The sequence below is a fragment of the Anabrus simplex genome, chromosome 1 (assembly GCF_040414725.1).
Source record: "Anabrus simplex isolate iqAnaSimp1 chromosome 1, ASM4041472v1, whole genome shotgun sequence".
NCBI lineage: Eukaryota > Metazoa > Arthropoda > Insecta > Orthoptera > Tettigoniidae > Anabrus > Anabrus simplex.
The window spans coordinates 255,873,573-256,764,643 of record NC_090265.1 but is presented as its reverse complement, the minus strand read 5'-3'; the positions used below and the strand labels follow the sequence as shown (position 1 = coordinate 256,764,643).

The window sequence follows — 891,071 nt, the reverse complement described above, 5'->3', positions numbered from 1 at the left end:
TACTATAGCAATTCTCCAGTGATTTGGTTTAGTTCCCTCACGCAAACAGTAGTTCAAATATGATGCTATATCCCAAACCATTGCCTTAATTATATCCCTAGAAGTCTTATCAATCTCATCTGCTTTTGTAGATTTCAATTCTTTCATCTTTTTGTAAATGTATTTAGTATCACAGGTAAATTTTTAGTATTTTGCCAGTAGTCACCTCCTCAACCTAGATATTATTCTTATATTCAGCTATCTTTACATACTGCTTATGGAATACTTTTGTAAGTTCTTACATATCCCTGGAATGTCCCTCCTGGAACCTGTTTCTGCTGTAACTATACATAACCTTCTATTTTTCTTTAAAATTCATGACTGCCATTTATATTTATCATTATGTTATCCTTAGCTGGCCTCTCTGCAAAGGTCAATTTCCCATTTTAGTTTAAATTTACACCATTATGATTTATTCATTTGTATCTTGACATAATTTTAACATTTAAAATACAATAGTTCCTAACATTATTTACTGATTCTTTCTGGATGAGACTTTCCTGAACTTTTGGTCTGAAAACATTCTTTTCAAGGGAACTATACCAAATGACTGGCGAATTGATATAGTAGCCCCAGTGTATGAAGAAAAGGGCAATAAACATCCAGCTGATAATTACTGGCCAGTTAGCTTGACGTGTGTTGTTTGTAAGCTGTAGGAAAGCATTTTCTGATTATATTAGATGTGTTTGAAAAATTACTAACTGATTTGATGGAACATGATTTTCACATCATTAAAACTCATTATCATATCCTTCTGATCCTCTTGGTGCTATTCTATATTTTGTATCTTGATATAAAGGGGCTCCTCTGTTGATCACTTGCTTCTGAAATAAAGTTCTTCTTCTTGAAGTTGTATTTCCACCTTTTCTCTAGTTATTTTCTATTTCTATAATTTTGACATGAGATATAATTATATTTCCTCTAATACAAATAACAATTAACCAGTTCCCTCTGTGGATCAGTGGTAGAGTGTTGGCCTCTGAATCCAAAGATTACAAGCTCAAACATGGCAGATGTAGATGAGTTTCTGGAGGGAGGAAAAAGTCTATTTGGGACTCCATGCCGTATGATGTCAGGTTGGAAACAATCTCTGGTGACACATTTGGTGTTTACCTAACAAAATTAATTAAAATCTCTTCCACAGATCGCCCAACATTGATCCAGATTGCTCTGCCATATGAGAGAGTAAAACAGAATGTAGCATTAAGTTAAAATGACTGCACACAGTAGCTGAGGCCATACAGTTATTATTATTTAAAATAATTTGCCAGTAGTTTTACAATGAGTGGGCAAAAGTCATGGGACACTGAATGTGATGTTAGTAATGAGTTGCTCCTCTGCAAGCCCTCAAAATAGCAGCGATACAGTGAGGCATCGACTCTACAAAGTGTAGGAATCATTCTGGAGGGATCTGGACCCACCCTTCTTGCACTGCTACGCACAATTGGTCTTGAGTTGTTGGTGTGGGGTTCATGGAGTGTACACCAGCAATGACAGCATTCCATAAATGCTCGACAATTAACCTTTTCACTGCCGAGTTTTGATGACCAGCTGAGCCCTGTGGGCCAGGGTTTCTTAAAAGGAAGAAGCACTTTGACAGATACATATTTACTGATATTATTAATGGAATGCATATCGTCCCCTTAGCCCTGCAGCCCAATACGGTGTCAGGGATGAAGTGATATCATATTTTACACCACATTTTTACGACCGGATGCCCTTCCCGATGCAAACCTCATTTGAGAAGATAATGAATATGAAATGAATTGTGGTGAATGAAATTGGGTAAGGAAGTGGGAGGAATCAGCTGTGGTTTATGAATAGGAACTGTCCCGACATTTGCTTGGGAGTGCAAAAGGGAAAGCAAAAAAAAAAAAAAAAAATTCTCAGGACAGCTTACGGTGGGGTTTGAACCCACTCGCCTGCCGAGTGCAGAGTTTGGCTCCATAGACGTAGCATGTTAATACGCACGGCTACTCTGCTCGGTGATGCTATTGCTAAAATATAATATAATATTGTTGATCCAAGAACTGGTGTTATCACAAACATTTACATTAGCGGAAAAAATAATGTATTTGAGGAAGGTGTGACAATTCCACATGAGACTCATCATTAATACTTTGTCTCACAGTTTCTTGTAGTTCAGTATCGCCACTTAGATATTCTCCATCTTCATTTTCAAAATATAGCTCTCCAGAATCACTATTTATGAGGAAACATTCAATTTCTTCATCAACAGGAGATGAATGTATACTTCAAGACACCATGATTGCTACACATTAGCGGGAAAGATGTTCCATTCCAACAAAGCTGAAATAACACCAGATCGCTTTCAAAATGCGCGAAACAGAGTGGTATATCTGCAGTACAGACTTCTTTGAGCATTTCCACAGAATCTCAAAGCATGACACTACATCAGATTCATTTGTGAGATCAGTGAAGAACACACTGCACCAAAACGTATATGTACAGGTTTGGCAGACATGGCACGGTGTTCAATAATGTATACCAATATATACAGGTTTGGCAGTGAATGGGTTAAGAGCCAATCCATGGTCGTAACTGTACTGGAGTGCTCCTCCAACCACCTGCATGCCACCACAGAGTGGTGACAGTGCATTGTCTTGTTGAAACATGGCATCTCCATCACGGTACTTTAGGGCCAGAAGGGGATGCAGATGTCTGCAAGTAGCTTTATGTCACACCGACACAGAAAGGTCTTTTGGCAATGATGGGACAGGAAAGGGCTACGAGTAGGAAGGAAATGGTCGTGCCCTTAATGGGATGCAGAAAGAATGACCTAATGACGTGCACCTGTCAGCGCTCCCTGCAGCTGGAAAATGGGGCCTAATTGCGACCATGAGAATGCCACCCAGACCAGAACTGAGCCACCTCCCACCTGGACGCAACCTTATTGACACACAGGATCCATAGATTCATGGAGCATACGCCACACTCTCACGCACCCGTTAGCTTGATACAACTGGAACCGAGATTCATCGGACCGTACCACATGTTGCTACTGTTCCATGGTCCATTACCGATGTTTGCGGATCCATGCATGTCGTTGAGCTCTGTGCTGAGGTGTCAGCAAAGGGATATGAGTTGGTCGTCGGCTAGTGAAGCTTATTTAATGTCAAGAATTTGATTGGTGAAGCTTATGTGGTGCAGTTGCCTCCTTACAGTCCTGGTAGAAATGGGTTCCTGACTCCCATCGTTCAACTGGGTGGTGACTCAGAGTAGCCCATTGAGTACCCAGTATGGTTCTGCGGAGGCGACGTGATGTCCATACGTTAAACACCTGTGGTCTTCCTGTGCAGCATTTTACGCAGGTGGTAACATTCTCTCTGCGATATTGAAGATCCACCCTCAACACTGTTGACCTTGGAAACCCGAATTCGTGTGTAATCTCCACAAGACTATGACCCATGCACCGTGCACCAAGATCATCCCACGTTCAAAGTTGGTTAACTCGTGACGTCTTGCCATCTTCACGACACTGGTTTCTGTGACAGACTGCTCAGCTATGTCGCAGCTAGCCGCAATGCTCAGGGGTCATACACGGCACACTTTCTAAAGGGACACCCCTTCCCATGACTTTTGGCCACTCAGTGTACAACAACATGTAAGTTATATGCCACACTGACAACTGAATTGATAACTCTTATTAACAAGAGCAAGAAGAAAACAGAACTTGTCTTGGACAAAATTCTGTCACATTGGTACCTATTATGACTATTTGAAGTTAGAATGGACATACAAGAAATGAAATCAAAAGATGCTACATAAATTCTTAATGTTTTCAATTTTTGACATATGAGGCAAAGGAATGTATGACATAAGTCAGAATGATAAGTATAAAATTTATTTTATAAAGGTCCTGTTAACTTCGATGTGTAGAACACTCAGATTGAAAACCTGAACATTTTTCAGAAAGAAATGAACATATCTGTGTTAAAAGAAGTACAGTCAATGTCTGAAGTAAATTCAAGGAATCCTGCAACAGAGGTAAACCTATTTATCTGCAAGAAAGGCTATTGTAATAGGATAGATATGTAAGATTTTAGAGCCTTATGTGGTTTTTATATTTGCATAAGTTACAGATTCCTAAAGTGACTAATTTAAATACGCTACTATATTTGACAAATTAACCTTCTCTAGAACTTGCTGAGTGAAATTGTAATGTTTCCGCAGAAGTAAGGTTCTCAATTTCATCAAGTTCATAGTTTCAATTTACTAGCCAGGTAGAAATCACTCAGAGGACAAATTATAAGCATTTTCTTTACTTATTGTCAACCAGAAAGGGTGTGTTAACCGATTGCTGTAATTACTGCATTCTCATCAATGCATCCATGGTTTGAATCTCAGCTAATGCATGTGGGATTTTTGAAATCAAAATTCACATCCCAGTGATTCAGATTCCATGTACAAAAGGGATGTTCCATGGCTATGATCACAATATCACCAGTCATGTAAATCTACAAGCTTGCTTGCACTTTGTCCAGTAGAACAGTTTCAATGTGCGCTCATGAAATTAACAGTGAGTACTGTTGAACATTAAAACCTAAGCTAAGATTTTCAGACTTAGAAATATCTGTCAGATTAGAATAACAATGATATTATTTAGTCTGATGCTTTCACGGTCATTATTAACAGCTATATAATAATAATTTCGTGTGGCTATTTCTAGCTGAGTGCAGCCCTTGTAAGGCAGACCCTCCGATGAGGTGAGGTGGCATCTGGTATGTGTAGGTAACTGCGTGTTATTGTGGTGGAGGATAGTGTTATGTGTGGTGTGTGAGTTTCAGAGATGTTGGGGACAGCACAAACACCCAGCCCCCAGGCCAATGGAATTAACCAATTAAGGTTAAAATCTCCGACCCGGCCGGGAATTAAACCCGGGACCCTCTGAACCGAAACCCAGTACACTGACCATTCAGCCAACGAGTCGGACATTAACAGCTATTAATAGACATAATAACAGTGACATCCTATCTGGTGAGAGATATCTAGTATATAAAGAAGTCCACGGCCATGCAATTGACGGTGGAATAAGATGAACTGACATGATTGCCTTCAAACCTGGAAGCAGAAAAGTTCCATTCTTGATCTGAAAATCACATTTGAATCATATGCCCAACAGCTTGCTGAATTCAACAAAGAAAAGAGGATATATTCAACTCAATAAGTACAATCATGAGGACATGAGGGCTCATGCTGGGTGCAAGGGGCACCATTCCAAAATTATTGGTCACCTACTTATGACACTTTTATGTGATCCGAATTGACCTGGGACATACATATACTGAAAGCCTCAATATCAATCTTGATACTTCACCTCGCTGCACCACCCTCTTAATTAAATCATTGAAAGTACAGTGGCAGAAAGAATATCCAAACACCAAGAAGGGGTTGTGCTAGATTAACGAACGTTGGTGGGCATGTTTATACATCTGAAAGAAGATGCCGATTCAAAAATCCTGCAAATTGCACTATAGCTTATTCCACGTTAAGAAAACAGTATTGCTCTTATGGACCTACAAGGAGTGAACACACCCTCTCTGAGACAACCATAATTTGTTGTGATTGAGGAATATTATACTGTACTTTGTTATGTATTATGACAGACAGATAAAAAGGATAAGGCATTTTTGCCTGTGAGTTAATAAAATAACTGCATAACATTTTCTTTTTCATAAATATATTTGTAGGGAGTAAGGACAATGGCTGGAACAGCCATTGCTTTGTTGCCTTTCTTCATTTTCCTTCTTCTGTATTGCTCTGGTACAAGCATCATGTAGTCCATCACTCTGTGAACTGCCAGGAGCTCACTTCTGTAGTGAAGTCATCTACAGTGTTTATTATTTGTTGCATGTGTGCTTTCAGGCTTTAAATCAGTGCGTACTTGTCTTGTGTTGAATGAGAGTTGGTTGTATATCGCATAGTATTTGCGTATGTTCTATTATTTTCATACTATACAGAAGTTTTTGGTGTTGTGGTCTGCAGCGATACATGGCATAACTTGTACTGATAAAAAAAAGTTGCAGTGTGTTTTATTTGTGCTTGGTTTTGTTATTTAGCTGTTTTTTCTTAAGCGCATTTTAATTTTACCACTTTTTCATGGTTGCATTTAATTTTTACTATTGTTTTTGTGATCAATATGACAGAACAGTAGCACCCCGCATTGCCTGGTGAAATTTATTGAATGCAATTAAATGCATCCCTTGAGTGCATAAAAAATATTATTTTTCTATTTTCTCCCCCAGTTTGCCTTGCACTTCAATGCTGAGGCTTTTATGTGCCGTAGTTTACCTCTGATTCTGTAAAAACCAAAAATAGCCCCTGTCCCTTCAGTTTATCAAAATAATTTGCAGCTTAGTTTCTTCTGCATTTTATCTTGAATGTAAATACTGAATTTCACATATACATGTGTCATCGTTTTCCCATGATTGTGTTCAGTAGAGGCGTTCGATATGGCAACCCTGTTGCTATAAGAACAATATTGTTTTCTTAACATGGAATGAATTATAGTAGCAGCCCCATGACATTGCATATCAGGTTTGCTTTAAATATGGGTTGTACTGTGCAAGAATGTTAGTTACCTGAGAGATTGGATGGAGTGACTGTGAGTGGGTCAAGAATCCCTTTACAATGATGAAGAGGCCAGTATCAACAGCTTGCTGTGGGTGAATGAGGCCGTATAATAGGGCTACGTGAAGGTGGATTTTTCTTCCGCGCTATTGCAGAATGACTTGGCAGGAATGTTTTCACTGTGCGTGCGTGCTGGCAGCAGTGGTCAAAAGAAGGTATGCTCGCAAGAAGACCGGGCTCCGGACGTCCACGTGGCACCATGAGCGGGAGGACCACCGTATTCAGCGTATGGACAGCACCGACACACTGCGGCATATATTCCACTTACCCCAAACCACCACCATCTGCGACTTTAGTGGTGTCAAGTGAGAGCTCATTGGATGATGGAGTGGAGGTGTGTTGTGTTTTTTCGATGAAAGCTAGTTCTGCCTTGGTGCCAGTGATGGCTGTGTGTTGGTTAGAAGGAGACCAGGTGAGTGCCTGCATTCCACCTGTCTGCAGCATTGACACATTGGATCTACACCAGGAATTCTGGTCTGGAGAGCAATTTCCTATGACAGCAGGAGCACACTCGTGACTATCCCATGCATCTTGACTGCAGATGTGTACGTCTGTCTGCTGATTCGACCTGTTGTGTTGCCATTCATGAACAGCATTCCTGGGGTGTTTACCAACAGGATAATGGACGCCCCCATGCCACTGTTCTAACCCAACGTGCTCTACAGAGTGTCGACTTGTTGCCTTGGCCTGCTCAATCCCCCAATCTGTCCCCAGTCAAGCACGTATGGGACATCATTGGACGACAACTTCAGTGTCATCCACAACTGGAATTAACCGTCCCTGTATTGACCGACAAAGAGCAACAGGCATGGAACTCCATCCCAGAAACTGACATCCAGCACTTGTACGACATAATGCATGCACGTTTGAATGCCTGCATTCAATAGTCAGGCGATTACACCGCTTATTAATGGACCAGCATGATACATTTGTGATGGCTTTTCTTGCCCAGATATTAACCTGTAGTCTTGTACCTTTAATCAATTAAACATGTTACCTCGACAAATATATTGCCAAAATTTCCATATTCTATATTACTTATTTCATGGTGTCTGGATATTTTTTGTGCCAGTGTATTTTTCTTTTATATTTTATCTTGCTTCTATATACTGTAGTCACTAAGGATTGTTTTCATTACATTATCATTAGAACTGTATATCCTTTATTCTAAATTGTTTTTAGAATACTGAATTTGTATTGAGTGATATTTTTAGTTAGTCTGGCAACCTCAAATGTTTAAGGAAGAATAAATAAAAAATATCCTATGAAAATGTTGTGGGTAATTCTTGCATTCACATTTCTTTTACACATAGAGGTTCAAGTTATTTGATGGTTGTATGATTTTGATTTAGAGAGGGTTTGATTGTCTATCTGCATAACACTGCTGATAATTACAACAAATGAATTTCACTTTTTGTTCTGTATTTACTTACAATTTATGACCAAAAAGTTTCTACAAAGGAAACTTTGTTCAACTTTGAATAGGTGGACATACCGTATGTTGAACAAAGTTTCCTTCGTAGAAACGTAGTTTTGGTCATTCATTGCTGACAATATGGAGGTCACTTCAAGAGTTATGTCAACCGTGTTAAATCTTCTGAACATGTCACTACATGGTAAGTCCAATATATATGTTTGAAAATCTGTGTCACTCTCTACTGAATGTCACTGACAGATGGCACCTGTCTGCATTAGTGGCTAGTTATCATTGCACAAAAATGTTTGTGTACTACCAGCCATGCTCCAATTAGAGGTAAGTAAAATTGAGCAGTGGCCATACGTGAAAATTACAGTTTTCTGCAGCACAAATGCAAATAAGTGCCATGCAGAACTAAGATAAGATTTGAGTAATAATGCTTATACTATGCAGGTAACAAACCTTGCTCGCTGTAAGTGTGGTGCCTGTGCTAGAAATACCTGTATACACGGGCCCAAGTCTCTTTCCCTCGGTCAGCTTGTACTTTCCCATGTTGTTGCCTCAGGGCTGCGCACACCTACCAATGACAGGCTCCAGTTACCCGTGTTGAATAGTTGGACATACCGTATGTTGAACAAAGTTTCCTTCGTAGAAACGTATTTTTGGTCATTCATTGCTGACAATATGGAGGTCACAGTAGACTGTGGCATAAGGATTGGACACCATAATTTGTTTGTGTGTGTTTGTATGTGTGTACTTTTGTATTAACATGGTTGCTTGAAGAGATATTACTTTTATTGAAGCTTTTTTCTTTTTAAGTTTATAAACACTGAAGATTTCCTACAAAAGTTGGCCTATATAGGAGCAGCATAATATTTGGCATCCGGCATCATTCTGCTTTATTGTTCATAGCAGCACTGAACGTGTTAAACCCCTGAAATAACAACTGCCTTTTATTTTGTACTTCAGGCTTATGGCAACCTTTAAAGTAACTATTTATTTTTCTGGTACGTGGGTATTACAAAGCCTGGCTGAGTAGCTCAGTTAGTAGAGTGCTGGCCTTCTGAGCTCTAGTTGGCAGTTTTGATCCTGGCTCAGTCTGCTGATATCTGAAGCTACTCAGATACGTCAGCCTGCTGTCGGTAGGTTTACTGGCACGTAAAAGAACTCCTGCAGGACAAAATTTCAGCACCTTGGCATCTCTGAAAACTGTGAAAGTAGTCAGTGGGACGTTCCACACATTTGATGCAAATGATGTATTGAACACATTTAATTATGTATGTCCTTTTATGAAAGAATATATACATATTTACATGCCATAGTTATGAATGTGTTATGTACACCCATCCAGGCTTGTGCTATCTGATAACATCCTGGGCTAGGGCTCATAACAGCTGTTTCTCATGCATGCACAACTGTCGTTCAGCTCGTGACCTTGGCTTGGCTGCTTTACTCTATCAAAATGTTGCATGCTATGTTGAGGCCTTCACATGTGGACATGTATAAACTGTTGACTGAGTTGCATAGTGGACATCTTGTGTGAGGTATTGTGACCGTTCACAACGTCACCTATGGTATGCCATGATATCCAGGAGATGAAATATGCCGTTTACCGCGTCATTCTACGATAAAAACTGCCCAAGTTAGAATTTTTCTGCCCGCACCAGGACTCGATTTGCAGTATCCAGAGTCGCGCGACCGAGCTCTAGTTGCTGGTAATTAGCAGCAAGGCGGTGCAAGAGCGCTTGTACTCGAAGTTTTCTCACTCCAACCACGAGCGAGATGAAAGGAGACGCGTTGTCACGTGACAGAGAATCTAGGTCACTAGCTGAGCCCAGAGAGTATATACAACGTGAAAACTAACATTATACCCTGTTTTCCTCGCTTATTCACCACTGCCAACTTAACGCATTCAGCTGTTTTATTTCTGTTAATTTTTATAAATCGCAAAATACCCAATGGATAATTAAGCGCAAACATTCATTTGAATCAGGGAATTTTACGCATAATTATGAGAGCGAGAAGTGCTCTACTTAACTGACAGAGCGGTAACTACGCTGTAAACAAGGGCCCGTCTTAATGACTAACAGATGTTGGACCCTAACCGTGACAGCGAACACAAGGAATCCCCTGTGCTCGTCATCATACACCGCCAGAGACAAAAGGACGCTTTTAAGATTGCTTGAGAATCTACGAAGTTATTTTAATAACATTCATTCAGTGGAAATGGGAATACCAGAGCTACAATTGATATCCTGTTCGTCACGCTACGTTGCGTATTAACGGACCATCGTGTGAGAAAGGGTTGCATTTTCCCCCTCTCTCAGCATCCCGACAGCTCGCCTATATAGGAACGAGCTGAAGAACAGTCACCATCCAGTGCATTTTCAGTGTAACGCCAGTACGGTAGTATTTCGTCGTGGTTTGTGTGTGAGTCGTTTGTGAAGAAATAATCTTGTAATTTGAGCAGTGTAATGCAGTGATTCATTAAAGTCTGTGAATATATGTGGAAATAATCATCCTCTGAGTGAGATGTTAGCGTGTACAGTGTGCCGCAAATTAATAAAATAGGAACGGTACGAAACCGCAATAACCGATGTCCGTGTGTAGAAAAGGTCGTACATCGAGCCTCCTATGTGTCTAAGTTAATACGGCTCAGTTAACATATATAGGGACGTACTTAGCGAAGTGTGTGGAGCGAACGTGCTTGATATAAATATGAATTACCAAGAAAGTCAGTGAACGGCTCACTGTCGACCTAATTGAGGACAGTGCCACGTTAAAGTAATCCGTAGTGCAGTTGAGAGCTCGACTCACGGCTAAGTGCATTAGAACAGGCCTGAACTAGTATCATGAATACGAGAATGCTAATACATTAGTGGCCTAACCACTGTCGTTTCTAGGGAAACTAGTGAAATTTCTGGGCCTATAATAGCTGCCTACAAGAAGAATAGATAAATGAGAAGGGATTAATGTCGGGCTTCTGGGACAGTACCGACATTGTGTTGGAATGCTCGTGCTAATGAGTATATCCAACCATATATTTAAATCGTGGTGTGTAATAAACTAACGCATTCACTTGAGATAATTTCCCCTCATTTACATGTCTACGAGAACGCTGGAGTGAACGCCGACGTCCAGCTAAATGCCAGAATTTGCCTGTATATTAGAGAGAACCAGACGCCTAGCTGTCTTCGCCTGGTGTAGCAGAGAACGTCGAGAACGTCATACCAGATCAAGCCGTCATGTTCGTGATTTGCCGGGAGGTCATCAAAGGTCTTCACATCGCCGATGACGTGATGCAAGCAGCTTAAGCCCATGGTGTGCCCTCCTGTAAAGCTGTGAACGTGGTATCCAGAAGGTTGAGTACATTTCCAAGTATTTATATCTTTGAAGGTCGTGTCCCATTGTAAATATGTAGATTTTCACTTAGATGTAACGTATACTGCAAGCACGCCATTTCAGAGGGATAATAATTATAATTTCATTTTTATTTGAGTCTTTTATAGAATACTTTCATCATGGTTTTGGGACGACCATATTTTACATCCATCCTTGTATAAGGGTTCGATAATGCATGACGTAATTATAAGGACCTTGGCTTAATTAAGTGTGAAGCGCTGTCAAGTAGAGAAGGCTTAAATATTCTGTAAAAATGACTCCAGTTATCGTCTTTCCATAGCATATACGAGTCATCAAGATTTTTCAGTAATTCATTTTTTTTGGTGCGCTTCACCTGGTAGAGATCCCTCCTAATTAGTAACTAAGGCACCTGGAACAAGGCATCGAGACAGTGGGTATATTACATCGTTAATTAATTAGTTCGCGAATGCGCAAGTTAATTTGGACCCTGGTGGCAGGAGATCATCAATAAATCTGCATCGTAGTCAATGTACCGAGAGGAGAAATGAAATGGGTGAACAGGCTGTAACCATAATATATAGTGTGAAATGAAAATGTGAAGTTCCCTTGGAACTCTTTAGTAATGTACACGAAGTGGATCTCGTGTTGTGAATATGCTAATTACGGCCGGACATAGCCGATATTGAATGTGAGGCCATTGTGGCTCGAGAAAAAGAAAGCAAGGTCGTTTACCGCGAAGTCATTGTATGAAGGCGGCCCAGTGGCCGCCCTTCAGAAATGGGTCTTGGAAGGCCATCAGCTGAATAGATTTACGAGCCTGGCTGTAGGGACGAAGAAAAGTGTTTTCTACACTGAAAGTAAACAGATACAAGTAGCTATTTCGTGCCTCTCGGTGCAACGATTACGTGCATTGATTTAAGTATTATCAACGTCGCGGTGATTCCAGATGAGCGTTAAATGAAGGACCCCTCCAATTTATTTCTTTAATTATTCACAGCGTGTAGGGAATTCCAGGTCAGAGATATCCTGTCTCAGAAGGTCCTGAGTTCATTGCGGGAGACAGTAAAGCTTACTGTCACAAGCGGCAGGTGACTAAGGCCACCTGTGATTCATTGTGTGTATGTGAAATGTATTTGTTCTTGCCCCTTTTCTTGCAGGAAGTGTTATCATGCTATGTTTATAATGTTTTGGTATTGAAGTCGCTAAGTGCTTGTCCATAGGTAGCAACGTTGTGTGAATACTGTCGTGTCATGTGTATTGATAAAAATCCTAATGAAATGAGCGTGTTTATTATATTGCCTATTCGGCAATGATTAACATAGGGAAGTGTTGTAACACGACTTTCAAAGGCTTGGGAGTGTACACACAAGCAACCATCGTACATTTCAGTTCATATGTGTTCGTAGGCCTATATCACAACCTGATATAGTTTGAATATATAAATTCTCGACAAACAAACAGAATTACAGCAGGGTATGCCTATGTTGAATAGATTTGTGAGTAAAGTGATTAGTGTAAGTGTAAAGTGAAATAATTAGAGAGAAAACGCCTCTCTAAGTCTGAGATAGTGTAATAGTTCGAGAGGGAACGCCTCTTAAGTTGAATAAATGAACGTATGATGAAGTGTAGAAAAGGGACTACCGAACATTTAAACGTCAAGATCACCCAAATTTCTGTATGTAAGGTGTTTGTATGGCATACCCATGTAAATAATGTGTTTCACTAGTATAAGTAAAAATTTGTTATACAAGATATTGTCTCTCTTCTCATTAGTAATGAAATGGTATTCCTCTCATAATTAACTTTTCCCCCTACTATAGAGACTATTACTAAAGAACTTACCGTCCCATTGGACATTCCACAGACCCGAAAATGCGATATCGACTCGGCTAGCGAATTATTCTAGTAGGAGAGGGTGAGGCTTCGACAGACCGGGCTGAGTTCGAGGCTCACCGATGGTGCACCATTCTAACGTCATATTTATGAACAATGGTAACTGGTTCATGTACTGATGCCTTGGAAAGGTACAGTATCAGTAACTGTGTAGGAATTATCCATACATATGGGTATTTATGTGTCATCAGTGTTCCGAAATTGATGACAGGACTTGAAGGTGCACAAGATTTGTGCAAAGTGGTTGTCACATCAGTTAACATGAGACATATTGTAACCATTTTGAGAAATTTTACCATGAAGGAATCATAATATAACAAATTATTATAATTGATGAGACCACTTGGGATGTACTTTTGAGTTCATTTCACACATAATGAAACAATGATTGCATTTGCATATATTTTGACTGCTCCCTGTTGTTATCTCCTGTACCTGGACCCAATTTGGTGATAGTATTGAGAAGCACATTTCAGTGGCCTTCAAACACATATGGTAATTTCCTTTTCTCTAGATTTATTGAATGATATAGAACAGTTGCCACGACTTATGTGCTATTAGGGGAAATAGTTCTACATTATTTTTATTATTTTGTATGTTAAAAATCCATGTGATGTGATAGAAAATAAGTAAAACTAATAGTAATGATGTGTTCTGTTTACCAGGGTGTCTCCATCGATGTGGTATATCCATTCATCATACTAGCAGTGATGGCTCTCTTTGGAGTAATATTCTGTATCTTCCTGCCAGAGACACTGAATCAACAACTTCCTGAGACTCTGGCTGATGCTGAGACATTTGGTTGTGATCAGAAGTTCTGGCAAACGTATTGCAATAAGAAAGACAAAGTTGCTAATATAATATGAACTTTACAAACACTGCAATATTCTTTAGCAGTGTTCTTTACTACAAACATGAACAGGAAATGTATTTATTTTCTAAATTTTTAGATGAAAGTGATAAATAGTATTAAAGAGTTCAAGTCTTCCTTCTCATGTCCTTACATGAGTAATAGTGGTCTAACACAGTGGCGTGCACTGAACCCCATCTACCCCAGTACTGCTGGGGTAAAGAACTTTGTATTAACATTTTCTAATTATTCCTTAGAATGCTCTTTTTTAATGTTTAATAAACTGCGAACATCTAAGCCAAGTCAAGTACAGCATTCTTGACAATCTGCTCGCACTACCGCAGTTCAGCTTCTCCAGCAAGCTGGGTTTCCTTGCTGGCGCAAAAGAGAGCTACCCCAGCGAAATTAAATGTCGCTTAGGTGACGCATGCACTTGAAGCTTCCTTGTCCTGGGAGCTGGGCGGAGCTGTAGGCCCTTCCCCGACAGCAATTTATGGTGACAGGCTAGCTAGCTTAGGTAAGGTAATGTTAGTTTTAATACTTGACACTCGAAGTCTTCAGTGCCACACTCTAGAGACTGCAAGAAAAATATCAACGTCTTCACAGTATAGCCACTTGCACATTGTCTTGCTAATAAAAATAGAGCCAGTATATGAAATCAATTGTAATCTAGAAGAAAATATTTAGTCTTGAGTTTTGGCATGTATACAGTTTCTTCGAGCAATTCATTGATGGCGAGTGTAGGGTATGTGTTCTAATAGCTGCAGAAAAATATTTAGGTTGCCCAAAATGAACACAGAGTTAAGCGCAAAGTAAAATAATTTTGTATTTGTTTGTCTGTGATGGTGGTATATAGGGAATTTTTGTAGTGTTCCTCTTGGATTGTATGTGAAGGTTTCGCGAGTTCTGTGGCATTCTTCACGAATATTAATGTGTGTTATACACCGTAACAAATATTTTTCCTCGTGTGTAGTTGATGCACGTACACTTAGTATGTGAGTGAAACTATAAAACTTCAGTGATGGTAAAATACCAGTTAAATTTTGCTGATTAGTTTAGATTAGGCTTTTTAAGTAAAAAAACAAATAGTTAGTCCAAGTGTATTTTTGTGAAAACCATGACTGTACTATCACAAAGCCTCACCAGATAAAACTGTAAGTACATTGCTTAAAATATGCTATCTATAGATTAAGTTATGATGGTGTTGTCACTGCCGTGGATATCAATTTGGAAGTATGTGCGAATGTGTGGTTGAAAATATTCTAGAAAGATCTTTCTCAGCTAGACCTTTCCACGAAAAACACAGCCTTATAAAATGGTAATGTTGACTTTAGATAGTATAGTGGGGCTACGTTTATTTATATTTAAAAACCCTTTTTGCAGCTGGGGTAATGAATATGTTCACTGCACGCCACTGGTCTAACAGGTTTTTTTGCCTCTAACTAGATAAACTGAGGTTTGAATCCTGCTTCTCAATTAATTTCTTGACGACTTTGTTAGCTGTCAGAATGAATCCCAGAAGGAATTCCTTCATCAGTGGATTTGTTCTGAGAGTCAATGCTGGTCAAAGCATGCTGCCAATGATATTCACTTTATTCAGACCATACATCATCATCACTGTAATTGCACTTTAATCTCTACATCCACTACTGGTAAACAGTAGTAGCAATTAGGTGGGGGGTGAGGGGGTGCAGTTGCCCCCCTCTTTTGGGAGAACATATACATTTTTATATGAATTTTTACCAGCTGAAACTAGGAATTATAGGAATTATTTAAAAAAGCAATTTGTACAACCCCTGTTGTCTTATCTTTCCTTTATTTTCTTTAATTAGTAACAAAACTATTAGCAGAAATATGCACAAAATGTAGTTTGTCCTGGCTAACCAATTTGTATAGCACCACAGCAAATAGTGGAGACTTTGCATGTGCTGTGAGGAACGGTAGCAGGGGTGTGGGTATATATGCAAATATTTTCCCTCGTTTGTCGTTCATGCACGAACACTCAGTATGCGAGTAAAAAAAAACAAGTAGTTAGTCCCAGTGTATTTTTGTGAAAACCATGACTGTACTATCACTTTTGCCAAGATCATGGACACTGAAGTATGATTCACCCACTTGCCGCGCGCATTCGTCAGTCTGGCATTCTCTTCAGTGTCTGCTAGTTTCTTAGTGTGTAGTCAAATACTAAATGAGTTTAAATGTATAATCACACCATACTTCTATTTAGTTGTAATAAATGTGCAATATTGTTCCTTTGGTTAAAGTTTTATTATGTAGTATTGGATCAAAATCTTTAAAAAAAAATTAAACTGGTAAACGCTCATCCTTTACCTCTCTGTCGAAATTCGCTCAGAGAGCATCAAAAAAACTTAAACTACCCATTTTGTAGCTTGTTTTCTCAGTTTTGATGTATATAATACCCCACCCCTACCCCCGTCCACTATATCCCACAAACTGTTTGTTGTCTGTATATTTCTTCCCCCGCACTTTTAATCCTCAATCGCCGTTACTGCTGGTAAGTCTCACATTTTCCGCTTCCGGATATTAAACGAGCTTCGATAACGTTTCTTTGCAATGACACTACGCGCAATCTAGTACCATTGCAAAGTTTCGGTGGGTTTAAATTACGGAATAGTATGATGGGCACGCCAATCTTAAGTTCTTGTTTGTGAGGAGGTAGGCCAGGCAGAATTATACTGTTTAAAAATTATGTTGGATAATTAACAACTTTATCTGGATTGCAAACTGTATTGATAGAAAGGTATGTTTTTGATTCACCAGAAAGCTTATCTAAAATGCGCTGATTAAGCGCAGTAACCTGGTCACTCATTGGTGCTAAAATTGATCTGTCACACAACCACGAATCTTGTTTTATATTGAGATTATGAACATCATCGTAAATACTACTTATTCACGTTTCATTGCCCGCCAAAACCTGACAAAGACCGGTAGGTAGTTCTATATCATGAGTATCATTCACTTTTGGACACTTCCCCTCTCAAACATCAAGGAGAATATTGCTAAATATTGAATCAGCTGAATTTTCTCTTATTTTTCTTTTAAAGAAAGATTTTTACAATGTCTCCAAAGTACAGAACGTTTTAAAGAGGCGTTAATTTCATTTTCTCGCGTACTTTAATGACAACTGGTAATATTTGTCTAAAATCTCCAGCGAATAAAGACGTTACTCCTCCAAATAATAGAGTATTGCATCTTAGGTCTTGCATTGTTCTGTTCACGGCTTCGATTGAGATTTTGTTCGTCATAGTGCATTCGTCCCACACTACAAAGACACACTCTTGTAATACTTTGGCTTTATGACTATTTATCAATACACTTCAGACTGGATTTTCCATACGCTCTGCTTTTATTGGTATTTTAAACATGGAATGTGCTGTTTTTCCCCCAGGAAGTAAAGATGCAGCTATTGCCGAAGATGCGACTGATATGGCAATCTTTTCTTTTCTGAACGTATTTTCGCCAGTAAAAGATTGATCAAAAATGTCTTGCCAGTTCCTACCACCTGCAGCGTCTAAAGAATATACGCCGCCAGCATTAGCAGCATTCATACTGTCAATTAGGAGTCGGTAAACTTGATTTTCTTCGTTGTTTAATCTTGATTAATTCTGATTTATCATATGTTGAAGTTTAACTGGATCAAAATTTGTGTGTTCAATAAATTCTCAGTTCAAATTATCAACAATCCCATCGGTCGCTTGTGTAGATGGTAAACTATAATGAGAGAGAATATGAGAATATAGCCGTCTATGGAAAGAAGAATGTCTTGTAACGCAAACAGAGCACGATTAGTATTATAAATGAGCATTTATGTCTGCAACTGGGTAATGTCGTGGGAGGTCTCTTACATAATCTTCCATGAAATGAACCTTAAACTTGTCCCATAATTCGGAGGGATTAGAATCATTGCACAATACCAATATAATGGCAAATAGCTCTCGCAAATGAGATGTGCTGCTGTTTATACTGGCATCTGTTAATGTGTCGCACCAGTGATTGTCGCCTTCTAGTAAACCAAGTGCAAGGCATGCTGCTTAATATGTAGGATGTAAAATACCATTCACGCTTTTGAGACTTTCGAAAGAAGTTGGTCCCTTGAGAACATTTAATAACATCCTTAGATGATGCAATTCCCGATTATTAGGATGAATTGGATAAATTATACCAAGAGTATGCTCGTGAAACATGCCAGGATGACCCTCCACAGGAGTACCTCAGCGTCGCCGTTGGAATGTGTTATTTTCTTTATTAAATGTGTAATAAGCTGGTACTTCTTCATACAATCAACTGGCTGCGAATTCGTCGTTATGGCGCTGATCGAAAAACGTCATTAGTGTGGTATTCCTCGGATTCTCTACGACTCCACGGACATTGTTTGGATCAAAATACATTCTCTGACCGTTTTCTAAATGGATATCCAGAGGTGTTACTGCGGGGAAACGTTCATGAATCGAAAATGACAATATGCGCCAGATTGCTTCGGAAGTACTAATATATCTTGCATTTTGATATGATGTCACTTCATCGTTAGCATTTTGTACTCTAAATACTGCCAAGTCAGAAACTTTGTTGACATACTTGCAAATATATTTTATTGATTTTACACTGCTACAAAGTTCAACGTTGATGTGTGCTCTAAAAGTGCGTGACAATACCGGGGAAAATTGAAAAATCCAGCGATTATCGATATCAGAGTTAGTTCGTGATCGAATTGGCGTTCGTATACCACCGTTTTGAGGTGAACGACGTCTGTAAAATGGATAACGAACCTCACCCGTAATGGTTTCTGTACTGAAAGATTTAGGAAATATTTTACTACAAATACCGTTCTTCATACATGGAGATTGAGGATTGTAAGGGCCACATGGACCGTGTGCCATGTGGGATTTTACAACATCTAATAGTTCTGGATCAACTTGTCGGTCTGGCAATTATGCTCGAATAACTACATCAATTTGCTTTGGCCTTATTTTCATTTCTAACCATATCAAAGCATGGGCATGGGGCAAACCGCGCTCCTGCCATTCTACACTATACAGTACATAAAACAGCGAACGGAACCGTAAATTTATCCTTTCACCAGGAGATCCATAATTTTTTCAATTTTTGTTTAAAACCTCTTGCTACAACATCATGCCGACCAGAAGCCAACTGTCCAGTAAGAAGTTCGTTTGTAATTTCATCCCATTTAGGATCGGTCGTGAATGTTATGAAAATATCGGGACGTCCATATTTTATAACATAACAAAACGCATCCTGTGTGCATTGGTACATATATCTAGGTCCTCCCATAAACGATGAAGGTAGAATAACTAACTGGCCCAAGGCCTCTACATTCTCATTATGATTGATTGCGTCCTGAAGGTAAATATAATATTGTTAACTCGAAGACTTTTTTTTTGTTAGTTCGTATAAAAATGAGTCTCCCTGTTTCGATTTTAGCGTATACGTCAACTAAGTATTGATTTAAATAATTGTTTGTTATAATGCAAACTATTGTAGGCCTACTCATTCTCTCTAATCATTAATCGGTAACAATAGTATTATAGTGCGGAAAGGTTTTTGAACATTTGGTTGGCCTGTGTTTGGGTCGACTTGATAGACCGAAAAGTTATATCCGTCTTCCCCATAAACAAACATTAGAGGATACTGTAGGACGTCATAAGATCTGTGAGTTTCGGCGATTATCTGCAATCTATTGTCAAGTCTACGAAGTACTATGTCCCGTTTGTCACAGTCTTGATTTACCAGTAACCCAGATACGGTACTTCGTTTGTTGCCGGTTCGTTATGGCGACCTCTGTGCTCTGCTGAAGGTCGTCGATCAGCATTTATAACTATTTTATAGTCATTTTTGTTGGAATTTGGTGTGAAAGATTGAAGAACAGTTTTATTTATTTATTTATTTATTTATTTATTTATTTATTTATTTATTTATTTATTTATTTATTTATTTATTTATTTGGGAAACCAAAACAGCGAGAAGCCGAATTACAGAGTTCCGTAATGAAAAATATATTTACAACTAGCTGTAGTACCCGGCGTTGCCCGGTTATTTTGTGAATGTTTACCTTAAATATTTGTATTACCAGTTAGTTATGTGTGAAGTTTATTTTTATTGAATTCCTTTATGAAATGCAATTGATATTTTATGATCTATGATGTAATTTTAGAGTTATTGAAGTGTGTTTTATTTAAAGTTTTAGATTATTTAATTTTCGAGTAAAACTTTATCGTTATGGAAGCTCGAATTGACTAGGAATCATTTGACCCTGTCAAAAATATAATCTATATATATAAAATAAGAGTTTTGTCTGTACATTGCTCTGAATTTGAAAATAATGGTATTTCTGTATCGGTCATGTCCATAGTAACAAGAAAATGCACTTTTTACTTTTCCGTAATTTCTGTCTGTCTGTCTGTCTGTCTGTCTGTCTGTCTGTCTGTCTGTCTGTCTGTCTGTCTGTCTGTCTGTCTGTCTGTCTATCTGTCTGTCTGTATGTATGTACACGCATCACGAGAAAACGGTTGAAGAGAATTTAATGAAAATCGGTATGTGAAGTCAGGGTATGAGCCTCTACAATCTAGGCTATAAATCATTTTACTCGCGCTGAGTGAAATGGTAGTTTAGGGGAAGGCCTAAAATTGAATTCTTAACTATTGATGTTATTAGTGGTCTAATGAAAATCGGTATGTGAAGTCGGGGGATGAGCCTCTACAATCTAGGCTATAAAACATTTTACTCACGCTGACTGAAATGGTAGTTTAGGGGAAGGCCTAAAATTGAATTCTCAACTATTTATGCTATTAGTGGTCGTATTTTAAAGAAAATGGGTATGCAAAGTTGGGGAATAAATTGCTACAATCTAGGCTGTCAATGATTGTATTCACGCTTAGAAAAATGGTAGTTTAGGGGAAGGCCTAAAATTTAATTCTCAAATATTGTTGTTATTAGTAGTCCTATCGTGACGAAAATCGGTATGCAAAGTCAGGAAATAAGTCGCTATAGTCTAGGCTGTAAGTTATTTTATTCACGCTGAGTGAAATGGTACTTTAGGGGAAGGCCTAAAATGTAATTCCCAAATATTTCTTATTAGAGGTATAATCGATGAATGCTACATAACTAAGGTTATACAGTATTAAATTTCCTATTATTCATGTCTCATACATTGTTACCGTACTGGCTACGATCACAAAGATATTCATGAATTTGGAGTTTTGTTACTACAGTAAGTCCATATCAGCGCCGAGTAACGAGAAAATGGGTAAACAGTATTTAATGAAAATCGGTATGTAAAGTCGGAGAATAAGAAACTACAGTTTACGGTATAAAATATTTTACAAATCACAGAGTCGAAAGAAAACTAAATGTGTAGGCCTATAATATAGAAAGCTCATAACACTGATCAACAATAACATTACATTGACCATTGTTTGTCGTGATGTGCTTTGTGTCTTCTGTTGCCCCTCATCTCCGGTAGATAGGATTACTGCTGCGTACAGAGTATTTTTTATTTGATTTACGTCGCACCGACATAGATTGGTTTTATGGCGACGATGTGATAGGAAAGGACTAGGAGTGCCTTAGGCCTTAATTAAGGTATAGGCCCAGCATTTGACTGGTGTGAAAGTGGAAAACCACTGAATACCATCTTCAGCGCTGCCGACAATGGGGTTCGAATGCACTATCTCTCGGATGCAAGCTCACAGCTGCGCACCGCTAACCACACGGTCAACTCGCCCAGTCGTACAGAGTGTAACAGCCTGCCTGAATATTGATGGGAAGTAATTGGGGAGTTAGATAACGTTCTTTTTTAGCATTCCATTTCCCTGGTTTATAAATTTTCGGATACTACTGGTACGTAACACACTGGATCATCATAGCATCTGGGCTATTCAATCCCTACTCTGAGGCACTGATTGGAATGAACAGTGTGCATATTTAGCGGAATATGGCAGATGAGTGTTCATGGCAATCTGCGACCTGGTCATACCAGCTCTGGAAATTTGGACTATTAGTTTGGCACCGCAATCTAACCGCAGCACTGTTCGTTAAAAGTGATAAAACGTGCGGCTTTCCATTTGATCGAGTATTTTATATGATAGCATTGCTTTAAATCGCTACATTTATACTTACGTTTTTGTAATGACCTATGTTGATTTCAGTTAGGAAAACCACAAAGCCAGTCTTTCTGAGAATCCCGTAGCGAAGCGCGGGTACATCAGCTAGTAAGTGATAACTAGGCTATATGTTTACCCGTCGCACTATAGATACGATGTACACGATTTCAACTGTCATTGGGACTGCCACCAATCATCCTTGCGACCCCAAAAGCAGTGGATTCAACACTAATCTCGGTTATTTTAGACCATTTACTTAAAGGGGGGATGATGGTGATTTTATGCAAAAAAGTTTTATAATTAATATGACTATATTAATTTACCACATATTGGCAATATGCTACCAAGTTTTTATGACTCTGTGCCCATTATTTTTGTCGCAATAAAATAATACATCAGCGCCTGCACAGTTGAATGACGCCTAAACTTGCTTATCTTTCAACTTCCTTTCAATCCAGAGCTTGCATACTTCAGTATTGTTGTATCTCTGACATGTGTATGTTCCAGTCAACGAGCTAGAATGTGTTTTTTTGTGGTTACGTTTTCTTGGTGGTGGGTGCTCCATTTCCTTTATTTGTATATGTGAATGAAAATTAAATAGGGCTGGAAATGTACAGAGCATAAGCAAATGAATTGAGTGGGATACCATTTATCTCTTTTCGCCCTCACAACGCATTGTTCCGTTAATTCCTTGTTCTTTAAACGAAATCTGAAACAAAATTCGACAAATAATTACCGTGGCTATCCGTACTTTCGCTAAGTAAACAATAAAATGGATTTAATTACAAACATAAATTACAAAAGGAATCTCGGCTATCATTCAGTAATACTTACTTAAAGTACGATATATCCTTGGTTTTATTACTCCGATTAGTACAACCATACGCTGAGCTTACGGCTGGCATTCTTGAAAGCGAGAATCTATGTTTTCACTTCTTAAAACTTAGGGAATTAAATTGGCATGCACGATCTCCCTTGTCACCTCAGCATATGCTCTCGCGCCAATTCGCTTTGTTTTGACAACCGTTAACATGGCTGCCCATTATCAACTTGCTTCAAGCAGGGAGCGCTGATGTCAGGCCAACAACCCTCTATGATATTCTAGCTCGTTGGTTCCAGCACGGCTGACTTGATGCGTCGCTCTAGCTAGCTCGGCCGTGGTTCCAGTATTCCATTGTCTTTGTTGAAGTTACAGGAGTCATCCACAGATGGCAATACTGGCACTTATTTTATGAATAAACCATGTAAACATGTCTTGGAGGTTAGTTTGTCCTTTCTGGAAGTAGTACTTCATGTGAAAACATTATTGCTTTTTATACAGGGTGAATGCGACAGTTTTTAGCGAATTGTGCATATATTATTCACAATTATGCCCCGTTTACAAAGGAAGAAACGCAAGTTTGCCGGGGATCGATTTACTAAAGAAAATAAACCCAGGATACATCTGGAGGTTCTCTTGATGAGAGTGCTTCGAGGAAGAAGATATTTCCAACTTGCTGTCCCAATCTGATAACTCTCGTGAACAAGATACTTTTGGGTTTAGACTGATAGATATTAGCATTTTATGCTCCAAAATTAACCAGAGCCGTCTACATTTTACAAGGCGGAGTCATGTAAGTTTGGCAACGTCCAGCGGAGGCGGAGGCGAAAGCGCGGGAGCTATCTGTGTATGTTGATGTGTAGTGAACTTCGTGTTGTGTTTATTTGTATTTTTCATGGATATGTTCGAGTATATGTAACAAGGTAGGTGACTGAGGGACATACGTAGAACCTATTATCGAAATACGTGACGGCATGCCCGAATTCGGGTTATTAATAACACGTTTCGTGTATTTGCAGATGCCCAGAAAATGTTGTGTTCCTATGTGTCGTAGCAACTATGACATCAAAAAGGATGGTTATGTTACCTCATTTAGGTTTCCTTCTGATGAGGAATTAAAACAAAAATGGATTCGTCAAGTTAAGCGGGATAATTGGGAACCTGGGAAGGATTCAGTCGTGTGTATAAAACATTTCACAGATGATAGATTCAGTCGTGTGTATAAAACATTTCACAGATGATAGTTTTTCAAAAGGGGAAAAGTTTTGTGATAGTAAAGGCAATATAACTGTACAACCACCTAAACCTAATGAACTTCTTCCTAATGCATGTCCAACTATTTTCCCAAATTTGCCCAAATATTTGTCATCGAAGAGTGTAAAAAGAAAAGATCCTGAAGATAGGAGACTGGAAATTAAGAGTAGGGAAAACAAGAGGAAAACAGATTTGGAGGAATCAAAGCTTCAAGATGACTTAATAGCTGACTTTAATCATTTAAGATCCCTTCTTCATACCAAAATTGACATGTCAGTATGGCAGATCAGTATCTGTAATGAATTTCTTTGTATATACAGATTAAATCTGGATGATTTGCCAAATGTAAGTAATTTACTAAAAATTCACCAGGATATGCATGTGACTGTATATGTTAATAGTTATCAGGTGTCAGTCAAAGAAATTAAATGTTTAGCTGATGGTAAAATCTCCAAGTGGTCTCAGCTAAATGAATATTTATTAAATTATACAGGAGCCACTGCTAGTAGTGTTAGTGTTGAATGTGTACAAAGTAATGTACTTAAAATGCTTGACAAGCTCATAGAGTTTTGTGAGGTTAGCAGTGAAAGCACAGACTTCTCATCTAACCTTGTTTTCTTAAGGGAACAATTCGAACTTTGTACTAAAAGGAAAAAGAGTTACTCAAAAAGTACATTGATTCTTGCCTTTATGTTGAACTGTCAGTCTCACGCTGCTTATTGTTCTTTGCGTGAGAGTGGTACACTGATACTACCACACCCTAAGTACCTTGAAAAATTAGCAGCAAATTTACAAGTGTCACCTAATTCGGAAAAGGAAAACAGAAACTTTCTTTACCGAGTGACAAGGAATTTATCAGACATTGGAAAATATGTAGTTTTAAGTCTTGATGAAATTTATGTGAATCCCTCTCTTGAGTACAAGAACGGAGTACTCATTGGTCAAGCCAAGAATAGCCCTTTACAAGAAGCAAGAACAATACAAGCTTTCATGGTGCATTCTGCATTTGGATCCTTTAAGGAAGTCATCTCTCTCACCCCAGTGAAAGCACAGTCCGGAGATTTTATTTAACCTGACAATGAATGCTCTGACACTTGTTCAGAATACAGGACTAATTGTTATGTGCATAATATGTAACAACAATACGATAAATAAGAATATGTTTAGCAGTATGTGTTCATTGTTAGGAAGTGAAAGTCCATATTGTGTACCAAATCCCCAACACAAGAATTTACAGATATTTCTCATGTTTGATCCTGTACATATATTTAAGAACATCAGGAATAACTGGCTGAATCAGAAAGACAGAGACAAAACTTTTATTTTCCCTGATTTTGAAGTAGATCAGATTATCTGTAAGGCGTGCTTTAATGATTTAAGGAACCTTTATGTGTACCACAGTCATGCATCCAACCTGATTGCTACAGCTTTTAAACTTAATTATAAAACGGTGTATCCCAACAATCTTGATAGGCAGAAAGTGTCACTTGTTGATAATCTGTTCCATGACACCACCAAAGCTGCTTTAAAAACCAGTCAACTAGATTCTAATGCCACTGCAAGTTTTTTAGAAATTATTAGTAAGTGGTGGCGTATTGTAAACGTCAAAAGTGTAACTAAAGGAATTTGCATGAGGGACCACAATCAAATGCCTTTTACTGAACTAGATGATGACCGCATTCAATTTCTTCAACATTTTTGTGAGTGGGTAAGCAGTTGGGATGATTTAAATTTGGTTCATGGTCACTTAACAACTGACACTTCAAGAGCTTTGGTACATACCACAACTGTCCTGTTAAAAATTATCCAATTTTCATTTGAAACTGTGAAACCAAATTATTTACTGTTAGGGAAGTTTCAGAGTGACAATCTGGAAAGAAGGTTTGGTCAGTACAGACAGCTTAGTGGTTGTAAATACAATGTTACTGCACTTCAAGTTATAGAAAGTGAGAAGAAAATTAGGATTAAGAGTGTTCTGGGCTTGCACTCATCTAGGTATGGAAAAGTGCAGTTTGACTGTAGCCAGTTAGAAATGTCTGATTCCACCAAGGCAGATGATATTAGGCTCAATATGGCAGTGATAAAAAAGTTTGATTCACTTTTATCATGTGACATTTCTGATGGGCATTTTGAGATGTCAGGTGTAATATACATTTCTGGGTATGCAGTAAGAGCAATATCCAAAAGGATAAGCTGTGACACATGTTTAGGTCTCCTGCAGTGCAATGAAACAGATGACCCCTATTTTGAAGAACTTCAGAGAGGTGGGTTAGTGGTGCCATCAGATTGTGTTGTGTGTGTCTGTGTAACAGTGACAGGAATGTTTACCTTGTTGGTGTCTGAAGACTACAAGGAAGACTACCTGGATTGTGGAAATCACAAAGAAGTTCTCTTCTCTCTATCCAGATCTGCTTTAGGGAGAGATGAAAATCAACAGTTCTGGTTTGAACAGGGTAACTGTGGGCATGACAATAATAGTCTAATAGACTGTTTATTGTCCACATTTTGCAACGTCATGTTGAATAATTATAGAAAGCAGATTAAGAACAAGAGTTATGCCAGCAGTGATGATAAAATCAGTAAACGAAGGAAGCTGTCAACACTCCATAAATATTGAGCTTGTGAGTACTGTTCTTTAAAGGGTTTTGTTTTTATGCATGTAAAATGTGTATTTCTAACTTTACTGAGTGCATTTCTTGATGTGTGTGTTTCTTAGTGTCATTTTTCACAGTGTGTATATTTTTCATAACCATCATGTTGGTCTAAGTGCGCTGAATATCATTGAAGTCAATTCAAAGTCGGACACGCCCCCTTTTCTCTCGGCCTCCGCTTGACAGATAGATACAGCGTTGCCAAGCGTACCTTCCGGCTTTAACTGTAGATGGCTCTGAAATTAACTCTTTATTACAATGTAGGGTGTGTTTAGGCAGTACATTGAGGGAAATTATAAAAAGAAGGAAGTGGCAAAAACTAGAGGATGGAAAAGGTAGGCTTTCAGGCAAGGGAATAGACACTCTGCAAGTTTATTATGGAAAAAACAATCAGAGAAAACTCAACAAGTGTAAATTCTATGAAAAGAGGAGTTTGAGCCTCATATTTCCATAAGCTATCAACCAATACGCATCCACAACATAATGTTGTGCCCATGGGCGCCCATATGACAGTTTCTAGAGGGGGGGCCCAGACCTGGGGGGTACGTAGTAATTTTAATATCTTGGAAGATAAATGGCGATTTGTATTCTGCGCTAGAATAACCCACGGTATCCCCCGCCTGTTGGTGGTGGACGGTACTACCGCTTTTACGTAATACTGACTTTTAAATCATTTTCTTGAAAGGAAAACCCGTGACTACACTAGATTTTTGCCTTTCCCAGAGAGCTAGAGGAGGACCGCGGCCCCACCTTGCCCCCGGGTATGGGCGCCCTTGGTTGTGCCCCAGAGGCGGTGACATATGGTGTGGATATTGGAAAGCTAAGGAGACTGGTGAGACATATGACCACAGGCATTGATAGATAGATAGATAAAGCCTTTATTTTCTGTGGCGAAGTTAGGGCTCTTGGCCCTTTCTTACACTTAACCACACACATAATATTATTATTATTCCATACAATGACATTGATTAACTTAAAATGCTAAGAACTACAAATAACACTAATTTTTAAGACAAAAATATGAATATATACATGCAAAGAAGAATGAAAGAAAAAGTAACTGCCTACATAATACAGGTTTGAGGAAAAAAAAATCTATACACAACAAAAGAAATAAGAATGTAAAAATACTAGTAAGCTTAATAAAAATACTAAATGAAAATTTAACTAATTGTATCCTTGCAAGACTAGATCTACACTGACTGACAGAGCAAATGCAACACCAAGAAGGAGTGGTCAGAACTTTATGCCAATTGCAGGGTAGACTGACGTCACTGAGGTATGCTCATGATGTGAAATGCGCCGCTGTGCTGCGCACGTAGCGAACGATAAATGGGACACGGCGTTGTCGAATGGTCCACTTCGTACCGTGATTTCTCAGCCGACAGTCATTGTAGAACGTGTTGTCGTGTGCCACAGGACACGCGCATAGATAAGAATGCCAGGCCGTCGTCAACGGAGGCATTTCCAGCAGACAGACGACTTTACGAGGGGTATGGTGATCGGGCTGAGAAGGGCAGGTTGGTCGCTTCGTCAAATCGCAGCCGATACCCATAGGGATGTGTCCACGGTGCAGCGCCTGTGGCGAAGATGGTTGGCGCAGGGACATGTGGCACGTGCGAGGGGTCCAGGCGCAGCCCGAGTGACGTCAGCACGCGAGGATCGGCGCATCCGCCGCCAAGCGGTGGCAACCCCGCACGCCACGTCAACCGCCATTCTTCAGCATGTGCAAGACACCCTGGCTGTTCCAATATCGACCAGAACAATTTCCCGTCGATTGGTTGAAGGAGGCCTGCACTCCCAGCGTCCGCTCAGAAGACTACCATTGACTCCACAGCATAGACGTGCACGCCTGGCATGGTGCCGGGCTAGAGCGACTTGGATGAGGGAATGGCGGAACGTCGTGTACTCCGACGAGTCACGCTTCTGTTCTGTCAGTGATAGTCACCGCAGACGAGTGTGGCGTCGGCGTGGAGAAAAGGTCAAATCCGGCAGTAACTGTGGAGCGCCCTACCGCTAGATAACGCGGTATCATGGTTTGGGGCGCTATTGCGTATGATTCCACGTCACCTCTAGTGCGTATTCAAGGCACGTTAAATGCCCACCGCTACGTGCAGCATGTGCTGCGGCCGGTGGCACTCCCGTACCTTCAGGGGCTGCCCAATGCTCTGTTTCAGCAGGATAATGCCCGCCCACACACTGCTCGCATCTCCCAACAGGCTCTACGAGGTGTACAGATGCTTCCGTGGCCAGCGTACTCTCCGGATCTCTCACCAATCGAACACGTGTGGGATCTCATTGGACGCCGTTTGCAAACTCTGCCTCAGCCTCGTACGGACGACCAACTGTGGCAAATGGTTGACAGAGAATGGAGAACCATCCCTCAGGACACCATCCGCACTCTTATTGACTCTGTACCTCGACGTGTTTCTGTGTGCATCGCCGCTCGCGGTGGTCCTACATCCTACTGAGTCGATGCCGTGCGCATTGTGTAACCTGCATATCGGTTTGAAATAAACATCAATTATTCGTCCGTGCCGTCTCTGTTTTTTCCCCAACTTTCATCCCTTTCGAACCACTCCTTCTTGGTGTTGCATTTGCTCTGTCAGTCAGTGTAAGTTAAATACTGTACTTACTATTAGCTATTTTTAGACTACTTCTACTTCGTAAATACAATATGGATGTTTTTAATTTAATTTAAATTATTATATTAAAGCAATATTTAATTTATTGTGCAATAATCTCATATCATTTTCACACACAATCACTCGTTCCACTCATACAGGTACTGTACCTTGCTGGAAGCACTTAACGAGGAACTGCTGGTAGGAGGTTTTAAATATACTTTTTGATGCAGCATCCTTGATGTCTTTGGGAAGAGCATTCCACCATTCCGAAGCGGTGATAGTAAATGATCGATGGTATGTGGTTGTTCGGTGGACAGGTATTTCTAGGAGGGACACTGAGCGAGTATCATGGAGATGTAAAGAACCAAGGGACGAAAATTGCTGGAGAGATAAGCAGGAATGTCTTCCGAAAGTACCTGGTACATAAGAGTATTTGCATGTAGTTTACGCCTGTCGTCTAGTCGTAACCAAGATAATTGTTTATAGTAGGGAGAAACTCGAGCGTCATACCGTAAATCCATAGCATATCTAAGACAAGCATTTTGAGTGCGTTGTAGTTCTAAGCTTAATTCTTTTGTTATATCCGTAAGAATTACATCACAGTAGTCAAAAATCGGAAATAATAATGACCGAACAAGTTGAATTTTTAGTGATCGAGGGAATACATTTCTGAAACGTTTTAAGGGGTGCAAGCCACAATAAACCTTTTTGCAGATATTCTTAACTTGCGCTGACCAGTTTAGAGTTTCCGTTATAATAACACCAAGGTTAGAAACTGATTCACAATAAGGTATAACAGTATTATTTAAAGTTACGGGAGGAATGCAATTTTGTTTTAAAATGTGAAGATTCTTTGATGTACCGATGATAATGGCTTGCGTTTTATGGGGATTTAATTTAAGGTTGTTTTTAATTGCATAGCTATTAATTTGCTCAAGGTCAGCGTTTACATTACATATTGCTTGTTGTATATTATTAGTTCTAGTGTGGTAATAGATTTGCAGATCATCAGCATAAAGATGGTACTTGCAGTACTTAATTGATCTGGTGATATAATTTATATATAAAGTGAATAGGAGAGGGCCTAGTACTGACCCTTGTGGAACACCAATTTTTTTGTTCGCCACGTTGATTTATTATTATTTGCAACCACACACTGCCGGCGGTTTGTGAGGTAAGAATAGAAAAATTCCAGCACTTTCTGGCTAAAGTTTAAGGACTGTAATTTGGAAAGAAGCAACCTAGGATCGACAGTATCAAATGCGCTACTGAAAACTAAAAGAGTAAGTATTGTCACTTGTTTGTTGTCCATTGCATATCTAATGTCATCTGTCACTTTCAGCAGAGCTGTCATGGTACTATGTTTTTTCTTAAAGCCTGATTGGTAAGAGTCGAGTAATAGTAATAGGATTGAGACGGCGGTGCTCTGCAGTTTGTAGTATAGCATTGAATTTCAGTTGTTTACCCGGGAACGAAGCATGGCTTCGAATGTAAGATACAATTAATATTTTTCTAAAAAAATGTAGTTGTATAGTTAATTATACCTTGAATCCTGGTTCGGTAAGGATTAGTAGTTGTTGTAGGACTTACAGCTTCTTATGAAATCAATAAAATTAGCCAACAACCTTGTTCAAAAGTATATGTTACACATGTGTAACACTGGGCAAAATGAATTATGTATTGTAGCCAAAAAGATAAATATGAACACTGGCCTATTTGGGAAGACATGGGAGGACGTTTTAAAATATGTATTAAGCTCAATTCATATGTGTTGTGTGAAAAATGTGAGGTCTACCTCTGCTTCAACAAAGACAGAAATTGTTTCAGGAGGTTCCATGTGTAAAATTGAAAGAAAATTTTTTTTTGTAACTAAATTTCCAGCATGCAACTCATCTGTAAATACAATATATTGTTCAAGAAATGTTTTTTAAAAATGTGGAATCAGTAATTATATCCAAGTTTATCACGTAATCATTTTCAGAAAGGAGATCTCACCCAAATATATATTTTCATTATAAAATGTACTTCTCCCTTTAACGCCCAGTGTTACATATATGTAATATCTCATAATTTCCAAAATACATTGAATATCAAAAAATTTTCTCTGGTTATGTTATTAGCAATTATGAATGAGTGAAAGGTAAGAACACCAATTTTTTAAAATTCGTGATTACTATTCTGGGCACTAGAGGGATATGATGCTGTTCTATATTATAATGATGGCAATGAAGGAAAAGTGAATGTTTTAGAGCTTTTAGGGATCAATACAGGGATGCACACGTTAAAACATTGAGAGTGTTGGACAAGGAATAGGTTGATCGGGCTGATGCAGCATTGACAAAAGCATCCAAAGTTCAGAGGCAGTTTACAAGATCACAGAAGAGAGGAAAAGAAGATGAGGAAGGCCCTGATTATGGCACAGCAAGGTTTTAAACATCCATAACATTTTTATTTTTGAATGAAAAGTTGCAAAGTCTATCAAAGTAATTTTTTTTTTTTTTTAGATTTTAGGAACATATAACTCCATGATAATTTAAGATAGAACTTTCAAATTTTCTCAGCTTGTGTTTATAGGTAACTGCTTAAAATGGACTAAAATAAAGTAAATCAAGGGTGTATTAAAAGTGAAATGTGGTAAAAAACATGGAAAAATTTACATTAAACTGAACCGAAGGCGGCTAGGCTAACCATTCAGCCAAGGATTCGGACGACATTAATATAGGTTACTTCCATTAGTTTTATACGTCATCCCCTCCCATTCCCCAACCTTAGCGGGGCTTGGGATATTCCATCTGCACAGGGTTTTCTTTTCTCCTGATGGTCATATGTATACCAAGTTCCGTTGAGAGCTATTCAGGAAGATACTCACACGCATCCATAATCTCGGTCATTTTACATTCATTTTCACCCCTTCTCAACCTCCAATCTGATTGCGGCTGAAGTAGGACTTAATCAGCATCCAGTGTGTCACAGTTCGACTCAGCGACCTCTTAAAAATGGATTCGACATTAATATAAGTCGTTTTCGTTAATTTTGATATTTTGTCCCGCATTCCCTAGAAGTGCTAGGAGTATTTTCCCCCCAACAGTATATTTTTCAGATAGTAAGTCATATGTGTACGCACTTTCGCTGAGAGCTATTCTGGAACATACATAATCTCGGTTATTTTTACATTAATTTTCACCTCTTCTCAACCACCATTCTGATTGCGGCTGAAGTATGACTTAACCAAAATCCAGAGTGTCACAGTTCAACTCAGCGACCTCGTAAACTATGGATTCGACAGTATTTTCGATTATTTTTATACCTAACCCTCCTGACTCCCCACCCTTAAGGGGGCTAGAGATGGCTTACTCCCACAGTGCTCCTCTCCAGATAGCAAATAATTATTCAAAATTTGACTGAAATCACTCCAGTGTTGATATATATATTTATATCTCACTCCCCCCCCCCTCACTCACCACCGCAAAGGGGGGCTGAACTATGACTTAAAAAATCTGGAGTGTTACTGTTCATCTCAGCGAACCCGTAAACTATGGATTCGATAATATTTTCGATTATTTTTATATCTCACTGTCCCCTCGCTCCCCAGCGCAAAGGGGGCTGAACTTTGACTTTAAAAAATTCGGAGTGTTACTATTAATCTCAGCGACCCCGAAAACTATGGATTCGACACTATATTCGATTACTTTTATACCTGACCCCCTAAGGGGGCTAGAGATGGCTTACCCCCACAGTGCTCGTCTCCAAGTAGCAAATAACAAGTGTTCAAAATTACTCCAGTGGTTTAGCACAATGCAAACATAAAACTATAAGTGGAAGAGCAATGAGGAAAAATAATCTAGTGATATAAATAGAGGAAAAAATTAAAAACTAACAAAATAACTGTAGAGACACAACAGTTAACAACAAAACATAAAGGAAAAGGAAACGAGGAAAATTATTGAAAGTAAAACGAAGAGAAGATAAATACAGGCATAACACTTAAGTAACGGTATAGTACAGTAAAATATAAATACATTTTTTTTTTGCTATTGGCTTTACGTCGCACCGACACAGATAGGTCTTATGGCGAAGATGGAACAGGAAAGGGCTAGGACTGGGAAGGAAGCGGCCGTGGCCTTAATTAAGGTACAGCCCCAGCATTTGCCTGGTGTGAAAGTGGGAAACCACGGAAAACCATCTTCAGGGCTGCCGACAGTGGGGTTCGAACCTACTAACTCCCGAATACTGGATACTGGCCGCACTTAAGCGATTGCAGCTATCGAGCTCGGTAAAATATAAACAAATAAATAAATAAATAAATAAATAAATAAATAAATAAATAAATAAATAAATAAATAAATAAATAAATAAATAAATAAATAAATAAATAAATAAATATTACGTTATGTACAATAGAGGGGACAGCAATGAGAAGAGAAAAAAGGAATGTGAAGAAAATTAGCTAGATTAAATTACGGAAGAATCGAAATCACAAATGTAACTGTTTATTTCAATAAGCATACTTTGCAAGCTTTCTACTAATGAAGTGTTTAGATTTGGAAAGCATTGTAATCTCGCGTTTCTTTGTCATAATCGCTAATGAAATATATTGTAAGAATGATTCTCTCGCAGTATCTACTGGAAGAAGGGAACCAATTAAATGATACACCTGCCCCTGTATTTTAAACGTGGGTATATTATTCCCTTCATGAACTTCTAATATTATTCATGAAATGTTGAGATTGATCATGTTTGCCACATAACAAAAACTTAAGTGGCTCAGGTGGCTGATAAACAGAGTCCAAGCGCACTTTCCCAGAAGAACAACAAAGTCCTTTTGACTCATCTTTCCATCTTAAAGCTTTACAGTAAACACAACAAACATTCATAGGGCCTATCTCTTATGCTGCAGAATAATTTATTTGGGCATCATAATTGAATCCACTCTTATGTTTTTCTGGCCAAGCAATATTACGTCTATTAGTTCTTATTTGGTCATTATTCAGTCGTTGTCGCTGGTTCTCTTCACTTTCAATATCCCGCATAGCACTTGTCGTTTGTCTGGCAGTAACCAGACGCCTTTCTTGATCAAAATTTGTTTCTGACTCGATTCTCTGTCCTAGTGACTTACGATATCGATCACATTGTTCAGTAACACATATGTCATGTTGTTCTTGACTTTTAAATTCACGTTGATTTTGATGATGACGACGATCACTAAAATACGGCCATCCTAATCACTGCTCTTTAGAATAGTCCGATTCCAGATTTCGCAACGCATAGTGTCAAATAGGTCATCTTCTAATCGCTGCTCTCTCGAATCCTCTAATTCTAGGCTTCGCGAGATAGCATGTCGAGTACGTTTGTTTTCTATACGCTGTTCTGTAGACTTCTGAGATTCAAACTCCTTAACAATGAACTAGCAGTTTCCCGCTGGCTCCGCCCGCAATGTAAAAAGTATGGTGTTGTTCGTTACTATCCTCACGGATTTATTTGCGAAGTTTCGAGTTAATGAAATAAAGCACATGATCTGCTGTGGTAATAGAATGTAATAATATGTCAACAAAACACTAAAATACATCACACAAAGAAATTGAATTAAACGTTCCTTGGAACAACACTACGCGCCGAACTGTTAAAAAGTCCTTCAAAGATCTTCGTCATGGAGACAAATGTACTCATAACTTTTCTCAGAATCTACCAATATAAGAAGTTATTACCTCAAAAGAAAGCTCTTGACCCACTGAGTGTTTTTAGACCAAAACGAACTGCATACCTTAATTAGAACGTAAGATATGATTGCTTCAATGAGAAAAAATGTTGAAGAAATGAGACGTCAAATTGAATGTGCACTCATGTAACTTTCCTCAGAATCAACCGATTTGAATAGTTAAGAGCTGAAATGAAAGAGCTTGATCCACTGCGTGTTCGTAGGCCAAAACGAACTCCGTACCTCATTATAACCAAAGATATGATTGCTTCAAAGAGACAAAAAATTGAAAAATCAAATAATTTGAGGAAAGCGGAAGTTAAGTGATTTATAGTACCTGATGACAAATATGTGCATGGATACCTTTCAGTTAAAAAAGAATGAAGGAAATCGACCGGATAGAATGGCCGGACTGATTGACTTTAGTTTTCATACAAAATTTAATATATGGATGACGGGTTCTATCTAACTGTAATCGTTCATTCCTATCAAAACTACTTTCATTCGACCTAGACAGGGATTCCCTCGATCGACAATATATTTGTAAGACGACTTGCTCTATCCTGTTGAGATTCATTTTCACGTTGCAGTCTTTGACTTTTGGCCTTTTTCGTATTTTTAGAGAGATTTTATTTTATTTGAGGCAGGTACTTATATAATAGCTCGAATCATAAAATTTGGCTTGAAAATGGCCACTGGTTATCCCAATACGTGTGCCAAATTTGATTATTATATCTTTCAATTAAGTGTGCCAAACTATAAAATACTCATATTTAGAAGTACAAAATTTACCTACAATCGAGAAACGAAGCTCCATTTATGTACTGTATAAATGACAGAGATACGAAAAAACGTCATAGGGCCAAAGTTGTAGATCTCATCATGTTGGGTACGACTGTGTTATTCGCTTTGTGATACGACTTACTGTATAGCCACCAATTACCTCGAAACGAAGTTCCGCACCGTCATTGAAATTGCCTCGATATTTCCATACTTCTCAGGGTAAAATGCTAGACATTTGAACATCTTGGAATTTTCCCGTCGGTTACAGGCTAAACGCTATAATTGTTCAGAATTTCAATTTCCTAGCTCGTCTGGCAATGATTTGGAGGGTAAAAATTAGGATTTTTAAGAAACTTTCAAGCCCATGAAAACTATAGGTCATCGCATTAGTTATATTTATATTTCACGCTAGTAATATTTGTACCATATTTAGTTGACAGCTTTACTGGAAAATACACACATACACACATACATAATTCTGGTCATATTAGTAATTTTGTCACCCTTTCTCACCCCCTACCAAAGGGGTCTGAACTTGGACTTTGAAAGATCCAATGTGTCACTACTCATCTCAGCAACCCCCAAAACTATGGTTTCGGCACTATTTTTGATTATTCTTATATCTCACCCACTCCATCCTTGGAGTTTTGAAAAAACGGAGTGTCACTATTCATCTCAGCGACCCCGAAAACTATGGATTCGACACTATTTTCGATTATTTTTACACCTCAACCCCTGACTCCCCACACCTAAGGGTGCTAGGGGTGGCTTACCCCCACAGTGCTCGTCTCCAGATAGTAAGTAATAAGTGTACCAAGTTTGGTTGAAATTGCTTCTGTGGTTTAGGAGGAGATGTGTCATTTACATACATACATACATACATACATACATACATACATACATACATACATTTACATACATATATACATACATACATTTTTTATATACTGTATTGTGACCGTATCGGCACAAGTAATATTTATTTCAAGTGATATGCTTGGTAAGGAAGCAGGCAGCAAGCTTTCTTTGTGTGGATGTTGGGAGTAGCATCAGGTTGTGCAATAGGACGCCCGCCAGAGAGGCGCCTCACACGCCCACTGGGTGGCTTAAAGATTCCCCGAACTAGGCACACGTCATAGAAGAAGCAGCAGAAGAACACTATTTAGCGACTCCATATTGAAAAACAAATGCAAGCGTACAGCGATGCCAGAGCGATCGGGCCAAATTTAATATGTTTCCGGCGTAAATAAGGCTTGATTAACAAAACTGCATCCGTCAGAGCAGTGTGCAGAATTTTGGTTGAATTATGAAGTCATGAGTTCTGATAGAAAATACTCTCCAAGCGAAAGGCGTTGGTAAACAACTTATATAACTGCGTTAGCGTACGGAGGCGATGGCTGAAACCAGATGACTTTGGGGATTCACTATTTCCCCTCCGATGTTATAAATTAATTACGGCAGATCCGCCGAACATAATCAACTCCGCATGGCATAGCGCACTTGTGCGTAACATAGTCACACAATCTAGCGTATTGCTGATGTCAACATGCTGGTTTATCCAGGAGAGATAAAAATCAGAGTGGGGACAGGGCACGCTTGCCACCCCTATTCCCAGCTTTGCTATAAGTTGTTGCAGTTTCTCGGGGGAGTCAGTAGTCGAGAACGAGCTTCAGAAGGTGGAACTACGGACGGTCCGCGAGCAAGGTCTACCTCTTCTTTGTCTGAATAACTGACACAAAGACACGGGAGTGAAGTTTTAAAGTGTTTTCCAGTGTGCAGTAATAGTAGGAAATGTAACTATATGACAAAGGTATTTGTGCGACATCCGATCGCGAAGTAAACTCTGAATATTTGTCATTATGTCTTAGGTAGTGACTGTAAAAGGTTGATGTCTGTAGCAGTAAGGGAGCTCATCTTTCGAGGAGTCTAACTTTGGGATTTGGTAAACTTTGTTTCAAAAGAAAATCAGATCGTGTGAAGAAATATTATCAGTTTAAATCCATGTAACTTTGAGAGCAGGATTTCCGGAACAGATTATCACACTAAGTAACGGGGAATGATAAGTACAGGATCTGAATGATCTAGACAAGAAATTAGGAGAAGGACGGCTGATATAAGTCACGGAAGTAGGAGGCGATAGACTTGGGAAGGAAGAGATCATGAATTTTCAACTCGCCTAATTTAAACGAAATAGACTAGCTGAGATATCCATAATAATTAGCATCACGTAACTTGCATCGGTCTAGAACGATAGAGGGGAAGTTGTATGGTGTCGAGTGATCAACAAGTGTGCAAGATTGTGTAAATATAATTGCAGTGATTTGTTGACCAGGAAGATGGATTACTCCAGCAAAGTCATCAAACTCCTAGAACCCGGGACTGCACGAGCCAGCGACATGGAGTGAGCACCAATGGCAGGCCCCTGAAACTTCGGACGGGGGCCAGAAAACATCAAAAACTGTTGAGTATTGAGCTATTTTCTTCCAATGTTAGTATTTCCCCTTTGTAAATAGAGTTAATGTAAAGATAGGGTTAATGATGAGGTAATTGATAGGTTAATTACCTGGAGTGGTCGGATGACCCTTGTTTAATTTGACTTTTGTAAGTAGATATGGGAAGGAAGTGAACTAGGAAGGATGTATACAGTTTGGGACCCCTTTTAGAAGCTGCATGCGCATGCTATATTATATATTTTTGTTATGAGTGCTGAGAAAGATTTGAGGGGGAAATAAGTAGAAATTTGAACAGGTTAATGCCGTAAATTTCATCTGCGTGACTGCATAATACGAGCAGGGATTAGTAGGTGTCAGGATCATTAACATGTGCCTATACAGAAGTTAATGTGGGATATTGACAGCACTAAATTCATAAAAGTAGAGGCAGTAGTTTGTTTTTCATGCTAGTGTATAAGTTTGGCTGTAACTGAAGATGTTCGAGAAGATATGTGCGGATGTTCAAACCTGGCCCCCGCCCCTACACATTAGCTAGGCTAATAAAGTAGAGATTTTCTAGTTGAGTTTGATCATGTCTGATTATTATTATTATTATTATTATTATTATTATTATTATTATTATTATTATTATCATTATTATTATTATTATTTTCTCAATGTAATTTGATCGGTGTTTTTATACCGATACATTTCAAGCAACAGGTTAGAGGATTATTATTATTATTTTCTTAATGTAATTTGATCGGTGTTTTTATACCGATACATTTCAAGCAACAGGTTAGAGGATTGTTATTATTATTATTATTATTATTATTATTATTATTATTATTATTATTATTATTATTATTATAATATTTATTTTCTTAAAGTAAGTTGATCGGTGATTTTATACCGATATATCTCGAGTAGTAGGGTAGTATATGGCAGGTACACAATCTCGCCTCAACGGGGAGAGATTAGGGGACATTGTTCTTTGGGTTAAAGGCTGACGTAACTGTGGTAAAAAAACGTGTGACGGAAGAAATGTATGGTTGAACCCCAGACTCCTGGAGAGTTGACTGGATTTTTGGTATAAGATAGCGGCTTAACTTGAGAAATAATTATTGGACATAATGATAGTATGAGCTGGTTCGAGCAGGTGTACCCTGCATTAGCTCAATTGTATGATTTTGTTGACTCGGTTACTGCCGATATTGAGTGCGTTAAATGCTCTTTCGCCGCTGTGTGAAGGGAACGTTCACAATGAGTGATTTATGGCCCCAGAATGGGAAGGTCCTTGTGAGAGGGCAGCTGAGGGAAGTCGCTTGGCCGAGAAGTGTTTCTTTTTAAGACGGTGCAGTCTTCTGTGAGAATAAAGACAGAATATTTACGTAATTACCACACACGATCCACCAGCCATGATCTAAAGGCAATGTAGGAAGTTATGACTGTTCTATAAATGTTTAGACTAATTAGGGCTTGATTACAGTACCCTGGATGGAGACGACCAGAGTCTCAGGTTCGTACCTCAATAGAGCACAGAAGGGACCGATAGCTCGCTCAAGTAGCGGGTGCTACGAGTTGAAATACAGCCATTTATATTTTGTGTTGTTGTATAATGTGTGTTCCTTTTTCAGAGTGTGGTCTTGTTTTGTGTTATGTACTGTTCTGCGCGAATTTAGACTTCGTGAAATTTCACTGGTAGTTGTTGTAAGTGACGAGTTCGTTGTCAAGCCTGTGTTCGTATGATCTTTATTTCAATTTCCGTCTAATTTGTGGAGACGCGCAATATTATTTTCTTTTCCATGGTTTACGTAAACGTATTTTTTTTTTCCAGTATACTTTTATTCACGTATAGATATTTGGTGGCGGCAGATGTAGGCTAAATGACCACTCCGGGTTAGTTGAATTAGTGTAAGTAAATTTTAACTTAATGATGTGGGATTCGGTCCCAGGGGATACTGGTCTTTGGAGGAAAATGGTTCATAATTGTAACTGTAAATAGGTAATCTGTGTTATATTTTGTTTTGTGTAACACTCAACAGTTTTGATATCCAACGGGTGATAGACAGACAAAACCGATGGTATGAACGTAGTATGCCTACGAGAATGGTCATCCCTCGGGGATGTATATTTTTCTGTGTATGTCAAATCAGGTATCCATCAGATCGTTGGTTCAGATGGAAGTCTTCTTTCATTTGAAATATTCTTAGGAACTGTGGTCATCCACATAAATATTCTTATGGAATGTGGATGAGGTTTAGCTGATGGATGGTAGCACGGATTTTACCGTTGCTAAGTATTTGTATTCGACTTGTCAATTTATATTAGTTTACCAAGAATGTCATAGTGTGTATTGATTTCAACGAGCGCCTTAGTAAATTTGGAAAACTTATTTGTGCTTATTCTTTGCCGAAAAACAAGCATCCAAAAACCTCTTCCGTTCATTGTAGGCCTTTAAGTTAGTTTAAGTTTGATAGCCTCTTTATGCCGCGAACGGTCTTCGGCCCTGAGGAGTCCGTGTTCAGACCTCAGAAACAGGAGAGTGGCTTTGACCTGGCCGTGCTGTATGGCCGATAACTCCTCATGTGAGTGGATTAATGATACAATCCCAATGAGGGGAAATCGGCACAGGCCGAATAGGTCCCTTGACTATCGACTCCCGTGGAGCATGGTCCCATGTGTTCGTGACCCGAAAGGGTTGGTTTTGGTGTCACATGGTCCCATGAGTCATGGGGGACGGTGGGAACGGTCCCAGTATATATATTATTTTTATACTTTATCCCATTACCACCCCGCCTAAAGGGGTGCTATGTCTTATCCACACAGTATAATTTTTCTAGATAGTAATTCATATGTGTACCAATTTTGGGCGGCAAATCTTGCTGCTGTAGAATCCTTCAGCTGACGTTGCTATGGTTACGGCTGGTCGTTTCTTTATCGAATTCCTATAGCAGGGGTAGGGCGGTGTCAATATCTCCATAACGGGTGGTTTTAGGGCCTTAAAACTTGGTCATTTTATATCCCCCCCACCTCCCGCCGCCTGCCCATCTAATGGTTTCGAAAATTTTAAAGTACCCTAAGTTACTCCTTATACCGTCAGCTATCTGTCAGTGAAAGTCCCGTCAAAATCGGTCCAACCATTTCGGAGATTAGCCGGAAAGAACAGACAGACAGACAATTTTAAAGTAGCCTAAGTTACTCCTTATACCATCGACTATCTGCCAGTGAACGTCCGATCAAAATCGGTCCAACCTTTTCGGAGATTAGACAGACAGACAGACAGACAGACATGGTAAAAATTAGTTTTTAATTATAAGTACCGTATATACTTTCATGTGCACTTAGTAAAATGCTGTTATTTTGACATTACAAACAGACACTTCAATTGTATTTGTTTGTATAGATAAAGGAAATTATAATTGAAAAAGAGTAACATCACTCAGTTTTTATTTAATTCAATGATACTTCATTTACTTTGAAGAGTTCCTAAACTGGGTTTTGTTCTATTTCATTTCTTTCCCTCTCTCTTCTTCTTTTTTTAAAGAAATGAATAGTTATGCTAATGCTAATATGTACGGTATTCTGAAGGCAAGCGATTTAAAAAAGGTGTTCCGCACATGTTACGACATATTAACAGAAACCGTGATGTTTCAAAATAGCCGTGCGAGAGAGAAATATTTTACAATACGTTGCAATTCGTACACATGCGCAGAGAAAGCAGTACTGATCACATTGACTCGAGAGTGGTTATGAACTTATTCTCGAGATTTCATGTCCTATGTTAAGGAGGAAGGCACTGAAGGAGAAATGTGGCTCAAGAAATAAGCGGGAATAATGCTTTGCTCACGACTCATTCTCATCATTTTTAGGACCTTGTATGGTAAAGCATTCATCACAAATATGTAGCCTAGTCAAGCATAACTGTTAGACAACATTTCATGCTGACAGTTTAATGTCGTGACAGATTGTCCATTTTCCTTTCTTGCTAGCGATTTAACATCGCACTAACACAATGAAGGTTTTCATTGAATGGAAAAGGGCTGGGAATGAAATAAAAACGGTCTTATCTAAGCTACATCCCTGGGATGTACCTGGTAATAATAATATCGTATGGCCTCAGCTACCGTGTGCAGACATTTCAATTTGACGCCATCTGGCTGTCTGCTCGTCAATTTCGACGTTCCGTTTTACTCTAGGCCCACTAGATGGCAGACCGAGTAAACCGAAACTCTCTTGGGCGTCTATGGCTGAGATTTAATTAATTTTGTCGGGTAAACACCAAATGTGTCACCAGAGAACTTTTACATGCCGACATCATACGACATGGAGTGTCGAATGGACCTTTTTCCGCCCTTCAAAAATCCGACTATCTCTGCCGGGTTTGAACCCGCTATCTTGGGATCCGGAGGCCGGCACTCTACCACTGATCCATAGAGGCAGCTAATTTACCTGGTATGAAAATGGGAATGCACAGAAAAACATCTTCCGGGCTACCGACGGTGGAGACTGAACCCCCAAGTTCTTTGAAAATACTTAAGAAGAGGTTAGGTAAACAATTGATACTTGGGGGACAGTCCTAAATGCAGATCATTGCTGCCTCACTCTCCGGCTCACGACTGTCCCCGAGCTTTTTTTTTTACGGGGGGCCCCCGTAGCCCGCTCCCCCGCCGTGACCATCAACTCAATCTACATGGCCTCCGACATGCTATTAATTTCTAAGTAGAAAAGAGATAGCTGGGTAGAGTGATACAAGGAGTATCTGCCTGTTTCCATGTCAGACACGTTACCAGGCGAGATTGTGTTAGGTATATGGTGTTGAAGTATGGTATTGAAGGGTCAGGGAAAAACCACATAGGCAGAAAGAAGAAAGAGCCTACATGTAAAACCTGACTTCTTTTGATAGCACATGCAAGGATGTGGGCTGGAGATAGACCAGAGGTTGTGTTAGTTAGGAATATGTGTCATGCAAACATAACCATTTCCTTGCCATTTTCTGTTATTAAGGGGATCAGTCCTTTTTGTCACTGCCTGGTGCGGCTCGGGTCCGCTAGCGTCTGGGCTCTGGGCCACAGGTTCGTCCCATTGCCCAGCAGCCAGCAGTCCCTGGTGCCAAGTCTCCTTTTGGAGAGGGGGGAATTAAAGCCAAGCCTTACATAATGCAAGGGGCTATCTTCTTCCACCAGTCGATGTCCCTCTATCCCCGCGCTGCCCTGGCCCCCGGCTTTTATAGCTTCTGAGAGCGCGCGTGTAGGCCAGAGCAGCACGGGGCGAAGCCCTCGAGCCGAAGAAGGAGGGCAGCGATGGGATCCCTGAAGGGTGAACCCATCCGTGTTTTAATAAAGAAAAACATCTTCCGGGCTACCGACGGTGGGGACTGAACCCCCAAGTTCTTTGAAAATACTTAAGAAGAGGTTAGGTAAACAATTGATACTTGGGGGACAGTCCTAAATGCAGATCATTGGATTGAACCCTCCATTTTCAGACTGCGAAATTACAGCTACATAACCTGTTTTTTTTTCGCTAGTTGCTTTACGTCGCACCGACACAGATAGGTCTTATGGCGACGATGGGACGGGAAAATGCTAGGAGTGGGAAGGAAGCGGCCGTGGCCTTAATTAAGGTACAGCCCCAGCATTTGCCTGGTGTGAAAATGGGAAACCACGGAAAACCATTTTCAGGGCTGCCGACAGTGGGATTCGAACCTACTATCTGCCGAATACTGGATACTGGCCGCACTTAAGCGACTGCAGCTATCGATCTCGGTACATAACCTGTACCACGTGGCCATCTCCATGGGCGCCCGCAGGATCTTTTCCAGGGGGGGGGGGCACATTAACAATTTTCTTGAATATAAAAACCAATATAACGTCAGCAACATTAAATTGTTTACAGAAACTTCCAGTTATAACATATGCTAGATGACTGTCAGTAATTTCAGTTTATGAAATAATCTGGTATGATATTAAACAATTGAACATCAACATCTTTAGAATTCCAGGGGGGGCAAGTGCCCCCCTTGCCCACCCCCCCTTGCGGGCTCCCATGGCCATCTCACTCGGTTTTCACACTCCCGTTTGCCATTGTAGGTCTAGTAATATGCTCAGCCGCATTCGTGGTCTAAATGGTATAACCTTTCGCCTAAAAGTTTGATTCTCAGGTGAGCCACGAACATCTTCGGCCTACTTTAACTCTCGAAAATCAAAGGAGTGTTTTACATGGTCTCCCACTTCAACTTCTAACTTACCGGCTTAATCCTATGTTCAAGTGGTTGTCCGGATATAACATTCGACTAGGTGGGCTGAAATCCCGGTAAAAGATAATAGTGTTGAAAGTAAATTTATTGACTAATCTATCCTCAAGGCGTATATTAGAAGAGCGAAAAAAAAGGCGCTAGATACCATATGTGAATAGCATATGCAGCAGGTGGGAAGCTGTTAGTAGACTAATATTGCACTAGATCGATTATATTTGTGTTAAGCCTACAGTATATTTAAGGTAAATATTATACAAACCTTCCTGTACTACTTAAAGTTGGTGTTATGGTTGTACCTCAGCAAATATTGATCCTCCCACTGCCTTTAGTCGAGTAATGGCCATTTCTAAACACTGTCTCTTCTACGTGAGGTGAATGTTGTATCAGCTGGATCATGCACACTCGCACTCTTTAAAACTATAACCACCGAGCGAGTTGGCCGTGCAGTTAGGGTCGCGCAGCTGTGAGCTTGCATTCGGGAGATAGTGGGTTCGAACCCCACTGTCGGCAGTGCTGAATATGGTTTTCTGTGGTTTCCCATTTTTGGACCAGGCGAATGTTGGGGGCTATACCTTCATTAAGTCACGGCCGCTTCCTTCCCACTCCTAGCCCTTTCCTATCTCATCGTCCAAAAAAGACCTGTCTGTGTCGGTGCAACGTAAAGCAAATTGTAAAAAAAAAAAAAAGGACGAAAAAACTATAACCTAGTTCAGATCTGACTAGTATTCGACCGAGACAGTGAATTCCTCTATGTGAACACTGAGTACAGCACTCAACCGAGTGATGAGAAAAAAATAAATCCACTGGGTCAGGAATGGAATGAATGAAGCCCCATCTAGCGGCGAAGATAGGAACTGTGCCGGCTGCCGAAGCCTGTCACACTCCTCTGGGGCAATGGTTATTGACTGACAGATGCAATTATATTGGAGGATGAAATGAAATGGCGTATGGCTTTTAGTGCCGGGATGGTGGTGGTGATTATTGTTTTAAGAGGAAACTGGGCAACCAACCAGAGGGAAAAAGGGAAGGGGTCCGGCACTTCGAAAAATGAAGGTATCGGCCAAAGGAAGACAAGGGCCACGAAGGGCGTGAAAATGAAAGACTCCCTAGGCCTCCATACGTAATACCGTCGGGGTCGGGAAAGAACAAGAGTTGACCAAGGGAGGTCGGATAGGATAGATGAATGTGAGGAGCCTGGCACAAGTAAGTGGAAGCAATGCCAGGACTCAGCTAAGGGCCCCGTGGTCGCCAATCCACGCTCCAAAGTTCAGAGCCCTTAGGGCCCCTTTTAGTCGCCTCTTACGACAGGCAGGGGATACCGTGGGTGTTATTCTACCGCCCCCACCCACAGGGGGATTTAGTGCCGGGAGTGTCCGAAGACATGTTCGACTCGCCAGGTGGTCTTTTGATTTGACTCCCGTAGGCGACCTGCGCGTCGTGATGAGAATGAAATGATGATGAAGACGGCACATACACCAGCCCTCGTGCCAGTAAATTTAACCAATGATGGTTAAAATTCCCGACCCTGCCGGGAATCGAACCCGGGACCCCTGTGACCAGCCAGTACGTTAAGCATTTAGCCATGGAGCCGGGATATTGGGGAGTTTTGCTAGAATAGAAGATGACAGAGAAAACTGAAGTTCCCGGAGAGAAACCTGACCCGCCTGCGCTTTGTCCAGAAAAGGCCATGGAGCGACCGGGATTTGAACATCGGTGCCCAGCGATGAGAGGCCGGCGCGCTGCCACCTGAGCCACGGAGGCTCACCAACGGCGTGATATGACGAGTAAAATGACCGAGTGAGTGATGGGAAACCGTTTCTATTATATTGGACAAGTGGATGGCCCCCAATAGCTGTAGCAGTAAATTCATTGGCGTATTCTATCTGTTGAGTACCGAGGGCGTATCAGTGGTGCTGCTCGCCATTTGACTGGGAGGACTCAAGTCCGGTTAACAGATAATAGTAGTTTACTGAAACCAAATATATCGAGTAACAAATCCTCAAGGCATACATTAGTAAAAGAATGCCAATATGCGTCTTCACTCTTCAGTGCTGTAGAATTGTAGCCATATGACATGAGCCTTCGCAGTAGGGTTGGGCACAATGTCCCTCTTTCGGCACACTGTGTCGGTGCATAGTTATGTTCCGCTGTTCCGGAACATGGAGCGTCAGTTGTTCCGAATCATTCTCAAGCGAGACCGAGACAGTGACTCGCTGTCCCGTAAGAAGCGGCACTATGCACTGCCGTTCACCTACTATCTGACTGTCGATACCGGCAGTGTGCCGCCATGTGCTGGAGTGTTCCGTGTTCCGTCGTTTCTTCTATGTTCTGTGAGTTCCGTTGCATCGGCAACTGGTCTTGGGTACATGAGGATAACTTAATGCGTTCTGTTTTTTATGAGTGTTTTCATTGAAGCCTAGCAATACTGTATATACCACACGACAGACGGTAAACTTTGAATAATGTCGCACCGGAGTCCCATTTACAACTTTTCTACTAAAATAAAACCGGACAGAGTGACATGCAATTTATGTTCTTCTATTTTGTCTGCAAAGGGATCTTCAACCGCCACAATGACGAGACATTTGAAACTTAAACATCCTACAATTTTTATTTTCGTGTTCTGCTTGTATAGGGTTAGTTTTATTTTTAATCTCCTATTCCGCTTGTATATAGTGTTTAATTTTTATCTTCTTGTTTCGGTTCTTTGGGTTAATTTTTATTGTCGTGTTCCGCTTGTATATTGTGTACGTAAATAGAGTACTGTCTAATGTTTCTTCAACTGTGCTTGTAGATTTTTGATTGGTGAAAATAACATAGTGACATTTGTAAACACATCTACTGCCAGTGTAATTGTGACAGGTGTATTTCAGAATGAATGAAAACATTCTTATCCTGAAAACAACATTTAGACATGATTTTCTTGGTGCCTATTTCAGAATTCCGACTGCTTTTTCACGTGCCGTGAAATTTTATCCTGGCCCTAATTACGCATAATATAGGCTGATACATTCAACTGGTGAAAATATCCTTGGATTAGTTACTTTTAAACACCTGGACTGCCATTGTAACCGTGTTATGTGTATTTCATATTGACCGAAAAAATCTTCACCTGAAAGCAGCCTTTAAACGTTATTATTGGGCGCGAATTTCATTGTTCCGACTTTTCCTTCAATTTCCGTGCAGCTTTACGCTAGCCGTAACTACACACAGCACGTCCGGTTCAGCAGCACATTCCTGCTGAAGCGGAGCATGTCATGTTGTCTCATGAATTCTCTCTACTGCGCAGTTACAGTTCCGTGCGCCGTGTGCCGGCACACTGTGCCAAAACACTCCGCCTCAAATTCCTAATGTTCCGGAACAACTGACTGTTCCGATCTGCTCTGCCCAATATGGGCCGGCCGCCGCTGGTGCGTATGCAAAACGTTTCGTATGTTTCGCACAAACTTTTATAAGATGTGTACGTGAAATGACCTCACAGAAGGACTCCGCAACTACAGTGGATCTCCGTTGCTAAAAGGAAAAAGTCACCAGTAACTTATCTCTCGCTGGTACAGATTCTATCATAGAAATAACTGCTTGTTGAATTTTATCACCTATATTTTACGGTAACATATCAAAATTGTTCCACATTCACTTTCAAGAACATGTTATGCTCTATGATATCTTTACACTTTCCGAAGGAGTCCAACTGTTGCTCCACGAGTATTGTTAGTTGCTCGGATCTTCGGCAGCACGGAAACGTAAACAGGTGGCGACGAATACGCCGCGCCGCTTGCTATGGTGACAGCGTGGTACAGCCCAAACCGAAAACATAGCTCAATTATTCGCAAGCAACACACCATACGCCTGACCACACTACAACGCGATGTCTTTTGACGCAGGCAAGTAGACTGCCACTCTCTCCTCACGGGAGTTGGTATAACCCCTATAGAAAAGACACAAAACCCAGCAACTGAGAGTACCTCCTCTTAAGATTAATTTCCTATAGCTCATTCCATGTTAAGAAAACAGTACAACTCTTATGGATCTACAAGGATTGAACACACCCCCTCTGAGACACCCATAATTCCTCGTCATTAAAGAATAGTATAATGCATTTTATATTGTATTACGAAAGAAAGAAAACGGATGGGGCATGTTTTTGACCGTAGGTTATCAAAATTACTTCTGAAGCTTTTCTATTTCATAAAACTTAATACATTCGCAGGGAGGAAGCACAATGATGGAACAGTCATCGATTTGTTGCCTTCCTTCATTTTCCTTCCGAGTTGCTCTGGTATATGTAACGTGTAATCCGTTATGCTGTGAATCGCTGGCAGCTTAACACTGTTGAAGAGAAGTCATCTATTTACACTGACTGAGCAAATGTCATGGGATAGCGGAGCACTGATGGGCAGGTGTGTTGTCTGCGCACCACACGCCCCCTGTGCCAGCGGCAGTTGTATAGGAGACCTTGTGAGCAGTGGCTGTGTATGTGACAGGTGTAACATGGAACGTCGTCGTAAGCTGACAGGGTTCGAACTGGGTATGGTGGTCGGTGCCCGACGAATGGGAAGTGCGATTTCGGAAGTGGTGAGGGAATTCGGCTTCACACGACCAACCGTGTCCAGGGTGTGTCGTGAATGGTTGAATGCGGGTGTCACCGTCCACAACAGACGAACGACCGGCCGTCCAGCCACCCTCGATGACCGTGACCGGCGACATCTGAGACGGATTGTCAATAGAGACAGACGAGCAACCGTGCAACAAACCACGGCTCAATTCAATACAGGCCGAGCTAGACACGTCTCCCAGTGGACAATCCGTAGGAACATGGGTTCTATAGGGTATGGGAGCCGGCGCCACACACGGGTACCACTGTTAACCCAACGTCATCGGGCACAACGACGCTAATTTGTCGCCAGTCACCAGAGATGGATACTGGAACAATGGCGTAACGTGATATTGTCGGACGAATCACGATTTCAACTGCACCATGCCGATGGGAGGCACCGTGTATGGCGCAGACCACATGAAGCGATGGATCCCGCCTGCCTCGAAGGTGTGGTCCACGGCGCTGGTGTCTCTGTTATGGTCTGGGGTGCATTTTCGTGGTATGGAAAGGGCCCCCTAGTTGTTCTGGAAGAGACTTTGAATGGTACGCGGTTTGTTGAGCTACTCGGAGACCATCTCCACCCATTTCTCGCCTTCCAGCGCCCAGACGGTTCTGCGGTGTTTCAAGATGATAACGCGCAGCCACATCGCTCCTACATCGCCCGGGAAGGGTTCCAGGAACATGCAGCGCAGGTCCAACGACTGCCATGATATCCAGGAGCCCCGATATGAACCCTATCGAGCATATCGGGGGTGTCCTGGAACGCAGGCTCCATGCCATGGATCCTGCACCCTACCGAGCTCGATAGTTGCAGTCGCTTAAGTGCGGCCAGTATCCAGTAATCGGGAGATAGTGGGTTCGAGCCCCACTGTCGGCAGCCCTGAAGATGGTTTTCCGTGGTTTCCCATTTTCACGCCAGGCAAATGCCGGGGCTGTACCTTAATTAAGGCCACGGCAGCTTCCTTCCACTTCCTAGGCCTTTCCTATCCCATCGTCGTCGCCATAAGACATATCTGTGTCGGTGCGACGTAAAGCAAATAGCAAAAAAAAAAAAAAAAAGATCCTGCACCCACGAACAGACCAGCAGATACATCACGGCATGACTTGTACTGGTACAGAAATTCGCTATGATTTTTAGGTGTGCTTGGTTTTGTTATTTAGCTTTTGTTTCTTAAGCGCAGTTTATTTTTGCCAAATTTGTACCACTTTTCCACAAGCAAGTCCGGCTCCATGGCTAAATGGTAGCGTGCTGGCCTTTGGTCACAGGGGTCCCGGGTTCGATTCCCGGCAGGGTCGGGAATTTTAACCATCATTGGTTAATTTCCCTGGCAAGGGGGTGGGGTGTATGTGTTGTCTTCATCAGCATTTCATCCTCATCACGACGCGCAGGTCGCCTACGGGAGTCAAATCAAAAGTACCTGGCGAGCCGAACCCGTCCTGAGATTTCCCGGCACTAAAAGCCATACGCAATTTCATGTTTACAAGCACATTTTATTGCTATCATTCTTTTCGTGGAGCGATATGACGGCACAGTAGTACCCGGCGTTGCCTGAGCAAATTTATTAAATGCAATTAACTGTATCCCCCACCCCGAGCCTATAAAAATTATCTGTTGTCTATATTCTCCCAGTTTGCCTTAAATTTCAATGCTGAGGTTTTGTATGTGCAGTAGTTTGCCCATGTTTCTGTAAGAAACATAAATAAGCCGCATCCATTCCCCAACTTTACAACCTTTTCTTCTTCTTCTTCTACTTCTGTTTACCCTCCAGAATGGGTTTTTCCCTCGGACTCACCGAGGGATCCCACCTCTACCGCATTAAGAGCAGTGTCCTGGAGCTTCAGACTCTGGGTCGGGGGATACAACTGGGGAGGTGGCCTCACCTGCTATGCTGAACAGGGGCCTTGTGGGGGGATAGGAAGTTCCGAAGGGATAGACAAGGAAGAGAGAAGGAAGCGGCTGTGGCCTTAAGTTAGGTACCATCCCGGCATTTGCCTGGAGGAGAAGTGGGAATCCACTGAAAACCACTTCCAGGATGGCTGAGGATGGAATCGAATCCCCTCTACTCAGTTGACCTCTAAAGGCGGAGTGGACCCCGTTTCAGCCCTCGTACCACTTTTCAAATTTCGTGGTCGAGCTCTGAATCGAACCCGAGCCTCCGGGGGTGGCGGCTAATCACACTAACCACTTCACCACAGAGGCGGACGCTTTACAACCCCTGTACCTTATATATTTTTTAAAATTGCAGCTTAGTTTCTTCCTTCTTTTATTTTGAATGTAAGTACTGCGTTTCACCAATATATTATATGCCACGGTTTTCCCATGTTGCTGTTGAGCAGAGCCCGATATGGCAACCTTGTTGTCATAAGAGCAATACTGTTTTCTTAACATGGAATGAGCTATAGTCCACATAACTTCTATTCATTCTCCAAACAAACTTCCAGTAGTTCAGTCAACGAAAGAATAATACGTTTGGTGTAATTATTATTATTATTATGATTATTATTATTATTATTATTATTATTATTATTATTATTATTATTATTATTATTACAATTTGCTTTGCGTCACACCTAACAGACATGATAGGATAGGGTTAGGAGTAGGAAGGAAGCGACCGTGCCCTTAAAGGAGAACACACCACAAAAATCAAGTTGCCTGAGAATCAAAGAGTGTATCGGACAGTGTTCAACTATATATTTGCTTCTGCTGTGCGCCGCTCCGCAGGCCGGTGAACTAAGGAAACACGAGTAGCTGTGACGTCACTGCGCTGTAAGCGCTGAGTGAGCCATCCAGTTGATTATTGCAGTGCGCGCTCAGCCGCTCTTCCGTTTACTTGAAGTGTTGTTTATTATAATAGTGCGGTGACTGTTTGTCGAAATGCCTTCCTGTAGTGTGTACGGCTGTAACAACACAACGAGTAGAAACCGAAAGTGTAGAGAGAAAGAAATACATTTCCATAGGTTTCCAAATCGAAGTAAGTCGCCTCGAAGGTTTAGCAGCTGGGTACAATTTTGCAAGAGGAAACACTTTTCTCCCGGTAAGGGAGCTACGGTGTGCTAATATTATTATCAGTATTATTGTTGTCAGGCATTCTGCTTGAACCTTTTCGGTCATTCTGCAAGTCCATTAACTTACATATGATGTCACGAACTGTATATGATAGAATTATTCATAGAGTAACTGGCCCGATAGTGGAGGGTGCTTGGAAGATGGTGGTGGTGGTGATTATTTTTTTAAGAGGAAGTACAACTAGGCAACCATCCTCTATATAACACTAATCACAGGGAAAAATGGAAGGGATCCGACACTTTGAAAAATGAAGATATCGGCCAAAGGAAGACAAGAGCCACGAAGGGCGTGAAAATGAAAGACTCCCTAGGCCTCCAAACGTAACACCGTCGGGGTCGGAAAAGAACAAGAGTTGACCAAGGGAGGTCGGATAGGATAGATGAAAGTGAGGAGCCTGGCACAAGTAAGTGGACGCACTGCCAAGGACTCAGCTGAGGGTCCCGTGGTCGCCAACCCACGCTCCAAAGTTCAGAGCCCCTGGGGCCGGTTGCTTGGGATCAAGAAAGGACTAACGTTATCGATTGTTTGAAAAGCAGTGCCTAACCCATTTGCTTAGCCGGAGATGGCCAGTACGATTCTCCCGGCTTTTCAGCCAAATATTTAGTGTATTCACTAATGGATATAAATACAGGCCGTATAGCTCATTTGGAACTTGTTCAGAGAGTGGTGGTGAAAGGTAATCTTGAAAGGGCTTCGTGTGAAATCGCGATGAGGAATATTGTACAGGAAGAAAATTGTAATATAAAACTCTTCCTTTCCAATAGATACAAAGGAGTAAGGTATTTACTGAGAACGCAGTATCCTGATATTGAACATGAATTTGATGTTTCGCACATATCAAAAAGTCTAATGAAAAAGATGAAAGCTCTCGATAAAAATCATCCAGAAGTTCAAGCGTGGAAGGCCGGTATAAATAATCATTTATGGTGGGCAGCACAAACACGTAATGGAAACAGTTCTGTGTTAATCGATCAATTTACGTCAATTTTGCACCACGTAAAAAATGAGCATAAGTAGTTAGAAAAAGGTGAATGGAAATCCTGTGAGCACGATACATTAACGGAGGAGGAAGAGAGAAAGAAAATGTGGATTAAAGGAAATTCAAGTTCATATGAAGCCTTGAGAAAATAGTTTTAGACAAATCTTTTTTAAAAGATGTGGAACATATAAAACACTACGTTCACACCGGAAGCCTAGAAAGTTATCGCAACCTTCGTTTGAAATACGCTCCTAAAAGAGTTCATTTCTCGTATAGAGGCTTAAAGCTCAGGTCAGTGATTGCTGCGTTGGACTATAATTGGAACATCAATAAATTGAAAACTGGTATCAAAACTCAGCACTCAAAATCAACAGGAGCCTGGGTGATAAAACAGAAATATGAGGCGTCAAGCGATGGATGGAAGAAGGCAATAATGACCAAAATAAATCTCTTGCAAACTAACTATAGTAGAGCCTCAGCTGAAGATCAAGCAATGGATCTGTCACTGCCTAAAACATCGCTCCAATACCTCGACCTTCCAGTGACGACCTGATCAAGAAGCACTTCTCACGATTTCACTTGCAAAATAAATGAGGTACCGTACTTGATGTCAAAATAATACATTATCTATATTCATCGTACAAACAAGCTTAGGAAACTCTTACATAATTCTACTGTTTTAATTTCATTTTTTTTTTCATTTACAGCTTGAAGCCCACGTAGGTGCCATCGGGTTCCGGAAATGTGTTCCTTATGGTGTTGACAACACATGATGGTATGACAACTCTGTTCTTTTTAACAATCGCAGTCCATGAATTTACCCACGAAGTGAACTGTTTGTAACAAATAAAACGCCAAGTTCTATTTGATGGATTTAAAGCTGTCAGTAAACGTTTCCTTGCCATGTTCTTTGTTTTTAAGCTCATGTTATGCCTTGTCATTGTCAATACTTCACGGACCAAGCCCGATAGCTGCAGTCGCTTAAGTGCGGTCAGTATCCAGTATTCAGGAGATAGTAGGTTCGAACTCCACTGTCGGCAGCCCTGAAAATGGTTTTCTGTGGTTTCCCTTTTTCACACCAGGCAAATGCTGGGGCTGTACCTTAATTAAGGCCACGGCCGCTTCCTTCCCACTCTTAGCTCTTTCCTGTCCCATCGTCGCCACAAGACCTATCTATGTCGGTGCGACGTAAAGCAACTAGCAAGAAAAAAAAAACTTCACGGTCTAAAATAAGCCTTGTAAATGAGGGATTTCTTGTTATACACATACATTTCTCAGATTTCACTGATTTTTCATTGTCTGATTCACAACAGCATACACTTTCTTCATCCGTATCCATGATGGTACACTCATTACATTTACACCAAATTCGCGTGCCGGCACGGCCTGTAGTATTTAGCATATCCATGTCAAGATCGCTATCTGAATGGACATCAGCAAACGTCGTTCGTTCTGGCCCATACTGATAAGGACGAAGGATATTTACATCCATTATAAATAAAAATAAACCCACTAACACTGGCAACAGAAGAACACGGCAGTAGCAGATGGAGTGCGGGAAAAGACTGCGCGAGTTTACTCCCAGCGTCAAGGCTGCCAGGTAGACTCTACAGCGCAGTGACGTCACGACCAGTTACTACTTCCGCACCGAACTTGAGAATGGTTGGACATAGAGGCACTGGATTAAGGACATTTTTATTACATTCCCATAATACATATTTAGCAATGAATAACGAAATATGTGTTTTTTGTGTTAGGTTCTCCTTTAATTAAGGTACAGCCCCATCATAATCCTTGAATTATTTTTTATTTTTCAATCCTCATTCTTTTATGACGACCACTCATTTTGCAACCATTCTTGACTACCCGACGTGGGAAGTGGACTGTCTCGCTCAAAATCTGCTATGCGAGTAGCCTGTAGACGCCTACTCGGACAATCAATCAATCAATCAATCAATCAATCAATCAATCAATCAATCAATCAATCAATCAATGATCTGCATTAAGGATGTCTCCTAGATGGCAGATTCCCTATCAGCTCTTTACCTAGTCTTTTCTTGAATAATTTTATTTCTTTTATTTTTACGTCGCTCCGACACAGATAGGTCTTATGGCGACGATGGGACAGGAAAGTGCTAGGAATGCGAAGGAAGCGACCGTGGTCTTAATTAAAGTACATCCCCAGCATATGCTAGGCGTGGAGATGGAAAACCACGGAAAACCATCTTCAGGGTTGCCGACAGTGGGGTTCGAACCCACTATCTCTTAAATTCAAGCTCACAGCTCCGCGACCCTAACCACGTGGCCAATTCGTTCGGTTTAATTAATTTTAAAGAAACTTGAAATTTATCGAAAATTTCCCTTGATAAATTATTTCATTTTCTAATTCCTCCTCGTATAAAATATGAATATTTACCACAATTTGTCCTCTTGAATTCCAACTTGATCTTCATATTATGATCTTTCATAACCTTAAATTTCACTAAAGCTATTCGTCCATTAATGCCGTTCCACGCCATCTCTCCACTGACAACTCGGAACATACAGCTTAGTCGAGCACCTCTCCTTACTCTCAAGTCTTCCCACCGGGTGAGTTGGCCGTGCGGTTAGGAGCGCACAGCTGTGAGTTCGCATCCGGGAGATAGTGGGCTCGAACCCCACTGTCAGCAGCCCTGAAGATGGTTTTTCGTGGTTTCCCATTTTCACACCAGGCAAATTTTGGGGCTGTACCTTAATTAAGGGCACGGCCGCTTCCTTATTCCTAGGTCTTTCCTGTCCCATCGTTAACGCCGTCTCTCAGGCCAGGGCGATGTGATACGGTGAAGGAGATGTGCGGAGGTGAGAGGGTTGCCGGCCGTGGCCTATACTAGCAACTGTCCTGGCATTCACCTTAGTGCAGGAGAATGGAAAACCACGGAATGCCATTATTAGGACAGTCGATGGTGGTGACCAGTCCCTCTCCGTCTCCCGAATGCAGAGGCGTAGAACCTTGGCAGAGTGAGGCCACCCCTCCTCTGCTTGGTTGGTCGGTCGGCGTGCAGAGCAATCCAACCACGGACCAGCCATGACCACCCGTACGCCGAAACCCACTCTGTAACCGCCGACAAGCACTATATAGTTAGAAAACCGGGCGGGTTGGTCGTGCGGTTAGGAGCGCGCACCCGGGAGACAGTGGGTTCGAACCCCACTGTCGGCAGCCCTGAAGATGGCTTTAAGTGGTTTCCCATTTTCACACCAGGCAAATGCTGGGACTGTACCGTAATTAAAGCCACGGCCGCATCCTTCCCACTCCTGGCCCTTTCCTGTCGCATCGTCGCCATAAGACCTATCTGTGTCGGTGCGACAAAGCGACTTGTAAAACAATAGTTAAAGCTCCAATTGCGTTTTTTCTCAAAATACAATAGTCAATAATTAATCATTTCTGAAGTATTACACCTTGAAGCATGAATTCTTTTTAAAAGTGCTCAATATCTTACGCCAATTTTAGAACAAACAAACAAAAAATCTCAAAAACGAAAAATCCGTCTTTAGGTCCATTTCCACGCAACGTGTCACATAAGTATATAAGTACCGGTACCAATAAAAGAAAATTTTAGACATACACTTAAGTCCAACAGATCTGCGGTGGCTCATACGTGAGCTGTTTGCTGTCACGTTATAACGAGAATTTTTAAAGTTTTCTTTGTATTTAAGACCTTCCTGGGCAACTCAGTCAGCTATTCAAATGAGCATCAGCAGTTATTTTGGAGAGTTCTGCGACATCCGGTATCTGGAGGCCCCTGGACGTGGCCTGATCCGGTGAGTGACGTCATAGCGCGGTGCGGTCTGCTAGCTAAGAGCACGCTCTTAACCTCACATAACCTTAAGCTGGCTACGTGTCCAGGCTTAACCATACAGACCTCAGGTTCGACCCTGGGCTTAAAGGCGTGAACCTTACAGACCCAAGTTTGATGCCAAAAGTGCAAGCTTACTCTAACAGCCAATGTGATTGTGGCTAAGAGGGCAAGCTTAAACTAACAGACATGACGTGACCTTGCAGATCCCAGGTTCAACCCTCAGCCTAAGGGCGTTAACCTTACAGACCTTAGTTTGATGCCCAGGCTAACCGTATAACAGCGTAGGCGTAAACTTACATGATGTTAATGCCTAAGAGTGTAGGCTTAGCCTCACGGTGACCAGGCGTTAACCTAACAGGTTACCCTTCCCTACATCCAGGCTAAAATGCAGGTCTAACATTACGCTGACAACGCTTAACTTAACTCACACCCTGTCAAAAATTGTAGGCTTAACCTTATGCTGACGTGGAGTTAACCTAACCTGTTGCCCTACACTCTGGCTAAAAGTGCAGGCTTAATCTTCCGCTGACCATGCGTTAACCTAACTTAACCTCCCCGGATTTGGAGCTGTGGGCTTGGACCTGAACTTGAACAAGATGGTGGATATACATGGGACGAGGTAGATAGTGTAAAGCGTAATACATATGCTTTATTCATAGGGGCGTAATATTGGGAAGCATCTTTGAGGCTCGAAACTAAGCAACTGCGGAGCCCAATACGCTACCGTGTGAACTGATGCGCAACGCGCTATTGTTTTTTATGTTTGGAACACTGAAATTTTTATTTTAACATTTTGTACTTATAGATCTGAACTCCTTACAGATTAAAAATTTGTGTTCAGAACCGAGAAAAATATTCGCGCTACACATGACAGGGAACGGAACTCAGGGCTCTTCCGTTTGGACTGCTGAGTATCATGCTAAGTAAATGGCTGCGCATTGAAAGCGTGCTTTAAATTCAAAACACCCAATGTTCGAGCTACAAGAAATTTAAAAATCGCCGGCCTGACTAGGAGTCGAACCTGTGGCTCCTCTACGAGGGCAGCAAACAAGCATGACTGTACGTTAAAAGGTTATGCGTTTAATTGAAACTCCTGGCTTTAGCGCTACAAGAAATTGACAATTCACCCCTCGAATTGGGATTCGGACCTGAACACAAAACTGAAGTGCTATTGTTTAATACAAAACACCTAACGTTTGAGCTGCGGGAAATTAAAAATCCCTACCCCAACTAGGATTCGAACCTGGAGCTCACTTGGACTCAATTCCGAAGTGCTATTCACATATCTAACTCCGAAAATTCAAACATCTAACTCTGAGCAAAGAAAAAAATCGCCATCTCGGGGTTTTAAACCTGGAGCTTACTTGACTAAGAACTATAGAGCTTAAGTACCGGTATATAAAAAGAAAAATCAATGGTGAGCTTTTCTTGTACTGAAGACTAAGTGTGAACTGTTAAGTTTAAAGTACATAAACTGAATACAGATTGAGAATGCTGCTAAAGTGAAGTTGTGACACTATGTGCATTATAGCAAAAAATTGACTGCACGAGCATGTTGATTTGTCTTGGAAGTACTTGCTGAGACATGAAATACCAAGTTCGTTGTTTTAGCATTTAGCCTAGTATGGACATTTCAGCAAAAAGGAAAAAACGAACAAGTTGATTATAGTTGGAAGTATATGCTCCCTCATATCAGCAAAAAAAATAACTGCACGAGCAAGTTGACTAGACTCGGAAGGAACTTATTAGTTGAGACAGGGAATACAAAGTTCATTTTTTCCACAAGTTCGCGACTTATGCACAATCACGCACCCTACTAATATATTAATAATAATAATAATAATAATTTAGAGGAACCAACCCACCTTCGTACTGAATACTCAACATGAATGCACAATTAGAAAAAGTAATCTGGTGCCGGAATTTAGTCCTGCAAAATTTCATGACTTATCACGCAATATCACGCACCCTAATAAAAATAATTTAGAGAATACTTAGCATGCGTTCCCAATAAGTGAAAATAATCTGGTGCCTGAATTTAGTTCCGCAGGAGTTAGCGTATTATCAGAATTATCCAATGAGGAATAAAATACCCGACCCAGCTGGGATGCCCTTACCTACACCCTGGCTAAAAGTGCAGGCTTAATCTCCCGCCGACTACGCGTTAACCTAACTTACCCGGACTTGGAGCTGAACTTGGGACAAGATGGTAGCTACACATGAGACTAGGGAGACAGAGTAAAGGTTAATACATGTGCTTTATTCATAGGGACCATGACGTTCCAAGCTGAACTCGGAAAAGGATGCCTGCTACACATGGGACTGGGAAGATGTTGTATGGCTTAATGCATATACATTTTTCATAGTGTCGTATCGTTTGAAGCTGAACTCGGAATAAGATGGCTGCTACACATGGGACTAGGAAGATGATGTAAGACTTAAAACATATACTTTATTCATAGGGGGTAACGCTGAAAGGCGATCGTAGGTCTTGGAGCTGAGCAAGAGCATAAAGGCAAAGGCCTAAATGGCAAGAGGAAAAAGGGGATAAATGGCTAAAGGGCGAATGGACAAAAGTGCTAAATAGCAAAAAGGCAAAAAGGGTAAATGGCAAAAAGAGCAATAGCCCTATAGGCTAAAAGGGCTAAAGGGAAAAATAGCAAAAGGGATAAACGGAAAAAGGGCAGATGGCCTAAAGGGAAAAAGGGAGAAAACGCAAAAGGACTAAAGGGATAATCGGCTAAAGAGCAAAAGCAGAAAAGGGCTAAAGGATGAAAGGCTAAATGCCTAAAGAGATAAAAGGGAAAAGGGCTAAAGGACAAAAGGGCTAAATAACTAAAGAGCTAAAGGGAAAAAGAAAAAGGCTGAACGCATAAAGGACAAAAGGGTAAAAGGGCTAAAGGGAAAGGGGAAAAATGGCTAAAGGGAAAATGGGCGAAAGGTAATTAGGTATGGTCTAAGGGTCAGAGTTGAACTTGGAACACGATGGTGGTACGGGACTAAGGAGATGGTGTAAGCCTTAATACACGTGGTTAATTCATAGGGTCATAAATTTAGAAAGCTACTTCAAGGTCTTGAAGCTGAGCGGCTGCAGAGTCGGAGATGCTAGCGTATGAGTTGATGCTTAACGTGCTATTGGTTTCTGGTATTTGGAACACTAAATGTTTGATTGTAACATTTCGAGCTTATAGGTTTGAACTCTAGAGACTTTCAACTGGCTACTGTAATATTGACATTACTTAGAGATTAAAACTTGTGTTCAGAACCAAGAAAAATTTTATGCCACACATGAAAGGGAACGAAACCCAAGGCTCTTCCCTTTGTATTGCTGAGTATCATGCGAAGTAATGACTGGGAATTGAAAAAACGTGCGTTATTTTCAAAACACACAACATTCGAGCTACAAGAAATATAAAAATCCTTACCCCGACTAGGATTCGAAACTAGAGCTCGCTTGGACTCAAAACTGAAGTGCTATTCAAGTATCTAACTCCAAAATTCAAATATCTAACTCTAAGCAAAGAAAAAATCGCCGACTCGGGGTTTCAAACCTGGAGCGCACATGGACTCAGAACTAAAGAGCTTAAGTGTATAAGAAGAAAAATATCCTCAACCCGATCTGAAATCGATGGCGAGCTTTTCTTTCACAGAAGACTATGTGAGAACTGTTATTTCGAAGTACGTTAACTGAATACGGAGTCAGAATGCTGATAAAGTGAGGTCGTGACAGTATGTGCATCTCAGGAAATAATTGACTACACGCGCAAGTTGATTAGACTTGGAAGTATTTGCTGAGACATGAAATACCAAGTTCATTGCTTTTGCATTTAGCTTAGTATGCACATCTCAGCAAAAATTAATTGGTGATACGAGCAAGTTGACTAAACTTGGAAGTAACTTATTTGCTGAGACAGGGAATACAAAGTTCATTGTTTCCGCACTCAGCTCTGAGCTGTAGATTTTAACCGTGAAGAATTTTAATTGCCTGCTGTAATGATTACATCACTTAGCACCTAACATTTGAGTTGCGAGAAATTAAAAATTCTCCAATCCGACTGGGAATCGAACTCAGCATTTTCGAACAGAATGTAGTTTTCACGCTAGAGCGACATAGATATGTCGACTCGATGTGAAAATGAGAAATCGCGTAAAACTGTCCTCAGAGTGAGGGTTTGAACTTGCTGTCTCTTGTGTACAAGTACAAGTTCACGGGTAAGAGGATTTAGCCGAGCTGAGTGGCTCGGATGGTTGAGGCGCTGGCCTTCTGAGTCCATCTTGGTAGGTTCGATCCTGGCTCAGTCAGGTGGTATTTGAAGGTGCTAAGATACGTCAGTCTCATGTCGGTAGATTTACTGGCACGTAAAAGAACTCCTGTGGGACTAAATTCCGGCACATCGGCGTCTCCAAAAACCGTAAAAGTAGTTAGTAGGACATAAAGCAAATAACATTATTATTAAGAGGATTTAAAATTGATGTAGCTAACTCGCGCTATATATATAAAGCCCTCTGACTCCGAGAAACAAATAGCCCCTTTCGGATTGACTACTTTTTGTCTAAAATTACCGAGATAATGGACGTATGTATGTTCCAGCGCAGCTATCACCCAAAATTGATACTTACCGTACTATCTGGAAAACGTACTATTTGAGGTATGCCAACCTTAGCACCCCTAGGGGTCGAAATAGTGCCGAATCCATAGAGAGGAATAGTGGCACTACAGATATATTTTCACTCCAAGTTCAGTCCCCATCGGCATAGAGGTTAAGAAGGTTTGGAAATGAATGTCCAAAATGGCCGACATTATGGATGTGTGTGTGCATGTTCCAGCATAGCTCTCAACCAAACATGGTACACACATGTCTTACTTTTTGGGGAAAAAGCTGTGGGGTAAGACACTCCTACGGGCGGGGTTGTGAAGGGCTGAAGTAAAAAATAATAGAATACGACCAGTATTAATGTTTTTGGGGTCACTGAGATGAATAGTGGCAGTCTGATTGTCCTTTAAGTCCAAATTTAATCCCAACCGCCTTGGGAGTAGAGAAGTGTGAAAGAGAAAATTTCCAAAATTACAGAGATTACGGATGTATGTGTGTATATTTCAGCATAGCTCTCAACGAAACTTGGTACACATATGACTTAATACCTGAAAAAAATACTGTTGGGGTAAAACATCCTTGCACTCCTACGGGATGGGATGAAATATAAAAATTAACGAAAACGGCTGATTGTAATGACGAATCCATTGTTTACGAGGCCCTTGAGTTGAATTGCGCCACTCTAGATGCCGGTTTAGTCAAACTTCAGCCGCAGTCATAACGGAGGTTGAGAAGGGTTTATACGAATGCAAAATTAACCGAGATTATGGATGTATGTGGGTATGTTCCAGAATAACACTCAACAAAACTTGGTATACATATGACGTACCATCGGGAAAAATACTATAGAGATGAAACGTCCCAACCCCCGCTAGGGGTGGGGAATGGGAGGGGATGACATGTAAAAATAATGGAAAATAACCGATATTAATGCCGAATCCATTCTTTATGTGTCGCTGAGATGAATTATGACGCTCTGGATACCATTTAATTCCACGTTCAGCCTCCATTAAGACGCGGGGGGGGGTGAGATGGGGTTAAAAGAAAATAGTGTTAAATTCACTGCTTTTGTTTCAATCAATCAATCAATCAATCAATCAATCAATCAATCAATCAATCAATCAATCAATCAATCAATCATTACTGATCTGCATTTAGGGCAGTCGCACAGGTGGCAGATTCCCTATCAGTTTTTTCCTAACCTTCTCTTAAATGATTTCAATGCCATTGGAAATTTTACTGAACATCTCCCTTGGTAAGTTATCCAAATCCCTAACTCCCCTTCCTATAAATGAATATTTGCCCTAACTTGTCCTCTTGAATTCCAACATTATCTTCATATTGTGATATTTCCTATTTCTAAAGACGCCACTCAAACTTATTCGCCTACTAATGAAATAAGTCGCGAGGATGATTGGTGACAGTCTCAGTGAGAGTTGGAATCGTGTACATCATATCTATAGTGCGACGGGTAAATACATATAATTATCACTCATTATTTTTCTCAAAGGATCAAATACTTCCCAGTCAATTCAAGCTTCTACAAAGACAAAAGTTTTACTCGAAAATTAAACAATCAAAAACTTGAAATCAAACACATTTAAATAATTCAAAAACTACATAATAGGTCATAAAATATCAATTAACATCTCAATAAGGAATTCTATAAAAAATCATTTCACACATAATTAACAGGCAATAAATCTTAAAGGTGAACTTTCAAACAACTATCCGGGTAACGCCGGGTACTACAACTAGTATTAATATATTATATACTAAACTGCTAATATTAATTAAATAAGTACCAATCCCGAATATAGTTCACAGTTGAATATACATAAATTATAATATTAGTTAGTATAATAACATACATAAAATAATTTGTACTATACATAATGTAGTACATATGACGGAAATGTGGAAGAATGTGCAATCATTTAAAATTCGTGAGTGGATGAAATAATTTTATGATATTTTAGTAGTCTATTGTGCGACTTCACTGTTACGAGAAGTTCCGTCCGTAAGAAGGACAAAGATGGAGTCCAAGTCTCCGAGAATAATTAACGTCAAAATGTTTGACGATACCGTGAGCGAAACAACAGTATTTACCTCAGGCGCTTGTGGAAAGAATTTAGATACAGAAGGCAGTGAAAAAGAACGAATGGGAAGATTGTTACTAACAATTATTTAAAAAAATAAGAAAACGAGATTGAAGAGCTACTTTTTAGTCAGGGTCGAATACGGAAAGCGACAACGTCAGGATTAAAGAAGGTATCGACAAGAGGTCATTCCAGCAGAAACAAGTAGCAGATTTATTGGTAGCTGCGTCGCAGATCAAACGGAAGATTTTTAATTTCGTTCCGCAAACTTTAAAATACGCGGAAACTCAAGCATAAACTACGACAAGCTTACGTCACTGCAGCCTCTGCTGACGTATTACTCGATATCATCCAAGTTAAAGAACTAAAGAAATGGGATTCCTATAATAACTTCTGGAAAGATAAAGGAGAAAAATCTGTTCGTTTCGAGTCATAGAATTGCACTAGAATTGTCGAGTAGATCAACTCTTTCAAAGAAAACAATCCTTCGCGTTAAGCAGATTATCACGGCTGTTCATGATGATGATGCTAATTGATTCTGTTTGTTATTCTATTCCAACTAGTCCAGAAATGAACAAGATGTTCTAAGAAGATGATAAGCCAGACTGCTCAAATGGGTGCCGTCGGATGACGTTGCCTGCCGAGAGATGACTAAGCCCAGAGGAGAATTATGCCAGTATTTCCCATTCACCTAGGGAAGTGAAAGGAGGCGTGTCCCTATGTCCTGTCAGCTGGACATAAGCCGACGACTGGAGCTGCTGAATTCAGATAAGTCTTGTTTTTAAATTAATGTAGTGATGCTTTATATTCATATGTGAATATAATACAATTTGTTAAGTTATTCCGTGCGAAATAATGAAGCGACGAGAGTGGTGTACAATGAATTAGATCAAAGGTGGTTAGGTAATCTTCATATATGAATGACAAATCCATAGATAGGTAGTCAGCAGTGATGAAAGCCTACGTTCGAGATGTGATCCATGTAGTGTGAAATGCTGAGTTCATTAAGGTGACAGGAAATTGTGTACTATGTCAAAGATAGATTTAGGTGCGTGTGTACGTTGGTTATGACCAAGGAATGTCAAATTAGGGACCAGCAGTAGGATATGCTTGCCAAATAGATAGATGTGTTTACAATAATCTAAGGTTATGACGGAATTAAGGTCATAATGTCGTGAAATATGTCCATGAACCGTGATTGAAATAATAAATGCCACGATTAAAATGGAGTGGATACGTCTTTAGTAAATGAGACGGGATATATGTTTGGAAGCGAAAACCCCAAGATTATTATTTGTCGAGTAGATCAACTCTTTCAAAGAAAACAATCCTTCGCGTTAAGCAGATTATCACGGCTGTTCATGATGATGATGCTAATTGATTCTGTTTGTTATTCTATTCCAACTAGTCTAGAAATGAACAAGATGTTCTAAGAAGATGATAAGCCAGACTGCCCAAATGGGTGCCGTCGGATGACGTTGCCTGCCGAGAGATGACTAAGCCCAGAGGAGAATTATGCCAGTATTTCCCATTCACCTAGGGAAGTGAAAGGAGGCGTGTCCCTATGTCCTGTCAGCTGGACATAAGCCGACGACTGGAGCTGCTGAATTCAGATAAGTCTTGTTTTTAAATTAATGTAGTGATGCTTTATATTCATATGTGAATATAATACAATTTGTTAAGTTATTCCGTGCGAAATAATGAAGCGACGAGAGTGGTGTACAATGAATTAGATCAAAGGTGGTTAGGTAATCTTCATATATGAATGACAAATCCATAGATAGGTAGTCAATCAGTGATGAAAGCCTACGTTCGAGATGTGATCCATGTAGTGTGAAATGCTGAGTTCATTAAAGTGACAGGAAATTGTGTACTATGTCAAAGATAGATTTAGGTACGTGTGTACGTTTGTTATGACCAAGGAATGTCAAATTAGGGACCAGCAGTAGGATATGCTTGCCAAATAGATAGATGTGTTTACAATAATTTTTTTTTTGCTAGGGGCTTTACGTCGCACCGACACAGATAGGTCTTATGGCGACGATGGGATAGGAAAGGCCTAGGAGTTGGAAGGAAGCGGCCGTGGCCTTAATTAAGGTACAGCCCCAGCATTTGCCTGGTGTGAAAATGGGAAACCACGGAAAACCATTTTAGGGCTGCCGATAGTGGGATTCGAACCTACTATCTCCCGGATGCAAGCTCACAGCCGCGCGCCTCTACACGCACGGCCAACTCGCCCGGTTTACAATAATTTAAGGTTATGACGGAATTAAGGTCATAATGTCGTGAAATATGTCCATGAACCGTGATTGAAATAATAAATGCCACGATTAAAATGGAGTGGATACGTCTTTAGTAAATGAGACGGGATATATGTTTGGAAGCGAAATAATGATTATTTTAAGAGAAGTTGATATGAGATTGATAATTTAGAATGGTGGTAGTTATTGATTCTTCGCGAATATGAGCACGGTGATGTAGTAGTGGACTTAATGGTTTCAAGTTGAGTTTTTACTAAGTGGTAATGAATATGTAGTATTTATATTTACTATTTTTCTTACGAGCAAGCATGAGAAAGTTCACATATGATTGAAGTGACACATGTTGGTTAGCATGCATACTTGATAGTACCGATGAGGTCTCAGTTAAGAGGATGAAACCGAACATATTCACTATGTCACAGATGTTTTCTAATTCTGATCTATTCTCAGGCGAAAGGAAATGTAGTAACTTCTTAGGCACCACCCTATCACTGATGGCTGACTGTAGGTGTATAAATTGTATCTTATGGTCGAGTCTTCGCACAATGCAGACCACATTAGCTAGTATATTTCTAATAAAACTAGTAGAGTAGTCGTTAGAATATATGAAGTCGCACGTATGTTCAATTAAAAATGATGAGAAGATTCAGATTTAGAATAGTATATGGAAACTTACTGGTACTTGTTGAACCATTTATTAAAAATTACATTAATTTAGAAGAAGACTTATCAATATTCACGCAGTAAAGGAAGAAGCATGAATATTCAGAATTGTAAACCAGTTGTTTGTAGAAATGTTAGGGAACTATCCTCCCAAGTTGACATTTATAGGTATCTATTGATATGTTGTGTGAAAGATAGGAATAACCATATGTCAGCAAACTAATATGAGCTCAGAGTAAGAGCAAGTAATTAATTCGAAGGCTTCAAAGGTAATAGAGGAGAATTCCAATTCATGAGATATGGTTCTAGGCCTAAAATGCGTCCTGAATATTTTGAAACCGCCCTCAGTCTACAGTTTAGCTTATAATGCATTATATTGTAAATATTTTTATTTGCTAGGGTGCACCCAAACATATTTTAATTTAGTTACTTCAGCCTACTAATTTTAACTTTATATTTCGATCTAATCATTTCTTTTTAACCTAATATGGTGAGTTCGACATCTGTGGATTTATAATTTTAATTTGGTAATCACGAGCTGAGTTGTAGTAAAGTTTAGTTAAATAATCTATTATACGTACTTTAATGATTTGCCGTATATTCCATTCTTTCCTTGATTACTTGGCCAGTCAAGACTCAAGCACCTGGTGCAATAAATTTCAATACATTCATTTAAAAGTGACTAATTCAAATAGCATTTCTCATATTATGCATAGCGGGTGCCGGATATGTCAATTACCGGCAGATTCAAGGTGAACGTCGCTTATATGTATTTTTGCCCGATACCGACATTTCCTCAATTTCTTCTCACACCAGAAACGATGACGCGTTAACTGAAATGTTGGTATGGAGAGAGGCTAAGAGAAGAATTAAATGATTTATTATACATTCGGGTAGAAGAAGTAGATAGATTTAGGAAATTAAAGCAATGCTCGCCAAAGATGGATGGGATAATTAGGTGATCGTGCAGATTTCTCGATTAGAGATTCTTTTAGGGAGGATAGCATAATGTTCGAGCCTTGGATTGAAACAAGTGTGTAATAAATAAGATATGTAAAACTTAAATCATTCTTTCAATGTGTATCGTAGCATAGAGACTTAGATTTAAGTGGGTGAATACTGCAGCATCTTGATAACGTAAGAAATTCAATAAGTAACATATGAGAGTTATACCTATATGTAACCTAAGATTTCTTTGGCTCCGTATGACATGCTTTTCTCATATTCGGAACTCATAGCCCAAATGATGGATTATGTTAGTCAGAAGGATCGTAGTTAAGCTAGCCTGGATCTTATGCGTCCTCTCAGGGAGTCGGGGACGGCGCACTATTGTGAAGGCTTCGAATGATGAGCTTAAATCCAGCGAGTCGTTTTTACGGACTGCATTGTTGTTGATAGTGCACAGTCTTTTTTTCTTTGCTAGTTGCTTTACGTCGCACCGACACAGATAGGTCTTATGACGACGAAGTGCACAGTCTGTGAACCTTCTCATTTAGAAATGTTTTCTACCGTTGACCTTTGGAACATGCTATTTTTAAAGTAGCAGTAATTCATAGTTATCTATCCTACCATTTACAGTTTTGTACAGAAATGTCATGGCATTTTTCTCGCTTCGGAATTATAAGCTATAAAACTTGAAATTTAGTAGAAAATCCTTGTATGGTGTCATTAATGGGTATATGCCTGATCTTTTGCACTGTAATGCTCTAAGAAGTACATTCTAAATTTGTGCAATGTGTGTTTCTTTTTTTTTGGGGGGGGGGGCGATTCTATACAACACTTGCATTACTAATTTTGGTCTCACGAGGACATTGTACACACGAATGCGCGTATTTACCTCTTTAAATTATTTTAGATTCCTAAATACAAAACTAAGGGTCCTGTATGTTCCATTTATAATTTTTTGTATATGGGTAGTGAAAGTTCTCTGTCAAATAATATTCCAAGATATTTCACCTCATTTAACTTTGGTAGGCTGTGGATCCCTATTTTGAATGTGAAAATAAAAATAGGCTCTTTCTTTCGCGTGAAAGATACGGAAGAGACGTTGAAGTGTAATTTATTCTTAACAGACCACTGTAAACCGTGTTTTAAGTCGAGCTGCCATTGATAAATGCCAACAAATTAAATGTCCGAGAATCAAGCTTTGAGGAATTCCAGAGTAGATATAATATGTCCTTGATGAATGTTCTTTATATGTTACATATTGTTTTCTTCCACTGAGACAAGAGCTAAATAAACAGTTTTCATTCTCTGAAGTGTTAGATCTCTTCCTCCTTCACCCGTGTTTATAGGCTATTGCTGCTGCTGTTGTTATTGTTTGGGATATTAGTCCATATACTAGTTTGATGCAACCCTTTATGTTATACTGTTTCATACCCCCCTACAGGTCCCTCAACTAACTAATTGAACAAGTCCTGGACATCTGAAGAAGACGTGTCCTATTAATCTATCTCTTCCTCTGGTCAAATAATTCCAAATCGGTCTCTCACCAACACAATTCAGTATTTCTTAATTTATCCAGCCATCTAATCTTCAGCATTCTTCTGTAACACTACATTTCAAAAACATCTATTCTCCTTCTTTCTGCACGAGTTATTGTTCATGTTTCAATTTCATGCAATGTCATACACTACACAAGAGTACCGGTATTCTAGGAGTCTACGTACCCTTTAGTCCCGCCTCTTCATACGGGTTCGGGGATGAGGTGAGATGAATTTATTTGGCATGTTTATTACGACCGGATGCCCTTCCTGACGCCAAATTCAGTTGAGGGGCCAATGAGGACCTTTTTTTACAATTAGCGCTACGTTGGACCGACAACGACCTTGGGATAGGAAAGTGTTAAGAGTGAGGAGGAAGGGACCGTGGCCTAAGGTAGCCTACAGCCCCATTTGCCTCCTGTGGAAGTGAGAAACCAGGAAAAACCATCTTCAGTGCAGCCGACAGTAAGTTTCGAACCTACTATCTCCCGAATGCAAGCTGATAGCTACATGACCGAAACCGTGCAGCTACTTGCTCGGTAATAATGAAGATGAAGTAAATGAACTTGGGTCTGGAGCTGGAATGAATCTTTTTTTTTTTTGCTAGTTGCTTTACGTCGCACCGACACAGATAGGTCTTATGGCGACGATGGGATAGGAAAGTCCTAGGAGTTGGAAGGAAGCGGCCGTGGCCTTAATTAAGGTACAGCCCCAGCATTTGTCTGGTGTGAAAATGGGAAACCACGGAAAACCATTTTCAGGGCTGCCGATAGTGGGATTCGAACCTACTATCTCCCGGATGCAAGCTCACAGCCGTGCGCCTCTACGCGCACGGCCAACTCGCCCGGTCTGGAATGAATCGGCTGCGGCCTACGAATTGGAACTGTCCCGGCATTTTCTTGGAAGTGAAAATGGGAAAGCAGGGCAGCCGACGGTGGGGTTGGAACCACGCGTCTCCCGATTGCAGAGCTTGGCACCGTAGCCGTAGCTCCGTAACACACGCGGCCACTCCACTCTTTTTTTAAATTGGCTTTACGTCGCACCGAAACGGTAGTTAGGTCTTATGGCGACAATGGGGTAGGAAAGAGCTAGGAGTGGGAAGGAAACAGCCGTGGCCTTAATTAAGGTATTGCCCCAGCACTTTCCTGGTGCGAAAATGGGAAACCACGGAAAACCATTTTGAGGGCTGCCGACAGTGGGGTTCGAACACACTATCTCCCAAATGCAAGCTCACAGCTGCTCGCCCTTAACCGCACGAACAACTACTCGGTACTCGGCTCTTCAAGGAGTTATTATCTTGTTGTATTTCGCTTAAAGTAATACTCTCTACCACCATATCTTAAAAGCATTAATGTAGTGAAACACATTAATAAAGGGAATGAGACTGATCGTTACAATACACTGCGTATTATGGAAGTAACTGGGAAATTATTATGACAGTTACTGTACGAAGCATAGCATAAGCTTGGTTTATTTTTCTTTAATGTTTACAATTCGGACTATAAGCTATCATAAAGTTTAAAGAATTTTACGCAAGACATATCTTCTTTACATTCATTCACTAAAACCTTATTATAGCAGGTAATAGGACATTAAGAATTCTCGTTATAGAAATTCTTGATCACACCTGGCAGTAAAGCTTGTCTCTAATGCGGCGAGTTCGCAGCGAACAGGTACCGCCGTGGCTGTTATGTGCCGTGCTGATCTCTTCATTCTAATCTTTGCGGTAGAACGATTCAACTTTCTTTTATTATTGTTATTTTTTTGAAGTTCTCGCACCTGCCGCATGGCGGCTCTGTGAATGAGCGCTGGGGAGGGCCTGAGAGAGTCAAAGTGGGACCTAGCTGGCCAGTCCATGTGCTGGGAGCAGTGCGGTGAAGTGCAGTGTTGTGTGCGCGTACAAGTGTGCATCGTCCAACCGGAATATCACGAGGTAAGGATTGACACATTACCGTTTTTCTTACTTCTTGTACTCGTCTGCTCTATTTTTCCGAAATTGTGCTACTAACAGAATAACATGCTATATAACGGGAACTTAGGATTGAAATGTCAGTAGTTTTTGAATCGTGATCTACTTTGGAGGAATACATTATACTTTTCTAATTAAATCAATAACATTGCATTTCTAAACAATTTTCGTTTGTGAAATTATGGAACTTGTATCGTGTAAAAATTGAAACTTGAATGGCTGTCGATATTATGCACATCAAAACTGTTGGATGATTGTAGAACATTATGATTAATGCCGGTGAACAGGCTTGTGTTATGCGATCATTTATTTATGTGTGTAAGTATGCCATAATTTTTACTTAGGAAAATGAACTTTGGTGGAAATGTTGTCAATATCACTAATTTGATGCTTATCGAACTGAACTTCCCCGAACACACCTCATACTGGCTGACATGATTTATTCACCAATTGCAATACAACGCTCTCCATTTCTTGACCTTCTTCCTGGTTACTTGAAATCAGCACTTATTTGGATTGAGCCCAGTTTTACGATCAGATGCCCTTCCTGACGTCAGCCGTCTGTGGAAAGGTGTATTAACTATTTCGTGTTTCTGTGGTGGTTGGCCTCGACCTGTGTAAGTGAAGATGTGCATGACGATCACAAACGTTGCTAAAATCCCCGGCCTGGCGGGGATTCGACCTCGAGACCCTATGAACCAAGGCTACTACACTAGCCTTTCAGCCAAGGGGACAAACAATTACAGCTAAATTGAAGTACTGTAATAGTATTTAACATACATTTATACAGTATTCAGTCTTTCTTCGTCAGTTTATTCTCCAGGGTCTATTTTTCTCTCTAACGCAGCGAGCGATCCCACCTCTACCGTCTTGGACCGTGAGACTTAGGGTCGGAGGGATACAACTTGGGAGAAGGACCAATGTCTCATCCAGCGGCCTCGCCTGCTATGCTGAACAGGGGCTTTGTGGGGGGAGGAGATTGGAAGGGATAGACAAAGAATGGGGAGGGAAGTGGCCGTGGCCTTAAGTTAGGTACCATCCCAACATTCGTCTGGAGGAGAAGTGAGAAACCGTGGAAAACCACTTCGATGATGGCTGAGGATGGAATCTCACCCCTAACTCCCACCTCCTACTCAACTGACCTTCCGAGGCTGAGTGGACCTCGTTCCACCCCTCGTACCACTTTTCAAATTTCGTGGCAGTGTCGTGAATCCAACTGGAGGTGGGGGTGGCAGCTAATCACACTAACCGCTACACCACAGAGGCGGACCATGTGGGTGTGGAATTTACGAAATGGCAATCATGTCTGTATGGATAGGATCCTGCTGGTGCTATGATCTCGATATCAGCACTTCCATAAAACGACCAGATGCCCTTCCTGACGTCAGCCGTCTGTGGAAAAGTGTATTAACTATTTCGTGTTTCCGTGGTGTTGGCCTCGACCTGTGTAAGTGAAGATTTGCATGACGATCACAAACAATACGCCCCCGACTTGCTTATTTATATATCTATATCTATATCTATATATATATATTTGCTATTGGCTTTACGTCGCACAGAAACAGATATGTCTTATGGCGACGATGGGACAGGAAAGGGTTAGGACTGGGAAGGAAGCGGCCGTGGGGCTGCCGACAGTAGGGTTCGAACCCACTATCTCCCGAATACTGGATACTGGCCGCACTTAAGTGACTGCAGCTATCGAGCTCGGTTACTTATGTATCAACACGGGTGACGAATAAGAACGCGAAAGAGGAGACATTTCGAATATACTCCCAAAAAATGTTTCATCTTCTCCTCAAATAAATTTGCTATTGGATGAGAATTCGGAAATTTTCAACTGCTGATAAGAAATGCTAGTTGCTTTACGTCGCACCGATACAGATAGGTCTTATGGCGACGATGGGACAGGAAAGGCCTAGGAATGGGAAGGAAGCGGCCATGGCCTTAATTAAGGTACAGCCCCAGCATTTTCCTGGTGTGAAAATGGAAAACCATCTTCAGGGCAGCCGACAGTGGGGTTCGAACCCATTATCTCCCGGATGCGAGCTCATAGTTTAGTGAATAACACTTATAGGATAAACGAAGCGATTGAAATTCATAATATTCTGCTGCATTTCCTTCCCGTCCTTTTCCCAAGTATTGAAGGTCAACGCTATATGACGATTAAGCCCAGTTTTACGGCTTCCGCTCTTCCCGACACCAATTCTATGTAAAGGGATGCATTCACTATTCTGTGTTACTGAGCTGGTTAGTAGGTTGATGTGTTTTATGTGGATGGAGATATGTGTATTAAGACGAATACAAACGCCCAGCTGCCGAGATATAGGAATTAACCAGATGTAGCTAAAATCTCCGATCCGGCGGAGAATCGAATCCCGGGCCCTTTGAACTAAATACTTCTCTGCTAACCGTTCACTCAAGGAAACATTCCTGCTGTAGATCACAAGTATATGTTGTACTGTTTTGAATATTTGTGGGATTACGTGTCAGTCATCCCTGATTACTGCCAGAATGCCCGACTCGTTTGCTGAATGGTCAGCGTACTGGCCTTCGGCTCAGAGGGTCCTGGGTACGATTCCCGCCCGGGTCGGGATTTTAACCTTCATTGGGTAATTTCAGTGACTCTGGGGCTGGGTGTTTGTGCTGTCCCCAACATCCCTGCAACTTACACATCACTATCCTCCACTACAATAACACGCAGTTACCTACACATGGCAGATGCCGCCCACTCTCATCGGAGGGTCTGCCTTACAAGGGCTGCATACTGCTAGAAATAGCCACACGAAAAAACTGCCAGAATAGTGTTACATGGAATAATAATAATGTTATTTGCTTTATGTCCCACTAACTACTTTTACGGTCTTCGGAGACGCCGAGGTGCCGGAATTTAGTCCCGCCGGAGTTCTTTTACGTGCCAGTAAATCTACCGACATGAGGCTGTCGTATTTGAGCACCTTCAAATACCACCGGACTGAGCCAGGATCGAACCTGCCAAGTTGGGGTTAGAAGGTCAGCGCCTTAACCGTCTGAGCCACTCAGCCTGGCGTTACATGGAATTGTAGGCGATTATTTTCATAAATATGGGTCTAGTTTATCATACTATCGTCCACATTGTCCTTGACCTGCCATGCTAAACAAGGTGGCTTGGATTCCACGATCGTATGATTCTTTCCAGACAGGCAATCGTACGTGGTGCTTCTTGTTCCGCGCACCATGACCTCTAGTGTGTTCATCTAGGGGGCATTAAAAGGTCTTGGTTCTCTCCCTGTCTCTCTCTCTCTCTCTCTCTCTCTCTCTCTCTCTCTCTCTAGCAAATCCTAACTGATGTTTTGGATAATTATTGTGAAAGGTACATCTGAAACTGTCACTCATCTATCCTTGAACACTGCAACACTACATTAACGGACATAACTCAAGATGATAATAATAAGAAAATAGACCGGACTTTAAAAAGCTCCAGTAGATTTGTCTTTTAATTTGCGTTATGGTAGTCATAAAACACCTTATTATAGGAAACAGTCTTGACTTGAGAGCAAAACCGCCATAAATTGCACTCATAATCTCTTTTCCACAGAAAATTCAGTTCAAATAAACCAAATTACCTTTCCAATAATTTTAAATTCCTCTCCTCAAATCATCACACTCAGGTTCCTCTCTCTGCACTGTACTACTACCTACAGCCGCTCTTTCACAATCACCGCTGCCGGGTTGTGGAATTACTTTACTACAAACATCAGAACATTTCCCACAAGAAATAAAAGGTGAATTGCCGAAGGCACTCACTTGATACATCAAAATGACTTGTGAGATGAGCGAGGTATGAATATATGAGTGAATGGTCAAATATTGCTCTTGGACTATAATTATTTGTTAGGGTTAGTTTTAGAATGTAAGTGGTCAGTTAAAATTGTACTTACATTATAGCTATGTATCAGGGCTAGTTTTAGAAGTAGGACTATTATTAATTAATTAATGGAATATTACTTTTACAGAGCACGTAAGTAAATTCTTGCTATATTTCTTCTTTATCTCCACCCATATTTGATTCATCCGTTCTGATCTCTGTTTCCGGATCTGTTAGATGTTATGTGGTTGCCTTCTTCTTCGTCTTCTTCTTCGACCTTGGTCAGCTGTGGACCTCGTGAAGTAACTTCATAATTTTCTTCTGTCCTTGCGTTCTTGTCTTTCCAGTGTTTATTCTTTCTTCCACTTTCCCTCCTCCTTTCCTTCCTTCAGACATATTTCCTTTGCTTCTCTTTCTTCCGGACCCCCCCCCCCAAAACTCCTTGATAATTTTTTGAAAATGTTCTGATATAATAATAATAATACTTATTATTATTATTATTATTATTATTATTATTATTATTATTATTATTATTATTATTATTATTATTAAAAATACACAACCTGTTTCCAGTCATTCGAGCGGGTCAGGAATGGAATGAATGAAGCCCTCATCTAGCGGTGAGGATAGGAATTGTGCCGGCTGCCAAATCCTGTCGCATTCCTCTGGGGCAATGATTAATGAATGACATACGAAAAGAAATGATATTGGAGAGTGTTGCTGGAATGAAATATAACAGGGAAAACCGGAGTACCCGGAGAAAAACCTGTCCCACCTCCGCTTTGCCCAGCACAAATCTCACATGGAGTGACCGGGATTTGAACCACGGAACCCAGCGATGGGAAGCCGGCACGCTGCCACCTAAGCCATAGAGGCTCTATTATTATTATTATTATTATTATTATTATTATTATTATGATTATTATTATTGAGCGGAGTGGTCGCGCGTGTTATCGCGCTACGGTTTTGGAGCCAAGCTCAGTGTTCGGGAGACGCGTGCGTTCGAGCCCCACCGTCGTCGGTCCCGAGAATAGTTTTCACTGGTTTCCCATTTTCACTTCCAGGCAAATTCTTGGGCAGTTCCTGTTCATAGGCCACAGCCAATTCCATCCACATCGTTACCCATTCTCATTCACGAGTGAATCAACTGTAGATGCTGGAGACACGGACAAGTGCTCGCTCTTTAGTGACTCTGTTACTTCCTATTTCATAGTTTGCGCTTTCACTTTCTCATCTGCCCCTCAGTTAACAATGATGATTTAGCAATTAAGCAACAAATTGCTGCCTTTCTCCCCCCTACCCCCTCCCTCCGACCATTCATTTTGCAGGAGGACAGGGATAAACCAACAGAGGGTGCTGAGTAGAACTGATGAAAGGACTGTGAAAACTGGTTGAACAACAGAGCGGTGCCGCGTGCCTGTACACCAGCTCACGTCATGATTCGCTACGCTTTTCTACGCAGTTTTTTTCTATTTGTTTTACGTAGCACCGACACAGATAGGTCTTATGGTGACGATGGGATAGGAAAGACCTAGGAAGGGGAAGGAAGCGGCCGTGGCCTTAATTAAGGTACAGCCCCAGCATTAATTCCTCTGACTCGGGGAATGGGTGTTTGTGTTCGTCTCAATACACACATATCTTCATATACTCACAACATACTACTTTCCCAACCAGTACAGAAACACGCAATAGTGAACACATCGCTCCACATACAGTTAATGTCAGTAAGGGCACCCGGCAGTAAAACAGGGTCAGTTCTGTGCGATACACCCGCAACACCATTAGGCTGTTAAGAGTGGCAGAAGAAGAATATTGAGTGACACTTTTGTTTTACTTGTTATGTCGCAAAGGATCGGAAGTTTCCCTACACATCTAGCAATTCTCGCGGCGCTCCCGTTTTCTTTACTGGTTGCTTTACGTCGCACCGACACAGAAGATAGGTCTTATGGCGACGATGAGATAGGAAACGGCTAGGAGTGGCCTTAATTAAGGTACAGCCCCAGCATTTGCCTGGTGCGAAAATGGGAAGCCACGGAAAACCATTTTCAGGGCTGCCGACAGTGGGGTTCGAACCCACTACCTCCCGAATACTGGATACTGGCCGCACGTAAGCGACTGCAGCTATCGAGCTCAATGGGCCCGTTAAGACCCACTGGCTAGATGTATGGTAGAAAATATCGGCAAGTTCCTTGAGAAGGTGAAGTATATCCTAGGTCGTTAACTTGCAAAGTACCGCAAAGTCTGTTCTCACACATCCGGATAGAGGCGCATGTAATTTTAATACACTTTCACCATGGGCTGGGCTGCACATGAAGCTGTCATTCTACTTTGACCTCACGTGTTGTAACGTATGATTTGTTAGGCTAACACCTCAGCGCAGGAAAAGGTACCGGTATCTTGAATAATTATTCATTCATAACAAAATAATGGCGTACAAAGTCTTATCTTGTTTCTGTACAAGTCGCGAGTCTTGTTAAGGTTAATGGAGTATCGCCTTGAGCTATAGAAGACCAACTGGATGAGGTGAACATGCTGTACGATTGCAATGCGTTGAGTGCAGTGAGAAAATGCTGCTCGTTCCTTCACGGTTGATTTGTTGGCGAACTCAGCTGTATGTAAATCTCTACTCTTAGCATATGTTAGAACTGTGGAATTTCAGTACTGCGGATTTTATCAGCCCAAGTTTTCAATTCCTACTCATTCAGAATGTATTATTGCATAGTCGCTCAAAGAAAGTCTAAGTTCCTCACATTTACTATTTTATCGGGCTTAATTCTTTACGATTTCGCTTTACGTCGCACCGATACAGACAGGTCTTATGGTGACGATGGTACAGGAAAGGACTGGGAGTGGGAAGGAAGAGTCCGGGGTCTTAATGAAGGTACATCCCTAGCATTTGCCTGTGTAAAAATCGGAAACCACGGGAAACCATCTTCAGTGATGCCGACAGTGGGGTTCGAATCCACTATCTCCCGAACACAAGCTCAGAGCTGCGCGACCCTAACCGCACGGCCAACTTTCACGGTAGGCTTAATTTTAATTATTATAAAATTATAATTCGCCTCCCATGTAGACACAAACTGTGTGGATACCCGCAAAAATTATTATATCTGTAGGTTGAATTGAAAACGTCTCTTGAGGATAAGTATTATCTGCGCACTTTTTGGCGATAGATTTACACCTTAGTGCTGAATCGGTCGACTTTGGTTATCTTCGAGATTCGTATTGGCAACCTATGAAGCACAAACTAAGAATCGCTTATCATCGCTGTGCGACATCTGGCGTACACTTTAAGTACTCGTACTGTTGTTGTTTACACAGCAAAGCCAAACTATAGAATTCATGCTAGGAACACGTTTCGCATCGGGAAATATTATATAGTATTATATATTGTGTGTGTGACACAGTTGTTGGCGTAAGGCAATAAAGGTTTAGAAAATTCATATCGATCGATCATATTATCGATTCAATTCAGATTTCATTTCCATTCAGTTGGCAGTATTACCGGAACCGGCAGTGCTCCCTTCTTACTCCTCAACAGAGTACAAAAATCTATCACTAAAAAGTGCGCGTACTATAAACTAGTTACAGAGCAAGTAAAAACAACTGAAATATGTAATCTACATTTTCTACTAAAATGACACACGCTGTTTACTGGATCTAGTCAATAATATGCCACTGGTGGTTTTATGCAATGAAATGAGTTCTGTTAATGTAGCCTGCTTATTCTCTCACTGACAGTATATCTTCTTTTGAATGATTAAAGATGATATAAATAATTCCAGCACAACTACATATAGTTTCCGATCCTCCACTTCATGATCTAGTTGTCTTGATGTCAAAAAACGTGTAATATACGTAATTTTCCTGCTGGAAAATAATTCCTTGGAGATTATGTTCTAGAGCGGGGTCTTGCAATTTGCCATGTATATTTTCTAGCTCATTTCCTGTCTCTGTTTTGTGGTAGGGTGATTTGATATGTAGTGCCATTTGAGGTGGTGTTATCCTGGATTCTTTTGGCAGATGTTTGATGCAGTATCAAGTTCTCTTAGGAGTGTGCATGCCTTCCTACTTGAGTGTGTGAAAATGAGTTGAGATTTCAGTTCTGTCCACTTTTACTTTCTTCATTACTTTACTAATTTTCTGATGTTCTTCATACATCGTTTGTGTAGATTCACTCCAGCATTTAATATAATGTTTTCCAACTCCTCATGGTATGTTCTGTTTTGCTGCGCTAATGATTATTCCGACAACTCTCTTGTAGTCATCAGTCATAGGAGGTATTCTTCGGAGATTGCTGACTACTTCCGTACTCTACTGTTCCCAGTTGGCTTTTCTGAACTTCCATCTCGCTTTGTCAATGAATCTTACGTCCGGCTCCATGGCTAAATGGTTAGCGTGCTGGCCTTTGGTCACAGGGGTCCCGGGTTCGATTCCCGGCAGGGTCGTGAATTTTAACAATGATTGGTTACTTTCGCTGTCACGGGGGCTGGGTGTATGTGTCGTCTTCATCATTTCATCCTCAACACGACGCGCAGGTTGCCTACGGGAGTCAAATGAAAATACCTGCATCTGGCGAGCCGAACTTGTCCTCGGACACTCCCGGCACCAAAAGCCATACGCCATTTCCATTTCAATGAATCTTACAACTGGGATTTTTAGGCCAACACTGATGACTGTGGTGCATCGGAAATGTTTTGGTACTTTCCTTGTGTGATGTAGGTTAAGTGTCTGTTCATCTGTGGATACAAGGACCGGGTCAGGGTTGGTGCCAGTTTGTCGTCTGGTTGAGCGAAATGTTTTGATTTATTTAGCATCAAAACTGAGAGCTATCTCCTTCCCTCCGCATAGCCAGTTTATCTCCAGTTTCGTCATTGCTTGTGTAGCCCCAGGGTGTATGGCGGCTATTAAAGTCTCCTACATAGATGCAAGGGGTAGGCGGCAGAAGCAGGGGACAGGTTGACCAGTTAGGGTCGGGTGGTTTGTATATTAATGCAATGGTTAGGCCACTTAACTCAGCATTGATCAGTCCTATGTCACTGAAATTTTGGCACGTACATCTTTAATATGGTGGAGATTCCTTTTAGCATATTATATACAACAGTGGATGATAAGAGCTTTGCTATCATTTTGTATTCTGCTATCTTCCCTCGGATTTCAAGGTTGTCTTCAGTCAAGTGAGTTTCTTGCAGGACTGTAATGTCAAAATTATGATAAGCGGCTAATTCTTAGATCCATTCAGTCAGCAAGAAATAAATGAAGCCATCGAAGCACTGAAAATGGGGAAATCAGCATTACTAGGCAGAGTATTCTCAGAGTTTATACGACATATTAGAAACCATGGAAGAAAATGGCTAAATACATTTTTCGTGACATCCTAGATACCGGAAACATCCTTCCAGAGTTCAAGGTGTCTCATAACATAGTAGTCGTTAAATCTGGAAAATCACCCTCACCATAATTAAGAAACTGGCTGGCGCTTGTTTACGAGCCAACGCAATTACCCTCTGCACTACGGTCCTCATCCTGTGCTCCAGTGCGGCAACACAGTGACCATTTCCCCATACTAAGAATATCGATGACCACCCAAATGAATGAATGAATGAAAATTATCACGGGGTAGCACTGATATCTACTGCTAATCCCTGGCTCCATACCATCAGCAATAACTCGCTACCACGCTTGAGACGACAGGAAGCGAAGGTACGAGAATGTAGGAAACTGGATCATCTCAACCATCCGCGCAACGTCTCCCAATCCAAGAGGTCGTGAATGATCTTCCATCAAACCGGCTGAAGTCTAGGAATTCTGTACGTCAAGGTGTACGAGATGGCTTTAACATCGAAGAAGAATGGCGCCTGGTTTGGAACTCTGTACCAATTAATCACCATGATGTTAAAAATCGTACCAGAAAACCACAGGGATTCAGTATTAAAAAGGGAGGAGTGGACTAAATTGAACCGACTGAGGATAGGCCACGCCAGATGCAATGCTTTCATGTAAAAATGGGAACTTGGCAACTCTCTTGCTTGTGACTGTGGAGGTCGGAAACAGAATGTGGAACACGTTGTGAAGGACTGTCCTCTAAGAAAGTCCCATGTATCGTTCCAAAACCTCACTGATGTGACACCCTCAGCTCTAACCTGGATGCGGTCGCTTGATGTGAATTTTTGACCAAGAATTCTCATGCAACTTTTGTTACCTGCAGTATTTAGATAGAGCTGATATTTGAAAGTTTGCATTGTGCAATCGTTTTTGAGTACCCACTTTCGAATAATTAATAATTTGTGATGATATTTCTGTACCATTTTTTGTATAATTATTAGTTATTGTTCTGCTGTGCGATAAATAAGTAGAAATAATGTTCTGGGGAAATAATGCCTTTTCCAAAATATCAATGCATTTATGAGCGATGAACCGACCGATGATGCACTCTAATGAGATCCAGCCTAAGCATGACATGCTGAAATGTCCCGACCTTTGATGCTGGTTCATATAGCGTGGGTGATATTTGGTTCAGGCTCACCATACACTCTGGCAGGGTCTGCAGTCAGCTGAGATGAATGCCTCATCGGAGAAGACGGCGCTTCCCGAATCTACATTCTTCCAACTGACGACGGAGCCTTCACGGTCCACAGTATACTCCTCATTCCTGACCTCCTCCCAACGGCCCTCCAACTGCTCAGATTACTTACTAATCCTCAAATGCTAGATTGCTTTATGGAACAGTGGATCTTAAGATCGTCAGTGAAAACCCGGCAGAGGTAGTCAAGTCGCATTTATGATGGGGGGTAAAAAATCCATTGTAAGCTCCATGTCGCACGGTGTAGACGCGGAGAAGATCTCTGGTGACGCATTTGGTGTTTGCCCGACAAAATTACAAATGTATCCATAGATTGCCCAAGAAAGATCAGGTTTATTCTGCCATCTAGTAGAGTACAAGGGGAACGTTGAATACGATGTACAGGAAGCAGAGATGACATCAGATCAAAATGCCTACACATGATAGTTGTGAACGTACGATCATCATCATCATCATCAACAACAAGTGATTTCATAGCAGTAATAATAAGATCGGGTCCACCTTTGTCGTGTAGTAATTAGTGAGATTAGATGCCACCCACCGGACCTACCACGAAATTTAAAGCTGGGCTGAGTGGCTCAGACGGTTAAGGCGCTGGCCTTCTAACCCAACTTGGTAGGTTCGATCCTGGCTCAGTCCGGTGGTATTTGAAGGTGCTCAAATACGACACCCTCGTGTCGGTAGATTTACTGGCACCTAAAAGAACTCCTGCGAGACTAAATTCCGGCACCTCGGCGTCTCCGAAGATCGTAAAAGTAATTAGTGGGACGTAAAGCAATTATTATTATTATTATTATTATTATTATTATTATGAAATTTAAAAAGTGGCACGAGGGCTGAAACGGGGTCTTCTCGGCCTCGGGAAGTCAACTGAGTAGAGGGGGCAGGGGGAAGGGGTTCGATTCTCACCTCAACCATCCTCGAAGTTGTTTTCCGTGGTTTACCACTTCTCCTCGAGGCAAATGCCGGGAAATTACCTCTTCCTTGCCTATCCCTTCCAATCTCACCTCCCCCCCCCCACAAGGGCCCTGTTCAGTATAGCAGGTGAGACAGCCTGGGAGCGGTACTGGTCTTCCTCCCCAGTTGTATCCCTGACCAAATATCTCGCCTTCCAGGACACTGCCCTTGAGGCGTTAGAGGTGGTGTCCCTTGATGATTCCGGAGGAGAAACCAATCCTGGAGGGTAAACGGATTAAATAAATAAATAAATAAATAAATAACTTATGTCTACCCATTCGTTCCGTTTCTTGATGCGGGATCGGGGATGAGGTGATATGCAATTATATATATGATGTACACTGACTGACAGTGACAATGCAACACCAAGGAGGAGTGGTTCGAAAGGGATGAAAGTTGGGGAAAAAACAGAGACGGCACGGACGAATAATTGATGTTTATTTCAAACCGATATGCAGGTTACACAATGCGCACGGCATCGACTCAGTAGGATGTAGGACCACCGCGAGCGGCGATGCACGCAGAAACACGTCGAGGTACAGAGTCAATAAGAGTGCGGATGGTGTCCTGAGGGATGGTTCTCCATTCTCTGTCAACCATTTGCCACAGTTGGTCGTCCGTACGAGGCTGGGGCAGAGTTTGCAAACGGCGTCCAATGAGATCCCACACGTGTTCAATTGGTGAGAGATCCGGAGAGTACGCTGGCCACGGAAGCATCTGTACACCTCGTAGAGCCTGTTGGGAGATGCGAGCAGTGTGTGGGCGGGCATTATCCTGCTGAAACAGAGCATTGGGCAGCCCCTGAAGGTACGGGAGTGGCACCAGCCGCAGCACATGCTGCACGTAGCGGTGGGCATTTAACGTGCCTTGAATACGCACTAGAGATGACGTGGAATCATACGCAATAGCACCCCAAACCATGATGCCGCGTTGTCTAGCGGCAGGGTGCTCCACAGTTACTGCCGGATTTGACCTTTCTCCACGCCGACGCCACACTCGTCTGCGGTGACTATCACTGACAGAACAGAAGCGTGACTCATCGGAGGACACGACGTTCCGCCATTCCCTCATCCAAGTCGCTCTAGCACGGTACTATGCCAGGCGTGCACGTCTATGCTGTGGAGTCAATGGTAGTCTTCTGAGCGGACGCCGGGAGTGCAGGCCTCCTTCAACCAATCGACGGGAAATTGTTCTGGTCGATATTGGAACAGCCAGGGTGTCTTGCACATGCTGAACAATGGCGGTTGACGTGGCGTGCGGCGTGCGGGGCTGCCACCGCTTGGCGGCGGATGCGCCGATCCTCGCGTGCTGACGTCACTCGGGCTGCGCCTGGACCCCTCGCACGTGCCACGTGCCACATGTCCCTGCGCCAACCATCTTCGCCACAGGCGCTGCACCGTGGACACATCCCTATGGGTATCGGCTGCGATTTGACGAAGCGACCAACCTGCCCTTCTCAGCCCGATCACCATACCCCTCGTAAAGTCGTCTGTCTGCTGGAAATGCCTCCGTTGACGGCGGCCTGGTATTCTTAGCTATACACGTGTCCTGTGGCACACGACAACACGTTCTACAATGACTGTCGGCTGAGAAATCACGGTACGAAGTGGGCCATTCGCCAACGCCGTGTCCCATTTATCGTTCACTACGTGCGCAGCACAGCGGCGCATTTCACATCATGAGCATACCTCAGTGACGTCAGTCTACCCTGCAATTGTCATAAAGTTCTGACCACTCCTTCTTGGTGTTGCATTTGCTCTGTCAGTCAGTGTATTTCTACGGACGGATGCCCTTCCCGTCGCAAACCTCAGATGAGGAGCTAATGAAGGTGAAATGAATGATAGTTACTGGAATTGAGTAAAGAATGTGAATGAATCGGCTGTGGCCTATGAATTGTAACTGTCCCGGCATTTGCCCGGAAGTGAAAGTGGAAAACCACAGACAGCCATTCTTAGGACAGCCAGCGGTGGGGTTCGAACCCACTCGTCTCCCGAATGCAGAGTTTGGCTCCCTGGCCGTAGCGTGTTAACAGGCGCGACCACTCCACTCGGTAAATAAATAAATGTTAATAAAATACATAAAACTCGATCTACTGATTTTATATTTATGTTATATTACTGATGTTTATTTTTGCGAACTAACTTACCTGGCTGGTCATCTAGTGATACGGATGGCTAGCTATACAGGGTGAAGCGAAATTCGCACACTCGGGCATCGCAGCGCGACTCCTCACATGCCAGCAATAAAAAAGTGTCTTTCACAAAAGTTCGACCTGGAAGTATATCCGGCAGAAAAAGAACGTTGAAGAGTGGCAATCTGGCAACACTGTAATCACATGTAGGGTAACTATCTCTGTCAGCACATACTAGTCGTGATGTGCAGTTGGTGCAGTGGATAGAGATTTGGGTTGGCATGCAGGAGTTCGAGGGTTCGATCCTGGGTTGAGGCGCACTTTTTTTATTTGCTACTATCCATCGGACATTACATACTGCAATACAGTAGGACACCGTTTCTTATGTCACATGTATCCTACATTTACAAAATTTAGTAACGCTGAACACGTTGTAACGCACCTAGTAGATGAAATGGTGCGAATAAATTCACACCCACGACATCGAAAGGGCGTCTTTCAAAGCTGACCAATGAAAACGAATGTTCGTGCCTTTCTAGGATCGTAGCATGTAAATGCAAATGGTTTCTAGAGGACCCGCTGCAATCGCTGTTGACGATTAAGACGCCAGATACCATACCACCTGGACAACATTTACGAAATAAAAAACATACGCCTCAAACCAGGATCGACCCCTCGACCTCTTGCACGCTAACCCAAAACTCTATCCACTGCACCAATTGTACCGCACGACTAATATGTGCTGACAGAGGTAGTTACCCTACATGTGGTTACAGTGTTGCCAGACTGCCACTCTTCAACGTCCTTTTTCTCCCGGATATACTGGCAGGACGAACTTTTGTGAGAGACATTTTTTTTATTGCTGGCATGTGAGGAGTCGCGCTGCGGCGCCCGAGTGCGCGAATTTCGCTTCATCCTGTATAGCCCGAGCATATGTTTTAAAACATTAGTAATTTTTATAATTTCGTACACTATGCCCTAAGTCTATTGAAATGTTACAGTATGTTGGGCGTAATATTCTCTATTCAGTGATACATCATGGGTCGGAATTTACATTTGGAAGTGATATGAAGCAAATTAAGAAATTCTCATTTTCCAACCCACACAATTCGGCAACCGTGTTTATATCATCATCTCGGGCTAAGAGGCCTTTCTAAATGCATCCGACATGAGGGGTCGGGATTGTTATTTAGACAGTCAGATTGCCGATTAAAGAAAATCCAACTTTAAAATTAGGGCCTCTTCCTTGCCGTGTTTTTCTTTTGGGTTTTCGAACTAGTTTGTTATGTGAAAGTAAGGCATCAAATGATCTATCTTTAATCAGCGCCTGCTTCTCTATAAGAACACAAGTGCACGTGAACACCCAGAATATGGAACTGGGACCTATGTTATCCTTTAATTACTCGATGTCTAAGTTATTAATTAGAATTCTGATCTGCCGCATTTTAAATTTGCCGGGTTCTACTCTTCAGACTTCCCGCATTGCTGCGTGGGCACATCGGTATTGTGCTCTCACTGTGACAGGTTTCGCGCATGCGCGAGTGATCGTGACATCATGTCTTACGGAGCTGTTACTGCAAGGCAAGTGCACACGCCCAATGTGCTCTTCAGAGCTCCAGCAACCAAACATTACTCGATGGTGCTGCCTTCTCTACGGATTTTGTGCCAACTCATACTTCTTTGGAAAGCAATAGTCTTTATTTTAGACTTCAAGTTTCCCGCAATATCATAGTTGTTGGTATCCTGCGGCCTTTCAGCTGGTGAAGACTAGCTTGAGTTACTGTTATTGTGTAGTGTGTCATTGTGCATGCACTGGCTTTTATAATGTACCTACGTAGTAATAATGTCTGTCAATTGGCCAGGTAAGGCAACCAAAACCTCAATAGATTCAATATTAAAAAGTGATACCTTTACATACAGCGCAGTAGGCGAGTAGCAAGCATTTTACTTAATGTGTTATTATAACTGTTAAATTTTGTGAGCACCCAATTTTCTATTTGACGAGCCGCCACTGTCTTTAGTTATCTTAATCATCTGTATATGTCTTTCGGTTTTGGAGTTGTAAACCACAAACCAAATCATACACCTCTAACTCACAACTTCTAAAAGCCACTCCTACCCTCATGTATTTAATTGAAGATCATATAATTTACTAAACGCCTCCACAATCCTCTGAACTAGTTCTATGACGTCATTTAGTTCCTTATCTAATACTCTTATCCTCAGTTATTTCTCTCACTGCCATGTTTCCAGCCAATTAGTAGCCCAACCATTCGGGTCGGATCTTTAATTCTGGAGATACAATTCCGACAGTGAACATTAAAAAACATTGTTTCACGTTTGAAAATGGATGCAATGAGTATGATACGAAAATTAGCATTACAAAGACTAACATGCTGTCAGTAGGTAAGAAACTTAAGAGAACTGAAAGTCAAAGTGGGGGATTCAAAACCACAGGTAGATCATTTCAAGTACCGTTATTTAGGATGTGTGTTCTCGCAGGATGGAAGTATAATAAGTGAAATTGAATCAAGGTGCAGTAAAGCTAAACAATTGAGTTCGCAGTTGCTATCACCAATATTCATTAAGAAAAAAGTCAGCTTCCGGACGAAACTATGTTTAGACCGGCCTGTTTTCAAACCAACTTTGCTGTACGGGAGTGTAAACTGGGTGGACTCAGGATATTTTATTAATAAGTGAGAAGTAACAGACATGAAAGTAGAGAGAACGATCGCTGTTGCAAACAGGTGGGAACAATAGCAGGAGGGTACTCGGAATGAGGAGATAAAGGGTAATTTACTAATGAAATGAAATGGCGGATGGCTTTTAGTACCGGGAGTGTCCGGGGACATGTCCGGCTCGCTAGGTGCAGGTCTTTTGATTCGACACCCGTAGGCGACCTGCGTGTCGTGATAAGGATGAAATGATGATGAAGACGACACATACACCCAGCCCTCGAGCCATCGAAATTATCCAATGATGGTTAAAATTCCCGACCCTGCCGGGAATCGAACCTGGGATTCCTGTGACCAAAGGCCAGCACGCTAACCATTTAGCCATGGAGTCGGACATTCACAAATGAATTCAGTCGATGAATCTGTACGCATAAACCGGCTATGATGGTGGGATCATGTGAGACAAATGGAGGAGGATTAGTCACCTAGGAGAATAATGGGCTCGGTCACGGAGAGTAAGAGAAGTACATATGGAACTGATGATGATGTTCGTTGTTTAAAGGGGCCTAAAAGCTAGGTTATCGGCCCCTGTCATATGGAACTAAACGAGGTCATAGAACTAGTTTAGAGGATTGTGGAGGGGTTTAGACAATTCAGAGGCTTGGAGACTGAACGTTGAAAGACATAGCAGTCTGTAATAATGTTATTCGCTTTACGTACCACTAACAACTTTTACGGTTTTCGAAGACTGTGATTTGCCGGAATTCAGGCCCTTAGGAGTTCTTTTACGTGCCAGTAAATCTGCCGACACGAGGCTGACGTATTTGAATACCTTCAAATACCACCGGACTGAGCTAGGATCGAACCTACCAAGTTGGGGTCAGAAGGCCAGCACCTCAATCGTCTGAGACACTCAGCCCTGTATATAAATCTATAATGAAGATGCATGTATGATTTACGTTGCTCCGACACAAATAAGTTTTATGGCGATGATGGGATAGGAAGTGGCTTGGAGTGAGGAGGAAGCGACCGTGGCAAAAATTAAGATATGGCCTGGTGTGAAAATGGGAAAACATGGAATACCATCTTCAGGGCTGTCGACATTGGGGTTGAAACCCACTATCTCCAGAATGCAAGCTGACAGGTACGTGACTCAAACCGTGTAGCCACTCGTCCTACATGCTTTCGTTACATTAAGGTTCAGAATATATATACTGTATATAGCCTGATTTTTATAGACGTTGTCACATCCTTTATCGGAGACATAGACTCCGCTGTGTGTGTCAGTAATCTGCGTATGTCTGCGTTTAAAGACAGATTAACGGTCTACCTACAACAATAACAGGCGCCATTGTTATTGAGCTAGCAGCCCATAAACGTGTTATGCAATATCCAACAAACTCAAAAGCATTACGTGCTAAATAGGGCTCTGTGAAGGCGATAAGGCACGTTTGTAAACATACAATACTAGACGAGGCTACTGGAGGCTCAGGGATCCGTCCTAGTACCTTTGTTTGGTATCAGGATGCCCCTTCTACTGGTCGTGTTCCAAAAGGAAGAAGGGACTGTTCTTTAAGCTTCAACTCGTGCTGGAAATTTTTTATTACGATATTTTTAAGAGTAAGCAGGTAGAGTGACAGCTAAAGGTGGGCAACTGTGGATAAACGAACAATGGAGAAGCTTTTCAAAAGGTTTCTTTAATGCTGTCTCCGAGTAGAGAGATTATTCCTGTGAACGGGGTAGGTCTTATCGGAGACGGAGGGAGGAGGGAGATAGAGGCGGGAAGGATTGTACTGCTTGTTTTTGTGAGGTTTTGATCTCACAGGTGATAGTATAGTGCTTTCCAGAAAACTACCGGGAGGAGTTGTGACGAATGTGAATTAATACAGAGCGTAAGCAATAAAATGGAGAATGCCTGATGATCAAGTGATTGCGTCTCACCAAGATGGCTGGGTTCATATCCTATTCAATGACATTATGCATCCCTACCCTTTGAGTTCCACTTAAAACGGGAGATTCTGTGACTGCAATGAAGACAGGTAGGTAGATTTCAAAAATCGCAAAACACTACAAGCTTCATTAAATAAATTCAGGTTACTCAATCGTAAAAATATTCCTCATAAAATTAAAGTTTCCTTATGGGAACTTAATTTGTCCATACAAGCTTGAAAATCCTCTGCCTGTTCCCAGTCATTCGACCGGCTTGGGAATGGAATGAATGAAGTCCCATCTAGCGGCGAGGATAGGAGCTGTGTCGGCTGCCGAAGCTTGTCGCACTCCTCTGGGGCAATGATTAATGACTGACAGATGAAATTAAATGATATTTGAGAGTGTTGCTGGAATGAAATATGACAGGGAAAACCGGAGTACCCGGAGAAAAATCTGTCCCGCCTCCACTTTCTCCAGCACAAATCTCACATGTAGTGACCGGGATTTGAACCACGGAACCTAGCGGTGAGAGGCCGGCGCGCTGCCGCCTGAGTCACGGAGGCTCTACTTTTCCCTACAAGATTGATTATTGTAATTTTTAATAAGCTGGGGTAAAAATTCGTTAAATAGTATATCTGCAGATTTTATGAATATTGAATTTAAGGAAATAATAGAACGATGCATCTCTGACATCTGTAACCATCTGTGCCTCGAAATACCGCTGTGTGACGATGGTGAGGGGAGCAATACTGACCTGCAGCACATGTAGTCCTATCACTTAGAATGAAAAATGTTATTTGGTTTACGCCCCACTCACTACTTTTGACGATTTTCTGAGACGCTGCGGTGCTGGGATTTTGTCTTGAAGGATTTATTTTACGTGCCACTAAATCTACCGACACGTGGCTCACGTATTTGAGCACCTTCAAGTACCACAGGACTGAGCCCGGATCGAACGCAAATTCGTTGATACAGTTCATACAATACTGAATATTAAATAACAGAACCTTTCTGGTGAGAGTTCTAAGCTGAAATATTATCACATAGCGGTTCTTGTAGGCGCAACGACAATATTATCTCCATAACGTCTTTCAAAAAAATTTAGAAACAAAAATATTGCAATGATAATATTCTCACGAACATATTTGAGCTGTAAAGTGTGGTTACTCGTTTCAGTTTAATTCTGTTTCAATTTTTAAAATGAAATACAATATTAAAATATTCATGAAATAAAATGCTTAATCGTCGGACTATGTACTCACACTTAGTACTTACCTGATTACTTACAGATACAGTTGTTGATGGGTGCCAGCTACAAATCAATGTAACGATAATAGAATGAGAGTCTTGAATATCTCTAGGGTGTGAGGTAATAAGCTTACTTTGACAACATAACATATAGGTTCTGGGAAAAGGAGAGAGGTGTTCGATTTCCCCATTAACATTTGAGGTTATGATCTACTATTGAAATAAAACAATCAATTGTGTTTGATTCTAAACCAAATGGCTACCTTGGCTCAGACGGCAGCGCGCCGGCCTCTCACCGCTGGGTTCCGCGGTTCAAATTCCGGTCACTCCCTGTGAGATTTTTGCTGGACAAAGCGGGGGTGGGACAGGTTTGTCTGCGGGTACTCCGGTTTTCCCTGTCATATTTCATTCCAGGCAACACTCTCCAATATCATTTCATTTCATCTGTCATTCATTAATCATTGCCCCAGAGGAGTTCGACATGCTTCGGCAGCCGGCACAATTCCTATCCTCGCCGCTAGATGGGGCTTCATTCATTCCATTCCCGACCCGGTCGCGAGTGACTGGAAACAGGCTGTGGATTTTCATTTTCATTTCTAAACTAAATGTAGTCTTTAAATGCTGATTTTTAACGTGTGAGATTTACTGCGATAATTCAAAAGATAATATGGAACTCTGACATTATAACTGAAGGAAACTCTAGGCATTAAATTTGAAATCCCCTTGACCGGACATTTAAAAGTTGTGCAAGAAATGTATCCCTGACTGGTTCACGTAACAATACCTTCAATATTTTGAGTGTTATTAGGACGTATTCCTTTGAGCTGGCATCAGCTGTAGGTTTCTCAAGCCTAATTCGGTATGAAATGTCGTATGGCTTTTAGTGCCGGGATATCCCAGGACGGGTTCGGCTCGCCAGGTGCAGGTCTTTCTATTTGACTCCCGTAGGTGACCTGCGCGTCGTGATGAGGATGAAATGATGATGAAGACAACACACACACCCAGCCCCCGTGCCATTGGAATTAACCAATTAAGGTTAAAATCCCCGACCCGGCCGGGAATCGAACCCGGGACCCTCTGAACCGAAGGCCAGTACGCTGACCGTTCAGCCAACGAGTCGGACGCCTAATTCGGTGATATATCATTTTAGTTTCAGAAACGAGATATAGCATGACTTCAAATTATATTCACACTTCACGATCAACTTTACAAGTAATTCACTGATAACTGCATTATGACGACTCCATATTCAGCTGTTACCGAGCTGACACAAGAACTCGACCGAACAGATACACGAAACACACTCCGAACATATAATCCAATTACGTCAGCCTCGTGGGATTAATGTTTGTAATTCGCTCACTAAGCTCTTCAGCACTACAAGACTAATGTAGTCCAGATAATTATATTCTCTTCAAATAATAATGTTATCTGTTAAACGTCCTTTCAATTGCTGTAGATTTAAGACACATTCGAGTGGCTGCATTTTGACCTTTAGAATTTCTTTAACACACTAGGGCCGATGACATGGGGCTGTTGCATTTAAACACCTTCAGATGCCACCGATCCCAGTTAGAATCGAACATACCATCCTTAGACCAGAATCATTAGGATGTCCTCAAGCTACATCAGCCAGGATTAGAAACGTTACCTTATCTCGTCACTGCAGTAAATGAAATGGCGTATGGCTTTTAGTGCCGAGAGTGTCCGAGGACATGTTCGGCTCGCCAGGTGCAGGTCTTTTGATTTGACTCTCGTAGGCGACCTGCGCATCGTGATGAGGATGAAATGATGATGAAGATAACACATACACCCAGCCCCCGTGCCAGCGAAATTAACCAATGATGGTTATAATTCCCGACCCTGCCGGGAATCGAACCCAGGACCCCTGTGACCAAAGGCCAGCACGCTAACCATTTAGCCATGGACCCGAATGTCGCTGCAGTTATAACGAGAGACTTCACTCAAAATCGACCGTAGTCTTGAAATTGTCGATCACATCGTTGAAATCAACTGAACTTGTAATGCATCTGTTTATACTCAATATAATTAACGACACCATTACTCACACTTTTGACTACTTTTGTAAGAAATTGGTTAGCAATAGTCAAAAATCATCTACTCGTCTTTGTCCTATGAGAAACCCGTCATGGATTTCAAAATTATTGGCTGATAGACATTTTTTTTTTTTTGCTAGGGGCTTTACGTCGCACCGACACAGATAGGTCTTATGGCGACGATGGGATAGGAAAGGCCTAGGAGTTGGAAGGAAGCGGCCGTGGCCTTAATTAAGGTACAGCCCCAGCATTTTCCTGGTGTGAAAATGGGAAACCATCTTCAGGGCTGCCAATAGTGGGATTCAAACCTACTATCTCCCGGATGCAAGCTCACAGCATACACATTTTTAGTTACTCTATTAAGTAGGCTTTAATATAGTGCGCTTATCATTTATGGACATATTATAAACGACCCCTGTAGCATTAATCATTTTTTCATGTAAGCTTTGTCTTTTTGGCAACCTCCAAACGGGGGGGAAGAAGAAATAAATTCATTTCCCTTTCTCTATAAAGGATATTACAAAAAAAAAAAAAAAAAAAAAAAAAAAAAACACTATAAATTTTGTATCGCCCTTTTTAATCAAGCGACTGATACTATTCGTTTAAACAGTTCCCTGTTTATATCTTGCATCGATCAGAGGATCAAACAGCCGGGCTGAGTGGCTCAGACAGTTGAGGCGCTGGCCTTCTAACCCCAACTTGGCAGGTTCGATCCTGGCTCAGTGCGGTGGTATTTGAAGGTGCTCAAATACGACAGCCCCGTGTCGGTAGATTTACTGGCACGTAAAAGAACTCGTGCGGGACTAAATTCCGGCACCTCGGCGTCTCCGAAGACCTTAAAAAGTAGTTAGTGGGACGTAAAGCAAATAACATTATTATTATTATTATTTATTATTATTTATTATTATTATTATTATTATTATTATTATTATTATTATTATTATTAGGATCAAACAGAGAGTAGAAGCAATCTACTCGTATCTCATCTTCCATTGCTCAGAAAAGCACATCCATAACTCTATGCCTATGAACAGAATGCCAAGGACTAATCCGCTACGTCACTGATGCCAGTATATTTTTTTCGCATTAGATAAGTTGTGTGTGTATGGATCGCAGACAAACGTAGGACAATCGGTTACCTAAAATAATAATGGGCTCTAGGTAACCGATTGTCCTACATTTTGTCTGTAATCCGTACACACAGTTTCATTCAGTTAAGAATTTAGGACTTTGTTTCTTTACTGCATATATCATCTTGTTGCTGTACTGATCTTCTCTCACTAATCACTCCGGTTTCTTTCATGTCTATTACCTCCACTTGATGAGTCAGATATTCCGACTCTACCCTACCTTCACTCTTGTACGGTAAATTCGGCTTGAAAACAGAATATTATTTTTGTCGGCAAACTCACTTTCTCCTTTAAAAAAAATGCCATATACCAAAACTGGGAAGTCAATCAGTTTTGCTACACGTCGATTAGTTTTCTAAATAATAATAATAATAATAATAATAGGGCTTGAGGTTCTCTGTTGCATATATTTTGATTTGTCCCCATTTAGGCCACCTGCGTGTAAATTTCGTTGTTTTACCAGGTAACAGAGAAATCGTAATTCTATTGGGCTGGGCAACCTATGTCTGAGTTTTAAGAAATTTTGTCTTTTACAGGCTGACTTTGTCACCAGACATCTTTGACATGGCGACATCATACAGCATATAATGTTAAATTGAGCCCCTTCCACTCTTTATAATTACAGCTATCACTGCCAGGTTTGAAATTTTAGGTAGACATTCTCAGAGCCAGCTTTATTGCTTTGGGCTCATCGATTGGATCATGATGGTGTCTTCTTTGTTCAGCTACATTATGAAACGTAGGTAATAAATATCGATCTAGGTCAAGTTTTTGACGTGAACTTATAGACTATTCGCTGTTAGTATGAGTTGATGCTGCAAGTCCCTTGCATAACGCAAAGACCTCATTTCAAGAACCATATCTATAAACAAAGTTTCGTGCATGAACTTCAATTTACAGTAGTTTTTAAGTTTCGTTGTATATTATCGGTAAGCTACATCATACTTCTTGGGATAAAATTATGTTCACCATATTAATCTACTAAAGGAAGAACCGTCAAGAGATTTACTTCACTATTGAATATTGGAGAACAAAAGTTTGGTTTCTTCTTCCTGGCCTTTTCTTAATTACTTGGCGCCAGCTCCAAGTGTTGATTAAGCCTAGTTTACGGCCTGATGCCCTTCCTGATATTAACGCTATGTTGTCTGACGAGAAGTCTCGGCTGCTTGTAGGTACGGCACGAGTAAATGATACTACACTCTTAGCTACAAACATTAGTCGTGACAGACAACGCGAGCTCCTACCTATTCCTTATTAAACTAGTCATTATGCAGTACTTAATAATTACATGTGTAACTTAAGTACATTTATCTGAAATGAAGATGGAAAACAAGGAAAACAATCTTCAGAGTTGTTGACTTTAAGATTCAAAACCACCGCCTTCCGAACGCAAGGTACAAAACTCCGCTCGGTTTATATATCTGTGTCTTCTTAATGTAATATACTAATTATAGCTTGTGTCAGGAACTCTGTAACCGAAGGAGTGCCTGCTCGATTAGGGTCACGTAATTGTCAGCTTGCATTCGGGAGATAGTAAGTTCGAACCGCACTGTCGGCAGCCCTGAAAATGATTTTCTGTGGTTTAACACCAAGAAAATGCTGGGGCTGTACCTTCATTAAGGCCACGGCCGCTTCCTTCCCACTCCTAGGCCTTTCCTATCCCATCGTCACCATAAGACCTGTCTGTGTCGGTGCGACGTAAAGCAAACTGAAAAAAAAAACCTTTTGTGCGAAGTAGTCTAAAATTCTGTAGCTGTCATCTAACAAGATGACAAGTACCGTACTCGCTGCCTCCTTGCTCAATGTTCTTGATCATGATAATAAACAAAGATTTCCTTTCCATCTCGGGTCAAGTTTTCTCCAATCGGAAACCATACTTGTGTGGCCGGACGTCTTGACTGGATGGTCAGTGTACTGGCATTCGGTTCAGAGACCCCCGGGTTCCGGACCGGGGATTTTAACTGCGTATGGTTAATTCATCTGGCACGGGGACTGGCTTTTTTCTGATAGTCTTTAATGCCTTCATTTACATGCAACGCATCACACTATAAGCCACTATAGAAACGGTAATGAATACACCCTCTACTGAGGGTGGGTGTCAGAAAGGGTATCTAGTTTTGAAACTGGGCCAAATTTACATGAAGTGCCGACACCAATATTTAAAAAATAAAAAATAAGGGAACTATACTTGTGTTTAAACTAGAAGCTTTTCACGTGTTTGCGCGCTCTAGAACTTCCGATGAAATTTAGTCTCCTTGATCTGTAGACATGTAAAAGCCACAGAATCAGTTCGGTATCATCGTCGTCCACGACGTTGCTATTGGGTAACTTCGGAAGCCAAAAATATAATGGCAATGAGGCGTTTTTACTTTGCGTAATCTTCCTTCGATCGATACCATTGTATTAACTGAAGGGATCAGATGCATTCTGTACGACTTTTTACTACATCCCATGACCCCTTTACCAATTATACCAAATAGGATATGAGCTAGCCAGATGCGCTTCCTGATGATGAACCATCTGGACCTTACAACACACAAGGTCATGATTCATTATACCTTCTGGAAGTCATCTGCGAAGGAACAACAGAAGAGGCTAAGAAATATCGATATATCGATACTAGGAAGTAATTATTGAAAATGAAAACACATTATTTTGTTTTCAAGATGTCAGAATTTTAAAACTGAAACAGGGTTAGTAACGAAGGGAAATATCTGGTACGTAATGGCAGTTTTGGTGAAATAATAATGTTGAGTAGGGCCTATAATTTACACACAAATCTTATCAAAAGTATTCTTCCAGAAACCTGTTCGTGAAAACTGAAAGAACCGTTCTTTGGGTTGCAAGTTCGTATAAAGGTTGCTTTGTAGTTTCAAAGAATAAACTAGAACAATTCAATAAGCATTCCTCAACAAATATATAGTATATAATTGATGATTATGATGATGTTTGATTTTGAAGGGGCCTAACACCTAGGCTATCGGCCGCATATTTAATTATTGGACCTCTATTGTTTTAAACTTCAAAAATTCTTTCAGACATTAACTGGTATCTATCAGCTTGCATTCGGAAGATAGTGGGTTCGAACTCCACTGTCGGCATCCCTGAAGATGGTTTCCCGTGTTTCCTATTTTCACACCAGGCAAATGCTGGGGCTGTACTGAACTCAAAGCCACGATAGATTCCTTCCCATTCTTAGCCCTTTCCTATCCCATCACCATCGCAAGACCTATCTGTGTCGGTGCGGCATAAAATGAAATGTCGTATGGCTTTTAGTGCCGGGATATCCCAGGATGGGTTCGGCTCGTTAGGTGCAGGACTTTCTATTTGACTCCCGTAGGCAACCTGCGTGTCGTGATGAGGATGAAATGATGATGAAGACAACACACACACCCAGCCCCCGTGCCATTGGAATTAACCAATTAAGGTTAAAATCCCCGACCCGGCCGGGAATCGAACCCGGGACCCTCTGAACCGAAGGCCAGTACGCTGACCGTTCAGCAAACGAGTCGGACGGTGCGGCGTAAAGCAAATTGTGTAGAGTGGTCATTGACTAGGTAATGATATTTATTTCTACCGCTGAGACTGCCGACTACTTTGACTAAACTGCAGCTTTCAGCCCACCCACCTCAAATTGCTGTTCACTGTGAACGCACGATATGCTATGATCCCCCGCAATTTCTCACCTGAATTTATATTTGGACTTCACGCCGGACAGTTCAGGAGAGTTATTCCTTTCTGGTTAGACGTACTGCTTCGACTCGACAGACGCGTGAATGGAAGCATTAGAAAACAATAAAAAAACATGGTTCAAAAATTCTTCATGTATCCCAGCCAACTAGGACTCTTATCATCTCCGTATCAGGCTGAGTGACTCAGACTGTTAAGGCACTGGCCTTCTGAACCCAACTTGGCAGTTTCGATCCTGGCTCAGTCCGGTGGTATTTGAAGGTGCTCCAATACGTCAGCCCTGTGTCGGTAGATTTACCAGTACGTAGAATTACTCTCGCGGGACAAAAATCCGGCACCTCGGCGTCTCCGGAAACTGTAAAAGTTGTTTAATAATAATAATAATAATAATAATAATAATAATAATAATAATAATAATAATAATAATAATAATAATGTTATTTGCTTTACGTCCCACTAACTACTTTTACGGTTTTTGGGGATGCCGATGTGCCGGAATTTAGTCCCGCAGGAGTTCTTTTACGTGCCAGTAAATCTACGACACGAGGCTGTCGTATTTGAGCACCTTCAAATACCACCGGACTGAGCCAGGATCCAACCTGCCAAGTTCGGTTCAGAAGGCCAGCGCCTCAACCGTCTGAGCCACTCAGCCCGGCGTCAGAGTTGTTAGTGGGACGTAAACGCATATTATTATTATTATTATTATTATTATTATTATTATTATTATTATTATTATTATTATTATTATACATACATTACATACATTATCACTATAGACTCTTATGCCTTTCAGCGTTCAGTCTGCAAGCCTCTGAGAATTTACTAAACGTCGCCACAATCCTCGATTTGCAACTAGCGTTGTGGCCTCATTTAGTTCTATACCTCTTATCTTTAAATCGTTAGAAACCGAGTCTAACCATCGTATTGATAGCTTCCCATCGAATTCCATTTCGTTCGCCAAGTTGTTTCCAAGGAGTCCCTCGCCTGTCAAATGGGAGTGAGACTCCATTACTCCCATAGGTCCGAGGCTTGCTTAAAGTGTTCTGAGCTCGGTAAATTCATGAAGCAGGATGCTGCCCTACTTGCGCATAGTCCAAGTGAGGATCTCTCCTCTAACGGGTTATGGACCACCGGTGAATTGTATAGTCCTAGCCGCCTAAGCACAAGGAGGGCCACGACTCAGAATATGTCCGAGATGCCCACTCCCATTCCATAGCAACTGGTATCCCGACTCTCAGGACCACTTACTAGGCCACACAGCCGTTGCCCATGGTTCACGAACTAGGACGTGACTACAGTAACCCACAAACATGAACCACTATTATTATTATTATTATTATTATTATTATTATTATTATTATTATTATTTTCATATATATGTAGGTATCATAATGGGGAACGATTGGTAGGAAAAGAAGATATTGTGGGTCTTATTTTGGCTACTCGTCTCCTCATATATCGATCGGTTCCTTAGTGGCACGAAGATAACAACTCCTATACGACAATATCTTCATGATATATTCCTGAACGAGAGAGCTCCTAACGCTAAACTTTCCAGTCGACGGCGATGGGAACAGATTTGCGTGTTGCTAAAGTAGCCAAGTAAGTTTCTGCGTGACATTTACGGCAGAACGCGTGCAACAGAAAGTTGATGGTGCTTGGAATATTGAATTGAAAAATGATTACCGCGGCGTCAAGGAAGTGCGAGAGTGGGTTTTATATAATCACATTACAAGATTTCTATTGGAAACTAATCGCTAACCAGTCACGTTCAGCAAAAAATATCCGATAATCACGGAGAATATCTGTAATCTCAAAGTCTCCCGCTAGAGTTTGGATTCGCTAATTCGTGAGCTCTTAATGTTTTACCGTCCGACTCGTTGGCTGAATGGTCAGCGTACTGGCCTTCTGTTCAGTGGGTCCCGGGTTCGACTCCCGGCCGGGTCGGGAATTTTAACCTTAATTGGTTAATTCCAACGGCACGGCGGCTGGGTGTATGTGTTGTCTTCAAAATCATTTCATCCTCATCACGACACGCAGGTCGCCTACGGGAGTCAAATAGAAAGACCTGCACCCGGCGAGCCGAACCCGTCCTGGGATATCCCGGCACTAAAAGCCATACATTTCATTTCAATGTTTTAGCCATATGAAAGTATGTACAATACGAAGCTTGAAGGGAGAAACAAGGCTGGCTTGAAGGTCTTTCCCGGGGAATGTGACAGTATATCTGACTTGTCTTAACTAAAATAAAGTATCTCATGTCTTGGCGAAATTTCCGCATGCAGGTCGTTTTAATAATAATAATAATAATAATAATAATAATAATGGTTTTACGTCCTATTGGCTACTCTACGGTTTTCGAAGACACAGAGGTGCCGAAATTTTGTCCTACAGGAATTATTTTAGGTGCCAGTAAATCTACCGACACGAGGCTGGCGTATTTGAATTCCCTGAAATACGACCGAATTGAAGCGGGATCGAACCCACCAACATCAGCTCAGGTCACCTTGTATACCGACTGAGCCACTAAGCTACGTTTTTCATGAAAAGACTTCGCAACCATCTTGTTTTGAAATCATCCCACCTGCCTTTGCAGTGGAGCAAATTATGTCAAGCTGCTTGGTTCAGGTATTCAAAGTTCGAATCTCCTCCCACTGTGAATTTCCACAATAATTTATGGTTTAACCTTAGGAGTTTCCACACTTATTTCAAGTTCTAAGTCCCTTTCTCTGTACATTCAAGGATGCAGGGCAGATAACCAAGATGTATCCTCTACTTTGGGCGTAAAATCACTATCATCAGTAGCAACCATACACATCTTTTTTCAACGTCCACTGAAGGAAATACTGAGGAACGTATAGCCTAGGTGGTAAAGGTGTCGTTGTTTCATCTGGAAAGAGCCAAAAGGTTTGGTTTTCCCGTATTTAAGTGAAGACTTTTAGAAATGAGACTACAACTTTTGGAAAGGCATATGACCGTATATTTTTTGTTTGACTATACCATAATAGGCTAGTTGTATATGACGGAACTATATCTTAATGACATACATTAAAGGAATGTTTGTTGTTTTTCCAGCTAACCATATTTGATAATGTCGTACGTGGAGTAATTCTCAAGCCTTGAAAGCAACAATCCAAAATGGCAGTTATGGCTCTTACAAGTTTCATCAAGTACTGAATAAGATCTTAGTCATCTGCAATGCGTATTCATTAATTAGAAACAAATACCGCTATGTGACAATGTTGAGCAGAGGAATACTGACCCGCAACACATGTATCATAGAACGAAAATACGTTGATATAGTTCATGCAATACTGAACCTTAGATGACAGAACCCTTCTGGTTAAAGTTCTAAGCTGCAATATTATCACACAGCGGTTTTTCTAGGTGCAACGACGATATTCTTTCTTTCTTTCTTTCTTATTCCGTTTACACTCCAGGGTTGGTGTTTCCCTAGAACTCAGCGAGGGATCCCACGTCTATCGCCTCAAGAGCAGTGTCCTGTAGCATGAGACTTTGGGCCGGGGGGGGGGTAAAATGGGGAGGAGGACCAGTACCTCTCCTCACCTGATATGCTGAACATAGGCCTGGTGGGGACATGGGAAGATTGAAAGGGATAGACAAGGAAGAAGGAAGGAAGCGGCCGTGGCCTTAAGTTAGGTACCATCACGGCGTTTGCCTGGAAGAGAACTGGAAAACCACGAAATATCACTTCGAATATGGTTGAAGAGGGAATCGAACCCCTCTCTATTCAGTTGACCTGCCGAGGCTGAGTGGATCCCTTTCCAGCCCTCGTACCACTTTTCAAATTTCGTGGCAGAGCCGGGAATCCAACTCGCGCCTCCGGGGATGGCAACTAATGACACTAATCACTACACTGCAGAGGATTATTATTATTATTATTATTATTATTATCATCATCATCAAAATCCTTTACGCACAAAACACATTGATGTCTCTGGTCTGTCAAGACGGCTACTGCCCTGCTAGATAGTCTGCAGATACTAGTGCCTCGTGTTCAACGTGGCGATAGCACCAACTATATTGGTAACCTGCCTCTCATGTCAACAGCTCCTCAGTGGGTCTCATGAGGCTGAATGAACCCCGTCCTAGCCCGTATTTCAGAATTAAATTTCCTGGACTGGCCGGTAATCATACCTAGGCCCTTCGATTAAGAAGCAAGTATACTACACTTACACCATGTGGCTGTTTTTTTTTTTTATTACAAGCGAATGGACCACTAAGGATCACACTACCTCATTTCTTTCTCTTCGTGCGGAGTTTTCTCTGTGTCCAATACTCCTTCATGCGTTCGCTGGCCTGCTTCCGTTGTTCATCTGTCCAGGCTCTTCCGGTCTTCCTAGTTCTTCCTGCGGCTTGAACACCTTCCAAATTCTTCAGTGTGTTCCTAAACGTATTCCTTTCTAACAGCTGGTCTTCCAAGATGCTTAACCTTTCCATATCCTTCTTCGTTCCCTTAATTCATGCTGTAGTGGTCTTTTTTTCTCCAGAAGTAATCAAATATCTGTTTGGTAAGTCTGTTTGCGTTCATTCTGTATAGTTGTCCAAGAAACGCCAGCCTCCTTTTCTTCATGGTCTCTGAGATTCTTCCCACCTTCTGGTAAACTTCTTTGTTACTCCGAAGTTTCCATCCTCTTTCAGTTTGGACAGCTCCCATAATTTTTCTGAGGATTCTTCTTTCCAGGACCTCTAGCTTCTCCAGCTTGTAATTCATGGACAGGCATTCACTGGCATACAGGCATTCTGTTTTGACCACGGCGTTGTAATGTTTTAATTTGGAATTCCAAGATAAGCACTTCTTATTGTAGATGTTCTTTGTCAAGCCATATGCTCTCTCCATTTTTGAGATCCGATCTTCCACTGCAGCTTTTTCTAGTCCATTCTCCTGTATCGTCTCACCAAGGTACTTGAACTTCTTGACCCTTTCTATCCGTCCTAATCTCTGTTTCTAGGAATTTTGATCCATCTTTGATGTTCGTCATGAATTTGGTCTTTTCTGCTGAGATCCTCAGTCCTGTTTGGCTGGCGATTCTTTCCAAGAGGTTAATCTGGATGGTTGCGACCTCTGGACTTTCTTATAGTATAGCAAAGTCGTAGGCAAAAGCCAAGCAGTTGACTTTAATCCCACCTGATTTTCTCCCTAGACAGATCGGGATTATCCCTTGATGTTCAAGTTCTGAGTTCCATATTCTCACTATATTTTCTAGGACACATTTGAATAGGAGTGGGGATAGTCCAGCCCCTTGCCTCACGCCTGTCTTGATTTCAAATGATTGTGAGAGATGCCCGAATAATTTTACCTTGGAGGTTGTACCTGTTAGGGTCTCTTTGATTATATTTGCCAGTTTGGTTTTGACTCCAGATTCCATAATGATCTTATCCAAAGTCTCTTTGTCCACCGAATCGAAGGCTTTTTTGAAGTCTATAAACGATACCACAATTTTCTTACCACTCAACATTCTGTGGCGGAGTATTGACTTCAGGTTGAATATTTGTTCGATAGAGGAGCGGCCTTTCCTAAACCCTGCTTGGTATTCCCCTAGTTGTTGGTCCATATTCGCTTCTATTCTATTAAGAAGCAGTTTTGAGAGAATTTTATAGGCGATCGGGAGGAGGGACACGCCCCTATAGTTGTTGACATCCTGCTTGTCCCCTTTCTTATGCAGCAGATGGTTAAGTGCTGTTTTCCATTCTTCTGGGATTGTCTCCTTCTCCCAGATTTCCTTGATGATTTGGTGAAGATCATCTAAGATTTCGGTTCTGCCCATTTCAACATTTCTGCCGTTATTGAGTCCTCTCCACTTGCCCTGTTGTTTTTGAGGTTTTCAAAAGCTTCCTTGACTTCATCCTTTGTTGGTGGTTCGTCATTTTCTGAGTTATCTGGTATGTCTGGAAATTCTAGTTTAGAGGTTGGGAAAGGACAATTCAAAAGAGTGTGGACGTATCTGGCTAATATCTCACAGTATTCTTGGTTGTTCAGTCCGATTTTACCCTGTTCGTTTCTGAAGCTCAAACATGGCGCTTGGTATCCTTTGAGTTTTCTCTTGAAGGTCTGATAAGTCTCTTGAATTGTTCTTGACAAAGTCGGTCTGGATCTCTTTCAGTTGAGCTCTTTCAAATGATCGTTTAGTCTTTCGAAATGTCCTGGATGTTTCTTTCCTCTGTTGCCTGAATTGTTCCATTTGTTCTTTTCCTCTGGAGCATTTTCATTTTCTCCATTTCTCGGACCTCTCCCTGAGAGCTTCCTCGCACTCTTCATTCCACCATATTTCTCTTTTCCTCCTAGCCTGTCCGAGTGTTTTCTTTGCGGCTTCATTGATTCCTGTGCATAGTTCTTGCCAGTTCCCCTTTCTGCTGGTCCGGATTTCGTCCCTGAAGTTTCTAATGATGTCTTAAGTTATGTTCATTTTGTTTCTGTTGTATTTCATTATTTTAGGTGGTTCTCTCTTTGTCCTATTGGGAGAAAACGGATTTTAACTTTGGAGAGATAGTGGTCTGAATCGAATTCACCTTTCCTAATCATTTTGACGTTCATCACCTCCTTTGAGTTTTTCCTTGTTATCGCTACGTGATCCAATTGGAATTCCCCTAGTTTGGGATTCAGAGATACCCATGTCTTTGATTTTCTCGGGAGTTTCTTGAAGTGTGTTGACATAAGTTTCGACTGAAAAGCTTTGCAGAGTCCAATGAGCCTTTCCCCATTCTTGTTTGTCCTCTTATGTGCTGGATATTCCCATACGATGTCTCAGTACTTTCGTTCCTTCCCAATCTGTACGTTGAAGTCTCCCAGCAGGATTTTTACGTTGCTCTTGGGTATCCGGGTGATTTCAGTTTCCAGAAGATTCCAGAAGTCAACTTTCTGTGGGTTCTTCTTGTTGTCTTCGTTGATCGGGGCATGACAGTTGATGAGTGTACCTCTTATTCTTGCATTTAATAGTTAGTAGAGACAACCTTTCAGATTTTGATGTGAAGTTTGTGACATTGTTTACTACCTTCTTGTTTACGTAGAAGCAGGTTCCGAGTAGAGGCATGGTGGTGGTTGTTCTAAACGCCGGCTTTCCTTTGAATATTCTGTATTGGTTGATGTCTACGATGTTTTCTTCCAGGAATCTTGTCTCTTGTACAACTAGGATCTGGATTTGATTTTTCCAAAAGCTTTTCTAGTTCTTTTTGTTTTCCGACACTGGTAAGTGAGTTGACGTTTATGTTCCAATGAAATAGTTCTTGAATTTGAGTTTGGAAGGTGATTCAAGACGCTCCGACTCGTCTTTCTCGCAGATGTTGGGACTCCCCAGAATCCTAGGTCCCGTTGCATTGCATAGTGCAATGGTGGATTTCTCTGCCGAGCTGCCACCTGGGGTAGTGCTTTCTTTCAGCGACATTTCCATCTTGCGAATGAAGTTGTGATTTGTGAAGGAAGGAATTAACTTCCAAAGTAAGATCGGATTGTTAGTGAAATGATTATTTTTTCGTGGTTTACTCCACTAGGTTCTTCCGCTCTCATTGCCGTTGGGAGTTAAGATTCCTCTTCCGCCTTCGAGACCGTTATTATTATCATTATTATTATTATTATTATTATTATTATTATTATTATTGTTATTATTCTTGATGTTGTTGTAGTATCAGAAACATAAACACAGGAGAGTGAGATTGGTGCACCCATTTTACGAGCAAGCTACACATGTTCGCCCCGAAATGCCAAAGCTGGGAAACCCTTCACGGAAGGGAATGCAATCAAGGAGTCCCGAATGGACGCAGCGGCACGTATTTGTCATATGGAGCCAGTTGAGAAATTTGACCAAAATCTCCCTTTCTCCTCAAACTGTGGCTCGCAGAATAGACGATATGGCCGTTGATATGGAACAGCAATTAATGGAGAAGGCAGCGAATTTTGTATCCTTTTACATCAGCCTCGACGAATCAACCGACATTGCGGACGCAGTTCAGCTCTTATTTTCATTCGAGGGGTGGATGACGATCTTCGAGTCACCGAGAATTTCCTAGACTTGGTAGTCCTCAAAGACACCATTACCGATTTCGATGTTTTCCAAGCAGTGAAGGGTGTTTTGGAGTCAATGGGATTAAAATGGGAGCAGTTGACTTGTGTAACGACGGATGGAGCTCCTGCTTTACGTGGTCTACGCACGGGGTTCCTCAGCTATATAAAATTAAAAATGGCTGAGAGCGGTACTACCCTAATGGCAGCGATCCAGTGCTTGATACACCAGGAGGCAATCTGTGCAAAAGTCGCCAATCTTAAAGACGTAATGGGAAAAGTTGTGCGAATGGTAAATTTTCTTCCCTACCATTGACTCACGCATCGTCAATTCAAAGAGTACCGGGCGAGTTGGCCGTGGGGTTAGGGGCGCGCAGCTGTGAGCTCGCAATCGGGAGATAGTGGGTTCGAACCCCACTGTCGGCAGCCCTGAAGATGGTTTTCCGTGGTTTCCCATTTTCACACCAGGCAAATGCTGGTGCTGTACCTTAATTAAGGCCACGGCCGCTTCCTTCCCATTCCTAAGCCTTTCCTGTCCCATCGTCGCCATAAGACCTATCTGTGTCGGTGGGACGTAAAGCAACTAGCAAAAAGAAAAAAAATGTTTGTTATGGCAAAACAGCCCTATCAATATGTCAACAAACCCATAAAAGCCGTCGGACGCACGACTTTATCTAGTCAGCGCGGTCCGAACATCGTCCGTCTCAGGTGTCCTCGCTGCTGCACTGTAGTGGTGGTAGGGGAAGGAGCGCTAGTCTGACTGCCCAGTGCTCTCCGAGCGCGGGCGCGCTCTCGGAGCGCAATGCCTGGATGGCCCTGGGCTATATGCACCTAGCCTATGGCGCAGCAAACGGTAACGGGAGAGAAGCCGCACTGATTTATAGAGTCCGGCACCCCAATTATCGCCAATTTCATCATTCAACCTTCGTGTCCATTTACAAGCGACTGCGTGAGGGATGGTGGAAGAAAACCCTCATGTGACAGTAGTGCGCATATTTGAGCATCGGTTTAATGCCAATATTGAGCCGACATTGTTGGTGACTATTTACTTGGGCCGTGTGTCATTCCTCCTCGCCTCAACGATGGGGAATACTACGGTTTCCCGATTGAATCACTGCCTGGATTATTGTTAGATGTTCCTCTGGGTATTCGGCAGCGAATGTGTCTGTGTCATAGTGGCGCTCCACCGCATTTCACTCACCGTGCCACACAGCATGATCATGTAAGTGCTGTTGAGGCCAGTTAAATGGTCTCCGCGCTCGGTCGATTTAACTCCCATTGACTTTACTTGTTACGTGAAGATCTTTTTACAATTTGTTTTACGTCGCACCGACCCAGACAGGTCTTATGGCGAGGATGGGACAGGAAAGGCCTAAGAGTGGGAAGGGAGTGGCGGTGGCCTTAATTAAGGTACAGCCCCAACATTTGCCTAGTGTTTAAAAATGGGAAACACCGGGCGAGTTGGCCGTGCGGTTAGGGACGCGCAGCTGTGAGCTCGCATCCGGGAGATAGTGGGTTCGAACCCCACTGTCGGTAGCCCTGAAGATGGTTTTCCATTGTTTCCCATTTTCACACCAGGCAAATGCTGGGGCTCTCCCTTAAGGCCACGGCCGCTTCCTTCCCATTCCTAGGCCTTTCCTGTCCCATCGTCGCCATAAGACCTATCTCTGTCGGTGCGACGTAAAGCAAATAGCAAAAAAATGGGAAACCACGGAAAACCATCTTCAGGGTTATCGACAGCGGGGTTCGAATGCACTGTCTGCCGGATGCAATCTCACAGCTACGCGCCCCTAACCGCACGTACGAATCGCCCGGTACGTAATCATCGAAGTAGAAGGGTGGAATATTGAAGATTTACTGTAATCAAACCATTGGGCGTATTATTTCTTTCGTTCAATATTTCATTCTTTTTACAACGTTGTGAGTAAAGGAATGCACGGTCGTGTGACGGCAGCAATGCATCTTCACGCATGTTAAATAATAGAGAACGTTAAAATGAGAGCAACAGAGGAGACGAGAAATGATCGGATGTATTTCTTGACAGGCAAATGTGTCTTAATTACTGTGTGTTTTGTACTGTGAGTGCAATTACGGCTGGTTAATAAGCGAACTGTGGATACTGCGTCCGCGAGACAAACGAAGAAATTTGTGTATTCATGTGCAGCATTATCTTTCTATGTCTGTCATACACTCCATTTCCCCTCCCTTCCCTGAAGACACAGCAGTGGGCAGCGCTTTGCGCTCTGGTACAGCAAATACGCGAGTTCGTCAATTTGAATCGCGCACCCACAGGGGGCTATTGCGCCATAGTTCTTTACATAAAACGAAGAGCATCCCTGACTTTTTCTTTGTCGGTATAATTTAGAGACTCTTTACTTGACATATTAGTGGCCCGTGTTGTATGTTTGCTACTGGTGAACAGACTGTTTTAATGCATCGTTGACTGATACTATTACTACTAAATATGTCCGGCTCCATGGCTAAATGGTTAGCGTGCTGGACTTTGGTCACATGGGTCCCGGGTTTGATTCCCGGCATGGTCAGGAATTTTAACCATATTTCGTTAATTTCGCTGGCACGGGGGCTGGGTGTATGTGTCGTTTAAATCATCATTTCATCCTCATCACGACGCGCAGGTCGCCTACGGGAGTCAAATCTGGCGAGCCAAACTTGTCCTTGGACACTCCCGGCACTAAAAGCCATACGCCATTTCATTTCATTTCACTACTAAATATGATGTCTGGGTTGTAACTTCGTTTCCACTGATGCAGGTAGTTTCGCATCGTGAATTAGACGAAGGTGATTTGTTTCTGCCCATTCTTGCACTGCAGTCCCTCTCTCATCTTCATATTCATAGCCCCAAACGCTGCTATGACAATTTCAGTCAACTACTACAGTATATGCATAAGCTGATTCAGAAAATTGGACGGTTCCTTGATATCGAATTATGCACCAGATGGTTCATATAAGGGTGTAATAGTGTAGTTGACACTATCTACAGTTAGAACTTCTGTGTCTTTTACTCCATTAATGCTGTAGATATAACCTGGGATGTCTGGATGGACGAAGATGACACTTCCGTACTTAAGATAACAGTCTTTCAAAAAGACGCTACTCATTCATTTTTGCTCTCCGTATGTTACTGATGCTGGCTGCATAGGTCTTGTAGTAGCTCTTCTTTGGCTGGTGATAAGACTTCACTGTGTTTTTTTTTTGTTTTTGTTTTTTTTGCTAGGGGCTTTACGTCGCACCGACACAGATAGGTCTTATGGCGACGATGGGATGGGAAAGACCTAGAAGTTGGAAGGAAGCGGCCGTGGCCTTAATTAAGGTACAGCCCCAGCATTTGCCTGGTGTGAAAATGGGAAACCACTGAAAACCATTTTCAGGGCTGTCGATAGTGGGATTCGAACCTACTATCTCCCGGTAGACTTCACTGTTAACGGAGATTATTAACTGTAGTCCTGAAAAGATCTCTAGCAATGCACAGGAATTTTCCGATTGCTATTATTATTATTATTATTATTATTATTATTTCATAGGTGCAAATTTTGTCGCACTAGAATGGGCTTAACGGAAACATCAGTCAAGTTTCTGACGGTGTACTGTATATTTTTGAGAAACAAAATATAAATTTTATACAACATATTTGATTAAATGGAGATTATTAGTTAATAAACTAGTCATTTTCTTCTTGTACACTGGTGGTGATGCTGGTGCGAACTGTGCCGCAAATGTGGATCTGGCGAGGTCTTACGGTCGGATGTCCTTCCTGAAGCCAACTCTATGTGGAGGAATGTGTTCACTATTCTGTGTTTCAGTGGTGGTTAGTAGTGTGATGTGTGGTATGTGTATGAAGAAGAATGTGTTGGGACAAACACAAAACAGCTAGTGTCTAAGCCGTAGGAATTAACCACACACAGTTAAAATCTCCGCACCGGCTGGAATCGAGCCCGGGGCCCTCTGAACCGAAGGCAAGTACACTGACCATTCATCCAAGGAGCTGAGCAATCTGGTTATTGCCTATCACTTCGTATAACTAGGGTCTGCCTAGCCAAGGCGGTAAAGACGTGCTCGGTTCATTCGAAGGATATCGGAAATTTTAGAAACGAGATTTCAAAATCTGGAAATATACATTCTCTTAGGTTCACTCATCCTACACCAGAAATGAGTACCATGCTAATTCTTGGGAGCAATAGCGAGCCAGGCTACACTATCCCACTCCTTCACGGGCTTCCATGGCCTGTATGGAGGTGGTTTTCTTTCTTTGCTCTTTGTAACTAGTATGGAGTTTACTACTATACAGGGAAAACACAATCTTGTACAGTACTTGCCAATAATACTAAAAATGCTTTCTTGTTATGCTTATAATCACGGTGAAAATTGTGAAATCAACGTTATGCTATGAAGGTATTTATAATAGGTCTTCTTTGTGTCACAGAAAGTATAGCCGAACACAATATAGAAAATTCGACCTCAACCTCATGAATTAGAGGCTGAGGTATTTAAGTGGTCAACAACCCCAATTCCAGGAAGAGGTCAGCTGTGGAGGCAGTGGCAGTTCAAGACATCAATCGCACACACAGGTCTAAGCTGCTCCTCTTATCGAGGAATACTTTTTACGTTAAAACAAACAAGTGGTCTGCTTCGAGAATGATAATGGACATTCCTGAAAGGACATCGCTTCACTCTCAGACCTGATGTTGAAAATCGGTTATTGTCGATAAAGAAGTACAAGCAGTTAACTACAGATACATAATTGTTTGGTACAGAAAGAAATATAGATATTTAGTTGAACTGCAGTTGTTCGATCAAAATAAATATTTCAGTTTAAGGAACGTTAACCTTAACGTTAACCGGGCGAGTTAGTCGTGCAGTTTGGGGCGCGCAGCTGTGAGCTTGCATCCGGGAGGTAGTGGGTTCAAACCCTACTGTGGGCAGTCCTGAAGATGGTTTTCCGTCGTTTCCCATTTTCACACCAGGCAAATGCTGGGACTGTACCTTTATTAAGGCCACGGCTGCTTCCTTCCATCCCCTATCCCATTGTCACCATAAGACTTATCTGTGTCGGTGCGACGTGAAGCACTTTGTAAGAAAAGACAATAATCCTTTTTCTTCCCCTAGTGTTAAGTGATAGCTTGGAGAGGTTTTTTTTTTCTTTCAGAATATCGATATTACGAGAAATGTTTCCAAAGTCCTCACGACCTACAGGGACATTATTTTATCTATTCAGGGGATTATCGCTCGCCAGGTCGCCTGCGCTACGAGCCTGTCTCCCGCCAAGCACTTTGCCGTAATGCGGCTAGCGCTAGCGTTTTCGCACAAGATTTCCTGTATTTTATGAAGGTATCACGTATATGAACATGCTCACGTAACGAACATGGCATTGGAACAATACACTGAGCACTAAACATGTGAACATTTGACGAAACTAAACGTTACGCTGATAAAGCTCTCATCAGACTGCAAATAAGGGGAGCTTTTGGTGCCGAGCAACGTATTGCGGCAAAGTGCTTGGCGGGAGACAGGCTTGCAGTACAGGTGACCGGGTGAGTGACAATCCCCCGAACAGATAAAATGTCCCTGTATAAAGCTCGTTTTAATGTATTGTGAGTAGGTACGTGATACAATGCGAAATATCCTCAAAATACTAAAATGTGTACTAATATGTTTTATAAATGCGATTTTCTTTTTCCAAATAAAACTTTATTTATGCTCTGGAAACTTAAATCGAGGAGTTTGTGCATCTTTTGATTGTCAAATAGAATTCGCCCAAGCAGCTCTGCAAGATATCTCTGGGGTCCTACTGACATTGTAGCTACTGAAGATATTTCAAAACATATCATTTAATTATGAGTGACAGAAGAAAACTGATAGAACAAAATGTTAAGTTCTATGAATTTCTTCAACAATGCTACTGTTTCGTGAACGAGACAAGATAATTTTGTATACCTTTTTTTATCATACAGATTTTGCGTCAATACGAATTTGTTCATGTTCTATGTTATACTTGAGCCTAAATTAATTTCAGATGTACAGTTTTATGCATTTTTAGTTTAATATTAGCTTTGTGCAAATGCGATTTTGCAAATTAATATTATCAAAAGTAATACATATCAGAATTAACTCATTTTATTTTTACACTATAAAATAATACATTACAAATGTGTAAACGATAAAAAAAATGCAAAATATACTAATCGAAATGTAAAATTTCTGATTTCCACATGCTAAAACTGATCATCCCTAGTGATAGCACATGATAAATCACATTTGGACGCAATGAACGAGAACAGTCCTTCAAGTGACAAATAAAATTGGCAGTTTGAAATACAGTGTACATTTTCGTTACGCTGTTGGAACAGCATTGATTATCCATTTGTCCCCCGTGGATTGGGGGACGCACGCGAATAATACACCCATTGTATCCCCTGTCTGCCATGAGAGGTGACTGAAAGGGGTGACCCAGGGAAGCTGAATTTTGAACCATGAGATTAGCTGTGATTCGTACCATCACGCGAGGAACCCCATGGATCGACTTTCCTTGCGATTAGTATCACTATGTGCGGAATACCATGGGTCTGTGGGTGAATCACTACGGGTGTACAGTACCCGTGTTAGTATCCGCCACTGTAACGGAGGCTCCCCGCTGTCCACATTCGGTTCGAACACCACAAGGAGAAAAAAAAGAAGCTATCCTTACTGGGGTGTTTCAGCATCTGGTTGTGGTAGACATCATGGGTCTGAGTTTCGAGGAACACCACGGGTCTGGGGGTTGCCTGTGATTAATACCACTACATGGGCGACGCCATGGGTCTACGTTGCATGTGATTAGTACCCACTATGTGAGGTACACCACGGGATAGTACGGGTCCCTGTGATTAGTACCACTATGGGTTTGGGTTGTCTATGAGTGGCGTCATTATGTGAGAAACACCTTAGGTCTGCGTCACCTGTGCGTAGTACATTACGTGTGAGTAGTACCAGATATCCAGATATAGCAGATATCCTGGATTCAGGAGGTCAAATGGATTGTATCGCGATTGACCTGTCTAAAACATTTGATAGGGTGGATCATGGGAGACTACTGGCAAAAATGAGTGCAATTGGACTTGACAAAAGAGTGACTGAATGGGTGGCTATGTTTCTAGAAAACTGAACTCAGAGAATAAGAGTAGGCAAAGCTTTATCTGTCCCTGTAATAATTGAGGGAAATTCCTCAAGGCAGTGTTATTGGACCATTATGTTTTCTTATATATATCAATGATACGTGTAAAGAAGTGAAATCAGAGATAAGGCTTTTTGCAGATGATGTTATTATGTACAGAGTAATAAATAAGTTACAAGGTAGTGAGCAACTGCAGAATGACCTCGATAATATTGTTAGATGGACATTAGGCAATGATATGATGATGAACTGGGTTAAAAGTAAGGTTGTGAGTTTCGCAAATAGGACAAGTCCTGTCAATTTTAATTACTGCATTGATGGGGTGAAAATTCCTCTTGGGGATCATTGTAAGTACCTAGGTGTTAATATAAGGAAAGATCTACATTGGGGTAATAACATAAATATGATTGTAAATAAAGGATACATATCTCTGCACATGGTTATGAGGGTGTTGAGAGGTTTTAGTAAGGATGTAAAGGAGAGGGCATGTGAGTCTGTGGTAAGACCCCAACTAGAGTATGGTTCCCGTGTATGGGACCCTCACCAGGATTACTTGATTCAAGAAATGGAAAAATCCCAATAAAAGTAGCTCGATTTGTTTCGGGCGATTTCCTACAAAAGAGTAGCGTTACAAAAATGTTGCAAGGTTTGGGCTGGGAAGATTTGGGGTAAAGGAGACGAGCTGCTCGACAAAGTGGTATGTTCCGAGCTGTCAGTGGAGAGATGGTGTGGAATGACATCAGTAGACGAATAAGTTCGAGTGGTGTTTTTAAAAGTAGGAAAGATCGCAATATGAAGATAAAGTTGGAATTCAAGAGGACAAGTTGGGGCAAATATTCGTTTATAGGAAGGGGAGTTAGGGATTGGAATAACTTACCAAGGGAGATGTTCAATAAATTTCCAATTTCTTTGCAATCATTTAAGAAAAGGATAGGAAAACAGATAGGAAATCTGCCACCTGGGCGACTGCCCTAAATGCAGATCAGTAGTGACTGATACCAAAATGTGAGGAACATCGTGATTCTACGTTACTTGTGATTGGTACCGCGACATGAGAAATGCCATGGTTCTACTTTACTAGGGATAAGTATTATTAAGAGGGGCCGTTGACCTGTATTTTGGACCCCTTTAGACAACAAGCATAATCGATTTAGGATTGTGCTTGATGTTCACCCTTGGTCAGTAGGATAGGCCCACCATTGTTTTAAGTTAGTTTCTGGGAAGGTGGGACATTGCGGGTCGGATACACTCATTGTTTTAAGTACATCATCATTGTTCATCGTCGTGTTTTTTAATCTAGTCAGTGGATTGATTTTTGAATTATTTTAACTTTTAATATTGTGAGTTGGATCCGTTGATTATTTTACATTCATATTGATCCAATCATTCTTCATCATCAAGTTTTGAATTCTGGTCATTGGGTGAATTTTGGAATTTTAAATTATTACCGTTCGTATTATTTCGTAGCATTAGGGGCCGATGACCTAAATGTTAGGCCTCTTTAAACATCAAAAATCATCATCGTCGTCGATTATCCTTTAGTTAATTGTATGGTTAATGACGCACTTTTCTTGATATATTTCTTCAAATTATAAATTTCCAGACCTGCAATACTGTGCATCATCATTCATTACCCAGTCTTCGAAAATATATCAAGATATAAATGACTATCAGACAAGTAATATTGTAAATTTATTATTAAAAAGTACAACTAAAATAGATGAAAATAAATGAATGAATGAATAAATAAATAAATGAATGAATGAATAAATAAATAAATAAATGAATGAATAAATGAACAAATTAATAAATAAAAGAATGAATGAAAGAATGAATGAAAGAATGAATGAATGAATGAATCAATAAATGAATCAATCAATCAATAAATAAAACCTTGTCTGGCCGGGATACCCTGCAATGGCAATGAAGTATACGTAGATCGTACTGCCAGCAGTCCAACGTCGAGTTTTGGGCGGCGGAAAATAAATGAGGGAGCCAACGGGTGGCTGAACTCCGTTAGTGAAGGACATGTCACTAAAATCCTTCAAATGAAAGACTGAACAGCTCCAATGGCGATAGAGGACTACAAATCCCAGCGGCAAAGGAGGTGGAAGAACTGTCTTTAAAACTTAAATCCACACATGTCTGTTCTCGCAACGAACGGTGTTGTGGTCTGCGTCTGTACAGCAGGTGAGGTGCGGCTGAGAAATAAACTCTACGGCTCACGGCTCACAACCGTAGTTTTAATATTGGAACAGTCCACAAACCGCTCCCCAAGAAGGTCATGTAACCTATGGATGATGCAAACTACTCCAGGTGGTAATGGAAACGTCAATCCAACACAGCAGTATGCCGTGCAACTGGGCCTAAGGATTCTCGAGAGCCCAGAACAGTACGCAAGAAGGAGTCGGAGCCTTCTACAGGTGACACATCAACTAACAGCAAACTGAGATCTAAACGAAAATACTTCTTTGGTACGCTAAATATGAATACACTTCTGAAAGTTGGAAAATTAAAAGAACTAATCAAAACTATAGACGACCAGAAAATCTTAATACTTGCTCTTCAGGAAACCAGATATACAGACATTAATATTAAACTCAGAAAATTACAGGATATACAAAGGAAAACCGGAGAAGAGAGTAATGAAGAATATCCCCCACCTTGGAACTGCTTTCATAGTACACAAACGCATGGTGGAATCAGTCCAAAACTTCTATTCAAACTCTGAAAGACTGTCCCTCTTTACCATAAGATGAGGAAATAAAAAGCATACATTAATTAATGCTCATGCTTCAATAAATGATAAGAGAAAAAAACATCCTGATAAAGTAGAAGAGTACTGGGAACTCTTGCTGAACGAAATCCACAACATTTCTACAGATCACGTCATAGTGTTATTTGGAGACTTCAGTGCACAAGTTGGGAGAGAAAGGATTTATAAGAAGATTATAGGAGAGTTCCTGGCACACAAAAGAATAAATAGAAATGGAACAAGGCTTGTCCAACTATGCAAGGCTTTTAATCTCAAACTGATGTCTACCTAATTTAAGAAGCTGAATAGAAAACGAAATACCTGGGGGTCCCCAAACACACACCTCGGGGAATTCCAAATTGGCCTCGTAGCTATCACCGCCAAGATCACTAAAGGAGATCCAAAACGTAAAGGTAAAAAACGGAGAGTCAACACTGAGTGATCATTACCTCATGACCATAAAAATGAGATTCATCCCTCAAAATATACACAACAAGAGAACAAACAGGAGAACTAAATTTGATGTTGAAATGTTAAGAAGTACCCCAGAAGTAAACCAAAAATTCAAAGAGAACTTAGAAAAGGACAGTGCGAAGAACTGGGAGGATCTAAGAACAAAAATAACTAAAGTTGCACAGGAACTATGCCCTCTGAAGAGGGGAAAGAAGTATAGACTGTAGAATGAAGAACGTGAAGTGGTCACAAATGAGAGAGGGTGATATTCCTCTAAAACTGATCGGAATTCTCAGACTTTCAAGACAGTGCGTAAACAAATTTCTAAAACTATAAGAAATTTGAAGAGAAAATATGAAAGAAGTCGACTCACGCAAATTGAATATTTTACTAAACATAATAAAATACATTTTTACAAAAAATTCAAACGAAGTATCACCAAACCAGTCTCGGTTTTAAAAACAAAAAAAATGGAAAAATAGGACAATTGCGAAATTTTGGCACGTTGTTATAAATATGTCTACTGAACTGCAAAGAATGTAAAGAAATATTTGAATTCAAAAAATAAACCCTTGGACCGAAGTCTGAAAAACAATAAGGCTGCAGGGGAAGATTTGATTGTCGCAGAACTGTGGAAGGAAGCAAGCATTCAAGGAAGACAGGAACTGACAAACCTAATGCAAGAAATTTTGCGAAGAGAGAAAATCCCTGATGACTGGAAGAACGCACTGATACACCCTTTACGCAAGAACGGTGACAGAACAGATGTGAACAATTAATAATAATAATAATGTTATTAGTTTTACGTCCCACTAACTACTGATGTGAACAATTACAAAGGAATCTTGCTAGTAGCAGTCACATATAAAATACTGTGAAAAGCTCTTCATAATAGAATTGAACCAATAATAGACAAACAAATCGGAGAATATTAAGGTGGGTTCAGAAACTGCAGATTATATGCAGAATAGATAACCATAATACGAGACAGGATTTCGAAGAGCAAAACGATGTCATTCATTATATTATATATTAAAACCGGCGTCAGTTAGGGAGATGGGCTTTCCCCGATTCTTTTCGATAGCGCCCTGGGAAAGATAAAAGTATGGGAAGGAGGACGAAAAAATGTTGGTGTGTGTGTGTGTGTGTGGGGGGGGGGAAACTCCATGATGAGATAAGATTAGGTTCAAAGCATAAAGGGGTTGTGTAAACTGCTTAGGCTTCGCTGATGACATAACAATCCTCTCTATCCTATCTGGAAGTTAAGAAACTGCCTTAGGACAAATCAACCTTCTGAAAGAAATGGCAGGAAAATTTGGACTTGAGATATCTTTCGAGAAGACTAAATTAATGGCCAATATTAGTGATTTAAACACAGCGCTGCAGTACGGGAAAATAAGCAAGGTTAATAAATCTAACTACCTAGGTGAAATAATTCAGGTTAATGAACTCGATAAGGAAGCAAACATACCGGGAGAAAGAAAATTGGAACTAGCATACCAACTGACTAAAGATAAAATACAACAATAAGAATCTCTCAGGGAAAACTAATATCAAGCACTATAACACGGCAATCAAAGCAGAGCGCCTGTATGCCACAGAACGCATATTCTCTATGAAAAACGGTGAAATAGAAGATATAGAAAAAAGGGAAAGGAAAATATTGAGGAAAATCTGGGGGTCATTGAAAAGAGTTGAGATATAGGAAGAATAAAGATATATACAAGGATGAAGGAAAGGATTTCCTGCATGAACGGAATGAGGAGAATTAATTTTTTGGACACATTATGAGGAGTTTGGCATAACTAGTGTTAACCATATTTAATGCAACCAGTGGATTTAAGGAGTAAAATATATATGACAGAAATTGGAATACCAGGCGATATAATACAAGACAGAACAACTTTTAGAGGAATGATACAAAATTTCAAGGGTTTCCAGGAGAAGGAGAAGAGGAAAGGTAATAATATCTGGACACAATTGAGGAGGAAAGAGCAAAGTAAATAGATGAAGAACTATTGGAAGTCAAGAAAAGGAGGGACAAGATTATTGCACAGGGTTACTTTCCGTGGTCCTTAGATGGCCAAGATCGGAAAGAAGATATAATAATAATAATAATAATAATAATAATAATAATAATAATAATAATACCGGGCGAGTTGGCCGTGCGGTTAAGGTCGCGCAGCTGTGAGCTTGCATACGGGAGATAGTGGGTTCGAACCGCACTGTCGGCATCCCTGAAGACGGTTTTCCGTGGTTTCATGTTTTCATACTAGACAAATGCTGGGGCTGTATCTTAATTAAGGCCACGGCCACTTCCTTCCAACTCCTAGGCCTTTCCTGTCCCATCGACGCCGTAAGACCTATCTGTGTCGGTGCGACGTAAAGACAATTCTAAGAAGAAAAAAACGACGTTTCCACTTCTGAAACGGCGCATGGCGCTTAAGTTTAATAAGCGTAAATTAAAAAAGAATGTACCATGTTAATTCTTGCGGACAAGGGCAGTGGGGCAGAGAGCTAACCACTCTACACAATTTAGTCTCGAGGTTACGAATAGTGGAAACCTTTACCTTCCATTTCTCCAAGAGCCATAATTACCTGTGTACCAAGATGACTTTTGTTTGCTAGATTTTCAACACAATATCGGTCAAGTTTTGTTAAAACTACTAGCGGATGTGGAGAATGAGGTGAAAGAAACTGAAAGGTGACGAGCGTAGAAAGAATAGTGATAATAGAATGCAACTTGCACAGATAGGAGAATGACGACTTTATGTACTAAATAAAATAAAAGACGGTGAATTTTATTTGCTACATATTCAACGTCACAGACTGTTGAGTGATATTTGCCTTACAATGATTTGAATGGCTCGTTGGCTGGAGATATGTCACTGGTAAGACGCCAATATTAGAGTATGGTTCTAGTGTAAGAGACACTCACCAAGATTAATTTTGTTTGAGAAATTGAAGAGATCCAAAGGAAAGCAGCGGGATTTCTTCTTGGTAATTTCCGACAAAAGAGTAGTGTTACTAAAATGTTACAAATTTCGGGCTGGGAAGACTTGGGAGTAAGGGGACGTGGCTGCTCGACTAAGCGGAATGTCCCGAGCTCTCAGTGGCTAGGCCCTTCTGACAACTTACTACTCACAAAACTAATATAACCGAACACAAATAAAGTGTCTTCTTATTGTCGGCACAAGATGTGAATAATACTGCTGAAAATAATATAATATGACCAAAGATATGCTATTATACTATTTTTGGCCAAGTATAAATTATAAAATGTAGTAATATGTGCATGTATACTGTATAACCAATAACAACCGTGCCATCGTGTTCGCAAAAGCTAGAAATATGTATAATTAAGTTTATAAAAAGGGTCCAGGATAAAAATATGGCATGTCAGAGAAATGCGAGCCCAAGTCGTTAGTGCCAGGACAAGCAGAATGCAGCCTCTTATTCGGTTCTCTCACAGTAGCCTACCTTGGCTGTAATCTCCTCGAGGAAGAACGTAATTACTGCCAGCTATACTTGTCTAGGAGGAACTGATTTATAGGCAATAGGAAAGTGAAAATGGGCGTCGTAATAAAGTTCAAATAAACATCAAAATATAAATTAAAAGGGTGAAAAGGGCAACATAAAATGGGTAATAAAACTTGTTTCATCTTCTCCATATACCAGCAATAAGATTTTTCAGTTAACAGTAAGCAGTTCGCAACAAAATATGTATTCTTACTGGCATACAAGTCAAACGTAAGAGCAAGTCGTTGTTGGAGGTTGTCAGTTTAACTACCTCCTGGATCTCATCATGCTGAGTAGCTCAGACCGTAGACCGCTGGCCTTCTGAGCTCAAGTTCATTGGTTCATTCCCGGCTCAATCCAGTGGTATTTGAAGATTCTCAAGTAAATAAGCCTCATATTACTAGATTTATTGGCAGGTACGTAAAAGAACTCGTGTGGAACACAATTATGGCACCTCGGCGTTCCCGAATACTGTATATAGTGGTTAGTAGGACGTGAAACTAATCATTTATTTATGTAGTTTATTTCCGCGCATAAAGGACCACATAAAGCAAATTATGATTTGTTGTTATTCTTCTTGTTCTTCCGGAATTCTTTCATCATATCCCTATTTAGCTCGACGTTCTTCAGTCTATTTTCTCCTAGATCTGCTGGGCTTATCTTCTGAAGCAACTTCCCAAGTGTAGATCTTATGTCTGAAAGTTTTGTGGTCTTCCATATCTGTAGGTATAATGTTGGCGTTATTGAGATCAGTTTGGAATTGTTTGATCCAAACCGTTGTCGTCTTTAAAGTTTGTGAGTGCATCAATATTTTGTTTGTTAATCGGTTGTCATCTAGCCTCATAATCTATATATATATAAAATAAGAGTTTTGTCTGTACATTGCTCAGAATTTGAAAAGAATGGTATTTCTGTATCGGTCATGTCCACAGTAATAAGGAAATGCATTTTTTACTTTTCCGTCATTTATGTATGTATGTATGTATATATGTACACGCATCACGATAAAAAGGCTGACGAGAATTTAATGAAAATCGGAATGTAAAGTAGAGTGATGAACCACTACAATCTAGGCTATAAATTATTCACGCTAATTGAAATGGTAGTTGAGGGGAAGGCCTTAAATTTAATTCTCAAATATTTGTTATTTAGTGGTCGTGTCTTAATGAAAATCGGTATGCAAAGTCGGGATAATAAGACGATATAATCTCGGCCATGAATAATTGTGTTCACACTGAGTGAAATGGCAGTTTAGGGGAATGCCTAAAATTTAATTTTCAAATATTTATATTATTAGTGGTCGTATCATAATGGAAATCGGTAGACAAAGATGGGAAATAATTCGCTACAATATAGGATATACATAATTTTATTCATGCTGAAAAGAATGGTAGTTTAGGGGAAGGCCTAAAATTTAATTCTCAAATATTTATTATATTAGTGGTCGTATCTTCACGAAAATTGGTATACAAAGTCGGGGAATAAGTTGCTATAATCTAGGCTATCAATAAATTTATTCACACTGTGTGAAATGGTAGTTTAGGGGAAGGCCTGAAAGGTAATCTATATATAAAATAAGAGTTTTGTCTGTATATTGCTCAGAATTTGAAAAGAATGGTATTTCTGTATCGGTCATATCCACAGTAACAAGGAAATGCATTTTTTACTTTTCCGTAATTTCTGTTTGTCTGTCTGTCTGTCTGTATGTACACGCATCACGAGAATACGGCTGAAGAGAATTTAATGAAAATCGGTATGTAAAGTCTGGTGATATACCACTACAATCTAGGCTATAAATTATTTTATTCACGCTGGGTGAAGTGGTAATTTAGGGAAAGGCCTGAAATGTAATTCTCAAATAAGTTATTTATGTTATTAGTGGTCGTATCGATAAATACAACATAACTAACATAATGTCGTAAGTTAGTAGTAGTTATGTAAGAAGTTATTAAATTTCCGATCACTTATGTCTTATACATTGTTACCGTACCGCATATAACCACAGAGATATTCATGAATTTGGATTTTTGTTACTAAGTCCATATCAGCGCCGAGTCACGAGAAAATGGGCAAACAGAATTTAGTGAAAATAGGTATGTAAAGTCTGAGAATACAGTCTACGATATAAATAATTTTGTAAGACGACCTAATATCACAGAGTCGAAAGAAAACTAATGTGAAGGCCTGCAATATAGAAAGCTCATAAACTTTATCAACAATAACATTACATTGACCATTGTTTGTTGTGATGTGCTTTTTGTCTTTTGTTTCCACTCATCTCCGACAGATAGGATTACTGCAGCGTACCGAGTTTTTTTTAATTTGCCTAACGTCGCACCGACACAGGTAGGTCTTATGGCGGCGATGGGATAGGAAAGGAATAGGGGTGTGAAGGAAGCGGCCTAGGCTTTAATTAAGGTACAGTCTGGTGTGACTGGTGTGAAAATGGGAAACCACGGAATACCATCTTCAGGGATACCGGCAGTGGGGTTCGAATCCATTATCTCCCGGATGCAAGCTCACAGCTGTGCGCCTCTAACCACACGGCCAACTCGCCTGGTCGTACCGAGTGTAGCAACCTGCCTGTATATTGACGGGAAGTAGCTGGCAAGTTAGATAACTTCTTTCTTTAGCATGCCATTCCTCTGGTTCATACATTTTCTGATATTACTGGTACGTAACACACTGGTTCATCATAGCATTCGAGCTATTCAATCCCTACTCTGAGGCACTGACTGGAATGAGTAGTGTGCATATTTAACGGAATAATGACAGAGGAGTGTTCACGGCAGTCTGCGACCTGGTTATTCCATTTCTGGAACTTTGGACTGTTAGATCGGCACCGTAGTACTGTTCGTTGAAAGTGAGAAAGTGTGCGGTTTTTCATTTGATCGAGTATTTTATATGATAACATTGCTTTCAATCGCTACATTCCTAGTGACGTTTTTGTAATGACCTATGTTGAATTCAGGTAGGAAAACCACCAAGTCAGTCTTTCTGAGAATCCCGTAGCGAAGCACGGGTACATCAGCTAGTGTGTCCATACAATTTAAATAGTCGTTTGCGGACATGTTAATAATAATAATAATAATAATAATAATAATAATAATAATAATAATAACAATAACAATAATAATAATAATAATAAAACTAAGTGTCTGCACTCACCTGATCTGTAAGTTTCACTGGGATTAACCCCCTGTCTGCGAGCCGGCGAGCTAAAACTAGTAGATGTTTTAGTGCCGGGTGCAAACTAGGTGAATCCCCTACCTCAAGGGCCACACAGTACAGAGATAAGTAACCTTTCCCCACGCATTACAAATTTATGATACCATGATCTCATAACATCAAATCCAAATAACATGTTTTCCTCATGTGACTGCTAGTTCCTGACAAGAAATATGGAATAGCTCGGAGACATACTGGAGTGCAAATTTAAAAAAAGACGCAAAATGGATAAAACACTAAATTCCGCTATAATAAGTCTAGAATTCCACCAAAAGTCCACTGTCCGCTAAATGATATATTTAGATAGATAGATAAGAAATGTGTGAGCCCTGTCTTCGCAGAGCTCCACACGTAGGTCTATGAAGATCCTTTGTGCCCCTTAAACAGGTTTGCCTAGTCCAGCCCTAGTGCTCCTATAAAGGATACCAGTGTCCGGATATTGGCATTCCTGATGTCTGGTGCTTGCAAGAGCGCGGAGGTCTCCTCCTCCTTACCGCATCTTCTACACATCGGATCCTGGGTGATTTTCATGATGTGTAGGTGTCTCTGTAAGGTATTGTGGTCTGTTAACAGTCCAACTACCATTCTCATTCTGGTCCTATTCAAATTCATTAGAACCTTTTTATAACTTTGGCTAGGCCCTTTGATAAGTTCACGTGCCTACCTTGCTATAGTTAACCTCTTCCAAATATCTAAGTGAAACTGTTTTGTCCTCTGGGATATTACCAGTCTCACGCTTCGGAGTGACACTCCCAGGAAGGGCTCTGGTCCTGTGTAAGTACCTTTTGAGCCTTGTTTCGCTAGTTTGTCAGCTTCATTTCCACTGATACCTGTGTGCCCACGGACCCATAATAGGGTAACTGAGCTAAATTCACACAGCTGATCTAACATCTTTTGGCATTCCCATACCAGTTTTGATGTTGTTTTAACTGCACATAGTGCTTTTAGCGCTGCCTGGCTATCACTGCAAATAGTGATGCGTCTTCTGTGTTCAGGCATATTCCATATATATATATACAGCACAGGCTAGTATTGCGTATACTTCCGCCTGGAAAACAGTAGCATATTTACCCATAGGAAGGGAGAGCCTTGTCTTAGGCCCCCAGACCCCGGCGCCTGTGCCCGTCTCCGTCCGCGAGCCATCTGTGTACCATGTACAGCCCCCAGACTTAAGATGGGCCTCAGCATCCGCGGCCCACTCCTCCCTTGTGGGTATCACCACTGTAAATTTATAATTCAAATTAAAGTTCGGCTTCATCAGATCCCCGATCATCATTGTCATAGGGCAAGTCTGGTGGAGCCTTGTAAGAATAGAGGCATGACCTCTATTCGGGTTTTTGAAGGACCATCCTCCGAGTGACCAGAGGCGATCGGCACTCATTCCCGCTATTACCTTAACATATAAATGTAAGGGGGGAAAACCTAGGATGGCCTCCATTGCACATAATGGTGTAGTATCCAGTACCCCTGTTATTCCTAGACACGCAAGTCTTCGGACTCTGTTTAACTTGGTGGTCACAGTTTTACTCTCCGAACCTGGCCACCAGACTAAAGATGCATAGGTGATCGTGGGCCGTACAATAGAGATATAGAGCCACTGGACCACCTTAGGTCTTAGGCCCCAAGTCTTCCCAGCGGCCCTGCGACAGGCCCACATAATCTTGCGAGCCTTATCCACCTTATGATCTATATGTTTCTTCCAACTCAGTCTTGCCTCAAGGATTACCCCTAGGTACTTAACTGAGGTTGTCTTAGCTAATTTTTTCCCAAATAGGAAAGGTTCTGACAGTCCGTCTAGCCTCCTCCTCCTGGTAAATACCACGAGCTCCGTCTTATCGGGATTAACCGACAAGTCTGTCTCGTGGCACCATCTTTCCACCCTATGTAAAGAGGTCTGTACGAGCTGGGAAACCGTGCTGGGGAAATTTCCTACCGCCATCAGGCTTATGTCATCTGCATAGTCTTGGGCGTATATTCCTCCAACATTTAACCTGGTAAGTAGTTCATCCACTACCAGACACCATAATGTTGGTGATAATACTCCTCCCTGTGGACGCCCCCAGTCTATATTAGCTCTCAGCATTACAGCGCTGAGGGTAAACAGAACTTGACGGCCCTGCAGTGAGGCCATAATCCATTTTATGAGCATACTGCTCACTCCTCTTCTCTCTAGGCTACGTTCTATGGAGCCCAAAGATGTATAGTTAAAGGCCCTTCTATATCTAGGAATACAACCATAGCAAGTTGTTGCTGATCCAAGGCACTCTCCAGCCTAGAAACTAGCTGGTGTAGTGCCGTCTCAACCGACTTCCCTGGTTGATATGCGTGTTGATGAGAATGCAATGGAAAGTCCCTTAATACTTTCTCCCTGATATGTCTATCCACCAGTCTTTCCAAGGTCTTAAGTAGAAAAGACGTTAGACTAATGGGTCTATAATCCTTAGGTCTAGCATATGAAGACCTTTCGGGTTTAGGTATATACACCACCTTCGCCTGACGCCACAAGGAGTACACGTACCCCATAGTGAGACAGGCTCTAAAGATTCTGACCAGGTATGGTATAAGGACCCCCCCGCTTCCTGAAGAAGTGCCGGGAAGATCCCATCCACCTCTGGGCTTTTGTAAGGGGCAAAGGATTCTAATGCCCACTTAACCCTTCTTGGGGTATCAATCTCTGCGGCTTCCTTCCAGCCACTTTTATCAGGTCTGCAGGATCCGCTCGATTCTACCTCACTATTCGTGACTACCGAACCTGGAAAGTGGGCATCTAGCAGTAAGTTCAGGGTCTCCCTCTCTGTGGATGTGTATCAACCCGAAGGCGACTCCAGTGAACCCAGCCTTGCCCTTCTACCCAAGGTTAAAATTTTATGAAGCCTTGCGGCTTCATGTTGACTTTCAATGGATTCACAAAACTGTCTCCAAGATTTCCTAGAAGCCTTTTTGACTTCTGACTTATACCTTCTTTGTGATTCTTTGTAAGAATCTAGGCTTTCTTGATCCCGAAGTTCCCTGTATTTATTCCAGAGCCTTCGTGTATTTCTCCTCAGGTGTTCAAGATAACTATTCCACTTGAAGCTTCCTGTTACTCTTTTTGCCTTAACAATAGGGCAGTTTAGTTCATAAGAGATAACCAGTGTCCGTGTGAGAAAACTCACACCTAGCTCCAGCTCCTCTTTGTTTTTAATTATATTTGAGGGTCCTCCCTCCAGTCCCCTCCTCACGTCCTCCCTAAAAGGCGTCCAATCGGTTCGTCTAGGATTTCTGTAAGACGGGATCTCGAGGGAGCCCTCTTATAAAACACAATGTGTCTATTATCTGACAAGGAAGGCTCCAAAGAAACCTTCCAGTCTTTAAATTCCTGTATGATTCCCATGGAACCCAGGGTAAGATCTATGATCCCCTCACTCCTATTATTAATGAAGGCAGGGGTATCACCAATGTTCATGATCTCAAGATCAGTTGTACATGGAAATTCTATGAGGTGCTCTCCCCTTCGGTTTGTATATTTACTTCCCCAAATGCTGTGATGAGCATTGGCGTCACATCCTACTATGAGGTTTAATCCTTGTTTCCTACAGTATATCACCAGTCTCTTGAACTCCTCTGGCGGGGGTGGAGATTCAGAGTCTCCTGGGAAATATGCAGAGCAGACGACCAAGTCTTTTGGCTGTCCGCCCTCTTCATATCTCACTAGGACTGCTACCAGGTCTCTGGTAATGAAGCCTGGTATAGCCCAGGCGTTGTGATCTTTAACTAGTATACATGCTCTAGGCTTCTCCTCTGCTATTCCACTGAATAAAGTGAAACCTGCACATTTTAGTCCCATGATATGCCCCTGTCTAAGCCAGGGTTCTTGTATCAAGGCGACCGAAAACCTGCCCTTCTGGATACTTCTAATAAGTACGCTACAGGCCGCTATACAATGTTTTATATCTGCTTGTATGAAAGTAATCATTCTTACCTTCATGCAATACTTTACCTTATGCGGTCTCCGGAACGTGCTGCTCCGTCTCCCGCGATGAGTCTTGAGGCTTGGCCCAGGTTCCTGTCCGAGCTCCTGCTCTTCGCCCCTGTTAGTCTCGGTATTTTCTGTGGTGGAGTTGGTCCTCTGCTTGTCACGCTTGCCCTCCACCAAGGTGAAGATAGCCACATGCACCCCGCAGAAGATCTTCTTCCCCACCACTTTCTCCACGTCTCTGGAGTCCATGCTAACCACAAGTCGGACACCTCTCTTCTCCTCCTTGCGGTCGTAGACCATCCAGCTGGTGGGATTTAAGCCATGGTTCTGGCGTGCCATTCTTCCCAAAATGACGTTATTGTCCTTTGGTTGTCCTGGTGTCCAGACCATGACTCTCTTGTAGGAAAGAAGTTTATCCATGCCCACAATTGTGAGCCTGGCTCCTTCCCACGGTTGTATACCTGTAACAAGACTGGAAAGCCATGCTACAGTCTCGTCGTTCTCGGCTATGATGACGGCCGCACCTCTCGACAGATAGCAATCCAGGAACTGAGGCTTAATGGGCCCCTGCTCCGGAAGCTCGTCTATCAGATTGGTGATAGCCTCTTCCACAGCTTCCACCTGTTTCTCGGTTAGCTGCTGGTCAGGATATCCTACAGGTACTATGGCCATCCTGATCCCAGCTTTAGCTATCCTGGCATATTCCACCTTGGGTTTTTTGTGGGTCTGCAGATCTTCTTCTGGGGTTGCCCCCGACAGAAGTAGTTTCCCCGCTGGCATCTTAGTGGCTGGGGTCCTCTGTGCCCTAGAAGCAGAGCCCTTTTCAGGGTCCCACCTGTTGTGCCCATTGGATCCCCCCACAGTTGTTAGTGTCGTGGTATTAGAAGGCCCCTCAGCTCCCGGAGTTAAGCCCTCTTTGGCCTGTTCCCGGGCCTTTAAGGCCTTCTTATATCTCCTCTTCTCAGCGCCAGAGAGCTGTTTCTTCTTCTTCTTCTTCTTCTTCTTCTTCTTCTTATGGACCTGTAGATTGCCCACCTCTTGAGTGAGCCCTCTAACTGTCGAAGATAAACTATCCGAGGGTATCTCCGAAGAGTCCCCTTCGGTTGTTGTTGTAGTGTTTCTCTCGGAGGCCCTAGAAGAGCTCTCCGGTTTATGGATGGCTACCGTATTTTTAAAGTCCCACGAGTAGCTAGGGAAATATATGTCCGCCCAGGCAGAGCCCCGCATACCTGGGTAAGGCTACTTACTTCGAGAGGGCGCCAAGTATTTCGAAGGCTCCGTTCAAGACACATCTCCCATGTGCCATGCACCCCATCGGCACGGGTCGCATTACACCTTAGGGTTGGGCGGTGCTTTAGCTTCCTCCTCCTTGTATACCGAACGGTTACCCAATGGGGCTCCATTCGGCATTGCAAGAAAGGAGCTACTAGTCCCGCTCACCACGAAGAGGATCTTCAATTGAAGAGGGTAACCAGGGTTAGCCCCCTACAATTGTAGAAGCACACACGAGGGGGAATGATATATTTCTCCGCCGACAGTCTTCTAATTCCGCCAAATTTATCGGAAAATCCGCTAAGTTGGCAACACTGTTCTTCATCCGAAGATTGAACTTCTCGTCTGTTGAATGTTCAGCGCCATTTTTAGTCTTCCTCTCTCACATCTAACATAGACATTGAATTAGACCTCCCTAAATATTCTCAGAGGAAGAACTGTGGCCTTTGGAGGTTTACAGGAGGACAATCACGTGATTTTATTTTATGTGACTGCCGATATCGTGATCACGGCCCTCAACCTTCAGTTTTAAGTGAATGCAGACCATATTGACGTGAATGTTTACTTCAAAACCCCACCTGCATTGACTGGGATTAGAACCACAGTCGCCTTGATAAGAAACTACTGAAGGTATCATTCGGCTATCACACCCTTCAGTAATAGTCTTCTTCCGGCAGCCCTGAAAATGGTTTTCCGTGGTTTCCCACTTTCACACCAGGCAAATACTGGGGCTGTATCTTAATTAAGGCCACGGCCGCTTCCTTCTCACTCCTAGCCCTTTCCTGTCCCATCGTCGCCATAAGACCTATCTGTGTCGGTGCGACGTAAAGCAACTAGCAAAAAAAAAAAAAAAAAAAAAGTAATAGTCTTCTCTCTATACGGTGCTTATCACACGACAATTTCCCGGTTATCAGTTATTTTCTTATCTGTGATTTAAAATAAGGTTATTTCTGCGGTTGGTTTTACGTCGCAGCAACTCAGACTAGTCTTATGGTGATAGCCGGACTGAGTGGCTCAGATGGTTTAGGCGCTTGGCCTTCTGACCCCAACTTGGCAGGTTCGTTCCTGGCTCAGTACGGTGGTATTTGAAGGTGCTCAGATACGCCAGTCTCGTGTTGGTAGATTTACTGGCACGTAAAAGAAATCTTAAAGGACTAAATTCCGGCTCCTCTGCGTCTCCGAAAACTGTGAAAGTAGTTAGGTCGTAAATCTATTATTATTATTGTACCGGGCGGTACACCTCCACGCCGCTAATTCAAATATTGCGCCAATTGAAACTTCTCTACTGGAGAAACTTGGAACTTTAACTACTGAACTAATTCCACTGTTATTCAGAAGATGTCACTGAGTGTTTTTTATTTGCCTTTTGTTTTTCAACGATTAAGAGGTGTGGACAATCTCTAACAGATGTCTCTACCCAAAACTATGGTAACACACTCTGGTGCAATGGAATGAACTTTCTTGAAGAAATATTGTATTCCTAAGTTTTGTTTTTACTAAATTTTGTTCTGTGGTTTGTGGGTTGGCAATATAAATCCTTTCTTTCCGCCCGTTTTGAATGTAACCAATCGGGAATTTATGTAATTAATTTTCCACCAATAAGGGGTTTCTTCCTCGTCTTGTGTATTAGTTTTTGCTGTTATCCAATAAAAGCGAAAGGGTGTGTCTACTAATTTCTGAAAGGTCTCGAATGTTCCACGAGGGTATATAAACTGCTGATTTCCTTGTCTCGGGGCCACTACAGTAACATCTTAGTGTGTGAATATGTAGCAGGGGGTGGGAAGCGCCTCTTTCTTCAAGCAGCAGTTCTCCTACAAGGTAATGGCCGGTTAACATCTTCATTTCTTGCTAACTCAGCAGTTTAACTCTCGGGGAGGGTTCGAAACCTTTAGTATGTAACCTACCTTTTTTCTTTTCTATGTAAACCACGAACCTGCTACGCAGGCGTAGCAGGGGGAGAGGTGATACTCCCACGTGGCGCGTCCCAGGTGGCGGATAGGGGGGTCCTAACCGGCTTGCCGGCGGACTTGAGGGAAATAAAATACCTCTCGCGGACCAAACACACTACCCCCTGCGGGTGGGGCACGCACATGTAGAATACACCCGCGGTATCCCCTGCCTGTCGTAAGAGGCGACTAAAAGGGGCGACCAAGGGCTGACTGAATTAGAGCCATGCAACTAATTTTGAATCGTACCATCACGCGGGGAACACCATAGGTTGCCTGTACTTGCGAGTAGTACCACTAAATTCGGTACGAAATAGGTTTGTGATTAGTAGCAGTAAAAGCCTGGCCTGGTGGATTCCAGTACCCGTGCGTCGTACCCATGTGTGCAACACCGCGGGTCTGGGCGTAGCCTGTGAGTTGTACCACTATATGAGCAGCACCGTGGGTCTGCGTTGCCTGTGATTAGTACCCACTATGTGAGGAACACCAGGGGAATACCGGCGCCCGTAGTTAGTACACCTAGGTGGGGAACCTTCTCGGTTTGCGTTGACTCTGAGTTGGGCCATTGTGTGAGACACACCATAGGTCTGCGTTACTTGTACGTATTGCAATACTTGTGAGTAGTACCATCTTTTGTGGAACACCGTGAGTCTTCGCTACTTCTGATTAATACCCCAACATGACACATATCATGGTTCTATTTTACTCGCGACATGTACCATTCTGTGGGGCCTTAGACGTGGATTTTGCACCCCCTTGAGACACTAAGCATCATTGTGCTTTATAAGTGGTTCCTTGGTCGGTAATAATGTTATTTTCGATCTGTATTGAGTCCGATCCACTGGTTTTTGTTTGTTTGTTTTGTGTTTTGTTGAGTTCCTGTCCATCCATTCATTCTTCATGCCATATTTTATTTTTATTCTGGTCAGTGAATGCCTTTGCAATTTTTGTTCTTTCATTTCGTACCATTAGGGGCCGATGACCTTCGATGTTAGGCCTCTTAAAACAACAAGCATCATCATCATCATCATCATCATCATGTCTATGTAAAATCTATAAATTACTGTAAAGCGGGGATAGAGAGTGCTTCACCCTCTCGAACTCCCCTTCATTTTTGAAAAAGGAGGTGACTACGTTTTCATAACCGTTCTTCTCTTCTTTAATGTAGTGAAGTTTTCTCATACGTGTCACCTCCCTAGCTTGGGATTAGCCCCTGTATGATCGGCCTAGCGCCACATAGGTTTTAGACAAAAATTTGGTGTAGGAGTGCAAGTTATCGCCTCCATTCAATTTTGTATTTTGGGCCATTTACTTAACCCGTTTTGTTTTCCTTCCTGCGAAGGCCCAGTAGATTGGGTATTAGATACCCCTGTTTCACTGTATGTGTGCCTTGAGAACAGTTAATGTAAAGTCAGTGTATGGCCTCCTAAATAGGCTTGAAGACTTTGAGAGCGCATCTGCTCTTTCTTGTGTGTGAAACGTGCCTCTAGGAGGCTTAACATGGTAATTGGGAGCAAGTGCTCCTTTGGCATGATTGGGGTTTTCTGCCCCTGTGTGTGAACTGGGTACATTGGTAAAGTTGGGCTCATAGCTCAAAGATTGTAATTGTGGGGCTAGAAGCCCAGATCTTGTATTATCCCCTAACACTTATAATTTCTTGGTACCTGATTTTGGCTTGTTGTTGACTTATTAAGTTTTCAAATTCTATGTCACCACTGTTAAGCTTTGAAAATACAACCTTTGTTAAAGTTTTAAATTAACTTTAATTTTGTAGTTGAGACCTATTCCAGCCCGCACCTTCTTTCACCTCTAACTACCACGGATATCTCCGTAATAATTATTATTATTATTATTATTATTATTATTATTATTATTATTATTGCGATGACGAGATTCGACAGGCCTATGAAAGTGGAAGAAACGACCGTGGCATTGAGGTACAGTGGTGTGAAAATGGAAAACTACGGAAAAAATATTTTTAGGGCTGTCAGCAGTGGGGTTCGGACCCACTATCTCCCGAATAAAATCTCATAGCGCGGTGACGCGAACCTCGCAGCCAAATCACTTTTAAAATTAGTATAAATACCCATATTTTTTTAAACTTAACAGCAGTTCCGCTCGCTGAAGTTATTTTACCTTTGTAATCTCAGTTCTCATATTACAGCTCGTAAAATTTTACCGAGAGTGAAGGTAAGAGGAATGTCACCTACCTCACATTATTTAAATGATGTATATATATATATTTGCCCTGCGTATATTTACGTACCACGACATCACAGGAACCACGAAACCGATGAGGGTGAAATTTCAGTCTGAAGTAACATCTAATAAAGTTTTTTGAAAAAAAAAAGCTACTGCTAAGGGATAAAAGGGCAGAAACATGGGTAATGGTTCGGCGTGATATGTCGCGTACTATTATCATGGTAAATTTTTCTGCCTCTTCGCAGCGTTCATATAACAGTTAATTATTATGCCGCTGGAAGAAAACAAGAGGGTATCCTTGTGGTGGCTGTTGTGTGTGTCCTCCGCGCCTACAATCTCCGCAGCCCGCCCGACACATGGATGTTTCCAGAGACCACGAGGCAGACTGCAGTGCGCTGACGTGATCACCAGGTGACGTCAGCCAGCGCTATAAAAGGAGCAACGTTTCTCGCCTCTCCAGTACTCCTGCAGTGTCCAACGACCAGACTACATCGCAAGTCAGACACTGAGGTACCCTCTTAAAAGTGTGTTCTGAATAGGTGGACTGATTCCTGGCCGTGAGGTTTCACCTCTGGACATTGCCTCATTCATCCTGCATCCCGTAGCCACGTCGAGCACCCATCCAAGCATTCTGCTATATATGAACACTAGACGCAAGTTCCTTGCAAGTTATACGCCTCCTGTTAGCATTCTGCTAATACGAACTCTCTCTACAAGTTACACTTGTTATTATACATGACCGATAGTTTTCGACTATCAAGAACATTCTCTCATTTGAACAGTCTGTCTCATCAAGACAAGATTGAATGTATATAGGAATCTCAATTCTTACGTATGTAAATATTATTCAGGCCCTCAGCCTACTACCTTATATTAACAGTAAACGTGTGCAACTCAACAAGCTTCAAGAAAAGTTTCATTCTATTTCGTGTATATATTGTATAAATGTATTGAGCAATAAACTTTTATGTTGTGCCTTGTATACCAAGTTCCTTGTATACAACAGTGGCCATCTGGCCATTCTCAGAAGCAAAGAAGATTTTTTTGTTTTCTCACATGCAAAAGAAGCACGAAGTATTACTAACAAAAACCCCTTGCGAAGAATGGGCAATTATGATAGTAAATAAATACAAAAATATTTTAATGTAGTGATAATCAGGACGTATTTTACATATTGTCTGCGTTAAGAGGAGGTAGAATTAGGTAACTCAAATGTTTTATTATTTTTAGAATTCATCAAAGTAATCTAGAATTTCCTGAATATGCTTCTCTTTAAATCCGTGAATTTTGAAAACTAATTGGCATAAAAGGCTATAGTTTCCGTAAAAACAAAACCCTTCATTCTCTCTGGTGGTAGCATTGCTATAACGAGTGTGGCCGCTCGTGTGCCATTTGGTTTGTAAATGAAATTGCTGTGGTCAATATTCGTAATGAAATTGCTTTGAGCATGGTTTCTACCATCTTAAAGTTGCAGTATATTATATTCGTATGTCTCACAAACTAATGAACGGATAATTTGATAATTTTCATTGAGGTTTTAAGATAATAAAAGTAACTACTATACCCAAATCGTAACAAAATCTTTCTAAATACCTACATTACACTTATTCCTTAATTTAGTTCGACATGTGAGTGACTCCAAAAAGATCTCTATAATGCTTTGAAGTGGACAGAAGACAATGATATGATAGTAAATGGGACGAAAAGTCAGGCTGTAAGTTTTACAAAGAGGAAAAGTCCTCTCAATTTTAATTACTGTGTTGATGGGGTAAGAATATCTTAGGGGGACCACTGTAATTAGGTGCTAATACACGGAAAGATCTTCATTGGGGTAATCGCATTAACAAGGTTGTAAAGAAAGGTTAAATATCTCCTCGCATTGTATGTGGGAGTATTTAGGGATTGTAATAAGGATGTACAGGAGAGGGTTCATATATCTCTTGTAAGACCCAAATCAGAGTATGGTTCTAGTGTATGGGACCCTCACATGGATTACTTGTTACGAGAACTTTCCAAAGGAAAGCAGCACGGTTTGTTTTTCCGTCAAGCGAGTAGTGTTACGAAAATGTTGCAAACGTTGGTCTGGGGAGACTTGGGAGTAAGGAGAAGTGATGCTCGACTAAGCGGTGTATTCCGAACCGTTAATAGAGAGATAGCATGGATGATTAATAAGCCTGAGTGGAGCTTTTAAAGGTAAGAGAGATAATAATATGAAGGCAAAGTTGCAATTCAAAAGGATAAATTAGTGCAAATATCCATTTACAGGAAGAGGAATTTGGGAGTAGAATAATTTATCAAGGGAAATGTTCGATAAATTACAACTTCTTTGAAATTATTTAAGGAAGGATTAGGTAAACAATTCATAGGGAATATGTCACCTGGTGAAGTCTAAATGCAGATCTTCGATAATTGATAGATTGACGATTACGAGTGCGGGGTAGCTGGCGATAATACCAACGGGAGATAAGTAGAGTGTTGCAGCGGTGACAGTGTGTGTGTGTGTGTGTGGGGGGGGGGGGGGGAACAGCGAGCAAAATGATAACGCAGTCGATTTATTGAAACTTGCGAGAAGTAGGTAAGCTCCTAGAGCTGGGAGCTGGTTAACAATAGACCAGGTGCCTGGATTAATATGGAAATGGGAACTACTAGAATCTTCTATGGGCCTTTATAAGGAGCGCAAGTGACGTGCGCCTGTCAGTATGGAGTCAGTCTCGAGTGCATCAATCACGAGTGTATGTAAAAAGACGGTCACGAGCCCGTGACGAGTCATTCAGCGGGAGTGAGTTCGTGAGTCCACTAAGCGAGTTCAACGAGCCTTGCTAGTTGTGAAGAGGACACTGCGCTGTGAGAAGCTGTGTGGAGAACAGGAGTTCGACGCGGCGGTGTGCAGTGCATTCTCTCGAATGTACAGTTTTGCTACGAATAAAACGGTCTGTTTTATCGATATAATTCAATTCTAGAATGTCCTAAATTAATAAACGCACGCATGCAATCGCACACAATTCTATTCAACCATGAATGACCAGACTCCATTAATTGCTGTCCATTTCCAAGTCTCTCACAGCAGGACTCCACCTGTGCAGTCTTTACCTAAACGGACGATAATTCTAATTGACAGGCTCCACCTTTCACTTTCACTCGCATGCTAAGTCTCTTCACACAAAACTTCTGCACGCAGATAGGTTTGACCACAGGGATGCTGACCCGCACAACACACTATGACTATTCTATGATTCGACTCCAGAGAAAGCCCACCGCCTTCAGTGCCCATATGACAGTTTGTTGGAGGGGGCCCAGACCTGGAGGTACGTAGTATTTTTAATCTTTTGGAAGATAAATGGCGATTTGTACTCTGTGGTAGAATAACCACGGTGTTCCCTGCCTGTTGGTGGGGAACGGTACTACCGCTTCTACGTAATACTGACTTTTAAATCATTTTCTTGAAAGGAAAACACCTGACTAGACTAGATGTTTGCCTTTCCCTGAGAACTAGGAAGGGCCGTGGCCCCACTTTGCCCGCGGGTATGGGCGCCCTTGGCCACCACACTCACGTTCAACACAGTGAATTACTTAACACCGACAACTAAACAGCGGTCATACAACAGCAACAACTCAACAGCGCTAGCCACAATAACGACAGTTAACACTGCTCCTATTCTACTCACACCAGCTGTTCCAAACGCTGACTGCACGACGGTCTACAGTCCACACTAGTGCACACAGAGTACTCTAAGGCATTAGACAGACAGTAACGCTCAGTTTAAGATGATGCTATGACTCCGGCGAGGCACAGACAACCAGTACTACTGCTGTCGAGTACCAATCACTCAGTCCACATTGGTACGCATACATTACACCAGTCAGTACTCCAAGGCAGTACACACACCGTACTCCGCTCAGATACTCTGACGGTGGTGGACACTGAAGATAGCCGGTCAGACTACCGAACTCCAATATACTGACTCATTGTTTGCGGGTAGTCTCTTTTTTATATCCTGATGATGGGGCTCAGCTAGAGACGGGACATTCCCTTTTCGTGTTCCAGAAGGTGCACGGGGAAACCAGACAAGGAGAACAATAGACGGGAGAGACTGTCATTCTACCCTCAGGCTGGGAGCTCCGAGTTGACTCACTAGTTCCGTCCGTGTAGTAACGAAAGGAGCTACGAGAGGGCTGGCACGAAACACTATGTTAGTGTGTGTTACGGTCATGAGGAAAAAAGTGGAAAAATCAAACACGAGTGAACTTAACTGTTGAATGTAGTTCAATAAGTTTAATGGATAGTAAAATACGCTTCCTCTCTGTTGTAACTGTAGTTCTTTTTTTTGCTAGTTTCTTTACGTCGCACCGACACAGGTAGGTCTTATGACGACGATGGGACAGGAAAGGGCTAAGAGTGGGAAGGAAGCGGCCGTGGCATTAATTAAGGTACAGCCCCAGAATTAGCCTAGTGTGAAAATGGGAAACCATGGAAAACCATTTTCAGGGCTGCCGGCAGTGGGATTCGAACCTACTATCTCCGAATACTGGATACTGGCCGCACTTAAGCGACTGCAGCTATCGAGCTCGGTAACTTTAGTTTTTTTTTTTTTTTTTTTTTTTTGCTATTTGCTTTACGTCGCACCGACACAGATAGGTCTTATGGCGACGATGGGACAAGGAAGGGCTAGGAGTGGGAAGGAAGCGGCCGTGGCCTTAATTAAGGTACAGCCCCAGCATTTGCCTGGAGTGAAAATGGGAAACCACGGAAAACCATTTTCAGGGCTGCCGACAGTGGGGTTCGAACCTACTATCTCCCGAATACTGGATACTGAACTTTAGTTTTAAGGACCCTAATAACACACAATACATTCTTAGAAAACGTATGTAAAAGTAGTGATGCATTTATCGAGGCCATAAAAGTTCCTGATTCTAGTTCAGTGAACTTGGAATGGAATAGAATACATGTTAAAGGTAGTTATAATTATATTAACGTTCCCAAACGCACATACAGAGTATTTAGAAATTTTAACATTGGCGAGGGTGGACTTCACAAATACTCTAAACAAAAATTGGCTGTCATGTTTCCAATCTTGAAAATGTCACTGATGATGGTATTACAGGCAGAAGTCTTTGACATCAGAATGCGTCACCTTATATTCCCTGATAAATGTGAAGGTCTGGTTCCTTACTGCTAACAAGAGTCGAGCGATGTTCTTTCTTTTCAGGAAGCCAACTTCTAATCATTTAGCCGTAAGATTTTTTTAAGACGGTGTGTACTGTTGGTCATTGCATCAACCTGCTATTTTCTTCCTGACACTGGCGCGTAGGAAGTACAATGAAAGGCTCTAAGTACCTCGTTAAGTCGATTGTCCGTATTAAGCTATCTAATGTTCCATCAAACAAATCGGACAGCATTCATTCTCGCTACAACCCTTGTTAAGCAGCAGTTACTGCTTCGTTCTCACCAGAGTTGCCAAGTCTTACGCTGTCGGACCCTGAAAAATCATCAAGCCAGCTAGAAGTGTACGAACTACTCAGTAGTATTATTTAGCGGTCCTTCATTTATGTGTTACGAATAGAGAGTTGGAGGAAAGGAAAAGAGGTCGCCTGGTTACTTAGCCTACTGTACTCTAACCTTCATAAACTTATAAAAACCTTTCAGAGAATCCAAAGGTGGTATTTGATAAGACGAATAATATGTTTACGGAATAAGACTGTTGTGTTTTTAAACCAAGGTCAATTCATGAGTGGTTATTGCGGTGAACTGCAGAATTCAATGATATGAAGTATGAAAACCAAATATACACGGACTTTCAAAAATTCATGGGATAGCAGTATTTAAAGATAATAATCGGTGGCGAAACCGTACTGTGACGTCTTGGTATGATCAGGTGTAACCTGACATCTCGAGAGCGAGTGCTAGTCGAGGCAAAGCGAGGTGAATTATCGTCTTTCGAACGGGGGTTGATCTGTGGGGGCCAGATGAATGGAAGATTCTATTGTCGAAGTTGTACGGATATAACATTCCTCGATCGACGGTTCACGTGTGTATCGAGAATACCTCATGGAAGGCATTACCACCCACAGTGAAGAGCCCAGTGGCCGACCAGCCTAGAATCGAACCCGGGGCCGTCGGGTGACAGGCAGACGCGTTGCCCCATACGCAGCGGGAGCCGGACGTACGCAGATTTACTGGTACGTAAAAAACTCCTGCAGGACTAAATTCCGGTACCTCGGCGTCTCTGAACACCGCAAGTCTTTAGTGGGACGTAAAGCAAATATTATTATTATTATTATTATTATTATTATTATTATTATTATTATTATTATTATTATTATTATTATTATTACTGTATTATTATTACTGTATTATTATTACTGTATTATTATTATTATTATTATTATTATTATTATTATTCCATTAGAAACCACACACCAACCGACCCTACGATAAATATTTTCTTGAAGGTTTATGGTGTGGGTTACTGTAGTCACGTCCTATATCGTGAACCATGGGCAACGGTTGAGTGGCCTAGTAAGTGGTCCTGAGAGTCGGGATACCAGTTGCTATGGAATGAGGGTGGGCATCTCGGACATATTCTGAGTCATGGCGCTCCTTATGCTCAGACGGCTAGGACTATACAATTCACCAGTGGTCCATAACCTGTTAGAGGAGAGATCCTCACTTGGACTATGTGCAAGTAGGGTAGCATCCTGCTTCATGAATTTACCGAGGTCAGAACATTTTAAGCAAGCCTCGGACCTATGGGAGTAACGGAGTCCCACTCCCATTTGACACGCGAGGGACTCCTTGGAAACAACTTGGCGAACGAAATGGAATTCGATGGGGAGCTATCAATATTAATGGGGCTTATGGAAGAAAGAAAGTAGAACTGGCTGAGTCAGCAAAGAGGATGCATCTGGATGTACTAGGAGTAAGTGATATTCGGGTAAGGGGAGATAATGAGGAAGAGATAGGAGATTATAAAGTGTACTTGACGGGTGTTAGAAAGGGAAGGGCAGAGTCTGGGGTAGGGCTCTTTATCAGGAATACCATTAACGCAACATAATTTCTGTTAGGCACGTAAATGAGCGAATGATGTAGGTAGATTTGGCATTTGGAGGAATTAGAACGAGAATTGTCTCAGTGTATTCACCATCTGAGGGTGCAGATGAGGATGAAGTTGACAAGTTTTATGAAGCATTGAGTGACATCGTTGCCAGGGTCAACAACAAGGATAGGACAGTGCTAATGGGCGATGTCAATGCGAGAGTTGGGAATAGAACTGAAGGATACGAAAGGGTAATTGGTAAATGTGGGGAAGATATGGAAGCTAATAGGAATAGGAAGCGTTTGCTGGACTTCTGTGCTAGTATGGGTTTACAGTTACGAATACATTCTTCAAGCATGAAGCTATTTAACGCTACACATGGGAGGCTAAGGGTACCAGATCCATAATAGACTATATCTTAACCGATTTCGAATTCAGGAAATCTGTTAGGAATGTACGAGTTTTCCGGAGATTTTTCGATGATACAGACCACTATCTGATCTGTAGTTAACTAAGTATATCTAGGCCTAGGATAGAGAAGGTGAAATCTGTCTGCAAACGGATAAGTGTAGAAAATCTTCAGGACGAGGAAATTAGACAGAAGGACATGGATATGATTAGTGAGAAGTTTCGAACAGTAGACAGTAAGCAGGTTCAAGATATAGAAAGAGGAAGGGTGGCATACAGGGATGCTGTAGTAGAAACAGCAACGGAATGCCTAGGAACAACTGTATGTAAAGATGGGAAAAGGCGAACATCTTGGTGGAATGATGAAGTGAGAGCAACTTGTAAACGTAAAAAGAAGGCTTTATCAGAAATGGCTCCAAACAAGGACCGAGACAGACAGGGAATTGTACGTAGGTGAAAGAAACAGAGCGAAACAAATAGTTGTTGAATCCAAAAAGAGGTCTTGAGAAGATTTTGGTAATGACCTGGAAAGGCTAGGTCAAGCAGCAGGGGAAACCTTTCTGGACAGTAATAAAGAATCTTAGGACGGGGGGGAAAAAGGATATGAACAGTGTTTTTGAGTAATTCAGGTGAACTCATAATAGATCCCAGGGAATCACTGGAGAGGTGGAGGGAATATTTTGAACATCTTCTCAACGTAAAAGGAAATCTTCCTGGTGGTGTTGCGAACAGCCAAGTTCATGGGGAGGAGGAAAATGATGTTGGTGAAATTACGCTTGAGGAAGTGGAAAGGATGGTAAGTAAACTCCATTGTCATAAAGCAGCAGGAATAGATGAAATTAGACCTGAAATGGTGAAGTACAGTGGGAAGGCAGGGATGAAATGGCTTCATAGAGTAGTAAGATTAGCATGGAGTGTTGGTAAGGTACCTTTAGATTGGACAAAAGCAGTAATTGCACCTATCTATACGCAAGGGAACAGGAAGGATTGCAACTATCGAGGTATCTCATTGATTAGTGTACCAGGCAAAGTATTCACTGGCATCTTGGAAGGGAGGGTGCGATCAGTCGTTGAGAGGAAATTGGATGAAAACCAGTGTGGTTTCAGACCACAGAGGGGCTGTCAGGATCAGATTTTCAGTATGCGCCAGGTAATTGAAAAATGCTAGGAGATGAATAGGCAGTTGTGTTTATGTTTCGTAGATCTAGAGAAAGCATGTGACAGGGTAACGAAGGAAAAGGTGTTCACCACATTGGGGGACTATGGGATTGAGGGTAGATTACTAAAATCAATCAAAGGCATTTATGTTGACAATTGGGCTTCAGTGAGAATTGATGGTAGAATGAGTTTTTGGTTCAGGGTACTTACAGGCGTTAGACAAGGCTGTAATCTTTCACCTTTGCTATTCGTAGTTTTCATGGATCATCTGCTGAAAGGTATAAAATGGCAGGGACAGATTCAGTTAGGTGGAAATGTAGTAAGCAGTCTGGTCTATGCTGTCGACTTGGTCATGATGGCGGATTATGCCGAAGGGCTGCAGTCTAATATCTTGCAACTTGAAAATAGGTGCAATGAGTATGGTATGAAAATTAGCCTCTCGAAGACTAAATTGGTGTCAGTAGGTAAGAAATTCAACAGAAATGAATGTCAGACTGGTGATACAAAGCTAGAACAGGTCGATATCAGGTATTTAGGTTGTGTTCTCCCAGGATGGTAATATAATTAGTGAGATTGAATCAAGGTGTAGTAAAGCTAATGCAGTGAGCTCGCAGTTGCGATCAGCAGTATTCTGTAAGAAGGAAGTCAGCTCCCAGACGAAACTATCTTTACATCGGTCTGTTTTCAGACCAAATTTGCTTTACGGGAGCGAAAACTGGGTGGACTCAGGATATCTTATTCATAAGTTAGAAGTAACAGACATGAAAGTAGCAAGAATGATTGCTGATACAAACAGGTGGGAACAATGACAGGAGGGTACTCGGAATGAGGAGATAAAGGCTAATTTAGGAATGAACTCGATAGACGAAGCTGTATGCACAAACCGGCTTCGGTGGTGGGGTCATGTGAGGCGAATGGATGAGGATAGGTTACCTATGAGAATAATGGACTCTGTTATGGAGGGTAAGAGAAGTAGAGGGAGACCAAGACGACGATGGTTAGACTCGGTTTCTAATGATTTAAAGATAAGAGATATAGAACTAAATGAGGCCACAACACTAGTTGCAAATCGAGGATTGTGGCGACGTTTAGTAAATTCTCAGAGGCTTGCAGACTGAACGCTGAAATGCATAACAGTCTATAATGATAATGTATGTATGTATGTATGTATGTATGTATGTATGTATGTATGTCGTAAAGGTGTCTGGATGCATACCATTGCTCATCCCTCAGTCACTTTTATATTGTCAAAGCCAAAGATGAGACTGAGACAGACCAATGAAAGTAAACATTTAGTTCTAGCCCATTGCGGAAGACATAGTACACAGTAAACCTATTGTCTTAACATAAATTGATCTGAGCTTGCAGTCTTTGCTGATTATTTCCATTTGTAAGTCACATTGTTTAGGGTATCAGCTAACAACCGAGCGGTTAATTTCGCACAGTTGCGAGCTTGCATTCTGGAGATTCTGGGTTCGAATCCTACCGTCGGTAGCCCTGAAGATGGTTTTCCTGAGTTTCCCATTTTCATACCAGACAAATGCTGGGGCAGGACGTTATTTAAGGCCACGGTCGCTACTTTCCGAATCGTAGCCTTCTCCCATCCTTATTGAAGCAATGGAAGACCTTCGATGTGTAAGTGCGACGTAAAACACCAGTAAAGAAGAAATCAACTGACATCTTTTCGCTACCTCGCTATCGACGAAATTCAGTGGATAATCGGCTGAGTTGACAACACTGCTACTTATTATCCTCAGTTGAATGATCTTCAACAAACAGCACTATTAAATGATAAAAAGCGGTGTTCTCAATTCATGACAAAAACGTTTCATTCTTTATTATCTTAGCCTGTAGTTGAATGGTTGATTCGATCTAAGAAAGGACAGTTTCTTGATCATTACCGTGTGCCCGAGAAGTTTACCGTTCGAAAATGAAACTAGGTCAAAAATGTTTTAAGTTACGCTGTAACTTGAGGTCTTGATCTACGCTCAATTGACGGTGGTTTCACATGGTTAAGTTCCGTTTCTTTACCACTTAAAATCGATCACCTATGATGCTCATAAATGGTGTTTTGCAGTAACAGTAGTTACTGGACTGTGACTAGAAATTGCCCATTATTTGTTTCAGTATTATATTACTGGCTGTAAGTCATTCAAAAAAACTTATCCTTCCTTTTCCAACATAAGAATGTCGCTAACGGAATGTGTTAAGTCCAGCACGATGAGCAGTATAGCGCGCGCTGGGGCCACGAAGCGCCCTTTTTAAGGTAGTGAAGAACCGTTGCTGGTCATGACTGCCCGCGGCGTGTAGGCGTGTGGAACAAGAGGTATAGAGGTATGCACTTGTTCAGAAGAACCTGAGGACTTGTTACAAGCGCTTTAAGTTAGCCTATAATTAGAGAGGTCTTCAACTGTGCCACCACAAAGCTCCCACTGCCACCATTCGGTACAGAGGACGCAGCTAATAGTAGAACAATTTTCTCCATACATATACTACATGTTCGTTATAGACTGTTATACCTTTCGGAGTTCAGTCTACGAGCCTCTGTGATTTAACTAAAGACCTCCGCAATCCTCTATTTGCAATTAGGTCTGTGTCTCGCTTACTTCTATGCCCCTTATTTTTAAATCAATTAAAACTGAGTTTGGCCATCGTTGCCTTGGTCTCCCTTTGCTTCTCTTACCCTCCATAGCCGAGTCCATTATTCTCGTGGGTAATCTTGCTTCTTCCTCATCTTCTGTTACTACTACTATTATTATTATTATTATTATTATTATTATTATTATTATTATTATTATTAAAATGTCATCGAATCTATCAATCAATCAATCACCACTGATCTGCATTTAGGGCTATCGCTCAGGTGGCAGATTCTTTACCAGGTGTTTACCTAGTATTTTCTTAAATAATTTCAAGGACGTTGAAAATTTGTCGAACGTCTGCGTTGGTAAATTATTCTAATCCATAACTCATCTTCTATAAACGAATATTTATCCCAAATTGTCCTCTTGCATTCCGTCTTTATCATCATGTTTAAATGAAATGGCGTATGGCCTTTAGTGCCGGGAGTGTCCAAGAACATGTTCGGCCGCCAGGTGCAGCTCTTTTGATTTGACTCCTGTAGGCGACCTGCGCGTCGTGATGAGGATGAAATGATGAAGACAACACATACACCAAGCCCCCGTGCCAGCGAAATTAACCAATGATGGTTACAATTCCCGACCCTACCGAGAATCGAACCCGGGACCCCCTATGATCAAAGGCCAGCACGCTAACCATTTAGCCATGGAGGTGGACATCATCATATTGTAACCTTACCTACTATTAAAACACAACTCAACCTTATTCGTGTACGAATGTCATTCCACGCCATCTCTCTACGCATATCCCGGAACATCCTGCTTAGTCGAACGGGTAGTCTCCTTACTCCCAAGTCTTTCCAGTCCGAAGTTTGCAACGTTTTCTTTTCTGACGGAAATCATCCAGAACAAATAGTGCTGCTTTCATTTGGATCTTTCCATTTCTCGTATCAAATAATCCAGTTGTGGGTTCATACACTGGAACCATACCTTAATTAGGGTCTTACCCAAGGCTTACAGGCCCTCTCTTTTACATCCTTACTACAATCCCAAAGTACTCCCATAACCCTATGACGAGATCTCTAACCTTTATTTACAATCCTGTTTATGTGATAATCTCAATGAAGATCTTTCCTTATATTAACACCTAGGTGTTTACAGTGATCGCTGTGGGATACTTTCACCCCATGAACTCAGTAATTAAAACTTAGTGAAACAACCTGACTTTTCGCTCCGTTTCCTATCACACAATTGTCTGCTGTCCTCACAAATTGTCGAAGAGGCCTTTTGCAGTCCCTCATAATCCTGTAATTTATTTATTACTCTATACAGTGTAACATCATTCGGAAAATGCCTTATCTCTGATTCCAGTTCTTCACTCATATAATTTGCATACATATGAAAACATAGTGTCAATAATGCAGCCTTGAGGAACTCTCTCTTAATCATTACAGGATCAGATAATGTTTCACCTACTTTTCATTCACAGAGTTCTATTTTCTCGAAATGTACCCACCTACTCTGTCACTCTGTTTTTAAATACAATTGGACTCATTTTTGTCAGCAGTCTCCCATGATGTATCGTTTCAAAAGTCTGGATAGGTCAATAGCGATACAATCTATCCATTTGCTCACCTGAATCTAATATATCTGCTATATATTCCTGGAAGGAACCCTAGAAGATGAGCCTGAATGGAATGACTTTTCCTAATATTACTAACTTTCCCATCATTTTCCTAATAATATAACAAACAATAGGTTTATATAGGTGGTGATTCGGAAGGTGATAAGGAAGATGAAAAGCCAAAGTGTAGACTCCAAATTCACTACAGATTTTTCACTACAACTGTCTGCTGCTGAGACAGCAATTGCGCATCCTGGCCTACATCTGACGACCCTAGTGCAACTGTCAGTAACATTCATAACATACTCAATTTCAGCGTAAATAGTTGTGTACGAGTCCTTTGCGTACTGTAGTCTGTAGGCTGTTGAGTACGCCTCGCGCTCAGTCGTGCAGTTGAACTCAGGTGCAACAAGAAGTCACACCTTTTCCAACGGGGCCGGCAGGGTTCTCATCTAAGCTTGACTTATAAAACATCACACAGTTACTGGAAATTCAACTTGCGCAATTCAAGATCACCTATTAAGCCGTCCACTGTTACTCATGTGATGTTCCCTAATAAGGAACCTGTTCGTCAAAGTCCATTCAACAACAGACTATTTTAAATTGATTATAACTTAAACATTCGTACTAGATTTTGTCAATTGAAATTTCAAAATACAAACGCGTTGTATTTACAGTATTGTATAGTATTGTATCCCATCAAATTTTCATCAAAAACATAGTCTCTAAGAGTTTTGTAATGCGTTTGATCACAACGTATGCAATATTCAATCTAGTCGAGTTTAAAAGTTTTTCCGTGCATTTAAACGACCAAACACACAGTGTATGGTAGGCCTAACGCATTTTAATAAGGCATAGTTAAACGTATAGTTCCCACTGTGTCAGAGAACATACAGGGATCACAATTCCCCTCCTTAATATGTAGACTAGTGTTAATTTTAATTTTATGATTTTTTTTTTTTTTTTTTTTTTTTTTTGCTAGGGGCTTTACGTCGCGCCGAATTTTATGATTTTAGTCTCGCAACTTATGTAACTGAAGATGTTCCGTAAGAGTGCTAATATTTTAATGTATTTGTTGATTTAGTGATGTGACATATCACAAATGGTGGGTAATATGTGTACAAGTAAACAAAATAAAACAACACGCCTCGCGTAACAGAATCTACGCCGGGCCGGACAAGAAACAGCGTCAGAGCAGTGGCTTCTGATGACATGCTAGAGGGTACGCAGCACTACGAAGGTTCTCCAACTTCGGTAAACTGGAATTACAACGGTAGTAGTGTATTGGACCACAGTTCGTGGCTCTCTATCCCCATTCATCTCGCAGCATAGAGAAGAGGCTCATTCGGTATAGATGGTTAGAATATTACGAATATCGGGCAAGCACAGGAGAAGAAAAGGAATCCGGTTCTTTACACCTCTATTCCATCAGCTAGAAACCTTACAATCTCTACTTGTTCTGTACTCATGTTATCTTCAAGAATTAGCTGTGTAATTTTGTACCAAAATCAATAGAACGTTTAAATTGCAAAATCAGCATTTCTAGATATTAGCAAGAAACAATTTTGTAGGTTCCATAGTGCATGAATATAGCTTAGTATGTCATTCCTTCAAACATTACAACAAGAAATGTATTTTAAACACTGATACTTTCAATGAATACGAAAAAGTCGCGTATCACAAGTGGAATTTTGGAAATAGGCAAAGTCCATGTGATTACTTCTTCTGCTCTTGAAAAAATGACATAATCTAATAAATTAAAATAACATTTATGTTGAAAAGCAAATACGAGTATTTATTACGATAACCTAAATCATGTCATATAATACACAGTTCAAATACTGCAGCATTCATTATTTTGATTTCAAAATGTGACTTGATGCTTGAGCCAATCAACTGTTGGTAGTAATGTGTTCTCCCTGTGGATGGGGGGCGGTAAATTTCATCCACGGCATCCCTTGCTTGTCGTAAATGGCGACTGAAGATGTGACTAGGGCTTCCGAACTTTCGAATGTGGGTTAGCAACCACAGTTATCCTAGCTGAGTCTGGCATTGTTTCCGCTTACTTGTCTTAAGCTTCTCGCCTTCATCTTTCCTATCCCAAATTTCTTGGTCAACTCTTGTTCTTTCCGACCACAAAGGCATTAAGTTTTCTAGGCATAGAGAGTGTTTCACTTTTACTCCCTTCGTGGTTCTTGCCTTTCTTTAACCAATTCCTACATTTTTCTGAATTCCAGACCTATTCCGTTTTCCTTTTGAATAGTGTTGAAAGAGGATGGTTGCCAAGTTGTACGTCCTCTTAAAACAATCACCACCACCGGTTCGGCGACTGAGTATACTGTATGTGCTAGTCTTCATCTTAATCTAGACACAGCACACCAAACAACTAATCAGCACGGAAACATGCAATAGTGATTCAATCCCTTCACATAGGATTGACACCACAAAGGGTATTCGCTCGTAAAACTGGACTAGATCCTCACGAAGTGCCGACCCATAGAAATAGAGAAAATGCCCAGGTAGAATTACGATTGATAGTAATGTGGGATATGAACTATTCTGGTGGGGGTTGAGTCTTTTCACCTAGATGTAATGTTAATACTTTGAGGTAGGTTTGCCAGAAGGGTGATATGAAGACCACATTTTTTCAATGATCAGATGTAATACTGATGGCGGGTTTGGTGGCAGCGATAGAGGCCTAACCCTTACTATGGATAGAGCCCTGCGCGGATATTATAAATATTTACCTACAGTATATTACAACGGATGGATCTGTTAACATAAGACAATACCGGGCGAGCTGGTCGTGTGGTTAGGGGCGCGCAGCTATGAGCTTGCATCCCGGAGGTAGTGGGTTCGAATCCCACTGTCGACAGCCCTGAAGATGGTTTTCTGTGGTTTCCAATTTTCACACCAGGCAAATGCTGGGGCTATACCTTAATTAAGGCCAAGGCCGCTTCCTTCCAACTCCTAGCCCTTTCCTATCCCATCGTTGCCATAAGACCTGTCTGTGTCGGTGCGACGTAAAGCTATTATAGCAAGAAAACATAATACAATAGACCTGGCAGCACAACCCCTACAGTCACAGGTTTATGAGGGATTTTCTCTTGTGATAACTACCGACGTATTGACCTTTGATCCTTTCTTCCACTAATTGCGGGAAGAAACCAGTTAGGCTCTGTATATATCACCATTCTCCCATACCAATGTCAAGGGTCGCCTAAGTACAAGCAAAGGTAAGAGTATAGGCCTACCAGAGTGAAAATCAATAAACATTATTTTGAAATGATCAGCAAAATTATCCGCACTGCCATACAGTTTGTATCCGCCGAGACACTAACTTCGCGGAATCCGCGGATATCCACATCCGTGCATCGCTTTAACTGTGAAATGATTAACGTTGGAAGAAAAGGAAATCGTAATTAAAATTACCAGGCTTGCCCTCATATTAATGATGTATTTTGCTATTATTAATTTGTCTTTCAAACTGTGTTTTATCAAACTGGATAAAATTTAGATCTTTTAAATTTAACGGAGTACCCTCCTGGTGGCCATGGTCATTGAGGCATCAAGTTGATATGGTCTGACACCGTGGTTAGCCGGCTCGAGCCCCTTCACCATCAAAATGTTGGCCGGCAGGGTAAGAGAGGTGGTGGTACACAGTTTATAGCCTAGTTACTAGATTGCGTGCCAAAAGCCTGGATTAAATTCCAAACCTCTCCTCAGTGTTCGTATGGAGTGAGTACATTTGACGTTGTTGATGATGATTCGTCCGTCGGATGGTGACTTTAAGCCTCGAGCAGACCCCGTGGTGCTATTGTAGTAGGCTATGTGCCGGTGCCAGGTTTCACCCTCTCCCTACCATCATATATCTCGTCGTTCATTTCATGTCATTAACTCCTCTAATGAGGTCTACGAAGATTCATCTCGCTTCATCCCCGACCCCGTACAGAAATGTGACAAGGGTTGGACATACATATGCAGTAAACTGAACTGAGTCTAGAAATCCTTGCTGAATTAACTTTTACCGTATTTGTTTCTGGTGTCCTCTGTGCTTTCAATAAACCAAAAATTATCTCCACATTGGCATTGTGAGTAGATAGGCTAGTCTATAGCATAAAAAACTCTCGTATCTTTAAACATTCAGTACGAAGTGACATTTCGGTAGCACTGAACACCCTCCTTTCCTCAGATACTTTTTTAAATGTGAAAAATGATTAAATAGAAGATGTACCTGAATAAAAACTCCGTTCTCCTGCATTAATTATGCAGACTTCTCGATATTTAATTGAATAAGATCAGTAGCGAATGAGACAAGCTCTATAAGAATTGCTCGCTGTTGTAACTATGCTTATTTTGATGACAGTGTTGTGATTTGCTAACGTTCATAACTTTGCTCCGCTGTATATTCCTTTGATTTTAATTTCTTGGTTAGTTAAAATACTTTGTGTTACGAAAGAGTACAGACGAGCAGTCTACTCTACTGAAAAAAGAGTAGAAAGTTACACACTCCAAGAAAGAGTATATCCGTTAGGCTTAACTCTATTTTGAGGGTTAACAATACATCAAAATTAAATTTCAATTATCTGGTGATTTATGGCAGTGTGGCATAAGCTATCTCATTTAAAATCATCCTTTAGTGACATGTATTGAATGATGAAACTGCATGGAAGCGAAATTTAAAAAGAATCTGGTAGGAAATAGTAGTTAGCGAGCTTAGAATATGAAGTCTTCAATTATGCATTTCTTTTCTTTATCTTTGCGTTTTCGGAGCTCAGTCACAGAGAACTGGTTTGGTACTATTTGGCATAGTCGGTAACCTTAAAAGTTGGAGGTAGATTAATTCAATGTAAAAAAAAATACAGCTCCTGTACTTGTAAGTAGAGAGTCCTACATTAACTGGATCTGAATTCATTCTCGCTTGTGTGTATCATGCGCCTGGCGGTCCAATAAGTATGTATTTCGTGTGGTAATAGCAGTGAAATCCCTTTATTTGTGTGTTCAATTTAGTTTGATAAGCTGAGACCTCCCCGGAGCGGCAGTAGCCTCTTAGGAGAGCCAGTTGTCATCCCTGTTCCGCAGTGACATAAACCCATGTTATAAAAGCAGTTATCAAAAGGAAAGTGTATCGTCTTGAGCAACACTTGTCCACTGATTAATGCCGGCTAAACAGGATTTTGTTGGATATATATGTAAACAAGCTTTTAGTGGAATTCCTTCATGCTATCCATCCGTATTTATTCCTGTCACTGTCTACAGAAGATCTTAATCAAGAAACCCGAACTGTTAGATGAGGATGCTATTTAAAGCCAAGACGTGACTGAAAATATAATTTGACTGCTAATTTGAACCGGATGTTTCTTGAAGTAGAAGAGACAAAGCGACTGAGTTCATCCAACAATTATGAAGAAGAAAATACAGAATGAAATGAGTTAATAATAAAAAGTAAGTAAAGTTTAAAACGCTATCAGAACACAGTAAACTCAAAGTAAATTTAAACCTGACTCATCAGCATGTTTATGATCTGATTGATTGGAAGCCTTGCACTCAATGCCGACCTGTTGGTGGCGAGAGATAGTAATAAGAGGTGTGTCGAACTGTGTTCAACTGATTGGATATTATCACATTCTTCTTTCATCAATTTGTGATTATCTCTTAGGATATGAGATGAAAATATATTTATATATCTGAATTTTTTCTACACTATGCAGAAAATTTGTTTGACAGATATGTTACTCTTTCTTATACAACGTGCAGTGTAATAATAAGGATAGGCTGATTGGCTCTGATATTAAAACGCTGGCTTTGAGTCCTAGGTTTTCGGTTCGATACCGGTTTAGCCCGAAGCTCTAATACGCCAGCCTCAGGATGATAAATTCACAGGCACGCAAAAGAGTTCCAATGGGACAAAATAGTCTTATTCCAATGTATTAAATTTCTATCATCTGTATAAATCTGCAGTCTAAAGTAAATAATTGTGTTGTACTTGCTGTTGACGGGAAGATCACTTTGCATGCGTACGAGTATAATTTTTTCGGCCCTTTTCTAAGTCGTTTACATGCATCTGGGGCTTTGAGATACCCAGATATTGGTTTACATATTCGGGGCTTTGAGATATCGAGATAATGGTTTAGTGACTCGAGGTCGCGTAGGTATGTCTGATAAGAGTACCCGTCATGAAACTCGAGTTCAGGATATTGGTGCTGTATCACACATCTTGGCAATATGAAAACAAAATAAAAATTGGCACTTTTATTTCTTTGCGCATTTCTGAAGTTACAGCCCGACAATTCCGAGAATGATTGTTATGATAACTCGATGCTGAGTATTTTAAGGATGTCTGCAATTTCAGAGCTTCTTTACACACAACAATGGATATCCTATACTGAGGGGCGCGATTAGGCAGACGACTGTTTCTGCCCATGGAGCAGGCAGCATAGTGCTAGCCGTGAGGGAAATCGCAGAGTTCTAATCAACCCGTAGAAAGAGGTTTGCTCAGCTAGATGCGACCCTGCTCAACGAACTCAAGATACAGTACCTTCTAAAGAGGGAAGACCCTGGCTCCATTGTGCTCATGTGGTGCTATTTCTATTTCTATGGCTATTTCTAGCCTGGTGCTGGCTTTGTAAGGCAGATCCTCCGACAAGGCTGAGCGACATCTGCCATGTATAGGAAACTGCGTGTTATTGTAGTGGAGAATAGTGTCGTGTGTGAATTGCAGGAATGTTGGAAACAGTACAAATACTCCGTCCCCGAGTCAAGAGAATTAACCATGTTAGTTTAAAAATCTCCATTCCAGTCGGGAATCGAACCCGAGCCAAAGAGCTGTGCCATGTGGTGCTGCTTTCACTGCAGGCTCATTGCGTAACTCAGCGCGTCGATCGTTACGGTGTTAGACGGAACCATAACCTGACAAGATCACTGGAACTCATCCTAAAGGATGACGAAGACTAGTGCTGATCATGTCATTCATTTAATGTGTGAGTGTGCACTCAAATACATACAGATTTCAGGTGTCTTTTTACAAGTTCCCTTTTCGTGTGTTGGTGTCCGCTTCGGTTTTCCGAAAACTCCCCTCATATTCAATTTTCGTTCATTGAAAATATATTGCATGTTTTTCTGTTAAATTTGGTTGGTTAAGAGGGACTGATAATTGCGTTGTTTTTCACTTAAAACAACAATCGCCACCACCGCCGCCGCCACCACCACCACCAACACCACCACCAAAGCCGCCGCGTGTGTATCAGATTGTGGAAAAGCAACTCTCCCCAGCCTCGGACAACTGAACCGCATCTTTACGCCACTGGCCTACATTGAAAAACATGAGCACTTCGTCAGCTTTCAGCACAAAGATGCCGACTGGCTGCAGTGTAGATTACCATGATTTGGCACTTCTCTTAGGTTACGCTCAAATTCCCAGTTCCCACCAACAGTTAGTTGCGCTTGTCTGCAACAACATCCATCACCGCGGCTCTCGTACATTGCGCGTTATCCAAGGCCACGTTTGGCCATATGAATATTCTGCTTCATGAAGCTTAATAGAAAAACTTCAATCGTTAAAACGTTACTCTGTTTGACCTTCCACGCGTTCGTTTACTTGATAATATGTCTATTACTTAAGCAACTCAGCTATAATTGTTCGTAGTGCCCGAAGATAATGCTCCCAGAGAGCTGCACAAGGCAACGTAGCCATTAGGCGCAATGGAATAAGAAGTTCTCCAGTAATTGTCTGCTACGTTGGTGGGGGGGGGGGCCTTGCTTAAACAGCCCAAGTGTTACAAATAAACATCAGACACACTACAGTCAACAGCTGCATGTGCAATGGACAGCTTCGTCGGTGGATCTGTGCATCTTCTGTATAGTTCCCTTAACTTACGTAAATGGGCATTCAATTACCACGTGATAGATATATAGTTTGGGACGTTTTTCCACGCTAACAATAGGGATACGGATGTTCCACTTATGATACCAGAATTGTGACCTGCCGTGATTTTCTCCGTATTCTCTTAGGTAGACTGAAGCCAATTGAATGGCTGACATGAACTGCTATCAATCCCAGATGGTCAGGGTTCTAAGTGGCCATTCCTCCTGCTACGCGTGATCTAAATTGAATCTAGTTTGAATCAATCTATTGCCAGTAAATCTTTTGCCCAGTTTCCGTTTCTTCTTTTGTACAAGTTGCTTTACGTCGCACTGACACAGATAGGTATTATGGCGACGATGGGATAGGAAAGGGCTAGGAGCGGGAAGGAAGTGGCCGTGACCTTAATTAAGATACATCCTCAACATTTGCCTGGTGTTAAAGTGAGAAAACCACGAAAATCCATCTTCAGGGCTACCGACAATGGGGTTCGAACCCACTATCTCCCGAATACTGGATACTGGCCGCACTTAAGCGACTGAAGCTTCCGAGCTCGGTGGGAGTTGATCTAATGGTGCCAAATATTGTCCTTATTTACCGGGTAAACTAAAGTAAGAACTGCATCTGTTGCCCAGTCGGTTACAGTTGATTTTGTGCATGTTGTTGTTCCGAGTTTATGTTTCGCTGCGGTTATATAAAAATGATTTTTTGTTCGTGAGCGATCGATTAGGAACGTCGCCTATGCGTTTAGGGTGAGTATTGAATTTCAGTTGTTGCCTCTGAGTCCAACCTGAGATACGCAGTTCGCCTTTTTTGTTGTCTAAGTGGAAGCAGTTAACTTAAGTTTTATTGATGTTGGGTTTTAGTCACCAGATGTTGAAATATTCATCAAGATTTTAAAGATCTGTAGTAATGATATCTTCGGATGTTCTGAAGTCTGTGTACTGTGCCGTCAAAGTTATCTCATCAGCGTATATGATCTTTCTGTATGTTGTAATTGGGAGATCTGCAGTGTTGATGTTAAACTGAAGTGAAACAAAATCCGAACCCAGCGGCAATCCATTAAATTTGTAAGATTTACTTACATTACCTCTTAGATATACTTCAATCGTCCTGTTGCAGAGCATGTTGTTCAACATGAAGGCAAGTGTTCTACATAGAATTATTTCCTGAAATTTCAGGATCATGCCCTGCTTCCAGACTGTATCATATGCGGATGACATATTCACGAATACTGCAATGGTCATCTTAGGGATTTGAAATACCGTGCCTTCTCGATATAACTGGTCACAACAGCTTCGACTAGGTCTAAATCCTACTTGATCACTTGATATATATTGAAAGATTATAGCTGAAATTCTGTCTGAGATTATTTTCTCTGCGGTTTATAACAAATACTCAAGAGAACAATTTGTCTGTAATATTGGGTATTTTCCCCGTTCCTCCCTGGCTTTGGTACGGCGACCACCTTTGTACTCTTAAGCAAATATGCAAGTCCGCTAGTTCTTATATCACTAAATAAGTGGGCAAGCCATTCCACTGTTCGAGGACCACAGTGTTTTAATAACTCCGGGTAAATTCTATCTAACGTTGCTGCTTTCCCAGACTTTGTTTCCGTTAGAGCGGTTGAAATTTTTGCAATTCCAATTCATTGTGCGAATTGTGAATTTGTTTCAGCCTGGGGTAATTTCATTTTCCTTCTGGATTTCTGTAGTTTTAGCTTTGTCATTCCCTGCTGTCGTAATAATAATAATAATAATAATAATAATAATAATAATAATAATAATAATAATAATAATAATAATCCCATGTCTCAACAAATCATTAGAGCTTTGGCTGCCAAGACGACTGCTGCACGACCAGATGGTCTGCAAATATTGGAGTTCCACATGGTTAGAGTAATATCATCCTCAACGGTATTGCTTTTCTTTCCTGAACGCTGCTTATCATATCAATAGCTCCTCTTTTGGTTTCACGAGGCTGAGTGAACGCCGTTCCAGGCCTCAGTGCCGAGTTAAAATCCATGGACTGACCTACCACTAGTAAGTAGTAGTATAAGTCTTATGTTAACTACTTTTATACCGAGCTCGATAACCGCAGCCACTTAAGTGCGGCCAATATCCAGTATTCGGGAAACAGTGGGTTCGAACCCCACTATCGGCAGCCCTGAAGATGGCTTTCCTTGGTTTCCCATTTTCACACCAGGCAAATGCTGGGGCTGTACCTTAATTAAAGCCATGGCCTCTTCCTTCCCACTAGCCTTTTCCTATCCCATCGTCGCCATAAGATCTATCTGTGTCAGTGTGACGTAAACCCAATTGTAAACAAAAACTACTTTTATGATTTACGGAATTCATGACGTGCCGGAATATTATCCCACGATAAGTCTTTTTTTTGGTGCCGTTAGGTACGTATTTTAGCACCTTCAAATAATTTACTACCAGGCGCGGCTGAAATCGAGTCTACCGTCTTGTGTTCATAAAGCCGGTGCTCTTCAGGCTGAGTTAATCAGATCGATTTTAGTCCGACTTGTATCTTAGAGAAGATATGCACTTGGTGATTATAATGAATGGTACAAGAACCTTGATCAATGGCTGTAACACCTTGCTTTGTTATTGAAGACAGATATATATCGGGTGATATCTCCCAAACGATCAGTGTGCTTGATTGAATTTTATGTGCACAGTTCAGTTAAGTCTGACCGAAGGGAAGTTATGTGGCCTCCCAGTAATCGAACGTTAAATATGGAACAGTATAACTCCACTTAGATATTCACTGATAACGTTGTACAAATACGTCGGACAGGTCGTAGTTAACCTCAACACGAGAGAGCTAATGATAGTTTAAACAAAGAAGTTTTCACGACCCTTCAGCTATTACTTTTCAGCACATGGGTGTGCTAGACCGGGTAATGTACAGTATGTCACAAACGTAAATGCCCGTTCCTGAGTCTAAGAATGCAGCCTGTTATTCTAATAAGCTAGTAATAAGATTAAGTGAAAGGAAGCTGGGAGCTGTGGGTGTAAAGGTTTATAAATCTAAATAATACTATCTTGAGCAAATCAACCTATTGGATACCTGTATGTCCACTCGCTTTTGTGACAGGTTATAGGTTTTCAATATACACTTGTAAGCATGCCTGGCATTGATACTGTGATCATAGTCACGAACTCACCGGCTTTACGTGAAATCCAAACGACGGACATGACTTGTCATTCCAAATGTCACATGAATTCACTGGGATTAGAACCATAACCACCTTGGTGAACTCAGCTCACATTCTCTATCCCGTCAACGTTACATCTAAAAGTTTCTCAATAAAATATCCTCTCGATTGTTTTTCTAAAATTTAGAACGACCTTAACGGACTTGACCTGTGTAGGTCCCACTCCAGTTTTTCATTAGTATTCATAGTCAGTTCTCCATAATTATGTTCTCTTTAGTTGTCTTTTATCCATAAATTCGCTGAGTTATTAGTAGATGGCAGAAGACATTTCATTCTGTGGCCCTCGCTATTCGTAGTATATATTGAAATGTCAGGGGTAGCTTTCAGGAAGCGGGCTTTAATTTCTCTATAGTCGATAGCTTATTCAATGGAATCGTTTTTCTTTTTTTCTTTTTTTTTTTTTTTGAAACGACACATGTCAAGATTGTGCCACAATTGACTTAAGGCAAGTAATACAGTCTTTAAGTATAGATATATCGTTTTCTGCAGAAACTACTGTGTAGAGATGAGAAGAATGCAAGAATGAGGAATGTGGCCTGCAAGCACGAACTTCCTGTTCTGCCCAAACAGATCGGCTCTTATCTGCTCTTATCTGCTACACGAAAACATTGACTCACACTTTGCAGTTTGCTGTATTACAACTGACAAGAGCGAAGAGCTGCCAGTAGAAGATAATGTAAATTCGCCTGGGTAGTAGCGGAGTTGCTATGGTAACCACTGCGTCACTGGCTCTGCTGGTGAAAACCCCTTCGCCCCGTGCCTCACCCAGCATGTGCATTCTTCTGATCTCCCAACAATACACACGTCACTGCATTGCTTTATCCGGTAGCTCTGCCTGGTAATAATAGTTTGTTGGAGAAACAGCACTTGTCACTGACACTGTACGTTTTAAGTGGATATCTCCAAACTAAGATTTATTGACATGTGCTGTTTCAAAAAAAAACCGATTCAATGATAGTTTAACCCAGATGATATCAATTCCGTACGTCAGGATCGGCATTACCTTGGCGTAGAACAGGGTCAATTAACAGTTGATGAATACCATATATAACCTTTATTGCTGCTGCGGATCTTTCTTTCGCATATGCTTTGAAGGAATTACCCGTAGTTTATAAAGTGCTGACTACTTATGTAACGGTTTTATCTATTGCGTGTGGGTGGTCCTTATGTTATAGTGTCCAGCGCTGCTTTTCTTTCTCCAGATCTGAAGATCATCTGTACTGTTTTCCTTTCGTTTATTTTAAAGTTGTTGTCGTCTGTCCAACTTGATACGGCATTTAGTGCATTCTGAAGGTCATCTCTTGTGATGCGAGGACCATACTCTCGGCATACATGTAGAGCGATGCGTTGGTGGATGCCATCTGTGTTGTGTTTGTAATGCTGGAGGTTGTAACTGACCGGCTCTCCTTGCAATACTCCATGTTTGATTATTCTCTGACGACGTTGGGATAGTCATTTTGTATTATTATTCGAATGCGTGTTTCCTAACAATTTCACTAGCGGGTATGATTTCCCAACGAGGTGTTTTCTCTAAAAAGATTCTTGTCGAGTAGGTCAAATGCATTTTTAATCAGACTAGCTTTACCGTTGGGCGTCGTAGGACCTTCTCTATGTTTCCAACCAGGTTGTTTATTGCATGAAGCGTACTTCATCCTTTTCTGAATCGGCGTTGCTCTTCCGGTATGAAAGGGTCCATTGCTTACGAGAGTCGGTTACCGATTAGTTTTGCGGGAAGTTTCATGTTGTTTTCTAGGGTTATGTTCCTTTAGAAATTCGGATCGTCAACGTTGCCTTTGCCTTTATAAAGGACATTGATCGTAGAATTTCTCCAGCTCTTAGTAATGTCTCCTAGTTCTACACATTTGGTTAATAGACACGTCCAGATGCTAAGTAGCATATCTGAGGATTGCTTTATAGACGCGTTGAAGATTGTATCTGGCCTTGTTCCTATCTTGTCTTTCATTCCGTTTATTATCTCTTTCACTTCTTCGTTTGTAATGGCTCGGAATTGAAGCTTACTTTCCTTGTTTGTTGGGATCACGAAGTCCATTTCTTCACTAGCCGTATTGAGAATTTTTGAGATGCGATTTTCCCACGAGGTCATTCGTTTCGCCGTTTCATAGAAAAATATCCGGCATTATAGATTTCGTGACAGTTGCGTCCTGATAATTCTGCATTATATTTTGAGAACTGCCGGTGAACGAAAAAGGTACAGTGACAGTACGGCCAGTCCTCAATTTTTCCTGTTCAGCCCTCACGTGTAAAGAATCTCTAGGCCAGCATATGAATGTGCTCGCAATTTTCCCTCTTCATTGCGGATAAATTTCCTGTTTCCTCTTCAATGTGACAGTTATAATCAACAACCATTTGTTGGGTCAATGCATCTGCGTTTATAACAGGATTGAAATCTCCTTTAGGAGGAGAACCTCGAACCATGAGCCTATTGAAATATGCCAGCCAGGTACCTCACGTGACCAAGTGAGCACATATGTCATAGCACCACAGTGGATACTATCCTGATCGATGGTTTTTAAATCAACGCCATTTGCTTAGACGGCAATGTGTTGATTGGATGGAGGAGCACCGTCAACTGATTCGAAATTAATGGCGACCTCAGAGCACGTAAGATCATTATACCGTCGAGATTACTTTTTGTAACTATACAGGATTATACTGTATATGAAATATTCTTCCAGTTTATACCTTTATAGAAGACTGGCAAATGTACCCGTGCTTCGCTACTGCATTCTACACTGTATACTGTACGCATATCGAAGTAAATTACTGTACATGCAGTGAATAAGATTTTTTAAAATTGCATGTCTCTTAGCGTTATCCGAGAAACGGCATGAGGAGGTCCGCATACGTTGTTTCCAATGTAAAGTGTGAGTTGTGGAGTTGTGATGAGAACGTCAGGGTTACTTGTCTGCTGCCATTCACAATCGAGTTGAGAAGATTGCATTATAATGGTAGGCTCCATTGCCTACTGCACGTTCACAATCGATTTGGAGAGTTTTCGTTACAATGGCAGGCCCCCTTTCGTACTTCCAGACAGATTACAGTTGAGGAGTTTTTATTATAATGGTAGGCAACTTCCCTACTGCTAGTCAAAATCGTGTTGTGCTGTTATCATTATAATGTCAGACCCCTTTTCCTACTGCCAGCCGGCTTACTACCAGTCACACAGAGTTGTTGGGTTTCCATTAAAATAGCAGGTCACTGTGCCTAATGCTAGTCATATTTTAGATTGGCACATTTGTTTATAATGGTGGACACCCTTGTCTACAGCCGAACACAATCGGGTAGGGGAGTTTTGAACAAAATTGCATGCTCCCTTGCCTTCTGCAAGTCAAATCGAGATGGGAATTATTCATTACAATGGTAGGTCCTCCTTACTAATGCCAGTTACACAGGAGTTGGAGAAGGACCCCATTCCTACTGCCAGTCAAAGTCGATGTGGGGAGTACTGTTTACTATAGCAGACGCATCCTTTCTCGATCGCTACAAATCTACATCTCTGAATATATATCGATCGACATTTACATTTACAGATTAACTGCTGCTAAACGGTACGTCGTATCGACAAACGGACTGTACCATAACACGCCGTATTTAGCGGTCTAAATGGCTAGTCCTATGATATTTTCTCGTATCTCATCTATTCATGGGTTAGATTGAGTTAGAAACGTGGAATAGGGTTAAATTTGGGTAAGATTGTCTCAAAGTGCAATACTTTTCGGATAATTATGTGATGGCTACAAACATAGCATTTGGCTTACATATGGCTACTGGGTGGGCCAATGTTCGTGTAGAATTTGATGATTCTATCTATCCTATAAGTGATTCAGAGTATGAATTATGCGTACAAAAAAGTTAAAATGTACTTACAATCGAGAAATATAGACAAATCTAACTAAAAGTGATAAAGGTACGACAGAAAGTCATAGGACCAAGTTTATAGATCACTCCAAATTGAAAGAAAAACCATGAAAATGTTTCTAACACACATGTTTGCAATACGAATTGTGGAATAATAATAATAATAATAATAATAATAATAATAATAATAATAATAATATATAATTTGCCGAAAATAAAGGTAAATGAGCGCCAGAGGTCGCCATAGGATCCCTCAATTCAGAATATTAATGATAACTAACTAATAAATTGTAAAACATAAAAGATTCCAATCGGGTCGTGTTCATAGAGCTGAAAACTGGTGATCTGCTGATTGGGCCTTCTCCGCTAATTGAAAATAAATAAATAAATGATCTATATCCATATCTAACCATTATCTGTACATAAGCACTTCCTCAACACACAACACACACAGTGGATAAATATTTACAACACCGAGCTCGATAGCTGCAGTCGCTTAAGTGCGGCCAGTATCCAGTATTCGGGAGATAGTAGGTTCGAAACCCACTGTCGGCAGCCCTGAAAATGGTTTCCCGTGGTTTCCCATTTTCACACCAGGAAAATGCTGGGGCTGTACCTTAAGGCCATGACCGCTTCCTTCCCACTCCTAGCCCTTCCCTGCCCCATCGTCGCCATAAGACCTATCTGTGTCGGTGCGACGTAAAGCAACTTGCAAAAAAAAAAAAAAAAAAAAAAAAAATTAAAACTGCTCTAAGACTCCCTATATACATTCAACAATCCTGGAATAAAAAAGAAAAGCAGTATGAAAACGACAGCGAGTACTCCACTATAATTTGTAGTGAGCCCGAAGACCAATAGTTACAAAGCATATGTTTATCTCTGTGTGTCAAAACAAATTGCCGGCTATCACCATCAACACACTTTGATACTGTACCTCTTTCTCACTGATACAACACGTGGTTTTAAACACCCTTTCGCTTGCACAAACATATGCTAGTAATATATGCCTTGAAACTGGGCTATAGATTAATTAGAGTTGCCATAGGATATGCATACCAAGATCAGTACCTTAGCACTGAGTTGTGTACTTATAAACAAGCAAACAACATTGCTCCGTTCGTCCATAATCAAGCGTACACTCGTTAATGTTCACCGTCATGTACCAGAGTCATCGTAGTAGTTCCTCGATCGCGTTCTCCAAAAGTATTTCGGATTTCTAATTCCCGCCGCCTTCTCCATATCAAAGTTCCTGGCGGCCCGTCTATCCAGTCATGAGAGAGAGAGAGATATCCTGTGCCATGATAACACGTGTCTATAACTCGACCACGCCAGTCGAGGCCTGGACTATCCGTGCGACTCGCTAAAGTTTCTCTCTGATGTTTCTCCAATCCTGGAAATAGTGCCGGGATGAGTGGCTCAGGCGGTTGAGGCGCTGGCCTTCTGACCCCAACTTGGCAGGTTCGATCCTGGCTCAGTCCGGTGGTATTTGAAGGTGCTCAAATACGTCAGCCTCGTGTCGGTAGATTTACTGGCACGTAAAAGAACTCCTGCGGGACTAAATTCCGGCACCTCGGCGTCCCCGAAAACCGTAAAAGTAGTTAGTGGGACGTAAAACCAATAACATTATTATTATTACTGGAAATAGTCGTAAAGAGCAAATTACTTATCTAACACGGAGACTTCCCAGCTTCAAATGTTCATACCTTAATACACCAAAAACAGAATAATATAATGATGATGGTAATAATAGTAATATATAGATATGCTGCAATAAATCCAGTGTGGGGATGTGATATGTACAATCACAATGTGGATAGTGTTGTTGTTGCGTGTGTGTGTGTGGCAGTGGCGGCGCGTTCTATGTGTTCAGTGGTTCAGTGAACCCCCTAGAAATAGATAAGTCTAGGTAAAATGATTTATCAGAGCCTATTCCTTAAATTTGCTCTGTATATCAGCGCGCGTAGCGGTATTTTTGACATCAACACTCGGTTGCTCTCCGGAACCAGCGAAGAGGTTCAATTTCAGGACTGAACGCGCGGGGCCGTGAGACGTAAGGAGGGTGCGCATGGCGAGGGGCTGTGAGGAGCAGGGAAAACATAGCCCAGGAATCGCTGGCAACTGGACCAGCGATAGACACGAGTTACATCGAGCAGTTCCGAAATTAGCCGAAGCATTGTCAGAGCGCGCGGTTAAAATTTGCCGTATGTGGTAGGTTTTGAAGGGATTTTAATTTGGCGATTTTGCCATTCTGATGTAATTAACCGCAATGAGCCAGAATAGTTTGCTAACTACGGTTTGTATAGCATCAATACGCGTAAGTAGCCTAAGTTTATGTAATCAAATGAAACTTTTCATTAGTAATACGTGTTTGATGAAAAGTAAACAGCAAAATACGTCAACAAATAAATAACAGTAGTCTGCCTAACACGTTCTTGAAGAAGTTATTCCTACGTAAGCAACGTCTTCAAAATGAGGGGAAATTGGATCAGCTTAAAGTAATTGCGCGTCATATCCTCTGCCTTTCATTCTTCATTGTTTTGGCAACTTCTTCGAGCTGTAGCCGTGTCTCTGCAAAGCAAAGTCATGTTTCTAATCAAGCAATGTCACTATTTTACATATATGTAAACATCAAGTAACAATAATAATCTGAACACCTTATTTTCCACAGCAGTGAACCCCCAGACGTTTTATTCACGCGCCGCCACTGGTGTGTGGTATATTAGTTATGTTGGGGACAACACAATTACCTAGTCCCCGAGTGAAGGGAATTAGACGTTTAAGATTAAAATACTAGACCCGCCTGGGTATCGAACCTACAGCCCCACAGGCCAAAGGCTAACACCGACCACTCAGCCATGGAACTGGACTATAGGAATGTGCCGGCTGGCGAGGCCTGTAACTCTAATCCTGGACGAGAAATAATATGTGTCGGACATAATCAGAATGAAAGAAACAGTGCAGATCGGAGATAAATTTTACATCCTGGCACCAACATTTTGAATTTGGAATGTTGTAATTATAGACCTACGTCTAACCGTCCGAGACATAGAGGAGCCTCACCTACTCATGAGAATCTTCAACATTTTTTTGCTAACTGTGGATCTTGTGTGACACAAAAATGCTGAAATGGCTGTGGGCAAGGTCTAATTCAGAATGAGGTACGAAGGGGATCGCTCCAGGAGGTAAACGGTAAGCAGGTGCTACGTTAATAAACATGGGAACTTTAAAGATGCGTTTCTTTATTTCAAGTGTATGCCATTCTAATTGCCCTCAGTGATCATGTGAGAATGTCGGACAAAATTCCTCTTTTAATGGCAATGGCTTGAATTGTCAGTCTGGTCGTTACGAACAGGTTGGCACTGCCTTTTTTCACACCTCAGGCGAGCTCCTTGTATTGAAGTGTCAGGGAGTGTAAAATATATTCATGGGTCGAAATGTTCAGTTGATGTATTTCTGCAATTTTGTGTGCAGCTAAGTTCATTATATCAGTTGTTCACCTGCGTAGTACGGTCAGCACTATTAGTTGCCATCTTCATGAGCTTGGGTTCGATTCCTTATACTGCTTGATATTTAACACTGGCAGAAGGGCTGATATGTGGTTAAATACGTACATTCAGCTTACTCGCATTGGGTGTGTGCCCGAAAAAGAGCTGCCACCACCTCGAAACGATTTTAAATTTTAAATGATATCAATTTTAATGAAAATCATGTAGTAATACCAGCTGGTAAAATGGACTGGCATCATCAAGCGAAATCTCAGTAATTATTTGTTAGTTACAAATGATGATGATGTTGGTGATAATAATAATAATAATAATAATAATAATAATAATAATATTAATAATAATAATAATAATGCATGGCCTCGGCTACCTTGTGCAGGCATTTTTATTTGACGCATTTTATGTTGCCTCCGTGTCAATGTTGGCATTCCATTTTACTTTCTAAGATTGCAGAGAAACGGTTATTTGTCGGGCGATCTGTGGCTGAATTTTAATTAGGCTATAGGCCTAATGTCAATGTTATTCCTTTTACCTGTAGATTATACATACTCTACTATTTTGAAACTACAGGATATCTCAGCGTTTCCCAGATATTGCACTGACACTGAGCGAGCTGGCTGTACGATTAAGGGCACGCAGCTGTGACTTGCATTCGAGAGATAGTGGGTTAGAACCCCACTGTCGGTAGCCCTGAAGATGGTTTTCCGTGGTTTTCCATTTTCACACCAGGCTGTACCTTAATTAAGGCCACGACCGCTTCCTTTCCATTCCTAGCTCTTTCCTGTCCCATAGTCGCCATATGACCTATCTGTGTCGGTGTGATGTACAGCAACTTGTAAATATATATATATATATATATATATATATATATATATATATATATATGTGCCCCACCGTAGGCTTTTTTCGAGGCGCCACTAGCGTTTATATTCGCAGTGTGAACACCTTTTACTTGAAGGAAATATAATTTGGAATATTCAGCATCGCTTACGCCCCGTGGAGATATTTAGTATCCTCCATGGGCTCTAAATTCCAGAGTATGAGACCCATCTGAGCCTGGTATTACAGTACTTATACGTGTTTCTGCCAGAATCCTCACGTTGATCTTTCTTAGTAATAAGTTTGTACGTCCCACTGACTTCTTTTACGGTTTTTGGGAGTTCTTTTTAGTGCCGGTAAATCTACAGACACGTATTCGAGCACCTTGAAATTCCACCGGTCTGAGCCCGGATCAAACCTGCGGACTTGGGGTCAGAAAGCTAGCCCCTTAACCGTCTGAGCCACTCAACTCGGCTTGATCTTTCTTATCTGACCTTCTTGGTCATTTATTGTATTCTTCCGATCAGGATGGTATTGGGTTTGGGGGTCTAGGAAGTCCTCCACTTGTACACTTGCCATAGCTGTTGTCATTCTTTCTCCGATACCTTCATTTTTTGAGAAGTTGGAGCTCTTCCACTTTTGATAAGTGTGAAGAAAGGATGACTCTCTCGTACTTCCTCTTAAAACAACAATCACAGGTCCTGTGTACCTCAGATGGAAGAGCACTGACTGGCCTTATGCGCTCAAGTTGCCGGGTTCGATCCCGGCTCAGTCCAGTGGTATTTGATGGTGCGTCAGCCTCGCGCAATGGTAGCAAAAGTAAGCAGGACATAAAATGCAGAGTAGCACAAGGAAGAAAGACCTTTTTTTATGAAAATAAATTTGCTCACTTCGAACACTGATACAGGAATTAGAAAGAAGTTTCTGAAGGCTTTTGTCTGGCGTGGCATTGTATGGAAGTGAAACATGGACGATAACTAGCTCAGAAAGGATTACAAGCTTTTCATATGCGGTGTTACGGAAGAACGCTGAAGGTGAGATGGGTAGATCTAAACATAAATGAAGAAATACTGAATCGGATCGGCGAGATGAGGACGATTTGGCAAAATTTGACCAGATAAGAGATGGGATGATAGGACACATCTTAAGACACCCAGGACTTGTTCAGTCAGGTTTTGAAGGAAGTGTAGGCGGTAAAAAAACCCAGGGGTGGACGAAGGTATGAATATGATACACGGATTATAGTAGACGTAGGATGTAGTAGTTACGTAAAAACGAAAAGCTTTGCACAGGATAGGTTGGAATGGAGGGCTGCATCAAACCCTTGTATGGAATGATAACCCAAACAAAAACAGTCGCAGGTTAAGTGCTGCGGTGAATAGCCTTATACTACTGTGCATGAACGAGGAAACACTACCCTTCTCCGAGAAATATAGCATCATGTATAGCAAACATTCTGCAGAAAAACTTAACTCATCGACACTGCTGCCGGTGGCATCCCACGGCGAAAGATCTGCAGCAACGTAATTTTCGGTGAGATTTAATAGCATTGTCCTATAGTTGAGAACATTTAGAAGCGCCCAAATAACTGAGTAAAAATTTCGGGTTAATGAAATAAGGCTTTTCTTTAATTGCATCTCGACTTTACAGATTTTCGGCTCCGATTACTGATGGCACGAAACTCAAGTATTAAAAAAACCCACTCAGAATCAACAGAGGAACATAAGCCATTAAATAAACAATCCTAAATTTGCTCTAATTTTATACAATATAACTTTACCAACAACGCAGGAACTCACGTTCTCTCCCCTCCTAAGTCGTTACTTCCTGGCATTCAGCTGGGAAACTGGCTCTTCGATTTCGTGAGAATTTCTCTCCCACAGCGGGTCGCATTTTCCGCAAAAACACCCTATAATTTTCCGCATATAATGATGCATAGCGAGTCATCTGGTAGTGAAGAGGGTTATCTTGTTTAATTCAAATTTTCTGACATCATTAGAATTTTAGTTTTTCAGGAACAAACCGAGTTGTAGTCTCTCAATAGCTACAAACATATTAAAACAGGTTCCGTTTCCTTACTTCATTTCATTCCTCACCCGAACATCACTATTTCCAAACACATTCAATTCCGTTCTACTTCCCTACTCCCATAAGACTCGATCATATATATGACACTCTATGAAATTATGGTTTATTTGCCGGACCGCTTCAGAGAAATGCCTCGTCTTCCAAATGAGAATCGGAATTTAACATTCATGTAAGTCCAAAATGTATTGAAAACTGTCTTAGTTGGCGAATATCTCTTAAGAGGTTGAAAGCTGCACAATAAACTTTGTACCGGGCGAGTTGGCCATGCGGTTAGTGGCACACAGCTGTTAGCTCGCCTCCGGGAGATAGTGGGTTCGAATCCCACTGTTGGCAGCCCTGAAGGTGGTTTTCCGTGCTTTCTCATTTTCAAACCAGGCAAATGCTGGGGATGTACCTTAATTCTGTCCCATCGTCGCCATAAGACCTATCTGTGTCAGTGCGACGTAAAGCAAATGGCAAAAAAATAAAATAAATAAAATTTGCCCCGTTGAAGTTCTAACCCTAAGGTTTTAGAAACCACAATGTGTTAAGTAGTACCATAGATCAGACAACGGGGAGGTTCTAGCTTGTTGCTGTTTCTTTCTAGCTGTCACAGGGCCAGAGAAAAATGTAGCTTCCACCGAAGTCCATTCTCATTTATGGCTGTGACAGTATGGAAGCTGCAGTGGCATGGGCATTCGGAACAAAACTGTAATGTGTGGATGTTATGAAAGGTGCTGCTCATATGGTCGGTCATGCTGTAATATCATTTTCTGACCCATAGAGACAAGTAATGACGAACCAACTCGCTCCTCATCGTGCCTTATAGGCTCTTTATGACACTGCCATCAGTTTTTGCGATGTCCCTGTAACCACAAAAAATTTTGTGGTGCTTTTTGATGATCCATTCAGCGTCCGGAATGAAGAACTAACGGACAGGAGAGGACCGTGACTTTAATATGTCCGAGGAAACTACTAGTATTCTATGCTAAGTGGAAACTTGACTCGCAGAACAACTTCACTAGACCACTCAGACATTGCTCATGGTCCACGATCGACGACATGGTAGCAGGAACCCACACCACGAAAATACTTAAAAATAAAAATAAAGGACACTACTAAGAGAGTCTCCAAATCGTCTATCACTGTCAAGCGGTATATGTTTAGACATTAAGCTTACAGGTATCCTATTACATTGCAGCTCGTTATGCTGTATCGTTCTACGCCTTTCGCGGCGAACTTTTGCAGTTCAAGACTGACATCTCTTAAGCGCAGAACGTATCTCAACGTCTTGAGACTCTCTAGGTACTGGTTAATAGTGACATGTAATTTTTGAAGTTTTAATGGAATGAACTTAGGTCAGTAAAACAATGTTTATTCAGCGAATAATACAAATAATTTTAAAAACCCTTGGCGCCACAGCTCTGAAGAGCAATGGCCTGTCTAGCGACGGCTGTTCATCCCGAAGAGCCATGGCCTATCAAGCGACCGCTGCTCAGCCCGAAAGCCTGTAGATTACGAGGTGTCATGAGGTCGCTATGACGAATCCTCTCGACCGTTTTTCCTGTCTTTCTGGACCGGGACCGCTCTCTCGCCAGCCTTGAGATCGAGGTAAAAATCCCTGACCTGGCCGGGAATCGAATCCAGGACCTCCTTTATACTGAAGGGCCGACGTGAATAATGATAATGATAGTAATAAAGCTATTGGTTTTGCGTGCCACTAACTACTACTACGGTTTTCGGAGACGTCGAGGTTCCGGGACTTTGTCCCGTTGGAGTTCTTTAACGTGCCGGTAAATATATCGACACGGGGCTGACGTATTTGCAAGAGAATGTGCCGAATGTGCCTTCATTATATCAGCCTATTCCTTGCGCATACAGTATCTCCTTAGACAGCCAATACAATTTCGAAGATCTGAAAAACGTGGCTCCTATGTGTGGCCTTAGCACAAGCAATCGATGCACCTACTCGAACACCAGGGGATTTGATTTCGAGTCGCATTTTCAAATTTCACTTTAGATAAGGTCTTTAATTACGGTCCCTATTTTACGTTGGCTAATATAAGTACTATGAAGTACCAATTTAAATCATTGTACTCAGCGTAATTCTTCTTGCCAAGGTACCTTGCTAAGTGCTTTTGTGGGTCAATGTGCACAATGTGTTCTGTTTCTTTATAAGCTGTAGAAGATGAAACATAAGCTGCTCAGTAAGAGAACACGTCTCCTTAAAGAATGTTATCCACACAAATGCGGTCATCATAAGCTCACTCTTCTTAACGTGGGCACTTTTAAATAATTATTGCTGTACACATCTTAGTGGTCTGTGGGAGGCAAGGTCACTGGCAGAAGTTCCTCAGCAAACCAAACCAGTAAGGTATTTGAATGTTGGCGTGTGTTTGGCTATTAGTGACATCAGAATAAGCAACAACATCCCACTACCACAGAAGCTCTCTGCAAGAGTGTGTCACAGTATAGACGCAACTGAAAGTAAACTGTAAGACGAAAGACGTACAGAAGTGCAGAAGAAATGTTTATAGGTATGAATCCAGTTCCGGAAATACTGGATGTGTGGGAGACAGAGTTGATTGAAACAAGGCCATCTTGATGGTGACATTGGGATTATTACCAAGGGAGATAATACTCGTCAGAAACGGAGAAATTAAGGAGTATCTAAATAAATAATGCCGGCACCGTGGTCTAGGGATAACGAGCCTGCCTACTACCGGGACATCTTGGGCTCGATTCCCGGCCAGGTCAGGGATTTTTATATGGATCTGAGGGCTGGTTCAGGGTCCGCTCATCCTATGCGAAAAATAATTGATGGGCTATGTGACGATGAGATAGCGGCACCATTGTAGAATGCAATTGATAACGGCCGACAAGCCCGGGGCCTCCGGGCGAGATGCGGGCACGCTACCTCTACACCACGGGGCCGGCGCACAATATACTGTACCACGTATTATATGTCTTACTTACAATCTTACCTGTGAAATGTTATTCCAGGAATATTTTTGTTTTTCCGGTTTGTGTAACCGTACGCATAACACGACGACATTATAATAGCTACAACACAAATTTAATATCAATATCTCTATTAAGTTTACGTGACGTACAGTGTTCACTCCTGACATTTTCCGCAAGTACCGTCTGCGTTCACCGTATTCATTTCAATGAGCTGCGATGGATTTGTGAACAAAAACATGCGTTCTCGCGCCTATTATGACCATGCCCCCTAAGTATTGCACTGTCATTGGGCTTCATTCTCAGAGCTCCAAGGCATCTTCCTGTATTCTTTACTCCCTGGTGAGGTAGGTTGGGTACCACCCTAATGTGTTTACAGGGTGGTCGGAAACAACGTGACCAGAGCATGTGAGCGTTATAGAGGGTTGGTCATCCTGATAAATAATTTAAAAAAATTAATATCTCGCGCCGTTGCCATTTTATCGGCTGCTGAACTTGCCCACGTCCCTTATGATCGGCTTGAGTGCCACGTCGAGAAATCATCATTAAACGCAAACACACCGTCAGTTTCAGCCAGTGTCACCGTAGCGTACTTGCTACGACGCGATCCTGCCAATTCAAAAGCCCGCGTTCAAATCCCTCCCCGACCGGGGTTTTCTTCTTCGATTGGTCCTCGTTTTTTTTAAATTTACAATTTCATTTTACGTCACACCGACGCAGATAGGTCGTATGGTGGCAATCGGATAAGAAAGGCCTAGGACTGTGAAGGAAGCGGCTGTGGCCTTAATTAAGGTACAGCCGAAGAATTTGCCTGGTGTGAAAACGGAAACCACGGAAAACCATCTCCAGGGCTGCCGACAGTAGGGTTCGAATCCACTATCTGACGGATGTAAGCTCACAGCTGCGCGCCCCTAACCGCACGGCCAACTCGCCCGGTCTTGAGCCACGTGCAGCTATACCCTGTATACGCGAGACACACTGATTCCGTTTCGTGTTATAGATGCAACAGTGTTGCCACTAATAAAGAAATAGCCCTCGTAACATTAAGATAACGATGTTTAAAAGAGAGATGGAAAATGAGTGACAAACGTATAACTGAGTGGGGAGTGTCAAGTGACGTGCATGATATTTACAAACATATATTTTGAAACGGGGAGATGGTTGATGTCTGCCTCTGTGGGGTAGTGGTTAGCGTGATTAGCTGCCACCGCCGGAGGCCCGGGTTCAATTCCCGGCTCTGCCATGAAATTTATAAATTGGTACGAGGGCTGGAACAGGGTCCACTCAGCCTCGGGAAGTCAACTGAGCAGAGGTGGGTTCGATTCCCACCTCAGCCATCCTCGAAGTGGTTTTCAGTGGTTTTCCACTTCTCTACGCAAATGCCGGAATGGTACCTAATTTAAGGCCACGGCCGCTTCCTTCCCTCTTCCTTGTCTCGCCCTTTCCACAAGGTCCCTATTCAGTATAGCTGGTGGGGTCGCCTGGGCGAGGTACTGGTCATCCCCCAGTTGTATCCCTGACCCAAAGTCTCACACTCCAGGACACTGCTCTTGAGACTGTAGAGGTGGGATCCCTCGCTGAGTCCGAGAGAAAAACCAACCCTGGAGGGTAAACAGATTAAGAAACAGAGAACTCGCTATTTTCACTTGATTAAAGAAGAAAGTGTATTCTGTAACAATTCTGTAACCTTAAAGGTGAACAAATTATTGACGTGCGGTTACGAGCGCGCAGCTGTGAGCTTGCATACGGGAGATAGTGGGTTCGAACCCCAGTGTCGGCAGCCCTGAAGATGGTTTTCCATGGTTTCCCCATTTTCACACCAGGCAAACGTTGGGGTTGCTTCCTCCCTACTCCTAGGCCTTTCCTATCCCATTGTCGACATAAGACCTATCTGTGTCGGTGCGACGTAAAGCGAACAATATGAATAATTTATATTAGACTTTAAAAAACATAGTACATGCACCACACATACGAGGGCTGATCAAGAAAGACTATTTTTTTCTCCGTAGCTTCCTTGATAGTTATACAGACCCACGAGTGTGCCACTCACGCGTGGTCTGCTGCGAGTCAGTCAGTCGCATTTAGGGCGGTCGCCCAGGTAGATGATTCCCTATCAATTGTTTACCTAGCTTTTTCTTCATCGTTTACGAAGAACTTGAAAACTGTAACATTGTATGTCGACACTGGAAAGTATGGCCTTCATTCGTAACAAAAGGATGATAAATAAATTTGATCAAACATTTTCCTGGATAATTAATTCCAATCCCTTACTCCTCATTCTGTAAATGAATATATGCCCCAATTTGTCCTCTTGAATTCCAACTTTGTCTTCATATTATGATCTTTTGTACTTTTAAAATGTTCCCACAAGCTTATTCGTCTACTGATATCATTCCAAGCCATCTCTCCGTTGACAGCTCGAAGCATATACCACACAGTGGAGCAGCTCGTCTCCTTTCTTTTTATTTAATGCTATTTGTTCGTGGCGTCGAACTATAGAGATCTTTTGCCCCTACTTGCACCATATAATATGAACCTGCGTGTAATTGGAATTGCGGAAGTGTCGAGTGTTGAATGTGAGCCCCCAGGCCAGGGATATTAATCATTTACAATTAAAAACCCCTGATCCGGCCGGGAATCGAACCTGGGGCCGCCGGGTGACAGGCGGACGCGTTGCCCCCTACACCGCGGGGCCGGAAAGCTCGTCTCCTTACTCCCAAGTCTTCCCACTCCAAAGTTTGCAACATTTTTGTAATACTACTCCTTTGTCGGAGGGGCCGATGACCTCGATGTTAGGCCCCTTTAAACAACAAGCATCATCATCATCAACCTTTGTCGGAAATCGCCCAGAACAAATCGTACTGCTTTCTTTTAAATCTTTTCCGGTTCTTGTGTCAAATAGTCCTGATGTGGGTCCCATACACTGAAACCATACTCTAATTGGGGTCTTACCAGAGACTTACACACCCTCCGCTTTACATCCTTACTACAACCCCTAAGTACTCTCATCACGATGTGAAAAGATCTGTAACGTTCTTTAACAACCTCGTTTATATGATTACCCCTATGAAGATAATTCTTTATATTAACACCTGGGTACTTAGTGTTCCCCACGAGGCACTGTCACCCCATCAACACAGTAATTACTAAAACAGAAGATTGTTCCTCTTTGTGAAACTTACAACTTTACTTTATGTCCTATTTACCATCATACCATTATCGGCTCTCTAGGTCCCCCTGCAGTCGCTTAGAATCCTGCAACTCATTTACTCTTCTATACAGTTTAACATCATCTGCAAATAGCCACGGAGAGGTCGCCGTACGTCGTTTCTCATGTAAAGTTGACTCGTGTGCCGTGAGTTCGCCCCTGCTCTGATTCGATTCACTCGGACAGTTGAATGAATCGATACAGTGCTTCGAAACATACTCAGTAGCCAACACTAGTGGGGAGGGGGGATTATTGTATTGTTGTAAGGAGCAAAGTAGTGTTAGCTGTCTTGGCACAAATGATACGAACAAGAGGAAGATCCTCCCGATGCATAGGATATTTCGCAAACTCTAAAGAAAGGAAAGTGCCATTAAAGACGGATATGTTGATTCCTTAAGACTGAAGACTGAGATTCATGTCTAGTGAGACACAGTGTGCAGAGTGCACTGTGTGTCCTAGTTTGGGCTAAATCAAGTACTGTATATTACTTTCATGTTCTGTCTCCATCTCATCCTTGGTTTTGATGACATGAAAGTTACAGAGATATTACTGGTAACACCATTCCATATGTAGCCAGTCCCTGTGGTGATTGATGTGAATATCTTACTACTCATAGGGTAAGCAAGTGTATGCATTTCAGTGAATTTGGCAGACTGTTAAGTAACAGCAACTTATAACTAGAGGGCAGATTTTGGCATATTTGCATGTTTTGTTTGTTTCATCATAATATGCCCATAAGAAATAAAGGCGATCCATACCATTTGAAATCGAATGGCAAAGTTTTATACTGCATTTTTATAGTTTTATAGTTTTATAGTGCATTTATGCGGAATGCGCGCATATTTTGTCCATACGTGCATATAAATGCATAATTGCAGTTTTTATCTTTCTTTCTTAATCTATTTATCCTCCAGGGTTGGTTTTTCCCTCGGAATCAGCGAGAGATCCCATCTCTACCGCCTCAAGGGCAGTGTCCTGGAGCGTGAGACTCTGGGTCGGGGATACAACTGGGTATTAGGACCATTACCTCGCCCAGGTGGTCTCAACTGCAATGCTGAACAAGGGCCTTGTGGGCGGGGGGGGGGGTGGAATTTCGGATGGATGAGGAGGGAATCCAACCCCGAGGCTGAGTGGACCTCGTTCCAGCCCTCGTACCACTTTTCAAATTTCGTTGGTGAGGCGGGAATCGAACCCGGACCTCCGGGGCTGGCAGCTAATCACACTAACCACCACACCACAGAAGTGGACGCAGCTCTTATTATATTGATAAAAACATAGAGTATCTATAATGAAATTCAAATCGGTACAACAATGCAAAGAAATAAAGCATAAAAATTCAGTTAGCCGCCGGAAGTCTTTAAAATGTATTGTTATTGACAGTCGACAGTATTACCAAGAGCTGTTCAATGTGTGTGTGTTTTTTTTTTTCGGTAGCATATTCGCTTCGAATGTTGGTATCATACAAAAATAATGTTTCACGAGACCTGAAGTAGCAGAGAGGAGACATCCTTCCTCGATACTTAGCAGACCCCAACCTACACCCCCTCCCCCACCAAAAGATGTATTCTTACTTATATCAGGACGAATAGAAATATTCTATTCATTTCTGTTTTCCCTGCTTATATAGAAGAATTAAAACAAAAAAACAGCTTAAAACTAATTAATGCCATCAGTTTCTTTGTTCGTATGATCTTGTCACTAGTTCATCAATCACTACCTGATCTGCATTTATGGCAGTCACCCGGGTGGCAGATTCCTTACCTGCTGTTTTCGTAGCCTTTTCTTAAATGATTGGAAAGAAATGGGAAAATCATTGAACATCTCCCTTGGTAAGTTATTCCAATCCCTAATTCCCGTTCCTTTTCACACCAGGCAAATGCAAAAATTCCCGTTCTTATAAACTAATATTTGCCCCAATTTGTCCTCTTGAAATCCAACTTTATCTTCATATTGTGAACGTTCCTACTTTCAAAGACACCACTCTTTATTTATTTATTTATTTATTTATTTATTTATTTATTTATTTATTTATTTATTTATTTATTTATTTATTTATTTATTTATTTATTTATTTATTTATTTATTTATTTATTTATTTATTTATTTATTTATTTATTTATTTCATTCCACCAACAGAGACCTAATCAGTTCAGACCAATATTTTGTAGCTCTCACCTATCTTTACCGTTCACCTTCCATGTTATTCAGTATCTGCGGACAATGCGCCGACGTTGGCAAGTTAGTTTAGTGCATTGCGAGCTCGCCGGAGCCGCCACTATGTTGGTTCTTTCATTTCTTCGTTGTCTAGAAACCAGCTACCACTAGAAATAATGATAAAAGCAGCTAAAAGTATTCTGTTTCAGCAGTTGATATTTGGAGAACCAATCTTATACGTAGAGAAAAAACAAGTATTTTTCAGAATATGCAATAGTGCTTATGAGTGTATATTTTGTCGGTTTTAATGCGTATGTATCCGCCCTCTACTTTGACTTTGTGAGCAAAGTGATGGGAAACTATCTCACTCGTCATTTCCCTAGCGAGCCTCCTTAGTGATGCCTAGGCTACATATGACAGCTGATGGTGGAGCCGTTGAGGATCAAAGTTTCTTTTTTCTGAAGGATCAAAGACTATTTGGCTTCGCAAACCAAACACTGTTGGGGTTAGAAGAGAACGAAAGTTGACTAAGAGAGCTCAGACAAGAATGTGAAAGAGAAAAGCCTGGTATAAGTAAGAGAAAGGGAGAAAGGACTTAGCAGTCGATCTGTGATCTTCCACAAATCGTGAATTTCTGGGAAGTAGGTAGTGTCACCAAAGGAATCCGCACTTCCCTGCAATAAAATTAAGATTATATCGTTCATCTCGTCTGGAATAGTTTTCCGTGGTTTTCCATTTCCATGCCAGGCAAATGCACCTTAAAGCCGCGGCCGCTACCTTACCAATCCCAGCACTTTCTCATCCTTGTGTTGCCGAAAACCTTCGATATGTTGCTGATAAGTTAAAAAAGAAGAAGAAAAGAAAATCATCTGGAAGACAGAATGTGTAGCACACAAACATACATTTTTTCCTCAATAGGAACGAAAATTTGTTTTCCTTGATTATTTCCTCGAAAACTCTTGCATCAACTGGCTCTTGTATTGGTGTGGCCAAGTGTTCCTTGGAGCTCGAGGATCACGCAGACACTCGCCGCAGCATTTGTATTCATACATCATTACTTCAGTATTTTGCACATTCTTCTGCATTGCAACCAAACTTGCGTGGGTTCTTGGCAAACAAGATACACGACGAACAGTCGTAAATCATGTAAACAAGTTATCTTGCATGACATTCACAAACCTGGAATCGAAGTCTAGTTGCGGTCGCTGCCTTGTTGATAGCGCCAGCTGGACTAGAAATTCTTTTGAGTCGGTTTCGCATAAGGTTGTAACGTTGGAGAAAAGATTGCATTGATCCCCATACCACGGTTAGGTGGTCACACAACAGAGTCTAATATGTTGTAGTACTGCACGTTACTTTGAATACCAGACGTAAGAAAGCATGGTGTCTAAAACACATCTCCTTCCATCGGCTACAACAAGTCGAGCGACTGCCATGCGGTTTAAGTCACGTAATAAAATGCATTCGGGAGATGGAGGGTTTCCGTGGTTTCCTATTCGCACACCAGGCAAATGATGGAGCTGTACTTTAGTTAAGGCTACTATCACTGCCCTCCGATTATTCAGCTAAATGGTAATTGCACATAAGTACTACAAATCATTTAATATTTACGTCATTCTTTCGCTAGAATGAATTAAGTTTCCCACTTTTAGTTCTAATCTTTTAACAGTTACAGTTAATGAAAAACACCTAGAGCATGTTGTTCATTTAAATAACAACAATAACAATAATAACCTACAACAAAAGAGACTCGTGGCTTTGGCCTGCCAAGATGACCGCTGCTCATCGTACCACATGGTCAGCGTAGCGACATAACCAACCGTACTGCTTGGCTTTCGTGATCCGAAACAAAAATATCTCGTATAGAACGGTATTTTAATTATGATAAAACCTGGTCTAAAAATTTTTAAATAAAGGGGAAATCAACAACAAACGGTAGAGTGAGACGTAAATCTTTTGAAGTAAAGGGGATAGTTACATTTTTTATCGGAGAAAAGTGTATTCTGAAAAAGTAATATGAATCCAAATCGCAGTATGGCAACTGTTGTAGCGAGTACAACACCCAGAAAATATGTTTTTGAAGACGTGGAATTTTTGATCTGTGGAGGAGGATCTCTCCCTTTGAGAGGAGAATAGGAACTGCTCAGGCTTGTAGACATAAAAGGGGGTGTCTGCGGCGAACAGAATAACACAAGGAGGTAAGGAAACAGGAAGTAATGTGAGGGTATTACAAGTAAAACCGCTACACAAAATGAAATACTATATAAAATATCATATAATGGATGTGAAAAACAAATTAAAGATTAAGAACGAAAAGTCCGTAATGAGTTGTTCTTATCTACGAAGTAGTTAGCCTTCATATTAGCGACCGTCCGTCTTTCGAGAATTACGTAGGTCGCTATTTAAACCTCGCAGAGGATCGAACTATGGCCGTGCAAACTCACAAACCTGTTAACCTTCAGAAAAAGGTGATGCAATGGAGGACACGACATTGTTCCACTCGGGTTTCGAACCCCTACCGAGGTCATTCACTTCCTTGTAGCCGCGGACTGATTCAACATTAACACTCGAGTAACTCTGGAGATTAGCATAAGCCTTGTCTGTTAATTCGTTATTTATTTCTCCCTTGTTTCCTGCCTGACACTTGTAAAAAGACGAGCGCAGAGAACCTGCCCCGTGATCTCCACACTCTCCACTGCCGCAAGAACAAAACCTCCGGGTGGTTTCTCTTTCTAAATGCTGACCGGACTACTTGTCTTTCATATGCAAGTGAGGTACAGGTTCAACTCTATCTTTTAAAAGTAGACGTCACGTACAGAAATACTAGGTGATGTTCAGAGCCAAGCTAACTAATATCCCATATAAGATACGGAATTGTTTCAAAGAATACTTCATAAATGGAAGATCCAAAACCATGAAAGATGAAAATAATGGATAATCTAACTGCGCCGGGAACAGAAAAGAGATTGTTTGTAAGATTTTATTATTATTATTATTATTATTATTATTATTATTATTATTAAAGTCTGGCTCCTTGGCTGAATGGTCAGCGTAATGACCTTGAGTTCGAAAGGCCCTAAATTAGACTTCCTGTCAGACTGAAGGTTTTACCTGCTGGTGGGAACTGGGTGTTTGTGTTCGTTTTAACACACGTCTGTATATACACACACTACTAACACACGAACACGAAATAGTGAATGCATCCTTCCACATGGAATTGGCGTCGGGAAAGACATCCGGCTGTTAAAATGGGCTAAATCCAAAGTGCCTATCCTTGTTAGATGGGAACGCACCTGGAAGAACAACATACAATACTACCATCTGAATTTGTTGCGTGTTTCGCGTCATGTAACTGTGAGTTTGCACCTCACCTTCGGTAGCCCTGAAGATGCTTTTTCTATGGTTTCGCATTTTCACGCCAATCAACCACTCAACGAATACCACGACCAATACCTAATCGGAAGTGAAAACTCTGTCTATGGCTATTTCTTGACAGTTGCAGTAAGACAAGGGCAAGTGCCCTTAACTTTGCTAGGTAAGTAAATTTATCTATCTATCTATTGTTGCATAGGCTATGCATCTTGGTACAGGCCATAGAAAAATTGTCCGAAAAGAAATATTTAATTTCATACATTCTTGAAACGCGAGGACATTCGTAAAACTGATATTGCTAGTGGCCGAAGAGATGATACTTGGAGTCCTACCAGCTGCATAATATGTTTATTCTATTTCAAACAAGAGGATCTTGAAAGAAAGTTTTCATCTGCGATGGCCAAGTTTTGTGTGGTTGAGGGTAGCTTCCCCTGAAGTCTCATTTATGGCTGTGACCGTATGGAAAACTCCCGAGGCATGGGTGATGTTGAGGGATGACATTCCTAGCATGACTGTAGTCTACGTCAAATGGAAAGCGTTTGGTTTCGAGAGGCTCATCAGAATTGCTGAACGAAGCGGCCGCTATTTTGCCAATGCGTTGCACTACGCGGAGAATTTTACAGCGTTAAATATCACTTCCCTTGGGACAATGTTGGAGTTCGAAAGGACAAATTGGGGAAAATAATCATTCATGGGAAGAGGAATTAGGGAATGGAATAATTTATGAAAGAAAATTTTCATTAAATTTAAAGTTCTTTGATGTCATTTAAGAAAAATGAAATGGCGTATGGCTTTTAGTGCCGGGAGTGTCCGAAGACAAGTTCGGCTCGTCAGGTGCAGGTCTTTCTATTCGACACCCGTAGGTGACCTGCGCGTCGTGATGAGGATGAAATGATGATGAAGACAGCACATACACCCAGCCCCCGTGCCATTGGAATTAACCAATTGAGGTTAAAATCCCCGACCCGGCCGGGAATCGAACCCGGGACCCTCTGAACCGAAGGCCAGTACGCTGACCGTTCAGCCAACGAGTCGGACGAAAAGACTAGGTAAACAACTACTGTACGCGCACATTTTAGTGATAGATTTTTGTACTCTGTTGAGGAGTAAGAAGGGAGCACTGCCGGTTCCGGTAGTACTGCCAACTGAATGGAAATGAAATCTGAATTGAATCGATAATATGATCGATCGATATGAATTTTCTAAACCTTCATTATCTTAACGCCAACAACTGTGTCACACACACAATATATAATACTATATAATATTTCCCGATGCGAAACGTGTTCCTAGCATGAATTCTATAGTTTGGCTTTGCTGTGTAAACAACAGTACTAGTACGTAAAGTGTACGCCAGATGTCGCACAGCGATGCATAAGCGATTCTTAGTTTGTGTTTCATAGGTTGCCAATACGAATCTCGAAGATAACCGAAGTCGACCGACTCAGCACTACGGTGTAAATCTATCGCTAAAAAGTGCGCAGATAGTAATAAGGAATCTGCCACTTGGGCGACATCTTCAAATGCACACCAACGATGATTGATTGATTGATTGGTTGATTGGTTGATTGATTGATTGATTGATTGATTGATTGATTGATTGCAACGAAAACAACTTCCCATGCGACACAGGTCAGTTGTGTTGCAATAGCGCCTCCTAGTCGGGGAGGAAAGCGGTGGGGAAACTTTCGCACTTCTCGTCTAATATGTCTCATTATAGAGCCGATATCGGCTCTTGCGGTTTTCTAATGATTATATAATCTTCACTAGAGCCTTCGTGGCTCACACGACAGCGTGCTGGCTTTTCACCGCTGGATTCTGTGGTTCAAATCCCGATCACTCCATGAGAAATTTGTGCTGGACAAAGCGGAGGCAGGACAAATTGGGGCAAGTAATCATTTATAGGAAGAGGAATTAGGGAACGGAATAATTAATGAAATTCTCCGGGTACTCCGGTTTTCCCTGTCATTATTCATTCCAGCAACACCCTCCAATATCATTTCATTTAACCTGTCAGATTTTAATCAGTGTCCCAGAGGAGTGCGACAGGCTTCCACAGCCAGCACAATTCCTATCCTCGCCGCTAGATGGGGCTTCATTCATTCCATCTCTGACCCAGTCGGATGACTGGAAACAGGCTGTGGATTTTTCATTGGTATTATTTGAATATGCAACCAGCCTGTGGGATGATGACAGATGTACAATGTAAGCTTCGGGTTCGAATGTGGAACGCAAGAAATCGGAATTTATTTTCACGTTCAATTGGTGAATAACATTTAAATAAAAATCTAAGCAAAATCTTCGTACAGGCACGAAGGCCCTTGGAGAGGTGGAAGGTAAAGGCTTCCACTATACGTAACCCCGGCAGTTGTTGGGGTAGAGTGGTTAGCGCTACGCCCGGCCGCCTTTGCCCCCAGGAATTAACCTGGTACTCATTTTTTGTGTAGGCTGAGTGAACCTCAGAACCTTGTGCACCTCCGGAAGTGGAAACTTCGTTTCTTAAATTGTACTACTTCCTGACGGGGATTCGAACTCACGTCCTTTCGGACGAACCGAGCACGCCTTTACCACTTCGGCTAGGCAGTCCCTTGGTGAATAACATTGGCTACAAAAACGAAGATTTCTATTACATCATTTACAGGGTCCATAGGTATACGTTAGATAAATTCCCAGCATTAATCTAGACTCAAATTAAGAAACAATGGACAAATGCTTGAAAAATGGACAGTTTATTTTCTGAATAGTTTTCCGAGGTTGAGTACGCCCCGTTCCAGACTGAAATTACTCTTAAATTTGTGGCTGAGTCTGATATAAAATCTTAAGCAATCAGAAGGGAAACTTACACAAATCCCTTTGACAACGTAACTCACTCCTATTAAACCAGTATGCCATCGGTCTGAGCTTCTTTGGTATCCCTGTCGGACGGGATACGATACGGCTGTCGAATACTTCCTTCCCGTCGTGAAATGCGACTGAAAGGGGGGGGGGGGGAAGGGTCTCGTTTTCGAAGCGAGTTAGTGGACACGGGGCTCCTATCCGAGTCTGGCATTGCTTCCACTTACTTGCGCCAGGATCCTCATTGTCCGACCCGCTCTTGGTCAACTCTTTATCTCTTAGGTTTTCAAGGCGTAGGGAGTCTTTTCATTTTCAAACCTTTCAAGGCCTTTTTCTTTCTTTTGCTGACCGAGCTCGATCACTGCAGTCGCTTAAGTGCGGCCAGTATTCAGTAATCGGGTGATAGTGGGTTCGAGTCCCACTGTCGGCAGCCTTGAAGATGGTTTTCCGTGGTTTCCCATTTTCACACCAGGCAAATGCCGGGGCTGTACCATAAGTAAGGCCACGGCCGCTTCCTTCCAACTCCTAGCTCTTTCCTATCCCCTCGTCGCCATAAGACCTATCTGTGTCAGTGCGACGTAAAGCAAATAGCAAAATTTCTTTTGCTGATAATTTCATCCTTCGAACGGTGGAACTTCTTCCATAGTTTCTTCTGACGAGAGTTGCGGGAGAATGGTTGCCCACTTGTATTTTCTTTTACAACAATAGATTTAATCACCACCAGCAGCAACTTTTTAGTCAGATGTTAGTAGGACGTCGACAATACTGTCCTTGGATGGATTTCACCGACTTTCTGCTGGATTGACAAGAATGTCCGGCTGTTACGTGTGGGTAAAGCTCACCGTCATATGACACGTATCCTTGGTGGGAACACGACGTTACGCCCGACCGCAAAGCTCTTTTAAAGAACATGACCGCAAAGAATGAGATTGGCGACCAAGGCGGTTAACTTCAAAAGCGCGATTAAATCCGGGTCAAGGCATACGCTCTGCTAATGCGGACGTACGATAAACCTGGAGGATCATAATGATTACGAAGTACATATTGAAAGAACTGTAACACTAGGAAGATGTTTGTAGTTACCGCACTGTTCGATCAGATCAGGGATTTTTACCTGTATCTGAGGGCTGGTTCGAGGTCAACTCAGCCTACGTGATAACAATTGAGGAGCTATCTGACGGTGAGATAGTAGCCCCCGTATAGAAAGCCAAGAATAACGGCCTAGAGGACTCGTCGTGCTGACCACACGGCACCTCATAATCTGCAGGCCCTCGGGTTGAGCAGCGGTCGCTTGGTAGGCCATGACGCTTCGGGACTGTTGTGCCATGGGGTTTGGTCTGGTTAAACGTGAAACAGACGGTGCATAGTGTTATATCATTATTAGCAAAATAAAGTGAGTGTCAGCGAAGGCCGTGAAATTAACTCTTTAAACATTGGAAGAGAAGGATTCACCAAGGGAGGTCGGATAATGAGGATAAAAATGAATAGCGTAGTATAAGTAGAATCAGACTCAGCTGCTGGCCCCATGGTCGACAACCCATATTCTCTCACTCTGCGCCCTCCCAAGTTGAGTACCGAAGGCGAGCCATCCCTTTGAGTTGCCTCTCACTACATATAAGAGATATCGTGTTTATGTTCTATGTCATCAAATAGGTCTAATTAAATTGTGTTCGGGGTATACAGTGCGAGGGTTAAGAATAATATTTCTGCTTCCGGGAAACTGAAATGCTAGTTATGTAAACTGTGGAGCTTTCTCAAGAAAGTGTGCTACGTGAAATTCATGTCAGGTGTTGCTAAAGCCTATCTAGGCTGGAATACATCAAATACTTGTTTTATATCAATGAAGAAAGGAACAGTAAAACGCAAGTAAACTCTATCAGGGTTGACGACCGTTTCACAGAAAGGAAAAGTTGTAGAAAGTCTAACACCGAGCATTTTCTTATACATGCAAGCTCAATGAATACACTGCCTTTTAATTAGTTCGTTAGCTCTTATAAATATTCAGTACACAGATCCACATGTAACTATAAAACTTGCTTCCAGCTCGTTCTTGTGGAATATGCAAGGATAATAGACACCTTTGTAGTAGTCGCCGCCTGGACATTTACAGTCACTCCAAAAAGAGTGAGAGCATGGCATTGTTGAAGCTCCTCGCAGATATACGTTTATCAAAGACGATTGAAACTGCAGATGTAATGTTTGTTGTGGGTATCCGCAAGGATTGTATCTACGTAGGAGGTGATTTATATTTTAATAGTAATTAAAATTCTGACCAACTATTAAAATGAGATAAACATAAAATACCATGCACTCATTTTCTGAGCGTCTACACATTAGCTCAGAAAGTAGTCAATACAAACAATATACTGTATGTTCAGGACTTACGAATAAGCGTCGCAAGAGGGTTATACTTGAAATCCTCTGGTTCGTAAAAATGTTGAGTTGAAAATATGCAAAAATATACATACATACATTATCATTATAGACTGTTATGCCTTTCAGCGTTCAGTCTGCAAGCCTCTGAGACTTTACTAACCGTCGCCACAATCCTCGATTTGCAACTAGTGTTGTGGCCTCATTTAGTTCTATACCTCTTATCTTTAAGTCGTTAGAAACCGAGTCTAACCATCGTCGTCTTGGTCTCCCTCTACTTCTCTTACCCTCCATAACAGAGTCCATTATTCTCCTAGGTAACCTATCCTCCTCCATTCGCCTCACATGACCCCACCACCGAAGCGGTTTATGCGTACAGCTTCATCCATCGAGTTCATTCCTAAATTAGCCTTTATCTCCTCATTCCGAGTAACCTCCTGCCATTGTTCCCACCTGTTTGTACCAGCAATCATTCTCGATACTTTCATGTCTGTTACTGCTAACTTATGAATAAGATATCCTGAGTCCACCCAGCTTTCGCTCCCGTAAAGCAAAGTTGGTCTGAAAACAGACCGATGTAAAGATAGTTTCGTCTGGGAGCTGACTTCCTTCTTACAGAATACTGCTGATCGCAACTGCGAGCTCACTGCATTAGCTTTACTACACCTTGATTCAATCTCACTTACGATATTACCATCCTGGGAGAACACACAACCTAAATACTTGAAATTATCGACCTGTTCTAGCTTTGTATCACCAACCTGACATTCAATTCTGTTGAATTTCTTATCTACTGACATCAGTTTAGTCTTCGAGAGGCTAATTTTCATATAGATGGCGTAATTTATTCAATTTAATAGAGATTCAATTCATAAAAATGAAAATGGAATAAAACTTTGGAAAATTCTGGTCCATTTGAAAACAAATTAACGTTTGAATACTAACGTGACCATTCTTGGCTGCTGTTCGAATGGGCTTGTCACAGTGTTCTCTTGCACTATCTTTCTCTAAACATAGAGCAATTACGTTGTATTTTAGTAGGCCTTCGTCTCCCACCGCAGACCGACTCCAAGTCTTGATGCGCTACAAGGTTCTGAACGTGCGTTCAACAGTATATGATGGCCTCACCTACTGCTGGGTTGACGGTAAGCTACAAGATTTTTGAAGGTGAAATCTGGGACACCTGCCGCAATGGTACGTGATGTGCAACTAGTGGGTGCATGGTGTAACCAATATAGTTTATATCATAGGCTAAATATGTAAATTAAGTGCATTTTAGCATTAGCAAAGAATATATCTATCAGTATAACCAACATTCAAAATGGAAAACTTTCAAGTAATCGTTTAAAGCATTCTGTTAGGTATGAAATGTCCCCGCATCATATCATTTTTATTATATTTAAAATTAAACAAAAATAACTTAAATAAAACTGTTCCGAGGTATCTGTGGAACAGCAGAGGTGAAAGAAGGTGCGGGGGTGAACAGGTCTCAGGCTACGAAATTAAAATTAATTTAAAATTTAACAAGGTTATATTTTCTTTGCAAAATCAAGAAATAACAAGAATGGCAGGTACAGAGTAGCAAAGCCACTATTCGAGAATGTACAATTACAGAGTTACAGGATTTGGGCTCCGGGAGCCAGACACACAATTCTTGAGCAATTAGCCCAATTTTACGATATACAGAATTCAACAAAGGGGCAGAAGACCCCAATCATGCCCAGGAGCACTTGCTCCCAATTACACAGTAAAGCCTCCTCGAGGCGCGCAGAAAACACAATTCTTATTTTGGAAAGAGCAACCAGCTCTCAAAGTTCTAGCCTATCAAAGGCCACACCAAATTCCACCTTCAAGCTGTCCTCTATGGACATAAACACAGGGGTAAAATTCCCAACCTATTGAGGCCTATTAAGTGAGAAAAGGTTAATTACATGGCCTCTAAAATACCAATTTGAGAGGAGGCGATCTGCACTCCTAATACATTTTGTTTAAAACCTAATCTGGCTCTAGGCCGCTAATGCAAGGGCTAATCCCATACTAAAGAGGTGACTTATAGAAGGAAACAATTTACATTACGTTAAGGAAGAAAGGTTGTGAAAATAAGTTCACCTCAATGCAATATGAGTGGGAGCTGGAGAGGGTTAAGCACTCTCTATCCCAATATGTAGTTAAAACAGAAGGAATTGACACCGAGTGTCTTGACATTATTAAAGGAAAGTTACATGGAAAAGGCTTCGGACCTGCCCCGAGAGTTAAACTGCTGAGCTAGCAAGAAAAGAAGTTATTTAAAGGCCATTACCTTGTGGTTGAACTGCTGCCCGAAGAAAGAGGCGCTTCCCGCCCCCTGCTACGTACTTTACACACTGAAAGATGTTACAGAAGTGGCGCGGAGACCCGAAAATCAGCAGTTTATATACTCTCGCGGAAAGTTCGAGGCGTTTCAGGAATGAGAACACCCTCCCACAAAAACTTTATTGGCTAGGGTTAAGCAACATATCCCCTTTGGAGAAGATACCCCTGATTGGTCATAAATTAATTAAAGAAATACGGGATTGGCTAGATTCAAAACAAGGGGAAATAAAGTATTATACAGCCAACTTAAACAATAACAGAAAGAAATTTAACAAGGAACAAACTTTTGAAATAAAAATTTCTCCAAAAAACAGTTCCTTCACTTCGCACTAGGGTGCACCATTGTAGTTCTTCAGTAGTGTCCTCTAGAAGAGAATGTTCACACTTCTTACTACAGGCAAAACAAAAATACATCGAAAACGACCCAGTTCAGAAACTTCAAAATTTCCAAGTAGTGACATCTTCTGAGAAACTTGAAAATTAACACCTTAGATAAAGTTCAGACTTCCTCCAGTAGGGGAGTTTCAACTGGCGCAAGGTTTGAATTAGCAACGTGGAGGTGTACCGCCCGGTACAAAAACATTGGGGCATATCTGTCTCAGTGGAGTCTTGTGGGGACATGAAATAACTCCATCGAAACAGGGACGGTGCCAAACAATTTGGGGCAAGTTGTAGCCTTATTGAACATCGCCAATTGACATATTAAATGGGCATAGTTAAGGGTTCTTCACATTTCCAGACGTCATACCATGTGGCAACTTGGAATTGCGGGATATACAAGAGACGCTTCTCGTACAATCTCATTATTTATATTGCCTATTGTTTTACATTACACTGATGGAGAGTAAAGGTTATTGCGCGTTATTCTCAGCTTGACAGGAATTACTACATGGCACTTCTACGAATGAAATAGAGGACAATTTCTACTTACATTTTATGGATCTTAGATGTCTTCCTGCTTTACTTATATCGAGTGAGTTAGCCTTGCAGTTAGGGTCGCGCAGCTGTGAGCTTGCATTCGGAAAATAGTGGGTTCGAAGCCCTGAAGATGGTTTTCCGTGGTTTCCAATTTTCACACCAGGCAAATGCTGGGGATGTACCTTAATTAAGGCCACGGCCGCTTCCTTCCCATTTCTAGGCCGTTCCTGTCCCATCATCGCCATAAGACCTATCTGTGTCGGTGCGACGTAAAGCAAATAGCAGAAAAAGAAACAATGAACGACAATCGAACAGTACAACTATTTATTGGAAGTAACCTGTTCACGGCTCTCCCCGAGCTCGTACCGGTAGCTCAAAGAGCAGGGCTTTCTCATTGCCCTCCTATGACTTAGACCGAACGCTGCTGAGGTCCTCAGCAGCTCCGTCATCAGCTGTCCCAAGGTCCCACTGAAGAGAAGAACAAGTGAAATGAGGTAGTTTCCCGTTGCTTTCCTCGTCAAGCCAGAACTTTCTACCAAATATGAGCCTGCCAAGTCCACTGTATTGCAGGCAACAACCGACCCTATGATGAGAAATGTTCACACCATAACAGGGGCTGGCTGCATAAGGAATGGCGTTTCTAGTATCGCTCATACCTCAGTCGCCGCTATTGGTAGAAGTAAAGGTAAAGACTGAGGTAGGTCAATGAAAGCAAAAAAAAAAAAAAATTCTCTAACACACACCAGCAGATATAGTGCACTCTAAATACTAGGTCTCGCCAGCAAGGCAGAATTCAATTTAATTATTTATTCTTTAGTATATTTGAACGGTTTTGTCTCGCCGGAGTCATTTTACGTGCCATGTGCGTATTGGGGCAACTTGAAATACGGACCGAGCCGGGATCGAACTCATCAACTTGAGCTCAGAAAGCCAGTCAGTGGTCTACCGTTTGAGCTTCTGAGCCTGGATATTAGGAATTCTGTTACAGTAAAATCCAAACAACACTCCCAATAAATTTAGTGAAGTTGAATTTCACTCAGCCTCTCAGGAAAAAGCTGATGTAGAGTCACGATGTCTCGAAGCTGGCAGTGTATTGGTTATGCAGACAATAGAACGACACGAAAGAATAATGCATCTTGAAGCAGCAGTACAGCTTTCACTTGTACTTCCGGGACAAGTTACTCACCTATCTTCATGAATGAAAGGGCTGAATAAACTTCTTCAAGCGAGCTCGATAGCTGCAGTCGCTTAAGTGCGTCCAGTACGCAGTATTCGGGAGATAGTCGGTTTGAACCCCACTGTCGGAAGCCCTAAAGATGGTTTTCCGTCGTTTCCAATTTCCACACCAGGGGCTGTATCTTAAGGCCACGGCCGCTTCCTTCCCACTTCTAGTCCTTTCCTGTCCCATCGTCGCCATCTGTGTCGGTGCGACGTAAAACTACTTTTAGAAAAGAAACTTCTTCAGATGACAGAAACACTCTTCTCTTGAGTTTCAATTTCACCTCCGAGAAAATGATGGAATGGCGTTTACCTTAAAAGCGTCCACTGCCTCCTTTAACACAAAATTCATACAATCCAGAAACACACATACACACACCAGAACTCGGATACCTGTATTGTACAGAATTATTTACTTCGAAAAGCAGGTATATGGAGAAGATAAACTGTTAAAGCCCCTAAACAAAAGAATGCCCGTGCTTCTCTTGCTCCGCACATTGAAATTCACTAGTTAATTATTTCCCATTTTCACCCGTAAGCCAAATATTCAACCAGGCTCATATACACACTACTTCATACAACACTAACTGAACTGCTCGCCGCTGACGGGTTATTAACGAACTTGTAAATGTAAGAGTTCGTTAGGAGGAGGGTTTCTGAAAACGTAATAATAGCGGATATCTCTATCATTAATCCCTGTTTAGCCGTTTTCCCTATCAATCAATCAATCAATCAATCAATCAATCAATCAATCAATCAATCAATCAATCGTACTAGCTGAAACCCGCCAAGACTTGACAGTAAATGGGGGTAAATATATACTGAATGATTTGCTTATATACGACATTCTTTGTATTTTTTTTTTTTTTTTTACAATTTTCTTTAAGTCGCACCGACACAGGTAGCTCTTGTGGCAGCGATGGGACAGTAAATGGCTAGAAGTGGGAAGGAAGCGACAGTTGATTTAATTAAGATAAGATAAAGCTCCAGCATTTGCTAGGTGTGAAAATGGGAAACCACGGGAAACTATTTTTAGGGCTGCCGACAGTGGGGCTCGAACCCACTATCTATCGAATGAAAGCTGATAGCTATGTGACCAAACCGCGCAGCTACTTGCTCGTGCAATTATGTTTTGGCACTACCGCATCTTTAAAATATCGCTCTCTTGACATTGCAACATTTAACTGGCCATAGCTGAAAACTGGCTGATCTAAACAGAGACCTTCACATCACTTGAGGTTTATTAATCGTCGCCCCTGTATCACGCCTGTCGTAAGAGGCGACTAAAAGGGGCGACCAAGGGATGATTGTCTTGGAACCGTGAAACTACTTGTGATTAGTATCACCACGCGGAGAACATCATGGGTCGCTTTTACTTGGTCGTAGTACCGCTATATTAGGTACCAAATAGGTTTGTGATTAGTAGCACACAGGAGCACCGTGCGGTCGGCGTTTGCAGTACCTGTGATTAGTACCACCATATGAGCAGGACCATGGGATGAGAGCTACCATGATTCTGCCTTGCCTGTGATTAGTACCCACTATATGAGGAACACCATGGGATAGTGGAAGGTCCCTGTGGTTAGTACTCTTATGTGATGGACACCATCGGTTTGCGTTGCCTGTAAATGGCGCCGCAAAGTGAGAAAAACATATGTCTGTATTATATGTCGAATTTCATAACCTCTGAGTAGTACAATAATGTGTGGAATATCGCAAGTCTCTGCTGCTTTTGATTAGTACCATAACAGGACAAATACCATGGTTCTACTTTCCTAGCGATCAGTACCGTTATGAGGGGCCGAGAACTTGGATTTTGGACCCCGTTTAGACTTCAAGCATCATCGTTTCAGTGTTATGCTATAGCAGCAGTCCCTTGGTCAGTAATCCTATTCTTTTCCGTCAGTTTGTGTGAATGTAAAGCATTGCGGGTCGCATCCACTGATTGTTTTAAATTCATGTCCATCCATTCATTCTTCGTTCTCACGCTTTGAATTCTGGTCAGTGGAGAATTTTAGACTTTTAATTTGTCATTGCATTTCGTCTCATTTCGTCTCATTTCGTACCATTAGGGGCCGATGACCTCGATATTAGGCCCCTTAAAACAACAACAACAACAATCATCATCATCATCATTAATCGTGATACAAAATGCCAAGTGAAATGGTAATTGATGCCTCTTGAAAGAAAGTGGAAGTCTTTTATCGGATGTTGTTTAGTCAATTAGAGAGATTATAGCTCTCTATCCAGCTTTATCTCCACTTATTTCCAAATCTAAACGATTTTCATGCATACTTCCTAGAATTAGGCTCTAATCTGGTTCCGTTTAGGAGCCGTTGGGAAACGTTCAGATTTCTAAGGAGCATAACTATGGCTCCAATTTTTAGAATAAGAATATGTGGAGGGGAACCATTAATTCCAAGGAATTCAAGAATTATTTAGGAAATTGAAGTAGCTGGCTTTCATCTTCAGTATGTATCTGTTGGCGCTAGTGTATGAACTAATGGGTATAAGCACAATGACTTTCAAATTAATTAAAAATGGCAACTTTCGAGAAAATAATGAAATTTCGCGGAAGTGAACGTTCTGCTATATATTGCAGTAACGATTTCATCATATGCTAAAAGTCTGCCTAGTAGTTCAATAACATTTGATCCAATACCATCTACAGAGGGGTATTATCAATTTTTGCAACAAAATCAGCATATTCCGTTTTTGTGGTTTTGCCCGCCTATTTTTGTGTAAGCGGCGTATGTTGAAGAAGGGTCAAAGAGGAGAGTATTCAATAAAATTATAAATAATTGTCTGGCGCTAAGTATGTGCCAAACAGGCAAGACCTTTATGAAATCTCCCCCAAGAACAATAATTTTCCCACCAGAAGGAATGAAATGCCGTTCCTATGAAATATTTTGGAAGACGATTCACACACATTAATGAACTAGCAAATGTACCCGTGCTTCGCTACGGTATTCTATACTGTATACGGATATCGAAGTAAATTACTGTACATCCAGTGAATAAGATTTTTTTAAAATTGCATGCCTCTTAGCGTTATCCAAAAACAGCAGAGGGAGGTTCCCATACGTTGTTTCCAATGTAAAGTGCGAGTTGCGGAGTTGTGATGATAAAGGCAGGCTCACTTGCCTACTGCCATTCATAATCGAGTAGGGAAAATTCATTATAATGGGAGGCCCCATTACCTACTGCGCGGTCACAATCGATTTGGGGAGTTTTCGTTACAATGACAGACCCCCTTTCCTACTTCCAGACAGATTAAAGTTGAAGAGTGTTTATTATCATGGCAGGCACTTTCCCTACTGCCAGTCAAAATTGAGTTGTGCTGTTATCATTATAATGTCAGACCCCTGTTTTTAATGTCAGTCACACCGAGTTGATGAGTTTCCATTATAATATCAGGCCACTATGCCTATTGCCAGTCACATTTTAGATGACTTAATTTGTTTATAATGGCGGGCACACTTGCATACTCCCAAACACAATCAGTTAGGGAAGTTTTGAACAAAATCGTATGCCCCCTTGACTTCTGTCAGTCAAATCGAGAAGGAAATTATTCATTACAATGGTAGTCCCTCCTTACTAATGCCAGTTACACAGGAGTTGGAAAAGGATCCCATTCCTACTGCCAGTCAAAGTCGATGTGGAGAGTAATGATTACAATAGCAGACACCCTCCTGTTGAGAGTCACTATCGATTTGTAAAATATTAATTATAATTATAATTAAATATTAATTATGTCAGACACAACCTTTCTATATTCAATGTATATAAATCAACATACGAAGTATATGCATGTTTAAAATATTGCAAACCTTCATTTATAGATTAACTGCTTCTAAACGTTACGTCATATCGACAAAACGGATAGTACCATAAGAAGCCTCATTTAGCGGGGTAAATAGCTGGCCTTATGATGTGTTCTCCTATCTCATATATTTATGGGTAATATTTAGTTAGAAACGTTGAATAAGGTGAAATTTGGGTAAGGTTTTCTCATAGTGCATTACTTTTGGATACTGATGTGACAGCTACAGACATAGAATTTGGCTCACATGCGGATACTGGGTGGGCCAATTTTCATGTAGAATTAGATGATTCTCTCTTCGTGTAAGTGATTCAAAATATGAATCATACGTGTACAAAGTGCAAAATGTACGTAAAATCGAGAAATGGAGACAAATCTAACTTATAAGGAATAGAGATACTACAAAACATTATAGGACCAAAGTTGTAGATCACTCCAGTTTGAACCGAGATTGTGCCATCCTTTTTGTGATACGACTTACCGTTTAGCCACGAAATACCTCGAAACGAAGGTCTGCACCGACGAGCGCTTTGGCCAATCAGATAACACATTTTTATTTAATAATTTAAAAATATATGTCAATAATTGTTAATAGTTTTGAAGGTACCCTGCAAATCTGCAGTCCATGATCTTTCGTTGGAATATTTTACTATTTCAATCGGTTCAGTCATTCTTTCAAACTGGCGGTCTCAAATATTACCCGAGTGTTTTAAATATTGTAGATTGTCAAACATGTTTAAGCTTAACTATGTCTTTACCACTATGTCTTTGCCATACAGGCCGTGTAGCTTGTATTTGGGAGATGGTGAGTTCCAGCCTTACCCGCGATAGCGGCTTCATTTCCATTTGCAACTAAATACCTTCAAATGTCACAGGCGTCATTCGAGCTCGAATTTACAAGCTGGGACCAGAAGGCTAACGAGTAATCGATTCCGCTACGAAGATCAATTCTAAAAATTAGAGGAATCTAGAATAATTTTCCTGAAAGTTGATTGATCGATAGTAGTCATCAATTGTGGCAGCTTCAAATGCCACCAGGGCAAGCGTGCAAGCTCAGGGCAAACGACTCGATAGTAGTACCGTACGAAGAGCTCTGGGCACAGGCTCGTGGCAAAACGAGAGCAAAAGCAATCGGTAGCCGTTTTTGACAAGACTGGTTTACGTCACTGTTCAACTATCACCTATGTTAAGGAGTGGTGAGTTTAAACGTTGATACATTTGTAATTTAGCGCTCTATATCGTTTTGAAGAAAAACGTAGAATTTAAGTTAATTCTGGTAAATAGGTAACGCCTCTTGATAATATTAATGTGAAATTGAAATGAATATGCCTAGTAACATTAAAATTCATGTTTTAACATTTCATTTTTGCTAGTGGTTTAACGTCGCACTAACACATCGAGAGTTTTCGGCGACGCTAGTATGGGAAAGGTCTAGGGTTGGGAAGGCAGTTGCCATGTCCAATGTCCTTAATCAAGGTACATCCCTGGCAGTTGCCTAATGTTAAAGTAGGAAAACATGGAAAACTATCTTCAGGGGTACCGACAGTGGGATTTGAACCCACCACCTTCCAGATGAAAACTCAGTTACGCGACTTTAACTGTACGACAAAATCAATTTATCATAAAGTAGGCTACAATAAAATTGTGTATTTATTTTATGTTGATGCAGGCTAAAGCATACCAGAATATACAGTTCATGTAAAATCAGAATAACAAATAACATAAAAAATTAATTTAAGTAAAGTCAATGAATCTGTGACACTGTTTAAGTTAATGAACGGTTTCTTCTGTCATTCATGTTATTATATTATCTAGGGTTGGTACTAATGTGAATTTAGCCTAGTTTTAAGGCTATGCGAAGAGCTGTATTCACTATTAGGTGTTTCTATCGTAGTCAGTAGTGTGATACGTTGTGTGTATTAAGACCATCATAACACCTAGCCCCTGAACTACAGTACAGGAATTAACCAAACATGGTTAAAATCCTCGAACCGGCCGGGGATCGAACCCGTGGTCCTATGATCAGAAGGCCACTACGCTGACCATTCAACCAAGGAGCCGGATATTAAAGTTATTCGTCTCATTATCCACCCTGTTTCCCACGCGTTTATTGAGTCGTAGGTGCGAACTGTCACACATGTGGACTTGGTCCTTTTTTACGACCGAATGTCTTTCCTGACGCTGACCCTATGTGGGGGGGATGTAATCACCATTGCGTGTTTCTGAGGTGTTTGATAGCGTGTTGAATGAAGAAGATAGTGTCAGGATAAACACAAACAACCAGTTCCCGAGCCAGAAAAATTAGTCATGCGCGATTCAAATTCCCGACACGACCTGAAATCCAATCTGGACCTTCTTAACCGGAGGTCTCAACGTTGCCCACTCAGCCAAGGAATTGGACAATAAACTTTCCTATCTATTACAATATTACATTCTATTTAATGTGTCTTTCATCATCTGCCCAGGTACAATCTTGGTAAATCTTTGTAAACATTGGCCTTATATTTGTCTAAGTACTTGCTTTTTACCGTATAAAACGGTATGTATCTGGGCATGAGAGAAATATCTGAAATCAGGACACAACGGCTGGCTGAAAACCAGTCGGGTTCTAATCCTCATTCACGTAGATGTTTCTAGAATGGCCCAAAATATGATGATGATGATGATGATGCTTGTTGTTTAAATAGGTCTAATATCTACGTCATCGGCCCCTATGAAAAATATGAATGCTTTTCAGAGCTGCTTGGGCAAACTGTGAATATCTGAGCTTAGCTGCAAACTGCATTTCAAAGCGGTGAAAAGTTCACAAAATCCTTGTTTTAATTTCCCAGGAGGAAAAATAGAAAAAAAAGAACGTTTTACTAAAAAAATCGTCGGTTTGCATTTTGGTACACATTTTGAGTTTTGACTAAGTTTACTATTTACCGCGTCTTCAGAACACATTAAAAAGTTGTTTACGTGTCGTACAAAATGAAACACAAAAGTGCTAGTCTTTCGCGTAATATCGCTTTTGCGATAAATCACCTCCCCTACCTATGATTTACGTAAATACTCACTCATAACTCATGTGTTTTAAGCACTGAAAATTGTTCGCGGACGTATAACTGATTTTCATTGATGGGAGACGTGCTTTTTGTTAATACTTCATACACTCATAGACTGGCATCGAGTTTTGTACACAAGCATATCAATGAAACTCTAGTGTATTGCTGTTTGTCGGCTAAAACATTAAAGACACGGACGTAGGTAAGGAGAAAGTATAATTCAAAAGATTAAATATTTGCTAATGTAATTAAGTTTTGGCACGAAACTAGGAAGGTGTTATGTCATAATTCATTATCATATAAAGCTGTTACGGTGTTTAGTACATTTGTCATGCAGAATGTTACCAGGTTATCGTTTTCAAACACGTTATTTAGCTAGGGAAAGTGAAATGTAATTAATTTTTGAAATTCCTGTCCCAGAATGAAAACCTAGAATAATGGTTGATAATGTTGCTAACAAGCGAACAAATTCGAAGCGTGGTTCTACATTAATCTCCTCGATGTGGTTCTCCGTAAGTAATGCTTACTAATTAAGACGATAGTAAGCGGTAATACTTCGAACTGAAATTTACTTTTGGATTACAGATGTATACGAGGGAGGTTCAAAGAATAAGGTAACACGACCTCATATTGCGAAATTACACGCATTTCTTGTCAACGCGTTAGAATGTGATATGCAATTGGTACGTATTCTTAAACATTGTCCGTATATTTTTCTAAGTACTTATTCTTAACTTATAACAAAACATCTATTTGGGCATGGAAGAAATCAAAATGAAATGTCTTGCATAATGATATAACAGCTGGATAAAAATCACCAAGTCCGAATCCTCATTCATGTAGATGCGTCTACAGTGGTCCAAATGGAGGTACCTACGAAAACCGGTGTGTGTGAAATGGCTTAGAACTTTGGCCGGAAAGATTCTGTCATCTAAGGTGTGCGAGTTATATCACAGAATTCTTGCTCTTGTGCTGCGGGTCGGTATTTCTCCCTCAGCATTATCACATAGCAGTTTTTCTAGGCGCAATGACTGTTAGTCGATGCCATGTCTGAATAGGATGGTCCTCTAGTCCCTGTGACAGCAACATAGCAGCTCACGTTTGTAATTTACTGAATTCGGCCGAGTGTTGTCGTGCACTAGTACAGCGTCTGTTCACAATAATTCTAGTCCTTTTCTAAGAAGATTTGAGGTGGTGATGAGCCATACAGACGGAAAAATACGGTCGGATCCCCATCATCTGATAGCTGATGTTTGGAGGGATAATGCACAATACATTGTATGCGGACTTATCGTTGTGAGGAGAAGCAGTGATATGGATGCTCATTTTCTTTGCGTAAAACTGGAGTGAAATAGAGAAAAACATCATATGCGAACCATTTACGTACGATATCGTATTTTTGTTCCTTTCATGTTTTTCCAGTGATCTTGAGCAAGAAATTCTATAGGTGGGCTGAGTGTCTCAGGCGGTTGAGGCGCTGGCCTTCCGACCCCAACTTGGCAGGTTCGGTTGCATTTGAAGGTGCTCACGTACGCCAGCCTCGTGTAGGTAGATTTACTGACACGTGAAAGAACTCCTGCGGGACTAAATTCAGACACCTCGGCGTCTCCGAAAACCGTAAAAGTAGGCCTAGTTAGTGGGACGTGAAGCCAATAACATTATTATTAAGAAATGCTATACGATCTTTCTTATTTTTATCCCCCACCCCTCACATCTTCAGACTCGTAATAGGCGATGGAAAATTTATTATTATTATTATTATTATTGCCTTAGGTCTTATTCGACTATGCAGCAAGCCATAATTTTGTATTTTTTCTTTATATACTTCGTAACGAACGTGATTGAATAAAATGATACACAATTTATAATGTTAAACACAACACAAACCCAATCCCCGAGACAGTGGAATTGACCAATTAAAGTAAAAATACCCGACCCGGTCGGGAATCGAACCCGGAGGTCCGTGAACCAAAAGCCAACACAATAACCACTTAACCATGGAGCCGAACTCCTAATTTGTAACTTTATTTGGCCTGGGGTAATAGCAAAAGATGTAACAGTCACATTTAAGTAATTTATGTCTGGTGGATCCTCGTCCTGGAGGATTTACAGTAGGTAAATAAATAAATAAATAAATGCGTGCGTGGTACTGTAGAAGTTCCTCGCAGGTACACTTTTCTCGGAAACATGATGATGATGATGATGATGATGATGATGATGATGATGATTGTTGTTGTTTAGAGGGGCCTAACATCTAAGTCATCGGTCCCCATTTCGGAAACAATTTAACCTATAGATATTTTTGTTACGGGCATTCACAGGGTTTGTATCTACCTTGGAGGTGAATTATATTTTGATGATCATTAAAATTAAGTGTGATAAAATATTAAGACACCCGGATGTGAAGAACTAGGTAGTCGTTTAACCTTCTTAAATTGCATTATTACAGAAACTGAAGTGAAACAACAAAACCAAAATGACCAACTGGATTTGACCAAACAAAGGTACAGTACATGATTTCAGAACGTTAGAAGAGGAAGAATAGGTCTATGCACTTTAAATTTGACATTTTAGTACTGAACAAGGTGAAATGACAAGAGTTCGGTGAACTGTGGGGATTAATAGTACTTCATTCCTACACTCTAGAGATGACGAGGAATATTAGTGATGGCGTGGGACTTACGCACCAGGAAATAAGACCGTGATGAAGTGACATTTGGTGGTCAGCATACTTACGACCAGCAGGTTCAAAAAGAACACCCGTAATGTAATCATCATCCAGTATGGTTCCCAAACACAGTCTTCAATATCTAAGGATGAATTCTACCATCTGTCGTTGGAGACCACCTGAAGATTCAATAAGAATATTATAATCAATATCACAAAATTTTACGTCAGATAGGACTTGATGATAGGTGGTACTGTAATTAAAAACGAGAGGTTTCGCAAGATACGTGTATGTATTCAGATCAAGTTACTGAAAATCAAACTCAAGGGCAGGAAGATGCGCAAATTCCTATAAAACGTCAGAAAGAGAAGAGATCGATATCAGCAGGGACCAAAATCTCTGTGGCCAACTACCGGCTGAGGATTGTGCCAATCAACGAATCGAACGAAAGAACAGCTGATTTCACTATAGTAAAGTAAAAGACCCACAGATAAAGGAAGAATTCCAGCTCGAGCTCAGGAGTAAATACAGGACGCTGGACACCGAAACCTGGTATAATGTGGAGACAACATGGACTGAGATTCTAACAAATAAAGAGATTTCTGATCATTCCTGGGATAGCATTAACAGGATAAATCTCAAGGCTTTCAACAACAGGCAACGGGCAGGTCGAAGGAGCAAAGTGATTTTGTTAGAGAGAGAGAGAGAGAGAGAGAGAGAGAGAGAGAGAGAGAGAGAGAGAGGAATGTCTGAAACGGTGCATCATCATCAATATAGTCCGGAAAGAAAGCTTCCGGGGAAATCAGTTAATGAGGGGCAAGACAAGAACTACCGAACATCACCAAAATGGTCTGGAAGAAAAGTGTCCGGAGAATCGAACGTAGTGACTTAACTCAAGTAACAAACTAGACTAGAGCTGGAATTAAGATAAGACTGACGATGATGGACAGGAAAGTACATAGACTAGAATGTATTCAACCAGAAGTGTAGATCGTAGTTATATATTCGGATGAATAAGATCGGAGAGGAGAGGAATTCTAGTCTGTTAGAAGAGGGTCCTTCCCATCAAAGTGGCGAAGAATAACTACAAGAACTGTCGAGTTATCTCGTAATTACAAGCGATGAAAAAGCTATTTTCTAGTCATCGTAAATTGGGTTGAGATGTATGTCAGGACAACTCTGGAAAGAACAGACGGATTTTCGGCTGCACTTCTGCTGAAAGAAACTCCTCAAGAACACTTCGAATCGTCCTGGAACAGACTAACGAGCTATAGAACATCATTCACCTCACTTAAATAGATTTTATTAAGACATTCAACTCTACCAATAGACTATTCCAGTGGGAAACATTTGAAGGGAAAATAATCAATATCATTAACAAAATGTATGAAAAATACGCCTACTCCAAGGTGAAACACTGACAGATCACATCCACGTTCACTCAGGGGTATCTCAATGATCATGTTCTAGAGCTGGAATATGGAGTGTTTTATATGCATTTCTTGCTTCCGTAGACAATCTGATATGCACCCAATTACCTTTCTGGTGGCCTTCTGCGTCGTATGAATTCTTTATTCTACTTGTGCAGTGCCTGCCACAGTTGTGTGTCAAGAACGCCGTGCCATAAATGGCAGTGTTGCGTGTATACATGTACCTTCGAGTTTACCATATCAGTGTTTACACTGACGTCACTCTAGCTGAGTCCGGCATTGTGTCCAATTACTTGTGTCAGTCCCCACAGTTTTTCTTTCCTATCAGAATTTTCTTGTCACTCTTGCTTTTTTCCACCCCCATGGGCGAGGCGTAGGGAGTATTTCATTTTCACTCCATTCACAGATCTTCATTTCCTTTTGTTGATACCTTCATTGTTCGAATGGTCAGTCCTCTTACTCTTTTTTCGTTTTGTTTAGTGGATGGTTACCTCTTTGTAATTAAGGCAATAATCCCCACCGTAGACTGGCGTCACAGTTCGAGAATATTCAGACAATACTATTGTATTTATTATACTTTAGAGGTGATAGATTTGGGACTGCCAAGCCCGTAGTTTAGGAGTACCGTGCCTGCTTTTACCCGAAGGCCTCATTTTCGACTTTCACTTGTATGCATGTAGAGTTTCGAAGGATGCTTTCATCCTCAATAGCTCCACCATCAGCTGTCATAGAAGGCCTAAGGGTCACTGAAGAGGCATTCGAGGGCAATGAGGAGTCATATAGTTTCCCGTTGCAGCTATTCTACGGATTTTAATTCTGAACTGAGGGCTGGGACGGAGTTCACTCAGCCCCGTGAGACCAAGTGAAAAGCTGTCTGATGCGAGAGGTAAAGAAAGGAAAGTAATACGATTGATGATATCACGCTGACCACGCGGAATTCTAATATCTGCAGACCATCTGGGTGGGCTGCAGTCGTCTTTGGAGGTCACAGACTGGTGGGCTGTTGCACCAAGGTTTTGCTTTCTTTCTTCAGATTTGGAACTCTCTTAGTCTTTAACTACAAAATCCTGTCGTGGAAACCAAAATAACGAAGCGTAGTAGTAGTAGTAGTAGTAGTAGTAGTAGTAGTAGTAGTAGTAGTTTACATGTGAATTAGATAACAAAATATTCATGAATTTAGACAAGCATTCACGTTTTAATAATTATGGCTGTTAGTGTTTCGAGTGATCAGGAATTCCTGATCCGGTTCTGCCGCGGATGGCAGAACGGTGCAATCTTGATGGTGTTGAAACGCGAGATACAGTAGATATCTCCGGAAGGAAACAGCACTGAGCGTGGAGAGTACTTGGATAGAATGACAGCGTATTATTGGATGAACACAAAGGAACTGTTAAATTCCCAGTTAAATTTAGGCTTAAGATGCCTGAAAAATGATCCCTTGGCTAGTAGATTGAGGGCTAGATCCAAATTAGGATGTATTAAGAACATACAAACCTCGGAAGGTGTAGAAGAAATGCCGGGTCGAGTGGCTTAGATGATTGAGACCAAGTTTAAGGGTTCGTTCGTGGTTCAGTCTGATGGTTTTAGAAGTTGCTGAAATTATTATTATTATTATTATTATTATTATTATTATTATTATTATTATTATTTTGAATCGGGCAGCTACGGACCGAGCGAGCTGGCCGTGAGGTGAGGGTTGCGTAGCTGTGAGCTTGCATTCGGGAGATGGTGGATTCGAATCTCTCCGTCGGTAGCCCTGAAGATGGTTTTCCGTGGTTTCAAACTTTCGCACCAGACAAATGTTGGTGCTGTACCTTAATTAAGGCCACGGACGCTCCCTTCCCAATCCTAGCCCTTTCCCATTCTTGTGTCGCCGAAGACCTTCAATGTGTTATTGGGACGTTAAACCACTAGCAAAAGGTACGGACCACGACATTTCAACTGTTTTCTTCCGTGATCTTCAGCCTGTGCCCAGTATTGCTGCATTAGTTTTCGGTGAGCTCCTTTCTCTTCTCAGTACACTTCCTGGTTTTTCTGGCTTTTTCTGGGATCTAGGCTACTCCCGAGTTTCTTTTGAAGAGTGTCACGTTTCAGGATGTCATCACGTATGATACCCTCCTTTTGTAAGTCATTTTGCACGGCTACTTTGGTCATCTTATCCAGAAGGTAGGCAAGGATCCGATTGGACAGTCTCTGATTTCATTCGTGTGGGTTGACCTGAGGAATCTATAATTCTTTGTCTACTGGTGTCCCTTATCTTTTCCACATGTGAATATGGCTCATGGTTGTGCTTTCTTTGACTGGGCCCATCATTTTCCTCAAAATATTCCGTCTTGGCTTCTTGTTTTTCTACCATATCTTGCTTATTCAGAGCCTCCGTGGCTCAGACGGCAGCGCGTCGGCTTCTCACCGCTGGATAGCGTGGTTCAAATCCCGGTCACTCCATGTGAGAATTGAGCTGGACAAAGCGGAGGCGGGACAGGTTTTCCTCCGGGTACTCCGGTTTTCTCTGTCATCTTTCATTCCAGCAACACTCCCCGTTATCATTTCATAGCACCTATCAGTCATTAATAAATCACTTTGGGAATGGCAACCCCTTTGTACTAATAGCCTATATATGATTCATTCATTCATTCATTCATTCATTACATCCCTGACAACCGGGCGAGTTGGCCGTGCGCGTAGAGGCGCGCGGCTGTGAGCTTGCATCCGGGAGATAGTAGGTTCGAATCCCACTATCGGCAGCCCTGAAGATGGTTTTCCGTGGTTTCCCATTTTCACACCAGGCAAATGCTGGGGCTGTACCTTAATTAAGGCCACGGCCGCTTCCTTCCAACTCCTAGGCCTTTCCTATCCCATCGTCGCCATAAGACCTTTCTGTGTCGGTGCGACGTAAAGCCCATAGCAAAAAAAAAAAACAAACATCCCTGACCCGGTCAAAGACTGGAAAACAGGTTGTAGGTTTTCATTTTCATCTTGCTTATTCATGCGAGGCATTCTTCTGTGTACAGGCCTCTGGTATTATTGGGGATAGTATCGGTTTCTTCTTCATATTCTTCTTCTTCGTATTGTACAAGAATCGCACCCTTAACCTCGCCTGGCTTATTGGTTGGATGGTCGGCATGGCGGCCTTCGGTTCAGAGGGCACCGTGTTCGATTCTCGGCCGATCGGGGATTTTAGTCACATCTGGTTAATTCCTCCACCTCGGGAACGGGGTGTTAGGCTTCGTGTTAATATACACGCAACACATTAGACTACAAACCACCATAGAAACACGTAATAGCGAATATATACCTTTTCATAAGATTGGCGTGAGGAAGAGCGAACGGCTGCGTGGTTGGTTCACATAGCTGTGAACTTGCATTCGGGAGATACTGGGTTGAATCCCACTGTCAACAGCCCCAAAGATGGTTTTCCGTGGTTTTCCTTTTTCACATCAGGCAAATGCTGAGGCTACAGTAATAAGATCACGGTCGCTTCCTTCCAGATACTATCCCATCGTCGCCCTAAGACCTGTCTGTGTCGGTACGATGTAAAAGCAAGTTATAAAAGAGGGAGGGTATCTGGCCTTAAAACTGGGCATAATCGACATACCCAAGTTGTTGAGAAAAGGCTAGGAAAAGGAAAAAAGTGTATATCTTGTGCAAGCTACAAAGTCTCTTAAAGATGCTCAAAGCAATTATCAGTTTAAAAACAATAAGCAGTGTGTTTCTTGACTTGGCTTTGTCTGTAGTCGCCGTGGGAAACAATATGACAGCACGTCGTAGTATTGATGGATGGGAGGTCGAAGGGGTCCTGTTACGCTCTTGAACTACTTCGGAGAATTTCTTTGTGCGTACGATTTTTGATTAATGAAGGTCACTTAATGGCTGTAATATGAACGAGTACGTCTGCGTTGGAACAAGGAGACGAAATAAAACTCTTCTTATGATCACACAAGGTCATAATTCTCTCGTGTAACCAGCGGTATCGTTCTCCAGAGTGCATTAGCTGGCCGCTTTGTGCGTCTGAAATGTGTGCCATTTATGACGGGAAATAATGTTTAACTGAGACTTCTAATCAAAGGCCATTACATTTAACTGTGAACAGTTTATTGAACTCGCCGGTCTTGGGACCACTGGATTCTACGAATTGTATTAATAGTTTATTTTTGATTTTTGCTAGTTTTTTTACCATTTCACTAACTCGTACAGGTTTTTGTAGTGAAGAAACTGTGGCGACCATATTTTTAAGATAGGCCTACAGCCCTCACATTCATCTTTTATATCCGGCCCCCTTTGTCAAAGATATTAGGTTTGAAAAGTGTAGGAAGTGTCTCTCATTTTCACTAAGTTCATGTTGTTTTATCCACCGGGCGAGTTGGCCGTGCGCGTAGAGGCGCGCGGCTGTGAGCTTGCATCCGGGAGATCGTGGGTTCGAATCACACTGCCGGCAGCTCTGAAAATGGTTTTCCGTGGTTTCCCATTTTCACACCAGGCAAATACTGGGGCTGTACCTTAATTAAGGCCACGGCCGCTTCCTTCCAACTCCTAGGTCTTTCCTATCCCATCGTCGCCATAAGACCTATCTGTGTCGGTGCGACGTAAAGCCCGAAGCAAAAAAAGGTTGGGTTTTTTTCCTTTTATTAGCTGATACCTTCATTCGAAGGCTCGAAACCTCGCCCTGTCCTGTACATGAAAAATAATTTTCAGGAGTACCGACGGTAGAGTTTGTGCCTTTTTTTTTGCTAGTGGCTTTACGTCGCACCGACACAGATAGGTCTTATGGCGACGATGGGATAGGAAAGGCCTAGGAGTTGGAAGGAAGCAGCCGTGGCCTTAATTAAGATACAGCCCCAGCATTTGCCTGGTGTGAAAATGGGAAACCACGGAAAACCATCTTCAGGGCTATCAACAGTGGGATTCGAACATCTACCGAATTCAAATCTCGGGCAGTACCTGTGGGTTATTTTTGAAACGAAATGTCGCATCCAAATGGTTCAAATTCTGAATATATCTGGAGATACGGTGGCTGTCATTAATATATATAGTTATATATTACTTTGAGCTTGTTTTTCCTATTCTTATTCTTCTTCTTAGTGTTAATTTCAATGTCGCAAACTCTGTTGGACAGGTTATCACTGAGTTTTAATTCGGTGCAAAACCTAAACCAGTGGTGAACGTACTTCATGACAAGTATCATGAGAAATATTTTCCATTCCAACACAGTACGACTTGGAGGTTCAGAGGACTTTTTTACAACTTCCAAAATTTCGACTACCTCTGCTGCGTTTGAAACTGCGATCTCCGAATTCAGAGTTTACTCTACTATACATTCACATAAGGAGCTTAGTATTATACATACATACATACATACATACATACATACATTTGTATTGACTTACAAATTCTTGGAATTTTACAAAATTACACTCAAAAATTTATGAAATAAATTTATTCATGTTTTGGTTTAGGTTTATGTTTCGACCATTTGTGGTCATCATCAGCCATATATAATTAATAAATCAGTGGAAAACATATTAAAATCTTTTAATGAATGGACAAATAATGTGTGAAATTAATGGATGAAACATATTTAAAACACTCAGTGAAGAATCTGTCATAAAACTGTTTTCATTAAAATGAATTTGTTAAGCTATTCTTGTTGATAAAAAAAATTGACGTGTAGTTCTAGAAAATTCCTGTATTCTTTGAAATTGACCTTGAACTCGTGTGGACAGCTTATGATTAACAATGTCAATGCGGAAACATTGCAGTGTGAATTATTGTTTGCAAGTTCATTCCGTCAAATGGAGAAGTTCGCCTTTCTCTTTGTCCCGTCCTGTTTGCTGTCCGAATCACGTTCCGTTGACGTTGGAACTAACACTGACAGAAGCGGTCGGTAGCTGGGAGTATAATCAGCCATCTAAGATGAAATCTAATGCTGAATATGTTACAAACACTCAGTTTCCGAAACATAGAAATTAGCTAATCAAAGTTAAAATCTTCGACCAGACCGGAAATCGAGCCCGGGACCTCTTGAAACAAAGTTCAGCATGTTAACCATTTAGCCGCGGAGCCGGAAATAATAATAATAATAATAATAATAATAATAATAATAATGTTTAATTGAGATAGTTAATATTTTGAGAGATGATGATGATGATGCCGCCTCTGTGGTGTAGTGGTTAGCGTGATTAGCTGCCACCCCCGGAGGTCCGGGTTCGATTCCCGGCTCTGCCACGAAATTTGAAAAGTGGTACGAGGGCTGGAAGGGGGTCCACTCAGCCTCGAGAGGTCAACTGAGTAGAGGTGGGTTCGATTCCCACCTCAGCCATCCTCGAAGTGGTTTTCCGTGGTTTCCCACTTCTTCTCCAGGCGAATGCCGGGATGGTACCTAACTTAAGGCCACGGCCGCTTCCTTCCCTCTTCCTTGCCTATCCCTTCCAATCTTCCCATCCCAACACAAGGCCCCTGTTCAGCATAGCAGGTGAGGCCGCCTGGGCGAGGTACTGGTCATACTCCCCAGTTGTATCCCCCGACCAAGAGTCTGAAGCTCCAGGACACTGCACTTGAGGCGGTAGAGGTGGGATCCCTCGCTAAGTCCGAGGGAAAAACCGAACCTGGAGGGTAAACAGATGATGATGATGATGATGATGATGATGATGACGACGATGATAATGATCATTTTATTTACTAGTTGTCAGTGACTTGCTTTGTGGGTTCTTTGGATATGATGGCATATTAATACTGTTTGTATAGGGTAGGATCATACTTTCCCAAGTCGTATAGTGCTTGTGTTACTGATCTCCTTAATCAGTGATCATGAGTTTATAGTCGTGTTTAAGTTCCACATGCAGTAATTAGTGCAAATTATTTTAAATCCATTGTAGAAGTAGAACTAAATCATTGTGTACTTCGAGATTTCCATAAAGGTCACGAAGATCCTTGGAGGAGATCATAGTAAGGAAATCATTGATAAGCTGTCAGCGACGTTAAACATACAGCAAACAAAATTCACTACTTTGTACTCTTTCGTCTGATATTGTTAGAAGTTTACAACATCGTTCTTCTCCTGTCTCTGTCAAGTTGCATCCCAGGGAATAATCACATGTTGGGTCTAAATAAACAGGATATATTCTTATTATATGTCAAATTTAATTTGGGAGTGGTGTAGGTTTTCACAGCATTGCTTTGTGGTTAACTTACTATGATTAGTATAAAATATTTGAAGGGATACATTTTAAGAATATTTTTATCATGATTGATTAAAACTTCTGTTTCAGGATCCAACATTTAACCCACTCCCAGGATAAATTAAGCAGTTTCAAGTTTTTTTTTTCCTATTGGCTTTACGTCGCACCGACACAGATAGGTCTTATGGCGACGATGGGACAGGGAAGGGCTAGGACTGGGAAGGAAGCGGCCGTGGCCTTAATTAAGGTACAGCCCCAGCATTTGCCAGGTGTGAAAATGGGAAACCACGGAAAACCATCTTCAGGGCTGCCGACAGTGGGGTTCGAACCCACTATCTCTCGAATACAGTTTCAAGGTTTTAAAGCCAATAATCTAAAACGCAAGATCAAACTATGGCTTTATCGTTATTGCTTATTGGCAACTTATACACGAATTCATGAGTTTCTTGTAAATTTTGTTTGTGTTGCTTAATAAAAACGTGCGTTAATAAAATGAGGATCAGATTTTTCTTTTTATTTGGAGTTGCTTAACAACTACTAGTGAGTTCATGATTTGAATAAAACTTAATGGCTGTAATTTATGAACTACTATTGGTTAACACACATGAGATATTTTAATCATTTGATGAGAATGTGGTTGTGAGGGAATGATTTGCTAAGGAATAGCTTTTATTTTTATAAATTTATAGACATTTATTGCCACAATTCTCTTTCTTCTCATTGTTAGTTTTATCCCTCTATATCGCCTTCACCATGGTCATGTAGTGGAACCCTCCACCCCTGTAGTATTTGCTCTCCAAACCTATTCTTTTATGTCCTCAGTTAGTCGTGAGTGTGCAATATAGATATTATAGACTGTTATACCTTTCACTGGTCAATTTCGTTCCACAATCTTACCTTTATTTCCATCACCGCTTGATCTCCCTCTGCTTTTCTTACCCTCCATATCAGAGTCTATGATTCTCCTCCATTTTGATCACGTGACCCCAGCATCGAACCAGTTTTATACAAAAATTCATGCACCGAGTTACAGTACCGGTCAACAGTTTAGGACCACATAAAGAAATCACGAATCGTCACCTAGAACCTAAAATTTGTGTCACTGGACCTCTGTAATTTGCTTTCTGAGCTCCCACACCTAATAGGATATATGTCGCCTGATATCATTGAGTTACTGCAAGTATTGTAGCAGTTATGAACTTTTAACTCTTGCAAGGTCACACCAAAAAATCAATCATTTTGGTAATATAATATACTGTATACTGTAATTGGTTGCAAGTATCACGACCAAGAATTTTTGTAGATTTAGCAATAGGTGGAGGCCAGTTTAGTATAAATACAAATATTCCGAAAATATGCCGTACCGTTGTTTTGTGTGTTTTTCTCCCAAGCAGCGCCAAGATGGTCGATTTTTCTTTGTGTTTTTCATGAATGGCCCAAGGTCTCGGGGCGAGCTATCGGCGTCAGACTTATATGCCCTGATAATTTCATTTACACTCTGTTGATGGCATCCAAGAACACATTTCTGATGCTGATGGCTCACGCTGAGACCTATGATAAGAACAAGGAAAAATTGACCATCTTAGCGCCGGTTGGAAAAAGAAATAAACGCACAAAAATCGGTGCCGCATTTTTTGGTTTTTTCTTTTAATTTTAAACGACTCCGACCTAATGATAAGTCTACAAAGGAATCTTAGTGGTGATAGTTGCAACCAATTAGAGTATATAGTATATAATATGTCCAAAAATGACTTTTTGATGTGACCATCCAACGGTTAAAAATGGTATAACTTCTACAATACTTGACGTAACTCAATGAAATCAGGCGACATATATCGTATTAGATGTAAGAGCTCAGGGAAAAAGTACAGATGTCTAGTAGCATAATTTTTGGCTCTAGATGACATTTCGTCCGCCTCTGTGATGTAGTGTTTAGTGTGATTGGCTGCCACCCCCGAAGGCCCAGGTTCGATTCCCGGCTCTGCCACGAAATTTGAAAAGTGGTACGAGGGCTGGAACGGGGTCCACTCAGCCTCTGGAGGTCAACTGAGTAGAGATGGGTTCGATTCCCACCTCAGCTATCCTAGAAGTGGTTTTCTGTGGTTACCCATTTCTCCTCCAGGCAAATGCCGGGATGGTACCTAACTTAAGGCCACTGCCGCTTCCTTCCGTTTTCCTTCTCTATCACTTCCAATCTTCCCATCCTCCCACAAGGTCCTTGTTCAGCATAGCAGGTGAGGCACCCTGGGCGAGGTACTGGTCATCCTCACCAGCTGTATACCCCGACCCAGAGTCTGAAGCTCCAGGACACTGCCCTGGAGGCGGTAGAGGTGGGATCCCTCACTGAGTCCGAGGGAAAAACCGACCCTGGAGGGTAAATAGATAAATAAGAAGATATTTCATGATTTCTTGTGGTCCTAAACTTTTGACCGGTACTGTTATTCCTTACCTTTCAATATTTAGCTTATTATTATTATTATTATTATTATTATTATTATGTTTATTATTACACCGAAGATATTGTGCTATATATTGCAAAAGTGTGTCATCTTTGTTTTCCTTTTTTCAGGGTTTCTTGAAGTGTGTCCTACAGCAGTGAAAGGTATGTTAATGTTCAAATAACTCTCTGTTCTGACCTAAGTTAGGGATGAAGACACTGCATTGCATTGCACTACTCATTCTGAACAGGAAGTTCACACAGCTCCTAATCGGTTCACAGATCGTTATGCTGAACCGGTTGGAAGTGTAACCTCTGCAGTCCGTTTTCCTCGCCTTTCGACGAGATTGTTATTGTAATTTGTGATCACACCTCCAGGCCCCTATCAGATTGTTTCTAGCTTGCTGTAAATTATTGATACACATAGCAAGCGCGCAGGTATATCCCTTGTACATATTTGGGTGATACTGTCAGGTCAACTTAGAGGTTGATGCTAACTCAATTTTTTTCTTTCATTAGCACAGTAGAGCCAAGCCAAATCATCTCCATACAGGTCATGAAGGCCCTTTGAGAATATCATAGTAAGGTAATCATTGATCAGCAGTTAACGATGTTAAACATACAGCAAATAAAATTCACTGTTCTTGTATTCTTCGGTCTGCTATTGTTAGAAGTTTACAACATCGTTCTTCTCCTGTCTCTACCAAGATATTTTATCCGGGTTGAGTGACTCAGACGGTTGAGGCGCTGGCCTTATGACCCCCAACTTGGCAGGTTCGATCCTGGCTCAGTCCGGTGGTTTTTGAAGGTGCTCAAATACGTCAGCCTCGTGTCGGTAGATTTACTGGCATGTAAAAGAACTCCTGCGGGACTACAGTAAATATCGGCACCTCGGCGTCTCCGAAAGCCGTAAAAGTAGTTAGTGGGACGTAAAGCAAATCATCTTCTTTTTCTACCACTTTTCCCACATTTGTGGGGTCGCGGGTGCCAACTGTGTAGCACATGCTGATTTGGCCTTGTTTTACGGCCGGATGCCCTTCCTGACACCAACCCTATATGCAGGGATGTAATCAATACTTCTTGTTTCTGTGGTTGTTGTCAGTGTAGTGTGCTGTCTGAATATGAAGAGGAAAGTATTGGGGAAAAAAACAAACACCCAGTCTACGGGTCAGAAGAATTAATCAGTCGTGATTAAAATCTCCGACCCGGCCGGGAATCGAAACCGGGACCCTCTGAACCGAAGGCCTCAATGCTGACCATTCAGCCAATGAGTCGGACGACGTAAAGCAATTGACAACAATAATAATAATAATAATAATAATAATAATAATAATAATATTGGTATTATTTTAACCAGGTACGGATCTAAAACAGTGTCACTTCGTGTCAGTGTTACTGTATACCTTGGAAAATGACCTCACCTTCGATATCGTCTAGAGTAGAACGTAAATGCCTACCTTGTGGATATCATTTCTATCACGAGCCGGAGCGCACCAGGATTGCTTTTAACACACGGTGTGGTGCTTCAGCACTGCAAACAATTTGCTCTGTTTTTTAATCACTTTTATCGTTTCACTTATCTTTTCTCCACTTACATGTTTGCGACTTCATGATCCATCTTTAAGTCCACTAGAATCCGACGCCATATGTAATATATTAAGAACATATTATAATAATGATAATGTTGGTTTTATGTCCCAGTAACTATTTTATGCTTTCCAGGGAAGCCAAGGTGCCGGAACTTTGTCCCACAGGAGTTTTTTTTTTTACGTGACAGTAATTATACCTACACGGGGTTGAAGTATTAGAGGACATTCAAACACCACCGGACTGAGTCAGGATCAAACCTGCCAAGTCGGGCTCAGAAGGCCAGCGGAACTCGTGTAGCAAGTTGCTCCAAGGAATATGAAGATAATCTATATTCTGAGATGCTCAAAACGAAAAGCCAAGAACTGATCACTAAACCCAATGTGGCAGTTTATCCTTCAAATGTGTAAGAATAAGTAATGAATTGCAAGCGATCGGGCCGCATTCGTATGTTCCTGTGGAGCCCCCAACCCTCCATTTATACGCTCACATTCTGCATTGAATATGTGTAATAAATGTTTCCATCCGTGGTTTTCTCACGTATACGATATTGTGTTCCAATCCCCTGGAAGACGCATGGTTGACGTCCAACTGAATTGTTTAAATTCAAACTACGTCACTCGTTCTCACCTCTCATAAGTTGCTAACACGCTATCTAGCTGTAATAAAATGTTCTGGCCATACTTAATTTACCACTACACCGCCATTTCTAACGCGCAATACCTTCTTTAAAACCTGCGGTTTGTGTTTCTTCGACGCCATTTTTCGCACACTCTGTATTCTGATGTGAACGCACATACAAACAGTATTGTGTATATCTTTCCCTGACATCATAATATTACTTTTTATTTAACTTATAATGGTTATTATGAATATGCATCTACTATGGTCTCTGAGCCTTACGGTTCGAATCCCACTATCGGCAGCCCTGAAAATGGTTTTCCGTGATTTCCCATTTTCACACCAGGCAAATGCTGGGGCTGTACCTTAATTAAGGCCACGGCCGCTTCCTTCCAACTCCTAGGCCTTTCCTATCCCATCGTCGCCATAAGACCTATCTGTGTCGGTGCGACGTAAAGCCCCTAGCAAAAAAAAAAAAAGAGCCTTACGGGATAACAATAATAATCATAATAATAATGTTATTGGCTGTAGATCACACTAATTACATTTTATGGTTTTCGGAGACGCAAAGGTGACGGAATTCAGTCCCGCAGGAGTTCTTTAACGTGTCAGTAAATTGACCGACACGAGGCTGACGTATTTGAGCACCTTCAAATACCACCGAACTGAGCCAGTATCGAACCAGCGAAGTTGGTGTCAGAAGGCCAGCGCCTCAACCGTCTGAGCCACTCATTCCAGCTACAAGGTAACATTCTGTATAATCGATCAAAATAAAAAATAAAAATGAACGCATGGTATTGTTCAGTATGCTGCTCGCATTTAATAGTTTCATCAGGACTAATTTTATCATTAACGAAATATAATTCTCCTCCCATGTAGATACAAAACCTATGGATACCCACAACCAAATAGGCCTATGCAGTTCAAAAAAATTAGGGGAACATGTTTTGTAACGTCTGGTATGTGAACGTTAATTTACTAGATGGGGTTCCAATGGTCGTGCACCGAGCTCGATAGCTGCAGTCGCTTAAGTGCGGCCAGTATCCAGTATTCGGGAGATAGTGGGTTCGAACCTCACTGTCGGCAGCCCTGAAGATGGTTTTTCGTGGTTTCCCATTTTCACACCAGGCAAATGCTGGGGCTGTACCTTAATTAAGGCCACGGACGCTTCCTTCCACTTCCCATGCCTTTCCTGTCCCATCGTCGCCATAAGACCTATCTGTGTCAGTGCGACGTAAAGCAAATAACAAAAAAAAAAAAATGGTCGTGCAGCATACCTTGAGACCTTAGCTACTCAGGGTATGTCAACTCGAAGTTATACTCCATCTGTAGATGTAGCCATGCATTAAACTGTCAGGTGACTCCTCAAAACAAAGTGAATAGCGGTGCGTTCGTGTGTCGTTGTGAGGTACACAACTACTGCGGTCATTTTAGCACGTTGTACGTAAACCAGCACATCCCATGAGACATCTTAACGAGATTTAAATCCCAAGGACCGTCACTTTGATCCCAGAAGGATGGACTTTTCATCGTTTTGCTGTGGATCTCAATGCCTCTCCGTCAGTTATTCAACGCTTGTGGAATCGCTACGATGAGACAGGCCAGTTCACAAGGAGGGTTGGACAAGGTCGTGGATGCATGACAACCCCACAGGATGACAGACATCTGACCAGTGACCATCTGTGCGTTGCGGCGTCGTTTAGCAACTGCCAGAGAACTGCAACAAGACCTCAGGAGGGTCACTGAAGTCACGGTGTCTGACCAGACAGTAAGGAACAGGTTAAGAGAAGTGTCCTTACCACCCAGACGTCTTGTTCGAGTGCCCCGTTTAACGCAGCAACATCGCGCAGCTCTCCTTCTGTTTACCCGTACCCACGTCAACTGGCAACTTCGCCAGTGGAGATCTGAGTTGTTCACAGACGAGTCCAGATTTCCCCTGACACAGCATGATGGACGTCAAAGTGTATGGAGACACCGTGGTGAGCAGTACATGAAAAATGTTGTCCGGGAAGGCGACCGATTCGGACAAGGTTCTGCGATGTTGTGGGGTGGCATCAGTATTGATGGCCGTACGGATCTTATCGTCCGTGGTTATCTTACCGCTGCGGGGTACATCGAACAGATACTGATACAGCATGTGTTGGTTACTGCATACAGTGTTGGCCCTGGATTTGTACTCATGCACGACAATGCCAGGGCTCATATAGCGCGCATCATCATAGCTGTCTTGCAAGAACTGGACATTCAAGAGAAGGAATGGCCAGAAGTGAGTTCCGACCTTAAACCCATCAAGCATGTGTGGGATAGGCTTGACAGAAATGTTCGTGGGCGTCCTGTTCCACCACAGACTCTCCAAGACCTCTAACAGGCTCTCATTGTAGAACGGGACTTGATACCGCAACGTGACCTACGTCGACTTATACGGAGCATGCCACGTATGTGCCAAGCTGTGATAAATGCTCGTGGAGGACATACATCATACTGAAGCTCTCCAACTGTGATAAAAATCCACCCTGGAGGACTGTTATCACTTTGTTTTCTCCCCCATTTGGACATTTCCGTTTGTATTCTGAAAATGAACGCGAATCCATCGATGTCCTTTTGTATACCTCAACGCTAAAGAATAAAGGTTTAGTTCGTAATATACCTGGGTGTGAGGTACCGGCATTGTTTTGTTGAGCATGGCATACGTTCAAAAACTTGCTCTCCTAATTTTTTAAACTGTGTATTTTACCTATAGATTCAGTTGTTCCTTAAGAATGTGTATCTGTGAGGAACTTGCACAGTACCACGCGCTCATTGCTCTTTTCAGCGACTGTACTTATGCACGAGGAGGAGTGTTTCCAGCAGCTCTCGGAACAATGTGCATAGTGTGCCTACCAGAGCAAGTTTTACAGTTTCATAGTGTACGGTGTTTTCAGAAGGGCCCCTGCAGTGGTATCACCTGTGTAGGACGCGTGGGTAGATCACGAGCGGGATGCTGGTTTCATGAGGTCACTTTACGCGGGGAGTTTAACGGGAACAGCTAACTCGTACAGTTGTGTAAGCTAGTGTCTGGAAACCAACAGACTTAAATAAATGTTGCACAGCTCTTGACAGCCTGACCTAAATCCTGTCACGTCCAGCTCTGGCGCTATACTGCCGCACAGGCTTCCGCCACTGGCTGGCAAACTCTATGGTATTGTGCGTTATCTCGTCATTAGCAGAAATACTCCGCCGTCGCAGCGTAACTGTTAACTGCCGTCTTCTGGGGTCTGGGTTCGATTCCCGGTACTACTGGCAAGAGGGCTGGTATGTGGTTAAAATGGTGCATGCAGCTCACTCAGAAAAGAGCTGCACAATTCGGGATAAGGACACTAGTGTACTTATGTGTTAGCAAAAATGTCAGAAGTGTAACATTATTTGAATCAGAGGAGAAATAATAAAGCAGCTCTAGGTTTGGACTTCATCAAAGAGTGAAATATTTATCCCAAAACACCTTTCAAAAAAGCCAAGTTTTTAAATATTTAGTCTAAAGCAGTGTGGTCCGACTGGTGCCCTCTCCCTGGTCACATCCGATACGAGTAGATATGTAGAAATGTATGAGGACACTAAAATTGAAAATCAAGTATCTGCTCTTCCTACGTAACCTATTTCCCGGTGTTAGCCGAAGATGAGTGCGTTTCCACAATATTACCTATTACCTATTTTTTTAAATTTTGCTTTACGCCGTACCGACACAGGTGACGATGGGATAGGAAAGGCCTAGGTGTGGGAACGAAAGGGCCATGGCCTTAATTAAGGTAGAGCCCCAGTATTTACCTGGTGTGAAAATGGAAGACCACAGAAAACTATCTTCAGGGCTGCCGACAGTGGGGTTCGAACCCCTATCTCCCAGATGCAACTTCACAGCTGTGCGCCTCCTAACAGCACGGCCAACTTGCTCGGTATATCACTTAATTCAACAATTAAGTTAATAATAATAATAATAATAATAATAATAATAATAATAATAAAGTTTCTGATCTTACATCCCACTAATTCTTTTACTATTTTCGGAGACGCCGAGGTGCCGAAATGTTGTTCTGCAGGGAATTATTATAAATACACGAAAATGTGTGCGAGAAGGGTGTATACTTTTTTAAACCAAATTACACCATGAAGTTATTTTTTTAGTCACCTTTGAGGAACTTGATGATGGGATCAAGATGAACGGAAAGGGAACGAATACCATCTGCTATGCAAATGACACTTTGGTACTTACTGACAGTATAGATCATCTCCAGTTTAATTTGAACATCGTCAACGAAGTAAGCCAGAATTTGGTCTTAAAATAAGCATTCAGAGTTCATTGTAATCAGGAAGAAGAAAATCAACAATGCTGTTATCACCCTGCACAGAAACACCATTAAAAGGGTGTCGCATTTCAAGAGCTAGGATGCTGACTGACACAAGAGCGGGGTCTGTATGTAGAAATCAAAACCGGAATCAGCATTGCAAGTTGTGTGTTTCTGACATTTGAAACTTCATGTGTGTAACCGTGACCTCTGATTCGAAACTCGATGGTGTGTTGTGAAGAGGCGACTAAAAGGGGCGACCAAGGGACGATCAAATTAGAACTATGAAACTACTTGTGATTAGTACTACCACCTGGGGAACACCATGGATCGCTTTTACTTGCGCGTAGTACCACAATGTTGGGTACCAAATAGGTTTGTGATTAGTAGCAAACGAGAGCGCGACGGCTTTTACAGTACCTGTGATTAGTAGCACTATATGAGCGACACCATGGGATGAGGAAACCCATGGCTCTGGCTTGCCTATGATTAATACCCACTATATGAGGAACACCACGGGATAGTACGAGTCCCTGTGGTTAGTACCCTTCTGTGATGAACACCTTAGGTTTGCGTTGCCTGTAAATGGCGCCGCAATGTGAGAAACATAGTAGGTCTGTGATACATGTGCGAATTTCATTACCTGTGAGTAGTACCATAATGTGTGGAATACCGCGAGTCTACGCTACTCTTGATTAGTACCGCAACATGACAAATACCATGGTTGTACTTTCCTAACGATAAGTATCATTGTGAGGGGGCCGCTGAATTGGATTTTGGACCCCTTTCGACTGCAAGTATCATCGATTCAGTATTGTGCTACATAAGCAGTCCCTTGGTCAGTAATACTTTTGTTACCGAGCTCGATAGCTGCAGTCGCTTAAGTGCGACCAGTGTCCAGTATTCGGGAGATAGTAAGTTCGAACCCCACTGTCGGCAGCCCTGAAAATGGTTTTCAGTGGTTTCCCATTTTCACACCAGGCAAATGCTGGGGCTGTACCTTAATTAAGGCCACGGCCGCTTCCTTCCCACTCCTAGCCCTTCCCTGCCCCATCGTCGCCATAAGACCTATCTGTGTCGGTGCGACGTAAAGCAACTAGCAAAAAAAAATAAGTTACTATTGTTTTACGCCAGCTTCTGTGCATGTGAGGCACTGTAGGTCGTATCCACTGATCGTTTTAAATCCATCCCATCCCATCCCATCCCATCCCATCCCATCCCATCCCATCCCATCCCATCCCATCCCATCCCATCCCATCCCATCCCATCCCATCCCATCCATCGTCCTCACGTTTTGAATTGTAGTAGGTGGATGTTTTTGGGCTTTTAATTTGTCATTTCATTTTGTCTCATTTCGTACCATTAAGGGCCGATGATCTAGATGCTAGGCCCCTTTAAACATCATCATCATCATCATCATCATGGATTAAGAGGTGGGGGGAAGGGTGTGTATTTCTTCAGGCCAGTATTATAGGACCTTCGTTTTCTTATGTATATACTTGGCCTTTGCTGGCAGGACCTAGTGTTTACAGTGCACTGTGTCTTCTGGTATAGGCTAGAGCAATTTTGTTACTTTCATTGATCTATCTCAGTCTTATCCTTGGCTTTGACAATATAAAAGTGACTGAGGTATGAGCGAAGCTAGTAATGCCATTCCTTATGCAGCCAGTCCCTGTAATGAATTGTGTGAAAATGTTGCTCATAGGGTCGATTGTTGCATGCATTTCAGTGGGCTTGGGAGACTGATATGTAATAGCAACTTCTGGCTCGGTAAGGAAAGCAACGAGAAACTATCTCACTCTTCATTTTTCTAGTACGCCTCTTCAGTGATGCCTAGGCCATCTGTGACAGCTGATGGCGGAGCTGTTGAGGATCCAACCAGCCTTCGGGCTGAGGACTTACCAAATACACATGTATATAGTCTACATGGTGTGAGCAAAGAACTGGAATCATAGATAAGACTTCCACGAGGTGTTGGAATGTTGTCCTGCAGTAGTAAACAAGTTATAGGATTGTGAGCGACTGTAAACGGTCCTCGTCTATGTTGTTAGACGGACAGCAGACAATGGTGTGATGGTGATAGTACCTCATGGGGAACACTATAAGTAGCTAGGTGTAAATGAAAGCTACAGATCCCTTCATATGGTTATGAGGGTGTTTAAGGGATGTAGCAAAGATGTAAAGGAGAGGGCTATAATTCTCTGTAAAGACTCAGAGTATGGTTCCAGTGTATGGGAACCACAACAGGATTACTTGATACGAGGAATAGAAAAGATCCAAAGGAAAGCGGCAAAATTTGTTCCGAGCATTTTCCGACAAAAAAGTACGTGTTGTGAAAATATTACAAAAGTTGGGCTGGGAAGACTTGGGAGTAAGGAGACGAGCTTTTCGACCAAGCAGTATGTTCCGAGCTGTCAGTGGAGAGATGGCGTGGAATAATATTAGTAGACGAATGGGGTCTAAGCTTGAGTGGAGTTTTTCAACGTAGGAAAGATCATAATATGAAGACAAAGTTGGAATTAAAGAGAACAAATTAATTCTTAGGAAGAGCATTTAGGGATTGGAATAATTTATCAAGGGAAATGTTCGATAAATGTACAAGTTCTTTGAAGTCATTAAAGGAAGGCCTAGGTAAGCAATTGACAGGGAATCTATTACCTGGGTGACAGCTTTAAATGCGGATCGTTGGTGAGAAATGATCGTCAATAAACCGACTGCAGGCCTTTGAATGTTTCAAATCTTATAGGAAGACCACGTCACCATGGGAAGGTGGGAATCTCCTCATGAAACTTAGCAACGCAGCCTAATTCGGTCACATCTTCCGACATTACAAATACAGTCTGATGCAATTGATCATACACGTGAAGACAGAAGGAAAACTTAGACATGAGTGGAGGAACGTGGAACGTCCTACACAGTAGGTAAAAATAATACTGGAAATACAACAAAGGAAAAAAATACTCCATGATGATGGCCAACTTCTTGCTAAGAGATAGCATCAGAATATGCTGGCACGAGGTTGGCGTAGGCCTATTTGTGCGTCCTCAAATACCATATGACACAGACAGTTACCACTTACATGTGAGAGATATATGTAAAACGATTCACTGGCATGTAAAGGAATACATTTTCAGAAAAAATTCGACATATATAGGAACGATACACGTTACCGCCATCAAGACAGTAATTAAAAATGAGAGAAATTGAGAAGTCGATTGAAAATCGATAATGCCTACCACATCTGGACAGTAGGTTCAAATATGAATCAGTGCAATAGTCCATTAAATATTTACAATACAATAAAATACAATAGCAAACACTCGAAAACGAGTAGGCTGGTCTTCCAAGCAGAACTCCTTTTTCATCGGTGAGTCCTTAGCTGACTGTACTGCCCAGTACGGGAGGCTCAGTGATGACAGATAGTCCCAGGTGGAGCAGCCGCTCTTCTTTTCTACTTTGCCTCTTATCGTTCGCTGTTCACCTACGGTTTCTTTCACATACTAGTGTGGCGCGAAGAGATAATGGTCTCCAGGATCAACGAATGAGGGCCGAAGTCTCCCAGTTGTTAACATCAATGTGGCATGTCTTCATGTTAGCCTTGATTACATCTTTAAATCGCTTCCTCTGACCTCCCAAACAACATGTACCCACTGTTAACTCAGAGTAAAACACTTGCTTGGGAATGCGATTATTGGGCATGCGTATTACATGCCCTGTCCATCGTAGCTGGTCAGGGTGCGAAATCGGAAAAAAATAGTGGTGGTGGGGGGGAGGGAGAAGGGTCATAGAACTTAACTAGTAGTGTTTATTTCAAGCAGTACCCGGCCGGGGAAGGGTATACTGCATAATTCAATTGTAAGTAAATTACCACCTCCCCCTGAAAAATATAAATTTAAAATATTTTGTTTGAATTCTGTTGTTATAATAAGAATGATGTTCAATGGAAAATTATTCCCGGGTTTCAGATGGACTTGCTAGAGTGAAACATGAAAAATAGGCTGCATGTGCGGAGTTGCCACCGCTGCGTTGTTTTATTGCACAAGATCTGGCAGTCATCCTATTATTTCTATCTTATGTGTATTATTGTTGTTTTTATGAAAATATGCAGACTAAAATACACTGATTTCAGTAATATATGTTATATTTTCCTCATTTTATAACGAAGTATCCCCCCTGGGCAATTTTAGTGGGGGGGGGGGAACCTTTGAGATAAAAACATCGGTTGGGGGGAAAACCCTCCCTCGCCCCCCCCCCCCCCCGCGATTTCGCACCCTGTAGCTGGTGTCTTGAAATCATGACTTCCAAAGGAGCTTGTCAAGTTGTAATATGTCGCCTGTAACATGTCAATGATTCAGATCTATATAGTAAGCTGGGAACAAGAACTGTATTGTATACGAGGATCTTGTTGCGACATTGACATCACGATTGTCAAATACCAGATATCTAGTATTTGACAAAAGATGTTCCAGCACAGCGGATTCTAACTTGGATCTCCGAATCTATTCTATATTTGTGCTTGGTGAGAGGATGCTGCCAAGGTAAGGAAAGGTTTTTTACTACTTGAAGGCTCACTCCGTCGATGGAGGCATTGATCTGTCTGTGTCTTTCTCAAGGGGATGGTTGGCAGAGAAACTGTGTCTTACTTCCCTAAATATTTAAGAGCAGTACGGTTGTGTCATAGCACACTGATAACTTCGATGACATGTCATTTGCGCAACTTCATTTCGAATGCTGGCCAGTGATGTATTTGAATAAAGTCACGTAAAACGTTCATCTCAACCAACACGTTTTTTCTTTTCCTTTAAGAATATTTCTATATGATATTCCTTAGACAGTTGGGCAGGAGATGGCTGTACTCTCTTCTTTGGGTAACCTACAAACTTGGGAATAATAGCAGATTATAGTTTATCGCAGCAATATGCCAAGCTCCAAAGCAGATTGGAGATTTATTTTTCAAGTTGCTAAACTCATTTGATGAAATGTATGGTTTAGAAGTAGGGTACAAATTACGAGCATAAATTGACACAAAATTGAAAGGACCAAACATAAGTTCCTATTTCGTATATGGACGTAATTTACACAGATTAAATCGGCAACAGAGAATTAATTGACCTAGAATGTACTGTAAAACAGCATCAATGACTGGGCGTTAACTATTATAACCTAGACTCCCACAAACTAATAGGTTGAAGCCAACAAATTACCTACAGAACTTATGAAAGAAAACACCAAATGATATCAACTCCGTAATCGAATAAATGGTAATGAATATGTAAATGAAGATTATCTTAATTTGTTGCTTGATCAGAGATATGCCCTTTCGCATATGATAAATAATATATCCATTAGAGTGTAGGCGTCTGTTGTTATGATAGCCTACTCCTGGTAGCTACTGTCCAACCGGCCAAAGCTAAAAATACGAATACAATTACTGTAGCAGTGGCAGCAACACTGGTGATCGCAGAACTCGTTCTGCATTGAAATTTCTTCTTTCTGGCCCTTTCCCAATGTACTGGGGTCGGCACTTGGTGTGGATTTTGCCCAGTGTTACGACCAGATCCCCTTCCTGGTGCCAATTGATGGGATATACCCACTATTGCGTGTTTCTGTGGTGTGTTGTATGTAGATCAAGAGTTGTATATTAAGACGAACACAAACGCCCAGTGCGTACCAGAGGTATTAACTATAAGAAACCCCGATACGGCCGGGTATCGATCCCAGGCTCCTCTGAACCAAAGGCCATTCGGACAAGGAGCCGGACGAATTCAGGCCCTTTTTAGATTTAGAAACTGGTTACGAATATGTTTGCCAAATTACAAACATTTTTTGACATGGGAGTTGTCTAAAAAATATATGGGCCTACGTTATCAATGTGTTACGATTTCTCGGCGACTCATAAAGGGAGGAAATCTGGTTAAATGTAAGAGCGGGGCCCGAGCCCTAACTTCGCCGCAGATGTTATCTAACTAGCTAAAAAAAACTCTGGCATGAGAAGTATTAAAAGATAAGTGAGGTTGGATCTAGGCTCTTATCAAAAGATTTTTTCAGCAATTCATGCCAGTTTTAGCTAAAAGAAATCGAAAGAATTCAGACACGTCCTAAGTACCGTATTGTTTGTATATTATGTCCATTAAAATTAACTTGTCAATGAGAATGCGTAGCGAAATATCCATTGATCATTAGTCAGTGTCGCGGCCATCGATTCATAGGGTCAAATTCTGTCCAGATCAGAGATATGAGCCGCGTCTGATTGATTTGGCTGACTCAGAGACTGGGTGTTTGTGTCATGCACCTTTCTTCGTTATGCACAAAACATTGTACATTGTCAACCATTACAGAAATGACCAATACTGAAAACATCTCCTAGGTTTTGTGTCGAGGAGGACATGCGACCATAAAACTGGATCTAGCCCACATATGCGACACAGTTTGCACTCATGATCCTAACAAGGTATGGGATAAACAGAGGAAGAGGAAATATGTAACGCAATAAATGTTTCTATAGACTTGATAACAAAGTTAGAATATCTGAAATCTTCACAAAGGTTCAAAATAAAATTATTCGAAATAAAATATATATTCCAACTTCAGCTTTAATTTACTTTAGTTGATTTCACCATCAGAATGTTGACCGGCAGGGTCAAGAGGTGGTGGTATACAATTTTTAATCACTAGACTGCGTATAAAAAAACCTCTCTCAGCGTTCATATAGAGTGAGGAAATATGGCGTTGTTGGCGATTCGTCCGTCGGATAGGGACGTTAAGTTTTAAGCGAACCCCTTGGTGATGTTTGACAGGAGTAGGCTATGTACGTCAGAAAGGCCACCCGGTCGTAAAACCTTGCTACGACGACTCTTAACGCTTTTTATTCCCAATCCCGTAGATAAACGGGACAAGGGTTAAACACGCGTGCTCTTGATTATTTTAAAGATGAGACTGTGGCACCTGGAAATATGACAGTTGTATGCCTATCAACCAAAACTACTATCAAACTTCAAGGGGTCCTCATATTACAGATCATTTGATACATATTGGAGATTGTCGAATATCCAACGGAGTTTCAAATTGCTTTGAATTTCTGAGCTTGTTTCTCACAAACTACAACATTAAGTTAGTAACCCTGCAATAATAATAATAATAATAATAATAATAATAATAATAATAATAATAATAATAATAATAATAATAATAATAATAATAATAATAATAATAATATCTCAGCTAGTGGGTTTCAGACCTTTTAGTTTCATAAAACTGCTTGCCTACTAATTTTAACGTTTCGATCATGCTGCTATCTAGAAGTAAAATCGGAACTCTTCTGGATGATTTCTAAGGCTGGGTAGTTAATCCTGTCGGATGACAATGAATATGACACGAAAGGTCATTAATGCCCTATTAATATGACCTTAATGACCAGAGGCGTAGTGCACTGTAAATACTATAGGTGACCACAAATACGTGTAGTATTGCAGGAGTTGAGGTCATATCCACTATGCAGTGAGAGTTACTCTTATCTTACTTAATTACTGGATCGCTCTCGTACACTACGTCTTGACATCCTGATTTTTCAGAGGATTTGTGTCATTAGGCCTTATTTAACGAGAAAATGGTCCTTAAAAGTGAACAGCGTGCATATCAAATGCCAGTTTGAATGTGCGTAGGCCTATCTGTGGCATCGCTGATCTAAGTTCGATCCGGACGTCTTGGGTTCGAGGGGCGCTAGCTCCTCATTTTTAATTTAAAGTTTCTTCTCCCTTTTATCTTTTATCAGTTTTCTCTTCGTCCATATTGAAGGAATGTGCAGTTTAAATATAAGCTGTATCATAAACTCGTTTACCAACATCCCGTCTTGCCATTCGTGTCTTGATAAATCTTCGCATTTTCTATTATTGTTATCTAGCTAGTTGCTTTAAGTCGCACCGACACAGATAGGTCTTACGGCGACGATGGGACAGGAAATGACCTAGGAAAGGGAAGGAAGCGGCCGTGACCTTAATTAAGCTACAGCCCCAGCATTTGCCTGGTGTGAAAATGGGAAACCACGGAAAACCATCTTGAGGGCTGCCGACAGTGGGGCTCGAACCCACTATCTCCCGGATGCGAGCTCACAGCTGCGCGCTCCTAACTGCACGGCCAACTCACCCGGTATTATTGTTATAATTATTGCTGCTGTTATAATCAGAGAGAGAGAGAGAGAGAGAGAGAGAGAGAGAGAGAGAATGTCTCTTTACCTTTTATAATGACAAAATCAAGCTGTACGATAGCAAACTTGTTTGATATGATACAGTTCGTATTTAATCTACGCATTTCCGAACAGAAAGTTCACCCGGACAAAAGCAAAGAAACGTACGTGAGATAAAAGGAAAATGGCTGGTGAAAAGAAATAAAAACAGATACTAGCTCGCTTCGAACCCGAGACATCCACGAGGAGAACAAGGACGTTCACCTTAAGACCAGCAGTGCTACAGGTACTGACACCCAAATTATCAACAGGTATGTAGGCTGTGAAATTTAAAGGGCCATTTTCACGTTAAATAAGGGCCAATAGCATAAACCTTCGGATATGTGTCTGTTTATTTTTGACGTAAATCAAACTCTCAAAGTCAGTGACCTCTTATCTGTGACCTTCCATGAAAATAGGCTAGAGACGATAACTCTATCCACGTTGTCTTTGCTCCCAAGGAACTTGTCTGGTACTTTTTTTCTTTGCTAGCGGCTTTACGTCGCACCGACACAGATAGGTCTTATGGCGACGATGGGATAGGAAAGGCCTAGGAGTTGGAAGGAAGCGGCCGTGGCCTTAATTAAGGTACAGCCCCAGCATTTGCCTGGTGTGAAAATGGGAAACCACGGAAAACCATCTTCAGGGCTGCCGATAGTGGGATTCGAACCTACTATCTCCCGGATGCAAGCTCACAGCCGCGCGCCTCTACGCGCACGGCCAACTCGCCCGGTTGTCTGGTACTAAAGTTTAGTGTAGACTGAGTGAACCTCTGGGTCTTCGTCCTCTCCAGACAATGTCGTAACTATCAAAGGACGGGCACCCCCGCAAAGTACTATTTTGGGACCTCTTCCTCAAATTCCGACATATTGCCAGAATGTTTCATACATCGATCATACATGCTAGAGGTGTATTATAATAAACTGAAACTTATGGAAACTGGTATCCATCACAATTTTCTGAAGCTTCGTTGTTCCACGGATGTTATGACCGGTAAAAGGAGATAAAGCTGCAGCACTGTACATAAATCAGCGACGCTACTAGCAATGACCGCATTTTATACTATCAAAAGTTCGGCTATTTATGTTACAGTTCATAGGTCACATACTTTTATTTCCAAATATCCAACTCACCTCTGTACCGGCCACGATGTTTCAATTATATTTTTCGCACTATGGCAGTAGTCAAATGTATTGTGCTATGCCTCGGAGTGAAATGGACAAGCAATATCTCTCTCTCATCTAGTGAGTGTCCGGCTCCATGGCTAAATTGTTAGAGTGCCGGCCTTTGGTCACAGGGGCCCCGGCAGGGTCGGGCATTTTAACCATAATTGGCACGGGGGATGGGTATATGTGTCGTCTTCATTATCATTTCAGCCTCATTATGACGCGAAAGACCAGCATCTGGCGAGCCGAACTTGACCTTGGACCCTCCCGACACTAAAAGCCATACGCCATTTCAATTTCATTAAGTGAGTGTAAGTAAACAGTATGTCTCTATACTTTTTGTGTACATTTCATCAGTGGAAATGAGGTATCTGAATGAGACAGAACGTGTACGGGCAGTGGCATTACTGGAGGAAGTTTGGACAGAGCTTAACGTGGCTTCATCTATTCTTTGGAGGGATTGGAAACGATTTCGTGGAACTGGTACATACACACGAAAGCCAGGGCAAGGGAGAAGACAGAAAACATCGGCCAGAGAAGACCGATATATGGTGAATTGTTCTCTTCGCCGGCGCTCTGCGGTTGCCCGGGACCTACAAAATGATCTAAGCACAGCAACTGGTCGCATTGTCAGTGAACAAACAATACGCAACAGTCTCCGAGAGACAGGTTTAAGAACAAGAAGACCTCATCAGGTCCTTCGATTCACTGTTGAGCACAAGAGAGATCGACTTCGATTTGCTGTGGACCATAGGAACTGGCAGCTGCGTTATGGCACAATGTATTGCTATTGTTTACAGACGAGTCCCGCTTTCGTCTAACACGGTGCAACGGACGTATACATGTAAATCGTAGTCGTGGTGAATGTTATAATGAAACAGCAGTCTAGGAAATTGACAGATTTGGCTGCAGCTCAGTCATGTTGTAGGATGGCATCACAATTGATGGCCGATTGGACCTTCACATAATCAGATGGCGACTTAATGCTCAGAGGAAGATCAAAGAGATTGTACTGGATCATGCTATGCTCATTGCAGTTGTAATGGGTGCCCAGTTTATTCTACAACACGACAGTGCTAGAGTGCATTCAGCAGCAGCCACCACGGAAACTCTATAGGAGTTCGCGATTCAAACATTCGACTGGCCTACTCTGAGTCCTGGCCTCAATCCCATTGAGCATTTATGGGATATGCTGTACAGACAACTTCGGGCCCGTCCTGTAGCGCCTCAGACTCTTGAACAACTTGGCAGAAGTCCTATTGAGGAGTGAGACAACATTCTACAAGAAATTGTTCGCAGACTTGTCAGCAGCATGCCTCGAAAATGTGAGGCGGTGATACGGGTACATGGAGGGCCTACCAGATATTGAAATGTTTCTTTGTGAGCTCTGTGTGAATTAATTGAAGGACTTGACGACATTGTGTTGAATTTCTGGTCATAGCACCAACATATTTGATAAGAAGTGAACACGAAACAGGTAAACCCCGTTATACGCGGATTCGTTATCCGCGTTTTCGCATATACGCGATTTTGGTTTTAAATCTAGTGCTGCCATCTTTTAACAGTATGGGGAAGCTGTAATTCCTTAAGGCGGGTACAGACATGCGTGCCAAACACTGTAACGTACAACACGTCGCGCGCCAAGGTTAAACGGAGCAAGCGCATCTCTACGCGAATCTTCTGTCGTACTTGTCGAGACGTGAATCGTCAGTTCCGGTCAGTAGAGCTGTGAAGTTGCACTTCACAGGTTTCGTATTTAAAATGCCGGGTAAAAGGAAAGAAAGTGTGTCCGTCGAAGGAAAGAAGCGTGTACCAAAGTCGCATTCGTTAAAAACAAAATTAGAAGTTTTGGATCGTTGTGAGAAAGGTGAGCGTATTGTTGACATTTATCATGCGTTGGGACTTAGTGAGTTCACTGTGAGAACTATTCGTGACAATGCGGAATTAATTCGAAAAACTGCTCAATCATCTACTAACTTAAGTGTGACCAGAGTTACCAAATCTCGCTCGGAAACGATGGAAAGAATGGATTGGACTGAGCATCACAACCGACAACACATGCCTCTCTCTGGAGCTCCTATTCAAGCTATGGCCAAGAACTTGTATGCAGAGTTTAGTTTATTATTGTTTTTCAGTGTTAAACTTTTAAGTGCATAAAGTTTGCATTAAAATGCGTTTCATAAACATGATAATGGTTATTTTTTGTAAAAATACTAATAATCTCTGCTGTTTTAAACTTAATATGTGAGTTAACGGAAACCTAACCATATATTTTACATGTAAAATGACTCTCGATTTACGCGAATTCGGTATCCGCGGCAATTCCGCGGAAAGTATCTATCGCGTATAACGAGGTCTATCTGTACGTACATTTCAGTTAAATAAAGTCCGACTCGTTGGCTGAATGGTCAGCGTACGGCCTTCGGTTCAGAGGGCCCCGGGTTCGATTCGCGGCCGGGTCGGGGATTTTAACCTTCATTGGTTAATTCCAATGGCCCGGGGGCTGGGTGTTTGTGCTGTCCCCAACATCCCTGCAACTCACACACCACACATGACACTATCCTCCACCACAATAACGCGGTGTCCTACACATGGCAGATGCTGCCCACCCTCATCGGAGGGTCTGCCTTACAAGGGCTGCACTCGGCTAGAAATAGCCACACGAAATTATATTATAGTTATATAAAGGTTTTATTTTCCAGATAAAATGTTTCACTCCAACCATTGCTGAAAAATAAATGCACTTGTTTAAAATATTGTCCCTCTAATTATTTTGAGCCGTGTATGAACTTGTGCACTCGTCACGAAGTCTCAAACTGAACTGACTCTGAATTACCATCCTAATCTGATAAATTGCGGGTCGGAGATTTTTCTTCGAATGATACTGTGAGATCAAGTGTGAGTTTAGAGTGAAACAGGAGGGGAGAGATTATGTAATCCGAGCCTACAACTTACACTGATTGCGGGAGACCTAGCAATACCGACTGACAATCAGGTTCACTGTGTTGATATTTTTATTCTTGTGAATGCATCTCCAATCCCAGGCCAGCTTCGCTGCCAGATAACGCATAGCTCAGAGATTCAACACATAGCATCGACCCTGTGTTGCATCAGAATACGCAACGTTCTAAGAGAAAGCTGCAATACCATGTGCAACGTGAACGACATGTGTAAGTAGGTGATGTTTAGATGTCAGATCAGTACAAAAAACAAGAAAATTATTTGCACTGCATGATTTAATTTGGCACAGAATACGCTCGCTGGTTTCCTTGCAAATATACAAGAAATTACGTATTCAGGTATACTGTACTATACAATGTATTTGTGGGCTCCCTTAGCCCCCCCCCCCCCCCCCCACACGGCGGGCCCTGCAGGCCCGTTAGTTAAGCCCCTGCCTCCAGAAGTAGGAATCTCGTTTCTGTTTCGCCTTCCTGGCGGGGATTCGAACCCCCGTGCTTCAGAGTGATAGGTACACGCCTTTCCGGCCTCGGTTAGTTAGCCCCTAGGTCAGTGTAGTACTTTCTTTTATACCGGTATTATGTTGGATCCCTCTTACTGCAGGCCTACCAGTCGCTTCCTTGACCTTCACATTTTTTCCCATCCGATTGTGTTCTCTTTTCTTCTTGAAAAGTAGGAGGTTCTCCCCTTCCATTGGAGATAAAAGATGTTTCTGTTCCTTTCTGGCCCGACTGCTTTCTACAGATGAGAGCCGGTAAGTCGTAGACTTCTGAACGTGTTCTCAGGATTCACTCTCGATGATACATTGTTACACTATTCCAGGGAGTAGGGCGACGAGAAATAATATTAAGCCAGTACAAATAGTGGGACCAATAAAGCTAGTGAAGTACGTACGTAAAGTTTTGTCATTGGAACAATGACGACGGGGCCTTGAATAATGATGGATGGAACAGCAATTGTCTTACGGGGATAAAATGTGAAACGTAGCGATTACCAGTGCCTCCTAGCACTAAGAGAAAGAGAATGTTATATCCATTTTTGATTTGGTCTTAGCTAGTGATCTGGCGTCGTCCGGCTCCTTGGCCTTTGGTTTATAGGGCCTGGGTTCGATTCTCGGTTTTGCTAATTTCTCTAGCTCGGGGGATGGTACATTTATACATTTTAATTTACAGATATCTCACACTGTTAACCACTGCAGAAACTAGTAACAGTAATAAAAATCCCTCCATATAGGATTGGCATCAGGAAAGGCATCCGATCGTAAAACTAGACTTAGAATACACAAGTACCGGACGAATTGGCCGTGCGGTTAGGAACGCGCAGTTGTGAGCTTGCATCCGGGAGATAGTGGATTCGAATCTCTCTGTCGGCAGACCTGAAGATGGTTTTCCGTGGTTTCCCATTTTCACACCAGGCAAATGCTGTGGCTGTACCTTAATTAAGGCCACGGCCGCTTCCTTCCCACTCCTAGCCCTTTCCTGTCCCATCGTCGTCATAAGACCTATCTGTGTCGGTGCGACGTAAAGCCACTAACAAGAAAAGAGTATACACAAGTGCCGACTCTAGACAACTCGGAACAGACTGAGAAAGAAGAAACTAATGGTTTAAAGTTACACAAACTATGTTTTTTTACGAACATATGTTAGGAACGGGCGTCTTAATTAAGATGCAGCCAAGGGCGAAAATGAGAAACCACGGAGAACCATACTCAGGGTTACCAACAGTGAGGTTTGAAACCACCTTCTCCCGAATGCAAGCTGACAGCTACATGGTCCGAACTGCGCACCCAGTATCTCCCGAGTGCAAGCTTACCGCTACGTGACCCAAACCGCGTGGCCAATTTGCTCGGTGATTATTGTTGTTTAAGAGGAGGCAACTATCCTTAACACTAATAAGGAGGAAAATGGAAGAGGTCCGACACTTCAAAAATTGAAGTTACTGGCCAAAGAAAGACAAGGGCCACGGAAAGACGACTTGCTACGCCTCGCAAATTTAATGCCGTCGCGGTCGGAAGAGTACAAGAGTCGACCAAGGGAGGTCAGACAGGAAAGATGAAAGTGAGGAGCCTAGCACAAATAAATAGAAGCAATCCAAAACTGAGCTTGGGGAACTTTGGTCGCCAACCCACGCTCCCAAGTTGAGAACTTCTTGTCTCTCTCATACGACAAGCAAGGATACCACGGATATATTCTACCACCCATACTCACCGGGGAAAAGCGGCTATGTTCTTAATTAAGGTACAGCCTGGAGTGAAGATAGAAAACCACGGACAATTATAGATTGTCGATGGTGATGGTCAAATCCACCATCTGAATACAGGCTTACAGCTACACGACCCATTTCGCGTAGTTAACTCGCACAGAATATGATAGAATTTCGTTCCATTAGCCATGGTAACCCTGCGATAATGCAGCAGCAGTGTAAATCCACTGTTATGCCTTCGAAGGTCACTGGAATTTGCTTCCTAAGTCCACGTTTACACTGGTGTTGTTAACTCATGTTACCAAAAAATGTTGGTATAATTTTGAAAAACTCTTGTGAATTTTTCAACATCTCATGGTTGCAGCAGATTTTCCCCTGTTGTCAACAGAAATGTTATCCACAAGAAGTTGGTAAAAATCAAATTATGTTAGTAATGTTTGTTACCAACACATATTTACATATTGTTACTAACACACCTCGCAGGAAATGATCCCCTCACACTCGCTGAGAGCGATGAGTGATCGCGTGGGCAGGAGGAGGAGTGGGGAAATGTTGCCAACAACGAAAATAAGTCACATGCGTGTTCTGTTACTGAAACGTGTTGGTAAGATCGTGACAAATGATTTCTCCGATGCTTGCAGAGTATTTCTTTCGCTAACTACTGATTCTACGATGGATCAAAAATAAGAACCCAAGATACAACAGGAAGTAACCTGCTCAGTCCACGTATCTGGCTGTATAATATGTCCATTTCGCTAAATGGTGTGGGTAAATATGAATAATGTGAACCAGTAAGATACAAGTGCTCGCGCCCTACCCTCAGGCGAGAGCTCATCAAATAAATTGACTTTGTCCTCTTAGTTTTATTGATATGGTAACTGCACATTAAACTATGATAATATTATGCAAAGTGTCTGTTCCTCTTACTGTCAGACCAATGAACATTTTACTTTGGCTTGCCGTAGCTTCAAGCTAAAGTGCTGTCTGCATCTGGTTACTGCCTTCGACTCCTGCTCATTGGCAATACCTTGCACTGCGATTTCTGGTGTTGCTTGTAAGTCTGGCCGCAAGGAAAACGTATGAGGAATGATGTTTATATTTTTATTTTGTGTGGGGGCATCAACCTCTTGGATTTACTGGGATGGAATTTCCTTTCTATTGTCGTGCTTGAAACCACATACACGTAATCAATTTGGAACTAGGATTAAAAATAATACCCTAGGATTGTAAGGTGGCAACCATGCTTTGATTTATTTATTGAGTGAATAGTCTTATTATAGGGGGAGAAGTCACACTCAGAACAATTTCATTCACTAAACGCTTCTTCTTCTTCTTCTTCTTCTTCTTCTTCTTCTTCTTCTTCTTCTTCCCGGCCTTTTTCAGCCTCTAGGATCGGCACTTTATGGGAATTTAGCCCAAATTCACGACCGAATGCTATTTCTCATACCAACACCATGTGGAGGGTTGTGATTAATATTGTGTGCACACCGAGCGGGTGGCTACGCGGTTTCGGTTTCCAAGCTCTGAGCTTGCATTCGGGAGAGAGTGGGTTCGAACCCAACACCCTGAAGGTGGTTTTCCGCGGTGTGCCATTTTCACACCAGGCAAAAGCTGGGATAATACCAAAATTTGAAGACCTTTAGATCTAAACCAAAAACCAAACCCCACGGCACTTAACGCCCTTGAAAGGGCCTTGGCCTGCCCAGCGACCGCTGCTCAGCCTGAAGGCCTGCATATAACGAGGGGTCATGTGGTCAGCAAGACGCATCCTCTCGGCCGTTATTCTGGGCTTTCGAGACCGGGACCGCCATCTCACTGTCAGATAGCTCCTCACTTCTAATCACGTAGCCCTCAGGTCGAGAGAAAAATCCCTGACCTGGCCGGGAATCGAACCCGGGGCCTCCGGGTGAGAGGAAGGCACGCTACCCCTACACCACGGGGCCGGCACCTTTAGATCAACTTACCGAAATTATTCCCGTAACTACAGAACTATATGAGTGAATGATTTATGATTGTGTGACTAAATGACTATATTTATTCTTAAGATTTTGAATAGTAGCATATAGATATACTTGCAGTAGTTAAATCATTCATTGCTGCCAATTTCATAAGGCCCTCGTACGTAGCGTAACGGTTGGCTCTATCAGCTGATATATATAGGAGGGGTGAAAAAGGGGTTGAATGCCTTTATCTCGGATACCGGTACTTATATCTCAGAAACTGAAGACATTACAGACCGGAGAATTGGTACTTCTGATCTCTTTTAAAAATAAAGAAACCGGTATTTTTTTATTTTGGAAAATCCAAATAATGGGAGGGTGAAAAGTGGGGTGAATTTTTAAAATGAGTGTATCGAAGTTATATCTCAAAACTTTGGAAGTTTACAGATGTAAAAATTGGTATTTAGAATCTTCATTAAAAATAAAGAAACACGTATTTTTTTCGTAAAATCACAATAGGAGGGGTGAAAAGGGGTGAAAAAGGGGTTGGATGCCTTTAATGAGGATACTTATATCTTAGAAACTGAAGATATTACAGTCCTGAAAATTTGTATTTGGGATCTCCTTTAAAAATAAAGAAACACATATTTTTTGTTTTTGGAAAATCCAATTAATGGGGGTTTGAAAAGGGGGTGAATTTTTAAAATGAGTGTATATATATCTCAAAACTTTTAAAGTGTACAGATGTAAAAATTGGTATTTAGAATCCCCTTTAAAAATAAAGCAACACATATTTTTGTTTTCGGAAAATCCCAATAGGAGAGGTGAAAAGGGTGAAAAAGGGGTTGAATGCCTTAAATGAGGATACTTATATCTCAGAGACAGAAGAAATTACAGATCTGAAAATTGGTATCTGGGATCTCCTTTGAAAATAGACTTTTTTTTTTTTTTTTTTTTTTTTTTTTTGGAAAATCTAATTAATGTTAAACATGGGTGACAAATTGGGGTGAATTTTTAGAAAGACTATATCTGCAGTATATCTCAGAAACGTAAAATGTTACAGACGAAAAAATTTGTATTTGGGATCTCTTGTAAAAGTAAAGAAACATAGGTGATTTATTTTTGGAAACTCCACTTAAGGGGAACTAAAAATGGGGTGAAATTTTAAAATAAGCATTTCTACAGTATATCTCAAAACCTTAACATGTTGCCGAAGTGAAAAATAGTATTTTTTATCTCTATTGAAAATAAAGAAACATGTATTTTTTGTTTTCTGAAAAACCACTTGGGTGGAGGGGTAAAAGTGACTGTAAATGGGGTTGAATTCTTTCAATTAGGATACTGATACCTCAAAATCTGAAGATGTTACAGACGTGAAAATTTGTATTTGGAATCATCTTTAAAATTAAACAAACATGTATTCTCGGAAAATCCAATGAAAGGCGGGGGGGAGGTGAAAAATTGAAAAATTATTGAATTAACTGAATGAGGATACTTACATCTAATGAAAACTAAAGTTGTTACAGACATAAACATTTATATTTGGATCTCCTTTAAAAACAAAGAAAAAAAGCGTTTTGGGGCGAAATCATTTTGCGGGGCGGGTGTGAAAAGGAGTTGAATTCCTTTTATGTGGACACATATTTCAAAAACTGAAGATGTTAGAGTCGTGATTATTGGTATTTAGAAGATCCTTTACTATTAAAGAGACAAGTATTTTTAACTGGAAATTCACTTAAGGGGGAAGTGTGAAAGGAAGTGAAAAAAGTGAAATAGTTTTAGGGGGATACTTATATCTCAGAACTGAAGGTAACAGACGTGAACATTGGTATTCGGAATCTGCTTTAAACATAAGGAAACACGCCTTCTTTTTTTTCCTTGAAGGGGGGGGGGGGGGGTAAATCAACTTAACGGTAGTGGGGTGAAAAAGGGGTTGAGACAACAATTGATTTTACTGTTCATAATGTACTTATTCTGATCATAAACTTATCTTTTTAATCTTTCCTGGGCTCGTTTTCAAGAACCATCTTTTCCTTTGGAGTATATAAAGTTAGATTACAGTAGATTCTCCTGGCATATAAATAAAAATTTAAACATATTTGAAATAAACGATATGAATGATATTGACTGCGCAATTGTTCATTTCTATAATCAGGTCAATAATTTACGGAAGTAAATCATTCGTGTCGCCAGAAATCTCGCGCACTTGCCTACGCGCGACAATGGTGCTGGTCACATTCTCAGCAACGACAATTGCAGAGGATGTAATTTACCGCCAAGTAGCGGTCTTGCATCTTGCTGTGGGTTCCAGACCATCAATAATAATAATAATAATAATAATAATAATAATAATAATAATAATAATAATAATAATAATAATAATAAGTTAAATTCAACTAAGCGAAGCACGGGTATCTTGCTAGTTTTACATATTTATTCGCATTTTTGCCGGCTGAAACTAGGAATTATAGGAATTATTTGAAAAAGAAATTTGTACAAGCTCTGTTGTCTTATCGGCTAATTCTTCCCTTTATTTTCTTTAATCATTAAAAAAATATTAGCAGACATACGCACTAAATATCGTTTGTCCCGGCTAACCGATTTGTATAGCGCCACACCAGGTAGTGGAGACTTTGCACGTGCTGTAAATGTAGGTGGGGTGTGTATATATTGTGACCTTTCACGCATCTCTAAATTCTGGGTTCTCGTTGAAAAAGTGATGCCTCGGCTGGTGTCATGCGAAGATGCAAAAGATTCCACTCTAGGGACGGGAAAGTTCATCGAGTTGGGTCACAGAATTGTATCGTGGCTCTACATTGATCTGGCTGATACGTGAGGACGTTTGTTAATTAATATCTCAAATTAAATCATCATAATATACTTTACTATAGAGCCTCCGTGGCGTCGATCCCTCACCGCTGGATACCGTGGTTCAAATCCCGGTCGCTCCATGTGAGATTTGTGCTGGACAAAGCGGAGGCGGGACAGGTTTTTTCTCCGGGTACTCCGGTTTTCCCTGTCATCTTTCATTCCAGCAACACTCTCCATTCTCATTTCATAGCATCTATCAGTCATTAATAAATCACTTTGGGAGTGGCGACCCCATCGTACTAATAGCCTATATATAATTCGTTCATTCATTCATTCATTCATTCATTCATTCATTCATTCATTCATTCCATCCCTGACCCGGTCAATGACTGGAAAACAGGTTGTAGGTTTTCATTTTCAATATACTTTACTATATTAAATCAGAAGACCGGAGATATTACTTTTCGTGAAAGGATGTTCCGTTTAATGACTAACATTCAAGATGACACCTACAATACTAATAATATAAACGTAACACAAATGGATGTTAGGAGTGACTGAATATAACATTAACCAAAAGAAAACAATCTTAATCTTTGACTCTTGTTAAAAGTTCGTTTCACATCATGATGATCTTATTATGATAGGTTGGTCAAAACATAAAACAATAAACTTTGAAATTAATCTCTAAACTCAAAAGGAAGACCAACCTCGCATTGCTGAAGGCTTAATTTATAAACAAGTCCATCATTTGTCATATGTCTTTTAACCATGTACTGTATGTTCAGTCCGTCAGCGATTCTGCTGGTGGGATCCTCAACAGCTCTGCCATCAGCTGTCATAGATGGCCTAGGCATCACTGAAGAGTCGTACTAGGGAATTACGAGTAAGGTAGTTTCCCGTTGCTTTCCTCACCGAGCCAGAGTTGCTATTACACATCAGTCTGCCAAGCCCACTGAAATGCATACACCAACCGACCCTATGAGCAACATTTTCACACCATTCATAGCAGGGACTGGCTGTATAAGGATTGGCATTACTAGCATCGTTCATACCTCAGTCACTTTCGTATTGTCAAAGTCAAGGATAAGACAGAGACAGATCTATGAAAGTAACAAAATTGCTCTAGCCTATACCAGAAAACATAGTGCACTGTAAACACTAGGTCCTGCCAGCAAAGGCATGTCTTTTAACTGATGATTCAAAATTATAAACCTTGTCGACTTGGCACACCTATTCCCTGATCTCAAATACTTCTTCATCCCGTTATTATTTTTAAATCATCGCTTAAATAATCAATAATCTATCCAAGCAACTTGAACGCAACGACAACCTATGCATATTACTACCGTTCATGTCACATAATGATCAAAGATACACAGGGCAACATTTAGAACCGTTCAGAAATTAACATTGAACAAATAAAATGATCTCTTCTGAGCTCCATCGGCGTCTGCACCTAAACAACAATATCTGAAAATGCAATCATCATCAACTACAATGATCCAAGATCTACGATGGCTCTGCAGCTCCGGTGTCCTTCGTGAGATAAACCTAAAAGTAAACTACTTCAGTTCTAAGCGCCAATTCAATGATCTATAAGAAGGAATTCAGCTAGCAAGACAATCAATCTACACACTACACATCAGTAAAGACTACACATTCCATTCGTGACATGGTTCTCTATTATATAGTGTCATTCATTAATGAAGATCTTATATCCTCTTCCCATGTAGTGCATAATTACCTATACTGTATTTAATTCAGATATCTTTGACGATCATCCTACGAGTGTCATCGATACTCGTCAAAACAAATATCGCCTCTACGCCCAAGTAATCACCATTCATTATTGCAAATCAAATTCATACGCATGCCAAAATAAATATCACCTGGACCTCTACATCGCATTATTCCATCAAATGCTTAATCCCAATGAAACATTCTTCGACGATCCATATAACCCTAATCAACCACATTATTCGACGACCCTATCACAATAAACCTTTCATCCTTACATTATACACATGTCATGCTTAACAAATTCTCATTACATTTAAATATACTTAGGCACTTCATATTACGAAGTCTTTCCATCTGAACACAATTGTCAACACCATATCATCGCGATAATATCACAATCACACTCGCAAATATTACGCCTAACATAAAATGCGATTGTAGATGACTCTAAATCACGCACATATCACTTCCCGATTCCTTCAAACACATATATGAGGCATAAATTAAATTAAGATTCCTTATAATGACACTATCTCATCACATGCATTATCCATGCCTAAATCTTACCTGTATGACACTTACTAGCGACCGCATAGATTCTCATAATTCACAGCACCATATATCGTAAATTTCAGGATTATTCACGTCACAACATACAACATTTCTACCCATCGTAAAGTAATGATTGACGACTAAACGGTTAACTTCAAGTTGTATAACTGAACATGTCACATTTTGACATTGTAAAATAAACTACTCTATTTTAAGCATCTACATAGCGGGGATAATAAGACATTGACTTTGAGTACTTATCGGTCGTTGGCTTCAGGACGAAGACTCCTCTCATCCTCTGGCATTGCTATTTTATCTGTTGGTATCCATCCCAGTACTCCTCAAGTCTGTTAAGACCGTGCCATACTTTAGCAAATCATACTGGGCTTTGCGAACATCTTATAAATATCTCCATTGGTACTTGACTTCATGATACCTGAAACTTGTAACATGCTGTTAGTACAACGTTACACACATGAATATTATTTACAATATTTTTATACCACACTTGTTCTGATTTCAAGTGATTATATCGTAATACAATTCAACTTTCTATCTGATTTCTTTCTGAATCGTGTGCAACCCTTGCTATAGCTTTAGGATTTCAACAAACTGAAATTTTCTCTTATTTCGAAAACAAAATCTAATACTAGGCTATACTCTAATAATAAAAGTCGGTTTGCTTTCACAGACTCTTCCATGTTCCGTAGCTTCCATATGTTTTTGACGTTAAACACCTGACTTCTTGATACAGAGTACTCCTACGCAATCATCAACATCGGCAAAATAATTCATTTAACAATCCGTCACATGATATTTTGGTTTACCAATCGACTATTTCATCATCAGTCTCGATTCTCGAACTATAACCGACTAGACAGGCAAGGTATGGCCATCATATATAAATTGAACTTGGCCTATTTAATCCAACTCATTCCATGGCCTCCGATACATTCTGTCATTGATATTTCTCGCCATTTATTTGCATTTATTAATGTTTTCTTGAAGAAACTGCGATCTTTATTTAATTCTGCATTTCGTACTACGATGTACTATTATCAATCGTAATTTAACGAGATACCACGGGGTTCTGAACTTATCATTCTTGCCGGTACCTACAATCCGTTGTTTGTTATTCATGTAGTTGAGCGAGTTATTTGAGCTTCCGACATGCTCGGACGTGTAATAACTGGACGTACGATTTCGTTAGTCTTTGTCCCACCATAAACTTCCAATGTCTCCACCGACACTAATCTGACACGCATTGGAAGGTTATAATATATATTTTTAATTATTTTTATTTCTTTGCCGAGGTCATGGACACTGAGGAATGATTCACTCGCTTGCCGCGCGCACTCGTCAGTTTGGCATTCTCTTCAGTGTCTGATAGTTTCTTAATGTGTAAAAAATCATATAAAAAATCAGATGTAAGGCTTTTCAGGTGTTTTGCTCTATCAACCATCGTTTCGTCTTAGGTCTGACACTAGACTCATCAGAGTGGGATGTGTCAGACCCTACCCACTGATGCTGGGGTGTATGCAGGTGAACTTATCAGAAGCCCATTATAAGAGGCACAGTCTCATAACTGCATACGGGAGATAAATCTCCACAATGGAATTATTGCCCGCCTAGCAATTCCGAATGGAAATTCTAAGTTCCCATGGAGGGAATTAGATATTTTTCCACCGATAGAGCATGTCAAAAATCATATAAAAAATCAGATGTAAGGCTTTTCAGGCGTTTTGCTCTATCAACCATCGTTTCGTCTTAGGTCTGACACTAGACTCATCAGAGTGGGATGTGTCAGACCCTACCCACTGATGCTGGGGTGTATGGAGATGAACTTACCAGATGCCCATTATAAGAGGTACAGTCTGATAACTACATACGGGAGATAAATCTCCACAGTGTCAGACCTAAGACGAAACGCTGGTTGATCGAGCAAAACGCCTGAAAAGCCTTACATCTGATTTTTTATATGATTTTTGACATGCTCTATTGGTGGAAAAATATCTGATTCCCTCCATGGGAACTTAGTTTCCATTCTTAGTGTGTAGTCAAATACTAAATGATTTTAATTTTATAATCACACCGTACTTTTATTTAATTGTAATAAATGCGTAATATTAATCCTTCAGTGAAGTTTTATTGTACCGGTGTAGTATTAGATCAAAATCTTAAGAAAACATATTATTACCGCACTTAAATTGGTAAACGCTCAACCTTTACCTCTCTGTCGAAATTCGCTCAGAGAGCATCAAAAAACTTACCATTTTGTAGCTTGTTTCCTCAGTTTTGATGTATATAACCCCACCCCTACCCCCGTCCGCTACATCCCACAAACTGTTTGTTGTCTGTATATGTTTTGCCCCCGCACTTTTAATCCCCAATCACCGCTACTGAGGGGAGAGACTTGAACAAGGAGCTACCTGGTGCTAGGCTCGGCCCATATCAAGCACGCTATGGTGGCATTGGCTGAAACCCACGGTGTGTTTGTGTTTGATGCTTATTTCTCGGCATGACTCTCAAGCCCGACCAAGCCACGTGCAGATGAGGCAACACCGCCTTGTAAAGCTCATTTGAACTCGCCCGCGAAGCGATCTGATTGGCTAACTTTAGCCAGCAGCTGAGGAAATGAAAATGGTACGAGATATCGACGTATTTTTTTCTTCAAATTACCTATTAGTACGATCAAAGCTCTAATGCTCATTACTCGGTTCATGTTGTTTCCGAACACTTTGTATACGAAACATCTCGTAGAATTAAGTCGAACCCGTGGAGTTGCTAAATGTAGAAATTCGTGCCAGAGAATTCTCTCTTCTTAATTCAGGCAGTTACCATCTAGTCCTAACGCCTTGCCTAATTTCACTGACTGAATTATGACGCTGAATCATCTACGTATCTTCATCTTGACAGATAGTAATGAAGTATTTCTCTTTATTAAAGGCACTTTTAAATTTTTTTTCGAAGGACCTACTTGGTCAGATTTCAAATACAAGCAGCAGCGTTATCAGCAGCCGTATAGAGTATGCGTTCACTCTGCTGAAGTCGGATACCATTTAAAAATTTAAAAATAGGATTGTCATGTATATAACTTCAGAGAGTGAAAAATAAGTCTATTTACCGACAGTGTTCCGTATATAATACTTTCTATTTTTGTGTTAATTTAAACGTCTGAGCTGGGTGCTGGTGTTGTTTTAAAGATTGAACCTCATTGTCAATGTACTGTTAGTTCGATTGTCGTACGGCAGATAGCGATAGCAGAGCAGTGTGTCAAAATGGCGTCTGACATAAACGTGCCTAGGAAACAGAGATGTGTTTTTGAGTTTCTCACTGCCAAAGAAATTGCACCCATTGACATCTACCGACGCTTGCTTAGCGCGTATAGAGACGACACAGTGGTTGTCGCCACAGTTAGGTGGTGGGAAGTGCGTTTCAACAGTGACGAAAGCGAAGTGCACGACAAACCACACCCTGGACGTCCCTGCTCAGCTGCCACAGCGCCTCGATCAGCTCATCCGTAAAGATCGGCACATAACGACCAGGGAACTGCGTGCACCACTTAATAGCGGCTGTAATGCACTGAAAACGATGTTTGTTCAGGTGGGTCTCGCGGATGCTTAGGTCTACATAGGACCAAAGTCATTGATTCAATTCTGTATTGCACCAGTTTGATGATGATAATAATAATCGTATGGCCTCAGCTACCGTGTGCAGACATTTCAATTTGACGCCATCTGGCTGTCTGCTCGTCAATTTCGACGTTCCGTTTTACTCTAGGGCCCCACTAGATGGCAGACCGAGTAAACCGAAACTCTCTTGGGCGTCTATGGCTGAGATTTAATGAATTTTTTTCGGGTAAACACCAAATGTGTCACCAGAGATCTTTTACATGCCGACATCGTACGACATGGAGTGTCGAATGGACTTTTTTCCGCCCTTCAAAAATCTACCTCTGCCGGGTTTGAACCCGCTATCTTGGGATCCGGAGGCCGACACTCTACTACTTAATACTATTACTTAGCTCGCCATTCAATATCTCGGGCCTTAGTTGCTCGACAGCATCGTCACCGGAGTAGAGACGTGGTGTCACCACTACTGGCAAGAATACAAAACATCCATGGAGTGACGACATCCAAATTTCCCAAGGAAAAATAAGTTCAAGTCACAGCCACCGGCAAGGAAGGTGAAGTGCACAGTTTTATGGGTTAAGCGGGGTGTCGATTTTCTTGGATGTCCTGGAACCTGGTTAGAGTACCAATTCTGAACACCACAAGACAGCCACTTACATTGTTTTATAATTGACAATTCGTTGTTTTGAACAACAATTTTAACCTGTGATTTTAATTGGACTTCATGCTTCATATCATGTTCACGCCGCACCATTTTAACATTGAAGATTGATAAGACGCCATCACGCCGCGTCACAGGATACAAAGACTTTTTATTTACTTATTTCAACGTGCCCTCGCCTTATTTTTGATGTTTTGTATTTGTGAATGAAGATGTCCCATAAGAGGACGAAACATGTTTCACGAGTATAATTTAATGTAGTCTTTTTAATAAAGACAATTACAGTATTGTAAAGGTAGAATTATAAAATTCAAATTTTCACAAGTTGATACTTTGACAATACGGGCGCTAATATGAAGTTTATAACGTGCAATCCACAAGGCGACGCTAAGCTGAAATTCCGCATTTAGCGAGTGATGCCAGAGAAAAAGACAATCCTTCACCTGAAACATGAAATCCCTAGACTCCATATCAGTTTGGCGACCGCCGTGCACATTGCAAAATTTGGCTGGACTTTCCTACCACATCAACCTTATAGCTCCGATTTATCACCTTCAGACTTCCATCTCTTTGGGCCTATGGAAAATGTACTGTATGGATAACATTTTTCAGGCAACGGTGCTGTCACTGAAGCTGTGAGAAAGTAGCTTTTCTCTCCTGGTGTAGATTCTTACGAGTGCAGCATACAGACTCTTGTTCACCTCTGGAAAACGTGTATAACTAATGGTGGTGATTATGGGGAAAAATAACTGTAATTCACTGAAATATTTTTCTATTTATATATGTTATTATGCAGTCTGTATCTGTTATATTAACACGAAAATAAACAGGAGGCATTATTTTTAGCACGGCCTTCGTATATATTATTTGTTTCGTTTACAATACATATTTGTCCATTTAAACACTTGTAGAGCAAGTAATAATTGTCTAGTAGAATCGGAATAAAATATGGTACTCTTATTTTTTGTCGCTTTACCCACACCGTGTCGCACATGTGTATTTGCCTATATGCCCTTTCTGAAGCCAAACCTATGTAGAAGAATGTAATCACTATTACGTGTTTCTATGGTGGTTGGTAGTGTAATATGTTGTCTGAATACGAGGAGATGCAGGGATAAACAGAAACACCCTGTCCCCTAGCCAGAAGAATTAATCAGACATGATTAGAATCCTCGACCCGGCCGGTAAGCGAACCTGAAGCCCTCTGAACCGAAGGCCTCAGCGGTGACCATTCAGCCAAAGAGTCTGACAAAATAGTAGCCTAATATTAGTAATAACTATAAACACGTTGTAACCCCCCCCCATGACACCGCAACCCTTGAAGGGCCTTGGCCTACCAAGCGACCGCTGCTCAGCCCGAAGGCCTGCAGATTACGAGGTGTCGTGTGGTTAGCACGACGGATCCTCTCGGCCGTTATTCTTGGCTTTCTAGACCGGGGCCGCTATCTCACAGTCAGACAGCTGCTCAATTCTAATCACGTAGGCTAAGTGGACCTCGAACCAGCCCTCAGGTCCAGGGCCGGGAATCGAACCCGTGGCCTCCGGGTAAGAGGCAGGCACGCTACCCCTACAATACAGGGCCAGCACACGTTGTAAACAGTCTCCCCAATTCTAGTCCTCTCCCATCCTTGCGTCGCAGAAAACCTTCAATGTGTAAGTTCGACGTTAAACCACTAGAAAAACTACGTCCGAGCTTAATCCCTTGGTAGTCGATAGTAAAAAGAAGTAAAACTGGATATTTTTAAAAAATTTCACTTGCATGTTTGTGTCATTTCATGATTAAAGGAAGCGTAGCCTATGATAGTTTCAAGAGAACTGAACTATTTACGTATTTCTACTACTACTACTACTACTACTACTACTACTACTACTAGTACTACTACATTACCTAGTGCAGTAACTTCGCTTATTTCTTCTTGCTAGTCGGCATTTCTCCAGTAAGTGAAGAGAAATTTACTTCGACTATTATATAACTGGGCACGAAGATCTACTCTCTTTCATTTAACATATTTTTATGCGAGTTAGTGCTTCTGAGCGAACTACAAAGGTGAGCAGGTATTACCGACTTTGAGTCGTGGAGATTTCAACTCTAGATAGAGTCAAGAACCTCAGGCTTCCACAATAAAAAGTTTAGTAATATACAAGAAGCAACCGTCAAAGCTTATCATAGCTCATGTCTTTACGGCCAGGCCAATAGGGTGCGACGGTTTGTAAGAAACATTCCTAATGAAAGTAAAACCGGCTTCGCCGGACGTTTTTGTAGTCGTAATGGCTGTTGACACAGTGTAATTTCTCCCTCCGCCAGCAGTGTCGCTGTCAGATGTACATATTAATGGTTGTCATGTCAGTCATGAAACGTGATGCCGTGACGTCACAGGGCGGATCACGTTTCTCTTTACCTCGCCTCTCATGTTGGTGCGGGGCGTGGGATTTGGGAAGGAACCGCACACAAGTACGCTGATGGGGAGAAAATATTACAAAATCTGCATCGAGAGTTTGCTCGATACTATGTTGTCATTCTCTTCCGTGTTTACAAAAATCCATCCAGTCCGTTGACAGTTCTGTTCTTTTAGTTTTTCTTTCGCACATTGGATTAAGAATGTTATTCAGCTCATTGTTCCACATCCCTCAACTAGACACCATTACTTCCAGAAAAGCAAAAGTCCATCAAATAAAGTTCTATGTTATAACTTGAAAAGAGATGCAGCTAATAAAATACGAAGATAAGCATTTCTTCTGGGAAGAAACCTAAGAGGATTTAATAATAATAATAATAATAATAATAATAATAATAATAATAATAATAATAACAATGTCTTTACGTCAAATAATTTTTACAGCGTTCGGAGTCACCGAGGTGCCGGTTTTAAGTCCCGCAGGAATTCTTTTACGTGCCACTAAATCTACCGACACGAAGCTGACGTATTTGAGCACCTTCTAATACCACCGGACTGAGCCAGGATCGAACCTGCCAAGTTGGGATCAGAAGGCCAGCGCCTCAACCGTCTGAGCCACTCACTCGGCAAGAGGATTGAATGTCAGATAGGGAAGACAAAACCGGAACAGGTGGATCGTACTCAGGATGTGTGTCATCCCAGGATGGCAGTACAGAAAGTGAAGTCGAACCATGCTGTAGTAAATGTAATGCAGTGAGCTCGGAGTTGCGATCAAAGATATTCTGTAAGAAAGAAGTGAGTCTTGGATGAAATCATCTGTACAAGTGTAAAAACAGAATTGAATCATGATATAATTCTTAAGTTGGAATAAGTTGAAATTAGCGAGAATGATTGCTGGTCAAATAGGTGTGAACAATGGTAGAAGGGTACCCAAAAGGGGAGGGGGGATAAAGGCTAAATAATGAACTTGATGAAACTGTGCGTGTGAGCCAGCTTTAGCGGTGGGGTCACGTGAGATGAATGGAGGAGGAGAGATTACCTAGGTCAATAATGCACTCAGACATAGAGGGTAAGAAGAACAGAGGGAGACCAGGCAATGATAGTTAGACTCGGATTTTAATAATTTAAAGGTAAGGGGTGAGGATATAAAGCAGGCCACAGAACTAGGTTCAAATAGATGCTGAGGTGCTAGTTAATTCAAAGGTTTGCAGACCGAACGCTTTACGATCAGTGCAGAAGAACAGCTTTATAATTCTTTCTGAACGTGTTTCTGTGCTGTTTTAGTGGTCATTATAGTCTCAGTTATGCAGCTGTTCTACTTAACCAACCTAACTGAAGTAACGAACCTAACTCCATGGCACTACAGCCCTGAAGGGCCTTGAATTACCAAGAGACCGCTGCTGAGATTACGAGATGTCGTGTGGTCAGCACGACGAATTCTCTCGGCCGTTATTCTTGGCTTTCTAGACCAGGGCCGCTATCTCACCGTCAGACAGCTTCTCAATTCTAATCACGTAGGCTGAGTGAACCTCGAACCAGCCCTCAGATCCAGATAAAAATCCCTGACCTGGCCGGGAATCGATCCCGGGTCTTCCGGGTAAGAGGCAGGCATACTACCGCTACACCACGGAGCCGGCTAACTGAAGTAAGCAAGATACAAATACTTTTTCTATGGAAATACGGATCATTATTATTTCCATCAAGAAAACCTGAACATTTGTTTTCCTGATAATTTTCTGTTTATCTCCTAATGGATGCACTTACCAAAAATATGCCATGGCAACGACGGCAACGAACCTGACTCGGAAACACTGCTTTTCCAGGGGCCGGTGTCCCAAATAGCATGTGAAGACTAACATTGTGATCTGTATAAAATTGTCTTTGATATGTTAAATTAGTTAATTTTCGTAAAAAGAAAATGGTTACATAGAAAAAAATAGTAACACACATGAGGAAATTATCAATGCAAAGCTCCAATGACTCGAGTACGAATGTTTATTCTTGCTACAACTTTCAAACTCGTATGCTAATGAAAATAAGTTTTCTGTAATTTTTCCGTTTACGTTACTGTTTTGTGTTACCTGTTTTAACATTTCTAGAGATATTTTCAAATAAGATTCAAATATGTGTAAATTGTAATTAAAACTCGGAAAAGAAAATGTAAATTTTCTTAAACGCTGAAGCATAAGTTTACTTTAAAATAGTATGTAAAGATCGTAATGGGAGTGAGCTAAAGTACGACATAAGCGATAGTTTTGTAGTGGCTGGATATAAAAGAACTGGAGATCATCAATGATATTTCAATATCGAAAAAATAAAAAACATAAAAAGGCAATTAGTTCTCGTACTCTACCCTGCACCTGTAATTCGTTTTTCACCCTTAAATATTATTCTACAGACAAGAACGATCAGGCAGCAGAGGTGATATTAACATTTCCTATAGTGTCATTTTCAGTTTAAACTAAATAAAGTTACATTTTTAAAAAGTATTATAAATAGTTTGTCCTGTATTTAAAAAATCTGGATTTTCTGAAAGAATGTCAAAAATTTAGAATTCAAAACCTGTAATAGATTTAATATTAATTTAATGTGGCTGTTGCTAGCCTGTTGCAGCCCAAAGACCCTCCGGAAAGAGCTTTACGTCGCGCCGACACAGATTGGTCTTATGGCGACGATGGGATAGGATAAGGCTAGAACTATGAAGGAAGTGGCCGTGGCCTTTATTAAAGTACAGCCCCAGCACCTGCCTGGTGTGAAAAAGGGGAAACCACGAAAACAATCTTCAGGGCCGCCGACAGGGGGTTCGAACCCACTATTTCCACAGTACTGGATATTGGCCGCATTTACGCGACTGCAGCTATCGAGCTCGGTCCCTCCTTTTTTGAGAGCAATTTTCGATGACAAAATTATGATTAATATTCTATATTAATCACTTTAATTTAGAAACAAAACCTATGTAAAGTAAAGATCATTCGCATTGAATTATTGAGTACACCTAATTCAAAAGTATTTGTTACTTGGCAAGATTTTATCCTTAAAAGTAAAACTCAAGCAGACATGGACAAAAAAAAAAAAAAAAACTTTCCTTTATTTTACATAATGTAAAGGCAAAATTGAACAATAATGGAAATTATTTCTATCAACATTATACAGGTTGTATCCGTGATTGTGTTACAAACTTTCAGGTATGACGGAGGGCGGCAAATTGATCAATTTGAGATTAGGAACCATATTTCGGAAACGATCGAGTCATAAGTTAAGCAAAATTTTACTCATTTAAGTCCGTTTACCTGCACAAGTTCCACAAGCTGCTCAATTTACAACAAATGTTTGAAATTGCGTCCCCCTACTTCAATGCAGGCATAGCATCGTCGCACAAAGTTCCATTGCACCAGTTCGAATATCCCTGGTGTAGTTTGAACAGCGTCGCAGGCAACGAGAATTCTTGCCAAGAGATCTACTTCAGTCTCAACAGGTGTCTCATACCCAAATGGGGTGAGATCAGGTGAACGAGCGGGCCACGAAACAGGACCTCCTCTTGCAAACTTTGCAGGTAATGTCTGATCCAGGTGTTCACGAACCCTCAGTCCGAAGAACTACTGCGGGACGAAATTCTGACACCACGGCCTCTCTTAAGAACGGTCGGACGTTAAACAACTTGGATTATTAAAAACTTTGGACTCGAAAGTTTTCGGACTACGGTCCCTTATCTCAAATTGATCCATCTGCAGTCCTCCATCTTCCCTGCAAGTTTGTAACATCAGGGATACACCCCGTATAGGTAGCCTATTAAATTTTGCAACGATCATTTTGTTTCATTGAGCGAAATTAAACAGAGTAGCGAAAAACGTACTTCTAAATATGAATTTCTAAGTCTGTAATATAAGGAAAATTTGGTTTCCTTCAAAATATTAGGAGGGGGGCGTAACATCCACACGTTGACACCCCCGAATTACGCTTATGCCCTCTGGTGAGGATAGGCAGCATCTGCAATGTATAGGAAACTGCGTGTTATGTATTAGTTGCAAGAATGTTGGCGACTGCAATGAAAACCCAGATCATAAGCCAAAGGAATTAGCCGTTCCAGGTTAAAATCCCTTTACCCTGCCGGGAATCGAACCCGGAACCTCGATTACTGAATATGTCGAGGCAGACCATTCAGCCATGGAACCAGACAGCAGTCCTCTGAATACGCGAAAGTTGACTCGCTGTGATGCGAGCTGGCTATTTGTAGTGTAGCAAGCTCGTTGCTCGTTACTTACAGCTAGCTCTCCGCTGGTAATAAATGCCTTAAAGTGCCGCTTCAATCACATCAACAATCTCACGGAGGTGCTTTAAGAGTGTTTGATTGACAAGCTGAGCATGGAGTAACTGTTCCCTGACGGAAGTAGGAAGTCTTTCCCGTTTTCTATTGCTATCGCAATAAAATGAACTCTCCATTCAGTGATTCATGTTTGAAATGGTATTTGCTTTACGTTGTACACTGACGTGTAATCTTGAAGGTGATCGAGATCAAATAAAGGGATGCAAGAGCTATATACAAACTGTACAGAAATCGATCTGCAGCTATTGGATTCGAGGGAAATGAAACTACGGTGACAAGGTTGCGTTTTGTTGCCTTTCTTTTTTTAGAACTGGCAGTAACTAAAATCTAAGCGAAATTTAGAAAAAATAAACACATTTCAAGGAAAGAAAACCATAACTAAGAGTTGTGTAAAATCTATTTTATCCGAGTCTGTAGAAGGTCTGGAGGTATTGTGGAACGTTGTTGACATAGTCTTGAGGAAGGAGGACAAATGGGTACTGTAATTTCGGCTTTGTTTTTGCTCTTTGTAAGTCAAGGTTATTGATAGATTTCCACAATGTCGTCGCTGTTCTCCCGTTAGGTGTAATTAAACTGTAAGCGTGTTGCAGTTTAGCATTTCGTATTTGTTGTGTTGTCTTGTTTCGTAATTTCTATATTCATAAAACTTTTGCACTGTAGGGTCATTTTTGTATTGTCTGTGGGCGCAGTCTCTTTGTTTCATTAATTGTCTAATTTCTTCATTTAGGAGCGTGCAGCTGTGAGTTTGCATCCGGGAGATAGTGGGTTCGAGCCCCACTGTCGGCAGCCCTAAAATGGTTTTCCGTGGTTTCCCATTTTCACACCAGGCAAATGCTGGGGCTGTACCTTAATTAAGGCCACGGCTGATTCCTTCCCACTCCTAGCTCTTTCCTATCCCATCGCCGCCATAAGACATAAAGCAAGTTGTAAAAAAAAAATGGGAAAGCATGGAAAACCATCTTCCGGACTGCCAACATTGGGGTTTGAACCCACTATCCCCCGGAATGCAAGCTCACAGCTGCGCGCCCTAAACCGCACGGCCAACTCGCTTGTGATTGTTATTTTAAATGGAAATACAAGAATCATTCCCCCTCAACTCGAATTACAGGCGAAAAGTAAGACGTCTGGCCCTCCAAAGCTTAAACGTATCAACAATAGAAAGAGGAGGTCTATGAAAGGCGTGACAATTAGGCCTTACATATTAGACCTCGCATTTCTAATATCGTCGGGATCAGAAGAGAACAAGAACTGACCAAGAAAGGCCAGTTAGGAAAGCTGTGAATGTGATCGAGACTAACGCAAATACCGTATGTGGAAGCAATGCCAGACCTAGGTACTCCGAGGTCGCTATTAGAGGTGGGGACGGAGCGAGTAATGCCGATTAGTAATCCGGTTGTAGCGGTGGAGCGGACCACCGATCCCCTCCGCTTACAACTGCGAGTACTCGCGGAGGACCTGAGTACAGTGTAGCGCACAACACACGTACGAAAGTACCTGTATTCAATCTGTGTTGTTTCGAATGTACGTATATATTTCCTACGCTTGTTATGTTTTGTAGATAATGTAAAGTCTGTTAGATTATATTTGTGGTGTTAGTGTGATATTTAAACATATTCGTAGATAGTAGTTATATTTTTAGAACATTTAAAGGAATTTAAAGAAATGTTTACAGAAAGTTGTTCCACAATGGCCACGAAAACCGTCGGATGCCTGGCAGTTTTTTGACATCACTGACCCTAGGAAACACGCAAAATGCAAATTTTGTGGCCGCACATACGCGACGGGTGGTGGCACATCAAATATAATATAATATAATATAATATAATATAATATAATATAATATAATATAATATAATATAATATAATATAATATAATATAATATAATATAATATAATCTAATATAATATAATATAATATAATATAATAACTGTATTTATAGAAGCATTCTACTGATAGCTGTTTGGCATTGGGACGTGTAGTAGTATGTTGTCAGATATGTTTTTTAATCACATTTGCAAAGAAGGACATTCCAGTCAACGTTCATTTACGTAATTACTTTTGTCATCCTGTAGATGCAATTATGTCAGTGTTTTTATTATATTCTGATAAGATTCTTTATATTCAGGTTATTCTTCTCATTAACAGTGTACCGTATCACATGAATTTACGAAATAATGGTTAATACATTACTTTTCTGTTAACTTCCAATCCCCTTGTATACAAACCCTTTCGGTAGGTATGCGCCATACTTTGTTTCACTATTCGAATGAGTTAACTATACGAGTAACTAACATTTATTCCACATACTACCTCCTACTCCCTAGCAGTTACGTATATAACAATTATAGTGAATATATATGCAGTTATTTACAGTTGTTACGTTGTGAGAGAAGGGTATTAATAGAGGGATGCAATACCTTCGCAGTGCATACCTATAACGTGTTTAAACGTCCCGCGTCAGGACATTTACTCGGTAGTTCACTCGGTACTACCGGGTGATGACGTCACAACAACTGCTCCGCTCCGCTCCGCTCCGTCCCCAGCTCTAGTCGCTATCCTACGCTTTCGACTTGACAGCGCATAAAACTCAATGGTACGGGACTACTTTTGCGAGAGGTTACCCTGCAGTGGTGTGGAAGTCCACCAACCGTTACATATCAAATCATTTACGGTCAGCGATCTTTCAGTTGTTTTATGGAGTTGTATAAAGACTGAACATGAGACGACCAACTACTTCTTGCACCTAAAATAGAATTACCACGGTCTGATGCGTACAACGCAGCGGTAGAGCTGGTAGTTGACACTCAGCGGTACTTTAATGCCAACCCTAAAACCCCCCTTCGTGATTTTACGTTGTACTCATTGCGACATCTGTCTCCAGAGAAGCATCTAAACATAATACGTCAGCCTCGTGTCGGTAGATTTACTGGCACGTGAAAGAACTCCTGCGGGACTAAATTCCGGCACCTCGGTATCTCCGAAAACCGAAAAAGTAGTTAATGGGACGAAAAGCCAATAACATTATTATTATTATTATTATTATTATTATTATTAAACAAAACATTTAATAATGAGGAAAAGAGTGTAATGACCTGTCCACGTCTATGATTTACTGACTACGTACTATGCCATTCACAAGAGAGGTAAGTTTCAAGTGCCCGCTGATATATCACTGGAAAGGGGGTAGAAATTGTTAGATTTGAAAGAAAGAAAGAAAGAAAGAAAGAAAGAAAGAAAGAAAGAAAGAAAGAAAGAAAGAAAGAAAGAAAGAAAGAAAGAAAGGAAATTCATGAACGAAATTGCTTACATATGCATTTATTGGTAGTCATGTGGTTTGTTTGTTTTGTTTGTTCGTTTGTTTGTTCATTGGTTTGTTCGTCATTTGTCTGTGTCTTGGCCATCAACCTGAAGTATGGTTGGACAATCCAATGTAGGTTAAGTTATGTAGTCATAGAAATAAGATAACACTAAAGGGGCATACTGAGCCACGGTTACTGAGCCCGGAATTAGTTTTGTAGGATTGGCTGTTCTCTTAATTACTAAATTAGCATAGTTCATCAAACGAATGGTCCTGTGCACTCTGAGAGGATTACTTCGCATTCTGAAAAAATATCTATATTATGCTCAGTAGACAAAATCGTAATTTATTGTGTCTCACAGATAACAAACAAGAAGACTGTGAATTTTGTTCACAAAAACTATTCTGTCCAATAATTAATGATTGTATTTAATTGCCTTTCAATTCCATACCCTTAGTTTCTTTTGCATGCTTTGTAGATATCAGCTTCCAATTGGTGCATCAGAATTAATAATAATAATAATAATAATAATAATAATAATAATAATAATAATAATAATAATAATAATAATAACAATAATAATACGGAAGGTGGGCACCGCCTCCAAATCCGAAAATCCACAGAAAAATTATCTAATATTGCGGCAGACCTCAGGAAAAGAAGGCTAATATTTTATGGACATGTTAAGAGGCTTCTAGAAGCCAGACTAACCCACCAAGTTCTTGAAAGAGTTGATAAACTGAAGAATTTCCGTTGGATACAACAAACAAAAGTGGACATGAAGAACGCACAAATTCAACCTGAAGAAATTTTGAATCGAAATGTATATACGAGTAGAAAGAAAACTGACAAGTGGGAAGTTAATCCAGAGAATGAAGTATCAAAAAGAGCAGGTACCAAGTGGACGGAAGAAAGGAAGAGGGTCTTTAGTGAACAGATGAAAGCATCCTGGATCCTCCGCGAACGAAATCATAAATAAAGCTTCGTGTGTTCCGAAAGGGACCATTCACGCATAATAATAATAATAATAATTATAATAATAATAATAATAATAATAATAATAATGCATTATTCAGCGTAGTGCATGACGGGATTATTTTCTTACTCTTATACTATAGCGAGCCACGGTAACTGAGCCAGGACTTGGTTTTGTACGATTGGCTGTTCTCTTAATTCTTTACTAAATTATCATAGTACATCATGAGAGACTCTGGTTTTGGAGACCCTAACTCAATTGCCTTAGGGGCATCCTTACCAGAAACCACCGTCTTAATTTAAGAATGAAATAAAGTAAATCTGGAGATCCCTAAGATCGGTTTCCATGTGGGACTGCATGTACCACCATAATGATTAGGGGTAATCCAGCACAAGTAACACGGGCTCTAGACTCTTGGCACAATTAAGGCAGTCCAATCGGTATGTGCCATATAGTGGTTGTACGGGATGGACTCTTAATTGAATCGATGTGACTTGCGACTGTCATGGACCGACATCTAACATTGTGATTTACGTTAAAGTAATTGTGGGTGATGACCGCAAGAAAAATGATGCTATAATGGCAGATGGCCCTTTTCTAAGTCACTGAGGTTAATGACCCCATGACTAACATTTTTAACTTAAGGCTGAACACAATTAAGATACAGTAGTTGATGACTAAGGTTTCAACATTAATAAATCCCCAGTACATCTGATGCTCAACAAATCAAAATCGAAAATAACAACAACAACAACAAAAATGTTCACAACACTTGTGCCAGTAAATTTCCTTGCCATCGGACATGTCACGTTAATAAGTTGAAATTTCCCAGCAAATAAAACTAAGATTTCCAGAATATATTCTCAGTCACTTGGTTTTAAGCTAATTCTCAAAATATGGTTCCACTGAAGTAAATAAATGAATAAGTGAAGTAATCTAATAATCCTAATTAACAACAAATTCTATCTACCCCGGACGAAATACTTTCTTTAAACTCCCTGACTGTTAAATTATATTTTCTTTATCATTCGGACCTGTTTACCAGAAACATTCCTTTGACGAAAATATTGATCTGCTATTGTTTATGCTCAAAGTTTTCACACAGCTGGAAAGCGAAATACATCGTCATGACTACCGGTACTATTTATTTATTTCATGACGTCACTCAACAAGTTTACGTTATAACACTAATAATTATTATTAAGAAACTAGCTATGATAATTCCAATCTTAAATCCTATAATCTGCATAATTTTACACACAACGCAAAATAAAACACGTCAAATCGCTTGTAACACCTACGGTTATCCCTTGGACTAATTCCGGCACCTACTTCGATATGATTTCAGGCCGATGAGACTCAACTGCCGTAATGCACCTCACCCAACTCTAGAGGTGATGTCTTCTACACTCCATGTGCCCTCAAGCATGATCTCATATCACATAAACCTACATTTGTGCCTTGGAAACCAACAACAATACAATCGTCCATCACGAACTCTATGGCTTGACAGCTATCGTGACGTTCAAATAAAATAATCGTAAAACTTTGGACAACCCTCAACAACACGACACAATATCATTACACATTCGCAAATTTTGACATCCCTGAAAATAGTTACAGTATTTATAACAACATACCATCGTGTCATTTCCGTCGCCTCGATAATGAATCGCACCAAAGTTGTGATAAGACTAGGTTAGGTTAGGTTAGGTTGATAATGAAATTTTCTTCCATTTCAACTGAACTGATCTTTATAGAGGAGGTAACGTTGCTTTCCTCTTCTGAGGCGTTCTTGCAGATTGTTCTTGCTTCTTATACATCCTAACTGAATTCTAATCATTGGTCCAGCCCGGGGGCCACTCACGCGTAGCGACTGTCGTTTGTTTCCTCGCTCGCGGCCTACTCGGAAAGGATGTTCTCTAGCAGTGCTCGTGCTGTCAACCTCTGTACTTAGGAACTATGCTTGCTTCGCTAGCTGGTGGTGGTGATTAATAGATTCTTGCCTCTGGACGGAAGACGATTGGTCTGGACGGTTAGGATTCTTGCCGTGGACAAGACCGTTGGTCTGGACAGTTAGGATTCTTGCCGTGGACAAGACCATTGGTCTGGTCGGTTAGAAGCCGCGAAGCGGCCCTAGGCTTCTAGTTTCGTGAGCGCGGCCACTTGCGCTTTTATTGTCCTGTGGTTGGTAACGCATTATGATTAAGTTCCTTCACGGGAAGGAGATCACGTGCCACTTTACATTGGCCAACATGAATACAAGAAGCTACTCGAGAAATGAATATGGCGTGTAATAATCTTAATTAGGTTATAAGAGTAAATGTACTTCTTGGGGCGGGATCGTGGGTTCCTAGACATCGCAATGAACACATCTCTCCTCTCAGACGCTCTCCAAGTAAGATTGCATTAATTTCCACTCACTTAGAACATTACAAATATAGTGGCCCCTGGGCTGGATTAATACCGAATTCTATAATTCGAATTGGACGAAATAAGACCGTATGAATAAAGTGCTGCGTTCGTCATTTAACACCAGCTACGTTATTATATGCCTTATTCGAACATGCCACAATTCCACTTACCTGGTATTACCCAAACAGCCCTACAGAAAAGGAAAGTGTGTTTTACTTATACCCGCCAATGTAACCCTAGTGATTTTCACAACGCTGCAGTGGCAGTTCGCATACTATCCTAGTCACGAAAAATCCATGCCAACCTGCAATGTTAACAGTAACCATACACTAAGACGTATTATCGGCAAGTAGGGCCCCTAAACTGTTTAACACCGGGCGAGTTGGCCGTGCGCGTAGAGGCGCGCGGCTGTGAGCTTGCATCCGGGAGGTAGTAGGTTCGAATCCCACTATCGGCAGCCCTGAAAATGGTTTTCCGTGGTTTCCCATTTTCACACCAGGCAAATGCTGGGGCTGTACCTTAATTAAGGCCACGGCCGCTTCCTTCCACCTCCTAGACCTTTCCTGTCCCATCGTCGCCATAAGACCTCTCTGTGTCGGTGCGACGTAAAGCCCCTAGCAAAAAAAAAACTGTTTAACGACACTGAATCGAACCCATCAGTTAGAAAAAACTATAAATGACTACCTACATCATTAACAGGGAAGAAAGAGTGAGATTTTAGCCTTAGTGTATGCGCTTACATGGCAGGGACTTACAAACTATTACTAGGTAATTATTGTTTGCAAATTGTGTAATTGAATTACTTCTAATGAAATCATCTTAATGGCATTATCAGGTACTTGAAAAAATCGTTTGCAGTGTAATGAGTACACATTAATTCGATTATATAGTGAAAACCGTAACTTGGATTTCCTTGTACTACATTACGTGTTACAGCATTACCTGCAATGAATTACATGTTAATTGTAATCCGTATTTCCATTACTTTTTAATGCATTCCTGCACAACGCTGCTAGCGACCCGCTCCGGCTTCGCACGGGAGCAGTTGTCAATGTATGGTAATAGGTCGTTTAAGACATTCTTGTAGACGACATTACTTGTTTTTTCTCCTGATGTATGTATGTCCAGGTATACTCAGCGATTTTAGGTCGATGTAAACAAACGCTGAGTCACCTGACTGCTGTAGGGGACGTGGTTACAAACAGCGCATTTTCTTCCTCGCTCAGTGGTAATAATTTCGTGTAACTATTTCTAGCCGGTTGCAGCCCATGTAAGGCAGACCCTCCGATGAGGGTGGGCGGCATCTGCCATGTGTAGGTAACTGCGTGTTATTGTGGTTAAGTGATGGTGTTATATGTGGTGTGTGAGTTGCAGGGACGTTCGGGACAGCACAAACACCCAGTCCCCGAGCCAAAGGAATTAACCATTTAAGGTTAAAATCTCCGACCCGGCCGGGAATCGAACCCGGGACCTCTGTGAGCAAAGCAATTCGAAGATGAAGATGATTCGCTGTAAAATCAAATACTATGAAAGAGCATTTTGTAGTAAATCTCTCAACGTTACATTTAGATGCACAACGGGGACCAAGAAATTGCGTGAAATAGGAAAAATACAAAATTCAGTATTGTAAGTTCATTTGTATGAAGTTCGTTGTCAGATGATTCATACTGGAATCCATCATTCTCTAGTACTTCTTGTTTTCTTATTCTATTTGCTTTACGTCGTACGAACACAGATAGGTCTTATGGCGACGAAGGGATAGGAAAGGCGTAAGAATGGGAAGGAAGTGGCTGTGGCCTTAATTAAGGTAATTAAGGTACAGCACCAGCATTTGTCTGATGTGAAAATGGCAAACCACAGAAAACCACCTTCAAGGCTGCCGACAGTGGGGTTCGAACCCAATAACTCCCGATTACTGGATACTGGCCGCACTTAAGCGACTTCAGCTATCGAGCTCGGTCATTCTCTACTGTAGTACTAACACTATGACATCAAACATTGACAGTGTTTAAGCTATATCCACATTGCAGGTACAGTGAAGACAATACAGCAAGTGTTCTACTCGACCAATGAATCACGTACGTTACCTCCAACACCTTGTGCGTACAATAGGTCAACTACTTCTCTGTTTATTTACAGCGATCCTTGTCAGATCCTGCTTCATGTGTGTGTAACTGTAATGCCATTCCGAGAGACGCCCACGCAGACTAGAACAATACAAACCACCTTGAGCATCAGGAAGTTCCTAGAAGCCGCAATGTCAGGCCCACCCTGATCCGCATGGCTCATAGTCTTGACGCCGATCACAATGCTCATTCAACAACTTAATTTTAATCCTGCTTTCTGAGACTGCGTTCTGCCTGATGCGTTTGCACATACTGTATATTTAAACAGAACAGAGTTCTCATCTCCTGAATCGCTCACATTGAACTTCCCGAATTTAACCTAATCTCACTAAGTTTCACACACACTCGAAAAGTATATTCCCTCTTCTGTTATGTTTCTCATAGTCATAACCTCAAAACCAGATTCGGCTTTGCAAAATATGTGTCTGGAGTTAAACCATCTTTTGTGCTAGCGTGATGAGCTGAGACTCCAAAGTGGATGGCGTGTCCTGAAGTGCTGTGTGCTACTGGAGCCTGCTTTACGGTGTTGAAGGATGGATGCTAAATGTTTCGTTAGTCTGAAGCCGTTTGAAACATGGATTTATCAGATAATGTTAAAGACCCCATAGGTAGACTACGTCAACAACGAGGAGGAACTCCGTTGTGCCGATAAATCACGCGAAGTTTTAACCCTCGCAAAATGTTAGAAAGCTGCCTATTACGGTCACATGTTCGGAAATAAAAAATACAGCATGTTACAACTTATTATAGAAGGCTAGGTATAAGGGACCGGCCCCGTGGTGTAGGGGTAGCGTGCCTGCCTCTTACCCGGAGGCCCCGGGTTCGATTCCCGGCCAGGTCAGGGATTCTTACCTGGACCTAAGGGCTGGTTCGAGGTCCACTCAGTCTACGTGATTAGAATTGAGGAGCTATCTGACGGTGAGATGGCGGCCCCGGTCTAGAAAGCCAAGAATAACGGCCGAGAGGATTCGTCGTGCTGACCACACTACACCTCGTAATCTGCAGGCCTTCGGGCTGAGCAGTGGTCGCTTGGTAGGTATAAGGGAAATGTGGACGTGGACAGAGAAGATTATCCTCGGCGCGGAACTTCGGACGGTAGTTAAACATTCAGAAAACGGCCACTCTGATACGGGAAACGCAACAATGGGAAAATATAATTCATAATGGTCGCCAAACTTCTGTGAGGCCACGGCGCCAGGATAATTCATATATTTTAATTACTGATTTTGAACACCGCAGTTCAATTTAAAAAAAAAGAGAATTTTCATTTATCTTACTTTATGCTGAACAAAAGAACACCTACAAAAGAACGCGTTATGAACAGTGTAGTGGGCCGGGAAATAACTGGCATATTGTTAGTGCAATCCTTTTTAGGACTTTAAAAGTTCTATTTACAAATAAAATATCGTCAACAAATAAACAGTGAGGATCCTTCATGCGTACTTGTTAATCTCGGATTAGCCAAATGGGACATCACATAATTACTATTTTATTGTGTATGTTGAAGGTATTGTTATTAGACTGTTCTAACTCGTAGGGGAATAGAAATATCTGTCGGGGAGGGGGGGGGGGGCGACAGCCCTGAAATATGAAGAGCACGTAAGGCATCCAGCAAGAATTGTTTCAGAGAAAACCTTCCTTCATGTGGAAGTCGTGAAGAAGTAAAACACGCGTTTGACATATTATACAAAAGAAGTAATGAGAGTGAACTGGTGTCAGGATCTGTCAGCTGATCTGGTGTTAACAGACATGTCCACGGCGTTTTCACAGGCAATTAAAGTAGGATATATGACCAAAAGTAAAAACACACAGCTGTCGATCAGGTTCTTTCCTTCTGTCGAGAGCAAATGTTGTCGGTGCGTGGATCGGAAGTTGATTGTCAGTTTCCTCTCTCCAAGTGGTCATACTGCAACTCTTCCACTTTTAGGAACGAAAAGGAGTCTCTACCGAATGATACACTACACTCTGTCTTCATGAAATCGTCAAAATACTGTTACAGAAGAGATCAAATTCTGGTTGTGATATCCACTTCACCACAACTCCTAATCTCACACTACCATAAAAGCAATGGACTTTCTGCAACAATCAAGAGTGCTTGATGAACAACACACCGTACACTACAGTACAGTACAGTCTACATCTGACCTTTCGTGTGAATTCTTTAAATTTTCCCAAAAAATGAACTATACAATATAGAATGTCAAGGAATCTACTTCCAAAATGAAGAAAAACTGAGAGACCATGAGGTCGGAATTCCAGAAGTTCCTTATAAAGAAGAACTCGAGGGTAATCTCTAAAGAAGCATGGCGCAATTATTTTCATGGTAGCTTCTGGAAGATACAATAAAGAATGTCGAGGAATCTACTTCCAAAACGGACAAAATTTGTCTGTTACGACTTTTCGTTTAATATAGTTCAGGTAATTAAATATTTACATTCGTAATGCATATTCAGCATAAAAGCCAAGTATAATGTACAAGTCGCTTCATCTCGCGTACCCGTCGTTCGAGGTGTCTAATTTACGGACTAGTATTAGAGATGAAATGTACGGGTACCTTTGCCTATCTGGAGATGTCTGTAGTTTCCGGAATGACAGTCCTATACAGGGATAGCCCAAGGACATTGTTACAGAAATAAATCATGCGAAACCTAAAAGTCTCTCTTGATCAAGATGGACCTCTAAACTACTCGTGCCACCACTGCAGTAACAAATAGAAAGTAACGCTCTAAGAGCGGGAGTAACCATGCTTCTTCCTGCGGTTATTCTAAATAGAAGGCATGGATGGACTCATAAGATCGAGATGCCTTACCAAGGCTCGTCGTATCAGCCTGGAATTTGTTATCCTGGAAGCCGTACTAAGATCATCGTTTGAAGTGTGCGTTTTTCTGGTCTAATATCCGAGGGGAAGTAATAGCACCATCCATTTGGTCTCCACCGTCGCTAGAATCTATAAGCCGGCCTATCACAACCATTACTTCAAGATAGTTAGTAGATACTGTAGTACCGAGCAAGTGGCTATGCCGTAAAGTCGTGCAGCTGTGAGCTTGCATTCGGGAGATAGTGGGTTCGAACCCCACAGTCGGCAGCCCTGAGGATAGTTTTCTCTGGCTTTCCGTTTTCAGACCAGGTAAATGCTAGGGCTTTACCTTCATTAAGGCCACGGTCGCTTCCTTCCAACTGCTAGCCCATTCCTATCCCATGGTCGCTATAAGAACTATATGTGTCGGTGCGACGTAAAGCAAATTGTAAATAATAATAATAATAATAATAATAATAATAATAATAATAATAATAATAATAATAAAGGTACTGTAGTACTGACTTAAACAACCTTCAGTTAATAATACGATATTCTTCTATTATTGTTTATTCCATATCAATCAATCAATCAATCAATCAATGATCTGCATTTAGGGCAGTCGTCCAGGTGGCAGATTCCCTGTCTGTTGTTTTCCTAGCCTTTTCCCAAATGATTTCAAAGAAATTGGAAATTTATTGAACATCTCCCTTGGTTATTCCAATCCCTAACTCCCCTTCCTATGAAAATATTTGCCCCAGTTTGTCCTCTTGAATTCCAACTTCATATTGTGATCTTTCCTACTTTTATAAACGCCACTCAAACTTATTCGTCTACTAATGTCATTCCACGCCATCTCTCCACTGACAGCTCGGAACATACTACTTAGTCGAGCAGCTCTTCTTCTTTCTCCCAAGTCTTCCCAGCCCAAACTTTGCAACATTTTTGTAACGCTACCCTGTTGTCGGAAATCACCCAGAACAAATCGAGCTGCTTTTCTTTGGATTTTTTCCACTTCTTGAATCAGGTAATCCTGGTAAGGGTCCCATACACTGGTACCATACTCTAGTTGGGGTCTTACCAGAGACTTATATGCCCTCTCCTTTACATCCTTACTACAACCCCTAAACACCCTCATAACCATGTGCAGAGATCTTTACCCTTTATTTACAATTCCATTTATGTGATTACCCCAATGAAGATCTTTCCTTATATTAACACCTAGATACTTACAATTGATCCCCAAAAGGAACTTTCACCCCATCAACGCAGTAATCTTTCTTTATTCGAGTCAGAAGTACAACAGAATAATGCTACGTTTAAAAGAAATAAACTACATACACAGATATATACAAGTAAAAGGTCTTCAACAATATATGTCATACAGATGTCACACCGATTCGGCCCAAAATTTGGCCACTTCAAGGGCATTTGGATTGGCCAGCACCAAGTCTTCCATTGTGCAGTTTGATGGACACAGGGGGCAGCATAGCAGGTGTTTGGTTGTCTGAAGTTTACCACAGTCACAAAAGGCCGTATCGATGGGGAAGTTTCATTTTTGTAGATTCGCTCTGGTTCTACCCACTCCAGATCTAAGTCTGTTTAAGGACCTCCAAGTCAACCAGTCCTCGGTGTGACCGGGAGGCAACACTTCCCGTGGTTCCATCCATTTAAAGAGGCCAGGGGTCTTTTGTTTCCATTTGGTAATCCAACGCAGTAATTAAAACTGAGAGGACTTTTCCTATTTGTGAAACTCCCAACCTGAATTTTAACCCCGTTTATCAACATACCATTGCCTGCTGTCCATCTCACAACATTATCGAGGTCACGTTGCAGTTGCTCACAGTCTTGTAACTTATTTATTACTCTATATAGAATAATATCATCCGCAAAAAGCATTACCTCTGATTCCACTTCTTTACTCATATCATTTATATATATAAGAAAACATAAAGGTCCGATAATACTGCCTTGAGGAATTCCCCTCTTAATTATTACAGGGTCAGATAAAGTTTCACCTACTCTTATTCTCTGAGATATATTTTCTAGAAATATAGCAACCCATTCATTCACTCTTTGGTCTAGTCCAATTGCACTCATTTTTGCCAGTAGTCTCCCATGATCCACCCTATCAAATGCTTTAGACAGGTCAATCACGATACAATCCATTTGACCTCCTGAATCCAAGATATCTGCTATATCTTGCTGGAATCCTACAAGTTGAGCTTCAGTGGAATAACCTTTCCTAAAACCGAAATGCCTTCTATCGAACCAGTTATTAATTTCACAAATTTAAGACCCATATAGAAACATATACAACCAAGGCTATGAAATTACTAGGCATTCTCTATCGCTTCACAGAAATTTCTGACCCCGTTGCTCTTCGCCACTTCTTCCTCACGATCGTTCAACCTCTCTTAAACTACTGCTCTCCGATTTGGACAACAGCCGCCCCCTCCAATACCAAGCAGTTAGACAGAGCAGTGTCCTTCTTTGCTGCAATTGTAAGGAACAGAAACCCCAAGCTCAGAAATCTGTCTACGCAGCAGATATTAATGGCAATTAATATGTCACCGCTGCACATCAGGCGACAGGTAGCTGACCTGAGTTTCCTCCACGAGATCTTAAATGGACATTACCGCTCGGAACATCTTGTTTCTCTCTTCTCTCTCCGCGTTCCTTCCCGCTCCACCAGAACCAAAGACCTCCTCCACATTCCCCACTCTCAGCACTCAATACTTCAACGATCTTTCCTAATCCGCCTCCCAACACTCTTTAACAATATTAATAGGAGACAAGAGCTTGATATAGCATCAAATAAAAGTGTATTCGAGAGGTGTGTAAATAGTATCTTAAAGATAAGTTGATGTGAAGGGATTATACCGCCATCTTAACCCACGACGACTTGGCTATGAACATGGACATTCTCATGGTTTTCGATTTGGACAGTTATTAGTAGGATGTGTACCTGATCTTGTTATATTTTGTTATGTTTGTTATATTTTATTATGAAAGTTTACGTTTGTTAAATAGTATGTTGACAGTGCAAGTGAAATTTGCTCAGTGTAGCTGTATCTTGTGCTTCGTGAATAAATAAATGTCTAATATAATCAGAATGAATGCCTTCCCAAAGCTTACACACAATGCATGTCAAACTTATTGGCCTGTAATTTTCAGCGTTATGTCTATCACCCTTTCCTTTATACACAGGGGCTACTATAGCAACTCTCCATTCATCTAGTATAGCTCCTCCGACCAAACAATAATCAAATAAGTACTTCAGATATGGTACCATATACCCCAACCCATTGTCTTTAGTATATCCCCAGAAATCTTATCACCAATCCTATAAGTTTTACATTCATTTTAACTTCTATTAATCGTATTACTGCTTACTCCTTTACAGTATTTGACTTAGGTCTACAGTACATGCATTTTTATTGATTGTAATTGAATGCCACGATATTTAAAATTAATGCAGAAAAAATTTACGAAATGTTATGTGGTTAACTGTAAGGGAAGGCAAGGGACCCTAACTTCGTCACTTCATGAAGACATGAATGAACGATTCTACGGGTTTGGACATACTCGAACCAGCCTCATAGCCACTCATCTGAAGTGAGCTGTGTGTGTCAATCTAAACTTGAGACTCGATATACGAGTTCACTCTGTTGTTGAGTCACTCAGTGGATGATCAAACTGCGAGTTCTTGCCTTGTTTCCTCTCCACGTGAGTTATAAGCAGTGATGGCGCAAACAAGAATAATGATGTGTTGATAAGCAATGCATGTGACAACAGTGTACCAACGAGTGTGGCGCTTGAACTTCCGAGTTTGAGGTATTCCATTCCGCCCAGACTCGTTCTACTCATTGGAGTCAGACAGAATCTACAATTCGGTTGGTTCATTTATTCAGGGAAGTAGAGCGTAGTTTCGAGTTTGGTTCTTCCAAACGCTCATTGACCAGAGAACCAAGGCAAGGAATTTTGAACGAGTCTAGACTTCGGGATACTGAGCGTGACCAGTCTCTTAAAATTTGAATGAGTCTACGTCATTTTGCACTGATCTATTCTACTCGCTGTCTCAGAGAATGTAAGACTCAAAATAAACACAGACTGCGTGCGTATATTGGTATTGAATGTTGCGAAAAATATTCGCTACCTCGCCCTACACTACTCTACATTTGAATTACAATTCACGAGATAAATTTGAAAAATATATCTTGTAAAAATGTACTATTGAACGACATTCACTAATTTCACGGAGAATGCAGTAACGAGCCTTCAAGTAATTAGTGAAGATAAGACAATTTCACTCATTTTCACGACCATCCTTTGCGGTGTCAAGACGTAGTCTGTTGGTGCATCAGATAGGAAGTAATCAGATTATTTTGGGGTTTGGTGTTGGGGAAGAATGCCTTGTATTTCTTGGACAGAAAAAACAAACGGCTCAACTTTAAACTAACTTAAATATGAGAAAATTGTGAATCTCTGGAGAAGGTGGTGGTGTTCAGCCAGATACCTGGTATAAGACCACAACAATAGTCTCATCAAATTAAAAGTAGTGAGTGCAGTTGTCTCACCATACCGAAAAGCTAGGGAGTGTACATTTACAAGTATTAAGGAAGATCACGATGTGGGAACGACAGAGAGAGAGAGAGAGAGAGAGAGAGATACAGAGAGAGAGAGAGACAGAGAGAGAGAGAGAGAAATAATGCATATCAACTGTTTTATCACGACTGTGCCATTCACGATGAAATCTTGTGCAGCTACGATGGTACTTGCATGCGGGCTGCTAACAGCACCCGTGTCTTGTGCATTTTCGTAGTTATGTAACGAATGTCTTCATGAACAGTTATTGATAACAATAAATATAATACGTTAATTGTTAATAAAAGCGAAAAACTATTCTTCGTGTACATTATTTGTACTCGGTTCCAGAAACATTCAAATTTAATTAGTTCATTTTTTGACCTGATGTGGTATGCATTTCAGCATTATCCAAATTTCTATCCCTCTTCCTCAGTCTGTCTTTCTCACTTGACTATGACTGAAATTCTCTGGGACATAATATAGAATAGAGGAGTCCCTCAGGTTGGACGGCAGGGCGATACGGACTCCTCATTTGGCAGGCCAAGGTGAGCGATGGCGAGCGCCTGGGTGGTCTCACTTCTACCTCCGCCTCTCCAACTACATCGAAACTCCATTCATTTGCCGCTATAATCTGTTCAATTTAAATTAGGGGCTGTTAATTGGATTTCTGCCGCTGTAGCAAGTGCCATCAAGTAAACATGGAGCAATAATAATATGTAATGGGAGAAAGCTAAATAGTTTATGATCCACGTCTGATTGTGAGCAAGGACACGATGGGAATACAAACATTCCGTCTCATTAAAAAATAACGACCGGTCTCCCTTTTCTGTGGCAGAGTTGTTGCCGCAAGCACCCAACTAGGTTCTAAATATTTGTTTAAATGAATCGACTGAAGCTGGAAAGCTTTAGGTCTGTTTTCACTAATTTTCGAAAACTGTTATTACCCGAACAGAACAAAAACACTACATGAATGTCATATACTGTGGGGCAGCTACTCAGGTTACAGTTTTGCTAGTGAAAGGTTATTTTAATTTAATAAACAACTAGTGGGCCCGCACTGCTCCGTAGTATTCGTTCTGAATAGGTAGGCTAACTCGTCTTAATATGTCTGTCGCAGTCATATTGGTTTACCTGCGCTTTTCAGTAGTTTTATGAACATTTAATGCTGGTACATAATAATTAACTCATTCGTAATGTAGTTTATTACACTTCTTTCCATTCAATATTTACTGTGCGTTGACCTTTCGAGCGTATCTCCATCTTAATATTTTCGAACGATTTTGGCGAAGATAGTGCAACATACGATTGGCCGTGACTAAATACTGGTTCGGGTAAGTAGGCACCCACTTTTTCAAGAGGTTTTCCCTGGGTTTTACTACTGGTAATGGTCATACAAAAGGATAGGCGACTTGATACTTCCCGTCTGTGCGTACGTCCATGTGTTCTATTAGCAGCATATATGTTATTAGGAACGTTCTGCCATCTGTTGCATATATTTAGAAGCTGGGAAAGGTCAGAGAATCAAAGTGGTGGTGGTTGTGGTGGTGATTACTGTTTTAAGAGGAAGTACAACTGGGCAGTCCGCCTCTATGGTGTAGCGGTTAGCGTGATTAGCTGCCACCCCCGGAAGTCCGGGTTCGATTCCCGGCTCTGTCACGAAAATTTGAAAAGTGGTACGAGGGCTGGAACGGGGTCCACTCAGCCTCGGGAGGTCAACTGAGTAGAGGTGGGTTCGATTCCCACCTCAGCCATCCTGGAAGTGGTTTTCCGTGGTTTCCCACTTCTCCTACAGGCGAATGCCCGGATGGTACCTAACTTAAGGCCACGGCTGCTTCCTTCCCTCTTCCTTGCCTATCCCTTCCAATCATCCCATACCTCCAAAGGCCCCTGTTCAGCATAGCAGGTGAGGCCGCCTGGGCGAGGTACTGGTCATTCTGCCCAGTTGTATCCCCCGACCAAGAGTCTGAAGCTCCAGGACACTGCCCTTGAGGCGGTAGAGGTGGGATCCCTCGCTGAGTCCGAGGGAAAAGCCGAACCTGGAGGGTAAACAGATGATGATGATGATGATGATGATGATGATGATGATGATGATGATGATAACTGGGTAACCATCCTCTATATAACACTAATCAGAGAGAAAAAATGAAGGTATTGGCCAAAGAAAGGCAAGGGCCACGAAGGGCGTGAAAATAATAATTTCGTGTGGCTATTTCCAGCCGAGTGCTACCCTTGTAAGGCAGACCCTCCGATGAGGGTGGGCGGCATCTGCCATGTGTAGGTAATTGCGTGTTATTGTGGTGGAGGATAGTGTTATGTGTGGTGTGTGAGATGCAGGGATGTTGGGAACAGCACAAACACCCAGCCCCCGGGCCATTGGAATTAACCAATGAAGGTTAAAATCCCCGACCCGGCCGGGAATCGAACCCGGGACCCTCTGAACCGAAGGCCAGTACGCTGACCATTCAACCAACGAGTCGGACGGCGTGAAAATGAAAGACTCCTTAGCCCTCGCAAACCTAATAGCGTCAGAACAAGAATTGACCAAGGAAGGTCGGATAGGATAGATGAAACTGAGGAGCCTGGTACAAGTAAGCGGATGCAATGCCAGGACTCATCTAAGGGCCCCGTGGTCGCCAACCCACGCTCCAATGTTCAGAGCCCCTGAGGCCCCGTTTAGTCCCCTCTTACGACAGGCAGAGGATACCGTGGGTGTTATTCTACTGCCCCTATCCAGAGGGGGATCAGAGAATCAAAGAGTATATAGCACAGAATAATATTCTTCCATGATCAGAGGCCTGCATGCAGTGTCATTACTAAGGATGAAAATAAAATATCAGAATATTAATGTGAGTGTTAGTCGCTTTTTTTTAACAATTTGCTTTACGTCGCACCGACACAGATAGTTCTTATGGCGACGATGGGATAGGAAAGGCCTAGGACTGGGAAGGAACCGGCCATGGGTTTAATTAAGGTACAGCCCCAGCATTTGCCTGGTGTGAAAATGTGAAACCACAGAAAACCATCTTTAGGGCTGCCGATAGTGTGGTTCGAAGCCACTATCTCCCGGATGCAAACCCACAGCTGTGTGCCGCTAACCGCACAGCCAACTTGTCTGCTAGTTAGTTGCTGAGGAACCTGTTAAGTACAGAATGTATTGCGAGTTAGGCTACTACGCCTTCGCATACGATTATTGGAGTAATCATGTTTTAATGATTTTGGTTTTACGATTACTCAAAGTTGGCTGAACTTGGAGATCTATCAATGTCTCATGATTCACCGGCAAGTAATTCCAGAGAGAACAAAACAAAAATGAAGCAGATCGGTCCAGTAAAACGGACGGACCGATTTGCCAAAGCTGTTTCTAATAAACTCTTTTAATATAAATATATTTTCAGAACCAACCTTGAAAAAATGACTTGACTTTCAGCTCCGTTGTCAGTTTAATATGGCATAAAGCCATCGATAATTAATATTTTGCGTTATATTTGTAACGTTAAAAGCACCTACATCCTGTACAAATATAATTTACAGCACCACTCACTTTACAAGACTCCCTTTCATTAGCTGTATTTGGCCACTTACGATCAGTTAGACTATCTTTACTAACCTGCAATTTTTGCTTGTTTTCTTCTCAGTGATTTTTCTCCTGCAGCAGTTTGTGTGAAGTAAATATTTTCTGTTAGCGTCTTTTATGGTGCTTTTCTTGTAAAGATTATCGTGTCTTCTTTTCTTTTGGGAGACATAATGACAAGTAACACACGCTTCCTAAAATTAGCTTCTCTAAAGTAAATAATGTGCAACTAAGAAATGCCACAAAATAATGTAACATGCGTAAATCTTGCAGTGTGGTGAACATTGATTAAGGAATACGGCTTGGATTTATGATTCATGCTTTCCTCCTCCGATCGCGCTACACGTAGCATTGGTTTCTGGTATGAAAGAAAGGCTGACTTAATTATTTCTTATGCCGCTCGAAGGCCCTTGCTTCAATACTTCAGAATACTGAATGTTTAAAGAATGTGCAATTTTAACTTAATGCTTTGTAGCTTCGGTCGATCCACATCGAATGTCGAAAATTAAGCATCATTCTAAATAAGGCATGGCGGAGGTACTGAAATATTTATCATGCAAGAAAATCTATATTTATCAGCGAATTTAATAAACAGAAATTAATAATAATAATAATAATAATAATAATAATAATAATAATAATAATAATAATGATGATGTCCGGCTCCATGACTAAGTGGTTTGCGTGCTGGCCTTTGGCCACAGGGGTCCCGGGTTCGATTCTCGGCAAGGTCGGGAATTTTAACCATCATTGGTTAATTTCGCTGGCACGGGGGCTGGGTGTATGTCGTCTTCATCATCATTTCATCCCCCATCACGACGCGCAGGTCGCCTACGGGAGTCAAATCAAAAGACCTGCACCTGGCCAACTAAACATGTCCTCGGACATTCTCGGCACTAAAAGCCATACGCCATTTCATTTCCATTATTATTATTATTATTATTATTATTATTATTATTATTATTATTATTATTTCTCCGTTAGGTCTTCTAGGGACCAAGTGAGAATTGCAATGCTTCATCGTTTGTTGTTCCTTCTTCCTCCTTCAATACTCCTTCATCTGCTCACTATCACTATGCCTCCATTTCCTCTACTATTTCTAAAAATCTCTCTCTCTCTGTTGCTTCTTCTTCCCTTGTTGTTATTATTGTTATTATTGTTATTATTATTATTATTATTATTATTATTATTATTATTATTATTATTATTATTACGACAAACAGCAATTTATAAAACTACAAGAACATACGAAAATAAACGCAAATTACTGCCGATACTGCAGCAGCCAGTCATGATGATGGCGGCGGTGGTGGTGGTGGTGATTATTGTTTTAAGAGGAAGTATCACTAGGCAACCATCCTCCATATAACACTAATGAGAGAGAAATGAATGGAAGGGACCCGACACTTAGAAAAATGAAGGTATCGGCCAAAGAAATGCAAGGGCCACGAAGGGCGTGAAAATGAAAGATTCCTTAGCCCTCGCAAACGTAATAGCGTTGGGGTCGGAAAAGAACAAGAGCTGACCAAGGAAGGTCGGATAGGATAGATAAAGGTGAAGAGCCTTGCGCAAGTAAGTGGAAGCAATGCCAAGACTCAGCTGAGGGCCCCGTGGTAGCCAGCCCACGCTCCAAAGTTCAGAGCCCCTGGAGCCCTTTAAGTCGTCTTTTACGACAGGCAGGGGGTATCGTGGGCGTTATTATACCGCCCCCACCCACTGACACAATGAAGCGACATCAAAAACTTCGCAAACATTTTTATATAGTTATTCTATTCAAACAGTATTCTCTGGACAATCTTAGAATTATCATATCTATAATATGAATATTCTGTGCATTTGCTTGCCATATGGGCATGGTTCTTAAGTAGAATAGTCATTATCTCCACATCAAGGCTGCGGTTCGAATCCTGGCAATACAAGTGGGATTTTTGAAATGAAATATCACGTTCCTGAGATTCGGATTCCTGATAAAACTGGAGATCCCGCCACTATGGTCACATTATCAAGTCACGTTAAATTAAAGTCTTGATTTTGGTTATTTCCTTGTTACCGTGAACCAGATAATTTCACTAGTCTGGTAACAGATCAATGTAGGCTAACCTTGGACTTGCGAGGTTAAGACATTTTCATGTTATATTGTACTTCAGTGATCTATCAATCGGAGTGGCCACGTGTCCAAACGCGAGTGGCTTCGAACACCACCGTCGGCTTTTCTCAGAATAGTTTTCTGTGGTTTCCCATTTTTTTTAACCTCCAGGCAAATGCCGGGACAGTTCCAATTCACAGACCACAGTAGATTCCTTCCACCTCCTTACCAATTTCATTCTCCATCTTCATTAGCTCCTGAACTGAGGTTGGCGTTAGGAAGGGCACCCGGCCGTAAAACCATATCATATAATTAAATCTCGCCTCATTCCCAACCCCGTATTAGAAAACGGGAGTTAGAGGTAGACATACTTCAGGGATCTCGAACCATTTCATCCTGGAACATTTGATCGTCCTTGAACTTTCACAACATATAAGTCTCTTTCGGAATGAACAAGTGACGCAAGGTACAGGAAAGCAGTTGCCTTGTTGAGCTCAACTCCATCAATTCTGGGTGACCTTTCGGTCGGATCACCACACAGTACGTCAGTGAATCGCAGTCTACTTTGGTTCACTGTACACTGGATGGTTGTGTGGATTATAACACCATGGGTGACGTCCCTGTCTTTGGGATATTTTCATTGCTAGCTGTCCGACTCGTTGGCTGAACGGTCAGCGTCCTGGCCTTCGGTTCAGAGGGTCCCGGGTTCGATTCCCGGCCGCGTTGCGGATTTTAACCTTAATTGGTTAATTCCAATGGCACGGGGGCTGGGTGTATGTGTTGTCTTAATCATCATTTCATCCTTATCACCTACGGGAATCAAATAGAAAGACCTGCACCTGGCGAGCCGAACCCGTCCTGGGATATCTCGGCACTAAAAGCCATACGACATTTCATTTCATTGCTAGCTGTTTTCGGTACTGCCGACCACAGTGGCGCAGACGCTTAGCATTCTGTCAATGCCACAACTTAGACACATCAAAGAGCCTGTGAAGCACAATTTTCCAATATTATGGGGTCGCACATCATCTATACTATTTGAACGGGGGTTACACAGATGCTATTTGGGCCTAATTTTGTTAAAAAGAATTCTGCCCCATATACACTCATTGGGCAGAAAGGTACAGATCTGTTCAAATTATTACTCAACAGGCAGATCAAGCACTTTTTTACTTCTCTTCCCAAAATCACGTTGAAAAACATATTTTAACAAAACTAGTATTTTAGCATAACATCAGTCCCTTGCATAAGTTGTTTGCTGTTTGGAGGTATCTCCAGTTAATCTAGCCCATTTTTGTCATTCATCACACCAACTTCTTAACTTCATACATAAAACTTAATCAACCTACAAATACAACTGAGCATTTTAGTAATTTGTGTGGTACCCTTTGCATTGAATGCCACTCTTTAGCCGTTTTGGCATGCTTTTCACAAGATTTACGCACATATCCTTCAGTTCCACATCCGTATACCACAGATTGTTTATTTCTGCTATCAGCTGATGTTTGTTGGTTGTGTTCTTTTTCATCATCTTGTGTTTCATGAAGCTCCACACATTTTCTATTGGATTCACGTCCGAGCTGTTGCCCGGCCATGGTTGAACACTGATATCCTTGCCCTTTAAAAATTTTGTGACACTTTTGACCTTACGACAGGGTGCACTATCATGCATGAATATGAACGAGCCATCGTCAAACCATTCTTCGGCCTGAGGAAGGAGTTTTTCTTCAAGAACCCGTTTGTAATTGTCCTGTTTCATTGTCCCCTCTATAATTTGAATTCGTCCAGGCCCATAGATGGACATCACGCCCCACACCATCACTGCAGTCGGGTGTTTCACAGTCTGTTGCATTCCTCTCCACGTCGACGACGTACACATCATGAACATTCTTCAGAAATGCTGAAATACGACTCATCACTAAAACACACTTTCTCCCATTCATCAGACCAGTGTTGAAGTCCTTTTGCCCATTCTAACGTGAATGTGCCCTTTTATGAAGAGGTATCTTAAATATATTTCAAAATAGCATGAATTTGTCTGTTGAGTCTAATAATTTGAACAGATCTGTATTTAGGACATTGAACAAGAGTTTAAGTAGAAAATTAGAGACACTTTTTTTTTTTCCTTTTAGGACCGAAATGGTGTTTTGGCTCCAGTTCTACTCTGAATGGAACAATTGTCCAAAATAAAGAAAGTCCATTTTTCTTATATTAAACAATCGTGATACCGGTGATTGAATGCTTTTACGTACAAGAGTTTGTTTTGAAAATGAAAATCCACAGCCTGTTTCCACTCATATGACCGAGTCGGGAATGGAATGAATGAAGCCCCCATCTAGCGGCGAGGATAGGAATCGTGTCTGTTGCCGAAGCCTGTCGCACTCCTCTGGGGCAATGATTAATGATTGACAGATGAAATGAAATAATGTTGAAGAGTGTTGCTGGAATGAAAGATGATAGGAAAAACCGGAGTATCCGGTAGAAAAAACCTGTCCCGCCTCCGCTTTGTCCAGCACAAATCTCACATGGAGTGATGAGGATTTGAACCACGGAACCCAGCATTTAGAGGCCGGCGCGCTGCTGCCTGGTTCACGCAGACTCAACAGTCTGTTTTACGATTTTATATTTCCTCTTGTGCTAAAATGTTGTATTTTAAACTTATGTCGAACATTAGCTTGCTTTGTACATGCTAATACGGTTTGCGGTAAAACAAACGACGCTGAAATGATCAGTCATCTGCTGCCCACGTTTCCTCAGCAACGAAGTCTCTATTTATTGTATAGTAGTTCGACACGTCCAACTTCTTGACTGAATGGTCAGCGTGGAGTCTTTCGGTTCAGAAGATCCCAGGTTCGATTCCCGGCCGGGTCATCGATTTTAATCGCGTCTGATTAATTCCTCTGGCTTGGGGACTGGGTATTTGTGTTTATCCCAACACTCTCCTATCATATTCACAAAACACACCACACTAACAACCACCACAGAGACACGTAATCGTGATTACATCCCTCCACATAGAGTTGGTGACAGGAAGGTCATCCGGACGTACAACAGGGCCAAATTCACACAGTTCACATCTGCGACCCCACAGGTGTGGGAAAAGTGGCAGAAGAAGAAGAAGAATTGGTTCTCACTACACAGAAGACGTATTTATCGTGGAACATAATTTCGCTTCAAACGGAGTGGGGCAATAGAGTGGGCCGAGTTTGCTGCATTTTAAAGAACAGTACTAGGAGCAGTTTAATAAGGAGGCACCAAATAACAGGAAAATGTTAGCTGTCGCCGACAAGCTCCGTCATGCGGTATCAGTCTTATTTCAACGAAAGCGGACAAGACGCCCAAGAACAATCATCTCAAAGGAAATTGTGGATGACTTCTCCAACAGGTGCTACAGTCCCCAAAGCGTAGTCTGCAACGAACATAGCTGAAACTCTCTTCGAGTGATAGGTCTGTTCTGCGGATGTTTAAAGAGCTGGGTGGATTTGCATACCGCATTCAAGCTGTTCAGCGTCTAAATAGAAAGGAATGAGCGAACCCGATTACAGTACTGCAGCTTAGTGGATCCAGATTCGTTCTGCAATAAATGGTTTTCAGGTGAAAGCCATATCCACCTTGAAGGCTACATAAACAAACAACTCACTTTGTAGGGTTTGAACGACCATATGTCATTATTAGGGCCCGGATTTTTAGGTTCTTAAAAACCACGTTTTAGTTTTTTAATAGCTCAAAATAGTTTTTTAAGTTTTTTTATCCTCCTGAAATAGTTTTTAATGATCATTTCAATCATTACTAAAGTTATACTATTCATTCAAACTTTTTTTGCAGTCGCTTAAGTGCGGCTAGTATCCAGTAATCGGGAGATGGTGGGTTCGAATCCTACTGTCGGCAGTCCTGAAGATAGTTTTCCGTGGTTTCCCATTTTAACACGAGGCAAATGCTGGGGCTGTACCTTAATTAAGGCCACGGCCGCCTCCTTCCCATTCCTAGGCCTTTCCTATCCCATCGTCGCCATAAGACATATCTGCGTCGGTGCGACGTAAAGCAAATGATGACTTGCCTTTAGGCATCGCTACTTCTGAGATGCGCAAGCTTCTTAAACTGTCTTCAATAATAACTTGATTTATAGGGAAAATTAATTTTAGTTTGTCGCATAATAGTGTGTATAGAGCTAAACAGCCGTAGCTGGCTGTAGTCGACCGTACACAATGAGAGATGCACTGAAGCTGGCAAGTTAGGCGGGCTTGTACCTGCTAGATACAGGTCAGTGAACGCCAGGGGGTTGTCTCTTGATTTGTGCTGTACCCTAGTGGAATAGTATCGTATCACGTTGTTTCGCTCTCACTAGTTATACTTGCAAACCACTTCCAGTTCCAAACCATGAAGTCATTTCAAAAAGTCGAGCATAATGTTTATTTTTAAAAAAATCATTCAATTTCATTAATATTTGGTACTTCTATTTCAAAACAACGTAATACTGTCTTGAATAGCCCATTTAGTTTTTTTTAGTTTTTAACGTCTTATTTAGTTATTTTTAGGTTTTATAAGATTCGAGTAACTTACTCCAATGATAATGAAATGGATAAGTAAGTTAAAATACAGCAGTTAACTAGCAAGGAATAAAATAGTTTAAAACCTAAAAATCCAGGCCCTAGTCATTATACAGAAATGACTACACAGTACGAGGGTTACTACTCATATTTAGTGCGCCATGTCAGGTCATTTCATCGAGGATGCTCCACAAAACCCAAAAGTAGGGGATCAGGTAGTCTACAGAGACGTCATTACTTCCCCATTCGTGCGGGATTTGCGCAGTTTTTGTAAGAGCCAAAAACTTGTCCCTCCGATGACATTGGTTGCAGCCCACATTGCGGGGAAGTCGCTCTTCTGTAACGACATGTTGGAGATCACCTAATTTCTGTACCCTTATTTCTCCTCTGATCTCATGGCCCCAGATGCATGCATCTGAGCCATGTTGAAGGAATCCGTTTCCAAGACAGCTACTGTATTCTCAAATTACGTGAGAAGATAACGTCATTTTTGTGTGCTTACATTAACCTTTGTTTACTATCATGTTGAAAAGTCTTCAGAAACCTTTTGATCAATGTGTGGCACATATTCCGAACGCATAATGTCCCAAGGCAGTTAAACAGCATTTCAGTGTCGTTTGTTTTTCCACATACAGTATCTGCCTATAATTCTATTTTCGTTAATTTTGCATGGCATACCCTGCTCTGGATTATTTCTTTGAAAATATATTCTACAAGCTGTACCCACCAGTAGTGAATGAAGGTACAGTCACACTAAGCGGAATGTCCGGCTCCATGGCTAAATGGTTAGCGCGCTGGCCTTTGGTCACAGGGGTCCCGGGTTCGATTCCCGGCAGGGTCGGGAATTTTAACCATAATTGGTTAATTTCTCCGGCACGGGGGCTGGGTGTATGTGTCGTCTTCATCATCATTTCATCCTCATCACGACGCGCAGGTCGCCTACAGGAGTCAAATCAAAAGACCTGCACCTGGCGAGCCGAACATGTCCTCGGACACTCCCGGCACTAAAAGCCATACGCCATTTCATTCCACTAAGCGGATTACTTTAAAGAATAATATTATTGGCATTACGTCCCACTAACGATTTTCTTTTACAGTTTTCGGAGACGCCGAGATGCCAGAATTTTGTTCCGTAGGAGTTCTTTTACGTGCCAGTAAATCTACCGACACGAGGCTGGCGTATTTGAGCATCTGCAAATACCACTGGACTGAGCCAGGATCGAACCTGCCAAGTTGGGGTCAGAAGGCCAGCACCTCAACCGTCTGAGCCACTCAGCCCGACATAATAATGTCAGTTTTTTGTTGCCTGCTGTAGAGGCTAAGAGGCAACATGGTCTCCATCCATTATTCTTTGCACTGCCCGAAATAATGTAACGTAAGATATTGATACACACAAAGTATACCTAACTTTTTCGCTGCTGACATACTGTAATACATTTTTTACACGCTTACATACGAGGCCAATTATATCTATATAAATGAAGTTGTAGGGAGTCAGCTATCTGTAATTTCATTTATTTTGCCGAATTTTCAGATATTTATCCGTTTTAGGTCAACTCAATACCGTATCAGTGGTTTTTAACTGTCGTGTTTGTCCGTCTATCCGTTTGTCCGTCTCTTCCACCATCCCGGCGAAAGGGCTGGATAGATCTCGGCTAATCATATTTAGAGTATACTCATCCAGGAGCTGGTTCAGATATGCATATTATTTGCGAAAATCGCTGAATATACCGTTGGTTTATAGGAAGTCCAGAACAGGTTTTTTTACAGTTTTCTCTTATATTATTGATTTTCTGTAAAATCCGTAGACTATATGTGAAACGTACGTTCATTTCAAACAACATTTTTATATGTACATAATTTCGCTTACTCTTCAAATGACGGAGAAAATTGTTATTTTATGCGAGTTTCATGCTCTGCATTGAGTGACCGACAACAAACCTACCGGTTACCATGGCAACGACGCTGGCTGCTTGCCAGCAGGGAAGTAACATAATGCCGTTCTCGTCGTCATTCCTATAAACTTGTGGTTGTTCGTTGAGTAGAAGGCACGAGAGATGCCAAGCTGCCATTCTGCGGTGTATTTCTATTTTTATAATGAAAACTCCCCATCTCCATTGTGAATGGCATTAGACAAGTGAGCCTACCGTTATAGTAGAAATACGCCGCTATCATCAAAACTTCCCAACGCGAACCGTACATTGGAAGCAACGTATGGGGTCCTCCCCGTGGTGTTTCTCGGATAACACTAAAAGACATGCAATTTAATATAATCTTTCTCACTGTGTGTACAGTAATTTACGTAGAAATCCGCATACATTGTAGAATACCGTAGCGAAGCACGCGTACATTTGCTAGTATAACAATAAGATTCACAGGTTCTTGCCGAAAGGATTGGATTAATTTAGGCTACTGAATGATTATTGAAATTAAACATAATAAGAGAGAACTCTCGCCTGTACAATGTTAAAATTACGTTAAATTTAACATGTTATTTATGATTGCTTCTGATATAAGGTGAGAGGGGAAACAATTTTGTGTAGCTGATTATGGGAGTGTTTAGATTTTATGGGACAAATGCATGCACATCACGAAATAATATTACGGTTCAGTTTTTGGAAGCTTGATATATCCGGCTTGTTTCTAAGGAAACGTACACAGCTATTATTGCCACAAAAATGTATGAGGAAATGGCAGCTTGTAATAAATGCAATACATAGTACTCACTATTCATTGAGCGTGATGCACCATCTGCAGAATTGAGGTAGTAACACTACTACAGCATTTGATATGCTTAAAGGAATATGTGTCCAGGATAGAATGCGAGAGCAGGAGTTTCACAGTCCAATTTAAAAATCCTCCGGTGGGAAACGATATATTACACGAGAGAAACCAAGTTCTTTCTTCTTGTGGCCTTATTCCTTAGTGTAACATGATTTTGGGATCTGGTAGGAAATAATGGGATTGGGAGAAGCCTTCATTCTGCTCTATAGTCACAACACTTTCGGTGCGCAGTCAACACCAAGACAAGACAGAAACATACTATTGTCGCTTACTATGCAGTCCGCATTCGGTTAATATAAGAAAGGGTAAGAAAGATTTTCGCTATTCCCCGTTCACCCAGCACGCGTCCGTAAGGATTCCGGGGGCGATCAAGCGTGCTGACTCTCCGGATGGTTGCCACGGGTGATGGCGGGGAGGGGCCATCACTACGGGGAAGCCTGCTGCGATCGCAGCTGGTACTACCCCACTGTACTTGTTAATATCGTCGGGGTTACAGCCGAACTCGACGCGAGGTCACTGCTCCTCAGAACAGGGCTTTTCTCTGTTTGGGGATTCAGTCCCGAGTGTCGGGAACGACTGAAACTTCAGGGATATTAGCAAATGCGCGGGATGAGGTGCGCGTCCGAAAGGATTCCGGGGGCGACAAAGCGCATCGACTTACTGGATGGTCGCCACGGGTGATGGCGGGGAGGGGCCATCACCTCTACGAAAGCTTCCTGCGTTAAGTCAAGGAAGCAAGACACTCTCATCGTATTTGGTGATGTATTTGGGCGACAGCCGAACTCCAGACGAGGTCGAATGACAGTTGATCTGTTCTGAGGATCAGTCTTCGACCGAGTCGCGGGGACGGCTGAAGTTTTGGAGGCATCAGCAAATATGTGCTGGGTACAGCGCGCGTCCGAAAGGAGACAAAGCGCTCCCACTCTCTGAATTGTAGCCACTATTGCAACTTGCTACATTAGTCAGTTAGGTCAAGACTGATCGAATTCTCCTTGGACGATTTCTTGTGTAAGCCATGTTAGCGGAGTGGTTATGTCCTCATAACCTACTTCCTTTGGCTGTGAGACCGCTGGTGTCTTCCAGCACCCCTCTAACTTCCAAATTGGCGTCCGGAAATATTCTGAAAAAAGAAATAAAAATGGAATAAAGATCTGAATATCTAGATTATCTGCACGAGTAAAGACAGGTATCGGCCCTTTCTTTGATAGCTTCTAGGTAGATCTCCTGAAAGGTGTAGTGTAAAATCTTTCTTCATTGCTTTTCTCTGCTCTAGTTGTTGCTGCTGCTACTCTTCATGATTTATCACATACTACAGATGGATCTAGAAGTTCTACCCATTGCCTGACAAGAGAGAAGAAACGTGCGGTGAATCGACGAAATGACGCATGTTCAGTTGCTGTGAAGAGCTTCAATTGTAAATGTTGGTATCAATGGACTGTCATAAAATCTATATATGGATAATTTTGTCTATCCCTATGATATTCGCTAAATAAAATTCAACATCACTGTTCTTTATCTGCAATATTCTTTAATAATCAATCAAATATAGAAGGCTAAATATATACTCTATATATTTACACTGTGTAATACCCGTAGGTGATGTGTTATAGAAAAACTCATAACCATAGGTTTAGAAGAAGATTTAAGATAAAATACCTATTTCCCATAATTTCAGAAACCATAGATCCGGGAGAGGGTATTTTAATCTTAATTTCCGATACATGCAGTTTACAAAACTTGCTGTAAAAACACAGATAAAGAATTAGGTTTCCGGAAAATATCGTGAATCAAAATTTAACATTTGTAAGTGATTTAGAAATTGAACGGAGAAAGAATGGCCTGAAAAGAGTGTTAGAAACATTATTGTAAAAGATGAAACTTCTCGGACGTTCTATCGTGGTTCATCAGATATCTCGGAATCACGACCCCCAAACAGGTCACCACAGTAGTCATCCTCAGTCCCTTCATATCATGTCCGACTCCTGAAATGAATATTAATATTGACTATCGAAAGAAAAATAAAAATCTTGCAGAGTAATAGAACTGCGGCGATAAATTAATTATATGCTATAACTGTAATCTGCGTACCTAACTACTCTGTACTTAAACGAAGTTATATTGTCTAGGTTACCTTAGACAGAATTCTGTTACTAACTAGCACGTATCACTTCTTTTCCTTCCACAAATTTACTACTCCACATTCTCCTAATAAGATTAATAATTTTGCAGTTCATCCCGGGTGCATCCACTCTCTGTTCAATAACTTTATAATCGCATACAGCTGATTTTCGTTATGAACTTTTCTCATATCCTCTTCATCTATACGTTTCTCCTTTACTTCCCTTGTCCCTAAACAATCTTTTATAAGGTGTGCCCATCCCATTTCTTCAGAAAATAGTAAACATTTATTTTCATCTCGATTTTGTCTGTATTCCTTATTTTTGTGTACCCCTCATTAACCACCATATTATGCCCCTCATTTCCTTATTTGTTACATTATTTATATTTATCCCCGTTCTCCCAGTTACATTACAAAATTCCTCTAGTTGACCTCTTATTTTTACACTGTGAAGTAATTTGTTGCTTTTCAATACCAGTAATTCTGAGAACTATTTTGTTAAATATATTCTTAGCTGCTCTATGCAATCACTTTCCCAGTGGTATCTCGTTCCCATCGTTTCCAAAATGTTGCGTACCCCATCCACCCAGTATCCTTGGTCCTGATATTTTATTTGGTGTTGGCAGGCTCTCTGTAACACTTCGCCAACGGATCCCAACTTCAGTCTCAGCCAATACTTGATTATATCTTTAACCATATATGCCTGCAGACTTACATCACTCCACAGTTAGCTGTACAACTGGAGAGTTGAAGGGAAATTAATGCAACAACACCCTAGATTAAACATTTTTACACACTCTGCAATCATTGTTGGGCATCTTTTTAACCAAAATGTGGCTAAAAGTGCACTCGCGCCCTTTAGTTTAGCTCCTTTTACTTGTTCTGACCATTTTCACTTAATATCATACCCAAATACTCCACTTTCTTGACAACTTCTAATCTCGTCTTACCCGTTCGACCATTTTTCATTCTTTGATAATTTATATCCTTTCTTGTATACTATTGCCTTCGTTTTCTGTACACTAATTTTTAAATGTCACTCTTTACAATAATTTTCCACTTCATTTATACTTCCTTCCATGCTAGCGGGAGTCAATGTGAGCAGAAGGATGTCATCCGCAAAAATGAGACCTGTAATATCCTGATCCTCATGACTTGGGTACACCCCGGACTCTAAGCCTTTCGATTGAAAAATATCATTCATCTATGTAAATAAAGTTCTAGGGGGTCTGTTGTCTTTCATTTCGTTTATTTTGCCAATTTTCAGACATTTATTCGTTTTAGGTCAACTCAAGATCATATAAGTGGTTTTTAGCTTTTCTGTCTGTCTGTCTGTCTGTCTGTCTGTCTGTCTGTCTGTCTGTCTGTCTGTCTGTCTGTCTGTCCAACCATCACGGCTAAACGGCTTATTAGATCTCGACCAAACTTCATATATAGAGTATAATCATCCAGGAGCAAGTTTTGATATGCATATGATTTAAGAATTACAGAACAGACTGGGTTTTATAGGGAGATCAACGATTTGATATTTTCTCAAACATTATTTTTTCTGTAAAATCTGTAGACTACACATTAAACGTCCCTTCATTTTAAATATATTTTGTTATCTCCATAATTTCGCTTACTCTTCGAAACACGGAGAAAATGACTATTTTCTTTGGTTTTGTGTTGTTTCGCTGTCAGACAAAGAACCTATCGGTTACCATAGCGACGTCTTTGGCTGCTTACCAGCAGGGAAGTGACGTTGTGTCCTTTTCGTTATCCTGTAAACTGGTAGTTGTTCGTTGGGTAGAGAGACGTCAAGCTGCCATTCTGTGGGAAATTTTCGGAAAAGCGTTGGAGGTTACAATCGTCTTCGAATAGCACTAAGGCCGGCTGTCAATATTTCAACAGTACCGCGGAGTGTAGCCCATTTTCAGAAACAGTGACCGTATGCGAGCCAAAGTTTATGATTATACTTGCACACATAAGTATGCGAAAACTAAATCAATGTGTGAAAATTGTACACAAATTTCATCCTTTTCATAATTTCTAACTCAATCAAACGTATAAAGAGAGGAGATAAGAGAAAATACTATAAGACCAACCATATAGACCACTAAAAATTGGCGTCTGATCATCAACAATCCCGAACGCACACCTTACATCGGAAAGAAGCTATGGGGACCTCCTGGTGGCGTTACTCGGATAGCGCTCAGAGATATGCAATTTAATAAAACCTTACTCTCTGCATGTACAGTAATTTACGTAGAAATCCGTATACAATGTAGAATACCTAGCGAAGCACGGGTACATTTTCTAATATTAAATATAATTGGAGCCCGCCATTTAATCTAATGTTTCTCTGTACATCACACACGTCGTTTTGTTACCGTGAGTACAATCGAAGAGTGGCTTACTGCTACTGACGCGGGGGTGTGCTACGTACAGTTAGCCGGGAGAGAAGCAGTTCGACCTGAGGTCATGTACTGTAACTCTGAGTCTGACCCTCTGACTTGTCGATAATCATCGTGAAACACAGACTGACGGGGAACTGTGGTCGGCAACCTATGATATTATCGTATGTGTGGAAGGGTGTGCTGCTGTTATGACATGGGCATAAAAAGTTTGACAGCCTACATTTATCTTAAACGTATAGCCCACTATAAGGGTTTTTATGTTACAGTTTGAAGTAAATGAACCAACGTTAAATTTACAAGCAACTTTTTAAATGAATCAGTCTGTTAATCCTTATCAAAATAAGTTGTTTACTCACCTCAAGTATCTAATGTAGATAAAAATGTACCTTGATTTTGTTCTATACTTCAGGATTTATCGTCCTTTTCATTTTTCCGCGGAGTCTTCATTCTGATGTATGGAAGTGTAACGATTTCAGTGAAGCAACGACAGGAGAGTTGGCCGTTCGGTTAGGAGAGCGCAGCTTGCATCCGCGAGACAGTGGGTTCGAACCCTACTGTCGGCAGTTCTGAAGATGGTTTTCCGTGGTTTCCCATTTTCACTCCAGGCAAATCCTGGGGCTGTACCTTAATTGAGGCCACGGCCTTTCCTTCCCACTCCTAGGCCTTTCCTATCCCATCATCACCATAAGACCTATCTGTGTCGGTGCGACGTAAAGCAAATTGTAAAAAAATAAAAAAGTAAAAAATAAAAGGAACGGCCGTCTGTGCGTAGTTTTAGCTTACACTGGCTAAACCGTTGAAGCTAACTGTGTACACGATTTTATTAGAGTAACATTTAATGCAGTATTGTTAGCGTCTACATGTTACCGCAAGCCATGTCGTGTCGGGAATTTAATAAAAGTTAAAATCTGTAAAAGAGGACACGTTAAGAAAATGCAGAGAAATGACAGAAACAAAACAAACAAATAAAGGAAGAAAGATTCGATGGTTACTCGAACTCGTGCACCTTATATTACGAACCAGCACCTTAACCACTATATTACTAGAACACTTGCTTGAATACAGGCTTTCCTATCTGATATTTGAAAACTGAGGCGCTTAAAGCCCATTCCAGAGAATTTCCAAACAGTTGTTGACTTTGTATTCGTGTAGATTAACCTTGCAACAATTCAACTAAATCAGTAACCGCCACACTACACATTCCCCTCGTTAGTTGTGTTCCCTAGGCTTTATGCACTCCGTTACAACCTACAAAACCGAGCAAGTGGCCGTGCGGTTAGGGTCACGCAGCTGTGAGCTTGCATTCGGGAGACTGGTTCGAACCCTAATGTCGGCAGCCCTGAAGGTGGTTTTCCGTGGTTTCATGTTTTCACACGAGGCAAATGCTGTGGCTGTACTTTAATTTAGGCCACGGCCGCTTCCTTCCCACTCCTAGCACCTTCCTATTCCATCGTCAACGTATGACCTATTTGTGTCTGTGCGACGTAAAGCAAATCGAAATAAAAAACTCTATAGAAATCTAGTCTCGAGCCAACCGAACTAGTCCTTAAACCACGGTGGCGGCTTTACTACTTTGGCAAAAGAGATTAAATAGCAATAAACCGCGTGAACATATGGAATTTGGCACTGATGTCGCTGCCTTTACATTTCAGACGCACCTGCAATACCAGGAATGCTGTTGCAGGAGCTAATTTTTATAGATGACTCAACGTTCTTCTGAGGCATCCAAGTCTTTTAACTTCCCATTCTTCCAGAGCCTTATGGTGGCACTTTAGGCTTATTACTGCTCTGTCGATATCGTGATTGGAAGTTGAACTCCACCTTTCAGTATGCATTTCAAAATTACAGTTTTACCGCGGAAAACCATCTACAGGGCTGTCGACAATGAGGTTCGAACCCACTATCTCCCGGATGCAAACTCACAGCTGCGCGGCCCTAACCTATTTTCATACCAGGGAAATGCCTTAATTACTTCTACCTCGGTCACTTTGATATTGTCGAAGCCAAGGATGAGTACATGTAACAAATTTATTTTAGCCCATACTAGAAGATACAGTACACTGTATACACAGCAAAGGCAAGATTTTGAATCTTCTTCCCGGCCTTTCTCGCAATGTATTTGGGGTCGTCACTTCATATGGATATGGCCTAGTTTCATGAACGGATGACCTTCCGGACTTTAACCCTAAGTGGATGGATCTATTAACTACTGTATATTTCGCCGGTGGTTTGTAGTGTGATGTGGTGTGTATTAGACAAACAGAAACACCCAGTCTCCGAATCACAGACATTAACCATATGCAGTAAAATTCTAAGCCCAGTCGAGAGTCGAACACAGGGACCTCTGTACTGAAGGCCACACAGACCATTCAGCCAAGGAGCTGGACAGTAATAAGAAAAAACAATTGAAGATGAAATAATTATTTTTAAATGAAAATTAATAAATTACAATAATAGTAATGTTATTGATTTTTTCGTCTCACTAACTACTTCTACGGTTTCGGAGACGCCGAGATGCCGGAATTTTGTTCCACACGAGTTCTTTTACGTGCTAGTAAATTTATCGACACGTGGATAACGTATCTGAGCAGCTTCAAATACCACCGGACTGAGCCAGGATCGAACTGCCAAGTTGGGATCAGAAGGCCAGCGCTCTAACTTCCGAGCTTCTCAGTCCGGTAGATTACTTATATGAGATATGATGGAGACTATGTGTAAAAATTGAAGTTGGGGAAAATGAGCAATATGAGTTGGACGAAGCAAGTGACATAAATGGTAATTTACATTTTCTTTTTTTCAAGGAGCGGGGTTGATTATTTTCTTTCACCATATTAAAGAGGGAAGACTGTTCCATGAAGAGGGAGAAGTAGAGGGATGCAAATTTTTATTCGTAAAGGTGTACTTCCCCAATTAAGAGGAGAATTCCGACACTACGTCCTTAAGTGAGGGAACTAGCTCGTACGAAATATTTGTGCAATGAACTGATTTGAAAAATCTCTTCGATCTCAGATTCTTATTCTGTGGCACCTAAACAGAGTTCAACAGTGATCTTCTTCATAGAGTTAAGAACGAAAGACTTGTAAGTACGTTCAATACTCAAAAAACTAAACCAAAAAAAACGATCGCCTTTTATTGTATAAGTTCCCCGCAGTTGCACTTTTGTCAGAAACAATTGAACGTATGAATACAATGTTTGTTGTGGGTGTACAGAGTTGCCGTCTACATGAGATGCGAATAACATTTTGTTAATTACGTTTCCGATACAATATATTATAATGCCAGGAACAGACAATACTAAGCTCCCATTCTTTTATCAGCGACTGTACATAATGTATCCACGAACAGATGTGAATTGTGGAAGTTGTAAAATGCCACTTGGACCAAGACCCGTCAGGTTTAGCAGTAAGATCCACCTTTCCTTCAGCAGATTGGATGAAAAAATCTGATTTATCTCCGAAAATAAACTTTTCACAGTCGGTGCAAATGACTGATTTTCTAAATTAGAAAATAATACTGTATCTTTCTTGCCCATTATTGACAGTAGTGTAAACAGGATAAGATTGTGAGTGGGATGTCGCCTTGCCTAGCGACCTTGAACTTGTTCTACATCAGCACTTCACGCCGATGACTTCATGGCAAAGATAGCTCATTGTAAGCAGGAATGTAGCGGCGCTGAGTACAGTCAAGGCGTGATTAGTTTTCCAGGGGTGAGTCCACCTATTAGTCTGCCTCAAAAGGAGTTATCATTTCCTCTGTGGATCAGTTGGGAAGAGTTTCGGCCTCTGGATTCAAAGATTGTGCGTTCGAGCCCGGCAGAGGTAGTCGGATTATTGAATTGCGGAAAAATGTCCATTCAGCACTCCACGTTGTACTATGTCGGCATTTGAAAAATCTCTGCTGACAAATTAAGTGTTTACCCGACAAAATTAATTAAAACTCAGCCAAAGATCGTCCAACTGTGTTTCGGTTTCTCTTCCATGTAGTAAAATGGAAAGTAGTAATAGTAGTACGATCACATACTTCAGACAGATGGACTACTACTACTAAAATGTTTGAATAATACTGTTATTCATTTACGTCCCACTAACTACTTGTTCGGTTTTCAGAGACTAAAATGTTTTCACTCATCCCCTGAAGGGGGAGGCGGGCCTCTTTAGGCGGTAACGCCATCTCTCAGGCCGGGAGATTTGTTACGGTGAAGGAGCTGCTCGGAGAAGGTGAGGGGGTTTGTGGCCGTGGCCTGTACTAGGAACTGTCCCGGCATTCGCCTTGCTGCAGGAGAATGGAAAACCACGGAAAACCATTCTCAGGACAGCCGACGGTTGGGGCCAACCATGAGGTCCAGCCTTGTCCCGTCTCCCGAATGCAGAGGCGTAGAGCCACGCTAGAGCCGTGGCCACTCATGGGCTGAGGCCCACTCTGCATCTAACGACCGACAGATGGAAATAACATCTGACTAATATGTGAAATATGAGTGTTGACTCCATATGGAGTTAACCGGGCCTGAGCGGATTGTTCATTAGTTTTTAACCGATGGTCTTTTATCATCGGTGGTACATGAGATGTTTGGTGATGCGTGACGAGGGGCGGTGTTGGTGGTGGTGATCATTGTTTTAAGAGGAAGTACAACTAGGCAACCATCCTTTATATAACACTAATCAGAGAGAAAAAATGGAAGGCGTCCGACACTTCGAAAAATGAAGGTATCGGCCAAAGAAAGACAAGCGCCACGAAGGGCTTGAAAATGAAAGACTCCCTAGCCCTCGGAAACCTAATAGAGTCGGGGTCGGAAAAGAACAAGAGTTGACCAAGGGAGGTCGGATAGGATAGATGAAAGTGAGGAGCCTGGCACAAGTAAGTGGAAGCAATGCCAGAACACAGCTAAGGGCACCGTGGTCGCCAACCCACTCTCCAAAGTTCAGAGCCCCTGGGGCCCCTTTCAGTCGCCTCTTAAGACAGGCAGGGGATACCATGGGTGTTATTCTACCTCCCCCATTCACAGGAGGGGGGATGACGAGGAGCTCAGGAAATATTTTAAAATTATTGTATGCGTGAACTTTGAGACTTTCGAGACTTAAGATCATTCATGCAACTGACGTCTTACGGCACCTTGGAGTTCCGGGTAACACAAAATAAAGAGTCTGCTTTGCTACAATTTCTGTAGGTACGAACTAACTGCTGTATGTCCGGCTCCATGGCTAAATGGTTAGCGTGCTGGCCTTTGGTCACAGGGGTCCCGGGTACGATTCCCGGCAGGGTCGGGAATTTTAACCATAGTTGGTTAATTTCTCTGGCATGGAGGCTGGGTGTATGTGACTTATTAATCATTTCATCCTCATCACGACGTGCAGGTCGCCTACGGGAATCAACGTAAAAGACCTGCATCTGGCGAGCCGAACTTGTTCTCGGACACTCCCGGCACTAAAAGCCATACGCCATTTCATTTCAACTGCTGTATGAAACCTTCAAATTCTTGCAAGCGCTACAAATGTCTTCACTCTTCTCACGTGGTGTTACTGATCTAAAGCTTAATATGACTACCCCTAGATCGCTCACAGAGTCATCAATTTCTTGCTGGGGCGGAGAAATGGTGGGGGGAGGGGGCTACTAGAGGTTCCGAACACCTCTCAGCCACTAACAATTAAGAACTTTTATTATTATGAATGCGTGTTTAAAATCTCACGAACTTTGTTGACAGCGCACTCACTCGTTTTACATCGAGTAAATTTTACTCTAGTTGTTTTGTTAGCAACAAACTCGAAGTGGTTTATCATTTTTATATTGAGAATGAAATGGCGCACTCCTGCTATGTCATGAGTGATGTGTGTTAAGGTGCTCGTACACTTGAGAGTAAATACTGGCGAGAACCTCTCGATAGCAGTTACTCGCCAATGGACATGGTGCCGAGAGCAACTAACGGAAATTCGCTCGCAACTCTCCGAGAGCTAACTTGTCTCAACTTGCTCGCTAGTCGACACGTGTTTCCCGGAGATTAGCTCTCCAGATACAAACTGTGTTCGAATTGTGGTGTAGCTATCGAGAACTTGGTTCTATTTTCAATTTCTAGATGACTAAAAAATGGTCACCGGAAGAAACAAAACTGTTAACTGAAATGTATGAAAAGTCGAGAAATTTTGTGGAGTGTGAAATTTACTTATTAAGGTGACAGAGTGAAGAAAGATAAAACTTTAGAGGAAATAGGAGTGAAGTTTTCGCGTTCCGGAGCTGAAGTTCAAGGGAAACTTCACAACTTAAGGAATTAGATATGTATGTTTAATAAAGTTGAATTAAGGGTAAATTGTTAGTTTATATTTTATTATAATTACATCAATTTGCATGGAAATAAATATAAGGTAATGATCGTAGCCTGGTCATAATTATAATAAGTATATAATATAATGCATATATACAATATTTAAATTAATCAATAATGTGGTGCTCTCTATTGTTTAAGGTATCTCAAGAATTGAAAAAGTGAAAAACAGAAAAAGTGGTAGTGGACAGATGACTATTACCAAAGTAGATTTTTCTTTTTTTACACAGAATAATCTCAGGTGCTGCGACTTGTCAGTAGTCGTGTGATGACATTTCGACTACTCTCCACTCTCTACAGATGCACAATTGGACAGGGTGTGACGAGAACTCGTGAAAGTTATTGGTGAGGGACTCGCCGGGTACTCTCGATAGTTATTCGGGCCGAAATTAACTCTCAAACGGACAACAACCTGAGAGCAGATATCGAAAGTTACTCTCCCAGTTAATCTCAAATGGAAACCCACCCTTAGAAATAAATGTGAAATTTTCATATTCATATTCAGTTGCAAGTTAATGTTCTGCAGGTTTAAAAATACTGCAGTTTATATATTCTTGACATTCCAGTCAGATAAAGAAATATCTGAAACGCTCAAAGAACTGAACCACCTTCACAAACAGGAAAAAAAAAGAATCTACGCCATTGGTTTCATGTATTTTTTTCAACTCATTTATATGGACAACGATTTTATATTATATTATTTTTATTTGTATCTAAAACGAATAGAGGAGCTGACTGCATTTGGAGTCTGACCTGAGACAAAATAGTCTGCATAATTCTTCCTGATACCAGAAGTTTTCGTAGATGCAAGGTAAGTAAGTAAACTCGTATCCTCATCCCGAGGTGGTGCAGCTCTTTACAGGCACACCCCCATTGGAGGTGAGCTGCATGTACCATTTCAACCACATACCAGCCCTCCTGCCATTCTTACATTTCTGGCAGTACCGGGAATCGAACCCAGGCCCCCAAGGACGGCAGCTAATAACACTAACCGTTACGCTACGGAGGCAGACAGATGCAAGGTAATGTGTCCTTTCCTCAAGAAGTACACATATATAGCCTATAATTTAAAAATAGAAGAGCACGTTTTTCCCATATGATTCTATTCCTCCCTCCCCCTCCCCCCCACCAGATATACTTTAGGTGCTAGCGATGCTTGAAATGATGTGAATATAGAAAGTGACTGAGCGAGTGACTGCATCGTTTGCATCACGTAGCTGTCAGCTTGCATTCGGGCGACAGTGGTTTCGAACCTTACTCTTGGTAGTCCTGAAGATGGTTTCCCGCGGTCTCTAATTTCACAGCAGATTTTCTGAACAGTCGTTTCTTATTAAAAGTCCCGTAATACCAGCGACTTGTGCATAAACTAATTCCTGTCGTAGGAAACGTCATTCTCGTGCCCGTAGATTTATTGGTACATAACATTCCTGCAAGACAAAATTCTTAGCACTTCGGCGTCTCCGAAAATCGTATAAGTAGTTCGTGGGACGTTAAGTCAATAATATTCGGCGACAGCACTCTAGTGGATTTTAAGACTGACTGTATTTGAAGGGACATCATTACTCCTACTAAGCACGGTTGTGCACTTGTATGTCGCTCGTTCAGTTGTTGAAAAAGTCTCGCACACGTACCACCATGTCGTCTGGGCACTAGCAGGCGCTGAATCACGCTCGTAGGAGTGAAACTGGACTCGTTACGTCTGACTCATTCAGGGTCATGGTTGTGGCCTTGACATTACTCAGCTAATTCATTATCCATAGCGTTCTACGGTTGGCGGGTTTTCTTCTTCCAGCCGGCACTTGCACGAAGGCTTGTGACGCTCAGATAGGTAAATCTATCAGTCTCCACTTTTACTTCAATGAATCATTGAATCAATCAATCACTACTGATCTGCATTTAGGGCAGTCGCCCAGGTGGCAGATTCCCTATCTGTTGTTTTCCTAGCCTTTCCTTAAATGATTAGAAATTGGAAATTTATTGAACATATCCCTTGGTAAGTTATTCCAATCCCTAACTCCCCTTGCTATAAACGAATATTTGCCCCAATATGTCCTCGTGAATTCCAAATTTATCTTCATATTGTGATCTTTCCTACTTTTAAAAACACCATCCAAACTTATTCGTCTACTGATGACCTCCCACGTCATCTCTCCACTGACAGCTCGGAACATACCAACTTAGCAACTTAGCAGCTCGTCTCCTTTCTCCTAAGTCTTCCCAGCCCAAACTTTGCAACATTTTTGTAACCCTACTCTTTTGTCGGAAATCTCCCAGAACAAATTGAGCTGCTTTTCTTTGGATTTTTTCCAGTTCCTGAATCAAGTAATCCTGGTAAGGGTAAATAAATTTCCGGTTGTTTGGTTTAATGAAGGGTGGATCATTCACGAAAAATCGCAAATCGCTGATGATCTAGTTAAATGGAAATTCGTGGAATAACTTGACTTCTTCTGCACACATTGTGCCGGTGGTGATTATAACTTCTTCTTCCTTTTATTTTGTTTTCTAATGTTGAAAATATTTCTTACCAGCAAAGTAAGGGGGGGGGGGGCATACTACGAAAAATGTAAAATGAAGCAATTTTCTTAATTGTGCGAAAGTTGAAGTGATAAAGGGCCCGGAACGGTTTCAAACTGTGAGTCCTGGATAGCTTCTTGTTATTATTCTTCTTCTTTTCTACCGCTTTTCCCACACCTGTGGGGTCGCTGGTGCGAACTGTCTCACATGTGGCCCTGTTTTACGGCCGGATGCCCTTCCTGACGCTAACCCTATATGGAGGGATGTAATCACTATTGCGTGTTTTTGTGGTGGCTGGTAGTGTAGTGTGTTGTCTGAATATGAAGAGGAAAGTGTTGTGACAAACAGAAACACCCAGTCCCCGAGTCAGAAGAATTTTTTTTGTTTTTTTTTTGCTAGGGGCTTTACGTCGCACCGACACAGATAGGCCTTATGGCGACGATGGGATAGGAAAGGCCTAGGAGTTGGAAGGAAGCGGCCGTGGCCTTAATTAAGGTACAGCCCCAGAATTTGCCTGGTGTGAAAATGGGAAACCACGGAAAACCATCTTCAGGGCTGCCGATAGTGGGATTCGAACCTACTATCTCCCGGATGCAAGCTCACAGCCGCGCGCCTCTACGCGCACGGCCAACTCGCCCGGTGCCAGAAGAATTAATGAGGGGATTAAAATCCCCGACCCGGCCGGGAATGGAACCCGGGACCCTCTGAACCGAAGGCCTCAACGCTGGCCATTCAGCCTATGAGTCGGACTAAGTCTTGGATAGCTCTATCAAACTAAAAAAATCGAAAAATCACTTCCGGCCTAAATGCAGTTCCGAAAAACCAGCCTAAAATCGCTTGTTTCTTCACTGGTTTTCTTTTTAATTCAAATCCTTGCCAAATAAACTTATTTACATAATTATTTCTGTAATGTGCTCCTTGGATCAACATACTCAGGCGTTTTGTTTTTTTATTTTTTGAAAAATGTTCACACCGAATAGCCTATACTTATAGCGCTCGTAGTGGTGCTTGCGTGAAACAGTTCATTGACTTACATTAGCGCTCGTAGTGGTAGAAAAAGGGAAACTAATCTAAACAACCGGATAACGATAATTAAGAAAATGATTGTAATTTTTAGGAAAGAAACCACGGAAAACCATCTTCAGGGCTGCCGACAGTGGGATTCGAACCCACTATCTCCCGGATGCAAGCTCACAGCCACGCGCCTCTAACTGCACGGCCAACTCGCCCGGTCATAAAAATAAAGAATATATTCTCATACTTTATTATATTTTATTTACCTGAAATTCGTAGCTCACATCCCTAGAATGTTGCTTGCCTGGAGGGCTAGGGCTGTGTTTTTTTGTTTTGTTTAGTACAATCATTGTAGGAGTTTGACATATGTAGACTACTTTAAACATTTATGTCTTGAAGGACCATTTCTATCACTACTTCTTCCTGGTCTTTTCCCATTTACCCGAAGTCGCCACTTTGTATGAAATCAGTCCAGTTTTACGGCCGAATACCCTTTCCTATCTGGAGAGATGCATTCGCTATTGTGTGTTTCTGTGGTGGTTTGTGGTGTGATGGACTGTATGTAAATGAAGATGTGTATTAACACGAACACAAACACCCAGCTCCCGAGCAAGAGAAATTAACTATACGCAGTTAAAATCACGGACCCGACCAGGATTCGAACTCGCGGCCTTCCGAACTGAAGCCCACTACGCTCGTCCGGCAGCCGAAGAGCCGGACAAGGCCTCACTCCATCATTGTTCCTCTTGAAATCTCTAACTGTTCTTAAAACTGTGGATAGTTTGCAGCCTACTCCTATTGAGTAATCTACCACCAACTTTAGCAGCCGGCTCTCAAGTCTTGCATTTTTCTACTTTTTCTACAGGGAACGGAACATTGGCGACAGAATGAAATCCATAAGGTTCATTTCAAAACTGATCTTCAGAGTTATGCAGGCTTTTCCGCACCGTTTCACCAAGCTGACTGTGGATCAGTGGTAGTGTGTCGCACTCCGGGTACCAAGATAGCGGGTTCAAACCCGGCAGAGGTAGTCGGATTTGTGAAGGGTGGAGAAAAGTTCATTCGACACTCCATATCGTATGATGTCGGCATGTAAAAGATATCTGGTGACACATTTGGTGTTTACCCGACAAAATTGATTAAATCTCAGCCACAGACGCTATTATTATTATTATTATTATTATTATTATTATTATTATTATTATTGTTGTTGTTGTTGTTGTTGTTGTTGTCCGGCTTGTGGTGTAGTGGTTAGGCCTCGATTCGATTCCTGGCTCTGCCACCAAATTTTAAAAGCGGTGCGAGGGCTCGAACGGACTCTACTCAGCCTCGGGAGGTCAGCTGAGTGGAGGTGTGTTCGATTCCCACCTCAGCCATCCTCGAAGTGGTTTTCCGTAGTTGCCCACTTCTCATCCAGGCAAATGCCGGGATGGTACCTAACTTAAGGCCACGGCCTTTCCCTTCCACTCTTCCCACCCGTGCACAAGGTCCCTGTTCAGTATAGCAGGTGAGGCCGCCTACTCAAGTTACTGGTCCTCCTTCCCAGTTGTATCCCTCGGACCCAAATTCTCACGCTCCAGGACACTATCTTTGAAGCACTAGAGGTGGAATCCCTCAATGAGTCCAAGGGGACAACTGACCTTGGAGGGTAAACAGATTAAGAAGCGGAAGAAGAAGAAAGTAAATTATTATTATTATTATTATTATTATTATTATTATTATTATTATTATTATTATTATTATTATCAAGCGGTGAGTACCTTCCGGGTAGAACTCCCTTGGCTGAGATTAGAACCAGTTGTGAATATTTTTCGTGACTTCATTGCCCACTGTTTAGTTTACTTGACCTTTATAATTTCTAGTTTTTGCCTTATTGGTAAAAGAGTTTTTGTTAACGTTTTGTTGCCATTACGAGATATTACTGAACACCATTCAGACTGGTTAACAACTGAAATCGTCAATTTTCACAGGCACACTAGACCGATAACAATGGATACGATACTTTCTTATTACGCGGTACGGGATTTATTGCTATCATAAAACCTAATAATATGTTCTACAGAGTGTGTGTGTGTGTGTGTGTGTGTGTGTGTGTGTGTGTGTGTGTGTGTGTGTGTGTGTGTGTGTGTGTGTGTGTGTGTGTGTGTGTGTGTGTGTGTGTGTGTGTGTGTGGTAATCCATTTCTTAACGTAGAATATTACGTGTTTTTACGGAGCTGGGCTGAGTAGCTCAGACGGTAGAGCGCGGCCTTCTGAGCTCAATCAATCAGATTTTTGATTCCTCCTAGGAAAGCAAGTTTGATTCTTTACACAGAATTGTGGAATAGAATTTTGTAAATTCTTCCACTTTGTTGTGGTCGTGGTTGATTAATGGTTTATGATTAAAGGCAACTTCAAAAATATCCCCGAGAAAGTCACATGTTTTAGTGTCATTCAAATAAAGGGTATCTGTTACTTTCAAATGTGGAGTAATGATTGTTCTTTCTTTCTTTCTTTCTTAATCTGATTACCCTCCAGGGTTGGGATTTCCCTCGGACTCAGCGAGGGATCTTTGTGCCTCAAGGGCAGTGTCCTGGAGCATGAGACTTTGGGTCGGGAAATAGAACTGTGCAGAAGGACCAGTACCTCACCCAGGCAGCCTGACCTACTGTGCTGAACAGGGACCTTGTGGGGGCATCGGAAGATTGGATGGGATAGACAAGGAAGAGCGTAGGAAGCGGCCGTGGCCTGAAGTAATGTACCATCCCGGCATTTGCCTGGAATAGAAGTGGGAAACCACTGAAAATCACTTCGAGGATGGCTAAGGAGGGAATCGAACACCCCCTCCCCCCTCTCTCTACTCAGTTGACCTCCCGAGGCTGAGTGAACCCCCTTTCTAGCCCTCGTACCACTTTTCAAATTTCGTGGCAGAGCCGGGAATCGAACCCGGGCCTCCGGGGGTGGCAGCTAATCACACTAACCACTACACCGCAGAGGCGGACGTAATGTTTGTTTCGTGTAATATTTGTTTGGTTTCCTTCCAGAGCGTGTAGTCATCCACAGTGGGCCGTGGATATGATTCTGTTCCGATGCTAAATGACGATTTCTAAAGTTATGTGTACTTGCTGGTTTAATCTGTGATGTTTCCAAGGTGGGCTCTGAAACTCCCATGGACATAGCAGTTTGCGTTTAGCCTTGAGAAGTCGTGAGTAGTTGTGGATATGTGTCACCTTAGTGATGAAATGAAATATCGTATGGCTTTTTTAGTGCCGGGATATCCCAGGAAGGGTTCGGCTCGCCAGGTGCAGGTCTTTCTATTTGACACCCGTAGGCGACCTGCGCGTCGTGATGAGGATGAAATGACGATGAAGACAACACATACACCCAGCCCCCGTGCCATTGGAATTAACCAATTAAGGTTAAAATCCCCGACCCGGCCGGGAATCAAACCCGGGACCCTCTGAACCGAAGGCCAGTACGCTGACCGTTCAGCCAACGAGTCGGACACCTTAGTGATATTGTGGATACTTTAAGTGAAGTACAGTTAGCGGTGGTGAACTTGTGAAGAGCTGAAGATGAGAATCAAGCTGTTGTTGATAAATGGCCCACTTAACATAGCTTTTATGTGTTTTCGAAGCTGCCGTATGAACTTTTCCGCAGAAAATTACGTAATTACTGGGTAGCGATTCGAGTCAATTTGCGTATGAATGTCGTGTATTGTGGGAGTGAGAACTATTTTTTATTAGAGCGACGGCGAGGTTGTCTGGGTGATGGTTTAAGACAGGGGGTTAGTGATTCGGTTCCTCTGGAGCAAGGATGCGGAAGGCATTACGTTAAATTGCCACTAACATTTGTCTATCATTAGGAGTTGTTCCATAACAACCCCAAACGTTGTTCTTGCTATTAAGATCTTCCGCGTGAAGATGAGCTCAACGACGTTTATAGGCTGCTATGACGGCCAAGTCTCTTGCTTAATCCAATATTAACAACAAAAGCTTCTAAGACGGATAGTTAGCTGTATGAATATCAATGCTGGGTGATCAGTTCTATAGACGTTGTATCCAGATGCAGTAAAATGTTCAACTAGACGTGTTTCAGGGATACAGGCTGCATCTATATTATGGCGAGACATGAGCCTTTGTTATTTCAATTTAGAAATATTAGATGAGAAAGAATAGAATGGGAGTTAATTAGTTGGACTGAAGAGTTTCGAGAGTAATTTCATTATGAATTACTTAATTACTTTGTGAGGGTGAATAGCGTAAGGAATGGGACAGTTCGACAAAGCTGGAGGATGCTTCAGGCTGAGGAGAATCATTGGTTGATACTGAACAGAGGAACTGCATTCTTTAGTGAAGGTGTTCCGTTTGGTTGGGCCGTTATCATACTGCTGTTTTTGTTTGAACTGGCGAATATCGAGATGGTTACGGGGGAAAGCTTTTAGCATTATTAGCTGTTAGTATAGGGGTTATATCGTTGGTTTTGGAACTGGTGAGCAGCGGTGTCGAGAGGGAAGTGCTTTCGCATTCTTCATATTTGGGTAGGAATACGTGAAGCAATCCTGACTTTACGCCTGATCTTAGAGGATCGAATTAAGAAGGATAAGCCCACGAACATGGCATTCGTAGATCTAGAAAAGGCATTCGATAATGTTGATTGGACCAAGCTATTTAAGATTCTGACGGTGATTGGGATCAGATACCGAGAACGAAGAATTATCTACAATGTGTATAAAAATCAGTCTGTAGTGATAAGAATCGAGGGCTTTGGAAAAGAAGCAGCAATCCAGAAAGGAGTGAGGCAAGGCTGCACTTTGTCCCCTCCTCCTTTTCAATGTTTACATAGAACAGGCAGTAAAGGAAATCAAAGAGGAATTTCGAAAGGGAATCAAAAAACAATGAGAGTAAATCAAAACCTTGAGACTTGCCGATGATATTGTTATTTTATCTGAGGCTGCAGAAGATCTCGAGAAGCTGCTGAATGGTGTGGACGAAGTCTTGGGTAAGGAGTACAAGATGAAAATAAATAAGTCCAAAACAAAAGTAATGGAGTGCAGTCGAACGAAGACAGGTGATGCAGGAAATATTAAATTAGGAAATGAAGTCTTAAAGGAGGTAGATGAATATTATTACTTGAGTAGTAAAATAACTAACGATGGCAGCAGTAAGGAGGACATAAAATGCAGACTAGCACAAGCAAGGAAGAGCTTTCTTAAGAAAAGAAATTTGCTCAATTCAAACATTGATTTAGGAATTAGAAAGATGTTTTTGAAGACTTTTGTGTGGAGCGTGGCATTGTATGGAAGTGAAACATGGACGATAACTAGCTCAGAAAGAAAGAGAATAGAAGCTTTTGAAATGTGGTGTTACAGAAGAATGCTGAAGGTGAGATGGATAGATCGAATCACAAATGAAGAGGTACTGAATCGAATTGGCGAGAGGAGATCGATTTGGCTAAATTTGACGAGAAGGAGATAGAATGATAGGGCACCCAGGACTTGTCCAGTTGGTTTTTGAAGGAAGTGTAGGTGGTAAGAACGGTAGGGGTAGACCAAGGTATGAATATGACAAGCAGATTAGAACAGATGTAGGATGCAGTAGTTACGTAGAAATGAAAAGTTTAGCACAGGATAGGGTGGCATGTAGAGCTGCATCAAACCAGTCTATGGACTGATGGCTCAAACAACAACAACAACAACAACAACAACGGACAACCTTTGTAATTTGCATAATATTCTTGGTTGCAATTGATGCATGTTGAATATAGGAGAATATAATCTAAATGAATGGTAAGTGGTATTGGTTCTGCAAATGCGTTGAATTTCATCATTACGAAGTAAATCCCGTATAGCTCAGTAAAAAAAAAACGTCGGATGGCAACGTCTCAGGTTCAAATCCTCGTCGATCCTTTTTATTTTACTTCGTTACATGATAGTATTATGTGATAGAAAAAGTTACACCAATACTATGCAGACGTATTGTTCCAAACCTAATATTTATATTAGTTATAGTCTATCTATAAAGTAAAGTAAACTCGTGTCGTCATCCCGAGGTGGTGCAGCCTTTTCAGGCACACCTCCAATAGAGGTGAACTGCATGTACCATTTCAACCATCTACTTGACCTTCTGCCATTGTTAAATCTGTGGCAGTACTGGTAATCGAACCCGGGCCCCCGAGGACGGCAGCTAATAACACTAACCGTTACGCTACGGAGGCGGACAGCCAATCGATAAAGAACGATATTGCAATAAAAACGGTAGCTTGAACAAGGTTCGACCTCGCAACCCCGTCGAATAATTAAGTGACCCCTTTACCGCTGTTCCACGAGAAACAGATACCGAATGACTCTTTCTTAAACATCATAATTAAGCTATTTCACAATACTTCTACTACTTATCTATAACCACATGCAGCGTGTAACCTCTAACAGTACCGGGGTACGAGGTGGAACTTACGTTCACTGTTCAAGTGCGGCCAATTATTATTATTACTAGCGAATGTACCCGTGCTTCGCTACGGTATTCTACATTGTATTCGAATATCGAAGTAAATAGTGTACATGCAGTAAATAAGATAGTTTTAAAATTGCATGTCTCTTAGCGTTATCCGAGAAAGAGCATGGGGAGGTCCCCGTACGTTTCCAATGTAAAGTGTTTGTTACGGATTTGTGATATAACGGCAGGCTCACTTGCCTACTGGCATTCACAATCAGGTTGGGAAGTTTACATTATAATTGCAGGCCCCATTGCCTACTATGCGGACAGAATCGATTTGGGGAGTTTTCGTTAAAATGGCAGCCCCCCTTTCCTACCTCCAGACAGATTACAGTTTTTATTATAATGGCAGGCAATTACCCTACTATCACTCGAAATTGAGTTGTGCAGTTATCATTATAATGACAGGCCCCTTTTCCTACTGCCAGCCAGCGTACTGCCAGTCACACCAAGTTGGTGAGTTTCCATCAAAATAGCAGGCCACTATGCCTAATGCCAGTCACATTTTAGATGAGTACATTTCTTTATAATGGCGGGCACCCTTGCCTACTGCCAAACACAATCGGGTAGGGGAGTTTTAAACAAAACTGCATGCTCACTTACATTCTGCAAGTCAAATCGAGAAGGGAACTATTCATTACAATTGTAGGCCTTCCTTACTAATGACAGTTACACAGGAGTTGGAGAAGGAACCCTTTCCTACTGCCAGTCAAAGTCGGTGTGGGGAGTACTGATTACAATAGCAGACCGACCCTTTCTCGATCGCTAAATCGACATCAGTGAATATATATAGATCGACATACGAAAGTATATGCGTGTTTACAATATTGAAGACCTTCATTTACAGATTAACTGCTACTAAACGTACGTCATATCGACAAAGGATTATACCATAAGACACGCCGGATTTAGTGGCCTAAATGGCTGGTCCAATGATATGTCATCTATTCTTGGGTCAGATTTAGAAACGTGGAACAGGGTAAATGTTTTGTAAGATCATCTCACATTACATTACTTTTCGGATAATAATGTGACAGCTACATACGTAGCATTTGGCTCACATATGGCTACTGAGTGGGCCAATTTTCGTGAAGAGTTTGATGATTCTGTATTTCATATAAGTAATTGAAAGTATGAATAATGCATGTGAAAATTCCAAATTGACTTAACATCGATTAATAGAGAAAAATCAAACGTAAAAGGGATACAGATACGGCATAAAGTCATAAGACCAAGGTTGTAGATCATTCCAAATTGAACGGAGATTGTGCAATCCGTTACGTGATAGGAATTTCCGAAGGTCTGCACCATCATTAAAATTGCCTGCATATTTCGATATTCTTCGGGGATAAAAAATGAAAAATTTAATGATATAGGATTTTTCATTCGTTACAGGCTAAAACGTATAATTTTGTCAAATTTCAATTATCTTCTTATTCTTCTGGCAGATTATGCCACAATGTGGATTTTGGGCGAGGCGGGTAAAAATTAGGACTTTCAGGAAATCAAAAATTATGGAGATTGTTATTATTACCCCTTAAACGGAAAGCTGTACGAAAATTCGCCAAAATAGTCAGTGTAGAGGTACACAGTCGTTACGATTTGATTTATATAGATAAGGAATCTGCTCCATGTAAAACACCTTTTGGGCTATGTCCGCTGGACTTAACCTGCAAAAGTGACCATTCATGATATCTCCCTTATTAATCCTCCTGACGAAAAAATGCACATGAAAAAAAAGGTTTAGAGGCGGAATTCCATCAGGTTTGGTCGATTTCCAGTCAGGTTGGTCTTGTTCTGTATATATTGTGGAAGAGTAAAATCACCATTTCGGTTCCTTATAAACCGCCAGTCCATTCCGGAACATGAAATGTTATTTACGTTTAAAACCTACCTTTGGACAGGTGGATGCTAAATATAAATTTTGTTTCGAATGTCTTCAGTAGTTTTCAAGTTGTAAGGAATACGCTTTACACGCACCCGCTCGTGAGTTAAGTCCGATGGGACTTGTACAGAAAAACGGTCCTTTAATGATATCTCCCTTATTGATCCTCGTATCGAAATGATGCACATGAGAAAAAAAGGTTTAGACATTAATTTCTACCAAGGTAGGTAAACTTCCATAAACTTTTGTTGTGTATATTTTTTGGAAGTGCAAAATCACTGTTTCGGTTTCGTATAAACCCCCAGTTAGTTCAGGGATTTAGAAACAATATTTGCCCTGCAACCTATCAAGGACAGGTGTATTCTAAATACGAATCTTGGTGGAAATGCATCCAGTAGTTTCTAGCATTCACGTACATACGGCGTAATTAAGGAAGAAAATAATACAGTTAAGAATGTTGAAACTAATAGAAAATGGATTATAACTGAGGACAGCCGGATAACGACAAATAAATAAATGCCGTGAGTTATGGATATAATAAAGCGCTAACAGAGGAGAAATTTAGGTTCAGTGATTCTTAGGTAAACAAATATGAAGATGACTAATGGTGTTATTACTTAATCTATTCGAGGGCGGTTATAACCTCCAACGATATTCCGCCAATATCCCGCAGATGAGCCGATTGATGCCTCTCTTGCCATCTACCCAAGGAACAACCACGAATTTAAAAGCATGATGAGGAAAATGGCAATACGTTACTTCCCTACTGGCATGCAGTCAGAGACGTTGCCATGGTAACCTGTAGGTTCGTTGTCGGTCTGTCGGTCACTAAATGCAGAGCATGATACCAGCAGAAAATTGTAAATTTCTCCGTCATGTGAAGAGTAAGGTAAATTATGAACATAACGAAAGTTGTTTATAATGAAGAGACGTTTCACGTACGGTAAACGAAGTTTACAGAAAATCAATAGTATAAGAGAAAATAGAGGAAAACCACTGTGGTTTTCCTATAAACACCCCGTCTATTCAAAGATTTTAAAATTATATGCATATCGGAACCTTTCCTGGGATGAGTATACTCTAAATATGAAGTTTGGCTGAGATCTATCCAGCCGTTTCGACGTGATGGTGGGAAAACCACTCTGGTTTTCCTATAAACCCCCGTCTATTCAAGGATTTTAAAATGATATGCATATCTAAACCTTCCCCGGGATTAGTATACTCTAAATACAATGTTTGGTTGAGATCCATCCAGCCGTTTCGACGTGATGGTGGAAAAACCATTCTGATTTTCCTATAAACCCCCATATATTCAAATATTTTAAAATGATATGCATATGGAAAACTTCCCCGCGATGAGTATCCTCTAAATATGAAGTTTGGTTGAGATCTATCCAGCCGTTTCGACGTGATGGTGGGAAAACCACTCTGATTTTCCTATAAACCCCCCGTCTATTCAAGGATTTTAAAATGATATGCATATCTAAACCTTCCCCGGGATTAGTATACTCTAAATACAATGTTTGGTTGAGATCCATCCAGCCGTTTCGACGTGATGGTGGAAAAACCATTCTGATTTTCCTATAAACCCCCCATATATTCAAATATTTTAAAATGATATGCATATGGAAAACTTCCCCGCGATGAGTATCCTCTAAATATGAAGTTTGGTTGAGATCTATCCAGCCGTTTCGACGTGATGGTGGAAAAACCATTCTGGTTTTCCTATAAACCCCCTGTCTATTCAAGGATTTTAAAATGATATGCATATCAAAACCTTCTCCGGGATGAGTATACCCTAAATATGAAGTTTGGTTGAGATCTATCCAGCCGTTTCGACGTGATGGTGGAACAGACAAACAGACAGACAAACAGAAACAATTTTATTTATATAGATTTTTACACTCGTTCTTCACCCCTTTCCATCCCCGCCCAAAGGAGTCCTATGAGTGCCTTACACAACAGTATATTTTTTTCCCAGATATTAAGTCTTATTTGTACCTATTTTGGTTGACAGCTATGCCCAAACGTACATGCATAATCTCACTGCTCTAGAATCCTGGAGCTGACGTTGCCATGGTTACGGCAGTTCATTTCTTTATCCGATTCCTAGAGCAGGGGTAGTGTGGTGCCAATATCTCCGTAACGGTTGGTTTTCGGGCCCGTAGGGCTTACCGAGTTTTGTTCTTTGCGCCAAGAGGATTAAATTGAGCTTTGTCTCGTCCTTATACGACAAATTCGATATTTTGCCTATAATAGTATAAGAGAAAATGGAGGAAAACCGTTTTTCCTATAAAACCCCCGTCTTTTCAAAGATTTTAAAATGATATGCATATCGAAACCTTCCCCAGGGTCAGTATACTCTAAATATGAAGTTTGGTTGAGATCTATCCAGCCGTTTCGACGTGATGGTGGAACAGACAAACAGACAGACAAACAGACAAACAGAAACAATTTTATTTATATAGATGACGGATAAGCATGAACACGTTGAAAAGTGCAGACTTCCACTTCGAGATTCATATCTCCTAAACGGTTTATGATATTAAGAAACGGTTTGCGCCATCAGACGCCTCCTTTATCGCTCTACATATTTGTTTCTAAACCATTTCCTCGTATCTCCCATATTAAGGGGGTAAATTGAGATCAAATTTTGAATAGGGTGAAATTTGGGTGCATTTTTAACATTTTACATTACTTTTTGCCTACTTATGTATAAGCTAGAATCATGAAATTTGGTACACACATGTCCCTTAATCGTGCCAATGTGCGCACACAACGTGATGATCCTATCATTCTTATAAGTGTGTCAAACAATGAAATATACTTGTAAAAATCACCAAATTTACAAACAATCCAGAAATACGGCCAAATTTAACGTATAAGGGAGAGAGATACGACAAAATGTCACAGGACCAAAGTTGTAGATCACTCCGAATTGAAGCGACATTGTGCCATCCGTTTTGTGATACGACTTACCGTTTAGCCAAAAAATAGCTCAAAAGGAATGTCTGCACAGTCATTAAAATTGCCTATATATTTCGATATCTTAAGGGGGTAAAAAGTGAAAAATTTGAACATCTTGGAATTTTCCCGTCGGTTAGGGACCAAAAGCTATAATTTCACCACATTTCAATTGTCTACTTCGTCTGGCAGGTTGTGCCGCCATTTTGATTTGGGGGGATAGGGGATAAAAATGAGGAAATTCTCGAAAATTTTTAAGCCCACGAAACCTATAGGTTATCGTTTTGGATATACTATACGACTGTGTTCTTATGCTGAGCCCAAAATTTGAGCCCCCCCAGCGTGCCCCCTTCAGGGAATTTTGAGAATTTCCGATTTTTCTAGGGATCCTGGGGTCATCAGTTTCCTCCGTACAAAGTTTCAAATTTCTGAGATTTCTGGAAGTGCCTCATTAATTCACGTCTTTTTTCATTTTTAAATATTTATATATACATCGCTCCAGCCCGACTTGCTTTTATATATATAGATGACGGATAAGCATGAACACGTTGAAAAGTGCAGACTTCCACTTCGAGATTCATATCTCCTAAACGGTTTATGATATTAAGAAACGGTTTGCGCCATCAGACGCCTCATTTATCGCTCTACATATTTGTTTCTAAACCATTTCCTCGTATCTCCCATATTCAGGGGGTAAATTGAGATCAAATTTTGAATAGGGTGAAATTTGGGTGCATTTTTAACATTTTACATTACTTTTTGCCTACTTATGTATAAGCTAGAATCATGAAATTTGGTACACACATGTCCCTTAATCGTGCCAATGTGCGCACACAACGTGATGATCCTATCATTCTTATAAGTGTGTCAAACAATGAAATATACTTGTAAAAATCACCAAATTTACGAACAATCCAGAAATACGGCCAAATTTAACGTATAAGGGAGAGAGATACGACAAAATGTCACAGGACCAAAGTTGTAGATCACTCCGAATTGAAGCGACGTTGTGCCATCCGTTTTGTGATACGACTTACCGTTTAGCCAAAAAATAGCTCAAAAGGAATGTCTGCACAGTCATTAAAATTGCCTATATATTTCGATATCTTAGGGGGGTAAAAAGTGAAAAATTTGAACATCTTGGAATTTTCCCGTCCGTTAGGGACCAAAAGCTATAATTTCACCACATTTCAATTGTCTACTTCGTCTGGCAGGTTGTGCCGCCATTTTGATTTGGGGGGATAGGGGATAAAAATGAGGAAATTCTCGAAAATTTTTAAGCCCACGAAACCTATAGGTTATCGTTTTGGATATACTATACGACTGTGTTCTTATGCTGAGCCCAAAATTTGAGCCCCCCCAGCGTGCCCCCTTCAGGGAATTTTGAGAATTTCCGATTTTTCTAGGGATCCTGGGGTCATCAGTTTCCTCCGTACAAAGTTTCAAATTTCTGAGATTTCTGGAAGTGCCTCATTAATTCACGTCTTTTTTCATTTTTAAATATTTATATATACATCGCTCCAGCCCGACTTGCTTTTATATATATAGATGACGGATAAGCATGAACACGTTGAAAAGTGCAGACTTCCACTTCGAGATTCATATCTCCTAAACGGTTTATGATATTAAGAAACGGTTTGCGCCATCAGACGCCTCCTTTATCGCTCTACATATTTGTTTCTAAACCATTTCCTCGTATCTCCCATATTAAGGGGGTAAATTGAGATCAAATTTTGAATAGGGTGAAATTTGGGTGCATTTTTAACATTTTACATTACTTTTTGCCTACTTATGTATAAGCTAGAATCATGAAATTTGGTACACACATGTCCCTTAATCGTGCCAATGTGCGCACACAACGTGATGATCCTATCATTCTTATAAGTGTGTCAAACAATGAAATATACTTGTAAAAATCAAAAAATTTACGAACAATCCAGAAATACGGCCAAATTTAACGTATAAGGGAGAGAGATACGACAAAATGTCACAGGACCAAAGTTGTAGATCACTCCGAATTGAAGGGACATTGTGCCATCCGTTTTGTGATACGACTTACCGTTTAGCCAAAAAATAGCTCAAAAGGAATGTCTGCACAGTCATTAAAATTGCCTCCATATTTCGATATCTTTGGGGGTAAAAAGTGAAAAATTTGAACATCTTGGAATTTTCCCGTCCGTTAGGGACCAAAAGCTATATATTCACCAAATTTCAATTGTCTACCTCGTCTGGCAGGTTGTGCCGCCATCTTGATTTGGGGGGGATAGGGGATAAAAATGAGGAAAAAGTCCCGAAAATTTTTAAGCCCACGAAACCTATAGGTTATCGTTTTGGATATACTATACGACTGTGTTCTTATGCTGAGCCCAAAATTTGAGCCCCCCCAGCGTGCCCCCTTCAGGGAATTTTGAGAATTTCCGATTTTTCTAGGGATCCTGGGGTCATCAGTTTCCCTCGTACCAAGTTTCAAATTTATGAGATTTCTGGAAGTGCCTCATTAATTCACGTCTTTTTTCATTTTTAAATATTTATATATACATCGCTCCAGCCCGACTTGCTTTTATATATATAGATGACGGATAAGCATGAGCACGTTGAAAAGTGCAGACTTCCACTTCGAGATTCATATCTCCTAAACGGTTTATGATATTAAGAAACGGTTTGCGCCATCAGACGCGTCATTTATCGCTCTAAATGTTTGTTTCTAAACCATATCCTCGTATCTCCCATATTAAGGGGGTAAATTGAGTTCAAATGATGAATAGAGTGAAATTTGGGTGCATTTTTAACATTTTACATTACATTTTGCCTACTTATGTATAAGCTAGAATCATGAAATTTGGTACACATATGTCCCTTAATCGTGCCAATGTGCACACCTAACGCGATCATCCTATCATTCTTATAAGTATGTCAAACATTGAAATTTACTTGTAAAAATCACCAAATTTACGAACAATCCAGAAATACGACCAAATTTAACGTATAAGGGAGAGAGATACGACAAAATGTCACAGGACCAAAGTTGTAGATCACCCCGAATTGAAGGGACATTGTGCCATCCGTTTTGTGATACGACTTACCGTTTAGCCAAAAAATAGCTCAAAAGGAATGTCTGCACAGTCATTAAAATTGCCTCCATATTTCGATATCTTTGGGGGTAAAAAGTGAAAAATTTGAACATCTTGGAATTTTCCCGTCCGTTAGGGACCAAAAGCTATATATTCACCAAATTTCAATTGTCTACCTCGTCTGGCAGGTTGTGCCGCCATCTTGATTTGGGGGGGATAGGGGATAAAAATGAGGAAATTCCCGAAAATTTTTAAGCCCACGAAACCTATAGGTTATCGTTTTGGATATACTATACGACTGTGTTCTTATGCTGAGCCCAAAATTTGAGCCCCCCCAGCGTGCCCCCTTCAGGGAATTTTGAGAATTTCCGATTTTTCTAGGGATCCTGGGGTCATCAGTTTCCCTCGTACCAAGTTTCAAATTTATGAGATTTCTGGAAGTGCCTCATTAATTCACGTCTTTTTTCATTTTTAAATATTTATGTATACATCGCTCCAGCCCGACTTGCTTTTATATATATAGATGACGGATAAGCATGAGCACGTTGAAAAGTGCAGATTTCCACTTCGAGATTCATTTCTCCTAAACGGTTTATGATATTAAGAAACGGTTTGCGCCATCAGACGCCTCATTTATCGCTCTAAATGTTTGTTTCTAAACCATATCCTCGTATCTCCCATATTAAGGGGGTAAATTGAGTTCAAATGTTGAATAGGGTGAAATTTGGGTGCATTTTTAACATTTTACATTACATTTTGCCTACTTATGAATAAGCTAGAATCATGAAATTTGGTACACATATGTCCCTTAATCGTGCCAATGTGCACACCTAACGCGATCATCCTATCATTCTTATAAGTGTGTCAAACATTAAAATTTACTTGTAAAAATCACCAAATTTACGAACAATCCAGAAATACGGCCAAATTTAACGTATAAGGGAGAGAGATACGACAAAATGTCACAGGACCAAAGTTGTAGATCACTCCGAATTGAAGGGACATTGTGCCATCCGTTTTGTGATACGACTTACCGTTTAGCCAAAAAATAGCTCAAAAGGAATGTCTGCACAGTCATTAAAATTGCCTCCATATTTCGATATCTTTGGGGGTAAAAAGTGAAAAATTTGAACATCTTGGAATTTTCCCGTCCGTTAGGGACCAAAAGCTATATATTCACCAAATTTCAATTGTCTACCTCGTCTGGCAGGTTGTGCCGCCATCTTGATTTGGGGGGGATAGGGGATAAAAATGAGGAAATTCCCGAAAATTTTTAAGCCCACGAAACCTATAGGTTATCGTTTTGGATATACTATACGACTGTGTTCTTATGCTGAGCCCAAAATTTGAGCCCCCCCAGCGTGCCCCCTTCAGGGAATTTTGAGAATTTCCGATTTTTCTAGGGATCCTGGGGTCTTCAGTTTCCCTCGTACCAAGTTTCAAATTTATGAGATTTCTGGAAGTGCCTCATTAATTCACGTCTTTTTTCATTTTTAAATATTTATATATACATCGCTCCAGCCCGACTTGCTTTTATATATATAGATGACGGATAAGCATGAGCACGTTGAAAAGTGCAGATTTCCACTTCGAGATTCATATCTCCTAAACGGTTTATGATATTAAGAAACGGTTTGCGCCATCAGACGCGTCATTTATCGCTCTAAATGTTTGTTTCTAAACCATATCCTCGTATCTCCCATATTAAGGGGGTAAATTGAGTTCAAATGTTGAATAGGGTGAAATTTGGGTGCATTTTTAACATTTTACATTACATTTTGCCTACTTATGTATAAGCTAGAATCATGAAATTTTGGTACACATATGTCCCTTAATCGTGCCAATGTGCACACCTAACGCGATCATCCTATCATTCTGATAAGTATGTCAAACATTGAAATTTACTTGTAAAAATCACCAAATTTACGAACAATCCAGAAATACGACCAAATTTAACGTATAAGGGAGAGAGATACGACAAAATGTCACAGGACCAAAGTTGTAGATCACTCCGAATTGAAGGGACATTGTGCCATCCGTTTTGTGATACGACTTACCGTTTAGCCAAAAAATAGCTCAAAAGGAATGTCTGCACAGTCATTAAAATTGCCTCCATATTTCGATATCTTTGGGGGTAAAAAGTGAAAAATTTGAACATCTTGGAATTTTCCCGTCCGTTAGGGACCAAAAGCTATATATTCACCAAATTTCAATTGTCTACCTCGTCTGGCAGGTTGTGCCGCCATCTTGATTTGGGGGGGATAGGGGATAAAAATGAGGAAAAAGTCCCGAAAATTTTTAAGCCCACGAAACCTATAGGTTATCGTTTTGGATATACTATACGACTGTGTTCTTATGCTGAGCCCAAAATTTGAGCCCCCCCAGCGTGCCCCCTTCAGGGAATTTTGAGAATTTCCGATTTTTCTAGGGATCCTGGGGTCATCAGTTTCCCTCGTACCAAGTTTCAAATTTATGAGATTTCTGGAAGTGCCTCATTAATTCACGTCTTTTTTCATTTTTAAATATTTATATATACATCGCTCCAGCCCGACTTGCTTTTATATATATAGATGACGGATAAGCATGAGCACGTTGAAAAGTGCAGACTTCCACTTCGAGATTCATATCTCCTAAACGGTTTATGATATTAAGAAACGGTTTGCGCCATCAGACGCGTCATTTATCGCTCTAAATGTTTGTTTCTAAACCATATCCTCGTATCTCCCATATTAAGGGGGTAAATTGAGTTCAAATGATGAATAGAGTGAAATTTGGGTGCATTTTTAACATTTTACATTACATTTTGCCTACTTATGTATAAGCTAGAATCATGAAATTTGGTACACATATGTCCCTTAATCGTGCCAATGTGCACACCTAACGCGATCATCCTATCATTCTTATAAGTATGTCAAACATTGAAATTTACTTGTAAAAATCACCAAATTTACGAACAATCCAGAAATACGGCCAAATTTAACGTATAAGGGAGAGAGATACGACAAAATGTCACAGGACCAAAGTTGTAGATCACTCCGAATTGAAGGGACATTGTGCCATCCGTTTTGTGATACGACTTACCGTTTAGCCAAAAAATAGCTCAAAAGGAATGTCTGCACAGTCATTAAAATTGCCTCCATATTTCGATATCTTTGGGGGTAAAAAGTGAAAAATTTGAACATCTTGGAATTTTCCCGTCCGTTAGGGACCAAAAGCTATATATTCACCAAATTTCAATTGTCTACCTCGTCTGGCAGGTTGTGCCGCCATCTTGATTTGGGGGGGATAGGGGATAAAAATGAGGAAATTCCCGAAAATTTTTAAGCCCACGAAACCTATAGGTTATCGTTTTGGATATACTATACGACTGTGTTCTTATGCTGAGCCCAAAATTTGAGCCCCCCCAGCGTGCCCCCTTCAGGGAATTTTGAGAATTTCCGATTTTTCTAGGGATCCTGGGGTCATCAGTTTCCCTCGTACCAAGTTTCAAATTTATGAGATTTCTGGAAGTGCCTCATTAATTCACGTCTTTTTTCATTTTTAAATATTTATATTTCTTATAAGTATGTCAAACATTGAAATTTACTTGTAAAAATCACCAAATTTACGAACAATCCAGAAATACGACCAAATTTAACGTATAAGGGAGAGAGATACGACAAAATGTCACAGGACCAAAGTTGTAGATCACTCCGAATTGAAGGGACATTGTGCCATCCGTTTTGTGATACGACTTACCGTTTAGCCAAAAAATAGCTCAAAAGGAATGTCTGCACAGTCATTAAAATTGCCTCCATATTTCGATATCTTTGGGGGTAAAAAGTGAAAAATTTGAACATCTTGGAATTTTCCCGTCCGTTAGGGACCAAAAGCTATATATTCACCAAATTTCAATTGTCTACCTCGTCTGGCAGGTTGTGCCGCCATCTTGATTTGGGGGGGATAGGGGATAAAAATGAGGAAAAAGTCCCGAAAATTTTTAAGCCCACGAAACCTATAGGTTATCGTTTTGGATATACTATACGACTGTGTTCTTATGCTGAGCCCAAAATTTGAGCCCCCCCAGCGTGCCCCCTTCAGGGAATTTTGAGAATTTCCGATTTTTCTAGGGATCCTGGGGTCATCAGTTTCCCTCGTACCAAGTTTCAAATTTATGAGATTTCTGGAAGTGCCTCATTAATTCACGTCTTTTTTCATTTTTAAATATTTATATATACATCGCTCCAGCCCGACTTGCTTTTATATATATAGATGACGGATAAGCATGAGCACGTTGAAAAGTGCAGATTTCCACTTCGAGATTCATTTCTCCTAAACGGTTTATGATATTAAGAAACGGTTTGCGCCATCAGACGCCTCATTTATCGCTCTAAATGTTTGTTTCTAAACCATATCCTCGTATCTCCCATATTAAGGGGGTAAATTGAGTTCAAATGTTGAATAGGGTGAAATTTGGGTGCATTTTTAACATTTTACATTACATTTTGCCTACTTATGAATAAGCTAGAATCATGAAATTTGGTACACATATGTCCCTTAATCGTGCCAATGTGCACACCTAACGCGATCATCCTATCATTCTTATAAGTGTGTCAAACATTAAAATTTACTTGTAAAAATCACCAAATTTACGAACAATCCAGAAATACGGCCAAATTTAACGTATAAGGGAGAGAGATACGACAAAATGTCACAGGACCAAAGTTGTAGATCACTCCGAATTGAAGGGACATTGTGCCATCCGTTTTGTGATACGACTTACCGTTTAGCCAAAAAATAGCTCAAAAGGAATGTCTGCACAGTCATTAAAATTGCCTCCATATTTCGATATCTTTGGGGGTAAAAAGTGAAAAATTTGAACATCTTGGAATTTTCCCGTCCGTTAGGGACCAAAAGCTATATATTCACCAAATTTCAATTGTCTACCTCGTCTGGCAGGTTGTGCCGCCATCTTGATTTGGGGGGGATAGGGGATAAAAATGAGGAAATTCCCGAAAATTTTTAAGCCCACGAAACCTATAGGTTATCGTTTTGGATATACTATACGACTGTGTTCTTATGCTGAGCCCAAAATTTGAGCCCCCCCAGCGTGCCCCCTTCAGGGAATTTTGAGAATTTCCGATTTTTCTAGGGATCCTGGGGTCATCAGTTTCCCTCGTACCAAGTTTCAAATTTATGAGATTTCTGGAAGTGCCTCATTAATTCACGTCTTTTTTCATTTTTAAATATTTATATTTCTTATAAGTATGTCAAACATTGAAATTTACTTGTAAAAATCACCAAATTTACGAACAATCCAGAAATACGACCAAATTTAACGTATAAGGGAGAGAGATACGACAAAATGTCACAGGACCAAAGTTGTAGATCACTCCGAATTGAAGGGACATTGTGCCATCCGTTTTGTGATACGACTTACCGTTTAGCCAAAAAATAGCTCAAAAGGAATGTCTGCACAGTCATTAAAATTGCCTCCATATTTCGATATCTTTGGGGGTAAAAAGTGAAAAATTTGAACATCTTGGAATTTTCCCGTCCGTTAGGGACCAAAAGCTATATATTCACCAAATTTCAATTGTCTACCTCGTCTGGCAGGTTGTGCCGCCATCTTGATTTGGGGGGGATAGGGGATAAAAATGAGGAAATTCCCGAAAATTTTTAAGCCCACGAAACCTATAGGTTATCGTTTTGGATATACTATACGACTGTGTTCTTATGCTGAGCCCAAAATTTGAGCCCCCCCAGCGTGCCCCCTTCAGGGAATTTTGAGAATTTCCGATTTTTCTAGGGATCCTGGGGTCATCAGTTTCCCTCGTACCAAGTTTCAAATTTATGAGATTTCTGGAAGTGCCTCATTAATTCACGTCTTTTTTCATTTTTAAATATTTATATATACATCGCTCCAGCCCGACTTGCTTTTATATATATAGATGACGGATAAGCATGAGCACGTTGAAAAGTGCAGATTTCCACTTCGAGATTCATTTCTCCTAAACGGTTTATGATATTAAGAAACGGTTTGCGCCATCAGACGCCTCATTTATCGCTCTAAATGTTTGTTTCTAAACCATATCCTCGTATCTCCCATATTAAGGGGGTAAATTGAGTTCAAATGTTGAATAGGGTGAAATTTGGGTGCATTTTTAACATTTTACATTACATTTTGCCTACTTATGAATAAGCTAGAATCATGAAATTTGGTACACATATGTCCCTTAATCGTGCCAATGTGCACATATAACGCGATCATCCTATCATTCTTATAAGTGTGTCAAACATTAAAATTTACTTGTAAAAATCACCAAATTTACGAACAATCCAGAAATACGGCCAAATTTAACGTATAAGGGAGAGAGATACGACAAAATGTCACAGGACCAAAGTTGTAGATCACTCCGAATTGAAGGGACATTGTGCCATCCGTTTTGTGATACGACTTACCGTTTAGCCAAAAAATAGCTCAAAAGGAATGTCTGCACAGTCATTAAAATTGCCTCCATATTTCGATATCTTTGGGGGTAAAAAGTGAAAAATTTGAACATCTTGGAATTTTCCCGTCCGTTAGGGACCAAAAGCTATATATTCACCAAATTTCAATTGTCTACCTCGTCTGGCAGGTTGTGCCGCCATCTTGATTTGGGGGGGATAGGGGATAAAAATGAGGAAATTCCCGAAAATTTTTAAGCCCACGAAACCTATAGGTTATCGTTTTGGATATACTATACGACTGTGTTCTTATGCTGAGCCCAAAATTTGAGCCCCCCCAGCGTGCCCCCTTCAGGGAATTTTGAGAATTTCCGATTTTTCTAGGGATCCTGGGGTCATCAGTTTCCCTCGTACCAAGTTTCAAATTTATGAGATTTCTGGAAGTGCCTCATTAATTCACGTCTTTTTTCATTTTTAAATATTTATATATACATCGCTCCAGCCCGACTTGCTTTTATATATATAGATGACGGATAAGCATGAGCACGTTGAAAAGTGCAGATTTCCACTTCGAGATTCATTTCTCCTAAACGGTTTATGAAATTAAGAAACTGTTTGCGCCATCAGACGCCTCATTTATCGCTCTAAATGTTTGTTTCTAAACCATATCCTCGTATCTCCCATATTAAGGGGGTAAATTGAGTTCAAATGTTGAATAGGGTGAAATTTGGGTGCATTTTTAACATTTTACATTACATTTTGCCTACTTATGTATAAGCTAGAATCATGAAATTTGGTACACATATGTCCCTTAATCGTGCCAATGTGCACACCTAACGCGATCATCCTATCATTCTTATAAGTATGTCAAACATTGAAATTTACTTGTAAAAATCACCAAATTTACGAACAATCCAGAAATACGGCCAAATTTAACGTATAAGGGAGAGAGATACGACAAAATGTCACAGGACCAAAGTTGTAGATCACTCCGAATTGAAGGGACATTGTGCCATCCGTTTTGTGATACGACTTACCGTTTAGCCAAAAAATAGCTCAAAAGGAATGTCTGCACAGTCATTAAAATTGCCTCCATATTTCGATATCTTTGGGGGTAAAAAGTGAAAAATTTGAACATCTTGGAATTTTCCCGTCCGTTAGGGACCAAAAGCTATATATTCACCAAATTTCAATTGTCTACCTCGTCTGGCAGGTTGTGCCGCCATCTTGATTTGGGGGGGATAGGGGATAAAAATGAGGAAATTCCCGAAAATTTTTAAGCCCACGAAACCTATAGGTTATCGTTTTGGATATACTATACGACTGTGTTCTTATGCTGAGCCCAAAATTTGAGCCCCCCCAGCGTGCCCCCTTCAGGGAATTTTGAGAATTTCCGATTTTTCTAGGGATCCTGGGGTCATCAGTTTCCCTCGTACCAAGTTTCAAATTTATGAGATTTCTGGAAGTGCCTCATTAATTCACGTCTTTTTTCATTTTTAAATATTTATATTTCTTATAAGTATGTCAAACATTGAAATTTACTTGTAAAAATCACCAAATTTACGAACAATCCAGAAATACGACCAAATTTAACGTATAAGGGAGAGAGATACGACAAAATGTCACAGGACCAAAGTTGTAGATCACTCCGAATTGAAGGGACATTGTGCCATCCGTTTTGTGATACGACTTACCGTTTAGCCAAAAAATAGCTCAAAAGGAATGTCTGCACAGTCATTAAAATTGCCTCCATATTTCGATATCTTTGGGGGTAAAAAGTGAAAAATTTGAACATCTTGGAATTTTCCCGTCCGTTAGGGACCAAAAGCTATATATTCACCAAATTTCAATTGTCTACCTCGTCTGGCAGGTTGTGCCGCCATCTTGATTTGGGGGGGATAGGGGATAAAAATGAGGAAAAAGTCCCGAAAATTTTTAAGCCCACGAAACCTATAGGTTATCGTTTTGGATATACTATACGACTGTGTTCTTATGCTGAGCCCAAAATTTGAGCCCCCCCAGCGTGCCCCCTTCAGGGAATTTTGAGAATTTCCGATTTTTCTAGGGATCCTGGGGTCATCAGTTTCCCTCGTACCAAGTTTCAAATTTATGAGATTTCTGGAAGTGCCTCATTAATTCACGTCTTTTTTCATTTTTAAATATTTATATATACATCGCTCCAGCCCGACTTGCTTTTATATATATAGATGACGGATAAGCATGAGCACGTTGAAAAGTGCAGATTTCCACTTCGAGATTCATTTCTCCTAAACGGTTTATGATATTAAGAAACGGTTTGCGCCATCAGACGCCTCATTTATCGCTCTAAATGTTTGTTTCTAAACCATATCCTCGTATCTCCCATATTAAGGGGGTAAATTGAGTTCAAATGTTGAATAGGGTGAAATTTGGGTGCATTTTTAACATTTTACATTACATTTTGCCTACTTATGAATAAGCTAGAATCATGAAATTTGGTACACATATGTCCCTTAATCGTGCCAATGTGCACATATAACGCGATCATCCTATCATTCTTATAAGTGTGTCAAACATTAAAATTTACTTGTAAAAATCACCAAATTTACGAACAATCCAGAAATACGGCCAAATTTAACGTATAAGGGAGAGAGATACGACAAAATGTCACAGGACCAAAGTTGTAGATCACTCCGAATTGAAGGGACATTGTGCCATCCGTTTTGTGATACGACTTACCGTTTAGCCAAAAAATAGCTCAAAAGGAATGTCTGCACAGTCATTAAAATTGCCTCCATATTTCGATATCTTTGGGGGTAAAAAGTGAAAAATTTGAACATCTTGGAATTTTCCCGTCCGTTAGGGACCAAAAGCTATATATTCACCAAATTTCAATTGTCTACCTCGTCTGGCAGGTTGTGCCGCCATCTTGATTTGGGGGGGATAGGGGATAAAAATGAGGAAATTCCCGAAAATTTTTAAGCCCACGAAACCTATAGGTTATCGTTTTGGATATACTATACGACTGTGTTCTTATGCTGAGCCCAAAATTTGAGCCCCCCCAGCGTGCCCCCTTCAGGGAATTTTGAGAATTTCCGATTTTTCTAGGGATCCTGGGGTCATCAGTTTCCCTCGTACCAAGTTTCAAATTTATGAGATTTCTGGAAGTGCCTCATTAATTCACGTCTTTTTTCATTTTTAAATATTTATATATACATCGCTCCAGCCCGACTTGCTTTTATATATATAGATGACGGATAAGCATGAGCACGTTGAAAAGTGCAGATTTCCACTTCGAGATTCATTTCTCCTAAACGGTTTATGAAATTAAGAAACTGTTTGCGCCATCAGACGCCTCATTTATCGCTCTAAATGTTTGTTTCTAAACCATATCCTCGTATCTCCCATATTAAGGGGGTAAATTGAGTTCAAATGTTGAATAGGGTGAAATTTGGGTGCATTTTTAACATTTTACATTACCTTTTGCCTACTTATGTATAAGCTAGAATCATGAAATTTGGTACACATATGTCCCTTAATCGTGCCAATGTGCACACCTAACGCGATCATCCTATCATTCTTATAAGTATGTCAAACATTGAAATTTACTTGTAAAAATCACCAAATTTACGAACAATCCAGAAATACGGCCAAATTTAACGTATAAGGGAGAGAGATACGACAAAATGTCACAGGACCAAAGTTGTAGATCACTCCGAATTGAAGGGACATTGTGCCATCCGTTTTGTGATACGACTTACCGTTTAGCCAAAAAATAGCTCAAAAGGAATGTCTGCACAGTCATTAAAATTGCCTCCATATTTCGATATCTTTGGGGGTAAAAAGTGAAAAATTTGAACATCTTGGAATTTTCCCGTCCGTTAGGGACCAAAAGCTATATATTCACCAAATTTCAATTGTCTACCTCGTCTGGCAGGTTGTGCCGCCATCTTGATTTGGGGGGGATAGGGGATAAAAATGAGGAAATTCCCGAAAATTTTTAAGCCCACGAAACCTATAGGTTATCGTTTTGGATATACTATACGACTGTGTTCTTATGCTGAGCCCAAAATTTGAGCCCCCCCAGCGTGCCCCCTTCAGGGAATTTTGAGAATTTCCGATTTTTCTAGGGATCCTGGGGTCATCAGTTTCCCTCGTACCAAGTTTCAAATTTATGAGATTTCTGGAAGTGCCTCATTAATTCACGTCTTTTTTCATTTTTAAATATTTATATATACATCGCTCCAGCCCGACTTGCTTTTATATATATAGATGACGGATAAGCATGAGCACGTTGAAAAGTGCAGATTTCCACTTCGAGATTCATATCTCCTAAACGGTTTATGATATTAAGAAACGGTTTGCGCCATCAGACGCCTCATTTATCGCTCTAAATGTTTGTTTCTAAACCATATCCTCGTATCTCCCATATTAAGGGGGTAAATTGAGTTCAAATGTTGAATAGGGTGAAATTTGGGTGCATTTTTAACATTTTACATTACATTTTGCCTACTTATGTATAAGCTAGAATCATGAAATTTTGGTACACATATGTCCCTTAATCGTGCCAATGTGCACACCTAACGCGATCATCCTATCATTCTTATAAGTATGTCAAACATTGAAATTTACTTGTAAAAATCACCAAATTTACGAACAATCCAGAAATACGACCAAATTTAACGTATAAGGGAGAGAGATACGACAAAATGTCACAGGACCAAAGTTGTAGATCACTCCGAATTGAAGGGACATTGTGCCATCCGTTTTGTGATACGACTTACCGTTTAGCCAAAAAATAGCTCAAAAGGAATGTCTGCACAGTCATTAAAATTGCCTCCATATTTCGATATCTTTGGGGGTAAAAAGTGAAAAATTTGAACATCTTGGAATTTTCCCGTCCGTTAGGGACCAAAAGCTATATATTCACCAAATTTCAATTGTCTACCTCGTCTGGCAGGTTGTGCCGCCATCTTGATTTGGGGGGGATAGGGGATAAAAATGAGGAAATTCCCGAAAATTTTTAAGCCCACGAAACCTATAGGTTATCGTTTTGGATATACTATACGACTGTGTTCTTATGCTGAGCCCAAAATTTGAGCCCCCCCAGCGTGCCCCCTTCAGGGAATTTTGAGAATTTCCGATTTTTCTAGGGATCCTGGGGTCATCAGTTTCCCTCGTACCAAGTTTCAAATTTATGAGATTTCTGGAAGTGCCTCATTAATTCACGTCTTTTTTCATTTTTAAATATTTATATATACATCGCTCCAGCCCGACTTGCTTTTATATATATAGATGACGGATAAGCATGAGCACGTTGAAAAGTGCAGATTTCCACTTCGAGATTCATATCTCCTAAACGGTTTATGATATTAAGAAACGGTTTGCGCCATCAGACGCCTCATTTATCGCTCTAAATGTTTGTTTCTAAACCATATCCTCGTATCTCCCATATTAAGGGGGTAAATTGAGTTCAAATGTTGAATAGGGTGAAATTTGGGTGCATTTTTAACATTTTACATTACATTTTGCCTACTTATGTATAAGCTAGAATCATGAAATTTTGGTACACATATGTCCCTTAATCGTGCCAATGTGCACACCTAACGCGATCATCCTATCATTCTTATAAGTATGTCAAACATTGAAATTTACTTGTAAAAATCACCAAATTTACGAACAATCCAGAAATACGACCAAATTTAACGTATAAGGGAGAGAGATACGACAAAATGTCACAGGACCAAAGTTGTAGATCACTCCGAATTGAAGGGACATTGTGCCATCCGTTTTGTGATACGACTTACCGTTTAGCCAAAAAATAGCTCAAAAGGAATGTCTGCACAGTCATTAAAATTGCCTCCATATTTCGATATCTTTGGGGGTAAAAAGTGAAAAATTTGAACATCTTGGAATTTTCCCGTCCGTTAGGGACCAAAAGCTATATATTCACCAAATTTCAATTGTCTACCTCGTCTGGCAGGTTGTGCCGCCATCTTGATTTGGGGGGGATAGGGGATAAAAATGAGGAAATTCCCGAAAATTTTTAAGCCCACGAAACCTATAGGTTATCGTTTTGGATATACTATACGACTGTGTTCTTATGCTGAGCCCAAAATTTGAGCCCCCCCAGCGTGCCCCCTTCAGGGAATTTTGAGAATTTCCGATTTTTCTAGGGATCCTGGGGTCATCAGTTTCCCTCGTACCAAGTTTCAAATTTATGAGATTTCTGGAAGTGCCTCATTAATTCACGTCTTTTTTCATTTTTAAATATTTATATATACATCGCTCCAGCCCGACTTGCTTTTATATATATAGATGACGGATAAGCATGAGCACGTTGAAAAGTGCAGATTTCCACTTCGAGATTCATTTCTCCTAAACGGTTTATGATATTAAGAAACGGTTTGCGCCATCAGACGCCTCATTTATCGCTCTAAATGTTTGTTTCTAAACCATATCCTCGTATCTCCCATATTAAGGGGGTAAATTGAGTTCAAATGTTGAATAGGGTGAAATTTGGGTGCATTTTTAACATTTTACATTACATTTTGCCTACTTATGAATAAGCTAGAATCATGAAATTTGGTACACATATGTCCCTTAATCGTGCCAATGTGCACATATAACGCGATCATCCTATCATTCTTATAAGTGTGTCAAACATTAAAATTTACTTGTAAAAATCACCAAATTTACGAACAATCCAGAAATACGGCCAAATTTAACGTATAAGGGAGAGAGATACGACAAAATGTCACAGGACCAAAGTTGTAGATCACTCCGAATTGAAGGGACATTGTGCCATCCGTTTTGTGATACGACTTACCGTTTAGCCAAAAAATAGCTCAAAAGGAATGTCTGCACAGTCATTAAAATTGCCTCCATATTTCGATATCTTTGGGGGTAAAAAGTGAAAAATTTGAACATCTTGGAATTTTCCCGTCCGTTAGGGACCAAAAGCTATATATTCACCAAATTTCAATTGTCTACCTCGTCTGGCAGGTTGTGCCGCCATCTTGATTTGGGGGGGATAGGGGATAAAAATGAGGAAAAAGTCCCGAAAATTTTTAAGCCCACGAAACCTATAGGTTATCGTTTTGGATATACTATACGACTGTGTTCTTATGCTGAGCCCAAAATTTGAGCCCCCCCAGCGTGCCCCCTTCAGGGAATTTTGAGAATTTCCGATTTTTCTAGGGATCCTGGGGTCATCAGTTTCCCTCGTACCAAGTTTCAAATTTATGAGATTTCTGGAAGTGCCTCATTAATTCACGTCTTTTTTCATTTTTAAATATTTATATATACATCGCTCCAGCCCGACTTGCTTTTATATATATAGATTATTATTTTTTTGACACCTGTACATATACAAACTTTACTAGAGGTAAATTCAAATTTATTATTTACTAATTTTGAAGATAGACCATTACGCTTTAAACAATATTTTTGAACTACAAAGAATTGTTTTGAGAAATGAGTGAGAAACATAAGTTAAATGACGAGTTGCCACTTCTATACTTCTCCAGGACAAGCGATTCAGTTCCACTGTGCATTATTATGTACACAGCTTTCTATATTCTATTGTCAATGTTTACAATTTTCGAAATATCTATAGGAACAATCAAAGTAGAAGAATACATGAACATTTGAAAGTATACATACATAAGGAAAAGCGGTTCTATTTAATATATTTATATATATATTTTATTTATATATATATAGTGTGCAAACACGTGTTACTTTACATTGCAGAACAGATAGTAGTGGTGGACATACTTTATATTTATATTTTATATTTTGAATAATAAATAGTCAAGTTAAGTGGACAGTGCCTGCCTTAAGTGGAACTATGCAACATGCACTTTCCCTAAAGGTCAATCAATCCTTGCTTTCGTTTTGTATGCTCAGGAATAAATTTTCTATCCATGGAAAACATTGAGTTACGGAAGAGTTCAGGATTGCTTCAGTTGCGTAAATATTGCGGTATTTGCGAAACGATGTTTAAAGGCGTTAAACATACGTAACGTTATGCAAACTTACGATTTGTTAATTTTTAGCGGTACAGTGGATGGGAATATTGTGAGAAGTATTACAGTGAGTGGAGTATTTTTAAATTCATTACCCCTACTACGGACTTCATAGGTTTGCATGTATTATACAGCTTTACTTGGGGACAAAACATGAAAACACCGGGCGAGTTGGCCGTGCGCGTGAGGCGCGCGGCTGTGAGCTTGCATCCGGGAGATATTAGGTTCGAATCCCACTATCGGCAGCCCTGAAGATGGTTTTCCGTGGTTTCCCATTTTCACACCAGGCACATGCTGGGGCTGTACCTTAATTAAGGCCACGGCCGCTTCCTTCCAACTCCTAGGCCTTTTCTATCCCATCGTCGCCATAAGACCTATCTGTGTCGGTGCGACGTAAAGCCCCTAGCAAAAAAAAAAAAAACCATGAAAACATCGCCTCACACCACTACTCTCCAATGGCAGCTCGGTGTCTATTAGCGGCTTATAGAATTTACTACGTTTACTGCAGCCGGAGTTGCCAAATCGTCTACGCACTCGACACGAAGAAAGGGCAAGACTGAAGACAGTGTGCAAGAAAGAAGTTTGGCAATCTATCCGGACTAAACAAGGATCACTTAGAACTCGTTAAAACTCAGCAGGGTGCAGGGTGTGATTGACTGCTCACTTCCAGCTTGCTCTGGTTTTATACAATGGAGTGGTTGCTTTCAGAATTGTATACATAGTAACAGCTTTGAGATCTCCCGACGTTCGTGAAATTTCAACCATTCCAACCGTATGGATATATAGTTGGGGGTGGTTTGTTAATCACGTCTGCCAGTTGAGACTGAAAATAGAGTTCTTCCAAGGAAGATCACGATTTTTATAATCGTAGAATGTTCGGGAATTAGGGTAAAGATAGTAAAGACGGATATACGAATGATTTCCTGGGCTACGAAAACCTGTACTACAGTCATCGTAACAAACAAGTGTTGACCCAGGGAGGTCAACTGAAAAAGATGTAAAAGAAGTACCTGGTTCAGATACGTTGAAGCAATAGCATCTAAGCTCCTATAAATAGTAAACCTCTAGGGTAGGCTGTAAATCATTCGTACGGTTAATTGTACTTGAGAAATGCAGTGTGGAGACAAGTGATATTTGATAAATGACTAAGCCTTGAAGGTGTTTTATACTCAGCGAAAGGCCGTGTGAAGGATAATAAACTTGTACCGTTTTCTTCTTTATGTCGTGATACTTTACACAGTAATGAAGTCTAATTGACAAAGTAGAAGCAGTTTTCTGCTCCTTGTAAGATTCTGAGAATACACAATGAAAGAGAAGGGAAGTAACCTTCATTTCGTCCTTGTTTGCAATGGCGAAGTCCAAGCAACTCTGTCGTCTATGGCAATGTTGTCACTGATAGTTCCTTATAAAAATAATTTCACTTTACTCTTTCCAATTAGTTGGAAATGCTGTGCTTGTTCGGAACTCGAAAGTGAATCCACTCGGTTTCAAATCAAACGTAGTTTCCATTTGCACTAACCAATACAGTTGTAGATTGCAGCCTGGCTGAGTGGTTCAGACCGTAGAGTGCCCATGTTGGTAGATGCAGTACCAGATCAGCCTGGTGCTATTTGGAGGTGTTCAAATACAAACGCCTTGTGTCCGTAGATTTACTGGCACGTAAAAGAAATCATGCAGGACAAAACTTCTGCCTTATGAGAAGGTCAGTACGTAAATCCGTAATTTAATTTATCTTGATTAAAATTTTGTCAAGTGTTTTGATGCCTGTTAATTTTAACGATCTGGCAAATTTCACTGGAAGCGTAGTACTCTTCTTACGGTAGGACAGCAGTGGGTGTGTTCCTGTTTTAGTTCAGCGGTGTCCAACTCGTTGGCTGAACGGTGAGCGTACTGGCCTTCGGTTCAGAGGGTCCCGGGATTTTAACCTTAATTGGTTAATTCCTACGGCACGGGGACTGGGTGTATGTGTTATCATTTTATCCTCATCACAACGCGCAGGTCGCCTAAGGGAGTCAACCCGTCCTGGGATATCCCGGCACTGAAAGCCACACGACATTTCAATTAGTTCAGCGGTAAAACGCTGTAATTTTTCGCTTTTCTCACGAACGTGTAGTTTGCAGTTCAAATATCCAGAATTTTTTTTAAGTAGGGTTCATTTTAATTTATTTTTTGTAGCTTTTTTGTAGCTTTTAGTTTACTTCTTGACCCTTCAATCGTCAACTTCTTTTTACACATTTGGAAGCTAGCACATTGGTATTATTTAAAAGAGAAAAAAGTAGTTCTCTAATGAGAACCGACGTTTTTAATAATGTGTAGATTTGTAATTAATATTTAAGTAACATACTTCAGCACTGATAAATAAATAAATAAATAAATAAATAAATAAATAAATAAATAAATAATCACACATGCCAGTAAGGTAACACACACGTCATAGGCTAATCTGCACTAACTGTTCGAAGTTGCCCCCATCAGCAGCAATACCTATTTCAAGGCATCCAGTCTCTCTCTCTGGCCAGAAGATGTGCGATGGTTTGACGTGAGGTGACGGATCAATTTTAAAACTAAGCCCGGTCTGCATAGGTTGTGTTTGTCAGAATCACGCACGTGGTACACGATGTGGAAACTATCGAAATCTGTCTTCGACTGTATGAGCATGTCTTCGAAATCGAAGCACATTATTGGAGACTGAAGTCGAATACAGTGCTCTTGAGGTGGAGGATCACCTGCTGTTCACACCCGGATTGTACTTCTCTCAGATGGGTCCACTTTTTGCCCCCACGTAGCGCGGCAAATTAATTGGCCGCCGTAGCAAACGGGCGTCTTGTATTATAAAGTGTTTATGGTAATTCCAGCACTTTTTCTCAGAACTCGTCTACTACTGATACTTGTTATGACGCTGTATTAAACGTTTGTGTACATTGACGTATGCCAGTAGGGAACAGAAAGTACTGGTCATTTGTTATGATGACAGCTAATATTGTGCTCCGACTTTATGGATTCTGAAATATGGCTGCATGTCGTAGCCTAGCGAGTTGCTAACATTAGTGCTGCGCCTCTGGTACTGCGGTTTATAACATTTCTGACAAATTCCAAATATGACTCAAAACACTTAACGTCATGTGTCTTTATGATCACTGGCCTCTTCGTGTGGCACTTATCAGACCTGAGTTAGAAATAAAACGGAAAATCGCTTCTAAATTTATTTACTCTCTTTTGCAAAAAATGTTCTGTTCTTGGCTTTATGGAAAATAAATCAAACAATTCACCACATTCCCTTATAAAAAACAAAACAAGAATATCAAAATACTTTTTCCTCCATAAACATATTTCTTGTTGGGCATTTATGCTTCGCTGAAGTATTTTACAAACACGATTACCGCCGGGTCAGTTGGCCGTGTGTTTAGGAGCGCACAGCTGTGAGTTTGCATCCGGGAGATAGTGGGTTCGAACTCCACTGTCGGCAGCCCTGAAGATGATTTTCCGTGATTTCCCATTTTCACAACAGGCAAATGCTGGGGTGTACCTTAATTAAGGCCTCGGCCGCTTCCTTCGCATTCTAGACATTTCCTCTCTCATCGTCGCTATAAGACCTATCTGTGTCGGTGCGACGTAAAACAAATAGAAAAAACACGATTACCTACTAATACCGAAAAATAAAATAAAATCTGAGGATTAGGATGCAGTAAATTTTAAAAATTGACAGTATAGAACACGGATGGTCTATAGTCATGCTTTACACTGATGCTGGTCATTTATTTTACATTCGCACGGCTACCTTACGGTTATGCTTCCCGAAGTTGCGTGAAGGCATGGATAATACTTAAGCGCATTTATGTTTGGCTCATCGTACAATCCTGGTGCTACATTTATAGTGGCTGCTACTCTCAGTTCTCCATATTTCCACATCAGAATCTCGTTAACACTCACATTTGATCATCTTCTAAGTCATATCGTTGTTGGAATTGGGCTTTGTCTTTGTCCACAAACTTCAGTTTCATTGCTTGGACTTTGCGCAGTTGTGAGCTTGCATTCAGGAGATAGTGGGTTCGAACCCTCACTGTCGACAAACCTGAAGAGGGTTTTCCGTGGTGTCCCAATTTCACAGCAGGCAAATGCTGGTGCTGTACCTTAATTAAGACCACGACCATTTCCTTCCCACTCCTACCCCTTTCCTATCCCATCGTCGCCATATGAATTATCGGTGTCAACGCAACGTAAAGCAGATTGGGTTACTTGGACTATGATTTAGGCTTCTTATCATGTTGCCATTGATGTGACGTCGGTCTACTGCATTGCTTTCTCATTACAATAATAGCTGTTGATTTTGGACTTCGACTCTTGACTTTCGAATTATTTGACTGTATGGGTATTATGGGTATTTTTGTTTGTTTGTTTGACGGGTATTTGTTTGTTTGTTTGTTTGTTTGTTTGTTTGTTTGTTTGTTTGTTTGTTTGTTTGTTTGTTTGACGGGGTGACTGGTGGAACGCGTGGTGCACATCAGGAGTGACGATGGCTGCCTCTTCTCTCCGCTGGCATACCTGCTGCATGGTTCTTTAAATAGGAACTCCAGTTATACTGCTACGAAACTCACATCCTCCTAATTTGTGCAATGGGACCAGACTGCATACATAATCCCCACAAAAATGTCTCGTAACGGGCGCCAGGAAATGTTCTCCGCAGTACCTACGTGCTGCTGCGTAAGGGAGCATCAGCAGTTTAGTTGGCAGCAGGGTGTCATATCTGTCTCGCTCACTCGCCGACAGGCCAAGGTCAACAGGATAACAGTATAGGGAATGCCACACGTGTGAGCTGTGGCCTGTCGAAATAGCCAGTGTGCATTGCTTCAAGAGAGCGTTCAGATAGATTATTGGAATTGTGCAACAGGATACATGCTTTTTTGGTGGAATACGTTTTTCGCGAAGGCGATCGGTTTACAGAAAATGCAAAATTAACATTTCAGGTGCGGTTTCCTAATTCAAAGTGTCCAAACCGGGATACCGTTAGTGTGAGCGGCTCAGTTCACGATGTACCGGGAACAGGTAGGCCTACGCTTTTAACGACGAAAGAGGATTGATGAACTTAAAGTGAGTATCATTAATTACGTGCAGTCCATTATGTAAGAAACTTTAGGGAAAGTCTTCGACAATATGTGTAGACGTGTTGAAGGCTGTCCTTGAACACAAGGACAACACTTCCAGCATCTGTTATGAATTGCTGCGGGGAGTACAAAGTTTAGTGTTTGTTTGTTTGTTTGTTTGTTTGTTTGTTTGTTTGTTTGTTTGTTTGTTTGTTTGTTTCGATTTGATACAAGCGACAGCAGCCGTGCTGCCAACTTAACTGCTGATGCCACCTCGCACAGCAGCACATAGGCGCTGCGGGGAACACTACCTGCCGCCCTGTAGAAGCGACCATCATTATAGACCTCAGAATTGAGTCTTCCATGGTGTGTAGAGTTATTTAGTTCTTCTTCCGGGTTGAACAGTGTTGTTGATTTACAGTTTGCCGACGTTCAAATACATTGCAGTATTCTTTTTCAAGGCGACTCGGTCCGAGGTAATCAGTCTCCCAGGGAGTACGTATTCGAAACGTCAACAAACTGTACGGAATGTACAGAAAACAACACCACGGTTCAATAATTATAGACCTTAATTAAGGAAAAGTTGTTTTTATACCAAGAATTCATTCGCCTCATTCCATCAGATTAACCCTGTCAGTTTCCTGCCAAAGTTTGCTTTGCAGTGGCTATGAGTAAGGTCCAAGGGCAGTCTCTAGTTCTTCTTGTTCTTCTTATTCTACCGCTTTTTCCCACACGTGTGGGATCACGGGTGCGAACTGTGTCGCCCATGTGGATTTGGCCCAACTTTACGGCCGGATGACCTTCCTGACGCCAACCTTATATAGAAGGATGTAATCACTATTGCGTGTTTCTGTGGTGGTTGGTGGTGTAGTGTGTTGACTGAATATGAAAAGGAAAGTGTTGGAACAAACACAAACACCCAGCCCCCGAGCCAGAAGGATTAATCAAACACGATCAAAATCCCCGACCCAGACGGGAATCGAACCCGGGACCCTCTGAAGCGAAGGACTCAACGCTGACCATTCAGCCGATGAGTCGGCAGGGCAGTCTCTAGTAGTAGCTGGTGTGAATTTGAGGAACTGCTGTTTCTTCCACGGACAGCTGTAGATGACCTGTCGACGAGTGAGCACCTTGTACAGCTTGGTAATCCTCGAGCCAGAAGGTAGAATAACAATATAGTTTGTAATGAAGTTCTGTAAGTTTTAGTTGATGGTGGTAGCAGTTTTAGTTGATGGTGGTAGCAGATATCTTTTCACGAGGAAAATGAGATCATCAGCCTTTACAATTTAAGAGAGAAATAAGGAGTTGAGGTCCGTTGTTAAACGAGGGGATTGGCTATGGTAACAAAACGTCCATGATAGGCAGTAAAATTAAACTAATCCTTTGGTCATGAAAACCTAATATCATCAGCATTAAAACAGAATAAGATGTGACGAACAGAAACCGAGAGGAACGATAAAAGGTAGAGCCTGGCACAAGGAGAAGTGATGCTCCACCTAACATATTTTACGTGTTTTCATCTCCATCTCCGTCTCCGCCTCTTACGACCAGCATGACACTGTGGATGTGGGATCTCCAAAATTTAAAACTTTCATAAAGAACCTTTGGTTAAAAGCCGTAACGAAGCACGTACATCTTGCTAGTAATAACACTGAAATGGCGATTCCCGGTCTTTTTTGCAACTTGCATGGGAAGTTCAAGTCTAATAACCACAGTCAACGTTCGACTCGTTGGCTGAACGGTCAGCGTACTGGCCTTCGGTTCATAGGGTCCCGGGTTTTATTCCAGGCCAGGTCGGGGATTTTAATCTTAATTGGTTAATTCCAATGGCACGGGGGCTGGGTGTATGTGTTTTCTTCATCATCATTTCATCCTCATCACGACGCGCAGGACGCCTACGGGAGTCAAGCAGAAAAGACCTGCAACTGGCAAGCCGAACCCGTCCTGGGATGTCCCGGCACTAAAAGCAATACAACATTTCATTACCACAGTCAACAGTCCACTTCTTCCAGAGAAATAGAGAAGCTTACCTTGATGAAAAGATGGTTAGAATCACGCCTTCTATGCTTAATATTGAAGGATACGTTTCCAGTAAGGTTACTTGTCATTTAAGAGTAATTAAATGCGAGATATATCAGTGGAATGACTGGCCTTGTCAGAGCTAAATTCCGGCATTCTGAAGTTTTCAAATATATAGCGACTGTTGAGATTAAATCAATAGCAATTCGGTTAGATGTTTTTCTCTATCAAGAAGATTACTGCCGTGTCAGATGGCTTGTAGATTTTTGAAGATCCAAAACTAAACCCCAACGACGCAACAGAAGGCTTACAGATTAGGAGGAGATACGTGGTCAGTCTTATGAATCCCCTTGGCTTTCTAGATCGGGGCGACTGTTATCACCGTGAGATCGCTCCTCATTTGGTTCTCTAGAAAGCTGAGTGGACCTCGAACCAGCCTTCATATCCAGCTAAAAATGATACGATCGAGAAACAAATCGAGGACCTTTTGTGTAAGGAGTAGGCTCCGCATCCGTAGACCACGGGGCTGACATCTGGGGATCACGTAGATGATGATGATAATAATAATAATAATAATAATAATAATAATAATAATAATAATAATAATAATAATAATAGTAATAATAAATGCGGAAGAAGAAATAATTTTCAAATTTCTCCTGTATGGTGGAAGAAATGGTGGCTTAGAAACATTTTATACCACGTTACGCAATCGTGGCAATTATACTTACATAAGACTAAGGGGGTTTAAGGCACGATCCTCGATAATCGTTTGACTGTGATTCTTTCTTCTTAGGATCGCCAACGGACGGAATCGTGCCATATCACTAAGACTTCAGTTTAAACCAGGAATCTAATATGTAAAACTAGGTTGTTCATAACTTGTAATATACAAATGTAATTGCATTCTACGACACCCAGTAAACTAATTAATCTTGCGTCAGTTGGTTAAATCTTTCAATGAGTGGAAAGTCGAACTCTGTCTCGACAGAATACCCGAATACCAGGGGGCCTGAGCTGATCTCAACCTCAGGCGAGATCTAGCACGCTTTTCTACACACAAGAAACTACCGCGCCAACTTCTCTACCAATAGCGACAGTTAAACAAAAGAAAAATACATCTTAGTGTCTATTTCGTCGCGGTCTGTTTGGCCAGTTCAACATCGCGGAAACTGTTTCTCCAAGAACACACCATTGCTACATGTGGTGCGCGGTTAGTACCGCTATCTATTCAGTGTCCCATGGAATATCACGTACGGTACATAATTTTATGTTCATTTTTATTATACTTTCACTCTTACAAACTATGCAATGATGTATCCTTTCTCTCTTTCCTCAAAGTTTATGTAATGTAATGAAACGTGAAATAAAACTAAGTAGTCTGTAATTACCGTTTTTGACTGGTAATCATATTCCGCGGCGTAATCTCGCTAAGGGGAAGGAAGCGCGCTGCGGGGCACCTTGCATAACCTTCTTCGTGTCTCGACAGAAGATGCGGGACAAAGTAAAGCTTCCTGTTACATAAGCTAGTGTTGGGAGCCTTGGGAAATTACTCCTTACTGGATTGAGAGCAATTCTACTCATGTGTATTCAGGAGGTATTTAAAATATATCAAATTTGCATTTAATATTCCCTAGTTATTTCACACTATGTAACACGAGTTTTTGTCGGTGTTAATCTCATACAAGCTGGATGAGAGCCCAGTTCTTGACACGTGACCTAAAATGGTAGACTAGAGCTTGCTGGAATGACTTTGACAGCAAATAATCCTGTAAAGTCCCGCACGTCATGTTTTTAACACAAATGATTAGAATAAAAATGACCTGCACATGTACCACGCCTGGAAGTAATCGTTGTAGCCTATATTTACTCAAGAAGTACTGAAATTAAACTATCGAAGTACATGACAAACTAAAAATTGCATAACATAAAGATCAGTAGTTCAACTTTACAGTCTAGTTTTCGATTGCATTTTCATTTAAGTTCTCCATTTATATGAACCACCTACATGTTAATATTTCTGAAATAATTTCTGCTACATCATATACACGTGTCAGTATTCCAAAATAAATGCGCCATGTCATGTATGTTGTTAATAATCCATTTAAAAAAATCTAATCCTAAGTTGAGGATCACCAGATTTAAGTAAACTGAAGTAATTTGGTTGTCATTCGTACAGAGCCAAAGGAAATCCCCGATTACTAAGAGAGATACTGAATACATTAAGTGATGTCCAATCTCATGGAGAACTATTTCTGTGTGTCGTTGTCATCTCTTCTTATCTCAACCACTGCAGTTTTTCTAAATTGCTTAAATAATTTGTGAATCGCAGTACGATTTAGAGCTTGATCATCAGGGAAGTTTTCTTGAAATAATCTCATGATGGCACGAGCCGATTCTGTAGCACAAACGAATCGTAAATAAACATTTGTTATGGCCTCTTAATAATCATAGCCTCCTTACCGCACTACTGTGCATGTGCAGTTTCTGCAGCTGTTTTGCTCAGACCTGTAACACACTTGTAAATTTCGGCGTTCTCGGCTTCGGCCATGGCCTTCGCCGACATGACAGCTGGACTGGACCTAACGCACGCACGGACAACTCATATTCTGCTCACTCGGTGGAAGACCTTTTTCGCCATGGCAACATCGGTATTTCGTGCGGGGAACAAAATATGAAAGGTGACACATGCGGGTTAAAGCGATTTATGGACTATGTTATTGACTGAATGACTGCTGTCTACTTGATATGAAGGCTTTCTTCATCATCAGGAACAATCTACTTTTGAGTGGTATAGACAACTCACAAACTTAGTCTAAAATAAGTCAGCCCCCTCAGATCATTTAATTTAGACCAGAACTGCGAGCTTGTGGGTTATTTTATAACCAAGACTTGCCTGATTATCAGCCCCTGACGGTGGAGTTTGCACAAAAAATTCATGTAATAATGGTGTAAAGTAGGTGCAAATTATTTACAAGTTGCTCTACGTCGCACCGACACAGATAGGTCTTACGGCGACGATGGCACACGAAAGGGCTAGGAGTGGGAACGAAGCGGCCGTGGCCTTAATTGAGGTACAGCCCCAGCATTTTCCTGGTGTGAAAATGGGGAAACTATGGAAAACCATCTTCAGGGCCGCCGACAGTGGGGTTCGAACCTACTATCTCCCGAATACTTGATACTAGCCGCGCTCAAGCGACTGCAGCTATCGAGCTCGGTGCAAAAATATTATCGGTATATTAAGACTAATCGTATGGCCTCGGCTACCGTGTGCAGACATTTGAATTTGACGCCATCTGCCTATCTGCTCGTCAATTTCGACGTTCCGTTTTACTCTAGGCCTACTAGATGGCGGACAGAGGAAACCGAAACTCTCTTGCGCGTCTAAGGCTGAAATTGAATGATTCTTGTCGGGTGAACACCAAATGTGTCACCAGAGATCTTTCACATGACGACGTCGTACGACATGAAGTGTCGAATGGACTTTTATCCGCCCTTCAAAAATCCGACTAGCTCTGCCGGGTTTGAACACGCTATCTTGGGATCCAGAGGCCACCACTCTACTACTGATTCACAGAGGCAGCTTCTTGTTCGGTGGTGACAAAGCTGAACATTGATCGCTCGTGAAAAATTAGCTGATCTGATCAGTACGTGTTGTCAGTGAATGAATTCGGGGAATTCTCCCGTTGCCTCGCCGCACGGTTCAGTTTCCTCAAGAATTCACGTTTGAAATACAGCCATTTCCAAATCTAGCGAGAATTTTTTATCGGTGCAAACGTGGTGTAGTTGTGGTGCGAAAGCGACAATGGATGCACCGATTTAACACCCTTAAAATGTGCCAAAAAGTGAAAAAATGAGTTATTGGCAGAATATGTTACTAGGAGGGTATACGCACATTTTGGTACTGAAACCAGTCAAGAAACGTCCTCCTATGGTCAGGTATTACGTTGAATTTCATATTTAGTTCAGAAACCAGTTAAGTGACACCACTTAGCTGGTATCTGCAGTAAACTGCTGGTACATTTTGTGATGTGCCGCACCTTGCCGGTTGGCACTGCTGCTCTAAATCCAGAATAGCCAGCTGTTCAGCTATTTTTATTGTCACTGTTGTGTTTCTGGTTCGTAGTTTTGTTAACAACTGATTGAAAAAGTGTTTCTCTTGTTTAGTGCAGTGTTTTTATAATCGTAGTGATATGTCTGAAAGTTCAGGAGACGAACGTGTATCTAAAAGGAAACAAGGAGTGGTAAGCAAACAAACTCACATGCGTAATATTATTCGGAATGCAACGGTAAAAGGAGAAGGTTATATTTCTTACTCAGGCAAGGAAGTACCTGCCCTGAGCCCTACATTACTCTGTTATTGTTTGTTTTATGTGCCCATCAATATCAAGAATATACGTGACCTAAATGCCTTAAAACCTTACCTGATGAGATATGAACACTTTTATGGCAGCATTTTACAAAGGCCTACTACAGAGACAGAATGTGCTGTGGAGTTTGTTTGGGGATTGATTACCTCCTGTCATGATGAGCAGGCATTGCTGATTTCATCCTTTTAATAATTATATTTGTATAAGCAATGTTGTCTAAACCTATTAACATATTTTCTATTTCCACAAATATGAGTTATATGACAAAATCCTTTTAAAATTCAAGAATTATCCCATACAAATATGTTTGCAACACTCGTTTATTTCAGAAACCAGTCAAGTGGATTTTTTCGATTTTTTACAGCAAAGTTAATAAGCACAAAATATTTGTCCTTAGATAGAAAGTATTACAAGATATAATACTTTCAAGCTAATATATTAAAACCCCTTCCATAACATTTTATCTGATGCCAGACAGTTTTTTTCATTTTCCCAAAAATAACAGTCTTGGCGCTTGACTGGTTTCTGAAATAATCGATTCAATTATGGCACACATTTTTTCACATTAATTTCCATCATTTTTACACCAACAAAGTTGGTTCAAGAGAAGTGACATTTTGCACCATAGTTACACCAAAATTAATCAGACAATTTCTGCACCAAATTCGCGCCGAAAATACACCAAACCAACCTTCTTTATTGTCAACACCGCTGTGAACCGAATTTGCTTAAAAAATGCTTCATAGCTACACCATCACCACCACCACCGACTTCTCTACTTCACAATGATACACGCTCAACCTTGAGTTGTTTTCTCACATTTTAAACAACAAAATTTATATTGTAATTGGCATTTAAATTTTTTAAACTTTAAATTTGTATTTAAATTTTTTTGGGCCCGGGCTCCTGGACATTTGTCTCCTCTGCCTCCCCCTTTTCGCCGGTCCTGTGTCAAGGTATAAAGCTTCGTAACCAAAAGTTCCTTTCGGTAGAATGACCTCTTCCCTGCGAGTCTGTGCCGTAAGATGCTGTCCAAGGCTTGTGGCGGACGGCTAGGTCCGAACTCCCAGCATCTTGAGAATATCCGGTGACGTACGCCTCATTGGAAGTGGGTGGTACATTCCAGTCCCTACTATTGTTTTGCAGCACGTACGATAAGGCCGATTGGCAGCGTCGCGAAGGCCGGCTTGCTCCTGACCACCGGAATCTGGTATCTTCGTAACCACAACATTAAGTATATTTCTTGTCTTCATTCCAGTTCTTTGGTCTCGTTAGAAGGTCGGCTCATTACACATCTAACCAATCTGAACTGTGGCATCGACTGCTTGATCACAGTCGTCCTCTCTCATAACAATGCGATACACTAATTAGAGCTTGCCTTAGAGTAGGCTGCGCCTTGTATAAAGTCAATACTGAAGTTTGTCCACATTCAAATGTGTCTATAAGTTCGTGTATATATACATGGATTTAGAGGTAGGCCTACACACATTAAGGTGAGTAAGGTAAGGTAAGGGTGTATTCTGCCCGAAGGCAGGTCCGAACCTCCGCAGAGGTGTGCCTGAGCCGGTGTTTACGTACGGTAGTGTGGCCAGTTCCTTTCCGCTACTCAATTCCCTTAGCCCCCCACCAACAGTGCGTGGCAACCCATCCAAATCTTGACCACACCCCAATGCTGCTTAACTTCGGAGATTTAAGGTGAGTGGGGATCTTCAAAATATACATCTTGACTTGTTTAGATTTCCGTCCTACTAAATAACTTAAAACATCCTGATAAAGTTCTGCCTATTCCACTGAAAATATATGCACCAATATTAAAGATATGAATAACTGTTTACAACATTTTCAAATTGTCAAAGCCAAAGGAGCGCGAGACGTTTAGAACGGTCGTGTATTTATTTACATGAATAACATAAGTCTTTGGAACGGCCAGTTTAAAGAATCGCGTGTTGGTTTACGTGCGTAACAGAACGTCATTTGGAACGGTCTCTTTACAGGATCTTGTGTTGGTTTATCTGAATACCTGAGGTCACTCGAATGACAAGGAACTCTCTCACCTAAACGATCCTGGTTGCGAAATGAAGGTGCTTCTATAGAACACGAATTGACTACAAAAATGGATAATATTTGTATTGTGGCTGACCATTCCAAATTTATTAAGCTATGTGAACTAAAATAGGGAAAGGTGTAATGTAGTGATGTACTATGCTTGAAAACTTTCGAAAATTATAAAAGTGTGTGGTGAGTAACAGCAAAAGAGAGGGAAGTTCATAAATAGATCTGAAGCATATACGTGTGGGGAAGCCTTAACGGAATATTTAAAAAAGACCCAAATTCCTCTTTAATACGAATAAAGTTATAAGATGACGATAGTTTCCGTAAATATATTGTCTAATTTAAGAGATTCATGTTTAGTCATATCAGGGCATCAGTTACAAGTAGCTGGCGGACCAAAGTCTGCATACAATGAGACGAAGAATATGGTTTTTGTAACAGTCCCCTAACACCTTCTCGAAATAGAACGCAGATAGGTGGAAGCCTCCAATACGTCCAATATTTACAGTCCAAAACGTCTCATGGAAATAGTTTCAAACTACGCATTTAGGTGGGATCGTCCTAAACGTCCAACTCTCAACCAAACGTGAGACAGACTGACTTATGAATTTGCTCTATCCCATACCACAAGATTCAGTGAACTGTAAACACTATGGACGTCTCCAAAAGCCATAAAAGTAGTTACCGGAACCTAACACTAACACATCTTGAACGGATGAGTATCTGGTTGGGTTTCAGTCTTATGACGAAGATGGGATAATTAAGGGCTAGGAGTGGGAGGGAAGTGACTAAGTCCTTAAGGTACAGCCCTAGAGTTTGCCTGGCATGAAAATGGGAAACCACAAAGAACCATCTTCACGAATACCAACAGTGGGGCTCGAACCCTCTATCTCCCGAATGCAAGCTCACAGCTACTTCGCCCTATTTCATCCTATTTCAAAGAAGAGGATTTTGAAAGAAAGCCATCAAATAAGACGGCCAATGTTGTGCGGTTGAGTGTATATTCTCCCGGGTTGATCGCATAGGAAGTTTTTGTTTATTCGTGTTAGAAGCACTTACAATAATTGAAGTTGCTAAGGCAATAATGCATAATATGTACATGATACATGAACTATATAACATGTTATTGACAGTTCGCTTACACTTACGCCGCCCAGAAGCTTGCAACATCGATTGCATTTGGTGTAGCACAAATCAGGTCTTCCAGAGTACATGATGTTGGACACTGACTACACTGGAGCAGGTGGGAGGATTTTTGCAGTTCACCACGTTCACATAACGGCGACTCCGTACGGAAACCCAATTTCATTAAGTTATTCTTGCATTTAGTAACTCCTGACCGTAATCTATTGAGCGATTTTCATGTGGTCCATTTCTCTGTGTATCCAGCGGGAAGTTTTTCACAGATTGTGAGCCATCCCTCAGGCCTGTTAAACCTTGCACGCCAGAGATCAGTTCAGGAATGCTGTGGTGTCCCGAAAAGAACCTCTGTTGTTCTGTGGAAGCTGCTCCTTGATTTTAGTCGTGGGGTTTCTGGTTGATATCCATATAAAGGATGTTCTTGAGAAGTTTGCACCTTGTACATCTCCAGAAGCATTTGTGAGCATAGTAAGTGATATCGAATGAAAGTGTAATCTATATATAAAATAAGAGTTTTGTCTGTACATTGCTCAGAATTTGAAAATAATGGTGTTTCTGTATCGGTCATGTCCACAGTAACAAGGAAATACACCTTTTACTTTTCCATAATTTCTGTCTGTCTGTCTGTCTGTCTGTCTGTCTGTCTGTACACGCATCACGAGAAAACGGCTGAAGAGAAGTTCATACAAACCGGTATCCGCGGGATGAGCCACTACAATCTAGGCTATAAATCATTTTATTCACGCAGAGTGAAATGGTAGTTTAGGAGAAGGCCTAACTTTTAATTCTCAAATATTCATATTATTAGTGTTCCTATCGATAAATACTACATAACTAAAGTTATATAGAATTAAATTTCCGATTATTTGTTGTACATAGTACATTGTTACCGTACCGGCTTTGATAACACGTATTCATGAATTTGTATTGTTATTGCTAAGTCCTATCAACGCCGAGCCACGAGAAAATGGATTAACAGAATTTGATGAAAATCGGTACATAGAGTCGAGGAATAAGAAGCTACAGTCAAAGCTATAAACAGTTGTATTCACCCTGGATGAAATTGCAGTAAAATTGTAAAATTTAATATTTAAATACCTATGTTACTGGTCCTATCGAAAAGTACTACATACCGTGACAAAAGTTATAAATAATACAATTTTCGATCATTTATGTTTTATTCAGTTTTACCGTGCCGTATTTGACAAGAGTGGTATTTCAGAGTCGGAAGAAAGCTAAATGTGAAGGCCTACAATATCGAAAGTGCATAACATTGATCAACAATAACATTACATTGACCATTGTTTGTTGTGATATTCTTTGTCTCTTATGGTGCTATTCAACTCCGACAGATGGGATTACTGCTGCGTACCGAGTATAACAGCCTGACTGAATATTGGCGGGAAATAGCTGGAGGGTAGGAAAACTTGCTTCTTTAACGTGCCATTCCTCTGGTTCATACATTTCCTGATACTGCTGGTATGCAACACACTGGTTCATCGATCCCTACACTGACGCGCTGATTTTAATGAGCAGTGTGTAGATTTACGGCAGACTCAGTAATAGTAGTATGCCCTGGTCTAGAAATACAATTTACCGGGCGAGTTGGTCGTGCAGTTAGGGGCGCGCGGCTGTTAGCTTGCATCCGGGAGATAGTGGGTTCGAATCCCATTGTCGGCAGACCTGAACATGGTTTTTCCGTCGTTTCCCATTTTCACACCACTCAAATGCTGGGTCTGTACCTTAATTAAGGCCTTCCAACTCCCAGGCCTTTCCTATCCCATCGTTGCCATAAGATCTATCTGTGTCGGTGCGACGTAAAGTCACTAGCAAAAAAGAATTACAATTTAGGCCGATTCCAAATTATAGGACCACAATTCACTAAATAACTCAAAATTCAATCCCGAAAAGAGCCGTTCTTTAATAAAAGCTTCTTCCCCTTCACTTTTATAAAATTCTACATTCATTTTATTCCAAATTAGCAGTGAAGAGGGGTTTCTCTTCTGGCTTGGAGGAAAAATTTGTCTCCAAGTCATATAGTTTTTTCCGCCACCAGTGTATGAATTGAGATTTTCCAACTCATCGGGTACTCCTGGAAAACAGATTAGTAAAAGGGCATAGTTTTTGCCCTGGGACTCTCCACTATTCGATCCCCCCCCCCCCTTCAAAAAAGACGAAGAGTGTTGACCCATGCCTAAATGGCATGTTCACGAATGTGACGTTTCTCATATGCAAATGGCTTCTTACGGCCTCTATTCTAATGACTTATGTATTTCTGGTAATTTACTAGAGAGGGCAGCACCCTCAGTTGTAAACCCAGAAGATCGTTCATTTTACGAGAGGAGTTGTATTATCTCTTTGAAGTGAGAGGTAATAACAATGGAGGCCGGGCAGATCGATGTAGCCTTTCTATGTTTTAAATGGGTCTTTAATATATTGACCAATGATATTACAGGTATGTTGATCTTTGTTTTCGTTTTTGGTATTGTGATGATTCATAACTTCCCATTCACAGCAGATTGACATGCATCTTTTCTGCTCCGTTGCATGGAAGTGACGTGTGTGTGGTTGTTATTGTGATCATGAAATGTATGTAACTGGGTCTCAGATTGATTCTATTTGTGTGCACTGTGTTCTATGGTACTTCACCATCAGATGTGTTTATGCCCTCCGTCTCGATTTAAAATTACATTCTTGTCGTACGAAGCGCGTGACCTGATGAATTTGTGCACGGGTGACTTTCAATCCCGTTGTTAAATTGTTTGCGTGGTGCACGCTGCTGCTTGGTATATGCGAGACCTATTGTGTGTGGCCAGGTGAGTCACACTATATAAATTTATTTTGACATTAGTAACTGGAATGGCCGTTCATATTGCTTCCCGATACCTTCATATGTGTGAATGCTTGGATGTGTGTTGCTGAGCGAGGGGAGAGGAAAGATGGTATAACGATCGGCCCCATTTGCGTTTTTACTCTGGTGTCTGTACCTTATGTTTGTTCTCGGTACAGTTGTTTTATTCTTGCCTTGTCTGTCTTGGGCGTTTGCTAGCCCGGGAGGCCGCTATGTTTTCTTTCACATATTTAGGCTATAGGCATGCCTGTGATACTCTTTGATTTTATTATTGGTGCAGAGATGTTTCTCTCTTTCCCATCACGATTTTTGCTTTGATTTTTAGCTGCTCGTTTTTATGCTCTGTGACGCGTGGGTCTTTGACTGCTATGGGTATTGTTGAGTGGATAATGGTGTGAGAAGAGTCGTGCTATGAATGAGACGTATCTCGTAAAAAGTAGGACCTAAATTGGGCCGTGATAATGATAATAAAACTGGCATATGATGTAATGAAGATAATTCTGAGACGGTGAGCTTGTTATTATATCTGTTTGGGTCTTGAAATAATAGTAATGCTGCGCTCACACGTCGATGTGATGACATTCATTCGGGAAGGTACGTTTATGTAAATATCCACTTGGTATTTTTTCTTAATTATTGGCTTCCTTTTACTTGTTTAATGTTTTTTCTTTAATTTTATCTTATCAATAAACCTTCATTTAATTTATTCTGCATTTCATTGATTGTAGTATTTGGTTCATATCTTTGTTCAGCAATAATGAGGGTCATTTCCAGCTCAAGGCTGTGTTCTCTTGGCTTTTCCTAGTCGCGGTTCACGCATCATTTTTCCCTGCGTGTGTGTTATGTTTGGTGTTATTTAATACATGATCTGTGAGGGAGTTAGGGTGCGGCACAGTGTTCACAGATCACGGCTGTTGCGGCTTGGAATTTAGGACTGTTAGATCGGCAGCGTAGTACTGTTCGTTAAAAATGAGAAAATGTGTGGCTTTTCATTTGATCGAGTATTTCATATCAATGCATTGATCTTAATTGCGCCATTCCTACTGCCGTCATTGTAATGACCTGTGTTCATCTCAGTTGGGGAAACTACTAAGACAGTCTTTCTGAGGATGTAAAAAGGCAGGCGGAGAGAGAGTGCCTGCCATTATAATGAAAACTGATGGTAGGCAAGCGGGCCTACCATTACAATGAACATTCCCTAACCCAGCCTTCATATAAGAAAAGACGTTTGGTAACTTTCCCCTCGCGTTTCTAGGGTAACGTTAAGAGCTATTCAATTTAATACAATCTTGCTCACAACGTGTATACTACCTAACCTAGAATTCTGTATACAATGTAGAATTCCGTAGCGAAGCACGAGTACATCAGCTAGTGAATCTATATAATGCAGTGAGCTCACAGATACGATCGAAGAAACATCGGTTTACCTTTACATTATATACAAAAAAAATTATGAAAATTAAAGTCGGTCTGTCCGGCCATTCTATCCGGTCAATTTCCTTCATTTTTTTAAAAACTGAAAGGTATTCATGCATAGATTAGTCTCTTTGAAGCAATCATATATTTGGTTCTAATTAAGGCACGGAGTTTGTTTTGGCCTAAGAACACTCAGCGGATCAAGCTCTTTCATTTCAGCTCTTACCTATTAAAATTGGTTGATTTTGAGGAAAGTTATGAATGCACATTCAATATGACGTCTCATTTCTTCAACATTTTTTCTCATTGAAGCAATCATATCTTTCGTTCTAATTGAGGTACACAGTTCGTTTTTGGTCTAAAAACACTCAGTGGATCAAGCGCTTTCTCTTGAGGTAATAACTACTTTAATTGGTAGATTCTGAGAAAAGTTATGAGTACATTTGTCTCCATGACTAAGATCTTTGAAGGACTTTTTAACAGTTCGGCGCGTAGTGTTCTTCCAAGGGACGTTTTTCAATTATTTTTTTGTGATGTATTTTCAGGTGTTTGGTTGACATAATATTACATCATTTTCTCACAGCAGATCATGTGATTTATTTCATTAGCTCGAAACTTTGCAAATACACCCGTGAGGATAGTAAAGAACAACACCATACATTGCGGGCGGAGCCAGCGGGAAATTGCTAGTTTACATTATCTTTAGACTTCATCGGTTTGCTTTCACACCAAATTTCCTGTGCTGAAGGGAAAGCTAGGTCCACTCAGAATATATAAGTTGGGGGTAATAGATGTAAAAGTGGAGAAAATTATTGCTGTCATGTGGGAACAATGTTAGAAGCAGAGAGAGACTTAGATAATTATGGATAGACTCATTTCTCAATGATTTAAAAATAAGGGGTGTGTAATTAAGTGAGGCCACGGGCCTGCTTACAAATTGACGATTGTGGATACTTTAGGTCATTTCACGGAGGCTTTTAGAATAAACTCTGAAAGACATAACATTCTACAATGGAGGTGTATGAGCGAGCGAGTAGCTGCGTGGTTTGAGTCGCGGAGCTGTCAGCTTGCATTCGGAAATGCTTTTCCATGGTTTCCGATTTTCACATTAGACAAATGCTGCGTCTTTATCCTAATTAAGGAGAAGATGTTTGAATCTGCATTGTAGAACAAAATACTCTTATCCCCTAGTTCGGAGTAGAGAGCATTCGCAAGTCATTAAATTCGTCATATGCATTATATTCTCCTCATACAATTATTTGACTATTACTACACTAAATATAATAAATTTTTTCCTAGACATAGACTTATATAGTCTAGGACAAGATGTATCTTCCCCTTTACTTAGCTTATTTAGAGCTTACTTTTGTGTCACGTCTTATGCAGTTATCCTGCAATTACAACATACATTATGACTGAATTGAATGAGTGAATGAGTGCATGAATTGGTAAATTAATAATTTCATGGTCGAATTGTGGTCTAAATGAATGAATAACACCCTTCTCACCCGTCCAAGGATATCCACCCACTGGGGAGAGAGCATTCATTGATGAATGAGTGATTGGGTGAGTGAATTACTTGAGATAGACTGAATTGAACATTCCATTATAAATGAAATACTGACTGGTCTGGCATTGTATTCACCTCTACCTAACATTATACTTTGCTTCCTCTCCTCCTCCTCCTCCTCCTCCTCATCATCATCATCATCATCATCCTGAAGCTTCTGATTCTAATTTATTACAACGTCCGAATGAAATTATTTAAAATGCATTATTTATCAAAATACGCATTTGCTGAGTTCGCCCATAGTTTTGGCAACGTCTTCATATGCCCAAACAGTGGTTAGAAATTAAGACACCCAAGCCAACCTTCATTATGCGGCAACAGAAATCGTAGTGAAAACTGACTTCAACAGAGATTCCTTCATTATTTTCAATTTCTCCTATTCATTAACTGATACAAATTCCCAGAATGTGACGGTTTTCCCTTCTCTGGCCTGTATATTATTAGTCGGTATGAAGATCTCGGGTAATATGGGCCTATAGCGCGTTGGCACACGCAACGTCCGGCTAGAAGAATTATGACTTGTTTATTGGAATAAACAATAAACTGTAGGAGCTATACGAGGAAGGATTGAGCACAGCGCATGTGTGATAACTAACTCTTAATACGATGTATAACGACTGTATAAACAAGAGCACAGCATGTCTCGATTAGGCCTGTCTTGCTCCATCGTTTTCTAGGGCTTAGCATACTACTTTTTTCCAGAGCTGCCAACTAGAGCAATGCATTTAAAACTTGCGAAGCAGACCCGTTGAAAACTAAAAAGCATAGAACAAAATCAGTTAAGTCATGACTTGGAGGGGAGTTCCTCACGGAGTATTATTGGATCTTTATTTTCTTATATGTATAAATGATCTGAGTAAAGATATGGAATCAGAGGTAAGGCTTTTTTCGGATTATGTTATACTGTATAGAGTAATAAATAAGTTACAGGCGAGTTAGTCGCGCGGTTAGGCGCGCGCAGCTGTGAGCTTGCATCTGGGAGATAGTGGGTTCGAATCCCACTGTCGGCAGCCCTGAAGATGGTTTTCAGTGGTTTCCCATTTTCACACCAGGAAAATGCTGGGGCTGTACCTTAATTAAGACCACGGCCGCTTCCTTCCCATTCCTAGGCCTTTCCTGTCCCATCGTCGCCATAAGACCTATCTGTGTCGGTGCGACGTTAAGCAAAAAAATGTTACAAAGTTGTGAGCAACTTCAAAGAGACCTCGATAATGTTGTGTTTAAAAGTCAAGTTGTGAGTTTCACTAACAGGAAAAGTCCCCAATATTTTAATTGCTTCGTTGGTGAGATGAGAGCTTCTTATGGGGATCACTGTAAGTATCTAGATGTTGATATAAGGAAAGATCTTCATTGGGATAATCACATAAACGGTATTGTAAGTAAAGGGTACGGATCTCTGTACATGGTTAAGAGGGTGTTTTGGGGGTTGTAGTAAGGATGTAAATGAGAGGGAATGTAAGTCTCTGGTAAGACTCCAACTATAGTATGGAGTAAAATCTCCAAGGAAAAGCAGCTCGATTAGTACTGGGAGATTCTCGACAAAATGTTGCAAATTTTGGACTAGGAAGACTTGGGAGAAAGGAGACGAGCTGCTCGATTAAGTGGTATGATCCAAGCTGTCATTGGAGAGATGGTATGAAATGACATTTGCAGACGATTAAGTTTGAGTGGTGTTTTAAAAACTAAGAAAGATCACAATATGAAGATAAAGTTGGAATTCAAGAGGATTAATTGGGGCAAATATTCGTTTTTAGGAAGGGGAGTTAGGGATTGGAATAAATTACCAAGGAATTTGTTTAATAAATTTCCAAATTATTTGCAATTATTTAGGAAAAGACTAGGTAAACTCCAGATAGTGAATCTGCCACCTGGCCGACTGTCCTAAATGCAGATCAATGGTGATTGATTGATTGATTGATTGATTGATTGATTGATTGAATGAATTTTCAGTGATGCATAGTTAACCATGACATGCCCAAATAATTAAATTTGCGTAGCAAATTTCCGCCACGAACCTACTACGCTGGCGTAGCAGGGAGAGAGGTGATACTCACACGTGGCGCGTCCCAGGTGGCGGATAGGGGGGTCCTAACCGGCTTGCCGGCGGACTTGAGGGAAATAAAATACCTACCTTTCGTGGACCAAACACTACCCCCTGCGGGTTGGGGACGCATACGTAGAATACACCCGTGGTATCCCCTGTCTGTCGTAGGCGACTAAAAGGGACTCGAGGGGCTCTCAACTTGGGAGTGTGGATTGGTGACCACGGGGCCCTTAGCTGTGTCTTGGCATTGCTTCCACTTACTTGTGCCAGGCTCCTCACTTTCGTCTATCCTGTCCGACCTCCCTTGGTCAACTCTTGTTCTTTTCCGACCCCGACGGTATTAGAGCATTCGAAGTCGAGGGAGTCTTTCATTTTTATGCCCTTCGTGGCCCTTGACTTTCTTCGTCCGTTACTTCATTCTTCGAAGTGACGGATCCCTTCTTTCTTCTTTTTTCTCTCTTTCTACCCCCTGTGGGTGGGGGACGCAGACGAAAAATACACCCACGGTATCCCCTGCATGTCGTGAGATGCGACTAAAAGGGGCGACCAAGGGATGATTGTCTTAGAACCATGCAACTACTTTTGATTAGTACCATCACGCGGGGAACACCATGGGTCGCCTTAACTTGCGAGTAGTACCACCATATTATGTACGAAATAGGTTTGTGATTAGTATAAGCAGTGAGTAGGTTCTCCGGTGGGTTTCAGTACCTGTGAGTCGTACCCAGGTGAGCAACACCGCGGGTCTGAGCGTTACCTGTGAGTTGTACCACTATATGAGCGACACCACCGTGGGTCTGCGTTACCTGTGATTAGTACCCACTGTGTGAGGAACACCACGAGATAGTACGGGTGCCTGTGGTTAGTACACCTAGGTGAGGAACCTCATCGGTTTGCGTTGGCTATGAGTGACGCCATTGTGTGCGAAACACCATAGGTCTGCGTTACCTATACGTCGTACAATACTTGTGAGTAGTACCATCATGAGTGGAACACCGTGAGTCATCGCTACTTTTTATTAGTACCCCAACATGACAAATACCATGGTTCTACTTTACTTGCGGTAAGTACTATTCTGAGGGGCCTTGACCTGGATTTTGGACCCCTTTAGACATCAAGCATCCTCGATCCTTTATAAGTGGTCCCTTGGTCAGTAATACTATTATTTATGATCTTTTTTTGACTCGCACCCACTGTCTTTTTTTTTTTTTTTGGGTTCATGTCCATCCATCATTCTTCATGACTTTTTTTATTTTGGTCAGAGGACGATTTTGAACTTTTGTTGTCATTTCATTTCGTACCATTAGGGGCCGATGACCTCGATGTTAGGCCCCTTTAAACAACAAGCATCATCATCATCATCAACAACAAATTTTCGTGCTTCATTAAATGTAATTCTTATCATTTCAGCTTACTTTCTTCATTTTACACAGCAGGTGCCTTGCTGAATCAATGGGTGTGTGTCCAACTAATGATCTCGCGATCGCGGTTTAATAATCTCGACTGAGGTAATCAATTTTTGAATGATGGTCAAAAATCTTTGCCCTCCACTCATTGTTGTTGGCCAGTTAAGGATCTCTGATGGCGCGGTCAGCATCACCCGACAAAATAAAATTAACTCCCTGTCAGCCATAGGAATCTTCAAGTAGAATTCTAATGTTATTGGCATAACGTTCCACCAACTACTTCTACGGTTTTCGGAGACGGCGAGGTGCCGGAATTCAGTCCCGCTGGAGTTCTTTTACGTGCCAGTAAATCTACCGACTCGAGGCTGACGTATTTGGAATCTTCAAATACCACCGGACTGAGCCAGGATCGAACCTGCCAAGTAAGGGTCAGAAGGTCAGCGCCTCAACCGTCTGAGCCACTCAGCCCAGCAAGTATAATTCGCTTTCTTTGCTAAACAAAACTACAATCCAAATAACGAAATTTGTTGGCAAACCGCCTAGATCAGTTAAGGCAAGTCCAATTACCACCAGAACGCGTACAATTCAGGTGTGAAAAGAAAATTCAGGGCAGATGAGGCAACAACAACAACAACAGGTTCAGTGAGTAGATACGAAGTATACCAGTGCAGCAGGTACTGTTTGTTTGAATGTGAAACTTCGGTCTCTTCCCATAAACTGTTCAGGTGAAGTCATTGAAATTGGGGTTGGGGATCTCTGCGATAAGTCGATGTGACGCTTTTCAAGTACCTAACACAAGAAGTGGTTATAGCTCAAAATTTATTGCATGTACAGAAATGTTTTTTATTATTCTAAAGAAGAATGATTACTACACGAGGTGTGACCACGGTAGGTGACGTACTGCTCTCGACGTCATCACAAGATTGCCACCCATGTAAGACGGGTTTTTTGTGCTCGAAAATTAGTTACACACGGTGTAGATTGGCATCTACAGTAGATATGAAGCATAGACGAGTGAGTTGTAATTTGACTTGTCTCGGCGAGATCTATCATTAAAAACATGGAAAATTAAAGTATGGCATAAAATAAGAAATATTTGGAATATTCTATGATTGCTTCGGGAGATAGTGGGTTCGAACCCCACTGCCAGCAGCTTTTTTTTTTTCGTGGATTCCCATTTTCACACCAGGAAAATGCTGGATATGTACCTTAATTGAGGCCATGGCTGCTTCCTTCCGTACTTATAGCCCCTCCGTATCCCATCGTCGCCATAAAACCTATCTGTGTCGGTGTGACGTGAACCAGATTTTTTAAAAACCTAATTTTTTCATGCTTTACAAAAATGCCCAAACATACTGCAAATAAGAGGGTACAAGCGTATAGAAAACACATGGAGGAAGAAAATACACACAGTAAAGAATTGAATAAAAGCAATAGTGCATGTTCACATTGATAAAAATTGTAGGAATGAAATGAATAAAGCACATGAAAAATTTAAACTTAAAAAAATATAACCATGATTTATTTAGGTCTTGTCCATGATTGTGAATTAATTCTTAAATAATTAAATATGTTACCAGTTATAATTTTTATTGAATCTTGTACTTCAAACGCGTTTTAGTGTCTAGGCTCCAACGTTAGGTGGCGAAATAATGACATTCAATTGTTGTTCTATCCGATACACAATTGTTTCCGAAGAATATTAAACTATTTCATTTAAGAGTACGGGCTGTGTGCATGATGAATTTATAACATCTGTGTTGGGTCAGATACGTCTGTGTGTGTCTCGTCCCTGAAATATGCAATAGCTGCTAACGTTTAATAGTGTTTTAAATATTAATTTTCAATGTTATAATTGAGCATATGTTGACGATCTATTAACTGATGTATCTAAATTTATAGGTTTACTAAATTACGAGTATTTAATCTTACCCCTTTTGGATATGTGTGTAAAATGGTGAGAAAATTTCGAATATGTGAAACTTCATATCCTGTATCTAGTAGATGTGTAGCTACTGCTGATTGCTCATGCTTATATAGCCGAAGCGCCATCAAGCTGTTCTTCTATATTGTTTGAGTACCATACATAATAGGCGTTTCACGCAAATAACTCTAGGCCTACCTAGTACAGCCTACGACGTTTTTAAGATTATTATTATTATTATTATTATTATTATTATTATTATTATTATTATTATTATCTTAAGTACTTGCTTGATTACTGTCTAAATGAAGGAGCTGTACCAAAAGAATGGAGAGTTGCTATAGTAGCCCAGTGTACAAAAGAGAGCCTGTCAGCTTGGCATGTATTGTTTGTAAGCCCTGAGAAAGCATTATTTGATTGATTGATTATTTTTGATTATATTAGACACTCTTGTGAAATTATTAACTCGGTTGGTAGAGGGCAGTTCGTGTTTAGGAATGGTTATTTTAATAAGAGTCAACTTGAAGGATTCCAGTAATTTCGCTAATATTAATAATAATAATAATAAAAATAATAATAATAATAATAATAATAATAATAATAATAATCATATTTTTTACTAGGGATTGTGGAAAATCTTCAAAAGACACTTTGAAGGGTCCGCACTCCACAAGTGTGTGGGATTCTTACCCATTAAAAACCACACACCCTTTTCCCACGATGTGTATCATCACCCCGGAACCACTCTCGCATTACTTCAGGGTGATATCGTGTTTTGTCTTTCAGACTTCTTTATTTCTCCTTTACAAACGTTCGTATGCTTCCAAATCCTTCTTCTGATAAAGGACATCCTCCACATACACTGCCACGCGATTCCAGGATTCCTGGTTTCGCAACATCGCAGAAATAATATTATCTGTTGTCAATTCTCCTAGTTCAGTTTCCACACATCTTCTCTGAATCGTCCAATGGCCGCACACAAAGAAGGTGTGAAGTACGTCGTCAATGTTATCACAGTATATGCATGCTGCATCACTCGCTCTGCCCACTTTATGCAGGAATTTCTGAAAATATCCATGTCCTGTTAGAAGCTGCGTGAGGTAGTAATTTACTTCACCATGGGCCCTTTCAACCCAGATATCCAAACGTGGTATCAGTCGCTTGGTCCATTTGCCTCGAGGGTCACTTTCCCATCTGAGTTGCCATCGCCTCATCCGTTTACTGAAGGCACGCTTCTTTGCACATTTCTTTCCCAGCTCTCCTTGGGTACGCCAGATTTCATGTCGCTCCAATGCGAGTAGGTCTATTGGGGCTATTGCTGCCACCGTGAGGATTGCAGGTTCGGAAACCGTGCGGAATGCACATGCAGTACGTAAAGCCGCTCTCCGTTGTACGGCAGCTATCCTTCTCCGATACCAAGCAAATCTCAAGGATTCAGCCCAGATTTCAGAACCATATAGGAGCACTGACTGAACCGTCGACATGAGAAGACGTCGTTTGCTGGATTTCGGACCTTTAATATTTCCCATCAGTCTGCTAAGTGCAGTCATGTATTTTACTGCCTTGTCTGTCACTCTCTGAATATGATTCCAGAATGTGAGCTTGGCATCAAGTGTCACTCCTAGATATTTTGTGCTCGCAGATGTTTCAATCACTAACTCTCCAACAGTCATTTGTACAAGAGTTTCGATCCTTTTCCTCGTCAGAAGAACTATCTCCGTTTTGTGTTCGGCTAATGTTAGACTGTGACTGTCATCCATTCTTTTATGTGCCGCATCACCTGGTTCAATTTGATTTGAGCCATTTCAACATTACGAGCTACTATCAAGGCGGCCACATCATCAGCGTAGCCCACAAGCTTCGTGTCCTCTGGCATCTCCAAACGTAACAAGCCATCATACATTATGTTCCAAAGATCTGGACCAAGGATTGATCCCTGCGCTGCACCAGCCGTCAGACGTTTTGTCTTTGGTCCATCTTCCGTATCGTACAGCAGAGTGCGATCTTTGAAGTAATCTCTCATTATGCGCATAAGGTATTGTGGTAGCTTGAAAGTTTCTTCAAGAGCTACCAACATGTCGCTCTACCTTGCCGAATTAAAGGAATTCTTCACATCCAGGGTCACAAGAAGTGTCAATTTACGAGAATGATGGTTGCCCGTTGGTGCTCTTTCTGCTGTATTCAACACCTCCCACACTGCATCTAGCGTCGAGTGTCCTCTCCGAAATCCATGTTGGCGAACAGATAGATCCCCTGCTAGTTGAACTGCTGAGAGGATTATGGGCTGCAGAAGTTTCTCCAGGCCTTTTCCAGCTGTGTCCAGCATACATAAAGGTCTATAACCACCAAGTTTTCCTTTTTTGATTAAAACCAAACGAGCAATTTTCCATCGGGGACTAAAAACACCCGCTTGCAGGCAATGATTGCACATATTCAGCAACAGTTCTGGACAAAGTTCTGATATTATCTTCAGTACTTCTGTAGGTATACCATCTGGTCCTGGAGTTTTCTTGTTTCTAAGAGAGCTAATAGCTCTATTCATCTCTTCTACTGTGAAGAGGGGTATATCATCCAGTTCTTTTTCATCGTCACAGTCAATCCTCTCTTGATGGTCTGGGAATAGGTATCCACAATTTGTTTAATGGTTTGCGGATCCGCACTCGGGGTTCAAAATGTCCCGAGTTTCTTCATTATAATTTTATAACCTAGTCCTCATGGATCATCTTCTATTTCTTTAGCCAGTGCCCACCATTTATCGGCTTTACTTTTTCTAATTGCATTACGGAGTTCCTTCTCCGCTGACTTGTACTCCGCTGTGACTGAGGTATTTTCTGGACTGCCTCTCGTCCTCTGAGCCCTGCGTCGAAGTCGCAGACAATTCCTTCTCAGTTCAGCAATCTCTTCGGTCCACCAGTACGCTGGGCGCTTGCTATTTCGCGGTCTCCTTTGGGACATTGAGGCGTTGCATGCTTGATGGATTAGCTGCATAGTGAGTTCAAAACATACACTAGCTTTTTTCCCTCTACGAGCAAAACATTTTTCAGTTATGTTCTCCATTCCATTCCGTATTGCATCAATGAACTTTTTCTTGTCGATACCGGCTACGTTCCACCGTGCTGGCCTGCGCAAGATGTTTCTTTCTTGAGGAGATTCCTGGAGCAGTCGAAAGATGATATATTGATGATCACTCCCCGTGTAGTTCTCGATCACTTGCCATTCAGTAATCTTAGGCGCGATATCCTCTGATGAGGAGGTTACATCCGGTATTGTTCCCTGGCAACCTGGCCGTCGAAATGTTGGCACATTTCCAATGTTGTTGACCACCAAACCCGTACTGGCTGCCATCTCCATTATACGCCGTCCTCTGGAGTCTGTTTGTGGCATGCCCCATTCCGACGCTTGAGCATTTACGTTACCAGCGAACACTAGTTTTTTTCCATTCTGCGTATTACATCCTCAAGGCCATGAAATTCCATCTGAAAGTTGGAAACAGATTCATGTGGCGTAAAATAACAGCTTACAATAGTAATTTCCCCAGTCTGTACCCAAACAAAACCGTCATCGCATCCAAGCTGTGTTACTGAAACTTTTCCTAGATCCTGTATCCAAATTGCATCTGTTCCGAGGTTATCCACAAACCACCCTGGATGGTCCCTCTCTTGATATGGTTCGCTAATAACAACAACGATGTCTACTTCCATCTCATAAATCAGCTATATCATAAGATCGTTAGCTGTTTGACTCCTGTGCATATTTGCTTGAAGTATTCGCACCATTTACTGTGATTCTTGGCCTTTTCCAGAGTTTCACGAAATATTGCACATGCTCCCGATCCAGGAATATGATTTCGTTTAGCTTCATTAACACCCTTGTCTGTACAAAGCATGCATCGTGGATCATTCTTTTTACAGTCTACTGCCTTGTGGCCAGATTCTCCACACTTAAAACAGAGCTTACTTCTGTCGGGTCTTGTGCAGTTTCTTGCCAGGTGTCCCATGTGATAGGCATCGAAAGCAGCGATGTAACGTGGTTCTAGCTCGTACTCTGCAGTATTTACTGCTTCCAGTAGTTTCTGAGCATCCTCGTCTTTGGTTTCGAAGATGGCAAGTTTCTGTCCCCAGCTGTTTGGTTTCGAGACCGATATTTTCAGCTCTCCATGGGGATTGCCGGAATCTCGTCTTACAGCTTCCTCCACGTCTGCAGCAGTAGTGACGCCATCCATGTCTCGAATCTCCAGTGTAGTTCGGGGGATTAAAGCCTTTATATAGCCATCTCGTCCGAGAGCATCTCAGAGAATTACTGAATATCTCCCTGTTTTCAATCTTTGTTGTTTTATTGAATTCAAGAAGAACAGCTCCAGCTCCTGTTTTACGGATAGATCGGATGCCTGTTCCACTGTCTTCCGGGTTCACCCTGTTCCTGATATCCTTCAAAATATCAGCGAAAGTCTTGCCGTTCATTGGTCTGAAGATTACGGCTTCTGAACGACTCCTAGATTTAGAATGAGGTCGTTTCCCACTTTCGCTAAACGCTGTACTTTCAGTATCATTACCGGCCTGTTTCGTTGGAATATCTTCGTGCTGCCTATCCTCACTCTTCTTCTTGGACAGAAACGTTTCCCATTTCCCTTGATCTTCCTTCGAGTCATTTGTCACTGGTGATGTGCTGGACAGTTCCTTATTCTTCGTGGTAGTTGATCTCTGCTTTAGTTCTTCTGCAGATTTCTTCCACGGCATCCTGCATGTTGCTCCAGCCTCTAAAGCTTCTTCCAGCTTCATGAAGCCATTTTTTATTTCCGTTTTTAGGTTCTTGAGAGGGATAGCCATTATGTTCTTCAACAGTGATCTTGCAGTCTCAAGATGCACCTCTTCTTTATATTGATTCTTCATTATCTGCCGACTAATATCATCAATCATAATTAAGTCAGTACTCCTACCGTTTCGGCCATTGTGAATGTTTTCCCTTGATACACCATGGAGCTCCACTGTATCACACAGAATGTCTGCTTCTGCCATCATGCCAATGAGGGAGTCTAGTTGGCCGTGTCTTGAATCAAGGGGATGATGTGAGTGGGCGCTAGGAGCGCTTACACTAGAAAACGATCGTCTACCAGAGTGTTCCTTCTACGTAATTTTGATCTTTGGCAAGATGGCTGCTCACAACACGATTATTTCACCGCAAACTTTTCAATATTTCACTCAATATTCTGTCGTTCCAGTTGTAAACAAACACATCTACCATGCAATGGGGCTTAAAATAACCATACAAGCTTGTTTCGGTAAGTACCTTCACAATATAAACCCGCTTTCTTGAGCTATTTTGTAGCTGCGAAGTTCATGCGTCCTTTCATGTCTAATAATAATAATAATAATAATATTATTATTATTATTATTATTATTATTATTATTATTATTATCATTTTGTGAAATTGCCAAGTGGCTTAAAAAGTATTCAGAAAAAAGGTCACGTCGTCAAGATGTAACATAAACCTTATGTTAAAGTTACAGACTGAAGTTCTCTCGTCAGCTGCAGGGCAGTTGTTTTACAGTAACGATAATTTATTTATTACTACCGAGTTCAGTGAAGAAACCCATTACGCCAGCATGACAACACTTCTCTTAAAGCAGAATTTTAAATTAGACTGCACCACGCAAGAACTGACAGGGGTAACCATATGGCAGATGTACACAAATTAATTTCATGGGAGAATGAATCAGAGCTAGAAAATACGTATTGGTTCATGTGAATGGGAGAACTGCTTCGAATCCAGAATTGTGACTATTAATAGATTAATATAGAATCAAATTTGTTTATTGCAAATTGTATTTCCAATCTGTTATACAAATGTTGTGTAGAAAGGTTGCCTCTAAAATGTAGTCCTATAATTAATTAAAGTGTGTTTAATTTTCTGGCTGTTTAGATACGCGTCTTAATCCGTAATCTTGTACCGTAGGAATACACTCTGCTTCATGTTCCACATCTTCGTGATAAAACAATCATTAATGTATTAATTTTCAACCGAGCTCGATAGCTGCAGTCGCTTAAGTGCGGTCAGTATCCAGTATTCGGGAGATAGTGGGTTCGAACCCCACTGTCGGCAGCCCTGAAGATATTTTTCCGTGGTTTCCCATTTTTACACCAGGCAAATACTGGGGCTGTACCTTAATTAAGGCCACGGCCGCTTCCTTCCCACTCCTAGCCCTTTCCTGTTCCATCGTCGCCATAAGACCTACAGCAAAAAAAAATCAACAATATATCGGTTCAAGAAAAACAAATTGTTACGTATACCATTCTGTACGTACCCGTTGCACTGCCGACACACTACGTCCCACACGAGCAGCAATTTCCCGGATGGATGCATCACGTTCTCTCATGCCAATAATGCGCCCTCTTTCAAACTCATTCATTTGATGGCACGGTTCTCGCATACGTCTGCGAGGCATCCTGCACGTCTGCTCAAGTCACATTGATCCATTACCTTCGGTTTATAGTGACAACGAGAGCCGCAGGCACATTTTACCAGACGGTGGTGGTTCAAATGCTAATTCTTTCTTCAGAACGTACTAATGCACATGTCATGTGAATATGAACTTCCTATCTCCAGTCTTTCACTGTGTTCTGGTTTTATGAACATGAGATTATTATTATTATTATTATTATTATTATTATTATTATTATTATTATTATTATCTCTACCCCTTCCTACATATCTGTAACGGTAGGAGGGCTATGTGAAGACCTTCCATTTTACTATTCACGGAGCTATATTTTTCACAGAATTTCAAGCAGAATCTGAAGGAACATATTTTACCTTCCTGCTAATTTTTTGACGTCATTTGACATATTTTACTGAAAATGTTAGATAATTCTGTACAAGAATAAAGACTGAAATGATAATAAAATGTTTTACGCTATTAGGATGCGCACAGGCCTGTGTAGATAACTGTAACGTATAGCACAGGCAATTTAACTGTAAAACTATCTTGCCAAAATTCGTATTATAAGATTTTAGTTTGTGAATTACGTCAATATTTTCATTTCAGCATTTCTCAGACGGATGTCATCTTCATATAGTTATAAAGACCCTTGGAGGAGTAGAAGGTAAACCTCAGCACTACATGGAATAGAGTGGTTAGCTGTGTGTTTGGCCGCCTTTGCCACTAGGAATTTACCTGATATTCAGTTCTAGTGTAAGCTGAGTGAACCCCAGGGCCAAGTACCTCTCCGATGAGAATTTTAAAAAATGCATTTTGGGACTTCCTGACAGGGAGCCGAACCCACATCCTTCCAGGTACGGCGCCTTTACCAACTCGTCTAGGCAGCCTCACTTATTAAATAAACATACAGTAGTTTACATTGTTTTTTTATTGGGATGCCATTCATTTTTATTCTAGTTCTGATTAGAATACTATGCACTTCTGTTCTAATCATTTGTGTGACAAATACATAAGGTATAATAGGATTTTTTTTTTTTTTTTTGCTAGTGGCTTTAAGTCGCTCCGACACAGATAGGTCTTATGGCGACGATGGGATAGTAAAGGTCTAAGAGTTGGAAGGAAGCGGCCGTGGCCTTAATTAAGGTACAGCCCAAGCATTTGCCTGGTGTGAAAATGGGAAAATACGGAAAACTATCTTCAGGGCCAACTCGCCCGGTATATACAGTACAATAGGATTAAAGTTAATATATTAACTTTTCGTTCGGTCAGTGCTTGGTAAATTTCAAATATCTAATGAAAATTATCAATTTTAAAACTGGAAAAACACTAATATTCCAAAAAGAAATAAATTATAAAACTAATAACACCGATTATTTATTTAGATAACAGCCAGGCTGAGTGGTTCAGACGCTATAGAGCTGATCTCTTGAGCGCAAGTTGGCGGGTTTAATATCGGATCTGCGGCCAGTATCGAGTATTCGGGAGATAGTAAGTTCGAACCCCACTGTCGGCAGCCCTGAAAATGGTTTTCCGTGGTTTCCCATTTTCACACCAGGCAAATGCTGGGGCTGTGCCTTAATTAAGGCCACGGCCGATTCCTTCCAACTCCTAGCCTTTTCCTGTCCCATCGTCGCCATAAGACGTATCCATGTCGGTGCGACGTAAAGCAACTAGCAAAAAAATATCGGATCAGTCCTTTATTATTTGCAGATGCTCAAATACGCCAGCATTTTGTCAGCAGGTATACCGGTGCGTATAAGAACTCCTATGGGAAAATATTCTGGCTCCCTAGCGTCACCGGAAACCGTAAAATTAGTAATAGGAAGTATAACCAGTAATCTAATTATTTCAAAAATTAAATTCCCAGAAGGGATACATAATTTAATTTCACCGATTGCAAATATTAAGACAGCCAAACTTCCTTCAAGTTTTCTTTTCTTCACACAAGAAATGACGAGCGGTTCGTCCCAGTATGGCAGTGAGCTTCTCAGCTGGATTGCCAAACGTTACCAAGACGTTGTCGGCTAGTGTGCCGTTGAGACACCACAGCGAGCCTTTGTAGGACAATGCGGTGACGTACACTGGAGGAGAAATATACCTAAATGCCTGTATTTGGCTGTTATATCAAAGGTGGTGGAGGATAGTGTTGTATGTGGTAAATGTGTTGCAGGAATGTTAGGGACAGTACAAATATCCTGTCCCCGAGCCAAGGGAATTAACCACTTAAGATTAAAATCCATCGACCCGGCCAGTAATCGATCCCGGGACCTCGAGGACAGAAAGGGCAAAATACCGACCACTCAGCCATGGAGCCGGACGCTAAATTCAACGACGGAAATCATCGCTGATGTGTACATATTTTTCAATTGTCATTGTAACGAGTTAACTTACGATGGTACTCGTGGTTGTTACTGGGACATCTGATCGGGGTCAACAGGAGTGATATATAATTAGATTCTCCTGCTAACCCTATAGTTTTCAGTTCTATAACCCGTCAACGACGTAGAGCACAATTAATATTATCCACAATTTTATGGGTGTGGTATGTGTATGTGCTTTTATTCTCCCCCTGAGTCTACCTGGGCCAAGCATTGTAAAAGGTAATTCAAACTCGGCTGTCTTTTTTCTTTTCCGTAGGTACCGTATTCCTGGTTGATACTGAAGTTTTCAAATTGTATCAGTAACGCTAGTTCAATAGACTTCTTCGAAAATTCTCCATTTAGAGACAGGTTCTTCCAATTTCAAACTCCAGGCGTCCTCACGCACTATTCCCTCCTCAACTTAGGTCTTCCAAATTTTCTAGTTCCTTCTGGCATGGTTTTGAAGATTTTCTAGACCAATAGTTGTTAATACGCTATAAGTGCCCATTTCATTACAGCCTTCTGACTTTTATGACTGTTAAGATGTTAGGTTCATATAACAATTTCATACGGTCTATATAAAGAAGGTATTGAGGTTAAAAAGGCAGAAAAGTATTCCAAAGGAAATATGTATTTAATCCTGTCTTCTCCATGATCCATTTTCTTCAACTGACCCTTAAATGTACCTTAATATTTTCCATTCAGATACACCCAGGTGTCTTTCATCAGATTTTGACAATACTGAAGTCTCAGCAGCATGATGATAGTACTGGGCGGATCAGAACTTCATACGAGTACATTATCTTAGTTCTCCCGGATGTTAATCAAGACTTCAAATGTCCGCTGAGACCATAAAGGTCACACAGAGTACATAATTCACAAAAACCCATCCAGAATTATCCGTGCATTCTGAGCGGACACTGGGCAGCTTTAAATGGCCTGATAAGGATCAGCGGAGATCTCAGAAAGATGAAAGAAACGTCCTACCAGTGAGAAGCAAACAAGAGGTTACCTTTAAAGAGTTGCAGTTCTGAGAAACATGTGTTTAGAGACGACTTTAAGTGGCTCTTGATTTAGGTGTGACGAGCGAAAGGAAGTGACGCGTGACGCCGTGTCGTGACCTACGAAGGGCGGCACGCCAGAAAGCACGGTGCGGCGCCTGCTAGCCCATTGCATCAGACATGGCCAGTCACGAGTCATCCGTATAGTAGACAACACTTTCACATGTCATCTCCATCACGATCAGGTGATGTACTGATTGGGACCAGGGCCACACACACACCCAGTCATGGAGTATACCTGAAACCAACCGTTATCACACATAAGAGTATCGCATCGACTTAGGCATTGCCATAGTCGGTTGTCATTCGTCGGCCACGAGTGCACAATATTTTGCTGTGATGAATTCATTAACAGAACGTCATTTCCTCCATGTAAGTCTGCATATTTTTCACTGTTATGACCATACGTGGCGTTACACAGGAACACTGCTAGCTACCACGTCAGGGGCGCGTCGATCTTCTTCTACTTTTACATCCCAATAACTACTTTTATGGTCTTCAAAGACGCCGAAGTTCCGGACTTTTGTCATGCAGTTATTTTAAATCCCGGTAAATCTACAAACACGAGGCTGGCGATTTGAACACTTTAAAGCACCATCAATTTGATCTAACCTAGTTTTCATTTCCTGCATAGGTTGAGTGAACTCCAGGGCCATGAACCTGTCGTTTCTAAATGTTTCAGTTCCTGACGGGGAATCGAACCCAGATTATTTCGAGTGAACCGAACATATCGTTACCGCCTCGGCTAGACAGCGTAGACATTATTTTTGATATTATCGTCAGTTTCGCGAAACGAGCAATATCTCTTGAAAAATGGCTTATATGAATCATCTGCAACAACAATGATGCATTTCCTTTTTGAAAATGGCAAGATATATTTTATGATCAAAGGTATGTTGTCCAACTCCACCTCCTTCTCCTCCTATGACTGCCATGGTGCCTGAATCACAAGAAATCCGCTTAAACAAAGAGTCCAGGTGCCGTGCAGCCAAGAAGAGAATGAGGCGGCGAAGTGGAAATGTTACGATAATGCACGCGAACGAATGCTCGAACTAATGAGCGGGAGGATGTTCGGCTCGTGGAACAACGGAAGCTTTTAAACAGATATGAATCCTCAAGAGCGAGACATTCACCGAAGCTTGACGTGGTCTTCATTCAGTCCGGTACAAATGGTCCCGTTCATCTCTGTAATACGTATGCAGCATGCATGGACCTCAAGTTCTATCTCGAAACACTACGGAGATGGGAATCTAGAGTCAGGTGTCCATGAGTAGGTAATTTTCTTTCCCAGAGTACCAAACTTGCATATGAATAGCTGTTGCATTTGTTACTGACAGCTTAGTTTTTGTACAATTGAAAGGTTTGATTCAAGATGAGGTAACCAAATGGGGTTACAACGTTTTCAGGTGAGACAAGAAACTTATTAAATAATCTTGCAGGGTTTGAAGCAGTTTCATGTGTAAGCAAATACTTTTAGATTTGCTTCTTTAAATCGACCTTCTTTTGCTATAATTCGGAATTTAATCCCGATGTAAAGTATTGCTATTAACACAAACATAAAATGAAATTTCGCCTTTCTTGTACGAAATCACCAGAAAGCTATTAAATATCTGAAAAATTATTGTGACCATGAAGATTAGGCCTATTATTAAAATTATTTTATATTTCCTTTAAAATGCTAGAAAATTACATTTCTGACCATATTAGAAGCATATACCATCAGTTTCTCTTACATTTGCAGAGTTTATTAGGATTCTAGCTCGGTAAAAAAAATTTCAGAAAATCGTGTGTAGTCTTCATCATTCACACGTTTCATCTTTCATACTAAAAGTAAAAGAATATAACAAAAGCCAATGTATTTTATGAAAAATATGGAAGTAGCTAGCACAAGTACTAAACATCTTACGAAGAGACAAGGAAAACGTTGGAAAATGTTGCGCTTGCGATGCTGACGGAAGATACTGACCCGCAGCACATACTCGTACACAACTGAGAACGAGAAATTAGTATAACTCGGACAGTATTAAATCTTAGATGAGCAAATTTCTAAGCTAAAATATTACACCTGTTTTTCTTAGGAGCAACTACGATATATAGTTCAGTCTTGTTAAGTTACAAAACAGAGGATGGATCAGAATAGTGGGAACAGTAAAACAGTAAAGTAATAATATTATTTAAATTATATTATAATTATATTACATTATTTTATATAATACGAATGTACGAAAGGAAAATTAAGTGTTAGGTGAAGAGAGAGACGATAAAACATGCAGTAAGTAGTGATGATATGAATGACAGGGTATCCTGTAACTCAGTAGTCCTGAAAAGTGTGCTCCCCAGGGAACCAACTACAGTCATCAGGGGATCCGAAGTTTGGCCATATATTCTTCAAATACTGTGTATTAATACAACATTTGTCCTCGCTGTAACTGCACAATACCGTACTCAACTATACTGGAGAAAGTTAGTGTATTGGCAAAGGTAGATGAGCAAATCTCACCCTTTCATGAGCTGGGCTTCAAGCTGACGATTTTTTTTTTCAGTTTTATCTATTTGAAGGAACAAATGTGTCGGTTGACTGATTTTGACTGCAGGGAAGTTAGTTAATATCTGTTTGATATGTGCAAATGTTGCATTTTTTTTTCTTCTCTAGACCAAAAGTGTAATTTTTTGCATGCTCGGAGACTTACGCATTTTGCTGACAATGATTTCTGGACAACAACAGATCTATCCTATTATGCATACAACGTGTTTTCAGGACACTTAACTGTGCTGCTTCGTGCGACTGCAGCGTGGAGCAGCAGGTAGTCCCTCGCATTGTGGGGGAATTGTCTACTTCGTGCCTATGAAGATTGTAGTTACACAAAATTCTATGAACTAGTTGTCGAAACGCCTCCTCCATCTTGCTTTGTTCTTTGAGGTGAATTCGGTCAAGTTATAGGTCAGAATGCCCTTCCTGACACCAACCCTATGTGGAGGGATGCATTTATTATTGCGTGTTTTTGTGGTGGTTGCTAGTGTGGTATATTATGTTTAGATAAAGTAATGTGTTGCAAGATGACGCTGGGAATCGAACCTAGGTCCCTCTTAACCGAAAGCCACGACGCTGATCATTCAGCCAAATATTCGGACTTTGTCGAACCTGTGTATTTTAATTCAGTTTTAAAGAATTGTAATTTTAATTTCTTTATGCATTTTCTAGTTGTTAATCATACGATGATAATAATAATCTTGTGTGGCTATTTCTAGCCTGGTGTTGCCCTTGTATTGCAGACCCTCCGACCAGGGTGGGCGACATCTGCCGTGTATAGGAAGCTGCATGTTATTGTTGTAGAGGATAGCGTTGGGTGTGGTGCGTGAGTTGCAGAGATGTTGGGGACAGCACAGACTCCCTGTCCCCGAGCCAAGCGAATTAACCGTTTAAAGTTAAAATCTCCGGCCCGGCCGGGAACCTAACCCCGGGCCCTCTGAACCGAAGGGGACTACGCTGACCATTTAGCCAAGGAGCCGGAAATAATAATAATAATAATAATAATAATAATAATAATAATAATAATAATAATAATAATAATAATAATAATGCGACGTAAAGCCCCTAGCAAAAAAAATAATAATAATAATATAATAATAATAATATAATAATAATATAATAATAATAATAATAATAATAATAATAATAATAATAATAATAATAATAATAATAATAATTAAACGTCACGGAGGAGCCCACAGTCCATTGCTCTACGCATTCCTGCATTAAAAATGAGGAGTAAATATGTTGCATTCCTCTTAATGTATTGAAATTCTTACTTGCTTTCCATTCATGTCCCTCGCTAATAACTATTCTCTTTTTAATAACTTACCTGGTGCCAGCTCATCTTCAGGATCTCAAACAGAACAGACCCTATGAAAGCGGCATCAACTCGACTTACTTTCAGAAGCGGTCACATTTTCCAGTGCTACAAACCATTATATATATCCCCAAGGATTTGGAACGATTCAACTGTAGATCAGTTTTTCTTCGACTGTGAGTGATGGTAAGATATTCTAAAGAGTGGATGCAGAATGAATGAGGGAACCGAACCGTTACATCACAACCTCTGATGGAACTTTGTTCATTTTTATCTCGTGATAAGTACCTCTGCCGAAATGAAGGCGCAGCAGTGGCTGGCTGGCCGGCCGGCCGGCCTTAAACTTGACTTGTGGGAAGGCCACAGCTTGCCCTCGTCCTTGGTAGTCACTACCTTTCACACCAATCAATGAGCACACTGGGTGAAATGTAGCGCGTATTTCTACCTTCTAATCACTCGTCATTGGTAACATTATTTTACGGATCGAAAACTTACAGGATCTGATGGGTGGTATTCAATGTTAACCACCCACGTGTGATCATCTGAGGAGTTACAGGATTCACGAAAGGCCAGGGATATGGCATATGACACCACACTATATTATTATTATTATTATTATTATTATTATTATTATTATTATTATTATTATTATTATTATTTTTATTTGGAGTACGCTAAGGATCCTATACCCATACCGTGTCAAGGCCCTTCCTGCTTTAGAGCAGTTGCCCAGGTGGCAGATTCTCTATCTGTTATTTTACGAGCCTTTTCTTAAATTACTGCAAAGAAATTGGAAATTTATTGAACATCTCCCTTGATAAGTTATTGCAATCCCTAAATCCTTCCTATAAACGAATATTTGCCCCCAATTTGTCCTCTTGAACTCCAGCTTTATCTTCATTTTGTGATCTCGACTACTTTTAAAGACACCACTCAAACTAATAAATAATATATAAATAAAGAATACATAATATTTCAATTTACCTAGTATTTCCTGAAATGATTTCAAATAAGTTTGAAATTGATAGAATATACCCCTTGATAAATTATACCAATCCGTAGTTCCTCCTATAAACTAATATTTGCCTAATAATAATAATAATAATAATAATAATAATAATAATTTTTACGTATCACTAGCTACTTTTGACGGTTTTCGGAGGCGCCGAGGTGCCAGAAGTTAGTCCCTCAGCAGTTCTTTCACGTGCCATCAAATCTACAGATACGTATTTGAGCACCTTCAAATACCAACGCACTGAGCCATTATCGAACCTGCCACGTGGCGAAAGCCCTAAATTCATATCAATAGTGATTGATCGATTGTACGCCGATATGAAGCCAATCGTGGAAATCTTTCAGCGTACATCTCCGTAGTTGCACGAGCATTCTGTCCTAGTTCACCGTAAATTAAAATAATGTCCGAATAATCCCTCGATGTGAACTGTGCCTTGGCTAAACTGCAATGCGTTCAGTAGCCACACAGTGGTCATGTCCGGGTTGTAAGAATTAAGTCATTGATCGTTCCTCCCTTCTCGACCTTGTGCACGGTTTACTTCATCGTAGTTGAGTTGCCACACGTTCCTTGCTACCATTCAAAGCATAACATTTGTACTTTTTACCGCTAAACACATCGAGATACAGGGCAAATAACTAATACGCATTTATTATGACACTTATTCCTAGAATTTTACGTCTTGCATTTCGAGTTATTAACTCTTCACATCACTGATTTAATTGTGATATTATAGCGTAACGCTGCAGGCCTGAAACTTGCGACTTTGTAATCCTCTGCCCAAGATTGATCACTTATGTTAATTTCGTGCATCAGTTATCTTCTATCCTGTATAAGTGAGTGCCATCAACCCTATATCGAGAATTTCGAAGAAAGATAAGGTAAGGTAAGGGTTATTCTGCCCGAAGGCAGGTCCGAACCTCCGCAGAGGCGTTCCTGAGCCGGAGTTTACGTGCGGTAGGGTGGCCAGTTCCTTTCCGCTCCTCCATTCCCTTACCCCCCACCAACAGCGCGTGACAACCCATCCAACTCCTGACCACGCCCAATGTTGCTTAACTTCGGAGATCTCACGGGATCCGGTGTTTCAACACGGCTACGGCCGTCGGCAAGAAGGATAAAATACGGATTTAAAAAATTCGAATTTATCAACAAGAATTGAAATATTATTTAAGCTCGTTAGGCTTTTTATCGCCCCAGTGTGGCAGCGAGCTCATCGCTGGGAATGCCACACCTTTCCAAGAGATGGAATTAAATTATGGTTCCCTTCCGGGAACTCAGTTTTTGATAAAATTTAATTTATTACTTTACTATTTGTCATTCATGCATCACTGATGTTTCACGCTAAGGAGGACATTCTTCATTACTCTGTAATTGGCATGGACACAGCGGAAGGAATTTCAGTATCCCTCATCTTATCTCTTTACATGAGACATTTGATTACAATCCTGTTCTGGCCTGGTAGCATGTCTGAAGTAACTTGGCTCGAAGTGACTTGTTTTAACAACCTGCAGCGCTGTAATTACTCTTTTTTTTTAATAAACTGTGAGTAATATTTTGAACGTTCTACAGATTATAAAGGATGACAGTAGTGGGAAAACAAGTTTTACCTTTCTACTATGATATGTGATGCATGTAGCACAGTCTAATATTTTGTTACAGGAAGCATTCATACCACACTCGGATCACTGCTTCCAATCTATTTGCGTTTCTAAACCATTCTTGGGCATACCAATTGGATTAAAAATTAAAATTAAAAAAACGCCATGTCTTTATCAACCGGCACCAGACTCCAACGAGGCATTTCCCTCCATCACGGTCAATGGCTACACCCTGCACAACATCGACAGTTTCCTTACCTTGGCAGCCACCTCTCGTCAAATGCTGAAGTACAGGATGGGCATAAGTCGCTTGACAAAATAGCATTGCATTATCAATTTTTTTTTTTTTTTTTTTTTTTTTTTGCTAGTTGCTTTACGTCGCACCGACACAGATAGGTCTTATGGCGACGATGGGACAGGAAAGGGCTAGGAGTGGGAAGGAAGCGGCCGTGGCCTTAATTAAGGTACAGCCCCAGCATTTGCCTGGTGTGAAAATGGGAAACCACGGAAAACCATTTTCAGGGCTGCCGACAGTGGCGTTCGAACCTACTATCTCCCGAATACTGGATACTGACCGCACTTAAGCGACTGCAGCTATCGAGCTCGGTCATTATCAAATTAGTACCACATATAGATGTATAAAACATGATAACATGGTGTAAGAACGTTAGGTGTTCAAAGTGTCTTTAATTTACAGGGTATAAATAACATCGTTTCAGTACAGAATCACGTACCTGCGGAGTCAGTAATGTTCTGCGATGGTAATTTGATCAATTCAAACTCAGTTCATTTATTCAAGTGCTTGACATCCAGATCCTTTCCTGAATAAACGCCATCTTTCATTATTCCCCACACTGAAACATCCATTGGGTTTAGACTGGGGAAACGCGCAGTCTAGTCCATAGTTCCACGTCTATCAATCTGTGTACGAAATAACATAATTTAGAACGTCCCGCACAATGTACCCGTAGTGAAAGGGTTCTCCATGTGTTTTGCTATATTGCATCGTTGGGATGTTTTCCATGTCAATCATCTCTTCATACATAACGTGAATAGAATTTTGAAAGTTAACATTCCGGAAAAAGGTCTCAAAAGCCTTCCAGCAAAACCACTTCTTACTATATCAAGCGACTTACGGCTCCTCGTGTAGAAGCTGAAGTCTACTATCGCTTCTGGTGCGATAGGACGGTATCCTATTATCTCTTTAAAAGTGTATTTGACACCCATTATCTAAAGTTTCCTGTTTTTTACAATTTGCTTTACGTCGCACCGGCACAGATAGGTCTTGCAGTGACGGTGGGATAGGAAAGGGCTAGGAGTGAGAAGAAAGCGGCCATGATCTTATGTAAAGCACGTTGGCTGTCCTGGGAATGGTTTTCTGTGGTTTCCAATTTTAACTTCCAGGTAAATGCAGGGACAGTTCCTATTCATAGGCTACAGCACATTCTTTCCACCTACTTACCCAAATTCATTCACCATTATTCATTTAATTTTCATTAGCTTCTCAATTGAGGTTAGTGCCACGAAAGGCACCCGGCCGTAAAAAAATACATGCAATTTCATCTCGCTTCATCCCTGACCCCGTATCAAGGAACGAGACTATGGGGTGGACAAACAAACATTGTGAACGAACTATTAAAGATAGGGCCTTCTTTTCTTTACAGTTTTAAAGATAATACTACGCAGGATACAGTAATAAGAGTCTTAAGAAATTAGTTATTTAATGACATCGACTAGAAACATTTATTCAATTCCACTCGCTCCCCATATTAGAAGAATATTTTTGAACTACGGTTTCCTCTTCAAAAAAGATACGGATTGCTTTAGAAGAAGGAGGGGTCTACCGATGTATAATTACTTGGAGATGAATTTCTTGTTCAGTTTTACAAATTCTCGCCTTAACTTTGTGCAACTCTACAGGAACTGCAACCAACAGAACACGTGTTGCGTTGCTGCTTACTTGTTGAGTAGCTCCGTGCTTCTTGTGGTAACTCGATCTCACTGTAGTAATCATTGTAATAATTGTTGCTTCCGAGAGAATCCAACATTTTTCAAGTGAGTAAATAAACACATTTACGGCTAGTGCAAATGCTCTCACTCGTAATTTCATACACATATTTTATTCGTGTACCATTTACGGTCTCATCAGTTTATTAAGATGCGAAACTGAAAGCTTCGCTGTATTCAGACATCTTTTCCATTTTGGAATAGGAATAAAATTGTTTTAGTGATTATCCCGAAAATATTGAGAACAGCTTACATAAATAACATAGGCTATCATTAGAAAGCTTATATTGTAAGTTAAGCGTTACAAGGAAAACCGCATAGGCCTACATTGTTTTAACGACAAAAGAAAGATGGGCCTCGCAAGTTACGAAAAATACGTTATACATTAATGTCGATGACCTTTCCTGTGAGTGCTGTTACAGTTACGAAACTATGTTTCACATTACCTTTGTTTTGGCACTGTTCTACATGTATTTAAAAATTTAATAATAATAATAATAATTTAATTTTGTGTGGCTATTTCTAGCCGAGTGCAGCCCTTGTAAGGCAGACCCTCCGATGAGGGTGGGCGGCATCTGCCATGTGTAGGTAACTGCGTGTTGTTGTGGTGGAGGATAGTGTTAAGTGTGGTCTGTGAGTTGCAGGTATGTTGGACAGCACAAACACCCAGCCCCCGGGCCATTGGAAATAACCAATTAAGGTTAAAATCCCCGACCCGGCCGGGAATCGAACCCGGGACCCTCTGAACCGAAGGCCAGTACGCTGACCATTCAGCCAACGAGTCGGACAATAATAATAATAATGTTATTGGCTTTACGTCCCACTAACTACTTTTTTTTTTTTTTTTTTTTTTTTTGCTAGTTGCTTTACGTCGCACCGACACAGATAGGTCTTATGACGACGATGGGACAGGAAAGGGCTAGGAGTGGGAAGGAAGCGGCCGTGGCCTTATTTAAGGTACAGCCCCAGCATTTGCCTGGCGTGAAAATGAGAAACCACGGAAAACCATTTTCAGGGCTGCCGACAGTGGGGTTCGAACCTACTATCTCCCGAATACTGGATACTGGCCGCACTTAAACGACTGCAGCTATCGAGCTCGGTCCACTAACTACTGTTACGGTCTTCGGAGACGCCGAGGTGCCGGAATTTAGTCCCGCAGGAGTTCTTTAACGTGGCAGTAAATCTACCGACACGAGGCTGTCGTATTTGAGCACCTTCAAATACCACCGGACTGAGCCAGGATCGAACCTGCCAAGTTGGGGTTAGAAGGCCAGCGCCTTAACCGTCTGAGCCACTCAGCCCGGCTATTTTAAAATTTAATTAAAAAGTTTTTTTTTTTTGCAGTTTTTGTTCTTATGACGTGGAATGTGCCGTAGCCTCTGTAATGTAATGTAATGTAATGTAATGTATGTATATATGCATGTATTCCGTAATACAAATAGTTTTCTCTCTTCTTATAGGTAAGTGGAAAGAGGTTTCGATGTTGAAGTGCCAGAGCGACTGGGGAGAATCTTCATTCTCGTTCGAGGTGTTAATATAAGTAAGTAATATAATGTTAGAAGTGCACATGTTCTTCAGTAAAAACTAAGACCGAACGTACGGTGTTTGTACTCTGCGCTACGGCAGCTGCCTCAGCGGAACTTATGTCGCGCGCGGCCGCCCTGATTTAAGCGTGGATACAATCTTATATGAAATCTCACCTTATTAAAGATGCTGGAAGTGTCGTCCTTCCTGGGTTATACAGGCATTGTATCTGGTAACCACATTCTGGCTGACGCGAGTGAGTTCTGCCACTGTGATGTTTCTGATTTCATTAGTAATGTTTCCTTTCAGTTCCTCCAAGGTGTGAGGATTTGTTCGATACACTGTTTCTTTCAGTTTACCCCACAAGTAAAAATTACACACTGTTATATTTAGAGAACGAGGGGTAAATATACCAGGACTGCAAACACTTCTGAGATTGTAAGAAGGGAATCTTCTGATGTATGAGCAAGAGATGAATCTTGTTGAAACTACCCATGCGATTTTCTTCTTCCCTTAACTGATGAAAAAACGGCGCCAAATGTCATCTTGGTAACTCTGTGCATTTACTATCGCCTCGAAAAATAATAGGGCCCATTATTCGTGTCTACAGCATATACAGTGTCTCCCATGTAAACTAATCCCTCTGTGGGTGGGGGCGGTAGAATAACACCCACAGTATCCCCTGCCTGTCGTAAGAGGCGACTGAAAGGGGCCTCAAGGGCTCAGAACTTTGGAGCGTGGCCTGATGACCACGGGACCCTTAGTTGAGTCCTGGCATTGCTTCCACTTGTGCCAGGCTCCTTACTTTCATCCATCCTATTCGACCTCCCTTGGTCAACTCTTGTTGTTTTCCGACCCCGACGCTATTAGGTTTCCAATGGCTTGGGAGTCTTTTATTTCCACGCCCTTCGTGGCCCTTGTCTTTCTTTGGCCAATAACTTTATTTTTTGAAGTATCGGATCCCTCCCATTCTTTTCTCTCTGATTAGTGTTATATAGAGGATAGTTCCCTAGTTGTACTTCCTCTTAAAACAATAATCACCACCACCATCACCACCATGTAAACTAAGACCGTATATGCGGCGCTTTTACTCTCCGATGCGTAAGCTGCAGTATTGGAGGCGCGCGCATAGTTCTTGACCTTGCAAGCACGTGTTCGACCTCGCAAGCATCAGTCGCCAGTCTGAATATGAGGTGTTAACATGCTGGGGTAATTATCATTGCAACACCGTATTTTCGTATGTAAAAGTTATTTTAAGTACTACCCGATGCATTTGTTCAACAATTTCCTGAGACTGTATATACTGTAGCCAGGTGAAACAAAGTTGCTTTCTACGTGAAATACAAGATGGGAAGTCTCTTCAAAATCAAAATCTCTTTATTGGCAAATGGTACACTGAAATACATTATTGTCAAGCACTAAATATTAACAAGAGAAGAAAATTTTCCTATAATACAATATTATACAATTTACGCTAACAATTTTTTCTATTAAACACACAGCTCATCCTTTATAAATTTATATTGTTTACAAAATTCTACTTATAATATCTCCTGTACTACTTACAAATATAGTCAACTGATATACAGTATGTGGAATTACTTCAAATGATACTATACAACTGGTATAAGATTAAACTTTACATTGCATTTATTTACTTTTTCTTTTACCCATTCTGGAACCTAAGTAGCATAACGACCTGCTGCGTCTTAACCAGAGCCCCTTTTGCCACCACTTTTCAGAGTTCTTGTAGGGCCTTCACAGCTACCGTAGCGGTCCCAGTGCCCTCGAAGTCCCCACTGTACTTCTCCCCTACCCCTCTTGATGTAGTCAGTATAGTGCAGAAAAATGTAAGCATGCTTCTAAATTTTCGTGACTCAATTTCGTGATCCTATAACCTCCAGTTTCATGTGGAATCTGAACAAGAGCGACGTGATTTTTCATTAAAAAATATCGGGCTCCTTGGCCGAGTGGTCAGCGTTATCACCTTCGGTTCAAAGGACACTGGATTCGATCCTGGTCGAGTCGGATATTTTAACCTTAAATGGTTAATTCCCCTGACATGTGTGTTTATACTGTCCCCAACATCTCTGCAACTCACATACCACACACAACAATATCATTCTCTACAATAATACGCATTTCCCATACAAAGCATGCCGCCTACTCTCGTCAGAGTGTCTTCTTACAAGGGCAGCACCGTGCTAGCAATAGCCACAGGAAATTATTATTATTATTATTATTATTATTATTATTATTATTATTATTATTATTATTATTATTATTATTATTATTATTATTATTATTATTATAACTACTCTTACGGTTTCTGAAGATGCTGAGATCCTGGAATTTTGCTCCACATGAATTCTTTTACCTGCCGGCAAAGCTGCCGACAGGAGGCTGGCGTTCTTTTACAACTTCAAATACCACCGAACTGAGCCAAGATTGAACCCGCCAACGTGAGATCAGTAGACCATTGCTTATTCAGACAGTAGCTGAGGTCATATGATTATTATTCGTTCGTTCGTAATCTGTTTACCTTCCAGGGTCGGTTTTTCCCTCGGACTCAGCGAAGGATCCCACCTCTACCGCCTTAAGTGCAGTGTCCCGGAGATTAGACTTTGGGTCAGCGATACAACTGGGGAGAATGACCAGTACCTCGCCCAGGCGGCCTCACCTGTTATGCTTAACAGGGGCCTTGTGGAGGGATGAGAAGATTGGATGGGACAGGCAAGGAAGAGGGAGGGAAGCTGCCGTGGCCTTAGGTTATGTACCATCCCGGCATTTTCCTGGAGGAGAAGTGGGAAACCACGGAAAACCACTTCCAGGATGGCTGAGGTGGGAATCGAACCGACCTGTACTCAGTTGACCTTCCGAGGCTGAGTGGACCTCGTTCCAGTCCTCGTACCACTTTTCAAATTTCGTGGCAGAGCCGGGAATCGAACCCGGACCTCCGGGGGTGGCAGCTAATCACGCTAACCACTACACCACAGAGGCGGACATGATTATTATTAATTATTGTTATTATAAAAGTCTGCAAGATCATTTTGCTTGAAATACGTACTTAAGCCGTCCAGAAGTCCGTGTCTCCCAACTGTTGTGTCTGAACAGGAATGTTTGGCAACTGACAGGACGCGAAATGCTCAAGTCATCGTTTCATAAGAGTAAGTATTATGAGCTCACGTTTCCGGAAAATCTCCAAGATACTGTTATAAGGTTTAACTGCGCAATGGCTGCTGACAAATGGTGTTAGAGCAATACAATGTATTTCTAGGATAACTTGTACAAAAGAACACAAAAAGTAGAAGGATGTCTTTTCCGCAATATTTGATCTTCGGAGCGATGACAGTTAACGAGCAACGGCCTAGTGAACCTCTACAGTAAGTTCGCAAGTCAGAATCTTACTAGCCCTTGGAGAAGCTTGAGAGCTGTCTGAAACCATCACTGAGTTATCACCTTGGCGTCCGTGGTTCGAATCCAGAGGGAATGGATGAATGAACACAGGGTTTTAAAAGAATAAAATACCACCTCCTAAAAATGTCGGACTCCACGTAAAGCTTTGCACTTCAGGATTATGATCACAATGTGAACGGTCACAAACTACAGCCTTTTTACTTACTATTATTTAATCGCCATATTGGCAAGATTTATTTCATTCTGCTTATTGCAAACATATTGTTCACTGACTCTGCACTTTCTTGTAATTAAAACCTTTGATTTTATTCTTTTTTGTTTGTTATTGATTTACCGGGGTACGGACCTTAAGGGACTTGAACCATGTAGTAGGGAGTAGGCTACATGAACTACTCGTATATTGTTGATTTACGGCTTCCTTCGAATTGAAAGAAATGTAAGGTAACACGCCTATGGCATTCAAGTGGTTCAGATTCCGTGAACATTTGTAGGGGTGGTTCCTTATGATCAGGACCGAGCGAGTTGACTGCGCGGTTTGTGTGGGCTTGCATTTGGAAGATGTTGGTTTTGAACTCTATTGTCTGTAGCCGTGGTTTCCCACTTCCATACCTTAATACTGAGGCCACGGTCACTTCCTTCCCAGTATTAGCCCTGTCCTATCTCATAGTCGCCGTAAGACCTGTCTGTATCGGTGCGACGTAAAAAATAGGAAATGTTAATTAGTTCTTTTTTAATCTGAATGTTTGCTTCTAGTACCATTTCTTACTATTGACATCATGAGGTTCAGATTGAAGGCCCATTGCAATGGCTGCAAGTTGTTTCTTTTTGGGTGGGTGGGGGGTGGGAGAAGAGTTCTGGTTTCTCATAAAGACGACTGTGGTTCGAATCCCGGTCATTGCACTTGGGATTTTAAAACGGATAGTCACGTCACTGGTGTTTGGTCTCGGAGCAGACGATATCTAAACTTATGATATTACCTGTCACCTTAGTGCCTGTGGTGTAATTCAAATAAGGTGGGAATATCATACCAAGGTTAATCATCATATTAAACAACAAATTAGCTTGAATCGTATACTCTTTAAAAAATTAAATTTCACGCACATACACATTATATGCCCTTTTGCATGAACTTGCATGAAGGCTACATAATTACATTCAAAGTGTCATATCTTATTAGTTAGGTACGACGACCCTCCTAATATTACGAGATGTACCCATTTTGTTTAGGTACTCTCCTATAACGGCACTATCATACGATACAGTCGATCTCTTGCTCCAGGTCCAGTGCTATGCCCGTTGATGCTCAGGTTTGTGTTTACACGCGATGGTATTTGTCTACAGAAAGAAGAACGACAATCTGTACACCTCAATATGAATCTCGGTCTGAATTTGAATGAGAATAATCTGAATAACGGTACACGGGTGTCGCTCTTAAATAGTGGCCTTACACATCACGTCGGCTTACAGGAAAATCCGTAGGTACCAAACGCTGACTTACCCATCTTGGTCTTGGTCCACTGATTGCAGGCGCATTTAAATATACACACCTTTCTTGACCCTACCTGGTCAAGCAAAAGGTTGAAAACAATGCGGAACATCAGTCTACCGTTTCCATTAATTATTCTACATCACACAGGTATCTATTCGTGCTGTATCCCAGCGTGCAGCAGAATGCCGCAAGACTTTCTCAGAATTCTATTAGTAATGCCTGTCCTAAACAATCAAATTTTTCTTTCACTTCAATACATCACAAGAAAATTTGTCAAATCTTGTAAAAGATTGTTCAAAATTGCTGTAGGTTTGGAAAGATTTGAAAAGATACGCACTCTGTTTTAACGTAGAGGTAGGCAAACAGGAGTTGTAGTTCTTGGACCAGCAGTGGGATACACTCTTAAAGATAAGAGAAACGCGCATTAAACCATTCTCCTTACATGGGGAAATATTAATGTGATTATCTTCAACATATTTTGTGCAATGAGAGAAAAAACCCACGAGGGATAGCTGCCCTAGAACAAGGGCTACAGTACGGTAACAGCATCAAATTGATAATAATTTTCACACTATGTATCTTGGGATAAAACGAGCTTAAATAATTTTTTGTTTTGAATTTTCCCTATTGTACAGCTATCCCCGATCAGGAAAACTTATATACTGCCCTAAAATAATTTGCAGAGGTTATGTTATATTTCATTTACTCACATTAATCCAATTAAAATGATAGAAATGCAACGGAAATTCATCTTTTTATATGAAAAATTAAGAATATAATAATAATAATAATAATAATAATAATAATAATAATAATAATATGCGAAGATTGTCATAAATCGAACATTGCTCATAGTGTTTACTTATAGGTGTCCGACTCTGTGGTGTAGTCATTAGTGTGATTAGCTGTCATCCCCGGAGGCCCGGGTTCGATTCCCGGCTCTGCCACGAAATTTGAAAAGTGGTACGAGGGCTGGAACGTGGTCCACTCAGCCTCGGGAGGTCAACTGAGTACAGATGGGTTCGATTCCCACCTCAGCCATCCTGGAAGTGGTTTTCTGTGGTTTCCCACTTCTCCTCCAGGCAAATGGCGGGATAGTACCTAATTTAAGGCCACGGCCGCTTCCTTCCTTCTTCCTTGTCTATCCCTTCCAATCTTGCCACCCCCCCCCCCCTCAAGGACCCTGTTCAGCATAACAGGTGAGGCCACCTGGGCGAGGTACTGGTCATCCTCCCCAGTTGTATCACCGACCCAGAGTCTGAAGCTCCAGGACACTGCCCTTGAGGCAGTATAGGTGGGATCCCTCGCTGAGTCCGAAGGAAAAACCGACCCCTGAGGGTAAACAGATAAAGAAGAAGTTTATTATAGGTTACCGTATGGTAATAAACAGAAAAGCTGCCCACTTCCTTTCTCTTGCAATCTCTTAGTACGCTGCCGTTTTATTCATTTTATTGTGGCACTCTACGGTGTCCACTTCCTATAGGCAGGGATATGGTGGTGGTAGTGATTATTGTTTTAAGAGGAAGTACAACTATAGGCAGGGATAGCCTCATACTTAGCAATTAATATATGCGCACAACATCCCTCGGTCAAGAAGACGAAGCCATTTTTATTTTGATCTCCAGTAATCCCAGCATGCCTAATGGCCTAGCGCGCACCGTTCATACTCGCATTCCATTGGTCAGTTCTGTCAAAGACTTCGCAATTCTTTGATCGATTAGAACATATTCATATTAATTTTTAAGACTTTTGAAGACTTACTTACGAAGTATTGCAATCTCTTGTGAAGTACCGTTACCGAAAGTTTTTGTGAAGTCTTGTGGAGTCTTCTTCTTCTTCTTCTTTTTCTTTATCTGTTTACCCTGCAGGGTGGATTTTTCTCTCGGGCTCAACGAGGGATCCCACCTCTACCGCCTCAAGGGCAGTGTCCTGGAGCTTCAGACTTTGGGTCGGGGGATACAACTGGGGAGAATGACCAGTACCTCGCCCAGGTGGCCTCACCTGTTATGCTGAACAGGGGCCTTGTGGAGGGATGGGAAGATTGTAAGGGATAGGCAAGGAAGAGGGAAGGAAACGGCCGTGGTCTTAAGTTAGGTACCATCCGGCATTTGCTTGGAAGACAGGTGGGAAACCACGGAAAACCACTTCAAAAATGGCTGAGGTGGGAATAGAACTCACCTGTACTCAGTTGACCTCCCGAGGCTGAGTGGACCCCGTTCCAGCCCCCGTACCACTTTTTAAACTTCGTGGCAAAGCCGGGGGTGGCAGCTAATCACGCTAACCACTACACCACAGTCCGCCTCTGTGGTGTAGTGGTTAGCGTGATTAGCTGCCACCCCCGGAGGTCCGGGTTCGATTCCCGGCTCTGCCACGAAATTTGAGAAGTGGTACGAGGGCTGGAACGGGGTCCACTCAGCCTCGGGAGGTCAACTGAGTAGAGGTGGGTTCGATTCCCATCTCAGCCATCCTCGAAGTGGTTTTCCGTGGTTTCCCACTTCTCCTCCAGGCAAATGCCGGGATGGTACCTCACTTAAGGCCATGGCCGCTTCCTTCCCTCTTCCTTGTCTATCCCTTCCAATCTTCCCATCCCTCCACAAGGCCCCTGTTTAGCATAACAGGTGAGGCCACCTGGGCGAGGTACTGGTCATTCTCCCCAGTTGTATCCCCGACCCAAAGTCTGAAGCTCCAGGACACTGCCCTTGAGGCGGTAGAGGTGGGATCCCTCGCTGAGTCCGAGGAAAAAGCCAACCCTGGAGGGTAAGCAGATTAAGATAGATAGAAGACTACACCACAGGGGCGGACGTGGAGTCTTCAATTTGACAATTTCATAGTGTACGGCAGGCTTTAGGTACACCCGTCTGAACCGATTTTCATCTGACTTTGTTTGTTACACCTGTAGTTATTACAAAAGGCTCTACAACCAGACTTAAACCTTTATAATATAATACATTTATGCTATAAAACTACCATACACAGTGCGATTCAGCAGCCCCTTCCAATATCGTTTGCTGCAGCCCAACTAACATGAGACATGGATATAGGCGTGCTATTCCCCTGCAGGTGTAACTGTGTTCAGTGAGCACATTTTGAACATGATTCTGAACCCTAGCGCAATGTTATATCATCCGTTCTCAAAACATGACGCCTTGAAATCATGTAGCAAAGTCATTTTACCGTGTAACTATGTTAATGTATCGTGCCTAGTGACTGAGTGTAACGAAGAGGGGAATCAATGCATAAAACTAGGTAACAGTGCAGTAATTAATGTCTTAAACACCAAACTAGATGACGTATGTACTCTGCTCTCGTCGTACTACCAGCTTGTTTTCAGCAGTGTAGCGTAGCTGATGTGGTTAGGCGTTCACCTAGCGAGTGACGGAATGTACCAGCAGCGGTTCGAATCCTGCATCGTTCGAATATTTTTGCATCGGTATGTTGTTTCATTACCGTACGTAACCACAGGCCCACGTTTGCCACATTCAAACAGTAGAATGAAGCTATTATTCATCTTGTGCCCTGGCATACTCCACTGGTTAGGGCCTGAATGTACTGTAATCTCTGCTGTCATTCGGCATGATTTCCACAGAGGAATACGTTGATTTGCTCCTCATTTATGAGGAAGCAAGACAAAACGCGTGCGAGGCACTACGTCTGTACCAGGAACGGTATCTCGACAGGCGACACCCGGCTGCTACGACATTCCGCCGTGTTGAAAGACGCCTGAGGACAACAGGCGTGATTTCCAACCAGACACCAGTCCGCGACAGGCCCGTTACATCGGATGAAACAGAAGAGGCCGTTCTGAAGGCAGCTCGTAATAATCCACACATCAGTTCAAGGGCGGTTGCACGACAGGTGAACACCAGCCAGCCGTCCGTCTGGCGAATACTGCATGAACATAAATTTCATCCGTGCCATCTTGAGCCACACCAAAAGCTCCATGAGCGGGATATCGAAGCTCGAATGGAGTTCTGTCGGTGGCTATTAGGCAAGCTGGACATTGATGCAGCATTCGTATCGCATATCTTGTTCTCGGACGAATCGCGCTTCCACAATAATGGGAACGTCAGTCGACACAACATGCACTATGGGAGTGTGAACAATCCTCAGTGGGTGCGACAGGCGGCCCATCAAGTACGATGGGGAGTGAATGTTTGGTGTGGAATCTTGGCGAATCACCTGATTGGACCTTCTTTTTTTGAGGCCCATAGAACGGGCCCACGCTTCCTGCACTTTCTGCGTCAGGAACTCCCACTGCTGCTGGAGGATGTGCCTTGCACGATTGCAACAGGATGGAGCTCCACCGCATTCGACTTAGCCCGTTCGGACCATTTGAACGAGGAACTGCCGGGGAAATGGATAGGACGAGGAAACCGTTTCTTGGCCCGCCAGATCACCGGCTTTAACGCCGTTAGACTCCTTGTGGGGACATTTAAAGAACGTCGTTTACACTCAAGCGTCGGAAAATCCCAACCAACTCCGCCTGCCGAGCAATTACACCTGGAATGCTTCAGCGCACAAGACGATCTATTGGACACCGGGCCCGAATCTGCATAAACCAAAACGAGCATTTGCTGCGTTAAAACATTGTCACCGAGCTCGATAGCTGCAGTCGCTTAAGTGCGGCCAGTATCCAGTAATCGGGAGATAGTGGGTTCGAGCTCCACTGTCGGCAGCCCTGAAGATGGTTTTCCGTGGTTTCCCATTTTCACACCAGGCAAATGCCGGGGCTGTACCTTAATTAAGGCCACGGCCGCTTCCTTCCACTTTCTAGACCTTTCCTCTCCCATCGTCGCCATAAGACATATCTGTGTCGGTGCGACGTTAAGCAAAATAGCAACAACAAAACATTGTCAGGGCAGTTGTGTTCCTATTATTTCCAGTCTGTATGTGTCCGGCCTGCTAACTAATTGTCCCTTCTTAGGACCATAAACACATTCATTAACACACAATTTGCATGAAAGCGGGTATTGAACTTACATTGTGTGCGGTACGTATTAAACAAATATTTCAAAAATGTGTAATCTTCGCCCTGGACTCGAGTTTTCCACCTAACATGAAAGCCCGCTCCGTCACGCCGTACGGACGGTACACTGGGCAGCTTACAGCAAGTATTAGGTTTACTGCGGTCACAATATCAATTTAGTGTTTCGCCGACCTGTCAGGTTCATATGATCTAGAAGGCACACACATGCCTTCCAGTGTTTAATACGAGTATATCATGGTGAGGCGGTAAATACCAAGATATCCGGTTGTATTGTCTGAGCATACGGGCAAAGCAGATGTTTTCAGGGCGGAATGAATATTGTGAGTTGCATGAAACTACATTGGAATGGGCGGCTGAATCACGCTGTATTATTAATCACTGAATACTTTATCCGTGTCGACCTATACCTACAGTATTTGTTTCACATATTCCTAATTCGGAGTTCGATTCCTGTACGATTACAATATATATACAGTATTTGATCGATTTATTAAAAAAATCTTTCTTAATCTGCTTACACTCCAGGGTTGGTTTTTCTCTTGGACTCGGCGATGGATCCCACCTCTACCGCCTCAAGGGTAGTGTCTTGGAGCGTGAGACATTGTGTCGGGGGATACAACTGGGGAGAATGACCAGTACCTCGCCCCTGCGGCCTCACCTGCTATGCTGAACAGTAGCCTTGGTGGTAGATGGGATGATTGTAAGCTATAGACAAATAAGAGTGAAGTAAGCGGCCGTGGCCTTAAGTTAGGTACCACCACGGCATTTGCCTGGAGGAGAAGTGGGGAAACCACGGAAAACCACTTCAAGGATGGCTGAGGTGGGAATCGAACCCATCTCCACTCAGATGACCTCCAAAGGCGCAGTGGACCTCGTTCCAGCCCCCGTACCACATTTCAAATTTTGTGGCAGAGCCGCGAATCAGAGCTGGTAATCGAACCCTGGCCTCCGGGGGTGGCAGCTAATCACACTAACCACTACAACACAGAGGAGACATAAAAAGTATGCTATACAAAACCCTTATCAATTCTGTTGAGCTAACAGGATAATCATTTGGGTCCGCGGTTAATTCGTTTTGTTCTAAATACTGTAGCAGTGATCTCGCACCACAAGCATACTGTGTTGTTAATGTGAGTCTAGTAGGACTTCGATCATGGGGTGCCGGGCTGAGTGGCTCAGACGGTTAAGGCGCTGGCCTTCTAACCCCAACTTGGCAGGTTCGATCCTGGCTCGGTCCGGTGGTATTTGAAGGTGCTCAAATACGACAGCCCCGTGCCGGTAGATTTACTGGCACGTAAAAGAACTCCTGCGGGACTAAATTCTGGCACCTCGGCGTCTCCGAAGACCGTAAAAGTAGTTAGTGGGACGTAAACCAAATAACATTATTATTATTACGATCATGGGGTTGACACTCGAAAATATACCACACCGAATGTCGGTCATTTTCAATTTTTTTCTCTCAGCTTGGATTGGAAAAATCTGAATGTTTAAGAAACAATGTTTCGAGATTACTCAAAACTTAATCAAATATTTATAATGTTACATCATCAGTTTGGAGAATGGTTGCATCCTCATAATAGACTACATTAAAATAACTTTCTTCAGTTATTTACGGGGTAGCTGGAATCACTGAGGCTCATGTTCGTTTTGGCCGGGGATCTAATCGGACACTTTTCCTGACGCCAATTGACTTTTGAGATGAAAATCTCAACCTAGGATCAGCCGGGATTCGAACCTCAGCCTTCCAGGTGGAAAACCACTAAGCTATTCACGCCCTCCATCCTCGCAGGTAAAATTATTATAGAAGTACGAAGAGACATTGTGCTAAAGCGGTATAGTGAGTTGGGAGACTAATGGAGTGTGGCCAGTTCTTTACCCCATATTGTAGGCGATTGTATACGGAAAAAATCCTTGGCCTTTTAATTTCTTAGCAAAAATACTTGAAGTCACTTACAGGAGCGCCAGGGGGCGTGATACCTAAGTTTTGTAGTTAATGGCTTGTCACCAAGGTGATTGGTTCGAATCGCGAGCAGTGGATATAGAACTGAAATTGAAAGTCACATCCCTGATGTTCGGATCCTTTTTAAAACTTAGAAATTCCTTGACTGTGATCAGCATACAATGAAAGCTTGCTTGTTTTAATTGCCCTTTATGGCTTCTTGATGTTTGCCGAGATGGTAAAGGTTCACCGAACATAGACCCTACTTCACTCTCAAGCAGTGAGGTACTAATAGGCTGCCAAAATCTGAAAAACACATTCGTACTACCTTGAGAAAACTACCAGAGTTATGTGAGTCTTTCGACCACCCTGCAGGTTATTAATTTAACCGGGCAGCGAGTAGCTACAGTATATATTTAATCTTACGGTTAAACGACGAATTTTGTTGAACTCGACAATTTTGGGTAGAATTTCATGCAAACCTCACGAACATTTCAAGAGTTTATCTTCACAAGACTACCACTAATCACTGTAATTCACGGAGCTGTAAACAGCTTGCAGCATGATGAATTGTAAGGCAGCTTGTTGGTCACCGACTTCCCAGCGGGATGTACAGCATATAGAGTCTTAATGAGGTCATACACCTACCGCAAGCGGGCTGCACTTAATGTGCTAGTAGTTGAGCCATATATTTACAACTTTAAAGGTATGATGTTATTACTATACAGCGTGTGTCCATCTCTATTCAAGAAAAAATAATTACAGAAATGGTTTTGCTATATGAATCTTCTTCTTCTTGTTTTCCTGGCCTTATTTCCAATTTGTTGGGGTCGGCATTTGATGTGTATTTGGTCCAGTTTTACGATCGAATGACTTTCCTGACACCATTGCCTTGTGAAACGATGTATTCACTATCGGGTTTTATGTGGTAGATAAAAGATAATGTTTATTAACATGAGCACAAATACCTAGCCTCCGAGATACAAGAGTTAACCAGACGCGGTGAAAACCCTGGTCCGACAGGGAATCGAACCAGAGGTCCTCTGATCCAAAGAAACCACGCTGTCTATTCAGCCAAGGAGTCGGATATTTTGCTATATCAAAATGATCCTTTGACCGAGCTCGATAGCTGCAGTCGCATAAGTGTGGCAAATATTCTGTATTCGGGAAATAGTGGGTTTGAACTCGACTGTTGGCAGCCCTGAAGGTGGCTTACACTGGTTTCCTGTTTTCACATCAGAAAAATGCTGGGGCTGTACCTTAATTAAAGCCATGGCCACTTCCTTCCCACTCCTACCCATTTCCTGTCCCATCGTAGCCGTAAGACCTATCTGTGTCGGTGCGACGCAAAACAAATCGTAATAAAATGACCCTGATACTTTAGTTTTTAAATTAATTTATGGAAATGTTTTGCATGTTGTGTGTGTTACAGGCAGTGCTATGCTGTAAGTGTTAATAATAATAATAATAATAATAATAATAATAATAATAATAATAGGAAAGGAAACTCGTGTCCTCATCCCGAGGTGGTGCAGCTCTTTTCAGGCACACCCCCATTGGAGGTGAGCTGCGTGTACCATTTGAACCACATACCAGCCCGCCTGCCATTCTTAAATTTCTGGCAGTACCGGGAATCGAACCCGGGCCCCCGAGGACGGCAGCTAATAACACTAACCGTTACGCTACGGAGGCGGACATAATAATAATAATAATAATAATAATAATAATAATAATAATAATAATAAATTGTTCAATCCTGACGACTTGGTCTTCATGTCAGACTGCACTGAAAGATTGCAATTTAATAATTTAGAACTGAAATGAACATTTATAAGACTAAAGTGTTGTCAATTGGGACGAAATTTTAGAGGATTCAGTGTCGGGTTGAGAATGTGACACTGGATCTGGTGGGATGTGTATTCTCCCAGGATGGTAGTAGTGTCTATAGTCAATAAAATCGAATCATGATGCAGTGAAGCTAATACAGTCAACTAACAGTTGCGATCAACGGTATTCTGCAATACCAGAAGCAGTGTAAACACGTGTTTTCCACTAGTTTAAGAGAATTTATATGATTGGTACAATATACCGTATTAATGTTTCTAGACCAGTAAAATCTTACTATTACCTTATATAGGCTATATATATATACTAGTAATGTCCCTCATATCCAAACTGTTGTAATTTTTCTCTTAAATATCTAACTTGGTTTTATTTCTGAACATTTACCTATGCAATAGGCCAACGGCCGTAGCCGTGTTGAAACACCGGATCACGTGAGACCTCCGAAGTTAAGCAACATTGGGCGTGGTCAAGATTTGGATGGGTTGCCACGCGCTGTTGGTGGGGGGTAAGGAAATGGAGGAACGGAAAGGAACTGGCCACCCTACCGTACGTAAACTCTGGCTCAGGCACATCTCTGCTGAGGTTCGGACCTGCTTTCGGGCAGAATACACCCGTAGCTTTACCTATGCAATAGTAGTCATCGAATAAAACGATTGGTCATTCATTGTTTTTCAAATAAACATGTAGTTTTCCGCCATATTTCTTGCATCTGCTGATATTTTTCGGGGTACTAAATCAGCTAATAAAATTCCCTATTCTCCAGACATAGAGAGAGGACAAGTATGTATTCTTAGATCATTAATTTCAAAAATAAATGTGTGTGTGCTTTTATGGTCCATAAAATGTCATTTATTGCACGTCTTATTCTATTAGTTTAGTGTTAGTGGACATTAACACAGGTCAGCGTTTGTCACTTCATACGACAAAACAAAATGCACTGAAATAATTACTCATATGCTGTCCACGTTTCACCAACAAGTTGTATATAATAGTTCGACAAGTTGTGAATTCAATGTTATTTCTGCACTTATAGTTCTCACAATAAAGAAGAAGGTGTTTATCTTGGAATGTTATGGGTCCTCAATGCCCTTACAGTCGAGAGTTTATCTGTCGTCGTTGTCGACTGTAAAAATACGCTTCTTTGTCGCCAGCCCGAACACTTCTGTACTTCAGTATGACCACATTTCGTGTGGCTCTTTCTAGTCGAATGCAGCCCTTCTAAGACAGACCCTCCGATGAAGGTGGGCGACATCTGCCATCTATAGGTAACTGCGTGTTATTGTGGTGGAGGATAGTGTTGTGTGTGGTGTTCGAGCTGCAGACATGTTGGAGACGGCACAAATACCCAGCCAGCGAGCCACTGGAATTAACCAATGAAGGTTAAAATCTTCGACCCGGCTGGTAATCGAACCCGGGGGCCTCTGGACAGAAGGCCATTTTGCCATGAGCTGGACACGTATATCGCTGAGAGTATTTAATTTACGATTATGTTTATTCTCCCAAGTGACAGATAAAATTGGAGGCTACCTATTGCAAAAATCTGAAACTTAATTTTCATGAACGCTTCAGAGTAATGCAAAATTTGTGTTAAATGTTACGTCACATGCATACTCTGTTATAAGATGGCGCTGTGTTGACTCGCGCGCTCAGTTAGCTGTCGTGAATACATCGTGATTTAGCTGCCATCCCCGGAGGCCCGATTCCCGGCTCTGGCACGAAATTTGAAAAGTGGTACGAGGGCTGGAACGAGGTCCACTCAGCCTCGGGAGGTCAACTAAGTACAGGTGGTTCGATTCCCACCTCAGCCATCCTCGAAGTGGTTTTCCTTGGTTCCCCACTTCTCCTCCAGGCAAATGCCGGGATGGTACCTAACTTAAGGACACGGCCGCTTCCTTTCCTCTTCCTTGTCTACCCCTTCCAATCTTCCCATCCCCTCGCAAGGCCTCTGTTTAGCAGGTGAGGCCGCCTGGGCGAGGTACTGGTCATTCTCCCCAGTTGTATCCCCGACCCAATGTCTCACGCTCCAGGACACTGCCCTTGAGGCGGTAGAGGTGTGTTCCCTCGTTGAGTCCGAGGGAAAAACCAACCCTGGAGGGTAAACAGATTAAGTAAAATAAATAAAAATGTATTATATCACAGACACAGAGCTATTACCCACATTCCAAGTGTATTACGTTCTATTTAATACAATTGATTATACACATAATATATGTGTTTTTTAAATGTCTACGAAAACCCTTAGTACTGATAGCCTACTGCCAATTTTTGGGGGGGGAGAGATGGGGGGGGGGGAGTTAAGTACATTGTCAAATATTCAGCTTTTTGGATGAGTGGTCAAAATACTGGCATTCGGTTCAGAGGAGGTCGGGTCGAATATTTGAACTCTGTGTAGTTAATTCCCCTGGCTCGGGAGCTGGGTGATTGTGCTCATGTTAATACACACCTTCACTTACATACAACACATCACAGTGCAAACCACAATAGTGAATATATCCCTCCACGTAGGAATGGGGTAAAACAGGGCTTATTCCACACAAAGTCCTGATCCCACGTCCGGCGCCACAGGGGTTCCGGATAAGATTCCCGGAAGGGCCGAAGATTTTAACCACCATTGGTTAATTTCGGTAGCACGGGGACTGCATATATGTGGCGTCTTCATCATTTCATCCCCATCGCGACCCGCCACTTGTCCTCCGACATTCCCGGCACTAACAGCCATACGCCATTTCATTTTCCTGATCCCACGTAGCTGATTACAAGACGAGGAAGAAAGAAAAAGTGGTAAGTAATTTGTCAATCAAGAGATGAAAGGAGAGGGAAGGGCTGCGAGACATTTCAATACCAACCTAAATGGCCCTTTCTATAGTACCAGACCTTTTGTTCTCAAGTTTACTGTAATTAATCCTTTATTTTCATGTGATCGTCCAGCTATTTGCTTTTCGTCGCACCGACACAGATAGGTCATATGGCAACGATGGCCTTAATTGAGGTACAGCCCCGGCATTTGCCTGGTGTGAAAATGGGAAACCACGGAAAACCATCTCCAGGGCTGCCGACAGTGGGATTCAAACCCACTATCTTAAAATTAAGGCCACGGCCACTTCCTTCCCACTCCTAGCCCTTTCCTGTCCCATCGTCGTCATAAGACCTATCTGTGTCGGTGCGAAGTAAAGAAACTTGAAAAATGTAAACATTTTCAGTTTCAAAAAAATGACGGCAAGTGGCCATTCTTAGCAATGAAAAGTTCTGCTAAACGATTTAGATAGTTCGTAAAAAGTGATTATGTTTTTTTTAAAATTTCGTGTGGCTATTTATAGCCGAGTGCAGCCCTTGTAAGGCAGACCCTCCGATGAGGGTGGGCGGCATCTGCCATGCGTAGGTAACTGCGTATTATTCTGGTGGTGGACAGTGTTGTGTGTGGTGTGTGAATTGCAGGGATGTTGGAGACGGCACAAACACCCAGCTCCCGGGCCATTGGAATTAACCAATGAAGGTTAAAATCCCCGACCTGGCCGGGAATCGAACCCGGGACCCTCTGAACCGAAGGCCAGTACGCTGACCATTCAGCCAACGAGTCGGACAAGTGATTATGTGTAGATATATGAAACATTACAGGACAATTTCACTCTTTCCTCGATTTAATGTTATAACTCTTTTTTTTCTTTGTCTTTCCTTTTTTTTTTTTTTTTTTTTTTTGTAATTTACAATGACAGAACGAAATTTCAATAAGTAACCGAAGATACGTCTTGAAACTATTTTCCACTGTTTTCGAAACAAAAATCACACTGCATACCGGTATATAAAACAACAATGTTATAGGGTAAATAACGTAGAAGTGAAAAATGACTTTTTCTCTTTGCATAACAATATATATATTACTTTGTCTGTTCAGTTTTGCAGTGTTATTCCCAATATTAATGGATTAATTTCCGGGGTCACGTGTGGTTGAATATCAGCCGCGCCCTACGGGGTGGTCGTGACATTACAACGGGCGGTGACCTCATTTCTGGCATTGCGTAAAGTTCTTAGCAGGCGGCAGAAAACAAACGCCGTTAACTTTCTCGTGAGCTCACGCAATTCCCACCCGACCTCAGCCAAACAATTATCAAACCCAGTTCCTATCTAACAATAGGCCTAGCACTGTTGATCCAGCTACTCGTGACGACGACTTAATTGAAGGAGTGACCAGCGAACTCGGGGCTGATAAACCTCGTTGTTTTCCACCTTGAGACAACAATTACCAATATTGTTCAGTCTGTGTGAAGCAACTGGCTGAGAACGTGCTTATGGCTTTAGGTCGCACACTTCCTGACACAAAATACTTAGCATTAAACTTCGTGTACCTAGTCCCATGCTGCGGTCTTTGGTAATAACATATTCATTTCTTGTCTTGGCAATGTGACAGTCGAGAGGCATAGTCACTCGATTATAACCAAGGTGGCTGTAGTTCGAATCCTGGTCAACACATGCGCCTGCGTAGGGTTTCGCTGACAGCGTGTCATTTGGACTCGTCAGTTATATTCGAATTTTTGAAATGAAATTTCATACCCCTATGGTTTGGACTCCACGTTAAGGAAATCACACACCTATGATCACGATATGAACAGTGCCATAAAATTGCTTGCTTGATGGCTTGATTAATAGGTTGATTGTCTTGCACTTTAATGCACATCTATCCAATTCAAATCCAATAAAGGTTTCAATGACCGTTTGACAAAAAAATTACAGCAATTTTAGGTACTAAGCCGCATGCATGTGCATAGTTTTGCCCATAGCGTACCATTTGGGCTCGTCAGGGTTTTTCTCCGGGTAGTCCGGTTTTCTCTGTCATAATTCATTCCAACAAAACTCTCAAATATCATCTCATTTCATCTGTCATTCATTAATCATTGCCCCAGAGGAGTGCGACAGGCTTCGGCAGCCGGCACAATTCGTATCCTCACCGCTAGATAGGGGCTTCATTCTATTCCTGATCCGGTCGAATGACTGGAAACAGGCTGTGGAATTTCATTTTTCCAGTTGAACTGACACGGCCTTTCCAAGATGTTAGCAGTGGCAGACTGGTCTAACAGTCTCACCGAGTTAGCAAATAAGGGCTGGTGACTGCTAAAGGAAAAATAATTCTTCATTATGAAAAAAGTGTACTTCCCATATTGGTACCGCCTGGTACAATGCCGATAAGACTTTCACGATAGCATAAACATATTAGGCAATTTGGGTTATTGGGCAGTGTGCGTGTGCGTGTGCAAGGTTTCGCCCAAAGCGTGCCATTTAGAATATTCAGTTGGACACTTCTTTTTTCATGATGGAGAATAATTTCTCTTTTAGCAGGTTAGCAATGCTTACTTGCAAACTCGGCGAAACTTATAGACAGTCTACCACTGCTAAGTAGCGTGTTGGAAAGGTATGCCAGACCAACTGACGAGCCCAAAAGGCACGCTGTGGGCGAAACGTTGCAAACACACACACACACACACACACACACACACACACACACACACAGGGCATAATAACCCAGAATTGTGGTGGCTTTCTATCCAGTACAAACTTTACCAATAAACTTGCATAGTTTTATTATGTTCGATAAGTGACAAAAAATAGGCAAGCTTGTAGCTAGTTTTAAGTTGAACTCAAACCACAGGGGAGTGGATTTTAGTTTATTTAAACCTTTGTAGATTTCCTGGGACTGGAACGGCGTGCCAGCCACCTTGGCGAGAAGCCGGCAACGATGTCGGTCGTTCGGTTACCACGCCTCGAGGAAAGTGTCGGGGAGCCTTTAGGGTAATTTGTAGTCAATATTGCCATTTCAAATAATTCTAAATCACAGAAGTGCTCCCTTATTGTTAGCAGTTGTACGAAATCTCCATGTATTAACTAGCCGAGAAATAATGGCCGGGAATCGAACCCGGGGCCTCCGAGTAAGAGGCAGGCACGCTACCCCTACACCACGGGGCCTGCTTCACATTGAAACCACCACGCTTAAATTGTCGAAACCGTGTTCTACATGTTCTAATCGATGGAGCGTATTCACCATATGTTTCTACCAGCAAACGATGACTTTCCACAGCATATTTCTTTTGATTAAATGAGAAAAGCAATGCGTGCCGCAAATGTTCTTTTTCAGGCACAAACGTCGACATGATCATTGAACGATACAACACAGACGCTAGTGTTTGGCGGACTCAACTTGTGTGTGTTGGTAGGTTAATGTCAGCCGAACAAACTGACGTATATGTCAATTTCATACTCTGCGTACTGTTTGCTGGCGCCATCTCTTAGTGAAACCGGAAAAGACTTACGCACACACTTGGTATTCTAACCACTTTCTATGCCACATTAAAGAACATTCCCACCCAATCGTCTTGAAATGTAAGGAAGGACAAAAACTGCAATAATCCAATTTTAAAAATTAGATAGAAAATGAGTCCGCCTCTGTGGTGTAGTGGTTAGTGTGATTAGCTGCCACCCCGGAGGCCCGGGTTCAGTTCCCGGCTCTGTAACGAAATTTGGAAAGTGGTACGAGGGCTGGAACGGGGTCCATTCATCCACTGTGTAGAGCGGGGTTCGATTTCCACCTCAGCCACCCTCGAAGTGGATTTCCGTGGTTTCCCACTTCACCTCCAGGCAAATACCGGGATGGTACCTAACTTAAGGCCACGGCGCTTGCTTTCTCTTCCTTGTCTATCCCTTCCAATCTTCCCATTCCCCACAAGGCCACTGTTCAGCATAGCAGGTGAGGCTGCCTGGGCGAGGTACTGTCGTTCTCCCTGGTTGTATCACCCCGACCCGAAGTCGCTCTCTCCAGGACACTGCTCCTGAGGCGGTATAGATGGAATCCCTCGTTGAGTCCGAGGGGAAAAGCCAACCCAGGAGGGTAAATGGATTAAGAAAGAAAGTGGAAAGGAAATGATGGAGACTTCAATTCTACACCTTATATTATTGAGCCATTACGCTGCGAGAACGCTTCTTTGATACCTGGTTTGGGGCCGACGACCTTCGACGTTAGGCCCCTTAAAACAACAAGCATCATCATCATCATCATCATCATCATCATCATCATCATCATCATCGATACCTGGTTTATATGGCGGTTTATACATTCTGTTATACAATGAAACTCTAAAAATCGAGTGAGCTGCCTACGCGGTTCTAGGCGTGTAACTGTTAAGCTTGCATTCTGGACATAGTGGGTTTGAATTCACAGTCGCCAACCTTGGGGATGAGTTTCCATGTTTCCCCATTTTCACACAGTGCAAATGCTGAGGCTGTGTGCAGATCACTGGTGATTGATTGATTGATTGATTGATTGATTGATTGATTGATTGATTGATTGATTGATTGATTGATTGATTGATTGATTGATTGATTGATTGATTGATTTTATAATTAAGGCTACGGTTGCTCCCTTCCCATTCCTAGCCCTATTCTAATCCCATCGTCGCCAGAATACTTTCTCTGAGTCGGCGCGACATAGAGTAAATAGCAATATAAACCTTGAAATCTCGGAATACCGAGAAAAATGGCCTCACGGTTCGGATCGCAAGACTGTGAACTTGCATTCGTGAGATGGTGGGCTCGAATCCCACCGTCAGCAAACCTGTTGATGGTTTTCCGTAGTTTCCGCAATTTCATGCCAGGAAAATAATTAAAGCCTCAGTCGCTACATTCCCAATCCTGGCCCTTCCCCATTCTTGGGTTGCCGAAAACCCTCAATGTGTTAATGCGACGTTAAACTACTACTAGAAAAAAATCTCGAAAATTAAAGTTCATTCGAAAGAATTTCCACATAGTTGCAGTACTGATTATACAACCATGTAGATTAACATCATGAAAGGCCGATGACATTGGTCTTTGCCGTGCAATTAATGGCCGTTGTTAGAAATTTCACTCGCACACTTTCTGTGTCAGAGAGTGTAGGCCTGCATACTATTTAATGTAATACCGTTTGAAACACTTACCTTCAATTATCATGTTTATGTCCGGCTTAATGGTCGACGTACTGGCCTTCGGCACAGGGAGTCGCGGGTTCGATTTCCGGCCGGACTAGGGATTTTATCTGCATACGGATAATTCCTCAAGCTAAGGGATTGGATGTTGATGTTCGTATTACTATGCCTCTCCATTTACCAACAACACACCACACTAACAATCACCATAGAAACACCCAAAGCTGATTACAACCCTACCCTTACGGTTGGCATCAGGAAGGGCACCAAGCCGTAAAACTGGACCAAATAAGAAGCCTGTATTAACTCATAAAGTTGCAAAAAAGGCCAGCAAGAAGAAGAATGTTCAAGGTAATCCTAATACTCGTCAGCTATATCAGGGAAGATAATTTTACTCCTTTTACGTGGAATTACGCCTAGTCTGTTCTCCCGACAGCCTCCTCCTAACATGAGGCAGCAACGATAATCATAGGAAGAAATCCCCGCTGTGAACATTTACTAATTAACAGAACAGTTACCTGAGAACGTTCTGTTTGATCTTACTACAGACATTCTTCCTATCGATCGCGGTAAATCTGATGGTGAATGTAATTACTGGGTAATTACTCGCAAATTACCTGGCCACCCAGACTACCGCGACCTTCAACCGCCAGGGGGTATATCTCTACTCAACATTTACATACAATACGCTTGCGACCAAGTTTGAATCTCGATATACTGAATTAAAAGTAGTGCGAGATGTAACCGTCACTGCCGAGGTCATTCAGCAGAAGAACGCCGAAATACGCCTGTACCATGCTCTTCTTGGGATAGGATCTACTTGGGGGTATTTTCCTCTGCATTTCTGTGCTCTGGAAGCTTCCCATCTGCCCTCTTCACTCAGGTTTCATTAACGATTCTACCACGAATTTTTTTCCTAGCTGTTTTAAAACAGCACTGTGAGTGAAGACTTCTATCTATCTAAATACAGTATATAGAATTTGATAAGCCTTTTTTCAATAAATTACAAGGAAACAACTGACCATATTTAAATAAACGACCCCCTTACTTTAATTTTTTTTTCTATTTGCTTTACGTCGCACCGACACAGATATGTCTTACGGCGACGATGGGATAGGAAAGGCCTAGGAATAGGAAGGAAGCGGCCGTGGCCTTAAGTAAGGTACAGCCTCGGCATTTGCCTAGTGTGAAAATGGGAAACCACGGAAAACCATCTTCAGGGCTGCTGACAGTGGGGCTCGAACCCACAATCTCCCGATTACTGGATACTGGCCGCACTTAAGCGACTGCAGCTATCGAGCTCGGTCCCTTACTTTAAAGCCTACAATATGAGGGCCCTCAGAAATTAGGAGTTTTAATAGGATTACCGATTTTCCTACATACGTTTCTACAGTAATGGTTTTTTCTTCTTCTTCAAGTGCATGCGAGGTCTTCGTCTAGGTAACATTTAGCAAGTGGCGTACTGCCTGACGCAGGTAACTTCGCTACTAGCGTTATAGTGAGAAAATTACTTTTTTTTTCAATTTTCTTTACGTCGCACAGTCACAGCGACGATGGAATAGGAAAGGCCTAGGAGTGGGAAGGAAGCAGTCGTGGCCTTAATTAAGTACAGCACCAGCATTTGCCTGGTGTGAAAATGCGTAACCACGGAAAACCATCTTCAGTGCTGCCGACAGTGGGGTTCGAATCCACTATCTCCCGCATGCAAGCTCACAGCTATGCACCCTTAACCGCATGGTCAACTCACCATTGTTAAATGGTAGCGTGTTATCGTACTGGAACTTTGTTGTTACGAACTTACGGAGTTACTTTTTTTATATAGAATTGAGTATACAAATAGACCTCAATATACTGCCATCCCTGTTAGGAGACCTCGTAAACTCGCCCGATCCTATAAAGATTCATGTGGGAGAAGTTGGATCCAGAGAGTGTCAACGGCAAAAACTAGATCGCAGGGACCGACTGCAGTTTCGCCCATGTACCTAGGTACCATGATATTTTTTTCTGCATTTCCTGACAAGCCAAGTCGAATACGTCCACGATGCCCTCTGCCTGTCGTAAGCAAAGCAATACAAATTCATCTCCGTACATGTCTCGAAAGACTCTTAGAGTAATGGGAGGTAAAGGTAACCGCCACCCGTGACATCGGCCGTGAGATAAAGCTCTATGCTTGACCCCCTTTGCCTCCAAAGAGTTAAACTGGTACTCATTTATGATGCAGGCTGAGTGAACCCCAGTGATTTGCACTTCTCTAGAAGTGAAACTTTCACTTCTGAATTTTTCGGCTTGCTAAGGGGGAATTAAACCTACGTCCCACCGCTAAATCGTCTCGGCCTTACCATTTTATTTATTTTTTATTTTTTGCTATTTGCTTTACGTCGCACCGACACAGATACGTCTTACGGCAACGATGGGATAGGAAAGGCCTAGGAATTGGAAGGAAGCGGCCGTGGCCTTAAGGTACAGCCCCGGCATTTGCCTGGTGTGAAAATGGGAAACCACGGAAAACCATCTTCAGGGCTGCCGACAGTGGGGTTTGAACCCACTATCTCCCGATTACTGGATGCTGGTCGCACTTAAGCGACTGCAGCTATCGAGCTCGGTCTTTCCAGTGTTAAGCGGTGACTTAATGGAATGACTCCCCAGTGGCTTTCAACTTGGGAGCATGGGTTGGCGAGCACTGAGCTGCTAGCTGAGTCTGTCCTAGCTTCCATTTGCTTTTATCAAACTCCTCGGGGTCCCTTTTCCTGTCTAACCTCACTTGGGGAAATCTTGTTCTCTTACGAACCAGATTTATGTGTCTCTCTTATTTTCAAATCCTTAGTGCCCTTCTCATGCCTAACGTCACATTAATCACCGTAGTGAATGTTGTTTGTTTGTTTGTTTGCTTGTTTGTTTGTTTGTTTGTTTATCGTATGATGAGTGTATAGTTTCAGGTCCGTACAATAGGCCCTACTACAACTCTAGGTCTAGTTTTTGATCCAATCAACTGCTTCATCCGATGTGCGGTGAATGTTCATTAGCTTTCCTTTGAAAGCTTGAATTGGGCAGTCAGCAACAATGTGGTGGTTTGACTGAGAAGGGGTACCACAATCACAATTTGTAGAGCTTCTCGTTCGTAGGTTTAACCACCACTCTGAGCTACACGTGTCCCCCGGGTAGTGCTAAGAAAGCAACAGTGATAGGATGAGACCGAACAGTGGGTAACGAACTCTCGGTCAAAGAGCGAAGAAGGAGATGAGTGGGAGTGGGAAGTGGGTATAGAATAAATCTGCTGTAAACAAAAGAAAAATAGTTGAACCTACTAATTTTCTATCTGATTAGAGTGGTGCAATAATCATTATTACAAACTATTTATCTATACAACAAAATGTCGAATCGCTTTATCAAGGTTATCTTTTTGGGAGCTAACTCTGATTTATCTCAGCACAAAACCTAAATATTTATACGTTTCAGGGGCAGATTAATTCAGATTTTTACCGTTATTATTGTTGGCATAGTTTTACATACCATACCCTATTTCAACTCTGAAGAATGCAGAGGTAGGCAAATGTACGATCATTTTCTTCGCAATTGTGTCCTCACTTATAAGAAGGACCCTCCTCAGATCAGACAGCACTTGCATACACAATAAGCACTCCGGACACTTGATCACTATCTCCCAGGTTCCTACATCAGAAACTTCTTTATGCGGGAGTGTTCGGTCGGAAATATTTGTTTAACGTCGGCTATATCACAGACAGACGTAAAATAATTTAATGATGTACTGAGAAAATATTATTTTCTATAGATGGATGTAAATGTCATGATTATTGCAAGACACGGTTATTACCATAAATTACCCAGACGTAGTCATGCAAGGATATTTAGGTGAGTTACAGCAAGAGGGAAGCCGTTTGTCACTGACCGTTCTGCGAGTTGTTGACATCATGAGCTACTTAATAGTGACTGAGCCATAAAAGTTCATTGGCGGCTAATTAACATTCATAAGGTGCGCTGTTCCTAGAATACGTAATAGAACTCTGCTAACTGTAGTTCATAAAGTGAACTTACGTAGCCGACAAGGAAATTCCGTAAAACAATAAAATCTTACCGGAGGCAAGGAGTGGTACTGAATAAAGAATAGAGGATGGATTTGTATGCAATAAAACTATCAGTAATAAGTTGAAAATGTCCTCTAAAAATTCTGTATATAACATAATCTTCTCGGGCTCATCCTCCAGTGGGTGGAGGTATAGAATAATTCTATGGTGCCTCCCACCTGTCGTAATAGACGACTAAAGAACAAACCTCCCAGGAGGTCCCGACTTGTAAGTGGAAGTAAACTGTAACTTATAGGTTGTAACTTTCACCAGAAGGAAGATTCCTCTAAGTTTTAATTACTGTGCTGCTGGGGTGATAGTACATCATGGAGATCACTGTAGGTACCTGGGTTTAATATAAGGAATGATCTACATTGGTGTAATAATATTAAAGAGGTTGTTAAGAAAGGTTACAGATCTCTTCACATGCTTATAAGGGTATTTAGTGGGCATTTAGAGTATGATTCCAGAGTATGTGACCCAAACCAGGACTACTTGATACGAGAACTGGAAAAGGCCCAGAGGAAAGCAGAAGAATTTGTTCTGGGTGATTTCTGACAAAGTAGTGTTGTTACGAAAATGTTGCAAACTTCGGGATGGGAAGACTTGGGAGAAAGGAGACGAGCTGTTCGACTAAGTGGTATGTTTCGCGCTGTCAGTGGAGAGATGGATGGAGCTTTTAAAAGTAGGAAATTTAGTAATAGGAAAGAAAAGTAGATGGTATTAGACCGAGCGAGTTGGCCGTGCGGTTAGGGGCGGGCAGCTGTGAGCTTGCATCCGGGAGATAGTCGGTTCGAATCCCACTGTTGGCAGCCCTGAAGATGGTTTTCCGTAGTTTCCCTTTTCCACACCAGGCAAATGCCGGGGCTGTACCTTAATTATGGCCACGGCCACTTCCCACTCCTAGCCCTTCCGTATCCCATCGTCGCCATAAGACCTATCTGTGTCGGTGCGACGTAAAACAAATTCTAAAATATACATAGAAAATAAAAAAGATTATACCTATTAGGTTTGCGAGGCTTTTCAATATGACTTTCGTGCTCTTTTCCTTTCCTTCCTTTTACCATTGTCTTCATTCTTCCTTTTGATTAAGAATTCAGCCCGTACGTGAGTATAGGAAGTTCTAGCACCAAGATCACGTGAGAAGTATTTTGTCAGTCCTGTTCAGTCTATAATTTTCTCAATGTTTAAGATATCGAAATGAATGAGGTGTCATTTGAAAGAAAAAGGTTGAAATGTTAAAACAGTTTGAGTGAACTAAATTAGAGTCATTGTATCTCAAAATACACAGAGTCAAATTTCACCTTTTTTAAAAATACAAAACCAGTCCTTCGATAAATCTCAATTTTGTACAGCTGCGTGTTAATGTTATATGTCCCTGAAAAGGAGCTTCCGTGGCTCAGACGGCAGCGCGCCGGCCTCTCACCGCTGGATACCGTGGTTCAAATCCCGGTCACTCCATGTGAGATTTGTGCTGGACAAGGCCGAGGCGGGACAGGTTTTTCTCCGGGAACTCCCTGTCATCTTTCATTCCAGCAACACTCTCCATTATCATTTCATATCATCTATCAGTCATTAATAAATCACTTTGGGAGTGGCGACCCCATCGTACTAAAAGCCTATATATGACTCATTTATTACATCCCTGACCCGGTCAAAGACTGGAAAACAGGTTGTAGGTTTTCATTTTCATCCCTGAAAAGGGAAAGAAATGAGAAACCTGGCGATGTGTACACCATTTATGTTTGTTAATTCCATCAACATTTATTAAGTTGAAATTGTGGACTATGTAGCTCACACGGTAGAGCGCTGGCCTTCTGAACCCAATTTGGCAGATTCGATCCTGACTCAGTTCGGTGGTATTTGGAGGTGCTAAGATACGTCAGCCTCGTGTCGGCAGATTTGCTCGCACGTAAAGGAACTGCGGGACAGAATTCTGGCACTTCGGCGTCTCCGAAAGCGATTAAAATTGTAGTTAATGGCACGTAAAATAATAGCATTATATTATTATTATTATTATTATTATTATTATTATTATTATTATTATTATTATTATTATTATTATTATTATTGTTGTTGTTGTTGTTGTTATTATTAAGTTGCACATTTGATTGAAATTAAGAAAAAACAGATATTTTGTTTCAAATGTCTTTCTTATGTATCTTTCTTCGGTTATCGCAGAAATATACTTCTCATTCTGACACTTCTTCCATACCTGCGAGGTCGCGGGTGCGAACTGTGTCGCACACGGGGATTTGGCGCTCTTTAATGGCCGGGTATCCTTCTTGACGCCGACCGTATATAGAGGCATATAATCACTATTGCGTGTTTCTGTGGTGTTTGGTAGAGTGCTGGATTGTGTGAATATGGACAGAAGAGTGTTGGGATAAACACAAAGCCCCAGTACCCGAGCCAAAAGGAATAATCAGACGTGATTAAAATCCCCAACCCAGCCGAGAATCGAACCCAGGACTCTCTGAAGTGAAGACCTCAACGCTGACTATTCATCCAAGAAGTTGGCCAGTTATCACAGACCTTTCATAAAATTTATAAGGTAAATCAAATAAATTAACTTTATAACATTTTAATCGAAACTGACTTTCATTCTATTAGGTCATGTTACGTACATTTAGTACGTGTTGAAAAGATTTTAAGTACAGAACAAAAATGGCCAACCGGACACCAGTGGGATCCGAACCCACAACCTCCCGATTTCAATTGGTAGAGCAACCGGCGCGAAATCGAGAGGTTGTGGGTTCGGATCCCACTGGTGTCCAGTTGGCCATTTTTGTTCTGTACTTAACATCTCTTCAACACGTACTAGATGTACGTAACACGACCTAATACGTTGAAAGTCAGTTTCGATTACAATGCGGTCGTGAAAATTCAATATTCATTTACAACATTTTATTTCTATTTTGTCGGATAAGGTGAAGGTTTTCTTCGGCTATGACCTATTTAGTCTTACGAGGAAGTAATTGCCTGGTTGTTCTTCCCCATGAAACATTCACGATCTTCTATTATTTCCATCCTATATAACCGGTAAACTCCGCTATGACCTATTTAGTCTTACGAGGAAGTAATTGCCTGGTTGTTCTTCCCCATGAAACATTCACGATCTTCTATTATTTCCATCCTATATAACCGGTAAACTCCGCGGTGTAGGCCTTGAACTGTCTTATCGAGTAGGAGTTGTGTGTTCACTGCAGTTTTGCAGTTTGAGGCGAGGTGCATATTAATGTAATGGCCAGGTTGTAGCTCCAGGTGGACTATCAAAGAACGGGAGCAATCAAGCTAACCAGCTAAATTATATTACACGGAACGCAGGCGGCGTGTTTGTGGGTCGGTTGTCGCTAGGTCGGGTTTCCCGCAGCGATCAGTATTCACTCACTGGCCGGCACGCAGGTCGTGAGGTCCGGATCACTCCTCTGGGTGAAGCTGAATTTGAAATTGTCAATCAGGATCTTGAAGTCTCCTTGTAAAATATGGACTATTCATGAAGGAGCGAGAGATTTAGCAACACTGCATGCGTCGTATGGCTTGAATACAGGTGTTAGTGGGTTCCAGTCTTACTGTTAGCAGTCTTGAACATGCTTTTCAGGTTTTCCTATTTTCACACCTGATAAATGTCGAGTCTGCACGTTAAAACAACTTTAATTAAAGCCCATTTCGAGCCCACCGACGCCGGAAAAATAAATGGAGGATAAATTCAAACATCGACCAAAAGACTTGTGTATGTTCAGCTGTTAGGATATATTTGATTGCTTCAGAGTAAAAAAAAAAAAAAAAAAAAAAAAAAAAAAAAAAAAAAAAAAAAAAAAAAAGATTAAAAATGCGTTGGTAACAAGGGATTGGGCTCATTCATAGTCCAATATCTGAGATATATTCTGAGAGAGAGGTACGATTTATTTATTTATTTATTTATTTATTTATTTATTTATTTATTTATCTGTCTATCGAAAAGCAGGAAAACAAGCGATTTAGCAGTTTTACATATCTTGATACCATGAACACAAACACGGGATGTGGCTTATTTCAAGAATCTTCTCTGCATTAATCGAGATTTCAACCGCGGCCGCCGTGATAAAAGTCATTGACGAAGCCACACTGCTATCACGTCCCCGATCGTTCTTTTTGTCAATTTGTGGGATATTACTGGACAGTATTTATGTGTTTAAAGAATTGCAGGGTATTGTTAAGTATTCTTACACGTTTTTATTTTATTGTTATTTCACGAGAGGTGGGTTTCATTTACTTGCTTCTGTCAGTACGAGGGGATCAGGTAAAAACTCTCTCCCCTTCTATGCCTAGCATTGATAGGTGATCGAGTTAGTCGAATAAAACTGTACAAAGTGACTTAGGACTGGATATGAAAGCAGCAAAGGAAATAGCAAACAAAATGAGCACTTACAAGGGGGCATTCCCTACTCGTCACCACCGATTTCGCTCAAATTTATAGAACATGCAGGGATTGGCTAGAAAGGAAAGTACCCATAGTGGGAACTCCAGATGGCCAAGAGTATAGAAAATAAAAATAAAAATGTTGACGCGGCTCTCGCACCATATAAGCCACTTTTTACATTAGTGCGCACGCCGAGCAGTTGTTGGCGTAGCGGTAAGAGCTCCGACTGGTAATTCGATGGTCGTGGGATCGACTCCCCGTGTGGAGACTGTTTTTCTGTCAACTTTTATGTTATTCATTTTCCAATTACGCAAGGAGGTGAATAATTCATTTTTTTAATTAATTAATTAATTAATTAATTAATTAATTAATTAATTAATTAATTTATTTATTTATACGCAAAAAGCATAGAAAAGGTAAAATATTGGGATTTCATTGTCAGACTTTTTTCTACCTGTGCCAAGAATCTATTGTTTGTGTACAGCCGCCAGGAGCAACCTTCACTTGTCAGGTGAAAACGAATATTACAGCGAAACGACTATTCACGTTTATGGCACATTCCTTAAGGAGGGGAAATAGCCAGTAAAGGAGAAAATAAGAAGAATTTCTGTTTTAACACGCCGGGAGTCCGCCTCTGTGGTGTCGTGGTTAGCGTGATTAGCTGCCACCCCGGGAGGCCCGGGTTCCATTCCCGGCTCTGCCACGAAATTTGAAAAGTGGTATGAGGGCTGGAACGGGGTCCACTCAGCCTCGGGAGGTCAACTGAGTAGAGGTGGGTTCGATTCCCACCTCAGCCATCCTGGAAGTGGTTTTCCGTGGTTTCCCACTTCTCCTCCAGGCGAATGCCGGGATGGTACCTAACTTAAGGCCACGGCCGCTTCCTTCCCTCTTCCTTGCCTATCCCTTCCAATCTTCCCATCCCTCCACAAGGCCCCTGTTCAGCATAGCAGGTGAGGCCGCCTGGGTGAGGTACTGGTCATACTCCCAGTTGTATCCCCCGACCAAGAGTCTGAAGCTCCAGGACACTGCCCTTGAGGCGGTAGAGGTGGGATCCCTCGCTAAGTCCGAGGGAAAAACCGAACCTGGAGGGTAAACAGATGATGATGATGATGATGACTCGCCGGGAAAGTTCGCAACTACAATTTTCTACAATTTTGCGCTCATTAAAAAAATGGCGTCCTATATGCCTTTTGCGTATAAATAAATAAAATAAATTAAAATAAATGAATAATATAAAAGTTGACTGAAAAAAACAGTCTCCACACGGGGAGTTGAACCCACGACCATCGAATTACCAGTCCGAGCTCTTACCGCTACGGCAACAACTGCTCGGCGTGCGCACTAACGTAAGTGGCTTATACGGTGCGAGAGCCGCGTCAACATTTTAATTTTTATTTTTATTTTCTATACGCTTGGCCATCTGGTGTTCCCACTTCGGGAACTTTCCTTTCCAGCCAAGCCCTGCATGTTCCATAAATTTGAGAGAAATCGGTGGTGATGAGTAGGGAATGCCCGCTTGTTAGTAGACAAACTTGAACACTGCATTCAACTGCTGAAGACATTTATCTTGGAGAACTACCAGCGAGAATAAAAACTAGTGACTTAAGTTTATTTTAAGAATAACCTCCAGAGCTGGTACAAATGGAAAGGAGCTTCACAATGATAACGTCTTTATTAAACTACAGTATAATTGGCAGCAATTTTCCTTTGAATAAAATTGTGCACTGTACAAAGGCCTGGAAAAAGGAACACCGATTACTTTTTCTGTAAAACAGCTTCTTTAAAAAAATGTTACATATGGTGATGTTGTATTTTGATTATTATTATTATTATTATTATTATTATTATTATTATTATTTCTTTCTTTCTTAATCCGTTTACCCTCCAGGGTTGGTTTTTTCCTCGGACTCGGCGAGGGATCTCACCTCTACCGTCTCAAGAGCAGTGTCCTGGAGCGTGAGGGTTTAGGTCGGAGGATACAACTGGGAAGGAGGATCAGTAACTCGCCCAGGTGGCCTCACCTGCCATGCTGAATAGGGTCCTTGTAGAGAAATAGAAAGATTGGAACGGATAGACAAGGAAGAGGGAAGGAAGGGTCCGTGGCCTTAGGTTAGGTGCCATCCCGGCATTTGCCTGAAGAAGAAGAAGAAGAAGAAGAAGAAGAAGAAGAAGAAGAAGTGAGGAAACCACGGAAAACAACTTCAAGGATGGCTGAGGTGGGAATCGAACCTGGGCCTCCGTGTGTGGCAGATAATCACACTAACCACTACACCATAGAGGCGGACATTCTTCTTCTTCTTCTTCTTCTTCTTCTTATCATTATTATTTCAAGAAGCCAAAATTTTAAAATATAATAATAATAATAATAATAATAATAATAATAATAATAATAATAATAATAATAATAATCCGTGTTTTATGTCCTTTCAACTCCGATACACCCCTTCCAGGGAAATTATTACTCTGTATAGCCATTTTCTGCATATGAATGCATGTTACACAACAGTGTTATTTTTCTGATTTACCTGAAGAGTCCTGTTGTGACCGATGTTGAAATGTCGTATGGCTTTTAGTGCCGGGATATCCCAGGACGGGTTCGGCTCGCCAGGTGCAGGTCTTTCTATTTGACACCCGTAGGTGACCTGCGCGTCGTGATGAGGATGAAATGATGATGAAGACAACACATACACCCAGCCTCCGTGCCATTGGAATTAACCGGTTAAGGTTAAAATCTCCGACCCGGCCGGGAATCGAACCCGGGACCCTCTGAACCGAAGGCCAGTACGCTGACCGTTCAGCCAATGAGTCGGACGTGACCGATGTTGATCAGACATGACGCCACCTAATAAAATTGATTGTAAATACCTATGCGATTTGCGAACGGTTTTTCTAAAACACCTTTCCTCCTCGCTCCTAACGTTACTTCCCTACTAACATTTCATAGCGTAATAATGCTTTAACGGAATCTTGGGCAAAAAAAAGCCTAAGATTTATAGTGTTGTTGGTAAGAAAATATAATCATGCAACGCGTACTGTAATCCCTCTGTTATGTTTTCGGTCTGCCTGTTGCCATTTCTTGATGAATACAGTACTTTTGCATCCATTTCACGGCGCAGGCCAGAGCAAAGTGTAGCTTCCACCCAAGTCCCAGCCTCATCCGTGGCTGTAACATTATGGAAGCTGCTGGGGTGTGGGTGGTGCTGAGTAATAACATTCAGAGCACGACCAGTGCGTCTGGTTATTATGAAAGGTATTGCTCATAGGGTTAGTCGTGCTGCAATAGAACTTCATGGCCCAGTGAGGAAAGCAATGGCAAACTACCTCACTCCTCATCCTGTCTAATACGCCTCATGTTGCTGCTGCCATAGTTTTTTGTGGTTTTCCTATGACTGCAGAGCCTTTGGTGGTGCTACTCGTATTTGAGGTTGTTTTCTGTTACCTCTATTGTTTGCGTATGAATTTATTTCTTTATAACTTACTGTATAGGGTCATTCCTCAGCCTCAACTTCCAAAAATACGCGCGTTCGAGGAAAAAGATAAAATATTATCTGCCGTATTTCATCTGTTGAATATTATGAAGACCGAGGTGAAATATACAACCAGAAATGATGAACCTCTTCTTAGGGCAATGAGATTAGTCGGAATTCCAGCTCGGGGCTTCGAATTTAGGCCTTAGTGATATTAGGCGGTCGTCCTTGATTTGTCTTTACCCACAGCCCTCTTTGTAAATATCAGGAGATCTTTGGCATGGCACGTTTAGTCTCGCGATATCTACACTTATTCTGGCCCGTATTACTACTACTACTACTACTACTACTACTACTACTACTACTACTACTACTACTACTACACGTTTTCATTCCTCCCCTGAAGGGGGAAGCGGGCCTCTTAGACGGCGACGCCGTCTCTCAGGCCGGGAGATTTGTTACGGTGAAGGAGATGAACGGAGGAGGTGAGGGGGTGGGTGGCCGTGGCCTACACTACGAACTGTCCCGGCATTCGCCTTAGTGCAGGAGAATGGAAAACCACGGAAAACCATTCTCAGGACAGCCGACGGTTGGGGCCAGCCGTGAGGTCCAGCCCTGTCCCGTCTCCCGAATGCAGAGGCGTAGAGCCACGGTAGATCCGTGGCCACCCCTCCTCTGCTTGGTTGGCCGGTCAGAGTACAGAGCTGTTGGACCACGGACCAGCCGTGGCCACTTAAGGGCCGAAACCCACTCTGTATCTACCGACCTCTGGCCCGTACATGTAAAAGAAAGGCATTACAATAACAGAGGTAATACACGTGTAGGAGACTACTGATCTCTAAGCTCATATTTATTACCTGAAGTAATATACTGTAGTAGCAGATACAGTAATTCGTTGGCTTAGAACATTTATCACAAATATTTACATTTATCCAGGATCGACATAAACATAGCACAGTGTTTGAGATCGTTTTGCCTCTCTCCCTGGACATCTTTTTGTTTGTGGCATAATCCATCTCATCGAAGAGAACCCATTGAAGCTCGGACGGTAAAGCGCTGGCTTTCTCTGTCCAAGTTGGCAGGTTCGATCCAAATTCCTCTAGCCAAAATATAGTATAGTATGGTCTGGTATTTTTAGTTCCGATACTCCTATGTCATCATCTCCTTCTTGGCTTGTCCCAAATATTTGTGGTCGTCACTATATGTTTATATGGACTAGTTTTACGACCGGATGCCCTATTTCGTGCCAGTCCTGTATAGAAGGAAGTATTCATTATTGCGCGTGTCTGTGGAAGTTGGTAGTGTGATGTGTTGTACGTGTGTGTTAAGACTAGCACAAACATCCAGTCCCCGAGCCGAAAAATTTCAACCTGACGCGGCTGAAATTCCCGGCCCGTCCGAGAATCGAATTCGAGGTTCTAAGCTGACCACTCAGCCAAGAAGCCGGATAATTTCTACGCCAATCCTAGTTCAGTATTATCACAAATGTAAAACTGTATTGACAAATTTAAGAAAGAATGACACATTTCAACCGCAAATAGAATTAATCAAACCAAGCAGGAAGATCTAATGGGTGTAGTTCCAAAAAGTAAATACCCAATTGACATAGTAGTAATCGGTGCTACATAAGCTAAATAACGTTTCTTTCCCATCTGTGTCGGTACGACGAAAAAGTAAGGAAAAAGCGAAAGCCTAACAAGAAAAAAATAATTTTAAAATCAGCGTTATAGCCAAGTCGTTAGTCACTAGCTTTTGACCAAGCCGGCCGTGGTTCGAATCTTGGCCAGTGCATGTGAGATTTTTGTATTAAAAACTCCACCCCAGTGGTTCGACAGCAGGCAAAACTGGAGGTCCAGTAGTTAAGGTCATCATATCAAGAGTCACAAACTACAAGTTTGTATGCTAACTTGCTTTGTAAGGAACAGAAACTCCAAGTTAAGACACCTTTCTAGAAAGAAGGTATTATAGGGGATAAAAGTATCACCACTTTCTTCTCGTAATTTTGAGTGATATATGCAGCATGTGTGTTATTTTGCCCTGAAGCGTAGGCTGATAAGAGATAATAATTATTGCACGACCTTGTTTTCAAGTTGAAGATTCCAATGCACACTTGCATACAAAAAGTCTGGCCTTTAAGGAACGGCGATTTAAGTTGGCAATGAAATATCTATCAGACAATCCCTTGTTAGCACCAACCTTCTCCACGCTTTTGCATACATCTAGCAACATGATTGATGAGTTACTTACCTCCCCACAAATGGATGAGGTCTTCACATCTTCCCCTTGACAAGGTTCAGTCACAGTATTTCATTAGGGTAAACCCTCTCTTCACTAGCCTCTTAGCGTGCCTACCTCTTACCCGGGGAGCCTGGGTTCGATTCCCAGCCACATCGGAGATGTACCTGAAGGCTAGTATCTGGCGATGAGATGGCGGTCCAAGTCCAGAAAGCCAAAAATAATGGCCGAGAGGATTCTTCGCGCTGACTGCGCGTCACCCTATAATCTGCAGGCCTTCGGGCTGAGCAGTGGTTGCTTGTTACGTCAAAGGATTTTCGGGGCTGATCATAGCAAATTTCATTAAAGGAGATTATTTCTGCTCCCCTCTTCATTTCACACCAGGACATATAGTAACATCGTTTCTCCGGATTTATTTCAAGCCAGTCATAGAGCGAAGCAGTAAGGGCTGGTTGGAGTCGGGTATAATTTAGGTAAATGTGGAAGCCTTAAGGAACGAAAACTCTATATGGTCTTTGGGAATGGGCCGGATTTTCTGCACGGAAGTGTACTTATAGTTCAGCACCAAATTTCTTCGAGGGAAAAATATAAACAAGTACAATACCACATGTTGCTCCGTCCTCCCGACTCTATTGCAGACTGATGCCATCTCCAGGGAGCCAGCCACTTATAAAGGCATAATTTGAGGGTTGAATTCCTTACATAAAGATAAAGTGTACACAAATGTGTGTCCAGAAATGCGTTTGTTCCTGGCCTTCACGATCACCAGATCTAAACCCATTGGACTTCTTTTGTGTGGGGTTACGCAAAGTATTTGGTGTACACGATTGCTGTGGAGGATGAAGCAGTACTTCATGGTACAATTGTAAGGTCCTTTCAAACAATGCATACAAAACTGGGCATATCAAGCACGAACCTGAAGTATGGCAGGAGGGGGGTATTTTAAACACTTCTTGTAAGATCATGACCGGAGTACATCAATATATGCCACATAGTCCTCAATACCTGAGGTTCTAGCCCACGACAGTCTGATATATCGGAAGAGCCTGGATATGTATGCGAAATGGATGCTCTCTTTAATACGTATATTGAAGTGGTATTAATATACTTCGTCACGTCTTCAGAGACAAGATGACCGATGTTTGATAGCTCATATAAAAGGATAATCCGTGGAGAAATGATATTTCAAACTTCAATGAAATTTTACTCTTAATTTTATTAAATTCGCTCCTCTCTCATTCGTCATGTTGACCATACGACACCTCACAATCTGGAGGCCTTCGGGCTGAACAGCGGTCGCTTGGTAGGCCAGGGCCCTTCAAGGGCTTTAGTGCCATGGGGTTTGGTTTGGCTCCTCTCTTTCTCTCTCTCTCTCTCTCTGTTTTACTAATTACTGAAATCTCTTCAATCAGTTTGATATAACATTAAAAAGACTGTTTTTGTATAACCGGGGAATGCCTATGCTTCCTGTGAAGTAATAGTACATAGATCTGTTGTTTTCTGAAACTCTGCGTACTGATAAAATTACACTCGACAAGCGTATTTAGATATTACATTAAAACTCTGCATGTAAAATGTTCTGTCAAATTAGAAGAAAGCTATGTGGAGAAATAGCTGAAATATAAGAATTTATTGAAGAAGAATTATAGTGTTTTTCACTTGTACCTGTGATATGACAATGCAATTATATTATAATACATTCTTCATTGTGTAATATTATTTATTGTTACTATAATACTTGCCCCATTCTTGGGTGTCAGTTTTAATTTTACTGACACCACTATGACTATCATAGTGCATTGGCACTGCCAGTGGCTTCAAGTAGCCTACGCAGTGGCCTCCATAGTATGCACTAGCCAGCGTCTTGGTAGGTGTGCTAGGTACCAACTGATGAGCCCAACCTAGCACGAGGGCGAAACGCTGGCAACCAGGAATTAGTTAGCTGGAAAATTTATAATGTCCAATAACGGACCATTTATATTGGTATTATAAATTTACTCATTCGGGACAAATATTTCAGATTCCCTATAGGAATCAACATCTATATCATCCACTATGACTTGAACCTGAAATTAAAAAATTAACTGAAATGTCCGTAAAGTGGGTGCCGGAGTTCACCAAAATGGACCCCCACTATGACTTGAACCTGAAATTAAAACATTAACTGAAATGTCCGTAAAGTGGGTGCCGGAGTTCACCAAAATGGACCCCTTGAATTTAGATGGATCATGATAATTTCCTCTTCTCTCCCAGGGCGCGTACTGGTACATCCACTACGTACCATACCTAATATTCTGAACGGGTGGGAACTGCATCTGGGTTCTTCAAGAACTTCTCCATACTAATTTAAAAATAAACTACAGTATCTATAATCGGATAAAACAACAATCCGTGCATGAGCACTTCATCGACACACAATAAATATAAAATAGGAACACAATAAATATTAACAGAAGCTGAAAGATTCTCCTTGTGTACGACGAAATGGTCCTGTAATTTAGGAAATGCAGCGAGAAATGAGGTACTATCATTTGTAACGGAAACAATCGAGAAATTAAGACATACTGTACATGGTGCCCTTAACTTGTTTCGTGTATAAACACGCGTTTCAGAATTTGACCATGGTATTCTGAGTTGAATTCATTCACTTATACTACCTGTTTATATTCAATGATCGTTCGATTTAATCATAATTTCACTTGAGCAAATACATGCTTCTTATCTATACCATGGCATCGTACCATAGATTTTGAAGCACTTTTACACTTGACTACGTAGTTATTGCTATCCATAGGTAAAATGATGTCTACCTGCGTTAACGTGCTGTAGAAAGTTCTGAAAGAATGCACATGATCTACAAGAAGATACGCGACATAAGACAGATAACATTGTGGTACCAGGTATCAACGATAGAACAACGACAATGTTCGCTTATTCAATGACTAGTAATTCTTAATCCGTAATGGAAATGTAACAATGGACCGGGTTCAACCACACCTGCCATATCCCTTCAATTCGTCATGACGTATCCCATAGATTTTTTGATCCATAGCCACCGTACTGACGACATCCTTCTGGTTGAGTTGTTGAACCAGGCGTGACTCATGAAGTTTCCAATGTTATCAAGAGCTCCGTAAATAGTTGCGTATTTACCAATACTATGTACAATAAATGACGTAGAGGAACCAATATGGAGACCTTCCAGCTTCCACATATTTTTTTATTTATTTGATTGATAAATAGGGTTCCAGAGAGCAAGAGCTCTGTCAAGAGGAACAATACATAGATAATCACAACTACCATAAAACTAAATTAATACACAAATAAACATAATAAATAAAATGCGTTATGATAAACGTAATGGATTGTAATAAGTGCGATGGGATGCGATATATGTACTATCAAAATTGACAGGCGCAGGAACTTGAGCAAACACTTGAGCAAACAGAACAACTTTATGTAACAGCCACCAATAACACAAAACACACAAAACCACAAAACAAACGTGTAATTTGTTTTTTTTTCTTGCATGTTATAGCGGATGTTGTTTTTACATTTTTCGTGTATTTTTAACTCATATTTTACTATTTGATTTTGCATACAAATCCGGACTCTATTACTAATAGATTATGGCCAGTTCTTTTTTGCGGGAATCTGTCTACAACAAGAGAAATAAGAGTCTACATCTCACGAGATACGTAAACACATTGAACCAAATGTTTGTATTCAAGGAATAAGGAGAATTTTAAATCTTGTACAGTGAGATCCTCGTATGAAACATTCAACAGAATTAACGACCGGTTTGAAATACAGTTATATATGTGGGATGTTACTTCCTACTCTCAATGCCAAATAGCATATCCAACAAGATTTAAGCTTAGATTAGGTGAGGATTTCTACTATACTAATAATAATGTTACTGGTTTTACTTCCCACTTACTTCGTTTTTGGAGACGCATCTTTTCTACTTACAAGTACACGTTACAAATTTCGGTTCCTAGCACTGATCTCATCTTACGGACCACGATGGCCAAGTGACAGATTCAATAACATGCACTGCTGACATATTGTAATTGTGCTTTTCATTGAGTATATATTATGTATGTAAATGGTATTCAGATCAATTTATATTGCGCGTGTGTCTAACAATAACTTCTGTGAAAGAGTAGCAGGATTATAACCGGATTTGCAACGAGGTAGCAATGTCCATCATAATGGTATTAAGTTGCTGCAAACCAAGACACTCTAAAGAAACCGAGTAGGCAGTATTTACTGCTTCCTGTAACACACAACAGAAATTATATACATAGTGAACGATACGTGCGTATCTTAAAATAATAACATCTTTTAGAGACTTATACTGAAAAATAATGAGATACTAACGAAGGCGCATCGAAAACCTTTTATATGTTGACTGGACTACTGTTGTATGGACTATATGACTTCCGTCATAAGATACGTCGTAACATAAGTTGTCAGCCATATTTCTTTTCTTTTGTAGGAGTATTTGTTGTTAGGAGCTGGTGCATCCATCTATCTATCTATCTATCTATCTAAATACTCCCTTTATGGATAAGTGGTAGTGTCGTTCTTCGGATCCCAAAAATGCCGGTTCAAGCCCGGCAGAGGTAGTCGGATTTTTAAAGGGTGAAAGAAATGTCCATTTCGTGGCGTAGAATCTCGGCATATAAAATATTTCTGGTGACACTTTTGATACTTACCCGACAATAATTAAATATCAGCCATTGATAGCCCAACGAAGATCCGCTTTACCCTGCTAATTGACGCGCTGGCAACCTAGCTTAGCCTTAAGTTCTAATATTTACTACCTTCCTTTCGGTCTTTAATTCTGTTTTCCTTAGTCACCAAGTAGTATGGCTTACTCACTGCGTATTTTGGCCTTATGCCCTGTTAAGTGTTTTCTTTGATCTTACCGAAGGAGTGCTTGCGAGTCCTTATCCTTCATTGTTCATATTTTCTTTTGGGCTTTCTAGTCTTTCTCTTTTTTCTCTTTCATGGCCGTGTAGCGTGGGCTTCGCTTCCCGTAGAACTTTCTGGATCTTTCGATCCTTCATTCGAATGTGGTTCCCCTATTATACTGTATAAGGGTAGCGAGTGTATTAGCTGCTTAAGCTGTTAAAGTAGAAAGTAATCTGCTTCAAGTATTTAGAGGTGTTTGACACTAAACATTGTAATTTCCTGGCCCATAAAGGGTGTTTGTAATATATGTACTGTATATTGGAAATTGTGGTTCTGGGTTAAAGACCCTTCCAAGGAAATCTTATTCTAGAAGCTTCACCTCCTCTTTGCATCACATACATTAATGTATATTTTCCCTCTGCTGTGGGTCTTCGATTGTATAGGCTAGCCTATCTACAAAACTTTGTAAATTTATAACACCTACTAGCTGTAGTACCCGGCGTTGCCCGGATAGTTTCTGAATATTTATCTTTAAGATTTGCATTACCAGTTAGTTATGTGTGATGTGAATTTTTATAGAATTCCTTTTTGACTTGCAGATTGATATGTTATGATCTGTTATGTAGTTTTAAAATTATTTAGATGTGTTTGATTTCAAGTTTTAGATTATTTAATTTTCGAGTAAAACTTCGTCCTTATGGAAGCTCGAATCGACTGGGAAGTATTTGATCCTGTCAAAAATTAATAAGTGATAACCATATGTATTTAGCCGTCGCACTATAGATACGATGTACAGGATTTCAACTGTCAATGAGACTGCCCCCCTCCCGCCCTCCACCACAAAGAGATATAAAATCTGGATTGTCACCATTCATCTCAGTGACTCAGAAAACTGTAGATTCGGCACTGTTTTCGATTATTTTTATATCTCACTCCCCCTCACCCACACCCCAAAGGGGGCTGAATATGAATTTTAAAATATTCGGAGTGTCACTAATTATTTCAGCTACCACGAAAACTATGGATTCGATAATATTCTAGATTATTTTTATACCACCCCCCTCGCCCCCTGCCCATAAGGGTGCTAGGGGTGTCTTACCCTCATGCGGTTTGTCTCCTGATACTAATTGATAAGTGTACCAAGTTTGGTGAAATTGCTCCAGTGGTTTAGGAGGAGATGTGTCATTAACACACACACTTCCATTTCTATATATAGTAAGATTTTTATACTCGTACTTCACCCCCTTTCCATCCCCGCCCAAAGGAGTCCTATGAGTGCCTTACACAACAGTATATTTTTTCCAGATATGAAATCTTATTTGTACCAATTTTGGTTGGCAGCTATGCCCAAACGTACATACATAATCTCACTGCTCTAGAATCCTGGAGCTGACGTTGCCATGGTTACGGCAAATGTAACAAAGGCTTTTCAGTCTGTCAAACACATAGCAAATACAATGTAAATTAAAACACTAAAAGCATATCTGTAAAACACACACTAACATATAAAGAATGACATGTTTCGTTCTACAAGAACATCCTCAGAACTGAAATAGTATTTGGTGACAACAGACTTAACAACGGCAGTCTAGATAAATACGTAAGTTTTCACTATATTATAATTGTATATAATTTATTTTATGTCAATACTGTTTCATGTTATCACTTCTCTCTATCATTGACAAGTTTACGCTACGTAAACAATACTGTACATATATAAGCTTATTTTAAGTGATTTGATAGAATCTGAGGATGTTCTTGTAGAACGAAACATGTCATTCTTTATATGTTAGTGTGTGTTTTACAGATATGCTTTTAGTGTTTTAATTTACATTGTATTTGCTATGTGTTTGACAGACTGAAAAGCCTTTGTTACATTTAACTAAGTCAACACTGGAAAACATGGCTTCATTTTTAACAAATGGTTACGGCAGTTCATTTCTTTATCCGATTCCTAGAGCAGGGGTAGTGTGGTGCCAATATCTCCGTAACGGTTGGTTTTAGGGCCTTAAAACATGGTTTTCTGGCCCGTATGGCTTACCGAGTTTTGTTCTTTGCGTCAAGAGGATTAAATTGAGCTTTGTCTCGTCCTTATACGACAAATTCGATATTTTGCCTATATTAGCCTATTATTTTTATATTTTTCCTATAAAAATAAACCCCCGTCTTTTCAAAGATTTTAAAATGATATGCATATCGAAACCTTCCCCGGGGTGAGTATACTCTAAATATGAAGTTTGGTTGAGATCTATCCAGCCGTTTCGACGTAATGGTGGAACAAACAAACAAACAGACAAACAGACACGAACAACTTTATTTATAAGAAGAAGATTGGTCTGAAATTCACTGATTGACTTGTACCAAATGAGAGTCCTTTCTTCCCTGGCCGTAAATTAACTAAACTGTTGAGCTTCCCTGTATTTCTTGTTAATGTTAAATCTTTCTTATTGTGGTTTCAAAAATATTATCCGATAAGAAAAGAATGAAATACATTTTTCAGTAGATTTTGTTATATAACTAAAAATTTGCTTCATACGTTGTCCAGCCGTTCACCCCTCACGCTTCTTTCCCTGTCAGTTCCGCGGAAATCTCCGTGACAACAACAATAATAATAATAATAATAATAATAATAATAATAATAATAATAATAATAATAGGGGGTACGATAAAATCATTGTCTTAGCCCTGACTTCTCGCCCGGAAGGTTGAGGTTCGTATCCCGGTTGATCCTGGGTGGAGATGTTCATCTCATAATCAGGTGTTGTTAGGAAGGACATCCGGCCTTAAACCCGATAAAAACCAAAATGAGAGTGGGTGGTCCCAGCGACCTTAGAAATAACTGTGATAAGCTAAATATTTAAAAATTATGATGCATACATATTACTTAAGAGTTTCTCTTCTGTCGTGGAGCGAAAGTTACGAGGAGGGGTGTGATAGTCGAACAGCTATGTCACAATCTTCACAATAAGGCGCTGCGGGTCGAATCCCAGCTAGTGCACGAACGACTTTGAAACAAAATCACGTCCCGATGCTTCGGATTCCGCATCTATTTGCAGGTCTCGTAGCATTGATCTCGATATCAATGCATACGCAAGACTACAAGCTTGTTTGAACACATTCTGGAAGGACTATAGATAGCTTTCATATCCTCAATTCCATTCCAATAGCTGCTTGAATTGTTCGATTTCAATAGAGCAGTTATCCTTCTGGAGGCACTTGAGGGTCTTGTATTCTTAACTCATGGCTCACAAAGATAATGAGTAATCCATCATAGCTGTGAGAGTCGAACAATGTCAATATTAGCACATCTGTTGGTAGCAGACAGCCAACAATATTCCTGTGCATACTTTACGTGTTATGGTCCATGTCAGGGAGTGTTCAATGTGTATTGACAAACAGGCCCACACGTCCGCACGTCTGCGAAGCCAAGCAGCCGAAACAAAAGCGGGGCCATGGTAATGGACATAACGTGTACGGCCGGAGTGAACCTCGTTCACACGCGAGCTCATCAAGTGATGGATGGTGAGCTTAGTTTTCGAGAGGGAGAGAATAGTCTTCACCGCTTTAGTAAAGGTAAGAGTTACTGAATCACCAATCAGTCGCTAATGCTGTCATCACAAATATCGGAGAAATTCTGTTTCTTGGAGTAGCAGTTAATCTTGTTATTAACTACAGTCCTCCTTCCTCACGGCCTTCCAGTTTATTAGGGTCCGGACTTGATTTGGAATTGGCCCCGTTTTATGGCCAGATTCACTTCCTGGTGTGCCGGGCTGAGTGACTCAGACGGTTGAAGCGCTGGCCTTCTGACCCCAAATTGGCAGGTTCGATCCTGGCGCAGTCCGGTGGTATTTGAAGGTGCTCAAATACGTCAGCTCCGCGGCGGTAGATTTACTGGTAGTAAAAGAACTCCCGCAGGAATACTTTTCGGTACCTCGGCGTCTCCGAAAACTGTAAAAGTAGTTATTAGGACGTAAATCTATTATTATTATTATTATTATTATTATTATTATTATTATTATTATTATTATTTCCTGATGCCAACGCTACGTGGTGGGATGCTTTCACTGTTGCGTATTTCTGAGGTCCTTGGTTGTGGGGTATGTTGTGTGAAGATAAAGTATATTAAGATGAACAAAAATACTGAGTCCCCGAGCCAAAGAAATTAATTATACACATTTCAAATCGTCATTCGGTCGGGAATCGAACCCGGGGGCCTCCAAACCGAAGGCCAGTGTGCTGACTATTCAGCCAGGCTATCCTCACTTTGGTTACATAATTTTTTTTTATTTTACCGAGCTCGATAGCTGCAGTCGCTTAAGTGCGGCCATTGTCAAGTATTCGTAAGACAGTGGTTTCGAGCCCCAATGTCGACAGCCTGAAGATGGTTTTCCATGGTTTCCCATTTTCACACAAGACAAATGCTGGGGCTATACTTTTAATAAGGCCACGGCCGCTTCCTTCCCACTTCCAGCCCTTTCCTGTCCCATCATCGCCATAAGACCTATCTGTATCGGTGCGACGTAAAGCAACTTGCAAACAAAAAAGAAAAAAATATTTCCAATAGGGAACCCAAATTCATGTGTGATGAGATGTAGATTTCATGTTGCACTGTTGTGGCTACTCTGACCACTACTCTTATACTTACATCTCCTTCACACAATATACATAACATTTGTTTGAGCGCCAGTTGCTTTTTTAAGAAAAACAACAAAATTCGGTAGAGCATACCTCTTATATCAATTATCTCAAGGCGTGAGGTGATAAACTCACATATCTGGCAATATACAGGGATATGGATCAGGACAATATTAAATTACTGTTGCATTTCCACAATTGAGGATTGTACATGGAACTGGAATCACTTATTATAATTAAAAATAAAACTGAGTTTATGACTAAATTTACGTCACAATGAACAATCATTGACGTCTTTTAATTTAACAAAAGAAATATATCGTGAGATTTGCGGTACAAAGAAAAGGAAAATTTAATCTAAACAAAAAAGCTATTGGCATGAACTTGAAGTGAGATGTGATATCGCCGCTGATTACACTCTTCTTCATGTTATGAATGCATAACATGTCTGATGCTTTAATTACCTGTTGTCTGCATACACCGCTGTTGAACTTGAAATTCTTGGGAAAACCTGTGAGCTGAAATCGGGAGCCGTCTGATGTAATCTTCTTATATAACAAGGAGTTGGCCTACATACTATGTACGCGTGTAGGGAGCTCCAATGTAATTACGTCCACTCAATATATTTTAAATAATTGGAAAATATTATTGAAACATCTTGTGAAGTCCATCCTCACAAGAAGATGATGTTTCTTTATCAGCATAGTACCCGTCTCTGCTCGGATACAAGCACCACTTGTAGACTTCCTCGATGATTACCTCTTCAAACACAACTCTTAGCTCTGACCATCACACTAAGACCACTTCTTCCATTTGATACATCTGACTGTTACATATGATCTGCACGATATCAACTGCTTATGATACTATTAACTGAGTACTATCAACTGATTGATATCATCTGAATAGATATGATCTGAATACCTCTCACTACCGTTGCCTTGACTTATATAACCTCGCGATGACGACTCATCTCCCCACTCACTCTTCATCCCTTCCACTTCCACATACAGTAGCTGGCGAATACTGACACTTGGTCGCAATCACGTGTCCACGCACTGATGTCATCAGTCATGTGTCGTCTAAGCGTACCCAAGCGGTTCGGGAATGACTATGCCGAATGCGTCACCGGGAAATCTCCTTGCACAGTTAAACATAGCCTCGATTGCAAAATACTATGCCAGCTCATCTAGCCAAAGTTACAAGCCACAGCATGACAATATAAAACCAACAAATCTCACTTACTACAATACAGAATAATTACAAACATATTCACTTAACCTATGATTAAATACAATAATATACGCGATACCTAATTATTACAGTCTAAATGATGAGAAACAGAATATATAAAATCTAATGAATCTGGTTAATAATAATAATAATAATAATAATAATAATAATGATAATAATAATAATAATAATAAATACTGAATGGAATCTGTAACCCTGTTGTACGGTTACACTGTATCTTTTGGTTTGGGCTAGAAGTAGTTTGTTACTTTCATCAATCTGTCTCATATCTGAATATAAAAGTAAGTATGATAAACGTTAGTAACACGATTTCTTATTCACCAAGCCTTTGGAACTGTGTGAAGATGTCGCTTGCAGGGTCGGTTGAAGTGGGCTTGGCAGACTGACACGTAAACGCTGGTATACAAATGCGCCGAATACCGCGCAGAACAAAGCATATAACATTCGCGAGAATGCATAGTCGCTAAGAAAAGAAATGAGTGCATGGTTCTGCATGTTCCTTGCATTTAATGTTATCACACTTAATTTTAATTATTATCAAAATATAATTCACCTTCCATGTAGATGAAAGTCCTGTGGGTTTTCACCACAAACATTATATACATAGGCTCAGTTTCGGTGTCGCTGGAACGAGCATTCTGGCAAACGGCGTTACGCGACTCGTTGCGCCTGTTGATCCGTTTTGTAATTTGCTGCTCGTACTCTTGAAGAATCCGAGAGAAAGACTATGGTGGGAGCCGCAATTGCGCCGCAGCAGATAAGTACTGTATGTGTTTATCAAGGGACCTAAATGTGAAGAAGTTAGCAGGCAGTATGAACATTTTATTCGAATGACATCTGCAGATTTAGAATTACTCATAATTTCAACCAGCTTTTTAGGCTAAGGCCACACAAGACAGTAAATGCAATTGCAGCAAGCAGCGAAAACTTTACCACGGCAGTTGCTGCCGCTGGATGTCACACATGCAGTTGTAGCACAGTTGCCGCAGAGCAAGGATCATCTGTTGTTCCCGAAGGTCTAGTTCAGTTATCAGTCATGCAGCTACTGTTGCTTTATCCGTGTTACTTGTACGACTGAGCCGGCGTTGACAAAAATGAAAGTGGTGGATTCATCCCATTATCAGTGAAAGGTCAATGAAGAGTAAATTTGTCCTTATTCATGAGAACTGAAGCTTTATCCACAATTTTTTTTAAATAATACCGAATGTCACTGAACAATTTTCACGATCTATTGTGAGTTATAAGTGGCGAAATGTCGTTGCTATCAAGTGTTTTACTACGAAACAAACATGTAACTTTCCTCATCAGGAAACGAGGGGCCGCTAGAGCTTCTTAACGCCGCTACTGCGCGTATTGTACAAACATGGATACTTCTCCACTTCCAGAATGACACGTTCACTGTCCGCATACTCCATATTTCGTAAATGTACTGTTGTTATATACAGTACGTAATGAACGAAAATGAAATACGCAGTAAATACCGTCTCTTGTGGCCACTATCCAACAGCTTATGCAGTGAAAGAAATGGGCTCTGGCCTATCCTTTCATCAGCAAGACCTTGAACTGCATTTACTGGCACGTGTGGCCCATCACATTGCAACACAAGGTGCACATTTTTCCCCTGTATTTGCTGCTGACTTCCAACAGCATTAACTGCTCGTGTGGCCATAGCTTTAGGCTCTTACGACAGGCAAGGGATACCGTGGGTGTATTCTTCGGCTGCGTCCCCCACCCACAGGGGGATGAGAATCCTTGCTCTGCTACACCTGCAATTGCTGCCGCCGTGGTACAGTTTTCGCTGCTTGCTGCAACTGTATTTACTGTCACGTGTGGCCCTAGTCTTATCTTCTTTCGACTCCATTGCTCAATGAAGAGTTAAGTGTATCTCCCAAGCGATGACAGTCAGCTGCATGCGCGGTGGAATGCTCTCAGTGCTGGTGCCACTAGGAGGTGTAACATTCTTTGATGTTTCGTCAGAAAGCGAACAGCAGCGTCAATAATCCCGCAAACCGCGCGAGCATGTTACGGGGTGTTGTTTGCGTGATCCTGATATCGACTTTCAGAAACGATGGAGAAGGGTACATGTATCAATCTGAGATAGGGAACACCAATCCGGATCCGGTTCAATATATATGGGCGTCGTTCTACAAATGTCACTATGTCTTTTCACGAGAGTTTAATCCTGATGTAAACATGGTATGTCCATGCCTCCGCCAAAGAAAGAGTTGTGATTCGCTGAGCATATAGTACCGACCTCCACCTCGTCAACGTCTCGTGTTCGGACGTACAGGGCTGCGCATCGCATACGACAACAGTGCGAAGATCTGAATAAACGATTAAACCTGGATTCTGTTCACTTAGTTTATTGAACACATTCACGATGCACTGCCTATGGTCACTTCTGAGCGGTTTTCCTCTGTTGTGCTTCACTGCACGAGATTTTCCTACCTCTTGCTTCATTTCTCTCACTGAATACTGACACTGACTGCTGCTGCAAGATGCAGCACCTTATCTCCACGCTGTACAGCTTGGGACTTTCCCTCACTATGAGAAGACTTCTTGTATTACACCACGCCTTGTGCCTTCATTTCTCGTTATCTAATCACTATTTTATTTAAAAAAACACACATATATATAGCGGTATATATGACAACTTTCAAAATGTAATAAACTAAACTAAACTAAAATAAAATAAATGCGACGTACAACTTTCTTCGAGCTCGCATACAGTCGAGTGAGTGCGACGGTACCGAGCTCGATAGCTGCAGTCGCTTAAGTGCGGCCAGTATCCAGTAATCAGGAGATAGTGGGTTCGAGCCCCACTGTCGGCAGGCCTGAAGATGGTTTTCCGTGGTTTCCCATTTTCACACCAGGCAAATACCGGGGCTGTACCTTAATTAAGGCCACGGCCGCTTCCTTTCCATTCCTAGGCCTTTCCTATCCCGTCGTCGCCATAAGACATATCTGTGTCGGTGCGACGTAAAGCAAATAGCAAAAAAAAAAGTGCGACGGTTGCTTCTCCAATTAACTACGTCTATGTCCACGTACAAAGGAAAGTTGCTCCGCCTATTTGTTTACATCAGGATTAAACTCGCGTGAAAAGACATATACCAGTGAGGATTCTTGCCACGAGCTCTTTATTGGCAATGTTACTAGAAGCGAGGATTCTTGCCATGAGCTCTTTATCAGATCCTTTTTCAGTCCCTATAAATGTCTCGCAGGCAAGACTCTCCTCACAACTACACAAGAAGAAATCAAGGGGGATCGGATTAAGACAATGAGGTGGCCATGTAACCGGATTACCTTTTCCTGTCCGGTTTTCCGGAAAGTTCCGATTAGTGTTCTCGAGTAACATGTGAACAGTGGGCTGGGGCCGCATCATGTTGAACCCACGTGCGTTGGCAAACCTGCAACCTATGGAAAACGGCGTTGAGGTATAAGATGTACAGAGGCGTTTCCGAACCGGCGTTCCCTATCTCAAATAGGCACTCACCGGTTCTTAGGACTGGTAGTTCAAAGAATTTTCTGAATCATTACTTGAAGTTGCCATACATGTAAGAAAATGGCACTCATAAATGTTTTTCAGAGGTCTGGTAGCCAATTTTGAAATTAGACTGCTGATCTGTATTCTGATAATTTAGATATCTAGCATGATCTTATTAGTCACTTAAAATTTCTGAATCCTCTTGGATGGCCAGAAATATGCATTATATGGAGAGCGAAATGTCAGATATTTTTATGATGAACGTAACCATTCAAGATTCAGTTTATTTCACTTTCACCTTTTTCCGGCAGTTAACACTTACACTATCCATAGCAGAGTGGGAACGATGCAATTTTTATTCCTATAAAAATGCTCTTGTGGTGAAACATGTAGCAGAATTACAGTAACGTGTATTAATCCTGCGGGACCCACACCCCTGCAGTTCAATCCACCCTAGATGAAGACTTGGTTGTCATCTAGAAGACGTGCAGCACATGATACCATCTCCCGGAAAAATAAAATGACAGCAGCATCAACTGATTTGTTTAAAGGCAAGTATCCAGATCCTAAACCCATAATTACTTGTCAGGGACATGGGTAGAAGCAGTACAATAATAAGCAACCACTTTTAAAGTCAGTTATAAACTAAATAAGGATGATGCTTCATCAAACGTAATTCTTTAGAACTTACTCAAGGACAGTTCATTAAAATAAATTGTTGACTGAGGGAGTGGAAGAGGTGCATGGTACTGAGAAAAAGGAATACATTCTTTCAAATGTACTAAAGCAGAAGCTATTAAACAGAAATTAAAAACTGTGTTTCAAACAATAACGGATTTCGTACTATGTGTGAAGTAGCCACAATTTTGGAAGGGCAAAACGACGTTGGTGAAATTGAGAATTTTTGTGTCAGTGACGCTTCTTCTATAAAACATGTAAGACTATATTCCCGTGACGCTGAACAGTCCTTCTCACAGTATAATGAATGTGAATTGTTCCGAGACAGCCAACATCGGTTTTTGATGGGAACTTGGCAAAATGCTTCGTTGTTCACGGCAACAGCGAACTATTTTAACCCACCGTGTTTCAGCATGACTGGTGAGTGATTTTTAAAAACACATACTTAATGTTTTGTGGTAAGGTTTGTACATATTTTTCAATATTTTACTAAAGAACTAAATACATATTTTCAAGTTCATAGCACAAAATAATTCGTTCCCGGGTAGTTGTGATAATGATTAAGTTATAATTAAAAATAGTAATATAGTAATATTGAACACTCCTTTGTTTATTATGGATATATCAAGAAACGCCAGAGTGCCAGAATTTTGCACTGATAAGTTGCTCCCTTACATGTCAGTAAATTTATTGATAAAGATATTACGTTATTAAACTTTTGTTGATCCACGTTTGAAATTGCATACGTTCACTGGGAAAACTTTCGGGTGGTTTTTCTGTCGTTTCAAGTATCCAAACATGCAGGAAAGGCAGCCAAATCATTGGAATGTTTGCTGCAAAGGGCTAGTACAACCCGGAAGCCAAGATGCACGTATCTTGGACAGATGTCTTGGTGTGCGTGACTCATGGTATGAACCTTGGGTAGAGTTAATAACGCTTCATCGGCCAAATTATACGGGAACGTCTTACCTGAAATGAAGCCAGGATCATGAGAAACAAACGTAATTTCGCAAGTGATGTAGATTACAGTAAGACCTTACGCGAATATTGTTCCGTTACTCAACGGACATGTTGACCAGAGATGGTCATTTATTTTGAAAAGTACTTTCTATTTGTATAGCAACGTACTGTAGGCCTACATGTTGCTTGAGATCCAACTTTTTTAACGTATGGGCACAGATAACTAACTGATTGCATAAACATTAGAAGTATCTTAGATTTAAAGCTTCCAAGGTCTGTTAAATTATTTATTTCTTCTTGCGGGTTGAACCGTGTTCCGTGTTGTTTTTTGTGCACACCTTAGTGTTTCGGCAATAAGTTCGCGTACGGAATATTCAGAAAACAACAACGTTTCATCCTTGAAGAAGAAGAAGAAGAAGAAGAAGAAGAAGAACTAAATAGCATTAAAATTCTTGTTGCTTTGAAAGAAATGAAAAATGAAATGGCGTATGACTTTTAGTGACGGGAGTGTCCGAAAACATGTTCGGCTCGCCAGGTGCAGGTTTTTTATTTGACTCCCGTAGGCGACCTGCGCGTCACGATGATGATGAAATGATGATGGAGACGACACATACACCCAGCCCCCGTGCCTGCGAAATTAACCAATGATGGTTAAAATTCCCGACCCTCCCGGGAATCGAACCCGGGACCCCTGTGACCAAAGGCCAGCACGCTAACCATTTAGCCATGGAGCCGGATTGCTTTGAGAGAAAAAGTACGAAACAAATGGGTAGTCCTGGCTTGGAATAGAGTTCACCCTATCTCGATGACGTTCTCAGCCTAAGTTGGAAAGTTCGATAGCACTTCAGTTTGGTGGTATTCGACGGCTCTTAAATACGTGTCAGTAGACTTACCAGCATGTAAAGTAACTCCTAAGGGACAAAACAAAAACAAGACACGCTACAGCTGTGATGGGTCTTGGCCAACTAGACAATCGCTGCTCAGCCGCAAGACCTGCAGATTACGAGGCGATACGTGGTCAGCAAGCCAAATCCTCTGTCATTATTCTTCGCTTTCTTACTGTCAAACAGCTTCTTAACTATTCTTACGTAGATAGATTTGACCTTGAACTAACCCTCAGGTACAGGCAAAAAATCTCTGACCTGGCCGGGAATCGAATCCGGCTACACCTTGGCGTCTCCGAAAACTGTGAAAGTTGTTAGTGACACGTAAGACCAGTAACATTAGTATTAAATGCGTGATAACTGAGTGATACGGTTGCAAGCTTTTACCAAGGCTGTGGTTCGAATACACTCTAGAGGAACTGGATTTCTGTAACTTTGAAAAGTCTACAGTAGTCGTAAGAAAAGCTTAACAGGTTCTAATGGTCATCTCCTGCTGTGCAAACTCTCCGCTCCATTTGCAAATGAAGTAAGACTGATTTATGACGTACATTTAGAACCTGCACTCGGCACGCTAGCTTTCACTGTGGGCTAACTTAAATATTCCCGCGATCATAACGAATTCTCTACTTTAATGACGTCTTCTGAAACGTTTTCCTTTTTTTACAGTTGCCTTTACGTCGCACCGACACAGATAGATGGCATAGAAAATGGTTGGGAGCGGAAGGAAGCGGCCGTGGCCTTAATTAAGGCACAGCCCAAGCATTTGCCTGGTGTGAAAATGGGAAACCACAGAAGACTACCTTCAGGGCTGCAGACAGTTGGGTTCGAACCTATTATCTCCCGAATACAAGTTCACAGTTGCGCGCCCCTCACCGCACGGTCAACTCGTCGGCGTTTGGAAATTGCATCACTAGCCAGACTCACAGCGCAGACACAAAAAAAGATGAGAAAGTCTCCTCGTCTTTGTGTAATTTCTATGTTAACTTTCCTGGTTAGTCCGCCTCTGTAGTGTAGTGGTTATTGCGATTAGCTACCACCCCCGGAGGCCCGGGTTCGATTCCCGGCTCTGCCACGAAATTTGAAAAGTGGTACGAGGTCTGCAACCGGGTCCACTCAGCCTCGGGGAGTCAACTGAGTAAAGGGGGTTCGATTGCCACCTCAGCCATCCTGGAAGTAGTTTTCCGCTGTTTCCCACTTCTCCTCCAGGCAAATGCCGGGATGGTACCTAACTTAAGACCACGGCAACTTCCTTCCCTCTTGTATATCCCATCCAATCTTCCCATACCCAACAAGGCCCCTGTTCAGTAGGGCGAGGTACTGGTCCTCCTGTCCAGTTGTATCCCGAACTCCAATCTCTTACACTTGCGGTGTAGAGATGGGATCCCTCGCTGAGTCCGAGGGGAAAAAGCCAACCCTGAACGGTAAACGGATGAAGGAAGAAAGAATGAAAGAAGAATTTGGTTTAGTCGATGTCCTTTATAATCCAATGTTATCCCTCTCGTCTGTCTAAAGAGGAAATGTAAACGAATATGCTTAATGTTAGCCTAAATCTATAGCTGGTGAGATGTACATTTTGCAGTGCTTGCTATGAGCTATAAGTAGTTTGATTTTAGCCATGGTAGCCTTCGTAACTCCAGGAAATTTTTATGGCGACGATTAAATAGGAGAAGCACAATGAGTGGCATTTGTCAAGATTTGAAATTTTGACGTAAAACCGGTAGCAGGATGTTGTTGTTGGTAGGCACACACCGCTGTAAAATGGCCATTTATCATCTTAAGGACTGGTGTGATTTTCCATGTATGGTCTCTCAACCATAGGAGACCAGAGTCAGGGGTATTTTATAGCGAGTTTGAACTGCTACGGTTAAATGATCGTGGGTGCTAAACCATGCGGTGTTCTTTAGTACATTTATTGCGCTGGTATAGAACGAAGAAACCTGCTCATTAAAGAGTGCTGCTGATCACTTCATCGATAGAACAGAGCAACAGAAACGTTCGACTTTCCGTTATGGGCAATAAAATCTGACCAATCATCATTAAAACACGAATCTGTCGTCAAGGTTGAGCTTTGTAGCGAGCTGGCGTTGGCCATTCTCTCGGTTTCTTGTCCGCGCTTTAAGGCCACTCGGAGCCAGGTGGGAGGTCAACGATGCTACTACTGTATGTACAGCGCGACTTCGAAACTTTCTTTGTCAATACAGAACTTACAGAACTCTTGCAATTTAAAAATGAAAGTTATAGTTGTATAGCTGTTGTGATCGATTTTCCGGACAATTACAGCACTAACGCTATCTAGCAGAGATGACGAGGCAGAACAGACAAAGGATAACCCATTTAACAACAGTCACTCAGTATAATGTCATTGCTGACCAGGGACATCTAGAAGAGTCTTCCTTAGTTTCTATTTTTTTCTGTCATATTTCCTATTGGTCTCTCTTGGAGAGTCCGGCTCCATGGCTAAATGGTTAGCGTGCTGGCCTTTGGTCACAGGGGTCTCGGGTTTGATTCCCGGCAGGGTCGGGAATTTTAACCATCATTGGTTAATTTCGCGGCACAGGGGCTAGGTGTATGTGTCGTCTTCATCATCATGTCATCCTCATCATGACGCGCAGGTCGCCTACGGGTGTCAAATCAAAAGACCTGCTTCTGGCGAGCCGAATATGTCCTCGGACACTCTCGGCACTAAAAGCCATACGCCATTTCATTTATCTTAGAGAACTTTCGCTTTCTTCCGGCTCGTAGATATTAGAACGGTCGCAGCCTAGGGAGTATTTCATCCGCCTTCTTCTCACCTTTGATGGATCCTTTCTCCCTCATTCTTTGAGTGATCGTTCATCAAGTTCTTCCCTCTCATTTTTATAGTCATCTTTGTTATATTCCTGATCTATAGATACTGATGACCACACGATTTATGCTTTTACGGCATTCGACAACATAAACGACACCGCAATTATTGCTCATCTGCTGTCCTCCTTCTCCTAGCAACGAAGTATTTTACTCTAAAATAAGTAAAAATATTTTGGCTTTCTGTCTTACCGACCATGCAGCCAGCTTGATGAATTGAACTTACACATTTAAGACGAACACAAACACTCGGCTCCCCGAGCCGGAGAAATTAAACAGACAAAGTTAAAAATCCCCAAAATGGCCGAGAGTCGAAGTCGGGGCCTCCAAAACTGAAGGTCACTACGCTGACCATTCAGTCAAGGAGACGGACAAAAAAATAGTTCGATATACTGTGAATTCAGTGTTGTGTTGACGTCTGCAATTATTGCTCTCATAACAGGGGAAAATGTGTTTCTAGATAAACATTATTTCCGGTCATACTGAGTTTGCGTCAGAATGGGCCGAGTTTGCTTAACATTAAAGAACAGTACGAGGAACGATTTAAAGTATAATTTCCAATATGTTACATCTCACACATTTTACATTATAATATGAAGATATTCCACGAATGTATATTTTCAAGGGTAATATAACGAGTGTGGTTCTCTTATTGATAATTATTTAAGTGAATATATTTCATATTAATGGGATAACGTTACTGCTGCAAATCTCTTTGTAACTGCCGCCATATTTGATTTATTCACTGCCCTACGCATTAAGTTATAAATCGGAAGGATTTCCAAACATTTACTTATCGGGTGCGATAATATCATTTCGATAATATTTCGGTGATACTTGACCGTGATTGGTGTGGAAAGTGACATGAACTGTAAATTGGATTGGTCAATATTCAATGCGTGGCGGATGAGGTAAGTATAGTTCGCAAAACTTTTAGTGATAGTTGTATTTACGGGGGTGAAGAGTAAGGAGGGAGCTACCCCGGTTCCGATAATACTACCAACCGAATGGAAATTAAATCTGAATTGAATCGATAGTATGATCGATCGATATGAATTTTCCAAACCGTCGTTTCCGTGTAGGAGTTCTAGGTTGGTCCTGTGATGTACCTTGATTTTCCTCACTCAGGGTCAAGCTTAACCTATATTTTGACTTTGCTGTATAAACAACAACCGTATTTCAAGTGTTACAATTATACCGCCAGATGTCTCACGGCGATGCATAATGGTTACATATGTTTTTGTGTCAGAGGTTGCCAACACAAATCTCAAAGATAAGAGGTCTGCCTATTCAGCAATAGGGAGCCGAAGTATCACTAAACGTTTCGCTTACTATAATCATTGATATTTTTATTGTACGAGCTATAATACCGAAGATATTCTACGAATTTAGATTTTTGTCCCAAACTGAAGACATCTTTGAGCTTGAACGCCCTGAACCTCACGAAAAATGATCAGAATACAGAGCGTTCATTACAAAAACAGTGGTCTGTTACTTTTCCGTTGCCTGCTGTCGCCATTAGGTGGCGACATGTTGTATCTGCACTGACAAGTATAGCTGCAGTACGGGTGCGTCTCTTGGAGTGTTTGGTTTCAGATCACAGTGTAAACTGTGTACATTGACATAATCGGGATAATAATCCCTGAATGTTGTCAAAATATTATATACAAAGGTGCAATGTGCCGAATATTGAAAATTAGAGTCGAGGATATGAGTTCGCGAATATGTTTTATAGAATAATAATGCAGAAATATTTTGGGGATGACACAGGAATTTGTGACAGTTACACTGGATATTTATACATATTTTGAAGGAGAGCCTGCACATGAAGGCGGCTGTTCAAGCAGTGCAAGAATTTAATCTCCAGAACAACAGGAACCTTCATGTGAAAGTGAGTACGTACTATCTCTACCCAAAATATCGAGGCCCTGTGTATGCAGAACACGTATGAAGACTGTTGTAACCGGGGCTTCGACTCCTATAGCAAACTAATGAGACACTAGCAGTAAATTAAAAGTAAATTGAATTGAAAGTGTTAAATTATAATACTATCAAATGACGAGAAGGGACTCGCTTCAGGTAAACAGGCTGTCACAATTACAACCTTAAAAGAGCACGTAATACCGTAATATGAGACGTCAAGTGCGGATGTGTCTACAGTTCACTATTAGCATCTGCAACTGTGGACACTACAATCATCTAAAATGGTTGGCCTACACAATTTCAAAGCTTCGATCACTTTTGTCGACAAAACTCCTAAGACTAAATATGACATTTCATCCAGACATATTACTACATTCGTCACACATAAGGAAATAGAAGATAATACGAGGGTTGTAACTTAAATAGTGGTAACACTGCTGTGGAGACGCTATGCAACGGAATCTAATATTGTCGCTGATAGCACACGTTGGATACATACCTGCCTTACCTCAGAACAAATGGACTCGCCCTTCCCACATCACCTGCGTGCGCACAAGCGAGAGAAACAGTCACTTGTGAGCTAGCGGTCTAACCTAACGTTGTCACTATGCTATCCAAACAGGAACAACGGAGTTGGGTCAAGATTGAATGTACCAGAGGTCGTACAGCAAGACAGTGTCATCAAGGTCTTCAAGAGGCTTGTGGGGAATCTGTATTGCCTTACAGAACAGTGGCATGTTGGGTAAAAGCCTTCAACGATGGTTGGCAAACTGTGGCGGACATTCATCGGACAGGTCGTCCTACGAGCGTCAGTGAAGAAGTGCATGTTCTTGCCGCGTTACTGGACAGTAATCGAAACCAGACGATTCATGAGCTCAGAACTGTTGCAGAGATTCGACAGGCAGTAGACCGTTCCATTTGCACCATCAACAGAACAGGCTCTGCTAAAGGTATACTACGACTTCCACATCGCTGGCAACGGGTTATACACAACGCTGGTGACTACACTGAAAGACAGTACAGGTTGCTAACATGTAACTCTTTTGTATCTGCTGTAAATAAATAGTTTCCACTTTTTTAAGTTCCAACCTTCGTAGTATACGTCGGAAGACACAAGAGAAAAGTGAAGAGGAATGGAACAGATTTATAACAGAGGGGAGTGTGGGCAGGGGTCGTGTTTCGAACAGTGACCATAAACAATTTCATTATGGAATGTCTTCAATGTCGACATTATCTCACAGATGAGAGAGAACTACAACTTTTGTGTTGCAGTCTGCACATAGGTCTACACACAGCTATACAGATGATATGACTTTATCAATGAGTGGCAGATTAGTTAACAATCGTATACCTGTTTTCAAGAGACACTAGGCACTTTTGGCATAAATGTTTCAAAGAAACTTGAAGCAACATGTCTACGAAACATTGACATGGAGGCAAGCAAAAGTGGAAAGAGTTGTGCAAAAAAGAACCCCGCTTTATGATAATATTTCATCTTGGAACTCTGACCAGAAAGGTTCTGTCATCTAAGGTTCAGTATTGCATGAACATATCAACGAATTTTCGTTCTGTTATACATGTGCTGCGGGTCAGTATTCCTCCCCTCAACGTTGTCACATAGCGGTATTTTGAGGCGCTACGAGGATATGTCTGTCGTTGGTGAACATGCAAGTAAAGATAACGTATTGCTGTGTGATTCCTACATCAAAGTACAAGTCTATATTGCAATATGCTTGAAAAAGGCAGGCTATGGCAAACATATACCCATATTATCGTTCGAAAATTTAATTTAACTTATACGTTCACCAAGGACTGATGTTAGGAAACATTTCATATGCTCTTTCCACTTTTTCTAGTCTCCGTATCAATGCTTCGTAGACATGTTGCTCCAAGTTTCTTTGACACATTTATGCCAAAAGTGCCTTGTGCATTGAATGCGAAAGTGATAGATCGCTACTGAACGTAAAAATGTGGCTTCTGCGATATGTGCACTTGTTTTCTTCCACTTTGTTTTAATCACTTCATTGACATCACACATCTGAAATTTAAGGACTAATAACAGGACTGTCAGTTCAGGAAAACAAATCTCCTTTACGTATTGTAATTACTACAAGCAGAGTGTTTGTGAAACTTTTAATGGAAAACGTAACACTATACTCAGTCCCTACTCTACATTGAATTATGTCTGGTTTTTTTCTCATATCATATCGATATTCCTCTCTTAGGACTTGAATAGTTGATTATTCAGATGTATCTTAAGATAGAATGCACCGTTTTGTATGGGAATAAATCAGAGCAGTATTATTGCGACTCACGATCTATATGCTAGGCATTTTTTCGTGTGGTTCAGAGAGTTCGAGTGTCAAGGGTGTCCCTTTATAAGTTAACCAATGGCAAGCATCGCAGACGTCGAAATATTGCTCATCCGTCGTGGTAACGAACTAACTGGTGATGTTGTTTGTGATTCTTTTGCTAGCCTGCAAACCCACGTGGTCATTAGCCCCTATTGACCAGGAAGAAGGAGATAACTATCGAAATAAGAAGAAAGACATGGAGTAACGATCGCTCGATGGGCGGGGGTGAGGGAAACGAATCTTAACGTGAATGGGCTAGAGTTGCAATCCAGGCTTCAAAAGTCATAATATATCCAAATCGGAATAAATAAAATATAACCTACACAATACTAAGACCCTAAAACTTATGAAAAATGACTGATTGAATATTGTTGTTAGTTGAGGTATTCTCTTTTTCAGCTAGATAACATTATGACTGGAATTATAAAAACAAACCCGTCAACTACGGGCACACTACAAATCTTAAAAAGGAATAGATCTGATACAACTACTTATTCATATTAGCATTTTCTCTGCTTACAGACGCAGACCCCAGTTAGATGACGAGCCATCACACCCGCTTTGCGGGAGCATGAGGTAAGTAAAACAAAATATTTTTAACTTGGATAGCATTATATCAACATTTTATTTACTGGTATGCATGGTACGACTCCTTGGCTGAGTACTCAGCATTATATATTTTTCTCTTTTCTCCCAGGACGTGTACTGTAGGTACATCCGCTGCGGGCCGTGCCTAACCCTCTTAAAACGATTAAGCGGCTGGTAACTGCACCTAGGTTCTTCAATAAATTCACCACACTAATTTGAATATAAACCATCTCTATTGATATAAAACCATAATCCGTGTATGAGCACTTCATCGGTAAACAACAAATATTAAATAGGAACAATCTCAATAACTATTAACAAATGCTGGAAGATACTCCCTGTATACAACGAAATAGGCATATAAGAATAGAAGCATTTGGGAAATACAGCCAGAAATGTACTACCATTTTCAGCGAGACCATCGAAAAATGAAGACATATATGGTGGCCCTTGACTTGTTTTGTGTATAAACACAAGTTTCAGAATTTTACCATCGACACATTGTATCCTGAGATGAATTCACTCACTTAGTACTATATTTGTTTATATTCAATGATTTTATCACTTGATTTAATTATACTTGAGCAAACACACGCTGCTTATCAATGTCTTGGAATCGTGCCATAAGAATTTTTTTTTTTTACAATTTGCTTTACATCGCACCGACATAGATAGGTCTTATGGCGACGATGGGGTAGGAAAGGTCCAGGAGTGGAAAGGAAGCGGCCGTGACCTTAAGGTACAGCCCCAGCATTTGCATAGTGTGAAAATGGGGAAACCACGGAAAACCATCTTCATGGCTGTCTACAGTGGGGTTCGAATCTACTATTTCCGGGATACAAGCTCACAGCAGCGCGGCCCTAACCGCGCAGCCAACTCGCCCGGTCTTTTACCCTTGACCACGTAGTTGTTGCCATTCATAGGTAACATAATGTCAACCTATGTTATGGAAGAGTGCACATGATCTAAAAGAAGATACGCGACGAAATACAGACAGCACTAGGCTACAATGCATCAACGATACAAAGACGGCATTCACTGACTACTGGCTCTTAATCAGCAATGGAAATGGAACACTGCACCGGGTCCAACCGCACTTTGTATATGCTCCCACTTTCCCTTCAACTCGTTATGATGTACCTCGCCTGGGCTGTGGTTGTCCAACCAAGAAAGAGAGAGATTCACTGCGTTTAATCGTCAACGTAGTCGTCCCACGAAGTCACACCTTGAACTAGAACTTTTGTGTCCGTAGCACCCATACTGACACTCATCCTTCTGGCTGAGGTGTTGATACAGCCGTGACTCGGAGTTTCCAATGATCAACATAGCTCTGTATTTTGCAATACTATACAAAGTAAATTACGTACAAGATCCAATATGGAGAACATCCAGAAATTAATATACAAATAAACATAGTAATAATTAAAATACGTTATGAGAAATATAATGCGTTATAATAAATACTGTGCGGATGTGCTATATATGTACTACCACAAAGGCCGGAAAGAAACAGTAGAAGATGTAGAAACCTTTATGGTGAAATGTCGTCGTTTTAGAAGCGTGACTTACACTATCAGAGAACATTCACATAAACGATGTCACTTTCGCTGGCGATAATTTTGTTGTTGGAAGTATACCGATGAGCCATTACATTATAACCATCCCCACCCGGGAATATTTTGCTCTCCTGGAGCGGGGAGAGCGACAGACGCCATGCTGGTAGCATCGTGTGTATATATAGCAGATCTGCAAGCTTGCTGTTAGTAGTGTCTTCGGCGTCAGAATGGGAAAAGCGGCCGAGGTCTCCACGTTTGATAGAGGGAAAATTGTGATGTATTAGTATCTCAGAATCGGCGTGGCTTGTGGACTGCTCTGGTGCCGTTAGTGTGAACAAGTATCGAAAGGGCTGCAACAATGGGCAAACAACGACGCGTTGTCTGGCCGTATTTCGACAGAGACCAGCGGAGCCGTTACATATTGTTCGGAACGGCCGGGGTCCCATAGTTCGAGAAATCGCCAACAGACGCAACGGTGATGACCACGCCAGCTCATGGTTTATCGAACACTGCTGTACAATCGATGACCGAGATGTACGGTACCTCAATGCTTACTGCACTCCATACAGAGCAGCACATGAAATGGGCACAAAATCATCATCACTGGATTGTGGATGATTGGAAAAAAGTCGCCTCGTCCGATGAATCTAGATTTCTGGTTCATCACGTCGATAGCCGAACGCGCGTACGCAGATTTCCATCGAAGGGTATGGAACGTGTTTGCACGGTCAGGTGGAGGCAGGCATTTGGAGGAGGTGTGATGATCTGGGAGATGTTTTCATCGGACACGCTGGGGCCCATTACTCCGGTACACCAGTCTCTAACAGCTATCCGGTATCTGGGCATTATTGGGAACAAAGTCCATCCGTCAATTTCCACAGTGTTGTCTGACTGTGACCGTCACTTCGTACAGAACAATGCGAAGGACTGGTTTGTGGAACATGATAGTGAATTTGCTTTAATACCGTGGCTCCCACATTGCCTCCACATAAACCCCTTTGAACATTTATGGTTAGACTTGGAGAAGCGGGCTCCTGCTACATCATCACCGTCCAGCAGTGTACGCCAACTGGAGGATTTGCAGTTGCGCTTGTGCTACCAGATACCCTGGGTTACCTTCCGCCACAGCGTTGAATTGATGCCTCTCAGATTGGTTGCGATTCTACGTACAGAAGGTGGTCCTACATTGTATTAGGTAGGTGGTCATAACGTAATGGCTCATCGGGGTGTACAGGGTGAATCATCTAGAACTTGCACCCGAAATATTTCTGAAGTGGAAGGTGCTACTGCTATGCTGTTTTCACGGAAATTAAGTGTAACCAAAGAGCTCATAATAATTGTAGCCCATGCAAAGATTTTAATAATTACTAGACTGCGACTGTATCATTTACATTTTTCAAACTGTGCAATGCCTATTGACATTAATAGCATAAAACTATATAGTAAATTAGAGTGCCAATTGTATTTTTTTTCAGCATTCTACTACAAGTAGCTTACGAGCTATCGTAGTTTGAAAATTGTAAGTACCGACAGTTGTCTGCTCCATTCCAACTGCTTAGTTACAAGGCTATGATGCTGTTATGTTTGGTTCCTTCTCAGTACACTGACTGCATTGCGACTTCCTTGTCCGTTACTTTGTGATAGTTCAAGAAGTGGGACGTGGTGGAAGATGGTATTTACCAATGCTGAAAAAGCTTATATGATAATGGAGTATGGGAAATGTAGGAAAAATTCTGTTCGTTCTAGTGCTCTGTACCCGGAAAGATATTCGAATAGACGTCACCCGTTTCGACAATTATTTGTGAACCTCTTCAACCAATTACGTGAAACTGGAAGTGTAACGCCTAAAAAACGTAACAGAAACAGTCGAAAGACTGGAGAAGAGGATGAAATTAATGGTCTGGCTGCTGTTGATGTAGATCCGCACGTTCGACCTGTGCAATCGCACGAGGAAGTGGCATGAGTCTGGCAACTGTACTAAGCGTTCTCCACCGTTGTATGTTCATCCGTATCATGTCTCTCTTCATCAAGAGCAGTATGGAAACGATTTTGAGAATCGTGTTGCCGAGCGAGTTGACCGTGCGGTTAGGAGCGCGTGGCTGTGAGCTTGCATTCGGGAGATTGTCTGTTCGAACCCCTCTGCCGAAAGCCCTGAAGGTGGTTTTCCACGGTTTCCCATTTTCACACCAGACAAATGCTGGGGTTGTACGTTAACTAAGACCATGACCGCTTCCTTCCCACTCCTAGCCCTTTCCTGTCCCATCGTCGCCGTAAGACCTATCTGTGTCGGTGCGACGTAAAACAACTAGAAAAAAAAGTCTTCTGGGTTAATTCTTTGCGGATTTGTGCATTTATTTGAAACAAAAAGTGCTTGTTTGAACAGTTTCTGCATAGCGGTAATGTTCCGCTTTTCTTCCCCAGCAAAGCGAGAGTTCAGATTATTGTTATTATTATTTAATTTCTTTAAATTATTATTATGTAATGTATTCATGCCGATGTCTTGAATATGAACTTGCTTGGGATTTGCTCGTACGTCGGAGGCCATTTGTCGACAATGATAATTAAGCGCAGAAGCAAACTGGATGTAATCAATCATTCATCTTAAGGAACGTTGACATTTATGAAGGATCAACGGGTACAAGAAACCTAAATTCCGTGAGTAAAAGTCGCCGAAGCTTATGTCACATAAAGGATTGTGACACTGAAGAGTCAGAAAAGCTATTCACTTGGAAGACGGATACAGAAAATTAACTGTCATATCTCTGGCTAGAATTATGGAATGTTACTTTTATGGTTATGTCACTTTGCTTATCGAAATGAACATCAAGAATTTAATCATTTATTAAACGCTGTCTACCCAGGCGGACTGAGCGAGTTGGTCGTGCGGGTATCGAGCTGCAGTGGAGTTTGCATTTGGGAGATAGTGGGTTCGAACCCCACTGTGAACCGAGCTCGATAGCTGCAGTCGCTTAAGTGCGGCCAGTATCCAGTATTCGGGAGATATTAGGTTCGAACCCCACTGTCGGCAGCCCTGAAAATGGTTTTCCGTGGTTTCCCATTTTCACACCAGGCTGTACCTTAAGGCCACGGCCGCTTCCTTCCCACTCCTAGCCCTTTCCTGTCCCATCGTCGCCGTAAGACCTATCTGTGTCGGTGCGACGTAAAACAACTAGCAAAAAAAAAACCCGCTGTCGGCAGCTACCTTTCAATCACATAGTCACTAAACACTGCCTGCTGTCAGTTCTTGATGGATACAGTACTTTTCCATCCATCTCTTGGCGCAGGCCAGAACAAAGTGTAGCTTCCACTGAAGTCCCAGTCCCATCCATGGTTGGGACAATATGGAAGATGCTGTGGTATGGGTTGTGCTGAGTAATGACATTCGGAACAATAGCACTGTCTGGCCCTGTGACGAAACCAGTAGCAAACTACCTCGCTCCACGTCTTTCCTAGTGCTGCCATTGCTTTTTGTGGTTTTCCTATAGCCGCATAGCCTTTGGTGGTGTTATTTGAAGATCCAGACAGCCTGGGCTGATGACCTAACAGACAGACTGTCACTGAACAGTCTATAATTCCTTTCAGTTTCCACCTCATGAGGACGAGACAACGTCGAATCAGGCTGCATACATTCCAATCTAAGTGTAATGAAATCATGTGCTCGCACTCGAGCTTACAGTTCCGGAGCTAGACATCCGATACGAATGATTCAGGTACCGTTTGATTGGAAATAAGAGGAAACATGACACTAAGAAAGAAAGCAAAGTCATCTCCGTACAGGCCATGAAGGCCCCCTGGAGAGGTAGAAGGTAAAGGCTTCGACTATCCGTAACCTCAGAACTTGGTATGGTAGAGTGGTTAGCTCTACTTCCGGCCGCCTTTGCCCCAAGGAATTAACCTGGTACTACTTTTTGGTGTAGGCTGAGTGAACCTCAGGGCCATGTGCACCTCCGAAAGTGGAAATCTCGTTTCTTAAATTTTACGACTTCTTGACGGGGAATCGAACCCACGTCCTTTCGGGCGAACTGAGCACGCCTTTACCGCCTGGGACAGGCAGCGCCTAAATATGACACTCGTGTCAGTTAAATGTACAAAGCGGAAGTAAGCTTCAAAGAAGTATCGGTTTTGAGGTATATGATTTCGTTTGCGGTTAGTAAACCTAACTTCGAAATCAAAAGACAAATATGGTTAAGCTGCCTTAAATTTCTCCGAATCCCAAAAGACAAGCCAATTACTTTTCTTGGTGTAGTGGTGTAGTGGTTAGTGTAATTAGCTGACACCCCCGGAGGCCCGGGTTCGATTCCCGGCTCGGCCACGAAATTTGAAAAGTGGTACGAGGGCTGGAACGGGGTCCACTCATCCTTGGGAGGTCAAATGAGTAGACGTGAGTTCGATTCCCGCCTCAGCCATCCTGGAAGTGGTTTTCCGTGGTTTCCCACTTCTCTTCCAGGCATATGCCGGGATGGTACCTAACTTAAGCCACGGCCGCCTCCTTCCCTCTTCCTTGTCTATCCCTTCCAATCTTCCCATCCCCCGCAAGGCCCCTGTTCAGCATAGCAGGTGAGGCCGCCTGGGCGAGGTACTGGTCATCCTCCCCAGTTCTATCCACCGACCCAGAGTCTGAAGTTCCAGGACACTGTCCTTGAGGCGGTAGAGGTGGGATCCCTCGCTGAATCCTAGGGAAAAACCAACCCTGGTGGGTAAACAGATTAAGAAAGAAAGAAGAAAGAAATAGGTGGTTTGACCGTCTAAATATCAATTCCAACTCCTGTACACTGTTAGAAAGCTCTCTTCTTTTTTTCTTTCTTTTTCCTACCGCTTTTCCCACACCTGTGGGGTCGCGGGTGCGATCTGTGTCGCAGATGTGGATTTGGCCCTGTTTTACGGCCGGATGCCTTTCCTGACGCCAACCCTATATGGAGGGATGTAATCACTATTGCGTGTTTCTGTGGTGGTTGGTAGTGTAGTGTGTTGTGTGAATATGAAGAGGAGAGTGTTGGGACGGACACAAACACCCAGTCCCCGAGCCAGAAGAATTAATCAGAAGCGATTAAAATCCCCGACCCGGCCGGGAATCGAACCCGGGACCCTCTGAACCGAAGGTCAGTACGCTGACCATTCAGCCAACGAGTCGGACTGTTAGAAAGCTCTCGCTGGGCCCGATATGAGGGTACCATAATGGTTGTATTGTGACCGTTTAAAAAAAGTTATGTTGGGGTAGAAAAAAGAGAGAATCGCTTCATATCGACTTCCAAATGTAAATTTCGGTCCATGACTTGTGTGACCCCCGTTGCTATTTCTTGACGGATGCAGTATTTTTTTCATCCGTCTCTTAGCACAGGCAACAGAAATATTTAGCTTCCACTGAAGTCTCAGTCCCATTTATGACTGTGGTAGTATGGAAGCTGCTGAGATATGTGCGGTGCTGATTGTGATTAATCACTTTTGAAGCATAACTAGAGCATGTGGCTGTAACGGAAGGCGTTACTCATAGGAATCTGTCGTATTTGAATAGCATTTTCTGGCCCAGTGCGGAAAGGAATGGCACACTTTACCATTTAAAAAATATTCAAGCTTTTTAGACTTTTACAAGTGTTTCGTCGGAGGGTAGCAGTGGGCTTGTCAGTAGGATTGCCACATCTTTCCAAGACGCTCCATTATTGCACCGCCACCCCTTTTTGCGTTTTTCCAATAACCACATGGCCTTCGGTGGGGTTATTTTGAGATGTGTGTATCGTTGAATAGACTCTCTTAAGCCCAACATTTGGGCGCCATTACGGTAGACTTAGGACAATTCGGGTAGGAGTTACACCATGTATGAAATTTCAGAAATTACCAAATATTTTGAAATCCCGCCTAGTGGCCATGATCGTTAAGGCGTCAAGTTTGTATGGTGTGACACCGTGGTTAGCCGTTCGAGTCCCGTCGGCCAAAAAATTTTCACCATCGGAATGTTGGCCGGCAGGGTGGGCGAGGTGGTTGTATACAATTTCTAATCACTACATTGTGCGCCAAAAGCCTGAATGAAATTACAAACATCTCCGAAATGACTGGTCGGTCATTCGCCCCTCGAATGTAGCCTTGAAGCAAACACCTTAGAAACTATCAGACAGAAGTAGGCTATATGCCGGCACCGGGTTTCACCCTCTTCCTTCCTACTATTATACATCACGCCTTTCATTTCATCTTATTAACTCCTCTGATGAGGTCGACGTCAGGAAGGGCATCCGTTCGTAAAATCTCGCTACGAAGATTATCTCTCTTCATACCCGACCCCGTAGTGAAACTGGACAAGGGTTCGACATACACCAAATATTTTGAAACCTTACCATGTGTGGTGTCATTGGAAACTGAGTAGAATTGAACTGTGTCAGCATAGTTCTCCTCAGAATTCTTCTTTACTGATTATAGTTACATGAAATTATACGAGATTCTAGATCTAAAAATATTCTTGAATTGGTCACCGAATGTCTTTCTTTTCGCCCGAAATCTACTTATGTCGTGCGATGTTGTCACGAAAAACAAGTGGGACAACCCTCAATCTCCCCCCTCCCTCCCATATTTTTGTCGCTCTTCAATTCTCTGCTGACATCCACTTTGAGTTCAGAACTTTTGAGGACGTATTTCGCTAAAATCCTGTTTTTATCATGAATTAGTTTTATTGTTGTTAAATTAGTGGTTTAATGTCGTACTAACACTGATCCGGTGAAGTAGCAGAGTTACAGTGACCGTCATAATTTTTTGGATTGGCAGAGCTCCTTTATATTTAACATAAAAAGATTAATACCAAACAAATATAGTTTAATTTTGCTTACTCCAGAATGATTAGTTACACATACAGATACCAAAAATAAATATGCACTTCATGCCATGGAAAAAAATATAATTGAAACGTATGAATGTAATTACAATAATACAAAATTGCCTGTTCATAAATATTCGGACGAAAATCCTAGTACAACTCCTCTTGCAGCCGTCTCTTCACGTCAGCTTTGGAATTTATGGGAAGTTTCCGGATGTTGTTTCCCAGTATAACTATAAATTCTCAATGGGGTTAATGTCAGGACTTTTTTGGAGGAGGATTCACAACTTTATGACAGTTGTACAACCACCATAGCCGTACATTATAGGCCGTAAGTTTCGGATCGTTATCCTGATAAAATTTAAAACAATACCCAAATAACAAAATTTCTGTACTTTCCTTCAGGTTGCTTTTAAAAATCTGAAAATACTGGCGGTGATCCATGTTTCCATCTATAAAAACCAGCTTACTTACTCCTTGAGCCGACATACAGCCCCAAACCATAACAAGTCCCCCTCCATTTCATATTTCTGCCTTCAGACTCTTTATTGGGCTGTCTCCAATCTATGATGCGGCCATCTGAGCCGGAAACGTTGAATTGCGATTCATCGCAGAAAATTACAGTCTTCCACCAGTTCACGTCGTTGCTAAGATGCTCCTTAGCAAATCGTTGCCACTTGATCCTATTTATTTTGTTGATATAGGTCTTCCTTCTTGCAGTTCGCCAGTGATAATCATCTCTATATAACACACTCTGGATTGTACTTGCACTGATCTTCTTTCCAAACTCGCTCTAAGCTGCAGAAGCAATAGTGGTTGTAGAAAGACGTGGATTTCTTTTCCCTTTTCTTACTACTGCCCTCTCTTCTCTCCTAGTAAGGACCCTCGGGCGACCTGTCTATGGCAAATTTTCAATTCTCTCTTGACATTTTTATCAGATCTTCATGATCGTCAAACCTGCGATCTCACCGAAAACCTGTATTACTGCAATGACGATCGGATCCTAAAGAGTTTATGAGGTAAGAGTAAAGCATATCTGATCACTCTGTATAAAGATAGAATGTTAATAAAATAATTAGAGTATTCAAAGTATTGTTAAATGCATGAACATTTCGAAAAATAACACATTTATTTATTTATTTATTTATTTATTTATTTATTTATTTATTTATTTATTTATTTATTTATTTATTTATTTATTTATTTATTTATTTATTTATTTATTTATTTATTTATTTCACTTTATGAATAAAGTGAAAGTAGTTAGTGAGACGTAAAGCCAGTAACATCAATTAAATAATGAACATTTCTTGATTTCTTGATTTCTTGATTTATTTATTTATTTATATATTTATTTATTTTCCTACCCAAGAGAGATCCGATTCGCCGGGCTCGATGTGTGGAATGCACTCCTAGATTACTTCAGTCTTCACCTAAGTTTCTTTGCACTCACCATTCACCTTCGAGCAATTTGTCATCTGCCAATTCAAATTTGCTTCTTCTTTTTTTTTCTCCTTCCCCTCATGTGTCTCTACGTAGAGTTGGGATGAAGGTTCCTAAAGTGAAAACATGAATAATAAATAATTAGCGCTGGGCTGATGGTCTCAGACAGTTAAGGCACTGGCCTTCTGGCAGGTTCGATCCTGGCTCAGTCCTGTGATATTTGAAGGTGCTCAAATACATCAGTCGTGTACGTAGATTTAATGGCACATAAAAGAACTCCTGCGGTACTAAATTCTGGCACCACAGCGTAAAAGTGAAAGTAGTTAGTGAGACGTAAAGCCAGTAACATCAATTAAATAATGAACATTTGTCCTTTACCACGTTTCACTCAAATACCGATGTCTTGCTCTGTCCTCTACAGTTCTTATCGTCCGTCGCCATGGCATAAGGCTTAGTATGTTTGCTTCTCGTCCATTTGTTATGTATTTAATTACTGCTCCAGCCATGAATAAATAATATTAATAATAACAATACGATCTGTGTAAACAACAAATATTAAAACAATAGCAATCAAATGTCTTTATGACGACTAACACATTTTTTTCAAATTCTATATTTATTATTATATTTTTACGCCCATTCAATTGTTTAAGATTGTAAATGACGCGGGGTATGTCGGAATTCTGTCCCACAGATCAGAAACCAACGATCCGGCGTTGTAGAATTGTGTATGCTTTGGGGATTACGTCACATTGACTCAGACAGGTTTTATGGCGAGTTGGGATAGAACTGAAAAGAAAGTGGCCGTGCCCTATTAAGGTACAACCAAATGCATTTGCCAGGTATGAAAACGGGAAACCACAGAAACCCATCTGATGGTAAGGTTCCAAACTACCGTCTACCGAGTGCAAGTTTACAGCTACAGGGCCCATACCTCGTAGCCAGCTTCTCGTTGGTTGTCGTATTTAATCACTCTGTAGTGCCACCGACATCAGGCGAATCCAGATCTTGGGAAGAGGCAGCAAGTGACTGACGACGCTCCTGACTTAGGCTCCATGAATTTAGGGCTGATTTTACAAACTACAATAAACTTGCTCAAAGTGGAATCTCAAGGGACCAAATGTGTTTTTTCGAATTAGACAAGTTTTTGCATTACACAAAACGTTGGGGCATTTTGCCTTAAAACAATCACCACCAACGCTACACAAATCACGATACAGTATACAGTACTTTTAAATATTATTTAGAGCTTACATGTACCTGCCTTCGCATGACACTCGACTATTCAGAATGATATACGTGGTACTGTAGTACACTGATTTGTTAATATATTACCGCGCTTTATCATTACATACCGTATGATACAACGTACGTAATTTTGACGCTATCACACCATCTAACACTATTCCACAACACTGGATATACGCTCTTAAAACGTACTTGCATCATAACGCTCTATACAGGACTTCACAACACTAAGCTTTCTTCCACAGATAAAACAAAGAATCGTGTTTCCTTTTCTTTCTAACATGTCTTTCTGTATGAAGTTCTGAGCTGAGAAAATTAGTTCAAGAAGCGTGGAGGAGTTAGATGTAATGGCAAATTGCTCTATATCACAAACGCACTGCAAGGTCTCTTGTTTTCATCTTCATCTTCTTGCTCGTCTCCTTCCGTCTCCTTCTCTGACTCGGCCTTTCTTACTGCTAGAAGCTGATTGATACTAGTCGGATATTGCTGGTACGTTTCCAAGCGCTTCATTCGTTCCATCATCTGCATTACTGTAACTGTTTATCTTACAAGACGAATTACTGGCCTTTCCCTCACGAAAATTTCTGAAGTGTCGCAGTGAATAGATAGAACGGCAGGTGCACTGATAGCAGGGATGTCCAAACACGTGCTTCATTTTGCCCATACAATGAAACTGATCATACCAGTACCAGAAATGCACAAGTATTGTACGTAGGACTACATCATTTCATAATATTTTCCTCATTATACAAGTAGATTTATAAATTTGTTCCATTAATCGTCTCCGTTTCCGCGTTGAAGAGATTCCAGCATTATACAAAACTTTTAAAAAAAACCACATTAGAACGCCGTAAAATTCGCCGGGACCAAGAAAAAATCCGCAGTGGACACGTTTCCGCTTTATTCAAGTTCCGCTTTGAACAAGTTGTACTGTATAATATAGTTTCGTGTAGCTATTGCTAGCCCGATGCAGACCTGGGTGGGAAGCGTCTGCTGTGTTACAGAAACTGCTTGTTAGTGCGGTGGAGGATAATGTGTGTAGTGTGTAATTTGCAGGAATGTAGAAGGCAACTTAACTACCCAGTCCTGAGCCAAGGGAATTCAGAGTTTTTTACTAATAAAGTTCCTCGATCTGGAGCTGGCATTCAAGTAGCACATTTGAGAAGAGATGTGTTAAAATTAGGCTTTGCATCACCTTCTAGGTGATTGCCCGCGCTAAAGGGAATTCTGGAACAATAGGAACGCTGCTCGATGACCGTAGGGGCGTCCGCATCACTGGTGGTGACTGTGTTGTAATTAGGGATGATTAGGAGCTGATCCGTCGACTCATCACCAGAGAATTTCTAAATAGGAAATCGACTTGTGATTTTATTTATTTGTTTATTTGTTTGTTTGTTTATTTATTTATTTATTTATGTATTTGTTTATTGATTTATTTATTTAATTAGTTAGTTAGTTAGTTGTACCTTTCACCTGTAATTTATTGTTCTTTCCTGGCCATGTTCACTTGATTCACACACAGCAGGCACCTTGAGATGATAGGTTATGGGGCTAACATGCCCCCGTTTTAAACGAAGTAGTACACCCAATCCCTAGCCCTTGCGAGAACTAGCGCTCACACCCATCCTGGGTAGTTTAACATAGCACTTCAGCTGGAGCCGGAGTTGTAACACATGTTTAAACTCGGGCGCTACACCTCTTGCCTGTGGGCCACGATACAACGTGTACTGTACTTAGCGCAGCACACCGGTAGTTACGGTCGAGAACGTTACTGCTCCACCTCCATTAGGATGTTATGAAGTAACTCTCTGGAACACCAACACAACATTGCATATCGCAAGCTTGTAAAAAATAAGAAAACGATCTCTGATAATTTCAAATCTCCGTATCCCTCTTGCATGGAAGACACCACAACTGTCGTTGTGTGTAGGGTACAGTTTTTCTCCCCGTGTGCCCTCGAGGCCAAAATGTATGCCCTTATGCGGTTCGGAATGGTATCATACAGCCTTCGAACCCTCTCCTGAGACAAGTTCGTTTGTTGCAGCTGTTCCTCCAGATCCCGCAGGTTGGTGCTGGGACGGAGTCCCCTTCCAATATCATCCCACACGTATTCAGTGATCGAGAGGTCTGGGGATCTTGCTGGCTAAGGGAGGACCTCAACATGCTCTAGGCACTCCATAGACACACGTGTTATGTGTGCACGTGCATTATCTTGTTCGAACACTGGCCCAGTGTGATGTGCCATAAGGGGTAGGACGTGCGGACACAGAATGTCTGTGACGTGTCCCTGTGCCGTCAGTCTGCCGAAGTACTATTAGAGGTGACCTGAATGCATATCAATGGCTACCGACATCATGATGACAGGGATTACGCCTGTGTATCTTTCCACAAAATGAAATGGAGTATGGCTTTTAGTGCCGGGAGTGTCCAAGGACATGTTCGGCTTGCCAGGTGCAGGTCTTCTGATTTGACTCCCATTGGCCACCTGCGGGTCGTGATGAGGATGAAATGATGATGAAGATGACACATACACAAACCCCGGGCCAGCGAAATTAGCCAATGATGGTTAAAATTCCTGACCCTGCCGGGAATCTAATCCCGGACCCCTCTGACCAAAGGCCAGCACGGTAACCATGTAGGCATGGAGCCGGAGTGCCTTTCCACAATATGGGCAGGATCTGCCCTCTGCCCTCGACGCCGCCAATCCTGCACACGATGGTCATCGGAGGTTATGGAGAAGCGGGACTGATCACTGAACATGATGCGACGCCAGTCGTCCTCTGTCCGTGACTCCCGGGCAAGGCACCACTCCAAATACAGGCGTTGTTGTTCTGGTGTCAACGGCAGCCGACGCATGGGGTGGTAGGACCCCAGTCTGGCGGTTGCGAGTCTTCGAGACACTGTGCGGGACCTCACAGGATGTTGAAGAGTCTCCAGTACATGTTCGCGGATGGCGGATGCCGAAGTTATGGGATCACGCAGTGATTGGCGCACCATACGACGATCCTCCCTCGGGGTGGTGTTTCTTGGTCGACTCAAACCTGCACGACATGACTGAGTGCCCTCATGTACCCAATGAGTCCAACATCGGGCCACTGTGGCATTTGAATGGCCTACATGCCTGGCAATTACACGATACGATCAACCAGCCTCATGCAGTCCCACAATGCGGCCTCTGGCAAATGCTGTTAATTGATAGATAGGCTGTCTAACACATCTCGGGTGCTTCGTAGCTTACGTAGTCCTCTCCGCACGTCTTACTTAACTGTCTGATTCACACAAGTTGATTGGTAAAAACTTATTTTAACGAGCTCTATAGCTGCAGTCGCTTAAGTGCGGCCAGTATCCAGTAATCGGGAGATCGTGGGTTCGAGCCCCACTGTCGGCAGCCCTGAAGATGGTTTTCCGTGGTTTCCCATTTTCACACCAGGCAAATGCCGGGGCTGTACCTTAAGGCCACGGCCGCTTCCTTCCACTTCCTAGGCCTTTTCTATCCCATCGTCGCCACAAGACGTATCTCTGTCGGCGCGACGTAAAACAAAGAGAAAAAAAAAAAAAAACACTTATTTATAACAAGACGGTGCCATCACGAATGCACTCTGGTGGGCGTTCTACTCAATACAGATCCTTGTAATCTAATCATATATTCACACATCAATGGTACGCATGTTTACTGAAGTGGTATAATATTGAACCTCTCCTTCTATGTTCAGTAAGCACTGTAGGCCAATGTCTGAGACACATAGTGACGCTAAATCCAGATCAGGTTCGATGTTTGTCCAATATGAGGTATTTGCTTGTCGTTCAGTTTTACCATCACTCGCAACATCGCTGGTGTAAAACAACAACATACGAAGGACTGAGGTAAACATGGTAAGAGTACCCATTTCTGGTACTGACTGAATTCGAATGGTGATATTGTTGCAAGAAGGATGGTGAGAAGCGGATGTCACGACTCGTGTTGGAGTGAGTCTGTTATTTCTCCAGAGTTTGGTAAAAGTTAAGGGAGATGCAAACAGTTGCTGATCGACAACAGATGAAACGCCTTTGCAAAAACAGAGAAAAGAACACAATTCGTAGAGAGGATCGAAATTAGTTGCTTTTAGCACGTCGTAGGTCCACTGCTACTACCACTTGGTTCCACCAGGATCTTCGGTGGATCACTGGAGTGAATGTGTGAGATGAGACAGTGCAATATTGGCTGCACGGCGGAGGACTGTTATCAAAGAGGCCTATGCCAAGAGCTCGTCTTAAATCACACCATAAGGCAGCTCGTGTGAGGTGGGGAAAGAACACATAGCCCATAGCATCAGGAACAGTGGAAGCGTACGTTCTTTCCTGATGATGAGGTCTCCAAAAAGTTACATGCATGCAACGGGAGCATTGGATTCTGCTGGAGACGATCCGGTGAGAGACGGAACGAACTGTTCACCTTGGAGAACCATAAGCAGCAAGGGGATCCTCCATGTTTAGGGTCATGTTTGGTTGACGTACGCCTGTAATTCCTGTTCAGGATAGCACGACTGGTCTGTATACAGAAACAACATACTCTAATCTCCAGTTACAGGAATTTTTGCCACTGTGAGCGAGAGCTTTACACCAGTTGATGATAATGATCGTGCCCATAGAGCCAGAGTGGTCAACCAGTTCCTTGAGGCACATTACATGCAATGAATGGTGTGGCCGGCATATTCTGTGGACATAAACTGTGTTGAACATGCATAGCGTGAATTGAAGAGAGCATTGTTCACCATCCCAATCCTCGTGCTACCTAACATTTAGCAACTGACTGAAGCTGTTATACAACAAGAAAGGGATAATCTGCACCAAAACTCTGGATTATTTGGTGCTAAGTATGCCTTGTCGTCTTCAAGAATATATGGGGTCCGCGATGGTTATACACGGTATCAATCTGCCATACAATGAATGATAATTTTGTGTTCAAAATCCCACATTACCAACTTTGATTTTTGTTCCGTTTTTGTTGCTTTTGCATAGCTGACTGCATGATGTGTTTCTTCCATCGTAATATATAACGTACGACATACGCATAGCGAAATGCAAAGTAGACTAAACCAGAATATGCAACTTTCTTTCAGCACGGTGATAACGTGATATCAGTTGAGAAAAACTTCAGAGAATTGAATGTCGGGTGGAAATATAAGATTTGATCTTTTCAAGTGTTTAGGATGTGTATTCACAAAGGATGTTAGTATTGTAAGTGAAATCGAACCAAGTCTAATGCACTGAGCTCGCAGTTGAGATCAGCAGTATTTAGTAAGATTAAAGTGTGTTTTCAGACGAAATTGTCTTTACATCGGACAGTTTTCAGGCCGATTTTATTGACGAGAGTGACATGTGGTTGGTCTCACGATAAGCTGGAACATGCATGAAGGTAGCGAGAATGGCTGCTGGTGGAGCAGGTGGGAACAATAGCAAGGTCTGAGGAGGTAAAGGCTAGTTGCAAATCAATTCGAGGGATGATGCTGTGCGTATAAAGAGGCATCGGTGGTGGGGTCATATAACTAGAGGACGAGGATAGGATACCTAGGAGAATAACGGACTCGGCCGTAGAAAATAAGAGAAGCAGAGAGAAAGAGAGAGAGACCAAGACGATGATGGTTAAGGCTCGTTTTTCGATGATTTAATGATAAGAGGTGTGGAACGAAACGAGGTCACAGAAAAATCAAATGAATCAAAGCTATCTCTGTACATATCATGGGGGACCTTGGGCCATCCGTAATCTCGGCACTAGAAGTATGTGTTCGAGTGCTACGTATTGAATGAAGGTGGTATGTGTAGTGATATGGCTATTGTCAAATGTGCTCATTATTAAGCTGCATTTTGCATCCATCACTTCATTGAAAAGCTTCATCTTCATTTTGATACGCACTGAAGATTTATGGAGACACGTTACATCCATATCAACACTTGAGTGTATACTGGCTAAGTAATCTCCTTAGACGGATTACACTTGTATGGCAGAGGCAGGTAAATCCATTTTTCTGTTTTGTGATATTTTTCTCATTGTCTATTAAACAAGAAAGAATAATTCCTAAAACGTTGTTTAGGGGAGTTACATTTGTTATTGTTGTTTTCTTTTGCTAGTGGCTTTATGTCGCACCGACACAGATAGGTCTTATGGCGACGATGGGATAGGAAAGGCCTAGGAGATGGAAGGAAGCGGCCGTGGCCTTAATTAAGGTACAGCCCCAGCATTTGCCTGGTGTGAAAATGGGAAACAACGGAAATCCATCTTCAGGGCTGCCGACAGTGGGATTCGAACCCACTATCTCCCGGGTGCAAGCTCACAGCCGCGCGCCTCTAACCGCACGGCCAACTCGCCCGGTGTTATTGTTGTTTGCCTACCCCTTAGTGACGGTTTTTTTGAAACTTGGCTGGGGATGAAGTGACATTAATTTACTTGGAATGTTTTTACGGCCGATTCCCTTCCTGATGCCAGCGTCAGTTGAGGAGCTAATGAAGATGAAATGGATGATGATAAATGAAATTGGGTACGGGTACGGAGGAGAGAGGAATTGGCTATAACCTATGAATTGGAACCGTCTCTGCCTTTGCCTGGAAGTGAAAATGAGAAACCACAGAAAACTATTCTCAGTGCATCCGAGGGGTGGGGTTCGACTACAGAGCTTGGCTCCACAGCCGTAGCGCCTTAACACGTGCGGCCACTCCTCTCAATAGGGAAGTGATATTGGATCAATGAAATTTATCATTTAATGTAATGCTGACTTTTCAGCAGGTCTTAGTGTTCTTTCTCGAACATGAACGTGTGCATATCTGCTTTTGCCAAATTGCAAAATAATTTCTATGGGTACTTTTCGATCATTTTCAACGCTGAGACCAGACTAACCGCAGTTGCTTGAAGTTACTCGTCTGATCAAATGAATAATTGTTTATGGAAAAGAACCATACAGCCGTTTTCAGCGACCATATTTGAGTTTTCCTTCCAGATTTCGTGAAATTGAGAGCGTTAGAACATAAGTACTTCCCTCGTGAGTGGGATAGAGCGGTGGTTTCTTCGCCTGGTCGTCTTTGCCCCCTAAAAGTCATTTGTCACTAATTTCTGGTGTAGGCAGAGTGAATCTGAGCCATGTGCCTCCCTGGAAGTGGAAATTAGTTCTTTGACAGATTTTCTACTTTATACTTCTACTGCCTCGGATAGGCAGCTCATAACGATACCACTGAGCTAGCTTCAAATATAATTGAGAAATCGTATAATTATTTCAAAACGGCTTGCAGACTGAACACTGAAATCTACAATGAAAATGGATGGTAGAAATCCAGGACACTGGATATACAATGTCATTACAGATCCGGTAAACCACCAGCTCAGATATGACATAAATGATTATGAGGAAGAGAAAAAGGGCGATAAGGTTAAGCCGCTTTTGTACGTATTAATAACTGGGTACAATACAGTACTTGGCTACTTTGTTTCTACCGCATAAATCTAGTAGTCCGATCAAGACATACAGGAAGATTCGCTTGGGGGCATGGAGCGCGAGCAGTGACTTGTCCGGCTGAGAGAAATGGAAATTAGAGACTAGAGTGTTGGAGGTAACGGTTGAGCAGATCCGTGGAACATAAATTTTGAATGAATTATAACCAGTAAAATTGCATAAATTACTGAAACAATCTGTTATCTTAAAGCGAGCAGCTGCACTTAGAAGAAACACGGAAAGGATGCGAATTTCTAGTCAGAATATGACATACCTCATTTCGGTACATCAGTGTGAAGAGTTGTTGCCCGAAATTAACGATATCACTCATTTGACCTGAAGATTGCGCAAATTATTTTGATCAATAGCAATACCTTCATTTGATGAAATATTTAACGTGAATTTATCTAAGTAAAGAAATTTTGTGTAACATATATCTACTATAAGACAGAGAATTTCAAAATATCTTTATAGCTTAATTTCCTTAAGACATTTCTTTCCATAGCCAAAATGATATAGTAGTATAGACTCAAATCGCCTTACTTTACGTTACGGTGCTATTATTTAATAATAGGTAAACAACTTAAAGGTAATCTGCCACCTGGACGACAGCCCTATACTGTATGTAGATCAGCGATGTTTTATTTATTTAATTTAAAACATAGCAAAGTTTGTAGAGTGTTCAAAATTCTGCAATAATTTCCAAAATCCCACTCGAAAATGAAAGTCCCCAAAAGGAAATTACAGGCCTATAGCTGAAACTGCAACTGTCGCACAGCACTCAATGTTTCGAGGGTCAAAAGTACGGAATTACTAGAGACTAAAGAAACTCTAGAAATTGATACAATCCTAAGTAAGAACATTCATTTATGCTACCTGTTTCACGTTGTATTTACAAAGTATGGTTGTCAGCAATACAAAGTGAGGAAAAGGCTAGAAATGAATGAATGAATGAATGAATGAATGAATGAATGAATAATCTCGATGGGGATAGGTGGATCGGGCTTGTATTTGTATTATTTCTTTATGCCCTTTTACGCTCCTACTTACGAAAGACAATGACTACAACGAGTGAAGTGTTTAAGTCCTGTGACTATAGTCATGATTTACCACTTCTCAAAAATATGCTGAATGGTATATAACCTGAAATTTAGGAAGCCACTTTATCCTTGGTAGAGTACTGAAAATGTTTATGCAGTATAAAGTAACGAATATTTCAAACTTTATTCTAATATAATTAAATTAAAACTATTGTAAAAATTGTAAGATCTTACCACTTAAATTGTAGGCTAACGTAAGGGAAGTCGAAGTAAATGTAATGAATTCACCGAGAAGAGTGTATTTATAATAATAAAACATTGAAACTGTTTCCTTTCTTCTTAACAGCAGAGAATTCCACATTCGTTATTTCAACATGGCACAAACTATATGACTATTATTCACTGCTAGGCCCTTCGTCGTTCAGTCTCCCAGCCTTCGCGAATTATCAGAGTGAGTCAACGATCTCTGTGTCCTCATTTTGTTCCATACTCATCTTTACATCATAAAACAATCAATTCACTCCGAATTCATTTGTCTGTCATAAAAACTTTTAAAATAGTATTTTATATTATTTTTAGATATAAGGAACATTTTCGGAGATATTTAGAAGTTTGTGAAGATTGTGTTGTAATAATCGCGAATATCTCCGTTGTTATTATTACTCGTACGATTAAAATATGAAACTTTTAAGCTTGCAAAGCATATTTTGCACAATTTCTTGTATGAACAATTTTTCAATATAGCTAATATTAACGTAAACATTTGACATTTCCTGTTTTGGCCCTCTTAATTACTAAGCCACTGTATACTAATCAAATAATTTCCCGGAATTTTAATTATGAGGTTTGAGAAATGCTGTTTAGCCGTTTTTTCGTGATAAGACGGACGGAAGGACGGTCGGACAGGCACTGAACCTACTTTCGACTTTTCTACACGTAATCCATGGTAAAAACGAAGTATGAAACACACATTTTAATTGTACAGACAAAATTGTAATTTTATTTATATAGATTAATGTGTGTCCTTCTCCTTGGCTGAATGGTCATCTTACTGACCTTCTTTTCAGAGGACCCCGGGTTCTATTCTCAACCGGGCGTAATATATGATTAATTCCTCTGGCTCGGGGACTGGGTGTTGCCGTTCGTCTTAATACAATTACATTCATCAACATACAGTTGACTTCAGAAAGGGAATTCGGCCCTAAAACAGGGCCAAATCCACATTAATTGCTGGCCCAAGAAATTTGGGTGATGGCCAGAAAAAAAAAACCTATTGACGACTTTCTCCCTGACAGAAATTGGTGACAAATGTTCTGAATCAAAGGAATGTTACGGATCATACTTCTTTTCCACTTCATTTGTTGTTCTTCACTTCAAAACACGGCTTCGAAACGCAATAGGACACAGTCGATTGACTCGTCAGGCACAGCTGAGTATTCCCTGAAACGTCACGGCGAGTTCCAGTCAAGTGATAATACGGTTCGATGGAAGGCCGAGGAGCAAGACCTCTGGGCTATTCATTTATGAAAGGTGAATGACTCTTGTGACCGTCCCGCAACCGAACCTCGTCTCTGCACATCAATAAACATCACATGCATTTGAATTGGGAACATAGAATCACCTTTGAACAAAACAAAACAATTCCAGAAGCATCCTTGTTTGAATACAAAAGGAAAAGTCGGCGCTAGAAACAACATCTAACGAAACTCACCAGTATACGTATGAAGCACAACCAGCAGCATAATTCTGTGCATATGAGCGCTGCAGTATGCAGCTCCTGTAAAACACATAGATGTTGCTGTAGTTCAAACGACCCGCATTATTACTGGATGCCTTAATCCGACACCTGTTCAGAAACTGTGTACAATTATTGAAATCGTATCTCATGATATAGTAGAAAAGGGATAACTGATGTCGAACGTAAGAAACCAATGGAAGATTCTAGTTGCTTTCTACATGATCACCGTCCACCCGAACCTCGGCTGGGATCCAGTAAGAGCTTACCCGATACATGTGAAGTTCAAGGATTTTAATAGGCGGAGTGATAAAGTGAATATCCCAAACATGGAAGTTAAGGAAGACCTAACTCCTTGAAAAGGTCTCGCCTATGGCTGTTTAGAGATGGTTACGACAGTTACGAGTGTCAGGGTCCCTTGCCATATTAAACGTGTTCATGCGAGTGCTATTTGACTCCGAGGAACCATACCCGTTTGCCAAGTTGGGAACCAAGGTTAGAGTCCTACTCTGTGCATTGGATTTTTTTACATTTTGAGTGTTGCGTTAACCAAATATGTACATATTTCTATTCATTGCAAAATCTGGCATTGTTCTTTTAATTATGTTAGTCCTGAAAAGGACTATTTTAGACATACCTCGTCCAGTACCCAGCGACTTGCATAACTTGTCGGAGCCGACGTAGCATTGACTCAACAAGTTTCCTAAATTATTCCTCATCGAGGGCGATCTCTTCTCGTGTGTCCAATGTAACGCCCCACAAAGCATTATGCGAAACTAGTGTTTCTTTATATGGCGTTCCCACCTTGCCCACACATGTTGAATGGAGTTAAAGTCTGGAGCCCAAAGGACCCAATTGAGCAGATAAATGGAGTCATGCTCAGAAAAGCAGCCTTGAACACAACCGCCCGTGTGGATTGGGGAGTTATCTTGCACGAACTGTATTATCCCATCAGGATAGCGCTCTTTTACTCTCGGAACTATAATTCTGAAAAAAATATCCAAATATTGGTCTGATGTGATACGGTCCTGTACCAGGCAACATCATCGTCGAATGAGGCAGTACATGCGACTGTCCGCATATCAGAATAACACAAAAGAATGCATTGAAATGGTTGAGAAACTCCCATAATGGTAATCTGTCCGATGAAGCACTGTAGTCCCATCAGACGTCGCAAAGAGTCTCTCTCCGATGAGCAGATTATTTGCAGTTCGGCGGAGGTCGAATCGGTTCATGTTTGCAGCCGAGTGTTCACTCGGTGGCCACATATCTGCGTCGTGTTACTTCACTCCAAGCGTCCGGCTCCATTGGTAAAGGGTTACCGTGCTTCCGCTAGGTCCAGGGGGTCCCGCATTCGATTACCGGCCGGGTCGGGTATTTTAAACTTCATTGGTTAATTCTCATGTCTCTGGGGCTGGGAGTATGTCTTTTTTCCGACATCAGAATTCATCTCATTATCCTCATAGACGCGCAGGTCGTCTATAACGCGTCAACTCTAAAGACCTGTACCAGGCCTCTCCGGAGGCTACACGCCATTAAATGACCTCAACAGAATGGCACAAAATTAAATTACAATGTAAGATATTTAACTAATACAAGCTGACTTGCTAACTAACCAACTATCTAATTTACTATTAATTCACTGGGTGGCCACATATCTGTGTCGTGTTACTTCATGTGTTGACCTTCATGGTCAAATATTACTCCGACATCTCGTTCTGTTCTTTTCGTAACTACTTGTAGAGTTCCCTCTCCTAATTTTTATGAATATCTGACAGGACTTTTGCTGGGAATACAAGATATCGATGCTCACTTGGACACTTTAAAAATGAAACTTATTTTCTGGGGTGCATTCCATTATTTTGTCTAGGCCATACTGGAGTTGAGAACAGTCTATAGTCGAGCGAATGGACTTAAATCTTTTAAAATCATCGGCATATACTAGGTTATGGGAGTACGTAATTCTTTCATTTAAGTAATGTATAAATTCCAAAAATAGCAATGATCCAAGATTTCAAGCCTGTGGTCACAGAGGCGAACCCAGCAAGGCATTTGGGGGGAGGGGTGTTTGCTTGAAGGAATACGCTTCTACATGTAAAATATCTTTACTTCAGAGCACAATGTGTATGGACTGTATTTGTATGGTTGCATTTGGTAGGAATAATTGTACATATTACAAATAATAGGATCATTCATGAAATATGTGAAATAATAATAATAATAATAATAATAATAATAATAATAATAATAATAATACCCCCATAGCACTACAGCCCTTGAAGGGCTTTGGCCTACCAAGCGACCGCTGCTCAGCCCGAGGCCTGCAGATTACGAGGTGTCGTGTGGTCAGCACAACGAATCCTCTCGGCCGTTATTCTGGCTTTCTAGACCGGGGCCGCCATCTCAACGTCAGATAGCTCTTCAATTGTAGTCACGTAGGCTGAGTGGATCTCGAACCAGCCCACAGGTGTAGGTAAAAATCCCTGACCTGGCCGGGAATCTAACCCGGGACCTCCAGGTGGGAGACAGGCACGCTGCCCCTGACCTGTGAGGCCATTTTCCTGATTGCCGCCATAATAAAATAAAAAATATCAGGGATGTGAACATCTTTGTTACGTTACTGTTATAAGTCTATCTCGTACAAGAGTACTCACTTTTATAACCGATGGGAATATTCTAGAAACGTATTCTTCTCGACTAATCAGAAAACAAAAGTTCCTCGAAACACGTAGGAATAGGACATAATTACGTAGATATATGAATGCATTACAGACTTTAAAATCTGTAGGCAGGAACGGAATTCGAACCCAAGACCTCTCCGTTGACACCCCCTGCCCTAACCATTCCCACACAAAGCACAGCTCAGGATATCTAGACCAAAGATACTATCACAAAATTATCTTACGATTTCTGATCCATAAGAGACTAGACGTATTATTATTATTTTCATAATGTTATTTGCGTTACGTACAACTAACTACTTTTACGGTTTTCGGAGACGCCGAGGTGCCAGTATATCTACAGACATTAGGCTCACGTATTTGAGCACCTTCAAATACCACCGGACTAAGCCAGGATCGAACCTACCAAGTTGGGGTCAGAAGGCTAGCGCCTTAATCGTCTGAGCCACTCAGCCCGGCAAACACATCACTACTTGACACCTCTTTGTCATTAACATTCTCACCAAGCCAGGTTTTTCCCTATTGGAATAACATTAAAATTAAAATTCAAGGAACTAATTTAAATTATTCATTTCTTTCTCACTCCCCTTATATTCTGGAAGTAAACTTATAATCTCGCTGTATTATTCACTTTACAGTGTAACTAATTCATCGTACGATTACTCACACACCACACACAACACTATCCTCCACCACAATAACACGCAGTTACCTACACATGGCAGATGCCGCTCACCCTCATCGGAGGGTCTGCCTTACAAGCGCTGCACTCGGCTAGAAATAGCCACACGAAATTAAATAATTATATCGTACGATGCCATTACTTTTGCGCAGTTTCATCACATCATTCCTTATCGAGAACGTATTCCTTCTTTCTCTTGATGTTCCTGGCTTCCGTAAACAGCTTCCTTTTCTCCGATGTTAGATTCTCATTTATGTAGATGGCATCGTCCCCAAGTAGGCTATGATGGCGCGTTCAGAGATTCCTATTCATCCGACGGCATTCTGAGATTTACCTCGACCGAGCTCGATAGCTGCAGTCGCTTAATTGCGGCCAGTATCCAGTATTCGGGAGATAGTAGGTTCGAATCCCACTGTCGGCAGCCCTGGAAATGGTTTTCCGTGGTTTCCCATTTTCACACCAGGCAAATGCTGGGGCTGTACCTTAATTAAGGCCACGGCCGCTTCCTTTCCACTCCTAGTCCTTTCCTGTCCCATCGTCGCCATAAGACCTATCTGTGTCGGTGCGACGTAAAGCAACTAGCAAAAGATTTACTTCTCGTTACACAGTCGAAAAATGTGTCTATAATCCGCTTATGCTATTGACTGGGGGACTTTGGAAGCTAATGCACTGATTACATTCATCCACCATTCCATCCTGTACATCAGCGTTTAGCACCGGACTCACTTTTCACATTGTGAGTACTGTATATTCGTTTTGGGGATTCCAAAACTCCATGAATCCCTATCGTATTTCTTAGTGAATATTGTTCTGCTTCAGACAAATTATATTCTAGAGAGTTTACTTGTTTTCATATTAATGTCCGGCTCCATGGCTAAATGGTTAGCGTGCTGGCCTTTGGCCACAGGGGTCCCGGGTTCGATTCCTGGCAGTGTCGGGAATTTTAACCTTAATTGGTTAATTTCGCTGGCACGGGAGCTGGGTGTATGTGTAGTCTTCATCATCATTCCATCCTCATCACGACGCGCAGGTCGCTTACGGGAGTCAAATCAAAAGACCTGCATTTGGCGATCCGAACTTGTCCTTGGACACTCCCGGCACTAAAAGCCATACGCCATTTCATTTCATTTCATTTCATTTCATTTCATTTCATTTTTCCATATTGATATTCTCTTGACTCAGTGTTTCTATTTGCCCCGTACACAGAGTGATGTCTTGTTGCTGTTTAGCAGTTGAAGTATCGCTGTCTAGTAGCTTCAGAATTATTAGTTCAGGAGAATTTATCTATTATGTTTCCCCTCCCCTCTGTTCCTCCATCATCCTCATCTCATCTCAGAACTCCTTCAGAAAGAAACATATAAAATGCAGAGGTGGTATATTCGTTTCTACAGACCCCCTGTGGGTGGGGGACGCAGACGAAAATAAAGACGGGGTATCCTCTGCCTGTCCTAAGATGCGACTAAAAGGGGTGACTTGGTGCTGAAATGGTTAGAGGCTTTGATACAAAAAAAATGTCCTGTGGGTGGGAGGGTTTGAATACACCCACAGGTATTCCCTGCCTGTCGTAGAAGGTGACAAAAAGGGTCATGTGGTCATCGGTCCCCTCTTTACTTTTTTATATTTTCTTGAAGGTTGGTTGTTGACCGAATCGAAATTGGATGTGCGTGCTCCTTGGGGAGGGGCCTCTAACGTGTGCTATTACGCTCGAAAGCCCAGACGGTGTCCCCAGCCGGTCGGGTGGGAGATCCATGTACTCTTCAGTAGTAATCCGCGTACAACTCAGGACTCCGCAAAGACGAGGGCCAGAAGAGTGTATTAATATCAGTTTGTTTTTATATACAGTATACTTATTCTGTATACGCTATAAGGTACATGCTATTATGCATATGAGGGAGACCTGGTACTCATTGCCTCAGTCATCCCATGTTAAGTATCTTTCAAAATCGGACCCCAGGCAGTACCTGCTATGACCAGGTGTTTGTCTTGGCTGCTTGGTTCGGCTACGGAGGCCTCTGATCGTAGATGGTGGCATTCGGGGAGGATGTTTTCGGGTATGGCCGTAAATAAACGCTCCAAGCCTATCCAGGGTATTCCACCACCCAAGCCCTTAACTTTCGATTCGCTCAGGGATGCTATCCCCTGGGAACAAGTGCAGGGCGAATCCCTCGGTTCTTGGATGCTAAAAGAACCGATGGGCATGATTTCAATCATGTTAAATCCATTTTTAGTAGACACATTGAAGGTGCCCAAGGCGAACTTGAGGACTTCAAGAAAATGCTCAACGGTAGTTTGTTCTTAAAGACGTGCACTGCAGTTCAAGCTGATCAGTTGCTTAAGTGTGACCACTTTGGCAAAATTCCAGTCAAAGTGGAAGAGTACAAATCCTTGAATCTGGTTTGCGGCGTCATCATTCACCGCGACTTGATCCTGAACACTGGCGATGAGTTGATGGAAGACATGAAAAACTGTGGCGTAACACACGTCCGGCGCATCACGCACATAGTCAACGGTGAAGAACGTTGCCACCGGTACCTTCTTTGTCTCTTTCAAGTTGTCAGTATTACCAGAAAAAAAAGTCAAGTTAACAACATATTGTTGCGATGTAAGGCCGTACATCCCACCTCTAATGTGGTGCTACCAATGCCAAAGGTGTGGACGCATGGTATCTCGTTGTTCAAATCCGTCTGTGTGTGGTACATGTGGAAGAGAAGCTCATGGTGCGGACCAGTGGATACCTCCGAACAAATGCACTAACTGTCCTGGTCTTCATTCTCGTCGAGACAGAAACTGCCTTATCTATCTCGGTGAAACATGATCCAGGAGATCAAGACACTGGATGGTCTTTCCTATGCGCGCCCTAAGTTTAATTCCATGAATGCACCTACGAAGACACTGGAGTTCGGCGTGATAGCACAGAATCCACTATAATTCATGGTTTGTTTTACCAACACCTGTGAAAATCGCTGTACACAAGGTAACAGTTACTCCTGTGAGCACCGCCGCAAAGAGTAAAAGCTCGAAGGCGGGGTCATCCCTGCCTTTGACCACAAATTGAATAGCCTATGCTGGCCAGGAAATCCAAGCGGACACAGCAGGGGAGAAGGCTAAGTCACTCTTCCCCAAGATGTCGGCGAAAACAAAAGCAAATAGAAAATTTACTAATAAACACGATGGAACAGGCCATTATCCTTCATAAAACGGATGAGGTCTACTGACTGCTTACCATCTCGTAGAATGAAGGAGTGTCCTCCGAAGTTTTAGACTACGACGCAGATCGATAAGGTCCGTAAGGATTTGTACTACCGCCGCACGTACACATCAGGTGGGCTTCTCCCTTCAGTAAGTAGTAGTGTGTAGCTGATCCGAAGACGACATAATACCACTGATTCTTTCCGAGAATCTCTGAGATCTCTAAGATTCTCGGAAAAAATCTCTAAGAGAAGTCGTCCATACCTTCGCAGTTCCTTTAATCGTTTACAGTTTATACGAAAGAGGGGTGGCCTGCCACTCGATCTCCCAATGGGACATTTTATTATAGTTAACTGCTTTTTATTTCATTCTATTAGTTCTACTTTAGTCTGCGATTGAGTATCTTAATGCGTTTGTAAACTTCATATTTGAATTAAATATATTCCACTTCAAACGCAATGTCTTATTCCATTCCAATACTATATCTATATAAATAAAGTTTTAAGGGGTCCGCTGTCTGTAATTTCGTTTGTTTTGTCAATTTTTCAGATATTTATCCGTTTTAGGTCAACTCAAGACAGTTTCAGTGGTTTTTATTTTTCGTGTCTGTTTGTTCCACCACCACGGCAAAATGGCTGGATAGATCTAGACAAAACTACATATTTAGAGTATGCTCATCCTGGGGGAAATTTTGATATGCATATGATTTTTAAAATACGTATTGGACTGTACGTGAAACGTCCCTTCATTATAAACAACTTTTGTTATGTACATATTTTTGCTTACTCTTCAAATGACGGAGAAAACTACGATATTCTGCGGGTCTCATGCTCTGCATTGAGTGACCGACAGACCGACAGCGAACCTACAAGTTACCATGGCAACGTCTCTGATTACTTGCCAGCAGGGAAGTAACGTATTGCCATTTTCGTAATCATTCCTGTAAACTCTTGGTTGTTCCTTGGGTAGACAGCAAGAGAGACGTCTATCGGCCATTCTGCGATATATTGACGGAATATCGTTGGAGGTTGCAATCGTCCTCGAATAGCACTAAGGGGTGCTGTTAATATTTGAACAGTACCGCGGAGTGTAGCCCATTATTTCACACCGTAAGGTGTTTTCTGTCATTTGCTATAAGTTTTACTGTATTTCTATTCTACTTCTGTTTTCCGATTTAATTTCCCGCCTCTACCTTTCCTCTTTAGGCTTAAGTAATAACATCATAAGTCATCCCCTTATCTGTTTACCTTAGAATCACTGCGCCTAAATTTGTCCTCTGTTACCGCCTTCTGATATCCATAACTCATACCATCACAATTTATTGAGGGACATTATATTTTCCAATATATCCACTTGGTATTTACATATTTATCCTCTCCGGCTGTCCTCAGTTATAATTCTATTTTGTATTAATTTCAACTTTCTTAACTGTATTACTTTCTCCCTTAATTACTCCGTATGTATGCGAGTGCTAATTCCGAAATCTGGACACTATGTTCTTTGAGAAAGAATTCCGAGCTGTTCAAATGTACAACTTTTGGCCCTGGTGTTAATGGTAGTGCAGACCTTCGTTTCTGGATAATTGGTGGCTAAATGGTAAGTCGTATTACAAAACAGATAGCACAATCGCCGTTCAGTTTGGATAGATCTACAACTTTGGTCTATGATTTATTGTCGTGTCTCGATTTTTGATACGTTAGATAGCGCTGCATTTCTCGATTACAATCAAATCTCTCCAACTCGATTGTGACTGGCTTTAGGAAAAGGGGCCTGTATTTATAATGAAAACTCTCCATCTCTATTGTGAATGGTAGTTGCCAAATGAGCCTGCCTGCTATAGTATAAACTGACGAATTCGATTCTGAATGGCAGTAGGAAATGTGGCCTGCCATTATCTTCAAATCTTCCCCAATGCCTAACTTACATCGGAAACAACGTATGGCGTCCTCCCTGTTTTATTTCTCGGATAGCGCTAAGAGACATGCAATTTAATACACAGTTCCAAAATATTAGGGGAACGTGTTTTGTAACGTCTGGTATGTAAACGTTAATTTGGTAGATGGGGTTCTAATGGTCGTACAACAAACCTTGATACCTTAGCTACTCAAGTTATATCAAATCGAAGTTATACTCCATCTGTAGGAGTAGATATGCATTAAACTGTAAGGCGACCCCTCAAAACAAAGTGAATAGTGGTGCGTCCATGTGTTGTTGTGAGGTACATAGACTACTGCGGTCATTTAAACACATTGTACGTAATCCAGCACATCTCATGATACATCTTAACGAGGTTCAAGTCGCAAAGGCCGTCACTTTGGTCCAGGAAGGATGGACATTTCGTCGTGTTGCTGTGGATCTCAGTCTCAATGTCTCTCCGTCAGTCATTCAACCCTTGTGGAATCCGTACAATGAGGCAGGCCAGTTCATAGGGAGGGTTGGACAAGGTCGTGGACGCATGACAACCCCAGAGGACGACCGATGTCAGACCATCTGTGCGTTGCGGCGTCGTTTAGCAACTGCCAGAGAATTGCAACAAGACCTCTGGCGGGTCACTGGAGTCACGGTGTCTGACCAGACAGTACGGAACAGGTTAAGAGAAGTGTCCTTACGACCCAGACGTCCTGTTCGAGTGCCCCGTTTAACGCAGCAACATCGCGCAGCTCGCCTTCTGTTTGCCCGTACCCACGTCAACAGGCAACTTCGCCAATGGAGACCTGTGTTGTTCACAGAATAGTCCAGATTTCCCCTGACACAGCGTGCTAGACGTCAACGTGTATGGAGATGCCGTGGTGAGCAGTACACGCGAAATGTTGTCCACGAAGGCGACCGATTCGGACAAGGTTCTGTGATGGTGTGGGGTGGATCAGTATTGAAGGCCGTACAGATCTTGTCGTCGTCCGTGGTAATCATAACGCTGTGGGGTACATCAAACGGATACTGCTTTGGTTGCTGCATACGGTGTTGGCCCTGAATTGTGGTGGAGGATAGTGTTATGTGTGATGTGTGAGTTGCAGGGATGTTGGGGACAGCACAAACACCCATCCCCGGGCCACTGGAATTAACCAATGAAGGTTAAAATCCCCGACCCGGCCGGGAATCGAAGCCGGGACCCTCTGAAGCGAATGCCAGTACGCTGACCATTCAGCCAACGAGTCAGACATTATTAGGATTGGACAGACATAAATCAAACATATAACAACAATTCTGATCGTTGGTTATTAAGGTTCCCTCCAAATATGATCATGGAGTTTGAGGATATAGTTGTTCACCCTTCCAAGGTCACCATATGTTGACGAGATGCTACCTAATTACACGCAGAAATAGATGAGATTATTCTTGTTCAGCCGTGGTGTATGGTGGTGGTGTTTGAACCCGAGACCCGTAGGCGCGGTGAGGTACAGAACATGTCTCAGCCCACATGTGATGCGTGGTCCACTGCGTTAGGCGTGGCTTTCGGACGAAACCTGCCGAAGCCTGTTCTGTCGTGAGCAGTTAATTAGTAAATCAGTGAATTACTGAGCTCTAAGGTGACATCTGCGTGTAGCTTCCTACTGGATGCTAAATGCTAACGAATTTTTCAAACTGGCATGTATATGGAACGGGTTGATCGATAAAGATCTACAAATGTAAATCCCGCTGCTATGAGTACAAATAGAAAGATGCAGGTATGTTTTTATTTATGGATAGCCGTTCTCTTCCTTTGCTGTTGCGCATATGCGTGATACAATGCAATAATCGTATTTGATACTCTAGATAACGCACCCGAAGTTATTGCGATGTCATATAACATTGACGTCGTAACTTCTTAAAACAGGTGCTTTAAATCTACTCTACGTCGATGTACATCATTAAAACACAATAATCATGCTAGTTTTGTGGGGTGGTTAACAAATTTCACCGGAAAATACAAGCTGACCAGAGATGTCTTTGCATGCAGGCTGCACGAGAAATGCCGTCCGATAAATACAGACCGTGATAGAGGAGAGGGCAATTAAAATGTGAATAGCAACTTTTAACTCTAATTTTCATTAAGAATCAACTAGGGGAGAGTAAGGTAATATCGTTTTGCAACTATAATTCCTCAGTGGGAGTGTTCATGCAAAAATTCGACATCTAGTTCTTGATTGATATTGAAGTTTTTAATTTTTATTTTGTGTTGTTAAGAAGGAAGCCATGCTTTTCAGTGTCTACTTAATTAATGAAACTTAAAAGCTTCTCAGTCTGTTGAACACACTAATTCAAAGCATAATATATAACACTATAACCTACCAGTACAAACATACACAGTCTAAGTTTCATAACCACTAGCCGAAAAAGTGATTTTCATGACATAACTGTGACTTAAGACTCGTGGACTCGAAGGGACTTCTTTCGAGTAATTTGGCCCGCAGACATTTTCTAAAACAAACCTATAAACTCATCTCATTTTACGAGGAAACTTTTACATCATTCAGCCGTCGGCCGACCTTCCGCTTCTCCCGGGCGTACAAAACATTCCAACAGTTACTTGCTTCTTGTACCGGAACGTATGTGCGACTGCTGCTTCTGCATTAAGAAATCGATTGAAAAATTAAGTTCTCGGTTGAACAGCGAATTTTTTTGGTGGAACGTTACATGAAACAACATAGCTACAGAAGATGCGTTGACTTGTAAATATTCTGACTCTAGTATTCGTAAAAATATTGCTTTTCGAAGTCAATGAAAAAGTGTCGTACATCAGGTTGTGATGTACAGAGGAAGCGGAAAAGATCCAGAAAATCACTTCATCGTCTAGTGCAGAAAACGAACATATCCATGGGGTCGACCTACAAAGCGAGCAGACTGTTGAAATATAAAGTGAGGTTCATGTTAGAACTTCAAATTTTTCCGCAAGAATAAGGTTCTCTGATTGATTTCGTGAAAGTGTTTGCAATGGAAATGTAGATACACACTTAATGTTTAAGTCTGACAAGACATGGTTGTTACTGGCTTGCAGAGTGGCAAAATGTAGACGAGTCCCACTTCCTCTTCCTCTTCCTCGACATGTAAATCCTGAAAATGTACATTGTTAAGTACTTAGAACCATTATATTCTACCGGAATGCAATCGCATCCCATGAAAATATGGGTATGGTGTGCAGTAAGTGCGTGGCGGGTAATTGGGTCTATATTTTTCGATGACCACAGGAATTCAGATGTGTATGTGAGAACAATGTTGCTTCCATTTTTTAATGAACTGGCAAAGGAAGATAATTATTATGAATATTTTCAACAGGATGGTGCCACAGCCCATTCCGTTTCTTTAAATTAGTGGGCTTATTTTATTCTATAGTTAATAAATATCTTGATTATCTGGTAGTGATGGAACACACACTCTGCCGCATGCATAATTAGTTTGGGGTAGTGGAAATCGGCCGGTGGCAGAATGATACGGAAATTTCCTCGTAAAATAAGAGCACTATATTACATACATGACCCATATGAATCTAGTTGAATATTGTGAGTTATTGACTTGTTTCTTGTCCCCAATTTAATTATCTCCATTATCCCGGCCTATTATTATTTTCCCACATCTTAAATTAAAATACAATGGAGTTGCTGCTGCGATCTGTGCTAGTATTACGGCCAGACACCCTTCTGACCCCAAATCAATGTGGAGAGATATACACTGGCGAAAGATGACATCCCAACACCAAGAAGGCAATAGTTTAGGGGAACGCAATTTAGGCTAAGTGATTGTTTATGTAACATGTTTACAATATTTGATTAAAGTTTCCAGGTCACAGGTTCAAGTATGCGCGAGAAGACATGCTGCACAGTGGTACATTTATAACCTCTGTAGTCGCCACCAGTTTGAATGAAAGCATGCGAAGGTGCATGCACTGTGTCGTACAGGTACCGTATGTCATTTTGTGGGATGGACTTCCACGCCTGTTGTACTTGGTCAGTCAAATCAGCAATGATAAATGCTGGTATTTGATGATGTTGGATTTGTCGTCCCATAATGTCTCATACGTGCTCAATGGGTGGAAAGTCTGGTGACGCGCAGGTCAAGGAAAATGGTCAACACTCTGTAGAGCACGTTGGGTGATAACGTTGCCGTATGAGGACGAGCATTAACTTGTTGGAAAACACTTCCTAAAATAATGCGAATGAATGACAGTACAATCGGTTTAGTCACCAGTCTGACGAACATATCCGCTGTTAAGGTTCTTGGGATAACGATGAGAGGGCTCCTGCTGTCAAACGAAATCTCTCCCCAAACCATAACTCCTGGTGTAGGTCCAGCGTATCGACGCCAGAGACACCTTAGTTCCAAGCGCTCATCTGGCCTCCTTGTTACCAACGTACGACCATCACCGGCACCAAGACAGAAACGGCATTCACCTTAGAACACAACAAATCTACACTCCACCCTCCAATGAGCTCTAGCTTAACACCAGTGAAGTCGAAGATGGCAGTGATTTGGAGTTACTGGCATGAATGCTAAAATTATGCTGATTTTCTTTGGATCTCTTCCATTCCTTGTATCAAGTAGTCATGATGGGAGTCCCATACACTAGAACTGTATTCTAATCGGGGTCTTACCAGAGACTTATACGCGCTCTCCTTTACATCCGCTAAATACCGTTATAACCATGTGAAGAGTTCTGTAACTTTTCTTTACTGTCTCGTTAATGTGATACCTCAATGAAGATAATTTCTTATACTATCACCTAGATACTTTCAGTAATCCCCATAAAGCACTATTGCCCCAGCAACACAGTAATGAAAACTGAGAGGCTGTTCCTCTTGGTGAAAATTACAATCTGGTTTTCATCCCATTTACCATCACACTATTATCTGCTGTCCATCTCAATACATTGTCCGGGTCCCTTTGTAGTCATTCACAATCCTGTAACTTATTTACTGCTCTATACATTATAATATTATCCGCAAATAGCTCTTACCCATATCATTTAAAAATATAAGAAAATATGAAGGTCCAATAATACTGTCCTGTGGGGAGCCCCACGCCCCCTTTTGATCTTTACAGGATCAGATAACACTTCACCTTCTCTAATTCAACCACTCTTTTGTCTAGTCCAATAGCCTTCATTTTCGTCAGTAATCTCCCATGATGTACCCTATCAAGGCTTGGATAGGTCAATAGTGATACATTCATTTTGATCGCCTGAATCCAAAATATCTGCTATTACTTCGCCGGGCTGAGTGGTTCAGACGGTTGAGGCGCTGGCCTTCTGACCCCAGCTTAGCAGGTTCGATCCAAACTCAGTCCGGTGGCATTTGAAGGTACTCAAATACGTCAACCTCGTGTCTGTAGATTTACTGGAACGTAAAAGGCTCGTGCGTAACTAAATTCCGGCACCTCGGTGTCTCCGAAAAGCATCAAAATAGTTACTGGGACGTAAATCAATTATTATGTTATTATATATTCTACACTTACTTTAATTAAGATTATATTGCTTCTGTAAGTCCAGGTTTGTTGATTGGGGTGAAAAACACAGTGTTTATAAATTGAAGCATGATGAAAGTGTGTCGTTATGTTAATGTAAAGTTAACGGAACATCGTTGCAACGTGCATTCATGGCGTAAGGGGTTTTATACGTACGTTCTTGCCGCTATAAAAGTGCAGACGTGATGCACAGCACTGCATTATTCTTTCCTATGCTGAAAATTTGAAAACTTTTCAACCATCTAACGTGGTACCAATCCCACTTCAAGGTCAAGAAGCACTGGCCTGTATTGCTGATATCATCGGCTGCAGCTAACAATATCTGGCTTAAGCTCTTCAGGCCAAGACGTTGGTGGCTAGTGTGCCATTGAGACACCACCTATTATTTTATTATTTATTTATTTATTTGGCATTTGGTCCGTAAGACCATGCTGCCAGCTCTGTACATTTAGAAAACAGGAAAGTCAAAGAGCAACATCTTTACAACATGGAACCGTTCATGGCATTATGACTAATTGGTGATGGAAAGCCACGGTACAGGAACTTTGGTTGGATGAGAACAGTTTAACTACAGACTACAGAACAAACGTATCACAATGTTAAATTAGCTTCACTTAAAAATTTGGCTATTGCTTGATATATACGGATGTCATAGCTGCTGAACAACGACGAAACGGAAGTCGGAAGTGGAACTTTCAGTTGTATAAGCGTTTGATATAAGTTGGTCACTTGTGGTTTGTATCTAGTGCATCCTAAAATTGTATGGTTGAGGTCTGCTTCTTGATTGAGGTCAGAGGTACAATTTGGGGAGTCTATGACTTTGAGTCTGAACAGATGACTGGGGTAAGATGCATGTCCAAGTCGCATTCTGATAATTGATGTCATATGGCGGCGAGTTAGAGATAGTAGACTGAACCATGGTTTCTGTGGGATGTGTCTCTGGATAGCGGCGTAATGCTTGCCTTTGATGCGTTGAGTTGTTGCCCAGTAATTTGACCATTCTTTGTAAGCCTGTTTCTTGATGTGGCTTTGGAAGTCCGTGTATGGTAGGCGTAGTGCTTGAAACTGGCCTTCTGTAATGCTCTGCTTTGCCAGTTGGTCTACGGTTTCATTGTGTATAATTCCAGTGTGACCTTTGATCCACATAAGATGAACTTCTTTTCCGTTTTCCTTAGCTTGGTATATGCAACTTAGGATGTCCATGATGTATTTATTCGAACGCGTGTTCCTGCATGGTTGTTCTAGTTTTCGAAGTGCACTCTTGGAGTCCGTGAGAATTAATATACTGCTGAAGTGCTGGACGCCGTACGTGATGGCTGATTTAATGGCAAGTATTTCAGCTGTGAATATTGAAGCTTCGTGGGGAAGGGAGAACATTTTGCTTGTGTTGAATGCAGGGCAGTAGTACGCATATCCGACTCCTTCATTGGTCTTAGACCCATCTGTGTATATTTGAGTATAATTGCCCCAATATGCATCGATAAAATTTGTTACTTTTTCGTTTATATTGGTATTGCAGATAATAAAATCTGGAAGATGAAATGTGGATGGTTGAAATACTGCAAGTTCATACCTCTGTCGAAATACTGGAAGCGCTGTATCTTGAAGAGTAAGGGGTATGATGTGCTGCAATTTCTTGATACTTTTGACCAGTAGAGGTGTCCGTAGTCTTCTGTTTGTTCCTCTGTCACACAGTGGAAGGAGGCGGTGCAGTTTAGATGTTATAGGGTGGCTAGTAATGGACGAGCGTTGCAGAAGAAAGTTGTTGGCAAGCAGATCTCGTCTTATCTGAAGGGGCAACAGTGCAGTAAAAGTGCACTAGGGGAGGCATGTGCTTCCACTTGTATAAATGCCTGCCTTTGGCTTTTATATCAAAATGAAGCTCCCAGAAGGCAACAATAATTTAATTTCATAGATTCCAAATGTTAAACAAAATTTAAGCTCTCGAGGGAAGGTGTAGCAGTCGAACTGATGAGGCCACTGCCAGAATGGGGTGAAACGCTGGATTTAATAATTAAGAAAGCCTAAAGAGTTTAAATGTTTTTTTTCAATCGATGAAATTAAATTATTTTTCGAAATATCTAGTTTATTTGCGCAACATTAGCTACTAGCGCCAAATTTTATCAACAGAAGAAGGATGGAAATATTAATGTCTCAGTAGGGAAAAATCCCGGCTTTGTATTGGAAGATGATTTGTAGGAAATATGTTACATTTCATAAATACAGTAGGTCATTGTTATAGGTGATAAAATGATGGAAGAATTCTAACTTGTACCATGAGCAGTAGTACTTGTCTGAAGATAATCCTCCTCCTTATCTGACTCGCTGGCTGAATGGTCAGCGTACTGGCCTTTGGTTCAGAGGGTCCCGTGTTCGATTCCCGGCTGGGTTCATTGGTTAATTCCAATGGCTCTGGGGCTGGGTCTTTGTGCTGCCCCAACATCCCTGCAACTCACACACAACACTATCCTCCACCACAGTAATACGCAGTTAAGTACACATGGCAGATGCCACTCACCCTCATCGAAAGGTCTGCACTCGGCTAGAAATAGCCACACGAAATTATTATCCTCCTTCTTGGCATTTGCTTCAGCTTGGTTCAGTCAACTTACACACTGTAAACTGCTTACAAGTTATATCTACTTCAGAATAAAATAATAGGAAATTATTAAAATTGGAGCTTAGGGAGCGAGATTGTCATAGAGATACCCAGGTGTGGAGATGGCACATGGTCCCATGGCTGATCGCTGTAGTTAGCGACACTTACGAGTAAATACTAACGTGAAAATAATTACCTTGGTATAATTACCGCACATGACGTGAGCAAACCTGTTACACCGGTGTGATCTAACGAGGCGATGATGAAGTGTTGCTACTTGTTGAGGGTGCGTAAACTATCGTCATGTCAACTGTCACCGACATATTTCAACCTTTTTTCTCTCTTCCGAACGAATTTATGAATTAGTTAACTTCATATTCGAGGAATAGTGTCATACTATCAGAAACTGGTTTCCAGATAGCTTTCGGCGCCAGGTTGAGTGGCTCAGATGGTGGAGTGCTGTTTTGTGAACCCAGCTCCGTGTCGGTAAATTTACCAGCGCGAAATACAAATCTTGCGGGATAAAATTCTTGCACCTCGACGTTTCCGATAAGCGCATTTACTGAAACGTAAAACCAATAATAATAATAATAATAATAATAATAATAATAATAATAATAATAATGGGCATGTTTCATCTAACCACTACTTTTAGCACTTATTACAAGAGAACAATCAGTAGTTAGTAATGTCATAGGATACGTTCCATAAGAAAAGTCCTACACTCCTAAAACTGGCAAACTACCTTTAGCAATTACAACAGTAGTGTTCCTGATCAAAGAATGTGTACATAGAAGCAAGAACATAATGCAGTCAGGGTGCGAAGTCGCGGGGAGGAAAGGGACGCCCCCCACCGACGATTTTTTTCTCTCAAATGTTCCTCCCCAATAAAATAATGAGGAAAATGTAGAATACATATATTACTAAAATTAATGTTTCTTAACTTTGCATTTTTTCATAAAATCATCAACTATAATACACATAATATAGAAATAATGAAATGACTACGCACAATAAAGCAACGTAGCGGTGGCAATCCGAACCTGGAGCCTATTGTTCACGTTTCACTCAGGCACCCGGAGAAAATATAACTTACTGTACTTGAAGCCTCCTCCCCTGTCATCGCTGTAAGTAGCTCGAGCTTACACCACTCCTGTACTTCTTGCAGAGGTTGTGTTTCCGACAGGTAGCCAGTAGGGCAATATTCACCTAAGCAGTGTACAAACTGACAAATTTCTAGGGGGGGGGGTAATTTACTTACAGAACAATTATATACCCTCTCCCCCGCCGAGTAATGCCTGAAGTAAACACTAGTAGTTAAGCCCTATTATCCTCCCGAACCCCCCCCCCCACACACACACACCATTTCTTTCTGATTTCGCACCCTGATACAATCTGCTGCATATTTATGTGCAGCTTTTTCTACATACTATAGTTACGAATAGTGTTTTGATGTTAAAGCTGTATTTGTTGACGTGTTACGCTCTGAAGGTTGTTGAAAGTTATACGTTAGCCGGAATTCTTAATTATATTAATTATATTTATATGATTCTTGTATATACCTATAAACTATTTGGCTCTGAATATTCTTAAACGTTTCACAGTAGCATGATATTATCACCACTTGATGATGAATCCATTTTGATAATATTATTTCATACAGATATTGCTATAGTAAATACATTTATCAGTCAGAAGGAATTGATCAGATGGACTCCAAAACAAATGGTATAAAACAGCACTAATTCTACTATATGAAGCAGAATTGTTGCAGTACCACTAAACACACCGCTATTATTGTATACTGCTATTTTTGTGAAACAGTAATAAAGTTATTGGATTAACGTCCCACCCACTACTTTTATGGTTTTCGGAGACGCCCAGGAGATGCCGGAAGTTCGTCTCGCAGGAGTTCTTTTACGTACCAGTAAATATACCTAGAAGAGGCTGACGTATTTCAGCACCTTCAAACACCAGCGGACTGAGCCAGGATCGAACCTGCCAAGTTGAGGTCAGAAAACAGCGCCTCAACCGTCTGAGCCACTCAGCCCAGTTTTTATGGAACAAGTTTCCAGTTTTAGCAGTCTCAGTTATGAATTTCTATTACAGTAGAATCCCGCTTAACCGAAATGCTCTGGCAAAATTGTATTTTAATATTTTGATTTTACCCTCTCGTTCTTAGCCGTCGATATTAGTAATTCTCTTGATATATGTGCTGAGAGCTACTGGGCAAACCCAATTTTTTATATTATGACTTATGCCAGAATGCACGTGTAACATACAACAAAACAGTTTCTTACACTCTAGTTCACTCCGATACATTTTTTCTTGAAAAAGGAGGAATTATTATTACTGTATTTTTATTATTATTACTGTATTATTCGTCATGAAAATTATGCAGACGACTCCGCCTTTACAACAGCAGTTCTGAGAATTGAGTTACAGCAGATGATGGGTTTAATGCATTGGAGGTAAGATTATTTCGAATTTTTATTAAAATACAGTATCACACGCTTTAATTATAGTAGGTCTACTGTAATAAAATTACTGTATACAGTATTCAGTTCAGTAGTAACGAAATATTGTTTCATTATATCAGATTGTTTTGCGCTTTGTTGAACAAAGCAGTTAATCTACACCAGCTGATATATGGTTGATTAAACGTTGGCGTGACATAGCTGAACGACAGCGCTGCACCAAGAAAATTCAGAAGAAAATCACTGATTTTATACAATTAGTGATATTATGTAAATATATTAATGTTAATGTACAGTATGCTCCTTTGCTTAGCAGAATTTATGCATTTTTTCGACATTTAACTTCCGAAAATATTTACCATGTGTCATCCGAAAAAAACACGTCAATCGAAGTGGCTCCGCCCTCCCCTTATTTCGGATAAACGGAGTTCTACGGTACTTACAAGCAGTCTGCCAGTTTTATGAACCAGGCCCCGTAAGCGAACGATGAAAGTGAGCAGCCTTGTGAAAGGAAGGTAATTAGTTAGTTAGTTAGTTAGGTAGTTAGTTAGTTAGTTAGTTAGTTAGTTCAGACTCAGCTAGGGAGCCCTTTTAGGCGATTGTTACGAGAGAGATGGGACACTGGATATATTCTACAGCCTCCATCCACAGAGTAGTGTAGTACCTTCTTAGTAGTCTTCTAGAAACATGGCGCCTCCTGCTGTGATCTAGCGTCAGCTTGGCCCATTAATAGATTCCAAGTTTTGTCGCGGGTTCAAGACTGGTTTAAGGGTAGCTGGAATGTCTTGTCTTATGAATGTTCAAGTTGTGAAATCTATGCCCGCGTATCTGTGAAACTTCTGCAACTACAAGTTCTAAGTTGATGAGTTGCTTTTGGGATCTCTTGTAAGTTCACTGAACTAGAATTAAGTGATCTTTTAATGGTTTGAATACGATTTATTATGTTGTTTCTCTTAAAAATATTTTTGAATGAAACAGATGTTATACAAGTATAATGAGAAAAAGTTTAGTTCAGGGTATTTTCGTAAGTGTTTTAAGAAATTTATGAAAATATGAAATTTGCCTTTTCAGTAGAGTGTCAGATATAATATGTACATGTAATTATTGAAAAAAGTGAAATTCTAGGTGCTATGAACCAAATATACCTAATTATTTTTGAATACTCGTACAATGAAGCACTTAACTGCCAACAGTTGGCGCTTCATACGATACACAAGTAGTAATTAGCATTACAATCGAGGTTTAGCAAAGACGTCGTACTTTATAACGCCTGTTCAACATGTCAGCCGTCATTCATAAACAATGCCTATAGTCCAGGGAAAATGTTGTGAACAGCACTGTACAGCATGAAAATGAAAACCTACAACCTGTTTTCCAGTCTTAGACCGGGTCAGGAATGTAACGAATGAAACATATATAGGCTAGTATTACAATGGGGTCGCCACTCCCAAGGTGATTATTAATAACTGATAGATGCAATGAAATGATAATGGAGAGTGTTGCTGGAATGAAAGATGACGGGGAAAACCGGAGTACCCGGAGAAAAACCTGTCCCGCCTCCGCTTTGTCTAGCACAAATCTCAATGGAGTGACCGGGATTTGAACCACGATATCCAGCTGTGAGAGGCCGACGCGCTGCCGTCTGAGCCACGGAGGCTCCCACTGTACAGCATATCCGTAAGTATTGTGAGAAATTGCCGTTGGATGTCGTCTTTTGTCATCCCTAATAAGATCGGACGATCGCGGTAGACTTGCAATTTCAAGTAACCCTACAACCAATAATCACACGGATTGAAGTCGGGGGACCGCGGAGGCCAAGCATGATAGGCCGCGATTGCAGGCGCATTTGACGCCCTCTTTCACGACAGCTCTTTTTACCGTACACGGGTCTCATACGGCATCAGTGACGTATTGCTGTCCAGCGCCATCTGTTGGTTATTTGGTGTCATTTATTTTGGTGTCACTACAACCCCATGTCATGTGAGTCATGTGTTACCTCCAGTAATCCGTGAAGTATTGCCTGTTAACGGGGTCACCCTGTATTTTTCCTCCCACGAAGGGCTGAAACATGTTGGCATCGATGGCCTGTGCTGTGCCGAAGTACCTTCCGTGGTGAATGAAAGCTAACGTGCCCAAAGGGCTTGAACATGGCGTAGGGTGGGTGTAACCTGGATCACCACTCAGCTTCGATACTGTCTGCGTCTCACGAGAAGTCGCGGCAGCTTGTAGGTACGGCACGAGTAATAGATACTACACTGAGCTACAAACATTAGTCGTGATAAACAGTGCGAGCTCTCTGAAATGGATGCGTGTTCATTATTAAACTGTCCATTGTGCAGCACTCACAGTAAATGTGTAACTAAAGCGCAATTGCGCTACCAATTTGAAACTTCACAGCAGCATCTTAGTTCACAAGAATCACCGCGGACAGAGCCGATGTTTATTGTCAGGCATTGAGACTTGAGATTGGCGCATGCGCAGCAGCCATGTTTACCCTCCGCACCTCTTACCCCGCATGCGCACGATCATAGTTCTATGGCGTCACGAACTTCCCCTCCTTTCATCACTCAGCTCCTCCCGTCTCTCCAAAACGCCGAGCAGGCTGGCTCCGAAGTTGACGGACGATATCTGAAACAGCCGACATGAATGTACAATAAAAAATACACTGAAGGTAAAGAAAATTAAGCACCTATTGGTAAGTAAGATTACTTAAATATACGTATTTTAATAGTAGACTCTAGTTGAGTTTGACATTGCTTATATACTGTACGTGTGGCAGCTTGCTACCTCACTGTATATGCTCGTCAGTTTCGACATCCGTTATACTCTACCAGATGGGAACTCTTTTGAGCGTCACCCAGTTGTGTAGTTTTAATTAAATTTGTCGGGAAATGTGTTACAAGAAATATTTTACTTTTAGTATCGTACGACATGAATGCCAAAATGACTTATTACGTCCTTCCAGGTTTGAACCTCCGATCTTGGGATCACACTCGACCACTGATCTGGAGATAAAATTCAATATTTACTTGTTTTGACTGCTAACGTTCGTACTACAGAACGTTGAGGATGACTCAAAATCGAAACTTGAGTACCTGAAATAGAATATTCGTAGTAAAAGCTACATCATTAAACCCACTGAAGTTCAATATATTTCAGAAAAACCAAAACCAAACCCCATGGCACTACAGCCCTTGAAGGGCCTTGGCCTACCAAGCGACCGCTGCTCAGCCCGAAGGCCTGCAGATTACGAGGTGTCGTGTGGTCAGCACGACGAATCCTCTCGGCCGTTATTCTTGGCTTTCTAGACCGGGGCTGCCATCTCACCGTCAGATAGCTCCTCAATTCTAATCACGTAGGCCGAGTGGACCTCGAACCAGCCCTCAGGTCCAGGTAAAAATCCCTGACCTGGCCGGGAATCGAACCCGGGGCCTCCGGGTAAGGGGCAGGCACGCTACCCCTACACCACGGGGCCGGTCAATATATTTCAGAAGCCAATGAAAATCGATAAACAAATAGACTTGAACATTTCTGGAAGTTCTGACGAGAAACTTTTCTGAGGAGAATATTGAAAAAAAAAATGAAAACACAGAAAAATGTGTTGTCTTCAAATATTACACACTTCTTTCGAATGCCTGTCTAGGCCTTTTTAACGGGCAGGATTAATACAGGTACTAGAGACATTTGAATATTGAGGGAGGATTGGGATCGTTTTATGAATAAAATAATGATATTTTACCGGTAAAAATACAAAGTTTTGTAAGACTTAAATAGATGCTGTAAAGTTTCAACTCTCTGCTATAGATATAAATCTACAGAGTCTACAGAGAATGGTTACAGAACGCGGAGATAATCAATGAACGACAGGAAGTAATAAATGCGAACAAGAATCCTTTAACGAGTACTTGAAATGCCGACCGTCACTTTTGATGCTAGTTTGCCATTGTAAAGCAAATAAGGAAGTATTACTGCTCACGACTGCCTCTCCATGATGTTATCATACACGGCCGACAACCTACTAACTTTATCAGAGGAAAAAGTTTACTGGTTTTCCAACAGTAGGCCTATACTGTTGTGACCGTTCAGATAGGCATGAATTCTCGAATAACGTTACATACTGCAAGGAATTAGACTAGATTTGTTATGCGACTGGGTGAATATCGGTAGTGCCTTTCGGAATAGGCCTTATAGGGTGTGGGATCGAATACCGATGCAGTCAGTGCTTAACCCTTTCGCACTCAGCGCGCCGATCTATCGGCGCGAGAGGTTATGGCGAGAAAGCTCACGGCGTCGATACATCGGCTCTGTCCTGTTGAGGGATTTTGATCATTTGCGTGGCTGTTAAATCGTAACAGTTAATGGTGAGGGTACCTTAAAGCGTTGAATTGGCGTTTTACTCTAGAGATATATCCACCAGCCATAAAAAATATTTTAATTTTCGACAAATGAAATCTGTTGACCGTGAATGTTTATGTTGTGGTTATTTGAAGTTGTTATTGCGTGGATCTGTTTAGGTTGACTCATGAATACAATAATTTGATATTGATATGAGTTTAGGTTAGAGTATATTTCTTTTCTTTGATATATCGTGTGTTCGCTGCACTTCGCAAACTATAATTTTACTCCTTTTCATAACTCCGTTGTTGCATGTGCTTGCGTCATCTTTTTATTGTAATGGCTAGGCCATATTCAAGGCCGAATGAGGCCGATATCCTTGAATTTTCAGATGATTTAGACAGTAATAATAACCTTCTTCTGCCGAAAGTGATTCGCATTTTGTGGGAAATGACACAGTCACAGCTGCTCACCGTGCATCGGACCGCGAAGACCTGACATCGATGACCGTTACATGTACACTGAATAACTTTTTTGCCATGCTTCATGAGTGAATTGCAGCATACACATAATACTAATATCAAATTATACAGAATTAAATGTTCTTTCTTTCACGTCTAAGAGTAAAGAAGGAAGACGCAATAATGTCTGATTTTTTTAGTCATTGAACACCAAAAAATTTTAAAAAAAAATTTATGTTCAATTTTTTCTTTTTTTGGATTTGTCAATAACAATACGTCCTAGGTATATTCATTTTTCATTTCTGAAGTGCTCATTGGTTCCTGTATTAGTGTGATTTATTTTATTTTAATGTGTGTTAAACTGTTTGCGTGTTGATTTTTAGTAATTTGGCTCCGAAAATGGCAGAAATGAGTCTGAATGTCTTCGAGCAAACCCCTGCATATAGGCTGAGTGCCAAAGGGTTAAGTGTGGCAAATCCATATCAGAATTGGTAAGGGGCGGTATACTGTATCGACACACCTTGTCTCCTAATTCAATTGAAAGGGGTTGGCTCGACAACCATGTACTGTAAGTCCAGAATGGCAAGTTTTAAGGAGAGCAAAAAAACCGTGAACAGAAAATCCTTGAATCATATTTATTGCAGTTACCAACGTTGCTAAAGATACAAGCAAACTATTGCATCTAGCCAAAAGAAGAACGTTTATTTTAGTTCCAGTAAGAGAAAACAAAAATGAAGTATATTTAGCTGGTTTTTGGACCGAAATAATAATAATAATAATAATAATAATAATAATAATAATAATAAAAATAATAATAATATGATTTAATGAATTGTAAATTACGGTGGTTTTATCGAACTCATTGAAGTATTCTTCGCGTTTTTTACTAATTAGATTACAAGATAGATGGCAAGTACTGCACCATTCGGCTGTGCTTGTTTCGCACACTGCTATAATCGGTAAAAAAATATATGATCGCAGTACTTCTTGGCTGAGAATATTAGGCAGATAAAAATGGAGCTTACTTAAAATTTCGTTTATGCCCTTGTGTCAAATGGTTTCGTCATACAAGTATGACCGTAACACTGAACGCACCTGGTTTTTACACCGTATCTCAAGGTGAGGTAACTCTTTCTGTAGGTACAAACTCAGTGAACATCATACGGACATCCGTCTTGCCGCAAATTAAACGTAGTTGGTATTTTCTGTATGAAGTAACAGTGAAGAATAAGTCACCAAAAATGAACTGTCATGGTTCCAGCACCCACCCTTTCAATTATGTATGTTCAGTACTTGAGCCCTCAGCCTGGAGGCTGATTACATGTCAAAAACTTTACCATGAGCTGTCATAGGAAACCCAGGTGTCGGTGTAGGAGTCGAGGTAGAGGTACTAAGAAAATAAGTGAGGTGGTATCCCGTTGATTTCCTCACGCAGTGAGGTTACATTATATATCAGTTTGCCAAGCGCACGGAATCGCATTCCCAACCCAACTATACAAGCGACAGTTTCACAGCATTCATCACAGGAACTAGCTGCATAAAGAATTGTGGTGCTACCATTACTCATACCTTAGCCATTTGCCGTTATTGTCAAATTTAAATACGAGATGGATCTACACAAGTAACAAACTTATTGTAGCCTATACTACAAAATACAGTGCACTACTATTCTGAAAGATTCCTAAAAAATAATATTATTATTATTATTATTATTATTATTATTATTATTATTATTATTATTATTATTATTATTATTAATATTATTATTATCCTGTCACTCTGTTAGTCTTCAGCCTGGAGGCTGGCTGGGTGTTCCTGGGAATAGACCAAGAGGAAGACCTCGTGATGTTTGGGAAAAACAGATATTGAAGGACCTTGAAAGTAGAGATGTGAACTGGCGTCACATATATGGGTAGCATCTGTGGATGGATAGGATGAACTGAAGGAGGCTCGTACACAACCGCACCCGGCTTGCTGAAGCGAAGAAATGATTATAATGTTGATTATGTTCCTGATAAACGGTTATAAATAAATAATAAATAAATAAATAAATGAATAAATAAATAAATAAAATAAACTCCATTGTTTTAAATCAGCAGGAATAGATGAAATTAGACCCGAAATCGTGAAATACAGTGGGAAGGCGGGGATGCAATGGCTTCATAGAGTAATAAGCAGGCTTCGGACAATTATGCACTTCAAAATACCAAAATATGCATGCAAATATGCACTCAAAATTTTGAAATATGCATTAAAACACATATCAGATATAAATTAGCGGTTTATAAGAAATTAATGTTACAAGCAGGGCATGATGAGGAGTGAGATCGTTGGATATTGATTTCCTCACTGGGCCAGAAACTTCTATTGCAGCTTGACTGGCCCTACCAATAGAATCTTTCACAACATCCAGACGGTCATTAAGTACCACCCATAATTGAGGTACATCCCCAGCAATTGCCTGGTGTGAAAATGGGAAACCACGGAAACCATCTTCAGGGTTTCTGACGATGAGGATAGAACCCATCGTTAGGTACTTAATGCAATCTTTCAGGTAGAGTACTTTACACGTACCACGAAACCAGTTATCTGGAAAATGATAGATATGTTGCTATCTATCCCTTACATCTAAATAGTTCAATTCTATTTTTTTATTTTATTCGTTCATCTTTTATTTTATTGAGTGATATTTTTCAAATATTCGGCCCCTTAGCTGAATGATCAGCGTACTGGCCTTTGTTTCAGAGGACTTCGGGACTGATTCCTAGCCGTGCCCATGATTTTAACTGCGCACGGTACGGGTAATTCCCATGGCTCACGCGTTAATACACTTCTCTTCATGTGTATACAACGCACCACACTACACGCGATGTGAATGCATCCCTCCGCGTAGGGACGGCGTCAGGAAAGTCATCGGGACGTAAAACTGGGCTTAATCCACATCTAGTGCCGACCACAAGTGAACAAGTAAAAGGCCAGGAAAAGGAATGAAAGAAGATAAACATCGCTCGAACACAGGTTTCCGGCAACGTCGGTATGGGATTGAGCTAGGACGGGAAAGTCGACACCCGTGGCCTTTATTAAGGTAAAGGCGTGGCATTTGTCTGATGTGAAAATGGAAAACCACGGAAACTATCTTCAGAGTGGCTGACACTGGTGATCGAACTTACAGGAAGTTTTCAACATGACCACTACTGCAAAGCCAATTCACTCGATATATTGCTTTCTTTCTTTCTTTCTTTCTTTGGGGAGTGGTATGTATGTTCCGGTCCACCATTTGCATAAAAAATATACACACACATATTCTTCATACGTCTTCATTATAAACTGTTATGCCTTTCAGCGTTCGGTCTGGAAACCTCTGTGAATAAACTATTGTAAGCTTCCACAATTATCTTTTCACGACTAGCTCTATGATCTCGTTTATTTGTATACCTCTAATCTCTGAGTCTAACCATCATCATATTGGTCTCCCTCTATTTATCCTACTCTCCATGTTCAAGTCCATTATTATGTTAGCTGATCTATCTACCTTCTCACACGACCCCGCCAACTCCTTAGTGACTCATATTTTATTCTATTGTGTGACTTTTCTCAAATAGACTCGAATGTCACATGAGTGTTCTGTATTAGAAGGAAAAAATAATGATCTAAAAGTACACGTGTGTTAGTGCATTGGCCACTTGTCGAGCGCATCAGGAGCAGGTAGGTCCAAGGCCACAAGCGCGCTCTAACGGCAGTTAACGGGTTCGCCTTTAGGTCAGGCTACGACTTGCTACTCGCATAGATCCAGGATAGTACTGGAACAAGTGTTGTGCAATCTTCAACGGGGCAATATCCTAACGCGAAAACAGCAGAAGAAAATGGACAAGCTTTCTGTTACCTCCACCGAAACTTTGCCACGTTCTGACGCTTTCAACGTGGATGATGATGATGATGGTGGCATCAGGATCACATATCTGATCAATAGTGTGACGCAAGTGCGATATCAGGTGTAACTTGAAAACAGTTTTCTCTCACCCATGGGTAACGAATGTAGATATCGAGCTCGAATATTATTATTATTATTATTATTATTATTATTATTATTATTATTATTATTATTATTGTTGTTGTTCCGAGGTATCTATGGAACAGCAGAGGTGAAAGAAGGTGCGGGCTGGAATGGGTCAAACTACAAGTCCGAAAGATGAATTAAAAATTTATATAATTTTAATTTTCAATAGACAACAAGATTTAACAAATTTTCACTAGGTGAAATAACAATGAAGAAAATCAGGTACAATTATAACTTTACAAACGAAAGCACAAGTTAAGGGGTCCTTACAAATCCTGGGCTTCGAGCCCCAATTTCACAATCCTTGAGCTCTCAGCTCACAACCACAAAATACCAAAGGGCAGAAAGCCCCTAATTCCATGGAGCACTTGCTCTCACCTAGTAATGTCAAGCCTCCTAGAGGCACCTTTCAAAATAGCAGAAAGAGCTGACCCGCTCTCAATCTTTCAAGCCTATTAAAGGCAATACCAGACTTTACAATTAACTGCCATCAAGGCAGAACTTACAAATACAAACAGGGGTATCTCGTACCCAATCTACTGGGCCTTCGCAGGAAGGAAAACAAAACGTGTTAAGTTAATGGCCTAAAATACAAAGCTGAATGGAGGCGAGTACTTGCACTCCTACATGAAAGCTTGTAAAAACCCAAGTGGCGCTAGGCCGATTCAGCAGGGGCTATTCCCACACTAGGGAGGTGACTCGTATAAGAAAACTTTAATACATTAGGAAAGAGAAGAAAATCGGTTATGAAAACGTAGTCACCTCAGATCAAAATGAAGGGGAGCTCGAGAGGGTAAGGCACTCTCTATTCCCGATTTACAGTTAAAGTAACATGAAAATTTTACATCGAAATGGTATAGGTTACATCAAAACGGTTTCGGACCTTCCCCGAGGATTAAACTGCTGAGCTAGCAAGAAAATAAAGATGTTAAACGGCCATTACCTTTTTGAAGGGCTGCTGACTGATGAAAGAGGCGCTTCCCGCCTCCTGCTATTCTTCCATACACTAAGCTAGATGTACGAGTGGCGGAGAGCCAGGAAAATCAGCAGTTTTTATACTCTCGGGGAAGATTCGAGACCTTTCATGAATGATTAAGACACACCCACAGTCGTTTATTGGGTAGCTTACAGTTACACATCGACATTGGTAAAGAAAGACGCCATTGGCTGAAAATTAATGACAGAAATTTACGATTGGCTAATTTCAAAACTGGCGGAAAGAAAGATTAATATTGCCAACCCACAAATGAAAGAACAACATTTAGTAAAGAACAAACTTATGAATACAAAATACCTTCAAGAAACGTTCCTTCACTTCGCGCCAGGGTGCATGATCGTAGTTTTTGGTAGAGACATCTGTGAGAGAATGTCCACACTTCTTGATAATTATAAAACAAAAACAATTCAAAATTAACACGGTGACATCTTCAGATAAACGGTTGAATTAATTCAGTTTCAAAGTTCAGAGTTTCAACTGTAGAGGAGAACTTTAAGGCGGAAAATTCAAATGTGCGGCGTATAGGTGTACCAATCGGTACAATTATTATTATTATTATTATTATTATTATTATTATTATTATTATTATTATTATTATTATTATTATTATTATTATTATTATTATTATTATTACTTGTATGTATAGCTATGAAGTGTACATCCATTTAGTATTAGTGTTCTTACTATTTACGTAGTCGAATGATCGTATTTCGTGTGAGGTCATGAAACATGTGTTGTACATAGACATTGATATCAGTTCCGTTAATGTAACTACCTGTAAATTAATATTATAATTTATTCTTACCTGTATTTATAAATTGTAATCCGTAATTGTGAAACACACTGCAACTTCCAGAATGGTAATAAGGCACTAGAACATTTGAGAAGATTCTGTACACTACTTCTATGTACTGGACACTCTGGAACATTCAAGAAGGTAGTTTCTTTTGTAACGTATCTTTCTGGAAATCTGGCCGGATATTTAGGGTGAAGGGAAATTTGCGCACTCGGGCGTCGCAGCGGGACTCCTCACATGCCAGCAATAAAAAAATGTCTGTCACAAAAGTTCGTCGTACGAGTATATCCGGGAGAAAAAGGACGTTGAAGAGTGGCAATCTGGCAACACTGTAACCATATGTAGGGTAACTACCTCTGTCAGCACATATTTGGCGTGCTGTTCAGTTGGTGCAGTGGTTAGAGTTTTGGGTTAGCATGCAGGAGGTCGAGGGGGTCGATCCTGGTTTGAGGCGTATGATTTTTATTTCGTAAATGTAGTCCAGGTGGTATGGTGTCTGGTATCTTAATCGTCAACAGCGATTGCAACGGGTCCTCTAGAAACAATTTGAACTTACTCACTATGATCCTAGAAATGAACATACATTCGTTTCATTGGTCAGCTTTGAAAGACGCTCTTTCCACGTCGTAGGCGTGAATTTATTCGCACCACTTCATCTACTAGATGCGTTACAACGTGTTCAGTGTTACTACATTTTGTAAATGTAGAATACATGTGACCTAAGAAACGGTGTCTTACTGTATTACAGTATGTAATGTCCGTTGGAAATTTGCAAATAAAAAAAGTGTGCCTCAACCCAGAATCTAACCCTCGACCTCCTGCATGCTAACCCAAAACTCTATCCACTGCACCAACTGTACAGCACGGCTAGTGCATGTGCTGACAGAGGTAGTTATCCTACATGTTGTTAGAATGTTGCCAGATTGCCATTCTTCAACGTTCTTTTTCTGCCGGATATACTCTTAAGACGAACTTTTGTGAGATACATTTTTTTATTGCTGGCATGTGAGGAGTTGCGTTGCGACGCCCGAGTGCGCGAATTTCGCTTCACCCTGTATATAAAAAGACGATCTTGACGGTGGAGTTAGTTACTGTTGAGTTACTGAGTTGTGGTTTGGAAGTTATTGTTTAGTAGCACGTGGCTGACGTGCCGGCTAGGCAGTCTCCATGCTGAATTGATGAGTAGTCATCTGTTTTCAACTGTTGATTTTTTTCAAAGTGTAACCTCCGTGATTTTCAGTGTTAGTTGTCAACTGTTTCAAGATGGCGGCCTGTTGATATTCTTGAAGTGAAGTGTTTTATTGTGATTAAAGTTACGTGAGTGTGTAATTTGTGAATATCTCTGTGAATAAAATTCATTGTACCAAATGACAGCATCTTGTGTACTTTTGTGCGGCTACGTTAAGTGTTGTACTAGACTCAAGACTGCAGTCCCGCCCAATGTAACTGAAACTAGGAACTGGATGATAATACATTCATACATACATTTATTCTTCTACTGGTGCATTCTTTAGACAGAAAGTTGGTGACCATAACGAATTAGTTTTCTTATTTTGTGTTTTCATTATAAGAGATGCTATATTGTGGATATCATCCTACTGTCGGAGGTTCTACATGGAGGATAATTTTATTTGCCCACGACCACACGTTTCCCTTTTATCTTGCCTTCTTGTTCGGTCGCATCAAGCTTTGTCGTTTCGGAAGATGTGGCTGAAATAGGCTGCATCCCTGCGTACAGCGAGGATTAAGACTGGACATGATTTCCCGACACGACTGATTACTTCCTCGTTGGTGACGTAGACTTCCAATATGATCTTCAACATTTGAAAGTCCTGCAATCGGTTCATTGAGCAATACCGGTAACACATAACACTTCACTATACGCCAACGAGTTCTGAGTCTGAAGTCACTTACATACACATGTTTTAATGTCAGGAATACGCTTCCTGTAATGCCCTTTCTGATTTTGATTTCTACACACATTAATACACACACATTTCAAGTATAAACCTAGGCCGACCCTGTATATTTGCTATTTGATATGCTCTGGGTATCTGTAAGCGTGCCTTTGGGAGATTAGTGGATCAAACTACTCTATGAACAATTTTAAAATTGATTGTCATTCGCCTTTCCATTTGTCGGAGGCTATGTAGGTCCTTAATCAGCCGATATCCAGGATTAACATACTTTTCGCGGATGGCTTGAGAGTATAAGGTAAAGTAGGCTGTTTCTTTGTTCTAAACCGCAAAAAGGAAATGTTTTTCTTGCCTCGGCCATCCAGCATGTATACCATAATGCTCTACGCTATCCTAGAGACTCTGCGGTACGCATAACCCGTCAAGGCACAACACTGCATTGTGTTTACTGGCTCTGTTCATTCTTTACAATTTGTTGATACATATTTTCCGCAATACGTGCAGCGTATCCGTGACCTGCTGGCCAGATTATGTGACTGCAATACCACATTATAAGGCATTTATATCGGTTGTAAAAGGAGGTAGGATATATTGGAGAATATTATTCAAATTTCTGAAGCTTAAACACGTAGCAAACAACAGTTATTTAAAGCCTACAAACAGAGATTAATATGGATAGAATTGTGAATTTTTAAATCTATGGCTAACTGTTTTTCAAAGTGCTGTCAATGTGGAAGTGTAGGTGAGGTTGGGGTGGACAAGTTTTATGTGGCACTGAGAGATGCAGTGCTGCCAGATAGTTGGGATGTTGGGATGGAAAACAAGGCAGAAATGTTTGATCGGAGAATGTATAAGTTTGAGAAAGATATAGAAACTCAAAAGATTGGAGTGGGTTGAGTGGTTGTTGGTTTTACGTTCCACTAACTATTTTTACGGTTTTCGGAGACACCGCAGTGCCGGAGTTTATTCCCGCAGGAGTTCTTTTACGTGCCAGTAACACGAGGCTGACGTATTTGTGCACCTGCAAATACCACCGAAGTGAGCCAGGATCGAACCTGCCAAGTTGGGGTCAGAAGGTCTGAGGTACTCAGCTTGGTTGAGAGGGTTGATGGGCCTCGATGATAATATATGTGAGCCTACAGGCTGTACAAAAGTGCTATCCTAAAACCACAGGTCGTGATAAAGGGCAGGTAGAACAATTAAGCTGAGGTTGGGAACCAACCTTCCAGTTCTCAATTTTTATCCGTGGTCAACTCGGGGAAAGTAGAATAATGTAGTCTGCAGCCGTAATTTGTGTGATGGAGTCTCTATGGTCGCTCTGTTTGGTCTCAGTTCCACGTTTACTTTTATTGTATTCGTGTAGAAATTCGACGGCCGGTTTCTGACGAATCTTGCCGTTACATGTTCCCTGGACAGTGAAAACAATGGGTTTCGCAACATCTGAGTTACGTAAATTGGTTTAAATAATTGAAAAATAGCTCCCATATCAGTGTTCATACAACTTTACAGAAAGAACTGGATTGAGCATGTCCGTCCTGAATATCTAATCAGAAGATCCATTCGGACATCTCGGAAGAGATGACAAGAAACAGTAACAGGCCAGTAGGCATAATACTGGACAGAATGATAACTGTGTTTTATGACGTCTTTCGGGTTCATTTTGTAACATTTCAAAGGAGATTTGGGCCGCAGGTCTCATCTTGCCCCAGTTAACTCTGGATGAAAATGATACTAGTTAGAGGGTTAGTTCCTGTTCACATTTTAATTGTTCTGATCCCACTTTCTGAAAAATAAGTGTTGGCCATTGGCGTGGTCATGCTCATCCGGCGTCAACTAGGGGGAAATAGTATAATGTAGTTCCGAACCATAATTTATCTCTATGTCCGGCTCTATGGCTAAATGGTTTTCGTGCTGGCCTTTGGTCACAGGGGTCCTAGGTTCGATTTCAGGCTGGGTCGGGAATTTTAACTGCCCTTGGTTAATTTCTCTGGCACGGGGGCTGATGTATGTATCGTCTTCATCATTTCATCCTCATCATGACGTGCAGGTCGCCTACGGGTGTCAGATCGAAAGACCTGCACCTGGCGAGCCGAACATGTCCTCGGACACTCCCGGCACTAAGAGCCATACGCCATTTCATTTCCTTTTTATTTATCTCTATGGTCGTTCTGCTTGGTCTCGGTTCCACTTTTAAAGAAATGTTTTCGTGAAAAAATTCAACAGCCGGTTTCTGAAGAACCTTACTGTTACATGACCCCCAGACACTAAAAATATAATGGATACCGTGAGATCTCCGAAGCTTCAGTAAATATCATTGGACGTGGTCACCACTTCGATGAGTTGGCTACTTGTTTATGCATAAAGAAAAGAACTGGCCACTCTACTGCATGTAAACTCCTGCTCAGGGTGCCTCGTCTTTGATCCCTCACTTTGCTGGGGCAATAACTAGGTCGCAAACATTCAGGTTTGGATAAGACACTTGGTTTGATTGATTTTGTAAGAATTAGAAGACATGCACGATCACGAGTCAGTGACACTTCACAGAAGTGGCGAGAGGTCACAGGCGTCCTCTGTAACCGGAAGACGTAGACTAGAGGCGAAAGGGGCTCTGGTTAAGACGCAGCAGATCGTTATGCATGTTAGGTACCAAGGTGGGTTAAAAAAGTAATGTAAATTTAAATCTTATAGCAGTTGTATAGTATTATTTGAAATGATTTTACATATTGTATATGAGCTGATTGTGTGTGCAAGTACAGAAGATATTATGAGTAGAATTTTGTAAATAATATAAATTTCTTAAGGATGAGCCGTGTGATTCATAGACATATTGTTAGTGTAAACTGTATAGTACTGTATTTTAGGAAATTTTCTTCTTTTTCTTTAATTTGCCGGGCTGAGTGGCTCAGACGGTTAAGGCGCTGGCCTTCTAACCCCAACTTGGCAGGTTCGATCCTGGCTCAGTCCGGTGGTATTTGAAGGTGCTCAAATACGACAGCCCTGTGTCGATAGATTTACTGGCACGTAAAAGAACTCTTGCGGGACAAAATTCCGGCACCTCAGCGTCTTCGAAGACCTTAAAAAGTAGTTAGTGGGACGTAAAGCAAATAACATTATTATTTCTTTAATTTTAAATTGGAAAATGAAAATCCACAACCTGTTTCCAGTCATTCGACCTGTTCAGGAATGAATGAATGAATGAATGAATGAATGAATGAATGAACGAATCTTCCGTCTAGCGGCAAGGATAGGAAATGTACCGGCTGCCGAAGCCTGTCGCACTCCTCTGGGGCAATGATTAATGAACGACAGATGAAATGAAATGATATTGTAGAGTTTTGCTGGAATTAAAGATGACAGGGAAAACCGGAGTACCCGGAGAAAAACCTGCCCCGCCTCTGCTTTGTCCAGCACAAATCACACATGGACGTAACCGGGATTTGAACCACGGAATCCAGCTGTGAGAGGGTACCACCGAGGTTCTTTCATTTTAAATTAGTGCTTGATAATAATTTATTTTTGTGTATCATTTGCCACCGATGTATACACCTCACTTGCAAATAAAATTATTTTGATTACATTTTATCACACTCTGCCTCAACTCTGTAATCTATCGTACAGTCGCCCGTCCAGTTGCATTGTGTGGAGTGGAATGCCTGTCAGCTAATGACAGTCATGAACAAATACTCCATGCAATGGAGATGCGGATGCTGAAATTGCCGTTGGGAATCCTCACCTGGAGCACATGAGGAATAAAGATGTCCTGAAAGCCTACAGAGATTCCCCGACACCGAACATGATGACAGAAGCGGGACTACGGTAGTATGGTCATGTTACATGAGTAGATGTGAACTCTTTCGTAAGAAGAGAACTTAACGTTGAGCCCCGAAGGACGATGATCACCGGGTTGGTCTATGAAACGAGGTTGAACTGCCTATGAGAGCAGGTGTCCGCCCCGATGATGCCAAAGACCAGACATTTTTTTTCTGTACGTCGCACTGACACAGATATGGCTTGTGGCGACAATGGGACAGGAAAGGGATAGCAGAGGGAAGGAAGGGGCCGTGGCCTTAAGGTACAGCCCCAGCATATGCCTGGGGAGAAAATGGGAAATCAGACAAAATGGTGGGTCAGGTGCAGGAAGGCGGACCCCAGATAAAGTTGAGAATAACACCAGTAAGAAGAAGTATATTTTTCATACACCCTGTAGATATTTATTCAACAAGTATAAACCTCTTCTCTGATTCTGCTGCCTGATACTGAACGTGATATTATCCGCCTTAAAATTTGGAAAAGAATCTCTTTCGTAATTAAAATTCTGAGAGCGGTGTGAAGGCGAGGCCGAGCAATAAAGCTGTATCACACGCAAATACACTCTGAGATGCTAATATGTACAAGGAAATGCTCTTTACCAGTACGTACATCTGCTTTACGGTTGTGTGAAAGAGCTTGCTTGGGTAGTTATACTGCTGCTGATGTTGGTTTCATTGCTTACATAGTTGAAGTGGTCATCAGCCCCATTTACTGATGGGTCATCCGCAATGTATACCGGACTGTATGGACAGTAGTAGTAGTAGTAGTAGTAGTAGTAGTAGTAGTAGTAGTAAGTTAACGTCCCACTAACTAGATTTATCGTTTTTCATAGGCGTATGATCTATTGCACAGGGTGGACCAGCAGTCATGATCGCATATTAGGATACTGTTCTGAAAAGGAAAATACGATAGGCTACTCAATGCAAAAACTGTAGTGAATTGAACAATATACAGTACATTCAAGAGTGAAAAAGTAAATACACCTGTGCTACTAATGTAATGTCAACTCTAAATGGATTTTTTTTTTGCTAGGGGCTTTACGTCGCACCGACACAGATAGGTCTTATGGCGACTATGGGATAGGAAAGGTCTAGGAGTTGGAAGGAAGCGGCCGTGGCCTTAATTAAGGTACAGCCCCAGCATTTGCCTGGTGTGAAAATGGGAAACCACGGAAAAACATCTTCAGGGCTGCCGATAGTGGGATTCGAACCTACTATATCCCGGATGCAAGCTCACAGCCGCGCGCCTCTACGCGCACGGCCAACTCGCCCGGTCTAAATGGATTTACCAGCACTCTTAACGCACTGTTGGATGCACGTTTGCTTGCCCGCCGCAGCATTTCAGGAGCGATCATTCTGAGGACTCGAGTAATCTTCCCTTTCAAATCCTTAATGGAGTTCATAAGAATTCCGTTAATCTTTTACTTTCCTAAAACCACATCCAGTTGTCACATTTTGTTAAGTTCGGACTTCTAGAAGCCATTGAGAGGTCCACCTTGCACAATCCACACTGGAAACGGCATTCGAACTACTGTCCTCTATCGGAAAATAGACGAATTAGATGCGATGGATGAACAGACATTTCTCCTAACCTACGAGAACTTTTCAGATCCATGTCACGCGTTATTTCTCGTGACTTTTGATCCATTCTGTATATGGAATTAAAAAAAACTACGGAGATTCTGGTAATGCAGTGATAAATATAGAGTTATGAAACATTCCAACTGTGGAAAATGTAACAATGCCATATTCATATTCTGCTGGAACACTAATATACTGAAGGCTTGTTGTGACTCCAAGTCGCTCATTATACAGCATGCGTTGAATACGGCGTAACAGGTGACTGAGCCATACAAACACGCGCTATTGTTAGTGAGCAGAACTGTTCCACTGCGGAGGGGGGGGGGTATATTTTATCTCGCTCTTACACAACTCAGAAATTGACTTAAATTTGTACTGCAAATTATTATTATTATTATTATTATTATTATTATTATTATTATTATTATTATTATTATTATTATTATTATTATTATTTTCTCCGTTAGGGTCTTGTAAGGGCCACATGCTAATGTCAATGCTTCATCCCTTTTTGTTCCTTCTACTTCCTCCAATCATGTTTCCTTTTCCTCTCATCGAACCATTTTGAGCCTGATTCTTTCCCTTCCGACCTTGGAATCCTTCCATTTTTTTTTACATTTTCTTTCTAATCTCTCTTTCCGTAGCTCTTTCTTCTCCTATATTATTTCGTTCTAAGTCTTTCTTGACTTCATGAATCCAGATTGTTGTTGACTTCTTGTTCCAAATATATTTGAAGATCTGTTTGGTTAACCTGTTGTCCTCCATTCTGTGTAAATGTCTAGAAAATATAAATCGCCTCTTCCGTATTGTTTCTATTTTCTATGTTCAGATATATTTCATCATTACTTCCTGTAGTTCTTAGCGGGCCGAGTATTTTACGTGTTATTATTTTTTCCAGTACTCCTAATTTATTCTGGTAGACATTCACTCGCATAGACCTATAGGCATTCTACTGTGTTGTAGTGTTGTATTCTGAGGATTTTAGATAAACACATTTTGTTGTAGATATTCCTAGTTTTACTGTATGCTCTTTCCATCTTGTGTATACTTTCTTCTACAGCCGATTTTTAAAAATTATTCCTCCCAAATATTTGGATTTATTTAACTTTCTTATTCAACCAAATTCTGTTTTTAGAAATTCGGGAGCATTTTTAATCTTTGTTATACATTTGCTTCCTTATACAGAAATTTTTAAACCTGTTCTGTTGACTTCATCTCTTCCAAGAAATTGACTTTTATTGCTGCATTTGTCAGGTTTTCTGAAAGTATGGCGAAATGCTAGACTGTTTATTTAAACACCTGTGTGCTTTCTTGCCAGTGTTATTGGTGATAGCTTCTGTTCTTTCGATTTTTCATTCTAAGTTCTTACCATTTTCTCCAGGACGCTGTTGAAGAGGTGCAGAGATAAACCATCACCTTGTCTTACACCTGTATTTATTGTGAATGGTTTAGATTATTATTGTTATTACTGCAATATGACCATTTATTGCAAAAATAAATTTATTAAATGTACCTTGATGGTAACTAGACGACTGACATCTGACTAGAACATCATCATTTGTAGCAAATAGAGTCGTCTGCTTATCTGGACAGCCTCATAACATCAGATAGAAATAATGTCAAAAGGAAATTGCAACCAGGACAGCACAAGCGAAAGAAACATTTAACAGCCTGCTGTTATCTAAAACCATGTCGCTAACAACACCAAGAGATAGCTTAGGTGAAACATAACCTAAGGAGCGTCGCTACATGTGCCTCGGAAACACTGACCCTAGAAATACTGAGAAGGATAGACTAAGATTACCTGAGATGTGGTGTTGGCGATGTATTTCTTGAATATCTTGGACAGAAATAATAACGAATGCTTCTTTTAACACAAGAAAGGTACAGGCAGCCTCGTTGATGCCATTGAGAAAAGGAAATCTCGACTGATCGACCAGCTGATAAGACACTACAATTTGCACACTTCACCACTGGAAGGATGTGTTGAATGTAGAATAAAGGAAGACTACCTAGAACAGCATTCCTCTCTAGCATCAGACAAGGACGACTTGATCGAGTAACAGTAATCAATTAGCTGGAAGTAGCCACCCAATACACTACTTCCATGTTACCCGCCAACTTCTGGGTTGAGTAGATTTATAAATGGTCCTCAGCGCAGCATAGCAAGTCAATAAAGTTTAATTTCTACGCACGTAACAATTGTAGGCCTACACGTGTTGTAGGTGATCAGTGTCATGTGAAGTCTGTAAAACGGAAAGTTTGATAGAAAATACAATTTATTCATCTCAATTGCCAAGCGTGGTCTGATTGACCTACAGCTTAATGCAGTCTTGTATTTAAGAGATGTTGGAGTGCCTAAATTTTGTCCTGGAAAGGGATGTTTCAACGTGCCAGAAAACCTACTAGTATAATATGAGGATTTCATATTAAAGCACTATCAAAAGTCAATTTAAATTCCAATAAGAAATTGATATCTTGTGATATAATAATAATAATAATAATAATAATAATAATAATAATAATAATAATAATAATAATAATGCCGGGCTGAGTGGCTCGGACGGTTAAGGCGCTGGCCTTCTAACCCCAACTTGGCAGGTTCGATCCTGGCTCAGTCCGGTGGTATTTGAAGGTGCTCAAATACGACAGCCCCGTGTCGGTAGATTTACTGGCACGTAAAAGAACTCCTGCGGGACTAAATTCCGGCACCTCGGCGTCTCCGAAGACCTTAAAAAGTAGTTAGTGGGACGTAAAGCAAATAACATTTAAAAAATAATAACGTTGCAATCTTTTGGTCCTTTCAGTACTATAAGTCTCGATAAATTCTTATATGCCCTAAAGCGTATTCTTTAACATACAAATTAACCTACTGAAATGGTGGCCTGACATTACACTGTATTTAACCGCGCCCAGATTCCACAGTATCGTGCAACCCCCGGTAATCAGCAAGAGGCAGGATAATACCAAATATTGTCGTCTTGTTCCTTTTCTTGACTTTTTTCGTGGTTTTGGGGTTCATCACTTAGTGTAGATTTGGCCTAGTTTTACTGTCGTATGCTCTTCTTAACGTCAGTCCTATGGAGAAGGCTGTATTCATTGTTGTATATTTTTGCGATGGTAGGTGGTGTGGTGCGTTGTGTCTATATGAAGGAACGTGTATTAAGACGAACACCTAGTCCTAGAACGACAGAAATTGAACATATTAATATTCCTGCCCCGGTCAGGAATCGAACCCAGGGCTCTTGAAACCGAAGTCCATTACTCTGAGCATTCAGCCAAGGAACCGGACAATTATCGGACGTACTGTGTGTAGGCCTATAAGGAATGATTCCAGAGGAATTTTCAAAAATTTCAAATGGAGAAACTGGAAGGAGAGTATGGGCAACTGGAGGTCGCAGGTTGGCCTGTAGGCGGAGTAGCCCGTAACGCGGTTGAGGAAGAGCAGAGTAGCAATAAATGATTTACTTGGGTTAGAAAACTGTTAGGTGATTTGAGTGCGGTACAGATGAGATCACGGAGGATCCACGGCGTGGGTCGCTTAGCCCGGGAGCATCGCACAACCCGCCATTACAATAATATCCTTGTTGACATAAATTACAGCACACGGCCGTAGTGTCTGCCTTGCCCAATCTACCAACAACCACGCAATACACCGCTCAAGTCATTGGCCTCATCACCCTGCTTTTACACCAACAAACTGAGCTTCACAGATTCGGTGATCAAACGAAACAAGTCCCCAAGAGCACTCCATTCCTCACGAGTTTGCACATTTCGAGTGGTCAGATTGAGACTGTTTTTGGAGGTCCGTAAAAATTCACACTGTATTTCATTCTACAGAAATACACAATAAAGAAAATGAAAAATGGTGTATGGCTTTCGGTGCTGGGAGTGTCCGAGAACATGTTCGGCTCGCCAGGTACAGGTCTTTTGATTTGGCGCCCGTCGGCGACCTTCGCGTCGTGATGAGGATGAAATGATGAAGACGACACATACACCCAGCCCCCTTGCCAGCTAAATTAACCAATGGTGGTTAAAATTCTCGACCCTGTCGGGAATTGAACCCGGGTCCTCTCTGACCAGAGGCTAGCACGCTAACCATTTAGCCATAGAGCCAGATACAAAATAGTGAATACATCTCTTCACATAGGTAAGGGCATTCAGCGGTAAAATTGGGTCGAAACCACAGCAACTGCCGACCCCCAAAAACTGGGAAGAATGAATAATAATAATAATAATAATAATAATAATAATAATAATAATAATAATAATAATAATAATAATAATGCACGTACGGTGTACGATCTTCATTGACCTCTCTGGGCACCTTTGAATTTGCATTCCGGCTTTTTTGTTACTGAACTCAAGTTCACTTTTGCATAAGTGTACGGTATTTCTTTAATTGTAATTTATTTTATTTCGTACTATGACGTAATTGGCTTCTTCCCGTAGTCAGAGTTGAACAACCTCTTATATATCAATTCAAGAAGATTTTTCTCGATTGAGTAAGCGTGCCCTTGAAGGGCCTAGGCCTACCAAGCGACCGCTGCTCAGCCCGAAGGCCTGCAGATTACGAGGTGTCGTGTGGTCAGCACGACGAATCCTCTCGGCCGTTATTCTTGGCTTTCTAGACCGGGGCCGCTATCTCACCGTCAGATAGCTCCTCAATTCTAATCACGTAGGCTGAGTGGACCTCGAACCAGGCCTCAGGTCCAGGTGAAAATCCCTGACCTGGTCGGGAATCGAACCCGGGGCCTCCGCATAAGAGGCAGGCATGCTACCCCTACACCACGGGGCCGGCGTTATAAATACGACCTGGTATAAAACAAATCTGTAACATTCACCGAGCTCAAGTCACTGTAAACACTCTACTTAACTTATCAATTACATGATTTCTTCTTCTTCTTCTTCTTCTTCTTCTTATTATTATTATTCAGTGTTGTGTGTAACTTTTCAATGGTATTCTATTATGTATCTGCAATGTTTTCTGCCTTCTCAATAATGTTTAATACGCCGGGCGAATTGGCCGTGCGGTTAGGGGAGCGCAGCTGTGAGCTATGCGGGAGATAGTGGGATCGAACTCCACTGTCGGCAGCCCTAGAGATGTGTTTCTATCGTTTCCCGTGTTCGCACCAGGCAAATGCTGCGGCTGTACCTCAATATAGGCCACGACCACTCCCTTCCCACTCCTAGTCCTTTCCTATCCTTTTTTATTTATTTTTTACAATTTGCTTTACGTCGCACCGACACAGACAGGTCTTACGGCGATGATGGGATAGGAAAGGCTTAGGAGTGGGAGGGAAGTGGCCACGGCCTTAATTAAGGTACAACCCCAGAATTTGCCTGGTGTGAAAATGGGAAAACCACGGAAAGCCATCTTCAGAGCTGCCGGTAGTGGGATTGGAACCCACCGTAACGGTACCTAACTTAAGGCCACGGCCGCTTCCTTCCCTCCTCCTTGTCTATCCCTTCCTATCTTTCCATCCCCCACAAGGCCCCTGTTCAGCGTAGCAGGTGAGGCCGGCTGGACGAGGTACTGGTCCTCCTCCCCAGTTGTATCCCCAACCCAATGTCTCACGCTTCAGGACACTGCCGTTGAGGTGGTAGAGGTGGGATCCTTCGCTGAGTCCGAGAGAAAAACCAACCCTGGAGGGTAAACTGATTAAGAAAGAAGTAAGAAAGATATTTAAGGGGTGCGCTCTAATTTGGCGTCTTTCCCTTAAGGACGGGTGGGGAAGGATTGGAAAGGAAATCGGCCTTGGTATTTTATTAAGTTAACATCTCGGCATTCGCCTGGTGGTGAAAATGGGAAACCGAAGAGAACCGTTTCGCGGACGGTCAGCATGGGTTTCGAATCCGCAACCTACCGAATCCAATGCACCAGGTCACGTCACAGCACTTATTCATTTCCTCACGATGTATTCCTACGAAGAGTACGTTCAATTGTTGCTAAGTTTATGGATAAGTAAGGTCGAATTAAAATGTATACCACGTGCTCCGTAATGGTAAAATGTTAAATGGTCAACATTTCGAACACTTGTTACTCTGAATATAGACGGTACAGTACTTCCCACCTACAGACCATCACGGCGTAGTCCAATCTGGTTACCTAACATCGAATAAAAACAACCATTTTCAGGACCAAATAAATAAATAAATAAATAAATAAATAAATAAATAAATAAATAAATAAATCCTTGGAACAGGATGATATGTGGCCATATTACAGTCACTGTAAACGGCGCTAATCGAAAAGAATATATGTGGGATCCCCTGATTCGAACCTCTCACCAACCAGCTTGGCTGATGCAAGAGCAGTGATGCGTGATTTAGCCACCCTATCTACCGCAAGCCTCTCTGCGTTAATATCACCTTGTAGTCCTTATAGACACTTCCTGTCCAAACGTAAGATAGTGATATTCGCAGCTGTGATCGTTTTCCATATTCATTATAATTTAAGTGATAGAAATAACACTGCCGTTAATGATTTCTACCATATTCGCGATCAATATATAAACGGTGTGGTTGTGCTAAGGCCATAAAGAAGCACGTATTAATGTTCTTCGGGTGACTGATATTCGCGTTAGTTGGGTTACCTACCTTCGAAAAAATTTAGGGGCTGGTGAATCACCCGGTATATAGATAGTACAGTACTGATTATGTAGGAGTTAGTTTCAGATTTACCGAGCTCGATAGCTGCAGTCGCTTAAGTGCGGCCAGTATCCAGCATTCGGGAGATAGTGGCTTCGATCGCCACTGTCGGCAGCCCTGAAGACGGCTTTCCGTGGTTTCCCCATTTTCACACCAGGCAAATGCTGGGACTGTACCTTAATTAAGGCCACGGCTGCTTCCTTCCCACTCCTAGCCCTTTCCTGTCCTATCGTTGCAATAAGACCTATCTGTGTCGGTGCGACGTAAAGCAACTTGCAAAAAAATAGCTTCAGATTTACATGTTACTTATGAATTCACTTGTAAAGTGTCAGTTAAATTAAATCTTCACTCTATCTGAATCAAAGGCCTCAACGTTGATCATTCAGTCAAAGACACTGTTATCAAGCTATTTAGCAATAACATTTGAAAGTAAAGTGGGCTAATGATAATTTGGTCTATGAACTTAATAGTTTAAAGACGATCATTGCAATATCCGAGATATTTCCAATAGTTCCTCTACAGTAGATGGCTATGTCGTATGCAAGTTTAAATAACTTGTGTTACCACCCGAGCATGTCTGGCGAGACGTGTTATTTGTCGGCAGACTGAAGAAGTAAACTGATCTCTATCTTGGTGGGCCAACACTTCCTTGTTGTTCACAGGTGTTAAATACAAAACCTGCACAATCATGTATTAACACGGCCAGAACTTCAGAAACTGGTTTGGGTCTTCGCCTGCAGCTTGTTCTGTCCAACTAGTGCAGTCTGGGATCAAACCCGAAGTTCTAGAACCACATTTTAGAGGATAAGTGGCCGATAATAAAATACACCTCCAGCACCTTAAGCTTGCTTGACTGCTATCAAAGGAGCACTCGCTGATCCGCAACGTAAATTTGATCCTTCAGGGAAATGACAGAGAAGTTCAAAAGTAAGCCGTCTTATCTTTTGCGAGATTAATGGGAACGTTTTGTAGAAACTGCGTTGTACTTCTTGTAGACAAATTAGTTACCTTTCCAGATATTTTATCCTTTGAAAGGATTGTTTATAATATGAGAATGGATTAATAATAATAATAATAATAATAATAATAATAATAATAATAATAATAATAATAATAATAATAACCCTCAGCTTATCCAGCTGAAGTCATACTGGTTCATTTGGAATTTCGACTGGTGATTTTAGAACCGGAATTTTTTCCCTGATGTCATGGGATTTTCCGTGCAAAACTTCAACGTAGGTGTCGCCACAATTCGGACCTCAGCCATTCGGATCAAATATAAATATCCGGATGCAAACTTACAGCTGCGCGCCCCACACGGCCAGCTCGCTCGGTTTACTAGTCTTCGGTTCACAGGACACTGACTCCTATTCCTGGCCGAGCTAGGAACTTTAACTGCGTATTATTAATTTCTCTGTCTCGTGGACTGGGCGTTTATTTTTGTCGTAACACACTTATCTTCATCTACATATAACTGACCATACTACCAAGCATTACAAAAATATAAAGTAGGGAATACATCTCTTCGCATAGAGTTGGCGTCAGGAAAGGCATCCGACGGTAAAATTGGTTCAAATCCACAGCAACTGCCAACCCCACTCAGTTCAGTAGGGTTCGATTCCTGACTTCACCTCGAATTTAAGACTGGCCTGACGGATTGAAACTGGATGAGAAGAAATGAGGGAATGTCATTCTCAGCCATCCTATAAAATGATTTCTCATGATTTCCTCCATTTAAACGAAAATCGCCCTGCAAATGATCACTAAAGGTAATACTGAAATCAACTTTTGAATGGTGAAAGTGATATAGATCGATTCACAGAATTCTAAAGCAAAATATACTGTAGCAAAACAAATGAGGAAAACAGCTCCAGAGGAGCGAAAGGCGCTGATCTTCCGTTTTAGTATTTTATATAAAGTTTTAATGAGCAAATTTCTATTAAAATCTGTTGATCAAAGTGGTGTAATGGATTCAGAAGATAGCGACATTTTGTAATTAAAAACATTGGAAGCCGGTGGCTACAATTAGCCTACGCAGTGGCCTCCATGGTATGCATTACTCATGCGTCTTAGTAGGTATGCTAGGTACCAACTGATGAGCCCAGCCTAGCACACGGGGGCGAAATGCTGGCAACCAGGAGTGAGTTAGCTGGAAAATTTATAATGTCCAATAACGGACCATTTATATTGGTATTCAAAATATTGCTCAAAGTGTTTTTTTCCACAGTCATCCCTAAACTTTTTTCGCCGAGCGAGTGACTACGCGGTTTGTGTCACGTAGCTGCAGGGGCGGTGGGGGAGGGGGTACTGGGGGTAGAACTCCCTGCCATGGAAATTTTACAGACATAAAATAAAAAGAAACTGACAATAAACAATAAACTAAATAAACATTCAGAGACATAATCGTAGAACCAACAGATCTGTTGAATTTATTTCCTAAGAAACCTTGAAAGTTGGATTTTAGATTGTAAATTGAACATACCATTTGCTATAAAACTGTTCTTGTTCTTCTATATTTTAATGTAAGAATTTGTAACGTACTACAATATGAATATCTACATTATTCACTTGTATCAGTGTCCTTATAATGAAAAGTCTTGCATGTGCACCATCCACCTCCCCGATGGGCCGATCCTGGCTACGACATTGCGTGGATCTCAGTTTGTATTCAGGATTTAGTGTGTTCGAGCCCCATTGTCGGGCGCTTTGAAGATGGCTCATTTTCACACGAGGCAAATGATTGGTCTGAACCTTAATTAAAGACACTGTCACTTCCTTCCCATCCTAGCCCTTTCATGTACGAACACCATCGTCGCCGTAAGACCTATCTGTTACGGTACGACGTAAACAAAATAGCAAAATTTCCTCTTTTCATTTTTGCTGTCAATCAAAATTTTAGTCCACCGTCTTAATTATATTCTGGGGTGGGGAAAAGCAAGAGATCCGATATTCGAAGAGTGAAGGAATCGGGAAAAGAAGGGAAAGGGCCCCGAAAGGCTTTAAAGCGAAGAGTTGACTGAGAAGAACCAAGAACTCTGACAGAAATAGGTGGAATCCATGCCAGGTTTATCCTAGAACGCTGTGGTTACAAACCTAAGCTCCCAAGTTTTGAACACTCCCATGGGATCACCCTTTTCGTCCACCTCTTATGACAGGCAGAAGATACAGCGGATGTATTCTCCACACTCAGGGATTATTCCCAACTTCAAAGCTTTATAAAAACAAACCGCTCATCTAGGAAGTGGTGTCATGAGCTGTACAGGATGAAAGGCAATGTTGTACCACAGTCCTACGGGATAGCAGAGAATGATAACTGCACGGCATACGCGAACAACAGTTTCATTTTTTGGACATACTGTAGATGCTGTATTTTTTTTTTAGCTAGGGGCTTTACGTCGCACCGACACAGATAGGTCTTATGCGACGATGGGATAGGAAAGGCCTAGGAGTTGGAAGGAAGCGGCCGTGGCCTTAATTAAGGTACAGCCCCAGCATTTGCCTGGTGTGAAAATGGGAAACCACGGAAAACCATCTTCAGGGCTGCCGATAGTGGGATTCGAACCTACTATCTCCCGGATGCAAGCTCACAGCCGCGCGCCTCTACGCGCACGGCCAACTCGCCCGGTGGGTGCTGTATTGTTACGTGTGAAACACAATATTAAACAATCATTAGTCATCCTTGATCTGCATGTATAACTGTCGCTCAGGTGGCAGATTCCCTGTCACTTGTTTACCTAGTCTTCTTTTATGTAAGGTAATGCATGGCTAAGAACACGTGCTGGAGTACAGTGGCTTTCTTATGATTGCTGTGAGTCACTCCAGCCGCAAGGGCAAGCGACCTGTTGTGAACAACACAGCACACCTGGACGAAGATCAATATAACAGAATGAATCACAACAGTTGTGGCTTCTCGCCAGGTAACACAGAATAGTGTCAAAGCTGAAAAATTCTTAAAGGCACGTACTGGTAAGAAAAAGCCTATGTGCGTCCTCAGCGTTGTAAGATGTACAAACCCGTCATGTAGCCTTGCCTGCCGTTTGGAGCGGCCGCCCCAGAATACTAGTACACAAACTGGTCAGGTAATTGTTTACTAGCGCTCGTTGAGTTATAGACACGGATATCAGAGTCGCAGTTGTTGGATGGTCACCCGCGTGCAATGAGTAGGTTTGTGTTTACAAACACTCAAATGTGTGTGACACAAAACAAAACGGAAAACATTGACTTCTGTCATTCTGGGCAGAAACAGGACGTTCATATCTGTGCCGCATTATAGCAAATGGACTTCCTGTACGCGCCTCACGTTTTCGGTATAACTTTCCGTTATACTCTGCATGCATAAGTGCATTTTTGTAGTTGATTTGAATCTGGTCACAGTAATTATTCCTCTCATCTGCCCACATGCTATCGGCTGTATTCGACGTATGAGAGTGACTTTGATGCCTGAAGCATTCAACTGCCCACTGCACTCAGAAGAAAGTTTGTAACTAATAATGGCGCCAAGGCAAACATCAGAGGACAGATGCCTATTGTATTAGTGAAGAGAGTTGCCGCTTTGCAGTGCGACAATATTTACATTTTCAAGGACATATTCCTTTTACTACTCTCCAGCAAACACGCACGATTACTTTCAAACATACGTACAATCCCGAAATTCACTAACTGTAGGTACTATAGTAGCCTCGCTTCTGCTTGTAATGTAGGTTACGGAATTGTAAAGGTGAAATAGCACCTTCATTGCCGGTGATCCAGGCAAATCCATTTGAAATGACCAACAATCTAGTCAGTTAAATGTTACCTAAATATTAAAAGGAAATTTCCGTACAGGGGTATTTGGGATGAGGTGAAACTATCGGATTCCAGTTCTGACGTAGCATTTTATTTCCAAGTTTTTGCGTTGCATTTCCAATCGTAGCAACATACAGCCGCTCTTTGCTCACTTATCAACTCCTTTATAGCTGTACTCCCTCATGTTACAACTGGGAGTGCCTGGCAGAAATCTCCCGCGAATAGCATCGATATGTCGTCTCCCTTATAGCTTTTAGCGTCCGATCTGATGTTTTCACCACGTCTTTATTCGTCATGGTGCCCTCAAAACAAACAATAAAATTGCCTTTACTCATACCTGGGCCGAAATAGAATACACGAGCGTTTGCATCCGGTCAGAATGTATAGCAGTTTAGAACACAATAGCTTGAACACTATAATGAAACAGTGTGTCAAGTACCAGAAATAATCAGTATATCTATTACATATAAAGATAAACAAGAACATTATCTAACTCCCAAGCTACTATCTGCCAATATTCACACACAGACTACTCAACTCGGCGAGGTAGCTCCCTTAGATCGCATGTCCTGCAGACTCTCGCCTACGAATCGCTTTGGAGCAGCTAATACTGTACATTCTAGTATCAAGAACGGTTAACTTTTTACTTCGATAACAAATATATGAAGCATGGAAGGTCAGAATTTGCTATTCCTCCTTTCTGTGATAGAGAATTCGTTGGTAAGACTAACATTAAGAACGGTAAAACGCAGGAAACTTAAAAAAAATATATATATATATTCTTAGTATTTCCGTTATAGTATACGTTGTAGAAGAAATTTTTAATGAGCATAATGTCCGACTCGTTGGCTGAACGGTCAGCGTACTGGCCTTCGGTTCAGAGGGTCCCGGGTTCGATTCCCGGCCGGGTCGGGGAATTTAACCTTAATTGGTTAATTCCAATGGCACGGGGGCTGGGTGTTTGTATTGTCTTCATCATTTCATCCTCATCACGACGCGCAGGTCGCCTACGGCGTCAAATAGAAAGACCTGCACCTGGCGAGCCGAACCCGTCCTGGGATATCCCGGCACTAAAAGCCATACGACATTTCATTGAGCATAATGTAGGAAATTGTATTTCCTACGACTTTTATTATGTAGCATTTATCGAGAAGATCAGTAAAAGGATATATTTTAAAATTTATCTTTAGGCTTTCCTTTAAAGTACTATTTCACCCAGCGTGAATAAAATTACTATATATAGCCCTGATTTTACTGTCTTCTTCCTTGACCTTAAATACAGATTTTAGTTAAATTCTGTTAAGCTGTTTTCTCCCGATTCGGGAACATATAGACACGATGAAGAAATGTATTTTCGTTTCATTCTGGAGATGAACGACACAGAAAATCCAATTTTCAAAATTTCTGACCGAACTACAGACAAAGATTCTTATTTAATTTTGATATGGCAAGTAGTCCAATGCTCGTAAGAGAGACGGGACAAAAATTGCGTAAGGCTTAAGACAGTCGAGCTGCATTCAAATTCAATCAGCTAATGTGAGAGCTAACTCTTTTCTTCGTTGGTCATAACGTGAACAAAACTCTTCGGCCTAACGAAAATGGACAAATAATACCAACAAGCCCTTTGCGACAATACTCCGAAAAAAAAGGTGGAAATTTTAAAGACTTCGTTACAGATATACAGCTAATACTATAAATAATGTGAATACATGGTAGGCTAGTGACGCCTTTCTGACAGAATAGAGGAAGCATTATTATTATTATTATTATTATTATTATTATTATTATTATTATTATTATTATTATTATTATTATTTAAATTTTGTGTGGCTATTGCTAGCCTGGTGCAGCCTTGTAAGGCTGGGTTGCATCTGTCGTGTGTAGGAAAGTGCGTGTTATTGTAAAGGATAGTGTTGTGTGTGTGATGTATGAGATCCATGGGTGTTGGGAATAGCACAAATTCCCAGTCCCCGAGTTAAGGCAATTAACCGTTTAAGATTAAAATCCCTGTCCAGCCGGAAATTAAACCCTGAGCCCTCTGAACCGAAAGCCACTACGCTGACCATTGAGGCAAGGGACCGGGCGGAATAGCGGTGGTGTGGAATAGAAATGGAAGCTTTCGGTGTGCGTACGCCCCAGTTTTAATACGTACATCGAAGCGTCAATCGCGAGTAAGAGGTATAATCATTTTCGTTGTCCTGACCCTTTTTATCAACACCAGTGATTACTGGAAGGCGCTTTTCCTACATTCCTCTTCTTTTTCTTAGTCCGTATACCATCCAGGTAGGTTTTTCGCTCGGACTCGGCGAGCGATCCCGCCTCAAGATCAGTGTCCTGGAGCGTGAGACCTTGGGTGGGGGATACAACTGGGGAGGAGGACCAGTACATCGCCCAGGCGGCCTCACCTCCTGTGCTGAACAGGGAGCTTATTGGCGGGATAAGAAGATTGAAAGGGATAGGCAAGGAAGAGGTAAGGAAGCGGCCGTAGCCTCAAGTTAGGTGCCATCCCGACATTTGCCTGGAGAAGTGGAAAACCACGGGAAAACACTTCGAGGATGACTGAGGGGGGAATTGAATCCTCCTCTACTCAGTTGACCTCCCGAGGCCTGATTGGACCCCGTTCCAGTCATCGTACCACTTTTCGAATTTCTTGGCAGAGCCTGGAATCGAACCCAGGTCTATGGAGGTGGCAGCTAATCACACTAACCACTACACCACAGAAGCGAACACAGTTTGTATATTATTTTGTGTTATTAGTTCGTAAATTACTGTGACTCCAACAAATGCAATCATTAATATAATATAGTACCGGTATACATCTTCTGCTTGTCTATTTGCCGAATTTCTTGGCATAGTTTTACGGACGGGTGTCTTTCCTGACGCCAGTTCTATGTGGAAGAGTGTGATAACTATGGCATAGGTATGAAAATGGACAAACTTGGAAAACTATCTTAAGGGCTGCCGACAGTAGGGTTCGAACCCACTATCTCCCCAATGCAAAATCACAGCTGTGCGCCCCTAACCACACTTTTAGCTTGCTCGGTGGCACGTTTCTGTAGTGGTTGATAGTGTAGTATGTTGGGTATAAATGAATATGAGATGAACACAATCGCCCATTTCCCCAGCCAGAGGAATTAATTATTCGCAGTTCAAATCACCAGCTCGTCTGAGAATCGAACCCAGGGCCCACTTAACCCAAGTCTGTTACACTGATCATTCAGCCAAGGACTCGGGCCATTAATATAAATATTCCTGGAACATATATTTATATTCATCTTCTTACAAGGTGGTCGTTTTTGATTGCCAGAGTCCGGTACCAGTCATAATACGTGGTGGTTTACCTTCGTCCTTTCGCATAACTATCAACAACATGAACTGAAATTTTAGCAAGTGTTTCAAGTTGGTGAACAGGTTTTCTCCCTCCGGAGTGTTCAGCAGGTATGCCAGCGAAAAACTGTAAATCACACGACCTTGGCCGATGTGAGCTGCGCTGCACTTGAGAGCCGACCTTGAGCCCCCTTTCAAAGGTCAAGTTCAGTCAGTGTGGGAACAGAACAGCTGACTTGCACGAGGAATTGAACCACGGTCTCACGTGGATTGACCTGTGATTCTTAGATCTTTTTTACACTAGCCACTCCACTCCACTTCACCACTTTCAACGCCATGCGTGTCCGACTCGTTGGCTGAATGGTCAACGTTCTGGCCTTCGGTTCAGAGGGTCCCGGATTCGATTCCCGGCCGGGTCGGGGATTTTAACCTTCATTTGTTAAATCCGTTGGTCCGGGGGCTGGGTGTTTGTGCTGTCCCCAACATCTCTGCAACTCGCACCCCACACATCACACTATCCTCCATCACATTAACACGCAGTTACCTACACATGGCAGATGCCGCCCACCCTCATCGGTGGGTGTGCCTTACGAGGGCTGCACTCGGCTAGAAATAGCCACACGAAATTATTATTAACGCCATACGTTGCCACAGTTTTCTTCGTCGATTGCTCACAGCCTGTAGGTCTTGTCCAGTTAGCAAACGTAAACTCATGGTGTTCCGAATATAGTGGTACTAAGCACGGGTACTGTAAACCGATAGTGATCCACCCCCGTTGCTACGAATCACATACCCATGGTGATCCTCACATAATGGTACTAATCGCAAGTAAAGTCGACCCATGGTGTTCCTCACATAGTAGTACTGGTCCCAGGTAACGCAGACCCATGGTGTTCCTCACATAGTGGTACTTATCGCAAGTAAAGTCGACCCATGGTGTTCCTCACATAGTGGTACTGGTCCCAGGTAACGCAGACCCATGGTGTTCCTCAAATGGTGGTACTAATCGCAAGTAAAGCTGACCCATGGTATTCCTCGCGTGATGGTACTAAACACAGGTAATCTCATGGTTCAATTCCATCGTCCCTTGGTCGCCCCTTTTAGTCGCCTCTTACGACAGGAAGGCGTCCCCCACCCAAATGGGGTCTCACCTAACCTAACTGATCAATTTGTTTTAATAACAGTAAACAGTTATTTACGTAACAGCCACGGGAAGTGACATTTTACGTTACGAGTGAGATGTTTACTTCCTCGCCGGAATTTCGATATGAGTAACCTAAACGTATCACTTTAGCGGCTGTTGCAAACAATATTTTATTTCGTACTGTGGTGAGTTTACTCAATTTAAATTAAATATTCCATTATAGATAATTAAAGGCATTTACGTTGACAATTGGGCTGCAGTGAGACTTGATTATGGAATGAGTTCTTGGTTCTGGGTACTCACAGGGGTTAGACAAGGCTGTGATCTTTCACCTTTGTTGTTCGTAGTTTACATGGATCATCTGATGAAATGTATAAAATGGCAGGGAGGGATTCAGTTAGGTGGAAATGTAGTAAGCAGTCTGGCCTATGCTGACGACTTGTTCATAATGGCAGATTGTGCCGGAAGCCTCTAGTCTAATATCTTGGTGCAATAAGTATGGTATGAAAATTAGCCTTTCGAAGACAAAATTGATGTCGGTAGGTAAGAAATTCAACAGAAATAAATGCCAGTTTGGTGATACAAAGCTAGAACAGGTAGATAATTTTAAGCATTTAGGTTGTGTGTTCTCCCAGGATGGTAATATACCTGTAGTAAGTGAGACTGAATTAAGGTGTAGTAAAGCTAATGGAGTGAGCTCGCAGTTTCGATCAACAGTGTTCTGTAAGAAGGAAGTCAGCTCCCGGACGAAACTGTCTTTACATCGGTCTGTTTTCAGCTAGGTGGACTCAGGATATCTTGTTTATAAGTTAGAAGTAACAGACATGAAAGTAGCGAGAATGATTGATGGTACAAACATGTGGGATCAATGGCAGGAGGGTACTAGGAACAAGGAGATAACGGCTAAGTTAGGAATGAACTCGATGAATGAAACTGTACGCATAAACCGGCTTCGGTGGTGGGGTCATGTGAGCCGAATTGAGGACGATAGGTTACCTAGGAGAATAATGGACTCTGTTATGGAGGGTAAAAGGAGTAGAGGGAGACCAAGACGACGATGGTTAGACTCAGTTTCAAAAAATTTAAACATAAGAGGTATAGAACTAAATGAGGCCACAACACTAGTTGCAAATAGAGGATTGTGGCGACGTTTAGTAATTTCACAGAGGCTTGCAGACTGAACGCTGAAAGGCATAAGGGTCTATAATGGTAATGTAATGTATGTTAGAGATAATTTTGATACTGCACCACGCAAATCATCCATGTTAGAAACATCCAGTGACTTTTTAAAATATTTCGTTGTTTATGTGTGTTACTATGAAAGATGTAAGAGGTGTGTACTTACAGTTATCTATATCAATAAAATCGTAACGACCGTGTGTCTGTACATTGACTATTTTGGCGGAATTTTCGTTCAGTTAACCGTTTCATTTGTATTATTGACCACCTGCATACTTTTTAGCTTTGATGTATATTTCTTTGTCTGTTTGTGCGAGTTCTTATAAGTCGGAATCCACCTGTCCTTGGGTAGCCCTGTGGGTGGGGGACGCCGACAAGGAATACACCCACGGTATCCCCTGCCTGTCGTAAGAGGCAACTAAAAGCGACGACCAAGGGAGGATTGTCTTGGAACCATTAAACTACTTGTGATTAGTACCACCACGCGGAGAACATCATGGGTCGCTTTTACTTGGGCGTAGTACCACTATATTAGGTACCAAATAGGTTTGTAATTAGTAGCACACAGGAGCACCGTGCGGTCGGCTTTTGCAATACCTGTGATTAGTACCACCATATGAGCAGGACCATGGGATGAGAGCTACCATGGTTCTGCCTTGCCTATGATTAGTACCCACTATATGAGGAACACCATGGGGTAGTGGAAGGTCCCTGTGGTTAGTAACCTTATGTGATGCCTGTCAATGGCGCCGCAAAGTGAGAAAAACATAGGTCTGTATTATATGTCAGATTTCATAATCTCTGAGTAGTACAATAATGTGTGAAATACCGCGAATCTCTGCTACTTTTGATTAGTACTGCAACATGACAAACACCATGGCTCTACTTTCCTAGCGATCAGTACCGTTATGAGGGGCCGATAACTCGGATTTTGGACCCCCTTTAGACTTCAAGCATCATCGTTTCAGTGTTATGCTATAGCAGCAGTCCCTTGGTCAGTAATCCTATTCTTTTACGTCAGTTTGTGTGAATGTAAAGCATTGCGGGTCGCATCCACTGATTGTTTTAAATTCATGTCCATCCATTCATTCTTCGTTCTCACGCTTTGAATTCTGGTCAGTGGAGCATTTTAGACTTTTAATTTTTCATTCCATTTCGTCTCATTTCGTACCATTAGGGGCCGATGACCTCGATGTTAGGCCCCTTTAAACAACAATCATCATCATCATCATCATCTGACCTTGGGTAGATTTTAGGGGTAATATTATTTCTAAATCCCGGATTGGTTTGGGGGCCTATAGGAAATCGAAACAGTGATTTTACCCTCCCATAAAATATACATGACCAAGTTTAATGGAAATCAATTTATAACAACTTTTTTTTTCTCATGTGCACCTCTTCGGTAGGAGGATAACAAGGGAACGGAGTGTTTTACAGTCTGTCGTGTCATTTCACGGTGGGTTAAAGGGTTTAACTAATGAGCCAGTTTACTCATTTCGATAGAACAGATAATAAGAGAGTGAGCCTCCGTGGCTCAGACGGCAGCGCGTCGGCCTCTCACCGCTGGATACCGTGGTTCAAATCCCGGTCACTCCATGTGAGATTTGTGCTGGACAAAGCGGAGGTGGGACAGGTTTTTCTACGGGTACTCCGGTTTTCCCTGTCATCTTTCATTCCAGCAACACACTCCATTCTCATTTCATAGCATATATCAGTCATTAATAAATCACTTTGGGAGTGGCGACCCCATCGTACTAATAGCCTATATCTGCTTCATTCATTACATCCCTGACCCGGTCAATGACTGGAAAACAGGTTGTAGGTTTTCATTTTCATTTTCGGATAATAAGAGAGGTTATCGTTAACGATTGGTTTCATGAGTCTTTAGCCACAGTGCCACTCCCGGTTTCAGATGAACACACAATATGTAACCGAGAAGTAAGGAGAATTACGCACAACTTCAGACCAGGAACTGTACAGTACTATAAGCTCTGTGATCTACCCCATTCTTTCTCCACTGTGTTCAGCTTTATCGTACTTCACGTTACTGCCAAGTGCTTTCGTAGAAGAACACCAGCTTAACGTGCCGTATTAAACGTTTGAAGACAGCATGTACTGTAACTTCGCATAAATTAATCAAGGAATCGTGAAACCAATTACTGCGAAGAACGGGTACATATGCTAGTGTGGTAATCTATATATTAAAAAAATTGATGAAAACTAAAGTCAGTCAGTCCGGCCATTCTATCCGGTCGATTTCCTTCATTTTTTAAACTGAAAGGTATTCATGCACAGATTTGTCATCAGACACTATAAATCACTTAACTTTCGCCTTCCTCAAATTATTTGATTTTTTCAATTTTTTGTCTCTTTGAAGCTATCATATCTGTGGCTCTAATTGAGGTACGGAGTTCGCTTTGACCTAAGAACACTCAGTGGATCATGACCTTTCATTTCAGATCTTAACTATTCAAATTGGTTCATTCTGAGCAAAGTTATGAGTGCACATTAAATTTGACGTCTCATTTCTTCAACATTTTTTCTTATTGAACTAATCATATCTTTCGTTCTAATTGAGGTACGCAGTTCGTTTTGGTCTAGAAACGCTCAGTGGATCAAGCTCTTTATCTTGAAGTAATAACTACTTACATTGGTAGATTATGAGAATAATTATGAGTACATTTGTCTCCATCACGAAGATCTTTGAAGGACTTGTTAATAGTTCGGCGCGTAGTGTTGTTCCAAGGAACGTTTAATTCAATTTCTTTGTGTAATGTATTTAAGTGTTTTCTTGACACAATATTACATTCTATTACCGCAGCAGATCATGTGTTTTATTTCATTAAGACGGAACTTTGCAAATACATCCGTGAGGATAGTAACGAACAACACCATACATTGTACATTGCGGGCGGAGCCAGCGGGAAACTGCTAGTAAATTTTTTTTTTTTCTAGTTGCTTTACGTCGCACCGACACAGATAGGTCTTATGGCGATGATGGGACAGGGAAGGACTAGGAGTGGGAAGGAAGCGGCCGTGGCCTTAATTAAGGTACAGCCCCAGCATTTGTCTGGTGTGAAAATGGGAAACCACGGAAAACCATTTTCAGGGCTGCCGACAGTGGGGTTCGAACCTACTATCTCCCGAATACTGGATACTGGCCGCACTTAAGCGACTGCAGCTATCGAGCTCGGTAGTAAAATATAAAAAATAATGTTATTTGAAGCAGTGAACAGTCCACTAAGCTACCAGAGTCGTTAACATGGTTCTCCGGTCCTGGATTAATTAAGGTAATACGAACTTTATGATATGCTGTGATAAATGCCGTTTTCATTTGTCGGAAATTGAGCTGGAAATGAAGAGACGATATTTACCGAGCGAGTTCGACGTGCGGTTAGGATCGCGCAGCTGTGAGTTTGCATTCGGGAGATAGTGGGTTCGAACCCTACTGTCGACAGGCTTGAAGATGGTTTTCCGTCGTTTTCCATTTTCGTGCCAAGCAAACGCTGGGGCTGTAAATTAGTTAAGACCACGGCCGTTTCCTTCCTACTCCTAGCCCTGCCATATCCTATCACTGCCATAAGACCTGTGTCGGTACTACGTAAAGCAACTTGTAAACAATAGAGGCGATGGGTACGGTGCTGCAATCAGGTGGTGAAACAATTCAACAAGGTTAAGTCTGGCGTTTCCTGATTCATAATCTCTCTGACAATCCATGTTTACATTACTGTGGGACGGAGTTCTTCCAATCAGAGGATATTTCTAATAACACAACTCGGAAAGTAATGACAGTATTGTAAAGTGTGGAAATAAAGTAATACGTATGAAATAAAAAGGAACTGCACATGGTTAGAAGTGTGACAGGGAAAGGATATCACGTTGAAGGTCTAATTTTTGTGTATCTTTCTACTTTAAATTCATAATTATTTAAAAACTTGTACCCAAGGTCTTACCAGTTTCGGCATCAATAGCAGTAAGGATTAAACCTCGTGATATATTGATTTTGCCTGCTGTTTATAATTCTTGGTTGAGGTAATTTACATATGACTTGACATTGTAACTCTCAAGATATTTCATCGGAATATATCCCAACGTTTCCAGATCTCCTAAGGTATTTTTATAACAATGAATCGTTTTCCCTATCCATGACAAGGCTACCAACCTGTTAATCATCTTCTTCTTCCTCTTCCTCTGCCGGTTTTACCATACCTGTAGAGTCGCGGGCTGCGACTGTGTCGCACCTGTGGATATGGACCTGACGCTTACCCTATATGGATAAATATAATCACTGTGTTTCTGTGGTGGCTGGCAGTGTGGTGTGTCTGAATTTGAAGAGGAGATTGTTAGGATAAAGACACGCACATACCCAGTCCCCGAGGCAGAACAATTAATCGGGCGCAATTAGAATCCCCGACCCGGCCGGGAATCGAACCCGGCATCCTCTGAACCGAAGGCCTCAATGCTGACCATTCAGCCAAGGAGTCAGACGGTACCAAACTATTAATGTTCCCAATAAATATTTTTAAGAACAGCAAATGCTTTTTCAGTGGAATAGCACTAATTCAATGGAAAATTAACCTTTTTTAATGCAAAGAATATTAAACTAGGTTCATTTGTCTACATAACGAGGTACAGTAGATCGCTGCAATCCTATATTTCATTTTAACACCAAATGTCCTATATTTTATGGATTTGCTCGTACATGAGAATGCCAATTTCGATTATATGCTATATTCGTTGTTATTTAACACTTCAACAAGATTGTCGTCAAGCACTCAACAATACTAGGTGCTAGGCCAAGCAAACAGAGAATGAATTTACAGGTGCTAGGGTTAGTGCGTAGATTTGCATGAAAGTCGGTGTAAAGGGCAGCGTTATATTTGACCGCTGCCATGTGATAATAAGCCTCATTTTTCAGTTCATGTGGCCCTAAGAATATTTGCCTGGTATGGAAACAGGAAAGAGTCTTCTAGGTTGACGCCAGTGGGATTCGAACCCACAGTTTCTCAAATCCAGTATTTACAGCTACATGTCTTTACTGCGTAGTCAGCTCACTCGCTATGATGATGATGATGATGATGATGATGATGATGATGATATATGCATGAAGATTTGCAATGCAGTTAACAAGGCAACTACCGAGACGAAGGATATAAAAAACCAGAAGAAAAAGAAAGACACTCAACCGTGGCTGCCGGGTGCCATTATAGAAAAAATCAAAGAAAGGGACAGACTTTTAAAAAGATGGAAAAATGCATTAAATTTAAATCCAGAAAATAAGGAAAATTTATGTTTATATAAAAGAATGAGGAATGATGTAATAGCTGATATTAACAAAGCAAAAAGAAAGTATTACAGATTGCAGTTTCAAAGTTGTAGAGGGGACATGAAGAAAACTTCGGAAGTATTAAATAATGTGCTAAAGACTAAAAAGAAATAGACAATAGAAGAAACGGTGAGACATTATTTAAGAAGGCAAGACTCACTTGAAAATGCAGTTGATAACTTTTCAAAAGCATTTTCAGAACAGCTAGAAAAGGTGGTACATGAATGTAGAGTACAACGAAGACCATTACCTAATACAGAGAGACTTTCATCATTTCACCTACCACTAGCAAGTACAGCAGATATAGCAAACATAATTGAAGGAATGGACATAAATAAATCACCAGGCATGAATAAATTAATAGTTAAACATTTGAAAGATAGACATAATAACATCAGTAATACAGAAGCGAATCAACAAAATAATAGAGAGTGGTATTTTCCCAAAGGATCTGAAGACTGCCATAGTGAGGCCTATTTACAAGCAAGGTTCAAATTTGCAGTATGAAAACTATAGACAGATATCTATTTTTCAAATTATATGTAAAGTAATTGAAAGATACATTGCTGATCATCTAATCTCATATTTAGTAACAAATTATTGATGAACAACAATTTGCTTATCAAAAACACAAAGGTACAAGTAATCTTTTCGAGGAAATCTCAAATTTGATCAATGGGAAGCTAAATCAAGGTATGGACATTTTAGCTATCTTTATTGATTTCTCAAAGGCATTTGATTCAATTTCCTATGAAAAAATGATTGCAGCCTTAAGCAAAATTGGGGTAAGAAGAACACCACTAAACTTTTTTGAAAGTTATCTGACTGATCGAACGTATAGGGTACAAATTGATAATATATATGGAGAAATAACTTCTATTAAAAGAGGTGTTCCACAAGGAAGTATCCTAGGACTCATTTTGTATATTATTTTTGTCAATGATATAAACTCATGTTTTAAAAACTGTAAATATTTCATGTATGCTGATGATAAACTAATTATATCAGTAAATAAAAAACCAAAAGTGGCAGAGAAGCATTTACAAATGGAGTACAACTACTTTCAAGAATGGTGCCATGAGAAGGGTCTAATAATTAACACTACAAAAACCAAAGTCTTGTACAGTACTACCCCCAAAACGCAGAGGGAAAACATTAAGATAACAGGCCAGTCTGTTCAGTGCATTCATGATGGTGAACAAAAATCATGCAGTTGTGACTATGTAATAGAGGAAGTTGATAATATGAAATATCTTGGTATAATAATAGATATTTTTTATGGAAGCAACATATAAGTTCTGTGAAAGACTGAGGCTGAGTTTATTCAAAATGCAAATGGTTAAGTATATAATACCTCATGATAGCTTAAAAATGGTTTATCATTCACTTGTTGAGTCACTTATATCATATGGTGTAAGTGTATGGGGATCGGCTTCTGTTACAGACATAAACATGGTACAAATGTTACAAAACCGTATTGTCAAAGCATCCTTTTGGTATGAAAACAGAGGAATACTTAGTTTAAGTGAGGATATGTTAACAGGGATGTACCAGAAGGAAAGGTTCTTGAGAGTTAAACAACTTTATATGTACAACATAATTAAAGAAAATTACTGGAAGCCTCGTATAGAATTGTAAATGAACATACACATGGAACAAAACTGAGGCATATCAGTTATTTTCAGGTCATCAGGCACTACAACAAATATGGATCCAGAACACTGCAAGTTGTAGTTCCTAAATTTTTGAACAAGTTACCTTCAGAATTGACACACTTGAAAACAAAATGTCAACTAAAGAAAACATGTAAAACTATGGATCATAGATTATAAAATTACAGTTTAAAAATTCGTTCATGAATGAAAAATGTACAAATGACTTATCTATTTTGAAAGATACATTCAGGGCTTGAGAAAAACTCACACCACAGGACAAAATTACAATGTAAATGTACAAACCTTATTGATGTTGTAAATAGTAAGGAGTGAAACAACTTCACCGGTAGATAAGCACATCAAGTGCTTTGCACCTATAAATAATTGCAAAGATAATGCATAATATACTACTGCATATTTGCAAATGTATTTTAGATAAGTATTAAATAAATAAATAAATTATTATTATTATTATTATTATTATTATTATTATTATTATTATTATTATTATTACTGGGATCCATAGTTCCTACCAATACCGATGCAAGATTTGGTGATGCTGCACAAGTGGATGCTGTCTACAGCTTGCTCAACAAGGTAACCCTACGCGAAGTCTGGCGCCATGGGTACATTTACGTGGTGATAAATGACGCAGTATTAGCCTGGGTACTAACAACTGAAGAGACGTCTGGATTTAAATAACGGAAGTTCAAGGCCAGGAATGAACGCACTGAGGAGATCAGGTTATAACGGCTAGAGATCTGGAAAACACAGCTAGCTACATATAATTCAGATGAAATACACCCGAACACTTGGTCTGGAATTAATTCCTCAAATTTGTATGGCAAAAAATCGGCCAAGAACTGGATATTTGGCTTTTTGGAGGAAAACATTATTTGAACCTTAGGAAGGTAGAAAAAGATGAATTTTCACCACCCCGCCATCACCCTTGCAGTTCAGCAACCATGTTCCTGTCATAATGTTTTTTATGGTTTTGACTTCATCTTTTCATATTACATTCACACTACGAACAGCCCACTTCGATACCCTAACCACTCTAGGTGGCGCTTATCTTTCACGGGATAAATATCTCATTTAGGGGTGACGACTTGATCACGAAACTCATTTATCTTAATTGAAAAATCGAAAATATTTGACTCGTAACGTATCTGTGATTTAAGATGTCGTGGGAGTTATTGGGGGTTATTTCGGCCTCAGGTCCCGTCTCAAACAACATTTCATACACTGTATAATATATACCACATATTGGATACATGACAATACCAAATGATTAAGTTTACAGATCTTAACATGACCTTCGAGTTTGAGTTTTCAGTATTTTATGTAGCTTCCACGCGTGGCAATCATCAGAGCCTCTAAACGTCATGGCATGGAATCAAAGTGATTTTGGTTATGCTTCTGGGGAATCACCCTCCACACAGTTTTTTGTGAGTTCACGCATCGTCGACAATGGTTGCTGGAGAACCGTGACGAACAAGTTGCCGACTAACCATATCCCAGACATATTTGATGGGGGACGTGTCAGGTGGACGTACAGGCCAGGGAAGCTTGCACATTTTTGTCACATGTGGCGGGGCATTGTCCTGCTGAAATGTGTCATGTGGAGTTGCCTGTAGGAAGGGGAGTACCTTTTGGTTCTAAAACTTCCCTCATGTTCCGACTGTTGTTCAGTACATAGGAGGCGAGATCGGTTGTTGTACGCAATAGTGCCCTAAACTATCATAGTTGGTGTTTGACCGCTATGCCATTCAACATTGCAGGCTGCCGGATTGCGTTCACCATGGTAGCGTCGAACATGTAAGCGGCATCATTGCAGGAAGCGGGACTGGTCTCAAAACACTACATTTTCCCACTCAGTTCGCCAGTGACGGCTTTCGCGTGCCCTTTGCATTCTGAGACTTTTGTAGTTTCCGGATAATGGAAGCCGATGCGATGGCATGTGTGCAACTGGTCCAATCCGCAGCAGACGGCGTTGAACCATCGATGCAGACAGGTTCACGTCTGTTGCAGTGCTCCAGCGTTGAGCCGACAGTCGATGAAGTTCTATGGTCCGTTATAACCATGTGGACAAGATGGTGGTCATTCCGTTCTATGGTCATATTGCGTGGTCTAGTACCCGGCTATCACTGCGTACGACCCTCTTCTATCCATCACTTCCACACACGCATCACTGTCGTAGCAACATGCCCCGTACGAGCGGAAATGACACGGTATGACAATCCCGCTTTCCACAGACCGAGCATTCTGGCCGTTCGAAGTCGCTCATATGCTGATATGGCGCCCTTTGACATAGACAAGGCATACAGATACTTACTTTCACCTTTCCACGTTGTTTGACATTTTCTCACAGAGTGAAATGAAATGGTGTATGGCTTTTAGTGCCGGGAGTGTCGGAGGACATCTTCGACTCGCCAGGTGCAGGTCTTTTGATTTGACACCCGTAGGCGATCTGCGCATCCCTATGAGAATGAAATCATGAAGATGACACACAAATCCAGCCCCCGTGCCAATGAAATTAACCAAAGATGGTTAAAATTTCAGACCCTGTCGGGAATCGAAGCCGGGCCTCTGTGACCAAAGGCCAACACACTAACCATTTAGCCATGGAGCCACTTGGTGTAACAGGGCCCTGCTAGGTCTATGTGAACCCCATCTCTCTGCAAACCTAATCGCTCATTGCTGGCGCACTGTTCTAAAAATCCACCGAGATTGGATTCATTATGGTCATTCTTTCACGATATTGCAAGTTTCACAAAATGTTTTTGGTGATCCTGAAATGGGAAGGAACTAAGACTGGGAAAGAAACGGTCGTGGTTTTCATTAAGGAACAGCCCGGTATTTGCCTCGTGCATTTGAAAGCACGAACTTACAAAACCTCGAGGTTTCAACGTTAAAAAAAGTCTCGGATGATACTCTAAATGACTTTTAGATTTAAAATGTAGGTTGGGAGGAAACATCCCTTAACTTAAATTCAATACCTTATCAACCGACCGTCTTTGAAAACTGATTTTTAGCTTTAAATGTGTCAAAAATTATCCTCTAACCGGTGGTAAATATCAACTCTCGCCGAATGTTTCTTTTCAAATTTTCTGGATAAAAATGATTTCGAACGCTAAAAAGATCTTGGATGAATTGGAAGTTCTCGCCATGGCCTGCATGCATATTGAAACTGGATAAAATCGGTGGGGACACGCTGACAAGGCCTCCTTGCCAGAGTACTTAGAGCACATGCAAGTTTACGTCACGAGGGGAATTCTGATCCACTGGATCTCACTCGACACGCAGGTACGTGACGTCATTACTCGAGCCTACTCGAGGAAGCGAGCGAGCGCGCATCCTTACGGGAAGCGGTTGTCGAATGAACTCACTCGCGCACTTATACGGCTTCTAGAAGACTACTGGAAGCGGTACGTTGCCACAATGCTATTTGGTATACGTGGAAACGTTTCTAGGGGACTGGAAGTGTTACTTAGCGCACTGAAACGGGAAGCCAAAGAGAAATATCCTCAGGGAAAGATCGTTTTGTGCGTCTACAAGCTCTCCAAAATCGCGAAGTTACACAAAGACCCCTGCAGATCGATTTAGAGCAGGCTTGTGGAGTATAAGTTACTGACTAAGCAGACACAGACAGGCCTCGAGGTGCCACTTTAAGATCCCGACGACCTACTAAAGTACCTGCGTTGAACACACGACGTCGTGGAAGGAGACTGTAGTTTTCTAAATATCATCTGCATTGGCAGAGAAGACATTGGCGTCCTGTGCTGTTCTCGTATGACTCTTGTTTCGCGTTATATCTTCCAATTTTATGCGAGTCTTGAGAAGATGTAGGGTGTGATTTCATCGGACGTATGTCCAGTCTGTCGTTGCTTATGGAGGTGGATGTGTTATAGTGTGGACAGGCATAAGTCTTCACGCTAAACCGATCTCCTGATCGTTCGTATTGGATCCTTAACTCCTCTTCGGTACATTGAGGAGATTTTAGTGCCACATGAGATTCCTTACGTAAGGCAAATGAAATTGCAGTATTCATGTATGATAATATATAATATTCGGTTTGAGGAAGTGGATGGAATAGGGAAATCCCTCTACGACCCCGCGATAACATAATCATAAGACAAATAGAATCTAAAGAAATCCAGTCGCTGATCTCTTCTTTGGGTACAAAGGTACAATTCTACTGTGTTGATTGTGGAAAAAAGATGTTTGGAAGAGAGCCTACAGGACAAAATTTTGATCACCATTATAAAGCACTCTATTGCTATCCTTAGACACCACCCGTATGGCGTCCACCTCTGTAGCGTAACGGTTAGTGTTATTAGCTGCCGTCCTCGGGAGCCCGGGTTCGATTCCAAGTACTACCACAAATTTAATAATGGCAGGAGGGCTGGTATGTGGTTGAAATAGTACATGCAGCTCACCTCCATTGGGCGTGTGTCTGTGCGGGATGAGGACACGAATTTACTTTACTTTGATGGCAGAGCTACTTTTATTTGAAAACAGAATGTGTTATTCTCCTTCATAGTTTGCACCAGTTAGTTAATAATTTGTAGTGTTATTGGCAATGAATTCAAGGAGTACTGTATTACGGATTTAGCCGAAGTTCTAACAGTTGTTCAAATCTGTGAAGTACTACCACAGCAGTGAAGAAGAAAATTATACTATTGTTTTGAAATACTAAATAAATAAAGCATAAGGACTAGTTGTTCCAGGGAATACATATTTGTTGGGAGATCAAAAGAATGCACATGCCAGGTGAGGCACGAGGCGAAGGGATTTTTCACCAGCAGAGCCAGTGACGCAATGGTTACCATAGCAACTCCGCTACTACCCAGGGGAGTTTATAGTATCTTCTACTGGCAGCTCTTCGCTCTTGTCAGTTGTAATCCAGCAAACTGCAAAGTGTGAGTCAATGTTTTCGTGCAGTAGATAAGAACAGGTAGGAGCCGATCTGTCTGGTCAGAACAGGAAGTTCGTGCTTGCAGGCCACATTCCTCATTCTTGCATTCTTCTCATCTCTACACAGTATTATTTCGATAATCATTCCCAAAATGCGACATTTTGCTATTTTGCCTTAATATTGCGTATTTTTCCGCGTCTCTCCTACCTATTTTGAAATAATACAATCCGTACGTTAGATTTTAATGACAGATAAGAAATATTGTGTCACTGCAATGTCTTTATTGAGTGTACCGTATAATGTACATAAATTTACCTCTAGTTACGGGAGAGGTGAATCGACTGTTAGTTTTCCATCCATGTACCTAAATTATACCTCCCTCTCTCTCCTCCGCGATGATATTTAACATATTTACCTACGTGCTGTACCTCATTTAAACTGTCATATACAGTTGTAAAACGTACGTCATAAAGATAGGCATTAATGCCGTCCCGTCCCCTGACGTCATAAACACACACCGCTCGCTGCAGGCCACGCCGGCCGTTAGATCATGTGTAATTAAGATTGACTTCCTATGGGCACAGCGCAACGTAACTGATTTTGTTCCTGATAGAGCTTGTTCGCGCTCCACTAATGTCAGCACCGGAGCACTGGTTCTCGAAAACAGCAGCACGAATATGCTATAGTTTCAATAAAATAAACGAAATTTATGACGCTCTCCATAGTTTTATTTGCGTTTTGTCGTTTCGTGATAAACTATATAACACACATATTACATACGATGATCCATCCAGTTTTCCGTTTTTACTTTTCTTTGGCAACTAGCTCAGCGATGTTCATGATTGAACAACAACAAAACAACAACAGCAGCTACTACTACTACTACTACTACTACTACTACTACTACTACTACTACTACTACTACTACAATTCTTATTCGTAGGATTACGCGACCAGTGTCATTATCTTATGCTTCTTTCGGTCTGGAGTGCGACAATTTATTTATAGGACTAGCTTCAGACGTTTCGTTCATGCGGTGATGTGGCATCTTCGGTGGCAACAATAGTTAGAAATTGCAGTTCTACAATGGTAATTAAGCAATCAAAACAATTGTATTGGTCTAAACCTGCAGATCTTATTAACAAGATATTTTAGTCTTGAGAGTCGGTCACCAATATTGAAGCAATATCATCAAATTGGTATTCAAAAAATGTTTAGTATGAAGATGCCCGTGCTTATCAGAACCTAAGACTGTAATCACAAGTGTAGTGTGTCCAACTTATAATCCTATGATAGGAGTTCGGTCATGCCCGAGCTATTCGCTTTATGATGACAAAAGTCGTGAAATTTCATGTCTAAATTGTTCGTATGTTAATGACCTCTGGTGGCGCACTCATTGTCCAGCAGACTGCCTTAGTCCGGTGCAACTCCACTTTTACTGCAAGACGGTAGGGCAATCTCAACGTCGACTTTAGCAGCAAGGCCATGTAAGTGATACAAAAACACGTGAAAATGGATATCACCTCGACAGAAGTGTAAAATATGAAGGAAATGATATCAGAGACTGATCATAGCCGATAGGCTATATTTAGCTCATACATGGCGTGTTTCCAAGCATGTGGGAAGTAATCAGAGGATGGATACTACACCCCAAAACAATATAAAATAAAAATCCACAGCATGTTTCAGTCGTTTGACCGGATAAGGAGTGGAATGGATGAAGCCGCCATCTACCGGCGAGAATGGGAACTTTGCCGGCTGCCGAAGCCTTACGCACTTCTCTGGGGCAATGATTAATGACTGACAGATGAAGTAAAATGATATTGGAGAATGTTGCTTCAGTGAAAGATGACAAAATCCTCCGAAAACCATAAAAGTAGTTAGTGGGACGTAAAGCAAATAACATTAGAAAAAATAGGAGAAAAACGTGTCCCGCCTTCGCTTTGTCCAGAACAAATCTCACATGGAGTGATCAGGATTTGAACCACGGAGCCCAGCGGTGAGAGGCCGGCGCGCTGCCGCCTGAGTCACGGAGGCTTCCCGAAACAACATAAAAAGGTATGCATTTATTTATTCGTATCAGAAGTACAAAATGTGAAACAGGAAAAATTAAAAAAGAAGTATGAAATGGGCACAAGTAGAGAAATATGTGTTTATCAAGTGACTTCACACAGTTACCGCAAAAAACGTAGCCACTTCGAGAGCACTTTAATTAACCTGAGTCAAATCACTCATTGTACATCTAGATAGGCACAACGGACAACATAAGAGATGTGTTGTTTGAAATTCCCCACAATCAGATAGAACTGACTCGGTCGGAAAATACCACTTATTTAAGTTGTCGCTTGTTCTTGCAACTTAAGCTCGCAGTCTGTTCATGGACTTACAGATCGACCAGTTCTCTGTGTGTCGAAGAGCTAGAAATTCATTCGGTAAAAACATTTTCAGTCGATGAAATTAAATTATGGTTTCCTTCTGGGAACTTAATTTTTAACACAAAAGGTCCCTATGAACAAATACCCTACGGGCGATCGTTTACGAGCCAACTCTGTGTTAGTTATTAATTAGAATGTGGGCTCAGTGATAGTTCGTATTTAGGATTAAGTTCGGAGTCAAGCTTGCCGCCAGCGTCTGGAAATAAGTTGCCATCCAATACGTGCAATGTCTGGAGTGTTCGAACGTGGCCGACAATCAATGAAGTAGTGTGTGTTCATGAGTGCATTCAGGCGCATGACGCACCTTTTGAAGACTCCTTGCATTACAATGCAGTATCCCTGCCGGTACATGGTGACGGCTACTTGATATGGGGTGCGCCAGGTAAGGCTCTTACCAGTATTTCTCGTACAAAGTTGGAAAGTCTAACTCGTAAACGACCGACCGTAAGGCATAATTTTATAGGGACTTTTGTGTTGCTTAGTGATGTATTATCACCAACCCCCCTCCTGCCCCCAGTCTTACATATACAGTACAGTGGCTCACATAATTGAACGTACATCAATCGGGTAGGGACATATTAACGCAAAATATATACTTATTTCACGTTATATATTATGAAAAATAAATACGCACATTGCACGACCATCCGGTTACAAAATATAATAACTGTTCAACCCATATACTCACTGGCTATACAAAAACAAACGAAAATGTTTTCTATCGGCCACGCTAAATTGAACGTACAGAAAAATATAGAGTATATAGTGATATAATTTCAGCAGATGTCCACATATTCAGTACTTGGTTACACGTCCTTTATATCGCAGCACTGCTTCCAGTCCGTTTGGCATAGATTCCACGAGTTTCTTCGTAACTGACGGTGAAATCTTGCTCCATTCCTTCTGTAGGACCCTCTAGTGTTGTTTCTTGCTGGTCACTTTATGTGCTTGCATATTTTTTTCTCCAAATGCCACCACAAATTCTCAATTGGATTGAGGTCCGGTGATTGTGGGGGTGTTTCCAGTTTTTTCGATACGTTATATAATAACCATAACTGCACATTGTGAACGGTGTGCTTGGGGTCGTTATCCTGCTGGAAATAATAGGGGCCACTCAGTCCCAGTTTGGCTGCACTTAATTTGACGTTCTTGTTCAGTATAGAAATGTACACAAACTGGTCCATTTTTGTGTCAATAAAGTGCAGATTACCCACTACAGTGGCAGACATACAGCCCCATACCATTACCGAACCACCACCATGTTTCACCGTCGGACGTACGTTGCCTTCTTCATGGGCTGTATTAGGTTGCTGCCACACGTACCGACGGTAATGTGATCCGAAGATGTTAAATTTACTCTCATCGCTAAAAGGCACAGAGTTCCAGAAGCCATATGAATAATTTCTGTATTCTTTAGGGAACCTTGAGTCTTTTCCGCCGGTTCATCTCACTAATCCATGGTTTCTTCCTTGACACTCGTCCATGGAAGTTTGCCGATCTTAGTGTCCTTCTAACGGTTTCACAAGACACCGATTGATTAATCGTGGACACTACCTCAGAGGTCAGTTTGGTAATACTTGCATGTGGGTCTTTGCGGAGTTGTCAGATGATGATACGTTTGTCTCTGTCCTGTAACGCTGGTTTCGGTCCTCTTCCTACTGTATTGCGTACCCTTCCTTCGCGTTTCTATCTCTCGACAATACCTTGAATTGTTGATCGCGGTCTTCCTATTGCACATGCAATTTCGGCTAAAGATCTACCCTCCTTCATCCATTTCACTATTAAGTGCCGTTGGTGTACATGCGTTTCTTTTCTCCGACCCATTATCACCTGATGGTGACTAAACGAACACTGAGGAGTATCTGTAGCGTCCAACACGTTCCTTGCCTCTGCATAACGGGATATACTGGGAAAGCAATCTGTCGTGTACGTTCGATTTTGTGGTGTGTGGGGAAGCGATGTTTATATGCAGGATGAGTCATGGACAGAGCAATGGAATTTCTGTTGAGACAGATATTACGGCAGAGCGTACTACTCGATATCCTGGTACGTCAGTAATACGCCACTTGTCAAGCTTGGTCGTTATCCTTGATAGCACTGTTTACTTCCAGGTGTACGCTCAATTCTGTGAGCCACTGTAGCTACTGTAATTTTGAAAGCGCTTTGCATTAGTCATATCGGTCTTGGCTTAGGTAATCGATTTTTGGAGACCTGTCAACAACCATAGCACTCCATGTCGTTGCTGTCATGTTAAGGATATCTGGTAGCACACTAGGTGTTACTTGACAAAATTAACTCAACTTTGGTATCCATTGAGTACAAGTAAGCTTTCATTGCTAGGAAGCAGTGCATTCGCAATGTCGAAATTGGTTATCAGGCCCTCTAGATGGCCCCACTTCAGAAGGTCTGTTATTCGGTAGCTGGGGCATACGATTATATTGTATATAATATTGCGTTTCGCCCTCAAAGAAGCACGTAGAACTATTACTTAGCATTGAATTTATTGTTCTTTTTATCCCCCAAAAACTTCCTCATCCTTTCACATTGGGCCTGTCTTCTTTCTTGCGTCCAGGCGTTTCTGAGTTTCAAGTTCCTTCCTGTTGGGTTCTTGGGTATGAAGTTATGTGTAGTGATTTCATGCCTGCATTTATTCGATGCAGTTACCAGTGGGTCAATATCGATCTCTGTAAAGTTACTTTGGGTGTCGACCAGCCAGCGTATTTTGGATTCTCGGGTATCTCATTTTGTTGTTGTTGTTGCAATTTGCTTTACGTCGCATCGACACAGATAGGTCTTATGGCGACGATGGATAGGAAAGGCCTACAAATGGGAAGGAAGCGGCCATGGCCTTAATTAAGGGAGAGCCCCAGCATTTGTCTGGTGTGAAAATGGGAAACCACGGAAAACCATTTTCAGGGCTGCCGACGGTGGGGTTCGAACCACTATCTCCCGATTACTGGATACTGGCTGCATTCAGCATCTGCAGCTATCGAGCTTATTTGGTATCTCATTTAAACTGCCATATTATTTCTCTTTCTTTCTTAATCAATCTACCCTCCAGGGTTGGTATTTTTCCCTCGGAGTCCGGCTCTATGGCTAAATGGTTAGCGTGCTGGCCTTTGGTTACAGGGGTCCCTGGTTCGATTCCCGGCAGGGTCGGGAATTTTAACCATCATTGGTTAATTTCCCTGGCACGGGGGCTGGGTGTATGTTTTGTCTTCATCATCATTTCATCCTCATCACGACGCGTAGGTCGCCTACGGGAGTCAAATCAAAAGACCTGCACCTGACGAGCCGAACCCGTCCTGGGATCTCCCGGCACTAAAAGCCATATGTCATTTCATTTCCCTCGGACAGCGAGGGATCCCATCTCTACCGCCTCAAGGGCGTGACACTTTGGGTCGGGGGGGATACAACTGGGCAGGGGGACTTAAACCTCGCCCAGGCGGCCTGACCTGCTATGCTGAACAGGAACATTGTTGGGGGGGGGGGTTGGGGGGGGGGGGGGAGGACTTGTTGGGGTAGATAAAAAAAGAGGGAAAGAAGTGGCCGTGACCTTTAGTTAGGTACCATCCCGACATTTGCCTGGAGGAGAAGTGGGAAACCACGGAAAATCACTTCGAGTATGACTGAGGAGGTAATGAACCCCCTCTACTCAGTTGACCTCCCGAGGCTAAGTTAACCCCGTTCCAGCCCTCGTACCACTTCTTAGATTTTGTGGCAGAGCCAGGAATCGAACCCGAGCCTCCGGGGGTGGCAACTAATCACGCTATCCACTACACCACCGAGGCGGACATATTTTTTTTTTTGCTAGGGGCTTTACGTCGCGCCGACACAGATAGGTCTTATGGCGACGATGGGATAGGAAAGGCCTAGGAGTTGGAAGGAAGCGGCCGTGGCCTGAATTAAGGTACAGCCCCAGCATTTGCCTGGTGTGAAAATGGGAAACCACGGAAAACCATTTTCAGGGCTGCCGATAGTGGGATTCGAACCCACTATCTCCCGGATGCAGCGAACATTATTATTATTATTATTATTATTATTATTATTATTATTATTATTATTATTATTATTATTCACATCAATATAAATCACATCGACACAGGTTTCATACTCTCATTAAACGCATGAGGCCCTCTCAGCTCCAGTGCCTTCGTTATAGAACCACATACGGCCCTTACATCTTTTTAGTTTTACATTTCTTGCTTTCTACTCGTATTATTATGTCACTCTGTAGAGTTGCGGGACATAATTTCATTCTCGGCTACCCTTTCACGATTATCTAGCGACAGTTGTTTAAACCTTTCACACTCCAAAGTTTAAACATGAAGTCATAAGTCTGTCCACGGATAAGAATCAGGCGATTAGTCGAATGTAAAGTTTCGTGCCGATACGCTTCCATAAGCTTGCATACAATGACCGGAGCACGTCGGTCTTTATTGCGAACACTCTAGAGTTACGACGTGCAACTCACAGGGTGGCCCCAGGCTAAATAAGCATTTAATGTGAGCCAGTGCTTTTCATGTACTTCGACCAAAGTGCGGGATCAATAAGGATTTCCTTCACAAGTGTGATTTAGAAGATGACTAGCTGCCACACCCGTCACCGTCTTTCAGCACAAGACAACGGTGAATAGCTCTGAGGAATTCAAACAGTTGGTATCAATTGTTCTTTGAGGAGAATGACTTTCATACAAACATTAAAAAGTAATTCGAGTCCCGGATAGTCCTTGTGGAAACTTAGAATTTAAAATAATGGTAATAATAACTATTTTTTCGATTTTCTGAGACAGCGAGTTGTCCCATAGAAGTTATTTTCCGTGCTAGTAAATTTACTGATGCGAGGCTGACGTATTTTGAGTACCTTCTTCACTATCGGTGTAAAGTTCTAATCAGGTTGAAATTCAGTACACAATATTCCTACAAAGTTATACAATGACGTAGTGTAAACCGCACGACCCACTTTCAATTTTGAACGCCAATATTTAACGCCGGAAACCTGCCGAGTGACGGCATTAGCTAGGAGGTGGGGAGAGGAAAAGCTGACCTTGAATCCTAGCAACCAGGCCACTACTAACCATACCGCGTTGCATTCCCCACCTTCCACTTTCCCCTCACCCCTTCACTCTGTTATCAGTTCGGCAGGGCTATTGCAAAACAAACGTGACTTTTCGGATGAACAGGTTGCTATTCGTGCCGTCATCAAGCCATGTAAGTGTGACAATTTTATTTTGATTGTTTTTTTAATGGCACGAACAACAATTAATTTTAAAAACTTTAATTTACAGTCAGATTATTTACAAATATCAGAAATTGACAGCGACGATGTTCAATTGGAACACCTTCCAAATTTTAATCCTTGGAATGTGGTAATTTGTCTGCAAAACTGCTTTCCTGAAAGTGATCGGTGTGAAAGCCAAATAACACCTGGTGAAAGGGAATTGGGTTTTGAACTGTACCGTAAGTAAAGACTTTGTTTATATTTTTTCATAGCAAAAGTAGACTTGCGCAAAGACAGAATCATGATCCTTGCTTACAGGGCTCATTGCAGAAAAAGTTGATGTGCAGGTCGCCATTGAACATGGGGATACGTTAGTTTTTCCTGACGATAACAATGAATTTGCAATATCCGGCACTGACAGTGAAAAAGATGCTACCACAACATCTGCAATAAGTATCACATTAAAAAAAGGCGGTTGATTATTTGATGAACAAAGGAGGGAAAGAAGGTCGTTTAAAGTCGTTCAGCACCAATTTAAAAAGCTACGGCACCAATCGGACCTTTCTAGATGGAAGCTACAGGTAAAATCTGGCGGCACAAAGGCAGAAAAACTGAAATTTATCACCAAAGAAACATTTGAAGAATTTTAAAAGGCGAGGCTGAACAACAACAAAAGCGTCCATGACGTACACATAAGAAAATGGGCCCTGAAGAATGCTCAGCGTGTTCATGACGATACCTTCCGCGCCTCAACTTTCTGGGTACGAAAGTTTAAAAATAAATTCAATATTGGTTCCCGAAAAGTTACAAAATTTGTAACCAAAAGTTACACAGCCCATCAGCTTGACCTTGCGTCAAACGCAAGAATTTTTGTAGGAGAGGTATCCGAATTAATAAACACTCTCTCTCCAAAGTGCGTTTTAAAGACAGACCAAAACGGATTTAACGAAGAGTTCCATGCTGGACCTAGGCTACATTTAAAGGGAGAGAAAAACATTTTTGCAGAAGCTCAATCGTTGAACTCATTAACACACCGCTATACAATTCAGCCTTTAATTTCTGTCAATGGAGAACTATTACCTAAACTGTTGGTTGTGATAAAAGAAAATGACGGTGAATTTGGGCCTATTGTTAGAAAAAAATGTTTATAGCAGATAATTTATTTGTTTTGCCTTCACATAGTCTGGGAAGTTGACTAAAAAGTTACTTCAAAAGTGGTTACAAGACGTTTATTTTCCAAATGTACCAAACGACAGTGTTTTACTCTTGGATTTGTGGACAGCACAAAGTGAAGCAAATATATTAGTGTCCAAACACGTCAACAAAACTATTATTGTTGAAACTATTGCCCAGGGAACTACACGGTTCAGTGTGATGTAACCGTGTGAAGCAAACAGGGGTTGTTGTCCCATGGGAGACAAGTCCGGAGATCGTGCTGGCCAGGGAAGTTGCTGCATGTCTTGCAGAGCACGTTGAGTTTCACGCGCAGTGTGTGGGCGAGCATTATTCTGTTTGAACAACGCATCACCTTCCTGTTGCAAGAATGGCGAAAGAACGGGTCTTACAACATTCTGCACGTACAGAGCGCTGGTCAGCGTTCCCACCACAAACACCAAAGGTGTTGCCACAGAAGTTGGACGTGCTGCATCAGTTGTGCAGCAATGCTGGTTGCAATGGTCACACCCGTAGACGAGGTTCTGAACGTCCGCGCAGCACAGACGTATGCCAAGATCGTCGTATTGTAAGAGCAGCAGTGGCAGATCGTACAGCTACCACAGCACAGATAGGAGGGTTTGTGAGCCCAGAAGTGTCAACTCGAACTGTTGCCGACCTGTTACTAGCAGTGGGACTACGGGCACGCACACCTCTAGCCCGTCTTCCACTCACGCCATAGAATCGACGTGCACGGCTCGACTGGTGACGTCAGAGCATCTCTTGGAAGATGGAATGGCGGGCTGTGGTCTTCAGCGATGAAAGCAGATTCTGCCTGCACGCAAGTGATGGTCGTTTGCGCGTACGACGTAAACCTCTCGAGCGCTATCTCGTAGAGTGCATTCGTCCAAGACACACTGGCCCCACCCTAGGCCTTATGGTCTGAGGTGCGATAAGCTACAACTCTCCTTCACCTTTAACCTCTCCTTTAACCTGTTCCTTACCGAGCTCAATAGCTGCAGTCGCTTAAGAGCGGTCAGTATCCAGTATTCGGGAGATAGTGGGTTCGAACCCTACTGTCGGCAGCCCTGAAGTTGGTTTTCCGTGGTTTCCCATTTTCACACCAGGCAAATGCTGCGGCTGTACTTTAATTAAGGCCACGGACGCTTCCTTCCCACTCCTAGCCCTTTCCTGTCCCATCGTCGCCATAAGACCTATTTGTGCCGGTGCGACGTAAAGCAACTTGCAAAAAAGAAGAAAAACCTGTTCCTGACTGTCTGACCAGACACCGTGACTCCAATAACCCTCCTGAGGTATTGTTGCAGTTCTCTGGCACTTGCTAAACGACGCCACAACGCAGATGGTCAGATATCGGTCATCCTGTGGGGTTGTCATTCGTCCACGACCTTGTTCAACCTTCCTTGTGAACTGGCCTGTCTCACTGTAGCGATTCCACAAGCGTTGAATAACTGACGGAGTGACATTGAGATCCACAGGTTCTTCTTCTTCTTCTTCTTCTTCTTCTTCTTCTTCTTCTTCTTCGTCTTCTTCTTTGCCTACCGCTTTTCTCACACCTGTGGGGTGGCAGGTGCGAACTGTGTCGCACATGTGGATTTGGCCCTGTTTTTTGGCCGGATGCCCTTTCTGGCGCCAGCCCTATATGGAGGTATGTAATCACTATTGCTTGTTTCAGTGTTGGTTGGTACTATAGTGTGATGTGTGAATATGAATAGGAGAGTGTTGATCAGTGGAGTACCCGGAGAAAAACCTGTCCTGCCTCCGCTTTGTCCAGCACAAATCTCACATGGAATAACCTGGATTTGAACCACGGTGTCCAGCGGTGAGAGGCCGACGCGCTGCTGTCTGAGTCACGGAGGCTCTTGTACATTTAATATCAGAATGAAATACCTATGTCACTCCAAAAGTACAATTGTTTTACTTTAATCAAAATAGTTAAAATATTTACCTATGATATTTTAAAATTGTTACTGATATTTTAAAACTGTTATGAGTAATCCCATTGTTTAGATTTCGAAGGATAACGAATTAAATACTACGTTATAATGTAGTAATGGAGATAAATTTCCTTGTTCCCTAAGCAATTAAAATATCTTGAATAATATGTTCGACTTATTTACGCACTTCTGTGTGCATGAGAGTTAAAACAGTTCAAAGTGTTAGTGAAAAATTACAATATATTGACAGAAGAGATGTGAGGATATACAGTGTTCGAAAGTTATACATTTAACCATTAGGGAATTAAATATTTATCTTTAAGGTTTATAATATCAAAAAATGTACGTAATAACACAGAATAAAGTGTAAAATTAGTGTTTATGAATTGTGTATTTGTTTCTCTGCTGACATTTACGTTCAAACCCGGAAGAGGTAGTCAGATTTTTGAAGGGTGGAAGGGAGTCCGTGGAGTGTCGAACGAAATCGATATGTAAAAGGTCAAAAGGATCTCTGGTGATGCCCAAGAGACACTAGGTTTACTGTGCCATTTAGCAGACCAAAAGTACGTCGAAACTGACGAGCAAGCATCCAGATGGCGTCAAATTAAAATGCTTCCACACGGTAGCTGAAGCCATACGATTTCTTCTTCTTCTTCTTCTTCTTCTTCTTCTTCTTCTTCTTCTTATTATTATTATTATTATTATTATTATTATTATTAATAATAATAGGTGTTCACTCACAGGTACAAACTTTGAGTTTGCAGATGTAATGTGCAGGTGTAAGACCTTAGGCCAACTTTTAGCTGTCTCCATAAATGACAAGATTATTGTATTTCACGGATTTTATTGTCCCTTTTAAACATGTTATAGCACATTAAAATTTAATCATGGCGCTGTAAAGATCAGATGGCAATTATTTCCCATATGTCATTAATAGAACTAGTCTTAACGCGAATGGCTTTATTACTTTGAAAGTAGTTCTCATTACGTGTATATTAGCAAACTGTTAAGAGGCTTACGTCGTGACTTACGGTGGACATTTCTTGCTGCATTCAAAAGTCTTACTCCAACTGTAAAGTAACGAGGTGTCTGACTCGCCAATGATGTCATTATTTTATTCTATTTTATTAGCACGAATGTTTATCTGTAAGGTTTACAACATAATAAACGGATTATTACTACTCTTACAGTTCGCCGATCTTCGATCTCACGAGAAAGTATGTTGGACAGAAGTTGGTATGTCTGAAGTAAGCTCGTAAACTTTCCACTTAAGATGTAGAACCCCTCTGTGAAGTCACTGATGTTGTTTGCATTGAAAGGTATAGAAGTATTCACATCTCTGATAACTCTGAAGGAACTCCTAAAAGACTCTCTATATGCAGGCCGGTAAATAGAATTATATTTTTCTGGGTATTTAGAGAATTAAATATTTATGTTGCAAGCAATACCGCTAAAGTAAAATGTAGAACTAATGTTTGAGTTGTGTATTCGTTTTTATGCTGAAAATTACGTTCAGAACCTCTTGCACTGAATATACACCAGAGGAGTTCTGGTTAGGCGTTTATTATACAAGAAATTCTTGTTTTAATGCAGTAGAGAAACATTGTAATAGTGACTGAGGTAATCAAATGTACTACCGGGCGAGTTGGCCGTGCGCGTAGAGGCGCGCGGCTGTGAGCTTGCATCCGGGAGATAGTAGGTTCGAATCCCACTATCGGCAGTCCTGAAAATGGTTTTCCGTGGTTTCCCATTTTCACACCAGGCAAATGCTGGGGCTGTACCTTAATTAAGGCCACGGCCGCTTCCTTCCAACTCCTAGGCCTTTCCTATCCCATCGTCGCCATAAGACCTATCTGTGACGGTGCGACGTAAAGCAAATAGCAAAGAAAAAAAAAAAAGAAAAAAATCAAATGTACTACGATGAAGTGGACATTAAACATTCGTATTTTTGGACAATATACTACAAATAATTTGGTTAAATATTTCTCTAAACTGACGAACATATAGGACATTCTGGTGTCTTTACCTTAAGTTAATCTTATCTGTACACATCCGACTTTTGCTCCATACTTTATTTTTGTCTCGGATTACGTAACAATCGTCGAAAGCGAGTTCACTTCAATATTTGTTTGTCTGGTGGTTTGTGTGAATGGGAAAGCGGCTTGACTGAATTTCTTGAAATTGCTTTTTATGTTTAAATATAACCGGAGAGTATGTATATCTACCACTTACTCCCGTTTCTCGATACGGGTTTGGGGATGAGGTGAGAGGAATTTATATAGTATATTTCCACGACCGGATGCCTTCCTGATGCCAGTCTCAGTTGAGGAGCTGAATGGAGATGAAATTGATGATAGTGAATGAAATTGGCTAAGCAGACGGAAGAAATCGCCTGTAGCACTTGCCAGGAAGTGAAAATGGGAAACCACTGAAAACCATTCTCAGGACAGTCGACAGTGGGACTCTCCCGAATGCAGAGCTTGGCTCCAACTCCCGTAGCGCGTTAAAACACCCGATTACTCCGCTCGGTATACATGGGGTACACTAGGTGATATACTATTTGATTAGTGTAGAGTGGCGTAGCAAAAAAAAAAAAATCTTTCTTGCTAGTTGCTTTACGTCGCACCAACACAGATAAGTCTCATGGCGACGATGGGACAGGAAAAGCCTAGGAATGGGGAGGAAGCGGCCGTGGCCTTAAGGTACAGCCTCAGCATTTGCCTGGTGCAAAAATGGGAAACGACGAAAAACCATTTTCAGGGCTGCTGACAGTGGGGTTCGATCCCACTATCTCCCGGATGCGACCTCACAGCTGCACGCTCCTAACCGCACGGCCAACTCGCCCGGTCGTAGCAAAATTGAGGGGACGAAAAGTACAGATGTTGAATTTCCCCGTTAATATTGGCTGTGACGAAAAACTGTACATTATAGTTATGTAAGATATAATTTGCATTATTCTATGCTTTTTGATCTTTAACCTGACGAATAATAATAATAATAATAATAATAATAATAATAATAATAATAATAATAATAATAATAATAATAATAATAATAATAATAATCGAGAAATTCGCTATTATCACATTTTTCAAATATCTCCTGAAAGATTTGTTCCATCTAAAGCCTGCAAATGATAATTTATAGAAGCTGCAGTTTCCGATCTTTTATGTCTCACACATTTTTATCGCACTCACATTCGTAACAGATATATTCACAAACTAAGATTCTGCCAAGTCGTACAACACCGAACCTTGCTGACATAGAAATGTTGATCATTTGGCATAGTAACGTGTTAAGTAGCGATAATGTATAATTTTGTGTGGCTATTGCTAGCTTTGTTCAGCCCTTGTGACACAAACCCTCCGACAAAGGTGGGTTGAAATCTGCTATGTAATGCAAACTGCGTGGAGAATAGTGTTGTGCGTAATTTACAGGAACATCGGGGTCAGCACAAACACCCACTGCCCGAGTCGAGGGAATTAACTGTTATAAAGTTAAAAAACCTGGACTCCGCTGAGATCGAACCCGGGGCCCCTCGAAACTAAAAGCAAAGGTGCTGACCAGTCGGCCGTGGAGTCGGACTAAATTCGTGTCCTCGTCTTGAGGCGGTGTAGCAATTTTCAGGCACACCCCTAATGGAGATAAACTACATGTAACTTTTTAACCACATACCAGCCCTCCTTCTTCTTCTTCTTTTTCTACCGGCTTTGCCCACTTCTGTGGGCTCGCGGGTGAGAAGTGCGTCGCACATGTGGATTTGGACCTCTTTTACGCCAACCCTATGTGGAGGAATGTAATCACTATTGCGTGTTTCTGTGGTGGTTGGTAGTGTGGTATGTTGTCTGAATATGATGAGGTGAGTGTTGGGACGGACACAAACACCTAGTCCCCGAGCCAGAAGAATTAATCAGATGCGATTAAAATCCCCGACCCGGGAACCTCTGAACCGAAGGCCAGTACGCTGACCATTCAGCCAACGAGTCGGACCACATACCAGCCCTTCTGGCAACTTTAAATTTCTCGCAGTACTGGAAATCGAACAGGCCCGCCTGGTGGCCATGATCGTTAAGGCGCTGAAGTCTAAAAAAAAAAAACGGTCTAACACCGAGGTAAGCCGGTTCGAGTCCCGTTGGTCGAAAAAATTTTCACCATCAGAATGTTGGCCGGCAGGGTAGGGGAGGTGGTGGTATACAATTTCTAATCACTAGATTGCGTGCCAAAAGCCTGGATTAAATTCCAAACCTCTCCGCAGTGCTCATATGGAGTGAGGGCATATGACGCTGTTGATGGTGATTCGTCCGTCGGATGGGGACGTTAAGCCTTGAGCAGACCCCTTGGTGCTATTCGACAGGAGTAGGCTATGTGCCGGCACCGGGTTTCACCCTCTCCCTACTATCATATATCACGTCATTCATTTCATCTCTCATTAACTCCTCTGATGAGGTTGACGTCAGGAAGGGCATCCGGTCATAAAAAACCGCCACGACAAATTCATCTCACCTCATACCCGACCCCGTAGGGAAACGGGACAAGGGTTGGACAAGGGTTGGACTGGAAATCGAACAGGGGCCTCCAAGGATTGCAGCTAACAGCGCTAACCGTTACACTGAGTTATTCGGATATAGATGTCGATGATTTACAACATTTTCGAGTGTAGGCCTACACCTTTTTCACCCACTGAAGGCACAAATTATGCAGATTAGATTTATTGTACAAAGTCCTGAAGAATCAATCCCTTCCTTCTTTTAAGGAATTACAGCCAAAATGTTCCCCGTTCTATGACTATTCATTACAGTACTCTGCTACACATTAAATTTTCACCACCAAGAAGGATGCACCTGATGGACCACACGTTGGATGAATGTGGAGAGCAGGGTAGAACAATGACGTCATTAGCTGTTCAGACGAATGACACAGCACATGCACAAATGACGACACTAATATACGGTATATAAGTGGAGGTGGAAAAGACGCAAATGGGTAGTAGTATCGTATTTCCCTGTCGTTCGTGTGTAGACGGAGTTAAAGCCGCGTCGAAAGACACGGCAACCGTATGAACAGGTTTCCGCCTTTGACCACGAGGGAGTGCGGCCTGTCTGGATTAAGGATTATCCTACCGCGAAATTGGTTCTCGCGTTGGAAGAAATGTAACCGCACCGGGCGAGTTGGCCGTGCGCGTAGAGGCGCGCGGCTGTGAGCTTGCATCCGGGAGATAGTAGGTTCGAATCCCACTATCGGCAGCCCTGAAAATGGTTTTCCGTGGTTTCCCATTTTCACACCAGGCAAATGCTGGGGCTGTACCTTAATTAAGGCCACGGCCGTTTCCTTCCAACTCCTAGGCCTTTCCTATCCCATCGTCGCCATAAGACCTATCTGTGTTGGCGCGACGAAAAGCCCCTAGCAAAAAAAAAAAATGTAACCGCAGTGATGTTAGTATGGAATCAGTGGGTCGAGGAGGTACGGGCGGAGTGACGTGCAGTCTGTCAATAGACCCGTCACGCCGTGGACTCTGAGGATAAACATCCGGTGCAGAGAAAGTAAAATGCAGCTAATACTCGCGCTCCCCAGTACCCAGGGAAATGCTATCGACGGGCGGGAGTCGCTTTCTCGAAAGTTGGTCGTGAGTTAGCCAGCCACTCGCCCGAAGATCAATGTAAAGGAGGGCGTGTTACAGGCAGCAAGAATTGGAACAGAAGTAATATTTTATACAATCTCTTTAATGGATGACAGTCCGACTCGTTGGCTGAACGGTCAGCGTACTGGCCTTCGGTTCAGAGGGTCCGGGGTTCGATTCCCGGCCGGGTCGGGGATTTTAACCTTAATTGGTTAATTCCAATGGCACGGGGGATGGGTGTATGTGCTGTCTTCATCATCATTTCATCCTCATCACGACGTGCAGGTCACCTACGGGTGTCGAATAGAAAGACCTGCATCTGGCGAGCCGAACTTGTCTTCGGACACTCCCGGCACTAAAAGCCATACGCCATTTCAATGGATGACAGTCTCGTAATCTCCAAAAGCAGAATTTTACTTCCTCGTCCTTTACAAGAACATAAAAAATAAATCATGTTCACAAACATACGAAACGAGCTCGCGAATATGTAAACCGAAGGAAAAGAACATTTCGCGCTGTAAATTTTTGCTAAATACAGGAAACTAAATTCTACGCATTCCAAGAAACATACATTATGCTCAATACATTGGCCTAGCTTATATATACAGGGTTATTCACCTAAGATGTTACACGGAAATAAAGTCTAAACCATTAAAGATAACGGAATTCTGTTTTCGTATTCGTAAATGATACTCAGGGGCTTGGAAAATAATGTGCTACGTATTCTCATCGGGTGATTAATAACAGATACATTGATACTAACACCATACTTTTTTATTGGAACGGCACAAATTCATACAGCTGACCTAAAAGTTCAACGGCGTACAAGTTCAAATATGTAAGTATTTTCAAAATCGGACAGTTACTTTTTGAGATATAAGAACAGCATGCGCGGTTTTGCATGCCGCATTAGACAGCGTGCAGTCGGACAACGACACATTAGCGCGCAAGCAGTTTCTTGGGTGTGATTCCAGCCGCAGAATGGATACCAGGCATGTAAGCGTATCGTACATATGTAATGGTTCCTTGTGCTGGGTTATTTCAGGTGAAGGAGCAGTGTTACTACCAATGCTGGATTATTTGGGTTGGGATAGGTTAGATATTAGGAGACAAACAGCTCGACTTATTATGTGGGATGTTCAGAGCTGATAGTGGTGAGATAGCAGCAAGGCTATTATTTGTAGGATTCCAGCAAGATATAGCAGATATCTTGGATTCTGGAGGTCAAATGGACTGTATCGCGATTGACATGTCTAAAGCATTTGATAGGGTGGATCATGGGAGACTACTGGCAAAAATGAGTGCAATTGGACTAGACAAAAGAGTGACTGAATGGGTTGCTATATTTCTAGAAAATATATCTCAGAGAGTTAGAGTAGGTGAAGCTTTGTCTGACCCTGTAATAGTTGAGAGGGGAGTTCCTCAGGGCAGTGTTATCAGACCTTTATGTTTTCTTATATATATAAATGATATGAGTAAAGGAGTGGAATCGGAGGTAAGGCTTTTTGCGGATGATGTTATTCTCTATAGAGTGATAAATAAGTTACAAGATTGTGAGCAACTGCAACGTGACCTCGAAAATGTTGTGAGATGGACAGCAGGCAATGGTATGTTGATAAACGGGGCTAAAAGTCAGGTTGTGAGTTTCACAAATAGGAAAAGTCCTCTCAGTTTTAATTACTGCGTTGATGGGGTGAAAGTTCCTTTTGGGGACCATTGTAAGTATCTAGGTGTTAATATAAGGAAAGATCTTCACTGGGGTAATCACATAAATGGGATTGTAAATAAAGGGTACCGATCTCTACACATGGTTATGAGGGTGTTTAGGGGTTGTAGTAAGGATGTAAAGGAGAGTGCATATAAGTCTCTGGTAAGACCCCAACTAGAGTATGGTTCCAGTGTATGGGACCCTCACCAGGATTACCTGATTCAAGAACTGGAAAAAATCCAAAGAAAAGCAGCTCGATTTGTTCTGGGTGATTTCCGACAAAAGAGTAGCGTTACAAAAATGTTGCAATGTTTGGGTTGGGAAGAATTGAGAGAAAGAAGAAGAGCTGCTGGACTAAGTGGTATGTTCCGAGCTGTCAGCGGAGAGATGGCGTGGAATGACATTAGTAGACGAATAGGTCTGAATGGCGTTTATAAAAGTAGGAAAGATCACGATATGAAGATAAAGTTGGAATTCAAGAGGACAAACTGGGGCAAATATTCATTTATAGGAAGGGGAGTTAGGGATTGGAATAACTTACCAAGGGAGATGTTCAATAAATTTCCAATTTCTTTGAAATCATTTCGGAAAAGGCTAGGAAAGCAACAGATAGAGAATCTGCCACCTGGGCGACTGCCCTAAATGCAGATCAGTATTGATTGATTGATTTGTTTGTTTGTTTTTTTGTTTGTTTTTTTGTTTGTTTGTTTGTTTTACACGCATTAAGCTCCGGGGAGCTCCAGCCGCCTGTAGTAGCGTACATTCGGGAGACCGCATGTTAGATTCCTGACTCGCCCGACCTGAAAGTGATTTTCATGGTGTCCCATGTTCAACACCAGGAAAATGCCGGATTGGTACCTTTGAGATATGCCGACGTCCTTTGCAAATCCTCCGCATTCCCATTCGTGGGGGAAAACGCCAAATTGAGCGCAACCTGTTACATATGGATTTTTAAAAACAAAACAAAAACTTTAATATCCCTTCCCCGTTGTGTGTTCGCTAGTCATACAATAACGTTGCACACCCAGGGTATGTTGCGGTACATCACATTGTGTGCACGACAGTTTACAGTACATGCCTGGTATCCATTCTGTGGCAGGAATCAATGCCAGATAATAGCTTGCGTGCCAATACGTCCTTGGCCGACCGCACGCTGTCTGATACAGCACGCAAAAGCCAAAATGCAGTTTTTATTGATATCTCACAAAGTAACTGTTCGATTTTGAAAATACTTACATATTTGAACTTGTACGCAGTTGAACTTTTAGGCCAACTGTATGTGTTCGTGCCGTTCCATTAAAAATATATGGAGTTAGTATCAATATTTCAGTTATAAATCACACCATGATAATAAGTAGCGCATTATTTTACAAGCATCTGGGTATCATTTAGAAATATGACACGGAATACCGATATCTTTAATAGTTTAGACGTTATTTCCGTTTAACACGTTAGGTGAATAACGCTGTATACCAGGTGGTCCTCTAGCGCCGTACTTACAAGTGTTCCGCATGCACTAGTGATGAACGCGATATCTAATAACTGATTTTCACAGGGGTACTACTTGCCGCAGGTAGTTTACGTCACAATACGAACAGGTAACCACCGGACGGCCACTCGCTGCATGTTCCTCAGCGCTACCCGTCTAACGCGCCCCCTTGAGTCAGTAAGCCTCGTTTTCGAACGCATAGTGATAGGCTGATATTTGGCACAGAAGCACTACAGTGCAGTTGGTGTCAACATATCGATAGTGGCTAGTGTGTTCAGCAATGGGGAATATGAAAATGAAAATACACAGCCTGTTTCCAGTCATTCGACCGGGTCAGGAATGGAATGAATGAAATCCCGTCTAGCGGCGAGGATAGGAATTGTGCCGGCTACCGAAGCCTGTCGCACTCCTCTGGAGCAATGATTAATGCATGACATGTGAAATTAAATGATACTGGAGAGTGTTGCTGGAAGAAATACGACAGGGAAACCGGAGTACCCGGAGAAAAACCTGTCCCTCCTCTGTTTTGTCCAGCACAAATCACACATGGAGTGACCGGGATTTGAACCATGGAACCCAGCGGTGAGAGGCTGGCGGCTCACTTCTGTAACAGGGTGTATTTGTAATTACGCCAATGATGCAGAAAATATATTTGCGTGGTATCTTGTCAAGGTATCTTTCACTGCGGCTGCCATTGACTGCTCATCACAAGCGGCTTGTCTGTAATGGTGCGTGGAACGCCAAACCTGGAAGGGCGAATGGCATGTCACAGTCTTCTCCGACGAATCCCACTTCTGCTTGCGGCATCCCCATGGTCGCATTTGTGTCTGGCGCACGCCTAGCCGAGTCCTGAATTATACACCGTAATACCGATCCGGCACCTGAAGTTATGGTATAGGCTGCCATTGGATTACACTTCCACTCGCGCTTTCCACATCGTTGGTGAACTGAGCAGCGGACATGTTGGAACCTGTTGTTATCCCCCCCCCCCCTATCTTTAGGGCCAGCTTGACCGCATGTAGCACACATCGCCCGACAGTTCCTGCGAGACAAATATGTCACATTGCTTCCTTGACTTGTGCGTTCACAGGATCTCGCACCCATCGAAAACTTGGGATTCATGGTTGGACGACGACTGGTTGTCACACAACACCCCCGTGGCCACAGTGGATGAGCTTTGGGCACGCATCACAGCACCATGCGTGGAGATACCCTAATCAGAAATCTGATTTCTCCTTTCCTCAATGCCACGTCGTGTATCAGCGGTTATGGTCGCCTGAGATTAGACCACAGTGAACACGTTCTGTACGGTGTACCTAGCTGCAACAGAAAGCATTTCACCTGAGTGTGAAGAGTATTCCGCCTTACAAACCAGGTTGTAATAATAATGGTAGTAATACATGAGATGCACGTGATTGGCGCGACATCCTCACCTGTATTGCTGGGTTTCATTGCCGAGTACATATTGAACACTTACTGTTATAGTTCTATTACTGGAAATCCTTCAAGCAGAGAGAACTTTATTTCCAATTATATGTGAGGTTTGAAAGAGATTCTCTTTGTCCTGGTGGGACATTTTCCACTCACATAGTAGAATCATTTGGACACCGAGAAAAAATACTTTTTCTGTCTGTCTGTCCAGTTTTTATCTTAGAGGCCTAGATGTTTCCTTAGATGTCATCAACAAGGGTTATGCAGTTACAGAGAAACCACAAAACCGAGCAAGTGGTTGTGAGGTTTGGGTCACGTAGCTATCAGCTTATATTCAGGTGACAGAGGGTTAGAACCCTATTGTCGGCAGCCCTGAAGATGGATTTCCAAGTTTTCCCATTTTCACACTAGGCAAATGCTGGTGATGTATTTTAATTAAGGCCATGATCACTTTCTTTCCACTTCTAGCCCTTTTCTGTCGCATTGTCGCCGTAAAACCTACCTGGGTCAGTGCGACGTAAAGAAAATTGCAAAAACTAACCGGAGACCGCAAAAATCAGAGGCGTCGTCATAATGAAGCGTACGACGCATGATGAAGTGAAATAGTTTACCATTGCTTTCCTCACTGCGCTAGGAAGTGATTCTGCAGCACGACCGGCCTTATCAGTAGCACCTTCCATAGCATCCAAACGCATTAATCTTGCTCCGAATGACATTACTCAGCACCACCCATACCTCAGCAGCTTTCATACTTGGCGAATTTAATTCGTAGGGCCTATTGCAGTTAATGTATCCTACATTTTCAATACGAAAAATACTTCTCCCGAACTACTCATCAGCTGTGAAACTTGATGTTACTAACACCAGAATCCAACTGAGGCCAGCACTGCCTCCACTTATTCGTGTCAGTATTCGGGAGGTAGTGGGTTCCAACCCCACTGTCGGCAGGCCTGAAGATGGTCCTCCGTGGCTTCCCATTTTCACACCAGGCAAACGCTGGAGATGTACCTTAATTAAGGCGCTGGGCGCTTTCTTCCCACTCCTAGCCCTTTCCTGTCCCATCGTCGCCATAAGACCTACGGTGCGACGTAGAGCAACTTCTAAATACATATTTGTGTTAGGTTACGCCCTTCCATTTTTCCTCTCCAGCCTTCCTTGGTTAACCCTCGTTGTCTGCTGTGCTTGTAGGTTTGCGAGAGTTAGAGATTTTTAATTTTCTTATGTTTCCTGGCACCTTCTTTTCCGATCTTTATTCGGGCAGTCTTTTCTTTCACCTGGAAGGTAATATCGTCGATTTTCTCTGTCAATAAGCACATTGAAAATACTGTTATGATACAGGGCACAGTATAGCATAGTGGGCTCGACCCCTGATCAGGTTTTTGGCATTTCAAAGTGTTCAGAAAATGCTTGTTGCCGAGCTGAGTGCCTCAGACGGTTGAGGACTCCTGACCCCAACTTCGCAAGTTCGAACCTGACTCAAATCGATGGTATTTCAAGGGGCTGAAATACATCAATCTTGTGTCGTAGATTTACTGGCACGTAAAAGAACTCCTGCTCGACTACATTCTGGCACCTCGCTGTCTCCAAAAACTGTAAAAGTAGTTAGTGGGACGCAAAGCCAATAACATTAAAATGTTTGTCTAGTTGGCTTTCGGCACTTTTGCAAGAGAAAATTCCAATACCGTAGATATAAGTAACCCATATTTTGAAATCTCTAGGGATGTTAAACAAACAACATTAACGAGAGCGAGCTCGATAGCTACAGTCGCTTAAATACGGCCAGTATCCAGTATTCGGAAGAGAGTGGGTTCGAACCCCACTGTCGGCAACCCTGAAGATGGTTTTCCATGGTTTCTTATTTTCACGCCAGGCCAAATACTGGGTTTGTACCTCAATTAAGGCCACGGCCGCTTCCTTCCCACACCCAACCCTTTATTGTCCCATCGTTGCAATAAGACCTATCTGTATCGGTGCGACATTAAGCCAACAATTGTAAATAATAAAAAAACCAACATTAACGGGAAAACCCTCTGGGTTGTGGTTTCATTTTCTAAAACCCCTAAACCCTTCATTCATCTCTGTCACTGAACTTATTTTCTGGGTTACCAATGTGTCTCAGATATCTTCCTATTATTATTATTATTATTATTATTATTATTATTATTATTATTGTAGCATTGTTGCCCAGATTCTCTATAATCACGAGTTGTGATGCCCAGTAAGCCAGGTTTCTCGCATCAATTCACTCTTGTTCAAACTACTTTCACGAAGGTAGTTTCGTGGTGTAGAGTTCGTGAAGGTGAGAATCAATTTGCTACTAGATTCATTGGCAATACAATATATATCCTTGAACTTTGTCGTGACGTAGATAAGGACCGACCGGAGTGCCTTTCTCTTTCGAACTCGTTGACGTATTATGGTAACTGAACAACTAGAGCACTGGCTCAACATATGACCTTTGGCCGCGAGGTGTTACTCAACAGCTCTATCTGCAGCCCGTGGCGAAACATTATGGGAGACATATACGGAAAGCTGCTTGGAAACTGTTGCATCTTTTTTCATGTTGTTCTTGCGTCCTCTCGTATGATGTTGACAATAGCAAGCTGTTGATTTCTTTCTTAGTGGTTTAATTTCGCATAAACTCAGGTGGGTCTCTTGGCGACGAAGTGGCGGGATAGTACTAGGACCCGGAAGGAAGTGGTTGTGGCCTAACATAACATTCAGTATTTGCCTGATGTGAAAATGGGAAACCACCGAAAACTATTTTCAGGACTAGTGGGGTTCGAACCCACCATCTGTAAAATAAAAGTTTGCAGGTACATTGCTCGAATCACGTAACCAACTTGCTCAGTAAGCTGTTGACTCTTAATCAGTTAAAATAATAATGATATCATCATAATGGTCCTGAGAATAGCATATTACCTTCAGTATCTTCCAAGAGTGTCAGTCGTTCGTAACAGTTCCGGCATCATTCCCTGGCATTGACTGTTCTGATACCGTCTTTGAATGCTTTACGCTTTCTTCGAGGCCGGTCTTGCATACATTTACGGCCAGATGATGATGATGATGATGATGATGATGATGTTGATGATGGGTCTCTTGACGATGAAGGGGCGGATAGTACTAGGATCGGGAAGGAATTGGCTGTGGCCTAACATAAAGTTAAGTAGTTGCCTGATGTGAAAATGGAAAACTATTTTCAGGACTGGTGGGTTTTGAACCCACCAGCTCTCGAATACAAGTTTGCAGGTATAAATAATAATAATAATAATACGAAGAAGAAGAAGAATGATAATGATAATGATAATAATAATAATATCATAATTATTATTATAAAATAGTAATAATAATATAATTATTCCGGGGGTACCCGTGGAGCAGAAAGAGGTTAAAGAAGGTGCTGGGGTGAATGGGTCTATTTACAATATCAAAATTAATTTAAAACTTGAACAGAATGTTATATATTATTTCAGAAAACAACAACTTAACAATTTTCACTTAGTGAACGTAACAATATATCAGGTACAAAAGCAATCTTGAAACAAGACTGGGGAAGTCCAAGATTAGTTATTTTTACAGATTCTGGGCTTCAAGCCTCTAGGTTTACAGTTTTACGAATGCAAGTGATATAGTTTAGTTAGGGGCAGAAATCCCCTAATTCAAGAGCACTTGCCCCCTTAATCACAATATCTAGCCTCCGAGAGGCACACTTTACAGTTACAAAACTTTGAAAAAGAGCTAACAGGCTGTGTTTTCCAAGCCTACTCAAGGCAACATCAACTTACAATCACTGGCCTCACAAGGCGCAACTTACAATTTGAAAATAATTTTATACAGGGGTATTTAATACCCAACCTACGGGGCCTTCATGGAAAAGAACAGGTTAAATAACTGGTTCAAACACAAAAGGAATGCAGGCGGACACTGCGCTCCAAGGTAATGAAAACTCGAAAACTTACAGGGCTCTAGGCCGATGAAACAGGGGCTATTCCCAATTTACTGAGGTGACTCGCATAGAAATTACTGTAATCCATAACAAAGGTTGCAAAATCTCAGGCACCTCAAACCAAGATGAAGGGGAGCTCGAGAGGGTAACTCACTCTCTATCCCCAATTTACAATTAAAGATTTTATGAAGTTTTTACATTAGCCAAAAGAAACATTTTAGAAAAGGTAGGTTCTTCCCCTCGGGATAATTTCCGGAGGTAGCAAGAAAGAATGAAGTTATGTGGCCATTACCTTATAGATGTTCAGCCTCTAACGAAAGAGGCCGCCCGCCTCCTGCTTAAACACACACACTCAGAAAGACGACGATCGATTGGCCAGGAAACATGAAAAGCCGCAATTTATATACCCTCAGGGAAGGTTAGAGACAATTCAAGACTAATCAGGACACACCCTCATAATTTTATTGGTGAAGTTCAAATGTAACACTCAAAATCGAACAAGAAGTCTGTGATAGGTTGAAAATATATTACAGAAATTTATCATTGGCCAGATTCAAAACTGGCGGAAAGAAAAAGGAAGTATTGCCAACCCAAAAATAAATTAACATAGATCAGTTACAACAACCTAGAAATACAAAACTTTTAAATTATAAGTTCTTCCACCTTGAACCAGAGTGCATGATCATAGCTTTTAGTAGTGTCATCTGTAGAAAAATGTCCAAACTTCTTGATGTATATGAAAACAAAACAAGGAGAAATTGAATCAGTTTAGGAAACTGCACAATAACAAAATTACTTAATATTTCAGTGGAGACATCTTCTGATTAAAGTTCCAACTTCTTGTGTTATCAGTATCACTGTTTGACCAATAGAGGAGTTCATTTAGGTGCTAGTTTTGAATGCGCGGCATTGCGGTGTACCTCCCAGTACAATTATTATTATTATTATTATTATTATTATTATTATTATTATTATTATTATTATTATTATTATTATTGTCCGGCTCCATGGCTTTTGGTGGCCTTTGGTCACAAGGGTCTCGGGTTTGATTCCAGGCAGGGTCGGGAATTTTAACCATCATTGGTTAATTTCTCTGGCACGGGGGCTGGGTGTATGTGTCGTCCTCATCATAATTCCATCCTCATCATGACGCCCAGGTCGCCTAAGGGAGTAAAATCGAAAGACCTGCACCTGGCGAGCCGAACATGTCCTTGGACACTCCCGGCACTAAAAGCCATACGCCTTTTCATTTATTATTATTATTATTATTATTATTATTATTATTATTATTATTATTCCCATCTAAGGAGCACGACTGAATTTACTTATCTGACATGTGTATTTTCTTCCTTTCCGAGGATCTCTTTATCTTTCTTGATTTTCAGATTGAGGACAAGACTGAGGTTTCTTTTGGTCAGTCTATCATTGTTCATTCTTAGAATATGACTGTATAATTTCAATAGTCTTTCTCTGAATGTGCCTGAGATTGTTTTCGGAATACTGATGTAGCTCATTAGATTCCATTAGATATCCTTTTCATCCAAATTTCCTCTCTAAAGACTGGACAAAAGATTTCCCTTTCTTGCTTTCCTGTGCCGTTAAATATTAGATATCTGCTTCCAATGATCAAGGTTTCCTATGTGTATAATGCTTCAGGTTTGATTACTGTGTTGTAGTGTCATGGGATATTGATTTTTTCCTATATCTGTTTTAAGTGATTCTATGAGCTTTTTGTAATTCAGAGATTGTTGTTGTTGTTGTCGCGCGGTGAAAATACCCTCCCTCCATTGGTGGTCACGTAATGCTACTAGCGTCACCTCGAAGACAGACGATGTGTATGGGAAGTGTCAACAAAACGCTAATCCATTATTAAATGGCGCGCTGCACAGGTCGGGTGTATGCTGGGCACGTAGCCAGCCAGTGAGGACATTGGCCGCGGGAGAGGCAGGTCTCGATAGCGATCTCACTCTGGTCCATTCATTACACCATCACCGCCAGCTGTCTGCAGCCGCACCGAAATTTGGTCCATTTGTTTTGCTAACAGGCGGCCGGGTGGCTTCCCGACAGCCTCCTCTATCTCTCCTTCCGCAACAAGGGCCATCCTGACACGGCTAATGCTAGAATGGACGCCAATCATGAACAGTGCACTCCTTCTGTCAGAAAGTACTTTCCATTCATTATCATCATGTACGTGTTGTACATTTCCCATTCGGATGACCGTTAAAATTCACACATGTCCAGTGGCTAAAATGAGCCTTCCAACAATAACCGATAATTTCGCGAAAATTACCAACAATACACAAATATGGATGCAAAACTAATATTAAATTTACCTAAATAATCAATAGCGAATTAAAGTTGTAGATATTTAATTATTATTGTTACGTTATGAGGGAGCATGCGCGTCGTGTACCTGCAGTTGGATGGTATGTTCAAATCTCACCGTTTTCCTTAATTTCCCACTATCACACCAAGCAAAAGCTGGGCCTAAATCTGAAGTTCACAGTCGCGTCTTTCCTAGTACTATCTGTACTTCCTCTTGGTTGTGCGCGGGGACCGTTGACTCGGATGTTAAGCCCCTTTAAACAATCTGCATCATTATCATCGGTTGTGCGCATGCACTTCGGAGACGGGGAATTGTATGGTTCCATGCCCTCACACGATTGTGTACCATTTGAAGTTGTCATTTATTAGCATCCCCATTTTGCATACAAAGTACAATGATCAGGAAAGTGATGTTCAGGCAACCTAAATGGCATTAAACGAAAATGTCTCTATACTGTAGCTGTGACCATATTAATAATAATAATAATAATAATAATAATAATAATAATAATTCTTTCTTAATCTGTTTACCCTCCAGCGTTAGTTTTTCCCTCAGACTCAGTGAGGGATCCCACTTCTACCGCCTCAAGGTCAGTGTTCTGGAGCGTGAAACTTTGAATCGGGGGATACAACTGGGGAGAAGAACCAGTACCTCGCCCAGGTGGCCTCACCTGCTATGCTGAACAGGGGCCTTGTGGGGTGATGGGAAGATGGTAAGGGATAGACGAGGAAGAGGGAAGGAAGCGGCCGTGGCCTTAAGTTAAGTTCCATCCCGGCATTTGCCTGGAGGAGAAGTGGGGAAACTACGGAAATCCACTTCGAGGATGGCTGATAGGGAATCGAATCCACCCCTACTCAGTTGACCTACCAAGGCTGAGTTGACCCCGTTCCTGCCCTCGTACCACTTGTCAAATTTCGTGGCAGAGCTGGGAATCGAACCCGGGCCTACGGTGGCAGCTATTCACGCTAACCACTACAACACAGATGCGGACATTATTATTATTATTATTATTATTATTATTATTATTATTATTATTATTATTATTATTATTATTACATTCGTAATAAACATTTATTGTTGAACATTATTCTAAAGGACCATTGCAGTTTGCACATGTAGCGCTAGTTTCATTTATAAATACTAGCTCCTTAGCTATTACAAGTTAGCCTTCTCTGCACGACACTGTGGCTTCGCTCTTTGAGCATTGGGAGAAATTCACGATTTGTGTGTCTGAAGTGGTCACAGAGAAGTTTCGATGAGCAGGAGAGTTTATTAGAAAACGTTAATCACAGACTCGGTGCAACCTATATCTATTGTAGATTTATTAGGTTTTTAAATCTGTCCTTCAGTTTGTAAGGCATGTGTCGTATGAATGTAATAGCAAAAGTGTCATGTTGGTGACGACGAGGTCATTTTGTTCAATAAATTGCACAGCTGAAGATAGTCATATTCATAACAGCGTCAAATACGCTGTATGTATTGCCGGGCTGAGTGGCTCAGACGGTTGAGGCGCTCGCCTTCTGACCCCAGCTTGGCAGGTTCGATCCTGGCTCAGTCCGGTGGTATTTGGAGGTGCTCAAAGATGTCAGCCTCGTATCGGTAGATTTACTGGCATGTAAAAGAACTCTTCCGGGACTAAATTTCGGCTCTCGACTTCTCCGAAAATCGTAAAAGTAGTGGGACCTAAAGCAAATAACATTATTTTATTATAAGCATTCGTATTTAAACAATAATCCGGGTCAATATACAATAATAATGCTGGATTCTTAGTTCGAAGGCTAGTTGGATCCTCAACAGATCCACCATCAGCGGCCATAGGTAGCCTTGGCGTCACTGAAGACCCGGAGCCTACCGCCATTTTTTGTTGTTGCATATCTGTCAACCAAGCCCATTTTAATGGTTTATACCATGTCATAAACATTATTACACCCAATAATCACAGGGGCTGGTTGTATAAAGAATGGTGTTAATAGTAATTCTCATACCTCAGCCACTTTTATATCGTCAAACCAAGGATGAGACTGAGAGAGATCAAGGGATTAACACTTTTGTTCTAGCCTGTGTCAGAAGAGACAGTGCCTATGGTATCGCATCAGAGATGGATCTGGACAGATAAGCCTACAGTAATTATTATAGAGGTCAATTCAATATGCCAATCGCAAATCCTAAATTAGTCCTGTTCAGCCAAAGAACAATAAAAGTAATAATGGTCAAATGAAAGACAATGGCTCCTCGACTCGAACGCTACTCACCTCCACCATCCCTCCGCTTATTCAAACGCTCAGGACACTTCGACTCCTATCTCTGGGTTTTCCAGTATTATTTAAGAAATAAAATTATAATCCAAGAATTCAAAGTGTGGTAGCTGGCACGTATAGTTGAAAGTTGTATAAAATCAAAGTACTCGAAAAAAAAAGAACTACAAAGAATCTAGACTTATACTTTAAATAATAATAATTGTTTTACGTCTAAGTACCCTTACGCTTTTTCGGAGACTCTTATGTACCGGAATTTTGTCCCGCAGTTCTTCGTTTACGCACCGGTAAGTCTATGACACGAGGCTGATACATCTGAGCACCTTTAAATACTCCCTGGCTGAGCCGTGATCGTATCCGTTAACATGAGCTCAGATGGCCAACGCTCTACCGTCTGAGCTACCAAGCCCGGATCGCTCGCTTCTCGGCGGACAACAATTAACTTGATTTGATTGATGCTTCTGGAAAAATTAAAACCGGCTATCCTTATCTTACATTTAACTAGACTAATACAAGGCAACGTATTGAATTTACAAAAAATGTACTTCAAAAAATACATATGTGTGAGTAGCTAATACCTGAGGCAATAATTAACAGTACGTAGGCTAGAAATGTAAAGACATGAAGTCATGCAGATATTACACTCAATCTATTTAAACATGGCTACAAATATTACAGACTCGAACAATGCAACCATATCTGATTATCATGTAAGAGGCAATAATAATAATAATAATAATAATAATAATAATAATAATAATAATAATAATAATAATAATAATAATGGCGTATGACATCCGGAGAGGCCTAGTGCAGGTCTTTTTTCTAGCAGACTACCTAGAGGCGACCTGCATGTTTGTGAGGCTGGGGTCCTACCTAACATGATTTGTAAAGATGAAAACGGCACATACCCCCAGCCCCCGAGGGAGATAAATGAACCAATGAGGATTAAAACCCCCGACCCGGCCGAGAATCGAACCTAGGACTCTCTCTGGATCGAATGCCAGAACGCTAGCCATGGAGCCTGATCGCACAGGCCATGAAAGCTCTTAACGAGTGAATGTTATGCGTAATCTGTTACCGTTATCTGACGCGACTAGTTCGCGCGTTGCTTGGCCGCCTCTGTCACAGGAGTTACGGTAACCTGGTACTTCCTTCTGGTACAAACTGAGCAAACCTCGGGACCATGTGCTTCTCCTGAAATTGAAGTCTCTTCGAAATTATTTGACTTCCACGTCCTTTGAGATGAAGCAAGCACGTCTCTTCCACCTCGGCTACTGAATTAAATATTCCTAAGATATCGATAGCATTTAGTGAATAACATTGTGATATTTTATTAATTAAAATGCTTTAATGTCTAAAAAAATCCGTAAGTACACTCGTACTCGACCACCCAACAATTCCCATGCACCTGTTTTGCATGTATTTGTGTTTTGTATAACCCTGACCCTACTTCTTCTTCTTCTCTTCCAATTTTCCCAGACCTGTGGAGCTGAGGGTGCCAAAAGCGTGACACATGTGGAATTTGTCCCGGTTTACGGCCCGATGCCCTTCCTGACGTCAACGCTATGTCGAGGAATGCAATCACTATTGCGTCTTTCTGTGGTGGTTGTTAGTGTGGTGGTCTGCGTTATATGAAGGAAAGAGTGTTGGGACAAACACAAAAACCCAGTCCCCGAGCCAGAGGGATTAATCAGACTTAATCAAAATCCCAGGCCCGGCCAGGAATCGAACCCAGGACCCTCTGAAACGAAGGTCTCAACGGTGACCATTCAGCCAAGGAGTCGGACTTTGTATAGCTCTGTTAAAATAATAAATTATATTCCCCTGAAGAGATTTGAAATCAGTGGATGAGTTGTCGTACATGATAGAATTGTGCGGTATGGCTAGAAAGGTAATTTTCTAAAAATCGAATACTTCCGTCATAATATACGAAGATAGCTGATTTGTATTGTGTATAACGTTTTATGAAGGGAATTTTTTGCGTGGTAAATGGCATCACACGTCGAGACAAGGCCATAGACGGGAAATGGATTATCGTAAATATTATAGACTAAGGTATGAAATATCCGTAACTGCATTTTCCATTACTGTTTCTTCCAATATTAACTGAGAGATATGAAAATTCATTTATGGGGATTTCTCTAAACTCCCGTTCCATCTTGTACAAATCAAATCGTTCGCCTCTTTCCCTAAACTTGTGTACTGAATTTCGTTTCCAGGTGATGTAAACAGAGGGCAAGAAGCTGCATCACAACCTAATCTATACTCTATAAAACTGAAATGTAATGTGTCTTCCTTCCGAAAAGACATAACGTCTGCTGTAAATCTCTGGGTGAAATTTTAATCATTTTCAAAATAAATTTTCGCATGACTGATGTATCTTTCTCCGCAACATTGACCTGAAAATATTCTTTTTGCGAAATTGTTTACAACAATGAACTTCGTAACTCAAAAGTGGATTTTGCTTACTCATGTCCGAACTGCTTGACCAATTTGGCAGAAATTTGGCATGGTATATCTGAGATGCGTCCACCTCTGTGGTGTAGTGGTTAGTGTGATTAGCTGCCATCCCCGGAGGCCCCGGTTCGACTCCCGGCTCTGCCACGAAATTTGAAATTTGAAAAGTGGCACGAGGGTTGGAACGGGGTCCACTCAACTTCGGGAGGTCGACTGAGTACAACGGGTTTCAGTTCCCACCTCAGCCATCCTCGAAGTAGTTTTCCGTGGATTCCCACTTCTCCTCCAGGCAAATGCCAGGATGGTACCTTACGTAAGGCCACGGTCGCTTCCTTCCCCCTTCCTTGCCTATCCCTTCCAATCTTCCCATCCCGCTACAAGGCTCCTGTTCAGCATAATAGGTGAGGCCGCCTGGGCGAAGTACTGGTCCTCATCTCCAGTTGTATCCCCCGACTCAAAGTTTCACTCTCCGGACACTGCCCTTGAGGCGGTAGAGGTGGGATCCCTCACTAATTTCTAGGAAAAAACCCTGGAGGGTAAACAGATTAAGAAAGAAAGCAAGAAAGAAAAAGTATCTGAGATGCTCAATTTACTCGTTGGCCTAATTTTGATTTTTCACTATTTAACTGTTCCAAATGATGGCCAATTTTATGTAGGAATGTTTTCAACATGTACATGTTTTATCTGTTAAAAGCAAGATAATGGATAAACTGTTAATTCTGTCACAAAATAAAGCCAGCCACTTAGAGTATGTTCAGATTTCAGTTTCTTACAAGAAAGATCACACAAATTTTCTCCGTAACTCTAATGGTTTTACATTCTTACGTGATTAAATGCGTGTTGCGCTCGCCCATCGAAAGCTGTACGGCTGAGTGAATTAGGGTCTATCACATCAAAACTAACGAATGAACTGGGCTGAGATTTGGTTCACTTCACACACAGGCCGATTCTGAGTCTGTAATATTAAACCGTTTTCATGCTTCGGCCATCTATATTAATTAATTGAGACGTGCCCTGTCACTTAAGGTGACTCTCATCTCCGTTATATAGCATTCCTGCAGAAAGGATTGGGAAGAGCATAGTGACTTGGCTACGCGGTTCGGGCCATGTAGCTGTCAGCTTCCATTCGGAGATGGTTGGTTCGAACTTCACTATCGGAAGTCCTGAAGACGGTTCTCTGTGGTTTCTCATTTTCATAACAGGCAAATTCTGGGTCTGTACTTTGATTAAATCCATGTTCGCTTCCCTCCCATCCTAGTCCTGTCCTATCATGTCGTCGTTATAAGACCTATCTGTGTCGGTATGAAGTAAAACCAATAGCACCGGGCTAGTTGGCCGTGCGTTTAGGGGCGCGCGGCTGTGAGCTTGCATCCGGGTTCGAACCCCACTGTCGGCCGCCCTGAAGATGATTTTCCGTGGTTTCCTATTTTCACACCAGCCAAATGCTGGGGCTGTACCTTAATTAAGGCCACAGCCGATTCCTTCCAACTCTTAGGCCTTTCCTATCCCATCGTCGCCATAAGACCTATCTATGTTGCTGCAACGTAAAGCCACTAGCGAAAAAAGACAAAAAACAATAGCAAAGACGAATGCAATCAACTGTACAAAAATTAAGACGTCAGCGAGGCGTTTCACAGCTAATCGTAGATTAAAACGGAATATGGTACAAAAATTTGAAAAATACACGCAAAAAAGGAAAGAAAATTTTGCATCGAGATTTAATTGCCTTTCCCAAATGAAAGTAAATCGCACGGCGAGATCACATTGTCAGTAAGGCTTCAAAGCATTCTCTGTGGAATGACAACTGAAGGACTCACGGACGACCATTTCTCATAATATCTCTCATCTCCTAACTAATTTGTTACTTCTGCAGCTGTGTGCTGACCCACGAAATGAAACATTTCAATTCCATAACTCATAGCCACGAGCGACATTTTTGTTCGGGTGACAGCACATTAGTCATTATGTTTTATAGAGCCTCTTTCGTGGGTGAGGGTTTTAATTATGGAATCTCCATTTCGGGGAACTGTTTAAGTGAGGAGCACAGCGTTCAACACTTATAATTCTTTAGTCTATTGTACGAAATCTCTGATGGAATGACCTTCGACTTAAAGCCCCTTAAATATCAATGTTTAAGCATTTAAGTAGGCTCAAATAGAAGCAATGTAACCTCCGTACAGGCCATGAAGGCCCTTGGAGGAGTGGAAAGTAAAGGCTTCCACCATTGTTAACCGCGGCACGTGATGGGGTAGAGTGGTTAGCTATACGCCCGGCCTCCTTTGCCCCCAGGAATTAAACTGGTACTCAATTTTTGTGTAGGCTGAGTGAACCTCAGGCCCATATGCACCTCCGGAAGTGGAAATCTCGTTTCTTAAATTTTACGACTTCCTGACGGGGATTTGAACCCACGCCCTTCCGGGCGGACCGAGCACGCCTTTACCGCCTCGGCCAGGCAGCCCCTTAGTAGGCTCAAATAGGCAGTAAAAATACAGTTTTAGACTCCTAAAATACAATTTCAGGCATATGAAATGTTAATTTCAGCATCTAAAAGGTGTTCTTGGCCCCGTGGTGTAGGGATACTGTGCCTTCCTCTTACCCGCCTCGGCCTCGATTCCCGGGGAGGACAGGGATTTTTAAATAATAATAATGTTATTTGTTTTACGTCCCACTAACTACTTTTTAAGGTCTTCGGAGACGCCGAGGTGCCGGAATTTAGTCCCTCAGGAGTTCTTTTACGTGCCAGTAAATCTACCGACACGGGGCTGTCGTATTTGAGCACCTTCAAATACCACCGGACTGAGCCAGGATCGAACCTGCCAAGTTGGGGTCAGAAGGCCAGCGCCTTAACCGTCTGAGCCACTCAGCCCGACGACAGGGATTTTTACCTGGATCTGAGGGCTGGTTCGAAGTCCACTCAACCTACGTGATTAGAATTGAGGAGCTATCTGACGGTGAGACAGCGTACCCGGTCTAGGAAGTCAAGAATAACAACCGAGAGGATTCGTCGTGCTGACCACACGACGCCTCGTAATCTGCAGGCCTTCGGGCTGAGCAGCGGTCACTCTTCAGGGCTGTAGTGTCATGGGATTAGGTTAGGGTAAAAGGTGTTCCTATCTACTCAAAGCCTATAATAATTGTAATAATGCAATTAATTTGTATAAATCATAATAATAGTGACAAAACAGTAAATTATTACTATGGTCAGAAAGGGTTTGGTTAATAAATTATATTTGATTATTTATAATGACTAACAGGGGCCAGGCGTGTTAACGCACTACGGCTAGCTAATCTCTGGATTCGCGGGATGCGTGTGTTCGAACCCAACCGTCGGTCGTCCTGAGAATGCTTTTCTGTGGTTTCCCGTTTTCACTTTGGACAAATGCCGAGATAGTTGCTATTCATAGGGCGTAGCCATTTCCCTCCACTTACTTAACCCGATTTCTTTCACTATCATTCAATTCATCTTCATTAGCTCCTTAACAGAGGTTGGCATCAAGAAGGGCATCCGGCCGAAATTGCGGAAAAATGAAAATTAAATGTAGCCTAAATAACCAGCTTCAGACCGACCGAGTAGATTACCAGCCAGCGCGCGAGCTATCAACGAATTCGGTCAACTTTCCTTGAACATGCTTCGATACAGTTATAGTTTTCCACTGATTTTAGTTATCTATATCAAATCTATGACCAAATTTGCATTCGAAAAAGTGCGTATATCACGTAACAATGAAACTGACGAAGAAAGGGATCGTCGAATGTCGCAGGACAGAGAAGGAATGACTTCACGAAAAGAAAGTGAGTCCTCTGTTGTTTACAAGGAACTTGGTATACAAGGCACAACATAAAAGTTTATTGCTTCAACAGATTTACAGTATACAATATATATATATGTTAGGCCTTATAAAGCCCGTACCGACCGTTCGTATAGTATACGAAATTTGAACTAGTATTAGTTCAGCACGAAGATAAAAATAGGCATTTAGTCTAAAATCTGAGATTAAGTGTTTACGTTAACCTACAAACCGCAAAACCTGCTACTTCTATCTTCAACATTTACGCAGAATTAAAGGTCTGTCTATGGAATTCGTTTGCTTACGGTCGAAACTAGCTTACCGATTTGACAACACATTTTTATTCAGAAAGCATTCTCAAATTAACATTACGCTCAGACGTGTCTGAACCAGTTTGGTTATTATATAACACTCGGATCCTGTTAGATGAGCCTTGGTAGTCGATGTGGAGTCTGTATTCGCAACTGTGTCCCGTGAAGTCCATTATACAGGCTTGAGGAAAAATGCCGTACAACAATAACATGCCGTGATAAAGGGAATCAAGAAAATAAAATGAGGATAGGAACTCATAATATACGTCCTAAGTACCACAGTTATTTGTTTTACGTGTGCATTAAGGAAATCCTGCACAAAACAAAATTAATTTGATTCCCACGTCTATCAGTCGGTGGTTGTTCTGGAGAAATGTTAAGTCCTGGGTTCACAGCAGTATTACCCATGTGGTTAATTCCTGGAGGTTAAGATGGTCAACTACACAGCTAACCCCTGTAACTCACTTAATGAAAGCCTTTTCATACCACTCCCTCCGGGGTGTTGTGGCCAGAATTATTTTATTTGATATATCATAATATAACTAGATGATGATGATAATTGTTAGTATTGTGGCTACTCCAACCACTACTCTTATACCTTCATATCTTCCACACAATATAAATAACATTTGTTTGAGCGCCAGTTGCTTTTTTAAGAAAAACAACAAAATTCGGTAGAGCATACCTCTTATATCAATTATCTCAAGGCGTGAGGTGATAAACTCACATATCTGGCAATATACAGGGATATGGATCAGGACAATATTAAATTACTGTTGCATTTCTACAATTGAGGATTGTACATGGAACTGGAATCACTTATTATAATTACAATAAAACTGAGTTTATGACTATAATTTACGTCACAATGAACAATCATTGACGTCTTTTAATTTAACAAAATATATATATATAGTGAGATTTGCGGTACTAATAAAAGGAAAATTTAATCTAAACAAAAAAAAAGCTATCGGCATGAACTTGAAGTGAGATGTGATATCGCCGCTGATTACATTCTTCTTCATGTTATGAATGCATAGTCTGATGCTTTAATTACCTGATTTCTGCATACACCGCTGTTGAACTTAAAATTCTTGGGAAAACCTATGAGCTGAAGTCGGGAGCCGTCTGCTGTTATCTTCTTATATAACAAGGAGTTGGCCTACATACCATGTACGCGTGTAGAGAGCTCCAATGTAATTACGTCCACTCAATATATTATAAGTAATTGGAAAATATTATTGAAATATCTTGTGAAGTCCATCCTCACAAGAAGATGATGTTTCTTTATCAGCATAGTACCCGTCTCTGCTTGGATACAACCACCACTTGTAGACTTCCTCGATTATTACTTCTTCAAACACAACTCTTAGCTCTGACCATCACTCGAAGACCACTTCTTCCATTTGATACATCTGACTGATACATATTATCTGATAGATATGATCTGAACGATATGATCTGAATACCTCTCACAACCGTTGCATCGACTTTTATAACCTCGCGATGACGACTCATCTCCCTACTCTCTGTTCATCCCTTCCACTTCAACATACAGTAGCTGGCGAATACTGACACTTGGTCGCAATCACGTGCCCACGCACTGATGTCATCAGTCAAGTGTTGTCTAAGCGTGCCCAAGCGGATTGCAGATGACTAAGTTTCATGCGTCACCGGGAAATCTACATGCACATAACATTCTCAGTTAAACATAGCCTCGATTGCAAAATACTATGCCAGCTCATCTAGCCAGAGTTACAAGCCATAGCATGACTATATGAAACCAACAAATCTCGCTTACAGCAATACAGAATAATTACAAACAAATTTCACTTAACCTATGATTAAATACAATAATATACGTGATACCTAATTATTACAGTCTAAGTGATGAGAAACAGAATATAAAATCTAATGAATCGGGTTAATAATAATAATAAATACTGAATGGAATCTGTAACCCTGTTGTACGGTTACAGTATTATTTTCAAACTTGAGTTACCTCGCCTGCTGTCGTAACTACAATGTTGTACACGATCTGGCTCCTCTCTGTATCTCCAAATCACACCACTGTTTGCTATCACTTCTTTGTAGTCACCGCCGCTAATTTGTTGAATACCCTCGCTGTCAACATTAGAAATTTGCGTTCTCGTAAGAAATATAAGTTGGATTGCCGAAAAAGTGCTGCGTGCACCCTTCTGGCTTTTATGACGGATGAATGAATAAATGGAGGATATTTGTTAACGATTAGAAATGTATTACGTATAGTTACTTATAGGCTTATATGTTTGGCTTTTAGTTCTAATACATTATTTAATTTCCTCGTGGTTTGTTGTTATTTTTATTATTTTTCGTTGTTTGAGTTATGTTCGTAGACTTGTTTGATGCAGCCCTCCATGTCACCCTATCATGTGCTAAACTTTTCATTTCTACATAACTGATCCATCCTACATCTGCTCTAATCTGCTTGTCATATCCATACCTTGATCTACCACTACCTTTCTTACCCCCTACACTTCCCTCAAAAACCAACTGCACAAGTCTCGGGTGTCTTAACATGTGTCCTATCATTCTACGTATATCTCTTCTTCTCGTCAAATTTAGCCACAACGATCTCCTCTCACCAATTCGATTCAGTATCTCTTCATTCGTGATTCGATCTATCCATCTCACTTACAGCAATCTTCTGTAAGACCACATTTCAAAAGCTTCTATTCTCCTTCTTTTTGTGCGAGTTATTGTCCATGTTTCACTTCCATATAATGTCAATCTCGTAACGAAAGTCTTCAAAACATTTCTCTAATTCCTATATCAATATTCGAAGTGAAAAAAAATGATTTTCTTAAAAAAGGCCTTCCTTGCCTGTGCAAGCCTGAATTTTATGTCTTCTTTACTTCTGCCTTCGTTAGTTATTTTACTACCCAAGTAACAATATTCATCCACTTCCTTTAAGACTTCATTTCCTAATCTATCGTCACCATACGACCTATATGTGTCGGTGCAACGTAAAGCAAATAGAAAAAAAAACAAGAAAAGTCTTAATCTAATATATCCTGAATCACCTGACTGCGTACAACTGCACTCCATTACTTTTGTTTTGGACTTACTTATTTTCATCTTGTACTCCTCACCCAAGACTCCGTCCATACCATTCAGCAACTTCTCCAGATCTTCTTTAGTCTCAGATAAAATAACAATATCATCGGCAAATCTCAAGGTTTTGATTTCATGTGGTTTTTGATTGTGATTCCCTTCCCAAATTCTTCTTTGATTTCTTTTACTGTCTGTTCTATATAAACATTGAAAAGGAGGGGGGGGGGAACTGCAGCCTTGCCTCACCCCTTCCTGGATTACTGCTTCTTTTTCATAGCCCTCGATTCTTATCACTGCAGACTGATTTTTATACAGATTGTAGATGATTTTTCTTTCTCGGTACTTGATCCCGATCACCTTTAGAATCTTAAATAGCTTGGTCCAATCAACGTTATCAAATGCCTTTTCTAGATCTACGAACGCCATGTATGTGGGCTTGCCCTTCTTAATTCGATCCTCTAAGATCAAACGTAAAGTCATGATTGCTTCACGTGTTCCTAAATTTCTTCTGAAGCCAAACTGATCATCTCGCAAGTCAGTTTCAACTTGTCTTTCCATTCTTCTGTAAATAATACGTGTTAGAATTTTTCGGGCACTTGTCAACACCGGCTTTCTTGGGAATAGGTGTAACAACGTCCTGCCGAAAATCGGACGGTACTTCTTGTGTATCATACATCTTGCACACCAAATGGAATAACCTCGCCATGCTGGTTTCTCCTAAAGCAGTCAATAATTCAGGAATGCGATCAATTCCAGGTGCTTTGCTCCTATTTTGGTCTCCCAACTATCTGTTGAATTCTGACCTCAAAATGGCGTCACCCATTTCAACAGCATCAACAGCCTCTTCTTGTTCCAGAAACATATACGTCCTTACCTTGATACAACTGTCAGATATGTTCCTGCCATTTTTCTGCCTTTTCTTCTTTACCTATAAGTGGTTTTCCATCTGAACTCTTAATATTCATACACTTAGTTTTCCTTTGTCCAAAGCGTTCCTTGATTTTCCTGTATGCAGCATCTACCTTTCCTAGGACCATACAACTTTCGACATCCTTGCACTTCTCCTTCAGCCATTCTTCCTTAGCTGCCCTGCGCTTCCTATCCACTTCATTCTTTAATCGCCTGTATTCTTTTCTTCCCTCTTCATTTCTTGCATTCTTGTATTTTAGTTGTTCATCGATCAGGTCTATTATCTCTTGAGTTATCCATTGATCTCTCTTTTCTTTTTTCCTAATATCTCTTCAGCAGCCCTACTTGACCTCATTCTTCATGGCTGTCCATTCTTCTTCTACTGTGTTTCCTTAAGCCTTTCCATTTAGTCCTTGTGCAACAGGTTCTTTGAAACAATCCTCCACACTCTTTTCTTTCAACTTGTTTAGATCCCATCTCACTGGATTCCTCCCCTTCTTCAATTTCTTCAGCTTCAGATGGCATTTCATCGCCAACAAGTTGTGTTCAGAGTCCACGTCTGCTCCTGGGAATGTTTTGCAATCCAAAACCCGGTTTCTGAATCTCTACCTAATCATAATGAAGTCTATTTGATACCTTCCAGTGTCTCCAGATCTCGTCCATGTGTACAGCCGTCGTTTGTGGTGTTTGAAACAAGTATTAGCGGGAACTAAGTTGTGATTGGTGCAGAATTCAACCAGCCGACTTCCTCTTTCGTTCCTCTATCCCAATCTGAATTCTCCTACTGCATTTCCTTCCCTTCCTCGACCTACCACTGCATTCCAGTCTCCCGTCACAAGTAGATTCTCGTCATCTTTTATATACTGTATTAAATCTTCTATCTCTTTATATATTCTTTCAATTTCCTCATCATCCGCTGAACTAGTAGGCATATAGACCTGCACTATTGTAGTGGGCATTGGTTTAGTGTCTATTTTTATTATTGCCGTTACATAATTATATTATAATGTTGTACACTGTAAATGCAATAATTGTTAGAAAGGGCTTCAGCCCTAACTCCGCCATGAATAAGGACGTAATCTACCCACCTGTATATAGTTATCGACGTTCGTCCTCGCTAGTAAGATCGCACCAGTATATTAAGTGGACGGTGTCCAGAGAACTGTGTGTAAACGGACACGAATACTGTGACATTTTTTCCGTGCGGACATTTGATGTATTAAACAGAATAAAACCTACGGGAATGGCTATTCTTCCGTCTTCAGAACTCCACCGTCTTGACCCGGGATCGAACGAGTGGCTGAGGGTACAAGAGCTACGTCGCTAACCACTGGACCCAGGACCACAAGCAGTTAAAGCGACGTTAAAAGCCATTGAATATGTTTTCACAACTGCATTATGCTTCAGACTAAGTTTACAACCAACATTTTAATTTGAAGTTGAAATTATTGTTGATGCCTTAACCCTCGCAAAACGCTAGAAAGCAGTCTGTTTGAGTCGCATCTTCCGACAAAACCAACAACAAGTTACGAGTGTGTTTCTGAAATTAAACACTTTGTGTATAAACATGACTCCTATTCGGAACTCCGCATATCGGTGCTGCCATACGGTGTCCGAGGATGAACGCTAAAGACTTCGTCAGCAGGTCTTTGAAATGTTAAAGTATCGCAGAATTCTGAAGATCTCATGGATATACTACGTCACCAACGAGGAGGTACTCCTTCGAGCTGGGAAATCATGTGAAATGATAACCTTAAGGGGAGGTTGTAAGCCCTATCTCCGCCATGTTAAATTTGTCAACTTCATGTTCCTTTTTCTCCTTAAGTATGTAACCTATTGAAACGAAACCTCACATATATTTAGATCTATATTTTATATTTAAATGGATTTTTCTGGAAATGTGTGTGTTTTTAAATAATATTTTTAGTATATTTTTTTCCAAATGTTAAATTTTTCAACTTATTTCTCTACGAAAACATAAAATACTATTTTTTTCTATTTATGATAAAATTGCAAGGAAACATACAATTCTTTAGTTGATCATATTGACTTACTAAAGAAAAATTCGGACCGCTGTTGTTAATACTTCCTGAGGAAAATGAACATTTGTCTCAAAAAAAAAAAGTTAAGAAAAATGCTGTTGAAGGTAAGTGTTACGTTAATGTGCATCAGGATCATATTCAGGATCATCTGGATTGTCTTAATCTTCTCTGCCCCTTTTCTGGTTTCTTCTTAACTGCCTAGCTTCTTTATAACTTGCTTGAAATTTGATATCAGTCTTTTTCATAGGGAAACTCTCCATTTCACAGCACGCGCCAATCATGTTCACTTGTGGTTCTATATCCTGTTTTTCAGTACTTGTATCCTACCATTGTTCCCGTCGTTGAATGCCAGCACAGCATCATATATCTTCAGTTCGTCCTCTGCCAGGTTAGGATTTTACCTTCCTCTTCTTGAATTTCTGAGATTATGGCATTGTTTTAGCACACGAAAATAAAACTTCTAGACACGAGGTTAAGATATTGAATTTGGTTGTTTACAAGCAACAAATGAATGTCGCAAGGCGTCTTCCATTCTTACCAACACACTCAACTCCCCTGCAAACCACAAACCACTGAAATAGAAAGGAACTAGCCCAAGAAACCGAAAACATCCCGAATCTCACGAATAGATATGTAAAGGGGGCGTGGCTTTCAGGACACACAGAATTTAAATGACCTATAAGTGACGTTCAGCAAACATTTTCAGCAAAGAAGAATATGTAAATTGTACTTCAGGCTATCAAAATAACATAAAATCTAAAACTCGATTTTTTTGACCCACAGGAGCTTACAACCTCCCCTTAACGAACCGTAGTAAAGCAATCTCTTTCGGTCACATCTTTCAAAATGATCATAAAAGGTAAGATAGAAGGGAAATGAGGAGCTAGACGAAGATGATTATGCTGAATGTGAAACTTCCGACAATGCTTCCATATCCACGAAGGGGATACAAAAAATAGGCAAGTTTTCTCCATGATGGTAGCCAGCTTTCTGTGAGGAGACACTAAAAGAAGAAGAAGAAGAAGAAGAAGAAGAACTACCCGTCATTGAAGGGTTATTGAACTGCTCACAACCATTAGGTTAGCAGGAAAGGCTAATTCGACACCACTCTGTTAATTTTAAAACCCTTGTCTTACGTCAGAATGATATTTTTCTAGTCGACAAACGTAGGTTAATAACTAAACACTCCATAAGTATACTTATTTGTTGGTATATCAATCAATCAATCAATCAATCAATCAATCAATCAATCAATCAATCAATCAATCTATCAGTCAGTCAATGCGCCATAACCTTGAAATGTATTGTCAAAATGATAATTTTTTAATACAGTTATCGTTTCGTCGTATTTATCCGTACGTTGTTCCAAAGACTCAAAATCTCTAACTCTTTCTCAGATTGTATCCTCTTGAACATCAATCATTAAATTTATCTATAATAAAATTCTACACCCAGTAAATGAGTCCTCATACATAAGTTGCTAATTACTACACTTCAAAGGGCCATTTGTTGAGAAAAGTTCACATGTAAGCTGAATATATCTACTTGAGCTAGAATATCGGCGGTGCTCTTCTCACTAAGATAAGTCGCGATACACTTAACGGGTCGCAAGTTCACCTGCATTAAGTACGTATTGTATTCAAACTAAGGGGTGTATCCAGAGCTGTATGTAAGCATCCACTAGTGAATTCTCGTTCAGAAATGCAATTAAGAATGCACCGTTATAGAAGAGATGCATAATTTCTATTCTCTCCTTTTGGTTAACGATGCGTGTTATCGGACATTGCGTTTCAGATGAAAATTGCAGATTTATAAGTTGATGTAGTTCAGGAACTCTAGTATCGGGGAGTGATTACAGAAATTAAATGAAATGTAGGTCTACTATAAGTATAAGGATGTCCTTCGAAATTTTGAGAGAAAGATATGAAGTCAGGCCTTTGTGCAACTGGGTTGCTCTAGAACAACAGCTACGGGTAGCCGAAGACCATGCCTGATATGTGGGTCATATCTCACGAGTTATCTCATACCAAATCCACAGAGTAAACACAGAAGACGATCTTCTCGCCGTAGATCGCGAACCTCCAGGAGACTGTGCAGCCGAATAACGAAAATGTTTCCACGACGTACGTTTGTAACACGAGCTGCGGCACTTTAAAAATCCTGAAGAGTTATGTTTGTGAATTAGAATACTGGATTATAAGGTTATTTAGGTCTAACTCCGTGAAAAACTCGCGTGAATTACAAACGTAATGACATTTCAACAATACAAACAATACGAATTTAAGACTGGTGTCAGGAGCAGAGTGAACTGTACGCGTGTAATGTAATTGAGATGAACCTACCTTTGCCCATCCTTAAACATCGGACATTTAACTGACTTTGGTCGGGTATTGTAGCAGTTATGAACTTGTCAATACTGAAAAACCACTCCAAAATATCCGTACTATTAGAGAAGTAATGCATTTAGTGCTGTGCGTTGTTGTATTTCCACAAATAGTCTTTTATCAATTAGATAAGCCTCTCTCGGAGACAAAAATAAAATAGTATTTAATGCAATATCCATCTTTCATGGTGCTTTTATACTTTTCAAAATTAAGCTTAAATGGGCTACTTAATCTCGTTGTTTTCTCATTAATCATGAGATCATTGAGCGATCTGACGGGGTCAACTTCTTCAACATACGTATTTCTGATTTTTTTTTTTAAGACAGCACAAAAGTCCCATTTATATACCAATGGAATTTGCCTCGAGATTAGTAGGTCTTCAACAGTGTACACGAAGAAAGTCATGAGTTCACTGGGTGTACTTGGGTGGAAAATTGTGTGTCAAAGTCAAGTATAAAATATCGACGGGATCAAGAAACGCAGTAGTAATTTTCTTTTTTTACAATTGGCTTTACGTCGCACCGACACAGATAGGTCTTATGGCGACGGTGGTAAAGGAAAGGGCCAGCAGTGGGAATGAAGTGGCCGTGGCTTTAATGAAGGTACAGCCCCAGCAATTGCCTGGTGTGAAAATGGGAAACCACAGAAAATCATCTTCAGGGCTGCCGACAGTGGGTTTCGAGCCCACTATCTCCCGATGCAAGTTCACAGCTGCGTACCCCTAACCGCACGGTCACCTCCCTCAGTACGCAGTAGTCTCATAGAGGGATAAAACAACAGTGAATTGTAACTCAAGTGTTAAGTACAGTAACCAAGTTACACTATGAATAACAGGTTTTCAGAGAGCTTCAACTCTCTGCTAAGATTGAACCATTGTAATTTTTTAACAAGATCGCTAGCTATCTACCTGTTTGTTTGTTTGTTTGTTTGTTTGTTTGTTTGTTTGTTTGTTTTCGTATAAATAGAATCCATTTTATTCTAAGCGGTGGCTCTGAAATTCTGACCGGTACTGTAGGCTATTTCATTTATTTTTATTAGATTTTAATAACTTTTGTTCTAGATGCTCGTTGCAGCAGCCGCAGCTTCAGCTCTGATTTCTCCGAAAGAGTAGCAAATGGCAATTCCTAGGTGGGGTCTGGAACTGTCTACATCGAACCCCGATGTTATTAGAGCGCTATACATTCATCGCTCTAAGGCAGTCACGTTTCTCCACACCGCACCTCTCATTCACCGTTCGCTAATGGATTGCTAAGTAGCGGCTCTGTAACATAGTTCTTGAGGGATTGAGAGATTTTTGCGTATGAAAAATTTAACTACTCAATAACAGTTTGAGTGGTGAAAATGCTTGAGAGAGTATACATCTGTTATCCGCTGATACAGTACAGACGGACAGACGGAAGAAGCAGCAGACTATAACCTGCATTTATATCATTCGAGTCCCATTGTTCGATTTAGGTAGGCGGGGTGAAATGGTGCCTTGCATTTCATTCACCTCCTAACCCCTCTAACCCCCATCCTCTTTCGGAAGTTTCAAGTGGGATTTGGAAGAGGCTTTTCTTTCTTTTTCTATACCTATACCTAGATTAGTGCTATGCACGTTGCATTGTCTAGGCAGGCTACACAGTGACTTGAGGCACGATCTCATATTCAGCAGGGTTGGTATTAGGCATTACAAGTGAACAATAACTATACCTCCCTTTACTTCTATCCACTCACATTGAATTTATTGATGTCATCCTATTTCCAATTCTGAGACTCTTATACCGGTTATAATCTTAAAAAATGGTAATTTATTAATAATTACTAATTGTGATTATAGCTGTCACCTTCACTGGAGGTGTTCATAAAAATGAGCTGCACCACCACGAAACGAGGAAACTAATCTACATGATTTTGTGTTTAGATTAACTGTGGTTACAATACACTCTTACACAGATACCATGATAAAATATACCTCTAGCGAAGTGCGAAGTTTATGTGATTTTGATATTACTCATGTTTTCATCGGACAAGATCTGGCATTAATAATTTTATATTATTTTGGAAATTTATCTTCGTGGAGAATGAATGCGCAGTATATTTTCGGCGAAGCTAGGATAGAAGTGGGTTAGGACCGGAAGTAAACAGCCATGGCCTTCATTAAGGTACAGCTCCGGCATTTATCTGGTGTGAAACTAGGAAACTATGGTAAACTAACCTCAGGGATGCCAACGATAGGGCTCGAATCCTGCTGGACTACATGGGAAATTACCATGCTAACGCCTAGACCACGACAGAGAAACCAATAGATGTGCGTTACTAAATACGCGATCGCACTGAAATAATCTGTACAGGGTGAGTCTCTCTCTGTGGAAAAATTCAGGTAGATGACTGGGGCCATGATAAGCAGGATCGATCGATCAATCAATCAATCAATCAATCAATGAATCAATCAATCAATGATCTTCATTTAGCGCTGCCGCCCTGGTGGCAGATTCCCAATCAGTTGTTTACCTCATATTCACCTCTATTTATAATTATTTACCTAGATTTTTCTGCCGAGCAAGTTGGCCATGCGGTTAGGGTTGCACAGCTGTGAGTTTGTATTCGGGAGATAGTAGGTTCGAACCCCACTGTCGGCAGCCCTAAAGATGGTTTTCCGTCGTTTTTCATTTTCACACCAAGCAAATGCTGGGGTTGTACCTTATGACCCCGGCTGCTTCCTTCCTACTCCTAGTCATTTCCTATCCCATCGTTAACATAAGACCTATCTGTGTCGGTGTGACGTAAAGCCAATTGTAAAAAAGGAAATGAGGATAAAAAGCCTTGGTGTATCGACCAGTACACTACTACTGTTCGTTAATTAGAGTTAATCAAAGTTGGAAGAGTTCGAAGGAGATCTGTTTTTGGCAGGGATGGTGAATAACACCGGGCGTCTATGAAGTTCAATATGTTTGTGGTCGTTCGTATATTGCATGACAAAAAGCCTTGTTAGCCCCAGGGTATAAGAACACATCAGGCCAGTCAGGAATGCCCCTCTTTCATCTACCACAGAAAATGCTATAAGCCAGTCTGCCATAGCAGAATACTTCTACAGTACAGACCATCAAATCCTCTTTGACCAGGCGAGAATCATCGCGTCTGTAAAATAATTCTATGCTCCACTTGTGAGGGAAGCCATAGAGATAGAGCTGTACCCAAATAACTTCAACATGGAAAACAGCTTCAAGTTATCAAACACATGGAGACCTCTACTCGTGAAATACATGCGTAACACCACCATGGCATAGCGCGACGATCCGTGAGTCCAATTAGTAGGGGACCATAGATAATGTGGTCGTGACTCCCACGCTGTGTGAAGAATTTCTGTGCTCACTGGCAGGAGCAGACCTCCATATGTTTTGCTCTGATTAAAGCCAATGAAACTTGGCAGAAAGCTCGGCCTTTTTGTTAGTCTCGTTACTATAAAGTGGCTTTAATTCAGGTACAATATTTATGTAACTATTTATTTTAATAAATAAATGACAATGAGCCACGTAAACCTACGTTCTTTAATTAGTATAACTTTTATTCATAATATATATTAATATGTTCGTTTTAAATTTTAATTCTCGTTTCATGTAGTATATTTCGACTGTCTAAGACATATTTAATATATAGCAAAGTATAATTATCCTTGTAAATTTTGACAGTGGAAGAACATTTTATTCATAAGAAATTATTGGTTGCCTGTTACTTATCGTAGAGCCCGGATTTTTAGGTGCTGATAGGTTAGACTGCAAACTTATTTAATCCAATAAGAAGTGTATCCTACCGTGTACAACAGTTATGCTATGAGGTTTGCATAGACATTAGGAGTACGGCCTATAGAACTCCTAGAATTTATGTTACTCTTGGTACAGTATGGAAGAGCGGGTTGTGCGACACTTCTTATTAACCAAATTCGTTTGAATATTCTAACCTATTACCTCCTAAAAATCCGAAGTCTACTTATCAGCATATCTTTAGAGATCTCCTGTTATTTTTCACCTCTTTTCGAGTCTTACGTAGTCAAGAACGTATTCGTTGGCATCTCTGGTGAAAAATACACATCATACTGTACAAAAGTAGTACTAGAGTCTTCATTTGGACTAACTGTGTAATTCTTCAGTGGCATGCGTAATATCAGTTTTCATACAAATACGATAAATAACGGCAAGGGCAGTGGTGGTGCCACCGAACCAAAGTTCCCGTCTATGTTGACCGCAATTCGCAACCGCTTTGCTCATCAGTGTCTAGCGATCAGCCTGAGTAAGTGGTACCTTACACAACACCTCATAAACCTGAAACCAGTTAGGTACACTAATGCACATCGTATTATATCTCATCGAGATCAAGTTATTGACATCAAGATCAAGATCATCGAGTTAGATTTCCACTGTAGAACATGGCAACACTATGTAGTGACCTTGCCCGTGCCCCATACGTCACGCCCCCTATGAACAAAAATATTCATCTTAGATCTTTTCATAAAAATAAACCTAGTTAAATTATGTATAAGTGTTAAACATTTTAAAATTATGGCTTGAATCGTGATATTTATGATACGGTTCATTTTCTGAATTCGCAACTCAAGAAACTAGTTTTTTCCTTTTATTTCTACTCTTACCCAGAAAATTGCCTACAAGGAGAAGTGTTCGAAATAACAGTTTTTAAAATTGGTTATTTAACATTATAATTAGTAACTTACAACTGACGGACCCTCTGCTCTCTTTCATGATTCTTGAATATGTATGTTAATATCTTACGGCTTTTACTTGGAGAAGATTCAACTGTTCAGAGATACATAAGGAACAAAGAACCAACAATGACAGAAGACTTGAGAAATCAATATTTATTTATTTATTTATTTATTTCCAGAGAGTCTATACAAGGTTCTCCTCCAACTTAGACCCTGTGTCGTTAGTAGTGAACAAATCAAATCTAAACAGTCCGGCTCCATGGCTAAACGGTTAGCGTTCTGGCCTTTGGTCACAGGGATCCCAGGTTCGATTCCCGGCTGGGGCTGGGTGTATGTGTTGTCTTCATCATTTCATCCTCATCACGACCCGCAGGACGCCTACGGGAGTCAAATCGAAAGACCTGCACCTGGCGAGCCGAACATGTCCTCGGACACTCCCGGCACTAAAAGCCATACGCCATTTCATTTTTTTTGTTCCGTACTAAACAAATTGTAATAGTTACAGTGGGCCCTCCACGCGGTGATCACTGCCCGGTGGAGCCTGGTGCTTACCAAATATTCGGCAATTGCCAGGGAATCGCGAGGAAACTCACGATAATAATAATAATAATAATAATAATAATAATAATAATAAGAGTTTGTAATAATAGAGATAACAGCTCTTACCTGTAGTGATAACTGCTGAATGGAGCTTGGCGATTAAACAGAAATAAAGAAACTAATACAAACAAACAAACAAACAAAGAAACAAACAAACATAAAATGGAACGGAATGTATATAATTCAAGAAAAATGTAGTTCCTAGCAAAGCAGATGAGTTTTATTTACATTCATTTTACATACAGATTGAACCAATACATTCTTTACCCTTACATGCATGGTATGGCCTATCTGGAACATCATTTTTAAATGATCTGAAAGACTCTGGAGGGAATTCCGTGAATAGTGCGTGCTTCGCACGTACTCCATGATCTTTGAAAATGGTTGCTCAATGGATGTCCTTACTGTGGATTTTCAGCGTTATCTACAGAGAGGCGGAAAGATGTTACATCAATCTACGGAAGTTTGCAATTCGCTTTGCCCTGCTGAAGGCAATAACGAACAAAATTGATGCAATTTCCTTGAAAGCAGTGGTTCACATTGGTTTCTTGTATAAAATATCAAGTGCTTCTATGCTTTTTTTTTTGCTATTTTGCTTTACGTTGCACCGACACAGATAGGTCTTATGGCGAAGATGGGATAAGGAAAGGCCTAGGAATGGGAAGGAAGCGGCCGTAGCCTTAATTAAGGCACAGCCGCAGCATTTGCCTGGTGTGAAAATGGGGAAACCACGGAAAACCATCTTCAGGGCTGCCGACAGTGGGGTTCGAACCCACTATCACCCGGATGCAAGCTCACAGCTGCGCGCTTCTAACCGCATGGCCAACTCGCCCGGTTTTCTATGTTTTAAGAGAACAAGAACCAATATTCAGTTTTCCAGCAATACCGAGGAGTGATTACACTGGTATTTTTACTCCTGAATTGAGAGAAACTGAAGTTGTATCAGTTGCAGCACACACACCACGCATGCAAATAATTTGTAGAAAATAAGTCGAAAGGAAAGGGAAAGATAATCTATATATTTAAAAAATTGATGAAAACTAAAGTCAGGCAGTACGGCCATTCTATCCGGTCGATTTCCTTCATTTTTTTAACTGAAATGTATTCATGCACAAATTTGTCATCAGACACTATAAATCACTTCACTTTCGCCTTCCTCAAATTATTTGATTTTTTCAATTTTTTGTCTATTTGAAGCTATCATACCTTTGGCTCTAATTGAGGTACGGATTTCGTTTTTACCTAAGAACACTCAGTGGATCAGGATATTTCATGTCAGCTCTTAACTATTCAAATTGGTTGATTCTGAGGAAAGTTATGAGTGCACATTCAATTTGACGTCCCATTTCTTCAATATTTTTTTTCTCATTGAAGCAATTAAATCTTTCGTTCTAATTGAGGTACGCAGTTCTTTTTGCTCAGTGGATCAAGCGCATTCCTGTGAAGTAATAACTACTTAAATTGCTAGATTCTGAGAAAAGTTATGAGTCTCCATGACGAAGATCTTTGAAGGACATTTTAACAGTTCAGCGCGTAGTGTTGTTCCAAGGAACGTTTAATTCAATTTATTTGTGTGAGGATAGTAACGAACAACACCATACATTGTACATTGCGGGCGAAGCCAGCGGGAAACTGCTAGTCTATTTATGAATATATTGTGCATACTTACTTGTTTATTGTAAAGCGAATGTATATCCATGTTATTCCACGTATGCAACATGCAAGAAAAATCTTTTCTCTTTAAACTACGAATACAGAATTGTTATAAATTTTCTCTCCTCCTGACGAAATTACTTATAAATGTGAAAGGAAAATGTCATACCTTTAAGGATTAAGACATAACATAGAATAAATAGTATTTTATATATACCGAGCTTGATAGCTGCAGTCGCTTAAGTGCGGCCAGTATCAAGTAATCGGGAGATGGGTTCGAGCCCCACTGTCGGCAGCACTGAAGATGGTTTTCCGCGGTTTCCCATTTTCACACCAGGCAAATGCCGGGGCTGTACCTTAATTAAGGCCACGGCCGCTTCCTTCCACTTCCTAGGCCTTCCTATCCCGTCGTCGCCATAAGACATATCTGTGTCGGTGCGACGTAAAACAAGTAGCAAAAAAAAAAAGAAAGGTATTTTATATCTAGAGTTCTGACTTGAATGAGAATAACTCTATTTCTTAAAGTTATCCCTAATTCTTTGTTCATTCGCAGTAAACGTGAGGTTTTTGTTATTTATATTTTTTTACAATTTGCTTTACGTCGCATCGACACAGATAGGTCTTCTGGCAACGATGGGACAGGAAAGGGCCAGGAATGGGAAGAAAGCGACCGTGGTCTTAATTAAGGTACATCCCAAGCTTTTGCCTGGTGTTAAAATGGGAAACTACGAAAACCATCTTCAGGAATGCCAACAGTGGGGATCAAACCCACTATCTCCCGAATGCAAGCTCACAGCTGCGCGACCCTACCCGCATAATGAAATCGCTCAGTAAACGGGAGTTGACATGACATGTACAAAGAAATGCCGACTGTCCTGCCACGTAGTGTATGGCTGTTTATTGAATATCGAATGTTTATCCATGATATACCACATATACAACATTTAAATTTATCTCTTTGCTCTTTACACTACCGATACGGAATTTTTATATAATTTTCCTACTCGTACCATAAGACTTCCAAGGAATCCAAAAATTTACTTTTAAATGTATTCTGACTCCAGTAATGACGTCGGACGCAATAAAATATGTTACAAGAAAACATCTCCATCGCCTTTCTTAGAAGGAGAGCAAATCAGTGATGACATCATAATGGTTAAGTGTGACAGAACAGGAATCTAAATAAGCTCTTGCACAGCTTAAACTTGACCTCCGTGACGCGTGGAGAGGCCTGCAGCAGCTCACAAACGCAGGTCAAGAGGATTGGCCCGGCTCTGAGATGCTGCCAGATGGCGGTGCAGGTCGTGTAGCATGACCCAGTTCATGAATAATGGATGCTCGAAAACTTCGTCATCATGGATTGTTCGCAGGCCAGCATTACGCTTCCTCTTGTTAGACAGTTCTTTAATTTTCAACAGAGACCGTTTAGATAATTCATGACCAGGAAATGAAAAGAAGCTACCTGCAATACAACCAGCATTACAGAGCACGATGAATTCGAGCCAGAAGTTTGTTTAAAAGACAGCAGGAAACTGGTTATGATTTTTTCCGGAATCGTTTAGTGGATCGATTGTGGAAACCAGGGAGCTGGACTTCGTATATTCGACCAACAGATTAGGGATTTTAGGATAACGTAATCCAAGGTTTTATTACGTGGAAAGAAACCAAGGAGGTCTTACAAAGGTACCAACTAGCTTGTAAATATAACTTTATTTCTTGTAAATTAGTCACAAGTGACCCATACACCCCGCCTAGTAGCCATGATTGTAAAGGCTTCAAGTGTAAATCGTCTGACGCTGTGGTTAGCCCTTTCAAGACTGTTGGTGAGAAAAAAAAGCGCCATCAGATTGTTGGCCGGCAGAGTTAGAGAGATGGTGATATACAATTTCCAATCTCTAGATTGCGTGCCAAAAGCCTGGATTCAATTTCAAACCCATCCGCAGCGATGATGTGGACACTGTTGATGGTCGAATGCCTTGAGCAGACCGCCTGGTGCTTTCCAACAGGAGTAGGCTATGTGCCGGCACCAGGCGTCGCTCTTTTCCCTTCCTACTATCATACAACACGCCATTCATTTCATCTCATCTCATTTATCTCTCTGATGCGGTTGCCGTCAGGAAGGGCAACTGGTCGTAAAAGCTCTCTGCAAAGGTTCAGCTCATTCATACCCGACCCCGCAGAGAAACGGGATAAGGGTTGGACAAATAGGCCACAAGTGAGGCATGTAAACTACAGCTATAAAGGAAAGAATGCCCAGTATATAATGTAGGACTGCGTGTAAGATTCTGACTTAATAATAATAATAATAATAATAATAATAATAATAATAATAATAATAATAATAATTGTTACGGAGTTCTCCGTGGTAGTTAGAGGTGAAAGAAGGTGCGGGGTGGTGAATAGGTCTCAGGCTACGAAATTAAAGTGAATTTAAAATTTAACAAGGTCATATTTTCTTTTCAAAATCAAGAAATGACAAACATGGCAGGTACAGAGTAGCAAGGCAACAAAAGTACAATTACAGTATTTACAGGATTTGGGCTTCGAGCCCCGCGATCACAATCCTTGAGCAATCAGCTCAGTTTTACCACAAACACAAGTGTCAACAGAGGGGCGGAGAACCCCATTCATGCCTAGGAGCACTTGCTCCAAAATACACAGTAAGGCCTCCTTGAGGCGCGCAGAAAACAAAATTTTCGGGAAAAGAGCAACTTGCTCTCAAAATTCAGGCCTGTCAAAGGCCACACCTAATTCCACTTTCAAGCTGTCCTCTCAGGACATATACACAGGGGTAAAATACCCAACCTACTGAGGTCTGTTTAATGACAAGAAGGTTAATTACATGACCTCTAAATCAACAATTTGAGAGGAGGCGATTTGCACTCCTAATGTATTTGTTTCAAAACCTAATTTGGCTCTAGGCCACTGATGCAAGGGCTAATCCCATACTAAAGAGGTGACTTTAGAAATTGACAAATTTACATAATGTTAAGGAAGAATAGGTTGAGAAAATAAGTTCACCTCAAAACAATATGAGTGGGAGCTCGAGAGGGTTAAGCACTCTCTATCCCAATATGTAGTTTAAAAGATAGAATAGATACAAGTTCCTTTACATTTAAGGAAGGTTACATAATGGAAAAACTTCGGACCCGCCCCGAGAGTTAAACTGCTGAGCTAGCAAAGAAAGAAGTTATTAATCGGCCATTACCTTGTTGTTGACCGCTGCCGACGAAAGAGGCGCTTCCCGCCCCCTGCTATGTACTTTACACACTGAAAGATGGAACAGAAGTGGCCCGGAGACCCTAAAATCAGCAGTTTATATACTCTCGCGGAAAGTTCGAGGCGTTAGGGGAATGAGAACACCCTCCCCAAAAAACTTTATTGGCTAACCGAGAAAACCCCTACACAATATGAAGAAGAAACACATTATTGGTGGAAAATTAATTAAATAAATTCGGGATTGGCTAGATACAAAACAAGGGGAAAGAAAGGGTTAATATTGCCAACTTAAACAATGACTGAAAGAAATTTAGCAAAGAACAAACTTTTGAAATTGAATTTTCTCCAAAAAACAGTTCTTTCACTCCGCACTAGGGTGCACTATTGTTGATCTTCAGTAGTGTCCTCTAGAAGAGAAAGTTCACAATTCTTACTACAAGCAAAACAAAAATACGTCGAAAATGACACAGTTCAAAAACTCCAAAATTTCCAGGTAGTGACATCTTCTGAGAAAGTAGAAAATTAATACCGTAGATAAAGTTCAGACTTCCTCCAGCAGAGGAGTTTCAATTGGCGCACATTTTAAATTAGCGGCGTGGAGGTGTACCGCCCGGTACAGACCTCCCCCCCCCCCCCCAAAAGTTCCTCCAGGGGTGACCCTGGCAATTTGTTTGGAAACAAGTTTCAAGTTTTGATGTTGATATGGAGATTAATTGCAGAAGTATTTATAGGATTTTCTTAATGTGGTTTGATTCAGATTCAAAATTTTTGTTGTGACTGGTGAAGTAAAGTCTTTATGTTTGTAGTAGTTGAATTCAGAAGATAAACTTTTAATACTTGAAAGTGAATAAAAGTTTTGCAAGGTCCACCAAATATTGCTGTTGAATTCCCAAGTGTAGTAATTGCTAATAGTAACTGTCCATGTAGTTGATGTTGATTAAGTTGGATGGCCAGACCGGCCGTTGCAGCTTGCATCCAAAGGCGCCGCTCGGACCCCTCAAGTACCCTGAGATACCGCTCGCCCGCACTATGAGGGGAGCAGTGGTGTTGAAGCACGCCGCGCCCGCGGTGAACATATACAGGCTGCGGGCAAGTAGCAGGTCGTGCGCCGCACAGCCTTGGCCGGGAGGAGGGCTCCGGCTCGCCGTGCACATGTCGTCCTCGCTGGGGCCGAGGGGGCCCTTCCTCTAACCCAGTCGCAGCACGGCGCCGCGCGGCTGCGGGGGCACTGAAACATTAAAGCTAGGCGGCAGAATTGTTGGACCATCATCATTTTTTGAGGGCACAGGCTTTGTGGAGAGGTTGAGGGGCCAGCGGCGTGCAGAAATTCATTTCAGATGCGAGCCACTGTGTGTAGTGGAGCAGGAGACGGGAGCGTGGTAATGGCCGTGGCAAGGACAGGATGGCAGTTTAATGGTTCGGGGCAGGTTTCACAAAAATGCTTACATATAAAACAAAATACTAGAGAAGGGGCAGAAGCCTTAAAAGTGAAACTCAAAAAAAAAAAAAGAATATAACCTTCATATTCCTTTCACGATTATATGAAGCAAGTTAACCCAGAAATTACACCGGTTTCACCTGTGACAGGTGAACCCTAAATATCCTCTCGGTGGCTGGATTGCTTAATAACAACGTAACCGGCGTAAGGAAATCGAGAATGACACACGGCCCATGGAATCTGGGGGCAAGCTTGCCCGCGGGAACAAAATTCTTGACCATTACTTGGTCACCTACCTTCAAAGGGGTGGGTCTCCGTCCACGATCATACCTTTCCCTAACCTTTTCATGAGACACTGTGAGATTGGCTTTAGCCTTCTTCCAAAGATCTTTAATGTTGTCCGGATCTATTGTCTCAGGTAGAATGTCACTCAGGGACCAGAGGTTAGAGAGCGGCGTGTTGGGAACAAACTTGAACATCAAAGAGGATGGAGTAAATTTATGTGATTCATGAACCGCCGAATTCAAAGCAAAAGCTAACCAATGCAGGGACGTGTCCCACCTGGAATGATCTTCATGATGATAGGCAATAAGTGCGGACCTGAGATTACGGTTAACCCGTTCAGCCAGAGATGGTTGAGGGTAATAAGCAGAAGTAGTTACATGAGAGATGGACAAGTCAAAACAGAATTTAAGAAAAAGATTTGATGAGAACGCCTTAGCATTATCAGACACAATATATTGGCACGGACCAAAAGAAGCAAAAATAGAATTTAGGCAAGTAATGGTGGACTGAGCGGTAGCCAGCTTAGTCGGAAATAACCAGGAAAATCTTGTAAAACCATCTACGCATACAAAGATGAACTTGTTGGCATTTCCCTTTGACTGGGGGAAGGGTCCTACATAATCAATATACAGGCGTTCCATGGGGCGCGACGCTTGATGCGAAGACAAAAGGCCTACCTTGGTGGACATGGTTGGTTTACTAAGCAAACAAGATTTACAAGCTTTTACTAGTTCACGGATTTCACCGTCCATACCCTTCCAGATGAACCTTTCACGAATCTTTTCACGAGTTTTAAAGATTCCAAGATGCCCCCCTAATGGGGCCTCATGATAGTATTTGAAGATCATAGGCACAAGAACAGCTGGAACGACAACCTTCATCATCTTATCATGCCTCGAAGGGCAACATAGAACACCATTCCTCAGAACATAAGGGACAATATGTTCCCCAGAAGAAAGGGTTTCCATTATCGGAGCCAGCGTCGGATCTTCACGTTGGTATTTCTCGATATCCCTAAAGAGCATGGGAGCATCTGTTAAGATGGCATTAACATCAGATAGCATGGACTCGGGAGGAGATGAACTATCGACCAGTTCATGGTTCTCAACGTCGTTGGAAAACATTCGGCTGAGTCCATCAGCAACAACATTTTCGGTACCTCTGATATGCCGGACATCGAATTGGAAGGCAGAAATACGGATGGCCCAACGGGCTATACGACCAGTACGACGCGGCCTACCTAAGACCCAGCTTAAGGCTTGATTATCTGTCTCCAGGTCGAATTTGACATGTTCCAGATAGAGACGGAACTTCTCTAAGGCAAATAAGACTGCCAACCCTTCGAGCTCATAGATAGAATACTTGGCTTCTCGAGACGATAGAGTCCTAGATGCATAGGCGATGGGTCGCCTCCCTAGTTCAGTCTCTTGAAGAAGGACTGCAGCTACTGCTGACGACGACGCGTCGGTTTGGACGATGAATTTCTTCGAGAAATCAGGCATAGCAAGTACAGGGGCATTACAGAGAGCTAATTTAAGATCTTCAAAAGCGGCTTGTTGAGAAGGTCCCCACTCGAATTTGATGCCTTTCCTACGAAGAAGGTTCAAGGGCGCCGCTCTATTAGCGAAGTTAGGAATAAACTTCCTGAAGAAATTGACCATACCAATGAATCTGGCGATACCTTTAACGTCCTTGGGAGGTTTAAAATCACGGATGGCCTGTGTTCTAGAATGATCGACTGCAACACCATCAGGTGACACAATATGCCCTAGGAATGACATAGAGGGCTTAGCAAAGGCAACCTTCGACAACTTGACAGTTAACCCAGCCTTACGAAGGCGATTGAGAACTTCTTGCAGATGATCTAGATGTTCTTCAAATGTCTCCGAAAATACGACGACATCATCCAAGTAGTGATATAAGTACTCAAATTTGATGTCGGAGAAGACCCTATCTAGCAGCCTAGTGAGTACAGCTGCTCCCGTGGGGAGCCCGAAAGGCACGCGGTTGTATTCGTATAAATTCCAGTCCGTGGCAAACGCTGTAAGATGTTTAGACTCTTCCGCTAGGGGAATTTGATTATAGGCCTGATTCAAGTCCAAGATAGTAAAGAACTTGGCCTTACGAAACCATGAAAAACAAGAATGAAGGTCAGGAAGGGGCACGGATTGCAACACCACCTTCCGATTGAGAGCCCTATAATCAATGACAGGCCTGAAGCCTCCTTGGGGTTTCGGGACTAGAAAAATAGGCGAAGAATACGCCGACTTAGAGGGCCTAATAATACCATCCTTCAACATCTGATCGATGATTTCTTTCAGAGCCTTCATTTTAGGTGGAGATAGTCTATAAGGTGGAAAACGGACAGGAATCGAATCCGTGACCTCAATTTTGTATTCGATAAGGTCAGTAACACCAAGAGTATCAGAGAACACCTCTGGAAACGACTGACACAACTTACGAATACTCTCAGCCTGCTCCTCAGGTAGATGTCTAAGGTCTAACAACATCTCATCCTGGGTAGGCGAAATAGATGAACATGATACAGAATTACATTTCAATAATGGGATTTTACAATTAAACGCAAATTTGAAAGAGCACGACCTGCTCTGGAGATCGAGCACAAGACCAGTGTAGGAAATGAAGTCAGCTCCCAATATAATGGGGCAAGACAAGTGCTTGGCCACAAACAATTTAATTTTCCATGTAAATTTAAAAATACGAATTTTGACATGTAAAGAACCTAGAATTTCTAATGGAGATGAATTAGCCAAAACATATTGAACAGGCGATGAGACATAGTCAGGTAGTTTACAAACAGATTTCAATTTAGAATACCATTGGTCCGAAATAATTGAACAAACACTGCCTGAATCTAAGAGAGCTGTTACAGGTTCATTATTTAACTCAATCTTAAGAAAAGGAACAGGCGCGGGGGAACCCGCCGAAATCCTAAGACACTCTTTAGGGCATTCAAAAGACGAATTTGAAGACTGATCGTTCCCTGAATTTACAACCTGTTTACCCGGGGCTGAGTCTCGGGAAGATGGATTAGTTGACTCAGCCGAAGCCACTAGTCACTTTTGATTGTCATTGGAAGTTGCATCAGAAGTTGAGCAGGAGGGGGTGCTATTTGAATTTGGGCAATTTTTGGCGATATGTGAGAAAGCCCCGCATTTAAAACAGCCTTGTGATGAACCAGCCCCATTCCTTGTCCCACTCGACTTGATCAGTGGACACTTATTGCGAAGATGGTCAGGCGACCCGCAAGCATAACATTTACGGGGATTGACTGGTCGGCGAGGTGGAGGCCGAGGATTACTAAAAGAAGGAGGGGGTTCTTTCGCGACACGCAAAGAATCGGCGTATCTAACTCCTTCCGCTGAGACGGCCAATGCTTCAAGTTCAGAGAAAGTTTGCGGGCACGCCGCGAAACACAAATATGACCTATAGGATGGTGAGATACCTTCCACAATGGCTTGTACAATCTGATCCTCAGGGAAGTGAAGAGCAAACACCCTAGTATAAAATTTAATATCTTGGATGAAGTCTGCCAAGTTTTCATCCAAACGCTGTACACGATAATAGTACTTCTGCATCAGAGATGACCTCGCGCGAGCAGGAATAAAATTTGCAAGCAAGTGTGCGTGAAAATCTTCAATAGATGACTGTTCAGCTATGGCTCTTACTATTTTGTCGGAGAGAATACCAATTCCATAAGGATAGATGATCTGCAAAATTTGACATGGGGAAAGAGAAAACACAAGGGCATGATCCTGAAATTCAACTAGAAATCTTAAAAATGAAATTACTTCACTGGTGGTATTAACGGAAAACTTCGATATACCTCTGAGCAACATTGCCAATGGATGAGGCAAGCTGCTGAACCCGGGTGACATAGTAGGTAAAGATTCAGTGGCAAGGAAGTTAATTCAGAACGTATATTCAATGAGTTACGGCGTTCAGACTCGTTGTCCAATGGGGCAGAGATAGTTTGAGCAGCAACGGTTATCCTGTTGACTTCTCCCTTAGGAGGCTCTTCCTCGCTACCTACATTCATCGTGGCGGGTTGATCAATATTGGGAGGAACTTCCCCAGTTAACAATTGAGTGACCTTGCTAGATAATTCAGAAATACTTTCAAGCAACGTACTAGCTTCCTTCCTCTGAACGTCATTCAACTTCAGAGACAACAGATCGTTAACTCTATTTGAAAAATGATATAGCCTGGCTTGCACACGCTTAATTTGATTAGGAGAAGGATCATTTTCGTCAAAAAAACTAACTACCGATGCTAGCCCAGTAGTATTCTCGGTGATCGTGGAAAGAGAGTCGTCAATTTCTTTCTCTCCCAAATTGGGGATGGAAATGGGCAAATCAAGGGACTCTCTAAGCTTGTTGGTGTCTATCGCAACCGTGCCTCCAGATTGCACATTTCTGATAGTTAACTCATAGATCAACTCCTCTTTGCGCAAATAGTTAAGATGGAGAACATCACGAGGGCCGGGCATGATGACAGAACAATTTTGAAAAACTCAAAAAATTCCAGCAACTGAGAAAATGGTTACAGTTCGGAACAAAACAATGTTTAGCCGTCAAAAGGGGCTAAAATGAGACCCATTCAACCACGCTCTGCTACCACTTGTTACGGAGTTCTCCGTGGTAGTTAGAGGTGAAAGAAGGTGCGGGGTGGTGAATAGGTCTCAGGCTACGAAATTAAAGTGAATTTAAAATTTAACAAGGTTATATCTTCTTTTCAAAATCAAGAAATAACAAACATGGCAGGTACAGAGTAGCAAGGCAACAAAAGTACAATTACAGTACTTACAGGATTTGGGCTTCGAGCCCCGCGATCACAATCCTTGAGCAATCAGCTCAGTTTTACCACAAACACAAGTGTCAACAGAGGGGCGGAGAACCCCATTCATGCCTAGGAGCACTTGCTCCAAAATACACAGTAAGGCCTCCTTGAGGCGCGCAGAAAACAAAATTTTCGGGAAAAGAGCAACTTGCTCTCAAAATTCAGGCCTGTCAAAGGCCACACCTAATTCCACTATCAAGCTGTCCTCTCAGGACATATACACAGGGGTAAAATACCCAACCTACTGAGGTCTGTTTAATGACAAGAAGGTTAATTACATGACCTCTAAATCAACAATTTGAGAGGAGGCGATTTGCACTCCTAATGTATTTGTTTCAAAACCTAATTTGGCTCTAGGCCACTGATGCAAGGGCTAATCCCATACTAAAGAGGTGACTTTAGAAATTGACAAATTTACATAATGTTAAGGAAGAATAGGTTGAGAAAATAAGTTCACCTCAAAACAATATGAGTGGGAGCTCGAGAGGGTTAAGCACTCTCTATCCCAATATGTAGTTTAAAAGATAGAATAGATACAAGTTCCTTTACATTTAAGGAAGGTTACATAATGGAAAAACTTCGGACCCGCCCCGAGAGTTAAACTGCTGAGCTAGCAAAGAAAGAAGTTATTAATCGGCCATTACCTTGTTGTTGACCGCTGCCGACGAAAGAGGCGCTTCCCGCCCCCTGCTATGTACTTTACACACTGAAAGATGGAACAGAAGTGGCCCGGAGACCCTAAAATCAGCAGTTTATATACTCTCGCGGAAAGTTCGAGGCGTTAGGGGAATGAGAACACCCTCCCCAAAAAACTTTATTGGCTAACCGAGAAAACCCCTACACAATATGAAGAAGAAACACATTATTGGTGGAAAATTAATTAAATAAATTCGGGATTGGCTAGATACAAAACAAGGGGAAAGAAAGGGTTAATATTGCCAACTTAAACAATGACTGAAAGAAATTTAGCAAAGAACAAACTTTTGAAATTGAATTTTCTCCAAAAAACAGTTCTTTCACTCCGCACTAGGGTGCACTATTGTTGATCTTCAGTAGTGTCCTCTAGAAGAGAAAGTTCACAATTCTTACTACAAGCAAAACAAAAATACGTCGAAAATGACACAGTTCAAAAACTCCAAAATTTCCAGGTAGTGACATCTTCTGAGAAAGTAGAAAATTAATACCGTAGATAAAGTTCAGACTTCCTCCAGCAGAGGAGTTTCAATTGGCGCACATTTTAAATTAGCGGCGTGGAGGTGTACCGCCCGGTACAATAATAATAAACATAAATCTCTGTTAGCGTTATACCTTTCAGCGTTTGTCTGGTTCATTTGCTAATGTCCAGAGTAGTGGCCTTCGGTTCAGAGGGCTCCGAGTTCGATTCCTAATCTGTTCGGGAATTTCTTCCCGGTTAATTTATCTAGCTTGGGGTCCAGGTGCTGTTGTTCATCTTAACACAAATCTTCATTTACAGACAACACATAGCACAGAAAAACACCATAGACAACATGAAATAGTGAAGACATCCTTCCACGTAGGATTGGCGTCAGGGAAGATATCCGGGCACAAAAATGAGCTAAATGCACACGAAGTGCCCCCTAAGGTAATTGGAGAAGAAGAAGAAGAAGAAGAAGAAGAAGAAGAATTGCAGCGTTTAATCTGCAAGCCTCTGTGCATTAATTAAGCACGTCCACAATCCTCTATCTGTAACTAGCGCTGTGACCTTGTTGAGTTCCACACCTCCTTGCATAGGCACATTAAATAATAAACTGAGTGTTACCATCGTCGTCTTGATCTCTCTACTGCTTTTACCTTCCATGATAGTCCATTATTATTCTGCTAGCTGCCTCTGTGGATCCGTGGTAGAGTGTCGGCCTCCGGATCCCAAGATAGCGGGTTCAAACCCGGCAGAGGTAGTCGGATTTTTGAAGGGCGGAAAAAAGTCCAATCGACACTCCATGTCGTACGATGTCGGCATGTAAAAGATCTCTGGTGATACATTTGGTATTTACCCGACAAAATTAATTAAAATCTCAGCCATAGACGCCCAAGAGAGATCCGGTTTACTCTAGGTCCGCTAGATGGCAGACAGAGTAAACCGGAACGTCGAAATTGACGAGCAGACAGCCAGATGGCGTCAAATCGAAATGTCTGCAAACGGTAGGTGAGGCCATACGATTATTATTATTATTATTATTATTATTATTATTATTATTATTATTATTCTGCTAGGTAATGTCGTCTCGTATGACCCCACCACCGAAGCTGGATAGAGCACTGTACAAACCAAGGCGAACGCGAACCATCTGCAAACTTGTTAGCGCACACCAAAGCGGACAATTTACGCGGCGAGACCATTTTCATAGAGTCTGTGCTCAGCGTTGGCGAAGTCATGAATGTCCTTCCTATAGAAGAATAATGCGTTGTCTGCACAGTAGTCTTCTACCATAAGAAGGAAATAAATATATAAGCAAATTAATCATAGTTTGATGTAGCGAGAACGGTGATTTTATTGTTGTTCTTCTAGATAACCATAAGAAGGAAATAAAAAGGTAAGCAAATTAATCACAGTTTGATGTAGCGAGAACAGTTATTTTATTGTTGTTCTTCTAGGTGTCCATACGTTGTAAGACACTTCTTTTTTCTACCGAACTCGGTAGCTGCAGTCGCTTAAGTGCGGCCAGTATCCAGTATTCGGTAGATAGTGGGTTCGGACCCCATTGTCGACAGCCCTGAAGATATTTCTCCATGGTTTCCCATTTTCACACCAGGCAAATGCTGGGGCTGTATCTTAATTAAGGCCACGGTCACTTCCTTTCTACACCTATCCCTTTCCTATCCCATCGTCGCCATAACACCTGACGTGACGTAAAGCAACTTGTAAAAGAGAAAAGAAAAAAGAAACATAATATTTTAATATCTTGTATAAGATATTCTGTCGTTTTTAGATCCATTATACTAACCCAAGTGAAACAATGATATGAAAATGACAACGTACGTGGTTTATAACTGTACCGGTACCAAAGGTTCACCGTACGCCTTGTGAACTGAGCGAACAATCTGACATGCCCGATCTGTTCACCTGATTGCGTATCCTGTCTGTGGTCTGATGTGGGTATACGACAGCTTTTAAATCCAAGCGTCTGATAGTACGCGTTTGCACTCGTGTTTGCCTTGATATTCACCTTGATGTATGCGGCAGAGCTTCATTTATTGAGTTTATTCCTGACAGCCTTTATCTCCACTGAACAAGTTAGCCGTGCGGTGAGGGTCGCGCAGCTGTGAACTTGTATTCTGGAGATACTAGGTTCAAACCCCACTGTCGGCAGCCCTGGAGATGGTTTCCTATTTTCAAAGCAGAAAAATGCTGGGGCTGTACCTAAATTAAGGCCACGGCCACTTTCTTCCCAACCCTATCCCTTTATTCTCATATCGTCACCATAAAGCCTGTCTTTGTCAGTGCGAATTGTAAAATTCCGTTATCTCCACGACCTAAGTCACTCAGCTTGGTAGATGAGTTTTATTGAATATTCATTTTCTAAATGTATCTCTTTTAGGTTTATAGTATACATGTTGCTGTTATGAATACTCGAAGAGGTGCGGAGACGGAGGGACGTAGCTCGACCCGGCCTCAGTCTGATGGTATTTAAAAGTACTCAAACCGATATAATGGTAGCAAATCTAGCAATTATACTCTTGAGGAACAGAGATGCATTAATTTTTGATGCACTGCGTGTCTTACATTCAAATACCTAGCTGAATATTATGGGACATGTCTAAACAGGAGCCACAACTGACGAGTGTTTCTACTCGACTACTGCAATCTCTCCGGCCACCACATGCAAGGTATCTGCTGGCTCTTTCGTCTCGCTGTTCAGGATAAACCGTAGATGTAGTTTGTGGGGTGTGAAATCAGTGGTAGAGTTCTCAGTGGAGGCTTGTCCATATCTCGACGTTTAATGAATCGCTGATCAGATACAATAAGTTGGAGGTCACTTGTACTAGGGTGGCCAGTCAGCTATCTGATTTGAAGTACTCAACGTGTCCGATGTTTTACTTCTGAGAATTTCGGAGATCCGGTGTTTCAACACGACTCCGTCTTCACCATAAATTTCAGTACCATTGGCCCTATAAACTGTATTTGTTTAATGTCCATCCGACATCGGAGCATCGAAATTTGCATAAAATTATAGCATTCCCTCTTCAATACACATCCACTTGACAGAGTGTGGTGGCATGTCATGTGCTCTTCGAGAGTAAATGCCATTCTCTCTTGTTATCTGCTCGCTGTCTCGTCTCATGGAGTGATTTTCTAATAAAAATTTTCAACTGGTCAACCCAACTCCTGGGACATCTTTACTTTCATAACGAGCTCGTTCTGAAAAATGATATTCAGGTTGTTTTCCCTTGACTGCCTGATCCTATGCTGTTGGACAAATCAAGTCGTCGCATCCACTTTTAGAGGAAATTTCTTACACCAAGGTAGACGTCTGGTTCCATGGCTAAATGCTTAGCATGCTGGCCTTTGGTCACAGGGGTCCCGGGTTCGATTCCCGGCAGGGTCGGGAATTTTTAACCATCATTGGTTAATTTCCCTGGCACGGGGCCTGGGTGTATGTGTTGTCTTCATCATCATTTCATCCTCATGACGACGCGCAGGTCGCCTACGAGGGTCAAATCAAAAGACATGCACCTGGCGAGCCGAACCCGGAACCCGTCCTGGGATCTCCCGACACTAAAAGCCATACGCCATTTCATTTCATTTACCAAGGTAGAAGTGTCCACTGCTCCATCGCAGGGATAAAATTAGAAACTCATACAAAATAATCTGATTGGCTAAATTCAGCAGATGAATGTATAAGAGCGTTAGAGGGTTGGTCATACTGATAAATAAATTTGATTATCTCACACAGTTTTTATCAGTTTCTGAAGTTAACCAGATTATTAAAATGGGCTTTGCGTGGTGGTCTCGCTAAATCTGTACGTGACTTAAGACCAACATGAGATCACCAGTCGAAGAATAAAACTTTACTAGAGGTGGGATATGAATAAAGACCTCCGAGCCGACAGGATCACGCCAAAGCAAGTACGCAACTGGCTGAAATCCACGGTGTGTTTGGGTTTGGTGCTGATTTCACGGCCTGGCTCTCGAGACGTTCCTACGTCATGTGCAGATTTAGCAACAGTGTCACGCAAAGGCCATTTGAATTCGCCCGCGAAGCAATCTGATTGGCTAACTTCAGCAAGTGATAAAATGACAATATTGTGTGAGATATCGAATTATTTATTCCAAATTATTTATCAGTATGACCAACTCTGTAACGTTCATAGACCCGTTGTTTCCGACCATCTTGTATATCTGCATGGGAACTCACGGCACGAACACATGTTGCAGCTATGTGCACTTAATTTTACATTAACGTAAAGGCAAAATACATTTTACATAATTTTCCTCAATTTTATTTTATGAGCACTGAACTCTTCACTGTGGTAAACAAACTTTGACTTACGGAAGCAAGAACTTCTTGGAAGTAATGTTTACATTATGCACCTAACCAAACCAAAAACGCAATGGCACTACAGCCCTAGAAGGGCCTTGGCCTACCAATTGACCGCTGCTCAGACCGAAAGCCTGCAGATTACGAGGTGTCATGTGGTCAGCATGACGAATCCTCTCGGCGTTATTCTTGGCTTTCTAGACCGGGGCCGCCATCTCACCGTCAGATAGCTCCTCAATTCTAATCACATAGGCTGAGGGGACCTCGAACTAGCCCTCAGGTCTAGGTATAAATCCCTGTCCTGGCCGGGAATCGAACCCGGGGCGTCCGGGTAAGAGGCAGGCACTCTACCCCTACACCACGGGGCCGGCCACATTATGCACCTACGTCAGTAAAATATAACATTCAGGCTTGTGTTTAAATTGACTCTGATAAACAAATATATCGTTAAATAACAATATCATTTCCTTGTCAAAAATAAACATTGTTTATTTTAATCTAAATTGAAAACGAAACATAATTACTGTTTGATGTATTGCATGTCTTACATATAAATATCTAGCTGAATATATGAAAAAATATTGTCGGGTATGTCAGAGGCTGCCTGGTCGAGGCAATAAAGGCGCGCTCGGTTCACTCGGAAGGACGTGTGTTCGATTCCTCGTCTGGAAGTAAAAAAATTTAAGAAACAATATTTTTACTTTCGGAAGTGCATGCGGTTCTGAGGTTCATTCAGCTTAAACCAAAAGTGAGTACAAGGTTAATTCCTGGGGGGAAAGGCGGCCGGGCATAGAGCTAACCACTCTACCCCATCAAGTGCCGAGGTTTGCCTTCCACCCCTTCAAGGGTCTTTGCGTGTGGTGGTGGTGGTGGTGGTGATTATTGTTTTAATAGGAAGTACAACTAGGCAACCATCCCCTATATAACGCTAATCAGAGAGAAAAAATGGAATGGGTCCGACACTTCGAAAAATGAAGTTATCGGCCAAAGAAAGACAAGGGTCACGAAGGCCATGAAAATGAGACTCCCTCGCAAACCTAATAGCGTTGAGGTCGGAAAAGAACAAGAGTTGACCAAGGGAGGTCGGATAGGATAGATGAAAGTGAGCAGCCTGGCACAAGTAAGTGGAAGCAATCCCAGGACTCAGCTGAGGGCCCCGTGGTCGCCAACCCACGCTCCAAAGTTCTGAGCCCCTGGGGCCCCTTTTAGTCGCCTCTTACGACAGGCAGGGGATACCGTGGGTGTTATTCTACCGCCCCCACCCACAGGGGTTATTTGCCTGTACGGTGAACACTTTGCTTATTATCGAACATGTCGCAATTACTGCCTCAACACCAGCAACAAATGAGTGTTCCTACTCTACTATAACCTTTCCGGCCGCCACGTGCAAGGTATGTGCTGGCTCTTTCTGCCCGGTGTGCAGCGCTCTTCCACACTATCTGTGAGATGTGTAACGCTTCTGTACTGTAGGACAAAATCCGGCCAGGCAGGAAGTTTTATATCAAGTACTCTCAACTGCCACCGACCTCAGCCGAGATTGAAACCGCTGTCATGGAAACACATAAGGGCAACAATTAACAGACTGTGCCACGGATGTTACGATGGTAGAACGTAAAGTAAAGCTCGCGGTAACTTACGTATCCTTTAGTTTGTAGTTCAACCGGTTAATGGTGAACAGGTTGGCGAAAAATAATCTTAGTACAACGACATATGCAAAATAACGAAGAAACTGAACGAGTGATCGCAGGAGTTGCTATTAGTTTGCTGTATGGTGTACCAGGAAGAAAGAAATATTTGGGGGGCGGGGTTGATAGTATTGGTCACTGTGAACAAGAATGTTGATGTGAACTCCCTCGACAGTTTAGATGTTTGTTTATGGAGTTGGGTGAAGGGTAAGATCTACAGAAGGAAAGCCACTACAAGAGACGAACTGCTCACTCACACAGTGGATGCTTTTCCGACATAAAGGAACGTTACGACGATATTCAACGAGCATGTCGTCTTCTTCAACGAGTGCAAAAATGCGTTAAAGTAGACTGTGGAATTTTCGAAAACTATTGTAAAATCGTTGTCAGTGGACCACAAAATGATCCGATATTAAACGAAAAGGTCCTCCTGGGACATTCTGTATAGACAGTAAACATGGAACTTGTCAATTTTTACAGTAGGGTTGTATGAGGATACCGGGAGAAATTTTATTTGCTCAACAAGTCCGAAAATAGTGCCATAAATTTGCAATAATTGAGGAGATGTGAATGATGAAGCGTGGAGTCGCAGTCCGTCAGGACCAGACGCATTCGTTAATGTCACTGAGGGACATCAATGTGCCGACGATTTTCCAGGAAGAATGACTTTAAAGATGGAACGGTGAAATGGTTCAGAGAGTGGAACACTACTTTCTGTCTTCGGAGAATGGAGAAAATCATCTTGCTGGATGACAAATGCTTGAACAACATGGCTGATGTTTCACAAACATTAAAGAAATTCCTGAAATAAAGCAGTGTTGTTTATCTTTACCTGCCTTTAGTCCGGCTCCATGGCTAAATAGATAGCGTGCTGGTCTTTGGTCACAGGGGTCCCGGGTTTGATTCCTGGCAGGGTCGGGAATTTTAACCATCATTGGTTAATTTTGCCGGCACGGGAACTGGGTGTATGTGTCGTCTTCATCATCATTTCATCCTCATCAAGACGCGCAGGTCGCCTATAGGTGTCAAATCAAAAGACCTGCCCCTTGCGAGCCGAACATGTCCTCGGACACTCCCGGCACTAAAAGCCATACGCCATTTCATTACCTGCCTTTATCCATTCATCTACAAATAAATCGAAAAACTTAACCTTTTTGACTTCCCTAACTGGCTCCTTGGCTGAACGGTCAGAATCGAGGCCGTCGGTTCAGAGGGTCCAGGATTCGATTCCTGACCGGTTAGGGAATATCAGCTGTGCATAGTTCATTCCTTTGACTCGAGGACTGGGAAACCACCATGGAAACACGCAATATTAAATACATCCTTCTCCACAGGGTTGATGTCAGGACAGGCATCCGACCGTAAAACTGGGCTAAATCCATACAAAGTACCAAGCGAGTTCGCTGCGTGGTTCGAGGTGTGTAGCTGTTACCTGGTACTCGGGAGAGAGTGGCTTCGAACCCCACTGTCAGCAGCTCTGAAGATGGTTTTCCGTGGTTTCCCATGTTCACACCAGGCAAATGTTGGGGCTGTACCATAATTAAGACCGAGGCCGCTTCCTTCCTATTCCTAGGGCTTTCCGATCCCATCGTCTTCATAAGACCTGTCTGTGTCTGTGCGACGTAAAACCAATTGGAGTTAAAGCAAACGCCACGGTGTTACAACCCTATCTTCTCGGCCATTTCTGCTCAGAGTTGATCAACAACAAGAAATGACTTTCTGTGGGTATCTTGGTATCCAAAACGCGTTCTAAGACGAATGAAACGTGTTGATTCAAAATATGCAAACCATTTGTCTCTATTACCCGCCGTTATTGAGATATACGACATCAACCATTTAACACGGTTCCAAGGAAAACAACTAACAGACAGAAGTTTAGGAAGCTAGTTGTTTTACGTCGCACCGACACAGATAGGTCTTACGGCGACGATGGGACAGGAAAGGGCTAGGAGTGGGAAGGAAGCGGCCGTAGCCTTAATTATGGTACAGCCCCAGCATTTGCCTGGTGTGAAAATGGGAAACCACGGAAAACCATTTTCAGGGCTGCCGACAGTGGGGTTCGAACCTACTACTCCCGAATACTGGATACTGGCCGCACTTAAGCGACTGCAGCTATCGAGCTCGGTGACGGAAGTTTCACTAGAGCAGTGATTGTTACAGGGAGTACTAATGAACATGGCTTTATCTTAGTGGAAATGCACCACATGGCACATATAGGATTTGTTTATTACATAGCCTCACATAGAAAAACAGATTTGGTGAATTTATGCAACCTCTGAACGCCAAAATATCCATTTTCACAGACAATAAGAAACAAGAAGGAAATTAAGATTGTTCGGCTTTGTATGAAAAAGAATGAAAACAGTTCTCGATGTGCGTTGTTCACGAAAAATTAAACGTTAACATCTTCAAAACCTGGTGTTATAGAGTAAAACGGTTTTCGGATTTGATATCAGCACAAGAAACTGTGCTAGGAACAGAAAACATCATGTCAGATATCTCCCCGTTGTAAATCAGTTTTATTGTTGGCTTTCACGCACCTACAACGTTGGCGTAGCTGGGGTGAGGTGATACTCCCACGTGGCGCGTCCCAGGTAGCGAATAGGGGGTTCCTAACCGGCTTGCCGGCGGCCTTGAGCGAAATAGATCTCGCGGACCAAACACGCATCCCCCTGTGGGTGGAGGACTCAGACGAAGAATACACCCGCGGTATTCCCTGCCTGTCGTAAGAGGCGACTGAAAGGGGTGACCAAGGGGTGTTCGAATTAGAACCATGAGACTACTTGTAATTAGTACCACCACGCGGGGAACACCATGGGTCGCTTTTACCTGCACGTAGTGCCACTATGTTAGGTATACAATAGGTTTGTGATAAGTAGCGACAGTGTGTGAATCAGGGTGAGTTTTACAGTACCTGTGATTAGTACCACTCTGTGAGCGACACCATGGGTCTGCCTTGCCTGGGATTAGTACCTACTATGTGAGGAACACCATGGGATAGTAAGAGTCCCTGTGATTGGTACACTTATGTGAGGAACACTATAGGTTTGCGTTGTCTGTAAATGGCGCTGCAATGTGAGAAGCACCATAGGTCTGTGTTATATGTGCGCATTACATTACTTGTGAGTAGTACCATAATATGTGGAATACCGCGAGTCTACGCTACTTTTGATTAGTACCTCAACATGACACATTCCGTGGTTCTAGTTTCCTCGCGATAAGTACCATTATGAGGGGCCGATGACCTGGATTTGGACCCCTTTAGACAGCAAGCATCATCGATTCAGGATTGTGCTTTAGAAGCAGTCCCTTGGTCAGTAATACTATTGTTTAACGCTAGTTTTGGGGAATGTGGGGCATTACGGGTCGGATTCACTGATTGTTTTAAATTCAAATCCATCCATTCATTCTTCGTCATCATGTTTTGAATTCTGGTCAGTGGATGATTTCGGACTTCCCAATTGCCATTACATTTCATCTCACTTCGTATCATTAGGGGCCGTTGACCTAGATGTTAGGCCTCTTTCAACAAGAAGCATATCGTCACCATCAACATTATTGTTGGCTTCCTATACTGGGACCACCATCTCATCGTTAATACCGCTCTTCGTGTAAGAGGCAGGTTCGCTATCACTAGAACGTGCTACCGGCAGTCACCAATCTTTTTGGTTTCCCACCACCATCACCACCACATTAGAATTCACATAGCAGGGCTGTAGATGATGTACGTGTAATCTAGACGTCAGGAGCATTGCATTAGTGCCTAAAATGGAATTCTTCGTCCTGGCCGTTCTCCCAGTACATGATATGGATCTGGTCCACTTTTCGAGCAAGTTGGCCTTGCTGTTAGGGTCACGTAGCTGTGTTGCATTTGGGGGATGATGGGTTTGAATCCCACTCTCGGCAGCCCTGAAGATAGTTCTCGTGGTTTCTCATTTTCACACCAAGCAAAGCTCGGGCTGTATTTTAAGGCCACGGCCTTTTCCTTTCCCTTCTTAGCCGTTCCCTACCCCCATCGTCGCTATAAGACCTATCTGTGTGGGTGCGACGTAAAGCAAATTGGAAAAACCTTGTCCACTTTTGCGGCGAGATGAGCTTCCCGACGTCAGCCCTACGTGTAGGGCTGTATTCAGTATTAGTGTTTCTGAGGGGGTTAAGGTGGCCAGTCCTAGAACCAGAGAAATTAATCATACCCAGTTACAACACTCAGCCCGGCCTGGAATCGAACCTGGACCCTCTGAATCAGCAAAGGAGACGGACGGGACTGAAACTGGAATTACTTAAATTAATTAAAGGAGTACTAGTCGCTAGACCAGGGATGGCGAACCTATGACATGCGTCCCATTAGGTGACGGAAAATGGAACAATCGTTATGCATAGTTTATAGTAAATTGTTTATATGTAATGCAATCTAATACCTAAATTAAGTCAAATGAGGGGTTTCATGGTGGTTTTAAGGCGACACTCCATACATAAAGATATTTTTACCTAATGAATGGATTTTCACGAAACTTTGTGGGAATATCACCTACATAAAAGTAGAGATATCACGAACATTTCCTTCATATACTATTCATAGTTTTCCCAAATGTTTTAAAATTTTTAATTCCATTTTTTTCATGAAATGTAATTAACATTCTTTCTTTCTTAATCTGTTTATCCTCCAGTGTTGGTGTTTATCTCGGACTCAGCGAGGGATCCGACCTCTACCGCCACAAGGGCAGTGTCCTGGAGCGTGACATATTGGGTTGGGGGATACAAGAACCTCGCCCAGACGGCCTGACCTGCTATGCTGAACAGGGGCCTCGGTGGGGAATGGGGATATTGGAAGGGATAGACAAGGAAGAGGGAAGGAAGCGGCCGTGGCCTTAAGTTAGGGACCATCCCGGCATTTGCCTGGAGGAGAAGTGGGAAACCACGGAAAACCACTTACAGGATGGCTGAGGTGGGAATAGAACCCACCTCTACTCAGTTGACCTCCCGAGACTGAGTGGACCCCGTTCCAGCCCTCGTACCACGTTTCAAATTTCGTGGCAGAGCCGGGAATCGGGTAGGCCTGCCGATCAGGAAAACTTTATTTTTATTTACACATACCGTACAAATGATGATTTACCATTTCCAAGGAATCTCGTAAAACATCTAAACAAATATATTTTAGATACGAGACAGGAATACCAAAACGAAGGAAGAAATTCACTAAAAATTTTGTGACAGATCCTCGCGCACCGAAGAGTAACCCAGTCACTTCCCAACAACTAGCGGGTATGTGATACTTTTCTTCAAAGTATTTAAACAGGGTTAGTAGTGTCTCTTCTTTTCAGAATCAACTTCTTTGGCCTGTGAACTGTTACACTCAAACCTTAGTGTTGGATCAATAACAACACCGATGTTGCTCTTCCTGTCAATCGCGACAATGTCTGAACGTTTACTGGATCCATCGCTAGAGATAATACAGTGCCCTTCTTCAAAGACTTCTTTTAAAAGCACTACATATCTATTTTTCTGTAAGTTGCATAATTTATATAAAGGTAGGTAAAGGTAAGGGTTATTCTGCCCGAAGGCAGGTCCGAACCTCCTCAGAGGTGTTCCTGAGCCGGAGTTTACGTGCGGTAGGGTGGTCAGTTCCTTTCCGCTCCTCCATTCCCTTACCCCCACCAACAGCGCGTGGCAACCCATCCAACTCCTGACCACGCCTAATGTTGCTTAACTTCGGAGATCTCACGGGATCCGGTGTTTCAACACGGCTACGGCCGTTGGCAATTTATATAACGCTACTTCTAAATATAGCTGTGATATATATACCATACAAATTTTGTTACATTTGGTAGAATATTATGGGAGAAAAATTGAATTTTAGTGTAAAACTACAATTGGAAAACAAAGCATTATTACAGTGATAAATTGTTTGAATTCAGCGGAATAACTTCGCGACAAGAAAAAACTCAATCCTTTCAATTTGCCATAAAAAATTGACCAAAATGACAAAAAATATATATTTTTATCTCCGGAGTGTCGTCTTAAAGGAAAATAACCGATGGCACACTAGGTAGGCTAATTAACAAGACCTTAATTGACACGCTAGTCGGTTGAGGTTTGCTATTCCTCTACTAGACCATTTAAACTTCTCCTACTTGAACAACGCAGCTGATTCCAGTTACAGCCAACATTGTATCTAACTTGATTGATGAATCATCCACATATAGTTTACTATAAACTATGCATATCGATTGTTCCATTTCCCGTTTCCACAGGTGACACATGCGTTCTCTTATAAAACTACACCTTACAACTTCTTCGAAAGCCTCTCTGTTCCAGACGTGTAAAACTCTTCTCTGGAAGTGCAAACAATGGTGGCTCAGTGAATCACGGACAGAGAAGACAGCATGCATTTCGATCAGCCATTAATCACTAGCCTTCAGACCAGGGCATGTAAGTGGGTAGCTTTCCGTGATGAAGACCCACGTTCGAATCGCGATAATGCCAAGTACATTAAAGAGAGCGGAGGTTTCGCCAGACCTTCATTATATGTACACGGAGCAAGTAGGAAGGTATATATTTCACAGAAAGACAGCCTTATAAATGTGTAGGCTTCCTTCACTTGCCATTCTCCTCTATTCGATTATTTTACTGTGAACATGTTAGACCCGGACTTAACATTGAACGATCGCCTTGATAAACCACTACAAGTCGCATGGAATCTTAAAATGCTATTTTGCTTTACGTCGCACCGACACAGATATGTCTTATGGCGGAAATCTTAAAATGTGATCACTTTATGTCTGCATCACTGAAACCAGCGCTTATATTTAATTCAGATTACAGTCTCTATCCTTGTCTTCTTGTGCCTCTTTCTTTGTGCTCTCGTCCTTAGTTAGCCCTTCATAATAAGTGATGATGATGGATAACAACAACCTTTCAAATGCTGCGGTACTTTAAAGATGTCATGGTGCCTGAATGTTTTTTCACAGGAATTGTTTAACTTACCGTAAGCCAACGATAGGGAATTGTCTCATTTACGAAAATCCTCAAAGGCCGTTGACCTCGGTCTGGATCGAACTCACTATCTTGGGAAGAGGAGGACAACTAACAGACTATGCCTCTGAGGTTGATCTGTTTTAAATATAATCTTCTATGCTCTGAACTTCTTGTCGCTTCTATGTTTTCCTCTTCTTTCTCTCTATTTTGCTCATTTCTCTACTTTTCTAGCCTTTCGTTGCTTGTTCCTTCTTTTCCCTTTATTTTTCTTCCATTTTTTCTTATTGGTTTCCCTTTTGCCATTTTACTCTTTTGTGTGTGCCGACTATTAATGTTTCTAATTATTTGTTTTGTTTATTATTTCCATTTCCATTTATAGATAACATCTACTCTCAGTTTTCTTTCCCAACTATCTTCTGTTCCTCTTCCTTTTGCTTCTTTAGTCTTCCTGATCCTTTCCTTAGTCGCTCTTTCTCAATCCTTTCTTCCTCCTCAGCAGCTCCCTTTGTTTGTTGTTTCTTCTCTTCTCTTCTCTTCTCTTCTCTTCTCTTCTCTTCTCTTCTCTTCTCTTCTCTTCTCTTCTCTCTTATATAATAATGTTATTGGTCTTGGGTCCCAGTAATAGCCTTTACTTCTTTTAGTCGCCGGATGATGTATTTTGTACGGAAAGCGTTCTTTTGCTTGTTAATATATCTAACGCTTCTTAGTACCTTCGAATAATACCAGACCAATTTAGGATCAGACATCCAGTGCTCTACCATCAGTCACTTACTTGTCTTTCTCGCACAGGATGCGTGGTTGTTACAATACATGTGGTATAATCGGTGTAGGTGCTTTAGAGAGCGGAGAAGGTTAAAGGACGCCGAGCTCAATTCACCACCAACAATCAGCCTGGAGAGGACCAAGCCTTCAGCACACATCTAATTCACAATCAAGTACCGTCCATGAAGATGAGGTTTTTTTCTGTATTGGCAAGTGTGTGGGAGAGCATCAAGAAGGGCCATCATAAAATGAACATTATGATACTTTCAGACAGACAAGCAACTCTTAAGAGTCTGGAGTCCTCCAAGGTTTAACCTAAATTGGTATTCGAATACCTAGGTACACTCATAAAGCTAGGAACACAATTCGGTTAAGCTGATATAGGTGCAGGGACATGAGGGAATTCAGGGCTGACAGGTTGGCCAAAGAGGGCTCTCAGAGCTTATTAACAGGACCTAAGCCTGTATTTGGTCTTCCCTATGGATCATTGAAGGTTAAAGAGCGGATGACGAATAACCATAAAAAGTATTGATCAACTGAAGTATGCAACTATGAAAAACTCATAAGAGAGGGAAATATAAGCAGAGCTAATAAATTACTTCATACGATCACAAGAAATCTTAAATGAAATCTGCTCACTGGTCATGGCAGATTAAAGGCACTCCTGTAAGGAGTGGAATCGATGTGAATTCCACTTGTACTTGCAGTCATAAAGCTGATGAAACTAATAAACACGTACTTTGGAAATGTAAAGCCTTAACTATGTTATGAGCTAACACTCTTCATAATCACTTTATTGATTTAAGTGAACTCTCGAATGTTCCCCTCAGTAGTCTCCCAGCAATTATCAGTAAATAACGTGGAGTTATACAGGGAGAAATAAGTGGGCAAGCACAATAGATTTAATTGGTCGTTGAGTGACCTCTACCTTGTAACCTAACCTAACATAACCAACACCCATTCTCTTTTCTGTTACCTTCTGGTTTAGGACAGCCATCATCAGAAAGCAGGTCAGGAGGTCCAGTTACTAGTATGGTCCATCAATCACACCTCACGGTTGGCTGGGTTGTGCAGCTGATCAAGTACTCGTCCATTGTTGTGCAGTTTGCGAAGTACATGAATGAGTCCTATTTAAGGGGAATATTTCTGTTTCGCAGCATTTCTTAACACCTAAAGAAGTAGGAAATGTGGTTAACACAGAACTTTCTTTCATTATTTATTCAGCACCTTCTGATATAGGATCGGTGGAACGTTAAGTCCACCAGTCACAAGAATAATATTCTAATAAGAAAATCTACAATGGAGACGTGATTGGATTCCCGACGTTGTCTAACCGCACATAGACGAGTTTCATTTTAAACAAACTATTTTCTCCGGTTTTGAGTTGAAGAATACGTCATGCTAATGTTACAGAGCAACTTTGTTATCAGGGGCGATCCATAGAAGGTTACTGGGAAGAGTTCATTTGGTTATTTTTATTGAATTGTCGCCTAAAGGTCCTGAGTCATTAAAGGACATTCCAACGACGCTGATTACTTGTGTTGAAGTGATTCACAGTATAATTTTTGTGGAGAATGCAAATGTAGTATGCGGGTTAACTGGTCACTTTTAATCATGTTTAGAAATTCTCGAGTTGATTAAAGAACATGATAGTGATTTTAAGTCTTAAAATGGCGTTCATCGAAGTCTGGCGGCTTTTCTGAACATGGATAATGAAAATTATATAAACTAGAAAACCTCTTTCTAGCCGAACTTTCCTCAACAGATATGTTCTTAAACATTACAGCATAACTGGAGTCCTTTCGACTCCATTAATTCCAAAACTTTGATAACACATTCACATATATTATTTTAAATATGATATTTTCAGACAACCTTCTTACAACCCTTATTAATATTGTGATACCAGTTATTTTACATGGTAATATTATTTATTTCAAGTTATGTCCTGAAAGACCTCAAGTAGGCAATATACAACTTTAAAATATTTGTGTGCGTTCCCCCATTTAACATAATACTAACATTTATAGACTAAATTGTTGTGTTATTGACACAGTTATTTACATTTCCATGGGTTTTTTATTCACTTTTGAGCGTCGGTAGCTATTCAATTCTGCTTCAGGTATGTTTTGATATTGTGAGCTGTATGAGGGAAAACCAGAACAAGGGAGAAATTAAAATTGTGTAGAAAAAAATACGTGAATGGTTTCCCAGAAACAGAGATAGGGAAGTAAGTCAACTTGGGAAAGGAATAATAATAATAATAATAATAATAATAATAATAATAATAATAATAATAATAATAATAATAATAATAATATTTTCGTGTGCAGCCGAGTGCAGCCCTTGTAAGGCAGACCCTCCGATGAGGGTGGGCGGCATCTGCCATGTGTAGGTAAAACTGTGTGTTATTGTGGTGGAGGATAGTGTTGTGTGTGGTGTGTGAATTGCAGGGATGTTGGAGGCGGCACAAACACCCAGCCCCCGGTCCACTGGAATTAACCAATGAAGGTTAAAATCCCCGACCCGGCCGGGAATCGAACCCGGGACCCTCTGAACCGAAGGCCAGTACGCTGACCATTCAGCCAACGAGAGCATATCTAGAAAATGAGGTGTAATCGGAAAGAAAAGTCTACATACGCCCGCTTATTCCATAAATTTTTTTACGACCTTTGCTGAATGTTGATTGTTTTGACTTGCGCTTGTGACGTCCTTCCTAACAGTGAATACTTTTTTCCTTAATTTCAGTGTGTTAGAAAGCAGAAAGTATGGAGGATACCTATTGAAAGCCTCCAAAAGAGAAATCTGGTTCCATTAGTGAAAGATGGAGGCGGAAACATTCTTGTTTGGGGTTGCATGTCTGGTGCTAGGGTAGACAATTGTGTTCATTGAAAATGAAATTTATAAATGGAAATATATGTATAAGAGTAAAATCTCTGTTGAAAACCTGGCACTAAGGATTGAGAGGTTCATTCAACAAGACAACGACCCTAAACATACCTTTATCATGGCGAAAAAATGGCTGCTTTAAAATCTTCCCAAGCAATTTCATTCACCTCTTCACCCCCCTCACACACACACACACACACACACTAACCTTATTGAACATCATAAGCGGAAGAAATCCATAGGTGGATTAGAAAATATTCCATCAGGAAGAAGAACGATTTGAAAGTTGCCATGGGAAACTGAACCTAATATGAGAGTGAAAAAATTCACTTTTTTTTTTCCTGAACGTTTGTTTCGTTTTCAAAAATGAACGATATGTCCTTCAGTTCTACTCTTAGTTATTAATGCCATAAAGTATCCGTTAGTCTATAATTTTATTTTATAAGTGCAGATAAGTAAAATGTTCTGTTTTGATTACACTTACATGCAATTTTGAAGTGTATGTAGACTTTTGTTTCAGACTGTGTGTTGCCTTTCAATTTGCGGGTCATTAAAGTTTTAAGTGGAAAGAAAAGGGTTGAATTTTGTACTATGTCAGTTATCTATCGAGCTGACACTATATATGCATGCGCTGTTATTCATCATTGTAATTTCATATTCCAAAATTTGTCCTTTTCCTACGTGAACTGAATTTTTCATCCCTCTATTGCACGAACGGAAGAAAGAGCGAGGTAAACAGAGGGATGACTGGTGCAAGTTGCGCATACAGTTACTACGTGTGATTATTCTGCTCTTTGTAGCGCATAATGACAAGCAAATGCACATAAAAGGTATGTATGTTCAGTCTTCAGCCCTAAGGTTGGTTGGATCCTCAACAGCTTTGCCATCAGCTGTTATAGATGGCCTAGGCATCACTGAAGAGGCGTACTAGGGAAATGAGGAGTGAGGTATTTTCCCGTTGCTTTCTTCACCGAGCCAAAAGTTGCTATTATATATCAGTCTGCCAAGCCCACTGAAATGCATGCACCAACTGATCCTATGGGCAACGTTTTCACACCATTCACTGCAGGGACTGGCTGCACAAGGAATGGCATTACTAGCATCGCTCATACCTCAGTCACTTTCATATTGTCAAAGCCAAGGATAAGGCAGAGACAGATCAATGATAAGTGAATAAAATTTCAAGCCAGTTGTTATTAATCATATTTTCGATCATCTAATAGGAAAATAGTAGAAGAGCTTCGGCAAGAGCAGAATTACGCAATTATGATAGCAGATTTCTTGTTTCGGCGGATGGTGACGCTGATGTATACCGTTGAATTTGGTTTGGAGAACATTTTGAGTTGGCTTGAGTTTCGGAAGTTTTGTTTCTGAAAGAGTGGATGAAAGGTCAAGGGAATAATCAGTTATCTCGTCTATGTTGAGGTGTTAATGACCGCTGGGTGAGGCTGGCATCCTTGACCCAGCACAGAGGGATTCCCCTCATCTGTCTCCTCGGACACCTGAAGAATTGCCATGTTGGCGGTCAGTTTACAGTAGATGGCATATTGTAGCATATTGTGTTCAACAGCTGTGATCACTTACCTAGGACTACAGGTGTACCGGGTAGTCTTCGTCTTTCAATTAGGTAGTTCGTGTGACTCCCCGCTGTGGAGAAAATTAGATTCGCTAAGCCGTTCTGGAACATAGTGTACTGTGCCACCGATGCCAGAATCTTTTCAACCCTCCACTTGAGTACATTGTCTGTATTATAAGCGATTTTGGATAGTGTTAGCAGTACTCAACAAACAAGGGAGTCCTATAGAGTGCTGTAGACTTTTTCTAATGTTTATGCACTGCGCTCGAAAAATGTCTTGGAATAAAAGCAGACCGTAATAAAGGGGGTGAATATGTGGTTAGGAACCAACCCTAATCCAGAATCAAGTGTGGCAAGTAACGTAAATGAACAAGTCGAACTCTCTAACATTTGTCCCAGATTTGGGACGAGCAGCGAATTAAACTGTTATGCGTCGTCGATGGCATCAGTTAAAGATGCAGATGTCTCTAGTTTCCGTGCGTTGAATAATTACAGTTCTAATACATACTAGAAATACTCCCTTCGCATTAATTGCTTCAAGTTTCCGTTGCATAACTAATTAGCGCACTGGCTCCATGTCAATCTCCTTACCGTGCAGTCTAATTGTCGTTTCAGTCACTGCCCATGTGGCAGATTCCCTATCAGTTGTTTATCTAGCTTTTCCTTTAATCGTTTCAAGGAAGTTGGAAATTTATTGGACATCTCCCTTGGTAAATTACTCCAATCCCTAGTTCCTCTTCAATTCCAACTTTATCTTTGTATTATAATATTTTCTACTTTTAAAACCGAGCAGGTGGCTGTGTGGTTTGGGTCACGTAGCTATCAGCTTGCATTCGGGAGATAGTGGGTTCAACCCCCACCATCGGCAGTACTGAAGATGGTTTTCCGTTTTCACACCAAGCAAATTCTGGGGCTGTATCTCAATTAAGACCACCGTCGCCTTTTTCCTCCTCCTAGCCCTTTCCAATCCCATCGTCACCATAAGACCTATCTGTGCCGGTGCGATGTAAAGCAGATTGTATATAAAATTAATTTTAGAAACTCCAAGTTTACTCGTCTATTAATGTCCTTCAGCGCCATCTCTCCGCTGACAGCTCGGAACATGCTGTTTAATCGAGCAGTTCGTCTCCTTTCTCCTAAGTCTTCCCAGCCCAAAACTTTGTAAAATTTTCATGGTGTTACTCTTTTGTCGGAAAAACTCAGAACAAATAGTGTTCCTTTTCTTTGGAACGTCTCCAATTCTCGAGTTAATTCTGGTGAGGGTCCCATACACCAGAACCGTATTCTAATTGGAGTCTTACCAGTGACTTATATACCCTCTCATTTACAATTGTTTCTCTCTCAACACGGGGCAAGTTAGCCGTGCGGTCAGGGATGCGCAGCTGTGAGCTTGCATCCTGGAGATAGTGAGTTCGAACCCCACTGTTGGCAGCTCTGAATGTTGTTTTCCGTGGTTGCCATTTTCACACCAGGCAAATGCTGGGACTGTACCTTAATTAACGCCACGGCCACTTCCTGCTCACTCCTAGGCGTTTTCTGTCCCATCGTCGCCGTAAGACCTATTTGTGTAGGTGCGACGTATAGCAAACTGTAAAAATTTCCTCTCCCAACAGTCATTTAGCCGAGATAAAGATCACTTTAAATGTACATACAGTATGCAGCTTTGTATGCACCTACTTGGTGGTCCATTTTGTCAGATTTAGAGTTGTGAATCGTGTTATTAAGCCTTAACATCGTACGCTGTCGAAATCAGCATTTTCTTTTTCGGCACTTCGAAGAAAAGTAAATCGTCCAGAGACTTAGTTAAATGATCAGCATGTTGTCCTCCAGTTCACAGGGTTCTGGCTTCGAGTGTCAACCTGTATTGGATTTTAACCATGCCATGTTCATTCCTCTAGTTCGGGGTTGGGCGTTTGTATTTTCTTAGATCAAACCTCTTATACACAATACACGACACTGTCAACCACTACAGAAGTATGTAGTAGTAGAATTCATATTTCTATATATAGGTGGCGTCATGAAAGGCATCCGGCGGAAAACTGGACCAACGTCAGATGTGTAACACAGATCGCACCCGTGACTACCAACGTGCGAGAAAGCGTCGGAGTAATAATAATAATAATAATAATAATAATAATAATAATAATAATAAAAATATCGTTTGAAAAAACTGAATACATGACCTGCAGCAAAGAAGCCCCTAAATTCATGGAGACAAAATATGGCAAAATAAAACGGGTCCAGCAATTCAAATATCTCGGTGAAATAATTCAGGAGAATGGAATGGAAACAAAAGCCAATGAAGTTAGATGCCAAAAAATGGAAACTGCGTATAGACTCACCCAAAATATCTATAACAAAAAGTCTCTCCAAGCATGCAAAACTAAGACACTATAATACAGTTATAAAACCAGAATGCCTGTATGGATCAGACACACTCATTTTGAACAGGAAAACTGATCTAGAAAATATTCAGAAAAAGGAACGCAAGATCATTAGAAAAATTTTAGGCCCAAAACTCGCAGATGAACAGTACCGCCTTAGAGGGAAACAGGAAATCAAACAATTTTCTAACATTCACAGCGACATCAGAAAACGCAGATTAAGATTCTTTGGACATATAAAAAGGATGAACCCAGATAGACTTACCAAGCAAATAGTTGAATTTTATGAAAACCGAAGTAAAGCCAAAACGGACACAATAAAATGGATTGGCGAAATTAAAACAGATCTCAAACTGGCAGGAATTACACCTGAAGACATGCAAAGCCGGGTTATCTTCAGAACCAAAGTTCATAAGTGGCAAGTTGACCAAGAGGAGGAAACAAGGAAGAAGACTGGAACAACATGGTCTCAAGAGAGAAAAGAAGCACACAGCAAACGAATGAAGGAAGTGTGGGCACAAAGAAGGACAAATTGCCTGTCTCTAAGTACTTTGCGTAGTCCTAATGGGCTCATTCGCAAAATATATAATAATAATAATAATAATAATAATAATAATAATAATAATAATAATAATAATAATATTCTATGGGCACGTCCACAGATTGCCGGCAAGTAGACTGACACACAAGATTCTCACTTACATAGAACATCTAAAAAACATTCCATGGGTACTAGAAGTGAAGAAGGATCTGGAAAAGGCCCAGATAAACCCAAATGACACCGCGGACAGAAACCTTTATAGGAAAAAAATTAATGGATGGAAAGTGCAACCAGAGAACGAAGTGAAAAAGAAGACTGGAGCAAAGTGGACAGAAGAACGAAAAAGGATTCACGGAGAAAGGATGAGAGCTGTTTGGCAACTCAGAAAACAGAATCGTTAGAGCTTTGCGTGATCCATTGGGTCCATACGCACATAATAATAATAATAATAATAATAATAATAATAATAATAATAATAATAATAATAATAATAATAATAATAGATAAAGGAATTCAAACAAAAATGTGTAGTCGTTGACTGCACGTTTAAGGTGTTACATTTGGTCACAACAAAATAAGATGGAAGTATGGGTTCCTTAAATTTTAGCAGGAATACGGTTAGCACAGTGCTCGGTAGTTCTACGGAACGAAGTTTCGAACGATAATAATGCACAGCAATGGATTGAACAGAGTGTATGGTTCTATTTACGTCATGGTTATATTCCTTGCCGGTAATATAATCGTGTCCGAAGAGAATGACGTAATGCGGACGTAAGTGGCAATGATTCAGGCCCGGTCCTCCTTGTTGATAGGTTCCAGTAATCAGGCGGCTTGCAGCCTTTACTCAGCTAAATCTGCTTGCCAGAGGTCACCACCTCTTTCTTCAGCACATGCAAATAGCATTCAGACTAGCCTTAGTATATAACAGTGCGCTCGAACCTGTCGGCGATCCAAACAGGGACGTGAGGATTCTCTCGGTTAGGTTCTTTCAGAGAAATAACAGCTCCTTTATTCGACCTGAATGGGACTGCAGCTGTTTCTGATAAACTAAATTTATGATAAGTCGGAAGATATTTTACTGAATATGTACAGTAAAACAAAGCAAAGCCAAGTCATCTCCGTGTAGGTCATGAAGACCCTTGGAGGAGTGGAAGCTAATGACTTCTACTATCCGTAACCTGGGGCTTAGTGGCAGGTGACTACTATATGCATTTTACTGCGCTCATAGATTCCATGGTCATACATCTGAAAGAAGTCTTGTACAATGATCGTTCGTCATCCTCTTACTGAGGGGAGCACCCAATGACACTTTTCAAGGCCACAAATAAGCTCACTTACTGTCAAATGAAGAGATCCATCATATAAATCAGAGTAGGAACATAAACATAAATATATATAGATAGATAGATAGATATATTGCTAGTTGCTTTACGTCGCACCGACACAGATAAGTCTTATGGCGATGACGGGATAGGAAAGGCCTAGGAGTTGGAAGGAAGCGGCCGTGGCCTTAAGGTACAGTCCCAGCATTTGCGTGGTGTGAAAATGGGAAACCGCGGAAAACCATCTTCATTGCTGCCGACAGTGGTATTCGAACCCACTATCTCCCGGATGCATGCTCATAGCCGCGTGTCCCTGCCCGCACGGCCAACTCGCCGGGTTGAAAAAAATAGTTTACCCTAACCAGACACCCGACGCGAGTGGCACAACTCATGATTTAGCACGCAGGCTACCGCCTTGACTGACAGCCTGCGCGTTAGGAGGCACTTCACAAGACTGTAACACGACCACCGGACAAAATAAAATGCATATATTACGACGTGACGACTAATGTGGCCACTGGAGATTATATATATGAGAGAGAGAGAGATTTTGTGTTCCAGGCCGAGAGACGTAACGTGCTATGTCCTGTGGTTGCTTAAGGACAACGAACTACAACGTAACTCGGTAAGGCCATGTTGCATGTCCTATTCTCACCCCTGCACGTGTTGCGGGCAACCATACCTTCCAGGGAAAGCTATTTTCTGTGTCGGCAAGTATACGTAGAAAACTGTCAGACTTGTTGGCTGAACGGTCAGCGTTCTGGCCTTCGGTCCAGAGGGCCCTGGGTTCGATTCCCGGCCAGGTCGGGGATTTTAACCATAATTGGTTAATTCCAATGGCACGGGGGCTGGGTATATGTGTTGTCTTCATCATCATTTCATCCTCATCACGACGCGCAGGTCGCCTACGGGAGTCAAATAGACAGACCTGCACCTGGCGAGCGGAACCCGTCCTGGGATATCCCGGCACTAAAAGCCATACGACATTTCATTTCATTTCGTAGAAAACTCATTTGCAAAATAATCATACACACAGAGAAACACTCTTCAATACTTCTCCAATAGTTAGACACAGATAAAAAATGGCAATAATTAAAGAAACATTAACAGAAACAAAATTTAAAATAAAATTCCGTGCAGATATCTCTGAACCGTTTAAAATCAAAACTAGATTAGGCATGGTGATGGCCCTTCTCCTATCATCTTCAATTGCATTTTGGAAAAGGTAATAAGAGAATAGAATTCTGTGTATTACTTCTGTCCCCCACTTCCCCTCCCTTCTCTTTCCTCACCTGACGCACGGCAACAGGCAGTTGCTGGCTCTGTGTATATAGAATTCTATTCTCTTATTACCTTTTCCAAAATGCAATTGAAGATGATAGGAGAAGGGCCATTAGACTTAAAGAAAGCGGAATCCAAGAAATCAGATTAGTATATAAATAGTAATCACCAAACTTAATTGCCTAGCTTTTGCAGATGACAATGTTTTAAGGAAATATTAAAAGAGGAAGTGAAAAAATAAAATATTTTTAAAGAGACTGGGGGGAAAGTCTAGGTTACAAATTTCTTTTGAGAAGACGGAATTCGAAAAGAACATTAATAATGCTCCAAAATTTCTAAAAACAAGATACGGCAGAATTTAGTAGAGTAAATAAATGCAAGTACATGGGGTAAATAATATAGCCAAACAATCTAAATAAACGAGAAACTTGTACATTCAAACTGAGAATTACTTCTGTCCCCCACTTCCCCTCCCTTCTCTTTCCTCACCTGACGCACAGCAACAGGCAGTCGCTGGCTCTCTGGCATAGCAAACACGGCAAGTTCGTCAATTTGTATCGGGCGCCCGGAAGTAAAAAAAGCACCCTCGTTTTCTAGAAAATAAACATTTTCTCTGCCAATCCGATTGCATCATCGTTCTTAACATAACACGAAGAGCATCCCTGATTATTTTTGACGGTGTAGTTCTTATACATCCTGTATACTTGATTCACACATTCGTAGATACTCCTGTAATGATGATAACTTCTATATGAATAACGTTTAATTGCCCCTGAGTATCGAACTAGGAACCACAACATCATGGTTTCACGTGACAATCCTCGTCACTGTTGGACGCTCACTACGTTCTCTCAGTTTTAATTACTGCGTTGATGGGGGGTGAAAGTTCCTTCTGGGGATCATTTTAAGTATGTACCTAGGTGTTAATATAAGGAAAGATCTTCATTGGGGTAATCACATAAACATGATTGTAAATAAAGGGTACAGATATCTGCACATGGTTTTGAGGGTATTTATGGGTAACGATGTAAAGGAGAGAGCATGTAAGTCTCTGATAAGACCCCAACTAGAGTATGGTTCCAATGTATGGGTCCCTAACCAGGATTACTTGATTCAAGAACTGGACAAAATCCAAAGAAACGCAGCCAGATTTCTTTTGGACGATTTCCGACAAAAGAGTAGCGTTACAAAAATGTTGCAAAGTTTGGGCTGGGAAGGCTTGGGAGAAAGGAGACGAACTGCTCTACTAAGTGGTATGTTCCGAGCTGTCAGTGGAGATATGGCGTGGAATGACATCAGTAGACGAATAATTTTGAGTGGTGTCTTTAAAAGTAGGTAAGATCACAATATGAAGATAAACTTGGAGTTCATGAGGACAAATTGGGGAAAATATTCGTTTATAGGAAAGGGAGTTAGGGATTGGAATAACTCACCAAGGGACATGTTCAATAAATTTCAAATTTCTTTGCAATCATTTAAGAAAAGGTTACGAAAACAACGGATAGGGAGTCTGCCACGTGGGCGACTGCCCTAAATGCAGATCAGTATTGATTGATTGATTGATTGATTGATTGATTGATTGATTGATTGATTGATTGATTGATTGATTGATTGATTTCGGCAAGTGTACATGGTCTGATAACTAATAATCTTATTAACTTCGTGATGAATTCAATATTACCTTTTCTTCTCCCTGTTGTAAATGGATATTTTTTATATTGTGTTTGATATTCGAAAGACACGTCCTTTTTAACAGCACTGACAATACATGTTCGGTACTTTTCTACCTATTTTTGCGCGTACCAATGATAGTATACGTGCGACCTGTCTCTTTTCCTCGTTAGAACTACCTTCACAGTTGATAAGGTTGCAGAATTTGGACACTCGTCAAGTATTCCCGCCATTAATCATGCTTTTGGGAGTTATTTCTCGTCGTTGTACGTCCCACATTATTGTCACCAGTCGCGACGGACAGTCACGCTGTATACTATGATTCTTCCTAGCCGTATAACAAGAACTGGTTTCCCAGCAAAAAAAATCTGCTGAGAACACAGAAATAACTACGCTGTTCTGAAAAAATTGGATTAATCCGAACAAAAGTGGAAGAGAAAACAAATAGGCTATATTAAAATACAATTTATTGTAATAGTACAAAGTAGCGAAGAAGAAACAATGTATAAATTCATTGTTTGTTTTGTTTTACAAAATGATTAAAAAAGAACATATGCTAGGGCATTTACAAGCAGAAGTATTTTTAGCGTATGACTTTTAGTGCTGAGTGTCCGAGAATACGTCCGGCTTGCCTGTTCTGCACCTTATTTTTCTAGTACTCCCCATGGGGTTGAGCTACTTGTACCACTGTATGAGGGTATTGTCTTTTAGTGTATGTATAATTTTATACACTAGAATTGAGAAGGAAGAGGCCAAGTCCTTGAGAAAGGTATCTTTTACTTGGTTCACAATAGATATTGCTAAATTGTACAGAAATCTTGATCATAGTTCGCAAATTATAGAAATGCTAATTAATTAGGTCATTTTTGTCATTTTGTATTTTTATGTCTTTTTAATTGGTCATTTTATGGAATTTATTAGACTAATTTATACTTTTTGAATCATTTCATTATAGCTTGGGGATTTTGAAGCATTTACGCATGTGCTACTGGATATTATTGCAATTTTAAGTACGTTTTGTTTTGTTCTTCAGTTCTTCCCGACTTAGCGGAATGTATAACAGAAAAGACATTATTGAAAGAAAAACTAAATTTGCAGTATTAAACAATGGCTGAAATATTAACCAGTAATTATGTGCAAATTCATCAAAGTATGAAATTGCATTAGGTATCCATTAAATTTAAGTTATTATAGAAATACGCAGTCTGTTTGCATTTTTCTGTGTGTTAAAATTATAACAACAACATAAATGTAGGCTATACCAACTCGATTAGTAAATTGATTGTAACATTTCTTTTAGAGTCTGTCATTTTTAAAAGTTTTGGGATCATTTTACTGGAATTTTGCCATAATTTTATAGATGATTTGTATACATTTTTAGGTCATCAAAATCCTGGCCGTGGTAATTAGTATTTACTGTCAGTACACACTTTTTGCAATGTTCTTGAAATCAATGATTCTCTGTTCTACTGAAGTGAACTTGGTTCCATTACCACCCCGCCACCGTCTTTCAGCGATCGTGGAGAGTATTGACGCCCACTACACCTTGCGGTGAATTTTTAGTTTATATTACAAAAAATACTTAGGTTAATCCGAAAATATTTTAATCCGAATAGGCGTTCGTTCCCATTAGTTCGAATTAACGAGACGTACTGTACTCGTATTCTGTGACGGCTGTCTAAGCGGAACAGATCTTCCAGCTGAAAGCTTGCACTGGAGATGGCTGTTTGAAACCCACCGTGGACAACACCGAAGCAGGTATTCCGTCGTATTACACTTTCACACCCGACAAATTCTGGAGCTATGTTGCAATTAATGCAATTTCCTTCCCATTCATTATCCTTACCTATCCCAATGTCTCCGATAAACTTGCCTTCTTTAGTATGACGTTAAACCACTAACGAAAATGTGTTCTGTTACAAGTGAAAATAGTTACAGAAATTTCTCCGGCTGTTTCTATACCGATACCGTATGATAAATTTTCGTATGTTTAACTTATAGTGAATATTTCAAGCTATATTCTGCACTAGGTGTTGGGCATATTTCGAAAACTACATAATTTTTCGTTTAGAAAGCGATTGCTTTTTTTAAAAAATAACTGCTTTACGTCACGACACAGATATGTTTTATGGCGACGATGAGATAGGAAAATACTAGGAGTGGAAAGGAATTGTCCGTGGTCTTAATTAATGTACAGACCCATCATTTACCTGGTGTAAAAATGGGGAAACCACGGAAAATCGCCTTCAGGGCTGCCGACAGTGGGGTTCGAATCCACTGTCTCCCGGAGGCAAGCTCACAGCTGCGCGCCCCTAATCTCATGCCAAAGGATTGTTATTCCACTGTTAGCGAGCATGGGCCTTTAAAGTTAATGTATTTAAATAATAATAAGAACTAAGGAGAGGCACCTAAAGTGTTGTGATCTGGAATCAAACCCTGACAATTTTATGATGGGGTATCTTAGCGTGCTTGGCTTGGAGATTGCTCCTTTCTCCTCAGGTGGCAGTACAAGTAGGTCGCAATCATCAAGGAAGGAGAAAGGATATTCTTAAAATACCTACAGAGGGACCTCTGTAATTTCTTTTGCTTTGATACCAATCAACTATTCAAATGCTTGTTTTATTTTATTTCGACAATGCGCCTTCGTTTTTGAATGTAGGTTGTTCACTGAATATTCACTCCATCCCAGAAAAGAGCATGGCATGTAAAAAAATATGTCTCTTATTATCCTGGCGACCTGTAGTAAATTCCTATTACACTAAATTTAACTTTTACCTTAGTGGAAAGATGTAGTGGAAAGTAAGAGAAAGAAGAAACTTAAAATACATTCAGCTTTTAATATCCATAGGAAGTCATAGAGAGTTACTTGATCATTTATAAAAGTAACATAAAATTGTATTCTTGATGTTTAGGCTGTATTCTCCTATCACTGAGAAGTTACATATAATACGCATTGTGAAATAAGGAAAACTGTACGGAACTAAAAGATTCGCTTTCCCAGAATTTAACCCCGGCTGGAAAGACATCAATCCGACTTTTGTTGCGAAAATGGTGACATGGACTAATTCTCTGAGTACAATACCACATATTGAGCCATCTGGTGACAAACGAGGACATGAGTCAATTGAATTCAAACCTTTCAGAGTTATTAGAACAGTTATGGTTCACGTCTTAGGAAACGGAACAAAGTCTTCTCAAAACCTAGTTTCCCTGCAGATGTTTCCTTTTACGCGTCATAAACTTAAACGAATATATCGTGAACTCTTCGTTTTGTAGCATTTCTTATATAATGAGCTAAATGTGTTAAATTACGATCTGTACATAATCAATGATTCCAAAACCATCTACAGTAGCTTGGCACGAAGTTGAAGTCTAGTAGTGGCATCGCAAATAACTAAACCTAATCCCATGTCCAGAAGGGACCGTGACACTCAAATTTCCCGTTTCTGAAGAATTGTAGTCATGTTTTAAATCTACTGTACGCTACACCAATCAATCTTCGTGTCTCTAGGGGTATGGGTGCTACTGAAATAAAGAAAAGCCGTGTCACACCAAACATCAAGAGAGTTCAAATTTTGGTGTTGAATTTCAATTAATAAGACACTTAAAGCAATACCATTACGCACGCTTTTGTACATGAATACGTAATAATGTGATGTAGTGTAATGTAATGTCCACCTCTGTGGTGTAGTGGTTAGCGTGATTAGCTGCCACCCCCGGAGGCCCGGGTTCGATTCACGGCTCTGCCACGAAATTTGAAAAGTGGTACGAGGGTTGGAACGGGGTCCACTCAGCCTCGGGAGGTCAACTTAGTAGAGGTGGGTTCGATTCCCACCTCAGCCATCCTGGAAGTGGTTTTCCGTGGTTTCCCAGTTTTCCTCCATGCAAATACCGGGATGGTACCTAACTTAAGCTCACGGCCACTTCATTCCCTCTTCCTTGTTTTTTCCCTTTCGATCATCCCGTCCCTACAAATCCCCTGTTCAGCACAGCGGGTGAGGCCGCCTGGGTGAGGTGCTGGTTCTCCTTCCCATTTGTATCTCCCGACCCGAACTCTCACGCTCCAGGACACTGCCCTTGAGGCGGTAGAGGTGGGATCCGTCACTGAGTCCGAGGGAAAAACCAACCCTGGCGAGTAAACAGATTAAGAAAGAAAGAAAGAAAGAAAGAAAGAATATCGATAATATAATAAAATTAATAATAATAAATATTTGTATTTACATCCCGCCCAGAGAATTGCGCACTGTTTTCTTTTGAGTGATTTGCATTTTACTTCTAAGTTTTACAGTGTCTACCCCCATTTCATTTTTATATCGCCTCTTCTACTGATCCTATGCATTGTTTTTCGTCTTAATCGGCTGATGATGACCTGGACTAGGGTCGAAACCGGTACCATTTCTATCAATTATTAAATGGGAATGTAATTCACTACATTTCTTATTATTTTGTATTGAATAGGTTGAATCTCTCTATCAATTATTTCAATTTTAACTATCCCTCTAATTTTAAAGATTTTCGGAGACTCCAAGTTGCAGGCATTTTATCCCGCAGGAGTTCCTTTACGTACTAATAAATCTGCAGACACGCGGCTGACGTTTTTGAGCACCTTCACATATATCGGACTAAGCCAGGATCGAACCTGCCAAGGTGGGGGCAGAAGGCCAGCGCCTCAACCGTCTGAGCCACTCATCTCGGCGCTGAATACGTATTATAGGCTATTATCTGTAACATACACAGGCTTAAGCATTCCCAGATTTCCTTAGAAAAATACAAATAACTGACAATAGGAAATAATCAAACGGTTTCTATACTGGGCTTGAGTGGATGAAACTTAGTTTTCCCAATAGTGAGAATCCCCTATGGGTTTTCCAGGTACTAGATAACAAACAGCCGGGCTGAGTGGCTCAGACGGTTGAGGCGCTGGCCTTCTGACCCCAACTTGGCAGGTTCGATCCTGGCTCAGTCCGGTGGTATTTAAGGATGCTCAAGTATGTCAGCCTCGTGTCGATAGATTTACTGGCATGTAAAATAAATCCTTAGGGACTAAATTGCGGCACCGCGACATCTCCGTAAACCATAAAATTAGTGGCGCGTCAATCAAATAACATTATTATTATTATTATTATTATTATTATTATTATTATTATTATTATTATTATTATTATTATTATTATTATTTATTAGATAACGATGTAGCTGTGATCAGAAGGTGAGTTTTGAAAGCTGCAAGCATTAGTCATCAGTTTCATTCCTAGTTGTAGTACATGTTTTTAATTATATGTGGCTCACTTTCTTCTGCGTATCACAATGAGAGATCCCTTTCACTGTCTATATGGAGAACGCTAGCTGGTGAGTTAGCCTCGGTTCAGCGCAACACCACTGATCATCTGTTTAGTGCTGACATCACAGGGAAACTCCCAAAATCAACGACTGTCTGTTACGTACTTACCATATTTTATAATGTATTCCGACACTTATCCTCCGTGAATAATGTAATCGTACCTCTTATTTGCAGTTTTATGTCGTCACTGACTGCTTATATCAACCCAGCGACGAATCGGTTTTAAGGCGGATCTTATGTAGGCGGTGGATACTACGCCATTTATAATTTTCGATGTTAGCAATTGTTTATAACGGATGGTCATATAAGGGACGTAGTCCATGTTAACACTTTAAGAGAGGAATATGAGTCTTTTACATAGAGGATCCTGGTTCGATTCTAAAGTCGTCTGAGGATTAATCATAGTCTGACTGGGGGAACGAGGTTCACTCTACCCCTAGAAGACTACTGGCGAGCTTTTTGATATGAGAGGCAGAGTTAGACCCAGTATCTACTGACTGTCTGGCTGGGAAGCAGACATCGGCAAGCCATGGCCGTTAATGGACAGTAATGTCAACAAGTTTTCAGGGACCGAGTGAATTGGCTGTATGGTATTCGGATGAGTGTGGATTTAGAAACCATCATCGACAGCCCAGGAGATGGTTATCTGTGGTTTCCCATTTTCACACCAGGAAAATGCTGGGGCTGTACCTTAATTAAGGCCACGGTCGCTTCCTTCGCACTTCTAGTCCTTTCCTATCCCACCGTGGCCATAAGACCTGTCTGTGTCGGTGCGACGTAAAGCCAATTGTAAAATTAAACATCAGGGAATCATAAGAGCTGTACTTAAAACCAAGGCTGTTTCCTTCCCAGTTGTAGCCATTTCCTATCCCTCCGTTGCCGAATGCATATCTGAGTTAACTGCCGGTCTAAGTAGCTTAGACGGTGCATACACGAACTGAAAGGGTTATATACTGCGACGAGATGTGATAATAACCTTCGATGACATAAAGGTTTAATATGGTTCCCCGAGTTATAATAATTATTTTGATTGAAGTCTTCGATGATATGCGGATGTGGTACGATATAGAACAGGGATCTTCGAATACGTATGTAACATTTATGATGGAAATATAATTATCTTCGAAGGCGTTGACCACAAGTAAAGTGTCATGTGTGGAACCAGTAATGTGATCACATGGCTCACAGCATACTCCTTCAAGCTTGTTAATTATGCATTAAACTTGGACTATCCTACTTATAAAATTACGTAAGTTACCTCTGAAAATCTTAAAAGACGGAATTTTCTTATATTTACACGAATAACAAATAACTAAGGAAAGTAAGGAAACAGTCACTTAATTTAAATGACTTTGCCTGGTCCTCTGCTATGGGGTGTTTACGACATCCTCCTGTTGGTCTCCCTCATGGGTTCTTTTACTGACATATCACTTCCATCCTCTTGCCAGCATCCATACCCACCACTTTGGTTTTACAACAGCGTATCTGAAACTTGAACTTATTTGTTACCAAAATGTCACACTGCTTCTCAAACATCAATTTGCCAAAGCAAAACGAAATCGCTTTGCAAGAAACTCGTGGTCAATAACGCTCGCAATTGAAATTTATCACATAAAAATTTCACTCCACTGATTCAACACCAGCTATACTATTTCCATGAAATTAAATGAAATGTCGTATGGCCTTTAGTGCCGGGATATCCCAGAACGGGTTCGCCTCGTCAGGTGCAGGTCTTTCTATTTGACTCCCGTAGGTGACCTGCGCGTCATGATGAGGATGAAATGTTGATGAAGACAATACGTACACCCAGCCCCCACCCGGCCGGGAATCGAACCCGGGACCCTCTGAACCGAAGGCCAGTACTCTGACCGTTCAGCCAACGAGTCGGACACTATTTCACTGATTTCATACATAGGCTACATATGCCGTCACTAAATCTTCTTGCACGCGCACAATTACAACATGTTCATTTGAAGCAATGTCTTCGGCAGCGCGACTGGCTTGGAACTGTAACATACGTTGACGTAGTCGAACATGAACAGAGAAGTGGAAAGGAAGGAGGAGGGGTTCGAGTTTCTGGTTCGGGCCCTTTTTATAGTACTGGTGCCTAACATTGCGGAATAAAATTTGCGCATTTCTCTGATCCATGATTACGCCCTACTTGCTTGATATCGTCCCTAGGAAAAATATTAATTTAGACGTCATTCCATAGTATATCGCCTATTTGATATCTAATTTTAGGCAATAAATCCTGTCTTTTAGCTTGTCTTGCCAAACATTACGTCAGCTGACCACACTACACCAGTTGTATTTTTTTTTAAATTTACCTCAACAGTTATTTCATTTCCAAATATCTGAAAATGTTATATGTCCAATTTGAAAGCAATTCCTTAATTTATTATCATTTTAGCGAAAACTTCTCATTAATGAAGCATGATTTTGACTAGATCGTGTCGCAAGTTTCGACCAAAGCATAAGGTAATCATTTTATTTATGCTACAGCTCCACAATCAGTCATTTTCACTGTAATGAAGGTATGAACAGTCAACCACTTTCTTCGTCCCCTCATCAGAAAAGGCCATAATACATAGCCATAAGTAAACTCGTGTCCTCATCCCGAGGTGGCGCAGCTCTTGTCAGGCACACCCCCAATGGAGGTGAGCTGCATGTACCATTTCAGCCACATACCAGCCTTCCTGCCATTCTTAAATTTCTGCCAGTACCAGGAATCGTACCCGGACCCTCGAGGACGGCAGCTAATAACACTAACCGTTACACTACGGAGGGAGACAAGCATAGTTATACATACATACATACATACATACATACATACTGTGCCCTTTTCAAGGCAAGAACTGCGGTGATCTCTTCTGTCTTCTGTGCGCCGGCTGCTCCTGTAATAAATGACATGTAAACAATACTCACCGCTGCATGTAGACTCTTCTTTCTCGGTCGTGCCCGTCCGTTATCCCCGTAGAGGCCACCCGCTGATCAAGGAGTGAGGGAATGAAAAGAAGGGGTAAACTAACTAAAATGACGGTACCCAAGACTGAATTAAAATTTAAAATAAAAGACTAATTTATTCAATAAAAAGCAAAATGCTAAAAATGAACGTAAACTGAACTAGTGAAAATGAAAACAAAATGAAATAAATGAGACTAATAAAATATTAAAGAGTAAGGACTGCCTTACAAAACAAACATAAACTGCCTAAATAGACTGACTGAAGGTCAAACACCTTAATTAAGTATTCCAAACTATCTTGACACTGTCTTCAAGTTAATAAAATGACTCAGTTTAAAACTCTGGTCAGAAAGACCACCTTCTTGAAATACAAAATTATTTACGGAGAAACTATCTCATAAAAATTCAAGTTAATACCATGACTCAATTTAAAACTCTGGTCAGCAAGACCACCTTCTTGAAATACAGAATTACATTACGGAGAAACAATATCTCTCAAAATAAATTTAAAATATTTGACTCACAAAAGTAAATTAAATTTGTTATGTCATCAAACCACTGACTTATAGGAGTTATCAAATGTTTATCACATGTAGGTCATTTGGTAAAATACCCAAATTTACATCATGGACTGCACGAAGCAAGTGTATCACATAAGGAAATAATTCGAAGAAAACGGAAAAGCCATGAACATCACACTTCCTTTCCGACATAACCATTGTCTTATTCAAAACCTCATGATTAAACAAATAAATTATTGAAACATCACTCTGAGTGTATCCAACCACTCATCTAAATTTTAAACTTCACCTTTATGTCTGTGATAGACTGGACTGCTTAAAAATAAACCAAAATTAGGCCAAGTGCCTGATGTTAACATTATCGAATGATAGCGATCCTTGTACATCAAAATTTCTATTGAATTTTGCCGCTGACTGCGTTTCATTATTAATTCATATTTGTGGTATCACCACTAGATGGAGGCAGATGCCATCTTATTTACCATTCATTGCGGCAGTTTTATACAATTGGTTTATTTAAAGATCGCTTCATTTCAAAATAAAAATGTAGTGGATTTTAAAAGAAAGTTTGGTAATTACTTAAATGCCTGGTATGAGCATACCACTACTATTGTTTCGACCGTGACATAGCCGATGATCCATAAACCTAACATCTGAAATCTTATTTACATCATTACCTTAATTAACGGAGAAACACTGCTCCGATAAAGAAAATACAGAAATAAAAAAAACTAACCTATCTACCTATTTATTTACAACAAATCAAATATACATAATTCACATACGCTTGCGTCCTACAAATAAACGGTAAAGGTACAATCAGAAAGGAAAACAAAGAAGCAAACTGGATCCCACCATCGCGGTCTACTGGAAATTAATAAGGATAGAATGCGCAAAATCAAATCGGAGTCTCCAGAAAAATATACCCCGCTGCGAGTAGCAAAATGAAATATTGCGAATTTGACGGCAATCTCAAATTTCAGACGATATATGTCTGGACATGATATTATTTAACCTTGATGGACAAATTACTGTTGCTTCACGTCATCCGTGACTCTACATAAATATTCAAAACACATTGACTCGTCGCTCTGTTCACATTGTACACTGGCTAGCATTTCTTGCCGAGCATTCACTTTCCCTGGAATTATTTAAACAAATACAGGCTCCTGCCTGTAGTATCGTAACCCATGTCGTACCACATTTAACATCCGTGGTTAAATTCTTCATTCCACACTTCTTATTAACTCATTAATTCGCGACGTCATTATTATTAATTATTCTCACAATACAGCCTCGCTCGTATCCGGCGGGCAAAAATATCTGTCGTGCACATTACGGCTTCTTACGACAGTATCATGACATGGTCCAAATCATATTTCCATCATCAACGTAGATCATCAGGGATATTAATCATCTAGCTCGATCTCTCGATCATTCACTGTTAACACATCACAAAAATCACAGAGCTGACTCATCAATGGCGCTCACAATTTCCATATTAAAAAAAATGACGAGATTGCCTCTCAAAACACAGATGTTGAAACATGCGTAACCGCAACTACACAGAAATAAATACTCGCGTCTACCACACTCGTCGCAAAACACGCGGGATAGGTACAATCAAAACCGGTCATCTGAAGGATGATTCCCCAACACAAAACAAGCTGAAATGCGCAAAAATAGCAAAATAAACATTGAAATCACCGCGGCGGTGTCTACAAAGTCAAAACTCCAACAAAAGTATGACTCTAGTCATCGATCTAAATAACATGATGAAAAAAATAAAGATAAACTGGCATTACACTCGTAGATCAAATATCATAGCTTCCTAACTGTCAAAATGACATACTACAGAAACAAACCATACAACACGCAAACAACATCTACCTAACAAAATGCACAAATAAACCTATCTGAAAGTGCAACCTTAACATTATTATTATTATTATTATTATTATTATTATTATTATTATTAGCAGTATTATAAAACTGTGAATTATTTACAACCCTACCTAGTACTCTAAATTACATTGATCATCGATTTTGCCACGGTCCTACATATTTATTTACATTATTTAATGATGCTCATACCTGTGATGGTGGAGGCAGGTTGGTTCACCCTGCGGTCCCGGTCATGGTGGAAATTAGAATTCCATCTTCAAACTGATGTTGTATTCCAGATTTTTACACACGCAAATTTGACACATTCTTGCCATGCCGTGACACACGATTATATTAGCATAACACACTCGCATTTCTCTCACTCCAGTGAAAGTTAGAAGATGCCACTGCAGACTCCTGCCTGTTGTGTAGATGGATGGTTGCCTCGCTATCTACCTGGAAATCCTGCTGGCCTGCTCGCCGATCCCTCAGCTCTGTTTACACTACAGCTTACAGAACATTAACCCCACTGGGACATAACTGTTTCCTCAAGGTTTACTATTGCGGCCTTCATTGAAAAAAGTCAATCTCCTTCCTGTCTGTCTTTACTAGTTTCTGCCCGTAAATATCTCGCTTGCCAACAGTTTATTGAATGGTAGAAACAAGCTAAAATACAGTTTATGTTGTGAAGAAAATTTTATACTGATCTCACATGTAACACTCCCCGCTGGTTAGAAATGTCTTTATGTAAATATGCTGAAAACATGGACTTGTTTCCCTCGACTAGTAATGTGAGTTCATTTAAGTTGAAAGTGTAGCTCTTGCCTACTCTCCCTGCATGTACAGTAAAAGTCTGTGAAAATGTTCATTTCTCTGAAATGCTATTCTCCCAAGTAAATAATACAAGGCTTTCTAAAATGCCTACAAGTGTCTAATCGCTTTCTTACCAGCCAAAATAAAGCTGTCCAAAAAAAAACTTAGCTGACACACTCTGTCACTCTGTCAAAACGTAGATTCACTGAGAATACTGAAGTAACACTGAAAGTACTCAAGACAATAACTGAGAACGACTGAGACTTACAGAAACACTGCCAAGACTCAACAAAACAACTGAGAACTCTGAAGACACTGAGACTTCGACCCTCTGGTCGCTGGTTTTTGTAAAGATTCCTCCCACCACCTGGAAGATAGTTCCGTGGAAGGGATGTGGCGTAATGATCTAGTCCTCGGGAGCGCTTTCTCGTATATCCGTAGGTTATGGTTTTCAAAATTCATATGCAAAACTTCCTAAATTTTGTCCGACTCACATGTGATATTGCGCCGCGGGAAATGATCACAGGATAATCCACACGACGGCGCGCGTCACTGGTGTTATTTTCTTCCGGTGGATGGCCTCATCCTGCCATGACAGCTCCTTCTTCTGGATCCTATTACTCCTCCGTGTGAAGTTCAATTTTATTAATTAGGCACTAATTTACCACAGATTCGCACTGATAATTCACCAAATATTATAAAGAAGTCAGGACACTGTTTTTCACTACCACACCGGGCTTCAAATGCCGAAATACTGACTGTAGATTTCCCGGTATGACAGTTCATTCAAATTTAGAATTTTCTGATTGGCTGAGACTTTCGCGCTCTTCCAAACATGGGTGCCTCCGCTTCCTCCCAAGGATTGGCGGTTATTGTCGTTGTCTTCTATTGTCCTAGTCAAGTAGGTCAGGCTTCAACGCGTGCTTTTCTCGTGAGAACGACCAGCAAGTCGCCGCTCCTATGCGGTGTCATAAAATTTATTGGAAGGAACCCTAAGGATGGTTTACAAGTGGGTCGTGCTTAGAGAAGAGTTTCATGGATTCTATTTGCCGTCAGGCTGGCGCCAGAAAGTTCCTTTGTGACTGCTAGTTTCACAGCCTCACTGTGGTATCTCATATGCGAAATATTCAATTTAATTGTGAATTAAATTAGGCAAATTCGCTTATGGGTGCAATACATACATACATACATACATACATACATACATACATACATACATACATACATACATAGTCTACATACATCTTCGTTATCCCGCTGTGGGCGGGGGTGATAGAATAACACTCATGCTATCCCCTACATGTCAGAAATGGCGACTAAAACGGGTTCCAGGGACTCTTAGCTTGAGAGGATGACGATGTCCAATGACACCATTTAGAGCAGGGCCTCTCAAACGCCCAAAATCTCACGCGTACAAATCGAGGCGCAAGAGCTCCGTGCACTGTGCATCGGTCGCGCTCGGCTTGTCTCGGACCAACGCTTCGTCTCTGGGCTACTCGACTAAGCTCGGCTAAGCTCGGCTCTACTCGGCGCAACTCAGCTCGGATTTGGAACGCTACGGAGCAAGTGTGGAAGAGGGAGACAGGGGGAGCGAGCAAGACAGGCGTGAGGAAAGAGAGAGACAGCGCTATTGCTCCAAATCGAGGAGTGGGGGGGTCTGCACTCTGGTCATCCAAGCGAAGTCGTTTTTTGCACCGTGCACAGTGCATGCACCAAGCGCATGCACCCTGAGAGGCCCTGATTTAGAGCAAGTTTTGCATGAACCTGCCGTAAATGTTAATAAAAATAATAGATGTCTAGTTGGTTGGTACTAATCCCTTCAGGGTACGAAATTTAATTAAAAAGAGAATTTTATAACCAGGGGTAGGGGGGAAACAGCCTTTAAAGTGTTGAACACCCTCAACAATAGAACCGACCTCATGTAGGACCAAAAAAAAACTATGATTATCCGATTACGCCCCTGATGTTTGTACCAGTAGTTTTCAGATTCACTTACACCTAGCGCAGTAACTGTTCAGTTCTCTTTTAAATGGGACTGAGAAAGTATCGGTAGCTCAGATAAAAGTTCAGTCCATCAATAGAACAATAAACTATTTCACTACCTTTCATGTGCGGGAAAGGAATTCGCCACAGGATGTAGGTTAGTGTGGGTGGACTCTGTTCAGAGAAAGGTAATTTCAAGAGCAGATGGCAGCAGAAGAGATATTATCGTGCAGTATACTAAGCGCTGCGAGGCATCTCTCCTTGTCGAAGAGTCGGTCATGCTGGCAACCAGGAAATGAACATGTTTGTTGAACATGTGAGCTTTATGTGAAGGGAAATAAAGTTTCAATGGATTAGTTATACTTGTGCGGAGTACAAACTCTCAGCGTGTCTTAGCACTCAATAGGCTGAGAGAAGTCCATGCGGTACAGAACTACATGGTGCCTCATAGATCATGACTCAGATATTAGTGATAGTTTCCTCATTTCAAAAATGAATATAGAAACGTTGCCTTCAAGTCTGAGCAAACTTATGAACTACCAGGGACGTGGTACGATTCAAGCCTAACTCAAATATGGAATATCTAAATTTAATAAACTTCAAAAGATGTAAATCATCTCCGTACAGGCCATGAACGCCCTTGGAAGGGTGGAAGGTAAAGGCTTCCACTACCCGCAACCTCGGCGCTTGGTGGGGTAGAGAGATTAGCTCTACGTCCGGGCACCTTCGCCCCCAGGAATTAACCTGGCACTCATTTTTTGTGTAGGCTGAGTGATCCCCAGGGCCATATGAATCTCCGAAAGTGGATATCTTGTTTCCTGAATTTTTTGACTTCCCTACGGTTCATGGTGTGGGTTACTGTAGTCGGATCCCAGTTCGTGAACCATGGGCAACGGTTAAGTGGCCTAGTAAGTGGTCCTGTGAGTCGGGATAACAGTTGCTACGGAATAGGATTGGGCGTCTCAGACATATTCTGAGGTCCCTAACCCGCTGGAGGAGAGATCCTCACTTGGGCTATGTGCAAGTAGGATAGCATCCTGCTTCATGAATTTACCGAGCTCAGAAAGTTTTAAGCAAGCCTCAGACCTATGGGAATAACGGAGTCCCACTCCTCATTTTACAGGCAAAGGACTCTTTGGAAACAACTTGGCGAACGAAATGGAATTCGATGGGGGGGGGGGCTATCAATATTAATGAGGCTTATGGAAGAAAGAAAGTAGAACTGGCTGAGTAAGCAAAGAGGGTGCATCTAGATGTATTAGGAGTAAGTGATATTTTGGTAAGGGTAGATAACGAGGAAGAGAGAGATTATAAAGTGTACTAGAGGGTTGTTAAAAAGGGTAGGGCAGAGCGTGGTATAGGGCTTTTCGTCATCTTCTTCTAGGCATGTAGGTTAGCGAATGATGTGGATAGATTTGGCAGTTGGAGAAATTAGGACGAGAGTTGTCTCGGTGCAGTCACCATGTGAGGGTGCAGATGAGGATGAAGTTGACAAGTTTTATGAAGCATTGGGTGACATCGTAGTCAGGGTTAACAGCAAAGATAGGATAGTGCTAATGGGGGATTTCAATGCGAGAGTTGGAAAAGAACTGAAGGATACGAAAGGGTGATTGGTAAATGTGGGGAAGATATGGAAGCTAATGGGAATGGGAAACGTTTACCAGACTTCTGTGCTAGTATGGGTTTAGCGGTGACAAATACATTCTTCTATCATGAGGCTATTCACCGCTACACATGGGAAGGTAGGGGAACCAGATCCATAATAGACTATATCTTAACCGACTTCGAATTCTGGAAATCTGTTAGGAACGTATGGGTTTTCCGGAGATTTATTGATGATGCAGACCACTATCTGATCTGTTGTGAACTAAGTACACTGACTGAGCAAATGTCATGGGATAGCGAAGCACTGATGCGCAGGTGTGTTGTGTGCGCACCACACGCCCCCAGCGCCAGCGGCAGTTGTATAGGAGACCTTGTGAGCAGTGGCTGTGCGTGTGACAGGTGTAACATGGAACGTCGTCGTGAGCTGACACCGTTCGAACCGAGTATGGTGGTCGGTGCCCGACGGATGGGAAGTGCAATTTCGGAAGTGGTGCGGGAATTCGGCTTCACACGATCAACCGTGTCCAGAGTGTATCGTGAATGGTTGAATGCGCGTGTCATCGTCCACAACAGACGAACGACCGGCCGTCCAGCCACCCTCGATGACCGTGACCGGCGACATCTGAGACGGATTGTCAATAGTGACAGACGAGCAACCGTGCAAAATATCACGGCTCAATTCAACACAGGCCGTTCTAGACACGTCTCCCAGTGGACAATCCGTAGGAACATGGGTTCCATGGGGTATGGGAACCGGCGCCGCACACGGGTGCCACTGTTAACCCAACGTCATCGGGCACAACGACGCGCATTTGTCGCCAGTCACCAGAGATGGACAGTGGAACAATGGCGTAACATAATATGGTCGGACGAATCACGATTTCAACTGCACCATGCCGATGGGAGGCACCGTGTATGGCGCAGACCACATGAAGCGATGGATCCCGCCTGCCTCGAAGGTGTGGTCCAGGGCTCTGGTGTCTCTCTTATGGTCTGGGGTGCATTTTTCTGGTATGGAATGGGCCCCCTAGTTGTTCTGTAAGAGACTTTGAATGGTACGTGGTATGTTGAGCTACTCGGAGACCATCTCCACCCATTCTTGGCCTTTCAGCGCCCAGACGATTCTGCGGTGTTTCAAGATGATAACGCGCCGCCACATCGCTCCCACGTCTCCCGGGAATGGTTCCAGGAACATGCAGCGGAGGTCCAACGACTGCCATGGCCACCCAGGAGCCCCGATATGAACCCTATCGAGCATATATGGAATGTCCTGGAACGCAGGCTCCGTGCCATGGATCCTGCACCCACGAACAGACCAGCATTGGCGGCCGCTCTGCAAAGGATTTGGTGTCATCTGCGTCCAGAGGACTATCAGGGACTTGTCGACTCACTTCCACGGCGTCTCACTGCAGTTCGCAGGGCCAGAGGAGGCGACTATCCCATGACATTTGCTAAGTAAGTGTATCTCTAGGCATAGGGTAGAGAAAGTGAAATATGTCTGCAAACGAATAAGGGTAGAAAATCTCCAGGACAAGGAAATTTGACAGAAGTACATGGATGTGTTTAGTGAGAAGTTCCGAACAGTGGACAGTAAGCAGGTTCAGGATATAGAAACAGAAAGGGTGACATACAGGGATACTGTAGTAGAAACAGCAAGGGAATGCCTAGGAACAACTGTGTGTAAAGTTGGGAAAAAGCGAACATCTTGGTGGAATGATTAAATGAGAAGTGAGAGCAGCTTGTAAACATAAAGACAGGGCTTCTCAGAAATGGCTCCAAACAAGGGCTGATGCAGACAGGGAATTGTGCATACACGAAAGAAACAGACCAAAACAAATAGTTGTTGAATCCAAAAAGTGGCCATGGGAAGATTTTCGTAATAACCTGGAAAGATGTACCTTAAGGCAGAAACAGGTTCCAAGAAGGACATTCCAGGAATCATTAATAAAAAAGGGGAGTGTGTATGTGAGTATCTTCAAAAGTCAGAAGTATTCAGTCAGCAGCATGTGAAGATTGTTGGTTGCCAGTAAAATGTCCAAATAGAGGAGGTGACTAATGCTAAAGAAGTATTAACATTTACCTATGATAAGTAAAGTAAACTCGTGTCTTCATCCCGAGGTGGTGCAGCTCTTTTCAGGCACACCCTCAATGGAGGTGAGCTGCATGTACCATTTCAACCACATACCAGCCCTCCTGCCATTCTTAAATTTCTGGCAGTACCGGGAATCGAACCCGGGCCCCCGAGGACGGCAGCTAATAACACTAACCGTTATACTACGGAGGCGGGCTACCTATGATATCAATTGCATCTACTATAAGATAAAAAATTTGAAAACTAGAAAAACGGCTGGAATTGATAGTATTTCTTGGGATATACTAAATGTAATGGGTTGGGATATAGTACCATATCTTAAGTACTTACCCGATTATTGTTTGCATGAAGGAGCTATACCAAATGAGTGGACAGTTGCTATAGTAGCCCCTGTGTATGAAGGAAGGGGTGATAGACATAAAGCTGAAAATTACACAACAGCCAGTTTGACATACATTGTATGCAAACTTTGGGAAAGCATTCTTACTGATTATATTAGACATGCTTGCGAAATAAATAACTGGTTTGATAGAAGGCATTTAGTGTTTAGGAACGGTTATTCCACTGAAGTTCAACTTGTAGGATTACAGCAAGATATAGCAGATATCTTTGATTCAGGAGGTCAAACGGACTGTATTGCGATTGACCTGTCTAAGGCATGTGATAGGGTGGAACATGGAAGACGACTGGCAAAAATGAGTGCAGTTGGACTAAACAAAAGGGTGTCTGAATGGGTGGCTATATTTCTAGAAAATAGATCTCAGAACTAGAGTAGGTGAAGCTTTATCTGAGCCTGTAATGATTAAGACGGGAAATCCACACAGCAAGATTATTGGACCTTTAAATTTTCATATATACAGTGTGATTCAGCCGCCCCTTCCAATGTAGTGTTATGCAACCCTCAATATTCATTCCGTCCTGAAAACATCAGGCAATACAACCGGAAATCTTGGTATTTACCTCACCATGATAGGACGCCGTAATGTTATACCCGTAATAAACACTGGAAGACATGCGTGTGCCTTCTAGATCATATGAACCTGACACGCCGGCGAAACACTAAATTGATATTGGGACCGAAGTAAACCTAATATTTTCTATAAGCTGCCCGGCGTGCCATACGGAACCGTAGTGTAGTTGGTAAAGGCGTGGCGGAGCGGGCTCGCATATCAGGTGGGACATTCGAGTTTGGGGCGAATATTACAAAATTTTTAAATATTTGTTTAATACGTACCGTACACAATGTAAGTTCAGTACCCACTTTCATGCAAATTGTGTGTGAATGAATGTGTCTGTGGCCCTAAGAAGGGCCGATTAGTTAGCAGGACGGACATACTCAGACCAGAAACAGGAACACAACTGCCCTGAGAATGTTCTATCGCAGCAAATGCTCGATGTGGTGGCCGTTATAGTTTATGCACATTCGGACCCGGTCTTGCACGCTAAAGCGTTCCAGGTGTAATTTCACGGGAGGCGTCCGTGATAAATTGCCGGAGCTGGTCGGGGTTATCCCGCGCTTGAGTGTAAACGACGTTCTTCAAATGTCCCCACAAGAAGTAGTCTAAGGGCGTTAAATCCGGTGATCTGATAGGCCAAGAAACAGGGCCTCCTTGTCCTATCCATAGCCTGGCAGTTCCTCCTTCAGATGGTTACGAACGGGCAAAGTCGAATGTGGTGGAGCTCCATCCTGTTGCAACCACATCGTCAAACGATCGTGCAAGGGCACCTCCTCCAGCAGCAGTGGGAGTTCCTGACGCAGAAAGTGCAGGTAGCTTGAGCCCGTCCAATGGCCCTCAAAGAAATAAGATCCAATCAGGAGATCCCCCAAGATTCCACACCAAACATTCACTCCCCATCGTACTTGATGGGCCGCCTGTCGCACCCAGTGAGGATTGTCCGGACTGCAATAGTGCATGTTGTGGCGATTGACGTTCCCATTATTGTGGAAGCGCGATTCGTCCCAGAACAAGATAAGCGATACGAATGCTATATTATTGTCCAGCCTGCCTAATAGTCACCGACAAAACTCCATTCGAGCTTCGAAATCCCGCCCATGGGGCTCTTGGTGTAGCTCAAGATGGTATGGGTGACATTTTCGTTCATGCAGTATTCTCCAGACGGACGACTGGCCGGTGTTCATCTGTCGTGCAGTCGCCCATGTACTTATGTGTGGATTATTACGAGCCGCCTTCAGAACGGCGTCTTCTATTTCACCCGATGTAACGGGCCTATCGTGGACTGGCGGCTGGTTGGAAATCACGCCTGTTGCCCTTAGGCGTCCTTCAACGAGGCGGAATGTCGTAGCAGCCGGGTGTCGCCTGTCGGGATACCGTCCTTGGTACAGACGTAGTGTCTCGCACGCGTTTCATCTTGCTTCCTCATAAATGAGGAGCATGTCAACGTATTCCTCTGTGTAAAACATGCCGAATGACAACAGAGATTACAATACATTCAGGCCATAACCAACGGAGTATGCGCAGGGAACAAGATGAATAACAACGTAATTCTACTGCTTGAATGCGGCAAACGTGAGCCTGTGTTTACGTATTCAAACATCATACTCATGCAAAAATATTTCTAGATGCAGGATTCGAACCGCCGCTGACACATTGCTAGGAGAACGCCTGACTACATCTGCTTCGCTACATGGCTGGAAACGTGCTGGTAGTACGACGAGAGGTCAGTACATACGCCATCCGGTTCGGTGTTTACGACATTTATTGCTGCATAGTTCCTTGTTTTATGCATTGATTCCCCTCTTCGTTACACCCGGTCACGAGGCACAACACATTAACATAGATACATGATAAAGGGACGTTGCTACATGATGTCAAGGCTTCATGTATTGCGAACGGATAATATAACATTTCGCTAGGTTTCTGAATCGTGTACAAAATATTCTCACTGAACATTAGTACCATACAGTACGCCTGCAGGGGAATAGCACGCCTATAACCATGTGCTCGTTAGTTGGGCTGCAGCAAACGATGTTGGAAGGGGCTGTTGAATCACACTGTATAAATGATATGAGTAAAGCAGTGGAATCAGACATAAGGCTTTTTGCGGACCGTGTTTTTCTGTATAAAGAAATGAATACGTTACAAGATTGTGAGCAACTGCAAATGATATCGATAATGTTGTGAGATGGACAACAGGCAATGGTATGGTGATAAACGGGGTTAAAAGTCAGGTTATGTGTTTTACAAATAGGAAAAGTCCGGCTCAGTTTTAATTACTGCGTTGATGGGGTGAAAGCTCCTTATGAGGATCACTGTACATACCTAGGTGTTAATGTAAGGAAAGATCTTAATTGGGGTAATCACATAAAGGGGATTGTAAATAAAGGGTACAGATCTGTACAAATGTTTATGTGGGTGTTTAGGGGTTGCAGTAAGGATATAAAGGAGAGGGCATATAAGTCTGTAATAAGACCCCAATTAGAGCTTGGTTCCAGTGTATGCCACTGCCGGCAGCCCTGAAGATGGTTTTCCGTGTTTTCCCCATTTTCACACGAGGCAAATGCTGGGGTTGTACCTTAATTAAGGCCACGGCCGATTCTTTCCAACTTCTAGCCCTTTCCTATTCCATCGTCGCCATAAGACCTATCTGTGTCGGTGCGACGTAAAGCAATTTATAGGAGAGAGACCTTTCCTACCTCATCGTCGCAGAAAAGCTGCCTGTGTTAGCACCACTATGAGCAGGACAGTCCGGTGGAGCACCCAGTAGCACTTATCAGCGGCAGTATAGAAGGCCAGATTCAGCTGAAGGTATCTCCGATGAGAAACTCGAACGTGGTCTCATTAATATACGCGGCCATAAGTAAGGAGGTGTGGCTGGAGAAGTATGCGCAATCAGCAAACAGGCACCCCGTACACACCTCCTCAACACTTTCTTCTTGTTTGCATTTGGGAGCCTGGTCGGTATCCGTTTAGACAGTGAATTATAAGCAGTGAGTAGCATGCACCATAGATTCTTCTTATATAAAACCTTCGTTGTAAACGCGGACACATACACACATCCATGCCCCGGGACGGGCTCGAACTGGCAGACGGACGTGAGCACAAGCACAAGGGCAACATCGTGTCCCAGACCTGACCACACAGGTTTGCTCATTAAACCGAGAGTTTCTGCTCCTGTAATAATAATAAAAAAATTGGAACTCTACTTCTTACTTGTAATACTGGTTTTAGAGTGTCGCCGTTCTGATCATTGCAATGAAGCACTAAAATGAAAACTTTCATTCCAAGTCTGCTAATTCAGAATTTCTGTTGTCTTCAGATAAAGGTAAATATGTAAATAGTCTGCCACATGATCAGACCACTGAAAGGGTAAAGGTATGTAAGTGGTCTCTTTTTAGCAGTTTCAAATCCACATGTGTACTGTACTTGATCACACAAATATAAATATTTCACATGTTAAAGAGGAAATATGAAAACATATTTCCTTATACACAGTTTGATCACAATAAATGCACGACCTTTTACGTTGTGCATTCTACAATTGTAAAGTAGTAGAATTTTTAACAGGTATTAATATACAGTATTAACTCTCAAACACATATTGAGATGTCAAATCTCTCGAAGTGGCAGGCTGGATATTCAACACTAATGCTCACTCATTCATACTTCTCGCCTCCAACCGCTTACTGTGTAACTTTATTCACCACCGCAAAATAATAATCCACAGCCTGGTTCCAGTCATTCGACCGGGTCAGGGATGGAATTAATGAAGCCCCTATCTAGCGGCGAGGGTAGTAATTGTGCCGGCTGCCGAAGCCTGTCGCACTCCTCTGGGGCGATGATTAATGAATGACAGATGAAATAAAATGATATTGGAGAGTGTTGCTGGAATTAAATATGACAGGGAAAACCTGAGTACCCGGAGAAAAACCTGTTCCGCCTCCGCTTTGTCCAGCACAAATCTCACATGGATGACCGGGATTTGAACCGCGGAACCCAGCGGTGAGAGGCTGGCGCCTGAGCCACGGAGGCTCTACCGCAAAACAATAATAATAATAATAATAATAATAATAATAATTGGGCATGGCCTCCGAAGTGGCCTGGTGGAGGTCTCGACGCCTTATAGGCCACTCGCGCGTCTGTGAGGATAGTACGCTACCAATAATGAATTCTAATGGTGAAGCCGGCACACACGCACATTCCCCAAGCCATCGGTTTTTTTGCTAGTTGCTTTACGTCGCACCGACACAGATATGTCTTGTGGCGACGATGGGGCAGGAAAGGGCTAGGAGTGGGAAGGAAGCGGCCGTGGCCTTAATTAAGGTACAGCCCCAGCATTTGCCTGGTGTGATAATGGGAAACTACGGAAAACCATTTTCAGGGCTGCCGACAGTGGGGTTCGAACCTACTATCTCCCGAATACTGGATACTGGCCGCACTTAAGCGACTGCAGCTATCGAGCTCGGTGCCATCAGAATTAACCAATGAGGGTTAAAATTCCCAACCTAGCCGCGAATCGAACGCTCGAACCTCTGGACCAATCGCCAGCACGCCAACCATTTAACCATGGAGCCGGACTTTGGTTCGGATGACGATACTCTATATGTACCTGATGAATCTTCAGAGTCTGCAGTAGAAAAGTATACCTTAGAATTGTTTTTTTAATCCCTATTGTGTTTCCTGGCTGCTACCAAAATATGAACACAGAGGACATGAAAGATTTGAGTCCTGGTACTGTTGAGGAAATTTAAGATAAACAATATTGATATAGAAACTACATAAATTCATGGTGTATATATAGTTTTACTCGTTTCGAAATAATCTTCTTTCTCTCTTTTCATCATAACTTATATAACAGGTGGTGTAGTTTTAATGTTCATTTGTATTTTTATCACATGAAATATGGAATCTTGTTTTGTGTTTACTAATCCAAAATTATGTATAATTTATAACTTCCAGAAATGTGCAAAAAGAAATATTTACAACATAAAGTACTTCAGTGTAAAATACGATAACATATTTCATGTTCAAAACGTTTTGAAAATAAGTATACATTAAATTATTTCACGTGTACTCTAGACATTACAAAAGTTGTTTTCGTATGAAAATTTTCATCAACAATTTTATCATTAATTTTCAATAATTCTTATTCTGTTTCTCCTTAGCTGCTTTGGATTGACATTACGTATAGGTGAAGTCTTACGACTGGATGACTTCCCTGACGCCAACCCTATGTGAAGGGAGGTATTCACTATAACGTCGCCATGATGTATTGTGCGCGTGTCTATCAAGGCGAGCGCAAACACCATCTCTCTGAGCTACAGGAATTATCCAGGCTGAAACAAAGGCAACTAAATTGTCCTTTCAGCCAAGAAGCAATTTTTCCTATTGAATTATTGTCTCCCATAACACGCTTTGAGGACATGTTCCCCTTTACCCGAAGGCCACATATTTGTAAGATGTTTAATAAATAGCATGCTAGCTTATTGAACTTCAGATCATTTCTCAGTATTGGTCGAAATGACGGGCACGCTATATTCATAGCACACTATATTGTTCAAAACGTCATGCAACCCTCGTCTACTCGTACCGTCCAAGCAATACACTTGACAGTTAATATTTAGGTTGGCTATCCTACCGTTAAACAATTAAACGATGTTTGTTGCATCCTGCGGACTAATTAGACGGTATAATATCTATCCATTTACTAATTCATGCAAAGAAAATAATTTGGTGCTCTTTTGTGACTGATATTATTTTCAGGCGGATGTAATTCATTAGTATGTTTATACCTGTTTCAGACGTAAGAAATTCCTAGCAAGGCAAACTGTTGTAATCTCTAAAAGAAGCATAGATTTTACTACAGATTTAATTTACGAAATAAAAAATATTTTCTGCATAAGATAGTCGGCTGTTGGTATGGCTCATTCATAAGGATAACTTAGTAAATTCACCAGCGCTGCCTAAACAATATTACGCCAAGCGGTCAAGAATATCGTTTCAGAGACATGGATACGGTATAACAGAAGTTCATTAGACTAAAAATTCCTAGCTTTCCAAACTGTCTATAAAGAGTTTCTCTACGGACACTGGCTGTAGTTAACTGCCGTGGTATGATGTAAGAACGTAGAAATTTACATACGTAAAATCTAATTAAAGGCGTAAGCCTTTGGCAGCTATAGCCATGTAGGCCCTAATACTATACAATGGCTTATCAAGAGAAGAAAACTGCTTAATATTTGGCTGGTTAATATTACTTCTTTACCTTTGTACTGTAGTATGTACCAGAGGCATATTCTACAAACAATTTTGGCTGCTCTTTTGATTTAGCAGCGTACTTATACAAAATATGTACAACAAGCAGAATGGTAATAGGGTATGGTAAGTAAAATCGAATTTCGGAGTAGCAAAGATAATACGGGGAACTTGCAGCTGCGATCAACGGTATTCTGCAAGAACGAAGTAAGCTCTCGGACGAAATTATTTGTATATTTCTCGGTTTAAGGCCAACTGTTCTGTGCGGGAGCGAAGGCTGGGAGGCTATGAATATCGTATTCATATGATGAAAGTAACACATTTGAAGGTAGCGTGAATGATTACTGGCACAAACAGGTACGAGCAGTGACAGAAGGGCACATGGAGTGAGGAAATGAAGGCCTAGTTGGTAATGAACTCCCGAAAAATGTATGTGCAGTATTGAAAAAGATGAAGTTCCTATGGGCAGATTTCCTCGTAAAACTTAGGGTACTATCGATTATTATCATATTTAACAGTGACGTAAAATTACTGGCTCGCTCGCTCGCTTCCTACCGTGTATCCCTTAAATTCATTTCTAAACTTCCTTAATTCTATTCTTGATCTAGGATCACAAATCAACTCAAACTCACATTACGTAGATTTCTATACTTGAATGTACACGCACATACTCTCTCTTTCTCCACGTAAAGTGTGTATTATGCAGCATAATATGCGTTCTATTTTACATCTCATTTAAGTCAATACTTGACCAAAATAATTGCAATTGTCATCATAGTATGGATTATACATAGACGATTATGAAGGACTTACGGCGACCGCATACAACAAAACGTTCTACGGTATGCATCTCACAATATTATTGAGGAAGCGCCTGCTTGACAGGCAACACACACAACGGTACCGGCAGACAGGCGATCAGCACACCCCTCTGGCAGGCGTTTATACGGAAGATCATGTAAGCTAAGTGCATGACAGGCGGAGGAATGTTCGGCAACAGTTTCCTCGTGAAACAAAACTCATGATGGATCGTCTATCTTAAAAATATGTGTATAAGTATCCCCTTTGTCCATCTTCTTGGTCAGAAATAATATAAATATGTAAATGTCAAGTCCAATAATTTTGAACTCTACACTCTTTGAGAACTATGACTCTAAACAAGTAAGGATTATTTTCCGGCTATTGCAATAGGTTTCTTACGGTACTTACAATAATTTATATGTTAAAGTTAATTACGTCATACAGTATCAAATTCTGATTTGTACAGTGGCACTTCAGCGTTCCTTCTTTGACTAAATCACTTTTTTGTACTTTTTTGCTATAGTGGAAGCTATTTCTTTCTTGTTTTGACTCAGTTAATTTCTTCAGTCTGCCGAAAGGAATTTATGATTAAATATCATACCTGAAAAAGGAAACGTATAATAAAATATTAAGTCGTTTCTTTTTCAGGTACAATCTGTTACTATATGTTGACTGAGCATGTTGGTCGTGCGGTTAGGGTCGCACAGTTCTGAACTTGCACTTGGGAGACAGTGGTTTCGAACCCCACTGTTGGCAGCTCTGAAGATGGTTTCCCGTGGTTTCCCACTTTCACCCCAGTAAAGCCACTATTTCTTCCTTCAAACTCCTGGCCCTTTCCTATCACATCGTCACCATAACACCCATTTGTGTCGGTGCGACGTAAAGCAAAAAATGAAATGTTTTCTTTTTCACGTTTTCTAAATGTTATTTGTTGATAAATTAGTTTCGACATACTGAAGAACCTGACACTTATACGTTCAGTCACTTATGTGCCCACTTGTAAATGTTGAAGTTCGATTGCGAATAAGGAAAGTTGCATTTAAAATGAACTAATGAGCGAGCTCGATAGCTGCAGTCGCTTAAGTGCGGCCAGTATCCAGTATTCGGGAGATAGTAGGTTCGAACCCCACTGTCGGCATCCCTGAAGATGGTTTTCCGTGGTTTTCCATTTTTACACCAGGCAAATGCTGGGGCTGTACCTTAATTAAGGCCACGGCCGCTTCCTTCCCACTCCTAGCCCTTCCCTGTCCCATCGTCGTCTTAAGACCTATCTGTGTCGGTGCGACGTAAAGCAACTACCAAAAAAAAAAGAACTAATGAGAGCGAAATAGAGCATAATTCTCAACAAAATTCAAATATACTGGTGTCTCTTAGATCAGTTAGGGCAAACCCAAATATCACCAGAAATCATACATTGTAAAGGTGAATGTTTAGGATAGATGGCACGTTATCATCTGGTTCAGCGAGTAAAGACAAAGTGTAGCAATGCAATGGTCGACCACATTTCCTAGTAATATTTTTATGCAATAAATGCAGTCATAGCATAACACATGCGTGCCCAGGTGTGCAATCTCGCGAGCGTGCCGGCAAACGTGTACAACTATTGGGCAGTAGGGTGAGAAGAGACACAACGCAGGTACACAGAGCTCTCCGGCGGCCACGCCGTTACTACATGCGATTGGTTATATGCCATTGGAATATTAATGCTAGTGGCAGTTGTTGACCGTGGCAACAATTACGATGGTTTTTGAAGATGGCGTTAAGATAGGATATTGAATGACGTTCGTTTATTCCTGCTTACTTTATACCGCATATTTACATAGTATATTCCATACATATTTTAAAACTTGGGCTCCTTTATGCGATCTCAGTATTTCTGTGACTTTTTTGTTGTTATAATGTAGGAAGTATTTGCAACACTACTTTTGGTAACGTGCAGATGAAGCACTGCCTTTAAATGACTGTCTGTCCTTCTGGACCTATGTTCAGTTTGCAAAATTTTTGGGCGGATATATTTGACGAACTACGTCTCTTCTGTGTAACTTAGGTATCCATGGTTGAACAGCATTTCTAATTGCCTGGCGCGTGCTGAATATCTGATCCTGATAGCCCCTCTGTTGTTTGAAACCACATTTGTTTTCATCCAAATTACCCTCCAGCATTAATGACTCCCTTCCTTTCACAATGCCAGTAATAATAATGTTTTTGGCTTTACGGCACACTAAATACTTTTACGGTTTTCGGAGATGCCAAGGTGCCGGAATTTAGTCCCAAAGGAGTTTTTTACGTACCAGCAAATATACCGACACGAGGATGACGTATTTGAGCACCTTCAAATACCATCGGACTGAACCAGGATCGATCCTCCCAACTTGGAGTCAGAAGGCCAGCGCTCTACCGTCTGAGCCACTCAGCCCGGCCAGAATGCCAGTGAATACCTTGCCTGGTATACTGAATCAATGAAATACCTCGCTGGTTGTTGCAATCCGTCCTGTTCCCTTACTTTATAAATGTGTGCAATTACTGCATTCGTCCGGTCAGAAGGTACTTTACTAAGAGTGCAATCTAATTATATTACTCAGTGAAGCCATTTCATCTCTGCCTTTCAACTATATTTCAACATTTCAGGTCTGATTCAATTTATTCCAGCTGCATTATGACAATGAACTTTACTTAAGATCCTTTCCACTTCTCAAGAGTAATTTCACTATCGTCATTGTACTCCTCCCCATGAGCTCCGTTGTTCACGCCGTCAGCAGAAAGATGTATTTCTTTTAATTTTTATGTTTCTACAACTTGCTTTACGTTGAACCGGCACTGAGAGGTCTTATGGCGACGATGGGATAAGAAAGGCCTAGGAGTGGGATGGAAGCGGTTGTTGCCTTAATTAAGGTGTGAAAATGGGAAACCACCGAAAACAATTTTCAGGGTTGCCGACAGTGGGGATCGAATCTATATATCTATATATATCTCCCGCATGCAAGCTCACAGCTATGTGCCCCTAACCGCTCGGCCAACTCACCCGGTCAGAAAGATTTCCTTTTACATTGGCGAGATTTTCAAAATACTCCTTGCACTGCAAGGGGCTGCCTGGCCGAGGCTGTAAAGGCGTGCTCGGTTCGCCCGGAAGGACGTGGGTTCGAATCCTCGTCAGGAAGTCGTAAAATTTAAGAAACTAGATTTCCACTTCCGGAGGTGCATATGGCCTTGAGGTTCACTCAGCCTACACCAAAATTGAGTACCAGGTTAATTCCTGGGGGCAAAGGCGGCCAGGCGTAGAGCTAACCACTCTACCCCATCACGTGCCGAGGTTAACAATGGTGGAAGCCTTTACCTTCCACTCCTCCAAGGGCCTTCATGGCCTGTACGGAGGTGACTCTACTTGCTTTGCTTTGCACTGCAGAATGATTCCCTGGAATCTACTATGAGTTCGTCTGATTTACCAAAAAACACTATTCATTTACTTTCTAAGATCATTCATTACTGTGCCACTTGTCTAAACCTTTCTAGGGTTATTACCGAAGTGTTCCCATGCCTACTTCTTGGATTCAATAGTTATTTATTTTGTTCTGATTCGTTCATCTGTATGCGATTCCCTGTCTGTTTGGAGCCATTCCTGATACGCCTTCTTTCTACGATTAAAGCTGCTCTCACTTCATACTTCCAGGAAGATATTAGATTTTTCCCATCTTTACACTCAGTATTCCTAGGCATTCCCTGGCTATTTCTACTGCAACATCCCTATAGCCAACCCTTCTCTTTCTATACCCTGAACCTGCCTACTGTCTGCTGGTACTTTTTACTGATCATATCTATGTACTTCTGTCTAATTTCCTCATCCTGGAGATTATCTACCCTCATTCGTCTGCAGGCACCTTTCTCCTAGGCCTATAAATAGTTCAGGCCTACTATACATCATATAGTGGTCTGTATCATCGGAAAAATTCCCAGAATACCGTCACATTCCTAACAAATTCCCTGAATTCAGAGTCTGTTATGATATAGTCTATTATGGATTTAGTGACCCTTACCTTTCTACATGTAGCGGTGAGTAGCGTTATGCTTCAAGAATATATTTGTAACGGCTGATCCCATACTATCACAGGTTTAACACCTGTTAAAACACTTTACAATCTGCTCTTTCTCGTTATCTACTCTCACTCGATTATCATAAACTCCTAACACATCCATACGCATCCACTTTGCTGACTCAGCCAGTTCTACTTTCTTTCTCCGTCACACCCATACGTCCAAGGCTTGATTAAAGTATTCTGAACTCTGTAAATTCGGTGAAGTAGGATGCTACCCTACTTACATGTAGCCCTAGTGTGAATCTCTCCTCTAGCGTTTTAGTGTCCACCGGTGGATGATAAACTCCTAGCCGCCTGAGCACAAGGACCACTTTCAATACTAGGCCACTCAGCTGTTACCCATAGTTCACCAACTAAGACGTGACTACAGTAGCCCACACCATGAATCAATAATAATAATAATAATAATAATAATAATAATAATAATAATAATAATAATAATAATAATAATAATAATAATAATATAAGCGGCTATCTTGTCTTAAAAGATTATATTAAAACATGAGTTTCGATGGAGTAATAAAAATGGTAGATTAAAAAAATTATAAGTGTGACAATATTCCTTTCGTTTTCTTAATTTTCCGGTTGAGTTTGAGTTGCTGATATTCTGCTCTCTCTCATTAAAATGACATTTTTAAATCCATGTGTTATTTTCTGTGTTTCTGACAGGTGGGGGCGCGGCAGGCAGCATGGCGCGGGCGGACAGCGGGCTAGAGACCCTCTCGCTCTTCTCGGACGAGTCCCCATGCGAGCTGGCCGCCACGCCCAGTAGTGGACTGGGCAGCGTGTCTAGCGGCACAGAGCCAGCTCCCCAGCCACCACGGATCTCGGCCGTACTCGCCAAGGTGAGTACCACAGCTTCTCTGTAACTGGTATTGTGTTTATGACCGATTTTATGAAATCACTTCCTCACTAGATCATATTCTTGGTTTCATAGAAGCAGCTTTGTATTAAGAAAGTCTTACATTTCATTGGAAGACACTATTCACTACATCAACAACGATGTCTTATGAAACTTTCTTGACTTTGTTAACAATCTGCTTGAAGTTAGCTGTTACTTATCATGGACGGCACATAGGACGGAGTTAAATATCGACCGCATCATGGACCTCCATGAAGCTGGGTGGTCATATCGAGCAACTGCCTAACTTGTGGGATTTTCGTATGTCACAGTGGCTTAATATTGGAACAACTGGGTAAATAAGGACACGCGCACAGCACACACCGTAAATATTCCGGTCGCTTCACTATATCAAGGATCGTCATATTGTGCACCAAGCTTTAAGCGACCACATATCTGCGACAAAATTCGGATATAAATACTAGACGCTCTGAAATAACCCATAGCATATCCTTCGCCTCGCCCCGACGACTGGCATCCATGGCATTACGGGTTCATCGTCGGATGTGTCGGCTGTCGTTAACACCAGAACAAAGACTCCTAATTTTGGAGTGGTGATAGCGACTAACATTATATCATGGTAATGAATCTCTGTTCTGTTTTACTACGGATGTCCAGAGTGTGCGAATATGATGGAGCCTAGGGGAGAGACACCGTTACTCGTGGTACGGGGGGGGGGGCTGTGAGTTATGACTTTGTCACCTCTGATAGTGATCTGGGGACCCTGCCGACATCGTGAGTCCTCTAGTGTAAATCCTCATGAGGGAAATCCTTTCATCAAAACAATGTTTGTCCTTATTACTAGCATTACAGTGTTCAAAAATGTTTAGCATAGTCTGGTTTAGTGCACTTTTTATTTTACAATGTGTAAGTACGTATAGTCTCTCAAATAAATAATGGTATCCTCTTCATACCTGAAGTACATTATAATGTACATCACTTTTCATGACCATCGTAAACCCCAGTAGCTTGATGATGGTGGTTGTTTGTAAATCATATCTGTGCACTACTTCAGTTGTTGCTGCCTCTGTGATTGGAAATAAGAATTTTTACCTAAACAAATACGATTGAGGACGCAAGCCATGCTGATGAATGTTAGTCATTTAATAATCTTACGTATGAAATATTTTCAACCTAAAATAAATCTGAGCAACAAAAACACCAGGTTAGATTTGAATAAGAATTTGGCTCTCCACTCTTGCAGATTTAAGCAATACTCACTAACAATGATCTTCCACAGCGAAGGTTAACGGTAGAGAACCCTGGATCTGATCTGCTCAAATAACAAATGGGTCATTCATACAGACCTCCACTAAACTGTATATTATAAGAAAGCATTTTCCCATTTTGTGCTTCTGAAACCAAGAGCCACTAAACTGCAGTTATCAGGCAATCATACGCATCTTACAAGTTTATTTATCTAGAGCACATTCACCACTAGAAAGATATTAAAATAAACATGAAACAAAAACATACTTCAGTATGTGAATTTCAAACGATGGAAGTACACTTAAAAAGAATGTCACAATTTACCATTGAAAAACACTGTACAAACTACTCCCAAGGAATGATCTTCATGCTAATAACTCTGGCGATGCCAATTCGCTGAAGTACAAAGACGCAAAATATACTAGTGTCCAAAAGTTAAGCATAATCATTAAACGAAGCCATATCGCCTGATATGAATGTCAGACGGATTGCTGAACAAACGGAAGCTGAATCACACACCATATGTCACACAACTTGTCCAATAAACAGTATCAGAAAGGATCTGATAGCTAAGGTACACGTTTGACAACTAACAAAACTTGGCAATGTTTTCCACAACAAAATATGCTCTTAATAGGGTGCATGGTTACCCCTAACGGCCATACATGCTTCGCAGTAACGTGGCATGCTATCTACCAGATGGTCCAAGAGCTCTTGTGACAGTCGATCCCATTCCTCCGAAAGGGCAATGCGAAGGTCTTGGAGGGTCCTTGGTGGAGGCTGACGGGGTGCAATTCGCCTCTCCAATGCATCCCAGGCATGTGCTATAGGATTCAGATCCGCAGACCTCGCTGGCTAGTTCATGCGACGAATGTCTTCCCCAGCTAGAAATTCATCCACCAGAGCAGCGCGGTGCGGTCGGGCATTATCGTCCATTAAGAGGAAGTCTGGACCAACCGCACCTCTGAAGAGTCGAACATGTGATCTCAGTACATCATCCCTGTATCTCCGAGCATTAACAGAGTTCCTCGGACCACCCATGAAGATATGCAGGTCCGTACGGCCATTCAACATGATGCCGCTCCACATTAAGACCCCACCACCACAATACTGGCCCCATTCCACGATGTTCCTGTGGTTTTATCGGCTATCAGGTTCTCTCCAGATTAATGTGCGACGGGAATCGTTCTTAAAACTGAAGCGGGATTCATATGTGAAGAGCACATGCCTCCATTCATAGGTCCAGTTTCGATGTTGACGGCTCCATAGTAAACGGACCCATCTCTGTGCTGGAGTGAGCGGGACGCACACCGCTGGACGTCGGGCAAACGTCCCTGCTGTTCTGAGCCTCCGGTACACAGTTTGCCGGGAAACGGCAACCCCTCAGACGGCTGCAAGCTCTGCCAACAATTGTCTTGCAGGTGCACTCCGATTTCGTCGGGCGGTTAAGGCCAGATATCGGTCCTGCTGTGGGGTGGTTACCCTTCGTCGACCTGATACTGGCCTACAACTAACATCTCCTGCGTCTAAAAATCGTTTCCAAAGCGTGGAAATGATACTTTTTGGCACATTCAAGGATACGGCGAGTTCGGTTTGTGTCTGGCCTGCTTCCAGGCGGCCGAGTATTCTATCCTGCAAAACCGGGTCCAAATGGCGTTGTTGTGCTATTATGTTGTCACGTTCACCACGAGGCTACACTCTGCACAATATAACAGGGCAAACACGACTGATGGAATATGGGGTGCAGACAGTGGCTGTGTTTGCCTTGCGGTTACGCCGCTTGTCAAAGCAGGGAACACTCCTTTCCTATACAGAGCGAACACATAAGATTGGTAGGCGCATATGTCGTGCGATTTGCGGCCTATTTCCTCCTGCCCTGATTACTCGTAACTTATGTTTAACTTTTGGACACTAGTGTATGAAAATGTAGCGATTTTCGACAATTCTTCAAGTTTCATGCTAGTAAACATCTTCACAGCAAACTCAACTGTAATCATTTTTAGTTGGTTCAACATGATCTTCACTGTTCCGCTAGAAACACACTCCACTTTGACCATTGTTTATCATTAAATTTTTCCTTGTCCATCCATCCACTTCTCCTTTACAACTCTTCTTTCTTGTCTTTACCCTTGCGATCCCAACCTTTCAATGGTTTTCGTGGAAAATTATTTATTTACAATAATGGTCTTGTTTTGTATGTTTATTTACAAGATATCATGGAATAATTAAACCGTAATAATACAACTTGTATTCCATGGGTAATGCGCTGCTCTATGGGACAAAACTCAGTGTACATTTTAATGTACTGAACGGTATCATAATATGCTTCAATTTGGTTATGATGGCACAATTTTATTTAAGCGCTCAATATAGTCGCGGGAGGTGTAGGAAGGAACCATGGATGGCCGTGCCATAAGTTGTGACAACCCCGTAGCGATCCGGTGGGAACGAATTCCTCTAGTTGGACTGGAGCCGTAAGCCATGATTTAAATTATGTTGTAACACAATACCGGCGCACCCCAGGGTACAGCAAACTTGGAGGGGGTGAGATTTAAACGAGGGGATGCACCGAACAATTGTCACAGGTTGACAAACTTCTCTTTTCCAGAGATGGAATCACCTGAATTTCAATCAATTAATCCGCCACTATACTAATTTCCACTTATCTAACACCGCACATATTTGAGATTAGAATTATAGAGTAACAGGAGCCGATAATAATATTTACTTGTGTTAAACTGAGAGATATGCGTATTAACGGGAGAGGCTGTTAACATCTGGCGAGTTCTTACAAAGAAAGAGGGTTTGTGTGTTGGTGGTTTCCCTTGGAACTGGCGCCGTAGAGAGGCTGTGAAATCTGCGCTGACATGGGAAGGGCGCTCCTTTATGATTTAAAACACCAAGTGTGACGTGTCGTAATTCGCGAGCCAACAAGACAATTTCTTTGTGAAGTTTGTTAAACTGAAGTACAGTTGCCGTGAGTTAGCTCACAAGAGCTAGTGACGATCTAAAATTATAAGTACTATTTAACGCGAACGTGAACTGTGTTATTAACGTGTGCGAGTCGTTTAAAATATAAACGCTGTCAAGGACTGATTGCAACCGGGCCAGTGCCGCATAAATCAGACTCATATCCGTGCGGAGGCTATAGTCAAATAGTAGCCAATACTAAGGTTATAATAGTGTATTCTAGCACGCTAAGCGGTGAAGTAGATGGTTCTAACTGAACTCTACAGTTCCACATACGACCGACATCAAGGAAACAGCAACCATGAAGTACCCAGGAGTCGACACGGAGACCTTCATCCTTGTGATGTGTGCCGCCGTCATGGGCTAGGCACGCATGACATAGCGATTATGTGAGTCGTCGCTGATGGAGAGGTTGCTGCCAAGTTAAGTCTTTTTGTTCTATAATCATGTGAAGTGAAATCTGTATGCACTAGTTTAGAGCCGATTTAAATAAGTAAATTAATCTGTAAATGTATGCCGTAATGGCATTTGTGTTGCTTATTTTAGTAAAAAAATACGTTCAGGTCTGTTTGCATGCCAAGCCCCGAGCTATGTGTTGCATAAATAATTAGATGGGAATAAGAGAGGAAATAGGTTAGTTGTAGGTGTGTGTTATAGTTATTTGCATTTTATTCCGTTGTGTGTTGATTTTGGATAGAGTTGTTTGGGCACATTCTTCATATAAACCAAATGGGCCGTACGGCATCAGCGTCGTAATATTAAAGAGGATTAGACTAGAGACAGCATATGTTAGGATGTTTCATTTGGTGATGCATGTATTTCAGCTGTGGAGAGAGGTAACGGGAGATCTTACAATGTCGAAAATACAATAGGATCTTTAAATGTGGTGGCAAGCAAATTCATGAATGTACCGGTCGTCGAACCGAGGATTATTTAGATATGAGGCTAGAAAATTGCCGAGAGATATCTACAGGGCTGAGATGACAAAGGCAATGAAAGCCACGTTGTTATATTTGGAGCCACGATATATATGAGTTAGTAAGCCAGCCTATTTTATGCGAGGTTTATGCCAGGCTTTGAACTATATTTTGCTGGTCAGAAGTGCTTGATATTCTGAAGCAAGGAGAACGTGGGCGAGGGTCGATGTTGTTTCCTCGTCAGATAAAAGCTCCCTTTGACTCAGCTGGAAGCTGAATGGGGAAATAAGAAGTGAAAGTTGTCACAAATAATCCCGTTATTTCTCTGAATTGCCTGACCACAGAGCTCAGTTATTTTGATGTTTTCGTTGCAAACCAGCTGATTTCCCTGACTTGTGGAATATAATTGCTATGCTGTGTCTATATGTGAAATATGCGATGCCCACTGGCCGGCTATGTTCGATTCTCGACCCAACACCTCTACAACTTCAGTGTATATATTTGTGTGTGTTTTTAACAGGTGTGATTTATTTATCTTGTGATGTGTATTTTTGTGTGTAGTGTATTTCTCTTATTGTGATGTTGTATATTTTTTGTTAACGGGGAGACCTAACCCGATGGCTATTCATGGGAAGAAAGGTTCTGATCCTAACCGTGATCATGGGTTCGGACCCATATGAGTCGAGTCTGTGTTTATTTTCGGAAGGGAAATTCAGATGCAGTCATGAACAATTGTTTTATATGTTTGTGTCCGAATGATCGGAATGTATTTAGGTGATTAGGCCAATTACTAGTGTATCGGGTATTACTATCGCGTCTCATGAATGGTTGGAAATCGAGCCTTCGGGCAAAGAACTAGTGAATTAACGCGCCAACCAACACAACTTAATAAAATGTAATTCAGACATATTACATATCACAAAATATATCGGTTTAATATCTCGGGTTCGATACCCACTTTATTTGTAACGCTGGTTGTTATAATGTTAATTCATGTAAAATGTGTGTATCTTCAATTAACACAACCAATGCTCGGTTTCTCATTTGATCTTTTTATTTAGTTTTATTTCATCACATGTTTTTAGTTCAATAAATCCATTTTACCCGATTACCTGAGTTCTCATTCAGTCGATTTATATGTACGTATCACCTGTCCATATACAATTTTATTTAGTTAGAGATTCTACTGCCGACATCCGGACGCACCACGTGCTTCTACCTCGAGCTAGGCCGAAATTATGACAGGATACGGTACAGTACATCTAGTCCCAAGCTATGTCTAGCAGTTCATAAACTCGCAGTTGAGTTACTTCTGAGTATGTGTCTTGGTATTAATACATTAAGCTATATAATGTTTTGAAACGGTTTTTAACACATACATAATATTATTATTTACATTTCCAATGATTCAGACCCATTATCATTTCAATCGAAGATGAATGTGGTTCCTGAACGACTTGATTTCAGCGATCCAAATTATGCATCAATAATTTTGGACAAATTGAAGAATGGTGAGGTATCTTAGATTGAAGTCTTCAGTAGTGATGTAGAGGTCCTTTTAGACACTCCAGACGTAATGAAGAGGAATCAGACAACTATAGCCAATGATACAATAACCGCGGTTGAAACTCAAGAAGATGAAGGTGTACGTGACGACGGTGCAGAGGAAGTGAGTGTTGAGGTGGTCAGTGAAGTTCCACAAAGTAATCTTCTTCTTCCGCCGCTTTTCGCACATCTATGGGGTCGCTGGTGCAAATGTTTCGTGGAAAAATAAGCATACTGACCGCTAGACCATAACAGCCTTGTTCATTTGTAAGGACAGGCCATAGTTACAGAGGCACCGATTTCATTCAAACGTCGTTCAACGTTAAAACTAAACTGATTAGTGTCGGAGAGTTCATGCTAGTGACCCATATTTAACGAGAAAAATTGTCTTTTAAATTTAACATATGCCTAGGCAACTAGAGTGTAGGAATCCGTAGCACCACTGGTCTAATGGTCAGAGTACCGACTTTCATGCGGCGTTAAGGATTTGAGGAGTACAAACCCCTCATTTATATTTTTGTTTTGTTTCCCATTTCTTTATCTCTTCTTTTAATTCCCTCGAAAATGACTCAGGTATTTACCAGCGAGTACTCTTCTTGTTACAAATATGCGATATAACATTCGACTGATTACAAGACCAGAATATATATACATTATAACAAATGTGTAATTCATAATGTATTTGTTAGATCGCATACCTACAGGTGTACGCTGTATCTTAATGATAATGCTCACTGATTTATTCTACGACAAATGAAACTAACTTACGAAATTGCTTGGAAAAGGTATGGTTAACTTGTACAATTAGCAATGTAAATAAAACTTCCTCAAATCAGTTCATATAATGCGTGATTAGCATTAAATTTTACTGATTTTGGGCTCTCCTTTGCCAAGAGACAGATGTTAAAGCGATGCATCCATCAAGAACTATACCAGTCATTATAAATTTAATAGAGAAATTAAAAATTCGTCAAGCCGTGAGTAGCTAGAAAGGATGATAGTAAACGATTTTATTTATTTTTCTCTTGCACAATATTAGTTGATACTAAGTATACTTTGTATTTTTTTTTTTTTGCTAGTTGCTTTACGTCGCGCCGACACAGATAGGTCTTATGGCGACAATGGGACAGGGAAGGGGTGGGAGTGGGAAGGAAGCGGCCACGGCCTTAATTAAGGTACAGCCCCAGCATTTGCCTGGTGCGAAAATGGGAAACCACGGAAGACCATTTTCAGGGCTGCAGACAGTGGGGTTCGAACCTACTATCTCCCGAATACTGGATACTGGCCGCACTTAAGCGACTGCAGCTATCGAGCTCGGTACTTTGTATTTTAGGTAAGCTCTAAATTGAGGAAGTGTCACTATAATATATATAGTTAATAATATTTTTACGTCGCGCCGCCACAGATAAGTATTATGGTGGCGATGGGATAGGAAAGGGCTGTGAGTGGGGAAGAAGCGACTGTGGCTTTAATTAAGGTACAGACCCAGTATTTGCCTGGTTTGAAAATGGGAAACCACGGTAAACCATCCTCAGGGCTGCCCACAATGAGGTTCGAACCCACTATCTCCCGAATGCAAGCTGATGGCTACGTGAGCCAAACCTCGCGGGCACTTGCTCGATAATACTTAATCTGCGCATGGCTTAGTCCACATGGACAAACACAAAAGAGAAATGGTGAAAATAAAATAAAGATTAGACTCTGACGCGCCTCGAAGCCGAGCCGTTTGCGTAAAAGTCAAGGACTCTGACGACTAGACTAGAGACGAAGCACATTGCCAACAGGTGTACAGGTTATTAAATTTAAAGGGCCATTTAAGAGCAATACATAAACCTTCGGAGAAGCACTTTTAAGGTAGATCAACCTCCCGAAGTTAAAAAGAAATCGGTGACCCTATAACTGTTGCCTCCCCTTGTTAGCGTGTCACTTTCTCTCCGTCCGTGTGGCGTGTGATACCTGAATCAGTTTGACGACGAGACACATGGTAACTCGCCCGTGGCTCGGACGCTGTGCCAGTACTTGTGGAATGCCCCCAGTGGGTATTGTACAGCTTGCTGTTATCTTCCTCGCTCGTTACTTCACGAACGGCGAGTTGCTCGGAATCCCAGACCGTGCCCCGTTCTTTCTGATTTAAGATAGCCTCCACAATGCTGGACCGGCGAATGTTTAAAGGAGCCAATGAATATAAAAGAAGCCATAATACAAAGCAAGCTTTGTTTGTCTTTGCCTGTAGCCTTCGTCAGCCTTCAGGCTCCATTCATCAAGTTGCAGCCCTTTGTTCCGGGAGGGCGTCCGTCATTGGTTTTCTTCTTCTCCCATTGAATATTCGCTCATTAGGCAAACCTCGCCAGGATCTGAAGTCCCACTCTCCTGTTACTGCATCGGCCGCTTGCTGTATTCCACCTCTCTGAACATTCTTTCCTGCAGAGTCTAATTTTATATCTTCTTTCAATTTAATAATATTGGGTTTACTTCCCACTAACTACTTTTACGATTTTCGGAGACGCCGAGGTGCCTGATTTGCGTCGCGCAGTTCTTTTACGTGCCAGTAAATCTACCGACACTATACCGACGTATTTGAGCACCTTCAAATACCACCGAATTTCAAATACCATCGTACATGCGAAGTTAGACTCAGAAGGTAAACTCTCTACCGTCTGAGCTTCTCATCCCGGCGTCTTTCAATTTAGACTGAGAGACATCCAGTTTAGATTGAGAATCATTCAATACGACAGGAGTGCGGTGGGGTCAGACCCCCTAACTTGGGCTTAGGAAGCCATCAGTTTAACGTCTGAGCTACTCAGGCCGGCATTTCTTGGTGTGTTATCTGGGAATATTATTCTGATATATAATATAATCTATATCTATTCTTAATATATTAAGAGAGACTGTGAGTTTGTTTATAATGTAACGGGTAATCTCAGAAACTAATGGACCGATTTTGAAACTTATTTCATCATTTGAAATATTATATCATTCTAGGTAAATCATGCCATCTATCATCCCGGAAATATCAAGATTCCCGCGTGAACCGTGATTTAAAGAAAAATTATCAGTAAAAATAAATCTCAAAGTTTGTACGTTTGCAAACCTGTGTTTCTTTTATATGTAAAATATACTTGACTGAAGAAGCTGAAATTTAGCAGACATACAAACGAAAACATTGGTTAACATATTATAGGACATGTTATAGGACAATCTACACCTGGTAGCCTTGAAAGTGAAACCCCTGCCTAAACGGGCAGTCCTATTAAATAATGGAATCGGCGAGTGTACTTAAAATTATATTTCCTAGAGAAAAGTTTGCAAGCAATTCTAACAGTATTCCAGAAAAAGATGCTTTTCTGTGTTTCACTGTCACACACTCTTAAGCTGGCTATGTAGCTAAAGAAAATGTGAAGAAATTCAGGGGAAAACGTACGCCTGAGACCGTTAAAAGTACATAAGCTGCTTGAGCGGTTAGTCCTATTAAGCACTGGAGCAGAGCAGATGTGGTTGAAATTCTATTTACGAGAAAACAGTTTATATGAATGTTCATCTTAACTCTTTTTCTTTTGCTACTTGCTTTACGTCGCACCGACACAGATAGATCTTATGGCGACGATGGGACAGGAAAGGCCTAGGAGTGGGAAGGAAGCGACCGTGACCTTAATTAAGGTACATCCCCAGCATTTGCCTCGTGCGAAAATGGGAAACCACGGAAAACCATTTTCAGGGCTGCCGACAGTGGGGTTTGAACCTACTATCTCCCGAATACTGGATACTGGCCGCACTTAAGCGACTGCAGCTATCGAGCTCGGTCATCTTAACTCTAATAATCTGTACGGTATCTGTATGTATGTATGTATGTATGTATGTATGTATGTATGTATGTATGTATGTATGTATGTATGTATACTTCCATGTCTATATTAATATATAAAGAGGGACAGAGTTTGTGTGTAACAGGTAATCTCAGAAACTACCGGACCGATTTCAAAATTTCTTTCACCATTTGAAAGATATCATTCCGGGCAACATGGGTTATGTATCGTCCCGCAATATCAGGGTGTCTCTCGGGTAAGGCAAAGAGGTATGCAATATGATGAAATCTTACAAAGTGTAGACTATTTCATAAACAATTTTGTACACAATGTAGAATTCTGTAGCGAAGCATGGGCACGTCAACTAGTATTATATATAATGGACAATATAACCTGTCTTTAAAGGACCATCTATTAAACGGAAACTTTTTTTAACCTCACCTCCTTGATCTGAGCGTAAATTTTAACGCACTTCACTTTGTATTAAGCCAACGGCCGTAGCCGTGTTGAAACAGCGGATCCCGTGAGATCTCCGAAGTTAAGCAACATTGGGCGTGGTCAGGAGTTGGACACAGGACCGACACAGATAGGTCTTATGTCGACGATGGGATAGGAAAGGGCTAGGAGTGGGAAGGAAGCGGCCGTGGCCTTATTTAAGGTACAGCCCCAGCATTTGCCTGGTGAGAAAATGAGAAACCGCGGAAAACCATCTTCAGGGCTGCCGACAGTGGGGTTCGAACCCACTACTTCCCGGGTGAAAGCTCACAGTTGCACGCCCCTAACCGCACGGCCAACTCGCCCCTTGTCATAAGGAGTCACGTATCTGTACATTCATTACTTCAGGAAAACTTCTTCATACGTAATACTGATCAACTTATCATCTGAAAGGTTTCTCTTTTCCTTTCTGAAACTAGAAAACTGATTCATCCAAGTTCCTGTTCCGGTTTTGGAGTCTGCTCATTCAGGGTTGTGTCCTAGGGTGCATGCGACTTCATCTCATGATTTTTTTTTACGTCACACCAACACACAGGTTTTATGACTACGAATCACATGAAGTAGGAGATTATGGGGAGATCAGTACAGTTATTATTAAATATATGCGCCAATATCAGGTCTATTGAATACTTTTATATGTTAAAATAAGTTGTAGGGATTGCATTTCCGATCGTTCATGTCGTGTCATGTCAATATTTATCGTGCGATGGATGGACGGACGATATATTTTTAGTCGGTTCCTTGGGACTAGAGAATTACGGATCATATGAAGATTTTTTTTTAACTCCTGGCATCGGTTTGTATGTATTCGTATAACTTTCAAACGATTAAAAATAAGTAACACAAACTACGTATTTGGAATCTATCCATTCAGGGTAGTGTTATAATGTGTACACAGGCGTAGCCAGGATAGGGGTTACTGGTGGTTAGAATCCCCTTGAATGTGCGTTTTCTACAAAATAAAACATAAACATATAATAAACTAAACAAACACTTCTTAAAATTAGATATACCGAGCTCGATAGCTGCAGTCGCTTAAGTGCGGCCAGTATCCAGTAATCGGGAGATAGTGGGTTCGAGCCCCACTGTCGGCAGCCCTGAAGATGGTTTTCCGTGGTTTCCCATTTTCACACCAGGTAATGCCGGGGCTGTACCTTGATTAAGGCCACGGCCGCTTCCTTCCACTTCCTAGGCCTTTCCTATTCCATCGTTGCCATAAGACATATCTGTGTCGGTGCGACGTAAAGCAAATAGCAAAAAAAGAAATTTTAAAAAAATTAGATGCTGACTCTTTCCGTTGAGTCTTCAACTGTTGCAATATGGGAACTCGGTACGGTGGTGATTCACAGTTTGCAGACTGCTGATCATATAGTTCTTGTTCTGCACTTTATTGTGAAATGGTGTAGTGCATTGTAATCTGTACATTACATGATTATGATCACCATTCACTTGAATGAGTGTCCTAATGCATGCGCTCACCACACGCATGCCACAAACCTCTACCCCCCCCCCCTCCTATTCATTGTTCGGCCCTGACTACGCTACTGAAGGCGTATATGACTTCAAATTCATGGCATGAAGTAAGGATTTATTGGGAGATCAAGACGGTTATGTTTAAATAGATTTCTTAATATTAGGTGTATCGAGTAATTTTACGTAGGACATATAACAGAAGTTCTAGAAATTGCAATTTTCGATCGCCTTTGATTTGCACATATTCATCGTATGACGGAAAATAAGAGACATTCGCAACAATTGAATTGTTAGTCGAACTCGCATGACCCATTCCGTGCAAATCACTCCAGGGTCACATCAGGGTGCGTTTAGAGAAAGAATAAAACAGCCATTTAACTGTTTTGATAAAACAGATGAGAGATATCATCGATAGGTTTCGTGATGATTCCTCAGTCGCAACGTCACGCCAGTGGTCAGACTAATTAGATACAGTATGTAACTAGGGAGAGGAGACAACTTCTCCGCACTTTGAGTAAGAAATGTACTCTACTATACATTCAATCATCATCCTTATTCTGTCTCGGTTTGGATGAGATTTATTGTACTCTACGTTACTTCCACATGTCTCCTCAAATATCATTTCAACATGTCATAATAACGTGCGAATTGAGCCACAGACCTTCACACAAATTAATAGAGATAGCATGTATTCGATTGCAAAGTGCCATTTGAAGAACGGGTACTAACGGTAGTTGTAAATTAAATCTCACTTTCTCCACCTTCACGGGTTGTTTTTTTTTGAAAAGTGCTCAAGTTAAATCTTGAGTTGAAGTGTGAAGTCCATATGATCGTTACGATCGAAAACACAAGTTCCTTGCTATCCTCTTCGGTTTTCTAACGACACACATATGGGACATTCGCCTCTAATCTTCCAGCCTACTCTTCCTGAGTAGATAAATCTGGAAATCATGAGTCAGGTTCACATCCTAGCTCTTCCACGAATGTAAGGTTCGTAGGAAGAACTGGAATAAGGTATAGCCTAAAGTCAATGTAATTATAATGGTCGTAAACAGATGACTGAAAATTTCCAGAGACTATTTTTAAGATCTGCATTGAAAAATAAATGGTACTTACCTCTCACAATGACATACAGTATATTTAATTACTAGCAGATTTCAGATTTGGCCAACCGGAAAACAGGTGGCAAGTGAATTATCAAATGTCTACATAAATTACAGTATTAAACAGATGTAAACAAAGGCAAGAGGTTTCTCAGAATAAGGAAATGGACTAAAATAGTAATAATGTCGATGAACATATCTGTATGCATAAGCCGGTTTCACTAGTGTGAGGCGAACGGAGGAGGATAAATTACCTAGGAGAATAATCGGCTATGCCATGGAAGGTAAGGGACGTAGAGAGCAACCAAGGTGACGGTGGTGTTTTTTTTTTTTTTTTTGCTAGTGACTTTACGTCGCACAGACACAGATAGGTCTTATGGCGACGATGGGATAGGAAAGGCCTAGAAATTGGAAGGAAGCGGCCGTGGCCTTAATTAAGGTACAGCCCCAGCATTTGCCTGGTGTGAAAATGGGAAACCACGGAAGACCATCTTCAGGGATGCCGACAGTGGAATTCGAACCCCTTATCTCCTGGATGCAAGACAGACTCGCGCCCCTAACCGCAGGCCGACTCGCCCGGTACGGTGGTGTTTAATGTTTCAATGCTAACATACGTGGAACTAAATGAACCCACAAAGCTATTTTCAAACAGAGGATAGTTTACTCACAGAAGCTTGCTGATTACGCTTCACCCATCGAACTCATTCCTCACTTAGCTTTTATCTCATCATTCAAAGCACCCTTCTGCCATTATCCTACCTGTTAGCAACAGCAATCATTTTCGCTACTTTCATGGCTGTCACTTCCAACTTACGAATCATTTTTCCTGAGTCCGCCAGCTTTCACTCCCGTACAGCTAACTCAGTCTGAAAATAAACCCGATGTAAACATAATTTCGTCAGACAGCTGATTTCCTTCTTACACACTACCATTAATCGCAACTGTGAGCTGACTACATTATCACTGCCGCACCTTGATTCAGTTCCCGAGAGAACATGTAAATCATGCGTGCTCTAATATATGAACAATTCCCAAACAAAATTCACATTTTAAAATGTCAGTGAAGTAGCTGAAGAGGGACGGGGCGGGCCTAACGCACATGCGGACTCTGGCCCTGTTGCGCGCGGAATGCCGTGAAACGTCTGCGGTGCGCTTTCTCACGCTCCACGGCCCCGCGGGCTAGCGAGCGAACCAAGGAGGGGGACGGGCAGGGCGCACGAGCGGGGACACAGCACACGACCCGGCCACAACTCCCCGAGGCGCGTGTTCTTCAACACACATCTGTAAGTGAACCTTCCTTCAGAATTAAGAAAGAGAAGCTGTAGTGGAAGGGGCGTGGTGCCAACAGTCTACAACACATCTAGGCTCTGCAGGTATATTAATTATTGAAGTGGTGTAGAGATTATCGTACTTAATTAGGTTTGGTTCAATGTCTTGGTCTCTGTTAGACGGTGGAGGTGGTGATTGTTTTAAGAGGAAGTACCATTGGGTAAACCTCCTCTCTTAATAATAGAACAGGTTTGACCTTTTCAAGAATGAAGGTGTCGGCAAAAGAACGAAGAAGGTCGCGAAGGAAGTGAAAACGTAATGTCGTAGCGGTTTAAAGAACGAGAATCGACCGAGAGAGGATGGAGAGTCTTGCACAAGCAATGCCAGATACATTCTACCACCCCCACCCACAGGGGGACTGCCACGATCACAATATTGGTCTAACATACGAGTTATCGGTTGGCCAGGGTTCTACTCCAAGCTCTGCCACGAATATAACACTGCTATCAGGGTTTGAAACGAGTGTACTCAACCTTGAGCAGACAAATAATATGTGAAATATGTTCAATTCTGACTAGGAATAGTTTCTGTCATTCCCAACTCAATCCTGTCAACCTAGACCCTATGGGAATCCCACGTGCTGTCTGTCATGAGCAAGGACTAAGGGGGAGTTGTGGAGGAATGTAAACCTTAGTTAGCTGGTCCGGCTGACAAAACCTCGTAAGTACCCCTAGACAGGGATACAGTAACGACCTTAACGGCAGCGAAGGTGGAGAAGATGGATTTTGATACGGTGGAGCCGGCAGAATAGACACCCTTATGGGCATAGAAGTTATTCCTGAAAAAAGAAAAAAAAAAGGCCGCTTCCCAACGAAAGTATAAAGGCACGCCCCTAGCTGGTTGAGACCGACGCCTGAAACTGATAAAAAAAAGTGCTATCGTTAATTCCCAAACAAAAGAAAACCGGGATAATCATACAATGACGTCTAAAAACTGCCTAAGAATAATGATTTTCGCGCCTGCAGGAGCGCAACTGGAGGTGGTTGGCATCTGTCAACTTCAGACGATTATACGGGTGTACCAAATAAATCCTAGTTCCTGTCAAATTGCGAATACACACACAGGTACAAGCACCACAACACCACAACACAGGCGTTTGACAGATTTCACGTAGACCAATTTCAGAACGTAATAGTAAAGCGCTCGCCACAGTGTTCAAGGCTGCAGTGTCGAAGCCCACTGTGTTAAAATGAATGAGATCTGAGAATTTTCTGGTAAAATAATCTCATTCCAGAGCAAAAATAAGTCACTACAGAGGTTCTTAAGTTCTGATTCAGTACCACTGTCAGCTGTCATGAAAACCCAGGCGTCACGGGTTTATTTTAGCTCCTAATATGAAAATGTGCACTCTCTCTGAGTAAAGGTACTTCATTCATTGTATTTTCTATAAAAGAAACATCAAGAGGAGTACAATCACAATGTTGCATTAACCACCTCATTTCGAATATTCCGAGCAAAACAAACAGCCCCTGTGCTGTAACATGCTTTCGCTGCTCCTACATACTCCGCATCCCGTGGAACACGATCGTCAATTGTCCTTGATGAGTGAGATGAATGAAACCTCAACAGACAGCAAGGACGTATATACTTGCGTTTACTTGTTAAAGACCAGCATCACACACTTCCGACTACAAGCTCTCTGCAGCAGTGATCTTCTGTATTTTATGGAAAGGATATCGGCTCCTACGCAAATTCGATGTAATCATTGCTCAATTTTTGGAGCATTTACAACCATCCGACCATTTACAATATATTAGCTTAATAACGGAAATTACATTATGAAATAATTATGTTGATACTTACAAAGTCATTCAATAAGTAAATCGAATTCGACTTTTTCACGTTTTAATATACGTAAGATATTTAAAATTGCCTTGAAATGTCACTCCATTGAAAGTACGATCATGTATCCCCATGAAATACCCAACTTTCAAATTACACTTGTCTTTAAAGTTCAGAGGTAGTTGTCTAACCTAAACGATAGAGACGTTCTCAGTTCATCTACAAATATGCCGGTGCGGTTTCCCGCTAAAACGTCAACAAAATTAGAAATTCAGACATACTTAAACGACAGCTCCAGGAATGGGTAGTACCACGGAAGGCTGGAAAGCACACCAGAAACAACTTTCTCAGACTGCCTCTAAGACCTTCTAGAAAGGTGGTAGCAGTATATAGATTTCGGAGGTCACTTCTCTGTAGAAAACAAGGATTCTTAGTCGATAGGTTGACTATTTTATATCTTACTAGCTGCCGTGTTGAAGGGTTAGATTTTGTTCTGATAGTGGAGAAAACAGAAACAGAAAACAGCTCAGGTAAAACCAATATTCAGTCAGTCTAACGCTATTGTTGATAAGTTTTAGGGGTTAGGACATTGTAGGACATCATATCTCTTATGTCATTACCGTTTCGCGATATTATGACAATAGAGGCCTTGGGTTTCAGCCCCCTGTTCTATGATTCCTTTTCCCCTCATTCTTCGAACGATTGTTCCTGCTCTTAATTGGTGATCGGCCTCTGCCTGTCACCTCCTTTACATGGCATTACTTTTGTAATGACAAATAATAACCCGTCATCGACGGATTCATCAGCTAGACCCAGATAAAAGCAAAGAAGTTAAGTCTTGAAGTTTATGTACAAAATTATATATTTAATTTAAACTTCGTGTTAAAATTTGGAGAAACTCTAGTATCTACCTGTAATGTTGAGCTGTCGATATGTTATGAATGCCATTGGCCGCCCAGAGAAACAGGGGAAAAAGGAATGTTTATGGTTTACGAAGTTTCAAAATGTACGCACGTCGAGAAAAGACGTCGGCAACATGAAAAATGCATAAAGATAAAAACTGTAAGTGAAGATAGTAGGACCGGGCGAGTTGGTCATGCGATTGGGAGCGCGCAGCTGTGAGCTGGCATCAGGGAGATAGTGGGTTCGAAGCCCACTGTCGGCAGCCCTGAAAATGGTTTTCCGTGGTTTCCCATTTTCACGCCAGGCAAATGCCGGGGCTGTACCTTAATTAAGGCCACGGCCGATTCCTTCCCATTCCTAGGCCTTTCCTGTCCCATCGTCGCCATAAAACCTATCTGTCTCGGTGCGACGTAAAGCAACTAGCAAAAAAAATAGTAGGCTATGATATACCCTACCTGATAAAAAATAAAAGATTGAAGCACCCACAAGGGGAGGAGGGAATGCAATGAAACATTACGTGTTGATAGGTTATGTGATCTTATTTCAGTGTTAACAAAATCGAGTCGAACTTGGCAGTACGAGTCCAAATATCAGTATGAAGTTGCATCCCCTGTGGCCTGGATGCATGCACTGATTCGGTTGGGAAGGGTGTCATAAATCCGCTGTGTCCTCTCCTGAGGAAAGCTGGCCCACAACTTTTGTAACCAGTCTTTGATATCCTGATACTGGCACTGGGATGGAGTTGACGTCCGAGCTGGCCCCACACTTGTTCTTCTGGGGACAGATCTGGGGATCTTGCTGGCCACGGGAGTAGTTCAACATCACGCAGACAGCTCATAGATACACGTACCGTGTGTGGACGAGACTTGTCCTGTTCAAAATGATACCACGATATTTTGTCATGAGAGGTAACACACGAGGACACAGGATGTCCATCATGTGCCGTCAGAGTTCTCTCAATCAGTACCAGCCGTGACTTGAAGTATTACCCGATGGCTCCCCACACTATGACGCCAGGAGTAAGACTGCTGTGCTACTCCAGAACATTGGAAGAATGGGACCTCTCACCAGGTCTTCACCATATTCGAAGATGATGTTCATCCGGGATAGTGCAGTAGTGAACGCAATGCGACGGCATTCATCAGCAGCCCTTGCTTCCCGGCACGACACCACTCCAAACGCAGTCATTTGTTTTGTTGTGTTAACGGCAGCCTGTCCGGATCCATGACTAAATGGATAGCGTGCTGGCCTTTGGTCACAGGGGTCCCGGGTTCGATTCCCGGCAGCGTCGGGAATTATAACCATCATTGGTTAATTCCGCTGACAAGGGGCTGGTAGTATGTGTCTTCATCATCGCTTCATCCTCATCACGACGCGCAGGTTGCCAACGGGAGTCAAATCAAAGCTGCACCTGGCGAGCTGAACATGTCCTCGGACACTTCCGGCACTAACAGCCATACGTCATTTCATTTCAATGCAGCTTACGCATGGGACGGTAATTCACTATTTCGGCTGTTCCTGGTCTCCAACCAATGGTGCGGGATGACACAGAATGTTGCAGGGATTCCCTTACTTATTCTCGGACGGTGTGAAGCCGTTACGATGTGCTTGGTGCACAATACGTCGATCATCCCTTGTGGTGGTCAGACGGGGTCGACTGGAATAGTGACGAGTATGCTTGCCCTCATGTTCCCATCCAGTTTAACATCGGGCTACTGTCACACCCGAATGCCCCCACGATTCGACAAGCCTGCCATATGGAGACCCACAATGAGGCACCTTTCAAACTCTGTCAGGTGCCAATAACGCTGTCTTACACGAGTACCCGGCATCTACGTGTCCTTCAGTGATCACTCAACATCTGACACTGTTCACGCTCCTAAAATACCCTTCCACCGGGCGAGTTGGCCGTGCGCGTAGAGGCGCGCGGCTGTGAGCTTGCATCCGGGAGATAGTAGGTTCGAATCCCACTATCGGCAGCCCTGAAGATGGTTTTCCGTGGTTTCCCATTTTCACACCAGGCAAATGCTGGGGCTGTACCTTAATTAAGGCCACGGCCGTTTCCTTCCACTCCTAGTCCTTCCCTGTCCCATCGTCGCCATAAGACCTATCTGTGTCGGTGCGACGTAAAGCCCCTAGCAAAAAAAAAAAAAAATACCCTTCCAAGGCTAGTAACAATACTAAACACGAACAACACTAATGCACTCTGGTGGCCATCCTATCTGTCACAGATAATTGCAACTCTAATCATTTACACACCCGCCGACGGTGGTTTATTTAACAATTAGTTTTACGTCGCACCAACACAGATAGGTCTTATGGCGACGATGGGATAGGAGAGGCCTAGGAGTGGGAAGAAAGCGACCGTGGCCTTAATTAAGGTACAGCCCCAGCATTTGCCTAGTGTGAAAATAGAAAACTACGGAAAACCATCTTCAGGCTGCCGACAGTGGGGTTCGAACTCTCTATCTCCCGTATGCAAGCTCACAGCTGCACGCCCCTAACCGCAGGGCAGACGAGAGATTGTCGATGGGCATTTCACTTCGCAGCGGATAATGCAAAAATAAATTAAAGGCAGCCTATACTCGACCAGCGGGCCCCGTAGTGTAGGGGTAGCGTGAATGCCTCTCGCCCGAAGGCCCCGGGTTCGATTCCCTCTCGACCTGAGGGCTGGTTCGAGGTCCACTCAGCCTACGTGATTAGAATTGAGGAGCTATTTGACGGCCTCGAAAGCCCAGAATAACGGCCGAGAGGATGCGTCGTGCTGACCACACGACTCCACGTAATCTGCAGGCCTTCGGGCTGAGCAGCGGTCGCTGGGCATGCTAAAGCCCTTTCAAGAGTGTTGGAGGGTGTCTATACTCAACCGCATAGGAATTGTCAGTCGCAGATTTCTTTGTGTCCTCTTGCTTGAAATAGGATGAACGTGTTTTGTAGATGATAGGATTCCAAGTATCGTCCTTGCGACCCCGGCTATCCACAGTTTTACGTGTCTCAAGAATGTATAAAATTAAATACCTGCGCAGTTGACTGTACATTTATAATTACACTTAAATACATGTTGTGGAACGTTCATGACAACTGTTCTCTTTCAAAATATATAAAGTATGGGGTTATCTCTCCCATAAAACTAAACTTTATGAATATAAATAAATACTTCGTTAAAATCTCGTATTAGATTACGTAACACTTTCTACCTATTCAACTAACACGGTCACTGTCATACTCTTATCACCTGAAGCCTGGGAGTTCTGAAGGGCATTCGAACACAATACGTGCCGTTGTAGAGACTGCTGCACTAACAAAGATGTAATTATCTCCATCAACAAAACAACAGAGAACTGTTTCTTCTCGTTAACTGCTAATAGTACACTTCACTTTCTTCTCTAACGATGTGTGAAATTACATCACAAGTACCAAGTATTTGGTAGTAACGCAGTCTCATTCGTAGTAATCGAACATTTTAAAACATTGGCCGGAGTGTTGAAAGAATGACTGTAGTATTGTTAAGTCGATTATACCAGCTTCTGGGTCTAATGACAAGTCATTTCCATTTCTGAAGACGCATCATTTCTCAATTAAAATTCTGAACATGTTCAATCAAATGTAGATAGCTTTACCGTTATTTGCTTTAGGTCATTTACGAAAAGTTTGTTTTCTGTTTTCGTCGTCTTAGATAATTTCAGTAACAAATAAAATATTTCATTTTGTGTGGCTGTTGCTAACCTGCTGCCGCCCTTGTGAGGCAGATCCTCCGATGAGAGTGAGTGGCATCTGTTGTGTATGTGAAACTGCATGTATGTGTGGTGGAGGACAGTGTTGTGTGTGGTGATGTTCGGGGTAGCTCAGATACCCAGTCCCTGAGCTCAAGAAATTAACCATTTAAGATTAAAATCCCTCGACCCAGGCGGGAATCCAACCCGGTCTCTAAGACCGAAACCAGGACGCTGACCACTAAACTTAATAATAATAATAATAATAATATATTATATAATATATATCGTCGCTCGACCGGTAAAAGGTTGTATTCCACAAAGCTCTTCCTATCAATTATTCTCCTTAAGACTGGTCACGCCTGCCAGCCACGTATGGATATGCAGTCCATCAGAACAAATTGTTGTGTTCATTTTCCTATGCCCATCTGTAAAGGAAAATGAACCTTACAGTACCGTACTGTAGGAATGTACGTTTGCATTACGTATTTACGCACTCCTAGTGTACAATGCATGTAAGGTTCATTTTCGTTCAATCACCCACATAGGAAAACGAACACAACGGACATTGTTCTGATGGACTGCGTATCCATATGTGGCTGGGAGGCGTGACCAGTCTTAAGGAAAATAATGGATAGGAAGAGTATTGTGGGATACAACGTTTTACCGGTGAAGCGACGATATAATAATATATATTAATATATTATTATATATTATTATTATTATTATTATTATTATTATTATTATTATTATTATTATTATTATTATTATTATTATTATTATTATACCGCATTGAAACAAAATGCAGGGTAACTTTACGTTTCACGACGAAGAAAATAATTATTTTTTTGCTATTTGCTTTACGTCGCACCGACGCAGATAGGTCTTATGGCGACGATGGGACAGGAAGGGCCTAGGAGTGGGAAGAAAGTAGCCGTAGCCTTAATTAAGGTATAGCCCCAGCATTTGCCTGGTGTGAAAATGGGAAACAACGGAAAACCATCTTTAGGGCTGCCGACAGTGGGGTTCGAACCCACTATCTCCCGGATGCAAGCTCACAGCTGCACGACCCTAACCGCATGGCCAACTCGCCCGGTACGAAGAAAAAATAGAAGAAGAAAATGTGAACAATCGTCGTCAGATTTGGTTTACTTCCGAAGAAGCGGCCCAGATTTTCGCGAAAATGTTCCTGGAATTGTCTCGTTTCAGAAGGAATAAACCCAAAAGACTTATCATGTCTATTAATAAATAATGTAAGTAATGTTATTGTTTTTACGTCCCACTAACTACTTTCACGACTTTCTGAGACGCCGAAGTGCCAGAATTTAATCCCACAAAAGTTCTTTTACGTGACAGTAAATCTACCGATACGAGGCTGACGTATTTCAGCACCTTCAAATATCACCGAACTGAGCCAGCATCGAACCTGCCAAGTTGGGTTCAGAAGGCCAGCGCCTCAAGGCTCTGAGCCACTCATCCCGGCCATCATGTCTATTATTCTGGGACGTGAAAGTATTTAAGAAGAATGAGAAGAATAAGAAAGACGAGGAGGAAGACCCTTGGTTACCGATATACAATATTTTCGAATGACACTATCTAGGTTACTTGAATGACAGTTTGGAATTCCGCTAGTTCCGTTCTCGCTAACATATCATTTACTACTCCGAGTGCTCACACTTGAAAAATAGGCAACCCTGTCTAAAAGGATTAGAGTGACGAAAGAATTCTGGATTAACGAACACAATGCGAAAGGGATTATTTTAGATCTCTTTACCATCATGGTCGTTTTCGAAACTCCAATCAAACATACACACACCGAAGTAATGTCTCATACTGAGAATTAATAACGCAAATTCGCTGCACTGTATTAAGAACTAAGGGGTCCAGAACGTACACAGATTACCACAGGAAGGAGTATTTTGTGCAGTGCGATGGGAAACCTACCCCACCCCTCGGCGATATAGAGTTACGGGGTCGGAAAGACGGGGGGGGGGGGAGTTTACTCTGGATGTAACACTCCACGGCCCAAGAAACTAGGACTACCATCCTACAGTACCACGCGCCTTAATACCACATCTGCCTGGTAGCATGCCTAGCATGGGGACAGGCACGATACTTCCTCTTATGTTACTACTTCCCAACCCTCTCTGTTCTCTAATTTTCTTTTTAGAAATAACAGCATGTCCGAGGTGATGTAGCTTGTAGCTTGTGTTGATCACCACGCGGGAGGAGTGGTTTGGCCCTCCCCCCACCCCCCACCCGAAGAAGAGAACTAGGGTCACTGGACCTTTGGTTCCAGTCAGATATGCGTTACTGCTATACCATAATATTCTTCGATATTATTTGACAACTAATTAAAGTAGAGATTCCTGTTGTTGTAAGTGACGCGATATTTCATGGACTAGCGGACAGTATTGTAAACACTGAGGTAAAGGGAATATCTGCTTGTGAAGACAGTCGAGGAGCCATCCGGTCCTGAAACGGTTGGTCTAGATGAGGGAGAGTAACGGCAGTAGAATAAGTTATAATGACCCCTCGAGTAATAAGAAAGGCAATCAGCTAATAGCAGACTAAGAAGTGAAGAAGCGCTGTGGTGTTTGGTTTAGCTATTTTAATGGATGCACATTTGAAAACCTTTTCTTCCCAAAATTGAAATGGGTGGGTGGGTGGGTGGTTGGTTGGTTGGTTGGTTGGTTGGTTGGTTGGTTGGTTGTTAAACACGTTCGATTCTAATATACTCCAGAGAGGCAGAAAGAGGACTCAGCGTACAATAACTGTGGTTTAATCTGCAAATATATTAAGACTTGTAAAAGGAACATACTTCTAACATGTACAGTATAGATCCTGACACAAAACGTGATCGGTTGATAATTTCTCAATCCTCGAGCTGAAGTACTCTTGATAGGAGGAACCACAGTATCGTTGAGACTTCTTGGCTAGTTAATACTTGGTGTTGTATCTACAATTTTCCAGTAAAACTATACACTTCCTTGCTTTTAGAATAAATTTAAAATAATACTATTCCTAACAAATTGTTGTGAACTGTGGCTTTCCTAGCAAAATAGAAGTACGCAAGGTTACTAGAAGAGTGAGTATTGAGTAAAGGTATACCCTGGCTCCATCTACACCAGCCATTCGACCAAGGAGTTCGACAATAAATAGAAATTCACGGACCACTTGTTTTGTGTATGAGGCTAATATAAAATAAAGCGTGAAGAAGTCCTCAACATTGTGAATGACGAATCGTTAAGTGGAGAGAAAGAGTGCTCAAGGAAACTTCCACTGAGACATTTTTTCCGGCCTTTGAAGGTCAAGAAGTTCCGGGCGCTTGTCATAGCACACAAAGAACATTAAAGTGGTCGATGAATGAGGTCAGTGGAGGCTCCCTGGTGGCTCTCAGTGAGACTATTCTAATGAGTCTCTAGAAATGAACGCTGTGTATATCCTATTCCTTGTAATAGAGGCTTGTACCGCTCGCCCCACATTCTCATCCTGGAACGCAAAAGGGAGAGTGTGCCATTAAAACGAAATACAAGTTGATTACATATTCGCTTACCACGCATTCATATCCTTATATGTAGTGAACTGAAAGTTTTATGATGGTCAAGGCTTTCGTAATGACCAACAGACCTTGGAGACATACCGGAATTCGAGAATGACCAAGATATTAAATTTAATTACCTCGTAAGTCGTAAATTACTCGTATTTTCCACATGAACTACTTTAATCAGTGTTCGAGTCGACTTTATCGATAGATTCTTTGCCGTTAACCATACCTATCAAATCCACTGTGTGTGAAAATATGTGCATCAGAGATGCTCCATTGACGATTGTATGTTACGGAAAATGTAATTAGCCTAAGTGGAATTTTTCATAATAAAAAGTTATTAGGAAAAACTGTCAATAGTATTTGTTAGTTTGATAAGATATAGGAATCGTTCATTTTTACTGATCATATATAGGCCTGCAAATAAAATACGATTTTTTGTTTGTATTTCATCAGAATTCTTAAAAATTGGTGTTTTATATAATGGTCATGTTTAGAAGGAAATGCACTTTTTAAATTTATGAAAATTGGTATTTAAGACCACTGGAGAAGGCAATACAATCTATAGCTAGTTGCTTTACGTCGCACCGACACAGATAGGTCTTATGGCGACGATGGGACAGGAAAGGGCTAGGAGTGGGAAGGAAGCGGCCGTGGCCTTAATTAAGGTACAGCCCCAGCATTTGCCTGGTGTGAAAATGGGAAACCACGGAAAACCATTTTCAGGGCTGCTGACAGTGGGGTTCGAACCTACTATCTCCCGAATACTGGATACTGGCTGCACTTAAGCGACTGCAGCTATCGAGCTCGGTACAATACAATCTAGGCTACAAATAATTTTGATGAAATAGTAGCAGGGGTACGTCTAAAATGTAATTCTCAAATATCTCCGTTATTACTGGTCTTGTTGATAAAAGCTACATAATAAAAGTTGTAGAAAACATTTCCAACCTTATGCGTATTACGATGAATAATCTTCTTCTTTTGCTACCGCTCTTCCCACACCTGTGTGGTCGCGGGTGCGAACTGCGTCGTACATGTGGATTTGGCCCCATTTATTTGGCCCCTTCCTGACGCCAACCCTATACTGAGGGATGTAATCACTATTACGTGTTTATGTGGTGGTTGGTAGTGTAGTGTGTTGTGTGAATATGAAGACGAGAGTGTCGGGACGGACGCAAACACCCAGTCCCCGAGTCAGAAGAATTAATCAGGAGCGATTAAAATCTCCGACCCTGCCGGGAATCGAACACGGGGCTCTCTGAACCGAAGGCCAGTACGCTGACCATTGATCCAACGATTCAGACCCTATGGTGAATAATACGGGAACTGTTTACGATGTTATATACTTTTACTTCCCGCCTCCTATCGTTGTTAATGTTAATCATACGGAAAAATCCTTCGCAACTAGAGAGGAGGAATAGCAAATTCAGATCTTCTGTGTCTAATACCGTTTTATCGAAGTTTACCGGCCTTGATACTTCAATGTATTGTCTGTCCCAAAGCGAGCCATGGAAGACTTCTGCATGACTTAGAATCTAGGGAGGAGCTGCAGAATTAGATAGCTTTCTTCGTTATCTTGCCATTCCTCTGGATCATTCATTCTGATAACTAGACTACTGGTACTAGGCACAGTGGTCTGTCGTAGTATTTCAGCTATTCGATCCGCATATGGAGATGCTGATAGGAATAAACAGTTTTCATCCGTGAGTCAGATTGCTTACATGAGGCACCTACTTGACCGACCTGTTGAAAACAAGTACATTAGCTATGCATTATTATTATTATTATTATTATTATTATTATTATTATTATTATTATTATTATTATTATTATTATTATTATTATTATTCATGGCCTTTTCCCAGTTACCTGGGGTTGGGACTTTGTATGGATTCAGCATAATTTTATGGCCGGATGACTTTCCGGACGCCAATCTTGTGTGGAGGTATGTATTCACTATTCTGTGTTTCTGTGTTAGTGTGTAGTGTGGTACGTTGTACTTAAATGAAGATGTGTATTAAGACAAACACAGACACCCAATTCCCATCCAGGTGTATAAACCAGACGCTGTTAAAATCCTCGGCTCAGGCGATAATTGAACCTAGGGCCCTACGATCCAAAATCCACTGTGCTAACCATTTGGCCAAGGAGCCGAAAAATAGCTAGTTACACATAATTTTCAAAAATGGATTGTTTAAATAAATATTTTATTGCAAATAATAAATATATTTACACGTTCATTGATGATGATCATAATGATGTAATAATAATAATCATCATCATCATGAAGGTAAAATTTGTCTAGATATCTAAATTCTCCAATTAAATTAACGTTTGAAATATGCTTAAAATGTCCATAATTCAAATAAAGAAATATAGCTCCCAAGTCAAATGCAGTATATTGGGAATATCAAAAAGTACAATGCTAAAATGTTGAATATTATTTCCGAAATGTAATGATTACTTGGAACTTAAATATACATGCCTAAGCTTTAAATAGCAAAAAATAATTATATATATATATATATATATATAATATGCTAAAATGTTTTGAAGTTAACCATTTAGTTTTAAAAATCTTGAAATATTCACAACAACTTAAAACTTGTTGTAAACACTTTTTTTTTTTTTTTTGCTAGGGGCTTTACGTCGCACCGACACAGATAGGTCTTATGGCGACGAAGGGATAGGAAAGGCCTAGGAGTTGGAAGGAAGCGGCCGTGGCCTTAATTAAGGTACAGCCCCAGCATTTGCCTGGTGTGAAAATGGAAAACCACGGAAAACCATCTTCAGAGCTGCCGATAGTGGGATTCGAACCTACTATCTCCCGGATGCAAGCTCACAGCCACGCGCCTCTACGCGCACGGCCAACTCGCCCGGTTGTTGTAAACACGGCAAGCTATCATGGTACTTTGAATTATTAAGTTTGTCATATCTGTTGCATTTGTTTGAACCTTTGCACGTGCATCTCTGATACCTTTGACCACCAGAAATAGAATAATTTATACCGGACTGTATCAGTTCTCGACCCTTATTATTATTATTATTATTATTATTATTATTATTATTATTATTATTATTATTATTATTATTATTATTATTGTTGTTACTATCAAATGATGCCGATTATTCTCAATGTCCGAAAAAAGTAATGAAAGGTGATAAAGAAACATATTTATTATGTTACATAATTTAATTAATATTCGAGGTGGCAAAGGAGCAAAACTTCTCGTTTACGCTATCGTGTCTCGAGAAAATTGTGTTTTTGATTCATATATTTTCTATCCTCTTCAAGATTTCAAAGCATTTAACCTTTCGCGAAGACTATAATTAGGCGGCCTGAGTGCTCAGAGTGCTGGGCTTTCTGGGCATAAGGTGTGGGTTCGATTCTTAAGCAGTTAATTCCCTCATCGGAGGATCTGCCTTACAAAGCTAGCAATAGTCATGCCCATTATTTATAACTAACTGGTGTACCCGTCCTTCGCTACCGAATTTTACATTTATTTATTTTATTATTTATAGCTTACACTATAGTTCTCTATTCCCCGACTTTACATACCGGTACCAATTCTCATTAAATTAATATATTCCCACATTTTCTTTCCACTCGGCAATGACACGGACTTGGCAACAAAAAATTGAAATTTATGAATATCTGTTGTTAAAAATGTGTAAGACATAAATTACCGAAAATTTAATTCAATATAACTTAGTTATGCGGTATTTATGGCTAGGACCACTAATAACATAGATTTTTGAGGGTTTAAATGTATGCCTTCCCCTAAACTACCACATTACTCAGCGTGAATAAAATTATGCATAGCCTAGTTTGTAGTGCCTTATTTTCCGACTTTACATATCGATTTTCATTAAATTATCTTCAGCCATTTTCTTGTGATGCGCGTACATACATACATACAGACAGAAAGACAGACAGAGATGATGGAAAATTAAAACGTGAAATCCCTTGTTACTGTGGACACGACCGATACAGAAATACCATTCATTTTTAATTCTGAGTAATGTACATACAAAACTCTTATTTTATATAGGCTATATAGATAAAATGAGGGGCTGCCTGGCCGAGGCAGTAAAGGCGTGCTCGACTCGCCCGGAAGGACGTGGGTTCGAATCCCCGTCAGGAAGTCGTAAAATTTAAGAAATGAGATTTCCACTTCCGGAGGTGCATATTTATTTATTTATTTATTTATTTATTAATGTCTTTCTGTACATGGCGGGGCTCAGGCTATGAAGCCTGCTATTATGCCAAACCATATAATTATGCACCTGCATAAACATAATATACTGGACATTATAACTACTTAAAAAATAAGTTAATTATAATTTAAAGTTAATGTGAAATGTAATGTGTATGAAATGTAAAGCATCATAAAAATCATTTTAACATTTTAAAATTAATTTATAATATTTACTATTATTAAAGCTATATCTCGAAATATATAAACTATAATGTTTCTAACCTTACATTGACATTTTATTCATTTAACTTAATAATCTAAAATTTAAGGGTACTTCTAAGAGTAAATCAATCTGAGTGTAGGTAAAATTTCCAGCACATTCTTCTGAATAGCTTTAGGTTGCTTATGTCTCTAATTTCAGCCGGGAGAGAATTCCAGGAACGTATGGTCCCCGGTACAAATGACTTGTTATACGTACTACTGTGATGAGTGGGGATGGACAGCAGGGTTTGTACTGATGACCTTGAGGGTGTTCTGCCTGAGGGAGAGAGGTAGTTGAAATCTATTCTCAGATAATGTGGTTTACCTGTTCGCAGTATTTTGTGAAGAAGAGAAACAGCATGGTATTTACGTCTATCACATAATCTTAACCAGGACAGCTGATGGAGGAATGGGCTGATGTGGGAATGGAGCGGAACATTTAGAATGAATCGAATGCAGGCATTATGCGCCCGTTGAAGTTTAGAACCAAGTGAACAACTTATGTTATTATAGACTACATCACCATAATCAAATATTGGTAGTATTAGTCCTTGAATGAGCAGTTTCCTGGTTTTGACAGGTAGAAAATCTCTGTTTGTATAGTGAGTGTAATGAACCGAATACACGTTGACAAATTTTTGTTACGTGCTCTGACCAACTTAAATACTTATCAAAAATTATTCCAAGGTTCTTAACGGAGTCTTTCAGTGCTATAGGTGTTTCATTGATCTTGACAACCGGTACGTTGATGCTTTCTAACTTGGCATGCGCTTTTCTAGATCCTATTATGATGGCTTGCGATTTTAATGGGTTTACTTTCAGGCAGTGGCTACTAGTCCATTCGTTAATGTTAAATAAGTCTTCGTTTAATTTAATGGCTGCTTCTTGTATGTCATTCGGCTTCGTATGAATAAACAATTGGATATCGTCAGCGTATAAGTGATATTTACAGTTCGTCAGTTGTTCTGATAGGTCATTCATGTATAGGGAGAACAGAAGTGGTGATAACACCCCACCCTGTGCTACGCCCATCTCAGTATTTCGCCACCTAGACACATTGTCTCCCACTGACACACATTGTTTACGTCCACTGAGATAGGAACGTACCCAGCATAATACATTATTAGAAAATTTCATCATTTCTAATTTAGCTAGTAAAATGTCTTTATCTACGCAATCAAATGCCTTTGTAAGGTCGAGAAGAATAAGAATTGTCATTTGTCCGTTATCCATTGCTAGCTGAATGTCGTTAGTTACTTTTACTAATGCTGTGCTGGTACTGTAGTTCGATCTAAACCCTGATTGATATCTGTTGAGTAAGTTATGATGTAAGAGATAGGCTGTCATTTGTTTGTGTACTAGTTTCTCCAGTTCTCCAGGTTCACTCAGCCTACACCAAAAATGAGTACCAGGGTAATTGCTGGGGGCAAAGGCGGCCGGGCGTAGAGCTAACCACTCTACCCCATCAAGTGCCGAGGTTACGGATAGTGGAAGCCTTTACCTTCCACCCCTCCAAGGGCCTTCATGGCCTGTACGGAGATGACTTTGCTTTTGCTTTTTATATAGATAAAATGTTGAGTGAATTCGGAAAGAAACATCATTAGAAAGATAACTAAAAGGTTCTGGTTTTGGATGCTGATTAAGGATCTAGGTAGGCCGGAGTAAACATCAGCATCGTGTGCGTGCTGAGATGAGCGAAGAGTAGCGGGACTGGGGCATGACGTAGCAACTCGTCTCTATAATGAGTTAACGGTGAGAGCCCTGCCTGCTATCGACATACACCGGTTAATCAATGTAATTGGATTGTGTTGGGGAGAGCCATTATTTTAGCTGAAGGTACTATAATGAGGGTTGTATGACCCTCAGAACGTGGGCTGAGATCAGCCAAGTATTATTTTGACAGTTTTTATTAGCATTTGCATCACTCCCTTAAACAGGCATAATTTCATCAGGATGTAAGTATACTTTTTTCTTTCAAATACTGCTGTGAAAGTCTTTAACTAATTAACAGGGCATCCTGAAGTGTGTCCTCTCAAAATGCCAGAGTCTCAAAACATCCGAGGATCAAAATATCCGAATTAAAGAGAACGATTTAATGAGCCAGTTAGCTACCTGAACGACGAGTCTAAAATATCCGAATTTGCAACGGCGGCACTGTTTAGAAACATCCTGAATGCAAACGTGTCGCTGTTAGCACCAACCGGGACTGCGTGCCTCCTTCTAAAAATGATATCTCAAAGCCTGCCGTACAGTGCAGAAACATAACTTCCCAGCCTATATATGTCAGTAAACCCATGCAAAGTTGGACCTTGTCCCACTTTTAAATCCAATTATTACCTTGTCACATATGTACAATCTTGATTATTTACACACTTACATTCTTTCTTTCTTTCTTTCTTTCTTTCTTTCTTTCTTTCTTAATCCGTTTACCCTCCAGGGTTGGTTTTTCCTTCGGACTCAGCGAGGGATCCCACCTCCCCGGACTCAAGGGCAGTGTCCTGGAGCGTGAGACTTTGGGTCGGGAGGATAAAACTGTACCTCGCCCAGGTGGCCTCACCTGCTATGCTGAGCAGGGGCCTTGTTAGTGGGGGAGTTTGGAAGGGATAGGCAAGGAAGCGACCGTGGCCTAAAGTTAGGTACTGTCCCGTCATTTGCAGATGAGGCAAATTTTAAATTGTATCTGTAGAACTTTTGACGTCTAAAATGCAATATTTCTTTTTCCTATTCGGACCTTCGAGATTCATGTCCATTCTGGCTATCGGAAAATTAGATGTTCAGCTTCTTTTTTTTTTAAACAAGATACCGACTGTTTGAAGCACGGATGCAGTTTTTTTTTATCAGACGGTTGAACTCAGAATTCCATCCTTCGAAGGAATTATTTGTTCGGTGTCGTATTCCATGACAATTTCACAGCTCATTTGGCATTTGTGGATCGTCCAGCTATTGTTTGACGAAGTAATCGAAAAAATCAAATAAAACGAATCAAAATTCATCCTCACCGTAGCGAAGTACGGACAACCAGCTAGTGAGCTTAAAAGTTGTTTACAAGTGGCTTTACGTCGCACAGACACAGATAGGTCTTATGGCGACGATGGGATAGGAAAGGCCTAGGAGTAGGAAGGAAGCGTCCGCGGCCTTAATTAAGGTACAGCCCCAGCATTTGCCTGGTGTGAAAATGGGAAACCACGGAAACCATCTTCAGGGCTGCCGACAGTCGGGTTCAAACCCACTATCTCCTGGATGCAAGCTCACAGCTGCGCGCCCGTAATCGCACGGCCAACTCGCCCGGTAAAAGGAAATGTTTTTAAAGGCCCGGTCACCTATGCAGCTACCTGCACTTTTGGGATATTTTGAGACTCATTAGCTTATTTATTTCAGCTATATATTTCTTGCGGATATTTTAATTGTTTTCTGACAATTTTATGTTCGGATATTTTGAGACTGTGCAACGTGCACAGAAGGCCTGTATAAGACTCATACGTAATTTGAAATTTCCTGATAACATTACCCAATCTTACAACGGCCTCGGATGGAAGACAGACGCACGCTACGTACCTTGAATACACTGCAACGAACCCCCAACCTACCAATATGAACGATTTCAAAGACCTTCTGAACACCATGAGAAAAATATAAAAGCGCTGAACACGACACTGCTCGCTTTACCTAAGCATAAATCCTCAACCTACAACAATTCCTTCGCTGCTGTAGCGAGCCGGGAATGGAATCTCTCTCCACAAGAGGAATATAAAACCACGGAGGCTTTGAATGATTGTGCTCAAAGTATACTCATGGGATGAGCTCGTAGAATTACAACAATTGTTATCATCATCATCGTCACTATTATTAAAGTAATAATACTCCGCTGCGGTTCCCAGTTTAAATAGTCCTTAACCCAAATCTTTGCTCCCACGATTGTAACTATCTGGGAAATACTCAGCCTAAAGTTATACATATCCATCTTATGACACCATCCCCACTGTCGGCAGCCCTGAAGATGGTTTTTCCGTGGTTTCCCATTTTCACACCAGGCAAAAGCTGGGGCTGTACCTTAATTAAGGCCATGACCGCTTCCTTCCAATTCCTAGGCCTTTCCCACCGTCGCCATAAGACCTATCTGTGTCTCCATTCGCATAGTTTTCTAGACGTACACACTTCACCTCACCCGATTTCACCTGCAGTGCCTCCTGAGTATCTCCTTAATTTCTATTTCTTTCCTTTGTATCCTTTACAATAACAACAATGTGCCTATGTAATTAAACATTTATTAAGAGCAGCTGTTTCCAATTCGTCCGGACATTATACTGAACCAGTTTGCTTCATTTCTTTTTTAACCCCTCCGGAATTACCTGCTGGTGATCATCAGGCATTGATAGGTCTCCCACGTTCCGTCAACTTTAAGTATCTTAAAAGCAAATCACTGAATTACCACTCCAGTAAGTTCAGGCGAAGGCTTGGCGTAATTCGCAATACCTTCTGTACATAGCGGGTTGCACACACAACAGGAACAATATTTCTACGTAAAATTATCGGCTAAACTAAACGATTAAAAATGGCAGAGGACTATGAGCAAATCGGCAATTTGAACCAAGCTTGGTATACACATGAGTTAATACCATCTGCAGAAAAATACTGTGGGGAGTAGGACACCCTTAGCAACCCTAGGGGTGGGGGTGGAAAGGGAGTTACATGGAATGATAATAATAATAATAATCGAAAACCAGCTATATTAGTGTTGAATCCACACTTTTTGGGTTAGCTGAGATGAATTATAGCACTCCGGATGTCGTTTAAGACCAAGTTCAGCTTTAATCTACATGAGCCTCAAAGGAAGTGAAAAATAGCATGTCCAAAATGACCGAGATTAGTGTTTAACCCACAGTTTTCGGTTTCGCTAGGCTGATTGCAAGGGCGCCCATACACGGGGTCAAGGTGGGACCACGCCCCACCCCCCTCGATCTCAGGGAAAGGCAAAAATCTAATGTAGTCAGGCGTTTTCCTTTCAAGAAAATGATTTAAAAGTCAGTATTACATAGAAGTGGAAGTACCGTCTCCCACCAGCAGGCAGGGTATACCGTGGACTATTCTACCGCAGAACACAAGTCGCCATTTATTTTCATACTACGTACCCCCAGGTCTAGCCCCCCCCCCCCCCCCCGCGTCATATCGGCGCCCGTGGCTGATTGGTGACAGCCCCAACGTCATTTGGAATCGTGTACATCATATCTATAGCGCGATGCCTGAATACACACAGTCATCACTTATTTTTACTATTCATTGGCAAAGATCGACTACTTCCCAGACAATCTGGGCTGTCCCAAGGACGAAGTTCTAAAAATTTAAATGAAACTCTCAACAATAACTCTAAAACTACAAAATAGTTCGCAAAAATGCTTGTTGTACTCTTGTTGTTGTTCTTGTTGTCATTGTATAAAATTCTGAAATACCTAAGGTACGGTACTTGTGAATTTGTGTATGATGATGCTGGATTTAGAATGTTAAGCTAGTAGTATTTCTTGTAATACTTTGAGTGGTGTCTTTAAAAGTAGGAAAGATCACAATATGAAGATAAAGCTGGAATTCAAGAGGACAAATTGGGGCAAATATTCGTTTATAGGAATGGGAGAGGGATTGGAATAACTTACCAAGGGAGATGTTCAATAAATTTCCAATTTCTTTGCAATAATTTAAGAAAAGACTAGGAAAACAACAGACAGGAAATCTGCCACCTGGGCAACTGCCCTAAATGCAGATCAGTAGTGACTGAAACTCTTTCCATGGAATTGCTTTTTGTACTTGTGTTGTTGTTGTTGTTGTTGTTGTTGTTGTTGGACGATCATGTTTTAACTATATTATCACACTACTGTAAGAGATCATTGCCACCAGGATATTTCCCAATTGAGACGTATTTATTGTTAATCATGTCAATCAACGCACAATAAAGAATTCTACAAAACTGCACTTCACACATAATTTAACAGGTAAGACAAATCCTAAAAGTAAACTTTCCAAAAATTTCCCGGGTAGCGCATGGAGTAATTTCATATCCAGACACGTTATCTGACCTCCTTAAAAACGAATGCCGTGGAGCAGCAGGGGTTCTCTAGTTATATTTTAAAGTTAATATTTTTTGTGAGATGTTAGGCCCCTTTAAACAACAAGCATCATCACCATCATCATTTTTTGTGATATCTTGTATCATTCCTGGCAGCCTCGATGGTTTGGGAAAGAATAAAGTGACAACCACTCGCTGTGACTGGCCTCCCAATTCCGTGAGTATTGAAACTAATTTAATGTGAAAAATTCACGTACTTAAACATTAAACTGTGAATATTAGTAGGATTGTATTATTATTATTATTATTATTATTATTATTATTATTATTATTATTATTATTATTATTATTATTATTATTATTATTATTATTGCCATTTTCATAAATGTCTTCATAGATATAACGTTTTATTCTGTTTCGGTAGCAAAACGTCCGTGTATTGTTATACTATGTAGCATATTAACTATTTTATGTAAGACTAGTGCGTACGCCTGTCTTTGACAGACGAAATAAATTTGGAAAGTTCAATAATTGTGTAAAAGGAATAATAATATTGTGTGATGCTTCAAAAAGAGTGCCCTTTTCTAATACACCCTTCCAATGTTTGTTGACCGTGCGAAGAAATGTTGACGAAGCGGAAAAGGCGTTGAATACCTGTGTAGGTCAGGGTCCTGGGATTCCCAGCTTTGCCTTTCATATATCACACAGTCACAGTTACTCATGCAGCATCTTCTATAAGTGGGACTGGACTGACAAGGTGTGTCTTTCATTCTAAATTTCCCAGCACAACAGCACAGCTAATTGTGGATGCATAGATCGTTAGCTACATAAGCTCTAAGATTTCCTGACAGTCGTGTATGGTGCATGCTGTATTCTCGTATCGTTAAATTACGTCGAATACTCTCTACAAATAGGTTTGACACTAGTCGCTTTCTGGCTTATTTCTTGAAAGGATCTTTAGGCTTCAGCCAAAACATATTATTCCATTCAGTTTAGAGAATGGTAGTCTCGTACTTCTTAAAACAACAATCAGCACCACCACTAACCATTCAGTTTCTATTGAGTAAGATGGCAAATACATTATTAGCTACAATTTGTGTTGTAGTCTGACTAGCTATGCTTTAAGATATTGTAATGGTGAAGTGGGAAAATTTGAATGTAACTCTTTCATTAAAGCTCATGAAATAAATATACAAAGCCTAACAGTTGTGTCAGTGGTGATAGACAATATTCGTTAATGCGGAAAAAATCCTGATTGATAATATAATTGCACGTAATCAGTCATTTAACTATAAATATTCTTTATTTTCCTTTCTCTGCCACATTTTCTACAACCTACCGGGCTCGTGTCGCGCATGTAGACTTGGTCCAGCTTTACCGCTAGATATCCTTACTCACGCCAGTCTCATGTGGGTGTGTTGAGCTATTACGAATGTCTATGGTACTGGACAGTGTGGTGTGTTGTGCGTCAATGAAAAGGTTTTTATTAAGACAAATACAAACACTCAGCCCCCGAGCCAGAGGAAGAAACTTGGTGCGGCTAGGATCTCCTGTCCGGAATCCAACTCACGGCACTCTGAACCAAAAGTTGTCACACTGACCATTCATCTAAGGAGCTGAACAAGTGAATAATATTCTTGAATTACAAAATTAAACAAATATCCCCATATCTCCAGTAATGAAAAGCTTTTTTTTTGCTAGGGGCTTTACGTCGCACCGACACAGATAGGTCTTATGGCGACGATGGGATAGGAAAGGCCTAGGAGTTGCAAGGAAGCGGTCGTGGCCTTAATTAAGGTACAGCCCCAGCATTTGCCTGGTGTGAAAATGGGAAACCACGGAAAACCATCTTCAGGGCTGCCGATAGTGGGATTCGAACCTACTATCTCCCGGATGCAAGCTCACAGCCGCGCGCCTCTACGCGCACGGCCAACTCGCCCGGTAATGAAAAACTTTAGACACAAACCCTAATTAAGTAAGTCCTCCGGTTTTTAAAATATTGTGTGTCTATCCACTGACAGATTTCAAATATATTTTAATGTATAATTTCTTTTTTGCTAGTTGCTTTACGTCGCACCGACACAGATAGGTCTTATGGCGACGATGGGTCAAGGAAGGGCTAGGAGTGGGAAGGAAGCGGCCGTGGCCTTAATTAAGGTAGAGCCCCAGCATTTGCCTGGTGTGAAAATGGGAAACCACGGAAAACCATTTTCAGGGCTGCCGACAGTGGGGTTCGAACCTACTATCTCCCGAATACTAGACACTGGCCGCACTTAAGCGACTGCAACTATCGAGCTCGGTGTGTATAATTTCAACAACTATGGAGGTATACTTTCTGTCTGATGTTACGCCCAATCCTATCAACGCGTGTAATGAGGCACGAGACTCTCCAGCGAGATACTACATATTCTACGCCTCAATTGGGCGTAATATTGCCCTGTAGCAATTGTAATTGTGTGTAGCTATTTCTAGCAACCCTTGTTCGACAAGAGTGGACAGCATCTCCGTGTAGAGGAAACTACGCGTTAATGTGGAGGAATGTTGTGTGTGGTGTGCGAGTTGCCGGAATGTTGTGCACAGCACGAACATATAGTCCTCGAACCAAAATAATTAATTTTTAAGACTGAAAACCGTCAACTCAGCCGGGAATCGAAACAAAGGCCTCGAGGACCAAGGGCTAAGACACTGACCATTCAGGCGGACAACATTGCCCTGGTGCAATGATATTGCAAATTGTTTCCTTCTTTAGCCTGTACGTCGAGGAATGAAATGTGATTTGAAACCGACTATTCATTTTAGTGCACGAATATTTATGTCCGAGAGTGTACATTATGTATCCGTCCACCATCTATATCGTGTAACATTCATTATGAATACAGAACAGTGTGGACTGGTTAAGAAACTGATCTTCTTGTAACTACTGTAAGAGATCGCCTGCATTTAATTGGAGAGATGAATCTATTCTTATCTATAACATTATTTTTAAGTTATTTTTTAGCAAACTGTAGCAAAGGAACATCCTTCCCTTGATAAGTACAAAGCAGTGAGTGCTGTCTTTGCACAACTTTGTAACTTGGTAGTGAACCCATGACCTTTGTGCCCTAAGAACATTATGCATAATGTAACAAAATAATTAAAAGTTGGATTCTTGATAGCATGGATTTGACACGTGACGAGGGGGTGATTACCTTCGGTCCCACGCTCTGGGGTACGTGACGTCAACCACACGTGTCGACGGCGGAAGAATCTCAAGTCATCTTTATGAACTATTTCAAAGCGCGTGTACACGGCGTGACCACGCCAAGTCAAAAAAATATAGTGCCTATCAAAGGAGGTCAATCATCTCACAAATCGAACCCGTAAAATTTTTAAATGTCCATGAACACTACCATCAGAAATGTAGCAAGCATGTAGTCACTTTCAAAACTCTTGAAATTACAGTTTAGGTAAGTCAGAAAATTTATAAAATTTTTCTTGGCGGCAAAGGGAGAGACCTGAAGAGAGGGGGTAACTGCTATAAATATGAAGGGACGCCATGACGAAGCTTCCTTCTCCGGCATTTGTGATACAAAGCGGACGAAAAATTGTTGAGCTGCTCTGCTAAATCAAACCAACGGAAGTAGACTGAGTTCGACTGCAGATTTTAGCCAGTGTGGCTAAGTCTTGACTCCATGGGGAGATAGTTTTCTTGAGAGAAATAAGTGTATCAGATAGGACGGTCAAAGTACTGAAATATTCTAATGTGATTAAGTAATTCGTGTGCGGGAATAATTATAATCCATCGTGTGCGCTCCGCAAACAAGTGAAGGGTATTTCTTTTTTTTTATGCTTTATTCCAGGAAACCTGAAGAAACATAATGAGATGTACAGCCATGAATGTAAAGATGGCTAAATAAATGCCAGGGTCACAGGTGAGCCCTAAGACGAATACTGGCGTGGACATGAGGTAGGTGGCTTTCCATCTTACTACCTCTTATATCTTGTCTCGTGATTTCTTGTATTTGAATGGGGATTTACGACGCAGGGGTCACCCCTACTAAGTTTTGTAAATGTGAGGGTACGACTAAAAGAGTCATTTGTTTTATTTTCCACTTGGATAAAATTTTGAAGTCTTGCGAGTGCCATATAATGTTGTAAAAGGTTATTGAATAAGGTTCTGAAGTGATATCACGTCCAATGTAGATCGTCATCCGTGTGAGTGTACTGCCTGTATTTTGTGGTGTCAATGTAAGATGTTCATTCGATGTAAAATTCTTCTGTCTGCAATTTGACGTTAATAATAATAATCCATGGTCACTCATTTTCAATCGAGTGGAAGCGCGCTGTCGGGTGAGAGCCAAGGGTGATGAATTTGGTCACGGAGAGAAACGTTCTTTTTTTTTAATGCCCATTTTAAACTGTGTCTGACTGACAATAAAAGATCTAGTAGAATGTTTCAGTCATTTCTCGAAAAATCAAGTTATTAAATACGATATCATTTATGCGAAGTTATTCATGATTAATGCATTGTGCGATATTAGACGTCGGTATTTCTAGTGAGGATTTTATTCCAGTTCTTTGTCAATGATAATTGTGGAGCTGGGAAATAGAGGTCAGTTTTGTGAATCAGGTTGGACCTGTCATTGAAGCCGGGACACTGAAGCCCGAGGAGTGTTTTATATGAGTTGAGATGAGATGTGCGAATCAGGTTAGAGTCCTGTCATTGAAGCCGGGATATGATAGCCCGGGGAATATTTATAATGTTGGGAATGGAAAGAAATTCATAGAAATCCATAGCGGTATAATTGGCGACGCGTATAATTAGTGTGGGCGTCTTGAAGCATAATCTGTGCATTTTGTTGGTTAGAATATCGTATTTGTTTAATTATGTCGGCAGAGTTTAAAGGGAACATTTGAGAAGTCAGTCATCTGTGAATAAACCAGGTGGTTCCTGTAACTGCCAAGCGAGCGAGGGGGGTGAGACACCTCAGCTATCTAACGGGACAGGCTTGGTATTGAGACTGTATTCTCGGCCAGGAAAACGTTAAAATGCTGGATTTAGTTGAAATTTCATAGCCGGTAATGATCTAAGTATTGTGAAGTACTGTAATTGGGGACGTAATGAACATTCGAAACCATGAACTTTGAGTATAAGGAACAGAGTAACCCAATTTCAAGGTTGTCCAAAATATAGAGCGATGGTCGTGATGATCGATTTGTCTGCGAGGGGTGTGCAAAATTCATAATGGTAATGACGAGATATGACATCGTAATTATATGGCGAGTTGTTTGGTTTGTACGTAGATTATTAGGATATCCAAGTGTTAATAACGGTTAGGATTAGATTAGATTTTTAAGCATGATATCACGAGATGAGATATATAGCTGGGCCTGAATGATGTAACAAATTCTTTTCCAGCCAGATAAACATCGCAATATTGAATTTACATCACAGCTGCGTAGAAAGTTGTGAAGAAACCAGAGTCCGCGGAGATAAAATTTACTGTTCTTTAACATTTCGATAAATCATTTAAATTTATTAAATTATTAAATTCAGTGAAACCGCATTTTGAAATAACTTTAATCAAGCGAATAACTTGGAGATGCATTCTGGAAATTTTAGTTTGTTTTTCTGGGGAATATTAACATGTAAAGTAACGATTAAGGGGACATATCCGAAGGAAATGGATTTTACTGCCACAAAGTTTGTGAGCATTGTTGTTGTTGTAATTATTGAACTTTGATTGATTGAGCAGTGAATGTGCTGGGGATAGTAAAGTGGAAAATTTGGTCATCAACCGATGTAACTTAATTGTGTTTAGCCTTCAGCCTAGAAACTTGGATGGTCAGGGGGTCATCAACCTCAGTGACTTAGATTAGGGCCATATGCCATTGTAGCATCATTTCCTTGCGGTCATCATCCACAATGACTTTAAAGTAACTTAGAAGATTAGATGTCGGTCCATGACATAGACGCAGGTCACATCGATTCAATTAAGGGTCCATGCCGTAGAACCACTGTGTGGCACACACCGATTGGACGGCCTTAATTATAACCAGAGTCCAGAATTCGTGTTACGAGGGCTGGACCATAACGAATCACTATGATGGTACATGTGGTCTCACATGGAAGCCGAATTTAAGGATTTCCAGACTTTCCTTTCTTAAATGATTAATAATTGAGATAATGGTTTCTAGTAAGATTGCCCATCAGGCAGTTACGTTAAAGTCTCACACCAGTGTTCTGACATTTATGTAAAAATGATTGTGGTGTCCAGTGGACACAATTGACTATGACATCGTAGACATAGTAAATTACTTCATTTCCCTGAATAAATAGGAATATTTTAAATAGACCTTTCATTCCAGTAGATAGATTAGAATTAATGAACCCTACCTTTACCTCAGCAAGTGACGAAGAACCCGAAACGACCCAAGAGACAGATCTCATGAGCGTTGCTGATAGGTAAGGAAGGTAGGTATCCCTCAATAAGGACCTAAAGGGTTCAGTAGTAATGGGTTTTTTAAAGGACAAAAGAACGCGATTATCAGCTCCCTTCAGAACTCTCTCAACATGAAAAGGTTTCCATTTCAGATCCAGAAATACGCGGTATCTTCGCTACAAGCACCGTCCACTGTTATCCCATTGAAAGAGTATAAAGGCTTCCGGACGAGCTGCTAATAAAGGCTTCCACTGCTCGTAATCTTGGCACTATGTGGGATAGACTGGACAGCATTTGCCCCTTGGTACTTAGTTGTGGTGTAATAATCGTGGTCGCCACTACATTTACATAATTTGATTCCCCACCCGAATTAATTGTATATATATATATATATGTATCATATGTAATTTTATTCATTATTAACGTCCATCATCATCATTTATGTAATTGTACGTAAGAATGAGATATAATTTTTAATTGTAATATATTAGAATATTCCGTGGTAATGTCAAAGCAGGTCTTGCGCTAACAGGCTACTTGGTGTTTCGCAATAGTCCAGGAAGGTTAATTTTGGATGGTTCTTGGAAACGTACGCAACAGCAAGGGGAAGCTACCTAATTTCGTTGTTGCGACGATAAATTACCCCATATCACGTGCTCCTATCAGGGGGGGGCTTTTTCTGTCAAGGACAGACACTTCATCTATATATCGAGAGGGTAGTGACGTATATTGGCTCTCATTGGAACGAGATGTCATGTGACACCAAGGGAGGAAGTGGGAATGTTTAGAGGATTTATATAGATCTACACGGCGTGGTGAAGATCATTCCTCTTCATTCTGTATTCTGCATTCTGCATCCGACTCTGCTATTTGGGTGCATCGCTTACGATGTGCTTATACTCAACATTTCTTGTCGTCTCTGTGAGACTTACTCAGATTATTTAGAAAGACAAGTTCGTATAATATAGAAGGACTGGATGTTTTCCGTTCTCTCTATTCAGTTAATTCCGATGTGGATTTTCACATTGTAAGGCTGGCACTATGGTTTTGGTACTCAGAAAAATAGGGAGTGATAGATTCAGGGTGGAATCCATTCCATGAAGCAGATGACAAGGATGATGCTGTTGGAAGAGGGACGACAACGATCAACCACGGAAGCAGACTATGAGAAGATCAACTCCGGTGAGCATGAGTTAGCGCTGTTATCGCAAGTCCACGAGTGTAGTATTGAATTGTAATCTGTCAGTAATTTTTAATTTTGATAAAAAAAACCTCGCTTTTACGTAATTTCATATTTTTTTAGAATAAAACTTTTTGCTTTTTACATCGTTAGATAATTTGACTTTTTAGTAGGTTCCCTTTGTTTTTCCGTATGGTATTTAATGGTCAGTATCCTCATACCTCACGACCAGGATAGTCTCATTAAATTATGTTTATTACTTTTTATATCTAAATTCGGTTTCAAATTCAATTTAATTTCGAAGCCTGGCGCCCAGCTTGCAATTAGTTTTAATTATCTATATCGGATGTTTGATCCGATACAGTGGTGTAGGCATAATGAGCTGCGAGGCCATGTGTATCTGCAGAAGTGCAGATTGTCCCCTTACTGCTGGGGAATCAAACACGAGTCCTTCCGGGCAAGTCAAGGATGACTTTACTGTCACAGTTAGGCACTCTCTTCTACGATAAGTCTCGTATAATGGTCCTATTTCCATAATATTGCCTAGGTCTTCTAATTACAGACCTTGTCTGTGAGGAGTTCATCTGTTAATAGTAGGCAAGTAGTCATGCTTTCAACAAGAAATATCTAATTGCGGAGTGGTCTAAACTTGTTGAAATGTCTACTGTGGATCTTAAAATGTTGTTTGGGCCATCAGTCCAATGATGTTTATGATGCAGTCTTCCATGCTACTCCATCCTGTGCAAACCCTCTCATTTCTACGTAACTACAGTATCATACGTATACTCCAATTTGCCTGTCATGTTGAAGCCTTGGTCTACCTCTACTCTTTTTACCACTTACGCTTTGCTCAAAACTTGAGGGTATCTCAAGATGTGTTGCTATCCATCTATCTTTTCTTCCTGTCAAATTTCATCAACTTGTTCTCCTGTCACCATGTATTCAGCATCTCTTCATTTATGCTCCGATTCACTCATCTGACCATAGACATTCTTTTGTAATACCACATTTGCAAAGCGTCCATTCTCCTTTTCTTTGCAGTAGTTATTGTCCATGATTCACTTCTGCATAATTCCCCTCTCCAGACGAAGGTCTTCAAGAATGTCTTTCAATTATGCATTTCTATGTTGTTTACACTGGCGGAAAATGAAATCCCAACACGAAGAAGGACTAGTGCTAGATAAACGAAATTCGGGAGGCGTGTTTTCAGGTCTGAAAGAAGGCTCCTATTCAAATTTTCGCGCTAGTTAACAAAGATTGGTGCCAGTAGCCCCAGTGTGACCATGCAAAGCAACTTTCCTTTAAATTCGCACCGTACAATTCGTGAGCGTTAGTTATTGTCCGATGTTGACGTTGTGAGGTAGGTAAGTTGCCTTTAAGGAGAGGAAGAAGGCAGTATCAGCGGCTGAGTCTGAGCTAGGCCGTCTAATAGGGCTACAAGAAAGTGAATGTTCTTTTCGCGATATTGCAGAAAGACTTGGCAGGGATGTATCCACAGTGTATCGGTGTTGGCAACGATGGTCACGAAAAGGCGCTACCTCAAGAAGACTGGGGTCAGGCCGCACATGGGCCACTACGGAGAGCGAAGACTGTCGTATTCACCGCATGGCTGTGGTGGTCCGTACTTCATCTGTAGCTTCAGTTGGTACCAGACTGGTACAGCGAACTGTAAGAAATCGATTACTTGAGGGACAGCTCCGAGCCACACGTCCTGTAGTGTTCATGTCACTAACTCCGAATCACTGCCATCTGCGACTTCAGTGGTGTCAAGTTAGAGTTCATTGGAGGGCGGAGTGAAGATCTGTTGTGTTCTCACATGAGAGACGATTCTGCCTTGGTGCCAGTGATGGTCGTAGGTTGGTAAGCAGGAAGTCATGTGAGTGATTGGAACCAGGCGGTCTGCGGTGTCGACACACAGGACTTACACCAGGAGTTATGGTCTGGGGAGCGATTTCCTTTGACAGCAGATCTGTACGTCAGACTAGTGATTGAACCTGTTGTGCTGCCATTTATTCGCGGTAATCAAGAAAGTGTTTCACAAACTGATAACACTCGCCTCGTACCGCTGCTTTCGCCCAACAAGCTCTACAGAATATCGGCCAATTTCCTTGGCCTGCGATATCACCAGATCTTTTGCCCATTGAGAACTTACGGGACGACAAATCGAACGTCATCCAATACCAGCATTAACCGTTGCTTATTTGTTTGATAAAGTGCAACAAACGGGGAACTCGGTATCACACAATGACGCACAGCACCTGCACGACACAATGCATACCCCTTTGTATGCTTCTATTGAAAATTGTTGCGACTACAGGGGTTATTAATGTTTCACCATGTCGCATGTCTTTTTGAGCGTACTTGAACCTGTGACCTGGGAACTTTAATCAAATAAATTTGCTACCTAGACAACTGCTTAGCCTAAATTGTATTCCTCTTCTTGGTGCTGAGATCTCATTTTTCGCCAGTGTATATCCATTGTCACCAATATAAATATCACAAGAGATATCACAGTATGTCATAAAGTTCGAATTACCTTCATTAATCTAGGACCAGCGGATCATAGTTACGACCCTGGTTGCTTAGTGGACAGATCAAATGCTTCCAATAACATAGATTTTGATGCTTTGTAACAAATGTATCTTTCATAGCAACACACACACACACACACACACACACACACACACAGCAAAACAAAAAAGTCGCCGCTTGAGTCAAACATTGATGATTTGCGCGGCGACGTAGGCCTATCAAAAACTAAAAACTTCCTTCAGCTTATTCCAGTACTTTCTGGGGTCGCTGGAGTCACCCAAGCACATTCTGGTTTTGGATGGTGGTGTAAGGCTGGATGCTCTTCCTGACGCCACTGATTTTTGAGATTAAAATCTCAACCCAAAATCGACCGCGATTAGAACCTCAGGCTTTTTAGGTGGGTAGCCAGCAGCTAAGCCACTGAGCTAATCACGTTCCTGGCGACGTATCAGAATTATTTATAATTCGAGTAAGTGGCTGCACGGTTTGAGTCGCATGCATTCGGGAGATAGTGGGTTTGAACCTTGAACTCCACTGTCGGCAGCCCGCAAGGTGGTTTTCCATTATCACACCTTAATAAAGGACACGGCCGCTCCCTTCTGACTCCCAGCCCTTTCCTATCCTATCGTAGCCATATGGCCTATCTGAGTCGGTGCGGTGAAATAAAATATTGCACGCAACAGCAACTAAAAAGATAAGTTTACGTTACTCCTTTCGCAATTCCGTCCGAGCGCAAACATCTCACCCGTAACGCAAAAGAACACTTTCCATCGCTGTTGAGTAATAACTATTGCGGTATAATGCCTGCGATATCAAGGGAAGATATTTGGTTGCCTTAAGAAAATGTACCCACGACGTTCTGTGAAAATATCTGTTTCGTGCTCGTTTCTCTACAACATAATACGTATAACGGTCATGCATGTTTAGTAAATAATTGATCGATAATAATTTATTGATACTCACAAGGCCGTGAAAGCCATTTTTCGTAATTGATCGAGGTTTACACTCACCATCAGTTTTGCATACTATTGAAGAGTAATATTAGGAAAAACGCTGTCGCAGATAGTAAGCAGCGAGGTGAGATTTTTACGCCTTGAGTCAGAAAGTGAACGCTCGAGGCTACTGGCGGATGGTTGGGTGCCGTTCCTTTTTTATGATAATAGGTGGCAGACCGCACACCTCGATAGCAACCACAAGAAACAATCGTCAAGTCTAATGGGTGCGTAGACTTGATCCCTTGCAATTTTCAGGCCTAACAGAGATTGGAGAAGGATATGAAGGGGAAGTGATTCATCAGAGTGGTGAGGTGCAACAGAATGTCCGGTATGGTAGTAGTCCTTGACATAGCCGTAGATACGTGCTCTAAATAACAATACAGTTTTATGAACAGATATTTTAAGTCTTACCGAGTTCATTTCTATTAACGGTTAGCAATTATACCGTTCTTTCAAATGAACCCAATTTGTCCTTCCTCCCTTCAAAAATGTGCAAATAAAAACTAGTGTTTAATTAGCAACGTATATTATACCATAGCTCGTAAATATTGTGTTTACCTTGTCCTAGTTACTATCATACTCCATTGCTTTACAAATGAACCTTTAGTTTACAGTTTAATCCAAATGGAATAGTCTTCATTCATAATTGTCTTACAAAAAGACTGATATGGCATTATTTCTTCATAATTTTAGTATGTCCAAACCACCAAAGACTTTTTCCATTGAATCAGATTTTTTCCTTACAACATGTCTTCACTTTACTATGTATTCTGAAACCTTATTCTCTGGAATTTCAGTTACTCTGTTTGTAGCCAATGTTTACTAATTCTCGTCACTGACCATCTTGCAGGTCTTTATGGCATTAGGTAAGGTATCCTTCACAATGTCATTAATTAATGTGCTCAATTGTGGATTATTATTTCCTTAACCTTTTTTTAGTATACTTTTGTTCCATAGGAGTTCTATTCTCTGTTATAGAAATCATCCATTTCATTCAGATCTTCACTCACTTCCTAACAAAACTTTCCACAACGTCAATATATTTATTTCCGATTTCTATTGCTCATCTCTCTTCTCTTTCTCACCTTTCCATAAGATTCGTTTTACTTTACATCACGCTGATACCTTTATTCAGCTTCTCATTTCCTGAATTATGCTTGTTCTTTTACTCCTCCAATTCCTCAAATCACAATTTCATCAACAGACAGTGTCGTGTTCATTCTTCCTCCTTCATAATTTCCTTGTACTCCCCTTCTTGATAACTTTCTTCAGTATCACAAACAGACCATAGCTTCGAAATTTGATTTAGAGCAAGAAATGGATCAGAGTCATTCTACCAAAAGACTGACCTTGTCCGTTACATTTTTAGGCATACGTTGTTTAACAACTATAAAACTGTTCTATTTACTCCCAAAGGAGAATGTTTTTTTTTAATTCAGGAATTTCCAAATTAATTATTTGATATGTGGAGGAGCCTCCGTGGATCAAGCGGCAGCGCGCCGACCTCCCACCGCTCGGTTCCGTGGTTCAAATTCCAGTCACTCCATGTGAGATTTGTGCTGGAAAAAGCGGAGGCGGAACAAGTTTTTCTCCGGGTACTCCAGTTTTCTCTCGTCTTTCATTCCAGCAACACTCTCAAATATCATTTCATTCCATCTGTCAATCATTAATAATTGCCCCAGAAGAGTGCGACAGACTTCGGCAGCCGGCACAACTCCTATCCTCGCCGCTAGATGGGGGTTTCATACATTCCGTTCCTGACCCGGTCGAATGACTGGAAACAGGCAGTGTATTTTCATTATTATGTGTGGAGGGGGATGATTGGTGAAAATGTTTTGTGTGCAATAATTGCTTGTCCTTTGCTGTTTAATGGTGTAACAATATTTCCGAACAGGTAATGCAACTACAGTATTGAATGCAAGGAAAGGAATCAAAATCACTGATACGACTGGGATTCCTATTCCTCTCCGAGACATTAAAGTGACAGTCAAAAGTGTTCTTGCAAGCTATGAATGTTGAAAGTGAGGTATTGCTCTGCTTCACTTTTTACCGGTACTGAGAAGTTGCCATTTGAGGTAGAGTTTTTGTTAAACATGCTACATGCTATCCTTTTTATTTTATACGGAATCATAAGATTCTAAAGTAATGAAACATTGTATACATACACCTTCATTATAGATTGTTATACATTTCAGCGCTCAGTCTGCAAGCCTCTGTGAATTTGTCTTCACATCCTCTATTTGTAACTTGCTCTGTGACCTCGTTTAGTTCAATCCCTCTTATCGTTAAAGCATCAGAACTGAGTCTAACCGTCGTCGCTTCGGTCTCCCTCAACCCCTCTTACCCTCCATGACAGAGTCCATTATTCTACTAGGTAACCTATATTTCTCCATTCACCTCACATGACCCCACCATCAAAAGCCAATTTATGCGTATCAATTCATCGAGTTCATTCCTAACTTAGCTTTCATGTCCTCATTCCGAGTACCCTCCTGCCATTGTTCCCACCTGTGCCGACGATCATTCCGGCTACCTTCCTGTCTGTTACTTCTAAACTATGAATGAGATCCTGAGTCAACCTATCTTTCACTCCCATACAGCAAAGATGGTCTGAAAACAGACCGGTGTAAAGATAGTTTCGTCCTGGAGTTAACATTTTCCTCACATAATACCGTTGATCGCAACTGCGAACTCACTGCATTAGCTTTGCTGTACCTTGATTCAATGTCACTTGAAGGTGCTCAAATACGCTAGCGTTGTGTCGGTAGTTTTAGTTGCAAGGAAAATCTACTGCGAGACAAAACTCAGGATTCTTGGTGTCTCCAGAAAGCGTGAAATTAGTTATTTGAAGCGCCGATTTTATACATTTTATTAGCCTTACGTAACACACAATATGATAAACTGGATCCTTGCAGTCACGTAAAATTCGAGCCAGACGAAATAAAATGTCTCTTTATATTATTATTATTATTATTATTATTATTATTATTATTATTAGCGATTATATGTTTTGAATCGACTCTTCGTATTTTGGAGAAAATATCTTGGCAAATTTAGCACAAAAATGAAAGAATTTCTGCAGTCATCAGCAAGTCAATTACTAGTATGTATGTAATTTTGTTACTAAATAATTTTGTTAGTAGGAAATGTCGACTAGCCCACTCTAACGTAATGTACTGGGAGTAACATAAATTCTAGGGGTTCTAATGGGCCGAACCCCTAATGTTTATGCAAACCTCATAGCACTACCATCGTGCGGGTAGACTCTATTTATTACTCGCTCCAGTAAGTCTGAATTCTAACTTATTACTGCATAAACATCCGGGCCCTAATAATCATTATTACCATTATCACGTCAAAATACGGATACGTACAGATGAGAAATTGCCCCTCTGAGTTTTCAATCTATCTGTCTATTTGTCAATCATCAATGATCTGCATTTAGGCCTGTCGCCCAGGTGGCAGATTCCCTATCGATTGTTTACCTAGCATTTTCTTAAATATTTTCAAATAATCCGGGAAATTATCGAACATTTCTCCTGATAATTTATTCCTATGCCTTATTCCTCGTCCTATTAGTGAATATTCGCCCCAGTTTGTCCTCTTGAATTATAATTTTATCTTCATACTATGATTTTTTCTGAGAGCCTCTGTGGCTTAGGTGGTAGCACGCCGGCCTCTCACCGTTTGGTTCCGTGGTTCAAATCCCGGTCACTCCATGTGAGATTTGTGCTGGACAAAGCGGAGGCGGGACAGGTTTTTCTCTGGGTACTACGGTTTACCCTGTCATATTTCATTCCAGCAACACTCTCCAATATCATTTCATCTGTCATTCATTAATCATTGACCCAGAGAAGTGCGACAGGCTTCGGTAGCCGGCAGAATTCCTATCCTCGCCGCTAGATGAGGTCTTCATTCATTCCATTCCTGACCCGGTCGAATGACTAGAAACAGGCTGTGGATTTTCATCTTCACTATGATTTTTCCTACTTTTAAAACCTTCACTCAACCCTATCCGTCTGCTTATGTCATTCCACGCCAACTATCTATCTGACAGCTAGAAACATACCATATAGTCGATCATCTCTTCTCCTTACTCCCAAGTCTTCCCAGACCAAAGTTTGCAACATTTTCGTAACAAAACGCCTTTGTCGGAAATAACCCAGAACAAACCGTGCTGCTTTCCTTTGAATTTTTTCCAGTTCTTGTATCAGGTAGACCTGGTGAGGGTCCCATACATTGGAGCCATACTCTAATTGTGGTCTCACCAGAGACTTATACGCCTTCTCTTTTACATCGTTAATAACCCCATCAACACAATAATTAAGTAAATAATAATTAATTATTAATTATTTTTCGTGATGACGTCGCGCGACACAAGTCGAACTTAGGTTGAAATGAAAGACACATTAGAAATTCAATTCAATTGAAGTTTGCAAGTGGCTGATAACTACTGTTTAATTTCGTGTGGCTATTGCTAGCCGAGTGCAGCCCTTGTAAGGCAGACCTTCCGATGAGTGTGGGCGGCATCTGCCATGTGTAGGTAACTGCGTGTTATTGCGGTGGAGGATACTGTTATGTGTGCTGTGTGAGTTGCAGGGATGTTGGGGACAGCACATACACCCAGCCCCCGGGCCACTGGAATTAACCAATGAAGGTTAAAATCCCCGACCCGGCCGGGAATCGAACCCCGACACCCTCTGAACCGAAGGCCAGTACGCTGACCATTCAGCCAACGAGTCGGACATAACTACTGTAAGAGACTAATTTTATCTATACGGCTATTATTTTATTTACTGCGAACTAACTTATCTGATTGGTCACCTAGCGACACGTATAGCTAAATCTATAGCCCGAGCATGCATGAACAGTACCACTCGAAATCATCCCATACCGATTGGCGCGTGCACTTATGTAAGTCATATCATTCCATGCAGTTATAATTTGTGAAGTTGAAATTTGAGAACCGTTATGGTGGCACATTTTAGTCCTACTTGAATTCCTCTTTCCAATGATACCAGACACGGTAATATTTCAAAATATTTCATATTTTTGAAATTTCAAACAACATGCAACTTCTGGACATAATTGTTCTAAGTCTCCAGCAATGCTACAAATATGACGGGCGTAATCTACTCTGTTCAATGATACACAAGTCATGAGTTAGAATTTATCGACGTGAAGAAATTAAGGAAATTCTCACATTCTCCATCCCCACTTAACTTTGTCCCTAGGTGTCACAGTGCAGCCGTTGTGGTACCATAATCTCGGATTTAGAGAATGCTTCCTAATAGTACCTCATATGAGCGGTCGGATCACCCGTTTTAAAAAATATACTTCAAGTTATGGGCCCCTCCTTGTTCCATTATTCCTCTTTTGGTTCGGATCATTTCATTATACAAATATAAGACGTCAAATGTTGACATCCCATATTTCCAATGAAATGGTATCTATTCCGAGTCTATAAGCCCGAATGTGACCACAATATTTCGTTACACTAAAGTTTTGAATGCGGGTAGCCTGATTTTATAGGCAATATGGCTTCAAAATCCGAGAGATCATAGGAGTAACACGAACAACACAAATTCAGAGGAAATTTACAAAATAACTAACAGTATCAGGTGACTTACGTACTATAACGTCGACAGAGGTAATCGATCACTGTTTGTTTACTTGCCTGTAACAGTACTTGCTATAATTGAACTGCTCTGCATTGTTAGTTGATATCACTTCGTGTACTGTTACGTTACAGCAATAAAATATAATGACAAACAAGAGTAATGGCTATGTGCATTTCTACTATGTATAACATACTTGAAATTAGCATAGTAGTTCTTAAGAAAGCATTGTGCAGTTCCTGCTTCTTGGCAGTGTGTTCCTGGCCGCTTAAGGCCAGAAACGATGTAGTCTACTTTCCTGAAGGTTATTGGCTTATTGCACTTACCCAATGCGCAATGACGTTTCTACAAGTCTGGTCTTGATGTAGTACGTGATAGATGTTTATCGCTGTACAAACGTAAGTAATGTCAACTTCTAGACAGATGTTATCTCAAGTAATTAGAGAGGCGTGTACTTTCTCCAGTCTGAAATCATCTTATTGTAACTCGTCATCACCTAGCACATGAACCTCAGTGGACCCTAAGATTTTCCGATTATGCTGTTGCTGTATGCGAGTCCACTCCTTGGCTGAATAGTTAGCGTAGCGACCTTCGTTTCATAGGACCCCAGGTTTGATTCTAGGCCGGTTCGGGGACTTTCGCTGCGTATGGTTAATTCTTCTGGATTGGGGACTGCATGATTTTGTTCGTCCTAAAAGGCGTGTCACACAACAAACCACACTGATAACCACCACAGGAAGACGCAATAGTGAATATATCCGCCCACATAGGGTTAGCGTCGAGAAGGCACCATCGAACAAGTTGGTTGCGTGATTCGGGTTGCATAGCTGTGAGCTTGCATTTGGGAGGTAGTGGGTTCGAACCCTATGCCGACAGCCCTGAAGATGGTGTCAGTGCTTTCCCATATTCACACCAGATAAATGATGGAGAAGCACCTAAGTTAAAGCTATGTCCGTTATCTTCCCAATCCTAGTCCTTTCTCATCCTTGCGTTACCAAAAACCTGTGTGTTCGATGTTAAACCAATGAGATAAAGAAAAGGGTATTCAGCCTTAAACTGAGTTAATCGACATATATTGCCGACCTCGATAAATTGTGCCAAGAAGAAGAAGAAGAAAAAGAGGAGGAGGAAGAAAATGATGATGATGATGATGATGATGATGAATTGGATAAGTTGCTTAATTGTATAGATACAGTCTTGCAGAAAGAGTAGAAGATGAAAATACATAAATCCAAGTCGATCGAAGACAAGTGATACAGGAAAATATTAGATGAGGAGATAAAACCTTAAAGGAAGTAGATGAATAATGTTACTTCGATAGTACAATTACTAATGATAAGAGAAGTAAGGAGGACATAAAATGCTTAGTAGCACAAGTAAAGAAGGCCTTTCCTAAAACCAGAAATTTGACCACATCAAACATACATATACAGTACATAAGTATAGGTGAAAATATTTTTGAAGGGTTTTGTGCAAAGCGAGACATTGGACATTGTATAGAAGTGAAACATGGACAACTCCTAAGACTGAAAGAAAATATAATATTTTGAAATGTACTGTTAAAGGAGAATGCTGAAGGGAAGATGTAGATCAGCTCAGAAATGAGGATATACTGAATAAGATGAGATAAATTTGGCGAAGTTTGACCGGGAGAAAAAGATAAGAGTGATGGGATACTTTCGGTCTTCGGTCTGTTCTTAAGTTGTGGCAAACTTTCCGAACACTTGTGGTTCTCAGCTGTCTAGAATTGTGGCGGCAGGTATACATTGTTTGCTTAGACCTCCGTTACTCCTAACATTTACACACATTTAATACCACACATCCACCGTGCTTCACACTCCTTCGAAATGACTTACGAGTTTCTTTGAACTCTGATAACCGTATGATCAGCATTTCCTCTCCTAGATCAGGTACTAACTTGGAGATAACTATGACACTTATTTTACTCTGTTCTTTCCTACCAATTCTGGTGCCTCACCGAACAACTTTCACTGTTAATGGTGACACACAACATCCTCTGAATTTTCAATGTCGTCATGCAGAGAGGTCTTTTTGTTATTTCTTTTCTTCGTGGCTTTAGTTGCACGCTCTATGACCTGCACAATACAGACCAAGGTGCTGGAGAACGCTACAGTGTTCTCCTTATACAGTATATAGGGTCAGCAGATGCAACACCCCTTCCTAAAGACCTTTCGTAGCAAGAGGTGCAGCTGGCTGACGGATTGTTCTCAGGCAGGCGTACAAGTAAACTTAAATACAGTATACAGAACCAAAACAGTGTTTCTTCTATCTAGGAAGCCATTCACGAGAGAAAGTGTCAAGAAATTAAAGTACAATGTCCTCTTTTGAATGTGAATAGAAAAGAGTCCTGGCAATGCTTACACTTACTTGTGACAGGCTCCTCACTTTCATCTATCCTATTCGACCTCCCATGACCATCTCTTGTCCTTTTCCGATTCCGACGGTATTAGAGCATTCGATGCCTAGGGAGTCTTTCATTTTCAAGCCCTTCGTGGTCCTTGTCTTTCTTTGGCTGATATCTTCATTTTTCGAAGTGTCGGATCCCTTCAATTTTGATTGCCTAGTTGTACTTCCTCTTAAAACAATAATCACCACCACCACCACCTTTAACGTATCTTACCTTTTGCATATGCCAAAAGTTATCATTAAATCTGTAGTCATCCTGGCATCAACCATTCTATTCTCAGCAGGAAAAGGAACAGTTTTAATTTTACATGGTTAACTCTCTCGACTCGGAGAGTGGATTCTCATGCGGTTCCCAACATCCCTGCTACTGTCACTCCATACGTAAGATTATCCTCCACCGTGATGACACGCAGTTTCCGATACATTGTAGATGCCACCCACCGACGTCGGAGCGTCTGTCCTCCGAGGGATGCATTAGACACACGAAAATATTATCTCTTCTTCTGACCAAATTTCACCAAATCGCTCTTCTCTCATCAACTATACGCATTTTTCTGTAACACCACACTTCTTTCTGCGCTAGTTATTGCCCATGTTTGTTTTCCTGAAATTCCGTGCTCTTCATAAAAGTCTTCATAAACATCCCTTTAATACACATGTCTACTTCTGAATTGATCAAATTCATTTTTTTAGAAAAGGCTTTCCTTGCTCATGCTAATCTACATTTTATGTTACCTTGACTTCTTCCGACGTTAGTTATTCCACTACCCGAGTAACAATATTCATCTACTTAATTTAAGATTTCATTTCCTACTTCGCCTCACTTCGCTCAACTGCATTTAATCACCTCGAATTTATTTAGTGTTACCTCATTTTCTAGACCATTCAGATTTTCTCCAGTTCGTTTGAAGACTCATATAAAATAACAAGATTATCAGCAAATCGCAACATTTTTATTTATTCTCCTTGAACAGTGATTTTTCTTTTCCAAAGTGCCCTTTAACTTTACTGTATGTTCTATTCTGAACACTGACAAGGCGTATGGACAAACTGCAGCCCTGCAACACTCCTTTCTGAATAACTGTTTCTTTTTCATAGCACTCTATTCTTGTAACTGGAAAGGGTGGGTCATTACCATTACGGTACGTAATTATGTCGATTCCGTGGCTGCGGAAGGTGTAATTAAGAGTAACTAAAAGTTATGTACCATCCAGGAATATTCTTGGAGGCGAGAGCGAGTGAGGAAGGGAGTGGAGAAATACAGTGATGTCGGTTGGGTTATAAAGCCTCCAAATCACTCCTTCGATATGAGCTAAAGTGAACTTAATTTAGGAGTTCTTGTTGTATATTATATCTCATCGTATCGAAGACTGTACAAAAGTGTCTGGTTTTATCTTATCAAGAAGCTTCTGCTGATAGACAGAAGAAAACAGCACATTGACTGTAGCCCACGCCCATAAACGTCAGTTATCCTGGACACGCAGGAAGCAACAAGTGTATACAGGCTGTACGAAAAATGCTGCTCAATAATCACAGGCTGTGAGGAAGAGGATCAGGACAATTAGGATTAGGATAGTAACCAACCCTCTAGTATCGACGGCCTACCGTAGCTGCATTGACAATGCTGTTCTTATCCATTATTTTCCGTAAGACTGGTCACACCTTCCAGCCACATATGAATATGCAGTCCATCAGAACAATTTTCGTTGTGTTCATTTTCCTATGCGCAAGTGTAAAGGAAAATGAACCTTACTGTACCGTACTGTAGGAATATGAGTCTGCGCGCATATTTACGCATTCCTATAGTATAATGCATTTAAGGCCCATTTTCCTTTACAGATACTCTAAGCACAACGAAAATTGTTCTATGTCGCTTGGAGGTATGACCATTCTTCAGGGGAATAAAAAAACAATCGTGTGGCTATTTCTAGCAGAGTGCAGCCCTTTTAAGGCAGACCCTCCGATGAGGGTGGGCGGCATCTGCCATGTGTAGGTAACTGCGTGTTATTGTGGTGGAGGATAGTGCTTCGTAGTGTGTGAGTTTCAGGGATGTTGGGGACAGCACAAACACCCAGCCCCTGGGCCATTGGAATTAAACAATTAAGGTTACAATCCCCGACCCGGCCGGGAATCGAACCCGGGACCCTCTGAATTGAAGACCAGTCCGCTGACCATTCAGCCAACGAGTCGGACTTCAGGAGAATATTGGATAGGAAGAACATTGTCAGAAACGTGATGTTAAAAGTAGGCCGTCGATATGCTATTTTTATCAGCGTCAACTGACGGAAAATTTAAAAAAATGAAATGGCGTATGGCTTTTAGTGCCGGAAGTGTCCGAGGACAAGTTCGGCTCGCCAGATGCAGGTCTTTTGATTTGAATCCCGTAGGCGACCTGCGTGTCGTGATGAGGATGAAATGATGATGAAGACGACACATACATCCAGCCCTTCTGCCAGCGAAATTAACCAATTATTGTTAAAATTCCCGACCCTGCCGAGAATCGAACCCGGGACCCCTGTGACCAAAGGCCAGCACGCTAACCATTTAGCAATGAAGCCGGACGGAGAAAGTAATGCAGTTTTACTATCATAATTTATCAGATCTCCGCGGTCGTCCTGAGTTCGATTTTCTTTTTTCTTTTAGGGCGATGATAAGGGTCAATAGAGTATAAACTGTATTCACGCAAAATTCCAACCTCTGATTTCTGGCGGACCTTGACGATGCACGACGCCTAGATCCTGAAAAAGTTGTTTTCTTTACTTGAAGTCGTGTTAGTTCTTTCGAAGCATTTCAGTGGATATTTGTGCCGCACACATCGTCTGAAACGACCTATGTTACTTGCCCAGTTGAAGCTAGCTCATGGCTCCAGTGATCAATCCGGTATGCGAATATCAGAAACTTCAACCAATCAAGGACTGTATTTCACGACAAAATTATCTATTTTGAATTACTTCACCTACAAGCACTTAAAGCAGTCATTTCCGTATAGGCCATCTGAAGGCCCTTGGAGGGGTGGAAGGTAAACGCTTCCACTATGCGTAAACTCGGCACTTGGTGGGGTAGAGTGGTTAGTTTTACGCCTTGCCTCCTTTGCCCCCAGGGATTAACCTGGTACTCATTTTTGGAGTAGACAGAGTGAACCTCAGATGTATGTGCACCTCAAGAAGTGGAAATCTCGTTTCTTAACTTTTCGACTTCCTGACAAGGTGTTCGGGTGAACTGAGTACACCTTCACCACCTCGGCCAAGCAGCCCTCCTATATGCACTTGCTTTTATATAAATTCACGTCAGAAAAGCGCACTCAAACATCTTACAATTATATTTAGTTTGCTATAATATCATGCTTCAGTTGTCCTCAGTAACACATTTACGTAACTGTGTTACTTCGACGAAGCCGCCAGCCCACGAACCTACTACGCTGACGTACCAGGGGGAGAGGTGATACTCCCACGTGGCGGGTCCCAGGTGGCGGAGAGGGGGGTCCTAACCGGCTTACCGGCGGACTTGAGGGAAATAAAATACCTCTCGCGGACCAAATACACTACCCCCTGTGGGTGGTGGACGCAGATGAAGAATACACCCATGGTATCCCCTGCCTGTCGTAAGAGGCGACTAAAAGGGGCCCAAGGGGCTCTCAACTTGGGAGTGTGGGTTGGCGACCACGGGGCAATTAGCCGAGTTCTGGTATTGCTTCCACATACCTGTGCCAGGCTCCTCACTTTCGTCTATCCTGTCCGACCTCCCTTGGTCAACTCTTGTTCTTTTCCGACCCCGACGGTATTAGAGTATTCGAGGCCTAGGGACTTCCATTTTCTCGCCCTTCGTGGCCCTTGCCTTTCTTTGTCCGTTACTTAATTTTTCGAAGTGACGGATCACTACTTTTTTCTCTTTATCTACCCCCTGTGGGTGGTGGACGCAGACGAAGTATACACCCACGGTATCCTCTGCCTGTCGTAAGAGGCGACTAAAAGGGGCGACCAAGGGATGATCAAATTAGAACCATGAAACTATTTGTAATTAGTACCACCACGCGGAGAACACTATGGGTCGCCTTTACTTGCGCGTAATACCACTATGTTGGGTACCAAATAGGTTTGTGATTAGTAGCACTATATGAGCGACACCATGGGATGAAGGAATCCATGGTTCTGGCTTGCCTGTGATTAGTACCCCCTATATGAGGAACACCACGGGATAGTACGAGTCCCTGTGGTTAGTACACTAGGTGATGAACACCATAGGTTTGCGTTGCCTGTCAAGGGCGCCGGATTGTGCGAAACACAATGATTGATTGATTTATTTATTATTTTTCTCCAGATCTACAGTAAGAATAGCTATTTGATCCGTTAAAAGAGAAAAATAACAATGTCCAGCCTAAGCCAAAATTCATACTCTATGTACTGTACAGAAGAAAAAGAAAATAATACACCAAATGAACAGAAAATGAATAGAACAATTTGATTGTGCGAAACACATTAGGTCTGTAATATATGTGCGAACTTCATTACCTGTGAGTCGTACCATAATGTATGGAATACCGCGAGTCTACGCTGCTCTTGATTAGTACCGCAACATGGGAAATACCATGGTTCTAATTTTCTAACGATAAATACCACTATGAGGGCCGATGACCTGGATTTTGGTCCCGTTTCGAGAACGAGCATATTCATATCGATTCAGCATCGTGCTATGGAAGCAGTCCCTTGGTCCGTACTACAATTGTTTTGTGTCAGCTTCTGTGCATGTGAGGCACTGTGGGTCGGATCCACCAATCGTTTTTACTTCATATCAAGCCATCGATTCATTCTTCGTCCTCACGCTTTGAATTCTGGTCAGTGGAGGATTTTGGACTTTCAAGTTGTCATCTCATTTCGTTTCATTTCGCACCATTAGGGGCCGATGACCTCTATGTTAGGCCCCTTTAAACAACAAACATCAATCAATCATCGAAGCCGCCAGCTGACATATTGGGACACCGTGGCCCGAATAGTGTGGGAGTGGCACTGCTACAGACTCGTATCGCTGTGGGGGGCGGCGTGGCTGGAGCTCAGGTGGCTGGTGAGAATGATGCGGCGGTGGCTCCGGTGGCGGGCGCGGGATGCTCGTCGCCGTCAATGTAGTCCGAGAAAGCATCATCGTCAGGATCTTCTGCGTTGCCAGATGCTGAACCGGGGGTGTCCGACCTGGAGACATCGTCGTCATCTGGAATATTCCACGGTGCCGTCCGCAAACGTATGTAGTCCATAGGATGAACGTGGCTCATGTCGGTGTTGGCCCAGTACTCTGAGTGAGTCGCCGAACGTCGGCATGGGTACATAAGCGACGAAGCTCCTGGCCGGAGGCGAGGCGGACCGTTCTATACGGCTGGGCCATGGTTCCCCCTCCGACCAGGGAGTTCTACGCACCCGATGGTGTGGTCGAGTCATAGTAGATGTGTCACTGATAACTCATGATTGTTGTGACCATCTGTGGCCTCTGCCACTTGCCGACTGGACGAGGCTCTCTTTCATAGACTGTGCAAAGATCCTTTTTTTCTAATCCGTGCTAAAATGTCTGTTCTCTATATACAGTAGGTTATGATACTCATGCATGTCTATTATCATTACTTAAATTTTGTAGTTATTCGCTAAAAGAATAAAACATGGCACAACAGACCCGAAGGCCTACAGATTACGAGATTTCGTATGGCCTTCACGACGAATCCTCACGGCCATTATTCTTGGCTCTGTAGACCGAGTTAAGGGGCCCATTCACAGTCGAGCGAGTTGGCGAGCCCGTTCGTGACCTTGGTCGCACTGACCGGCTCGAAGGTGTATGGGGGGTTGTTGAGGGTTGGGCTCGAGGTTGGGTCCGTGTTGGCGGTTCGACTGCTAAACCAGCGAACCCGACCGGTTCGCCAACCCGTCAGTGTGTGTATGGCCACTACCTGACCGGCTCACTGTGGTTTCGTCTGTAGCTTAATTGGTTTCTGTGTGAGTTAATTAGGCCTACCTCAAATAACAATAACTTTTGAGAAGAATAAGCAGTTCCGGGAAGAATTTATTGAAATATACCGGGCGAGTCCTGGAGCTTTCCCATCCTTGCGTCACGCAATGCCTTCCATGCGTTAGTGCGACATTCGAACACTAATAATAATAACAATAACAACAACAATAATAGTAATAATAGTAATTTGAAGAAGAAGAATCCATGGTCTCCCGATACTCTCGTACAAATATTATTAGCCTATAGACCATTGTGCTAGGACATATGACTCTCGCGCCTCTGCACTTAACTTGTTAATACTGTAAGTATGTATCATACATTACTACAGTAGTGGAATTTTCTGTATTTCATAATTAGTAGTGAAATAACATTTCCCAAACTAATCACTTTCAAAAGAATATTACGTTTGTTTTATAAAAACGATCTTATAATACATCACAATCAAAATTGTGTAGGCCCACTTACGTGCAAATATTCCGACTGCAACGTATCGAAGATTGCCCAACACGTCTCAGGAATGATTTTTCTGCTAAATTTCAGGTCTCCATAACTTCTCCCTGTCGCTAGAAATCGCAATGTTACAATTAACCTCTCTTCAGCACAGATGCTATCTCTCATGTGTGTCTCCTGTTTCTCTGTGTTTGGCCGAATCAACTCCAACAATGTTTCGCAAAAACTGTCGCTATCCATACGCAGAAAGTTCTTATAATCTGCAGGTTCTTGTACGCACAGAGTTCTTAATAGGCTGACGTGTGAAAATCCTGGTTTATCTCTCAACCATTCCTTCATTCACACACGTTTCTTCTTCTTTACTTCATCATTGCACAAATTCTGCAACAGCTACAGCCACTCTGGAATGTTTTCGTTGGGCCATAACAAAAAAATTTTTTTGCTAGTGGCTTTACGTCGCACCGACACAGATAGGTCTTATGGCGACGATGGGATAGGAAAGGCCTAGGAGTTGGAAGGAAGCGACCGTGGCCTTAATTAAGGTACAGTCCCAGCATTTGCCTCGTGTGGAAATGGAAAACCAAGGGAAAACCATCTTCAGGGCTGCCGACAGTGGATTCGGGGTGTGGATTTTATACATGGACGGGCTCGCCAACCGGCTCGACTGTGAATGGGCCCCTTCATTTGCTAAATAGTCACAATAAGTACAACTCGAGCTCTAGTTTCTCGCTAGTTAGTTTCTGGATTTCCCATTATGAAAATTGCAAATTAGAGGACTGCTTCCTGTCTATCGTCATTTGATCGCCTTTATCATTATGTGTGATTTTAATGGACGGCATTCTTCGTACACGCTGTAAATTCCCAATTGTCTGATAGAACACGCTACTCCTCCATCAAGTTGATTCATTTTAATTCAGCCGATGCTCTGGAGATGTGTCTACAGTCATCGAATGTTTCTCTCTTTCATTGCATCAGCTTTACGGATTGCAAACTGGGAACTATATGAGTAAGTTGATTTTTTAGGCTGTTAGAGACGAACAGATATTATGATACCGAAGCGATAATTCTGGACCCCTAACATTCCGTTTGAAACGAAACTTCAGCAAGATACAGCTGTTTGTAATGATAAGCGGTCCACCGGGCAGAGTGATTCAGACTGTTGAGGCGCTGGCCTCCTGACTCCAACTTGGCAGATTCGATCTTGACTCAGTCCGGTGATATTTGAAGGTGCTCAAATATGCCAGCCTCGTGTTGGTAGATTTACAGGTATTTAAAAGAACTCCTGAGGGACTAGATTCCGGCACCTCAGCATCTCCGAAAACTGTAAAAATAGTTATGTTATTATTAACAAATACATCGCAATTGGGAAATATCTCGGTGGCAATGGCCACTTGCAGTAGGCTAGTGTAATAAAATAAAGTTAAAAAATAATTATCCAACAACAAAAGTAAAACAAGCAATTTCATGGAAAGAAAGTATTACGAGAAATACTACTAGTTCGACATTCTAAATCCAGCATCATCATGTAAGAATTCACACACAACTAAAATATTTCCAGTGCTTAACATTACGGCTTACAATACTATAGGTTGAGCTTACTACTAGCTTAACCCTACAAGTGATAATAAAATGGGACGTAAAGCCAATATTATTATTATTATTATTATTATTATTATTATTATTATTATTATTATTATTATTATTATTATGATTATTATTGTACGGAGGTCTCCGTGGTAGTTAGAGGTGAAAGAAGGTGCGGGCTGGAATAGGTCTCAACTACAAAATTAAAGTTAATTTAAAACTTTAACAAAGGTTATATTTTCTTTTCAAAATCAACAAATAACATAGTATAACAGGTACCAAGAAGCAGATCAACAATTAACAAATTACAGCTCATTACAAAATTCGGCATGGCGCATGTGGGATAACCTAGGTATGTAAGACTGCCATCGTTCCTTCTTTGTGCGGTTCGATTGGTGACTGTTCAGGACCTCGCCCTTTGTGTCTTGGGGTCCCGAGTTCTATAGCTGGCCGGGTTATGGCATTCGGCTCGGGGACTACATTGTGGTGTTGTAAGTGCTATCCTCAACATTCCTGCAACTCGCTCACCACACACAACACTACCTCACGTAGTGTTCTTACTTCCTCTTAAAACAATCACCACCGCCACCACCACCACCACCACCACCACCACCACCACCACCACCACCATCACCATGCAGTTACCTTTATATACAGACGCTACCCACCATCGTTAGAGGGTCTCCCTTACAAAGCCTATAACAGGCTAAAAATAAATAATCGTATGACCTTAGCATTTATATTTGGCACTGTTTAGGCTACATGTGCGTCAATTTCGACGCTCCATTTTACTCTACCGGACGACAGAGTAAACTAGACCTCTGTTGCACGATTTTTGACTGAGATTTTAATTAATGTTGTCGGGTAAACACCAAATGTGTCACCAGATATCTTTCATATGCCGACTTCGTACGGTGGTGGTGGTGGTGGTGGTGGTGGTGGTGGTGGTGGTGGTGGTGGTGGTGGTGGTGGTGGTGGTGGTGATTATTGTTTTAAGAGGAAGTACAACTGGGCAACCATCCTATGTGGAAGGGGTCCGATACTTCGAAAATGAAGGTATCAGCCGAAGAAAGAAAAGGACCACTAAGGGCGTGCAAATGAAAGACTCCCTAGGCCTTCCGACGTAGTACTATTGTTGTCGGAAAAAATAAGTGTTGATCAAGGGAGGTCGGATAGGATAGATGAAAGTGAGGAGCCTGACACAAATGAAAGCAATTACAGGACTCAGTCAAGGGCCCCGATGTCACCAACCCACACTACCAAGTTCAAAGCCCTTGAGGCCCCTTTAAGTCGCCTTTCGACTTCGTACAACATAGACTATCGAGTAGACTTTCCTTCGTCTTCCAAAAAGAAACTACGTCTGCCAGACTTGAGCCCATAATCTTGAAATTCGTAGGCCGACACTGTACCGGTGATCCACAGAAGGAATGAAATTAATGAAAAAGTGTCGACCGTCCTTGGACCCTCCAGTAAGCAGTTATCGGCAGCTGTTTTGACTGACTGCGGTATACACATACCGATTATAGTTGTTTTTCAAAGATCCATTATCGTCTCTTACTGACCTGTTTGGTTACTTTGACACGAAGTTCTTTGACTTGTCTTCTATTAGCCTCTTAACATTCATTACATGAATGTGAAGATATAGGTTGCGTAGGAGTCCACAAGGGCGTGGAGGTTAAGGCTGCACGCTTCTATAACCATCAGCACGAACGGAAATTATGTAGTCACTATCACACCTTGACCGGCCTTCATGCTCAGAGGTAATCCTTCCGTGAAGGAAATACATATTTACAAGAGGCTGGTCAACCTTGAGTCACTATACTGGGAATCCATAATAGGTCCTCCCGGTCGGTACGAGAGCATCTGTCATCTACGGCGGATTATAGAAGAGTAACGCGAATATCAGAACCCAGTATAACATTAGAATACATCGTGTGCATTCGTAACGAAGACAGAAGTTTGTTACTTTCATATGCGAGATAAATGAAGATTGTAGATGTGAGTAAAGAGCTGGTTTTTGAGGATGATGTTATACTGTATAGAGTGATGAGTAAGTTCTCAATGTCCGGCCTCGCGGTGTAGGGGGCAACGCGGCCCCGGGTTCGATTCCCCGGGACTGGATGTTTGTGTCATCCTTAACGTTCCTTTCCTCACATTCAACACTTTAGACTTCCAAATACACGCAGGTTCCTAACATATGGTGCACGTAGCGGCAAAAGACCTTTCTAGGTCGACGCCCCGAACAAATAGCAAAAAAAAAAGTTACACAATTGTGAGCGACTGTAAAAAGACCTCGACAATGTTGTGATACGGACAGCAGACAATGGTATATTTGTAAACTGGTTGAAAAGTCAGGTCGTGAGTTTCTTCTCAGTTTGAATGACTGTCGATGGGATGAAGGAACCTCACGGGGAACATTAAGTACCTAGATGTTAACAGAGGAAATGTCTCCATTATTAATTCATTCAATCATTCATTCATGTCCTAAAGACAAGACCTTGTCGCTGCAACCACATTTGTCTCTCCTCTGCTGAGCGTTTCAGGTCAACATATTTTTTTAAACTCAGCCTGTCCATCACGGAATCCAGATACTTCTTCCTCTGCCTTCCTCTTCCCTTCTTACCCAGAACTTTTCCTTCCAGCATAGTCGTGACGAATATGTTATGTCGAAGTGTGTGGCCAAGGATTTTGATTTTCCTTTTTCTAGAGTGTTGATCATTTCCCTTGTTTTTTCTATTTCCTTAAGGACCCTATTGTTTGACTTTTTCTCTGTCCAACTAATTTCCAGCATCATCCTCCTCCATATCCACATTTCCATTGCTTCCAGGCGTTTTATATCCTGTTTTGCTAAGACCCATTTTTTGCAACCATACTCCATTGGAGTAATCATATAAACGGCATTGTAATAAAGGTTACATATCTCTTCGAATGGTTATCAGGTTATTTGGAGGCTGTAGTAAGGAAAGAGCGGGCGTATACGTCACAGGTAAGCCCCAATTAGACCAAGGACCAAGGGGGAAGTTTTCATTTCCCTTCCCGAAGGGAAGGGGCGGGCCACCTAGAAGGTAACGCCTTCTCTCTGGCCAGGAGATTCGGCGGGTTTGGAGGATTGCTGGAGTTGGTAAAGAGGGACGGAGCTTTGTATTGGTGAAGGAGTTGGGTGGGGGTCTCGACCTCTCGGCTAAGTATTTATTCCCAATTAGAGTATGGTTCCCATGTATAGGACAGTCACCAAGATTATAGTTGGGGACAAAGCATGACGGCGAAGCGGGCAGTCAATCACACCCTGCAGAGTTAACGAGTTCTAAGTGATCCTCGTTTGATGTGCAGGGGTGGTCAAACCATTTTCTTCCACACTCCGTGTAGTATTTACCCTTACTTCGTATCGAGTGCAGAGACGATTTGGCAACTCCGGCTACAGTAGACGTAGTAAATCCTATAAGCCGCTAATAGACTCCAGGCTGCCGCTGGAGAGTAGTGGTGTGAGGCGAGGTCGTCATGTTTTGTCCCCAGGTATACTTTATTCGACTACTGGAAAAGCTGCGAAGAAAAACAGTACGATTTGTTCTAGGTGATTTACGAAGAAAAAAAATAATGTTACAAAAATGTTGTAAACTTTGAGCTGAGATTTGGCAGTAAGAAGACGAGCTGCTCGACTAAGTGGCATGTTCCGAGGTGTCATTGGAGAGATGGAGTGGAATGACATTTGTAGACAAATAAACTTAAATAGAGTTCTTATAAAGTTAGAAAGATCATAATATGAAGATAATGTTTGAACTTAAGACGACAAATTGGGGCAAACATAGAAAGAGGGATTGGAATAACCAAGGGGGATGTTCAATAAATTTCCAACTTTTCTGACATCATTTAAGAAAATACTAGGTAAGCAATTGTGAGGGAAACTGCCATCTGGGTGACAGCTCTAAATGCAGATCATTTGGTAAATGATTGAAATCAGCCGGGCTGAGTGGCTCAGACGGTTGAGGCGCTGGTCTTCTGATCCCAACTTGGCAGGTTCGATCCTGGCTCAGTCCGGTGGTATTTGAAGGTACTCAAATACGTCATCCTCGTGTCGGTAGATTTTCTAGCACGTAAAAACCCTCGAGGGGAAAAATTTCGGTACCTCGGCGTCTCCGAAAACCGTAAAAGTAGTTAGAAGGACATAAAGCAAATAACATCATTATCAACTTAAATCACCTTTTTTTACGTACTAGCTGTTTTATTCGTCGTTGACGGGTTGATTTTCGTACAGTTACGGCAGTAACGGCATCCAATGAACATTAGTAGCAGAAGAGATAGTTAGATTTATCCATGTACTGTAACAATATATACGAACAATGTCTACTTTGGGCACTTTCCAAATTCTTCATTTAACAAATGAACTCAATAACTTAACACAGAAATGACGTAATAATAAATGTAATGCGGTGTTTGATACAGTATATGTACCTCCACACATTCAAAATTATTATTATTATTATTATTATTATTATTATTATTATTATTATTATTATTCCGAATTTGGCCAACCGTGGACCGCATAGCACTTAAGGCTTGTTGGCCTTTCTTCTCTTCGCAGAACCTTTTCATTCTCTCGCTTCGTATTTTTCTCTCCTCCTCAGAGATTATCCAGTTGGGCTTCTTTTTAGGTGGTTTGTCCTCAAAAAATTTGATTTTGTTGATTATGTTTCTAAACTCTTTCATTTTATTGATCACCTCTAGTATAATTCCAACTTCTTCTGCATCTCTTTTGACCTCTTCTACTCACTTAGTGGTGGCCTTCAATCCTACAATGTCCGACTCGTTGGCTGAATGGTCAGCGTACTGGCCTTCGGTTCAGAGGGTCCCGGGTTCGATTCCCGGCCGGGTCGGGGATTTTAACCTTAATTGGTTAATTCCAATGGCCCAGGGGCTGGGTGTTTGTGCTGTCCCCAACATCCCTGCAACTTACACACCACACATAACACTATCCTCCACCACAATAACACGCAGTTACCTACACATGGCAGATGCCGCCCACCCTCATCGGAGGGTCTGCCTTACAAGGGCTGCACTCGGCTAGAAATAGCCATACGAAATTATTATTATTATCCTACAATGTACTTAAAGATCTTTTTGGTCAGTCTGCTTTCATCCATTCTTACTAGATGTCCGTAGAAGTTCAACCTACGCTTCCTCATTGTGTCTGAGATCTTTTCCGTATGTTTATGAAGATCCTTGTTTTTCCTTTTTTTTTCAGGTTCCATCAGTAGTTTTCTGGGGTCCCAGAATCTTCCTTATGATCTTCCTTTCTTTCTTTTCCAGTTCTTGTAGCTCCCCTTTTTTATTCAAAATAAGACACTCTGAGGCATACAATCCTTCTGATTTGATTCTGAATGATAGTGTCGGATTTTGGCTATGTAGGATATTGCCCGTTTGTTGTACATACTCTGGATTAGGTTGTAGGCCAATTCTAATTTTCTGATTCTTCCTTTGATAGCCTCTTTGTCTAGCCCATTGGGTTGGATCCATTCTCCCAGGTATCTGAACTTCTCTGCCCTTTTAATCTTCCCATACTTTATCTCCATGTACTTCTCATTTCGGTGCCTACACTCCATATACTCCGTCTTTCCGTAAGAAACTTTAAGACCTGCTTTTCCGGCGATTTCGTGCAGTTTCTCTATCATCTTTATAGCGTCTTCTCTTTTTATAGCTAAGACGGCGAGGTCATCGGCAAAAGCTAGACATTTAATTTCCAAGTTCTGGCCTTCTCTTCCACGGTGTATTCCTCTTATCCCTTCCGATTTCAGAGCTTCTTTCCAAGTTTCCATTATTTTCTCCAAAACTAGGTTGAAGAGGATCGGGGACAGTCCATCTCCTTGTCTGACTCCTGTCTTGATTTCGAACGGGTCAGATATATCTCCGAGGAACTTGACTTTCGAGATGGTATCCGTCAGGGTTTGTTTAATGAGTTCTCTAGTTTTCTTGTCAATTCCAAACTCCTCTGGGACTTTAAATAAGGTTTGTCTGTCTATTGAGTCGTATGCTTTTGTGAAATCGATAAAGATGACTACGGTGTTCTTATTGCTCTTGTTCGCAGTATACTTTTGAGGTTGAAAATTTGTTCTGCGCACGACCTTCCTTTTCGGAAACCAGCTTGGTATTCTCCAATGAGGTGGTCAGTCTGTTCATGAACTCTGTTTAGTAGAACTTTAGAGAATATTTTATAAGCAATTGACAGTAAAGAGATCCCTCTGTAGTTGTTCGGGTCTGTTCGGTTACTTTTCTTGTGAAGCGGATGTATAAGTGCACATTTCCAGTCTGCAGGGATCTTCCCAATTTTCCATATATCTTCTATACAGTGATGAATTGCTTCCGCTGTGATTTCTCCTCCAATCTTCCACATTTCTGCCACTACGCCATCTTCACCTGGCGCTTTGTTATCCTTAAGCTCTTTGATTACCTGTTTGATTTCGTCTAGATTTGGAGGTTATTATTATTATTATTATTATTATTATTATTATTATTATTATTATTATTATTATTATTATTATTATTATTATGTAACAATTTTGAATCTTAAATTTACCCGAAAATGTTTTTCACAGTCAAATCAGTCACGACTCATCCTACCAGGGAATGAATTGAACAAGAATGTCCTTAAAATATTTTCCCCCATACAACATTAGTAATATTTACTTCTTTTCAAAAAGTACTGTAATCGTAGAGGAGATCTGTCTAAATCTTGTCGACTTAGGAATATTGTAATAATAGGTTTCCTTTCTAGTGTCCGCTCCACTCAAATAACTTACGTAGCTGGTAGAAGCACTGACCTTCTGAGCTTAAACTGGCGGATTCGACCCTGGCTCACTCCGGTGGTATTTGAAGGTGCTGGAATACGTCAGAAATGATGTTGGTCAAAATTCAGGCATCTTGGCATCGCTGAAAACTATAAAGGTAGCTAGTCGAACGTAAAACCATTAAGATTGTATTATTAAAACTTTTTCCGTATCCCTGGCTAAATGGTTGGCGTGATGGCCTTTGGTCACAGGGGTCACGGGTTCGATTCCCGGCAGGGTCAGGAATTTTAACCATAATTGGTTAATTTAGCTAGCACGGGGACTGGGTGTGTGTGTCGTCTTCATAATCATTTCATCCTCATCACGACGCGCAGGTGACCTACGGGCGTCAAATCAAAAAACCTGTATCTGGCGAGCCGAACTTGTCCGCGGACACTCCCGGCATTAAAAGCCATATGCCATTTCATTACATTCATTACTTTCATATCAATCATTCCAGTTGATTTAATGTGATACTTCCACAAACGGAGAAAAATGCAATCGAATGTTTAATTATTATACACCTCTTCTGAGATAAAAACAAAACTTGCATTCTGGAGATAGTGGGTTTGAAGCTCACTGTCGGCAGCCCTGAAGATGGTTTTCCGTGGTTTCCAATTTTCACACCAAGCAAATTCTGGAGCTGTGCCTTAATCAGGGCTACAGCCGCTTCCTTCCCATTCCTATGTCTTCCGTATCCCATCGTCGCCGTAAGACCTATTTGTGTAGGTGCGACGTAAAATAAACTGTAAAACAAAACACCTAAGCCTGTATGTCTGAAAAGTCATCAGCCTGGATGCACCAATGAAGGTTATGCAGTTATACGGAAACCGTAAATACCGATACGGGTGCTATAACAAAACTTTTTTTTTTGCTAGGGCTTTACGTCATACCGACACAGATAGGTCTTATGGCGACGATGGGATAGGAAAGGCCTAGGAGTTGGAAGGAAGCGGCCGTGGCCTTAATTAAGGTACAGCCCCAGCATTTGCCTGGTGTGAAAATGGGAAACCACGGAAAACCATTTTCAGGACTGCCTATAGTGGGATTCGAACTTACTATCTCCCGGATGCAAGCTCACAGCCGCGCGCCTCTACGCGCGCGGCCAATTCGCCCGGTATAATAATAATAAAACTTGTTAGGCAAGATGAAGAGTGGGATAGTTTCCCATTGCCTTCTTCACTGATCCAGGAAGTACCATTGCAGTATTCACAGCATCATGGCGCACTAGTTGTGCCTTGAATACCACTGCTCAGTACCTCTGACATCAGTGGAAAGTACTTTGTCATGGCCAAAAGACAGATGCAAAAATACTTCATCTAACCAAGAATTAACCATAGATCATAACAACGAAGTATTAACAGAACATTCGACATACGTAAACAAAAATAAAATGTTTGTAACCGAGTGAGTTTGATCCTAGGTTCAAAGTCACGTAGCTGTAACTTGCATTCGGGAAATGGTGAGTACGAACTCACTATAGACGGCCTGAAGGTAGTTCTGAGCGGTTTCCCATGTTTAGGCTGTATCTAAATGAAGGCCACGGCCGTTTCCTTCCCATTGCTGCCCTTCCCTATCCTATCGTCGCCGAAAACTAAGTCAGTGTGATGTTAAACCGTCAGCAGAAAATGTCAATTTTTATATGTAGATGCATATTAACAGTAGGGGATACCTCTTACGTTGTAGTGGAACTGTAAGCCCTTTTATCCGATTAATAGGAACACAGCTGTCACTGTATCAAGTTAACACTAGTTTGGTATGTGTGTTACTTTAGTGAGGAGTTACAATTAGCATGAGGACAAATGTACGTTCCATTCCTTTATCTTACGAAGAGCTATGCTGAACTTATTGAGGATACGGTGCGGATAAGATCAAACGCTACACATTTTTAGGAGGGCTGTAACGAATGATCTTTTGCATAGTTGCCACCACAATGAACAGTCCGTTACGTAAAATCACAAAAGACAGGCAAAAATACTGTACATTGTTCTTGACTCCTAGCTTAGATTCTGTGGGTAAGAACAAGTTCTAGAATTTAATAAATGACGGTTGTATCTCAGGGTCAGGTTGTGAGGTTGTCGAAATACGTTTGCTTTCGGTTCCAGTCTGATCACGGGCATCCTTAGTTACAGTATACTGTAACTTTAATTTTCATCCATATGATAATATTGTATCTTGTTGCTATTGGATATCGTATTGAATAATATACAAGTAAAATTCAGTTTCTTTAGCATGAGTGGATAATACAAATTAGACCTGGTTGGATAATAGAACAAGACCGAAAACTAAGAGAAAAAGATAATGTATGGGGAATATTATGACAAATTATAGAATTCTTTGAGCTTCTAACTACATTATTATGAGGCATCAGAGGAGCTCATATTTATATAACGACCGAGCTCGATAGCTGCAGTCGAATAAGTGCGGCCAGTATCCAGTATTTGGGAGATAGTGTGTTCGGACCCCACTGTTGGCAGCCCTGAAGATGGTTTTCTGTAGTTTCCCATCTTCATACTAGGCAAATTCTGGGGCTGTAACTTAAGTACGGCCTCGAAGCTTAATTTCCACTCCTAGCCATTTCTTGTCCCATCGTCGCCATAAGACCTATCTGTGTCGGTGCAACGTTAAACAGCTTGTTAAAAAGAACGTATATAATGCCGATTACATACGTACACCACAAGATAAACAAGATTTTAATCTTAGTTTTACTAAGACTAGCATATTAGGAAATTGATTATCACAATATCAAGCGCTGTGCGGGCAACAATTGAAATACTTAGGTCGATATTTGAAAATGGGTTTCCTCTAATGATATAAAAGATGCTTCCCAACCCGTCGGATATAACCTCCGCGCAGTAAGGCGCTCTGTTCAAACATCGATGTGTCGTTGCTGTTGCTGGCACTTTGTGCACAAGTTAGGAACAATATATCGTGGTTCAGCACTCTGTTCAGTGCTCTTGACTGTAACAGTTATTTCTGTTTCAAATATATTCTGTTGTACGGAGAGCTGGTCGATTGTCCGATGTGTATTTTAAAATCTCAAGCTAATTTACTCGGTGTCCGGGCATTTCGTACCACGGACATCCCGTAGTCTACCACTTGATTTTTGAGGACATTTCGTACCACCTAGCCGTTACCTTCCCTGCAAATGGTTTTCCCGTAATCCCCACATATTTACGCTAGGGCAATCCGTACCACTTGATGTCAAACTGGAATTCTAGTTTCACGCAGGCGGTTGTAATTAGCCTGATAAGACACACATTAGAAATTAGAAACAAAAATAATTTACATATGCTGAAGAAAACTTCTATATTATTTAAAAATTGCCCTTTAAACTATACTTATGTTTACGTAAATATTATCACAAGAAAGTAGATTTTTTGAAGTATGAATCCTAAAACAAAACAATACAATAGAAATATACGTCTTGCACGGGTGCAATGCGCTTGGCGAGCATAAGGGTTGATATTACTATTATTGTGAATATTTATAAACCACTGCATCATTTCATTATCAAGTAAGCAAAATAAAAGATTCGATGAACTGGCCGATATGGGCTCGAAGGTTACATGGAAACAGCAAACTACTGCTATTTTGCTTTACGTCGCACCGACACAGATAAGTCTTCTGGCGACGATGGGAAAGGAAAGGCCTAGAAATGGGAAGGAAGCGACCGTGGCCTTAATTAATAAGGTACAGCCCCACTATCTGCCTCTTGTGAAAATGGGAAACAACGAAACACCATCTTCAGGGCTGCCGACAGTGGGGTTCGAACCCACTATATCCCGGATGCGAGCTCACAGCTGCACGCTCCTAACCGCACGGCCAACTCGCCCGGTACAAACTATTAAACGGTGAAAGTAGCTAGTCCCCGCCGCGAATCACGAATACGAGATAAGAATTAACACGTTTACCAATCAGATCAGTTGAGCCCGACGGAATGTTAATATCAGTAGTGGTCACACCGTGCGGAGGCTTCAGCGCCAGTAGTGGACAATGGATATACAAATGAATACATTCATTAGGATATCGCTTCCACTTCGCAATACTTCTCACTCTTTCAAGTGGTACGGAATGTCCTCTCCTAAATATTTTAAAAACATTAGCTGACACTTCGCAGGCAATCAGCCATCAAGTGGCACGAAATGTCCTAGAACCAATTTACTCTCGAACTCGTGGTTGTAGGGCTTTTGATTGAAGGTCTGGCGTGAGAAGTTTGCTAGGGCTGCTGTTTGTCATTCAAACAGGTGACTGCTCGTCTTTTGGCTGAGGTCGCTCGGATGACTCGAGGCGTGTGCTGCTCGGCAGTTTGTCGGGGGACTTCCGGCTGCCAGTAATTATTGCTCCGCTCTAGTCTGTGCCGTGTTCAGTAGGGCGGGAGCCGTTGCGCTGTACGGGTGTTAGTGAGTGTTCCGCGGCGCTGGTTTGGCATGGTAGAGAGCTCGCAGCGTGTCCGCCATGGGGCTAGGCATGGATACTCTTCAGGTGCACAACTCTCATGTAAGTTACCTGTTTTCAGTTTGTGTGTTAAATATATCAGCTTGTGATAAGGTTATGTAAGTTTCTTCAGCCACAGAATACATGATTTTAAATCTGCTTTACGTAGCACAAACACATAGGTCTTATGGCGACGATGGGATAGGAAAGCGCTAGGAGTGAGAAGGAAGTGACGGTGGCCTTAATTAAGGTACAGCCCTAGCATTTACCTGGTGTGAAAATGGGAAACCATGGAAAAACCACCTCCAGGGCTGCGAACAGTGGGTTTCGAACCCACTATTTCCCGAATGCAAGGTGATAGCTATATGACCCAAAAAACACAGCCATTTGCTCGGTACATGTTATTTTAGGTTATGTGGAAGATCGTGTGAGATTCCCTGATAGATTGCGTAGGTTATTTTACTATTATATATAAATGTTCATACTGAAGACAATCGTAGTGTAGTAGGTTAGGTGCTGGTTTTCTAGGCTCAATGTTGGGGGATTACATACGAGTGACCCCCGTCTCTAGATTTACTGACCCTCTAAGAACCCTCCATCATGACAACATTTCAGCATTCTGGTGTCTGTTACGACGGTTGTGTTGGGGGTTAAAGGAATGTAAACACATCTTTTTACTATTATTTATTATTATTATTATTATTATTATTATTATTATTATTATTATTATTATTATTATTATTATTATTATCCTAGTGTAGGGTAACTTACCGGCCTCATATTCCGAGGGTCGGGTTCGATTCGCAGCAAATCCAGATATTTTATTTCTATACTGACGGCTGAATCAGGGTTCACTCAAAGTCTTGCGACCAACTCATGAGCTATTTGATACGAGACGCAGTGAACTTGGTCAAAAAGCCAAATAATAGACTGACGATGACGTAACGGTGACCACATGACCCACCAGTATCTAGAGGCTATCTGGCTGAACGGCAGTCTTTTCAACAGGCTGTTGCGACATGGGTAATCTGGTACAACCAATTATTTACCATTTCAGCATTGCTATTATGTCATATTAGTTGGGGGAGTGTTGATTTCGCAGTGGATCACTGTAGTGGCCACATTTCCGTATCCTGGCCAATAAAATTCTCACTTCTGTTGTTCGAATTTTACCTTTTCTAACGCTAATTCTCACAGATTTACTGTCTGATAAAATTGAAAGTTCGTTTTGTTTTTTATTATGTCAGGACTCAGGGATGACAGATTGATAACCTGTGGGCTAGCCGGGTAACACAGTGTCTTTGGCGTTCACAGACTTCATTCAAGGTAGCAGTCCGGCTCCTTGGCTGAATGGTCAACATTCTGGTCTTCGTTTCGGAGGGACATGGGTTCGATTCCCAGCCGGGCCGAGGATTCCAGGTGCGTACGCTTAATTCGTCTGGTTTCGGCACTGGCTGCTTGTGTTACTCTTAATACACTTCCCCTCATTCATAAACACACCGCACTACTAACATCCACAGAAATATGCAATAGTGAATACAAACCTCAACATAGGGTTGGCTTCAGGAAGGGCATCCTGCCGCAAAACTGGGCCAAATCCACATCAGGTTGCTACCAAACTAAAACTGGTAATAACGTCAAAAAGATCTGTATTTAACAGATCCATTTTAAGTATATTTACTGTCATGCCAAATAATCCCGTACTGAGCAAAAATATCATTGCGGCTCATCTTAAGATCGATTATTATTATTATTATTATTATTATTATTGGTGAGAAATGTCGATGATTTCTCATCTGTTCTCGAGGTCCTCATTGAGTCCTTTTCCAAATTCAAGTACTGTACTCTTAAATTAGTATTAGTGCCCGCCAATCAACCCGTGGCCTGCAGAATGTTATACTAAGCTAAGACGGAGACCTCGCCAACATATCTCCACTGATCTGATCCATTTTCAATACACCTGCACGCCGTGCTAGAACCTTCGCCGGTTAAAATCGCAAGGCGAAAATTCCACCCACTTCGGATAAAATCGAATTTGAATATTTTTGAGTGTGCTTCTCAAGACCAGCACGCGACACATTCCGACAACGAAGGTGCAGCGCAAAGAGGAAACTCTCCGCTTCACAAGCTTGTGATCCACGGATCGAATCTCTTCTCCATAGACGGTTTAGATGTTGGCCTTCTGACCCGAACTTGGCAGGTTCGATCCAGGCTCAGTCCGGTGTTATTTGAAGGTGCTCCCATACGTCAGCCTCGTGTCGGTAGATTTACTGGCACATAAAAGAACTCCTGCGGGACAAATTTCCAGCCACCTTGCGTCTCCGAAAACCGTCAAAACTAGTTAGTGGGACATAAAAACAATAACATTACATTATTATATTCTCTGTGGTGTTTTTGTTTGTTGCTTACGACGATGTATACAGTTTTATAAATGACACACAACATATATATCGACGAAGACGTGTGATAAAGATTTCATGAATGCATTGGTCACAATCCCTTACCCAAATACGCAATAAAAACTGCTCAAATGCTGAGCCATCCGTTGTTATATCAAACTCGTATCCCTCAGCTATAACTACACCTACGTAGTTCTTGTATATTACAGCACATTGTTTCTTCTCACAACTGTTTCATGTAGACATCATGGACGTCCATGGTTATCAGTTTCACGCACTTAATATGTAATGCTCGGTATCTGTACAAACAGTTCGCAGTTTGTAATTAATAACAACGTCATTTATTTATTGTTCTTTCAATAGTTATGGAAATTTAAGAATCAACAGGGTGTCGGAATTTTACTCCACGGGTAGTTCTTTAATGTGCCGGAAGTCAGCAAACCGGAATTGTTACATTTGTACACATTGGAATGCCACCGACCTCAGCCAGGATCGAACCTGCTATCTTGGGAATAGAAGGACGACGACTAAACGACTACGTTACTGAGCATGGCGTTACCAGGTAGAATAGATGTTAAATCTATCACCCCAGATAGAACAGATGTTAAATCTATCACCCCAGATGGAACAGATGTTAAATCTATCATCACCACCACGGTTCGAATCACAGTGGACGTAGACGATCATTAATGTGGCACTCTTATTTTTTGAGAACGTTGTTGGGTAGGACTAGGTAACGAACGAATTCTTCACTGTAACCAACTCTGTGTTATAGCAGCGCTGATTGATCTCAGAATAGACGGTGTTTTTCTACTGTTTTACAGGATGTCTGTAATAAGATGAAGCGGTCGGATTAGACCTAGTTTCCTGCATTATTTATTCCAATTCCATTCTAGATTCTGCCGTAAATTTCAGAACTGGTTTAAAAGTCTGGAAAGGAGAGACTTTAGCATCCCAGAGGTGATATTCCATGGATTCCTACTTCAGTTTCAGATGAATGCAGGAAAGGTACTGATCATTCCGGTTGAGACGGCTTTCTTCTCAGTCCTAGACACAGGTAAAGAACACACACACAGTCGCATTATGAAGTAGGAACACTGTAGTTAACACAGGTTATCATGGAGACTTGATTACGCCAAGGTACACGGAGTCACATTGATCTACGAGCCCTCTCTCAAAGCAACAATAATATTTCTTTTTGTCTTTTTTATTTACAATTTACGATGGGATAGGAAAGGACTACGAGTGCGAAGGAAGCGGCCGTGACCTTGATTAAGGTACAGCCCCAGCATTTGCCTGGAGTGAAAATGGGAAATCACGGAAAACCATCTTCAGGGTTGCCGACAGTGGGGTCCGAGCCCACTATCTCCCGGTTGCAAGCTCACAGCTGCGAGCCCCTAACCGCACAGCCAGCTCTAACTAACCTAAATCCATGGCACTACAGCCCTGAAGGGCCTTGGCCTACCAAGAGACCGCTGCTTAGTCCGAAGGACATAGCCAACTCGCCCGGTAATAATATTACTGGTAGTTGCTCATACAGAGATATGTCGACAAGGAATACTTGCCAATGTGCCACATCGATTCGATTCATTTTTAATATACGTACAGGCATAGCGAAAATGTTCATCGATTCAAATTGCAAGGCACAGCTCCCACCCAATTAAATGTAATTTGAATATTTTGACAGTGCTTCACTAGATCACATGCTACAGTATACCTATTTAACAATAATGGTTGATTAAAGTTCGTACTGTTATTGCTGCTCTGTGCGAAATCGGATGTTATGTATTGAAGAAATGAGTGCCTTATTGTTAAACGTTCATTGTTTCATCCACACAAACAATTCATTGTACTTGTGTCTAGATAAAGGGCCATAGACGACCCTAGCGTCGGACAAAGAGAGTTGTTATCTGTTGAAAACCTTGTTATCAGTGACGTTAGTAACACTTATCTGTGCACTTCCTCTCTGAGGTATCCATTATTGACATGCTGTTTGCCCACGCTTCAGTTGTTGTTACCTTTTCATAATTTGTCCGTCCTCATTGCCCTCACTTAATGGAGATAGTGCAGATACCCATTGGAGGAAACGAGCGATACTGTTTTACCTTCCGGTTCCACTTCACGGTAAGAAATATGTCTGAAGGTGTACCACATTGAGCCAAAGGCCGGATTTTTTAGTAAGTAAGGGTGTATTCTGCCCGAAGGCAGGTCCGAAACTCCGCAGAGTTGTGCCTGAGCCGGAGTTTACGTACGGTACGATGGCCAGTTCCTTTCCGCTCCTCCATGCCCTTACGCCCCACCAACAGCGTGTGGCAACCCATCCAAATCTTGACCACGCCCAATGTTGCTTAACTTCGAGATCTCACGGGATCCGGTGTTAGATCACGGCTACGGCCGTTGGCTTTGAGTAATAGTAGATCAAATTAAAACTTAATTAACCAAGTAACAAGTGGCGCCTAGCCCGCTGTACAGTTATGGTAGGTGAGCTGCATACATTTTAGGGGTTCTAATCGGCTGTATCCCTACTACAGGGTGAGCAAAATAAAACTTGCCGGAAAATGTTTATAAGACTGACGCGGAATTGACCCTTGTTAATGAGAACTGCCCATCACAAGAAATGCTGGAAACCACGATCGAGATGCACCAATCAGTTGCTGTAACATGTCTGCGCGTGCGCACCTCTCGAGTACGTCGCTGTGTCATTGCGTGTGAGTGAGAGGAGCAGACGTGTTTAGTGACCAGTTGAATGTAACACAAAAGGGTGCTCATGATACAACGGCGCGTGTTCATTGTCGAGTGTTCTGCGAAACACGATCCGTGGAACTCTTCGCGCAAGAGTTTAAGACTGGAAGTGTTTTGGTAAAACCTCAAGCATTGCAGAACTTATACTCCGTACGGCTCTACTTCTAAATTGGCGTTTTAGCAGATTTTGGCTCTGTCTGGTGGTCATGCGCTGAAGCATAGACATCCAACCAATCCCAAGCTGCCATTCATATCGATTTATATCGGCAGAGCACTATCTCGAAACCTAGTTGCCAACTCTAATATTTACTTTCACCACGTGCTTAACCTATCTCGCTCATCGTGTGTGGTATTCGGTACGGTTCGCGATAATTTGCATTTTCCTTCAATATTTAGTGTGTTTTTCATATTGTTGGAGGGTTCCAGTGAATCTGAGATCAGTAGAGTGTTCCCTTTGTAGACCATAACCTTCTTTCTGTCCCAGCCATTAGCCGTTAGTGATGTGTTATTTCCTCGTTTTCTTTTATTGTTAATAATATATTCTCTTTTAGTGCCAGATATTGTTAGAAAGCGTAGTTCTTGTGAATTTGTTTTCAATCCATATTCATTCGTTTTTCTGAGTACTGTATTACAATTTAAAAGGGCTGTTTACCGCGGTCATGTTGCATCAGCTGTTCTCGCAGGCGCAGCGCGCTGGCAACACAGGGAAGACGATGCTCATTTGTTTTGCGAAACTTCAATTTAGAAGTAAGGTCGTGCGGAGTATAGCATTAAAATGGCGTAAAATGGGTCCTGTATCGAATAAAAGCCGTAACTATCCGGAAAGATTTCGAACACAGGAAAACATTTCTGGAGTGAAGGAAAGTCTGGAACGAAGTGCGACGAAGTCTCAACGCCGTTTATCTGTGCAAGTGGGAGTTAAGAGATCGTCGTGTCGAAACATTATCAAAAAGGATCTGCCTGTGTATTCTTACAAACTTACTGTTGCGCATGCGTTCAAGCTTCCAGACGAACCTTCGCGTGTTGGGTTTCTGACTGAAGTGGAGTCGAGACTTTTGGATCCTCACTATTTCATTTCTTCAGATGTGGCAATTTCCAGCGTCTTCTATTAGGTTCATTAACAAGGGCCAATCCAGCGTCTGTCCTATTGTAAATATTTTCCGGGCCAGTTTTAATTTTCTCATCCGGTATTTATGCAAAACGCACTGCAGAACCGTTGTGCGGGCTACAAGATACTTGCTAGTCGCTTAAATAAGTTAACCCATTAGTGCTCAAAAATACTAACTCGAGTTCACACAAACATGCGTTCGAAGAACCTCTATCGCTAGCGACCAAAGCAGATCAATGGCTGTTAGTAGCCTACGCCCGTCAGTGTGATGATGTCCGACTCGTTGGCTGAACGGTCAGCGTCCTGGCCTTCGGTTCAGAGGGTCCCGGGTTCGATTCCCGGCCGGGTCGGGGATTTTAACCTTAAATGGTGTCCGCCTCCGTAGCGTAACGGTTAGTGTTATTAGCTGCCGTCCTCGGGGACCCGGGTTCGATTCCCGGTACTGCCAGAAATTTAAGAATGGCAGGAGGGCTGGTATGTGGTTGAAATGGTACGTGCAGCTCACCTCCAATGGGGGTGTGCCTGAAAAGAGCTGCACCACCTCGGGATGAGGACACGAGTTTACTTTACCTTAAATGGTTAATTCCAATGGCACAGGGGGCTGGGTGTATGTGTTGTCTTCATCATCATCATTATTATCACGACGCGCAGGTCACCTACGGGAGTCAAATAGAAAGACCTCCACCTGACGAGCCGAACCCGTCCTAGGATATGCCGGCACTAAAAGCCATACATTTCATTTCAGTGTGTTGATTACTCATTGACATTATCAAATTTGAACTACACCGTGAATTTTTATTCCGCGGTTTCCCTCTCAATTTATTATTATTATTATTATTATTATTATTATTATTATTATTATTATTATTATTATTATTATTATTATTATTATTATTATTATTATTATTATTATTATTTCATCGTACTCGCCTTTGTTTTCCAAATTTCCGTCAAATCAATCGTTTTTGGACTACATGGCTGAATCTTCCCAGCGCTTTAGGAAGCTACTTTCAATGCCGTGTCCTTAAGGTACGCGCTCAGCTTACCCGAGACAAACATGTTACTCTTTCAGTAAGTAACTTTTATCACGCCAAGTAAGGTACCTATCGTATTTCAGAACTCGACACTTTCCTTCCCAAGTAAGCAAGCTTGTTCACTTATATGTCCGCTGATAATCGTGATCATAGCCAAAATCCCACGTACTTTCGCAGGGATTCGAACCCCCAACGAATATGAGAAGCAAGGGTTGAAATTACTCCCTGCTCAATTCTGGATTTAAATCATTTTCAGTACATCAAAGTGCACGACGCGGAGCGGAGTGTTCAGCGGGTGGTGTCAATAAGGATCTGTCTATTAAGTGAAATCAACAGGCTGGTTAGATTATCAAAATAGTACAACCAAGGTCTGTACAGCACCGGGAAAGCCGCAAAAACCAACGGCGGTGCAATGATGAGGTGTTTGAGGAATAAAATAGTTTGCCATCCTTTGCTCGCTGGGCGAAAGGGTTATTGCAGAACGACCAGTCCTGTGAGAAAAATCTCCATAACATCCAGCACTAGTCATGCTCCGAATGTCATTACTCAGTACCACCCATATCCCACAAGCTTCCTTTCTGACACAGCCATAAAATAATGACACTCAGACTTCGGTCGAAGCTACACTTTGCTCTAGCCCATGCCTAAAAAGGATGCAAAAATATTACATCCGTCGAGAAATGCCAGCAGGTGGTCAGTAAGGGTATCCTTAGGCAAACCTTAAAAAAAAAATCCAAAAACTGAGTCAGGGTGGTTGCCGCGACACCGTAAGTCACTCAGATTAGTCGAAGAGCCATTCTTGCACCTCAAGAGAAGACATAGAAATGACAGGTTATGACGTGATTTCCTCCACTTTATTGCATTATACTCATTGCACATTCGGTACGTTGATCTCGGTACCTTAAGCCCCTGAATGGAAAGCAGTACCAAAGCAAATTTCCAGAGCCCATCGTGTCCGGCTCCTTGGCTGAATGATCAGCGTAGTGTCCTTCTGTTCGGAAGGCTCCGTGTTCGATGCCCTACCCGGTCGGAAATCTTAACCGTAAATGGTTAATTCCATTGATCCACGGGCTGGGTTTTTGTACTTCCACCAACATCCCTGCAGCTCAAACACCAGACACAACACTATCCTCCACTACAATAAACACACAGTATGCTATACATGGCAGATGCCGCCCACCCTCGTAGGAGGGTCTTCGTTACCAGGCTAGAAATTCTCCCACCCCCCATGGCGCAACTGCCCTGATGGGCGACCACTGCTCAGCCCGAAGGCCTGCAGATTACGAGGTGGCGTGTGGTCAGCACGACGGATCCTCTCTGCCGTTATTCCTGGCTTTCTAGACCAGTGCCGAGATCTCACCGTCAGATAGCTCCTCAATTATAATCAGGTAGGCTGAGTGGACCTCGAACCAGCCCTCAGATGCAGGTAAAAATCTCTGAGCTGTCCGGAAATCTAACCCGGGTCCTCTGAGTAACAGACAGGCACGCTACCCCTACACCGCGGGGCCGGCAGGCTAGAAATAGTCATACGAAATTAAATTACTATAAGTAGGCCTACTTTAATAGCAAAATTTTCATTCGGGTACGGTGATTATTGTTTTAAGAAGTACAACTGAGCAATCATCCTCTGTTAACAACAACACTAAGATAGCAACTGGAGGGTTCCAATACTTTGAAGAATGAAGGTATGAGCAAAAGAAAGAAATGAACCGAAAGAAGGTCGGATAAACAAGTTGAAAGTGGGGAATATGACACCAGTAAGTGCAAAACTGGAAATGATTTGGCTTAAGAAATTATAGTGCAATATGCCGGAGACAGTCGCACACAGCTTGGCCATTGAAACCCCCATTTCTTTTTTACTTTAAGCCACAAAACGTTGGTATTTCCTCAGTGAGTGGGGGTGGTAGAATACATCCACGACATCCCCTGACTGTCGTCGTAACAGGCGATTAAAAGGGGACCCAGGGCCTCCCAACTTCAGAGCATGGTTGGCGATTACGAGGTACCCAGCAGAGTATGGCAGCGATTGTCTCCGCCATATTAAACTATCATTTTATAGGTCAAAATATTACCAGTTTAACACTGTACTGGATAATAGGACATCCATCCTGTAGGCGCATAGTTAAGTATGATTCATAAAAGGGCTGATGAGCTGTTCTCGTGTCTGAGCACCTTCAGATACCACCAGACGGAACCGGGAGCTGAGAAAATCGTAAAGTAGTTGGTGAGACTTAAAGCCAATACAATTATTGTATTTACTATGTTCACTCTAACTTAGACAATACTGCCAACACGGCTTCAAAACTAACCTAACGATGAATTGCCCTGTCGTAACTGACACGTTTTCGATCCACAGTGTGTCTTGAGGCCTTCTAGACTTATAAACAACGTACTGTGGTAACAGAGGCTATAAACAGAGATTTCCTCATCGTTCTCCTCTTGGACATAAGAAGGCCATTAAAAGATTATTCTTTCGAATTCTACGATAAACGGTACTTTGATGATTCACCAGGTGAACAGGTATAATGTTCCATTTCAGGACTCTTGCTAACCTTCACTTGCAGCTCTCTATAGTTGAAACATGTAAAATAATGTATGATTTCCATTGCTGAGTGCCTCCGACCCGTGACTGCCTAGTTGATCCCCATACTGAAGGCCTCTGCGATGGTTTGGGACTTCCTACTTACATGTGTGAATGTCACGATGGATATCAGTCTACAAGTTTGGATGAAACTTTTACTAACCTAGTATTATAGCTTCTCTAGCCATCTACATTTAAGAAGACTCCCGACGTTTAGATCGACTGTGTTTTATTTCATTTCGAATGATTTTTAGTGCCGGGACTTCCAAATGACTAGAATAAAACCAAAACCAAGGGGTCTGCTCAAGGCTTCACGTCTCTCTCCGACGCACGAATCGCCATCAGCAGCGCCATATGCCCTCACTCTATATGAACACTGCGGAGAGGTTTGGAATTACATCCAGGCTTTTGGTATGCAATCTAGATATTATAAATTGTATACCTTCCTTGCCGCTCAAAATTCCGATGGTGATTTTTTTTTCCACCAATGGCACTCTAAGCGGCTAAGCACTATGTTAGACAATATAGACATGATGCCTTAACGAGTATGACCACCAGGCGGCCATTTGTTTAAATGTATTAATAAATATAAGACTACTTATTCTAAATACAAGCAAAGATGTACCATTAAATTGATCAAAACCATGAAGTAAAAAAATGAAAAACAACCTGTTTTCCAGTCAATGACCGGGTCAGGGATGGAATGAATGAAGCCCCCATTTTGCGGCGAGGATAGGAATTGTGCCGAAGCCTGTCGCACTCTTCTGGGCAATGATTAATGACTGAGATATGAAATGAAATGATGGTAGAGAGTGTTGCTGGAATGAAAGAAGACAGAGGAAACCAGAGTATCTGGAGAAAAACCTATCCCGCCTCCACGTTGTCCACCACAAATCTCGCATGGAATGACCGGGATTTGAATCACGGAACCCAGCGGTGAGAGGCCGACGCGCTGCCGTCTGAGCCACGGAGGCTCCTTAAAACAATGAAGTAATATTTTTAGAAAAGTTGATAGAGTGATTAACGTGCAATGTTTCATGCCTAATTTCGCCGGGATATAGGTTTTAGTAAGAAGAAAAAGTGCATGTCATGAAATTGATATAGACGAGTTGTTGTTGTTATTATTCTTACCGGGCGAGTTGGCCGTGCGCGTTGAGGCGCGCGGCTGTGAGCTTGCATCCGGGAGATAGTAGGTTCGAATCCCACTATCGGCAGCCCTGAAGATGGTTTTCCGTGGCTTCCCATTTTCACACCAGGCAAATGCTGGGGCTGTACCTTAATTAAGGTCACGACCGCTTCCTTCCAACTCCTAGGCCTTTCCTCTCCCATCGTCGCCATAAGACCTATCTGTGTCGGTGCGACGTAAAGCCCCTAGCAAAAAAAAATTATTCTTTTTTGCTAGTTGTTTTACGTCGCACCCACACAGATAGGTCTTATGGAGACGATGGGACAGGGAAGGGCTAGGAGTGGGAAGGAAGCGACCGTGGCCTTGAGTTTGAAACAAGGAAGAGGGAAAGGAGTTAAGTTGTTCAGGGGAGTTACGAAAATCAACAAATGGTCAAGTGTATCACATCTTTGAAAATGAATGCGAATATTGCCATAGTTAAACCTGTCCCCAAACTGTCTGAAGATGGTACCCAGTGCAGACATGACTGCCGGGGGAGAAACCCGTGGACACATCTTGGGGCGTCAGCGTCGAATTCTCCTGCGAAATACCCACCGTCAAATTTTGCGATCTAGGATTGCTGCAGCTCTAAATAACAAATAAAGGCTGGGAAGTTGTTGGAGAATTGTCCTGTGTTGTTGAGAGTGGATCAATAGGCTGACATGTTGATAATCTGGCCTACAGTATCAAAACTAGGTAAGGATTTGTGATTGAGCCAACAATTCGCTTCGAATTAAATGGTCATCAACCTTCCCATGTGGACAAAGAAAAGGAGATAATTTATAACCTCACCATTGTATACGTCAAGAAGAATTTATGTCTGGCTAACAGCGAAGTGTTTGTAATCCTAGTGGGGGGGGGGGGCACGGGGAACTATTTCGAAATTCTTTGAAGAATTTAGGACGCAGTTTGACTTACCTATTTAATGTAAGAGATGAAATTGAACTATCTGTTTTGAAAAATTAGTGTCAAATTTTGGACCATCATGCCAAGTTTTAAACTGTACTTGCTATCAATCACACAAATTTTGTTACCTACGCTATTCTTTAACCTACTTATGAGTATATACTGAGTCCCCTATTGGCTACCTTAGTTGGAAAGCAGTAGTTCCAAATTTGTTTAATGTCTGTTCTAATTTCTAACGGTCTTATGTTAGGATATCGGAATTGTTTCCCGTGGTAGTTCTTTAGCATACAATAGAGTATCTACCATATCTCATTGACAATAAATAACTGTGTCAGCCCCGTAGTGTATGGGTAGTGAGCCTGCCTCTTACTTTGAGGCCACCAGTTTGATTTCCGGCCGGTCCATGTACATTAATTTTGGACTGAGGGCTGGAAAGAGGTTCGTTCAACCTTGCGAGGCTAACTGAGGAGCTATCTAATGCGAGAGGCAATGGACCAGATCAAGAAAGCTAAGTAATACGGTTGAGGTTGTTGCTACGCTGACCACGCGCTTTCCAGTATCTGCTGGGCATCAGTCGTCTTGACAGACAAACGTCTTGATGGGATGTTTCACCACGTGTTTGTTTTTATTGTCAACTATTTTACGATGTTTAAATTCCTGTTCGAGTTTCCAATCCAATACCTCTTGACTGGTATCCTTCCAGCAATGAATGACAACAAAGCACTAATTATTGTTTAATCATAATCCGTTCATATGTAAAAGTTTATATTTTAAATTTAGCCACTCCAAGCATTCAATTATTCTATTTATTGCTTATATTTAGACAAAATTGAGCGGAACAGAATTATGTTTCATGTTATTTTGGTGAATTAAAACACGAACGGTTCATCAATGCTGGAAAATGTATGCTTGTGTAGTGAACTCAGACTAGGGTAGAGAAGAGCCAGATCTCCTGCTGCGATAACTTACTCAAAGGAAAGGAATGGCTGTGACTTCACTACCTAACGGTTTCTATACAGATTACGATCGTATTGGGGAAACATGCCCATATTTCAGAAATTATTACTCTGTTGAGTCGTATGGTGAACTATCCTGCAGAACAGAACTGGTTACGGAGGTTTAAAGGGAGAGGAAAGAACGGGAATGTTACAATGCTTATCATATACATTGTCTCAAAGTTTATGTCCATATCCTGGACAAAAACAGGGCTTAATAAAGTACGACAAAGTTTTATTGCACGAAGAAATGTAGCTTTATCTATTTAAATAAAATTGTAGGAGCCGATGACCTAGTTGTTAGGCCCCTTTAAACAACGAACATCATCATCAATAAAATTGTAATTTTGTCTATATACTTCAAAGCGCTGCCTGTGTCATTTCTTGATGGATACAGTACTTTTGCATCCATCTCTTGGCACAGGCCAGAGTAAAGTGTAGCTTCCACCGAAGTCCCAGTCAACATCCATTGCTGTGACAATATGGAAGCTGCTGGGTTATGGGTAGTGCTGAGTAATGACATTCAGAGCACGACTAGTGCATCTGAGTGTTATGAAAGGTGTTGCTCATAGGGTCAGTCGTGCTGCAATAGTACTTTCTGACCCAGTGAGAAAAGCAATGGCCAACTACCTCACTCCTCATCTTGCCTAGTACGCCTCATTTTGGTGCTGCCATTGGTTTTTGGGGTCTCCTCATAACCGCATAACCTTTGGTGGTGCTATTTGAGGATCCAACCAGCCTCTGGGCTGTTGACCTAACAGACAGACACTTCAAAGCGTTGCCCCATTTATTTTTTATCTCTGGTTAGGTATACCGAAGTCGGAAGTAGGTTCAGTGTCTGTCTGTCTGTCTGTCTGTCTGTCTGTCTGTTCGTTCGTTTCCCGTTTGTTAGTTAGGTCCCACGAAGACGGCTAAATATAATTTCTCTAAACTCGATAATTATTTAAGTTCACGGATTGCCGCATTGTACACTATGCTATACATTAGGTAGGCCCTGCTTGATTAGTATACATTAGTACCGAGTGAGTTGGCCGTACGGTTAGGAGCACGCAGCAGTGAGCTTGCATTCGGGAAATAGTGGGTTCGAACCCCGCTCTCGGCCGCCCTGAAGATGGTTTTCCGTGGTTTCCCATTTTCACACCAGGAAAATACTGAGTCTCTATATTAATTAAGGCCACGGCCGCTTCCTTCACATTCCTAGCCCTTTCCTATCCCATCGTCGCCATAAGACCTATCTGTGTCCGTGCGACGTAAAGCATATTGTAAAAAAAAAAAGTAGTGTATATTGGCTTAGCAAAATTAAAGAGTTCAAAACTGGATATGTCATATTTCTCCATTAATATTAGTTTTACTAAAAGACTGTACATAATAGAACTTGTTTAAAATATAATTTCCGATCCTTTGTGTTGTATTTTTACTGTACGAGGATTGAGAATGGAGAAATTCGCGATGATATTCTCACAAACTTCTTCGAAGATCTCCGGAAAACGTGTGCTTAATAAAAATTACCGTATAGAAAATGATATTTCCAATATTGAACCAGATCCCATAAGATCTCCGAAGTTGAGCAGCACTGGACGTGTTCACCATATGGAGGAGTAGCCCTCGTATTGTTGGCAAGAGGAGGAGAATAAAGGAACCAGCCAACTACTGCAAGTAAATTCCGGCTCAGGATGACAGGTGTCTTCCGGCCTAGCTGCGGGTAATGACTAGGTCGCCAAGTTTAGATAAGGCAGTTGCTTTTAAAGCTTATAATAGTTAAGAAGAAGACTGAGTTAACTGATCTTCGAAGTTCGCCAAATGACATACCCTGAAACCAATCCTAAATTATTTAGAGGACTGGAAATCGAACCCGGCTCAACTGGACCTGACTTTACAACAACAGGGCAAAAGGTTCGTGGAATTTTCATGTGCATTTTGACAGGAAACCGAGGGAGGGGAATTATAAAGTTCATGGTACAGAAGACCAGGTTATTAACGGGTGATGATTCAGCGAATCATACTGAATTGCTATTTGTAACAACATTGCATGGAAATGTGTTGCAAGATAGTTCCTATTATTCTGAATGTTCCTGTGTGAGTAAGCCGATGGAAGTGGACTTGATGAGCGAGTAGCCCGTAGCGGATGATGTCACGGGCGGTAAGCGATGCCATAGAAACGCGTCTGGCCACCAATTCAATTACAGTTGGAGGTGACAGCTGACAGTGTACGGTGGTAGCGGATAACACACATTCCCTACTCCATGTAAACATTGTGTGTGCGGCCAGTCACTTGAACTAGACATGAATGATGATCTGCTCGAATCCTTTCTTAGCCTTTTTATAGTAGAACTGCCTTACGACACTGGTTTTTGCCACACCTCATTTCGAACGTCAAACATTCTCTCTTGGCTGGCGAAAATGGTAAAATGTTGGCTCCGATTCTATGACTGTCTCTTTGTCTGGAGATGTGATAGCCAAGTGGCATAGCCACTAGCTTCTCATTAAGGTGGCTGCAGTTTGAATCCCGGCCAGTGGACATGGGATTTTTAAATGCGGAGTGTGTTACGGATCCGACGTAAAATTGGATGTCCCATGGCTGCGATCACGATGTCAGTCGTCACTTAAAACTAAAAGCTTGCTGCTTTTATCTGCCTGTCTCTTACCTGAAGGCTGGTTGGCTCCTCAAATATCTCCACTGATATCGTCCGCCTCCGTAGCGTAATGGTTAGCACTACTATCTGCCTAGGAGGCCCGGGTTCAATTCCTGGTAGTCAGAAATTTAAGAATGGCAGGAGGGCCGGTATGTGGTCGAAATGGTACATGGTGCTCACTTCCTTTACGGGTGTACCTAAAATGAGCTGCATCAGGACACGAATTTATCACTGATAATTATGCAGTTCTAGTGAAACCACTGAAACCAATGCCGGCGCAGCAATGAGGCATACTGACCACGTCGAGAAATGAGGTAGTTTACCAGTGCTTCCCTCTATGAACCAAGAAATGATATTACAGCATGACTGACTATGATAAGGACCTCTCACAGCATTCAGACGCACTAGTGCTCTCATTGCCATCTCTCACCACCACCCATCCTCTTGTACCTTATTACATTGTACATTATTACATTCGTAAATAACACTGAGACTTGAGTCAAAGCAACATTTTATTCCGGCTTGGGACAAGAGGCAAATTTAAAATTACCGCATGCATAAAGAAAGAGTCGGAAGAAATTCTCCATACCACACACTTCTTAGAAATCTAGCTCGCCGGAATGGTAATACTTTGATTTCGAATACCTGGTGGCCATGATCGTTAAGGCGCTGAAGTCTAAACGGTCTGACACCGAGGTTAGCCGGTTCGAGTCCCGTTGGTCGAAAAATTTTCACCATCAGAATGTTGGCCGGCAGAGTAGGGAAGGTGGTGGCGGCATACAATTTCTAATCACTAGATTACGTGCCAAAAGCCTGGATTAAATTCAGAACCTCTCCGCAGTGCTCATATGGAGTTGATGGTGATTCGTCCGTCGGATGGGGACGTTAAGCCTTAAGCAGAACCCTTGGTGCTGTTCGACAGGAGTAGGCTATGTGCCGGCACCGAGTATCACCCTCTCCCCACTATCATATATCACGCCATTCATTTCATCTCATTAACTCCTCTGATGAGGTTGACGTCAGGAAGGGCATCCGGTCATAAAAACCCACCGCGACAGATTCATCTCACCTCATACCCGACCCCGTAGGGAAACGGTTTGTTGGACAAACAAACATCGTAAGTCATCAAACTGGAAGCTAGTTGTATCCTCAAGAAACACCACCAAAGGTTACGTGATAACAGGGAATCGCCAAAACAGATGACGGCGTCATAGTGAGGCATACTAAGCAAGGTGAGATGTAAGGTAGTTCGTCATTGCTTTTAACACTGAGCCAAAAAGTTCTATTGCAACACCTTTCTAGCATCCAGGCGCTATAGTCGTGGTCTTAATGTCACTACTCAGCACCGCCCATAGTACTATAGCTTCCATACTGACACATGAGATTGAGACTTAAAAGGAAGGTAAATTTTATTCGGACTTGTACTAGCAGACAGTGTCCTTTTAGGTAGCCTGTTAGAAAATCAAGAAAACGAGATTTTTGCCTTTAGAGAACTTTATGGTCCTGAAATTCACGGAGTTTACACAAGAAACGAGTACTACTGTCAGTTTCTGCGTTTTGTGGTGGTGCCAGAGGGATCATATCCACGAGAAGAAAGGTACAGTTTGGTAGCTTAAGTCAGTGCTCTACGCTCTGTTCGGGAAACATAGGCGTACGGTGTGTTGTTTGTGAACACTCGGGCTATGTTTTCCGTTTAAATAGTACCACGCTGTCACCATAGTATGCAGCGTGCTCCACACCAGTAGTTTACCTTGCTGTATGGCAACTAATAGTACTATCTGCATCTGACGAGAAGTCTCGGCAGCGGAGTAACAGATACTACGCTCTTAGCTACAAACATCAGTCGTGACAGACAATGAGAGCTCTCTGAATCAATGCATTTTCCTTGTCAAACTGTTCATTACGCAGCACATACAGTAAATGTGTATCTAAGGCAGAATTGCTCAACCACTATCAAATTTCACGGCAGCATCTCAGTTCGCAAGAGTCACCATGGGCGGAACAGATGTTTATTGTCAGGCCTTGAGACTTGAGATAGGCGCATGCGCGGCAGCCATGCTTACCCCTAGCGTCTCTTACACCGCATCCACGCGACTTCTTGTCAGACGACCATAGTACCTTCTGTGTCAGAGAGCTTGAGGCTCAACACGAATACAGCCTAACCATGAGCGTACGTATTTTGACTGACTTGCGAAATTATTCGCTACCTGTCCCAGCACTGGGCTACACAAGAATAAAAACACTTTATAAGATTAATTTAACATAAACTTGCTATATAATACCAGTTTTTAAAGTTTCGCGGAGATTCCAATAATACACATACACACAAATAGATCAGTCACAATTAAGCCACTTACGGAGAAATGTGCGGATTGGACAGCAGGCTACTTCATCAGCACATAGTGGTGAGGCCACCGTGTTTTACGACAAGATGCCCTTCCTGACGCCAACCTTTCGAGTGTATTTAGTATTGAGTGTTTCTCCGGTGGTTGGTAATGTGGTGTGGTAGCTGTATATGAAAAGGATTATATTGGGATAAACACTAGCCTAACACGCAGACCCCAACCTGAGGGAATTAACCAAACGTTAAAATCCTCGATCCGGCCGGGAATCGAACTCTGAACCCTCCAGATAGAAGTCCTCGACGCTGACCATTCAGCCAACTAGTCGAATATCATCATCTATGTAAATAAAATTGTAGGCGAGTTTGCTGTCTTCTTGAGACATTTATCCGTGTTAGGTCAACTCAAGGAAGTATCAGTGGCGTTTAGAGTGCTTAGCTTTCGGGTTCGTTAGTCTGTTCTACTGTATCATAACGGAGAAACGGCTGAATGCATTTCTGATAAACTTCGTATATTTAGTCTACTCATCCAGGAGCAGGTTTCTATATCAGTCAATTAAAATCGCTTAATATACTAGAGGTTTATAGGAATATCAAGAAAGTGATTTAATACTTTCTCACAGACTGTCGATTTTCTGTAAAATCTGTAGTCTTTATTTCAAACTATTTTTGTTTACTCTTCAAACGACTGAGAAAATTACTGTTTTCTATGGGGTTTGTTTTGCCGCGAGTGGTGACTCCCTCACAGCTCTACAGTGTCTACCGGTTGCCAAATGTTGTTGTTTTCACGTTCCACTAAATACTTTACTGTTTCCAAAGATGCCGAGGTGCCGGAAATATTGTGCCGTAAGAGTTAATTTTTGTGCAGGTAGATCTATCGATACAAGGTTGGCGCATGGGAGCTTCTTCAAATATCACCAAACTGAGGCTGGAAGTGATACGAGAAGCATCCTCGGTAGAATTTTTATAATTTTCTGTAACTTTTAAGAAATGATCACTGTAATACTCTGCTGCATGTACCCCATCCGGTAAGAACTGATTGAGATGGTATATGAATGTCTAGGAGCTTTTCTCTGAAAACCAGAATCCTTGACAATGCCTTAACGAAAATTTTCTTCGCATAGAGATAATTTATTGACCCTACGAAATTCTATTTTTGGTTGTTCAGCTATTTGGTTCATGCCGTTGACAAAACACGTCACATGTAACATAAAAGGATACAACATCCTAACCAACGCCGTTGCAGGAACCGTATATGTCGTACCATCTGTATAGACGAGTAGCACTTTGTTTTCGTCAACGTTTTTTGGATGGAGTACGTTCTGTCCATTGTTGACGAAATGCCTTTTTTAAGCGGTAAAATTTGTATATTATTGTATAAAGCCACGTTTTAGGCTTTTTAAATGAGGAAAATACAGGCAGTAATAATAAATATTATTAGCCGTTATAAAATTATGGATTACGGGTTTAATTAGCCATGAAATAATATGCATAATTCTCTCAACTAGACTATGAAAACTTATGTTTTACCTAAAAATCCGCGGTCTACTTTTAAGATCGTGAGTACTCTGAAGAAGAAGAAGAAGAAGAAGATGAAAATGGGAAAGAATAATCAGAACCATTTCCTTTTACTGGACGTGTGTCTCTACAGTAGTTGTGCACTTTTCCTACGAAGGCTAAAAAGAGGGTTTGTTAAACCGTAATGTGACACTGAAAAAGAACATAACGTAAGGAAGAAAAACTGCATTAAGTATACGGAAATAGAATTTCTTCAGCTTATCCCGGATATGTCTGGGATCGTTGGACCCACCTTGGCTTTTTTCAGTTTTGGCTTGGTTTTAATACCATATGTCCTTCCTAATCCTGCGTGATTCTAAAGGCTAAATTTCCACGACTGGAACGACTGGGATTCGAACTTAGGATCTATGAGCGGTGTAGCTTTACAAAGCGTAAAATTACGCATCACTCTATGGCTCCCTCCCGCACTGAATGTATAGAGGGATGATTTCTGTAATACCTCAATATACAGAAATAATTCGACACCAGCACCAACAGCGAAGGAAACTGCTCCCTGTTTACTGCTCGTCCTCGACTTGTAAAACCTATATCGCCCCACCTCCTCCCCTCAAGTGCACTCTGTCGGCTTCTGGGTTCCAAGACTGTGTGCTCAAACTAGGTAGAGCTAGTCGGATTTTTGAAGGGTGGAAATAATGTTCATTGGGCACAATTTGTCGAACGATATAGGCATTAAAAAGATCTCTGGTGACATATTTGGTGTTTAATCGACAAAAATAAAAAATAAAATGAATAGATCGCCCAATAGAGAGTTTTCGCTGCCATCTGGTAGAGAAAACTGGAACGTCGAAATTTACACGCAGACTGCCTAAATGTAGTCAATTCAAAATTCCTATACGAGATAGCTGAAGCCTTACAATTATTCTCATTACATCCTTTATAGTTGAAATAACTATTCAAAATGAGTTGAGTTCATAAGATATTTTGTTTAGATGTCTCTTTTATCTGTTTTGGTTTTTCATTGTTTTCTTCTTTAGTCCGAGAACGCTGTGAGATAACATTACGCCCACGTCCTCGCGTGTTGCTCATCGATGAGTCAAGCAAGTACGTGACCAGAGCAGTACGCTACATCACAGTGACGAACTGCAGAGGTCAAGTGCTCTTAGATTAGACGATTATTGGATAATTATTTGTGACGTCAGCCCTTCCATTCATGTCCATCCTTCCGTATATTCTGCATTCCGTCCTTCTTTTTCTTTCCTTCCTTCTTTACTTCTTTCTTTCTTTCTTTCTTTCTTTCTTCCTTTCTTTCTTCCTTTCCATCCTTCTTGCCATGCTGCTTCCCTTCCATTCTGCATTCCTCCTAGCATCCCACTTTGTTCTTTTTTTTCTTCCACCATTGGATCCACTGGGATTCTCACCTAGTTTAAGTGGCCGGTGTAGCTTAAAGAAACCCACATAATTAAATCACACATCTTTCTATGGATCCCTCACGCACTGAATGTATAGAGGGATGAGTTCTCTAATGCTTCAATACGTAAAAATAAGTAGTCAATAGCAGCAGCATCTATCATTCTATATTACAGTCTACTCTTCCTTCCTTCCTTCCTTCCTTCCTTCCTTCCTTCAATTCTGAATTTCTCCCCTCTTTCCTATGTTTCTTCCTTTCTTTCTATGTTGCATTCTGCATGCCTTTTATCGTTCTCTCCTTTCTTTCCTTCTTTCTATTACCGGCCGAGTTGGCCGTACGGTTAGGGGCGCGCGGCTGTGAGCTTGCATCCGGGAGGTAGTGGGTTCGAATTCCACTGTCGGCAGCCCTGAAAATGGTTTTCCGTGGTTTTCCATTTTCACACCAGGCGAATGCTGGGGTTGTACCTTAATTAAGGCCACGGCCGCTTCATTCCAGCTCCTAGGCCTTTCCTATCCCATCGTCGCCGTGTGACCTATCTGTGTCGGTGCGGCGTAAAGCTACTAGCAAAAAAAATCCTTTTCTCTTCCTTTCATTCTTCATTCCTACTTACTATCCCTTCCTTTTTTCATCCCTATTTAATTTTTTTCTTTATTTCTTAAGAGTGCAGTAGGCTCATACCATTAAGTGTGTGTATTCCATCGTCATCAATGTCAGAGTTAATCATGTATCCTTGTGAGACCAGATGAACCCGTTTCAGGTCGTATTTAAAAGAACTGTCCTTAGGTGGATGCGAATGGTTGTGTAGCTCACTTATTCGCATCCTATGACCAAGATTGGAGGACGAAATCCAGCCACAGTCATCTGATATTTAAGTTTAAATGACTCGTATCTCATGATTTATTGGCACATTGTTGAAACCCTTCCACGATGAAATGTCACCGCTCCAGCCTCTTTGAAATAGGTTACTGAAAATGCAACATTGTTATAATAGACAAGGGGGACGGGAAATGAACCAAAGACCATACAGACAGCTGTCAGCTAGTGTGGCCTTTTTGCCCCTTGTTATGAATGGCGTGAATGAGTATGCTTGACAAGAAAATAACTAATATCCAGTACCAAATCTGCGTGTTTTGCAGAGATCCCATCCCCCATTCAGAGTGCAGCGACGTCGGGAGTTACTGCTGACGATGAAATGTTTGATAAGGAGAATGTAATTGATATCCTAGCAGGTGTCGTGTTCCTTGTTACCAGTAAGTTCCTAGCTTCTGGGAACGATAAGCTTGCCAATACAACACGTGTTGAACCGCTGCAGGTGGATAGAAGACTACTGTTCGCTCTGTGGTAAGTGAGATCGCTGTGAGATAAGTTCCTCAGCGTAATAGCATAATTGCGGTAGCGAACACATGAAGAATAACGATTATTTTCAATTTCGTGGCTTGGTCTGAGAGCTCATAGTTCCTGTTTTGGTGGATTCGGAGTTCAGTTTGAGACTCTGGTCACAACGGTCTCGGCTTCGATTCTCAGCTTTGCTAAAGATCTAAAATCTAGCTTAAGGGCTGGAATGGAATGCACTCAGTCGCGTGAGGACAGCGGAGTTGACGTAGTTTGAAAAATCAATCCACGGCTATCCTTGAAATGATTTTTCGTGTTTCCTCACTTCAACTCCCAGCAAATGCTAAGGTGGAACCTTACTGAGGCCAAATCCCTGCTTATTTGCTTCTGATTCCCACCCCCTTAAAGGCCTCCGTTCATTATAACGCGTGCAGTGGCCCAGGCTAAGGATTAGTACCACTTTCCCTGCTATGTCCAGATTAAGTTAAGCTCCAATAAGACACTTCTAATGGGTCTATGAGAACGATCGAGGTTGAAATTATTATTATTATTATTATTATTATTATTATTATTATTATTATTATTATTATTATTATTGATGCTGATGAAATGGGAGACCCAATTTTGAGGTCAGAGTTTGACAGAGCTGTGAGCGACCTAAATAGGAACAAAGCACCTGGAATTGATGATATTCCCTCTGAATTACCGACTGCCTTAGGAGAAACCAACATGGCAAGGTTATTCCATTTTGTGTGTAAGATGTATGAGACAGGAGAAGTCCCATCCGATTTTCGGCAGAATGTTGTTATACCTATTCCCAAGAAAGCCGGTGCTGACAGGTGTGAAAACTACCCCATCATTAGTTTAGTATCTCATGCCTGCAAAATGTTAACACGTATTATTTACAGAAGAATGGAAAAACAAGTTGAAGCTGAGTTGGGAAAAGATCAATTTGGCTTCAGAAGAAATGTAGGAACACGTGAAGCAATCCTGACTTTACGTCTGATCTTAGAAGATCGAATCAAGAAGGACAGCCCCACGTACATGGCATTCGTAGACCTAGAAAAGCCATTCGATAATGTTATTGGACCAAAATATTTAGGATTCTGAAGGTGATTGGTATCAGATACCGAGAACGAAGAATTATCTACAATCTGTATAAAAATCAGTCTGCAGTGATAAGAATCGAGGGCTTTGAAAAAGAAGCATCAGTCCAGAAAAGAGTGAGACAAGGCTGCAGTTTATCCCTCCTCCATTTCAATGTTTACACAGAACAGGCAGTAAAGGAAATCGAAAAGGAATTTGGAAAGGGAATCAAAACCTTGACATTTGCCGATGATATTGTTATTTTATCTGAGACTGCAGAAGATCTCGAGAAGCTGCTTAATGGTATGGACGAAGTCTTGGGTAAGGAGTACAAGATGAAAATAAATAAGTCCAAAACAAAAGTAATGGATTGCAGTCGAACGAAGGCAGGTGATGCAGGAAATATTAAATTAGGAAATGAAGTCTTAAAGGAAATAAATGAATATTGTTACTTGGGTAGTAAAATAACTAACGATGGCAGAAGTAAGCAGGACATAAAATGCTGATTAGCACAAGCAAGGAAAAGCTTTCTTAAGAAAAGAAATTTGCTCACTGCAAACATTGATATAGGAATTAGAAAGGTGTTTTTGAAGACTTGTGTGGAGCGTGGCATTTTATGGAAGTGAAACATGGACGATAACTAGCTCAGAAAAAAAAAAGAGAATAGAAGCTTTTGAGGAGCCTCCGTGGCTCAGACGGCAGCGCGTCGGCCTCTCACCGCTGGATACCGTGGTTCAAATCCCGGTCACTCCATGTGAGATTTGTGCTGGACAAAGCGGGGGTGGGACAGGTTTTTCTCCGGGTACTCCGGTTTTCCCTGTCATCATTCCAGCAACATTCTCCATTCTCATTTCATTGCATCTACCAGTCATTAATAAATCACTTTGGGAGTGGCGACCCCATCGTACTAATAGCCTATATCTGCTTCATTCATTCCATCCCTGACCCGGACAGTGACTGGAAAACAGGTTGTAGGTTTTCATTTTCAAAAGCTTTAGAAATGTAGTGTTACAGAAGAATGCTGAAGGTGAGATGGATAGATCGAATCACGAAAGAAGGGATACTGAATCGAATTGGCGAGAGGAGATCGATTTGGCTAAATTTGACGAGAAGAAGAGACAGAATGATAGGACACATCTTAAGACACTCAAGACTTGTTCAGTTGGTTTTTGAAGGAATTGTAGGTGATACGAACGGTAGGGGTAGACCAAGGTATGAATATGACAAGCAGATTAGAGCAGATGTAGGATGCAATAGTTACGTAGAAAAGAAAAGGTTAGCACAGGATAGGGTGGCAGCTGCATCAAACCGGTCTATCGACTGATGACTCAAACAACACGTTATTATTATTATTATTATTATTATTATTATTATTATTATTATTATTATTATTATACCTCCTTGTATGAATCATTGGTAGAGTACCAGCCTCCTAATCCCAGGATAGTGGGTTTAAACTCGGTAGAGGTAGTTGGATTTTTGAAAAGAGAAAGAAAGTCCATTTGAAACTTCATATAGATGTCAGCATGTTCACATTCACTGCTAAATTAATTAAAATTCACAAATAGGCCACCCGATAGTGTCCCTATTTCTTTGTGGTCCGGCAGAGTACAACTAGTGCTCCACCTTGACTATGGAGGGTCTCCAAACACTAGAAGAAAAAAAAACTGTTACCTCTCCATGGTTTCGAAATGTGGATACCATATGACCAACTATTTCTGATATGATATCTGACTGCAGTGTTAAGTTCGGTAAACTTTCATATGTAGACTCCGTTCGCTGTGAATTGAATCGAATTGAATTGAAAAATAATACAAACTAGTGCAAGATATCACGAGTGTGGAGGAAAGGCACAGAAATTCTACTTGTTTTTCCTAAATATTCATACAATTTTTCAACTTTCTTTCGCCATTCAAAAGTCTCACTATCATTACCGGGATCAGCAGTCTGATACTCTACTACTTATCAGCAGACCGAACTTTAATAATAATAATAATAATAATAATAATAATAATAATAATAATAATAATAATAATCGTATGGCCTCGGCGCCCGCATCTGTGCTGTAGTGGTTAGTGTGATTAAGCTGCAACCCCCGAAGGCCCGGGTTCGATTCCCAGCTCTGCCACGAAATTTAAAAAGTGGTACGAGGGCTGGAACGGGGTCCACTCAGCCTCGGGAGGTCAACTGAGTAGAGGTGGGTTAGATCCCCACCTCCGTCATCCTGGAAGTGGTTTTCCGTGATTTCCCACTTCTCCTACAGGCAAATGCCGGGATGGTACCTAACTTAAGGCCACGGCCGCTTCCTTCCCTCTTCCTTGTCTGTCCCTTTCAATCTTGCCATCCCACCGCAAGTCCCCTGTTCAGCATAGCAGGTGAGACCGCCTGGGTGAGGGACTGGTCATCCTCCCCAGTTGTATCCCCCGACCCAAAATCTGAAGCTCCAGGACACTGCCCTTGAGGCGGTAAAGGTGGATCCTTCACTGAGTCCCAGGGAAAGACGGACCCTGGAGGGTAAACAAATAGAGAAGAAGAATAAGAAGTATGGCCTCGGCTACCGAGTGCAGACATTTCATGCCATTTAGGCTGCTATTTCACTCTACCAAATGACAGTGTAAACTAGATCTCTGTTGGGTGATGAGCGGCTGAGTTTTTAATACATTTTGTTGGGTAAACACCAGATGTGTCACCAGTGATCTTTTATATATGCAGACGTTCTACTGTCGAATGAGTATTTTCCACTCTTCAGATATCTGACTACTTGTAACGGGTTTGAAGCCGCAAACTTGGGATCCAGAAGTAGACACCCAGACACTTTACCTCTGATCCATCGACTGAAATAAATGTATCTGACAAACGAATGGAAAGTAATGATCATAAATATTAACATTCAGTCTGTGTAAAACCTTCCCAGTTATCTACGTTTACCTACAGTACGTATGTGTAAAACATTCTGAAATCATTTGTAGCAGCCGGACTGCATAGCTCAGACGGTTGAGGCGCTTGCCTTCTGACTGCAACTTGGCAGGTTCGATCCTGGCTCAGTCCGGTGGTATTTGATGGTGTTTAAATACGACAGCCTCTTGTCGGTAGATTTACTGGCACGTTAAAGAACTTATGCGGGACAAAACTCCGCTACCTCCACGTCTCCAAAAAACATCAGTAAGTAGTTAGTGGGACGCAATAAAACAATAACATTATTATTTATGGCAATTGTCGGCTAAAATCAATAAATTGACATGACTTACCCAAGTGTCAACTAAAACCGTTGTTAACGGAGAGTCATTACGATTCTGCGAAAAAAAAATCAACGTAATTAATAAGAGAAATGGTCATGACGTTAACCTCCTGTAATTTTAATAGGTGTATGATAAATCTGTCACGTATGGTGTTATACGGTTAAAGAGGTTTACTGGAACCTTAAGCAATGTGCGCAACTCCGTTCAAGACAAGAAAGAGATAACTTTTATGAGCAGCTCTCTACCTCTCTCCTCGTTACCATTCCCTACGCATAGCACGCATTCACACTGAACAACTGCACTCCCATGTTCACCTGACAGGAGAGAATGAATTGATTTATTCAGGGATGAGGCTAGTGAGAAAGTACCGGCTCCAAACCGTGTGCCACTGGAGGTCGTTGGAGCGAGGAGTTTGGCAGCCTGGCATCCTATCAGAGGGCTGAGTTGTTCCCTGGAGCCTGACATATCGTGATCAACAGTCCCAAGTATTCAATGCATTGCACTGCGTCTGTAGAATGTGTATGGTTGAAGTCGGTTATAACCCGTACTCACCCAGAGTGAGGAAATTGACGGGACCTACCCTAGTGGGAACTGAAAACTTCTTATCAGAGACTGCTTACGATTCTGCGATTCAGCAATTCACCACCATTTCGGATATTCATTTTGTTGACAAAGAGAAATATTTAACCGTAATACTATGTGTACTTACACCCAATGTGCATATAAATTAATATAATTTTAGAAAAGGTAGTGGAGGGGGTTATTGTGTTAAAAGGAAGAACATCCTCTATTATTAACACCAAACCAAAGCGAAGAGGAAGAGATCCAACCCCGTGAAGAATGAAATTATCGCCAAAAGAAAGAGAAGGGTGTAAAATGAAGGAATTCCTTGTAAGAACACACACAAGCCTAAATCCCTCTCCTTGAATCTTAAACTTAGACAGTACAACACCGTAGTAAGACCATCTGTACGGTACGCCTCAGAATGCTTAAACATGACCCGGAAAGGACAACTCAAAAAACTAGAACTGGAAGAGCGAAAGATCATCAGAAGGATTATGGGTCCCAGTAAAGAAGGAGATGGGTACAGAATCAGACACAACAAGGAACTGTACAGTAAAATAGAGAGCATTAAAAAAACTATGAGGAAGAGAAGACTAATGTTCTATAGTCACATTGTCAGGATGGACAGCCAGAGACTCACTTCAAGGATCTTCAACACTATACGTATCTACAGGGAAAGCAACAAATGCCAAATGGACGAATTCAGTTCGGAAAGACCTACAGTACCTAAACATTGATCACATTGACGTTTACAACCGAGATAAATTCAGAAAATTAACCAAGGCATCTGACTCTCTCCAGTCACTAAGTACGTTCAGGAGTAGGAGTGAAATGGGCTCAAAAAAGGAAAAACATCTATAGCGCTAGAATGAAGGAATACTGGGCTAAGAGGAAGAAAAAACCTCACCAGAGTTAAGAACCACGCAATCCATCGCAGGCCTAAAAGAAGAAGAAGAAGAAGAATTCCCTTGGCCTGTAAACCTAATACGATGGGCGTCGGAAAAGAACAAGAGTTGACCAAGGGAGTTCAGATAGGAAAGTTGAAGTTGGGGAGTATGATCAAGTATGTTTAAACGATGTCAGACTGTTAGGAAACCTGTGATTGCCAACCCACGCTGCAAAGTTTGTTGTTCCTTGGGGGGGGTTATTCCCTTCACATTTCGTGCGACAGGCAAGGGATACCGTGGATGTATTACGCCGCCCCCATATACAGAATGATAGCATCAGAGAGTTGATGTTTCAATAATATCCCATAATTCGTACCGGGTTTCGTCCATCTTATTTCCAAAATAGTGAAGGTTTACCATACTTTGATGGTGCAAACCACGTCGGTTAACGTTTCCACAAGAAATGCAACATTAGAACGCTCGTATTCAGAAACCTGATCTTCACCTGAAGTCAGAAACCAGTGCTATGATTTGTATATTATGTAGTTCTTGGCATTCATCTGGAGTTGACTCGTTGGTGGCTGAATGGTCAGCGTACTGGCCTTCGGTTCAGAGTGTCCCGGATTCAGTTCCCGGCCGGGTCGGGGATTTTAACCTTATTGGTTAATTCCATTGGCCCGGGGACTGGGTGTTTGTGCTATCCTCAACATCCCTGCAACTCACACACCACACACAACACTATCCTCTACCACAATAACGCACAGTTACCTACACATGACAGATGCCGCCCACCCTCATCGGAGGGTCTGCCTTACAAGGACTGCACTCGGCTAGAAAACGCCACCGGGCGAGTTGGCCGTGCGCGTAGAGGCGCGCGGCTGTGAGCTTGCATCCGGGAGATAGTAGGTTCGAATCCCACTATCGGCAGCCCTGAAAATGGTTTTCCGTGGTTTTCCATTTTCACACCAGGCAAATGCTGGGGCTGAACCTTAATTAAGGCCACGGCCGCTTCCTTCCAACTCCTAGGCCTTTCCTATCCCATCGTCGCCATAAGACCTATCTGTGTCGGCGCGACGTAAAGCCCCCAGCAAAAAAAAAAAAAAAAAGAAAACGCCACACGAAAATATTAATAATCTGGAGTTGAATTCTCAAATTTTAAAATGACCGACAGTGTTAACTGGAGCCACGTCTCGTCTAAGTTGTCTTTTTGAGGATGAATGTAAGCTATTTTAGCACTCATCTCAGGATTTGAGTCGTCTAAGATCGGTCTCGCATCATGGCAGTCGTCAAACTACAATACTAACCCCTGAACAACAGTATGGGGTGTCAGTCTGTTCCCATAATTAGCATGCACTGTGGCTGATGATTACATCACTAGAGATCAACAAGTCAGCGCTCAAAACCGACATCATCTTCCGGCAGTGAAACACCTGGCAAGTAGAGAGATTTGCATTATCACTTGGACCTTTGATGCAAAAACCCGTCTGATGTCGTGCACACAAGCCCCGTAGCTACGTAGACTCTACATGAATCAAGTCTGCGTTAGAGCAGAATTAAAATGATTACCGACTCGCAAAAATACAATAATCGCATTTACGTAGACATTTTGGCAATATTCACAAACACGTACAGGGAGGGAGAGAGAGTAATTACGAAAGTTTCATCCTGGTTCCTTCCAAGGTCACATCCCAGACGTGATGGCACAGAACGATCACGATTTGGCATTGATGTCATTGTAGATTTCATTCCAATTTACGTATTCCGTCCAGAGAATAGAGTTTACTGGCAAACGCTCCCTGAATTAGTTATTCCAATAAACTGTGACAAGCTTTACAAGTTGTTCGCTGGTCCGGGTTCATTGCTGGTTAACGGCAGGTGGAATATGCATGTGATTGTGATGGGAGTGGCCTATCAGCAAGGCGCAGCGCTAAGGCACCGTTATGAGGCTACAGGTGAGCTCTCTGATCTGTGCTATCAGGTACTGTTAGCCCAAACCTGTCCGCGGCACACCACGCGCTTTCCACTCGAGACCACCTTGGCCTCCAAGTCCTCTTATCAAAAGGTCACACTTTGACTTGTTTTGCAATGTAACGGAACGACTGACCCACCTTTCCTCCCCCACTAAAGGGTCAATATAATACACTTTCTTCGTCTTATTTCAAGCCATGTATTATTATTATTATTATTATTATTATTATTATTGTTGTTGTTGTTGTTTAGGCGTCGGCAAGGGCATGTGATCGTAAAATTTTTCGCTAGGATCAACAGATCCGGCCAAACAGGTTGGGAGCTTATTAATATTATTATTACTTTTTACACTATGCTTTACGTCGCACCGACACAGATAAGTCTTACGGCGACGATGGGATAGGAAAGGGCTAGGAGTGGAAGGAGCGACCGTGGCCTTGATTAAAGTACAGCCCCAGCATTTTCCTGGTGTGAAAAATGGGAAACCACGGAGAACCATATTCAGGGCTGCCGACAGTGGGGTACGAGCCCACTATCTCCCGAATGCAAGTTGGTATATACGTGACCTAAACCGCGCGGCCACTTGTTCGGTTTATTGTTATTATTGCTAGCTCCGTGATGAAGGGATAGCATGCCTATCTCTTACCTGGAGATCCTAGGTTCGATTCCTATCCAGTCCAGGAATTTTATTTATAGACTGACGACTGAAACGGATTTAACTCGACCTCATGTGACCAACAGAGGAGCTTCTGATATGGGACACAGCGGACTCTGTCATGAAAATCGAGCAATTCATCTGATGATGTCACTATTACCGAAACTTGACTATGTGAACGTCATCGAGCTGGGCGGAAGTCGCCTTGGCATGCCAAGGCAATTAATGAGCTATGTGGGCCACTGTTTTTCATTTTTTCTGTCACTGTTTTCACACCCTAGTAGGATGGCTGGTGCGAACTGTCACACATATAGACTCCAGCAGTCCTTAAGATGATTTTCCGTGGTTTCCCATTTTCACACCAGGCAGATGCTGGGGCTGTACCTTAATTAAGGCCACGGCCTCTTCCCTCCCACACCAAGCCCTTTCCCGTCCTGTCGTCGCCATAAGACCTATTTGTATCCATGCGACGTAAATCTGTCAAAACAATAATAATGGTTTTATGTCAGGAGGGTATTTTGTGGACGCCGAAGTGCCGGAATTGTGTCCCGGATGAGTTCTATCACACAGCCTCCGTGGCTCAGGTGGCAGCGCGCCTCTCACCGCTGGGTTCCACGGTTCAAATCCTGATCACTCCAGGTAAGATTTGTGCTGGACAAAGAGGAGGTGGGACAGGTTTTTCTCCGGGTACTCCGGTTTTCCCTGTCGTATTTCATTCCAGCAACACACTCAAATATCATTTCACCTATCAGTCATTAATCATTGCCCCAGGGGAGTGCGACAGGCTTCGGCAGCCGGCACAAATCCTATCCTCGCCACTAGATGGGGCTTCATTCATTCCATTCCTGACCCAGTCTAATGACTGGAAACCGAGTGTGGATGTCTATATGAGTTCTACCACATGGCAGTAAATCTACAGGCATGAGGCTGGCGTACTTGAACTTGTACACCTTCAAATACCACAAGATTGAGCTTGAACTGAACTAGCGGACTTGGACTAAGAAAGCCAGCGCTTCACCTTATGAGCTACTGCCGAGTGCCTTCCCTGACGTTAATACTATCTGGAAAGATAAGCACTGACTTAGCAAATGTCATGGGATAGTCACCTAATACCGTGTTGGGCCTCCTCTGACCCTGCGAACTGCAGTGAGACGCCGTGGAAGTGAGTCAAGTCCCTGGTAGTCCTTTGGATGCAGCTGACATCAAATCGTTTGCAGAGCGGCCGCCAATGCTGGTCTGTTCGTGGGTGCAGGATCCATGGCACGGAGCCCGCGTTGCAGGACATCCCAGATATGCTCGATAGGGTTCACATCGTGGCTCATGGGTGGCCGTGGCAGTCGTTGGACCTCCGCTGCATGTTCCTGGAACCACTTCCGGGCGACGTGGAAGCGATGTGGCGGCGCGTTATCATCTTGAAACACCACAGAACCGTCTGGGCGCTGGAAGGCCAAAAATGGGTGGCGACGGTCTCCGAGCAGCTCAACATACCGCGTACCATTCAATGTCTCTTCCAGAACAACTAGGGGGCCCATTCCATACCAGAAAAATGCACCCCAGACTATAACAGAGACACCCGCGCCCTGGACCACACCTTCGAGGCAGGCGGGATCCATCGCTTCATGTGATCTGCGCCATACACGGTGCCTCCCGTCGGCATGGTGCAGTTGAAATCGTGAGTCGTCCGACCATATTATGTTACGCCATTGTTCCAGTGTCCATCTCTGGTGACTGGCGACAAATGCGCGTCGTTGTGCTCGATGACGTTGGGTTAACAGTGGCACCCGTGTGCGGCGCCGGTTCCCATACCCTATAGAACCCATGTTCCTACGGATTGTCCACTGGGAGACGTATCTAGAACGGCCTGTGCTGAATTGAGCCGTGATATTTTGCACGGTTGCCCGTCTGTCACTATTGACAATCCGTCTCAGATGTCGCCGGTCACGGTCATCTAGGGTGGCTGGACGTCCGGTCGTTCGTCTGTTGTGGACGGTGACACCCGCATTCAGCCATTCGCGATACACCCTGGACACGGTTGATAGTGTGAAGCCGAATTCCCGCACCACTTCCGAAATCGGACTTCCCATCCGTCGGGCACCGACCACCATACTCGGTTCTAACGGTGTCAGCTCACGACGACGTTCCATGTTACACCTGTCACATGCATAGCTACTGCTCACAACGTCTACTGTACAACTGCCGCTGACACAGGGGGCGTGTGGTGCGCAGACAACAGTGCTCCGCTATCCCGTGACATTTGGTCAGTCGTGTGTTATGTCTTGCGTGTGTATAAAGAGACGTGTATTGAGACAAACAAAACCCACAGTGTCCGAGCTGCAGGAATTACTCAGACGCGGCTTGAATTCTCGACCCGGCTAGGAATCTAGGTGTGAACTTTCTGAACTGAAAGTTGTGGTGAATTATTATTATTATTATTATTATTATTATTATTATTATTATTATTATTATTATTATTATTATTATTATTATTATTATTATTATTATTATTATTATTATTATTATTATGTGAAACTCATTTGATAACTAGCACTGTATATTATAATGCCTATTATAAACTCCTCGGTTAATATTTTATGCTGAGAGTAGTGTTACGATATTCTCATCCTTTCTAAATCCATTGACAGACAACACAGCCGTGCTCGCCCGAATTCAAGAATGGACTGCCTGCCTTGGGTGGAGACTGTTCATGGCTTTGGGCGTTGTCATTCATTGCGGAGTATATTTTTCACACTGGTAGGATGCTAGATTTTCATACAAAACAACTGAACCTCCCACGTATTTGATCTCATAACCTACTCATTCCTCCGAGTGGGAGAATAAGTACAAGCCTAATGTTACTGACACCATGGGTAGATATGAGTGTGAATTTTACGAGACACGTACGGTCGGTATTCTTACATATAGGAATGGAGAGGGATTTAAATGGTAATTGGTTTGGTATGGGTGAAAATGTTGTGACTTTACTTTAGGCATGTTTACGTCTTAAAGTTGGACAGCATTGAAAACTCGGGAACTAACATCTCAGAACTTGTAAAACAAATGCAACGAGGGCGATATGAAAATTTATGTTCAAAGATTAACGTGATGCCCATTTGGAGGAATCATAAGAAGATTGAATCAGTCACCATTGGTGTACATTTAGGGCTGTCCCCCACGTGGCAGATTCCTTGTAGGTTGTTTACCTAGTCTTTTCTTAAATTTATCAAAGTATTTGGAAATGTAGCCGTGGTGTAGGGGTGGCGTGCCTGCCTCTTACCCGGAGGCCCCGGGTTCGATTCCCGGCTAGGTCAGGGATTTTTACCTGGACCTGAAGGCTTGTTCGAAGTCCACTCAGCCTACGTGATTAGAATTGAGGAGCTATCTGACGGTGAGATAGCGGCCCCGATTTAGAAAGCCTAGAATAACGGCCGAGAGAACTCGTCGTGCTGATCACACGACAGCTCGTAATCTGCAGGCCTTCGGACTGAACACCGGTTGCTTGGTACGCCAAGGCCCTTCAAGGGCTGTAGTGTCATGGGATTTGATGGGGTTTGATTTGGAAATGTATCAAACATCTCCTTTGGTAAATTATTTCTTTCCCTAACTCCTCTACTTGTAAAGGAGTATTTGCCTGAATGTGTCTTCTTTAATTCCAACTTTATCTTCACATTTTGATCCTTCTTGCTTTTAAGAACTCCAGTCACGCTTATTGGTAAACTAATGTAATTCCAAGCCATTTTTCCACTGACAGCGCTAGCTGTTCGTCTCCTTACCCTCACATCTTCCCAGGCCAAATTATGCAACATTTTCGTAACGCTACTCATTTATCGGAAATCACCCAGAAAAAATCGGGCATTTTTCCATTGGAACTTCTACAGTTCTCGAATCAAGTAATCCTGATGAGGGTCTCATACACTATTACCATACCCTATATGAGGTCTTACCAATGACTCATACTCCCTCTCCTTTACATCCCTACTACAACTCCTGCCGAGCGATTTGGCTGTGTGATTAGAGGCGCGTAGCTGTGGGTTTGTATTCGGAAGATGATTGCTTAGAATCCTATTGTCGGCAACCTTGAAAATGGTTTTCCATGGCTTTGCATTTTCACACCATGGCCGCTACCCTCCCATCCCTCCATTGCTGACAACGATGTGTTTGTGCGAGGTTAAACTACTGAAAAAGTTACAACCTCTAAATATTAGGTAGGAAATATGAAACTGAAATTGGTGAACTATTCAGATGCTTAAGATGTGTATTCTCGCAGTGTGGTGGAATTGCAAGTGAAATATATTTGAGGTGTAGCAATGCAGATACACTGAGATCGCAGCAGCAATTAACAGCATCCTGTGAACTCAGACAAAACAATCTGTATATCGCTCTGTTTACCGACCGCCTTTGCTGTACGGAAGTGAAAGCTAGGTTGACTGAGGATAGCTTATCGCAAGCTCTGGAAGTTACGGGCATGAAAGTGGTGAGAATTATTGCTGGCTCAGACGGGTGCGAATAATAGTATGAAGGCAGTTTCAGTGAAGAAATGAAGGTTAATTTAAGAATGTTGATGAAAGACACTGTGCGTGTGAACCAGTTTCAGAGCGGCATTATGCGAGGCTAATGAAGCAAGATAGGTTATCTTAGATAACAATGGACTCGGTCATGGAGGGTAAGAGAAGCACAGGGAGACCAATGGGACAATGGTTGAACTTATTTGCCACAGTAGTAATTGCAAATAGAAGTTCACAGACATACAGACTGAATTCTACATATAACGCAGAAATGTACACTGACTGACAGAGCAAATGCAACACCAAGAAGGAGTGGTCAGAACTTTATGCCAATTGCAGGGTAGACTGACGTCACTGAGGTATGCTCATGATGTGAAATGCGCCGCTATGCTGCGCACGTAGCGAACGATAAATGGGACACGGCGTTGGCGAATGGCCCACTTCGTACCGTGATTTCTCAGCCGACAGTCATTGTAGAACGTGTTGTCGTGTGCCACAGGACACGTGTATAGCTAAGAATGCCAGGCCGCCGTCAACGGAGGCATTTCCAGCAGACAGACGACTTTACGAGGGGTATGGTGATCGGGCTGAGAAGGGCAGGTTGGTCGCTTCGTCAAATCGCAGCCGATACCCATAGGGATGTGTCCACGGTGCAGCACCTGTGGCGAAGATGGTTGGCGCAGGGACATGTGGCACGTGCGAGGGGTCCAGGCGCAGCCCGAGTGACGTCAGCAAGCGAGGATCGGCGCATCCGCCGCCAAGCGGTGGCAGCCCCGCACGCCACGTCAACCGCCATTCTTCAGCATGTGCAAGACACCCTGGCTGTTCCAATATCGACCAGAACAATTTCCCGTCGATTGGTTGAAGGAGGCCTGCACTCCCGGCGTCCGCTCAGAAGACTACCATTGACTCCACAGCATAGACGTGCACGCCTGGCATGGTGCCGGGCTAGAGCGACTTGGATGAGGGAATGGCGGAACGTCGTGTTCTCCGATGAGTCACGCTTCTGTTCTGTCAGTGATAGTCACCGCAGACGAGTGTGACGTCGGCGTGGAGAAAGGTCAAATCCGGCAGTAACTGTGGAGCGCCCTACCGCTAGACAACGCGGCATCATGGTTTGGGGCGCTATTGCGTATGATTCCACGTCACCTCTAGTGCGTATTCAAGGCACGTTAAATGCCCACCGCTACGTGCAGCATGTGCTGCGGCCGGTGTCACTCCCGTACCTTCAGGGGCTGCCCAATGCTCTGTTTCAGCAGGATAATGCCCGCCCACACACTGCTCGCATCTCCCAACAGGCTCTACGAGGTGTACAGATGCTTCCGTGGCCAGCGTACTCTCCGGATCTCTCACCAATCGAACACGTGTGGGATCTCATTGGACGCCGTTTGCAAACTCTGCCCCAGCCTCGTACGGACGACCAACTGTGGCAAATGGTTGACAGAGAATGGAGAACCATCCCTCAGGACAGCATCCGCACTCTTATTAACTCTGTACCTCGACGTGTTTCTGCGTGCATCGCCGCTCGCGGTGGTCCTACATCCTACTGAGTCGATGCCGTGCGCATTGTGTAACCTGCATATCGGTTTGAAATAAACATCAATTATTCGTCCGTGCCGTCTCTGTTTTTTCCCCAACTTTCATCCCTTTCGAACCACTCCTTCTTGGTGTTGCATTTGCTCTGTCAGTCAGTGTATTAATGTCTACCATTTAGTTCCGTTTCTTGATAGGGGTCGGGGATGGGGTGGGATGGGATGGGATGGGATGAGATTAATGTAAATGACTGGATTCCCTTCCTCAGTTGAAAAGCTAATGAAGTTGAAATGGAAGATGATGAATTAAAGTGGGTAAGGATGTGGGCGTTATCATCTGTGGCCTATCGATAGGAACTGTCCCAGCATTTGCTTAGAATTGAAAATGGGGGAACCACATAAAAACCACTCTGAGGACAGCCGGCAGTGGGGTTCGAATCCACTCGTCTCCCGAATGCTAAGCTTGGCTCCATAGCCGCAGCGCGGTAGCACGCATGGCCACTTCGTTCTGTGCAGAAATGTATTCTTATAAAGCTGTAAAATCAGTAAAGCTGATAACAGCATCCGATAAATGGAAATACACATATAGCATGATACCTTTATTAACTTCTCTTCAAATGTAAAATCAAATAATCTTATTAAAGTTCACATCAGAATGACTTATTCATTTCATTTCACTATATGCAGATTGGTCAATCAGGTTCTAATTAAAACAGTTCGATTACGTGTATATATATATATATATATATATATATATATATATATATATATAAAATTTCGTGTGGCTGTTTCTAGCCGAGTGCAGCCCTTGTAAGGCAGACCCTCCGATGAGGGTGAGCGGCATCTGCCATATGTAGGTAAATGCGTGTTATTGTAGTGGAGGATAGTGTTATGCGTGGTGTGTGAGCTGCAGGGATGTTGGGGATATCACAAATACCCAGCCCCCGAGCCATTAGAATTAACCAATGAAGGTTACAATCCCCGACCCGGCCGGGAATCGAACCCGGGACCCTCTGAACTGAAGGCCAGTACGCTGACCATTCAGCTAACGAGTCGGACTTCGATTACGTAATATCTGATTACTGATACATGTGATTTAGCAAACAAAATGTATTGTATGGACATTGAGCTATCGAACCAGGGCTGTACGCCGCATTATGAAATAAAAGTTGGGTCACGGCTGAAAGTTTTAGTGCAGAACACGTACCGCGGGATAGGTAGCCTATTGTTGAAATAATTTATCTAGTCGGTACGGCATTTTAGTCCTTAATTCAAAACAAATGCACACATCTTTAATACACAATTGATGGACAATGACTCTGTGATGTGAGAAGCAACATGCCTCGAAATATCGTTGAGGGGAGAAATACTGACCCGCAGAACATGTATCACAAAACGAAAATTCGTTGATACAGTTCATGCAGTACTTGAACCATAGATGACAGAACACTTCTGGTCAGAGTTCTAAGATGAAATATCACATGGCGGTTTTTCTAGGCGCAACGATGATATATAAATGTATGTAAAGATATCGACGTCAATATTACGGGCAAAAGTTAAATCTATATTAGTATCACTTGGAGTCGTGGGAGCTTCGCTGTGCGCACCGGAGCACTTTCTTCCTCCTCCTCATCATCATGTTAGTGATCAGTACCCACTCCATGAGATTCTGATCATTTTTTTTACCGCTGGGACAGTGTATGTAACAGGCTGGGGATTCAGTAACCAAAAACTCGCCTCACGAGGCTCGCCGCCTTAAATTTGAGACTCTCCCGATAAGCCTTTTGACGCTTGGTACTGGTGATTTGAGAATTTTTTTTGGAATTGTGATAAACCACTCTAACCCATCGAATATCTTCTTGACAATTTTGAAGGCATGTATTTCCGTATTTCACGATATTTTACGAAAGAAATGTTTTTCTCCTTTCTCCGCACCAAAATGTTCTCAAATATTCTCTATTTGACTTTTTCTTCCGTATCCTTGCAGAAAACGACTCCTTGCACGGTATGTCACAACGTCAGAATCTAGATCGACACTAATATAGTTGTTGTTTCCATTTACCAACGACAGATTCATCTCCGTAACCTTTCTGGTCCAAAGTTTCTGAAAGAGTATTTCAAGAACGAAGGATCATAGTTATCTCTGGGCCCAAAAAAAGATCGATAGTCGTAATCTGAAATTACTGTCCTCTTCTGACCCTGGTGATACTAGGATTGTTCCACAGCCCTTCTTTAACAAAAACCTCGTATCTTGCCCTATGTTACTAATATTCATATTTAGTCCCTTGAAACAGCAATTGCCATCTCAGACAAATATAAATATACAGGTAGTCGTGAATAAGGATAAGATATTGTTAGTGATGGTGGTGAAGGGGAGCTATTCAAACATCCCCTCTTAACCCTAATAAGCGGGAACAATGGAAAAGTTCTAACTCTTTGAGGAATGGGTTGTATAAAAGGAAATGGGAAAGATCACGAAACTGAAGGACTCCCTAAGCCTCAGTACCGTTGGGATCGAATGAAAACAAGAGTTGATTAAGGGAAGTCAGATAGGAAAACTGAAAGCGAAGAGACTGCCGTCAGTAAGAGGAAGCCATGTTAAAGTCAGGCAGGTGGCCCGTGGTTACCAACTCACGCTCCCAAACCCAGAGCCCCTGGAGTATCCTTCATTTAACCTGAGAATGTCGCCTCCGTCCACAGTGGGCAATACTTTACTGGTGCAATCAAGTAAAAAAGTGAGGGGCACGGACAGATTATATAATGTCCAGCTCCTTGCCTTAATTGTCAGTGAACTGGCCTTCAGTTAAGAGGGCCGCAGGTTTGTTCCCTACCAGGCCGGAGATTTTGTGTGCGTATGGTTAATTCCCCTCGCTCGGGGATTAGGGGTTTGTATTCGCCTTAATACACTTTCATGTGCTAGTGTATCTGCCGGCACGAGGCTCATGTATTTCAATACTTCCAAATATCACCAGACTTAGCCGGGATTGAGTAGCCTCCATGGCTCAGGCGGCAGCGCGCCGGCCTCTCACCGCTCGGTTCGGTGATTCAAATCCCGATAACTCCATGTGAGATTTGTGCTGGACAAAGCGGAGGCGGGACAGTTTTTTCTCCGGGCACTCCGATTTTCTCTGTCATCTTTCATTCCAGCAACACACTCTAATGACATTCCATATGTCAGTCATTATTCATTGCCCTAGAGGAGTGCAACAGGCTTCGGCAGCCGTTACCATTCCTATCCTCGCCACTAGATGGGAGTTTCATTCATTCATTCATTAGACTCGGTACAATGACTGGAAGCAGGCTGTGGATTTTCATTTTTAGCCGGGATCGAACTCGCCAACTTCAGCTCAGAAAGCCGTCTGAGCCATTCACCCCGTCAAGGAGGCAGACATGCCAGGTCCAATAATGGTATGAAGTCATTTTTCTCGAGTTCTCTGTTGCACGACCTGAGGTTCTGAGACAGTGACCGTGCCATGTGTGGGAGATGCCCCCCCCCCCCAACTGCTCCACAGCTTCCTCACACTCCAACCTGCCATTGACCTAGATGGTGCTACACCGGTATTTGTGGTACGCATGCATTAGAGGTTAATCACGTGATTGCCAGGAATGTTTGTAATGAGCTTGCCTTACACCTTCCACCGTACTCTGGTGCGTTTTACCTTACACCTTCCACACCGGGCGAGTTGGCCGTGCGCGTAGAGGCGCGCGGCTGTGAGCTTGCATCCGGGAGATAGTAGGTTCGAATCCCACTATCGGCAGCCCTGAAAATGGTTTTCCTTGGTTTCCCATTTTCACACCAGGCAAATGCTGGGGCTGTACCTTAATTAAGGCCACGGCCGCTTCCTTCCAACTCCTAGGCCTTTCCTATCCCCTCGTCGCCATAAGACCTATCTGTGTCGGTGCGACGTAAAGCCCCTAGCAAAAAAAAAAAAACACCTTCCACAGTACTCTGGTGCGTTGTAAATTTAAACGACAATAGTTTGATGAAGAGTAAGGGTCCAGGGGCTTAGTTACCTACCTCTTGACCCGAAGAGTGTCCGACTCGTTGGATGAACGGTCAGCGTACTGGCCTTCGGTTCAGAGGGTCCCGGGTTCGATTCGCGGCCGGGTCGGGGATTTTAACCTTAATTGGTTCATTCCTACGGCACGGGGGCTGGGTGTATGTGTTGTATTCATCATCATTTCATCCTCATCACGACGCCCAGGTCGCCTACGGGCGTCAAGTAGAAAGGCCTGCACCTGGCGAGCCGAACCCGTCCTGGGATATCCCGGCACTAAAAGCCATACGACATTTCATTTTTTCATCTGAAGAGTTCCGATGGTTGTTATTTGTGAACACTTGTTCACGATAGCTAGCGATGGTACTCCAGGTGCCAGCGTATCATGTTATTGTGTCAGAAACCAGAGTTTCCTTTCTCGCCGAGGTCGATGGAATTCTAGAGATGGAAAATAATCTACATTATGACGGATAGTCTATGGCGGCTTAGGAAAAAAGCCAGGTGAATGTAAGTCTTCATTCGGCAAATGTATCGATCTAAATACAGTCCCTAACAAAAGTTTAAGACCACTGTAGTGTACTATCTCAGATTAAGAAATCCAGGTCTCTAATTGTTGTTGGAGCCATGCATAGAATTGTTTGCACGTGATCCAAATTATGACTGGTATCCTCATTCGAGAGTGCCTCCGTGGCTCAGACGACAGCGCGTCGGCCTCTCACCGCTGGATACCGTGGTTCAAATCCCGGTCACTCAATGTGAGATTTGTGCTGGACAAAGCGGAGGCGGGACAGGTTTTTCTCCGGGTACTCCGGTTTTCCCTGTCACCTTTTATTCCAGCAACACTCTCCATTATCATTTCATAGCATATATCAGTCATTAATAAATCACTTTGGGAGTGGCGACCCCATTGTACTAACAGCCTATACCTGCTTCATTCATTCCATTCCAGACCCGGTCAATGACTGGAAAACAGGTTGTAGGTTTTCATTTTCATTTTCATCCTCATTCGAGCAGAATAGATATATGATGACTAGTTTGCAAGTTACCCATTTAAATAATAATTTTGATTAAACATTTTTGTTCGCATTGTTTAATTAGTAAGCACAATATCCCTATTTTACGTCAATTTTATTTGTTTCTTTTCCCCTGATACGAAGATTGATGCAATTGTACTTGATACCAAAAAAAGCTTATTCCCACCGAGCGATTTGGCCGTGAGGGTAGGGGTGCGCAACCGAGAGATTGCATACGGAAGGTATAGGATTCGAACCCTACTATCGGCAGCCCTGAAGATGATTTTTCGCCGTTCCCATTTTCACACCAGATAAATGCTGGGGCCGTACCTTAAGGCCACGGCCGCTTCCTTCCCACTCCTAGCCCTTTCCTGTCCAACCGCTGCCTTAAGACTCATCTGTGTCGGTGCGACGTAAAGCAAATTGTAAAACATATATATTTTCTGCGATGCCGATTTTCTCTCTCGATTACATTTTAATGATGTAGTGGTTAGCGTGATTAGCTGCCACCCCCGGAGGCCCGGGTTCGATTCCCGGCTCTGCCACGAAATTTGAAAAGTGGTACGAGGGCTGGAACGGAGTCCACGTAGCCTCAGGAGGTCAACTGAGTAGAGGTGGGTTCGATTCCCAACTCATCCATCATCGAAGTGGTTTTACGTGGTTTCCCACTTCTCCTTTAGACAAATGCCAGGATGGTACCTAACTTAAGACCAAGGCCGCTTCCTTCCCACTTCCTTGTCTATCCCTTCCAATCTTTCCATCCTCCCAGAAGGCTCCTGTTCATCATAGCAGGTGAGGCCGCCTGATCGAGGTACTGATCCTCTTCCCCAGTTGTATCCACCGACCCGAAGTCTGACTTTCGAGGGCACTCCCCTTAAGGTGGTAGAGGTGGGATCCCTCGCTGAGTCCGAGGGAAGAACCACCCCTGGAGGGTAACCAGATTAAGAAGAAGAAGATGATTACATTTTAATACATTTCTGAAACCTCATTGCATACCATTTTCAACCTCTGATTAATAAGTACAAGGATAGTAGGTATAATAAAGTGTAATGTGTGTTTATTTCATGAATAGTTTTCTATTTTATAAGTTAACATTGTTTTTTTCTGCATGATTCTGAAAATATTTACATCAATGGTATGCTATGGAAGAAAAAAGTGCCTTTGGTTGCAGATAATCGAAATACATTTTCAGAAGTGTTACCCTGTATTACAGCAAACATAGTAATATGATTTACTCGACAATATACTCAAAAAGTTACCCTCCGTTAACAATTGTCACAAAATATTGCATGGCCTTAAGGCCCCTGTTCAGTATAGCAGGTGAGGCTGTCTGGGAGAGGTACTGTCCTCCTCACCAGTTGTTTTCCCAAAGAAATGACTCACGTTCCAGGACACTGCCCTTGAGGAGGTAGAAGTGGGATCCCTCGCCAAGTCCGGGGGATGGTAAACTATTATTATTATTATTATTATTATTATTATTATTATTATTATTATTTATGCATGTAGGATAAATAGGTTATTGATTTAATACCACGACGTCCATGGGAAACACTTAATAGATTAGGAATTGATGTGGCTTAGTGTAAAAGAAAGCGTAGAAAAGTGAGTCTTTGCAGGCAAAATTTGCACCTACAGAACTACAGAAACCAGAAATACTGTTATTATCCAGTATATGCAAATATAAATTTAATATTCACCAGGGAGAAATTGATTCCGGCAAACGTAAAGTTATAACAGGAAGTAAGTACGTGTCGTACTCTTTCGGTCGCTAAAAACCACCATGTATTCCGGTCCTCCTAGGGATATATACTTCTGTTTAAGTCTGATTTGCGTTGAAGATGGAAGACATGCATGTTTGCATCCTTGGGTGTGCCTCAATTCCCCCGGGCGGCCTGTAGTAATGCAGTTGTTTTTATTGCCGGTTGTGGTTACAGGGGAGAGATTCCCGTCCCCATTAAAGTGCTGGTAAATTGTCCTGGAAGTCACGTCCACTCAACAGCGGCCAAGGACCCTCAAGGTCCGCCATTCCGTTACACTCAAGGACGAAGCTCAAACTCCGACCTTCTCCAACTGAACAGTACATCCTCAAGGACAAAATAAACGATCTCGTACGGCAACAGTCGGTAAAACTCTGGTGGCCCAATAGCACGTCTAGCATGCAACCTGCAATACAATACTTCGTAGCGAGAGGAAGCGGAAGGGTGGACGTGTGTTTAGCAGGCATTACTCACGTTTATACAGGGTGCATAATTAATACCGTCCGATTATAATAGGCCGTGATAACTAAGCTCAGGACAATCACAATGAGAATAGGAATCAACCCTCTAACTCGCAATTCTCATCGATATTCTAATGAGGGAAATATGCAGTGGCGTTGTAGACGACGTGTGCAGCCTAAATGGTTCGAAAAGATGCTCATGACATTTCATATCAGAGTAATGTTGCTAAATCGTATTTTTCTGTGACTGGTGGTCATGAAACATCGAAACCCGGATGGCATGTATGCAATACTCCACTCATACCGTCGTTCGAAAGTAGTACATCTCATTAAGACCTCCCCCACGCCCCCACTCTAGTTAACTTATGATGAAAATCGCGAGGTAGAGGGTTTGTTTGTACACTCATTTTAATTATCCTGACATCCTTTATCGCTATCCCCGTGGTCCAGCGGTAGGGAGTCTGCCTCTGACTCCAAGATCGGAGGGTCCATTACCGACCAGATTAGCGATTTTTACTTGGATATGAGATCCGTTTCGTGATCTTCTTCTCTACATGAAAATGAGTGAGGAGTTATCTGACGGTGAGATAGAGGCCTCGGTCTAGAAAGTCGAGAAGGTCGTAATCTGCATGTTGTCGGGATGATTAACGACCGTATGGTAGGCCAAGACTTATCAAGGCTGTAGCGCCATGTTTGGTTTGCGTTTAAATCCATTTGATTATCGCAAGGATTACTCGACAGCATCCTTTATTACAAGTTGCTTTACGTCGCACCGACACAGATAGGTCTTATGGCGACGATAGGAGAGGAAAGGGCTAGAAGTAGGAAGGAAGTGGCCGTGGCCTTAATTAAGGTATGGTCCCAGCATTTGTCTGGTGTGAAAATGGGAAACCACGGAAAGCCATCTTCAGGGCTGCCGACAGTGGGGTTCGAACCCACTATCTCCCGAATACTGGATACTGACCTCACTTAAGCGACTGCATCTATCAAGCTCGGTGGACAGCATTTAACTTACACCCTGTATACAGTAGGAGATAGGAGAAGGGACAGAGCGTTCCAGCCAGAGCTTTCTTCAAGTCGGCGAAAATGGGGATAGTCAGTAGTCATCATTTGTCCATCTTTGTCGTACGGACATCGTCTGGGGAGTTTGGGGGATGAAAATATTAAATGACTCAATGGTACACTGTACCGAGTCCTAGTCGCTGTCTGTTTGCATACTGGGCTCGTATTCCTTGTATATTTATACTGCTAATAATAAGAGTTGATGTCTGACATTTCTTAGAGGGAGGTCTGTTTACTGCCTGCCGAGGCGGGATAAAGGGAGTGGCTGTGTGGTTGCCATGGAAACGAGGGTGGGGCGACTGCGGTTGCCATGGAGATAAAACTTCAGGGCAGCTCGTCTCGCTGGGAGTTGCCAAACCTGTCACTGATAAGAACCTGCTTGTTTGTATAAGAGTGATCGCAAATGGGACGACACCGCTTGGCCAGGTAGTCTACAACAGATCACAGCGGTCAGAATGAAGGAGGGAACAAGTGAGCCGGAAGCGAGGGGTAAGAGTATGTAGAAAGGAATGCTGGAATGTGGCAACATCGTGAAATGGCACGTGTAGTGCTCCTCCCTCCAACCTTACCTGTCAGACGCCAACTTTAGTTAAGTCTAGTATAGTTCGTATCAGCCTCCTTTATTTTACATCTTAACGCCAATGTGTGCCCAAACGATAGATGTCGCCAATGCTCATGTCGCGAATATCAGATTATCTTCCCTTCCCTGTTTAATTTTACGTTCTTTGGTTGTTGCTTTTTCTACCCCTCTCTGCGACAAGATGGAGTTCTTCATACTTACGTGTAGCGCCTGTCAGTGTGCAGCAACTCGGAATAACTCTGTTAAGTTTGGTCCGCTGCCTACGAAATGCTATAGGTAAGGCCGACAGATAAGCAGCTGCTTATCGACAAGCTAGTTGTTCGACAGTTTGGGCTGCGAAGACTTGGGAGAAAGGAGACGAGCTGCTCGACTAAATGGTATGTTCCGAGCTGTCAGTGGAGATGTGGCGTAGACGAATAAGTTTGAGTGGTGTCTTTAAAAGTAGGAAATTCAAGTAGGGAATTCAAGAGGACAAATTGGGGCAAATATTCGTTTATAGGAAGGGGAGTTAGGGATTGGAATAACTGACCTAGGGAGATGCTCTATAAATTTCTAATTTCTTTGCAATCATTTAAGAAAAGGCTAGGAAAACAACAGAAGGGAATCTGCCACCTGGGCAACTGCTCTAAATGCAGATCAATAGTGATTTGATTGATTGATTGATTGATTGATTGATTGATTGATTGATTGATTGATTGATTGATTGATTGATTGATTGATTGATTGATTGATTGATTGATTGATTGATTGATTGATTGATTGATTGATTGATTGATTGATTGAGACGATATAGGCTTTGGGACTTATGGCGTGTCAAGAAAATGAGGTGAAATTCTTTGGCAACATTAATTGTTCAACAATCACTCACCAGGTTTGCAGTTAAGCTCCCCTACTTCCTTAACTTTCAAATGCGCACAGTTCGTACAAATTAAATATTTTTATCTCAAATCCTCTCACACTTATATTTACATATATTAATTTCTTCACTACCTTCTCAAATAGAACATTCAACTTCATATGCCAAGGTTTTCGAAAGTAAGTAAATAAATAAGTAGTTGCCACATTAAGGCTGCATGATATGTTTCATAGACAGAAATTGTACCGCTTTCTTCTTTTTGCCGTAAGATTCCACTGAAGTTGTTAAACCTTGCTGTTGAGTTCTTATTGAGTTTTATAAATCACTCGCACTTCTGTAAATTATTTGTGAGAATGTTACTTAAAAGTGGTCTTAGAAATAAAAAGGAGCTGTGGAAGCCTATATCATAAGTCCATCACAGTATTTCTCTTCTGAATTTCGTCTTTCATGAAATTGAAGCAGTTAAGTCATTCTTTTCGAGGAAGGTAATGCACAGCTGCAGTAAGAAAATTAAGAGACAATTGTCAGAAGCGGTACTAAAGGTGACTAGGGTCATAACTAAGAAAGTGGTGGTGACGTTGGTGTTGGTGATTGAAGTACAATTAGGCTAATCAGAGAGAAAAATGGAAGGGATCCGACACTTCGAGAAATGAAGGCATCGGCCAAAGAAAGACAAGGGCCACGAAGGGCCTGAAAATGAAAATCCCTAGGTCTCCATACGTAATATCGTCGGGGTCGGAAAAGAACAAGAGTTGACTAAGGGATGTCGGATGGGACAGATGAAAGCGAGGAGTCTGGCACAAGTGAAAATGAAAATCGACAGCCTGTTGCCAGCCATTCGACCGGGTCAGGAATGGAATGAATGAAGCGGTGAGGATAGAAATTGTGTCGACTGCGGAAGCCTGACGCACTCCTCTGGGGCAATCATTAATGAATGACAGATGACATGAAACGATATTGGAGAGTGTTGGTGCTATGGTTCATTTCATTCATATCTTTAGTTGAAGAACTGGCATTTGTATGAATAACAATGTAACGTAGGGAAAGGTCATGTTTTGTTATATTCTCGAGTATTTTGTACTATATGTTGTTATAAATATTATTTTGTGTGGCATTGTAAAGAAATCTACGAGAAATCATTTTTTAAGACAATTACTATAACATCCATTTGAATATCCAAAATATACTGCTCTTTTCACAATATGAAACTGTATGAATAAGAAAGTGACATACTGTAAGTATTCTTCATTGGGTGGACGACCCTCTGTTATTTTTATCAGAATTGTTCGCGTTTTAAAACGCTTTGTGGGCCGATGACCTACATGTTAGGCTCCTTTAAACAACAAGCACCATCAAAACGTTTTGCTGTGATGGACGTCGCGGCCATCCTAACTTTTGACCGGCTTATGTATTGACAATATCGTAAGTTGTGTTACATTTCCTTCTGACATTTATTATATCGTGTACTCTGACGCTTGTTTCTCAGTTTTCGTGTCGCCTCGTAAGGCTATGTCACTGAGACAGGCTTTTATTCCGAGCTGTTTCCGTTCGGGTGTGTGTTTTTTTATATTATTATTGCGTTCATAAATTTATGCATTTCCCTAACAATTGGCGTACGATTTACTATTGTATAACTGTGTTGTTGTACAGTACGTGTTTTCACGAGCCTTATGCGGTGCCCAGTCTTTTCTTTCCGCCGGGGATTTTTGTACCCGAGTTTCAAGCCCGTTTTAAGTTTTGTCTCTATGGCTCAGTTCATTTCTGGAGTGGCATGGTGAACCTTGACTCTGCTAGAGACAATTGTGACAGTGTGATTTTGTCCTGATTGTGTGAATGTCTTTCAAATGACATTGATGTCCACGATGTTTTATATGTGTACTGTTCTTTGCTTGTGGGCTTGTGTCTGGATCATATGTGTGGTTTATATTAATGCACCTTTCCGTTTTATTGCTGGCGTTGAGTGTGTGTTTTGTGCGCATGCCCGGTAAATCGTATGCCATCTGCTGTGTTAGAGGAAGGTTATTGGTTTTATATTACCCTTTTACGTCTCTCACATTGTTTTTATTAATCTAGGTTTTATTGTTCTCCTGTCTTGTACGTGCATTTTATGTCCGCGTCTAATTTTAATTTATCCGAGGCGGCATGGTAACTAAATTAATTTGTGAATAAAAATAATTTTGTGTCAGAAAGGCTCTAAGGCTTGTTCTATGGGCGGAGCATTCTCCTTTCTTTGTTTTATGTTAAGTTCTTGCATTAAGTCACCTTTTCTCTCGTCCTTGGAGAATGTAAGGGAATTCCGTGATCTTGGATTGTTAATGTCGGTGCATTTTGTAATATATGTAAATAATAATAATAATAATAATAATAATAATAATAATAATAATATATAAAATAAGAGTTGTGCCTGTACATTGCTCAGAATTTGAAAAGAATGGTATTTCTGTATCGGTCATGTCCACAGTAACAAGGAAATGCATTTTTCACTTTTCCGTAATTTATGTATGTATGTATGTATGTATGTATGTACACGCATCACGAGAAAACGACTGAGAATGTAATGAAAATCGGTATGTAAAGTCGGGTGATGAACCGCTACAATCGAGCCTATAAATTATTTTATTCACGCTGAGTGAAATGGTAGTTTAGGGGAAGGCCTGAAATATAATTCTCAAATAAGTTATTTGTTATTAGTGGTCGTATCGATAAATACTACATAACTAACATAATGTCGTTAGTAGTACTTATGTAAGAAATTATTAAATTTCCGATCACTTGTGTCTTATACATTGTTACCGTACCGCGTATTATCACAGAGATATTCATGAATTTGTGTTTTTGTTACTAAGTCCATATCAGCGCCGAGTCACAAGAAAATGGGTAAACAGAATTTAGTGAAAATAGGTATGTAAAGTCTGAGAATAAGGAACTACAGTCTACGATATAAATAATTTTGTAAGACGCCCTAATATCACAGAGTCGAAAGAAAACTAATGTCAAGGCCTGCAATATAGAAAGCTCATAAACTTTATCAGCAATAACATTACATTGAAAATTGTTTGTTGTGATGTGCTTTTTTTCTTCTGTTTCCACTCATCCCCGATAGATAGCATTACTGCAGCGTACCGAGGTTTTTTAAAATTTGCTTTACGTCGCACCGACACAGGTAGGTCTTATGGCGACGATGGGATAGGAAAGGAATAGGGGTGTGAAGGAAGCGGCCTAGGCTTCAATTAAGGTACATCCTGGTGTGACTGGTGTGAAAATGGGAAAGCACGGAATACCATCTTCAGGGATGCCGGCAGTGGGGTTCGAATCCACTATCTCCGGGATGTAAGCTCACAGCTGCGCGCCTCTAACCACACGGCCAACTCGCCTGGTCGTACCGAGTGTAACAGCCTGCCTGTATATTGGCGGGAAGTAGCTGGGGAGTTAGATAACTTTCTTCTTTAGCATGTCATTCCTCTGGTTCATACATTTTCTGATATTACTGGTACGTAACACTCTGGTTCATCATAGCATTCGAGCTATTCAATCCCTACTCTGAGGCACTGATTGGAATGAGTAGTGTGCATTTTTAACGGGATAATGACAGAGGAGTGTTCACAGCAGTCTGCGACCTGGTTATTCCAGCTCTGGAACTTTGTACTGTTAGATCGGAACCGTGGTACTGTTCGTTGAAAGTGAGAAAGTGTGTGATTTTTCATTTGATCGAGTATTTTATATGATAACATTGCTTTCAATCGCTACATTCCTACTGACGTTTTTGTAATGACCTATGTTGAATTCAGTTAGGAAAACCACCAAGTCAGTCTTTCTGAGAATCCCGCAGCGAAGCACGGGTACATCAGCTAGTAATAAATAACCATTGCTCCACTGTTGGATGCCAATTGCAATCTTATTACTATATATAAATAACTGACATAAATTGATAAATCATTAAAAATTAATAAAAATAATTAATCGAAATGTCCGTAATATGGGCACCAGGGTTCACGAGAATGGATCCTTCAAAATTTAATAAAGCATGATAATTATCTCTGCAGGGCGAGTACATAAAGCTGCGTACAGGTATATCTGCCTAAGGCCTTACTTAACCTTCTGAAAACAACTAAATGGGTAGGAACTGCACCTAGGTTCATCAATAATTTCTCTGATTCTAAAATATATTCAGAATAACATCCGTACATGAGCACCTCATCAACACACCAAAATATACATAAAATACACTCACAAAATACTGCTGGAAGACTCCATATTTACAAAATTATCGGACAACCAAAACAGTGGGAAACCAAAAGCAGTCAGTCCGTTGAACATTAATTACAAAGCACATGTCTGTAGATAAATACCCTTCACTGTCTCTATCAACACAATTTGCATATTCTCATAATTGGGACTTGTTATATCACGCAGGTGCTGTACCTTTATAATACTGGGTTCATTTATTCTAACACTTGGTTTAAAAATACATTCACTCCAGCAATACACGCTTGTTGTTCCAGAACATAAATTATGGAAAGTCTGAGATACAGTACCCCATAGCTCTCACCAACATATAAGACACCAAGCTGCCACAAGTGATATAATACCAAGTGTCTAAACACTCCACAGTTTATAGGTCAATAGACCTACCACACATCACATTCCACAAAATTTCACGTCAACCACGTTCCACAAAAGTTACATCGCCTCTCTTCCGCTGTTTTAAGTCAAGTCCTCCTGCCGTTTTCTCACATGCCTAAATAGATCTCAGCTTCCCCCTACTCTCACACGATACGTCGAGATTGATCCTGACTATCCAATCATGAGTGGAAGATCCACTTGCCACATCAAGACCACACCCCGAAACTCTTCCGCATAAATCGGCTTCGATGCTGGGGTCATGTTATGTGAATGGAGACGATGAGGTTACCTAGGAGAATGATACTCGGCCATGGAGGGTAAGAAAAGTAGAGGGAGACCAAAACGGTGATAGTTACTCATTTTATAACGATTTAAAGATAAGAGGTCTAGAACTAAACGAGGTCACAAGCTAGTTACAATAGAGGAGTGTGGCGGCGTTTAGTAAATTCACAGCTTCTTGCAGACTGAACGCTGAAAGGCATAGGAGTCTATAATGAAGTATGTAGGCCTATATTTATCTTCCGTCCTTCCGACTGAGCGACAAATCACTCTCTCTCTTAGCCCTTTAGTTAGTAGTTGCAGTTGCTGTTGTTAGCTGAGTTGTGCTAGGTGCCTGAGAGATCTTGACGAAAGTGTGATAAACAGTTATAACTTGAAAACAAAATTTTGTCACCCATTATTATTTTTCGTTCGTGATTATTATCATTTTTATGTTACGAATAATAATAATAATAATAATAATAATAATAATAATAATTATTATTATTATTATTATTATTATTATTATTATTATTATTATTTTGCTAGTTGTTTTACGTCGCACCGACACAGATAGGTCTTATGGCGACGATGGGACAGGAAAGAACTAGGAGTGGGAAGGAAGCGGCCGTGGCCTTAATTAAGGTACAGCCCCAGCATTTGCCTGGTGTGAAAATGGAAAACCACGGAAAACCATTTTCAGGGCTGCCGACAGTGGGGTTCGAACCTACTATCTCCCGAATACTGGATACTGGCCGCACTTAAGCGACTGCAGCTATCGAGCTCGGTATTATTATTATTATTATTATTATTATTATTATTATTATTATTATATTATTATTATTTACGTAGTCGAATGATCGTATTGTGTGTGAGGTTATGTCATGAAACATGTGTTGTACATAGACATTTATATCAGTTTCGTTAATGTACAGTAAATACCTGTAATACTATAATTTATTCTTACCAGTATATAATTTGTAATCCATAATTGAGAAACACATTGTAACTTCCAGAATGGTAATAGGTACTAGAACGATTGAGAATATTCAGTATATTAAAATCTTTGTATTAGGCACTCTAGAATTTTCACGAAGGTATTGCTTGTAATGTACCTTTCTGGAAGCCTGGCTAAGACATATATAAGGAGATGATCTTGACGGTGAAGTTAGTTATTATTTGGAAGTTACTGTTAAGTGAGTTGTTGGAAGAGAGTTATGGTGTAACAAGGATATTTATCTCGTGTGACCTGCAATCGTTGCAGTCTCCATATTGAGGTGACAGTCCGTTGTTTTTAAAATGGCGGATTTTGATGTGTTTTGTTCGTACCAACAGCGATTAAGGTTATGTATGCGTTTTAATTTGTAAATAATACATGTAAATAAAAATAATTGTACCAACTGACATCTCGTGTGCTTCTTTGTGGATACTTTAATCTTTGACCATCGAAGATTACCCTGTCACTTAACTGGCTGTGAGCTGGGGCTTTCTTGGGGTAAAGTGTCGAAATGAGGGAAGAGGCATAGTATTGGGAAACAAGTGCTTTGATCCAGCATTAATCTGGAACTGAAAGTTTGAATTATTTTGAAATCACGGAGGTGCTGGAAATGTTGTCCTGTACGAGTTCTTTCACGTGCCTTAAATCTACCTACACCAGGCTGGGGTATTTGAAGACCTGAACACCTTCAAATACTTGCGTACTGAGGCAGGATGAAACCCGCCAACTTGAGTTCTACCCGTCTGAGCCACTCTGTGCGACAAAAAATGTGTGTTTTTAATTTTTTATTAGTTCCTCGCGTTCGTGTTCTTACTTTGATTCTAAGAAGACAAGAACGTATACGATATCTCGTGGTCCTGGAGTGTGGTGACTAACAGCAGGGGATATGTTCTGAAGCTGCCTACACTCTGATGTCACTCCAGCAAGGACAAACAATAACACGTCCACACTGTTATGCTCACGACATTTTCCGAGAGTGCAAGGTAGCATCATCGTGGAGGAACAGTGCTGTCTTTGTGACCTTCCACTTAATGCTGCTCATCTTTCAGAAACAGTTATGACTGAGTAATTTAGTCCCGCCTTGGATCTTTCTTCGGTGCCATAATCTTCATTACTTTCAGTTTTAAAACTAATAATACTTTCAATTATGTTATGGTATTGTTTCATCACTTTTACCTTGGTTACAAATAGCTCTTAAGGAGGCCGTGAAGAAAGATATCACAAGGTTTCCCACCTGTTATTTAACTTCTCAAATAGTTCGTTAATGCATTTTAGCAAGAAATATTGTCTTATATAACTGGTATCTCCAGATTTGTGTCTTATCCAGTCCTGGACTTTGTTGATTTGATCAATACTCCAAGTCAAGGGTTCACATCCTGAGTTTACTTACGGTGAATTAGTTTATTTCCGTCTTTCCATCCGAATATAGCAAGGGGTCTCTTATTCGGCATTGTAACTATCTCCTCACCAAGGCGAAGAAATCGCATATCAATCAATCATACCTGTGGTTTGGGTTCTACGTAACACTCGAAGTCCCGAGGCTTATGATTACGATATCAACAGACACGTAAAAATATATCTTCATTACTGACTGTAATTCCTATCAGTGTCCGATGTGTCCAACTCCGCGGCTGACTGGTATTGGTCTTCAGCCTCGGAATCCCGTGCTCCTGATTAATTCCCTTGAGTCGGGAATTGGGTATTCCCAACATTCCTGGAACTCACACCCAACACTGTCTTCCACTACACATCAGAGACCGGGGAAGTTGGCCGTGCGCGAAGAGGCGTGCGGCTGTGAGCTTGCATCCGGGAGATAGTAGGTTCGAATCCCACTATCGGCAGACCTGAAGATGGTTTTCCGTGGTTTCCCATTTTCACACCAGGCAAATGCTGGGGCTGTACCTTAATTAAGGCCACGGCCGCTTCCTTCCAACTCCTAGGCCTTTCCTATCCCATCGTCGCCATAAGACCTATCTGTGTCGGTGCGACGTAAAGCCGCTAGCAAAAAAAAAAAAAAAAAACACATCAGAGAGTACCCACACTCGTCGGAAGGTATGTCTCACAAGGGCTTCCCCAGGCAAGTAACAGGCGAGCCGTGCTAAATTGCCCTTGTTCTTGCTGTACAAAAGTCTAAGGCTTAAAAAGTTAAAATCTTACTTATAGAGTACTACTGAGTCTTCGTCTTCTTTTTCTTCTTCTTCCTAGCCATTTAGAGTCGGCACTATATGTGGATTTAGCCTTCTTTTACGACCGGATGCTTTTTCTGACGCCAATCCTGTCTGGAGGGATGTTTTCACTATTGCGTGTTTCTGTGGTAGTTTGTAGTGTAGTCCTAATGTGTTGTATGAAAATGAATATCAGCATTAAGATGAACACCCCGAGCTAAGGGAATTAACTCAGCCCGACCGGAAATCAACCGCGGTGCGCTCTGAACCGAAGGTCACTACGCTGACCACTCATCCAAGGAGTGGGGCGATTTCTGGCTAAGTAGATTCCAAAACAAGTTTTAAAATGGCGGGTTTTCCGCCGGAAAAGTTCAAAATCCTCTAATTCCTCAACCGTTAAAAATATGGTGTTGGAATCATTTTTATTCCATTCTTCGACCCAGAAAACTGAAGATATTTTGAGCCAAAACGTATCGTAAGCTTTACAGCATTTTTTAAGTATCTTGAATTGGTAATGTCTAATTTAAGGGAAGGCTCTGAAGACGTTTTCTCCGTTGTCAGTCGATGGTGAAAACGAATATCGCGAACGCCATGCCAAATGACGTAACACCAGATTTATGACGTTACACCACATGATTATGATAGCCTGAGGTATTGGGAGCATTATAAATTTAGTATGGATTCAACTGAGCTTAAAGGAGGGTGCGATTTGTTTCCGTTTCTACTTAAAGAACTAAGAAACAAAAGATAACTTTGAAAGACCATAAAAATCGTGTATAGGCTATTACTTTAATATTAGGAAAATTAAATGGAAAATCGTTCAAAAGACCCGCACTTCTTTTGTAGGTCTACTAGGAAAACCTCCATACATCCATGCACATTGTCGATTTTCAAAGAAATTGCCTTGACTATACTTTTCCGTGGTTTCCCTTTTTCACACCAGGCAAATGCTGGCGCTGTAGCCTACCTTAATTAAGGCCATGGCCGCTTCCTTCCCATTCCTAGCCCTTCCCTGTCCTATCGTCGCGATAAAACCTATCTGTGTCTGTGCGACGTAAAGAAGAATAAGAAGCGTCTTATCCAAATCTGGTCGGTTTAAGCCATAGGTCACTGATCGGGCATCCAAAGCGAGTGAGTGTTTACTTTCGATAGGATTGCCATTTCCCCTCCACCCCTCCTTTCTCCAACAGCACGTGAGCTTTTCACACCAGACAAATGCTGGCGCTGTAGCCTACCTTAATTAAGGCCATGGCCGCTTCCTTCCCATTCCTAGCCCTTCCCTGTCCTATCGTCGCGATAAGACCTATCTGTGCGACGTAAAGAAGAATAAGAAGCGTCTTATCCAAATCTGGTCGGTTTAAGCCATGGGTCACTGATCGGGCATCCAAAGCGAGTGAGTGTTTACTTTCGATAGGATTGCCATTTCCCCTCCACTCCTCCTTTCTCCAACAGCACGTGAGCTTCTCATCCAAGTGGTGAAAACGATCAATGTTGCTTAACTTCGAGGAACTCACGGGATTCGGTTCTTAAATCTGGCTACGCCGTTGGCGAAGTGAAAATAACTTTTAAAATATTTAGATAAAGAATTAGGTGTATTTTCGGTAACAACAAGCGAGCGTTTAGGCACTAGAGATGTGACAGATAAACAGGTGTTAACGTGTTAGAAGTGGTTTAATTGGCTGCCTGCTGTAGCTGGCCCTCTAATCTCCGTGGGCTGGACTTGGGGCACTGATAGTTGTCATCCCGCAAAAAACTATCTTCCAAGTAAAACTGACGGAAGAGCACTTGGCTACGCATGCAAGGTTAATTTAACTATTAACATAATAATAGGGTCTAATAATAGATGGCATGAATGGCATGTACAACTCTTAAACCATAGGACCGTTATACGTCCCTCGGCTTCATATGCATATAAATAGCTAGGAAAGACTACCATCAATTGCTTTGCTACAAAGTGTTATAATGCTTCACACACTTTTATTTATTTCAGAGAACATAAAAGATTATCCTGAACTCAATATAAAATACCCCTTGGTAGTAAGTAGTCTTTTATTCACTTCTTTTCAAACTAAATCTTAGGAGGAAACGATTGATAAAATTACATGGTGAGGCAGTTGAAGAGGGTAAGGTAAGGGTGTACTCTGCCCGAAGGCAGGTCCGAACCTCCGCAGAGGTGTGCCTGAGCGGGAGTTTACGTTTGGTAGGGTGGCCAGTTCCTTTCCGCTCCTCCATTCCCTCACCCCCCACCAACAGCGCGTGGCAACCCATCTAAATCTTGACCACGCCCAGTGTTGCTTAACTTCGGAGATCTCACAGGATCCGGTGTTTCAACACGGCTACGGCCGTTGGCAGTTGAAGAGCAGAAACATTTAATTTTACTACGATAACAATAATAATAATAATAATAATAATAATAATAATAATAATAATAATCTCTTTTGATAAGGATTGATAGATCGAATCATGTGGCAGCCTGTTAGTAATCAAGACCTCTTATCTACAAGGGACCTGAATCAAAGGATGTACCGAAACGCTCAAGAACCCCTTTCCAGGAATAAACTTATAATAACGGTAGTAGTACTAGTAAAGTACATCCCTGTGGGTGAAGGGGACACAGATGAAGAATACACCCACGGTATCTCCTGCCTGTAGTAAGAGGCGAATAAAAGGGGAGACCAAGGGATTATACTCGTACTTTCGAAACCATGAGACCATCTGCGATTAGTACCATTCCGCGACGAACATTATGGGTCTACTTTACTTGCAATTAGTACCACTATGTGTGCCTGGTTGTGCTCCCTCATAGAGCAATAATCACTACTACCTGAGAAACACGTACCGCTACTGCCTTCAGCTGGGTCTGAGATTACTACGGGAGTAGTACCATTAAATGACCACTACGGGTATGTGTTGCCTCTGTGTGGTGCCGTAGTGTGTGAAACACAGTGGGTCAACATTGCCTATGATTAGTGCCACTGTGAGCAACACCATAAGTATACGTAGTCTGCGATGAGTATCACTATGTGAGCAACATTATGAGTATACGTAGTCTGTAATGAGTACCACTATACAAGCAACACTATGAGTATACGTAGTCTGTGATGAGTACCACTATACAAGCAACACTATGAGTATACGTAGTCTGTGATGAGTACCACTATACAAGCAACACTATGAGTATACGTAGTCTGTGATGAGTACCACTATGCGAGCAACACCATGAGTATACGTAGTCTGTGATGAGTACCACTATGTGAGCAACACCATGAGTATACGTAGTCTGTGATGAGTACCACTATGCGAGCAACACCATAAGTATACGTAGTCTGTGATGAGTACCACTATGCGAGCAACACCATAAGTATACGTAGTCTGTGATGAGTACCACTATGCGAGCAACACTATGAGTATACGTAGTCTGTGATGAGTATCACTATACGAGCAACACTATGAGTATACGTAGTCTGTGATGAGTATCACTATACGAGCAATACTATGAGTATACGTAGTCTGTGATGAGTACCACTATACGAGCAACACTATGGGTATACGTAGTCTGTGATGAGTACCACTATGCGAGCAACACTATGAGTATACGTAGTCTGTGATGAGTACCACTATGCGAGCAACAGCATGAGTATACGTGGCCAGTGATAAGTACCATTATATGTGGAACACCACGGATCTAGCCGGCGTCCGTGATTAGTACCTCTCTGTGAGGAACACCATCGGTCTACGTTGCTTGTGAGAAGTACCCTTATGTAAGGAACACCATGGATCTACATTACCTGTGATTAGTGCTACTATGGGAGAAACATAATGGTTCTCCTTCACCAGTGATTTTTACTATTATGAGGTGCCGGTGACCTGGATTTTGGACCCCTTTTGACAGCAGGCATCACCCCAGAAAATAACACATTGTGAATCGGATCCACTGATTGTTTTGGATTCATGGGTCATTTTTCGTTATCATTCGCCTTAGATTCTAGTCAGTGGATACATTTTGAACGTTTAATTATCGTTTCATTTCATTGCACCTCGTATCATTAGGGGCAGATGACCTAGCTGTTATGCGTCTTTAAACAACCACCACCATCATCATTATCATGTATTTAAGCCAACATAGATACACGGTGTGTTGGAATAAAGTGCGCACGCGTTGGCTGGACAAATCCACTGGTCGTATTTGAGAACTTGCCAGATGTTCAGATTCCCCTCGGGCACACGAATTGACCGCACCAGGTGGTTTGGATATTGCTTGCAATTCTTGTTCGGGAGCGCGTAATGATGTCTAGGGGGAAAAAAAGCTGGTAAAAGTATTCCAGATGCATCGTATTGCCCTAGAGTATCGTACTAGCGATGCATTGAATACTTTATTCATTGTGTATGCTAAGCTAAAACGTTCTCAACTAAGTAGAGAAATTCTTAGTCGGCTAAAGATCGACATCACTGGCAAGTCAATAGATATATTCTCTCATAACCCACATTTACAATTAAATGGTTCTCAAATATTCGATCATCATCATCATCATCATCTGTTTACCCTCCAGGTTCGGTTTTTCCCTCGGACTTAGCGAGGGATCCCACCTCTACCGCCTCAAGGGCAGTGTCCTGGAGATTCAGACTCTTGGTCGGGGGATACAACTGGGGAGTATGACCAGTACCTCGCCCAGGCGGCCTCACCTGCTATGCTGAACAGGGGCCTTGTGGAGGGATGGGAAGATTGGAAGGGATAGGCAAGGAAGAGGGAAGGAAGCAGCCGTGGCCTTAACTTAGGTACCATCCCGGCATTCGCCTGGAGGAGAAGTGGGAAACCACGGAAAACCACTTCCAGGATGGCTGAGGTGGGAATCGAACCCACCTCTACTCAGTTGACCTCCCGAGGCTGAGTGGACCCCGTTCCAGCCCTCGTACCACTTTTCAAATTTCGTGGCAGAGCCGGGAATCGAACCCGGGCCTCCGGGGGTGGCAGCTAATCACGCTAACCACTACACCACAGAGGCGGACCAAACATTCGATTCGGGTCTTTATTTCCGCAGTTATTAGTCTGAATGTGACCACATAATTTCGTTACAATAAGGTTCCAATATATTATATAGGCTAATATTATGAACTTTGTCACGTCAGAACTTCTACCTAATAGGAAAAATGAAATGCCGCATGACATTTAGTGCCGGTCTTTTGATTTGACTTACTTAGGCGACCTGCGCGTCGTGATAAGGATGAAATGATGATGAAGACGGCACATACACCCAGCGGAATTAACCAATTATGATTAAAATTCTCGACCCTGTCGCGAGTTGAACCCGGTACCCCTGAGACCAAAGGTCAGCACGCTAACCATTTAACCATGGAGCCCGACTGCCTAGCAGGAGATAAGTTCTGATATGCCATGTTACCTAGAGGGCCCCATTCTCCTCCCAGGGTAAGAACGACCTGACAGCTCTAGCATACTTCAGTTTCCGTTCCCTTCCTGCTCTTCAAGTTGCCTTCAGGCGCCACGGATGTGTTAAGTTACATAATTTATTTAATGATCTTTATGGCCGCCGAGGGAAGTAGGCCATGGGTCGTGAGAACAAGACAGTGAACATGTTACTGGTGGACACCAATTTATTATGAAAGACCGTTTGAGTTCGTAAATACACTCCTGATGGTTATCCCTCCTATATACTTCTTTACTATTTCATATACGTTACTCCGACACAGATAGGTCTTACGACGATGATGAGATAGGAAAGGGCTAGGACTGCAAAAGAAACGCCGTTGTCTGAATTAAGGTACAGCGCGTGAATTTACCTGGTGTGAAAATGGAAAAAGACGGAAAACTATCTTTAGGGCTGCCGACAGTGCAGTTCGAAACCACTACCTCCCGAATGCGAGCTGCGTAGCAGTACCCCCACCTACTATTTTCTACTTGCAAAGGTACTCTAACGGTACAAGGGCTGGAACGGGGTCCACTCAGCCTCGAGAGTTCAACTGAGTAGAGGGGGGTTCGATTCCCACCTCAGCCATCCTCGAAGTGGTTTTCCGTGATTTCTCACTTCTCCCCCAGGAAAATGCCGGGATGGTACCTAACTTAGGGCTACGGCTACTTCCTTCCCTCTTCCTTATCTATCCCTTCAGATCTTCCCTCCCCCCCCCACACACACAAGGCCCTTGTTGTGCATAGTAGGTGAGACCAATTGGACGTGGTACTGCTCCTCCTTCCCAGATGTATTCCTCCGACCTAAAGTCTCACGCTCCAGGATACTGCCCATGAGGCAGTAGAGGTGGGATTCCTCGCTGAGTCCGAGGGAAAAACCAACCCTGGAGGGTTAAGAAAGTAACTAAGTAAGAAAGAAAGAAAAGAACACCCCCAGTATTTCATAGAGGAACAATATAATTCTTAGTCCACGCAATTAAAGTACTCATGGCTGGTAAGTACGTGAACTGACTGTGCTAAGAAGCTACTCAGACTTTTCCTAGCGACTTCATGGCAGACCTGATCTTACGAGCACCTCCTGAGTCTACTGCGTCAGTTTCCAAATCCACCTTAGTCAGTAAGGGTGTAAACACCGGAGTTTTAATCTCGGTAATAAAACCGAACCATCAAATGGACTACATTCCGAGAGACAGATAGACCAGGAGTTCGTTCAAAACAAGACAGCAGTACGTAGAACCAAGAACATTTTTAGCTGGTAGTCCTGTTTACTTCTATTTTTTTTTCAACAACTCATTTTTGTGCGGTTCTATCTGCTCTAAAGTCTTGCGTAGGGTAGTGATAAATCTTGCTAACCACGACAATGTTTCAGTTTCTAGGCGATTTCTGCCATGAACAAAACATCTATCCTGTCAGTATGACAGAGTTCAAAGATTTGATTTTATTGATGTCATTAGTTATATGTATGCCTTCCCACGGACTTGAGCTGGTTCCACGAACACCTCATAGCCCCCAGCAGGCCAGAGACCAGCCCAAGCCAACACGCTCGCAAGAAAAAAAACACATTACACATGGAAATGAGAGCGAGTGGCTAAAGGTTTTAAATTACCTAATGCGCTGCTTGTGATCCTCTTCAATTACAGGACATGTATCTTTATCAACTTCTATTTACGAATGTCACATCACTCGGTCTGTAATTAATTTGACCTAGGTCCCATGCCTGGATCATACGAAGACGTCGTGTTCACTTCTGAATAGAATAGTTTTTAGTACCATATCTTACTCATTGGCTCTAGAAGAATTAGGAAAATGTCGTGGCATGTACCTTACATGAAATCCTGTTTAATAATAATAATAATAATAATAATAATAATAATAATAATAATAATAATATAAAACACGATCGTTCAGTATTTCTATAAATAAATTCCGTGTGGCTATTTTTAGCCAGGCAGACCCTCTGACGAGGGGAGCGGCATCTGCCATTTGTAGGTAACTGTGTGTTATTGTCGTGGATGATAGTGTTATGTGTGGTGTGCGAGTTGCAGGGATGTTGGGGACAGCACAAACACCCAGCCCCCGGGCCGTTGGAATTAACCAATGAAGGTTAAAATCCCCGACCCGGCCAGGAATCGCACCCGGGACCCTCTGAACCGAAGGCCAGTACGATGACAATTCAGCCAACGAGTCGGACAGTATTTCGATTAGAACTATTTGTGTCAATCCTACTAACAGTGGGAGGCTGCAGTTTTGGGGATCACTGATTTCGTTCAAAGAGAGGTAGGTCTACGTCAAAAAACAAACAGATATGTGTCCTAGGTCCGAGGATTTGTGGAATTAATCCTTAGTTAACGGGAAATGGCCCTTTAAATTAAACAACCCGCATGCCAGTTGGTAATTTTCGTGTATCTGTGACAACGTTGGTCTAGTCGTCAGCATCCCTGACTTCTACGCCGGGGCTTTGAGTTCGAGGCGCGTCACCATTGCATTTTTATTTATATTTTCTTCTCTTTTTTATCTTTTATCTCTTTATTTTTTATCCATGCTGTCTTAGTGTTAGGAAATGCGGAGACTAAATACAATGTATCACAGTAAATAGGCATAAGCTTACTATCGTCCTAGGTTTCAGTTTTTGTTTTCTGGTAGAACTTAAACAGTTTCATAGTAAAATGAGTTTATGATACAGCTTATATTTTAACTGCACATTTATTGGTCCTAATGGACAAAGAAGAAAATAGATTGTTAAACAGAAAGTAAGAGGAAAATATGAAAAGAACATTTACATGGAATGAGCATACTACTACAGTACTACTGCTAATACGACGTAAGTTTTTATTCCGCCCGTGAAGGGTTCGGTGGCCCTCCTAGACGGTAACGCCGTCTCTCAGGCCAGGGAGACTTGATTCGGTGAAGCACATAATAATGCTATTAATTGTACGCCCCATTACCTACTTTGGCGGTTTTCAGAGGCGCCAAGGTACCAGAATTTTGTCCCACAGGAGTCCTTTTACGTGCCAGTAAATCTACCGACACGAGGCTGACATATTTGAGACCGGGCGAGTTGGTCGTGCGCGTAGAGGCGCGCGGCTGTGAGCTTGCATCCGGGAGATAGTAGGTTCGAATCCCACTATCGGCAGCCCTGAAAATGGTTTTCCGTGGTTTCCCATTTTCACACCAGGCAAATGCTGGGGCTGTACCTTAATTAAGGCCACGGCCGCTTCCTTCCAACTCCTAGGCCTTTCCTATCCCATCGTCGCCATAAGACCTATCTGTGTCGGTGCGACGTAAAGCCCCCTAGCAAAAAAAAAAAAGACATATTTGAGCACCTTCAAATACTACCGATCTGTGCCAGGATCGAACCTGCCAAGTTGGGGTCAGAAGGCCAGCGCCTTAACCGCCTGAGCCACTAAGCCCCTCTCCGTCTCCTGAATGCAGAACTGTAGAGACGTAGTAGAAGGAAACCCTTATTCCCCTTGAAGCTAGGCCCTGATCGTTAGAATATGCCTAGAATGTCAGACGAATTTATAGTATTTTACAAGTTCCCGAAGGAAGTTATGGTGGAGTAGAAATTTTTAAAATCGAGCGATTGGCTACACGGTCTGCGTCACGTCGCTGTCCGCTTACATTCGGGAGATAGTGAGCTCGAACCCTCCGTTGGCAGACCTGAAGATTGTTTTCTGTGGTTTCCCCTTTTGACACCAAGCAAATGCTGGGAATACGCCTTAATAAAGGCTACGGACGCTATATTCCGAGTCCTATCTCCGAAAACCTGTTTGAGTAAGTGCGACGTTAAACCGGTTGTAAAAAAAAAAAAAAGAAATCGAACATGAAAGGTAAAATTTCATTACGTGAAAAAAGTGCAATCCTCTGTGTCCTCTGGTTATAAGGAATTAAATTATTTTCTGTGTGAAAACGACACCTCTTTCATCCAGCTCGACTTGTTCTGGGAAATTTCCGACAAAAGAGTAGCGTTACGAAAATGTTGAAATGTTTGAGCTGAGAAGTGATGGTGGTGGTGGGGGTGGTGATTATTGTTTTAAAAGGAAGTACAACTAGGCAACCATCCTATTTATAACACCAATCATAGGGAAAAATTGGAAGGGATCCGACACATCGAAAAATGAAGGTATCGGCCAAAGGAAGACAACGGCCACGAAAGGCATGAAAATGAAAGACTCCCTAGGATTCGCAAACCTAATACCGTCGGGGTCGAAAAGAACAAGAGTTGACCAAGGGAGGTCGGATAGGACAGATGAAAGAGAGGAGCCTGACACAAGTAAGTGGAAGCAATGTCAGGGCTCAGTTAAGGGCCCCGTGATCGCCAACCTACGCTCCCAATTTCAGAGCCCCTGGGGCTTTGAGCTGAGAAGACTCGGGAGAAAGGAGACGAGCTGCTCGACTACGTGGTATGTTCCGAGCTGTCAGTGGAGAGATGGCGTGGAATGACATTAGTAGATGAGTAAGTTTGAGTGGTGTTTTTGAAAGTAGGAAAGGTGAAGGTAAAATTGGAATTAAAGGGGACAAATTGGGGCACACATTCGTTTATTGGGAGAGGAGTTAAGAGATTGGAATAATTTACCAAGGAAGATGTTCAATAAATTTCCAAATTCTTTGCAGTTGTTTAGTAAAAGACTAGATAAACAACAGATAGGGAATCTACCACCTGGCCGACTGCCCTAAATGCAGATCAGTAGTGGTTGATGATGAATGATGATGGCATAAACAAACTAAATGCACGCAGTAAATAACATTGTTTAAAGAATGGTCCGTCGCTCCTTAATGCACTATTACATAACAACAAATGAAGAAGTTGGTCCCTTCCTATCTGTACCTGATATTCATGGTAGTAAGTAGGCTAAACATTTAAAATGATTTCTACTTCAAATCACTATGATCCAAGAAAACTCATTGAAGTGCCATTATTATGTCGTCAGACGTAGATAAAATAATCATGGCACTCAATATAAATAAATCAATTCTCTTTTTATTTCAAAACATTTTTTGTTATTTGAATGTTTTGAAACAGCTACTTCGTTGTGATTGAAGAGATTGTTAGTTCTTTTATACAACATTCACGTTGCAGCATCTGCGGTAAGAAACCAGCGCTATCAGTAATTGCTCTGTATTTCTTTCTACATTCATTAGCATAGCGGGAAGATCCTACTTTCAACTGTACTCCCGCATTGTGTTTCAGAAAACCTACTGTACTTCATTGTATAACATATTTCTTTGCCATTCAGGATCAGCTACTCTTCTGACAGTTGTAACGGCATTTCTAACATCACTCCTTTTACGACATATTACCTAACTTGTTGACCTCAAGTTCTGCTTAACTTCATACTTGTACCTCAGTGAACTTCCTCTCCCGTGAACCGATCCTCCTGCAATAGTTCTTGGCAACGTTGGCAACAAATAAACTGTGGGACATACAGCGTATTAAGGTCCTTTCCATGCCAAGACGACTGCCTCGTAGCTAGATGGCCTGCAGATACTGGAGTGTCACGTGGTTAGTGTGACGGCATAGTCATCTTTAATGGCAGGTATTATAGAGGCGTAGAGGTAAGAAAATAAACACGAAACATGAACACTGTCAGTATTTCCATTTAAATAATTTTTGTTACTTCAAAGACAGGCTCCTTGGCTGACTGGTCAGCGTCGTCACGAAGTTCAAATCCCGGACTGGTCGAGGGTTTTGCTATTTACTTTACGTCGCACCGACACAGATAGGTCTCATGGCGACGATGGGACAGGAACGAGAAACCACAGAAAACCATCTTCAGGGCTGCCGACAGTGGGATTCGAACCCACTATCTCCCGGATGCGAGCTCACAGCTGCGCGCCCCTAACCGCGCGGCCAACTCGTCCGGTAAAAGTCGAAGGTTAGCTTAGTCTGGTTAGTTCTTCTGGCTCGGGGACTGGGTATTTGTGTTTATCTCAATACATACCTCTCCACACAACACACGGCACTATCAACTTATCACAAAAGCATGCAATAATCAATACATTCTTCCTCATAGAGTTGGAGTCGGGAAGTGCATATGGCCGTAAAACAGGTCTAAGTTCACAAATAGTATACGATACATATCTCACCAGGTTTTGAGAGACCAGTGGAAAAGTTTCTCATTTGGAAATGTTCATAAAATAAAACCTGCGTAACAATCTGGTTGTATATTGATGATCACAATTTTCCTACAGTTACTTTTTGTTCCATAGCTGCAGTCGCTTAAGTGCGGCCAGTATCCAGTATTCGGGAGAGAGTAGGATCGAACCCCACTGTCGGCAGCCCTGAAGATGGTTTTCCGTGGTTTCCCATTTTCACACCAGGCAAATGCCTTAATAAAGGCCACGGCCGCTTCCTTCACACTCCTAGCCCTTTCCTGTCCCATCGTCGCCATGAGACCTATCTGTGTCGGTGCGACGTAAAGCAAATAACAAAGAAAAATTCTTGTTGTACTAGACGCTGTATGAGATGTACGCTAAAATAAAATAAAGATATTACAAATACCAACTTTTACGTCTATAAAATGTTTACAATTGAGATATGCTGTAATATGCTCATTTTAAAAATTCACCCTTTTTTCACTTCCCCTTAAGTGGATTTCCGAAAACAAATCATCTATGTTTCTTTACTTTTACAGGAGATTTCAAATACCAATTTTCACGTCTGTAACATCTTCAGTTTTTGAGACATAAGTATCCTCATTATGTTATCCAACCTTTTCACCTTTTTCCACCCCCCACTCCCTTAATGGGATTTTCCGAAAACAAGAAAATGTGTTTCTTTATTTTTAAATGAAATCCCAAATACCAATTTTTACGTCTAGATATACTCATTTAAAAAATCACCCCCCTTCTCACCCCTTAGCGACGGAATATCAAAAAATCCTCCGTTAGTAAGCACGTACACTCTAATATGAATGTATCTCCAAAATTTTATTTATTTAGCCTATATCCAGTAGTTTTGGCTCGGTGATGATGAATCTGTCAGTCAGTCAGGACAAGTTATTTTATATATATAGGCTAGATGGTATAAGTAAAGAAATGCAATCAGAGACAAAGCTTTTTGCGGTCGATAGTATATGGTATCTATACTAATATTATAAAGAAGTAACATTTGTTTGTTTGTTTGTTTGTTTGTTTGTTTGTTTGTAATGGATAGACTCAAAAACTGCTGAACCGATTTTAAAAATTTATTCGCCTATAGAAAGCTACATTGCCAGTGAGCAACATGGGCTGTATTTTATTTTCAAAAGAATTCGAGGTAAGGGGCACGGGGGGAGATATAAAAATAATATGCTAATATAGGCAAAATATCGAATTTGTCATATTAGGACGAGACAAAGCTCATTGTAATCCTCTTGAAGCAAAGAACAAAACTCGTTCGGGCCCGAAAACCATGTTTTAAGGCCCTAAAACCAACCGTTACGGAGATATTGGCACCACACTACCCCTGCTCTAGGAATCGGATAAAATAAATGAAATGCCGTAACCATGGTAACGTCAGCTCCAGGATTCTAAAACAGCGAGATTATAAATGTACGTTTGGGCATAGCTGCCAACCAAAACTGGTACACATAAGACTTACTATCTGGAAAAAATATACTGTTGTGTAAGGCACTCATAGGACTCCTTTGGGCGGGGATGGGAAAGGGGTGAAGTATAAAAATCTTACTACTGTATATACAAAAATGGATGTATGTGTGTGTATGTAAATGACACATCTCCTTCTAAACCACTGGAGCAATTTCAACCAAACTTGGTACACTTATTACTTACTATCGGGAGACGATCACTGTGGGGGTAAGCCATCTCTAGCGCCCTTAAGGAAGGGGTTAGGGGGGTTAGTTATAAAAATAATCGAGAATAGTGTCGAATTCATAGTTTTCGGGGTCGCTGAGTTAAAAAGTAATACTCCAGAATTTTTTAAAGTCCTAGTTCAGCTCCCTTTTATGTGGGGGAGCGAAAGGGGGGTGAGATATAGAAATAATCGAAAAACTATATATAAAATCCTATTTTCATCTTCTTACTATATATAAAAATAAAAATGGATGTATGTGTGTGCGTGGGTGTGGGTGTGTAAATGACCCATCTCCTCCTAAACCACTCATCAATTAGTATCAGGAGACAAACCGCGTGGGAGTAAGACACCCCTTCACCCTTATGGGCAGGGGGCGAGGGGTGTGATATAAAAATAATCTAGAATAGTATCGAATCCATAGTTTTAGTGGTCGCTGATATGAATAGTGACACTCCGAATTATTTTAAAGTTCATGTTCAGCCCCCTTTGGGGTGAGGGTGAGTGAGGGGGCGTGAGATATAAAAATAATCGAAAACAGTGTCGAATCTAGTTTTCGGGGCCACTGAGATGAATGGTGACAATCCAGATCTTTTATCTCTTAGGGGTGGGGGGCGAGAGGGGGACAGTCTCATTGACAGTTGAAATCCTGTACATCGTATCTAAAGTGCAACGGCTAAATACTTCAAGTAATAAAGAAGTTGCAAGATTGTGAGCAACTGCAAAAAGATCTCAACAATGTTGTGAGATGGACAGTAGACAACGGTGTGACTTTCACTAATAAGAAATGTCCTCTCAGTTTTAATTACTGCGTTGATGGGATGAAAGATCCTTATGGGGATCACTGTAAGTACTCAGGTTTTAATATAAGGAAATATCTTCATTAGGGTAGTCACATAAATGGGATTGTAACTAAAGGGTACAGATCTCTGGACATGATTATGAGGAAATTTAGGGTTTGTAGTACGGATGTAGAGCCTTCGTGGCTCAGACGGCAGCGCGTCGGCCTCTCACCGCTGGATACCGTGGTTCAAATCCCGGTCACTCCATGTGAGATTTGTGCTGGACAAAGAGTAGGCGGGACAGGTTTTTCTCCGGGTATTCCGGTTTTCCCTGTCATCTTTCATTCCAGCAACACTCTCCATTATCATTTCATAGCATTTATCAGTCATTAATAATCACCTTGGGAGTGGCGACCCCATTGTAATAATAGCCTATATCTGGTTCATTCAATACATCCCTGACCCGGTCAAGGACTGGAAAACAGGTTGTAGGTTTTCATTTTCATTAAGGATGTAAAGGATGGGGTATATAAGTCTCTGGTAAGACCCCAACTAGAGTATGATTCCAGTGTATGGGACCCTCGCCAAGATTACTTTATTCGAGAACTGAAAAAATCCAAGGAAAGCAGCTCGATTAATTCTGGATGATTTCCGACAAAAGAGTAATGTTAGGAAAATGTTGCAAAGTTTGGTATGGGAAGACTTGGGAGTAAGGAGACGAGCTGCTCGACTAGGTGGTATGTTCCGAGCCGTCAGTGGAGAGTTGGCATGGAATGACATTAGTAGACGAATAAGTTTGAGTGATATTTTTAAAAGTAGAAACGATCACAGTATGAAGATAGAGTTGAAATTCATTGGGTCAAATATTCGTTCAATAGATATCCACATTCTTTGCAATCATTTAAGAAAAGGCTTTCAAAACAATAGATATGGAATCTGCCACCTGGACAGATCAGTTTTGATTGATGAACTACCTGTTTTATCTGTCGTTGACGGTACAGTTTTTTTTTTTTTTTTAATGATATATGTTCGCGGCGTCGACCTCAGTAGATCGTTTGCCACTCCTTTCACCACATGATGGGAACCTGCGTGTAAGTGCAATTGCGGAAGTGTAGAGTGTTCAATGTGAGGAAAGGAACACAAACACCCAGTCCCCAAGCCAGGGATATTAATCATTTACAATTAAAAATCCCTGACCCGGCCGGGAATCGAAGCCGGGGCCACCGGGTGACAGGCGGACGTGTTGCCGAACATGACGCTTCACTTAGCATATGCACGATAATGTGGTGATATTATAAACGGAGGTATCAGAGCATTTAATTCTCATTGTGATCAGAACTTCATATCCACCCTCCTTCCCTTTCCCACGGATCACAAAATTTCGATATATAAAATCTAAGAGGTCCGCCTCTGTGGTGTAGTGGTTAGCGTGATTAGCTGCCACCCCCAGAGGTCCGGGTTCGATTCCCGGCTCTGCCACGAAATTTGAAAAGTGGTACGAGGGCTGGAACGGGGTCCACTCAGCCTCGGGAGGTCAACTGAGTAGAGGTGGGTTCGATTCCCACCTCAGCCATCCTGGAAGTGGTTTTCCGTGGTTTCCCACTTCTCCTCCAGGCGAATGCCGGGATGGTACCTAACTTAAGGCCACGGCCGTTTCCTTCCCTCTTCCTTGCCTATCCCTTCCAATCTTCATATCCCTCCACAAGGCCCCCGTTCAGCATAGCAGGTGAGGCCGCCTGGGCGAGGTACTGGTTATTCTCCCCAGTTGTATCCCACGACCAAGAGTCTGAAGCTCCAGGACACTGCCCTTGAGGCGGTAGAGGTGGGATCCCTCGCTGAGTCCGAGGGAAAAGCCGAACCTGGAGGGTAAACAGATGATGATGATGATGATGATGATGATGATGATAAAATCTAAGGGTCGGGCTAATATTCAAATCAACCTGTCCGGTATAAAATCCAAGTATCAGGTTAATATTTAAAAAATATATGTGTGTGTGTGTGGATGGGACTATACATAAAACTGCAACATGGTCAAACCCAGATGGAGAAAATAATATTCAGGGTTTCGAGGTACTGGCTTACTGATAGAATACGAATTTTCCGCGATATTCTCGGCAAAACTAGTAGAAATCATCGGAAAGAAACGCAGAATACTACTTCACTGATTGTATATTCGCTGTATGGAGCGATATGGCAGAGATCGGCATTTGCTCGGTACATGCGTTACTGTTGGCATTTCCACGCGTGAGGTAAATCGTTAATGAAGAAGTATATCCATTATAATTGAGCAGAAAGAGGTTAGTAAATAAAGCGGTGTACAGTTAATACTTAATGGACTGCTCCCAAGGTCGTTCCTTGTACCACCGTAAATATCCTTCACCATTGCAATAACCCATTAAGATTCTCACGACGTTCGCAAATAATTGGCGTCATGCAGTTAAGAGGTAGGTTATTTGTTTACCTTTCTGCGTTAGAATTCGTGTTTAGAATTAACACTCCTGTTGTTCTATCATACTATTCATTCCAGTAACCGTTAATGAACAAACGCTGATATGCGCTGATATTAGTCATTTCAAAGCAATGGTCCGGATCCATGGCTAGCGTGCTGGCCTTTGGCCACAGGGGTCCCGGGTTCGATTCCCGGCAGGGTCGGGAATTTTAACCATCATTGGTTAATTTCGCCGGCAAGGGGACTGGGTGTATGTGTCGCCTTCATCATCATTTCATCCTCATTGCGACGCACAGGTCGCCTACGGGAGTCAAATCAAGAGACCTGCACCTGGCGAGCCGAACATGTCCTCGGACACTCCCGGCACTAAAAGCCATACACCATTTCATTTCGTTTCACTTCATTTCAATTCAAAGCAATGTTCGATTAAACTCCTGTGTGATAGGAAGGTAATTGAATATCAGAACAGTCGGTTAGGCACTTGCACCCCTGCTTTAATTTTAGATCCCATGCGGTTGACAATGAAGATTGCTTAACCACAACGAACAATGTCCGTAGAGTAACTTGGACGTTAAAGACACAGTTACTAACACTGTATCCTCAACAATAAACTACCAACATTAATATTTTTCAAACTTCCGTCGATGGCCTCTTAAGACATTATTGGAGACCAATTCATACATCAGGAAGAAGTGGCCCTGCGGTTAGGGTCGCGCAGCTGTGAGCTTACATTCGGGAGATAGAGAGTTCGAACCCTACTGTCGGCAGCCCTAAATATGGTTTTCCGTGGTTTCGCATTTTCACAACAGCCCACGGTCGCTTTATTTCCACTCCTAGCCCTTTCTTGTCCGGTCGCCGCCGTAAGATCTATCTGTGTCAGTGTGACTTAGTCAAATGTTGAAAAAAGTATCAAACATTTGTATTACTTTCAGAGTCAGTTCACGTGATTTATTCTTTATCACATGTAGGCCTATCTTATAATTTACAGTATATCTGGAAAATAAATTTCCACTGGGTAAAAATATGCGTTTGCTTGAGTAGCGTACTGTTTATGCTGTTGTGCTTTTGAATCCCAGTGACGTTTCGTCTGTTAAGTCATCAGCCCGAATGCTGGTTGGGTCCTCGACAAGCACCATCAAAAACCGATGGTGGCGGCAAAATGAGGCTTACTAAACAGGATGAGGAGTGAGGTAGTTTGCCATTGCTTTCCTCACTAGGCTAGAAATTGTTCCTGCAGCACGACTGACCTAATGAGCAACACTTTTCATCACTTATACGCACTAGTCGTACTCCGAATGTCATCACCCAGTGCCAGTCTTACTTCAGCAGCTTCCATACTGGAATAGCCATAAATGGGACTGGAACTTCGGTGAAAGCTGCAGTTGACTCTGGCCTGCGCCAAGAGATAGGTGAAGAAATACTAGAACCATCTAGAAATATCAACAGACAGATATAGTAGGTTCTGTTCTATTATTATATTGTTGGAGTTAAAGAGACGCCGAGGAGACAGAATTTGCCTCGCAAAAGTTCTTACACGTGCCAGTAAATCTACCGACACAAGGTTGGCGTTTGTGAGCATCTTCAAATACCGGTACTACTATACTCAGAACCAGAATCGAACCCGGGGCTCAGAAGGCCAGCACTCTACTGTCTGAGATATTTAGCCGGGTCACTCACTGAATTGACTGAATTGTTCTGGACATAGTTGAACAGAATATCCGGCAGTTTCTTCTCATCACAATTGTAGTCCAGCATATGGTTTAAATAGTCTGCGTCATATATTAGTGTTTGATGAGGATGAAGAAGGAACATGACAGATTTAATTTTGATAGAGGAATAGGAGTACAGTTCATTAATAATTTATTATCATTGATATTTGTTTTACGTCGCACCGACACAGATAAGTCTTATGGCGACGATCCACTAATTATTAAAACGGACACTGATTTCAGTCCCGACGACTTTGATTGTAATTTTCACTGGAATCTGGACGTAGATTGTAATTTTCACTGGAATCTGGACGTAATGGCAGGAAGATCGATCTCGTCTTGAATCCCTTGGCAGGGTCTAAATAGGGTTTCGTTGCACGTGTTGATCGTAGTGATTGATGATGGTCGTAAACCTTCCGTGAGAAGTCTGTGTTAGTGTCACGTTTTAATTCTTCTCACCTTCCTCTTTACAATTTTATATTCCTTGATAAACTTCTGTTCGCTTCGAACCACATATTACATAAGCGAGACCTAGTGAATCTTCCATTTTACGCCTTTCATGGCTTTTTTCCGATACCTTCATTCCTCCATGTTCTGGTCTCTTGGTATACTTCCTCATTATTATTATTATTATTATTATTATTATTATTATTATTATTATTAACATCTAATTATAAAATCTGTAATTTCTTAATACCATGGTTAATGGATGATCTGTGATAAATGAAAAGATTCATGAGACCGAATAGAAAATAAGTTCCTGGGTTTGTGGTTCAGACTCGTCTCCTGGACCCTGAGAACTCCAAACATGGAGAAGCGGCAGCTACTCGCCCAGGCACCACGACGAGTCGAGTTCACTAACTTGTTTTTTCTTTAGTGCCGATAATCCCGGTTCCGTGGGCAACAAACGACCTTGAACTCATTCCATAATCCGGCGGCAGTTCCACCTGTACGTGGTAACGGCACTGCCGCCTCCATTCTGGGCCCACCCTTGTACCATTTCCTACGATCGGCAGACCGGCTCGTCGTGATGGATGGTGTGAAGTCTAGTCAGCACTCAACACGGGATCCGTCACTCCGTTGTTATTCTGTCCTGTCCCTTCAGAGAAATTGATTCTCTGATGGTAGTTATTGTTTATTTAAATGGCAAAAGAGAACGAGAAATATTCTCAATCCCTCGAAGAATGACTGTATCGGTTTAGGAAAAGAAAGAACACTGGAAACTGAAAAAAATAAGATTCTCTTAGCCTCACAAACTGTCAGAGTAAGGAAAGAATAAGGATCGGCCGAGGAAGGTCAGGCAAGAACGGAAGCGTCTGATATAAGTTGAAGTGATGCCAGACTCAGCCCTTCTTTGCCATACACGTCTCAGAAACCGCGAGGCCTCGCTCACCCTTGAATGTAAAAATCAGTCTGCCATTCCACAGCGAGTAATAGTTTCTTCTTTTGCTAATAGTTTTACATCGACCGACTCAGATAGATCTTATGCTAGGGCTGGGAAAGAAGTGACCGAGGCCTTCATTGAGGTACAGCAAGGTGTGAAAATGGGAAACCACGGGAACTATCTTCAGGGGTGCCGACCGTGGGGTTCGAACCGACCATCTCCCGAATGAAAGCTCACAGCTACGTGATCCGATCCGCACAGCCAACTTGAAAAATGATACAGTCCTAAACATGTTTCTAAGGTGAATATCAGGTCACTGTGGATATATTTATATTAACCAATGTTAACACAGTCGTTTTTGTGTTGTTTCCATCTCCTGCTTGTATTTAATTTAACTGAGTGTTTCTATGCTCAAGTAATATTAGATTTGTAATAAATTTCTCTCAAATCCTACAACTTTTTACAGCAATTTATAGACCCGCCTTATTATAACAATAATTGAATTATTTCATTGTTATAAGTTTGGCATGTTAGCTTATCTCAAAAGTTGCTTTTTAGGAGAAACGTCTGAAAATATGATCATTTTCGGCAATCAAGCCTATACATAGCGGATCATGTTATTTAACTCTCGAGTTGTCCGGCTCCATGGCTAAATGGTTAGCGTGCTGTCCTTAGGTCACAGGGGTCACGGGTTTGATTCCCGGCAGGGTCAGGAATTTAAACCATAATTGGTTAATTTCGCTGACACGGGGGCTGGGTGTGTGTGTCGTCTTCATCAGCATTTCATCATCACCATGACGCGCAGGTTGCCTATGGGAGTCAAATAAAAAGACCTGCATTTGGCGAACCGAACTTGTCCCCAGACACTCCCGGCACTAAAAGCCATAAGCTATTTCATTTTTTTACTCTCGAGTTGAGATTTTTTTAAATCTATCAAAGCATTTGAAAATGTTTACCGTTTTTTTATCGTGTCCTTATATTTATAAATTGTGTGTGTCAGTATATTGTGCTGCCCAAAAGTACATGTTGAAGAAAGTGTACTGTTCGCTTAGAACGACTTAGGTTTTGAATCCCACCTACCAGCAGCATTGAAATGTCTTCCTATGCTTCCCCATTTTATCGCCAGTCGGAAGTTCGACTAATTCTGCCTTCAGACCACACCCTCTTCGTTTCTAACTGTAACCTTATTAATTACAACTACTCACACATTGTAAAAATATCAGCTCCTGGACGAAGTTTGGCTCACAGCAAGTACACAAAGCTTACCTCATCGCGCAGTCATTGAGTTATTCGGCCAATGTTAAGGGAGAGCTGTTGTAGTGACCTGCCTTCTCAATATTCCATCGCGTGATCGCCCGATAACAACAAATATTTGGTGTAAGGTTACCTTGAAACAGGTTTAGGTGTCACGGCACTCATTGGCTGTCGGGAAGACTCGCCTTGTCTGCCATGCAACATTATGGAGAAATGCAGCTGATTATATTTGCAACTGACTGGTGTTATAACCAACAGCTAGTGTGTACTGTCATGGATATTACTTAGGTATGTATACCGTTCATTCATATCGACACCAAAGGCAGATAGTGGAAAACGCATTTGAATGAGAAGCACATCAGCTGTATGATTCGAATCTCGACCTCGGTGTATTAGGACGCTCGTCATGTTTAACCTCATTCACTACAAATAACCCGCCTCCATAGCGTACCGGTAAGTGCGATTCCCTACCATCCTCGAAGGGCCTGGTTCAATTCCCGGTACTGCTAGAGATTTAAGAATGGTAGGAGGTATGGTGTGTGGTTAAAATTGCACATGAATCTCACCTCAATTGGGGGTGTGCCTAAGAAGAGCAGCAGCACCCCGGGACAAGGACACACATAACATTTCCTTATGGGGCGTCTCACGACGCCTGTCGTCCTTCCAACAAACACACACTCAAACAGTTTATTATCTTCTGCATGGCAGATGAAGCCCAATCTCTTCATACATATATTTCTGACAAGGAAATTGTCTGAACTCGACCAGACCGATTGTAAATATTCTTCTTCTTCTTTTACCGTTTTCCCACACCTATGGGGTCGCGGGTGCGAACTGTGTTGCACACATAGATTTGGTCCTGTTTTACGGACGGATGCCCTTCCTGACGCAATTCTATATGGAGGTATGTAATCACCATTGCGTGTTTTTGTGGTGGTTGGGAGTGTAGTGTGTTGTCTGTATATGAAAATAAAAGCGTTAGAACAAACACAAATACCTAGTCCCTGAGCCAGAAGAATTAATCGGACGTGATTAAAATCCCCGACCCGGCCGGGGATCGAACGCGGGGCCCTCTGAACCGAAGGCCTCAACGCTGACCATTCAGCCAATGAGTCGGACACCGATTACAAATAAATTTGTATTATAAATACTGACGTTTTTTCCCAATGTATACATACATCTTCACTATAGACTGTTATGCCTTTCAGTGTACAGTCTGCAAGCACCTGTGACGTCTCCAAACCAAACCAAACCCCCATGACACTACAGCCCTTGAAGGGCCTTGGCCTACCAAGCGACCGTTGCTCAGCCCGAAGGCCTGCAGATTACGAGGTGTTGTGTGGTCAGCACGACGAATCCCCTTGGCCGTTATTCTTGGCTTTCTAGACCGGGGCTGTTATCTCACCGTCAGATAGATCCTCAATTCTAATCACGTAGGCTGAGTGGACCTCGTACCAGCCCTCAGGTCCAGGTAAAAATCCCTGACCTGGCCGGGAATCGAACCCGGGGCCTCCGGGTAAGAGGCAGGCACGCTACCCCTACACCACGGGGCCGGCTGTGACGTCTCCACAATACTCTATTTTCAGCTACCTCTGTGTCGTCGTTTAGTTCCATACCTATGCGGAGGATGCGGATCTCAACCACATTTTGTTTAAGTGTTGCCTTTGTGATGCTTCTCGAAGCCGCTTTCTATCTGAACTATGTTCCCGACGAGCGCTGCATTGGTGTTGCAAGGTGAAAATAATTCAGTTCTCAGTGCTGTGATGGACTTTTTGAGAACCGCGGATATAAGAATTTGACCATGTGCTCATCGCATTGTTGCCAGTCTTTTGTTTGTTCCCTCCCTCTCCTCCCGGAAGAGAGATTCAGTGTGGTGTTTACTTGAAGAATGTGGACGATTTGGTTTTCATTTCTTATATGTACTTCGCGCTGACAATTTATATTTTTGTATATGTGCTGTGAGGGTTCCTTGTACATGGAGGATGACCAAATGTTGTTCCAACAAAGGTCAATTAAGTAAATAATTTAAACAAATAATAGTTAAATACCTCTTACCATTAAATCATTAGAAACTCAGTTTAACCGTCATCGCCTTGGTATCCCTCTATTGCTCTTACATCCCATCGCCGAGTCCAATATTCCAGTATTTTTTGCAGTTTGCTATACGTCACACCGACCCAGATACGTTTTATGGCGACGATAGGATAGGAAAGGGCTAGGTGTGGGAAGAAAGCGACCGTGGCCTTAATTAAGGTGTGAAAATGGGAAACCGTGGAAAACTTTCAGGTCTGCCAACAGTGGGGATCGAACCCACTATCTCCCGAATGCAAGCTTATATGCATTATTATCTTTGGTAACCTATCCTCCTTCATTCGTCGCATGACCTCAGCACCTAAGCCGGATTATACGTACAGCTTAATGCATAGAGTTCATTCCTAGCTTAGCTCATTTCGAATACCCTTCTGCAAATTGTGGTGGCGTGTCAGATGCGACCGTGCCGCATGCGACCCGTGCCACTAGCGACCGCGTAATCTTTAACCGTGCCGGATGCGACCGGCGTTCACAAGCAAATTGTCATTTGATAAGTTGTGTCATCACCCAAGATAAGGTAAGCTAAACGAAGTGCAATGCCATTTCAATAAGTCCTCTAAGCAGCTACTGCCCCCTACTTTACATCACACTTCTGGAGGAAACTCGTTTTACAACACGAAACATGGTGACGCGTTTACGTCTTTTCCCACCGGGCGAGTTGGCCATGCGATTAGAGGCGCGCGGCCCTGAGCTTGCAGATCAGTTGTAAGTGATTGATGGGTCGCATGCGGCACGATGCTTATCCGCTCGGTCGCTATTGGCACGATAATGGCCGGGTCGCATCCGGCACGTAACGCAAATTGTTCCCTTCTGTTTGTACGAGCAATGATTATCGCTACTTTCATGTCCGTTACTTACTTGCGAATAATATATTCGGAGGCCACCCAGCTTTCACTCAGGTACAGTAAAGTTGGTCGGAAAACTGACCAGTGTAAAGACGCTAGTAGTTTCCGGGACCTAACTTTTTTTCTACAAAATACCGTTGATCGCAACTACGAGATCACTGCATTAGCTTTGCGGCACCTTGAATCAATTTCGTTTTGCATACTGTCATCTTGGGTAATACACAACCTACATACTCGAAATGATTCACATGTCCCATGTTCGTATTTCCTACCTGTTTCTTCCCTACAGACATCAACTTAGTCTTGGAAGTGGTAATGTTCGTATCATTGTCACCGCACCTTCTTTCAAGATCCAAGTTACTATATTTCAGGTTTTCAGCGCAGTTTCTCAGTAAAACCAAGTCGTCGGCATGAGAAAAACTGCTTATTAAATTTTCACCCAACTGTGTCCCTCCTTGCCATTTTATACCTTTCAGTAAATGATCCATTCATATCTATTCTGAACAACAAAGGTGAAAAATTATAGCCTTGCATAACTAACTTGAACCTAGAACTCGTTCTACCATCCATTCTCATTGCGGCCCGATTGCCTTTAATTACCTGTAATAACCTGTCCCTAACCCCATAATTCCACAGTACGGCTTGCATATTTACCTTTGGTACGTTTTCAAATACCTTCTCTGGAACTAAATAAACATAATACTCTATTTCTCTCGTAGCATTTTTCAATTACTTGATGCATACAGAAAATCTGGTTCTGACAGCCCCTTTGTGATCTGAAACCTCGCTGGTTTTCATCCAACTTACTTACTCTCCTTTCCAAAATGTCTTATTATTACAAGTGGAGCATACACTTCGTTGACGGGCCGATAGTTGACGAGGTCGCAGAGTTCTGTTTGTACCCTTTAGTGACGGGTAATTGTTAAGTGACAACCTTAAGCACTTTGATGTCCAATCTGAATTAGCAAGACTTGCCAAGAACACATCAAATACCCAGTCGAACAGTGCTCGACCGGCGGGTTGTCTGGAGCGTGTTATAGCCTCCCCCCCCCTTTTTTTTTTGTTGACAAGTGAGTTTTAAGAACACATGCTGGTCTTTATTTAGTGATAGACTAACCATTTACAGTGGAAAGTCGATATCTCGAATCACCTCGGGAGCTAACTTTTATTTCGAGTTATCGAAATTTCGAGATATAGAGTATACCGGTACGGTTTTTTCTTTTTCTATTTGCTTTACGTCGCACCGACACAGATAGGTCTTATGGCGACGATGGGATAGGAAAGGCCTAGGAATGGGAAGGAAGCGGCCGTGGCCTTAATTAAGGTACAGCCTGGTGTGAAAATGGGAAACCACGGAAAACCATCTTCAGGGCTGCCGACAGAGGGGTTCGAACCCACTATCTCCCGGATGCAAGCTCACAGCTGCGCGCCCCTAACCGCACGGCCAACTCGCCCGGTATAGAGTATACCGTTTCTGAGCATGTATAGTACATAATTGAATCATATGTATCTACGGGCTGTTACTGAATACATTATTTTTAACAGTATTTAAAAATATACAAACAAACTCTATTTTATGGCATCACTTTAATTAGTCTATAACTCTTACTACAGTAAATTTTTGGAAGACAGGATACAGTACATACAGTAGTGAAACAAGGAACATGCCTTGGTTAACTTTGAAAAAATCCCTTAGTCTCTTCTGTTAACCTTTCCTTTTTTTCTTTTTTCTTTTTTTTTCTTGCTATTTGCTTAACGTCGTACCGACACAGATAGATCTTATGGCGACAATGGGGCAGGAAAGGCCTAGGAATGGGAAGGAAGCGGCCGTGGCCTTAATTAAAATACAGTCCCAGCATTTGCCTGGTGTGAAAATGGGAAACCACGGAAAACCATCTTCAGGGCTGCAGACAGTGGGGCTCGAACCCACTATCTCCCGGATGCGAGCTGACAGCTGCGCGCTCCTAACCGCACGGCCAACTCGCCCGGTGTTAACCTTTTCTCCCTTCACGTTGAAACTTCTCATCAATACCTCGCAGCCGAGATTCGTAAATGGAGCTTGTCATCCGCGACTTCGGGGGTTGCTTTCGTACGGTAATTAATTCACACTCGAGAAACAGGAGGCTTCGCCGATTTTCCGATCACTAGAAGTTTGTTTTTCGATTCCCGTCATACTAGCTTCCAGCATCACTGTGAACCTTTCTTAACTTGTTAACTGTTCCCAACAAACCACAAATGCCGTATTGCACGATTAATGCTGCACACAATACGAGTTACAGAGTATTTTTTGTTTCAAGGGAGGCTTCGAGAAATCGAGAAATTCGTGTAACCGAATTTCGAGTAATAGAAAAATAAATTCACGTGAAGAGTGGGACAAACGGCCGGGAAATTGAAGCTACTTCGAGATACTGAAAATTCGAGTAATGGGAGGTTCGAGATATCGAGGTTCGAGATATCGAGGTTCGAGGTATCGAGGTTCGACTGTACCTATTAATTTGGTTATTTACGGTTAAATGCTGAGCAGGTTCAGTAAGTACCTACATTATATATTAATAACCACAATTTAGAAAAGATTAGTTACAGAAAACTTGGAATAGGCTTGTATTAGAACTGAATTTCAACTCAATTGGTTCAGAAGCTCAGGCGTGATTGAGCGAAAAGTGAAGAAGCATCATCTCATTTCAAACTGTTGCGCGATGTTTTAATAATGGCACGAATAGCAGAATGTACCCTTCGTTTAGTTTCATATCTCTTATAATTAAACCATTAAAATATGAATTGAATTGAATTGAATTTATTGATCATGATTTACATGCCACTGAGACTGAAAAGCCCCTTTATGCAGCGTCTTCTTATAATACAATGCAGATTTATGAAAACAGTAACTACATTTTTATAATATTAAAGTATTAAACTAAACAAGAAACAAGAGGGAGTCACCTTGGCCTTCCTCTACTTCTCTTACCCTTCAGTCCATTATTTTCCTCAGTAAACTGTTGTACTCCATTCACTTCACTTGACGTCCGACTCGTTGGCTGAATGGTCAGCGTACTGGCCTTCGGTTCAGAGGGTCCAGGGTTCGATTCGCGGCCGGGTCGGGGATTTTAACCTCTATTGGTTAATTCCAGTGGCCCGGGGGCTGGGTGTTTGTGCTGTCCTCAACATCCCTGCAACTCACACACCACACATAACACTATCCTCCACCACAATAAAACGCAGTTACCTACCCATGGCAGATGCCGCCCACCCTCATCGGAGGGTCTGCCTTACAAGGGCTGCACTCGGCTAGACATAGCCACACGAAATAAAATAAAACTTCACTTGACCTCGCCATCGAAACCAGCTGATACGTACAACTTCATCCATAAAAGTTTATTTCTACTTAGCTTTTATCTCCTCATTTCGATTACCCACTGCCATTATTCCCACCTTTTTGTACCAGCAATCACTTTCATGTCAGTTACTTCTAACTTATGAATAAACTATCTTTATCCCAGCCAGTTTTTACTTCCGCACAGCAAAGTCGGCCTGAAAACGAATCTATGTAAGGAAAGTTCCGTCCAATTGTTCAGCAACCGCTAGTGTGCTTATATGCGTGTATAAAAACTAAGTGTAAATCTATACCATTTTTATGTAATGTTCTCTGTGACTTTTTTAAAGCGGACTTATTTTAAATTCTGCTGGTGTGTAGGCCTACTAGGTATCATTATTTTTATAAATTAACCCAAATTTTGATGGATTACGTTTCGAATTCCAAATTCCTGTTCCCTTTTAAAACGGTAAACAAAACAAATAACGGATGTCGTAAATGTAAATTTTATTTCGCCCAGTATTTTGAGTAGCTTTGGAGTTTCTATCGCTCTTGAAGTTGCCTTGTTAGAAATCTGCGGTCAGTTAGAAACATAATTTACTAAGGAGTATTTTTAGTGTGGTAAACCTCTACGCAGGTCGACGCTCTTTCACCACGCTCGGCAGAACACGGACTATCAATATATCAATACCGCCTTCATATCAAAGAACTTAAGTCATTTCTATGCTCACGTAACCATGGTACCTGATCTGGGAATAAGCTAATATGCGACTTTTTTTCAAATAATATATATCTTAGGTCTACATTTTGATATAATTCCTAGTCATGTGACATAACCTTTCGAATATGTTTGTGCAAAATTTCTTGAAATTCCGCCCAGTGATTTAGACGTGATGTCGTGTAGGACGGCAGACAGACGTCATTTCATTTTATATATATATTTTTTAAATATGTATTTATAAATTTTATTATTATTATTTGCGAATGAGCCCATTAGGACTACGCAAAGTACTTAGAGACAGGCATTTGCCTTTCTTTGTGCCCACACTTCCTTCATTCGTTTGCTGTGTGCTTCTTTTCTCTCTTGAGACCATGTTGTTCCAGTCTTCTTCCTTGGTTCCTCCTCTTGGTCAACTTGCCACTTATGAACTTTGGCTCTGAAGATAACCCGGCTTTGGATGTCTTCAGGTGTAATTCCTGCCAGTTTGAGATCTGTTTTAATTTCGCCAATCCATTTTATTGTGTCCGTTTTGGCTTTACTTCGGTTTTCATAAAATTCAACTATTTGCTTGGTAAGTCTATCTGGGTTCATCCTTTTTATATGTCCAAAGAATCTTAATCTGCGTTTTCTGATGTCGCTGTGAAAAAAAAATGTTTGATTTCCTGTTTCCCTCTAAGGCGGTACTGTTCATCTACGAGTTTTGGGCCTAAAATTTTTCTAATGATCTTGCGTTCCTTTTTCTGAATATTTTCTAGATCAGTTTTCCTGTTCAAAATTAGTGTCTCTGATCCATAGAGGCATTCTGGTTTTATTACTGTATTATAGTGTCTTAGTTTTGCATGCTTGAAGAGACACTTTTTGTTATAGATATTTTGGGTGAGTCTATATGCAGTTTCCATTTTTTGGCATCTAACTTCGTTGGCTTTTGTTCCTATTCCATTCTCCTGAATTATTTCACTGAGATATTTGAATTGCTGGACCCGATTTATTTTGCCATATTTTGTCTCCATGAATTTAGGGGCTTCTTTGCTGCAGGTCATGTATTCAGTTTTTTTGAAACGATATTTGGAGGCCGACTTTTTCCGCTGTTTCTTTCAGGAGTTCGATCTGGTTTATGGCTGTTGAAACGTCACGAGTTAAGATTGCCAGATCGTCCGCAAATGCCAGGTAGTCTACTGCTAATTTGCCCCTACCAAGAGTGATTGGTTGGTCAATCTTGAGGACAGACTTCTGTTTGTGCCATTCCTGTATTACCTTTTCAAGGACGCAGTTGAAGAGTAGTGGAGAGAGCCCATCTCACTGTCTTACTCCTGTTTTGATCGGAAAAGGGTCTGAGATTTCCCCCATGAATTTAACCTTATATTTTGTGTCTGTCAATGTCTCTTTTACAATTGCAAGTGTTTTCCGGTCTAGACCCTGTTCTTTTAATATCTGAAACAGTGATTGACGATCAACTGAATCATAGGCCTTTTTGAAATCAACAAAAGTACAAACTATATTTTTGCTACAAATTCTCTGATGCCTTAGGATTAACTTTAGGTTCAAAATTTGCTCTGGACATGAACGGCCTGGTCTGAAACCTGCTTGATATTCTCCAATTCTTGGTTCTAGTTGCTGTTGGGCTCTATCGAGAAGGCACTGAGATACAATTTTGTAGGCAACAGATACCAATGAGATTCCTCTGTAGTTATTTACGTCTGTTCTGTCTCCTTTCTTATGTAAAGGATGAATTAGTGCACTTTTCCAATCTTCTGGAATTTGTTCTGTTTCCCAAATCTCTTGGATGATACCGGTGAATTCTTTTATAGTATTTGGGCCTGCTGATTTGAGAATTTCTGCTATGATCCCATCCTCACCTGCAGCTTTATTAATTTTAAGTCGTTTTATCTGTCTGGTAATTTCTTCTTCATCCGGTGGTACTGAATTTGGGTTTGTGAAGTCAGGTTCCTGCGGTGGAAATCTTTGTGTTGGCTCTGAGCAGTTAAGCAGTTCTTCAAAATACCTTGCAAGTTCGGTGCAGTTTTCTTGATTGTTCAGTGCAAATTGCCCATTTACTTTCTTAAAGCAAAGGTTTTGTGGCTGATATCCTGTTAGCTTTGTTTTGAAGTTCTTGTAGAAATTTCGTGTGTGGTTTTTTTCGAAGTCCTTTTCAATTTCTAGTAGTTGATCTTTCTCAAATTTCCTTTTGGTCTGTCGGATTAATTTCGCTGCCTCTTTCCTGACTGCCAAAAACATTTTGTGATTCTTATCGGTCTTTTTGCTGTGCCACTTATTGTATGCATTCTGCCGGGATTGGATGGCTTGTTCAGTCTGCGTTCCACCAAGGGTGTTTTTTTTTCTTTTCTGCAGAGGAATCAGTGTTTGTGCTGTTTCAATTAGTTTGGTCTTGAGTTGCTGCCAATTGTTGGACTGCCTTTTCTCTAATTCTTCGGTGAGAGATGGCTGGATACGACTAGTATCAAATTTCGGAATTATTTGCTTCCTTCTGAACCTTTGGGGTATCAACTGTAGTTTGGCTCTTGTCAGATAGTGGTCTGAGTCTATGTTTGCACCCTTCCTTACTTGGACATTCATAATTCCTCTGTGATTTGGGTATGAAATTGCCACGTGGTCAATTTGAAACTCGCCCAAGAGGGAGTTGGGTGATCTCCATGTCATTTGTTTAGAAGGTTTCTTCCTGAAGTGAGTCGACATGACTTTAAGGTTGAATGCCCTGCAGAATTCGACTAATCTCCGTCCATTTTGGTTCGTCCATTTATGTGCTGGGAATTTTCCAACTGTTTTCCTGTATTTCCTTTCCTTGCCTAGCTGAGCGTTGAAATCTCCTAACAGAATTTTGACGTGGTTTTGAGGAATTTTTGATGCTGTTTTTTCTAGTATTTCCCAGGATTTGTCTACCTTCTCGCGATCTGTTGTATTGTCTTCATTGATTGGCATATGTGCATTGATCAGTGTATATGATTTGTTTGCACACTTTAGGGTGATTGTCATTAGCCTATTGTTTACACATTCCACACCTGTTACTGACTTAAGTATGCTCTTCTTGACTGCAAAAGCAACTCCTAAATGCGTTGTGTTTTTGAGAATCTGTTTGTCTGTTTTACTTTTGAAGAGTCTGTAGTTCCCGAAATCCATTGCGTGTTCGTCAGTCAGCCTCGTTTCTTGGAGTGCCAGTATTTCTATATTTGATCATTTAGGGTTTGCTCTAGTTCGTACAACTTCCCTGCCCGCAAGAGAGAATTTATGTTCAGTGTTCCGAAAAATGTTTTGCTGTTTGGGCGAAGTTGGCCAGAGGTCTCCGACTCCCTCTGTTCGCGTGTCCAGCCAGACTCCCCAGAATCCGATAGTCTGGTTGTGCTGCTAATGTCAGCAGTGGATTGGTTACCACTTGGGGTACAAATTTGTTTTCTGCCACGCCTCATGGTACTTGATTATCCAAGTATTGGACCGTAGTCCAGTTTCATAGGACTGGAGTGGATAGTTCCAGAACATACATTTCCAGCCGCACCTCTGGTGAACATACGGTGACCACTTTGCCGCTTGCTGCAAGTCTGACGCGAAGTGGATTTCAGTCAGTTCTTCCGCCCTCTCCGCCATCGGGATGAATCCTCTTCTGCCGTCGAGGCCGTTGACCATTTTCCTTGTTCCCTCAGTTGATCCGTGGGTGCTTATTTGGCTACGCCTTATTCGCACCTGTCCTGCATATCTACAGGAACTTTCCCTATCAGCCATTGGGACGCACCGTGTCGGGGTTGAGGGGCCCCCACCCCAGTGTCTTACATAGAGTTATGCCTAACTCCTACTCAGTTCAGAGCTAGACCTCCACGCAAGCTGACCGGGAATTTTATTATTATTATTATTATTATTATTATTATTATTATTATTATTATTATTATTATTATTATTATTATTATTATTATAAGGGAAAGTACAACTAACTTAAGCAACCCTCCTCTATTAACTCCATTAAGAGGAAATAAAAATGCCTTACCTAATGAAGGAGATATCGACAAATTAGGAAAAGGGCCACGAAGGTCGTGAAATTAAGACTTCCTTGACCTCGAAAACCCAATACCATTTGGATCGGAAGAGAACAAGTATTGACGAAGGGAGGCCAAATAATACAGAGGAAACTAAGCATGCTGCCACAAATGCAGCAAGTAGTCGCAATGTCCGACTCGAACAGTGGTCCCGTGAATGGCAACACGCGTTCCCAAGTTCAGAGTCCCTGGTCCTCAGCGTAAAGTGGGAGAGTGATTGACTAATTTTGCTATATTTCCTTTACTCTCTCTATTCGACCTGTGAACTTGCAAAAACTTTTTGGACCATTAGAGATATATATTATAGACATTCATAAGAACGACAGAGACGTTACTCTAAGACGAAAAGACCTGTAAAGATGACCATCCTGGGGTCTCTATTTCGTATCTCCTTATCTGTCCAAGTTAACCGATTCTGCTAGGACGGTGAACGCATGAAAGGGGGACAGTTAGCATTTTTTTTACAAGTTGGTGTACGTCGCACCAACACAGATAGTTCTTACGGCGACGATGGGACAGGAAGAGGCTAGGAGTGGAGACAAAGCGGCCGTGGCCTTAATTAAGGTACAGTCCCATCATTTGCCTGGTATGAAAATGGGAAACCACGGAAAAGTTTTCAGGGCTGCCAACAGTGGGGTTTGAACCCACTATCTACCGAATACTGGATACTGGCCGCACTTAAATCTCTGCAGCTATTGAGCTCGGTACAGTCAACGTTTTGATGTTGGTTGGCCATCCTTGAAGACCTATCAGGAACGGATGTGACTGCTAATCCATATTATATTACCTATAGCATTCTCTATCAGCCAATCCAGACACTGACTAAATTTTACGAAGAAATAGTTTAGAGCAATATCTCGTCTTAAAGCAGATGTTGTTCTAAGACAAACACCATTTTTATTTTTGAAATGTACGCTTTACATTACTCAATCATTACACCATAGCCAAGTGTTTACATATAACCTCGTTAATGTGATTACCCTAATGAAGACCTTTCCTAGGGCCGATTACCTAGATGTTAGGCCCATTTAAACAACAAGCATCATCATCATCAGCGAGAAGACCTTTCCTTATCTTAACACCTAAGTATTTACAGTGATTCCCGTGAGGTACTTTCACCTGATCAACAAAGTAATTAAAACTGAGAGCACTTTGCCTCTTCGTAAAACTCACAACCTGACTTTTTCATTTCGTTTATTTTCATTTACCATTGTCTGATGTCCATTTCACAACAATGCCCAGGTCTTTTTCAGTTGCTAACAATCCTTTAAATTATTTATTACTCTATGCAGGGTTGTTTTTTTTTTTTTGCGTCGCACCGACACAAATAGGTCTAATGGCGACGATGGGACAGGGAAGGGCTGGGAGTGGGAAGGAAGCGGCCGTGTCCCCAGCATTTGCCTGGTGTGAAAATGGACAAGCACGGAAAACCATTTTCAGGGCTGCCGACAGTGGGGTTCGAACCTACTATCTTCCGAATACTGGATACTGGCAGCACTTAAGCGACTGCAGCTATCGAGCTCGGTATACAGGGTGTAGGAATAAGGATCGGACCATTCAGGACACACGCCTCTCTCGTAGAAGAAGACGATATGTTATAATGGACATGGGTCCGGAAACGACAACTCTAAATAGTACGTTAATAATGGGAAACACACAGCTCATCCTGGATTCAGTGCAATGGTAAGTTCATGCAAGTATCAATGCTATTGAACATTTCATGTGGTATGCCGGTACATTCTGTTCCTCTGTATTTCCTATTAATAAGGTACTATGTGCCGACCCCGCGGTATAGGGGTAGCGTGCCTGCCTCTTACCTGGTGGCCCAGGGTTCGATTCCCGGCCAGATTAGGCATTTGAGGGCCGGTTCGAGGTCCACTTAACTTACGTGATTACAATTGATGAGCTATCTGGCGGTGAGATAGCGGCCCCGGTCTAGAAAGTCAAAAATAACGGCCTAGAGGATTCGTGGCACCGTCAACACGAAACAACGTAATATACAGGCCTTTGGGCTGAGCAGTGGTCGCTTGGTAGGTCAAGGCCCTTCGAGGCTGTTTCCCCATGGTTTCTTAAGGCACTATGTAGAGTTGTAGAAAATTGAGTTCTAACTTGGAAATAAATCCTTTTCGGACATAAAGAGAACTGCCCTGCTAGACCTCCTATTAATCGTTACAGGATCAGCTAATGCTAATTCTCTAAGTTCAGTTTTCTAGATTTGATTGAGATTCGAAACTCTGTCACTTCGGTAGGAGCCAAGTGACGTGACAACTACAAGTAAAACACCACAATAACGTTGGTTAGCAGATGGGCTTAATTCACACAGTTAACTCCACAGCTCATGCTACCTTTATTGGTAACATTCAATACAGTTCATAGAGCACAAGGTAGACCGTAATAATAATAATAATAATAATAATAATAATAATAATAATAATAATAATAATAATAATAATAATCCACGAACCTACTACGCTGGCGTAGCAGGGGTTGAGGTGATACTCCCACGTGGCGCGTCCCAGGTGGCGGATAGGGGGGTCCTAACCGGCTTGCCGGCGGACTTGAGGGAAATAAAATACCTCTCGCGGACCAAACACACAACTCCCTGTGGGTGGGGGACGCAGACGAAGAATACACCCACTGTATCCCCTGCCTGTCGTAGGAGGCGACTAAAAGGGGCGACCAAGGGATGATTATATTAGAACATGAAACTCCTTGTGATTAGTACCACCACTCGAGGAACACCATGGGTCGAATTTACTTGTGCGTGGTACCACTATATTAGGTACCAAATAGGTTTGTGATTAGTAGCACTATAAGAGCCGACACCATGGGATGACGGAACCCATGGCTCGGGCTTGCCTATGATTAGTACCCACTATATGAGGAACACCACGGGATAGTACGAGTCCCTGCGGTTAGTACACTTAGGTGATGAACACCATAGGTTTGCGTTGCCTGTCAATGGCGGCGCAATGTGCGAAACACAGTAGGTCTGTAATACATGTGCGAATTTCATTACCTGTGAGTAGTACCATAATGTGTGGAATACCGCGAGTCTACGCTACTCGTGATTAGTACCGCAACATGACAAATACCATGGTCCTACTTTTCTAGCGATAAGTACCATTATGAGGGGCCGATGACTTGGATTTTGGACTCTTTTCGACTACAAGCATCATCGATCTATAGAAGCAGCTTCTGTGCATGTGAGGCACTGTGGGTCGGTTCCACTGATCGTTTAAAATTCATATCCATCCATTCATCCTTCGTCCTCACGTTCTGAATTGTGGTCAGTGGAGGATTTTGGGTTTTTAATTTGTCATTTCATTTTGTCTCATTTCGTACCATTAGGGGCCTATGACCTAGATGTTAGGCCCCTTTAAACAGCAAGTATCAATCATCAATAATAATAATAATCGTCTGGCCTCAGTGAAAGTAGTGCAAGTATTGACGTCTTTAAGGCTGCCTGCGATTCAATGTCGTTATTACGTGTTTTCTACCAGATGTGGTAGAGGAATGGATCCCTGTTGTACGATCTACGGCTGAGTTTTAATTACTTTTTGTCGGTAAACATCAAAATGTGTCATCAGAGATCTTTTGCATGCAGACATCGTACGATATGTAGTGCGAAATCGACTCCTTTCTGTCTTCAAATTTCCGAATATCTGTCAGGTTTGAACCCGTGGTCTTGGGATACGCACACTGACACTATACCATTGATCTACAAAGAGAGAACTACAACACGGACAAAAAATTTGTAACAGAATGAACAAAGCCATATGAGGCACAATCACATCATGGCACTTGTAATTTAATTCCAGGGGCATTTGTCTGATTATCTTCTCCGACTGACAGAAGTCACGTCGTATGGATGTATTTAATGAGAGGTAGCATACATTCTATTGTAATGCAATATGCGAAGGAATGTACCAGGTTACCCTTCACATCGGAAATGTTTCTGCGATCTGGTAATGTGAATAAACATGTTTTTACACACACTGCTGTGCTTGTGTCCATACTTCACTACTCAGAAACAGGCTGGAAGAGATTTATGTTCGCGTTCAAAGGCGAGCAGATGTTTTTCATTCATTGTAACTTTCTCCGCAAATTATACCTACCTGGAATTTCCGATGAGTCCTGCGAAGCGATGTAGGTGAACCAAGCAATAGCGTTCACTACAGTAACCATAAAATTGGCTTGCTAAACCAGTAGTCATAGAACAATCATCCCGGAGAATGTCAATTATATTTATCTTCTTTCTTCTTTCTTAATCTGTTTACCCTCCAGGGTTGGTTTTTCCCTCGGACTCAGCGAGGGATCACACCTCTACCAACTCAAGGGCAGTGTTCTGGAGCGTGAGAAATTGGGTCGGGGGTACAACTGGGGAAGAGGAAGTTTGGAAGGAATGGACGAGGAAGAGGGAAGGAAGCGGCCGTGCCTGAAGTTAGGTACCATCCCGGCATTTGCCTGGAGGAGAAGTGGGAAACCACGGAAAACCACTTCAAGGATGGCTTAGGTGGGAATAGAACCCCCGTCTACTCAGTTCACCTCCCGAGGCTGAGTGAACCCCGTTCCAGCCCTCGTACCAAGTTGCTTTATTTTGGAGGGTGGCAGCTAGTCACGCTAACCACTACACCACAGAGGCGGACATCAATCTCGAGTACGTTAATATTGGATAACGCGTCCGTTTGCTCAAATACATACTTGACTTTTCTTGGCTTACCTTCTAGAAGTTAATCAAGACATTTTTGATCTAGTTTGTCCAAATCATACTACGCGATCCTGCGCAAGCTTTGCAGAGTACATGATCGATCAGGATGTCTAAAAATACTGTAGCTCATTTCAATTATTTCAGACATGCTCAGTGAGGTTCGTTTCCATTCGGGTGATGGCATTTTCTCTGAAATGATGTGGTACGTTCCACTACTGGTTGGGGAATGTCGTCAGTGAACTTTGGTGGTGTGTCCTGAACAACCATGCAAGATTTATGGTGACCCCCTGTGATGGTATTCCGGTACATCGTGAGCCTCCACCTTGTTCACACGTCGGGCGGTGTGTGAGACGAGTGGTATTATCTGGTTCCCTCAAAAGACATTGTCTGCAATTTTGTCCGGGTTCAAGCATATGCGAAATTCGTCGGTAAACAGTGCCCTAGGCCAATTCTGAGGAATCCACTCAACATGATTCCTTTCCCATCTGTAACGAATTCCATGATATCGAGGTGTAAGAGATGAGCTTCGCCATGGCCGTCTTTTGTTTTACAAGTTGCTTTATTTCGCACCGACACGGATAGGGATAGGAAAGGACTAGGAGTGGGAAGGAAGCGGAACTTTGGATTCGACACTATTTCCGATTACTCCTTTACCTCACCCTCCCCTTGCCCCCCACCCCAAAGGGTGCTGAATTTGGACTTAAAAAACCCGAGGTGTCATTATTCATCTCAGCGACCCCGAGAACTGTGGATTGAACACTATTTTCGATTATTTTTATATCTCACCCCCTCGGCCCCCATCCCTAAGGAATAAAAATCCCGAGTGTTACTATTCATCTCAGTGACCCCGAAAACTATGTCGACACGCTTTCCGATTATTTTTATATCTCAGTTCTCCCTCGCCGCCCCCGCCCCTCCCGTACCCAAAAGGGGGTTGAACTTGGACTTTAGAAAAGTGTGGAGTGCCACTATTCATTACAGTGACTCCGAAAAGTATGAATTCGATACTATTTTCGATTTTTTATATCTCCACCCGCTTGGTGCTTGGGCTGTCTTACCCCCACGCTGTTTGTCTTCTGATAATACGTCATAAGTGTACCAAATTTGGTTGAAATCGCTCCAGTGGTTTTGGAGGAGATATGGTACAAACCCACATACATACATACATACATACATACTGCGCCATGCGCATAAGAAAACTCCAGCGAGCTCTTATCCCAGAGTAATTATCGTAGTTATATTTTTACGTGAATTCAAGAAGACGCCGATACGTAATCAAATATCTCGTCGATTTATCATAACTATTGGTTGAAGTCTCCAACTAACGTATCGCTTCTTCAAAATCGGAAATAGTAGAATAAGCTGTATCTTAGTTCTAAGTTGTATAGTATTCCAGCAAGCTATGAATAACATCTCAATATATCTTAATAGCTATGATTTATAGACAAAATGTGATGGATAATAGAAGAATGTAAAATAAATAGATTGAAGATCCAAAATTAATTAATTTGATTTTAAGAGGTCAATCATTGACATATCATTGTTATATTCGTTACTTGTTACATTAATTTCTTACTGAAATGAACTAATATTCTTTTTTCACATTACATTTCATCATTAAAAGAAAACAATAGAATAATTGCAAATTATCGTAGTTAAAAATTTGGTTAAGTTAAGCAGTTAATCATATCACTTTATATTCTTGATCATTCTAATTATAATTCTTTTATTTCTTAGGTCAGATACGTCGTTTCATAAAACTTAGCTTAAGGAAAAAGATGGTTTCATATCTGCGTGGCAAACATCATTACATAATGTTTCAACTTAGTCTGCAGATCACGAGGTGTCGTGTGGTCAGCACGACGGATCCTCTCGGCAGTTATTCTTGGGGTGTTGCAATTAAAAGAATTACATAAAATTACTCATTATAAAAAACTACCCATCGGATTTCATAAACCCTCCCAGGAGTAATAAGAACAAGTTGTGAAATTTTCAGCGAATTCGGTCTAGTAGTTTTTGAATCTATTAATCTCAAATATAGCCTACCAACATCCACTTAGATATATAGATATAGATTATTATTTTGTTTTGTTTTTTTCAGGGGAAGTCTGTTATCCGGCCGATCGCCTGCAAGCCAACGGCAATGGCTCCTGCAGCGCGGTTCAGCAACACTGGAGAACGATATGGCTCCACCCCTATTCTAGCACGCCCTGGATCTCAGCTCACCCTCTACGGCAGTAAGTTACAACATATTCTGATAGTAACTATGATATACAGGGTAACCCAAAAGTCCGTTAACATTGACGAGGCAATACTTCACGGAATATTGGAGGTAGAGAGGTGATAATTGACACACATGGTTGGCATGACATGGATTGTTATTGACACCGAACTAAAGTAAATGAAGCTTCACAGGCCTTTTCTGGCAACGTCAAGATTCTGTGATTGCAGACGAATCTGATGCCCTGTCTCACGGCAGCTTCTTTTATACCGTTCTTATGTGGCATCGCTGACGTTCTACTGTCCAGCGCCATCTGTTGGCCTCTTTATGCATTCGTTGTTGTTGTCAATAAAACCTCTCTACCTCCAATATTCTGGGTAGTATTGCCTCGTCAATGATAACGGCCTTCTGGGTCGTCCTGTACGTTTTGTGTGGATGGTGTGTAGTATAATTATTAATAGGATAATCAAATGACTGTATCGCTACTGACCTATCAAGGCTTTTGTTAGACTAGATCACGGACAGTACCGAAGAGAATTGTGGGCTACTGAACCAGACAAAGGAGTGAGTGAATTAATAGGTACATTTCTAGAAAATTAAAGTAATGATTTTAAGATGGTGGTGGTGGGGTGATGAGGGAGTGTTCTGCTGGACAGTTTTACTGGATCTTTATGTTTATATATATATATTTGATTCAAGTAAAGAACTGGAATTATAGACAGACTTATACGGATGTAGTTATACCCGTATGGACGGACATTCCGTCCCGCGGGCGCTCAGTGGGCGGGCTGGCAGGCGATGAGCGCAGCGTATGCTGTTGAACCACAGTGACGTTGTGGCTACGTCACTGGCCGTGATGGTTCGGCGAAGTTCTCCCAGTCACACTCGATCACTGAATGCAAGATCGATAGTGTAATAAACTATCGATCTTGCATTCAGAATTCCCTTTGTATATGTTTTTGTATCGTTGACAAGGTCTAATTAGAAAAAAAAGAGAGCGCCATGATCGACATCCTTGGTCTATAGCGTCGTGTGTAAAAACTTTCGCTTTTAATGCACAACGGGCGGTCATCTGTACAGCTTGTCCGACATCGTAAACACAAAACACGTTCATTGTTAATGTACCTAACTCTGACTTGACCTTAATAACTTCCACAGAAGGACCTTTTTGCAGCGCTCAAAACGAACTTCGTGAGAGTGATTGCTCTACATCGATAGCTGACTTATATATTGTCACACAATGCGTTATTGTCTCAGATTAGGCATGCTTTAGACCTAAGTTAAAAATATATCCTGTTAATCTTTAACGAGGGCTGCCTAGCCAACGGGGTAAAGGCGTGTTCGTTTTACCTGGAAGGATGTAAGTTTGATTCCCTGTAAGGAAGTTGAACAATTTAGAAACGAGACTTCCAGTTTTAGAGAGGGATATGGCCCTAAATTTCACTCAATCTGCGCCATAAATGAGTGCTAGGTTATTTCCTGGGGACAAAGGCCACCAGGTATAAAGCTAACCACTCTTTTCCACTTAGTGTCCAGGTTACGGGTAGTGGAAACCTTTGCCTACCACGTGTCAGGAGTCTTCGTGACCTGTAGAAAGATGGCTTTGCTTTGTTACAGAAAGTAAGCAACTGACATTTGTCGAACTTTTACTTTACATGTTGGAAGAACAACCGACTCTATTGAAAACTAATCAGGTTCGATCCTGGCTCAGTCCGGTGGTATTTGAAGGTGCTCAAATACGTCAGCCTCGTGTCGGTAGATTTACTGGCACGTAAAAGAACTCCTGCGGGACTAAATTCCGGCACCTCGGCGTCTTCGAAAACCGTAAAAAAGAGTAGTTAGTGGGACGTAAAACAGACACTTTCGTTGTTTGAAGGCTGTATTCCATTTGTTTTGGGAATGGATGGAGTCCGACTCGTTGGCTGAATGGTCAGCGTACTGGCCTTAGGTTCAGAGGGTCCCGGGTTCGATTCCCGGCCGGGTCGGGGATTTTAACCTTCATTGGTTAATTCCAATGGCCCGGAGGCTGGGTGTTTGTGCTGTCCCCAACATCCCTGCAACTCACAACCACACATAACACTATCCTCCACCACAATAACACGCAGTTACCTACACATGGCAGATGCCGCCCACCCTCATCGGAGGGTCTGCCTTACAAGGGCTGCATTCGGCTAGAAATAGCCATACGAAATTATTATTATTATTATTATTATTATTATTATTATTATTATTATTATAAAATTAACCATAGAGTCATTGTGTCAATATTTATGAGACTGTGAGCAAAGTTGTTTTCGACTCTCTTTGAATTCACGATGTCTTCCTCTCTGGCCTCGAGCAATATCCCCAATCTAGAAAGTTTACTTTCTTTATGGTTCTTTGTTAGAAATATCTGGATTAATCCCTAAGGGTACGAATAGAAATGCATAGAAGCTGACAACGTCTATGAATTGAGAAAGTGGAGGAGCCTTCGGCGAGTAGAAAGAGAGAGTCGACTTATTGAAGAGTGAAAACAGTGAAATGGATTCACCTTCCTTCGTTTTATGTAACTCTCGACGAGTTTTCTGAGAATACGCATTCTTTATAAGAATACATTTATTCCAACAGTTGAAAGATTTCCTCTGCGTGAAAAAAAATGCTTTATGTGTACTTTTGCTGTTTTGTTTCTCAGCCTCAATTTAGATACCTCCCAACTTGACCCACTCCGAAAATTTTGGGAATTTCATAATTTTCTAAGGATCTTAGGGATATAAGGTTCGATGGTACCCAATTTTAAGAATCAAGACTCTGGAAGTGCCTTATTAAATCATATCTATTTTTATTGATATAAACAAAAAGCAAAAGTGGATACTTGCATCGGTCTTCGTTGATGGCCAAACATGTGTGACTACAGAAGTATATTATTTTTTATGTTATTTGTTTTACGTCCCACTAACTAGTCTTTTGCGGTTTTCGAAGACGCCGAGGTGCCGAAATTTAGTTCCGCAGGAGATCTTTGACGTGCCAGTAAATCTACTGACATAAGGCTGACGTATTTGAGCACCTTGAAATACCACCGGACTGAGCCAGGATCGAACCTGCCAAGTTGGGGTCAGAAGGCCAGCGCCTTAACCATCTGAGCCACTCAGCCCGGCGACTACAGAATTTGATACCATTATAATATAATGATGTTGTTGACTTAACGTCTCTCTAACGATATTGATGGTTTTCGGATATGCTGAGATGCCGATAATATATTGTCCTATAGAAGTTATTTTATGGACCGAAATATCTACCTTTAAGCACTTTCAAATACCACTGGACTGAGTCGGGAGCGCTCTACCGTAGAGCCGCACAGCCCGCCTTGATTCAATTATTATCGGTAAGTTAATGAGTATTTTCTTATATTCTTCTATACTTTCATTTAAGTACCTAACATATTATACAGAGCGAGTTGGTAATGGAACTGTAAGCTTGCCTTTAGACGATGGTGGATTAAAACCCTCTCGTTAGTAGCCCTGATGTTAAATTTTCGTGACTTTCCACTTCCTAGGCAGATGCTGCGACTGTAATTCAATTAAGGCCTTTACTATTTTCTTCCAAATCCTAGTCCTTTTCTATGCTGATGTTGCCAAAACCTGTCCTGTTAATGGGACATTAAATAGTCAGGAAACACCTTTGATAACTTTGGGAGCGGTTACTATCCATGAAATCGAGATACAAATGGAATCGATTTTTACCTTAGGCTATTCTTCGAAAACTTGTTTTCAAGTTACAATTCCTGGCAAATGCTTTGATAGAGCCCAGTTCCGAGGCATATCAAAAATATAGGCCATCGAGGAGGTTAGTCTCCCACTGTAAGTACTACACGAGACTTTGACAATGATCTCCTCAGCCCGTTTTTGAAACAAGGGCGATCAGCTGAGACTTCAGTGTAATGTCACTAAAATGCATAGCGAATGTCTTCCTATTATTAGCTTATTACGGAGATGCATTTCACAGACGCTGGACTTGGTGCAGTGACCTTCCAGCCCTGACTCCTGCCACAAGCTTTGCAAAAGAAATGCGTAATCTTTCAGCTTATTAGAACTCTACATTCGGTGACGAGTTCTATGACGGTGGATAACTTACATCCTTCAATCTCCTTACCTGACTTCAACCAATTGTGGTCACATTATGCAGATATTCTCCGTTTATGACTCGCTCCTTACTCTTGTGATCTCAATATTGCAGATATTCTTATATGCCTTGCAAGAGAGTATGTGTGAAATATTTATTATTATTATTATTATTATTATTATTATTATTATTATTATTATTATTATTATTATTATTATTATTATTATTATTATTATTATTATTATTCCATGCCCTGACACCAGCAAAATGCTAAATCAGGCGATGGAAACTCTTACTATTGCCAAGATGTTGGAGTACGTGGTGTAGCCTGTTGCACACCTTTCAGACATTGACAAATAAAATGACAGATTCAGGTGGAACTGTGTATCGCAGAGAATATCTGTGATCGCCTCTGTGGTGTAGTGGTTAGTGTGATTAGCTGCCACCCCCGAGGGCCGGGTTCGATTCCCGGCTTTGCCACAAAAATTGAAAAATGGTAAAAGGCTGGAACGGGCTCCACTCAGCCTCGGGAGGTCAAATGCGTAGAGGCGGGTTCGATTCCCACCTCACCCATCCTGGAAGTGGTTTTCCGTGGTTTCCCACTTCTCTTCCAGGCAAATGCTGGGATGGTACCTAACTTAAGGCCACGGCCGCTTCCTTCCCTCTTCCTTGTCTATCTCTTCGAATCAACCATCCTCCCACAAGGCCCCTGTTCAGCATAGCAGGTGAGGCCGCCTGGGCGAGGTACTGGTCATTCTCCCCAGTTTGATCCCCCGACTCAATGCCTCACGCGCCAAGACACTGCCCTTGAGGAGGTAGAGGTGGGATCCCTCGCCGAGTCCGAGGGAGAAACCTACCCTGGAGGGTAAGCAGATTACGAAGAAGAAGATAATATTTGTTCTAGCGCCACTTTCATCGACACGTATCACGCATTTAGTCGCCGATATTTGAACCGAATTCCGGCGGTTAAAGAATGTCGTTGAACCATTTGGCCCATGGAGAACCATCAAGTGAAAGACCAGAGAATTCTGCAAAATTATTACCTATCTGGTTGAAAAAGGGAGTTCATGTTCAACCGTATTTATTAATTGATCTCAAACAAAATATCATTTTTACAGTCAATACTCTTTCATACCGTATTTATTTTTCAGTATATATATATATTTACAAGTTGCTCTACCACGTACCGACACAGATAGGTCTTATGGCGACGATGGCACAGGAAGGGGCTAGGAGTGGGAAGGAAGCGGCTATGGCATTAATTAATGTACAGCACCAGAATTTGCCTCGTGTGAAAATGGAAAACCACCTTTAGGGCTGCCGACAGTGGGGTTCAAACCCACTACCTCCAGAATACTGGATACTGGCCGCACTTAAGCGACTGCAGTTATCGAGTTCGGTTTTTCAGTATACAGTACATGCTTCTCCGTATTTAAAGGCTTCTTCAGCGCATAATCATTTTCAGCACCGTAAATAGTTAAATTTTGAAAACAATTCACATTGGTGTAGTACAGTCATATATCGAAACACTGTGCATTCTAATTAAAATCCTTAAGTATAATTTAAATTGAAAATAAATACACAATAAGAAACTATTCTAATTAGAAGATCTTAAATCAAACTGCTGTACATTTGAAATTAAAGTAAAAATAGGAAACTGAAGGCCTATGGACGCCTGTCATTTTTAATCGTTCAGCTTTGCCGATGGTTTTTCGTAAAGATATTGCTCTTTACTGTGTACAACCAAGCCTTCGCCTGCAATTATTGGGGTGGTCATTTAGTGATTTGATTTTAGGATTACTCAGACTTGACCGAACTTAGAGGCCTACCAATGGTTTGTCGTGTGATGAGTTGCCTGTATTTGAAGATTTATATTAAGATGAGCACAAACACCCATCCCTCACGCTAGAAAAATTAACCAAACATGATTAAAATCCCTGCCTTAGCCTGAAATTGAACCCAGGGCCCTCCGAACCGAACTTAGTATTCAGATCAGTCAACTGTCGAAAAGTTTGTGTGTCTCACGTGTCTCAACGTAGGAGGTTTATCTACGTTAAAATAAGAAAATAGGAAAAAGTGAAGCACTGAAATCGCCGTTAAAGCGTGTTGTTTTTTTCTCTCAAAATGGAGTCCGATACTATGGCGGTAGGCTTTCCATGCATTAGAATATTAAATTGTTTAATTGTTCGAAGCGCTACTGTCAGGCTTTGCCTTTGGTGAAAGATTGCCATTTAATAATAATAATAATAATAATAATAATAATAATAGCAATGATGTTATTGGCTTTACGTCCCACTAACTACTTTTACGGTTTTTGGAGACGCCGAGGTGCCGGAATTTAGTCCCGCAGAAGTTCTTTTACGTGCCAGTAAAACTACCGACACGAGGCTGGCGTATTTTAGCATCTTCAAATACCACCGGACTGAGCTGCTATCGAACCTGCCAATTTGGGTTCAGAAGGCCAGCGCCCCAAACATCTGAACCACTCAGCTCGGCGATTGTCGTTCAAGGTAGTATTTAGAAATGGAGGCTCATTACATGTCTTCACACCCTATTCCTCAAGTTATGTTAGAAAGCTGTTGTTCATTGGCCTTGTCAGAACCACGTGTTCAGTAATCATCATGAGGGTTCTTATCATTACACCGTCATGCGGGTTAACAAGCATGTCTCACGTTACTCAAGACCTGGAAAACTGGAGTTTTAACATTTCACTATGAAGTAATTACATTCATGAATAGACTCAAGTTAATTAATACGAGTTAATACTAGTTATGTACCCCCATTCTTCTTCCTGGCCTATTTCTAGTTACTTGGGCTCGATACTTTGTATATCCTGTGTACTTAGCCCAATCCTATGAGGAAGAATGTGTTCACTATTTTAGCTTTCTGTGATGGTTTGTCGTGTGATGAGCTGTGTGTATTTGAAGATTTATATGAAGATGAGCACAAACACGCAGCCCCAAGCTAGAAGAATTAACCAAACGTGATTAAAATCTCTGGCTTAGCCTGAAATTTAACCCAGGGCCCTATGAACGCAATTTAGTATGCAGATCATTCAGCCAAAATGTGTCTCATGTGTCTCAACGTAGGTTGTTGAGAATGAACCTTCCAGAAAAGTTGGGACTAAATCCAAACAAGGGTACTGTTGACAGAATGTTCCCACGATATTATAGTTTGCGTGGAATCCGAACCACAGAGACGTGACTTTTCATTTAACATAGAAAGTCACCTGTACTGGCTAGGATTCAACCACAAGATTGGTCAAAATATGATAACGATGCCTTTTGTCCCATGGAACAAGCTATCAAACGAATCGTATGGAAGCTATTTAGAAGTACTCACGTTGTTGCTTACATCTAAGATGACAGTTCTTAGTAGACTGTATTCGCTAGGAAAGACTAGAAGTTACACCAGAATTGCTTTTAATGTTTTTTACATGTTGTTCTCTTTTTAAAAGTTTTTTCGTCGCACAGACATAGATAGGTCTTATGGCGACGATGGGATAAGAAAGGTCTAAGAGTGGGAAGAAAGCGGCCTTGGCCTTAATTAAGGTGCCTGGTGTGAAAATGGGAAATGATGGAAAAACATCTTGAGGGCTGCCGACAGTGAGGTTCGAACCCACTATCTCCCGAATACTGGATACTGGCCGCACTTAAGTGACTGCAGCTATCGAGCTTGGTTTTTAAATTATTAAACAGATACTTAGAATCTATCCTGATGATAGTATTTACTTGCAATATAATAGCAAATCTCTTTAAAGTGAAAATATAATGCATTTTAGACAATACCCTATAGCAGGGCCTCTCAGGGTGCATGCGCGTGGTGCATGCACTGTGCACGGTGCAAAAGACGACTTCGCTTGGTTGACCAGAATGCAGACCCCCCACTCCTCTCTCCCTACACCTGTCTCCCCGTTCGGCCTGTCTCCGCGTTCCTCACCTTCACTGCTGTTTCTCCCCCACTGCGAAATGTTTACGTGTGGTGAGCGGAGACGCACAGTTGTATGGGACAACGTTACCAGTGTTATTAAAAAAATTAAAAAAGTGAATTAGAAATACACATACATGTTTGAGAGGAATGTAAACATAATTTTTAAGAAATGCAGAACCCGTAACCAAAATGAAAATGCTACAGTACTGGAACAAACCTCATTTGTGGATATAGAATGCTCTTCTTCAAGCTGTTTCAACTTCCTTAATTCTTTCTCTCTGACGTCTCCTATGATTTCACAATAATTTTCCGAATGTAGTCTGTTGTAGTGTCTTTCAGTAGACGATTTTCTTACGCACGTAATTATCGTCCCACAGATTAAGCATTTGGCGTTATCGTCACGACAAACAAACAAAAAAATACGGAAGTTCCCAGTTCGATTGAAATGGACTTTCGGAAGTCTTTGCTTTCTTCGGAACAGGTTGCTCCATTATTATGTTGTTGTCGTGCGCTTATCTATTTCACTGATAAACACGTCGTCTACCACCAAACGCTTCGTCGCTCTCAGCACACTACACCATCCGAGTCAAGCCGAGTTGAGGCGAAGCGTACCGATGTACAGTGCACAGAGCCTATGCACCGTGCTCTGCACGCGTGAGAGTTTGGGCGTTTGAGAGGCCCTGCCCTATAGTGAGAACAGACAATATAGGATATATTTAAATTCCTATTCTACACTTTGGGGCCTTTCAGGGGGACCAAGTAGGTGACATTTTGAGAAGAAATCGGTGTCCGGAAACGGATAATTTCCCGTTACAAGTTAAACACCGCGATACGTTTAAATGTCCCGCGTTTGAGGAGTCAGTGCGCGGAGCTGTTGCTGTGCTTCTGCTTGCACTTACGTGGCGACCACCCACCATCATGTTCCAGTACACTCACTCATGAACACTTTGATAGTCGAACATCCGCCACTGCCAGATCTTTCTACATAAATGTCCTATTTTAGTTCTTGATTTCCTTCTCACTATCTGCTATATAGAGTCTCGGCGAACTGAGAGTTATTATTGATTCGACTCTTTACTACTGGGTGGAAATTCATTCTAGTCGTCACTGAGCGAACTGTCATGATAACTCCTGAAGCTAATATTGCACTCTAAGAACGATCTCTTCCCTGTATTCTGACTTCGTAGTAGGCCCCTACATCATCTACTGTGGACTCCTAGCCTATGGCTGAGCTATCACTTCGAACGGGTTTTCAGAAATCTTCCTGGTATTTTACCCAGTTTATTGTTCCCGGTACTGTGCGTGTGTGTCCCACTTTTACGACTGGGATGCTCTTCCTGATCCCAACTCTATGTGGAACGCTGCATTCACTATTCCATGTTTCTTTGGTGGTTGATAGTGTTGTGTTTTTTGTGTGTAACAAAAGATTAAGAGAGGTGTATTAAGACGAAAACAAACCCTCAGAGTCCGAGCTAAAGGAATTAACCATACGCAGTTAAAAACCCAGGCTACCAGCCTGGAATCGAACCAGCGGCCGACTGAACAGAGTACGCTGAACATCAAGGCATGGAACTGGACAAATGAATTAATTACATAAATAAATAAATAAATAAATAAATAAATAAATAAATAAATAAATAAATATTTCAAACGGGGAGCCAAATGAAACTACTTCTAAATGGTTAAATACATTGTACGATTCCTCATTGTGGAAAATTTGGAGAGTATAATTGCAGACCTTGGTGACCTTGAGGCAGTGGTCGGTATGCAGACAGCGTCGTCGAGGTCTTTGGTGATGGCCGCACGCGTGGCCGCCTGATTTACAGCAAGCACGTCCGTAACCGTGATGTCCCTTTATGATGTGCGCGGGCTGGCCTTGCAACCCATATCGTCAGGCCTCACAGGAGACAAACCCTATCCGATCATTTTCTCCGCTTCCGGATAGTATATCATAAGTTACTGCAGTATTGTAATGTGACTGGCTCGTCCAGTGGGTGCTGTGTTAGCCAGAGAGCTTTAGTGATACAATGAAAACCGACACCCTGTTTTCCCCCGTTTTCCAGTCATTGACCGGGTCAGGGATGGAATGAATGAAGCAGATATAGGCTTTTAGTACGATGGGGTCGTCGCTCCCAAAGTGATTTATTAATAACTGATAGATGCTATGAAATGAGAATGGAGAGTGTTGCTGGAATGAAAGATGACAGGGAAAACCGGAGTACCCGGAGAAAAACCTATCCCGCCTCCGCTTTGTCCAGCACAAATCTCACATGGAGTGACCGGGATTTGAACCACGGTATCCAGCGGTGAGAGGCCGACGCGCTGCCGAGCCACGGAGGCTCTTTAGTGATACAATATACCTGTTATATGTACGAGTCGGAGACCGGCTGTGTGGCTCCCTATCTACGCTCAAAAATCCAGACTAAGGTGGTCACATTGTAGGAGGGTTAGTTTGCACTAGCGGCCTTTACGAAGTTATCGGTTACAATTTTTCAGACAGGGGTGTTTAAATCAATTTCTACTCCGCGTTAACAAGAGTCGGCGGAGGAAGAAAGCATGCACAAAAATATTCAGCTTAAGCTTGATTACCTGACAAGGAAGAAACAATGTCGAATAGCTTGGGACAGAAACCGATCACATTCCCTAAAGTTTCAATCTCGTCACGGTCTATGTGACGGGAGCGAGTAGTGCTAAAACATCCAGTCGGAAACGCCGAGACATTAAGACATTTTGAGTCTTCAAGTTGACAAACGTACAATTGGACGTTGTATGAAGATGGTGACTTAACAGTACAGTTAATTTATATGTACACTAGAACATAGAAATGAGAGGAACTGAATCAATTTACTGATAAAGATAGAGAGGGGTAGGTTTTGATTCCTGGTTGTCCCTGAAGTTTAGGTTTAGTTTTTCGTTTTGACCCGGATGACATCTCCCCCGAGAACACATCGAGAAGAGAAATGGTTTAAAATCGTAATCTTGGCCACACTAACATTTATTTTTCGTACTTCATTTACTGCAACCTCAGTTGAAAATTGTTATTACCTAACGTGTATGTCCTGGCCTCAATCTTAGCTTCGGTTATAAATTCACACACCAGAACGGACACATCATCAGAAACCAGTGCTTTAGTTATAAAAACATATTGATGACTCACCTTTACTGATTTAATCTTGGAGACTTAATTGCCTATATTTATACTAACTTAGAATTAAATATAGGAATATTTCGGGAGACTCTCAATCAATACACTGTTAAGTAGACTGTACACACATTGTCCAAATCCCTTATTATGAAGCTACAAGGACATAGTTTTCAAATTGGATCTGAAGCTTCAGATGTGTTATCAGGTGAAGTTAAAGCAATTTCTACTCCAATCACAAAGTTAAAGCACGTTGATAAGAGTCGAAGGTGAAAGAAGACGTATTAAAATATTCAGCATCAACTTGGTTCCGTGAAAAGTGGCAGCAGAATATTTGTGATAAGATGATTATAATAATAATATTATTATAATAATGCTTTACGTTCCCCTGACTACATTCTTACGGTTTTCGGAGACGCCCAGGTGCCGCAATTTAACCCTGCAGGAGTTATTTTACGAGCCAGTAAATCTATCGACACGAGGCTGACGTATTTGAGCACCTTCACATACCACCAGACTGAGCGAGGATCGAACCTGCTAAGTTGAGGTCAGCAGGCCAGAACCTCAACCGTCTGAGCCATTCAACGCGGCTTTTGTGATAAGAAGATATGCTGTGTTAAGCTCATGAAACTACTGTACTACACAGCATGAATGACAGCATATTTGCTTCACAGCATTACATGCTCACTTCACGGCAGTCAGTTTAACTGCAAACTAAACATTTAGCATTATACAGCGTAATTCTGCCGCCCCTCTCAATGTAGTGTTATGCAACCCATAATATTTATTCCGTCCTGAAAACATCTGCCCTGCCGGTATGCTCAGACAGCACAACCGGAACGGGGCGAGTTGGCCGTGCGGTTAGGGGTGCGCGGCTGTGAGATTGCATCCGGGAGATAGTGGGTTCGAATCCCACTGTCGGCAGCCCTGAAGATGGTTTTCCGTGGTTTCCCATTTTCACACCAGGGGCTGTATCTTATTAAGGCCACGGCCGCTTCCTTCCAACTCCCAGGCCTTTACTATCCCATCGTCGTCGCTATAAGACCTATCTGTGTCGATGCGACGTAAAGCTACTAGCAAAAAAACCCACAACCAGATATCTTGGTATTTACCGCCTTACCATGATAGGATGGCGTAATGTTATACTCGTGCTAAACACAGGAAGACATGCTTGAACCTGACACGCCAGCGAAACACTAAATTGATATTGTGACCGCAGTAAACCTAATACTTGCTAATAAGCTGCCCAGTGTGCCGTACGGAACCGTAGTGTAGGTGGTAAAGGAGTGGCGGAGCGGTCTTGCATGTTAGGTGGGAGGTTCGAGTCCGGGGTTAAGATTACAAATTTTTGAAATATTTGTTTAATATGTACCGCACACAATGTAAGTTCAATACCCGCTTTCATGCAAATTGTGTGTGAATGAATGTGTTTGTGGCCCTAAGAAGGACCGATTAGTTAGCAGGCCGAACACATACAGACCGGAAATAATAGGAACACAACTGCCCTGACAATGTTTTATCGCAGCAAATGCTCTATGTGATGACCGTTTTGGTTTATGCACATTCGGGCCTGGTGTCCAATAGATCGTCTTGCGCGCTAAAGCATTCCAGGTGTAATTGCTCGGCAGGCGTCCATGATGAGCTGCCGGAGCTGGTCGGGGTTTTCCGGCGCTTGAGTGTAAACGACGCTCTTCAAATGTCCCCACAAGAAGAAGTCTAACGGCGTTAAATCCGGTGATCTGATGGGCCAAGAAACAGGGCCTCCTCGTACTATCCACTTCCCTCTCAGTTCCTCGTTCAGATGGTTACGAACGGGCAAAGTAGAATGTGGTGGAGCTCCATCCTGTTGCAACCACATCGTCAAACGATCGTACAACGGCACCTCTTCCAGCAGCAGTGGGAGTTCCTGACGCAGAAAGTGCAGGTAGCGTGAGCCCGTCCAATGGCCCTCAAAGAAATAAGATCCAATCAGGCGATCCCCCAAGATTCCACACCAAACATTCACTCCACATCGTACTTGATGGGCCGCCTATCGCACCCAGTGAGGATTGTTCGGACCTCAATAACAATAGTACAATTGATGTTCCCATTATTGTGGAAGCGCGATTCGTCCGAGAACAAGATATGCGATACGAATGCTGCATCACTGTCCAGCCTGCCTAATAGCCACCGACAGAATTCCATTCGAGCTTCGAAATCCTGGCCATGGAGCTCTTGGTGTAGCTCAAGATGGTATGGGTGAAATTTATGTTCATGCAGTATTCCCCAAACGGACAGCTGACTGGTGTTCATCTGTCGTGCAATCGTCCTTGTACTTACGTGTGGATTATTACGAGCTGCCTTCAGAACGGCCTCTTCTATTTCACCCGATGTAACGAGCCTATCGTGGACTGGCGGCTGGTTGGAAATCACGTTGTCCTTAATCGTTTTTCAACACGGCGGAATGTCGTAGCATCCCGGGTCTCTCCTGTCGGGATACCGTTCCTGGTACAGACGTAGTGCCTCGCACGCGTTTTACCTTGCTTCCCCATAAATGAGGAGCATGTCAACGTATTCCTCTGTGGAAAACATGCCGAATGACAGGCCCTAACCAGCGGAGTATGCGCAGGGCACAAGAAGAATAACAGCGTCATTCTACTGTTTGAATGTGGCAAACGTGGGCCTGTGTTTACGTATTCAAACATCATACCGATGAAAAAATATTTGAACGATGCAGGAATCGAACCGCCGCTGGCACATTCCGTCGATTGCCTAGGTGAACGCCTAACCACATCCGCTACGCTACACTCCAGCAAACATGCTGGTAGTGCGACGAGAACAGAGTACATACGCCATCCGGTTCGGTGTTCAAGACATTAATTACTGCACTGTTACCTAGTTTTCTGCATTGATTCCCCTCTTCGTTACACCCGGTCACGAGGCACGACACATTAACATAGTTACATGATAAAGGGACGTTGCTGCATGATTTCGATGATGTAACATTTCGCTAGCGTTCAGAATCGTGTGAAAAATGTGCTCACTGAACATCAGTGCCATACAGTACGCCTGCAGGGGAATAGCACCCCTATAACCATGTTCACGTTTGTTGGGCTGCAGAAGACGATATTGGAAGGGGCTGCTGAACCATGTTGTACAAATCAAAACACGGTTTGAAATGTATACCTAAAATTGCCAGAAAGTTTTAATTTTGTTATAAGAAAATTGTTGTATGGAGGCTTAGCTAATATCTACAAGGACGAGTCTGGATCTCAGTAGCAGCAAAGAATATGTTTTTTTCTTTTTTTGCTAGTTGCTTTACGTCGCACCGACACGGATAGGTCTTATGGCGACGATGGGATAGGAAAGGGCTAGGAGTTGGAAGGAAGCGGCCGTGGCTTTAATTAAGGTACAGCCCCAGCATTTGCTTGGTGTGAAAATGGGAAACCACGGAATACCATCTTCAGGGCTACCGAGTGGGATTCGAACCAACTATCTCTGAATGCAAGTTCACAACCACGCACCCCGGCCAACTCGCCCGGTCTAAACTATGCTAACATACTGGGTAAGATTAAATAAAGAGTGGAAAGCGGAAAGGAAATACACTGACTGACAGAGCAAATGCAACACCAAGAAGGAGTGGTCAGAACTTTATGCCAATTGCAGGGTAGACTGACGTCACTGAGGTATGCTCATGATGTGAAATGCGCCGCTATGCTGCGCATGTAGCGAACGATAAATGGGACACGGCGTTGGCGATGGCCCACTTCGTACCGTGATTTCTCAGCCGACAGTCATTGTAGAACGTGTTGTCGTGTGCCACAGGACACGTGTATAGCTAAGAATGCCAGGCCGCCGTCAACGGAGGCATTTCCAACAGACAGACGACTTTACGAGGGGTATGGTGATCGGGCTGAGAAGGGCAGGTTGGTCGCTTCGTCATATCGCAGCCGATACCCATAGGGATGTGTCCACGGTGCAGCGCCTGTGGCGAAGATGGTTGGCGCAGGGACATGTGGCACGTGCGAGGGGTCCAGGCGCAGCCCGAGTGACGTCAGCACTCGAGGATCGGCGCATCCGCCGCCAAGCGGTGGCAGCCCCGCACGCCACGTCAACCGCCATTCTTCAGCATGTGCAAGACACCGTGGCTGTTCCAATATCGACCAGAACAATTTCCCGTCGATTGGTTGAAGGAGGCCTGCACTCCCGGCGTCCGCTCAGAAGACTACCATTGACTCCACAGCATAGACGTGCACGCCTGGCATGGTGCCGGGCTAGAGCGACTTGGATGAGGGAATGGCGGAACGTCGTGTTCTCCGATGAGTCACGCTTCTGTTCTGTCAGTGATAGTCACTGCAGACGAGTGTGGCGTCGGCGTGGAGAAAGGTCAAATCCGGCAGTAACTGTGGAGTGCCCTACCGCTAGACAACGCGGCATCATGGTTTGGGGCGCTATTGCGTATGATTCCACGTCACCTCTAGTGCGTATTCAAGGCACGTTAAATGCCCACCGCTACGTGCAGCATGTGCTGCGGCCGGTGGCAATCCCGTACCTTCAGGGGCTGCCCAATGCTCTGTTTCAGCAGGATAATGCCCGCCCACACACTGCTCGCATCTCCCAACAGGCTCTACGAGGTGTACAGATGCTTCCGTGGCCAGCGTACTCTCCGGATCTCTCACCAATCGAACACGTGTGGGATCTCATTGGACGCCGTTTGCAAACTCTGCCCCAGCCTCGTACGGACGACCAACTGTGGCAAATGGTTGACAGAGAATGGAGAACCATCCCTCAGGACACCATCCGCACTCTTATTGACTCTGTACCTCGACGTGTTTCTGCGTGCATCGCCGCTCGCGGTGGTCCTACATCCTACTGAGTCGATGCCGTGCGCATTGTGTAACCTGCATATCGGTTTGAAATAAACATCAATTATTCGTCCGTGCCGTCTCTGTTTTTTCCCCAACTTTCATCCCTTTCGAACCACTCCTTCTTGGTGTTGCATTTACTCTGTCAGTCAGTGTATTTAATTTATCGTATCAACATCATATGAGTCCGCCTCTGTGGTGTGGTGGTTAGTGTGATTAGCTGCCTCCCCCGGAGGCCCGGGTTCGATTCCCGGCTCTGCCACGAAATTTGAAAAGTGGTACGAGGTCTGGAACGGGGTCCACTCAGCCTGGGGAGGTCAACTGAGTAGAGGTGGGTTCGATTCCCACTTCAGCCATTCTGGAAGTGGTTTTCTGTGCTTTCCCACTTTTCCTCCAGGCAAATGCCGGGATGGTACGTAACTTAAGGCCACGGCCGCTTCCTTCCCACTTCCTTGTTCATCCCATCCCCCCACAAGGCCCCTGTTCGGCATAGCAGGTGAGACCGCCTGGGCGAGGTACTGGTCAACCTCCCCAGTTGTATCCCCGACCCAGGGTCTGAAGCTCCAGGACACTGCCCTTGAGGCGGTAGAGGTGGGGTTCCTCGCTGAGTCCGAGGAAAAACCGAACCTCGAGGGTAAACAGATTACGAACGAACGAAGGAACGAACGAACATCATATGAATTATCTAAATAATAATAATAATAATGACGGCATGTGGCCTTCGAAGAGATCTGGTTGCAAGTCTTTCGAGCTGACGCCGTATAGGCGATCCGCCTGCCTGTGAGGATGGGGCCGTACCTATGATGGATTCTAATGATGAAGACGGCACACATCCATCCCCTGAGCCGCTGGAATTAGCCAATGAATGTTAAAATCTCCGACCCGGCCGGGAATAGAGCCCCCGGATCAAAGGCCAGCACACTATCCATTTATCCATGGTACAGGACATCTACGCGATGATTACTATGAAAACAAGGTGAAAAGGGTGCTGGAGAGAATAGGAATGGGCGACTGCTTCGATAAAGACATTCAAAGTAAGAAAGGATGGTGAACAATGAGGTAGCTACAAGAGTGAGAGACACGGGAAAATCCACACAAATTCTTCGTAACAGGATCAACGGCGCTTAGATCTCTCTCTCGGCAACATCCTAGATGTTCTCAATAAGATTGAGATGATCATGTCAGAATGTTGGAACAAAAGATCATGACCAGAATGACAATGACAATAGAAAAGGCACATCTATTTAGGGAGAGAGAATCACTCAAAATAAAATACACTCAACATGACCAACTGAATTAGAAATATCTGACTATTTGTGTGTAGCACCCCCTTTCACATTAATGATGATGGCAATGCGGACTCCACAAGACTGGAAGCGTGCGAAGTCATACTGTTCCACGACCACTGCACAGGATCTCGCAAGGTGCACAAATTCTTCGGAGCAATGTCAACGGCGCTTATACCTCTCTAGATAGCATACCAGATGTGCTCAATATGATTGAGGTCAGGTGACCTCAGGGACCCGACAAACATCCTTATCTCCAAAGAGATCATCGAACCAATCAACCACAATTCAGAAGTGACTGGACGGTGCATTGTCTTACTGTACGTGCAGGTCTTCTGCAGTATTTTGGAGGTGAACAAGTGGGTGGACATGATCCGACAGCAGTATTCTGTATCGTTCGTCGGTGAGGGACGTTGTCAGATGTACCAGGGGTCCCATTTCATCACACATGAATAGTCTCTGTACGATGACAAAACCACCTCCGGACTGAACTGTACCCTACTGACAAGAGAATTCACTGCCTCCAGTCCTTGGTGACACACTCGTACCCTGTCATCGGCGTGTACAAGCAAGTACCACGAAATATTTGTCCAGGCGATCTTCTGTACTTTGATAGTTCAGTGGTGGTGTTTCTGTGCCAGTGTGCCTCGTGACGTGCGGTGAACAGTGTTACTCAATTGGAACGGTGGCCTCTGTACCCCTTTGCAAAGAGGTAGTCCTAATGGTATGGCTGTCCACACTTTGTTGTTAACCAGCATTGCATTGTGAGTCATTTGTTGCACTGTCCGCTCTTACCATACAACTTACTCGACGGTGGCCCCTGTCAACAATATGTTGCACTCCACGGCAGTTTACCCTGGCGAAGATGGTTTTGTCCGAATCTACGTACTCATGGTTCAATCTGGACACGGTCGCCCGTGGAAGGCCCATTGCCTCCATGACTTCAGAGATGGAATAGCCCACAAAATGTGGCCGCGATCAAACGCACAGAACTCTCGTATCTTACCCTTCCGTTGCTCACCTGCTACTCACGCGAGGTCTGACCACCGTGCCATTTTGACGAAATTGCAGCTTAGAGAGAGAGAGAGAGAGAGAGAGAGAGAGAGAAAGAAAGAAAGAGAACATTCCAAATTCTACACAGTTGTCGAAGTAATTAACAAATAGTATATTTCACCGCCAAATATAGCAACATTATTTTGTATTATAAAATGTGTGTGGCAAATTAAAATAAAATAACATAAAGTAAGCACAAAAATAAATAATAAAGGGGAGAATGCATGTCTCCCCCAGAAAATATAACATGGGTATACAGCTGTACTTAAATCTACCTATAATGTGTCATTATAAGCAAACTAATTGTAATAAGGATTATCTAATATACAGTCCGACTCGTTGGCTAAACGGTCAGCGTACTGGCCTTCGGTTCAGAGGGTCCCGGGTTCGATTCCCGGCTGGGTCTGGGATTTTAACCGTAATTGGTAAATTCCAATGGCACGGGGGCTGGGTGTATGTGTTGTCTTCATCATCATTTGATCCTCATCACGACGCGCAGGTCGCCTACGGACGTCAAATAGAAAGACCTGCACCTGGCGAGCTGAACCCGTCCTGGAATGTCCTGTCACTGAAAGCCATACGAGATTTCATTTCATCTAATATACATATATTAAACCTTCGATGTGTTAGTGATACGTTAAAAACAAGTAGATACGCATGTACTAGACAATTTTGATTGTAATAAACGAACATCCTCTCCTTAATTTCTGGTGATCCAGAAGAGGGGAAGAGAGTATTGTACTGTATTCTTTTGAGCTCTTGCATACGATTCTTGAAGAAATAAAGTAAGAGTCTTCCATGGAGCTGGAGAAAGTGCGTGTTGTTACACCCATGGGGATAAATAATAACCCAGTACAAAAACGTGCTCTCGTCTCCCACAGTAGATACTGACATTAGTGAGTGTCGGGTAATGTCAGTCAACAGTCAAATAATCTAGGAGTCCTAACGTAACAGGACGAGACATAATAGAGGTGTAAGTGTACTTTGTACCTGTCGTTGACGTGATAGACTTCGTAAATTTCCAGCAATAATGCTATCTAGTAGAGGTGAGTGGCAGCAGAAGGAACAGAGTACGCGTAAATTACAGTATTTATTAATAATAGTCATTCAGTGTAATATCAGACTCCTTGGCTGAATGGTCAGCGTTGAGGCCTTCGGTTCCGACGATCCCGGGTTCGATTTCCCGACCGATAGGGGATTTTAATCGCGTCTGATAAATTGTTCTGGCTCTAGGACTGGGATTTTGTGTGTGTGTGTCCCAACACTCTCTTCTTCATATTCACCCAACACAACACACCACACTGCCAACCACCACAGAAACACGCAATAGTGATTGCATCCCTTCACCTATAGTTGCGTCGGGAAGGGCATCCGGCCGTAAAATAGGTCAAAATCCTTACGTGCTACACAGATCACACCTGAGACCGCACATGTGTGAGAAAAGTGGTAGAAGAAGAAGTAAGGTCTGTCGGTCAGTCAGCGTAATGTTATAGTTCATTAGTTTTAGAGGGGTGTCTTAGCCGAGTGGCTTAGTCATTGTATTCTTCCCAAAGTGACTGCAATTTGAATCTCAGCTAATGTGCATGGAATATCTGAAATGGAAAGTCATGTCCCTGTGTATTCCAAAGTAAGAAACTGGAGGTCTCGTGGCAACAAGCAACAGTCACTTAAAACTACAGACTTGCTGTTTGATTAGTCTAAGGGGTTTAGAACCCTGTAGACCATCACCCCTTAAACCTGAGTGTGTCGAAACGTGAATGATAACCGGTGTTATTGTGGTGGCTTGACAATGTGTGTACTCTAAATTATAATACTTAGGGCTAGGATTAGGGTTGTTGCAGCGGAACGTGAAGTAAAGTGGTATTTCATTGGAGAGTATGCAGTACCACAGGAGAAACATTATTTAAATGTCCGACTCGTTGGCGAATGGTCAGCGTACTGGCCTTCGGTCCAGTGGGTTCCGGGTTCGATTCCCGGCTGCGTCGGAGATTTTAACCGTCACCGGAGGGTCTGCCTTACAAGGGCTGTACTCGGCTAGAAACAGCCACACGAAATTAGGAAATGTGAAGAAACTGTGAGCCGAGAAATCCTTGTGCTACATGATGTTGTGCCAAACCCCTCCCTTACGGATAGCATATGACGAAAATGAAACAAACGTTACGGGAGAATGAGGTGCGGACCGCGATTAGGGAAGGCAGAAAACGGCCCTGAGCTCAAGATGGGCCTCGTTATTAACCAACGAGGACGATTATAGAACACTACTATAAATGAAACGTAGAATAAACATAAGGACAAGGTTTATTAGTAAATTAATAATAGAATCCAAACATGGAAAAAAGAAGCCAATCGCATAACAGAGAAAAGAAAAAACAAGACATAAACATACCATCACAAGCGTTTCTGCCGAGGTCGTGGGGTGAGCTCAACATAAATAATTATAACACACACCAAATATTTCGTTATCAGCTCACTGATACAGTAATGATTACCATTAATATTTCAATTAAATTTGCCGTGCGCACGGTAGTACAGCCAATATATATTTTTTTATTTTTTTAAACTTCAGATTAAATTATTCACAGCGCATATCTTTCCATTCTCCATTCGCACGACAACAATAGAAGCCTCCTACTACAAAAACATTTTAACCCACGTCACCACAGAGATCAACATAAGACGCAAGGAGTAAAGGAATGAACCAGCCAAAGGCGCTGAGTACAGCATCTTTGGTCCAGCAAAATAAAACAGGCATGCGCAGAGATACGAAAAATAAGAATACCAACATGGCCGACCGGCGGTTAGGCCGAGCCCCAACCAACACGTAGCCAAGTAAATGACAAATGTGTACCAAGATAAGGAAATGAGGTACCCAAACAAAATCGAAATGAAACCGAAATAAAACATGAATGAACCAATCGATAGCCCATCTTTTACTTGCTTCAGACACCAGCATTCACTCATAACATTCACATGAGGTACAAATACACGCCACATGACTCACCTTAACGCAGTTCCAGATCTCGCATATTGAACTAATAACGTGCACTATGGGAGCACAATATAAGATTATACGTATTTTGTATAATCGGGCAAAACAGGCAGGATCGTGCACCAAATCACATTAAGCTTGACTTTCGTACGACTTCAAATTAAACTTTGTCGACACGAAAGTCGTTACTTCGAAGGCGGCCGGGTACAAACAAAACAAATGCACCCGAACAAGTGCACCAAAAACGTGATGGATTCGAGACCAAATTCCCAAATTAGCAGTAATCATAATATTAACCTCTCACAGTCACACACACCATTTACACGAACCGAAATAGAAGATGCACATCGACCGGCCCATCAGGGATCGTAAAAAGGTAAAGCAAACGTAGTAATAATAAAGAGACAATAGAAAGCACATACCTGTTAAATCAAGACATTAATTATGGCATGAATGGAGGTAAACCCACGTTTAAATAAGGTAAAAATCCACCTAAAGCAAAGGAAGGCGATTTCACATCGTCTAGCCTCCATTGTAAAAAAAAAAAACACGAGTGAGGAAGGCAAAGATATGCGTCAAAAGATGAAAACAGTAGTCTAGTACGGCAAAAGATCGTCAATACACACCACGCAGGGTGCTGCGCTCTGTGGCCTATCAAGGGATATACTCAGGTTTTTCCTCGAACTGAGGTCAACAAAACTTGTATGAGTAGTAAACATAACATATGAGAAACATGCAAAAGGAGCATGGTTCAATGTTCATTCTTTACGGTAAACCCTCAGAGTAGTCCCCCTAAATTGTCCACAATACGTTACTAACGACACCCTTGCAGTGACATTTCCGTCCAGGGTGACAACAGCGTTCATGATTTTCTATTTGCTGCTTAATACGAGTTTTTGTTTACAGGGTGTTTATTTTAAGGCGAAACTCTTTGTTTACTTCGTTGATGTTGTTCAGGAGGATATGACGGTCTTCTAAATTGTCAGCAAGTTGTTGTTGTTGTTGTTGTTGTTGAAATGAAATGGCGTATGGCTTTTAGTGCCGGGATGTTTGAGGACTTCGGCTCGCCAGGTGCAGGTCTTTTGATTTGACGCCTGTAGGCAACCTGCGTGTCGTGATGAGGATGAAATTATGGTTGAAATTCCCGACCCTGCCGGGAATCCAACCCGGGATCCCTGTGACCAAAGGCCAGCACGCTAACCACTTAGCCATGGAGCCGGACTTGTTGTTGTTGTTGTTTGTTAGGTCATCAGCCGAGAGGCTGGTTGGATCTTCAAATAGCACCACCAAAGGCTATGTGGTTACAGGAAAACGGCAAAAACCGATGACAGTGCTAAAATGAGACGTACTAGGCAAGATGAGGAGTGAGATAGCTTGCCATTGCTTTCCTCACTGGGCCAGAAAGTGCTGTTGCACCAAGACTGAGGAACACCTTTCATAACACTCAGACGCACTGGTCGTGCACTAGCCATAGCCAGCAGCTTCCATATTGTCACAGCCATAGACAAGACTGGGACTTCAGTGAAAGCTACACTTTGCTCTGGCCTGTCCCAAGAAATGTATGCAAAAGAACTGTATCCATTAAGAAATGGCAACAGGGGGGTGTCTGTAAGTACTTCGGTGTTATCTGCATAGCGGATGGTGTTCATTGCTTCCCATTGATCTTGATTCTTTGGTAGGCTTCACCAAGAACAACTCGCAAAATGTCCTCAGAGAATACGTTAAAAAGGACTGGGGACAGGATACAAACTTGCCTCACACATTTTTGTATCTTGATCTCTACAGTAACATATTATTAACGTAAAATAAATTATGCACTAAGGGAGGAGGGGAGGGGGTGTTAGGGACATACAATGTAGAGACAAAGTATTTGGGGGTACGTGTTCAAATCTGGTTGAATTCTATTGCGTAAAAGGATATGCTGTAGTTGACTACTCTTGAAGCTATTAAACTTCTTGTAATAGACGATAAGAAGAGACCTTGCTGTTTGTTATATATGTTTGTCTGGTGGCCCTCGTCCTCGGCTGATAGCTTAACAATATAATAACAATAACAATATATATAATATAACAATATAACTATATATATATATAATGTCCTCAGTCGAACAGGAAACAGAGCGGCGAGTGAGTGAACAAGCTCTTGATTTATACTCTTCTTGTGCTCTTCTTGGAATCTGAAATGGAGAGGAAATAAAAACTTGCACTCCAACATGTTTTTACTTATTCCATTGATCTGTTGCTCAAGCTCTTTGGCAAGGACGTTCAATAGCCACTAAGATTTATTAACACGAAGACAGAAGAAAGTGATACGTCCGTCATTGTGTGCAGTCCAGGGTAATAAATATGCATAAAGCTGTAAATGGTTAGCATTAATACCAAGGCTGTTGAGGAGTAGCTAGTTGAAGGATCTATCTCATCCAAGGATGAGGGAGGGGATACCAGTTTCTACAAGCATTCTACTCATGCTCACAAAGGAGGAGGAGGGATTACAGAAGACTGTTGCAGTGAAGCATATAAAGAGATATCACCCCTTCCCAATTATTAATCCTTCGCGACGAATATCATGACATTACTAATTTATTACTAATAAATCGAGCGAGTTGGCCATGCGATTTGGGTCTCGTAGCTGTAAGCTTGCATTAGGGAGATGGTGGGTTCGGATCCCAACGTTGGCAGCCCTGAAGATGGTTTTCCGTGGTTTCCCATTTTCACACCAGGCAAATGCTGGGGCTGTACCTTAATTAAGGCCACGGCCGCTTCCTTCTCACTCCTAGTCTTTTCCAATCCCATCGTCGCCATAAGACCTGTCTGTGTCGGTGTGACGTAAAGCCACTAGCTTCCTTCCTAATCCTATAACTTTCCCATACGTGCATCGCCGAATAATAATAATAATAATAATAATAATAATAATAATAATAATAATAATAATAAAAACTTGGCTCAGCCCGGTGGTATTTGAAGGTGCTCAAATACATCAGCCTCGTGTCGGTAGATTAACTGGCACGTAAAAGAACTCCTGCGGGACTATATTCCGGCACCTCGGCGTCTCCAAAAACCGTAAAAGTAGTTAGTGGGACGTAAAGTTATTATTATTATTATTATTATTATTATTATTATTATTATTATTATTATTATTATTATTATTATTATTATTATTATTATTATACTATGCTAAGAATATAATAATTTAATTAATAATAATGTTATTAACCCTGACTCCCTTCCTCCTACGAAAGAAGAAATCTGACAGAAACATGCAGATGAAGAGTCAATTGACAGCATCCACAGGATCATAACTGACATCTGGACAACAGAAACACTACCAATGGATTGGACTTCAGCTATCATCCAGCCGCTGCACACAAAAGGAGTCAAGTTCGGCCCTAGCAACTATAAAGGGATCTCGCTCCTATCAGTGACTTACAAAATCTTCTCCAAAGCATTGCTTAAAAATGTTTAGGCACAATTAGATTCCTGCACAGGAGAGTACCAAGCTGTATTTAGGAAGTCAGACAGATCATCTCTGATCTGAAATCTAACAGAGCAGCAGGCGAAGACGGCATCATTGCAGAGCAGATTCTGAACCTCAAAACTATCTTTGCCTACAAAAATCTCAGGGCCTCGCCCTGTGTAGCAATTTTCGTTGACTACCAGAAAGCCTACGACTTGGTAGACACAGAGACCCTCTTTGAGTCGTTAACTGAAATGGGACTGGATAAGAAGACTTTGAATCTTGTGAAGGCTACTCTAACGAACACCATGTCCAAAGTCAAATTCAGAGGGGTATTATCAAAAAGCTTCGAGATCAAAACAGATGTTAGACAAAGAGATGGTTTGTCCCCAATCCTGTTTAACTGTCTGCTGGAGAAGGTTATTCAGGAATGGACGAATACACTAGCTGACAACTCTGGATTAAAAATTGGCTACAAGAAAGACAAGTTAACAGTCACTTGCTTAGCCTTCGCAGATGACCTCGCACTCTTAGCTTCAAGTATGGAAGAAGCTACGTACCAGCTATCCTCCCTCGAACGCATAGCAGCTAAAGTAAGGCTGAAGATCGCTGTCAACAAAACAGAATTTCTGACCAACATCAGAGGAGCACCCAACTTCATTTCTTTGGGGGACAAAATAATACGAAAGGCCAACTCATTCAAATATCTTGGAGAATGGATAACCCCAAATATGAATGAGGACCTTGCAATGAAGAATAAATGCACTAAATTAGAAAGAGCTTATCTTTGTAAGAACATATACAAGTCTAAATCCCTCTCCTTGAATCTTAGACACTACAACACCGTAGTAAGACCATCTATACTGTACGCCTGAGAATGCCTAAACATGACCCGGAAAGGACAACTCAAGAAAACAGGAACTGAAAGAGAGAAATATCCTCAGAAGGATTGTGGGTCCCTTTAAAGAAGGAGACGGGTACAGAATCAAGCACAACAATAAACTGTACAGTAAAATAGAAAGCATTGCAACAGCTATGAGGAAGAGAAGACTAATGTTCTATGGTCACATAGTCAGGATGGACAGCCAGAGACTCACTTCAAGAATATCGAACACTGTATCTAGAAGGAAAGCAACAAATGCCAAATGGATGAATTTAGTTCGTAAATACCTACAATACATAAACATTCATCACATTGACATTTAAAACCGAAATAAGTTCAGAAACATTGTAGGCCCAAATGAATAATAATAATAATAATAATAATAATAATAATAATAATAATAATAATAATAATAATAATAATAATAACCCTTCCTGACGCCATGTGATTCTTTTTCATATGCAAATCTCAACCTAGAATTGACTGAGATTGGAACCTCAGCCTTCTAAGCGGGAAGCCAGCAGCTAAGCCACTGAGCTAATCATGCTCCCAAAAAAATAATGAAAAAGATAATAATCCTACACAATGTCAGTTTCATTAGGCGAATTACACCATTGTAGTCTTCGGCTCATTGTATCCCCGTTCAATTCTCGACTGGACTGGTTTATTTTTTCTTACAATTTGCTAAAGGAGTGGGAATGAAATGGGCGCCTACAGTGGGGTTCGAACCCACTCTCTTCCAAATGCAAGGTGACAGCTACGTGACCCAAACCGCGCAGCCATTCACTCAGTCAGGGCCGGGTTTTGTTAGCTAACTCAGTGCTGGGTGTTTGTGATCGAGTACAATGCGGTCCTGAAAATTCAGTATTTATTGACTTGGCCCATAACGGGTGACTACAGTGTGATGGCTGTAGTGCCACCATAGCTCAACTGGATAGAACACCCGACGTGAAATCGGGAGCTTGTGGTTTCTGATCCCACTGCTTTCTGTATTCAACAACTCCTCCATACCTACTGGACACGACCTAATACACTGACGTTGATTTCGAGTACAATTGATGATTATTTATGTATCATTTCTATAATTACCATTTAAAATAAAAGATGACTCTATATGTACCTAATTATGTAGCTTAGTCCGGCTCCATGGCTAAATGGTTAGCGTGCTGGCTTTTGGTCACAGGGGTACCGCGTTCGATTCCCGGCAGGGTCAGGAATTTTAGCCATCATTGGTTAATTTCACTGGCACGGGGGCTGGGTGTATGTGTCTTCTTCATCATCATTTCATCTTCATCATGACGTGCAGGTCGCCTACGGGAGTCAAATCAAAAGACCTCCACCTGGCGTGCCGAACATGTCCTCCGACACTCCCGGCACTAAAAGACATACGCCATTTCCTTTTTATGTAGCCCAAGCAATGTTTGTGCAACGCGTAACTGCCTATCGTTATAACTAGGGGGCTGAAGTTGATTTTTTTTTGTTTTCACTTTGCATCAGAACGTTGCTCAGTAGTATAGAAATACATTATGCAGTATAACGAAGGTTAATAACGCGTTATTGTTTTTCATTTTTTGCCGATTTGGGATAATCTGTCATTACTTCATCTTTCAAGAAGGTTTTAGGTCAATATATAGCATTTCAAAGAATGTTTGGATCATTTTATAAAGTTTTTCTTAATATATGTATTCTTTATTGTCAGACTGATAAAAATTCACAAGCGACAATACAAAAAAAAAAATGTTCTTACATTATGTTTAAATTGACCAACTGTCTTTCATGGTCAACCAAGCTGACCAGCAGCTGTTGGTCACTAAAAAAGGGGTAACGAAAGGAGTGATGCTTGTGTATCCAAGATATGTGCAGGAACACATAGAACTGTTATAATTAAACCTTGAACCCCACGGCACTTAACGCCCTTGAAAGGGACTTGGCCTGCCCATTGACCGCTGCTCAGCCCGAAGGCCTGCAGATTACGAGAGGTCGTATGGTCAGCACGACGCATCCTCTCGGCCGTTATTCTGGGCTTTCGAGACCGGGAACTGTTATAATTAGGAGAAAATATTTCCTAACGTGTTGCAAGCACCGACTTTCGCACTCGCCCCTACAGCCAGTCGTTCACCCCTTCGTTCCTCAATGCCAAGAACAAACAAAAAAGACAAAGGGTTGGAAACAAAAGAGTTAACTTTCCGCTTCAGTGCAGAGTTATCCTCCGAAGTGTATACTATAATTCTGTGCGAGACACATGCAATATTGAAACCACCGCAACGTGTACTTCTAAAATAGCTAACAAATGAATGAAAACCCACAGCCTATTTCCAGTCATTCGAGCGTGTCAGGAATGGAATGAATGAATCCCTCTTCTAGCGGCGAGGATAGGAATTGTGCCGGCTGTCGAAGCCTGTCGCACTCCTCTGGGGCAATGATTAAAGACTGACAGATGAAATGAAATGAAATGATAGTGGAGAGTGTTGCTGGAATGAAATATGACAGAGAAAACCGGAGTACCCGGAGAAAAACCTGTCCTGCCTCCGCTTTATCCAACACAAATCTTACATGGAGTGACCGGGATTTGAACCACGGAACCCAGCGGTAAGAGGCCTGCGCACTGCCGCTTAAGCCACGGAAGTTGCTCAGCTAGCGAACGAATATGAAAAAAAAAAAACATGCTTACGACAGATGGACATGTTGTATTTTGTAAATTGTGCATTGTTAAAGTGAGTGCGGAAAAGGACGTTTACAGCAACACATTAAACAGGAAAACCACTGAAATTTGTAAGAAGTCCAAAGAACAACAAGGGTTCCCAGGTTATTTGGGGGCAGAGTGCTAGCACTATATCCAACAAATCATTATGTCCATATTATATACACTTCCAAGTAAATTAGGAGGTAATTATTTCCGTAATTACAAGATGTATTTAACACATTAAACCGAAAAACATCTGAATTCTGTAAGGAGTGCGAACAACAATAGTTCCATCCAGCAAATCATTATGTCCATTTTATATATACTTCCAATTAAACTAGGAGGTAATTATTTCTGTAAATACAAGATATATTCAATGAATATAACGGGGATGATGCCCGCCTCTGTGGTGTAGTGGTTACTGTGATTAGCTGCCACCCCCAGAGGCCCGGGTTCGATTCCCGGCTCTGCCACGAAATTTGAAAAGTGGTCCTACGAGGGCTGGAACGAGGTCCACTCAGCCTCGGGAGGTCAACTGAGTAGAGGGGGTTCGATTCCCTCCTCAGCCATCCTGGAAGTGGTTTTCGGGTGGTTTCCCACTTCTCCTCCAGGTAAATGCCGGGATGGTCCCTAACTTAAGGCCACGGCCGCTTCCTTCCCTCTTCCTTGTGTATCCTTTCCAAACTTCCCATCCCCCCACCAGGCCCCTGTTCAGCACAGCAGGTGAGGCCGCCTGGGCGAGGTACTGGTCAACCTCCCCAGTTGTATCCCCAGACCCAGAGTCTGAAGCTCCAGGACACTGCCCTTGAGGCGGTAGAGGTGGGATCCCTCGCAGAGTCCGAGGGAAAAACCGACCTTGGAGGGAAAACAGATAACGAACGAACGATAACGGGGATATATTACTTGTAAAATCATTGTTACACTGTCACCGGAATTCAGTTTGGTCAGTTATTTGAAGTCATTTTTGCTTATTTTATAGTATGTTTCCGTAAATTTAAGGGCATTTAATTGATTATTTTCAGTTTCTTTTAGATCAACATCCAACCCTAGTATAACTTCTTGGAAGTGGCTTGATGAGAAACTAATTGAATAACCCCAGTCAGGAGACTGTTAATAGTGCTAACTGTTGCACTGTGGAAATGGACGAGATAAGAACAGAATCTCTCAGACTTTCCTTAATAATCTGAAACTGAATAAGACATGAATAATAAAAATATTGTGAATAAAACAAACGATTTCTCAAATTGAGCGTCATCGTCTACGTTCCTGGTTTATCACACACATCCTGTAATTACATGTTGGCCGGGCCTGTTGTTATTCCACTGTTTCCACATACGTGTTATCTCTTCCTAGACCACACCCTGATGAAAGATGTAATTAAGGTTTCTTAGCCTGTTCGCGTGCAAAATCCTTAAGAAATTCTCCGGAGGTGTGTCTCAGAGTTTATTACAGAGATATCGTAATTATTGCTAGCATGTATCTTTGGCAGTGTTATAATAAACGTTGAAAATTTTGTATCGGTACCCGTTTTACTAATTTAGCCAGTAGCATGTATTATAAAGTCGGCGGATTCTTTCTCCCAAGAGAACAGCACAGTGCAAAGGGAAGAATCGTGTTTCTTGTAGCACATAAGACTACCACCAGACTTAGCCAAATAACCTGGGAGGAGGTACAGTGGGCTCTTCCTGGCTTTGCTAGATTGGCTCATAATTGGATAAGTGGTGAGTACGTAGAGCTTGGGTCTCGTTTCTTACCCGTTAGTGTGTGATAATGTATGGAAGAGAGAGCGGAACTTTTTGTAGCAATGAAATGAGAGCACACTATTTTATCGAGAAAGAATCTCTAGCTAGAGTTTTAATTATTTTGACTGTTTAGGAATAACTTGTGTTTCTTTCTTAATCCGTTTACCCTCCAGGATTGGTTTTTCCCTCGGTTCACTGAGGGATCGCACCTCTACCGCCACAAGTGCGGTGTGGGTCGGGGGATACAATTGAGGAGGACCAGTACCTTGCCCAGGCGGCCTCACCTGCCATGGTGAACAGGGACCTTATGGAGAGGGCGATGGGAATATCGAAAGGGACAGACAAGGAAGAGGGAAGGAAGCGCTCGTGATCTTAAGTTAGGTACCATCCGGGCATTTGCCTGAAGGAGAAGTGGGGAAACCACGGAAAACCACTTCTAGGATGGCTGAGTTGGGAATCGCACCCCCTTCTCCTCAGTTGAACCCTCAAGGCTGAGTGAACCCTGTTTCAGCCCTTGTACCACTTTTCAAATTTCGTGGCAGAGCCGGGAATCGAACCCGGGCCTCCGGGAGTGGCAGCTATTCGCACTAACTACTACACCACAGAGGCGGACAAGGAATAACTACCAAATTAAATAACTAATGATATCAAAAGATTGTAATTATATGTTAAATCAAATAAGTAGGTGTTCATAACCTATGTAGAGACCAAAACTTTCAGCAAGAAAATATACTGTTTTATTTTTGCCTTTAATCTCTTTTGGACAGACTCTCCAAATATGTCCGGCTGTGTCAGAATAACAGCGATAAGACGAAAGTGATAATACAAAAAGAATACTATTGTGGCGATAGTCAGCTGTTGATTAGTTGAAATTCCTGACATCCTTATACAGGATTCGTCATCGGAGCCATGACCTTTATACTTTTACACTGCCAAAAGATAAACTACAATATCTTAGACACGAAATCCAATTTAATCAACTTTACACCTGTAGTCAATGAAGGGGGATCAGAGAAAATGATTATACACAGCACAACACATGAGAAGATTTCACAATGTAGTGTGTGCCATAAGTACTGTTACAAATAAAACCCTGTCTGTTTGATTGGGATACTTTAATCTAGGATGACCCAATCAGTACACTCGCATACAGTTAGGCCTATACTTGACAATAGATGGCAGCCTTCAACTAATTATTTATTTTTATTTATTTCATATGACCCTGGGCAAAGCGGAGGCGAGACAGGTTTTTCTCCGGGTACTCCGGTTCTCCCTGTCATATTTCATTCAAGCAACATTCTCCAATATCATTTCAACTCATCTGTTATTCATTAATCATTGCTCCCGAAAAGTGCGACAGGCTTCGGCAACCGGCACAATTCCTATCCTCGCCGCTAGATGAGGGCTTCATTCATTCCATTCCTGACCCGGTCGAATGACTGGAAACAGGCTGTGGATTTTCTTTTCATGACCCAGGACATTCTAGGTTTGCCAAATGACACAGAATAAATGCACCGTATTTTTTTTTATGAAAGATGATAAATTGTTAATATTAAAAATAATGTAGGTTACAATTACCATGTTAAATGATATGAACTCCATATAAATGATTTCGAAGAATCGAGGCAATTTGATTATTGAGACGACTATCTCATCTTGTAGATTTCTGGACACCCGCTGTGTGGGGGGACGCAGATGAATACACCCACAGTATCCCCTGCCTGTCTTAAGAGGCGACTAAAAGGGGCGACCAAGGGATGATTGAATTAGAACCATGAAATTACTTGTGATTAGTACCATCACGCGGGGAAAGCCATGGGTCGCCTTTACTTGCAAGTAGTACCATTATGTTAGGTACACAATAGGTTTGTGATTAGTAGCAGCAGAGAACGGTTCACTGTGGGTTTCCAGTACCTGTGATTAGTACCACTATATGCGGAACATCACGGGCTTACGTTGCCTGTGATTTTTACCATTATGTGAGAAACACCACGGGTCTGGGCGTTGCCTGTGATTAGTACCATTATACGAGCGACACTGTTGCTTGTGATTTGTACCCACTATGTGATGAACATCACGAGATAGTACGAGTCTCCGTGATAAGTACACCTATGTGAGATGCATCATGGGTTTGCGTTGCCTACAAGTGGCGCCATTATGTGAGAAACACCATAGGTCTGCGTTACCTGTACGACGTACAATACTTGTGAGTTGTACCATAATATTTGGAACACTGTGAGTTTACGCTACCTTTGATTAGTACCGCAACTTGAGAAAAACCATTATTCTACTTTACTAGCGAAAAGTGCCATTATGAGGGACGGTTGACCCGGATATTGAACCCCTTTGGACAACAAGCATGACCTAGATGTTAGGCCTCCTTTAAACAACAAGCATCACCATCATCATCATCATCATATTTCTGGACAGTTGATATTTTTGTCGCCACGTCACGAAAGATTTGGGATTGTACCCCTCGCGCCAAAGAAAAGTCCAGTTACAGTAATTTTTTGAAGGTTGTAAGACTCAGGAAAGGATGGTTGGACTATAAATATTCTTTTTCACATTGTCAACGTCAGTAGGCTGAGAGGATGAAAATTCAAAGCCTGCCATTGGATCAATAATTTCTGATTCGTTCCTCCGTCTATCAGTCGTTAATAATATCAATCCTGCGAGTGCTGCCTCTATCGGCGATGCAGTGGACTTCTTCGTACACGTCCATATTTTTTAGACGAAGAGTATTAGCAATCATTTTTCTGATGATATTATGACGTTTGATTCTAAGCAGTTCTCGTTGATGGCAACTCCCCAGCACTCACTGCAGTGTGTGCTGGTAGAACGTTCCGGCAGCGTACGCGCTGGTGCAACCATCGCTGTCATCTTCAACATCTCCCTCTATTCCGAACAAGTTAAACTATCCCTTCTGGTAACCCAAGAATTAGCGGAAGGAACTTGGGCAAACACCTCTTCCTTTCTGTGGACAGAAGCACCTAGCTTCAAATTCGCGTGTTCTGAGTATATCTCGCAGTCGTCTAACAGATGTTGATATCTCTGCATTTAGTTGAAGTTCAGATTGGCAGGGTGTTTTTACTGCTGCGGAATTTCGAACAGCGTTTACGTGTGAGTCATTCGCAGTTTCTAAGTTAAGGGTGATGTTCAGCTGTTGAAGGTACGCTTCCCAAGTAGCGCGCATTAATGCTAACCCTTTATAACTTATTTGTGCTCGAATGAATCATACTTGTCGGCATGTCACTCGGGAGTTGTAGAATTTATTTAAGTGCGCTTCTGGTTGTGTTGTCCGCATTTATCAGACTTAGTTTGGAAATTTTCTCATCCGAAACAGTCTGGAAGGTGTATATCATTGTTGGACCAATAAACTGATCTATTACAGTCATTTCTTGATGCCGCTGGAGTGAGTGAGTCCGGTAACCTGATCTAAATTAACTTTCAATTTTTCAAGTACTTTAAATTATTAAAAATATCTTGTCCTCTCAGCAGATCTCCTGCTACCCGGTTTTGACTAGGGGTTTAGGCTGGATGCCCTTCCTGAAGCCATACGATTTTTTAGACGCAAATCTCAATCCAGAATCGACTAGGACTGGAACCTCAGCCTTCTAAGTGGGAAGCCAGCAGCTAAGCCACTGAGGTAATCATGCCTCAATAATAATAATAATAATAATAATAATAATAATAATAATAATAATAATAAGCCTACGCAATGTCAGTGTTCTTAGGCGAATGGCACCATAGTAGTCTTCGGCTCATTGCATCCCGCGTTAAATTTTTGGCTGGACCGGTTTATTTTTTCTTAAAATTTGCTGAATGCGTGGGAATGAAAAGACCGGGGCTTTAATTAAGGTACAGCCCCAGCAATTGCCTGGTGTGAAAACACCGAGCTCGATAGCTGCAGTCGCTTAAGAGCGGCCAGTGTCCAGTATTCGGGAGATAGTGGGTTCGAACCCCACTGTCGGCATAACTGAAGATGGTTTTCCGATGTGAAATCGGGAGTTTGTGGTTACTGATACCAGTGGTGTCCGGTTGACCAATTTTTCTGTATTTAGCTTCTCTTCAATACCTACTGGACACGACATAATACGTCGAACGTTTTTTCGAGTACGATTGATGATTATGATAGGTCTTATGGTGACGATGGGATGGGAAAAGCCTAGGAGTGTGAAAGAAACGGCCGTGGCCGTGGTGTGAAAATGGGAAACCACGGAAAACCATCTTCAGGGTTGCCAACAGTGGAGTTTGAACCAACTATCTCCCGGATGCAAGCTCACAGCTGCGCGCTTCTAACCGCAGGGCCAACTCGCGCGGTGGAGCAGGAATCTGGAACTGTAAACTGACATTCAACTGTCCTGAAGGTGGTTTTCAGACGGTGGAATTGAACTCCTCTATCGGCAGATCTGAACATGGTATTCCGTAGGTTCCCATTTCACAAGAGACAAATGCTGGCGTTGTACCTTAAGGACAAGGCCACTTCCTGCCCAGTCAATTCCCTATACCATCGTCGCATAAATGAATTTTTTAAAAGTGCCTGAATTGGTGCGTCGTTAAATCACTAGCAAGAAGAAAGGGGATGAAGACATTCGGTGCTGGTTTGGCAAGGAACACGTCTTGGTCGATATAACGTAGCTTCAACTGTAAGCTGAGAGACGACTGTCTGAAGTCGCTTCTTCGACCCCGAAATTGTTACACTGGAACTAAGAGGTCAGGACTTCAGGACTGCTGGAGGGTTATTTTTTGCTAGTTGCTTTACGTCGCACCGACACAGATAGGTCTTATGGCGACGATGGGACAGGGAAGGGCTAGGAGTGGGAAGGAAGCGGCCGGTACAGCCCCAGCATTTGCCTGGTGTGAAAATGGGAAACCACGGAAAACCATGTTCATGGCTGCCGACAGTGGGGTTCGAACCTACTATCTCCCGAATACTGGATACTGGCCGCACTTCAGCGACTGCAGCTATCGAGCTCGGTGCTGGAGGGTTAACAGAGTTAGGGATTGTACAAGTCCACGAGAGTGAACTGTTTAATCATCCTGTTGCGCTCTTCGTGATCTAAGGGCATAGATAGATATGTTTCCCAAAAGTTGAACAATTCCGTATACTTTAGTAGTTGTGGGGTTCCAGCTATACAGCTCATTTTTATCCGAGTCGCAGAGGACCTCTATAATGATGTCACTCAGGGTGTTCCCATTTCTCGCCCCCCGCTGTAAAAACTGGTTATGAGATAGATGGTCTCAGGTGAAAACCAGTTTGGATAATCTCCAGTGTTAATGAATTGATGTATAGGATAACTAGCTAGACTTGTCGGCATAATGACTTGGAAATCATATAATTTGGCTGATATTCCGCGGTTCCTACAACTAGAATGTAAATAACACACGACAAAGTTGTATTTCTTATTCTGATGTCCTTTATAGCAAGTGTAAGGAAACAAATTCACATCCAGTTTCAGAGATTCATGTGACGTACTGAAGAACATTAGACTGTAAATTACCGCCATTAATCAAGAGTTGACAACTTTTAAATTGTCCAACGGCTCACTTCGTTTCGTGTTCTTTTTTTTTTTTTGCATTTCCCACCTGACTCGATTCAAGTGTTGACTTACCTTATTACTGTACATATTAATCAGAAATTATTGTAATAATAATAATAATAATAATAATAATAATAATAATAATAATAATAATAATAATAATAATAATAATAATAATAATAATAATCTTAATTATAATATTTTGTCTTCACACTGCAAATATTTGCCTCATACTCCGTTTTTATGTTGGATGAGGTACAGTAGACAAAATTCGAAGCCGGTCTCGTGGTGTAGGTATAGCGTGCCTGTCTCTTAACCCGGGGCTTCGGGTTCGATTCCCGGTCAGTTCAGATGATTTATCTGGATCTGAGGGCTGCTTCCAGGTCCACTCAGCCTACGTGATTACAGTTAAGGAGCTATCTGAAAGTGAGATATAGGCCCCGCTCTAGAAAGCCAAGAATAACAGCCAAAAGGATTCGACGCGACAACCACGAGACACCTCGCAATCTGCAGGCCTTCGAGATAAGGGGCGGTCGCTTGGTAGGTCAACAAGACTCTTTCGGAATTTTAGATCCATGGAGTTTGGTTTGGATTTTTATACAAAATTCTGAGTTATGTTGAGTTTGTTTGTTACAAAATTTAGGATAAACGGGCAACATAAATTCTTGAAACTGAGGGATATCCGGTTTGTGTATTAGGCTATATATTATTTGTTTGGTATACAGTCCCCTAACAAACGTAATAGAAAACTTTCTTCAGCTTATCCCATCTTTTCCTGGGGTCGCTGGAGCCACCGAAGCTCATTTTGGTTTTGGCCGTGAGTTTAAGGTTGGATGCCCTTCCTGATGCCACGTGATTTTTGAGATGAAGATCTCCCGCAAGATTGGCCGGAATGCGAACCTCAGCCTTTTGGGTGGGAAATCAGCCAGCAGCTAAACCACTGCACTAATCACCTCCACCCCCCTCAGTGGTGTAACAAGTATAAGGGGCCAAAACAGGAAACACATTTCTCCCTTAATATTATCTATATCGAACAACAGTACACTATAGTAGTTTATAAATTCCGATCTCTTTAGTTTCATGAACTTTTATAGAGCGAGAAATAATACCGGAGATATCCAAGTTTAGAACAGAGAAAGAATGTATCAGATTCTAATTGAATCCCAGGAAGAGCTCGTCGCTCGGGTGCTTGCAGCTGCATACTCTCTGCAAAACGTACTGGGGTCCTTGAACGTAAACGTCGTCGTGTATTGACGCAGGAGGACGCACATTTGAACAGTTAAAAAAAAAAAACAATTTAATTGACATTTTTTACTCTCAACCACCTCAAAATGTACTTTAACTGTTGATTTCCAACCCATGATGACGTAATAATAATATGTGTTTTTGTCTCTTCTGTCATCCATAGAAGTCTGAATATTGAATTTTGATGCATACTGTAATTCTAAAATTCTATCAACATCAACATCAACATCAAATATCAGGTCTGTTGTCCGCCTCCATGGCTAAATGGTTAGCGTGCTGGCGTTTCTTCCAGGGGGTACCGGGTTCAATTCTCGGCCGCGTCGGGGATTTTAACCTTCATTGGTTAATTCCGATGGCTTGGGGGCTGGTTGTGTGCGCCGTCTTAATCATTAGAATTCATTTTGGTAAGGCCCCATCCTCATAGATGCGCAGGTCGCCAATACGGCGTCATCCCAAAAGACATGCAGCCGGCCTCTTCGGAGGCCACACGCCATTATTATTATTGTTATTATTATTATTATTATGAAGAATGAAATGGCGTGTGGCTTTTAGTGCCGGGAGTGTCGGAGGACAAGTTCGGCTCGCCAGATGCAGGTCTTTTGATTTGACACCCGTAGGCGACGTGCGTGTCGTGATGAGGATGAAATGATGATGAATACGACTCCCAGCCCCGTACCAGCGAATTAACCAATTATGGTTAAAATTCCCGACCCTGCGGGGAATCGAACCCGGCACCCCTGTGACGAAAGACCAGCACGCTAACCATTTAGCCATGGAGCCGGACATTATTATTATTATTATTATTATTATTATTATTATTATTATTATTATTATTATTGTTACGATGTTTTGTGGACCGGCAGAGGTGAAAGAAGGTGCTGGGATGAATAGGTCTCAACTTACGAAATTAAAGTTAATTTAAAATTTAACAAAGGTTATATTTTCTTTTCAAGATCAAGAAATAACAAGTATAACAGGTACTCAGTAGCATATCAACAAATTAAGAATGTACAATTGCAATTTGTTAATGGATTTGGGCTTCGAGCCCCCAGACACGCAATCCTTGAGCAATGAGCCCAACTTTACCTATGTACAAAGTTCAACAAAGGGGCAGAAACCCCATTCATGCCAAGGAGCACTAGCTCCCAATTACCCAGTTAAGCCTGCTCGAGGCACACAGAAACCAAATTTAAGAAAGAGCAACCCGCTCTCAAAGTTCAAGCCTATTCAAAGGCCACACCAAACTCCACCTTCAAGCTGCCCTCCAGGCACACAAGAACAGGGGTAAAAATACCCAACCTACTGAGGCCTATTCAGTAAAGAAACAGGACAATTACATGGCCCCAAAATACCAACTTGAGTGGAGGCGTAACTTGCACTCCTAATACACTTTTTTAAAATCTATTTGGCACCAGGCCGCTTATGCAAGGGCTAATCCCATACTACGGAGGTGACACGATAGGAAAACTTTATTACATTACGAAGAGAAGGGAAACTGTTATGAAAACGTAGTCACCTCAAAACAATATGAGTGGGAGCTCGAGAGGGTTAGGCACTCTCTATCCCAATTTGTAGTTAAAGAGACAGAATTTATACCAAGTGTCTTTTACATTTTAAAGGAAAGTTACATGATAAAAGTTTCGAACCTGCCCCGAGGGTTAAACTGCTGAGCTAGCGAGAAAAGAAGTTATTAAAAGGCCATTACCTTATGGATGAACTGCTGCCCGAAGAAAGAGGCGCTTCCCGCCCCCTGCTACATAATCACACTAGGATAGATGTTACTGAACTGGCCCGGAGACCAGAAAATCAGCAGTTTAAATACCCTCGTGGAACATTCGAGACCTTTCAAGAATGAGAACCCACACCCCCCTCAATTTTATTGGGTAGCATAAAGCAACATCTCCATATCGGAGAAGACATACGTTATTGGTCAAAAATTAATTAGAGAAATTCGGGATTGGCTAAATTCAAAACAAGCGGAAAGAGAAGGGTTATACTGCCAACCCAAAAAATAACTGAAAGAAATTTAACAAAGAACAAACTTATGACTACAAAATTTCTTCAAAAAAAGTTCCTTCACTTCGCACTAGGGTGCACAATTGTAGTTCTTAAGTAGTGCCATCTAGAAGAGAATATTCACACTTCTTACTGTAGAGAAAACAAAAACGAATCGAAACTGACATAGTTCAGAACACTTCAAAATTTACAGTAGGGACATCTTCTGAGAAATCGTAGAATTAATGTGGTTGTTAAAGTTCAGGCTTCCCCCAGTAGAGGAGTTTCAACTGGCGCAATGTTTGAATTAGCGGCGTGGAGGTGTACCGCCCGGTACAATTATTATTATTATTATTATTATTATTATTATTATTATTAAAAAGTCTGTTGGAGGTATTGAAAAGATTAGTGCTTATTATTTCACCATTCCATACAGGATGTCTTTACGTGTTAATGATACACTTTCATATCTAATTGGCATGTCTTCTGTTTTTCAGGTAATAATGATTTACGTCATCACCACATCAATTCCAACTACTCTCTGGACCGCAAGCACCTGTCATCATCGGCCTCGACTTCCTCATCTCCCCCGCTGGCAGTGGCGTCGTTATCGTCACTACCTCTGGTATCCAGTGGAAAGATGATGGGCTACGATAGTCTGGAGAGCGTTCGTAAATCACCGGGACCTAACGGAGTGCGGCACAGCAGTCGTGCTAACAGGTCAGCTGCTCCATTCCTCTGTTACCACGACCCATGTGGTTACCTAGACGAACTACTGTCAGCATTGCTTACATTTCCCCAACTCAGCATATCCTAGCATATTCCGTTAAACTATCGAATTAGATTAGATTTATTTTGTCTGGCAAGATGAAGGCCATTAGGCCCTCTCTTCCATCTAACAGGAAAATACTATATTTCACATACAGCATTTCAAAGAAAAAAAATTAAAGAATTACATATGAAATAGCTTAAACGTACTAAACAACACAGCATTATAGTGTGCGTTAAGTGACCATGAGAAGTTACTCAGAATTGCCCGACCAAGCGGCTACTACGTTGTCGCGTTATCTCACTCATAATTTTCATAATTTTCTTTGGTGTAAATGGTTCTGGGTTAGATTTCCGACCGGGTCGGGGATTTAACCTTAACTGGTTAATTCTTCTAGCTCCCTGGCTGGGTGTCTCTGATGTCTTCAGCTTTAAAGTAATCTTATGTAAGGACCCCTGCATCAGGCTTCTCCGGAAACCATACTCCATTATTATTATTATTATTATTATTATTATTATTATTATTATTATTATTATTATTATTAATAATAATAATAGTAGTAGTAGTAGTAGTAGTAGTAGTAGTAGTAGTAGTATCACCTCACCCACTCAATGGTCCGGGTCCATGGCTAAATGGTTAGCGTGCTGGCCTTTGGCCACAGGGGTCCCGGGTTCGATTCCGGACAGGGTCGGGAATTTTAACCATCATTGGTTAATTTCCCTGGCACGGGGACTGGGTGTATGTGTTGTGTTCATCATCATTTCATCCTCATCACGACACGCAGGTCGCCTACGGGTGTCGAATCAAAAGACCTGCATCTGGTGAGCCGAACGCGTCCTGGGATCTCCCGGCACTAAAAGCCAAACGCCATTTCATTTTTACCCACTCAATGCACTGCGCTCCATGGAAAATTTCACTGAATTAAACATCACTTGTACCAGGCCAAAATATTTTACTTCGTAAAAACGAATCAGCTTTCTTTCTTTCCTTCTTTCTTTCTTTCTTTCTTAATCCGTTTACCCTCCAGGATTGGTTTCTCCCACGGACTCAGCGAAGGATTCCACCTCTACCACCTCAAAGGCAGTGTCCTGGAGCGTGAGACATTTTATCGGGGGAATACAGCTGGGAAGGAGGACCAGTGCCTCTCCCAGGCGCCCTCGCCTGATATGCTGAGGAGGGGCCTTATGGGGGTGGGAAGATTGGAAGGGATAGAGAAGGAAGAGGGAAGCCGTAAGTTAGCTAGCATCCCGGCATTTGCCAGGAGGAGAAGTTGGAAACCACGGAAAATCACTTCGAGAATGGCTGAGATGGGAATCTAACCCCCTCTACTCAGTTGACCTCCCGAGGCTGAGTGGACACCACTCCAGCCCTCGTACCATTTTCAAATTTCGTTGCAGAGCCGGGAATCGAACCCGGGCATCCGGGGGTGTTAGCTAATCACACTAACTACTACACCACAGAGACGGATAAGCAGCTTCTTATTTAACATAATAATAATAATAATAATAATAATAATAATAATAATAATAATAATAATAATAATAATAATAATAATAATAATAGTAATAATAATAAATGGAAACCTCATGAAATTGCAGCCAAGACTGGACTCCACATATCGCTATCTAGATGCGAAACCTCTAAAAACTACATTCGGAAAAATTAATCAAGGGAATAAGTTCAAGTACCTAGGAGAAGTGATTCAGCCATCAGGCTTGAATCGTTAAGCAAATAAGGAGACGATCTAAAAATTACAGAAGGCCTATAGACTCACCTGGAACAGATACAAAAAACAAACAAAAAATCAATATCCAGGATCGCAAAATTAAGACATTACAACTCACTTGTCAAACCTGAAGCACTACGCCTCGGAAACCTTGATTATTGGAAGCAGTCACCTATTAGAGACATAGAGAAGCAGGAGAGGAAAATGTTAAAGGAAACCTTTGGTCCAGTTTGCTCAGAGGGAATCTGGATGAAACGGATGTCTCGGGAGCTTTATCAGCATTCTGAAAAGATCACCGACACCATCAGAAAAAGGTGATGAAAGTTCTATGGCCACATTCCCAGAATGAACAGTGACAGGCTCACCAAAAGGATTCTCAACCTTGCTCTATCAATGAAAGTCAAGAGCAACTGGCTTAGTGGAATAGAAAAAGACCTTCGGGAAATTGGCATCACACAGGAAATTGTTCAAGATCTATTCCAGTTCAAAAAAGCAGTCAAAAATCATTTTGCTGAGAAAATGAATACTAGGACCAATAAATCATGGACTGAAGAACGGGGAGAAATGTTCAGTGCCCAGATGAAGAGATTTTGGGATAATAAAAAATCAACATCAGCTAAGTTATATCGCGCTCCATAGATTGACATGACGGTGTAAAAAAGGAAGCAATAGAATCCTTACAAAAAGTTTTTGAAGAAATCTGGATCAAAGAAGGGATTCCAGAAGAATGAGAGATGGTCTTTATCCACCCAATCCACATGATCGGGGATAAAATGAACCCCAGCAACTATAGGGGCATATCATTTTTATGATATTACATATAAGATATTCTCAAAGGCCTTACTTAGTAGAACAGAACCACAGTTAGATAATCAGTAGGGAGAATATCAAGCGGGATTCAGAAAGGGGAGATCCCGTCGGGAACAAATCTTGAACCTTAAAAATCTTATAGCGTACCAGAAATCTAGGGCAAAAACATACGTCAACAACTTTGTTAACTCCCAAAAGGCGTACGACTCACTGGACCAGGAAAATCTCCCTTCTCTGTACTCAAATAATTCGGTCTGGACAACAAAACAACAAACCTCATTAGGGAAACTCTCACAAATATATTTTGCAAAGTCAAATTCACGGAAGACTTGTCAGCTCCTTTTCAGATCAAAACTGGTGTCCGACAGGATGGCGTACTGTCCCCCATACTTGGAGAAGTTAGTCAGAGAGTGGGATAAGACAACCAGTGGTGTAATTCGATTGGGAACGGTAAACAGGGGTATCAAGTTCAAATGTTTAGTTTTCGCAGACGACATGGCCTTACTAACTGAGACGTGGGAGGAAGTCAAGGAGCAGTGCATCGACCTGCTTAAGCAGGCAGAGAAGATGTCTCAAAATCGCCTGTGAAAAGACCAAAATAATAACCAACATTAAGAATCCTCCAAAATATTTTAAGGTGGGAGGAATAAAACATAGAGATCGTCAGGGATTTCAAATACCTTAGTGAATGGATCAGTAGGAATGTTCTTGAGAGGAAAGCAATGTAATCTCGACGAACCAAAATAGCCTTCCAGCTTACAAAAGACACCTATAACAAGAAATCCCTCTCCTGGAATTCCAAGATCATATATTATAATACAGTAGTCAAGCCTGAAGTCCTTTATGCCGAAGAAACACTGTCTATAACTACATATAGTCCAATGGAAAAGTCGGAGATCTAGGAAAGGAAAATACTACGAAAATTGTAGGCCACAAATTCCATAATAACGAACTTTCACACATCAGCAATGAAACCCTGTATACGAAAACAGAAAGGATTGCTGACACAATAAGGAAAAGAACTCACTTCTATGGCCACATCCTAAGAATGAACCCAAAAAGGATAACGAAAAGAATCTTCGACTATTTCCGCAATAAAAAGGAACCAAGCCGAACTGGTTTAAGGAATCTGAGAAGTACCTAGGTACAAGAGTTCCAAATTATAAAAGAGATGTTTGTAGATGGATCTTCGAAGAAAATAACCAAAGATAAAATAAAGAGGTTTCAGGACATGGTGAAGCCCAAAAGAATATACATGATTTCTGAAGAAGAGAGGAAGGCAAGATCTGAAAGGATGAAAAAGTACTGGGAGGACATGAAAACACGACTCACTAACCATTGATTGATCTATCGTACCCCAATGTGGGTGAGACGGACAATAATGATGATAATAATAATAAATCGTACATTAATAAATTTTTATTATAGACTGTTAAGCTTTTTAGTGTTCATTGTACAAGTTTCTGTGAATGAAATAAGCGCCTCCACAATCTATATTTGCAACTAACTCTGTGGCCTGGTTTAGCTTTATACCTCTTTGAAATAATTTAAAGATGAGTCCAACCATCGTCGCTTTGGTCTCCTCTGCTACTCTTACCCCCCTTGTCAGAGTCCGTTAATCTCCTAGGTAACCTGTCCTTTTCCTCATATGACCCCATCACCACCACCTACTCAGCCATCGGGTAAGTTCCTAACTTAGCTTTCTTCTTCTTATCCTCCTGGCAATCGTTCTCGCTAATTTCATGTCTGTAACTTCCAGCTAATGCAGAACATACCCCGCGTTCGTCCAATTTTCACACCCGAACAACAATGTCGACCTGAAATTTATCGGGGAACTTAACCCCTTACACAATACCGTTGTAGCAGTTGCAAACTCACTGCCACTCACTTTGCTACCCTTTAATTCGATTTCACTGAACATTCTACCATCCTGATTCTCAACCTAATTACGAAGAGGAATTGAATATGCAAGACAGCCTCTGCGGTTCAGGCGGCAGCGCGCCGGCCCCTCAACGCTGGGTTCCGTGGTTCAAATCCCGGTCACTCCATGTGAGATTTGTACTGGACAAGTTTTTCACACCAAGTAAATGCTAGATCTCTACTTTAGTTAAGGTCACGGCCGCTTCCTCCCCATTCCTAGCCCTTTCCTATGCCATCGTCGCCATAAGACCTATCTGCGTCGGTGCGACGTAAAGCCAATTGTCTAAAAATCGAGGGAGGTCGGTTGGGAAAGCTGAACGTGAGGAGCCTGACACAAAGATGTGGAAATCGATGTCAAACTCATCTAGGCACCTATTCTGCCACATTAAGAGCCCTGGGACATTAGAATGCCAAGATATTTTATTCAGATGAACCCGTAATGCATTTACCAGGTTTATTTATTGAACGGCATGATGTGCTAGGGAATATTCTCTCTTCAAATATCTACCGACCAGTCTGGCATAAGAATATCAGGAATGTCTACAAATCAACAGTTTATGTCGTTACAGTATTATCGTTTCGGCACTATCGCACCTACGTGCACTTCTATACTAATATTATAAAGAGGAAACATTTGTTTGTTTGTAACGAATAGACTCAAAAACTACTGAACCGATTTTAAAAATTACTCCACCTATAGAAAGCTACATTGCCAGTGAGTAACATTGGGCTGCATTTTATTTACAAAATAATTCGAGGCGGGGGGCACGGGGGGGGGGGAGATATACAAATAATAGGCTAATATAGACAAAATATCGAATTTGTCGAATAAGGACGAGACAAAGCTCAATTTAATCCTCTTGACGCAAAGAACAAAACTCGGTAAGCCCTACGGGCCCGAAAACCATGTTTTAAGGTCCTAAAACCAACCGTTACGGATATATTGGTACCACACTACTCCTGCTCTAGAAATCGGATAAAGTAATGAACTGCGGTAGCCATGGCAACGTCGGCTCCAGGATTCTACAGCAGCGAAATTATCTACAATAAATCACAAAAACCTAACAAGTTTCAGACATGAAAATTGATATTTGGAATCGCCTTTAAAAATAAAAGAACACAAATCGTTTTCAGAAAATCCACTTAAGGAGTGGGGTGAAAAGAAGTGAGGAAGAAGTTGAATTATTTATACGAGGATACATATATCTCAAAAAATGAAGATGTTACTGACTTTAAAATAGGTACTTGGAATCTCCTTTAAAAATGAACACACACTTTTGGGAAAATCTACTTAAGGAGGTGAAAAGAATAAAAAAGCGGGTGATTTTTTAAAATGAGTATCTTCTTCTTCTATCGCTTTACCCACACCTGTGGAGTTGCGGGTGCGAACTGTGTCGCACGTGTGGATTTGACCCTGTTTTACGGCTGTATGCCCTTCCTGACGGCAACCGTGTGTGTAGGGATGTAATCTATACTTCTATACTAATATTATAAAGAGGAAAATTTTGTATGTTTGTTTGTAACGGATAGACTCAAAAACTACTGAACCGATTTTAAAAATTACTTCACCTATAGAAAGCTACATTGCGAGTGAGTAACATGGCTGTATTTTATTTTCAAAACAATTCGAGGGAGGGCGACGGGGGGAGACATAAAAATGTTAAAATAATAGGCTAATGTAGGCGAAATCGAATTTGTCGTACAAGGACGAGACAAAGCTCATTTTAAGCCCCTTGACGCAAAGAACAAAACTCGGTGAACCCTTCGGGCCCGAAAACCATGTTTTAAGGCCATAGAACCAACCTTTATGGAGATATTGGATCCACTCTACCCCTGCTCTAGGAATCGGATAAAGAAACGAACGTCCGTAACCATGGCAACGCCAGCTCCAGGATTCTAAACAGCTAGATTATGCATGTACGTTTGGGGGCATAGCTGGCAACCAAAATTGATGCACATATGACTGGAAAAAATAAACTGTTGTGTAAGACGCTCATAGCACTCCTTTGGGCGGGGATGGAAAGGGAGTGAAGTATAAAAACAATAGCCCCAGAGATCGTTCTACAGCGACCAGCGGTAACCGACGGGCCTTTGTTTTTACGTACTGGCTTAGGTTTCAGCATTTTGCGGAGTCTGTTACCTATAGTTTAAACTATTTTCTATCAAATCATGGAGTAGTAGGATCACTGATGTTATTAGTGCCGATATTTTGGTCCACTTTGACGATCATTGTAACCATGAAAACAACCTATATACTGTACACAATTGTCAAGATGGTGCCCCCGTGACTTGAAAAAATGTCTCAACGTTTATACTCACATTCATTATATGATGTGCGACATGAGTGACAAGCCCTGAAAATTGTAATTCTCGATAATTATAGTAGTTTCGATTATGCATCGCGAATTTCCTTGATCATTTGTAATAGTTATGAAATGTCGGATCAAACAAATACATTCAATAATATTTATAATTGTGGTACTATCTAGCGGAAGTATACTTACACTAAACCTGCAGCTTTGTGAAGGGAGCAGGTATATGTAGGTGGGAACGAAGGAAAAACATGGTAGAAAAAGATCTTAGAGGTCGACGCTAATTACGAACTAATATTTAGAGGCCCCATGAAGAAAAGAAGAAGAAGATACACGATGATTCCAAACATGACAAAAAAATTCTACGTACTTAAGTAAATACACCAGTGATATAAATATCTAATGAAGTCAGTCACACCGATAGTAGGAGTAATTAAAGCCAGTTTCTGATAACCCGTACGAAGAACGGGCACTTTTGCTAGTATTTTTTATAAAAATTCATCAGAATAGCGAATTCAAACGTGTCCATAGCTTCTTTGCTCGAATATCATACATCAGTTGTCTTCAATTATACTTCTACGTAACTTTGTTATTCTGATACAGCAAATATACAGTATGTTTGTTTGCTGGTAAAACAACATCTGTCCGGTAGCTCATGGTCATGATGTAAAACATATACGGAAGACAATTAATACTAATTTATTATCCATATTTACATCAAATACTTAAGAAGTCCAGACACATAATAGCGCGCGTTGATCATTGCTAAGAGAGTCATAAGCGTAACATAGTAGCGACTTCAAATCTACAACCTATCATTGTTGCCAAGACAAGTCCAACAGTCACCCCAGCCCACTGTTAAGGGCGTACAACAGATCAGCCGAGCGGGACACACGAAAACCACTTCAATAATACAAATACCACAACAAATTCAATAAGAACAATTGTACAAATAAACATATAAGACCAAGCTCGATAACTGCAGTCGCTTAAGTGCGGCCAGTATCCAGTATTCGGGAGATAGTGGCTTCGAACCCCACTGTCGGCAGCCCTGAGGATGGTTTTCCGTGGTTTCCCATTTTCACACCAGACAAATACCTTAATTAACGCCACGGCCGCTTCCTTCCTACTCCTAGCCCTTTCCTGACCCATCGTCGCCATAAGACCTATTTGTGTCGGTGCGACGTAAAGCAACTTGCAAAAAACAAAAAAACAAAAAAAAACATATGAGAAAGCAAATACAGTAGAGACAGTACGCGACAGTTACGGATTTAGCCTTGCTAAAATGGGAGACAATTCGACGGTGGCGCTCCTAGTGACTTGACCTGAAAAAATCGCGCTAAATTCAAATATCAATGGAAATGTATATACGGAAATGGATAAATAAATAACGTCTAGAAAGAAAGTGTTATTGAGTTACTAACTTCGAAGTTGCTAAAGCAATTTTGGATGAATGAATGAAGACTTATTTAAAAGGTTATTATTCAAAGACTGAAATTAGACATATAAACAAGACGTGAAATGGACTTCTGTGAAATGGCTTGATCTTTCATTTATGCATTACTTTTTTAGCTTTAGCATTCCTGCCTGAACTCTTACGGTTGGATTTGTCTTTTTTCATTTAAAAACATTGTATCATCGCATTAAGACACTTGTCAATAAAAATATCGGCACATTCCTTACACATATGATGCAATGAATTAACATTTAATAGCTGGACAATTTTCCTCTTAACATGAAGCCTACTAACAGAAATAAAATCTATAAAATCTCGTCTTCAATCTGAGAAGAGGGATAAAAGAAAGAAAAGTATGAAAATGTTGTCGATGGTGATGCTTTGAAGAATACTTACGTACAGTTAGAGTAAAAATGTAACATACCCTTGGCTGTATAGTCGAGGATTTTTAAAGTCGCTGGCCTGGAAATAATCTGAACAGATCTTATAATTCTTATATAAGCCTAACGACCCTTCTTTCTTGTACACCTTATCCAAATCACTTATGTGACATTTCAAAACCCACAGATCACTCCTAGGCTACATCAAACACATCGGTATTGAAGGTTAACTGCTGCACTATACAATAAAATATGCGCATTACACTTTAAGCCAATTAAAATATGGGTCGAGCAGGTGAGAAGATTATGAAGTACTATAAAGATCTCTGTCACTGGAAGAATATATATGCAAACACAATATTACTTACATTTTCTTGTCACGAGGGAACCTGAAGAACGACCGCGCATTCTTCTCTACTTCATAGTTACTGCAACCAAACGCAGCACATACCTTTCCCCTTATGTTGAGAGGAGATATCATGGAATGGCACACGCTACTATTTAATTATGTCAACTCACTGAAAACGCATAAATAACACCAAAAACTTCACACAAAAATACACGTGCTCTTATGACAGTATGAGTCATTTTCAGGTCTACTCGCTAGAGAGAGCTCCAATAGCTGTCCCTCGATATCTCGCTCAGTGTCGCGTATTGTCTCTACTGTATTTGAAGAAAGTCACTGTCCCAACACAGTGGAATCTCGATATCTAGAATCACCTCGGGAACTCGAGTTATCGATATTTCCAGATATAGAAAATGTCGTTTCTAGCATGTATAACACATAATTGAATCATATATATCTACGGGCTGTTACTGAATACATTATTTTTAACAGTATTTAAAATATACAAACAAATTCTATTTTACGGCATCACTTTAATTATAACCCTTATTATAGTAACTTTTGGAAGACAGGATACAGCACATACAGTAGTGAAACAAGAAATATACCTCCGTTAACACCTTTGGAAAACATGCGTTAGTGTCTTCTGTTTGTTACTGTTAACCTTTCCTCCCTTCACGTTGAAACTTCTCATCAATACCTCGCAGCCGAGATTCGTAAATGGAGCTTGTCATCCGCGACTTCTGGGGTTGCTTTCGTACGTGACCGGTAATTAATTCACACTCGAGAAACAGCGAGGCTTCACCGATTTTCCGATCACTAGAAGTTTTAGTTTTTCTATTCCCGTCATACTAGCTCCCACATCATTGTAACCCTTTCTTTACTTGTTAACTGTTCCTCACAAATCGCAAATGTTGTATTGCACTGCTAATGTTACACAAATTCTGGTTACAGAGTATTCTTTGCTTCAACGGAGGAAAAAAAAATGGCGTATTGCTTTTATTGCCGGGAGTGTCCGAGGACAAGTTCGGCTCGCCAGATGCAGGTCTTTTCATTTGACACCCATAGGTGACCTGCGCTTCGTGATGAGGATGAAATGATGATGAATACGACACATACACCCAGCCCCCGTGTCAGCGAAATTAACCAATTATGGTTAAAATTTCCGACCCCGCCGGGAATCGAACCCGGGGCTCCTGTGGCCAAAGGCCAGCACGCTAACCATTTAGCCATGGAACGGAGGAAATGTTACCTTCAAGAAACCGAGGAATTCCTGTAACAGAATTTCGAGTAATACACGTGAAGAATAGGACAAATGGCCGGGAAATTTAAGTTACTTCGAGATACTGAAAATTCGAGTAATGGAGGTTCGATATATCGAGGTTCGACTGTATTTAAGAGTTTAAATGCAAATACATAAAAAGTAGGCTGTAGTCCATTTCTATGCTGAAAGTTCCGTTCTCTGTATAGGTTACGAATACCTGCGTTATTTATTTGATTTGGTTTATATTTACGCAATTTATTATTATTACTTATTTAAATTTGAAAAGTGTCGGCTAAAAACGATCAGTCACATTTTGCAAATTGTCCAGAATTTCAATTTTAACGTTTCAAGTCGATTATCTTACTTTAAAATAGGGAGAGAGAATTTATAATTAAAGTCATTACCTAGAGCAACTTATTTTATTACGCATGATGTATAGAAGAATGAAGTACATGTGCAGTGAAATGAAAAACACCATTTTTTTAAAAAAAATAAGGACAAATACAGGAAGTTGATCTTTCTTTCCAGTTAGGCCCCGTCGTCTACGGGAGGATCATCTGCAAAATTCAGTGTCACTTTCATCTCCGTTCGGAATAGGGTCTGGCATTAACGCATTACAATTGACCGAAAACTGTTTTAGGTGTAATAAGTCCTTCAGTTTTTCAGATGTTATAGGCAATGGTCCTTTGTACAACCTTTTTGGTTCTGTGTCCCCCACAGTGTTCTCTTTGTTTGTCTTCTTCTTTGAAACCACAACAGCTTTATTGTAACTTCTAAAATAAGTACTTTTATTCAAAATAAACATCGGCTGATGTTTGTCAATTTTCAAATCAAATCAAATCAAAATCTCTTTATTTGCAAATGAGGTGTCTACCTCGGTGGCAAATGGTACACTAAAATACATTATTGTCAAGCACTAAATTTTAAATTAACAAGATAAGAAGAATTTTTTTTCTAGAAATTTTTCTAGAATACAATGCTATACAATTTACGCTAACATTCTTTTATTAAACAAACAGATCATCCTTAATAAATTTATATTGTTTACAAAATTCTACTTATAATATCTCCTATACTTACAATCATAGTCAACTCATATACAGTATGTGGAATACTTCAAATAATACTATGCAACTGGTATAAGATTAAAATTTAGATTGCATTTATTTACTTTTTTGTAAAACCCATTTTGGAACCTAAGTAGCATAACGACCTGCTGCGTCTTAACCAGAGCCCCTTCTGCCACCACTTTTCAGAGTTCCTGAAGGGCCTTCACAGCTACCGTAGCGGTCCCAGGGCCCTCGAAGTCCACACTGTACTTTACCCCTACAGGCAGTCCCCTACTTTGGCTGTCCAAACTCCATGGACCAGGGGATGGAATTAATTTTTTCACACACATTTGTTATTTACAATAGCCTGCACTGGTCGAATGCCCTCTAACATTTCAATTATTTTCCCTGTTGCTGTTTATTCTCTTCTTGAATATCTGTACAGATTTTGGAAAAGGATCAAGCACTACCCCTGGTAAACTGTTCCACTCCTTCACGCCCTTCCCAATGAATGAAAATTTACCCCAATCGCTACTGCTAAAATTCCTTCTAATTTTATATTTGTGGTTAGTTCTGCCGATATAATTATTTCCAAACTGAAGCCTCTCACGGATTTCTCCCCATGCTTCTTCTCCTGTATAGGCTCTATATAATCCTATAAGTCTAGTTTTCTCCCTTCTCTTACTTAAAGTATCCCACCAAAGTTACTCTAACATTTCTGATACACTACTTTTTCTCCTGAAATCTCCTATTACAAACCTTGCTGCTTTCCTCTGCACACTATCTTTTATTAGGTATTCTTGGTGAGGATCCCAAACACTGTTTGCATATTCCAATAATGGACGAACCATACTTAAGTAACATTTTTCTTTTAATTCTTTGTTGCATCCTTTAAGATCTGTGTCAGTGCGACGTAAAGCAACTAGCATCCTTTAAGTAGCCTCATTATGACATGTAACGATCTGTATGCTTTCCCAACAATGTCATCAACATGACCCTTCCAGTGCAAATTACTTTCAAATCTCACACCTAAGTATTTGCACTTGCCATCTTTTGGGATAACTACCTCATCCAAAGTATATTCAAATTCAGTTTTAAAGCTCCTGTTTGTAAATGTTGTAACAGTTGATTTGCCTCCATTAACCTTCATATTATTTTCTTCAACCCATTGTTGGATACTCTCAAGGTCCCTTTGTAATTCTGAACAATCCTCAATGTTATTTATTTCCCCATAAACAATTATGTCATCTGCATACAATCTTATTTTTGATGTTATATTGTTCCCTAAATCATTTGTATATATTAAGAAAAGTAACGGACCGATTATACTACCCTGTGCAATTCCCTTCCAGACTTTCTCTTCCTGTGATATATTATTTCCTACTTTGACTTTCTGAACCTTTGAATTTAGAAATGTTCTCGTGTTGTTGTGTTTGAGTCATCAGTCCATAGACTGGTTTGGTGCAGCTCTCCATGCCACCCTATCCTGTGCTAACCTTTTTATTTCTACTTAACTATTGCATCCTACATCTGCTCTAATCTGCTTGTCATATTCATACCTTGGTCTACCCCTACCGTTCTTACCACCTACACTTCCTTTCAAAAACCAACTGAACAAGTCCTGGGTGTCTTAAGATGTGTCCTATCATTCTATCTCTTCTTCTCGTCAAATTTAGCCAAATCGATCTCCTCTCGCCAATTCGATTCAGTATCTCTTCATTCGTGATTCGATCTATCCATCTCACCTTCAACATTCTTCTGTAACACCACATTTCAAAAGCTTCTATTCTCTTTCTTTCTGAGCTAGTTATCGTCCATGTTTCACTTCCATACAATGCCACGCTCCACACGAAAGTCTTCAAAAACATCTTTCTGATTCCGATATCAATGTTTGAAGTGAGCAAATTTCTTTTCTTAAGAAAGCTCTTCCTTGCTTGTGCTAGTCTGCATTTTATGTCCTCCTTACTTCTGCCGTCGTTAGTTATTTTACTACCCAAGTAACAATATTCATCTACTTCCTTTAAGACTGCATTTCCTAATCTGTTTCCTACATCACCTGCCTTCATTCGACTGCACTCCATTACTTTTGTTTTGGACTTATTTATTTTCATCTTGTACTCCTTACCCAAGACTTCATCCATACCATTCAGCAACTTCTCGAGATCTTCTGCAGTCTCAGATAAAATAACAATATCATCGGCTAATCTCAAGGTTTTGATTTCCTCTCCTTGGACTGTGATTCCCTTTCCAAATTTCTCTTTGATTTCCTTTACTGTCTGTTCTACGTAAACATTGAAAAGGAGGGGGGAACTGCAGCCTTGCCTCACTCCTTTCTGGATTTCTGCTTCTTTTTCAAAGCCCTCGATTCTTATCACTGCAGACTGATTTTTATACAGATTGTAGATAATTCTTCGTTCTCGGTATCTTATCCATATCATCTTCAAAATCATAAATAGCTTGGTCCAATCAACATTATCGAATGCCTATTTCTAGATCTACGAATGCCATGTACGTGGGCTTGTCCTTCTTGATTCGATCCTCTAAGATCAAACGTAAAGTCAGGATTGCTTTACGTGTTCCTACATTTCTTCTGAAGCCAAATTGATCTTCTCCCAACTCAGCTTCAACTTGTTTTTCCATTCTTCTCTAAATAATACGTGTTAAAATTTTGCAGGCATGAGATACTAAACTAATGGTGCGGTAGTTTTCACACCTGTCAGCACCGGCTTTCTTGGGAATAGGTATAGCAACATTCTGCCGAAAATCGAATGGGACTTCTCCTGTCTCATACATCTTGCACACTAAATGGAAATAACCTTGCCATGCTGGTTTCTCCTAAGGCAGTCAGTAATTCAGAGGGAATGTCATCAATTCCAGGTGCCTTGTTCCTATTTAAGTCACTCACAGCTCTGTCAAACTCTGACCTCAAAATTGGGTCTCCCATTTCATCAGCATCAACAGCCTCTTCATGTTCCAGAACCAAATTATCTACATCTTTACCTTGATACAACTGTTGGATATGCTCCTGCCATCTTTCTGCTTTGTCTTCTTTCCCTAGAACTGGCTTTCCATCTGAACTCTTAATATTCATACACCTAGATTTCCTTTCTCCAAAGGTTTCCTTGATTTTCCTGTATGTAGCATCTACCTTTCCCAGGACCATACAGCCTTCGACATCCTTGCACTTCTCCTTCAGCCATTCTTCCTTAGCTACCTTGCACTTTCTATCCACTTGATTCTTTAATCGCCTGTATTCTTTTCTGCCCTCTTCATTTCTAGCATTCTTGTATTTTCGTCGTTCTTATCCAACGTATAACCCTTACGTTCAATCCTATTCCCTCCAATTTCTTTAATAATATTCCATGTTCCACTCTATCAAAGGCTTTGGAAAGATCTATGGCTACGCAATCTAACTGGCCTCCTGAATCCAACTGATCTGATATGTCCTCCTGAAGTCCCACCAGTTGTGCTTCACAAGAAAATTTCTTTCTAAATCCATACTGGCTCCTCATGAACCAATTTTTATCATCACATATCCCTCTGATGTACTTTGCTATTAAACTCTCCAGTATTTTACAAACTATACTGGTCAAGCTGATTGGTCTGTAGTTCTCTGGTTTCCTTTTATCACCCTTTCCTTTATAAAATGGTATTATTTTAGATTTCTTCCATTCTTTTGGTCTCATACTATTATTTATGACTCCAGAAATTTTAAATAAGGCACCATGTACCACCCCATTGTCTTTAATACCTCCCCAGTAATTTGATCACTTCCTGCTGCTTTTCCTTGCTGAATCAGTTGGATTTCTCTGAAAATATCTTCATTTGTGAATGAGAAGCTTCTTGTTTCCCTATGCGTCTCTCCCTCTCTATCTTCTGTTACTGTTTACAACTCCTGACAATCTTCTACCGAATCTCTGAATTCCCTACTAAATAGATTTGCTTTCTCGGTATCTGTTGAATTGTGTTCACCCCCTTCTCCCACCATTGTAGGAATTTGGATTCCTTTTCCTTTTTGATTCCTAATATATGAATACAGCTTTTTCCATTTCCCTTTGTGGTCATTACCCTCTTGAAGTATGCCATTCATATATTTCTCTTTTGCTTCCTTTTTCACTCTATTCAGTTCCCTCATTAGCTGTTTTCTATTCTCCCTACCCTCTTTTCATTGTGGTATTCTGATTGGTCTAGTTTGCATAGGGCATTTTGGTTTTTACAACTGTGACAAAAACTCAGTCCAGCTATGAAAGTTGACTTCAGTACCACAGTTTGATATTTTGAAAGCAAAGGTTTCGTTCTACTACGTCTAAGCATATCCCTCCGGTCATCTGGTGTCTCAGTGTAGACGGCTCGAATCTTTATCGCCTTCCATATAAGAATGTCCGCGAATTGGGAAAACAACTTTTACCCTATCGAAACGATTATTCTTGTGTACTATGTACTTTGCTCGTTTTTAGCCGTCGCCCTTCATTTGTATCTATTTGCTAAATATTCAAAATATAACTCGGGCTCCAGATTCTCTCTAGATAAATTCGATGGCAACTGCAGTACATTGCTTACGAATTTGTCGATAAAATTTCGAACTCTGTTTATATTACAACAGATAATTTATGAATTTTGACAGGATCAAACTGCAGTGGAACTGTGGAATATAATGCCATACTAGCAGCGTGGCATTTACTTAATGTTTGTTACTCTGTTCTGTTTCAGCAGTGGGAAGAGTTCCTCGTATCGCCACGCACCAGGCAGTGGAGAGTCTGGCAGCCTGGTAGACCTCACTCCGTCACCGTCGGACTCCGGCGTAGCGGAGTTGGAGGCTGCCTTGAGAGAACGTGACTCCGAGGTTCAGTACCTCCGTCAGACCATGGAACACAACGAACAGGTCATCTTCAGGGTGTATCAGGAGAAGGAACGGATGTGGGAGCGGGAACTGCGTCGGCTGGAGAGTGTGCATGAGGGACGTCTGCGCGTTGGGGCGCAGAAAGCTCTGCGACTTGAACAGATGCTCATGATGCAGACCTATCAGGTATACACTTCACTCTTTATGAGAATGCCTTACGTAATGTAACTTGAACTGTTGTTCAAGATGCAGATCTATCAGGTATAATCTGCGTATATGACGAGTTAGACGAATACGCTTGAACGGAGCTTTTAAAAGTGGCAAGGATCATAAAATGAAAATAAAATTGAAATTCAAGAGAACAAACAGGGGAAGGGATTAGGGATTGGAATAATTTGCCAAGGGAGATGTTCAATAGTTCCGTCTTCTTTAAAATCTTTAAAAATACTAGGCAAATAACTGAGAGGTAATTTGTCACCTGAAAAGGAGCCCTTACGGCAGATCAGTGGTGATTGATTGATTGATTGATTGATTGATTGATTGATTGATTGATTGATTGATTGATTGATTGATTGATTGATTGATTGATTGATTTAAAAATAAAATACAAAAGCTTAATGTGTAAAAACAAGCACAATTCATCTAATATTAGCCGTTTTTATAATTTATATTTCTTTTAACCAAGAATTAAATATTCAGCCACAATGAAAATTCTGATAAATTGCTTTTCAATAATGGATTTCTTAGAGGAAATAAAATTGCTGTGCTGTGAGAAGCACGACAACAATGTATCAACATTTTATTAACTGTCATCAGAGTAGGTCCCATCGATTGAATATACAGCATGCCAAGAATATCATTAAGTGCAATACGAAGAGTTCGCTAGTTTTCTTTAAATTATTTTTTGGATGAAAATGGAAACTTTAATGCTCTTTATGTTCCGAGGATATTAATTTTGAATATAATTCCATTCTCAATCGTTCATTCTTAAGCATTGTTTTGTTCAGCAGTAGGCCTATGTAGGCCAACATTGTGTAAATTATAAAATGACATTTCAATACAGCATGTGATTTTAGTTTGAATACTAAGAAAGTTATAAAATTAATAACATCAATAAATAGATAAGTAAGCCTTTCGTCCCATTATATATGCAACAGACATGAAAATAAACAGCAATAAAACATAACTTGCGAAAATATAAAACATTATATGGATTGCTCTACATTAGCCTATATGATGAGTACCTGTACCATGCAACTTGAACAGCTGTTAATACTACTGATATACCAGGTATACATTTCCCTGTTTGTATGACAAGAACCCGTACAGTGCAACTTCAACAGTTGTTTACGATGCAGACCTATCAGGTATACACTTCACTGTTTGTAGGATGAAATAAACAATATTTTTCCAAAGTTAATGGAATTTAATGTATGAAAAATAACAAATTTGTATGTTGTAATACCACATATAAATAATAACATTGTTGAAAATATAAATATTACACTGAAACCAGAAATATTACTATATTTTATTACTTTCACTTCTCGAACCCATACAACTAAGTTTTAAAATGATAAGCCAAAAAATGTTGTACCTGGGATACTTTGGAAAGGGACCAATTTCTTCTTGAATGCTGTCATAATTCAGGAAATATTGTATCTATTTAGGCAACATTTTAAAATTTTCTACTGTATATTAGAATGATATTAATCAAATCCTAACATCTTGTGTAAACAGGACTAAAATTATATAAAATATAAATTTCAGTATAGTCTCTCCTTAAATGGAGCTAGGAATCATGGGTGTAGACAAACTTAGCTCCAACTTGTCTGTATGGCAAAATATGGAGTTGATCCAAAGTGAAGACGAGGATAACACTTTGACTTTACCACATGAACATTCTCAAATGCAAATATGACACAGTATTTCCATAGAAACTCACAATTATCTGATGAGCTTTAGTCTGTTCCGTTGTTGCAGCTGCAGCAGGATAAGAAGCGGTTGAAGGAGGAGGCAGACCGTGCTCAGCGAGAAGCAAATGAACTACGGCAAGAAGTAGATCTCCTACGAGGAAGGCTTGAAGAGACGGAGTGGGGACTCTGCCAAAAGTCAGGAGAGCTTTCGCTTCTCAAAGTTCAAATCAAAGATTCACAGGTCAGTATACAAAATGTTTTATCAATGTCTCCATGGCCGTACCATGGATTTCTTTTCGGGGGCTGTTAGTATTTTCTCGTGAGTGGAGGGGAGGGCTATTAAAATCGCTAGACTTTTAGTTTTCAGATATATTTTATCGAATTAAAACAATTGAAACATTTTTGAACGGTTCGTTTTACAACTCAGCGGATTAAGTGAAAAGGTCAATTCATTACAGTCCAAGGAGCGTGGCACCGCGTGCGTAAAATGCGAGTCGGTTCTTTTTTATCGTTTGTAAAAAAATCAGGTTACTAATTACTTTTTCACTCTAATGAAAATGCTTACAGGTTTTATGCACTTTAGAAAATACATTATAGCGGCTCGACAATGTGAAAATATTTCCATATCTTTATTAAAATTATTTATTTAAATGAAAACGATATGCCATCCGAATGTCCAAACCCCATGGCGCAACAGCCCTGAAGGGCCATGATGGCCTACAACCGACCGCTGGTCAGCCCGAAGTGAAGTCCTACAGATTATGGGTGTAGTGTGGTCAGCACGACGAATCCTGCCGGCCGTAATTTTTGGTTTTCTAGACCGGGGTCGCCATCTCACCGTCAGATGGCTCCTCAATTTTAATTACGTAGGCTGAGTGGACCTCAACCAAGCCCTCAGATCCAGGTAAAAATACCTGACCTGGCCGGGAATTAAACCCGGGGCCTCCGGGTAACGGGCAGACACGCTACCCCTACACCGCAGGGCCTGCGCCAACCGAATGTCATTTCATGTAAAAGTTTGTTTCTGTTTATACAATAAAAGTGTTTCGTTAATTTACAACTTACATTTTTAAAGTTAGGTTTTTAAATTCATTTGTTTATAACTTATATAATATTTTGAATTTTGTAAGTTACTTAATGGACAAAATACATTTCATTTAGTACCGGTAATATAACTTTTACATTTGAGTAATGCTGGTGACACAAGGGCCTACTTAATATGTTTTGACACATTTTTGTTATTTTCATATCGTTCATGTCTTAACGAAGTAAATTTGCGAAGAATGCGTAGATAAGGATTTTTTACATTTTTGCCATAAATGCCAAATGTTTTGTCTTCATCATTTTTAAGAAATATTCTTCCGTATATTTTTGAGATTGTATAATAGGCCTAAATATATTCATAAATACGTATTTTCTTAAATGGAAAAGAATTACACTTTTTCTCACATAGAAAAATATTCAGTAAAAAATGGTGACAATTTCATAAATCATGCACGCCAATAATTATAACATGTATTGTGCCGCAAATTTAACTACCTGATTACATCTGCTTACGTAAGTATATTGCTGCATAAAATCTGTTTAAAATAAATTCATCCTCACATTCCAATAAACACTAACTTAACAACTATATACAAAATAACGTATATTATTGTAGCTGATATATTTTATATTGCGGTTTTGTAAAATTTGTAAGTGTGTTGGAATGTTAGAATAAGTAATCACGATATCACGATCAAACTATCACTATTTACAATATTGACTAGACATAGTTAACTGGCAGTCCAAAGCGATGTTAAGTCTAGCGAGAGCTAAATACGATTTTATACTAACTTCTCTTAATTTCTCCATGTATTTACTGCAAAGATGTCCCGTTAGGAGGGAAAAACAAAACGAACTAAAATGATTATATTTGGAAAAGGGTCCCTCACGTTTGTTGGGTTTCCCTAAACCTTCCGCGTCAATGAATCTCTTCATATGTTGGGGCTGTTCCTTGAGAGCCTTTATTTTCGTGCTTTTGAGTCAGCGATTAGCCTTTTGGTAATCGGCTGACTCAGGCAAGTGTTTTACGAATGTATATAATCTTAAGGAAAATTCTAACTTTTGAAATAATTTGTTTTATTGATCATTATGAAATATTTTAAAATAATTCATTTTCATTTAGAAACATGAATCCGCGAAACATATTGGGAGGTTAAAGACTGAATATTTTGTTTACATAAACGAGTCGGTTATTTGAATTCTATACTAGAGGATTTTGAGAAAATGTCTTTCAGACTCTTTAAGTATATTTGATAAACGATCCACACGAACAGATGTGTCAAGAACTGAAGACAAAAATTGTCATAAATAGCTAAGCTTCTAACCATTCAAGTGAATACGCTAAATAGTTCAACAATTATGTTTTCTGTATTTGTACGATGCCAATAAAAGGTCCAGACGGACCATTATGAAAATTAATAACTTGGCCTGGAGCGTAAATAATGTATTAAAACATTAAAAACCAACAGATCATATATTTAACAAAAATTAAACACTTTTCGTTCCTATATTTAGTTCTTCTCCCGGGTAGAACTGTGTTGTTTTCTCTACCTTCTGTACCTCGGATCGAGTAGGGGCATTTCAGTCGCCTTGACAAAGAATACTGCAGTGTATTCGAAACGTCGGCGAACTGTACGGGAGGTACAGAAAGTAACAACGTGGTTTAACCCGGAAGAAGAACTGTCTGTCATTTTTCTTTCAGTAAATTTGTTAACTTTATCCGTTGGGAAATATTTAAGGACGAATTAGTTCGCTACACTTTTCGAGACGTGTAGCTGTTAGCTTTAATTCGGGAGATAGCGGGTGGTTTCCCATTTTCATACGAGGCAAATTCTTGGGCTGTGTATTAAGTCCACAGTCGCATCACTTCCGGTCCCAGCCCTGTCCTAGCCATCGTCGCCATAAGTTCGTGCGACGTAAATCAAATAGCAAAAGTAAAATAAAATAATAGGCTATACTGTCAGAGATTTGAGGAGGGCTGGTATCTGGTTGAAAAGTTACATGCAGTTCGCCTCTATTGGAGGTTGCTTGATAAGAACTGCACCACCGCGAGGAATACGGCGACACGAGTTTATTTGATGGTTAAATTCAGTTGTTCTACTTCGCAAATGCTCTGTTTCATGATATAGTAGTTTCATAATTGGTTGATTTTTCTATTGTTTTTACGTCCCACTAACTACTTTTATGGCTTTCGGAGACGCGGAGGTGCCGGAATTTAGTCCCGCAGGATTTATTTTACATGCCAGTAAATCTACGACACTAGTATACTAGTCTGATGTATTTGAGCGCCTTCAAATACCACCGGACTGAGCCAGGATCGTACCTGCCAAGATGGCGTCAGAAGGCCAGCGCCTCGACCGTCTGAGTCACCCAGAGCGGTGGTTGAATTTTCGAAAACCCATATGTGCTGTTTAAATTTGTCAAGTTGTTCTGTACTTCAGGGAGCGGGAGAAGCCCCATAACCGCAACCCATATCTCCCTCTCTCCTCTCTCTCTGAAGATTACAACCAAAAAAGTCCAGACTAGAAATAATATTTTTAAATTTGCCACCAAGAACAATAGCCTGTGAGAAACCTTAGAGAATTTATATTTGCTCATACTGGTTTTATTGCAAGGCTAGTCTTGCTTGTAACTGTTTCAAAGCTGGGGATGAACAGGTTTGAATGATATATGAAATTAATTTTAGGATTTAGAAAAGTTTTACCAACTGTCAGCTATCAGCCAATTTGCATTCTGCGATTGTTGCGCGTTTTGTCCACAGACATTTAGTGAGAACTTATCTTGTTTTTAATCTTTGGGACACACTCATTTGTGAAATATTGGTCTGCTTGGAGTCATTAATATTCAGTGTAGGCTTTTAATTTAAGAGGAAAGTATCCTAATACGACAAGTGCAATATTTGTCTTTATTTTTGTATCAGATGTTAAAGGATAAATATAAAAATTACGTGTGATACATTTAATAAAATTGCCTCTGTAAGGCAGGCCATTCAACGGGGGTGGAAGGCATCTCCCGTGTATGGGAAATGGCGTGTTATTCGGGTGGAGGATAGTTTTGTGTGTGATGTAGGAGTTACAGGGATGATGGGGAAAGCACAGACAACCAGTCCCGAAGGCATACGAATTAACCATTTAAGATTAAAATATCTGACCCAGCCGGCAGTCAAACCCGGGGCCCTCTGAACCTAAGGCCACAGTGCTGAGTATTCAGCCAAAGAACTGGACACAAATTTATTATTCATGTAAATGATTATTTTATATTATGCCTTACTTGCAATAGACATGTTTGTTGCCTTTCAATCGGGTAATGAAGTGATTCTTGGAAAAAGTAATGTTAATACCTGTTGTAATTTACAATTTTGTGTTAATGTAAAAGACGAAACTAGAACCACTTTTTCAGAAGTGAATAAAGGCAACCTTGATATATTCTTATTCTTTAAATAATATCAGAAACGTATTCACATGCAGGAACTGTTAAATTAAGTCGCTATATTATTTGGGAACCTGAAAATATCAATTACAACTTCTCTTTTAATGTTCAGACAAAATATTAAAGGTAGTTGTGAAGTGTGTACATGAAAGTATTGTTGGACAATCAAGTACTTTTAAATATAACTGCGTATTTTAATAATTCTTAAAGTGAGAATTCCAGAAGTAACAAACCTTATAACTGAAAGCTATTTGTAGTACTTGTGTCCATCATCGTTATATCAGTGACAAAGTAAGTAGTGACTTCAATAACAAACAGTATCTCATAGAGCACACAGTTTTATGATAAAACAAAATAACGAAAAATATTCATATTTGAAGACAAGTTTAATTGCATATTGAGGAAATTAAAAACAGAGAATCAAAAATGAAGAAGGCAGCTTTAATCAAATAGAAATATTGTTCGCTCCATAAGTTCATTATCAAATATTTGTGTATTTTGTCCAACATTCTTCTTGATATAATACGTTTAGCAGAACCAATATGTACCTCGTACTGTAATGTGCTCATTTACAGATATAGAGGGGATTCATGACTAAATTTTTGTTTCAAATTTGGGGCACAGATTATTTTAAAAGTCTGGATATAGTTCTTGAGATGTACTTTTTCAACAACCACAAATATCTTCAGTGTGTACTTTGAATATACGTTCTTTAAAAGTAATTACAATTCAGTTTCAAGTAAGGCTTGCATGCACAAAATTGAAACAAGAAAAAATATGTGATTGCTGAATTTTATATTTCAGTATTGTTTTAATGATAAAGATTTGATACGATTTGATAATGTTTTGTTCAGGAATGAAACACGCCATGATGCTATTTATTAAATGCTTTATTTTCCACACATTTTCTAATGGTATTTTCTAGTGTTTCATTAAACTTGTATTATTTTCGACAGACTAAGAAATTAAAGAAAGCATCTGTTAAATTTTTACAATTAGATTAGTAAGACCCTTGTTGTCCTGCCCTAAATTGATTAAAAGTCAGTCATTCTTACTAGATGTTTTTTTATAATTGCAGGGAGAGCAGACAACAAAGGACCATGAGCTTCTGCAGCTGAGGGGACAAAATCGTAAGATGAAGACAGAGTTGGAGCAGCAAGAAGCAGATATAGAAGCTTTGAAAACTCTCCTGAGTGAGCGTGAAAAGGAGATAGCATCGTCGCAAGCTGAAGTTGAGCGACTAAAGTCAGAGCTTGGTGCTGCCAGTACAAAGGTGAACCAGGGTGATGCTGACACTGTTAGCGCATTGCAGACAGAGTTAGAAACTCTTCATCATGAACGAAACTCTGAGCGGGAACAGTTTGAACGCGAGCGTCTCACTTGGGCACAAGAAAAGGAGAAAGTGCTACGTTACCAGCGGCAGTTGCAATTGAACTATGTTCAGATGTTCCGTAGGACCCGGGCTTTGGAAGCAGAGATAGAGAGTTTAACTATGGAACTGGAACTGGAAAGTAAATCCGGCTGTCCTAAGAAGAAACTCCCTGCTATTGAAATGGGACATACCATCGAGCTATGATACAGCTTGTTGATTATTTGACAGGAGGAGTGTCATGGAATCGTATGTTGTAGCCTTGAAGCTGCTTGCCATTGAAATGAAACCCGTTACTGATCTCAGTGGAATAGAGCTGAAGAGTCGTGGTATATCTTTCTGTTAATGATAGGTATATCTGACTGCTCGGAGAAGATTCTTCCCCTTTTCGAATTCCAATAAAGTTGGTTGCTCAGTTTTAAGTAGACAGAGTGCCTTGAAACATTTTATGGGAAGCGAGGGGCAGTAAATACTGGCGGCCTCAGAAATAAGCATTCCTCTGAGATGGAGCCTACCACCAAACGCTAGTGTAGCCAGTTTCTCACCATTAAATAGGTGTGACAGTGTAGAGTATTGTACAGTTACTTATTCGGTGTGCTGTAGTCAAGATGAGACTTTTCATTAAACGTTGATGCAGTTTGTTGCTCACTAGTTGACATATGTGCTGTGAAATATTGTACAGGAACTGCAATGTATAGCTACAGTGTTCAGTCTTGTTTTGTGGATATTTAGTCATTGATAGGGATCTTCACAAAACGCTGAGATCCAGGACTTTTGGTGTTGATGATTGCATAGTATGAGTGACATAAACTCTTCACTTGTTGTTAGAAGTGTACTGACTGTGAAGGTGCTTTAAAAATAGTTCCGTATATAAGAAGTTATTGTATGACTCTATTTTGTTACTGACTCCAAGAATAGTAAATGAGCGCATTATTTTACAACTTCATTGTGTTATACTGCAAGGTTGAGCTCTTTGTAATAATTTAGTCTCACTTCACTTGAAAATGATATTGTAGCTGATGCTACTGTACAAGTATCAACATATACTGAGGTCATTTCATATCACAATTGTTTCTATGCTTATTAAAATGATTGTGGAGAGAACAGTCTCCTTAATTAGTGCACACGCAATCTGGCTTCAGTAATAGACTACTAGAGAATATGCTGTTGGAATCAAAGTAGTTCCTAGTTACTCATTGCTTTCACAAAACTTTGGATTTTCTCTTGCATAAGAGATTTATAATTATATAAGTAGCAGTATCCTTTGTGGGAGGAATTTCTATTATCCTCCCCATATAAGTTTAGCACAGGACTGCCTCCTCACAGTGTTGTACATCTGTACAGTCTGGATGCAGTAAACTAATGTTTGATTTCCTGGTAATTAACAAAAGTGACCTGGAGAGACCTTTGTATGGTTCAGACATTTATCTTAGATAGAAGATAATTAATGCTGCATTTTGTAGGCGTGAAGTTCATAGTATTAATGTGCACTCCTTCTGCTTTCTTTGTTTAACACCTCATAACAAGCCTAGTGTCCTAATTATACCAAATTTAATATGCTGTTACATGCAATTTCGTCTCTATTATTAGTACAATATTTCCTATGCACAAAATCGCTGGAATTATTGCTCTTCATGTGCTCATGTAACTCGAAGAATTTCTTAATTGGCAAGTACCTATTTAACTCTTAAATGCACAGCATTGCATATCTACAAAGGAGAATTTACTTGCTTTTAATATACTTTATTATTTTACAAGTTGCAGACAAACTCGTAAGGGTCGCTAGTGTATTAAAAAGTGAACAATCTTTTATCATTTTTTTTCTTTTTAATCAGCTACTGGAGTGAAGTGTAAACTTTAAACAGTTAAGGTAAAACAAATAACACGTTGTCTACCTCAGAGAATTCGTGAGCATGGACACCCCTAAGATTGAAGTGTGGCAGTAGTGACAGTAATCGTACAGCTTTGCATCTATCGGTACGTAAAACATTCAAAATTCTTAAATATTTTGAGTTATCCAAATAAAATAAATAAGTAAATAAATAAATAAATAAATAAATAAATAAATAAATAAATAAATAAATAAATAAATTGTATCTGACACTAAAATGAATTAAAAACCATCATTTTGAAAATAAATTGTGCATTTAAGGGTTAAGCTTAATATCCAAAGTGCTGAAGAACTATTCTATGGTATACACTTCGTAAACGTATAATATTACTCTACGGCATTACTGAGGACTTACAATCTTGATATATCAGTATGTAAATTGTAATGAACATGCCACACATCTTTAGAGATAGAGCAAACAAACTTGGATTTTATATGGCTGCTGGTATCAGTGGCTTGGTTCTAAAAGGGCCAATGTCAAAAAAAAAAACCTGTCTTTGAGCTATGAGCATTTGAAGTTTTGCTTATAGTTTTCCAATTATTTTTTTCAACAACTAACTTTAAATAACTTTATACTTTTTTTTTGTGAAAGTCACCTTATTAAACGCTAATTTTTTCTATCATATTCTTTGTACATTTCCAGGTCTCTAATCTTTATTGGTAATCTAACATTATTGGCAAGGGCTTATTTAATTAAACGTTAACTGTTCGTTTAGTACTTAGCAGAGACATTGGCCCTTTTAACATGTTGCAAGCCAGGATAAAAAACGTTTGTATCAGTTAATATCTCAATTTCGATAAAAAATGACATTGGCCCTTCTAGAACCAAGCCACAGATTTATAACACTGTCTAAGAGGATGGCACAGGAAGGTCGTACAGTTGTCGATCATACTCCTCCTTCACTTTTTTCAAAATATAACATTCATATTTCATTTTGACTTACTTTAAGACTATTTAAGGAAACTTATTTATGATAACGTTTCTTATATCCGTCTTTCATAATGATATTGGATGTCCAAAGTAAACTCATTATTTCTTCATATGTACTGTTTCCCATCGGATATCAGTCCTAATATGGTTTTATAGTACCCTTATATGATTCAGTCTATCCCTGATGAGTATTATCAGGTGATTTGATCTTAAACCTGAATGTCTTGTAATGTAAGGATACATTTTACTCACTTTAAAATGTTATCTACTTCACTCGAGCTTGAAGTCAGGAAACCGGTTTAAAGGACTTAAATGACTACGGTCACCCAACTGGAAACTTGGATTTCACTTATCTTAACTTCTGAGAACATTGGATGCTCTGCTCACGAGCATCTCTAGTATATTCTTCATTGACTCTACAAGTCAGAAACAATATTATCAAATTCTTGTACAGAGAGAGCCAACGACCTATGTATGAATCGAGCAGCTCTCATTACCATTTGCAGGTGGAGGTGCTGACCCAACCATACTACTGTTTATTTACCTATTTCAAAAGGTTTTCTTACCAACTTATGAAAGAATGTGCTGAAACTAGCCATTGTTGTTGTTCAGTCATTTCTGGCACCTCTTGAAGGACTCGTACATGATTCACATTCTTTTACGGTAAATGGGTTTGTCTTGCAAATGTTATTTAAAAAAGTATGTCAGAGATAAGATTTATTGTAAAGATTCTGGATTGTTGTACGATCTGTATCTTTTACACTCAAGAGTGCAAATTGTCCTTGAATGGTCTGTAGAGGAAGCAGGGTCATGTTACAACAATAATTTGAATTCATTTTTTTTTGTTAAGGTAAAATTTATTCATATTGAAATTGAAAGCAATCGGCAGATACTTTATATTTTTATCTATGGAAAACATCATTTTAAAGATAATTTGAAAATAGTAATGTGTCTCAAAATGACAATTGAAAAATGAGCGTCACATGTTGCAATATACCCCGCTTGAGGGGTAAGTTGCAACAGTGCATGTAATATGATGAAACACTCGATATGAGTCTTCATCATCGTTAGAACAGTCTACACAGATATAGTATGTATGTATGTATGTATGTATGTATGTATGTATGTATGTTCAGTCTTCAGCCCTAAGGCTGGTTGGATCCTCAACAGCTCTGCCATCAGCTGTCATAAATGGCCTAGGCATCACTGAAGAGGCGTACTAGGGAAATGAGGAGTGAGGTAGTTTCCCGTTGCTTTCCTCACTGAGCCAGAAGTTGCTATTACATATCAGTCTGCCAAGCCCACTGAAATGCATGCACAGATATAGTATGGATTGTTTTTAGTACACACCCAATGCTACTACTATTTACACTTCACACACTGGATCCATTCCTCCCCTTTTTTACCCGCAATTTAGAAAATAAGTTATCTTCTTCTGAACAGGAGTCCACAGATCTTCCTTTTACAATTAAACACAGTTGTTGTTTTCGTTGAGCCGGAGTTTGCCACATGGTTATTTTATGGTGACTTTTTTTCTAACTGAAATATCGCCGTCTTCTTTATTATCAAAAACGAGTTTTGCAGCTCTCTCCATCACGTCCAATGGTGTCAAACCTTTTTCTGTTTTCCGCATACACGCAACTGTGTAAAAAGCTATCAAGAAATATGATTAAGCTAAGCTTTTAGTTTTATGTGACTGTTGATACCATGATCATTGTCACGGTACCTCCAGTTTTACGTAGAATCTGAACCACAGGGACGAGAATTTTCATTTCAAAAATCCCACATTCATTGGCCGGGTTCGAACCGTGCCTGCCTTGGTGAGAAGCCAACAGCTATCACGCTCACACATGTGATTATAAGAGAGCTATTAATGTACCTCGTTATGAATAAGCATAGGAAAATGACCTCAACAAAAATTGTTCTGATGGACTGCATATCAATACGTGCCTTGGAAGTGTGACCAGTCTTAAGGAAGGTAACAGATTGGAAGAGCATTGTCACATGCGCAGTTTTAGCACAACAACGACGATGTAAAATACCAAACACCCTGAAACTCATGAAATTTGCATATAAAAAGTTTTACTAAACAGAATGTGAATGTGAATTACTTCACTAGGCGATTACCATGTAATTACTCAGAAGTGGCTCTGAATTTTCATTGTAAACTTCAAAATGTATTTCATTAAGTAGAAAGGTGTATTTTAGTCTTAGGTGTAAATAATAGCACTAAAGTACTAATTTTTACTGATGATACTGTCAATAGAAATTCATCTAAGGACATATAGCATGAGAAAGTGCACAGCTGTTGAAAACATGCATATGATAACAAGATTCTTCATGGAGGTGGAAATATTTATAACTACTGTATATGGTATCTCTTCCAGGCTTCTTAGAATGTGTCAGTGATTTGGGGTACTCTGTTATATTCTTAAATATTAATAATGGAAGTGCAAAGATAAGCACTTCTTTCACCCCTGCTTTCCAAACTTCAAACTTATGTTATGAACCAACCAAATACCTATGTTATAAACGTTGTTTAATCTTATAACTACATTAGAACAAACTAGGTCATTTATCACTGAAGACAATTTCTATATAGAACAATTTTAAAAACATCATCAAACCAAAGAATAATGTAGTATTAGACCATACTTAAAGAAAAATCTCCCTCTGGTGTTAAAGTATGATAGACAAGGAGGAGCCTTTAGACCATATCCAATCTACACAGGGAGGAAAATGCCCAGGTTAGGGAAGATATGCGTTCTTTACCATGCTTATCCAAAAGCGGTGAGAACCTAGCAAAAATAGTCAAGAGGTTTTACCCACCTGGCCGCTTCCTTAGTGTGTTATATTTTTAAAAGGTATGTTAAGATGTAAAGTTAAGTAAAACTGTATTGTAACAAAAAGGGAGACTCAAGAAATTCTTTCTTACTCAATGTTCAAGGACCATTCCAGCATCATGCAAACTGAAATGGTAGAAGCCTTTAATTTTCTTTACTAATGCCTTTGCTACAGCAGAGCAAATTGTTCATATTTAGTTAATTCTTTATAAAAGATAACAATATTGACACAAAGCTTTTACTTATGTCTTTTACGTTTTGTGTTGCTGATTACCTATTGCTTTCCACTTCATTTCTCCTAGTTTGACTTGTGACTGTCCAAGAATTACGGTGTTCAGTGTTGTTATAAAAATTCATCTCCTACTGGAGGAAGCATCTCCACTTGGTAATAATCTCTGAAAACTTGCAATAAGTTTTGAATTTTCAACTGAATAAATAATTACATGATGATAGACTAAATTGAAGCTTTGTTACAAACTGAGGGGAGTTTTTTTCCTATATTTTTATGTCATTTAAGAGAACTGGTATTAAGAAACTAGAACTTCTTCAAGATCTGAATTGAGAATTATACTGCATTAGCTCAACTTCCTATCCTACTGCAGAATCAGTTAAATAGTGACAAAGAAGTGAGATTTTTGTTAAAAATAACTTATAATTTATTATTTTATACTAATAATATTTATATATACTAATGTAATAATCTTAGTAATATAAATTCACATGGGATGTGCCATGCCTGTATAGTGTAACACATATTGTGTGCTAAGGTGTGATGCTTAACACTGTATCTACATCTGATAAGTTGATAAAGACAATAAAATATAGAACTATGTAAGTGCTATGCAATGGAATGGTTCATGGATTATGCCATCAATCATCCAGACTGTTCCTTTTAATTCCTCTTTTTAATGAGGATTGATAATAATTCATGTTAAATTAATAATTCTTTATGGTTGTAGCCTTATACAGTATAGTAGTATTCATGAGAAAAAACTTGGAATGTTCCATCAACCTTTTGGATATAAAATGAAGAGAAAATACAGTTTGTACCTACATCTGTTGATCTAAGTGTCGATAATAAATTGATTTGTCAAACAGTACATTTTCTGAGTTTTGTGTTATATAGGCATCACAGAAGACTTTCTGTTGATACTATTAATTCCTGTTCAAAATTAAGTTTTTCTACATTTTCTCATTAAAAATCACATTGCAGTTGGTTGGCCATAATAACAAAGTTGGTTAGCCATTAACCTTTGGTTTCCAAGATAGGTTTAATTCCGGCTGTGGTATTTGGCATTTAATGGTGATTAAGCGACAGAAAACTTGATGGCACATTAAAAAACTCCTGATAGACAAAGTTCCAAATCATTATAGTATTATCCAGTTATTTCAAAGTACCAGTTTCATAGAGGGGTTGTAATTTTTCATAACTGGTGTTCATTTACATATACCACTCAATGAAAAGTATTAACCAACAAACAAGTTAAATAATAATCAGCAGACAAATTGTTTGGCCTGTGTTGATGAACTGATTGTAATGATAGAAATTATTAAAAGATTTATCTCACAATCTGTATATCAGTACATATAAAGTATAAACTGAATAGATTGTGGACCACATACAGTGGAATTATGGGAAACGATGCTGCAGAATAAGAGCACCAAACTACTGTATTTCAAATAACATTCATATCTAATGTTAGTTAAAATCATTTTAAAAATATGGTAAATCAACTATGAACAATTCTGAAGACAACACTTAGAAAATATTTTAAATATCACCATATTAAATGAAAGAAAACAAGTCTTGATTGACATCTTAAGATTGGCTAGGACTACCTTGCTGCTCATGTATACAGAGTGAACTTAAACTACAGAGAAAGATTTCAGGAGGTAATTCCTAACAGGAAAAGGAAGAATAGAGGCCTGTATCAATATATGCCCGGAATAAGACGGCGAGTATGCAATTGGCCATTTGGTACACAATATTCCATTGCGCAGTTAGTACACAAGATTACTTTACTCTGACATTCATTTTGCCAATGTAACCAAAGATGTTCGAAGTAGTATCCATGGGATGCAATACAAGCGACCGCAGCAATACAAAGCTCACTTATTTTCAGGAAAATCAGACGTTAAGACAAGATTGCTTCACGTGTTCCTACATTTTTTCTGAAACCAAATTGATCTTCTCCCAACTCAGTTTCAACCTGCCATTCCATTATTCTGTATACAATACGTATTAAAATGTTGTAGGCATGAGATACTAAAGTAATGATGCAGAAGTTTTTACACTTATCAGCAACCGCTTTCTTATGAATAGGTAAAAGCACATTCTGCTGAAGATACGATGGGAATTCTCCTGTACACACTAAACGGAATAACCTCACCATTCTGGTTTCTCCTAAGGCATTTAGTAATTCGGAGGGTATATAATCAATTCCATGAGCCTTGTTCCTATTTAGGTCTCTCAAAGCTCTGTCGAATTCTGACCTCGAAATTTCATCAGCTTCAACTGCCTCTTCTTATTCCACGACCATTTCATCTACTTATTTACCTTGATACGACTGCTGGATATGTTCATGCTACCTTTTGGCTTTGTCACCTAGAAGTGGTTTCCATCAGCTCGTAATATTCATACACCTAGTTTTCCTTCTCCAAAGGTTTCTTTGATTTTCCTGTATGCAGCATCTACCTTGCCTAAGACCATACAACCTTCAGCATTCTTGCACTTCTCTTTCATCCATTCTTTCTTAACTGTCCTGCACTTTCTATCTACTTCATTCTTTGATCTCTTGTACTCTTTTCTGCCCCCCTCAATGTTTGTATTCTTGTACTTTCGTTATTCTTCAATCAGGGCTAGTATTTCCTGAGTTATCCATTAGTTCTTAGTTGACCTTTCCTTTATTCCTAACCTTTCTTCAGTAGCCCTACTGCCCTAATTCTTCACGACTGTCCATTATTCCTCTATTGGGTTTCCTTCAGCCTTTTCATTTAGTCCTTGTGCAACATGTTTCTTGAAAATCGCTCACACACTTGTTTCCTTCAACTTGTGTAGATCCCATCTCCTTGCATTCCTTCCTTTCTTCAATTTCTTCAACTACGGATGGCATTTCATGATCGAAAGGTTGTGGTCAGTCCACGTCTGCTCCTGGGAAAGTCTTGCAATCCAACACCTGGTTTCTGAATCTCTGCCTAATCATAATGAATTCTATTTGATACATTCCTGTGTCTCCATATCTCGTCCACGTATGCAGCCGTCGTTTGTGATGTTTGAATCAAGTATTAGCGAGTACTAAGTTATGATCGGTGCAGAATTTATCCAGCCGCCTTCCCCTTTCATTCCTTAGTCCGAATCCGAATTATCTTACTCCATTACCTTCTCTTCTTTGGTCTACCACTGTATTCCAGTCTCCCATTACAATTATATTCTCGTCACCTGTTACACATTATATCAAATCTTCACTCTTTTCATATATTCTTTCGATTTCACCAATCTCTGAATCAGTTGGTAAATAGTCCTGCACCATTGTAGTGGATATTTGCTTGGTGTCTACATGTCAACAATAATCTTTTCACTATGCTGATCGTAGTAGCTTACCATCTGCCCTATTTTCTTATTCATTATTAATCCAACTCCTGCATTTCCCCTGTTTAATTTTGTATTGATAATTCTGTCGTCGCCTGACCAAAAATCCTGCCCTTCCTACCAACGTACTTCACGTATACCAACTACATCTAACTTAAGTCTATCCATTTCCCTTTCCATATTCTATAATCTACCACAACGATTCAAACTTCTAACGTTCCACGCTCCGGCTCACAGAATGTCAGTATTCATACTCCTGATGATTCCCCCCCCCCTCTCGTGTAGTAGTCCCTACCCGAAAATCCGAATGGGGAACTACAGTATTTCACTACCGGAAAATTTTATCCGAGAGGAATCCATCATAAGTACATCATTCATCCATGCATACATACAGAGAGAGCTGCATGTCTTTGGGAGTCAGTTACGGCCGTAGTTTCCCGTTGCTTTCAGCCGTTAGAAGTATCAAGCACTACTGATCTGCATTTAGGGCAGTCGCCCAGGTGGCAGATTCCCTATCTGTTGTTTTCCTAGCCTTTTCTTAAATGATCGCAAAGAAATTGGAAAATTATTGAACATCTCCCTTGGTAAGTTATTCCAGTCCCTAACTCCCCTTCCTATAAACAAATATTTACCCCAATTTGTCCTCTTGAATTCCAATTTTATTTTCATATTGGGATCTTTCCTACTTTTAAGACACCACTCAAACGTATTCGTCTACTGATGTCCTCCCACTCCAGCTCTCCACTGACAGCTCGGAACATACCACTTCATCGAGCAGCTCGTCTCCTTTCTCCCAAGTCTTCCCAGCCCAAACTTTGCAACATTTTTGTTAACGCTACTCTTTTGTCGGAAATCTCCCAGAACAAATAGAGCTGCTTTTCTTTGGATTTTTTTCCAGTTCTTGAATCAAGTAATCCTGGTGAGGGTCCCATACACTGGAACCATACTCTAGTTGGGGTCTTACCAGAGACTTATACGCCCTCTCCTTTACATCCTTACTACAACCCCTAAATACCCACATAACCATGTGACTAAACCATCTTAAGGGGAGACCCTACTGAGTTTTTCAGTCAAAAATGGTCCAGAAACCGAAAATGAGATTTTTCCCTCAGATGATATTTCATTCCTTGCCGCACATTGTGATATAATTTTTTTGCTTGTACGGCCATTTTTAAATGCTCTGCGGGGGCGTTAAAATGACACGTGCACTTCAGTTTGAATGGACACGCCCACTTTCCTGCAGATAAAGTGACATAGCTCAAAGATTCTTTTGTGTTTCAACTTGATTCTTGAGCATGATGTTTAGGAATGGCCTAGTGCTGCCATCTGTTATCTTATTTTTGATGATTTGTTGAAGAGGTGTATTAGGGAAAAAACTCAAAATCCAAATGAGAGTTTACAATCTGTTATTTGGCATAAATGCCCTAAACAGACCTTTGTTTCCAAAGCAAGGGTGGACATGGCTGTTGTAAATGCTGTGGGGGAGTTCAATATGGGTTCCGTAGCCTGTCAAAAGGTCAAAATGGCAGTTGATGGCAGACAATTGAGTGAAACCACTTACAAAGTGGGTCATGAACGTGACAGAGACAGGAAGCAGAAAAGTGCCATGAATAGTAAAGAAGACAAAAAAACTGTTAACAAGAAGCAGAAGCTGTCAAAATCAGTTGCTGAAGAGAGAAAAAGGGCTAAGGAAGGAGAAACATAGGTGCTGGGAAGTTCTGATGAAGGTATTATTACTTGACAGATGTTTATTTATAAAACTATCTTTTTCTCAGAACTAACAATTTCAGATGTTTAAAACATTCCTTGCACAACAGTTTTTGCACGATTACCTTCAAACTGTGTCCACACACTCTACATTATAAGGTTCATGAAACTTAGTATCCTTTTTAAAATGTAATTATAATTTTCAGAGATATTGGGTGTGAAATCCAAAATTTTCACAGGTTTTAACATGGTTATGAGGTGTAGCGAGAAAAATGGAAATAATTGGATAACCAATGGATTGTTTTACAAATGAATACCAATTATTATTAAAATATGTGTTGTGACTATTGTAAGAAAGATTCAAGGAAATATTTTCAAAAATATTGTGCATGGGACATTTTGAAAATGATGTACTTTTTTCAAAAAAATTGTTATAAATTGAAAAATATCCATTCAAATTCATTCAAATGTTATAATTAGCGTAAATTTACTTATCTCAATGTACTACCAAAATTTGGTGAAAATCAGATAAGAATTGTAGAAAAACTAAAACTCAGTAGGGTCTCCCCTTAAATATGATTACAAGGCCATATGAGTTAATCATCTAGACTACTACCCTTGCAACTCCCGAAAGGCTGCTACACCCCTTTCGATGAACCATTCGTTAGCTTGGTCTCTCGACGGATACCCATCCGGTATGGTTGCACCTACAGCTCGGTTATCGGCTTCAATGGGACGCACAAGCCTCCCCCCGCAGCAAGGTCACATAGTTCGCATGGGAGGTGATAGGGTTTGTAGGGGTTTTCATTTAGGATACACACTATAGTCGTTTGGCTGACACCGTACTGGCGGGCCACTTGCTGGAGCTTGTGCCCGGGTTGTACTTAGTATCTTGCAGAACGTGATGTACGAAAATTCCGCGTCCACTTTCCGTGTTTTCCGTCATTGAGAGATCCGACAGGTAGTCGAAAATAAATTATTTTTTCTTGTGGTCGCATCTGCTCACAGAAGACCATCTTGGAGTTCCCCGTATCACTGTTGCAGTACTGTGAATGTCGAACCACTGTTGAAGGTTGTGCACCCAAAGTAATGTGCTCAACCTCTCGTTTATCTCGCTTCTATGATCACTTACATCAGGCTATATTTGTCATTTCAGAAAATGTGACTGAAATAGGATGATTTCCTACTCATAATTTTCCGGCATAACGGAGTACCCCTCATTGGTGACATGGTCTACAGAAAGTCGTTCGGTTTATATCCGACCGAATGCGTAACTCTACTGTCACCCTGTGAGTGACCACTAAAAGTGATGGACATAACTCCTGTCGTGAGCAGTGTTCTTTCTGACACTGTAGGTCGTGAGGATCGTGAAATGGCATCGAAAATCAACCGTTATTGGGAAGGGAAGTCCTATATTACGGCTCTTTTCTATTCTCGTTTTTCGTAAACATGCATAGTGGAACGCACCCGGCAGGGTTAAAATGGAAGGTAGACGTCAAAGTGGATTCCGGCTATTATACAGTATGACATCGATGCTAAGAGCTGCAGAAACTTTGTTCTACAGTTTTCCAGGTGAATTTATATTTGCCATAGGACTCAGTCATGTTAGTCTATGATACTCAAGGTTGAAAAAAATGTGAAATTGAATGCAGTATTATCAAAATTATTTACTTAATCACACAGTAACATACGGAGCATATTTGTTACACACCGATAATTTTACTTTTACTTCCTTGAATCCATTATGGCACCTATCTGTCAACAGACATCTCATAATTTATAAGGAAATGAAACAGGATTTAAAAATTCCTGTTACTCCGTTTCAAGATATTGCTGTGAAAAGTTCTGAAGCCAGTCCATTGCGTTTGTGCGCCTTTGAAATGTTCAAAAGGTGTCTCCAAAATCGCCGTGCGTGCACCCTGCATGTCTAAGGAAATCTTGCAGGGAAGAATGTGACAGAATTCACATGCCTGTGCTCCATCGAAGTTTTGCTTCAATGGAAACTTCTACATCGGGTGATAGTCCACAGTGCTGGAGTCCCAACAGAATAAGACAAGACAAAACTTTTAGTGGATGTCCTTTGACAACGTAAAACAGTATCAAAAACACGTAACACTTCATGACATACCAATGAATTTTGATCCGAGGTCACGACTGCACACAATATGTTTTCATTTTCTAAAATATGTCGGAAATTTATCACAATACATCCCTTCCTTCTAGGGTTGACATCAGGAAGGAAGGGTATCTGGATATGTACGGTACAGTTCGCACTTGTGACCTCATTAGGGTGAGGGAAAGGTGGAAGAAGAAGAAGAAGAAGAAGAAGTAGAAGAAGAAGAAGAAGAAGAAGAAGAATATGTCGCAAGAATGGATGAGTTATCTACTTTACTTTCAAAAAATGGATTCAAATTTCAAGTTTCAAGTAAACTTAGTCATCTATATCGGAATAGCATAAAGCTAATGGAACAGAGTACTAACTAGCCTAGAAAAACAGTAATATCGTAGGTGGTGGTGTGATCCTATCTGTTAATTCTTCAAACCATGAGTTATCAGAGGTAATTTCTCTATGTCTGTAATTCCTATTGCGCAAATATTGTATTCAGTGAGTCTCAGCAATATATAAATGAATGTATTGAAACTTAAATATTACACTAGCCAACATGATTTTGCGGTAAAATAGAAAATATGTAATTCTTATGGAAATCGCTGCCCTGATTCCGAAAATGATGCTATTTTTTTCCTATCACGTCTAGTTTTGACGCAATTCGATGTTTTAGTATCTGCATAAATTCGTAAGATGCATGTTGAGAGATGTTCTCGCGCAAATTTTTTTTAGAATACAATTATGTGATTTGATTTGTTATTGTTTGCATTTTATTATAGGTTTATTGCTGTCTAAATTTTAATTTGGTTGTTGGGATTTCCTGGTAATTCATAAGAAACTCCCCCAGATACGCAATAGACCGCGAGGTATGTAGGATTGAAGGTAAGACAGTTGAGAGTTTGTCTTTCATCTTAGATCACTTGAATAAACAGACGTGTTAAAAGCCCCAGCCCTTATGCAGTATTTTTGATGGACTGATAAAGCAGTTTCCTTTCAAAGATAACAGTCCAAAAGTATTATACTCAAGAAGATGAACTTGTATTTTGTACGGATGTTTCAAATCTTCTACGTCGATTGGGAGAGAAAGAGTATGATCCTAGTAACTGGCGTGTTTTTTTGACTCTTCCAAAATAAGTTTAAAGGCTATTTTGCTTCATAATACAAATGTTCTGGCATCCGTCCACTTGTACACTCCACAAAAATGTCTGAAACATACGAGACCTTAAAGTTGGTGCTTGAAAAAATTAAATATCATGAGTATGGGTGGCAAATTTGCGGTGATTTGAAGATCATTGGATTGTTGCTGGGACAACAAAAATGCTATACAAAATTTCCCTGTTTCCTATGCGAATGGGATAGCAAGGCACGGGATAAACATTGGAATACAGTGAATTGGACAGAAAGGAAACAACTACAACGAGAATCCAAAGATGTCTTGAATGTAAGTCTTATTGACCGTGAAAAATTCTACTTCCACCCTTGCACATCAAATTCGGATTGATGAAACTGTATGTCGAGGCATTAGATAAAAGTAGCCTATGCTTCCAATATTTATCCACTAAATTTCCCTCGTTATTAGATGGAAAAATCAAAGAAGGCGTATTTGATGGACCACAGATTCGTAAACAGATGAAGGATGAAATTTTCACAGACATGATGACCAAAATTGAGAAAGAGGCATGGAACGCATTCAAAAGATGTAGTGACTAAATTCCTTGGCTACATTAAGAACCCTAAATACAAAGAAATGGTAAGGAAAATGCTGGTTAAGTAACTCGGTTGTAATATGAGCCTTAAGCTTCATTTCTTAGCTTCGCATCTGGATTATTTCCCTCTAAATTTAGTAGCTGTCAGTGAAGAACAAGGTGAAAGGTTTCACCAGGATCTCAAAGATGCAGAACGACGCTGTCAGGGATGTTGGGATGTGATGGCTGATTACTGTTGGTCGATTGCACGAGACGACCCTTCTAGAGATCATTCAATAACTTCAAAAACCCGGAAATTCCACGAAAAACGGGAAAAGACGGAGGTGTGAATCTAACCTGCACATAATGTAAGTAACAAAACTTTGTATGTTTAACCATGTAACTTTTATTCAAGGTACGGTTATATTAATTTAAAAGCAACTGTACAGTCGGAACTAAATAGGTGCTTCATGCTTCAGTTTCACGAATTTCAATATACATTAAAAATATAATACATACTATCTACTTGCTTACAAAGCAGCATTTATGTGTATTCAATGCATGCAAAATATGATTTGCAAGCTGAAATTTACATCAATACATCATATTTAATCAATACTAAGTATCAACAATTTTACGTAAGAACAAAATAATATTTTGTAAAATTGCCACCAAACCAGACGTGATTCGCCAAAACTATTTTTTTTCTCGAATTCTGCGTTAAAAAATTCATAAAACCCACCTAGTTTCGTTTTTACCGTACAAAAAATGTTTTATTTTGCAGGCTAGTGTTATTGTTTTATCATAATTGCACCATGAGTGTAATTAAATAATTACTGCGTTTATGGATACTGCATTATTCTTTAAAAAATGTACCAACGCAATAATGGACAAATGAACCAGCAATGAGTCATAATTTCGTTCATAATAGGCTATTTTACTGATATAAATGAATGTTCTATGAGTCTTTTGGTTTAGTTTAATTGTAATTTGTTGTGAAGTGCAGTAATTGCAATGGATAAGTGGCTGAAAGTTGCCTGTCTTAAAATAAAGTATGATGAAGAAACGAACTATGAAGACACTAATAAAGGAAGTTGTGGCAAACAAACCAGCGTCAAAGATCAGAAAATACGATTCAAATTATTTATTGTGGCAAGAGTGCAAACATTTGTAAGATTAACTGCTTTTGTTGATCAAAAAATGGTAACTTCTGACCTGAGAGATAATAGATAATTGTTCATATACATCAGAACTTATACCAGAAATACCTTTGAATAATGAATCTTTAGACCGGTATGTTTTTTATTAATTTCATCACGTCAAGTATGCGTTCCATAATGAACTCCCGTTCAGTATATGGATGTTTAACACGGGCGATATTGGAAATCTTGCCTGTGTAGTGACGTCAGACTCATTTATAAACTTTGACATGACGTAACTTTATTTACCCTATTTTTCTTTCAATGGCAATCGTTTTGCTTTCCTTGACTCTGAACCTAATGGAAACTCTCAAAAGAAGTTTGGGTGGTGGGTTTGAAAATGACTCTTTAAATTTCTGGTCTTAAATTGAGATACTGTTACTTGACATAATAAGCACATGAGTTTACCGCTTTATTTTCCACGAACAAAAAATATAACTTCCATTTAGTCTTAAAACTAGTGATGAGCAGTGTGAGACGGGGTCTCGAGATTTCTCGAGAATAGCGCAAGCACCTGTTTCTTGCGAGAAATATCGAGAGATCTCGAGAGTGTTGTCCCCGCATTGTGCGGCGAGCTGCGTGTCGTAGGCCTGAAGGTACGCGGAGCTGAGTGTTGTTTGTGCCGAGTATGCGAATAGCCAACCATGGGCCTTCTCCATTCTGTAAATACGTGTCAACAAGCGACTACGCCGTTCATTCCTACCGAGGTCTATAAACATATAACATATAAAGAGTACGCATTGTGGCATTGTCTGCAGCGGCAAGTACACGAATGAGTAGGCTAAGTACAGAAACTGAGGGCCACTATACGTGTACATCGTCACACAACATTTAATACCCATTAGCCAGTGGTTGTGTTTATTGTGTTTACCGACATTATGGTGACGAAGGAAATGATTTCTTACAATGTTAGAGTATTCGCGTCATAATTAGGTACTTCGGCGTATGACGGTGCAACGTGTACTTGTGTCTAATTGTACGTGGAAACGTTCAGACGATGTCCAAAACGCAACGTATAAGTCGTGGGCGTAGGAATATTTTGAAGAGATGCCACATAGCACAATCCGTTGTGTTGTTTGTTTAAAAGAAGTAAAATACGTCAGTAGAAATACTTCTGGGATGATCTGGCACTTAACACCAAACACATAATATCACTGCAGGGGAATCATCACAGAGAACATCTACAGCGTGGTCTGCATCACAAGAAGCTTCTCAGTCGACAACAATTGCGAGGTATCCAGGTAGGTGGACATCCTACTTACGGTTATTAACACATTATACTGGTTTATTCGGCTAAGATGTCCACCTCAATTCGTGAACCGTATAGGATACTGACATTCTATTTTTACTTTCGTTAATGGTATTAAGGGGTTCATGCAGTACATGCAGTACTTTTTGAGGCTTTTGACAAAAAGTTTATCGGAACACGTTTTCGTACAGGATATACTATCAAGATTACGCTTGTAGTTACTGGGACGTCGCACAGATCGCAGTACAGGAGAATGGGTCTCGAGATCTGTGACGTGAGTCTTTTTCCCCTTCATGCCTTCGTTACGTAGACAGCATTATGAGACACAATCCGGAATTTCGACTCATATTTCACAATCCTGAAAGCAAGACCAACAACAAAAGAAAATTATGTGGAAAAATAAAAACTCAGTGCACTGCATGAATGTTTTTTATGGCGATGTAACATCAGTGTTTGAGTCTACTATGAGTGGTGCCAACTAATATGCAGTGTATCAACATCCTTATGTTTGTCCTTCACAAAATATCACCTAGAGGAAGAAAGATGGGTAAGGTGAGCATGCAATCCACAGAATATCTTTTGTATGTCGTAGGGGGTATGTTTGGAGGGAGATGCAGACTTACTAGTTAAAAATTGAATTTATATTTAGATTTATTAAATTAATAGTCATTCCTGCAGCTTTCATAAAATATTACATATTTAATTTGGCTCTCAACGTATACTAGTTTGGCCAATCCTTTGTTTTCGAAGAGACAGAGTTGTCCTACAGGCGTTCTTTTACGTGTACGTAAATCTACTGACACAAGGCTGGCGTATTCGAGTACCTTCAAGTACTACCAGACTGAGTAGGGATCGAACCTGCAATTCTTCCCTCAGAAAGTTAGTTTCTACCATCTGAGCCAACCAGCTCGGCAGGCGTCTAAATATTATCATTTGAAAGCTTGATATGCATTAGTTTCCGTATACCGTATTTTTTATTTAGCATCTTAACCAATATCATAAATTCTTGGAATAATTCAAACATACTACTATACTGTAATATATATACCGTAATATATATATATATATATATATTGGGAAATAAAGAATATTATTATGAAACGTAAAAGCCTTCCAATATCGATAACCTCAGCATGATATATGACAGAGATGACTACTAACAGGTCATCGGCCGCTCATAATAGTATTAATCACTGGTAAAGCAGAACCACGGTATACCTGGCGAGTTGGCCGTGCGGTTAGGGTCGCTCAGCTTGCATCCGGGAGTGGGTTCGAGCCACTGTCGGCAGCTCTTCAGATGGTTTTCCGTGCTTTCCCATTTTCACACCACCTTAATGAAGGCCACGGCCGCTTCCTTTCCACTCCCAGCCCTTTCCTATCCCATCGTCGCCCTAAGATCGGTGTCCGTGTGACGTTAAGCCAATTGTAAAAATAAAGAACCATGGTATTCCTCCTATAGTGGTACTAATCACAAGTAACGCAGACTCATGGTGTTCCTCGCATGGTGGTACTAATCATAGGTAATGGAGACCCATGGTATGTCATACGTAATGGCACCATTCACAGGTAACACAGACCCGTGCTGTTTCTCACATAATGGTACTACTCTCAGGCAACGCAGACCCATGGTATTCCTCACATAGTGGTACTAATCACGGTCGTCGGCTAGATCCGTGTTGTTCTTCACAGAGTGTACTAATCAGAGGTTAAGTATACTCATGATGTCGTTCACGTAGTAGTACTAAGCATTGGCAATGTAAACCCACAGTGTATCACACATTATGGTACCACCCACAGGCAACGCACACCCATGGTGTTCCTCACATAGTGGTATTAATCACGGGCAATGCTCAAACGAGTGGTGTTCCTCACATAGTGGTAGTAATCACAGGCAACGTAGACCCGTGGTGTTCCTCATATAGTGGTACTATTCATAGGTAACGCAGACCCTTTCTGAATACAAGGGAACCAACAGAATTTAACACAGGGCGGGGCACCTACTCACATATTGATATTAGTGTATGTGCGCCCGCTCCCCCGCCTCGGTGAAATGCACGCGATGGTACTATTCACAGGCAAAGTCCAGATCCATTGTGTTCGTCACATAATGGTACTAACTGCAAGTAACGTCAACCCATGGTGTTACTCGCGTAATGGTGCAAATCACAAGTAATCTCATCGTTCGAATCCCATCATCCTTTGGTCACCCCTTTTCGTCGCCTCTTATGACAGGCAGGGTATACCGTAGGTGTATTCTTCGTCTGCGTCCCCCCGACCCCAACAGGGGTTTTTCGTTTCCTTAAAACAACCCTCTGCTATAACAATAATACTACGTATATAAGGTCCTTCCAATTGATTTTAAGAGACTCCCGAGTGGCGGAAAATCTGTTCTTTAACGAGGCTAAAGCAACAAAATATACTTCTCTCACATTTTAACACCCTTACATGCCAACCAACTGCATGGAGATTTATTTACGAAGGCTGTCGAATAATGCCGCACTAAGGGAATCATATATTGCACATTCACTTCTGACAAAAGAATAAAATAAGATATTCTCGTGGAATCGAAATTGGCCTAGTCCTTCCGACCAGAAACAGTCTTCTTGTGTAGGTATATCAAAAGCTACCAATTATAAAACCATATTTTACCAGAAGATAACACGCTGTGGCTCGTTAAGATAACGTATCTGTATGACCTTGGTTCAATAAAGAGTTCTTATGCATGGTTTTTTTATTTTTTTATTTTTTATTTATTTTTTATTGTGTAACCTCCAGAGTACGAATGACGAATATGCTAGATAGCGATCAAATATCTGAAGGTTTAGTGCACCAACTTGATCTGGGTCCTTATCTGCAAAACAACGATTGGCGACTCTGAGCACGCTAATATCACTGGTTTGTTTACTCTTCGTCGATCAACCTTTATCTCTCGGAAATTAATCTGTGACGCACAGTTAGTAGGCGTGCCTGTTTCTTAATAGTAAACACTTACAAACGAAAATGACTGTTACAGCTCGGTTATAATGGATTGTAATATATATGTGTGTGTGTGGGTGGTGGGGGGAGAGAAGAATTGGTTTGTGCTAAATAAGCGAATATTTCTTACTGACGATACATATAACAATATTCTCTCTTTTAAGCTCACCATCTGACCATCTGACCCTGTAATAATTAAGAGGGGAATTCCTCAAGGCAGTATTATCGGACCTTTGTTTTCTTATATATCTAAATGATATGAGTAAAGGAGTGGAATCAGAGGTAAGGCCTTTTGCGGATGATGTTGTTCTCTATAGAATAATAAATAAGTTACAAGATTGTGAGCAACTGCAACGTGACCTCGAAAATGTTGTGAGATGGACAGCAGGCAATGGTGTGTTGATAAACGAGGTTAAAAGTCAGGTTGTGAGTTTCACAAATAGGAAAAGTCCTCTCAGTTTTAATTACTGCGTTGATGGGGTGAAATTTCCTTTTGGGAATCATTTTAAGTATCTAGGTGTTAATATAAGGAAAGATCTTCATTGGGGTAATCACATAAATGGGATTGTACATAAAGGGTACAGATCTCTGCATATGGTTATGAGGGTGTTTAGGGGTTATAGTAAGGATGTAAAGGAGAGGGCATATAAGTCTCTGGTAAGACCACAACTAGCGTATGGTTCCAGTGTATGGGACCCTCACCAGGATTACCTGATTCAAGAACTGGAAAAAATCCAAAGAAAAGCAGCTCGATTTGTGCTGGGTGATTTCCGACAAAAGAGTAGCGTTACAAAAATATTGCAAAGTTTGGGCTGGGAAGACTTGAGAGAAAGAAGGAGAGCTACTCGACTAAGTGGTATGTTCCGAGCTGTCAGCGGAGAGATGGCGTGGAATGACATTAGTAGACGAATAAGTTTGTGTGGCGTTTATAAAAGAAGGAAAGATCACAATATGAAGATAAAGTTGGAATTCAAGAGGACAAACTGGGGCAAACATTCATTTATAGGAAGGGGAGTTAGGGATTGGAATAACCAAGGGAGACGTTCAATAAATTTCCAATTTCTTTGAAATCGTTTAAGAAAAGGCTAGGAAAACAACAGATAGGGAATATGCCACCTGGGCGACTGCCCTAAATGCAGATCAGTATTTATTGATTGATTTTAACATTTTTAGTAGTTATGTCTTGGACAATCTAAATTTCAGTACATTATGCAACAAACCTATAATGGCAATAATTAAGACACGAGTGTGTTTATAAAACGAGCGAAGCGAGTTCTATAATTTCCATACGAGTCTCTTAATTAGCATTAGAGGAGAGTTTCATACGACTGTTATGCTTGACGATAATATTATAACTCTCCTTTTAAATATTCATAAATTTCTGTCGAGATATCGCTTGACAGTTGAGTTTACCGAACAGAGCGCAGAACGCATGCGCTGGGTTATTGATTTTCCGTGGGTGGATCAGAGACCTTGACATGTGATTTATTTTCAAAGCTTTGGTAGAAGGTTATCATAACATAGCTTTATTTCAAATACCATTTTTTTGTTGTACAGTTGGTGAAGTGAATTTTTGTGAATGTACCGTGTGGTTGTGTAATATTGGAAGTAGAAGGTGCATTGACGTTAATATGTGTATCCCACGTGTTTGGCCGCGTGCACACCGAGCGCGCTTCACATAGTGTGTAGCGTGTAGCGTGAAATGCTATGCATAGCGCAAGGCGTGCTTGCTGTTCACACCGAAAACTCTACGCCATGCTCTCAGCTTAGTTTAGCGCGAGGCGTTTTAGGGTCATCACAAACTAATACCGTTATCCAAGTACACTAGAAACAGTTTACTGATGGATAACAGTTATCTAAAATTGAAAATTAGAATGAAGAATCGAAAGTGGATTCATAAATTTAATGAAGAACGAATTACTTTCGGAGAATTCCACCCTTTGTACAGAGATGCAAGACTTTATCGCGATAAATTTTATGATTATTTAAGAATGACAAAATATACCTTTGACCTTCCAAACCCTGGAACTGAAATGTGGCGACAAGTAGCAGAGAAGTATTGGGATAAATTCTATGTTCCCAATTGTTTAGGAGCACCGGGCAGCAAACACGTGGAAATTAAATTTCCAGCTAAATCACGCCCTTTATATAATAATTATAAATAGTATTTTGCAATATTGTTACAATTAGCATACACAATTTATCATCGTAACAAAAGTGGAGTAAATGTATGAAAAATATAATACATAAACAGAAATATTTACTTCCAACACACTACTAACCTGCAGAGTGATATTCTTCATGTTACCACCCTCCATTGGCAAAATTATAAACCGATATGACAGACTCTGGAATATTCTCTGCACTATGTCACAAAGTGTCCGGCTACATGGCTAAATGGTTACCGTACTGGCCTTTGGTCACACGAGTCCCGGGTTCGATTCCCGGCAGTCGTGAATTATAATCATAATTAGTAAATTCCATTGGTACGGGGGCTGTGTGTATGCGGGTATTCATAATCATTTCATCCTCGTCACGACGCAGGTCACCTACGGGAGTCAATTCAAAAGACCTGCACCTAGCAAGCCGAACTTCTCCTCGGACACTTCCGACACTAAAATCCTTACGTTATTGTATCTTGTCACAATGTTAAGCCCAGCAAAGTGTGACAGTAGAAGTAATATTACTGTATATGTTTACTGTAGGAATGCGATACAACTGTTGTAGATACTTAAGTCCACTTATTTTGCCAAACCGGTACATTTTTATAGTTTTTGTATCTTGTGTTCCATATTTCTTCTCTTTGAAACGTTGCATGAATAATGTCTTCTTCCATTGCTTCAGAATCAGCTATGTAACGCTAAGCAATTAACCAGCACTGCGCGTTGTCTGGCGCTTCGCTTAGCTGTACGGTAGGCGTTCAGCGCAGCAGAGCGCGGGCTGTGTGAACACCTGGCTTACGAACAAAGCACTGGTTATGCTTAGCGTGGCGCTTAGCATTGAGCGACACGCGACACACTATGCGAAGCGCGCTCGGTGTGCACGCAGCCTTTGAGTTTGAAAACAAGTGCGAAACTAGTCCGTTAAGCGCAGGTACGATGCTATCCGTACCTAATTGGTCAAACAGTTGTGTCATAATGAAAATCTGAACTCTGATTGGTGGAGAACCTGCATCATAATGAAACTTGAACTAATGAGCCTCATTAAGATTCAGTTTTCTGGCATATATTTATATTTCGGCATCGTCGAGCATAAAAATCCTTTAATATTGCATATAAACAAGCACCTCAACATACGTTTGAAATACCATGGGTTTCACTTTATTTAGCCGGGCTGAGTGGCTCAGACGGTTAAGGCACTGGCCTTCTGACCCCAACTTGGCAGGTTCGATCCTGGCTCTGTCTCGTGGTATCTGAAGGTGCTCAAATACGTCATCCCCGTATCGTTAGATTTACTGTCACGTAAAAGAACTCCTGTAGAACAAAATTCCGGCGCCTCAGCATGTCTGACAATCGTTAAACTAGTTAGTGAGACATAAAAAAATAACATTGTCATTACAGTATCGCCTTAGATGTACTAGTGCGGTAACCATGATGTCAGTGTCCAGACCAAGTTGAATGTTTACAATGCCATAGTGACATCAGCAATTATTACTTACGGGCACGAGACCTGGACTACTAATAGAAGACATTTAAAATGTTAAGCATTTTCCACCAGCGCTGTCAGAAGTTTAGCCTACTGAGAATAAAATGACAGGACTGTCGAAAAAACATTAGTATCTTGGAAGGGACCACACATTGAGGCAATGCTTATCAAACATCTACATCGATGGACCACCGCGTCACCTGTGTGCCTAGCGTAAGTGATATGTTCTCAGTTGAACGGTATCAGGCAGAACAGCGTAAACGATACCTACAGTATGTTTGAACATTAATAGTAAGAAGTACTAACTCGCCTTCAGAAACTCGGAAGATCAAGCGTCTGATTGGCCGACGTAGAGATGTATTGACATGGGACCCCACACCAGTTTGAACAGCACTGATTAAGGCTCGAGAACGACAAAGGAGATAATGGAAAAGAACGAGAAAAACCGAGCAAGGAACTTCGCGGTTTGGGTCACATAGCTATCAGCTTGCATTTGGGAAATCGTGGGTTCGAAAGTCACTGTCGGCAGCCCTGTAGATGCTTGTCCATGGTTTCCCATTTTCACACCAGGCAAATGCTAGAGTTGTATTTTAATTAAGGCCACGGTAGTCTACTTCCACTCCTAGCCTTTTCCTATGTACATTGTTGCCATAAGATCTATCTGAGTCAATGCGACGTAAAGCAAAATTGCAATAATATAATAATAATAATAATAATAATAATAATAATAATAATAATAATAATAATAATCAGAAAGTCAGAGGAGAACCAACCACCGACTACTACTACTACTACTACTACTACTACTACGTCTACGATGAGTTTTGATAAATTTCATGTGCCAGGAATGCAGCAGAGTTTGTGACTCTAGAATTGGTCTCATTAGCCATCTAAGAACCCATAACCGGGAACACCGATGTAGTTGGAAGACAATCTTTATATTCACCAGCGAGTGATTACCGATGATGATATCTTCCTCGTGCACGAATGAGTTCTTTGATCGTCCTATGGTTAGTATGTTCATGAACATACATGAGACACGCTCCGACCACACCTACTATTCTCCGGGAGTTCATCGATGTTTTCATGGAAGAATAGGACCGTTTACAAAGCGCAACATGCACAATCATTATTCCAACCAATAATATGATACCTTCGCCAGCAAATGGATAGACGTCGTATTTCTGATTCAGTCCAGAAGTTCTTCATACTTGTATGTTATAAGGTCTGAAACAAAGCCTAATCTTATAACTGTAGGACTATATCACATTCCTTCATTCGAAATGGTTCATGGTTGATGGAGTACCTTCGATGAGCTTAGTTCTCTTAGTGCATACGGAGTCTCTTCCGGACCTTATGGAGTGTATTTTAGTTTGATATGAGATACGAACACGTGTAGCTCGGGAGAAGTCAGATTTAAGAGACATGGTAATAGATGCTAAGATGTAGTGATTATTTAGAGGTTTAGGTTTTGGTTATTACCTTGTCATTAAGGGCACAATAAGTACAATTCATTTTAAACAATGTAAATTAGAAATGTATGCATAGACGCTGATACAACGCAAACATCCTGTGTGACACTGTATAACTCTGTATAATTTCTTTTTTAATTTAAATTTAACGTGAGGAAGTTTATAAAATCAGTCTTCATACATTCCGCCTTGGAACTTAAGATCCGATCCGAATGATTAAGATACAGTTTGAACGGGAATGTGGGACATGGGAGAGGTGGGCCTCAGTTAAATATGGGCGCCGGTGGTGAGACTGGGCTTTAAACAAGAAACGATTTTGAGGTACTGTCCGCACACTTTATCTTGGTGCATTTACATCCTAGTGCTGAATCGGTCGACCTCGGCGATCTTCGAGATTCGTACTGGCAACCTTTGAAACACAAACTATGAATCGCTTAAGCATCGTTGTGCGACATCTGGCGTACACTTTACGTACTCGTACTGTTGTTGTTTACACATCAAAGCCAAAGTTTAGAATTCATGCTAGGAACAAGATTCGCATCGAGAGATATGTTTTATAATGTTATATAATGTGTATGTGACATAGTTGTTGGCTTAAGATGATAACGGTTTAGAAATTTCATATCTATCGATCATATTCTCGATTCAATTCAGATTTCATTTTCATTCAGTTGGCAGCACCAGGCAGCACTATCGATACCGGGACAGCTCCCTCCTTACTCCTCATCCCCGTACACAAATGCATCAAGATAAAGTGTGCGGACAGTACATGATCTGGTGTGCGATATATAACTTCAAAATCAGACGACACTGGAAGGTAGTTTCGATATCTCAGGATATACTATTTGATATACTATTTGATATACTATTTGATGCGATCACGATTGATCACGATATTTTATTGAAAAAGCTCTCTGAATTTGGAATGACTTCGCCAATGCTATCACTGATTTCATCTTACCTTAGAGACAGGCAACAGTATGTAGCATATCGCAATTGTAATTCAGACATTTTTTCTGTCTATTCTGGTGTTCCACAGGGTTCAAACCTGGGTCCGTTGTTGTTTAACGTTTATGTCAACGATCTCCCATCTAAGGTTAAGTTTTCAAACTGCCTTTTATATGCGGATGATGTAAAACTTTACAAAGAAATAAAATGTGATGGAGACATCGACAAACTTCAAAGCGATTTAAATCAATTATACGAATGGAGTATAGAAAATAATTTACATTTCAATATACAGAAATGTTGCTTCATGAAAATTACACACGGAAAATTCCCTAAAGAACACGTGTACTCTATCAACAACGAATTACTGACGCAGGTTAATTCAATTAATGATCTAGGAGTACGCATCACAAACAATTTGTCGTTTAACTCACACATTTATGACACAATTAATGATGCCTACAAAAAACTGGGCTTCTTAATCCGACACACCAGAGAGCTGAATAATATCCAAGCCCTCACACTTTTGTTCAACACACTTGTGAGGTCCAAACTTGAGTACGCGTCGGTAATTTGGTCTCCCATTTACAAATCTTATCAAAACCATGTGGAGAAAGTTCAAAAACGTTTCTTACGTTATCTTTACTTTAAAAAATATAACAGGTTTGTTCCTAGCGGCATAATTCACTATAAAGATCTCCTGAAAGAATTTAACTTCACTTCATTATTAAACAGACGTATAATAAATGATCAAAAATACCTCCATAGAGTTATCAATAATGTGGTAGATAACAGTTACTTTCTGCAACAATTCTCGTTCAATACCCGGAAAGGAAGTTTAAGACACAGACATCTCTTGTTTCTTCCGATTTCTAAAACAGTATTTTATAGAAGCTCACCACTGTTCAGAATGTGCACTACTTATAACGCCACAGTTCAAAAATTTCCTGATCTTGATCTAGACTTTGCTGTTAGATACAATTATTATGTAAAATTATTGAAGAAGGCACACAGTTGAAGTAATGGTCACACTATGCTGGGCACTTTGAGTTCAGTTCACTATTTCTGAAGGTTTACCCTATAGGTGTATATATGTACTATATTTATACTTATTTCTTGGTTAATTTGTGTTTCATTTTTGTGTTTTATTTTATTTAAATTCATATAATTTAATATAGATGAAGAAAATGTAGGGAAAACTGCAAACAAATTATCATTACTAATGTCTATTTGCACTTAAGATTTAATGTGCTGTTCATACCTATTGCTATAACTCATCTCTCACCAAACACATATATTTCATGCGTTACTTTCTATGATTTTCTTTTTGTATGTCAGTTTCTTTAACTGGTGTCAGTCTAAGATTGGAGTTATTTCTTTTGTAGATCCTAATTCCTAATTTATTTTATGTTTCTGTTTTTCTAATTTTTAATTCATTTTTAGATATTAAGTATTTTAGGTCATAAGTCCACTTCGAACCTGAAAAAGTCTACTTTTTAAATTAATTTTTAGATATTACAGTAAGTATATTTAAACTTGGAAAAGTATTAATGTGGTGTAAATTCCGTTTGCTACTCTACTTGTTAATAATGTTGTATATTTTTATTTTTAGATATTAAGTTCTTTCTAACAATTGTTATTTTTAATAATTAATGCATAATGACTAAGCCACCTGTAATTGGAGAAACACCTCTGTTGGTGGTATGAAATAAATAAAAATAAATAAATGCCTTACACTCGTAGAACAAAATGGTATGAATCCCAAAAAGAGAGCGCCCCAAAATTTGAAATTCGAATTAGTTTTGTAAAATCGGCAATTTGACCGTAAAACTATCATTGAAGTTTCCCCAGATAATAATATGCCCTTCAACCCTTTTGGGTTAAGGCTAAGCTAGGATCGAACATGTGAAAATTTCTGAAGTTGCTTCATACCGACTTTTGAATATACATTTCGAACCATGTTGTGTGTATCCATTGAGTAAAGAATATTACACCTGGTATAATGTCACAGTTAAGTCAGATATTACATGCTGTATGAAATTTAACCAAATGTTTCGCAACATTACCGTGCATCACTGGAAAGAGTAATCTGAATAACATCGAAATGTGCTTTCATAACTATTCTCAGACTTCAATGGAATCGTACTGCACTCACCGACTGGTACGGAATGATACCGAATGGTCTGGTTTGCGCATGCTCGGACTGTATATTAGCCATCCGTGTCGCTAGGTTGCCAGCCAGTTAAGTTAGTTCATAATTCAAAGCATCAATAACGTAAGAGCAACGAGATCAAAGATATAGACTGCTAAACATACTGGTTACAGCGCTCCTGGTTGAAGCACAGCGAACTAACTTTTGCCTGTAACTGTCATGGCGGCTGCAACTTCTTGGTCTTGACTGTTAGCACTTATCAGTTCAATGAATTGATGAGATTATATGTTATTGCAAATTAAAGATTTATTTAAAAATAAACACGACATTTTCAAACATGCTTAATGTTGAATTGATGTTATAATGAAATAAGCGCAGTGAATACGGTGAGCATTTGCTTGGTTAAAACAAGAATTACGTATGTAGAAGGATGGATAATTCGGCGTCATGCACTAACAATAAAGTCATTCACTACAGAAAGACATGTTATACGTACAGCAGTTCATTGAGGAATTCACACGCGTAGAGAAAGATACCACTGCCTTTTCATGACATACTTTCAGTGTCATTCTGATATGATTTTTGAATTTTGCTTCTTGGTCTGGTTTGTTATGTTTTATGCTTTTTGCTACTTATGGCTACTTTCTAAGAACTGCTGTGCAACAAGCCGCACATACGTCCGTTGGTTGCAGTGTAGAATATCTCTACGGCATCCTCTGCCAGTCGTAAGGGGCCACTAAATGGGCTAAGCCCAGATTCTAAAACCGAGACCACCGGACCCCTGGTTGAGTGTAGCATTCCTTCCACATACGGTATCCTACCAACTTTACCACTTTAATATTTCTACCTTACCTCTCTTGGTCAAACCTCGCCTGACTTCATTCTACTGAATTCATAGCCTACATACATTTGTTTGTTTGTTTGTTTGTTTGTTTGTTTGTTTGTTTGTTTGTTTGTTTGTTTGTTTGTTTGTTTGTTTGTTTGTTTGTTTGACCTTGAACACCTTCTTAAAGACCGTACTCCATCACACAACAACTTCCCCAGATCCTTTCTATTGCAGATTCAGAGGAAATAAGCAAATGTTTTGC

At 41.4% G+C, this 891,071-nt stretch overlaps 2 protein-coding genes across 7 annotated transcripts in view; both read left to right on the top strand.

Annotated features, from left to right (window-relative positions):
• Positions 1–16,465, top strand: part of LOC136886536 (organic cation/carnitine transporter 2) — a 157,231-nt gene extending 140,766 nt beyond the window's left edge. For both annotated transcript variants that reach the window (XM_067159350.2, XM_067159357.2), the window contains one exon: positions 14,029–16,465. In XM_067159350.2, the coding sequence (XP_067015451.2) occupies positions 14,029–14,229 (201 nt within the window). In that variant the 3' untranslated portion in view covers positions 14,230–16,465. The remainder of the gene's footprint in view (positions 1–14,028) is intronic.
• A 54,856-nt stretch (positions 16,466–71,321) lies between these two features.
• LOC136886505 (leucine zipper putative tumor suppressor 2 homolog) lies at positions 71,322–862,667 on the top strand. Of its 5 annotated transcripts, none has more exons than XM_068231046.1 (9): positions 71,322–71,385; positions 208,445–208,477; positions 425,811–425,864; positions 630,994–631,169; positions 797,957–798,092; positions 837,457–837,679; positions 853,705–854,017; positions 855,815–855,988; positions 861,299–862,667. In XM_068231046.1, exons 4-9 carry the CDS (start codon positions 631,014–631,016, stop codon positions 861,794–861,796), a joined length of 1,500 nt encoding a protein of 499 aa, XP_068087147.1. In that variant the 5' UTR covers positions 71,322–71,385; positions 208,445–208,477; positions 425,811–425,864; positions 630,994–631,013; the 3' UTR covers positions 861,797–862,667. The 5 variants fall into 5 exon arrangements, with proteins under 5 accessions (XP_068087147.1, XP_067015430.1, XP_067015436.1 ...); XM_067159329.2 differs by having other exon boundaries at positions 855,797–855,988; XM_067159335.2 differs by having other exon boundaries at positions 853,702–854,017.
• Positions 862,668–891,071: the final 28,404 nt, after the last annotated feature.

What these genes read in the sequence shown, in the direction of transcription:
- LOC136886505 (XM_067159324.2), top strand. Translation starts at nt 631,014, where the DNA reads ATGGCGCGGGCGGACAGCGGGCTAGAGACCCTCTCGCTCTTCTCGGAC. An exon ending in TCTCGGCCGTACTCGCCAAG is followed by an intron (nt 631,170 to 797,956) that starts GTGAGTACCACA and finishes TGTTTTTTTCAG; the next exon opens with GGGAAGTCTGTTATCCGGCC. An exon ending in TCAGCTCACCCTCTACGGCA is followed by an intron (nt 798,093 to 837,456) that starts GTAAGTTACAAC and finishes TCTGTTTTTCAG; the next exon opens with GTAATAATGATTTACGTCAT.